The sequence below is a fragment of the Saccopteryx bilineata genome, chromosome 3, assembly GCF_036850765.1.
Source record: "Saccopteryx bilineata isolate mSacBil1 chromosome 3, mSacBil1_pri_phased_curated, whole genome shotgun sequence".
In the NCBI taxonomy this organism is placed as follows: domain Eukaryota; kingdom Metazoa; phylum Chordata; class Mammalia; order Chiroptera; family Emballonuridae; genus Saccopteryx; species Saccopteryx bilineata.
Genome location: NC_089492.1, coordinates 34,567,453 through 35,522,411, shown reverse-complemented (window position 1 = coordinate 35,522,411; position 954,959 = coordinate 34,567,453). Strand labels below are relative to the sequence as shown.

General features: G+C 41.1%; 10 protein-coding genes, 1 long non-coding RNA gene, 1 other non-coding gene and 5 pseudogenes across 29 annotated transcripts; 6 read left to right on the top strand and 11 right to left on the bottom strand.

Annotated features, from left to right (window-relative positions):
* Positions 1 to 18,235: 18,235 nt before the first annotated feature.
* On the bottom strand, positions 18,236 to 28,924 carry FBXO43 (F-box protein 43). Its single transcript, XM_066264642.1, has 5 exons — positions 28,796 to 28,924; positions 25,419 to 26,887; positions 22,710 to 22,812; positions 18,584 to 18,787; positions 18,236 to 18,484 (listed from the first exon to the last, which is right to left on the bottom strand). Exons 1-5 carry the CDS (start codon positions 28,796 to 28,798, stop codon positions 18,236 to 18,238), a joined length of 2,028 nt encoding a protein of 675 aa, XP_066120739.1. The 5' UTR covers positions 28,799 to 28,924.
* A 10,836-nt stretch (positions 28,925 to 39,760) lies between these two features.
* LOC136329573 (DNA-directed RNA polymerases I, II, and III subunit RPABC4) lies at positions 39,761 to 47,455 on the bottom strand. Of its 4 annotated transcripts, none has more exons than XM_066265959.1 (4): positions 47,376 to 47,455; positions 46,682 to 46,751; positions 46,263 to 46,355; positions 39,761 to 42,000 (listed from the first exon to the last, which is right to left on the bottom strand). In XM_066265959.1, the coding sequence occupies exons 2-4, from the start codon at positions 46,740 to 46,742 to the stop codon at positions 41,978 to 41,980; spliced, it is 177 nt and encodes a 58-aa protein (XP_066122056.1). In that variant the 5' UTR covers positions 46,743 to 46,751; positions 47,376 to 47,455; the 3' UTR covers positions 39,761 to 41,977. The 4 variants fall into 4 exon arrangements, with proteins under 4 accessions (XP_066122056.1, XP_066122057.1, XP_066122059.1 ...); XM_066265960.1 differs by having other exon boundaries at positions 47,380 to 47,446; XM_066265962.1 differs by having other exon boundaries at positions 47,303 to 47,380.
* Positions 47,456 to 53,402: 5,947 nt separating this feature from the next.
* Positions 53,403 to 55,347, top strand: POLR2K (RNA polymerase II, I and III subunit K). Of its 3 annotated transcripts, none has more exons than XM_066265956.1 (4): positions 53,403 to 53,480; positions 54,110 to 54,179; positions 54,516 to 54,608; positions 55,209 to 55,347. In XM_066265956.1, exons 2-4 carry the CDS (start codon positions 54,119 to 54,121, stop codon positions 55,229 to 55,231), a joined length of 177 nt encoding a protein of 58 aa, XP_066122053.1. In that variant the 5' UTR covers positions 53,403 to 53,480; positions 54,110 to 54,118; the 3' UTR covers positions 55,232 to 55,347. The 3 variants fall into 3 exon arrangements, with proteins under 3 accessions (XP_066122053.1, XP_066122052.1, XP_066122055.1); XM_066265955.1 differs by having other exon boundaries at positions 53,412 to 53,484; XM_066265958.1 differs by having other exon boundaries at positions 53,415 to 53,557.
* A 5,868-nt stretch (positions 55,348 to 61,215) lies between these two features.
* SPAG1 (sperm associated antigen 1) lies at positions 61,216 to 185,431 on the top strand. 3 transcript variants are annotated; one of them, XM_066265951.1, is made up of 19 exons: positions 61,216 to 61,265; positions 108,606 to 108,747; positions 111,306 to 111,465; positions 119,855 to 119,980; positions 122,110 to 122,174; positions 123,445 to 123,554; positions 124,143 to 124,248; positions 137,223 to 137,353; positions 140,216 to 140,322; positions 141,760 to 141,913; positions 157,325 to 157,720; positions 158,128 to 158,227; positions 164,465 to 164,617; positions 168,053 to 168,231; positions 171,254 to 171,386; positions 173,227 to 173,353; positions 182,029 to 182,193; positions 183,240 to 183,596; positions 184,047 to 185,431. In XM_066265951.1, exons 2-19 carry the CDS (start codon positions 108,608 to 108,610, stop codon positions 184,176 to 184,178), a joined length of 2,841 nt encoding a protein of 946 aa, XP_066122048.1. In that variant the 5' UTR covers positions 61,216 to 61,265; positions 108,606 to 108,607; the 3' UTR covers positions 184,179 to 185,431. The 3 variants fall into 3 exon arrangements, with proteins under 3 accessions (XP_066122048.1, XP_066122049.1, XP_066122050.1); XM_066265952.1 differs by lacking the exon at positions 61,216 to 61,265 and adding an exon at positions 104,650 to 104,722; XM_066265953.1 differs by lacking the exons at positions 61,216 to 61,265; positions 108,606 to 108,747; positions 122,110 to 122,174 and having other exon boundaries at positions 111,453 to 111,465.
* On the bottom strand, positions 89,101 to 476,859 carry LOC136329571 (DNA-directed RNA polymerases I, II, and III subunit RPABC4-like). Its single transcript, XM_066265954.1, has 4 exons — positions 476,851 to 476,859; positions 90,264 to 90,333; positions 89,837 to 89,929; positions 89,101 to 89,233 (listed from the first exon to the last, which is right to left on the bottom strand). Exons 2-4 carry the CDS (start codon positions 90,322 to 90,324, stop codon positions 89,211 to 89,213), a joined length of 177 nt encoding a protein of 58 aa, XP_066122051.1. The 5' UTR covers positions 90,325 to 90,333; positions 476,851 to 476,859; the 3' UTR covers positions 89,101 to 89,210.
* On the bottom strand, positions 122,925 to 123,000 carry TRNAS-AGA (transfer RNA serine (anticodon AGA)). The gene has a single exon. It is a non-coding gene; the product is annotated as a tRNA-Ser (tRNA).
* RNF19A (ring finger protein 19A, RBR E3 ubiquitin protein ligase) lies at positions 205,311 to 261,280 on the bottom strand. Of its 4 annotated transcripts, none has more exons than XM_066265949.1 (12): positions 261,018 to 261,280; positions 241,093 to 241,235; positions 239,621 to 239,824; positions 235,464 to 236,229; positions 225,294 to 225,502; positions 220,687 to 220,831; positions 219,375 to 219,537; positions 214,872 to 214,986; positions 214,214 to 214,375; positions 211,227 to 211,440; positions 208,260 to 208,403; positions 205,311 to 207,710 (listed from the first exon to the last, which is right to left on the bottom strand). In XM_066265949.1, the coding sequence occupies exons 4-12, from the start codon at positions 236,057 to 236,059 to the stop codon at positions 207,020 to 207,022; spliced, it is 2,439 nt and encodes an 812-aa protein (XP_066122046.1). In that variant the 5' UTR covers positions 236,060 to 236,229; positions 239,621 to 239,824; positions 241,093 to 241,235; positions 261,018 to 261,280; the 3' UTR covers positions 205,311 to 207,019. The 4 variants fall into 4 exon arrangements, with proteins under 4 accessions (XP_066122046.1, XP_066122045.1, XP_066122044.1 ...); XM_066265948.1 differs by having other exon boundaries at positions 241,093 to 241,229; XM_066265947.1 differs by lacking the exon at positions 241,093 to 241,235.
* On the bottom strand, positions 314,923 to 315,994 carry LOC136328496 (S-adenosylmethionine decarboxylase proenzyme pseudogene; annotated as a pseudogene).
* A 23,839-nt stretch (positions 476,860 to 500,698) lies between the features above and the next one.
* LOC136329567 (ferritin light chain pseudogene) lies at positions 500,699 to 501,495 on the top strand (annotated as a pseudogene).
* A 10-nt stretch (positions 501,496 to 501,505) lies between these two features.
* Positions 501,506 to 535,642, bottom strand: ANKRD46 (ankyrin repeat domain 46). 3 transcript variants are annotated; one of them, XM_066265943.1, is made up of 5 exons: positions 535,514 to 535,642; positions 513,931 to 514,030; positions 510,614 to 510,944; positions 508,778 to 508,936; positions 501,506 to 503,479 (listed from the first exon to the last, which is right to left on the bottom strand). In XM_066265943.1, exons 3-5 carry the CDS (start codon positions 510,922 to 510,924, stop codon positions 503,263 to 503,265), a joined length of 687 nt encoding a protein of 228 aa, XP_066122040.1. In that variant the 5' UTR covers positions 510,925 to 510,944; positions 513,931 to 514,030; positions 535,514 to 535,642; the 3' UTR covers positions 501,506 to 503,262. The 3 variants fall into 3 exon arrangements, with proteins under 3 accessions (XP_066122040.1, XP_066122041.1, XP_066122043.1); XM_066265944.1 differs by lacking the exon at positions 535,514 to 535,642 and adding an exon at positions 535,043 to 535,125; XM_066265946.1 differs by lacking the exon at positions 513,931 to 514,030 and having other exon boundaries at positions 535,514 to 535,611.
* A 14,447-nt stretch (positions 535,643 to 550,089) lies between these two features.
* Positions 550,090 to 631,694, bottom strand: SNX31 (sorting nexin 31). Of its 4 annotated transcripts, none has more exons than XM_066264639.1 (14): positions 631,612 to 631,694; positions 631,164 to 631,238; positions 616,374 to 616,488; positions 614,270 to 614,334; positions 598,682 to 598,792; positions 594,912 to 595,002; positions 592,935 to 593,022; positions 589,421 to 589,490; positions 574,836 to 574,928; positions 570,256 to 570,459; positions 562,369 to 562,482; positions 560,236 to 560,313; positions 555,124 to 555,180; positions 550,090 to 551,083 (listed from the first exon to the last, which is right to left on the bottom strand). In XM_066264639.1, the coding sequence occupies exons 3-14, from the start codon at positions 616,429 to 616,431 to the stop codon at positions 550,991 to 550,993; spliced, it is 1,122 nt and encodes a 373-aa protein (XP_066120736.1). In that variant the 5' UTR covers positions 616,432 to 616,488; positions 631,164 to 631,238; positions 631,612 to 631,694; the 3' UTR covers positions 550,090 to 550,990. The 4 variants fall into 4 exon arrangements, with proteins under 4 accessions (XP_066120736.1, XP_066120734.1, XP_066120735.1 ...); XM_066264637.1 differs by lacking the exon at positions 631,612 to 631,694 and adding an exon at positions 631,345 to 631,499; XM_066264638.1 differs by lacking the exon at positions 631,612 to 631,694 and adding an exon at positions 631,345 to 631,499 and having other exon boundaries at positions 555,124 to 555,177.
* A 6,051-nt stretch (positions 631,695 to 637,745) lies between these two features.
* Positions 637,746 to 643,536, top strand: LOC136329754 (tigger transposable element-derived protein 1-like; annotated as a pseudogene).
* Positions 643,537 to 655,170: 11,634 nt separating this feature from the next.
* Positions 655,171 to 658,532, bottom strand: LOC136329753 (protein FAM114A2 pseudogene; annotated as a pseudogene).
* Positions 658,533 to 666,447: 7,915 nt separating this feature from the next.
* Positions 666,448 to 672,591, top strand: LOC136329564 (malignant T-cell-amplified sequence 1-like; annotated as a pseudogene).
* Positions 672,592 to 704,441: 31,850 nt separating this feature from the next.
* Positions 704,442 to 723,729, bottom strand: PABPC1 (poly(A) binding protein cytoplasmic 1). 2 transcript variants are annotated; one of them, XM_066265941.1, is made up of 15 exons: positions 723,053 to 723,729; positions 719,898 to 720,091; positions 719,234 to 719,349; positions 716,878 to 717,017; positions 714,571 to 714,665; positions 714,096 to 714,233; positions 713,809 to 713,904; positions 709,276 to 709,548; positions 708,992 to 709,082; positions 708,205 to 708,315; positions 707,958 to 708,112; positions 707,098 to 707,182; positions 706,430 to 706,560; positions 705,695 to 705,788; positions 704,442 to 704,891 (listed from the first exon to the last, which is right to left on the bottom strand). In XM_066265941.1, the coding sequence occupies exons 1-14, from the start codon at positions 723,243 to 723,245 to the stop codon at positions 705,696 to 705,698; spliced, it is 1,911 nt and encodes a 636-aa protein (XP_066122038.1). In that variant the 5' UTR covers positions 723,246 to 723,729; the 3' UTR covers positions 704,442 to 704,891; position 705,695. The 2 variants fall into 2 exon arrangements, with proteins under 2 accessions (XP_066122038.1, XP_066122039.1); XM_066265942.1 differs by having other exon boundaries at positions 716,887 to 717,017.
* A 135-nt stretch (positions 723,730 to 723,864) lies between these two features.
* On the top strand, positions 723,865 to 732,559 carry LOC136329565 (uncharacterized). Its single transcript, XR_010730227.1, has 4 exons — positions 723,865 to 723,943; positions 731,654 to 731,729; positions 731,848 to 731,905; positions 732,403 to 732,559. It is a non-coding gene; the product is annotated as an uncharacterized lncRNA (long non-coding RNA).
* Positions 732,560 to 908,028: 175,469 nt separating this feature from the next.
* Positions 908,029 to 944,279, bottom strand: YWHAZ (tyrosine 3-monooxygenase/tryptophan 5-monooxygenase activation protein zeta). 2 transcript variants are annotated; one of them, XM_066265939.1, is made up of 6 exons: positions 943,671 to 944,279; positions 940,466 to 940,770; positions 914,093 to 914,216; positions 913,129 to 913,292; positions 912,956 to 913,051; positions 908,029 to 910,055 (listed from the first exon to the last, which is right to left on the bottom strand). In XM_066265939.1, exons 2-6 carry the CDS (start codon positions 940,757 to 940,759, stop codon positions 909,996 to 909,998), a joined length of 738 nt encoding a protein of 245 aa, XP_066122036.1. In that variant the 5' UTR covers positions 940,760 to 940,770; positions 943,671 to 944,279; the 3' UTR covers positions 908,029 to 909,995. The 2 variants fall into 2 exon arrangements, with proteins under 2 accessions (XP_066122036.1, XP_066122037.1); XM_066265940.1 differs by lacking the exon at positions 943,671 to 944,279 and adding an exon at positions 943,428 to 943,618.
* Positions 944,280 to 954,959: the final 10,680 nt, after the last annotated feature.

The window sequence follows — 954,959 nt, the reverse complement described above, 5'->3', positions numbered from 1 at the left end:
CAGGGGGCCATACCGGCCTGCCCTGAGAAAAGGAGGGAGGGAGAGAACAGTTGAGCTGAAGAATTTTCTTGATAATGAAGGAGGAAGTTCAAACACATCTTTTGAGCTCATTCCCAACTGTATGAATGCTTGTATAAAAAAGTTGAATATTAAAAAAAAAAGTTGAATATTCATGTACTACTCTAGGAGGTAAATGTGAAACCAGGTGTTTCCCATATTTCTGCTCCAATTGGTTAGGACTGCTGCATTTCAAGATACCTAAGCTCTAAGAATTACCCCAGGAGGCCATTGACAAGGGAACAAACACACTGAGGATGCTCATAGTGTATGTCCGAAAAAAAACTTATGATGAAAGTGTTTTAAGTGAAAATTTTGAAAAAAGAAAAAAACTCTTGTAATTAGACAAATATAAACATTTTTAGAAAAATAAACATGGTCAACTCAAATTTCCAGCGCAGTCCTCTCACCACCCAGCCTAAGAACCCTCAATCCAACTACTTGCTACACAATGGTGGCTTTTCCTTGTATGCTTCCAAATCCAAATGTCCAAAAGGAAATCTACATTTTCCCTGTTCCTTATCTTCAAATTTCATCTTCATACTAAAACCCCATGTTCAGTAAGTGGTACCAAGTGACTCAAAGCAAAATCTGTATATTCAGTAAAGCATAGATCCTGCTAATTTTACCTTAAAGTATTTCTGGAATCTGGACTCTTCACTCCACCTCCACTAACCACTGCCTTAGCACAGGCTCCCATTTGAACTGTTGTAAAAACTTCCTAAATTGTTCCCCTTCCAGTCTTTGCTCCCAGTGAAATTCCCCTTAAATCCATCCTCCATGCTGAAAGCAAAATTATCTAAATGTAAATCTGGCCTTCTTAAAACCTTGAGTGGCCCCACACTCGCCTTCTCCAGTGTGGGTGCTCTCTAAGGCCAGCCAGGAGCTGCAGGTATATGAATGCTTAGACAAGGAGTAAGACAATGGGCAGTCATGTTGCAAGGAACCATATCGCCTGCCTTTTCAGTAGTACATAAGCAAAGACAAATAAACCACTACCTTGGCCAAATAAAATCAGAGACAAATGAAGTGAAGGGAGAGTAGATGAGAACAGAAAGGTAAGGGGAGGTGGAGGAAACAAATCATGAAGGGCTTTGTGGGCCCCTGAGTGAAATGTAAACCACGGGAATTTGAATGGGGAAGTTTCATGATTTTACTTTTATTTGAAAAGGATCACTCCGGGTGCTGTTCGAGAATGTAGAATAGCACAAGTAGAAGCAGGCAAGAGCTGATGGTGACCTAGTCCAGGGTGGTAGCATAATGGGTTTCCGAAGCACTCAGATTCTGCATATAGTGTAAAGGTAGAGTCAAGAGGATTTCCTGAAAAATTGGATATGGGAATGTAACAAAGACACTAGTTGAGTGAACTCCAAGGATTTGGGCATGAGCAGAAAGGACAGAGTTGCCATCATTGGAGATAGGAAAAGCTAAGTGGACCACCTTGTGGGGGAGATTTTCATAAATCTATTGACAATCCAAAAGAAGATTTTGAGTTTGCAATTGATAGAGGAGCCTGGAATTTGGGCGATATACATTTGAGAGTAGATATATAAATGGGTGTTTCAGGCATTTCTCCGTGCTGATTCTGCTGCCAGGAAGCCCTTCTGGCCTTTCTTTATGAGGCTAAATTTTCTCATGTCTTCAATACTCAGCTGGGTGTCACCTTCTCTGGTGTACCCTTCCCATGACTTACTTTCATTGGCTTCTCCTCTTGTTCCTGTATACTCCTGTACAAATTCGTATCTTAAAATCATATTATTATTAAAATAATCTTTACAGGGAGGTGCACCCTCTACTCTCAGTGCCATGCACCAGACAGTAAACTGGGGATTGAAGACTTTACTTTATGTCCCCCCCATCCCCAGCACCCACTACTGAGTGCCTCCCACTCAGCACATATTTATTGAAATATCTTCTCCCCGCTGCAGGCAGCCATTCTGCACTGTACCCTGGTCGTAGAAATTACTCCATTTTAGATAACCATACCAATGAGAAGTCAATAGCTTTAACATTAAGTGTGGCTAACACTCATTGCACACTTACTATGGGCCTCTAACAAAAACCCTAAAAGATTGCTATCATTGTTCTTAACAATTTAGGAAACTGACACTTTGCTCAAAGACAAACAGCTTGATAGTGTTAAAGCCACAAGCTGATCCAGATCTGCCTGATCCAAAGCCTTTGCTCTTTAACAACCATGTTATGCAGCCTTTCTTGCTAAAAATAATCTGAGTTTTTAAAATAACACAATAACTACAAAGACTGTAATTTGAACACAAATGCATAAGTTATAAGCTATTTTAATGTTTTGGTGATTTTGTTTTTGTAACAGCTTTAGGGTTATTTATGATGTAATCCAGACATTGCACAATTAATTTATTTAAAGTGCACAATTCAAAGGTTTTTAGTATATTGAGATATGCAACTATCACCAGAACCAATTTTAGACCATTTTTATCGCCTCAGAGAAATCTCTTTAGCTATCATCTCCTAGTCTCCCCTCCCCAGAAACTACTCATCTACCTTCTGTCTTTATATATTTGCCTATTCTGGATATTTCATAAAAATGGAATCATACCATATGTTAGTCTTTTGTGACTGGTTTCTTTAACTTAACAGTGTCTTTAAGATTCATCCATATTGTGGCATGAATCAGTACTTCTTTCATTTTTGCTGCTGAATAATATTCCATTACAAGGATATAGCATGATTTGTCCATTCATGAGTTAATAAACATTTGAGTTGTTTCTACTTTTTGGCTATTATGAATCATGCTGCTATGAAGATTCATGTACAAGTTTTTGTGAACATATGTTTTCATTTCTCTTGAATATATACCTAGGAGTGGGATTGCTGGGTCAAAACATAATTTAAATAGTTTAGCAACTCTATGTTTGACTTTTTAAGGAACTGCCAGACAGTTTCCCAAATTCGCTGGACCATTTTACATTATTACTACCAGCAGTGGAAGAGGGTTCTAATTTCACCACATCCTCCCCTAATACTTGTCATCTGACTTTTTTTTATGATAGCTCTCCTACTGGGTGTGGTTATCTCTTTGTGGTCTTGATTTACATTTCCCTGATGACAAGATTTTACTTTTAAAACTAATGTTATTCTGTCCCCCAAACTAGCCAGTTTTTCCAAAAAGCCTTCCCTGCAACTAATTGGTATCATTGCTGAAAACCAATGCAGTTCGAAACCAAATGTTTATAAAGGGAAATACAGTTACATAAATGGAATTAAGTTTTTGTTTATTCTTTTGATACTGGTCATATTATTAGCAAATTTGAAAAATGTGTTTGAAGTAATCTTACTTAAATAATGACTTTGTGGTACACCTGCAATTCAATTTGGGTAACTCTGGAGAGCATCTTAGTCTCCCTGCAAAACAGCTAAAACTGTGATATAATTGGAGGCCAATGTAACCATGCAACAAGACAGAGTGATATCATGTTAAGTGGCTGCAGACATATAAAAATGATCAGATTTCATATATGAGCCCAAAAGCAAACGTCACAAAGGCTGACCTGAATAGCAAAGGTTAATTTGCATTAGGACTACTCTACATAGCCTGCTTAGGGCAAGAGGCTGCAGGAATTTAATGATTCTCCCAAATACTGCTGGAGATACTAGCGCGTGTGTGTGTGTGTGTGTGTGTGTGTCTGTGTGTCTGTGTGTGTGTGTGTTTCCTTGACAATTAAGAGCAAAATTGCAGGCATCGTACCTGCTTAATCATTTAAAAGTACCAGTTCTTCCTTGGGCTTGGTATGATAGAGTACAACTTCAGCCTAGTTCTAGGAATAGCACCAAAGGCTGAAATTCTTTTTATCATTGTGATTTTAATTTTTTATGGTAATTGGATATTTTATATAACTAAAAGTCTAAATACAAATGGACAATGGCCAGACCCTATATGACAGTAGAACTGTGACTCAACCTCTGTAGCAGTCAGCCTTGGAAACCAAACTACAGGCCCAAGAATAGGCCCAGAATGGTTAAGACTTGATCAGTAATTATCTACTTTTGTCCCCACTTCCAATTCCAGACCAACTACAGAAAGTTATATATGCTGTCCAAAACATAGGATGTCTCCTAAATTCTAGTTAACCTGCTTCCAGCTACCCCAGGACAACACACACTGAAGTCTTCCTCTTTTTCCCTATGCAGCGTTCCCCATCTTTTGCCTACCTTTGAGTTTCTGCCAAATGCAAGTGACGGTGGCTGACGGACTCCCTTGCTATAGCAAGCTCTGAATAGCAGTTGCTTATTCTTAGTTGAGGTATCTTTATTTATTTCCACATATAGTTATTTAATTTTTATACATAAGTCAGAATGACAAGACCATCCCCCACTCTAATCTCTAAAGTAACCGCAGTTGTAGATAAAAGATCAGATATACAAGTTATAAAATTTATATATTACTTTCATTCTTTTTTGATAACAATTGATTATCATTCCTGTTTGTAACATTACTATCTGTATTGAATAACAACTACACACATCCATATCACATTTAAATAGAAAACAGCATTTTTCTCTATTTCCTAGCTTAACAGTTCATAGTTTTTTAAAGAAGGAACATAATTAGTTTAATACATTCATTAGGTAATTTCTTATCTTAGATAACTACCATCTGGAACTGCTGTTTTAGATTTATTCTAATTTACAATATATTCCATTACATTACTCTGTTTCTTGCAGAAACTGATGAGATAATTCAATTTTTAACTTTCTCTAGCTAAGGTTTTAAAACTCTAATATTGCTCTAGGGTGTCGTAATTTTTTCAGGTAGAGGATGCATTCTTTTTTCTTCCTCTCATCCCCCACTTTTCTTTTTTTTAAAATAAATTTGCATTCTTAGGGGATTTTTCAACCTGTGTTAGTCTCCCTCGTAGTCCTAGCACCTAAACAAATCGTGGCATGTGATACAGCACTCAATAAATGTGTTAAATTAACTATATTATATGAACAAATAAAGATATTGAAACTATAAAAAAAAAAAAACAGAGATACCACTACAGACTTTTCAAATGGCCTAAATCTGGAACATTGATAACAGTAAATGCTGGCAAGAATGTGGAGCAACAGAAACTCGCATTCATTGCTGGTGGGAATGCAAATGCTACAGCCACTTTGGAAGATAGTTTTGTGGTTGCTTACAAAGCTAAACATACTCTGACCATACAACCCAACAATTGTGCTTTTTTCTTTTTTACCCAAAAGAGTTGAAACTTATGTCCACATAAAAACCTTCATATAAATGTTTATAGTAGCTTTATTCATAATTGCCAAAACTAGGAAGCAATCAAGATGTCCTTCAGTAGCTGAATGGACAGACTGTGGTATATCCAGACAGTGACACATAATTCAGCACTGAAATGAGTTATCAAGCTATGAAAGGACTAGAGAAAACTAAAATGCATATTACTAAGTGAAACACTAACATGATAAAAGGCTACATACCATATGATTATTTGTAACTATATATATGACATCCTAGAGAATGCAAAACTAAGGAGACAATAAAAAGATAAGTTGTGAGGAATGGAGCAGGGGAGGAACGAACAGGCAGAGCACAGAAGACTTTTAGGGCAGTGACACTACTCAGCATACTGTAATAGTAGATACGTCTGATTATACATTTATCCAACATGTATGATACCGAGTACAACCTAAGGTAAACTATGGACTTTGGGTGACTATGACATGTCAGTGTAGGGTCATCAATTGCAATAAATGGGCTACTCTGGTGGGATGTTGACAAGGGGTGGATATGCATGTGCGAGGACCAGGGGTACACAGGAAATCTCTGTACCTTCCTCTTAATTTTGCTATAAACTTAAAACTGCTCTAAAAATTACTTTTTAAAAAATTATAAAAGAACATTAGATCTCTTAAATTAATCCCCTAATCAGGTATCAGTGGTTGGTCAAGAAGAGTTGCAACAGTTTGAATTTCCTATCTATTTACCTGAAGCCAAACCAACAGCAAGTGACTTTTTTTATTGATTGATGTTAGAAAGAAAGAGAAACATCAATTTGTTGTTCCACTTATTTATGCATTTATTGATTGATTTTTGTGTGTGCCTTGACTGGGGGTCAAACCCACAACCTTACTGTATCAGGACAGTTCTCTATCCAACGAAGCTCCCCAGCCAGCACACAAGTGACTAACAAAGCAGGGAGCAGTAGAACCAAAGCTTTATTGATGTGGGAGAGGTACTACTCATGTTAGTATGAGCAGGCAGAAAGCCAAGACTGGATTCAAACAGCCACCATTTCAATCCCACCCCTAAATTCACTAGTGTAGTACCAAAATATTTTAAAGCTCCTGTAAGCCTTATCTGGAAAAAATATAGTACCACCCTCATAGCTTTGCTCTTAATGAGATTATGTCTGCAAGATATGTAGTTCACATCTTGGCCAAATTAAAAATTAGCCAACAACAATAAAGATCTATACATATTTTAAACCGGGGTCACTGTCTCAGGATCCCACAGCCCTTTTAGTCAACACTTACTGTGTCTCTGAATGAATAGAGCAGACTAGAGCACTAGAGGAGTGAGAAAGAACAGCCCCTGCCCTTGGGATATTTATGTTCCTCAAGAAATAATTCAAGGACACTTACAAAGTAATTTGAAAATGAATGTAAATTATCCTCTGTAATAAGGAGGGAGGCGGCAGTGTACATTTCCCTTGTAAAGAGAATAAGAGAATTTATGTCAGCTATCTTGATACCAGCTCATTTTTAAGGCTGACACAGAGCTCCCTCTCTGTGCCCCCACAGCACCTCACATACACCTGACCCCACTGGTCACAGAAGAGGTGGCTGGGGAGACTTTGACCAAACCCTGGACTTCTGTTCAGTGCTTAGTTACTAGAGTAAGTACTGAGAACACAGACACAGGACAGGGGTCACTGTCTAATGAGGAAAATACCAAAGTTCTGATAAATAGTGTGACGTCACAAAGGGGCTCTGGAGAGTGACATAAGCAGCCTGGGGATGAGGGAAGCTGACAAGCCCCCCACCACTAGGCAGAGTTTCACACGGTAGGTAGACAGGAGGCAGTGGGGAGGAGAATGACAATCTGAGGAAGAAAGCAGCATTGACAGACTCCTAAGTTGTTGCAGGGTTGGAGCAAAGGAAGCATGAAAGGGGCAGTGTCTCAATTTTAACTCTCTCGCAAGCTAAAAACTGTATTTGAAGTTCCCTATGGTATTACCTGAAAGTAAAATTGAGATTTGGATAACATTTATATCATATGACAACCAACTATTAATTCAGCAATTCAATTAAGATTCTAAACAAATAAGAGACACTCTCAGATTTGTTCTTCAGTAAGGTCACCCAGCCATAATTTATTTCTTTACTCCTGACTTCATCAGTAAATATTTATTTTAAATAAATGATATTATTCAGTTTTTTCTGGTGATAACCAAATAAGCTTCAATCCATTAATATTTACCAAAGGCAAAACAACATACAAGAAATAAAATTAACAAATTCTGGGGATCTAAGGTACCTCACGGTATTGTATTTTTGAAAGTTGTTGAGAGTAGATTTTAAAAGTTCGCACCATATATACACACACAAAAACAGTAATTACGCAATAGGATGGAGGTGTTACCCAATTCTGTGGTGGTAATCATTTTGCAATATATAAGTATATTGAGTAAACCCTTTGTACATCTTAAACTTAACACAATGTTATATAGTCATCCCTCACCATATTGCAGTTCACTTTTCGCAGTCTCACTGTATCACAGATTTTTAAATTGTATATATCTAATTTTGTATTGCAGATTTTTTGCTATATTGCAAGATTTTGCAGTATATAGGTATTTTTATATGTTTATTATTTTAACTATTTTGTGGTAAAATAAGCAAAATAAGTGTGGGAAAAGTTTATAAGAGTGTGGGAGGGTTTATAAAGCCTTAAAATATATGTAAATAATAAAATAAATATAAGGTCGCTACTCGTGGATTTTCCCCTATTGCAGGGGGCTCTGGAACCTAACCCCCGCGATAGCTGAGAGACCACTGTATATCAATTATACCTCAAAAAAGCTGGGGGGGAATAAAGAAAATTACTTTTCTTCTTTAATGTCATAGAAGTACCATATCTTAAACACATACTTCACTCTTGAGTATCAACTCAAAAAATATATCTTTGCCACCCTAGCATATTAATATTTGTCATACTATTTTCAGTATGTAGTTACATATCACTTAATCATAAAGTAGTGTATATTTCACCCTTAAATCTCAATATCCTCTGCCCTTGAACACCTAACATGTGTGTATATATATACACATATACATACATACATCTTCATTCTCATTCATCATATCATCACGTTCATATTATGATTCATTATACTATCATGACAATCACTATTGATTCGGCAATTCAGTTAATACTTGCCACCTCATCTGTCAAGCCCAAGACACTCTACTAAGAGAAGTAGGGAGTTGAGTAAAATAATTCTGCTCTTAAATAACTTGCTAATGGTGGGAAACACATAAAGAACTTAATATAAATACGGTATGCCAGAAATACCACAGAAAGGTATAAATAATCACTAAATTCAAAAAAGGTCAAAATTTCCTCTTGTAGTAGAGATCAGAAAATGAAAAGAAACTAAGGGTTAGCTGGATTTGATGGGAGTTAGTATGGCGAGAAAGAGAGGAAGAGGGAGAAAGCACAGAGGAGGTGTAGAAAACAGCTGAGTCTGGCTTGGCTGGAACAAAGTGCACAAAGTGGAAGGATGGGAGACATTGCTAGAAAATTAGAACCGTTAGGAGGTCCTACATTCAGCTACATTGCTAATAGGAAGCAATGTAATTGGAGCCACATTTTAGTACCAATAACTTGGCAATGGATGTTTAGGACAGATTCAGATGGGGAGAAAGTAGAAGCAAAGAGACCTGTTAGAAGGCAAGTGTGGAATCTAGTCAGGGTGTAATTAGGATCTGAACCAAGCACCACCTTCGTGCAGAAATGAGAAAGCCAGAGGGAAATAACTGGTGGTGCGCTACCACCATTCATAAGCAGCACTCACCTCCACATGCTGCTGCTCCCCACTCCGCTGGCTCCACAGTCCCTGCTGAGGGAGCCAGGAGAGCAGAGCCACTGGCAAGCAAACGCAGGTGGCTAAGGCACAGACGCAATTGCCAACAAGGTGTTCTGTTAAAAGTCATCCCCGAAAACTGCACTCTTGCAAGCCAGCTAAAATATTTTAATTAGCAACTCTGTGTAATAACTATTACTAAAATTTATTCTATATACACTTTAAAAATTAAGTCAAGGAACATTTCCCCTATCTGGCACTGTCGCAGTATATCAATGTCAAATACATAAAAACTAAATTTACTTTTCTGAAGGATAGCCAAAATCACCATAAATAAGTCTTTGGTGCCCCCATGTGGAATAGTTAGTGTTATTTAGTGTGAACTTGATTTACCTTCACACAGAAACAATAATGAGTATTTCCATCTTTTAAAACATTTAAAGCATTTTCTATATGTTACACTATTTTTGAGAGACACAATTTAAAGTAAGTCCATATAATAACATTTTATAAACTTTATAACTGTATAGTTTTATAAACTATACTATAAACTAAATTCAAACAAGGAACATAAGAAACCAAATGTTGAAAATGTTCAGTAAATTTGCCCGACAACTGAAGCAGTGACTCAGTAGTTAGTGTTGACCTGGGATGCTGAGGACCCAGGTTCAAAACCCAGAGGTCACCAGCTTTAGCACAGGATCACCAGCTTGAGCGTGAGGTCATAAACATAACCCCATGGTCGCTGGCCTGGCTGGATCTCCCCTGGTCAAGGCACATATGAGAAAGCAATCAATGAACAACTAAGGTGCCACAACTATGAGTTGATACTTCTCATCTCTCTCCCTTTCTATCTGCCCCTGTCTGCACCCTCCTCTCTCTTTCACTAAAAAAAAATTAAAGTAAAAAAAGTAAATGTTCAATAAATTTTTGTGTCATAAGTTTGACAGTTTTGCCTCTTGTCAAAAATTAAACAAAGGTAATAGAAACAGTTAGTTTTACACAGTGCTAAGTATCAAAAACATTTTCTCAACAACTAAGAAAGGCGAAAAACTTTATTAAGTATTTAAATAGCTGGGATAGATTTAAACATCCATATTTGTACCCACAGATATGCTAGTATAAAATGATAATTCTTAAAGTGTTTCTTTTGTACTACTTATATCACAAGTTTCTTATGTCTTCCCAAACAATGGAATCAGAAATAGGATATACCTCCCCTTTTGGAAGCAAGGAGAAGTCAAATAGAAAGAATATTCCTGCCTATTAGCTAACAAGGCTGTCTAAGGGACAGACCATAGTAGGGAAGATAGAGGTTCTTATCCTACATCAGAAGGTAAAGCATTTGTTAGTTTTCCCCAGAATTAACACTCATTCTTTTCCTTATGTCCTTATTAAGAAGTGAAACAAAATACAAAAATAAAGTGCCAAAATTAATCATCTCTTATTTTGGAATCTTCTTGGGAACACTGAATAGACTATCAATAAATGTTTGGTGAACTTTTTTACTTTCTCTTACTCAGTAATAAAAACCTGTACAGATGTAGTAATTACTGGAATGTGGTACTATTTATTCTTGTTTTCATGCCTTGTTTGTTTCTATTACAAAGACCTTAGGACTGCAGCGCTGGCCTTTCTCTTGAACTGAGCTCTCAGATAACAGTATATTCATTTAATTCATTTGGATTTTCAGTGATGAAGTTATTTAAGCCACTCATGAGCTAAGGGACTACTCTATTTGGGCAGAATTGTCCTAAATTATAATTTTGTTTCTGTGGTCTACCAATAGATTATTCTTAAATAGCAAAACAATCTCCCATTTAAGACATGGTAATTATATGTATACTGAATTTACCAGCAGGGGTTCTGCAAACTACCTCTGCCAGAATCCTGACTGTGTGATCTTAGATTTAACCTGATTCTTGGTTTTCTAATATATAAAAGGAGTAAGATAATAACTGCCTAATGGAGTCAGAGTGAGGAATGAGTTAACACATGTGAAGGATTTAGAAGAACAGCGCCTATACACAGTAAATGCTCAATTCGTGGTTGGTTGAAATCAGACATTTTTTACAAGCAAGTAAGAAGCTGACTTTATAGTTTCGTTCAGCACAATGCTACGAATATAAAGGTCATATGTTCTATCCCCAGATACTATTTTGTTTTATTCTATACACATGCAGCCAAATGTGCACCAACACAGATTGGTGTACCACTTAAGAGTTTTAAGAGTGATTTAATAATTATTAAATATGTTGCATGAGGTTTTAGAACTGTTTCTATATATTTCTGCATCACTGATTCGAAATCTGAAATCTGTTTTTTGGTGCATTCTCTAGTTTTTATGCAATTTTAATTTCTTTTTGTTACAGTTAATGGCATGCATTAGTTTTTAAATTGGAGTTAAAGGGCAACGACTCTTGGATTGAACATAACCACAAGGCAATTAATGTTTTACAAATATTACTTTTACATAATTGTAGTTGTTTTTAAATGTAAAAATTATTATCTGATAAAAACAACACCCTCTTATTTTGTTTTAAGATTGAATCATGGCTTCTTCGAGTAGGTGTAAATATAAGAATAGTTTTGACACCTTCTGTTATATATGTGGCTGTTACACACTTCAACGTCAAAAGCGCAATATTTCATCATTTGTGACACGTGCTTATATTGCCAATTTTCAAGTTCCCCTTGGCGATCAAGATAAGAAATGGGCTCCTCATATTGTGTGTCATAATTGTGAGGAAATGCTTTGTGACTGGACAAAAGGAAAACACAAAGGAATGCCTTTTGGTATTCCCATAGTTTGGCGTGAACCTAAGGACCACAGCAGTGACTGTTACTTTTGTCTGATCCATACAAAGGGCATTGGCAAGAAAAAATGGCATATGATCACATATCCTAATATTCATTCAGCAATACGACCTATCCCACACTGTGAGACGCTCCCAGTTCCAGTTTTCAATGGTTTTATTTCTTCTAAGGATGAAGAAAGTGAACATGGTGATCAAGTGATCAAGTATATTTTGATAAGATGCACAAGGAAATGGTTGTAGAATCTGAAGGGTCTTCTTCTGATGCAAAGCTGTCATTAACCACTCAGCAGTTTAGCCAACCCAAATTGAATGACTTAGTAAGAATGACATAAAAATTGTCCTCGACTTTCTTAAGTATGAGGAGCATAACTGGATCATTTGTGTGGATCTTAAAATGGTAAATTTCCTGATAGGACAACAGAGAGGTTTCACAAAGTATCCTTGCTTTCTGTGTTTGTGGGACAGCCAAGCCCGGGAGAAACACTGGACACAGAAGGAGTGGCCAAAACGTGAAGCTCTGGAAGTAGGGATGCAAAATATTGTGAATGAACTTGTAGTTAATCGAGACAGGATCATTTTCCCCCCACTTCACATCAAACTTGGCTTAATGAAGCAGTTTGTTCAGGCTTTGAATAGAGAAAGTGAATGCTTTCAACATATTATTTCTGCTCTTCCTGCCTTGTCTTTCGAGAAGATAAAAGCAGGTGTATTCGATGGACCTCAAATTTGAACCCTCATACGTGATGAAGAATTTGCCAGGTAGATGAATAAGGAAGAGAAAGCAGCATGGCAGTCTTTTGTGACAGTTACAAAGAACTTCCTTGGCAACAAAAAAGCAGAAAACTATGAACTTCTGGTTCAAAGGATGCTGTTGGCTTTCTGCAACATTGGATGTAACATGAGCATTAAGATTCACTTCCTGCACAGTCAACTTGATAAGTTTCCCGAAAATCTTGGAGCTGTTAGTGATGAGCAGACTACTGCTGGAGCATCAAATGAGATCGTCCTCAACAAGTACACAAATGCAAGAGCTACAAACGCAAATTTTTGCCTGAATAGAATTTAAATAAGTTTTGTGCAAATTTATAATTAAAATAAGTAGGCCCTGGCCGGTTGGCTCAGCGGTAGATCATCAGCCTGGCGTGCAGGAGTCCCGGGTTTGATTCCCAGCCAGGGCACACAGGAGAAGCACCCATCTGCTTCTCCACCCCTCCCCCTCTCCTTCCTCTCTGTCTCTCTTTTCCCCTCCTGCAGCTGAGGCTCCATTGGAGCAAAGATGGCCCGGGCGCTGAGGATGGCTCTGTGGCCTCTGCCTCAGGCGCTAGAATGGCTCTGGATGCAACAGAGCGATGCCCCAGATGGGCAGAGCATTGCCCCCTGGTGGGCATGCCGGGTGGATCCTGGTCGGGCACATGCGGGAGTCTGTCTGACTGCCTCCCTGTTTCCAGCTTCAGAAAAATGAAAAAAAAAAGTGTTTTAATATGTTCTATTTTGAAATTATAGATGAATTCTGATGCAATCATATCTTTTAGTATATTAGTGTATTTACTGCATTATATAAATTATATTTTCACAAAGATGATGCCCAAGAAGACATTCTACTTCCTTATGTTAAACTAAATGTTGAAAATTTTACAATAAGATTAAAACCTAAAATCTTGAATTGCAAGAAAACTGTAGCTTACAGAGAAAAACTAATGTCAGATTTAAGATCAGCACACTAAAATTAGGTAAGAACAAGTGTTTTTGTGGATGCAACAAAACTTTTGTTCCCCAGTGTATCTCTTTTCATTTCTCTTTTTTATAGATAAAAAAAATAGACTCAAAATCAATAAGTGACTTGCATAAGACCACAGCAAGTAAGTAGTTCAGGATACCAAATGGTTTTTCTAGTTCTAGCCAACCACTCCTTCCATTATACCCTAATTAGTTGAAAGAAAATCAGCTAAAAGAATGAGTAAACCAAACAAATTCACTGATTACAGGTTAAAACCAATTTAAGAAATTATATAGATCCCACTTTTGGTTTAATAAAACAGTAATCATTTTAACAAACAAATTAAACAGTAAGAAATTAACAAACTTTTAGGATAGAAGTATAATAGCTTACTTGGGCAGAAATTACTAGCAGCACCAAAAATATCTACTCATGCAATAAATATTGAGTACCTTCTACTTCCCTGACATTGGGCAAAGTAGAGGGATGCAACAGTATTTAAATCAAATGTGATATAACCTAAGTCTTCACAGAGTTTATATCTTAGGAGGAAAGAAAACTAAACAAGCAATTTAGATAAGTGAGTTAAGTGCCACGACAGAAGAAGGACAGAATGCTATGGGAGCACACAGCTAAGGCAACTGCTCCTCCAGTCAGCTACTGTAATATCAATACATAATAATTTACAATAATTAGGGGAACATTGTTTTCTGGATAGCTGGAGCCTTAAAAAATTTTTTTTTACTTATTTTTAGAGAGAGGAAGGGAAAGAGAAACATTGATGTGTTTTTCACTTATCTATGCACTCACTGGTTGATTCTTTATGTGCCCTGATGGGGAATGGAACCCACAGCCTTGGCATCTTGAGATGACACTCTAACTGAGCTGCGAGGCCAGGGCTTGGAACTTTTGTTTAATCAAGCTGTTTGTGAATACTGTATAATTTTCTCCCAGTCAGCCTACTTACCTCTTGACCCCATACAAATATAAAACTTACCAGTAAGAGGCTTATCTTTTGAATTCTTCTTTTTTCTCAGAAGTTTTATTATAAAATCATTAAAATATGTGATATTCAGTCCTTATACTATTTAACTCATAACTACTTGATCATAATACTCAAATCCTAATTAAAATCAGAAATATAAAAAATCTGAACTTTCAATGTTAACAGTGCATACAAGTAGGGAGGAGCACATGTAGATTATTGATTTCTAAAATTAAATGTGATAAAAATCAACTTTTTCACCACCAGAGTGAAATAAAACATTACATTCTAATAAACTGGGTAACCACAAGATGACAAATGTGATCCCTCTCAGATTGCAAAACATAAGACAAAACAAAGTGCCTCATAATGGACTGGAACGAGGACTCTAGATTCTTACACTGCACTACTGACAATTTCGTGTGTAAAGAGGTAAAGAAACACTTTTCTTTCCCAGTAATCTGTAATAAAATAATAAAAACTCATAAGATATTGGGTAAACATTTAAAAATACATATTATCTGAACCTATGTACTCTTATTGATCAATGTCACCCCATTAAATTTAATTTCTAAAAACAAAGTTTAAACAAGTATATAGACAATCTTGTATTTTATTTTTTTTAAATGTATCATATAACTAGATCTGTGATTTTTAAGACCTAAAAAGTCAGTTCTGGGAAGGCATTTAGGCCAGGTAGAAATTACAAGCTAAAATAGCAAAAATATCTATATGACAATAGAAGATATGATTTGATCTGAGACACAGAAAGAGAGGCCAAAGATAAGCACATAGTTTAAATTAAATCAAGGAGTTGATTTCATAAATTAATAGAATCAAATGGGAAATAAGGTTCCTAAAAACAAAGAAACTTGTCTGACAAAGGAAAAAAGTGAAGCCTTAATTGAACATTAATAAGTGTTTGAGCCTGACCAGGTGGCGACACGGTGGATAGAGCATCGGACTGAGACGCAGAGGACCCAGGTTCGAAACACCAAGGTCGCCAGCTTGAGTGTGGGCTCATCAGGTTTGAGCAAGGCTCACCAGCTTGAGCTCAAGGTCGCTGGCTTGAGCAAGGGGTCATTTGGTCTGCTGTAGCCCCCCAGTCAAGGCATATATGAGAAAGCAATCAATGAACAACTAAGGAGCCGCAATGAAGAACTGATGTTTCTCATCTCTCTCTTTTCCTATCTGTCTGTCCCTCTCTCTGTCTTTCTCTGTCTCTGTCACACTAAAATAAAATAAAATAAAATAATAAAATAAAAAAGTGTGTTGAGCCTGCTGGGCAAAGTATCTCAGGAAATTAAATATTGAGAACTAAACTTGGTTAGAATAAATCATAAAATGTGATGTAAAATTTATAGACTATGTACCATGTTGAATACAATTAATTTTTTTTGACAGAAAGAGTAGAGAGAGAGACAGAGAGAGGGACAGACAGAAAGGAACGGAGAGAGATGAGAAGCATCAGTTCTTCCTTGTGGCACCTTAGTTGTTTATTGATTGCTATCTCATATGTGCCTTGACAGGAGAGGTGGAGCTACAGCAGAGTGAGTGACCCTTTGCTCAAGCCAGATGAGCCTGTAGTCAAGCCAGTGACCTCAGGGTTTTGAACCTGGGTCCTCTGCATCCCAGTCCAATGTTTTATCTACTGCACCACTGCCTGATCAGGCCAACTAATAATTTATCTATACTTATGTCTAGCCTCCAAAAATTCTCTGTGAAATTAGAAAATATATGGACAAAATTTACTATTTAGCAGTTAATAAAAAAATGTTAGCCTGATTGGTGGTGGCGCAGCAGATAGAGTGTTGACCAGGGACACTAGGTCCCAGGTTTGAAACCCTGAGGTCGCTGGCTTCAGTGTAGGCTCATCTGGCTTGAGCCCAAGCTCACCAGCTTGAACGCGGGATGGCCAGGATGGCCAGCTTGAGCATAGGATCATCGACATGATCCCAAGGTTGCTGGCTTGAAGACCAAGGTCGCTGGCTTGAGCAAAGGGTCACTGGCTTGGCTGGAGTCCCTGGTCAAGGCTCATATAAGAAGCAATCAATGAACAACTAAAGTGATGCAACTATGAGTTGATGTTTCTCATCTCTTTCTCTCTCTGTTTCTTCTCCGCCCTCCAAAATTTTAGTTAAAATTTAGGGCAGATTTTCCAAATATATCTATATCTAATTCACACTTTTAAATGGCCTCATTAAAATAACCTATAAGAAAAGCTACATTTTAAATCTGTGTGTATAGTGTGTACACAGACATATACACACATAAGTTACCTAAACACAAACAAAAAAATTATGAAACTATCTTCAATTTTCTCCTGGGTTTAATAATTTGTTCAACAATAGAACTTATCTCTTTCTTGCTAATGTTCTATAAATAAATATTCAACCTCAAATCAGTTTTGGAAAAAGGCACATTGAAAATAGTTTAGTAAATTTTCTTATTTAAAAGAACTTATCGGCCCTGGCCAGTTGGCTCAGCAGTAGAACATCAGCCTGGCGTGTGGAAGTCTCGGGTTCGATTCCTGGCCAGGGCACACAGGAGAAGCGCCCATCTGCTTTTCTACCCTTCCCCCTTTCCTTTCTCTCTGTCTCTCTCTTCCCCTCCCACAGGTAAGGCTCCATTGGAGCAAAGCTGGCCCAGGCACTGAGGATGGCTCCATGGCCTCTGCCTCAGGTGCTAAAATGGCTCTGGAGCAGCGCTCCAGAGGGGCTGAGCATCACCCCCTGGCGGGCATGCCAGGTGGATCCCAGTTGGGAGCATGCAGGAGTCTGTCTGCCTCTGACCTGTTCCCCACTTCGGAAAAATACAAAAAACAAAAACAAAAAACAAACAACAACAACTTGTCTTTTCCAACTAGCCCAAATTTGTCACAGTAGTGATACCCAGGCTGGAGAAACAAATGAAATCTGTGCCTATAGTTTAGGAATTTTAAAAAGTACTTATATGAAATGTGTGACTTACAAGGGTTTATTAATTGACTAAGATTCCCATTGTGAATAACCACATATGTCTAAAAATGTACTTTTGATGTCTTCTTAGTTATATTAAATAAATTTTATTTAACCTGAAGTATGCCCAAATATGACACTCACCAAATTAAGAGAAAGCTTGAAATTATAAATTCAATAGAACCTCTGAATGCATTTTATTTATATTTCATATTAGTCAAAAACTTATTTTCCAAATTTATAAGGCCATTTACCTCAAGTTCAAAAATTTAATATTATTTGGAAAACTATTTTTAAAAAGTGATTGAAGAACATTTCAAAACAATGATGAAATGCACAATTTTTAAATATTACATGAAACAGTTAAATACATATATAACATTAAAAATTCTTTATTTAAAAAGACTAAGTTATTAAAATGGGTAAAAGTGACATAGTAAAAATCATTTCAAAACTCACCACCTTAAAGAAAACGTACAATGACATGGGTTATAATATATACTAAATAGGAAATAAATCATCATCTGTCATTAATGGGAAATTTTGCATGCTTTCAAAATATTCATAATTGTAAATCAGATTAAACGTTGCTTGGGGGAATGCTCCTTTTATATTTAAAAGTCTCTTTAGAGGCGTTTTAAATTCCGCTTACTCTGAGCACTTCCTGGAAGAGCATCTTTTTTATTTCTTGGATTTGCAGCTCCTCCACTACATTCTTCAGACCCATGATAAGCACACAAACATAACACACAAAAGTCAAAACCGCAGGCTGTGCGGCTACACAGACCCCTTTTCTTATAGGGCTGGTACTTAGCAGGGGATTGGCACCGTGGGCAAGGTTTTAATGCTTCATCAATAAAAAGCGTTTTGGCAACCTGCAGCAAAAGCATATACACTAAATTTTTCAGTTTCATGTAAAGCATCACTTTATTACAAACACTGTAAATATTTATTTCTAATAACAGAATACTCACCTTAACATATTCTTCCTGTTTACTGTGCAAGTGAGTGACTGAAGAGCTTGTTATCGGTGTCAAAACTTCCCCCCAAGGAGAAAACGTTGACGCTTGTTCTTTCTGAGAACAGGGTGTCCTAGCCTGAGCTTGTACAGATCTTAAAGCTGATCGATTTAAAAGATGAAGCCGAGTGGCAGCATCCTGAACATTTAATATAGCCCACTGTGGTAAAAGACAAGAGGGTTAACACTATACGATCAAAGTTCTAGGACAGCTTTCTGATGTACATGTATCTAAATGTTTGAAAGTGGTTTCACACCATTAGAATTTTCTCCCTAAACCATTATTTTTCAGAAAATTATTTTTTCTCATCTAACACTTAAAAGTTAAAGAAATATATATTTAAAAATTAAAAAATAAATATCAGCTTTAAGTTTGCATGATTGGTTATTTTTCTGTTTAATGCATGGGTTGGCAAACTTTCTGAAAAGAACAAGATAGTGTATATTTTACACATCTCCGGACAGGTAGCTACAGCTACTCAACTGCTATTTTACCAAAGCAGCTATAGAAATACGTAAATGAAAGAACAGTGCTGAATTACAATAAAACTTAATGTAAAAACACAGGTGATGGACAGAATTTGGCCCCAAAACTAGAGTTTGCCAACCCGTTATAAGCTAAAGTCTAAGAAGGGATGAATCCTCTTTATAGCGTGCTATGGGATATCATGAAACTCCTTGAAGGTTTCTTACCTTTGCCACATGTCAGAAGAATAATGGCCCTGGTTAGACCATGATGCCCTATTTGTTTGGCTGTTTTTTGCAATACCCGGAAATACTTGATTCATTTCACTGTTAAATTTTAAACAGCTTTGATATTTTAAAAGGAGAAAAAGAAATCACTATTCTCTGAACTGGATTTCCACAGCACTCAAATGTTTAGCCAAGAAATATTTGCAATGAGTAATCCTTATAGCTATTTTGTTAAAGTTGGAAATAAAAACAAAAAGTAATTTTAACCAATTATCAAAATAAAATGAACTGTGGGTTCATTTCCTCATGTGTCCAACTATCATTGTGCTTCCTTGCCCCTGATGGTCTCCCTTAGCCACTACTGGCTCCTAGCAGTGAGGAGACCTAAAACATGAGAAACACGGTAGGGTAAATATAGGAACTGAGGTTAACTGGACACGAGCAATTATGTGATTAACAGTTTAACAACATATGCATAAGTGTAATGGATGAGTATTGGTTTTTAGAAGTTAGAATAAATACAGCTGAACTCTTTCAAGGACTCAATACATCTCTATATTACATTTGTAAATGATTTGCAGCCTAGGCCACAAGCACATGACACAACAGCACACTAAAATTTCAATGGATTTCAATGAAGTTGTTGAACAGTGATTATACACGCACAAAAAAAAGAGATATGTTGTTGAAGCAAATTTCAGCGATAGAAGAAACATTCATTCATTTGTGAATATTTATGGAAAACCTAAAGTGCCAAGTGAATAAAACAGTCCAATCCCTGTTCTCCTGGAACTTAAAATGTGCACAACTATCTCTGAACAATTCAAGGTAAAGCAGTTAACAAAGGTGCATGTTTGTGAACACCAAAATTTTCTGAAACATTGTCATCAACATGTTAATATTGATTCAAGTGGAGTCACTTTATGGTTATTCATTTCCACAATTATATTTAAAAACAAGTGCAGAATACAGTAAATTTAGAAATGCAACGGAACAGGTGTAGTATTCTAATTGTAATGTTCATTTTCACTACTGCAAAGCAAACATAAAATTGAGATCCTATTCCACACATTAAGAGCATTCAATGATGCTATATAAGTATGAGATAAATCATCTAACAACTTTGGTTACAATTTTTGTTATGGTTAATGATACATTAAGGTAGTTCAGGTAGAAAGCAACCAGTCCAAATTAGAATAAGAGGGCAAAGGACACGAGGAAGATAGTCTCTGAGGAAAAGAAGGAATAGGCAGAATACCTGATATGTTTGGACTTACACAGAGGAGAGTTCCAGTTCTGGTAGATAATAGGAGATGAATCAGGGACCTGTATAGAGAAATACTAAGCAAAAAAGAAAGTAACTGGGCAATTATTAACTCCGGGGGAAAAGTTATATAAGAAAAAAAAGATCTAATCATAGTATACTGTTATTATAGCTGTCAAAAAATCATAATAATATCAACAGTCTTCATAATGTCAGCACTAATTCTGATTCACTCCCAAATGGTGTAGTTATATTTGTTAAGATCAGAGAAAGGGAGAAAGGCATTCAGAGAGAGGTGGTGAGATAGGCAGTGGTAGTAGTGAGAGATTAGAGAACAAATAATCTCTATAGAAAAAAGTGCCAAGAAATAACAGTAAAGGGATTCTATTTAGAAATGTGGATGTAAGTATCAGAAGGAATAACTAAGAGTTGAAAGTGATTGCCTTGATGGGGCAAGAATCAAGAGTGGGAAGGCGTAGGGCAGGAGAATGTTTTGTTATAAGCCTCATCATCTAATTTGACTTTAACCATATATGTGTTTTACATTGAAAAAGAAATTCAAAATAAGGAAAAAAAGTTCAAGTAAGGAAAAAGGTATAGTCCTTTAAGAAACCAAGATTTTCAAAAAAGTGGGGGTGCCTTGGCCAGGTAGTTCAGTTGGGTAGAGCGTTGTCCTGATACACCAAGGTTGTAGGTTCAATCCCCAGTCAGGGCCCATACAAGAATCAACCAATGATGCATAAATAAGTGGAACAACAAATTGATGTCTTTCTCTGTCTCTCTCCCCCTTCTTCCCTTTCTCTAAAATCAATTTTAAAAAGTAGTGGCTAAGCTATAAAGATAGAATTTTTATTTAGAATTGCCTACAAGGTTGCTAAACACAACCACAGGTTTCTTCCTTATAAGATGTAAGGAATACTTGGGTTTGAAAGTTTAATATTAATAGGTGTTGGCTTAAAAAATTATTTTAAGTTTGTCATTAGCAATGTGGGGCAGCACTCTTCAAAGATACGTTAGGAAGGCAATTAAAATCTTCACTATTACAAGCTCCGAAAGCCAGCAGCTGTAGCTGCAAGTCACCAGGAGCTGTGAATAAGTTGTAAAGCAACTCATTACAAGTGAGAAGGTAAAACTTTTCATCCAAGTAAAGTAAAAAGTTAACATTTTAGTTAACAGCAGTCTCTAATATTTAGACCCACAGATATGTATCTGGGTGTTCATATTTGTTTTATGTCATGCTTCATCTCAATTATTATATTTAATCAAATTAGAAATTGTCTATGTTAGTAAATACTTTTTACTAGAGCAAGAATAAAGGAGTGAAGTCTCGGAGTTTCTTTTGGTATTGATACCTAAGAAAGGTATAAAAGTCCAACAGGCAAGAAATATGGGTGCCAGAGTCATCAGGTGCCTATCATGGCAAGTCGTGTCCTGAAGAAGAATTAATCAGCTTCTGTAGGGCTTTCCTTGACCCTTCAAAGCTGGACCTCAAATCTTCAAGGGCGAACAAGTCTATAATGCTTTACCAGTAGTGATCTGCCATTTCCAGGCCTTCATGTATTCTATTTCTTCTGCTGAAACACTATATTCTCTGTCTTCACCTGGCTAACTGCTAATTGATCTTTCAGGTCTCAGCTGAGATGCACTTTTCTTCTGAAAAGCCTTTTCTTGATCCCCAAGTATCAAGCACTCCTTTTAAATGTTCCAAGAAAACTGACTCTGGGTTTCCCCTACCTGTATCACCCACAAAGTATGAGCTCAAAGAGAGCAGGGACCATGTCAGAAATATTCACCGTTGTAACTGAGCAACTGGCATGAGATATACACTTAAAAAAAGACTGAAAAAAAATGCTATAAGAAGATCTAATCACAAATAGGATCCAGCATATCACTGATATTCAAATACTGCTAACAGCTGACATACACTTAACAACAAACCCAACAAGATGTTTCTGATGCTAGGTAGTCTACTCCACTTACAGTCTGGAAGGGAATGGAGTTTGGGAAAAGTAGAGTTTATGAGTGAATGTGTGCTAAATGGAAAAGAGTAAAAGATAGGAAAATCAAATTAGGTTGTCCATTAATATGGTATTATTAGATATTTATATTTTAGAATCCATCTTACCTCAGAATCTGTTTTCAGTTGTGTAATATAAAATTTCCTCCTCTGATTTGCTTTTTTATCTTGAACAATAATTTCACGCCAATTTCTGCTCACTTTCCAAACACTACAACAAAAAGATCAGTCCTTTATTTTGTCTATTCCACAAGATTAACATTTTCTGCATATGCCAATTAATAAGAAGAACTTTTTTAAGATTTTGGACAGTAAATTTAAAACTAAAAATTTACATTGAAACTATGACTTGATCTATACCAATTTCATATTTTTCACCATATGAAAGAAATCCTATTAAAATAACAATCATATGCCAGCATTATATTGACAGATTATTATCTTATAAATGATTAAGGGAAAAATACAGTTTTATAGAAAGCCAATATGAGTACATGGGAGACTGATTAAGAGGATTTAACTTCAAATGTGACACAAAGATTGAAAATTTGGAACATGACTTGCAGCAAATGATTATCGACTACAGCACAAGAGCTTTTTGTTTTTTTAAATCAATTTCTCCTATAAATATATTTAACAAACCTGTCATTTTAATTTAACAAACATAAGAACAATCATTCCTTCCTTGGAAGTACTAAGTGCCAAATAATAAAAATCATGGGTAGGTAGCACTACAAAGTTTCTATTTTATAAATCAAAGTTTAAGAGAATGAAGCAGCTAAAGAAAAAAAAATCATGTCCAGTAATTGCTTATTTATCAATTACTTTGACTATACTGTTAAAGAAAAGGTAATTCTTCCACTGTTAATCTGGTCTTTTATTACTCTAATTTAATCACTCAGAACAGTTGAAAAACAAAGCCACATATCAAGGAGGGCCCCAGCTTAATAGTTGAGTTGTCAACACCAGTATTCTTCCAGCTACCATGGTTGCTTCAGTTGCCACTGCCTCTCCCTAAACTGGAGCATGTATCTTACAGCAGATTGATGAAAAGGAACAAGCAGAAAGTCACCCATTAATTGGGGAAAAATGAACAACATAATGGGTATTTTGCCACAGCTATTCAACTAACAATAATCTCAAATTATGTTGACAAAGAGTGAACACTGCTAACATTTTATATGCATTCTGCAATACAAACACTATAAATTTGTAGAGCTGGGCAGGAAAAGTAATTATTGAAATATGACAGAATATCAACTACTCCCACAACTAAGCACCCAAAAGCATCTCCTAAGTTTTTACTTTTAGTTGGTACCCAGCATATAAAAATAAAATTCCTATGTCTCAGCCATCTCTTAATTTGTATTTCTTTTTTTTTTTGCTTTATTTTTAAACAATTTATCTCATTTGAACATTTTTAAAAGGCATACACATATAAGTACACTAATCTGTTTATTACCCTACGTGGGTTAGACCGAGTACACCCCTGATCAAGTTTATTCTGAAAGGCTTTACACCTTAATAAGCTTGTGGGGAAAATCTAGATTAGAAACCAGAGGGCTCAGTTGTAGATCTGTTCTTATCTCCTTGAGTCACTATTGGCTGGTCACTTCTCTGGAGCTCAGTTTCCTCATCTTCAAAATACAGGATTGGACTCGATATCTCAGACTTCTAGCTATGAAATTCTACAATTCTCTACAATAGCCTACAATTAATTTATGGGAGAAAGGTGAAGAAGGGCTCTAATAGAAGTAGTGTGACAACAGAAACAGCAAGGACCCTATGAATCAACCTCTTGACATATCCCTATCAAAAAAGAGGTTCACTGACTCTCTTGCATGTCTCCCCCCAACCATTATCTTGCAGAAATACTCTTCCACATGGCTTCCTTCCTTCATAGTTATGGCATTCCCAAGGGTCTTCTGATAGGGTAATGATTCCCCAAAATTGCCAGTATGAACACATTCTCACTTTAGTCTTTATAACCCTAGTTCCCAGTCTCAATACTCCTAAAATGTCTGTTTCTCCATAGTTACATAGCAGCACTCAGTACACTGAAATCTCTGTGATCACAAATTCATCAGTTTTTAATTCCTTGGAATTTCCCAAAGTAATTCATTTCCATTGCTGCATTAGCAAGTTAAATGAAATAATCCATATTCCCTTGGTCTCTGGAAAGACCAAATCCTAAAATGAAAGCTAACCATTGTTCGTGGATTCTAGAACTTATATAACTAAATGGTATCCTTTGTATGTTGTCAGGTCTTAGTTACCATAATGCTTTATATTATTTTTGACCAAGTAGCATAACTTTACTACAATTTGCAATCTGAAAACAAGATGTGAACTATTAAATAAATCATTAAATAACTTTTGTGGAATAAAGCTTGCCATCTTGAAACTCTGAAGTTCAACTTTTAGAAACTCTCCTTTCCAATGACAGGGACATGAACTTTACCCTGAAGAAGACTATCTTGTTCCTTCTAAAGCAGGCTTTTATTGGAAGGAACTATACTAGTAAGCTCTGTCAGAAAGTTCACTAAATCACCTCTAATAAGGTATAAGACAACCAAAGGTAAAGTTAACAAAACAATTGCAGATATGGGGAATAGGCTGAAAGCTCTCTGAGGGGATGAAGGTTGAGGGGCTGGATGAAATGGGTGAAAGGATTAAGCAAAGAAAAAAAAAATTTTAAAAAGATAAAACAAACAAAAAAAAAAACAGCACAACTACTCAGCCCTAGAAAAGTTTTACAACTTATTTTTTTTTAAGTTATAAAAGGCTGTTTTATTTTAGGAAAAATAATTATCTTACCTGCATAGGCTTTCTGCAGTCAAGGAATCTAAAACCACTGCAAGAATATGCTTTAAATTTCTATATTTGAGTTCTGTTAAGATGTCCAGTTTATCTAGACCCATTTTCTTGCCGATCAGTCCTGCAAGTACGCACTGCAGCACAGCTATTTGCGCTCCATCTCTTTCTTCTAAGAATTCATGTGTACGATTTTGCTGGAATCTTTTTCTTTTATTTTTCATAAAGAGTTCATGCACTAATTGCAAGGCTGGAGTGTTTGATAAATTCTGAAAGCCTAAAATCAAATCCCCATTCTGACTGTCACTGCTGGGCTGACTCTCTGAAACGTCTGAAGCAGCCGCTGGTGTTGTTTCAGAGTCAGAGTGGGTGATCTGGTTTTCCTCTTCGGTCTCAGATTGTGAGCCTTGTTCCCGAAGGGTAGATAGTCTTCGCAACCTTCCAAGATGCCTTGACCTTCTTACAGTATCTCCCACTTTAAGAGTTCCCTTATGTTTCTGAAGTAGTTCTTGAAAAGAACTCTCCTGGTCAGAGAGGGAATCTTCTGATTTATCCAAAGAAAGTGAGTTAAAACCACTGTCTTCAGGTGTTGAAATATGGCCTCTCACTTTAGTTGAAGGAGAAAGACTTTGACTTGCCTTTAACTTAATGTTTGCTACAAGATTACTTATTGGAGTCACAAATATATCCTCATCTGTTTCACAAGTTGTTCCACTACCAGAGGAGCCCAGAAGTTCGGGATATGTATTCTCATCACTAACAGATAGACTACTATCACTAAAGTCATGGGTATTGCCCTGAATTGGAGATATACACGCAACTTCAAACAGGCTACAGTCATCTTTGGAGTCATCAACTGTGGAAGTCTTCTGTTGAGAAAAATTAAGTCTCAATTTTTGACCACTGGAAGTCACTTCTTCTGTTTTCAAAGTGCTATTAACTAGAGCACTAAAATTACTTTGCCTTGGGAAACCGGAAGAACTGCTTGGAATACTTTTTTCTAAGTTGGGAACTTGGCTTATACCACTTTCTAGAGAACTATTTTGTGATTCCAAATCTCCCTCTAGAAGAGAGAAGGATACATCCAGCCTTCTGCGCAGTAAACATTTTTTCCCACTGAGCTTAGGAGTTTCGTAAAGATCTGGGGTTTTATCCATTTCCTTCCTAAGGAAGACAAGTCGCCGTTTTTGAGTAGGGGTCTCTAAAGGATGTGATAAGCTCAGAGTTGAAGTTTCAGGATGTACACAGTTTATTGTTGGGCCTTCTCCCTTCTTTCCAAAAAATTCTTTATCTGTATTATCAAAGCTGCAAGATTTTAATGACTCACTGTAGCCACTATCTTGAGATGAAGATGTGGAACAAAAATCTCCAAAGCTGGAGTACTTGGAATTGACAGTAGGAGAGTCCATCTCATTTACTGCTCCAGTTTCAGCCTGACCTGAATACCTTTCTGACATCTTCAAAATCTGTTTCTAAAAAGTGAAAATAAATTTTATTCTTTCTTTCAAATGAGGAGCCTGACAGCTTACACCAAAATATATTATTTATTAGGAGTACAGAAAATAATGGAAATTTTATAACAATAAAAGTTACTTTTTTACTTGATTAAGTATAGTCTAAGCACCATGCATAAATATTTTACTGAATCATACTTGAGAAGAAAAATAACTTGGCAGCACTATTTTTACATAATTTTACTACCTTATGATTTTAATAGCACAACTATTTGTGGGAACCGACCCTTTATAATGTTCTTGAAATTCCAAATAAAAGATTCAATTATATTTGTAAGGAATGAAACTAGAAATATTTTACTTCTTAATTTTTTCAACAATATCATCATATTCCTTCTTTTTAGAAATTCATATTAAATCTTAAAAAAAACTAAGGTAAGAAAGTTATCATTGTTTCTGATATTTCTCAGGATTAGTCAAAGGACTCTAAAACAACTGTCAACCTTTCAAAATTTTCTTCGGAGTAAATATGAGTTTTCTCTATTAAAACATCCTGGAAATATATATTTTGACTATAATGGGAAAGTAATTTATTTATGCCTAAGTTATATGGGGGCTTTTTCATTGCTACTCTAACCACAAAATTAAATGATTTATGATATAATGATCATTACTATTGGGCAAAGTACCTAAGTGTTTATAACCTATATTCCTTTCTGATAAATTTCACACGTTTCCTTCTGATCTAGATCTTCCCAGATGCTGAGAATCACTGCTAACTTCTGTACATGCTATCCACCCAAGACTCTAAACTGCTTTCTATAATACAGTATGTATTATATTTTAAAACAATTTTAGTTTTCAAAATATTGTTAAGAAGATAAACTGTGTTTTGAAATTTCACCTCCAACCATGAATGTTTTCCCCTCTATGAGAATTATTCTGTTAAGTAACAGTTTTCACTTATATCATTTAGTAAAATAAGGTCAAAGAATCCTCTTAAAAAGTTGTAACAAACGCATGTATTCTACTACTTTACCAGTAGGTGTCTCACCGTGCTAAAATTTGGGAAACGGAGAGGTAAATTATTAGAAACAAAGTGGGGAGACAGATATCATCCTCTCTTCCTAAAAATCAAAGGCTACTTGTTATAAACAAGCAAAAAAATACTTTCTAAGTATTTTTTTCTCCTGTTCACTTACACATTTGAAGTTGCCTCAGACACGCGTTCTGTTGTCAAAATGTTCACCTCTCTATTACCCTAAGACATTGGTCTAACCCAAAATTTAGTTCTTCAAAGCTAATTTTTATTTTATTTATTTTTATTTTATTTTATTTAAAGCGAGAAGCTGGGAGGCAGAGAGACTCCCGCATGTGCCCCACTGGGATCCACCCGGCATGCCCACTAAGGGGCGATGCTCTGCCCATCCAGGGTGTTTCTCTGTTGCAACCGGAGCCATTCTACTGCCTGAGGCAGAGGCCACGAAGCCATCCTCAGCACCCGGAGCCAACTTTGATCCAATGGAGCCTTGGCTGCGGGAGAGGAAGAGAGACAGAGAGGAAGGAGAGGGGGAGGGGTGGAGAAGCAGATGGGCGCTTCTCCTGTGTGCCCTGGCCAGGAATCGAACCCCGGACTTCCGCACGCAGGGCGGACAACTCCACCACTGAACCAGCCAGCCAGGGCTTCAAAGCTAATTTTTAAATTATTTTAAATTATTCATGCCAAATCATGAGAAGCCCATTGACTTACTTTACTGATTCAACAGTTCACTGATGAGTCAAACAAGCCTCCTCAATATTCAGTTTTTAACAGCAGTCTCCTGATAAATCGATGAGAACACTTAACAGCATAGAGCGCTGAAAAAATAAATAAATAATAAAGGAGAATGAAATACTATGTAACAATATTAAAGTGGAAAATCTTACCATCAGTAAATCTTGAACTCTTAGATGTCAAAGTTATGTAGGCTTCCAAACAAGAAAATCTCTCACCTTGCCTTTAAAATTCATGTCAAAGAAAGACCACTTTAAGAGAGTACTTTAGTTTGAACAATTGAAACGTGCTCGGTGACTGCTACCATTTGAAGGGGACGGATTATTTCTAACACTGGAAAAGGCCTAATCATATCGAATTCCCTTCAGCTTTTCCTAACGACGGGAATTTTAATATCCTAGTTTTCTCCAACTAGTCTTAGAAGTGAGGAAAATTTCCAAATTCGGGTTTCTGGAAAGGCAGTGCGAGCTGGGCGCCGTCCTTGCCTCCCCGCGGGGCTGTCCGCGCGCGGGCGGGCGGGTAACGGTCTCAGCGCGGCGTCCCTCCGCGACCCTCCCGAGGCCGGGCTGGCGGCCGGCGGGGCCCGCACGGCTCCGGGCCCAGAAGGCCACGGCAGGCCGAGGGTGGGTGGCTGTCGCCTGGAGCGGGCCCAGTGAAGTGGTCTGCCCCGGAGCGCGTCTCTAGTCCCAGCACCTGGAAGGCAAAGCGGGGCGCGGGGCGGGGACGCCCGGAGGACGACAGGCGTCCGCACACACCTGGGCGTCCGCACACACCTGGGCCCCCGCTCCCGCCCACTGCGGGCTGAGGGGCTGCGGGGCCTGGCGGGGCCCCCGGCCCACGGGCGGGAGGCGAGAGAGGCAACGCTGCGGGGTGCGCCCGGGAGGAGCCTCGGCCTCGCCTCCAGGGAGACCCGGCTATGGCAACACCCACGCCGGGCTCGCGCGCATCCGCCCCGCTTCTCTGCTTCGGTTTGAACCGCCCGCCCGGGTAACCGCTACGCCCCGCCCCTTCCTCCCGCTCTGCGGGCGGGGCTCGGTCCTCCCTCTGCCCACCCTAAGAGCCTCCAGCGCTTCCCAATCTCAAGCATTATATTGAAAGACTTGTAGGTCCTACAGTGGATCCATTTAAAAATTAATGTAGGGAAATATTCACTTGAAAATGTTTCCAGAGATGATCAAGTCTAAAAAGCAGGTTACAAACAGAACGATCCCTTTTAGGTTAGAAGTACAGATATACACAGGATAAGGTCTAAAAGGTCGGACTAATTTGGTTACAGTATGTATTTCTAAACAGAATTATAGTTGAATTTTGGCACCTAAAAACGGATGGTTTTATCGTATTTACTGGGTATCTGTTATATGCCACGATCCATCTTTCTGCCCTTCTTCTTCCTAGTCTCCTATTTCTGGCTTTTCCTTCGCCTGTTCCCTAAAATTTCCTTTACTATTCTGTGCTTACACAGTGCTTCTTCAAAATTTCAACCATTACCGTGTGATTGGCTACGCACAGTGGATAGAGCATTGACCCAGAGTGCTGAGGTTGCCAGGTTTGAAATCTCCCGCTTGCTGGGCCAAGGCACATATGAAAAGCAAACACTATGAGTTGAAGCTTCCTGCTCCTTTACCCCCACCCCTAGCCCCTGCTTAATTTCTCTTGCTCTCCTCTCTCTAAAAATGAATAAAATCTTTAAAAAATAAAGTTCAGCCATTAATTTTAAACAGTAGCAGCTGTCACCACCACCCTCCTCTAACAGGACATTTCTCCATATGATTGCCTTAAATTCACTAACAACTAAGCTCTATGTGCCAACTACTGGTCTGGGTACTGGAAATCCAAAGATGAGTAAAGCCCAGTTACTGCCCATATGTGGCTCACTGGTATGAGTGCTTTAATAGAGGACTAGTAGAGGCACAAGAAAAGAGAAATGAGGGGTTAGAGATAACTTCAGAAAGTAAGGTCGATTTTGAAGGACAAGTGACAATTTAAAAGGCAGTTCATGGGAATCCAAACAAAACAAAATGTGCAAGATCAGGAAAATTTAAACAGTTGGGTGCTTCAGAGAAACTAAATTTGTTGTAGCTGTAAACCAAAACTTGTTTGTGGCATGGGCAAAGAAATCTTGAGAAGGGGAAGAATCCAAGTCATGCAAAGTTTTCCATGTGTGTTAACTTAAGGGGTCTGAAGTTTATCATCTGCAGAGAATTTTGGAAACACTCTGATGGCAGAATAGAGGACAGAAGGAAGAGAGGTGTGCTATTGCATTACTCTAGAACAGGGGTTAGGAACCTTTTTGGCTGAGAGAGGCATGAACACCACATATTTTAAAATGTAATTCCGTGAGAGCCATACAACAACCCGTGTACGTTACGCATTATTCAATAAAAATTTGGTGTTGTCCTGGAGAACAGCTGTGATTGGCTCCAGTCACCCACAACTATGAACATGAGTGATAGGAAATGAATGAATTGTAATACATGAGAATGTTTTATATTTTTAACATTATTTTTATTAAAGATTTGTCTGTGAGCTAGCTGCAGCCATCAAAAGAGCCACATCTGACTCGCGAGCCATAGGTTTCCGACCCCTGCTCTAGAAGTTAGTGGAGGCAGAGAAGAACCTGGACTCACATACATATTAAATTGGTAGAATCACCTGCATGGGACACAGGGTGAAAGAGTGAAGAGTATAGGTTTGGGAGAAAATAAGATGAATTCAGTATGAGGTTGTTGAGATACCTGTAAACTTAAGGTAAAGAATTAGTGAGGAAGGCTGGTTGGCTCAGCAGTAGAGTGTCCGCCCAGTGTGTGGAAATCCCAGGTTCAATTCCTGGTCAGGGCACACAGGAGAAGCGCCCATCTGCTTCTCCATCCTTCCCTCTCTCCTTCCTCTCTATATCTCTCTTCTCCTCCCACAGCCAAGGCTCCATTGGAGCAGAGTTGGCCCAGGCACTGAGGAGGGCTCGATGGCCTCCACCTCAGGTGCTAGAATGGCTCCCACAGAAACGGAGCAATGCCCCAGATGGACCGAGCATCGCCCCCTGGTGGCGATGCCGGGTGGATCCCCATCTGGTGCATGCAGGAATCTGTCTGACTCCCAGCTTCTAACTTCAGAAAAATACAAAAAATAAAAAAATAAAAAATAATTAGTGAGGTATAGGCATTCTCTCCCTCTCCACACACACCTTTCCCTTCCCCCCTTGCTGTCCTCCCCAAAGCACACTACCTTTGCCTTTCTCTCTCTTAAGCTCCAAAAGCCCTACTTCTGTCTCTTTAACTTGTTTTCTGAACCCACACAGCCCAGCTAGCTCACCTTTCTACCTCTGTATCTTTCTATATAAAATTTTATCTTCAATTTGAAAAAAATAATTAGTGAATATATCAGTTTTTTCAACCACGGGCTCGCAGACCCATCTGCCAGAAAATTTGTGCCCATTGTGAAAGAGTTAATCACCCCAATGTTGTATAAAGATTATAGAGTCAATGATCTTAGTTGAATTCACTTATGCTCGGGGTGATTTCTGCCTTAGCAGTCCCTGAAATAAGTCTCCTATTTTCACTAGCTCCGAAGTGTAAAATGGTTGAAAACCACTGAAGTGTACATTCTTCTAGATAGCACCTCTCTGAAGCCTCCTCCACACACGAGGTAGAGTGACAAATCTTTATAACACTCATATGCCCTTCCCTGCCCAGCATTCACAATGCTCTGCTGAATTTCTGTGTAATTTATCACCTTCTAAAATACCATACTATCTACTTATTTTGTTTAATGTGGTCCCCCACTCCCACCGTAACATAAACAGGATTGGGGATTTTGCATATGTTTAAACAAAACCCACACAACCCCAACCACTAGTTAAACATTTCCCTTTTCTCTAGCTAATTTTACTTTAGGTATTTTATTACAGCTGAAGAGTGAAAAATCATATAACTCCCTTCTATCATTCAAAGATTAATTTTTACACCCTCCCAAAAAAGGCAAAAGGACACCTACTTACATACAGCTTGTTCTGGCTTTAACTCATGTATCCCAAATTAAAGTCACTGAGCTTCCTCTTTTTTTTTTTTACTTTTTTTTTACCTGCCAGTCTTTGGTCTTTGTGCTTTTTTCTTTTGGATTTGGTGTCATCCCATTACTGACATCAGAATTCTAAAACCGGCCCGACCAGTGGTGGTGCAATGGATTGAGCATTAGTTTGGGATGTCGAGGGCCCTGGTTCAAAACCCTGAGGATGTTGGCTTGAGCGCAGGATCATTGACCCGATCCCAAGGTCACTGGCTTCAGCGCAAAGATCGCTGGCTTCATGCCCAAAGGTTGCTGGCTTGAGCAAGGGCTAACTGGCTTGGGTTGATACCCCTAGACAAGGCACATATGAGAAGCAATAATAATGATAATAAAAAAACCTAAATGGAAGCAACTATAAATTGGTGCTTCTCATATCTCTCCTCCCCACTTTGCTCTTCAAAAAAACATCTCTAAAGCCCATAATGAAAAACTTTTTCAATCACCTATGCAGATATACTTAAATGATTACATTAAAAAGGTAAACCGATTCAGGGCGGAAAATAGCAAGTGCACCCCCATAACCATTTCATAAGGAATTAAAAGCATTAGTATCCAAAGTGGCTAGACATATACCTTCATTAGGAGAGAGAAATGCAATGATGTCTGTCTGGTACATAGTGAGTGCTTCTAATGCCAGTGGCAGAGGCCAGGCAGGTCCACATTGGATCTGGTCAGATGGTAGAGGAACTGCGGAGCCGGAAAGCACTGGGCCACTACCGTTTAATAGATTCTCACAACAGCAGACAAGCTAAAAAGCAGGGGGAAACTGCTTCTCATGGCAACAGGCAAACAAACAGCGAAAATGACCCCTCACAGTGGTAGGCAGGCAATCCGCAATCCTCCAAGTCAACCCACCCTTAGCTTTTTTTTTTTTTTTTAGTGAAAGAAACAGATAGGGACAGATAGACAGGAAGGGAGAGAGCTGAGAAGCATCAATTCTTTGTTGCAGCACCTTAGTTGTTTATTGATTGCTTTCTCATATATGCCTTGACTCAGGGGACTATAGCAGACGGAGTGACCCCTTACTCAAGTCAGCAACCTTGAGCTCAAACCAGTGACCTTGGGCTTCAAACCAGTGACCGTTGAGCTCAAGCCAGCGATCATGGGGTCATATTTATGACCTCACGCTCACACCAGTGGCCCCACACTCAAGCTGGAGAGCCTAGCTCAAGCTGGCGACCTTGGGGTTTCAAACCTGGGCCATCCGTGTCCCAGGCCTACACTCTATCCGCTGCACCACCGCCTGGTCAGGCACCACTCATAGCCTTATATAGTCTATATACACATGGCTCTGCCATGTGCTCAAGCACTAATCATGCAAAGTGCAAGCAAGCAAGCCTAACACAGCTATTTTCCCAACAGTCCACCCCTTTAGGGTTGCTTGCCTCACAATCTGTGCCACAGGTTCCTTCCACGATGGTCCCTGTGTGAGGAGTGATGTATATTACATAAACAAACAGACTACAGCAACAGCACAAGTTATGCAATAATTACATAGGTGCTCTTCACAGGTGCCGTGGTGCCCCCGCCATCAAGGTCTCCTGGAGTACTGTCCACAAGTGGCATGTCCATCCATCAGTAAGCCAGCATCCCCGTCTCATTGCAGTCTCTGCTTCAAGAGTCCATTATACTCTCAATGATCAGTCCATAATAGACAGCCCAGCTGTCGGTGCAGCCTATCACCAAGGTACAGGTCCATTAAAGGCAACTCGCATACAGCTCTTTATTAACAGACCTCAGGACATTTTCATAAGCACTCTGTCTGTTACCACAAGCCCCATCCAAACCCCTCGGCAACTGTACTGGGCTTTGTAGGGTCAAACACATTCAAGGCCTGGGCTGCCTTGACAGTTCTCTTAGCTGCTGCTGCTGCTGCAAAAAAGCAGCTATTATTTCCTAAGGCCAATACCTGCTGCACATTAGAAGAGAACCTGTGGACTGGTGATTTCACATGGGGCCTCTGTGCCCCCAATACCTGTTAGGCTGGTCCCTCTACCTTCCCCCTACTCAAACTTGGATAATGGGTCTTGGGGATCCTCCTCTCCCACGGCTGTCTCCATTATATAATGTTGCAATCGTGCAACCTGAACACCAGTCATCTTCCTGAAGCTGCCAGGGCCACCCACTTTCCCCACTTTTACAACAGCTGGAACTTCTGTTCTCATTAAGCTGCCGCCAAAGCTACAAAAGAACTTTATTACCATATTTCTCCATGTATAAGATGATCCCATGTAAAAGACGCACCTTAATTTTGGGGCCTGAAATTTGAAAAAAAATGTATTACATAAAGTTATTGAACTCAAGTTTTATTCATCATAAAATTCATACAACTCCTCATCACTGTCAAAACTCCCATCCATTAGATCAGGGGTCCCCAAACTACGACCCGCGGGCCACATGCGGCCCCCTGAGGCCATTTATCCGGCCCCTCCCGCACTTCTGGAAGGGGCACCTCTTTCATTGGTGGTCAGTGAGAGGAGCATAGTTCCCATTGAAATACTGGTCAGTTTGTTGATTTAAATTTACTTGTTCTTTATTTTAAATATTGTATTTGTTCCTGTTTTGTTTTTTTTACTTTAAAATAAGATATGTGCAGTGTGCATAGGGATTCGTTCATAGTTTTTTTTTATAGTCCGGCCCTCCAATGGTCTGAGGGACAGTGAACTGGCCCCCTGTGTAAAAAGTTTGGGGACCCCTGCATTAGATTGTCCTCATCTGTGGCTGATGACAAATCACTGTCTTCAAAAACAAGTGCAAAAATAAGCATAAAAAAGGCAGGAAATGCATGTTAAAAAACAACAACCAGTATATAAGATACACCCAGTTTTTAGACCCCAAATTTTCAAAAACTGTGTGTCATATATGGAGAAATACAGATTTGCCATCTAATTTCTCACTATCTGCCCCGGCCACAAGCAAATCTACCCACATCTTGGAACGGGTAATCTTGACAAACTCATTTCAACCTTCACAACTTGTCGGTTGGGGGGTGGCAACACAGGCAAGGGCCTGCACAGCTTTATGGCTTCATGCTGTCTCCACCGCCCCCAAACCTGCCACCACCTGTAAAACTGTGTTGATGGACTGCCCCACATAGGGGCCCAAAATGGTTACAATCGACCTGAAAAGGGCTGATGAGACACTACAGAGAATAAGGTACCTCATCCCTGCTGCAAACACTTCCAGATTTGGCCCACACAAAGCAGCATTCCTCATACTTAGTTCCCAGAGGATCTGCAGCAGCAGCAGCTCTGTATATAACAGTCACCAACTCACAGCCCTCAGCAAGCCTCCAGATTTCTGCCATACTGTACAAATAACAGCCATCACCCATTCTAACAGAGTATGGTTTCCTAGGTTGTCATGGAAGTTCTGAAGACACTGCTTCAAGAATTGCGTGGTAATGGCAGCCAATTTCTCCATCTCTGTTCCAAAGAGCACGATGCTATGCACCCCTATATCCTATAACTGCAGCAACCAAGCTGCCAGGGACTGAGTGGGTTTCTGCCTGAATTGCCCCAACTCCATCAACTCTGTCTCCAGTAAGAGGCCAGACCACAGAGTACTCAACCACTTGCAGAGGGGGTTGTGCTGGCCCAGTCACTCTAAGCTGCTGGGTTTTTATGCTTCATAACACTGGAAATTAAATCTGCATGTCTATAGATCCAATTTCAAACTTTAGAGTAATCCTTAGGTCGTTAACTAAATTCTTTGTCATGGAGAATGTGCCACAGACCATATAAAGGAACTTTACATCTCATTCTAGTCTGCAAAGTTTATTAAAAACTATGTCCTAAGTCTAACTCAGCCTACTGTAACTTCATATTTTACTTATACCATAAGAAGAAAGCCTTTGAATACTTGTGGAAAAACTGTAATTCCACATGCCCAGTAATTTTCTTCTCACTCATTTTTTTGTTTATACTTATGTCCATATTTATATATTTAAGATGTTTATATATTAATTTTACTGAGAAAGGCGACAGAGAAGGTAGAATAAGAAGTGTCAATTCATAGTTGTTTCACTTTAGTTGTTCACTGACTGCTTGTCATATATGCTACAAACAGGCAAGCCCAGATTTCCAAACTGCAAGCTCAGCGTTCCAGGTCAACGCTCTATCCACTGCACCACCAGTCAGGCTGTACAGAAATATTTATGCCAACTGAAAAAGCAGGATAAAAAGCAACTTGAAGAAAAAAGACTATGTGGGCAAATGAGAAATATCACAATGGTCTTCACTGAGAAGCCTTTGTATCTATATCTATATATCTATATATCTCTCTATATATCTCATTTATATATAGTAAAAAACTACCACTAAACTTAGATATTAAAAATATTATGCCAGAAATTAAAAACCTAATAGATGGATTACAAAGTAGTGATGAAGAAAGCTTTTTAGAAGGGAAAACAAAAGACAAAAAGCAAAAGATAAGCCTGACCGGTCATGGTGCAGGGGCTAGAGCATCAGCCTGGGATACTGAGGTCCCACAGTCGAGTACAGGGTCGCTGGCTTGAGCGCAGGCTCATCAGCTTGAAGCCCAAGGTCACTGACTTGAGCAAGAGGTCACTGGCTTGGCTGGAGGCCCTGCCTCCTGTGAAAGCATGTGAGAAGCAATCAATGAACAGCTCAAATGCTACAACTACAAGTTGATGCTTCTCATCTCTCACTTCCTCTCTCACATGCTCTTTCACTAAAAAAAAAAAAAAACAAAAAAAAAAACCCAGAAACAAACAACAAAAACACACACAACAAAAACGAGAAACATTAAGTCTAATACTAAATTTAAAAAATATCTAGAGAAAAGAGAAAATTGAAGGTAGGAAGTTATTAAATACAAGAAAATTTCCCATAACCAAAGAGATTTTGTTTCCAGATTGAAAGTACCCAAGCGACCAAAGCAGTGGAAAAGCAGCGTACAAAGGCACACATTGTAAAATTTCAGTACACTGGCAAAAACTGTTTCCAGAAAGTGGGTCACATACAAAGGATTAAGAGTAAGACTAGTTTTGGACTTCTCAACAATACGGGAAGCTAGAAGACAATAAAACAATCCTTCAAACTTCTGATGCTGGTGAAGAACACCAAAAAAGGTCGTGTCAGGCAGAGAGAAAAGCATGGGAAAAGGACAGGTAGGAAGGAAAGCAGGCCCCTTACTTGCGTAAGGAACTGCAAACATCTCCTTAGAACCAAAAATTGAGGGGCAGGTTGAGGTGGTGACAGAGGTAGGAGTCAGGTTATCAAGGACCAAATCCATTAGTCCCAATCATTTTTATTTTAACAAAATGGGAGCCACTGAGGATTTTAGCAGGACAGTACCATGACATCCAAATTTTTGAAACCCAACCTGAAGAGTATGGCAGACAGCAAAACCAGTAGCTGGAAACTAATCCTATGGCCAGTAACAATACTGTGTGTAATATGGTAATACTTACATTAATGCTAATAATAATCAACACAGATTAATATTAGACTGAAGTTTTAGGTATTATTTTATCTTGCCATAAACCCTTGAAGCAAGTGCCATTACTTCATGCCTATTGTAAAAACAAGGAAAGTGAACTCTGGTAAAGTAACACTGCCAGCTAACAATGGACATCTATTCTTCCTTAAGACTAGTTATTTTTGGTCCTGGCAGGTTGGCTCAGTGGTAGAGCATCAGCCTGGTGTATGGATGTCCCGGGTTGATTCCCAGTCAGGGAACACAGAAGTGACCATCTGCTTCTCCACGCCTCACCCTCTCTCTCCTCTCTCTCTTTTTTGCTCCCCCAACCATGGTCAATTGACTGAATCATGTTGGCCCTGTGAGCTGAGGATGGCTTTCTGGATCCTCAACCTCACATACTTAAAAAAACAGCTGTTGTGAGCATGGCTCCAGATGGGCAGAGCATCAGGCCCCAGAGGGGCATTGTTAGGTGGATCCAAGTAGAGGAACATGTGAAACCCTCTAACTCCCCTCCTCTCACTTAGAAAAAAAAGAAAAGACTGGTTGTTTCTTATTTCTTCCACTATGTTTTAATATTTTCATACCTTCAATCTTTGAAGATAGCTTACTGCAGGGGTCCCCAAACTTTTTACACACGGGGCCAGTTCACTGTCCCTCAGACCACTGGAGGGCCGGACTATAAAAAAAACTATGAACAAATCCCTATGCACACTGCACATATCTTATTTTAAAGTAAAAAAACAAAACGGGAACAAATACAATATTTAAAATAAAGAACAAGTAAATTTAAATCAACAAACTGACCAGTATTTCAATGGGAACTATGCTCCTCTCACTGACCACCAATGAAAGAGGTGCTCCTTCCGGAAGTGCGGTGGGAGCTGGATAAATGGCCTCCCGCATGCGGCCCTGCAGGCCATAGTTTGGTGACCCCTAGCTTGGAGTTTGAAAGCACTCAGCCCTGGCCGGGTTGGCTCAGCGGTAGAGCGTCGGCCTAGCGTGCGGAGGACCCGGGTTCGATTCCCGGCCAGGGCACACAGGAGAAGCGCCCATTTGCTTCTCCACCCCTCCGCCGCGCTTTCCTCTCTGTCTCTCTCTTCCCCTCCCGCAGCCAAGGCTCCATTGGAGCAAAGATGGCCCGGGCGCTGGGGATGGCTCTGTGGCCTCTGCCCCAGGCGCTACAGTGGCTCTGGTCGCAACATGGCGACGCCCAGGATGGGCAGAGCATCGCCCCCTGGTGGGCAGAGCGTCGCCCTTGGTGGGCGTGCCGGGTGGATCCTGGTCGGGCGCATGCGGGAGTCTGTCTGACTGTCTCTCCCTGTTTCCAGCTTCAGAAAAAATGAAAAAAGAAAAAAAAAATTAAAAAAAAAAAAAAAAAGAAAGCACTGTATTGACCATCATTAATTCTTCCTTTGACAATAAAGCTGAAGTCAAAAGAAATAAAGTTACTGGCCAGTCACTGAGTAGAAGTCTGAATGTGAACCAATTTCCATGCCTTTCTCATGGATATGCAAGCCCAGTCATTGGTAAGCAGCTTAATAGGGAAAACTTATGTGTGAACTTCAAACCCATATTATTCTATTTACAGAGCACTATTCAAAACAATCTTTTTTTTTTAATTTTATTTTTTTAATGGGGTGACATCAATAAATCAGGATACATATATTCAAAGATAACATGTACAGGTTATTTTGTCATTCAATTATGTTGCATACCCATTACCCAGTCAGATTGTCCTCTGTCACCTTCTATCTAGTTTTCTTTGTGCCCCTCCACCTCTCCCTTTCCCTCTCTCCCCTCCCCACTCCCCTCGTAACCACCACACTCTTATCAATGTCTCTTAGTCTCACTTTTATATCCCACCTACGTATGGAATAATGCAGTTCCTGGTTTTTTCTGATTTACTTATTTCACTTCGTATAATGTTATCAAGATCCCACCATTTTGCTGTAAATGATCTGATGTCATCATTTCTTATGGCTGAGTAGTATTCCATAGTGTATATGTGCCACATCTTCTTTATCCAGTCATCTATTGATGGGCTTTTTGGTTGCAAAACAATCTTTTAAAAGCAATTTTAAATCTATTTTACCATTTTTTTCTTAACACTGCCCTGATAAGCAAGATAAAATTACTTTTTTTGTTTTTTTTTTTAATTTTTTTTAAATTTTATTTATTCATTTTTAGAGAGGAGAGAGACAGAGGAGAGAGAGACAGAGAGAGAGAAAGGCGGAGGAGCTGGAAGCATCAACTCCCATATGTGCCTTGACCAGGCAAGCCCAGGGTTTCGAACCAGCGACCTCAGCATTTCCAGGTCAATGCTTTATCCACTGCGCCACCACAGGTCAGGCCTAAAATTACTTTTTTTTACAAATGGAGACACAAAGACTTCTCCATGGCTATGAGTTCCAGTGGTAATACAATTTTAAACAGCTGTTTCGTTAACCAAATAACAATATTCAATTAAATTACTGATACACAAAGAACCTGTAATGGAATTAGTAGTTAATAGCACAATTATCCAATGACAGGGTTTGTTTAGGGGCTGTCATAAAGAGATTATTTGTTGGCTCTATTTTGTCTAAAAGCAACATAAGAAGAAATATATAATTACAAAATAACAAGAGCTGACGAAAAGAAAACCCAAACCAAGTAAGCACTCTTTAAAAATCTGAGCATGGGCCTGACCTGTGGTGGCACAGTGGATAAAGCATCGACCTGGAAATGCTGAGGTCGCCGGCTCGAAACCCTGGGCTTGCCTGGTCAAGGCACATATGGGAGTTGATGCTTCCAGCTCCTCCCCCCTGTCTCTCTCTGTCTCTCTCTCCCCCTCTCTCTCCTCTCTAAAATGAATAAAATAAAATAAAAATTATAAAAATTCATTAAAAATCTGAGCATGGTAGTACTTTATAGAACATATAACAAATATATAGAACTTAGTATTTGAGAATGGTAGTAAATACCGGTGTTCTTTAAAAATAGCATAATTTTTTGAATGTCAGAGACACACATAGCTACTAATAAAGTTGGAATATTTCAGACCTTCAAAATTAATGTCAGGGGAGGCCAACATGACATTACATAATGATGAAATCCTGGAGCTGATAAGGTATCTGATTATCGATATCCCTAAAATCAAGATAAATATTTTAAACTGTAATTTAGTATAAACCAAACCCTATTCTTTTTATATCTTGAGAGCAGATCTTTTTACTTTAATGAATGATTACATCTGGAACTGCACCTGCCTTAATAGTCTTCCTCTTTTCATGGGGGTGATTTTCCCTTACCGAAAGCAACCATTAGTTCCTTTTCCCTCGCCCAAAATTTAAGAGTCCAGCATTATATAACACATACAGAAAGGCCTACTTCAAGTTAACAAATGAAAAATTTAAATACAAATGATGGTATGCACACTGATAGTAAGAGCACTGTTATACTCCATGCAAAATGATGCCAGAAACTTCACAGTTGATATTAGAAAACAATAGTTTCCAAGGAACTTAATCAGACCTTTAGAGAGTCCTAGAAATCTTTATTTTTAACAAGGGCTCCAACAATTCTAGGCTTTGATTAAATGTGTGGTTTGGGGAAACATTTTTAACCCTCATTGTGTCAGATGATAAATACAATAAAATTAAATTACAAATCACGTAATCAAACAAGTTTATTTATGTAAGCTACTAAAAGATACCTAAATGCTTTTTTAAATAGAATCGTGTGTATAGAGTTATATTCATAAAGATAAGGACACTAATCAAAAGCTACACAACATTAACAGCAAATCCAAACGCGAACAAAGATACTCCTCTGCCGTCCACGTTTCATCGCGCATCAAACACCACCACTGTATTAAAATGTGTTAAGGACAAAATAAGCATTTAAGAATTACATAACAGGCAGTACTTCAAAGTCACTTTCTCTTTATAATATGCTAGTTTGTTATTTAATATAAAATGCTCAAAAGTATGGAATCCATCACTAAGAGTGACAACTTGAAATATTTTTAACTCTTTGAGTAGTGCGTTTCTTTTCATGCTCACTGACCCCTGGGAATGAGTTGTGTTTTTTTTTGTTTTTTTTTATGAAATTAGTTCCAGTTCCAGTTTTATTAACTTAAAATCATGTTTGTTTGATAACCAATTTATGGAAACAAGAAGAACAAACATTTGCTTTTTTAAATTTTATTTATTCATTTTAGGAGAAGAGAGAGGGAGAGAAACAGAGAGAGAGAAGGGGGGAGGAGCTGGAAGCATCAACTCCCATATGTGCCTTGACCAGGCAGGCCCCGGGTTTCGAACTGGCAACCTCAGCATTTCCAGGTCAACGCTTTATCCACTGCACCACCACAGGTCAGGCAATTTTTGCCTTTTTTTAATGTTGCCTTACACATTTTTGTTATCTCATGAAATTCTCAGGTACCTCCCACCTGTAAATAAAGTATTATTAGCAGAATCTCAAATATGTACTCGCATATGATGATATCCTTAGGACAATTTATAGGTATTTTTATTTATTTCTTATGTTTAAAATTTTTTCAAACTGTGGTATTCCTGAAAACATGATGCAGGCAAAGTGGTTGGTTACATTCAACACACATCACCCTGTGTCCCTCCGTGTATGCTCCCTTCTTGTAGTGTGCTGACATACGAAGCATTTTGGTTGTGGCTTATCCTTTGAGGCTGTTGCAGGGACTGGCTTTGGCAAGTGACACCCTGAAAGACGAAGGCTGACTCCTACTGAGATGGTCAGCCTCCTCTGGGTGACTTCCTCTCTTTCACAAACTCCTCCAAAAGCTGATCAATGAGCTTCAGTCTGAAGTCATACAGCTGTGGTCTTCCTCCAGTCTTCATCTGATACACAGTGTATGAGTTCAAAACAGCAATGTCAATGTCATGAAAAAAAAGTTTTATATACTATTTCATGGTTTTTCTTACATTTCCTGTGAAACTTATTTGCATATCAGTTTTGTCAATCAAAGCCATATTCTCATTATACCTAAGCACACTTAGTGGCTTGGTAATGCTTTGCCCAGTTGTGTAATCACTTTTGCCAGTTTCAATCATCAAGTCCTCATGAATTGTAGTTAGCAGGTTGACCTCTCTTTTGTCACGCCATCTTTGAGCTAATATGAGTGTATTATGTCTTGAGACACATTCACTTTCTTTAATATTTTTAGGAAACTTGGGCATTCCCTCTTGGTTTTTTCTAACAGTACCACAAGCACCAGTTCCGTTTTCATATAAATATTCAAACAAATTAGGACTTGTATACCAATTGTCAAGGTAGATATTAAGTTTTTTTCCTGTGTAAGCAGTAAGGAATGTCTTCACCACAGAACCTGAGATTCCAACATTTTCATCATACTCAATCTCAGTTTCCTTCCCTGTATAATATGTGGTCAAGGACAAATTCTGTTTCACAGTCACGAAGAAGGAACATCTTTATCCCAAATCTATGCCGTTTAGATGGAATAAACTGTTTCCATTGAAGGTGCCCTTTCCAAACCACTATGCTTTCATCAATGCACAAATTTCTAAATGGATAAAGAATGGACCGTTATTTTCTTCTGAAGTGGTCTACAACAGCGCTCATTTTATATAGTCGATCACCCTGGGGTTGAATATTGTTATCACAAAAGTGCAGCAAATGTAGTGCCAGCTGAAAACTATCCAACAACATAATTTTTCCAAAGAGTGGCATTTCAATCAAAACACTTTCCAAAGATTGGCATTTCAATCAAAAAATTTTTTGACCAGTAGTCCTTCAGTCTGTTCTTTTTTATGTGCCCCATCAACATAACAAGAGCTAGAAAAACATACAAATCTTTTACAGTAATTCCTTTCCACTTGTGTAACTTTGATTTTTCTTTTCCATCTGTATTTTCAAGAATAAATTTGTGATTAATTATTCACTTCAATTGCTATTTTGCTCAGAAATCCTCTATCAACAATCTCTTTGAAAATTGAAATTTCCACTCTATTGTTGTCTTCAGCGTCATCCAGTTTCTGAGAAAAACTACCAAAAATACCTGAATTTGAATCATCGAAGACAGGAGAAATTGTTGGAAGAAACTTTCCTGCAGACATCCAATTCCTCAACACAGGTTTATCTGGTGTCAAATGAGGTCTTTTTGCTTGTGTTGCTGGCCCAGAATCAGAAAAACTTTCACCAGACAAAGAATTGATTATTTCATCATTGAAATCACTATCAATGCAAGATGAATATTCATCATCAGTCTCTGCATTGTCAAAATATTATGAATATCTTCCGGAGCTAGCCTTCCTGTCTGATGATGTCTCAACGTCTTTCCTGGGGAAGAGCTAAACATTTTACATGAATGAATGATGTAAATGTAGAGGAAAAAGCAAAAAATTATAAAAACAATTGTACCATATAAGATCCTGAATATTGCGGTATTAGAACAATAACAACTTATAAAATGACAAAAACCAGCTATGAAGGCAGTAAGTTCTGTCAAGAGAACTACAGCAGCTACAGATACTATGCACATACTCAAGGCTGAACATAGTTGCTAGTATAATGAAACAGGTGGTAGCGCTCTTCGGACACTTTATACAAATATTGATCAACTTAAGACCTATGCAACTTACAACCATTCAACTTTACAACCACAATCGCTAGCCACGACTGCTTGGTGTCTGACAGCGCAAGCATTGCCCAGCTGGGCGTACAACAGTGCGGACCAGCTTCCGGCAGTAATACCATCTCCACATGCACCATTTCAACTATTATCCCAGACTCGGTACAGCAATCTGTGTTTTGTGTCTTGGATATTTTTCATCAAACCCTCCCAAGATGTCTACCAAAAGGAAATTGTCTTTGCAAATATTAAACCAGTTGTACTGGTAATGCAGGGTTTTACTTAAAACTGACAAATGTAAAAATAAGAAACAAAATGGTGTAGAGATGATACAAATGGCATAAAATGAACAAAGAAAATTATGATATATAATAATGAAAGAAAATTATGATAAAATGTGACTTAAAGATTTTTATAACATCATTTCACAGTACTGTACATATAACCTACTCAACTTATGACCAAATCGTGTTACAACCAGTCTGTTGGAACCAATCGTGGTCGTAAATCGAGCACTAGGTGTAGTGAAAATTGGGCTATCCATCCTCCAGGATAGATGGCAACACATGCTACAACACTTCTGAAAGGAAGGTGCACATGCACACCTTTACTTCCCCAGCTCAAAGTCTAAAGACACAACATGTATGATCGTACTCTGGATGCTCAGGAGGCACGAAGACATACATGAGCATTCACACTACTCAAAGGGTTAATAACCCATTTCAGTTTTTTTCTTTTTCTTTCATTTTTTGTATTTTTCTGAAATGAGAAGCGAGGAGGCAGAGAGACCAGGCATGCACCCAACCAGGATCTACCTGGCAAGCCTACCAGGGGGCAATGCTCTGTCCATCTGGGGCATTGCTCCATTATAACCAGAGCCATTCTAGCACCAGAGACCAAGACCATGGAGCCACCCACAGCACCCAGGCCAACTTTGCTCAAATGGAACCTTGGCTGTAGGAAGGGAAGAGAGAAACAGAGAGAAAGGAAAGTGGGAAGGGTGGAGAAGCAGATGGGTGCTTCTCCTGTGTGCCCTGGCCTGAAATAGAACCCAAGACATCTACACAATGGCCCAGCTCTCTACCGGCAACTGGCCAGGGCCAATTTCAATTTTTATTACAGTGAAGCAAGGTTAAAGGTGACAACTTATTCATTTAAAAAATATTGTCAATATAAAAATTTCTCTCGGTCTTGTGACTAATTTGTAACCTTCCATTTGTCCATTAGGTAGCCCATATGTATTTGCCTTTCTATAATTTAGTGTTATAAATGAGTTACATGTAGATTCCCTGAAAAATAGAGTGAGAACAAAAATCAAGTTTACAGATTATATAGTATGTGACTACACACTGGCATACCAGTCCATAAAAAAAGTTGATTTTTTTATTTTTAGTATGAATAATCCAAAAGTTACTATCATTTTTTACCAGAAATTAGTCTTTTACTATCAACCCAAGCATTAACTTCCTCCTACCTCATATTAGAAAGCAGAGTTTAAAGGATACATCTTTTAGTCCTTTTCTTGTACATTATTCTGTGTCCACATTCTCTGCATCTGATTGGACCCCTGGATTTTATTTCATTTTCTCTGTGACAGTCTACAAAAGAAAACACATTAATTCAGTATCTAAAAGGAAAACATTACGGACTAGCAAACTATCTTAACCACATTTTTCACCCAAAGCACTAAAATATACTCAATCTCAAGGGTATGTGTGTTATTACTAAAATGCTAGGGGGAAAAACATAAGAGAGTTTGACATACACTTTTTCTAGTAGAGAAAATGAAATGTTGAGAGAATTTTTATTGTTACTAAAATGTTCTGCTGTTTAACTTTAATGAGTGATTCATTTAAGCCAAACAAAAAATAATTTGTAGAAACTTGAGTAAAATACCCTTACTTTATGTAAGTGCTACTCTTACCTCCACAGATATATATCATTGGCTGCTCCTTTGGGGGTCGGACGTCCTCCTGGGTGTCCATTGTTAGTCCCTAAAATGAAATATTAAAATAATGAATACCTCAAAAAAGCTCTTCACAAATCCAACCAGGCCTAAATTTTCTCAAAAAAGCTAAAAAGCTCTTAGTCCGTACGTTTTTCAAAAACTATGCATAGATCTAAAGGACGAAACAAACAGAAAACACCGTATCTACCACTAACTCCCAAACTGGACACATATATCTCACACATGTTATTTCGTCTATATGTTATTTATTATATTCTTTACATCACTCCTAGGAAGTATTACTCTCATCTTACAGATGAAGAAGCCCAGGCTTAGAGCAGTTAACGCGCAGGATTACCAGGAGGCAGGGGAATTTAGAACTCGAGTTCTCATTTAGCACAAGCACAAGTTCTATTTTCCAATCTTCCGTAGGGGACAGTCAAAAATTATTTCTCTCATGGAGAACACGCACCCGAAGACGAGGGAATACTGAAATCACTCCCAACAGCTAAACAGCTAAGCTGAAAGAAGCCAGGCAAATGGCTAACATCATCCGCTCTATCCACAGTCTCTCCCAAGTCTAAGTGCACACTGGACCTTTAAGCTCCGAGTGTCTCTCCAGTTCTGGCCCAAATACCAACACCCAAATCCCAACCAGTCAGCCTCCTACCCACGTAACACAGAGAAACTCCTCGCTGGTACTTCCAAACGGATTCTGGCTCGACGTTTTGTCACAGCCAACTTCCGGCGCTAGCGTGTGACGCACACAGTAACCGCCCCCGTTGCTCCTGGCGCCTCCGGGAGTGGCAGAGGGAGCCGGACTGAGCTCACGGGGATAGTAGGGATTTTCGCGCATTGGGCTGTCAGAGAAATTCCTGTTTTGCCCTTGTCTGTTTTCATTTATCAGGAAAGCAAACGTTTGAACAGTTCCTCAAGTTTTATGAGTTGGTTTTTCTGACTAATGAAGTCGGTAGGAAGTAACGCTCCGCGGAGGGCAGAAGTTGGACTGAAACCGACTTGCAAGTGTCAGTGGAATTCTAGGCTAACCGTTACTCAGGGGACACAGAAGAGTCGTCTGTACCGCTGACTTTCACGTAGAAAAACACTTTTTTCATATTGCTTTTCAAATGTGATATCTGAGCAGAGGAAGTGTAGCGTCCCTCCCACCATCATCATCTGTTGCATGATTCTGTTTTTCTTTTCCAGAGTCCTGTCATCCCTCTCACACGGTCCTTTTCTCGTTTTACAGCAAAGACTGGCCTGAGGGCAACTGTACCAGTTTCTCCTACTTAAGCCAAGAGATTTGGGCAGCAATAACTCTCCACTGACCCTTCCTCAGTCCCGTGTACTACTCCCTGAACAACAAAAACCACCTGCCCATTCGAGGTGTGTTTTTTAAAAGTTCAAGTTTTCAGTGACAGTATCAGTTGGGTCACAACATTTATATTTGTTTGCTTCTTTCATAATGGGTATTTTACTTAGGAGGAGGGAGAAGGAAATGAAGTTATTAACATTTATTTTAAAACATAACCAGTTTTGAATAAATTCATTGAGGAAGCAGGTTTCTTCCTTCTTGTTGGGAAAACAGCCCTGCTAGGCTTGTTCACTCACACTTTGCATGATTCGTGCGTGAGCACATGTCAGGGCCACGTGTGCATGGCCTATGTAAGGCTATGGGTAGTTTGACTCAGTGTGGATTTCAGATTGCCTGCCCGACATTGTGAGGGGTCATTTTTGCTGTTTGTTCACCTGTTGTCATGAGAAGTGGATTTCTCCTGTCTGTTTGCTCGTCCACCGTTGCAAGACTCTTATTAAACAGGAATGGCACAATGTTTCTGGCTCCACAGTTCCTCTGCTGTCTGCCCAATAATAATGTAGACCTCCTGGCCTTGCTATTGCCCTTGTATCTGGTATAATAGGCAGGATTCCGATCAGATTGTTATAGATCCATTGAAACCACTGAAGGGTGGGTTATAGTAGTTGCTGTTTTCTGTGGCTCTCCTTTTGGGGGCTGTGGGCTGGTTGTTTCTTACAGCCCTGCCAACAGAAACCAAAAGCTCTGTGTGAGAGGCTGCACAAGGTCAAAGGATTCAGATGAGCTGCAGACTGAGCACCAATAATGGTTTGAACTGCCACAGTTGCTGGAGAAGGAGACTGGCCGCTTTTGAGAGCTCTAGTGTAAAATGCAGGCTGAACACCAATGGTGTGTGGAAGTGGAATAATTGATAAAAAAAAAAAGGGAGTACAGGTCCAAGGACTGCAGTCTGCCATAGAAGCCAACCAGTGGCACCAGCAGTCGCTAGAGGTAATGCTGGTGGTTGAGGCCAGACAGATTTACATTGAATTCAGGAAGACAGTAAAGGAATTGTGGAGTCAGAAAGCTTCAATCTATTGTTCATTTATTGGAGGCTTGCAGATACAGGTGAGCAAATACACAAAGGAAAACTGCTTTTTGCAGTGCAGGACAAGGTATCAGGAAAACCACACTTCGGGGCGGCAGCTGAGGGAATCAGGGAACTGCACCTTACAGTGGCAAGAGAGAGATCTGGGAGAATCACCACCAAGGGAAAGAATCCACAGCTTTTCAGAGAGTCACACACGTGGCTTTCTGCCACGTGTACATGCAATAACCTTGCAAAATTCTTGCTGCCGGTAAACCAGCAAGGAAACCTAAAACAGCTGTTTTCCCTACATTCTTCCCCTTTAAGGTTGCTTGCCTCACAATCTAAGCCACTGCCCCAAATCTCTAACAGGACTTTATTAGACTTGACATCTAATTTCTCTCTATCTGCCCTAGCTGCACTCAAATGTACCCACATCTGTGTTCGGGTAGCCCCACAGGCTCATTTCTCTTATTTGTTGGGGCAGGAGCAGCATAGGCAGCAGCGCACACAGCCTTATGATTCTGTGCTGTTTCCAGCACCCTCAGATCTGCTACCATCTATGCAATTGCATTGATGGACTATATTGAGCCCCATATAGGGGCTCAAGATAGCCACTACTGACCCAAAAGGGTTGATGGGGTGCTACAGCAAATAAGGTCCCTCATCCCTGCTGTAAACACTTTCTCATCTGGCCCAAGGACCTCAGGTTGAAAGCAGCATTCTTAATACCTAGTTCCTGAAAGGCCTGGGGCAGCTCAGTATATGACTGCCCCTGACTCACTGCCCCCAGCAAGTCTCCAGCATTCTGCCAGAACATATGAATGGCAGCCATCACCCATTCTATTCTAATAGGTTATGGTTTCCTGGGTTGTCATGGCAGTTCTGAAGACACTGCTTCAAGGAGGAGTGCATGGCAATGGTGGCAATTTCTCCATATCTGTTCTGGAGAGTATGTTGCCATCCAGCCCTATGTTGCACAACTGTACTAACCAGGCTGCCAGGGGCTCGGCTGGTTTCTAAATGAATTGTGCCCCCCCAACCATCAGCTCTGTTTGTGTGTAGAGCTGGAACACAGAGTACCCCAAAACCAACAGCTCTCTCTGGGTGTAGAGCTGGACCACAGAGTACCCCAAAACCAACAGCTCCCTCTGGGTGTAGAGCTGGACCACAGAGTGATCCCCCTGTGGAGGGGGTTGTTCCTGCCCCTGAGGCACTCCTGACTGCTGGTTTTTGCACTCTGGGCGACCAACAACTGCACTCTGATATGCACCAAAGATACTTTACTCTGGCCAGACTTTCTATGGCAGGGCAAGGAGCTCCTGCCAACATCAACAGCTCTCCTTAAATGCCAGTGACTTCAATAGACATGACCCTGGACTGTACTCGCCCCCCACCTACAATAGGTAGTCTTGTTGGTACCATGGGGTAAAGGGCTAGAGGTGGGCCTCCAGTTGACTCCCTAGACACCCAGCACCTGCCCACCCAAGATAGAAGTGTATATATCCCTTGAGACTTCAGGGAGACAGCATTCTGAAGGATATCTTTGTAATTTCCTTATGGCCTATAATGAGTTCTTCCATCTTGTAACACATAGAACCAGCCGGTCCTGGTGTACAAGTCAATAAGGTTTAGAATGCTCGCCCAAGGTGGCCTCTGGTACCCAGATCTGTGCTCTCCATGCACAAAACTCTGGCCTTTATTCTACCAGAGGGTAAGATTTGTCTCTCTTGGTATCACTGAAAACTGTCAATTTTAACCCATAGTTTACTGGACATTGAAATCCAGGACTTGCACATTCTCATGGAGGAAATCCAGGAGGTGGAACAAAACACAGGGGACCCCCTGCAAGAATGGGGCACATCCTTAGCAACAGGCTGGAGCACTATCTTTATTGTCATATAGCTTGTGTTTTTGTAATTCTGTTGCTGTAGTCTGTACTGTTTCTGTTTCTGCATTGTACCTCACTCCTTGCAAAAGGACCATCATGGATGATAACGGTGGCATAGATTATGAGGTGAGCAAAACTAAAGGAGTATAATGTGGGGAAAACAGCGTTGTTAGGCTTCTCTTCTGGTTTACCGGAAGAAAGCCACGTGTGTGTCTATGAGAAGATACGGGTCCTTTCTCTTGGTGGTAATTCTCCTAGATAGCTCTCTCGCCACTGTAAGGTGCAGTTCCCTGATTTCCTCAGCTGCCGCTGTGAGGCATGATTTTCCTGATACCTTGCCTTGCACTGTGAAAAGCAGCTTTCCTTTGTGTATTCACTCGCCTGTCTCTGCAAGTCTCCAATAAATGGGTAATGTAGCTACACATTTACACTCCACAGTTCCTTTACTGTTTGCCCGAATTCACTGTGAACCTGTCTGACCTCAACCACCAGCATTACATCTAGCAACTGCCGGTCCCACTCATCAGCTTCTATGGCAAACTGCAGTGCTTGGAACTGTATTCCTTCCCCATCAATTGTTCCACTTCCACGCACCGTTGGTGTTCAGCCTGCATTTCACACTGGAGCTCTCGAAAGCGGCCAATCTCCTTCCCCAGCAACTGTGGCAGTTTAAGCAGTTATTGTTGCTCAGTCTGCAGCTCATCCTAGAGCTTTTGACCTCTCACACAAAGCTTTTGGTTTCTGTTTGCAGCGCTATAAGAAAAACCCAGCCCACAACCCCCAAAAGGAGAGCCACAGGGAACAGTAACTACTGTAACCCACCCTTCAAAGGTGTTGGTGGCTCTATACAAATCTGATCAGAATCCTGCCTACTACTCCAGATGTAATGGCAGTGACAAGGCCAAGATGTCCACGTTATTATTGGGCAGATAGTAGAGGAACTGTGGAGCCAGAAACATTGTGCCATTCCTGTTTAATAAGAGTCTTGAAACGGCGGACAAACAAACAGGCAGGAGAAATCCACTTCTCATGGCAACAGGTGAACAAACAGCAAAAATGACCCCTCACAATGGTGGGCAGGGAATCTACAATCCACCCTGAGTCAAACTACCCACCTTCTTACCTAGGCTATGCACACGTGGCCCTGACATGTGCTCACGCACGAATCATGCAAAGTGTGAGCGAGCAAGCCTAACACAGCTGTTTTCCCAATAGAAGAAACCTGCTTCCCCAATGAATTAAGTTATTCAAAACTGGTTACGTTTTAAAATAAACGTTAATAACTTCATTTTCTTCTCCCTCCTTCTAAATAAAATACCCTTTGTGAAAGAAGCAAACAAATATAAATGTTGTGAACCCAACTGATACCATCAGCAAAAAATTGAAATTTGAAAAAACACACCTCGCCCTGGCCGGTTGGCTCGGCGGTAGAGCGTCGGCCTAGCGTGCGGAGGACCCGGGTTCGATTCCCGGCCAGGGCACACAGGAGAAGCGCCCATTTGCTTCTCCACCCCTCCGCCGCGCCTTCCTCTGTCTCTCTCTTCCCCTCCTGCAGCCAAGGCTCCATTGGAGCAAAGATGGCCGGGCGCTGGGGATGGCTCCTTGCCCTCTGCCTCAGGCGCTAGAGTGGCTCTGGTCGCAACATGGCGACGCCCAGGATGGGCAGAGCATCGCCCCCTGGTGGGCGTGCCGGGTGGATCCCGGTCGGGCGCATGCGGGAGTCTGTCTGACTGTCTCTCCCTGTTTCCAGCTTCAGAAAAAATGCAAAAAAAAAAAAAAAAAAAAAAAAAAAAAGGAAAAACACACCTCTACTGGGCATGTGGTTTTCATGGAACTGGGGAGGGTCAGTGGAGAGTTATTGCTGCCCAAATCTCTTGGCTTAAGTAGGAGAAACTGATACAGTTGCCCTCAGGCCAGTCTTTGCTGTAAAACGAGAAAAGGACCGTGTGAGAGGGATGACAGGACTCTGGAAAAGAAAAACAGAATCATGCAACAGATGGTGGTGGTGGGAGGGACGCTACACTTCCTCTGCTCAGATATCACATGATTTGAAAAGCAATATGAAAAAAGTGTTTTTCTACGTGAAAGTCAGCGGTACAGACGACTCTTCTGTGTCCCCTGAGTAACGGTTAGCCTAGAATTCCACTGACACTTGCAAGTCGGTTTCAGTCCAACTTCTGCCCTCCGCGGAGCGTTACTTCCTACCGACTTCATTAGTCAGAAAAACCAACCTCGTAAAACTTGAGGAAATATTCAAACGCTTTGCTTTCCTGATAAATGACAACAGACAAGGGCAAAACAGGAATTCCTCTGACAGCCCAATGCGCGAAAATCCCTACTATCCCCGTGAGCTCAGTCCGGCTCCCTCTGCCACTCCCGGAAGCGCCAGGAACAACGGGGGCGGTTACTGTGTGCGTCACACGCTAGCGCCGGAAGTTGGCTGTGACAAAACGTCGAGCCAGAATCCGTTTGGAAGTACCAGCGAGGAGTTTCTCTGTGTTACGTGGGTAGGAGGCTGACTGGTTGGGATTTGGGTGTTGGTATTTGGGCCAGAACTGGAGAGACACTCGGAGCTTAAAGGTCCAGTGTGCACTTAGACTTGGGAGAGACGGTGGATAGAGCGGATGATGTTAGCCATTTGCCTGGCTTCTTTCAGCTTAGCTGTTTAGCTGTTGGGAGTGATTTCAGTATTCCCTCGTCTTCGGGTGCGTGTTCTCCATGAGAGAAATAATTTTTGACTGTCCCCTACGGAAGATTGGAAAATAGAACTTGTGCTTGTGCTAAATGAGAACTCGAGTTCTAAATTCCCCTGCCTCCTGGTAATCCTGCGCGTTAACTGCTCTAAGCCTGGGTTTCTTCATCTGTAAGATGAGAGTAATACTTCCTAGGAGTGATGTATAAAGAATATAATAAATAACATATAGACGAAATAACATGTGTGAGATATATGTGTCCAGTTTGGGGGTTAGTGGTAGATACGGTGTTTTCTGTTTGTTTCGTCCTTTAGACCTATGCGTAGTGTTTGGAAAAAACGGACTAGGAGCTTTTTAGCTTTCTCTGAGAAAAATTAGGTCTGGTTTGATCTGTGAGGAGCTCCTTTCAGATATTCAGTATTTTAATATTTCATTTTAGGGACTAACAATGGACACCCAGGAGGACGTCCGACCCCCAAAGGAGCAGCCAATGATATATATCTGTGGAGGTAAGAGTAGCACTTGCATAAAGTAAGAGTTTTTTACTCAAGTTTTTAAAAAATATTTTGTTTGGCTTAAATGAGTCACTGATCATTAAAGTGATAAAGCAGAACACTTTAGTAACCATAAAAATCCTCTCAACATTTCATTTTCTCTACTAGAAAAAGTGTATGCCAAACTTTCTGTTTTCTTTCCCTCCTAGCATTTTGGCAATAACACACATACCCTTGAGATTGAGTATATTTTATTTTAGTGGTTTTGGGTAGAAAATGTGGTTAAAAGATAATTTGCTAGTCTTTAATGTTTTCCTTTTAGAATCTGAATTAATGTGTTTTCTTTTGTAGACTGTCACAGAGAAAATGAAATAAAATCCAGGGGACCAATCAGATGCAGAGAATGTGGACACAGAATAATGTACAAGAAAAGGACTAAAAGATGTATCCTTTAAACCGTGCTTTCTAATATAAGGTAGGAGGAAGTTAATGGATTAATAAAGAGTAATTTCTGGTAAAACTGGTAGTAACTTTTGGATTACTCATAACAACAACAAAAAAGACACAATCAGCTTTTTCATGGACCAGTATGCCAGTATGTAGTCACATACTATATAATCTGTAAACTACTTGATTTTTGTTCTCATTAGTCTATTTGTCAGGGAATGTGCATATAACTAAGTACTCATTTACTAAATTATAGAAAGACAAACACAAATAGGCTATGTATGCATGCTACCTAATGGACAAATGTAGGCTTACCATTTAGTCAAAAGACAGTGAGAAAATTGTTATATAGTAATTCAAAATATATTTAAAATCAATAAGTTATCACTTTTAACATTGCTTCAGTGTAATAAAAATTGAAATGTGTTTTTAAAAATGTTTATTTCCAGTTTTCATTCTTAATGATATATTTTATACTTTTGAGCATTTTAGATTAAATAACAAACTAGCTTATTGTAAAGAGAAAGTGACTTCGAATATTAAGTCTTTTATATAATTTTTGAATACTTTTTTTGTCCTTAACGAACTTTAATACAGTGGTGGTGTTTGATGCTCGATGAAACATGGACAACAGAGGAATATCGTTCGCATTTGGATTTGCTGTTAATGTGTATAGCTTTTGATTAGTGTACTTATCTTATGAATAAAACTATACACATGATTTCATTTTAAGATACATTTAGGTGTCTTTTAATAGTTTACATAGATAAACTTGTTTGATTACATGATTTGTTATTTAATTTTATAGTATTTGTCATCCGACACAATGAGGCTCAAAAATGCTTCCCCAAACCACACATTTAATCAAAGCCTAGAATCGTTGGGGCCCTTGTTAAAAATAAAGATTTCTAGGGCTTTCTAAAGATCTGATTAAGTTCCTTGGAAGCCATTGTCTTCTATTATCAACTGTTTGTGAAGTTTCTGGCATCATTTTATATGGAGTATATCAGTGAACTTACTGTCAGTGTGCATAGCATCATTTGGAATTACAGTTTTCATTTGTTAACTTGAAGTAGGCCTTTTTGTATGTGTTATATAATGCTTGACTCTTTTAAGTCTTGGATGAGGGAAAAGAAACTAATGGTTGCTTTCGGTAAGGGAAAATCACCCCCATGAAAAGAAGATGAAGACTATTAAGGCAGGTGCAGTTCCAGGTGTAATCATTCATTAAAGCAAAAAGATCTGCTCTCAAGGTTTAAAAAGAATAGTTATTGGTTTACACTGAATTACTCTTTAAAACATTTATCTTGATCTTAAGAGATCTTGATAATCCGATACCACATCATCAGTTCCAGGATTTCATCATTATGTAATGTCATGTTGGCCTCCCCTGACATTAATGTTAAAGATCTGAAATATTTATATTGTTATTAGTAGCTGTGTGTGACTCTGACATTCAAAAAATTATGCTATTTTTAAAGAACACCGGTATTTACTACCATTCTCAAATACTAAGTTCTATATATTTGTTATATGCTATACAAAGTACCACCATGCTCAGATATTTATTTATTTATTTATTTATTTGGCAGACAGAGTCAGAGAGAAGGATAGATAGGGACAGACAGGAAGGGAGAGAGATGAGAAACATCAATTCTTCGTTGCAGTTCCTTAGTTGTCCATTGATTGATTTCTCATATGTGCCTTGACTGGGGGGCTACATTAGACCGAGTGACCCCTTGCTCAAGCCAGTGACCTTTGTACTCAAGCTGGTGAGCCTTGCTCAAACCCGATGAGCCAGCGCTCAAGCTGGCGACCTCAGGGTCTCAAACCCGGGTCCTCTGCATCCCAGTCCAATGCTCTATCCACTGTGCCATAGCCTGGTCAGGCCATGCTCAGATTTTTAAAGAGTGCTTCCTTAGTTCAGGTTTTCCTTTAGTCAGCGCTTTCATAATTTTGTTATTCTGCCGTATTCTTTCTTGACCTTGTCGCTTTTAGACAAGAGCATTCCAACAAATAAGGTATCTCTTTATGACAGTCCCTTAAACATAATGGTGCTATTAACTGCTCTAATTCCACCACATTTCCCTTGGGTATCAGTAATTTAATTGAATATTGTTATTTCGTTAACTAGACAGCTGGTAAAGACAAAGTATTACTACTGGAACTTATAGCCATGGACAACTCCGTGTCTCCATCTATGAAATGGAAGTAATTTTATCTCTTGCTTATCTGGGTTGTTTTAAAAAAATATGGTGAAATAGATATAAAATTGTTTTTAAAAGATTGTTTTGAATAGTGCTCTGTAAATATAAAAATCTGTGCTTGAAGTTCACACATAACTTTTTCCTATTAAGCTGCTTACCATGACCGAACTTTCATATCCATAAGAAAAGCATGGAAATTGGTTCACATCCAGCCTGCTACTCAGTGATAGGCCAGTAAATGTTATTTTTTTCAACTTCAGATTCATTTTCAAAGGAAGAATTAATGATGATCAGTATAGTGCTTTCAAACTCTTAAGCTATCTTTGAAGATTGAAGGTATGAAAAAATTCACACATACTTGATGAAATAAGAAGCAACCAGTCTTCTTTTCTTCTTTTTTCTAAGTTAGAGGAGGAGAGATAGACAGACTCCGGCATGTTCCCCTTCCCTGATCCACCTGGCTACCAGCCTCTGGTGCTCCACCCACATGGGGCCATGCTCGCAACTGAGCTGTTTTTTTAAGCATATGAGCAGGAGTCTCTAGGGAGCCATCCTCAGCGCCCAGGACTAACAGCCTTGAATCAGTTGAGCCATGGCTGCAGGAGAAGAGAGAGAAAAAGGGAGGGGAAGGGGTGGTGAAGCAGTTGGTTGCTTCTCCTCTGTGCCCTGACCTAGAATCAAGCCCAGAAATCCACATACCAGGCCAATGCTCTACCACTGAGTCAACCGGCCAGGGCCAGAAATAACCAGTCTTAAGGAAGAATATATCCCTTGGTAGCTGGCAGTGTAACTTTTTTTTTTTTTACAGAGACAGAGGGACAGATAGGGAAGACAGGAAGGGAGAAAGATGAGAAGCATAAATTATTTGTTGCAGCATCCAAATTGTTTGTTGATTGTTTTCTCATGTGCATTGACCAGGGGGCTACAGCAGAGCGAGTGACCCCTTGCTCAAGCCGGCGACATTGGGCTCAAACTAGTGACCTTGGGCTTTAAGCCAGCGATCATGGAGTCATGTCTGTTATCCGATGCTCAAGCCAGTGACCTTGCACTCAAGCTGAATGAGCCCGTGATTAAGCCAGCAATATTGGTGTTTCCAACCTGGATCCTCTGTGTCCCAGTCTGACACTGTTCACTGCGACACCACCTGGTCGCCTGGTCAAGCAGCAGTGTTATTTTACCAGCGTTCACTTTCCTTGTTTATACAATAGGCATGAAGTAATGGTACCTATTTCAAGGGTATGTTGCAAGATAAAATAATTCATGAAAGCTCACTCCAATATTAACCTGTGTTTATTACTACCATTAAGCATATGAGCAGGAGTCTCTAGGGAGCCTTACCATATTACACACATGATTGTTACTGACCTTAGGATTAATCTCCAGCTACTAGTTTTCCTGTCTGCTGTAGTCTTCAGATTGCTGTTACAAAAATTCAGATTTCATGGTATTGTCCTGCTGAAAGTCCTCAGTGGCTCCCAATTTTGTTAAAATAAAAATAATTGGGACTAATGGATTTGGTCCTTGATAACCTGACTCCTACCCCTGTCACCACTTCAACCTGCCCCTCAACTTTTGGTTCTAAGGAGAAATTTGCAGTTCCTTAGGCAAGTAAGGGGCCTTTTTTCCTTTTATTTTTTTTTTTAAAGGAGTATTTTTTTTAGATTTGTATTCATTTTTAGAGAGAGAAGAGAGGGAGGAGCAGGAAGCATCAACTCCCATATGTGCCTTGACCAGGCAAGCCCAGGGTTTTGAACCAGCAACCTCAGCTTTCCAGGTTGACGCTTTATCCACTGTGCCACCACAGGTCAGGCCTGCTTTCCTTCTTACCTGTCCTTTTCCCCATGCTTTTCTCTCTGCCTGACATGACCTTTTCTGGTGTTCTTCACCAGCATCAGAAGTTTGAAGGATTGTTTATTGTCTTCTAGCTTGCTGTATTGTTGAGAAGTCCAAAACTAGTCTTACTCTTAATCCTCTGTATGTGACTCACTTTCTGGAAACAGTTTTTGCCAGTGTACTGAAATTTTACAGTGTGTGCCTTTGTATGCTGCTTTTCCACTGCTTTGGAGACTTGGGTACTTTCAATGTGGATACAAAAGCTCTTTGGTTATTGGGTAAATTTTTTTCTATTATTTAATAACTTCCTACCCTCAATCTTCTCTTTTCTCTAGATCTTTTTAAAAAAATTAGCATTAGACTTAATTGATCTTTTTTATTGTCTTTTTTTTCCTTTATGTGTGTGTGTGTGTGTGTGTGTGTGTGTGTGTGTGTGTGTCAGAGACAGAGTCAGAGAGACAGATAGGGACAGAGACACAGGAAGGGAGAGAGATGAGAAGCATCAATTCTTCATTGCAGCATCTTAGTTGTTCATTGACTGCTCTCGTATGTGCCTTGACCGGGGGGGCTACAGCAGACTGACCCCTTCCTTGAGCCAGCGACCTTGGGCTCAAGCTAGCAAGCCTTGCTCAAACCAGATGAGCCTGTGCTCAAGCTGGCGACCTCAGGGTCTTGAACCTGTGTCCTCCACTTCCCAGTCCAACGCTCTATCCACTGCGCTACCACCTGGTCAGGCTCTTTTTCTCTTTAGCGAGAGCGCAAGGCGGGAAATGAGAGATGAGAAGCATTAACTTGTAGTTGCGGCACTTTAGCTGTTCATTGATGGCTTCTCATATGTGCATTGACAGACGGTGGGGGCTCTAGCCGAGCCAGTGACCTCTTGCTCAAGCCAGTGACCTTAGTCTTCAATCTGGTGACCCCGCATTCAAGCTGGTGAGCCTGTGCTCAAACCATTGACCTCCGTGGTTTTGAACCTGGGACCTCCGTGTCCCAGATTGATGTGCTAGCCACTGTTTCATGACTGGTCAGACTCATCTTTTGTTTTTCTTTCATTCTCTTCTGTAAAGCTTTCTTCATCACTACTTTCAAGTCCATTTATTAGGTTTTCATCTCTGGTATAATTTTAATTTCTAAGTTTAGTTTTTCTTTGACTGTATATATATCTATATATATTTTTAATTGTATATATATGTCAACAAACATGAAGATATATATATAATATATATATTTATAGATATATATAGATATAGCTCCATGTTTCTTGAATGCAAACTGAAGACCATTGTGGTAATTCTCATTTGCCTCCATAGTCTTTTACCTTCAAGTTGCTTTTTATCCTTTTTCAGTTGGCATAAATATTTCTGTACAACCTGACTGGTGGTGCAGTGGATAGAGCATTGACCTAGAACACTGAGGTCACAGTTTTGAAACCCTAGGCTTGCCTGGTCAAAGCACATACAAGAAGCAATCAATGAGCAACTAAAGTGAAGCAACTATGAGTTGACACTTCTTGTTCCACCTTCTCTGTCCCCTCTCTCTGTAAAATCAATATGTATAACATCTTAAATATATATATGGGCATAATTAGAACCAGAAAAAAATGAGTGAAAATAAAATTAACAGGCATATTGGAATTACAGTTCTTTTCCCAAATATTCAAAGGCTCTCTATGCTGTAAGTAAAATATGAAGTTATAGTAGGCTGAGTTTTTTAGACTTAGGACATAGTTTTTAATGAAGTTTGCTGACTAGAATGAGGTGTAAAGTGCCTTTATATGCTCTGGGGCACATTCTCCAAGAGAAAGAATTTAGTAAACAACCTAAGAATTACTCTAAAGTTTGAAATTGGGTATACAGAAAAGCAAATTCAATTTCCAATGCTGGTAATGGGAATAGATAAGTATAATTAGTCATATTTTAACATTAGCATTTTTTCCTTGTCGGTTTATAATGTATGTGCAAAGGGAGAAGAGAAATACATTTACTGAAATATTATGTGTCATCATTCGTATTAGGCACTTCATATTTATTCCAACTAGTCAGAAATTATAAAACTGAAAAATAATTACCCCACAAATATTGTTTTATTTATCTGAACTGTAGTATTTCTTCTTAACTTTTGTGAAGAAGCGCCCAGTACGTGAATGACTCATAACCAGCACTCAGAAAATGTTGAATTTATGAAAAGGAAGAGGGAATCTTCATGTACTCTTCTGAATAAAGGGGACGGAGTAAATCGAGGTTGTAGTGTAGATAATCCTGACCTTTTGTCTCTGTAATATAGTATGAGTAGATGTCAGTTTACCTTGCAGGTAGTACAACAATCCGGAAGAGTAATATCATTTTAACTTCATCTAAAACAAAATGAAAAGGAGAGAAACGAGAACCCTCACAGTCCCACCATCATTATTTCTCCCCTAATGGTCCCCGTTCCTGGTGAAGCTGGAGCCTATATGGCCAGTTTTCAGAATGGCAGGTCCGGGACTAGCCAGTCATCCCGCAGAGAGCCTAATCTCCGCCCCCGGCGATCAGCCCATCGCCCTCCGTGCGACACGCCCCCCTCTGCACCTGCCGCGCAGCTGGTCAGCTTGGCGGTGGCCGGGTCTGAGAACCAGGTGAGTACCTTCCCGCTGGAGGGAGCTCCGTCTGCCAGAGCAGTCCCTTTCTCCGAGCCGGGGTGAAAGGCGGATGAGGAGCAAATGCACTGTGGGACTTCAGCGAGGGAGCGCGGTGTGGCGTGAACGTCCTTCCTGGTTGGGGAAAGAAATCGGCGAACTTTTGTTTCCATAGATGTTGGGGTGGGGTCGCAACTCAAAGGTTCCCGAGACCCTCCAGGGGCGATAAGTTCTGGTGACCAAAGCCAGGGGATGGGGAGCAATTTAATAGGGTCCTGAAGTATACCCTGACCTTTGCGGGTTGGCTGTGTAGAGCATCAGCATCGATGCTAGACACTCCGCCCTTTCGGGCTCCGTAGTACATAGAAACCGTTGCTACGGCCGGAGGGTGAAGTTTCCTTTCGGGCTCGGTTGTACATAGAAACCGTTGCTACGGCCGAGGACTGCGTTTCCTTTCGGCCTCCCGAGGCAGGGGGCGCTGGGCCCTGTGGATGCCGGAAAGCTTAGGAGGAAGATGGGCGGGGTGACGATTTTCCTGTTACTAGTTCATCGCATTTTCCACTGGAGGTATTATTGATAAACCCAGTAAGAAATATAGGAAATGGATGTGGGTCAGGACGATGAGGAGGAACTTAAATGTAACTGGGACCAAAGGTTTTCCTATTCAGAGACAAATGAAAACATGTGGGAGAGTTGTAATGAGAGCAAATCAAGTATTGTATAACTTGTATTTTAGAACTTGAGAATTAATGTTTAGTGGTCTTGAGAATGTGTATCCCACCAAAAAATGGTAGTTTTCAAAAATAATTCTCAGAGAAATGTAAAAGTGTCCAGAATGAAATTTGACTAGGTAAGAGATGGGTATCATTTCAAATGTTTTTCACTATATTTTATTCAAATCATAAAATCTCAGGGGTTTCAAGATACCTTCAATTTGAGGTAATCTATTTTCATCCCATTAGATCAGGGGTAGTCAACCTTTTTATACTTACCACCCACTTTTGTATCTCTGTTAGTAGTAAAATTTTCTAATCGCCCACCAGTTCCACAGTAATGGTGATTTATAAAGTAGGGAAGTAACTTTACTTTATAAAATTTATAAAGCAGAGTTACAGCAAGTTAAAGCATATAATAATAATTACTTACCAAGTACTTTATATCAGATTTTTGCTGTATGGCAGAATAAATCTTTATAAAACAACTTACTTGCATTCCCCACTTTCTCGCCCTCATTGTTAAATCTATCTTTTTATTTATACTTTGGTTGCTCTGCTACCACCCACCATGAAAGCTGGAACGCCTACTAGTGGGTGGTAGGGACCAGGTTGACTACCACTGCATTAAATGCTTAAATCTCTCCCATCAAAGATCCTTCAGCTCTTTGGAAAATTCTCCTAAGGCAACTGATTCTATTCTGGGCAGCATCAATAATTTAAAGGTTTTTGTTTTGTTTTGTTTTAGAGAGATAGACAGGAAAGGAAGGAGAGAGATTGAGAAGCATCAACTCATAGTTGCGGCACCTTAGTTCTTCATTGATTGCTTTCTCATATGTACCTTGACCGGGGGCTCCAGCTGGGCCAGTGACCCCTTTGCTCAAGCCAGCAACCATAAGTTTGTGTCTGTGATCCCACGCTCAAGCCAGCGACCCTACACTGAAGCTGGTGAGCCTGCACTTAAGCCAGCAACCTCAAGGTTTCGAATCTGGGTGGTCAGTTTCCAGGCTGACTTCCTATTCACTGCCCCACTGCCTGGTCAGGCTAAAGGTTCTTTATGTTGCTTTCCTGTAACTTTTACTTTTAAAGTTGTCCATGTAATGAGAGATATTCACCATACTGGATCCTGTCGGTATGATGTGAGAGCCACAACCTCATATCTTGGCTTTGTGTCATCCAAATGCTGAAGAAGTGTTACCTGTGTTCTATACCCAAGTCAAAGCCAGCAGGAATATGGAGGTGAAGCTGATAGAGCATCCTTTTTTTCTGCAGAGGTCCGATACATGACCAGACTCTCAGAGGACTCATGCTGAAGGAAATTCTTAAAATAAATTAGACCCATTGTTGCTACTTATTTTAAAATTTATCACTGAGTATGTTTTAGTGCACATTTTTAAAAATGTGCACTAAAAATCTTTGGCGGTGACTCTCATTAAGAAATATATTTTTCTTTACAACATGTGCATTTATATGTACACATCTTTATAGTATCTGTTTTTATAGACACTAAATAAAAGTTCTGCAGAGCAATATTAACTTTAATGGTATATTCTATTTCAATGTGAAAAAATGCTGGTTGAAGCTCGCCAAACTGGTTTCATTGGTTGCCACTTGCAATTTGAAAGCATGGGTATGATGATTGAGTATGTGGGCATTAGCTGCCTACTGAGATTCAAATCCTCATTTCACTGCTTACAGCTCTATGACCTTGAGCATTTCACATACTTGAAACATCAGCTCCCTCATCTGTAAAATGGAAGCCATTATTAATATCCTTCATTAGAGTGGTTTTGGAGATTACCATATTCCCCCATGTATAAGATGCACTGTTTTTAAAAAAAACCTGGGGTCTAAAATCTAGGTGTGTCTTATACAGTGGTTGTAGCTTTTTTTACTTGCATTCCCCACTTTTTCGCCCTCGTTGTTAAAGACAGTGATTCATTATCAGACACAGATGAGGACAAGCTAATGGATGAGAGTTTTGACGGTGATGAGTTGTATGAATTTTATGTTGAATAAAACTTGAGTTTAATAATTTTATTTAATATATTTGTTTTCAAATTTCAGGTCCCCAAATTAAGATGTGTCTTATACATGGGAGCGTCTTATACATGGGAAAATATAGTGAGATCATTCATAATGCATAAAAATTCAGCTCCATAAATGTTGACTGTTAGTACTGTTCTTTGCTTAAAATAAAACCAACCTGATGCCGTAGCTGAAGGTTGAAATGAGGTACTAGATGAATTACAGTGGTGCCCAGCACATATTAAAAACTATATATTTGTTACTGTTACTATCACCATCATCATTAGTAGTGGTATCATTAGAATGAAAGTGCAAGGCCTCCTTATTCCCAATTTAATTTAGCAAGTGTTTTTTTTCCTTTTAACAGAGGCAGAGAGAGTCAGAGAGGGATAGACAGGGACAGACAGACAGGAACAGAGAGATGAGAAGCATCAATCATTAGTTTTTCGTTGTGCATTGTGACACCTTAGTTGTTCATTGACTGCTTTCTCATATATGCCTTGACCGCGGGCCTTCAGCAGACCGAGTAACCCCTTGCTCGAGCCAGCAACCCTGGGTCCAAGCTGGTGAGCTTTGCTCAAACCAGATGAGCCCGTGCTCAAGCTGGCGACCTCAGGGTCTTGAACCTGGGTCCTCCGCATCCCAGTCTGACGCTCTATCCACTGCGCCACCGCCTGGTCAGGCAGCAAGTGTTTTTTAAGAGGTATAAAGCACTAATGTTATTCCTGAAGATATAAAGATGAATAAAGTAAGAGTTCACAATCTAGAAAAGCAGAAAGAAACAGCTCTGTGCTATTGTAAGGTACCAAAAAGCTGAAAAATTAATATTGATATTCTAGGAGGAAAGGTTAGGCTTTCCTGTCCCATCCTTCCTTTGGAGAGGGGAATGATTGCCTGGCCCCTGGCAATCACGGAATTGCTTTCTACTGCTACTGATTTGCATTTTCTAGACTTTTATATAAATATGATCATTTGTTTCTGGCTTCTTTCACTTAGCGTAAAAGTTTTGAGATTCATTTATGTTGTTGCATGTGTCCATAGTTTACTCCTTTTAATTGCTGAACAGTATTAAATTGTATGGATATCTCACAGTTTATTTAACCATTCACCAGTTGATGAATGTTCTCCAAAGTAGCAATTCTTCTAGAAATGGAATGTAGAAGTTTCTGGCTTGCAAGAACAATGCGCTAACATTTAGCTTTAAATCTAAAATAAAGGTTAACTGAAAAACTTCTTCTCTTTCAATGGGAATCAGAATTTACATGCCACCTTGCATTGATTGTTGTTTCTCCCCCTTACTGGAATCTTGAGAGTAAAATACCTCTAGGCTGGTGACGGAAGATGAACGCTAAAACAGTGGTCCCCAACCCCCGAACCGCGGATCGGTACCCTTCCGTGGGCCATTTGGTACCAGTCCGCAGAGAAAGAATAAATAACTTACATTATTTCCGTTTTATTTACATTTAAGTCTGAACGATGTTTTATTTTTAAAAAATGACCAGATTCCGCCTGACCAGGAGGTGGCGCAGTGGATAGAGCGTCGGACTGGGATGTGGAAGGACCCAGGTTCGAGACCCCGAGGTCGCCAGCTTGAGTGCAGACTCATCTGGTTTGAGCAAAGCTCACCAGCTTGGACCCAAGGTCGCTAGCTCAAGCAAGGGGTTACTCGGTCTGCTGAAGGCCCGCGGTCAAGGCACATATGAGAAAGCAATCAATGAACAACTAAGGTGTTGCAACGCGCAATGAAAAACTAATGATTGATGCTTCTCATCTCTCTCCGTTCCTGTCTGTCTATCCCTGTCTATCCCTCTCTCTGATTCACTCACTGTCTCTGTAAAAATAAATAAATAAATAAAAAATGACCAGATTCCATCTGTTACATCTGTCTAAGACTCACTCTTGACACTTGTCTCAGTCATATGATACATTTATCCATCCCACCCTAAAGGCTGGTCCGTGAAAATATTTTCTGACATTAAACCGGTCCGTGGCCCAAAAAGAGTTGGGGACCACTGCCCTAAAAAATTTGTAAACATCCTTGATTGTGTTACCTTGAAAGTCTTAATGTTTCTGTGTGTCCCCTAAACAAATGTCAGTTTGTGCCATAATGTCATGCTCTCCCTGACCCGTGTGTGATCAAGGGTGTATAAACCAGTCCCTGAGATATATTGGGGACTGCACGATTTGGGTCTGCTGCCCCGTGTCAGCCATATGCAGCCGGCATATTTAATAAATCTCCTTCTTTAATAAAACTCTTCAAAATTCATCTGAACTGAGTGTCTCTACATAAACCCAATGGAGTAAGGTACGGTGGCTTTCAGAATCTGGGGTACGGTGCTTTATAACACTATAAGAGAGGTATGCACAGAGTGCCATTAAAGCACAGATCTGAGAGCTGTTCATTGATGGGTGTGGGCTACAGGGAATCAGGAAGAGGGTGATGTTAAGGAGAGTTACAGAGAGGGGGTTATTTTTGTGCTGAACTACCACAAAAGCTTTGGAAATTTAACAGCTAAAGTAGAAGTAGGTCATTGAAGTCAACATTAAAAGATATCCTAAAAAGCTGTTTGAGTACAAAAGCTAATGAGAATATGCAACCCTTTAAAGCAGGGGTCCCCAAACTGCAGGCCGCATGCGGCCCCCTGAGGCCATTTATCCGGCCCCAGCTGCACTTCTGGAAGGGACACCTCTTTCATTGGTGGTCAGTGAGAGGAGCATAGTTCCCATTGAAATACTGGTCAGTGTGTTGATTTAAATTTACTTGTTCTTTATTTTAAGTATTGTATTTGTTCCTGTTTTGTTTTTTTACTTTAAAATAAGATACGTGCAGTGTGCATAGGGATTTGTTCATAGTTTTTTTTATAGTCTGGCCCTCCAATGGTCTGAGAGACAGTGAACTGGCCCCCTGTGTAAAAAGTTTGGGGACCCCTGCTTTAAAGGAAAAAATTGATGGTGACTGTAAAGCCAGTAGCCACGGCCACCATCACAGCCGCCTGGCCCATGCAGGTTCACATTTGATTCAGACAGACAGTAATGAAACAATGGAGCCAAGAACTGGTGGGCCATCACCTTTATCCCAGCTTGCACCCGGCGGGCAAGAAATACACACAGTGGGAAAACACTTCCCTTCCCATTCAGGACTCCCAATGCCACTGACTTATCCGAGTTTCCTAGAATCAAAGGTTTGTACCTTACCAGCCTTATTCATTTCTGTTCCCCATCTTCTTCTCTGCACAAATTCTGCACAAACTGGCTTCTCCTTCAGCACTCTGCCATCTCGGCTGCTTCTCCACTATTCCACGTGGCCTTTATCTGCTCTCTTTTCTCTGCTCTCTCCTCTAATGCTAATCTCAGGAACCTAGAGAGCGCAAGCTCCCAGTCTGCCCCATTTTATAGTGTAGAATTCAAAAACTTTAATCCAATATACAAAGAAGGAAGTCTCTGATACAAAGTAACTTAGGGTGGGAAAGGCTGAGTCTTAAAACTAAGCCTTAGGCTATAACGACCCGCCTGCTTACAGCCTGTCCCCCACACCCAATGCAAACTATAAGCGAGCAAACCTATATATTATATTTACAAACTTATATGACCAATAGTGACATAAAAATAAACAGTAACAGCAGTTTTTGTGATGTTGTCATGGTATATATGTCTACTTAACTTATCCAAAATTCTAGGTTTCTTTTTTGTGAGTCAAGAGGTATTTAATGATAATTACTTAGGTAGTATTGGTTGCTTCTCACACCCAGGAGAATATTGTGAATGTGTTTGTGCACACACATGTGCTGACACATGTGTATATTATAAATGACCCAATATAAATCAATAAATAACCCAACAATATTTCATCCTGTGAAAAAACCAATTCAATCAGCATCTATAAATATAGTGGTGCAACTATAAATATACAAAGTTGTAATTTTTTTGTACCACCTTGTTATTTTCTTGGAATAAATTATTATAATTCAAATAGCTTGATCAAAGATTTGAATACTTTGAAGACTTTTGAAACACATTTCTGTGTTTTCATAAAAGTTGTAGCCTTGTACTCTTCCAACAGCCATGTGTAAGAATACCCATTTTCAGTACTCTTCACTGGATACTGTAATTATTAATTATTTACATTTGTTTCTTCTTTTCCAAGTGAGAGGATGGGAGACAGAGAGACAGACTCCCATATGTTCCCTGACTGGGATGCTCTGCTCATCTAGGGTCATGCTCACAATGGAGATATTTTTAGTGTCAGAGGTGGTGGCTCCACAGAGCCATCCTCAGTGCCCACGCCGCTGTACTCAAACCAATCGAACCATGGCTGTGAGAAGGGAAGAGAGAGAGAGAGAGAGAGAGAGAGAGAGAGAGAAAGTGTACAGAAGCAGATGGTTGCTTCTCCTGTGTGCCTTGACAGGGAATCAAACCCACATGCCTGAGCCAACTGGCTAGGGCCATTAATTACTTACATTTATAAAATTTTTTTAAATTCATTTTAGAGAGGAGAGAGAAAGGGAGAGAAAGAGACAGAGAGGGAGAGAGAGAGAGAGAGAGAGAGAGAGAGAGAGAGAAGGGGGGGAGGAGCAGGAAGCATCAACTCCCATATGTGCCTTGACCAGGCAAGCCCAGGGTTTCGAACCAGGGACCTCAGCATTTCCAGGTTGACGCTTTATCCACTGTGCCACCACAGGTCAGAATTACTTACATTTTTAAAATCAATTAAATAGTTGAGAAAAATGATTGGTTTTTTATTACTAGGTAAAGTTAAATTGTTCTTATTTATCTGTCACTTGAATTTCTTCTTTTATTCTTAATGACCTATTTGTATCTTTACTGATTTCTTTTAATCAGCTTTATTGATCTAAATATACATCTTAAAAATTAGCAACTTTATGATGTACACTTCCTTGAGTTTTTGACTAATGTATATGCTATAGAATGACTTCATTACCGCTAAAAGATTCCTAGTGTCCCATTGTGATCAGTGTGACTCCACACCCTGGCCCCTGGCTATCACTGAATTGCTTTTTACTGCTACTGATTTGCATTTTCTAGACTTTTATATAAATGTGATCATTTGTTTCTGGCTTCTTTCACTTAGCATAATAGTTTTGAGATTCATTTATGTTGTTGCATGTGTCCATAGTTTACTCCTTTTAATTGCTGAACAGTATTAAATTGTATGGATATCTCACAGTTTATTTAACCATTCACCAGTTGATGAATGTTCTCCAAAGTAGTAGTTCTTCCAGTAGTGGATAAAAATTCCAGTTGTGCTGTTTCTTGGTCAATAGTTAGTGTTGTCAGTATTGTTCATTTTAGCTCTTTTATTAGGTATGTAGTGGTATCTCATATTTTGTTTTTTTGACAAGAGACAAAAAAGTGAGAGAGTCAGAAATAGGGACAGATAGGGACAGACAGACAGGAAGGGAGAGAGATGAGAAGCATCAATTCTTTATTGTGGCTCCTTAGTTGTCCACTGATTGCTTTCTCATCCTTTTGGTTTTAATGTGCATTTCTGTAATGATTAATGCAGTGGAGTGTCTTTTCATGTGCTTTTTGTCGTCCACATATCTTCTTTAGTCAAATGTCTTAAATTCTTTCCCATTAAAAATTGGATTGTTGAGGAGTGACGTCTCGGAAATGGCGCCGTGAGCAGTGCGTCCGACAGATCTCCCCAAAATCTCAACAAATTTATCAACTAGAAACAGAGAAATTTATCCTCGGAGCATTCCGGAGTTCCACACACACACTGAAAGCAAAAGGACTGTTGCTAAGGAGAGAGTACACCTGTGGTGAGTCAACCCACACATGCAGCTGCCCGCCCACACTCGGGGACGGCAGCCTGGGCGCTGGCGGCCGCCCCAGCATACCCTGAGAAACCGCGCGCGCGCCCCGTGCCGTGGTCTCCGTCCACTGGCGTGCTGAGAAACCGCGCTTGCGCCCCGTGCCGCGGTCCCCGGACACCGGCGTGCGGAGAAACCGCGCGCGTGCGTGCGCCCCCCCCCAGCCGCGGTCCAGGAGGGGCGCCAAGGCTGTCTTTCCTAGTCAGGAGATTCTCACCGTGGGCGGGGCACCTCACCCAGCCATTCAAGCTAACAATAAAGCGCTGGGGGGAGGGGCGCGTAGACAGCCTGAAATACTTTCTGGAGCACAGCTGCAGATCCAATCACTGAAATTAGCTTAACCCACGAAATCTACACACCCACGGGGCTCTAATTGATAAGATCTCTCCCAGTTCAGTGATCCAAGACAAGAGGCGTGATATTTTTCAGTGCCTTTCGCTAAAGGGGCGGGGGCAACTTCTGATTGACAGAGCCTTCATATTCAGGGATATACCTAACAAGAGGGACTTGGCAGATATTAAGATCCATAAAGCAAACAGCGACTAGTGCTTCTTCTTCCCAGCCAAAACAGGCTACCAAGTGTGGAAAGCCTGGGTTGAGTGGTCCAACTGAATGATAGGCGCTGAACAGTCACCTTGACAACAATTGACTCCCAGCCCCACCTGATTACGCTGGAGGCTCTGACTGCCAGAGCCTTACCCAGACCCTTGCGCTGAGTGAGCATAGAGTGGGGATTTCCCAGCTCTTTGAGCCTCTTACTCCCCAGACAGAAGAAGTGGCAGCCTCATAGCTGGATCACCAGGCTGCTAATTCAGGAAGGGGAGACTAGGAAAGAGACTCCAGGAAAGCAAACTCTCTCATTGTTGGACTTTGCAAACGCCAACAAGCCTTGACTACCAGCGAGACTAAAGCCAATTATATGACACTGCCATAGAATACCATCAACTGCAAATTCCTACCTAAGAGTGACACAGGGGCAGAACCTGGGGTACAGAGTCACCGACCAGGAAGAGGGGGAGAAAAGAAAAAAGGAAGAAGTTAACCTCTCAAAATCAAGAAAAATCCACAGACTTTATAACTTGTTCCACTAATTCTTTGTTGTTGTTGTTTCTTTCTTCTATCTTATTGCCTTTATTATTATTTCTATTTCTTCCACCTCAGTCCTTTTACTCTCTGCCCATCTTATGCTACCCTTTTCTTGAACTACACTACCCATGAGTGTTACATTTTATTTCTTTTCTTCATCCTAACTCTCCTTTAGGGTTACACTCCAAAACCCTTAACTCTCACTCGCTCCCCTTTTGTTTTTTTTTCCTTTCCTTTTTTTTCTTCCTTCGTTTATCTCTTACTCTTATTTTTTCCTTTCTATTCATTTCTTCTTTTCTCCTTTTACTTTTCCTCCCACTTAAGCCTCAATCACGAACAAATTATTTAATTTGGGACTCAAGTTTTTGTGGAGGTTTTTTTGTTGTTGTTCTTTTTTTTTCTTCTTCTGCTTTTGTTCTTGGTTTTCCTCTATTTGTTTGTTTTTGTGGCATTTTGGGCACTTTTTACATTGCTTTTTAACTCACTAGCATTCCTCCCAACCCAAAGCCTCCATTGTATTTAGTCTTCGTAACAGAAGACTTAATACAACAGATTTTTACTTATTATTTTTATTTTTATTTTTTTATTTTTTAATTATTGTTTTTTCTCTCCTTTTTTCTGTTTCCCTCTCATTATATCTCTTAGTCGACCATCACTTACAAGCAAATCATTTTATGCTTGTCTAAGATTTTCTCACCCCCCCCTTTTTTTTTTGTATTTAGTAGGTCCCTACTCCCTTTTTTGCCCCTTGAACTCTTCACCCCAAATTAGGCCCTCCATTATAGGCAGTTTTTGTTCCATTTAGCATAATATAATTCACAGGTCACCACGATATTTCCCTAAGGAGGTGAGAGGAGGGGAAGAGAAGAAAGAAAAAAGGGGGAAATAATAAATTATTACTTTTTTTTGTGGAGTGTTTTCCTTTTTTCCTTTTTTTTTTCTTTTTATTTTTTATTAATTCCAATTAACACTATCATCAAGACCACCTTCAGATGCCAATAAGAAAAAGGAAATCGAACATTATGGATACAAAAGACAGAGAGGTAACACAAATAGATGTGGAAAAATCTATGGAGAAAAGATTTAACATATTGGAAGCCTTGGAACCAAATGACAGAGAATTTAAAATAGAAATCTTAAAAATACTCAGAGATATACAAGAAAACACAGAAAGGCAATTTAGGGAAATCAGAAAACAACTCAACGATCACAAAGAATATATTACCAAGGAAACTGAAACTATAAAAACAAATCAAACAGAAATGAAAAACTCAATTCAAGAGCTGAAAAATGAGGTAACAAGCTTAGCTAATAGAACAGCCCAGATAGAAGACAGGATCAGTGAAATAGAAGACAAGCAACTTGAGGCACAACAGAGAGAAGAAGAAAGAGACTCAAAAATAATAAAAAACGAGAAAGCCCTACAGGAATTGTCTGACTCCATCAGAAAGAATAACATAAGAATAATAGGTATATCAGAGGGAGAAGAGAAAGAAAATGGAATGGAGAATATACTCAAACAAATAATAGACGAGAACTTCCCAAGCCTGTGGAAGGAACTAAAGCCTCAAATTCAAGAAGCAAACAGAACACCAAATTTTCTTAACCACAACAAACCCATTCTAAGGCACATCATAATGAAGATGACACAAACCAATGACAAAGAAAAAATTCTCAAGGCAGCCAGGGAAAAGAAGAATACAACATATAAAGGAAGGCCTATTAGATTATCATCAGATTTCTCAGCAGAAACTCTACAAGCTAGAAGAGAGTGGACCCCAATATTTAAAGCCCTGAAAGAGAGGAACTTTCAGCCAAGAATACTATACCCATCAAAGCTATCCTTCAAGTACAAAGGAGCTATAAAAATATTCACAAATACAGAAAAGATGAGAGAATTTATCATCAGAAAGCCCCCAATCCAGGAAATACTAAAGGGGGTTTTCCAACCAGATTCAAAGAACAAAAGAAAACATAACCACAAGTAACAGCTCCACCAAGAAAACAATAAAACCAAACTTAAACTGTGACAACAAAAGAAAAAAAAAGGGGGGGAGAAAGGATGAAGATTAACAGTAGCAAAGGACGATGAAGCGCAGAAATACTCACAAGAAAGGGTACTACAATGAATATGGTAGGTACCCTTTTCATTATTTAATGGTAACCACCCTTGAAGAAACCACCACAAAAACACTTGACTTAAAAAAGGTAGCAACAGAGGAAAGAAGTATGGAATACAAACAAACAAAAACAAACGATAGAAAAACAAAAGAGAAGAATCAAACAAGATACAAAACTAACAGAAAGCAATTTATAAAATGGCAATAGGGAACCCACAAGTGTCAATAATTACACTAAATGTAAATGGATTAAACTTACCAATAAAAAGACACAGAGTAGCAGAATGGATTAAAAAAGAAAATCCAACTATATGCTGCCTACAAGAAACTCATCTAAGCAACAAGGATAAAAACAAATTCAAAGTGAAAGGCTGGAAAACAATACTCCAAGCAAACAACACCCCAAAAAAAGCAGGTGTAGCAATACTCATATCTAATAATGCTGACTACAAGACAGAAAAAGTACTCAGAGACAAAAATGGCCATTTCATAATGATTAAGGGGACACTGAATCAAGAAGACATAACAATCCTTAATATATATGCACCAAACCAAGGAGCACCAAAATATATAAGACAGCTACTTATTGACCTTAAAACAAAAACTGACAAAAATACAATCATACTTGGAGACCTCAATACACCGCTGACGGCTCTAGATCGGTCATCCAAACAGAGAATCAATAAAGATATAGTGGCCTTAAATGAAATACTAGAACAACTGGATATGATAGACATCTACAGGACACTTCATCCCAAAGTGACAGAGTATACATTTTTCTCTAGTGTACATGGAACATTCTCAAGAATTGACCATATGTTGGGCCACAAAGACAATATCAGCAAATTTAAAAAAATTGAAATTGTGCCAAGCATATTCTCTGGTCATAAAGCCTTGAAACTAGAATTCAACTGTAAAAAAAAGGGGGAAAAACCCACAAAATTGTGGAAACTAAACAACATACTTCTAAAAAATGAATGGGTCAAAGAAGAAATAAGCGCAGAGATCAAAAGATATATACAGACAAATGAAAATGAAAATACGACATATCAGAATCTCTGGGATGCAGCAAAAGCAGTAATAAGAGGAAAGTTCATATCACTTCAGGCCTATATGAACAAGCAAGAGAGAGCCGAAGTAAACCACTTAACTTCACACCTTAAGGAACTAGAAAAAGAAGAACAAAGACAACCCAAAACCAGCCGAAGAAAGGAGATAATAAAAATCAGAGCAGAAATAAATGAAATAGAGAACAGAAAAACTATAGAAAAAATCAATAAAACAAGGAGCTGGTTCTTTGAAAAGATCAACAAAATTGACAAACCCTTGGCAAGACTCACCAAGGAAAAAAGGCACAGGACTCAAATAAATAAAATCCAAAATGAAAGAGGAGAGATCACCACAGACATCATAGAAATACAAAGAATTATTGTAGAATACTATGAAAAATTATATGCCACCAAATACAATAATCTAGAAGAAATGGATAAATTCCTAGAACAATACAACCTTCCTAGACTGAGTCATGAAGAAGCAGAAAGCCTAAAGAGACCAATCAGCAGGGAGGAAATAGAAAAAACTATTAAAAACCTCCCCAAAAATAAAAGTCCAGGCCCAGACGGTTATACTAGTGAATTCTATCAAACATTCAAAGACTTGGTTCCTATTCTACTCAAAGTCTTCCAAAAAATTGAAGAAGAAGCAATACTTCCAAACACATTTTATGAGGCCAACATAACCCTCATACCAAAACCTGGCAAGGATGGCACAAAGAAAGAAAACTACAGACCAATATCTCTAATGAATACAGATGCTAAAATACTAAACAAAATACTGGCAAATCGAATACAACAACATATTAAAAAAATAATACATCATGATCAAGTGGGATTCATCCCAGAATCTCAAGGATGGTTCAACATACGTAAAACAGTTAACGTAATACACCATATCAACAAAACAAAGAACAAAAACCACATGATCTTATCAATAGATGCAGAAAAGGCTTTCGATAAAATACAACACAATTTTATGTTTAAGACTCTCAACAAAATGGGTATAGAAGGAAAATATCTCAACATAATAAAGGCCATATATGATAAACCATCAGCTAACATCATATTAAATGGCGTAAAACTGAGGACTTTCCACCTTAAATCAGGAACACGACAAGGGTGTCCACTCTCTCCACTCTTATTTCACGTGGTGCTAGAAGTTCTGGCCAGAGCAATCAGACAAGACAAAGAAATAAAAGGCATCCATATCGGAAAAGAAGAAGTAAAGGTATCACTTTTTGCTGTTGATATGATCCTATACATCGAAAACCCAAAGGACTGAACAAAAGATTACTAGAAACAATAAACCAATACAGTAAGGTCGCAGGATACAAAATTAACATACAAAAGTCCATAGCCTTTCTATATGCCAACAATGAAATATTAGAAAATGAACTCAAAAAAATAATCCCCTTCACGATTGCAACAAAAAAAATAAAATACCTAGGAATAAACATAACAAAGAATGTAAAGGACCTATATAAAGAAAACTACAAGGCATTGCTAAGAGAAATAGAAAAAGACACAATGAGATGGAAAAATATTCCTTGTTCTTGGATAGGAAGAATAAATATAATTAAAATGGCCATATTACCCAAAGTAATATATAAATTTAATGCAATTCCCATCAAAATTCCTATGACATTTTTTAAAGAAATGGAACAAAAAATCATCAGATTTATATGGAACTATAAAAAACCCTGAATAGCCAAAACAATCCTAAGGAAAAAGAATGAAGCTGGGGGCATTACAATACCTGACTTTAAACTATATTATAGGGCCACAATAATCAAAACTGCATGGTATTGGCAGAAAAATAGACACTCAGACCAATGGAACAGAATAGAAAGCCCAGAAATAAAACCACATATATATGGTCAAATAATCTTTGATAAAGGGGCCAACAACACAAAATGGAGAAAAGAAAGCCTCTTCAACAAATGGTGTTGGGAAAACTGGAAAGCCACATGCAAAAGAATGAAACTCGACTACAGCCTGTCCCCGTGCACTAAAATTAATTCAAAATGGATCAAAGACCTAAATATAAGATCTGAAACAATAAAGTACATAGAAGAAGACATAGGTACTAAACTCATGGATCTGGGTTTTAAAGAACATTTTATGAACTTGACTCCAATGGCAAGAGAAGTGAAGGCAAAGATAAATGAATGGGACTACATCAGAATTAAAAGTTTTTGCTCAGCAAGAGAAACTGATATCAAAATAAACAGACAGCCAACTAAATGGGAACTGATATTTTCAAACGACAACTCAGATAAGGGCCTAATATCCAAAATTTACAAAGAACTCATAAAACTCAACAAACAAACAAACAATCCAATAAAAAAATTGGAAGAGGACATGAACAGACACTTCTCCCAGGAAGAAATACAAATGGCCAACAGATATATGAAAAGATGCTCAGCTTCATTAGTTATTCAAGAAATGCAGATCAAGACTACAATGAGATACCACCTCACCCCTGTTAGATTATCTATTATCAACAAGACGGGTAATAACAAATGTTGGAGAGGCTGTGGAGAAAAAGGAACCCTCATACACTGTTGGTGGGAATGTAAAGTAGTACAACCACTATGGAGGAAAGTATGGTGGTTCCTCAAAAAACTGCAAATAGAACTACCTTATGACCCAGCAATCCCTCTACTGGGTATATACCCCAAAACCTCAGAATCATTGATACATAAAGACACATGTAGCCCCATGTTCATAGCAGCACTGTTCACAGTGGCCAAGACATGGAAACAACCAAAAAGCCCTTCAATAGAAGATTGGATAAAGAAGATGTGGCACATATACACTATGGAATACTACTCAGCCATAAGAAATGATTACATTAGATCATTTATAGCAAAATGGTGGGATCTTGATAACATTATACGGAGTGAAATAAGTAAATCAGAAAAAAACAAGAACTACATGATTCCATACATTGGTGGAACATAAAAATGAGACTAAGAGACATGGACAAGAGTGTGGTGGTTACCAGGGGTGGGGGGAGGGAGGATGCAGGAGGGAGGGAGGGAGAGATTTATGGGGAGGGGGAGGGGCACAGAGAAAACTAGATAGAGGGTGACAGAGGACAATCTGACTCTGGGCGAGGGGTATGCAACATAATTTAATGAGAAGATAACCTAGACATGTTTTCTTTGAATATATATACCCTGAATTATTAATGTCATCCCATTAACATTAATAAAAATTTATTTAAAAAAAAATTGGATTGTTTGTGTCCTTATGGAGTTTAAAAATACATGTTTTTCATTAGACACTTTTTTTGCCAGTATTTTCTGATATTCTGTGGCTTTCCTTTTCATTTTTGAATAGTGTCTTTGGAAGAGCAAAAGCTTTAAATTTTGATGAAATCAATTTTCTTTTCATAGTTTGTGCTTTTGTGTCCTATTTAAAAAAATCTTAATTTAATTCAAGAGTCCTATGTTTTTTTCCTATGGTTCTTTTAGAAAGTTTATAGTTTTAACTCTTAAATGTAGGTCTATGATTTGTTTTATTTACTGGACTCACACACATATACACACATACATACATATTTGCATATATATCACATAATGCATACACACATTCATACATACTAACATGGATATCCAAATGTTCAAGTATCATTTAATGAAATATTATTCTTTCCTCATTGAATTTCATGTATTATTGTCAAAAATCAATTGGCCAGGTATATACGGCTCTATATCTGGATGGTCTCCATTCTGTTTCTTTAATTTAAATATCTCTCTGTACACCATTACCTCACTATCTTGATTATACTAGGTCTTAAAATCAGATAGTGTGAGGCCTCCAACTTCGTTCTTTTTCAAAATTGTTTTGGCTGTTCTAGGTCCTTTGCTGCCAACTTCTGTAAACTAACTTGCTTGTATTGGATTGCAATTGTGTTGAATTTGTGGATTAATTTTACAAGAAGCAGTATCTTAACAATATTGGCATTTCTTGTCTACGAACATATTTTTCTCTGTTCATATAGATCTAATTTTTTGCAGTAGTGTCTTACAGTTTTCAATGTATACTTCTTGCATATTTTTATTAAATGTATTGCTAAATATTTAATATACTTTATGCTATTGTAAATGTAATTTTTGTACTTTTTTTTTTAATTATTCCATTGATGTGAGAGACACAGAGAGTTGGGAAGGGAGAGAGAGAAGCATCAACTTGTTCCACTTAGTTGTTCCATTTAGTGCACACACATCAGTTGCTTCTCCTATGTGTCCTGACTGAGGATTAAACCCCAAGACCTGTGGGGCCAACACTCTATCCACTGAGAAACCCAGCCAGGGCAAGGTAATTTTTTCTAATTTCAATTTTTTTGTTCATTCTAAGTTACTCCAAGAAATTTAATTTTGTCCTGGGCAGGTGGCTCAGTAGATAAAGCATCTTGGCACACAGTCATGGGTTCAACCCTGGGTCAGGGCACCTATGTGATGCAATCAGTGAATGGACAACTAAATGGAACGGTGAGTTGATGCTTTTCTCTCTTCTCTTTCATCTCTCCCTTCTTCTTCCCCTATCTCTCACTCTCTCACACACTAATGAAAAACCATTTTTTAAAACTGTATTTATTTTTATTGTAGTAAAATTTATATCATATAAAATTTATTAATTATTTTTAAAAAATTTTTCCGGCCCTAGCCAGTTGGCTCAGTAGATGCAGCATCAGCCTAGCATATGGACATTGAGTCCTCAGAACACACAAGAGAAGCGTCCATCTGCTTCTCCCCCTTGCCCTCTCCCCCTCCTTTCCTCCAGTTGCCAGTGGCTCAGTTGGTTCATGCATTGGCCCTGGGCGCTGAAGATAGCTCAGTTGGTCCCAGTGTGTCAGCCTCAGGTGCTGAAGATAGCTTGGTTTATTCAAGCATCAGCCCCAGATGGGGGTAGCCAGGTGGATCCTAGTTGGGGCACATATGGGAGTCTGTCTCGCTATCTCCCCTCTTCTCACTTAAAAAAATAATTTATTTTTCATTGACTTGAGAGAGGGGGTAAAGGGGACAGAGAAAGAGAGAGGGGGAGAGAGAAGCATCAACTCATTGTTCCACTTAGTTGTTCCATTTAGTTGTGTACTCATTGATTGCTTCTACTACATACCCTAACCTGTGATCTTAGTGCTCCTGGATGATGCTTTACCCACTGACCCACCTGGCCAGGGCCTTAACTATTTTTAATTACATAAGTCATTAGTGTTAAGTATAGTCACATTGTTATGCAGCTAATCTCTAGAACTTTTTCATCTTACAAAATTGAAACTTAAGCCTGACCAGGCAGTGGTGCAGTGGATAGAGCATCAGACTGGGATGTGGAGGACCCAGGTTCAAGACCCTGAGGTCGCCAGCTTGAGCATGGCCTCATCTGGTTTGAGCAAGGCTCACCAGCTTGAGCCCAAGGTCGCTGGCTCAAGCAAGGGGTCACTTGGGGTCTGCTGTAGCACCCCCCAACCAATGCACATATGAGAAATCAATCAATGAACAATTAAGGAGCAACAAAGAATTGATGGTTTCTCAACTCTCTCCCTTCCTGTCTGTCCCTCTCTCTGATTCTGTCTCTGACACATACACACACAAAAAATTGAAACTTAAAAGCCATTAAACAACTCTCAATTGTCATCACCACCCTCTGGCCACCTACTTTCTGTTTCTCTAAGTTTGAGTTATTTAAATACCTCATATCAGTGCAATTTTAACTTCAATTTGTATTTCTACATCGCAAGCTTATAGTTATTTAATTGACCTTTTATATTGACAGTGTCTCCTGTGATCTTGTCAAATTCAAACTAACAAATTAGTTCTAGTAGCTTTTTTTGTGAATTCCTTGGATTTCCTATATACAGGATATGTCACCTGGAAATAATGAGAGATTTACTTCTCCCTTTCTAGTCTGGCTGCCTTACTTATTCTTTTTTTACTTGCCTTATTGCACTGACTGAGCCGTCTAGTACAATGTCAAAGTGAGAACAGATATCCTTGTCTTGTGCTCAGTCTTAATGGAAATCATTCAGGTTTTCACCATTAAGTGTCATGTTAGCTTTACCTGAATGTAGACACCCTTTATCTAGTTGAGGAGGTTCCCTTCTGTTCTTTGTTTGATGAGAATTTTTATCATGAATGGGTTCAGAATTTTGTGAAATGTTTTTTATGCATGTATTGAGCTGAACATATGGCTTTCTTAGTAGTCTGTTAATAAGGGAAATTATGTAATACACAGTTTCAATCACGTTCCAGGATAAACACTACTTGGTTATGATTGCACCTTTTAAATATATTGCTGGATTTCATCACATTCCTTTTTTTAGAAATTAATATTAAATCTTAACTCAAAGAAATCTAAGGTAAGAAAGTTATCATTGTTTCAGATATTACTCAGGATTATTCAAAGGACACTAGAACAACTGTCAATCTGTAAGGCCAGGAGCCGCCATCATGGCCATTCAAATGCAGGTTCCCATTGGATTTGGGCAGATGATAAAGAAACGGTGGAGTCGGAGGATGGTGGGCCATCCTATTTATTGGTGTCTGTAAAACCAGAAGCCACGACCAGGGCCACTATCATAGCCGCCGCCCGGCCCATGCAGGTTCGCATTGGATTCGGACAGTCGGCAAAGAAACAAGGGAGCCAAGAACTGGTGGGCCATAGTCTTTAACTCTAGCTTGCACCCGCCGGGCAAGTAAAAATACACACTGGGCTCCAAAATCCACTCATTCAGTGCTCACAAAGCTACTGATTTATCCGAGTTTCCTAGAATCAAAGTTTCTAGCTCACCAGCCTTATTCTCCTCAGTTCCCCATCTCCTTCCTTATCCCAGATACAAACTCTACACAAACTGGCATCTCACTCAGCACTCCGCCATCTTGGCTGCTTCTCCTGGCCTCCTCCACGTGGCCTTTCTCTGCTCTCCTCTGCTCTCCCTTCTAATGATAATCTCAGGAACCAAGAGAGCAAGTTCCCGTTCTAACCCCATCTCATAGTGTAGCTTCACAACCTCTAATCCAACACACAAAACAGGGAAGCCTCTAATACAAAGTCACCTCTCTGAGGCATGATTGGATTGTACCACCCCACATCAAAAAGGGTGGGAAAGGCTTAATCCCAAAACCAAGCCCCAGGCTAGAATGATCCTGCCTGCCCCCAACACACATTAATATCACCTGGGCGACAGCATCTTTAACAAAGTGAGCATAATACATTTTATCCGCCCAACAATGTCTCACCAAGACAGGCAAACCACAAAAGAAGACAAGGGAAAAGCAGAAAACCAGCTTTTCCCATGAAGGGCAAGGGATCAGGGAAGCCCCTGCAATCGTGATAGCAGGAACTGAGTGAGCAAGCTCCTGGTCTGTCCCACCTTATAGAGTAGAAAACCCAAAACCCTTAATCCAATATACAAACAAGGAAGTCTCTGATACAAAGTCACTTATCCGAGGCATAATTGGATTCCTCATGAGAGTGCACCACCCAGATCATACAATCAGTCAAGGGTGTGGGGAAAAGCTTAGTCCTAAAACCAAACTTTAGGCTACAACGACCTGGCCTGCTTATAGCCCAGGGGTCCCCAAACTTTGTACACAGGGGGCCAGTTCACTGTCCCTCAGACTGTTGGAGGGCCGGACTATAAAGAAAACTATGAACAAATCCCTATGCACACTGCACATATCTTATTTTAAAGTAAAAAAAAAACAGAACGGGAACAAATACAATATTTTAAATAAAGAACAAGTAAATTTAAATCAACAAACTGACCAGTATTTCAATGGGAACTATGCTCCTCTCACTGATCACCAATGAAAGAGGTGCCCCTTCCGGAAGTGCGGCGGGGGCGGATAAATGGCCTCAGGGGGCCGCATGCGGCCCGCGGCCCGTAGTTTGGGGACCCCTGTTATAGCCTGTCCCCCACACCCAATATAAATCACAAGCGAGCAAACATATATATCATATTTACAAACTTATTTGACCAACACAGTCTTTCAAAGTTTTCTTCGGAGTAAATATGATTTTTCTCTATTAAAAGATCCTTAAAAGATATATTTTGGCTATAATGGGAAAGTAATTTATTTATGCCTAAATTATACTGTTTTTTTTTTTAATTGCTACTCTAACTACAAAAGTAAATGGTTTATTTCTATGATATAATGATCATTAGAATCCCAGCCTCTAGGATTGAGAACACAGATCTCTGCAGCCTCATCGTATTTATTCGTGTCTTTGCTTATCAAGCAAATTAGCAGAGCTTGGGTCAAATTAGTGTACAATGGATTTAGGTGCAGAGAAGGGTGATAAATAGCTTTCAGGTCTGTAGGAAAAGACTATGGGGATCAGCTGTTTTCTTTAGACAATCTTATCAGTGCTTGCCAGGGCAGCATTCTGCCCCTGCAGGACTTGGAGTTCCAAAGTCCACACCAAAGACTTGTCTCAAGACAACAGTCTAATTCCGGGCCATTTTCCTGCAATAGTGGAGGGAGCGAAGAACCTGGACTCACATACTCAGATTAAACTGGCATAACCAACTGCATGGGACACGGGGTGAGAGAGTGAAGAGTATAGGTTTGGGAGAAAATAAGATGAATTCAGTATGAGGTTGTTGAGATACATGTGGACCTAAGGTAAAGAATTAGTGAGGTATAGGCATTCTCTCTCTCCCTCTCCCTCCACATACACCTTTCCCTTCCCCCTCTCCCTGTCTTCCCCCAAGCACACTGCCTTTGCCTTTCTCTCTCTACGCTCCAATGGCCATTCTTCTGCCTCTTGTTTCCTGAACCCAAACAGCCCAGCTAGCTCACTTCTTTTCTACCTGTTGGGCAGATAAAATATGTATTATGCTCACTTTGTTAAAGTGGCGCTGCCCATGTGGAGGCCGTTGCCCAGGTGATATTAATGTGTGTCTCTGTGGGCAGGCAGAATCCTTGTAGCCTGGGGCTTGGTTTTGGGATTAAGCCTTTCCCACCCTTTTTTGATGTGGGGTGGTACAATCCAATCATGCCTCAGAGAAGTGACTTTGTATTAGAGACTTCCCTATTTTGTATATTGGATTAAGAGTTTGGATTTCTACACTATAAAATGGGGACGGAGCAGGAGCTTGCTCTCTTGGTTCCTGGGATGATTAGCATGAGAGAGCAGAGGGAGCAGAGCAGAGAGCAGAAAGAGGCCATGTGGCCAGGAGAAGCAGCCAAGATGGCGGAGTGCTGAGTGAGATGCTAGTTTGTGCAGAGTTTGTATCTGGGATAAGGAAGGAGATGGGGAACTGAGGAGAATAAGGCTGGTGAGCTAGAAACCTTTGATTCTAGGAAACTTGGATAAGTCAGTAGCTTTGTGAGCACTGAATGTGAGTGGGTTTTGGAGCCCAGTGTGTGTTTTTACTTGCCCGCCGGGTGCAAGCTAGAATTAAAGATGACAGCCCATCAGTTCTTGGCTCCGTTGTTTCTTTACCGACTGTCCGAATCCAATGCGAACCTGCATGGACCAGGCTGCTGTGATAGTGGCCCTGGCCATGGCTTCTGGCTTTACACTACCTCTGTACCTTTCAATATAAGATTTCTCCTTCAATTTGAAAAATAAAAAAAACAATTACTGAATATACCAGTTTTTTCAACCATGGGATCGTAAACCCACCAGCCAGAAATTTTGTGCCCATCAGTGAAAGAATTAACACCCAATGTTATATGAAGATTATAGACCCAATGATCTTAGTTGAATTCACTTATGCTCAGGGTGATTTGTCTGAGCAGTCCCTGAAATAAATCTCCTATTTTCACTAGCTCCGAAGTGTAAAATGGTTGAAAACCACTACATTGTACATTCTTCAAGATAGCACCTGTAAAGCCAGGAGCCAGGGCCAGAGCCACTATCACAGCAGCCTTCTGGTCCATGCAGGTTCGCATTGGATTCGGACAGTCGGTAAAGAAACCATGGAGCCAAAAACTGGTGGGCCATAGCCTTTAATCCTACCTTGCACCCGGCAGGCAAGTAAAAATACACACTGGGCTCCAAAACCCCAGTCACATTCAGTGCTCACAAAGCTACTGATTTATCCGAGTTTCCTAGAATCAAAGGTTTCTAGCTCACCAGACTTATTCTCCTTAGTTCCCCATCTCCTTCCTTATCCCAGATACAAACTCTGTACAAACTGGCATCTCACTCAGCACTCCGCCATCTTGGCTGCTTTTCCTGGCCTTCTCCACGTGGCCTTCTCCCGCTGCTGGCTCTACTCTCTCTGCTCTCTCATGCTAACCTCAGGAACCAAGCGCCAAACTCTCATTCCGTCCCCATTTTATAGTGTAGAAATCCAAACCCTTAATCCAACATACAAAACAGGGAAGTCTCTAATACAAAGTCACCCTCTGAGGCATGATAGGATTGTACCGCCCTACATCAAAAAGGGTAGGAAAGGCTTAATCCCAAAACCAAGCCCCAGGCTAAAGGATTCTGCCTGCCCTTAGCCCACCCCAACACACATTAATATCACCTGAGTGACGGCCTCCTCCTGTTATCTTTAACAAAGTGAGCATAATACATTTTATCTGCCCAACAGCACCTCTCTGAAGCCTCCTCCACACACTAGGTAGAATGACAAATCTTTATAACACTCATATGCCCTTCCCTGCCCAGCATTCACAATGCTCTGAATTTCTCTGTGTAATTTATCACCTTCAATTGATAAAATACCATACTATCTACTTATTTTGTTTAATGTGGCTGCCCACTCCCACCGTAACATAAACAGGATTGGGGAGTTTGCCTATTCTTAAATAAAACCCACACAACCCCAAACACTAAACATTTCCCTTTTCTCTAATTTTTCTTTAGGTATTTTAGTACAGCTGAGTTATTACATAACTCCCTTCTATCATTCAAAGATTTTTACACCCTCACTAAAAGGGCAACAGGACACCTACTTACATACAGCTTGTTCTGGCTTTAACTCATATATCCCAAATTAAGGTCACCGAGCTGCTTGCTTTTTTTTTTTTTTTTTAACTTTTATTACCCGCCAGTCTTTGGTCTTTGTGCTTTTCCTTTTGGATTTGGTGTCATCCCATTACTGACATCAGAATTCTAAAACCTGCCTGACCAGTGGTGGTGCAAAGGATTGAGCATTAGTTTGGGATGTCGAGGGCCCTGGTTCAAAACCCTGAGGATGTTGGCTTGAGCGCAGGATCATTGACCCGATCCCAAGGTCACTGGCTTCAGCTCAAAATCGCTGGCTTGCCCTGGCTGGTTGGCTCAGTGGTAGAGCGTCAGCCTGGCGTGCAGGAGTCCCAGGTTTGATTCCCGGCCAGGGCACACAGAAGAAGCGCCCATTTGCTTCCTCACCCCTCCCCCTCTCCTTCCTCTCTGTCTCTCTCTTCCCCTCCCGCAGCCGAGGCTCCATTGGAGCAAAGTTGGCTCGGGCGCTGAAGATGGCTCCATGGCCTCTGCCTCAGGCGCTAGAATGGCTCTGGTTGCAACAGAGCAACGCCCCCTGGTGGACATGCCTGGTGGATCCCGGTCAGGCTCATGCAGGAGTCTGACTGCTTCCCAGTTTCCAATTTCAGAAAAATACAAAAAAAAAAAAAAAAAAAAAAAAAAAAAATCGCTGGCTTGATGCCCAAAGGTTGCTGGCTTGAGCAAGAGGTAACTGGCTTGGGTTGAGACCCCTGGTCAAGGCACATATGAGAAGCAATCAATAAAAACATCTAAATGGAAGCAACTACAGGGTTGATGCTTCTCATATCTCTCCTCCTCACTTTGTTCTTCTTTCCTGTCTTTATTTCTCTAAAAAACAAACAGAAACAACTCCAAAGCCCATAATGAAAAACTTTTTCAATCACCTATGCAGATATACTTAAATGATTACATTAAAAAGGAAAACAGATTCAGGTGGAAAAATAGCAAATGCACCCCCATAACCATTTCATAAGGAATTAAGAGCATTAGTATCCAAAATGGCTAGACATATACCCTCATTAGGAGAGAGAAATGCAATGATGTCTGGTACATAGTGAGTGCTTCTAATGCCAGTGGCAGAGGCCAGGCAGGTCCACATTGGATCTGGTCAGATGGTAGAGGAACTGCGGAGCCGGAAAGCACTGGGCCACTACCGTTTAGTAGATTCTCACAACAGCAGACAAGCTAAAAAGCAGGGGGAAACTGCTTCTCAAGACAGCAAACAAATGGCAAAAACAACCCCTCACAGTGGTAGGTAAGCAATCTGCAATCTGCCCTGAGTCAAACCACCCATAGCCTTTTTTTTGTTTGTTTAAGCGAGAGAGACAGAGACAGATAGAAAAAGAGAGAAACTGTTAAAAACAGGAAGGGAGAGAGATGAGAAGCATCAATTTTTTTTTTTTTTTTTACAGAGGCAGAGATAGACAGGGACAGAGAGAGATGAGAAGCATCAATCATCAGTTTCTCGTTGCGCGTTGCGACTTCTTAGTTGTTCATTGATTGCTTTATCACATGTGCCTTGACCGCGGGCCTTCAGCAGACCCGCGTAACCCCCTGCTGGAGCCAGCGACCTTGGGTCTAAGCTGGTGAGCTCTCTGCTCAATCCAGATGAGCCTGCGCTCAAGCTGGCGACCTCAGGGTCTCGAACCTGGGTCCTTCCGCATCCCAGTCCGACGCTCTATCCACTGCGCCACCACCTGGTCAGGCAGAGAAGCATCAATTCTTTGTTGCAGCACCTTAGTTGTTTATTGTTTGCATTCCCGTATGTGTCTTGATGGGGGGGGGGCTACAGAAAAGTCTGTGAACCTTTGTTCAAACCAGCGACCATGTGGTCATGTCTGTGATCCCACACTCAAGCCAGCAACCCCACCCTAAAGGTGGTAAGCCCGTGCTCAAGCTAGATGAGACTGCACTGACACGGGTGACTTTGGGGTTTCGAACCTGAGCCTATGCTCCATCCACTGCACCACCGCCTGGTCAGGCACCACCCATAGCCTTATACAGGCTATACACACATGGCCCTACCACGTGCTCACGCACTAATAATGCAAATTGCAAGCAAGCAAGCCAAACACAGCTACTTTCCTAAAAATCCACTCCTTTAGGGTCACTTGCCTCACAATCTACCCCAGAGGTTCCTTACACAATAGTCCCTGTGTGAGGAGTGAGGTACATTATATATACAAACTACAGCAACAGCACAAGTTCTGCAAGTTACAAAGGTGCCCTTCACAATGTCTCCCTGAGCACTCTATCCAGGGAATTAACTAGAGGCCCACCTCTAGCTCCTACCACAGAGTAGGTGGGAGGGCCTGTACAGTCCAGGGCCATGTCCCTTGAAGAAAGTGTCCTTGGTGCACCTTTGCAACTGGATGGGAACAGTTTCCCTGTGCAGAAGGGCTCCACAGGTGTCTTGGCATCCACCCCCAGGGCCACGTCCACTGAATAAAGTGTCCTTGGTGCACCGTTGCAACTGGATGGGAACAGTTTTCCTGTGCAGAAGGGCTCCACAGGTGTCTTAGCGTCCACCCCCAGGGCCACGTCCACTGAATAAAGTGTCCTTGGTGCACCGTTGCAACTGGATGGGAACAGTTTCCCTGCGCAGAAGGGCTCCACAGGTGTCTGGGAACCCCCCCACCACCACCACTAATGTCTCCTGGACTACTGTCTACAAGTTGCATGTCCATCCATCAGTGGAGCCAGAACCCCACCTCTTGCTGCAATCTCTGCTTCAAGAGGTCAATATAACTCTCAATGATCAGTCCATGATAGACAGCCCAGCTGGCAGTGCAAATCATCAAGATAAAGGTCCATTAAGGGCAACTAGCCATACAGTTCTTACCAGGTTCTTTTTTTTTTAAATTTATTTATTTTAGAGAGGAGAGGGAAAGAGAGAGAGAGAGAGGAGAGACAGAGAGAGAGAAGGAGAGAGGAGCTGGAAGCATCAACTCCCATATGTGCCTTGATCAGGCAAGCCAGGGTTTCGAACCGGCGACCTCAGCATTTCCAGGTCGACGCTTTATCCACTGTGCCACCACAGGTCAGGCCATACAGTTCTTTATTAACGGACCTCAGCACATTTTAATAAGCGCTCTGTTACATGCCCTTTTTTGTTTAAAAGCAACAAGGTCAAGAAGGAAAATAGCAGAATTACAAAACTATGAAACTGTTGGCTGAAGGAAAACCCGAACCGAGGAAGCACTCTTAAATACCTAAGCATGGTGGTACTTCGTATAGCATATAACAAATCTATAGAACTTAGTATTTGAGAATGGCAGTAAGTATTGGTGTTCTATAAAAATGGCATAACTTCAGAATGTCAGAGACACACATAGCTACTAATAAATTTGGAATATTTTAAATCTTCAAAATTAATGTCAAGGGAAGCCAACCTGAGGCCCCATAAAGATGAAATCCTGGAGCTGATGCAGTATCTGATTATCGAGATCCCTAAGATCAAGATTCATGTTTTAAAGACTAATTCAGTGTAAATCAATCCCTATTCTTTTTATATCTTGAGAGTACATTTTTTACTTTAATGAATGATTACACCTGGAACTGCACCTGCCTTAATAGTCTTCATCTTCTTTTCATGGGGGTGATTTTCCCTTACTGAAAGCAACCATTAGTTTCTTTTCCCTCACACAAGATTTAAAAGAGTCCAGCATTATATAACACATACAGAAAGGCCTACTTCAAGTTAACAAATGAAAAATATAACTCCAAATGATGGTATGCACACTGACAGTAAGTGCACTGTTATACTCCATACAAAATGATGCCAGAAACTTCACAAAGAGTTGATATTAGAAAACAATGGTTTTCAAGGAACTTAATCAGACCTTTTGAGAGTCCTAGAAATCTTTATTTTCAACAAGGGCTCCAGTGATTCTAAGCTTTGATTAAAAGTGTGGTTTGTGGAAGCATCTTTGACCCTCATTGTGTCAGATGACAAATACAAAAAATTAAATTACAAATCATGTAATCAAACAAAAGTTTATTTATGTAAACTATTAAAAGACACCTAAATATGTTTTTAAAAATAAAATTGTGTATATGTGGTTATATTCATAAAGATAAGTACACTAATCAAAAGCTGTACAACATTAACAGCAAATCCAAACGTGAACAAAGATATTCTTATTCCATCCATGTTTCATCGAGCATCAAACACCACCACTGTATTAAAATGCATTAAGGACAAAAAAACATATTTAAGAACTATATAAAAGACTTAATACTTCAAAGTCACTTTCTCTTGACAATAAGCTAGTTTGTTATTTAATGTAAAATGCTCAAAAGTATGGAATCTATCACTAAGAATGAAAACTGTAAATAAAATTTTTTAAAAGGCATTTCAACTTTTATTACACTGAAGCAAGGTTAAAGGTGATAACTTATTAATTTAAAAACTATTGTCAATTACTATATAATAATTTGCTCTCAGTCTTGCAACTAATTTGTAAACCTCCATTTGTCTATTAGATAGCATGCATACATAGCCCATTTGTATTTGCCTTTCTATAATTTGGTCAATGAGTACTTAGTTATATGTAGATTCCCTGCAAAATAGACTAAGAAGAACAAAAATCAACTAGTATTATGATTATAAAGTATAGTATTACACAATGGCATACTGGTCCATGAAAAAGCTGATTATGTCTTTTTTTTTGGAATGAGTAATCCAAAAGTTACTACCATTTTTTACCAGAAATTACTCTTTATTAACCCAAGAATTAACTTCCTCCTACCTCATAGTAGAAAGCATAGTTTAAAGGATACATCGTTTAGTCCTTTTCTTGTACATTATTTTGTATCCACATTCTCTGCATATGATTGGATCCCTGGATTTTATTTCATTTTTGCTTTGACAGTCTACAAAAGAAAACACATTAATTCAGTATGTAAAAGGAAAACATTACAGACTAGCAAATTATCTTTTAACCACATTTTTCACCCTAAGCACTAAATAAAATATACTCAATCTCAAGGGTATGTGCATTATTACCAAAATGTTAAGGGGTAAAGAAAACAGAGTTTGACATACACTTTTCCTAGTAGAGAAAACGAAATCTTAAGAGAATTTTTATGGTTAATAAAGTGTTCTGCTTTATAACTTTAACTATGAGTGACTCATTTAAGCCAAACAGAAAATAATTTTTAAAAACTTGAGTAAAATACTCTTACTTTATGCAAGTGCTACTCTTACCTCCACAGATATATATCATTGGCTGCTCCTTTTGGGTTCGGACATCCTCCTGGGTGTCCATTGTTAGTCCCTAAAATGAAAGATTAAAATACTGAATATCTCAAAAGGGCTCCTCGCAAACCCAACCAGGCCTAATTTTTCTCAGAGAGAGCTAAAAAGGTTCCAATTCCTAAACCATACTTTTTAAAAAACTATGCATAGTTCTAAAGGACGAAACATACAAAAAACACCAGTACTGTGCAGTAAGCCCCAAACTGGACACAATAACAAATGTTATTTCGTTTATATATTTTATTATAATCTTTACAGCACTCCTAGAAGGTATTACTTTTATCTTACAGATGAAGAAGCCCAGGCTTAGAGCAGTTAATATGTGCAGGATTACCAGGAGGCAGAGGAATTAAGAACTCGAGTTCTCATTCAGCCAAAGCACAAGTTTTTTCCAAAGTTCTGCAGAATGCAGTAAAAAAATTACCTCTCAACAGAGACACGCACCCAAAGATGAGGGAAGAATACTAAAATCACTCCCAATAGCTAAAACAGCTAAACTGAAAGAAGCCAGGCAAATGGCTAACAGCATCCACCCTATTCCCAGTCTCTCCCAAATCTAACCCCATCCGGGACCTATAAGCTCCAAACGTCTTTCCAGTCTGGGCTCAATTACACCCCTACAAATCCCAACCAGTAAACCTCCTACCCACCATAACACACAACGCGGAGAAACTAACTCCTCTCTTTGCACTTGCAAACCGGATTGCGACTCGGCGTTGAGACGCAACTGACTTCCGGCGCTGGCATGTCACGCTTGGAATCTCCGCCCCTGCCCCCATTGTTCCTTCCAGTTTGGGAGTGGCAGAGGGTCCCAGACTGAGCGCGAGAGATAGGCGGGTATTTTCTGACATTGGACCATGGAAATTTGTTTGCCTTTGTCTGTTTTCATTTATCAGAAAAGTAAAGCAGAGATGACATCAGAGCAATGGCGCGGTAGGAAGCAATACCAATAAATCTCCCCCAAAACTCAACAAGATCTTCAACCAGAAACAGAAAAACCTATCCTGGGAGCCTCCAGATGTTTCGCAATACACCTGAAGGTATGGTCAAGCAAAAAATTGGCTAAATATATAATCAAACCCCGAAGGAAATAGGGAGTAAGAAATGCTCCGCCTTCCTCACTAACCTAAACAGGGCTGCTTTCACTAGGAACTGAGAATATAGAAACTAAGGCAGGCAAAGGGGGTGAATAGATCCAGGCCGTGGCACAAATGGCTGAACCAGGCTGTGGCACGGAGATCCAAGCAGAGGAAAAACTGTTCTTGTGGCAATCCAGGCAATACAAGCTAACACTCACGCCAAACCCAGACAAAGAAAGAAAAGCGGGGCAGCCATTTTCCCCGACCTCCGGGTCGGCGCACGCAAATAGTGGGCGAGAGATTCCTCTGAGTGCCTCAGCAGTGGGCACTCGTGTTACCCCACAGAGAGGGAGAGTCAGGGGCCTTTGTGTGTGGAATCTCTGGGCTGCCCCAGAGCCCTGAAAAAGCTGTGCACAGGAAGGAGCGAGAGCCAATTCCAATGCTCGAACTTTTCTGTGCAGGCAGGGGTTTCATTCAGAGGGAGACACAGCCAGCCTGATATCCTGGTTGGCGCGCATGAAGAGTGGGCAAGAGAGTCCTCCCAGCACCTCAGGAGTGGGCGCCCGTGTTATCCCACAGAGGAGCAGAGTCAGGGGCCTTTGTGTGGGCCAAAAGCGAAATCTCCAGGCCACCCCAGCGCCCTGAAAAAGCCGCGCACAGGAAAGGAGTGAAAGCCAATTCCAATGCTGGAACTTTTCCGTGTGGGAGGAGGTTTCACTCAGAGTGTGAGACTGTCGGCCTGATATCCTGGTCTGCGCGCGCAGATAGTGAGTGAGAGTTTCCTCCAAGCACCCCGGGAGTGGGTGCCAGCCCGTGTTACCGAACAGAGTGGCAGAGCCAGAGGTCATTGAGTGGGCGGAAGCCCCGCCTGATTATGCTAGCAGCTCTGACTGACTGAGCCTTACCCAGAGCCCTGTGCTGAGTGGGAATAGAGTGGGGAGTTGCCAGCTCTTTGAGCCTCTTACTATCCAGGCAGAGGCAGCAGCAACCCCATAGCTGGATTATCAGGCTACTAATTGAGAAAGGAAAGACTAGGAGAAAGGCTCCAGGAACATGGACTCTCTCACTGTCGGAGCCTATAAATGCTAATGAGCCTCGACTGCCAACGAGACTGAAGCACAATACATGACATCGCCATAGAGACTTATCAACTGCAAACCTCTACCTGAGCGTGCCAAAGGGGCAGAACCCGGGGTACAGAGTCACCGACCAGGAAGAGGGAGAGAAAAGAAAAAGCAAGAAGATAACCTCTTAAAATCAAGAATAATCTGCAGACTTTGTAACCTATCCCATTTTATTATATTTGTTCGTTTGTTTCTCTTATCTTCATTCTTGATATTTTTTTTCCTCCTCCAATTTGGCCAATTAACTCTCTGCCGGTCTTACTCTCTCCTCTCCTTGAACTACACTACCCATAAGTGTCACATCTCCCATTATCTTTTCTTTCCTCTTCCTTTCTCTTTATGAGGGTTGCACTCCAAAACCCTTAACTCTCTCTCTCTCTCCTCCTTTTCTTTTTTCTTCTTTTAGTGGTTCCCTCTTTTTTTTTCTCTCTCTCTCTCTCTCTTTCTTTTCTCCCTCTATATTAGTTTCTTCCTTTCTCCTTTACATCTCCTCTCATTCAAACCTCAATAACAAACAAATTATCTTATCTGGGACTCAAACTTATGTTTGTGGCATTTTGGGGTTTTTTTACTTCACCTTTTTAACTCACTAGCAGTGATCCCATCCCTGGCTCTCCATTTTATCTAGTTCTTGTTCCACTAAATAAAATAGTAATTTTTTAATTTGTCCCCTCATTTTCCTGTTTCCCTCTTATTCCTCTCATCATAACTCTTAGTCAACCAACACCTAAAAGCAAATCATTTTATTCTTGACCCAAATTTTTTTCTTATTTTCTTTTTGTGGGTCCATACCCCCCTTTTTTTGTTTGTTTGTTTTTTGTTTTTTTCCCCTTTATTACTTCTCCCCAATTCAGGCCCTCCATTACAGGCATTGTTTGTTATAATTCACAGTTCACTACAAGATTATCTCAAGAAAGAGGGGAGAGGAGAGAAGAGGAAAAAAGGAGGGGGGGGAATAATTTCCTTTTTTTAATTTTTATTTTATTTTATTTTTCTTTATTTAATTATTAATTTTTTTAAAAAAACAACAACTTTTTTTGATTTTTGATTTTTTTAACTTTTAATTCTTTATTAAATCTCATTAATACTATCAACAAAACCACCCTCAGATTCCATTAAGTAGAGAAAATCGAATATCATGGATACAAAAGAAAGAGAGGTAACCCAGCTAGATGAGGAAAAATCTATGGAGAAAAAATTTAATATATTGGAAACCTTGGAGCTAAATGACAGAGAATTCAAGATAGAAATTCTAAAAATCCTCCGAGATATACAAGAAAACACAGAAAGGCAATTTAGGGAGCTCAGAAAACAACTCAATGAACACAAAGAATATATTTCCAAGGAAATTGAAACTATAAAAACAAATCAAACCCAGATGAAAAACTCAATTCACGAGCTGAAAAACAAAGTAACAAGTTTAGCTAATAGAACAGGTCAGATAGAAGAGAGGATTAGTGAAATAGAAGACAAGCAACTTGAGGCACAACAGAGAGAAGAAGAAAGAGACTCAAAAATTAAAAAAAAAAGATAGCCCTACAAGAATTATCTGACTCCATCAAAAAGAATAACATAAGAATAATAGGTATATCAGAGGGAGAAGAGAGAGAAAATGGAATGGAGAACATACTCAAACAAATAATAGATGAGAACTTCCCAAGCCTCTGGAAAGAACTAAAGCCTCAAATTCCAGAAGCAAACAGAACTCCAAGTTTTCTTAACCCCAACAAACCTACTCCAAGGCACATCATAATGAAATTGGCACAAACCAACGGCAAAGAAAAAATTCTCAAGGCAGCCAGGGAAAAGAAGAATACAACATATAAAGGAAGGCCCATTAGATTATCATCAGATTTCTCAGCAGAAACTCTACAAGCTAGAAGAGAGTGGACCCCAATATTTAAAGTCCTGAAAGAGAGGAACTTTCAGCCACGAATACTATACCCATCAAAGCTATCCTTCAAATATGAAGGAGAAATAAAAACATTCACAGATACAGAAAAGATGAGGGAATTTATCATCAGAAAACCCCCACTCCAGGAATTACTAACGGGGGTTCTCCAATCAGATACAAAGAAAAAAACAAACAAACAAAGCCACCAGTAAAAGCTCCAGGAAGAACACAATAAAACCAAATTTAAACTGTGACAACAACAAAAAGAAGGGAGGGGGGGAGAGGATGGAGATTAACAGTAGCAAAGGACAATGGAGTGCAAAAGTACTCACAAAATAGTTTGCTACAATGAACAAGGTAGGACCCTTTTCATTACTTAAATGTAACCACCATTGAAAAAACCACCACAGAAGCACATGAGATAAAAAAGATAGCAACAGAGGAAAGATGTATGGAATACAACCAAATAAAAACAAAAGATAGAAAAACGAAAGAGAAGGATCAAACAAGACACAAAACTAACAGAAAGCAATATATAAAATGGCAATAGGGAACTCACAAGTGTCAATAATTACACTAAATGTAAACGGATTAAACTCACCAATAAAAAGGCACAGAGGGAACTTAAAAATGAGACTAAGAGACATAGACAAGAGTGTGGTGGTTACCAAGGGTGGGGGGGGAGGGAGGACATGGGAGGGAGGGAGGGAGAGAGTTAGGGGGAGGGGGAGGGGCACAGAGAACTAGATAGAGGGTGACGGAGGATAATCTGACTTTGGGCGAGGGGTTTGCAACATAATTTAATGACAAAATAACCTAGACATGTTTTCTTTGAATATATGTACCCTGATTTATTAATGTCATCCCATTACCATTAATAAAAATTTATTATAAAAAAAAAATAAAAGCTGAATGATTTATGCAAGAAAAAAAAAATAAATAAAAAGGCACAGAGTAGCAGAATGGATTAAAAAAGAAAATCCAACTGTATGCTGCCTACAGAAAACTCATCTAAGTAACAAGGATAAAAACAAATTCAAAGTGAAGGCTGGAAAACAATACTCCAAGCAAATAACATCCAAAAAAAAGCAGGCGTAGCAATACTCATATCTGATAATGCTGACTACAGACAGCAAAACTACTCAGAGACAAAAATGGGCATTTCATAATGGCTAAGGGGACACTGAATCAAGAAGACATAACAATTCTTAATATATATGCACCAAACCAAGGAGCATCAAAATATATAAGACAGCTACTTATTGATCTTAAAACAAAAAATGACAAAAATACAATCATACTTGGAGACCTCAATACACCGCTGACGGCTCTAGATCGGTCATCTAAACAGAGAATCAACAAAGACATAGTGGCCTTAAACAAAACACTAGAGCACCTGGATATGATAGACATCTACAGGACATTTCATCCCAAAGTGACTGAGTATACTTTTTTCTCCAGTGTACATGGATCATTCTCAAGAATTGACCATATGTTGGGCCACAAAAACAACATCAGCAAATTCAGAAAAATTGAAGTTGTACCAAGCATATTTTCTGATAATAAAGCCTTGAAACTAGAATTCAACTGCAAAAAAGAGGAAAAAATCCCACAAAAATGTGGAAACTAAACAACATACTTTTAAAAAATGAATGGGTCAAAGAATAAATAAGTGCAGAGATCAAAAGATATATACAGACTAATGAAAATGACAATACGACATATCAGAATCTATGGGATGCAGCAAAAGCAGTGATAAGAGGGAAGTTCATATGACTTCAGGCATATATGAACAAAGAAGAGAGAGCCCAAGTGAATCACTTAACTTCACACCTTAAGGAACTAGAAAAAGAAGAACAAAGACAACCCAAAACCAGCCGAAGAAAGGAGATAATAAAAATCAGAGCAGAAATAAATGAAATAGAGAACAGAAAAACTATAGAAAAAATTAATAGAACAAGGAGCTGGTTCTTTGAAAAGATCAACAAAATTGACAAACCCTTGGCAAGACTTACCAAGGAAAAAAGAGAAAGAACTCATATAAACAAAATCCAAAATGAAAGAGGAGAAATCACCATGGACACCGTGGATATACAAAGAATTATTGTAGAATACTATGAAAAACTTTATGCCACTAAACTCAACAACCTAGAAGAAATGGATAAATTCCTAGAACAATACAACCTTCCTAGACTGAGTCAAGAAGAAGCAAAAAGCCTAAACAGACCTATTAGTAGAGAAGAAATAGAAAAAACCATTAAAAACCTCCCCCAAAATAAAAGTCCAGGCCTGACGGCTATACCAGCGAATTTTATCAAACATTCAAAGAAGATTTGGTTCCTATTCTACTCAAAGTCTTCCAAAATATTGAAGAAGCAATACTTCCAAACACATTTTATGAGGCCAACATAACCCTCATACCAATACCAGGCAAGGATGGCACAAAAAAAGAAAACTACAGACCAATATCTCTAATGAATACAGATGCTAAAATACTAAACAAAATACTGGCAAATCGAATACAACAACATATTAAAAAAATAATACATCATGATCAAGTGGGATTCATCCCAAAATCTCAAGGATGGTTCAACATACATAAAACAGTTAACGTAACACACCATATCAACAAAACAAAGGACAAAAACCACATGATCTTATCAATAGATGCAGAAAAGGCTTTTGATAAAATACAACATGATTTTATGTTTAAGACTCTCAACAAAATGGGTATAGAAGGAAAATATCTCAACTTAATAAAGGCCATATATGATAAACCATCAGCCAACATCATATTAAATGGCACTAAACTGAAGGCTTTCCCCCTTAAATCAGGAACAAGACAGGGTTGTCCACTCTCTCCACTCTTATTTAATGTGGTACTAGAGGTTCTAGCCAGAGCAATCAGACAAGACAAAGAAATAAAAAGCATCCATATCGGAAAAGAAGAAGTAAAGGTATCACTTTTTGCAGATGATATGATCCTATACATCGAAAACCCCAAAGAATCCACAAAAAGACTACTAGAAACAATAAGCCAATACAGTAAGGTCGCAGGATACAAAATTAACATACAGAAGTCAATAGCCTTTCTATATGCCAACAATGAAACAATTGAGAATGAACTCAAAAGAATAATCCCCTTCACAATTGCAACAACAACAAAAAAATACTTAGGAATAAACATAACAAAGAATGTAAAGGACTTATATAATGAAAACTATAAACCATTGTTAAGGGAAATTGAAAAAGATATAATGAGATGGAAGAATATACCTTGTTCTTGGTTAGGAAGAATAAATATAATCAAGATGGCCATATTACCCAAAGCAATATACAAATTTAATGCAATTCCCATCAAAATTCCAATGACATTTTTTAAAGAAATAGAGCAAAAAATTATCAGATTTATATGGAATTATAAAAAAACCCGAATAGCCAAAGCAATCCTAAAGAAAAAGAATGACGCTGAGGGCATTACAATACCTGACTTCAAACTATATTATAGGGCCAGAACAATCAAAACAGCATGGTATTGGCAGAAAAATAGACACTCAGACCAATGGAACAGAATAGAAAACCCAGAAATAAAACCACATATATATAGTCAAATAATTTTTGATAAAGGGGCCAACAACACACAATGGAGAAAAGAAAGCCTCTTCAATCCTCTTCAATAAATGGTGCTGGGAAAACTGAAAAGCCACATGCAGAAGAATGAAACTGGACTACAGTTTGTCCTCCTGTACTAAAATTAACTCAAAATGGATCAAAGATCTAAACATAAGACCTGAAACAATTAAGTACATAGAAGAAGACATAGGTACTAAACTCATGGACCTGGGTTTTAAAGAGCATTTTATGAATTTGACTCCACAGGCAAGAGAAGTGAAGGCAAAAATTAATGAATGGGACTACATCAGACTAAAAAGTTTTTGCTCAGCAAGAGAAACTGATAACAAAATAAACAGAAAGCTAACTAAATGGGAAATGATATTTTCAAACAACAGCTCAGATAAGGGCCTAATATCCAAAATATACAAAGAACTCATAAAACTCAACAACAAACAAACAAACAATCCAATAAAAAAATGGGAAGAGGACATGAACAGACACTTCCTTCTCCCAGGAAGAAATACAAATGGCCAACAGATATATGAAAAGATGCTCATCTTCTTTAGCTATTAGAGAAATGAAAATCAAAACTGCAATGAGATACCACCTCACACCTGTTAGATTAGCTATTATTAACAAGACAGGTAATAGCAAATGTTGGAGAGGCTGTGGAGAAAAAGGAACCCTCATCCACTGTTGGTGGGAATGTAAAGTAGTACAACCATTATGGAAGAAAGTATGGTGGTTCCTCAAAAAACTGCAAATAGAACTACCTTATGACCCAGCAATCCCTCTACTGGGTATATACCCCCAAAACTCAGAAACATTGATACGTAAAGACACATGCAGCCCATGTTCATTGCAGCATTGTTCACAGTGGCCAGGACATGGAAACAACCAAAAAGCCCGTGAATAGATGACTGGATAAAGGAGATGTGGCACATATACACTATGGAATACTACTCAGCCATAAGAAATGATGACATCGGATCATTTACAGCAAAATGGTGGGATCTTGATAACATTATATGAAGTGAAATAAGTAAATCAGAAAAAAACAGAAACTGCATTATTCCATACGTAGGTGAGACATAAAAGTTAAACTAAGAGACATTGATAAGAGTGTGGTGGTTACGGGGGGAGGGGGGAAAGGGAGAGGGAAAGGGGGAGGGGGAGGGGCACAAAGAAAACTAGATAGAAGGTGACAGAGGACAATCTGACTTTGGGTGATGGGTATGCAACATAATTGAACGGCAAGATAACCTGGACTTGTTATCTTTGAATATATGTATCCTGATTTATTGATGTTGCCCCATTAAAAAAATAAAATTATTAAAAAAAATTATTTTCTGTTTGGCTTAAATGAGTCACTCATCATTAAAGTTATAAAGCAGAACACTTTAGTAAATATAAAAATCCTCTCAACATTTCATTTTCTCTACTAGAAAAAGAGCGTGCCAAACTCTATTTTCTTTTTTCCCTTAGCATATTGGTGATAACAGATACCCTTGAGATTGACTATTTTTCAGTGCTTTAGGTGAAAAGTTTGGTTAAGATAATTTGCTAGTCTTTAATATTTTCCTTTTAGATCCTGAATTAATGTGTTTTCTTTTGTAGACTGTCACAGAGAAAATGAAATAAAATCCTGGGGACCAATCAGATGCAGAGAATGTGGACACAGAATAATGTACAAGAAAAGGACTAAACGATGTATCCTTTAAACTCTGCTTTCTAATATGAGGTAGGAGGAAGTTACGAATGCTTGGGATGATAGTCAAAGACTAATTCCTAGTAAAAATGGTAGTAACTTTTGGATTACTCATACCAAAGAAGAGACATGATCAGCTTTTTCATGGACCAGTATGCCAGTGTGTAGTCACATACTATATATAGTCTGAAAACTACTTGTTTTTTGTTCTCATTAGTCTATTTTTCAGGGAATCTGCATATAACTAAGTACTCATTTACTAAATTATAAAAAGACAAACACAAATGGGCTAATGGACAAATGGAGGCTTACAAATTAGTGGAAAGAGTGAGAGAAAATTGTTATATTGTAATTGACAATAGTTTTTATCTTTTTTTTTTTTTTGTATTTTTCTGAAGTTGGAAACGGGGAGGCAGTCAGACAGACTCCTTCATGCGCCTGACCGGGATCCACCAGGCACGCCCACCAGGGGGCGATGCTCTGTCCATCTGGGGCGTTGCTCTGTTGCAACCAGAGCCATTCTAGTGCCTGAGGCAGAGGCCATAGAGCCATCCTCAGAGCCCGGGCCAACTTTGCTCCAATGGAGCCTTGGCTGTGGGAGGGGAAGAGAGAGACAGAGAGGAATGAGAGGGGGAGGGGTAGAGAAGAGATGGGCGCTTCTCCTGTGTGCCCTGGCCGGGAATCGAACCCGGGACTCCTGCACGCCAGGCCGACGCTCTACCACTGAGCCAACCGGCCAGGGCCAATTGACAATAGTTTTTAAATGAATAAGTTATCACCTTTAATATTGCTTCAGTGTAATAAAAGTTGAAATGGCTTTTTAAAAATGTTTATTTCCAGTTTTCATTCTTAGTGATGGATTCCATACTTTTGAGCATTTTAGATTAAATAACAAACTAATTTATTGTAAAGAGAAAGTGACTTTGAAGTATTAAGTCTTTTACATAATTCTTAAATAATTTTTTTGTCCTTAACTCATTTTAATACAGTGGTGGTGTTTGATGCTTGATGAAACATGGACGGCAGAGGAATATCTTTGTTTGAGTTCAGATTTGCTGTTAATGTTGTGTAGCTTTTGATTAGTGTACTTATTTTTATGAATATAACCATATACATGATTTCATTTTTAAAAACTTTAGATATCCTTTGATAGTTTACATAAATAAACTTTTGTTTGATTACATGATTTGTAATTTAATTTTATAGTATTTATCATCCGACACAATGAGGGGTAAATATGCTTTCCCAAATCACACGTTTAATCAAAGCCTAGAATTGTTGGAGCCCTCATTAAAAATAAAGATTTCTAGGGCTCTCTAAAGGTCTGATTAAATTCCTTGGAAGCCATTGTTTTCTATTATCATCTGTTTGTAAGGTCTCTGGCATCATTTTGTATGGAGTCTAACAGTGCTCTTTCTGTCAGTGTGCATAGCATCATTTGGAATTATATTTTTCAAATGTTAACTTGAAGTAGGTCTTTCTGTATGTGTTATATAATGCTGGACTCTTTTAAATCTTGGGTGAGGGAAAAGAAACTAATGGTTGCTTTCAGTAAGGGAAAATTACCCCCATGAAAAGAAGATGAAGACTATATTATGGCAGGTGCAGTTCCAGGTGTAATCATTCATTAAAGTAAAGAGATCTGCTCTCGCCTGACCTGTGGTGGTGCAGTGGATGAAGCATCAACCTGGAATGCTGAGGTCGCCTGGTTTGGGGCCCTGGGCTTGCCTGGTCAAGGCACATATGGGATTTGATGCTTCCTTCCTGCTCCTCCCCCCCTTCTCTCTCTCTCTCTCTCTCTGTCTTCTCTAAAAAAATGAATAAATAAAAATAATTGAAAAAGATATCTGCTCTGAAGGTATAAAAAGAATAGGTATTCACTGAATTCATCTTTAATACATTAATCTTGATTTTAGGGATATTGATAATCAGATACCTCATCAGCTCCAGGATTTCATCATTATGTAATGTCATGTTGGCTTCCCCTGATGTTAATTATGAAGATCTGAAATATTCCAAATTTATTAGTAGCTATGTGTGTCTCTGACATTAAAAAAATTATGCTATTTTTAAAGAACACCGGTATTTTCTACCATTCTCAAATACTAAGTTCTATATATTTGTTATATGCTATACGAAGTACCACCATGCTAGAATTTTAAAGAGTGATTCCTTGGTTCAGGTTTTCCTTTAAACAGCACTTTCATAATTTTGTAATTCTTATGTATTCCTTCTTGACCTTGTCACTTTTAGAGAAAAGAAGGTTTCCAACAAATAAAGTATCTCTTTATGACAGTTCACTAAACAAACCCCATCATTGGATACTGGTGCTATTAATTGCTCTAATTCCATCATAAGTCCCTTGTTTATCAGTAATTCAATGGAATATTGATATTTGGTTAAGTAGACTGCTGTTTAAAAGAAAATATATTACCGCCTGACCTGTGGTGGCGCAGTGGATAAAACGTCGACCTGGAAATGCTGAGGTCGCCGGTTCGAAACTCTGGGCTTGCCTGGTCAAGGCACATATGGGTGTTGATGCTTCCAGCTCCTCCCCCTTTCTCTCTCTCTGTCTCTCCCTCTCCTCTCTAAAATGAATAAATAAATAAATAATTAAGAACAATTACTTAAAAAAAAAAAGAAAATATATTACCATTGGAACTCATAGCCATGGAGGATTCTGTGTCTCTATCTATAAAATGGAAGGAATTTTATCTCTTGCTTATCTAGGCAATTTTAAGAAAGAAAAATGCTGAAATAGATATAAAATTGTTTTTAAAAGATTCTTTTGAAATATAAAAATCTTTGCAAATATAAAAATCTGGGTTTGAAATTAACACATAACTTTTCCCAATTAAGCTGCTTACCAATTATTGTGGACTTGCATATCCATGAGAAATGCATGGAAGTAGGTTCACAGCCAGCCTGCTACTCAATGACCAGTAACTATTACTTTTAACTTCAGCTTCATTGTCAAAGGAAGAGTTACTAATGGTCAGTACAGTGCTTTTAAACTGAACCTATCTTCAAAGATTGACGGTATGAAAATATTCAAACATACTAGATGAAATAAGATGCAAGCAGTCTTCTTTTCTTCTTCCTTTTTTTAAGTGAGAGGAGGGGAGTTAGACAGACTCCCCTATGAGGGTCCACCTGGCAACCCCTTCTGAGGCTGATGCTCTGCCCAGCTGGGGCCATGCTCACACCTGAGCTGTTGTTTTTTTTTAAGGGTGTGAGGTGGAGGCGCCTAGGGCCAACATGCTCAAATCAATTAAGACATGGCTGTGGTAGGAGGAAAGAGAGAAAGAGGAGAGGCATAGGGGTGGTGAAGCAGATGGTCGCTTTTCCAGTGTGTCCTGACCAGGAATCAAGCCCAGACATCCACAGGCCAGTCCGATGCTCTACCACTGAGCCAACTGGCCAGGACTAGAAATAACCAGTCTTAAGGAAGAAGACATGTCGCTTGTTAACTGGCAGTGTTAACTTTGTGTGTGTGTGTGTGTGTATGACAGAAACAGAAGAGAGAGAGGGACAGATAGGGACAGACAAGAAGGCAGAAGAGAAGCATCAATTCTTTGTTGCAGCATCTGAGTTTTTTGTTACTTCTTTTCTCATACCTACCTCGTTATTTTACCCTGAATGGTCCCTGTTCCTGGTGTAGCTGGAGCCTAATGGCCAGTTTTCAGAATAGCAGGTCCGGGACTAGCCAATCATCCGGCAGAGAGCCTAATCTCCGCCCCCGGCGATCAGCCCATCGCCCTTCGGTGCGACACGCCCCCCTCTGCACCTGCCGCGCAGCTGGTCAGCTTGGCGGTGTCCGTGTCTGAGAACCAGGTGAGTACCTTCCCGCAGGAGTGAGCTCCGTCTGCCAGAGCAGTCCCTTTCTCCGAGCCGGGGTGAAAGGCGGATGAGGAGCAAATGCACTGTGGGACTCAAGCGAGGGAGCGCGGTGTGGCGTGAACGTCCTTCCTGGTTGGGGAAAGAAATCGGCGAACTTTGTTTCCATAGATGTTGGGGTGGGGTCGCAACTCAAAGGTTCCCGGGACTCTCCAGGGGCGACAAATTCTGGTGACCAAAGCCAGGGGATGGGGAGCAATTTAATAGGGTCCTAATGTATCCCTTGACCGTTGCGGGTTGGCTGTAGAGCGTCGAGATCGGCTCCAGACTCTCCGCGGCCTTGGGCCCCGTTGTACATAGAAACCGTTGCTACGGCCGAGGACTGCGTTTCCTTTCGGCCTCCCGAGGCAGGGGGCGCTGGGCCCTGTGGATGCCGGAAAGCTTAGGAGGAAGATGGGCGGGGTGACGATTTTCCTGTTACTAGTTCATCGCATTTTCCACTGGAGGTATTATTGATAAACCCAGTAAGAAATATAGGAAATGGATGTGGATCAGGACGATGAGGAGGAAATTAAATGTAACTGGGACCAAAGGTTTTCCTAATCAGAGACAAATGAAAACATGTGGGAGAGTTGTAATGAGAGCAAATCAAGTATTGTATAACTTGTATTTTAGAACTTGAGAATTAATGTTTAGTGGTCTTGAGAATGTGTATCCCTCCAAAAAATGGTAGTTTTCAAAAATAATTCCCAGAGAAATGTAAAAGTGTCCAGAATGAAATTTGTCTGACTAGGTAAGAGATGGGGGTATCATTTCAAATGTTTTTCACTATATTTGATTCAAATCATAAAATCTCAGGGGTTTCAAGATACCTTCAATTTGAGGTAATCTATTTTCATCCCATTAGATGCTTAAATCTCTCCCATTAAAGATCCTTCAGCTCTTTGGAAAATTCTCCTAAAGCAACTGATTCTATTCTGGGCAGCATCAATAATTTAAAGGTTTTTATTTGTTTTGTTTTGGTTTTGTTTTTTAGAGAGACAGACAGGAAGGGAAGGAGAGAGATGAGAAGCATCAGCTCACAGTTACACCACCTTAGTTGTTCAGTGAAGGCTTTCTGATATGTGCCTTGACCAGGGGACTCCACCTGGGTCAGTGACCCCTTGCTCAAGCCAGTGACCATAAGTTTATGTGTATAATCCCACACTCAAGCCAGAGACCCCACACTCAAGCTAGTGAGCCTGCACTTAAGCCAGCAACCTTGGGGTTTTGAACCTGGGTCCTAGCTTCCAGGTCAATTCCCTATCCACTGCCCCACTGCCTGGTCAGGCTAAAGGTCCTTCATGTTGCTTTCCTGTAACTTCCATTGTTAAAGTTATCCTTGTGATTGGAGCCATTCATTATACTGGACCCTGTCAGTATGGTGTGAGAGCCACAACCCCATTTCTTGGCTGTGTGTCATCCATATGCTGAAGAAGTGTTATCTGTGTTCTATACCCAAGTCAAAGCCAGCAGGAATATGGAGGTGAAGCTGATAGAGCATCTTTTTTTTTTTTTTTTTAAATAATTTTTTTCTTCTTTATTCATTTTTAGAGAGGAGAGAGAGAGGGAGAGAGAGAGAGACAGAGAGAGAGAAGGGGGGAGGAGCTGGAAGCATCAACTCCCATATGTGCCTTGACCAGGCAAGCCCAGGGTTTTGAACCAGCGACCTCAGCATTTCCAGGTCGACGCGTTATCCACTGCGCCACCACAGGTCAGGCCAGAGCATCTTTTTTTTCTGCGGAGGTCCGATACATGACCAGACTCCCAGAGGATTCATGCTGAAGGAAATTCTTAAAATGAATTAGACCTATTGCTTCTACTTATTTTAAAATTTATCACCTAATGTGTGTTAGTGCACTGATTTTTAAAAATCTTTTGCAGTGACTCTCAATAAGAAATAATGTTTTTCTTTGCAACATGTGCATTTATATGTACACATCTTCATCATTTGTTTGTATAGACACGAGATAAAAGTTTTGCCGAGCAATATTAACTTTAATGGTATGTTCTATCTCAGTGTAAAAAATGCAGATTGAAACTCACTAAAATGATTTCATGGGTTGCCATTTCCAATTCGAAAAGCATGGGTATAATGATTGAGTATGTGGGTATTAGCTGCCTACTGAGATCAAATCCTCAGTTTACTGCTTACAGCTCTATGACCTTGGACAGTTTAGATACTTGAAACATCAACTTCCTCATCTGTAACATGAAAGCCATTATTAATATCCTTCGTGAGAGTGATTTTGGAAATTAAATGATATAATTTATAATGTATAGAAATTTAGCTTCATAAATGTTGACTGTTATTACTGTGTGTGTGTGTGTGTGTGTGTGTGTGTGTGTTACAGAGACAGAGGGACAGACAGAGACAGACAGGAAGGGAGAGAGATGAGAAGCACCAATTCTTTGCTGTGGCACCTTAGTTATTCAGTGATTGCTTTCTCATATGTGTCTTGACCCGGGGGGTGGAGTGGGGGTTCTGGCAGACCAAGTGACCCCTTGCTCAAGGCAGTGACCTTGGGTTCAAGCTGGTGAGCCTTGCTCAAACCAGGTGAGCCTGCACTTAAGCAGGCAACCTTGGGGTTTCTAACCTGGGTCCTTTGCATCCCAGTCTGACACTCCATCCACTGTGCCACTGCCTGGTCAGGCAATTACTTTTCTTGGCTTAAAATAAAACCAACCTGATGCTGTAGCTAAAGGATGAAATGAGGTAATAGATGTAAGAATTAAAATGGTATCCAGCACACATTAAAAACTATATTTTTGTTACTATTATTATCACTATCAGCATTAGCAGTAATATTATTAGAATGAAACCACAAGGCCTCCTTATTCCCAATTTAATTTAGCAAGTGTTTTTTAAGAGGTATAAGGCACTACTTATGTTAGTCCTGAAGATATGAAGATGAATAAAGTGAAAGCTCACAATCTAGAAAAGCATAAAGAGAAACAGTTAGAGTATGCTCTGTGCTATGAGAGAGGTATGCACAGAGTGCCATTAAAGCACAGATCTGGGAGCCATTCACTGATGAGTGTGGGCTACAGGGAATCAGGAAGAGGATTAAAAGGAGAGTTACAGAAAGGGGGTTATTTTTGTGCTGAGCTACCATGAATGGTTTGGAAATTGAACAGCTAAAGTAGAAGCAGGTCATTCAAGTCAACATTAAAAGATATCCTAAAAAACTGAGTACTAAAGCTGATGAGAATATGCCACCCTTTAATAGAACATTTTGGCATAAAGATTATTTTGATCTGAAGAAATTAATAATTAACAGGAAGAACTCTGTCCTCCCCCTTTCTACTTAAAAGCAGGACATAAATTTCCCTTTGTGAAGGTTTCCCCTCCCTCTTTCCTATACTGGAGGAGAACAACCCTATCACAGTCCAGGGACAGTCAGCGCTGAGATGAGTCTGCATAAACAAATCTTACTAAAATAACCCTTTCGTTAGTTTTTTTCCCATATATTTACTTTCTCTTAGAAGTCAAAACTTCTTTTTCCCTGTCTAATTACTTCTGCACAATTTATCACCCATTGTTAAAATGGTATGTAGATTCCGAGGTTGAACAGTTCCCTGGGTTTTCACTTTTTTGTGAAGCTCATGTACATATAAAATAAACCTTTTCTCTTGTTAATATGTTTCCTCAGTTTAACAATGCTCAGTTACTGAACTTAAAGGGTAGAGGGAAAGGTTTTTTCCTACCTCCTTCCTCTATAGCACCAAAACCTGCTTTGTCATTGTATTTCTTTTTTTCATTATTATTATTTTTTTTGAAAGAGAGAGAGGGGAGAGAGGGAGAGGGAGAGAGACATTGATCTATTGTTATTTTTACGTATGCATTGATTCTTGTATGTGCCCTTTCCAGGGATCAAACCCACAACCTGGACATATCTGGACAATACTCTAATCAACTGAGCTACCTGGCCAGGGCTGTTATTTTTATTTTTATTTATTTATTTTGTATTTTTCCGAAGCCAGAAATGGGGAGGCAGTCAGACAGACTCCCGCATGCGCCAGATTGGGATCCACACTGCACGCCCACCAGGGGGTGATGCTCTGCCCATCTGAGGCGTCGCTGTGTTGCAATCAAAGCCATTCTAGCACCTGAGGCAGAGGCTACAGAGCCATCCTCAGCGCCCGGGCCATCTTTGCTCCAATGGAGCCTTGGCTGCGGGAGGGAAAAGAGAGGCAGAGAGGAAGGAGAGGGGGAGGGGTGGAGAAGCAGTTGGGCACTTCTCCTGTGTGCCCTGGCCGGGAATTGAACCCGGGACTCCTGCACGCCAGGCCGATGCTCTACCACTGAGCCAACTGGCCAGGGCCCAGGGCTGTTATTTTATTTCCACATTGTTTAAAGTAAGATTAAGTGAGCTAAAACATACTGGTACATAGCAATTTAGCTCCTTAAATGTTAGCTGTTGTTATGAGGGAGAGATGGTTTAAAAATCAATAGTTTTGACCAGGCGGTTGCGCAGTGGATAGAGCGTCGGACTGGGATGCGGAGGACCCAGGCTCGAGACCCCGAGGTCACCAGCTTGAGCACAGGCTCATCTGGTTTGAGCAAAGCTCACCAGCTTGGACCCAAGATCGCTGGCTCGAGCAAGGGGGGTTACTCGGTCTGCTGAAGGCCCGCAGTCAAAGCACATATGAGAAAGCAATCAATGAACAACTAAAGAGTCGCAACAAAAAACTAATGATTAATGCTTCTCATCTCTCTCTGTTCCTGTCTGTCTGTCTCTATCTATCCCTCTCTCTGACTCTCTCTCTCTGTCTCTATAAAACAAAACAAAACAAAAAAACCAACCCCAAAACAAAACAACAACAACAACAACAACAAAAAATCAGTAGTCTTCCCTCTTGGAATAATCACTCCATCTCCTTTGCCATAGAAATGAAAAATAATTATAGAAGTACCTACATGGGTACCTTCCAAATTAAGTACTATATATAAATATATTAGATTCATAACTGTTTTCCTATACTATGTTTCAGCCATGACTGCCAAAGATTATCCATCGTTGTGGGGCTTTGGAACAACAAAAACATTCGAAATCCCTGTTGAACACTTGGATTTCAAGTATATTGAAAAATGTTCAGACGTTAAACACTTGGAAAAAATTCTTTGTGTGCTTAGGTAAGCATTTAAAAATCAGTTCATGTTTCAGTCTGTCAATCTTGCCTTCTAAAAGTTGAAGCTACATTAGAAACATTGAAAGAAAATTTCAAATATTGAGATTGTTTGTTGTATTTGCTCATCTTAGGTTTCAAAACAGTGGTTTTGATCCTGTGGTTGGTTTGGAGTGTTCGGCTGGGTCAACTTCCAGCATGCGACTTGGGCTAATTACAAGGTGACCAATCATCCTCCTTTAGGGAGGACAGTCCTTCTTTTGTAAGTTCCGTCCTCCCTTGAAAAGTGTCCTCCTACATACATGTCCTCCTTTTTGATATTGGAAGACTAATCTGTAAATGTCCGTATTCAATTGATGCAGAGTCAATCCATTGGGTGTGATGAGACGTATTTGTATCTAAATGAGTACTTTTTTCTTACAATTATTATTAAAAATTAATAGGCATGTAAGCATAATTACATTATAAAATATTAGAAATGTTTTTATTATGCATTTATCATGTTATAGTGTATTATTGTTGCAATGAATAAAATGTTTCTTTTATTTACGATATTGTTTTCTTCAATTTATTTTTGTCCTCCTTTTCAGTGTAAAAAAGTTGGTTACCTTACTAATTAGTATTAAAGAGAGCATTTTTCTTGCATCCTCCATATTGCATAGGAAAAAGTAGCTGTGAGAGCAGCCAGTAGGAGGTAAGGTTAGCTCACCCCTCTACACTGATAAAGTTCTTTCATATTCTCTCACTTAATGTCATCTCCCTTTCAGTCCCATCTGGGTGACTCACTGCAAGCTGGTCACATGGAGGGAATGGTGGGGAGGCCAGGAAGTAGGAACAGAGGCCGGGAATCGGCCTTCTCTGGTTAAGAACCCCATGACAGTGATTCTTAAACTTTGATATACATCACATGTGGTTGATAAAAATGCAATTTCGAGGGTCCTGTTTGCAGAGATTCTGTTTTGGGAAATCTGGGATGTTGTCTGGGAACCTGATCAAGCACCTGGATGATTGACATGCAGGTGGTCAAGGGAACCCACTTAAGAAACACTCCCTGTGTCCTGGCCGGTTGGCTCAGTGGTAGAGCATCGGCCTGGCGTGCAGGAGTCCGGGTTCGATTCCCGGCCAGGGCACACAGGAGAAGCGCCCATCTGCTTCTCCACCCCTCCCCCTCTCCTTCCTCTCTGTCTCTCTCTTCCCCTCCCGCAGCCAAGGCTCCATTGGAGCAAAGATGGCCCGTGCGCTGGGGATGGCTCCATGGCTTCTGCCTCAAGCACTAGAATGGCTCTGGTTGCAACAGAGCAATGCCACAGATGGGCAGAGCATCGCCCCCTGGTGGGTGTGCCAGGTGGATCCCGGTCGGGCGCATGCGGGAGTCTGTCTGACTGCCTCCCCTGACTTTGGAAAAATTAAAAAAAAAAAAAAAAAGAAAGAAAGAAAGAAAGAAAAAAAGAAACACTCCCTGTGTAACCTCTTTTGGGTTTCTTGTGGGGTTGTCCCTTGGAAAGTAGCCTGATATTGCAGAAGCACTTGAGGAGCACGAACTGCTCCTTCACGACATCAGTAGGATTCCTTTTTGCTCTGTGGTGGCTCATTTCTTCCCCTGTGCCTGTCTCCTCACTGTGTGTGACCTTTGCTTTTTCTCTCTCATCACCTGTAGTGGCATGTCCTCCCTCAGCGTCCCTGCTTGTCCCCAGCCAGAGTTGGTGTAATGACCTCCTCATTTCTGAAATGGCAATGTGAATCATGTCATTGTTTTCCCTTTCGCTTTTCTCAGTAATATAAGAACATTTTCATTTCTATTTGATCAAAGCCTAATAAGCAAAATGAGAAGTTTACAGAATGAATGTTTGAAAGCAACAGTGATGATATTGGTCTAAGAAAGTCTGTCAATAACGTCTTTAAATTATATTTCATTGACTTAGAATTTTTAAAATTTTATTTGAAAATGGAATTTATTTATATTTTTCTTAAACAAACTTATGAAAAAGGGTAAAAGATTGATTTTCCTTAAAAAAAAAAAAGACATAAAAGAACTGATGTCTCCATTGAACTCTCTAAGGAAGGATCTGTTTCTTGAGTGATTGAATTAAGAGTCATGTTGATTTAAACTGTTCCTCTGCCATATTCTTCCTATCCCTTTGCAAAAAAAATTAAGGTGGGAGCTCCTCCTTGGAAAGGAAGTCCAAAGTCTCGCTTTCTTCCTGTCTCTTGTATCAAATTCCCACTTTTAAGTTTAAAATGACCTTATGTACAAAATGAACATGTGTGTTAAAGAGAGAAAATGTTACTTATTCAATTTGTAAAGTGTGTGATGGAAATTTGTGTCTTTGGAGCGCCTTCCTCTCTGTCATTGTATCCTTATATTGATAGATGAACTGATAATAACAGAGGTTGCACTGGTTGAGGAAGGTGAGTGAGAAGCAGCAGCCCCACCTGCCGCCTTATGCGGGTCAATCCCTGAGATCCCTGCAGATCTCCTGGGCTCCATGGGTCCAGCTTGCAAACCACGGGTCTAGATGCTCTCTACAGAAAATGGTAATTCTAAAATTCTGAAATATTTTAAAGGTCTGGCGAGGAAGGATATTATCCTGAACTAACAGAATGTTGTGAAAAGCGCCTTAAAGGATTGGCTCCTGAAAGTAGAGCTTTGAGGAAAGATAAACCTGCAGCGACAGCATCCAGTTTCCCAGCAGGAGAATGGGAAAAAATTGATGGTGATATAAAGGTAAACAGTCACAGCAGTTTTTGTGACATTGTCATGTTATATATGTCGACTTAACTTATCCAAAATTCTAGGTTTCTTTTTTGTCAGTCAAGAGGTTTTAAGTGGTAATTATTTTGGTATAGGTTGCTTCTCACATCCAGGAGAATATTGTGAATGTGTTTGTGGACACACATGTGCTGATACGTGTGTGTATTATAAATGACCCAATATAAATAAATATCCCCCAAATATTTTATCCTATGAAGAAACCATTTTAATCAGTGTTTATAAATATAGTGCTATATATAAAAAGTTATAATTTTTTTTGTACCACCTTGTTATTTTCTTGGAATAAATTATTATAATTCAAATAGCTTGATCAAAAGATTTGAATACTTTGAAGGCTTTTGAAACACATTTCTGTGTTTTCATAAAAGTTGTAGCCTTGTACTCTTTCAACAGCCATGTGTAAGAATACCTATTTTCACTACTCTTCACTGGATACTGTAATTATTAATTATTTACATTTGTTTCTTCTTTTCCAAGAGAGAGGAGGGGAAGCAAAGAGACAGACTCCCTCATGTGCCCCAACTGGGATCCACTGAGGCGGATGCTCTGCCCATCTGAGACCATGCTTGCAGTAGAGCTATTTTTAGTGCCTTGGGCAGAGGCTCCCTGGAGCCATCCTCAGTGTCCACGCTGCTGCACTCCAACCAATCAAACCATGGCTGTGGGAAGGGAAAAGAGAGAGAGAGTGAAGGGAGAAGGGGAGGAGTAGAGAAGCAGATGGTTGTTCCTCCTGTGTGCATGTCGGGGAATTGAACCTGAGACATCCACATGCCGGGCTGATGGTCTACCACTGAGCCAACTGGCCATGGCCATTAATTATTTATATTTTTAAAATAAATTAAATAGTTGAATAAAATGAAAGTAGGTTTTTATAACTAGTAAATTGTTTTTATTTATCTGTCACTTGAATTTCTTCATTATTTTTATTATTATTTGACTGAGGCAGAGAGAGGGACAGATAGGGACAGACAGGCAGGAAAGGAGAGATGAAAAGCATCAATTCTTCATTGTGGCTCCTTCATTGTTCATTGATTGCTTTCTCATATATGCCTTGACTGGGGGCTACAGCAGAACAGAGTGACCCCATGCTCAAGCCAGAGACCTTGGGCTCAAGCCGGCGACCTTGGGCTTCAAGCCAGTGACCTTTGGGCTCAAGCTAGCAACTATGTGGTCATGTCTGTGATCTCACGCTCAAGCCAGCCACCCTGGCCTCAAGCTAGTGAGCACACATTCAAACCAGATGAACCTGCGCTTAAGCCAGCCACCTCAGGGTCTCGAACCTGGGTTCTCTGTGTCCCAGTCTGATGCTCTATCCACTGCGCCACTGCCTGGTCAGGCTCTTTTTTTATTACTAATGACCTATATGTATCTTTACTGATTTCCTTTAAATCAGCTTTATTGATCTAAATATACATTAAAAAAATTAGCAACTTTATGATATACATTTCCTTGAGTTTTTGACAAATGTACAATATATGCTATAGAATAATTTCATTACTGCTAAAAGTTTTCTTGTGCCCCTTGTGATCAGTGTACTCCACACCCTGGCCCCTAGCAATCACTGAACTGCTTCCTATCGCTATTGATTTGCATTTTCTAGACTTTTATATAAATATAATCATTCAGTATGTTGTCTTTTGTGTCTGGCTTCTTTCACTTAGCATAATAGTTTTGAGATTCATCTATGTTGTTGCATGTGTCCATAGTTTACTCCTTTTAATTGCTGAATAATATTGAATTGTATGGATATCTTGCAGTTTATTTAACCATTTACCAATTGATGAACAAATGCTAAAATGTTTTCCAAAGTGGCAATTCTTCCAGTAATGTATAAAAATTCCAGTTGTTCTGCTTCCTAGTCAACAGTTAGTGTTGTCAGTATTGTTCATTTTAGCTGTTTTGTTAGGTATGTAGTGGTATCTCATTTTGGTTTTAATGTGCATTTCTCTAGATTAATGCAGTGGAGTGTCTTTTCATGTGCTTATTTGTCATCCACATATCTTCTTTTGTGAAATGTCTTAAATTCTTTTTCATTAAAAATTAGATTATTTGTGTCCCTATGGGGTTGAAAAATATATATTTTTCATTAGACACATTTTTTGCCAGTATTTTCTGATATTCTGTGGCTTGCCTTTTCATTTTTTAATAGTGTCTTTGGAAGTGCAAAGGTTTTAAATGTTGATGAAATCAATTTTCCTTTTATAGTTTGTGCTTTTATGTCCTATTTTAGAAATCTTAGTTTAATTCAGGAGTCCTATGCTTTTTTCTATGATTCTTCTAGAAAGATTATAGTTTTAATTCTTAAATTTAGGTCTATGACCTGTTTTATTTACTCACACACGTATATACATACATACATATTTGCATATATATCACATATGCATACCTACATCATACATATTAATATGGTTATACAAATGTTCAAGCATCATTTAATGAGATATTATTCTGTATTACTGTAAAAAAAATTAATTGACCATGTATGTATGGCTCTATTGCTGGACTGTCTCCATTCTGTTTCATTAATTTAAATATCTCTCTGTATACTCTTACCTCATTGTCTTGATTACAGTAGGTCCTAAAATCAGATAGTGTGAGTCCTCCAACTTTGTTCTTTTGCAAAATTGTTTTGGCTGTTCTAGGTCCTTTGCTGCCAACTTCTGTAAACTAACTTTCTTTTATTTGGATTGTGACTGTGTTAAATTTGTGGATCAATTTTATAAGAAGTGATATCTTAACATCATATTTTTCTCTGTTCATATAGATCTAATTTTTTGCAGCAGTGTCTTAGAGTTTTCAATGTATACTTCTTGCATATGTTTATTATGTATTGCTAAGTATTTAATGTATTTTATGCTATTGTAAAGGTAATTTTGTACTCTTTTTTATAAAATATATTCCATTGATGTGAGAGAGAGAGAGAAAGATTGGAAGGGAGAAAGAGAAGCATCAACTCGTTCCACTTAGTCGTTCCATTTAGTGTATGCACATCAATTGCTTCTCCTATGTGCCCTGATCGAGGTTCAAACTCCACGACTTGTGAGCCCAACACTCTATCCACTGTGAAACCCAGCCAGGGCAAGATGACTTTTTTTAATTTCAATTTTTTTGTTCATTCTAAGTTGCGTTAAGAAATTTATCAGTAGATAACGCATCATCTTGGCATGCTGTCATGGGTTCAGTCTCGGGTCAGGGCACCTATGAGATGCAGTCAATGAGTGGACAACTAAATGGAACGGTGAGTCGATGCTTTTCTGTCTCTCTGTCTCTACCCTTTCTCCCCTTCCTTCCTCTCTCTCTCTTTCTCTCATATCAATGGAAAAACATTTTAAAAAAGAAATTTTATTTATTTTTATTGTGGTAAAATTTATATCATTTATCTTAACTATTTTTTAAAACATTTTCCGGCCTTGGCCAATTAGTTCAGTGGATAGAGCATCAGCCAGCGTATGGACGTTAATTCCTGGTCAGGGCACACAAGAGAAGCAACCATCTGCTTCTCTTTCCTCCCTCTCCCTCTTCCCCTCCTCTCCTCCAGTAGCCAATGGCTCAGTTGGCCTCAGTGCGCCAGCTGGTTGATTTGAGCATCAGCCCCAGATGGGGGTTGCCAAGTGGATCCTGGTTGGGGCACATGCGGGAGTCTGTCTTGCTATCTCCCCTCCTCTCACTTAAAAAATTTTTTTCTCATTGACTTGAGAGAGGGAGAAGGGGGAGATACTTAGTTGTTCCATTTAGCTGTGTACTCATTGATTGCTTCTAGTACATTCCCTAACCCGTGACCTTGGTGCTTCTGGATGATGCTTTACCCACTGATCCACCTGGCCAGGGCCTTAACTATTTTTAATTGCACAGTTCTTTAGTGTTAAGTATAGTCACATTGTTGTGCAGCTAATTTCCAGAACATTTTCATCTTACAAAACTGAAACTCTATACTCATTAAACAACTCATTAAACAACTCTCAACTCCCAGCCCCACCCTCTGGCCACCTACTTTCTGTTTCTCTAAGTTTGAGTTATTTAAATACCTCACATCAGTGAAATTTTAATTTCAATTTTTATTTCTACATTGCAAGCTTATAGTTATTTAGTTAACCTTTTTATATTGACAGTGTCTCTTGTGATCTTGTCAAATTCAAACTAACAAATCAGATCTAGTAGCTTTTTTTGTGAATTCCTTGTTTCCTATATAAGGGTATATCACCTGGAAATAATGAGAGATTTACTTCTCCCTTTCTAGTCTGGCTGCCTTACTTATTTATTCTTTTTTTTACTTGCCTCATTGCACTGACTGAGCCGTCTAGTACAATGTCGAAGTGAGAACAGATATCCTTGTCTTGTGCTCAGTCTTAAAGGAAATCATTCAGGTTTTCACCATTAAGTGTCATGTTAGCTTTACCTGAGTGTAGACGCCCTTTATCTAGTTGAGGAGCTTTCCTTCTGTTCTTTGTTTGATGAGAATTTTTATCATGAATGGGTTCAGAATTTTGTGAAATGTTTTTTATGCATGTATTGAGCTGAACATATGGATTTCTTAGTAGTCTGTTAATAAGGGAAATTACGTAATACACAGTTTCAATCGCGTTCCAGGATAAACACTACTTGATCATGATGCACCTTTTAAATCTATTGCTGGATTTGATTTGCCAAATTTTTGTGAAGAATTTTTGTGATCATGTGTATGATCATTGGAGATATTGGTCTGAAGCTTTCTTGTAATGTTGTCTGGTTTTGGCAGCAGGGTAATACATAAAATGAATTATGATTTTTTTTTCTTTTTTTTTTTAATGATTTTTTTTTCTACCAAAGTTTATAGATAATTAATGTTATTTCTTCCTGAGTTGTTTTCTAGAATTTACCATTGATGCCATCTGGGCCTGGCATTTCTTTATAGGAAAGGTTTTAACTATGAGTTAAATTTCTTTGTGGATATAGGGCTCTCAGGTCGTGTTCAGAGTCCTCTCTGTCTCAGCGCCTCCTCTTGGATATCTCGCTCCCCACACCCTTGCCGTCTTGGCATTGCCGAAGTCGGAACTCTGCCTTTCTGAACTTAGCAAGATCCCAGGGCTGTTTGTTTCCTTTCCCTCTGCGGTAGCCTGGGAACTCTAGGAAGTAAGTAGGGTCAAATGAATGCCTTAATTAATTTATTTCCCTTCATTCAAGAATCATTATCCTGTGCTTCCTATCATCCAGTGTCTGAAAACCATTGTTTCACATGTTTTATCCAGGTTTCTAGAGTTTTGACAGAAGGGTAAATCCACTTTCTGTTACTCCATCAGGACCAGGAGAAGACATCTCTTTGATGATTTTTCTATTGATGTATTTTTTATTCATTTGTAAGAGTCCTGTCATATGTATTCTGAATCTTCCCTCTGTTTTTCATTTGACTTTAAATATTTTTTTTCTTTTGTGACAAGAGACAGAGAGAGGGATAGACAGGGACAGACAGTCTAGAAGGGAGAGAGAGATGAGAAGCATCAAATATTTGTCATGGCACCTTAGTTGTTATTGATTGCTTTCTCATATGTGCCTTGACTGGGGGGGGGGGGCTACAGCAGAGCGAGTGAGCCCTTGCTCAAACCTTGGGATCAAGCCAGTGACCTTGGGCTTCAAGCCAGCGACCTCTGGGCTCAAGCCAGTGACCATGGCATCATGTTTATGATCCCGTGCTCAAGCTGTAGAGCTTGAGTTCAAGCCAAGGACATTGGGGTTTCAAACCTGGGTCATCTGTGTCCCAGACTGACGCTCTATCCATTGCGCCATCGCCTGGTCAGGCTTCCCTCAGTTTTTCATTTGCCTTTTAATTGGTGTATGGTGTTATTAAATGTTTATTAATTTTTTTTCTTTAAAAAAAAATTGGTGAGAGAAGGGGAGGCAGAGACAGACTCCTGCATGTGCCCCTACTGGGATCCAGCTGGCAAGCCCACTATGGGGCGATGCTCTGCCCATCTGGGGCGTTGCTCTGTTGCTCAGCAACTAAGGTCTTCTTAGTGCCTGAAATGGAAGCCATGGAGCCATTCTCAGCACCCTGGGCCAACTCACTCCAATTGAGCAGTGGCTGCAGGAGGAGGAGAGAGATAGAGAGAAGTGAGTGAGAAGGGGAGGGATGGAGAAGCAGATAATCGCTTCTCCTGTGTGCCCTGACCAGGAATTGAACCCAGGACATCCACACACCAGGCTGATACTCTACCACTGAGCCAAGTGGCCAGGGCTGATGTTTATTCATTTTTAATTGTTATGTAATCACACCTCTTGATTTTATCCTTTATGTTCTTTATGTTTGTTTTGTACTTAGGAAAGCTTTCTTTCCACTACATACATATCTGACTATATTTTCTCAGAGGTCCTTTGTGATTTCATTTTGCTTAAGAAATGATTTTTTAAATGGATTCTGGAGAAATGATTTATTTTGTATTTTGTTTTATTTTACTGGGGTGAATAATGCATTTGAAAACAATTTTGAACTCATGTATTCTATAACTCAGCATACTATATTTTTTAAAAGTTTGGCTTTCTTATTTTACTATTTTACTGACTTGAAATTGGTATTGAATATATTTGAAATAGTTTTTTATGTCCAGAGTTCTTTGGCTTTATTTTCCTGGGAGCAGAACCATCTCTTTTTTTTTTTTTTTTTTTTTTTTTTTTTTTTTTCTGAAGCTGGAAACGGGAGGCAGTCAGACAGACTCCTGCATGTGCCCGACCGGGATCCACCCGATATGCCCACCAGGGGGCGATGCTCTGCCCATCTGGGGCGTCACTCTGCCGCAATCAGAGCCACTCTAGCGTTTGAGGCAGAGGCCATGGAGCCATCCCCAGCGCCTGGGCCATCTTTGCTCCAATGGAGCCTTGGCTGCGGGAGGGGAAGAGAGAGATAGAGAGGAAGGGGGGGGTGGGGTGGAAAAGCAGATGGGCGCTTCTCCTGTGTGCCCTGGCCGGGAATTGAACCCAGGACTTCCGCACGCCAGGCTGACGCTCTACCACTGAGCCAACTGGCCAGGGCCAGAACCTCTTAGTGTTGGTTGCAGAGCCTGCTTTCCCCGCAGTTGTACATTCCTTCTCAGTCACTTTCTGAGTCCGCCTCCTTCTCGTCCCCCTTTCTTTCTTACTTTCCTTCACTCCTCCCATGGCCCCCATTTTCTCTCACTCTTTTTCCTCCTGTGTAATAACTCCTTTCTCTTTTCTAGCTTTCTTCCCTTACTATTTTTTTTCTCCTATTTCTCCTGTTTACCCCCCCTTCATCCTCCCTGCTTCTTATATAGATAGGACAGATAATATAGTTAATTGTACCTATGTCAAGACTGTCTAGCAAATATTAGACCCTCACTATATGTTTACTGAATAATAAATAATACATTTTCACAGGTAGTAAAGAAATCTCTTACTCAGTTTTTTCCTGGCACCTGTGACAAGTCAGTTTAATGAACATTGTGAACTTACTATATGCCAGACACTGTGCTATGTTCTTGAATCACAAAGATGAGATTAAGACATAGGCTCTGCCCTCCAGGAATTTATATTATGGTGAGAGAGATGAACAATAAATAGATCATTTTAAATCTTTATGCCAGTACATAGAAGAGGAACATTCTATCCCAACCCAGAAGTTCAGGGAGAACACTTGCTAGAAAGGATGGTAAATAAGATCTTGCAAGATAAAAAAAAGTAGACCTGACTGGTGGTGGTGCAGAGGATGGAGTGTCAGTCTGGAATGATGAGATTTCAGCTTCAAAACCCCAAGGTCGCTGGCTTGAGTGAGGTCTCATCCAGCTTGTGCGCAGGGTTATTGGCTTGAGCGTAGGATCATAGACATGACCCCATGGTCGCTGGCTTGAGCCCAAAGGTTGTTGGCTTGAAGCCCAAGGTCGCTGGCTTGAGCAAGGGGTCACTGGCTTGGCTTGAGCTCCCCAGCCAAGACACATATGAGAAGCAATAAACAACAACTAAAGTGCCGCAGCTATGAGTTGATGCTTCTCTAATCTCTCTCCTTTCCTGTCTCTCTCTCTCTCTCCCTCCCCTTCCTTGTCCTTCTCTCTTGAAATAAACAAATTAAAAATCTTTTAGAAAAGATAAATAAAAGTAGGAAGGGCAACAATATGAATATACTTAACAATACTGAACTGTGCACTTTAAAATGATTAAAAGACTAAAATTTATGTTATGTGTATTATCTCAAAATAAAAGAATAAGAAAGGCATTCCAGGTAGAGAGAGTGGCATTATCAAATTGAGACCTAAAACACTGACCACCCCATAGGAACTTTGCTGATGTGTAGTCCTTTCTAATGTCTGGTTAATTATTTCAAATTGTATATTTACCTTCATTTTTCTCTTTTTTTTCTCAGAGTTGGGTAGCAGAAATTAAAAAAGAAGAAAATAAAATACACATTAGTGAAACTGAACCATTTCCAGTAAAGGAAGAAAACCTGCCTCCAGTTCGTGGTTCAAACAGCTGCCTTCATGTTGCCAAAGTAGGGCTTTCGGTGTGGGGTGTGGTTGGAGGGGGAGAAGGCTGTTTAGTAAGAGTCTCAGTTTAGTCAGTGTCGCCAGAGTAGGAGAGCTGGGGATCTTTTTTCAGCTGGCCATGTGCTGTTACCTCCCTGTGTGCGCTATATTTCATCACCTGGAAATCAAAATGAAATAGCTTTTCCTTTTGGAGACTTGCATCTTGGGTTTCCTGCCTTTCTTCATTTTTCGTTTGCTGTTCTCTCTCTTTCTCTCTTCTTTGACCAGTTTTGATGAGCACATAAGATCCAATTCAATGTGTGAGAATTTCAGGGAATAGTTTTATGTATCCAGTAGAGGTAGAGGGGAACTACATAGTCATTACATAGTTAACTTTGAATTTAAAGTACTAAACAGATACTTTTAGGCAGTTACAGAGGTCATTCATTTTTTAGTGCATGATATTTTCCCTTATCCCCAGTCCCTTTGATTATTTCTCTGTGGCTGATCCTTGCTTTGCCACGTAGACCTCTCCTTTTTAACCTGTGGGTTCCATAGAAAAGGGGCCTGTTGGAATTCCAGGTCCATCTACTTGACTTCAAGTAGTTAAGTTGGAACTAAGCTTCTTGGCATCCACCTGACGCTGTTATTACAGAACCTAGCCCTTGTTTCCAGGATACTGGGAGTCTCTGAGCTTCCACATGGCTCACATGTTCCATTTCTTTCTGCCCTCCTATTTTTCTTTTATTTCTATCATTCAGAAAGAATGGCTATCTGCATCTTCATTCTGGGTTTACTCATTCTTGTTATCCTCATCTTTTCTTTGAATCCTCAGTTTCATTCAACCATAGCCCTTCTTCACTCTGCCCTCTGATCATTTACCTTCCTGTATCTTTTTACCCCCTATTAGGAATTACCCAGGTAATTGAGGTACACAGTACTGTGGTAAAGATGCCACTATCTGTAATCAATGAATTAGTATTGATTGAACACCCATTATGTGCTAAGTCTGTCCCCTAAAAATATAATGATGAGTAAGACTTGATCTTTGCCCTCAAAGAGCTTATAGTCTAGTGGGATAGACAGACTAGTGGTGCAGTGGTTTCCAGAGAATGCTCTGTGGACCCTGATCATCCCTGAGATCCTTCTGGGGCATCCAGAAAGTCAATGCTGTTTTACAAAATCATGCTAGTGCTTTGACTTTTTTGCTGTGTTGACATTTGCACTGAGGATAGAACTGCTAGTACCTTAGCCCAGATCAAGGCAGTAGCACCAAACTGTACTGTAGTCACTGTTTTCTCCACTGCTGCAAAATGCCAGTTAAACATAAAAATGTCTTTGATGAAACAGTCAAACTTACTTATTTTGTTAAATCTTGAATCTCAAAGACAATCTTTTTAATATTCTGTGTGACAAAATGGGAAGTAAGCAGAAAGCATTTCACTGTGAAGTGAAATATGATTGTTATCTCAGGAAAAGCACTTGAATGATTGAATTGCCAGCTTAAGTCACCACTTTTTCCTGGAATATCTTCCTGCAGAAGTTCGTGTTTACTCAGACTTGGGTTTTTGGCAGACATTGCACTGAAAATGAATGAGTGGGCCTGTCACTTCCAGGAAAACAACTGATAATGTCTTTTGCCAGTGATAACACCTGAGCTTTCCAGTATAATTTCAAAGTATTTCATATTCTTATGTGGCTCTTGAATACTTGCTCAGGACAAAACAAAAATGAATTTCTTAAGGGGCATACTTAGACTTTTTGATGAGCTCCATGAAGATAATTAACATACAGTTTTTAATTGTATAATGAAATGTATGAATATTTGGAAGATTTGCTTAACTTCACACGGCCAATGCTCAATGTTACAAAACCATTCAAAATGGTTTCAGATTATGGTTAACTTTTAAGAAACCATTTAAGAAACTATTTTATTGCTTCATATTCATTTTGAAATATCCCCTAATTTTTGTGAGCAGTATATTATTATGTTAATAATTTTAATAATAGAATTGCTATAACTTCAAGGATACCTATTTTTCTTATTCATTCAATTTGTGTATCTTACTCCTATAATACTTCATATTGCATTTTTAGTAAAACCTGCTAATCTTGTATTATATATGTTTCATAAAGTATGATTTTATATTTTTAGGAAAAATATTCTAAAAGTAGACCAGCTAAAAAGAAAATTCCAAGGGATTATGCAGAGTGGGATAAGTATGTTTTATATTTCTGTGTTGTTTTTTTAATTTACTTTTTTATGTAAGAGGAGGGGAGACAGAGAGACAGACTCCCACATGCGCCCTGACCAGTATCCACTGGGCAACCCCATCTCAGTCTGATGCCCGAATTGATCAAGCTATTTTTAGCACCTGAGATGAATGCACTGAGACCAACTGAGCTATCCACAGTGCCTGAGGCTGATGCTCAAACCAATCAAACCACTGGCTGCAGGAGGGGAAGAGTGAAAGAAGGAGGAGAGAAGCAGATAGTCACTTCTCTTGTGTGCCTTGACTGGGATTTGATTCCGGGATGTCCATATGCTGGGCTGATGCTCTATCCACTGAAGAAACCAGCCATGGCTTATATTTCTTTGTGTAAAATTTGTCACTGAAAAGTTCTATACCTTAAAATACTGTAATAAGTTCTTTTTTTTTAATTTTTTTTTTTGCTATTTTCTGAAGCTGGAAACAGGGAGAGACAGTCAGACAGACTCCCGCATGCGCCCGACCAGGATCCACCCGGCATGCCCACCAGGGGCGATGCTCTGCCCACCAGGGGGCGATGCTCTGCCGTCGCCATGTTGCGACCAGAGCCACTCTAGCGCCTGGGGCACAGGCCAAGGAGCCATCCCCAGCGCCCGGGCCATCTTTGCTCCAATGGAGCCTTGGCTGCAGGAGGGGAAGAGAGAGACAGAGAGGAAGGCGCGGCGGAGGGGTGGAGAAGCAAATGGGCGCTTCTCCTGTGTGCCCTGGCCGGGAATCGAACCCGGGTCCTCTGCACTCTAGGCCGACGCTCTACCGCTGAGCCAACCGGCCAGGGCTGTAATAAGTTCTTAATTATTACAAACCTGAACATATCAAGAATACCAAGGTACTTCAGCAGAGTACTAAAAGTATATGGTCTTAAGCACTCTTGATTTTTTTTTTCATTAAGTAAAACTCATCTGTATCCTTTTGTTTATAAGAGCAACCAAAAATAGCTAATATAATCCTTATACCAATGCAAAATGAAAAGGACATAAGTTTTGGGAGAAACTTGTCACAATTTTAATTACAAAATTCTGAACAGTTTAGGTTTGATTAATATTTAAGTTCTCATTAAATTACATGGTTTCCGGGGAAAAATACAGATGACTTGTATTACAAACCTATTATGCAGTTTTGGAACACGTGTTTAAAGGCACAGTGATACAAATACAAGAATATCAATAATAAGGTTTATTTTATTATATAGTACTTTGTTAGTTTTTATTCTTTCTTTTAAGATTTGATGTGGAAGAAGAATGTTCAAAAATTGATGAAGATCACAAAGAGAAAACTCGAGTAAACAACAAGTCACATTTGTCTAAAATTGAGACAAGATTAGACACAGCAGGTAATTGGAAAAAAAATAACAATTTAGTAGTCTTTAAATATTTTGAATTATAATAAAAGCTATCAAACTAGAAGACATTCCCTTTAAGTGGTGTAGATATTCATTAAAAGTTTATGGTTTTCTCCTGAAGCTGACTGAGCCTGTCTAACAAATTCAGATCTATCCTGTACTTAATTTTATGTGAGTAATAGTTATACTACTTAAATTTAGTAAAATTTAAAAATACAAACCTTGTTGTCAAGGTTTTTGTTTTTCATTCCTTTTTTATAATCCTTTTACCTTCAGATTACTCAAATTTATTTTCTTTTTGTCTCAAAATGAACTGATGGAACAGTCTGTTTATTTTCATTTGAAGTCTATAGGCATATAGCACCTTTAAAGGGAAATAAAACCAATCATAAAAAAATCTTAATCCTCAAAAATTGTGAATGATTAAAGCAAGAGAGGAAACATTACTAAATTTAGAGAACCTTTTATTTTCTTTTAATGATTTAAAATTTTCTGTTAAAATAAGCATCCTTAGATTAAAAAATTTAAAAACATTCTATTGTTATATTTTTACTTAAAGCAGATAGCATTTGCTTCTAGGTTTAAGTGAGAAGGAGAAGGATTTTCTTGCTACTCGTGAAAAGGAAAAAGGAAATGAAGCTTTCCACTCGGGAGATTATGAAGAGGCTGTGAAATATTACACAAGGTGAGCAGATTTTTGTTTTGGTTTAAACTTGCTATTGAAAAATGATGGTGTTTAAATTTAATTGTTGAAATGATATGAATAAGCTAAATAGTCTATGTCAGAATCACTTAAGATACTGTATTTATGGTTTATCATAAATTCACTTGTGTTTGCCTGTTGTTTTTTTTTCAATACTTTCCTCAAAGCTCCCACCAACCCCCACTTCTGACAGAGGTCCTAACTTTCCTATTTTATAGGGAAAAAAGAAGCCATCTAAAAGGAACTCCAGATAGCATAGATCGAATCCTAGTGCCTATAACACTGCCTCTCACCACAGGGCCTTTACATGTGCTGGATCTTCTGTCTAAAAATACTCTTCCCTCTTCTCATTATCTAGTTAAATCTTACTTATTTTTATATCTCAGTTTATGCCTCGCTTCTTTGGAGAAGTCTTCCCTGACTTCCCAAAATAGGTTAAATCTTCAGCCTAATTCATCCCCCACCATCATCCTCCTTCCTCCCCCCCCCCAATTTATAGGCTCTTATAGCAATCTTACTTCTCCTTTGTAGCACCTGCTAGAAGTACAATTTAAATTTGTGTGATTTAACGCTAACTGGACCCTTAAGCTCTGGAAGAGCAGAACGTCCTTGTCAGTTTTTACAGCATTGTATCCCCAGTAAAGTGCCTGCTTCATGGTATATGTTCAGTAAATACCTGTATGAACATTTTTTTTAGTCAGGTTTTTATTTATTGATTTTACAGGGAGAAGAGAGTGAGGGGGATGAAGGGGGAACGAGAAGTATAGTTTCTGGAGTGCAGTTGTTCATGACTCACTTGTTGCTTGTCATATATGCCTTGACCGGGCAAGCCAGCGTTTTGAACCTATGACCTCAGCATTCCAGTTCAACACTCTATCCACTGCACCACCATAGGCCAGGCTTTACCTGTATGAAGTTTTGAAGCTCTTACAGCCTATAAAAAGTAGACTAAGCCTGACCAGGTGGTGGCGCAGTGGATAGAGCGTCGGACTGTGATGCGGAGGATCCAGGTTCGAGACCCCGAGGTCGCCAGCTTGAGCTAGGGCTCATCTGGTTTGAGCAAAGCTCACCAGTTTGGACCCAAGGTCACTGGCTCAAGCAAGGGGTCACTCGGTCTGCTGACAGCCCAAGGTCAAGGCATATATGAGAAAGCAATCAATGAACAACTAAGGAGCCGCAACAAAAAACTGATGATTGATGCTTCTCATCTTTCTCCATTCCTGTCTGTCCCTATCTGTCCCTCTCTCTGACTCTCTCTCTCTGTCTCTGTAAAAAAAAAAAAAGAAATGTGGACTAAGTTCCTGATACATTAAGACACACTATGCTTCTAGAATCACTAATGCTACCTTAGAACTAAACTCTGTACAACCTTCCTTGTAAACAACATGCTTTCAGTGTTGTGTCTCTAGAGAAATTTTTCTCGGACTGTTTATGTGAGCATACATGGTAAACAGGATATTAATGTACAGTATCAGTCATTTAGTACAGCCTCCCCTATTCAGCCAGTTATCAGCTCTGACATTGTTCTTTCTCTTGTAGATTTCCACCAGTGAAGAATATCATATTTAGGAAAGGGAACAACGTTTTTCTTCTTTAGAGAAAGCATAGAGTTGAAGAAGTAAAGCATTGCATGATGGTTAAGAGAACCCATACTGCCAGTTTCTGATCTTGGGAAGATTCTTCATCTCTTGCCTCAGTTTTCTCACTGGGATGAAGTTGCAGCTGTGGGGATTAAATCAAACAACACACTGACAGGCAGGATAAAGTGGTGGTAAAGGGAAGCAGGCGATGGAGTGGACTGTTTGGGTTGGAACCCTGACTCTTCCTGTTACTAGCTTGTGGCCTTGGGCACCGCCACTTTACCTTTCAGTTGCCTCTGTCTTCTCACCTGTAGAATGAATGGGGAGAGCGGTAAAGCCTCCTGTATGGACTGTAATGAGGTTTAGATGAGTTTAGTGCTTAGTGCCTGGCAGTGGCAGTGGGAAGTGCTCATTGTCAGGTACTTATATTATTTCTTCTTACGTGTATTTTCCATGTCTGATCTCTACCCACCCATGCAACTTCTTTAGCATCTTTTCTTTTTTTTGAGACAGAGACAGAGAGAGAGACAGAGAGGGACAACTAGGGACAGACAGACAGGAAGGGAGAAACATGAGAAGCATCAACTTCTATTTGTGGCACCTTAGATGTTCATTGATTGCATTCTCATATGTGCCTTGACTGGGGGGCTACAGCAGAGTGAGTGACCTTGGGCTCAAGCCAGTGACCTTTGGACTCAAGCCAGCAACCCTGGGGTCATGTCTGTGATCTCATGCTCAAGCCAGGGACCCCGTGCTCAAGCTGATGAGCCTGTGCTCAGGCTGGCAACCTCGGGGTTTCGAACATGGGTCCTCTGCATCCCAGTCCAATGCTCTATCCACTGCGCACTGCCTGATCAGGCTAACTTCTTCTAACTTCTTTATATTTGTCTTTTTTTAAACCCTTTATCTTTTTTTGCATATTTTAATTTTTCAATTACTGTTTACTTTTAATATTATTTTGTATTAGTTTCAGATGTAAAGCATACTGGTTAGACAGTTGTATACTTTACAAAGTGTGTTCTTCTGATATTTGTAGCACCCACCTGGGCTGTGCCTTACTTTACATTCCCATGAGTCCTTTGTAATGCCAATTGGTACTTCTTACTCCCTTCACTTTTTCCCCCAGTCCCCTAACTCCCTGCCTCTCTGGCAACCACCAGTGCACTCTGTGTCTGTGAGTCTGTTTCACTTTTGTTTGTTTTTTCTTCAGCTTCCACATATAAGTGAAAACATATTTGTTTTTCCGTGACTAGTTTATTTTACTCAGCATAATACTCTCTAGGTCAATCCATGCTGTCACAAATGGGATGCTTTCATTCTTTTTTATGGATGAGTAATATTTCACTGTAGATGTATCACAGCTCTTTAATCTACTTGACTACTCATGGGCACTTGGGTTGCTTTCATATCTTGGCTGTTGTAAATAATGCTGTGATAAACTAGGGGTACATGTATTGAATCAGTGTTTTGGAGTTCTTCAGATAAATGCCCGAAAGTGGAATTGCTATCTCATATAATTAAAAATGAAACTGTCTTTATATTCATCTTTGCTAAGTTTAGTAAATTGACACTTTTGTGGCTTTCCATTTTCATCTTCTGTTCTTCTTCTGGTTTTATAAAATTCACTGCACTGATACCCTTATCTTTCCTATATCTCAGTGTATGTTATTTCACAGCATTCCAAATCAGTTATTTTAAGAAAGTCAGGAAGGTTTTAAGTTCTTCTTTTTATTAATTGATTATATATAGAGAGAGGGGGAGGGTAAACATTGATTTGTTGTTCCACTTACTTATGCATTCATTGGTTGATCTTTGTGTGTGTCCTGACCTGCTATTGAACCCACAACCTTGGCGTGTCGGGACAACCATCTAACCAACTGAATTACCCAACCAGGGCCAAAATTCTTTATTCTTTTGTGCTCATACCCTTCATCTAGCAAAATTTTCTCTATGAAAGTCTGTATTTCTCATTCAACTGACTTCTCTGTTTCCCTCAATTCAATTCATTTAATAAAACTGAAATCATTTTTTTAAAGTTAGATCTACTTTTAGATTACTAACTAATTTTTATCAGTTAACACAATAACAACTTAATAAAGGATATTAGTTGTGGTTGGTTGCTCCATATTTTTGTGCTAGGAAATTGTCCCCGAGGAGTGTTTAAAAAAAAAGTGTTTGATATTTGACATTAACTAAATTCATTTTTTAGGAGCTCTATGGTTATTTATAATTATATTCCTTTGTCACCTCTAAAGCTTGAGTCAACTTTAAACCTCTTAACTGGATATTGAAGTATCTGTCTAACTATTCATTTAGTATGTTTATAGAATTATAATTTATTAGTTTGGATGGTGCAGGCTGTAATAGTTTTCTAGGGATGCCATAACAAAGTATCACACACTCAGTGGCTTAAACAACAGAACTTTATTTTCTCACAGTTCTAGAGGCTGAAAATCTGAGATCAAGGTGTTGGCAGGGTCAGTTTCTTTTATACTTGATCTTAGTGAAAGGCTGAGAAGTGATGGGGTTGGTTTCTTTTGAGACCATTCTTATTGATTTATAGATTGTTGTCTTCTCTCTGTGCCTTTAAGTGGTCTTTCCTCTGTGTGTGTCTGTATTCTAATCTCATCTTCTTGTAAAGACAACAGTGATATTGAATTAGTGTCCACCTACACAACCTCATTTTAGTGTAATCACATCTTTAAAACTCTGTCTGCAATTCAAACACTTGGAGGTTAAATACCATGTTATTAAATAACAAATGGGTTAATAATGAGATCAAGGAAGAAGTAAAAAATTTCCTTGGAAACAAATGAAAATAAACATGCAACAACTCAAAATTTATGGGACACAGCAAAAGCAGTCCTGAGAGGGAAGTTCATAGCATTACAGGCATACCTTAAGAAGCAAGAGAAAGATCAAATAAACAACTTAATCTTGCATCTAAAAGAACAACAAATAAATCCCAGAGGAAGTAGATGGAAGGAAATAATAAAGATCAGAGCAGAAATAAATGACATAGAGGCTAAAAAAACAATACAAAAGATCAGTGAAACCAAGAGCTGGTTCTTTGAAAAGGTAAACAAGATAGACAAACCTTTAACCAGACTCATCAAGAAAAAAAGAGAGAGATCCAGAAGATGGTGATGGAGTGGGTGGATGTTACAGCTCCCACCTCTCAGAACCAAAGTGATTGATTACAACTTGGGAACAATCATCTTGAAAAACCAATTTTAGACTAAATTAAGAGGAATCTATAACCAAGCATCACCAACAACCACACTGAGACTGGTAGGAAGGGCAGAGATACAGAAAGGGCTGTCCAGGAGCAAGCAGAGACCCTGAGGGTCTCTCATGGCAGGGTGGGTTGCCCAGAGAATTGTGGGTCCTCAGTCCCAGGACTGGAGCCCCAGAGACTAGAAGAGGCGTATAGACAGTATTTAGCTGAAAGAAGAGCCAGGTTACTGTTTGCGAGAGGGAAATGGAACTCTCAGACCTAGGCTTCATCTTAAAGGGACCATGCTGAAAACCTCGTTTACAGCCACTTACCCAGGGCTCTGCAAGCGGGAAGCACTGAGAGGACTGGAGTTGTGAGAGGAGAGTGTAGTCTTGGGGGCACAGGGAGAGACTGTGTGGGACAGCCACCCTAACCCCTGTACCAGGTCACTCCTCAAACCTAAAATGGCCATTTTTTCTGGGATAAGCAATGCCAGCAAAGGGAAATAGTTACCCCGCCCACCAGAGGCTCTCCTACTCCAATCAGAGCAAAGAGTCGTTTAGAAGCAGGGGCGCATCAGGGACACAGGTTTTGAGTGCTGAGATCTGGGCTACACTGCCCTCCACGCTGCTGAGTACTCTCTGAAGGGTGGGCGGGGCCAGCTGCGGCAGCCATGGCGCTTGCAGCAGGGCAGGGGGTGGGGGAGGACCTGCTTAGAGGCCCACAGGGTGGCCCGCGCTGTGGCCCATGAGCCCACGCGCCAGCAGTGCTGGTGCCCAAGTGCCTGAGGAGGCGGTGGTGGGGGCGGGCCACAGAATGACCACACCTCGGGAATAGAGAGGCCGCGCACACTGGCCAAGAGTAGATAAAAGCCAGCAGCTGATATTTACAATGGTATTTGGGCCCAGCAGAGGCAGCCACAAATTCTGGATCACCTATAGCTCCAAGAAGATTGCTAAGGGCCAGTCATAAGCAGTGATCCCCACTGGTCTGTACCAGGTTCCAGCCAGGGAGGTCCAGGGCTGGCACATCCAGCAGCCAGATACAGACAGCATCATCTCAGGACTTAACAACCCTAGTTAGAATGATATCTTAAGGAAGGACTCCTCACACCTGACCTAGCTAAGGCAGAGAAAATGCTGACACAAATAGCAAAAAGAGCCACAGCAGCAGACAAGAAGCACACAGTGGATTACAAACAACAGCAGAGGCCAACTCAAGAAGATCTAGAAACAACAAAACTGGAAGCTGGAGGCAGACAACACCAACCCTATACTCAGCTAGCTACACAAGCTGCACACGCAAAGTAGCAGTCTATACACAGACAAAATGGGAAGACAGAGAAATGCAATCCAAATGAATCAACAAGAGAAATCCCCAGAAAAAGACCTGAATGAGATGGAAATAGTCAAGATACTGGATGCAGAGTTTAAAATAATGATTGTTAGGATGCTCAAGGCTCTTAGAGAAACAATGGATGGACATAATAAGCACCTAAAGAAAGAGATAGCAAGTATTAAAAAGGACATTGGAATCATAAAAAAGAATCAGAAATGATAAAATATCAGAAATGAAAACTACACTAGAAGGAATTAAAAGTGGACTGGATGAAGCAGAGGATCAAATCAGTGATTTAGAGGACTAGATAAATGAAAGCATGGAAGCAGAACAGCAAAAAGATAAGAGGATCAAAATGTCTGAGGAAACTAGGAGAGCTCTGTGACAACATGAAGAGAAACAACATTCGCATTATAAGGGTTTCTAAAGGAAAAGAAAAAGAACAAGGAATAGAGAACTTGATTGAAGAAATCATAGCTAAAAATTTTCCTAAGTTGATGAAGGAAAAAGTCACACAAGTTCAAGAAGCACAGAGAGTTTCATTAAAGAGGAACCGAAAGAGACCTACACCAAGACACATCATAATTAAAATACCAAAGTTAAGAGATAAAGAAAGAATACTAAAAGCTACAAGAGAAAAGTAGTCAATCACCGACAAAGGAGCCGTCATCTGACTTTTCAACAGAAACAGTTGAGGCCAGAATGGAATCACAAGAAATATTGAAAGTAATGCAAAAAAAGAGCCTACAACCAAGACTTCTTTATCTAGCAAGGCTGTTGTTCAAAATTGAAGGAGAAATAAAAAGCTTCCCAGACAAAACAAAACAAAAAACTCAAGGAATTTATTACAATCAAACCAATGCTGCAAGAAATGTTAAGGGGCCTGTTGTAAACAGATCAAAGGGAAAAAAATCTAGAAAAAGAAGAATGTAGATTTAAAGAATAAAATGCCAGTCAACAACTACTTGTCAATAATAAATGTAAATGGATTAAATGCTCCAATTGTAAGACATAGGGTAGCTGCATGGATAAGAAAACAGGACCCATACATATGCTCTCTACAAGAGACTCACCTCAAAACAAAAGATACACATAGACTAAAAGTGAAGGGATGGATAAAAGTATTTCACGAAAATGGAAATGAAACAAAGCTGGGGTAGCAATACTTATATCTGACAAAGTAGACTTTAAAACAATGGTTATAGTAAGGGATAAAAAAGGTCACTACATAATGATAAAGGGAGCTATCTAACAGGAAAATATAACCATTATAAATATCTATGTGCTTAAAATAAGAACACCTAAATATATAAAGCAGATTTTGTTTTGGACATAAAGGGTGATATCAACAGCAATACTATAATAGTAGGGGGTTTTAATACCCCACTAACATCAATTGATTGATCCTCAAGAAAGAAAATTAACAAAGAAACAGCAGCCTTAAAAGACACACTAGATCAACTGGATTTAATATTGTAGATATCTTTAGAACCTTTCACCCTAAAGCAGCAGAATATACATTCTTTCCAAGTGCTTATGGTAGATTCTCTAGGATAGACCACATGTTAGGACACAAAATGAGTCTCAATAAATTTAAGAAGATTGAAATCAAGCATCTTCTCTGATCAGAATGGCATGAAACTAGAAATCAACTACAATAGAAAAACTGAAAAACATTCAAACACTTGTAAACTAAATAGCATGTTATTAAATAGTAAATGGGTTAAAAAGGAGATCAAGGAAGAAATCAAACATTTTCTTGAAACAAATGAAAATGAACATACAACAACTCAAAATTTATGGGACACAGCAAAAGCAGTCCTGAGAGGGAAGTCGATAGCACTACAGGCATACCTTAACAAGCAAGAAAAAGCTCAAATAAACAACTTAACCAGGCATCTAAAATAACTAGATAAAGAAATGCAAGTAAAGCCCAAAGGAAGTAGAAGGAAGGAAATAATAAAGATCAGAGCAGAAATAAGTGACAAAGAGCCTAAAAAAACAATAAAATAAATCAATGAAACCAAGAGCTGGTTCTTTGAAAAGGCAAACAAGATGAATCTTTAACCAGACTCACCAAGAAAAACAGAGAGAGGACTCAAATAAATAAAATTAGAAATGAGAATGGAGAAGTAACAGCTGACCCTGCAGAAATACAAAGGATTGTAAGAAAATATTATGAATAACTGTATGGCAAAAAATTAGACAACCTAGGTCTGTGATGGCAAACCTTTTAATAAAAACCGCCCACTTTTGCAGTGGTGGTCAACCTGGTCCCTCCCGCCCACTAGTGGTAGTTTCAGCTTTCATGGTGGGTGGTAGCAGAGCAACAAAATGGTGCTGTGATTGGCCATGAAAGCTGTAACACCCACCAGTGGGTGGGAGGGACCAGGTTGACCAGCACTGCAAAAACGGACGGTTTTTATAAAAAGGTTCACCATCATGGACCTAGGTGAATGGACAAATTTCTTGAAACATATAATCTTTCAAAAATCAATCTGGAAGAATCAGAAAACCTAAACCAGTGGTTCTCAAAGTGTGCGCCAGGGCACACTGGTGTGCTCTTGATTTCCAGGTGTGCCCTATGATATTCCAGAGAAATATGTGCCCGTTGGGGACCAAAAAAACCAACAGGGTTTTTGGAGTTTAGATTTTGGGGGGACAGAGGTGTGGGGAATTGGCTGTAAGCTGACAGTCTGCCCAACCCTCCACCTCACTTGTCTGATTAGGTTGCAAAAAGGCTGTTAAGCTGTGTTGCTGAATTGTTTACACTACCCCCCATGTTCCCTGGAAAGACTGGAGGCAAGTTTCTTCTATCCTTTGTTTGGTGTAAAAAGTTAAGATGATATGTATGGTGGGGGTTTTGGATTGATGACTCAACATAAGGAATTGTTTCTTGAAGCCTTTTGGATTTCTGTAAAAGAAGGATATGTGGCAATATCTAAAAAAGCTTTGAACATTTTACTACAATTTTCAGCATCCTATTTATGTGAATTAGGATTTTTTACCCTCAACACAACAGTAAAAAGAGAGGAATTATTCAATGTATTGATGAGGAAATGAGAGTTTGCCTTTCAAATATATGCCCAAACATTGAAGAAATTGCTAGGACACATCAGGCTCATGTTTTTTTATAAACACAAAAATGAAAATACTTAACACATTCATGCCAGGAGCTGCTGAATTTACTAAATCTTACTAAGAATGTATCAATATATATAAAAAGATAACTTTTTTGTCATTTTTTTATTTTTAACCCCTCTTTTTTACCAATTCTATAAAGCATAACCAATAATGTAATATGAAAATGTTTTTTAATGTCAGAATAAATTTAATTTCATTGTATTTATTTCATTTAATTACCATGAAAGCATGCTTGTACTTTGTATTTTTTTCTTTAATATTTGACTTAATTATTATAACATATTTCTCAGAAACTTGTATATAGTACACCTACAATTATTTGTAGGATTTTAAATCTGGTCTGATTTTAAAAAGTTTGAGAACCACTGACCTAAACAGACCAATTACAATAAATGAAATTGAAACAGTTATCAATAAACTTCCAACAAACAAAAGCCCTGGGCAAGATGGCTTCACAGGTGAATTCTACCAAATATTTAATGAAGAACTAACTCCTGTCCTTCTCAAGCTATTTCAAAAAATTCAAGAGGAGGACTTCCAAGCTCCTTTTATGAGGAAAGTATAATCCTCATCCCAAAACCAGGCAAAGGCACTACAAAGAATGGAAACTATAGGCCAATATCCCTGATGAATTTAGATGCTAAAATTTTCAACAAAATATTAGCAAACTGGATCCAGCAATACATGAAAAAAATCATACACCATGATCAAGTGGGATTTATTCTGGGGAGTCAAGCCTGGTACAATATTCGCAAATCAGTCAATGTGATTCATCTCTTAAACAACCAAAGAAAAAGGGAAAAAGTCATGTGATTATATTAATAGATGCAAAAAAGCATTTGATAAAACCCAGCACCCATTTATGATCAAAACTCTCAGCAAAGTGGGAATACAGGGAACATATTTCAACGTAATAAAGGCCATCTATGACAAACCCACAGCCAACATCATAATCAATGGGCAAAAATTAAAAGCAATCCCCTTAAGATCAGGAACAAGGCAGTGGTGCCCCCTTTCACCACACTTATTCAACATAGTTCTGGAAGTCCTAGCCACAGTAATCAGACAAGAAGAAGAAATAAAAGGCATCCAAATTGGAAAAGAAGTAAAACTATCATTATTTGCTGATGACATGATACTGTACATAGAAAACCCTAAAGACTTGGTCAAAAAACTACTGGACCTGATAAATGAATTCAGCAAGGTGGCAGGATAAAACTTAATATTCCGAAATCAGAGGCATTTTTATACACCAACAATGAACTGTCTGAAAGAGAAATTAGGGAAACAATCCCCTTCACTATTGCAACAAAAAAAATAAAGTACCTAGGAGTGAATTTAACCAAGGAGGTTATACTTATACTCAGAAAATTATAAAACATTGATAAAAGAAATCAAGGAAGATACAAACAAGTGGAAGCATATACCGTGTTCATGGATAGGACGAATAAACATCATTAAAATGTCTATATTACCCAAAGCAATCTATAAATTCAGTGCAATTCCTATTAAAATACCAGTGGCATACTTCAAATATATAGAACAAATATTCCAAAAATTTATATGGAACCAAGAAAGAACACGAAGAGTCTCAGCAATCTTGAAAGAGAAGAATGAAGTGGGAGGTATCACACTTCCTGATATCAAGTTATACTACAAGCCATAGTAATCAAAACAGCATGATACTGGCATAAGAACAGGCATACAGATCAATGGAACAGAACAGAGAACCCAGAAATAAACCCACGCCTTTATGGTCAATTGATATTTGACAAAGGAGGTAAGAGCATACAGTGGAGTAAAGACAGTCTCTTTAATAAATGGTGTTGGGAAAATTTGACAGGTACATGTAAAAAAATGAAACTAGACCACCAACTTACACGATTCACAAAAATAAACTCAAATGGATAAAAGAGTTAAATGTAAGTCACAAAGACATAAACATCTTAGAGGAAAACATAGGCAGTAAACTCTCTGATATTTCTCGTAATATTTTTGCCGATTTATCTCCATGGGCAAATGAAATAAAGGACAAAATAAACAAATGGGACTATATCAAACTAAAAAGCTTTTGCACAACTAAAGACAATATGAACAAAATAAAAAGACAACCCACACAATGGGAGGACATATTCACCAGTATGTCTGTTAAGGGTTAATAACCAAAATTTATGAAGAACTTCTAAAACTCAACACCAGGACAGTAAACAATCCAATTAAAATATGGGCAAAAGAACTGAATGGACCCTTCTCCAAAGAGAACATACAGATGGCCAATAGGCATATGTAAAAATATTCAACGTCATTAAGCATCACAGAAATGCAAATTAACACCACAATGAGATACCACTTCACACCTGTCAGAATGGCACTCATTAACAAATCAACACACAAGTGCTGGTGAGGGTGTGGAAAAAGGGAACACTCCTGCACTGCTGGTGGGATGCAGACTTGTTCAGCCACTGTGGAGAACTGTATGGAGTTTCTTCAAAAATTAAAAATGGAACTGCCTTTTGACCCAGCTATGTCACTTCTAGAAATATATTCTAGGAATCCCAAAACACTAATTCAAAAGAAGAATGCACTCCCATGTTTATTGTGGCATTGTTTACAATAGCCAACATCAGGAAATAGCCCAAGTGTCCATCAATGGATGAGTGGATTAAAAAGCAGTGGTACATATACACAATGGAATACTATGTGGTCGTGAAAAAGAAGGAAATCTTACCTTTTGCAATGGCATGGATGGACTTCGAGATTATTATGTTAAGTGAAATAAGCCAGGCAGAGAAAGACAAATATCATATGATCTCACATATATGTGAAATCTAATGAACAAAGTGAACTGAGGAATGGAATAGAGGCAGAGTCAGGGATACAGGGATCAGAGGGACAGCTGTCAGAGGGAAGGGAAATGAAGTAATGGGATCAGAGAAGGTGAAGGGATTAGTGAAATTATACATAACACATAGATACAGATAACAAGACAGCAGATCTCAAAGAGAAGGGGGAAGGGGGCATTGGGGAACAAGGGGGTGGAGGTGAGGGAGTAATATTGAGTGGGACACTTGAATTCATGTTAACACAGTAAGTTAAAATTCATAAAAAATTTTTAAAAAGAAATGAAAGTGTAAATAAAGTGAGAAAAAAACTCTGTCTGCAAATATATTTACACTATGAGGTTCTGGGGTTTGGATTTCAACATAATGAATTTGGTGGGGGCAAAGAGACACAATTCTGCCCATAACAAAGGCTGTAACTGTTTTATTTACAACTTTAGCTGAGCTGCTCTGTCTTCCTGTGTTTAAAATTGGTCTGCTTGTTGCCAATGAGTTTCTCTCTCTCTTTTTTTTTTTTTTTTTTGTATTTTTCTGAAGCTGGAAACGGGGAGAGACAGTCAGACAGACTCCCGCATGCGCCCGACCGGGATCCACCCGGCACGCCCACCAGGGGCGATGCTCTGCCCACTGGGGGGGCGTCGCTCTGCGAGGGGAAAAGAGAGACAGAGAGGAAGGTGGGGGGGTGGAGAAGCAAATGGGCGCTTCTCCTGTGTGCCCTGGCCGGGAATCGAACCTGGGTCCCCCGCACGCCAGACCGACGCTCTACCGCTGAGCACGCCAGGCCGATGCTCTACCGCTGAGCCAACCGGCCAGGGCTAATGAGTTTCTCTTTTGCAGGAGCCTGTCAGTGCTTCCCACAGTAGTGGCCTATAACAATCGAGCTCAAGCAGAACTCAAACTACAGAACTGGAACAGTGCTTTTCAGGATTGTGAAAAAGTCTTGGAGTTAGAACCTGGAAACATAAAGGGTAAAAAATATTCCTAGAATGCTTTTATTTACAGCAGTATCCACTAAAGCCTGCAGGCTTTGTGTATGCACTCATGTATAAACTAAAAATATTTCAAATAAACTCAATTTCTATATGGGAATTATTACCTTCATAAAGTTACTTTTGATCTCAAGTTTAACTTGGCATTTAAATCCCTGATTGTTTGCATTGCAGTAGCCAATAATCTCAAAAGATTCAATAAAATATGTGTGCATTTTAAAGAAATATCTCAAGCTTGCATTTAGTTGTGTTTTTTTCAATTTATGATGTAAAGTACATATAAAATTTGCCATCTTACTTATTTTTAAGTTTACACTTCAATGGTATTATTGTGCAGTCATCACTTTATCCATCTCTAGAACTTTTTTCATCTTGTAAAACTGAAACACTGCACCTAATAAATCAAAACTGTATTCTTCCCTCCTCCCAGCCTCAGGCTATCACCACCTAGGGGGTCTTTGGGTTAAGAGAGTCTCAACATATGTTTTGACTTTACAACACTCACTCCCATAAAAACTTTTAAAAAATGACACATGAAGGTTTCAGCTTATGCCATTATCATCCTACTTTCAGAGTACGTGGGCAAACTAGTTTGGCTGCAGGCAGTGGAAGAATACGTAGTGTTCTTTTTCTGTGGCTTAGTTGTGTCTTTATGTTCTAGATTATGATTTTGCAACTGTGTTAGGATAGGTAAGTGACTTAGGCTAGGGTGTGTTTCAACTTACAGTGGTACCTTGATACATGAGCACTTTAAATCACGAGCAATTTGAGAGACGAGCAGTCACTCAAGGGATTTTTTGCTTTAAGTGATGAGCGGATATTTGAACCATGAGCTTCTGCCACCCTCCACTAGATAGCCTGCTGAACGTTCTGAAAGGGAGGAAGAAACAAACTTCCATGGAAAGGTTTTTGTTGAAATGGCCTCTAAGTAAAAGCGAGGAAAGGGTGGTGAAAAAGCCAAAAGTCTGTGAAGAAAATGATGACGATTAAGCAAAGTAAAAAAATAACAATTAAGTTTAGTGATAAAGTTACATATCATACATAGTGTGTAAGATAAATTTTGCAATTAAATGTAGTTTTCAATGTGTAGAGAGTTAGTTATGTTAAGAGATAGCGCGTGAAATGAAAACCTCCTCCTGACCAGTCTCCTCCCCCTTTGCCAGCACCTTCACCTGACCTTGAAGGTAAATAAACCAGTTTACTTCTTTATTCTCTTATTATGTGTGTGTGTGTGTACATATATATGTATATATGTGTGTGTGTGTATGTATATATATATATGTATTTGTTACTTATAAAGTACATTTTCTTATTTAAAAGCATATAAAACAAAAAATTCATGTGGTTTTTGGGTACCAGAACAGATTAATTGCATTTCTGTTAATTTAAATGGGAAAATTTGATTTGACACACAAGCAAATTGAGTCACGAGCTCAGCCATGGAACGAATTAAACTCATGTGTCAGGGTACCAGTGTACTCCAAAATTTGGATGAAATCCCTGTCGTAGGAACAGAACTGCGGTAACCTGAGGACCCCCTGTACTTTCTGTCTCTGACTTCCCTTTACTAGGTATCGCATGTAAGTGGAATCGTACAGTGTTCATATATTTGTGACTAGTTTATTGAACTGTGACTTTTTACCTAAAAATATTTAGATACAATTTAATATATATTTTCTGATACTTAATAATAAAATAAGAAGCCCACACCAAAGTTCTAGAACCTTCTACCAGCTGCTTTGTGGGCATTTCCACCTAGATGTCCATAGACATTTTGTATTAAATATATCCAAAATAAACTACATATTTCCAACAAAACCTGTACCTTTTTTTTTTTCCATCAAGAAAACGTTTTCGTTTAAAACTAACAAGGGAGGGAAAGGCAGGGCTGCACCAATGGGCACAGACCTGATTCTTCAAGTAGTGATTCTGTCCCCAGTGCCACGCCATGGGACAAGGACCATCTGTGCTCAAGTGGGAGCAGGGGCTAGCGTGTCATAGAATAACTAGATAAATAGACTTCTAGGAAAGAAGAGGCTGTTCAGGTACAGTAGTCATTTTCTGCAGGAGCTGGGGTGGGAGGGAAGCCCAGATTTCCTGTCACAGTGACTGGAACACCTTGTCCTGGTCAAAGTCCAATGTATGTAAGTCAGACTCCACTCTCCATTTCTATGAGCGAGAAGGAATCATTCTAAGAGGGAGTAGCATACATTAAAATAGACTCGTTCAATTTTTTTAAATGTTTTTGGATTCAAACAAATATGAACACTTTTTTCACATGGAATGTACCTTTTGTTATCTGCAAACATGGGTAGGCAGAAACCATGGGGGTGCTGGGTGAAGGATCCTGGAACATTAGCCCTAAATGTCATTGTCAATGCCCTCCTTTCAGCATAAAGTGATCTGTGCCTGTATTTTGTCCCTGTCACAGAATAGGGGTGGGCTCCTAGCTCTACGCTGGTACCTGGTCAAGGTTTTTCGGTCTCCTGAAGGGGCCACACTACCACTGTGCCAGCCCTGTGCCAAGCACTTTACATGTATTAACTCTGTTAATTTTTACAATATCTCAGTGGGGATGCAGATGATATTATTAGTACACTCATTTGTAAGAAAGAGGAAACTGAGGCATAAAATGCTTAAGCAACTCACCCCAGATCTTTCTTGTTCACCTCAGTATCATTTTTTATATGTGCAACAATATGAAAATGGGTGTAGTTAAGCTTTGCACAATTGCATCCTAAACTGTTTTGTGCTACTTATATTCCTCCACTTGAGAAATATGTTAGCCATAATGCCATATGTTAAAAAAATAATCTAACTTTTATTTTGGTAAATTTCTAGCTCTTCTGCGCCGGGCCACTACATATAAACATCAAAACAAGCTCCAGGAAGCGATAGAAGATTTGAGTAAAGTACTGGATGTTGAACCTGATAATGAGTTTGCCAAAGTGAGTACAGAAAGTGATTCCTCACCAAATTCTATAGTTTACTATTTCTATATTTTTGTTAAAGTGATATCAGTTTTGCTGGATACATGATATTAGGATTAGGTTGCAGCTTTGACAAGTAGGTATATCCCAGACACCCCAAGGTGTTAATGTCTATTTGAAGTGAAAGAAAGCAAGCTCTTAAACTGTTCAGAACTGTAAACCTACTTCTGGAGGACAGATACTTAATATTTTCCCTCCCTACTGTGTTATAGGCAGTGATTGAGCTAATTTCAGTTTATTATGCAGCAGCTCAGTGTATAAATTTCCTAGGTGGGATTAGGCATGAGTCTGATTGGCCATAACAGAGTGCTTCTTTCTGTAACTTGCAAGGTAAGTGTGCATCACTGACAGCAGACTGACTGAGATGTGACTCGGGGATCTGTAGTAAGGCCTAGAGAGTAGAAGTAAATGTTGAGAACTGTGAAGGGTCTGAGATTTTACCTACTGGCAAATGAACAAGGTGGCCTATAAGAACATGCAGGATTCCTGGGTCATACACAAAGGACTTTGTGTTACTCACAGCACAGCAAGCCAATGAGCTTAAGTTTATGTTGGTTCCCCTAGCTCCCAAGTCTCATGGGGGTGGTACGGAATGGCCCAGATAGATGCTGCACACTCAGTGAATCTGTGTCACAGTGGAGGAACCCAAATTTTACAGAACCCCCATCTTTCATGGAATACAAATTAACCTGCCCAACCAAAGAGGGAAATATTATCTTTATTTTCCTAGAGAGTGAACAAATCTGCTCTTTCCTCTGAAGAGAAATACTCTATTTCCCAAGGCTGTTTTCAGTACAAACATCCTTAAAAAGGTAGTCTAGAACAAAGGTTGTTTAGTTCCTCTGCTCACAATATATTCAGAAATGAGAAACCCATGGACAACTGTTTTCCAACAGTAAGTTTCACTGTTTCCACACACACCTGTTGGGCTTTCTCTCTCTGAAAGGCAGCGAAAGCCGCCGGCACACAGCTGCATCTATCAAGTCAGCATTTCAGTGGGTTAGTTTTAGGGCCCAGATTAGGAACAGATCTTCTCCCCGTAGCATTTCCTTTTTATAACGGTATGTTCGTTATTTATAGATGCATGCGCACGTTATCGAGGGAGGTGATCGTCAGAAGATCAATAGTGTTATCAGTGTGGCAGGGTTTCAGATAACATTTTCTCTCTTTTTTATACTTCTTATGCTTTAAGTTTTTTACAATAGCCATGTATGATTATAATCAGACAAAGCAACAAAGTAGTTTGAAAAAGAAAAACAACAGACCACCGTAAAAAGCCTAATTTTAGTTGTTGTTATTCACTTCTTAACCTATGCTTCATATTCCTACCTGAAAGAGTAGTTGTTGTTTTTATTAAAGGAAAAAATCTTATTTAATATGGTGATTATGTTGCAGAACATCTTGTCAGAGGTTGAAAGAGATCTGAAAAATGCTGCACCAGCGTCTAAGACTCCAACCAAGGGAAGAAGGATGGTTATTCGGGAAGTAGACAACTCCGAGGATGAAAATGGAAAGGACAGTGAAAGCAAACATGAAGATGTCAGTAGAGGTGAGAGTAAAACATGTTTTCTCTTCTGTTATGTAAAATATTACCTTGTTACATGATGAGTTAGTCTATGAAACTTTTTAGAGCTTTACCTTGTTAATCCATGAGCAAGTTTTTCCTTAATCTTTTTCTTAACACAGTTCATTTTTTTTTTATTGAGGTATAATTGATGTATAGAATTATATTAGTTTCATAGGATTCGATATTTGTATATATAGCAACATGATCACCACAATGTGTCTAGTTAACAGAGGTCATCTTTTTTTTAATACAATCTCCCAAACCCATTTTTCTTTTTAACCTGACTCCTTTTTTTTTTTTTTTTTTTTTTTTTTGTATTTTTCTGAAGTTGGAAACAGGGAGGCAGACAGACTCCTGCATGCGCCCGACCGGGATCCACCCGGCAGGCCCACCAGGGGGCGATGCTCTGCCCCTCTGGGGCATTGCTCTGTTGCAACCAGAGCCATTCTAACGCCTGAGGCAGAGGCCATGGAGCCATCCTCAGTGCCCAGGCCAACTTTTTGCTTCAATGGAGCCTTGGCTGCGGGAGGGAAGAGAGAGACAGAGAGGAAGGAGAGGGGGAGGGGTGGAGAAGCAGATGGGCGCTTCTCCTATGTGCCCTGGCTGGGAATCGAACCCGGGACTCCTGCATGCCAGGTCGACGCTCTACCACTGAGCCAACCGGCCAGGGCCCAACCTGACTCCTTTTTTTTAATGCCCAGTTTAACTCCTGATTATCATCTTTAAATGCAAATGTCTGTGTCTCTGTGATACCAACTATTTGCAAGTTAACCTTAAATCTCTCTCTTAGGTGATTGTTTTATACATTGCTATTGGCTGTGAAAGAATGTACTGGTTTCAAAGGAGTATACTTTGCCTTTAATGAATGCATTGTTAAAAAAATTGCTATGCAATTTAATTTTCTCAAAAAATTTCTTTAATGCAATTTTACTTTTGATATAATTTTTTAAAAGTCTAGATTAGATCAAACTTAATTTTTATAGTATAAAACAATGAAATTGACATCAGCTTTAAGAGGAACGATCTGCCTACTCATTCTACTGTGGGTGTGATCCCCCCCCCCCATTTTTGAAAGCCTTTGAGTAACAAAGGGGAAATATTAAATATCAATTTTGATAATCATTCACTGGTAAAAATCAACTTTATGTAATTTGACAGAATATTTTAATTTTGAGAGAGAAATATAAAATATCAATTCATTCAACTTAAAAAATAGTAAGAAGTATAAGTTTTAAGTTTTCTTTTGTGTGTATGTGTATTCTTTTTTTTATTAAGTGAGAGGCTGGGAGGCAGAGACTGACTCCTGCATGCGCCCTAACCAGGATCCACCTGGCAAGCCCCTACCAGGCAATACTCTGCCTGTCTGGGCCGCTGCTCTGTTGCTCTGCAACTGAGCTATTTTTAGCACCTGAGGCCAAGGCCATGGAGCCATCCTCAGCACCTGGGACCAACTTTTGCTTGAACCATTCAAGCCATTGGCTGTGGGAAAGGAAGAGCGGGGGAGGGAGGGGTGGAGAAGCAGATGGTTGCTTCTGTGTGACCTGACCAGGAATCGAACCCAGGACTTCCACATGCTAGCTGATGCTCTACCACTGAGCTAAATGGCCAGGGCCAAGTTTGTTTGTTTTTTTTATACAGGGACAGAGATAGAGTCAGTGAGAGGGATAGATAGGGACAGACAGACAGGAATGAGAGAGATGTGAAGCATCAATCATCAGTTTTTTGTTTTGACACCTTAGTTGTTCATTGATTGCTTTCTCATATGTGCCTTGACCACAGGCCTTCAGCAGACCGAGTAACCCCTTACTCAAGCCAGCGACCTTGGGTCCAAGCTGGTGAGCTTTTGCTCAAACCAGATGAGCCTGCGCTCCAGCTGGCAACCTTGAGGTCTCAAACCTGAGTCCTCGGTATCCCAGTCCGACGCTCTATCCACTGCGCCACTGCCTGGTCAGGCAAGTTTTAAGTTTTTAATAACAGAAAATATAATGTAAAATATATACCACAGGTTAAAGTATGATCAATTAATTCAGAATAAAGACAAAGGGATAGAAAGAAGGGAGGGAGAGAGATGAGGACACAGAATTAGAGCACAAGAAACAGATGAGAACCTGACCAGGCGGTAGCGCAGTGGATAGAGCATTGAACTGGGATGTGGAGGATCCAGGTTTGAAATCCCAAGGCCAAGGTCACCAGCTTGAGCGTGGGATCCTCTAGTTTGAGCATGGGCTCACCAGCTTGAGCACTGAGTCACTGGCTTGAGCATGGGATCATAGACATGACCTCAATGTCATTGGCTTGAGCCCAAAGGTCACTGGCTTGAAGCCCAATGTCACTGGCTTGAGCCCAAGGTTGCTGGCTTGAGCAAGAGGTCATTTGCTCTGTTGTAGTCCCCCAGTCAAGGCACATATGGGAAAGCAATCAATGAACAACTAAGGAGACTAAGGAACTGCAATGAAGAATTGATGCTTCTCATCTCTCTCCCTTCCTGCCTGTCTGTCCCTCTCTCTGTCTCTATCACAAAAAATAAAAAAAAATAAAAAAGATGAATGAGAAATGAAGAAAGAACACTAAAAGAAGTTTCTGTTGTTGTTGAGAGGGATGGAGATAGTAAGACAGACTCCCGCATACACCCCGGCCAGGATCCCGGCAGCCCCATCTGGGGCTGATGCTCAAGTAACTGAGCTATTTTTAGTACTTGAGGCTGATATGCTCAGACCAACTGAGCTATCCTCAGCACCCAGTCCCACGCTCAAATCGAGCCCCACTGACTGCAGGGGGAGAATAGACTGAGAAGGGGAAGGAGGGAGAGGGAGAGAGAAGCAGATGGTCACTTCTCCTGTGTGCCCTGACTGGGAATTGAACCAGGGATGTCCATATGTTGGGCCAATGCTCTATCTACTGGGCCACTGACCAGGACAAAAAGATTAAAAAGAGAAATTAAAAAGTTTTTCAATGATTGTGACTCATCTCAACCAGATTTTAAGTTCTGGCAGCAAATGTTCTTAGGATTGATATAAATATTTAGTTTAAGATAATTAGCCATTCAAGTGCCTTACAATTAAAGAATATTATTTAAATTTTACCTGGAGCAAGATGTAGTATAAACTATATCAATTGCTACTATTTAATTTTTTAAAAATTTTATGTATAGTAAAAATGGACTTTTTGGGTATATACATAGTTTTAAGATGTGTATAATTTTCATGTAACTGTCACCACAATCAGGATGCAGAACAATTCCATCATGCCAAAACATTCCTTTTTGATCTTCTTTTGGCCAAACCTTCCCTCGCCCAAGCCCTAGGTAACCATTAATCTGTTCTCTGTTCCTCTAGTGTATCTTTTCTAGAATGCCGTATATTATAAGTGGAATCATAGTATGGAATCTTTTCACACTAGCTTCCTCCACTTATCATGCCACTGAGATTCATTCATATTGTTTCATGTATCTTTGGCTCATTTCTTTTTTATTCCTGAGTACTATTTTATTATTTTGATGAACTGTCATTTATCCCTTCTCTTGTCAAGGACATTCAGGTTGTTTCCAGTGTTTGGTACTTATGATAGAGCTGTTATTAATATCTACTTGTAGATTTTTGGGTAAACATATATTTCTATTGTATTGAATACTTCCCTGGGGTAAATATCTAAGAATGAGATTGTTGAGTCATATGGCAAGTGTATGTTTAACTGAATAAAAATATCCAAATTGGGTTTAACCAGAGGTTGCTCAGTGGATAGAGCGTTGACTTGGGACACTGAGATCCCAGGTTTAAAACCCTGAAGACAGCAGCTTGAGTGCAGACTCACCCGTTTGAGCAGGGTGCTGCTGGCTTGAGTGTGGGAACATCAACATGGTCCCATGGTTGCTGGCTTGAACCCAAAGGTCTCTGGCTTGAAGCCCAAAGTCGCTGGCTTGAGCCCAAGGTTGCTGGCTTGAGCAAGGGGTCACTGGCTCACCTGGAGCCATTTTGCCTTCCCATTAGCAACTTATGAAAGTTCTAGTTGCTTTTCATTCTTGCCAGCATTTGGTATTGTTGGTTTTATTTTTTTAAAATTGCCCTGGCTGGTTGGCTCAGTGGTAGAGCGTCGGCCTGGCATGCAGAAGTCCCGGGTTCGATTCCTGGCCAGGGCACACAGGAGAAGCGCCCATCTGCTTCTCCACCCCTCCCCCTCTCCTTCCTCTCTGTCTCTCTCTTCCTCTCCCGCAGCCGAGGCTCCATTGGAGCAAAGATGGCCCGGGCGCTGGGGATGGCTCCTTGGCCTCTGCCCCAGGCGCTAGAGTGGCTCTGGTCGCAACAGAGCAACGCCCCAGATGGGCAGAGCATTGCCCCCTGGTGGGCAGAGCGTCGCCCCCTGGTGGGCGTGCCAGGTGGATCCCGGGTGCATGTGGGAGTCTGTCTGACTGTCTCTCCCCATTTCTAGCTTCAGAAAAATAAAAATAAATAAATAAATAAATAAATAAATAAATAAATAAATAAATAAAATCTTTTAAGCCAGCCCTGGCCAGATAGCTCGGTTGCTTAGAGTGTTGTCCTGAAGTGCAGAGTTTGCTGGTTCGATCCCCGGTCAGGGCACATAGAGGAATAGATTGATGTTTTTGTCTCTCACTCTCTCTGTCCCTCCCTTTTTTTCTTGCTAAAATCAATGATTAAAAATATTTAAAGAAACTTTTAAGCCATTTTATTATGTGTATAGTGGTTTTAATTTGAATATTACTAATGGCTAATGATGTTGAACATTTTTGCCTGTGCTTATTTGCCATTTCTGTATCATTAAAAATGTTTTTAAATTGCTTTTAGAGAGAGAGAGAAAGAGAGAAGGAGAAGCATCAATTTGTTGTTACACTTATTCATGCATTCATTGGTTGATTCTTGTATGTGCCCTGACCAGAGATTGAACTCACAACCTTGGTGTATTGGGTCGACATTCTAACCAGCTGAGTTACCTGGCCAGGGCTATATCATTTTTTATGAAGTATCTGTCGAAATTAATCCACCAATTTTTAAAATTAGGTTGTTATTTTTTTACTGTTGAGTTTTGAGAGTTCTTTTTATATTCTTTATACAAGTCCTTATAAGGGATGAGCTCTGCAAACGTATTTCCCCCTATTTGTAGCTTGATTTTTCATTCCTTTACCAGTGTTTTTCACAGAAAAAAAGGTTTTAAATTTGGTTAAAGTCTAATTTATCAAAAAACTTTTTGGTCATGGCCAGTTAGCGCAGCTGGTTAGAGCACTATCCTGAGATGCTAAGGTTGTAGTTTCGATCACTGGTCAGGGCACACATGGGAAGCAACTGATGAATACAAAAGTAAGGAACCAGGAGTGAATGCTTCTCTCTCTTGCTCTCTCCCCCTTCCTTATTGTCTCTCTAAAATCAAGCATTTAAAAAACATTATTTTATTGAACTGTGCTTTTCATGTTATATCTAAGATGCTTTGCCTGACCTAAAATCTCATGGAGATTTTTCTCTTGTGTTTCCTTTTACATGTTTTCATACTTAAGATCTGTATTCTTTCTGAGTTAATTTTTTAAACATATTTTCATTTTTTGTTTTTCAGTTATATTAGTTTCAGGTGTACAATTTATTGATTAGACACTATATGACTTCCTAAGTGATTATCCTGATAAGTCTTGCACCCATCTGACACACCATACACAGTTATTAGAACATTATTGAATATATTCCCTATGCTGCATGTTACATCCCCATGACTATTCTATAACTGCCAATCTGTACTTCTTAATCCCTTTACCTTTTTTCACTCGTCCCTCCAACATCTGTCCCATCTGCCAGCCGTCAAATTGTTCTCTGTATCTATGAGTGTGCTTCTGCTCTGCTTGTTCATTTATTTTGGGGTTTTTTTAGATTCAATTGTTGATAGCTATGTATTTATTGCTATTTTACTGTTCATATTTTTTATCTTCATCTTTTTCTTCTTCTCCTTAAAGAAGGCCTTTTAACATTGCATATAATACTGGTTTGGTGGTGATGAACTCCTTTAGCTTTTTCTTGTCTGGGAAGCTCTTTATGTATTCTTTCATTCTAAATAATAGCTTTGCTGAGTAAACTAATCTTGATTGTAGGTCCTTGCTTTTCATCACTTTGAATATTTCTTGCCATTCCCTCTGGCCTGCAAAGTTTCTGTTGAGAGATAAGCTGACAGTCTATGAGAGCTCTCTTGTAGGTAACTAACTGCTTTTCTCTTGCTGCTTTTAAGGTTCTCTGTCTTTAAACTTTGGCATGTTAATAGTGATGTGTCTTGGTGAGGGACTGTTTGAGTTCATCTTGTTTGAGACTCTGTGCTTCCTGGATTTGTACATCTATTGTATTTCCCTACCATGTTTGGGAAGTTTTCTGTCATTTTTTAATAAGTTTTCAATTTCTTGTTCTCTCTTCTCTTTCCAACACCCCCATGATGCAAATGTTGGTACGCCTGAAGTTGTCCCAGAGGCTCCTTACACTATCTTCATTTTTTTGGCTTCTTTTTGCTGTTCTGATTGGGTGCTTTTTCTTTCTTACATTCCAAATTGCTGATTTAATTCTTGGCTTGATCTACTTTACTGTTGATTTTTTTGTGAATTATTCTTTTAGTTAGTGTAGCTTTCATTTCTGACTGGTTCTTTTTTATGAATTCTATGTCCTTTTTTATGCTGTTGAAGTTCTAAGTTCCTTGAAGTTCTCACTAAGCTCTTTGAACATCCTTATAACCAGTGTTTTGAACTCTGTATCTGGTAGATTGCCTCCATTTTGTATAGTTCTTTTCCTGGAGATGGCTCCTGTTATTTCATTTGGGACATGTTTCTTTGTCTCTGCATTTTGGCTGCTTCCCTCTGTTTGTTTCGGTAAGCTACTATGTCTCCCAGACTTGGTAGTGTGGCCTGCTATAGTAGGTGTCCTGTAGGGCCCAGTGGCACAGACTCTCCAGTCCCTCAAGCTGGGTGCTCTAGGTGTGACCCTGTACTAACTGTGTGTGCTGTCCTGTTGTAGTTGAGCTTTGATCACTATTGGCATCATTGGAAGGGATTGACCCATAGGCTGATCAGCTTGGAGGACTGGCTTTGACTACAGCAGAGTAGCTGCTGTGCAGGAGTCAACCCTATGGAGCAGAACGTGCTTCAGTGGGACTTGGGCACTCACCAAGTCTGCCCCTTGAGTGTGTCACTGTGGAGGTGGTAGTGCTGTAATCTAGCATGGTCTGAGCTGTCTACTCGGTGCACTGGCTCTAGGTCCTCCCAGGAGGTACAAGGTCAGCCGTTACCTGTTCCCTGCCAGGGGCCACCTGGCATGAATTACAGAGTGATCTGCAGATGGCCACTACTTGTGCTGGACTTGGAGGTGCCAGGAGAGGCCACCCTGTGAACCAAGGCTGGCTGCCACTAGTGCCAGTTCTAAGGCCACTTAGCAAAAGGTATGGGGTATGCAGAGGACAGATGCTGCTGTTTGAAAGATTTTAGGAAAGTCCAAAGCATGAGCTAAGACATGCCATGTGTATGGAAAAGCCTCTGGAAATGGTTTGGGTGGGCCCGCAAGTTGAGTGATGCAGAAGCTCGGAATCACCTGCGTCAGGCAAACAGCGTGAGCCAGGTTGATGGCTACTCAGATATGGTGCACTCCTGCTGGCTCTGGGGCTAGGGGCTGCTCTCAGAAAAGGACCAGTGGCCTCTGCCAGTACTTTTGTCTGATAGAAAGCTGTCCCCAGCTCTTGCCTTGTGCCAGACAATCTAATTCTTCCCTGTATGTCCCTTTTTTTATTTTTATTTTTTAATTTTTAATTGAATTTATTGGAATGACCGCAATCCCTAGTTCTTTTCAAGCTGCTGCCCTGTTGCTGGGGCTCAGAGACAGTGAGTCCAAGTAAGTCTGTGCATTGTCCCTTAAGGAGAAACTGCCTGGGGCTCCCACAGCTCTCTGTCTCACTCAGCCACATCCTGCTGCTTTTCACATCAGAAGTTATTGGGACTTCTCTTCTTGGCACTGGCACCCCTGGGCTGTGGAGCCTGGTGTGGGGCTGGGACCCCTCACTTCTCAGAGGAAACCTCCTCAGAGTAGAAAACTCTCCTGATTTTTAAAATATATTTTATTTATTGATTGTTTTTAGTGAGAGCAGAGAGAGAGAAAGAAAGGTATGGGGGAGGAGCAGGAAGCATCAACTCATAGCTGTTTCTTGTATTGGTTTTGACCGGGCAAGCCCAGGGATTTGAACTGGGGGCCTCACCATTCCAGGTCAATGCTCTATCCACTGCACCACCACAGATTAGGCTCCCTCCTGATTTTTATCCACCACAGGTGGGACCAGCCTATTTCAGGTCTCTGCCCTTCCTACCAGTCTCAATGTGGCTTGTTTAAATCCCTAGTTGTAGGACTTCTATTCAGCTATATTTCAGGTGGTTCTGAATTAGGATTATTCTGTAGTTCAGTTGTAATTTTAATGTGGTTGTAGGAAGATTTGAGTGCATTAACCTATACCACCATCTTGACAAGAAGTCCTGAGTTAATTTTTTATTGAGATATAATTGACATATTAGTTTGAGATGTACAACATAATGGTTTGAAATTTATATATAACCTTGTTGTGGTAATTATTTCACAATGCTTATGTGTATCAAATCATCACATTGTATACCTTAAACTTATACAATTTTATGTGCCAATTATAGCTCAATAAAGCTGGGGGAGAAAAGATGTTAAAAGACCCTCCTCACAAATAGAGATAAACAAACAGGAAAGGGCTAATCATTTAAAAAAAACAGTCAGTAATAGTACTCTTGTAATTAGAATCTGAGTCAGGATTGTGTAATATAATATCATTTAACAGAATGGTAAGATGTTTCTCCCTAAGATGAGCCCCAAAGAGAAGCAACAGTTCCATTCAGATCTCTAAAAAGCAAGAGCTTTAATAGAACCATTTCTGATTTTGTCATTCATGCCCCATAATTATTTTATAAATTAGGGAATATATAAAACTATATAAGATTCAGAAAACAAAAATGTCTTGATAAGAAGAATATAAATTTTAAAACCAGTTAGTTCCCTTTTATCAGGTAAGAAGTCAAGATTAGGTAGAATAAATTGTTGGAAGCCCTGTAGTTGTCCTTTTAAAATGAAATAAATCATTGGAGCTAGCTTATGCTTACTTCTACCAAGTTCTATTGTTAGATGACATGTAAAAAGAGGTCCTGGAGCCTCAGACAAGGCAGAATAAAGTCAAGTCACTATTGGGAAAATAATGTTAATGTCTGGAGGGAGATTACTGAGTTGGAATCATTGCCCATGGTTTCCCATTCCACCACATTCCCAGAAAGAATTGTTATTCACTATGGGGCATGGTGCAGGGGGCTCTGAAGACCATGGAAAATACAGCAATTAGTATGGTGTAACCTTGACTGATAATGCTGCTCTTCTGGGAGGTCTGCCTGGGTTGGCCAAGCCCACTGCATCCAGACTGAGGTTCAGCATAACCAATGGATTGAACAGCTGACAACTGAGTGTCTGCTCTGGGTCAGGTACATACTGAGAGGAGACAAATTGGTAGGTTTTCTTCACTGACCTTCTAAGGACTATTATGAAGAAATACCTGCCTATCTGACAGGCTGATTAGATCTGGGGATGGGTATTTGTAAGCTTCTCAGAAATTCCCCACCTATTTGTTTTCCTTCCCTCACAAACACTTAGAAGCGACCATCATTATATAACTGTGGCTATCAGACTTTGGTATTTATTCTATCTCCTTATAGAGTCTCTGAGAAGTAATCAGAGGAAAGTAAGCATCTAGCCTCAAAGAAAATGAAACAGTCACTCATGGAAGAATAAAATATTAGGTAAATATTTCTCTTGACGTAGAATCAGGGAGTCCAGGAGAGCAGAAGGGTGGGAATTTCAGAGTTAAAATAATAGACAAAATCATAAAGAGAGAGGTGAATGATTTTGATTATGTAAAAATGAAAAACCTGTATAAGTCAGATGCCATAAAACAAAAAGCAAATGATAAATTAGGAAAAATGGTAAGGGGTTGATAATCTTGTCATATGAAGGGATTTTACAAAACAATAAGAAAAAGTTAGAGCCCAGTACCAAAATGAACAAAACATATGAACAGATAAGTCACTAGTGAAGAAATTAAGTGATCGATAAATTTTGTATTGCTAATAAAAAATGAAAATTAAATACAGATTCCTTTTTTTCTCCCACTAAATTGTTCAAGATAGAAATAGAGTATCCTTTGTTGTCAAGGGGAAGGTAAAATTAGCACTCCTTTTTAAAATTAAGATATAATTCATATATCATAAAATTCATCCTTTTCAAATTCAGTGGTTTTTAGTATATTCAAAAAGTTGTGCAACCATCACCACTGTCTTTATCCATAAATTTTTATCATCACAAAAGGAAATCCCGTACACATTAGCAGTCGCTTCTGTTCCCCTAGTCACTAGTGGTTGAAAGACGCACCACTAGTCTGCTTTCTGTCTTTATGGACTTGCCTAATTGAATATCTCTTATAAATGGAATCGTACAATATGTACCTTTTTGTGTCTAGTTTTTTTAACTTAATGTTTTCAAGGTTCGTCCATGTTGCAGCAGCCCATGGATAATACCACTTTTTCTTTATCCATTCATCAGTTGATGAACATTTCCCTTCTTGGCTATTAATAATGCTGCTATGAATATTCTGGTACAAATTTATGTGTGAACATGTTTTTCATTTTCTTGGGTATATACCTATGAGTGGAATGCTGGGTTATATTGTAACTCTATATTTAACTTCTAAAGGAACTGCCAGACTGTTTCTCAAAGTGGCTACCACATTTTATATCTCCACTAGCAATGTGTTAGGATTTCAGTTTCTCCACATTCTTCTTATGCTTTGCCTTTTTGATTATAGCCATCCTAGTGGGCGTGAGGTGGTAATTTCTTATGGTTTTGATTTGCATGTCTAATAACTTACTGTGTTTGTAGACCATTTTTTCATGTATTTATTAGCCATTTGTATATCTTCCCTGGAAAAATGTTTATTCAAGTCCTTTGCTATTTTAAAATTAGATTATTTGCCTTTTTATTATGGCACTGTAAGTGTTCTTTACATATTCTGGATACTAGACCCTTATCAGATATATAATTTGCATGTAATTTCTTCCATTCTGTGGGTTGTCTTTTTACTTTCTTCATTATATCCTTTGATGCATAAAAGTTTTAAATTTTGGTGAGGTCGCCTGACCAGGTGGTGGTGCAGTGGATAGTGTCCCCTGGGATACTGAGGACCCAGGTTTGAAACCCCATGATCTCCAGCTTGAGCGTGGGCTCACCAGCTTGAGCGTGGGGTCACTGGCTCTCTGAGCATGGGATCATAGATATGACCCCATGGTCTCTGGCTTGAGGCCAAAGGTTACTGGCTTTAAGCCCAATGTTCCTGGCTTGAATCCAAGGTCGCTGGCTCAGCTGGAGCCCCCGATCAAGGCACATAGGAGAAAGCAATCAGTGAACAACAAGGGAGCTGCAACAAAGAGCTGATGCTTCTCATCTCTCTCCCTGTCTTCTCATCTCTGTGCCCATCTGTCTGTCTCTTGCTTATAATTATATATTTTATACTATATTCTATTACTATATAGTATATAAAATATAATTGTCTTATAATTATATTTTATATATGTATACTATATATAATACTTATAATTACATTTGTATATTTTATATATCTAAGTATATAATTATAAATTATGTAACAAATATATAATTGTTATACTATTATAAATATACGTATTCCTAATGACTATATCTATATTTACATCATCTATGAAGAGAGTTTTATTTCTTGCTTTCCCATATGGATGCCTTTTATTTCTTTTTCTTGCATAATTGATCAGGTTAGAACTGCCACTACAGTGTTGAGTAGCTGTGGTAGAAAAAGCATCCTTACCTTGCTCCCGATCTTCAGTGGGAACTTCTTTCAGGACTTGACCACTCAGTGTGATGTTAGCCGTCAGTTTTTCATAAATGTACTTTATGTTGAGAGATTTCACTTCTGTACCTCATTTTCTGAGTGTTTTTCTTTTTTCATGGAAGTGTGTTGGATTTTTTCAAATGCCTTTTCAGTTCAGGTATGATCATGTGGTTTTCCCCTTGTTCTATTAATGTGGTATGTTGCATAGATTTTTTTACTGTTGAGCCATTCTTCTATTGCCGAGATAATCCTACTTGGTCATGGTGTATAATCCTTTTAATATGCTACTGGATTTGTTTTGCTTGTATTTTGTTAGGATTTTTGCATCTACCAACTACCCAAATGACCGCTAAGGCTACTGAAGTCCTTGTGGTCTGTGGTCTTTAGATCTAATGGTTCTCTTTAGTCTTTGTGCAGGTGACACTGTTGGCCATTCTTTCCTTTGATATTTGTTATTACTGACTCTTTCTTCCCTGAAATTCTCTTTCTTCTTAGTTGTTAACGCAGTGTGCCCTCTAGGTTTTTCTCTAATTTTTAGGTGGTACTGTTGCAGGAATTACAGCTGACAGAGGATAGACATTCAAAACAGTTTAATGGAGAAAGTAGAATTTATTAGTAGCCGGTGGAGCATGTGGGCTAGTAGCACCAAAGCACGAGCTCCCGGGAGTTAGATTTCTTACATCTTATATACCTTTTACGGGTCCTATGTGTACCTCGTGGCTGAAGGTGAAGCAGGGGAGTTTCTTTGGGGCAGCAAGGGGAAGGAGTTTCTGGACCCCTGGCCATATCTATTTAGAAATCTTGTTTCTCTTGTAAGTATTGTAAGAGTCTCCAGGAGTCAGTTAGAGGTCTCCTGTTAGAGTTAAAGATGTGGATAATCTTTAATTGGTTGAGCCAGTAATTCCTGCAGACCCCTTCTCCTGCATTCTTCTGGTTTCTCCCCTCTCAGTACTCCCTCTCCGTTTGAAATTCTTTCTGTGATCAACCTTTAAGAATTAGTATTTCTCCTTTGGAAGATGTGAGTGACTCAGTCCACATCCAAACTTCCATGTTTCTTTGTGTGCCAGCAACTCCCAACTCTATCTCTAGATAGGGCCACTCCCCTGATCGACATTTAAAGCCACCTCTTGAACAACTCCTCTGGAATGTCCTATAAGTAGTGTGTGGTACCTAACAGGACTCACAGGACTTTCATGTTCTGGCCTCTGTTTACCTTTACAGAGACTGGCAAAGTTGTTCAGGGACATTTATATCTTAAGGAAAGAGGTATGGCTGTACATTCAGTTCATTTCCTTTGAATCCCAGTTATGCTGGGATTTCTAGCTCTCTGTGCTTGAGCAGATTCCTCAGCTACTTCCCTGTACCTTTCTCTGTTGCCTCATTTGTAAAGCAGGGATGATACTACTCAGTATGAAGATTAGTGATAATGTATGTGAAGGTCTTGACCCATATTAAATTCTAAAATGCAGCTATTTAGTAATAGTACTGGCCAGACATGAGAGGATAACATACAAGGGAATGGACAATAATACTAAGTTTTCCATTGTTTTTTGCTGACACTGACTTGTGCTTCTATTCATTTTTGTTCTGTGTGGGGACTTGAATAGCTGATACCAGATGAAGACTGGAACCCTGCTCTAATAATCCTACTGGGTCCAATCTGGGGATTTATCTCTATAAGATCTTTTTATTGTTTTAATGATTAGATCCAAAACTGGACATTATTCCACTGTAGAGAAAACTGTATTTATTAGTGTGTTTTTAAACTCTGCTGACCTTAAGGTGACCATCCACTGATTTGCATTTTTTTTAAGTGAGAGAAACAGACAGGGAGGGAGAGAGATGAGAAGCATCAACATGTTGCAGCACTTTAGTTGTTCATTGATTGCTTTCTCATATGTTCCTTGACTGGGGGCTCCAGCTGAGCCAGTGACCCCTTGCTCAAGCCAGTGACCTTGGGGTCATATCTAGGATCCTATACTCAAGCCAGTGATCCTGTGCTCAAGCTGGGTAAGCCTGCACTCAAACCAGTGACCTCGGGGGTTTTGAACGTGGGTCCTCAAGGTCCCAGGTCAGTGTTCTATCCACTGTGCCACTGCCCAGGTCAGGCTGATTTGCATTTAAATACTTGTGGTTTTCTATTCCCTCTGTCTTTATGCTTCAAATCCTGGCTTAACCATTCATGAAACAGAATGGAAAATATATCCATTAAAAATCAAATTTGTTTGTTGAAAGAAAAAGCTTGGAAGTCTCTGTATTTAAGTGCTTTTTAACAGTGCTTTGAAGTTGTTAAAAAACAAAATGTATCCAAGTAAATTTGAAGATATAACTGGCTTTAATTAAGCAGTTCATGAATTGGGCAGCAATTCATCTAGCAACTAGAAGGGGCTCCCAGGAATTGTAGAAAATAGAAGGTTTTCATAGGAAGTTGGGTGGGGCAAGGGAGCTCTGAAAGAAAAGAAGGGCTATTTAGGGGCAGGACTATTTTCTTTGTGTGGAAAGAATTGGGAAGAGTTATTGCCTATCTTTCTAGGGGTCGAGGATGGAGAGGACCCACTGACTATATTACCTTACTGGTGCTTGACCAAAAAATTCCATAATGGTTGGTCAAGATTATGCTTCTGGGAGAGTTTGAAACTGCAATTGGATCAGGTATTGAATCGAGGTTTGTTGAGCTTTTAGTACAAGTGACCCTATTTTGGGCCTGTGGTATTTTTCTTTAACAAAACGATGAATTGCCTTGTATAAAATATTGATGACATCATCAATGAAATATTTATGCATCATTTTATATTTAAAAACAGTGGATTCAGTAATCATTAAGGCTATGATTAGTATTTGAAAGTTTGAATAAGGTATTGTAATAAACTGTCTTTTAAAGGTTCACTTTAAAAAACTAGGTGCTTATTTTTATTTGACTGCTCAGTTCACTTTAAATGACTTAAAAATCACTTGGACTTTATTTTTCTGTCAAGTGACCTTTTTCTTCTAGCCCTTTAATATTAGGGATGGGTACCCTAACGTTGGGTGCAATTATCGTAGTCAAGTTTTATTAACTTCATTCACTCGTAAATTGTAAATGGAAGAAAAGTACATATTTTGTAAGATCTATCTTTGCCTATAGGCTTTGATGAAGGGAATGATTTTGAATGCCAGTTTTCAATCACAATTCTTTCAGTGTTTAAAAGAGTTAAATACGGAATTGGCTTCTGTCCACAGCCTGGGAAGCGTCAGAGGCTCGGACACGCGCCCCGCCCCGGGGTAAATCCTTGGAGTGGGCGCCCTGGAGGAGTGGCAGCCGCTGACTCCGCCCGAGGGGGCGGTGCCCGCCGGGCTTCCCTCCGCCCCGCCCATCAGCCCGGAGCCCGCCTCCGCCCGTCCGGCACCCCTGCGGCCACCGCGTAGTTTCTCCCGGTGATGCAAACACTCACTTCCCACATCCACTTCCCACAGAGGCCGCACCGCCGGCGGGATCCGCGCGCGCCACAGAGCCGTGCGCCATGGGCAACATCCAGAAGAAGCTGACGGGCAAAGGCGAGGCAGGCAAGCGGCCGGAGAAGGGCGCACTGCGGCGTGGTCGCACATCAGGGGCCGGTACGGACAAGCGGGGCTGCCCGCGGGTCCCGGCGACTGGGGGCGGTGCCAACGGGCACCCGGCCGGCGGGAGGGGCGCCCGGGACCCCATCGCGGCCGATATGTTCCCAGGGCCCGGCGGTGTGCCGCCCGCCCCCGCCGCTCCTGTCGGCCCCTCCGGCCTGAAGAGCGAGGGCAATGAGCTGTTCAAAACCGGGCAGTTCGCCGAGGCGGCGCTCAAGTACTCCGCGGCGATAGCACAGCTGGAGCGGGCAGGTAAAGGAGCTGCGCCCTGTGGGCCCCACCGAACCCTCGAACCCTCGGGCTGAGCGTGGGGGGGGGGGGGCACGGGGTCCCCGCGGTAGAGGCGAGCGCCACCTCCTTAATGCTTGGTGTTTCCGTCTGTAATGCCTTCCTGGTGTCGGAGCGCGTGAGTGCCTGGAGCCTGGATCTACCGGAGCTGTCTGTATCTCGGAATACCGTAGTCTGTGCCCGGGCGAGGCACGTTTGTTCCTTGCGGGCTTTCCCCCTCTGGCCATTGCGGACACACTCAGCTCCGCGGAGCTCTGCATTGTCAGCAGTCTGTAGGACTGCAGTGCCACTGGAGCCCTTGGTTGTCTAGTAATTCTGAGGAACTTGATTTTGCTGGTGGATTTTAACTGTTATATTAAATGTGATTTTAGGAAGTGGAAGTGGAGATGATCTAAGTGTCTTATATTCAAATAGAGCAGCATGTTACCTAAAGGAAGGAAACTGCAGTGGCTGCATTCAAGATTGCAACAGGTAAACGGCTGGCTTCGGGGTTGTCAAGAGGTTATCATTTCAGGGTGGTGAATGTGCAGTGTATTTACTGGCCTAAGTTTTCTGCACGACTAATTTCTTAAGATGTTTTAAGGTATGTTAGTTGATTAATATATAAAAGAATCACAAATTCTTCCCTTTCACATAAGACAGTTATAGAAGATTGTGCAAACTTCTTCATTTCTACTGCGGCCACCTTGATTCATGCTCTTTTTATATCAGTCCTGGTCTACTGGAGAAGACCTCCCTATTCTCTCTGCCTCCTTCAATCCCTTGTGGCATCAGAATAACTTTTCCTGAAGCCCCGTTTTATTCAGACTGTTTCAAACAGGTGTTTGTAAACTCCTGGGTCACCATATTGCCCCAAGAACAAGCTTTTGCTCCCATTTGGTCCACTGTCTGTAATGTCCTCTGAAATTCCTGCTCAGCTGGCCACCTTCTCCACCTGCCTGGTCACCTTCAGCCTCCCGGGTCGCCTTTAGGTCTGTAATGCTTGTATTGTACTCTCACCTGTAGGTCCTTGTGTTATCCACTGTGTTGGATTTTAAGCTGTTGGGTCAGGAACCATGTTTTTTTGTTTTTTTTTTTTCTGAAGCTGGAAGTGGGGAGAGACAGCCAGACAGACTCCCGCATGCGCCTGACCGGGATCCACCCGGCACGCCCACCAGGGGCGATGCTCTGCCCACCAGGGGGCGATGCTCTGCCCCTCCGGGGCGTAGCTCTGCTGAGACCAGAGCCACTCTAGCGCCTGGGGCAGAGGCCAAGGAGCCATCCCCAGTTCCGGGGCCATCTTTGCTCCAATGGAGCCTTGGCTGCGGGAGGGGAAGAGAGAGACAGAGAGGAAGGGGGGGGGGGTGGAGAAGTAAATGGGCGCTTCTCCTATGTGCCCTGGCCGGGAATCGAACCCTTGTCCCCCGCACGCCATGCCGACGCTCTACCGCTGAGCCAACCGGCCAGGGCCAGGAACCATGTTTTATACAGCTTTCCATTTCTTAAGCACAGTAGTCACCCGTGGTGCTCTGCCAGTTACGTGCTGAGATAGAAGAACATATTTACATGAATTAAAGTAGTGTCTTCCTCAGGAGCCCTTTGGAAAGAAGCTACTATTAGTACATCTAAAACATAAAAAGTTATATGTCCTAGTTCGACCTTAAGAGTCCTGATTTACATTTTTGTCTGGTATTATCTCCTTTCATTCTCAGAAGCCCTAGTTTGGATAGCAATTTATGTGAACACCACAATTATATATTGAACAATTAGTTTTTTCCATTGGTAGTATCAGTTTAATGATATGGTAAAAACTTGTCAGTATTTGTGTCTACATTTTAAAAAGAAGATCTTGAGGTACTCAGAATTTTTGCCAATTTCACATATTCAAATTTTAAGTGAATACTATTTATATTCACTTTGGCCTGACTTTAGACTCTATCCACTATTGTGCTAGCTCACAATAGCTAATTGTTGTTACATTTTCAGGATTTTGTGAGCTGGTTGAAGTCAAGTGGGTAGCTTGAAGTCTGCCATGGTTGAAGTACTAAACCGTGAAAATTGGCAGATCATATATCGGCTTTTTTTTCTGAGGAGAGCTGGTTGTTAAACATTTACCACTGCCTATAACTAACTAACCAGACCACTTGAATTTTCAGAATATCAGGCGCATTGTGATTTGAGCCAGGAACCTGTGAGAGGGCCAAAAAAAAAAAAAAAACTCCCCCAAAACTTCTTTCCATCTTCTAAGTTCTAGCTGGCCTAGTAATCAAATTAACAGAGGCAGATGAACAAGAGAAAATCAAATTTTAATACATGCACATAGGAGATTCACATACACATGGAAATTCCAAAGATGGTAAGGTAAAATTGGGTGTATATGTTATTTTGGACAAAGAAGGGAGGAGTGGAATGCACATGGTAGCTAAATATTTGCTGGACAACCCAGAAACAATGAGACACAGTAAACAGGCCCCTGTTTGAGGCCTTCCCATCTACCATACTTAATTTAAATTAAGCTAAGTTGAATATGTTAAGATTTTTTTCCTGGAGCAGTTTTTCCTCTGAAACTCTTGGGCAGGAAAAGGAGGAGGGTGACAGTCTTTTTTCTGACTTTTTTTTTTTTCTTTAGGGAAAGGGTGGGGGAGGGAGGGAGAGAGAGACAAGCAGGGACAGACAGGTGGAAAGGGAGAGAGATGAGAAGCATCAGCTTGTCATTGTGGCACTTTGTTGATTGCTTTCTCACAGGTGCCTTGTCTGGGATGCTTCAGCTGAGCCAGTGACCCTTGCCCAAGCCAGCAACCTTGGAGTCATGTCTTTAATCCCCATGCTCCAGCTAGATGAGTTGGCGCTCAAGCTGGTGACCTTGGGGTTTCGAATGTGTGTCCTCAGCATACCAGGTCATTTCTCTATCCACTGCACCACCGCCTGGTGACTCTTGTTTCTTAATAACCAGCTTAAAAATAAGTATCCCCAAAGGCACAGCTTTGTTACCCTTCAAACCTTTCTGCTTAGGTGTCTATTGCTAAGATATTACCCTTTAGACTTCTTAGGTGTTCCTACAATGAGTGAATTCAGGACTCTAATAAACTCAGGACCCCTACAGACACAGCTTCTATAAAATGGTGGATTCATTTTGTCCTAAAGTGGGATTGTGTAAGGTGGAAGACATTTTCTTGTTAAAACTTGTTTCATTGTAGACCCATGAGGGTTAAAGAATGGACTTCAGCCATGGTGTTTAGGGAGGCTAGAATGGAGGTTTGTCTAGAGGGAGATATGACCTGCTGGGTAAGGAGGTGGGTGGTGGCTTAGGGAAGGTGTTCTTGGGTAAGTGTTGTCTTCTAGGCCTAGGAATCCAGCTCTGTTGGTCACCACTGACCTCCATAGACACCGACCTGCTTACACGTTTTCTTCTGGCAGTGAGTGCCAGCATAAAGGGTATGGGGGTGATCTTACTCCCAAGCACTGATTGATGCTCCAGCTGTGTCAGTGCCAGAGAAACCATGATTTGCTATTGCAAACATGTTTAAATATGGATATATTTAAATTTTATGACCTAGGAATCACTTATTAGGAGAAATATGACTATTTTCACTTTAGAAAGATTACATAGGCCCTGGCCAGTTGGCCCAGTGGTAGATTGTCAGCCTGATGTGTGGATGTCCTGGGTTCAATTCCCAGTCAGGGCACACAGGAAAAGTGACCATCTGCTTCTCCACCCCTCCCTTTCTCCCTCCCCCTCCTTCCTATCTATCTATCATCTATCTATCTATCTATCTATCTATCGCTCTCTCTTCTTCTCCCGCAGCCATAGCTCAGTTAGAGCAAGTTGGCCCTGGGCGCTGAGAATGGCTCCATGGCCTTGCCTTAGGCACTAAAGTAGCTCGATTGCCTAGCAATGGAGCAAGGGCCCCAGATGGGCAGAGTATCACTCAATAGTGGGCTTGCCAGGTGGATTCCAGTCTGGGCGCATGCGGGAGTCTGTCTCTCTGCCTCCCTGCTTCTCACTTAAGAAGAAAGAAGATAAAGAAGGAAAGAGAAAGATTGCATACATTGTAAGGGAAACCTGTTTTTTAGTTAATTATTTTTGCTCCTTGGAGAGTTGTTTTGTGTTCCATGAGCCTTTCTTGCAACCCAGGTAGTAGCAGGAATCAAATGTGGAAAAAGAAAAACTCAGGGCAAAATCTAAATAAAAGAGAAAGGAAAGCCTATGAAATAAATTTTGTAGATTTACTTAAAAAATAACTTTTTATGCATTTTGGGGGAACAGTATTTGATTTTAAGTGTCCAACTTCCTGGGGCCTACTCTGAGCACTTCCTGGGCTTGTTCCCTAGGGCACAGAGAGAGGGTGAGGAGTGCCAGGGCCCGAGGGGCTCCAGCTGCCCCCCCAGCTCTGCGTGTCTCTATTTTAGGCTTCCAGGTGGAACATGAAACAGGAATATGATGCCTAAGTAAAAGTTTTAAAACCTTTATTCTAGAAACTACTTTTTATTCTCATAATTGTTTATCAATTTAACACACACACACACACACACACACACACACACACACACACCACTTTTCCCATCCAGCAGGTAAACTTTTTGGGTTATCCGAAGTACACTAAAAATCTTTCAGTGACTTTCCATTGTGGATATTTTGACAGACTCAGTACAGGTAAGTGGTGTCTAGTACTTCCCTGCTTTTGCTCATCCTTGCAACTCTCTGTCAGAATTGAAATTATATGACTTTTTTTTAGCGTCTTAACTGTGTAAACTTCAATACTTCAACTTTCGTATAAACTCTGATTTAAAAGTTCTCTGTGTTTGAAGTGAATGCTTTATTTTTTTCTATTTTATCTTTGTGGAATTTCCATTTATAAGCTTATGTTTATTTTTAGGATTGTGTTTAAAGAGAAAAAGCCTTGCATTCACAGGCATGGGGAGTACTAAATATTTATGACCTCATCTTACTCAATTGTAGATGCCAAGCCTACCTCAGGTTTATCTTGAGTTCATAAACAGCGCCTGGGGCTTTGGAGGTCTGTAATATGGGGCAGTTATATGTGCCTGTCGTTAATATCCTCTACACATTAAACTATGCTGGATTTAAGGCAGTGGTACAGGTGATAGACCATGATGCCCAGAAGTCTGTTTTGTAGTGTTTAAGTGTTTTTATTTGATTTTAATTTTACTTTTAAAGAACTTTCACAGGTTACAAAAGTAATGCACACCTATTACAGAAAAGAGTTTAAAACCTAGTACAACACAAAGGGGATCACAGAAATCCTCTCAGTCCTGACACGGAGGCAGAGCAGAATTGGTTCGTTTTCAGAGAAATGAAGCTAATTAGGTTTAATGACATTTCTAGAGCACCTCCTGTGGTCCACGTTGGGGCGCACCCACATGTGTGTAATTGAGTGTCTGCACTGTGGAGAATTGGGAAGGAGTCCGAGTGGCAGATGACCGGGTTCCTTTATGTGTAGTGTTTTTGTATGTGTTCGTGTAGAAGGCGTGGACGCTCTGAAGAGCATCCTCTCGCCCTGGTGTTGATCTAGGTGCTGCCCTTGCCTTCCTGAAGCTTAAATTCAAAAGAACTAACATGGGCGGATTGCTCCAAGCGTCGCTTCATTTCCTCACCTGCAAAATGAACACATTAATATTTACCTTGCTGGCTTGTTGTGACATTAGATTAGAAAATCTACAAGAATAGACAGCAGTTCTCTTAAGACTATTGGAAAAAGAGTTAAGCAGTCTCTGCTCATGCTTCCCATGAAGCAAATTAATGATCTGATGTATAAGTGGCTTGTAGCATAAGAGTTAACCAGAAAAACGGAGCTGCAATCCCCAGTGTGGACAACGTGATGCATAATCGTCACAGCGTTGTATAGAAAGAAGGTTCTTCATAGGTTCTCTGCAGGGAGTACTGCTTTGCAGTTTCATTTAATTTTATTAAAACTAAGTACAGTAGTTTTCATTCATAAATACAGTCTTCATTGTATGTTTTATTTTGGAATATAATGAAATACATTAAGTAGTGAAGTAGCTTTAAACAGTTACTTCAATCAAAACCAAGGAACATAACCTTGAAATACATCCCTAGCGATATTGAAAATACATGATAGACAAGTAAGTACAAGATGAAAATCACGACTTAAAGAAATTGTATGCTTCTCCTTGATTATTGTTGAAGCCCTTTAGCAGCAGATGAATCATAATGAACTGTATTAAATTTTAGAGAGCTAATTTTCAAACAGTAATGCGAGTTTTTGTGGTTCTGTGCTAAGGTCCCTTTATTAAATACATACGTGCAAATAAAAATTTTGCTTTTAATCCCTCAGCAAGAATCTGTTGAAAACCTGCTCTGCCTGGTGCCATGGTGGGCTCTGTTAGGATGTAGGGGCCAGTGAGGCTGTGCTGGGGGTGAGGCTGCATGGATGAGGGGGAGGGGAGGGGAGGGGAGGATGAGGGTGGGGGGAGGCACACTGCCTCCTACCAGGGAACTCATTCTCAGTGGAGGGAGAGTAAGTAAATGCGAAGTGCTTTGGTACTGGTTTAAAAGAAAGGAAGTAAACACAGATTTGATTCCTCTGCTACTCAGGATTTGCCTTTTGGTATGTTGCCAGGTCCCCAAGATGAAATACCAGTTAGCTGTGTGCTTGAGTCCGGTACTGCAGTGTGTGTGCTTCAGTTAGTGTGAGTTACAGGGTTATTTTCAAAACAAAGGACGTGTAATCTTTTTGTCTTTTTTAGGGCTTTGGAACTTCATCCATTCTCACTGAAACCTCTTCTTCGACGAGCAATGGCCTATGAAACTTTGGAGCAGTATCAGAAAGCTTATGTTGATTATAAGACAGTGTTGCAAATAGACTGCGGAATCCACATAGCAAATGACAGTATTAACAGGTAACCTGATCTGAGGCCACCTGCCTCTAAGTTCTAGAAGTTTTTAATGGAATTTGATATTTTTCTTTCCCTCCTTCAAGAATAGTGTCAAAGTGTACACGTGTCCTCAGTTATTTACTTTACATGAATGATTACCTTTTTTCACTCCGTCCAAACCAAATGCTGCTCTTTTCTGACTTATTTCTAACTACCCCATGAGTTGACCTCTAATACCTTCATGTTTGTTTCCTGGTCCATTTATTACTGTTCAGTAAATGTTCTTTTTTAAATAGCACAGAGTATAGCTCGAAAGCACAGAATTTAATTTTAGTTTTTGTAAATATTCGTGGGATTAGGAAGGGGTTTTCAATGATGTCATAAATGAGTACTAACTATAGGATAATATCAAAATACGTAGTGGAAACTGCTGAGTTGAATCTTCTAAAGGATTTGTAGATTTTTTTTTTTTTTTTTTTTACAGAGACACAGAGAGAGTCAGAGAGAGGGTTAGACAGGGACAGACAGACAGGAACGGAGAGATGAGAAGCATCAATCATTAGTTTTTCATTGAGCATTGCAACACCTTAGTTGTTCATTGATTGCTTTCTCATATGTGCCTTGACCACGGGCCTTCAGCAGACCAAATAACCCCTTGCTGAGCCAGTAACCTTGGGCCCAAGCAAGTGAGCTTTTTGCTCAAACCAGATGAGCCCGCACTCAATCTGGCGACCTCGGGGTCTCGAACCTGGGTCTTCCTCATCCCAGTCCAATACTCTATCCACTGCGCCACCACCTGGGTCAGGCGGATTTGTAGATATTCATTGGTACCATATCTGCCAGTGGAAATATATTTGCTGTTTTTCCTCAGGAGAAGGAATGTCGTGAGCCTGCTAGGTATTTGTGTCATATACCCATCTTTGTAGATAGCCTCAGTAAAAATGTGTTGAATGCATGCATTTCCCAACAGAGAATGTAGTTCACTCTTGTTTCTGAGGCTCTCTGGTAGTCTCTGAGAAGTCAGGGAAAGTAGGAACTTCTCCCAGAGTAGGGGTTCTTGTGAAACAAAGCAGAAAGACACCTAAGTATCTGATGGAGAGGAGGGCCCTGTTCAACAGGTATTTTAGGAAATACTGTGTATTTCATAGTGATAGGCTGAGTGGTCTGAAGGGACATAATAGTTGTCTGAGAGACTGATTATTCATATGTCTGTACCTTCTGCATTTTACTTTTTTTAAAAATTGAAGTATAATTCACATAATATAAAATTAACAATTTTAAAGTATACAATTTAGTGGCCTTTATAGTCACAATGTCTTTCTATCTCTAATGCCAGAACATTTCATCGCTACAAGAGCAAACTGTCTCCATAACCTAGTCAGTCCTCATTCTCCCTTCTCCCATCCCCTGACAACCACTAATGTGCTTCCTGTCTCAATAGGTAGTCCATATAAATGGGATTGTAGGATATGTACCTTTTGGGTTTGTCTTCTCTCACTTAGCAAACGTGTTTAAAGTTCATCCATAGTATAGCATATGTCTGTACCTCCATCCTTTTCATGACTGAGTAATATTCTATTGTATGGATATATCGCACTTTGTTTACTCATCAGTGGGCGTTTGGGATTGTTTCAACCTTTTGGCTGTTGTGAATAGTGCTGCTGGGAATATTCAGATATAAGCTTTTGTTTGCGTGTCTGTTCTCAGTTCCTTTTGGTATATGCCCAGAGCAGAATCGCTGAGTGCTATGGTAATTCTTTTTCAGTTTTTGAGGATTGCATTATACTTTTAGTATGTGCTCAAGAAGCTTCTTTTATACAAATTGACTTTTAAGATTTATTCAGTTTTTTAAGTTGAAATGTTCTTGCTGATATATCATTATATAAGATGAGGATGCTTTTGTATTGCCATATATATAAAATACCCAGTTTAAAAATTTTACTACTCCTTTTCATGAATTCCATATTTATGCTTGCTTTTCCATTTAAGCAACAGCACGTTTTGTTTTGTTTTTTTTAATTAAGCGTCTGTGCCTATTTTGTTTCTGTTTTCCATTAATCACATCCTCTCTTCCTCTCCAGGGTGTTCTGTTCAATTTCCCTGCATACACTTATTTACTCCCTGGCAACCCACCATCTCTTTTCAGCTGCTTCTTCCTTCCTCTCTGCTGGTAATACAAGTTTTGCTTGAAAAATCTTTTCTAAAGCTTCTTTTTCTTTTGCAGTTGTGGGTTGTTACACATTATTTTTCAAATTTATTATTTTTCACTAAAATATATGATATTCAGTTATCATAACCAAAGAGCACTATTGAAATTTCAGTTAGAGAAACTGTAGGGAAATTATCTGTATTATATTTGTCTCTATATAAATATAAAATATTTTCATACAAAAGGTACTTCTACTGAGTTGACTAACTTGAATGCATTCTACTAATTACCAGTAAACTTTCAGTTTTGATCTTTTAAAAACTAGATTCATTCCAAGAAAATCATTCTATTTTTTTTAAATAAAAGTATGAGACTTTGTATGTTTAAAGTGATGGGAAAGTGTTAATATGAATTTTATGAAGGCTATTAGTAAATGTCTTTTATATAAGGGCCTTTATAGTAGACTCCAGTAGCCTGTTCTTTTTCATGCATATGAAAAATAATTTTAGATATGAATAATTTTAGAGGTGAAAAACATATAAGGTAAGAGTATCTTAACTACATGTAAATATTTTAAGAAAAAAGCAGTATTCCACATGACAGCTAGTTTTAGCCCAGTCTTGTACACCTGTCTTTAGTATATAGTTTGGGCATGGAAACTCCCAAGTGCTTCTGAGTATTCTCAGGAATAATACATTTTATCAATTTAGTAATTATATTAAATGTATAGTGACATTTCTTCTGGGCCTCCTCAATTTTATTTTTATATTTCACCTTTTCAAAAATTAAAATTATATTGCATATTCATTTTTACATACTTAAATTAATTAGAAAATCTTAATTTTTTTTCTTTTGATACAGAAAGGATCTGAAGTAATATAATTTTTGGCAACTTTTTTTTTTAAACTTTTCTATTGATTTGAGAGAGAGAAAGAGGAAGGGAGAGAGGGGTTCGGTAGGGAGAGAGAGAGAGAGAGAAAAGTGTCAGCTCATTCCACTTAGTTCCATTTAGTTGTGCATTCCTGATTGCTTCTGGTATGTGCCCTGACCAGAGTCAAACCTACAAACTTCGGTGTGCTGGGACAACAACTCTATTCATTGAGCCATCTGGCCAGGGTCAGTTTTTGGCAACAGTTAAAAGTCCTTTTGAAGATAGTTCATGTGTATAGCCAATAGCTCAAGATTGTGTGTTTTCTACAGGGAAGTACACAAATGCATAGCATTTGTAAATCTTTAGTTCTTGATATGACCTTTGGTAATATAAAATGCAAATTGCATGGTCAAAAGAAAAAACTCATTTTCTTTTTTAGAATAACAAGAATTTTAATGGATATGGATGGGCCAGGCTGGCGGGAGAAGCTGTCAGCCATACCTTCTGTGCCCACTTCTGCGCAACTGCGAGCATGGCCTGCAGCAGAGAGGTCCCCAGAAGAGAGGCCCCCAGATCAAGTGGCAGATTCCTGCAGTCGTCGCCAGCCGGGCATCACAGGTGGGGGAAGCCTACATTCATTTCTTCTGAGGGTTATTCTGAGCTGTGTATACTTTCACAGTAAAACATTAGAATCAGACCTAGGTTGAAGACCCTGTTTTCTTTTTTTTAAACTACAGAGTCTTAAGGACTTGTTTCACATCTCCAGTGTCCTGGTGAGCATGAAAAGGGTTAATATGAGTAGCTATCTAATGGAGTTGGTCTTAGTAATAAATGGAGATATGCATATAAAATGCATAGCAAATGTTGACTGTGTAAGATTACAATAGACTCAGTAGAACTTAAGTTAGCATTGTATTAACAAGAAGAAAATTAGGTAGCATATAGGTCTCTACTACACCAATAAAATTGACGTGTTTGAAATAAATAACACCCTACAACATAAATATCTAGCAGGTTCTTCCTTTTGCCTTATAGTTGACCACATATCTGCATTGCTGCAACACCTACCTCATTCTTTGTGCAGAGTGTTCAGTAAATGTGACTGCACTCATGCTTTTTGCTTTAAAGCTAGCTGAGGCATCATATCTCCTGCCTGCTTAGGAACTTCATGCATGTTCCCAGGTTGAGCTTCATCTTGCAGAAACTCTGAGGTTCCTGAGTCGTGGTGTCCCAGTGGCTCATGTTAGACCTTCATCCTCTTCATTGCCTTGAAAGAAGAAGCAGTGGCCATCTGCCATGGCGCTCAGATGACTCAGCAGTCCCAGAGCAATGACGTAGATCTCTCGTTGTTTAGTCCATTAATGGGGCCTGGCACAAAGCATTTGCTCAATGAGGGGTGGCTATTTATTATTTTTTGTTTGTTTGTTTGTTTTGTATTTTTCCGAAGCTGGAAACGAGGAGAGACAGTCAGACAGACTCCCACATGTGCCCGACCGGGATCCACCCGGCACGCCCACCAGGGGCGAAGCTCTGCCCCTCCGGGGCGTCGCCCGCCGTGACCAGAGCCACTCCAGCGCCTGGGGCAGAGGCCAAGGAGCCATCCCCAGCGCCTGGGCCATCTTTGCTCCAATGGAGCCTTGGCTGCGGGAGGGGAAGAGAGAGACAGAGAGGAAGGAGGGGGGTGGGTGGAGAAGCAAATGGGCGCTTCTCCTATGTGCCCTGGCCGGGAATCGAACCCGGGGCCCTTGCACGTCAGGCCGACACTCCACCGCTGAGCCAGCCGGCCAGGGCCTGGCTATTTATTGTTAACAAAATACATATAATAACCATACTATAGATCTGTGATAGCAAATCATAAGTACAAGTATAATTAGCTTCAACTTTTCATAGTGTGCTGACTATTCTGAATGGATAGCAAGGGCTTACAAACATTGTTGGAAGAAAAGCTGGATGAAAGGTTTTTAGCAAATTGAGGGGGGAAATGCTTTATAGTATTTTTTTAGCGCTTATATGTACCAGGATTCATGGGGAGGTTCATTTGACCCCTTTGAAATTTGAAACAGACAGAAATACTGTGTTATTTGAAATAAAAAATGAACATTTTATGCCATTTATGCAGAGGGACAAATAAGATTATCACTTACATTCAAGTTTATAGTATAAATTCAGTACATCTATCAAGATTTTTAGATTGCAGAATATAAAGATATATGTTAAATATTAGGTTAAAGATTTTTATTTTATATCAAGTTATTTTGCAGGGTAAAATTACTATATAGATTTAAAACTTTAAATTTTAATACTTTATGTGTGTTAGAAAACTTTGCTAGCAAGTAACAGAAAATGCGTTGACTTAAATTGTAAGGAATGGTTTTGGCTCATGTAACTGAAAGGGCCTAGCGGGCACTAAAATCACCACAGCTCATCGGGGTTCAGGCCTGGCCAGAAACGGTGGGACCACAGCCGTTGAGGCTTCCTGTCTGCACGGATCAGTGTCCAGAGGGAGAGACACCATTGCTTTTGGTGGCATTGATTTAAGAATAAGGCAATTTGTTGCTCTAGAGTCATAGCTTTTTTATCCTGTTCTGTTGGCTCGAGTTCTGTTGGTACTTATTCTGTTGGGTCATGTGCCCATTCCTGAGCCAGTTGCTATGGTGAGGAAATGCCATGCCCTGGTTGGCATAGGCCCGTGTTCCTGATCAGTAGGGTCAGCTTCCCTTGAACATGTGGGCTGACCCGGAGAAGGGTGATAGCTCAAGGTACCCTCAGGGAGGGGAAAATGGATCCTGAGCAGGGAGTCAGCCATGATCACTGTAAGACAATAGGTTATGATAATAGTTGGGATTATCTGATGCAGGTTTCAAAACCCAACTCTTAAAGGCTTGAAACAAACAAACAAAAAAAAAGCTTTTTATTGGTACCCGTGTGGAGAAATCCACAGGTAGAATGCTTCAGGAAGGGTGGATTAGGACTCATACGCTCTCCATTCACTCTCTGTCTGGGCCTTTCCCTTGCTCTGTCGGACCGATTCTCAGACAGACTTGCCCTTTTACCCTCATTCCACAGGGAAGAGCAAGAATCACCAGATAAATACTGCCGCAGAAATCTTATTGTAGCTCATTGGCTCTCATAGGCCCAAAATTCTGACCATTTAGATTATTTTGGCCAAGGGCATATAAAGTGCTGATTAAGAAAACAAAGATTACTCGAAAAGGTGGCTAAGGTGGGGTTGGCTCTAAGCTGCAGGAGCTGAGTGAAGAGGTATGATTTTTCCAGAGACATTTGGGCTACTGGGTAAGTGTCTGCTTCAGGCTTTAATGGGTTTATTCATTTTTCACAAGACAGTTTTTTAACAAAACACTAGATCTATCTCTAGGAGAGAAAAGGCATGCCAATATGAATAAAATGACAGAATTATTTGTTTTCTGATTTGAAATAAATGTCATTATATAATTAGTTTTACCTATAGCCAGTTTATCTTTTAAATTTGTATACACAAGTTTTGTCCCATTTAGATTCTAGCTCTTTATGGTATGGGTCAGGTTCATTCGCAATGGAAGATTTACTTACAGATGTACTTAAGATTTTATGTATACTCTTATAAATACTTCAATCTTTTTTTAATTTTTTGGGTTTATAGATGAAAACATGTTTAAAACCCTTAAAGAAGAAGGAAATCAGTGTGTAAAGGACAAAAACTATAAAGATGCTGTTAGTAAATACAGTGAATGCTTAAAGATTAACAATAAGGAGTGTGCCATTTATACAAACAGGCAAGTTCTTTGTAACTTTATATATTATGTTAATATTTTTTATTAAAAATATAGACAGATTAATTGTCAGAGTTTTTCCCCATGGTCCTGAGAATTTATATAGCAAGTTGTCTAAGAGGTGGGGGCCATACCAGTTCTGGAAAGATTGAAAACATGAGGTGTGGCGGCTGGGAGGTCTGATGCGGCCTATTAGGCACAGGCTGCGCTTCCGGCTTTGACTGGGGCTGCTCTGAGCCGTCCTGCCATCCGGCCTTGCTGCAGCTGTAGGCCTGACCATTGTTCTCCATGGGAGGAGTGGGAACACTTGCCTTTCAAATTAGTGACTTAAGTGCTCTTATTTCTTGAAGTGCTAGGGAAGGAAGGGGACCAACATCTTTTTATGTGCAGTAGGAATGGCCAGATTGTTCTGGAATGCTGCTCAGGTGTCATCTTCACCACGTTATGTTAAAAGATGGTGATTTGGAGAATTTTAGGGAGTAGGTAGAGTCTGGAGTGACAAGTAAAATAAGGTGTAGTTTCTACATAGGAACTGTAGGGACTGTAGAGACGCATAGTGTGAGTTTTCCTAGCTGTTTCAGATGAAGTCTTTTTAATTGAACTTCTCACTGCTTTGTTTTTGTACATTATTCTCTATTGGTAACTTTTTAGCCAAAGATTTATCACTGACTGCACCAGGTATATTTCTACCCTTCTGTTCAGCCTCTGGTATTGTGCATTAATGGTCACTCAGTTTTCCCTGAGGGCACCATCTCCCCGTGGTGGTGGGCAGACAGCTCATTGCCTAGCTCTCCTCTTTTCCCTCTGGTATTCTTGGGGTTCTAAAAGTGTATACAGTTTTTGCTCTCTGTGCCCATTGGCCATTCTGTTCTCCGCTGGTTGGTTTACCACCTTCCAGTTATGGCCTCTAACTCTGTCTCTGAGTTTTGGACTTGAGCGCTCCCCTCCCTTCTGCACTCATGACAAGATGTCCTCCCTCACCTCTCCGAGTTTGTCAGAAGCTCGATGTCCTACCTTCTAAATTTCACTTTAAGTGTGAGCCTTTCTCTCCACCATCACCATTACTCCCCGCTCCGGATGACCACGGTCTTTTTCTGACATCTTCAGTACTCTCATGGTGTGCTGCACAATCTTGTTCCCTCTTTTCTCATTCCCCAAGTTGCAGTTAGAGTGATCTCTCTGAACATGGTGAACATGTCAGGCCCTATTTAAAAACCCATTAAGTTCAGGATAAAGCTCAACCTCCTTGCCATGATTTACAAGGTCCCTTGTGATCTGATCTGTCCACTCTTCCAGTCCCATTCCTGCACTGTGGCCATGTGGCCCTTGTCTTAATCCTTCAGGAACATCACGCTCTCACTGTAGAACTGTGCATGCTGTGCCCGTGGCCTTCACTCTCCCCTCCCTGTATCTTACCTCTCACCCCAGTACCTTTGCTTTGAATACTCTCACTTCATACTTCAGTGTCACTTCTTCCAGGAAGTCTTTTCTGACTGCTCTTCCCCTCTCCTCAGCCCCACCAGATCTGATGATATTCTCAGCTGTGTTCTCCCAGCGCATCTTATACAGATTTTACTGTGCTTTCTTGTTTTAAACACAATTGTCTGTCTCTTCCTTGATGGCTGGGACTCTTGTTTTGTTTGTAGTTGTATCCTCAGTGCCATAATTACAAGTATTGCAAGAAAATGTCATAATTGGACTTAAGTGTTAGGTTTCAGTTGAGAAACAGCTGTGGTTTAGAAATATACTTCTTGAACTGTTTTCTGATTTATCTTAGCTGTCTAAATTTATAGGTATGTTCTCTTTCGCTTTCATAATACTGAGTTCCGTTACATTATACCAGAGCTCTCTGTTACTTGAAGCTGTGCCAGTTTGAAGAGGCAAAGCAGGACTGTGATCAGGCTCTTCAGATAGATAACAGGAACGTGAAAGCGTGCTATAGACGAGCTCTTGCTCACAAAGGACTCAAGGTGAGGAAATTTTCTTTTTCATATGTGAAGTTCAGCTCTGAGCAAATCACGTGGTTTTCATGAACATCAGTCTCGGGATTGTGGAATGGGAGCGAGGTTATCCTGGGATTTCATCTTAGTTCTATACTAACCAGTCCTGAGGCCTAGTCCAAGGGGCAGGAATGTTTGGTACTGAATTACTCAAGGTCCCCAGCAGTGTCATCGGAGTTCTCCAGCAAAGCACTGGGGTGTCGGCAGGGTGGGGGAAAGCCTCAGAACAGAAGAGGGTGGGGACATATCAGAGATGGGGAAGCTCCTGTGATTTGGGCCTTAGCTTGGCTGGTGGTCAGTAGGAGACTGTAGAGTGGCATTCTTCTCTAAGAAAATGAGTTTCAGAGCAAGTATTGTTTAGTTACGCTTTTGTTTACGCTGATTCTCCTGCATGGAAAACTTGAATCAGTGTTCACTTCTGTAAAAAAAAAATCACAAGGAAAAATCAGAACATACAGAACAAAATGACATTCTCTGAAATAGTATTGCCTTAAAAATCAATTTGATGGCCCTAGCTGGGTTAGAAAATTGTCCCAATATGACACAGTTGACGGTTCGATTCCTAGTCAGGGCACATGCAAGAATCAACTAATAAAAGTCAATTTGATTAAGGCTTAATACTATTAAATTCATACATTGTAAGTGTGCAAGTCTTGGATATTTTTCTCTGCAAAGGTTGTTTTTCATTGGCATAGTAGTAAATTCAGGTGTATAGCATGATGGTTTGCTGTATGTATATATGGCACAATGCCAACCACACTGTGTCTTGAGAGCATCTATCGCCACACAGTTTTTTTCTTGTGATGAGAATGTTTAAGATCCGCTCTCTAGGCAGCTCTTCAGATATATAATACAGTATTACTAACTGTAATCATACTGGACCTTACATCTTCATGACTGACTTATTTTATAAATGAAAATTTGTACCTTTAGACCACTTTCACCCATATTGCTCATTCTCCATCCCCCACCTCGCCTCTGGCAACCACCAATCGGTTCTCTGTATCTGTGAGTTTAGGGGTTTGGGGTTTGTTTGTTTTTTTGGTTTGTTTGGGGTTTGTTTGTTTTTTTATATTCCACATATAAGAGAGGTCATATGGTAATTGTCTCTCTAACTTATTTCAGTTGGCATAATGTCCTCAAGGTCCACTCAGGTTGTTGCAAATGGCCGGATTAACTTCTTTTATATGGCTGAATAATATCTTAGTGTACATATATATATACAACATTTTCTTTATTCATTCTTCCTTCGCTGGATATTTACGTTGTTTCCTTGTCTTGGCTATTGTAAGTAATGCTGCAATGAATATGGCAATAGGGTATCTTTTTGAATTAGTGTCTTTGTTTCCTTTGGATATACAGTGTGTCCGTAAAGTCATGGTGCACTTTTGACTGGTCACAGGAAAGCAACAAAAGACGACAGAAATGTGAAATCTGCACCAAATAAAAGGAAAACCCTCCCAGTTTCTGTAGGATGATGTGGCAGCATGTGCGCATGTGCAGATGATGACGTAACACTGTGTATACAGCGGAGCAGCCCACGGCCATGCCAGTAGAGATGTGGACGGTACAGAGGAAAGTTCAGTGTGTTCTGTGGCTCGCTAAATTTGAATCCGTGACCAAAGTGCAACATGAATATTGGCGCGTTTATAACAAAGCGCCACCACATAGGAATAACATTATTCGGTGGGATAAGCAGTTGAAGGAAACCCAGCAGTTTGGTGGAGAAACCCCGTTCTGGTAGGCCATCAGTCAGTGACGAGTCTGTAGAGGCTATACGGGATAGCTACCTAAGGAGCCCTAAAAAATCTGTGTGTGAGCCCACATCGAACTGCACTGAATAGGTATGAAACTGGAAGAGTTTCCTTTTATTTGGTGCACATTTCACATTTCTGTCATCTTTTGTTGCTTTCCTGTGACTAGTCAAAAGTGCATCATCACTTTACGGACACACTGTATATCCACAAGTAGAATTGCTGGATCATATGGTAGTTCAGACTTTTTTTTGTTTGTTTTTGTATTTTTCTGAAGTTGGAAACGGGTAGGCAGTCAGACAGGCTCCCGCATGCACCCGACTGGGATCCACCCAGCATGCCCACCAGGGGGCGATGCTCTGCCCATCTGGGGCGTTGCTCTGTTGCGACCAGAGCCATTCTAGTGCCTGAGGCAGAGGCCATGGAGCCATCCTCAGCACCCGGGCCAACTTTGCTCCAACGGAGGCTTGGCTGCGGGAGGGGAAGAGAGAGACAGAGAGAAAGGAGAGGGGAGGGGTGGAGAAGCAGATGGGCGCTTCTCCTGTGTGCCCTGGCCGGGAATCGAACCCGGGACTCCTGCACGTCAGGCCGACACTCTACCACTGAGGGTAGTTCAGTTTTTAATTTTGAGGATCCTTCATACTGCTTTCTATCGTGGCCACATCAATTTACATTCCCACCAACAGAGCACAAGGCTCCCTTTCCTCCTCCACTTCCTTATCAACACTTGCTGTTTTTTGTATTTTTGAATAGCCATTCTAACAGGTGTTAGATGATAACTCATTGTGGTTTTGAGTTGCATTTCCTTGATAATTAGAGTATCTTTTCATGTACCTGCTGCCCATCTATATTGTCTTCTTTGGAAAATGTCTATTCAGTTCCTCTGCCCATTTTTTAATCTGATTGTTATTTTGTTATAGAATTGCATGAGTTCTATATATATTTTTGATGTTAATCCCTTGTCATATATATGATTTGCAAATTTTTTCTCCCACTCAGTAGTTTTCTTTTTATTTTGTTAATGGTTATCTTTGCTGTGCAGAAGTTTTTTAGTTTGATATAATCCCACTTTGTTTATGTTTGCTTTTGGTACCCTTTGTTCTGGTGTCAAATCTAAAAATCATTGCCAAGACTGAAGTCAAGAAGCTTATTGCCTATGTTTTCTTCTAATCTTTAATTCAAGTCTTTAATCTATTTTGAGTTGATTTTTTTGTGTATGGTAAAGATCGAGGTTCCTTTTCATTCTTCTGTGGGGAGCTGTCCAGTTTCCCCAACACCATTTTTTGAAGAGACTGTCCTTTCACCAAAGAGAATTTTTAGCTCCTTTGGTATAAGTTAATTGACCATTATATGTGTGAGTGTATTTCTAGGCTCTATTCTTTGTCACTGATCTACTATACATCTGTGTGTTTATGCCAATACTGTACTGGTTTGACTGCTGTAACTGTAGTAGAGTTTGAAAACAGGAAATGTAATACCTCCAGTTTTGTTTTTTTCAAGATTGCTTTGGCTCTTTAGGGTGTTTTGTGATTCCATACAAATTTTAGGATTTTCTTCTTTCCGTGAAAAATGCCTTTGGAACTTTGATAGGGATTGAATTGATTTTGTAGATTGCTTTGGGTAATATGGACATTTTAACAATATTCTTCCCATCCATGAACACAGAATAAAATATCTTTCTATTTATTTCTACAGTCTTCAGTTTCTTTTATCAGTATCTTAGAGTTTTTAGTATACAGATCTTTCATTTCCTTGGTTAAATTTGTTCCTAGGTATTTTATTCTTTTTGGTGCAGTTATAAATGGGGTTGTTTTCTTAATTTTGTCATTGGCTTTGATAATGTGTATCCCACGTAGCCACTGTCCAAGTCAAGATAGAAAACGTTTCCTTCTCTCCAGAAAGTTCCTTTTCCCGTTGCCTTTAGTCTCCCTCCCCCCACCTCAGGCAATTAGTTTTTTATGTTAACAGAAATGTAATCATGTAGAGTTTACTGTATTCTGGCCCCTTTGCTCAGTGTAGCATCTGAGATTTATCCATACAGTATAAACATCGAGAGTTGTATGAATATACCACAGTTTATTTTACATGGTCAACAGTTAAGACATTTAGGTGTTTTTCAGTTTGGGGGCTATTTGGATAACACTGCTACAACATTCTTGTGCACACTTTTTATGAACTTGTTTATGAACTGGTCCACCCGGAGGGCAGGTGTACATGGGAGTTGGGGAGGAGAGAGATGGTTAGACCGTGAGGGTCCTGGGAGGCCATGCTGTGGAGGCTGGGTTTGGTCCTGAGAGTGATGGGAGCCCACAGGGTGGCAGTATGGTGGATCAGATTTGGGGACAGTGTGGAAGGTGGATCAAAGGGGGCTAAGCATGTAGTAGGGAGATTAGTGGAGAGGCCATCAAGGTAAGAAGCAGATCCCAGAAGGAAGAGAGAGGTATGTCAGTTTGCCAAGGCTACCGAACAGAGTACCAGAGATAGGGGCTGAAACAACAAAAATTTCCTTTCTCATGGTTCTGAAGGCTAGGAGTCTGAGATTGAGGGGTTGGCAGGGTCAGTTCCTCCTGAGGATTGTGAGGGAAGGATGTGTCCAGGCCCCTGTCCTGGTTTGTGGATGGCTGCCTTCTCCTGTTCTTCACTTCATTTTCCCTCCATGAGTGTCGCTGTCCACATTCCGCCGTTTATAGGACTACCAGTCACACTGGAGGAGCGGCCCCCTAAAGCCCTCCTTTCCACCTGATTACCCCTTAAAGAACCTAACTACAAATATGGAACATTCTGAGGTGTGCGGGTTAGGACTTCAAATATGGATGTTGAGGGGGAACACAGTCAGTTCGTCACAGAAGGTGAGGGATTAGTTGAAGTTGTTTGACGGTAAAGTTGACTGGAGGGGAGAGGGAACGGGGTGCGGGGGGGTGGCCCCCAGGTTCTGTCCCTGGAGGCTGAGTGGTACAGTGTGATTAGGGGAATATAGGAGGGGGAAAAGTTTGGGGGGAAGAGCAGTGGTTTGGTTTTTGACCTTACTGAGTTTGAGACAGTTCTTTTAATCCCATGCCCATCACTGAGAGGGCATGTCTAAGAATACATTCTGTGAAACCTAGGCTTGGTTGGGAGAGGGTGGTCATGCTTTGCATGTTCAAACTGAGCACAGTCTGTGCACTGAGCGGTCAGGCTTCGCTAGATCCTCGATCCACTCAGGTTGCAGTAGGGCCACTGTCTGCGGGTGCTGCAAGATGACCCCACGACAGTGGGCCCGTGCAGCGCCCGCCTCCCACCCTCCCTCTCTCCGTTCCCAGTTTGTTATAAAGGACATCATAAAAGGTACAGTTGAGAGGCCACGTGAAGAAGTACGTGGAGGGCAATCTAGGAGGGTCCTGAGCGCAGGAGCTTCTGCCTGCATTGGGCATTGGGCTGGGCGTGCCTCCCGCCGGCGGAAGCACCACACCTGCACTGTATTTATAGTGCCAGTGGCCCCGCCCCTTTTTTGTTAGCAGCACTCATTTGTAAACCTCACTGAAGATTTACTAGATGGTGTGTGGCATAATGAATTCAAGAGGCCTTTTCAAAATTAACTCGGCTTTTATTGAACTTGATGGATTTAGGTGCATAATGGTCGATTTGTATAGCTCACGAGTTTATATATGTCCAGACTCTGAGCAGGCTGACCTCATTCTGGCTGCCCGGCTCTTTGAACTTGTTTAGCTGACTGACTGAAAGTCAAAGATGTACCTAACAAAAGACCAGATTTTTATACTTCCTTGGAGTGAATTCTAGAAATTGTATTATGATGCAGAGAGATAATCCCAAACTTGAGTAATCCTATTTTACTAAATTAGGAGGCCGGCAGCTTGTTTTTCTGGTTTGACTTCTTACAGCTTGACTTATGTAGCCTGTCCTTTGAGTTATGTGCTAAGTATGTTTAATTTCAGGATCTGCAAAGGCTGCGGCTGTTTATAAATGTGTCCCACCTGGACCTGCTTCCTGGTGTGACGGACAGGAGGAGGTGGCACAAGGGCCCACGGTGGCAGGTGCCCTGCCTTAAGCTCTCAGCGAACACTCTGCTTTCTTGGATCTTTTGTTTATTTTCTTGCTGGGTTTAATTTTTTTTTCTGTGTGCTAGTTTTGAAAAATACAGAGCTTTTCTTAATGTACAGCTGTTCTTCACAAGAAAAGCTGTTACCTAATTGAGTGACACTTACGTGCTAGGTGTTAGGAACAGAGAGGTGAATAAGACCTGGTGCCTGCCTCACGGATTTTACTACCATTTGGGGATGCTTCAAGACCAAGATATCAAAAAGAGTATAGTATCTTGCCTGACCTGTGGTGGCACAGTGGATAAAGTGTCAACCTAGAAACGCTGAGGTTGCTGGTTCAAAACCCTGGGCTTGCCTGGTCAAGGCACATATGGGAGTTGATGCTTTCTGCTCCTCCCCCCTTCTCTCTCTCTCTCTCTCCCCTCTCTATAATGAATAAATAAAATCTTTATAAAAAATTTAAAAAGAGTATAGTATCTTATAAAATTATTGTTATTCGAGCTTGGGGCACTAAGCACATCTGTTAATAGTAAATGTTATCACAGACCCATGTGATTATATTTCATCATTTCTTTTAAGGCCTAATGTGGTCAATAGCACCTTGTAACATTCTCCTTTCTGCCAGTCACACTTTTCTCTGTGTAAGCTTTCTTCTTCCTTCCAGTCTGCATGGCTGGTTCCTTTTCAGGCCTTGTATTCTCTGACAGCTGTATCAAAGGGAGACTCCTTTCCTTCATTAGCATCCCTCTCAACCTTTGGTTTTCTTTTTTTTTTTTTATCTAGTACGAGAGTGAGGGAGAGAGAGAGAGATACAGACAGGAAGGGAGAGAGATGAGAAACATCAACTCATAGTTGTTCATTGATTACTTCTCATACATGCCTTGACCTGGGGGCTCCAGCTGAGCCAGTGACCCCTTGCTCAAGCCAGCAACCTTGGGCTCAAGCCAGCGACCTTGGGATCTTGTCAGTGATCCCACGCTCAAGCTGGTGAGCCCATGCTCAACCTGGCGACCTTGCAGTTTAGAACTTGGGACCAGGATGATGCTCTATCCACTGCTCCACCACTGGTCAGGTCCTGCGGTTTTTAAATTGCATTAATGACAGTCCATACTCATTTATTCATTTGTGTACTTTTTTTCTCTTGTTTCCCTTCATAAGATGTAAGCTCCCATAAGGGCAGGGACCACAGCTGTTCTTACTCCCAAGGTGTTCCCAGTTCCTGGCACGTGGAGGTGGTCCTGGCCGTCTGTCAGGTGAATGACCCTTGCCTGACCACTCTGTGGGACCCAGCAGACTGGCACCATCTTCCCTTGCCTCCCTGCTTGATGCTGTCACTGTCTGTCCTCTTAGCACACTCGCCTGCCTTTGATGTAACACTTTACCAAAGTATATTTCCTGTTTTCTTAGGTCTCCTTCAATCAGACAGATTACTCTTTAGGCACTGACTTTTCTGGAATAGATGGAAAAAAATCATATTGACACTTGCAGTGTTGGCCTTTCATTTTGTGGCTTAGAAATCTCTATTTTCAGGTATTACCATTCATTCCCCTCTGACCCTTGCTGCCTTGATCTTCCAAAGATTATCTTTCTATGCCTCAGTTTTCTCATCTTTAAAATGGAGACAGTAAGCATTAGTATTTATAGGGCTGTTGTCAAACAGTCCCGAGAATGGTAAGAACGGGCTCCCTCAGCTCGCCCTGCTGCCCACATACTTGCCGGTCATTGTGGTGCCGCCTACAACACTTAGAGTAGAAACACAGTGCCATTTGTTTTTTGTAGCAGGTTCCAGCTGTGTTGTTACACAATTGTATATAGAGATTTGTCACTAATAGTGCATAATGTGTTATAGTTTGTAAATAATTTACCATTTTATCCATATAAATTAGGGAAGATTTAAGGCCATGTCTTAACTCACCATTCTGATACTCTGTTCTGGTATGTTTCTAGGTGGAGGGGGAAGGGATGTGGCATTATAGTTAGTCCCTCAGGACTGTCACATGACACTGGCTACCTGTCCTGCGCCTCAACCTTCAGAGTACACTGTTATTGACATGTTATGAATACTCAGAGAGGTTACATGTGATTGTAATTCTTCGCCTCCTCACAGAATTAATTTTGGTTTAATCAACACATGGGTGTGATCTGGAGCTCTAAAATGGTGGGCTGTCACAGCGGACTGATTTTGTGATATGTCTCTGCTACCAGCTTCCCTGCTGTGTTTTATTAAACTTAGATTTCTTTTCTTTCCCCTTGACTTATGCAATGTATTGTCTGATTCTTTGTGGAAGAATAAATGTTAATTCTAGTCTATTTGAACAGCATAAAGCCGTGAAGGGTTTTATGAAACAGGATAATATGATGACAATTAACATTTGTGTAGCCCTTTGTAGGTTTAAACCACCCATATTATTTTAATTCATTTATCACTTAGTACAGCCTCATGAAAACTAGAATAGAGAAACTTTTATTTCTATTTTAAAGATAAAAAGTCTGAAGCTCGGAAAGGTTAAGTAGGCTCTTGTTCAAGTTTCACTGATAGTAGGTGCTAACAGCAGGGTGTCCATGGTTTCACTTCTTTAGCCGACAACAATTACGTGCCCACATGTGTTAGGGACTGTGAAAGTTTTGGTGATACAGAATTTAACGTGAGTCTTCGAACTCCAGAGCCTGTCTTCTGTCTTTCATGGGTGTGTGTGTGTGTGTGTGTGTGTGTGTGCTGTGTTCTGTGGTGCAGTATTTACATGGTGCTGAAGGGAGCCCAGGACTTCCCTGCACGGCTCAGCGGCCACCCTCACTCTCACTGCCCCTTCCCTGTTGTCTGTGAAAATCATTTCCTTGGCCTTTCTATTTTCAGAATTATCAAAACAGTTTAAATGATCTCAATAAAGTTCTCCTGCTGGACTCAAGTGTTGTTGAGGCAAAGATGGAACTGGAAGAGGTCACCAGATTCCTTAACGTGAAGGATAAAACAACATCATTCAGCAAAGAAAAGGAGAGAAGGAAAATTGAGATTCAAGAGGTATTTACATTTGATTATCTTGGAAAGCACTTTTTAAAAAATCTTCTATTGGATTTTAAGGTCATACTCCTAGGAGTTCTACAAAAAATTTTTAAATTTTGTGTTGTGTTTTGTTCTGATGCTCAATGAGGAAATTTTAACCAATTATAAACGTTTCCTTTGCTGTGATAATGCCCTTGAATCTCCCAGTGTGGTCCATGACAGTGCTGGAGCCTGCCTTAGGTCCGGCCCTCTGCCCTCTGCCCCAGCCCTTCTCTGCCTGGCCTGTGTTGGGCATTGTGTCTGCTCCAGATTGCCCTGGGAGCCTGTTGCCACTGCGCTCTGCCTCCGCGTGAACCTGGAGAATCCCGACAGGACTGATTTGTTTCAGTGGCCCTGCAAGCCACTCCGATATTTTCCGATGGCTTTAGGTGACCCCTGTGTTTTGGTCGTTCGAGCCCCACCAGGGTCGCGACCCACAGGTTGAGAACCGCTGTAGAGATTTTCCAGTTTAACTCGGTCCCTTTCATCACTCTGAAACAAGGCCAGCCTCCTCAGAGATCTTGGACTACCCAGAGTCAAACCTCCCGGCGTGATTTCAGCTCCTCAGTGTCTTGTGCTTCGGCTTGCTTTGCCCTCAGTGAGGAATGTCGGCCACGAGTCCCTGTGTGTTCCTGAACGATAGCATCTCACTTACCACACTGCCTTTCCACCGAGTCAGATGCCAGAATGTTGGAGGTTAGGAAGTGATTTTCCTCAAAGGAGGAAAGAAAAACTGTTTTAAGAAGAACTGAAAAATATGTTTACCACTCTGTTAAATTTTCATCTTCAATGTTAAAAATATTTTAAACTTTACAAAATACTTTTATAAAGGACTACTAACACCTTAAAACTTCTTTTCCCAGAAAAAGTAGATTTTATGATTTATTACAAATCAGACATTTTTCACTTAGAACTTGACCAAAATATGGTTGTGTTTTTCAGTTCCTTCCCATTTTAATAAATGTAACTTGGGATGCGCTCAGTGCCTGTTGCTTGTGTCACAGCGTAGTTTTTTCCTCATTAAGGTGAACGAAGGCCACGAAGGGTGTGAAAGGACCTCCAGTGGCTGCCGTGCTTCAGAGAAGGGGGACACAAGCAGCGGGCCACCAGAATGCCATGGAAAACTACTGATCACCAAGCCTAACAATGCCTATGAATTCGGACAGGTTATAAACGCTCTCAGTGCTAGAAGAGATAATGCAGCCTGCGCACATCTTTTATCCATCACTGAACCGCGGGATTTGCCTACATTGTTGAGTAACAAGCTTGAAGGGGATATATTCCTCCTCCTCATTCAGTCGCTGAAAAGTCATCTTATTGATAAGGATCCCTCATTGGTATATCAGCATCTTTTATACCTGAGTAAAGCAGAAAGGTTTAAGGTAAGTGGCAGAGTATCTTATTAAAAGAGATTGATTTTGGCCCTGGCCAGTGCCTTAGTGATGAGAGCATCGGCCTGGTGCTTGGATGTCCCCAGTTCGATTCCTGGTCAGGACACAGGAGAAACAACCATCTGCTTCTCACCCCCCCTCCCACTTCTTTCCCTTTATCCCTCCCATAGCCAGTGGCTCAGTTGGTTCAAGTGTGGCCCCAGGGACTTAGGCTAGCTCTGTTGGAGCACATCAGCCTCAGGCGCTAAAAATAGCTCGCTATAGAGCATGGGCCCCAGATGGGGTTGTCAGGTGGGGTTGGGACACATGCAGAAGTCTGCCTCACTATCTCCCCTCCTCTCACTTTAAAAAAAAGAAAAAGGGAAAGAGATAGATATTTTCAGGCTTTCTGTAACTTTAAAATGTTAATTTTTTATTCTAATATAAATTTTCTCCTTTCAGATGGTGTTGACACTAATTAGCAAGGGCCAAAGGGAGCAGATTGAACATCTTTTTGATGACCTCTCGGACACACCAAACAAGCATTTTACTGTAGAAGATGTACAGACCCTGAAAAGACAGTATGAGCTTTAAGTCAAGATTATTGTTAGATTTCTTCCATGCATGTGTTTTAGTAATGCTAATGAAGTGGCATTATAATACAGTTGCATGGATAAAACCTTGCTTAAAAAAGATCCCTGGGCCTGGACTATAAAATATTGTACTTATTTTTATACTTAAACGTGTATATTCTACAATGTGCTTTTTATTAGTTGTAAATATTTTCTTATGTATGAGGTCACATCTTTATATTTAATAAGAAGTATGTTTGGAACTTAGGATGCATTTTAATTTATATCATACATTTTCTTTTAATAACTTGTCAAAAATTTGAGTTAAATTACATTTCTTTGGGCTGTGAAAAAGTCCACTTAAGTTTGACAGAAAGCTGTTTCTTTAAAATGCATTTTTTACAGTGAAAAATCATTAACAGTGATGATTACATTACTGTTATTTCCTAACATATATATATTCCATTATATATGACTTGTGTATCATAGTCTGCTAAGATAAGGCAGTATTTAAATCCATAATATGAAATGATTATTAAATAAATTGTGATCATTAGAGCTTTAAGAGGAACTTTTTTCTAATACGGAAGCAATGCCTAACAATTAAGAACAAAAATTGCCAAAAATTTCTATCACCTTTATTAGACTTTTAAAGGCTTCTTTCCCTTATCAATTGCTCATATAAACAGTAAAAAAACAAATATATGAAAGCAAACTGAGCCTTCATTTCTCTTTGCATTATCACCCCCATATTTTCCTCAAATATTGAACCATCTTCTTCCCCCTCTTCTTATCCCTTTTTTTAAGCATGACCATATTCATTAACTTAATGTAAAAGGGAAAATAAAGAACCCATCATATTGAAGCTCTTTTATTAACTGAGTCAGAGTAAAGGTATTTCTTAAAACATTTGGGTTTCTATCAGTATACCATCAAAACTTATTTCTGTAGTCTTTAGTCAGTTCTTTGTTTCTGGAGCATCTTCTTGTTCTTTAGAGGTGAAGATGAAAGATGAATATCACTTATTTCATGTTTATTTTGTCTAACTTTTATAATTACAGAATATTTTAAATATCATTGTGGGTAAATGGTATCTTTCAAACTCTGCCAACTGTTCTTTGTTCATAAATGAAAATCTACTGTAATAGTATTTAATTCTAGTCTTCATGCAAACATAATAGTTTTCTCCTTTTTAATGCTATTAAATTTTTACAAAAGTGAATAACGGAGTGTGTTAGTAACTTCAGAGTAGAGACATAAAAAAGAAACATTTTCTTGTGTTGGTTGTATATACCCAGGACCTAGCTGCTGCATGGGGCTAAGCTGTCTGCTGATGGCAGCATGTCCTGCAGAGGTGGTGGGTGAACGCCTGTCTGTCCCTGTTGTGTGGGTCACAACCAGAGAAATCCAGTTCTCTCCAGCTGCACCCAGAGTGCTGAGGTGGTACTTCCATCACTGAGGGGAGGTAAGAGAAAGTGGAGGAAGCAGATGAGAACAGCAGAGCGCTTTAAAGGAACATGGTTCCTGCTGACAACTTCAGGACTTCATCAGGAAATCTGCCCACTAGCCTCTGGATTATCCTACTCAATCTCCCCACTGGGTCCGTGGGTATCACTAATGCCCTGAGTGCTAAACCCACACCCCTCCCACTCTGTGGCCGGATCCTTGAACATGCTCCTGACCGCAGTAGTAAAAGCACATTTAATAATCAGTGTTCTCAGAAAAACGGACCACAGTCTGTTGGCAAGAGAAAAACTACAAACTAGATTTACAGCACCACTTTTTGGAAAACCAAAGAGGTTTCCAGCAGCCAGCCTGATGAGTTACAAGAAAAGATATAAAAGGTTAAGAACTCTGCCTCAAGAGGGGCAGTAAAAGTGGAATAAGTCTTCCCATTCAAAAATGAGGCAGCCTTGACATGGCAACCCCAACAGTCACAAGCAGCACCCCATCTGAAGGCAACCAGTCAAGATGTAAGGAGTTGTCTGCTTCCTCAGACGTGAACACAGCAATATGAAAATACAAGGAACATGAAAAAATCACGAAAATGTTACCCCTGAAAGAAAATTCTCCAATGACCAAGCTCAAAGCCACAGAACACTGTCATCTAGCTGATCAAGAATTTAGAGTATTCTCCCATCTACAGTTTTGCTTTTTTCATTTTCAGTTGTTACAAAAATTAAATAGAAAATTCCAGAAATAAGCAACCTAAGTTTTAGTGCACAATTCTGAGCAGCTTGATGATATTTCACATCCCTGTCCATCTTGTCTGGGATGTGAATCATCCTTGGGTCCAGTGTATTCTGATAACACTATAATGGTTTGCAGATTGACTTGAGCAATATTACAGTGCTTGTGTTCAAGCAACCCTTATTTTACTGAATAATGGACCCAAAGCTATCCATGTAACTGTATGAATAGTCTGTTGTTTTAATCTATAGTTGTTGTTAATCTCTTACTGTGCCCAGTTTATTGTAGGTAGTATGTATAAGGGGAGGGAGTGTAATATGTGTAGGGTTTGATATTATCTGCAGCTTCAGGGACCCACTGGGAGTCTTAGAACATATACCCTATTATTTATTTATTTATTTTAAGATTTTATTTATTCATTATAGAGAGGGGAGGGGGGGGAGGAGAAGGAAGCATCAACTCCCATATGTGCCTTGACCAGGCAAGCCCAGGGTTTTGAACCGGCAACCTCAGTGTTTCCAGGTTGACGCTTTATCCACTGAGCCACCACGGGTCAGGCCATATACCCTATTTATAAGGGGTGCTACTCAAGATAGTTTAATGATATTAGAAAGGAAAATACATGAACAAAACAAACTCTTTTTACTTAAGAGATAGAAATTATAAAAGAACCAAACAAATTCTGGAGCTGAAGAAATCAATGAATGAAATTACAACTACAACAGAAAGCATCTGTGTTAGAATAGAGCAGATGGAAGACAGAATAAATGACTTAGAGGATAGGAATTTTGAAATAATACAGTTAGAAGAGAAGGAAAAATGAGAAAGTCTGTGATCAGTGGGACTCAGAAGAGCAAATACTAGGATAACCGGGTCCAGAGGAGAAAAGTGTGAGGAGGCAGAAATTATTTAAAAATAGCTGAAAACTCAAACCTGGGGAAAGACTTGGACATCCAATTTACAAAGCTAGTACACAGTGGGCGAAAGTAGGTTTACAGTTGTTTATATGGAATACAATAATAAATAATGCAAGCATAAATTTTGTGTTTTGTATATTCCCAATTATAAACCTACTGTATTATAATACCATAATTAAATACAAAAATAAGCTGTGTTGCATGTACTCACAACTGTAAGTTTATACTAATGCTGTAGATTACCCTGTTATTATCTCTGCAAAAACACCTTTTCCAGGATACAGTATAATAAAACTACTAAAAATGAAGGATAAAGAATCATAAAGTGCAGCCAGGAAAAAGGAAACATGAAAGAAACGTGAAAAGCAGATTTTTCAGCCAAAACTCGACAGGCCCAGGAGAGAGTGAAGTTACATATTCAAAATGATAAAGATAAAAACTGCCAGCCAAGAATACTGTATCTAGCAAAATTATCCTTCAGGTATATGAGGGAGACATAAAGACTATTCCAGACAAAAGCTGAGGCAATTTATCACCACTATATCTGCCTTGCAGGAAATACTGAAAGTTCTTCAAAATGAAATGAAAAAATTGCTAATCAGTGACACACAAACACCTTTATACTGTCAAAGGTGAGAGACTATACTCAAATTAGGAAACTAATTCTATAATAGGATGGTATATTAGCCACTTTAGTATAAAGGTTAAAGGAAAATATTAAAAGTAAGTATAGCTATTATAATTTGTTAACAAGTACACATCATACAAGAGATAAATTGGCCCTGGCCAGTTGGTTCAGTGGTAGAGTGTCGGCCCAGCGTGTGGATGTACTGGGTTCGATTTCCGGCCAGGGCACACATATGTGGAAACTCAACACACTTCAGAGCAACTAACAGGTCAAAGAAGAAATTTTAAAAAATTAATATATCAAAACGGAAATGCAAACACAACATTCCAAACCTATGCAAAAGCAGCCAAGATAATAGCAATAAATGTATATATTAAGAAATTAGAAATACCTGTAATAACCTAATTTTATACCTCAAGAAACTACTGAAAGAACAAACTAAACTCAAAGCAGAGGAAGAAAACAGTAAAGATGAAATCAGAAATGGCAGAAAACCAATAGAAAAGATCAAAACAGCTATTTTTTTTTACCAAAAAAATAAAATCGACAGAACTTTAGCTAGACCAAACAAAAGAGAGAAGATCATAGAGACATTACAAGTAATATACAGAAATACATAGGAGCATAAAAGACTAGGAACAATTATGTGCCAACAAACTAATAACCTTGAAAAAATGAATAAATTCCTGGAAAAATAGACCCTACCAAGACTAAATCAGGAAGAAATACAAAACAGTAACAAAGACAGATAAGAACACTAAAGAAACTTTAGACCATATATATGGTGACTAGAGATACAAAAATTCTTAACAAACCAAATTGAAGAAGCCATTACAAGGATTAAACAACATGACTAAGTAGGATTTATTCCTGGAATAAGGATGGGTCAAGCCTGACCAGGCGGTGGCGCAGTGGATAGAGCATCGGACTGGGATGCGGAAGGACCTAGGTTCAAGACCCTGAGGTCGCCAGCTTGAGCGCGGGCTCATCTGGTGTGAGCAAAGCTCACCAGCTTGGACCCAAAGTTGCTGGTTACTCGGTCTGCTGAAGGCCCACAGTCAAGGCACATATGAGAAAGCAATCAATGCACAATTAAGGTGTCGCAACAAAAAAACAGATGATTGATGCTTCTCATCTCTCCGTTCCTATCTGTCCCTATCTATCCCTCTCTCTCACTCTCTCTCTGTCTCTGTAAAACAAACAAACAAACATACAGAGGATGGTTCAACATACTCAAAACAATAAATGTCACACAATATACTAGAGGCCATATATGAGGAAGTCCACAGCTAACATACTCAACAGTGGAAAATTGAAAGCTTTTCCTATAAGATCAGGAACAAGATACAGGTCCTTACTCATTTTTTATTCAGTACTGGAAGTCCTAGCTAGAGCAATTAGGCAAGACAAATAAGAAAGGTATTTAAATCGGAAAGGAAGAAATAAAGTTTTTGTTATTTGCAGATGATATAAACAAATATCACAATGAGTTAGCACACTTGTTTGAACAACTGGCATTAAAAAGATGAGATATATGTTGGTAAAAATGTGAAGAAAAGGGAAACTTGTGCACTATTAGCAGAAATACAAGTTCTTTTAGCTATTATGAAAACAGTATGGAGGTTCCTCAAATAATTAAAAATGGAACTACCATGTGACCCAGCAGTTCCACTTCTGGGTATCTACCCAGTGGAAATGAAAATGACACCTAGAGAGATACACACTCCCATGTTTACTGCAGCATTATTCACACTAGCCAAAATATAGAAACAACCTAAGTGCCCATTCATTACTGAATGGATTAAGAAGATATATATAATGAAATATCATTCAGCCATAAGCAAGAAGGAAATCCTGCCATTTGTGACAACATGGATGTACCTTGAGGACATTATGCTAAATGATGTTAAGCCAAACAGAAACAAATACTGTGTGATATCCCTTATTTGTGGGGTCTTAAAGCCAAATTTGTAAAAAGAGAGTAAAGTGGTAGTTACAAAGGGGTTAGGAGTTGAAAGAGGAGAGATACTGTTAAGCATACAAACCAGTAACTAGTAAATAAGTAAATCCTGGAGATCTAATGCACAGTAGGGTGGTTGTAGACATCATTGTATTTTAAACATCAAACTTGCTAAGAAACTAGATCTTTTTTCCTTTCTTTTCCAAGTGAGAGGACAGGAGATAGACAAAGTCCCGTGTGTGCCCCAACTGGGATGCACCCTGCAAACCTCCAGACAGGGGTGATGATCTGCCCATCTGGGGCCATGCTAGTAACTGAGCTATTTTTAGCACCTGAGGTGGAGGCTCGATGGAGCCATCCTTAGGGCTAATGCGCTCAAGCCAATAGAACCATGGCTTTAGGAAAGGAAGAGAGAGAAAGAAGGGGAGGAGTAGGGGTGGTGAAGCTGATGGTCACTTCTCCTGTGTGCCTTGACTGGGAATCAAGCCTGGGCCATCCACACACTGGGCTGACACTTACCACTAAGCCAACTGGCCAGGGCCCTAAGAGACTAGATCTTAATTATTCCCACCTCAATAAAGAAATAATTATGTGACATAAAGGTGCTAACTAGCACTACAATGGCAATCATACAATATATATAAATCACTATGTTGTTCAGCTTAAACTTACACAATGTGGCCCTGGTCAGTTTACTCAGTGGTAGAGCATCGGCCCTCCGGGTGAAAGTCCTGGGTTTGATTCCCAGACAGGGCACTCAGGAGAAGCACTAATCTGCTTCTCCACTCTTCCAGACCCTCTCCTTTTTCTTTATTTCTCTCTTCCCCTCCCACAGTCAAGGCTCCACTGGAGCAAAGAGGGCCAGGGCATTGAGGATGGCTCCATGGCCTCCGTCTCAGCACTAGAATGGCTCCAGTTGCAGTGGAGCAATGCCCCAGATGAGCAGAGCATCGTCCCTTGGTGGGCATGCTGGGTGGATCCCAGTCAGACGCATGCGGGAGTCTGTCTCTGCCTCTCCGTTTCTCACTTCAGAAAAATACAAAAAAAAACCCCAACATACAATGTTACATTGTAGTGTTATATACAATATGAAATATATTTCAATTATAAAAAATAATTGTAGGTGATAAGTTTTGAGCTTCATGTTGTGTCATGCGCTGAGTAGTTTTTCACATAGTGCCTTATTTAATCCTTATAACAACAACTCTGTTAAAGATGAGAAAACCATGACACAAAGAAAAATTAAACATAGAAAATTTAAATTCAATTAAATCTTTGTAATCAACAAGGATTACAACAAATGCTGCAAATAGCCAACTCAAGATTCAAACCTGGACAATCTGTCTTTTGAACTCATACACACACTTCTGCATAATGGAAAATACTACACACACACACACACACACGGAATAATGAGTAAAGTAGCTGGACTTAAAAGGATGCCCAGTCCTGCCTGTAAGAGGGCGAGGAATGGTTTCAAGGAGGTAATATTGCAGCCTGAGTTTGTCGTTTGGATAAGAGAAAAGGACATGCCAGGCAGAGGAAATAACACAAAGGCATCAAGATGCTTAAGTGAAGGTTCATGCTGAATCAAAGTGTGAAATAAATGGGCATTACATATGTAATATTAGTGGAGCATAAATTTGTGTGATAAGCCTGACAAAATTATAGTTGAATAAAATAGCTGCATGTTGTATATAAAATGGTAGAAATATCAGAGATTTAATTATACAAGTAGTTCCTTTGTGAGGCAGGCACTATCAGTCTTAACTAATAACTAGTTTTCTTTCCCTTCTGGGCAAACACAAGACTGCACACTGCAGCTGCTTTGTAATTGGTTAGGGCCACGTGACCAGTTCTGCAGTAGGGTAGAGGTAGAAGTGATGTGTGCCTGCTGTGCCAAAGGCTGGAAGAGCTGGTGCAGAGCCCTGCACGGTCTTTCCCCTTGCTACAGTGACAATCTGTTCGTGAGTGCGTGACAAGATGATGACACTTCTATCAGCTCGGTTCTTTGAGTGTTGGTCTGAAGCAAAGTCCTGCCATTCTACACTGGACAGACATGAAGCTTTTTTGTTAAGCCACTGAGATTTTGGATTGTTTGTAATTATATCCAAAGACAATCTCTCATAGTTTCTTCCCATGCTTCATTTATCTTAAACCCTTAAATCTTTACTCAGATCCCAAACTGTAAAATTAACTTCAAACTGTTCATCTCTACATAGATGTCTCACAGACACTTCAACTGTAACATGCCCAAAACTGAACTCTTGTTACCTCAAATTCAGGCTTCACATATATTTTGGTGAGAGGTAGGCTTACAATATTTCATATTGTATATAACACTACAATGTAACATTGTATGTTGGGGTTCTTTTTGTATTTTTCTGAAGTGAGAAATGGAGAGGCAGAGACAGACTCCTGCATGCGTCTGACTGGGATCCACCCGGCATGCCCACCAAGGGATGATGCTCTGCTCATCCGGGGCATTGCTCCGCTGCAACTGGAGCCATTCTAGTGCTGAGACGGAGGCCATGGGCCATCCTCAATGCCCTGGCAGGCTTTTCCTCACCTGCCTTGCCTGAGTTAAATGATCTTTGTTTTCTAAGAGTGCCATGTGCATTGCTCTATCAAAGCTAAAGGGTAAGTAAGGAGTTTTGGAATTCAAAGGAGTTAGATCATAGTGGGCATTCTGTCCTTGGAGTACAAAGGCTTTGCCTGCAGACCTCTGGGACACAAGGGTGGATTGCTTGCAGATCTCTTGAAGTCATGTACACCCATTCAGGTATACTAGTTCTTGGAACAAAGTTTCTACCTGCATTAATTATTAAGCCTATTGATTATAACTAAAGCTACTATTACTCAAACTAAAATTTTAACTACTGAGTTCCCTCTATCAGGCTGATATGATGTTTGCTGTGAAATAACATATGAAACTACATGCAGTATAAGAGACAGTCATTCCTGGTTCGTGAACCATATGAATGCTCCTTGTGTATGGAACCTGAATCCCAGGTTCCACATCTAACTATGGACCATCAGTTAATGTCCAGTCACTGCATTTGTTACCACGATCTTATGGTCCATTATTCTGGTCACCTTTAGCCTCCTGACCTTAACAGAAATAACTGCTCCAATTAGTTTCCTTTCCTTTAAACGTATCATCAAATTTCCCCTGCCTCTTCTCTCCCAGAAAGTAGTCTTCCCTCACATATCTAATGTTGATCCCTAATCTCATCCCTTCTTCAAGGACCTGCCTCCAAGCATTATGCCTTCTCATTTGCATCTGCAGCATATCACTTTCTTTTCTCTTTTTATTGAGAGCAGGGGAGGCAAACAGACTGTTGCATGCATCCCAATGGGGATCTACCCTTCCAGCCCCCTATGAGGTGATGCTCTGCCCAGCAGAAGCATTGCTCCATTGCTTGGCAACCCAGCTATTTTTAGCACCTGGGGCAGAGGCACAGAGCCATCCTCAGTGCCAGGGGCCAACTTGCTCAAGTCAATCGAGCCATGGCTGTGGGATGAGGATGTTAAAGAGAGGAGGGCGAGGGGAGTAGATGGTTGCTTCTCATGTGTGTCCTGACAAGGAATTGAACCCAGGACAACCACATGCTGCACTGAAGCTCTACCACAAAGCCAACTGTCCAGGGTCACACAGTATGTCACTTTCTATTGCTGCTTCCTCTCAGCCTGCAAACCCACTCAACTCTTTTCCACCTAACAATAAGTCTCCATTTCAATCTCTAAGCTACCATTCTTTCTGATACCGTTTTCAAAAGTTGGTAAGTTCATTTTTCCCAACTTCAAAATTTATTTTTTTGAAAGAAATTTGGCTTCCAACTTCTATCTCTATTGAAACTATTCTCAACAATCTTGATCAAATCCAGAAGCCTTTTCTTTGTCATAGAATAGGGTTACATTGTAGCCTTAAAGAGTTTTTAGAGATCATCTCATCTAAACCTAATCCCTTTACATCAAAGCCCAGAGGAGAACACAGCAGAATTTTATGAAGTACGAGATGCTAAGAAACTATACTGGGTTTGCCTTTTTGCTGAGATTTGTGGGCAAAGGAGATGAAATTTGAAGTGTGAAAAAGCGAAGCCTATGTCAGCTACAATATTGAGACTAAATCGGCTATTTTATTTCTGAATTGCTCAGAATGAGCAACTATATAGGCAAATTCAGGGAGTACCTCTATCATGAGCAAGCTCTCCATATGCAAAGGGCTCTACAAGTTGACATCACAGAGGGCTATAGTGAGAATTCAATGTTTTTCAGGAAGGCTTCAAAGACATGGAATTACAAGTACAATTTTTTTCATTTCTACTTCTTATGCACCTTGGTGAAAACTTCCTTTGTCACCAATGTATGATGCATCACTGTTAAAAATGGTATACATTTCACTAGAGGCTGTCTCAGGAAATACAAAGGGTTGATGCTATGTTGTATGCAAAGAGAGTAATCATAAGTTATAGCAAAACATTACGCTAAAATGATTTCAAAGGTATTTATACATGTTTTTCTGAGTAATCATAAGTCAGCAAAACATTACTCTGAAGTGATTTAAAAGGTATTTATACATGTTTTTCTGATATTATAGGTTTTGGTATCTAGGAATAGGATGGAGCAAAGTGTGTTCATTAGGAACTTGTTCTATTTTCCTAATACCCAGTTGGCACCATGCAGTAAAGCTGACAGGGTCCTTGCAGTTTCCAACAGTGCAGGCCAAAAGGACCACCCCTAAAGACTGACGTGGATGGCATAGAGTCCTGCCTCTCAATTCTCTACATAAGGGATGTCTGTTAGCAGAAATTTCTGTCTCAGAATACAATGAATTTTGTGAAGTTTAAAGGCATCGCTGCTTTTGCTAAAAATCAAGAGATGGTAGAAAGACCAACGAAAAACAAACAGGAGACAGAATATCAGAAATTTCCACAACTGCTGCCTCTTCTCTCTTTCTCTCTCGGAAACTGCTTTAGAGCACAGACTTTGGCATTAGAGAACCTGGAGTTAAATCCAAATCTGATACTCAGGAGCTGTATAACCTTGAAGACTAGGTTCCTCATCTGCAAAATGAGAAGGGATGCTTTAATACCAATTTAGGGTTGTAATAATACATAGAAGTTCATGTAAAATGCCTTATCTTTCCTTCCATGCATATAACTGCTTTCTTCCCATAATGATCTCATCTATGTTGTTAGAAAAAACAAAGATTATAAAGCTCTTTTCAAATACTATACCTTCACATTTACTTACTGAGTAGGAGACACACATTAAGACGCCTCCAACAGAGGGAGTATAGCCCGGAAGTGGCTGGCGCTGGAGGACTGGTGCCATCTCCTGGAAATCAGTGACATTAAAACAGCCAAGAGCTTACTCCACTAGTTAAAATTGCTCCGAGAATCTATTTGTAATAGCATGTGTCTTTCTTTTCCAACCTGTCACTATTTTGAGGGTGAGACAGCACACAGTTGTACCTTCAGAGCCTGGCATAGGCTGGTGCGCTTAGTAAATGAATGAATGAATCTAGAGGAGACAGCCCTACAATATGCGCTGGTATCCAAAATTCAAGTCAGAGAAGTTCCTGTTACTGATAACTTTATAGTGACACTGTAAATAATTCTCAAGTAGCAAATATTGGAATATTTGCATTAGAATCACTTGGAAATCTTAAGAGTCTAAGGTGTTGGGAATTTAACTTTTAAAGTATCTATTGTTATTCTTAGGCAAATTGGAATATACAACCTACTGTCTTAGAAGCTGAAGAGTTGCATATGCATTTTAAATGAACAAAACCATTTATGGCCCCTTGAATAGTATTGTGGGACATAAATAAAAGTGATAGTTCCTCCTTTTAATTAATTTATATGACTAATGTGAAAGAACCAAGAAATAAAAACCAAGTTCAAGATACACTAGTAGGGAAAAAAAAAAGTATCAATGAAATGTTCATGTGGCCTGGTCTGTGGTGGTGCAGTGGACAGTGTTGACCTGGAACATTGAGGTCGCCAGTTCGAAACCCTGGGCTTGCCTGGTCAAGGCACATAGGACAAACAATGAACAACTAAAGTGAACTAGCTATGAGTTAATACTTCTTGCTCCCTGTCTTTCTCTGTAAAGTCAATAAATAAAACTCTTAAAAAATGTTCAGATGTCAAAGTTAGGAAAAGGTCCAAGTAGAATTAATCAAGAACATTTTCAGATGACACTGGGCATGTTCAGGGTGGTATGGCCTTAGACAAGAACCTTTTCAGGAAGAGGTAAACTCTAAGCGAGGTTTTTAAACAGACTTGGGTAGATGAGAAGTCAGAGCTCAGTAGGGCTGAAACACACTCCTGTGTAATTCTAGTATCACTGCACTGGAAACAGCCTAAAACTGGGCCACTGCAGGGTGCTTCACTGTGGAGCAGACAGAAACCAGACAGGACATTTGCAAACCAGATGGACTGGATTTTCTGTTCTTTCTTAGAGTTTTAATAATGATCTCAGTCAAGTCCAAAAATAGCCGAAAATTCAATCTTACTAGCTACCACTTGATCTCTCTTATGCCAGTTTCCCATCTGTAAAATACTGACCAAATATTTGCCATAATTAAGCAGTGGTGGGCAGAACTATTTTAACAAACACAATTTTGGTTCTACTTTATATTTGTGTTAAAACAAGGGAAAATAGTTCTCCAGGATAAATATAGTAAAAAAAGATGGTGGCAAGGATATAGAGAAATTATAAACCACATACCGTATTTCCCCATGTAAAGACACACCTTAATTTTGGGGTCCGAAATTTGAAAAAAAAAAATATTACATAAAGTTATTGAACTCAAGTTTTTTCATCATAAAGTTCATACAACTCCTCATGACTGTCAAAACTCCCATCCATTAGCTTGTCCTCATCTGTGTCTGATGATGAACCACCGTCTTCATATACTGCCTTGTCCTCAGATCCATCTATGGCATTTGAATTGTCACAACCACTGTATAAGATGCATCCAGTTTTTAGATCCCAAATTTTCTGAAAATGGTGCATCTTATACATGGGTAAATACGGTATCTTACTGATGGAATGAATGTGAAATGGTGGAGCTGCTTTGGAAAAGAGTTTGGCAGTACTTCCAAAAGTTAGTGTTACTGTATGACCCAAATTCTGCTTCTAGTATTGTACACAAAAGAGAATTGTAAACATACAAATATTGATCGACTTACGACCTATACAACTTACGACCATTCCATTTTATGACCACAATCGCTAGCCACGACTGCTCCGCATCTGGCAGTGCAAGCGTTGCCCAGCTGGGCGTACGACAGTGCAGACCAGCTTCCAGCAGCACTACCATCTCCGCGTGCACCATTTCAACTGTTATCCCAGACTCGGTACAGCAATTTGTGTTTTGTGTCTTGGATATTTTTCATCAAACCCCTCCCAAGATGTCTACCAAGAGGAAATTGTCTTTGCAAATATTAAACCAGTTGTACTGGTAATGCAGTGTTTTACTTAAACCTGACGAATGTAAAAATAAGAAACAAAATGGTGTAGAGATGATACAGATGGCATAAAATGAAGAAAATTATATATAACAATGAAATAAAATTATAAATATGACAAAGATTTTTATAACATCATTTCACAGTACTCTACATATAGCCTACTCAACTTACTACCAAATCGTGTTACAACCAATCGTGGTTGTAAGTTGAGCACTAGCTATATATTCACCAAAACTTGTATACAAATGTTAATAACAGCATCGTTTTATAATAGCCAAAAATGTGGAAACTGAAACGACCATCAACTAATAAATGAACAAAAATGTAGTATGTCCATACAATAGAATATTCTTCAGCTATAAAAGGGAATGAAGTAGTGATTATGCTACTCCATAGATGAACCTTGAAATCATTAAGTGAAAAAAGCCAGGCATAAAGGCCACAAAATTTATGATTCCATTTATATGAATTGTCCAGAATGGACATATGCAAAGTAGATTAGTGGTTGCCAGGGGTAGAGAGAACAGGGGAATGGGAACTGACTGCTAATGTGTATAGATAGGGTTTATTTTTGGGGTGATCAAAATGTTCTGGAATTAGTGGTGATGGTTGTGTAACCTTATACATATATCTAGAAACTACTGAATTTTATACTTTAAAATGTGCAAATTTTGATATCTGAACTATATCTCAATTTTAAAAATTGTGGGGAAAAGCAAACCAACCAAGTAAGACTTTAGGGTAACTCTGGGGTCTTCCAATCAGTCCAAAAAAGCCACCTGTCTTGCTTGTCAAGAATTTAGCAGAGCCTGACCTGTGGTGGCGCAGTGGATAAAGCGTCGACCTGGAAATGCTGAGGTTGCCGGTTCGAAACCCTGGGCTTGCCTGGTCAAGGCACATATGGGAGTTGATGCTTCCAGCTCCTCCCCCTCTTCTCTCTCTCTCTGTCTCTCCTCTTTCTCTCTCTATCTCTCCCTCTCCTCTCTAAAAAAATGAATAAATAAAAAAAAAAATTAAAAAAAAAAAAAAAAAGAATTTAGCAGAAGGGCCACAGCAGGGTAGCTCAGTACAGCATTGTCCTGCCATGCCAAGGTGGAGTTCAATCCTTGGTGAGGGCACATGCAAGAATCACCCAATGAATGCATAAATAAGTGGAAAAACAAATCTCTCTCTCTCTCTCTCTCTCTCTCAAAATCAATTTAAAAATTTACCAGAAGGAATAAAAGCTACAGATGAATGAAAAACTAAATACTTCCATGCTATGATCGGGAACAAGGTAAGGATGTCTCCTTTAATCACTCCTACTTAACATCGTAGTGGAAGTTGAATCCATATAACAAAAAGGCCAAAAAAAAAAAAAAAGTTTCTAAAGGTATTCAGATTGGAAAGAAATAAAACTGTCTTTATTTGCAGACATAATTGTCGATGTAGAAGAAAATCCTGAAGAATCAATCAAAAACTCTTAGAATAAGTTTATAGAATTCACTACCAATCAACAAAAATCACTTGTTTTTCTGTATGGTAGCAATGAATACAGTAGCCCCCTTTATCTGCAGGGGATACTTCCAAGCCCTCCCATGAATGCCAGAAACTGCTGATAGTATGAACCCAATATATACTGTTTCCTTCCCTACACATACATACTCTACAAAGACAGCATGCTTGTCTTTGGCGTATCTGAACTGCAAGCATCACACTCTAGGACCATTATTAAGTAATATTTTAGGGCTGTGGTTGACCATAAAAAGTGAAACCATGGAGCAGGGGGGCATGACTATAATTAGAAATTGAGATTTTTAAAGATCTGTACACTGAAAACTACCAGGCACTATTGTAAGAAATTAAACAAATGGATGAAACACCATGTTCATAAATCAGAAGACTCAATACTATTAAGATGCCAATTTTTCCCAAATTGATCTATAGATTCAATGGAATCACAGTAAAAATGCAAGCAGGCTTTTTGGTAGAAATTTAGAATTTTCAGTATAAAGGTAGCATTCAGATCAGTGGGAAATGAATAGATTATTTAACAACTTTCCATCTGGAAGAAGGTTGGACCTCTATATTATATTAAGCAAATTCAAAACAGATTAAAACATATGTAAAAAATTTTTCAAATCTTATAAGAATCTACGAGGCTCTAAGTACAACTTAGGAGTAGGGGAGACCTTTACCATGACTATGAAGTCTGAAATATATGATTAGACACATTTGGTAACAGAGCTTTTTCATATGGCAAAAATATATATGGGTGAAGAGTGTATGGGGAGCTCTAAATTGTCTTTGCAACTTTTTTGTAAATCAAAAAATGTTTCAAATAAAGTTTACTTTAAATGCACAGCAAATAAATTAATAGATTTGAAGAAAAATATAACTATTAATAGCTATAGATATACAGGGAAGGGAAAAAGTAGCTTTACAGTTGTGAGTATGTAAAAGTTTATTCTTGTATTATTATTTATTAATTATTGTTACCCTGGCTGGATTGGTTGGTTAGAGCATCATCCCGAAGCGCAGAGGTCACTAGTTTGATCCTTAGGGCACATACAGGAACGAATAAATGTTCCTATTTCTTTCTCTCTCCCTTCCTCTCTTGCTAAAATCAATTAAAAAGAAAAATTGTATAATTTTCCAAACACTGTACACCTACATTTGCCTCACCTTAAATTTAATACAAAGCTATAATAGTTTAATATTATATAATAGCTATAATAAAGGTATGTTTCAAGTTGACAAGGAGAAAACCACCCAAAAGAAAATTGGCAAAGGATATGTCAATATAAAGAAGGGCAAATTAAACACCACCATTCCCTTCTCTGTAAAAGATGCGCAAATTCACTAGTGGTCAGGGATATATAAAAGAAGGTAATATTACTTTATACCCAACATTCTTGTGAAAATTATAAATCTCTAATATCTACTGGTAGAATGCAGTGAAAAAGGGACTTATGCTTATACTTACAGTTGATGGAATTGGAAATCATGACATTTTTGGAAGGCAATCTGACAATCTTATTAAAACTAAAAATACCTATACCTTTCAATCTAGTCATTTGATTTCCATGAACCTCTCATAATTAAAACTACCAGAAAATAACAACTTACGAAGATTTTTTTAAATTGATTTGAGAGGGAGAAACAGGAACATTGATCTGTTCCTGTATGTGCCCTGAGTGGTTTGGGATCAAACCAGCAGCCTGTGTTTTTGGTTGATGCTTTACCAACTGATCTATCTGGCTGGGGTTGTGAGGATGTTTCTTGCAGTGTTTTGTAGACATGAAAAAAACCCAAACAGCCTGACCTGTGGTGGCGCAGTGGATAAAGCGTCGACCTGGAAATGCTGAGGTCGCCGGTTTAAAACCCTGGGCTTGCCTGGTTAAGGCACATATGGGAGTTGATGCTTCCAGCTCCTCCCTCATTCTGTCTCTCTCTTCTCTCTCTCTGTCTCTCTCTATCCCTCTCTCTCTCCTCTCTAAATATGAATAAAAATAAATTTAAAAAAACCCCAAACAAACCAATAGAGACACAAAGTGAATGTCCATCAATATGCAGCCTTTAAAAACATTGCAGCTATCCCGTTGATTTGGATTAATATAAGATATTGAGAAAATAAATACCGTATGTATGCATGGTATGTGATGATATGAGCATGAAGGAAACTATAGTATCATGCATACTTGGTCTCTGCAGTGGTTGTGGGGGAAGGTAATGTGGGAAGAAGAGCAGAGGGAGAGCAAAGAAAAAAAGGAAAGGAAAAGGGGGAAAGGGAAATTCTTCTGTGCTCATTTAAACTCTCAATTGTCTCAAATTATCAGCTCGCACATTACCTCTAAAGCAGCAATGATTTATCTAGCTGAAAGTATTGCAATTTTCTTAAAAAAAAAAAAAAACAACAACAAAAAGCCCCCACCCAAGCAAAATTGAAGTGGTTGGCTACACCAACCCTGAGAAATCATGTCCCAGTGGCCATCATATATCCTAGAATATTTTTTCAGCCATACTCGTTTCAAACAACTTATTCTTTCTAGTGTACAGTGCAGCTGGTCACCACTCCGAAGTGTAAGTCCACAAACGTTCTCCCTCCCTTTGCTCGGTTATTCTGTCCCATCACAGCAAACTTACCTTCAATTCCTGCTTTAAATAAAAAGTACTCATTAAGCACATACGTATAGTGCGGGGGGGGGGGGGGCAGGAAAGATAAGGTCCTTGTCTTCAAGAGCCTGGTTTCTTTCTTTTTTAAGATTTGTTTCTCCAGTATCCTGAATTCAGAATTTGGAGGCACCTGGTACACATAGGTTGTGAAATCTAAGTTTTACCTTCTTTGTGCAAGATAAAAGATGGCAGAAATAGGTGCTTCAAAGCTATTAGACAAAAGGCTGGAAAAACCCCCACAAAACAGTGAAAGCAGGACTATGTTGTCATCAGAGAACCAGCAAAGCCAACACATTCTGAGATCAGTCAACTCTGACACAGGGAAAAGCCTGCCATTCTTCGCTGCTTGTGTTATATCTATAAAAACTAACCCCGAAAGCCTGGCTCTCTGGGGTACTAAAAAATGATTCAGAAGTCCTGGACCACCTTCCCAACTTCTACTAACCAGTCAGGAGACATAATTCCAATCTTACCCTCTAATAATGAAGGCTATCTCAGAAGTTTTAACATTTAAAAAATAAAATTCACCATATTAATACATTAAAGGAATACATCACAATTATATGATAATTTCCCTCTCCCAACTAGCAGCCAATAAAATTCAACATTTCCCAGAGTAAAACCTCTTGGCAAACTAAGAGTTAGAAGAGAATGGTCATAATTAATTGCTGAAGCATTCGTTTCTCTTTGAGATTAACAAGTCAACAATACCTCTATAACCACTACTGTTTAGCACTACATATACATCCTAGCCAATGTAAATGGGCCAGAAAAAGAAATATATGATATAAAGATTGAAGAGGAAGAAACGAAACAATCCTAGTTTGAATCCTAGTTCTGCTATTTGCCACTATGCAAATCTGGGCAAAGTACTTAGTAACTCTGTGCCTCAGTTTTCCCATCTATAAAATGAGATGAGTAGCACCTTCACAGGGTTGTTCTGAAGACTGTTAGTTAATATTTTAAAGGTACATAAAAAGTGTTTGACACTTCAAAGCACTGTAAAAATTCTGTTATATAAATTCACAGATTACATACATAGAACTCCAAGAATCTAGAAATAAAAGATTAGAATTAGGAGTAAAAATCAGTTGTAATTCTATATACTATTAGTAACAAACAGAAAATGACATCTAAAAATATCAACTACCTGGGAAAATAATTGAACAAAAGTCATGAAAGACCTCTTTCGGGATATTTATAGATTCAATACAATCCTAATCACATTAGTAGAACTGAAAAAGTTTTCTCTAAAATGTTTATGGAAATGTGAAGTGGCAAGAACAGTCAAGACTCTACCAGGAAAACAAGGTGGCAAACTTGCCTTACTATCAACAAATTCCAAGACTGATGTCCAAATTGTCCGTGAACTCACCTGGGAGATCTTTTTGGAATGCTCATCCACTAGGTATGTCTCCACAGTTCTCCCCTCACTTCCTTTAGATTGTTTCATAAACGTCATCTAAGAAGAGAGCTTTCTGGTTTTCCCCGTATAAAACCCAATACCTCTAGTCACTTGATTCCCTACCCTGTATTTTTCATAGTATTTATCATTTGACATTATTTTAAGCTATCAGGATGTCACTTATGTCTCTCTCAATTATAAACTCCCTCCAGCCAGTGTGTGTTTATTTGGCACAATACTGTATCCAGATCTACTTTGTTACTTTGTTAAATGAATAAAGTGAAAGAAATCACAAAAATCCTGAGTGACATATGAAGTACAGTGACTAAATTTGAACTAAATTTCAAAACTGCAAACTCCCTTTCATTAGTCATCTATGAAATGATGGCTACCAAAATAATGTAGCTCTCTCCAATTCAGAATAGTATGTTGCACATTCAAAACCAACCAGTGTGTAAAATACTGGTTTTTCACGATATTTCATACTTAAGGGAAATTAATGAAACAAATCCATTAAAAGGAACCACATAAAATGTAGCCTTAAGCATCCTGATGACTCTGACTAGAAAGGCAAAATGACCTAAGGAGCAGGAGCTTAAGTATCTGCTCACATCATGTAGGAATTTATTGCTCTGATGGTCTTCACCATATATTTTATCCTTTGTTGATTAAAGTTTATACTTAACTAGACAATATGCTATGGAAAGTCTTACATATTTACTAATTAACCCAAGTTGTCATGAAAATGAAAGCGATAAGATTGTGTGAATTTAACATATAAAGCTAATTCAGGGCTCTGAACCTGGAAATTTGTACTTTTAAGACAATCTAGTTAAACTGATGTTCTCCATACGAACAGGAGGGTACACTTCTGCAATCTCTGCACTCTCCAATCTTGTGATCTTCCCTGTAGGCCTTAAAGAGAGCGAAGTACAGAGGACTTGACAAGACTTTGGTGAATGAAGGCCTATCTTGAACCTTAGAATGTTCTCTTGTTCTAGCTAGTCCAGAGTTGAGCTCCAGGGGAATCTGGCTTGGTCCTACATTAATCTATGTTTAAAGAACCCCTGGGAGATGAAGGAACTTAACCAGCTAAAAGCTTAAGACAAAATCTAAAAGTGAGACTGAGGCCTTGGCTGGTTAGCTAAGTCGGTTAAGAGCATTGTCTTGAAGCAGGTTCGATCCCCAGTCAGGGCACACACAGGAAGCAACCAAAGAATGCACGACTGGAATAACAAACGAATCCTTCTTCCCTTCCCCTGCCCCTCTTCTTTCCTCTCTCTCTAAAAAATAAAAGAAATAAAAATTGGCCAGATGCTCAGTTAGTTGGAGAGTTCTCCTGAAGCATGTAGGTTGCCAGTTCGATTCCCCAGTCAGGGCACATATACGAGCAGCTCTGATATTCCTGTCTCTCTACCTTTCTCTTTAAAAAGGCAGTACTGAATAAGGGTACAACCAAGAGGGATGGTGTGAACTGAAATGCACTGGCCTCCTACACAGCACTTCGCTGTATTCCTCCTAAAACCATTTAGTTTTCCATTAGATTGTTAGCTTTTTACAGAAATGAAAAGAAAGTAGTCAACATATTCATACAAATTATTTTCATGATGTATTAACTATGAAACAAGAAAACAGAAAACACATTATGCATTTTATAGAGGCTATGAGAATAGAAAGTGTTTGGTTAAAATTATTAGCTTGAGTTCAAACGGCTCTAGTTTTAGAATCTAATGTTGCTAGAGTAGAATCTCTTAACATAGTTTTATTGTGTGACAAGAGACAGAGAGAGGGTCAGATAGGGACAGACAGGAAAGGAAAGAGATGAGAAGCATTAATTCTTTGTTGCGGCACCTTAGTAAAGTTCAGATTGCTTTCTCACATGTGCCTTGACCGGGGGCTACAGCAGACTGAGGGACGCCTTGCTCGAGCCAGTGATCTTGGGCTCAAGCTGGTGAGCCTTGCTCAAACCAGATGAACCTGCACTCAAGCTGGCAACCTCGAGGTTTCAAACCTGGGTCCCTCATGTCCCAGTCCTATGCTCTATCCACTGTGCCACCACCTGGTCAGGCTAAAATACTCTTTTAAGATCTTTTTACTTTTCTGTTAAGATGAGATTATAGTACTTACCTCTACATGATTTAATAGATCTATTTACTTTCCAACCAGTTTACTTTTAAAAAATGAAATTATTCTGATGAATTAAGCAATTCTTTCCTGAAAGGAAGGGCAGGTATTAGACAGGAAGAAAGGTTTCTAACAATTGTTTCTTTAGAAGTTCAGCGAATTCTTCCCTTCAGGCTAAGACCAAATGCAGAATTATCTCAATGGCTTGCAGTATTTATAAATAACAACCATATGGCAACTGAGTATTTCCATTCTTATAAAAACACCTATGCACAAACCATAAGGCAGTAATACATTAGTATTTACATTTATTTAATGTATGCAGCTTACACACTCACTATTGAACAAAACTGGAATGCAAACATATACAAATACCATTACAAGCATTAGCAAATAAAATAACTGGCACTAGTGTTATAAGCATACTAATGGACCTGTGAAAAAAAGCGATGTAAGAAGACTGCAGCCCATGGCATTTCTTTTTTGTATTTTTTTTAGATTTTATTTATTCATTTTTTAGAGAGAGGAGGGAGGAAGGGAGAGATAGAGAGAGGAAAGAGATAGAACAGGGGGAGGAGCAGGAAGCATCAACTCCCATATGTGCCTTGACCAGGCAAGCCCAGAGTTTTTAACCGGCGACCTCAGCAGACCAGGTCGATGGTTTATACACTGCGCCACCACAGGTCAGGCAGCATTTCTCTTTTTATCAAAAGAAAATGCTCAGTAGCACCATAATGGTAATAATTAAAAGAAACATATATGATGAAACATTTTAACTGCTATCACTGAGGTTAGCCTGTTTTGTATAAGTGAATTATCAGGAATTTAACAGTAGAGGCAGTATTTTGGCCAACTTCTTTTTATGTCAGCTGAACATCTTCCATAAACAAAAGCAAAGAAAATAAAGCCAGTCATACATGAACCCCTCCTTAGTACTTGGTACAAACTCTGCACCATATTTAAATTTCATGAATGGAGATTTACATTTGTTAACTGAGGTTATGTAAAGTTAGTCACTAAAGCCTGAGTGTGTCTTTGGTAGGCTAATACTTTTTCAGCACTGTTTATTATTACTCATATTTATGTTTATCTATCCTGTATTTTTCTATACAATCCAAGGTGGCTAGTGAGGACATTATGGAAAATAATACAGCAAAATCCAAATAACTAGGTCCTTAAAATCCAGTTTATACCAAAGGCACCAAGAATCAATGAGGTGCAAACTTCCATTTAATAAAAGGTGACTTTTTTGTAATACTTATAAATTAATGGAATTTTGTTTTGCAGTTTTATTTATCTTATTTGGTGCTGTCAGTATACTTAATTACCTACCTTTATATTTTTCTTCTATGATGCATTAACAACATACAAGATATATAGAGTACCAGGTATTTCTATTTCAAAGTTGTGCAAAAATTGCGACAATCTTGCTTAAAATGTGTAAGTATCCAAATGGTAGCAAATGGGCTGCATTAAGCTTTACATATCCACATTGCATATAAAAAAAATGTATGCCCAGTTAGGAATAGAAATATTACAAAGAGTATCATATACTGAGAGTAACCTGCAAGGTTCTTTAAACACTATCCCTTAGTGGTTTCAATAAAATGTCACTAACCACTTGATCCTAAGCCTCAAGTTTTCATCCTAAGAATGACGTAGAACTGCATTAGTATTTTATATTGATTATAAATTAAGCCAAATTTCTAATTACACAGGTATGTGCTTCAAGCAATAAAATATTTTGTGGCAAATGTACAAAACATACTTCTCTGAAGAATTATTGTTCTTAGAATAATGCACTTTTAAAGCCTTCATTTCAGTTTGGTAATTAAGATACACATGAAACACAATCCTTAGCAGAACAGAGAACATGTATCTGCATCATGATTACGGAACCTGGCCTTTGCTGGTGACCTGAAACTTACAAGTAGTCACATGTAGTTCAACCAGCTCCAAACAAAGTTGTTCAGTGGTTATGAGTTTGCAGCATTAAAGGCCTAAATTTCAGTCTGAATTGCAACTTTTAATTCCATTATCTGATGTGAGTGGTTGTTATTTGTTTCTTTTAGTGCATCACCAAAATATAAATCAACACTGGGTTTTATTCCATTGTTACCATGTTCTTCAACAATATGATTCAACTGTGGAACTTCTGAACATGAAGCAGTTTTGGTAAGCACAGAAATGCTACACTGATAGGGAGAATTTTCCAGACGGTCATTCTCTACCTCAGGAAGAATGTTTACAGTAGCAAAACGAGCATGATAATCATTGGAACCATGGCTACAAGAAGTTTTCATGCTTTCCAGGTCAGAACAGCTGAATTCAGAGAAGTGACTCGAGTGGGAGTCTGCTACAGATGGCGTGCTGTCACTGAGGGACGGAGCCTCAAATTCACTTGAATTCGTGCTCTGCTGTTCTAACAACTGTGCATCCATGTCTTCTCTGGTCTCATTGATCTTCATGTTACTCTTCTTCCTCAATTTACCACTTTTTGATTTCTTTCCGGTTGTTGCTTCTTTGGACCACTTGGTGGCACTGGATTTACCTTCAGGCAAGCCACTGGCTGAACCACCAGGATGACTCCGGGTGGCACTGCCATCCTCCACACTACTGCTTCCACTGTTGTGCCTGAATTTGGATGGCTTTGATTCAATATCTACTTGCACCTCCATACTGTTGCCTTCTCTGGAACATAAGAGTAACAAATATAAATTTCTAACTCCTTTTTGTATTCAGATGACAGCAAAGGGGGAAGGATTCCTGTGTGAAAAATTCAAAGACTATATAAAAGCTATCAGAACAAATTAATTCAGGATACATTCTACTACAAAAACTGCCTGAAATAAAAGAACTATAATACTGCTTCAATTATAAAATAAAAGAAGCAGCTATATAAATCTACTTACTAAGTGTACAATTCAATGGTTTTTAGTATATTCAGAGCTGTGTAACAATCACCATTGCCTAACTTCAGAGCATTTTCATCATCCCCCAAAGAAACCCTATTCCCAATAGCAGTTAGTTCCCATTCTTCCTCCTTCCCCGCAACCCCTGATGAACACTAATCTTTCTATCCCTATGAATTGGCCTATTCTGGATAACTGTACCATTTTCTTTTCCCAGGGAACATAATTGATAACCATTATTCACAATAATTTTGCTTAATGATAAAAATAATTCTTTTAAAATTAATTTCAAAAAAATACTTCAGACTTTATTCCAATTTTTCCTTACTTGTCCAAGGGAATGTAGGAATTCAGGATGGACCCCGCCATTGCTTTGGTGCTGGCATTGTCACTAACTGTCCCCAAGCTGACGGTGCCTGATTCTCCGCTCAGACTGTACCGTTCTTTCTGTACATCTGCTTGAACTTCCAACCTTAAGAGGGAAATAACAAATAAAAACTGAAAACACATATAATATCAATACTACTATAATATGTATCTTTAAATAATTCATTAAGAACCCTAATAACAGTAAGTTATTTTAGAAACTATAAACATTATTATTTTTGTGTATGTGTGTGGCAGAGACAGAGAGTGTCAAAGAGAGGGACAGATAGGGGCAGACAGGAAGGGAGAAAGATGAGAAACATCAATTCTTCGTTGTGGCTCCATAGTTTCTCACTGATTGATTTCTCATATGTACCTTGACCAGGGGGCTACAGCAAACTGAGTAACCCCTTGGTTGAGCCAGCGACCTTGGGCTCAAGCTGGTGAGCCTTGCTCAAATCAGATGAGCTGGTGCTCAAGTTGGCGCCTTCGGAGTCTCGAACCTGGGTCCTCCACATCCCAGGTCCGATGCTCTATCCACTGCGCCACCGCCAGCTCAGGTTATAAACATTTTTTAAAGTTTCTTTTTATTTGACTATTCAGATTCTACTGCAGAGCACTGAACAGTGCCAGCCATCCAAATGAAATGGGCAAATTTGGTATCTGCCAAGTAAGGCAGTAACAGTATAACACACAAGGACATAAAGGGGCTTAACTTAAATATGCTCTATTATTTTCACTCAGGATGTGGCACTTTGCTTGACAAATTCAGTACAAAACACAAAATCCAAATACATTAAAAACCATTCTTCGTGACAGATCAGTGAATCAAAAAATCCTGGGCATCTATATATTAAATATGGTTCTATAAATTTAACACCTGAGTCTTAAAAAAAAAAAAAAAAAAGCTAATAAAAGTAAAGCATAGTAAATAAAGAGAAAACAAAGAAAGATAAAAATGCTCTAATTTCTCCTACTTATCTATATGGTTGCTGGTAAGACTTGGTAAGAATGAAATAACCATTAAATACATAAAGGACACGAGCCTCATGAGGTTCTCTTTACTGCACCTGCGCCCCCTGTGCTCAACCAATGTCTTGTTCCCTAACAGCCAGCTGCCACCTCCAACGGTAAGGACCAGGCTTAAGCACAGCCTTTACTGTCATCACTGAAGCAGCTATAGCTTTAGTTCAAATGTAAAATCTGACAAGTGTGGTGAAAACAGCAGAATTTATACCTTAGACCAGTGATTTTCAACCGTTGTTTCTCACGCACTCATAAACTAATTACTAAAGAAAAAGGGGCCCTGACCTCTTCTTCCTTAGAAACTAATTTATTTGTGCCATGAGATGAAAATGGTTATATTTAGTCAGGGGCACTGACCTTAGTAATTAGTGTGTGTGTGTGCCATGAAAAAAAAAGGTTGAAAATCACTGCCTTAGACCAGTGGTAGTCAACCTGGTCCCTACTGCCCACTAGTGGGCGTTCCAGCTTTCATGGTGGGTGGTAGCGGAGCAACCAAAGTATAAATAAAAAGATAGATTTAACTATAGTAAGTTGTTTTATAAAGATTTATTATGCCAAACTTAGCGAAAATCCGACAAAGTACTTGGTAGGTAATTATTTTTCATTTTTGTATTTTTCTGAAGTGAGAAGTGGGGAGACGAGACAGATTCCCACATGCACCCAATGAAGATCCACCCAGTAAGCCCACTAGGGGGCGATGCTCTGCCCATCTTGTCCATTGCTCCACTGCAACCAAAGCCATTCTAGCACCTGAGGCAGAGGCCATGGAGCCATTGGGGCCAACTTTGCTCCAATGGAGCCTTGGCTGTGGGAGGGGGAGAGAGAGAGGGGGGGGAAGGAGAGGGGAAAGGGTGAAGAAGCAGATGGGCGCTTCTCCTGTATGCCTTGGCCAGGAATCGAACCTGGTACTTCCACATGCCGGGCCAATGCTCCACCACTGAGCCAACTGGCCAGGGCCAATAATTTCATTTTTTAACATTACATTTTCGATCTTGATACAGTAGGGCAGCGATTCTCAAAGGGTGCGCCCTAGAAAATTTCCAGGTGCGCCCTATAGTATTCCAGAGAAATATGTGCCTGTTGGAGACTAAAAACCCAACAGGGTTTTTGAAGTTTAGATTTTGGGGGGACAGAGGTGTGGGGAATTTGCTTTAAGCTGACAGTCTGCCCAACCCCCCACCTCACTTGCCTGATTAGGTTCAAAAGGCTGTTTAAGCTGTGGTGCTGAATTGTTTACACTACACCCCATGTTCCCCGGAAAAACTAGAGGCAAATTTCTTCTATCCTTTGTTTGATGTAAAGTTAAGATGATATGTCTGATGGGGTTTTTTGCACTCAACATAATTAAGAGTAAAAAGAGAGGAATTCTTCAATGTATTGACAAGAAAATGAGAGTTTGCCTTTCAAATATGTGCCCAAACATTGAAGAAATCGCTGTTTTTCATAAACACAAGAATGAAAAAACTTAACACATTCCCACTGGGACCTGCTGAATTTACTAAATCTTACTAAGAATGTATCTATACATATAAAAAGATAACTTTTTTGTCATCTTTTTATTTAACCCCTCTTTATGAGTTCTAAAAAAGCATAACTCAAGAAATTAACATAAAAGTGTTTTTAATGTCAGAATTTAATTTTGTCATATTTATTTTGTTTAATTACCATAAAAGCACACTTGGACTTTGTATTTTTCTTTAATACTTAATTATTATAACATATTTCTCAGAAGTTTGTATATAGTGTGCCTACAATTATTTGTAGGATTTTAAATGCACCCCAACTTCAAAATGTTTGAGAACCACTGCAGTAGGGTAATATGTAATCATGTTGAAAATTCTCATCAACTTAATTTAAAATTGACAGAAGGCAAAACACACCAAAATAAAGCACATTTTCTTACCTGTTAAAACAGTTTACCATGGCACTTCCTGACAGACTCCCCGTTATACTGGCTCCAGCGAGCGCCATGGTACTGGCTGTCTCACTCAGATTGTCCCGGATGGCTCCTATGCGGTCCATGTGGCTTCCACTTGCACTCAAACTGCCGGTCAGGCCCCCTACACTTCCTTCGCCTATGCTCGGGTTGTGTCTTGCTTCTGCTACTGAAGTTGTGTCTAAATGCAGATATTTCAAGAAATTAAATGAGTGTAATTATTAACGTTCCTCTTCTTAAATTCCATAATTTCAGATAGGGCATTTTATCATATAAATTATAAAACACACACAGGAATAGAAAACCTGTCTGGAGTAGAGACCCATAAACTATGGGGTAAGTGAAAAAGGAAATCTCTCAGAGAGTAAAGTGGGGTTGAGGGCTGGCCCTTGGTTTTAGATGGTCAATATTTTTATTTTTTAATCCAGAAGATTCAGGAATTCTATAAAGAACTTGATTGTTGAAAAACTTAGCTAACTTTGGAGGAAAATTATGTGAGCTTTCTTTTCTTTTTCCTTTCTTTCTCTCTCTCCTTCCTCCCTTCTTCCTTCCCTCCCTCCCTTCTTCCCTCACTTTCTTTTATTAAGCAAGAGGCAGAGAGACAGACTCCCACTTGTGCCCCAACCAGGATCCACATGGCAAGGCCACCAGGGGGCGATGCTCTGCCCATCTGGGGCCGCTGGTCCACTGAACCAAGCTATTTCAGTGCCTGAGGTGGAGGCCATGGAGCCATCCTCAGTGCCCGGGGCCAAACTGCTCAAACCATTCAAGGGGAAGAGGGACAGAGAGAGAGAAAGAGGAGGAGTGGAGAAGCAAATGGTTACTTCACCTGTGTGCCCTGACTGGAAATTGAACCCGGGACATCCACATGCCAGGACAATGCTCTACTGCTGAGCCAACCGGCCAGGGCATGAGTTTTCAATAAGGGTATCATATAAAGAGTTTATCATTCTCTAGGTCAGTAAGAATGGGCCAAAGTTAATTTCTAGTTATATTCCCTGGTTCCAATTGGCTACAAGGTATTATAAGATCTGTACTTTTCACATGCTTTCTACTGAAGGACTCATTTATTTGCTCCAATTTGGGTTCCTATTACACATCCAACACTGTTCTAAGCACTGGGGACATAGTGGTTCAAAAATACAAATATTCTGCCCTCAAGAATCTTATTTTCTAGTTGTGGAGAGCAACAGATAAGACTATATGGTTATAAATGCTACTAGAAAAAATAAAGCACAGTAAAGGGCACGAGTGAAAAGCAGCGAGAGTGATGAGGAGTGTGTGTGTGCATGCCTGTACACAATTTTATAGAGTGTGGTCAGAGAAGGCCTCTCTGATAAAGTAACATTATAGAGACTCAAAGAAAGTGAAGGAGTGAGCTATTCCCAAGCAGATGGAACTGCAAGTGTAAAAGCCTGCAGGTGGAAGTGTGCTGGGCACCCTTGCAAACACCGGGGGTGGGGGAGGGCAGAATAAAATAGGAGTGATGGGAGATGAGTTCAGAGGTGCAGCCTGCAGCAGATGATGTGGACCTTCTTGTTATGGTGAGGACTTGGGATTGTTCCCCCTCAGTATAGGCAGAATAACTGAACTGAGCATAAAAAAAGTATGATCTCAGTTTTGTTTTAGAAGTACCACTATGGCTGCATAGTGGAATAGTGAGTGGAAATGAGAAGCTGACAGATAAGCTAAGAGACTATTATGGTGGTCCAGGCAATAGGATAGTAACTTAGACTAACAGAGTAGCAGTGGAGATGGTGAGAATGGTTGGATTATGGCTAACTATTGAAGAAAGTAGCAGAATATACCTGATAGATCAGATGCAATGTAGTAAGGGAAAAAGGAGAGTCAGCATAAGTGAAGGTTTTTAGCCCAAGCAACAGCAAGAAAATGGAGAAACTATTTAATGAGGTGAAGATGACAGAAAGAACAAGTTTGAGAGTGAAGAGTTTGGTTATAGACAAGTTAAGTTTAAAATTGTCATTAGACATTCAAGTGCAGATTAAAGAAAAGATTTAGATGTACAAGTGTGAATGAAGTTCAGAGGAAAGTTCAAGCCAAGACATAAATTTAAGAGTAGTCAGTTTGCATATTGCTTAATAGATAGGATTACCCAAGGAGTGCGTGTAGATAAGGAAGAACTCCAAAATTTAGAGGTTGGGAGAGAAAAATGAACCAGTAAAGAAGATTGAAAAGATGTGGCCATGAGACCTGATAAGAAATGGTTTTCTAGAAGACAAGTAACAAAAGGAGGGCACAGACTATCAAGGCAGGTGTATTCTTTTATTAAGATGAAAGCCAAGAACTGACCACTATATTTAGTAACAAGGAGATCAGTGGTGACTCTGCTTGGTGGAGTGGCAGAGATGAAATTCTGGAGTGATAGAGACCAAAATTTGACTGGAATGAGTTCAAGAGAGAATGGGAGGTAAGAAAGTAGACATTATCTTTGTACACTTGCCTCATTATTTCCCTAAAACTAATTTCTATAACAAGAATTTCTGGAATATAAAACATGTACATACTTTAAGGTTTATTAACTTATACTCCTGACAGCCTATGAGGGCCTTTTCATTCTTCAATTATTGTTCTAATTCATATTTCTTTGAATGACAGTGTTGATACTCATTTGCTGTCTGTATTTCTTCTTTTACAAACTGTGTTACTCTTCATATCCTTTTCTTACTGATTTGCAATGTTTTAGGCAAAATTTAAGATGAAAATCCTAGAGTTTCTAAGACATTGTATTTCTGTTGGAGGTTAGGGACCCAGAACTATTCTACTCTCTTTCATCCACTCACCTTTCCTTGGCAGTTCATTTCCCCAATGTACTTCTAGATGAGCACTATTGAGCTTAATAAAAGGAGGGCAATGGAAATTCTGACTTGTATGTTGTCTACAGCCTCCCCCTATTTATTAGTAAGTACATTTTCCCTTTTCTTTAAAGGACTTACCTACAGCTGCATTATTTCCACCAACATTTATATCATTTTCATCATCAAATTCAATCCTGACTCCTTTTCCATTGCCTGCTGAGACTCCACAACCTCCACTTCGACAGAGGGAAATTGGAACAACACCATAGACATAAGCTAACATAATAGGAACGCCAATACCTAAAGAGGAATTATATTAGTTATTATGAACCAAAAAATAAATCCCAGAAACATGAGTTTTAGGAAGTCTTTTCGAGAGATGGATATAGGAGAAAAACGCTAGGGTTCTACTACCCTTGCCAAAAGTGGATTTACCTAGCTGCTTAGGGACACAAACCAATTCAAAGGTTCTTCAGGTGACACGCATAAGGAAAAAAACGAACATAAATCCTTTCAAGTGCCAGGGTTCTAAACTGTATTTGGGGAGAGGAAGGATGAGGTATCTGCCTCTAGTAATATACCAAGTATCCTAAAGCCTGGCTCTTGAGTATATAATACTTTAACCAACACAGTTACTAAATGAGAGGCTTTCTGTAGGTTCGTTCAGCTAAAATTGTCTTAAAATAAAAAACTTTTTTTAAATTCAACAATATGTTTTGAGATTTTTAACATCCTTCCACAAAACTTTTAATTTCATAAAATCTGATGTCATTAGTATTTTAAAACATTTTCTTACCTACGGTTACTGCAGCTACAACTGGAGATACGATTACAGACAGTGTTACACCACCTGCTATAGCCAAATTCCGTTTGTGCTTTGAAACATCCTTGCCTTCATATCGATTGTGAATCTTGAATTAAAAATAAAAATGGGGGTGTGAGATTAAAAAGAAAATACATTATATCATTATTTAACCTACTTCTTACATTTGCTAGAAGTTTAAAGTGTATTTCTTATACTTTCTTAGTTAAGTGTCCTAATCCAAGGTAAACATATAGTTCTTAAACCATATTCTGACACATAATTTGATCTTTATTAATTTGTTTACATAATAGTGATTTAATAAGACTTTATACTTTGTGTTTACCTTTAAACGTCTTGTGTAAAAGCAGTCTTTATAATTTTATTCACAAATAGTATTATGTTTTGAGCAAAGAAGGAATTAAAAAGATTATTGCTAACATAGTTATGAGTTGGATGTCTAACTAATAGGATTACTTTTAAGAAATTTATCATTCCACAGGTTTCCTTCTAAGTAAGCATCCTTAAATGATAAAAATTTTCTCCTAGGTGTTCCTACAATCTTTTAAAAAATTTACCTTAAAAAAGCAGTACTGATAAGTATATACATCTAAATAGAATCACTTTTTTTTTCTGATCCCTTTTTAAGATTAAAAATATTACCAATGACTCAAGATCCTGGTTTCACTTATAGCTCAAAGTAAGGAGTAGAGAGAGAAAAAAAACAAAAAATGCTGTCAGAAGACAGGTGTTGGATATGCTTAGCATCTTTGTATTGTACAGGTGTTTATAAACAGAATTTAATATCACTATGAAAGTGGCTTGTGAGATGCTTTGGGAAATAGCTCAGTATGTACTCTCATGGTCTGCAAGGGCTAAAGCTAATAAAGTACATTCTCCCCTGTTTCAAGACAGATTCAAAACAGCCTCAAAAGTATCCAGTAGTCTAAAATAAAATATTTGACTTATAAACAATATTATGGATGAAGCTTAATAAAAAAATCTATTGTTATTTGGTTAATTTGAAGGCTCTAAAGTGAAATGAATCTTACAGGATATACTGAACAGTGATAAAGCTGGGATAGGGAGATGGGTGAAGCATGCAGTGGACAACGAATACCTTATTTCCTAGTCAGAATTCTGTTTCCAGGGAATGGGCCTCTACATTTTCCTAAATAATCCATATACACAGAGACTGTAGGCCTTCCTAAGGTACCTTTCATGATCCTTCAGTACTGCAACTAATTCCTGCTTCTCCTCACTCCGTTCCTGGAAAACTTAACACTGAAGCAAAGAAAAGCTGAAGCTAAAATCTGATGGGGTAGACTCGGAAAGCAGTCTGCCAGAAGAAAGGAGACTTCCAGGAAATTCTGTATCCTCAAGTACCAATGTTCAATTGCAGTGGTATTATCCACTAAGTCTGACTCGACTTATTTTTTTTCCTGTTTTACTATTTTGTGCCACATTTTCTATTTGTTAAAAAGAAAAGCTCAGCTTTTAGGTACTTTATCAACTTAATAGGTTTTCCTGGGCTGATTTGTGTCCTTAAACACCAGAGAACATTGTTTCAGTGGAAAACTAATTCATCACAGTGCAACCCTTTGAGTACATGTTTCAAAAAGGAAGACTTGTAACTGCACCTAAGACTTGAACAATGAGGTAAGTAATCTCTCCTCTATAAATTATTTGTAGGTTTATACAGTCCAACAGTCTCTCTTTCCCTTCTATTTCAAAGTATCAAATAAACAGTTTTGTTACAGCAAAACCTTGCTTTGGATAACTATAGGAAAAATTATTACCACCAGTTACTATGTTTGGGACAATTTAAGTTTAGTTATATAAACCTTCTAAAATAAACATTTGGCTCATATATGTGTTTCTCTCTGTCCCAAAACTACTTAAAAAACAGTAGGTATTTTTATTTTTCTGGTTATTAAAGTAATACATGTTGAATATAAAAAAATTGGCTGTTATATGAAAGATGACCAGCCTGGCCTTGAATTTGGTCCCAAAGTCAGAACTAGAATTAAATAAAACAATTTAAAAAGAAATATATGCTGACTCAATGTAAGATTTTTCTAAGCCCAGGCCAGACTGCTCGGCTGGTTAGAGCTTAGTCCCGAAGTGCAGAGGTTGCCAGTTCAATCCCTGGTCAGGGCAAATAGTGTCTCCCCTCCCCTCCCCTCTCTCAAAAAAATCAATAAAAAATTATTTTAAAAAAATGCATCTGAAAAAATAAAAGAATTTTCTACCAATTACAGTTATGTGGCAACAGAATGGGCTGCCTTATCAGTTGGCGATTTCCCCATCACTGAAGCTAGACTGAAATTTATCAGGAATCTTACAAACAGAATTTGTGCATCTGCATCTGGGTTTAAATCTCCGCTTTGCTTCTTTCTGTGTAACTAAAGATAAATTACTTACACTTTCTTAAACACATACCATATTATAACCAAGTATAAGACGCTCCCATGTATAAGATGCACCTTAATATTGGGGCCCAGGCCCTGGCCGGTTGGCTCAGTGGTGGGGCATCGGCCTGGCGTGCGGAAGTCCTGGGTTCGATTCCTGGCCAGGGCACACAGGAGAAGCGCCCATCTGCTTCTCCACCTCTCCCCCTCTCCTTCCCTCTCTGTCTCTCTCTTCCCCTCCCGCAGCTGAAGCTCCATTGGAGCAGGGATGGCCCGGGCGCTGGGGATGGCTCCTTGGCCTCTGCCCCAGGCACTAGAGTGGCTCTGGTCGCAACAGAGTGATGCCCCGGAGGGACAGAGCATCACCCCCTGGTGGGCAGAGCGTCGCCCCCTGGTGGGCATGCTGGGTGGATCCCGGTTGGGCGCATGCGGGAGTCTGTCTGACTGTCTCTCCCCATTTCTAGCTTCAGAAATATACAAAAAATAAAAAATAAAAATAAAAAAATTGGGGCCCAAACTTTGAAAAAAACTGTATTACATAAAGTTACTGAACTCGTCTTAGTCATCATAAAATTCATACAACTCCTCATGATTATCAAAACTCCCATCCATTAGCTGGTCCTCATCTGTGTCTGCTGACTAATCACTATCTTCAACGAGTGCAAAATCAAGCACAAAAAAGTGGGAAACAGAAGTAAAAACATCTACAACCACTGAATAAGACACTCTCAGTTTTTAGACTGCAAATTTTTCGAAAAGGGGTGCATCTTATAGATGGGGAAATATGGTAAGTTGCTGTAAGGTTAAAATGAGTTGAAGTACATAAAACACCTACCACACAGTAAGGACTCAACAAATGTTATTTGCCCCAACCCCTTTATAAAAAAACCCCTATATTCTGGCCCTGGCTGGATAGCTTGGTAGGTTAGAGCATCGTCCTGAAGCACAGAGTTTGCTGGTTTGATCCCTAGTCAGGGCACACACAGGAACAAATTTATGTTCCTGTCTCTCTCTCTCAAGTCAGTAATAATAAAAAAAATCCTATACTATGATCAAGTCAGTAATAATAAAAAAATCCTATACTCTGTTCCACTTAAGTACAGGGCTAGAATTAGAGAATTTTAAAAGTTATTTCTCAATTCTGAGATTCTATTAATTTAGACAGTAAACTTAGCCACTTCATAAATTATCCCTTTAACCCAGGGGTCGGGAACCTTTTTGGCTGAGAGAGGCATGAAAGCCACATATTTTAAAATGTAATTCTGTGAGAGCCATACAACAACCCATGTACTTTACGCATTATCCAATAAAAATTTGGTGTTGTCTAGAGGACAGCTGTGATTGGCTCCAGCCACCCATAACCATGAACATGAGCGGTAGGAAATGAATGGATTGTAATACATGAGAATGTTTTATATTTTTAACATTATTTTTTTATTAAAGATTTGTCTGCGAGCCAGATGCAGCCATCAAAGGAGCCACATCTGGCTTGCGAGTCATAGGTTCCAGACCCCTGCTTTAACCTTTCAAAAAACAATTATTTGCTTAGCTAGTGAGGTATGATTCATCACTCATAGGCCAGTGTAAGTATTGGTGTTTGGACTTTCACAGAATTGTTAACAATCTACAAAACAGTGCATTTATTAATAGCAGCAATCCAAGGCGGGGGCAGCTTTGAATTGAAGTTGAAAATAATTCAGAAACTGGTTATTCTTTTCCTGAGCACATGTGTTGTTTAGCTTTTAACTTTTTATAGACTTTTTATGACTATACAGGGAGATACCCATGAGAAAAATGTCAAGTGTGCATCCATTAGTAGTTTATACTTAAAGTTGGTTTATAATGAAAATGTACTAAAGTTTTTAGATTCAGATAATTTTAAAGCAATTCTACTTTTTATGTTCCCATGAGATTGTGAAACACTGAAGATGTACTTCCCTATAAAAATAGTATTTTATACTGAAGATACTAAAAATGACCTTAATCTTTCATACCAAAATAAAACAAAAACAAAGCAAAAATCATCAACCCTAAACCTAAAGATCTAGAATAAGACAATGAACTAAGAAGAAATTATGCTTTTTACCTTGCGGCCCACATACACAGGTATGCCAATAATCATTGCAGGGATAGCAATGCCAGCTATTAAAGCAATTCCTACAGGAGCACCAACAAGTGTTCCTAGCTGCCACAATATTTTCTTCTTTCGGCTCCAGGGTTTCTTCCCCCAAAAAGTACATCCTGATGGACTAATAGAATAAAATTGTAATGTTAAGTAACTGCTGCAAAACATCACAACAAATTACCACAATACAGTAATACAACAACTATAAAAGACTTTTCGCCAGATCAGGCGGTGGCGCAGTGGATGGAGCATCGGATTGGGATGTGGAAGACCCAGGTTTGAGACCCCAAGGGTGCCAGCTTGAGCGCGGGCTCATCTGGTTTGAGCAAGGCTCACCAGCTTGAGCCCAAGGTCGCTGGCCCAAGCAAGGGGTCACTCGGTCTGCTGTAGCCCCCCAGTCAAGGCACATGTGAGAAATCAATGAACAACTAAGGAGCCATAACAAAGAATTGATGTTTCTCATCTCTCTCCCTTCCTGTCTGTCTGTCCCTATCTGTCCCTCTCTCTGACTCTGTCTCTGACACACACACAAAAAAGGAATTAAAAAAAAAAGACTTCTCAAACTAAAAGGTGAGTTTTTTTCCTTTAAGTTCATTAAGAGCCAAAAAATCATGGTAAGAATCACCATAAACTATATTAAAAAGAGACTGTGTTGGCCAGGTAGCTCTGTTAGAGAATCACTCTGATATGCCAAAGTTGTGGGTTCGATGTGTCAGGGCACATACAAGAACAACTGATGTTTCTTTCTCTTTCTCTCACTTCTTCTTTCTCTCTCAAATCTGTTAAAAAAAAAAGATTTTGATAACTGGGATTCAGTTTAAATATCTATCCCTAGACCTCCATTGATCTCAAGACCTTAGGTTAGTTTTTGAAGAGTATATTAATGCAAAACATGCTTATTCTATCCATTTTAGGTATACAGCTGATTATATCATGAACTCATATTGTGACCTAAATGAGGAAATTTATATATGAATAAATTAAGTGAAAATATTTATGACCTATCATAATTACATGGGGTATTAAATACTAGCTTTTTATTTTAACAAAAAAAGAAATCTGTTTACTATTTTTGAGTAGTCATTGATCCCAAATGACTAGCATAATAATTTTGTTTCTTTAAAATTTATATACATATAACTAAAAGAACCCTTAGGTATCTTATAAATCCTGTTTTAAAATACTTAGAATAATAGTTTCTCCAGAAAAGTCCTTTTGTCTATAAAATTATATTTAGATAGAAATAGTTCCTTCTATATATACATATACTTACCTTAGATAATGCAAATCTGAGATTTCTTTCATACACAACCAACAAAACTCACAACCACAAACAGCACATGTCATGTGATTACAGCTCCCATCATTCATCTTTATTATGTAAGCGGCACATCGTGGACAGGGCTTTATATCATCAGCTATTAGAAAAATAAATAGACCTGCTTAGTATATAAAGCTGGTTCAAACAATAATAATTTCTCTTGGATAAGTGATCGTAGCACTGCCCAAAATATCTTATCATGTACAGTTTGTTAACTGATAGCTTCAGCCCACTCTTTTTAGTATTTTTTTTTCTTTCTGAGAAAAAGAACATATTTTACATTAAATTTTCAAATTGTAAACACAGTAATAGTACAGTAAGAACAATGAATAAACAATATGATAAAGAGAGAAAGGAGAACCACGGACAGCCCTAGGCAAACTGTGAACTATATAAAGTTTATCTTTGTGACCATCCTACAGAGTAGTCTTCTCTGAGTGACACTTCATGTCTGGAACTTTTCTAACCATCTCCACTTAATGAAAATGTTAGATATTCTTTACACTATCTCTTTAGTGAATAACACTAAGAAGAAATGGCAATTTGATATTAATCTGAATATATACATATACATATATTATAAAGTTTACTCTTCTAAGTAACAGCAACAATAAGCACTCTAACAATAAAACAGACATCTTTAGAAAAGCAGCCTTTTTTTCATATTTTAGTTCCTACAAACTGATAACGCTATGCAGTCAGACCAAGACAAATGATAATTACTAGAATAAGATTAAAAATATTCATAAGTAATGATTTAAATGATCCAAAGAACATAAGATCTGTGCTAAAAATTTTACTGTACATATTATATATGCTATGTTTCTCTCAAAATATTCTCAAAGTGCAAAAATCCTAAAAAATTTGTTTTACTGATTAGATGGTCAATTTGGTAGATACTTCATCAATTAATCCACAGGTCCTTTATAGTAAAAAAAAGCTTCCCATTCCTATTTAAAGTATTTGGCAAAGCTTTTGTCTTTTTTGATTACTGTATTTCACTTACTGTTAAAATATGAGAATTGTCATATTTGCAAAATTTGTTTTAAACCTGCCCTGCCCTTACCACGTTACTTGTAAGGATTTATAATAAAATGTTATCAGTCTTTATCTCATGGGGTGGTAGTAGCAGGGGACAGAAATAGGGGTTGGAAGCCATATAAATATAAATATATGACAAATGAAAAATATGTGGTTCCTTTAAAATGTAACTCCAAGTTGCTTAAACTCCCTAGTCATTATAACAGTCTAATAAGCAATACTGTCACAGTTTAAAGACAAATATAATCATAACATAAATTTTTAATGTGCCATATAATTAAGTATATTTATCTATCTTTAGGTGACTGATTAGAAAGAAATAGCCACCTAATTATTATTATTATACCAATCACTTATTATAAAAAAGTACAGCCAATTCTTCAATGTATCATGATAATGGGAGATAATATATATATACCTAGATATCTGGAATAACAGGAATAAAACCATTTTAGATGGTACATGACTTTATTTTCTTTCCATAAGTCAGTGAGAAGCCAAGTTCAAGTTTTCAATGTTTTTATAGATTATATCAAAAGAAACTATCACATAAACATTTGTCCTGAGAGCTTTGATTTTTTGGAGCATTGTAAATAAAAATGAACATACTTTAAAATTTCAGAACTATAAGATTTTTTTTTTTTTTGGTATTTTTCTGAAGTTGGAAATGGGGAGGCAGTCAGACAGACTCCTGCATGCGCCTGACCGGGATCCACCTGGCATGCCCACCAGGGGGCGATGCTCTGCCCATCTGGGGCGTTGCTCTGTTGCAACCAGAGCCATTCTAGTGCCTGAGGCAGAGGCCACAGAGCTATCCTCAGCACCCAGGCAAACTTTCTCTCCAATGGAGCCCTGGCTGCGGGAGGGGAAGAGAGAGACAGAGAGGAAGGAGAGGGGGAGGGATGAAGAAGCAGACAGGCACTTCTCCTGTGTGCCCCATCTGGGAATCAAACCCAGGACTCCTGCATGCCAGGCTGACGCTCTACCACTGAGCCAACCGGCCAGGTCCTGAGATAAGATTTTTAAACAAACATGGAAAACTTACAAATGAAGTTTGTGCTTTTATTTTTTCAATTTATTCATTTTAAAGAGATGAGAGAGAAAGAGAGAGATGGGGGGAGGAGCAAGAAGCATCAACTCCTATATGTGCCTTGACTGGGCAAGTCCAGGGATTTGAACTCGCAACCCCAGCATTCCAGGTCGATGATTTATTCACTGCACCACCACAGGTCAGGCAAGTTTGTGTTTTTAAATAATCATCTTGGGAGGCTATATTTATTCCAACAATCCTACTTCTTGGCTCAAATCATTTGGGAAGTTTTTCTTTCATAATTACTTTCAAAGCTACTTTATATTAAAAAATTCTCTCATGATCACACAGTTACATCTTACTTTGGATCCACACCAAACCAGTGATTCATCTTGATATGAAATTCTAGTTGTTATTCTTAATTCCAAAGGAACTTTTTGTCATACCCAGGAATCAAACTGGCATTAAGGGGGTAATTTCAGTGAATATATGAGGATCTAAAGGTTATGATCAATAAAGCATCCCAGGATAATACTGCTGAAATAAACATAAAATCTCCCATGGTGACTACTGTGAAAAAGACCCAACATTTACCTGGATAGCTGAATCATAAAGTTCATTTTAAAATTAATAACAAAAAGTCATCTATTAAATCATTTTTTTTCTTAATGATGGTCTAGACATGCAAATCTCTAGCAGGTGACTGTTTTCTCTTAAGTTTCCCTACCTCACATAGCCAAAGCACTTACTATGGGCCAGGAAATGTTTCAAACTTATTTAGACAAAAGTTTTATCAGTATCTTTATTTTACATATGATGCAAGCAAGTAACCTGTTCAGGGTCACACAGTGACTAAATGGAAAAGCTGGGATTCAAATCGAGACAGTCTGATTCCAGAGTCTATTCTCTTACTCTACACAGGGTGGGCAAAAGTAGCTTTACAGTTATAGTAAGCGAAACAGAGTTCATTCTTATACTATTATTTATTCTCACATTATATATTTTTCCATATGAACAACTGTAAATCTACTTTTGTCCATTCCTGTATGTCTGTGTGTCCTGTAACCAATAAATACTCATCCCCACTTGGGAAGAGGGAGAGCATCTCTAAATGGACCACTTAAGGGCTACAGCTGACTCTACAGGGGACAGTTTAAGTACAGTCAGGTCCTCTCTGAATTACTTCTACATGCATACCTACAAATTATTACTAATATGTTTGAGTTCCACTTCAAATCTTGAGAAAAGGAAATAGAAATAAGTCAATTAGCAAGTTAGCATGAAAATTCATGATTATATAAAGTCTTAAATGTTGAATTTAAAGTTTATTTAATTTCAAATTCAACTTTAAATATTGAACATGACTTTTTTTCTAGTGGCTTAAAGTACATAACTATCTCAATACACTGCTGGTAGGAATATAAATTATTTTCTGAATAAATTTCTATATTTTCCAATTTTTTCCCTTTTACAATCAGAAAAGTGAGAACAAAAACAAAAAAAGATTCTAATTCCCCTCAAAATGAAAATTTATGAATGTAAAATAATTTTAATTCATAAAAACATTAAGATATTCAGAAAATTGTTTTTAGTTTTTGAGATTTATGAGATGCACATGTTGCTCATAAGTATCTTGATTCACCAGATAATTCCTCTGAATCCTTTATCTGGAAATTGAATCAGACATAAATAAAATGTGTATTTCACATAATATATAAAACCTTTTAAATCTGTAACTTTGTGATACACAATTAGAAATAATCTGAAGGTAATATATTCAAAATTAATTTTATTAAAAATATTTACTAAGATTTGCATAAAAATGCCTTTCTAAATAATAGTTTTGGACCATCTTCAGCTATCAGTTAACATAAATCATCATGACATCTTTTTTCTTTTTTTTTTGGTTAATAAAACCTTTCCAATCTCGATATCACTTTCTTCTACAGGAAAGAATGAGTGCTTCTGGAACAGATGTGCTAACACATAAAACACATGAAAAATGAAAGGAGATCAGGTGATACTAGGACCTTAATATTGTATTTCTTATTTAAAGTAACTAGTGTTCTGTATGTTTCAAATATTATATTGAAAAAGTTAGGCCCTGGCCGGTTGGCTCAGCGGTAGAGCGTCGGCCTGGCGTGCAGGAGTCCCGGGTTCGATTCTCGGCCAGGGCACACAGAAGCGCCCATCTGCTTCTCCACCCCTCCCCCTCTCCTTCCTCTCTGTCTCTCTCTTCCCCTCCCGCAGCCAAGGCTACATTGGAGCAAAGATGGCCCGGGCACTGAGGATGGCTCTGTGGCCTCTGCCTCAGGTACTAGAATGGCTCTGGATGCAACAGAGCGATGCCCCAGAGGGGCAGAGCATCGCCCCCTCATGCCGGGTGGATCCCGGTCGGGCGCATGCGGGAGTCTGTCTGACTGCCTCCCGGTTTCCAGCTTCGGAAAAATGAAAAAAAAAAGAAAAAGAAAAAGTTAGACATAAGTACCTGCTGCTCCAGACTCCTGACTATAACTAATAGATGAAGAACGTATGGTTCTCAGGCGTAAGCTCTGGGCTCTCTCTTGTCTGGCAGCATCACAGGTCTGATTGGGGTGCCAAATCTGTTTACAGTGGTAGCAAAACTCTGTTCCACAGCCTTCTCGCCCACAAGTTAATTTTGGACAGCTAGCACATCCAAATGCTATCACGGCATATCTTGAAAGAACAACAACAAAAAACAATTAAAAACGTGACATAAAACGAGTATTAAGTACAAATATTATCCAACTCAAATGCTATTCCTGAAAAAATTTCTATTTATGCATGAGCAAACAGTCATAAACTCTAATATTATCAATATAAAATAGGGAACAAAAATAGTTCACAAATGAAGGTATATAAACAAACAGCATTTTTAAAGTTCAATTTTAAATTTTAACTTTCAATTTTAACTAGGATACCAAACTGTATATAATAGCCTAAACATAGTCCAAGTTTTATTAAATTTCTATTAAATCAGTACTGTGTGCACACAGAAAAGACCAAAAGGAAATACAACAAAAATGTTTTTAAAGATTTTATTTATTGATTTTACAGGGGAGGGGGTGGAAGGAATGAGAAGTATCAACTTATAGTTGCTTCCCTTTAGTTCTTCATTGGTTGCTTGTTGTATGTGCCTTGACCGGGAAAGCTCAGGGTTTCAAACTGGCGACCTCAGTGATCCAGGTTTAAGCTCAATGCACTGCGCCATCACAGGCCAGGTTACACCAAAAATCTTACAATTATCTTAATAAAACTTTCAATTAATAGTCATTTTCCTGATAATAGGGTTTTAATTTCTTTATATATTTATACATTTCTGATTTTTACAATTATTTATTTTTTAAATGAGAAAGATTAAAAAAATAGCTATTAAAAAATATAATGACTATGGCCTGGCCAGGTAGCTCAGTTGGTTAGAGCATTGTCCTAAAGTACAGAGGTTGTTTGCTAGACCCTCTGGTCAGGGTACATACAGAAGCAGATCGATGTTCCTGTCTCTCTCTCCCTCTCAAGTCAATACAATAAACGTTTTTAAAATATAATGACTATGAGCCCTGGCTGGCTGGTTAAGTGATAGAACATCGGCCCGCCGTGTAGAAGTCCCAGGTTTGATTCCCGGCTAGGGCACACAGGAGAAGCGCTCATCTGCTTCTCCACCCTCCGCCTCTCCTTTGTATCTCTCTCTTTTCCTCCCGCAGCCAAGGCTCCATGGGAGCAAAGTGGGCCCGGGCACTGAGGATGGCTTCATTGCCTCCACCTCAGGTGCTAGAATGGCTTTAGTTGCAACAGAGCAACGGTCCAGACAGGCAGAGCATCGACCCCTGGTGGGGCACATGTGGGAGTCTGTCTCATGCCTCTTTGACTCTCACTTCAAAAAAATACAAAAAGTAAAAATAATGAGTATGGACTAGCTACAACTGTCGGTTAATGGTAAACTGCCAATTCATACATTTTGTGATCATCTTGTATGTATGCATAAATTTTCATATTATACTAAGTGAAAATCCTCAATCTGAAGAATTTACATACTGTATAATTCTATTTACATAACATTCTGAAGTGATGAAATGTCAGAAATGGAAAACAGATTAGTGGTTACCAAGAGTTAGGGATAAAGTTGGGTGAGGAGAGAGGTAGTTATACAGGGTAGGACAAAAGTAGGTTTACAGTTCTTGGTATGGAAAATAATACAATAATAAACAATACAAGAATAAACTTGGGTTTGTGTACCCACAACTATAAATCTACTTTTGTCCCAACCTCTATTTATAAAAGAGCAAATGAGGGATCTTTGTTGTGATGGAACTGTTCAGTTCCTTGATTATGGTGGTGGATACAGGAACCTACACATGATAAAATGGTAAATAACTAAACACACACACACACACACACACACACAAGTACAAACAAAAACAGGCAATTTGAATAAGATATGCGGGTTGTGTCAATGCCAATATCCAGGGTTATGATACTGTTTTACAGCTTTGCAAAATGGTGCCATTGTGGCAAACTGCGTGAAGGATATACATATACAAGACTTCTCAGTACTATTTCTTACAACTACACATGAATCTACAATTATCTTAATAAAACTCTGAATTAAAAAATGTCTAGGGCTCTCTGGTTCTCCTTGAAATGGAAACATACAGGTCTTATCTATGCATAAAAAAACTTTTGTAAACATCAACCATTTCCTTTTGCCTGGAAATTTAGGGGAGTTTTCAGGACTCCTCTTGTTGTTAGCAATAAAATCTAAATAGCTGTAACTGAGATTTTTATTAAATTTATTAAAATTATATAATCTATAAACTTAGAGTCAGAAAGTGTCTCCATTATTAGATCTGTTTTCTTATCTCACCCTTCAAACTTAAATTTTACATCTTAAATTACACTTTATTTCTGATTGACCATTTCTATAATTACCACTGTCTATCATAAGTTCAAACATGAAGAATTAAGGGCAATTTAAATCAACCTGGGGTCATTTAGCAATGTTTCATTTCCATAAGTATTAAGATTTCCCCAAAGGTTTATTCATTGCAGTTTCAATAAAAAGAAAAACACCTTCAAAGACTCTATATAAAGCAGTCTTTAATAATTTCAGTAAACAAGGAAAGAGCATTTTCTTTAAACCTTTGCTCTAGCCTACCTTTTCTTGAAGGAAGGAAGGAGAAGAGGACAGAACGGGGAAATATGTGTGTGCAGGGGACAATTCTTAAGACTTTTTTTAAAGTCAGTCACAATTTATTAAGGTATTAGAAAAGTTTAGGATGCTTGGTTCAAATTCAAGTTCCATCATTTATTACCTGTATAGTTTTATGTAACTAATATAATCTCCCTAAAACTAAGTTTTCCCTAACACAAAAGAGGGATTCACTGAAGTTTACTTACCTTCAGTATTCAGCCAAAACCAGCTTCAGCTTTGGCCCTGACCATAAGAAGGCCAAATAAACAATTGACTGCTTCAGGAGCATTTTCTCTACCTCTGAACTTGTGGTTTGATTTATGACCATATGATCATATGAGTTACTATCATATCTACATCAGTATAAATAATGTATGCCATTTAGATGGAATATTAATATCTGAATATTCGTTTAAAAATAAACATTGGTAGGGAGAGAGGAGGGGGGAGAGAGAAAGGGAATTAGTTCATGCCATATCACATGTATGCAAATGTCAGAGATAAAGTACATCAATATTGTTTTATGCTACTTGTATTTTTTTTAATGGAAAAGCTAAAATGCCCTACCCCAGAACTACACATTGACAACCCATTCAATCTAGGATTATCTTTAGTAATATTAACCACATATTTTCATGAATGTATATTTTGATGACTATAAAAGGGCAGTGTGTCTAATAGTTTTTCTTATACTAACAATTACTGAGTTCTTACTATGGGAGTATTTTGTGTTCATCTTATCCAATCCCAGTAATAACTGGTTAGGCATAATCTATACCAGGGTTAGTCAACCTTTTTATACCTACTGCCCACTTTTGTATCTGTTAGTAGTAAAATTTTCTAACCGTCTACCGGTTCCATAGTAATGGTGATTTATAAAGTAGAGAAGTAACTTTACTTTATAAAATTTATAAAGCAGAGTTATAGCAAGTTAAAGTATATAATAATAATTACTTACAAACTACTTTATGTCGGATTTTTGCTGTTTGGCAGAATAAATCTTATAAAACAACTTACTATAGTTAAATCTATCTTTTTATTTATACTTTGGTTGCTCTGCTACCGCCCACCATGAAAGCTGGAATGCCCACTAGTGGGCGGTAGGGACCAGGTTGACTATCACTAATCTATACTATATCAAGGAATTAAGCCTCTTGAACGTGAGTCTCATTGTATGGGGAGCCGAACTTATTTTCCATTGGCTAACAGCTCTCAAAGTATAACCCAAGTGAATGGTAATATAAATTAAATAAAAAATACTTGCTTTAAAATTGTTTTTCAGAAGCCTCTGCTGAGGTACACTAAGTATTATTGGGAAAAAGGGAAGGCTCAGCAGTTCACAGAGACAACTGAATAATACTAACTAACTAAACAATGCTAGCTTAAAACAGTACCCACATCTTGGTTTAGAAGATAGCTTCATTTCCCTCTACGATCTATTATTTAACTCAAGTCTTATTTTCTGTCTCTATTTCAGGTGAAGTTTTCTAGCTACTTGAAATGCATAAATCTTCCTACTTATAGTATATAAGTGGAAGGATTTTAGAAAGAAAACTGACATGTCTCTTGTGTTTTATAAATCAACTTGGTTCTTAACAAAGGTGTGAGGGGAAGAATGTCATTTTTATTGATTCCCCAGAACTCCACCAAAACCCCTTAGCATCAATTAAAGAAGTAGTAGATAACAACAAATTACTTGGTGTTAAAATACACCCAGATAAATTTTGTTTAGGAAGAAGAATAACCTAAAAAAGCAAACTCTCAGCTCAAGCTATTAACTTTTAAAATACTTTTATGAATATTCTAACATGTATAATTTATCACTAGTTATAAATTACAACTTCCCCTACAACAAAATTTAATCATTATGGCTCTATAAACAAAACCTGCCATTTCCTAGTCATATATTTGTTTCCTCAAGAGAAAAATCAGAAGTTGGATCTGTTCTCTGTATAATATTTCTAAAAGGTCAGCCTACAAAAGCATTTCCAGCATGTCAAAGGACGGTCAAGTTATGGCTAAAACCTTTCTTTGTAGGATGGGAATGAGAGTCATATGGATATTAACTAGAATCCTAAAAGTACATATTTTCTACTCCCTACAACTATAACTTCATTTTTAAAAACCCATTATGAAAAGTATCCTCCACCAGAGTAAGTTATTATTTACAGCCATTAAACGTCAACAAATCAGCCTGAAACCACATAAACCTGACTACAGTTCATCACATTGCTTTAAAATGGTTTAACTGTTTCTAGATATTATTTATGTTAGTGGCATATAGTCAGATTGGTTCATTCAACAATTCTTTATGAATGTGCATTTAACCTGTGGTTACAAAGAAAAAACTTTTTTTTTTGCCTTTGAGGGGCTCAGACTTTAAATCATTAATTATATTCTAGTATAATAAATGTTCCTTATTATTAAAAAGCTCCCCTGCAAAGTTGGAAACACATGAGATGACAGGGATAATATGTGCTCGTAGAAAGGCAGTATTAGTGAATGGACAAAAGTGACGACAGAAACTAAAACGCCAACTATTTGCTGTCTACCTAGACAATGCACAAACTAGGCCACCTAGGCATAAAATCATCAAGGGTTTTTATCCAAGGCAGGTTCTATGCTTTCCCTCTATATGTCTCTCATCCCAGTTCATTACCTCAGCCATGGCCAGGTTTTTCTCTGAACCTGTGTAGAGTGGCATGCTCTAAAAGCAGTCCAGCTAATTTTACTCTGGTTAAATCACAGTGCATTCATAGTCCCCTTGTCAAGAGTTTTATTTTTTTTTCTAGAAATACTGTCCTTTAAACAAAATCTGCGCTGGCCCTCAAAAGAGTAGAAAGAATGTTAGGTCAGAAACACTGAGAGATCTCAAATAAAAACCAGGTCAGGTTTCCTTTCTATTCTAAGCAAAGGGCAGTATTTCTCAAAGTATGTAAAACTACATGTTTTAGTAAAATTGACATAAGATACAGAAAATGCTCATATTGATAAATATAAAATGCAAAAGGAAAAATTCATAATTTCATATCTAGCATTTCTGGAAAAAAAGTCTTTCAATGTGCTGTACAATGAAAGTGATTAAATAAATAGTACATACATGCTAAAGCATTTCTATGAACAACTGCCAAACAGGTATTTACCAGTATTCCTTATAAGAGATTTAAATAATAAATGGAGTTTAAATTTAAAACGTCCCTTTGTAGATCCAAAGATTTTAAGTTAAAACAGGGCATGGATTTTCATCTTTTGTACAGTATTAAATCTGCAGTACCTGGCACATAGGTGGATTAAATATTTGAATCAGTCTGATATAACAAAAATAAAAACAAAATTTTAGAAATGAAGATAAATGATAAATAAGAACTATGAGAAGCTTACTGTGTGCTAGGAATTACACTGGTGATAACATTAAAGATCCATCTCAATCTTTGTAAGGACATGATAGGATGGAGAATCACAATCAGTTCGCACAGGCGCATGCTAAGTAAAACTAAATTTAATGGGGGCTTATGGAGGATTCTGTTTCCAAAATATATATAAATTTTGTTACCGAGTGACTTTTTTCTACAGAAAACAACATAAAATCTATAACATAATCAAGTATATAAAATATGCTCTAACAATCTAGAGAGCCAGCATAAATCAAATATAAATGAAAATACATAAATAAAAGTAATTAATCCCTGTAATGTTTTCTATGTTCTTTGTGGGTAAGACTGACAACCACCTGAACCAAAAATTAATTTATAGCCAAATTAATCAAGGCCAATTCTTTGTTAAACTTATATAACAGCCAAATGGCTGTTTTCATAATAATAAAAATTAGGTATTTCTATTATTTTACACTGGATACTTGAGTTAACATTTAAGTTATCTTCATAAAATATTTAGAATACTAAGCCTTTTAATTTTTAACAGTGAAGTCTAAATGAGAAAAAAATGTGTAAAAATATCCCAAACTAGGAGTTTATGAAAAAATTTTTTAATTTTACTGAGAAATGTCATACATGTAAGAGGTTTATAAAGAATAATAAAACCAATATCCCTGTATCTGCCTCACAAGTTAAAAACAGTATCAATTAGGTGAACATAATTCATAACCTAAACTGCAACACTTGAGAAAGAAAGGCAATGCTATTAAAAATTACACCAGTACAATAAGCATGAACTGAAATTATCTTGGACAAATCAGAACCTATGGTCAGTCACCTTGTTTATCAGTGGCATTAGAAATTCCTTGATTGCCCCTCGAAGTTCACATTCTTCTCCTTCCAACAGGTCACCATGAAACAAAATGTGTCTATCCATTTTAATGTTGATAAATGCTTTTTTCTTGTTTGCTAATATGAACATTCTTAAATGTGTCTCTTTATATGTCTTCTGGCAGACAAGTAAAGAATTTTTCTAAGGTATTTAGCTTGGAGTGAATATTCTAAGTTACAGGGGAACTGTGTGTTCAATTTTAATAAAAATGGTAGTAGGTGGCAATATTCATCTATATTTTGTTTCAGTTAATTTTTTTATGTAACTCACCTTTGTAATCTATTTTTATTTTGTTTCAATGTGTTATGTGTGGTGTGACATTCTAATTTTTCTCCTTCAAGTAGCTAATTTTCACAATTTCATATGTTGAATAATCAGTCCTTTCCCAGTAGGTTTGGCATGCTTCTTCTAAAGTCAAGTTCTTATATAAACTAGAATCTGTGTCAGCCCTATCTATTGTGTTCTACTAGCTTATTATCTATTATGATGACATGATCAATCAACCCAGCACAAAAGAATATACCTATTTAGTGACCAGAGTTTGTGCCCTGGGATTTATTGTGTCAATCTCTTTTGAATGCAGGTACTGATGCTTACATCTCCCTTTCATTTGTTCCATCATTTCTAGACTTTTTCTTTTAAAGCAATTAAATGCTTAATGGAACCTGTGAAGCATCTCCTACACTGGGGTTCCATAAAAGATCATTAGAAAACCAGATAAAAAACAATGTTACCTGACCAGTGGTGGCACAGTGGACAGAGTGTTGACATGAGATGCTGAGGTTCCAGGTTTGAAACCCTGAGGTCACTGGCTTGAGTACAGGCTCACTGGCTTGAGCCCAAAGGTTGCTGGCTTGAAGCCCAAAGTTGCTGGCTTGAGACCAAGGTCATTGGCTTGTGCAAGGGGTCACTGGTTTGGCTGGAACTCCCCAGTCAAGGCACATGTGAGAAGCAATCAATTAACAACTAAAGTGACCCAACTACAAGTTGATGCTTCTTATCTCTCTCCTTTCCTGTCTGTGTCTCTCTCTAGCTGAAATGATGATGATGATAATGATGATGATGATGATAATAATAATAATAATAATAATAAGTAGCCCTGTCCTGATAGCTCTGTTTGTTCAATCCCTGGTCAGGGCACATACAAGAACAGATTGATGTCCCCTATCTTCCTGTCTCTCCCTTCCTCTCTCTAAAAATCAGTAAAATAAACATTAAAAAAAAACCCCACAATATGTAGGCATGTTCTTCACTATTTGAATTCTCACTACTGGAGTATTTTCTATAAAGATTTACAAGCAGTTTTTTTAAAAACCTAAAATTTGCTATCCAAGTTGAAATCTACTCTAATGACTGTGCCTCCTTGCACCGGTGAAAATGTGCAGAGTTTCATGGGATCAAGAGTGATAGTCATGCCTGACCAAAGGTGGCACAGAGTGTCAATCTGAGATGCTGAGATTCCAGGTTCAAAACCCCAAGGTCGCCGGCTTGAGTGTGGACTCATGTGGCTTTAACACAGGCTCACTAGCTTTAGTGCAGGATCATCGACATGATCCCATGGTTGCTGGCTTGGCTATAGCCCCCCCCCCCCCCCCCCCCCCCCCCCCCGGTCAAGGTACATATCAATGAACAACTTAAGGGCTACAACCATGAGCTGAAGTTTCTCATCCCTCTCCCTGCTTGTCTCTCTCTCTCTCTTGCTAAAAGAAAAAAAATCAGTTCCTGTAAACTGTTCCTCCAACAGGACATGTCACCTGTTCAAGGTTATTTAAAGGTATTCTCCATCATCTCTACTTTCTTCCTATCTTTTTCTTGAGAGTGTACTACTTCATGGGTCCCACAGTTAGCTTGTCATATACCTGAAAGCACAGATAACCTTGGCCCAGTTTAGATAGTATCATTAACATTATTTATGTTAAAGTACAAACTTCTTGCAGTTAAAAGGAGAGCATAATTCAAATTTGAAACTAAAGTATCTTGAGTTCTTCACACAACTAATGAATTCATAAAATGTTAAATAATTACATAATATTTTTAATGCTTTATAGTACACAGAAATCTCTTGTGGATAGTTAAGTGCTAGTGATATTTGGGAAAACTGGTTGGGATTTGTACAGGCTGAAAACATTACTTTTCTCATTTAAAATTACAGATTATAGGCTAGATGCAATCTGAAAATTTGCTACTCCACAAACTTTTAATAATGGATTTAATTCAGACAATGAGTTCTGAAATTTTCATTTGAGAAATTCATACCAGCCTTGTCTCTGAGATTATACACAGATAATCTTGGACACTCTGAGTTTTCTCAAACTGTTACTTATAGATAATCCCTCGTTTACTGATGGTGTGCTAAATCACATCCAGTGTTTATTCTTGGGAGCATATAAGTATTTCTTCCTGGTTCTGATAACAGTACCTAAGGGCTGCAGTGGACATAATAAACAAATATATAGGCAAAATTATTCTACTTTAAATGTTGGTAAATGGTAATTGTAATTTAAAACGTGGCAAATTAAGTATATAACCTGTAGATCTTGAGATGAGCAAAATACTATGCACATCAACATTCACACATATTAAGGTACCTTTCAAAATGGTTATTTCAATTTATATAAATGATCTCCCCACAAAAAACAAACAAACAAAAACCCCTGCTCATCTCATCTGTTATACCAAAATAAAATTTCTCCAAATGGCTGGGGAAAATCAGTTTTACCCACTAGATCCTGCACTCTACTATCTTAGCCTTTTCTTCTGAAAAAATGTGCTTAATATGTGATGCAGAGACAATATAAAAATGAGTAAGTTTCCTGCCTTTAACACTGAACAGTGCCTGATACATGGAAGGCACTCAATATACACTGTACTTTTCATTCCATAAGATGCCTCCCCCCCCCAAAGTGGAAGGGAACATGCCTATGCGTCTTATGGAGCAAAATATACGGTATTTTATTAAATATTTTAACACACCATTTGGTTCAGAATATTTTTTTTCTTATTTTCCTCCTTAAAACCCTTGGTGTGTCTTATGGTCAGGTGTGTCTTATGGAGCAAAAAATACGGTATTTGTCTACTGAATGAATTGACATGTTAAAATTTTTCTTTTGAGAAAAGCATAATTCTTATTTTACCCACAGAGAAAAAAATTAATTCAAGAAAAATCTAACAAAATCTTCTTACCCACAGTCTGGAGCTGGACACCACCTACAATCAGGATCTGCAACGAGCCATCGTCTAAGCATAAATTCTTCATATTTTTCCATCAACACATCATCACTTAATATCAAGCGAATATCATGGGGATTAAACCGTTCAGTACATTCTGGGCAACTGATATTAACTCTACTTTCAGAAATTTCTATCCTTAGATATTGCCGTAAACAATCCACACAAGATCTATGATGACAAGTCATTATCTCAGGAAATCTGTCTTTAGAATGCCGCAGAAGGCACAAAGGGCACTCTATAAAGTCTCCAATTTGTTTGGTGATGGAAGTTAATCCATTGTCAGAGGAGGTATTTGTAGAGAAAATGGAGTTCTTATCAGTACACATTTCAGAATGTATACTTTCAATACTCGCAATTCCATCCACCCCGCCATTTAGCTCCCTTGATTTACGTTTGTTATCCTTTTTCCTCCGAAACAGAGAGCCTATTGAAATTCTTCTTTTTTTGGGTGACTTTTTGACTGAAGGCAAGCTCACAGATGAAGCAGAAGACTGAAGATCTCGATCTGACCCCATTTGCCGATGTAAACTCATGTCTAAAATGCTCATTAGAAGTGAGTCAGGGTCTGTGTTTACATACAGCCCTTCATTATATTTAGAGATAAAACTTATTTCTTGTTCTTGCAGTCATATTAAGTCATGACATAAGAAAATCCTAATTGGTCCCTTCAGAGAATTCTTGAGAGTTTGATTTACAGAAGACTATTATCGCAGATGTTCTGGAAAACAAAACAAAACACCAAGATCATTTAATTGCATAGTCTTAGTTTGCATGTTTTTAAAATAAACTTACAAATTCACTATGAAATTTCAAACAAGTATGTTCCTATTAGGTGTTTCTTACATTTTTATTCAAATACTTGTTACTAAATAATTTTTATTAAGTTTTTTAACTTATTGTGTCAACATGGATTCATGTCCCACTCAAAACACCCTCAGCCCCCAACATGCCCCCATTACACCCTCTTTGTCCCTTCACTTGGCTCCTTCCTCCCTCCCCTCTGAAACTTGCTGTCCTGTTATCTATATCTGTTATGTATAGACAATTTCACTAATCCCTTCACCTTCTCTGATCCCGTCTCCTCATCCCCCTTCCCTCTGACAGCTGTCCCTCTGCTCCCCATGACACTACCTCCCCCTCTATCCCTCTATTCTGTTGCTCAGTTCACTGTTTGTTAGATTCCACCTATAAGTGAGATTATATTTGTCTTTCTCTGCCTGGCTTATTTCACTAAGCATAACAACATCCAGGTCCATCCATGCCATCACAAAAGGTAAGATTTTTTCCTTTTTCACAGGCGCATAGCATTCCATTGTGTATATGTACCACAGCTTTTGTATCTACTTGTCCACTGATGGACATTTGAGCTGTTTCCAGATAGTGGCTATTTGTAAACAATGCTACAATAAAAATTAGGGTGCATATCTTCTTTTGAAATGTCTGTCCATTTTATCTGTATATTAGGTAGCTCTGCTCTGACTTTGAAATTTATTGTGATGTCTTTATGAGGAAGATGGGCTCAGTGGTACTCATGTTCAGGCCACCTGAGTTCCTTTCTCTAGGTATGCTTCTTGAGGGTAGTATTCACCCTCCTGTTGTATGTGAGTATTGAATGCAATTGGTCCTTTCGTGGGTGTGGTTATCCCTTCAGGCTGGCTGGCTCTAAGGGTCAACCTTGATCATACGTATTGAACACTGTGCAGTGTCTGTCCTGTTGGGTGTATTTATTCTCCACAGTGTCTAGTGCCTGCTGGACTCCTCCTTTGGGTGTGCTGCTTGTGTAGCTAGCTGAGTTCAGTGTTGGTGCTGCCACCCACTGCTGGTTGTGTTGGTTCTGGGTCTTCTTGGGTGGGTGTCAGCCATTATTTGTAACCTGCTGTGGGTTACCTGTCTGGAGCTACTGCTCTGTTTGCTGTTTGTCCGCATTTTCTGTGCCTGGATAGTGTGGAAAGGGTCAACCTGTGCATAAGGATCAGTTTCCTCCTGCTTAGAGATGACAGCAGCTCCTTAATATTTTCCTGCACTTTTCAGCTGCTCCACCCCCTCTTGCAGCTGTGTGGTCTTGGCCTTACCCCACAAGCTTGGTGGATTAGGGCAGCTGAGGTTGGGAATATGTTAGTAGACTCCCCCTACTTCAGGAGTCTCTTGGTCAGGAGCTCACTACAGGGAAAGTAGCCCCTACTCCAGAGCCTTATCCCAAGACACTGTTGGATACTCCAGTTCTCTCTCCTCAGAGAGGTGAAAAGTAAACTCAGATTGGGTGGGGCGACAGTCGTCTCTGTAAAAGTTCTTTTCAACTGAGGTGCCCCTGGTTTTAGGGAGCAAGACTGAGAGAGCCCCCGAGGGAGCTTAGTGCACCCTCCCAGAGAGTGGCTAAGCCTCTCAACCTGGCCCAACAACAGGCTTGCGGGGACCCACACTTTGAATGACTGTGCTCCAAGCCTCTCTCCCTTCCCATTGGCTAGTGGAATCTAGCCCAGTGGGGCAGAATATCCAGAACCTGCCAGCCAACTGTGAAGCTTCTCCCTGTCCAATGCACATGAGCCACTGCTGGTGCTGATCACAAAGAGCGGAACTAATCTCAGCTGGGCTGGGTGTCCCACGAGGCTCCCTTAGGACATGCCGCCAGCAAGGGTTGCTAGGTCCTGAACCAATGCTCTCTGCAGCTGCTCTCTGAAAGTGCTGGTCCTGGGCCTCCCTGGAGGGAACCCGGCACAGACCAGTGGAGGACACTGCCTGTGATTGGCCCTCAGCAACCTTCTTGGAGCTATAAGAAGAGTTTGTGGCTGCCTCTGCTGGGCCCAACTGCACCTGGAAATACCAAACCACACACCTATGCTGGCTTTTACCCACACTGGGCCTGGGGGAAGGCTGGCAAAAGGCCAAGGTTCCCTGGGTCCTGCTGCGTGCAGCCTCTGTCTGTTGGCTGCTTGTTGGGCTCAGCCACTGAAATAAAACCTCTGGTAGAGTCTAGAGCATGGGGCAATTCAGGGATCTGGAAGGGTGGTGGGTGTGGCTCCACCCCTCGGCCTCAGGTGTCAGTCTGTCCTGGCTTTTCTCACTGAGACTCAAGAGGTGTGGGCTGCCCGCAAGCCAGACAGTTTCTACTAAGTCCCCCAGAAGGCAGAAGCACCAGTCAGGGACTCTGGAGCATGAGAGGGAAAACTGAGTTGCTGACAGGCCCCCTGCCTCTCGGCTGACTTTTCAGAACGACCCAGGCCCCATAAGAGTGGGGCAGGAGGGATTCCCATGAGAGGAGCAGTTGCTTTCCCCCAAGGTGATGCTCCGTGGAAGGAACAGCTCTGTCCAAGAAAGACGGCGACTGAAGTATTGTATTAGAGCAGGGGTCCCCAAACTATGGCCCGCGGGCCGCATGCGGCCTCCGCCACACTTCCGGAAGGGGCACTTCTTTCATTGGTGGTCATTGAGAGGAGCACTGTATGCGGCGACACCGCAAAGCGCCGGAAGTGCGTCGTATCACTTGTTCGGGCTAGCAGTGACAAATATGGAACCGGACATTGACCATCTCATTAGCCAAAAGCAGACCATAGTTCCCATTGAAATACTGGTCAGTTTGTTGATTTAAATTTACTTGTTCTTTATTTTAAATATGGTAAATGTTCCCGTTTTGTTTTTTTACTTTAATCCGGCCCTCCAACAGTCTGAGGGACAGTGAACTGGCCCCCTGTGTAAAAAGTTTGGGGACCCCTATATTAGAGAACGATTCAGCACAGGAATTTCGGTAGCTGTACCCCAGAGTGTCTCTCCCTGGGCCACCAACTTCACACTCCACTCACGCAACTCTAGTCCTCTCAGCCCTCCCCCACCAGAGTCTGGGTAAGTGGCTGTGAATGAGATTTCCTGCTCTGGCCTTTAAGACAGAGTCTGTGTCTCCAAGAGCTCCGTCTCTTTCTCGCTGACAGAAACCACAGCTCTTTTCACTGTCTACTACTATGTGGGCACCTCTTCTAGGCTCTGGGGCTCTAGGCTGGGGCTCCGGATTCATATCTCTCAGGGTGACCCTCCCCCAATGAGAGTCCCTCCAGACCCTAAGCTGCTGCTGGCTCTTGGGAGCGGAGCAGTCCCCTCTGCATCTCTGCCCTTCCTACCAGTCTCGATGTGGCTTCTGTGATCCTTGGTTATAGACTCCGTTTAGTCCAAAATTGTTTTTTCAAGATGACTGTTCTTAAATTCAGTTGTAATCCAGTTTGGTCCTGAGAGATGGCAGTTGGAACGTCCGCCTACTCCGTCGCCATTTTACCATTCAATCAGGTTTTTCTTATTTTGTAAGTAAGGACAATGTATTGAGCAGTCTACAAGGAAATATAAAACCAATGCTAAAATAATGACATTCTTTAATCTTACAAGACTCTAAATTTAAGTTGAACTTATTAAACTCTACAAAATTTTTTATCATTATCACTCAGACTTCAATGATTCCCCAGCGCCTTTAGGAATTTTTTTTTCCTTTTAAATAGACAATAAAATGTACATGCACATGCAAAGGACTAAGTACAACCAACTTACACAATCTTGATGAAAAATAAAGTTTGGGGGGGAGTGCTCATATTACCAGAAGTAATTATGTTATAAAGTTACAGTAATTGAGAAGACAGTGTGTTACATCGCAAGGATGGACACAAAGCCAATGGAACAGAATGTATTTCTGATAAAAAAAATCTCATATATATGGATACTTGATTTATGTCAAAGGTGACAATGCTGAGCACTAAGAATAGCTTTTTAAAAAACAACAACACTGTACTATTTTACTGGTTACCATCTGAGAAGGGAAAAGCAACTTGACCTATAGCTCACTCATATATAAAATTCAATTGCATATGGTTGATAGTTCTAAATATGATCAGTAAAATCATAAAGGTTCTATGAGTTAACAGAAGAGAATATTCTAATTAAAAATTTCTTAAACAGAACACACAAAAGTATTTAGCATTAAAAAAGGAATTGCTAAACTGAACTACAATAAAACAAGAGTTTTAGGGGAGTATTAGAAGTCATTTGCCACATATAACTAATAAGGACTGGTATCCAGAATATGGAAAGAACACTCTCAAATCAGTAAGACAAGCAGACAATCGAACAGAAAAATGGGCAAGGGACTTAAACACTTCACAAAAGAATATGGAAAAGTGCTCAACATCATTTGTCATCAGAGAAATACTGTACACATTAAAGCCATACTGAGAGACTCACACCCACAAGGATGGCTAAAATTCAGACTGACATTTCCAAGTACTAGCAAAGATGTGGAGTGCTGGTGGGTGTATAAAAATGACACAGCTACTTTGGAAAACTGTTTGACAGTATCAAATTTGAACATATACATACTCTATTACCTATTTATACTTCTAGAAATGACAGCACAAGAGAAATGCACACATGCGCCCAAGACATGCATAATATCCATAGCAGCATTAGTTATAAGCCAAAATACCGAACACAACCCACATTTCCATCAATAGAATATATTCATGCTCTAGTATACTAGAAGCAATGAAAATAAAATACTGCTACCCACAAAAAAAGAATGAATCTCACAAGAATTAAAGTTTAGCCTGACCTGTGGTAGCACAGTGGATAAAGCGTTGACCTGGGATGCTGAGGTCACTGGTTTAAATCCCCGGACTTGCCTGGTCAAGGCACATATGGGAGTTGATGCTTCCTGCTCCTCTCCTCCCCCCTTTGCTCTCTCTCTCTCTCTCTCTCTCTAAAAGTGAATAAATAAAATATAAAATAAATAAAAGATGTAAGAAATCTAATTTTGGGGAGCACGTGTCTTTGGAGCCGCAGGTCCCACGTGCTTCGCTGGCTTCAGTAAATTCTTTTTCTTTTAAAAAAAAAGAAAGTTTAAAAACTAATCATGCAGAACTAATCTATGGTGCTAGAAGTGAGGATTTTAGTTACACTTTGCAGGCAAGCACAAAAAGAACTTTGACATGTGTAGTGGTTACAGAGGTATGTTCACTTCGTGATAAATCACTGACCTACAAACTCTACGTTCACAAACTCTTCTGGTTGGTTGTTATACCACAGTTAAAGGTAAAAAATAAAAAAAAGGCAGCTTCTGATATCCACATATATTCCTGAGAAAGTCATATTGACTTCTCTACACAAAATCAAGAAATATAGTCACTCAGGCAAACTTGATTCATGTCTTTCAGCTTGTTTTACTATTATTTTCAGTATTCTCTCTTAATGTGAGAAAAATTCTACATATTTTCTTTTTCATATGTTTTTATTTTCTTTTGCATCTCAAAATACTTGCTATAGTCCAGGGTTTTATATCTATCTAGCTATATCTATATAGGACAAGATAGACCCCCCACTTAAAATTCTGTTGTATGATAATTCCCCCTACAATAATATAGAACAAAACTGTAGGGGGAATCTATCTTGGGAACCATGTCCTAAAACTTTATCACTTAAAATATAAAACCAGTGGCATTTAATCAGTATTAGCTGGGGTATTTTTCAAAATACATACTTTTTGAAATGTGACAGCCACTTGGTTCATTTAAATGAGAACCTTTTAAGAGTGAATGGAGGTGCCTGACCGGTGGTGGTGCAGTGGATAAAACATAGACCTGGAATGCTGAGGTTGCTGGCTCTGAGTGCAGGCTCATTGGCATCGGGTCACTGGCTCTAGGGAATTGTCTACACGATTCCAAAGTTCGCCAGCTTGAGCCCAAAGGTCGCTGGCACGAAAAGCCCAAGGTGGCTGACTTGAGCAAGGGGTCACTGGCTCTGTCCTGGTCAAGGCACATGCGAGAAGCAATCAATGCACAACTCAAGTGAAAGCAACTAGGGGTTGATGTTTCTCACCCTCTCTATCCCTCCCCTTACTTTCTCTCTCTCTCAAAAAGAAAAGTGATGAATGGAGGTGCTATTAATATTTAAACAAGAACAGGAACAAAATAGAACATACAGTTTTTCTACTTAGCAAGTCTTTCTAAAATGTACAAATATACGAATATGCTTCAAAAGAAAACTAATTTGAATACGAAATATTTGTATGGTAAAGAAATACTATAAAGTAGAAAAAAATGATATATTAAGAAAACATGGGCCCTGGCTGGTTGACTCATTGGTACAGTGTGTGGATGTCCGGGGTTTGATTTCCGGTCAGGGCACAAGGAGAAGTGACCATCTGCTTTTCTACCTCTCCCCCTCTTGATTCTCTCTCTCTTGCCCTCCTGCAGCCATGGCTCGACTGGAGCGAGTTGGCCCTGGGCGCTGAGGACAGCTTCATGGCCTCTGTCTCAGGTGCTAAGAAGAGCACGGTTGCTGAGCAATGGAGCATCACCCCCTACTGGGCTTGCCAGATGGATGACAACTAGGGTGCATGCGGGAGTCTGTCTCCACCTCCCCTCCTCTCACTGAATTAAAAAAAGAAAGAATATTTTTATTTTGAAGTTTAATAGATAATGTTACATTGGTTCCCTCAAATTGTGCTGATTTGCACCCCTCCCAGTTTTGGGAGGGTTTTGTTTTTCTTTCTAAGGGAGAGAAAGGGATAAACAGGAAGGGAGAGAGATGAGAAGCATCAACTCATAGTTGTAACACTTTAGTTGTTCATTGATTGCTTTCTCATATGTGCCTTGCACAGGGGGGCTCCAGCCCAACCAGTAACCCATTGCTCAAGCCAGTGACCATGGGGTCATGTCTATGATTGGATGCTCAAGTCAGCAACCCCATTCTCAAGCTGATGAGCTCACGCTCAAGCCAGTTTCGAACCTGTGTCCTCAATCTCCCTGGCTAACACTCTGTCCACTGTGCCTCCACCTAGTCAGGCATATGTTTTCTTTCCTTTTCATTTTTTTTTTTTTTATGTATAGGGACACTTTTATTTTTTTAATTTATTTATTCATTTTAGAGAGGAGAGGGAGAGAGAGAGAGAGAGAGAGAGAGATGAGAGACAGAGAGAGAGAAGGGGGGGAGGAGCTGGAAGCATCGACTCCCATATGTGCCTTGACCAGGCAAGCCCAGGGTTTCAAACCGGCGACCTCAGCACTTCCAGGTCGACGCTTTATCCACTGCGCCACCACAGGTCAGGCCGCCTTTTCTTTTTTTTTTTTTTTTTTTTTTTCCATTTTTTCATTTTTCTGAAGCTGGAAACGGGGAGAGACAGTCAGACAGACTCCCGCATGCGCCCGACCGGGATCCACCCGGCACGCCCACCAGGGGCGACGCTCTGCCCACCAGGGGGCGATGCTCTGCCCATCCTGGGCGTCGCCATATTGCGACCAGAGCCACTCTAGCGCCTGAGGCAGAGGCCACAGAGCCATCCCCAGCGCCCGGGCCATCTCTGCTCCAATGGAGCCTTGGCTGCAGGAGGGGAAGAGAGAGACAGAGAGGAAAGCGCGGCGGAGGGGTGGAGAAGCAAATGGGCGCTTCTCCTGTGTGCCCTGGCCGGGAATCGAACCCGGGTCCTCCGCACGCTAGGCCGACGCTCTACCGCTGAGCCAACCGGCCAGGGCTCGCCTTTTCATTTTTTAAGTGAGAAGTGGGAAGGCAGAGAGACAGACTCCGGCATGCGCCCGACCAGGATCCACTCAGCAAGCCCCTAGCAGGGATGCTCTGCCCATCTGAGGCTGTTGCTCTGTTGCTTGGCAACCGAGCTATTTAGCACCTGATGCAAAGCCATAGAGCCATCCGCAGCTTCTGGGGCCAACTTGCTCCAACCAAGGAATGGATGTGTGTGTGGGGGGGAGAGAGAGAGGGAGAGCAAGAGAGAGAGAGAGAGAGAGAAGCAAGAGGGGGAGGAGTGGAGAAGCAGATGGTTGCTTCACCTGTGTGCCCTGACCAGGAATCAAACCCGGAACATCCACATGCTGGGCCGACGCTCTACTACTGAGCCCACCGACTAGGGCTGCAAATATTCTTTGATCAGCAATCCTATGTGTAAAATTTATCTTCATAAAATATAAGAACAAGTGTACAAAGACATTATGTAAGGAAATTCACTGCAGCCTAGTTGATAGAAGCAAATAAAACAAGACCAAAAAATAAAAATAAAAATAAACCTTGTAAAACCTGGAAATAACTTGTGTCCAACAGGGAACTGATAAAAATAAATGAACCAACCACAATTTATGGATAATGATGTGGAAAGACCACACTATATAGTGTTGAGAGAAAAATCATAATTGCAAAACAGTATCAGCTATTAGTGAAAAACATACTCCCACATAGGCTTACATGTGTATACAATTTCTGGAAAAATGTTAAAATACCATTAACAATGGTTATCTTAGGGAAAAACCCATCCAGTACTGGAGGTACAGAGAATAAAATTTGGGATTCAAGACCTGGTCAGCCACTTTCAGTTATAAAATTCTAGATAAAGTACATTCTACAAAATATGGATACCACTTACTTAAAATAGATGTCATAATAAAGTGAAATTGACACGTGCTGAAAATACCTAACAAAACCTGGCACTACACTATACTGAATGTTAGCTGAAATGAAATGTAAGATAAACTTTGTATCCCCAGTTCCTAACAAAATGTGAAACTTACAGCAGGTGCTTAATAAACACTGAATAAATAAAGTACACACATAAATGAAAATGAGGAACTGAGGATTCTGTTTATATCTTTGCTGCTGACTTGCAATTTGATTAAGATGTATCTAGATGTAGTCTACCTTGTATTTATCCTGGTTGGGCTTCACTGAATTTCTTAGATTTGAAGTTGAATTAAACTGAATAGAAGTGAATTTTTCAGCAATTACTTCCTTAAGCATTTTTTACCTCACTCTTCTTCCTCCTCTCTCATCTCACCTGTTATTCATGTTAGTTTAATACTGTCCCATTGGCCATTTTAAAAAATCTTTTCCCACCATCCTTTAGATTAGTAAATTTTTACTGATTTAAGTTTACCAGCTTTTTCCTCCACCATCTCTAGTCTGCTGTTAAATCCGTTCAGTGAAATTTTCATTTCCAATATTGTGCTTTTCAGTTCTAGAATATCTAATTATTCTTTTTTAAAGCTTCTCTCTCTCCACTGAGATTACCCATCCATTCAGTCATTATGATCATGTTTCTCCCTTTAAGTCACTGAAAATATTAGTTGCTTTAAAGTCTGCCGATTTTAGGATTTGGTACCATTTGGGGTGAAAACCATTTTGATATTAATTCACACTTTCCTGATTCTTCACATGTCCAGTAATTGCCTTTTATAAGCTGGGCACTGTGGATAATATGTTGTAGATACTTTAAGAGCCTCTTTCTTCTTCTGCAGAGTAAGGGTGTTTATTATATCTGGCAGTTAAATCACTAGCTAATAAAGTTGAACTTGCGAAGGCTTGGTTTTATGCTTTTTTAGAATGGGTCCGTGACCAGTACAAATGTCAAATACCAAATTCTCTCCTGCAGAGAGTAATGGTTGAAATCTCCAGTTAGCTTGTTAAGCCTCACAGCTATTGTTTTCCATTGACCTCACTGGAATCGCCCATGCACAGTTCAAGAGCTAGAGATAACTTGAGGAGAGCTTATCCCTAGATTTCAGGGCTCTCCTATTATACACCACCTCCTTTCTGGGATTTATCTAGTCAATTTCCAGCCATTCCAAACTCCAATTCCTGACACCTCAAGCCAGTAAGACTTGGGGGCTTTCTGCTTGATTTACAGGTGCCCTGTGCTACATGGATGTTTTTCTGCATAACAATTTTTTTTTGGGGGGGGATACTTAGTAGATTTCCTAAGGATGTCTTCACCTATACTATAAGATACAGTATTCCTGAATGTGTTTATAATAGGAAATTTTAGCCTACATGTAAGTATGCTTTTGTTATCTTTACAGTAGTAATCATTACTATACTGCTTTTAAAAAATGATCTTTTAAAGGTTTTCTTGTATTATCCAATACTTGCAACAGCATCTAGGAATAACAAATTTGTTAAACCTTTGCCTTTTACTATAAAGTAACCTGTATACGTATTAATTCCTTCTTTCAACATACGTCAATGGCTATAAAGTGCCAGATATTCTTGTAGGTGGCAGATACACAATAGTTAACAAAACAGACAAGCCCCTGACACTTTCATTCCAGTAACTCAAAACCAGGCACTGAACAAGGACATTTCAGACTATGTCTTCCCCAAACACTAATATTAATATGACTTTGCAAGGACTGCAATTATAATAATGTGATTCCCTTTATTTTTTTTCCTATCTTGAAATAAAAAAGCTTTATTTTTAAAAAATATGGAACTATATGGTAGTCCCATGATCTAAAACAGATATTTATCAAAATCCATTTTAAAGCTTTCTAAAAGACTATGTACTTTGACAGCACTCTATTTTTCTTAGTGACAATGGTTTTCTAACATAGTAAATGGCAAACAACTTAAGTTGTACAAAAAGAATCACTAGTTATCTGACCAAATCATCTATAAAGAACATTCATTTAGCTCACTGTGCATACGTTCAGGAAACAATGTTGGTAAATAGTGGGAAATCCCAAAACTTGATACACTTTTTTGGCTCTATTCTTCTTTAGTGTTAAGTAAAGGTTCCTAAGGCAATGAGAAAAGAAAGTATCTACCTTTCCATAGTATCTCCTATAGAAAGAGTTGCAAAGAACCACCAATACAATTTAATATGGCTAAGTACAATTCGATGTAGTAGCTGACTACCAAAAACCCGAAGTAATTAACATAAGCCATCCTTTGATCAGACCATAACCAGAAGTGATATACTAGAAATACTGTATGGCACACAAGCTAATTTTGGCACAAAGTAAATAGAGCTTTTGTAAATGCAAACTGTCTCAGTTAAGTTTGAGACATTAAATTGTTTGGATTTTCATATATGGGTTTCTCTGAACAGAGATAAATCACTAATTTCATTCTAATGAAGTCTGCTATTGCTCAAAAAGGTTATTTAAATGCTTAAAATTGGCCCTGGTGGGTTGGCTCAGCAGTAGAGCACCAGCCTGGTGTGTGGAAGTCCTGGGTTTGATTCCCAGCCAGGGCACACAGGAGAGGTGTCTATCTGCTTCTCTACCTTTCCCTTTCTCCTTCCTCTTTGTATCTCTCTTCTCCTCCTGCAGCCAAGGCTCCCTTGGAGCAAAGTTGGCCTGGGCGCTGAGGATGGCTCCATGGCCTCTGCCTCAGGCGCTAGAATGGCTCCAGCCACAACAGAGCATTGCCCCCAGGTGGATCATGCCGGGTGGATCCCAGTCGGGCACATGTGGGAGTCAGTTTGACCACCTCCCTGTTTCTAACTTCAGAAAAATACAAAATAAATATTTAAAATTATTTTTATGTTGTATCATTCATTTTGCCAGTCTCAAATTTAGAACAGCATTTTTTCTCTAATAAATCTATTCCTCAATACAGCTGCTAAATTCAGCTATAGCAGCAATGCAAGCACTGGGCATAATTCTTACAGCCCAAATAACATCAAGGAGACAGACTCTCTTATAAAAACTGATTAAACATCTCTTTAAACAGTCTGTTAAAGTAAAAATATAATAGGCATAATAAATTTTGGAAAAGGATAGCAATGCTTAAAAATAACAGCTAATGCATAGGTTAAGCTTCAGAAAAATCCATAAAATCTCTAAAACTATAACTAAACTGTGAATATATGTATATTCTCAAACTAGAATCTATAGCTTTCAACAGATTCTCCAAGAAATCAAAGTGTAACAAGTATCTGGATGCTGGATTTTAATTTGCCAGTAAAAGTTAATATAAGTTTTTATAGATCTTTTCTGCTCTATATATTTACATTAGTTCAATATTCATATCTGTGGCAATTATTAGCTCACTTAGAACATACTTCTATTATATAAGATTCAAAGTTGCAGTGCTTTCCAGAGAGTTAAATTTTGAGGAGGGTTAAAAAACTTTCATTCAGAAACAAATGTCTCAGACTCATAATGCAAGAATAAATTTGAGGTATGTAGGTGGCCTAGAGTAATGCATCAGATGTTAAACAAGCCAAATCACACAAAATAAGGCTAATCAATATTGTATTTTCAAAGGACAGTTGATTATAAATGTGCATATAAAGGTATTATAGTGCTATATCTTCACTTAAAACAGGTTAGGTATCACTGAAAACTAAGTTTTTCATTCCTCCCAAGTCACTGTAATATCTTTTGTTAAAATATAACGCAAAGAAGTAAAATATTTCATGCCCAATGAGAGTCAGCAATGGTGTTAGAAATCTAAATATTTTCCAATTATTTGAATGTCTCCTCAGAAACACAAGCATATTATGTGCAGATCTAAGGAAATCTGGGTTCTATGGATTGCTACACCAAGTGGTTATGTGGCTTTAGTTTAGTAATAACCTTTCTGCAGCATCTGTAAAACAGAGAAAACACAATTGCTGCAGAGAAGTTTTAATATAGTCACTTGTTTCAATTTCCTCCTGAGCACATAGAAGCACTATTTTCCACTCCACTTGCAGCCAGACACAAGCCATATGTCCAGTCCTGGCCAATGCAATGTGAATAAAATGATGTACGCCCTTCCAAAACTGGGCCCTAAACCATCCCTTAAATATCCTTTAAGTTCTCTCTCTTCTCCCATTGGCTGGCTAAATGTAGTAATTACAGTGGTTAACTCCACCAGACCTTAGGGAACAGCTAAGTCACAAGATGGGAGAAATCTGGACACCTGAGTCCTCCACACAGTTCTTTGTGTGAGAAGTGGGCTGCAATCGTGCTTTACTGTATGAGATTTCAGGGTCGTAGGTTTCAATTATCTTACCCACCTTAGTAGGGAGAAAAAAAATGAGGCAATAATTTAGAGTAACACGCGGGGAAAATGTTTTAAATACTATACAAATACAGAAAACAATAGCATTTTTTACTCAGAGAGTAAAGCATGGACTTTGGAGTCACAATGTTTGGGTTCAAGTCCAGCCTCTGACACATATTAGCTGGTTGTGTGACACTGGGTTAAATTACTAAGACAGTTTCTTTTTTTAATTTTAATTTTTAAAAAAATTTATTTATTGGTATTTAGAGAGAAAGAAGAGGTAGAGGGAGGAGGAGGAAAGGAAGGAGGAGAGAGGTTGTGAAAGGGGGATGGGGGTGACAGACATCTGTTTGTTGTTCCAGGTGCTATATTTATGCATTCATTCATTGGTGAGAGAAACACTATTTGTTGTTCCAAGCATATATTTTTGCACTGATTGATTGATTCTTCCATGTGCCCTGATCCAAGATTGAATCCACAACCTTAGTATATTGCAACTACATTATTCAACTGAGCTAAGCGGCCCGTGCACTAAGACAGTTTCTTCAGCTGTAAACTAGGAATAATAATGCCTACAGTTCACAGGATTAGTAGTAGGATTAAATAAAATAACATATATAAAGAATCCAGCATAAAGTGTGGCACAAATGTAACTAAACCATTTACTGGATAAAACTGTTGGAAGGATTATCACACTTAAAGTTAGAAATAAAATAGATAGCTCTGAAATGGTTTTTCTAATGTAATCAGAATAGCCAGCCACTTGGGAAGTTTGGAATACATCATTATAGTACGTGAAATTCTCTCTACAGCAAAATGTAACTAATGTTTTCAACTTTATGCTTATAGAGCTACACTTCTACATTGAGTGGTCTTCCTAATGTTAAAAATGGGATAAATAACTTCAATAGATCATTAGTATAGGCAAGTATCGGTTTCCAGCAAGTTTTTTTGGAAAGTGAATGCTTACCAAGACTACTCTGACCTTGATCCTTCGGTTAGTTTTTATGATCTCCCGGAAACAGAAACTAATAGTTCAGAATAAACTATTCCCAAATGCTATGAAGCTTCCCCAAAGAGATAGTTCTTAAACAGCTTCACAAACACACACCTGCTACATTTACCTATTTAAGCCTATTCTTAATTGGGAGGTACTTTGTGGTTTTAATAATACTCAATACTCAATCCATTACAAAAGTAAGCTGCTGCAGAAAGAAAAAGCAGCATTCATTCCATTTTTTCAATTAAAAAAATAAAGATTAAAAACATTTTGGCTAGTTCATTCCAGGCGCTCTTTTTTCAGCAGGGCAAACAATATACCAATAGGGAAATAGCAGGAAAAGCATAGTGCAAACCAGGTGTGATGAGTATCTAGAGACACGAAAAAATTTAAAAATAGGTTTTAAAAAAAACATACCAGGCTGTCAAAATATTTTTTGGAACTTGTTAAAATACTCATTGCTACAGATCAACAAAAGATAAATACTAACCTAGCCTTACATCTTAGCCAAGTTTGTCTACTTTTTTGAATTTCAATGTCCTTATTTGAAAGCCGAAGTAACTAAACCAGATAATGTGTAAGCTACTTAGTTCTAAAAGACTATAATTCTAATATACAAATACATAGTTTTAATACACAGTAGACTCTAGGGTTGAAAGTGGATAATTAACATTTTCTGAGATGAACAATTTTTGTTTCTTTTAAAAATGTCTCAATCCTCGAAGTGCTTACTCTTTTGCCTTATAAATCCAGTAGAATGAATATAATCTCTGCAAACAAAATTTTACGAGTTTATCATTAATCTGAATAATCCTACTATTTGGACAATTAGAAGTATGTATTAAGTGTTTGGAGTAATTTTGTCCTAACCATTTTTTCTGGAAGTTTAAAAAAATTATTGATAACAACAGCATACTCTCTCTCCAATTTTGGAATCTCGTTTGCCTCTTTCTCCTTCAAGAGCATGAGGGGAAAGGGAAGAGGAGACCTGTGGTTAGGCAAATCATTGTGTGTGTGTGTAAGTTTATGATATATGTACATAAAGAGATAGAGTACAGGCTGGAAGAGCTGTTAGGTAGAAATCCCAGTAATGTAATTGTCTCAGAAGGAACAACATCTCTTGGGAAATAGGAGGCACAATAAGCAAAATCTGTCTATTTTTCATTGGAAAGACAGCATTCATGTAGCCTCTCCCTAAACATATTCCTCCAAAATAAGATCAATACTAAAATATGACGTGAAATACTTATTAATTTTATAAAAAAAGGAAACTATTTTCTAAAGAGAACAGGAAAATCTAGATAAGAATTACATGACAAGTAAACAATCTTAAAGGTTTATTATTGTTAATGTTTTCTCATTGAGAATTCAAAAGAAACAATAAGTTTAACCATAATTCTAAAACATATATTCAATTAGATACATTAGATATTTACCTATAGACTTCTGGGAAGCATCAACTTAAGGACCAATTTGAAAAATCAGTAATCAAGAAAAAGTGTGTGTCTTAAGTAAGTCATGGAGATACAAAGAATAAAAAGGCTACAAACCTGGAAGCATTTCACAAATACTAGTCATGCATAGGTGCATTTGCTTGAATATCCATTTGCTCTTTTCAGAATGCTGCACCATCAACTTTATTTAGCTGTGGAACCTATCCTTCCAGAGACACTAGTAACACCAGTGTTTTAATCTAACCTGTACATTTTATAAGAAAACTGTAATCTAGGGCTACTCATTCAAATATATCACCACTAGCTACATGAGTCTACTTAAGTTTAATTAAAATTAAAAAAATTTTAAATTTAAGTTCCTCAATTGACTAGTCACATTTCAAATATTCCATAGCTATTTGTGGCTACTGGCTACCACACTAGACAGTGCAAGTCTAAAATATTTCCATCGCTGCAAAAAATTATACACACACACACACATATATAAAGTACATAAATGTGTGTATATGTATATGTATATTTTTAGTGAGAGAGACAGATATCCACATAGCTAATGTGACAAAGCCAAAGACTCAGTCCTCTTTACACTATCTTACTTCCCAGACTAGACTTCATTAATTACCTGGTTTCTTTTTATTTTTAAAATTGTTTATTAGGGTAACATTTGTTAGTAACAGTATATAAGTTTCAAGTGTACAATTCTATAGTACTGCATCTGTATATTGTGTTGTGAATCACCTGGTTTCTGAATGATATTAGTCCTTTTGTTAAATCTGCTTACAAATCTCCATTTGCTTCCTACTGGTAAATACATTTCAAACTTTGCATGGCATTCAAAGCCTTCCACAATCTAACCTTAGTCCCTCACCATTCTCCTACATAAAAACCACAATCGAACCAATGGATCTATTTATTAAATATATTATATATCAACAAAATATAGTTTCACCTCCATGACTTTTCCTAAGCCTTTGTCTCTCTGCCTGGAATATCTTTTCCGTCTCCTCTGTTATCTCAAGTCCTACTGTTCTTTCAAAGCCCAATTCCTATCTCATCACCACAAATCATTCTAGTAATTATAAATAAACTACTAAAAATTGTGTCATACTTTTATATAATTTCTAAATACTTCATCTAAGTATTCTACTGAGATTATTTACTAGAATTTGGAAAAAGTTAAGCAGAGTAAAGGAGATCAGGAGTGTGTTTATGCCTGGTATTGATTATAATTTTTAAAAGAGTAGAGCTTACTAAAAAGACACTTAAAGACTTGAAGATGGTAAGGGAGATTGCTATGTGGAAAATTGGGGAAAGAGCATCCAACACATAGAAATAGCTATTAAAAAGGCCCTACAGCAGGAATATGCCTGAAATGTTCAAGGAGTAACCCCAACTTCAGATGTGGCCAAAAAGAAATGAGCAAGGCAAAGAATATATGACAGGTCAGAATGTAAAAGAGCCAGTTTGTGTGGGGCTGTACAGGCCACTATGAAGACTTTGGCTTTTATTCTAAGTTAGATGAAAAAACTCTGGGGGCTTCTAAACAGAGAATGTTTAGAATCTGAATAATTTAAAAGGATAATTCTGATGTTAAGAATAGAATGGGGGAGGGGCACAAAGAAAACTAGATAGAAGGTTGACAGAGGACGATCTGACTTTGGGTGATGGGTATGCAACATAATTGAATGACAAGATAACCTAGACATGTTTTCTTTGAATATATGTACCCTGATTTATTGATGTCACCCCATTAAAATTAATAAAAATTTATTTATTAAAAAAAAAAAAAAAGAATAGGGCCCTGGCTGGTTGGCTCAGTGGTAGAGCATTGGCCTGGCGTGCAGGAGTCCTGAGTTCGATTCCCGGCCAGAGCACACAGGAGAAGCGCCCATCCGCTTCTCCACCCCTCCTCCTCTCCTTCCTCTCTGTCTCTCTCTTCCCCTCCCGCAGCCAAGGCTCCACTGGAGCAAAGTTGGCCCAGGCGCTGAGGATGGCTCTGTGGCCTCTGCCTGAGGCGCTAGAGTGGCTCTGGTTGCAACAGAGTGACGCCCCGGATGGGCAGAGTATCGCCCCCTGGTGGGCGTGTCGGGTGGATCCCGGTCCCGCACATGCAGGAGTCTGACTTCCTCCCCGTTTCTGGCTTCAGAAAAATACAAAAAAAAAAAAAAAAAAAAAAAAAAAAAAGAATGGAAAGACATGGGTAGGAGTAACAGCATAAAGAACAGTTTCAAGGCTACTGCAATAATCTAGGAGAGAGACAGATGATAGGCTTATCAATGGAGATGATAAAAATGTTTTGATGCATGTTTGAAGGTAGAACTTATAGGATTTCTTGAGGGATTCCAGATGATTTCGTCCTTAATAACCAGAAGGCTGAAACTGCTAGTCAATGAAACAAAGAAAGCTGTGAAAAGAGCAAGTTTTAGGGTGGCACTAAGAGCAAGAGTTCATATTCAAATATTTAAGTTTGAGATGCCTCTTATACCTTAGGTGTAGGAATGTGTATCCAAATACCAGTTTGACAAGCATGGAGTTCAGGAAAAAGAGTCTGTCCTACAGATATGAATTTGGGAGTTGTTGTTATACAGGTGGTGTGTAAAAATCAGGAGCATGGTTGAAATCACCAAAGAGTAAATATAGATGGGTAAGGACTGAGCCCTGTGGCATTCCAACATAGAAGGATCCAGTAAAGAAAGATAAAAAAAAGTGGAAGGGGGACCTCTTAGGAATTATACCTTCAGGAGACAAAATCTGTTGGTCTATCCCAATCTGTATTTTACTTGCCCCCTCCCCTAACCGTCAACTACATCTTAAGAATAGTTTGACAGGTGGTAGAGTACAGTGGATAGAGCATCAACTTGGGACACTGAGGACCCAGGTTCAAAACTCCAAGGTCACTGGCTTGAATATGGGCCACCATCTTGAGCACAAGGTCCCCAGCTTGAGTGGGGGTTCATAGACATGATCCCATGGTTGCTGGTTTGAGCCCAAAAGTCACTGGCTTAGGCAAAGGGTCACTGGTTCGGCTGGAGCCCCCTGGTCAAGACATGTATGAGAAGCAATCTATGAACAACTAAAGTGATGCAACTATGAGCTGATACTTATCTCTCTCCCTTCCTGTCTCTCCCCCCTACACACACACCAAAAAAAAGAAAGAGAGGGGAGGGGAGGGGAGGGGAGGGGAGGGGAGGGGAGGGGAGAAGGAAGGAGAAGAACAAAGCAGGGACAAATTGGAAGCAGTAAAGGACTGACATGACAAAAAATGTATAACCTTTTTCTTAGGCCTACTGAAACTTGAGAGTATTAAGACACTTCCTCTGGTATTTCTAAGAAAGGATTAAAATTCTAAAGAAAAGACTGTTTAGTCTGACAGTCACAATGCAGGATATAAAACAGAAACAAGCAGCCCTGGCCGGTGGCTTAGTGGATAGAGCATCATCCCAGCATATTGAGGTCATGGGTTTGATCCTCTGCCAGGGCCCATACAAGAAGTAACCAATGAGTACATAACTAAATGGAACTAAGTGGAACAACAAATTGATGCTTCTTTCTCTCCCCCTTTCCCATCCCTCCTTTTCTCTCTCAAATCAAGGGAAAAATTAAAAAATAAAAAGATATAAGCATAGATCTTTGGCTTACTAAAAACTGAGTCTATATATTAGTATCCTGTGGCTGCTGTAACAAATTACACACAAACTAGCCACACAATAGATGGCTTACGACAACAGAAATTTATTTTCTCACAGTTCTAGAAGATGAAAGTCCAAAATCTAGCAGGGTCATGCATCCCTTTGGGGCTACAAGGGACACCCTGTACTTTGCCTCTTTCAGCTTCTGGTGAATACTTTGAGTATTCCTTGGCTCACAGTCGTATCACTCCAATCTTTGCCTTCACATTGCCTCTTCCTCTTCTGTGTGTCTTCTCTTCTTCTGTATAATTACTCTCTGATCTTCCTTAATAAGGACAACTTATCATTCAATTTTGGAGCCACTCAGATAATCCAGGATGATCCCCTCATCTTAAAATCCTTAATTATACCTGCAAAGGCTCTTTTTCCAAATAAGGTATTCCTACAGGTTCCAGAGATTAGAATGTGAATACATTTTTTTGAGGGCCACCATTTGACCTACAACGTGATTCTAAGTATTTTTGCTAAGGACATCAGTAGAGTACTTTTGTTTATGAAAAGGTCAAAGAATATATATTATATAATTAAAGGATGGCTATAAGGAGCTATCTGACTTGACTGTGTATATGATTTGGTTATATCTGACTATCTACAACAGCTTATTGAGCAACCATTGTCACTTTGGTTTAGACAGAATTAGTCATTGTGCTACACATTGCATATGCTGTGAAAACAGGCTTTTCTAAATGACTGTTTTACTTTGCTCACATACATACACTTATCAGTCCCCATATCCTTTTCCCCAAAGACCTTATTTTATGATTTTGATTTATGTACACTTATATAAGAAGTGTCAGTTACTCATACAAACAAAACCTGAAGGACAGATTCATTCAGGCAATATTTAAATATCAATAGATCAGATGTTCAAAATCATAAGATTAGAATAAATTAAAATACAAGGTGTTCAAACAAATGTATTAACCTTTCCTGATTTTATATGTTACAAGAGCACCTTGCATTGATTATGAACTGAAACTGATTCCAATGTGAGAGGTAACAGGATTCCTATATGCAGTAGGCTCATAGGGACTTATTCTTTTTGTTTTTTACTAAGATTTGTTATGACAAATTGCTACTAATGAAAAAAAATCTTCTAATAATCTTAAATAGAAGAGTTTCAAAATTATAATTTATACTAATCCAGTAAAATAAATGATAGCACAATCTCCCTCATTATATATACAGGAGAAGAGAGTGAGGCACTGTCATTTTGAGAAAGTTATAAAACCAAGAAAGTCAGGTATCCTGACTTTCAATTCTACTAATTCCAGTTAAATGACATAGGTGCTTCTGTATTTGGTCTCAAAGATGTACCAATCAATTATAAAAAAGACTATCAAACGACAAGAATTTCCGTAGAAAGGAAAAAACATTTCATACAAAATGCCCAAGAGCTATGCTCTCCAGTGTAAACACACACACTGGATTGAAGACTCAGTATGAATAAAAGACTGTCAAGTCACTCATTAATACACATTTAAATGATAAATATGCTGGGTTAAATATATTATAAAACTTGATTTCACCTGTTTCTTATTTTTTAATGTGACTAATAGAAAATCTTAGATATTTATGACTCACATTATATTTCTATTAGCCCTACTGTAGAGAAATTTATGAAATTGTTACTTTACATTATACATGCTTTATTCAGTTAACAAATACTTATTCAATACCTATTACTGTCAGGTTTTATGCTAAGACCTTAAGAATGAACAAAGAAAATGGTCCCTGCCATCATAGAGTTTACATTATCTCCTACACTTCTGCCCCATATTTCCCATACATTATCTCATTTGTGATAATTCATTAAAAATAATTTAATTTAGGATATATTATTATGCTATATATTATTATGCTGTATAATATTTATTTAGAAGGCTAATACTATCACATTCCCAGTCCCTTCTCCTGGTTCCTTACGCCTTCCCTCTAACTAGTTTGATCCCTCCTATGGCTCACCTCTACCAGTGTGTCTCATCAACTGGCAACCTGCCTGCTATTCACATTACCACAGGGCTATTTATACTTTCAGGGGTCTCCAGAGAAGAAACGAAGTTTCTTAACTTAACTTAAAATGTTAAGTATACATAACTTTAAGGGGCCAAATCCAGTTTTTTGTATCCAAGACTGAGTTTTGAATTTTTTTTGGGGGGGGGGGACTTAAACAAACTAAGGTGATTTTAAGCAGGCTTTTGCTTCATAATTCAATGTACAAACTTATCTGAGGAACTAAAACAAGTCCTCATCAGTTTTGTTCTACTAAGGCTTTCATGTAAGAAAACAGTGTATCTCTAGTAAATGATTTTTAAAATAAAATACTACTTGCAATATCAACAGGGCAAAAATATACATTGATTTTAAGGCTAACAGTCTAGCTTTCAAGAAAATGTTATGAATATACAAAGTAATTTTTCAGGTTTTATTGACAGCTACGAAGAAAGCAATACAAACAAAAAGTACTTTATCAAAAGGTGCCAATCTTTCCCTCTTTAATACAGACAGTATTACTGACATATGATAGGTATTCAGAAACAAATGAACTACCCAAGCTATAAACACCCAAAATGATTTCACTGCCAATTCTGGTTGAAGTCTACCACCATTTGAAATACAGATGTGTTTACCAAAAGAACATTTACCCTCAATCTTTAAACAATGCTGGTGTGGTTACATATAAAGTTGTTTCAATGTGATACATCTTCTGTCATTTAACAAAGAACTAATACTTTATTACTTAGAAAAATAAAGCCAAAGAAAAACAATAATTACTCCTCACTGGAAAAACAAAATCACCTAAGGAAAATTTAAGTATTTTCTATAATAATCTGATTATCACTTTGCTAAAAAAGAGTCAATCCAAAAATCTTTAATCCAAAGTATTTCATATATGATCATGGGTCCTTTCAGACCAGTATTAAACTCTACGAGTGTTAATTTGCCAAATACAATGGAATATGTCACCAAAATATAAACTAAGAAATTCAACTTTCCTTTGTCCTTTAGCCCCAAATAGCCTAATTTTTACATGGGCCTCAAACAATCAAAGAGCATAAAGTTTAGGCAGTATGAAATCAGCCAGTGACAATCAACTGTCACTTCTTAGTAACATCAGAAAAAAAAATTCTCTAAGATTTTCTTTATAACCAAATAGAAGAAGAAATATAAGGATATTCAGATGTATATGCACAAAATTTATCTCCATCTTACTCTATGCCCTCACTTGACTAGGGACTTTTACATGTTATGACAAATATTTGTCTTCCCTCTTGCCCTGGAAAAACTCAGAAAATTGCATTTTTCAATACTCTATGCCTTCCAGACTAAAACAAAAAACAAAAATTGGGGGGTGGCTATGATTAAAACTCGAAGAATTTCTGTGGTAAATCCAAGTAAGTTTTTAAGAAAAAAAAAAATCAGGTTCTTTCAAATGTTAAAAAAGTTTGCTTCAAATCACCTATATCTAATCCATTTAACAAACCCTTAAGAACAAATAACATCTTTCAATCTGATCCCATTAAAGAGAGGAGATCCCAAGTGTTTCACATTCATAACTCTAAAACTATTACTTTATGACTCGCCTATTTCAAATTTGTGAGGTACATTTATTTTCCACTAAGATGCTGACGTACCTTTGAAAACAGATACTGATCTTACTATCTTTCACATGTTAGGTAGAAAAAATATGGTTTCATTTAGTCAAGTATAAAGGCACCCTAAATTCTATAAATCACCAGCAAAATGAAAAAAATAATAATCCAACACAGGTTAAATGACAGTATACAGTAAAGGACTATTCTCTATACATATGAACTCTAACTCTCAACTGAAGCATTGCACAAATGAAACAATATTTCAAAGTAGCTACTATAAGGAGACTAGGAATTGGGTTATGTTTCAACTCCTAAAAAAAAATGTTCCAGTTTTAAAAGTTAATCTTACTGGAATCCTGCTGGGACGCAGGAGATATTGAAAAAAATACACTAACGTTAGTTGCCAAAACGTAATTTTTTCCTCAGACACCTTGCAGTGACATTACAATAGTTTCCACAGAAACATTAAATTTAAATTTCAGTTATATTCTATACTGCAATAAAAAGGAGAATCTTAAACTAAAAGTTTTATTGTTGTTGTTGCATAATTTGGTTTACTAAGTCCCAAGACTTAACTCTAAACTTTTACCATGGATTGCATGTAGCAAGAAAAGAACATTTGAAAATAAGAGTTAATAGATCATCGTTTATTTTCTAGAGAAAAAATATTTACATTTTAATTCAGTTCAGACAGCTGGGTGTTAAGGAGGCATAAACAGACAAATGTGGTAATTTCTGAATTATAAACAGAAGTAGAAAGATTCACATTAAGCTAATTAATGGCAAAACTGAAAATGAAATTTAGCGATACTGTCTGACTTCATTTAACCAAAAGGGTCAAGTTAAAAGAATAAAAATGAGAAATAATAAGATAATCACGTTCTTAGCCGCAAAAAAAAATGTAATGGAAAGGAAAGATCGCAAACACTTTAAAGCAACCGTTCACAGGAAAGAGTTGCTTTATGCCTCCACTGTTTACTGACGTTTAAAAAAACTAGCATTTCCAGCCAACCTGGGTTTGAAATTTGCAGCGGCAGTTAGACGCTGTCCTTTCCAACGTCAATTCAACAGAACAGTCTGCAACATTTTGAACAGTAAATATTAACTAGAATTAAGCATCGTTTGTCTATTTCTACCTTCAAGGACCAGTGAGAAAGAAATTAAGACCTTTCTCCCATATATAGCCTTAACTTCTTCCCCTCCTTTATTTACTACCCTTGTTGCAGGGTTAATGAACCCTAAACTTCTTTTCTTCCCATTAATGGAAACGGGGAAAGAGCAATGGCAGAGGGGAACTCAGAGGACAAGAAAAACTGAAAATTAAAAACAGTAGCTTAACTTGCTGAGTGAAGGCTGGGAACTTCCAGAAGGTCTGGCATGAGGGAGAGAATCCTGGAAGACCCCTATTAACACATATGTACTTTACCCCAGGGCGGCACCGTTTTTCCTGTGTAGAATGTCTTTCTGCTTTTGAAGGGGGCGCAGTCTTCTCGGATGAACCCTCCCCAGTGCATGCCTCCTCTCCCCTGCGGTCCCGGCAGCAGGGGTTGCCGGGCGCTGGCTCCGGCTCCCAATTTGCAGCCAGGCCCGGAAATCGGTCCCGTTAGAGCCGATTTCACCCATCAGGAATGCGCTCCGCCCCCGCCGCCTCCCCGCGGCGGCCGCCCCCGGGGTCGCCCGCCGCAGGGGCCGGGAAAGTGCTCGGGGAGCGCCGCCTCGGCCCGTCACAACACTGGCGGGTCCGCCACCGCCTCCACAGACGGCCAGCACAGGGCTCGGGGCGGGTCCCACGCTCGGCGCCGGGGCCGGGCGGGGGACGCGGAACCAGACCGAGGCCTCAACCCCCGGGCCAGCGCCGGCCCCGCGCTGAGCACGAGAGGGGGCGCCTTTCCCGGGAGATTTCCGAATCCATTTCATTCCCGGGAGGGGCGCGAAAGCCGCGGCGGAGCGGAGCGCCTCGGATCAGAAACGGGAGCCGCCCCTGCCCTCCCGCTCCCGGGGTACCCTCCTCTTGAGCCCTCCCGTACCTTCAACTCCTCAGAGCGGCGGCCAGCGCAGGGCTGCGGGCGCGCAGGCCCATCTCGCGGCGGCGGCGGCGGGAGCTGGAGGAAGTAGGGAGGAGGGTCCCTCAGACCCGCCGAGGCTTCTCCCAGCTGGGGCGGGAGGAGCGGAGAGGAGGGGTCCCGACAGCCGCTCTCCCGAACTCCTCCTCCGCAGTTCTGTCTTGACGGCTGTTCCCGGGGACCGACGCCCCAACTGCCATTCTCCCCCTCCCTAAACGCCCGCTGTCTCCGCCCCCCCCTCCCACTCCTTCCTCCCGCCCCCGCCCCGCCTCGCCCCTGCGCGCCGCCCGCGTGCTGTACGTCATGGCGTCACGCCCACCGGGCCCGCCGCGGGTGGCTTTGGGACGTAGTCGTTTGCTCTTGCACGTTCATCCTGAGCGGTTGTGGAGCGCCCCGCGGGTGACCCGGGGCGCGCCCCTCGTGGGGCGGACGCGGTGCTCCCTGCTCCTCCGGCTCGCCGGACTTCGCCCCCAACCCGGGCGGGCTGTGGGTGCGGGTGTCTCCTCCAAGGATTGGTGGGGCTGCCCCTGAAGTGAACGAAGGTGTAGGGCTAAGATACTGGCTTTTGGTATTTCGTGTGCAATTATGTTTTCATCCCTCTGTTCCCGCGGTTCTTCTGCTAGAATGGCAGCTCCCAGAAGAGCCAAGCTGGGAAGTTGCAGAGAGTTTGTGCGGCTCTGCTAGGAAATGTTCCGTCCTGGGAGTGGCGGCGCCCCACCCCTTCGCTCTTTTGGTTTTAGTAGACTTCAGTCTTCCGCGGGGGCTGCTAGGAGCAGCATTTAGCCACAAGTTAACACTCTGTGTGACGGTTCGGAAAATACATATTTTCCCCTCACCTTCCCCCCCCCCCTAATTTCACAAAGTCGTTTAAGTGTTGAGAATTCATATTTCAGTCCTTGATAAATTCGGAATTACTTTAATCTATTTTATCTGTTCCATCCCTTCAGACTTTTCAATTTTTAAATTGATTTTGGAGTGAAATTAGTTGTTCCACTTATTCAGTCATTGGTTGATTTTTGTATGTGCCCTGACCGGGATACAACAGCAACCTTGGCGAATGGGGTCCCCTTATATCCTTCAAGCCAGTTCATAACCCCCTGGAATGTTTGAACCAACGCGTGACTTAGTATCAATTCTTAGTTGAATGGTCAGTCCAGACTTGGTCTATTCCCTCCTAGTTTATTTCTCTTTAAGATTTGAAGTTACTCTTTTTTGGAATACTGAGAAATGGAAGGAATGTGATAGATGCTGAACAGCATGTCCATTTGCCACCTGTTACTTAACTAAATATATCACCCTTTCAATCCTTGTTTTAGTGTGTCTAATTTAAATGAGAAGCAAACCAATAAGTCGTGGTCTTTCAGATGGTACTTGGTATCTCTGGTAACCCAGTAAATGTTTACCAATTAGAAAACTAAACAAGCTAGACAATTTTTAGGTCTAAGTATCTTTAACCATGAATCAAAGGAACTAATGATGGGCATGTTTATTTTCATATATTGGAATTTTTAAAATGATACTTGAAGGCCGCCAGCAATTTTAAGGGATATTTTAAGCCTACAGGTAGTACAAGAATAGGAAGTTAAATAGATTTATGGAATAGTGCCCATACATAATGTAATTCTTTTTGAAAATATATCAACATGTTGAACAACATTTCAGAACAGAGGGGGTATTGGCTTTGAAGGGGGTTTTGAGTGCAGAGGTTGTGCTCGGTGGGAATGGTTGGCCACACTGTACAATTGTCATATTTTCCAGAGATGCCTTTTCCTGCTTATCTTCTTGAAAACTAGAAGGATTTCCTACTCTTCACTAAGGCAACATAAATATATTAAGAAACAAATCTATTGAACACCTCCACTTGAACCCCCAAAGGCACTTCTAACTTGGTCTGTCTAAGACAGAATTTATCTTTTTCTCAAAACTTGCCTCTCTCATTCACCCAGGCCCAAGCCAGAAATCTAGGATTCTCCCCAGGAATCCTCCTTTGGTCATTTCCAGTTAATCACCAAGACCTTATCATATATCCTAAACATCTCTCCGCTGCACTACATCCGTCTTCTGCTTTTTGGTTTCAATTTTGGCTGCACATTAGAAACCCTGATGGAGCTTTTAAAAATATTGATTCCCAGACTATTGTACATCCACCAATTAAGTCAGACTCTTTGAGGATGGTGCTCAGGCATCCATATTTTTAAGAATCCCTCCCCAGGTGATTCCAATACAAAGCCACGGTTGAAAACTACTGCTAGGACCTCATCATTTCTCACTGTATTACTGTATAAGCATAATAATTGGCCCCAGGTGCCTTAATTGTTGGCTGCCTTCTCCCTTCTTTCTCTCTTCTAATTCATTCAACATTAGTTCAATATTTATTGAATACCTGGTGTGTTGGAGAGAGAGGTTTACTGTTATTGGGAATACAGCAATGAAAAAGTCCTTGTTTCTGCTCTCATAGAGCTTACATTCTGGAGGTGGGGGTATTAGGGGTGACAGAAAAAACAACAACAAAGAAAAAAACAAATTTCCAGAGTAACATCTAGAAACCAGGAAGGCTGTTATTTTAGTTTAGTTTCTCAAACTAGAGTCCACTCTGACATTTGAACTGGATTCTACAAGACAAAAAGGAGGAAAACAGGTTAAGGTAGGGAAGGCAGAAGGAACAGCAGGTGCAAAGGTCCTACCTAGCAAGACAAACTTGCCAAATTTAGGCAGCTAAGGGCTGAAGTATGGAGTAAGAGGGAATACAAATGGCATGGGGTTAGAATGGTAGAGGGAGTCATTATTTAAGACCTCTTAAGGTCATGATAAGCAGAATTCTAAAGGGTTGGGACTATGGATGATGAGACAACAGATTTTAAGTGGAGTGAAACTTGATTTACCTTTGAAAAGGACCACTCTGTTTGCTTTGTGGATCAGATTGTTGTAGAGCAAGAGCGGAAGCAGAGAGATGAGTTAGGAGGCTACTGCAAGAATCCAGGGAAAAAAATCATAGTTCTTTGGCCAAAGGTGGAAACAGAAGTGGATGGTTTCAGTGTTTGTTTTAGAGGCAGAATCTGCGTGGGATGTAGAAAAACTGGGGAATGAGAGAAAGAGAACAATAGGGTTACAATAATAGCTACTCTATTGAGTACATACTACACGACAGGCTCTGTTCTAAGTGCGTTATAAATATTAAACCACTTAATTTTCATAAGATCCGAAAAGATAGGTGCTATTATCATCCCTTTAACAAATTAGGATCTTAGGCCCCAGAGGTTAAGTAATTTGCCCCAGATATGTAGTTGGTAAGTGGCAGAGTTGGGATTTTGACCATTGTTGTCACAAAGTGAAAATTTCTTCAGCCACACTAAGCTACTTGTAGTATCATAACATCCTCTTTCCTTTCTCCCATCATAACTCCTCCTCCTCCTGTTCGCTCGCCCTCCCTCCCTCCTTCCTTCCTCTCTCTCTCTCTCTCTCTCTCTCACGCACATACACACGAACATCTAACTTATTGTTTATGCCATGGCCTCTGCCTAGAGTGCCCTCTTCCCTCACCTTCTCTACCTCACTCAATTTATTAACCTTTATTTGTCCTTACAGGCTAAGTCGAGCCCATCTTTTTGTTTCACAGCAATCCTGTGCTTACCTCTATAATTTGCTGTGTAAAGCATTTCATTGTTATTATTTTTTTATTTGTTTGTTTTGTGACAGAGACAAAGAGGACAGATAGGGACAGACAGGAAGGGAGAGAGATGAGAAGCATCAATTCTTTGTTGCGGCTCCTTAGTTGTTCAATGATTGCTTTCTCATATGTGCCTTGACGAGGGTGGGGGGCTACAGCAGACCCCTTGCTCAAGCCAGGGACCTTGAGCTCAAGCTGATGAGCCTTGCTCAAACCAGATGAGCCCACGCTCAAGCTGGCGACCTCAGGGTTTCGAATCTGGGTCCTCTGCATCCCAGTCTGACACTCTATCCACTGCACCACTGCCTGGTCAGGCATCCCACTAAACTTTGAAGGTGGGAAAGTTATTGCCAAGGAAAGAGGAAGGAAGCAAGTGTAGCCATGCCCACATGGCATGCCTTCCCTGGACACTGGGAGACCAAGTATGGTAAAGCACTTTTCCTGCCCTCAAGAAGCTTGTAAACTTGGTAGAGGAACACATAGAAAATCACTTTAATACAAGGGCCAAGAGTCTGATAGATACAACATGATACAGGAGTACTGGACAGGACATTGGAGGAAGAAGCTTTGCCTGGGAGTTGTTTCACTGGGGAAATAATAGAATCAGGAGTAGGAGCTTGGGGGCTTTATTCCCACCACCATTTAATGTGGTTTGGGGAGGCAGTCTTAGGACCTCATCCAGGAAGACTTGGGAGATTCTCAGTTGACACAGTTGATTCGCTGTAATATGCTAGTTCCTGACCACTCACTCTATCTGTCATTATGTGAATAAATTTACTGATTTCCAAGTTAGTTCATTTCCTTTTTGGAAAGGTCATAGAAATTTCTTATATAGTTCCATCCTTTTCTCAGAGCTTAGGTTCTAGCTGTGGGACTTTGGGAAAGTTATAGAACTCCTATGACCCACAGTGTTGGGCCCACTGTATAAAGCTGTGAAAATTGTACGCTGAATTACCCCAGGGGGTGCCACAGACACAGACCATGCATGGTGCGCTGTGGATGTGCTTCACAGTGGCCTTCCTCAACATATGCTCCCCTGTGAAATGGGGGGTAAAAATAGTACCTACCACATTGGGTTGTTCTCAGGCGTGAATCAGTAAATGCAGGTATAACAGGCTTGGCATGTAGTAAATCACTAATTTATGTTAGCTGCTATTCCTAGGTAAAGGGAAGCTTGCTAGAATAGGAGTTATTCCAGCTACAGTTTTTAAAATGAGCTCATCTGTGTTCCTTCTTGGGTGGTTCCCTTAATTGTTAGGACCATATAGGGAATCAGGAGAGGAGAAGCTTTTTCTCTTTCAAATCAAGAACCAAGATCCCTCAATGGAAAAAGCCTTCAGGTCGCTGAAGGCTGAGCTTCTCTGATTATACACCTGTCGCCCTACTCTGTCTTTCACCCAGCGCTTTCCACAGGAGAACTGGCACTGTATCTTCCCCAAAGCCAGCCCAACATGCTCTTTCTTGTGGGAGGGTTAGATTCCCTTTGAGGGCTATTTAATCAGGTAGTATTGCTCAAAGTGTAGACTAGAACCATTATTACCAGAACCACCTGAATTGCTTATTAAAATAGATTCCTGGGTTCCATCTCAGACTAACTGTGTCATTATCTGTGGGGCTGGGGTCCTGGAATCTAGTTTTTAACAAGCTCTCCAGGTAATTCACATCACATGTTTGAGAACTACAAGTTAAATGCTTTAGCTATGATGATAATTGTAAGGACCAAGAGAAGATCAGAAAATAAGCAGGGCACTAATGGAACAGGGAACGTAAGGGTTACAGGCAGGTCCTGCTCCTGTTCTGTTAGGAATAACATGCCCAAGGTCGTTCAAGAAGCAGAGACAGATAGGGACTCTGGGAGGCTGAGAGAGAAGAAAAAAAAAAAAAGAAAAAGAGACAAACATTTGCATTCTATTGGTTAAAAGACCCTCATCAGAAGTTTATGTTTGGAATTCGCCAATGAGCTAGACCCCAGCCCCTGTTGCTATGCTATGTGCAGCCCCCTTAGCAAATAGGTTACCGCCACATATGCTTCTGTATTAGGCTTGCTTGCTTAGCTTATAAAAAGATTTAGCTGTGAGTGCTAGGTGCGATTCCCATCTGCAGCTCCTTGTGGGCACACTGTCTCTGGACACCTCGGGAATTTGCCCCTGCGCAGGTAAAACTGGCCAATAAAGTTACATCTATACTCCTGAAAGTCTCCGACGTCTGTTCTTGTACCCGGTGGATGTTACAATAATATCCCAACTCTAAGCAGTTTTCTTCCACTAGAGCTTTCATTGGGCCCTTCAGAAAGGAGGGTCTGTTTTCTTTTCATGGTATCCATCTAATTATGTACAACCTATTTTGTTCCCCCTCCCATCTATTATTCAGAAGTGACATCTCCTTTAACCTTTTCTTGATGTAGACTAGATCCTCAGGTCACCATTACTCATTGATCACTCCCATCTTTCTTGATTACCTTCCCTGTTTGGCTGACTTATGAGCAAGCCTACCCCATTCTGGTGACTTGGGCCAGAAACTCGCAGAGTTCCCGATAACTAACTAGATCTGGGTAGACTCACTCCATGTTGGAAGGACAAGTATGTCTGACTAGGTCCGCAATAGTGGCCTACACTGGGAACAGGATGTCAGTTGGTGATGAGCAAGAATTTAAAGTGACCATGATATGGCCCAATTTTCTCAGGATAGTCCTGACATATACCAGTTGTGGGGGCCTAATTATTAATAGTATTCACTTTCACTTTCAAAGGGTCCTGCGTTAGGCAATAAATTTTGTGGTCGTTCTGGTAATGAACCCCATGTCAAGACCAACAGTTGCCATGCGTAGGTGTGGATTGTGCCTAGACCACCCCCTTCCCAATCCTCTACCTTAGCTCCTTTCTCTCCTCAGATTTCCTTAATGAAGCTACTTTGGTATAATACTTTGTGCTTTCATTAAGGGATTTGTAAGAAAGTGCTGTGAAATTTGTGACGATAACACTCTCATTGACAATATCTGGGAAATACTTTTCCATGGCTTTAGCAACTGATATAGTTATTTCCTTTGTTTATTATCTCATTTGTTTTTGTCTTCTGAATACCCAGTTATGAAGCTAACAGTATTTCCCTTGGCTGTGAGAAAGCTTATAGCCATATAAGCTTCTGGCCTGTGTATAAGACCAAACAGGATGCAATTTATATGCTTAACTCACTCCTGACTTAAATCCTGTTTCCATTCCTTCACTAACTTCAGGTTTAATTTTTTCTGGTGCTATATTATATGTGTCTGAAACCCATCTGTTATCCTTTTTGAAGCAAAGCTGGTATAAAAAATGTGTATGAACACATGCCCACAATCAAACTGGTACTGATTGCTAGTTACATAACTGAAAGTGATTATTTTTAAATGTACACAAGAATAACTTCCTCGCAAAATACAGTTTTAACAAATGAATAGCACTTAAGTAATACTGGATTTAGCTTTCTACATTATTATCTAGAAAGTGAAGATTCCAAATAAGAGCAGACAAGAGAGCCTGACCTGTGGTGGCGCAGTGGGATAAAGCGTCGACCTGGAACACTGAGGTCGCCGGTTCGAAACCCTGGGCTTGCCTGGTCAAGGCACATATGGGAGGTGATGCTTCCTGCTCCTTCCCCCCCCCCCTCTCTCTCCCCTCTTTCTAAAAATCAATAAATAAAATATTTAAAAAAGCAAACAAGAGATTATATTAATTTTCAAGCTGAAGTATTTTTAAATATAACCTAGAACTTTACTCCAAATAATGTAATGAAGTACGCTCACTGTTGAAACCACATAGCCTGATTAGACAACATTCAGGGCTATTCACCTTCACAATGAAATCCTGTGCTTTTGAGATGAAGAAAGGGAGAGGAAGGGAGATCAGAGAATCAGATTTGAGATGTATAGTTCAGATAATAATGACCCATGAGCAGGAATCTTTGGTCAGAAGTTGTGGCCTGTAACGGTCTCTAGACAGCTGTTCTTTCTGATACATTCATAATATTGTAGAGGTTTTGGGGGCTGGTACCTGGTGGTTTGCAGCTAACATAAAGCCACATGAAGAAATTCATCTTAATGAAATCACTGAGGTATACCTTTTACAACTAGTTGATTTCTGAGGTTGCATTGAGTTTATAAGACTCAAAGCTAGATAGTCTATTCATAGTCTAAGTTATTTAATGAATAAATTGAACATCTAGTTAAATATATTTTTAAAAAATTTACTCTAAAACTACAGAAATCATGTTCTATTCAGTGATTTTCAACCACTGGTGCATGAACTGGTGTGGTCCACCAGAAATTTCACCCACTATAGTATAGTGACCTCTGCTCCTTTTCAGTATCAACATACCTGCTTTTATTTCTTAAGATGGAAGTATTTTTTAAAATACAAAAACTTTAAAAGAATAAGATAACAAACCCTTGTGACTCCTGAAAGAACAAATGTTAATATTTTCTCATATTTGTATTATTATTATTTTTTTTAGCGAAGGAGAGAGAGAGACAGGAAAGGAGAGAGCTGAGAAGTATCAACTTGTAGTTGTGGTGCTGTTCATTGATTGCTTTCTCATACATGCCTTAACGGGGGTGGTGGCAGGGGACTTCAGCTGAGCCAGTGACCCCTTGTTCAAACCAGCAACCTTAGGTTCAAGCCAGAGACCTTGGGCTTCAAGCCAGCAAACTTTGGGCTCAAGCCAGCGACCATGGGGTCATGTCTATGATCCCACACTCAAGCCAGAGCACCTGTGCTCAAGCTAGTGAGCCCGTGCTCAACCAGTGACCTTGGGGTTTCAAACCTGGGTCCTCAGCATCCCAGGTTGATGTTCTATCTGCTGCACCACTGCCTGATCAGGCTCATATTTGTATTATTTTTTAAAGCAAAAGAGATGAGACCTACAGAATTGAAGCCTACTTTTTATCTTCCCCCAATCAATTCCTTTTCTCCCAAGGCGACTGTTATCTTGAACTTTTTACCATTCTGGTTCACATCTTTATCCTTTTACTACATAGTATATGTTCACAAATAACACACTCTATTGTTTTATGCTCTAACCATACTAAACAAAAATTTTACATGAATGATGTTGTACCAAATGTGTCACTCTACAATCTTTTTTTTTCCTCTACTCCAAATTGTTCAAGATCTACCTATGTTAGTACATTGAACTCTAGTTCATTCATTTTGAGTGTTATGTTAGTGAGCATTCTTATACAACATGTCTTTTTGCACATATGGGAGAATTTCTCTAGGGTACATACCTAGAAGCAAAATTACTGAAGAAACTCTTAAAAGTTGAAAAATACCATAACCCCTTTTGTCATCCTGCTCTGCTCTGATTATACTTCTAAGTGGTAATATTCAACAGATGAAAGAGTAGAGGTGTGCATTGGGATTCTCAGAGTCCTTCCAGTTAAAGGTCTAAAATGATTAATACAGGCAAACCTCATTTTATTGAGCTTTGCTTTACTGTGCTTCACAAAGATTGCATGTCATTAACGTCGAGGCAAGACCCCTCACCAACAAAAAGATTACAACTCACTGAAGATTCAAGTGATAGCATTTTTAGCAATAAAGTTTTTTTTTTAAATTAAGCTAGGTACGTTTTAGACATACTGCTATTGCACACTTAGTAGACTATATCAGTGATTTCCAACCTTTTTTTTAATCTCATGGCACACCTAAACTAATTACTAAATTAGTAATTAAATTTACTAAAATTGTGTGACATACCAAAATATATATTTTTTGCTGATCTGATAAAAATTATGTTTGATTGATTTCTTAATAATAATAATACAAATTACCTACCCTTTTTGCTCCAAAGTGACAGTGACTTTTTAAAAAATCAGGTGCCTATAAGGATTCTACTATGAAGAATTAACCAATCAGACACAACCTTATTATATGATATAACCAATAAAATGTAACTCTATTATATGACCTATATATTTATGGTTCAAGACAGGGCACTCACACCAGAGGGCATTTGTTGTGTTGGCTGTTGTCATTTTTTTATTTTACAATCTAAGGGAAAAGAGGTCAGTGTCCCTGACTAAATAGTCAGGTATTGCATGTTTTAAAAATTCTTGGGCCACATTGGTTAAAAATTGCTGGGCTATATAGCATAGTATAAACATAACTTTTATATACACTGGAAAACTAAAAAATCTGTAAGTTGCTTTATTGCAATAGTTGGTGTATTGTGGTGGTCGGGAACCCGCACCTGCAATATCTCCAAGGTCTGCCTGTGCAGGGAGATGAATGCTCATAGGTCAAGGTCCCATTACATCTGTTTCCTCATCTTCACAATGACAGTAATAAAAGTACCTCCTTCTTGAGTTTTCCATGAGAACTAGATAAAATAATAAATGTAAAGCATTTAGCAGAGTGCTTGGCATTTAGTAAAGCTCAGTAAATATTAGCTATTATCAATAGTGTTATTTTAAGATGAGTGGATATTGGTTCCACTGGCTTTTATTTGAAAACAATGTGTCATAGAATAGATTTATTTTTTTTTTACAGAGACAGAGTCAGAGAGAGGGATAGATAGGGACAGGCAGACGGGAATGAAGAGAGATGAGAAGCATCAATCATCAGTTTTTTGTTGCAACACTTTAGTTCATTGATTGCTTTATCATACGTGTCTTGACCGTGGGCCTTCAGCAGACCAAGTAACCCCTTACTCAAGCCAGCAACCTTGGGTCCAAGCTGGTAAGCTTTGCTCAAACCAAATGAGCCCACGCTCAAACTGGCAATTTCGGGGTCTCGAACCTGGGTCCTCCGCATCCCAGTTTGACGCTCTATTCACTGTGCCACTGCCTGGTCAGGTGAAAAATAGAATTTTAAAGAAGAAAATTATCCCTCCTGTAATGTCACTTTTGGAAGTTTTATTTTTGTGGGGTTTTTTTTCCTTTCAAATTGAATTTAATTTTTTGGCAGAATCTCAGCACTGAAACGGTAAGAAGACACAAACATTTAAGCAAGGAGAGAAAGTACAGAGGCAACTTAGTATGAACTAATTCTTGCTGAACGTGGGCAGCCTGTTTCTGTAGGGTGAAACCTTCATCCTTTTTTTCTGCCATCCATTCTTATCAATGAAATTGTCACTTCAGCCCTAGGTATGCTAGCAAGGAAACTCATTAGCAGTTATGAAAAACAAGTCTACTTCTAGCATGGTTCCAACTTAAAAAATCCCATCTATCTACACCAGGAATCCCATCAGGAATGTATTGATATTAAGAGAAGACATATTATTTCTGAGAAAATGTGGTTAAAATCCAAAATGGGTAATTGAAAATCTATGTGATCTAAAAAGATGGGCAAGAGATGACATGTTATACCTTGAATGCATCATACGATATTTAAGATTGGGGGGAAAATTCAAGACCCTGGGTTAATTGTTGAAATTCACACTTGGGAGTTTTCAACGTGTGGAGCTAAAATGACTTTGCCAAGCCAACATTCCTATCAATGATCAAAAAGAGTAAGATTTGAAAATAGGTGGGTAACTAAACAAGGAAGAAAACTTTCTGAAGTCACAGGGCCAGAGATTTGTATTCAGTTTCAAATAGTTTCTTAAGGGTTTTCTATTCTGTGATAAAAAGCAAAACTTTTTTTTTTTTTTTGTATTTTTCTGAAGCTGGCACCCTACCGGGATCCACCCAGCACGCCCACCAGGGGGCGACGCTCTACCCATCCGGGGCATTGCTCTGTCGCGACCAGAGCCACTCTAGCGCCTGGGACAGAGGCCAAGGAGCTATCCCCAGCGCCCAGGCCATCTTTGCTCCAATGGAGCCTCGCTGCGGGAGGGGAAGAGAGAGACAGAGAGGAAGAAGAGGGGGAGGGGTGGAGAAGCAGATGGGCGCTTCTCCTGTGTGCCCTGGCTGGGAATAGAACCCGGGACCTCTGCATGCCAGGCCGACGCTCTACTGAGCCAACCAGCCAGGGCTAAAAAGCAAAACTTTTAAACACTATGTCTCAGGACATGAAGGGACAACTGAAAATTTACTATGGTGCTAAGATTTTGAGATGGTTTTGTTTGAGTAAAAATTCCCACACATTGAAGTTGTGTTATCATTTATTTTTTACCAAGAGGAGGAGGGTACCCAATCCAGATTTTGTACAATGTTGGTTCCATACACTTCCTGGGCTTTTTAAATTTTATCTTCTTTATGTTTCAGTGTTAAAACAGAAGAGGAATAATTTAGTAGCAAGCATTTGGAGATTTAGGAACAATACTTGAGACATTCTATTTTCAGAAGCAACACAATCAAATTCGAGGACTTAGATAACTAAAGTAGATGATCAGTCACAAAGAGGTATTTCTTTTGTTTCCATTTTAATATTTTACTGATTTACAAACCCAGTGGGAAAAGGAGTGTAGAATTTTTGTTTTCCTTTAAAATGAACAATGAATTCCCTTGAAATACCACATATTGAAGACTTAGGAAATCTGGAAGAGGGTAAACTTCCTTTCCTTCCCTTCTCCCTTCAGTCCCCACTCCCATCTCATTCCCATCTAACAATGAGTAACTATTGTCTCTTAATTTGGCTTCTAATTTACCTTTGCATTAATTTTTCACAAGTGAAAAATTTCCAACCTGAGAAACCTAACTATATAAGTATATGTTTGAAAAATAAATGGCATGAAAAAAATTTTAAATAAAAAACCAAATAACCAGGTAGTAACACATTTCAACAAGAAGTGATAAAAAAAATTCATTCAAAAGATTCATCCTTAAATAGAAAACCCTAGAAGGAAAAATGACTTTGATACTTAAAGGAAAAAACTTAAAGGCTGAAGGGTCTTAGCAGAGGGTTTGCCTTTTGGTTCTTCCAAAGAGGCAAACACACAGTAATTCTGGATTTTGACTTCCTATATGGTACCTGCTCATTTGTCCCTCCCTTTGACCTGGCTAGTCTACTGATTCTTGATCCTGGTCAAATTGTGTCATCTCTAGGTCGTTTTTGTTCAATGACTGGCCTCAGGACAAGCTGCCTGTACCCAAGAATTTGGTTCTAGCGCTCTGCCCTCAGCAGCTCCAAACCTCCTGCTTGTTCCCTGGGCCCTCAGTATTTACCAGACCTTGGTCCCATCGTACTGCACAGAAGATAGAACACAGGTCAACTAACCGACAGATTTTCCAGTCATTATTATCAACCCCAATACTGCAGAAAATATCTGGGGATGCTTATGATGGAATATATATTTATGAATATTATTACACACATATGCAAATATTTTTATGCATTTATATTCACATAAAATATGAATAGCTCATAATTTAAATAGACACAACAGATATCTCTTACGTCTTTAACTAATTTCCTTCCTTCTTCCCTCTTTTAAAAATTCATTTAATTAACAAACCTGGCTACAAGAGAAAACAAATCAGACACAGTCCATGTCTGAGCAGTGATGGAATTTAGAGTAAAAATTTGCATTGGATGCTTAGCATGTTACAAAGCTATATAGCTATACTATTGTTTTAAAGACGCTCTTTGCCTAAGCCCTCAGAAATACTTACACTCTCGTGACCTTAACAGTCTATTGCTGCATTCAGTCTGTCTTCACCCTTGACTCCATTTCCAACCTAGCCTCCGCTGCCCTCACATGCATACCACACCCTCTTACCCCTTTTCCATTCTACTCTCTTGATCATGTCAGTTCCCATCTGTCTGCTTTTCTGTTGTTGCTTCTGAACTTCAGAAAAATACTGATTCACTTTAAATACATACCACTTAACCTCAAATTAGTAACCCCATTATTCATTTCTGTTTACTACTAACAGCTATTCCCAGCATTTCTTACTCTTTTAAGTCCCTATGCCCACACTTACTAATTTTATTTGACAAATACTAATTGAGAATCAATAACATGCCATGCACTGTCCTGTGTTCTGGGTATTACAGTAGGGGACAAAACAGATCCAGTCAATGTCATAACAAATTTTAAAGTCTAGTGAGGAAAACAGAAGTAATTTCTTGCCCTTCTTCCTTTACTGGGAAATTTGGGTTTTTGGAGAAGCATCAAACCCCTCACCTTCCTTTTCCACATGTCATCTCTCTCTGCTTTTTCTTCAGGTCTGTCTGCCTTTCTTCTAAACTCAGGAAAAGAGCCAATATTATTTCCTTTCCCATGACCTCTTGAATACATTTCCTTCTTTCTTCTTCCAAGAACTCAATCCTTATGGTTCTTAATATTTTTTTATTCTGAAATAACTGATGTTTATCTTAAACTCTTTAAACAGTCTGTATTAAATACAAAACTGTATTTTTACTTTCTTTGATAAAAGAAATGCTTAATACATTTACTAATATCTTTAAGTTCAGAATTGGCAGTTTCTGTGGGTGCTATCTTATATTTTTTTTCTTTTGAAATCTGTGTTCTGTCCCAAAGTAATCAGTATGTGAGCCAATAGATTGACATGCTTGGATCTGGTCAAAACATTCTGATGAACAGTTCCTCAGTGACATGTCAGAATGACTTCTTTTTAAATGATTTTATTTGGATTGCCTTTCAGGTACTTCATATTTTGCTATGAAAAAGTCCCACACATCTAGGCTTGGGTTTTCAGTTTTTAATCATAGACTGGCTAACAAATACAAAGAAAAATTATTTTCATTTTCTGACTTACTAATTTTGAATTGGTAAGGAACTTTCAGTGTCTAAGAATTCTTTTTTAAAAACTAATTTTAATGGGGTGACATAATTAAATCAGAGTACATATGTTCAGAGAAAACATCTCCAGGTTATTTTGACATTTGATTATGTTGCATACCCATCACCCAAAGTCAAATTGTCTTCTGTCACCTTCTATCTGGTTTTCTTTGTGCCCCTCCCCTTCACCCACACCTTCCCTCCCCGCCCCCCGTAACCACCACACTCTTGTCTATGTCTCTTAGTCTCATTTTTATGTCCCACCTATGTATGGAATCATACAGTTCAGTTTTTTCTGATTTACTTATTTCCAGTGGTTCTCAACCTTTCTAATGCTGTGACCCCGCAATACAGTTCCTAATGTTGCGGTGACCCCAAACCAAAAACTAATTTTGGTGGCTACTTCATAACTGTAATTTTGCTACAGTTATGATTCGGAATGTAAATACCTGATATGCATTATATATTTTCCGATGGCTTTAGGCGACCCTGCCAGGTTCGCGACCCACAGGTTGAGAACCGCTGCTTATTTCACTCAGTATAATGTTATCAAGGTCCATCCGTATTGTTGTAAATGATCCGATGTCATCATTTCTTATGGCTGAGTAGTATTCCATAGTGTATATGTGCCACATCTTCTTTATCCAGTCATCTATTGAAGGGCTTTTTGGTTGTTTCCATGTCTTGGCCACTGTGAACAATGCTGCAATGAACATGGGGCTGCATGTGTCTTTACGTACCAATGTTTTTGAGTTTGGGGGGTATATACCCAGTAGAGGGATTGCTGGGTCATATGGTAGTTCTATTTTTAGTTTTTTGAGGTACCACCATACTTTCTTCCATAATGATTATACTACTTTACATTCCCACCAACATTGTATGAGGGTTCCTTTTTCTCCACAGCCTCTCCAACACTTGTTATTACCTGTCTTGTTGATAATAACTAATCTAATAGGCGTGAGGTAGAATCTCATTGTAGTTTTGATTTGCATTTCTCTAATAGCTAGTGAAGATGAGGGCCAAGACATGGAAACAACCAAAAAACCCTTCTTTTCATATATCTGTTGGCCATTTGTATTTCTTCCTGGGAGAAGTGTCTGTTCATGTCCTCTTCCCATTTTTTTATTGGATTGTTTGTTTGTTGTTGAGTTTTATGAGTTTGTATATTTTGGATATTAGGCCCTTATCTGCGCTGCTGTTTGAAAATAACATCTCCCATTTAGTTGGCTGTCTGTTTTGTTGTCAGTTTCTCTTGCTGTGCAAAAACTTCTTAGTCTGATGTGGTCCCATTCATTTATCTTTGCCTTCACTTCCCTTGCCTTTGGAGTCAAATTCATAAAGTGCTCTTTATAACCAAGGTCCATGAGTTTAGTACCTATGTTTTCTTCTATGTACTTTATTGTTTCAGGTCTTATATTTAGATCTCTAATCCATTTTGAATTAATTTTAGTACAAGGGGACAAACTGTAGTTGAGTTTCATTCTTTTGCATGTGGCTTTCCAGTTTTCCCAGCACCGTATGTTGAAGAGGCTTTTTTTTTCTCCATTGTGTGTTGTTGGCCCCTTTATCAAAATTTATTTGACTATATATATGTGGTTTTATTTCTGGACTTTTTATTCTGTTCCATTGGTCTGAGTGTTGTTTTTTTTCTTTCTGCCAATACCATGCAGTTTTGATTGTCATGTCTCTATAATATAATTTGAAGTCAAGTATTGTAATGCCCCCAGCTTCATTCTTTTTCCTTAGGATTGCTTTGGCTATTCGGGGTTTTTTATAGTTTCATATAAGTCTGATAATTTTTTGTTTCATTTCTTTAAAAAATGCCATTGGAATTTTGATGGGAATTGCATTGAATTTGTATATAGCTATGGGTAATATGGCCATTTTGACTATATTTATTCTTCTTATTCAAGAACAAGGAATATTTTTCCATTTCATTGCATCTTTTTCAATTTCCCTTAACAACGCTTGGTAGTTTTCATTATATAGGTTCTTTACATTCTTTTTTTTTTTTTTTTTTTTTTTTTACAGAGACAGAGAGTGACTCAGAGAGAGGACAGACAGGGACAGACAGACAGGAACGGAGAGATATGAGAAGCATCAATCATTAGTTTTTCATTGCGTGCTGCAGCACCTTAGTTGTTCATTGATTGCTTTCTCATATGTTCCCTGACCACGGGCCTTCAGCAGACCGAGTAACCCCTTGCTGGAGCCAGTGATCTTGGGTTCAAGCTGGTGGGCTTTTGCTTAAACCAGATGAGCCCATGCTCAAGCTGGCATCCTCGGGGTCTCGAATCTGGGTCCTCGGCATCCCAGTCTGACGCTCTATCCACTGCGCTATTGCCTGGTCAGGCTCTTTACATTCTTTGTTATGTTTATTCCTAGGTATTTTATATTTTTTGTTGCAACCATGAGGGGGGTTATTTTTTTTAGTTCATCTTCTGATGTCTCATTGTTGGCATATAGGAAGGCATTGGACTTTTGTATATTAATTTTGTATCCTGTGACCTTACTGTATTGGTTTATTGTTTCTAGTAATCTTTTTGTGGAGTCTTTGGGGTTTTTGATATATAGGATCATATCATCTGCAAAAAGTGAAACATATATTACTCCTTTTCCATTATGAATGCCTTTTATTTCTTTTTCTTGTCTGATTGCTCTGGTGAGAACTTCCAACCCCACGTTAAATAAGAGTGGAGAGAGTGGACATTCTTGTCTTTTTCCTGATTTAAGGTGGAAAGTCCTCAGTTTTATGCCATTTAATATGATGTTAGCCGATGGCTTATCATAAATGGCCTTTATTATGTTGAGATATTTTCCTTCTATTCCCATTTTGTTGAGTGTTTTAAACGTAAAATTATGTTGTATTTTATTGAATGCCTTTTCTACATCTATTGATAAGATCATGTGTTTTTTGTTGTTTTGTTGATACGGTGTATTATGTTAACTGTTTTATGTATGTTGAACCATCCTTGTGATTCTGGGATGAATCCCACTTGATCATGATGTATTTTTTTAATATGGTGTTGTATTTGATTTGCTAGTATTTATCGGTCTGTAGTTTTATTTTTTTGTGTTGTCCTTGCCAGGTTTTGGTATGAGGATTATGTTGGCCTCATAAAATGTGTTTAGAAGTGTTGCTTCTTCAATTTTTTGGAAGATTTTGAGTAGAATAGGAACCAAGTCTTCTTTCAATGTTTGATAGAATTCACTAGTATAGCTGTCTGGCCCTGGATTTTTATTTTTGGGGTGGTTTTTAATAGTTTTTTCTATTTCCTCCCTGCTTATGGAACTGTTTAAGCTTTCTGCTTCTTCATGACTCAGTCTAGGAAGATTGTATTGTTCTAGGAATTTATCCATTTCTTCTAGATTGTTGAATTTGGTGGCATATAGTTTTTCATAGTATTCTACAATAATTCTTTGTATATCTATGATATCTGTGGTGATTTGTCCTCTTTCATTTTGTATTTTGTTTATATGATTTCTTTCTCTTTTTTCCTTGGTGAGTCTTGCCAAGGGTTTGTCAATCTTGTTGATCTTTTCAAAGAACCAGCTCCTTGTTTTATTAATTTTTTCTATAGTTTTTCTGTTCTCTATTTTATTTATTTCTGCTCTGATTTTTATAATTTCCTTTCTTCTGATAGTTTTGGGTTGTCTTTGTTCTTCTTTTTCTATTTCCTTTAGATGTGAAGTTAAGTGGTTTACTTGGGCTCTCTCTTGTTTGTTCATATAGGTCTGTAGTGGTATGAACTTCCCTCTTATTACTGCTTTTGCTGCATCCCAGAGATTCTGATATATTGTATTATTTTTGTTTGTCTGTATGTATCTTTTGATCTCTGCACTTATTTCTTCTTTGACACACTCAGTTTTTAAAAGTATGTATTTTAGTTTCCACATTTTTGTGGTTTTCTTTACCTCTTTCTTGCAGTTGAATTCTAGTTTCAAGGCTTTATGATCAGAAAACATGCTTGGTATAATTTCAATTTTTCTGAATTTGCTGATGTTATTTTTGTGGCCCAACATATGGTCAATTCTTGAGAATATTCCATGTACACTAGAGAAAAGTGTACACTCTGGCACTTTGGAATGAAATGTCCTGTAGATGTCTTGTCTATCATATCCAATTGTTCTAGTGTTTTGTTTAAGGCCACTATTTCTTTATTGATTTTCTGTTTGGATGAACGATCTAGAGCCGTCAGCAGTGTATTCACATCTCCAAGTATAATTGTATTTTTGTCAGTTTTTGATTTTAGATCAGTCAGTAGCTGTCTTACATATTTTGGTGCTCCTTGGTTTGGTGCATATATATTAAGAAGTGTTATGTCTTCTTGATTCAGTGTCCCCTTAATCATTATGAAATGACCATTTTTGTCTCTGATTACCTTTGCTGTCTTGTAGTCAGCATTGTTAGATATGAGTATTGCTACACCTGCTTTTTTTGGGATGTTATTTGCTTGGAGTATTGTTTTCCAGCCTTTCACTTTGAATTTGTTTTTAACCTTGTAGCTTAGATGTGTTTCTTGTAGGCAGCATACAGTTGGATTTTCTTTTTTAATCCGTTCTGCTACTCTGTGTCTTTTGATTGGTGAGTTCAGTCCATTTACATTTAGTGAATTATTGACATTTGAAGGTTTCCTATTGCCATTTTATATATTGCTTTCTGTTAGTTTTGTATCTTGTTTGATTCTTCTCTTTTGTTTTTTTGTCATTTGTTTTTGTTTGGTTTTAATCCATACTTCTTTCCTCTGTTACTTCTTTTTTCAAGTCATGTGCTTCTGTGATGTTTTTTTCAGGGGTGGTTACCATTAAGTAATGAAAAGGGTACCTACCATGTTCATTGTGGTACACTATCTCATGAGTGTTCTGCACTCCATCCTACTTGCTACTGTTAATATTCATCCTCTCCCCTTTTTTGTTTTTGTTGTCACAGTTTAAATTTGATTTTATTGTGTTCTTGGTGGAACTTTTACTTGTGGTTTTGTTTTGTTTTGTTTTTTGTATCTGGTTGGAAAACCCCCTTTAGTATTTCCTAAATTGGGGGTTTTCTAATGATAATTTCCCTCATTTTTTTTGTGTCCGTGAATGTTTTTATTTCTCCATATTTGAAGGATAGCTTTGATGGGTATAGTATTCTTGGCTGGAAGTTCCTCTCTTTCAGAACTTTAAATATTGGGGTCCACTCTCTTCTAGCTTGTAGAGTTTCTGCTTAGAAATCTGATGATAATCTAATAGGCCTTCCTTTATATGTTGTATTCTTTTCCCTGGCTGCCTTGAGAATTTTTTCTTTGTCATTGGTTTGTGCCAATTTCATTATGATGTGCCTTGGAGTAGGTTTGTTGGGCTTAAGATAACTTGGTATTCTGTTTGCTTCTTGAATTCGAGGCTTTAGTTCTTTCCATAGGCTTGGAAAGTTCTTCTCTATTATTTTTTTGAATATGTTTTCCATTCTATTTTCTCTCTCTTCTCCTTTTGATATACCTATTATTCTTATGTTGCTCTTTTTGATGGAGTCAGACAATTCCTGTAGGGCTTTCTCATTTTTTTTAAATTCATGAGTCTCTCTCCTCTTCTCTTTGTTGTGCCTCTAGTTGCCTGTCTTCTATGTCACTAATTCTCTCTTCTATCTGGCCTGTTCTATTAGCTAAGCTTGTTACCTCATTTTTCAGTTCATGAATTGAGTTTTTAATCTGTTTGATTTGTTTTCATAGTTTCAATTTCCTTTGTGATATATTCTTTCTGTTCATTGAATTGTTTTTTTTTAATAATTTTATTTTTTTAATGGGGTGACATCAATAAATCAGGATACATATATTCAAAGATAACAAGTCCAGGTTATCTTGTCGTTCAATTATGTTGCATACCCACCACCCAAAGTCAGATTGTCCTCTGTCACCTTCTATCTTGTTTTCTTTGTGCCCCTCCCCACCCCCTTTCCCTCTCCCATTCCCCCCTCCCCCCCGTAACCAACACATTCTTATCAATGTCTCTTAGTTTCACTATTATGTCCCACCTACGTATGGAATAATACAGTTCCTGGTTTTTTCTGATTTACTTATTTTGCTTCGTATCATGTTATCAAGATCCCACCATTTTGCTGTAAATGTTCCGATGTCATCATTTCTTATGGCTGAGTAGTATTCCATAGTGTATATGTGCCACATCTTCTTTATCCAGTCATCTATTGATGGGCTTTTTGGTTGTTTCCATGTCCTGGCCACTGTGAACAATGCTGCAATAAACATGGGGTTGCATGTGTCTTTACGTATCAATGTTTCTGAGTTTTTGGGATATATACCCAGTAAAGGAATTGCTGGGTCATAAGGTAGTTCTATTTTCAGTTTTTTGAGGAACCACCATACTTTCTTCCATAATGGTTGTACTACTTTACATTCCCACCAACATTGTATGAGGGTTCCTTTTTCTCCACAGCCTCTCCAACATTTGCTATTACCTGTCTTGCTAATAACAGCTAATCGAACAGGTGTGAGGTGGTATCTTATTGCCGTTTTGATTTGCATTTCTCTAATAGCTAAAGAAGATGAACATCTTTTCATATATCTGTTGGCCATTTGTATTTCTTCCTGGGAGAAGTGTCTATTCATATACTCTTCCCATTTTTTTATTGGATTGTTTATTTGTTTGTTGTTGAGTTTTATGAGTTCTTTGTATATTTTGGATATTAGGCCCTTATCTGAGCTGTTGTTTGAAAATATCATTTCCCATTTAGTTGGCTTTCTGTTTATTTTGTTATCAATTTCTCTTGCTGAGCAAAAACTTCTTAGTCTGATGTAGTCCCATTCATTAATTTTTGCCTTCACTTCTCTTGCCTGTGGAGTCAAATTCATAAAATGCTCTTTAAAACCCAGGTCCATGAGTTGAGTACCTATGTCTTCTTCTATGTACTTAATTGTTTCAGGTCTTATGTTTAGATCTTTGATCCATTTTGAGTTAATTTTTGTACAGAGGGAGAGACTGTAGTCCAGTTTCATTCTTTGCATGTGGCTTTCCAGTTTTCCCAGCACCATTTATTGAAGAGGCTTTCTTTTCTCCATTGTGTGTTGTTGGCCCCTTTATCAAAAATTATTTGACTATATATATGTGGTTTTATTTCTGGACTTTCTATTCTGTTCCATTGGTCTGATTGTCTATTTTTCTGCCAATACCATGCTGTTTTGATTGTCGTGGCCCTATAATATAGTTTGAAGTCAGGTATTGTAATGCCCCCAGCTTCATTATTTTTCTTTAGGATTGCTTTAGCTATTCGGCGTTTTTTATAGTTCCATATAAATCTGATGATTTTTTGCTCTATTTCTTTAAAAAACGTCATTGGAAGTTTGATGGGAATTGCATTAAATTTGTATATTGCTTTGGGTAATATAGCCATCTTGATTATATTTATTCTTCCTAGCCAAGAACAAGGTATATTCTTCCATCTCATTATATCTTTTTCGATTTCCCTTAACAATGGTTTATAGTTTTCATTATATAAGTCCTTTACATTCTTTGATATGTTTATTCCTAAGTATTTTTTTTTGTTGTTGCAATCGTGAAGGGGATTATTCTTTTGAGTTCCTTCTCAGTTGTTTCATTGTTGGCATATAGAAAGGCTATTGACTTCTGTATGTTAATTTTGTATCCTGCGACCTTACTGTATTGGCTTATTGTTTCTAGTAGTCTTTTTGTGGATTCTTTGGGGTTTTCGATGTATAGGATCATATCACATTGAATTGTTTTTAAGCTCCCTAAATTGCCTTTCTGTGCTTTCTTGTATATCTCTGAGTATTTTTAGGGTTTCTATTAAATTCTCTGTCATTTAACTCCAAGTTTCCAATCTATTAAAATCATTTTCTATAGATTTTTTCTCATCTATCTGTGCTACATCTCTGTCTTTTCTATCCATGATATTCTATTTCCTTTTCCTTAATGGCATCTGTGGGTGATATTGTTAATAACACTAATAAGAATTAATAAAGAATTTTAAAAAATTTAAAAAATGTATTATTTTTTTTTGGAGAAAATACTGTGAAAAACTGAGAATTACATTGTGTTAAATGGAACAAAAACTACCTAGAACGGAGGGCCTGAGTTAGGGAGAAGTGACAAAGCGGCAAAAACAAGTTAAGGACCCACAAAATGCTACAAGGAAAAAATCTGGATCAAGAATAAAATAATTTGCTTGTAAATGACAGTCGAATGAGAGATATAGTGAAAGAGAAAAGAAGGAAATGAAAAAGAAAAAAGAAAATACTATTGTATTAAGTGGAACAAAAACTACATAGAATGGAGAGCCAGAGTTGGGAGGAATGCTAATGAGTTAAAAAGCAAAATAAAAAGCACACAAAATGCCATAAGAAAAAATTTGAATTCAAAATAAAATAATTTGTGAGTGAGGATAGAATGAGAGGAAAAGTGAAAGAGAAAAGAAGAAATCAAAAGAGAGGGAGAAAAAAGAAAAGAGAAAAGGACAGAAAGAAAATAAAGGGGGGAGTGAGTTAAGGTTTTTGGAATGTAACCCTCATAGAGAGAAAGAAAAAAAAAGAATGGGAAATGTAACACCTATGGGTAATGAAGTTCAAGATGAAAAGAAATGGATGAGATGAAAAGAGGATAAAAGGACCAAGGTGGAAGAAAAAAAAAAAGATAAAAAATGAAAGAAAAAAAAGTGGAAAAAGTTATAAAGACTGTGGATTATTCTTGATTTGGAGAGGTTATCTTCTTCCTTTTTTCTTCTTCTCTCTCTTTTTGGTCAGTGGCACTGTACCCCAGGCTTTGCCCATGTGGCACGTTTAGGTAGACATTTGCAGTTGATGTGTCGCTATGGCGATGACATATACTAGGCCTGTCTTGTTGGTAGTCGAGGCTTGTTAGTGTTTGCAGGCTCCAACAATGGGAGAGTCCGTCCTCCTGAAGCCTCTCTCCAAGTCTCTCCTTCCTGAACCAGCAGCCTGGTGATCCAGCTGTGAAGTTGCCCCTGCCACTGCCTGGAGAGTAAGAGGCACTAAGAACTGCCAAATCCCCACTCTATCCCCACTCAATGCAGGGCTCTGGGTAACGCTTTGCCAGCCAGAGCCACCAGTGTAATCAGGCAGGGCTGGGAGCCAATTGCTCTCAAGGTGTCTTTCTATGATCCTTCAGGCGTGTCTAGTATGCCTCAGCACTCTGCGGGATCACTCTTCCCAGGCTTTTTGTACTTTGTAACATGTATTGGCTGGCAGAAAGATGCCCTAGTCACTGCCTGCAGAATAGGAGATCTTAAAAGCTGCCAAGTCCCTCCTCCAAGTCCTTTTAGAGCACAACCCTGAGCATGAAAGCTCTGCTGACCAGAGCCACCAGCTTAAGCAGGTGGGGGGGAGGCGAGTTGACTTCTGTTCAGGCTCCTTTCTAAAGTTCCCCAGGTATGTCTAGTTAAATTTGCCTTAGAGTTTCGTGGGACTGCTCTCTGCAGGCCTCTCCCTTGTTAAGAAGCCTACAGCCTAGCCTGCCCAACTTCTGCAGTGTTCTCTGTGGTCTGTTCCATAGGAATGTGTTTTTACCCTGTATTGACTGGCAGGACGTTGCCCCAGCCACTGCGTGCAGAGCAAGAGGCCCTAAAAAATATGTCTCTTCATTGGGTTCTCTTAGATCGCAGACCTGAGAAAGAAGACCTTGTCAGCTAGAGCCACTGTCAGTGTAAGCCAGCTGGGCAGTGAGCAGACTGTGGGTTAAGCTAATTTCAGCGATTGGATCTGCAGATCTGCTTCAGAGACTGTCTGCAAGCTGCCTGTGCGCCCCTCCTTCCAGCACTTCTGTATTTTCCTTCCCGGATATTGTGCTTTGTTAGCCTGTATGGCTGGCGGAGGTGCCTGCCCGGAGAGGTCTGGGCATAGGGAAGCCGACTTTCATGCACTCCCTGTGCACTGTTGTTCGGGGAACAGGGATTACACTGCAGCCCATGCAGAAGGCTACTGCTGACTGTCTCCGACCCTGCCCCTCTATCCAGGAACATGGGCGCGCACGCCCGGGACACTAGGAGGAACCACTCGTATACTGTCCATGCTCACCAACCAGGATATTGGAAGTAAACAAGGCAACTGCTTGCCCCCCTCTGCCGCGGTCTGCCGCTGGCGTTAGCTCCGCGCTCCATGTGGGTTGAGCTGCGAGTGTACTCTCTCCTTGACTTGAACATCTCTGCCTGAGCCCAGCTTTTCCCACACCCCTAGACCTTGCTTTCTTTCAGTTCCAAGTGAAAGCAGCCCTTGCTCAGGTCAGTGAGGAAGGAGGAGTGCTCTATTCTCCGTCTTATTTCCTTCAGAGTGGATGACATATTTAGCTACTGTTTCACCCAATTGTACCTTTGTTTAGTGTATGTGTATTTCAGATGCTCCTGGGATTGTTTTTCTGTCTCTAGTTGTTAAATTTGTTGAAATTTTGGGGAGAGGTATCAGGAGCACTCCTCACGGCGCCATTTCTCTGACAGCACCCAGTGTCTAAGAATTCTTATGAAATTTGCTTTTGGATTTAATAATTAACTCTTGTACACTATTGGAGTCGTGAAAACCTCTCTCACATAAGTGTAGTTGTTACTAGACAGGATCTGGGCCTGGAGCAGGTCTGCCTTGGGCTAGCAGGTAGTGTGTGCATTCTTGATCTCACACAGGAAAGATTTCACAACTCTAGTCCAGGTGATTTTGACTTTGAGCAGGAAAGATTTCATAACGTGAGTCCATGTAATTTTGAGAGTAAGTTTATTAAAACTGGGACAATGAAACAAGGGAGGGCTTAGGATAGAAGAAGCAACAGGAAAGAGCCTGGGCGGGGCTATTTTGGCTCTCTAGAAACATTATGGGAAAGAAGTGAACCAAGGCAGGGTGGCTGGCAGTTCACTGAAAAGTCAGAGGAAAGGGGGCCTTGGACACAATTTCAGGCATGTAGCCCAACATGAGCTGCCTTTGCCCATTGCTCCAGGGGTTGCAAGTCTCATGGGGACCCTTAGAGTTTAGGAGATGCATGCCTGAGAGGGAAGAAAGGTGTAGCCAGACTCCCGAGAAGGAGAGCTGGGTCCTTTATCTTGAGGGTTTTAAAGCCTGGGAGTTTAGGAGAGATCTTAGGGGTGGAATATTCATCAGCTTTATTCTGATACTCCAAAATGTGATTTATTCTCTTAACTTCATGGTCCTTGGTGTGGTCGGCACAAATGGCACTAAATGGACTTTTGTTAATAAGGTGACCAATCATTCTCCTTGAGGGAGGACAGTCCTTCTTTTGTAAGTTCCATCCTCCCTCAAAAAGTGTCCTCCTACATGTCCTCCTTTTTGATATTGGAAGACTAATTTGTAAATATCTGTATTCGATTGATGCAGAGTCAACCCATTGCGTGTCATGTGACATATTTGTATTTGACGTGACGATTCGTCAAGGATCAGTACAGTCATTACAGTGCGGTGAGATGCGATTATGAGATGCATGCGCTCTGCACAGGAGATCTTCAGAGAGTGCGTGATATACAGAGCATGCAAATGGCTTTGTGTACTTCTTACTGAAACACACATGGCACATACAACATTGTAGACTCATGATTATTTCTTTCTCAGTGAATATTCAATCATAAACAGGTAAGCATAATTCATGTTTTACTAATTCATTATCTATTTAATAATTTCCAAATATGTATAATTTTATTTACAAATATTTTCCCGAAATTTGAGTTTTAAAGTGGAAATCTTACCTCAAACCATATCTATTAATAACACATTTTGATTAAATAGTTGCATAAAACAGACGTTTTTAAATTAGAAGATTATAAATACACCTGAATATCACTCTATCACTCCAAACTAGTGGTTTTGTTTGATATTTAGTTTTGCTAATTTAGCTTCTGGAAAATTACTTATCATGATGTAACGTTTTCAGTTCCTAATGTGCTTGCATTGTTTGTGTAGCTCTATATTTTATTTTTAATTTTAAATTTCATCTAAGGGATGGAAAAATCAAAATGAGAAAATGCCATTTCAATGATAAATTGAAAAATAAATGTCCATTTCTCATATCAAAGAAAGATACCATTGTTTTCTGCAATATTTGCAGCGGAGAATTTTGTATTGCAGTTAGGGGCAGAGCAGCGATAACGAAACACTTGACCACCAACAAACATAAGCAATCATTAGATGCATCAGCTTCCAGTTGTAAAGTAACAAGTTTTTTAAAACTTTAAATTATTCTGAAGAAGAAAAACAGTTGGCTGCAATAGAGGGAACATTTGCATTTCATACCATAGTTCACAATCAAAGTTTTTGTAGTATGGATTGTACACTAAATTATTGAAAAAGTTTCACAATGCAAAATTTTCATGTGCCAGGACAAAATGCAAGGCTATTTTGCAATCACTTTTTAAAAATTACTGTGACAAAATACTTACAGAGGACTTGGAAACTGCAGCATTTGTAACGATTTTATCTGATGCATCAAGTCATAATGAAATTAAGTTGTGTCCAATAATAGTAAGATATTTTAATGTTACCAAGGGCATTCAAGTAAAAATTTAAAATTTAGAATCCATTGGGGGCAAAACTTCTGAAATTTTGTCAAACCATCTATACAGAGTAGTAAATGAAAACAATTTGAAATCCAAAGTTGTTGCACTAACGACTGATTATACAAATAAAAATTTTGGTGGGTGAAGACACAAAGGGGTGAATGATGTGTATGTAAAATTACAAGAGTTACTCCAAAAGAAAATACTAGAAATAGGTTGTAATGCACATATTTTGTCAAATGCAATCAACACAGCATTATGTGCCATGCCAATTGATGTAGAAGTAATAATAACTACAATTTATTTACATTTTAGTCGTTTTACCATTTGTGTTGTTACTTTAAAACAATTTTGTGAAGAAGCCACTGTTGAATACAAAAAACTTTTACAATATTCACAAGTTAGATGGCTTGCTCTAACACCTGCTATAGAGTGTGTTCTACAATTATTTGAGCCTCTCTATTCATATTTTTAAAGTTTAGACAAATGTCCTAAAATCCTGTAATCGTTTTTCAATAATAAAACATCTGAGATATTAATGTATTTTGTACATAATTAAGCATCTATTTTTCAAAAAATGATTCAAAAGTTTGAAGGTGAAAACATTTCAGCTATGGAAGTTAGTCTTATTTTGAATGACTTTATCCTTCAATATAAATATAATTTTGAAGAAAAATTTCTTCCTTTAATTATAAAAAGAAAATTGTCAGACTTAGAGAAATCAAATCCAGGCATAACAGAAAAGTTTATCAAAAAAGTGCAGAATTTTTACCAGACATGTTTTCAATATATTGAAGAATGGTTTGAAATTCAAACATCATGGGAAATAAGTTTTCAATGGTGTTTTTTTTACTTCATCACAAATATATTGGACAGATATTGAATGTTGTCTTGAGTTTTTATCTAAAGAAATACCAGACAGCAAAATAGACAATTGTCTCTTTGAAGAAATTAGAAGACTGAATGTATATTTAAATTCTGAAAAATTAATACAATGGGAAAATGAACATGTCAAAATTGATAAAAGATGGGTGGAAATACTCAGCCATTTCAAAAATGAACATATTCCATGTGAAAATTTGTTTATTCTTATTCAATTTACATTGTACTGCCCTGGAACTAATGCAGCAGTTGAAAGAGTTTTTTCAATTGCTAATGATTTTTGGACAAGTGAGAAATTGAAATTGAATGTTGATACTCTAGCTTCAGCACTTGCTGTAAAATTCAATATGAAGGATATTTCTTGCTCAGATACTTCCAATATATTGTTACAAGATGATACATTAACAAAAAATATTCATTCAGTGGAAAAGTACTCATCTAGATAATATTATCTAAATGAGTACTTTTCTCTTATAATTATTATTAAAAATTAATAAGCATATAAGCATAATTACAATATAAAATATTACATATGCTTTTATTATGCATTTATCATATTATAGTATATTATTGTTGCAATAAATAAAATGTTTCTTTTATTTACAATATTGTTTTCTTCAACTTATTTTTGTCTTTTTTTTTATTGTAAAAATGTTGGTCACCTTATTATATATCTCCCTGAGTAGGGTGATTTATTTACCCTCTGGTTGGGGAGGAGATGGGTAAACCATTTACTCTTAAGTGTCCTTGGTTAAGGAAGATAGGATTTTCTGATTTACTAGGTTGCTGTAAACTGCTTGGCTGTTTAACTACCTGTCTCAGTTTCCTTATTTTACTTGTCCTGGTTTACTAACCTGTCTCAATGTCATTTTATATATATATTTGTCATTTATATATATATCTATAGTCATAACCTGGGAAATCCCTCAATGTCTGTGTTTCATTTTTCTGAAAGAGGGTGTGTATGGCCAGGAGCCACAGCCATCATCAAGGCCATACAGGTGCAGGTTCCCATTAGATTTGGGAAGATGGTAAAGAAACAGTGGAGCCAAAAAATTGTGGGCCATTCCTTTATTCTAGCTTCGCAACTGGCTGGCGAGTAAACATAGAGCAGGAAAACACTTCCCTTTCCATTCAGGGCTCCCAAAGCCACTGACTCATCTGGTTTTTCCTAGAATTGAAGGCCCCCACCAGTCTCAGTCACCTCTGGTTCCCATCTGCATACCTTCTTCTCCTCTCTGCACAAACTGGCTTCTCCTTTAGCAACCTGCCATCTTACTTCCTGCCTCCTTTCCCTTCTTCTACTCTGCTCTTTTTAAAACTTTTTGGCATAAACCCCTCCTCCAGAAAACATTAGCATAACAATGGCCCTTCCTAGCAGAAAGGTAATTAGCAATATCACAGACACATGCCTGGCGTTGCCCAGCGCCATTTTTAACAATAAAAGTGAGCAAACTCAAATAACACAAATTTTACAAACTTATTTGCCCAACACCCGGGTGTTAGAAATTTCTCCTTAGGAAAACATCTGGTTCTTCTTTCTAAGATTATATAAAAGGGCATCACACAAGACAAGTTTGGAAAGGTGATGAGAGCATCACTGATAGTTTTGCTTCACCCTCACTCTTCAAACCAGAATTTCTTCACGGACATAGAATATGTGAGCAATAAGCACAAATATATCACCTATTTATTGCTGTTAACACAATGTGACAAATGAACTATTATAGGGATTTGTGGGAGATTGGTGGGAAAACTGAGAAATAAATCATGGCAAAGAAGTAGGTCCTTCAAATGTTTGAGGTGTGAGTCTTACATTGTAGTGAGAATCTGAGACCTCTGTCCTTTAAGGGCAACTGCCTTTGGTCTGGAAAGCATGCATTATGGAAGACAGGATGGAAGGACAGTTGGTATCTACCCTTGGCACAATATCCTGCCCTTCTTTGGGTTAGGGAAGAGGTTCCACTTTTGATCAGATCCTCAGTGTCACAGTTGCACTTTTTCTTTAATTATTATAATTGGCACTCTCCCAGAGCCTCTAGCACTTGGGAACTCCTGGTAAGGAAGCAGACTCAAGTTAATAGAAGGGTGTAAGGAATTACCCATTTAACCTTGAACCCTCTATGCCTTGGTTTGGGGAACTTGAGTTAAAAGCCCTGAGTGAATGTCTCTTGGATGCAAACACCAAGAAGCTATCTGAGTGAGTGACCTTTGTGCAGACACAGGAATGCATGTGAATGGGCTTTAGAAAATTAACCTAGAGGTTCTAGATTGCCCCTTCCTTTGTGCTTGTTAATTAGCAAAAGAAAAGAATGTACTGACCAAATTAGCACTTTCTCTATGTCAGCAAAATGGCCATTAGTCATTCTTTCCCCTTATCACCTGGTTTCTCTCCCTTGTAATCCTGTTGCCTCTCTTCTGACCAATAAAAGCTAAGGGAAAAGAGGATTCAGGAGGTCTTCCTTACCTCCTTTGGCAGGCCTTCCCATATTCCTTTTGACATAAGTTTGTGTCTTGAATAGGTTTTTTCCATGTGACACTGGTAGCTCCCAGTGGGCTGGAGTACTACAGAGGGTGGTATTGGAGCTGAGGTAACCCCTATCAGGGAGAGGTCTGCAGTCAAAATCATCAAGCCCAAAGGACAAAGTGAATTTAACTTCACTTTAGAGTATGTCTATATGCAAAGGGTTTAGTTTAAGGAGCCTGGGATAATGTGTAGGAGAAGGCTCCTAGGTATTAGCATCTTAAGACAGTCAGTGGGTATGCAAATCTTAGATCAGAGAGGCCCTTAGAAATTCTGGAAGCAAATGTGTTGCCCCATGAAAAGGGTCTTCTATGAATCAGATAAGGGAGTCTTAAAGTAATCAGGACCCCGAGTGACACTTTTACAGTGCAGAATGTTTCTGTTCCAGTAAGAACATTGTACAGTAGGGTATCTAGTAGCCCGGGGCTTGGGCAAGAGGTCCATCAGGCCACTTGGTTACATGGTGATGGTTAGTTAGGGCTCTGACTAAAGGGCTCCTCACTCTAAAGCACAGGCCAGATGTGACTGATTCCAAATTCCCCTGGAGCTGCCCTGGCTACTACCTTTTCATTGGCCATGGGAGAGGGGTGGACACTGCACCGAAGTGTCCACTTCTCCAGAACAGCTGACACAAAACTAAAGTGGGAGCAAAGGTTGGCAGTAACTGACCTGAAAACACAGGTCGAAGCTCATCATCTGATACACACACACACACGGGCTAGAAAGCCTTCCAATTTATCAGTGGTGCAACACCTGACCAAAGCATTAGCAAGCAATAGAAATCAGATTATCAGGAATCAGACCCACACATAACCAAGAATACCAAGTTAGGTTAATGGAATGCCAGAGGGTTCCATTTTTTTTTTTCCAGCAGGGTCTATAGGCTTTATATCACCTGGTTATAAAAGGTCACATTTTTTCAGGGCCAGTAATAGGATGGGTCTGAAAGAAATAACAAGAAGAGATTTATTTGTTTTTTTGGTATCATGTATTTTATTATATTCTTATTCAATAAAATGGGCATACTTTATATGGCAAATATAGCTTTATACAATATTAATTGAAATATATAATTAGCAAGACATACAAAAGAGACTGAAAATAGAAATGAAATTGCATTAATGGAATTGTTCAGAGAAATCATTTGCGTATTTTAGCAGAGAAAAATTCTGGTATCTTAATTTTCTTACTTATATTATTTCACTCATTCGTAAATATTAATAATTCATTAAACAAACATTTACTACCTACCATGTATTGGTCTACGTTTTGGGGAGAAGGAGAGATTTAAAAGAAAAAAATAAGAAAGTTTTATTCTCTTGGCTAAAAAAAAAAACACAACAAAAATTTGCACAATTACTAAAAGCCTGTCTTGGCAACCATTCATGAGAAAAAAGAGGCCTGGAGTTTTATTGGTAACAAACTCAAAATGAGTGAATTGTGATACAGTGTAACAACAACAACAACAACAAAAAGCCAATGAAATCTTAAATTTCATTAGTATAGTGTCCAGATAACGGGAGTCAAAACCAAAGATAGTTCCACCGAACTCAGCAGTGGTCAGGCCTCATCTGGAGGCTTGTATTTAAGCACTTAATTTTTTAAAATTTATTTTTATTGATTTTTTTTCTAAAGAGAGAGAGATAGTCAAAGAGATATCAATTTGTTGCTCCATCTATTTATACATTCACTGGTTGATTTTTTTATGTGCCCTGATTGGGGATTGAACCCTGACTTTGGCATATCAGGTCAACGAACGCTCCAACCAACCGAGATAACTGGCTAGGGCTAAGCACCTTTTAAAAAGAGACACACAAACGAGCATGAATCCAGAGAAAGACAATTAGGCTGTTGAAGAATCTAGAAGCCATGTTGTTTAATATGTAGTCAAAAGTACTTGGGTTTGGCTAAAAGAGAAAATATTGAGACAGGAATGTAAGTGTTTTCCAATACTGTAAGGATCATTTGATGAAGCCTTAAGTATTGTTAATCTAGAGGACAAACTGAGAACTAGATTTCAGCTCAGTGAAAAGCAGATAATTTAAAAAATCAAACCAGTATGACAATAAAATTAAATACTTTTCGAAATCATGAATAATCCATTACAGAATATGTTCAAGTGGATTTCGAATGGTCCTGCAAGGGACCCTTATTTGTGTGTGTGGAGTTGGGAGGCGAAATTGCGTAACAGAAGGTGAGGAGCTGGATTAGATGGCCTGCAAAATTCGTCCCAGCCCCAGGAGTCCAACCACCCATGTTTCTACCTGAACACCATTCCTTCCCATTTCTTTCAGGGTTTACTCCCACAATCTCCCCCGCCTTCTCTAGCATCTTAACCTTTTTTTTCCTCCAAAGACTCTTTCCAATTTTTATTTCAAAGAAGGAAACAATCTTCATTTGGTCTTTTGTGTTTGTTCAGTATCTTTGTGTTTGCAAATAGCGTTCTGATTTATTTGGGGGACTACCCCTCTCACACCCTTTTAGTGCTGATTATATGCCTCTTGCCTGACCTACTAGTATTTTAAACAGTGATCATTTTAGGGTTGGTCATGTGACCCAAGTTGTCCAATAAAAATCAGTTCTAAGATTTTTATTGGAACTATTAGGAACTACTAGGGCCACTTATTTATTAATCATAGAGCTGGCATTGCCAGAAGCCAGCATGTGGAAAGAGTCTGTAAGAGATTGAAGCCAGCACAAAAAAGTGGGTGTGGGTGTGGAGTGAAGAAAGAAAGAATATCCTGATGATATTGTTGCATCTCTAGACTTTCCAGTTACACCAGCCAATACATTCCCTCTTTGGTTTAGATCTCTGTCTCTTGAAGTCAAAGAAGTCTGAACAATATGTTTGTGCTTTCAGTTTCCTTCTAACTTTCCTCTTCTCACTCCTTTGCATGGTGTCCAGGGCCCACGGCAACTTGGTCCTGCCTCTCTCTCCAGCTTCATCTCTCTACAGCCCTCTCCACAGCCCTGGGATGGAGGGGGCAGGCTGGCTCTGAAGCTGTTCTTCTGGAGTCTGATTCCTTTTTCTTTTGCAAAATTTTTGCAAAGAACCTTCTTTTCACTCCTAAATGCTTTTGTCTCTGAGTCGGCCTTGCACTTGATCTGTCCATTTATCTCCTTCATTTTTCTATTCATTAGATTAGAATCCTGGCAGTCTAAGACATACGTATTAAGCATCTGGGCTAGATGCTGGTGATTCAACAGAAAAGTCAACTACCATCCTGTTCTTACATAATAGTGGGGAATGCTAACTGAGGCAGCTTTGTCTGAATCACAATTCAGAAAGAATCCGAGCAGCTGCCCATCTGAACCTTGAATTCACACAGTGTAGAAAAGCCATCACCATACTCTCAGCAGTCACACTTTCCTGTTGCAGATACATGACACAAAATTCAAGAAGAACAAAGAAAAGTATGAAAATCTCTTTTTACCTCCTTCACTCAGTTCCCATTCCTTCAGCATCCCCTTCTCAGGCAACTATTATGATCAGTGTCAAAGGAATCCGTCCAACAAGTTTGTGCATATACGAGCAAATGTATGTATGTATTCTCCCCACTCCCACTCTTTTTACAAGTGATAGTCTTTGAACCTTGCTTTTTTTACTCAACAATATATCTTAGAGCAGTGGTCCCCAACCTTTTTTGGGCCATGGGCCAGTTTAATGTCAGAAAATATTTTCGCCCTGGCCGGTTGGCTCAGCAGTAGAGCGTTGGCCTAGCGTGCGGAGGACCTGGGTTAGATTCCCGACCAGGGCACACAGGAGAAGCGCCCATTTGCTTCTCCACCCACCCACTCCTTCCTCTCTGTCTCTCTCTTCCCCTCCCGCAGCCAAGGCTCCATTGGAGCAAAGATGGCCCGGGCGCTGGGGATGGCTCTGTGGTCTCCGCCTCAGGCGCTAGAGTGGCTCTGGTCGCAACATGGTGACGCCCAGGATGGGCAGAGCATCGCCCCCTGGTGGGCAGAGCGTCGCCCCTGGTGGGCATGCCAGGTGGATCCCGGTCGACCGCATGCGGGAGTCTGTCTGTCTCTCCCTGTTTCCAGCTTCAGAAAAATGAAAAAAAAAAAAAAAAATTTTCACGGACCAGCCTTTAGGGTGGGATGGATAAATGTATCACATGACCGAGACAAGCGTCAAGAGTGAGTCTTAGACAGATGTAACAGAGGGAATCTGGTCATTAAAAAAAAAATAAAACATTGTTCAGACTTAAATATAAATAAAATGGAAATAATGTAAGTTATTTATTCTTTCTCTGCGGATCGGTACCAAATGGCCCATGGACCAGTACCAGTCCGCGGCCTGGGGGTTGGGGACCACTGTCTTAGAGAAATAGTATATCAGTACCTACAAGGGAACACTGGTCTTTTAAATGGATGCTTTTAACTTTACAGATGCATCATATATTACTTAATCCCCTATTGAGAGATTATTTCAAATATTGTGCTTCCATCAACAAATTGGCAGTTATTATCAGGGTTATATGTTATTGCAAACATATTGTGAATTATCTGTACAATAAATTCCTTAAAGTCGAATTGCTGGGTCAAAGAATATGTCCAATTTCCATATTAATATCTATTACCCATTTATCTCCCAAAGTGATCATATAAATTAACAGTCTGTAAACATGGATGAGTGCCTGTTTCCCAACAGCCTCTTGACAAAGTCTATTATTAAACATTTTGGTCTTTGAAGATCTGTTAAATGAAAATGCTATCTTGTTTTAATTTTAACTTGCATATTTTATTGTAAGGTTGAATATCTGTGTTTAAAATCTACTTGTATTTCCTTTTCTAGGACTATTTATTCATGCCTATTATCCATTTTAAAATTAGGTTATTGACCTATTCATTGGTATAACCTCTTTATATTTTATGGAAAGTAGTCTCTTTCTTGCCACATTTATTGCTCTTTTTTTTGCTTCATCTTGTTTATTTTTTACAAGAACATGACAACTTTGAATCTTTTCTATTTTTCATCCTTAATATATTGGCAAGTCTTAAAATTTGTTCCTTCCTACTATTCCTCTTTTGGAAAAGGAGAATGAACAAATCATTCATAGTGAGGAAAATACAAGTGACTAATAAGCACATAAAAAGCTCAACCTCACGCATAAAAGAAATACAAATTAGATTTATATTTTACTTCAGCAAATTAGCAAGGATAAAATGAAACCAGTATTGCTATAATATGTTGACAGAAGTGCCAATTAGTCAATACTTTTGGAAAGCAAATTCCCAGTAGGTAGCAAGAACTTTAACAAAAAAATATTTATGCAGTCATGGCATGCCTAGGAATATATCTTATGGATGAAACCATCAAGATGGACAAAGATTCACCCACAGAGATGTATTTCTACACAGCACTGTTTTAACAGAAGAAGAATTGAAGGTAATTTTAGAGCTGTTGTCCTATAAGTGAATCACAGTACATCTATACCAACTAAGGGCACACAACTACAAAAATGAAGTTTAGAGCTATTAATGTCATAGGAAGATTCTCACACTATTACATTAAAGACATGTTACAAAATTGCTTAGGCAGTGAGATCACAACTGCATTAAAATAAATGAAAAACTAGAAAGAAATATGTCAAAGAAGTGGTTATTTGGGTTTAAAGAGATTATGCATGATATGTTTCTTTTTTTTTCTTCCTTTTTATTTTTTAGTGAGAGGAGGGAAGATAGTGAGACAGACTTCCACATGTACCCTGACTGGTATCCAGCTAGCAACCCATATCTTGGGTCAATGCTGAATCAACTGAGCTATTTTTAGTGCCTGAGGCTGACCAGCTTGGACAAACTGAGCTATCCTCAGTGCCCTGGGCTGACACTGATGCTCTAACCAATAGAGCCACTGGCTGCAGGAGGGCAACAAAGAGAGAAGGGGGAAAGGGAAGGGGAGAGAAGCAGATGGGTACTTTTCTTGTGTGCCCTGACTGGGAATTGATCCTAGATGTCCATTTGCTGGGCCGATGTTCTGGGCATGGAACAAACCGTTCAGGAACTCTTTTTCCTTTATGTGATTTCTCAGATTTTATAATGTGCATATATTACATAGTCTGATAAAAATCAAAATCAAAATAAGCACACACAAAAAGAATGTAAACCTATTTCTAGGATTTACTCCCTTTTTCTTTGTTTCTTCATATATATATATATATATATATATATATATATATATATATACACACACACACACCACAAACATATATAACACACAGATATTTATTTATTTATTTATTTATTTATTTATTGTATATTTTCATGTTACCCAGTCTTTCCTCCTCTGGTCTCCTCCAATGTCCTGTCAGATTACTTGAAAACATTGCCTATTATTACTCAAAACCCTACCACATCCTCCCATTCCTTATTGTAGTCTGTTTAAATTGCTCAGGTTAGCACACCAGCCCATATAATTTAATCCCATTCTACTTAAATTATTCAAGTATACTGCTCACAAAAATTAGGGGATATTTTATTGCTTCATATTCATTTTGAAACTATCCCCTAATCCCCTAATTTTTGTGAGCAGTATATATTTCCTGTTACTGCCCTGGGATGTTCTTCACCTTAGCTAGAGTGGCCTTGTTATTATTTGTGCCATCACATGCCCTTCCTTTGGCCTAGCTCATTCTGTTTATTGCTCATATAACTGCCTTCGTCATTGTCCCTTTGTCCCCAAATTTACTCATCCTTAGGGGGTTCCATCTCCTCCATGTCAACCTTTCCCTCACCTTGGCTGAACTCTCAGAGCACATCCTTTAATCACAGCCACAACATAATGCTTCATGGTTTTGCTATTTTTTCTTGGCTAATATTGACTTCCTAACTGTTTTGAAAACTCCGTGAAGGCAGGCAACACTAATCATAACTTCCTTTCCTCTTCCCACTCAGTTTCTGCACATTGCTAAGCAGAAGGTGAAGCCTGATCAACTTGTGAGAAGGCTGCTATGATGAGCAGCTTCTCGGGCAATGTTTTCTTTTCTCCTGTCTTCTGTTCTTGCCTGGACACCTGTCTTCTGAGGAGGCCTTGCCCAATGTCAGAAGCACACTAGAGGAAGCCCTGAACAATGGGATTCTCAACTCTGTTGCTTTAAAAAAATATTGCTTTTTGCCCCCTCCCTCCCCCACCCCACCACTGAAGTTTAGAAGTTAACTGGCCAAGGTGGGATCAACACTGATATGTTTTCTAAAGCTCCCTAGCTGATTTTAATGGTTTTGCTACTAAGCCCTACTCCTTTCAAGCCTGAGACTATTTGGCATGCACCCACTCCAGTACTTTTCTGTCTTGTTTCCAGGCAGGAAGTCATCCTAGAATTGGCCAGAGACTCCAAAGAGAGACTCTCTAGATAAATCCTTTGGCATCAGTTCTAGCCTTTGTTGTTTTTCAAAGGTGTTTACTTTCAAATTGACAACTGTCTACATTGGAACCTGCTCTGAAGACTGCCATGCGTGTGTTGCCTTCCAGTCTAGGCACGAAGATAAACTAATGGACAGACAGACCAGATCCAGGGTTAAAATAAGTGTGGATTCCTCTGAACAAAACACTGTTGTTATCCAGTACAGCAAGCTGATTAAAGCAGTTTGTTTCATATGGAAATGCAAATACATTATTTGTGTGACAAAGCTACAACAAAACTTCAAAGAAAAGAGAATAAATATGTATAAATCAGAATATCTTAGCCATTATAAAAATTCTACTAATGTATTAGTACATAGCTCTCTTTTATATAATAACAAAACAACAGCAGCAATAATAATGATTAACACGTTATAGCACTAACTATGTACCAGGTACTTGTTCTAAAGGTTTTCTTTTGTGTGTGTGTGACAGAGACAGAGAGAGACAAGCAGGAAAGGAGAGAGATGAGAAGCATCAATTCTTTGTTGCGGCTCCTTAGTCTCCTCAGTTGTTCATTGATTGCTTCCTCATATGTGCCTTGAAAAGGGGGGCTGCAGCAGAGCGAGTGACCCCTTGCTCAAGCCAGTGACCTTAGGCTCAAGTCAGTGACCTTGGGCTTCCAGCCAGCGACCTTGGGTTCAAGCCAGTGACCATGGGGTCACATCTATGATCCCACGCTCAAGCCAGCAACCCAGTGCTCAAGCTGGTGAGCTCCCACTCAAGCCAGATGAGCCCACACTCAAGCCAGTGACCTCTGGGTTTCGAACCTGGGTCTTCTGCCTCCTAGTCCAACGCTTTATCCACTGCACCACTGCCTGATCAGGCTAAAGGTTCTATTTGGATGTTTCATTCAACCTGACAACCCTACAAGATAGCTGCTACTATTACCCTCATTTTATAGATGAGGAAATTGAGGCACTGAATTGAGATTTTGCTAGCTGGTCAGTGGCAGAGTCAGAAGAAGAAAACTTTCAGGGCTTCTGTTCTTAACAACTTACTAGGACTAATTCTTATTTCAAAGGAAAAAGAGATTTTTAAAAACCTGAAGTTTCTGAAATATCTAAGTATGCATTAAATACCTTCCATTTTTTTAACTTTTATAATTTTCAATGGAAATTATTTCAAAGTATACTATAGACATCACTGCTTCTTTAGAAGACACTGAACACAAATTTTTTTTTAAAGTGGGAGGCAGGGAGGCAGAGAGACTCCGCATGCTCCCCAACCCCACAACCAGGATACCCAGGCAAGCCCGCTACGGAGCAAGGTACTCCATTGCTCGGTTGCTTGGCAACCAAGCTATTTTAGCACCTGAGGTGAAGCTATGGAGCCATCCTCAGTGCCTGGGGCCAACTTGCTGGAACCATTCCAGCCATGGCTGCAGGAGGGAAGGGGGGGAGGGGGGCAGAAGCAGATAGTCGCTTCTCCTGTGTGCCTCCTTGGAATCCAACGGGGACTTCCACACCCTTGGCCAACACTCTACCACTGTGCCAACCAGCCAGGGTCAACACTGAATGCAATTTAACTTTTTCTTAAAACCTCCATGTTAGCATTAAAGATATATGGTTTTGGGGAGGCTAGATGGAGGTTCATTCTCTCATTCTCATCTCACTTTAAGATAGGGAATGAGCTTTTTTTTCTTTCTTTCCTTTTTTTTTTTTTTTTACAGAGACAGAGAGAGTCAGAGAGAGGGATAGACAAGGACAGAGAGATGAGTAGCATCAATCATTAGTTTTTCGTTGCACATTGTGACACCTTAGTTGTTCATTGATTGCTTTCTCATATGTGCCTTGACCGCGGGCCTTCAGCAGACTGAGTAACCCCTTGCTCGAGCCAGTGACCTTGGGTCCAAGCTGGTGAGCTTTTGCTCAAACCAGATGAGCCCGCGCTCAAGCTGGCAACCTCGGGGTCTCGAACCTGGGTCCTCGGCATCTCAGTCTGATGCTCTATCCCAGTGGTTCTCAACCTTTCTAATGCTGTGACCCCGCAATACAGTTCCTCATGTTGCAGTGACCCCAAACCAAAAACTAATTTTGGTGGCTACTTCATAACTGTAATTTTGCTACAGTTATGATTCGGAATGTAAATACCTGATATGCATTATGTATTTTCCGATGGCTTTAGGTGACCCTGCTGGGGTTGTGACCCACAGGTTGAGAACCGCTGCTCTATCCACTACGCCACCACCTGGTCAGGCTCTCAGGCTTTTTAAGGCTTAGAGTTAGGTCACTCTGATCAATGCACTGGACAATGGGCGGTGGCTGTCTCCCGTGCCAGCCCCTTCTAAAGGTAACTGCGCTGCAACTAGTCCCTGCTGAGGTGTTAGCCCAACATTTGTGCCCTGTTCTAGGCCGAACTTGAAGCATCTCAGCGACAGCTCATGATACGGAAAGGACACCTGACCTAAGCAGCCATACTCTGGGCTGGCCAGCAGTCTGCAATATGAACAAGTGGGAAAAGTGTAGCCAAAAATATGCACTATGGTCCAGCTCTTCTTTTGGATGATTTGATCAGGAAGCAGGTAATGATAACTGGTGAAGATTCCCTCGACTGCCAATTTCAGATCCCACCCAAAGACTTCGTAATTCTCAACAATATGAAGGCACCAATCTGTGCAAATAAATAGACAACAACAACAAAAACCTAGTCTGCAGGGTGCGAGATGTCAGAGCTGGCAGTTGACAAATTCCGAAGAGATGATGAGAAAGACAGTCAGCAGCAAGCAGAGAGGCCGAAAGACACCGTTCAGCTTCCCAGGGGAGAGCTAGCTGAATCGCATAGGTAAACTGCTCACTAGGTGTCCATGTGCGAACTAGTGATGCTGCAGTCCTGGGGTAACTGATTCTTGCTGGCGTCTTGGGTCTAGTCTTCCTCAGATCTGGCTCCACTACAGCGCCTGTTCTTCAGGAGGCTTGGTTATTTGGCCTTTCGTGGTTCCCACGAGGCCCTGTGGGGCTGAGATCCTTGTTTTTGTTTTTGCTTTTTTTTTTTTTTCATTCTTCAGAATGCCTCCCCCTAATATTAGATGTAACTTAAGCTGTTGCTCGGAACTAAAAGAGCGTAGAGAAAATAGTCTACGTGGCCCCAGATTGTTCTTTTTTCTCCCCTTTGGAATTATTGTTCTCTCATTGTTAGTTTTTCTGTTTCCACCTTTGCTGCTAGGCTGTCAACTGTCAATTTATATTGCTGTAGTTGGCTTGCTTCTACTAGCCATTCTCTCTTTGTTGTTAAAACTACTTGTAGACTGGGACACTAGATCTGAAAGCTTAGTGGAATTTAAAAAATTAAAAAGATAATTAAAGAAAGGTGAATTTTATAGCATGGGAATGATATCTCAATATAGCGGTTATAAAAAAAATAAGCAATGAAAGGCTTTTAGTGTCACATGAGATTTAGTATGTAGTTTTTGGAAATGCACTTTGACTGTTCCAATGTCTTTCATGTTTACTTTTTTACTTTTGGCTCTAGTCAAATCAGTGAATGTCATGCTAAAATCCCTTGGTTCCGAGGAACCAAAACACACTGGGACCAGCAGAGTAAAGGAAAGGAGATTTATTTTAAGACATTATACAGAACTCAACTGAAGAGAGCATGCATGGTAAAATAGCTCTATCTTCTTTATTCTTTCTTTTCAGCTTTCCCTCAAGTTTTTGGTTCCCTAATTTCACTTTGTCCTTGTGTCACATCTGTTCCATATTCCTCTCTGCAGACCATTCTGCTTTTCTGTAAGGTTTTTAGTTTCTTTTGCCTCATAACACTGGCTTGCACATGGCTTTGGGCTGCCATGCTGCCAATTTTGGCAACAACTCTGCATGACCTTGCATTTTTAATGCCAACACCCTCCGATTCAGCCTCTATGTGTCTAAGAATGTAAATGACCTGTTTTGAGCCAAATGCCCCTGGTCAAATTAGCTGGTCAGAGAGCAGTGCAGGGCCCCTACTCCTGAAGGAACGCCCTTCCGGTCTGCAGACCACAGGCTCTCTGTGATTTTGGCTGGGAGGAAATGACTGGCACTCCAACCAAAGTGAAATTTCTAAATTTTTGAGCTCTGATAGTTGATGTGTTATTACATGTTTACTTTTCTTCTTTGTTATTCTTTGTTCAGTGCTTACAGTCTTGCTAACAAAAAAATTGTTGGTGACATTACCTATCACCATCTTAGCCTAGTCAATAGTCACTTTTTTGGTTTTCATTCATGTACAAATACAAAAAAAAATTAAAGGCAGGTGTTCCCTTCAATTGTTTTCTGTCAATTACTTAATTATCCTTGTAAAACTTTACTGTGCATCGAACAATGTAAATTCATTTTTAACAATATAGTTAAAAGTTGCTGTTAATGTTTCAGTAAAAAACCTCTTTAAACTACATTGCATCTACACAGAGATGCTTTCCTGATCAAAGGGTTGTCACAAATGTGGCAGTGACTTTACAATTTGTCTACAATCACTGCTTTCCATCATGTTTCCTTCTCTTCACCAAAGTATGAAATAATTATGAGTCAACCATGGGTGGACGCATTTATTATTAGTCTTTTAAAAGATGCCAAGTATTAGAGGAAATTTCTCTCCTAGGCCAAGACAAGAACAGTGCTATTTTAAAAACAATAAAATGCAAATTAAATGCCTCTCCATTTTCAGTCTAGCATTTGAACGGTACTAATAGTTTTCAAAACATTTTCCTACGCATGATTGAACTTAATGCTCAAAATAATGTTCTGAGGTTACTGGTACCATTTTGTAGCTGGAAAACAAACCTAGAGAAGTTCCATGACTATCCAAAGTCACAGTGCTCTGTGCTCCAGATAGAAACTGCAGTCATTTTACTCTAAATTTTGTGGGTTTTGCATGGCATTTTGCTCTTCCTTTACTTTTTCCCTAAGATTTTTGTGGGGATAAGAGACATTAGTTCAGTACTATATAAACATTTCAAAATCTGTAAATTCTCAGTATCCAGTCCTTACTATAGTCGTGATTTGTTTTTCTAACTCCAAGGCCCATACAGTGGATAACACTGTCACAAAACTACCACCTAATTATTTATTTAATTTAAAATTTTTACTTATTAATTGACTTTAGAGAGAAAGAGAGAGGGAGGGAGAGAGAAACATCAATTTGTTCCACTTATTTATGCACTCATTGGTTGATTCTTGAATGTGCCCTGAATGTAAAATGGGGATCGAACCTGCAATCTTGGCGTATTGGGACTATGTTTACTCTAACCAACTGAGCTATGTGGCCAAGGCTGTTACAATAAATCAAAAGTGATAAATTAAGGGTTACCACAGCCTAAGACAAGGTTTGAAGTGTCCTTCACAGTTGAAATCATGTCCACTATTTTATTTATTTTATTTTTTTTAGTGAGAGGAAGGGAGGCAGAAACAGACTCCCACATGTGCCACAACCGGGATCCACCTGGCAAGCCCATTAGAGGTGATGCTCTGCCCATCTACGGCCATTGCTCCTTTGCTTAGCAACTGAGCCATTTTTTAGCATGTGAGGCAGAGGCCACAGAGCCATCCTCAGTGCCAGGGGCCAACTCACTAGAACCAATCAAGCCATGGCTGTGGGAGAGGAAGAGAGAGAGAGTGAGAGAGAGGAAAGGGGGAGAAGGAGGAATGGAGAAGCAGATGGTCACTTCTCTTGTGTGCCCTGAACATGAATTGAATCCGGGACATCCACATGCCAGGCTGACGCTATACCACTGAGCTCAGTGTATCTCTTCATAACTCTTTCTAATTTTGTCAGGGATGTAACCTTAATTTTTGAGATTAAAATAAAATGTAAATCTCTAATGAAGCCATTCTTAGAAAGAATAACTCTCATTGCTATCTCAAGGGACCTAATTAGTCCCCTAAATGATTGTTTGGTCGTGGTGGTTAAAAGAAGAAATGTTTTTGAAGGAGAAAAGTGCATTTGCTATTTATATGTAAATAGATTTTTACTAACTACCCAAAGTGTTATCATTGTTAAAGTAGACAAAAATAGAACTTCTGGGGAACCAACCTTCAGCTTCCTTAGTAGTTCAATTTACTTTAGATGTCCAAAAGTAATATAAAATTTTAGCTTTTTAAAAGTCTCTAATTTAGACTTCTCTCTCAACTAAGTTTAAAATGAGCAGAGTTTTGCTATGTTTATTATTATACAAAGGTCAGACATTTTATTGGAATTTTGGTCCTCTGTGTGTACTATTTACTAAATTTTGTTAATGTTACATTGGTGCTTATAACACGATTCTCAAGACTCTGACAAGCAGAGCAATTATTTTTAATTTATTTTTATTTTTTTCTTTTCCAAGTGAGAGGAGGGGAGATGGAGAGACAGATTCCTGTATGCACTCCAACTGTGATCCACCTGGCAACCTCCATCTGGGGCTGATGCTTTGCCCATCTGGGCCAATACTCACAATGAGCTATTTTTAGTGCCTGAGACAGAGGCTCCATGGAACCATCCTCATTGTGTTAGAATCAACTGAGCTATGGCTGTGGGAGAGGAAGAGATGGGGGAGGAACAGAGAAGCAGATGGTTGCTTCTTCTGTGTTCCCTGACCAGGAATTAAACCTGGGACATCCATACACTGAGCAGACACTCTATCACTGAGCAAACTGGCCAGGGCTGCTAAGCAAAGACATTTTAATAGTTTTTAGAGTTGAGAGAGTATAAGCAAGAATTAACTCATATGTAATAAAATATGAAGAAACAGAGGGCACCTGCAAACACATAAATTATTTTTATTTCAAATTCTTCTTTATGTTGACTATATTCTTACTCTCTTTATTTAATAACATATACTATCACATTATTATAAAGAAATATAGGCCCTGGCCGGTTGGCTCAGCAGTAGAGCGTTGGCCTAGCGTGCGGAGGACCCGGGTTCGATTCCCGGCCAGGGCACACAGGAGAAGTGCCCATCTGCTTCTCCACCCCTCCCCCTCTCCTTCCTCTCTGTCTCTCTCTTCCCCTCCCGCAGCCAAGGCTCCATTGGAGCAAAAATGGCCCGGGCGCTGGGGATGGCTCTGTGGCCTCTGCCTCAGGTGCTAGAGTGGCTCTGGTCACAACATGGCAACGCCCAGGATGGGCAGAGCATCGCCCCCTGGTGGGCGTGCTGGGTGGATCCTGGTCGGGCGCATGCGGGAGTCTGTCTGACTGTCTCTCCCTGTTTTCAGCTTCTGAAAAATGCAAAAAAAAAAAAAAAAAAAAAAAGAAATATAATTGGCTCTGGCTGGTTAACTCAGTGGTAGAGCATGGGCCTGGCGTATGGATGTCCCAGGGTTTTATTGCCGGTCAGGGCACACAAGAGAAGCAACCATCTGCTTCTCTACCTCTCCTTCTCTAGCTTCTTTTTCTCTTTCCTCCCCTCCTGCAGATGTGGCTCTATTGGAGCAAGTTGGCCCTGGGTGCTGAGGATGGCTCCATGGCCTTCACCTCAAGGCTAGGAAGGACTTGGTTGCTGAGCAATGGAGCAACACCCCAGATGGGCAGAGTATTGCCCCTTAGTAGGCTTTCTGGGTGAATTCTGGTTGGGGTGCATGTGGGAGTCTGTCTTTGCCTTCCCTCCTCTCACTGAATAAAAAAAGAAAAAGAAAAGAAAAAGAAATATAATCTACACATTTAGCCAACTATTTAGGGGAAAAGAAAGAGCACAACTGATGGGAAGAGCTGAAGTGGGGACAGCTATGGTTTGGAACAGAGAGGAAAAGTTAGTGATACACAGAGAGGAGCAGCAGTGTTAGATTTTGTTAAGAAGTAAAGGCTTAAGTTCCAGACAAGAAAAAGCTAAAGGAGTTTATTACCACCAAAATAGTGTTATAAGAAATATTAGGTACTTGTTGAAGAAGAAGAAGAAGAAGAAGAAGAAGAAGAAGAAGAAGAAGAAGAAGAAGAAAGATTAAAATAAATATTAATAATAAAATGGCAAGTACATAACTATCAATAATTACTTTAAATGTAAATAGAATAAATTCTCTGATAAAAAAAATAGCGTGGTTGAATGCATAAAGAAAGCAAGACCCATACATATGCTGTCTACAAGAGACTCACTTCAGATCAAAAGACATGTATTGACTGAAAGTAAAGAGATGGAAAAAGATATCTCATGCAAAAGGAAATAAAAGGAAAAAAAACTGGGGTAGTAACAGTCATATCAGACAAAATGGTCTTTAAAACAAAATCTTCAGCAACAGACAAAGAAGGACCCAGCAATTCCACTTCTGGGTATTTATCCAAAGAAACCTAAAACAGTAATTCAAAGAGACACATGTGCATCTGTATGATCATCATAGAATTAGTTTCCATAGCCAAGATATGGAAGTAATTTACGTGTCCACCAATAGATGAGTAGATAAAGAAGATGAAATATATACAATGGAATATTACTCAGCCATAAAAAGAATGAAATCTTGCCATTTGTGACAACATGGATGAACCTAGAGGGTATTGTGATGAATGAAATAAGTCAGAGAAAAACAAATACCATATAATTTCACTTACTTGTGGAATCTAAAAAACAAAACAGAACTACACAAAACAAACACACACAAAAACAAACTCATAGATACAGAGAACATTTTAATGGTTGCCAGATGGGCGGGAGTTTGGAGTATGGGTAAAAAATGGGAAGGGATAAAACGCACAAATTGCCAGTTATAAAAATAGTCATGTGGCTGTAAAGTACAGCATAGAGAATATAGTCAACAATTCTGTAATAACTACATGGTGTCAGATGGATACTAAGCTTTTCAGGTTGATCACTTCCTAAGTTATATAAATGTCTAAGCATCATATTGTACATCTGAAACTAATGTAATAGTATATGTCAACTGTAATTAAAAAAATAAAAAGTTATTTTAAGAAAAGATTAAAGGATTAAGGTGGGTGTTAGGAAGAAGTGAGAAATTATTTAAATAATCCCATGGGATTGGAGAACTTTGACTGTAAAGAGAGGTAAATAATCTCTTTTTCATATACGAAGTTTGTGAAAATGTAAATTATAATAAAATGTATGAAACCTAAACAGTATAACTGTATTAAGGGAAGCACACATAATTCATATTTATAAGATATACATTTAACTTCTTAGATTTATGTATACATAAAAATTTTAAGATATATGTATACCTTCTTAGATACAATCTTTGAGAATATGGTTTTAGCATTTTACTCGCATTCTCTATTTTGTATTTCTCCGTCACAACTGAATAAAATGAACTAGTTTAAGTCTAAAAAGCATTTGTGAAAGATGAAGATTCACTCCTTTCTGACTGTTATGGCTGTATTAAGTTTATAAACCCAGGGCTTCTTATTCTTATTATTAACATTTTTATTTTATATTATTACTTTTCCAATAAAATAAGGACAAAATGCCTTAAACTATTTAAATAACTGTTCAAACTACAAGGCAGAGAAAGGTGGCAATGTGTTTGAAACCTACTGTTGCCTACCAGCCAACTACCCCAACCAAACTCAAGTACTCATTTATTAATTATAACACAAAGGATCCAAGTTCAGCACATGTAGGTAACTTAGTGGCATCATCTAATATATGACTGTGAACTACAGCCAAGGAAATGAAGTACATGAGAGGCCTAATGCTGAAATTATTTTTACAGGAATATTTGCAATGCATTTGGAAGTATATTAATAAGGAAAACAAGAGATTAGATATAAGGGTGTTTGTTTTTTTTAAGTAACAGGAGAAGAAACTAGAATTTAGCTATTCTAAAAAAGTAAATGTTTTAGTAAAGGTTCAGAAATTTTGTGGAGTTTCATATAATCTCCATTAGGCTAAATTCCTTAGATTTAGAAAGTTTTGAGTGACCCCAGGCAAATTACTTCCCTTCAAAGGACTTTGTTTTACATACTTGGTAAATGGGATAATTACTCTTTGCGGGGTTGATGTAAAGATCTGTAGGAAAAATACATGAAGTACCAGCACAGTGACTGACCGTAGGTATTTAATCAATGGTGGCAATTTTTGTTACATGGACAGTCTAGGAAAAAATAACTTCTGATTGTCAAGGAGTGCTTTTCAGTGTTATCATAGTTAGTAGAATAGAACACTATTCTGACTGGCAGGTTTCCAGACTCATTTGGGCCTTTAACATCGTTTATCTTCCATTTTTATATGTTACTGGTTACCCCTCTTCCTTATTCTCCAAACATCTATTTCAGATCTTAGTTATTCTTCTCTAACCTATTTCCCAGCCTTATCTCCTTCTTCAAGAAAATGGAGGCCAAGAGGTGTGAGACTTTCTGTTTTAGTAGAAGAAGGAATTCATTTCATCAGCATGCACTCCTTTTCCAGTTTTCTATCTTTTTTGCGATCTTGCTGTATCATATATTTTCCATCTCTTTCTCTCTTGAATTATAAATATGTTCAAATCTCCTATCTTCTCCATATACAGAATCTAACTTAAAATTGATCATAGACTTAAATGTAAAATCTAAAACTATAAATATTTTAGAAGAAAACATAAAACTTTAGATAAGACACAGAAGCATAAATCATAAACCAAAAACATTAATACATTGAGCTTTATCAAAAATTTAAAATTAAAATTTTCAAAAGGTTAAGAAAATTAAAATCATATAATTGGAGAAAATATTTGAAAAACACATATCTGTAAACATATTTGAATCCAGAACATATACTTTCACAACCAATAATAAGGAAACAAACAACCCAACTTTTAAAATGAGCAAAAGACTATAAGAAAAGGAAACTACAGGCCAATATTCCTGATGAATATAGGTGCAAAAATTCTCAAAAAAAAAAATAAAAAAGAACCATTAACAAACTAAAATCAACAACTCATTAAAGGATTGTACACCATCATTAAGTAGGATTTATCTCTGGAATACAAGGATAGTTCAACATGTGCAAATTAAAAATTTGATAAACCACATTAATATAATATAAAAATCATGTGATCATTTTAATAGTAGAAAATGTATTTGCCAAAATTCAACATCCTTTAATGATAAAAATTCTCAACAAATTGAAAACATACCTCAATATAATAAAGACCCAAAATGACAAGCCTATGGCTAATAGCATACTCAATGTTAAAAGTTTGAAAACTTTCCCTATAAAATTAGGAACAAGACAAGGGTGCCCACTCTCACCGCTTCTATTCAATATGGTACTGGAAGTCCTAGCCAGAGTAATCAAGCAAGAAAAAAAATAAAAGACTTTCAAATCAGAAAGAAAAAATAAAATTATCTTAGTAGATGATATTATCTTATATATAAAAAATTCTGACAATTCCACCAGAAAATGATTCCAACTAATCAATAAATTTATTAAAGTAGGATACAGATATCTGCTGCTTTTCTATACACTAACAAGGAAATACCTTAAAAAGAAATAAAGAAAACAATCCCATACACAATAGCAACAAGTACAACAAAATATCTGTATTTAGGAATAAATGTAATCAAAGAGTTGCAAAATCTGAACACTGAAAACTATAACACTAATATGAAAGAAGTGTAAGAAGACACAAGTAAATGGAAAGATATTTTATGTTCATGGATTGGAAGAATTAATATTGTTAAAAATGTCCATACTACCCAAAGCAGACTACAGAGTAAATGCAACCTCTATAAAAATTCTAATGACATTTTTCAGAGAAATAGAACAAACAATTCTAAAATTTGTATGGAACTACAAATTTAGAGATCCCAATTCTCTAAAGCAACCGTTAGAAAACAAAGCTGGAGATATCACACTTTCTGATTTTAAACTATATTATAAATCTATAGTTCTCAAAAGAATACTGGCATAAAAATAGATGCATAGAAAAATGGAACAGAATTGAGAGCCCGAAAATAAACTCACAAGTATATAGTCAACTAATATTTGACAAGGAGCCCAGATTCCTCAAGGTAAAGGACAATCTTTTCAATAAACGGTGTTGCAAAAACTGGATAACCACATTCAGAAGAATAAAAATGTAACCCTATCATATCACTCGCAAAAGTTAACTCAAAATGGATTAAAGACTTAAATATAAAACCTTAAACCATAAAACCCTTCAATGAAAATATAGAAAAAACCTCCTTGGCATTGGTCTTGACAATATTTTTTTTTGTCATGACACCAAGAGTTTAAACATCAAAAGGAACAATTAATAAGTGGAACTATGTCAAACTAAAGCTTTTGTACAGAAAAAATAACAATTAAAAAAGTGAAAAGGTAGCCTATCAAATGAGAGAAAATATTTGCAAATCATATATCTCTTAAGGGGTTAATAAAAAATGTATAAAAAACTTGCACAGTTCAATAGCAAAAAACAAACAATCTGATTTAAAAATAGGCTAAAGAGCGTGCCCAGTGGTAGTGCAGTGGATAAAGCATTGACCTAGGACATTGAGGTTCCAGGGTAGAAACCCTGAGGTCACCTGCTTGAGTGCAGGCTTGCCAGCTTGAACACAGGGTCGCGGGCTTGAGCAAGGGATCACTGGCATGTAAAGATACTCAATGTAATTAACAGAATGTAAATGCCATATTAAATGTAAATTAAAACCAAAATGAGCCCTGGTTGGTGGCACAGTGGATAGAATGTTGTCCTGGAGTGCTGAGGTTATCAGTTAGATCCCAGGTCACCTGCTTGACTCTGAGGGTGCTGGCTCGACCCTGAGGTCACTGGGGCTCCCTGGTCAGGGTACATATGAGAAGCAATCAATGGCTGCACAACCAAGTGAAACAACCAGTTGGTGCTTCTTTCTTTCTTTCTCTCTCTCCCCCTTTTCTCTCTCAAAAATAAATAAGTAAACAAACAAACAAACAAGTGAAACCAAAATGAGATATATGTATTAGAATGTCTAAAATTTTAGAAACTGACAATACCAAGTGCTGAGGAATATGCAAAGTGAAAGGAACTCTTGTACATTATTATTATTATTATTTTTCATTTTTCTGAAGCTGGAAACAGGGAGAGACAGTCAGACAGACTCCCGCATGCGCCCGACCGGGATCCACCCGGCACGTCCACCATGGGGCGACGCTCTGCCCACCAGGGGGCGATGCTCTGCCCATCCTGGGCGTCGCCATGTTGCGACCAGAGCCACTCTAGCACCTGGGGCAGAGGCCACAGAGCCATCCCCAGCGCCCGGGCCATCTTTGCTCCAATGGAGCCTTGGCTGCGGGAGGGGAAGAGAGAGACAGAGAGGAAAGCTTGGCGGAGGGGTGGAGAAGCAAATGGGCGCTTCTCCTGTGTGCCCTGGCCGGGAATCGAACCCGGGTCCTCCGCACGCTAGGCCGTCTTGTACATTATTTGCATGCAAAATGGTAGCCACTTAGCAAAGTCTGGTAGTTTCTTATGGAGTTAAACTTATATCCAGCAATCTCACTGCCAAGGACTTACCAAGAGAAATGAAACGTAAATCTGCACAAAGACTTGTATGCAAATATTTATTGCATTCTTATTTATAATTGCCAAACCTGGAAGCAACCATTATCCATCAACTTAGCACTAGATGAACAGATTGTAAATAGCTAAACAAAGGACTACACTGCTCACCAATAAAAGTAGTGAGCTATGAAGGCATGCAACAACATAGATGAATCTCAAAAGCATTATCTTAAATAAAATAAGCCAGACACAAAGGCTTCTGTTTGATTCCATTTACATGACATTCTGAAAAAGTCAGTTTATGGGGACAGAAATAAGATCAGTGGTTGCCAAGGACTGGGAGCAAGGGAAAGGTACCCAAAGGAACTTTCTGGGGTGATGCGAATACTCCATAATTTGTTGCGGTTGCTGCTCGACTGTCTACATTTGGCAAAACTCACAGAACTGTGTGTCTAAGACAATAAACATTATAAAAAAATCTTTTGTCAAAATAAAACGCCCTCTAACCATTCATCTTACTCTATTCTTTATTTACTTGAGTGTGAGTTCTCTGAGGAAAGGGACTTTCTTTGTGTAGTTTGCATTCAGCTACTATTTATTTATTATTACTATGTATCAAGCATGCATTGGTTGCTGGACAACCAAGGTGAACAAGACAATTTGTATCTGTCCTCAGTAGATAGTTTGAAAGTTGGTTATAGCTTGATCCTATTTCTTTCCTTTTCTAGCAAGCTTTATGGAAGTCATCTGTATATCATCTTGTATTTGGTCCTTAACTTGCTGCAGTCGTGGTTTCTCCCTTCATTTTTTTTTATTAATTAAGCAAACTTTTATTGAAGCTTAATTGTGGTACAGAAATACATTTCAACCAATTTAAGCCCAACACCACTATGAAGAGAGAAATTATGGCACCAAAATTTTCCTCCTCTATTAATAACATACTAGGATTAATTTAAATTACTATCTAACCTACAGTTTTTATTTTTCTAGGTTTTGTTTGATACAAATTTATGCAGTTTTTCAACATTAGATAGAAATCTTAAATCTATTAGAAAAAGAAAATAGACCTCAAGCCAACACATGCCATCAAATCTACTGGGACACTGTTCAAGAACAAAATCCACTTTGAACATTGGTCCTCAAGGCAGCACTGAAACATTAGGTTCTGTGTGCTAATTACAGAATCAAATTGATCCACTGATTGAAAGCTTCTTCAATGAAACTTTGAATCAAGAAAGGGCTTAAAATAAAAGTTGAAAGTGTTCCAACAACTTGATCTCAAACCAAGTAAATTTTGTTTTAGAAAACACTAAAAAAAAAAGTGTTTCATTTACAAATAAGGAATGAAAACATCACTGAATCAAGCCACAAATAAACCAAACTTGAAGACAATAATATAAAATTTAGTCAATTTTACTGTTTTCCAGGTTGCTTAAATCTCACAGTATTAGCAATTATTTATAGTTAAAAATACCAGCACTGGAAATTCTGTATTTCTAGTCATTTCCCATTGACCATTTTAGAATTTTGTCATGTTTTATGGAGAGCATTCTGCCTCACTATGTAAGTCTGAATAACCTGAACAGTTTTCATTCTGATCATTTACTTGATCCTCTGAAACTATAGTGAAAGAAACACCACCAGTAAGAGGAGCATATAAAGTTAAAACACTATTACATGCATCACCAAGTCATAGAACTTCAAGTCACAAGATGGCAAAGACACTGATGCTGCTTTGAACTAAAAAAAGTTGATAGTATATATTAACGGAAATTAGTGGAAATGGCTACTAAATTAAAAATTATAGTGAATGATCTGATTTGATTTGCTGAATCCAGCAGAACCTTTATTTGAAATCTCCTTGCCAATAAATTTAGTGTTAAAAAATTTTAGACTATTACTCAAGCAAGTTAGTAAAGACAGCACTCATGAGAAGCTAATCTTATTTACTGAAGGGCACAGAATGGCATAGTTCCCAATATAGTTCTGCCAGTATATTCAAATATTCATTTATGTGTATTCCTTGCTAATCAACACCAGAAAGTTTTACTTTTGTCACTATCTTTCAAAAGAGCCAATGTCAATAAAAAAGCCAGACTCCCTTGACCTAAAACACAAACAAACAAAAAAACCTAAGCCTAGGTCCACCCCCCTAACCAGCTCTAGAATATAAGACTGGTAGAAACCCAGAGTGTAACAGTGTATTGCTTTATTGGGGGAAGGGTTGGGAGGGAAGACATTATGGTGAAGAATGAATCAAAAGAATACAAGCACAGGAAGCAATAATGTTAAAAAAGTAATACACAAAATGGATCACTGCAATTATTTTCTTAAAAGGACTTGACTTGTGAAAGAAAAACTTTAACTGCTGTTGCAAAAAACATCTGTTATGAAGTAGAAATTGGTTTCAGTAACATCAGTAGAGAATTCTTTCTAGAAATGGGAGGTAACTGGATGGAACATCCTGGCAGCAATTTAATAGATCAGTCCCAGGTTGTTAGGCTGAGGCCAACACCTAGGAGGACGAAAGCCTTGTCTGTGGGGGATTTGGGGTGATACCTGGAGAAATATTACACTGTGCGCAAACCAAATTGAACTATTGTCACAAGTGTTGTAAAGTTTCATATAGTAAAAGTTGTTTTCTACATGCATTTCAATTTCACAGCAAGAGTGGCATAGGATACCTAAACACAGAAGAGAGCATTCATGCAAGATATCTAACTCCTTGATATAATGATGCATACAATTCAAAATGATTGTATTGTACTATCATTACATCTAGGGCTTTCTGCAACTAGTATATAAGGTAGTGGTTATGGAAAGCATGGCCCCTGGTATCAATATCTAAAAAACAGTCACCACCTTCTTCTATGTGTGTTCTCTTTTTGTGTTTTTTCTTCATTTTTCCTAATCAACTCTGCTGCTGTTGCTGTTTCTTAGCAAAACCGGTAAAAACAAAGTTGTAATCATTGAACGTAGCACTCTGGCAAACAAGATGTTTATAACCTTCAATCTTCTGGAGCAAAGAAAGCACTGTGCGACATTTAGAACTCTGGTTTACAAACAAGGTGGTCACAAATTTTCCTGGCTTGAAGACTTCCACAACTTTCCTGATCAGGTCATCAATAGGAGGTCTGTCTTAAGTTTGTTTCAAAGCTAACATAAGAAAATTCTGGTTCTGGAGTGATGTGAATAGTCCAATAAGTTCCATCCGATTTCATGCCATTCATCGAATACCCACAAGGATTGAACATTGTGGCATCAATGACAGAACCTGGTATCAGGTCATGAATTCCACTCTCACGAGTGACATCCTTTGCAGTAACACCGTCTTTCATGTAGAACTGGTCCATAACTGCTGGGTCCAGCTCACTCATCAGAATTTCCAGGGTTTGATCTGGCTGACTGATGACCCGACTCTCTGGGAAATCCAAAGTATACAAGTACCAGCAGTCAGAATTCATATGTCCCATACAGTGTGCGGCTCCATTTGGGAAAACTGCATTAAGAAACTCTATTTCTTCCTGGAAATTCCGGTGTGGATACCCTTGGTGAGAAAGCTTCATGAAATTCTTACGAGAATAAAAGAAGCTTTGAATTGAGTCAAACCCACTGTAATCCCTAGCAAGTTTCAACAGGGGAACCAGTGCTTTCAACAAGAAGGTGGTACCACGTCTTCAAAATGAAACGCCTCTTGGAGACAAACATGCTACTCTCACTGAGTACAAAAGCTTCCTGCTTGTCAGTTTTTGTCATACTTATGATTGAACATTGCATATCCTTCAAAAGTATGTCCCACTCGGATCTTGGGATGGTGCGGAGATCCCCAGATCCTTGATTTGCGTCGGGTTGCTGCCTGGAGAACCAAACCTCCAGTAGCTTTTCGGTCCCTTTGAAAAAATATGCTGCTTCCATCACCGTGAGACTAGCGAACAACCAACAACAGAAAATCAACTAAGTTAAATCTCTTCTCTCGCCGCTGCTGCGGATTGTTCCAGCTGTTACTAAAGTTCAGGTTCCTTTTTCTTTTTTTTGCTATAATTTTATATTAACTTAAAAAAATAAAGGATTAATACAATTTTCCCTGTTGTTTTGTGAGTGCAAGTTGAACATGAGTCTGTTGGAAATAGAAGCAGATATAGAGTTCAGTCTCTTGTAATCCGCTGTTTCCTCGTTAAAGAGAGCAGAGTGAGCGCTAGCTAATGTCGCCGGCCATACTGTGGAAGCCTCCCCCTTCATTTTAATAATTTTTTTCTTGGTAGGTGAACAAAGACTTCCTAATGGCCAGATTTAATGGAGGCTCTCAGTCCTTATTTCGTTTGACTTTCTTATGATAGTTGAACTATTCATTTCATTCACCCTTCAGCCTCGTTTTTCCTTGGTTTTGGAGCCACCACTTTGTCGTGATGTTTGATTTTTCATAGCTTTCTACACTGGCTACTCTTGTGCCCAGGAATCTTCAGGGTTCCTCAGGGATCTAATCTTTAGGCCTTCTCTCTTATACCTTTTTTGGGAGGCTGTCCATACTTTCTTTGGGATTAAACTACTATGTGTGTATCTAGCTAGAGACTTTGTTCATCTATAACAGAGATACACCACCACCCCCCTCCCATGCCAAACTGTGGCTTTAACAAGATACAAGTCTGGACATAAGAAGTATAGCACTGGTATGGAAGCTTCATGGTGTCAACAGGGACCCAAGTTTCTATGTTTCTGCTCTTCCATCCTCTGGTTGAGGATTTCATTCGTAAGGTCCATAATTTGGCTGCCAGACCTTCAGCCAGTGTTATAGGCAGCATGAAGGAGTTGGAAGGGAGATGAGTACCAGCCCCTCATTCCTGTGCTTTTTAGGAAACTTCTTGGACATCCTACAGAACACTTCCATGAGAATTTAGTTATAAAAGTACAACTAGGCTGGTTTATATAATCCTGTATTTCAGGCAGTTATCTGTCCATTTAAAAATGGAGTTCTGAAAAAAATTGCCATTTTTCAGCCATTATGGCAAAGAGTAATCTGGATAAGAATCAGCAAAGAATGTTTAATCTAGGGTGGAAAGTTTACTGAAGAGCAGAGCATTTATATAGTCTTAAAGTATTTCCCTACAGATTGATCATTGGTCACAAAGCAGGGAAATAGTAACTACACAATGGAGAAACCAGACAACATCCTGACCTTCCAGATGTGACCCTGGAAAAGACATGACATTGCTTATTTAAAGAACTGACCTGTACTTTTCAAAAATTTCAATGTCATGAAAGGTCATCAAAAGCTGATAAACTGTTCTAGATTAAAGGAGGCTAAAGAGACTTAAAAATCAAATTCAATATATGATCCTGGAGCCTGACCAGGTGGTGGCGCAGTGCATAGAGCATTGGACTGGGATGTGGAGGACCCAGGTTCAAGACCCCGAGGTGGCCAGCTTGAGCATGGGCTCATCTGGTTTGAGCAAGGCTCACCAGCTTGAGTCCAAGGTCTCTGGCTCGAGCAAGGGGTCACTTGGTCTGCTGTAGGCCCCTGGTCAAGGCACATATGAGAAAACAATCAACGAACAACTAAGGTGCTGCAACAAAGGATTAATGCTTCTCATCTCTCTCCCTTCCTGTCTATCTGTCCCTATCTGTCCCTTTCTCTGACTCTCTCTGTCTCTGTGACAAAAAATAAAAAATAATAAAATCCTGTTTAAAAAAAATAAATAAATAAAAAATATATATATATGATCCTGGAGTTCATCCTATACTGGAAGAACACAAAATTCTATAAGGGACATTTGACTAAAGTGGTAGGGATATTTCAAAGAAAAAAATGAGAGAGAGAATGAACAAGACCTGATGACTAAATGTTGAATCTGTTTTCTTCTCTCTAACCCTAGAGCCATTATCTTAATTCAGGCTCCCAGCATTTCTCCCTTCAGCCTATTTCTAAAACTTTCCAAGTGATATCACATTGTCTTTCCCTTCCAATCTGTCCTGTATATTGTCACCAGAGTGATTTTATGAAGCAGAAATCTGATTATGCCATAATCCCTGATTTAGTCCATCTGGGCTGCTATAACAAAAAAATACTGTAAACTGAATAACTTATAAACAACAAACATTTATTTCTCACAGTTCTGGAGGCTGGGAAGTTCAAGATCATAGTGCTGGCAGATTTGGTGTCTGTTGAGGACCCATTTCCTCATTGATGGCTGTCAATTCTCTGTAACCTCACTTGGTGAAAGGGGTAAAAGAGCTTTCTTCATCTATTTCATAAAGGCATTAATCCCATTTATAAAGACTTGAACCACATGACCTAATCATCTCTCAAAGGCTCCACCTCCTAATACCATTGCTTTGGCAATTAGGATTTCAACAAATGAATTTGGAGGACACAAAGATTCAATCTACAGTGCCCATAATTAGAAATCATCGGTGGCTTGCTATTGCTTATTCCTGCTCCGCCATAGGAGACCCTTTTCTACATGGACCCAGACTTCCTTGTGGGTGATTTCCTTCTTGCACTCCCATCTCAAATGGTTCCAGTCACTGATTGGTTTCTTCACCTTCAGTAGTTGTGACATAATGCCCAGGATGCCATGAGGACAAGGATGGGATGGAATAAGCCAGTAAGGTAGGGAGTTATTTTAAAGCTTTTACCTCATTTGAAATATAGGTTGGGCTATCATGAAATGACTCTATTACAATTTTTTAAAAAGAAATTAATTTTTCAGAGAAATAAATGTCTACTGTTTGTGTTAACTCAAAGGAAAGGGCAAATAAAGATGGGCTTGTTGGCTGACTTTCATCATAAAACTTCCTGTGAGGCTATTAGATGTAGTCAGCTAAGGATCTCATTATCTTAGAATTATTCCATCAACAGCCCTTTTTCTCTGTCATAGCTGGTGCTGAAAGCCATATGTCATAAAACTCTTTGTACTCCCAAAGTTTAGAATCCTTTCTGAATGAAAATGAATCACTGTTCTTGAGGCAAATGACTCATGGGGTTCCCAAGAGAATTTTCCTTTGTATTTTATATGAAGTTATGTGGTGAAAACTCATGATTTTCCTTACCCATGTGATTTTTCTCTCATTTTCCATCTTCTTACTTTCTATAAATTTTCTAAAATGTCATTCCATCATTTTGTTCAATAAAAAAGATTGCTTACCTCACTTGTTCTCAGGAATGAGGAAACTTCACAGGAATTGCATCTAACAATGTGATGCTACAATACTTTTCCTCAGGACTCATCAAATAAGATTACCAGCAGACAAATACTTCTCTAAAATTCAGGACAGAAGATACAGCTATTATATACTTATATCTAATCCATAGAGCAGGGGTTGGGAACCTATGGCTCATAAGCCAGATGTGGCTCTTTTGATAGCTGCATCTGGCTTGCAGACAAATCTTTAATAAAAAAATAATAACGTTAAAAATATAAAATATTCTCATGTATTACAATCCATTCATTTCCTACCGCTCATGTTCATGGTTGCGTGTGGCTGGAGCCAATCACAGCTGTCCTCCGGGACAACACCAAATTTTTATTGGATAATGTGTAACATACACGGGTTGTTGTGAGGTCAGGAACTAAACTTCCCTCCTTTTAATTAAGTAGTCAGCTAGATAATTGCAGAACCCTTTTGACGAAGAAGATGGCTAAAAGAAAAAAAGATGAGGAGTATCATACTTTTCAGCAGGACTTGACAGAGGAATTCGCCTTTGTGGAGAGAGCAGGTTCTGCAGTGTGTCTAATATGCAATGATAAAATTGCATTGATGAAACGGTCAAATATAAAGTGGCACTTTGGCACACGCTATACTACATTTGCATTGAAATATCCAGCGGGGGACAGCAGGAAGAAAGCATGTCAAGAGCTACTTACTGTGCAGAGTGCAAGCTAGTCAGCAGCAACTCCGTGTTTGGACCCAACAAGGTGACTGGAATTCGGCTAGCTTTGCTGGTACTTTAGCAGTTGTGAAAAACGGAAAGCCATTCACAAATAGGGAGTATGCCAAAACATTCATGCTTGATGTTGCCAATGAACTTTTTGACGACTTTTCGGATAAAGACAAGATAATCAAACGAATAAAAGACATACCTCTGTCGGCAAGAACTGTTCACAATCGTACCATCATGATGGCAAATCAAATTGAGACAACACAAGTGAAGGACATAAATGCAGCACCATTCTTTTCTCTCACTTTGGATGAGTCAACAGACGTAAGCCATTTATCCCAGTTCAGCGTGATTGCAAGGTATGTTGTTAATGACACACTATGTGAAGAAAGTCTTGCTGTTTTGCCTAGGAAAGAGACAACAAGAGGGGAAGATTTATTCAAGTCTTTCACTGAGTTTGCTAAAGAAAAAATCTACTGATGGATAAACTTATTTCGGTGTGTACTGATGGTGCTCCGTGCATGGTGGGGAAAAACAGAGGATTCGTAGCGCTTCTTCGTGAACATGAAGAGACCCATCCTAAGTTTTCACTGCATCCTACATCAGGAGGCGCTTTGGGCTCAGATGTGTGGCAAATAGCTTGGTGAAATGATGTTGCTGGTCATTCGGGTGGTCAACTTTATTGTTGCCCGAGCTTTAAATGATCGCCAGTCTAAAACACTGCTCAATGAAATTGGGAATAATTATCCTGGTCTGCTTCCGCACAGCAATGTGTGTTGGTTGTCAAGAGGGAAGGTGCTCAGCCATTTTATGCCTTGTCTGAGCGAAATCCGGACTTTTCTTGAAATGGAAAATATTGAGCATCCTGAGTTAGCTAACACTGAATGGCTCCTGAAGTTCTACTATCTTGTGGACATGACTGATCATCTGAACCAGCTCAATGTGAACATGCAAGGTGTTGGAAATACAGTCTTATCCCTTCAACAAGCAGTGTTTGCATTTGAAAACAAGCTGGAACTCTTCATCACCAACATTGAAACAGATTGTTTACTACACTTTGAAAAACTGGGAGAGTTTAAAGATGCATGCACAGGAAGTGACCCTGCTCAACATCTTGATCTCCAGCAGCTAGCGGGCTTCACATCTAATCTCCTGCAGTCATTCAAAGCATGCTTTGGAGAATTTCGTGAGCGCACTCGTCTTTTTAAGTTCATCACCCATCCACATGAGTGTGCAGTGGACAGCGCTGACCTGAGTTACATCTCTGGTGTCTCTGTCAGAGATTTTGAGCTACAAGCTGCTGATCTGAAGGCCTCAGACATGTGGGTGAATAAGTTCAAGATCACTGAGTGAAGATTTGGAAGGACTTGCCTGTCAGCAAGCAGAGTTGGCGAGCAAACACAAGTGGGGAGAATTGAAAAAACTTCAACCTGCAGACCAGCTGATTGTCAAAACTTGGAATGTGCTTCTCGTCACATACCACACACTGCAGCATGTGAGTATTGCTGTACTGACAATGTTTGGCTCTACGTATGCATGTGAGCAGTCTTTCTCACATCTAAAGAACGTTAAGACCAACCTATGATCACGTTTAATGGATGGAAGTCTCAATGCCTGCATGAAGCTTAACCTCACCACATATCAACCAGACTACAAAGCTATCAGCAAAACCGTGCAGCACCAGAAGTTGCATTAATGGTAAGAAGTACTTTATTAATCATTGGTTAGCAACAGCATAACAACGTTATTAAAAAGAATTCAGCCCTGGCCTGTTGGCTCAGTGGTAGAGCATTAGCCTGGCGTGCACGAGTCCCGGGTTCGACTCCTGGCCAGGGCACACAGGAGAAGCGCCCATCTACTTCTCCACCCCTCCCCCTCTCCTTCTTCTCTGTCTCTCTCTTTCCCTCCTGCAGCCAAGGCTCCATTGGAGCAAAGTTGGCCCGGGCGCTGAGGATGGCTCTGTGGCCTCTGCCTCAGGCACTATGACTCTGGTTGCAACAGAGCAATGCTCCAGATGGGCAGAGCATCGCCCCCTGGTGGGTATGCCGGGTGGATCCCAGTTGGGCGCATGCGGGAATCTGACTGCCTCCCCGTTTCCAACTTCAGAAAAATAAAAAAATAAAAAAAATTCAGAGACTTATTGTACTTTAAAAGTGTTGTTCTTATGTAAAATGCACACTTTTACTTGTATTTGGTGTTAAACATATTGTATGGCTGTCATGAAATTACATTTTAAAATATGTGGCATTCATGGTTCTCTCAGCCAAAAAGGTTCCCGACCCCTGCCATAGAGTCATATTTACCCAAACTCACATTTTTAAGAGGTCAGTTTTAACAATTGTCAATAATCCCCTTAAAAGTCAAGGCTATATTAATAAAATGAACAGTAAGAGAGGATTGGGGTGTAGTTGTGAATTGCCTGAGTAATGATTATTCATTCAACACTATGTACTCTGTCAAGTGGAATTCTAATTTGTGGCCACACACCATGCTCATTTCCATGGAGAAGAGATAATCTATGGCTCTCATAATAGCTTTGTATTTCAGAGGGATGCTGCTACGTTACTTTATACCTAATCTATGTATTTGATATGGCTCAATTTTGTTCTTTTGAATTACAAAAATTACCTACCGTATATTCTTGGAGTAAGTGAAGTAATATATTACTCGTGACAGCAGCAATTTCTAAGCTGCAGATCCACTTAATATAAGTTATTATACTTAGACTCTAGAACCATTCAAGATTTACAGTTAGATTCCAGGTAATTTATGAAGAAAATTTAAGTTACCCTTTTATATTCACAGAGGATATGCTGGTTCATCAATGTCTATGTAAGTTTCCAAAGAAATGCCGAAAATCTTATGTGTTAGATTCTCCCACATACAATAGATTAGTGATTACTTTTTAATGGGACAGATGATATCTGCTCTACTTATTTCATAGGCTTATGAGAATCTTATGAAATAGTTTATAAGAAAAAGTATAAAGTGTTATTTTAAAATTAAGTATTATTATTTAAAATAATAGGTTCTTTTTAAATTAAATTTATTGGGGTGACATTAGTTTATAAGAGCATATAGGTTTCAAGAGTACACTTCTATAATACATGATCAATATATATTGCATTGTGTGCCACTACCCAAAGTCATATCATCTTCCATAACCATGTATTTGACCCCTTTACCCTTTAATACTCTCCCAACCCCTTTCCTTCTGGTAACCACCATACTGTTGTCTGTGTTATGAGTTTTTGTTTGTTTTTCTCGTTTGTTCATTAGTTGCTTTATGTTTTATATTCCACATGAGTGAAGTCATATAGTTCTTAACTTTTTCTATCTGACTTATTTCATTTAACATGATATCCGCTAGGTCCATTCATGTTCCAAATGGCAGTATTAAATGGCAAATATGATTCGAGAACTACAAATCTTGATAAAGCACCAATATTGTTTTCTGATAATAAGTAGACATATATTCTGTTCACAAACTGGGAAGAGTAAGCTCCAAAGCTCTGGTTTTATTATTCATTGCCAAAGTGAAATCAACCAAGCTTGGACACCTGTCTTGAGGTAAGCCTTCTAGGGCCTGGACTTTAACTATCTGAATCACCCCACTCCCTTTGCCTTATTAGAAATACCTGGGGAGTGGTATCTTTTACAATACTAAGTTCTTATTTTACCCATTTTCAAAAATAGCAATCAACTACTGCAGTAAGGCTCAGCCTTGAAAGGAGGTACAGAGGACGGGGAGGGGTCCTATGTCCAGTAGTGGTGCTGGTTGTTTAAGACTGGCATCCATTCTTATTGATAACTTTTATTATTATCATCTCTGTTTAAAATAAGGAAACTGATAGTTAAATAACATTCCCAAGGTCATGTAAGTAATAAGTGCTAGCGCTAGTATTTGAACTCAATCTATCTCCATGCTCAGTGCTCTTAACCTTGACACTATTGACACGTAGGTGAGTGCAAGGGCCTGCGGAAGAGTCATATCTGAGATGTGTAGGGGAATCAGATGAGTGGAGGAGGTACAAAGGAGAGATGACTGAATCTCAGAGGCAATTCTGTCTACCCTACCTCTAGATAAGGTCTGGGTAGAATATCTGTAACTTAATATTATACATTCAAGAAGTATTCAACCTGAATGGGAATTTGAGAAAATAGACTGATGACTTTCTTTTACAGATGAAGAAAATGTAGTACCAGAGAAGCTGTGTGAGTCACCTAGTGTTACACAGCTTGTTCATTCATTTACTCATTTAGTCAAGTCCTGTGCAAAGGTGCCAGAGAAATAAACATGGCAGGTCACATTTCCTGCCTGTAAGAAAGTTATTTTTTAGACAGGAAAGCATATAGGGAAAACCAGAATTTTGAAAATGCAAAAATACTATAAAAGAGATACAAACAAAATGTATGAAAACACAAAGACTTTCCCTGGGAGTATCCTTGAAGGCTTCCTAGAGGAGGTGGCATTTGAGCTGAGTCTTGAAAGGTAAATGGAAGTTTTCCAGATGAAGAAAGGGAGGAAGAGCATTATAGGCCATCCAGCTGGTTGATGGCTAAGTGCAAAAAATTATGTAAAATTCATGGATTTTGTTATTTTTTAATTAAATGGAAATTTTCTTCCAAGCTGGTTTTTCTTTAGCCTAAACTAATAATTTAGTTGGTTAACAGAGCTCTGTGTGTGTTAAAGTTATGACCTGAACAAGAGCTCCTGGCAAAGGGGTTGACCTGGGGGCAAAGGCAAGCCTGAGCTTTGTCAGACTCAAGAAATGAAGACTTTTCCTAATCCACACAGAGGTGCCAATTGAGCAATCAGTCCTTTTGGTTACCCAAACAGACTTGGTCTTCTGTAAGAACTTAGAAAACTTAGACTATCAATTCCAGTTCAACTTTGGGGCTTTATTTTCATTTATTTACTTATTTTTAAAAATATTTCCCTTTTTTTAAAGTTTTTTTAAAAAATTCATTTTAGAAAGGTGGGGGGGTAGAGAGAGAGAGAGAGAGAGAGAGAGAGAGACAGGAGGAAGAGCAGGAAGCATCAACTCCCATATATACCTTGAGCGGGCAAGCCCAGGGTTTTGAACTGGCAACCTCAGTGTTCCAGGTTGATGCTTTATTCACTGTGCCACCACAGGTCAGGCAACTTTGGGGTTTTAGAAAAAAGATTATTACTCAGGGTTTTAGTTACAATTAGATTAGCTTTGACCCCATGGTAGACTAAGTCTTGAACCCAGATGGTCTGAATCCAGAACCCTTGCTTATAACTATCAAGGTGTGTTGACTCCCATTGTGTGTCTCTGCCTCCAATCTAAACATATAGGTCAAATCACACAATAGCATTAGTGCCCTTAAATTCCAGTGCTTTTTGTCTGCCAATCCCCCAACCCCCAAACCCCCACCTGATAAAGAACTCTTCTTCTCTGGCTATTTCTGTTGCTAAGGTATGAGATGTTGAACAAAAGTGGTCACACACTTGATTTTTGGCAGCGTCCACCCTGTTTTTTCTCTCCTGTTCCTGTTCCCTTCATCAATGTCTACTGTCTGGGAAGGTGCTTGAAAGGGCTTCACAATTGCCATGAACAATGAGGTCCTTCCAAAAAGTGTTATACTAAGCAGCAAATACCCCTGGATATGTGCCTATGTTGTAGGCACTGTTCTAAGGGTTTGATACATATATTTCATTTTATTCTTTAAACAGTCTTAAGAGGTAAATACTGTATTATCCTTCCATTTCTTACAGACAGGGAAACGAAGGCACAGAAAGATTAAATAACATGCCAAGTAAGGTAATAATAAAACTAGACTTCAGCACCCATGGTCTTAAGCACATTGCTGTACTGCTAATGTTCCATTACATGCTCCCAATGCTTCCAATAGTTGAGGTGAAAGAATGAATCTCTGTTTCCTTCATGAGTGATAAGAAGGACCTGCTTTCAACTGTGGTTATTCTTGGCTCTCTTGGCTCCAGAGTATTATCTGTGCTCAGATTTTATCAGCCCTTTAAAACAAATGACTCCTTCGTTTTCTTGACTAAATGCTTCCTAGTCATGTCTTCATAAGCACAGGCAACAATCTATTGAATACCTTCACTTACAGGTCAGTTTCTTACATAAAAAAGTTGAGAGCAAATAATAAAGTCTGTAAGGATGCAGCTGCCTACTGCATATAAATTATTTTGTATTTGTTCATTCAGTTTTCCCCCTAACAAATATGTATTGAGGGCCTACTTTGCACTCTGGTGATTGGCTAGTAAGTCATACAGTTCAAATTCCTGCCTTAATGAAAGCAAGTCTTAAACAGAGCAGTTTAGTTCCTTGGAGTCATGCCTCAACCATCTCCAAGTTAGAAGAAGTTCTATGCTCCACATTTGAATATTTTAATGGCCAAGAGCCAGTTTTATTACTAATAATTCATGAAGTTCCACATGACTCTGCTTAGAATGCAATGTTTGTTTAATGTTCCACTGTCACCATTTTGGAATTCTTACAAATTTATGAACAATGTTCCTGTGTTTTTACTTCGCACAAGGCCCTGCAAATTACGTAGCTGGTTCTGACAGGTCTGTTCTCTTTGCTTGTAAAACTGAAAACTGCTTGCTGTCTTGATATGGCTATTTTTCCATCCACATTTAAGAGATCTCTGGGTCAGCTTTTTATCAAAAATTAAACTCAAGATCCCAAGATGATAGCTGCATGGCTACTTCCTTTGTTTCCAACTCACTCCAGAAATCTCTGTGTATTTGTTGTTCATCAACTGGCTTTTGTAATTCTGACAACAAAGCTTACTTGAAGACATGAACTTGAAGAGATTATTGGCTAATAAAAAAAAATAAGGTTAAACTTAAAAGCAACTCACCCCAAATCATTGGCTTGAAGTCTTTTTGGCTTTCTACTTAGATGGTGAAATGGAATGGTGAGCTGCTTGTCCCTTGGATACCACATGGAGCTAGGAAGTGTGAAAGAATTGGAAGTAGAAATACCTAATGACGCTGCTGTTGGCCAGATTGTGATATAGACACCTGGACTGTGAATTTGTCCATGACCTTTATACCACCTCAGTGTCCATGACCCATTTGCTCATTTGCTCTTTTTCCTTTTCTTAGAACTTGCTCTGTGGAAAGGAGCTTCAATCAACTAATTTTTATCAAAAAGCAAATGACCAGTAAGACATTCCTATGACATTTTAATATTAACTCAGTGCAAAGCCATTTGATCATGCAAAAGGGGGTGAAGAGCTGATTGGAGGCTTCTAGTCCAGTCAATAGGAGCTAGAAGCTGTGCGGGGGGATGGGGAAGAGATGAGAGAGGACGAGGAAAATCTTTCTATTGCTCCTGACTCTGATTGAGGAGTGGTCCTGAAGACCATTCCTGCCTGGAATAAAACGAACCGGCTCTGTGCTTTTGAATGTGGAGGCCCTTCACCGTGTGAAAAGGTGAACTGAAAACTAGGTCATAGATCTGAAAGCCCAAAGAAATAAGTAAATGTTTCAAATGGTAACTGGGGCATAAACATCTTTGTGAATTAGTATGGAAGGAGATCCGTCCTGTCAGTGCCCCAGTTAACACTCTTGTGATTGTCTGCTCTGACTCAGACTGTTCTTGAAGTGGTGGCGAGTCTATCCATAGGCCTTTCTTTCCCGTTTGTCTTCCCTTCCTGTGGGCCCCTTTGTTCCTGGCTGATAAATTATATCTCACTGTTGCTATCTTTTGGCAGCGATCACTGCAATTTTTAATAGAAAACAACTAACACAAGGAGTTGACTATGAGGGATCAATAGTCTAAGAATGCACATCACAAAGAGAGAGGCATCCTCAGTCAATTCAGCAGTCAGCTTGCTGGAGAGACCTCCTGAGAAAACATAAATGGGAGTATCACGACTTTTGTTTGTTTTTGTCTTTGCCATGATTTTGTTGTTAAAGGTTAGGCAAAGTGCAACTACGCCGAGAGACTCTGGAAGAGAGTGGGTAAATATTGCAGGGCTGAATTTGTTCACTGAGCTTGAAAAGATGCTCTGAGGGACAGAGGAAGTAGCTGCAAAGAGAAAAGGAACAGTAGATGATAAATATTTGGGTTGATTTGGGGGGCCAAACTTGCCCCTTTAAGGTACCGTACTTCCCCATGTATAAGATGCACATTTTTTCAAAAAATTTGGGGTCTAAAAACTGGGTGCGTCTTATACAGTGGTTGTAGATTTTTTTGTTTGCATTTCCCGCTTTTTCGCTGTTTTGTGCTCATTGTTGAAGACAGTGATTCATCATCAGACACAGATGAGGACAAGCTAATGGATGGGAGTTTTGACAGTGATAAGGAGTTGTATGAATTTTATGATGACTAAAACTTGAGTTGCCTGACCTGTGGTGGCGCAGTGGATAAAGTGTTGACCTGGAAATGCTGAGGTCACCGGTTCAAACCCTGGGCTTGCCTGGTCAAGGCACATATGGGAGTTGATGCTTCCAGCTCCTCCCCCTTCTCTCTCTCTGTCTCTCTCTCCTCTCTCTCCCTCTCTGTCTCTCTCCTCTCTAAATAAATAAATAAATAAATAAACCCAAAAAACTTGAGTTCAATAACTTTATGTAATACATTTTTTGTCTAATTTCAGGCTCCCAAATTAAGGTGCGTCTATACATGGGGAAATATGGTAAGTTAAGCAAGGTAAGAAAATAACAGGTTAGGACCAAATAACATGGCTGTGAGAAGCCTCACCCCAGCTCAGGCATGGTGGTGAGCATCTGGATTCTCATGAAGAATGGTGTGGCATCCTGAAGGATAGGTGTCAGGGATAGTATCAGTGATGAAGGTATACAGAGATGAAATTACATCATCTATTAGACACATTATTTAGTAATCAAAAGAGGCCAAGAGTCGTATGTATGATTTTATTTTTAGAGCTATAAAAAAAGTGGCAAATGTTAATATAAATAGCATTAAAAGACAGACTCAAAACAATCATATCAAAACCTCAGGGACTCTTTGGTTGCAGCCTAGTTTCTAGTTTCTGAGTGAAACTCCTGGTATGTTCCTGCCTACTGGGGCAGAAGGCAGGTTGGATGGCACTGGTGACGCCTGGGAAGTGTTCTGGCAGTGCAGTGGGGGAAACAGAGCAGGTCGTGTATGGCAGGAAGAAAGGGAACGCTTCCCTGCGCTGCTGTCTTCACTAGGAAGGTGCATTGGGGTGGGCGGGGCAAAGAGGGAGGCGTGAATTATAGAGGAGGTACTCGGTCCCTAAGCACCTTAGGAAAACGGACCTCATCTTTAACACTTGGGTGTCTGGAGCTCACTTAGATAAGGGTCAATTTGGATTAGGCAGGAGTTTACAAAGTTGGAAAACCTATGCCATTAATATTTTGGGGGCAACCAGAAGACCCCCCCCCCAGTCTGTTGGTCTGAAAAACACCTATTATGCAATCTTTTACAATATCTTTTTACTACCAAATAAGAACAATAAGCCTTTTCCCCAAGACAATGTGTAACAAATGCTTAGCATAAATTTCTTACCATGAAAATATTTTCATAAATTTAAAATTTAGTGTATAATTAAACCATAAATTAAAACTTGTACTCTCCTCTTCTGTCAATAAAGAAAAGCCCAGTAGGGATGCATGATAGATGCAGAGCTAGTACCAAAGCTCTCCAGGAAGTAACTGAGACTTGCACAATGTATTTTGAAAGAACTGCCAGAATTGGGTAATTAATGACTATATGGTGGGGGGAGGGGCGGTCGGGGAATAAGGGAGAGAGAAAGCAGAAAGACAAGTCACTTTGGGGGAGAAAAGTAAATTTCGCTTTAGATATGACATAGTTGAGCTGCCGTTAAACCATACATATGGGAGCATCCAGTGGGCCCAGCAGGAGATCAGGACTAAAGCTGTAAATGAGAGTTATTTGCTTAGAAAGTAGTACCTGAAGCCATGAGTGTGGGTGAGTCCATGCAGTGAGAGCGGCAGCTCAAACGGGGGGAGGAGAGGAGAATGAAGTGTAGACAAACAGTATTGAGAGAAGGTGGTCTAAGAACTGAGAGGAAAACCACACTATTGCTAGGTCTCTGAAGTGGGCTAAGAAAAATTGATTGATAGCATCTAGTGAACAGTAGATTGGCAAAGAAAATGTTCTTGGACTTGGCAAATTGAGTTCACAGATGACCTTTAAGGGTACAACTTTATTAGATTTCTGAGGACGGAAGCCAGCTTGCAGGGGGGTGAGGCATGACTGACTGCAAAGCAAGTCGGTGATGATTTTCTATTGCCAGGTTTGATTTTAAATTCTAGTGCCAAAAGGCAAAGATTAAAGACTGAGTCATCAATGTGGAATTAGGTTTAAAAGGTGCTGTGGGCCTTTTCTGAAAGGCAACAAGTGAACCAGAGGAAGGCAGACAAGTTTCATCAATATTTTTGTAAGACTTTGTAATTTTCAAAGCACTTTTTTGCACAGTCCCTTGTTTCATCTTCCCAAGAAGCCCTTAGGCAGCCACTAGCATTTCCATCTTATCAACGGGGCCATTAAACCTCCAAGAAGTTGTGGCTTACTTAGGATGTCACTGCTGGTTTGTGGCAGCGCCGAGATTCAAATTCTGTCTCTTTGACCAGGGCATTCTAAGATGTCATTTCAACTCATAGTTAATGAACAGTCTTTGAGGCAAAGAACTCTGATCCTGGGCCTCGAGGTTTTTGTTTTTGGACAAAGTTAGGAGGTGTGGTTACTTGCTGGCGATAAACATTCCATGGTTTTTGGTGATGAGGATAGGTAGAAAGTTGGCCGGATTAGTGTGGATCAGAAATGAGACAAAGTGAATTTTCTTTATTTTTTTCTCTCTTCCTCCTCCTCCTCCTCCTCCTCCTCCTCATCCCCCCTCCTCCTCTTCCTTCTTTTTTTGCATTTACTTTCTTTTACCATGGAGTGTAGCTGGAATAGCCACCCTTGACAGCCTCAATCTTTTAGCTGGTTAACAAGAATGCAGAGTTTCAATTGTACGCCAGAGTCCAGAGCGCTTAAGGGTACAAAGACCTCATCAGGTCCCCATTTAGTAACAGAACAGAGAGTGAGACAGAGAGTTATCATATAAATATACACAATCACTGTAATAATTGTAAAATTACTTAGAAGGAACAAATAGTCATTTAAAGGTTGCCTTGCCAGTGTTTGGCAGTGTTCTAAAGGCATGAATGCTAGTTAAATAAAATGATTAAATGAATGAGTAAAAGATAGTAATGAAAATTTAAGTGAGCTCAGTAGGGAGTTAAAGAAGAATAAGCATAGAATGTGTATGTGTGTGAATGCTGGGGTGGGGAGGGGGAGATGGGGTTCAGTAGAAAAAGGATGATAGCTTCAGGGATTCGGGCAGCTTGGACCAAGACTGAGAGGTGGTGGAGTATAGAACAGGTGTAGGTGTATCAAAAGACAGCCTGTGGTTTAGGGTAAATGAGACATGAAGGAGAGCAATGAAAGGTCAGCAACCAGCTAGTTGCTATGTTTTCTTCTTGTCTGCATCTTTGAGAGAAGCTCACAGGCAACCACCTTGTTCAGGGCTAAGATTGTGACAACTGTTCAACTGTTCGAATTCCAATTCAGGCACACTTCCAAGACAAGTAGACTGGCTCTTCTGCTGGTTTTTGCTCCACTTCCCTGTCCTAGTACCCTATAAAAACCTCAGCACAGAGAAAAGAGAATAGGTCCTTAAATGTAGAAAAATTTTAGAGTAAGCAGCACCAGCATTTTCTAAAAAGATGGTACTCTGTGCAGCTAAGAAAGCACAAAACAATCGATTTATGAATGTTAGTCAAGCAGGACTCTGGAGCTTAATTTTAAAACAAAAGCTCAAATGTCACATTTATTATAAAACATAAACTGTCACCATCTTGTCCTTTTGTGTCCTGTTTATGGCCTTTTATTTTGTGACAACAACAACAAAAAAAGCTATTGAAATCTTTCCTAGTCTCTCATTTATACTTTAATTTCCCCCATCAGATTAGTTTAATGGAAATAGTAAAAAAAAAAAAAAAAAGAAAAGAAAAGAAAAAAAAAAAGATGCTCTTTTAAAAATAAGACATAAGAATTCTAATGACAATTACACATAAATTTAAGATACTTATATTTTATCCTGATGTCAAATCCCTTTGTTTATACTACAGAAGGGACTATTTATGAGATGAGTAATGTATGGTCTTTTTTGATTGCCTCATTTCCCTTACTGATAAAATTTTAAAAGGGAATAAATACAACAGAATAACAAATGTTTGACTCAGTAGAGAAGAGTTTTAGTCTCTAATGACTGTTCCATTCTATAACCTTTCATGTTTTATCAAACCTGGTTTTGACTGTAGGCTGATTCTTCTTGATTATATAGTTTAGTTCTGCCAAAATACACAACTGTTTAGAGTGAAATACTAAGTTCTGTTTGCACCACAGTTCTGTGCTTAGAATATCTAGTAGTCTTTGAATTGGGTTTTCAAGTAATTGTGTTCTGATAATGAACTCCATATATTCAAGAAAGCAGTAGGTGCAGTGTAGTGGTTAAGAGAATGAACAATGAGTGGTTTAGAACTATGGGCTCTGGAATTAGATGGCTTGACTTCAGAGCCCAAATTTTCCATTTACTATTGTGTGATCTTGGGCAAATTATAGTTTCTTTATGTGTGGGAATGAGTATTTAATTTATGGGGTTATCCTAAGGAACAAATGAGTTGATACATATAGAATACTTAGAAAAAGTCTGGTTCTTAATAAGCACTCAATAAATGTAAGCATAATTTATTTAAATAAATGCAAATATAAAATACATTACTGAAGGGCTGGATTTTGCCACAATGCAAACAGTGATAATCATGGCAGATATACCACTGTGATTGTCTCAACATTTTTTGTAATACTTTTATCAAGCTACAATTCAATACCATAATTCATATAACATAAAATTCATCCTTTCTTCTCACTTTATGATGTGTCTTTAGGAAACTCTATTCATCATTGTCTTTATGTATTTGGATGGCTTTAAGCATAAGCTTTGCCTTCAAGGGAGGAAGGGATAATCTCAGCAGTGATGTGAAGCTTCTCCTGTTGGCCAGGAAAAGGGTGATGCTTCGCTAATTTTAATATACTTTATAAGAATTTTGCCCTCTAGTTCTATTTTATGGGTAGTTTATATTTCAAAATTTAATGTATGGGTTTATGGGATGCTATGGTTATATTGTGTGTGATTGATACTGTTGCTGGGAGGATATAATGGAAATTAAGCAATGTGAAAAATTTCCTGAATTATTCAGAGATAAACATCAGTTTGTAAAGTTACCTGACTTTTTTCATTAAGTTTCTTGTCTCTAAATTAGAGATTAGCCCAGTGGTAGTCAACCTGGTCCCTACTGCCCACTAGTGGGTGTTCCAGCTTTCATGGTGGGTGGTAGTGGAGCAACCGCAGGATAAATAAAAAGATAGATTTAATTATAATAAGTTGTTTTATAAAGATTTATTCTGCCAAACAGCAAAAATCTGACATAAAGTACTTGGTAAATAATTATTATCATATGCTTTAACTTGCTGTAACTCTGCTTTATAAATTTTTAAAGTGAAGTTACTTCCCTACTTTATAAATCACCATTACTGTGGAACCAGTGGGTGGTTAGAAAATTTTACTACTAACAGACATACAAAAGTGGTCAGTAGGTATAAAAAGGTTGACTACCCCTGGATTAACCTATAAAGAGACTTACCTTTTCATGTTCATGTAAACTGTCCCCTGATCATTTGAAACATCTATAAACTTTAGACATTTACCTTATACATTTGGAGTAATTAATGTCATTGATAATATTTCAAATGCCATGTGTTCTTTTTATGGTTCAGGAGAAAGTGATGATACTGTCTTTAAGTTCTTTATTTAAGTGGTAGGCAGAATAATGACTCCACAAATATGTCCATGTCGTAATCTCTGGAACCATTACAGGGCAAAGGGGAATTAAAATTATGGGTGAAATTAAGATTGCTATTATGTGAAATTCAGCACAGAGAAATTATCCTGGTTATTTAAAGGACAAGGGTCCTTTAAAATGGAAGAAGGAGGCAGAAGAGGAGACAGAGTCTGAGAAAGAAATGTGAACATAGAAAGTAAGTTATAGTAATGTGATGTGAGAAAGCCTGGATCTGCTGGGGCTGGCTTTGATGGTGGAGGAGAGTCCATAAGCCAAGGAATGTGGGTGGCCTTCTAGAAACTGGAAAAGGCAAGGCTTCGGACTCTTCCCTAAAGCCTCCAGAAGGGAATACAGCCCTTCTGACACTTTGATTTGAACCCACTGAGACCCATCTGAACTGCTGACCTCCAGAACTGTAAAATAATAAATTTGTATTCTTTAAGCCACTAAGTTAGTGGTAATTGGTTACAGTGGCAAATAGAATACTAACGCAATTCATAAATGTTCACACTATATACATACTGAGTAGTCTCTCCCCATTTGGTACCCTTCTAGCCATGTGAATGTGAAGAAAAGCATCCGTTTCCCATATCTTGCAAGGCTTATGAACCTATATTCTATCCCAGAACCATAGCTGGCAATCCTTCTGATATCTGTTTCTCTACCTGTCTAAATCCTGTCAATCAAGAGCCATTTTCCAGTGTCTAATGCTGCTTTTGTCACTGGCAAATCTATCTAAGCCGCACAAGATGCTGAATGTTAAATTCTTTTAAACTTATTTGCCAGTGTCAGTTATATTGTCCAGGGATGTTTCTTAGTCTCATTAATATGGAGGACATCATGTCAGCTATTGGTGGAAGAGAACCTTCCTTTGTTCTTTTACTGGGCAAAGCTCTTGCCTATTGACATCACGAGGTACTGATGGGTGTGGGTGCAGGTCTCCTCACAGTTAACGGTCCTCACAGCACTGTTTGCCTCAGGAGTGGGCAATAATCCAGCTCCTCTCTGGTACTTCAGAACCTGGGGCCTGAGAGCAAGTGTTAAGGTGTTAAATATTGTTAAGCAAACGTAAGGTGTTAAGGTGTTAGTGAAGTGGTGTAGTAGTGAAATCTGGCGTGGGGAGGGGTAGCTATGGGTTCAACTGAGAAAATAAAACCCAGGAGAGGAGCAGGGAAAGTGAATGAGTAAGAGAGCAGGAGAGAAAAACCTCACGGAGTTCTTGGCACCACTTACGTGTGAGGCACAGATGAGTTGCAGACCTTTGCAAAGTTTTATATGAGCAAATAAAGTTTCTTTCTCTCCTTTCCTTTTTTCTTTCTCTCTTTCCTCCCTTCCTCCTTCTCTCCCTCCCTCCTTTCCAGTGGTAGCCAACCTGGTCCCTACCGCCCACTAGTGGGCGTTCCAGCTTTCATGGTGGGCGGTAGCGGAGCAACCAAAGTATAAATAAAAAGATAGATTTAACTATAGTAAGTTGTTTTATTCTGCCAAACTTAGCGAAAACACAACATAAAGTACTTGGTAAGTAATTATTATTATATACTTTAACTTGCTGTAACTCTCTCTGCTTTATAAATTTTATAAAGTAAAGTTACTTCCCTACTTTATAAGTCACCGTTACTGTGGAACCGGTGGGCGGTTAGAAAATTTTACTACTAACAGAGATACAAAAGTGGATGGTAGGTATAAAAAGGTTGAATACCCCTGCTCCTTTTCTTTCTTTCTTTGCCTAACCTAGTCTGAGTTGGTTGAGTTTCAGTCACCTACAAGGAAAAGAAATTTGACTTTGGGTGTTGGGCACATAAAGCAATACGAAGATCATGTATCAGGGAAATGTACACTTGAAACTTATATAATTTTATCAAGCAACATCACTCCAATATAATAAAAAGGAAAAAAAGAATCCTGATTAGTGCACTTAGTAGAAGAGTGATAAGGATCTATAAAATTCAAGTCTGATTAATCTTTATTTATTGATTTTAGTGAGAGAGGAAGAAAGAGAGAGAGAGAGAGAGAGAGAGAGGAACATCAATCTGTCCCCGTATGTGCCCTAACTGGGGATCAAACCGGTAACCTCTGTGCTTCAGCATGAACCAATTGAGTTATCTGGCCAGGGCAAGGCTGATTAATAATCTTGCTTCTCATCATAAGTTAGGGATCTCTCTATTTGCTAAGCATGCCTCCAAGTAATTGATGTCATTTATGCATTCCTTGAAATTTTTGCAAAATTCTTTCAGACATCAGTCTTAGAGTGGTGTCCTATGTTTGGTGGTTCTCAAAGAGAGTTTTACAGAACCATATTTAATCAGAAGATCTATTTTTTAAAATAAGGTTGTAAGGATAAAAAAAACTGGGAAATGCTGAATGCTATCCTTAGAGAATCATAATGTAAATAAATATCAAAGGCTCTGAGAGGTCCTGCATTAAATAAAACTGATCAGATAGTTGATTAAAATAATGTATTTTAAATTCACAAAAAAAGTTCAACTTCACTTATAATAACTAAACACAAATTTAAAGAACTCTATTTTAACCAATAAGACTGGCAAATATAAAATATTATGTTATTGCACTGTTTGGGGTAGGATATGAGAAAACAGGAATTTGCATGCATTGTTGAAGGCAATGTAAGTTGCTATATCATGTTTGGAAGATGACTGACAATATTTATGATAAAAATACAAACACACTTTGACCCCTCCATTCCACTCACAGAATGTTATCTTATAGATACGCTTTTGCATTTGCATGAGAGTATTTATTTCAATTTTTTTTTCTAATTAAAGATGTGAAATAACCTAAATAACCACTCTATTGTACTGGTTATATACATCATAATTCATTTATATTGTGGAATAGTATGTGGCCATTAAAGAAAATGAAGTAGATCTAAACCAAGGTTTCTCAACAGTAGCACCATTGTTGTTTGGGACTAGACAAATCTTTCTTGTGAGAGGTTGTCCTGTGCATTACAGAATGCTTAGCAGCATTCTTACTGCATTTAAGTCACCGGTAGCACCTGCACTGCCCCCTTTTCCATGTTGTGACAATCAAAAATGTCTCTAGACATCACCACTGGTTGAGAACTACTGATCTACATGGTCTGATATTTGCCCCAAGATATATGAAGTGAACAGAGGACGGTGCAGAAGTGTGCTTACTGTGCTACCACTTGTGTAAGCCATGGGCCTATATTTGTCAACATCTGGATTAAGTAAGATGCTTATAGATGTGTGCAATGATTCTGGCAGGACACACCAGAAACTGGTAATAACTCTTGATTCCATGAAAAAGTGGGGAACAGGACGTGAAGTAAGAAGAAATCTTGCTTTTTATTTGATGTTGTTTTTTTTTACAGTTTGAATTTTTATCAGGTATATGTATTTATATTACTTTTAAAAGAAGTCTAGAAACTATTTTAACTTTGTTTAACCCAACAGCTCCTAAATTATATAACTCCTCTGAATAACATCCAGAATGCACTTAGGGAAACATTCCTTGGTTCACTTTCCTTGTATCATTTTTGAAGACCCAATAGTTTCCTTGTTTGAGTCTAGGAATGTACTAGTTTTAGAAGCCTTTGATCTGAGGATTACAGGGAAGCCCATTTTTACAAACTTGACTTAGGCAGAACCACTGTAATTGAGTTCAGTTATGCCAAAAAACTGAAGTTTATTAGTCTTGCCTGCCTTCCAAACAACTCGGCTGTTGTAAATAAAGTTGTTCTTTCCACAGTGTATTCACTTTTAGGTGACCTAAAAATTTTCCTTCCTCTGTTTCCTATAAACCTGGCTTCTAATTGTTCTGTTGTTGATATTTGCTTGTGTCCTTGCTAAACTCTTTGCTCTTTAAGACTGGGAGTAGTACTTTCTTGTTAGAATAAACATATGCTGAGAGTATAGTCTCCAGTACTATACTGTAAAAGGCACTCTGCAGACACTACCTCTATTTCTTACAACAACCTGGCAAAGGTGATATTCTTGTTCCCCTTTATCTGGTGAGGAAGCTGGAGTTCCAAAAATGACTTGGCCAAGGTTACTCAGCTTTGAAGGGATGGTTGTAGGATTCAAACCCATGTCTGTGACCCTCCAAAAGTCTGTGTTCTTTCTGCTCATTCGGATTCCTTACACTATTCTGCTGCTCTGTTCAGGTCTTCTGTTTCCTCAAGAACTGTTTTTCTGCTACTTGAAATGCATCTCAAACAAAAATTTTTCCAGTTCCTCAAGGTTTGGCTTAAAACAATCAGAGATTGATAAAAATGCTACTGCGTAATGGATTTCATAACAAAGATATGCTTTCAAGATTCAAGTCTTATGTCTTATCATCTGTTATATTGTAAAACAAATTTGCAAGGAAACCCTGTATGGTTTGAACCTATTATTATTTTAATCTCAGCTGAAGAGATACAACTGCCCAAACTGATTAAATTAAATTGCAATTTAGACTTGAAAACGCTGCATGTCTAAGGGGATAAAATGCACAATTTCTCATATGAGTTTGAAAGATCCCAGCTGTCCAAGATACCACAGTACATGAGTGTCTCCTTAGACTCCTCTTGGCCGTGACAGTTTCTCTACTGTCTTTTGTGACCTTGACAGTTTTTACATAAACTTGTGAACAAACTCCCCCAAAAGGGACATAGGGGACCCCTGAACTGGGAGGCCCAGAGCACCAGCTAATGCTAAATGAGCCAGGATGCTGACAGTGTTGCCAGATTGTTTCTATTCTTCTTGCTTGTATGGCTTTGCCTTTTGCTTTTCTGCTTTCTCTTTTTTATCCTTTTTCTATTACTAGCAAGTGCCTGGGAGGTAAGAAAATGAGATTTTCCAGCTTTTCACATCCCTCTGTGAGTCCAGTTTAGATGAAATCTCTTCTCTGTATCAAGTGTACACTCAGAAAAAACAAAACCCAGTGGGACTTGACTTTGGCACATACATGTACTCTTGTGGTCTTCATTTCTGGTCTTTGTCTTAAAATGGAGAAATGCTTTGTTTGGCTTATTCTGGTATTTTAATAATCCTTGCGCCTGTGCCCAGAATTCTTGCTCTGAGGTCTGTAGGCATTGAGGATAACACTAGACAGTCTCTGTTGTTATCATCACTGGAGCTTTTCTTTGTATCAATAAAGTAAGATGTGTGCTAATCAAATGAAACTGTAGACTTTTCAATTTTTAAAATGATGCCCTTGTCTTTTTCCCTTTAGGGCTTATTAAATATTATAGTCTTTTAACGTTAAGTATTTTTTTTCTGCTCTTGGCTGGTTGGCTCAGTAGTTGAACATCAGCCTGGCATGTGGAAGTTCTGGGTTTGATTCCTGGTTAGGGCACACAGGAGAATATACTCCTCCTCCTCCCCTTTCTCTCTCTCTCTCTCCCTCTTTCTCTTCCTCCACCACCCCCCTGCAGCCATGGCTCATTCAAGTTGGCCCCGGTACTGAGGATGGCACCATGGCCTTACCTCAGGCACTAAAATAGCTCGGTTGCTAAGCAATGGAACACAGATAGGCAGAGCATCGTGCCATAGGGGGCTTATCTGGTGGATCTTGGTTGGGCACATGCAGAAGTCTATCTGTCTATCTGCTTTCCAGCCTAGAACTTAATAATAATAATAATAATAATAATAATAATAATAATAAATGGGGGTTTTTTTGGTGAGAGGCAGGGAGGTAGAGAGACAGACTCCCACATGTGCCCAACTGGGATCCACCCGGCCACCCCTGTCTGGGGCCATCACTAAGACCAATTGAGTCACTGGCTGTGAAGGGGGAAGAGGGAGAGAAGGGGGATAGGGAAGGGAAAAGAGGCAGATGGTCACTTGTGTGTCTTGACCAGGGATTGAACCCAGGACGTCTGCTTGCCAGGCCAATGCTCTATCCACTAAGCCAGCTGGCCAGGGCCCAACATTAAGGTTTTAATGCTCAAGTTGTTTCTTCTTCTTCTCCTTCTTTTTTTAAAAAGGATTTGGTAACTACTTTTAGATAGTTCTGACTCCCGAGCAAATTTTACCATGGGTTTTGAGTTCATCTCTGTCAACTGGTCAGTTCCTCAGTTGAATGAATACTAAATTGTTTCAACAGTTGCTTGAGTAATCGTCTTCTCTAACTGGTGTTATTATCTCTTGTTGCCATCTTGTCAAAATTGTTAGACTTTCTTGGAGAAATGATGATATGATTTTGTCAATGGCAGAAAAAGCAGAGGAATTTATATATTTCTGTTAAACCTTTCTCTTCCCTGGTTTTTTATGGATTTGCTTGTTTGGAATACATTTATTTATGACTTTGCTGATCCTTCTCATGGCTTCCCTTTTTTCTTCTTTTCCTCTTTCCCTTTCCTCCTCATTTACTTCCAAGGAGGAAAAGATAGGGCTCGGCTGGAACCCGCCCCGCCCCCCGCCCCAGGTAAGGCACATATGAAGAAACAATCATTGAAGAACAACTAAGGTGCTGCAATGAAGAATTGATACTTCTCATCTCTCTCTCTCTTCCTGTCTGTCTGTCTGTCTCTCTGACAAAAAAAAAGTTATATATTTGGATTCTTGGCTGCGTGAAGTTAAGACCCCTAACCTTCACATTTTTCAAGGTCTAACTGTATAAACTGATATATAATTATAGTGTTGCACACCTGAAACTTATATAATGTTATAAATCAATGTCTTCTGAATAAGAAAAATATTTCTGACCTGAGGCTACATTTGGGGATGGGGTGAAGAGGAGAAAGAGGAAAAGATTTGGTTGGATATTTTTAAATCTTTATTTACTGATTTTTCTTTTTAAAGAAAGAGAGAGAGAGAGAGGAAAGGAGAGAAAGTCAGAAAAAGAGAAACACTGGTTTGCTATTCCACCCATTTATGCATTCACTGGTTAATTCTTTTTGTGCCCTGATCAAGGATCGAACCCCCAACCTTGGTGTATTGGGATGACTCGCTAACCACCTGAGCTACTCAGCCAGGATGGTTAGGTATTTCTGAGTGAGGAATTTTCTGTTGTTATTTGCTTATACCAGGAATTGCTGAACTTTTTCTGTAAAGGGACAGATAGGAAATATTTTAGGTTCACAGACCTGGTTACAATGACTCAGCTCTGCAGTTATAACAGGAAAACAGATGTAGACAACATGTCAGTGAATGAGCATGGTTTTGTTTTTATAAAACTTTATTTATAGACACTGAAGTTTAAATTTTATATGATTTTTATCTGTCATTAAATAGTATTTCTTAAAATTTTTTCAGTTATATAATAAGGTAAAAATTATTGTTATTCTATAGGCCATACAAAAACAAGGGAAGGGATAAATTGGGCCTGCCGCTCATTTGTTGACACCCAGCTTATGCCAAGAGTCCAAGATCCCTCCTCTACCAGCCAACCACTCAAACACTAAATAAACCGCAAACTGACTATGCAGCAGCGTTAAAAGAGATCGGGGAAGGTGTCCCGTGGAGGATCCTGTCATCCAGGTAGATAGAGGGGGAAGGGTGCTTCAAGCAGAGGGACAGAGCTGTGCCTGCTGAGCTAGAGGACAGGGTCAGCGAGGGCCGCTGGTCCATGACACTGGCACCGCCGAGGTAGCTTCACATGAAAGGCAATTACCCTTTATAAAGCACTCACAGCACTCTCACTCTCCCCTGCAGTAGGCGTAATTGTCCCTCCATAAGAGACACAGAACTGTTGAACACCTTGCCAGAGTCATACAGCTGGTAAGTAGCAAAACCAGGATGTGAGACCTCACCTGGCCGACCCCACCCACAGCCTCCTTCCTTCCCCCACCCTATGACTGCCCCCATATCCTCCTTCTGCTGGAGTTGCCCCAAAGCAAGCCTTACCATGCTAATACATTGGGAGACAGCTTTTAAAAACTGGCCAGTAGCGGTAAAGATGAGCAAACCCTCTGAGCTGCTGACTTCCTCCATTTTCCACAGTAGAGGAGGAGTCAAAGAGGTCTGATGAGAAAGTACGCCTGAGCTTGACTCCTGGCTCAATTGTTTACTACCTGCGTGACTCCCTTAACTCTCTGAGGAACCCCCAACCCCAACCCCACCCCACCGTTTCCTTGTCTGAAATATGGGGAGTATGAGTATTGGCCTGCAGCTGTAAGAGTGTAATGGCTTAAAGGCTTGTGAGGATTTAATGAGATGGTGCACAGAGGTGGATTAAGGTTTGTTCAGGCCCCTGGTGCAGAAGAAAATATTGGGCCCCTTAAAAAAAGAGAGACAGGGAAAATAAAAATATATGTTAACCATGTTTTTAAATAAATAAAAAATATTATGTACTATTAATGTTAAAATTGCACATATAAAACCAAACTTGATGTCAGAAAAAAGTGTAAAAGTTGGGAAAGTTTTGCAGGGCCCTTCAGAAAAGTTGGGGCCCAGGGTGCACGCCCAGTGCGCCCGCCGTTAAATCCACCTCTGATGGTGCATGCAAGCCACTGACACAGTGCTCGTCACATATTAAGTACTCAGTCAATGCTGATATCCTTCCAGTGGCCATTGTTTACTCATTCATTCTAGAAGCATCTAATAAGTGGCTGTTATGTGCTGGGTACCACATAAACTCGGGGATAAACACAGGAATCAAACAATTCTTGTCTCCAAAGAGCTGACAGTCTAGCAAGTAACAGGCATATAAGCAAATAAGCTTGACAACGTGGCACAAGAACCTGTGGGGCCAGAGGGAGAGCACGGAAGAAAAGGATTTTTCCAAGTAGGTGAAGGGGCACAGAGTCGGCTGCAGAAAAGATGTAGCAGAATTTATATCCAGGGAATTCAAGCCCATCCTGTGTCATTCCTGCGGCTGATCACTCACCAACATAAATCTTGTCCCATGGAAAAGACTAAAAAAATCCACTTTTCCTAAAAGCATTTAAAAATTGTCTATGCAAATTTTGGAAAGCAAAACAGGAAACCAAATTATAGGCAAGGGAAAACACTCCTTCCTTCTCAAGTCTCCTGTGCTTGGAAGTTTCCTGCCAGGATGTTGACCAGAGAGAGAAACAGCCTGACCAACAGTCATTTGTTCTCATGAGTTTCTTTAAAAAGAAGCTGGTTTCATTTTTTCACATTTTCTGTGGCCTTGGGAAACACCTCTTTCAAAAATAGAAATATCCAAAAGAGATTTGGGGAGGAACAACTCCTTCTGAGTTTAAACTGTCCACATATGACATACTGGCATATTGGCATACTGCCTTCAAGTCTGCACTGAATTTTTCTTGTGTGTGTGTGACAGAGACAGAGAGAGACAAAGAGAGGGACAGATAGACACAGACAGAGATGAGAAGCATCAATTCTTCCTTGCGGCACCTTAGTTGTTCATTGATTGATTTCTCCTATGTGCCTTGACCAGGGGGCTACAGCAGAGCCAGTGACCCCTTGCTCAAGCCAGCGACCTTGGGCTCAAGCTGGTGAGCCTTGCCCAAACCTGATGAGCCTGCACTCAAGCTGGCAACCTTGGGGTTTCAAACCTGGGTCTTCCACATCCCAGTCCAATGCTCTATCCACTGTGCCACCCCCTGGTAAGGCTGCACTGTATTTTTACCTAAAGCGCATTCTAGTATGAAAGGGCTGAGGCACGCTGTCTGAGTTTGAGTTCTGGCCCCACAATGAATAGTTATATGATCTTGTGGATATTGGGAGAGGTAAATGATACGTGTAAAGTAAAGACCATGGCACCTGGCCCTAGAAATGTTAACACTTTATTTGCTCATTTTATCTCCTTAGAATTCATCTATTACAGCCCATGAGGCTGAGTGCAGACTGGTTTACCTTCCCCTCGTGGTTTTGCACTGCTGGTCACTCTGCCCCTTTCTTGGTTCAACATACCATGTTCTCCTCACCTCCATCTTTCCACCGCTGTTGTTTCCTGCTTCACATGTCTGACTCTTACTCACCCTTTGCATCTCAGCTCACATTGCTTGTTCAAGGAAGCCTGCTCTGACTTTCTAAGCTAGGTTAGCTGTTCCAGTGAATGTGCCCAGAAGTCTAGTCTCTTTTTTATTGTGACATTGTCACACTTGTAGTTACTTGTTTACATCCAATTTCAAACTAGGATGTAAGCTATGAGAGAGCAGGGACCATTCGTGTCTTGTTTGCTGCTGGATCCCAGCATCTGGCTGGGTCCCTGGAGTACAGTGGCACTCTATGGGTATCTGTTGACTGAGAGGTAGGCTGGAAGATAGCATTATGTCTCTCACTGATGGAGAAACCAAGAACTCAAAGAGTATAAGTGACAGACTCATGATTACACAGCCAGGAGCCTCAGGAGCGAGGACTTGAATCTTGGCTTTCTGACTTGAAACAAAATGGTGCTTCCTTTTAGTTTATAGTGTCTGGATTCTTGTTCATTTAATGTACAAGTGTATGGAAATACTGAAGACCAGCTACAATGCCACAGAAATACTAGGAAGGTGGGGCTTTGGTTAGGTGACATACTCTCTTTTTAGGTCCTTTCTCAGCCCTCCCATTCCTACTGATAACACAAGTTCTTAGAATTTCTCTTCTTTACTTCCCAGCATCCAGCAACTCCACTTTGAGGCCCTGCCTTGGCCTAGACCAGAGATTTTCAACCTTTTCCATCTCATGGCAAAAGTAAACTAATTACTAAAATTCTGTGGAACAACAACAAAAGTATATGTGTGTGTGTGTGTGTGTGTGTGTGTATTTTTTTTTTGCCAACCTGACACAAAAACTAGTTATAATTTTAATTCATTCATACTGGATAGTTATTGTTGTGTTGGCTGTTGTCATTTTTTTATTTGACAGTCTAAAAGAAAAGAGGTCAGTGCCCCTGACTAAATAGTCAGGTATTGCATGTTTTTAAAATCTTTGCAGCGTAGCAGTGTGCCCGCCTCAGGCCACGGCTTGGAAATCGCTGGCCTACTCTGACTTTCTGAGTGGCAAGAGACTCTGTATCCACCCCTCAATTTCACCCCCTGCTGTTTCTGACAGAAGCACACAATTTTCATTCTTTTTTTTTCTTCTTCTTTTTTTTTATTTTTTTTTAAACAGAAACAGAGTCAGAGAGAGAGGGTTAGATAGGGACAGACAGATAGGAACGAAGAGAGATGAGAAACATCGATCATCAATTTTTTGTTGCGACACACTTAGCTGTTCATTTCGCTCTTTTTGTTTTTAAGGGTTTTCACTGCTTTGTGAAAATAGAGTCTCTCTCTCTCTCTCTGCTCTTTCTCTCTCTTATACACACACACACACAGACACACACACACAGGAGGTAATAAAACTTTAAGAAATTTCAAGAAACTCCAGTCGTAATTGTCCCTGTTAATTCTTACTTGAGGGGACTGTCCTGGATGCCCCCACCCTGACTCACACACTTACACAGTTGATGGGGGAAGTCCAGGATCAGGCATTGTATGGCCAGTAGCCAAGACCACCATCACAGCCGCTTGGCCCGTGCAGGTTTGCATTTGATTCGGTAATGAAACAGTAGAGCCAAGAACTGGTGAGCCATTAGCTTTAATCTTAGCTTGCACCCAGCGGGCAAGAAATACACACAGTGGAAAACACTTCCCTTTCCATTCAGGGCTCCCAAAGCCACTGACTTATCCAAGTTTCCTAGAATCAAAGGTTTCTACCTCACCAGCCTTATTCACCTCTGTTCCCCATCTCCTTCTCTCTGCACAAACTGGCTTCTCCTTCAACACTCAGCCATTTTGGCTGCTTCTCCTCTCCTCCATGTGGCCTTTCTCTGCTCTCCGTTCTCTACTCTCCTCCAGCATGGGCTCCTCTGCCCCATTTTATAGTGTAGAAATCAAAACCTTTAATCCAATATACAAACAAGGAAGTCTCTGATACAAAGTCACTTATCTGAGGCATAATGGGATTCCTCATGAGAGTGCACCACCCTTATAAGCGAGCAAACATATATCATATTTACAAATTTATTTGACCAACAGGCATGGTGCCACCTGAGGCTAAGTTCATAGAAAAACACTTTATAATGTAACTAAAAAAAAAAAAAGACATTTTTAAAGCAAGATAAAGTCCAAAAATTAAGTTAACAAAGAGGACATATGGACTTAGTGGGTGCTAGTGGCAGAAGATTAACTAGAAAGGTGATGATACCTTTAGTGACAGCCACCAATGGAGAAGGGAGCATGTGTAGAGATGGTTTAGCTAGGGCAGGGGTCAGGAACCTATGGCTTGGGAGCCAGATGTGGCTCTTTTGATGGCTGCATCTGGCTCGTAGACAAATCTCTAATAAAAAAAATTTATAACATTAAAAATATAAAACATTCTCATGTATTACAATCCATTCATTTCCTCCTGCTCATGTTCATGGTTGTGGGTGGCGGGAGCCAATCACAGTTGTCCTCCGGGACAACATCAAATTTTTATTGGATAATGTGTAACGTACTCGGGTCATTGTATGGCTCTCACAGAATTACATTTTAAAATATGTGGCATTCATGGCTCTCTCAGCCAAAAAGTTTCCCGACCCCTGAGCTAGAGAAAGAGCAACATTGACTCCTTGTGTACTTCCCCTTCCCCAGAAAAGAGCAACAGATACTTCCTCCAGATCAAAGATAAGGAGTGAAGCTGGGGAAGGGCAGAGAAGGAGAGGAGTCAAAGCAAAGGAAATACAATGTTTTATAGATTTGTATTTTCATAGCTTTCTTCCCATCCTCTCTTCCGAGATCTCCTTGGGGCAGCTGGTAGACTCCATGACTCTTTTATTCCTGATGATCTTTAAGTTTCCCTATACCTTGAGATCTCTGTAGATCCCCATGGACCCTCTATAATTTACCAGATTTTCATGCAAGATACCAGTTAGGGTAAAATAACGGAAGTCAACCAATAAATTGTTCCAGTGCCCCAGATCTAGGTTTCATTTTGTTTCAAAGCCACAAGAGAGTCCCTTCTCTCCCAAATCTCTCCTGTAGTGTATAAGAAAAGTTAAATTAGGCCAACCGTGACACCAAGGGACTAGGTGAGATACCTTGATATTCACCTCAATGTTTTTTGCTTGCTTAAATAATGGATCCCTGTGGTGTATGTAGCCCACATCTCTAAAAAACATGACAATCCCAGAAAATGTTCTATGCATGTGGACCAATGATTGGAGAAGTGTCAACTATAAACAAAGAAAATGGGAAGCTGTACGCTCTCCTACAGAGCAGGAACCATACCTTTATCTTACCGCCCCACCTCCTACCTTAGGGCTTAGCATGGATAGTCTGTCAGTAAAGGTCTGTTAAATTGAGCAAACCTTTGGAAACAAGGAGAGTTGATAGCACTGTGATTTGATGCAGGTTGGATGACTGCTTGGAGTAGCCTTTAGGAACTGCCTAAACCGAAGAGGGAGAAGAATAGGGAAGTTGCGGAAGTGTGTCCATAAAAGGGTAAAGTGACTTATGTGAGCAGGAATCTAGGAGAGGATTACCACTTCAAATACCCAAGGCCACTGGAGTGTAGTCTGGGCTGCATGAGTGGGTATGACCCAGAGACCCAGAGAGTAGGACCTTATTTCTCAGTAACAAAACAGATGAGGCAAAGGATGTTGGTTGGGCTGGGCAGAAGAATGGAATTAAGAAGCAATCTATTATTAGCTATAAAACTTGAACTTTAAAAGCTCTATTGAAATAACATAGTAATGAAACTATGTACTTCTGGGGATGCTCACCCAATGAGTATGTTTTCATCAGAAAAGACACCTTCAAAGAGGGATGGGTACCAGGGAAAGTAGATGGAGAAAGCTATGTTAGGAAACAGTATGGCCTTTGGGGAAGAAATCCTTCTGCGTGGCAGTACCCATGAGGAGCCTACTGGCTATAAACCCTTCTGCTGGGGGTGCTGTTCTGGGCTTCATTCTCAGCTTTGTTTCAAAGCAGCAAGAGAATCTCTCCCTGGAGATGTTTCCTGGGGATACTTTGCAAGCCTGAAATAAGAAAATGAACAGATCTTAATCTACTTTAATTCCAATTTAGAAAGTGATAAGATGTGCTCAGACCTTGATTTGCTAAAATGACATTTATCTTGGAATGTTGACCTCATAGCATCATTCTTGTCGGCCTCATAGTAGTTTTTTACTTAAACATACATATAAAAAAGTTAAGCACCTTGCTTGCGTTTTAATCATGCCTTTTGAAAAGAATTTAGCACCTTGAGCCGTTTGATCCCGCATCACTTTTTCATTATATGGAGACTAAAGAAAGGCTGGATTATTTTTTTCTCTTTTGTTAATAGCCACATGGGAGGTCTGAAAAGACTTGAGAATGATCCCTGAAGAATGATGCTTGGGCGACTCAGAGAAGAGAGCTGAGAGCATCAGAATAAATGGCAGGCCCTGAAAGTGGAAAAGCAAAACACGGTTTGGAAAAAGAAATGTGAACAATGTCAAGGAAGAAATCCCTTGACTTCATTCATTTATTCCTTCATTCATTCCTTCAACAAGTATTTTAAACAATTCAGTGAGTATGACACTGAGCTAAGAGCTATTAAAGGTGAGGGTGGAAAGATAATGGGGAAAGAAATGGAAAATAAGTTTAAAACAATCCCTGACATCAAGAGGTTACAATGATAACTAAATATGCAAGACAGTCAGTATATGATTCTGTTTCAAGAAGAGCTAGGAGATAGGAAAGAGATTGAACAATAAAATCCAAAACAAACCAATCATCCGTGAATCATATTCATTTCTTTTGAGGCCAAGAAACCTTGCCCATTCAATCCACAATTAACTCTTTTTTTTTTTTTTTTTCTGAAGCTGGAAACGGGGAGAGACAGTCAGACAGACTCCCGCATGCACCCGACCGGGATCCACCCGGCACGCCCACCAGGGGCGACGCTCTGCCCACCAGGGGGCGATGCTCTGCCCATCCTGGGCGTCGCCATATTGCGACCAGAGCCACTCTAGCGCCTGAGGCAGAGGCCACAGAGCCATCCCCAGCGCCCAGGCCATCTTTGCTCCAATGGAGCCTTGGCTGCGGGAGGGGAAGAGAGAGACAGAGAGGAAAGCGCGGCGGAGGGGTGGAGAAGCAGATGGGCGCTTCTCCTGTGTGCCCTGGCCGGGAATCGAACCCGGGACCTCCGCACGCTAGGCCGACGCTCTACCGCTGAGCCAACCGGCCAGGGCCACAATTAACTCTTAAACATCCATCCTAAATAAATGCAATAGCGATTATCCAGATGCTAAACATAGTTTCTATCTTCACAAGACTAGCTATTTAGGATGGAAATAAAATAATGACAGAGTAGTTATACACCACGGAGTATAACTGTCAGGTGGGAGAGACTCAGCAGATGTAACAAATAGAGAGGAATCCCATCCTGTTGAGAGGAAGGAGGAACATCTGCGTGGAGAAGGTGATATTTCAGATAGGCCTTGAATATGGAGAACTTTGAGAGACAGAGATGGAGATCACCCTTTCAGGGAAAGAGGACCGTTTAAATCAAGCAGGGGGAGTGGTGGAAGAAGGTTGGAAAGGTAGGGTGGATGCAGACTGCAGCCCTTACCAGGCCGGGCTGGGGAGGCGTAACATGATTAGAGGGAAAAGGGAGTACACTGAAGATTTTCAGACATGGGTTACAGGAGGTGGGAGGTGATATGATTCAGCAATCATTTATCAATTTATCAACTACATGTGAGACATATGTAGAAGATAGAATAAATGAGAAGTTTAAAAATATTTTTATAAGCTATGTAAGAGTTAATAGAATGAAAAATTTTAAATTTTTTTACTGAGTTTAGTTTGACTGCAAGTAACAGAAAATCCCCCCCAAAGAAAGACTAACACAAAATATGAGATTATTTCAGACTCGTATGTAGATCCAGGTAGGCAGCCCAGGGCTGGGAGGCAGCTCTGTGAAGTCCTCAATGCCCCAATCCCTCTGGGCTCCTCACTCTGTCATCCTTAGGTGTGGCCTGCTTCCTCATGGCCCAGGACGGCCACATTGGGTTGTAGCAGCAAGATGGAGGAAGGCTCAAAGAAGAGAGAGGACAGGGAGCAGACACTGAGTGTCCTTTAAAGAAAGTTCCCAGAAGCTTCCACATGATACTTCTGTCCCCGTGTCATGAGTCAGAACTTAGTATCAGAGCTGCATCAAACAAGGGAAGCTAGTAAAGGGCTGTATTTTCTGGATCCATTTTTTTTTTCAGCTGAAAAACCAGGGATTCTGTTACTGAGGGAGATAAGAAGAAGGAATATATATTGGTTTCTCTGTCATAGTGTCATAAAAGTTTAAAAAGCAAAAGCCATGGCTAGTTTGCTCAGTGGACAGAGCATTGGCTCAGCGTGCAAATATCCTGGATTCGATCTCCGGTCAGGGCACACATAAGAAGCCACCATTTGCTTTTCTCCCTCTCTCTCTCCCTCTTCTCCTCCTGCAGCCAGTGGCTCAATTGGTTTGAGTGTTGGCCCTGGGTGTTGAGGTAGCTCAGTTGGTCCTAGTGTCAGCCCTGGACACTGAGGATAGTTCAGTTGATTCAAACATTGGTCCCAGATGGGGGTTGTTGGGTGGATCCCGGTCAGGTGTGTTAGGGAGTCTATCTCTCTATTTCTGCTCCTCTCACTTAAAAAAAAAAATCAAGCTAGCAGGTTGTAACTTCATAATAGCTCAAAATTATTCTCCAGATATTAATGAAAAGAATTTTTAAAATAAAGATCCCATCCTAGAGTCTATCTTAAAACAGAGACAAAATAATGCCTTCATTCTCAGATAACACTGGATTTGACTCAATGGCCAAGGCTATCTAAAGCGTAGAGAAGATTGGTTGTCCAGGTCTTCATGACCCTGTCTTACTAACTCTGTCTCAGAGTTGTTTATAGAAGGAAAAAAAATCCATCATCAGCATCACATTGTTAAATGCAGTGGATTGTATGCCTGCAGTGTGAGCCTTATAAAATCTCTGTCCTCGCTCTACAGAATACAGCTGTGCAGTACTTTCTATTCTCCACTCCTCTGGCTCTGACCTCCCGAAGCCAAGCCCTTCACTCCTTCTGCATTGTAGCCCATGTGATGCATCTCTCCCCTCCTGTCGGCCATGTCCTCCAGGGCCCGAACAGTCTTTGAAGGGCATTGCTGATAACAGGACACCACTCACCACGTAACTCAAGCTCTCCATTGCTCACTGCCTAAAACAACTCCTTGGCCTTGCCTCTCAGATCTGCCAAAATCTTACCCTACCAACTCAACCAGATTGTCCTCTGAGACAATGCTATTGCATCCTAGTTATTTGGGGTGCAAAAATAGAAGTGTACTGTGGTCCTCTCCTTCACTCTGTGCCCCTTGCCTCTTGTTGCTATGGCCGGGTGATTAGTGGTCCCCTCACTTAAGTAATATAACGGGCTTGGTGGTTTCAACAGATGCCGTTTTCCAAAGCAAATGTTAAGAACTTTAGAGAAGTTACATATCTGTGTTTAAGTGCATTACACATACATTTATAATGGTAAACATACTTATTATTAACATGTGGAAATAAAACAAATGACGTACAAACCAGAAAAATAATTTTAAAAATTTAAGTATAAACATAGTATGGTTAACTGTAGGTGCAGGGCTGTACAGCAGATATCTAGAACTTATTTTTCTTGCCTGACTGAAACTTACAAGGCAATATAAAGATCATGCATTATAGAAATCTACACTTGAAACCTCTATAATGGTTTTTTTGTCTTTTTTTTTTTATTTTTTTTTAGTGAAGTGGGAGGGGACAGACAGGAAAAGAGAGAGATGAGAGCATCAACTCATAGTTGTGGCACTTTAATTTGTTGATTGATTGCTTTCTCATATGTGCCTTGCTCTGGGGGCTCCAGTCATGTTAGCAACCGTGGGCTCAAGCCAGTGATATTGGCCTTCATGCCAGTGACTTTTGGGCTCAAGCCAGTGACCATGGGGTCATGTCTATGATCCCACACTTAAGCTGCTGATGCTGCACTCAAGTTGATGACCTCAGGGTTTGAAACCTGGGTCCTCAGCATCCCAGGTTGACAGTCTATCCACTGCACCACCACCTGATCAGGCTTTTTCTTTTTAAGACTGAATAGTACATATTTCATTGCACGTATAACTATTATTTCTTTCCTAATTTACTGAGATAAATCTCTCTTGGCCCTCTCTAATGTTAATCAATTTTTACCTATTTAATCCACAGGTTTCAGAATTTTATTGTCATATTACTCCTGCTTTTCTATTGCTCTGTTTCTAACTTGTATAAATCATTCATTCATTCATTCATTCACTCATCCAACAAATACTTATCCACTGCCTTGTATGGGTGCTGGACATTCAGAAGGAAAGAGTTCCAGTTTTCATGGAGCTTACATTCTAGAGCAATGGTTGTTGACCACAGGTGATTTTGTTTCTCAGGAAGACATTTGGCATTGTCTGGAGACATTTTTGGTTGTCATGACTGCGGAGGGCATTACTATCACCTAGAGGGTAGGACCGGGATGCTGCTAATGCAGCCCCATTTCTTGCCTCTCCCTTGTCCACACCTCATACCAGCAGCTGCAGTTTTGCATAGCGCTATGCTCTCACCCCTACACCTCACAACTTTGCATGTGTGGCTCCCTTCCTTCACCTGGTGCACTGTTAACATGATGACAATTATACCACAGATATTAAGGCATCAGGGCAACAACTGTCTAGTCCATCTGTTCTTAAAGAGCATCTCCCTTCCCATAGGCCTCTTCTGTGCCTTCTCCTGCCCCTTGGCTGGTGGGGAGCTGTTTATATTTAGTCTCTGTTCTGCTCTATATCTCAGCACCAACTGGCCAGACATTTCCATTAAGGGAGTAACCACTTCCCACGAGGCCCTGCCTTGTCCTTTTATGTGCTCCCAGAGTTGCTGTGTCCATACAGGGCCCTGATACCATCTTGAATTGTGGTCAGACCCATTTTCTGGGGCCCCTGCCCCAGCTCTCTCTTGCTTATACTGGACAGGATTCTTGAGATGGCCCTAATTCTCCCTGCCAGCCCCACTGGCTCTCCCATATGCCTCAACACCCTACTCCACTGTGAGGAAGTAGGCTTCCAAGGCCCCTTCCTTTGGGGCCTCAGCTCAGTTTTCAGCTCCCTAGACCTTTCTAGCTCTTTCTCACTACTGCCCAGCCCTCCTCAGCCGGTTTAGAGCTTCCCAAACATGCCCACCTCCTTTCTATGGGCAGAGGCAACACAGAGGCTCAAGTCAGATGGTCATTTGGGAAGTCATGTGTTACTTCCAGTTGGAGTCTAATGTCAATTGGTAAGGCAACATTGCCCTAGAAAATTCCCTAAATCTTTAAGAGACCTCAGGAAACAGACAAAATTAACTTCTTTTATCATTACCAAGGTCATACTGTTGACTATGTGAGAGTATAATGTGTATATGATATAGCAACCATGGCATCATTTTTGATTTACAAAATTTGGTATTGTGATATATATAGAATATTTTGTTAGTTTGTTTGTTTTGTCTCGTTTTGCTGAAGACACCATGGGCCAATTTTTAGCCCATAAACTAATTTTTGTGTGTTATTGGTCCTATTTATTAAATGCCCATCACTCTATCTTTCTTATTCCTTACTCCTGTCAATTAAATATTTAACTGTGAGGAATTTGTGAGCAAAATAAACTACTTATGAGTGTGCTATTTAGTTAATATTCAATTTGTTAAAGTTGAACACTTTAGGTTAGTTTTTTAATGTCTTCAAACATAACCTATAAATTTAGTTATTCTATTTGTAAACATAGTGATTTTTATATGAAAATAAAAACAATTGCTTTTGCTTTTTTGTTGTTTGATTTGTGTTTAATTAACTTGTAAATTTAAAAAGATCAAAATTTCTCAAACAATTGATCACCTTTAAGTTTCCTAAAGTATTTTCAACTACCCTTATACATTTAATATATTTAATTTTCTGAAATATTTCAAATGCCTGATGGATAATACTACAAACCTAGGAAGTAAAATCTATATTTCAATGAACTCCTTAAAATCTAATACAACTAACATATACCTGTAATAAATTGTGTTCTTTTGAACATTTAAATGTTATTTATGAACATATTTTATTGTTTTACAACTTTCAAATGGAAGCTATAAATCGAGTATCAATTTATCATTTCAAAATAAAATTACAAGGCTAATTTGTTAGAGTTTCTTAAATTTTTCAAACTCCTAAAATAACAAATACAAACTAATCATCACAATGGTTACAAAACTCCCAAACCTTAACACAAAAGAATAATACCATGAGTTTGATTGGCTTTACCATTTGTATACTTTTTCGATACCTTTTCCAAAGAAGCAAAGTCACTTTAAAGAGTCAGGGGGCACAGAAAGGCATCCCACGCAAACTGGCATTATTTGGAACCACACTATAGATGATCAATAAGCTATATGAAACTGGGAATTTTTCCAGGATGATTCTGTTTGAGCAATGAGTTAACACACAGCTGTTTCTAAATTTTATTTATTTATTTATTCATTCATTCATTCATTCATTCATTCATTCATTCATTCATTCATTCTTAAGTGAGAAGCGGGAAAGCAGAGAGACAAACTCACACATGCATCCCTACTGAGATCCACCTGGCAAGCCCCCTACTGGGTTATGCTCTGCCCATCCGGGGCTGTTGTTTTGTTGCCTGGCAACTGAGCTATTTTAGCTCCTGAGGTGAGACCATGGAGCCATTTCGGAGCCCAGGTCCAACTTGCTCCAACTGAGCCATGGCTGCAGGAAGGGAAGAGAGAGAGATAGAGAGAGAGAGAGAGAGAGGGAGAGAGAGAGGGAGAAGAGAGGGGGAGGGTAAAGAAGCAGACAATCATTTCTCCTGTGTGCCTTGACTGGGAATCAAATCTGGGACATCTACATGCCAGGCTGATACTCTACCGCTGAACCAACCAGCTAGGGCCCTGAGCTGTTTTTAATAGTGGAGTGGTTCTGCTTATGGTGCCACTAGAAGAGGAGTGTGCATGGTGTCCCCATAGCGTCTTTCAAACTTCATCCTTATTCTATTTTTATCATAGCCTCTTTCACTTTTTAACATATGATTTGGGTCGATAGAAAATTGCGTGCCCCTTGGGATGCAGCCTATCTTTTCCCCAGTGTTTAGAGTTAACTGAATTTTCCATCCCTCTTCAGGTTGTAAAACTGTAGCTTTTACTTCATTATCTGTTCAATTGTGGCAGAAACTGGCTAAGTCTTCATTTATTTTTTTCCTCTTTCCTGGGCACACAGTAAGACTTTATTTCCCAGCTGCCTTTGCAATTAAGTGTGACGCTGTGGCTGACTTCTGGCCAATGGAGTATGAGTAGCCTGGCCAATAAGACGTCCCGAGCACCATCATCCATGGTCTTTCTTCTTCTGAAGGCTTGATGCAGAGCAGCAGGACAGTCCTGGAAGCTGTATGTTAAAGATAGTGGAGCCACAAATTGGAAGGAATCTGGGTTAGAGGAGAACTATATGTTGATCAGGAATATCTATTTTGGACTTGACCTGGGTGAAAAATAACAAGTTCAATCGTGATGTTAAAAAAATTATGTATTTTTACAATTGTTTGTTTTTTAATGCCCATTAACCTTTATTTATTGTCTGTATAATAAACATGACTAAAGTTGATGATAGCAATAAATAAAGTTTTAAAAATTCATAGACAGTTAGCACTGCAGAACCTGAGTTGACGCTAGGAAACATCAAATGGAGGTGTCATTCTTGGCCATTACATGAAAAGCTGACCTAATTAACTCATTCTTTTCAATAGGAACTAATGCTGTGAAACTAGTGCATCTTTTAAGACAGTGATGGGATTCAACCGATACCTAGGTTTTTGAGTTGAGTGAACCAGTTGTTCAAATGGCACTTGTAATCTGGGTTCTCTCTAAGGTGGGTGCCTGGGCAGCTGCCCAATGTGGAAATCACAAATTTACATTCTTTACTCTTTTTTAAACATTCATCTATGCAACAGTATATTCTAAGTGCCTGTAGTAATAGTAATGTTCATTCTGTCCTAGGTGAAAAAAATTTGATGGAACTATGCTGGTAATATTTATTTATTCATTTCATAAAACTCATTATACCTTTGATGAAATACTACATTTTAATTTCCTCACATTTGTTACTTCAGTAAACAAACATATAACATAAAGAGAAAAAGTATCAAACACCCAGGGGGTGACAAACTGTCATTAGAAATATCTTATATAATAGTTTTATTGTTTTATGTCAGGTATTATTTAATATTTTTTCATTACTATTTTAAAACTCTTTCTTATAACATAATCTAGTTTTGTGTACCCCTTTTATGGTTCTTATTTAAGTATTAAATGCATGAAATAATAAAATACCTTTTGGTACATCATTTTTTAATACTTAAAATGGTCATTAAGGCAGAGAACCAGTTGTTAAATTATTTGAATCCCACCATTGTTTTAAGATAATTTTTTTTAAAAAGCACCCAATAAAACAAAAATCAACATCCCACTGACAGTTAAATCAGCTACAATATTCATGAGATAAGAATAAAGCTGTTGGGGCGGGAGGTTGGGGGAGGAGAGAGGGGGTGAAGAAGGAGAGAGGGGTTAGGGGAGGGGAGGGGCACAAAGAAAACCAGATAGAAGGTGACAGAAGACAATTTAACTTTGGAGGAGGGGTATACAGCACAATCAAATGTCAAAATAATCTAGAGATATTTTCTCTCGACATATGTACCCTGATTTATCAATGTCACTGCATTAAATTTAATAATAAAAAAAGAATAAAGCTGTTGCTCAGCTATAAATATTTTCAGTTCTAGGATCAAACAGAACATTTTCCTCAAGAGCCCAAATAAATAGGAAACTACATGATACAATGGACAATATCCTTAACAGACAAAACAATCTACCAGCTACCCAGATGCTCTTAAACAGACCACAGGCACATATTCAAGGGACTAATTTGAAAATGATTAAAATTAGAGATTTTTTCCCTAAAAGTATATATTTATTTATAATTTAAAGATATATAATTGATAAAAATCAATAATAAAGTCCCCAGTTTTTTCTACTCTGCTTTATTTCACACTCTGCTGCAAGGTTATGGGTTTCTGTAAGTATCATCTTCGTGCACAAGCAGGCTACCATCAGACAGCTTTGCACTCAGACACACAGTCATAGTTTCCCTTTCTTGTTCTCCCACACCAACTTATTCTGTCCTGTGTGGTTTGCAACTGCCCCGGGAAACATTTTTATCTAAATGAAGTGACACACATTAGATTTGGAAATTGAAACTACTCATAAATATATTTCTTTCGAAACAAATTTTGTAAACCTTACCCCCCCACACACAATTAAAAACTTAAACCTCTATAAGTTTCCATAAAAATAACCTGTAGGAATAATAAAAACAGACTTTACACAGTAGTGAAATACACAGCAGAGAGAAAAGAGGGAAATGTTGACTATTAGGTAGAAGTACTAGAGTAAATATGAATAAAGCAGAGGATGGGTATATTATAAAGTGCTATCCATAAATTGTTTTTATTAGTTAGCAGTGCATTCAAGCAGCAAAAATCTACTAAAAATGACTTAAACAAATAGGAGGTTATATTTCTTATACAACATGAAGGCTGGAAGTGAGCAAGGAAGGTGCTGACGCGTCAGTTAAGGTGTTGATGTGATGTCAGATGATCGCCCCGCAGTCCTCCCGGCCCTCCCTTACCGTGGTGAGATGACGCCGCCCCCCCCCAAAGGCTGCTGTAGCTTCAAGCATCACAGCACTTTCAAAGGAGGAGGAGAGAAGCAGGTAGCATTAGCAACATTTTATTTTATATCAGAAAATCAAAAGCTTTCTTTCTGTGTGAAACTTTCACATGGCATTTCCTAGATGCAAAGGAGACAGAGAAAGTGAGTGATTTTTGGAAACGGGCAAGAGAGAATAGGAGTGGCAGCCAGGCACGTGCCCTAAGAGTGGACGGCTTAAGTACCTGTGTCTTCTTGTTGATTTTCTCACAAAAAAATTTGAAGCCAAATAATGTTAAATGATATGCTTTTCTTCGTCCATGTTCCTATAAGAAACAAGAATAGAATTTTATGTTTTAGGGAAAAATAATGTCGAACCTTCTTACTGTGTCCTGCCATCAAGTAGTGACTCCCCGTCGGCTCCTCCCTTTTGTCCCTGCCCCAGACATTGAAACCCTGACAATGAAATCTTGCCTAAGCTCACCAAGAAAACACGCCAAATTACCCGGGAACTTGGGTGAGGAAAAACTTCCTGGTTTCTGAATATTTCATCTCTTCCAAGGGAGTACTTTGGAAGTCAGCTAGAAAAAGAAGTTCTAGATGGTAACAACTATAAAAAAGAAAAAAAACAGGAAATCCCCAAATTTTGAATATCCCACATAACCTGTTGAAAAAGATTTGAGCTTTAAAAAATAAAGTCGTCTTCCCCTTCTATACTGTGATAGGTAATAAATACACCTAGAATGAATCCAATGGGGCCATTGCTTTCCTAGTTATGAAATCTTCATCTTTGGGAGATAATTTTCCATGCAAGAAAACATTAGCAACTCCCTGATGAAAAAGAGCAATGGCAGCCCCTCCTCCCCACCTCACTCCACCCCCACACCCAAGCTCTGAAAGGGAGCAGTGAATTATATTTAGCTGGTTTACCTCTGTCCACGCAGTGTGTGCAGCAGCTCAGTGATAGTGGGCAGGAAGAGTGGGCGTGGTAATTTTGGGCTACATTCAGTTACAATTAGCCGAACACATAACAGAATCTCTCCTCTGTCATATCTTATCTTAAAGCGAAGGAGTTAATTACAGGACAGTGACTAGCTTGATTGCCCTTCTGAGTTACATTATTGCTGAAGACCGGACAAGGTGTTTATAATATCCTGGCTGAGTTTGAGAGCATGCTCCCTGTTATAAGGGCCTCTCAAGCTGAATGGAAGAAAGAGAGTGCATACAGAGAGGGCGAAAATTAGGTCCACGTGGCGTGTTGTGTACAATGAAATTGCCTCCTAGAAAAGGCCTGCGTGATCTCCGGCTCAGGTAGAGTTCGATCTCTAAGAAAAATCTTCAAAGGAAAAGCCTCTTACTTACCTCTCAGTTTGCACCAGCAGGAAAAACGCAGCCCTGACCATGCTACAACATGGGTGAATCTTAGAGACATTAGTGAAAGAAACCAGACACAAACGGCCACATATCATATGATTTCATTAATATGAAATGTCCACAGTAGGCAAATGCATAGAGACAGAAGGTGGATTAGTGGTTGCTAGGGTCTGGGGAGGGGTAATTGCTAATAGGTACGGAGTTTCTTTGGAGGTGATGGAAAGTCCTGAAATTAGAAAGTGGAGGTAGCTGCACAGCATAGGGAATATACTAAAAACCACTAAAGCATATACTTTGAAATGGTGAATTGAATGTTATGTGACAGACATCTCAATTTTTAAAAATCCACATGTGATAGGATGATAATTGAAAAACAAATAACTAATGATAAAATAGTTTTGCATGCCATTTTGTTTTACCAACCTGCATGATAAAATTCTTTATGCTCTGTAAAAATAATAATACATACATTTTAAAAAGAGAAAACACACATCCTCTTGATGATTGCTGCACAGCTGGTGAACTGATAGAAGCCTGGGTTTTCTCACCAGCTCCCAGGGCAGGCTCCCTCAGCGTCAGATACAATGTGCACTAGATTCGGTTAAGATTTGATTCCAAACTCTCTTCCTGGCCATGCCGCCTGCTTTTTGACCACTTTTCCCTGTATATGCTAGGAGTTTCCTACCGCTGAGACTTTGCTCACATATGGAACAACCTCCTCATGTTCTATCGGGTTCCTTCTCATTCTTTGAGACTCACTTCATTCTCCTCTCTGAAGCCAATCAGAACTCCTCCCGGCATGATATTGATTTCTTTATTTTTATTATTTATTTATTTAGCAAGAGAGTGAGACAGACAGACAGACAGACAGAAAGGGAAAGAGATGACAATGATCAACTCATAGTTGTTCATTGATTGCTTTCTCATAGGTACCTTGACCAGAGAGCTGCAGCTGAGCCAGTAACTCCTTGGCTCAAGCCAGTGACCTTGGGCTTTTCACGCCAATGATGTTTGAGCTCAAGCTGGTGAGTTTTGGGATCATGTGGATGATTCCTCCTCTCAAGCCAGAGATCCTGTGCTGACAGCATGGGCTCAGAGCTGGCAATCTCAGGGTTTTGAACAAGCGATCCCAGTGTTCTGGGTTGACGCTTTATCCACTGCACCACCACTGGTCAGCTCAACATACAAAAATTGATCAATATGATGCATCACATCAACAAAATGAAGGGGAAAAGACCCCACATGATCATCTCAATTGATGCAGGAAAAGGCTTTTGACAAAATTTAATTCTCTTTCATGTTAAAAACACTCAGTGAATTAGGAATCATTCGTAACTACTTTGACTTTGGAGTCTCAAATTTTGCCAACTAACAATATTTAAAAACCTACTGTCTGCCTGACCAGGCGGTGGTGCAGTGGATAAAGCATCAGACTGGGATGTGGAGGACCCAGGTTCAAGACCCCGAGGTCGCCCGCTTGAGCGTAGGCTCATCTGGTTTGAGCAAGGCTCACCAGCGTGAGCTCAAGGCTGCTGGCTCCAGCAAGGGGTCACTCGGTCTGCTGTAGCCCCCAGTCAAGGCACATATGAGAAAGCAACCAATGAACAACTAAGGAACCGCAACGAAGAATTGATGTTTCTCATCTCTCTCCCTTTCTATCTGTCCGTCCCTCTCTCTGACTCTCTCTGTCTCTGCCACAAAAACCCCCACAAACAAACAAAAAAACCCCTACTGTCTATTATTATAATTATTTTATAAATTTATTTTATTTCTTGCCCCCAGTGAAATATGTCATTTGGGATGGACCTATTTCTATTCATTCAATAGATATTTATTGAGCACCTACTATGTGCCAGGCATTGTGCTAGATGCTGAGAATACAATGATGAATGAATAAAATGGATATTTTCCTGTCTTCTTGGAACATATCTAGTGGGAAATATGGTCACACAGAGCAAGAAAATTCACAGAATAATTTGAAGATATTCAAGTACTGTTAGGGAAAGAAATCAAGAACAGAGAGATGATCTAGCAACATACTACCGGTGGGGAAGAATGTCAATGAGAAGGGTGAGGAATGGAGTTAGTGGATGCATGGTGGTCTCTTATGTTTTGTACTCTTCCATACGTTAAAAACATTTCATAATTAGATAATTTTAAAAATTAAGTCAAATGATGAGGTATTTCATAACCTCATCTATTTGCTTTTTTCTTTTAATCAGATTCTGTAACCTTTTAAAAGTCAACATTGTGTGAGAATTAATTTCCAATTCTACCTGCACTCAGAATCAAGAGCATTTGTTAAGAATACAGTTTCGGCCCTGGCCGGTTGGCTCAGCGGTGGAGCGTCGGCCTGGCGTGCGGGGGACCCGGGTTCGATTCCTGGCCAGGGCACATAGGAGAAGCGCTCATTTGCTTCTCCACCCCCCCCCCTCCTTCCTCTCTGTCTCTCTTTTCCCCTCCTGCAGCCAAGGCTCCATTGGAGCAAGGATGGCCCGGGCGCTGGGGATGGCTCCTTGGCCTCTGCCCCAGGTGCTAGAGTGGCTCTGGTCGCGGCGGAGCGACGCCCCGGAGGGGCAGAGCATCGCCCCCTGGTGGGCAGAGCGCCGCCCCTGGTGGGCGTGCCGGGTGGATCCCGGTCGGGCGCATGCGGGAGTCTGTCTGACTGTCTCTCCCCGTTTCCAGCTTCAGGAAAAAAAAAAAAAAAAAAAAGAATACAGTTTCTACAGATACTCATCTCCAGAGATTTTGATTCGGTAGGATTAGGGAAGGGCTCAGGAACCCATTTGTCATAAACACTCAGATGATGCTGTGCTGTCATGTAGGAGTCTCATTTGGGAATCACTGGGGCAAAGCGAGGAGCATTGGTAGTTGTGTGGCTAGTCATATGCACATATTTATTTAAAAACTTGCTTTTTTCAAGAGAGAGAGAGACAGGAATGGAGAGAAATGAGAAGGGTCAACTCGTAGTTGCGGCATTTTTAGTTGTTCACTGATTGCTTCTCATATGTGCTTTGCTGAGGGGAGGAGGCTTGAGCCATGTCAGTGACCCCTTGCTCAAGCCAGCGACCTTGGGCTCAAGACAGCAACCTTGGGCTTCAACCCAGTGACCTTTGTGCTCAAACCAGAGACCATGGGTCATATCTATGACCCCATGCTCATGCTGGCGACCTTGCACTCAAGTCGGTGACCCCACGCTCAAGCCGGTGAGCCCGTGCTAAAACCAGCAACCTCGGAGTTTTGAACCTGGGCCCTCAGTGTTCTCAGCTGATGCTCTATCCACTGCGCCACTGCCTGGTAAAGCTTATTATTATTTTTTAAAATTAGTGTTTTTCTGCTGCCTTTTCTTCTTTCTCTGTCTTATGTAATCAGGAATTTGAGCAGGGAAGCCTGTCAGGAAGGCCTGCTTCCTGCTTGAGTGCTCTTAGTGAGGAAGTCCTGTTTCCACATTCCTGATTGTTTTGGGGACCCCAAAGGATAGCCCATATTAAATGACTGCTTGGTAATTGAGCTAACAGATGGTCTCCAATTCAGGTGAAAAGCTGCACTGAGCTTTTCACTTTGTTAAAAAGCAGCTGTATATTTGCTGGCCCTTCCTGTCTGGTAAGGGAGAGTAAAAAGGAAGGAAGGATCACTGTTCTCTTTCCTTCCAAATGCTCCAAAACTCATGACACACAGGCCTTTCTCTCAAGGTCCAGAGTGACTCAATTTCAGATATCAAACATATTTACCTAATGCTGTCTGGACAAATGATGAAGAGGGGAATAATTTTCTAAGTTAATATAATTGAATTAGAAACCAATGGTGTTTGATATAATATTGGAGCAGACACAGCTGGAGTGGATGCTTTTCAGGTGTGTCTTTCTACTTACCTGTGCACACCTGAGCAATTTTCCTAGCCTTTCTGAATCTCATCTTTATCTTTAAAATGAAAATAATATTACATACCTACCTTTTAAGTTTATTATACAGATTAAATAAAACATACAAAAGCACTTAACACGGAGTCTGGCACCTATTGGGTATTCAACAAATCATAACTCACATGTTATACTGCCTGCAGACTTAGCGCCTTATGAATATCATTTTGTTTAATCTTCTCAAGAACTCTGTAAGGCAGGTAGTGTTATGATCCCCATGTCACAGATGAGGAAACTAAGACACAAAGGGGATAAAAGAGATTGCTCACAGTTAGACAGCCGTAAGTGGTAGTCAGAACTTGAACCCATGCCATTTGTCCCAAAACTTTGTGCTTTTAACCATTTCCACTAGTACTTCTCTAATACATGTTTTCTTTCTACCTTCCACCCCTGACCACATGACTGCAAAATGCAAATTTTTAGGCCCTTTCAGAACATCTTAAAAACAGATACTTGCTCAAGGAGCATGATCTTTCTCTCACGTTATGTAAAAACCCAATAATATGTCACAGAGTCTTTCGGCCAGTGCACAGATACGAAGGACTGGGGGGTATTCTGGTCATTATCTATCTTGTTATGCCAAATGGCCAAGGTCAAGAAAGTGTGTGCCTCTTGTTTTCCTGTTCTGAGGCTTCAGACTGCTCATTTACCTTCCCCTTCCCCTCTTCACTCATCTTTCAGGCAGCCATGTTGCAAAAACATATCCTTAAGTCACAAATGATAGAGAATTGAAGTGTGTGGATGGGTGCATTCAGATTCATCACTGCTAGAGACATCTTTATGGATAAAAGATATGTTATTATAGAAAAAGACAAACAGGCTTCCCTTTCCTGACCCCCAACTCTGCTTACAAAGTAGGATTTCAGAAAAATCTACCCTTCCAGAGTATCCCCCCCATTCCCTGTCTTTGCTTATTTGTTTCTGCATCTGTGCTTTTATCCTAATTTTTGTTTAGGGGATTATTGGCATTTGTGTGCATAATTTATGAAACACGGAAGAAGACTCTGGCACCTGTCCAGGCTTCTTAATCATTGTTAGAATCAAGTGGCATTAAAACAGGAAAGGATTTAGGAACTCAAAAGACAGCACAACATCTGGCTATCCCTGCCAGTTTCTAAAATTATATCTCCTGAAAATTTCCTTTTTCATAAGACGTCATAAAAACAATTATCCTAATAAAGATCTGGGGAGAGAGCTGAAACAAGGCACACCAAAATTTGGCAAGGATGAATCTTTATTGGCCAAATATAAAACTCTAAAATTTTATTGTGAAAACAATGCCTGAAATTTAATGGTATGAAATAATAACAAACACAGTCTTCATAGCAACTGGTTAATGTTTAAGTGTTTTGATTGTTGCACAGAAGAGAAAGTGACTCTAAAGGAAAAATTTGATTAATGCCAATTTTGAGTTTAATCAAGTTCATTTGCTAGCTTCCTAAATTATTAAAACTTAATTTATGAACCTGGCTTCAAAAAAAAATTTTTTTCCTATCTACACTCATATGAGGATATTTAAAAACATCGACTCTTAATCACTGCTTTTCAATGTCTTTTTAAGCTCCACGTCTTGGTATTCTAGGCTGTGCTGCAGGGACTGTTTGTCCTAACTCACTGTTGGCTCTTTAAGCTTTATTGTGGCATGCTTTATTCTTCCCCATTAGGTTGGGACTGGATATTCTAAGTATCAAACCCCATCTTCTCTGTAATGCCCTAATGGATAATGCAGGGGATGACTCCATTGCTTCAAAAACAATTTAAAAAGTATTTCCCATGCAGGATCCAGCAGAATTCTTAATGATCATGTCTTATTGTTGGCCAATAAATAAGAGAGCTAAACAAGAACAATGCAGAGCTCTGCAGAAGTAAAAAAAAGATAAAGTAAGCATGAGATTTAAAATTTTAAACACTCACCCTGTGTCACTCGTCTCATATTCAAAATGAATAGTCATAAATTATTTTTAAAATAAAAAATAAAAGAATACGATTTTACTTTTAATTCATGTTTATGATTTTTTTCAGAGAACCTCCTCCCAGTAAATTATTAACTAGACTTCATTCACAAAGAGATTCTGCATTCAAATGTAAATTTTAGCTAGACCTGATCATCTTAACGCTTGAGTTCCTAAAGCTATTTCTTTATTTTGAGAGTGAAGGATCAATATAAGCCTTTTATTTTGTATTCTTAGAGTAACACTCAGAAAATCCTCTCTGTATAAGATCTCGATGATATGGTGGGGCGGGGTTTGGGGAAGACCAAGACAAAATAGGTTCAAAGTGGTGAATAGGCAGGTCTGAATAGAACTGTTCTTATTGGAAAGAATCATTGGGAGCCAGTGAGATTTACTTACATCTTGGAGGAAACCTGATATCTTTCCTGCTTCATGCAGAAAAAACAATCCTCTGAGCAAAACCCTGGGAGACTGCTCTTTGCAGTACATAAAGTCAATGCTGTGTACTTTAGCTTCTGTTTAGAAGACTTCTTGGCACTACTCTGGATCAGATGATTATGTAAGTGTTGGGAAAAGAGCCTTTGGTGCTAGTTAGATAAGGGTTCAACCCCACTTAAGACATCACTAACTGTGGGCTGGGTCAATTTTTTCCAATCAGCAACCTCAGTGTCCTTCCTCCTGAATTGGGGCAGGGTGAGGGTATTATACCTACAAACCTCACAGATTCGTTGTGTTGATTCCACGAAAGGGTTAAGGTGTCTTATACAGTGTCCAATGTATAGAAGTAGCACAAAAACTATATATACCAGTTCTCCCCACACTTTTCCATAAAGTGTGTGGAGTCCAGGTGAAATGATGCCAGTAAACAAGAGGATTAGTTGGCATTGTGAAGTCCATGCCAATATTTGCTGTACCACTCAACAGTGGTTTTACCAGTTCTTGCTAAGTTTGTCTCAGAGGCAAAGCCAGGCTGCGGCTGAGTGTCCGTTCCTGAACCTACAGCAGACGAGTTGTGTTCAAAACTGTATTCCCCTCTCCTCCTCTTCCTCCTCTCCCTCCAACCCAGGCTAAGTGCACCAGGGAAGCAGGTTAGAGTTCTATGATGCGTTCACTTCAGCCTTTGGCTAACCTACTTAGGCTGCCATGTGGAGTCATTAGAACTTCTGTCTTCACTTCCAATTTCTCATCTCTGGGAACTGGGGAGGGCGCCAGTTCAGGATCCACGAGGAGGAAGTGTATGGGACAAGGCCACTGGAAGCGGAGCCTGGTGGTCATGCCACTAACCTTCAGGAGTGTTCACTATGTGCCACCACTGCGTTTTACTGACCTTATCTCGAGTCAGTCATTCTCTCACAAACCTTATGAGAAGTTGGTATCAGTCCCCTGTGACTCAGAAAACTTTAGTAATGGTTTTCATCGTCATATAGCAAGTAAACGGCAGAACTGGGTTCAAATCTGCACTGGCTGATTTCAGGAGTCAACACTCCCAAGAACCCAGTAGCTGGAGGAACCTAGTATAGTGCCACGTGAAAGATGGCCTCAGGCTTTCCCTCTGCTACACTGTTCCTTGCAGTCTCAGCGTATATCTATCGAAGTGCTCTGAATGCTGAATTTGTATTTTGTTCATTTTTCTTTTCAAATCCATCTCTGATTTTTGTAACTCAGAATCTGGGCATAATATCAGATTTATTTGGATAGCTTTATATAGATAATGTTTTCCCTTTGAGTTGAAAAGAATTAGGCAGGAAGACAAAATCATACAGCCCATTCCTGTCCCCCTGATGTGCTGAGAAAGAATGACATTCAAGGTTCTGTCTAGACAACTGGAAAGGAAATTGGCCAGCCCTGCATTCCAAAGCATAGTCCTGGGCAACTTTTAAGCATCAGCTCGGCGGAAGAAGAGTAATACGTTAAAGTGTCAGCAACGGTCAATCCTTTGATAATAAGCATGTTTTATAATCAATTAATCTTAATAATTGATAAAAAATAAAATTTATAAAGATTAAGTGATTGTTTAGGCTCTCATCATTTTCTTCTGGTTCCATTCTAATCAGGAGCATTTGCCATGTTTCCTAAGTTGTCTCCACAATTGAAGTAAAGCAGGAGGTTGATGAAGTTTTTCGAATAACTAGAAGATAGAGGGCTTTTAGGAAATCAATAAACAGTCTAGGTTTGGGAGCCGGAGCTCTTTAGACAGTGAACTCCAAACTCTATGCCATGCTGGTTAAGGCATCACAGCCTCATCACATTCAACACATGCATGCACGTGCGCGTGCAAATACACACACACACACACACACACACACACACACTTTTTCCCCCTACTGTAAGAGTAATAGCTGTTCATGGTAGAAGTTTTAGAAAATACAGAAGATGAAGAAAGGAAATATCATTCAGATTTTCATCATCCTGAAAAAGACACCGCTTTCACCTGGAGGACGGCTGCCCTGTCTTAGCACATATATTATAACCACATAGGTATTGTAGGTAGGCATTGGTTTATAGCCAGACCCCACGATATTTAAAGGATCCTCTTGGGTGACTAAAGCTCATCTGTAGTAGACATAATACAGATGTGGTATGGACTAGCTAGGGAACTCCATCCTCAGAAGATTGGGCAAAGAGAAGGGAAAGCTTAAGTATTCTGTCAAGGTTTTTAATTGCAGTCTAAACAAGAGCTTTCCTGGGTGACTTTACAGCTATGGTGTGTAACTCAAGCTCCCAAACAATGATTTCAGGCTACTGCTCAAAAGGGCAAGAGCTGACCTGACAAAGCAGAGGGAACTCCAGGGAATCTATAATGACAAACATTTTAACTAATACTGATCCATTGGACAAATCAGATTCCCTCCTGCCAGACGTTCAAGGGAAGGCTACAAACCCTCTGCACAGAGCCCCAGTCTTTCGGCACAGAAGGCTTTGTTGAGAATCATGATATGTTATGTGGTTTGGAACTTGTTTATAAAATGCACATTGTTGACAATGGTTTCTCCCCACAGTTTATGGAAGTAAATCTGTACAGAGAAGTGGCTGGAATAGTTTATTAAGTGCAAGATTTAGAAGCCCAGAAGCTCAAATCTGGTCTCTTCTGCTGACTTAGGGTGCAGGCCCTGTGCAGTCATTTCTCAATCTCTTTTCTAGAAAAACTTTCAGGGTTGACAAAGTGATCATCTGTGATGGCTTGGTATAGGGAGGGCAGAGTTTTAGGGTTCACTCTCTTCTTGCGTGAGTTCCTTAAGGCTATTTCCAGATGGCACGTGGTTTCGCACTAACACAAGATGAAGTTCACGGCTGAGTGAGTGGCTGAGGGTTTTGGCCAAGGCGTAAGTCATAAGACTGTGAAGGCTCAGCTCAGCGCCGCTCAGCTTTCTGGAGCCTTTCTCTGAGAAATGTGTACTTAGTGTTATCTGGGGGACACTTTGTTTAAACAAAAAGGCCTTTGTAGCGCCAGCCCCAAAGCAGTTCCTGTGAGCAAGGAGAGAGAGGTTCCGAAGTCCCGCACTCTCCCACAGACACGGCCAGTGGAGACCTCAGATCCTCCTTTTCCAACGAGGGCTCCCAGCAGTGTCCACAAATGAGCAAAGGAAAGCATCTGCTCTGAGCTAGTGTTTCAGGCTGCTACAGATGATGGAAAATGTGCTTGAGGTTTGGAGTGGGGGAAGTGTGTTTTTGTTCACTCAGCTTCTATTATAACCACATCTGTTATCAGCAGGGCGGGCTGTGTTAGTATTAGAAGCATGACTTTCTCAAGCCTGTCGCTCCCCTTCATGATGTTTTGGCTACAAGCATTAAACAGAGAAGGTTGAGAGAAGCCAACTCTCTGTGCTGGTAATATTGCTTCTTGGATTCTCCTGGAAGACCTGCCTCTGGGCCTGAAATAATATTTTTTTCATTTTAAGAGCTTTCTCTATAAGCAATTCAGAACAAAGAGCAGCTCTGTCTTTTGTTCCTGGCTTCTCAGACATGCTACCAAGTTTGAACAGTTCAAAATAACCTACTTTTCTACCTCCCTCTCCATGATGGGCTTAAGCTTTCTTTGACATTTCCTGAACTAGCATTCTGTGGCCACATGGTCTGTAATAACAGGAGCATCCAGTGTTAGAGATGGAAATGACCTCAGGGTCCCCCAGGCCAGTAGCTCTCAGACTTGACTCTTTAGAATGAGTGATTCTGAGATCACCAGGGGCAAGGAACATAAGAAGGAACCAAGATGGTACCCCTGGTGGCAGGGGCAGGAAAGGGAGAGAGGCAAAGAAAGAAAGTTTTCAAAACCCCCTTTCTCTGCCAATGCTGGGCTCTTAGATGGGGGTGGCCTGGTAAGTGATGATCTAATTCCTCCAGCTCACTATGGCTCCTGGTATACCACACATACATAAACACACAGAGCACACACCACACACTCACAATACACACACACACTACATACACACACACTACATGTACACACCACACACACTGCACACATCATACATCATATACCCCCACCCCACACCATACATATGTCCCACCACACACCTACCACATACTCACACACACCACACAATACACACACAACACCCCCCATGTACAGCATGCAGCACACACATATGCACATCCCACATGTGCATGTACCACCATGTAGCATCATGTTCCAATAATACGTCATTTGAACAAAGGTTGATGTAGCTAAGTAAAGTTTGAAACCCATAAATTTTACCCCCTGATTTTATTGGTTAAAAATAAATTTCCAGGAAAGTTAACCAACTTACTTGAGGAACCTGGGTGACTCTGTGACGAAGCCGAGACTGGGATCTAAGTGTTGTCACTATCTGTCTTCCTGCCTTCCTTTCCTCCTTCCTCTCCTTTTCTTTTCTTTTTCTTTCCTGCTGTTGCCTGTCCCAGCCATTGAGCTAATTGAGACTTATTTAACAATTTAAATAAGTCATATCTATTTGCAAAAGTTGTTTTCTGTGAATTTGAGCATCAGTTTGCATAATAGCTTATCTTTCAGTGACTTAATGAAAGGTCTTTCTTAATTAAATATCACATTTCTTCTGATTGCACTGAAGGGTTTGCGGAAAAGTCTTATTACCATTTAAAATATGTGGAATATATTAACATTTTCAAATTCTGTTCATTTTAAAAGCATTTTTATAATTTATGTTAGTGGGGTCATAGTTGGCATATATTCAACTATATAATACCACTCTTATTCAGCTTCTTTCAATGAAGGGAACATTTCAAAATTAACCATTTTTCATGAGTATGCTTTGGATAGTAATGATATGCTATGTATAGCTCAATCAGTACATAAACCACATTATTTTATAGTTACCTGTTGATGGGTCTGTTTCTCCTTGCAGAATATGAGCTGCTTGAAGACAGCAACAATGTTTTACTCATTTTCATAACCTTCAGAAGGGTTTGGCGCAGCTTCGTGATTAATGTTGGGGGTAGAGGATGAATCGTGCACAATGCCTCTCTACAGACTTTTTTTTCTGACAAGGAAAACTTTATGAAAGATCGTAGTCTTCTGTTGAAACCAATCCTCTTAAAGTACAATACAGCAGTGGTCCCCAACCCCCGGGCTGCAGACTGGTACCGGTCCGTGGGCCATTTGGTACTGGTCCGCAGAGAAAGAATAAATAACTTACATTATTTCCATTTTATTTATATTTAAGTCTGAACAATGTTTTATTTTTGAAAAATGACCAGATTCCCTTTGTTACATTTGTCTACGACTCACTCTTGACACTTGTCTGGGTCATGTGATACATTTATCTGTCCCACCCTAAAGGCCGGTCCGTGAAAATATTTTCTGACATTAAACCAGTCCGTGGCCCAAAAAAGGCTGGGGACCATTGCAATACAGCATTACTGTTCTTGAACAAAGGAATCTCGTAATTAGTTTTTTTAGATTGAGATCAACCTTCTAAATGAAATTTGCTTAAGCTTAGAGAGGAGATAGAAGAAGCCACAAGAGGGTTCTCCACTACCTTGTAAGTATTTTGACTATCAAAAGAAAATTTAGTCTATTCTCTTCTTTAAACATGTACCTTTTCTAAGAAAACTATGATATATACATAATTTTTTTGTGATGGACATTTTCAAATGTATAGAAGTTGAGATAATAAAATATTAAATATCCTAAACTATCAACCAAATTCAATAATTATATACATTTTACCATTCTTATTTTATCTTCCCCCCACATTTTAAAACCATAATAAATTAATATAATAGAATATTAAATAAACATTAAAGACTACAAATATATGATTATAACCAAATATGCCAAATTTCACATGAAGTAACATTTGATTACAACCACTCAAGTAATAAGAAGACATTAATTATAACTATATAAAATGATATATTTAACAAAGGAAGAAAACTTAGAATATAATAAATTGCTTGGAGTTTAGTGTTTATTTAGCTCATGTTTGGTGTCTTTGTTCAAAGTTTTATTTTTGAATTGTCAGAAAAGGTATTCCAATGTTTTAGTCTCATTACAGTATGAAAAGTTTTCCAATTGTCTATGGCTCCAAGATTTTTATTTGTCAGTAATGGTTTTTCTCTTTTTTTCTCTTACCCCAATTTTCAACCAGGCAAAAGACCACCTGGAATAGAGATTGCATTTTCCCGTTCCTTTGTTGCTAGATGTGGACACATGATTAAGTTCTGGCCATTGGGATGTGAGTGTCATGCAGAAATTTAAGAAAATATCCTTTTAAAAGGCAAGAGCACACTCCTCGCCCTTCCCTCTTCCTATTGGCTATAGTACAGATGGAGCTTAAGCGGCCATCTTGGAGTCATGAGACAGAATATGTCAAGAACTGGAAGAGCAGTGAGTAAGCTAGGACCCTGGTGACTTTGTAAAGACACTTCATCAGCTCTGTACACCTTCATCTAGACTTTTATAAAAGAGAAATAAGCTTCTATCTTATTTTTTAGTGCTTTAGTCTCTAAACTTTTTTTTTATTAAAAACAACAACAACAACACAACACCAATTAGGACACTTATTAGTGGTTCATTTCCTCATTTAGTTCTTAACATAGAATCTATGTTGTAGCAATTCCTAGTCTTCCAAATATAATTTTTCAAAGAAGCAATCCTTTAAACTGTATAATTAGAAAATACTTGACAAATCTGAGGCAATCCCTTAAAGTATGAAACTCAGGTTAAGCATTAACAACATTCCAAGCCATTTTCCCTTTGCAAACAGATACACAGAAAAGCCATCAGATAGATCATGTCATTCCAGGTGATTTTACATCCTGAAAACCTTTCCCATTAGTAGTGTTATATGCCAGTGAAGTTACACCACTGAAATTCAGCAACATTCTTTGTATTATTCTATATGGGCTGCCACAACAAAGGACTATAGGCTGATGATGACTCAAAGAGCAGGCATTTATTTTCTCAGTTATAGAGGCTAGAAATCCATGATCAAGGTGTCATAAAATTTAGTGTCTGGTCAGACCATTCCACCTGGCTTGCAGGCAGTTACCTTGTTGTTGGGGGTGGGGTGGGTATGGCTGGGGCCAGTTCTAACCATCTCTCTTCTTAAAGGAAAATAATCTTATCAGATCAGGACTCCACCCTTATAACTGTATTTTAACTTTCATTACTTCCTTAGAGGCCTCTCTCTGAATGAAGTCACATGGGAGCAGATCTCCAACATATGAATTTGAGGGAGACCCAAACATTCAGTCTATAACACTCTTAAACTGTCTCACATGTTGCCCCAAAGAAGGCAAATTAGGAAACAGCTGAGAACTGGGAGGAGGGACAAGAGAGAGGAGTTGTACAGCCGCACAGCTCCGGGAAGCAGTGACAGCAGCAGTTTGAGGGCACTGCAATTTGATTATTGATTTTAATTTGAGAAAAAGGGAAAGAGAGAGAGATGGAGAGAGATCAGTTTGTTGTTCCACTTATTTATGCATTCATTGGTTGATTCTTATATGTGCCTTGACCAGGGATTGAACCAACAACCTTGGCAAATTGGGACGATACTGTAACCAACTGAGCTACCCAGCCAGGGAAACACTGCTATTTGAAAGGGGGAGGCCTGCTCTCTACACAGCCCTAGTCTTGCTCCCACACCCCCTTTCTCCAGGCCTCTGAAAACTGTAGAAGTCAAAGAGCACTGCCCAGTGCACACTCTAATCCAGGGGTCCCCAAACTATGGCCCGTGGGCCGCATGTGGCCCCCTGAGGCCATTTATCCAGCCCCCACTGCACTTCCGGAAGGGGCACCTCTTTCATTGGTGGTCAGTGAGAGGAGCACATTGACCATCTCATTAGCCAAAAGTAGGCCCATAGTTCCCATTGAAATACTGGTCAGTTTGTTGATTTAAATTTACTTGTTCTTTATTTTAAATATTATATTTGTTTCTGTTTTGTTTTTTACTTTAAAATAAGATATGTGCAGTGTGCATAGGGATTTGTTCATTGGTTTTTTTATAGTCTGGCGCTCCAGCGGTCTTAGGGACAGTGAACTGACCCCCTGTGTAAAAAGTTTGGGGACCCCTGCTCTAATCCAATGTGACTTGAGAATCTGTATTGTTTGCCTTTTCAGTATTCATTACCTCTTCTTTGACAACAGCCGTTAGGTCCTCTGCAAGCCCCACGCGGTCCTCACGTGCTGGGTGGATGTGGCACTCCAGCTCCAAGGTGGGCATCTGGTCTCAGCCTGAGTATATTTCATTTCCTTTGCCACAAAAATTCAGTTAGTAGTGGCATGTGATCTAAGCTGATCTAATTGGAATGCATCTTCAACGTTTTGTAGGAGCCTTTGGAAAAACAACTTTTCTATTTGTACCAACTCTGAGTCTTAAGAATATGAAACTTAAAATTGCTGCTATCTTGTCAGCACAAGAACAGTCCCTTATCGAGGAATGCAGCCAACTTAGGGAAGGCTGACCTGGACATTGGGGAAAGAGTAAGTCACGTCCTTGGTGACATCATTTAGCCCCAGCATCAGGCTGTGCTGAAGCCAGTCCAGTCTCTAGACTTCTCAGCATGAACAGGAAGTTCCAGTTTTCCATTGCTGTTGTATGACTGCCAGATAAAATATAGGACATCTACTTATACTTGAAATTCAAAAACCAAAGGAGAGTTTTATATTATAAACATGTTCCAATCATTGCATATGATACACTTATACTAAAAAATTTATTTTGTTTAGCTGAAATTGACATTTAACTGGATGTCCTGTATCTTTGTTTGCTAAATGTGGCAACCTTACTTGAAACCAAAGTGTACCAGTGATGGAGGGTAAAACACAGTGTTCATGAGCGGATCTGAAAGGCTATTATTTTGGTGAATGGGAGAGAAGAGTTCCTGGCTGGGCCTAGATGATATGGAACAAAGCCTGAGGATGTTGTTGCCAGCACTGGTTCCAGAACAGGGTGCCACCTGTTGCTGTTAACAGTGCTGATGTGGTGGGTGAGTGGCAGGATACAGGGGTCTGAGCTAAGCCAAGTACTGGCAACCACCAGGAGGGCCCAGACCTAGACACACTCAGGAATAGGGATCAAGGTTGAAGGTGCAGTTGAGACCCATCAAATCACAAAAAATATCACTGTATTCAATAGTATAGGCAAGGAAGGGGAAAGAGAGTAAGAAAGAGAGAAAGAAAAATGACAATTGAAATAATATGGATGATGAGGGTCTTGAAGGCAATTTAGGGAGAGCAAAGAATGACCTAGCTCAGGGGTCCCCAAACTTTTTACACAGGGGGCCAGTTCACTGTCCCTAAGACCATTGGAGGGCCGGACTATAAAAAAAAACTATGAACAAATCCCTATGCACACTGCACATATCTTATTTTAAAGTAAAAAAACAAAACGGGAACAAATATAACATTTAAAATAAAGAACAAGTAAATTTAAATCAACAAACTGACCAGTATTTCAATGGGAACTATGCTCCTCTCACTGACCACCAATGAAAGAGGTGCCCCCTCCAGAAGTGTGGTGGGGGCTGGATAAATGGCCTCAGGGGGCCGCATGTGGCCCGCAGGCCATAGTTTGGGGACCCCTGACCTAGCTGGTCCTTTAGCTGACCTCTTACAGGGCAAGCATTTCCCCAAGCTGAGCTGAGTGTAACATAAGGGTTATTGCTCTGACAGAGATAAAGGTCAAAGGTACACCAGACTGATGTTTCCTGCTGAGTGTCAGTTTGAGCAATTTTCCTTAGAACCACTGACGCTAGCCCTTACCTTGTGCCTAAGAGGTCATGCCACTTTAGAAAGGAAGAGGCAAGCAAGCTTAAAGCGAGCATCTCCAGACGCCAGAGGTCAGAGGGCACAGCAGCAGGAAAAGGGTAGGAAGGTCAGTCATCACAGTGCAAGGTAAAGTGTGTTCAAGGGGCTGGACCAGCCCGTGCTCCCGTCCCTATCGTACCCTGTGTTACTCCCTAGGGAGTTGCTGGATTCCGGGAGCCCTCCCCTGTGGCTGACCCTCTTGCCCTCCAGAGTGTCCCCAGCCCAGCTCTGATTCCTGGGTCATCCATTGGCTCTTACAGGGCACCAGGTGGTCTCGCTTCCCTCCCTCCCCCAAGCCTAGCTCTTCAGTGGTCAAAACTCACCATTCGATTTTAAAAACTCTTTCCTGTCAGTTGTGAATTTCCTAGAGCAAAACCTTTACAAACCCTCAATGTTATGCCGCATGGAGAAGATCAACATCACTTTTCAAAAATAAACCAAGAACATGAACAACAAAAAAAAGATATGTTATTTATGCCTAAAGTACAGACATGTGTAATCACGTGCCTGCTCACTGTTAAATGGCAGAGTGTGGACAGCTGAACTGAGGTGACGGCACGCTGACTCATGGCCAGACGGGCACTGTGGCTCGCAGCGCAGAGGGTGCATGTCCCCAAGGACAAGTGTGGGGCTAAGGGGCAGTTAGGTGACTCCATCAAGCTCTGTTCCATTGAGGAATTAGGGATGCACAGACTGAAACTAGAATCAGGAGACATGGTTTGAATTGTAAATTAATAAGGCAAAAATTTACATTTTTATAGATTTGCTGTGTAATCCAAATAGCCCCAGACCTCTCTAGCCTGCGGTACCCAAGAGGCCTCAGTAACATTAAAGTTTGAAGATTACTAGGCTCGGGGAGGGTGAAGGCAGTTGAGAAGGTCTTGCCTCTTTGAGCCAGTCTTCTAAGGATATACCGCTGCTGGCACATTAGTGAATATGAATATCAGACCAGTATTTATCAAGAGCTTTCATTAGAAGGACCTGATAGGGTTACTATGAGATGCTGATGTTTTTCGTTGGTCTCCTTCTCTTCTAACTTTATCAGGCAAAAGGTTATCATTCCTGGATCACTTTAAAAAACTTTTTTTTAAATGGGACACAGAGAAAGAGAGATAGAGAGAGGGACTGATAGGGACAGACAGACAGAAAGGGTGAGAGATGAGAAGCATCAGTTCTTCGTTGAGGCACCTTCCTTGTTCATTGATTGTTTTCCCATATGTGCCTTGACCAGGAAGCTCCAACTGAGTCAGTGACCCCTTGCTCAAGCCAGTGACCTTGGGCTTCAAGCCAGTGACCTTTGGGCTCAAGCCAGCAACTGTGGGGTCATGTCTATGATCCCACACTCAAGCCAGCGATCCCATGCGCAAGCCGGGATGACCTTATGGTCACATTCAAGCCAGTGACCTTATGGTTTTGAACCTGAGTCCTCTGCATCCCAGGCCAAAGCTCTTGTGTGTGTGTGTGTGTGTGTGTGTGTGTGTGTGTGTGTGTGTATAGGGCTTCCTGAGCAAGCAAGGAGAGCTGCAGGCGTCACACCCACACATACCCACTGCTATGGTCCTCCCAACCCCTATACGTCCACAGTCGCCTTTCCGAAAATTTTTAGGGATACTAAATTGCACTTTATTTCAGGTGTAGCTACTTCCTGGGTTAAAGGTTAAGTCTGCAGACCATTCTTCATACCCGTATCTCATTTGCTTTCATCATACCTTAGCTGAGCACAGAGGAGGGACAGGACGTGGCAGAACTAGAGGAGGAGGAAGAGGAGGGTGGAGGAGGGGAGGAGAATCAAGGGCTGGGGAGAAACTCTACATCAAGGATTAGACCCACATCTTTTTTTTTTTTTAAAATAAATTTTTATTAATGGTAATGGGATGACATTAATAAATCAGGGTACATATATTCAAAGAAAATATGTCTAGGTTATTTTGTCATTAAATTATGTTGCGTACCCCTCGCCCAAAGTCAGATTGTCCTCCGCCACCCTCTATCTAGTTCTCTGTGCCCCTCCCCCTCCCCCTAACTCTCTCCCTCCCTCCCTCCCATGTCCTCCCTCCCCCCACCCCTGGTAACCACCACACTCTTGTCCATGTCTCTTAGTCTCATTTTTATGTTCCACCAATGTATGGAATCATGTAGTTCTTGTTTTTTTTCTGATTTACTTATTTCACTCCTTATAATGTTATCAAGATCCCACCATTTTGCTGTAAATGATCTGATGTCATCATTTCTTATGGCTGAGTAGTATTCCATAGTGTATATGTGCCACATCTTCTTTATCCAGTCTTCTATTGAAGGGCTTTTTGGTTGTTTCCATGTCTTGGCCACTGTGAACAGTGCTGCAATGAACATGGGGCTACATGTGTCTTCACGTATCAATGTTTCTGAGGTTTTGGGGTATATACCCAGTAGAGGGATTGCTGTAGACCCACATCTTTCTTCTTTCCTTCCCACCTCTAGCCTTCTTCCATTTAGGATGAATTCTGGAAAAAATCCCTACCTTTAAAGCTTTTACTTAATGGCAAAATATCTGAAAATAATGTCCCTTGTGTTCTTGTTTGAGATTTGGTCCAAGCTTTACACACTAGTTCTGGTTGCTGTTTCCAGCCATAGTTGTCTCCTCGTCCGTCCAATCTCTCAGTCTCTGTTTCTGTCCACAGCTTCAACTGCCAAGGCAACATGATTCCTTCTGGAGCCTTCCAGCCACAGCCCAGGGAAGTTTGTGAGCTAGACCCTCCTCTGCGGGATCTCCGGCTTGGTGAATCCTGGTCAGGGGCCACAACATGAGACAACGACCAAGAGAAACTGAGCTCTTGAACCCAGTGCCTCTCTTTCCTGTGAAATCAGATGTCAGCTGGCTCCTCTTTCTCTTCCCCAAGGTTCTCTCCCAGAAAGAAGTCACAAATGCAATAATAAGCATAGTAAAATTTCTGGTTAAGTCGGTCAAAGAGGAGAGGAAAGAATTTCAGTCCTACAACTTCAGACTAAATGATTTGAGACCCATACTATTCTCCCACGACATTTTCAGTGCTTCCTCCCTATCTTCCCCCCCAGCCCCCCACAAACATCCCAAGTAGTTCACTCCTATCCCAGATCCAGTGGTGGAATTCAGCCATTTGGCAGAATCGATACCTAATATTTTGTTGAGTTCTGCAAACCAGGTGTTAAAATGGTACTTGTAATCAATCAGGGTTCTCTCTAAGGTGGGCGCCTGGGCAGCGCTCAATGTGGAAATCACAAATTTACATTCCTTACTCTTTTTAACATTCATCTGTGTAACAGCATATTCTAAGTGCCTGTAGTAATGTTCATTCCTTCCATAGGTGAAAAAAATTGCAAGTGAGGATGCCAATCAAGGAGCAATATGGAAATATTTTAAATAACAATTTTACTGTTTTTAAGGTATATTTAATATTTTTCATTAATATTTTAAAACTCTTATAATCTGTTTTGTGTACTTCTTTTATTGTTCATTTTTAAGTATAAAATGCACAAAATAACAAACTATTTTTCAATATATCATTTTTTTATACTTAAAATGGTCATTAGGGCAGAGAACTGGTTGTAAAATTATTTGAATCCCACCACTGCCCAGATCCTACTGTTAAATCATTAGTTCACTCTCAGGGCAACGTTTATAAAGAAAGAAGTCTTGCCTGTTATGTTTCAAGTACAACAGAGAAGTGGTTGGTTAAAGGCATAGATCTAAACAAAGTTTGCCTGGATCAAGTCCTAGCTCAGATACTTTGTAAATGTGTTGTTAATTTAGGCAACTGACTTAACATCTCTCTTTCCTCATCTATTAAATGGGGATAACAATATTGTTAACAAACCTTCAGGGTCAGGGACCGAACCAAGTTCCTCTGCCCAGTGCTGTTCATGCCAATGGAATGAGACTGAGCTCAGTAACGCAGAGCAGAACCTTTATTCTCTGATGAAGGAACAGAGAAGGAAAAGCTTTCATGACGCTTTTCTTCGTGACTGGGAAGGAGCCTTCTTTATTTACAGACTGGGGTGGAGTGATTACATTCTTTCAAGCATGTGTACTTGTTCTGTTGCACATGACTGTTTTTGCATGCTGTGCCCCATTGCCATCTTGGTTTTTGTGCTGGGTGCCTTGGTCTTTGCATCGAGAATCCTTTTCAGTTCCTATAAACAAGCATAGCTCTTGACATACATAGTTCAGGTATTAAGAAACGTTAGGGTCTTTCGGATGGTAGCCTGGTGACAGTATCTACCACAGAGCATTGTTATGATGATCAAAGGAGGTACCATATAAAACTTAAAACAGAACCTTGCACACTATAAACGGCATACATAGTAATATAGTTCTTATTTTAAGGGTTTGCTCTTGAAGGATGACATTGCTTATCAGCCACTGTTACCCTCTGGGACCTAACCTCCATGCCAAGCACATTCCTTCTAAGGATGGTCACTGCTCTCAATCAGAGGGTTCATGGTGAATGAACTTTCCTCTATTAAAATACCTTTAAGCCAATTTATCTTCCTTTCTTTCTTCCTCCCTCCCTCCCTCCCTCCCTCCTTCCTGTCCCTTCCTTCCTCCCTCCGATCTTTCTTTCCTTTCCTTTCCTTTCCTTTCCTTTCCTTTCCTTTCCTTTCCTTTCCTTTCCTTTCCTTTCCTTTCCTTTCTCCTTTCCTTTCCTTTCCTTCCTTTCTTCCAGTTAAGAGAAATTCTTCCTTGCAACAATTTGTTTTTTAGCTTACTGACTTCAAAGTAATGAATATTCCCCTTTTGGGCTGCCCTGAAGCCCTTCACAATGCATTAAATCATATTGCTTCATTCCAGTTTTTCCATACAACTTTCCCTTTTTGTACACCCCTCAAATCCGTTCAGGTAAGGGCCCCGGTTCCTGGCTCTCACTGTGTTCCCTCCCATAAGATGACCATGGCATCAGCATATCTCAACAGCACATGTACAGTTTTAAAAGTATCTACGGGAACGTGGGGGCAATATGAGTCACAATAAAATGTAAAGCAAAAATTTTCTAAAGATAACTATCAACTGATGCCTCAAAGCCCAGCTACAGTTGTAGGACTTCTCAGGCTTGCATGCTCCCATGGTAGCCGATGTATTAATACATGCACAGCTTACAAACATATACTAAGAGAGACTGTGAGTGGAAACATGCTGCAGTGAGAGTGAGAAGAGCCAGGTCTAACCCCAGCTCTGCGGCGTGTGGTCTGGGTGGTCTGGGAAGCTATTTATAACTGTCTGAGCCAGGGTTTCAGACTCCATCCATGTTTTGCAAAGTATGTACCTCAGGTCACTTAACATCAAAATCAATGATTATGCTTTTTTAAAGTGCATATTCTTGGGGCCCTTCCAGAATTACCGAATCAGACTCCGGATATGGGAATCAGGAACTACCGTATTTCCCCATGTATAAGACGCCCCCATGTATAAACACACTTTAATTTTGGGGCCTGAAATTTGAAAAAAAAAAGTATTACATAAAATTATTGAACTCAAGTTTTATTCATCTACAACAATGAGCGCCAAAACAAGCACAAAAAAGCAGAAAACGCAAGTAAAAAAATCTACAACTACTGTACAAGACGCACCCAGTTTGTAGACCCCAAATTTTCGAAAAAAGGTACATCTTATACATGGGGGAAATGGAACCGTGTTAACAAGATCCCCAGGTGGACCTGAAACACACTGAAATCTGAAAATCCTGGGGCTCTGTGACCCCCTCCAACATGAAATAGTTCCTTGCTTATTCATACAGGTCAGAATTTTATTTCTTTGGGCCCAAAGAATCATTGCAAAAATCCCTGAGCAACGCCAGGCAAAATACGTTCTTCAAAATACTTTTCATGAACACATATTTACCTAGCAATTTCTATGTGTCAGACACTATTATGAGGATATCAGTCAAGAGATAAAAAATATTTGTCCTCATGGAGCCTACTTCTTAGTGTGTGGGAGCAGAGATAATAAACTGCTCCCACATTTATTATTTTTTATTAATATTATTTAATAAATTTTATATTAGTAAATATAAAAATAGGTGAACCATATAGCATATTACATGGTGATAAGTGTAGCAGGAAAATAGAGAACAAGATAAGGGGTCAGGAGGAAGGAGTGTTGAAATTTCTCCTAAATCATATACTCCCACAAAACCAATTTATTTACTTACTACAAAGCCTGACAGGTGAGCCCAAATGTCCCTTGAGGTGGATCCAGGAATGTAGCAGCTGCTACTGGTGCCCCTCCCAGATCCCCTTTAGGGTTGATATACCTTTCCCAATCCCTCCAAACTCTCCTATCCTCACACCCCTGCCCCCACTCTTTGGCCCAATTGGTGACTCAGTCCCTGACTATTGATGACCCCTTGCCTCAAAGTAGGGTCAACTTGGTGGTATGATTTTTGCTCCCTTAGGGAGGTCACAGCCTTGCTAGTTTTTCTGCTGCCCTCTGAGCCCTAGTCCTGGGAACAGTCTCTGTGAATTACTTGGATAAGAATTCGTGTCTCTGCTATTCTTGGCCTAAGGCAGCCCCCGCCCCCAAAGAATAGGATACTTGTTTCAGTGGGGTTTTACAGACCACAAGGACAGAGGGTTGTTATGACTCATTTTCCCCCAAATCTTCATTGTTCTATTTTCCTATTGAATCTATATTTTACTATTCTGAGCCTTCGGGGTGTCTGACGTTGCCCTGCAGAGCGTGCAGGCGAGGCACTCCGGACGCTCTCTGTTCCTCTGCTCCCTTACTCCTGCCGTCACAGGGTCTCCTGAGCACCTGCAGTGGACCAGACAGTCCTGGGCGGACAGTCCTGGGCGGAGGACTGGGGGTACACACACGGACAGGGACACACAGCATGGCATCAGGCCCTCGGCATCATATGCTGGGACACACTCCATTTTCTGTTGAATACCTAATACTTGAAAGTGACCAAACTTTTGGTACAATCAGCTGGCTTAAAAATAATGTTTATATAGCTTTCTCTTCAGCAATGTATTTTTTTAAGAAATTCAACTTTGACATATCTCTGCTCAAATAAATGAACCTTTTCATTTTGACTGCCTCTTTGAAGCAAACGGAGACAGGAGGGCAGGGGCCCAGGGCTGGTGCCGGAGCTCGCTGCCCCGTAAGAAGATACGCACATGTGCACTCCGGTGGTTTTCATTACCAAAAGGAAAGCCCTGCTTCTCCTAAATAAACTCTATTTTTCACACCACATCAGAAATGGATTTTTAAAATGATGCTGATGGATGCTGAAGCAGACATTCTTCACAGTCTTGACAGCACAGACATTCTTAAAATACCTGCAAGATTAAAAAATGCTTTGAGGTTTTTCTTCAAAATAAATTTCATAATATAACTTTTCTTTGCTCTAGGTTATTCGTGGCAGCGGTGGTGGAGGTAACATGGGAGAAATTAAAGTGGAGCCCGTCTGTGGAAGTTTGCCAGGGGCCTCAGTGGTTCAGGTCACCTGCCTGCTAACCTCAGATGGTGGGGGAGGGGGTCAGGCTGCACCCTCAGAGAGGGTGGCCGCAAGGGTCTCCAACTGACAGAGCTCCCCCTGAAAGAGGCCTGAGCCCCCTCACTTCGGTGTAGTTAGAGGTTCCATGAGTGCTTGATGAACGTGGTTTCCAGCAGGCAAGAAGAAAATAAACAGCTCTGCATAAACACAAGGCTCGGGTCACTGCCCTCTGGCATTTCACCTAGCTAGGTAGAGCAGGCGCGGGCAGAACCTGCAAGAGTGTCGAATGACCGTGACTCACCGCTGGTGTCCTGATTTCAGCAAGTTTCCCGCAGGCAGGAAGAGCTGCTGTGTTACGTACAGGCCACTTTCTCCTCGTCTGTTCACGAGCCCACAGGAGAAAGTGCCTGAGCCTTCTTGCTAGCTGGGCTGGCTCACCTCCCCCACCTCTCTCCTCACTGCGGAGAGGGGCCCACAGTGTTGCTCACCTAGTGTGTGAGCACTAGGGGATCTTGTTAAAATGCAGACTCTTTATTAACCAAGGTCGCCCCAATAAATTCAATTTAAAAAACTTTAAAAAAAGTACAGATTCTGATTCAGTAGCTCTGAGTGGGACCCAGTCATCTGTGTTTCTAATAAGACGGCGGGTGATTCTCAAGTTAACGTGGTCTCTGAACCACAGTCAGATAGCAGTGACGCAGCTGGTTCAGAACCAGGCCACAACGAGAGGAGAAAAGTTGCCTCCTGTGGCCATTATACTGATAAAGCTATTTTTTTTCTTTCCTTTTTCTGGTGACAGCAAGTGTCCAGTCTCATCCCTGGAAATGAGCCCAGTGATTGAGTGCTGCTATCAGTTTCTCTTATTGTACCTCTTCATCCAACACACAGTCAGGCAATAGCTCATGCTCTGGGCTCCCTTCCTGCCTGCCTCCTGCGTCTGAGCCCGGAGCAGGCCCCCTGGAAGAGAACATCCACGAGAAACAAAAGCGTAAAACGCCGCATTCAGCGGGCGGTTTTCTGCTCCGTCGCCCCGCCCCCAGCTGCTGTAGCAGCGGCGCTCAGCGGGGCAGTCGTCTCTGCTGCTGGGATGCTTCCACTCGTAGCTGGAGCTCTCTCCTCCTCCCTGGTGGAGTGCGCTTTGGATTAAGCAGCCACTCCAGATGAAAGGGCCATTTGCTTCTAAATGGCATAAATAGCTGTTTCTTTATTGCTCTCATAACAGGGGCGGCCCTGAAATTGGCGTGGAGTGCTCCCAGTGTGCAGTTTCTCCTGTTTTCCGAGCTTCGCTCACTTTTCACAGCTCTTGAACTCTCCCTCTCAATTCCCGTCTGCCTGAGTGGGTACCAGGGCAGAGGCTGGGGTGGGGCTGGTGGTGGGGGTGCTGATTAGTCCAGGCTAAGAGCAGCCATGACGAGAAGCCACAGGGAAGGGAGGCCTTGTCAGGTGGAGCTGCACACGGCTTGGTGTGGATGATGACTCAGGGGTCACAAGAGAACCTGCACAAGGTGCAGTTTGGGTAGCAACAAATACCTGCCTTGAGTCCCCCACAGATGTATACTGTATGATGGGGCTGGAGCTATGATGATTCCAAAGTAGGGAAAGAAAGATTGACACAGGCATGAAAGCTGTCAAGTCAGAATAAGGCACGTCTGTCAGCTGCCTCCAGGATTTTGTTCTTTGATGAACACCATCAGGATGAGGATGGAGTGGTATGCAGAGGGCTGCTCAGAAGCACCCTAGCATCAATGATGGAGTGACTTCCTGGGTGGGGCGGGGGTGAGCCAATTGTATGGAGGGGTGGTGACATTCTCTCCCTTTTGGTGGCCACCTTGTTCACTCTGAATTGACTTCTAGGAGGCGGGGCTGGACTGACAGGTCCAAGAAACTGGATAAACATACCTTTCCTGCCTGGACAGTCCAGGATCCCCTGGAGGCATTCTCTGGGGTATGGGTTTGGATGAAAGTCCTACTGGGGAAAAGGCCCTTTAAATAGATGAGGGTGTTAATATGCATAAAGAGCTTAGATCAACATCCGGCCTTATAGGAATAATAGCTACTGTTATTAGGCAATCTGATTCACTCTGGCGGGCCCTCAAACCCACCTGGAACTGAATGGCATCAGCCTGTCAGAAGTAGCTATCTTTCCTGAGTTTCTGTAAGTCAGCCTCCACTACTCTGTCATGAGCAATGTAACATACGTTGCCATGTGGTTTTTATTGATCTAAGAGTAAGCATTTTCTACTGATTTATGTCTTCTAAGAAAAAATTAAATTAGAACGGACTTGAAGTTGCTCCCTGAATAGTAAAGGAAGTTAGTTATAGCTAACTGTAAGGCCAGGGGCCACCACCATCGTGGCCATGCAGGTTTACATTGGATTTGGGCAGACGGTAAAGAAACAGTGGAGTCAAAAAATGGTGGGCCATTCCTTTTATTAAAGTTTCGCACTGGACAATGAGCAAACAGGAGGGGAAGACCGCTTCCCTCTCATTCAGAGCTCCCAAAGCCCTGACGCATTCTCCGGTTCCACAACCCGGAGAATCTCCTCAGGTTCCTCCTGGAATCAAAGGCCCCACCAGCCTTGGTGGAGCTTCCAAAGCCTCTTGGCTCTGGGTCCCCATATGTACACCTTCTCTCTCTCTCTGCACAAATGGCTTCTTCTCTGGCACTCTGCATTCTCTCCGCTCTTCCTGCAAAACTACTTGGGCCCACAAAGACCCCTCCTCCAGCAAACATTAGCAAAACAATAGCCCCTTCCAAGCAGGAATGCAATCTGCAATTTGCAATCAACTGCCCTGCTCTGAGGGCAAGCCCACACGTGGCTACACAGTGCCATTTTTTAACAATAAAAGTGAGCAAACTAAAAAAATACAAATTTTACAAACTCATTTGCTCAACACTAACTCTCTGGGAATGAAACATAATCATTGGTGCTTGGCAGCTGTGCTGTGATGTAACGTGGTGATCAGCTCATACACTGAAGCCACACTGCCTGGGTTTTACTCCTGGCTCTTCTTGTTATTAGCCGTGTGACCTTGAGCAACTATCTTCTTCCGCTTCGGTTTTCTTATCTGTAGAAAGGGGAATAATAAGAGTCTCTACTTCAGAGGGTCTTGGTGAAGATTAAATTTGTTCTTGTGTATAGAGCACTTAGCACAGTGCCAGGCATATGATCAGTGCTACTTCTGTATCTCCCCATGTATAAGATGCACCTTAATTTTGGGGCCTGAAATTTGAAAAAGAAAGTGTATTACATAAAGTTATTAAACTCAAGTTTTATTCATCATAAAACTCATACAACTCCTCATCACTGTCAAAACTCCCATCCATTAGCTTGTCCTCATCTGTGTCTGATGACGAATCACTGTCTTCAACAATGAACACAAAACAAGTGTGAAAAAATGTAAAATGCAAGTAAAAAAACTACAACCACTGTATAAGACACACCCAGTTGTAGACCCCAAATTTTTTGATAAAAAGTGCTTCTTATACATGGGGAAATATGGTATAGTGTTACCTTTTGGAGCTGCTGGGTATCGTTGGTAACATGTTTACCAGTAAAAAGAAGATGGGAAACCAGAACACTAGATTGTCTATTGGTTATCCATCAGCGAACTCAAGACCCTCAGTGCTTCTGCACACAGAGAAATTTGGGGGAGGCTCTACACTATTTCAGCGTCTGCTCTTTGGGGTCTGAAGAAGCAGCGTGTAAATGAAGTTTTGAAGACAAGAAAATATGATTAGGAATAAAAACGATAAGAGACTTTGCATAACGGTACATTAGTCACATTTCTTGGTTGTACAGCACCTACTAAAAACTCTTCCTAATTTTGGAGCAAGTCCTGCCTCATGAACCCTGGCTTCCTAGGTAGAACTCTGAAAACATTTTCTTAGGCTCCCGTGCAGCTACAGCACAGGTGTGTGACCTGGGCCCCCAATCAGATGCCACTCCCACATGAGCCTTCTCTCAGATAACTGTCAATGCAAGAATGCCAGAGCCATCCAAATCTGTTTCCTGGTGAAGGCAGTAGAGGAGATTTGGGGCAATGGCAATGACTAAAAGGTCAAGTTCTTGGTGCAGGAGTACTACTAGTGCTGCTGAAGGCAGTGACGGTCACAGTAAAGTAAGTTCCTGGTTTAAGTAACAACATTGCAAATTGTAGCATCCAGTGCCTGGTGACCATGGTAACAGAGCAGTTCTGCAGTATGTCTGTGACCACTGTTCCTCAAAATACCGCCTATGCCAACTTCTCCAGTCTTCCAGATAATTCTGTGAGCTACCCAATACCCTTTGTGTAAGCTCCTTTTCTTCCTAACCAAAAAAACTTAGTGAAAGAAGGGCAGGTTGGTAAAATTCCAAAACTCTTGTATAGAGCCTATCCCTTGAAAGAAAATGAAAATGTGGTAGCATATACATAACATAATATTTACCATTTTAAGCATTGTATGTGTTCAATTTGTAGCATTAAGGTAGGTTTGTAATGTTGTGCAACAACTACCAATATCCATTTCCAGAACTTTGAGAATGAAACTTTTTAACACGGGTCCATGTCTTTGAAGATTCTAGGTTTCAAGTTCACTTTTAATTCAATTTAGCAAGTATCCTAAGTTATACAGCTCAGTTGTTTATTGCTGCATTTCCAGGTACTGTTTAATATGGAGTGGTCAAACGGGGTGTTTTTTAGTTCAGTTCTTGTGCAGTCTAAATGGCTGTTGACAGTTGTGTACACACAATGTATGTGAATGAGTTTCCTTTAAGGAGAAACACTTTACTGAAGGTGTGACAGCAATTTCCAGCTTGGGCACTCCTGTCCTCTGGCTGGGGGTGTGGGAAAGGCTGCAAAAGCTAATATAAATTTTCCTTTTACCTAAGATGAAGCGAACAAGATCTACTACAGACCCCCGTGGTTGAAAATATAATAAGTTTGTGAAGGCTCATCAATTAGTTTCTATTTCATAGAAGCTCAGACAGGCTTTTAGTGAGATATTAAGAATTTCTAAGATTTCTGGGGAGAAAATCTGTAATAAAAAAATATTTGGTGGCAAACAAGTTGGGGGATCATTCAATCATTCATTGAACAGTATTTACTGAGCATCCACTTTGTGCCAAGTTCTTTTCTGGGTATTGAAGTCTTTGATGCAAACAAAACAGACATATGCCTCATATCTAGAGCTTACATACTGATGAGGAGGGACAGAAATTAAACAAATGCCAGATATATCTGGTGGGGAAAATGCTAGAAAGAAAAACAAGGCTGGGTAAGCCTGGAGAGAGTGACTAGAGGTAGTGACTAGAGATGGATGTTATCTTTTTGTACCGTCATCACAGAGAATCTCTGGGAAGATGACATTGAGTGGAGACCTGAGGAAAGCGAGAGAGGGTGTCACTAGACATTGATAGTGTTCCAGGCAGAGAACAGAAGGTGCAGAGCTGGGAGGCGGGACTGTGCTCAGTGGTCCCAGGACCCACAGGAGGTCGGTGTGGACAGAGTGGAGTGAGGGGAGAGTTGTAAGCCAGAAGATCCAAGAAGCAGCAGAGAAGATATTTTGCACTGGAACATCCTCAGTGAGTATTACAAGGGATAGCAGACATACCTCCTCAGTCTCAAATGGGAGTTTGAGGTCGCATCCTGGGAACTGAGGGGCCCACCTGCTTTTTCCTCACAGATGTTTTGAGTTCTGTCTCTTGAGTCCTAGCTATTAGGGTGAATCGCCATTTTTGTTCTCTGGCTTCTTGGGCCTGAGCTGGCTTTTCTTCAGTGAGATGGGAACCATCTGTCTGCTTCCTGCAAGCCGGGCAGTCTCTCCTCAGTACCTGGCATGGGCCAACCATGTGGCCAGTGAGTGGGATGCAAGGTTATCAATAAAGTGAAGATGTAAGTTTGGGGAGAAAAGGAAAGGCCCAGCATGGAAGGACAAAGGGGGAGAGAGAACTCCAGGTCAACAAGCCTGTGAAAGTGTGGAGTGATGGGGAGGGTAGAACGGTACCCCCAACCCCAACCCAGTGTCTGCTTGGGTCTCTAGAAAGTGATTGCTTGTATTTCTGTCTTATAGCTTCCCATTAATTTCCTGAATAGTAAGATAGAAGAAAAGACTGCTGGAGCAGATCAGAGAGCTTAGTAAACACAGCAGGTGCTCATGTTCCTTCCCCGGGTGGCTCACGCCTGTGGACTGTGTGAGATTTCAAACTGGCATGGTGGAGCCAGCCATGGCCGTGCATACCCCCTGCACAGCTGAACATCTGGGAATTATGCTGTTTGCTTTCAACCTATTTTTTGCTGACACCAACTATTCTTTGATATAGAATTGAAACTATCAGAATTAGCATGGGAAAGGCCATTCTTGCTGTCTGATTTGTAATCTCAGTATCCCTAAGTTTCTTGATCTTCTGTATACCCAAATTTAATAGCCTGAATCCTTGCTCTGCGTGACTACAGGAAACCAGTCCTCTCTGGATATTTCTGAAGAGGTTGTCAAGGGACTCCCCACCTCCCACCCCATGGCAACTTCTGCTTTTCTGCCTATGGCCATCTCCTCACTCTTTTTCATTCTACTACTCTCTCTGCTCTGTTTCAACCCAAGTGTGGACAACAGCTCCTCAATTATTCCCTCTACTCACCTCCAAAACTGAGCTAGTGTGTATGGAGGCAGGGCTGAGAGTCAAAATATTTAACAACTGCAGTGGCCCAGGGAATGGGCGGTCAATCCTAAAGGATCGCTGTAGTGTCAGGCATAATGCTTTAGCATCTGGGTCACTGGGGAGGTTAAGGGTCCTGGGTGGGGGCTGGGGCCCTTAAGGCAGTGGCGGTGGGCAGTGGAAGAGAAGGCTCAGGACAGGGGCTATTTAGCTGTATGAAATATTCTAACACCTGTTACAGCTGTGCAGTAGGTACTTGCCCAATGTGCAACAGGTTTGCTAAAGGTCGGGTATATCAATGGGGCAACTTAAAATCAGTCTCAAACATCACTGTGGGCATACCAGTCATGCCCCATTAGCGGCCCCTCACTGATGGTCTTGCCCTTTGGGCCCTTATTTTGGGAACTCCCTCAGAATAGACTTCCTTCTCATATCTGTTTTCATGCTCAAGTCTAGAATTACTCCCCCACTGAGCTCAAACATTTGTCAGGGAAATCCTTTTACAAAAATGACCAAAAGCACCTTCCAAGGAAGTCATATTATTTTACTTCATTTATGAAAAGCAACTTCAGCCAATCGTCCTCTCATTTTTGCAGTCAAAGTGCCACTGAATTCCTCCACAGCAGAGCAGTTTTAGCCCCAGGATGATTTCTGCTCCTGCCTCCAGAACAAGAGGTATGATTTGCAACCATCTTTTAAAATAGCTTTTGAGTTTTCAACCTTAGATATATAAAGCCCTTAGCCAGTCCTTGGTAGAAAATAGATGCTGAAAAAGTGATATTTTCATCCCTCACTCGTTAGTCACACCTCTTAGTACTTATAATTTATTAAAGAAGTGGGCTCATTTCTTCATTCATCTGTTCAACAAACAGATATTGAGAGCCAGCTACGGGCTAGGCATGGTTCTTGTTTGGGGAACAGGAGAAAACAAAAAAGACAAAGATCCCTACTCTGGGGAATTGACATTTTAGTGGAGGAGACAATCACAAAGTAAGTAAAATATAAAGTATGAGAAAGAGTAATAAATGCTAAAAAACTAAAAGCAGAGACATGACTAAGCGGTGTTGCAGGAATTTTAGATAGAGATCTTGATTTTAGAGATGAAGATTTTGTGCTATTTTTAGGCAGAACTAGAGAGGTCTCGAAGGAGGTGACACTCAGGAAAGACACAAAAAAGGGGAAGAGGGAGCTACACTCAATCCGCTCCAATCTGTGGGTGGGGTGGGGAAGAGAAACCCATTACTGCATGGTGAGTGAAACCAATGACATTAAGAAACTCAGCTTGTAATAATGATTGAGTTGTAATATAGACAAGTGCTCTAGGTGGGTCCTGGTTTTTGTCCTTCATTAAATAAGAATGAGATTGTTTTTAAAAGAATGAATCTCATTTTCAGTGCTTTTGGTAATCATCACCCATTTCCTTCTGCCTCACCACGCTGGAGGAGGATAAATATCTCCAGCACAGGAGGGCTAGACTATTAAACTTACAGTTTGTTTATTTGTTCTTTTGGTACTGTGCGTTTTTTTCCCAGTAGATCAATCATGGATAGTAAATCAACTGTGGGCTGCTTTTATGTACCTGAACCAGGTACAGCTGTTCTGAGTAAGTTCACATTGACATAATACAGTAATAAATGTTTGCTATCACATTTCCAGAGCCTATCCGCATTGGGCAGTTCTGTTAATAGGCAACAAACTCTGTTGCCTATAACATGTGTTTAGATTTAGGCTGATAGGAGCCTGTGAGAAGTGGTCAATTGTTTAGAGGATTTCAAGGTTGGAAAACATTTCTGTCCTCTATAAGAGTACATAGGTTTCAGCATGGTATTGGCAGAAAAATAGACACTCAGACCAATGGAACAGAATAGAAAGTCCAGAAATAAAACCACATATATATAGTCAAATAATCTTTGATAAAGGGGCCAACAACACACAATGGAGAAAAGAAAGCCTCTTCAATAAATGGTGCTGGGAAAACTGGAAAGCCACATGCAAAAGAATGAAACTAGACTACAGTTTGTCCCCCTGTACTAAAATTAACTCAAAATGGATCAAAGATCTAAACATAAGACCTGAAACAATTAAGTACATAGAAGAAGACATAGGTACTAAACTCATGGACCTGGGTTTTAAAGAGCATTTTATGAATTTGACTCCAAAGGCAAGAGAAGTGAAGGCAAAAATTAATGAATGGGACTATGTCGGGAGCCAATCCACTAATGCTGGCTAACAAAGTCACAGCAGGAGAAGATCCACAACTGCTGGTTGACAGTCACAGCAGAAGAAGATCGATGGCTACTGGTTGATAGAGTCACCGCAGTGAAGACCAACGGCTGAGGGTTGACAAAGTCACCGCAAAGGAAAGGCACAACAATACTTCCCCCTTTGACCTTTTGAATTAATCTGGCCTTATATCCCCCCTTTCCTGGGTGTGTGCTATTATTTATGGCACAGGGATAATAGTACCGTGCTTTCCCTGTAGATTTGTAGTAATTTCTTTGGAAATGAGACAGAAGGTGTAAGTTCCACAGAAAAGCCTGTAAGCCCCTTGAACTGGGCTCATAAACATAAGAGGCTGGCCATGATATCTCTCATAAAGGGTTAAGTTTGTAGGAGAATTTATTTTTATTAATCATGTTAGAAAGAATAAAGTTAGAACTTAACTAGTGTATGAATATAGTAAATGAATAAAGTTTAACTAGACATTAGAATCTTAGGTAAAGTGTAGTGGAGTGGCCCGTTGCGTGGCCTTGGATGGAAGCGCAGCTGGCAAGTAAAGAATGTTTTGTTAAAAGACTTGTTTTGTGACTGAAGGCAGTTGCTGGGCTTTTCTCAGTAAAACATTCTCATGAGATTTTTATATTTTCCAAGAATAAGGAGAAGAATGTGGTAGGATTCATAGCAGCAATAGCAATTAATGCCTTCTGATATTATGTTGCTACTAGCTATCTTGCAGGTGCACTCTATGTATCTTTAAGTAAAAGTTACTCTTAATGCTATGTCAGTTTCTTAAATAGCAAGCCTTTTGTAGTCTTGTGAAAAAGGAATTAGGACACTACATGAACTCAAGGCTATTTGCCTGAGCGAGCGGTGGTCCTTTGCTAGTCCTTGATGATTTCGTCTGCTATCTCTTTCTGCTCCCTTGACTCACAACAACAGTAAAATAGAGTTATTAATTAGTACTAATCTTTTAGAAGTTTGTACCGATATTGTTATTACTATTCAAGTTATTGTATAACTGTACTTTGAATGACTTACCACCTGATTTGTAGCTTATAGATATGAATTAACTGTTATCTGGAAATATGTAACCATAGTGAAACTAAAACAATGATGTATTCAAAATACCATGTGATTGTAACTTAGTGTGTGCGCATAAAAAGTAAAGTTAGACCAGCCATTGGCAGAGATGCCTGGCAGTAAATGCTAACTAGAGAATAAAGAGAAAGAAAAGAATTCGTCTCTCTCACTCGATTTCGCCGACACCGTCTCTTCCTGTGGGACCCCTGGATTCCCCCCGGGGCTGGACCCCAGCAGGACTACATCAGACTAAGAAGTTTTTGCTCAGCAAGAGAAACTGATAACAAAATAAACAGAAAGCCAACTAAATGGGAAATGATATTTTCAAACAACAGCTCAGATAAGGGCCTAATATCCAAAATATACAAAGAACTCATAAAACTCAACAACAAACAAACAAACAATCCAATAAAAAATGGGAAGAGGACATGAACAGACACTTTTCCCAGGAAGAAATACAAATGGCCAACAGATATACGAAAAGATGTTCATCTTCTTTAGTTATTAGAGAAATGCAAATCAAAACTGCAATGAGATACCACCTCACACCTGTTAGATTAACTATTATTAACAAGACAGGTAATAGCAAATGTTGGAGAGGCTGTGGAGAAAAAGGAACCCTCATCCACTGTTGGTGGGAATGTAAAGTAGTACAACCATTATGGAAGAAAGTATGGTGGTTCCTCAAAAAACTGAAAATAGAACTACCTTATGACCCAGCAATCCCTCTACTGGGTATATACCCCCAAAACTCAGAAACATTGATACGTAAAGACACATGCAGCCTCATGTTCATTGCAGCATTGTTCACAGTGGCCAGGACATGGAAACAACCAAAAAGCCCGTCAATAGATGACTGGATAAAGAAGATGTGGCACATATACACTATGGAATACTACTCAGCCATAAGAAATGATTACATCGGATCATTTACAGCAAAATGGTGGGATCTTGATAACATGATACGAAGTGAAATAAGTAAATCAGAAAAAAACAGGAACTGCATTATTCCATACGTAAGTGGGACTTAAAAGTGAAACTAAGAGACATTGATAAGAGTGTGGTGGTTATGGGGGGGAGGGGGGAATGGGAGAGGAAAAGGGGAGGGGGAGGGGCACAAAGAAAACTAGATAGAAGGTGACAGAGGACAGTCTGACTTTGGGTGATGGGTATGCAACATAATTGAACGACAAGATAACCTTGACATGTTATCTTTGAATATATGTATCCTGATTTATTGATGTTGCCCCATTAAAAAAATAAAATTATTTAAAAAAGAAAGAGTACATAGGTTTCAAGTAAACATTTCCTTAGCATTTGAACTGTTGGTTATGTTGTATATCCTTCACGCAATGTCAAATCATTTTCCATCATCTTATACTTGTCCTTCTTGGGAGGGAACCCCCTCCCCCCTCCTCCCTAACCCCACCCCCTGGTAACCATTTCACTTTTATCGATGTCCGTGAGTCTCAGTTTTATACCCCACCTATGTGAAATCATATAGTTCTTAGCTTTTTCTGATTTACTTATTTCACTCAGTATAATGTTCTCAAGGTCCATCCATGTTGTCATAAATGGCAATATGTCATCATTTCTTATGGTTGAGTAGTATTCCATTGTATAGATGTACCACATCTTTTATTTATTTATTTATTCATTCATTCATTCATTCATTCATTTTAGAGAGAAGAAGGGGGAAAGGGGGAGGAGCATGAAGCATCAAGGCCATATGTGCCTTGACCAGACAAGTGCAGGGTTTCGAACCGGTGACCTCAGCATTCCAGGTCGATGCTTTATCCACTGCACCACCACAAGTCAGGCACCACATCTTCTTTATCTTGTCATATATTGTGTCTTCTGCATTTGGAGGTGGCATTCTTAATAATAAGGTCTACAAGTGTGCCTCTGACAAAACAACCCAATACACGCTTGGTGATCTGTGGCTACGGCCACATTTACTTGTGGACAGTGCTGCTATGGGGAGCTCCACCTCCATCTCTACATTCTGTGGGAGGGTCATCTTTGAAAGGAGTGGCCAGCCCATTCTCAATAGTCCTGTACATGGCTTTGCCAGCCACTCTGTCTCCAGCCCCCTACCTTTTTTTTTTTTCATTAATGCTCTTCAACAGTGTGATTAGATTAACTGCCAGAGGAAAGAATTGTCCAAATGCTTAATCCTGAGGGAAAATCCTGGTAAAAATCACAGAGTTGAAAAATTCCAGTATCCTTATTTACTTGGGTGAGCCATTTCATTTCTCTAAGCCATGGTTCCCCCATCTGTAAAATGGGGAGAATAACACCAATCTTTTAAGGCTGTGGTGTCAATTAAATGAGATAATATGCAAAAAAAAATCTCACATGATACGCAGCTTGGAAGGAAATTCTGGGCACTATTATTTGAGTCATTTTCAAGATCCAATGAGATCACAGTTGTGGAAGTACAATATTTTGTCCTTTGTAAGTAATCATCACCACTATTCACCATCACCACCATCATCATCCCTACCAACATTACGACCACCTCCACATTATTATCACCACTACCACAGACACCATGGCCACCCCCACACCCCCACCGGCCTTGTCAGTAAGGATCTCTGTCTTCTCCACATAATTATAAGATCTAGTGGAGACTAGATCTTTATGTGACCTTAGATAAAGTCAAGTCACTTAAACTCGTTGCGTCTTACTTGATTATCTGAAAATAGGAAAGTTAGAGGCCCAAATTTCTACAATGCTCAAAAAGTTTACAAACATATGTAACGGAAAGCAAGAACTGGATATGTGCATGCAGATTTCTGTGAAAGGGGAGACTCGGGAGGTCCCGCATCAGCCCTGGCTTCCCTGCTCTGCCTTCCTTCAGCCTCACTTTGAAGGTGAGCCAGCCACAAGATCTTTCTGAAATGGAAACTTGATCATGTATTTTGGCTGCTTAAGTTTTGTCAGTGACTTCCCATGGCCTTCAGAATGAAATTTCAATTCTGTGTCATGGCATCATCATAAGGGTGGCTTGTAACCATGAAACACTGGAAACAATATCTATGTCCCCTAAAGAGGAAACAAGTAAAAGTCAAACTTTGATATCTTAATAGAATATTATTCAAAAATTAAAATAATATTGTTAAGACTAAGTCATAACATGGAAAGTACTTATACTGAAACGAGTTTAAAAATGCAAGACAAAAATGTTTTACATGTAGCTTGACCAGGCAGTGGCGCAGTGGATAGAGCATCAGACTGGGACACAGAAGACCCAGGTTCGAAACCCTGAGGTCACCGGCTTGAGTGCAGGCTCACCAGCTTGAGCATGGGGTTGCTGGCTTGAGTGTGGGATCACAGACATGACCCCATGGTCACTGGCTTGAGCCCAAAGGTCACTGGCTTGAAGCCCAAGGTTGCTGGCTTGAGCCCAAGACACTGGTTTGAGCAAGGAGTCACTTGCTCTGCTGTAGCCCTGGTCAAGGCACATATGAGAAAGCAATCAATGAACAACTAAGGTGCCACAACAAAGAACTAATGCTTCTCATCTCTCTCCCTTCCTGTCTGTCTGTCCCTATCTGCCCCTCTCTCAGTCCCTCTCACTGTCTCTGTCAAAAAAAATTATTTTTTACATGTTGAATTATTAAAACTGTGCTAAATAAGACAAATAGCTTATGTTTTTTAAAAAAACTAAAATTTAAAATCCCAACATATGAATAGTAGTTAATTTAACTAATTTTCCCTCCTTGGCCACTCTACTTTATTTTGCAATAATTTCCTTTAATGAGAGCATATTAAGTTTTAAAAATTCTTTTCATTGTGTGTCTTATTTCAAAATAAAGCATGTTCATTTTAGAAACCTGAAAAAATCCAATTAAGAAAAAAAATTACCTGTACTCACCACCTCTCAAAAATAACCATAGTCAAATCCTCTTGTATATGCTTATTCTTGAATACATATATATGTGTGTATACACACAAGAATATACACATACCTAAGAATATATTGTGTATATATACATACATTAAATATATATACACAGAATAAGCAAATAAAAGAAGACAGGATTTAACAGTGATATATAGATATAGAAAATTTAAAAATGATAGGAACTCTGATACCCAGAGCATACAGTACTCTGCAGCTTCTCTCAGTGAGGCCCACTCCTTCCTGGGTGAAACTCCTCTTATATCAGCGCTACTCTCATGTTCTACCCTGGATGGCAGCCCCATTTTCTACCTCCAGGATTCACATGGTAGAAAGTGCTTTTCAGTTCCAGGAAAGAAAAACTATTTTCTGCTGAGTTTAGTTGCCCTCTTATTCTCATTTCTGTTACACTGAGATCCTGACCATCTCCATGAGCCCTACTTTTTAGGGTTTCTAATGAGGTGGCACCCTACTGTTCCTACCGTAGAAGGAACCGAAAAGTGAATGTAGGATGAGGCTGTCTTCTGGGGGGCCCCAATCCCCAAGGTCCACAACTGGATAACTGGAGATGTAAGAAGACTGGCAAGCACACTCATTTGTGCCCACGAAGATAGCTTCACCAAATCAGAACCTGGTTGGAAGACTCTTATGGAAACTCAGCCCACTCACCAAGCCTGATCCTACCGGGAACCCAGCTATGGGACTTGCCCAACCAAATTGTGAAACAAGTTTATTCATTCAACAACCACTTGAATGATGACTATGTAGATATGTCAGGTGCTCTGGGTACAATGGTTGCCAAGGTAACAAGATCCCTTCTGGCAAGGGAAATGCTGCAGGGGTTCCCCAAACTATGGGCCACGGGGCCGCATGCTGCCCCCTGAGGCCATTTATCCGGCCCCGCGCACTTCCGGAAGGGGCACCTCTTTTATTGGTGGTCAGTGAGAGGAGCATAGTTCCCATTGAAATACTGGTCAGTTTGTTGATTTAAATTTACTTGTTCTTTATTTTAAATATTGTATTTGTTCCCGTTTTGTTTTTTTACTTTAAAATAAGATATGTGCAGCGTGTATAGGGATTTGTTCATAGTTTTTATAGTGCGGCCCTCCAACGGTCTGAGGGACAGTGAACTGGCCCCCTGTGTAAAAAGTTTGGGGACCCCTGCGCTAAGGAGTTGATTGTGTGATGGGCAGCAGGGAGAGATTTCCAGACAGACACAGGACACGTGGGAAGGTAGGGAAGAGCTGGGTATGTTGAGGGACCAGAAATAAGACCAGTGCAGCTTTAGAGCAGTGAGCAGGAAGTAGCAAATGATGAAGTGGAATTCCCAGAGGATTGAAGGCCACGAGGATTTCATTCTCAGAGCAGTAGAGAGCGAGAAGGAATTTCAACACAGGAGAGAGAGGCTGTATTCTGGCCACTCTGGCTCCCCTTTCACTCCTCTGCAAGGTGTCCATTTCCCTGTACCTGCCTCACACACCCCACCATCTCCTCAGCCCCTCTGCTCAGATCGTTCGATTTCTAAGGTAACTTACAATCATGAGGTAAATGTACATAGTAGATTGCTATAATGGTAGTCAAGGCCTTCAGACAAAGGCTGATTATCTGACTATAGAATTGTAGGCATCGATCAGGGGTAGGAGAGAACTGAAGCAATAACATTCTTTAATCATGAACTATTCTTCCAACTCTGATCACATGCCTCACAAAGGATCAGACCAGTCCCAAAGGCAGCCAAGTGAGCACCTGGTGCCCACTTTCCTGATGGGGTGCCACAGCACCATCCTTACGTAGAGGGCAGGATTTGAATCTCAGAGTCTTAACAATAGAAGGAGTCCTGGGGTTCCCCTGAGCTGTGACCTACATGACCCAGGTTCCTCTGGAAGGTTGGCTCAAACTGCTCCCTTTATTATTAGTAGATTGGAATAATGGGCATCTCATCGTGTTTTCTATCTCTTGATCACCTTCTCAGAGAAGCTAATGGATGGAGAAAGAGCCAAAGCAGAGTCCAGGAAATCCACAAATTAGACACGTCATTGTGGAGTCATCAGGAGTGGTCTGTGTTCCATTGTCATGAGAAGTCAACCTAAATCTGGAATGGCAGAGCTGAAATTCATGGCATTATCTCCCTCTTAGTCTTCTCATGGATGGATCTTCCCAATATGTCTTCAAATCGCCTCCAAATCTTTGATATCACACGGCTGCAGATATATATTTTTTGAATTACGGAAACTTTAATGCAATAAAGCAATCATCTGTTGCCTGCAGACAGTCAGGCATTATCTTGGTAGATCTCATTGCCCAGGTGTATCTGCCTTGCTTGCCCCCCCCACCCCCCACATTCCTTCTTCAAAACATCAGCCTCCACCAGGCACCGTGGGACTCCTTAAGTCACCTGTGTCAACCAACCGTTCAGCTCCGGCTGACCCATTTCCTGCCTGAGTCTGCCGAGGCTAGAACAGTAACGTTCCATCTACTCTGTAAAAAGTTAAATGTCACCCTCTGATGTTTACTTGCTTTGAAGTTTCCTGGCCGTGGTGTGCGGGGAAACTTTTCTGTCTCCATCGGACTCCTCCTCACGCCCCATTCTGGGCGCTCGCGGCCGTTCTCGCTGTGATTGTGCATTTCTGCCCTCGCATCCTTTCTGTTGTGGGGTTTCTTATTGTCTTACTAACAACAATAGCAACAATATTTACCCAGGACTGAGTGAGTCAGACACTCTTCTAAGCACAGTTGGAGAGATTAACTCACTTAACCTTCACAATAAGCATCACAATGAGGTGGTGGCTGTCATAAACCGTTATTTTTACAAACAAGGAAACCAAGGCACTGAGGGCAAAGGAACCTGTCCAAGGTCACCCAGCTACTGAGAGGCAGAAGCTTAACCACCGGGGTTTTCTCCTCTGTCCTTTTCTCCTTTGCCATCTTCTGCACCTGCTTTCAACCAACTCTTACCGCTCTGGGCCAAGCACCGTGTCAGCACCTTGGACTCAGGGCTGGAGGTTTTGAAACCCTGGCCTCCAGTCTAGTCGAGGAGACACATGGCACAAGTGGGCTGGATGGGGCAGAGGAGGCTGGGGCAAGGGGCTTTGGCACTTTGGGGGGCGAGTTGGAACCTGCAAGACCGTGTCTGGAACACTGAGGTGGCTGTGAGTACAATACTGTAAACAGTAAGCTTCCCTCGCACCGTCGGATGTTTTGTTTGCTTCCTTCTGTCTCTTTCTCAGTTTTTGAAACTTTAATTTTCTTTACCTTTTGTCCCCCTCCCCCCAAGAGCAGTTTTTAATTTAGCTGCGCGTTAAAATCACCCGTAGCGCCAGTGCGGGATGACTTTCGTCTTGGCCACGCAGCTGACGCATTTCTCAGTCCCCTCGCCCTCAGCTGCAGCGTGGACCTGAGTCTGGCTGAAGGAGTAGGGGTGCAGCAAGGCCAGTGCCCCAAGCCTAGCCCGCGGAACCTCCCTCGAACTCCTCCTTCTTCCCCTCCCCTCCCCTCCCGTCTCCCGTTTCAGTGGAGCCTGCAGACTATTCCACTGTGCACGTGGGTTTAAGAAGCCCTAACCCCATACATTCGTTTTCATCGCTGCCTCGTTACCTTTGCTACAGCAAGGTAACCTGGCTTAAAGCTTCTTAGGAGGCCTTGTTTTCATCCTTCAACTTTTCTCTTAGAAAGCACTCTCTCAGCCAGTGTTTGCTACTGGCTTTAGCTGTGAGCAGGTAAGAACTGGGGGTGTCTGAGGACCCTATCATGCCCTGGAGCCATCAGGAACAAAAAAGCATTTTTTTCTCTGTTAGGACTGGAGTCATGTTGTACTATCTGAGGGCAGAGACACAGAAAGTGGCCCCACCAGATTAATAAAATTAGTTAACATAAATATAATATAAATAGATAAAATAGCTGTTATTGTGATATAATTTATAAAACATAAATACACACATATGTGAATACAATGATATTTGAGCATCTGGTGCCGACCAAGCACTTTACATGCAGTATCTCATTTAACCCCAACAACAACCCTCAGAAGCAGGACTCATTATTACCTAATCACACAGATGAAACAGGTACAGAAAAGTGAAAGTCTTTGCCTGGGGTCCCATGACAAAGGAGCCGGGACTCAAGGGCCACCTGACCCTCAAGCCCACAGGGCTAACTGGTCCTTGCAAGGGCTCCAGCGGCTGCACAGGCCCCTAGGCCCCTGTTGGCTGCCACCACCACGTCACCCCTGACCCCACAGTGGCTCTTTGTCAATGCAGATTGGGCAGCACTCCCCCTGTCCACCGCTCACCACGCTTTCTATAATTAGAATTTAGTTATTTTGAACAAAGCCGCTGGACCTGGTGAGTCTCCCTGGTTTTCTCCACAGTTTGAGATTTCCCGGTCACCATGGCAACCAAATTCTTGGATGAAACTGGATCCCTGGAGATAAGGAAATGCAGGAACTGAGCAGAGGGCTGCGAAGGCTCACGGTGCTAGTACCTGGTTCCCTTAGGCAGCATCCACCAGCCGCCCAAATTCTCCAATTCTCCCCAGCCTCACCGCCCCATTCAGGGCCATCTTAGCCGTTAAGTACCCTCAAGGGCCCACAAAAATGTTTAAACCTCTTCTAAAAAAGATCATAGGAAACTCCAAAGCAGGAAACGAAAACTAGACATTGAAATAAATGAAGGTTTGGTTAAATGCCTGCAAAAACATCACATTAAATTTTATGAACAGTTAAATTTGGAATTCATAAAAAATTCAGGATGCTTAAAAACAGTAAGGTTTGTTTTTCTTACTTTGCAAAGATTTTCTAGTTGAAATAATGATTGTTGAGAAATCATGGCCAGTCACAAACTGGATGTATTTAGTGTAGGTGAATCATTTCAAAAGCAGAATTATAAAACCCATGTATTTTTTTTACATCCAAAATAACAAATAGTATTGGTTCAAACTGACCAAATGTTCACAACAGAACATGTGGATGATTTCTCTACCACCTTCCCAAACTTTGAGGAAGCTCAGCGTAGCAAGAAACAGAGCAGGCGCACAGGAGGTAAAGGGCGGCTCTGGTGGGGGCAGTCCTCAGCGGCGGAGGGAGGGCCCGAGGGGGAAAGAGGAGCTTGAATGAAATGCAGCTTTTCCCCAGCCCTCCAGTATCAGGAAAGAGGGACAGTGTGAATGTGTCAAATAGATTCCAGCTGCCCTGACTGGAAGCAAGCCAAGAAAAGCCTGCGCCCTCTGTTTTTCCTTCCCAGCAGGAAGGAGATTGGGAGACTTTTATTTTTAAAAGTGGGGGAGTGAGAAGGGCTGCGGAGCTCGAGTGTTATTCTTTCCCCTCAGCGACCAGCGTCGGGGGACTGCGCTGTCCTTATCGTTCAGCGGGGGCCCGAGAGCTCATTTCGGCGCGGAGGCATTGCCAGTTCAGCCGATTCACGTCTGTTTCCTTATCGAAGTCCTGGTTAGGAGGGAGACCCCAGCAGCAGCTGTCTCCCCACCTCAGGACTGTTGCTGAGGAGCTCTGTGATAAAACCCAAATGCAGGAGTTAATGGGGAGGGGGGCTTTGTCCTTTGTCTTGGCTGCCAGCACCTCTTGATAAGGTGGCAGAGGCCCAGCAGCTCTTGAGTTCGATGGCACAGACCACTAATGTGACAGTCTCAGAACCTTGGTTTTCTTACCTGAAAACAAGGCTAATAATTCCTGCCACTTTTATCTTAGAGACAGACTGGGGGCTACAATGGGATAATGCCTATGACATTGCCTTCAGAGGTTTAAAGATTTACTACTCCAAGTGTGGCCTTCAGACCAGCAGAGAACCACCCCAGAGCTTGCCAGACGTGCAGGCTTTTGGCCCCTCTCCAGACCTACAGAAGCAGAATCTGTATTTTAGGAACATTCCAGGTGACTGATGCAAATTAAGGTTTAAGAAGCACAGATTTGAAAAACTTTGCAAATTATACCTTGTTAGGTGTTAATTACTAGGTGGGTAAGGATCTGTTGGATGTCTTCGCAGTTAGCTCTGTGAGGTCTGGTTTGAAGTTAACACTGTACATGACTGTACCCCACTTTTGGGCTCAGTGTCTCACATACAGTAGGCACTCAATTAATATTTGCTGAATTAATTAATAAGCTTATATCCTGTGTGACTGGCCCCAGAGGGTGATAGGAATAGACAGGATACTAAACTTATGCCCCAACAAGACGTGCAGTCTGAGGAGCCACTGCGCCACCTCACCTGCAGGTGTTGTAAAGTACCAAAAGCTGCAGAATTAATATTAATATTTTAAGAGGCTTGAAGAACATTTTATTAATTTGGGTTAAGGTGCGCAGGGAAATTGTGAGAATAGTCTCTGTTCTGTGTGATTGGCATAACCAGGATGGCCCTTGGCATTGTATTGTATTGTAAACGCAAAGGGGAGAAAAATATGAATCCCCAGACATTCCACCACACCTGTGGGGAAAGGGGTGAATGGCTAGCCAGGTGCGGGAAGAGAAAAGCCAAAATAAACCTTTTCTTATAGCAATGAGCCATTTGCAGGTATTTGTCCCCACAGAAACTACCTCTCCTTTGTAAATGCATGTGGTTAATGTGTGTGACTCTGGACAGAGATGGCGGATAAACATTAGAGAATATAGGAATGCCTTTTAATATGTAGAAACATCTTTCTACCATTGTGTTGACTTGTAAATTTTGTTTTCTCCAAAATGATGTATGGCTTGCAAATTGAACATGGTCCTATCATGTTAAAGGACATATGACTATAACCAATAGTGGTAAAAGGCACCTAATTGCAATTTTTGCTTCTGTACTTCCCACTTGCAAAACTATAAAAACTAGGTAGAACAAAGGGCCAGCGCGCTCTCCCTTAGATTTCTGTCGGAGTTGCTGCCGCTTGGCCAAGCTAGACAATAAAGCTTTGGTGTGTAATCGACGGACTTTGTTTGCGTCTTCAATGTTTCGGGTCCCTCCGGATTAGGCTTAACACAATCTATTTAGCAGGTAGTACCCTGCATTTGGTGTTTGGTACAAGGCCTAGTGCAGTGATGCAAACTTTACAACTATGATCACTTGGAGGTCTTGTTAAAACTCAGATTCCTGGGCCCTAACCCTAGAGTTCCTTATTCAATAGGTCTGAGATGAAATGGAGAACTTTCATTTCTTCTTCTTTATTAAGTGAGAGTAGGGGAGACAGACAGACTCGTGTATGCGTCCCAACCAGGATCTACCCGGCAAGCCCTCTTGGGGGCAATGCTCTGCCCATCTGGGACATTGCTCCATTGCTCAGCAATCAAGCTCTTCTTAGCACACGAGGTAGAGGCCATGGAGCCATCATCCTCAGAGCCAGGGAACAATTTGCTCCAATTGGGCCATGGCTGTAGGAGGAGAAGAGAGAGAGAGAAGCAAGAAGTGAGAGGGAGAGGGGTGGAGAAGCAGATGGGCACTTCTCCTGTGTGCCCTGGCCGGGAATCGAACCTAGGACATCCACACTGCTAGGCCGATGCTCTACCACTGAGCCAACTGGCCAGGGTCGAGCTTGAATTTCTAACAAGTTCCAGGTGATGTTGATGCTGTGGGTCCAGGGACCTCATCTTGAGAATATGACCTCATACATTGATGATGCCTGAGTAAGTGTCTTCATATTTTAAATGCAGAATATGAGGCATTTGCAGTGACAAAAATATTAAATTGGCAGGAAGGCATTTTCAGACTGAGGGATGTGGTTGCTATTTCAGGTCCTGGTGTCCTTCCCAAGTGGCTGGGCAGCCTGAGATGGTCAAGGACAGGACTACTGAGAAATGTTGGGGGGAATGAGGGGTGCTGGTGGCCACTTGACTATAATTTGGCTAAAAGGCATGGTTCCAGGGCCTTGATGTACGTCAGGCTCACTTGTGTGACGCTTAAAGGTTCTTCTACCTTTCCTTCCCATTCCCAGGCTTGAGTCACCAGGGAGGACTCAGTTATTTGCTCAATGTCATACAGGCACTCTGGGGTTCTTTGCCACCAACCGGTAACATTAACAGTAGCCATCTCCTCTATGCCAGGCCTTGAGCTAAGTGTTTTACATCTATTATCTTATGAAATTGTCACAATAGCCCATGAGAAAAGTGGATGGTCTTCTTTTTCCTGTTATAAAGAATCGCCATAAATTTAGTGGCTTAAAATAACATCTATTATCCTCCAGTTTTAAGGTCTGCAGGCTGACACAGGTCTCATTGTGCTAAAAGCAGTATCAGCAGCTCTGTGTCCCTTCTGGGTGTGCTGGGGGGGGGTGTATTTCCTTGCCTTCCCGCTGCTGGAGGCCACCCACATTCTTTGATTCACGGACCTTTTCTCCATCTTCAAAGCTGACAACATTGCATCTCTCTTTCTTTGGTAGCCACGCCTCTTTTTGCCTCCCTCTTTCTCTTTGAGGACACTTTGATTATATTGGGCCCACCTGGATTATACAGGATAAATCCTATTTTCATGTCAAGTGATTAACAATCTTAATTACATCTGCAACTGTAACTTCCTTTTACCATGTAATCCAACATATTCACAGGTTCCAAGGATTAGTAAGTGGGCATCATTGGGGGGCATCAATCTGCTTGCCACAGGGGGCACTCCTATCCCCCCTCCCTTGGGAGATGAGAACATTGACAATGAGAGATTGGGTTGGGCCATTTTCCCAAGGTCACACAACTAGAAGTGGCTGTCTTAGTGTGGGTCCCCAAAAAGCAGAGCCAAACCAAAGATAAAGGCATGTCCTTTATTGGGGAGTGAATGAGATCCAGTGAGTGAGAGGCCTGGGGAGAAGAGCAGGGAACGAAGGAGAGTCGCCAGATGCGCTACCCAGGCCATCATCTGCGGACAGACCTGGTGAGAAGGGGGAATGTTTCAGGTGTGGCACTGCCTCCAGGTTCCAGTTGCTCCTGTGAGCACCAAGCAGCTGCTGCCCGCGCTCTCCCTGCATTGTGGTTTCAGAAGCCCCTGCATTGTGGTTACAGAAGCCCGGTGATGTGCTGTCAGGCTGCACTCGCATGAAGCTAGTTGGCCCTACTTGGAATTGGCTCTTAGAAGCATCTAAAATGAGAGGTGAGGAGGAGAGACTCCAAAGAGAGGCATAGAGGTTAGCATAGTAAATCCCGCTGACTTAACCCCGTCACCATGAGCAACACGGGCTACCCTGCAGTCCTGTAAGTTCCCACCAGCTGCGAGCCCGAGTTTCCTGAGAGGGCTGCCTCTGACCCGCACATCACCCTCGGCACTCAGAAGACTCACTCCTCCCTGGAGCATTCTGGTGCCTGAACACTCATGCAGACAAGAGCATTGGAGTGTTTCCCTGAGACTGCAGCCCCTACCCCATGGGTCTGCCTATCCCTGTGTGTAGTGGGGGTGGGGCGGAGTGGGGCGGGCACCCACCTGTCTGAGTGTTCCTGAAAACTGCATCAGTAGCTTCATAAATAGACCCAACCATTTTGGAGGGCAGTGCAGTGACAATGATCAAAAGCCATGGAAAGCATAACCCTCTTTAGGTTTTGTAGGCATTTATCCTGTAGAAATAATGAAAGTATACACAAAAAACGCAAGTTTGTTCATCTCAGTGTTTTCTTATGAGGGAATATCGGAAACAACCTAGATGTTCGTATAATGGAAACCTCGTCAACATGTAGGATAAGTATTGACATGGAGATACAATTTTAGTGCATCGTTTTGTGTAAATGTTCATTCCCCCTTTTATCTTCTCATTGCTAGTCTGAATTTCCAACATTTTTATAATGAATGTGTTTTGCTTTTGTAATTAAACATGTTTATTTTTTATTAAAACTCATCGCTCTCCTGTGTGCCACACAGCTGACTTAGATGGCTTTACCCTGGTTGACTCTTCTGAGATAACTTCCACATTTGTCTCTGGCCCTGATTCTCTTGAGGACAGATTCAGCCATTCACCTACCCACTTGGGATTTCCACATGAGCATCCAGAAGAGACCTTAAACGTCACATGTCCCCAGGTGAATGCTTGATGCCATCCTGCCGCAAACCTGCTCCTCCCACTTCTGTCAGTTGAATCATTCCTGTTGCTTCTTTTTCTTACCCAGACCTGATACCTGTCCGCCACCTGCCATCACTCTATCATGGAGTCCTACTGACTTGACCTCCAGATTCCTTACCGTGATCTGCCAGGCCCAAAGCTCTAGCCCCGGCCTCCCTCTTTAACCCACTTAGTGAGATTCTTCTCTGCTTGCTTCCTTCAAGCTCCAAACCTCAGTCCAGAAGGCTGAGAGGACCCAGCTCTTTCCCTACTCAGGACCAGGATCCAATCTGTTCCTGCTGCAGGAAATGTCCCTACCCTGCCCTTCTGCCTGTGAACTTTCTCCCATCTCCTTGGTGTCCCAGCGTAGCAATTATTTCCTCAGAGAGCTCATCTCTGGCCCTCATTCAAAAGTAGCCCTATTATTCTGTGCGAGTGCACTGGTTCTGTCCCCATCCCATCTGTAACTATAGGGACAGTGTGGGTGTGTCTACCATGGCCTCATCTCAGGTGGAAATGCCAGTTGGTTCTTACTGCCCTATCTCCACAGAGTTGTCCAAGTCCCCTTGATTTAGAGGGTCTTATAAATGCCTGAGACCCTTGACAAGGTAGAGAGTTATGTGTATGTGTCTGCGTGTGGGAAGGGTCCACATTCAAGGCAGCCCAGTCACTTCCTTCCCTGGTCCTCCCCAGAGACGGTGCCCCCCCAGGAGCCGCCTGTTCGGGGTCTTCCCTGGGGGAGGAAAGCCGGGGCAGCGCAGTTCTTGCTGCAGAGCGCTGCGTCCTCTCGTTTCTGCTTTGGTGTGTGTCCACCAGGTGTCCCAGTGAGAAGGAAGATGGAGGTGAAATATACGGCAAACAGCCAGCTTAATACTTGCCATATAATTCTGTGTGTTAATTGGTTTACCATTTGATACCCTGTACTGGGTTAAACAGTGCCCCCCTACCCCCAACACATATCTTCCTGGAAACTCAGAATGTGATCTTTTTTTGGAAATAGTGTCTGTGTGGATATAATTTGTTCAGATGAGGCCATACTGGTTCTGGGTGAGTTCTAAATCCACAGTGACTGGTGTCCTTATAAGAAAAAGGAAATTTTAACATACACACGGACACATAGGGGTGAAAGCCCGGTGACGACAGAGGCAGAAACTGGACTGGGGCATCCACAGGCCAGGCAACGTCAAGGCCAAGGATGGCCAACAGCCACCCAAACCTGGGAGAGGCGGGAGGACTTCTCACTGGAGCCTTTGGGAGGAGCACAGCCCCGCCCACATCTATCTGATTTGGACTTCTGGCATCCAGAACTGTGAGACAATAAATTTCTGTTGTTTGAGGTCATCCGGTTTGATACTTTGTTAGGGCAGCCATGGGAAACTCACACACACCCAACAAGACTCTAAGACCCTTGAGGGCAGGAGCCATGTCTATTTTGTTCGCCATTGAACCGCCAGTGTCTAGCACAGTATCTGGTGCATAAATGGTCCAAAATAAATTTTTGTCGAGGGGAGGTAACTCAGCCTGAGCGGGTGTGACTGAAGTGAGAGGTAAGAACAAGGATTGAGGTTTTGTTTGGTCCGTGGCACAGCACAGCAGCAACAGAGTGAGACATTGGACGTGGCTCTTCATTCCCGATCTCCCTCTCAGATGCTGAAATAACTATTTTTGGTGAATGCAAATCATAGCTGCGGTCAGTGTCTTCAGCCCAAGGCCACAAATGCAGGCGCTGAGCCCGAGTTATAGTCATCAGAGTTTATTTTAAAAGTTACCACACCTGACCTTCATGCTCAGAGGCCTGCAGACTCAGACTTTCCTGAGGGCCACCCCAGCGTGGCCAGCTGTCCTCAGCAGAGAAGAGCCACAGGTCCCAAATGAAAGAGGCCCTCGGCCTTCCCCTCCACCGCAGCTAGGGACTACCACCCCCTCCCATCTGTCACCTACGCGCTGACCGCTTTCTGGCGTGTTTGACACCCACAAATCACAAGCTGTTGCTCTTGGCTTGCTCCAGTTTCTCAATTTAAATAAGTGTGAGCGCACCATGCAGCCCACAGGGTGCGGCTGCTGGGGCCAGATGCTCTTCCCACAGAGAGGGAGCTCCTTCTCAGCCCTTGGACTTCTTCAAGAAGGAACAGGAAGGAGTTCTTCAGAACCAGTGTATTTTCTTTATTCGTTTTTCCTGTTAATTGAGCCTCAAGTAAGCAGCCATCAGCTGTCCATGGGTACAACCAAGGTTGTCAAGATCTGGGTTCTCCTGTGTCTCAGAAGTCTCTTTGAGTCTTGGGTAAAGAACACATTTCTCAGAGGTTCAATCAGGATTTGAGAAAAATATGAAAAAGTAGTATTAACCTGGTGGGACTGAGGGCTACTTCTTCATTTTCCTGAGTTGTATTTTTCTTATTTAATCCTTTACACCAATAAAGAATGACTCTGACACCCTCAGGAAAAGAGAAAAGAGACCCAGATGACTCATTTTTCCCAGGCTGGGTTTCCTCGGGCGGCTCCATGTTTGCCCTGTGTGAGAACTGCCACACCTGTTGCCTTATTGAAAAAAATGAACTGAAAACTCCACACATCTGATTCTGAAAACATCAAGGAGCAATACTGACTTTTACTGGAGGTTTCTAAGGGAAGGGAGGAAGAGGTTCTATACTCTGCCACACAGGGCAATCTTCTTTAAAATTATCTTTAACATGTCTTTCTTTACCCTAGAGTTTCAACCCTTAAAATGGCTGTGCCGTCTCTCATCTTCATTTTCTCACTCTTACCCGCCCCCCCTTCAAACTTGTAGCTTCACAGGCTCTCCCTCCAACAACCTCCTCTCTCCAGTCTTCCTGACACATGAGAACCCTTCAGCCAGGTATCTCACTCACCTTCTTATTTGGCCTTCTCTTGGCCTGTCTCCTCTCCCCACCACCCCATACACCCAAAGGCTGAGCTCACTGAGCTAGTAAGATGTCCTTCCTTCCTAGAAAGCATGTGGTTCCCCCCTCACAAGCAGAAACCTTTGGTGGATATAAACAACCACACCTTTTATTGACCTATACGACACTGGGGCTTTCTTGGCTGGCCCCATTTCATTCTCCCCATTCCCTGGAGGTTAGGGAGCTAGAGAATGTGTGATAGCAAGGAGTAGAAGATGGCCAGGACTTGAGTTCAAATCCATAGGATCAAGGATTTATGAGACAATTCTAGAGCACACTGAGACAGTGACATGTGCTAAGTATTTGAAGAGTTCAGAAAGGCAACACGAGCACAGTCTGGCGAAGTCTCAGGAAGCTCCATGGACGGACCTAGAAGATGGGCTAAGTCTAATCAGGTGAAGGGAGAGGGAGAAGGTATCCCGTTCAGGTGAATCAGTGTGAACAAAGACTTGGGGGTAGATGGTACAGCGTGGTGGGAGACATGAAAGAAAGCCACCTGGTGAGCAGTTGATTTCCCCAAGCATAGGCCGAAACCAGACTTATTAAAGTTGAACTTGAACTATATCCTTCCTAGAACTTCTCCCATTCCCAACTCTAGGGAGGACTGTGGTCTGGTGAACAAGCAGGCAATCCTCCAGTCACCAAGGACTGAGGTTCCAATGACTATTATTTAGGTTGGTTGACTGGATCTGGGCATACATTTCCCCACAGAAATGAATACATGGGGATTGGCATAGGTGTAGTAAGACAAATGTGTGTGTTGAGTTTGTGTGGAAGTGGTACATGGGTTACTTTAACATGATTGTGGTAGGTAAAACTTAAGCAAGTAAGAAACTTGGTAAAAGTCGATGCTTTTCAAATGAATTATTTTTAAAATTCATAGAAAACTCATGTTTCTAAAATGTTCATGGGAAGTTGATGAGAAATAACCCCAGAATGTTATACCAAGAGTTAGGCTGCTTAACTGTCCTAGAAGTACTAATGGTGATCCTGAACCCTGTTTCCCTTGGGGTCCAGAACTAGAAACACAAGACCTGATGGGGCTTCTGCAACACAGCAATGAAGGAGAGCCCTTAGGCTTTACCAGAAGCTATTGGGGGAGGGGGTGTCTGTCTTTCAGGCATGGGAAATTAGCAGAGGTCCAGGCAGCCATCATGGCTAAGTGGCTAACTAGGGGACAGGACACCACACTGAGATGTAAGGAAGTATGCAAAAGCAAACAGGTAGCTGGGGCGTGTTTTAAGGAGTTTAGTTTAGGCTGTGCAGGACTTCGGGCACTGCCTGATAGGTTTGGAAGTAGCATCGAATCCTCCAAGGAAGGGTCTGGAAGAGCTAGGTTTGGTTTTAGGCTCCATAAATCTGGCTGAGATCTGGAACAGGCTTTAAGCTGTGTAGGTGAGTTGATACAGAAGTCCTTTGAGCTGAGCCAGTATGGCCAGGAGCTAGAATGGGTCCTATGTAGCCAAGAATCAACCTTCCTCCCTCCCTAGCTTCCTTCCTTCCTTCCTTCCTTCCTTCCTTCCTTCCTTCCTTCCTTCCTTCCTTCCTTCCTTCCTTCCTTCCTTCCTTCCCTCCTTCCTTCCTTCCTTCCTTCCCTCCCTCCTTCCTTCTTTCCTCTCCCCCCTCTCTTCTCTTTCTCTCTCTCTTAATTGTTCACACTATGTGCCAAGCCAATTTATAGGTGCTAAGGACCAGTGATAAATACAATTTCAACCCTCATGAAATTAAATATTTGTGGGAGGGTGGAGGATAGACACATAACAATGAGTAAATTCATAATGATGTAATTTAAATTGTGGATAGTGTTCCAAAGAGGTATAGCATTTAACAGAATTCATCAATCCTGGTGATGGTGAAGAGAAGGGGAGCACTTAACAAGGCTTCCCTTAAAGGTGTGACCCAAGGTGAGACCCAGAAGATAAGAAATCAGCCAGGCAAAAGGGAAGAGGGGGACAAGAAGAGGAAAAGTATTCTAGACAGAAGGAGGAACCAGTGCAATGTCATCAAGGCAGGAAAGAGGATGACATGTTCTGGGAACTTGCTGGAAGGAGTAAGTGGGATGTGTTGTGAGACAACAGGACCAGATAATTGGGTACAAGTCTGGGTCTATTCGCAGTGGGCTGGGCTACCAATGCCTCTGAGAAGAGCTCTCTTCAGTATTAATGATGATAACAGTAGTTACCTCTTATAAAGTTCTTCCTATGTGCTACATGGGTACTGTGCCTCATTACTCAATCCTCACGACTCCTCTAAGTGATTAGTGCAGTTTCTTCCCATTAACAGATGAGGAAAACAAGGACAAGAGAAATAAAATGAATGTATCTAAGGCCATGTAGCCAACCAGTGAAGAAATGCAAACTTGAACTTTGGCTTTCCTGAATGCAAAACCCTTTTTCTGAAACTGTCTCCTCCTGTCATTTGGCATTACTAACTCTTGCTAAGAGGGGCCGGGGAGACTGTCTCTAATGCTTTAGCTCCACTGAGCCCTGAGAAGAGTGGGGAGGAGGGAGTGAGATGAGGGGCAGGGTGCTGGTAGCTCTTGTGGCTCTGGCAGTGGCGGAGAATTGCTGGGGAGAACTCTGGTGGCGGAGGTGGTGAGGATGCTCTGAGCTTGTTCATATGCATGAATCATTCGCAAGTTGAGAATTAGTCAGAGACTGGCTGCATTGTTAAGGAAGTAGTGGGCTGGGTGCCTATTCAACCTGAAGCTGCTAGGGTTGAATTATTTTCTCTCATGGTGACATTATGAACTAGGGAAGGCAAGTCAACTTTTGGGGTGACTTTTACTTGGAAAATTATCTAATGCTTGCAGGAGACTTTGAGACTGTGGATGAAAGGTACACTTTAGAGAAGTTAGGTAGTCCTTGACCAGATATACTCAAAACCAGGATGTCTCACCAGTTGAAGAAAACCTAGCATTCCATTCTGCAGGCTGTTCCTACAATCACTAAGCAGCACCTGAAAAAGATTGAAAATTAGTTAAAGAAGGAATTTATCACAAAGAGAAATCAAGGGCTTCCTGGAAGATCTTTATGCCTGTGATTCAGAGCAAACCCCAAGCCCCATAAGTGCAGTAAGGTTGGAAAATATCTATAACTGGTTTTGACGAGATAGATATCAAAATGGCAAAATCAAGAACCATTGCCAAATGAGGAGAAGGAAAATAACCCCTTGTGGAGCTAGCATTCCTACCTTACCAGTAGCCCTGGTGGTGGGTTCCCCTATAATTTCCAGGTGTCTGACTATGTCAGGCATGGCCAGCATACGGCCCACGGGCTGGATCTGGCCCGCATAATAAGTTTATGCGGCCCACAATTAAATTTTTAATATTCTCCGCTACTTTAAAATCTCAGCTACTCAGAAGCAGAAGTGTCTTTGATTATTGATAATCTACATATTTAAGAAGATAGTGAAAGATATCTTCTTATAGATAGAAAAGAATTCCGCTGTAACTAATCTAGGGTTAACTTCCAATAATTGGTCAAATGGATTCACGATACTTCTTTATTTTTTTAAAAAAATTCCATTATAAAGATTTACAACTTTTGTACTCGTCTGTACTCGATATGAACTGTTTGACGTTTAGCGGCGATGTGAAACCCACATTCTTTTAGGTGGAGTTTGCCAGTGCGCACCCAAGGTCAAACAATTCGTTATTTTTGTGGTCAAGTGTGCTGAATCAAGTGGCATTGTAGCATAGACAATAGCTGCAGTTGATAACTGAAAACGTGTCCAGGCTGTTTGTAAAATGAAATAATTGTTTTATTTGCAATATAACCCCTTCAAGCTCATTCTGTTAATTAAATAGTTTTGATTGATTGCAATACAGTTTGGATATTTATGCAGTATGTAATTATATTTTTATTAAAATAATATTATATATTAAAACTTTTTCACTCACATTTATTCATAATCAAATTACATAATAAAATTTTGTTTACTTAAACGAATTGTTTTTGTATTTAACATTTTTAAATTTTAATATTTCATCCGCCCCGTGAAAAAAGTTTTCTTTCTAATCTCAGGGGCAAAAACTGTTGGCCACGCCTGGACTATGTGGATGGAATGCATTTCACTTTAGTTTGACCCTAATATTAGTGATCCAGGTGTAATTGCTACTCAGACACCCAAGAGTAAAACAGTCATGGAATGTTTGACCCGCAAGGGATATCCATTTAGTTATGCAATAAAAATTTCCAAGAATGTATTAGTACCAGGCATGTCTTTAGGCCTGTTTTATGTCACCTAATGGTCCTCGGGCTAGTCCAAACCTCATCATTAAAAGTGTAGGAAGTCCTCATTAACAGCACTGTATTATATACTTGAAAGTTGCTAAGAGAGTAGGTCTTAAATGTTCTTACCACAAAAAAGAAATGGTAATTATGTGACATTATGAAGGTGTTAGCTATCACTACGAAGGCAGTCATTTTGCAATTATATATATATCTATATATTAGGAAATCAGCTGGCCTGAGGCCCACTGTTGTTAGCAGCTATTTCTGTGACTAGCAACAAGTGGAGTCCCCTTCCTTCTTCTCAGGCTCTCAGTTCAGCAAGGGCATGTAAAATGTTGTAAAAGGAACCTCTGACCGTGCAAGCAGCTCTGCAGTAACAGGTAACTCAAGTCTCCGTCCCAGGAGGCAGTGAGCCATAGCTCTGGCTCTTCCCGTGCAAATTCACTTCCGAGGTGTGGCCTTGGACAAGGTCTGTAACATTCTTTGAGCCTAGGTTTCCTTGCCTGGACAATTGAAAGAATTAGAACTTCCTCACTGTATTATTGTTAGGATTAAATGAAATAATAAAGAAGATTAAGGGCAAGTTTTAATTATTTTTAGATAATTTTTGATACGTTGCAAATTTCTCCAAACATATTGATACTATAAACATTATCAGATGTTTTTGATTTTAAAATAGTACGGAGATTAGCATGTTAGAACTTTTACTCTTGTGCCTGGAACACAGAAAGCCAACATGATCCCTAATGTTTAATAGTAAGCAGGATGGCCCCCTAGGATGCAGGCATGTCCAAGCCAAGTCTGGAGAACGGAAGGGACAGCTCACTATGGCTGTGAGCATAAGGGTCTAACTGCTCCTGGGAAGGAATTTGTGCTAAAGGAAGAGGAGCAAGTTTTCCAAGTTAGATCAAGTAAGTCAAAGCTGGAGAAGTCAGGTTTGTCTAAGCACAGCCCTGGGTCTGTCACACTGACTGAACCCCTTTCTTCCATGCAGGGTTCCCTGTCCTAGTCCTCATGGAGTCCTGCCTGAGCTCTAAAGGAATGAGTGACAAAACTAAAAAGCCATTTCCTAAAACCTCTGCTGGACTTTGAGACCTTTAGGCAGTCCCATTTGTAAGTTTTTCACCTAGGGTACACAAGGGGAACAAAGGGGACATTCACTTCCCTGCCCCGTGGAGGTGGCTGCTGGAGTCTGGAGATGGGCACCAGGAACTGAGATGTCTAGGTGGTGTTTTGATTCAGTAGCCCGCAGAACAGACTTTATTGTGGGGAGAGAAGGAGAGAAGGGAAACTGCAGTCGTGTAGTACCTGAGGGGATCACCTAGGCATACCTGGGATGTTTTTGTAAGGTTGTCAGATCTATTGGAAAAAAATTGTTGAAGACCCTAGAATGTCACCTGAGACAGATTAGGATCTGTGTCACATGGGAGTGGGTGGGGTCAGCCGAGGAGATTGGGGCCTGTTGATTGGTGTAAGCAGTAGACCCATCTTGTTTTCCTCTATTGGGTTTTTCTTGTAGCCCTAACAGTTGCTATGTTAACCGGTTACCATTTAAAAAATGCTGACAAGACAATGCTGTAGGGAAATGGCTTAGGGAGAGCAAAAGAACCCCTTCCTCTATCTCAGCTATACTTTTTAAAAATTCTTTTAAAAGAATTGTGGTAGAATATACATAGATATGTCATAAAATATACCATTTTAACTACTTTTCAGTGTACAATTTCAATGGCATTAATCATGAGTTTGGTTTTTTTTCCTAAGAGTTTTATAGTTTTAGCTCCTAAGTATAGGTCTTGGATTTACTTGGAGTTAATTTTTGTAAATGGTGTAAGGTTTGGGTTCAGTTTTATGTGTTGATTTTGTGCTCTGTTACTTTGCTAAATTTGTTTATTAGCTCTAGTTGCTTTCTTTCTTGTTGATTCTTCAGAGTTTTTCATATACAGGACCATATCATCTGAAAATAAAGAGAGTTTTACCTTGTCTTGTTCCTGATCTTAGGGAAAAAGCTTTTAGTTTTTTATCATTGACTGCATTTTAGCTGTGGGCTTCTCATAAATGCCTTTTATTGATAAATCTCCTTTTAATCTGAGAATGTCTTAATTTCTACCTCATTTTTGAAGGATAGTTTTACTGAATATAGAATTCTAGGTTGAAAGTGTTTTTTGTTTTTGTTTTTTAATCTTGCAGCTCTTTATAACATCCCACTGCCTTCTGGCCTTTGTGGTTTCTGATAAAAAATAAACTATTAATCTTATTAAGAATTTTTTGTGTATAATGAGTCACTTCTCCTCTGCTGCCTTCAGGATTCTCTCTTTTTCTCTTAGGTGTCTAGATTCAGGTCTTTAGTCAAATTTGGGAAGTTTTCAGTCATTAATATACAAATATGTATGTCTACTTCTTTCTCTCTCTCTTCTCTTTCTGGTACTACCAGATAGCATATGTTGGTCCACTTAAAGGTGTCCCACAGGTCCCTTAGGATTTGTTAGCTTGTTTTTCTTTCTGCTCCTCAGACTGGATTGTTTCAATTGTTCTATCTTCAAGCTTGCTAATTCTTCCTTCTGTATCCTCCAATCCACTGTTGAACACTTGTAGTGAAATCTTTATTTTAGTGATTGTATTTTTCAGCTCCAGAATATTTGTTTGGTTCATTTTTACAATAGTATCATATTTTGTACATTGTTTTCCTGATTTCTTTTAGTTTTATGTTTGTTTTTTCCTTTAGTTCTTTGAACATATAATATTTAAGAACATTGTTTTTATGTCTTTGTTTAGAAAGTCTGATATCTGGGCTTCCTCAGGGATGATTTCTTTGCATTTATTTTGTTCCTGTGAATTAGCCAAATTTTCTTGTTTCTTTGTATGCCTTGTGATTTTTTTTTTGTTTAAAACTGGACATTTAAATATTATAATATGGTAACTCTGAAAATCATAATCTTCTCCAAGATTTGCTGCTTTTCTTTGTTGTTGTTATTGTTGATTTCTTTTTTCATTTTTGAATCCTGTAATTGTTTGTTTAGTGGCTTTCCAAGTTACTTTTGCAAAGAGTATTTCTTCTTGTATGTGGTCACTAGAGTCTCTGTTCCATTTGCTTCAGTTCAGCTAATGTTTGACAGAGATAGCCTTGAATCCCAGAAGCTAGTGCAAAACAAAATGAACAACAACAAAAAGAAAAAGAAAAAAGAAAGAAAAAAATAAAAGCAAGAACCTCCTTCAGTCTTCACAGATTGGCCTTCTGCTGGAGCACTCCAACACTCAGTCAGGCTTTCACTGAACATAGGGTTGACCCTAAGGTCTGCTCAGGTCTTTTCTGAGCATGCCTCTTGCCTAGATCATGTGCATGGCTTTTCAAAGTTCCCTGTATACCCAGACGCTGTTGAATGTCCTAATTTCCCAAAGAATTTTCCCCAGTTTTTCCTCCTGGGACTTAGATGACCTATTGTAAGTCTGGACCACAATCTATTGCCCCAGGCTTCTGTAAGTTGTTAGTTCACCTAGCAACATTTTCAAGCAATTCCTACTACTTTCTCACTTGAGATCTGAGTTAGGCAAAACTGAGACATGCACCTTTAGGTAACTCCTAGACAGGTTAGTACAGACATACATAATAATGTGTGAATGAGATCTACTCTGTGTCCTCTGGAATCAGGGACCAGGGTCCCACACTGGAGACACAGGCTGCCAACTCTTAAAGATTGCCTTCACAGTGGGAAAGAGGTGAGCAGGGGCAAATAACAATACCACAAACTTTTCTATCATTTTCAGGTTACTTTTTTTAATTCAGCATTTATTTGGTTGTCATAAAGCACTGGCTGTTTTCCAGAGTTCTGGAAAGTTTGTTCTGACAGTTTTGGCTTATTTTTTGATGTTGCTGTGGAAAAATAAAAGCTTTTAGTTACCCACTCCACCATTTTGCTGACATCAATCCCCAGGTATACTTTTGATATTAAGTGACCTTAATTTTACTTCTATACTGTGGAACTGGGTTACACCAGGAAATCTACTTTAACCAAATCCTTGAGCTGGTGGGTGATACCTGCTTTTTGTTGAGTAAGTTGAAAAGACCATGGGAAATAGACTAAAATTAAAAAAAAATTTGGTCTCCATAGGCCATGCTTTTACCTATGCACGATTGGAAATACTGTGTAATCAGCATCTGCATTGTAATGAAAGGGTTGCTAAAGTTAGTCTTCATTTACAATTAATAGTAAAAGGGCACTTTCTAAAATGTTGGCTTAAATGTTCAACAGTTCTATTTGGTCCTCTAGACACTGTGCTGGCAAATGGATTTAATCTCTTATGGTGGTGACTTTCTAAGGCAATGTGTGAGGATTACAAAGCCATGTCCAGGCTCAGAAATAAGAGTTCTATAATCAATTGGTACTTTTCTCATGGGCAGAGGAGGAGGAGTGTCAATGAGTATCTATTGCTATGTAACAAATTATCTCAAAACTTAGTGGCTTAAAACAATAACAAATATTTATTATTACTCACAATTTCTATGGGTCAGTAATATGGGAGTAATTTTATTGGGTGGTTTTGGTTCAAGATCTCTTAATAGGTTGCAGCAGTAGTGGGATTCAGCTGGCTTATACTGGCTGAATTAGGAGAGCCAATACCCAATTTCTCATTGAGTTCATTGAACTGGTTGTTAAAATGGCACTTGTAATCAGGGTTCTCTCTAAGGTGGGCATCTGGGCAGCTGCCCAATGTGGAAATCACAAATTTACATTCCTTACTCTTTTTTAATGTTCATCTATGCAACAATGTATTCTAAACACCCATAATATTCATTTTGTCCATAGGTGAAAAAAAATTGGTAGAATTATGCTTGTAATATATATTTATTCATTTCATAAAACTCATTATACCTTTGATAAAATACTACATTTTAATTTCCTCATTTTTTTTTACTTCAGGAAACATACAATGTAAAGAGAAAAAGTGCTAAACAACCAGGGGGTGACATGCTGTCATTGGAAATATCTTAAATAACAGTTTTATTGTTTTTTGTCAGGTATTATTTAACATTTTTTCATTAACATTTTAAAACTATTTCTTATAACAATCTAGTCTTTTGTACCTCTTTTATTGTTCTTATTTAAGTATTAAATGCATAAGATAGTAAACTACCTTTCGGTATATCTTATTTATACCTAAAACAGCCATTAAGGCAGAGAACTGGTTGTTAAATTATTTGAATTCCATCTCTGGGTTGCAGTCAAGATGTCAGCTGGGATTTTGATCATCCGAAGGCTTAACAAGCTATAGGATCCACTTCCAAAAAAGTTCACTCACACAGCAAGTTGATGCTGGATTTGGCACAAGGTTCAACCCCTCTCTTCCTGTGTTTCTCCATGGGGCCACTTAAGTATCCTTAGAACATGGTGGCTGGCTTCCACCAATAAATGCAATCTAATAGTGAGCCAGGCAGAAACTATTGTTATGACTTAAGTAAGTCACTAAATCTGGCTCACACTTGAGAGGACAAGAATTAGGTTTTACTTTTAAAGGGAACATGGCAAAGAATCTGTGGACATATTTTGAAACCACTACATGGCATTCATTATGCCAAATGTTTACTCATCTATTTCAGAATACCCACTGAACCCTAACACATCTGAGCATCTAAAGTACTGATTTATTTTATGAAAAAAATAATTATAAAATGCAGAGTCAAAGGTAAAGAACACGTATGTATAGTGTGTGTGTGTGTGTGTGTGTGAGAGAGAGAGAGAGAGAGAGAGACAGAGAGTAAATGGGAAGAACAGGAGCTTCCTAGTTTCCTAGACAATTATTCAAAAACAGCTTAAGGGAACACCAACAAAATAACAACTCATATCTCAGTAAGTGCTACTTCTACAATCTATCTGTTGGGATATTGGCAGAGAGAGAAAAGGACATAAAAGGGGTGTGATTTTTCCCCCTTCACTGTCTTTCCCTCAGAAGGTTCTGCCAAAAGGTTAGGATTTCAAGTCCTGGGGAAGGCTCTAAGTTAAAAGCAAGCATTTTTAGCACAGCATCCCAGTTAGGTCTAGTAGTCTATGAAAACAGTTCCCGTGCTTAATAGAAACCTGACAGGCAAATGCTACTGGCAAACAGAACTGCAATGTGGGAGGTACATATGCAAATATGGACACCTGCATTCAATATTCCTCCCTTGGCCGTAACAGAAAAACAACCACTCAAGCACAAAATGGTGATCCTGCTTTCTGAGCATTTGGCCCTGCGAGTCATATGGCCTGTGACCTCCTTGCTTTTAAGTGTGTCTCCTTTTGTTTTAAGTAGCAGATTTTTCTTAGCAAGAGAGCACCGTGTACCAGCCAAGGTTGGAAATGGTAGGTTTTCAATGCGGAGTGAAAATATTGTGTTGACAGCCCTTTGACTGCTTAAAGCAGCAGGCTTGTTTACTTGGGCTGGAGCACAACTTTATTGAGGCAGAGAGTCACTGGTCCCATCATCAGGGTTGCCTAGCAGCAGGGCTACGCCATCCATGCCATTTGCAGAGTTTCAAAGTGGGCTCGTTTTGGGGAATTTCCAGATGACAATCTTGCTCTCACTCTGTCATATTGCTCCTAAGTTCTGAGTCACATAGAAAGATGCAAGAGTAATTGTTCAGTGCCTCCTAAAATTGTCTTCTTGAAAAAGTTAAAAAGGATATTTGCTCATTGAGTGTGTTTCTTTAGATACTACAGAGAGTTGGGACTCAATTATTGAACATAGCTAATTTTAGTTTGAGTATTCTGACAAGCCAGTTTAATATTCAACAATGTATATAGTGATCATTCTATCAATAAAGATAATACATTTTTAAAATTTGTTATTAGAAATGTTATTTCCAGAAAAATACATCATATTTGCATAAAGGTATATTCTATCAACAACAGATTTGAGGGCATTAACATGATAAAAAAGATGAATTATAATTTATTCACTTATTAACAAACATTATAGAGTGACTACCTGTAATACTGGTGGTTGAGGCCAGGCAGGTTGTAATGCTGGTGGCTAAGACCAGGTAGATCCACATTGGATTCAGGCAGACAGTAGAAAAACTGTGGAGCTGGAACGGGTTGGGCCATTCCATTTAATAAAGTCTCATGATGGCGGACAAGTACACAGGCAGGGAAAACTGCCTCTCAGGCTAACAAAGGGCAAAATGGCCCCTCACAGTGGCAGGCAGACAATCCATGCATCCACAATCCCCCATCTCTCATCTCTCTTGAGCGCAAGCACCCATAGCCCTATATAGGCTATGCACACGTGCCTCTGCCACGTGCTCATGCACTCATCAAGCAAAGTGCTTGCAGATGGTAACCTTGTGAGCAAGCCTAACACAACTGCCCCACACAGGTCTCCCCTGGATTTGGGCAAATGGTAGAAAAATTGCAGAGCCAGAAAGTGTCAGGCCATTACCATTTAATAAGGTCTTGCGATGGCAGAAGAGCAAACAGGCAGGGGAAAACTATTTCTCAGGCCCCTCACTGTGGTGGGTAGGCAATCTGTCACCTGCAGTCCACCATCCACAATTTGCCCTGAGTGTAAGCACCTGCAGCGCTGCCACGTGCTCACACACTAATCAAGTAAAGTGCTTGTAGCGGTAAACCAGAGAGCAAGCCTAACACAGCCGTTTTCCCCACATTCCACCCCTTTAGGGTTGCTCGCCTCGCAGTCTACATGTTAGGTATCTTCCGAGATGATCCCTGTGTGAGGAGTGAGGTACATTACATAAACAGAGTCTACAGCAACAGCACAAGATATACAATAATTATGATCATTACAAAGGTGCCCTCACAATGTCTCCCTGAGCACTCTGCCCAGGGAGGTAACTGGAGGCCCACTTTTAGCTCCCTACCCCACAGTAGGTGAGAGGGCCTGTATATAGTCCAGGGCTATATCCACTGAAACCACAAAGTGTCCTTGGTGCATCTCTGCAACTGGATGGGGACAGCTTCCCAGTGTAAGAGGGTCTCCACAGGTGCCACAGCCCCCCACAAGGTCTCTTGTGGTACTGACCACAGTGGCATGTCCATCCACCAAGGGAGCTGGTGCCCCTGTCTGGTCACAATCTAAGAGTCCATTACACTGCTTATTGATTAGTCTATGATAGACAGCCCAACTATCTGTGCAAATCACCAAGGTAAAGGTCCATTACAGGCAACTAGCCACACAGCTCTTTGATAACTGACCTCAGTGCCTTTCCATAAGCTCTCTGTCCATTGCCAGAAGCCCTATCCGAACCCTTCAGAAAGCATATGGGGCCTGGTGGGGTCAAACACATTCAAGGCCTGTGCCACCAGACAGTTCTCTTAGCTGTTGCTGCTGCTGCTGCAAAAAAGCACCCATTATCTTCTAATGCCAACACCTGCTGCACATTAGAAGGGGACCAGTTGATTGCCAATTTCACATGGGCCTCCAGTCTCGTCTCCCCCCCGCCCATCCTGTTGGACAGGTCCTTCAGCCTTCCCCCTATTCAGACTGGGATAATGGGTCTTGGGGATCTTCCTCTCCCTCAGCTGTCTCCAACAAGTAATCTTGCAACTATGGAACCCAAACACCAGCAATTTTTGTGGTAGCTGCTGGGGTTGCCTGCTTTCCCTGCTTTTTCAGCAGCTAGAACCTCTGTTGTAGCTTAAGCTGCTGCCAAAGCTCCAAAAGAACTTTATTAGGCGTGCCATCTAATTTCTCTCTATCTGCCCTGACCGCAATCAGATCTACCCACATCTGTGTTCGGGTAGCCTTTACAGGCCCACAGCTGTGTTCGGGTTCCTTTACAGGCCTGTTTCTCTTGTTAGTCGGGGGGGTGGGTGGGCAGCATGGGCAGCAGCCCTCACAGCTTTATGATTCCATGCTGCCTCCAGCTCCCCCAAATCTGCTACCATCTGTGTAATTACATTGATGAGCTGCCTCACATAGGGGCCCAAGTTAGTTACTAGTGACCCAAAAAGGGTTGACAGGACACTACAGAGAGTAAGGTCCCTCATCCCTGCTATAAACATTTCTTCATCTGGACCAGGGGACCTCAGGTTGAAAGCAGCATTCTCTATACCTAGTTCCTGAAGGACCTGAAGCAGCTTACTATAGGACTGCCATTGACTCAGTGTCCCCGGCAAGTCTCCAGCATTCAGCCAGACTGTCCAAATGGCAGCCATCACCCATTCTAATAGGATATGTTTTCCTAGGTTGTCATGGCAGTTCTGAAGATGCTTCCTCAAGGGGGAGTGTGTGGTAATGGTGGCCTATTTCTCCATCTCTGTTCTGGAGAGCATGATGCCATCCATCCCTATGTCCCACAACTGCAGTAACCAGACTGCCAGGGGCTTGGTGGGTCTCTGCCTGAATTTTGCTGGGTATAGGGCTGGACCACAGAGTGCTCCACTACCTCTTGCACAGAGCTTTCAGTTTCTGCTCACTGGGTTGTAAAAAACACCCAGCCATGGCCCCCAACAGGACTGGCATATCCAGTCCTCAATTTCACCCTTCAAGGGTATCAGTGGCTCCATACCAATCTGATCTGAGTCCTGCTCACAGCACCAAATGTAATGCTGGTGGTTAAGGCCAGGCAGGTCCACATTGGATTCAGGCAAATGGTAGAAAAACTGCAGAGCCAGAAAGTGTTGGGCCATTACTGTGTTTAATAAAGTCTCGCAACGGCAGATGAGCACACAGGCAGGGAGAACTACTTCTCAGGCCCCTCACAATGGTGGGCAGGCAATCCACCATCTGCAATCTGCCCTGAGTGCAAGCACTCATATCCTTATATAGACTATACACATGTGGCACTGCCACATGCTCACAAACGAATCAAGCAAAGTGCTTGCAGCTGGTAAAACAGAGAGCAAGCCTAACACAGCTATTTTCCCAGCACTACCATACTAGATTATATAGCTAGAAAAGTTAAAACATTTGTCACCTCCCTTCCTAGAGTTTATAGTTTAGCAAGGAGATAATGAGGTAATCCCAAATGTGTTAGGGAAAATGTAATGAGTAATTTAATGAGTGGGAATTGTAGTTTGGAGAAGGAGAAATTAAAGTAAGGAAGAAAGGGTTTTAAGATTAGAGTGGGTTTGGAGAGCAGGGTTCTTCATGCTGGAGGGTGGTGATGGGCTATGCAGTATACCTCCTAGGTACTCCTAAAAATAGAGCCAAGTGCAAAATTGTGGCAATAGTACTGTTGACATTGGCCCTGCTTTGCATTATTTATGATTTTAAAAGGCAGTATTGATCTTATTATAAAGGAACTATTTTCCTAAGAAGTTTTGTTGATTAATATCTGTTGCAGTTAAAGTCTCAGTGTAGCCACTACTGACTTTGGTCACTTAATCCTTCTATCAGATGTTTTTATTAGCTACTGTGCATTATGTATTCAGGAACTCAATGTTAAGTGGATTTATGTTCAGATCAGATGGAGGGTTTGGGTTAAGAATATTTTTTTTTCCCTCTATTTCAGTCTTTAGACATTCATTGTGGGTAAATTCAAGGTTATCAGGTTAGGTTAATATCAATTTATGCCAGTTTGGGTTTTTAAACAGAATATACACAAAGTAGATTATTGATTTTAATATATTGCCTCTATTGCCTCTTTAACAGTATAGACTAAATCTTTCCATGTTGCTTTGTATAGTAACTCAGATAACACCATACACAAGAGATGGTAGATATATACTTTCTTTGTAATGATAATGGCATATTAAGTGCTGATAATTACAGAGCTATGGCTAACAATACCTAGCTAATTCAAATATCAGCCACATTTGCTGAGTATTTCTAACATTTTTGAGGAAGACTAATTTAGGTCAGTTCAATAATCATTTCAGATCACAGGTACTCATTTTATTTCCTGTTAAGCATAGCTAGCTAATATCTAGCTATGATGGGCAAGGTAGCAAGGACAGAGAGGAAAGAATAGGGTAAATAGATATTATGTTTAAAATGATACAGTTGGGCCTGACCAAGTGGTGGTGCAGTGGATAAAGTGTCAGACTGTGACACAGAGGACCCAGGTTTGAAACCCCAAGGTCGCCGGCTTTAGTGCAGGCTCATCTGGCTTCAGAACAGGATCAGCAGCTTGAGCGTGAGCTCACCAGCTTGAGCATGGGATCACTGGCTTGAGTGTGGGATCATAGACATGACCTCATGGTCGCTGGCTTGAGCCCAAAGGTCTGGCTTGAAGCCCAAGGTCAATGGCTTGAGCCCAATGTCGCTGGCTTGAGCAAGGGGTCACTTGCTCTACTATAGCCCCCCTATCAAGACACATATGAGAAAGCAATCAACGAACAACTAAGAAGCTGCAATGAAGAATTGATGCTTCTCATCTCTCTCCCTTCCTGACTATCTGTTCCTCTCTGTCTCTCTCTCTCTCTGTCTTTGTCATAAAAATAAATAAATAAATAAATAAATAAATAAATAAATAAATAAATAAAATGATATAGTTGGATTACTGATTATTAAAATAGGAATCTTGAGACAGGTAAGGATAATGAAGATGTTTTAGACCATATAATCGTGAGGTAGGTCTAGCTTGTCAATAAATTATATAATTTTATATTTAAAGTAGAGAAAACTAAACAGATGTTTCTTACTGACTCAATTGAGCTCTTGTTCTTGTCTTTGAGTAAGGTTCAAATTTCATAGCACAGCGTGTGTTCTTGAGATCTGGGGTTTTCTCCAAAATGGATAATCATCATTTGTTTTCTAATGCAGTGCCAAGAACATCAACAAATGAAATTTAATTATTCATTGCTTTGCTCTGCTTAGTTTCAATTGTGAAACTGGTTATCATCCAGAAATGGCATATATTAGAAATACCTAAGGCTTATTTTTTCTTCCAAAGATGTTTCACCTTATTCTCTCCCATGTATATGTGCTAACAGTTAGTAAATTGTTTTTACTAATTTTCTAGAAAGGAAAATAGTTGTAGGATCCTCTGACACTTGGACTTCTTTTGAGCTAGACAGAACTAGGATCACATTATACTTCATACCTACGATTCAATACTTCTTAGTAATGTGACCTTGGGCAAGTCACTTAACCTCCTAAAGCCTTCATTATTAAACTGTAAAATGAGATGAATGATGGTACCTACCATATAAAACTGTTTTAAAAAATTAAATTTACCTGACCAGGTGGTGGCACAGTGGATAGATCATTGGTCTGGGACACAGAGGACTAAAGTTTGAAACCTGAGGTCACTGGCTTGAGCGCGGGCTCACCAGCTTGAGTATGGGGTCTCTGGCTTGAGCTTGGGATCATAGACATGACCCCATGGTCGCTGCCTTGAGCAAGGGGTCACTCATTCTGCTGCAGCCTCCCAGTCAAGGCACTTATGAGAAAGCAATCAATGAACAACTAGGGAGACTAAGGAGCCACAAAACAAAGAATTGATGCTTCTCATCTCTCTCCTTCCTGTCTGTCTGTCTCTATCTGTCCCTCTCTCTGTTTCTGTCACACAAAAAAAGAAAAAAAAATTAAATTCAAGTGGAATGTTTGGTGTAATTCCAGACACTTCCTTGGTAACCCTTCAGGAAATGTTAGCTATTATTGCAATTATCATCACTAGTATTTTATTGGTTGAATTGTGTCACCCCTAAACCACCCTATACCGGATTCATATGCTGAGGTCCTAACCCCCAATACCTGAGATTGTAAGTGTATTTGGATACAGGGTTTTAGAGAGGTGATTAAGGTCAAATGAGATCATGTGGGTAGATCTTAGTCCAAATGTCATCTGTGTTCTTATTAGAAGAGGAGATTAGGATAAAGACACAGAGAAAAGACCATGTGAAAACATAGGGAGAAGGTAGCTATCTACAAACCAAAGAGAAAGACCTCAGAAGAAATCAATCCTGATGATACTTTGGTCTTAGGCTTTTTAACCTCCAGAATTATGAGAATTAAACTTTTGTTGTTTAAACCATCCAGTCTGTGTGGTACCTTGTTATATCAGCTCTAGCAAACTAGTGCAGTACCATTGACAGACTATATTCCTAAATGACATATTAAACAGTGTAAGATAAAGAACCTTTCTGAAAGCTGTGTGTTTGGTCTGTTTCTATCATTTCACTGCATGGAAAAATATGTTCTGTTCTCTGGCCCTAAACTGCCATTTGTGGGATTTGGCTAGCCTGAGTTAGGCCTCAGGTGCAATATAGACACAAAGATCACGTGACAGCTGTAACCAAGATGCCCCAGAGGAAAATATCAACAGCGTAATGATTTGGCACTTGTTATGTCAATACTGGTTAGAGCAGTAGGTGTTGGGGGAGGGAGGCAGAGGTGAACCACAGAGTGAATTTCATTCTTCAGCGTCGCTCCATTAGCATGGCCTGCTTTTTTCTCCAAGCAGAGCTAAAGATGTTGTTTGTTTATTTAATGTTATTATGGGAACAAAATAATTAAACACTACAGATTTTGTTTTCTGTTAACCAGATGGAATCACGCTTTCACTGGAACTGGGATAATAATGCCGACTTAAATGGCTGATTGCCATTGGGGAACGACTCTGAGCTCTGGTGCCTCTTTTTCCTTCTTAGCAATTTGGACTCCTTTCCTTTCCTCTCCCAAGCCCAACCGTCCTTCGCTAGACCTCCTCTCCTCTGGCCAGACCAGTGTCGGCCAGCTGTGGGCTGTGGAAGGCAATGAGTCCAGGCCACTTGAATTACCTTGTCCTCCTTCCACTAAGCCAGTGGCCCCAACCCCCGGGCCGCAGACTGGTGCCGGTCCATGAGCCATTTGGTACGGGTCTGCAGAGAAAGAATAAATAACTTACATTATTTCCTTTTTATTTATATTTCAGTCTGAACGATGTTTTATTTTTGAAAAATGACCAGATTCCCTCTGTTACATCCGTCTAAGACTCACTCTTGATGCTTGTCTTGGTCACGTGATACATTTATCCATCCCACCCTAAAGGCCGGTCCATGAAAATATTTTCTGACATTAAACTGGTCGGTGGCCCAAAAAAGGTTGGGGACCACTGTGCTAAGCCAACACGCACCTCCTAAAGAGACGGGGGTGGGGGCAGGGACTTCCCCAGGCCCACCACCCTCGGGAATTTCTGTAGCTACACAGAAGCTCTGAATGCTCCCTTGCTGATTAAAAGCAACTTGTCTAGTGTCTTTGGAGGGGGAAAAAAGAAACCTAAATCATTCAAACAAGCCCCCGGGAACGTTCAGGAGGCTGGCTCTCTGTAAGGGAGACGGAGGTCCATGTTTGCAAGTTGCAGGTAGTAAAGAATGGCATTTAGTCTAAATCTCTGTGGGCATTTCAGTAGGGGGGGAGGGGCAGGGTCCGTTGCTGAGAGTCCCTCACCTCCTTACATTTTGCACCCCAGGGGTCTTGCTTGCTTCAGGCCAGTCCTGCCACTGCCGCTCCCCAGTGGCAGTGTCTAACAGGGAGCAGCTGGCAAAGGAGCATCCTGGCTGGCGGTCCGGCCCCAGCATTAAGAGCAGAGGCGCATGTTCACAATAGCGAAGATCTGGAAACAGCCCAAGTGTCCGTCAGAGGATGAGTGGATTAAAAACCTTTGGTACATATATACTATGGAATACTACTCAGCCATAAGAAATGATGACATCGGATCATTTACAATAACATGGATGGACCTTGATAACATTATACGGAGTGAAATAAGTAAATAAGAAAAAACTAAGAACTATATGAATCCATACATAAAAGGGACATAAAAATGAGACTCAGAGACATGAACAAGAATGAGATGGCGCCTGACCTGTGGTGGCTCAGTGGATAAAGCGTCAACCTGGAAACACTGAGGTTGCTGGTTCAAATCCCTGGCTTGCCTGGTCAAGGCACATATGGGAGTTGATGCTTCCTGCTCCTTCCCTTTCTCTCTCTCTCTCTCTCTCTCTCTATCTCTCTCTCTCTATCTCCCCCCTCCTCTCTAAAATGAATAAATAAATAAATAAAATTTAAAAAAGAAAAAAAAGAATGAGATGGCAACAGGGGTAGGGGATGGGGGGAGGGGGGATGGGGCAAAGAAGGAGAGAGGGGCTGGGGGAGGGGAGGGGCACAAGAAAACCAGAATGAAGGTGACAGAAGACAATTTAACTTTGAGGGAGGGGTACACAGCACAATCAAATGTCAAAATAATCTAGAGATGTTTTCTTTCAACATATGTACCCTGATTTATCAATGTCACTGCATTAAATTTAATAAATTAAAAAAAAAAAGAGCAGAGGCGGGGTTAGAGCTGAGAAACAAGACCTTAACAGTCACTTGGTTTAAACCTTATGGCAACCTTGACAAGTAGAGCAGATCCTACCATCTCCATTTACTCGGGTCAGTGACTTGCGGAGGTCTTAGGAGCGGAACTGGGGCTGGGCTCTGCGTCTTCTTAGTGTTGTGATGCTCCGCCTGCCCTCAGATTACACTCAGGAGGCAGTCGTCCACTCGTCCACCCGTCCACCCGGTGATCCGCAGCCTGGCCCGACCCGCTCTCGGTCAGGAGCGGTATGGAGACCTGTCGCACTTTCACCAAGCCGGTCTGCACTGACAGCCTCAGTCAGCCTCTGGCTTCCTTGTCTCTTGTGTGTCACAACAATAATTTCATTTACAGAGAAATCGTATTGTTGCAGGATATCTGAGGGCTGCCCGGAAAGTTCCCTGTACTGCATTTTCCAGAGAACAGATTAGCAGGAAGCTCTTTATCTCTGCCAACAAGAGTCACCTGGATCTGGCCAGCACAATGCTCTCACTGTGTTTCCCCTGTTGCTTGCATCCAGAACAGGAGGTGCAGTGAGTCCAGGCTGGAGGTATGAGTCTCAAGCCTAGATTTGTCCCAAGTGGGAAGGGTCAAGTGCAGAAGTTGTGCCCGGCGCCCTGGGTGACTACGACTATGCTTACCTTGTAGAAATAGCTTGGCCTGATGAAGCTGCAAAGTAAAACCTTAAAATTTGACCTTGGGCTTGTTAGGTGATTATAAATTGACTTTACATTTTGTGCCAAAAGCTATTACATCTTGGCCTGCCTGTTCACTGCTTACTCAATAAAGGCATTTCTGAGTACTGGGGCTTGGCGGAGCAACTGTGCTAGGGAGAGAAAACTAAGCCGTTTTGTGCTGACCTCCCAGTCCCTGTGCCAGTTCTTGAGCAACTGTGAGAGAGGCCAAGTTCAGACGGCAGACAATCCCTGGGGCTCGGAATTCCCCTAGAGCAGGGTAGTCAACCTTTTTATACCTACCGCCCACTTCTGTATCTCTGTTAGTAGTAACATTTTCTAACCGCCCACCGGTTCCACAGTAATGGTGATTTATAAAGTAGGGAAGTAACTTTACTTTATAAAATGTATAAAGCAGAGTTACAGCAAGTTAAAGCATATAATAATAATTACTTACCAAGTACTTTATGTCAGATTTTCACTAAGTTTGGCAGAATAAATCTTTATAAAACAACTTACTATAGTTAAATTTGTCTTTTTATTTATACTTTGGTTGCTTCACTACCGCCCACCATGAAAGCTGGAACGCCCACTAGCGGGTGATAGGGACCAGGTTGACCAGCATTGCCCTAGAGGCTCCCCTGGGGAACCTGAGAGCGGTGCTCCCATCACCCCAGGCTTGGAAGGAGCAGGAATAGCCTCTGCCAATGAGGAAGGAGGGTTCAGGTGGGCTGACTGGAGTTGGGGTAGTGACCCCTGTGTCTGCCTTGTTGCAGATGGACCTAGGTAAGAAAAGTGGCCACTTAAGTCAGCTGAGAGGAGTAGTTCTGTGGTACGTTCTCTTCAGACATTGTGTAAACTCCCTTGGGAAGGTTTGGGACCCTAAAATGGTGAGAGGACTGCTCTGGAAGGGTGACTTTCCAGCATGTCATTCTTAGCTGCTCCCATCACTCTCCTGGGACAGCTGTGGTCTGGGCCAAAGGGGACAGAGAAGCCTAAAAGTGGAGGTGGGTTGCTCACAGGTCCTCCTCCAGGCCCTGGGGAAGCCTAGCTGTTAGAAGCTGTGTGCTGCCTAGCTGCAGGCCCGGCAGCCCAGCCTGCAGACCCTGCGGGCCCTGCCCCGCCCACATCTGCAGAGGAAGAAGGCTGGGCAGCCTTTTCAGCAGGGTTCACACTGTGACAATCTAAATGTGCAGAGGAGAGGCAATCATATCGTCAGTCTGCTTCCCTGGGGACCCTTGGTGGCAAATTGTTTATTCGTTCATTTATCCAAGTAGAGCTCTTGAGACCTGCTGTGTGATGGGTTGGATGCCAGGTGCTGAAGGCACACAGGCCAGAGTTGCAGCTGAGCCCACAGTGAGGAGGAGAAGCAAGTTTGAGTGATACCGTCAAGCTTGGCAAGTGCTGCCATGGGGGCCTGGTCCCCATGCTGAAGAATATGCTAGGGAGGAGGGGCCCCTAATTCAGTCATGCAAGATCAGGGAAGGCTTCCTGGAAGAAGTAACAGCTTAGCTGAGACCTTGGGCCTGATTCAAACCCTGGGCCCCATGTGGCCTGTCAGAGCAACCAACTTCTCCTTCTTCCAGCCTGGCTTTCCACATGTGCCACTCAACCTCTTGCCTTTGCTGGTCTCGTCTGACCCCATCCCTGCCTGTCCCCATCTCAAGCCTCTTTTGTTTCTGAATCTGTGTTGAGTATTTATTCTGTGCCAGGCACTTGAGCTGGAAGCTTTACAAAGCTTATAGCACCCCATGAGATCAGGGAGTCAGTGTGCCTGGGTTCAAACCCCAGCTCAGCCACCATAATCCATACAGTCTTGGGAAAATTGATAAACTTCTCTGAACCTCCTATTCTGTAACTATAATGAGCCTAATGATATTACACACTCCAAGTGCTTGTGTGGGGGACTAAAGGAGTTCATATATATAACATGCTCAGAATGGCATCTGGGATATAGTAAGAGCTACAGAAATATTTGCTGATATTGTTGTAGCCTCCATTTTTATAGATCAGGAAATCGATGTTAAGAGAAGTTAAGGCATTTGTCCAGAGTCACACAGCTGGAAATTGTCAGAGGCAGGACTTGAAGGCAGGATCTCTGACTGCATGTCCAGAGAGCCCTTGTCCATGACACCACAGCTATGTCTGCTCTATGGCTGCCTCTGACACTAATTCTGGGACAAAGTTCCATTTGCCTCTGTCCAAGAGTGTGACCTGCTATGCTAGGCTCTGCTCTTCCCCACTGACGTGCTGCAGCAGCTGAGCCTCTTCTGGCTTGTCACGCCTACACCTGGACACTGGCATGCACAAGCACTTGGGCCCCCAAGCCCACTTCCTACCTGAGCCTTGTCCACTAGAACAGGCTGTGCTGTGCAGAAAGGGGAATGGGTTGCCGCCCGGAGAGGTAGTGTGGAGGAGAGGAGCCATCAGAAAGACGACTGAGGATGTTGAAGTGCTAACGTGAGAGAGAGAGACAGAGTGCGCTAGACATATGGAGATGTCATAGTGGAGGGAGTCAATGGAGCTGGAAGAGTGAGGCTGGTCGGTGAAGAAGGGTTTCAAGTAAAGGAAAAAGTTTGCTTTGTGGAGGCCTTTTAATGTGACTGCTAATATTACAACACTGACTAAGGCGCTGAGCACTAATTCAAGAAGAAATTTCTATAATTTTTCTAAAAGTTCTCATAGCAACTCACTAGGTCCGTGTGACTTCATGCTGCTTTGGTAAGAAAAGTGGCCTCACAAAGGTGGGCTTGCTCAGAGGAGGGGGCAGCGGGGGGAGAGACAGGGACTGGGGGCCTCCGAGCTGTGCGCTCACTCCGTGGCTTTGGGAGGGATGCCTGCGCTTCCAGATCCTTTTTCCTCATCTGGAAACTAAGGCAAATTTTGCAGGTTTCCTCTAAAGGGTGTTTTGAAGAGCTGTCATAGATTATTTTCCAAGGTCAAAGTGTCAGATGTACAGAAAGAATACTGGCGTTTCAGAAAATCTGTGACTCCAACGCGTTCAAATCCACTGTTAATTCTATCTAGGAGTATTTTCCGAAAGAGGGGCCGGATTAGTCCCAACAGATCCAGCGTTGCATTTATCCACTCCTAAAAAACAAATATCAAAGTTATTTATTTACTTAATTTTTATTTGAGACATTTTGGCCCATTATCCTTTAGCTGGACCACTGAACCTACAGTCAGAAGTGAGAACCAGCTGGCTAAATAAAGAGTTGCACATGGAAAAGAAGCAGGAAACACCTTTGTAAAACCGATAATATTAACGAACTTCCAAGGGACACATGAGTCATAATTAATAAAAATTTGGGGGTGGGGGAGACATTAAAGCTTGGAATTTGAAATGTGACTTTGAGAACAGCTTTAGTGGTTTGTTTGTTTTTTAGGTGTTGTTTGTTTGTTTGTTTGTTTTTGCTAAGAATCTGTCCACCCTTTTCTCCGGCTCCTTTCCCTTCTGACAGCAGCATTTATTCAAATGCTTTCTGTAACTGTCTTTAACCTGCAGGATTCAATGTGTCCTGCCTAGACTCCCAGAGTAGCCTGTCAATAGGAGCTTATTAAAAACCTCAGTAAGTCATGTGACCAGATGTAACTAATTCCAGCTAAACCCACAGGAAAGATGGTCTTGCTTTCAAAACCAGTTATCTGGCAAGGTTGCCTTTAGGGTCAGATACAGTGACATTGAACTGCCTGCTAGGGCAGCCCCAAACTAGGTGGCACGAGGCCAAGAGTCATGACTACACATGCCCGGGGAACGGGCTTGACCTCCTGACCCACTCCTTAAGAGAAACACCCAGTGTACGTCCCTGGAGTGCCCCACTTCCAGTGCCGCCCGTGCAGCTCTGATTCAGGTGCCATTCACCTGCACTGGCCAGGCTGTCATATCACTCTCCACTCTCCCTCTCACGTGTGCTGATAATGGAATTGGTTATTTGATCCCTGAAGAGTCACGGTCTTCCTCCGGAGTGTGGAGTCAATGTTGAGAAACAGCTGACCAGCTAAGGACTACATTTCTGGGCCTCATAACCCACCCTGGGTGAGTAATTCTGTCCAATGAAATAGGAGCCCGGTTGATGTGGCCCTTTCTGGCAGAGGTGACTAAGTAACCACAGTGTCTTCCCTCACTCTCTTCACACCTCATATCACTAAGGGGCAAGAACTTGGGTCCCCAAGTCACTGTGTGGAGGAGAAGCCCAAGAGTGCTACCTGACCAGGACCATCTTATTGGAGTTTATCTGAACAGGAAATAAACTGTTTGTGTTCAACTGTTCATATCCTGGGTTGTTTATCTCTGCCTATACTAAGATAGTGCCTGGGGAGCATCCCCAAAGACAACGTGTCTCATGGTAGGTAGAATTTCCCCCAGCTCCTATCTTCCTCTGTGCAGAAAACACCAGTCGTGCCCACGTGCCTGTCACCTTGTTTGAGTTTCTGTATACGTGTCTCTCTCTCTCTCCACCTTCCCAAATGGAGCCTATCCTTGTGAGGAAATAGTAAAGCAGGAGTAAAAGTTAATGGCCTGGCCTGACCTGTGGTGGCACAGTGGATAAAGTGTCGACCTGGAAATGCTGAGATCGCCGGTTCGAAACCCTGGGTTTGCCTGGTCAAGGCACATATGGGAGTTGATGCTTCCAGCTCCTCCCCCCTTCTCTCTCCTCTCTCTGTCTCTCTCTCCTCTCTGTCTCTCTCTCTCCTCTCTAAAAATGAATAAATAAAAAAAAATGTTAATGGCCTGGTCTCTCAGTCAGACTGTTCAGGTTCAAATCCCAACTCCACCACTTGCTAAAGGGGGAAGCCTTGAGCAAATGATTTAACTTCTCTGAATCTTAAATTCTCTCTCTGCACCAGAGGGCTATTACCTTGCAGAGTCTTTCTGAGGAATAAACGGAACATGCTGTGGAGCAGGAAGCATCAACTTCCATATGTGCCTTGATCGGGCAGGCCCAGGGTTTTGAACCGGCAACCTCAGCATTCCAGGTTGACACTTTATCCACTGTGCCACCACAGGTCAGGCGGAACATGCTGTGTAAAGTACCTGGCACATAATCAACTCAGTAAATACAGCACTATTGTCGCTATTATTTACTGAGCCTGCTCCAGAGTGACAGACGGGCAGGCAGGCTGAACCCCGTCAGCTCCTCTCCTTCCCGCCCCTTTCTCCTCACACCAGTAACTTCTACCAATAACTCACAATTTTGTTCATACGTATTTGTATTCCTTCCACCTCTGTCTTGCACACGTCAGCCCACCTCCCATTCTTTCTGTGAGGTACTGCAACAAATTTAGAGATTTACAAGTGTGTTATAAAAGCAGGCCGAGCCTGCAAACGTGCTGAATGAACATTCATCTGCTTTGACAGATATTTGATCCTGTCCAAAAACTCCTGTCCTAATGTGTGTGTGCTGCCCGCCCTTGCCTCCCACAGGGTTCCGTGTTGCCAGACCTGGTCTTAGGAGCTCCTGTGATGCAGAAAGAGAAGGATAGAAGGATCGGAAGCCCCCAGACAAGCAACGGAGAGGGTCTCTCTCAAGTCTGAGGAAAGAGAAGCCACAGTGGTGAAAGAAGGGAACAGACAGAAGAGCAGAGAAGGACTGTGAGCAGTACTGCCCAGAAATCTAACTCCTTTATGGTGGTCAAGAAGCACAAATACAGGCTTTAAGTCAAATATAATTCCTTTTTGGTGGCTGGACAGTCTTTTATATAGTGTGGTCTTATGCTAAAACTGGACTGTGTCGGCCACAGCTTAAATAGGGTCATAATACGTAGATTTGCATAGATTGACATTAGTCTCAGAATCATATTAAAACGTTTGTTTGAAAATGTAAGTTAACATTTGCACCTTTTGTTCAGCTGTGTGTCTGGGACAACAGTGTAGCAAGGCAGCGAGAAAGGCTGACCGATTCCCAAGGAGAGGGAGGCTTGGTTCTTCGCTCTCTAAATATTGAATGAGCAAAGAAAACAGCATGAAGACAGACGTCCTTAAATCCAAGCGCCTCAAAAGGTCCTTCTTTTGTGATGAATAAACCATTGCTGTCATCTGAGTATATTGGGTGTTAGCATCGGAGCCTCGCTTGTTGGTCCCATTTCAGGCTCTGGTGAGAACTGGGATTTACTGACAGCCCACAGGCTGCTAAGCTCTGGCTGAACTATCCTCACAGCCTGGGTCAGGGGCTCCAGCTCGGCAGTCTCTCCTCGGCCGCGTTCTCACCAGGCGCAGAGCTTTAAAGATCGTGTAGTGCAACTCCCTCGTCCGAGATGGGAGAAAGCTGGAAACACTGCGTACTGTCCTCCTCTTTGGATGCGCTTTGCTAGGCTGGGATGGTAACAGAAGCGGGACTTGGCCCGCGGGACGGAGGGCTAGTATTTCCCTGGGTGTGAGGAGCAAAAGAGAAGCATGCTTCACAGCCGTGGGGTGGAGAAACCTGGAAAGCGAGGTTCCTCAGACATCTCAAAGGGGCTCCCTGTGAGTGGAGGGCACCAGGTGTTCGTCGAGGTGCAGACGCCATGGGGCTGCCACTTCGCTCACTTCGTCACCTTCACGTGGCTTCCTGGGAATGCTGTGCTGCTCCTCAGCCCTTTCTCCTTAACACGAGGGCTCAAAGGCAATCAACAGTTCACAGAAGGAACCTCAGTCCTTTGGCTTAAGTCTCTGTCCTCCATTAAATGTAAATAATCTTGAACAAGACGTGTCATCACGGGAGAGTAGAGAACTGGATTCTAGCTGGCTCCACTGCTATTTCCTGAAGGCGGGTCTCAGACTGGGTCACCATAAAGGGCTGCCAGGTTTCCAACACAAACAGCTAAGAATGACCCTCAGACTTGTCTGTGGTCCCTTTTCAGAGAGCAGTTTTGGGGAAAATGGCTTTGGAGAGGAACTGGGAGACTCTGAACCCTGAAAGGGAAATTTACTCTCTGGCTAGTGGCTGCCCAGCACAGAAAAGCCAGCACTCAACTTAAAGGCCACAATGTGATGCTCTGGAAAACTGCATCTTGAGCCCTTATGAGGGGGCAGCTCTGTTCTCTGACATGTGACAGCCAGAATCCAAAGTCTCTTGAGAGGAGGCTGAAGAGATAATTCTGGGATAGCTCCTTTCTCCTGCATGAGATAAGGAATAAGCTAGCCAGAAAAGAGAGGTACCCATTGAGTACTTGATAATTCCTTAATCACCAAACAAATGCTTCCTGAAACTTTTATACCATAAACACTGCTTGCCAGTTTTCTCCAGATAAAGATGGCTTTAATTATTATTATTATTATTATTTTCTTATCAAGTGAAAGGCAAGGAGGTGAAGAGACAGACTGCTGCATGTACCCTGACTGGGATCCACCTGGCAACCCCAGTCTGAGTCTGATGCTCTGCCCATCTGGGGCCGCTGCTCCATTGCTCAGCAACAGAGCTATTTTAGTGCCTGAGGCAGACCATGGAGCCATCCTTAGCACTCAGGGCCATGGCTGCAAGAGAGGAAAAGAGAGATAGAGCAAGAGAGAGAGAGAGAGAGAGAGAGAGAGAGGGAGAGAGAGAAAGAAAGAAAGAAAGAAAGAAAGATAGAAAGAAAGAAAGGGGGAAGGCATGGAGAAGCAGATGGTTGCTTCTCTGTGTGCCTTGACTGGGAATCAAACCTGGAACTTCCACATGCTGGGCCGATACTCTACTGCTGAGCCAACTGGCCAGGGCCTATTATTATTATTATTATTATTATTATTATTTAATTCTGAGGTTTTACTCAAACTCAGCCCACCAGAGTTCAAGTTTGAGTTATACACATTTTAGGCCCTGGAGTTGTTTTAGCTTGCATGAGAGAGAGCTGAACTATGTTATGCAAAAAACTTCGTTGTAGTTGACACTGTACTTAACATTGGTGGGTGGTGTACACTGACCTTGTTTTAACTGAAGAGTTGAGTGAAGCAATTGCCACGTTTCCTGGCTGTCCAGCAGCTTTCTAATGCATCTTTGATCTAGTTTGGAAATTCCAGCTTTATGAGTCCTACTCACCAGGAAGAATTTAGAAAATCAGTTTCCAAATTCTTCTGCAATTAGAGCACAGGCTATGATCTGGTTTTCAACAATCAGAGTTACATTTGATGTGGAAGTGAGGTCTTTAAGGACAAAGGCTCTTGGTGGCACCCATTTTTTTTCTGGCAGGGGGAGCAATGGAGGTTTCTTTTGGAAGAAACGGAATAGTGTCAGTGGAGTGGCAGGGCTGGGAGCCTTCTTCCCTTGGTGAGACAGCCACGGGCTCAGCCGCTTCCTCAGGGAAGTTCTGTAGCATGGATTCGGATGTTGTTATATAAGATTGGTTCTCCAGGCCCCCACTGATTCTGTGAGTTAGCCAATGTCCTTGTCACAAACTCCTTTCTTCTGGAGTGCCAGAGTCAGCCTCTGTCGGTCACAGTGGAGGGTCCCAAGGGATTAACACCGTCATAGACACTTTGAGCCCAAGATCAACAGCACAGTAGCAACAGGAGTCCCCCTTCTCAAACTTTGTCCCTCCACAAATTTCTTTCCTTCTTATCAAACCCAGGCCTCCTATCCCTTCCTCTTGGACCTATCCTCTTCCGTTGCCAAGCTAACAGCCCTTTCCAGGAAATGGATCGGTGAAGAAGTGGTCTGTGAACCCCCATAGAACCACACGAGTCACCCTCAGCTTTTTTCAGAGACGCAGCCTGTCCTGAGAGCGGCACAAGTCTTCGCTCCTGGAGAGAGGCCGAGGGCTCCTCCACAGTGGCTACTCCCAAAGAATCCGCCTTGGGGGTTTCCATTCAGGTTCCAAATGCCTGGCCATCATTTCATTCATAGAGCCTTTGAGGTCTCCACGCTTAGATGTTTCACCACTAGCCCATGATAAAATCCAAAGGAGTGCCCGGTCAGGTAGGTAGTTTCTGCTTGTCTCCGATTAGAGGGATTTACAGAACGTAAACTCCATGCGGTCAGGGATGTGTTCCCTTATGGAGTAACTCCAGTGCTAGCACTGTTCATAGTAAGGTGCTCAATAATTCTGAATAAATGAGTGGATTGCTTTACATGGTAAACTTTCTATCAGATAATGGTCTAAAATGCACTGTGGTAGAAATAAACAATATGACTTTTGAAATTTGGTATGTCCTGAGAGTTTCATACACAAAAAATATTTCTACCCACCTATTCTAGAAGCCTAGAGCCATGGTAGGGGAAGCACCATGTAAGGCTGCAGTGGGGGAAAATGGATGACCTCTCTGTGCTATTTTTGGTATTGCCTACTAATTAAGATTTGTTACACTTGAGATATTTTTATTCTAGGTAGCCCTTGCCCAAATACCTAATGTAATCTACAGAGTACATTATCTTTTTTTTTAAAAAAATGGTAAAGCAGCTGAGCACATTAACATCTTTAGTCTTACTTGTGCTTGAAACTGGTCTTTAATGCCTATATGTATTAAACACAAGCCTCCCAATGATGTCACCGTCCTGAACATGGCCTTCAATAGATTGTGGAAAGTCTTATGACAAATGCAGTTTTAGTCCATGGATGATACCATGCTAAACATTTGCATGTATCCCCTCATTTTTAATTCAAAACCCTTGAAGGATCTAAGTAATAAACTAAATTTCATTTGACATATAAAGAAAGTGAATCATTACTAGTGGATGGTGGTAGCAAGATTCCAACCCAGTCCAGCTAACACAAGAGCTCGTAGCCCTTACCACTGAGTGGTCTGCATCTAGTAGACCAGAAGGCTTGAGGGCCCTTCTAAGGTCATGTATGGCAATGGTCCCCAACCTTTTTTGGGCCACGGACCGGTTTAATGTCAGAAAATATTTTCACGGACCGGCCTTTAGGGTGGGATGGATAAATGTATCACATGACTGAGACAAGTGTCAAGAGTGAGTCTTAGACAGATGTAACAGAGGGAATCTGGTCATTTTTTAAAAATAAAACATCATTCAGACTTAAATATAAATAAAACGGAAATAATGTAAGTTATTTATTCTTTCTCTGTGGACCAGTACCAAATGGCCCACAGACCAATACCGGTCCATGGCCCCGGGGGTTGGGGACCACTGGTGTATGGACTAAGTGTACAAAGATTATTATCATCTCCAAATATCCGATCTCCCCTCTGAGTCTCATAGTACCTACCTGCCAGCCCAGTGGGAGCTACAGCCTACTGAAATTCAGTTTCTAAAATATTATCCTCCCGTCTTATGCCCTGACACGCTCCATTCATGTGAAAGCAACCTTTTTAACAGCAACTATCTCTAGAAAATTCTCTGTGAGCTCATTCAACAGAATGCAAAGGCTCAACTTTCCACCTTATCTTTTTGGGCAAATATTCTGTATACCTCACTTTAAGCAGTTGGATTCCCGTTTACAATTTCTTTGCTGGAAAGGTGTGCTGGATGCTCAGGTGACTTACATTCATGGTAACGGTTTGAAAATGAAATTATTTGCTTTAATTTGCAAGGAGGAAAAATTTTGTCACCAGTTACTCCAGCTATTTCAGACTTATCTTCAGTTTGTGGAAGAAAGTTTGCCTGCACAGTTTAAACACTGGTGGGAAGTAGAATGGTGTTGGGGGAGGTGCTTAGCTCTATTTTCCATTCCCTTCGCCTCCTGTCCATCAAAGGAAGAATGAAATGTATAGACTGTTTTAAAGATAGCAGCCTCTCAGTCATAAAGCTCTGGTAAGCTGTGAATAAATGATTTTTCAGATGCTTCGAACGTATTTGTATGTTTGTGAAGAAACTTTCTGTCATTGTTTTGATTCCCAGATGGAAGCTGGGCTTTGCTGAGATTCAGTTAGCTGATGGGGGCTCCCACTGGAAAGCCCCTTACCTCTGTCTCCTTCCATAGAAACGACATGTCTGGGCATTTCCTTCTGGGGCCAGTGCACTGAGCACATCTCTCAGAAGTGACGTGTTGACCTGATTCTATATTGGAGCTATCAGCCTGGTCTGGCTGTGTTCTATGCTGCTACCCAAAGTCAAACTTAAAAATTTTTAAGTCAAACTTAAAAATACAAACCTGAGTTTATAGCCAACCCTGGGGTAAAACACACACACACACACACACACACACACACACACACACACACGTGCTCACACAAAACAAAACCAAAAACCAAAAAACACATTAAAATCACTTCTACTTCTTTTCCAGAACAGGCAGTCATGGCCACATATAGTATATTAATGCTTAAGTTTGGTAGAAAAGCCAAGAAAGAGTAACACAGCACCAGCTAAACCAGTTTTGGGGGGTGAAGCATTCACTTCCCACCCTCACAGAGAGGTTGCTAAGCAGAGTATCTCATTAAATGCCCAGCAACACGAAGAAGCCCGACGTCCCCAGGGAGGGGGCTTTCTCACCATCCTGGGCTCCCCTGGGAAACCAGATCTTCACAAAGCCCCTGATTACTTTGCCATGTCCACAACAGCATTTTTCCTGCAATTGGAAAACAGCTGAGAATGTGGGGCAAGACTTTCTTGCTCATATGATTTTCTTTCTTTCTTTCTTTTTGTCCACTTTTTGAAACCCGGGATCAATTCCAGTTTTTTCTTACAAGGGTGGGGCCTGAAATTTAGTTTCAGTTTGATTTATCCCAGTATGGAGTTCATCTAAGAATTTTATAAACACTTTCTGATGCCAACATATGTGTCTCACAATCTAGACATCTGGATGTAATGTTAAACAAACATTATCCACCACAAAAACAGTTGGATCTGTTTGTGGTTACTTCATCCCTGAATAGTTCCTTCTTTAAAGGTTCTGACCTGATACCTGTGGGAAATAGCTTTTGACCCCACTGAGCTGTTGGCTCAGTGAGTTAAAGCTATCCCTGAGTCCTTACCTTTTCTTCCTTAGATTTATAAAAGGATGCTGAAAGGCCTAGCCCATCACAAGTGGGTGGCTCAGCATTCTTCCTTTGACACTTAACCTACTTGTGACAGTTACTTTTGAAATACTTTTCTTTGGACCAATTCTCAACAACAACAAAAACAATGCAAGATCAAGGTATGCCTCTGTGCATTCACTTAGAGATCCAGGAGGTATTTGGGGTGGGCTTTCAGAATTCCATCCTACACGACCTCATGTTCCATGTGCTCTTGTAAAAGGTTTCCACCTGCTGTACATATACCAACATTCTCTAGCCAGTTGTTTTTTTTTTAAGCGAGTGAGAGAGAGACAGAAGGACAGGCAGGGACAGACAGACAGGAAGGGAGAGAGAGAAAAGATTCAACTTGTTGTAGCACCTTAGTTGTTCATTGATTGCTTTCTCATATGTGCCTTGACTGGGGGACTCCAGCTGAGCCAGTGACCCCTTGCTCAAGCCAGCAACCTTGGGCTGAAGCTGGCAACCTTTTGATTTCAAGCCAGTGAACATGGGGTCATATCTATGATCTCATGCTCAAGTCAACAAACCTGTGCTCAATCTGGCGACCTCAGGGTTTTGAACCTGGGTCCTTAGCATCCCAGGCCGATGCTTTATCCACTGTGCCACCCCCTGGTCAGTCTTTAACCAGTTTCTATTTGTTGCTCTTATATTACCCACAATCTATCACTGTCAATAGTTAATGTTTATTGATCACTTGCTATATATACAAGGAATTGTTAAGGCTTTTACATGCAGTTTCATTTGGTTCTCATAATAACCCTGTGAGGTAGGTATCACTGTTATTGTACTTTACAGGTGGGGAAACTAAGGAGTAGTAAGGCGGACTAGTTTTGCTCAAGGGCATACACCTGAGAAATGGCAGAACCACCACTCATCCAGGTCTGTCTGGCTCTAAAATTCATCTTCTTGACCATGACCTTAAACTACCTGTCAAGTCAGGATTGACAATAGAGAGAAGAAATCCCAGCTTTGTAATTACCACTAGTTCTGTGACACGTCAAGATCAAAGTCACATTTATTTATTCCAAGGCCCCTCTCTGAGGTCGCTTTTCTCGCTTACCCAGAATGCTGGCCTGCACAGGACTCCAAATGAAGGAGGCAAGAGTGAAGTTGTTTACAGATAAAGAGCAGGGGAGGGGAGGGAGGAGAGCTGAGGGTGGAAAGGAGCTTCTTGGGGGAAGTAAGGACAGAGAGTGTCCTCTGAACTGTCTGTCAAGTGTCAAAGACTCCTGCAGAGCGGGCCAGTCAGCTGAGAGCATTTATGTTAATAGGACCAGTGTTTTGACTGTGAGTTCCTGAATGCCAGCTTCAAGCACCAGACACCTAAGGGAGTGAGGATTGCAGAAGTGGCTTGGTAGATGCCATGGGGGGGGGGGGAGGTCAGGCCTACACTATTCTGGCATTTTTAGTATTGAAGAAGATATGCTTTTTGAGAGTTGACCAGACTCCCCAGGCTTGTTCCCACCCTTAATCATCCAAGAGAAGCCTCTTACACCCAGCCTGCCGCAGCCACACAGCAGAGCAATGCAGTGGGACACAGCCCAAGCTTGCTGTCTGCAGAGCCAAGGACAAGATGCCCGCCACAGCAAGGTCTCAGGTTACCGAGACTTCTTTCCCTTTGCACCCCCATTCAGCAAGACAGTTTTAGTGGCTTTTATGTTTTGGCATAAATAATTAAAACTAGGTTAGCCTTGTCAGAAATAACCGTGTGCAGCTCTGACATGATATAACTTTGGAGAGGTGGGGGTGCGTGTGTTTATGTTTCTTGCCTGCACATAAATTTTGGGGATGTATAAGTTCACCTTCCAGGGGATGTATTCCCATATCTGTTGGCATAAATTGAAAGCTCGTTACTGTCACCTTCACTCCCTTCAACCAAGCATCTGCGTGGACCCAGGGGCACCCTGACACTGCCTGTGTCCAAAGGCTGTTGGGGGTTGTAAACCTGTGTGTCCAGGTTAATATTTGCTTATGTTTATATCTCTCCTGATAGGTGGATGGAATTTGCCTAATGATTGTGTTTCTCTGAAAAGTTAATCAGTGTCTAAACGAGCCAGTCACATGTCACCGTGGAGGTGCAGTGAAGCTGGATTCTGAGTGCTCGATCCCAAGGGCATCTATCTGGGGTCAGAGAAACAAGAAAGCTGCAGTAAGCAGTGCACGTGACCTGAGGCACCCAGGGCTCTATTGCTGATGGGCTGTCATGCACCTAACGCAAAGCTCCAGAGTCTAAACACAAGGGGCTTGACCTCTGGGGCCCACGGGGGCCAGTACGGCCCGCACACCCAGCTAGGCCCTGCTTTCTCCGGGCTCCTCTGTCCCCTGGACCAGGGGCCTTCTGTGCCAACTATCAGGGCTGTTTATCTTGAAGTTGTCATTGAATTGAGATTTCTTCTGAGAGCCTTGGGAGTTCATTAGAGCATTTTGAGCAGAAAAGAGACACTATCAGATGGTAACTGGGGAAGATCTCTCTGGCTAGTGACTAGAGCCCAGTTGAGGAAGGAGGAAATGGCATAAGACTTGAGGCAGGGAGGCTGCGGGGAAGACTGTAGGCAAATTCAACCCTGGGTCCGCAGCTCCCATTGCATTTCCAAGATCTCCTCTGAAGTTTCCATGGCTTAACTTCATTTCATTCAACCAAATACGGAATCATTCCTGACTTGTACAGGAGCATCCAAGTGTGTTCTTTATGGTAATTGCCTACAAATGACAATGTTAGGCTTGAGCTCTTGAGATGTAAAACAAGGCTGTGCATGGGAATTTTTCCAACTAGAATGTGTGGGTCCATAGGGAGAAACCGGAATAATCTGTAACAGTGGCTAGGCCTGGAGCTGGTGGGCTGGGACTGGGGCATGGAGCGTGCTTCCGTGTCTCCTGTCTCTGGTGCCTGTGCTCAGATCTGGCTCTGCCGAGGCTGTGCATTCTGGTCTCTGCACCCTTTGCTCTGGTGCCACTGGCTGAGCCCAAACTCAGGCTTTCTTGTACTCTTCTAAGTGCCCCTAGATAGAACTTGCTGCAAGGGTTTCCAACCCCTGGTGCCTTTCTGGCTTGAAAGTATTTGAACTGAAATGTTTTTGAAAAATACATCTCCTGCAGCCTTCAGGCCATCTTTGTAACCTTGATGAAACTAAGCTTTTTCAAATCAGCCTTCTCTCACAGTCTCATTAGATGACATTAAAATGAAACCTCACCACTGTGGTTTTTTTAAAAAGTTGATTTGTGGTATGGGGGAGCTGGAGAGGGGAGATCTCAGTGGAGCAAGTGCCAGAACCTTCCTGAGAAACAGGGCTGAGCTATCGGCTGCACCAGCGCTCACCCCTCCCATGTCCAGCTGCGCCAGCTAAGGTTGAGGTAAAATTTAAAGGAAATTGTTAATAATAAACCAAACCTATTAGAAGAAGTTGTCGGTTCAGAATATGAACTCAAGGCTGGATTATGTGACCAAGGAGAAAAGCATTTGCGAGAGCAGCTTTTTCATTTTAGATAATGGAAATGTAGGTCTTCAAGCGTAAAAAACAGAAAAGCTTCATAACAAGGTGTTGTTCTTATTTCACCAGAGGTATGGGGGTCTTCCCAGCCCAGTGAATGAAACTTGTGTTAAATTTTCTAGGCAAGTTCACTTTATTGAAAGAGTAAAGGTAACAGGTGGTGAAGGGAAGGTGACAACTGAGTACATTATCAAAGGACAAGAGGCCTGGAGCCATAATTTTGGACTTCTGTTCACAGTTCTGCATCGTCAGTCAGCATATCTGCAAAATGGTGCTAACTTTGCCCCAAACCCTGTGCACCAGAAGATTTACTGAGATAAGAGGTGAAACAATGTCAGTAGAACCCAGAAAAGCTGGCTTATCTATATATCATTTGCCATGGACCAGGCACTCATCCAAGCTCTGTACATGCTAATTTATTTCAACATCACAGCAAATCTAGGAGATACTTTGAATTTATCCCTGTTTTTAAAGGTGAAGAAAATGAAGTACATGAAAGACAAATACACCACGTCAGAGAAGGGATTTGAACCCAAGAAGTTCAGCTGCAGAGTCAAGGATCTTAACTATTACTGCATTTTACAGCCTTGCTAAAAAAAAAAAAAAAAAAAAAAAAAAAAAAAAAAAAAAAAAAAAAATCAAATAATTGCCTAGCAACTGTCTCTAAAAGTACTAAAAGTAGTAGAGATAAAGTTCTGTTTTCTAAAAATGGTATATGAGTTCATATTGAATTAACCCTCCCACAGATGATGCATAGGTGACAATAATAAACTTTGGACAAAGAATAAAAACCAACTATGTGAAGCCATTAAATCATGACCATAATCAAGCGGAAACTGGAGGGGAATTGATACATGGAAGAAAATGACACTGGTTGAACTCTCCTTAAAATAATTTTGTTTATGAATTTATCCCTAATGGTTGACTCCAGTAAAGTGTGATGGGTAACTATAATTTGGAAACAAACTGGAAATCTTGCTGGCCTGAGGAATCAGAGAACTGAATCTGGGACTACCACAGCTTCTATAAAGTGAGGGAGAAACCCTGGAAATGATAGAGACAAAATAAGCAAGTCACAAATTCTGTACATAAACTCTGCCCCAATCTCTGACTGACTTCTGACCTGCACGTGTATGGGGCAAAATCCAAGCAGTTCAGCTAAGGCTAAAAAACCAGAGAATGCAGCTGCTGCCCACTGGAAAGGAGATAGAGTTTGAAGTTTAAGTTTAACCAAGTTGGCTGCCTGTTAAAACAACGATAATAAAAACCAACACTTTATCAAAGGATATATAGAATCTATAGTGTGTACAATGTATTATTCACAATTCAAAATCATCAGATATTTTGAGTACAGAAAATGCAACCCATATTAAAGAGAAAAGGCAATCAATGGAGAAATACTGAGATGACCCAGATATTGAAATAAGCAGACTAGGTCTTTAAAGCATCTATTATATTGCTAAAGGATGAAAAGAAAAGTAAGTTCACAATGAATAAAAAGATAGAAACCATAGTAGATAAATAGAAACTATTAGAAAACAAAATTGAAATCCTGGAACTGAAAAATATAATATTAAACAAAAATTTATTTGATAGGCCCAACAAAAGATTAGAGATGACACAACCTATCAGTGAAACTATAGATATATCAGCAAGAATTATCCAATCTGAAAAGCAGAGAAAAATGTCATTAAAAATTATCAGGTAATCAGAAATCTGTGAGAATATCTACAAGTCTATTACATGTTACTGGAGTTCTAGAAGGGGAGGGGAATATGGAGCATGAAAAAATCTTTGAAGAAATAACGGCCACGCACGATCCAAGATGGCCAGCAGACAAAAGCAGATGGAAGCAGATTTCAGGGTGCCCTGAGTCTTTGGCTGACCTGTCCTGGGCCTGGGTCCTGGTAAAACCTGGCCTTGGTGTGAAGCTTGGTCCTTCCACATGAACTTAAGCCCAGCAGAAGCAGCCTCAAACTGTGGATCACTTATAGCTCCAAACAGGTTGCTGAGGGTCAGTCACGGGCAGTATCTTACATTGACCTGCACCAGGTTCCCTCCTAAGAGGCTTGGAACCAACATACCCAGTGGCCAGCTTCAGACAACACCAGAGCAGGAGCTACTTAGCTTTACAAGCAGCATATCCAAAGGGAGAGCTCATCAGGCACCAAATCCAGCTGAGATAAATTTTGCCTCCTGTGGTTAGCACCTGCACAGCAGTTCACATGCATTGGTCGGGATAGAGCCTCACAGTTAGCCTGGTGAGGTTAAGTTCCACGCACAATGGGCCAAAACAATCAAGACTCAATTGCAACAGGAGGGCTCACATAACTCACACAAAAGACGATCCTGGAGCACACAACTCAGGTGAGCAAGGAGCCTGCACCACTGGACCCTACTATATAAGGCCACTCCACCAAGACTGAGAATCATAGAAGATCTATCCAATACATAAAAACACACAGAAATAGGTGGCCAAAATAAAGAAAAAGAAATAGGCTCCAAGTGATATAACAGGAGAAATCTCCAGAAAAAGAGCTAACTGAAATGGAGATAATATAATGAATATAGAGTTCAAAGTAATGATTATATGAATGCTCAAGGAACAAAGTAAGAACATCAACCAAGAGATAGCAGATATAAAAAAGGACATAGAAACCATAAAAAGAAACCAGTCAGAAATGAAGAACACAATATCTGATATCAAGAATATACTTGAAGGAATAAACAGTAGGTTGAATCAAGCAGAGGACTGAATCAGTGATTTGGAGACAAGGTAGAAAAAAAGAAAAAAGTCAGAGCAGAAAGATGAAAAAAGAAATTAAAAGGAATGAGGATAGTTTAAGGGACCTTTGGGACAACATGAACTGTAACAACATCCACATCATAGGGGTAGCAGAACAAGAAAAGAGAGCAAAAGATCAAGAACCTATTTGAAGAAATAATGACCAAAAATTTCCTTAACTTGGTGAAGGAAAAAGACACACAAGTCCAGGAAGTCCCAAAACAAGTTGAACCCAAAGAGGCTCACATCAAGACACATCATAATCAAAATGGCAAAGGTTAAAAACAAAGAGAAAAATTTTAAAGCAGCAAGAGAAAAGTAGTTAGTTACTTACAAGAGTGCTCCCACAAGGCAGTCAGCTGATTTCTCAACAGAAACACTCCAGGCCAAAAGACATTGACATAAAATATTCAAAGTGATGAAAATCAAGTACCTACAACCAAGACTACTTTACCCAGCAAAGCTGTCATTTAGAATTGAAGGAGAAATAGCTTCCCAGACAAGAAAAAGCTAAAGGAGTTTGTTACCACTAAACCAATATTACAAGAAATTTTAAATGGCATGTTTTATGGAGGAGGAGGAAGGGAAACCAGAGGAACATAGTTAAAAGAATAAAATGGCAACCTTGGTTGGTTTGCCCAGTGATAGAATGTTGGCCCAGTGTGTGGATGTCCTGGATTCAATTCCCAGTCAGGGCACACAGTAGAAGGTACCATGTGCTTCATCACCCCTCCCTTTCCCACTGCTCTCTTTTTCCCTCTCTCTTCCTTCCTGCAGCCATGGCTTGATTGGTTCCAGCACATCGATCTGGGCACTGAGGATGGCTCCATTGAGCTTCTGTCTCAAGTGCTGAAAATAGCTCGGTTGTGAGCAGGGCCCCAGAAAGGCAGAGCATCAGCCTCAGGAGAGAGTTGCCGGGTGGATCCATTTGGGGCACATGGAGGAATCTGTCTCTCTATCTCCCCTCCTCTCACGTGGAAAAGAAAAAAAAAAGAATAAAGTAGCAAGAAATACACACCTATCAATAATTATTTTAAATGTAAATGCTTAAATGTTCCAATTAAAAGACATAAAATAGCTGAATGGATAAGAAAGCAAGACCTACATATATGTTGTCTACAAGAAAACACCTCAGAACAAAAGATGCACACAGACTAAAAGTAAAGGAATGGAAAAAGATAATTCATGCAAATGAAAAATCTAAAAATGTTGGGGTAGCAATACTTATATTTGACAAAGTAGATTTTAAAATAAAGCCGATAGTAAAAGATAAAGAAGAACTGCATAATAATAAAGGAAGCAATCCAATAAGAGGATATAACCCTTGTAAACATTTACACACTTAATGTGGCAACTCCTAAATATGCAAAGCAAATCTTAATGGACACAAAGGAAGAGACAGGCAGCAATACAGTCACAGTAGGGGATTTTAACAACCCAATGACATCAATGGATAAATCTAACAGACAGAAAATTTGTTGGACCTTGAATCTAGACAAGGCTAACTTTGTAGGGATGTCAGTCTGTTTTCTCTCTGACCCTGCACCCATGTCAAGCAAACCTTAACCGCTGGGTGGTTTTCCAGACTGAGGGCCCTCCTCACCTCTTCTCCATCTATCCCACTCCTCCAAATTTTTCACTAAGACTTCCCAAATTCCCACTGCAGTGTTCCTTTTTTAAAAATAGAAGCAACTATTCCTTCACATTCGTACTTTCTGTTCCCATACTAGATATAGAAGATGTGGTGAACATTTGTTTTGGTTGCCCTGCAGCTGAACCTCCTTCCTGTGGTTGGGGATTTTCCCACTCATGAATGAGTGTCCCCCCCCTGCTAAATATCAGAGCCTTCCACTCTGTTTTCCAGCTTCCTTTGCAGCTAGGTCCAGGGCGTGTGGTCCAGGACTCCTGCCTTTGACTTAGAATTAAAGGCCCTGGAACTCTAGGCCTTACAATAAATACCTACCAGCATGTTCCTAGGAGGTGACCCAATGGTGCTTTCTATTATCCAGCCTCTCATGGTTTTTTTTCTCACTTTCTGAGCCTGGTTTTCAGCTCAGTCTCCCAATTATTCTTTTCTAATATTTTTCTTCTTAAACCAACCAGAGTTTGTTTCTGTTTTTTGCAATTATGTATTCTGAGACAAATAAATTTTATCTATATAAGCATTAAAAGTACTAAAAGATTAAAGTTTCAGAATTCAAGGTAAGAAGACCCATAATTTACCCCTTTAAGTATTTTCCTAGTCATTTAGGCAAGCGTGCTTGCTTTTGAGATCTGCTATATAGCTCTCTCTTTCAGAGGGCTTATCTTAGCTCTTCATCCAGATTGGAAACCCTTTGAGGTAGGAGTTCCTCTGTATACCTTTTGTATCCCAGCAGAAAGGCTAGCTTGCAGTATTGCTTCATAAATACTTGCTAATTGATTGAGACACTAATACAGGTAATTTGCTTTCCGCAAGCATAAATAATCTTCAGGAGCCAGTAATTCCCATTTGTTCCCATATGTGTGTTACATGTATTTTCTAGATATAAGAGTCCATTTATTTTTGCTTATCTCTTAGCCCATTGTATGAAGGCTTTCTTAAGCTTTCTCTGATTTCTTTTTGGTCTTTGGCTTGAGTGAAATCATAGAAGTTTTAAGTTTTCTCTCAGCCACGTGCAGATCTCTCACACCATAGCTGATGGGCTCCTTCCCTGCACAGTTCAGGGCTCTGTCTCCCTTGAAGCTGAGAAACACAGGAAGCACACTAAGGACTGTCAACATGGCCCTGTCGCCAGAGAACAAAAACCAAAACTGTGCACAGCAATTCTGCCCGGCGCTGCCCTTGCCAAGGCTCTCCGGGCCGACAGAAACGCACCTGCACTGACAACTGCCTTTCCTGGGTCGTACAAGGGTTTCTGACAAGCTGAGACTCTGTATTAAGATCATAAACAAAACAGCTGCTTCTTCTTCTAGAAAAGTCTGGAGGATCAGGGAGGCAAGTGTTAACTAAAGCTTCTCTTCTCCCATCTCTTGTTGCAGATGTGGCCAGTATCTGCAATCTCATCCATCAACCTGTCCGGGGTAGAGTGAGTACTGACTGTGTGCCAGGAGGTGACCCCCCCACCTCAAATCGGGAAGACAAAGGCCTGCTTTCAAGACTACTAGTTCAGCTTAACAAACAGTTTAGAAAGCCCACTTAGGCAAAATTACACAGGACAGTGTGTCGGAACCATGGATGAATCTGAACCTGGAGCTATTAAGCCTCTGGTACTGAGACAGGAGGCCCAATGACACGGAGGGTATGCTGCAAGGCCCTTAAGGGCAAGGACCAAAGTGACAGCATCTGGTGCTGTATAGCTGGCCACAGCGAGGACATTGAGACAGTGCCTTATCAAGATGCAGGTTTCCGGGCCTCCCCTTCAGACTCTGGTTTACTCGGTCTTGGGGAAGGAGACCAGGAACCTGCATTTCAACTACAGCTACAAGTGGTCTGAGGCAGGTGGTCCAAGGACACTTTCACCTCTAGAGGCAGCTGGAATTCACCCAGGCCTCCTAAGGCCACACCATAGCTTCAAAACAAAGGAAGCGATCACTCTTTTTTGACCACAGCACTGAAGAATGTATTTACTTGGTCCAGTTTTTTTCTTCTTATCTAAGGTTTTACTTTCTGAGGTTTCAGTTACCCACAGTCAACTGTGATTTGGAAATTCTAAATGAAAAATCCAGAAATAACTCGTAACTTTGAAATTGTATGCCCTTCTGGGTCACGTGACGAGATCTCGCGCTGTCCCGCCTCATGACGCCCTGGCTGTCAATCATCCCTTTGTCCAGCGTGTCTGGGCTGTCTACCTTCCCACCTGTTACTGACTTAGCTACCCTCTCAGTTATCAGATCAACTGTCACAATAGCACAGTGATTGTGTTCAAGTAATCCTTATTTTACTTAATAATATCTCATTCATGTCATTTTCTCATCCGGAAGGCAATGTATCATCTCACATCGTCACAAGAAGGGTGAGTACAGTATAATAAGATATTTTGAGAGAGTGATATCACATTCACATGACTTTTATTACAGTATATTGTTATAGTTGTTCTATATTATTTAATTTTTTTGTTAATCCATTACTGCTTAATTTGTGAATCAAACTTTATCATAGTTTGTATGGATGGGAGAAAAACAGTGCAGAAAAACATGAGTGCATCATAATGTCTTTTTGGTCAGCAACAGTCCGCCCATACATTGGTGGTGTACCACGTAGCCTAGGAGTGTAGGGGGCTATCCTTCCTGGGTCTGTGTAAGTGCACTCTATGAAGTTCACACAGTGATTGAACCACCTGACGATACAGAGCAAGTCCCCGAGTTACAAACATCTGACTTACGTACAACTCACACTTATGAACAGAGCACTATCAGGGCTATTGGTGGTCAACTGCAGTTGGATATCAGTGAAAATGATATCACCGAGTTACTTGACTCCCATGGCAAAGAACTAACCAGTGAAGGCCTAATGGAACTAGAGCAGCAGATGATAGCATTTAGGGAAGAACACAGGGACCTAGAAACTCCAGAACAGAAAAAGTTTTCTCCAGAAGAGTTAGCTGATGCTTTTTTGTCTCATTGAAGCAGGAATGGCCAAGTTAGCGGAGCAAGATCCTCATAAGGAGAGTCTCACCACAGTTTACCATACAGTTACGAAAGGCCTGAGATGCTACAGGGCCATTTATGATGAGAGAAAGAAAAGCTCCGTACAAACCTCCCTTGATACTTGCTTCAAGAAACTGACTCCAGCAACAGAATCAAACCCTGACTCTCTAACACCAGTCCCATCCTCTCCAACAAGTCCATCATCTTCTGCATCATTCCAAGCTTGTTTAAGCTTGTATTTGAAGATGTTTAAGTATTTATATGCACATAAAGGTAAAAATAAATATTAGGTAAAATTAAATTCACCTGTCTACATTGAATTTATAGGTAAATGTACCTGTTCCAACTTACGTACAAATTCAACTTAAGAACAAACTTATAGAACCTGTATCATTCGTAACCCGGGGACTGCCTGTATTTCTCAGAACGTATCCCAGTCCTTAGGCGGCACATGACCGTAACGTAGGGTTCAGTACTATTCGAGGTTTCAGACAACCCTTGGGGGTCTTGGAATATAGGCTCCTCTGATAAGGGGGTCTAACTTTACTTTTACACTCCCACCACTGCAAGGACAGAGTGTGCTCTGCACCCTGTCGCAGCTAAAAGCTTCTATTAACTCACAGGGAGGGGAAGTTTATTGCCTGTGCGCAATTCCAGTAATTTCATCCTGCAGAAAACCTAAAGTTTCTGCCCCTGTAGAGGACTCTGCTTAAGGCCCCCTCACCTGGGCACAGGAATAGCTGTCCTAACCCAAGTGTCCTGAACAAGGTAAAGCTCAAGAAATCCATCCGAGGAGGCTCCACGAAGGAGCTGGGCTCTAAGCAAGGACAAGATTCGCCCGGATGGAAAGCGACAGCTGAGGAGTTCCTGGCTGGAGAAATAGCAGGAAGGAAGATTTTGAGATGGGAATGACCTCATGACCTGTGCGGTCCCCAAGGTCAGACAGCAGGAGGAAGTCCCTGGTGTGGGGTGAGGAGAAGATAGTGACATGGGGTCTTGGTATAGGAGAACTAACCCCACTGTGGACTGCAAGTGGAAGGAGGGGCCGAGGAGGGGGAGGACAGTGCCCAGAGGTGTCCAGAACCTCAGGTCTCAGCAAGCAGGACGCAGTCCAGACATGGGCTCCTTGACGGCCAGCCGGCAGCCGGGGGGAGGGCCAGCAGCAGCAGATTCTCGCAGCAGCTTCGGGGCTGAGATACAGGCAGAGGACTTTTAAGGTAGAGAGGACTGGATCTAGAAATGGGGGGTTTACCAAAATCACAGACCATCATGGTGACAATGAACTACCTGGAGACCAGATGGAGATGCTCCGAGGGGCCGAGGGAGGCAAAGCCCTGGTCAGCAGACCGCAGGACTGAAGCCCTGTCCCCAGCCTCACTCAGATACTTGTTAGCCAGTACAAATAACTCAAGGAAGCAGACAGCAGAAGTTTTCAGGGATGAAGTAAAGGACAAGGAACATGCTGACTTTTAATCTCTGTTCTGAGAGCCTAAACATTTCTTGTTGTTGAATCCTATCCTGCTGTTTTGCTGTTTCCAGAACAGGTCAGAGAGGACCCTGGACTCTTGTCTGCTCAGGGCTTTGCCCTAGGGCACCTTGCTGTCTCTAATTGTTCTCCTAATGCTGCATGTCTTCATAGCGTATTCCTACAACAGAGCAAAGACTACCTACCTTAAGCCCTGAGACAGAGAGGGTGGGTGTCAGAATGAGCTGGCCCTGGCTGATATGACTCACAATCATAACAATTAGGAAGAGGAAAGGGAACCATGAGGTAACAAAAAGTTGGGCAGTCTCTTACCATAAAGCAGATGGCTGCCTTCAGTTGGACGAATTCCCATGGACCAGTGTTAGATGATGCCACATTTGACCTCCCTTTCTTCTGTGCCTCTCCCCCATCTCTAAACCCAAAGTTCACATTATTCCATAGGGTGCCCAATAAACATCCAGTGCTCCTAAATCAACTTGGTTTCTATTGGTTCTCGATAGATGGGAGGAGCCAGCCTGAACTGGAGTGGGAGCAGAGGCTACAGGACCCTGGTGCCAAGGGCTATAACCCCAAGTCTGGTCCTGTTTTCCATTAGCAATATCATTAAGGCAAATGTGTCTGAATGGAACTTATCCAAAGACTAACATCACAAGACGAATACTGAGCTCAAAGCTCTGAAATGTATTTGTACTCAGGGAAGATGTCTGCTAATGTTTGGTTCTTATTTCCTCTGGAGCTGGCATGCATCAGTGAGGCCTGGGGATAATGAATAACAGCACAGACGATACATTTTAAAACAACCAAATAAAAACACAAAGAACACTAATGCAGACCAGTCCCGAAACATTGCCTGTGTCATTATGACAGCAATGATTAGTCCTTGGTGAGCAGATTCTATTATCTTCTCCTCAGAAAGAGTAGCTGGCTATCTCTTGATTATATTAGTTCCTGAGTTATAAAAAAATTTTTAAATTTTTCCATTGATTTGAGAGAGAGAGAGAGAGAGAAAAGAAGACAGGGGGAGAAAAAGAAAGAAGCGGCAACTTGTTCCACTTAGTCGTTTCATTTAGCTCTGCATTCATTTGTTGCTTCTCATATGTGCCCTGGCCGGGGATCAAACTTGTGACTTCGGTGCACCAGGACAATGCTTTATCCACTGAGAACCTGGCCAGGTCTTAAAGTTTTTTTTGTTTGTTTTTTTGTGGGTTTTTTTTGTATTTTTGTATTTTTCTGAAGCTGGAAACGGGGAGAGACAGTCAGACAGACTCCCGCATGCGCCCGACCGGGATCCACCTGGCACGCCCACCAGGGGCGACGCTCTGCCCACCAGGGGGCGATGCTCTGCCCCTCCGGGGCGTCGCTCAGCCGCGACCAGAGCCACTCTAGCGCCTGGGGCAGAGGCCAAGGAGCCATCCCCAGCGCCCTGGCCATCTTTGCTCCAATGGAGCCTTGGCTGCGGGAGGGGAAGAGAGAGACAGAGAGGAAGGAGGGGGGGTGGGGGTGGAGAAGCAAATGGGCGCTTCTCCTATGTGCCCTGGCTGGGAATCGAACCCGGGTCCCCCGCACGCCAGGCCGACGCTCTACCGCTGAGTCAACCGGCCAGGGCCTAAAGTTTTTAATATGTCTCATTGTAAGGGTGACAAACAGAGTGAGAACAGGAAGGTAAGAGAGGGTAAACTAGGGGAAAAGAGGAATGATGTCTGTTTGGGGCTGTGAGCGTGGCACTAAAACCCATCTCCCTTTCTTGCTGGTGGGAGCTAGGCAATATTTCCCAGCCCTTTCGCAGGGAGGGGTGGCCGTAAGACTGACTAGCAGCCAGTGGGGCATGGGGAGCTTTGGAGATAGCAGCACGCTTCCTCTGTGGTGTTGTTCCTCTTTCACTGGCTCAAGGCCCTTGAGGATGATCGAGCCAAAGCTGGAAGGAACCTGGGTCACTGAATCGCCATGAAGCCTAGCGACACCTGCTGACCTGGGACATCCATCCTGGAAAGTTACATAGCCTAAAAATAGCCTTCTATTATATTTGAGTCAGTGCATTCTGGGATCTGGTTATTAACAGTGATTCAGCCTAACCTAATTAAGGCAGGGCCAGTTCAGCATGCCCACCACAGGAGTTCCGGAATGGGAGGCAAGGCTACAGAACCTTTGCTTTTTTCATGAAAACTCATGCCTGGGGCTTCTAGAGTAATGTGTAGAAGACACTGGAGCTGACGGTTTAGACCTGGAATACTGGAAGCAGGGCTCCTGAACAAAGAGGGGAGGGGTGAGCTATCCTTCTCGTGAGGTGGGAGAAGGTCTCAGTAACCATGGCTCTTCTTGGGCCACATCTGAGACAGCAGGAGCAGAAATTTGGAGTGTGACTGCCATTCAAAATAGTCTCTGGGCCCTGGCCGGTTGGCTCAGCGGTAGAGCGTCGGACTGGCGTGCGGGGAACCCGGGTTCGATTCCCAGCCAGGGCACATAGGAGAAGCGCCCATTTGCTTCTCCACCCCCACCCCCTCCTTCCTCTCTGTCTCTCTCTTCCCCTCCTGCAGCCGAGGCTCCATTGGAGCAAAGATGGCCCGGGCGTTGGGGATGGCTCCTTGGCCTCTGCCCCAGGCGCTAGAGTGGCTCTGGTCGCAGCAGAGCGACCCCCGGAGGGGCAGAGTATCGCCTCCTGGTGGGCAGAGCGTCGCCCCTGATGGGCGTGCCGGGTGGATCCCGGTCGGGCGCATGCGGGAATCTGTCTGACTGTCTCTCCCCGTTTCCAGCTTCAGAAAAATACAAAAAAAAAAGAAAAAAGAAACAAAATAGTCTCTGGAAATTAGAGTTCATTTCTTCAGTGTAAAGAACTAGAGGTTAATCGAACAAACCAGCTAAACCAAACACAACAGGCTTCCTTAGAGGAGTTTGGTAAGAATGAAAACCAGATGTGGTATATACATACAATGGAATACTACTCAGCCATTAAAAAAAGGTAAAGTGCTGCCATTTGTAACAATATGAATGAATCTTTTTTTTTTAAATTTTTTAGAGAGGAGAGGGAGAGAGAGAGAGAGAGAGGAAAGACAGAGAGAGAGAAGGGGAGAAGAGCTGGAAGCATCAACTCCCATATGTGCCTTGACCAGGCAAGCCCAGGGTTTCGAACCGGCGACCTCAGCATTTCCAGGTCGACGCTTTATCCACTGCGCCACCACAGGTCAGGCCTGAATCTTTTTTTTTTAATAGAAAGTAACTTTTTTTTTACAATTTATTTATTTTTTACATTTTATTTATTCATTTTTTTTTTAAGAGAGGAGACACAGAGAGAGAAAGAGACAGAGAGAGGAAAGAGATAGAAAGAACAGAGGGAGGAGCAGGAAGCATCAACTCTCATATGTGCCTTGACCAGGCAAGCCTGGGGTTTCGAACCGGCGACCTCAGTGTTCCAGGTCAACGCTTTTACCCACTGCGCAACCACAGGTCAGGCCTGAATGAATCTTGAGAGCATTATACTAAGTAAAATAAGTCAGACAAAAAGAGACAAAAACCGTTTGATTTCACTCATATGTGGTTTATAAAATGAAAAAGTAAAAACATAAAACAACAACAAACTTGTTGATGTAGACAACAGAATGGTGGTTGCCAGAGGGGCAGGGAGGTGGGGGGGGTGGGCTGAGATGTGCAAAGGGGGTTAATTTTATGGCAATGAATGGAAAAACTATACTTTTGGTGGCGATCATGCAATATAGTATACAGACATCAAATTATAATGTTGCATACTTGAAATTTATATAATGTTATTGACCAATGTTACTTCAATTAAAAAATAAATTCAAAAAAATTAAAACCCATAGAACAACTGTCAGCTTCCAGACAAGTGCGGTACCAGTGACCCAAGGCACCATGGGTGAATGCAGAGGCAGTCAGTAGGACCAGGAGCAGCTGGCCTATGTGAAGTCCCCCGGGACAGTGTATAAAGGACCCTAAGAGCAGCAGCAACAGGCTGCAGATTTCGTGAGAAAGGCTTGAGATGTGGGGGGCTAGGAATTCCAGGATCACGCCCTTGAGGTTGAACTCATGCCCTTGACTATCTCCTCCAAGACTCTGTGACCCAGAGAAGTAAATAGTATATTTAAATAAGTGTTAAATCATATGTTAATGTCATTCCAATGATGCTTGTGGGTACACATCGGTAAAGATCGACCCAGTGAAAAGACATGTTCAAATTGGAGAGGAAAAAAGATATTTATTTAGTATATACTTACTTAGCTGTTACAAAGACAACTAAGGCTGCATTCCACCCTATTGAACTGATAAAATAATGTGATTTTCCAAAGTAGAGATATGTATGTCAAGAAGAGGAAGGAGCAATTCAATAAGAAAAACAATATTCAGGAAGGGAAAGAAAGGAAAAAATTTTAAATTTAAGAATCAAATAATATGCATACAATGAGTTCAATTATATTGCAGAATTATTCCAAAATTTTACTTTCAAATTTTATTGACATTTTATTATTTAGCTTGACATAAATAAGATCTTTGTGCACACTCAGCAGGACCTGAATGTTAGCTGGTTCTGAAAGCCATAGAACTCTCTACCCTGGAGAAGGTGTGAGGTGGGCCTTCTGCGTTGAATCCCAGCTTGGTGGGCCTGAGCAGTATACTCGGCGGACAGTGGGGAAGGACAGAAAGGCAGAGAGACAGGACTGGAAAGTAGGCTGGACTGTCAGAGTTTTGTCCTTGGAAGTTCTCTTACTCTTATTGGAAGAGTTGGAAATTCCCAGAACAACTAAGGACACAGAGTCCTTGGGTTACGACACAGTTCCGTTCCTATGATGGTGATGTAACCTAAATTTTGGTGTAAGTTGAAACACACCCTAGCCTAACACAAACGGAACACTAGCACTTTTAGAAGTCCAAAATGGCGTAGGTAAGCATACTGGGGGACGCCAGCTCCCTAACTTATGTGCCACGTTACTGCGTATTCTTCTGCCGTGCACAACCAAACTAGTTTGCTCATGTAGTCTATAATGGCATAAGACAAAACACTCACATCTCAATTTTTTAAAGCTTTTGTGGGCGTTAGTGTAGTAAACTCAAAACGTCATATGTCGAGACTGTCATAACCCGAGGACCCCCTGTACTCACATTAAAACACAAAACATCCAAAGTTTTAATAAAAGGGGAGACTGGGAAGGCAAGATAGAAGGTATGTAAAAACTCTTGCTTTCTGCTTGTTACTCAGTGCTGTCCTCTAAATTCAAGCCCCCGAAGTAAATCTAACTGTTTGAGTGGCTAAGCCAGAGCTGTCAATGCAGCTTCAGAAGCCACCCTGGTCATTTCATTTGCACTAACAGAATTACCATATGTGGGCACTGACCGGCAGTGAGGCAGCGGGAAGGCAGCCAGCCCCCGAATTCCGGCCTGCTGGGCACGCCGTGAAGTTTGCCTTCTGGAGCTCGGCCATTCGGTTGCCCACACTCCTACCAGCCATGGATTCCTCAGCCCCCGGCCTTGCCCACCCCCACCCTCTGCAGGCCAGCAGAGAGAAAAAGCAGGGCTGAGAAGGGAGGCCAGATGGTGCAGTGGGGAAGCTCACAGGCTCTGGGGCAGCAGATATAGGCGGGAGTCCCAGGTCTTCCCCTACTCGCCTGTGAAATGGGCTAATATTAGTGCTTATTTTATGGGACTCTTGGAGGGAGCAAATGAGATGTTAGCTCTAAGACAATAAGCACCATGCCTGGCATGCTGAAAAAGCTTAATAACTGTTTATCCATTAAATTAAATTTATTTTACTTTACTATTATTAATAATTATTATAATTAAAGGTATAATTATATAGTAATTATTGCTATTATAATTCCTTTCTCAGAGGCGTTTGACAAGTTATACATCAAAGGAGAGAATATATAAATAACTGCTAGAGGTAGGAGCATAGTTTACAGACAAGAAGCGGTAGCTCTATGGTTATAACATCATATTTATATTGTTAATAGTCATGACATAGCAAAGGACAGACATAGGTGCTCAAAAAACCCACAGGTAAATTCTTGATGACTTCTCTTCGTGAAGATTGCAGTACTAAAAAACGTCCTATGATAAAACAGTTACCAGAAAATCCAATTAGGGTTTGCATTGGTTATTTGCTTTGATGGGCAGCCATCACCTAGAGACAGTGCTCTGAGGTATAGCCATCTCCTCCCTCCCTGGACAGCTCCCATGCTTGCTCCAGCGGGCATCTTCTATGAGGTGACAGAGAGGACTTTATAAATAGGCAGCGCAGTACACAGATGGACTGCTGGAGACCCCGCAGGAGAGAGATGGCCGCTTCGGATGCTCACAGCAGGGGCCCAGTCGGCAGTCAAAGCCCAGGCAGGGATCTCAGGCTTCCAGGGTGGCCAGCTGAACTAACCCTTAGCAGATGCAGAGGCCAGCAGGCCTCCCTGGGGGCAGAGATGACCCTGGTCTCTGGGCAGCTGGGCCCGATGTCCTTTATATTTCTGCTGCTGTGGAGGGCTGCCTCCCTGCTCCAGGTACCTTGGGAAACCTTTTTAAAAAACTGGTCCATTTCTTATGGCTGAGTAGTATTCCATGGTATGTATGTACCAAAGCTTTTTAATCCACTCGTCCACTGACGGACACTTGGGCTGTTTCCAGATCTTCGCTATTGTGAACAAGGCTGCCATAAACATGGGGGTGCATTTCTCCTTTTGGAATAGTGCTATGGTGTTCTTGGGGTATATTCCTAAAAGTGGGAAGGCTGGGTCAAGAGGCAGTTCCATTTCTAATTTTTTGAGGAATCTCCATACTGTTTTCCACAGTGGCTGCACCAGTCTGCATTCCCACCAGCAGTGCAGGAGGGTTCCCTTTTCTCTACATCCTCACCAGCACTTATTCTGTGTTGTTTTGTTGATGAGTGCCATTCTGACTGGTGTGAGGTGATATCTCATTTGTGGTTTTAATTTGCATTTCTCTAATGATTAGTGATGTTGAGCATTTTTTCATATGCCTATTGGCCATCTGTATGTCCTCTTTGGAGAAGTGTCTATTCATTTCTTTTGCATATTTTTTTATTGAATTGTTTGTCTTCCTGGTGTTGAGTTTTACAAGTTCTTTATAAATTTTGGTTATTAACCCCTTATCAGACATATTGTCGAATTTGTTCTCCCATTGTGTAGTTTGTCTTTTTATTCTGTTCTTATTGTCTTTAGCTGTGCAAAAGCTTTTTAGTTTGATATAGTCCCATTTGTTTATTTTGTCTTTTATTTCACCTGCCCGTGGAGATAAATCAACAAATATACTACTCAGCCATAAGAAATGATGACATCGGATCCTTTACAACAACATGGATGGATCTTGATAACATTATACTGAGTGAAATAAGTAAATCAGAAAAAAACTAAGAACTATATGATTCCATACATAGGTGGTACATAAAAATGAGACGATGAGACTCAGAGACATGAACAAGAGGATGGTGGTTATGGGGACGGGGAGGGGTACAAAGAAAATCAGATAGAAGGTGACAGAAGACAATTTGACTTTGGGTGATAGGTATGCAACATAATCAAATGTCAAAATAACCTGGAGATGTTGTCACTGAACATATATATCCTGATTTATCCATGTCACCCCATTAAAATTAGTAATAATAATAAAAGAGAGAGAGAGAAAACTGGTCCAAGGAGCACCATGAGGGGAAGTGACTTTGGGCCCTGGCACAGAACTGTTCAGTGATATGTGCCCAACATCTCTGGGCTGTTCAGACAACACAGGGGCCCCGTGTGTGACACGTTAGCCACACACTAGCTCAGTTTGTACTATAAATACTCAGTGACTGGGCTGCCAGAAATTTGGCTCTTATGTTGCTGTGATGAAGATTTGCAGTAAGTTCATGGGGAAGACAGCTCCTACCCCACGGGCAGCAGAGGGAGGCACCATGACTGGCATTGGACCGATCAGACTAAGGTCCTTCTCCCATCCCCAGCACTTTTGTGACTTTCTAGTGAGTAAGAGGCAAAAGAGGGCCTGAGTCAACCTGGGAGAGACCAAGACTGGGTCTGTCTAGAGCCGCCAGTTCCCTGAATGTCCCTCCTCTGGAGGTTGTGTAGAAACTGTGTGGCATGAGCTAAGCATAAACCTAGTAATAGTGCTGGCTAATGTTCAGTGTGTTTGCAACGTGCCAGGAACCATCACAACTTCTGCAGTAGAAGTGAGCAGAGCTAATATTTCACAGGTTTGCCTGCAGCAGGTACAACTCGTATTCATTCCATAGGGTAGTGCCAAAGGTGGTTATTAATGTTTTTAATATCGGCCCTGGGTACTAGCATTGTTTCTCATTTACAAATTAGGAAATTGAGGTCAAGAAACAGTAGCAGAACAGCCTGAGATCAGGCAGCTTGTATGTGTACAGCCTGGATGCAGAGCTAGGCTGTCTGACTCTAAACCTTGGCTCTTGGCCTGGGCACCCACTGGGTCCTTACCTACTCCTGGAGGAGTGACCGGTGTGCATGACTGTGGCACAGATGACACGAGGAGAGAGCTGAGCACCATGTCCCAGAGTAAATACCTGGGGAGTGAGTGTGCTGTCTTCCTGCAGAGGTGAGCCCCTGTACCCCTGTACTCCTGGGTGGTGGGGGAGGTCCCTGGGTGTGGCTCACTGTCCTCTGCAGGAGTCCCATGCGGGTGGGGCAACCAGGCTACAAAAGCACCAACTCCTCAACAAGAAAAAGCCACTAGGCCTAACAAGCGAGAAGGATACTGTTGTGAAGGAGGGAACCAAGAGAAATGAGACAAAAGACATGCCGATGTCCAGGCTTGTCCTCTCAGAAAAAAGTCAAGTCTCAAGTCATCGTTTTCAAGGACATGGAGCTGGGATTTATCTGACATCCCTCCACAAATTTATGATGACAGAGTGCTTTGCTAAGTTTTGCATGCATATCACATTCAACACTGCAACAACCTAGTGTGGGTGGGTTACTACCATTGTGCCCATTGGACAGATCAGAAAAGTGAGGCTGAGAGTAGTTAAAAGACACCAAGCTCTGACTGCTCTCTAAGCCGTGATGCTTGTATTCATAATTCTATGCTGCTCCCCTTCTAGGAATTTCAAAAACAAAGATGGCATAATTTGGTCTGTGACCTTCATATAAACTTGTTTTATATGGATACATTTCCTTAGCACCTGCTCTGAGCCAGAAACAGTCATTAATTTATTCAATAGATTTATTATGTCTTATTACAGGCCAAGCCAGGAGCTGGTGCTCATGGTGAAGATCAGCTGTGCTCCCTACTTCGTGGATCTTGCCGCACTGGGTGGGCAGAAGGGAGGAAGAGGAGGAGGAGGTAGGCGGGAAACTGTTTCATTTTGTTGAGAATTTTCTGAGAGCCAGACGCTGCGCTTGGTGCTAAGTGATGATATCATTCAACCCTCTAGCTCGATTGGCAGGTAGATAGTCTCGTTATCTTCATTTCACAGATGAGCAAATTAAGACTTAAGAAAGTTAGATAATTTGCCCAAAAGTCTCATAACCAGGATATAATGGGGCTGTGTTTGATTCCAAAGCCTGTGCTTTTATTTGCTGTCTCAATGCCCCTGTTTTCCCATGTGTTTTTATCCCCGAACCTGAAGGGAACCATTAGGAGCCCTAATTAACTGAGAGGGAAACTGGCTCAGAGGGAGCACCTGTTACTGCCAGTGCCTCTCTGGGACACACCCCTGCAGGGGGGCGGGACCGGGAGGTGGGCGCCCCTCCTGCCCTGGCTGGGCCTCATCCCCAGCAGTAGTGCAACATACTATGTGTGGGTAGACTGTGGGGTTTTTTTTATAAATAAATTTTTATTTTAATGGGGTGACATCAATAAATCAGGGTACATATATTCAAAGAAAACATTTCCAGGTTATCTTGTCATTTAGTTCTGTTGCATACCCATCACCCAAAGAGAGATCGTCCTCCGTCACCCTCTATCCAGTTTTCTTTGTACCCCTCCCCCTCCCCCTCTCCCTCTCCCTCCTTACCTCCCTCCACCCCCCCGTAACCACCACACTCCCGTCCATGTCTCTTAGTCTCGCTTTTATGTCCCACCAATGTATGGAATCCTGCAGTTCTTGTTTTTTTCTGATTTACTTATTTCACTCCGCATAATGTTATCAAGATTCCACCATTCTGCTGTAAGTGATCCGATGTCATCATTTCTTCTAGCTGAATAGTATACCATGGTGTATATGTGCCCCATCTTCTTTATCCAGTCTTCTATTTTTTTTACACTGATTAAAAGCCTTTAGGCAAACTCTTGGCCTATACAGCAAGAATCCATAAAAGAGTAGTGTCCTTAACATGTTCACCAAGTCCAAGTTGGCCCCATCACCATGTCAAATCCCTGAAAAATGCAACCCAACCACAGTTCAGTCTGTTAGAAGCTGTCACAGGGAGCAGGAGTCCAGGAAAAGTCCACATCCAGGAAAAATTAGCATGGCACTGGAATTGTTGTCACCATTCTATACTTTGCAGCTCATGTCCAAGTCCCAATGACCACTGCTTCTAGCTGGTAATGATTCAGGTAGACTGGAAAAGCCATTTGCAGCATGCGTGGATATGGAGCTTCTGTTCTCCTCTGCCTGGAGAGATGAGACCAGGTTGCTTTTCCCTGGAGCTCTGCGACTGTGGCTTGGTAAAGAGAACCTTGGGATTCACTAAGGTAGATTCATAATAGAAGTTGGCAAAAGGGGGAAAGAGAGCTCTACATTAGGAGTAGGTCCCAGCCTGAAATATGAGTGGTTCATTGAGGTGGGAGGGACAAAGGAAACACTATATATTAAGCAAAGCAGCAGAAAATAGGACTATCAAGACCCACAACAGAAATCTTCGAGGGAAGAATAAAAAACCTGACTATTCAGGCAAAACATAGTTAAGTGGCCCTTGTGCAAATGAGATCAGTTTACCTGCTTCTTGGAAGAAATACCCTAGGCTCATCCACAGTGTCATAGATGGGGCCTATGGCCCTGGGCACCTTCAGCCTTCAGTGGCAAACCCCAGCTTTCTGGGCAAGGTTAGGTCATAGGTGGCTGGAGCAGGGCTGGAAGAGACTGAACCCTCCCTTAGAGGAGCGAGAGGGAAGCCTACCTTCTAGTGTCCCTGTTTCCTCACAGCAGAGGCATGTAAGTCTGACAGGCTTTAGCTCAATGACCTTCCTTTCCACTATTGAAGCAGGACCCAGATGGCATCCTATGAGACCCTTTTGGGGCGTTGTAGCCTTTAAGGGTGTATCCTAAAAGCTGGTAGTTCCCCTGATCTCTATTGGGCTTTTTCTGCCTCTAGGTATCTTAAAAGCCATGCTCAGAAGATCTCGCTGAGGGGTTTGAGGATCCCCATGCGCCTATACAAATCTTTTCCATATATCTGGAGCTATTTGGAAAAAGACAAAACAGTGTTATTAGCAGGATCTAATAATGAAGGTAGTAGTTTGCAGGCGAAAAAGATTTGGTGTCTCCTGTTCATCAGCATTCAAAAGAAATGTAAAATTTTTTTTAAGTAAAAAGCATGATATGGTAGACCTGTAGGAGTTCCAGGGTATGACTACCTCTTTAAAATTTTTTTTTAAATTGACCTTAAAATGTTTGCTGAGTACTCTTTAATAATACCTTAACTTTAAAGATTGCAATCATGACAAAATAGAGTAAATGCTTTTGCTCCATATGCAGGAGCATTTTCAGTTTAGCCAGTTTAGGAAATCCAATAATAGAACAATGCATACAGACAATTGTCTATAACTTGCTTAGCAGCCTCTCCTGTTCTGACAAAGGTTACTATAGATCCAGAATATGTATCCACTGTAATGTGGACATACGACTGTTTGCCAAATGAAGGTATATGAGTAACATCCATCTGCCAAAGTTGTCCTGGTAGGGGTCCTTGAGGGTTAACTCCAAATGAAGGGGCAGATTGTAGTATAGGACCCCTTGGACAGGATTTCCCAATCTGCCGTACTGCTTCCTGAGAAAGTTGAAACTGTTTACACCGGGCTGCAGCGTTCTGCTGATGAATAGTATGAGACTGACTTGCTCGGTCTGTCATGATTGCTCCATATAATTTTCTTTTGGGTAGCTTGATCAATATGGGCATTCCTAGGCCCTGGCCGGTTGGCTCAGTGGTAGAACCTTGGCCTGGTGTGCAGGATTCCCGGGTTTGATTCCCGGCCAGGGCACACAGAAGAAGCGCCCATCTACTTCTCCATCCCTCCCCCTCTCCATCCTCTCTGTCTCTCTCTTCCCCTCCCGCAGCCAAGGCTCCACCGGAGCAAAGCCACCCCGGGCACTAAGGATGGCCCCATGGCCTCTGCCTCAGTCGCTAGAATGGCTCTGGTTGCAACAGAGCAACACCCCAGATGGGCAGAGCATTCCCCCCGGGTAGGCATGCCAGGTGGATCCCAGTCAGGCGCATGCAGGAGTCTGACTGCCTCCCCATTTCCATCTTCTAAAAAATACAAAAAATAAATAAAGAAAAGAAAAAATACAACAACAACAAAAAAGAAAGAAAGAAAGAAAAGAAAAGAAAAGAAAAGAAAAGAAGAGAAAAGAAAAGGGCATTCCCTTGTGCTAAAGCTCCAGGGAGCATGGAGTGAGCTTGAGTATGTCCTATGAGACATGGAGCTCTATGTTGACATATAAGTCTTTGGAGACTGTGTTTTTAATGTGTTCGAGGCTGGCACCCAAACCCCTCTTGCAGTGCTCTAGGAAGCGGGTGGGTGTGAGCGTGACCTGAGCGAGCATGGAGGGGTGGGTGTCCAGGGAAGGCCCCAGACAAGATGACTTTGGAGGTCCCTGTGCTCTTCTCTCCTGCACTTTACCTTCCAGTACCATACCTTGTGAATTTCACCCTTTCTACATGAGAAAACAGAGGCTGCCGATTCACAGTGAGAGGAAATGGCATAGGTTCTGAAACTTCCTGTTTGTCTGGTATCTGCAAAGATAAGTGTTATGCAAAATCCTCACTCCTGAAAAATGTCGACACATGCGCGCGCAAACACACACACACACACACACACACACACACACACACCCCTCTGCTTGGCCCTGTGCACTGGGTCTCCTCTGCATCCAGTTAGTTGAAAAGCAATTCCACTAATACGGTAGCCAGGGTACTAGGGGAACCTGCTGGAAGAATTTATGATCATGAAAACAGCAGCAACGGTTCAAAATGCTTAGCAGACGCAGGTAAGTCCCTGCTCTGGCTCCTGGCCCGGGCTGGTTTGGTTTCCACCTGGCAGGGCCGGGAGCGGGGATCCCTTACGAGGGAAGCAGATGTTTGCAGGGTCCCATCCAAGCCTCAGGCCGCAGTCCAGCCCGAGAACTCCATTTCCTCCGGTTCGGTCTCTCCTCCCGGCCTCTCCGAATGCGCCCTTCCACTCCCAAGCCCACAGTGAGTCAAGATAATGACAGACATTGAGTATTTTCTGTGGGCTCATTGTGACCTTTTCACAAGTCTTTCTTTCTTTCAAAGTAAGTTCAGGTTTGAGCCCCACGGCAGCTTGCTGAGCTGGCTGGGCCCCGTCTGGGAGCGATGACTTCTGTCGCCCCCACGACCCTGCCTGTGTGGCGGCTGTGGCCGCCTCCGCCCGCAGAGCTTTGCGAAGTGCTGAATATAAGCTTCGATTTTAATAGGTGAAAGTGAAAATGACACGTGACTTCCAGAAAATTCTCATAGATTCAAAAGACTTGTTCTCTGTAATGGGTTAAATAGCACTCTTCAAACGGTTGAATGCTTCCCTTCTGTCAGAGTTGCCTGATTTAGGGGAAATGGATGTACAAAATGCTGCAAGAGAAACTCTGGCTAGCTATACATTTAAAAAATAATTTTTTTCATTCTTTAGTTTTTTCCTGTCCCCACTGAAACCCCCTTGCCTGGGTAGTGGGAGGGTGCCCTTTCCTCTGTGACCCCCTCCACCTCCCACCCCGCATTTAGAAACAGAAGAAGCTGAGGCTTCGTGGGAGAGTCCAGCACTTGCCCCAGAACAGAAAGGGGTCACCCAGTGGCAGGACTGTGGGTTGGAATGGGACAGTGTGGACATTTTGGGTCTGCTACGTACTAGCTGTGTGACCTCGAACAAGGTATTTAATCTTGCTGAGCCTCGGTTTCCTCACCTGTAGAATGGGGCTATCATAAAATAACAGAAGACATATAGATATATGTATATAAAATGGCTGGTCCAGGCCCTGGAGCTCAGGACAGAGTCAACAGGGAAAGCATCTTGACCACATGCCATCGGGACACTCACACTCTGTGATAGAGCCTCAGTCCCTGCCACAGGTCACATGGGACCTCAACGATCTTCACAGAGTGTTTCTAGAATGTCTTTGAAGCGGAGGGGTGCCTCAGAGACTGCTCCTGCTTTAAGGAAGCTTATGAGAATCAGGGTGGCATGAGTAGTGGAAACTGTTGTAAGAAATGTTTTCTCCACCACTGAGAGGGGCCCAGCCCCCCACACTGGTCAGTGAACTTGACCCACTGTCTCTTTGCTGGCTCAAGCTCTGTGGAAATGGGAGATTGGCCTTGTGCTCCTCCAGTCCTGCAGATATGAGACAAGTCCTTAGAATAATGGGAACAAATGCCCTCACGCATAACCCATGAGGGGCAACCGAAGACCGGGAGTCAGCCCACTTAGCCACTGAGCACCTACTGTGCTCCTACTGACGCCTGGCGTGATGTCCAGCACTGTGGAAGCTTGTCACCCTAGAATAATAGCTGATTCCTGTGGAGTTCCTACTGTGGTCCCGACAGTGGGCTAAGTGCTATGCAAGCAGGGTTTCAGTTATCCCTCCCAGGAGCCTCTCGGGTGGACACTAGTATTCTCATTAGTGGACAAGGCACAGAGAATTTAAGTTCCTTGTCTGAGGTCACACAGTGGCAGGTGAGACCTAAATGCCTGTTGTGTCTGACCCCAGTGCTGAAATAAAGATACAGATGATGCCAAAAGCCCAGAGGAGAACCACAGACAAAGGAGGAGAAGGAGCCCAGGGTGACTTCTTGAGGAGGTGGGGTGGGAAGGACAGGTCGGGATGGGATCGGAGCTTATCTGGGGAACAGAAGACAAGGGCAGAATGAAAGTGGAGAAAGTAAGAATATGCAAACCTTAAGGAGGCTGGACTCAGTTTTGCGGCACATGGGGCTCAAGAAAGGCCTCTTTTGTTCCCCCCGGAACCAGGGACAGAGCCTCTGGAATGTCTGTCATGTGCTGGGCTCAAGGCTCTGGAAGGCTTTGACACTGGCAGGCTCTCCCTGCTCCTTCCAGCTGGTTGGTGGGATGTGGCGGATAGTCCAAGCTGGCTGTGCTTGCTGCACTTGTTGGTTGGTCATTTGCATCTCACCCCTGGAAACATGTGCAATGGTCTTTGTGGTCAGGTGAGCCAGGCTGGCTGGGTTGGAGCGGGGACACTGCAGAGAGAAAGGCAGGGACAGTGCGGGCCCTGCCGCTTCTGCTCCCCTGCCGTCCCCTCGGACTAGGCTGAGGCCCTTGGACCTCAGAGGGGTAAGGGTCAGATAGTCTCAGACAAAGTGTGGCCCAGAGATAGGGGTGGGCCCGTCCCTCTCCTCTGCCTGGTCCAGCACTGCCCGGCTCCGCAGGACTGGCTGCCTCGCAGGTCTCCAGGCCCGACCTCGAAGGGCCACAGGTCTCCCTGGCCGGGCACTGTCCCAGACTGCGGCCCAGCTTGAGGGCTGTGGGCTGCAAGCGTCCTGGGGGCAGAACAGAAAGGAAACCCCATCCCAAGGGAGACTTCTGACTCCCTTTCCCCCTTCGTCCCCCCGTCTGCCCATCTCAAGCAGCAGAATTCTAGGCGTCAGGCTGGACTCCTCTCCCACACCCGTCTCCCTCAGCACAGTTGGAAGTCTTGTCAGTCTACCTCCAGAATGGCCCCGGAGCTGCCCGCCTTCCTCCAGCGCCACGTCCAGCTGTCCTATCCAGGCCCCGTGTTCTCTGCCTCCCACCTGGTTCCCCTCCCCTACTCTACCACTTGGCTATTTCCAATCCATTCTGCCCAAAATAGCAGCCAGAGGAGCAGTGGTGAGACAGAAACCAAATCACCTTTGCTCTTGCGTCATCGGCTTCTGGAAGCAGACAGGCAAGCTCATCATGAAGGCCAGGTGCCTGTCCTGATGGCCTGTGCTCACTCCCTCACTCATTCAACACAAACTCACTGAAGCCCCGTCACATACTGGTTTTAGACACTGGAGACGCAGCAGCGCCAAAACAGTCAAAACCTCCTGATCTCGTGGAAAAGTTTTAATGGAAGGGAGGGAAGACTGTCAATAAAATGATATATCAGATGTTAGACGTTAGAGGGTGAAACTATGAAGAAAATAGAGCAAGGACAGGAATTAGGGAGTTCAGGGGTTAGAGGTGGGCGTCAGGGAATGTGTCATTGAGAAGGTGACGCTGGAACAAAGATCTGAAGCTAGTGATGAGTGAGTCGTGGGGATTTGTAGGGGAAACTTGTTCCTGCAGAAAGGACAGCAGTTGTACCTTAAGTGCAAACACACCTGGTGCTTGGGGCATTTTTAAGAAACACCTTCTCTCCTGTTGGTCACTATTAGATTTTTTATCATAGCATTTCCACAGTTTATAATTATATATTTATTAGATACTTGTGTGTCTTCTGCAATAAGTGGTCTGCTTGATATAGTCCATGATATTTCTCTTTCATTGACACCAAAATCACTTGTCTAGTACAAGGCTTGGGTCTCAGGGGTGCTCAGCAAATTTGTGTTAAATGAGGTAACAAACTTGGTGTTGGTCAAATAAGTTTGTAAATATGATGTATATGTTTGCTTGCTTATAGTTTGCATTGGGTGTGGGGGACAGGCTGTAAGCAGGCAGGGTCATTATAGCCGAAGGCTTGGTTTTAAGACTAAGCCTTTCCCACCCTAAGTGACTTTGTATCAGAGACTTCCTTGTTTGTATATTGGATTAAAGCTTTTGATTTCTACACTATAAAATGGGGCAGAGGAGCCCATGCAGGAGGGGAGAGCAGAGAAAGGCCATGTGGAGGAGAGGAGAAGCAGCCAAGATGGCAGAGTGCTGAAGGAGAAGCCAGTTTGTGCAGAGAGAAGGAGATGGGGAACAGAGGTGAATAAGGCTGGTGAGGTAGAACCTTTGATTCTAGGAAACTCGGATAAGTCAGTGGCTTTGGGAGCCCTGAATGGAAAGGGAAGTGTTTTCCCACTGTGTGTATTTCTTGCCCACCAGGTGCAAGCTAGGATTCAAGCTAATGGCCCACCAGTTCTTGGCTCCGTTGTTTCATTACCGTCTGTCCGAATCCAATGCGAACCTGCATGGGCCAGGCGGCTGTGATGGTGGCCGTGGCTACTGGCTTTACACTTGGCAACTGGCATGCTATAAATAGGGTACACACGAGGGATCTCTTTAGGGGCTTCTGGAAAATGACTGAGCGAGGCTCTGAAAGGAGTGAAGTTGAGACGGCAGTTATGTGTTTGGTGAGGGCGGGGGTGAGCCCCTGTGAATTGGGCATCAGTTTGATGGTGGCCTTTGGGGTTCCCAGCTGTCATGCTGGTTTATGGAATAAAAGGGAAGGCATGCTTCCTTCTGATTAGCTCTGCTACCTTGCTTTAGGTCAGGGGTCCCCAAACTTTTTACACAGGGGGCCAGTTCACCATCCCTCAGACCGTTGGAGAGCCAGACTACAAAAAGAACTATGAACAAATCTCTATGCACACTGCACATATCTTATTTTAAAGTAAAAAAACAAAACGGGAAGAAATACAATATTTAAAATAACAAACAAGTAAATTTAAATCAACAAACTGACCAGTATTTCAATGGGAACTATGCTCCTCCATTGACCACCTATGAAAGAGGTGCCCCTTCCAGAAGTGCGGCGGGGGCCAGATAAATGGCCTCAGGGGGCCACATGTGGCCCGCGGGCCATAGTTTGGGGACCCCTGTTTTAGGTAATCCTCATCCCACCGTTTGTCCTCCCTATGGATGGGATAAACCTTCTAATAGAACAGACATCCTCCCACAGCATCACCGCATCTCCTGTCTTGTTCCAGCGCCTCTCCCACTGGTGACCATGGGCGGCTCTGACTTGCACATGTATGCCACTCAGTTCTCCGAGCCAGTGGGGTGGAAAACAGGTGAAGCAAACTCTCCCTTATGGAGGCGGGCTTATTCTTTTTTACTGCAAAGGTTCCGGCCAACTCTGGTTGCAGGAATGTTAAATCCTGATAAGGAGGAACAGATACGATCTGGGCACCTTCAGGGCCTGGAATTTCCCCGCTCCTGAGCCCAGGCTTCCCTTCTGAGAGAGACTGCCGCTGGCGAGCTCGTACCCAGGGTCCTTGCCGAAAGTACCTGAGTCTGGGAAGGGCAGCAACACGCCCAGCTGAAAGCCTAGATGTCCCAATTCTCTTGAAACTAGGGACAGCCCATGAGGTCTAAAAGAAAGAAGTTGGTTGGGGTTTCCTAAAAACTTCCTGCAAGCTGGAAATGTGCTCGCCACCTGCCCTCCCCCGTCCTGCCTCGGGAACACATATTGGACCATGAGGCATCCTTAAAAAATGAACCCACAGACTAAAACATGTTTAATGTTCCATGTTTAATGCCGAGAAAGGAAAAACCAGCCCTGACATTCGTGAATTGGCCTGACACTTCATGGCGGCCTTAGTCTGGCTAGCGCTGGCCTAGACGCTCTCTTGTTGGACATAAGCAGTCTCGAAGAACACTATCACCCGACAAGGCCACCATGCAGCTGGGATGAAGTGAGTCAGAACAGACCACTTCATAATTTCGTGTAAGTAAAGACAAAACAACACCCAGAATACTCACCATCTCCCTCTCCTGGCTAATCTGAGTGACAGCTGCCAGATGCTTCTCCACCACCCACTCGCTGCTTTAGCCTGCATCTGGTCTGCCTCCGTTAGAGATAACTTTCACTAAGGTATCCGGTCAATGAATTCTCCCACTTGCTGACGGAGCCCAGTCCAGAGCAATCCTCTTTCTCGGCCTCGTCCCAAACTCACCTAACCACAGCCCAATCTACAAGTCCTTTCAAACCCCTTCTTCCTGAGATGGCCCATGGTCCTGAGGGTGTCCAGTTTCCTTTACTGCATGAATAATAAGGCAACTGGTTCAGCTACAGGTATTCAAACAAGTCACGTGGGTATTTGTTATAAGGTGGACTACGGGACAGTAGTAGGTCTGTGTTTCTAACAAGTTCCCAGAGATGCTGACCTTGCTGGGCATTGGGCCCTCAGCCAAAGATGGTAGATTCTGATTAGTTTGACTGCTGGTTCCCATATGACCCCTGGACTGCTTTCTAGAAAAAATATACATGTCTTTCATTTAGTCCACTGCTGTCTGGGCTCTCTATTACTAGCACCCCATGCAACACTTTGTCCTTAGGTGAACATGTGGTTCCAGCTGCAGGAGCTATTGATGGGGTCATGTGGTGGCCAGGTACGGACAGACCTAACCCAGGCTTGCGGAACCAATGACCAAATGTGTCGCCTTTGAGGTGAAATCCTGAGCAACCCAAGAAAGCACATCGTTTCACTTAGCAGACTGCTTGAAAATCCTCACGTGGTCTTAACCTGGCTCCACATTGGGCTTGAGGACCAGAAATGAGAGTGTCCAAACTGTCCCTGCGCCTGCCCCCCTCACCGTCCAGCGTCACTGCCCACGTTTCTCCCCTTCGGCCCAGGACCGGTCCCAGCTCCTCGCCTCCGCCTTGGCTGTTCCTTTGGCCGCAGAGGCCGTTCTCACACCCTTCACCAGCTAGCTGCCGATTCCCACTCAACTCAATCTCCCCGATCTGTAAGGCCAATCGAGGGTCCCCACTTGAGGTTCCAAGTGCTCCTTCTCTGGGCTTCCTCTACCCTTCCTCTTCTTTCCCAGGCCCTGGCACATTCATTTATTTTGTGTTCATTTTCCCATTGGCTGTCAGCTCTAGGGGACAGACGCCAGGTTTTACTTGTCATAGCATCCTCTGACAGTCCCCACACGCAGTGAGTGCGGAATCTGACCAGAGGCTCCAGTCCCCCCTCTGACAGTCCCCACACGCAGTGAGTGCGGAATCTGACCAGAGGCTCCAGTCCCCCCTCTGACAGTCCCCACACGCAGTGAGTGCGGAATCTGACCGGAGGCTCCAGTCCCCCCTCTGACAGTCCCCACACGCAGTGAGTGCGGAATCTGACCGGAGGCTCCAGTCCCCCCTCTGACAGTCCCCACACGCAGTGAGTGCGGAATCTGACCGGAGGCTCCAGTCCCCCCTCTGACAGTCCCCACACGCAGTAAGTGCGGAATCTGACCGGAGGCTCCAGTCCCCCCTCTGACAGTCCCCACACGCAGTGAGTGCGGAATCTGACCAGAGGCTCCAGTCCCCACACGCAGTGAGTGCGGAATCTGACCAGAGGCTCCAGTCCCCCCTCTGACAGTCCCCACACGCAGTGAGTGCGGAATCTGACCAGAGGCTCCAGTCCCCCCTCTGACAGTCCCCACACGCAGTGAGTGCGGAATCTGACTGGCGGCTCCAGTCCCCCGAAAGCCTGACTCTCAGCCTTTAACCAAATGAACGAAGGTTATAAGAATAATGAAAGAGACCCTTCCGTAATGTTTCCCCTTCTTAGGTTATGTGAAATTGGGGGTTCCCAGGGGCTTTAGGCATGAAGCTGTCAGTCATACCCCCTCCTTGGAAACTTGGCCCCCAAGATAAATATAGGCTTCTGAAAAACCACAGGTGCTTGAATTAGTGTTTCATCCTGACTTCTCGCACTTGAATGTGCTTACGAATCACCTGAAGAGCGAACACACGTTAGCCCCCAGGTGAGTTCTACAAGCTGAGACCCGCAGCTGTGGAGTCACCTGGATGCTGCCTGGAAATACAGATTCTTGGAACTCCCTTCTCCCCCCCCCCCCCCCCCCCCCCCCCCCCCGATCTTGAATCAGAATCTCTAGGGGCGCGACGCAGGCATCGGTATCAAACTCCTCTAAAGCTTGGTTCCTGGAAACACTGAAAGGGTGGTTGATTACAGTAACAGCTTCCACCTAAACAAGTGGGTCATACTGTTCTAGGGACTGACTGACTTTCCAGTCTCACCGCTCTGCCTCCACGAAGGGAAGCCATTGGAAATGGAGACTCTGAAAAACCATAGGGAGAGAGAAATGCTAATGACAACAGCTGTATGACGACGATGATGATAACAGCAGTATACCTTTTGTGTGCACAAGAACTGTCACCGTGTCAATGTGTGTGGGGAAACATTGATAAGGAAACAAGCTAAACTGCTCATTGCAGTAGCTGGATTGTAAATTTCCCTCTCTTCTCTCATTAAAAAAATTTGTATTAATTATATAATAGAAAGATATATGTATTTGGTTTTTAAAATATGTTATTTTACACTATAGGAGACAAAAGTGGTGTGGTTTGGGATGGTTCAGTAGTAGCCTCATGATACCTGACAACAATACATTGTTTAAGTCTTTCTCAAACAGTGTGAAGCGTGGGGGTGGGCAGGCCTGTGAGGAAGCAATACCATTAAGGTATTTACTGGGACAATTTTAGTGCAAGGGACTAAACCCAAACTCAAACCGGATTGAGCCAAAATAAGTAGAGAAAAAGAAAAGAAAGAGAGAGGAAGGAAGAGGAGGAGGAGACAGAAGAGAGGGGGAGAAAGGGAAATCATTTATTATAGAGAAAACTTCCTTTTTGAAAGATGAGAAAACATAATAACAGTATATTTGTATGTTGATGGAAATAATCCAATAGAGAGCAGAATAAATCACCTAGAAGGGAGGAAGTGAGGAAGGAAGGATGGATGGATGGATGGAAGGAAGGAAGGAAGGAAGGAAGGAAGGAAGGAAGGAAGGAAGGAAGGAGGGAAGGAAGGAAGGAAGGAAGGAAGGAAGGAAGGAAGGAAGGAAGGAAGGAAGGAAAGAAGGGAGGATGGGAGGGAGAGAGGGAGAGAGAAAGTGAGGGAGGGAGGAGGGAAGGAAGGAAGGGAGGGAGGGAGGGAGGGGGGGAGGGAGAGAAGAAGGAAGGAAGGAGGGAGGGAGGGAGGGAGGGAGGGAGGGAGGGAAGGAAGGAAGGAAGGAAAGAAGGAAGGAAGGAAGGAAAGAAGAGAGGAAGGAAGGAAGGAAGGAAGGAAGGAAGGAAGGAAGGAAGGAAGGAAGGGAATTTGCCTGTAACTGAAAGACCAGCTGGAGCCAGGAGCAGTGAGTATGCTTTCAACTCTGTCCATCTCCAAGCTTTCCTTTTCTCAGGATCAGATTTGTTCTCGGGTAGGCTGTGCCCACCAAAGTTGACTCTGACTAGCCCAGCTGGGGTTATGTGTCCATCCCTGTGGCTGGAGCTGTGTACTGTGATCAGCCGGCACTGGGCCATGAGCCCTGCTTCTATGGAAGCACAGGACCAGAGAGCGGAAGAAGAGCTGCTGCCCCTAAGGAAAACCACAGTGCAGTCATCAGAACGAGATGCAGGGCTAGAAGAACCCTGTGATATCTGCTCCAATCAATCAGGTCATTGGTACTTGCCACACTCGCCCCTCGGTCTACCACGGGCATTTTTTAGACATGCGCAGAGTGTTTGGATAAGACCTAAATAGGCTTCCAAAGAGAAAAGCTGCCATCAGAGGCAGAGAGAACAGGGGGATTCTTACCAAGGTTAACACTGTGCGCACTGTTCTCAGGAGGAAGTGGGAATTTCCACACGGTAAGTTCCCTTCCCTAGACAATGCATTACTATCTTGATGAGAAACCTGTGGGCGCTTGTTGAGAAGAGAGAGGTATTCTCTGAATGAGAGGGAATTCACCACCTCCTTTCAATGGTGACAGTCCTTCTGGTGGCACGGCAGGGTGTGGATTGATTCATCTACAGATAGATATATATATCTAAGTAGACACCATACCGCTAGCCTCTGCAAAACACATGCCTGAATATCATTTCTGCCGCCCAGGATTTGTCACCTTTGTCACAACCACTCTCTCCGCCACCCCCACACCCTGCGGGCCCAGAAGTGTGGCTCTGGAGTTCCCCAACCGGACGCCAGATAGGAGGTTTCTATGTGAGGGGACAGGCGGGTGGCATGGGAGAGGTAAGCTGGTGAGCCGTGGCCAGAGTCCTTCCAGAGCCTGTCCCGGCCTCTCTCCTGGGCTCTCTCTTCCTTCACTGAGTTTCTTACCTGGGCCTGTAAGGTCTTTCATAGCTTACCTCCCTGCCTATGGGTGCTCAGACTTGCCTCTTCCCCGAGCCCCCAGCCGGGGCTCAGAGCCTCAGCCGTTGTGCTCAGAGCCATCCTCCTGATGAGGGGACAGAAGAAACACAGAGCCCACTGTTCCAGATTTTGGGTTGGCACCGAGGAGCTCCATCTGCTGCTTCCTTCCCCAGAATCCTCCCCTATGGTCACCATCAGCCCCCGCAGTCCCCTGCAGAGGGCCTCGGCTGCCACAGCTCCCCATGACAGATGTCCAGCTTTTTCCTAACCCAAGGAAAATACAGGCTCTTCCCAGCACTGTAATTCCTTGTCCTGCACTGAGCTCTTGTGGGCTGAGGACAGAGGAGATGTGAAGGGCGAGGGCTGCAGACAAAGGAGACCCCTTCTACAAGCACCACAGGTTCCGCGGGATGACCAGACCTGACATCTGGTTCCAAGGAGTGCTTGGTCAAGTGGGGCAATCCATGAAAACTGCACCCTAACTTCAACAGGCTCTCTGACCTTCCAACAGGCCTAAGGAAACTGAATTATGGGTAAAGGCAAAGTTTAAAATGATATGAACAAAGGCCTAGTAGAAACTCTGACACTGAAAATATTTAACACTTAATAAGAGAACTAAAGAAACTCTCACAAAATTTTGCTCTCTGTTGGATCATTTACATAAAAATACAAATATGCTATTATTTTCCCATCTTTTAAAAGGAAAGTTTTCTCTACAATAAATGATTCAACAAATTAAGAAAAAAGGAGAAAGGTAAATCTCCCTAGAGAAGAATTCTAAATAATACATGTAGATACCCTCCCCTCAACCCCAGGAGGTGGAGCTTCAATCTCCTGTCCTCACGGTGGGGGGTGGGGGGCTGGATTTAGTGACTAGAGTCCAAAAAGTAGAGTCTGGAAAGGGAAAAACAGTAGCTTTGTAGAGAAGAAAGCTGTTGGGCAACATCTTAACCAAGTGATGAAGATAAGATCATCAGCAATGAGCCACGTTGCTATCACGTACCCCCGGATAAGATCTAATGAGAAGGGCATTTCACCTCTGGGATGTTCTTCCCCAAAACCTATTACCCCAGTTGAATCATAGGAAAACCTCGGGTAAACTCAAATTAAGAGACATTTTACAAAATACTCATCAAAACTATAGAGATCATGAAAGTCAAGGAAAGACAGAGACACAATCACATATTAAAGACGACCAAGAAATAATGACTAAATACAATGTGGTATCCTGGGATAGAAAAAGGATATTAGTGAGAAAATTGGTGAAATATGATTAGAGATTGTAGTTGGGCTATTTGTATTGTACCAAGATTAATTTCTTAGTTTTGACAAATATACCCTGACTTCCTGAAAGAAGGTGGGTTAGAAAAAGCTGATGAAGGGTCTACTGAAGCTCTCTGTACTGTCTTTTCAACTTTTCTATGAATCTAAAGCTATTCCAAAATAAAAAGTCTATTAAAAAAATCCAAATTTTTATAATTTAAAGACTGAGCGAACTCAGTGTTGGTAAATCTGTGGAGTAACTGGAACTCATACATCAGTGGTGAGGGTGTAGAAGTAGATAGTCATTTTGGAAAACATTTTTGCCATTTCTTACAAAATTAAACATAAATTACTATATGACTCAACAATTCTATTCCTAGATATCCTGCCCAAGAGAAATGAATTGTATGATCACACAAAGACTTGTATACAAATGTTCATTGCCTCTTTAATCATAATAGCCCCAAACTAGAAACAACTCAGATGTCCATTAGCAAGTGATAGGTAATTAAACTGTGGTATATCCATTCGATGTCATACTACTCAATGATATAGAGGGAAGACATAGTAATACACATAGCAACACAGCTATATTTCAAAAATATGCTGAGCAAAAGAAGCCAGACACAGGAATACCTCTTGTATAATTCAATTTATATAAAATTCCAGAAAAGGCAAACCTAATTGCAGCGACAAAGAGTAGATCAGTGGTTGCCTGGGGCAGGGGGCTGGGATAGTGACGGTGGGAAGGATTGACTTTAAAGGGACATGAGGAAATTTGGGGTGAAAATGTTATATATCTTGATTGTTGTAGAGACTACATGGATGTATATATTTGTCAAAACTCATTGAGCTGGCCTGACCTGTGGTGGTGCAGTGGATAAAGCGTCGACCTGGAAATACTGAGGTCGCCAGTTCGAAACCCTGGGCTTGCCTGGTCAAGGCACATATGGGAGTTGATGCTTCCAGCTCCTCCTCTCCTTCTCTCTCTCTGTCTCTCCTCTCTCTCTCTCTCTCTGTCTCTCCCTCTCCTCTCTAAAATGAATAAATAAAAACAAAAACAAAAACAAAAACTCATTGAGCTGTATGCTTCCTTCACATGTATTAAATATACATTATACTTCAATAAAGTTGATTTTTAAAAAAGCTTTCTCTTGACCCTGCTACTCTGCCAGGTACCCTTTTGCAAGACTCCTGGAGGAGTTGTCTGTACTCACTGTCTCTAGTTCTATCCCATGTATTTTCTCTTAAGTCCATACCAGTGAAGCTTTTGTTCCCATGATGCCACGGAAACTGCTCTCATCAAGATTGCAGTGACCTCCATCTTACTAAGTTTAATGGTCAATTCTCATTTCTCAGTTGCATCTTACTTGATCTGTCAGAAACTATAGTTCAAGCCCTCTTTCTTCAAGCACTTTCTTCTTTTGGTTTCTAAGACATAATGGATTCTTGGCTTTCCTTCTGTCTCTGATTACTCCCCCTCAGTCTACTTGGTTGGTTCTCCTTGTCTTCCCAGCCCCTTATGTTAGAGTGCCTCAGGATCCTCTTCTCTGTACTCCCTCCACAGATTGTTTCATTGAGTCCCAGGGCTTTAAATTACATCCACATGTTGAAAAGTCCCAAATATGTATCTCCAGTTCAGACCTTTCTCCCAAGTTCTAGACTCATAATTCCAACTGCCTCCTTGACACTTCTATTTGGATGTAGAATAGCCATCTCAAATTCCAGATTCAAAATTAACTCCTGCTATTCTCATAAACTTGTCTACATGCAGCCTTTCCTATCTCTGTAGATGGCCCTGACATCCTACTATTGGCTCAAACCAAAGCCTAGGAGTCATCCTTGACGATTCTCTTTCTCATACCTCACTGGTTGTACCATGAAAATGTATCTGTAAGCCATTCTTCATCATCTTCAATGCTACCTCCTGGTCCAGCCACTACCACCTTTCCCCTGGGTTGTTGGAATAGACTCCTAATTGGTCCTCCTGCTCTCAGTCTGGCCCTCCTGCACTCTTTTCAACACAGCAACCAGAGTGAGCTTGTTAAAGTCAGACCATGTCACTCAAAATTCTACAGCACTTCCTCATTTCTCTCAGAATTAAATCCAGTGTCCTTGCGATGGCCAGCACAGCCCCACATGATCTGGCCCCACCACCTGACCTCTATGGTTTCATCTCCTTGAACATGTTAGGCACATTCCTACCCACCTGTGGGCCTTGGCTCTATCTGTTCTGTTAACTGCTTTACCCCCTTCAAAGCTTCATATGCAGACTTGCTCAAATCTCACCTTCTCAATGAGACCTACTCTGACCACAGAATTTAATGCTGCAACCGGCCCACCCCAACATTATTTCCTTATCTCACTCTATTTTTCCTTTGTTTCCAGAGCACTCCCCACTTTCTAATATACTATTCAACATGCTTATTTATCTATTTATTTTTTATTGTCCGTTCACTCCCTCAAGGGTAGGAATATGACTGTTTTGTTCCATTGTACCCCAAATTCTAGAGCAGTGCCTGGCACAGAGGTGCCCAGTAAGTATTTGTTGAATGAATTAATGAAATTTCTGCAGAAGAAGCAAACTTCCCATTTGGCCTACCAGCCTAGATCTGACCAGGCTGAACCAAGAGACCAACCTGCCAAGAAAAGGTAGGTCTGAAAAGATCCCGCCCCACGTCAGACGTGAGGAAACTAGGAGAGGCTCCTGACTCCCCCTGGGTTGTTTCTGGCTGTACTTTGTGATCTCAGACAGATTAGGACCTCTGGTTTGTTGGGCTGCAGTTCTCAAAGCCACCCAACACTGTCTAGGATCAGATGTCATAAGGATGCCTAAGGCCCCCACTTGCTACTCGATGACATTTGTCTATAACTACACTGTTTAGCATAGTAGCCACTAGTTACATGTGACTGCTGGACCCCTGACATGTGGCCAGTCCGGGTTGAGGTGTGTTGAAAGGTAAAATGTGAGAGACAGTACAAACAAGAATGTAAAAGATCTCACTAATAATTTTTAATATTGGTTACATGTTTCCATCTTAGAGCATATACTGTTAAAGTTCACTTGTTTTCTACTACTTTTTCAGTGTGGCTACTAGAAGATTTAAAATGACATAAGTGGCTTGCATTATATTTCTATGGTTCAATGCTCATCTATGAGGAAAAACTACTCACATCTAGAAATCAAATCCTATAAGCCTGAAAATTCACATTTCCTAAATGTGAACTGATGGTTTCTTTATTTCAAGTGATACTGAGTTATAGTCAAATTCTATTAAAACAAAGGTCCCTTCAGGATTTGACTAATTGGGTTCATGGGGACTAAGAAGCTTTGGCTTTGTTTCTCTCCTTCTATCGTGGTGAACACAAGGTCTCCTCCGTGGGTTCCTCAGACATTCCCCAGAATCCCACCACCCACCAGATGAGCAGGAGGTTGGGAGGGAAGGGAGGGTAGGCTCCTGAGCGCCTCCAGAGCGCCTCCAGAGCGCCCACCCTGACCCTAGGATCCGGCAGGCAGAGGCGGCGGCCGCGCCTGCGCACCTGAGGCAGTGTCCGCAGCTCACACCTGCAGGGTGGCAACCAGCAGGCGGGGCGCAGGGACGCCACCGGGGCAGCAGGAGACAGCTCTCCTCCCAGGGTCCTGTTGGCTCTGGGGACAGATTTGGGGATGGAAACACAAGGCAGTGGGCAACTTTCAGAAAAGACCAGCTCCCAGAGCCCGGTGACACTGTGGAGTTGCGACTCCGTGGAGGCCACAATGGGGGGTCAAGTGGGCTCCCCAGCAAAGCTGGAGATGGGGGGGGCAGTGAAGACAGAATGGGGGCTCAGTGTCAGAGGGACCCTGGTGCTAGGAAGACAGGATGGAAGGGAGGGCTGGATTAGGGAGACTTTCTCTTGTCCTTCAAAAGTCTGTAATCTTGCCACATGGTTTTGCTGGAGACAGAGAGACAGACAGACAGAGATGGGCAGAGGGATGCAGCATCTCTTGAGAACTTGCCCTCGGATGGATCTAAGCTCTCCACGTTGGCCCTCTCTGGCAGCGCGCCTCCTTCCCGACTCAGCTGAAGATCTGGACTGGGAATTATACTTGTTTCTCAGGAAAAGCAGAATAGAATTTCATCCTGTTTTCTTCCTCTTTCTACTTGTGCCCATTGTAGGGAAAAAAGAGCAGAACACAAAGCAAAGATGATTCACAAGAGATTACAAGGCTAGATAGTGAATAAAAATATTTTTTTAATGTTATTTTTAATTTTCTTTAACAGAAACTCAGAAACACGGGTCAACCCGTTAGGAGAGGGAGGTGGGTGCGATTGTGCCGGACGCGCCAGGGGCGGCTGTGCAGGAGGCAATTTAGGATGAGAACCAGGGAAAAGGCGTTCCCGACAGCCGCCGCTGGGGGCTGGAGCCCCCTGGGTGGAACAGCGACGCGGGATCCCGGCGGGAGCAGCACCCGCCCGGGCCTGGGGGAGCCGGGCTGCGGGGGGTGCGCGCGAGAAGGGCTGGTCTCCCCTCTCTCCGGACGGCGCTTCCTCCATCCCAAGCCGCTGTCAGCCTGTGAATGTGCTTTCATCAGCTGCAAACCGTATTTATGGCTTCTCGGAATTTTCCGAATGAAGTAACGTTTTTCCCCAGACCATTTTCTTCACAACTGAAATTGGATCCCCACTGTCCATGGAGACAAACAAAACAGCATGACCTCACCCGCCGGGGAGCTGTCATTTCAGACACCTTCGCAGCCTTTTGTTCAAGAGCAACTGGCTGTGATTTGCCCCGTGGAGGTCATCCTGCCCTGGCAGAGGAGAGGGTGGTGCCCTGAACTCAGCCGGGGAGCTGGGGAGCCGGGAAGGGGGAGGATGGCAGGGTGCCGGGGGGCTTGCAGGGCCGACTGGACAGGAAGGTCTTGGCAGGGAGTCTCTGTGCTTCCTTTCCGACTGCTTGACACAATTGTGACCAGGACAGGCCCACTTGTCTGGGGCACTACTGTGTGTCTGTGTTCCTCCTCTTTTGGTCTCTGATGCTCAGGCGATAGGTGGCAGCCAGGTGCAGAGAGCACTGACCTGAAGGCTAAGGACAGAGAGCACTGACCTGAAGGCTAAGGACAGAGAGCACTGACCTGAAGGCTAGGGACCTTGGAGCGTGTCAGACATGCCCAACATCCCGGCCTCAGTCTTCTCCTCCGCAAGGGGGCGGGGCAGAGAAATCCCAGTGTTCTGTCCCCTGAGGAGATGCGCTGGGACCCGAAGGGAACGCGGGCTGGAAAGGCCTGCTCCTGCTGCTCCTGCCCTCGCATCTCAACGCTCGGAGGGAGTGGGAGGTAGCCCTCCAAAGTTGCTGGTTTCCTGTGAGGAGAGTTCCAGGAGATTGGCGGGGACTGTGGTCCCCATACTCTGGAGCTACTAATTAAAGTATTATTTAATGAAAGCTCAAAGAAGAATGGAAGCCATCCAGTCTTCTGGGAACCTGATCAGCCAGTGCCTGAGGCCTGACCAGTTACAGGAGAACAGAAGCGGTCCTGTCTTTGGGGGCTGACACAGTTCAAGATCATAGCTGGTGTAAAGGGGAAATAATCATATAATTATACTAATGATTGAGAGTTGCCAGGCCCTGCACTGAGCACTTTACACACATTTCGTTGGAGCCTCTGGTTCGTGTTACTGTTCTCATTTAACAGATGATGGACCTGAGGCTGGGGCCAGGTGGTAGGTAACCTGCCCAAGGCTACTCCACTAGGGTTGTAGGCTTGAGGTCCAAAGCCAGGTTGTCTGACTCCAAGGCATGTGTGTTTAACCACCTAGCCATTCTGCCCCCGGTCACATGTACAGGGTGTCTGTGAAAAGGTGTGCCTTGTTTATTTTGTTTTCATATGAACCTGATAAATGGCAGTAGGAAGACCAACCCGTGTGTGTGTGTGTGTGTGTGTGTGTGTGTGTTTGTGCACGCGTGCCTGTCCTTTGGGGGGGCTAATGGTGGGGCATTCAATCTCATCCATTTGTATCCTTCTTGCAACTCAGAAGCACCATGTTGACTCTCTGTTACAACTTATGTTTTCTAAATTAAATGATCAAGAAGCAACATATATGCATAAATATTTTAAAAGGCTGACAGTTGAAATAAATTCACCATCTATATTTATTCCACAGCTGGGAATGTTACTTGAGCAGAGCTGTTGAAAGCCAGTGAACCAAAGTTAGGCCACAGTCTGAATAATTAGGACTCCATTAACAACATTAAAGAATTTCAATCAGCAAGAGAAAGAGGGCTTAGCCACATAACTCTGGAATTGGAACAATTTTTCTAACAAGAAAAAGACTTTCTATTTAATAGAAGTTGTATTCTGAGCAGGGTCAGATGCTTAGTCTATATAAAGATAATCATATTTTTAGGGGTGGGAGCTCCATTTTCTGAGTCAGGGCTAGAGAACAAGGTAACTCTTGCTTTCCAAGTATCTCTCTCTTCCAACTGCAGCACAAGACTAGGGCAGGGCAGGCCTTGGAAAGGCGTAGGGTTTGTCAAAGGGAAAAGAGGGCAGGGCAGGGCTCCTCTGTGTTGGGGGCTGAGGCTGTCCCTTCCCAGAACGGGAATTGCAGAATGGCTGAAGGTTTGTTGACTGAGTATCTAGTGCATTCCAATTTCATATGAGGAACACACACTTTTTTTTTTTTTTTTTTTTTTTTTTTTTTACAGAGACAGAGAGAGGGATAGATAGGGACAGACAGACAGGAATGGAGAGATGAGAAGCATCAGTCATCAGTTTTTCGTTGTGACACCTTAGTTGTTCATTGATTGATTTCTCATATGTGCCTTGACCGTGGGCCTTCAGCAGACCGAGTAACCCCTTGCTCGAGTCAGCGACCTTAGGTCCAAGCTGGTGAGCTTTGCTTAAACCAGATGAGCCCGCGCTCAAGCTGGCGACCTCGGGGTCTCGAACCTGGGTCCTCCACATCCCAGTCTGACACTCCATCCACTGCGCCACCGCCTGGTCGGGCAGAACACACATTTTTTAAAGATCATAAGAAGTACTGTGGATTTCTCAGCCCAGCCATGAAAACATTTCAGTAATTAGGCAAGATGATGTCACCATACCTCTGGAATCTGACAGTATCACCATAATCACAGGTACAAAAATCATGAGAGAAAAGTCTCATGCTTCCAAATGAAAAAGCTCAACTAGAAATGAAAACAAACAAATAAGCTTCCATAGTTCTCATTTATTCTGTTATCTTCAAGAGCAGTTTGATTGAAGGAATCCCTTTTAAAAGAATTTAGTAACTGTGGCTACCAATATCTGTGTCTCTTCTCATGGATCTCAAGAGAAACCAGCCTCTCAAGTCTTACAGGAGATGCATTTGGCATCTTCAAACTTCACAGTTGGTTAAAAAAGGTACACTTCGGCCCTGGCCAGTTGGCTCAGTGGTAGAGCGTCGGCCTGGCGTGCAGAAGTCCCCGGTTCGATTCCCGGCCAGGGCACACAGGAGAGGCGCCCATCTGCTTCTCCACCCCTCCCCCTCTCCTTCCTCTCTGTCTCTCTCTTCCCCTCACGCAGCCAAGGCTCCATTGGAGCAAAGATGGCCCGGGCGCTGGAGATGGCTCCTTGGTCTCTACCCCAGGCGCTAGAGTGGCTCTGGTCACAACAGAGCGACGCCCCAGAGGGGCAGAGCATTGCCCCTTGGTGGGCAGAGCGTCACCCCCTGGTGGGCATGCCGGGTGGATCCCAGTCGGGCGCATGCGGGAGTCTGTCTGACTGTCTCTCCCCATTTCCAGCTTCAGAAAATTACAAAAAAAAAAAAAAAAAGGTACACTTCCCTTCTCTATGCTTCAGGACGATGCTCTAACCAACTGAGCTATCCAGCCAGGGATACACTTCCCTTCTCAATGTAAACCCGAGATACGACAGTTCAGCATTTGTGATCCTGAGCATTTTTCCTCTCCCTGTCATGTCAGAGGTCTCTGGGCTTGAAAGTTTCCTTTATTGAGGAGGGGCTTCCAGGGCTAACGAGGTGACGCTTGGAAGGTTCAGTGGGCTCTTAGAGGGCTGCTGCTATGAGGAAGCATGGACAGGGGTTTAATGAATAAAGCAGTTATTAAAGCTTCCTTGGCAAATCAGAAGTTGTGTGGTAATGCATAAATCATTCACACATAAAAAGCTGGAGTTAAGTCAATAAATTACACAATTTATTCTGTCAAGAAAAAAGAAGAACTTAAGTTGAGTCCCTATAAAGTACCAGGGACTTTCAGGTGTGCCGACTCAACTGGAGAAGCGCTGTGTTCTAATGGTGACCCACAAAATCACCAGAATTAAGCTCTTGGTTTGGTCTACTCCACATTAGCGAACAGACTTAACTTTTTAAGCCTTGTTTTCTTTATGAGGATAACAGTATCAGCCCTCGTAGGGCCAGGTGTGTGCACGAGCGCATGCACACACACAGAGACAGCATTCAGATAAGCTACTTTTTTATTCCTTATAAGTCTATGAGATAGTATTACAGTTCTGCCTTAAGGATAAAGACAGATTCAGAAAGCTTAAATTATTTTACCAAGGTCAGTCCATATTAAGTAGAGCATGAATCTATTAACTTCAAACCTACATGTTTTTCAGTATAACCACAGCCTATATTATCTAATGCAAAACTGGAATTTAAACAAAAATAACAAATAAATGTGGACAGCTCAATGAGGTGAAATATAGAACTTATGTATGATTAAATATGTCTTCCCTCCACAAAGTCAGGGGATCTACTAAAATAAGGGAGAATCACCCAAACCTAAAACTATAAATTTGGGGATCCCCATGTTTTCTTTTCTTCTAAGCATGAATCCCAGTCCAAAAGAACAGGCTGTTCTGATGGAATTGTACTAACTAGGACTATCCAGAGTCAGTTACAGCTTTTTGCCAGCTTTCTGTGCCAGTGACCTAGAAACTATTTCAAAACCTATTTTTGTTTCTTTGGGGCTGAAATTTCAGTGAAACAGTCCAGCCAACTCTGACCCAGAGTCTTTGAATTTAGAAATTAATCCCCAAAGAAGGGGAATATTAATTTTTATTGTGACAGAGAATAACCTCCTTATAGCCCAATTATAGGAATAACTAAGTGTGTAATGCCACACTTCTGAGCACCTGCAATTTATAGCATGAAGATTAAAGAGAATTGGGTTAGCAATATTCTTGAACCTCTGAAAGGAATCTGGTTTATGGACACAAACAAAAACACATATGCATGCTGTGGAGCTGATATTGCATCCAGACAATTTTGAAAGCACATAATGGGTACTGTAAAAAAAGAAAGATAAAACAATTTAAATTTGCTGAAATATATTTGTTCATAAAATATGTGTACATATTTATTTGTAATGATTCCAGCAAATAAAAAAATTATCCACTAAAAAGAATCTCATCCAATCAAAAGACATAGGGTAGCTGCATAGATAAGGAAACAGGACTCCTACATATGCTGTCTACAACAGACCTACCTCAGAACAAAAGATACACATAGACTAAAAGTGAAGGGATGGAAAAATGTATTTCACACATATGGAAATGAAAAATAGCTGGGGTAACAATCTTATATCTGAAAAAATAGACTTTAAAACAAAGATTATATAGTAAGGGTTAAAGAAGGTTACTACATAATGATAAAAGGAGCAATCCAACAGGAGGATATAACCATTGTAAATATCTATGCACCTAATATAGGAGCACCTAAATATATAAAACAGATTTGATGGACATAAAGGGTGAGATCAACAGTAATACTATAATAGTAGGGGATTTTAATACCCCACTAACATCAATAGATAGATCCTCCAGACAGAAAAGAAACAAAGAAACAGTGGCCTTAAATGACACACTAGATCAACTAGATTTAATAGATATCTTCAGAATCTTTCACCTCAAAACAGCAGAATATACATTCTTTTCAAGTGCTCATAGTACGTTCTCTAGGATAGACCACATGTTAGGACACAAAACAAGTATCAATAAATTTAAGAAGACTGAAATCCTATCAAGCATCTTCTCTGATTACAATGGCATGAAACTAGAAATCAACTACAGTAGAAAAACTGAAAAACATTCAAACACTTGGAGGCTAAATAGCATGTTATAAATAACAAATGGCTTAACAATGAGATCAAGGAAGAAATAAAAAATTTCCTTGAAACAAATGAAAATGAACATACAGCAACTCAAATTTTATGGGACACAGCAAAAGCAGTCCTGAGAGAGAAGTTCATAGCATTACAGGCATACCTTAAAAAGCAAGAAAAAGCTCAAATAAACAACTTAACCCTGCATCTAAAAGAACTAGTAAAAGAACAACAAATAAAGCCCAGAGGAAGTAGAAGAAAAATAATAATAAAGATCAGAGTGGAAATAAATGACATAGAGGCTAAAAAAACAGTACAGAAGATCAATGAAACCAAGAGCTGGTTCTTTGAAAAGGTAAACAAGATTGATGAACCTTTAACCAGACTTATCAAGAAAAAAAGAGAGAGAATCAAATAAAATTAGAAACAAATTTTTTTTTTTGTATTTTTCTGAAGTTGGAAATGGGGAGGCAGTCAGACAGACTCCCGCATGCACCCAACCGGGATCCACCCAGCACACCTACCGGGGGGGGGGGGGATGCTCTGCCCATCTAGGGTGTTGCTCTGTTGCAACAAGAGCCATTCTAGCACCTGAGGCAGAGGCCACTGGGCCATCCTTAGCGCCCGGGGTGGCTTTGCTCTGGTGGAGCCTTGGCTGCGGGAGGGGAAGAGAGAGACAGAGAGGAAGGAGAGGGGGAGGGGTGGAGAGGCAGATGGGCGCTTCTTCTGTGTGCTCTGGCTGGGAATCGACCCCAGGAATCCAGCACACCAGACTGATGCTCTACCACTGAGTCAACTGGCCAGGGCCTAGGAATGCCTTTGTTGATCAAGTTACCCAAAAGAAAATTATTTGGAGCAAACATGACAGATCGAGCAATTCAGTCTCATACTATTCATCACCAGAACGCCACAGCCCTGTGTAAACAGTTTCAACTTTCTCGAGAAGCAGCACGGCAGATTGGGAAATCCTGTCCAAGGGGTCCTATACTACAATCTGCCCCTTCATTTGGAGTTAACCTTCAAGGACCCCTACCAGGACAACTTTGGCAAATGGATGTTACCCATATACCTTCATTTGGCAAACAGTCCTATGTCCACGTTACAGTGGATACATATTCTGGATTTATAGTAACCTCTGTCAAAACAGGAAAGGCTGCTAAGCATGTTATAGCTCATTGTCTGTATGCATTGTTCTGTTATTGGATTTCCTAAACTGGTTAAACTGAAAATGCTCCTGCATATGGAGCAAAAGCATTTACTGTATTTTGTCATGCTTACAATCTTTAAAGTTAAGGTATTATTAAAGTGTACCCAGCAAATATTTTAAGGTCAATTTAAAAAAAATTAAAAGGGAGGAGTCATATCCTGGAACTCCTACGGGTCTACCATATCATGCTTTTTACTTTAAAAAATTTTTAATTTCTGCCCTGGCCGGTTGGCTCAGCAGTAGAGCGTCAGCCTAGCGTGCGGAGGACCCGGGTTTGATTCCCGGCCAGGGCACACAGGAGAAGTGCCCATTTGCTTCTCCACCCCTCCGCCGCGCCTTCCTCTCTGTCTCTCTCTTACCCTCCCGCAGCCAAGGCTCCATTGGAGCAAAAGATGGCCCAGGCGCTGGGGATGGCTCCTTGGCCTCTGCCCCAGGCGCTAGAGTGGCTCTGGTTGCAACATGGTGACGCCCAGGATGGGCAGAGCATCACCCCCTGGTGGGCAGAGCGTGGCCCCATGGTGGGCGTGCCGGGTGGACCCCGGTCGGGCACATGCGGGAGTCTGTCTGACTGTCTCTCCCTGTCTCCAGCTTCAGAAAAATGCAAAAAAGAAAAAAAAAAAAAAAAGAATCCTTAAAAAAATAAATAAATTTTAATTTCTTTTGAATGCTGATGAACAAGAGACGCCAAATCTTTTTCACCTGCAAACTACTACCTTCTTTATTTGATCCAGCTAATAACACTGTTTTGTCTTTTTCCAAATAGCTCCAGATATATGGAAAATATTTATATAGGCAGATGGGGATCCTCAAACCCCTCAGCGAGATCTTCTGAGCATGGCCTTTAAGATACCTAGAGGCAGAAAAAGCCCAATAGAGATCAGGGGAACTACCAGCTTTTAGGATACGCCCTTAAAGGCTCCAAGGCCCCAAAGGGGTCTCATAGGATGCCATCTGGGTCCTGCTTCAATAGTGGAAAGGAAGGTCATTGAGCTAAAGCCTGCCAGACTTACATGCTTCTGCTGTGAGGAAACAGGGACATTGGAAGGTAGGCTTCCCCCTCGCTCCTCTAAGGGTGGGTTCAGTCTCTTCCAGCCCTGCTCCAGCCACCTATGACCTAACCTTGCTCAGAATGCTGGGGTTTGCCACTGAAGGCTGAAGGTGCCCAGGGCCATAGGCCCCATCTATGACACTGTGGACGAGCCTAGGGTATTTCTTCCAAGAAGCAGGTAAACTGATCTCATTAGCACAAGGGCCACTTAACTATATCTTGCCTGCATAGTCAAGTTTTTTATTCTTCCCTGGAAGATCTCTGTTGTGGGTGTTGATAGTCCTATTTTCTGTTGCTTTGTTTAATATATAGTGTTTTCTTTATTCCTCCTACCTCAATGCCCCACTCATATTTCAAGCTGGGACCTACTCCTAATGTAGAGCTCTCTTTCCCCCTTTTGCCAACTTCTATTATGAATCTACCTTAGTGAATCCCAAGGTTCTCTTTACCAAGCCACAGTCGCAGAGCTCCAGGGAAAAGCAAGCTGGTCTCATCTCTCCAGGCAGAGGAGAGAACAGAAGCTCCATATCCACACATGCTCCATATCCACACATGCTCCAGATGGCTTTTCCAGTCTACCTGAATCATTACCAGCTAGAAACAGTGGTCATTGGGACTTGGACATGAGCTGCAAAGTATAGAATTGTGACAACAATTCCAGTGCCATGCTAATTTTTCCTGGATGTGGACTTTTCCTGGACTCCTGCTCGTGACAGCTCCTAACAGACTGAACTGGTGTTGGGTGGCATTTTCCAGGGATTTGGCATGGTGTTGGGGCCAACTTGGATTTGGACTTGGTGAACATGTTAAGGACACTACTCTTTTATGGATCCTTGCTGTATTGGCCAAGAGTTTGCTTAAAGGCTTTAATCACTGTAAAAAAAAAATAGAAGACTAGATAAAGAAGATGTGGCACATATACACTAGGGTATACTATTCAGCCATCAGAAATGATGACATCGGATCAGTTACAACAAAATGGTGGGATCTTGATAATATTATACGGTAATGTTATAAGTAAATCAGAAAAAAACAAGAACTGCAGGATTCCATACATTGGTGGGACATAAAAACAAGACTAAGAGACATGGACAAGAGTGTGGTGGTTACGGGGGCAGGGGGAGGGAAGGAGGGAGAGGGAGAGGGGGAGGGGCACAAAGAAAACTAGATAGAAGGTGACGGAGGACAATCTCTCTTTGGGTGATGGGTATGCAACATAATTGAATGACAAGATAACCTGGACATGTTTTCTTTGAATATATGTACCCTGATTTATTGATGTCACCCCATTAAAATAAAATTTTATTTATAAAAAAAATTAGACACAAAAGTGGAGAAGTAACAATTGACACCACAGAAATATAAAGGATTGTAAGAAAATACTATGAAGATCTATATGCCAAAAAATTGGACAACCTAGGTAAAATGGATAAATTCCTAGAAACATATAATCTTCCAAAACTCAATCTAGAAGAACTAGAAAACCTAAACAGACCGATTACAACAAATGAAATTAAAACAGTTATCAAAAAACTCCCAGCAAATAAAAGTCCTGGGCCAGATGGCTTCACAGGCAAATTTTACCAAATATTCAAAAAAGAACTAACTCCTATCCTTTTCAAGCTATTTCAAAAAATTGAAGAGGAGGGAAGACTTCCAGGCTCCTTTTATGAGGAAAGCAAAATCCTCATTCCAAAACCAGGGAAAGTCACTACAAAGAAAGAAAACTATAGGCCAATATCGCTGATGAACTTAGATGCTAAAAATTCTCAACAAAATATTAGCAAAATGGATCCAGCAATACATGAAAAAAATCATACATCATGATCAAGTGAGATTTATTCTGGGAAGGCAATGCTGGTACAATATTTGCAAATCAATCAATGTGATTCATCACATAAACAAAAGGAAGGATAAAATCACATGATAATATCAAATAGATGCAGAAAAAGCATTTGACAAAATCCAGCACCCATTTATGATTAAAACTCTCAACAAAGTGGGAATACAGGAAACATACCTCAACATGATAAAGGCCAACTATGACAAACCCAAAGTCAACATCATACTCAATGGGCAAAAATTAAAAGCAATCCCTTTAAGATCAGGAACAAGGCAGGGTGCCCCCTTTCACCACTCTTAATCAACATAGTTCTGGAAGTCCTAGCCATAGCAATCAGACAACAAGAAGAAATAAAAAGCATCCAAATTGGAAAAGAAGAAGTAAAACTATCATTATTTGCTGATGACATGATACTGTACATAGAAAACCCTAAAGTCTCGGTCAAAAAACTACTAGACCTGATAAATGAATTCGGCAAGGTGGCAGGATATAAAATTAATATTTAGAAATCAGTGGCATTTTTATACACCAACAATAAACTGTCTGAAAGAGAAATTAAAGAAACAATCCCCTTCACTATTGCAACAAAAAAATAAAGTACCTAGCAGTAAATTTAACCAAGGAGGTAAAAGACTTGTACTCGTAAAATTATAAAACATTGATAAAAAAAAATCAAGGAAGATACAAACAAGTGGAAGCATATACCATGTTCATGGATAGGAAGAATAAACATCATTAAAATTTCTATATTACCCAAAGCAGTCTATAAATTCAATGCAATTCCTATTAAAATACCAATGGCATACTTCAAAGATATAGAACAAATATTCCAAAAATTTATATGGAACCAAAAAAGAATACAAAAAGCCTCAGCAATCTTGAAAATGAAGAATAAAGTGGGAGATATCACACTTCCTGATATCAAGTTATACTACAAGGCCATTGTACTCAAAACAGCTTGGTACTATCATAAGAACAGGCATACAGATCAATGGAACAGAACAGAAAACCCAGAAATAAACCCATGCCTTTATGGTCAATTGATATCTGACAAAGGAGGTAAGAGCATACAGTGGAGTAAAGGCAGGCTCTTTAATAAATGGTGTTGGGAAAACTGGACAGGTACATGCAAAAAAATGAAACTAGACCACCAATTTACACCATTCACAAAAATAAACTCAAAATGGATAAAAGACTTAAATGTAAGTCGTGAAACCATAAACATCTTGGAAGAAAACATAGGCAGTAAACTCTCCAATATCTCTCGTAGCAATATTTTTGCTGATTTATCTCCACGGGCAAATGAAATAAAGGACAGGATGAACAAATGGGACTACATCAAACTAAAAAGCTTTTGCACAGCAAAAGACACCATGAACAAAATAAAAAGACAACCCACACAATGGGAGAATATATTCACCAATACGTCTGATAAGGGGTTAATACCCAAAATTTATAAAGAACTTCTAAAACTCAACAATAGGGAGGTAAACAATCCAATTAAAAACTGGGCAAAAGAATCAAATAGACACTCAAATAGACAATCAAATTAAAAATGGAACTGCCTTTTGACCCAGCCATCCCACTTTTAGGAATATATCCTAAGAATATCAAATCACTGATGTCAAAGAAGATATGCACCCCCATGTTTATGGCAGCATTGTTTACAATAGCCAAGATCTGGAAACAGCCCAAGTGACTGTCAGTGAACGAATGTATTAAAAAACTGTGGCACAATTACACAATGGAATGCTATGCGGCTGTGAAAAGGAAGAAAATCTTACCTTTTGTGACAGCACGGATGGACCTGGAGATTACTATGCTAAGTGAAATAAGCCAGGCAGAGAAAGAAAAAATATCATATGATCTCACTTATATGTGGAATCTAATGAACTGAGGAATGGAATAGAGGCAGAGGCGGGGTCACAGGGAGCAGAGGGACAGCTATCAGAGGGAAGGGGGGTGAGGGGACAAGATCAGAGAAGGTAAAGGGATTAGTGAGATTATGTATATATAACACAGAGATACAGATAACAGGATAGCAAATCCTAGAGGGAAGGGGGGAGCAAATTAGGGGGAGGGGGTCAAAAGGGGGTATAAAAAGGGACACAGGGGTGGGATGAGGGAGTTATATTCAGTAGGACACTTGAATCCATGTAAACACAATAATATTAATAAAAATTAATTAATTTTAAAAAAAGAACCTCAGAAGTAGATTTACTACTGCATATTTCTAGTTGGAATTACCATAGGTCAGAGTTCATTACTAAATTTATCATTAGACTAATTTGGACATGAAAATAATAATAAACCAAACAAAACTTTAGGGCAAAGGGGGATGGCGAATCTGCTGAACACTCCTAAATGAGTGATTCCTACACAGACACAATGGCAGTTTTACCCCAAGTGTGGGTTGTTCGCCCATTTGCACACATTGCTCATTTCCTTTCTAGAAATGCTTCCAAAGATGCAAGAAAGGACACATAGGAAACATATTGAAAGCTCAGTCAACACCACAGACATCTCCGACACATGAGAGAACCAGGCAGTGAATGACCTTGGTAAACACCACCAAGCAGGGCATTTTCTAAGTTCAGGGCTTAAGTTTACAAAGGGCGCTGTACCCATTAGCCTCCTAACTTGAATTAAGAGTATCCAGTGGACAATGGGATTGAAGAAATAAGAAAAAGTGGTGTGACTGGCCAGCAAAAATGTGTTAAGACCCTGCCCGCCATGGAAACTCAGGAACCTTCTGCGTGCTTTCTAGGGACTGTGCATTATTTGACGTGGACCTTTTTTTGAGAATCGAATAGATTTCTCACTTAAAATATTTATCAAGGGAAGATGACAGCTTTGTAATGATTCTCTTGTTCATAAACAAATGGAGATTAGGGTTACAGAAAATGCATTCACAGTTTATGATGGTATCAGCTTGATGAATAGGTCAATGTTTCGGTTAACTATTAAAATACCCAGAACACAATGGCAAGAAAGTTTATCTTTATGTATCTAACACAAATTACTTGTATTTTAGAATAACATTTAGAATAGCCTAGGCGTAGGGGGTAGGGACCAATGAAGTAAGGGCAGCGCAGCAGAGGTGACACTGATAGACCATGTCTGGATTCACTTCACCATTCTGCCCCTTTCTAAATTGTGAGACCGCCTTTTCCCCCTTTCTCAATGACTTCTAATGTCCCTCCATCTCTACAATTCTGCTATTACACTAACTTGTTAGGGTTCATTTATCAGGTTTCACTCAAATGGTTCATCAGAATGCTAGAAAAATCTAAGACATTTGATTTCCAAAGTTTAGAATAATACCTACTTATTCAGCTAAACTTAATTCTTTTTGGAACAAAGAGAGACATAAATAAGATAAACTGACAATTGCCAGTATGCCAGAAACCATAATTGTACTTTGAATAGGAGGCAACAAGGTATGGTTTCCAATTGCAAATTGTCAATACATTTTTCTGCTGTTAGCTCAGACTTGATAGGTATCTTTGAGGTAGTCCTACCAATTCATATTAATAACTGCCTAATTATTTATCCCCCATCACAATGCAAAAATAATTTAAGGGGGCTTAAGGAATACAGAATAGCATAAATAAAAGTGAACATTTAGAATTAAAAAGCAAATCTAAAGACGAGAATATAAAAACCAGGAGTGAGGTTCTAATAAATCACCATAACCACTTATAATATAATAGCTGCTTCCAGTGGAACCCAAATTTGGCATTAAGATTTCAGCATCCAATGTCAAAGAGTAACTCTACCTGATCAATTACATAATTCATAGAGAACATAAGATGAAAGCAAAGCTCAGCAGAAATATAGCTGTTTGTGGTTTTAAGAAGCAAAACTTCCTCCCCAGGAGTCTTCATAAAGAATAATTGTGCCAACAGCAGCCCCAGTAACTTTCATTAGCATAGACGCAATGGTTAGGGACATAGTGCTTAGTCCTTGCTTCAAGATGACTATCACAACTAAGCTGAGGGAAGCATCATAGCACGCTAGAGGAAAAGATTCCATTCCACACTGCCTGAGTTCAAATCCCAGCTCTGCCGCTTACCAGACATGTGACCTTGGGCATGTCATTCCAACTACCTCAGGTACCTCAGTGTCCCTAACTGTAAGGTGTGGATAACAATAGCAATTTGCAAAGATTAAGCAAGTTAATATGTGCTATATAGTGTAACCACTATACAGTGAGCTCAGTGAAGCAACTGGGGTGGACACTGCTATAATACAGTTCAATATATAACTCTATGCTGACCTGACTTGTGCCCAGGGTAGATTTGAGAACACTGCTGTCTGAAAGAACTGTCTACAGAAATGAAAATGCTATATATCTGTGCCATCCCATACAATAGTGTCTGTGGCTACTGAACATTAGAATGTGGTTAGTTTTATTCTGTAATGTAAAATGGAATTGGGTCTTCGGCTCAGATAACTGTGCTAACGAAGAATTAAATTTCTAATTTAATTAATATAAATAGCTACAAGTGACAAGTGGCTCTCACACTGGACATCCCAAATGTAGAAATTTTCCATAATTGTAGAAAGTTTGATTGGACCGTGCTAATCTAAAACATTTTCCAATACTCTCTAAATATTGTTATCAGCTAAGCTTCTAATAAATATTAGGCAACAAGGAACTCCAGATTGTATTCCTTGACTAACTGAAGTGTGGCCAAACCTCTGTTGCTAGGTGAATGTAGACACATATGCCTTGGGCTGGGGAGCTGTCCTGTTTGTGATGTGCAAGGTCCAAGATAATGACCGAACAGAATGCAGACCTTCTCTGTGCTTTGAGGGATGCCAAGGCCGGGCCAAGATCCTCCCTAGAAAATTGTTTTGAGTCTACTTCAGAGCACAAAGGAATGGGCTTGATCCCAAAGTTCTACTTCATCTAACACAGCTGGAATTGTTTCGGCCAGAACAATTTTAAAGAGTGGTTTAACCAGATGCTGCTCCCCCTCACCAGTTAACTCTGAGAAATGCTACTTCCTGGTATTCCCTCCAAGACAAACTATTGGGAAAAGTTATACCAAGATGACTAAATATGAGTCCCAGATAAAATGGAGTAACAATTGCTGAAATCAATAAAATAATTTCATATAAACCAGGGTAATATAAAGGCAAAATAAAGGGAAAGTATTTGATAATAAAATGTGTATTACAATCTGTTAATGCTCAGCCACACTAGAAGAAACAATGAATTCATCAGTACATATATATATAAATAGACACTTGTTGATTATCATATTATTAAACATACTCAATTGCCATCAGTAGCATGACGTCAGTAGTAAGATTTTTTGAAATAGATATAATTTCTGGTCAAGTTTTGAACATATTAAAGTGGAATCTTCCCTCAAATGTCTCATGGTTGTATTCTTGGAAAATTCAGTGTATAATAGAACTTCATAAAAATACTTTGTTTTAAAATGTAAAATGAAGTTGGACTTTAGGCATAGATAACTAAAAGTTGTTGTTTTTTAACACATATGATTATTTAGCAGATCAAGAATTATGTTGAATGTGGAACTGTCCCATATAAAAAATATCTATGGCTCCTGCCCACTAATTGTCAGCAGTGCCTCTGATCATTTATAAAGCATTGGTCCAAGCTAATCATATTAAACCTATCAACCCCACCCCTACCAATGACCGGTTGATCAGTCCAGGCCTAATCACCCAGAGCATCACATTGGTTGGTTTGAGAATAGGGTACTTGATGTAATGTCAGCCAAGGAGAGAGAAAAAAAAGTTTGCTGGGGGCTTCAAAGGAAAGTGTCCCAGGAGAGGACCCCAGGAAAGATGGTTTCTTTCTTCTTCTCTATATGGTTACAAATGGAAGTGAGGCCTGAAAATCCTGGACTCTTCACAAAACCAGAGCTGAAGGATGAAGCCAACAAACAGAGGGCAGAGCCAAGAGCACGGGGGAACGGAGCTATGTTACTTTTGGGATCTACTCTACCTCTGGACTTCCAGTTACATAAATCAATAAACTTCCTATGGTTTAAGCCATTCTGAATTTGGATTTGGGTTTCTTGCAGCTGAGGGCACTTTGATACATAATTTTGTAAGTCAAAGACTGAGGCCTGGTTAAAACAACAACAAGTGAATATTGTTCCTGGACTACTATGCTGAGTGGTATAAAAAAAAAAAAAGCAGTATGCTGGTCTAAAGCTGCATGCTCTTATGTAAAGAAGCTACATAATGTAAGAATGTATTTCTTCAATCAAGTGGTAGGCATGCTGTGGAAGAACGGCTAGCACAGTTCACACATGCAGCATGTTTAAGGAAAACTGAAAAATAAAAGAAAAGAAAAGAATGTAGCCACAGGGCCCCAGACAGGGTCGCTGGGTGGATCCCAGTTGAAGCACATGTGGGATTCTATCTCCCCTCCTCTCACTCAAGTTAAAAAAAAATGTAGCTACAGGTAACAAAGTAATGCTGTTAGTACTTGTGTATAGAGTTCTAAATGATGCAGTGTGGACAGATATGGTAGTAAATCTTAACTAACTACCTGCTCTCATGAAGCTTAAAGAGACAAATAAAAAACAAAATAGATGCTTCCTGAGTCTGGTAAACGAGAAAATACAGGTACAGAAGCAGACAGGCGGATATGGGTAACTATGGAAGTTTTTCTGATCATGCCAGGGGTTGAGCTTGAATTTTAAAGGTTAGTGATACTGGGAAGATGTGGGAAAACACTACATTATAAAAAATGGAAAAGCTAAGTATTTAGGAACAGAAGTGGAAATTGTAGTAACATGCTGTGGAGAGGCAGCAGGCGTGGTTCTAGACCAGGGGTAGTCAACCTTCAACCTTTTTATACCTACCGCCCACTTTTGTATCTCTGTTAGTAGTAAAATTTTCTAACCGCCCACTGGTTCCACAGTAATGGTGATTTATAAAGTAGGGAGGTAACTTTGCTTTATAAAATTTATAAAGCAGAGTTACAGCAAGTTAAAGCATATAATAATTACTTATCAAGTACTTTATGTCAGATTTTCGCTGTTTGGCAGAATAAATCTTTAAAAAACAACTTACTATAGTTAAATCTATCTTTTTATTTATACTTTGGTTGCTCCGCTACCACCCACCATGAAAGCTGGAACGCCCACTAGTGGGCAGTAGGGACCAGGTTGACTACCACTGGTCTAGATGATTCCTCTGCCAGATGACAGACAGCAGGGACAGTAAGAAAAAGCAAACTTACAGTCGGGGATAGAGCCTCAGTTTGTAAAATCTGTTCCACTGCATCCTGGCTGACCTTAGACAAGCTGCTTATCCCTCCCTGAGTCAGTTCTGCCGTTTTATAAAAGGGGAAGTGGAGTGGAGTGGGGGGAGCATAAGGACAAAACGAAATGAGGTGTAAAGTGACTTGTACATCGGGAGCTGGTTGATTATTGCAGTTATTATCACTTAAATCCACAAGCAACTCACCCAAATTAGTTTCAGAGCAATTACAAGGCAAACATAAACTGGATAGACCTATTAAACCAGACTTTAAAAAAAACCTCCTTGTTTTTTAAACAGCCAATTGTAACCTACTTTTTATTTTATTTTATTTCATTTCATTTTATTTATTTATTTATTTTGTATTTTTCTGAAGTGAGAAGCAGGGAGGCAGACAGACAGACTCTAGCATGTGCCCGACCAGGATCCACCTGGCAAGCCCACTAAGGGGTGCTCCGCCCATCTAGGGCACTGCTTGGTTGCAACTGGAGCCATTCTAGTGCCTGAGGCGGAGGTCATAGAGCCGTCCTTAGCATCCAACCCACTTTGCTCCCAATGAGCCTTGGCTGCAGGAGGGGAAGAGAGAGACAGAGATAAAGGAGAGGGGGAAGGGTGGAGAAGCAGATGGTCACTTCTCCTGTGTGCCCTGGCCGGGAATCGAACCTAGTATTTCCACATGCTGGGCCGACACTCTACCTCTGAGCCAACCGGCCAGGACAACCTAATTAAAAAAAAAAACAAAAACCTTAAATTAAAAGAAAAATAATACATTAAGAAAATAGATTGTGGGCTTGGCAACGGACGTGCAGGCCTCGCAGGCGGAAGGCTCCTGCTGGCACCATGTGGCTGCAGTCTCTCCTGCTTTTCCCCTGTCTCTGGCTATAAGTGGTCTGCATGAACCTGAGGTCCCAGAAGATGCTGGAGAACTGCACTGTGGGCCCCAAGGCCTTAGGTTCACTGCACATTCTTCCAGCCCAGGGACAGGGACTCCTCCCACACTGACCGCCTGGGATGACCATGGACTGCCACACAGCATGCAGAATGACTCTGGCTGCAGCATCTGGGTGACAGAGGGCCCTGCAGTGTTAGACAGGCGGCTCTGCAGTGTGAGAGGCATCCTACAGCAGCTGCTATGTCACCCAGTGGGACTCCTACCACATCATGCCCGTCAGAGTAGAAGGGGTCGATGCACCTGGGCAGAGGAAAGTGGTGAAGACCAGGCTGCTCAAGTGTCCCAAGGTTCAATCTCTTTTCCAGTCACTACCTTCTGAACCACCTCAGCCTCCAGAGACCAGCCCACACTGTTTTTGACCTTAACTCCTTACTGCGTAGTAACCATGAGCTCCCAAGTTTGTCAGAATTATTCCCCGGACATTCTGCCGTCAACTGCCTGATCAACCTGCATCTGTGGGCCTCCTACAACTACCTCTCTCTGGGCTTCTATTTCGATCGTGACGATGTGGCTCTGGAGGGTGTGAGCCACTTCTTCCACAAGTTGGCCAAGGAGAAGCGGGAGGGCGCTGAGCGTCTTTTAAAGCTGCAAAACCAGCACGGTGGCCACATTCTCTTCCATGATGTGCAGAAGCCTTCCCGAGATGACTGGGGTAAAACTCAGGATGCCATGGAAGCCGCCATGGCCCTGGAGAAGAGCCTGAACCAGGCCCTTCTGGATCTGCATGCCCTGGGTTCTACCCGTACAGACCCTCATCTCTGTGACTTCCTGGAGGACCACTTCCTGGATGAGGAGGTGAAAATCATCAAGAAGAGGGGTGACCACCTGACCAACCTCCGCAGACTGGCTGAACCCTAGGCTGGGGTGGGCGAGTATCTCTTTGAAAGGCTCACCCTCAAGCACGACTAGGAGCCTTTAGAGCCCAGAAGCCTTTCAGGGGCCCCTCTGCATTCCCCTCTGCAATGTATCTGGGATTGGTTTGAGCCTCTCCCTGAAACCATTCCGCATCCTTTTAACCTCCCTGCAGCCCTCTCCCATGCATTGGACCAAATTGAAATAAAGCTTTTTGCAGCAAAAAAAAAAAAAAAGAAAATAGATTGTGATTAAGAGATTATATATACATTTATTGGTAATGTTACTGAACTCTGAGTGCAGAAAATACACAGAAATCATAACTTAAAAGGAAACATCTTAAAAATACAACATAGGTACATACATTTAACCAATTCTGCATATCTGTTTAGATTCACAAACAAATATAGAGCTAATTCCACAGCTTTCATGCTGAATATACTTTGATTTCTAGTGTTTACTGTTCTCTGTTCTAAAAATCTACTGTTATTTTGTTACTGAATTTACACCACGATTTATTTTGTCTGTAGCTAATCTGAAAGCAAGACTGTGAGCTGATACAGAAGAAGCCAGGTAAATGAGGAACTTTAAAATACCTCTTTAAGAGAGGATAAAGCCAGCTCAATCCTACATACATAAATACAAAAGAGAGAATGATAGGAAGCAAGAAGAATCACAGAAGTATCAATTCTATTCTAAACTCTAAGTTCTAATTCTAGCAACAATTCAATGAGCAGTAGCTTAAATGTCTTTGTTCTAAAAAGTAAAACCAATTAGTTCTTTCATTAGTTTTCTGACTACACCCAATGAATAATTATCAAGTCTCCATATTCTCTTTTAACAATCCAAAAATATGATTTATACATAACAGAATCATTAACAAAAGAGGCCTCCAAACATACCACTGAATGCTGCAATATAGTTTGGGGGCCAGATTTCAATTTACATAATATTACCATTCATAAAGCATTTACGACACCCAGGACAATCATATTCAGCATTGTTAACTCAAATACTCCATCGATTCCTGCCATCAGGGAATTATGACATGGATGAAATTGTTATGACAATTTTACAGGGCCTCTAAACAGAATTGCACATAAAGTGAAATAATTATGAACTATGGCACAATTGTGACACCCCAGCAAGCTCCCAGAACTGAAGTTTTCACTATAACAACAGCACTACAAAATTACAGTGACAGTTAAATATCAGAATTATTTTCCTCTGCCAACTACTGAACAGAAGAATTTTTTTGAACTATATTTTTGACGAATAGACCATCTCTGAAATAAGCACTTGGGGAAACTAAAAAGTGAACAAAAAGAACTCCTTAAGTTCATTTTTCACAAATATTAACAACAAAGCAGTTTACAAAAAACCAAAATTATCCTACAAACAAATAAATATCCATCATTTTTGAAGAAAATATAGCTCAATTTCAAAAGTTCTATTTGGTTTGTGACTAGACTTGAAAGTATTAAAAAACAAACAGATTCTAATAATACTGACTTACTATGAAGGATTTGAAAAAAGCACTTCAAGTTTTAAGTTGAATGCTTCAGTCTCTCCTCTATTTCCAGAGACTGTAAATAAAGAAAAGGGGCTTTTGCAAAAATAAACAAAAACAAAACAAAATAAAACCACCAACCAAAACTAATCATACAAGAAAACCTTTTTCTTTTTGAACACTTCACTTTAGTTGGTCCTGTATTAGCGTAAGGTTTCTACAGCAAGGACTTCCCTTATCTTTCTCATGTTTTAATCAAGGCTGTGGGTTCCTAAGAAGTCAGGCAGAGTCAGAGGTAGCTTTAGGATGCAGAATACTTGACTAAAGTATGTAGATAGTTCAAATCAACATGTCATTCTAAAAGGATTACAACATGTAAAAATGCAAAAAGAAACCCTGTACAGCCCTCACCGCCTTGCACTAAAAGAACAATTCTGAGGAACTGAGAAACACTGCAAGCCAGGAAACAGGCCTGGGCCTCACCTTCCATGAGCTGCTTCAATGCACCAGTTCAGGCTGGTTTTCCACAAAGGGTAGCACCCCACTCACATAGTAGGCAATGCCAAGAGACAGCAAAGCAATGACAAAGATCAAGAGCAGGACTCTCCAGAAGCCCAGATCCTCTACAAATTCCTGCCAGGTGGTTCGGAAGCTGGACAGCACGCCTTCACCTTGCTGTAGGTTGGGGTTGAGGAGAGAATGGCTCTCCATGGCGCTGCGAAAGAAGCAAAGAGAAAATAAATGGGCATGAAACAACACAGTTCACCTGTTTCAAAAACATAAAACAACAGAAACTATATTATTTAGAAAAGAGCAACTTTACCACACAATACTCACAAGAAGAAAACTGACATGTACATAAACTCACACACTTATGTACTGATTTATGTATCTGGACAATCTACCTTAAACTGTAAATTGCTAAACCATAATGAATATGCTTCTTGGTTTTGTACCTAGCAGAGTCAAAGTTTAAGTTCTTTTCTAATAAAAAAAAAGTCCCAAGAAGGAGTCTTGAGTAGGTCAAATGAGCTCAAATATTAAACCAAAACACATTTGGTTATTTTAAATTTAGAGGAATTCAAAACAAAGATTTATAATTTGAGCATTTGTGTTAATGAAAATAAGCAAAGAAATGCAAATAAAAATATCATTTAATACATTATGTGACTCTCACAGTTAAAAGAGGATTATTATTTAGTTTAATCTGATCAGTAAAGGAATTCTGTCTTTTACTATAATCCTCTAATAATGGAAGCTGACTCCTAAGTCTGTTGTACATTTGAACATGTCTATTCATTAGGAATTCTTTTTAATACTTTCTTCCCACTGGTTTTAGTTCTAGCTTGTACAATAATATAGGAGAAGTGTATTTTTCTTCTGCATAAAGGCTGAATCTATTTGAAATAAAGTAATACAAACACCATAAAACATTGATTCTGGTTTTCAGAACTCTACTAAGGAGAAATATGACTGCTATAAATAGCAAACAGTATATCTGACTTTGGTATCTGAAAGCCCACACTGTGATGAATTCAAAGCTCTAGGGATCAGCACCCACAATTATGTCACAGCACGCAGGCAATAGCAGGCTATCGTTTAGATTAAAGCCACAATGACCATAATCATATGTATCAACTATCTATTGCTTAGAAAGTCAGTACTACCCTTCCCAAACCCTCTCTTCTTCATAGTCTTCCAAATATCTGGGTACAGAACAATGCAAACAACACAAAACAATGCCTCAGTCTGTTTCACTATGTAAAATTAGCAGTTAAAAAAAATCTACAGCTTTATTTTATTTCTTGACATGGTTAACCAGAGGTCCCTCAGCCTTCACTAATATTAGAAGTCTTCTCTTATTGGAAGCTGACTTCCTAATGGGCTAGTGTGCTCGACATCCAAAAATATTTTTTTCAAATTAAAAGATGTTTATTTTCTGCCTGACCAACAGCGGCTCAATGGATAGGTTGACATGGGATGCTGAAGTCTTAGGTTTAAAACCTCAAGGTCACCAGCTTCAGCACAGGAGCATCTGAGTTGAACACAGGTCGCCAGCTTGAGCATGGGATTATTGACACGATCCCAGGGTCGCTGGCTTGAGCCCAAGAAACTGGCTTGAGTAAGGGGTCACTGGCTTGGCTTGAGCCCCGGGTCAAGGCACAAATGATAAGCAAGCAACGAACAACTAAAGTGACACAATTACGAGTTGATGCTTCTCATCTCTCTCTCTTTCTGCCTCTCTCAAGAAAAATTTAAAAATAAAAAATAAGGTAAGATTAGAATGTTGAGAAGGTTTAAACCCATAAAACCATAAATAGATAAAGGTCAGAAATTAATTCTGACATATAAAATGTATTGACTATGTCTGAGCTGACATGGTCTCATATTCAAGATGTTAGATGTAAAATGAGAATTCAATTGAGCCTTCTCCAGGAGCTCATGAGGCTCCACCAATCAGAATTTTCTATCGTGACTTTATTCAATGAAATATTTTCCACTGTCCACGAATACATGATTCTAGCATGATGGTGTGTGTGTGTGCAATTCTTTTTATACATTTGTCATTTACACTGTCTTAATCATCCTGTACCTACAAAGTAAAAAAGAAGTAAATTAAACTTAAGATATATGGGGGAATGGGAAAATATTTTTCACCAACTTGATTTACATAAAATTATTTTGTTTCAGGGACTCCTAAGGGAAATGGAAACTACTATAGTAAATACATTCAAACTCTTGCTTTATTTTCTATTCTAGAAAAGGCTGTTACACAGTTTGCCATAATGCCACATGCTAGCCAATTCCTATAAGCTTTTTCTCACTTTTTAATTAAGATACAATTCTGATACTATAAAATTCAACTTTCTAACGTGTACAATTCACTGTTTTTAATACATTCACAAAGTTGTACAACCATCTTTATCTAATTCCAAAACATTTTTATCATTTCTACAAGAAACTCCATACCCATCACCAGTCACTCCTACCCTTGTCCCTTCCTGCAGCTCCTGGCAACCACTAATCTACTTCCTATTTGTCAATTCTGGACACGTCATATGAAGAATCCTATATATCGATAATATATAGCCTTTTGTGACTGATGTCTCTCATGTAGTATGGTTTCAAAGTTTATCCATGTTATAGCTTGTAGCAGTATTTCATTACTTTTTATGGTGGAATAATATATTCCACTGGATGGATAGATGACATTTTGTTGTCCATGTATCAGCTGATGGACTTCTGGGTGGTTTCCACCTTTTAGCTATTACAAATAATGCCGCTATGAACATTTGTGTACAAGTTTTTGGTGAATATGTGCTTTCAATTTTCTTCAGTATATACCTAGAAGTGAAATTGTTGGGTCATGTGGTAATGTTGTGTAAATTTTTTTTTTTTTTTTTTTTTTTTTTGGTGACAGAGACAGAGAGAGGGACAGATAGGGACAGACAGGAAGGGAGACAGATGAGAAGCACCAATTCTTTCTTTGTTGAGGCACCTTAGTTGTTCATTGACTGCTTTCATATACATGCCTTGACCAGGGGGCTACAGCAGATCAAGTGACCTCTTGCTCAAGCCAACGATCCTGGGCTCAAGCTGATGAGCTGTGCTCAAACCAGATGAGCCCGCACTCAAGCTGGCGACCTCAGGGTTTCAAACCCAGGTTCTCCATGTCCTAGTCTGATGCTCTATCCACTGCGCCACCGCCTGGTCAGGCAACGCTATGTAACTTTTTGATGAACTGCCAGGCTGTTTTACATTCCTACTAGCAATGGATGAGGGTTCCAACTTCCGCATAGACTCATTAACATCTGTTACCACCTGTCTTTCTGAGGACAGCCATCCTACTAGGTATGAAGTGGTATTTCACTGTGGTTTTGATTATTCACATTTCCCTAATGACTAATGATGTGGCCTCTAAGCATTTTAAGCTATAACCACTGCATTTCTATCATGATGCTAAGGGGCGGAAGTCAGATAGGACAACCAGGTAGTGCAAATATTAAAAATTCAATTTTTGAAGAACTGGCTTTACACAATTCTGTAACTAATACAGACTCTCATGCTGAAGTGAAATGGAAGGTAAGCGAGAGAAGCAGGAATAAATATTTCACACTGAGCTGCTCGAATGACTACTTCTTAAGTAATCCCAACTGAAGCAAAATGAGTTAAAAATCAATTTCTGATAAAGAGGTACCAAGAAACCAGTTATTAACAAAATACAACAAGATCTCAAAATATACCTAGCAAAAACAAAAGCACATTCTTAGACATTTCTCATGGTAAAAAAAAGCTTATAGTAATTTACTACTATTTTTTAGAAAGATGAAAATAAATTTCAAGTTATGTTGGAAGAATATAATCTGTAACAAATAATAGATAGCAGTGTTATTAGCTTGCTTGCATTCTGACAGTCAATCCGAAGTTCACAGGTGAGAGAAAAGGTCTTGCAGATGCATCTTTGACTTCCTGCACACTTATCTACTTATCAGCTTTCAGTGATAACTCATGAGACGCACGCACTGTTCTGGAAGTAAAACTCTTTAACTTCTTTGGACAGTAATAAATATTTGAGTGTCTCAACAAAACAGTCCTAAGCTTGAGAGTGGAATTAGCGGTCCTCAATATACCAGCCAGCACATGAAGAGGGAGGAAAGCAATCATGGGCACAGAGAAACTGAGGGGTGAACCATGAAAATAGAGGATTGGATTTAGAACTCAAAGAAACAATGATCCTAATGGTCTAGGTCTGTGGTGGTGAACCTTTTTATAAAAAACGCCCACTTCTGCAGTGCTGGTCAACCTGGTCCCTCCTGCCCACTAGTGGGTGGTCCCACTTTCATGGTGGGCCTAGGGGAGCAACCAAACGGCACCGCGATTGGCCCACCATGAAAGCTGGAATGCCCACTAGTGGGCGGGAGGGACCAGGTTGACCAGCACTGCAAAAGTGAGTGGTTTTTATAAAAAGGTTCACTATTACTGGTCTAGGTGGTCTGTGATCCTAAACCCCAATCTATTCATTCAGCTAGCAGTCAGCAGCTGATGAGGGTCCTTGAAATATATTGCACTGACAACCATGTGGGAAGACTATAATAAGCTCATAGCCCTTACCTGGAATAACCAGGAAGGCTGAAACTCCATGGCAGTCAATGAAACTACATGCTAGTACAACCAAGTCTGTTGAGCCAGTGAGGCCAGGAGAAAAGATGATTTGTCACCTTTTAGAGTTCCCTAAACTGTGTTCTGGACTGCTTGTAGGTAAGAACAGTGAGAGATTTAAGACCCAGTTTGCCCTGGCTGGGTAGCTCAGTTGGCTAGAACATCAGCTCGATACGCCAAGTTTTATCCCCAGTCAGGGCATATACAAGAATCAAGCAATGAATTCGTGAATAAGTGGAACAAGGAATTGATATTTCCCTCTTTCTCTCCCTTCTTCTCTAAAATTAATAAACTAAAAAAAAAAAAAAGACCCAATCAGTCACTGTATCTGAGCTCCAGTTACTCCCAGGAGCCCACATTCCATTTGTTCCACCCATTCTCACTTCCACGTCACTGAACTGTGTGCATGGTAAGTTTCATCTTGTTCCTCTCCTCCTATTTTACTTTCCTCACCAGTCTACTTCCCTACCATTTAAACTACCTTTCGGTCTTTTCGAATACTACCCCAATTCTTAGCCTTACTTCTCGTTCTCTCCCGCTTTGAAGTCCCATTCCCTCTGTGACCTGTACTAAGACCTCCAGCCCCTCCTACTCAGCTCTTACCCACCTCTTCTCCCCGTGCTGCCCAGGCAGCAGGGTTCCTTGCACAGAACCTTATGTGCATAGTAGACACCTAGGAATTTCTGTTAATAGCTTTTCAACTGTAATCTAGAGTCATAGGGACGTATATAAAGTTTAAAGAAACTATCGAAGCTCTGTTCTTGAAAGTAAATAAATATAAATTGCACAAAGTTTCCACAGATGACCCAGGGATTCAACGTGACTTGCCCATTCAAAAACATATCTTAAGTACCTTTCACTCTCAGCTGTCTGCATGGTCTCCAGTTTTGAGTGGGTTCCTCTGTTAAATCCTTTCACCTCCTGTTCTTCCAAAGATTCCAGCAATCGGATGACATCTTTATTCACTCCCCTGCGCTTGGCCAGAACTAAGGGTGTGGCACCTTGATGATTGCTAAAAGAAAGGTCATAAATATAAAGAGGTCATCACAGTATTTGTACTACATTGTTAGTACTTACTGTATAGATTGGGGGTCCCCAAACTTTTTACACAGGGGACTAGTTCACTATCCCTTAGACCGTTGGAGGGCCGGACTATAAAAAAAACTATGAACAAATCCCTATGCACACTACACATATCTTATTTTAAAGTAAAAAAACAAAATGGGAACAAATACAGTATTTAAAATAAAGAACAAGTAAATTTAAATCAAACTGACCAGTATTTCAATGTGGGGCACCGCAGCCGCAGACCGGATGTGCGTCAATATGATGCGTTTCCGGAGCCATGATGCGTGCCTCCCGTGTCACCGGAAGTAGTACTGTATGTGAGCAACACCACACTTTGCGGTGCTCCTCACATACAGTACTCCATATACAGTACTCCTCTCACTGACCACCAATGAAAGAGGTGCCCCTTCCGGAAGTGGGGCGGGGCCAGATAAATGGCCTCAGGGGACTGCTTGTGGCCCGCGGGCCATAGTTTGGGGACCACTGGTATAGATAGTGAAGAATGTATAAGTCCAGTTAAGTCAAAACTTCAACCCAGAGCAGAACCAATGGTCAAGCTGAAACCTGAATTTTGAGTTAACCTATTTTTTTCCCTTTTAGAGAAAAAGGAAAAGGAATATATAGGCAAAAGAGTGAATAAATGAGAATAAATAAAAGAAAAAAAGGGCATCTTCCCAGAAATTAATTTGGAAAGTCTAATACTAGATTCATTTTTATTTGAAATTTACATTTTATGGGAACAATGTTTTTATTTTTAAAAAGTTTAAGAATTAAAAATAAAAGACAATCCCAAAAGCAAACAAATAAGCTGCTTTGGTTTATCTAGCTTTTAACATTGAACAGGGCAGAGTCCGAATAACACTGAATCCCATAGTCAATCCCCACCACATGCCATCTATACGGTAGCAGAACCACTTATCTTATTCAGATTTAGGAACATTATAGCACCTAATAAATTAGGGCAACATGTAACTGTAGTTTAAAGGTCAAGCTTAACTTTAAAGGTGGCCTGACATCTTTCCCACTCAAGAGAGAAAGTATCTCCAAAACAAAGAGAATCACTTCTTCAAATTGTTCAGTATAAAAAGGACTCTGAGCCCTAGAGAGATTCTGAAACTAGTGTGAAATATTATATGACAGAAGGCAAACAAGTTTTGGAATCAGGTGGAACTAGGTTCAAATTCTAGTGAGGTGACCTTTGTTAAGTCACTTAATCTTCCTTGTCTCAACTATTTCATCTGTAACATAAAGATAACACCTACTTCAAGAGCTATTCATTGAGGATTGAATGAGCTAACATAAGTAAACACAGTGTCCAGCCCATAACAGATTTCCAACAAATTTTAGTTTTTCTTTTTCCCTTGTCTTACAATAGACAATTAATAGCAGAACACAGCCACTATTTTCATAGAAGAACTTATACTGCTTCAGCATAAATCCAGAAGTCAGCCTCTTGTTCCCTCACTCCCCTAACAAGGTCCCATTGTTTTCAATGCCTTTTTGAATGTGTCATTACAATTGATCAATGAGGAAACAAAATCCTTAGAATCCACAATTAGCCCACTGGTTGAGAGACTAAAGGAAAGAAATGACTAGATTTCAGAAACGACAGAGAACTTACCAAATATCAATTTTGAGTCCATTGGACACTAAAAATTGAATAGTATCCACATGACCACAGAGATGAAGAGCTGTGTTCCCTTGATAATCTGTGGCCAGAAGATCTGCACCAAATTTATGCAACAACTGACAGATGTCTACATTCCCACGGGCTGCTGCAAGGTGAAGGCCTGTTCTGCCCCTGCTGTCACGAATATTTGGGTCAAAGCCACTTTCCAAAAGCCGCTTGGAATAGTTGAAGTCTCCATCAATACAGGCTTGTAGCAAGGGCACATTAGTCTGAGAAGAATCATTCACAAAAACGTAGGACATTGTTCTGATGTGGTGGATGCCTATAATGAAATGTGGGATGAGATTCGGTGAAGCCAAACTAAACCAAAACAAAGAAGTCACTGAGAAAGGTACTGGTTATCCTTCTGGGCTCCTGCCTCTGATAAATCACCTCACCAAACAGAAACAATGTTATCAGTTATATCTTAATTTCCTTTAAAATGTCTTATTTCCTTCATATCTGCTGGGTCAAAATTACAATTAAATTACTAAAACGTTCTAGTTTGCTTTTCAACAGGTAAAAAGATTGAGATGTTTTTAAAGTTAAGCAAGATATAACTGCTTAGATTTAAGTTTACTGCATTTTCAGAAAACATGAATATGAGATCCTTAGACTTCAAAGACATACCTACACATACTTGCTAATAGAGATTCTAATTTAAAACAAAGTAATCCTTCATATATTTGCTTCTAATTGTATTTGAGATATTCTACATAGTAAATGGAACTATATGCTCAAAAGTTAACTAAATCAGCAGGATAAAAACCCAGCAAATTAACTTAAGCACTCAATAAGGTCCTGCTAAACGTTGTGTTTATAGCATAAACTTCAAATTTTAATAGAAAGAGAAAAGCTAAGGAAAGCAACCAACTGAACTTAAAAATTGGAAATATCATGAAATCAATTCATATTGTCCTTTTTTTTTATTAATTTTAATGGGGTGACATTGATAAATCAGGGTACATATGTTCAGAGAAAACATCTCCAGGTTATTTTGACATTTGATTATGCTGCATTCCCATCACCCAAAGCCCAATTGTCTTCCGTCACCTTCTAACTGGTTTTCTTGATTGTCTATCTTTTTTAGAGTATTAATCCTTTTCTGCTGTTTTATGATATCTACATATCACTTTACCAAACTCCCATTGTCTGAAGACAGAGACGAGGAAAACCAGGTCTGTCTGGGAATAGAGTGGGACAAAGGCAGCAATCCCAACAGTGTCCACGCTACTATTTCATCCCCCTGAGCAATGCAGCTTTACCAGTTTGACCCTATCTCTCTCACTGATACCTCTCTGCCCCAGTGGTCTTTCAGTGTCTCTCCCTTTCTCTCAGTGTCTCCCTCTCTCTCTCTGTGTCTCTTTCTCCATGTCTCTCTGTCTGTCTTTCAGTATTAGTATCTTTCTCTCTGTGTGTCTCTCTCTGTATCTCTTTCTCTCTTGGTGTGTGTCTCTTCCCTGCCCCCCCTCTTGGTTCATATATGAATAAGTTAATGCCTGATGAATCTTTACTAAGGAACTGAGAAGAAAATAAACCAAAACAAGAAAACACAAAGGCAGAGACTGATATGTCTATTATAGAGATGACTCCCCTTCTCCGGTTACAGAAGCTTAGGCAGACATAAGCTTGGCTTGTAATTTATCAGGCCAAGTCTTTCGTTCTGGAACACTAAGGGAATTGGATGCAAGACCAATCTATTCCTGCACCTAACCTGCAGGGTATCAGGAAAGCACGGCTGTGTAGTTTTATGAGATTCTTGGGTCCCTACTCCTTTTTTAGCCTGGTCTGCCAGCAGAACCACTGTCCCCCTAGTGCTGGGCTTCCTTAAACTAGAGCTCTGTTGCTGCTCTGGGTTTTGTGTGTAAAGGGAAAACATTAACAAATACTGAAGGCCTGTGCTGAGCTAGGCACTGCATTAGAGCTTTTCACTGAATTTTATTTAATCTTCCTAACAACTCCATGATAAGATTTATTGTACCTGAATTTTAGTAAGGAGTCACTGAAGGATAAGCCAAGAAAATGGCATGGTCTCATTAGTCTTTCAGAAAGATTACTTTGTGGGCAATATGAAGAGGTTAGATTGGAGGGGGTCAAGACTGGAAACAGGGAGATCAATCAGTAGGTCATTTTAGAAATTCAGGCAAGAAATGATTAGAGCCTGACCTGAGGCAGTGGCAGAGAGAAAGGAACATTCTAGAGAGGGAGAAGATAAAATGAGCACAACTTAATGATCTGCTGGATATAAAGAGTGAGAAGTAGCTGTTAGGGATAATTCTAAATAAGGGGGAAATCTGCTTATGATTAAGAATTACAGAGATCAAGATAAAATAAACTCTAGATTATGACATTATATAATATTTTTTAAAGAAATTAACCTGATGAGAAGAAATTACTCAATACAATTGTCAAGAATTTTCTTTTGCCCTGGCCGGTTGGCTCAGCGGTAGAGCGTCGGCCTAGCGTGCGGAGGACCCAGGTTCGATTCCCGGCCAGGGCACACAGGAGAAGCGCCCATTTGCTTCTCCACCCCTCCGCCGCACTTTCCTCTCTGTCTCTCTCTTCCCCTCCCGCAGCCGAGGCTCCATTGGAGCAAAGATGGCCCGGGCGCTGGGGATGGCTCCTTGGCCTCTGCCCCAGGCGCTAGAGTGGCTCTGGTCGCAATATGGCGACGCCCAGGATGGGCAGAGCATCGCCCCTGGTGGGCGTACCGGGTGGATCCCGGTCGGGCGCATGCGGGAGTCTGTCTGACTGTCTCTCCCTGTTTCCAGCTTCAGAAAAATGAAAAAAAAAAAAAAAAGAATTTTCTTTTGATGGTAATCTCCCTATTTTCTTCCCACAACATTCATTGGATTGGATCATTAAAACTGGAACATTAAAAAAGACAAAGCTATAAAACACTTTTAAAAAATGAAATACAATGTAAGTGCTTTTCAAGATGTAATGTGTTTTGGTTAAATTGTGTATGAATAGATTCTGAAACAATTTACTTGGTGTTTTGGTTCAAACACAGTAAGAATTCTTGTGGTTTGCAGACTGGGATTCTTTTGAATGTTGGCTCAGTTTAAAAAAAAAAGAAAGAAAAAAACGCCTCTCTTGTCTATTTTTTAAGAAAAAAATGTGTGCTGCATTTTATGAGTTTCTTTGTGCCCTTGAGAAACTGCTAATTTTACCTTCAAATTCAATAACCTCAATGATAGATAACATTTTTTATTCTCATTACAGAACTGAATCTGTCATAAAGCAAGGCCACAACAGAAAATACTCACGTAAGCCCTACGATTAAATCTTTTTTCAGTGGTCACCTGGCAATTTCTCTGAATTCTTAAGAAGGTTCAACAGGATATCCAGAAATGTACCAGCAAGGATCTAAAGTAAATAGAAAATTCGGTTATAACAAAGATGTGGTGTGAAAAAGGACTTGCTGTTCTACTAACACAGACAAGTTAGTGGGTAGATATTTTCCAGAAAGTCTATGGGCAAGGCATCGATTTATGAGCCTAGTAAAGAAACTGACAAGTAAAAAAGCAATAAAAAGGAAGAACAAAAGCGCTTAATAAAGAGTGGCTCTGTTGCCCATAAACAAGAAAGAATGGACAGAAAGATAAAAGAAAAAGAATCACATTATGAAATTATGTGTCATCAGTAGAAAAAAAAAAACTGGGCTCTGACAATTCACTCTTAAGTCGCTGGAATTCAGAACGCATATTTTTCAAGTAAATGGTGGCTAGATCTGCGCCTAAGATTGTCCTCCCTCTTTTCTTTTCAGTGTGAAAGAAAAACTGGCTCAAATCTATCTGCAGTCTTCGTCACATGGCTGATCCCATTCCTCCTAACTGTGGTGTCGCTCCATTTCACACTTTCGTTGGGATCTAGTCAGGTGTCCACTCTGCACACTGAGAGATATTTTGAGAGTACCAACTGTCTCACTGCACTCTCCTCTTGAGGGATCGTGGCAGAGGTAGTCGTGGACAGGCAGTAAGGACCATAAAAAATCAACATTAGCCTGACCTGTGGTGGTACAGTGAATAAAGCATCGACATGGAACAATGAAGTTGTCAGTTTAAAACCCTGGGATTGCCTGACCAGGAGGTGGCGCAGTGGATAGAGTGTTGGACTGGGATGCTGAGGACCCAGGTTCGTGACCCTGAGGTCACCAGCTTGAGTGCAGGCTCATCTGGCTTGAGCAAAAAAAGCTCACCAGCTTGGACCCAAGGTCACTGGCTCGAGCAAGGGGTTACTCGGTTTGCTGAAGGCCCACGGTCAAGGCACATATGAGAAAGTAATCAATGAACAACTAAGGTGTTGCAACGAAAAACTGATTGATGCTTCTCATCTCTCTCCGTTCTTGTCTGTCTGTCTCTATCTATCCCTCTCTCTTTCTCTCTCTGTTCCTGTAAAAAAAACAAAAACAAAAAAAAACAAAAAAAAAACCCTGGGCTTGCCTGGTCAAGGCACATATGGGAGTTGATGCTTCCTGTTCCTCCCCCGTTCTCTCTCTCCCCTCTCTTTCTAAGGATAAAATATTTTTTAAAATCAACATTAATTTGTTAAAGAAACATATACTATGTGCCTGACATGTGCCAGTACCATGCTAAGTAGTGGGACATATAATCTAAATCCCAAATTTATAGCTCCGGCTGAAATTCAGGACCTTTCACCGGGTCATTCATGTTCACTGTTAAACTTACGCAGAGAGCTGATTAATGAAGCTCCATTTACAATATGTAAGTCAGGGCGTATCATAAGGGCTATCAGTGCTAGGTTGGAAGTGAAGACCAGCACTGACAAACTATATGCGAGGACTGTCCCACAACAATGTGAACAAATAACACGATGACTGGTAATACACAAATATCTACCCTCCTCAATGTTTCCTAGTTTTCTTCAAATCTCTAATATCAACTTAGACAAATTTATTGTCACAGAGACACTTAATCAATTTCCTTGAACAAATATTCTGATTCACCTAAAGCCCAGTATTTTCACTTCTTTTTCTGACTCCTGGAGCTAAATTTCCATGAATAGAGCCTCTATCTAATATATAACCTGGCCTTAATTTTCAATGTTAAAATGGTACAGGGGGGTTACTCTGAAGACAGTAGGGTTCACATTACAAAAAAGGACAAGTTTACTTCTTGTTTGGAGATAGAATTAGATTCCATAGCTACACCCACATCCTACCCCAGTAGTCTTAATATTCTCTTAAATCCACAAAGGCATTACTACTAACATTTTCTTTTGATATAACAAGACTTCATGATAAAATAAATGTAATAAAATTATAGATTTATGTGGTTTCAAACAATATTGTACAAATGCATTAGATCTAATGCCTAGAAAATTGCTAAGAAAATGTCTAAGACCCCAATCAGATCTCCATCACTAGAAATTTATCCATAGCTTCCTCAAGAAGTTTGAAAGTGAATAAAATTCCAGACACATATTAACTATGGTCTAAGATGAAAAGGACTGAAGATTTTTTGTGTGACAGAGACAGAGAGAGAGAGAGTCAGAGAGAGGGATAGATAGGGATAGGCAGACAGGAAGAGAGAGAGAGATGAGACGTATCAGTTCTTCACTGCGGGAACTTAGTTGTTCATTGATTGCTTTCTCATATGTGCCTTGATGGGGGGGGCTACAGCAGAGCAACTGACCCCTTGCTCAAGCCAGCGACCTTGGGCTTCAGGCTAGCAACCATGGGGTCATGACTATGATCTCACGCTCAAGTCAGTGAGCCTGTGCTCAAGCCGGTGACCTCCGGGTTTCGAACCTGGGTCCTCTGCGTCCCGGGGACTAAAGGTTTTTTAAATTAAGCTTTTTATTTTGGGATAATTATAGATTCACAAACAGTTGTAACACATGTAAGAGCCTATGTGCCTTTTACCCAGTCCCTCCCCCCCCCAGAGTAACATTTTGCAAAACTATAGTACAATATCACAGCCAGGATGCTGACACTGATACAGTCAAGATAGATAGAGGAGGTTTCTGTCACCACAAAGATCTCTTACATTGCCCTTTTACAGCCACACCTATTTCCCTCCTGCCCCCACCCAAACTGTCCCCTGGAACCACTACTCTGTCTTCCATTTTATAATACTGTCATTTCAAATATATTACATAAATGGAACCATACATTATATAACTTTTGGGAATTGCTTTTTATTTTTTCATTCAACATAATTCTCTTGATATCCATCCAGGTTGCCTCTTTCAATAGTTTGTTTCTTTTTTTATTGCTGAGTATTATTCCATGGTAAAGATGTATGTACCACACTTTTGTTTAATTATTCACCTATGGAAGGACATCTGGCTGTTTTCAGGTTTTGGTTGTTATGTTAAAGCTTCTAAACATTCAGGTACACATTTTTATGTGAACATAAGTCTTCATTTCTCTGGGCATATAAGCACAAGTGCAACTGCTGGGTTGTATGGTAGTCTAAAGATTTTGACAAAAAGATTATTGATGGACCTGGCCAGGTAGCTCAGTTGGTTAGAGCTTCGTCCCAATATGCCAAGGTTGTGGGTTTGATTCCTCAGTCAGGGCCTATATAAGAATTAAACAATGAATAAGTAAGTGGAACAACAAAACTGATATCTCTCTGTCTCCCTTCCCCTTCCTCTCTCTAAAAATCAATAAATAAAAATTTTTTAAAAATATTGAGTTCTGAAGGTGCCTACCTTCCCCATACAAAAAAAAAAAAAAAAAAAGAATGAATGATTTGTCTGAATGCCTCAAGGAACCAGGAAAGTTATCTATGGAAGAGCTCATAGGACCAAGCATTTGGAAGGGCTCAGGTGGATACTCTGATCTTATCAGAGGGAATAATAGAAACCATTCCACAAGTAGAGTTAGAGGCACTAATGTGTGAGTATGAGCAGTGAACTAGCAACTTTCAAGATTCACAGAGGGAAGTCTGTTCCCCCTGTGAATCGATGTGCAAGCTAACAATATTGAAGTTTGCTTTTAGAGGTGGGGAATGCCGGAAGGAGACATGATACAGTCCAACTGTCCTGAGAGGGGTTACTTTTAGGTGTATGGGACTCTGTAGAAGCAGTTGTTCTACTGCCAGAGGCTGTTAAAAGAGTGTGGCTACTCCATCCAGAATGTATCCAGAGATGGAGAGCCTGGGTTTGAAACTCATTTCAGCTACTTACTAATTGTATGACTTCATCACTCAAAAATAACAATTACTACCCTCCCAAAACTGAACACAGCTCTTGGGGACCAGTCCTTTACTATACTGAAGACAGCTTGCAAAGAACATGGATCTACTGATTACAGAGCAGTTTCTAACAGTGGGCGACCTCTAGTGGGTAGTAAAGACCTCCAGGGAAGAAAAAGAGAACTAGTTCTTGGCAGAGGGAAAACCCCAAGAACAGTTAACAGTAGGGATCAACAAGCCCCAGAAAGTTCTCTGCTTGTTCGGTATGGTTTGGTTCCTAAGGACAGTGTCCACTGACTGTTTCAAAGGCTGACTTGCTGGGATTGTTAGAAGCAAGACTTTGATGGTCAGGTCTTATAAGGCTGGTGCAGCCCAGCATTTAAAACTCCTAACCCCGTGCGCTGTGGCACTACCTGAAAAACTTCACGCGGATGGAGTCATTCATCCTTGGGGACAAGGCAGTCAGCCAGAACTCAGTTACAAGAACTCCTAACACTAAATAACGCTGTCTCAATCCAAATAACAAAACAATAAGGAGATCTTGGTGGAAGCTTGTAAATCATTGACTTGATGGGAAGTTCTTGTTAATATTCCTTCTCTTTTATATATTTTTTATGTTAATCTGAGGTCAATCTGCACAACTTTGAGTATTCTTTTATTATGATGATTACTAAGTGAGAGGTAGGAGGCAGAGAGAAAGACTCCCACACCTGCCCTGACAGGGATCCACCTGGCAAGTCACCTATGGAGCATTGCTCTGCCCATCTGGCAATCCAGCTATTTTGGCGCTTGAGGGCCAACTTGCTCAAATGAGCTGTGGCTGGGGGGGCGGGGGGGGAGGAGAGGGGAAGGGTAGAGAAACAGATGGTCGCTTTTCCTGTGTGCCCTGACTGGGAATCGAACTCAGGACTTCCACATGCCTGGCCAACACTCTACCAAGTGAGCCAACTGGCCAGGGCCAAGAGAGTATTCTTGATGGTTAAAAACTAATGGAAAGAACATGTTCTATGTTAACATATACTTAAAAAAAATTTTTTTTATTGATTTTTAGGGGGAGGTAGGAGGAGAAGCAGGAAGCATCAACTCGTAGTTGCTTGCTATATGTGCCTTGACTGGACAAGCCCGGGGTTTTGAACCATCAACTTCAGTGTTCCAGGCTGACGCTTTACCCACTATGCCACCACAGGTCAGGTAACATATACTTCTTGTACAGTAACTTTAAATTGGTCTTTCATATCCAATATCACCAACCATATATAATGTGTTGATTTATTTTTCATTTTGAAAGGTCACTAGAAAAGAATTCCTAGTTCAAATGGATTGACTACATTATGCTTATATAGCAACTTTAATCAGAGATCAAAATACCAGACACTTCAGCAAAATGCAAGAAACACATATGGCATATCTGAAGAGATACATTATCACACCTATTGCCTATGTTTTGTAATGTAAGGATAAAAGTACAGTACTAAAACCAAGTGAGAATGATATATAGTAAATGGAACCCCAAAATCTGGATTCTCTCTACCTCACTTAGTTAATTCTTGCTCTCTTAAAAGAATAGTTACTTTAAAAAATAAAATAACCTCAAAGAACCATAATACAAACAAAAACCTTCAACAAAGTCATTAAATCCTAACTGCTAGCACTTTAAAATTACTGTTCTTGCCTGACCTGTGGTGGTGCAGTGGATAAAGCATCGACCTGGAAATACTAAGGTTGCTGGTTCGAAACCCTGGGCTTGCCTGGTCAAGGCACATATGGGAGTTGATGCTTCCAGCTCCTCCCCCCCTTCTCTCTCTCTCTGTCTCTCTTCTCTCTCTCTCTGTCTCTCTCTCTGTCTCTGTCTCTCTCTCTCTCTCTCCCTCTGTCTCTCCCTCTCCTCTCTAAAATGAATAAATTAAAAAAAATAGGAAAAAAAATTAAAGAAAAAATAAAATAAAATTACTGTTCTTAAAACCTAAGTACTGTGCAGAACTACAGATATTAATTAGGCAAGGAAAAAGCCTGATTTATAAGAAATCTAGCTGTGAACAAGTAAGAATCTTAACAATTAAAATCCTTCCCAAAACATTAATAATATATAATATTTGTTCAGTCTGCTTACCTTCAGCAGCTATATTTGTCTAATAGAGTGGTCTTAATAATTTTCAAGGCTCAGAGACATTAATGAGTCTAAGGCAAGCCTGTTGTAAGTGGCAGAGGGGGCTTCAAATTTAGTTTCAAATATTTCCAAACTGTCATGTGGCCTCTAGACAGTTATTAAAGCTTTGTTACTTATTCAAAATTGTTTGCAAAACTTCCTGCCAGACCATGTCTTTAGTTGGTAAATGGTCTGATCTGATCTATCATCTGTATCCTGAGAGACTACAAAGTACCTGGCACATTGTTTCTTGAAATGTAGACATAGGAAAACCCAGTGAATCTTTGTTGAATGTACACTCAATTAAGTTCATTGAAAAAGGATTTTAAAGTAACATTTTTCTTATGACTAGTTCTACAGTTCATGATAAATCTTTAAAAAAAATAAATATGAACAAAGAGACAAAAATAAAAGTTACCTTAATCCTACCAACTAGAATGAACTATTATTAATATTTTGGTGCTATGGTCTCTAACATATTTTCTCTGTTATGAACATATAGGCTTAATTCATACTATGTACAGTAATGTTAAACTTTTTTACTTACTATATTGTGAACATCCTTCCATGTTACAGTCTTCTATATAATTTGTAATGGTTGTCTTCTACTGCAAGTATGTACCATAATTTTCTTATTGATTTCCTTAGTACATTAAAAGAGAATTTGCCCTGTATTTTTCCTTTTATAAGGATTTAAATTCATTGACATTTTAAGTCAATCAAAATGGAATCTAAGAGAATAATAAAACAATATTTTTTATAAAACTTTGAGTATCATAATGGGTTCGCAGACAATATATTTAAAAGATATGAAACAAAGCCCTGGCCGGTTGGCTCAGTGGTAGAGCATCGGCCTGGCGTGCAGGAGTCCTGGGTTCGATTCCCAGCCAGGGCACACAGGAGAAGTGCCCATCTGCTTCTCCACCCTTCCCCCTCTCCTTCCTCTCTGTCTCTCTCTTCCCCTCCCGCAGCCGAGGCTCCATTGGAGCAAAGTTGGCCCGGTGCTGAGGATGGCTCCGTGGCCTCTGCCTCAGGCGCTAGAATGGCTCTGATTTCGACAGAGCGACGCCCCGGATGGGCAGAGCATCGCCCCCTGGTGGTCGTGCCGGGTGGATGCCCGTAGGGCGCATGCAGGAGTCTGTCTGACTGCCTCCCGGTTTCTGGCTTCGGAAAAATACAGATAGATCTGACTATAATGTATGGCTATGGAACCAGTCATCTCATTTCTTTATTTGCAAATCATTTCACTGGGACAGCCATCTTAATGCAATGCTTGTTCTGCTCACTAAAAAACTTCCAAGATTCTAGTTTACAGTTCATCTTAAACTCAGCTGGATTAAGGATCTGTGTTTACTTTATGGAAGGCTGTCTTAGAAAGGCTTGAGAAGTAAATTCTCATAGATCATATGGCTAGGATTCCAATTTTTAACTTTTGTCTATCAGAAATAAAGACAAAATATGTGAATATTTATTTACTTGGAGTTCTTAACGTAGGACAAAAGTAGGCCTCTTTCTGAAAGCATGGTACTAAGTAAATTTAAAAAGGAACTGAGAATACTATCCATTTAGGATATCCCAGTACTATGAAGAACATTGGAAAAAGGAAGAATATATGTAAGTAGAACCTTCCAGATTATACTTCTAAGGCTCAAAAATAATTACTAGATGTTCAGTAAGAATAATTTAAAAATAGATCTGGCTCTACCATGGACAGATACATTTTTACTTTATTTCTAAATTTGTGGAGAATTCTCATTCTGTCTTATTTCCAACAGTTTAGTCAAATTTGACTGAGTCTAAAATTCTTAACTTTGGGATTTCTTCATTGTCAACTTTATAAATGCAGTAAAGGTGAGGTTAATGTGAAATGTGTGAATTACAGAATACTACTTTAAGGAAGGCTAGTTCATTATTTTTAAGTTCATATAATAATTAAAAGTAGGCTAATCACATATTAGTAGCGGTTCTTAGGAATCAAAGCTTAATAAAAAGGAAAAAAAAGATTTGTTTGTATATTTGCTATTACTATGAAAACAACTGCTTAGCAACATCTGAGATACATAATATTTAATATTTATTAGGTTATTATCCTCATAAAAACTGTGCAAGGTAAGTACTACCATTGTTCTCATTTTATGGGTGAAAGAGTTGTCACTAAGTTTGTTTTTTTAAGATTCTTTTTTATATAATAAATCAGTTTAGAAAACCTTTCCATCAAAGATTACATAAAAAGCAACATTAGTTCTAGTCCACAAATTATGAATTAACTCCTTACTGTGGAAAAACAATCAATATCTGGAAATGTTTCTTACTTTACAGGAAACATCAGTTTAGCTCATTAAGTCTGAATTAACTCTTTGCAATCATGTCACATGACACAAAATTTAAAAGTGTGAGAAAACAACAATAAAATATTTGGAAATGTTTTCTACTTTATAGGACATGACTAAATTCCTGGACTCACTATTCTCAAGTACTCCTTACTCATTAGAATAGTGGGAAAACATTTGCCGCCAATATTCTTTCCCCATCAGGATAACACCAAACAAGAATTTCTAACATGATTTTCCCGTAATGTTTATATTACTTTATTTTTAACATTATTAAAATTTAGTTACAATTCAAGTTTTAGAAAGATACTGGCTTAAAAGAAATAAAAATTAATTGTTCACAAAGGAAATATTGGTCATCTGGGATATTTTATTTTACTGTAATACCTTTCGATATTTTCCAAAATCTTTACTGTGTAATTTTACTATGTTTAAAATTCTTAGCAAGGGACTTCCTTCCACTGGAAATTTCCAGTTTATACAGTTTATAATAAAGATATTAACTAAGCACTGGGAGCTCAATCTTAAGTCTTTCATGCACAGAGTATTTCTGTAAAAAGTTACTTGACTTCTTTAAAGAAGTTTTTTCTAGCTACAGCAGCATTTTATTGATACAGCCTAATGGTGCCACCTGGTGGTCTACCGGGGCTTTAAGTGCAATTGTAGCCTCTAGTACGGGTACAAAGCAGAAAGAGCACCTCTGAAGTTTCTCTTTAATTTCAGTTACTTCTTATAATTTTTACTAATTCTGAATTTTTGAAAATTCAAAGTTTGATTAAGTCAAATGTCCCTTAAAAAAAGTTTGCCAAGCAAATAGCATAAACATGATTGCAGGCCTATTCTGAAAGCTAAACCTCACTGAACCCACCTTAGCAGATTTCATTTACACAGAATTAAAGTTTTATGAAAACAGCATTCTTGCTTATTCATTAATTCAGTGTTATTTAAAAATATAGAGACTACAACTTTTTAAAATTATTCCTTATTTTCTAAAAAGTCCACAAAATTTAAAGCAGACTTTGCCTGAAGTCTGAAGGTACAAGATTATGCTCCTAGGAGAAACTTAAATATTTCCATGAAATTTCAGAGCTGAAATGGTCATCTAGGATTATCTCAGCCAGTCTCCTTCTTTTACTAGAGAAGGATACTGAGAACCAGAGAGGCTATAACTTTATATGCTACTTTATACACTACCTCTCATCCCCAAGGTTGTAGCCATATTCATGGTGTAAGATGTACTGCATTGTTCATACAAAACATCCATTCTAGTGACACAGGGCAGACGAGGGCGCCCCCTGTACAGCCTCAGAGAAGATCTAATAGCCTTCTTTGATGCGTGGTCTGATTTCATGTGGCGTTATGCAAATCACCCTAGTCTAGAGCTCCATGATATTTAGTTATGGCATAGGTGGACTCTCAAAATTCAAGAACTCCTTACAAATTGTTATTAGACTCACATCCTACCCTATTCATTCCATCAGGAGACCCTGGTAAACAAGGACAGATTAAAAAAAAAAAAGACTGAAGATAGGACTAAGAAACCAACTTAGCCAAACAGCCTTTAAAAATAGCATGTTTATGTATAGTCACAAAAGGACCACCATATGAGGTGTTAGAAATTTCCTCTTTCTTCCCACTGGATATAAGAATTAAGAATGAGACCTTTGGTAGGAAGCGAGTAAAGAGTCTAAGAGAGCTGAGGAGGATCTGAGGCTTTAAGGGTGGTATCTGTAGTCTTTTCCTGTTATACTCCCTTTAGACTGGGGTAACCTATTTTGCGAAGGCATCTTTTTTTTTTTTTTAAAGATTTTATTTATTCATTATAGAGAGGAGAGAGAGAGAGAGAGAGAGAGAGAGAGAGAGAGAGAGAGAAAGAGAGAGAAGGGGGGAGGAGCAGGAAGCATCAACTCCCATATGTGCCTTGACCAGGCAACCTCAGCGTTTCCAGGTTGACGCTTTATCCACTGTGCCACCACAGGTCAGACCCAACGAAGGCATCTTTTGATGCCCAGGAAAAGGAAAGTAGGGAGTTATATGCTTAGAAATGACTCTAGATTCAAGAAAGAGAAATGTGGATTTCCCCCCCCCCCTCAGTTTTCTAGCCCAATTTAGGGGAATAAAAATCAGTAGAGGATTACAGGCAGAAATTGTATTTTTTGGCTGTAACTTTCCTCCTGCTGTCACTTAGGAGCCTAAGATGTGGGGCAAGAAGTGGGAAATGCCAATTTCTAAAGCAGAGCTGAATCAGCAATCCTGATAGCTTAAGTACAATAGTTCTGAGGGGAGGGCACTGAATTAAAAGACTCCTCTTTCTGATTGAGATCTGGTCCCCACACAGCCTCTCTCCTATTTTTTTTTTTTAAGTGAAAGGAGGGGAGATAGTGAGACAGACTTCAGTATGCACCTGACCAGAATCCACCCAGCAACCCTCATCTTGGGCCAATGCTCTAATCAACTGAACTATTTTTAGTGCCTGAGGCTGACATGCTCAGAACTGACCAACTGAGCTATCCTCACTGCCTGGGGCACAAGCAGGAACCAATGAAGCCAATCAAGCCACTGGCTGTGGAAGGGATGGAGAGAGAGAAGGGAAAGAGGGAGAGAAAGGGAAGATGGCTGCTTCTCTTGTGTGTCCTGACCGGGAATCAAACCTGGAACATCTATATAGGCTGAGCCAACACCCTATCCACTGAGCCAGCTGGCCACGGCTGCCTCTCTATCAAAATGGTAGATGGGTCAGTTGGCTCAATTTATATCTTTGTACTGGGAATTTTAGGGAATCTTTCAGAAATGGGAATAGGGGCTGGCAAATTCTTAATGAAGCTATTTTTAACTGACTGCTCAGAGACCTACCGGTCATTATGACCAACAGAGAAGAGTGGTTAGTAACTAGGGATCTGAAGTTGTTGTTTTTTTTTTCCTAAATTTTTTTTTCCTTTTTTCTCTTTCCTGCACCTCTCCGAAGCTGGAAATGGGGAGGCAGTCAGACAGACTCCTGCATGCGCCTGACCGGGATCCACCCGGCACGCCCACCAGGGGGCGATGCTCTGCCCATCTGGGGCATCGCTCTGTTGCAACCAGAGCCATTCTAGCACCTGGGGCAGAGGCCACAGAGCCATCCTCAGCACCCGGACCAACTCTGCTCCAATGGAGCCTCGGCTGTGGGAGGGGAAGAGAGAGACAGAGAGGAAGGAGAGGGGGAAGGGTGGAGAAGCAGATGGGTGCCTCTCCTGTGTGCCCCGGCCGGGAATCGAACCCAGGACTCCTGCACGCCAGGCCGACGCTCTACCACTGAGCCAACCGGCCAGGGCTGGATCTGAAGTTTTAACAGCTACACAGCTCTCAGATTTGCTGTTTTCCAGGAAATGGTTTTTCAACAGTATGTGTGTGTGTGTGTATATATATATATATATATATTTTTTTTTTTTTCCCTTAACACAGTCCATTAAAATTGTTTGCTGGTTTTAGCAAATACAAACTTTATTTTCTTTCTGGTCCTTACTCTCAAAACTATTTAACACAGTCATGTGCTATTTATGACTGATATATATTCTGAGAAATGCATCATTAGGCAATTTCATCATTGTGCAAATAGGGTGCACATACACAAACCTAGACACTATAGCCCAGCAGTCTTCAACCACTGGTTTGTGGACTGGCATTTGAAAAACACTGATACAGCTCACTACACACCTAGGCTATCGGGTATAGTCTGTTGTTCTTAGGCTACAAGTGCGTACAGCATGTACAACATGAGATTAAATCCAGCATAAAAGAAAATAATGAAATCAAGAGATGTGATAAACATTCAGTGTATGAGTCTGATGTCAGATTAACTGTTTTACAGCAAACTTTTATAAGTATACTGTAAACCAGTAAAAGTCATTTATTATCATTATCAACTAGTATGTACTGCTCATAATTGTATGTGCTGTACTTTTATATGACTAGCAGTACAATAGGTTTACATCGGCATCACCACACGCACATGAATAGTGTGCTCCACTATGATGTTACAACAGCCAGCTATGATATCACTCTCTAGACAACAGAAAATTTTTAGCTAGACTGTAATGTTATATGGCCCCCATCAAACATGCTATCTGTTGTTGATCAAAATGTTGTTATGTGGCACATGCCTCAATTTTGTTATCTGTTCCATGACAAATACCAAAGAGATTGGGAATAATATGGTAAATGTCTAAATATAATTTTTTTTTCTAGATGACCTGTCAATAGGAGCATGATGTACTATAAAACTATTAGGAAGAGTGGTGTGGTTTTTTTTTTAAGTTTGAATAACCGCTACTTTAAACTTTTGTTCTTGTACTGAAGAAAATCCTACTGTGTCAAGCAAAAATAGTTATAATAGGAAAACAGTTTTTTAAAATAATTTCATTTAGAAAATTAAATTTAATGGCGGCCCTGGCCGGTTGGCTCAGTGGTAGAGCGTTGGCCTGGTGTGTGGAAGTCCCGGGTTCGATTCCCGGCCAGGGCACACAGGAGAAGCGCCCATCTGTTTCTCCACCCCTCCCCCTCTCCTTCCTCTCTGTCTCTCTCTTCCCCTCCCACAGCTGAGGCTCCATTGGAGCAAAGATGGCCCGGGCGCTGGGGATGGCTCCTTGGCCTCTGCCCCAGGCGCTAGAGTGGCTCTGGTCGCGGCAGAGCGACGCCCCGGAGGGGCAGAGTGGATCCCGGTCGGGCACATGCGGGAGTCTGTCTGACTGTCTCTCCCGGTTTCTAGCTTCAGGAAAAAAAAAAAAAAAAATTTAATTTAATGGAGTGACATTAATCAATAAGAAAAACAGTTCTTTAAAATGCTATCAATATATGGGAACTGATATTTTCAAACGACAGCTCAGATAAGGGCCTAATATCCAAAATTTACAAAGAACTCATAAAACTCAACAACAAACAAACAAACAATCCAATAAAAAAATGGGAAGAGGACATGAACAGACACTTCTCCCAGGAAGAGATATAAATGGCCAACAGATATATGAAAAGATGCTCAGCTTCATTAGTTATTAGAGAAATGCAAATCAAAACTACAATGAGATACCACCTCACTCCTGTTAGATTAGCTATTATCAACAAGACGGGTAATAGCAAATGTTGGAGAGGCTGTGGAGAAAAAGGAACCCTCATTCACTGTTGGTGGGACTGTAAAGTAGTACAACCATTATGGAGGAAAGTATGGTGGTTCCTCAAAAAACTGCAAATAGAACTACCTTATGACCCAGCAATCCCTCTACTGGGTATATACCCCAAAACCTCAGAAACATTGATACGTGAAGACACATGTAGCCCCATGTTCATTGCAGCACTGTTCACAGTGGCCAAGACATGGAAACAACCAAAAAGCCCTTCAATAGAAGACTGGATAAAGAAGATGTAGCACATATACACTATGGAATACTACTCAGCCATAAGAAATGATGACATCAGATCATTTACAGCAAAATGGTGGGATCTTGATAACATTATAAGGAGTGAAATAAGCAAATCAGAAAAAAACAAGAACTACATGATTCCATACATTGGTGGAACATAAAAATGAGACTAAGAGACATGGACAAGAGTGTGGTGGTTACCAAGGGTGGGGGGGGGGAGGGAGGACATGGGAGGGAGGGAGGGAGAGAGTTAGGGGGAGGGGGAGGGGCACAGAGAACTAGATAGAGGGTGACGGAGGACAATCTGACTTTGGGCGAGGGGTTTGCAACATAATTTGATGACAAAATAACCTAGACATGTTTTCTTTGAATATATGTACCCTGATTTATTAATGTCATCCCATTACCATTAATAAAAATTTATTAAAAAAATAAAAAAATAAAATGCTATCAAAAGATAATGACTTCACTGTCTTCAAACAATAGGTGAGAGAATAAATTTCTTATATTTAGATAAATCAAATAAATTACATTATCAGAATTTACAAGCTTTGTATTTGGGACAATGATCTAGGATTATGAAATGTTTAGCATCTTAAATGGCAGAGAAGTACAGAAACAGACACAAAAACAAATTAAAGACCCTGGCCGGTTGGCTCAATGGTAGAGCATTGGCCCAGCATGTGGAAGTCTGGGTTCGATTCCCAGCCAGGGCACACAGGAGAAATGTCCATCTGCTTCTCCACCCCTCCTCCTCTCCTTTCTCTCTGTCTCTTCCCCTCCTGCAGGCAAGGCTCCATGGGAGCAAAGTTGGCCCAGGCGTGAGGATGGCTGCATGGCCTCTGCCTCAGGCACTGGATGGCTCCAGTTGCAGCGGAACAATGGCCGAGATGGGCAGAGCATTGCTCCCTGTTGGGCAAGCCGGGTGGATCCCAGTCGGGTGCATATGAGAGTCTGTCTGTCTACCTCCCCCTGCTTCTCACTTCGGAAAAATACAAGAAAAAAATAAATAAGTAAAAACAAATTAAAGACAAATTTTTAAGTGCAAAGTAACTATTAAACGTACCACTGATATTTCAGTATGTCTTTCCCATTGATACAAAAACAAATAAATCTAAAATAGTTTTTACCAAATACACTGATTTTTCATATCACTTTCCTTCTGTCTTCTCTGGTCCAAATTTGAGTTTTTCATTATATCTTTTCTTTTTTAATTATTTTTATTTATTTTATTTTTTTACAGAGACAGAGAGAGTCAGAGTGAGGGATAGACAGGGACAGACAGGAACAGAGAGATGAGAAGCATCAATTATTAGTTTTTCATTGCGCACTGCAACACCTTAGTTGTTCATTGATTGCTTTCTCATATGTTCCTTGACCGTGGGCCTTCAGCAGACTGAGTAACCCCTTGCTGGAGCCAGCGACCTTGGGTTCAAGCTGGTGGGCTTTTGCTCAAACCAGATGAGCCCATGCTCAAGCTGGCGACCTCAGGGTCTTGAACCTGGGTCCTCTGCATCCCAGTCTGAGGCTCTATCCACTGCGCCACTGCCTGGTCAGGTTTCATTATATCTTATTGGATGGCTCCATGTATGTAATTTATCACGTGAAAAATGATTAACCCAAGAGTTCCTCATACTTCTCACTGTCAAATATCTTTATCTCTACTTCATTCATTTCAGTCACCCTTACCTGGATTTTGCCCTTCGGAACTTGTTTCTACACCCAATATTAACAGTAACTCCCCATTCCGACAGCTAGCTCTGGCTCTCCCACCTTGTCCACTCCCTCACATCTTATGAAATGTCTCCTATCTATATTTCTCAACCTCTCCTTTAGCGCCCTTTTGGTCACAGGGGAAAGAAACCTGTCCACACAATTTTCCCTAACTCTCTCCAGCCAGCTTCTTGTTCCTGCCAATGTTTAGGCAGATGACACTCCCACCTCCACCAAGGAAGAAAATGCCTTTCCTATGCAGAGGACCAGGAATTATAAAAGGACAATGACCACAAGTACACCGTCAGAGAGGAAGACCTGAGGGGATTATGAATTGGAGAAAAGACTAAAAACTTTCAGAAGGAATTGAGAACTGGATCAAATCTCAGTGTCAGGGTTCTGCTAACCCAGTGGGAGTCAACCTGGTCCCTACTGTCCACTAGTGGGCGTTCCAGCTTTCACAGTGGGCGGTAGCGGAGCAACCAAAGTATAAATAAAAAGACAGATTTAACTATAGTAAGTTGTTTTATAAAGATTTATTCTGTCAAACAGCGAAAATCTGACATAAAGTACTTGGTAAGTAATTATTATTATATGCTTTAACTTGCTGTAACTCTGCTTTATAAATTTTATAAGGTAAAGTTACTTCCCTACTTTATAAATCACCATTACTGTGGAACTGGTGGACGGTTAGAAAATTTTACTACTAACAGAGATACAAAAGTGGGCAGTAGCTATAAAAAGGTTGACTACCCCTGAGCTAACCCAAAGGTACCATTTCCCCCTCAATCTAGACAAGGATGAAGCTAAGAAAAATAACCAGTTGGATGCTCATAAGCTATAAAGTGAAGGCAGACTTAGACTTGAATCAAGAGATCTGTGCTCTGTAAATTTATCAGGAATTATTCTTTAGGACAGGCACTGAGGACCAGATACCAACGATTCGCATCTTGGGTCCTGACTCTGCCAATTTCTAGGGTACAGTCTTGAGTAGGCCATCGCTAAGAACCTAAGTTTCCTCATTTGAAAAGCTGGGATAATATATCTGCCTTATCTACTTTGTTTTTTATATGAAGAACTTTGAAAACTATAATGCAAGAAACAAATATGAGATGCTAGTTGTTTTTTTTTCTCTTAGTTTCCAAGTAAAAGTATCCCTTAAAAACATGAGTCTGAATTTAGGGTAAAGGATCTCTACATCTTAGTATCAATGAATAAAATGAATTCTTCCCTGTAGGAGGTCAGGGGTTATAATAAGAACTCTTAAAAGAGTATGGTGCTCCGCAAGGGCAGAATGAGCAAGCAGAGAAATCCAAAGAGACAGTAACAGTAACTGTACATTGGCACATGAATACACAGGGCAATTCTATGAACAGTCCCATCTGGGTATCTTCACCTCTACATCATATCTAAAATCCAACACCCCATAACTACACCCCAACAAAGACAGTACTCCAAATTTCTGTCGATAGTATGTACTAACAACTCTCTAGTAACCCTGGCTTCTAGTCATCATCATCCCTGATGCCTTTTCTCCTGATACTGCCATGAGACACAAAGTCCTGTCAACTCTTCATTCTTCACTGTCTCTCAAATTCTTTTTCCTTTCCATTCACACCACCTCCACTCCTAATTCTGGCTCTAACATACAACCTTTTACATCAGGGGTCCCCAAACTACGGCCTCCGGGCCGCATGCAGCCCCGAGGCCGTTTATCCGCCCCCGCCGCACTTCTGGAAAGGGCACCTCTTTCATTGGTGGTCAGTGAGAGGAGCACATTGACCATCTCATTAGCCAAAAGCAGGCCCATAGTTCCCATTAAAATTCTGTTCAGTTTCTTGATTTAAATTTACTTGTTTTTTATTTTAAATATTGTATTTGTTCCCGTTTTGTTTTTTTACTTTAAAATAAGATATGTGCAGTGTGCATAGGGATTTGTTCATAGTTTTTTTTTATAGTCCGGCCCTCCAGCAGTCTGAGGGACAGGGAACTGGCCCCCTGTGTAAAAAGTTTGGGGACCCCTGTTTTCCATAGTTTTCTATTGCTTTCCTAATGGTCTCTCAGTCTCATTCTTACTGGCTACCTCCACCCCATGCTTTTGGAACATCACATTGAAGCTAAGAACTTTTCAGGGGCTCCAATGGTCCACAGATGACCTCTTACTGAGCCTACTATAATAAACTCCTAACCATTCTCCACTTCTACTTTTCCCTCTGTACAATTTCACCACACAGAACAATCTTCTAAAACCACAAATCACTTCATGTCATTCCCCTGATTTAAATAAGTCAATGGCAACCCCTTGCATTAAAAAAATAATAACATTAAAATCCTTGCCATGGTCGACAAAACTGTGAATGATTTTGCTCCTGCCTACCTGATTTCATCTTGAACCATCCCCACTTCCTGTTCTCTCTACTCTAGTCCTTCTAGCCTCCTTTAAGTTCCCTTTAGCTCTTCCCTGCCTCAGGGTCTTGGTACTTACTCTTCCTTCTACTGAAATGTATTTCTCCTGGACAGATCTTGACTCAACTGGCTCATTCCCAGCACTCAGGTATCAGCTCAAATGTACTTATCCCCACAAGTTACTTCTCACATCATTTGTTTAATTCATCTTGGTTCTTATCATCATCTAGAATTTTCTTGTTTACTTGATTAATCATTTACTATATATCTCTCCCCTTTGAATGTAAGTTCTTTGAGGGCTGGAGCTTGTTTGTCTTGTTCAACACAATCCACAGAGTCTAATAGTGTCAATTATATATATTAAGTGCTCCATCCATACTTTTTAGTTAAATGAAGGTATGGTATAAATATAAAATGCATTCAAATATGTTTTTCAATGGAGCATGGAAGTTGACATTAATGCCTAAATGGCAACAACAGGCATGAAGACACTCTTTGAAATCGGCCAAAGAATATACCTAAACAAAAATGTATGGCCCAAAACGGGACACCAATAATACTAACATCACATTTAAAGAGAAATCATGATCATATGTCTACTTCTTGAGTGCCTTTTAATGTTCAAGAAGTAGAAATTATAAATATTTAGAAATGATAAACCAATATTTTTCACTCCTTCTATAACAGGTATGTACTAGTAGAAAGACAACATTAAAGCAAAATGACAGCATGGGTATTTCAATACTTATTTTATGTAATAATAGCATTAATGGTAGCTATTTTTTAAAATTCAGAATTCATGTTTTAACAAGTAAAATTAAGTGTTCAGTACATCTCAAATTAAAGTATTAGCAACATTTCAGAACATCCAATAAAAATATAAACTTATAAAAATGAGATAAACATATACCATCATCCTAATATAAATTGGCAGAAAAATAAAACAAAATATTATATAAAAATAAACCACATAAAAATAAAGAAAATTGAAATAACCACAAAAAATAGAAAATAAAGCATTGTAAATGAGTTGCTAGCATATTTTTGGTAAATTTTTCCAGATGCTGAAAAATCTCCCTATATTAACACGAAGCAATATAATGGTAATATAATTACCAACTCCTTCATCTTCAAATTGTGTCATCTCTTCTTTGAGATCCCTTTCCTTTTAATTACTTCTTTATATTTGCAGAAACTGAAATCTTATTGATAATGAGCTAGACTGTGTCAAAGAAAACATTTCCCATTTGTCATCTCTTAATTTTATCAGGGTACCTGAATCAATTTCAATACTGTCAATTTCATATTTTGCTTATTTGGAAAGTCTCTGAATATAGTTATAATTATTTTTGTAATAAAAGATTTGCTTTAACAATTGTCTTAATACCTTTTGAGATCATGGAAATACAGAATACTTTAAAAAAACAAATGTACCATTAATTCAATTTGAAAGTTGTAACAGAACATATAATTCCCTCCCTGTATCCCAAGACATAAATACTTAAAGGTTTGTAAAAAAAAAAAAAAAAAAAAAAAAGCCAAAAAACTATACAAAGATATACAGTGTGTCCGTAAAGTCATGGTGCACTTTTGATCGGTCACAGGGAAGCAACAGAAGACAACAGAAATGTGAAATCTGCACCAAATAAAAGGAAAACTCTCCCAGTTTCATACCTATTCAGTGCAGTTCGATGTGGGCTCACGCACAGATTTTTTAGGGCTCCTTAGGTAGCTATCCCATATAGCCTCTACAGACTCGTCACTGACTGATGGTCTACCACAGGGGTCCCCAAACTTTTTACACAGGGAGCCAGTTCACTGTCCCTCAGACTGTTGGAGGGCCGGACTATAAAAAAAACTATGAACAAATCCCTATGCACACTGCACATATCTTATTTTAAAGTAAAAAAACAAAACGGGAACAAATACAATATTTAAAATAAAAAACAAGTAAATTTAAATCAAGAAACTGACCAGTATTTCAATGGGAACTATGGGCCTGCTTTTGGCTAATGAGATGGTCAATGTGCTCCTTTCATTGACCACCAATGAAAGAGGTGCCCCTTCCGGAAGTGCAGCGGGGACCGGATAAATGGCCTCAGGGGGCCGCATGTGGCCCGGGGGGCCGTAGTTTGGGGACCCCTGGTCTACCAGAACGGGGTTTCTCCACCAAACTGCCAGTTTCCTTCAACTGCTTATCCCACCGAGTAATGTTATTCCTATGTGGTGGTACTTCCTTATAAACGCGCCGATATTCATGTTGCACTTTGGTCATGGATTCGAATTTAGCGAGCCACAGAACACACTGAATTTTCCTCTGTACCGTCCACATCTCAACTGGCATGGCCGTGGGCTGTTCCGCTGTATACACGGTGTCACGTCATCATCTGCGCATGCGCACATGCTGCCACATCATCCTACAGAAACTGGGAGGGTTTTCCTTTTATTTGGTGATTTCACATTTCTATCATCTTTTGTCGCTTTCCTGTGACCGGTCAAAAGTGCACCATGACTTTACGGACACACTGTATAATCAAAAATATAAATACTTCACCGTGACCTGTGGTGGGGCAGTGGATAAAGTGTCAACCTGGAACCCTGAGGTCACCAGTTCAAAACCCTAGGCTTGCCTGGTCAAGGCACATATGCGAGTTGATGCTTCCTGCTCCTCCCCCCTTCTTTCTCTCTCTCTTCCTCCCCCCCCTCTCCTCTCGAAAATAAATAAATAAAATCTTTTTAAAAAATACTTTAAAACAGCACTAAATACTAGCACACCAGAATGCTGAGAACCAATACTGCAGTTATTAATGCTAAGCACCTTACATTTAAAATGTAAATAGTTGTATGTGGTCGGAGCCACTGTACTAGACAATGTGGCTCTAATAAATAACAAATACCTGTTTAAGCTAGGAGCTCCTGGTACCACCATTATTTTTTAGGAAATGAGAACTATTCAATTTTTTAGGAAATGAGAACTATAACAATTTTTAGGAAATGTAACTATTCAATGGTATATTATTTTACCTCAATATCTTCATATTCTGAACACTGGGGAGCGTTTTAATGAATAAAAGTATCTTTTTTTCGAGGCAGAGCACCGTTGGAAAATCTGGGGTGCGGGGGGTGGTAAACAACCTGCTTCTCAGCATTTCTCGTTAACCGAGGGGCAAAGGCTGTTTCTAACACGGCGCCCCAGGGCCAGGTGCCATTCTGGACAATTCACTTACATGTCAGCAGCTTCTGCGCACGCCAGGCTGCGGGCTCCTAATAGCCGACCACGTACTGTCCGTGCTAACGCGGCAAAAGCACACGTGTGGCCCAGGCCTGATGACCGGAGTCCGGCCACGGCTCGGCTCGGACCTCAAACCTCCGGGCTCACCGCGAGCGAGCCCCGCCGCGGGCCGGACAACCACGGACAACCCTCCCGCACCCTCCCGCGGACAACCACGGCCTCCCCCGCAGACGCGAACAAGAACCCGCAGGCCTTCCCCGGCCCTCGGGAGAAGCTCGGACCCCGAGCCCGCCAGGGCCTGTCCAGCTCCCTCCGACCACCGAGTAGGTGCGGGGAGCCCGGGCGGCCTCGCTCCTCAGGCCCCTCGGCCAGGCCCCGGGCCGCGTCTCTCCGGCACTTCAGGGTCGGCGGGGTAGGTGTCAGCGGCTTCCACCCTGTGGCGACCCAGGGGCCCCTACCCAGGTACCTGCAACTCCGCGGAGCAGAGGTGACAGCTGCCGCAGCGTCCCGGCGGCGAAGGCGTCGGCTGGCGGAGGTGAGAGGCCGGCCACAGAAACAAGCGGAGCCCCGTCTGGCCAGAGCGGCCTCACGCTGCGGCGACCGGCGCGCCCCCTAGAGGCGGGAAGCCCGCACGGCGGCTCGGCCGGCTCTGAAGAAACACTCAAGAGTCAGCCTTCTCTGAATTAGGCCAAGTACCAAAAGTGTGGCATGGGAGAAGGGAAAGACAATCTATAAGTGTTTTCTCCGATCTGAGTCTGGGAGCATTTGGCAATTTTCAAGTCCTTTTCTAAATAGGCATCCCACCCCCTCAGTTAAATGAAGGCTTCAGAGGCAAGGACAGTCTTCCAAAGAGCTATAGGCATCAATTAATAGTTGCTGGCCGCTAGGTAAGTCTTCTTTATAACCCAGATAGATCTATTAGTAATGGCAATGAGTGACTAGAGTGTTCTAACTCTAAAATATGACTCAGAGTTTTGGGTTTTTTTCTAAAATGGTTTGAATATTTACACCCCTTTTAGGATTCCCAGACTAAATGCAACATACATGTGTACCGCCAAAACTAAAATATGGGTGGTGGGGTGGTAAGAAGTTGATTTACTGAAAATGTATTTTTTCTTTTAGCTTACCAACTCCGGTCCTACCGCCACGACTTCCTCTGCACAGTGGTTATCCCACCTCTGAATTCTGGCACACTTGTCCAACCAAGCCACCCTTAGGGTGTCTCCTGCCCACCCATTCAAGGGCTCTTTCTCAGTCAAAACAGTTTGTTCTTGGAAATGTCATTAACTCCCTAGGATTATTACTGAATTGAGAAAAACCTCTATCAAATTTCTTTCATATAAAAATTTTAAGATTTCATGGCATTTTACATTTTCTTTTGCAGTAACAAATCACAAATTAATCACAAATATTAAATACTCTTCGAATTGATGATACTTATTAACCAATTTGTCATGGATGTCTTCCTTGTGGTTGTGTCATTAACTTTATAATATTTTCATTGATGCCCATAAATGATGTCAAATCAGCCAAGAATTTCAACCTTTCCCTAGTGTTCAAGTGATTTGCTCTTTGTGTGTGTGTATGTGCATGTGTGAGAGAGAGAGAAAGAGAGAGACAGACAGGAAAGGAGATAGATGAGAAGCATCAATTCTTCATTGAGGCACCTTAGTTGTTCATTGATTACTTTCTCATATGTATTTTGACCAGGGGACTATAGCAGACTGAGTGACCCCTTGCTCAAGCTAGCGACCTGGGGCTCAAACCAGAAAAGCCCATGCCCAAGTTGACGACCTTGGGGTTTTGAACCTGGGTCCTCTGTGTCCCAGTCTGACTCTCTATCCACTGCACCACCACCTGGTCAGGCACGATCCGTTCTTAACTTAGCACTGTATGCAAGTGACCATGAACCACTGAAACTTATCCCACTAGCTTTGGCCAGATAGCTTAGTTGGCTAGAGCATCATCCTGAAATGCTAAGGTTGTGGGTACAATTCCTGATCAGAGCACATACAGGAACAGATCAATGTTCTTGTCTCACTCCCTTCCTCTCTCTTTAAAATCAATAAATTAAAAAAAAATTTTTAAAGAAATTTATCTTATTAAATGCAAACCAAAGTATCCCCAGCTGCATATATGCTTAGCAAGAGCCCAAAAATGTGTGTAGTCATTCCATGCTACTCAACCAAAGGAAAAGAAAGCCTTGGGAAATCTAAGTACAGAGACAGCAAACTTAATCAATTATAGTAAAAATATTTTAATTCTGCAAGCTTTAGAGAAACACTGGAGTGTGTGAACAAACTTTCAGAGTCTCTCCCAAGATCTTGGAAGGGGCCTATACAAAGGGAGGATGTATTAGTTCCCTAGTGTCACCAGAACAAAGTATCACAAACTTTCAGACTGAAAGCAACACTAATTACTTCCTTACAGTTCAGGAGGTCAGAAGTCCAAAATTAGTTTCACTAGGATCAAACCAAAGTGTAAGCAGTGCTATATTCCTTCTGGGGCCTGTCAGGAGAATCCATTTCTTTGCCTTCTAGAAATCTGCCCCCACTCCTTGGCAGAGGACTGTAGAGAGCCATTGCATCTGAATGGGTCCAGCCTACATACAGCTGAGAGCAGAGGAAGGGCCCTGCTCGGCCTTGAGTGACCTGGCAGGGCAAGGTCACTAAAACAACTTGGAGGCTGTGTGGTATTGATGCCAGAAGCAGGGCAGCAAGCACACAGTGCTACCACAGGCTCTCGGGGTCATTGTGTCTCCATCAGAGCACAATGTCCCACCTGGCCCAAACTCTATCTGTGTCTTTGTGTTTTCATTAATCCTCTGTCGCCCCCACTCAGGTCTCCACTTCCCGAGCAGGCTGCGGCACAGGACCCCTTCCTCTATCTTCAAAACAAGCAGTGTAGTATCATTTTTCTCTCTGACCTCTGCTTTTTTCCTTGCATCTTCTCTTTGACCCTCAAACAGATCCCTGGATTACACTGGACATATCTGAATAAACCAGAATATTGTCTCCATCTCAAGGTCTTTAAGTTAATCACATCTGCAAAGTCCTTTTACTATGTAAGGTAACACAGTCACTAGTTCTGGAAATTAGAACATGTGATTAGAGATTAGAATCTTTGAGGGGTTGTTATTTAATCTACCACAAGGACCCTGAAGCTTAAACTCCATTCCCTTCAGATAAATGTCACTCTTTTCCTCATTACCAAAATCTATTTGGTCCTGAGTTCTGATTATGAGAGTTCCAATGGGAAGAAATACCTGTAATTACAACTGGGACATGTGTTTAAAAAAAAAAAGAGAAGAGATGGTAGGAGGACAAGTAATGTCCCAAAATATGGGACCTAATTTAAATGGAAGGACAGCAATGTCTTTGAATAAGGGAGACATCTGAGACACAGAAGATGAAGAGTTAATTAAGCAATGAACAAGGGAAGTGTTCCAAACAGAGGGGACAGTATGTGTGGACAGAATGGTGATGTCAGAAGGTCAGTGCGGCCGAGTTGTATCCCTTCCATTAAAGCCTCATCACTTACCACAGTGGATGCCACATAGTAGGTGCTTGTAGTTCTCAACCACGGCAGCACATTACAGTCACCACAGGAGGTTAAAAATACCAACACCAAGACACTAGTTGAGACCAAATCAGACTTGTTTGAAGTATAATTGGCCCAGTATCCATATTTTTCAAAGCATCTAAGGGAATTCTAGTGCACAGCCAGGGTTGAAAACCACTGTGTTAGATACAACTAAATGAATGAATGCATGGCTAACAGAAAACATTGGTTGGGGTACAGTTTTCTTTTTTTTTCTTTCTTGTTTTTCTTTTTTCTGAAGCTAGAAACGGGGAGAAACAGTCAGACTCCCGCATGCGCCCGACCGGGATCCACCCGGCACGCCCACCAGGGGGCGACTCTCTGCCCACCAGGGGGCGATGCTCTGCCCATCCTGGGTGTCGCCATGTTGCGACCAGAGCCACTCTAGCGCCTGAGGCAGAGGCCACAGAGCCATCCCCAGCGCCCGGGCCATCTTTGCTCCAATGGAGCCTTGGCTGCGGAAGGGGAAGAGAGAGACAGAGAGGAAAGCGCAGCGGAGGGGGTGGAGAAGCAAATGGGCACTTCTCCTGTGTGCCTTGGCCGGGAATCGAACCAGGGTCCTCCGCACGCTAGGCCGACGCTCTACCGCTGAGCCAACCGGCCAGGGCTGGGGTACAGTTTTCTTTTGGGAGGTTTTCTTGTATCTAAGGAAAAGAAGGGTTTTGGTTTTATATGTTCAGAAAATGCAGAAAAACTTCCCAAAACATAATTAAATGCTTAGAAGAGACACAAAATGATCTGACAATTATCTCGGTGTAACCAGTTGTCTCTGTAGAAAAGAGATGTGTTGGAATGGGAAGGTGCTTAAAAAACGTATTGTACCTTCAAAGGAAGAAGCATTTCTTCTTGTTTTGGGGCTCTGGTTATATTCCAGAAGGCATTTTGGTTTTTTGTAATATTAATGAATGACCATCAGGGGGAGACATGCTCGGGAAGGGTTCCTGCAGGTGTCCCATCTCACCCAGTGCTAGTGTGAATCAGGTGGGTTTTGTTTGTGTTTTAACAACACCGAGGACCTCAAGACATAACCATTAAATAAGTACGTCACAGAGTATGAGACAAGTAGCATATATTTATCTACACCAGAGTTAGATCGTTTCAGTTCTCCAACAGTTTAAAAAGTTAAAACCACCAGGGAGGAGGGAGGGGAAATGAGGTATGTATGTGTGTCAGGCATTATATTTGCAAAACTAAGAAAAAATGTAAAGACTTAGAGGATCACATTTTCCTCCAGCATACAGCACAACTAGCAATTAAACATTCAAGTAAAACTGTCAGGAAGGGATCTCTTCCCTTTGTTAACTGCAAAGTAAACATCTCAGAGTGCCTTGAATTTGTGGTGTTAGTAAGAAAACATCTGGATCCCTGCAAAGAAAACAGCTTGACTCCTCCTTGCGATGCCATTTGTTGTTTTTTCTTTGCACTTACCCATTTATGCCAGAACCACAGAGATTTTCACACATATATTAGACAAAATAATGTATATAGTGACTAACCCCAATTAACATTCCATTCCAAAAGTTAAGTAAGCGATCATTAGTAAGGGAACAGCTTTTGCAAAGGTTGAAGCAACTACATTGCTTTGCAAAGCCTTTAAAGGTGACTGGTGAGAGGTTGGGTTCAGTTAGGGAAGAAGAACAGCTGTGTTCCATCCTAACAGATTTATTATGGGCATTCCACGCCACACAATTGCAGGAGGAGTCCAGAAAGTGAAGGTTTGGAAGTGGGTGTTGGAGTATAAGATAATAAGTCACAAGCCAGTCTGCCTGAGAATTCAAGGAAGCCAAGCCTGGCTAGGGGGCCACTAAGGTGGAACCACTAAGGAAGAGCTCTTGGATAGGTGTAAGCAAGCTATTGCCTCCATGTCATTGCTGCCCTGTGAGTCCCCTAGCAAGCAACTGGTGGCAGGCCTGGGCTCTGTTGGTCAGCAGGGCCAGCAAGGAAGAAGAACTGAGTATGGGGAGCAGGGGGTGAGGACCAGCTGGAAACTGGGGGCATCTCATGTTTGCACGTCACTGCATCTTTCTGAAAGGACCTTCAGAAGGTAATGCTACTCCCTTGCTCTGTTGTTGTATCAGAACAGCGAGAAACAGACGTTTTGCCACACCAATTAAGTAGCCAAATTAAGGAGTCTTTATTTTAAAGCTGGCAACTGCATGGAGACCTAAGTCATTTCAAGTCATGCGGCCCAAACACAGTTTGGGGCCAGTTTTTAAAGACAAAATCACACACCGGTTGGGGTAGGAAGGAGGGGGAAAGCTCAACAAGGCACGGTAGAAAGGCAATAAATCATGTTCATTAATGTCACTAACAAGCTCATTAAATTTTACTGTCTTATTACAACATTTATAGGATCCATTAAAAAGGAAAAATATTTCTACACACTAAGGCTATAAGCTTTTGAAGATAATAACACAGTAGTGATAAATGTTTCGCATACTTAATAAAAACATTCCTAAATATTCTAGGATTTATGACCTACCCCTGACACCTCTGCAATTTGGCAAGGCCAGGAGTAGGGAGTTTTAAACCTCAGTAAGTTCTGAGGTTAATTAGAGTTTAAAACAAAAGAGAAGTTAAATGAAGTTACTTATGCTAAGAGCCTTTAAAATCACCTATTGCTAAAAACTTTCTTTTCTATATTTCACTGTCTCCCACTTCTCATGCAAGGTTCTTTGTGGGCTAATTCTAAACTGGAACCATACAGGTGAGGGACTCTGAGAAACATAGTACCAACTTAACCAGGTGACACACACACACAAAAACCTAGTACATACATGAGCTTTACAACTCATTTTGCAAATGAGAAAACTAAGGGCCATATAGTTAGGTAACTTGCTGAGATTCACTTTGCTAACTCAAAGCAGGAGCAAGCTACGAATTCAAATTAGGGAAATCATCTTCCATTCCACCATCATGCCTCTCATTTTTTTGTGGAACTTAAATGCTTTTGAGTATTTAAAGAGAATAGTAGAAAAACTTCATGCATCACTTCTGAGCTCCCTTCCCAGGCTAACAGTTTATGAGCAGTTACACCTAAATCAGACTATTTTCATTCCACAGTCTCTGGGCACCTGGGTTACAGAGGCTCTTTGGTGAGAAGATATGCCCGTGACCACCAGATGTCAAAATCCCTGACAGAAGCTATTAGCCTGGTGAAAGTAATATTTTACTTAGAATGGAGGACTTTGTGGACTACGTGAGAACTTGGGTTCCAACGTGTTCAGAAAATGATCTCCCAAAGAACACGGCTGCATATTATTGAAAGAATCAATAAAAACCCTTAGGGTACATAAGAAATGATGATGTTCACGTCTGTGATCATTTATTTTATACTTCAAGACGAGAATCAGAAACTTTGGAAGTCAATAGGTCTGTACACTTCCGCAGAAGCAGACGAGGAAAGGCAACAGGAGATGTTATGGGGAAGCGTACAGTCCAGGCTAACCTTGCCTTCTTAAAGTTCCTTTCTGGTTATAAGTTTCTTTTCTAACCCTTCAATAGTCTCATTTTTTTAGAGACCCTGCTAGTTTAGGATTTGTTAAGTCTGGTAAAGGAGAAGTTAAAGAAGAGCTCATGCTGATCCCAAAAGGCCCTGGGGTGTCTGCTTGGTGCAGATAATGAGCAGCTTGGACAGTTCCTGCCACCTGTGTGGTTCACATGTTCTCTTCAACCCTAGAGGGGCACTTAGTTCACTGCAGAGACTCAGACAGAACTGAAATGTTAGGCTTAGAGTGAGCTGAACTCTCTCTCATGCTGTCTCAAAACAAACGCCTTCTGTCTGATTTTTCAGACAGAAGCGAAGCAGAGCTCCTTCTCAGTCTTGAAATGATACCCCAGGAAGGGACCTTTGTCAGAACTTGCCTCAGTTCTGCTCTCTGCTCAAAACACTGACCTCATGGTTTCATTTCCACCTTTCCCAAATTGTGATGCCCAAATCAGGACAAAGCCAGAAGCTACTCCACTCGGACAACTGTTTTCTGCAAATACAACTGGACTAATCCATCTTTTGATTTTAACACTCCCGACCAACAAGTACGGAAACTTTTGACATTTTTATGGGAGAAAAAAGTGGGTAAGTAACACAAATTGCTCTTAATCTATGCCTTTGTTTTAGGGTAAACAGAATGAGAAGACTTATAAATGATCATTTTAAAAAAAACACCCTGTGGCCCTGGCCGGTTGGCTCAGCGGTAGAGCGTCGGCCTGGCGTGTGGGGGACCCGGGTTCGATTCCTGGCCAGGGCACATAGGAGATGCACCCATTTGCTTCTCCACCCCCCCCTCCTCTCTGTCTCTCTCTTCCCCTCCCGCAGCCAAGGCTCCATTGGAGCAAAGATGGCCTGGGCGCTGGGGATGGCTCCTTGGCCTCTGCCCCAGGTGCTAGAGTGGCTCTGGTCGCGGCAGAGCGACGCCCCGGAGGGGCAGAGCATCGCCCCCTGGTGGGCAGAGCGTCGCCCCTGGTGGGCGTGCCGGGTGGATCCTGGTCGGGCGCATGCGGGAGTCTGTCTGACTGTCTCTCCCCGTTTCCAGCTTCAGAAAAATACAAAAAAAAACAAAAACAAAACACCCTGAAAATAGTATTTTACATGTCTATCTTCCAAGCTGACAAGGTCCACTAAAAAAACAAATGGATTTAGTTGCTTTTTGTGTTTGTTTTTGTTTTGTCAGTAATCCAATAGGATTTTTTTTTCAAGTGACAGGTAAGGGAATTTGCGATAGGGCTGTAAGGTTTTAGGATTTTCCTACAGTTAATTCACTAAGGTCTCAGCCTATCTTCATTGTGATCCTCAGACTACATGTCACCAACTTTAACTTTGAAACAGGAAAAGAGGAGATGTGGAAAGGGAAAGGGGAAAACCACCCAGAGGTACTTGCAAAGGACTAACAATACGTACACACATACTTTCTTCCTATACACATTTTTTATAGTGTTCCCTTTTCTTTACCTGTTAAATCTTGGACTTTTTTTTCTCTATTAATATCTTAGTTAGAGCTACCTTATTTTTTAACTGTATTTCCTAATATGGTGGCCACCATTCATTTAGGGTATATTTTTACTTACTTTTTATTTTTTAAATTGAATTTATTGAGGTGACATTGGTTTGCAAAACCACACAGGTTTCAAGTGTACAACTCAATAAAACATCATCTGCTCACTGCACCGTGCGCCCTCCACTCCCAGTCAAGTCTCTTCCTGTCCCCGTTTGCGCACCTCCGCTCACCTCCACCGAGCCCCACCCCCTTTCCCATAGACACAGCTGTCTATGTCTGTGAATTATGTATATGTTTTTTGGCTAATTCCTTCATCTTCTTTCATCCAGTCTCCTAACTCCCCACCCTTCTGACAACTGTCAGTCTGTTCCATGTATCCATTTCTATTTTGCTCGTCATTTTATTTTGTTTATTAAATTCCATATATAAGTGAGATTATATGGTATTTGTTTTTCTCTGACTGGTTTATTTCACTTAGCGTAATAATCTCCAGGTCCATCCATGTTGTTGCAAAAGGTAAGATTTACTTCTTTTTTATGACTGAGTAGTATTCCATTGTATAAATGTACCACAGCTTTTTTTCCCCACTCATGTACTGATGGGCACTTGGGCTGCTTCCAAATCTTGGCTGTTGTAAATAATGCATATATTCTTTTAAATTAGTGTTTTAGGTTTCTTAGGTTATATTTCCAGAAATAGGATCACTGGGTCAAAAAGCAGTTCCAGTTTTAATTTTTGGAGGTAACTCCACACTGTTTTCCACTGTGGCTGCACCAGTCTGCATTCCCACCAGCAGTGCAGGAGGGTTCCCTTTTCTCCACACCCTCGCCAGCACTTTTGACTTACATTTAAGTCTTTTATCCATTTTAAATTTATTCATTCTCATGTATGATGTAAGTTGGTAGTCTAGTTTTATTTTTTGCATGTACTTGTCCTATTTTCCCAACACCATTTATTGAGAAGACTGCCTTTACTCCATTGTATACTCTTGCCTCTTTTGTCAAATATTAATTAACCATAAAGGCGTAAGTTTATTTTTGAGCTCTCTGTTCTGTTCCATTGATCTGTATGCCTGTCCTTATGCCAGTACCATGCTGTTTTTATTACATCGGCCCTGTAATATAGCTTGATATCAGGAAATATAATATCTCCCACTTTGTTCTTCTTTCTCAAGATTGCTGAGACTATTCAGGGTCTTTTTTTGGTTCCAAATAAATCTTTGTAGTATTTGTTCTAGATTTGTAAAATATGCCATTGGTATTTTAATATACATTGCATTGAATCTTACAGATAGCTTTGGGTAGTATGGACATTTTAATGTTGATTCTTCCAATCCACAAATACATGGTCAGACACTCAAAGAAAGGAAAATGGTCCCTGCTCCAGAGTCAAATCCACTCCCACTGAGTCTTTGCCAGAGTGTCCAACTTTAGTTTACCCAGGAGGGGCATGCCATAGGTTCACGCTGGGTGCAGCCAGCTGTCCCTCCTGCAGGAGCAAGCTCTGCCAGGCAGAGCCACTGGGCTTAGGAAAACAGATCAAGAGAGTATCCTGTTGGGGGTGATGCCAGCCCGCCTGCAGGAGGGGGCTAAGCACTTCCTCTAGGGTCCCAGACAATAGCCTCTGGAGGACTCTCATTCTGAACGTCCCAGCTCTGAGCTGCTCTCCCTTCGCCTGATGAACTGAGCTCAGCTGGGCAGATCTAAGCAGTCTCCTGTTGGGGGTGGTGCCTGCAAGGCTGTAGGAGGGGGCGGGCACTTCCTCTCTTTCCTGGGGGTAGTGCAGGCTGAGCTTGCAGGGGAGATAGCAGTGCCCTCCTTGTTATGCAGCCACACACCCCAGCTCTGGGCTGTTTGGTTCCCGGACAAAAGCTTCCCTGGGAGACATGCTCTAAAAAGTCCTAGCTCTTTGTGGCACTCTGGTCTGCCTGAGCAGCTGAACCCAGCAGGTTGGGGCCGACTAAGTGTTTCAACTAATGGGAATGGTGGTGCCCACTGTGCATTTGAGAAAGGGAGACCTGTCTCCTTTCCAAAGCCACACAGTTTAGTCACCGAGTCTCCATCAATACCCTCCCCAGAAAATGAGAGCCCCAAAGGGCACTGCTGAGTACAGCCAGCAGACCCCTCTGCAGGACAGGGCATGGCAGAGTGGCCTTACCCGCAGTCGGGGACTGAGCGCTGCACTCCCCAGGCTGGTGCTGTGACAATAGGAGGGCTTGTCCCTGGGGAAGTGGCGTCTGGGGCTCCCAGGCAGGCTGAATCCCCACTGATTTTCACCACCAAATGCTAGGTGGGCTCCTCTTCTCATCACAGTCACTCTGGGTTGGAGAACCCTGCATGGGGTTGAGGCCACACACTCCTGGAGGCGGGGGGAGTTGTACAGCCTCAGTATCCCTCCAGCTTCTCAGCCGCCACACCTGGGTGCGGGGGCTAGCCCTTTCTGAGTCTCTGTCCTTCTTACCAGTCTCTGGGTGACTTCTTCTGTAAAGCCTTGTTTACAGTATTTCAGTTCAGCTAGTCATCAGTTGGTTATTCAGGCTGATTGCTCCACAATTTAGTTGTAAATCCAGTTTAGGGCCAGGAGCAGGTGAACGTAGCTTCCACCTACTCTGCTGCCATCTTCCTTATATACATAATTGATATAAATCCAGTGACTTGTAAGAATCTTAGATTTAATATTATAATGCACATTTGGTCAATATACAAAAATAAATTCTGATATGCAATCCTTCTATCTGCTTCCTTAACCTGGTGCTGCACAGGTGCTGGGCTGTAGACCGGCTTGCCCTCTGTGTGTAAGAAAATGGACTTGGAACCTCGTGCCTCTGATGCTCCACCCGCTATTGTGAAGTAACATCTGGGAACCAACTCTAGAGTTAATTGAGTTTTGATTAGAACTTTTTTCCAAGTGTTTGCCTTTTGCAACATATGTGTTTAATAACTGCCATTTCACTTGTTTTACTCATCTTTTTTTTTTTCTGAAAATCAATGATTTGTTCTTCTGAAAATCAATTTCTAAACTTCCCTTGATTAGGATCCCAAAACAGTATATTCACATGATCTTTTCCTTTGCACGCTAGTCCCAACTACAAAGGAGTAGGGCTCCCCTGAAATTCTGCAGGGATCAGTTTCCGGTGAGAAGCAGAGCGCGCATGTGCACAGCAAAGCCGGCTCACATGTACCATTTTCAGTCGGCTGCTCTGAGCGTGTCTATCCCAGACAGCTGCCACATCACAGAACCCATCAAACACGTGCTCGTGTGGACAGACGGAAAACCCATTAGGAAGTACAGCCAACTCTGTGTTCCCACATTTCTGGGATAGAAGCCATATTTGGTGCAGAAACAGTGCAAAAGCCCCAGGGTCAGTGCCTTTAAATCAACTGAACGTCTAACCTCTTCCAAGGTATTACACAAGCAAAGCCCACAGCTCCAGACTTTGCCCGCCAGGAAAGGACCTGCGCGAGGGCTAGACCAAAGACCCAAGTTCTCCGTGAACTTTTTCTAAAGCTCTACTTTTTCTCGCCTGGAAAATTATTATACAAATGATTTACTTCTTAAGAATACAACAAATAGCTATTATAAAGCAACTTATATGCCAAGTGTAATTATACCTCAGTAAAGTGGGAGGAAAGTACGATGGATAAATATATGGATTAAAGGCCACTTTATAAGGGTGTATTGGTTAGCCATACTTTTTCTAAGTTTAACTCAGCACATCTTATTTTGGGATGATGAAAGCCAGCAAAATACACTTAACTTTTTGATGTTTTTTTCTGGGTTCACTGATGATAGTCCCGAGGCCGGTGTAATAAATGAGAGAAGGACTTTCTGCTCCACCTCCCGCCACCCCGAGTTCTCAGCAGCCTGGTGGACCACGGACCACACACTACAGGGCGGAGGATGAGCAAGACACATCCAGAAACACAGAATGGTCTCCTTTGCTGAGTTTTCTATTTTAGGATCACTTTGGCCACTATTTTCTCACCAAGGCTTGGAACCTATTCAGTTTTCCACAAATTAAGATCATTTAGCTCTTCACAAATTCACTTTGAGGGTGAAATTAAGATCATATCTAACTTAGATATTTAACATAAAATTTGCTTCCCAATTGTCCATGTGGGGATATGTGCAAGCCGTAAGCTCACCACACACTGGCCTAGACCAAGACCCGGCTTGGCGAGCATGTCAGATCTTCAAACAAAGCCTGCTGCAGGTGCTTTCCTGCCATTTGACCCAAAGAGGCTCAGCCCTCAGGCCTAACCACAATTTAGTCAGCTCTGCCCTTTATTCTCCTTAGGAGTTTTGTGAAATTTGAAAAATTCAAGTGTGTTTGCCTGTAGGCAGAGAGCTTACGCCAGTTACCGCAGGAGTAGGAACAGCAGTAGGAACAGAGGTGCGTGTCTGGAAGAGGTGAGAGAAGTGATGCTGGTGAGTGTAAATGCATCAGGAGAACACCTGGTCCTTCTGCAGGTGTCTGAGGAGTGACTCCGGAGACTGAAGGGTACGCTGGTAACTCCCCAAGCCATGCCACACCTCTTCGAAATTACTTGAAGGATTTCAAGAGTTTCCTACCTTTATAAAGGTCATGCGTTGGCTGGTGTCTTCTCCTGCGATGGTGGTTGAGCTGCTGAGAAGGTCACGCCCCAGCAACACCACCTGAAGAGTGAGGTCACCTGCGGCAGGCGTGACAGGGCGTCTTCTCCCAGGGCCTGCGGCGGGGAAGGCCACTCTGGCCGTTGGAGTTCAGACTTTTAATCCAACAATGGTATGTTTTGATCCAGAAGCGATTCAAACCCCCGCACCCCTTCTAGATAAAGATAGGCTCAGTGATCCCCAAAGAGGCCAACGCTCCTTCTCTCACCGAGCTGCCAAGGAATGTGTCATTTTACAAAGGAAGTCCTGGATTTTGTTTTCTACCATCCCAGTCCCTTTATTCTTCATGGAATAGACTAGACTGTGAATGTACTTCATTACTTGTATTTTCTTCTCATATTCTGATATAAATTAATGATAATCTCAATGTCTTAAAAAAATTAACAAATACAATGCTTCTGTTTTTGCCATCCTCAAACAAGGGATAAACTGCTCAGTTTATATTATAAGGATGTTGCATTCATGCGTGCACGCTGATCCCTCTTCTTTCTAGCCCTGTCTCCTAACTACTCCCCGAACCTAACACTTGGCAAGCATGGAGCAGGCTTGCTGATCACTCCCAAACACTGCACTCACGCTCCCACTGGTGTCTGTCTTTTCCTTTAAGCTTGTGTCTACACTCTGCTTCTGCTTGGCTCTACTCTTTCTTCAAAGTCCCTGACCCCTGTTCCCCTTGGGCTTTCCTGACCGCCCCAACTTCCTGTCACACACAGGTCCACACTACACATTGAATACCTACTACACGTTGTCTGGCATTACTCTTATGCATCAAATTGAAACATAACAAATTGACGACATTCAATTATTTATGACCTACAAGACAGCAAGTGCATATAGTTCAACCTAATAAATGCATCTTTCACCCCAAATACAAATATTTTTTGCATTCCTAGTGTCTACAATAGTTCCTTGCACAGTGTAAAAGTTTGCCATTAAAAGCAAACAGGCCTCGGCCCTGGCTGGTTGGGTCAGTGGTAGAGCGTCTGCCTGGTGTGCAGGGGTCCCAGGTTCGACTCTTGGCCAGGGCACACAGGAGAAGCGCCCATCTGCTTCTCCACCTCTCCCCCTCTCCTTTCTCTCTGTCTCTCTCTTCCCCTCCCGCAGCCAAGGCTCCATTGGAGCAAAGTTGGCCCGGGCACTGAGGATGGCTCTGTGGCCTCTGCCTCAGGTGCTAGAATGGCTCTGGTTGCAACAGAGCAACGCTCCAAATGGGCAGAGCATTGCTCCCTGGTGGGCATGCCGGGTGGATCCCGGTCAGGCGCATGCAGGAGTCTGTCTGACTGCCTCCCGTTTCCAACTTCAGAAAAATACCAAAAGCGAATAGGCCTCGACTATTCTTAAGTTAGCCAAACAGTAGATAAGCTTCCATTTTCATCTAAAAATGCATCCTAACCCATTAATACACTTACCATAGATGATTTGAGATGCTTATGATTCCCCTTACCATAATTTTCTATGACAGCTTGTAATAGAAATATAAAACTTTGCCTAACCTGTGGTAGCACAGTGGATAAAGTGTTGACCTGCAACACTGAGATTGCCAGTTCAAAACCCTGGGCTTGCCTGCTCAAGTCACATATGGGAGTTGATGCTTCCTGCTCTCCCTCTTTCTTTCTCTCTCTCTATAAAAATAAATAAATAAAATCTAAAAAAGAAAACTTTATGGTACTAGAAGGTATAGCTAGAGGCATTGCTTTATAAATACTATAGGGCTTTAATAGATTACATACTTCAAAAAAATTATTCACAGAATTTCCATTAGTAAATTCTATTACCACTGGGATATATTTCATATTTATTACTTAATTAGTTACACAACTCAAGTAGAAAAGAACATCAGGATATGACACTTTAATTACATTACATAGATTCTTCTTTCTCCCTTATTGTGATCTTTATTCTCTATATAATTACATGAATTATCATGATAGACTGAAACTGGATAAGAAAAAATCTAGTGAAAAAGTAGGCATATTTTTTAGAGCTATGAGACTTATAAGGTATCTGATACTGATATTCATTTGCTTTCAAAAATAAAAATATTCAAAGTAGCATGATGACTACTGAACTGAACTTAGTACTCTGACGACAGAATGTAATTATAAGAGTGGAGAAACAGAAGACTGGACGGCCTATTGTTTGAGTACACCCACACTGGTAGGCTCAGAGTTATGTAAGGAAACAAATCAGTCATTCCCTCCTTGCTCTGGTGCTGTGGGCGCGTCAGTGGGGTCCAGATTTCTCTTTCAATGACTCCATTTCTTAAAGCCACATCTTCCTCATCTGATGCGTCATGTCTTCAAAATTTAACCCCAAATGCATTTATAGTGTTTTATGCTGAGCCTTTCATTCATGTAATATCAGAACATATACAAAAATTCAAGGAGCCAGGGAGACATCTATTTTAGGGGGTGGGGGTGGATGAAACTAAGCTTCATACTATGGTAATTGATTTCGATTTGCCACTTGTCATTTATGAGTCATTAAAAACAAACTGTACAACTTTGGCTTGTATTTCTTTTTCATCTTGAGTTGAACAGAGTTCTGAAGTAGGTCTTGATGAACAGGGTCCTTCTTAATGTCACAAAAATAGAAAGGGGTCAAATTTCTTTCATTGATGGTAAGAAGCTCACTTTCAACCCTTAAGTACTATGAAGATAGCCTTAAAGGACATTTTAAAAAGTGAGACTCTCTCTTCAAAGGCCTTCTTCCTCTACGGTCCCCAAAACACAGTCAGCTTCCGCTATCGTGATCTTGCTTGCTCTTGGTAGAAAACTAGAATAGTCTTTCTGTTGTGAAATAAACAGAGTTGGAGATATATACATATATGGGACAAAATGATTTCCGTATAATAACAATTTTTAAAAAGTCAAGAATTTTAACATTAAAAAGACAACAGAAAATTACATTTGGATAAGCAATGGTTATTCTAAAAGGTTTTGTCCTGTAGCAGCTACATTTAGGGCTGTGTGCGCCCCCTGCTGGTATGTGGAGGTAGCCCTTTCTAGAACACCTGCAGGCACTGGGCAGTCTCTAGGAAGCAGTTGTATCTCTCTTCTGTCTTTTTCCCTTCTCTTAGAGCCATGTGACTCTCAACTTTTAACTTCATCACAAATCTTTAGTGCACATTCCACTCCAATACAAATTAAAAAAAACTGTAATATTTATTTTAAAATATTTTAAGAGTTTCTGCTTGCTACCAACCTTCAGTGAGTGAGAAATTGTTTTAAGCAACTAGACAGACATAAGCAAAGCAAAGACTGTAGGCTGATAGCCCCAGGTGCCTAGCAATGGGCAAACCTGAGAAAGAAGGATCTCACCCCCAGGGTAACCTTTCCTGCACGAGAATATTGCTAGTCATGCGGTTTAGAATCCCTGATTTCATATCACTGGTCATGCAGTTCGGACCCTCCCTGACCTTTCCTCCCATGGCTTGTTGCTAGTTATGCAGGCTAAAACCACTTAGATAGGAAATAAACAAGGGGGCCAGAAAATAGCCCTTAAGAATTAACCTCTAGCAGGGGTCCCCAAACTTGTTACACAGGGGCCAGTTCACTGTCCCTCAGACCGTTGGAGGGCCGCCACATACAGTGCTGCTCTCACTGACCACCAATGAAAGAGGTGCCCCTTCCGGAAGTGCAGTGGGGGGGGCTGGATAAATGGCCTCAGGGGGCCACATGCAGTCCACAGGCCATAGTTTGGGGACGCCTGCTAGGGCCTCAGTTGTGTTTTAGCGCCAGGCCCAGAAAAGCAGCAAAACCAGACAATCTATGCTCCAGCTGACCTAAGAACCAGAAGCACTAATAACCCCCTGCCCTGGCATCAACCAATCACTGGAGATCACAACCCTAAAAGGACACACCTGGAAAGCTGATGAATACTCTATTAGGATCCTCCCCTGGGATTGCCCCTAAACTCTCCACCCTTAAAAGCCCTTAGGCAGGAGGACCCAGCCACTCTCACTGCTCTCTTCTCTTCTTCCAGGGAGCACTGGCTCCTTCGTCCCTCCCTACCCCTCAGCCTTTTCCTTGCCTCTCTCTTTCTCCTAAGCTCTAAGGGACACCACAAGATTTGCAACCAGGGGAGCAATGGGCAGCAGCAGCTCGTCCTGGGCTAACCCCTTGAACCTGTCTCCAAGGCCCCCTTTCTTTGCGGGCTCAGTCCCTCCTGAGTATATTCCTGCATGGCCAATAAATTCTCGCTTTACTTGCTGCACTTGGTCTCTTGACTGAATTATTTCCTTCAAGGAGACAAGAATTGAGGTCTCATCGCTTTGCAGGTAACAAAGACAGCCTTCAATATCTATGAAATCTCAGCCAGGAGCCATGGAGAATATGCTTTGGCCCTGATGAAATAAATGTGAGGTACCTCAGGGGGTAGATCATCAAAAAATTTTTTCTATGAGGGATTTGTCTTGATAGAGAGACCCCATGGCAGAGTGGTTAAAGGAAATGAACTTTATTTGTTAAACAACAAATGAAGACTACCTGAGTTTGGACATGGGCTCCACCATTTACTAGCTGTGTGACCTTGGGCAAGTTACTTAACCTTTCTGTGTGTGTTTTAGTTCTCTTGGCTATAAACCAAGGATAATAAAAATACCTAGGTTTTTATGAAGACTAAATGAATTGATTATATATAGAAAGTAATTATAACAGTCCCTGCCTCAGAATAAGCTCTATAGAAAGGTTTGCTTTAAGGTATATAAAGGTCTAATATGTTGTGGGCCTGATACTATTATACTATTTTATGTCAACTATACTTTAATAAAAAACTATAAATAAATACATACTGAAAATAAAGGAAAAAAAAGAAAGGTTTGCTAAAAGAATCTGGAATTAATATGGTGGGACACTAGGACCCCTTCTGCCATGCTGTCCTGCCCGGAGCATGAAGGAGGCCTGCCTGTTTGGCACTGTTGTTCATCGGACAGGGTAACTGGATTAGTACCAATGCTGATTGTACTTATTCCTACATGTTGTGTTGCCTGTTGTTCTGGGACAGTGGCTCTCGAATTTGAACAAGCATCAGATTGAATTGAAGGGTTTGCTAAACACAGATAGCTGGTCCCCAGGCTCAGAGTTTCTGACCCAGTAGGTTTGGAGCCTAAGAGTTTGAATCTAGTAAATTCACAAGGGATGCTAATGCTGTTGGTTTAAGGACCCCACTTTGAGAACCACTGTTCTAGAGCAATGGTTCCAATCCTGGCTGTACATTAGACCACCTGGGAACTTTTAAAAATTCTGTTGCCAGGCCCCAGCCAGCCATGGTTAGTTCTTAGATATCCCCAGGTGGTTCCAATATGCGGTCAAGGTTGACAACCACAGTTCTACATTGTTATTATGCTGCTGAAATGGATGCATTTAAATAAATGATGGAATGATTACTCTGTACATTTTACAGTTAAAAAAACTGTAGCTTGGTGCAGTGTTTCCCACTGAGGTGCTTGTTATATATTCTAATTCAGGGCTCCTATCACAGACCTACTGCATCAATCTTTTGGGGTGAGGCCCATGAGTCTGCACTTTAATAAGGACCTCATTTAGTTTTTTGCCTGAAGACACACAGCCATTAAGTGGTGGAGTTATCTCTGTCTCTGATCTAAGCAGCCAGAAATGTTGTTATAAAATAGGGAAAGCTTTGCATTCAGTCTGCTTTAATTTATTTTCTGAGCTAATTCACTCAAGAAATGACCTTATACCTTTATATACTTATGAGTATTATACTTATATACTATTTTTATATACACAGGAGCTGGACCAATAATAAGTCCCATTCAAGTGATACTAAGAGGTCACCTTTATTTTATTCACCTACTGTAGGATTTGAACCTAGAAAGGAAGTTAGAAAAGGTTGGTAAGGGCACAGCTCTGGAGTCAGACCACCTGCCTCCTTCTACCACTGAGTGCTGTGCAACCTGGGCAAGTCACTTAACCTCTCTGTGCCTCAGTTTTCCCAACTGATTTACAGCATAGTGGTGAGGATAAATGTGTTAATCCACATAAAAGTGCTTAAAACAGTGCCTGGCAATAATGAAAGCCTATTAATGCTTTCTATTATGATTTTACCTGTTATTGTTATCTGCATAGCAGAACGACATGCTCAAAAATGTACTTTATAAATTTACAAGTTGTTTTCTACAGCACACTGTAGAAAAGTAATCATTAAAAAATTTTGTTCTTAGGCCCTGGCCGGTTGGCTCAGCGGTAGAGCGTCGGCCTGGCGTGCAGAAGTCCTGGGTTCGATTCCCGGCCAGGGCACATAGGAGAAGCGCCCATTTGCTTCTCCACCCCCGCCCCTCCTTCCTCTCTGTCTCTCTCTTCCCCTCCCGCAGCCAAGGCTCCATTGGAGCAAAGATGGCCCGGGCGCTGGGGATGGCTCCTTGGCCTCTGTCCCAGGCGCTAGAGTGGCTCTGGTCACGACAGAGCGACGCCCCGGAGGGGCAGAGCATCGCCCCCTGGTGGGCAGAGCGTCGCCCCCTGGTGTGCGTGCCGGGTGGATCCCAGTCGGGCGCATGCGGGATCTGTCTGATTGTCTCTCCCCGTTTCCAGCTTCAGGGAAAAAAAAAATACAAAAAAAAATTTTGTTCTTAAAAATTTTATATATTTTTTTAAGTAAAGACTCAGAAAAGCATTTCTCCCAGTCCCACTGAGTGCTACAATAACATACTATACCCCTCTGACGGCCCTCCAATTGGCCTACCTAACCTACATGGAAAAGCTTCTAAAAAATGAGAATTCTGGCTTATTATTAAAACTAGACTAAAGGGGGAAAGGGGACGGATTTATCAAAATTATAACGTATCCATTACATAATTTTACTCACAGACCTGGCTTTGTTGAATGTGGTATTTTTTACTTCTGCCTTGTTCTGGAACTTCGATCTGCTAAGAAGATTAGTAAAATGTCAGCCAGCACAGCCTAGAGAAGCGTGCACACAAATAACCCATTTAACTAGCACGGTTCCCCTTCCATAACAATCCTCTTAATGGCCCCGACGGCTGCCAGTCAGAGGCACACCTGCTTGTCTTCTGCATATTTCTTCAATTACAAGTGTCTACATGGTGGAGTAATTGAGTTACCAAAAATTAAGTGAAACTTAATGTTTAACCTTGGTGGTTGCCTATGGATATTGTGATTTAATACAGACTCCAAAAGGACTTCACACAAAATAAAATGAACTTCTAAATCCTGAAATAATTCATGGAGCTCTAATCCATATGCTGAATCAAAGCCAAACGGGGCTTTGTTTAAATCAAAAGGCACCATTAAGCAAGGGAAGAATCAAACTGAAGTGCAAGGCACTTGAATCTACCTCATGTGTGTAAAGTAAACTTAACGTAACAGTCAAGGTCTTAGCAGAAAACAGATGGCGCCCTCTTGGGGTGACTAAAGAGGCTTTTTAAAGGAACTTGTTAATGGAGGTGTGGGCAGGAGTAAATTTAATCAATGGAGGGTCGTTGGAGTCCCCAGGGACTAGGGTGTGTGTGTGTGTGGGGGGGGGGATTGGTTCTTCGGTTCTTCCTCATCTGGGCCTAAAGGGGCCAGGAGCAGCTGGTACCGGAAGGGGAGTAACTACAGTTGCAGAGCCCCACCCTCAGGAGCATGACCCTTGGTACAGGGCCGTGACAGCTGCAGCAGCCCAGTGAGGACAGAGCGGGAGAAATAAATGTGACAATCTCACTTTTCTCCCACCCTCCAATCTGCCTGGGTTTCCCCATTAGTGAGCTACTCTGATTTGGTTGATAAAGATGCAAATGAGGATATAGCTATACAGCTCCAATTGGACAGGGCAGGTCTTAGCCCATTGGTCAAAACATGATTCCAGCAGGTCCTTTATAAAGTCAGTTCCGACTGTAGGACTGCCGTGCAGGAAATATGGCAGCTCAGTCTATGGCTTTTCCCCTAATATGCAGTGTGTGTATTATCCTCTGTAAACAATGGCTGCTAGACTCTGATTATGAATTTGGACCCAGTTACCACAAGGAGTCTTTCTTGGCAGATATATTTCTTCTCAAGGCCCACATTACTAAGAAAGAAGGACAGAATGAATAATGGAGTGAGCTACCAGCAATCCCTGCATGTAAAGAAATATAAAAGACAACAAAAAAGAAAACATGTACTTTATACAGTAGATGTGTTCCTAAGGAGTTTCTGGAACTGTATCATTGTTGTTACAGTTTTGTATATCAAACCATAATCTGAATATGTGAGATGTATCAGGAATATGCTAAATAATTTTCTGAATTAAAAAATATTTTACATTTTTAGTAATCCGTACTTAGATTTGTATTAGTTTGTATATTTTTTCCTTAGGTTCACTTTAAAGTGGGTCTGACTCTCTAAATTGGTTTTCTAAAAAATGGTAGAAAACGAGATGGCCTTCTGCTTCCTGCTTGCCTCATACCTCTCACCCCCTCCCAAACTTCTATCACCATATATATTTTTTCTCTCCACTTCTCTTTCATTTTGGGTAAAAGCAGACCATGTAAAAGGCCACTGGGTTCAGAGATAGGGGCTTTGAAGTGTGCGCCTGTTATGTAGTAAGAAGTGACCTTTTGTTGACAGTAATAACATCTGAATGTATCTGGAGAGATAACAACACAACCCTGCAAATAAAAAGACTAAATTAACCAGGTGTGGGTCTATGATGTAAGTAATTCTTGGTCAGTAAGCTGTAAGCAGAAGTTTTGTGTGGCACTTCTGAGACTACATCTTAAAGAAAAGAGAAGGGTCTTTGTTCTGACTTTCCTCAGACTTGTCGCCTAGAATGTGGGTGTAATGACTGGCGCTCAAGCAGCCATACTGGGCACGAGATGAAAGCCACTGAAGATGGCCGAGAAGAAAGGTCTCTGGTGACATCACAGAGCCACCATTTCAGCCCTAGACTTACCTCTGAGTTTCTTTTAGGTGAGAGAAACAAACTTTTCTTTTGCTGATGACACTTTTGTTTTTTTTGTAATATGTAGCCAAATCTACTCTTAATATACTTTATTTTCAAATAAAATAATCCTTATAACTCTGTTCTAGATAAAAATAGCAAACATTAACAAAACTAATTTAGGCATTAGTGTAGGAGGCTTTTTCATTCCTTCTGGCTTGCAGTTAATATTGCCTTTAAAGTGACTTTTTTTATTGACTGTTTATATTTTTCTTTAGTGCATTTTTTTACTTTAAATCTTAACCATCTCTTCATAAATACTTCAAATCTACCTTTGAAAGCATTTCCTAAAGCTAACTAAGCCGATTCCCTTTAAGGTAGCACGAAATTTCTTCTTTTACGCCTTCCTTCTTACTAGGATAAAACAGTGCTATTAAATCTGCTTCTAGGGACCATCTGCTTTATTTAAGGGGCTCATTTGGTTATAATTTCCTCAATTTCTCTCTCCCTCCCCAAATTCTTCATGACTATCAAAATCTTGGAATCTATTCTTCCTTGCAAAATAGAGATTCCTGTATCCTAGTCTATACAGGCCTTCAGTGGGTGATACGCGTAAGTTCAAATTTTATGTGGGTGTGAATGTCACAGGCAGACATTTATATGGCTCTTTTTTTTTTTTTACAGGGACAGAGAGAGAGGGATAGATAGGGACAGACAGACAGGAACAGAGAGATATGAGAAGCATCAATCATCAGTTTTTCATTGCGACACCTTAGTTGTTCATTAATTGCTTTCTCATATGTGCCTTGACCATGGGCCTTCAGGAGACTGAGTAACCCCTTGCTCGAGCCAGCGACCTTGGGTCCAAGCTGGTGAGCTTTTTGCTCAAGCCAGATGAACCCGTGCTCAAGCTGGCGCCCTCGGGGTCTAGAACCTGGGTCCTCCGCATCCCAGTCTGAGGCTCTATCCACTGCGCCACTGGCTGATCAGGCTTTATGGCTCCTTTAAGCTATTCAAACTGACTTGTTTTTTATTGAAAGAGCAGTCTCAGAATCAGTTGAAGTGCAAACAGCTGATCTGTTTTTTCCATGCCAGGGTCCCCTTCTACCCAGGGATGTGTTGATGAAATTCCGGACTAAAATGTAAATTATCCCAACAACTCCCTCTTGAAAACCCAATTTTCAAGAGGGAGGGTCTTACCTTGCCTTTTCAAGAACAAAAACAGGAAATAAAAAAAAAATGTTTGTGAAAATAAAACTTGTTGAGTTTTTGGCTAAAGTAATACAAATGCTGTCCAATATGCTGATTTTGTGATCAGCCACATGGATAAACTATAGATTTCAATTTGTGTGCAGCTCTAAGGAATGTAGGTAGTGTGGTTGCTTTTCTTGAAAATGTTAGATAGATCACTACCGTCTATTATTGAGCAAACTCTTTAGCTAGTCTTTGTACAAGTATTTTCCTTGTAATGGGTAGCTTATGTTTTATTCAACATTTGAGAGTATGTCTTCCTTTTAATGAGACTTACTTCAGTTAATGATTTTTCTTTTTCTTCTTTTTACATACATATATATTGGGGAATATATATCAGATGACACTGAGGGCAGTGTCATCTGATGTCCCAGCAACATCAGCCTTTGAATAGCTCACACAGTTCAGAAGACAGAAGTACAGACATGTTACAGCTGTCATGAGAATGGACTGAACCAAGCAGGAGGACAGTTTCTGAGAGCTGGGGGAAGTTACGATTCGGGGGTAAGTGGTTAGATTATCAACAGAAACCACTCTGATGATGACAGAGCAAGTGCAGGAATACTGCGCATGAAAAAGGATTAGCTCCCCCCAACTGTATTCCCTCTAGTACGTAAAATATTTAAACCCGTATTGAAATAAGTTGAGGAAACATATTTTTACTGGAGCCCAAGTAGATTTTATTACTCTTTTTTTTAGAAAAATAATGTTTTTATTGAATTTACTGGGGTAACATTGGTTAATAAAATTATATAGATTTCAGGAGTACAGTTCTATCAATATAATACATCGTCTGTATACTATATTGTGTGTTCACCACCCCAAGTCAAATTTTATTATTCTTTTAAAAACAGCATCCCTGATTCTTTTATTGTTTGATTTGGTACTCTAGTCCATTTTGAATTATTTATATACCAAGAGGCACTACATTTTCATTTTCCCTGGGAAAATATTTTCAGCTCTGAAAGAGAAATAAGGATAAAATGAAACTACTTTCTTAGAGAAAAGCTGCAGGAAGAGCAATGTTAAACTAAAGATGTTGTCCATCTTATAAAGGACTAAATTTAAATGAAAACATTAGGGAACGTTTTCAAATGTATTTTTAAAGATAAGGTTAATATTTGGTAAAAGAATTATGTTTATAAATGTCAACCAGGCATTAGTATTTGTAATCATAAAAAGAAAAAATCAAACTGTACTATCTTATTAGGGACATCCTTATACTATGATGGTGACAAAGCAAGTAGAAAAGTAACTCTATCTCAGTAGTTCTTTTTACAGCCTGCCACCAACCCTTTCAATGAGTTCTTAGGCCTTTATTAAAGAGATATAGACTAGAAAAACAAAGCTTAATTTTACACTGAGAAAAAATTATAGGCTCAAGAGCTTCTTTTACTTGATAGCTTCTCCCAACTGCTAAAGGCATTTTAATTTGGCACAGTGGAAATATCATGAAGTTTAGGGTTCTTTCTATAGATGAAACTGTAGAGCTTAAGATCATTGCTGCTGTGTTAAAGACCTCTCAAGACCCTGACTTTATAACGTAGCTTTTATGGTAAGTCCACATTCTTCCTTTTGTGGGGAAAGTAGAAATACAAGGATGCAGTGTAGAGTGTCAGAGAGTTCTCAGCAATCCAAGAATGATTCTCATTGGAAAAATGACTTGAATTCTCAAGACTAAGCTCCCAGGGGGCGGAGGAGCTCACTACTGGATTCCTCCTTCGGGTCCCAGCAAGTTGATCAGTGTAGTTTAGTGTCAGCTGATGGTGGGAACTTAAAATGAAAAATATACACAGATAAGAGCACTTACCATTTCTGGATTCTCTGCAGCTAGCTTTACCATCTTTTCTGAGATCATTTTTTTCAAGCAGCTACTCAGCAAAAACGCCTAAGAAATCCAAAAATAAAGAAGTCTCTCAGCCAGAGATCGTCTTCCTTCCCTCCTCACATCCCTAGGCAGACTTTGAGCTCTGCCCTCCAAATAGTATAAATTTAGATTTATTTTTTAACTTCCATAAATTTGCATAAGATATAATTAATCAATAACAAAAAATTTTCTTAATTATGTGGATATATTTACAGTAATTTTTTAAAAGACAGGTGAAAAATTGCCATGATCATTACTAATCTTTTTCCTTCTTAAAACTTCCCCCTCCCCTCCCATTTTTTTTCTTACTACTTTGTAAGCAGCTCATGTTCTATATACAAGCAACAAATAATAAGAACTGCTTCTTATTGTAATCAAATGAGCTGATGTTGGTCAATCTTCTAGTTAACTATGCATAATAACTAAGAGACCTATTACAAGGCATAAATATTAACGCATCTGTTTGAAAGAATATATAATCACCTTATGGCTTTTACAGAACCAAAAAGAAATTAGTTATTTTCCTTCACTTTCTTATTTTTCTGGCATCTTCAATCATTCATTTTAAAGACTGACAGCTGTCCCCAATATCACCTGTGGCTTTCCTGTTCCTCATCATGGTTAGTCCAAGACATACATGTTATCCATCATGCTACACAAAGCCTGGGTCTTCCTTGTCCCGAGATCTTCGCCCCTATTTGCCAAATTGAAAGTTCCCTGCGATTTTCCCATTTGCTCCTTTCCCACTAACCCTTTTCCTCTCTTGTTCCACCCACTCCAATTCTGGGCTTGCTCTCTTCCCCTCTGGCCCTAGCAAGGTTGGAGACAACTGAAGCTCAAAGTTTGAGGTTACAGGAACCTAAGATGAGTTTCTGCTCAAGGGTTGGGTGGGGAGTGGAGATGGGAAGGACAAGAGAGAGGCAAAGCTCGGGTTGGGGTAGTAGCCCCTGTAGAAAACTCTTGAAGGATAGTTATATTATAAAAATAATTAGAGGGAGAGGGGGCTACATAGAGGGAACAACCCCAAGTCTTGCAAGAGAGTAGAGCATGATAGGAAATAAAAATTTATTTTTAAGGGGAGAGAAATGGGGGGAGAGGGAAGAGGGAAGAAAGGCACTGCCACTGATAAGGAAATGCTAACAGATGTGGGGGTTTTATACAATAAATTTTAACCTCCTGGTTTTGACAAGGACTAACCCTGCTTTTCTGTACATATATGTAACCCACACAAAAAGCACTCCCTCAGCTGCTGCAGCTAGGAAGGATATTTAATGGTGTCCCACATGGTTCAGACTGACTCCATATTACTATACAGTATATGCAGCTATGTAGGTTAGGACTCTGTTATAAACCAGGTAAGGTTTATTAAATATAAAGGGACAGATTTTGGTTAAAGGGCCTAGAAAAGATTTAGGTTCAAGCCCTCATTTGCATGTATTTGCAAGGCACACAAGCCACATTTCTGCCTTTGCAAAAGTAATCTCTGACTGCATATCAATAAACCCACACTCTAAAGGAAATAAGCCCTTTCTAGGCATCCTTTGAAAGAATGTTTATTATATCTTTCTGTAGTGGTTTAAACTCATTTGCTACAGACTAGATTAAAATACCATAATAAAATCTAACTACTGCACTTCGCATGCTCAGGGAGAAAGGGTGGCTTCACAACCGAAATCTATGTCTCTCCAAGTAACTGCAAATCTTCCTCAGTAAACATCCTGTTATTCCCCTAAGAATGTCTCATATTTGTTGAGTAGTTGCAACAGAGACCAAATGGACCTCAAAACCGAAAATATTTACCATCTGGCCTTTTGAGAAAAAGCTTACTGACTCTTGGTTTAAGCCACTGCTGGTGGAGTCTTCTGTTATTTGGTAACTAAATTCATTTCTAATGGATATGAAGGCTATGGTGACTTGTAAAACAAAACAAAACAAAACAAAACAGAAGAGAGTATTACAGCCCGAAAAGAGAGTTGCAGCATACTCTAGTAACAAGTAACGGTCAGGGTAAGTGCTGCTTCCACCCGGCAGCCAGAGCTTCCGTGCGGGTTTCTGTGCTCTGCCCTGAGAACTCACCTGTCTGGAGTAAATGACAAACCACTGCCAGCGACTCTCCTCGCTGTACAGAAATCTGAGCTCCAAGTTCCGGTTGAGAGTTTGCTGGGGCCCATCCATATCCAGCAGAGTCCCCTGTAGAGGAAAAGATACTATTTGATAGTCAAGGGAATTTAAGCGGCACAGGCTACAGGGCGTGTGGGTGGTGAGAGAAGAGGCTTAGAGGAGAGGCCAGGGCCCGAAGCTACAAGACTGGTAGAAAACACCAGCGATTCTTGCTATACTGCATCTATCCCTCTTTCTCCTGGTACAGGAGTCGCACACTCCCTTGAGGAAACCATCTCGCATCCCCTAAGGCTATGTCAGCAGGCCTAGCAGGGAACACGGCCTTCCTGAAGGGTGTCACATGACCCAAACTCAGACCAATTGAACAAATACTCTCTGTGCCCCTCGTCTGATTCCACAGTAGAGAGATCCGAGGAAGAGGTCATAATAAAGAATTTCCTAGAAACCTTGAGCTCCTTTGGAGATGAAAACCTATGTCTACACAAGACTTGTACACACATGCTTATAGCAGCATAATTCAAAACAGCCTAAAGGTAGCAACAACCCAAATGTTCATCAATAGATAGATGGATAAACCATATTTGTTATATTTATATCATAAAATATTAATTGACCCTAGAAAGGAATGAAGTAGTGACACATACTCTAACAATGGTAGCCTTCTCAACAATGGTCCTAGAGCAATTGGACTCTCCTAGGCAAAAAAAATAAAATTAAAAATTAAAAAAAAGAACTTTATTCTAAGTTACATACCCTATACAAAAATTAACTCAAAATGGATCAGGGACTTAAATGTATAACCTATAACTACAATATTTTTAGGAATAAACTCTAGGGAGAAAAAAATTCAGGGTCTGGAGTTTAGCAAAGAGTTCTTAAACTTGGCACTGAAAACACAATCTATAAAAAAAACTGATGAATTAGACTTTGTCAAAATTAAAAAGCCTTGCTCCACAAAGACCCAAAGACCTGTTAAGAGAACAGAAAAAACCTAGAGAGAAAGTATTTGTAAACCACATATCCAACAAAGGGCTAGGATCTAGAATGTATTAAGTATTTCAAAACTCAACAGTAAAGAAACAATCCAATTAGAAAATGGGCAAAAGATATAAAAGAAGATACACAGATGGCAAATAAACCACATGAAGAGATGTTCAACATCACAGGCCTTGAGGAAAATGCAAATTAAAACCACAATGAAACACCATCACACACTTATCAGAATGACAAAAATAAAAAATAGTGACAATGCTAAATGTTGATGAGGATGCAGAGAAACTGCATTACTCATACTTTGCCGGTGGGAATGTAAATTAGCACAGCCACTTGTGAAAACAATTTGGCACTGTCTTAAAAAAGCTAAACATGCAACTTCTATATGACCCAGTAATTGCATTCCTGAGCATTTATCACAGAAAAATGAAGGCTTGTGCTCAAAAACCTATACATGAATATTTATAAGAGCGTTATTCATAACAGCTAGCAACTAGAAACAGCCAATACCTTTCATTGGGCAAATGTCTAAAGAAAATTTAACTGTTCCATACCATGCAATATGACTCAGCAACAAAAAGAAGCAAACTACATATATATAACAACGTGGATGAATTTCCAGAGAATCATGCTAAGAAAAGCCAATCCCAAAAGGCTACAGGATTCCATTCATGTAACATTCTTTTTTTCCCCCCAAGATAATAAATTCTTAGCTTTTATATATTTTTATTTCATCAGAATAGTCGATTCTTATTATTCGCAGTAGTCATGTTCTATAAAGTCACCATAAAACACTGAATTACTAAATACTGCATGATAGCCCAAGAGAAAATACAGGTTTGGTTCCTGTGAACTTCTGATCACATTTTCACCAACTGATCAATACAGAACCTCATTACCTCATTTAAAAATAGTTTTGTTTTTGTATAACATACAAAAAAACTGCACATATTTAATGTATACAATATGATGAGTTTAGACACATGTATACATCCATGAAACCATCACCATAATCAAGGTAATAAATATACCCATCACTTTCAAAACTTTATTTATATAATGTATTTGAAATGACACATTATGGAAATGGCAAACAGGTTAGTGGTTGCAAGGGGCTAAGGAGGAGTGGGGGTTGGAGAAAGCAGGGGTACTATAAAAGGCCAACAGGTGGGATCCTTGTGATAGAAATGTTCTGACTCTTAATTGTATCAGTATCGTTATCAGTATCCAGGGTGGTGATATTGTACTATAGTTTTGCAAGATAAAATAATAAAAAAAGTGGTTGAAGAGTACACAGGCTCTCTGCACCATTTCTTATAGCTGCACATGAATCTATAATTATATCAAAATAAAAAATTTAGTGATGTTGAACATTTTTTCATTTGTCTACTGGCCATCTGTATGTCCTCTTTGGAGAAGTGTCTATTCATTTCTTGTGCCCATTTTTTGATTGGATTGTTTGTCTTTCTGGTGTTGAGTTTTACAAGTTCTTTATAAATTTTGGTTATTAATCCCTTATAAGATGTATTGTCGAATATGTTCTCCCATTGTGTGGTTTGTCTTTTTATTCTATTCATATTGTCTTTAGCTGTGCAAAAGTTTTTTAGTTTGATATAGCCCCATTTGTTTATCCTGTCTTTTATTTCATTTGCCTGTGGAGATAATTCAGCAAAGATATTGCTGCGATAGATGTCGGTGAGCTTACTGCCTAAGTTTTCTTCTAGGATACTTATGGTTTCACGATTTACATTCAACATCACTAATCATTAGAGAAATGCAAATTAAAACCACAATGAGATACCACCTCACACCAGTCAGAATGGTGCTCATTGACAAAACAACACACGATAGGTGCTGGCGAGGATGTGGAGAAAAGGGAACCCTCCTGCACTGCTGGTGGGAAGGCAGACTGGTACAGCCACTGTGAAAAACAGTATGGAGATTCCTCAAAAAATTAGAAATGAAACTGCCCTTTGACCCAGCCATTCCACTTATAGGAATATATCCCAAGGACACCATGTCACCAACTGAAAAAAAGAAATGCACCACCATGATTATGGCAGCATTGTTCACAATAGTGAAGATCTGGAAACAGCCCAAGTGTCCATCAGTGGAGAGTGGATTAAAAAGCTGTGGTACATATATACAATGGAATACTATGGGGCTGTGAAAAAGAAGGGAATATTACCTTTTGCAACAATATGGAGGGACCTGGAAACTATTATGTTGAGTGAAATAAGCCAGGCAGGAAAAAAAAATATCATATGACCTCACTCATTTGAAGAATCCAAGGAATAATGAGAACTGAGGAATGGAATTGAGACAGAGGAGGGATCAAAGGGACCAGAGAAAAGAGGACAGAGGGAAAGGGGATGATAGGATGGGATAAACCTGAAGGGAAGTGGGGAGGACGCTGTAGGGAGGGGGGTAAGTGAGATGTTGAGGGGAATAGGGGGAGGGGATGCATCAGGGTGACCCTAGAATCTATGTAAACACAATTAATTAAATAAATAAATTAACTAAAAATAATTGTTTAATGCAAAAAAATTATAATGTGAGGCTTATATATAGAATTAAAGTATGGAAACAGATATCACAAACAATAGATGGGGCAAATAAGTACATTGTTGTAAGGTTATTACACTCTTGTGAAGTGGTATATTGAAAGTAGACTGTAATAAGATATAAATATATATTAAAATTTTTTTTAATTTTTATTTTCAATCTATTGTGTTGACCTGGTTTCAAGTGTACCATTCAATGCAACACCCTCTGCCCCCCACATTGTGCCCCCCATGACCCATAAAAACTCTTAAGTAACCATAAATAATTTTTTAAAGGTATAGCTAATAAAAAGCAATACAACTGGAATTATAAAATAAGGCAGGGGAAAAAACTGATGACACTCAAAAGAAATAGACAAATCCGCAATTATATTTGAAGACTTTAACACTCCTCTCAATAACTGATAGGACAAGTAGAGAGAATATGCATGAAGACATAGGAGAGCTGAAGACAATGAACTATGTGATGTAATTGACATTTATAGAATACTCCACCAATAGTGACAGAATACACTTTCTTTTCAGGTGCACATGAGACATTTACCATGATAGACCAAATTTTGGGCCACAAAACAAGTTCTCATACATTTAAAAGGACTGAAGTCATGTGAAATTAACTTCTTTGACCCCAAGGGCAAAAGAGTGGGGCAAGGAGAAGGTTTAGAAGGTTGTTGGGTCCAGTAAGGCAGGAAGTGTTGAGACCAAGCTGTGAGGGTGGACAGAAAGGAAGAGATTTGAGGGGAAGTAAAGCAGTAAAGTGGATAGGCCTCCACTACCAATTAAACATGTAAGGTAAGAGAGAGAAGAAGTCAGAGATAATTTCAACATTAATGGTTTGGCAATTAGGGGGTGGTGGTGAAAGTTTAATTTACAGAAATAGGAAACACGGGAGGAAGAACCCTAGGATGAGCATGAGACAGAATGAATGAATCTGGTGTGGGGAAAGGTTGAGTTTAGATGTTCATGGGACACCTGGTGAAGAGAAAGCAGAAGAAAACACTGGCCCTTTTGAGAGGGCTCTGGGTAATTGATTTCAGAGACTGTGTAGAGCAGGGGTCGGGAACCATTTTGGCTGAGAGGACCATGAATGTCACATATTTTAAAATGTAATTCCGTGGGAGCCATATAATATGTTTAACACTAAATACAAGTAAATGTGTGCATTTTATGTAAGACCAACACTTTTAAAGTACAGTAAGTCTCTGAATTATTTTTAATAACGTTGTTATGCTATTGCTAACCAATGATGAATAAAGTACTTCTTACCATTAATGCAACTTCTGGTGCTGCATGGTTTTGCTGATGGCTTTGTAGTCTGGTTGATATGTGATGAGGTTAAGCTTCATGCAGGCGTTGAGACTTCTATCTGTTAAACGTGATCCTAGGTTGGTCTTAATGTTCTTTAGATATGATAAAGACTGCTCACATGCATATGTAGAGCCAAACATTGTCAGTACAGCAATACTCACACGCTGCAGTGTGTGGTATGTGACGAGAAGTGCATTCCAAGTTTTGACAATCAGCTGGTCCGCCGGTTGAAGTTTTTCATTTCTCCCCACTTGCGTTTGCTCACCAACTCTGCTTGCTGTCGTGCAAGTCTTTCTAAATCTTCATTCAGTGACTTGAACTTATTCACCCACATGTCTGAGGCCTTCAGGTCAGCAGTTTGTAGCTCAAAATCTCTGACAGAGACACCGGGGATGTAACTCAGGTTGGCGCTGTCCACTGCACACTCGTATGAATGGGTGATGAACTTAAAAAGATGAGTGCGTGTGCTCACAAAATTCTCCAAAGCACGCTTTGAATGACTGTAGGAGATTAGATGTGAAGCCTGCTAGCTGCTGGAGATCAAGATGTTGAGCAGGGTCACTTCCTGTGCATGCATCTTTAAACTCTCCCAGTTTTTCAAAGTGTAGTAAACGATCTGTTTCAATGTTGGTGATGAAGAGTTCCAGCTTGTTTTCAAATGCAAACACTGCTTGTTGAAGGGATAAGACTGTATTTCCAACACCTTGCATTTTCACATTGAGCTGGTTCAGATGATCAGTCATGTCCACAAGATAGTAGAACTTCAGGAGCCACTCAGTGTTAGCTAACTCAGGATGCTCAATGTTTTCCATTTCAAGAAAAGTCCGGATTTTTCTCAGACAAGGCATGAAACGGCTGAGCACCTTCCCTCTTGACAACCAACGCACATTGCTGTGCAGAAGCAGACCAGGATAATTATTCCCAATTTCATCGAGCAGTGTTTTAGACTGGCAATCATTTAAAGCTTGGGCAACAATAAAGTTGACCACCTGAATGACCAGCAACATCATTTCACCAAGCTGTTTGCCACACATCTGAGCACAAAGCACCTCCTGATGTAGGATGCAGTGAAAACTTAGGATGGGTCTCTTTTCATGTTCATGAAGAAGCGCTACGAATCCTCTGTTTTTCCCCGCCATGCATGGAGCACCATCAGTATACACCAAAATAAGTTTATCCATCAGTAGGTTTTTTTCTTTAGCGAACTAAGTGAAAGAGTTGAATAAATCCTCCCCTCTTGTCTCTTTCATAGGCAAAACAGCAAGACTTTCCTCACGTAGTATGTCACCGACAGCATACCTTGCAATCACGCTGAACTGGGATAAATGGCTTACGTCTGTTGACTCATCCAAAGCGAGAGAAAAGAATGGTGCTGCATTTATGTCCTTCACTTGTGTTGCCTCAATTTGATTTGCCATCATAATAGTAGGATCGTGAACAGTTCTTGCCGATAGAGGCATGTCTTTTATTCATTTGATTATCTTGTCTTTATCTGAAAAGTCGTCAAAAAGTTCATTGGCAACATCAAGCATGAATGTTTTGGCATACTCCCCATCTGTGAATGGTTTTCTGTTTCTCACAATTGCTAGCCGAATTCCAGTCACCTTGTTGGGTCCAAACATGGAGTTGCTGCTGACTAGCTTGCACTTTGCACAGTAGCTCTTGACATGCTTTCTTCCTGCTGTCCCCCACTGGATATTTCGATGCAAATGTAGTATGGCGTGTGTCGAAGTGCCGCTTTATATTTGACCATTTCATCAATGCAATTTTATCATCGCATATTAGACACTGCAGAACCTGCTCTCTCCACAAAGGCAAATTCCTCTGTCCATTCCTGCTGAAAAGTACAATACTCCTCATCTTTTTTTCTTTTAGCCATCTTCTTCATCAAAAGGGTTTTTGCAATTAGCTAGCTGACTACTTGATTAAAAGGAGGGAAGTTTACTTCCTGACCTCACAATGACCTGTGTATGTTATGCATTATCCAGTAAAAATTTGGTGTTGTCCCGGAGGACAGCTGTGATTGGCTCTAGCCACCTGCAACTATGACCATGAGTGGTAGGAAATGAATGAACTGTAATACATGAGAATGTTTTATATTGTTAACGTTATTATTTTTCAAATTAAAGATTTGTCTGTGAGCCAGATGCAGCCATCAAAAGAGCCACATCTGGCTTGTGAGCCATAGGTTCCCAACCCCTGGTGTAGAGCAAAGATGCTAGAAATAGAACTCATAGGAATATCAGCATTTTTGAAGTGATCAGAGGGAGAAGTGGCCCACAAAAGAGAAGGGGCGGGGGAAGGGAGATGACTAGTACTCTGCTGGATCAGAGATACCCTTGGATTCTGTGGACTGAACAACTGGGTGTCATGGTTGCTCTACTAAAGTTTGTCTTTCTACTAACTAACTTCCATTTTCTGTGTAAAGGGGATAATCCCTCTTAATTCACTTAGTCATTGTAAGAATGTAATTAAATAATAGATGTGGCAATGCCTCACATGGCATCCAGTACAAAGTAGGCATTCAACAAATCTGATCACAGGTTTTTCTTGGGAGGAGATGGCAATGTAGGGACAATGCCAGGGATCCTTAAGTGTAGCTTACAGTAGCAGCCTGTTTCCAAGGGTAGAGATCTTGTCAGTACTAAGTACGTATTAAGTGCTCTATACGAGATAGCTATTATTTCCATATGCTGTTATTACTGTAGCCACCCTTCCAGTAGCAGAGAAGCCTGTTGTTGGAAGGTGGGAAGATGGGCATCTCAACTGCTATGGGTGGGGAACTTGCACCAGTCAGTAAATACACTTTACTACTGGGTGATGCTTGCTGTGGCTGAGATGCTCATGACTTGAGGTACATGGATGATTCAAATAGCAGACCTGTCTCTTACATCAGCTTTGTCATCCCAAAACAACAGGATTTAAAATCATGAGTAGAAACTTTAAATCATGGATAAGGCAGTGTCGAGATACTCACAAGGAAGGTGACCTGCCAGCACTTGACTCTGTTCATCTGGAAGATGATGTCCTGGGTCTGGTTATCAGGCAGGGTTACGCAGCAGCTGATCTCATTATTGCCAACAGAAAGAACGGCCCCACAGCCCGGTTCCGGGTAGTCCCAGGTACAGGGATCCAGCTGTACGTATCCATAGTGCCGTACCTCCCAGGACAGCTCCAAAAACTGCTCCAAAGGGAGGTGTGGGGAGATAGGAGGAAGCAAAGGACCACTTGAAACAGAGAAAACCTCCTGTGAGAAGCTACTGCCATTTTAGTAGAACACATGGAGTTGAGTTACAGTGGGAATGCCTTTTTCTTCTGGACAGTGTAAAGGAAGACAATGCCCCTGTGATCTCTAACAGTAAGGCCTGCGGAAGTCCATGGTGTGACCTCCCAGTGCAGGGACCGTTTCTGCCTCACTTACCAGAGTGTCCCTGCTCCATAGTGCTCAGTACACAGTCGAGAATAAAAATATCCAATGCATGAATGATGAAGAAAAGAGTGAATTGAATAAGATGATTCTATCTCAGCAGATAATAACAGCAAAATAAGAAAAAGTGTACATTTAAAATACCATCTTTAAAAAACTAAACTGAGGTCTATGTAGGAGGAAAGGAATTCATTTTTACAGGCTGCTTTATGGAATGGTGGTATAAACTGTCACAGAAAGAGATTTGGAAATAGTCATGAAATGAGAGCAGGAGTGAGTCTGCTTCTTAAGTAGAGTTCCAGACAGCAACCAAGTGCCAAGGGAGCAGTTATGCGATGTTTAACGTTTAGCTCTTTCCTTTGCTCCTGACATGACTTAAGAACAGAGGACAGTTACAGTTCACACCTGTGGCCCCGGCATCCTGTCCTGTTAACATCTATTGAGGATTTTATTAAAGTGAACATTAACAATCATTAACAATTACATTTTATTTTTATTTTTAGAGAGAGAGAGAGAGACAGAGAGAGAGAAAGTGGGGGAGGTGCGGAAAGCATCAACTCATAGTTGCTTTTTGTATGTGCTTTAACCCGGCAAGCCCTGGCTTTCAAACCAGTGATCTCAGTGTTCCAGGCCCACGAAGTATCCACTGAGCCACCACAGGTCAAGTAACGATTACGTTTAAATAACCTGGTATCAGCTGACCTCCACTTTGTTCTTTCAGCTTTCACCATGGCCCTGACTGATGATATGTGAGGTGTGTGAGTACAGAGGGAGACTCTCATTTTAACACATGGTGAAATCAGAACCCTCTCTTCCCGTGACAGCTGGTGTTTTCCAGTCCTTTCCTGAAGCAAGGTAACTTACACTTCGCTTTTGAGCACTGCATGAAGCACTTGCTGATAAACGGGCTGAGACATGCGCAGTGAGGACCAGCGGACCCTTGGTACAGGCGAGAGGAGTATTAAGGCTCCAGTCCCTCCACCACATGTTGTACCAGCTCCCTGTGCTGTGTCCCATGCACTCTGCTGCTGGACCTCCTTTTGGGTCAGAAATGACAGGGTGTGAGTAGATCCTACCTGTGCAGGGGCGGGGCAAGGACTGAGTAATCCAGCTACAGATAAGGAAGTTTCATGCTCCTGATAAGGAAGTTTCTCATCATAAATCTTTAGTTTATCTTACTGTTAGGTAACAAATATTTTATAATAAACTCTTGGATGCAATGATCTAAAAGAGATGAAAGTTTTTTTATTTTTTTTAACAGAGACAGAGAGAGAGAGTCAGAGAGAGGGATAGATAGAGATGGACAGACAGGAACGAAGAGAGATGAGAAACATCAATTCTTTTTGCGGCTCCTTAGTTGTTCATTGATTGATTTCTCATATGTGCCTTGACTGTGGGGCTACAGCAGACTGAGTGACCCCTTGCTTGAGCCAGTGACCTTGGGCTCAAGCTTGTGAGCCTTGCTCAAACCAGATGAGCCCGCACTCAAGCTGGCGACCTCGGGGTTTCGAACCTGGGTCCTTCCGCATCCCAGTCTGACGCTCTATCCACTATGCCACCGCCTGGTCAGGCAAGAGTTTTTGTTTAAAAAAATGTTAAGCTCCATTTCTCAAGCAAGTGGAGATGAATAAGTAACTGCTAAAATGCTTGCTGGCGTTTGCCATTCAGGAGGAAGTGCATTGCTGACTGTATGAAAACCAGAAGACAGAAATCTGCAAGAATCATCTACTTGAAAATCAGTTTTTTTAAGAAGACTATACCTGGAGAAAATCATTTACATGTAAAACTGCAGAAGCTATATTTATATAGTTTCCTTTAGATTGGGAGTTGGTAAAGTTTTCTGTAGAACAGGGGTAGTCAACCTTTTTATACCTACAGCCCACTTTTGTATCTCTGTTAGTAATAAAATTTTCTAACCACCCACCAGTTCCACAGTAATGGTGATTTATAAAGTAGGGAAGTAACTTTACTTTATAAAATTTATAAAGCAGAGTTACAGCAAGTTAAAGCATATAATAATAATTACTTACCAAGTACTTTATGTCAGATTTTCGCTAAGTTTGGCAGAATAAATCTTTATAAAACAACTTACTATAGTTAAATCTATCTTTTTATTTATACTTTGGTTGCTCCGCTACCGCCCACCATGAGAGCTGGAACACCCACTAGTGGGCAGTAGGGACCAGTTTGACTACCACTACTGTAGAGCCTTATAGTAAATATTTTGATTTGTAGGGTTATGGGTTCTATTGCAACTACTCATCTGTACTGCTCTAGCACAAAAGTATCTTCGGCAATACATAAAGGAATGAGCATGACTATCTAAGCCAGTGACCCCTTGCTCAAGCCAGCAACCTTGAGCTTAAGCCAGCAACCTCGGGCTCAAGCCATCAACAATGGGATCATGTCTATGATCCCATGTGCAAGCTGGTAACCCCACACTCAAGCTGGCAAGCCTGTGCTCAAGCTGGATGAGCCTGTAGTCAAGCCACGACCTTGGGGTTTCAAACCTGGGACCTCAGTGTCCCAGGTCAACGCTCTATCCACTGTGCCCCCACCAGTCCAGCAAATTTCACTCATTTTTAATTCTGAGTTTTCTTGCACATGTGTATAAAATAAAGCAATAGTTAAAATGTTGGCTCCATTAGCAGACAAAGAACCTCACAAACAAATAATGCTGCTGTTATAACAATATTTTTAGATGCTTCAAGAGAAACATGCTTCAATTAATTTAAATAATGGTTCCATTTCTTTCGGATGGAAAGGAACTCACACAACCCTTGTCCCTGTGCAGTGTGTATAAATGAGTCTGACAAACAAGACATATTTTTACCACAAGGAACGGCCTCTGCTTCGTTGCATTGTCTTTTTTTATTCTTTAGATTCAGCCAGTGTTTACCACTAAGGCATTGATTTTGAACAAAATGCCAAGAAAATTTAGAGGACTAAATTAGGACAAATGCATACACACAAAGAAAATTTTTAAAAAGACCACCATTAAAATAGTATCATAAAATCAGATGTAATACTTACCAAAGGAAATAAAAATTGTTTTCTAACAAAAATACAAAAACAAATTTTGGTAGAGCACAGCAGTATAGTTAAAAATAATATTCTTTACTAAATGAAGAAGTCAGAAATGTCCTTTAAATTGATAATTGTATTCAAAGCAGCAGCAATATTTTACCCATAAAAATAGAAACTATAATTGTAAAAATTTACAAATACACAAAGACACTGAAATTCCAAAATTTCTGAGACAAATCTACAGTGGAATACCAAGGGGAGAAAATACTAAATCATGGCAGGATATACTTTTTCCCTTTCCTTTTTTCCCCCCAGTTTGTCAGTAAAATTCTCAAAATACCATTTTGAAAATTAGTTTCTCTATCAACCTAAGCATAAATGAATCCTCCATATTTTCTTTGTATTTTGCTCAAAATCAATGCTTTAGTAGTGAACAACGGCAAAATATATAAAGAATTTAAAAAGACAACACAATAAAGTGGAGGCTATTTCTTCTGTTAAAATGTGTCTTGTCAGATTCATATTCATTACTTGGGGATAGGGCTCTGTGACTTGGTACCATCTTTATGGAAACTTAAAAAAATGGACTTTTAGAAATATATCCTAAAGAGTAACACAACCCGTCCTCAAAGACAGAGGATGGGGCTGCAGTGCTCAGAGACCCTGAGCAGGAATCGTACCAGGTCCTGAGAATACACACGGTGAGTATAAATTAGACACAGTCCTGGGCCTCGTGGTGCTTGCTGCCAAAGTGATTGATAGCAGCAAAAGCTGAAAACAACTTGTTTCCAAAAATAAGGAAATTGGTTTGCTAAATGATAACATGACCATTAAATGAAATATATACTCTGTGGCCATTAAAAATGTTGAGGGTCTGTATTAATTAACTTGATAAAGGACTCACAATAAATTGTATTCCTTAAAACCTCTAAACAAAAAGTCTTTATTAATGTTATAATCAGAAAAATTAATGAAAGTGTTCTGATTTTTTGAATCCAAGTTGTAGTGTTTGTTGGGTTTATAGATTATAGAAACAGCCCAATTTCAACATGTTTCTTTAACTCCCTTTCAGGGGATTCCTTTTGGTGCAATATTTGATTCACCTTTGTTTGGTTGTCTTCTCTCTGGAGAGCTTCTAATTTCTGCCTCTGTGCCTGGGTGGGTTTGGCCCATTCTTTTCGAATGTCCTGTATTGCCTTAAAAGAACATCAATTATAAAATTAGCAAACTTATCAAAAATGAATTAATCTGACAAACACATACTCATGTATGAAAGGCTGTAAAAACAGACCCAAGTGGCTATATATAAGAACATAGCATTTTAAAAAGTTACTTTTTAAATTAGTGGGTGTAGAAAAAGATTGTTCAATAGTTTGGGGAACACCCGGCAGCACCTGGAAAAGAAAAGAAAGTTAGTTCTTTCCCCACACCACTCAATCAAATAAATCCAGGTATGTTAAATATCAAAGTGTAAAAAAAAAATTATAAAAGAACCAGAAGTAAATAAAGGTGAATGTTTTTATCTGAATTTGATTTAAGGTGGGGAATATCTTTTTTAAGATACAAAGACAAAATGTCATAATGAAGGAATATATAATAATTGAAAATATATAGAGTAATGGCGGGGTAGGAAGCAATACCGATAAATCTCCCCCAAAACTCAACAAGATCTTCAACCAGAAACAGAAAAACCTATACTTGGAGCTTCCAGATGCTTCGCAATATACCCAAAGGTATGATTGAGTGAAAAATTGGCTAAATATATAACCAAACCCCGAAGGAAATAGGGAGTAAGAAATGCTCCGCCTTCCTCACTAACCTAAACAGGGCGGCTTTCTCTGGTAACTGTGAATATAGAAACTGAGGCAGGCAAAGGGGGTGAATAGATCCAGACTGCGACACAAATGGCCGAACCAGGCTGTGGCACGGAGATCCAAGCCGAGGAAAATCTGATCCTGTGGCAAGCCGGGCAATACAAGCTAACACTTGCGCCAAACCCAAACAAAGAAAGACAAGCGGAGTGGCCATTTTACCCGGTCTCCTGGTCGGTGCGCAGTTAGTGGGCGAGAATTTCTTCCTAGGCCCCGAGAGTGGGTGCCCGTGTTGCCCCGCGGAGAGGCAGGGTCAGAGGCCTTTCTGTGGGCCGAGGGCAGAGTCTCTGGGCAGCCCCAGCGCCCTGGGAGAGCCACGCACGGGAGGGAGTGAGAACTAATTCCAACGGTGGAGATTTTCCGTGCTGGAGGGTGTTTCACTCGGAGGGAGGCATGGCTGGCCTCATATCCTGGTTTGCGCGCGCAGATAAGGAGTGAGCGATTCCTTCGAGTGCCTCGGCAGTGCGCGCCCGTGTTGTCGCACAAAGGGGCAGAGTCGGGGGCCTTTGTGTGGGCCAAAGCGGAATCTTGAGCCTCCCCAGCGCCTTGCAAAAGCCGCGCACGGGGACGGAGCGAGACTCAATTCCAACGCTGCAACTTTTCCCTGCGGTTGGGGGTTTCACTCAGAGCGTGAGACTGCTGGCCGGATATCCTGGTCGCAGACAGTGAGTGAGAGTTTCCTCCAAGCGCCCTGGAAGTGGGCGCCCGCTTGTGTTACCGGACAGAGTGGCAGAGCCAGAGGTCTTTGAGTGGGCGGAAAGCCCGCCTGATTATGCTAGCAGCTCTGACTGACTGAGCCTTACCCAGAGCCCTGTGCTGAGTGGAAATAGAGTGGGGAGTTGCCAGCTCTTTGAGCCTCTTACTATCCAGGCAGAGGCAGCAGCAACCCCATAGCTGGATTATCAGGCTACTAATTGAGGAAGGAAAGACTAGGAGAAAGGCTCCAGGAACACGGACTCTCTCACTGGCAGAGCCTATAAATGCTAATGAGCTTCGACTGCCAACGAGACTAAAGCACAATACATGACATTGCCATAGAGACTTAACAGCTGCAAACCTCTACCTGAGCGTGCCAAAGGGGCAGAACCCGGGGTACAGAGTCACCGACCAGGAAGAGGGAGAGAAAAGAAAAAGCAAGAAGATAACCGCTCAAAATCAAGAATAATCTGCAGACTTTATAACCTATCCCATTTTATTATATTTGTTCGTTTGTTTCTCTTATCTTCATTCTTGATACTTTTTTTTCCTCCTCCAATTTGGCCGATTAACTCTCTAACGGTCTTACTCTCTCCTCTCCTTGAACTACACTACCCATAAGTGTTACATCTCCCATTATCTTTTCTCTTCTCTTCCTTTCTCTCTATGAGGGTTGCACTCTAAAACCCTTAACTCTCTCTCTCTCTCTCTCCTTTCTTTTTTCTTCTTTTAGTGGTTCCCTCTTTTTTTCTCTCTCTCTCTTTCTTTTCTCCCTCTATATTAGTTTCTTCCTTTCTCCTTTACATCTCCTCTCATTCAAACCTCAATAACAAACAAATTATCTTATCTGGGACTCAAACTTATGTTTGTGGCATTTTGGGGGGTTTTTTACTTCACCTTTTTAACTCACTAGCAGTGCTCCCATCCCTGGCTCTCCATATTATCTAGTTCTTGTTCCACTAAATACAATAGTAATTTTTTAATTTGTTCCCCCATTTTTCCGTTTTCCTCTTATTCCTCCCATAACTCTTAGACAACCAACACCTAAAAGCAAATCATTTTATTCTTGACCCAAATTTTTTCCTTATTTGCTTTTTGTGGGTCCATATGCTCTTTTTTTTTTTCTTTTTTTTTTTTTTTTTTTTTTTTGCCCCTTTATTACTTTTCCCCAATTCAGGCCCTCCATCACAGGCATTGTTTGTTATAATTCACAGTCCACCACAAAATTTTCTCAAGAAAGAGGGGAGAGGAGAGAAGAGGAAAAAAGGAGGGGGGGAATAATTTCCTTTTTTTTTTATTTTAATTTTATTTTATTTTTCTTTATTTCATTATTAATTTTTTTTAAAAAAACAACTCTTTTCAATTTTTTATTTTTTTTATTATTTTTTTAAAACTTTTTATTCTTTATTAAATCTCATTAATACTATCAACAAAAGCACCCTCAGATGCCATTAAGGAAGAGAAAATCGAATATCATGGATACAAAAGAAAGAGAGGTAACACAGCTAGATGAGGAAAAATCTATGGAGAAAAAATTTAATATATTGGAAACCTTGGAGCTAAATGACAGAGAATTCAAGATAGAAATCCTAAAAATCCTCCGAGATATACAAAAAAACACAGAAAGGCAATTTAGGGAGCTCAGAAAACAACTCAATGAACACAAAGAATATATGTCCAAGGAAATTGAAACTATAAAAAAAATCAAACAGAGATGAAAAACTCAATTCACGAGCTGAAAAACGAAGTAACAAGCTTAGCTAATAGAACAGGTCAGATAGAAGAGAGGATTAGTGAAATAGAAGACAAGCAACTTGAGGCACAACAGAGAGAAGAAGAAAGAGACTCAAAAATTAAAAAAAATGAGATAGCCCTACAAGAATTATCTGACTCCATCAAAAAGAATAACATAAGAATAATAGGTATATCAGAGGGAGAAGAGAGAGAAAATGGAATGGAGAACATACTCAAACAAATAATAGATGAGAACTTCCCAAGCCTGTGGAAAGAACTAAAGCCTCAAGTTCAAGAAGCAAACAGAACTCCAAGTTTTCTTAACCCCAACAAATCTACTCCAAGGCATATCATAATGAAATTGACACAAACCAACAGCAAAGAAAAAATTCTCAAGGCAGCCAGGGAAAAGAAGAACACAACATATAAAGGAAGGCCCATTAGATTATCATCAGATTTCTCAGCAGAAACTCTACAAGCTAGAAGAGAGTGGACCTCAATATTTAAAGTCCTGAAAGAGAGGAACTTTCAGCCACGAATACTATACCCATCAAAGCTATCCTTCAAATATGAAGGAAAAATAAAAACATTCACAGATACAGAAAAGATGAGGGAATTTATCATCAGAAAACCCCCACTCCAGGAATTACTAAAGGGGGTTCTCCAATCAGATACAAATAACAAAAAAAAAACAGAGCCACAAGTAAAAGCTCCAAGAAGAACACAATAAAACCAAATTTAAACTGTGACAACAACAAAAAGAAAGAGGGGGAGAAGATGGAGATTAACAGTAGCAAAGGACGATGGAGTGCAAAAGTACTCACAAAATAGTTTACTACAATGAACAGGGTAGGGATCCTTTTCATTACTCAAAGGTAACCACCATTGAAAAAACCACCACAGAAGCACATGAGATAAAAAAGATAGCAACAGAGGAAAGATGTATGGAATACAAACAAATAAAAACAAAAGATAGAAAAACGAAAGAGAAGGATCAAACAAGACACAAAACTAACAGAAAGCAAGATATAAAATGGCAATAGGGAACTCACAAGTATCAATAATTACACTAAATGTAAACAGATTAAACTCACCAATAAAAAGGCACAGAGTAGCAGAATGGATTAAAAAAGAAAATCCAACTGTATGCTGCCTACAGGAAACTCATCTAAGTAACAAGGATAAAAACAAATTCAAAGTGAAAGGCTGGAAAACAATACTCCAAGCAAATAACATCCAAAAAAAAGCAGGTGTAGCAATACTCATATCGGATAATGCTGACTACAAGACAGGAAAAGTACTCAGAGACAAAAATGGCCATTTCATAATGGCTAAGGGGACACTGAATCAAGAAGACATAACAATTCTTAATATATATGCACCAAACCAAGGAGCACCAAAATATATAAGACAGCTACTTATTGATCTTAAAACAAAAACTGACAAAAATACAATCATACTTGGAGACCTCAATACACCGCTGACGGCTCTAGATCGGTCATCCAAACAGAGAATCAACAAAGACATAGTGGCCTTAAACAAAACACTAGAGCACCTGGATATGATAGACATCTACAGGACATTTCATCCCAAAGTGACTGAGTATACATTTTTCTCCAGTGTACATGGATCATTCTCAAGAATTGACCATATGTTGGGCCACAAAAACAACATCAGCAAATTCAGAAAAATTGAAGTTGTACCAAGCATATTTTCTGATCATAAAGCCTTGAAACTAGAATTCAACTGCAAAAAAAGAGGAAAAAAATCCCACAAAAATGTGGAAACTAAACAACATACTTTTAAAAAATGAATGGATCAACATACTTTTAAAAAATGAATGGCAGAGATCAAAAGATATATACAGACTAATGAAAATGACAATACGACATATCAGAATCTATGGGATGCAGCAAAAGCAGTGATAAGAGGGAAGTTCATATCACTTCAGGCATATATGAACAAACAAGAGAGAGCCCAAGTGAACCACTTAACTTCACACCTTAAGGAACTAGAAAAAGAAGAACAAAGACAACCCAAAACCAGCCGAAGAAAGGAGATAATAAAAATCAGAGCAGAAATAAATGAATTAGAGAACAGAAAAACTATAGAAAAAATTAATAGAACAAGGAGCTGGTTCTTTGAAAAGATCAACAAAATTGACAAACCCTTGGCAAGACTTACCAAGGAAAAAAGAGAAAGAACTCATATAAACAAAATCCAAAATGAAAGAGGAGAAATCACCACGGACACCGTAGATATACAAAGAATTATTGTAGAATACTATGAAAAACTTTATGCCACTAAATTCAACAACCTAGAAGAAATGGATAAATTCCTAGAAAAATACAACCTTCCTAGACTGAGTCAAGAAGAAGCAGAAAGCCTAAACAGACCTATCAGTAGAGAAGAAATAGAAAAAACCATTAAAAACCTCCCCAAAAATAGAAGTCCAGGCCCTGACGGCTATACCAGCGAATTTTATCAAACATTCAAAGAAGACTTGGTTCCTATTCTACTCAAAGTCTTCCAAAAAACTGAAGAAGAAGCAATACTTCCAAACACATTTTATGAGGCCAACATAACCCTCATCCCAAAACCAGGCAAGGATGGCACAAAAAGAGAAAACTACAGACCAATATCTCTAATGAATACAGATGCTAAAATACTAAACAAAATACTAGCAAATCGAATACAACAACATATTAAAAAAATAATACATCATGATCAAGTGGGATTCATCCCAGAATCTCAAGGATGGTTCAACATACGTAAAACGGTTAATGTAATACACCATATCAACAAAACAAAGAACAAAAAACACATGATCTTATCAATAGACGCAGAAAAGGCTTTCGATAAAATACAACACAATTTTATGTTTAAGACTCTCAACAAAATGGGTATAGAAGGAAAATATCTCAACATGATAAAGGCCATATATGATAAACCATCAGCTAACATCATATTAAATGGCACTAAACTGAAGGCTTTCCCCCTTAAATCAGGAACAAGACAGGGTTGTCCACTCTCTCCACTCTTATTTAATGTGGTACTAGAGGTTCTAGCCAGAGCAATCAGACAAGACAAAGAAATAAAAGGCATCCATATCGGAAAAGAAGAAGTAAAGGTATCACTTTTTGCAGATGATATGATCCTATACATCGAAAACCCCAAAGAATCCACAAAAAGACTACTAGAAACAATAAGCCAATACAGTAAGGTCGCAGGATACAAAATTAACATACAGAGGTCAATAGCCTTTCTATATGCCAACAATGAAACAACTGAGAAGGAACTCAAAAGAATAATCCCCTTCACGATTGCAACAAAAAAAATAAAATACTTAGGAATAAACATAACAAAGAATGTAAAGGACTTATATAATGAAAACTATAAACCATTGTTAAGGGAAATCGAAAAAGATATAATGAGATGGAAGAATATACCTTGTTCTTGGCTAGGAAGAATAAATATAATCAAGATGGCTATATTACCCAAAGCAATATACAAATTTAATGCAATTCCCATCAAACTTCCAATGACATTTTTTAAAGTAATAGAGCAAAAAATCATCAGATTTATATGGAACTATAAAAAACCCCGAATAGCCAAAGCAATCCTAAAGAAAAAGAATGAAGCTGGGGGCATTACAATACCTGACTTCAAACTCTATTATAAGGCCACGACAATCAAAACAGCATGGTATTGGCAGAAAAATAGACACTCAGACCAATGGAACAGAATAGAAAGTCCAGAAATAAAACCACATATATATAGTCAAATAATTTTTGATAAAGGGGCCAACAACACACAATGGAGAAAAGAAAGCCTCTTCAATAAATGGTGCTGGGAAAACTGGAAAGCCACATGCAAAAGAATGAAACTGGACTACAGTCTCTCCCCCTGTACAAAAATTAACTCAAAATGGATCAAAGATCTAAACATAAGACCTGAAACAATTAAGTACATAGAAGAAGACATAGGTACTCAACTCATGGACCTGGGTTTTAAAGAGCATTTTATGAATTTGACTCCACAGGCAAGAGAAGTGAAGGCAAAAATTAATGAATGGGACTACATCAGACTAAGAAGTTTTTGCTCAGCAAGAGAAACTGATAACAAAATAAACAGAAAGCCAACTAAATGGGAAATGATTTTTTCAAACAACAGCTCAGATAAGGGCCTAATATCCAAAATATACAAAGAACTCATAAAACTCAACAACAAACAAACAAACAATCCAATAAAAAAATGGGAAGAGGATATGAATAGACACTTCTCCCAGGAAGAAATACAAATGGCCAACAGATATATGAAAAGATGCTCATCTTCTTTAGCTATTAGAGAAATGCAAATCAAAACGGCAATGAGATACCACCTCACACCTGTTCGATTAGCTGTTATTAGCAAGTCAGGTAATAGCAAATGTTGGAGAGGCTGTGGAGAAAAAGGAACCCTCATACACTGTTGGTGGGAATGTAAAGTAGTACAACCATTATGGAAGAAAGTATGGTGGTTCCTCAAAAAACTGAAAATAGAACTACCTTATAACCCAGCAATCCCTCTACTGGGTATATATCCCAAAAACTCAGAAACATTGATATGTAAAGACACATGCAGCCCCATGTTTATTGCAGCATTGTTCACAGTGGCCAGGACATGGAAACAACCAAAAAGCCCATCAATAGATGACTAGATAAAGAAGATGTGGCACATATACACTATGGAATACTACTCAGCCATAAGAAATGATGACATCGGAACATTTACAGCAAAATGGTGGGATCTTGATAACATGATACGAAGCGAAATAAGTAAATCAGAAAAAACCAGGAGCTGTATTATTCCATACGTAGGTGGGACATAATAGTGAAACTAAGAGACATTGATAAGAATGTGTTGGTTACGGGGGGGAGGGGGGAATGGGAGAGGGAAAGGGGGTGGGGAGGGGCACAAAGAAAACAAGATAGAAGGTGACAGAGGACAATCTGACTTTGGGTGGTGGGTATGCAACATAATTGAATGACAAGATAACCTGGACTTGTTATCTTTGAATATATGTATCCTGATTTATTGATGTCACCCCATTAAAAAAATAAAATTATATAAAAAAAAGGAAATATAAAACCTCTGCATTTACAAACCACCACCAACAAAACCAACAAGTAAACAGCAAACAATAGAAACAACGTAAACATCCCTAGGAAGAAAATAGGCAGAAGATATGTATCAGCAATAGACAAAAGAATTCTAAATGACAATTATATATTTAACCTTACTAGTAATCAAATAATTTTTTTCCCCTCTGAACTTGACAATGACTAAAAAATATGTATAATTCAGGGTCAGGGGAAACAGGAAGTTCCATATAGAACTGATGGGATTTAAATTAGTACAATTAGCCTGTCCTGCTTTATCATACTTTAAAGATTTTTCTGTTGGTCCTCAGCTAGGTGTGAACCCTTCCGGGGAAGACCCTGGGTCCTCCAGCTCCGTGTAGCTTGTCCAATGTCTTCTACATAGCAAACACGCAATAGACCTTTGTCAATTATCAGGTGCTTAATTACACCTTATTCTGAATATAAGTCTATGCATTACATCCCTCAGTGATATTGACAGGGTGTCTTATCTCTAGGAGGAGAATGAAAAGCTGAATAAATTTTTGACATTGCTATTTAGGTTGGGAGAAAAAGATGAGTTTAGAGAGAAGAAGAAAAATAGTATTTGTTGAGAAACTGTTTTAGATAGATTTTCTCAATTCGCTTTTCTGAACTATTCTGTGAGGTAGGAAAATTACCCCATTTTATAGATAGGTAAATTGAGATCCAGAGATGTTATAACTTTCAAGATGGTTCAGCAAATAAGTGGCAAGAGTTGGATTAAAACCCATATCTGACCACTACACCGTGTGTTAACCAGCTGGAGCTGATTAGCTGATACCTTGTTTAAAGAGGGATGTGTTCTCCATTTCTCACTACTGTACCCTCTGAAGAGGGCACTAGAGTACGTGTGATGGAAGCTCATGAAAACCGTGACTTCTATGACTTCCTGTGGCCCTCCTACCTTTGCCCAAGCTCTTGAAATCTTGGTAGGCAGCTACCAAGCCCAAGACTTTCTCCTTGTTGCCAACTGTTTTCAAAACTGAACCTGGGTGCTGTACCAGAATGGAATCAGCACGGGCATGAAGAACTAAACGCCCTTCCTTTCCTGAATTCTACTTGTTAGAGCCCTGTAAGGACTGTCAGCACAGGGCAATGATGTCAAAGAGAAAGCCTGGCGAAATAAAGTTAAACAGCAATCATGACAGTAAGGACACATCATTCATCATTAGGGGACTTAGCACTCTCAAACACAGAGATTTAAATGTCTGACAGGACAGGCAACATAGCTGTTTTTGTTTCACTACCTTTGTGTTTGTACTTACCTTTGTAAGTAATTATTTTATGGGTGCACGAGTCATCACTCAGATATGCTACCCACAGTACCTCGCTCCAGACAATGAGAGAGTCGTGTTAAATGTCTCCACTCACTTTTGTGGTTCCCCAAAGACTCGCTGATGGCAACTTATGTAGAACCTAATTTTTAAAACGACGTCAGATCCCACCAGTCATGGTTTTCATGAGCTTCCATTACACATAGAGTAAGTACTCTAGCGCCTTCTGCAGAGGATACAGTGAGAAACGGAGTACACATTCCTTTTTTAAAAAGGCATCAGCTACTCGCTGCCAGCTGGTTAAGTTATGGCAGAGCCAGACCAGGCATGTGTGGCCGCTGTGGCCTGTCCAAGGGCAGCGAGCCATGGGGGTGTGAGGGGCTGACTGGTGGCCCACACTCCCCTCACCAAGCCATGGTCCCTGCCTGGAGGAAGGGGTACCTTTTTATAATTTGCACAAAGTTACCATATGGGCCAGTGGTGGCCCTGCTGAATATAGGCCCAGAATTGACCAAGCTGTCAATATTTTTGAGAAAAATCCAGAAATTTATACTTCTGTATGCAATCTTCCATTTGGTTAATGGCACTCAAATTTTTAAAAAGAAGATGAAAAACACATTGTGAGAGTCCACTTGATCCTGGGACATCACTGGGCATATCTGCTTTAGAAAAATTAAAAGAATAGGTCTTAATAGTTAATAAGGATAGTGATATTATTTATCAGAAAAACTCATAAGAACTTTTGCATTATCTTTTTTTTAAAGGATAGTTGCTCCTCTCCCACTCATATATCCTAGGCACCCAGGACACAGCCTCTGCCTTTGGCCATGCAGACTGTGGTTAGGGAGACACATACGTGAACCAGTATTCCCAGTGCTGGGTGAGAAGTGCCACAATAGAAGGTGTGAACAAAAAGGAAGCAGAGAAGAGGGAGGCATTTTCTTCTGGGACGATCTGAGGAAGGCTTCCCAAAGAAGGCAGTGATGGTGGGTCCTTCCCAAAGAGGGCGGGGATGGTGGGTCCTTCCCAAAGAGGGCGGGGATGGTGGGTCCTTCCCAAAGAGGGCGGGGATGGGGGTCCTTCCCAAAGAGGGCGGGGATGGTGGGTCCTTCCCAAAGAGGGCAGGGATGGTGGGTCCTTCCCAAAGAGGGCGGGGATGGGGGTCCTTCCCAAAGAGGGCGGGGATGGTGGGTCCTTCCCTCCTGCTGACCTGGGGCCCCTTTCAGCTTCTCAGTACCTCCACTGGAGTCCGGCAATAATAATGATGACTGGTGACAATGGCACAGGTTATTATGACATCAATGCCAATTTTTTAAAGACTTTGCCAGAGCTAAAGTTTGAATGACAGTCTGTTAAAACTAGGAGAAAATTTAGAGCCTGTTAGTTTAACCTCATTGCTTGACAGGGGATGTCGTAGTTCCAGTTCCAAAAAGATTCAGTGTCTGGTCCCAGGTCATATGCAGAGAAAGCCAGTGGCAGAGCAAGGGACAGAATGCATCTTTGAAACTGCAGTTCAGTGTGCTTTCCATGAAGCCATCTCCTCGCCCCCATAAGCAGAAGAAACACCATCTATTTCTTTCTGGTTTATAGTTCATTCGTGATGACAGATAGAAATCATATTAGGATGCTGGCAGTCCCTACCTCACACCACAAAATATATCCTTGGAAACCATGCCACAAAGGTGCTAATTCCCACAGGAACAATATTAGAGTTAGATGATGTATTCTCAATCAAGGGTGTAATAGCAAATAAACCAAATACAAATAATAATGTATCACAATAGCAAGACTACAATGGTGATGAGTCTCAGTAAGCATTTAAAATAGTAAATTACATGCAAACTCATGTAACACAGGTATAAGTACACTGAGCATGCTTTTACACAGGTCAAAGTATAATATGAAATGAACTCTAAATGATATTCTAGCCATAAAAATACATAGTGAATATTAAACATCTATTGAATAATATTTTGATTTGCCTCCTTAGAATTTAGAAAAACTTTGTAGAAGTGACGAGATGGTCTTGGTCTCTTAAAAAGTCACCTAAGGAAGAATGGGTATTAAGGTTGTGACTCCTCATCTGACATTCTGGCTGCTGAGATCTCTTGTGTCTGTGCAGTCATGTACCCAAATTCTCAGCCTTGTGCCACAAAAGTCAAAGTCCCTTCATGGGCTAGTGGTCTAGTGGGGGAGATGTATACATAAATGATGTTCTGTTCTGTCAAATTCTCAAGTACCATGATTTTGTGTGGCACTAAGAAAAAATACTGCCAATTATTTTATGACACAGTGCCTAGTGACAGCCTTGTGTGGTGCATGAACCAGTCATGCCAACTTTTTTCTGGCTGGTAATTACTTCCCTTTCTTCTGAGGCTTTTAATGATTTCTCCCGCCTTCAGCTGCACGGCTCAGCCTGCACTAGGCAGTCCATTCACATGCCTCTCAGTATAAAACAGCAGTTTCCTCTCTCTGGGCACATAAAGCCTCTATCCACACAAGAGAATATGGAACTGTGGTCATTTCTTCAGAGGTGAACATTTGCTTTACTGCTACAAAAGGGAACCCCACCATTCTATTGTTGCCTTTTGGTATCAGTGACAACTCTCATTCCATGCAGAATCATAGTATAAACTTTTTGAAGTCATTTTAAATGACAATTAGGCTCAAGACATATAACATATCAGCAATAGACATAACTAAAGAGAAAACAATAGAACTAGCTTTGTATCAGTTAGCTACTGCTGCCCAACACACACTCCAAAACTGAAGCATTGCTTCAGATAATACAATCAAAGCAATGCAAGTGCTTAAAAATAAAAGTCACCAGAGGAAGTATGTACTGAGGCTCTTTTTCATTTCTATGTTCTCTAATAAGCCAAGACATCAAAGCCGACGCTTTACTCTTTGCTATACTCAAAATCTTACAGTAGTTTCTATACAGTTGCCTTGTCCCCTTGAAGCACTCACTAAAAGTAATGACAGACCCTGGATTTCTTCCCTCGCTACAGAGTATAGCAGCCTGGATTCACACAACATAAGAGCCACCTGCAAAAAGTATTGTTATATCCTCTTTCTACATCTTCTATAACTTTCTATATCTTTTGAGTCTACTCAATCTTCTGTTAGAAAAATTTCTGTTTCTTCTTACAAATGTAGAAGGCCCACGTGCAGTTAAAACAATTAGTACAATGTCAGGCCCACCACAGGGCTTAGTGCCGACATCATGCCAGAAATAGTTACAGTTTCTGGGCAGACAGCAGTGAAACAACAAATACCTGATTTCATGAAGAAATCATTCTAGTAGGAAGAGGGATAGTAAAACAAATATTTAAAATACATATATAGGCCCTGGCCGGTTGGCTCAGCGGTAGAGTGTTGGCCTGGCATGAGGGGGACCCGGGTTCGATTCCCGGCCAGGGCACATAGGAGAAGCGCCCATTTGCTTCTCCACCCCCCCCTCCTTCCTCTCTGTCTCTCTCTTCCCCTCCCGCAGCCAAGGCTCCATTGGAGCAAAGATGGCCAGGGCACTGGGGATGGCTCCTTGGCCTTTGCCCCAGGCGCTACAGTGGCTCTGGTCGCGGCAGAGCGATGCCCCGGAGGGGCAGAGTATCGCCCCCCCGGTGGGCAGAGCGTTGCCCCTGGTGGGCGTGCCGGTGGATCCCTGTCGGGCGCAAGCGGGAGTCTGTCTGACTGTCTCTCCCCATTCCCAGCTTCAGAAAAATACCAAAAAATAATAATAATAATAATAATAATAAATAAATAGCTTTAAAATACATATATAAATACACATATATACTTGTGTGTTTGTGTGTATGTGTAATGGGGAAATGCTAAGAAGATAATAAAACAAGTGTGGCAGAAATCGGGGTTTCGTCCGAGTGAAATGGAAAGACGTGGGAGGGTGTGAACAGGGCAAGAATCTGACCGAAAATTCTCCCGCTGTGTGAGAGCAGTTTGTGGGATATTTTCACGGAACTCCTTAAATGAAGTTTCCACGCCTCTCTCCCAGAATTGTGAAGCCAGGCTTCAGAAAGGATCAGGCCTCCAAGATGCTGACTGGGTGAAGTGAACACTAGGGGGAGCTGGTGAAGCAGGAGGCAGAACTGAGATGGGCACCAGGTCTTGCACCGTGTATCAGGCAGGCAGCACCTGCTGACCATTCCACTGCTCAGCAGAACCTTCACCGTGCGAACTGGGGAAATGGAACGAGATCAAACTCTAAATTTACTCCCCTGGAGGTGGAGGAGTAGGGATAAGTAGGACCAACTTCATAGTTTGCCGAGCCTGGTGCAAAGTGAAAATGTGGTGTCCCTTGTTCAGAAATTATTAAGAATTTCAAGATGAGACAGCAGAGCATTAGACAAGCATGAGGCCCTTCTGAACACACAGCCCAGTGCAGTGCCACAGGCCACTTGCACATGCATGGGTGCTGGGGCGGGAAGGCTGCTTGTTGGCTCCAGGAAAAAGAAGATAGTGCTGAAGTGAAATACAGGAACGCTGTGTGACTAAATTATTGGGAATATTCTTTCTAGGCTGAAGTAAATTCGTCTAGATGATGGTGAGTCAGCTGCAAATTCAGGCAATGATTGTTAAAATGGAAGTAGAAATCTTTTTTTTTCTCTCTATACTCCACTTTTTTTGGTGTGAGAAAATACACATAACGCTTTTCACTTTAACTATTTGTAACCATACAATCCAGTGGCACCAAAACATTCATAATGTTGCGTCACCGTCACCACTCTCTAAACCTAAAACTTTTTCATCATGCCTAGTGAAAATTCTGTACCCATTAAACAATACTTCCTCCCCTCCCCCAGCCCTGTTTTACTTTCTGTCTCTGAACTTGCCTATTTTAGGTAGGGAGGCAGAATTCATAGGCCCTACAATTTTTTCCCAATGTTTTAAACCCAAGTGGCCCATAATATGTGGTGTTCTTGGTTCCCCTCACCTGCATGTAGATCAAGCTTACAGCTGCTCTGCAGTCCATCAGCATGGAGTCGAGGGATGGGTCCAGGTACCTGCATAATTCAGGGGTGCTGCATTAATTCTTTTTTTTTTTTCCTCTGAAGTTGGAAACAGGGAAGCAGTCAGACAGACTCCCACATGCACCCGACTGGGATCCACCCAGCACGCCCACCAGGGGGTGATGCTCTGCCCATCTTGGGGCGTCGCTCTGCTGCAACCAGAGCCATTCTAGCGCCTGGGGCAGAGGCCAAGGAGCCATCCCCAGCGCCCGGGCCATCTTTGCTCCAATGGAGCCTTGGCTGCGGGAGGGGAAGAGAGAGACAGAGAGGAAGGAGAGGGGGAGGGGTGGAGAGCAGATGGGCGCTTCTCCTGTGTGCCCTGGCTGGGAATTGAACCCGGGACTCCTGCACGCCAGGCCGACGCTCTACCACTGAGCCAACCAGCCAGGGCCTATGCTGCATTAATTCATATGACACAGTGAGCGGGCACAGCTGGGAGTGCCTGCTTTCTGGGGTGGTGGCCCTCTCTACTTGGAACGCAGGAACCTTTTCTGACAAAGCCCCACCCCTCCACGTGCCCAGCCTTCAGTTTGTCCCTCCACCTCGTCTGTCTCTTCCGTTCCCACTCCCTCCACACTGTAGGCTCTTGCCTAGTGCACACTGAGAGCAGAGGGGCAAACCAATAACGCTTCAGGGAGTGGTCTGCACCCTGTTCACACGCAGCCCCACTGAGTCACCAAGTCCTGCGGGAGCTTCCCACCCCACAATACCTGGCACTCTAACTTGCCCGTACCCACACCTATATTGCCATCCTGAACCCGGGACACCCTCATCTCCTGCCTGAGCTGCTCTGGTCACCTCCTCAGGAGGCTGTCTGCTCACTGGTGTTCCCTCGGTCATGCTCTACATTCTAACAGGGATACTCTTTCCTGAGTAACCTTCCAGACTCCCGTGGTCTCAGCAATTAGAGCACTTATTCTGCTCCCTTCCAAGGCCCTTCCCGGACACCCATTTTCATTTCTAGTTCCACCTCTTACCACATTCCCCTCCCCAATACTCAGTATTCCAATCATATTTTCTCTTCTGTCCTTCTGCTTGGAAGGGCACACACCTCAGCAAACCCTGTCCCTGCTGTATCTGCCTCTCCTGGCAGCCTCATCCTCATGTCCCCTCCTCTGGTCCCTACTCTCCAAGGCTGTGTTTAAACCCACTCTTGCTTTCTCAGCACCCTGAGTTTATCCTGATCACTGCTCTAATCAAGTTGATCTTGATACCAAGTATGAGGACCCCTGAGCCCAGGGGCTGGGTCCTCTTCAGAGTTGTCCCTCTGCACCTTGGCAAAGTGACTTGCATACAGTAAGGCTCCATGTCTGTCTCAGGGACCCAGAATCACCAAGACGAATGGAAGTGACAGATATAAGTACAGCAGCACACTAAGAACTGGCAGAAACGGCCAGGGAAGCGCGAGGCAGAGGGAAGCAGGGCCGCTGCTCTCAGATGTGTTAGGCAAATAGGCGATGGAATGGCTGAGACTAGGAAAAGGATGAAAATATTATTTGAAGATCAACTTCATTCTGGGGCGTGGGGAAAGAGGCAGCTGAAACATTCTTATTTATTTTCTATTTAACTATTTCACTCACGCATCCCAGGGGCCCCATGTAACAGACAACAGCAACTGTTACATCAGAGAGTTGGAGAGCCCCCAGACCCATCCCAGACTGGGGCTCTGAGAAGTGAGGGTGGGCACCCTCAGGTCTGGAAAGAAGCATAACATCATTGGAGAGATGTGTCAGGGAATTATGGGTAGAGAAAAATCTCTGAGACTGACTAGGGCTCACTGTGAAGCCTCCTTGCTCTCATCCTGTGAGACTTCCCCCGGAAAGTGAACCAGACACCGGCAGGACCCTGCGCCAGGCTCTCCCCTTCCGGTGAGCTGGTCCCCACCTCTAACAACTGAAGTGAGACCTCCTTTCTTCCCAGTTACCAAGAGCAAAGGCATCTGTCTGGATCTGAAATGTGAGCTTGTAGGCAGACATTTTACCTTGCACATAGGATCTAGCATTTACCTATTTAATGAAGACATAGGCATAGCCCAATTTCTAATTCAAGCTTCAAGGCGAGGAACAGAATCCTCATCTCTCCTTTGCTCAGGCTCTCCGGAGAGCTCATGGGCAACAAGTCGAAGCCCCAGAAATTTCTGTTGTTGTCATTACTATTATCATCATTATTATCCTCAAGATAACAATAACAAACAAAACCAAAATTTACTAAGCATTGGGGATCAGTTTATTTAACCTTCACAATCATCTTATGGAGTAGACTCTATTATTATTATTCCCATTTTATGGATAGAGAAACTGAGTCTTAGACATTTTAGATAACTTGGCTAAGGTTATTCAGCTAAATCCTGAGGGAGCTGGGGCTTAGATTCACATACTCTGATCCCAGAAATAATTGTGCTGAGCCACTCATTATACTGAGCAGCTTCCAGAAGAACGGCTACTCTAGAAACCTTAGGAGGGAACCATGCAAGGGTTTCCTTTTCCCTTCTCAGGGTTCCATGCCAAAGATTTTGACCATTTCTCAGAATACTTTTGAATAACAGTAAATGAACTTCTAGCCTTGCTGGGAATGTCTTTCCAAAATTCAAAACCGTAGAGCAGAGCTCTAGCAGGGCATCACAAGGTCAAGATAACTACTATTCCTAGATTTCAAAATGCTTTGCTTTCAAGCTTCTGTGCTCAGATTACTGAATATCTGAGCCAGGAGAGAGTGAACCAAAGAAGCAATCCAATATAGCCATGGAAATAAACGTTTGAACTACAGGTTACAGGTTATGTGGGGTTAGGGGAGTGTCCTGGGTCTTGTTATTTTCCTTTTTTCTTTTCCTTCCTCTTTGTGGGGCCCCCTGTTTCTTGGGGAAATGGCAGTATTTTCTGCAAGGTGCCCTACTGATCTAGGAATATGGCCGGTCCTGGTATATACGGACTTATCACTGAATTCCTTTCAGAACATAAGCTGACTATATAGAGTTTAAATGCACTGCAAGTTAGTTGAGTCCACCCTTTGCTTCCAGGGAACATCACAATTCAACAAATGAGTCAGACCTGTTCATGATCATCAACAAATTCCTTCAATTAATACAGTCGATAATCCATTCCAAAGCAAGCCCACGACCCACAGTTCCTCACAATTACCTGTTTCCATCCCAACCCCAATAGCCCTTGTTTTTCAAGCCTTACTTACCTTCATGCTGCCATCCTCACAATACTATCCCTCGAGTATTTACTTGAGACCAGTGAAAGTCATCCTCAACATCCTTCCCTTTAGGACAAATAGACCCATCATTGCCCGCTCTGACTTCTTCACTCTTTTCCTCTTCGCCTTCCCCAGTCTCTCACTGGCTGTCAGGCTGTGAGCCAACATGGTTAGAATGACAAATCCTGATCGGTGATGGCAAGACAGCCTCCAGTGCCTCCTGTCACAATGCTTACTCACCACTTCCTGAGTCCGACCTTGCAGTTTTCCACTTCAGAACTTCGAAGACTCACATAAGGGAGTTCAAAGTCTGCTAACTTTTTCATAACTGGGGAGAGAGGAAAGGGAGTCTTACCGCTTGAAACAGCACAGATAGTTTACATTCAGTGGCTTTAAAATGAGAACATAGGACCTGGCCGCTTGGCTCAGTGGTAGAGTGTCGGCCTGGTGTGCAGGAGTCCCGGGTTCGATTCCCGGCCAGGGACACAGAAGTGCCCATCTGCTTCTCCACCCCTCCCCCTCTCCTTCCTCTCTGTCTCTTTCTTCCCCTCCTGCAGCCAAGGCTCCATTGGAGCAAAGTTGGCCCGGGCACTGAGGATGGCTCCATGGCCTCTGCCTCAGGTGCTAGAATGGCTCTGGTCGCAACAGAGCAATGCCCCAAATGGGCAGAGTGTCGCCCCCTGGTGGGCATGCCAGGTAGATCCCGGTCGGGTGCATGCGGGAGTCTGTCTGACTGCCTCCCCGTTTCCAATTTCAGAAAAATACCAAAAAAAAAAAAAAAAAAAAAAGAGAGAGAGAGAACATAAAGCATTTCTATTGGGAAGAATAAAATATAATATTCTCTTGTATCTGTAAGGTTTAGTAAAAAAATAAATAGCCCTGGCTGGTTGGCTCAGCGGTAGAGCATCGGCCTGGCGTGCGGGGGACCCGGGTTCGATTCCCGGCCAGGGCACATAGGAGAAGCACCCATTTGCTTCTCCACCCCCCCCCCTTCCTCTCTGTCTCTCTCTTTCCCTCCCGCAGCCAAGGCTCCATTGGAGCAAAGAAGGCCCGGGCGATGGGGATGGTTCCTTGGCCTCTGCCCCAGGCACTAGAGTGGCTCTGGTCGCGGCAGAGTGACACCCCGGAGGGGCAGAGCATCGCCCCCTGGTGGGCAGAGCGTTGGCCCCTGGTGGGCGTGCCGGGTGGATCCCGGTCAGGCGCATGCGGGAGTCTGTCTGACTGTCTCCCCCAGTTTCCAGCTTCAAAAAAATACAAAAAAAAAATTTATCTTCATAAAATACCAGCAATTCAGTAAGCAATGTTTTACACAGATGAAGAAACAGAGGTCCACAGAGGTCCAGCGCTCTTGCAGCACGCACAGATCCCAGTGGCCAAGCCAACACACAAACCCCTTAACTTCTAACTGCAAACCATATTCCCACAGCTTCCTGGGGACGTATGTAAACTACTTTGAGATAACTGGTAACATTTCACAGCTAAAAAACTCGCACTATCTAGAAATGTATTGCAGAAAGACGCAAAAGCTAGGTGAATTGGACTGTCATCTTCTATTATCTCATTATATCTCTTTAAAGAATCTAAGAACTTATTTATATCAACTGTACTTTATAGAAAGTATTCTTTCACAAGGAGAAAGGATGGTGGGATGAGATGTCCTGATGACTGGAGACTGGCACTCCAAGGGGCGTAGGGTGCAGCTGGTGGTCAGCACCCAGGGCACGTTGGTCAAGGTGAGGTGGACATCAGGATTGGGACCAGGGCAGGCACAAGAGGATGGACAGTTACTGGGAAGACCTGGCTTCTTGCTCCTGTCCATGCCACCTCTCTGGAGTTACTTGTCCCAGCTCGCCCTGATCACAGACGCAACCTCCCATCCCCCCAACTTTTCATCCATGAGTGGAGAACAGTAGTAGAGACCACACACCCTGGGGAGGGGAGTGACCAGCTCTTTCATCTCTGGGCTGAGCACCTGCCTACATGACATTTCTTCTGTCCTTTATTATTATTATTATTAATTATTGATTGACTGATTTTAGGAAGAAAGAGAAGGAAGAGAGAGAGAGAAGCATTCATTTGTTGTTCCACTTAGTTGTGCATTTATTGGTTGCTTCCCATATGTACCCTGACTGGGGATCAAACCCACAACCTTGGAGTTTCAGGATGACACTCTAAATGACTGAGCTCATCAGCCAGGGCTTCTTCTGTCATTCTTACCAGAGAGCTTCCCCTCCTTGCAAAACCGAATGAGAAATAGGCCGAAGTAGCCCAAGAGCTCCCGACACAGTCCAATTTTATGTGACACCACCTTTAGCCAAAGATAAGAAAAGAGGAAATGTTAGAAGTATTCACCATGTACACTATGATGTGCAGAATTTTAAACTGACTGTAAACACAATAAAAAGTGCTTTAATGGGCTGGCACACCTTAAAATAAATGTTTTCTGAATCTGAAATGGTCCATGCTTAAATTTAGAAATTAAAAAAAGTGATAGTGAAGAAAAAAGTATCTGTCCCACCACAATGGACATTAACTGGCTTCAGCTGAGGCTGGATGTCCCACCTCAGATGTGGACATGTCTCCTGGATCAATTAGGGCTTTATTGTCCACTGGAGGGCAGCACTAAATTCTCCACTAACATCTGTCCTACAACATTCACCTTCCTGTGGGCTTAATTACCAGATATTGGGGAAAGGTGTATTTCCTACTACGTGGCTGTCATATAAAAGTCTATGAGCTACAAGCCTTTGATACCCTAGGCCTGCTTCTGTCTGATGCCTCTTGTGATGTTCACATCTAATTTACATGGCATGTAAACACTTGAAATACTCAGGTCCCAGGCACAAGCTACCCTCATTTCAAATTCCTTTTTGACTTTCACATCAAAGGACTTTCATTTCAATACCAATGGGGGCATCTTCCCCAGTGGGTCACAGGACTGTAACCTTGTAGTGTTCCCCTAGCAGGAACTTCCATGCCACTACCCCAGACTCTCCATCATCACCCACCCAGCCCAACTGTTGCCTCTTTAAGACTGGGTTTCTGAGTGGTTTTTTGGATGCCCCACTTACACATCATCTGTAACACCCAAGGATTCACCTTTACGCTGCTGTGCCTGAGACAACACTTTAACCATGGCTCCACATTCTCATGTGGAAGTTGTACAAATGCCAGGTTCAAAGGGGGACATTTCTTGTCCGATATCTGACAATTACCCCTCATGAGGCAACCTTATGAGATGGACAGAATGAGTGGGTGTTCTCAGTGTAGCCTTGCAAAGGACTGGGAACTTTCTCCAACTTTTTCCCAACACTAAGCTGCATTCTCCTTTCTCCCTTACTTTCTTCCCCATGCTCTGGGGGACCCACGGGCCCCTCTGTGCGTGGGGGGAGAGGATATGTGCCGGTAGGTACAGATCTCTGACCCACATCCACTCAAATGACATAGATTTCTCTCTTCTCTGACTCATTATGAAGACATAAATACAAGCACCTTCTGTTGAGTGGAGTAAGCCTCAACAGAAAGAAACAATAATATTTCTTGGCAAATGTTAACAATGCTACAAAACACAAGCACCAGCAATAAAGCGATATTAACACAAATGCATCCAAAATTAAAAAAACAAAAGCTGTGGACTTATTGCTGGTCCTTAAAGAGCCCAGCAAAATGGGGGTGAGGTGGTCAGGGACAGCAAAGTGAGAGTGAGGCGGGATGCTTTAGGAAACACAGACTGTGATTTTTCATTGCAAAATTTTAATTACATTTTCATGCGAGCAGGAGAATCTCCAGCCCCTGGAAGAGAAGACACATTTCTGCCAGGCCATGTGCTCAGAAACTCCACCATTTTAAGGACAGAGCCTCAGCTAAACTTATCTGATGCTAATGATGTCAGTGTCATAGGTGGGAATTTCTCACAAGCCAATGTGATTGGAAGAGAGAAAGTACGTTTTTCTGAGATCACAAATGTATCTAATTCAACTTATGCTAGGCAGGGAACTGGACAAGACAGACGTATTGTGGAACCCTAGCCTTACTGCCCAACTCAATACTTATGTAGCACTACCTCTAATATCACTAACAATACCAATGGTAGTGACTAACCCTAACCAGCACTTCTGATGGAATGTGAGCTATTTCTATAATTACTTAGACACTGTCTTGAAAGCTTAAGCAACTCACCCAGACTCACATAGCTATGACATAACAGCACACAGGAGACCCCAAACTCCCACCAGCCCCTAACTTCAGCTACAGGTAGGTCTAGCTTGGCCAATGAGCCCAGCAGTGAAAACATGTCAATGATGACATCATCAGGTGGGGCAGATGATGTCATCAGGTGGGGCAGGTGCTCTCCAGGGCCCCAGAGGCCCAACCATTTCCAGGTTATCTTACACCCGCAGCTGCACCTGAGCTACCTGCCCAGCCCCAGAGGCATCTGAGCTTATGGTCCCTACTCTCACTATTCCTGTCCTTCTCCTTTTTCATTTATGTGTCTATCTCCCACTTTGTAGGTCCCAGGAGGGCAATTGAGGGAACTGTGGTTTGGGGAGTGGGGGATTGGTATAAATCCCCTCAAGCAGTAAGCATCAACTCCTATGATGCTTTTTAGAAAGATCATTCTGGAAATCTGTACAGAAGATGAGCAAGACTGGAAGCAGGGAGATGATTTTGGGGGCTGCTGTAGAAAGCTAGCTAAGAATGATGAGGGCTTGAACCAGGGGCATGGGGGTAGAAAGGAGGAAACAGGAGGAAGGATGACCAGGAGAGAGACATGGGGTACAGCAGCAAGAGGAGTCAGAGGAGGAGCCTGCAGTCACTTCTCCATGGATGGCCTCAGCAATGTGGTGGCCACTACTGCCACTCACCAGGTCAGAAATACAGGGGCTATAAAAAGGCTAGGGTGGGGTATGTGCACCGACTTCCCAAGAAGAAATATCCAAAATGATCGTGCTCAGGTGGAGCCAAGATCTAGAGAAAGGGTGTTTCCTATCTGGGAACACAAACTGCTCTTCTGAGGGCAGGGGGATACAGTGGGCTGAATCTCCAGGTTAGAAAGAGTCACGGCGCAAGAACCAATCCTGCTCCACACACACACACTGTCTTGGGCAAAGGTGACTTCGAGAGCTGGGGGCCCAGCAGGGAGCACTTTAGTTCATTCAGGCTCGGAAGGCAGCAGATATCACGACCCCAGCAAAAGAACTCTGGCCTTGGCAGGGTCTTGGAACCTCCCCTACTTCCTCCGTTTATAACTTCCTATTCTTCCATGTAAGTTTCTCTGGAGGATAGAACTAAAACCCTCCAGAGAAAAGGGGACTGGGAACAGTGTGTGAGTGTGAGGAGATGGTGTCCGACCACAGCCCAGCTCAGCGGGAGGACAGGCCCAGGGCAGCGCTGGTCACAGCCACATCTGAAGAAGGGGAGGATGCTGTCTGGGTCTTGTCCCTTAGAGTCCTCAGAGAACCCACTAACCTAAGGTCTGGCACAGAGTTAGGCTCGCTGGGGTGTTGTTTCAGGGGTTTTCCCTGGGAGGGAGGAGTACAATTCTTTTAGCCTTTGATAAACCCACGTCACTCTCTCCCAGACCTTGTCACCAGCCCTCCTCACGGTGGCCTGTTTCAGGCTCATCTGGGCTCCACCTTCCTTTCTGCTCCCACCCACAGGACCCCCCATAACAAAGCACTTGTATTTCCAGGGCACATCCCTGGCTGAGTCCCCAGGAGCTGACAGCAGCTCTGGGAGGGCTCTAAGAGATCTCTGGAAAGTTGATGCCCACAGGGAGAATAAAACCAAAGAGTAAAACCTGGGTACTGGCTGTAGCTCAGATCCCCGGCCAGTCTCCCAGAAGATCCCAGCATTTTGGCAGATCAATTGTCCAGGATGAAATGGTAGGCAGGAAGCTTCCAGAAGAAAACTGCATCCTAGTCCCTGCCTTTAAATAGTGCTTCTTCCTGCATTTAGTTCTGGGCTGGAGTTTAGATGAAGTTTACCTCTAGGACCCTTTCGGCGGTGTCTGATGTTAGGATTTCAACTGGAATGCTCCTTCCATCGGGCAGAAATATGTCCAGAGAGGCTTTCTTGGTAGAGATGCTAAACGTGTCCTGTGAGCAAAGGGAAAGCACAATAAGCCCCGCCATGACCTCAGGGCGCCCCTCACGGAGGGGACAGTCAGCCGTGTCCTGCGCCTGGCCCTGAGGGACACAGCATGCAGCAGCACATGAGAGCACAGGGCAGAGATTTGGGGGACACAGTGGGGATTGAGAGGGGCCAAAGCAATGCAATGACATAGAACTTGAATAATTTTCAGATAAACAACAAGGCATCCATTTTAGGGGGGAAAATCATCTATATGTCCTTGGTGGTCTCAGATTTACTAAACTCTCATTTTTACTATTTTCAGGCATCCCTAAAAGTCTATAAACTGCAGTAATTTATGATTCTGCTACAGCAAAAATCTGAAGTGTGCAAGCTTGTGACTTGTGTGGCAGCGAGCCGCTGCTGTGGGCGCCCAGCTGAGGCGCTCCCTGCTCAGTGCTGCTCCGCCTGTGCCTGTGCACGCAGGAGGGCGTGCAGCTGCGCCTGTGCCTGTGCATGCAAGAGGCCCAGCGGCTGCGCCTGTGCCTGTTCACGCAGGAGGCCCAGCGGCTGCGCCTGTGCCTGTGCACGCAGGAGGCCCAGCGGCTGCGCCTGTGCCTGTGCACGCAGGAGGCCCAGCGGCTGCGCCTGTGCCTGTGCACGCAGGAGGCCCAGCGGCTGCGCCTGTGCCTGTGCCTGTGCACGCAGGAGGCCCAGCGGCTGCGCCTGTGCCTGTGCCTGTGCACGCTGGAGGCGCGCGTGTGCACTACGGTGAGTGCCAGTCTGACCTGTGAGCTCTCCAGGGACTGCTTTAAACTGTCAAGGACACTCTAGAGACACTGGAAGGCCATCAGAGTTTAGGAAAGTTCAAGGCTGACATTTACTGATTGGCGCTTAGTTTCCAGGGAGAGCAGGACCCCAGGAGGAGGCACGGTCCGGAGCTGCCCAGACAGGCCTCACAGAGGGGCTGCATCTGAGGGTGTGCTGTTTCTAGCACCTCCCAAAGGGGATCCTGTCCGTTCCCAGTGCTGCCCCATCTCTGGGGAGGCTGATTCAGGTCACAAACTTTCCCATCCCGGCCTCGATGACAGATTAACCCTAATACTCGTGGTATGCAGGCAGTCAGTTCACTTTTCTCCTAGGCATGGGCTATAGGTCTACCTTGGGAGAATTGAGAGTCACTCAAACCATTTTCTGTGTTCGAATCCTATTATATAAATCAGAATATTAATAATAGAGAGGGTGGAGCAAGGCGAGGGAGGAAGTAATCACTTTAGTAACTAAAAAATTTGCATCCAGCCCAGGTCACCTTCCCTTTGGGTATCAGGAGAGGAGATCCAAATGGCCAATCTGAAGATTGTTTGAGATCGCAGAGCGGAGGCTCAGGTAAGCTGACCAGGCAAACCCCCCACTAACAGGCAACGCTTCCCCTTTCCGGAACCCCCTCTCATCTTTCACTCACCCCCCCCCCTTATTCACAGACACAATAGATTAGACATCAGGCTTTGTAGGGAATGGGAGAGTTTGCCCAGTCACCTCAAAAGTACAATCACATTAATGACAGGCTTATTTTTCTTAATTTTGTTATCAAAAGGTAAGCTATTTTTTTTTTTTTTCCATTTTTCGGAAGCTGGAAACAGGGAGAGACAGTCAGACAGACTCCTGCATGCGCCCGACCAGGATCCACCCGGCACGCCCACCATGGGGCAATGCTCTGCCCACCAGGGGGCGATGCTCTGCCCATCCTGGGCGTTGCCATGTTGCGACCAGAGCCACTCTAGCGCCTGGGGCAGAGGCCACAGAGCCATCCCCAGCGCCCAGGCCATCTTTGCTCCAATGGAGCCTTGGCTGCGGGAGGGGAAGAGAGAGACAGAGAGGAAAGCGCGGCGGAGGGGTGGAGAAGCAAATGGGCGCTTCTCCTGTGTGCCCTGGCCGGGAATCGAACCCGGGTCCTCCGCACGCTAGGCCGACGCTCTACCGCTGAGCCAACCAGCCAGGTATCAAAAGGTAAGCTTTGAGTTTACATTTTAACTCCTCCTCCCTCCATACTTACAATTACTAAGTTTCTATCATTCTGAGCCTAAATACTTTAAAGAAGATAATCTGTTTTCCAAATTCAAAAGATTGGTTCAAAAAAAAACAACATGTTTTTGAATGTATTATATCTACCTATGTAGGTGACAGGTATCTATAGCATATAATTTATGAGTAAATAGATCTATGCATTTATTATACACAAATATATTGTTAGAGTGCTCTGTGCTAACTGCTTCACATATAGTAGCTAGTTTAATTTTTCTAATTTAACTCCTCTTTTTTCAGATGAAGTTCATAAAGGTTAAATAAGTTAGCCAAGGACACACTTCTAGAAGGTGGCAGAGGCACAATTCAAGGCCAGCTCCACAAGACTCTAGGGCCTGGGCTTTCAATAGGGTGATCACAACTCCGAGCTGGCCCAGGAAGGTTCCAGGGTGAGCCTGTCATCCACCATTGTTATGGACTACATGTTGTGTCTCCCCTCTACCACCCGGTTCATACGGTGAAGACCTAACCTCCAATGTGACGGTATTTGCAGATGGGGCCTTTAGGAGGTGATTAGGGTTAGTTGAAGTCATGTCCCCCTATAAAAGAGACAGCAGGAAGCTTGTTCTCTTTCCATGCATGCACAAAGAAGAAATTTCTTTCTCAGTTGCAGGAATTTCTGTTTAAGCCATCCAGTCTATATTTTGTTAAGGCAGCTCAAGCGGTCTACTACAAGTATAATAATTATCGCACTCCTTTCATTTCCCAAAGTGTCCAAGTGTAAGTTATATGGCCCCTGCGTCAGCTACCATGTTATGCTGCCTCCTTCCATGTAGAATAGGTTTCTGGAGGCCTGCCATAAATTAGCCACCTACTGATCACCATCAATTTTCAGACAGTCCTGTGTCTTTTTGTCAGAATCGGCCTCTGAATCAGCAAATGCTGAGTCACCTACCACGTTTTCCCTCTAAGCGCCCAGTACTGGGGTAATCTACTTCCTAGAATTCCTCGAGAATCACTCCAAGATCTTTCCCAGAATGTCAGAGCTGCTGGTTTCCCTTTTCCACAGCACTGGCCCTGAGCAATCCTCATACAACCTCAGGCGACACTTTCCTCACTTCTATCTTTCCAGGAGAATTTTGGAAATTTCCCTATGTAAAGCCAGTGGCCACGGCCAGGGCCACCATCAGAGCAGCCCAGCCCATGCAGGTTGGCATTGGATTCGGACAGTCGGTAAAGAAACAAAGGAGCCAAAAGCAGATGGGCTATCATCTTTAATCCTAGCTTGCACCCGGCGGGCAAGTAAAAAACACACACTGGGCTCCAAAACCCACTCACATTCAGTGCTCACAAAGCTACTGATTTATCCGAGTTTCCTAGAATCAAAGGTTTCTAGCTCACCAGCCTTATTCTCCTCAGTTCCCCATCTCCTTCCTTATCCCAGATACAAACTCTGCACAAACTGGCATCTCACTCAGCACTCCGCCATCTTGGCTGCTTCTCCTGGCCTACTCCACGTGGCCTCCTTCTGCTCTCTGCTCTACTCTCTCCTCTAATGATAATCTCAGGAACCAAGAGAGCAAGCTCCCTTTCTGCCCCTATTTTATAGTGTAGATTCAAAACCTTTAATCCAATATACAAAATAGGGAAGTCTCTAATACAAAGTCACTTATCTGAGGCATGATGGGATTGTACCACCCCACATCAAAAAGGATGGGAAAGGCTTAATCCCAAAACCAAGCCCCAGGCTACAAGGATTCTCAACACACATTAATATCACCTGGGCCTAATATCTCAAACATCTCTTACCTCGAGGCAGGGGCAGGATAGGGGACAGGACCACTCACAAAGTGAATGGAAAGAATGCCATTGCTTTGTGATAAGATTCTAAAGCAAACCCCAGTGTTAACTCAGGTTACCTCAATGTAGCTCCCAACTCAAACCATATGGCAGACCACCAGTAAGATATCTAAATTATGTGAAAAGTTAAAATAATATAAATGCATATCTTTATTAAATTCTTCTGCAAAAGAGGAGTGACGAAGCATTTTGATTGGTAGAGCAAGTCAGATAACAGATGGTCCTGAAATCAGACAATCGAGGATTTTATTAAAAAGACAAAAGAAAGCTATGGTGGTTCTGGATAGGGAAATGGGAGGATGGAAATGGAGTTATAGAAAGGTTTGGCTGGCAGTGTGGTGAAAATGGACTAGAACGGAGTCTGGGGGATAGGGGAGATTCAAGAGAGGTTGGCTGCAGTAATCTGTGCATAAGGTACTGAGGGTCTGGGCCAGATCACATGGTTAAGAAGCACATAATCTACAGAGCAGACTGCCTGGGTTACCAGGATACCTCCCTCACTCATCGCATTGATGGTGTGTAAACCTGGAGAGGTTACTTTCCTTCTGTGTACCTCATTCCTTTGCTCTAAAATAAGGATGGCTGCCTGACCTACAGTGGTGCAGCGGATGAGGCATTGACCTGGACCGCTAGGTCACTGGTTCGAACACTTGGGCTTGCCTCATCAAGGCACATCTGAGAGGCAACTACTATGAGCTGATGCTTCCCGCTCCTCCTCCCACCCCCTTTATCTCCCTCTTCTCTCTAAAATCAATAAATAAAAATCTTTTAAAATAAATAAATACAATAAAATCAGGATAGTAATAGTGCTCACCTCACAGGGCTGTGGTGAGGATTCAAGGGGCAGCATTTAGAACTTGGAAGAGCACTCATGGTCGTCCCTCAAACAGCAGCTGTATTGTTTTGTTATGGTTGGGAAGGTGACGAAGAAGTTACATCTTTAATTTAAATTAGTGGCCTGACCTGTGGTGGTGCAGTGGATAAAGCGTCGACCTGGAAATGCTGAGGTTGCCGGTTCGAAACCCCGGGCTTGCCTGGTCAAGGCACATATGGGAGTTGATGCTTCCAGCTCCTCCCCCCTTCTCTCTCTCTGTCTCTCCTCTCTCTCTGTCTCTCCCTCTCCTGTCTAAAATGAATAAATAAAAAATAAAGAAAAAATTAAAAAAAAAATAAATTAGTGGCAACAGATAAAAATAAAGGAGTCAAGAAAAGAATCAGGAAGATGTTTTCAACACTCATATTTAGTCAAGTTCTGAGTCCTGTATGTTTTACATCTTAAACTATCTCTTGAATCCATCCACTTTTCATCTCCCCCACCAGCACCTTAGAGCCAACTGACACTTCCCTAGACCCCTGCCATGGCCTCCTCACTGGTCTCCTCGCTTCTACCTCCCCCTCCCCAGTGTGCCCCCACACACACAAAGCACTCTCCACACAGCAGCCAGAGAAATATTTTCACATGCAAAACTAAAAATGTCCTTTTCTTGCTTAAAACCCTCCTACGTTCTTTTACATTGCTCATGAACACTAAAGGAAAAACCCTGTTTTCTCTACTCTGTTCACACCAACACCTCTGACGCTGACTAACAGGAGTTAGCTTGGAGCCCACAGGTTCCAAGGCTGCTGCACCCCAACTTCAGATGCCAATTGCAAGTCCAGGCCTCCCACCCTGCTGGCCAACCAGTTATAAATGGAAGGTTCCCAACATGTCCTGCTTAAGTTTGATCATTTTCTAGGACAGCTCACAGAACTTAGGAAAGCTCTTTACTTACGATGGCTCATTTATTGTAAGAGATACAATTCAGGAGGAGCCAAACAGAAGAGATGCATAGGGCCACGTATGTGGGAAGGGTGGGAGCTCCCCTGCCTCCCGGGGTGCACCACCCTCCCAGCCCTCTGTGTGTTCAAGACTCTGAAGCCCTCCCAACCCCACACTTTAGGGAGTTTTACAGAGACTTCAGCACATAGACATGATCAATTATTAATTCAATATCTACCCCCTCTACCCTCCCCAGGGTCAGGGAATGAGGCAGAAAGTTCCAATCCTTTAATTAGGCCTTTGACCATCCTACCTTGAAGCTATCAAGGGGTTCCCAGTCACCAGTCATCTCATTAGCATACAAAAAGACACTTTCTTTAAGGTAACATTGGTTTATAACACATGAGTTTCAGGTGTATAACATAATTTGACATTTTTATATATATAAAGTTCTTAGAAGCTCTGTGTAAGACATGCCTGTCACCCCATCACTCAGAAAATTACAAAGGTTTTTGGAGCTCTGTGTCAGGAACCAAGTTCAGAGACCAATTATGTATTTACTTCTTACTCTGTCACAGACACCCAGCCCTTTGTCACTGGCCAGGACGGAACAAGTCAATTGGCAACTGCCCCTCCCTGTCCTTCCTCCTTCTCCCTAGCGATTACCCCATAGGTTGCCACATCCAGCGGAGTTATGACTCTATTAGGGAGAAAGATGAAGGAAGGTGAGGGCATTCTCCTCCCACTGGGACTGCTAATCTTGAAGCACATGGCCATTTTTATCACAGCCTGGAGAGAGGCTCTGTGAGGATGGAATCAACACAGAGAAGAAATGGAGCTTTGAGTAGAGAGTGGGGAGGGAGTGCCAGCCAGACTTCGACTTTTCATCTAAATGAACAGAGTTCCCACCTGACCAGGTGGTGGCGCAGTGGATAGAGCGTCGGACTGGGATGTGGAAGGGCCCAGGTTCGAGACCCCGAGGTCGCCAGCTTGAGCGTGGGCTCATCTGGCTTGATCAAAGAGCTCACCAGCTTGGACCCAAGGTCGCTGGCTCCAGCAGGGGGTTACTCGGTCTGCTGAAGGCCCACAGTCAAGGCACATGTGAGAAAGCAATCAATGAACAACTAAGAAGTCGCAACACGCAACGAGAAACTGATGATTGATGCTTCTCATCTCTCTCCGTTCCTGTCTGTCTGTCCCTGTCTATCTCTGCCTCTGTAAAAAAATTAATTAATTAATTAAAAAATGCAAATGAACAGAGTTCCCATTTGTGATTTCTTTCCCTTGCAACTTAAATAGATCTATCCAATACCTTACTCCAGTGGTCCCCAACCCCCGGGCCGCGGACTGGTACTGGTCCGTGGGCCATTTGGTACTGGTCCGCAGAGAAAGAATAAATAACTTACATTATTTCTGTTTTATTTATATTTAAGCCTGAACAATGTTTTATTTTTTAAAAATGACCAGATTCCCTCTGTTACATCCGTCTAAGACTCACTCTGGACACCTGTCTCGTAAGTTCGACAATTATATTTAAAAATACCACAGTTTTTACGCTGGTCGCATAATTTTATTTTGTGCATTTATATGTCCCACTGTAAAGGCCGGTCCATGAAAATATTTTCTGACATTAAACCAGTCCGTGGCCCAAAAAAGGTTGGGGACCACTGTCTTACCCTATCCAACCATTTGTTTGTTGAATGCTCTTGGCTTTCTTATACTTAATTTGTTTAAAGCTAGGTTCAGGAGCTACTTAGATGATAAGCTCCTTCAGATAAAGGATTATGTAGTAATTTATTTTGAACAGTACCTGCACAAATGGATATTTGAACAATCTTGGTGCCATATTTCTCCAAACAATCTAAGTGAGAGGCTTAAAAAAAGGATGGTGGCATCTAAACTTGAACGTTTAAAAACCGATTGTTTATAACCGGTACCTCCCTCTCTAGCCCACCATTGCATATTTACATTGCCTATATTTTAGAAGAGAACATTACAATTAAAGTCTCCTATGTTCTGTTTGACACAGCAACATGGTTTCAGTTGAAATAACCTTCTCTCAGCAGGTAACCTCCACATCAAGGGAAGAAAAAGGTTCAAGGACCATCCAACTCTGACATTTGTTGGAATGGGACACATGACATGAGAACTGGTCCTCGATCTTCCTCCTCCTCTCCGGCATGTCCTACCAATTGCCTCAGTCAGTAGAGTTCTGACTCACACTCTATTTCAACCTTCTCCACTTTCCCCAACCATCCAACCACATCTACCTCCTCCCTCATCCCTACCAGCTGACCTTACCTCCTATAATCATGGAAGAAATATCAAGAAGGGACTTGCTCTGCGTCTACTCATAAACCTTGGACCGTGCCTGCCGTCTTGCCCAGTATTTCTTTCTCTTTGTCTCACATTCAATTTAAAAGGCATCCTTCCTCCACCGGACCCAATTAATGTTTGACCCTCCTCCCTCTATTACTAGATGCCATTGAACACAAGACCAATCCCACCCACTCCGACTCTTAAACTCTCCTTTTCTATTAGCTATTTCCAACCAGCAGGAGAACTTACTCAAGTTTCTTTCATCCTCAACAACAGAAAGACAGAGACCCTCTGTGGATCTCACCTCCAAGAAAAGGATCTGGCCGATTTGACCATGAGGAAGTTCTGTTCTCAGCACTGCTGTAGGTATAGAAAATCAACTTTCTACAAAGTGTTTAAAGACAACTAAGCATATACATTTTTTTTTAAATGATGCCATTTTAACTCCAGAAAAAAGGAAAGTTGTTCAAGAAGGTAAAGGTAAATATAACTTTTTTTCAGCAGTAAGAAATATTTACGTATTATAGTGATCGAAATACTGGCTAAAGATTTAATTTTCATAATGAAATTGAATAGAAGGGAAGAGGAAAAAGGTGATCGAAAAAAGATGAAATCTTCACCCCCCATAACAGGCAGGCAGTGGAAAATGTCCACAAATTAAAGAATAAGAGAAAGTTAGAGATGTGTGTCATTACCTCCAGATTGTTAAATCTCTGAAGAAAAAGCTGAAAGATGTGAAAGCCAGTGTCTCTGAAGAGCAGGAGAGGGTTATGTTATAATCCATTATATCACTATTTTACTTTTAAAACTAGAAGCACAATTTGCTTTGAAAAAATACACATTTTTAGAACATGGTAAAGAGGATAAATAATGGCACAGAAGAACCTTTACATCATGAGATAAAGGCTGGTGCACAATAGCTCAGGTCGTCCCGGTTTGGAGTGGTGATCAAGGAGGAATTGTGGCTCTTTCTGTGGTGTTTGAAGTATATGAGAATGTACATAATTAATAAAAGGTAAAAGCAATACAAAAACACAATTAGAGGGAAAAGACAACTAGATAAATGTAGATTATAGAGAAGCAAGGCCTTAGCTAAGCTGTCACCTTGATCTAAGATGGATCAGGGATCCAACTGCACACTTTACACTAGAAAATTAAACTCATTTATCTTTAAGAAACATCAAAATCCTCCAATACCACGGGTTGCCTTAACACACTTTCACACATCTGGTAATTCTTTTCAAATTGAACTTAATAACCTGAGAAGTTTCTTAATTTCCCAAAGAAGATCAATTAGTGTGTTTTACTGATACTCTGCACTAATAGCCGCAGAGCTTATTACTGAGGTTTCTTATCCAAGAAAATCTATACTTGGACTCACCAAGCTCTAAATTTCTATCCCAATAATGGGCCCTAATCATTTCACTACAAAGAAACACTCTTAACAGGAAATGGGGAATAGTCACTTCTAAGATGAGCCAAACATAGCCCTGGTCAGCAAAACTTCCCAAATATGCAAGTCACCCCTCCCTTCACAGGCATGCAAAAGCCACTCCAAATACTTTCTTGATTTCTTTTTCTCAAACATGTTGTTCACATGAGGCCATAGAACATGACAGTTTAAGAACTAGGACCATAAAATTGTCTTGAGTCTAAGATTTTGGTTTTGCCTTTTCAAAAGTCCCTTCATTTCTAAGGTGATCAGGGCAGATCAGATCTAGACACACAAAACAAAAGGGACCCGGTGGGAGGCAGGGCTGGGTGGACTACCACCACGACAGAAATATCTTACCTCAGTGGAGAAGGGCTCCCTGGGTTCAGATCCCAGCTCTTCCACCTGTGAGATATGTATCCTTGGACAAGTCAGTGACCCTGAAGCTAACAGCACCCCCCTCAGCAAGCTGTAAGGAACACCTGAGGGCCTTACAGGTGTTCGGGCCTCGTCCAGACTAACTGCCCTGTAGAGGCACCCCCCCCCCTTATTTTTGCAGCTTGCCTTTGCCACCTTTGAGAAAGGCGTTCTTTGGCCTCCTGGAAGGTTGTGTATATTCACGTTTCCAATGTCACATGTCCTTGCCCAGAGACCAGAAAGTGTCCTTGTATCTGCTGAGAGCCAGGCCTGTGAACATGTGACCATTTGGCAATAACCACTTGGAAACAGCAGTCCAAGAACTTGGCGGTGAAAATGTCCAAGTAGGGTCCATATAATACTGAGGTGGGGGAGCCACCGCGTCCCGCTGCTCGGGCTCCTTTCCTGTCGCCGCCGCTCACGCCAGCCCTCTCTGCTCCCAAGGGCCCTATGGGAACCGTTCACTGCTCAGCCGGGCGAGTGTCTCCTGCACCGGCTGCACCTGTCCACTGCTGATAAATCACTCTGGCTCTAGAAGGGGCAGGGAGTCTACGGGCAGCTGGAGTAGAAGTGGCTACTGCTTCCTTTTTCCCAGTATCAGTCCCGAGTCTCCCAGACTGCCAGATATTAGGTTGTTTGTTGGTTTTTCCCCTTGATGGAAAGAAAAGGCTAGAGTATGATCTTATTCGCCTCCCCACCTGGAAACCTTCCAATACCAACTTAGATGTCACTTCCTTTAGCAGGGCTCCCTGACCAAGGCGCCCTCTACCACATCTCCCAGACACACGGTCATCCTGTGTCCAGTCTCCAGTGTTGTGTGTGACACAGTGACACTGGTTTCAATTGAGGTCAACTTCTCTCAGAGTGTTACCTCCACATCAAGGGAGGCAAAGGCTCAAGGACCACCCAACTCTTTGCCCTTCCCTCACCAGGTCACAGACAGAGGGTGACAATATTTGGGAAGTGGCAGGGCCCACAAATGGGCTGAGAGGATGGAAATCTAGATGGCCCCCTACCTCCCTCCTGGATCGTGGCCTGTAGCCATAGTGCTCAGTCCTGTATCATGTGCCTGGTCCTAGATCACGGTGCTCACTACATTTAGTGACTTGCCCAGTGATTTTCCTCTCTCCCCAATAAGACAGGAAACTCTGCTGCTAGACTGGGTGCTGTTACTGGTGTCTCCTCTGCCTCCAGAGTGATGTTGGCTCTGAGCAGCATTCGATACATATCTGTTCAACATATGAACAATAAAGAACAGCATAGCCTGACCTGTGGTGGCTCAGTGGATAAAGCGTCAACCAGGAACGCTGAGGTCACGGGTCGAAACTCCGGGCTTGCCTGGTCAAGGCACATAGGAAAAGCAACTACTATGAGTTGATGCTTCCCACTCCACCCACACCCCCTTTCTCTCTTTCTTTCTTTCTTTCTCTCTCTCTCTCTCTCTCTCCCCTTTTTTAAAAATCAATAAAATCTTAAGATAATTCTTAAAGGAATGGCATAAAACAGGAGGGGGATACAACACACACGGGACAACTTTCCTGATTTAAACATAATTTCCTTTTCAAAACCATAACGCAAACTTCCTTTACAAACATTTTCAGGAGTCAAGCTGCCCGTCCTGCTCTCTTTCTTGGAGGCAATAAGAAAACAGTTGGAAGAAATAATCTTTGAAGAAGCTGGAAATGGCGGCAGGCCTGCACACTGGGTTTTCAGAGGGGCTGCTCTGCGCAGCAGAAGGCGCGGCTGGGCAGGGAGGAGGGGCAGCGGTCTGGGGGTGGCACGGGCTCAGCAGTGCAGGTGTTTCGGGGCAGCGAGTCAGGGGGCACTCGGCCTGTCTGGGACAGCCACTCTGGGCCCATCTGACAGCACCTGTGGCAGGGGATGCCCATAGAATGTGCAGACATACCACCTTTGCAGAAGGCAACCTCTCATTATGGTTGAGAAGAGAAAAAAAGGACCGCCATTGATAAAGAGAGCAAGTACTTCCTAAGTGTGAACGTGTGTCAGGTGACATTTAAGTGCTTTAAGAGCACTTGCTCACTTAATCCTCAAAACAACCCAAGAGACAGCAGCTATTTTCCCCATTTTAAAGGTGGGGAAACTGAGATGCAAAAGGCTAAGTAAATTGTCTCAAGCCATACAAATCGGAAGTCGGGCAGCCCAAGTTTGAACCTCAGTCGTCTCAGTCCTGAGTCGTCAGGCCATCGCTGAGCTGGTCCTAAGGCTGCTCAGTGGACAGTGGGGTTACAGTGCAGATCGTGACTGAGGGACTGCGGTTAGCGGCCTCACTGCCGGACATGCTGCTCAGGCTGCTCAGTGGACAGTGGGGTTAGAGTGCAGATCGTGACTGAGAGACTGCAGTTAGCGGCCTCACTGCCGGACATGCTGCTCAGGCTGCTTGGTGGACAGGGGGGTTACAGTGCAGATCGTGACTGAGGGACTGCGGTTAGTGGCCTCACTGCCGGACATGCTGCTCAGGCTGCTCAGTGGACAGTGGGGTTACAGTGCAGATCGTGACTGAGGGACTGCGGTTAGCGGCCTCACTGCCGGACATGCTGCTCAGGCTGCTTAGTGGACAGTGGGGTTACAGTGCAGATCGTGACTGAGAGACTGCGGTTAGTGGCCTCACTGCTGGACATGCTGCTCAGGCTGCTCAGTGGACAGTGGGGTTAAAGTGCAGATCGTGACTGAGAGACTGCGGTTAGTGGCCTCACTGCCGGACATGCTGCTCAGGCTGCTTAGTGGACAGTGGGGTTAGAGTGCAGATCGTGACTGAGAGACTGCGGTTAGCGGCCTCACTGCTGGACATGCTGCTCAGGCTGCTTAGTGGACAGTGGGGTTACAGTGCAGATCGTGACTGAGGGACTGCGGTTAGTGGCCTCACTGCCGGACATGCTGCTCAGGCTGCTTGGTGGACAGTGGGGTTAGAGTGCAGATCGTGACTGAGAGACTGCGGTTAGCGGCCTCACTGCCGGGCATGCTGCTCAGGCTGCTTAGTGGACAGTGGGGTTACAGTGCAGATCGTGACTGAGGGACTGCGGTTAGTGGCCTCACTGCTGGACATGCTGCTCAGGCCTTGCGGAAGAAACAAGAGGCAAGATCGGAAGTACAACAGACAGAATCAAATGATGTAACTTCATCTCCTGCCCTACATTCTGTGTCAGGACAGCTGGGTCACAAAGCTCGGTCCCTTCAAAGTTGAGAAGAACTGGTAAGGGACCAAGGCAAAGCCCTGAGAGAAAGGGGGAAAGAAACATGACCAACTAAGGCTAAAAAATACATCCCCAAAATGATGCCACTAAGGAGATGAAAATGATAGATGTGTTAATAAAAATATGGCTTCTCTGAACTCAGACCTCAAAGAACAGGTAAAGAGGTAAAATGGGAAAAGGATACAAAAGTAAGTTGACAAGATTCATAGAAGTGAAAGAGAAAAATAAACCCACTGGAAAAACTTTATCAGAAGAAGCAACAAGAGACTGTTGAATGCAGCTGAAGCAGACAGCTTTTGCATAAATTTATAAAGGTGAAATACTAAGAGAACTAAATCAGGTAAAAATATCTCAAATTATCACAAAAAAGACACTTAAAACAAAGCTCCAAATAATCAATATCCATGAATGATTTTTAAAAAGCACTGAAAGTGCCTGACCAGGCGGTGGCACAGTGGATAGAACGTCAGACTGGGATGCCAAGGACCCAGGTTCGAGACCTCGAGGTCACCAGCGCAAAAGCTCACCAGCTTGAACCCAAGGTCGCTGGCTCCAGCAAGGGGTTACTCGGTCTGCTGAAGGCCTGCGGTCAAGGCACCTATGAGAAAGCAATCAATGAACAACTAAGGTGTTGCAATGTGCAATGAAAAACTAATGATTGATGCTTCTCATCTCTCCATTCCTGTCTGTCTGTTCCTGTCTAGCCCTCTCTCTGACTCTCTCTCTGTCTCTGTAAAAAAAGAAAAAAAACAAAAAATAAAAACTTAAAAAAAAAATAATGCTAACCATTAAAAAAAAAAAAGCACTGAAAGTAAAAACCATAATGTACACATACAAAAGCTGATAGAATCAAGGTCAGACATCCTTCTGTGTATGGACATGGGATAATTTGCAAGATAGAAGTTTTTCAAAACACAAGAATCAGACAGTGGGTAAGAGTATGGGTCTATTTGTAAAGCAAAAGTTATATGCATACACACACAGAACACACAGTAAACTGTACACCACAGCTGTCCCTGAGGTCTGTGGTGGTTCCTTTTATCACAGCCAGGGGTCCCCAAACTACGACCCGCGGGCCGCATGCGGCCCCCTGAGGCCATTTATCCGGCCCCCACCGCACTTTCGGAAGGGGCACCTCTTTCATTGGTGGTCAGTGAGAGGAGCACATTGACCATCTCATTAGCCAAAAGCAGGTCCATAGTTCCCATTGAAATACTGGTCAGTTTGTTGATTTAAATTTACTTGTTCTTTATTTTAAATATTGTATTTGTTCCTGTTTTGTTTTTACTTTAAAATAAGATATGTGCAGTATGCATAAGGATTTGTTCCTAGTTTTTTTTTATAGTCTGGCCCTCCAACGGTCTGAGGGACAGTGAACTGGCCCCCTATGTAAAAGTTTGGGGACCCATGTCACAGACCCTTATATGCTCTTTCAATGTTACTACCAAAACCACCTCAACAACAAACTTTTTGAAGAAAAGGAAAGTGTGTGTGTGTGTGTGTGTGTGTGTGTGTGTGTGTTCTTTAAACCATCCAGTGCATGTGAAAATACAAATGACTAGACCATGGGGTCAGGTTGAGTGGACCAGTCAGTGTATCAACACAGTTGAATGACTGAATAAATGAAATCTGCTTCCACTTTTTACAACTCTGACCAAGGTATCATTCTTTCCCAAGCTAGGGGCCCACTTTAATAATACATCATTGTACAACTAAGCTTTTCAAAGTTTTTCCTTTCACTTAAGAACATACCTTCAGGCATAAAAATGTTCCCGTTTGTACAATTAGAATGAGTGATGTGCTAAACGAATGTGCTTGGCAAATTTCCAGCCTCTAGTGGACAAGAGGGCAGGGGTTCAGACCAACACAGGAAGGTGAGTTGCTGTCTATCATTCTATGCAGATTGGGTTTTCTCTGGGATCCACTTAAATACAAGGTGGGGAAAAAGTAGGTTTACAGCTGTGAGTACACAAAACGGAGTTTATTCTTATATTATTATTTATTAATTATTGTATTAGTTTCCACAAACAACTGTAAACCTACCTTTGTCAAATCCTGTACAGTTAGGAGCAGAGAATATGCAAGCAATGTGGCGTGACTGTGACTGCTGCCTGCTGGCTCCTCCAGGGCACACTTGGAACTCAACTATAGAAGTGGCATCCCTGCACTGTCATGGGGTCCTGAATGACAAAAGAATCTCTTCTTCATGGCCAGTTTTGAGGTGTACAATGCTTAGGCTACAGAGAAAAAGGTATCTGCTTTATTAAAATGAACTAAAGGTCAAGTGACACACTTAATTTTCCATCCAGAATCTAAACCTCCAAAAGAACACAATAGGAACCATCCTGCAATGCACTCCAGATGAATGTAGTTTACCTGCGTCCAGGCTCCGTGGGGCTGATGGCTGGAAGCACAGATGTGCTTAATGAAGAGACATGTTCTGTGGTGAAATAACGACCTTAACAAAGAAGAGCAAACTTACCAGCTGTACTAGTTTCAAAAAATCAACGAAGACATCACTTCTCAACATGTTTGGGTCCACAGTTACTGAAAAACATGGACAGCGAGCCAGGTTAGCCTAGGGCTGGGTTGACTTCTCTATTAAAACTGCTCTGACCTTCAGGGAAGCCTCGAGGCCTTCCAGCCTCCTAGAAGGCAGTGGAGCTTGTGACCATTAAATGCATGAAAATCTGCAGAGCCAGCTTTCTCCAGGCAGCCTTGAACACAGCATGAACTCATCACGCCAGTCCCAGGAGACCCCTTCGCGGGAATCTCACTTCATTCATGCATACCTCAGTTGCTCACTATCCACCTTGCCAAAGAAGGTGCCTGAGTCACACTGGTGATCTGGATAAAGGCCAGGCCTGGGAAACTGGCCCCTTAAGCACTGTCATCATTTATGAAAAAGCCAGTGCCAATAGGAGTGCTTCTCCAAGACATGAGAAAATAAACCAAGAGAGAATGAAAATTCAAAAATTATTACATTTTGAGCTGAAAGGGCATAACAGGTCTGAAAGAGGTATATTCTCCACTACAAAAGACAAATGGGAAATAGGTGACTTCTAGAATTTTCATTTACTATGCTTAAAAAAATATGCAGCCATGAAAAATAACGAAGTAAATCTATAGTTACTGACCTAGAATGACCTGTAAGATACATATTTTAAGAGGAAGAAAACAGCACATGGAAAAGTCTTTTTTTCTTTTGCTATGAAGGTCATCAGTGGGATAGTTGGTGAAGTTTGAATAACGTCTCTAGATAATATTATTATATCACTGTCAATTGCCTCATTTTGATAACTATATTGTGGCTATAGAAAGAATGTCCTTGGTCTTAGGAAATACACACAGAACTATTTAAGGGTGAAGTGGCTTGTGTGTACAACATAAGTGTCTAAAATTATATATAATACATATGATTATGTATATACCCACGGAAAGTGAGAGAGAATGATGGAGCACATAAAAATGTGATCATTTTGGGAAGTCTAGGTAAAGAGAAATTTTTGCACTACTTTTTGCAACTTTTCTGTAAGTCAGAGATTATTTCAGAATAAAAGTTTTTAAAAATGAAATATAGAAAAGTGTGTAGAGTGAATTTCAATTAGTACTGGACAAACAGCAATGCACATACACACCAGTTTGCACACAGATGGTGTATGAGGAATACACAAGACACTGGTACAGTGTGTACTTCTAGAAGCTTGGGGACCTGGGGGGGAAAGAAATGTAACTTTCGTTGTACAACTTGAACAGCACAGGGGTTAGACATGCCAGCCCTATGTAGTCAAATATTACAGTATAACTTTGACTCCCCCCAAACTGAACTACTAATAGCCTGTTGTTGGCTGGAAGCCTTACCAATAAGGTAAACAGTCACTTCACGTGCATTTTGTATGTGATATGTATTACATACTGTATTCTTACAAAAAAGTAAGCTAGAGAAAAGTTATTTTTAAAACCAAACACAAAAGCCATGAAATATTGCATGATTCCATTTATCTGAAATGTCCAGAACAAGCAAAGCTATAAAGACAGAAATTAGTGTAGTAGGTGACAGGGGCTGGCAGGGGAGGGGACGGAGGAGTGACTTAGAATAGGTATGAGGTTTCTTTTTGGAGGGATGAAAACATTCTCAAATTAGATCATGATGATAGCTGCACAATCCTGTAAATATATTAATAACCACTGAATTGTAAATGAGTTGATTTTATAGAGTGCAACCTATAGTAAAAAAAAAAAATCCCCCGGCCAGGGCACACAGGAGAAGCGCCCATTTGCTTCTCCACCCCTCCGCCGCGCTTTCCTCTCTGTCTCTCTCTTCCCCTCCTGCAGCCAAGGCTCCATTGGAGCAAAGATGGCCCGGGCGCTGGGGATGGCTCTGTGGCCTCTGCCTCAGGCGCTAGAGTGGCTCTGGTCGCAACATGGCAATGCCCAGGATGGGCAGAGCATCGCCCCCTGGTGGGCAGAGCGTCGCCCCTGGTGGGCGTGCCGGGTCGATCCCGGTCAGGCGCATGCGGGAGTCTGTCTCTCCCTGTTTCCAGCTTCAGAAAAATGAAAAAAAAAAAAAAAATCCAAATACCTACCATTTTGCAAGTATTGTTCCAACTGGTCCCTCCTCTCATTCGCCATAGATGTGGTCATCGCAAGATAGTACTTTGGTGGAAAGGGAGGCAGGCAATCTCCAAAAACCCGTCTCAGCTGGGGGATCCAGAAAACACACATTATAGCAAAGAGCTTCCAGTTCAAGGCTGGTGCAATACCAATGACTCCTCTTAGGGCACGGCTCACTCTAGCGCTTTATTTCAAATTAACCCTTCCTGAATAAGCAAACAGCAAAACAAAACCTTATAGATAAACAACAGTACGGTGATTTCCAAAGGGAAAGGGGAGAAGGGGAGGTACAAAAGGGTAAAGGGGGTGGGGGTAAATGGTGATGGAAGGAAACAACTTGGAGTGGTGAACACACAAAAATATATACAGATGATGTATTATAGAACTGTACACCTGAAACCTATATAATTTTCTTAACTAATGTCTGCCTAATAAATGCAATAAAAAAAAATTTTTTTTAACCCTTCCTGGTGGCCAGAAGAAAGAGGAATACTTCTGATTGATTTAAAGAGGAATTTATTTCCGTATTGGTTTCTAGAGATACTGTTAGACATATTACAGACTGACAACTCCAGCCTGAGTTTAGTAGATTTGGGGTATATTTTAATTTTTTACTTGTTGTTACAAGACTCCCCACCACTCACATCATACAATATTTCTTTAATTCATACCCAATAGTATCTGTAATATCAATGGTAGGAATCTGATTCCCCCACTGCACTCCACCTCCACCAAACCTGAACATAACAGCCAATGTTTATAGCTGTCTTAATATGGTAGCTGTTAGCCCCTAGTCACCTGTGGCTAAGAAGCACTGGAAATGTGGCTAGTCTGAGTTGAGATGTGCCGTAAGTGTAAAAACACCACCCACATTGCGAAGACTTAGTATCTTAGAAATGAAAATGAGAACGTAAAATATCACACTAATAATTTTTAAATTGATTACATGTTGAAATTATAATATTTTTAATATATTAGATTAAATAATATGTTATTAAAATTAATTCCATCTGTTTCTTTTTCTGCTTTTTAATCAGGGTGCCAGAAAATTTTAAATTACGTGTGGCTCACATTGTATTTCTATTGGAAAGTGCTGATTTACAGATTCCTATAAGGCTGATATATGATCCCATGAGAAATTACTCAGGCCTTTCCCTCCCACCGACCCACATATGACCCAACATGATGGCAAAATAATCTTTAAATTAAAAGAACCAGAGTGTATGTCCCTTCATTCCAGCCCTGCACTTAGAGTGGCAGCTTGAAGATAAGATGTGCATTATTCCCCCGCCCTCCAAGTGAGAAGCAGGGAGGAGGCAGACAGATAGACTCTGCATGTGCCCGACTGGGATCCACCCTGCATGTCCACCAGGGGGCGATGTTCAGCCCCTCTGGGTCGTTGCTCTGTTGCGATTGGAGCCATTCTAGCACCTGAGGCGGAGGCCATGGAGCCATCCTCAGCGCCCAGGCGAACTTTGCTCCAATGGAGTCTTGGCTGAGAGAGGAGAAGAGAGAGATAGAGAGGAGGAGAGGGGGAAGGGTGGAAAAGCACATGGGCGCTTCTCCTGTGTGCCCTGGTGGGGAATCAAACCCGGGACTTCCACACACCGGGCTGACGCTCTACCGCTGAGCCAACCGGCCAGGGCTGTGGCATCATTCTTTTTAAATTAGGAGAAAGGAAGCCAGTCAGAAACCCAATCAGGTTTTAACATAGTATCTCTGGAGCAGAGGGCTGAAACCCCTACTATTAGCGTAGTCAAGATCTAAGAGAAATCATACTGCAAACAGATAAGAGTTTACATTCCATGGCTTTTGTCATAAATACAGTGTATATTTAGCAAATATTGACCTTGCATAAGTCCTAACTTCAACATGCATGGAAAATCTGACCTCTTCTCCCCACCCTTACCATCACCATGTCCAAACCACTGTCATTTTTTTTCAGGTTACTATAGTCTTCCAAGAGATTTCTGTTTACACCATTGACTCCCTTCAGTCTAGTCCCAGTACGGAATCTAAGGTGATAGTTTAAAATGTGAGTCAGATCATTGCACTGCCCTGCTCAAAACCCTTCATGGTCTCCCATCTCACTCAAGTAAAAGCAAAAATCCTGAAAATGACCTAGAGCTGTGCTTTCTAATATGATGTGCATATTAGAAAGCACATGTGACTACTTAAATTTAAACTTAACAAAGTGAAATAAAATTTAAGATTCAGTTTTTCAGGGATACTAGCCACACTTCAAATATTCAATAACTACTCGAAATGCAGCAAGTTCTTACTAAATTGAACAAAGCAGATCTAGAGCATTTCCATCAGCACAGAAAATTCTATTGGACAGTGTTGGCCTAACATCTAGAAGGTTAATCAACTTGCTATATGTTATTAACTGTCTGGCTATAGGTAAGATAACAGCATCCTGATGTGTTTTATTTGGTCTGCTAGGTTATTGTTTGTTTGATTTTTAGAGAATTTGAATTTGATTCCAACATCAATTTTGTGATTTAAAATTTTTTAAACCATGTCTTGGAGGAAATACAGCATGGTATAGCCACTTTGACAGTTTGGCCATTTTTTTTACAAGCTAATGTAGTTTTATTATATAATACTATATAATATAATATTTACTATGTAATACCCAATGATCACAGTCCTAGGTATATATCCAACAGATTTGAAAACTATGTCCACAAAAACATGCATGTGAATGTTTCTAGCTGCTATATTCATAACTACCCCAAACTGGAAGTAATCAAGATGTCCTTCAATATGTGAATGGATAAACAAACTATGGTACATCCATACAATGGAATATTATCCAGCAATAAAAACAAATGAGCTACCAATCCATGAAAAGACATGGAGGAAACTTAAATGCATATTAAGTGAAAGAAGACAGTCTGGAAAAGCTATATACAATATATTTCAATTTGTGACATTTTTTAAAAAGCAAAACTATAGAGCCTGACCAGGCGGTGGCACAGTGGATAGAGCATCGGACTGGGATGCAGAGGACCCAGGTTCAAGACCCGAGGTCGCCAGCTTGAGCGTGGGCTCATCTGGTTTAAGCAAAAGAGCCCACCAGCTTGAACCCAAGGTCGCTGGCTCCAGCAAGGGGTTACTCCGTCTGCTGAAGGCCCGCAGTCAAGGTACATATGAGAAAGCAATCAATGAATAACTAAGGTGTTGCAACGCGCAATGAAAAACTAATGATTGATGCTTCTCACCTCTCTTCGTTCCTGTCTGTCTGTCCCTGCCTATCCCTCTCTCTTACTCACTCTCTGTCTCTGTAAAAAATAAAAAAATAAAAATTTTTTAAAAAGCAAAACTATAGAGATAGTAAAATGATCGATGATCACCAGGAGCTTGTGCAGGGGAGGTGCTGAATTGGTGAAACACATGGAAATTTTTAGTGCAGTGAAACTATTTTGTATAATACTGTCATTGTGGACACATACAGAATGCTATGCATCTGTCAAACCTATTGAACTTCACAACACAACCTTAAGGTATGAAAATATTTTAAAAATCATTTAGCCTGACCAGGCAGTAGCGCAGTGGAGAAAGCGTCAGACTGGGATGCGGAAGGACCCAGGTTCGAGACCCCGAGGTCGCTGGATCAAGCAAGGGGTTACTCGGTCTGCTGAAGTCCCGTGGTCAAGGCACATATGAGAAAGCAATCAATGAACAACTAAGGTGTCACAAAGAAAAACTGATGATTGATGCTTCTCATCTCTCTCTGTTCCTGTCTGTCTGTCTCTGTCTATCTCTCTCTCTGTCTCTGTAAAAAAAAAAAAAAAATATTTAGAAGGCAGAGAAAAACCCAGGATGGAATGCAGAATGTGATAAAAGAATTTAACTATATTACAAATGTAAAAAAGATAGCAAGGAAGGGCAAATGGTACTGATCTAAGCAACTTGAAAAGTGAGTGGAGTCTGTGAAACCGAAAACAAAGAAACTGTACAGAAGCACTGTACTCTAGTTCAGTGATTGCCTGACCTTTTCCACCTGGTGACTGGTGAGAACGGGAGAATTATATCAGGAATCACCAAGGCAGAAATCACCCCAAGCATGAGCAAATACGACTAAGATCACTGGGTCTGTAATATTCATACAACATCAAGGTGGTTAACTCTTTCATGGACCAGCATGAAATTTCTGGTGCACCGGCAGTTGAGAAACACTACTTATGTTGATAAAATTGTTTCCATGGGCCTGACCAGGTGGTGGCGCAGTGGATAGAGCGTCGGACTGGGATGCCGAGCACCCAGATTCGAGACCTTGAGGTCCCCAGCTTGAGCATGGGCTCATCTGGTTTGAATAAAAGCTCACCAGCTTGGACCCAAGGTCACTGGCTCGAGCAAGGGGTTACTCGGCCTGCTGAAGGCCCGTGGTCAAGGCACATATGAGAAAGCAATCAATGAACAACTAAGGTGTTGCAATGCACAACGAAAAACTAATTATTGATGCTTCTCATCTTGCCGTTCCTATCTGTCTGTCCCTGTCTATCCCTCTCTCTGACTCTCTGTCTCTGTAAAAAAAAAAAAAAAAAAAAAGAAAATTGTTTCCATGGGGGTAGAGATGAAAAATTCTAATACTGCTCTATGTGTGGGTAGGATGGAACAATTAAGTAAATAGATGGCAGGTGGTGGGAATCATATTTCTCATGGTTGGAATGAGAGTTTTCAGAAAAGTAGGGCAAGTAGGCTAGAATAACCCACAGGGTAATGGATAATAGTTGGTGATAACTGATATGAACTCATATGTAGTTTAATATATACTGCTCACAAAAATTAAGGGATATTTTGTTGCTTCATACTGATTTTGATATATCCCCTAATTTTTGTGAGCAGTATAGATATAGACAGTTATATATGGAACTATCCATAGATATGCCATACACACAATAGTCCTTACTTTGTCAGCTGAGAGGGCCTAGAAACAACAACACTGCAGATCTGGTGCCCAGATCTTGGTTTCTAATAATACAGTTCTCTAATAAAAGCTACCAGGGCTTCACGTGTTATAAAGTAGTGTAATCTGTGGGTTACATAGAGACACCAAGATAAGTTATAGGAGAAATATTAGAAGAAGCTTTATTAATAAGCCGGTGACATACACGGGGTATAGCTAACCCAAATCATGCAGCCCAGATCATAGTCCTGATGCTGCCTTTATAGAGACAAAATCACATACTGGTTGGGGGCAAAGGAGGGGGAGCATGGAACAAAAGTCATTTATTAACAAGCGTATTGAGTTTTTACTGTCCTGTTACAACATTTACCTATAAGACCTATCAAACGGAAAAAACATTCCTACACATTAAGATCATAAGATAACACAGCAGTGATGAATGTTTTACACATCTAACAAAGACATTCCCAAACCTTCTAGGATTTACAATCTATCCCTGTCACCACAATAGTGGGAAATGTTTAGTTTAGGATAAGGAGAGAAGCTAAATAAAGTTACTTTTGCTAAGAGTGTTGGGGCTAGCTTATTAGGAAGTCTAAAACTAGTCCCCACTTGCTTAGTTTACAAGTTTTGTACATAACAAAGAATTTCAAAATGATGATTATTAGAAAGTATATAAAATGTTACAGAATACAGGTTTTCATGCAAGGGGTCGTGATCCCTTTGTCTAGAGGTATACATCACTCTCATGACTCCAGGATGGGAGGAAGAGTCAGGATTAGTGTAGGAGTTTTTAATTAAGGTACATAAACATTGTTTCCTAAAGGCTTTTAAGAAAAGAGAAGAGAAGAGGAAGGATTTTTTTTTTCAGATAGGTTCTCTCTTCTTTGCTCTGTCTAGCAAGTGGCATCAGTCCTTCCAGAGAACTATAGGAATTAAACTATGACTAGCTGACTTTTGGCTCTTGTAAGCTCTTCTTCTTGTTTTGTTTTGTTTTTCTTTCTTTTTCAGAAAGGAGGGGTGAGGGGTCCTGATTCTTTCTTTTTAAAATACTAATTTTAACAATTTTGCAGCTCCTTGGCACCTTATCGCACACAGAGAAATGACTGATCCTAGGACCGAGGCAGGAAATATGCAAGATAAGTCTGAAACATCCTGTAGCACCAGAAACTAAGGAAGTGCTTAAAAAACAAAAAATCAGCAATAGAGGTATATCACAGGAACACAGAAGCAAACTGAAGGGGTCCCATAGGTCAAAGCTGGAACAACCTGAGCAACAAAATAAAGCCTTATTAAAGTATAACCCAAGGTATAAAGTAAATTTCCAGGCATGCATATAAATATAAATAAGTCACTGAATAAATAATAAATAGGAGAGAATAGACAAATCTCCTATGCAGAAGAATCCCAAAAAATTGATGTAGACATTCATCCCACAAGGAGATAGAGCAAATCTACACAAGGAGTAGTGTGGGCTACTACATGTAGTGACTTCCTTCCAAAGCATACATTATGTAAAGGGAGATAAAAGAGTAACTTTACAGTGACAAAACTGGACAATCACTACCTCTGCAAGGTGACTAAGGTCAACATCCACAGTGATAAGTCATGTTGATAGTAAGAACTTGTGTGGAATGTAATTAGAATGGCACTTGACCTCTGTTGTCTCCTTCCCAAAAACATATCACCCCAGGCTAGCCATGTGAAAATGTCAGATTCCAGTAGAGGGACATTCAAAATACCTGACCAATATTCCTCAAAATGGTCAAGTCATTAAAAACAAGGAAAATCTGAGAAACTGTCACAGTTAAGAGGAGCCTAAGGAGACATAAAAACTAAATGTAATTGGATGGGATTCTGGAACAGAGATAGGATATCAGGTAAACACTGAAGTCTGAATACATTATGGACTATAGTCAATAATACTGTATCACTACTGGTTGGTTAACTGTAACAAATGCACCACACTAATAGCAAACAACAAGGAAAACTGGATGCTGGGTATATATTTATAGAAACTCTGTACTATCTTTGCAGTTATTCTGTATGTCTAAGACTGGTCTACAAAATTAAAGTTTAGTTTTTAAAAACCGAGTTCTGGCTTCTCTTGAAAGATCAGAAGGTTTGGCACCCCCGAGTTCCCACTCTCTCAGGCAATGGTCTCCCTCCCCCCACTCCCCACTGCCTCTCACCTGATCTGAGCTGCTTATTTAAATGATCTGCCTGACTCCTGTAGCCATTTACGTTTGTAAACTTTCTTCTAAATCTAGTAGTATAAAAGATTATAGTAACAGTTCTGTTTCTTTTAAGTTCAAGGAAATATTCCTGCTGTGACAGATACTGTCCAAAGGCACCTGTCCCTGGCAGCGCAGCTCAAACTCCTTGGGATTTATGCACCTCATCTCGGCTAATTCCATTAAATAGAAGCCAAATCCTGTCTTCTTTGCATGCAATTATTTTTTTGATTAGCTGATTAAGTGATCTTTAAAAGGCAATTGCCATCCTTGGCATGTGTTCATAAATGCCGCAGCTGCTCCCAAATTGGTTGGAATCACAGCAGCCTTGAGTGAGCAGGGCTGCCTGGATGATGTGTCTGCAGCAGAGCATCTTTGCAGAAGCCTCTACCCTAAGGACAAGATCTGGGGAGAAAGTCAACAAGGATTCAGGTTCTAACAGTCATTGGTAAAGCCAGTAGCTGCGGCCACCATCACAGCCGCCTGGCCCATGCAGGTACGCACATGATTCGGGCAGATGGTAATGAAACAACGGAGCCAAGAACTTGTGGGCCATTAGCTTTAATCCTAGCTTGCACCTGGCAGGCAAGAAATACACACAGTGGGAAAACACTTTTTTTTTCCATTCAGGGCTCCCAAAGCCACTGACTTATCTGAGTTTTTTAGAATCAAAGGTTTCTAGCTCACCAGCCTTATTCACCTCTGTTCCCCATCTCCTTCTCTCTGCATAAACTGCACAAATTGGCTTCTCCTTCAGCATTCTGCCATTTTGGCTGCTTCTCCTCTCTTCCACGTGGCCTTTCTCTGCTGTCCTCTCTAATGTTAATCTCAGGAACCAAGAGAGAGCAAACTCCTGGTCTGCCCCATTTTATAGTGTAGAAATCAAAACCTTTAATCCAATATACAAACAAGGAAGTCTCTGTTACAAAGTAACTTAGGGTGGGAAAGGCTTAGTCTTAAAACTAAGCCGTCAGATATAACAATCTTGCCTGCTTAAAGCCTGTCCCCCACACCCAATGCAAACTATAAGCGAGCAAACCTATGTATCATATGTACAAACTTATTTAACCAACACTGTAACGCCAGTAGACACGGCTACCATCACAGCTGCCTGGCCCATGCAGCTTCGCATTGGATTCGGACACTCGGTAAAGAAACAACAGAGCCAAAAACTGATGTGCCATCATCTTTAATCCTAGCTTGCACCTGGCGGGCAAGTAAAAACACACACTGGGCTCCAAAACCCACTCATTCAGTGCTCATAAAGCTACTGACTTATCCAAGTTTCCTAGAATCAAAGGTTTCTAGCTCACCAGATTTATTCACCTCTGTTCCCCATCTCCTTCCTTCTCCCTGCATAAACTCTGCACAAACTGGCTTCTCACTCAACACTCCGCCATCTTGGCTGCTTCTCCTGGCCTCCTCCACGTGGCCTCTCTCTCCTATCCTCTCTCCTCTAATGCTAATAATCCCAGGAACCGAGAGAGCAAGCTCCCGTTCTGCCTCCATTTTATAGTGTAGAAATCAAAACCTTTAATCCAATATACAAAATAGGGAAGTCTCTAATACAAAGTCACTTATCTGAGGCATGATGGGATTGTACCACCCCACATCAAAAAGGGTGGGAAAGGCTTACTCCTAAAACCAAGCCCTAGGCTACAAGGATCCTGCCTGCCCACAGCCCGCCCCGAACACACATTAATATCACGTGGGCGATGGGCTTCCATGTGGGCAGCACCATCTTTAACAAAGTGAGCATAATATATTTTATCAGCCTAACAAACACCATTAAAGAGCAAAAAGTCGCCTGACCTGTGGTGGCGCAGTGGGATAAAGCGTTGACCTGGAACGCTGAGGTTGCCGGTTCAAAACCTTGAGCTTGCCCGGTCAAGGCACATATGGGAGTTGATGCTTCCTGCTCCTCCACTTTCTCTCTCTCTCTCTCTCTCTTCTCCTCCCCCTCTAAAAATCAATCAATAAAATAATAATAATAATAATAATAAAAGAGCAAAAAGTCTCCCAGCAGGTTTTACAACCTGAGCTGACTTCTCAAAGAATCTTTCGCCTTCCTTCTCTAATCCTGTGGGAAGGGAAAAGATAAATATACAATAAGCCATAGGTAAGCCTGCCAAAAGTCACTCATCAGTTCCACAAGTTCTTCAATGCTATTAAAATATAGCCTTTTCGAATAATCCCCTTCATGATTGCAACAAAAAAAAATAAAATACTTAGGAATAAACATAACAAAGAATGTAAAGGACTTATATAACGAAAACTATAAACCATTTTTAAGGGAAATCGAAAAAGATATAATGAGATGGAAGAATATACCTTGTTCTTGGCTAGGAAGAATAAATATAATCAAGATGGCTATATTACCCAAAGCAATATACAAATTTAATGCAATTCCCATCAAACTTCCAATGACGTTTTTTAAAGAAATAGAGCAAAAAATCATCAGATTTATATGGAACTATAAAAAACCCCGAATAGCCAAAGCAATCCTAAAGAAAAAGAATGAAGCTGGGGGCATTACAATACCTGACTTCAAACTATATTATAGGGCCACGACAATCAAAACAGCATGGTATTGGCAGAAAAATAGACACTCAGACCAATGGAACAGAATAGAAAGTCCAGAAATAAAACCACATATATATAGTCAAATAATTTTTGATAAAGGGGCCAACAACACACAATGGAGAAAAGAAAGCCTCTTCAATAAATGGTGCTGGGAAAACTGGAAAGCCACATGCAAAAGAATGAAACTGGACTACAGTCTCTCCCCCTGTACAAAAATTAACTCAAAATGGATCAAAGATCTAAACGTAAGACCTGAAATAATTAAGTACATAGAAGAAGACATAGGTACTAAACTCATGGACCTGGGTTTTAAAGAGCATTTTATGAATTTGACTCCACAGGCAAGAGAAGTGAAGGCAAAAATTAATGAATGGGACTACATCAGACTAAGAAGTTTTTGCTCAGCAAGAGAAACTGATAACAAAATAAACAGAAAGCCAACTAAATGGGAAATGATTTTTTCAAACAACAGCTCAGATAAGGGCCTAATATCCAAAATATACAAAGAACTCATAAAACTCAACAACAAACAAACAAACAATCCAATAAAAAAATGGGAAGAGGATATGAACAGACACTTCTCCCAGGAAGAAATACAAATGGCCAACAGATATATGAAAAGATGCTCATCTTCTTTAGCTATTAGAGAAATGCAAATCAAAACGGCAATGAGATACCACCTCACACCTGTTCGATTAGCTATTATTAGCAAGACAGGTAATAGCAAATGTTGGAGAAGCTGTGGAGAAAAAGGAACCCTCATACACTGTTGGTGGGAATGTAAAGTAGTACAACCATTATGGAAGAAAGTATGGTGGTTACTCAAAAAACTGAAAATAGAACTACCTTATGACCCAGCAATACCTCTACTGGGTATATACCCCAAAAACTCAGAAACATTGATACGTAAAGACACATGCAGCCCCATGTTTATTGCAGCATTGTTCACAGGCCAGGACATGGAAACAACCAAAAAGCCCGTCAATAGATGACTGGATAAAGAAGATGTGGCACATATACACTATGGAATACTACTCAGCCATAAGAAATGATGACATCGGACCATTTACAGCAAAATGGTGGGATCTTGATAACATGATACGAAGCGAAATAAGTAAATCAGAAAAAAACCAGGAACTGCATTATTCCATACGTAGGTGGGACATAAAAGTGAAACTAAGAGACATTGATAAGAGTGTGGTGGTTACGGGGGGGAGGGGGGAATGGGAGAGGGAAAGGGGGAGGGGGAGGGGCACAAAGAAAACAAAATAGAAGGTGACAGAGGACAATCTGACTTTGGGTGATGGGTATGCAACATAATTGAACGACAAGATACCCTGGACTTGTTATCTTTGAATATATGTATCCTGATTTATTGATGTCACCCCATTAAAAAAAATAAAATTATTTAATATATATATATATATATATATATATATATATAGCCTTTTCTATGGGTCTCAGTACATAGTTTAGGTATTAAAATCAGTAGCCTACTGAGAATTATCTGGTATTACAGTTTAGCCCAGTCTTTCAAAAAATTGTCTTAAGAGATAAAAAGGAGTCTAGCCAGTGGTGGTACAGTGGATAGAGCGTGAACCTGGGATGCTGAGGTCCCAGGTTCAAAACCCCAAAGTCACCGGCTTGAGTGCAGGCTCGCCAGCTTGAGCGTACGATCGCGGCTTGAGCGTGGGGTCATCGACATGATCCCATGGTTGCTGGCTTGAGCCCAAAAGTCACTGGCTTGAAGCCCAAGGTCGCTGACTTAAACCCAAGGACACTGGCTTGAGCAATGGGTCACTGGCTTAGCTGGAGCCCCCCAGTCAAGGCACAAATGAGAAGCAATTAATGAACAACTAAAGTGCCACAACTACGAGCTGATGCTTCTCATCTCTCTCCCTTCCTATCTCTCTCTCTCTCTTTTAGCCAGAGAGAGAGGGAAAGGGAGAGAGGATAGAAACCAAAAGGGAAACGTACTTCTTCTGTTCTTTTATTATGAAGTGTTTTGGTTTGTTTGGCCTTTTTTTTTTTCAATACAACGTTCAGATAATATATATATTTTAAATCCCAGCACAATCTCCTGCACTAGTTTCTCCAGTGTGTAGTTCTGCCTTTTTTTAACAGAAAGATTCAAATGGCCAATTGTGAAATATCACCTCACTCCCACCCTATGCACTCACAGCCCCTAAACTTATCCCAGAGCAGTGAGTTGGGACAGTGAAATTACAGACACAAACAGTGGCCTTTCTAAAGTCTTTGTTTCTAATGTTGACTCATTCATCCCACTTCTCCAAAGGCCCTTATAATCAAAATCATAGATTCTCAGGATAAAGAGCCGAAGCAGTCTGGGCTGTGGTATCTGATACCACACAAAACATCAGCCTGAAGCTTGTATATCATCCTATTTATTCTTCAGAACTGCTCTATCGGGGAGATAATCATCATGACAGTTAACATTGCCTTCCTTCCACCTTGAAGAGAGTATGTGACAACATTCCTCTACCTTAACAAGATGACAAGAGGAGGAACCTGAAACTCAGGGGGATGAAGTGACTTAAACCCACGTCCTACAAGCTAATGTGTGGCAGAATGTGGACACAGTCTTTTTGCTACTTCATCCTTCTCCTCAGCCCCTATTTTCCTTCTCCTTCCCCAAATCCCTATTAGTATTTACTAAAGTAGGGTTCTGTGCTGGGTATGCATGCCTGTATCCTTCATTCATTCCTTTATTTAAATATTTGGGTTTTGCAATGAAATGATCAGGGGAGACAAAATATACACACAGAAAAGGAACGTGATGAGGTCTAACATGAAGCGGTACAGGAAGCAGAGAAAGATATATCATGCCATCAAGGGGGCCTTCCCAGAGGAGGCAAGGCCTGAGGCAGGCCTTGAGAAGGGAATGGTCCCTAACCAGGAGGCCAGAAGCAGGGGGAAGTGAGCCAGGCAGAGGCAATGAATGGGCCAGCCTGATATGAATAGAGGGTTTGAATGAGGATGAGGGGAGATCAGGTGAAAGAGGGGAAGGAGCCAGTCTAGGCCAGCACCAGGCAGGAAGGAGGGAGACTGAACCAGTACATATGATCTCACACAGCTCTCCTCTTCCACTGAAGATCCTTTGCAAGCGTCCATGGCTTGTCCCCATTGCCTGTCTGGCGCTGGCAGACATTAGCAAACAGGCAAGCATCCTTTCATAGAGTTCAGTATCACTTACACACCTGGTCTAACGCTTGGCCTAAATGAGCCAGTTACATGTTTCCTTCACAGATTTCATTTGCAGGAGGGCGGTACAGGCCAGGGCAGAAGCATAAATTACATGGCTTTATCCATCTAAAGATACAGAAGAAGTCAGGCCAGGCAGTTCACATGGCAGAGAGCTGGGCAGCATTCCTCAGCAGAGGGGGCAAGCTGCCAGACCTCGAGGGTGCCTCACTGGGAACAGGGCTGTGATGTCTTAGAAGGGCACAGTCCACAGCTGAACTCTTGGAAACACAACCATCTCACCCCAGGATCAGTCCTATTGCATTAGCAGTCACATAGCTTGGCTGAGAAGAGCAGGGTCCACCTCGCCTGAGCCAGGCACTTCTCCTCAGTCTCAGAGTTATCCAGTTAACAAAATAAAGACCCAATTAAATCCAAAAATCTCATGTGCTCAAGTCAGAGTCTTTACTTAGTTCAACAGAGCGAATAGCATCTAATCAGAACTTAGTAAATATTTAAGTACATGAATAAGTCAGTTAATTCTATAAGATAAAGTTTATACTATTGAGATGCAGAACTTCCCAGGAAACCAACTGGAAATCCACATATACTCACCACACACACACACACACACACACACACACACACACACACGGATGGTGCCTTTATATTGTTTCTTTTTTTATAGTGCTTTGTAATAAATCAGATTAAGAATTCAGGCCTGGCCTGGCCTGGCCTGACCGGGCGGTGGCGCAGTGGAGCGTCAGACTGGGATGTGGAGGATCCAAGTTTGAGACCCCGAGGTCGCCAGCTTGTGCGTGGGCTCATCTGGTTTGAGCAAAGCCCACCAGCTTGGACCCAAGGTCGCTGGCTTGAGCAAAGGGTTACTCGGTCTACAGAAGGCCCACGATCAAGGTACATATGAGAAAACAATCAATGAACACTAACTACTAGGGTGTCGCAACGAAAAACTGATGATTGATGCTTGTCATCTCTCTCCGTTCCTGTCTGTCCCTATCCCTCTCTCTGACTCTTGTCTCTGTAAGAAAAAAAAATTAAAATAATAATAATAATAATAATAAAAGAAAAAGCTGTGTGTACATGGGGTGGAGTGGAGTGGGGTGGTGGAGATGGTGAAGTTTATTTCTAAACTTTACTTCTTTGACTCATTTTGAAAACTTACAACAGTTCCTTATTAGGACCTACACGCGAGCGCGTGCGCGCGCTAATAAATCAGAACACCAGAGTGAGAAACTACGTGGGAAACCGCATCCAGTCTTGATATTATTGTCATCTGTGTCCTGGATTTTCAAACCTGCCACTACTTAAAGCCTGTGAATACAGTCGTTTGAAAACAAAAATAAAGACACACCTTTTTAAAGGGGATAAGCTTAAGAAACTGGGAGAAATGAGATTAAATACCCATGTACAAGATCCTAAGACTATGACGGTCTAGACTCGGTTTGTTCATTCTGAATTGGGGACACGGTGCTGGGGAAAAGCTGGCACTGAAATGGAGCCCACCATCCCTCTGCACCCTCCAGTTGAAGCTGTGGGGGTCACTGGGCTGAAAGGGGGTTTGTAAGATCTCCTGCACTTCCCGCCCTCATCTCCTAGCTGTAGATAATTAGGAGCGGCAAAGTGTATATATTTTCTGTGCCAAATAATTCACAATTGCTGCTTACCACGACGCTTTTTCGCAGATTAGGATCCTGAAGTCCTATAAAGACCAAATATCTTGCCAGAGTCACTCGCCCAGTGCCCACTGGGCGCGCTTTTCCTCTCGTGCGTCAGGGAAACCGGCTGGTACCCGCCTCGCAGCTGCTCACCTGTTCGTTCCAGCGATGCAGCTGGCTGTAGCGCACCCTGCAGAAGAGGAACCCGTCCAGGTACACGGAGTACAGCTGTAAACACAGAGACGTCGGGTCCCGGGTTAGCCCAGAGGGCAGGTGAGGCCCCCTCCGGTCACCGCTTCCTTCCTGCCCAGTGGGAACCCAGAGCCTGGCGCACCGTGTAGCGGCCCCCCAGCGCGTCGGGCCGCTGCTGGGACACCGGGATACAGAAGTGCATTTTCATGGCTCGCGTGGCAGCGGAGGCACGGTCGGCGAGTCGCGGTTGGGGTTGCCGCGGGCAATCCGGATTTGCAGCACTGGCGCGGTTCGCGAGTCTCGGCCCCTAAACAGCCCAGGAGCCCGACATGCGGCTTTTGAGCCCGGGAGCGGTGGGCGCCGCCGGTTGGCCGCGCCCCCCGGGGCGGGGCCCTGCTCGGGGTTCTACCTCGCCCCGGGCATCTTCAGGTGAGGCCGGGACCCAGCGGCGCCTTCTCCTGGTCCACGCCCCGCTCCCGCTGAGCGATTGGGGTGTCCGGACCGCTGGAGTGTGGAGCATGTTTGTGGCCACCCCCCGCAAGCAGCCTGCTACAGAGGCAGGACTCCCATGAGCCAGGCAGAACCTGGGACAAACTTTAGGATAGACTTTAGTAGAGAGACATCCTAGAGAGTGCCAGAGCCTTCCTCAGAGCGGGGGTTTCACCCTGGAGTATGGGGGCTCCTTGAGGGGAAACTGTGCAAGGGTAAGTGGGTGGGGAGATGAAATTCCCCTGGGGGTCCAGGGTTTTTATCAGATTTTCAGAGGGTTCCTTGAACACGTGCCAAACGAGTAATTCACTAACTACTTGCCATCCTGCCCTAGAATCTCAGGGTCGGGCTACTTACTGGAAGGTAGGAGGTCTGGGGTGCACAAAGAAAAACAGGCCTTTTCCCAAGTGTGCACTCCAGGGTCCCATTCTGATCGCTGTGGCTTGCATAATGTCCAGTGTCCCTTAGGATGGGTCTATCATTAAAGATAGAGACAGAGAGATCACATTGAGACCCACCCTCAAACTACAAACTTGTTGACATGTCTTTAAGTGCCTTGACATGTTGAAAAAACTTTGTCTCCCATTACTTGCCAACACTGCCTGCAGTGAGCTATGAACTTAAATTTTCAAAAAAATATATAAATCTAATAATTACTTTATGATTATCACAATTTGTTAGGTTCAGTATTTTGTGTTAACATTTGCTAAATGTAACACAAGAATTTTTAAAAATCCGTATATAAGTGGCCAGATGCAGTTCAAACCCACCTTTTTTCAAGGGTCAACTGTATTTTGGATGTGAGGTTGGGAATTCGAGTATTCAAAGGGCTAACTTAAATTATACCCTAAATTTCAACTGAGAGCTGGGGTGGGTTGGCACCCCTAATCCCACACTTGCTGTGCAAGAGTCAGCTGTATTTGTAACCCTGCTCTAGTATTTTAATTACTAAATATTTTTCCATTTATTTATTTATTTGTTTGTTTTGTGATAGAGACAAAGAGATAGAGAGAGGGACAGATAGGGACAGACAGGAAGGGAGAGAGATGAGAAGCATCAGTTGTTCATTGTAGCACCTTAGTTGTTCATTGATTGTTTCTCATATGTGCCTTGACTGGAGGGCTACAGCAGAGCGAGTGACCCCTTGTTCAAGCCAGCCACCTTGGGCTCAAACCACCGACTTTGGGCTTTAAGCCAACTACCGTGGGTTCATGTCTATGACGCCACGCTCAAGCCACCAACCATGCGCTCAAACTTGAGTGCTGGTGAGCCCACACTCAAGCCAGCAACCTCGGGGTTTTGAACCTGGGTCCTCTGTGTCCCAGTCCAATGCTCTATCCACTGTGCCACTGCCTGGTTTAGCTATTTTTCCTTTTAAAAATACTTTTTTTATTAATATACCAGAAATCTCATTAAATGGAAGTAGCTTGGGCCTCTCTTGATTCCCAAAAAGCCCTGGTTTTAATAGATGCCAGAACAGACTAAGCATCTGAACTTCTTTCAACAGTCTCTTTTTTTTAGTTGCTGTGGAAAGTAATCCATCTAATTCTCTTACTTTAGTTAAATCAGGACAGAATTTCTCCCACCTTGCACTGGCCACTGGGGCAGGGGGAAGATAGAGCAAAACAGTAGTCACCATGTGTGTCTGTCGCAAGGCGGGCACTGGGCTGCCTCCATGCTTCCTCCTGTCCTTCCATCCTTCCATAACTCTTCCAGGCCAACATTAGAGCAACATCCAACAGTGACAGAACAGGACCAGAGAGGGGAATAACTTTTCCAAGGTCACAGATCATTTTTCCATAGGTCTGAGTAGTTTATTCCAGGAAATAACTGGAATCACTGAAAGTCCTTTACAATGCAGGTCATCACTGGGTGAAAGCTGAGCACCTGAAATGGAAATCTGAGACTAGGGAAGAAGAACCAACACTTGCTGAACACCCATTATTCCCTGCATGCTTACTGTGTGCCAGGCTCTGGTATACATCATGCCAGCGAATTTCCTCAGTAACTGAGTAAGGAACCATTGACAGTTCTGGTTTTACAGAAAATGGATTGAGACTCAGAACCTTAAATTAGGGAGGTGGTATAATCCAATAATAGCTAAGAAAATGGCAACAGGAATTCATATTCCAGCTCAGTGGCATCTACTTAAGATGCTTTGGGCAAGTTAGTGGACACTTAAACTGTCCTTTTTTATCCTCTATGAAATTGTGTTAATAACTAGACTCACTTCAAAGAGATGTTCAGTCTTTACTTCTTGGTTAAATTTATTTGTAGGTATACTATTTTTTTTTATGTAATTGTAAGTAAAATTATCTTACTAATTTCTCTTTCTGATAGTTTGTTATTAACATATAGAAATCAACAGATTTTTGTATTTTGATTTTGTATCCTACAAGTTTACTGAATTTGTTTGTTCTAATAGCTTTTTGGTGGAGTCTTTAGGAACATGTCATCTGCAAATAGTGAGTTTTACTTCTTTCTTCCTGATTTAGATGCCTTTTTCTCCCCTGTCGAATTGCTCTAGCTAGGACTTTCAGTATGATGTTGAGTGAAAGTGGGGAGAGTGGGCATCCTTGTCTTATTCCTGATCTTAGAGGACAAATTTTCAGCTTTTCACCTTTGAGTATAATGTTAGCCTTGGCTTTGTCATGGGCTTTATTGAGTTGAGGTATGTTCCCTCTGTACCCACTCTTTTTTTTAATGTTTATTGTATTGATTTTAGAGAGAGAGAGAGAGGTAGTGAGGGAGAGAAAGAGAGACAAGAACATCGATCTGCTCCTGTATGTGCCCTGGTTGGGGATGGAATTGGCAACCTCTGTGCTTCAGGACAATGCTTTAACCAATTGAGCTATCCATCCAGGGCTATACTCATTTTGTTGACAGTCTTTTTTACAAATGGATGTTGAATTTTGTCAAGTGCTTTTTGTGCATCTGTTAAGATCATATGGTTTTTTATCTTTAAATTATTAATGTGGTACATCACATTGATTTTTGTGGATATTGAACCATCCTCGCATACTTGGAAAAAATCCCACTTGGTTATGGTGTATTATCTTTTCAATGTATTGTTGAATTTGGTATGCTAATATTTTGTTGAGGATATTTGGGTCTATGTTCATCAGGGATATTGGCCAGTAATTTTTTTTGTGAGATTCTTGTTTACTTTTGTTGAGTAATGCTGGCCTCATAAAATATTTGGAAGTGTTTTCTCCTTTTTTATTTTTTGGAAGAGTTTGAGAGGGTTGTATTAATTCTTCTTTAAATGTTTGGTAGAATTTACCAGTGAAACTACTGGTCTTGGACTTTTGTTTGCTGGGAGGTTTTCAATTACTGATTCAATATTCCCACTAGTAATATGTATGTTCAGATTTTCTATTTTTTCATCATTAAGTCTTAGTTGTATGTTTCTATGAATTTGTTAATTTCTTCTAGTTTGTCCAATTTTTTAGTGTATAATTGTTCATAGTAGCTTCTTATAATTCTTTATATTTCTATGGTATCAATTTTAATGTCTCCTCTTTCATATCTGATTTTATTTATTTGAGTCTTCCTTCTCTTTTTTTCTGGTGAATCTAGCTACAGATTTGTCAAATTTGTTTATCTTTTTCAAGAATCATCTCTTGGTTTTTAAATTTATTTCTATTCCTTTTCTATTCTTTTTCATTTATTTCCATTCTAATCTTTATTATTTATTTCCTTTAACTTTAGGCCTAGTTTGTTTTTCTGTTTCTAGTTCCTCAAGGTGAAATGTTAGGTTTAGGTCTTTCTTTTTTTCTTTATGTGGTTGTTTATAGCTATAAACTTCCCTCTTAGAGCTGTTTTTGCTGTACCCTTAAGTTTTGGTATGTTGTGTTTCTCTCATTTGTTCTAAGATTTTTTTAATCTCTTCTTTGATTTATTGGTTCTTCAGGTGTGTGCTTAATTTCCATGTATTTGCAAAATTAAAAAAAAAACCCTCTATTATTGATTTCTAGTTTCATGCTATTGTTTCAGGGAGGATACTTGACATAATTTCTGTATTCTTGAATTTTTTTTTTTTGACAGAGACATAGAGAGAGTCAGAGAGAAGGACAGATAGGGACAAACAGACAGGAAGGGAGAGAGATGAGAAGCATCAATTTTTCATTGTGGACCTTAGTTGTTCAATGATTGCTTTCTCATGTGTGCCTTGACCAGGGTGCTCCAGCAGAATGAGTGACCCCTTGCTCAAGCCAGTGACCTTGAGCTTCATGCTAGCAACCTTTGGACTCAAGGCAGCCACCATGGAGTCATATCTATGATCCCATGCCCAAGGCAGTGACCCTGCGCTCAAGCTGGTGAGCCCACACTCAAGCCAGCGACATTGGAATTTCGCACCTGAGTCCCTTGCATCCCAGTCCAACACTCTATCCACTGCACCACAGCCTGGTCAAGCTGTATTCTTGAATTTGTTGAGACTTGTTTTGTAGCTAACATATTATCCTGGAAATTATTCCCTTTGCACTTGAGGGTATGTATACTCTACTGTTGTTGGCTGAAATATTTTGTTTATATCTGTTAGGTTTTTTTGGTCTATAATGTTGTTCAAATCCACTGTTTCTTTATTAAGTGTTTGGGTGATCTGTCCATGGTTGAGAGAGGAAGTATTAAAGTCCCCCTATTATTTATTGCTATTTTAGTTCTCTTAGTTTTTCCTTTATATAGTTCTTTATTTTTTTTAAGGTGAGAGGAGGGGAGATAATGAGGCAGACTCCCACATGTGCTCCACCCAGGATCCACCCAGAAACCCCATTTGAGACCAGTGCTTGAGTACCAAGCTATTTTTAATGCCTGAAGCTTATGCACTCCAACAGAGCTATCCTCAGTGCCTGAGGCCATGCTTGAGCTAATCAAGCCATTTGATGCAGGAGGAGAAGAGGGAGAGAAGTAGGTCATTGCTTCTCATGTGTGCCCTAACTGAGAATCAAACCTGGGATGTCCATACACCAGGCTGATGCTCTAACCACTGAGCCACTGGCCAGGGCCACCTTTATACATTTCAGTGCTCCAATTTTGGGAACATAAATATTTATAATTGTTATACCTTCTCAATTATTTGACCTCTTTATATTATGTAATGACCTTCCTTGTTTCTTGTGATATTTTTAGCTTAAGGTCTCTGTTTGTGATATAAGAAAATCTACCCTGCTCTCTTTCAGTTATCATTTGCTTGGAATATCTTTTTCTTTTTCTTTTTGCTTGGAATATCTTTTATCATCACTTTACTTTCCACCTGTGTGTCCTGCAAGCTGAAATCAGTCTCTTGTCAGCAGACTATTATTGGATCATATATTTTTATTTATTCAGCCATTCTGTGTCTTTTGATTAGAGAATTTAATTTATTTATATTTACAGTAATTAATGAGAGGTAAGAATTTACTATAGTTATGTTGTAAATTATTTTCTATTTTTTAGTTCTTTTGTCCCTTTCTTTCTTCTTTGTGATTTGATGACTTTTTGTGGTGATATGCTTTGATTTCTTTATCATAATATTTTTTTATCTATTACAGATCTTTTTCTATGTGGTTACCATGAGGCCTACATAAAATATATTTAAAACATCCTATTTTAAGCTGATAACTTCAATAACATTCAGAAATTCTATACTTTTGTTTCCCTACCATCACATTTTAGGTTATTAACCTATCAGTGAACATTATTGAACTCCTTCTGTGTACCATGGACTATACAAGGTACAGTGCTCAAATATGCCCAAAGGATAAGTACAATAATAATAATAACTAACATTTTTTGAGAACTTTCACTATGCCAGGCATTGTTCTGAATACTTTACATGAATGAACTCATTTTATTCTTGCAGCAACCTCCTTATATTACCCTCATATACACATGGGGAAACTGAGGTACAGAGAAATTAAGAAACTTGCTTCAAATGGCAGAACTTTTAAGGGGTGGAGTTGGGATAAAAAACAGCAGTCTGCATCTACAGCTCTTGTTCTGTGGCTTTATAAGGCCACTCTTTTCTCTGAAACAAAGCAATGCTACAATTAATAACCAGTTAATAACTCTACAATGGCTTCTAAGTGCTCAAGTAAAGAAAGAGTCATACACCTCTCACTTTAAATCAAAAGCTAGAAAGAATTAAGCTTAGTGGGAAGGCATATTGAAAGCCAAGATGGGCTGAAAGGTAGACTTCTTGTGTCAAATGCAAATATCTGAATGCAGAGTTCTTGAAAGAAATGAAAAGCGTGACTCCAGCAAACACATGAATAATAAGAAAGCAAAAACCACCTTATTGCTAATATGGAGAAAGTTCTAGTGTTCTTTATAAAAGATCAAACCAGCTACAACATTCCCATAAGCCAACTCCTAATTCAGAGCAAAGCCCTAGCTCTCTTTAATTCTATAAAAGCTGAGAGGTAAGGAAGCTGCAGAAGAAAAGTTTGAAGCTAGCAGAGGTTTTGCTTCATGAGGTTTATGGAGAGAAGCCATCTCTGTAACATAAAAGTACAAGGTGAAACAGCAAGTGCAGATGTAGACACTGTAGCAAGTTATCCAGATCTAGCCAAGATAATTAATAAAGGTGCTGCACTAAAGAATAGATTTTCAATGTAGATAAAATAACCTTCTATTGGAAGAAGATCCTATCTAGGACTTTCATAGCTAGGGAGAAAAAGTCAATGCCTGGCTTCCAAACGTCAAAGGACAAAACAGAAAAGAAGATAAAAACTTCAAAGGACAGGCAGACTTCCTTATTAGGGGCTAATGTGGCTGGTGACTTTAAGTTAAAGCCAATGCTTATTTACCGTTCCAAAAAGCCTAGGACCCTTAAGCATTAGGCTAAATCTACTCTGCCTGTGTTCTATAAATATAGATAATAACAAAGCCTGGAGTATGTCACACCTATCTACAACATGACCTACTGAATATTTTAAGCCCCCTGTTGAGATCTGCTCAGAGAAAAGGATTTCTTTCAAAGTAGCACTGCTCATTGACAAAGTACCTGGTCACCCAAGAGCTCTGAAGGAGATGTACAAAATTAACACTGTTTTCATGCCTGCTAACATGACATCCATTCTGCAACCTGTGAATCAAGGATTAATTTTGATTTTCAAGTATTATTATTTAAAATATACATTTTTTAAGGTGATAGCTGCCCATAAACAGTGATTTCTCTGATGAATTTGGGCAAAATAAATTGAAAACCTTCTGGAAAGTATTCACGGTTCTAAATGCCATTAAGAACTTTGTTTATTCATGGGAAGAAGTCAAAATATCAGCATTAGTAGGAATTTGGAAGAAGTTGATTCCAACCCTCATGGATGACTTTTAGGTGCTCAAGACTTCAGTGGAAGAAGTAACTGCAGATGTGGGAGAAACAGCAAGAGAACTAGAATCAGAAGTGGAGCCTGCAGATGTGACTAAATTACTGCAATCTCATGATCAAACTTCCATGAACGGGCAGTTGTTTCTTAAAGATGATTGTGGGGAAAACAGCTGTGTTAGGCTTGCTCACTGGTTTACCAGCTGCAAGCACTTTGCTTGATTAGTGCGTGAATACGTGGCAGCACCAAGTGTTTGTATAGTCTATGTAAGGCTTTGGGTGCTTGTGATCAGGGTGGTGGATTGTGGATTGCCTGCCCAACACTGCGAGGGGCCATTTTTGCTGTTTGTTTGCCTGAGAAGCGGTTTTTCCCTGCTTGTTGCTCCGTCTGCTGTTGCAAGACTCTTTTTTTTTTTTTTTTTTTTTACATAGACAGAGAGAGTCAGAGAGAGGGATAGATAGGGACAGACAGACAGGAACAGAGAGAGATGAGAAGCGTCAATCATCAGTTTTTTGTTGCAACATCTTAGTAACTAAGACTTAGTTGTTCATTGATTGCTTTCTCATATGTGCCTTGACCACGGGCCTTCAGCAGACCGAGAAACCCCTTGCTTGAACCAGCGACCTTGGGTCCATGCTGGTGAGCTTTTGCTCAAACCAGATGAACCTGTGCTCAAACTGGCAACCTCGGGGTCTCAAACCTTAGTCTTTCCGCATCCCAGTCCTATGCTCTATCCACTGCGCCACCACCTGGTCAGACTGTTGCGAGACTATTAAACAGGACTGGCCCAATGCTTTCTGGCTCTGCAGTTTCTCTACCATCTGCCTAAATCCAATGTGAACCTGCCTGGCCTTGGCCACTGGTGTTACAGTGATAAAGAAATTGGTTTCTCCTGGCAAGAACTGCACAAAGAAAGAAAACTACAGACCAATATCTCTAATAAATACAGATGCTAAAATACTAAACAAAATACTGGCAAATCGAATACAACAACATATTAAAAAAAATAATACATCATGATCAAGTGGGATTCATCCCAGAATCTCAAGGATGGTTCAACATACGTAAAACGGTTAACGTAATACGCCATATCAACAAAACAAAGAACAAAAACCACATGATCTTATCAATAGACGCAGAAAAGGCTTTTGATAAAATATAACACAATTTTATGTTTAAGACTCTCAACAAAATGGCTATAGAAGAAAAATATCTCAACATGATAAAGGCCATATATGATAAACCATCAGCCAACATCATATTAAATGGCATAAAACTGAGGACTTTCCACCTTTCCACCTTAAATCAGGAACAAGACAGGGTTGTCCACTCTCTCCACTCTTATTTAATGTGGTACTAGAAGTTCTGGCCAGAGCAATCAGACAAGACAAAGAAATAAAAGGCATCCATATCGGAAAAGAAGAAGTAAAGATATCACTTTTTGCAGATGATATGATCCTATACATCGAAAACCCGAAGGACTCCACAAAAAGATTACTAGAAACAATAAACCAATACAGTAAGGTCGCAGGATACAAAATTAACATACAAAAGTCCATAGCCTTTCTATATGCCAACAATGAAATATTAGAAAACGAACTCAAAAAAATAATCCCCTTCATGATTGCAACAAAAAAAATAAAATACCTAGGAATAAACATAACAAAGAATGTAAAGGACCTATATAACGAAAACTACAAAGCATTGTTAAGAGAAATAGAAAAAGACACAATGAGATGGAAAAATATTCCTTGTTCTTGGATAGGAAGAGTAAATATAATTAAAATGGCCATATTACCCAAAGCAATTTATAAATTTAATGCAATTCCCATCAAAATTCCTATGACATTTTTTAAAGAAATGGAACAAAAAACCATCAGATTTATATGGAACTATAAAAAACCCGAATAGCCAAAGCAATCCTAAGGAAAAAGAATGAAGCTGGGGGCATTACAATACCTGACTTCAAACTATATTATAGGGCCACAACAATCAAAACAGCATGGTATTGGCAGAAAAATAGACACTCAGACCAATGGAACAGAATAGAAAGCCCAGAAATAAAACCATATATATATGGTCAAATAATTTTTGATAAAGGGGCCAACAACACACAATGGAGAAAAGAAAGCCTCTTCAACAAATGGTGTTGGGAAAACTGGAAAGCCACATGCAAAAGAATGAAACTCGACTACAGCTTGTCCCCGTGTACTAAAATTAATTCAAAATGGATCAAAGACCTAAATATAAGACCTGAAACAATAAAGTACATAGAAGAAGACATAGGTACTAAACTTATGGACCTGGGTTTTAAAGAACATTTTATGAACTTGACTCCAAAGGCAAGAGAAGTGAAGGCAAAGATAAATGAATGGGACTACATCAGAATAAAAAGTTTTTGCTCAGCAAGACAAACTGACATCAAAATAAACAGACAGCCAACTAAATGGGAAATGTTATTTTCAAATAACAGCTCAGATAAGGGCCTAATATCCAAATTTTACAAAGAACTCATAAAACTCAACAAAAAACAAACAATTCAATAAAAAAATGGGAAGAGGACATGAACAGACACTTCTCCCAGGAAGAAATACAAATGGCCAACAGATATATGAAAAGATGCTCATCTTCATTAGTTATTAGAGAAATGCAAATCAAAACTACAATGAGATACCACCTCACCCCTGTTAGATTAGCTATTATCAACAAGACGGGTAATAGCAAATGTTGGAGAGGCTGCGAAGAAAAGGGAACTCTCATCCACTGTTGCTGGGACTGTAAAGTAGTACAACCATTATGGAGGAAAGTATGGTGGTTCCTCAAAAAACTGAAAATAGAACTACCTTATGACCCAGCAATCCCTCTACTGGGTATATACCCCAAAACCTCAGAAACATTGATATGTAAAGACACATGTAGCCCCATGTTCATTGCAGCACTGTTCACAGTGGCCAAGACATGGAAACAACCAAAAAGCCCTTCAATAGATGACTGGATAAAGAAGATGTGGCACATATACACTATGGAATACTACTCGGCCCTAAGAAATGATGACTTCGGATCATTTACAACAAAATGGTGGGATCTTGATAACATTATAGAGTGAAATAAGTAAATCAGAAAAAAAAACAAGAATAACATGATTCCATACATTGGTGGAACATAAAAATGAGACTAAGAGACATGGACAAGAGTGTGGTGGTTACCAGGAGTGGGGGGAGGGAGGACGCGGGAGGGAAGGAGGGAGAAGGTTAGGGGGAGGGGGAGGGGTACAAAGAAAACTAGATAGAGGGTGACGGAGGACAATCTGACTCTGGGCGATGGGTATGCAACATAATTGAATGACAAGATAACCTAGACATGTTTTCTTTGAATATATGTACCCTGATTTATTAATGTCACTCCATTAACATTAATAAAAATTTATTTAAATTTTAAAAAAAAGAAAGAAATTTAACTTAGATGATCCAGAAGAAACCACTACCACTCTCCATGCTGGCAGAGCCCAAATTGCCTGCCATTAATGCTATCACTACTGCCAGGAGAGTCACAGAAGCATAAAACAGCTTCTTCTTACAAGAGCCAAGAATTGCCCCTCACTTCCAAGGCCTCCCATTCACAGAACCTGAGCAAGGAGGCTGCTAAGGGGACCTGAAAGTGGAGTGCCATGTTCCGCCAGCACCTTTGTAACACAGGAGCTTAACACGGAAGGTTCAGCATGGAGCAGAGTGCTAACAACCAGCCTACCTGCTGATTTGAAAAGCCATGTTCATCACACAATAAATTTCTCCATGTATGACTTTCAAAAAAAAACAATTGGTTTCTTGAGATGGAATCTACCTCTGATGAAGATGCTGTGAAGATCATTGAAATCATGGCACAGGATTTAGAATATTACATAAACCGAATTGATAAAGTAATAGCAGGGTTTGAGATGATAGACTCTAAATTTGAAAAAATCTCAACTGTAGGTAAAATGCTGTCAAAAAGTATCACATGCACCTGACCAGGTGGTGGCGCAGTTAATAGAGCGTCGGACTGGGATGTGGAAGGACCCAGGTTCAAGACCCCGAGGTCACCAGCTTGAGCGTGGGCTCATCTGGCTTGAGCAAAGAGCTCACCAGCTTGGACCCAAGGTCGCTGGCTCCAGCAAGGGGTTGCTCGGTCTGCTGAAGGCCCACGGTCAGGGCACATGTGAGAAAGCAATCAATGAACAACGAAGAAGTCGCAACGTGCAACGAGAAACTGATGATTGATGCTTCTCATCTCTCCGTTCCTGTCTGTCTGTCCCTGTCTATCTCTGCCTCTGTAAAAAAAAAAAAAGTATCACATGCTACAGAGAAATTGTTTATGCAAGGAAGAATTGATCAACACAGAAAACTTTATTATTGTCATGTTTTAAGAAATTGCCACATTCACCCCAACCTTCAGCAGCCAGCACCCTGATCAGTCAGCAGCCATCAACAAGGCAAGACCCTCCACCAGCAAAAAGATGACGACTTCCTGAAGGCTCAGATGATGTCAGCATTTGTTTTTAGCAAAAGGGTATTTTTTAATTAAGGAATGTGCATTGCTTTTTTAGACCTAATGCTGTTACACACTTAATAGTCTATAGTGTGACTATAACGTTTATATGTACTGGGAAACCAAAAATTTATGTCACACTTTATTGTGATACTCACTTTATTGAAGTGGACTGGAACCGAACCTGCAATATCTCCAAGGCATGCCTCTATTGTACATCATACATACGTCAATCAGGACTGTAACATAAACACAGACCTTGAACATCAGAGTTCAAAGAATCACGCAATGCTATCCCAAAAGATACAGTGGAAAGGAGTTTGTTGCCTCTCAAAGGTGATGGAAATATTATTGAGGAAAATATCACCCAGGTTGTAGAAAAATATGAATAACCATTGCTGCTTAATAATTATACTAATGATAAGAATAATAATGAGGCCCTGGCCAGTTGGCTCAGTGGTGGCGTGTTGGCCCAGTGTGTGGATGTCTCGGGTTTGATTCCCAGCCAGTGCACAGAGTAGAGGTGCCCATCTGCTTCTCCTTCTCTCCTCCCTATCTCTCTCTCTCTCTCTCTCTCTCTCTCTCTCTCTCTCTCTCTCTCTTATCCTTCCCTCCTGCAGCTATAGCTCAATTGGAATGAGTTGGCCCCTGATGTTGAGGATGTCTCCATGGCCTCCAACTGAGGCACTAAGAAATGACTCCGGTTGCAATGGAGCAAGGGACCCAGATGGGCAGAGCATCGCCTCCTGGTGGCCTTGCCAGGTGGATCGCAGTCAGGGCACATGCAGGAGTCTGTCTCTGCCTCCCCTCCTCTCACTAAATTAAAAAGAAGAAGGAGGATGAGGAGGGGAGGGGAAGAAGAAGAAAGAAGAAGAAAGAGGAAGAAGCACAGCTCACCCTACTGTAAAGAGTTTTTTCAGTGCCAAGCATTCTCTATTTTAATACACTGTACTAACTCATTAAATCTTCACAGTAACCCTGAGGACTTAAGAACATTTGAAGAGCCTGACCAGGCGGTGGCATGGTGGATAGAGCATCGGACTGGGATGCGGAAGGACCCAGGTTTGAGACCCCGAGGTCGCCAGCTTGAGCACGGGCTCATCTGGTTTGAGCAAAAGCTCACCAGTTTGAGCCCAAGGTCGCTGGCTCAAGCAAGGGGTTACTCGGTCTGCTGAAGGCCCGTTGTCAAGGCACATATGAGAAAGCAATCAATGAACAACTAAGGTGTTGCAATGCACAACGAAAAACTAATTGATGCTTCTCATCTCTCTTTATTCCTGTCTGTCTCTGTCTATCCCTCTCTCTGATTCTCTCTGTCTTTAAGAAAAAAAAGAAGACCATTTGAAGAAACAGAAGCACAGTGGGGTTAAAGAGGATACACACCTCACATCCTCGCCTCATGGCCTCTTCTGGGGGTGCCCTGTCCTCTTCAGAGTCTTTCCAGAGCCTCCTTATCTAGGCTTCATGGCACGGCTTCCCATCTCATTCTCAGCATGTGCTGGAGGGTTGGATATTTCCCTTTATATATCAGTTCTCCTCAGTGAGACACTGGATGACTCCAGGGCAGGGCCACTTTAGAGGTGTGAGGCTCCAGTGTACCCTTGTCCAGCTCTGCCTTTGGACTCATGCAAGGAGTTCTGATTCAGAGTAGGACAGGTTTTTATCAAACAGAAGGAAACTGTAAATTACAAGAACACAAGCAGTTCTAACTGGGGATCCCCTAAACCAAGCATCTTTCAAAAAAGTGAGAAGATACCATGGAGCTTTGATATTCTAAGGGCCCCCTTCCTGAGTCTTTCCTGTCCCCAATCTTGTCAGCTTATAACATCTGTTCATGTCTTTAAATATAACCATACATCAGCCACCACCTGTGATCCATTAGTATTGTGACATTTGGTTTATGTGTAGACAGACTTCTCAGCCTTGGCTGCACACTAGAATCACCTGGGAAGCTTTTAAAGCAATACTGGTAACTGGGTCCCACCTGAGAGATCCTGATTTTATAGGTTTGGGGTACAGCCTAGGTATTAAAGCTACTGGAGGGTGAGTAAAACCCAATATGATAAGTGCCGGGGTCCAGCCCCGGGGGGAATCCAGGGGTCCCACAGGAAGAGACGGCGTCGGCACGAATCGAGTGAGAGAGCCGAATTCTTTTCTTTCTCTTTATTCTCTAATTAGCATTTACTGCCAGGCATCTCTCCCAAATGCTGGTCTAGCTTTCTCTTTATGCACACACACTAAGTTACAATCACATGGTATTCAGAATACATTGATTAATCATTGTTTTTGTTTCACTATGGTTAAATTTCCTAGGTAACAGTTAATTCATTTCTATAAACTATAAATCAGGTGGTAAGTCATTCAAAGTACAATTATACAATAACTTGAACAGCAATAACAATATTGGTACAAACTTCCAAAAGGTCAGTACTGATTAATAACTCTACCTTGTCTAGGATTCTATTGTCTAGTCAAATTTTATTTATTTACTATATTCATACACTAGTTAAGTTCTAACTTTACTTTTCTCAGAGTGTTCCACCACCTGCAGGTCAGGTATGCAAAAAGAATGGAAAGTTTCTTTACTCTACCACATGAAAAGGCTAGGGAGGAAAAGTGATGAATTAAGTGAAGGCTGAAAGGTGCTCTGTGTATAGTTACTGTTTCCTACCTATTCATAAGTCACAATCTATTCTTTCTAACATGATTAATAAGAAGAAATTCTTCTACAAACTTAACCCTTTATGAGGGATATCATAGCCAGCCTCTTATGTCTATGAGCCCAGTTCAAGGGGCTTATAGGCTTTTCTGTGGAACTCACACCCTCTGTCTCATTTCCAAAGAAATTACTACGAATCTACAGGGAAAGTACGATACTATTATCCCTGTGTCATAAATGATAGCACACACCCAGAAAAGGGGGGATATAAGGTCAGATTAATTCAAAAAGGTCAAAAGGGGGAAGTATCGTTATGCCTTTCCTTTGCGGTGACTTTGTCAACCCGCAGCTGTTAGTCTTCACTGCGGTGACTTTATTAACCAGCAGCCATTGGTCTTCTTCTGCTGTGACTTTGTCAGCCAGCAGTTGTGGATCTTCTTCTGCTGTGACCTTGTTAGCCAGCACTAGTGGATCGGCTCCCGACAGATAAGAGACCCTCACAGCCCCTAGAATTTTGAAGGTTGAGATTTGACTTCAACTGGCTCTGTAAGAGATATAAGGTCTAGTCTTGGAAAAAGTGCCTCCAGGGAAATTGCATTAAGAACTACATCTAAGCAGCTTGCTCAGGTAAAACCGAAGTCTGTGAAGCACCACCTGGGGTATTAGCCAGTCTTTTTCATCCATATGTAGCATGAAGATTTGTTTCACATGCTGCTAGGACAGACAGCAAGTGGCTGAGCAGAGGCATTGGGCAGTAATAAAAATAATAGTTAACATGCATGAGCACTTACTATGTGCCAGGCACTATTTGGAGCACTATGCTATATTAATTCACTTCATCCTCACAACAATCCTATGAAATAGATATTATTTTGCCCATTTTACTGATAAGGAAACCAAGATACAGAGAAGTATCTTGCCCTAGGTTACTCAGGCGGTAAATCCCAAAGCCGGGATGTGATTTGAGTGTTCGGGTTCTGCGGTGAACACTGCAGATGCCATGAGCCAGGCCAGTGGGCACGGCCAGAGTGCACTGCGCATGAGCACACCCGAGGAGCTCCCGGGATCACCACACTTTCAGACGTCCTTTGCAGTGGGTCCAGGTGTTGGGTGAGCAGAGAGGGACATGAACCAGTGACAGCTGTTTCATCACTCTTGGTGGGGCCTGCTCTGGACCTACCGGCTGAGAGGTTTGTGGGGACTCAAGGTACAACACAATTGGTTTCAAAATGAGTGTCACAAGCACAAAAGATGTCAATCAGGCCCTGGCCGGTTGGCTCAGTGGTAGAGCATCGGCCTGGCGTGCAGGAGTCCTGGGTTCGATTCCCGGCCAGGGCACACAGGAGAAGTGCCCATCTGCTTCTCCACCCCTCCCCCTCTCCTTCCTCTCTGTCTCTCTCTTCCCCTCCCACAGCTGAGGCTCCATTGGAGCAAAGATGGCCCGGGCACTGAGGATGGCTCTGTGGCCTCTGCCTCAGGCACTAGAATGGCTCTGGATGCAACAGAGCAATGCCCCAGAGGGGCAGAGCATCGCCCCTGGCGGGCATGCCGGGTGGATCCCGGTCGGGCGCATGCGGGAGTCTGTCTGACTGCCTCCCCGTTTCCAGCTTCGGAAAAATGAAAAAAAAAAAAAAAAAAGATGTCAATCTAACAACTTATATTCATGTATGGATTACAGAGCAAAATCTAGCAGTAAAGGACATAAAGAGGCTTAGGGGACACTTTTCATTTGTGTGTCAAGAGGCACAGCAGGACTTTGCTGAAACTATCCTGTGGCATAGTTCTCAGGGACAGATGTCTGAGCTGGCAGATCAGACTAGGCTTGAGGCATGTTATTTTTCTGTTTGTTTGCAGCTGATGCTTATCTTTACTGGTTAGAGTTAACAAGAACATTTCTTGCTTTTTTGAACAAAGGTAACAATTCCAATCCAGAAATACTTCGGTTTTGGTTTTTTGTTGTTGCTCTTTGTTTTTTTTGTTTTTGCAAAATGAATAGCCACTTGTTTAGAAAATTTAGAACATACAATTAAACCAAGAGAAGAAAGTGAAAATCTTCCCCAACTTCAGGTCTAAAAATAGCCAGGTTAGTGATTTGGTTTGCACCTCTTGGCTTGCTTTTGGTACAATTTTAGCTTGTATCATTCCAGTATTTTTTCACTCTGGGTTCATAAACTCCCTCCAACCCCTCAATGAGGTCTGTTCTGTTGTTTCATGTAACCACCCTTGCAGGCTCTCTAGGACAATATGAAATCATTTTTACACAAGAGATTAAGCCATGTCCAACTAGCCGCCTAGTACCAGGTATTAACTCATCAAAGGGCAGGGGCCTCTGTTCAGAAGGAAAAAGCTTCCGTAAGTGTCAGACTTTCTGCCTGGAAAGTTCCTATATTCAGCAAACCCTGCTAAGCCTGGCTGGCCTCTCTAAATGGCCTGGCTTGGGTTCCTCAGACTCTGATAACCCTCCATCCCTTTTCTCCACAGACCCGGGTGATTCACCACAAAAATAAGCTAACAAATGTGTCCACACAAAAATCATAAATCCCAATCATATTTATAAAATGACTGCTTTAAGAGGTGCTTAGCATCAAGTTCTGCTGGCAGACTAAGTCCTGGAAAGCACATTGAATATTTGAACTCATACACCACGTTTCATCCCCTTACGAATGCCCAACACCAGACAGTGTTTTGAAGCACTTTGATGAACATTCTCGCATTCAACCTTCACAACAAACTAGAAAGGCGAAGTAGATATTATCATTTCAGTATTACTGATAAAAAAAACATTGAGGCTCAGAGAGTTTCAGTGACATGTCTAAGATCAGAAGACTAGTCAATTATAGAATCATAAATTCTTATAAGTAGAGAGAATCAAATGATTCATCTAAACCAGGGAAAAACAAATCCAACTAGAACTGAGTATTACCTCTGATCCAGTAGTGACCACTTGGGGCGCTGTGTGAACAAGGATGGGGTAATGGTAATGGCTAATATTTATTTTTCCTTAAAGTTTTATTGAGATTTAATTAACATACATACAACAAATCACCCATATTTAAAGTGTACAATTTGATGTTTGACATATGTGTACACTCATGAAACCATCACCACAGTCAAGATAGTAAACACTTCCATCAAACACACACAAAAGTTTCCTCACGCCCCTTTGTAGCTAGCCCCTTCCTCCTGCTCTCCCTGCCTCCCACTCACAAGCAACTACTGATGTCCCTTCTGTCACTATGGATCAGTTTGCATCTTCAAGAGTTGTATGTAAATGGAATCATGCCCTACATACTTTTTTGGTCTAGCTTTTTGTCACTAGCATATTTACTTTGAGATTCATCCAATTCATCTGTTCTCTTATTGATGGGCACTTGGGTTGTGTCTAGTTTTGGGCTTAAGAGCTTGCTAGTCCTTGAGTACTTACTTTGGGCCAAATATGCCACAAAATGCTTTATATGTATGAAATTATTTAGTCACTCAGCCAATGTGATGACACGAGGTAGATACTGTTCTGCTCCTTCACTGAATAGCAGAGGCACTGTGTGGCTGAGAAACCTGCCCAAGGTCATGCAGCTGTTAAATGGCAGAGCCGGGACTCAAACCCAGACAGTGTGATTTTAGAGGCAACATTCTCAACCATCCTGCTAAACTGCTATACTCAGCAATGCCTGCTATGGGTGAGGCTGGGGAGATGGCAGTTGAACCATATGTTTGCAGTACACAAGCTCTTAATACTGCCACCATTTATCATGTGAAATGTTCTACCCCATGTTTAAGTCTCTTTATAACATCCTTTTCAGCTGTTCATAGACTAGAAAACATTTCTGGTTATGAATTTATTCAGCACTACACATTTCTGTCCCAACAATACAGTATCATAACACAGTTGGCCTTATTTCTTAAAAAAAATTTTTTTTTTTACTTTTGAAAATAAATCATTGTAAATTAGAAACTTATGATTGTCATTGAGTAGCATCTTTGTATTTGAGAGTTGTAAAGGGCAAATATCTCTTTTCTCAACAGTACAACTGGAAATGACTTAACCACTCCTTTCTGATTGCACCGGGCCTTTGAGGAATGCCTTTTCAGAAAAGTTGTTTTATTTGATTTTGATTCTTTTGAGCTCCTCTTCCTCTTTCTTCATTGCGGGGATACTGTGTGAAGTATGATCGTGCCCCATAGCTACAAAACAGAGCAGGGCTCTTTCTCTGTCACTTGTAACCCTATCGTGCAAGAGTTGATATAAAGACTTTGTTTCTTCAACAGAAATGAGAGCCACAGCTCCATGGCTGGGGGTAAAAGGCATTACTAGCCTTGCCAGCACATGCTGTAAATAATAACATGCCTGGGTTCATCCTACCTGTTGAACCCGTCTTACTATTCAGCTATCAGATTTGATTTCAGTAAATCAACACGAACTTGAGGACAACCAGCTTTTCTTCATCTCTAGTCAGGGAGTGGTAGGAGCAAGGTTGAGCTGGTGGTTCCAGCAGAGATCTTGTCAAGCAAAGTGAACTGGTGTTCAGCCACGAAGGGAGGGAGTGTTTCGTGGGTATCTACTATGTGTCTGGTTCTGTGCCTGGGCTACGGGTACTGTGGTGGATGTGCCAGATGTCCCTGTGCTTATGGGGAAGCCAGGCTTTCCACATGTAGAACACAACTGGAAGAGACTCCAGATGTGACCCAGTCTATGTGAACAACCATAGAGCACAGAGCAGGTGCCAGGTTGGGGGTGCAGGTTGAGGGGGCTACCCTGAGTGGGGGCATAGAGAACGCTTATCTGATCCAGCAACATTTTCTTTTGTTTGTATTTTTTTGGAAGTGAGAAGCTGGGAGGCAGAGAGACAGACTCCAGCATGCTCCTAACAAGGATCCATCTGGCATGGCTGCTAGGGGGTGATGCTCTGTCCGCGAGGGCGTTCCTCCATTGCAACAGGAGCCATTCTAGTGCCTGAGGCAGAGGCCATGGAGCCATCCTCAGTGCCTGGGCCAACTTTGCTCCAACAGAACCTTGGCTGCAGGAGGGGAAGAGAAAGATAGAGAGAAAGGAGAGGGGGAGGGGTGAAGAAGCATATGGGAGCTTCTCTTGTGTGCCCTGGCTGGGAATTGACATGACACCAAAGAGTATGGCAGAGGGAGAGTGCAAAGATTGTAATCACCCTGTGAGGTCTCTGGAGAAGATTACAGATGGCCTTAGATGTATATTTAATTATTCTTTCCATAAACTTGCAGCTATGAAGATGAGCTAACGGGCTTCTTTCACAGAATGGCTGGGCTCCTCCATATGTTGCCTCTCAGCTGCTCTAGGCAGGGGTAGTAGCTGGTTAAGAACTCTGTACTAATCATGTGGGACACACAAGTATTAGCCCCACCACTAGGGCCAGGTGATCTATAGGTATCCTCTGCATCCAAACACAGAAATTGAAAGAGCAGGTAAGTGTATAAACTCATTCCTGGGAAATACCAGAGACCTGGAGCAAGGCAGATGGAGAGTGTAAAGATGGCATCCACTGCCTTTGTCCCCAGAGAGCACCTCAGTAGGCCCTAGATGTGTTGCTCAATGTTAATATACACTGAATTGTTCATGAATACTACCATGTGTAAAGTGAGGGACAACTATTTCAGATTTTACCAAAGGCTGTTCACTATTTAACTATTTCAGATATCACTTTACCAATGGTAATCTCACTAATGGTATTGGAGGCAGCATACAGCTCACCTGCCTACATTCCTATCTGTCACTGTCACACTCATGGTGATTCTACATATTTGAGGCAAACATCTGATTATCTTATGTGTTGAAGTGCAGGTGTGCCCGTGTATTTACATATTGATGAATTATTAATTTACTATAAACTATTTTATAACCAATTTTCATTTCCTATATATTAGAGTTAGGAGAGCATATATTTTTTAATTTAATAATATAGATGTACTATCTCTGAGTTCCCTTTTGGTATATTAAAGGGATAATAACAAGATAATTGTTTCTATAAAAGGAAGTGTTAGTTTTAAGAACCACTGTCTTAGAGGAGGAGGGCAGTCTGCTCCCTCTTAATGAGCACTGCCTTGCCAGCTCATAGTGAGGAACCTAGAATGAACCCAGGGCTCACTGTGAGCAGGGGAAGGAAGTGCTCTTCTTGTCTGGCCTGGTTCACTGAGCACCCCTAGAGCAAGGGCAAAGAAGGAGGGAGGCAGGGGAGGCAAGATTCTAAGTTACACAGCCCCACTAGGGCCACATGGAGATGGGGAGGGAGTCCCAAAGTAAAAGTAAAGCACTCTTACTACATGAAAGTAGAAGGGGAGCTTAACAGGCTAAAGTGACAGTTATCCACAAAAACCAATGCACACTGACTTAAAACCCAAGTAATAGAAAAGGGTTTATGAAACATTCCCTACCATAGCCTGCAGAGATTATAAAACAAACCCACAACAAACCAGATTGCTATCATTAAAATACAAGAAAACCTGCAAAAGAAAGCCACAAGCCACCCTACATAACAGCAATGATGCAATAATAAAGCTTCCACCTAAAATTGGCTGGAATTCTGGCTATGCTGTGCACAATGCACAGTGGGAGATGGCAGCGCCCCAGAGCAGGGTTTGACAGCCTGGCTCCTTGGCTCCATGTTAAATCAGTCCCCAGGAAACACTAGCAAAGCACTAATTTTGGTAACCCTTGACTGCATATAAGCAGTTGTACACAATAATGGCACTCTAGGGAATCGTATCCACTTACTTTTAAGAACCAAGAAAAGGACTTGCATTGTTCTTGTCAATTGATGGCCCATCTGATGTTTATTCTCTTGACCTGCAGACTATATTTTTGTAAAACAAAGCCTTAAGAGAGCTCCATAAATGTCACATCTCCCTGTTGGTTTTGTATGGAACTAGGGAGTATAAAATTAAGCCTAGAATACTGATATTCTAATTTGCTGATGGAGGAGCTATACCTAGTTAACAATGTTCTTATAGTTAACAAATACTTTTGAGCATATTCCGTAGCCTGAGGTAGTAACTAGTGATACAAAGACTTGAGCCTCATAGTCTAGTGAAAGGTCACAGTCCACACACACATGTGCTGAGCAGCACAATGAGCTACTTCCCAACCCGCTCCCTTCACTCCCCCTTGTGTCTTCTAGTCCTCTTCCTCCTGGACCAAGCAATATTCTGCCTTAGGAATAATTTGGGGTTGTTGTTGTTGGGGGTTTTGTTTTGTTTTGCTGTTCTCTCATCCCTAGATATATATTTTTTTAATTTTTATTGATTTTAATTTATTGTGTTTACATAGATTCAAGTATCCCACCGAATATATCTCCCCCTCCCCCATGTTCCCCTTGACACCCTCATCCCTAGATTTTTTAAAAACAATTATTACATTTTATTTAAAGGTTTTAGAAGATGAGTGGCAGAACTCACAAAAGTTACCTGAATCATTTAAAAACCACAAAGTTGAAGAACTTTTTAAAAAAGAGTAAATACCAAAATAACTTTTAGGATGATACCCTTGCAGTCTCTTAAACTGTCAAAGAGAGCAAAAAGAAGGCTGAAGACCTAAAGGATAAAGTTATATTTACAAACATTATTTACATTATTCTTTAAGCTAAAGAATACATTAAAACAAAAAGAATGAGGAAAAATATAATGTGCCTTACAGTTAAATCCTGTTATAAATGAACATCATTTCTTTTTTTTTTTTTTTTTTTTTGTATTTTTCTGAAGCTGGAAACAGGGAGGCAGTCAGACAGACTCCCGCATGCGCTCGACCAGGATCCACCTGGCATGCCCACCAGGGGGTGATGCTCTGCAGCAACCAGAGACATTCTAGTGCCTGAGGCAGAGACCACAGAGCCATCCTCAGCGCCTGGGCCAACTTTGCTCCAATGGAGCCTTGGCTGTGGGAGGGGAAGAGAGAGACAGAGAGGAAAGAGAGGGGGAGGAGTGGAGAAGCAGATGGGCACTTCTCCTGTGTGCCCTGACTGGGAATCAAACCTGGGACTCCTGCACGCCAGGCCGACGCTCTACCACTGAGCCAACTGGCCAGGGCCTGAACATCATTTCTATGGGACTCTTCAGTTCACTTTGACAATATTCAAATGACAAAAACCCCATTACTAAAAGTGCTTCCACACTCCGTTGGAACTGGCTCTTACAGAATTTATCCTGCACATGGGATATGCAGGAAAAACGTCCTGGAGAGACTCAGAATATCAGCAAACATGAAGCTGTTTCTCTAAATGGCACTTATTGGTCTTGACCCCAGTTGAAGCTGTTTCTCTAAATGGCACTTATTGGTCTTGACCCCAGTTGAGTGGAGGTCAACTACTGCTTGAAGCTTGTCATCTTGGGGTGTGAGAGCAATGTGAAGCCAATGGGCACATTACCATAGTTAATTCATATGGCTACAAGTATATTCTATAAATTTCTCCTCAAAGCCCAGTATCTGCTGAGAATTAAAGAGCAGATGAAACTTTCTAACCAATTCCAAGAATTTGTGTAATGAAGCATAATTATTACAGAGTTTATACATACTCAGTTTCTTAAAATCAAAGATTTTATTAATGAAAGGAGAAAATGCATGGCATTAATAGATCAAGCATGTGAATTCTAGAATACTAAACTGAGTAGTTTTTTTCTTGCTTAACAACTGATTATATCCATGGGCTGCAAAATCATATCCATGACAAAATTATTAGTGTTTTGCATCGTCAAAAAAAGACTGATATTTTTGCCTGAGTGTCCCACTAACCTTTAGGGCTATTATTTTTTAACTTTCTTTAAAAACTTTCTTTTCAAATAATTTAAATAACTACTTGGAAGTGCAGTGTGAGAACCTGAATACTTCAGCCAAGCAGTGAAGGCAACAAACGTCCCGTAAAACTGCTACCCTGCCTGAATTTGTATATACTAGATTAACCCTTCCCCCTCACTCCTGCAAAGGGTACCCAGAGCAGACTGGCGTCTCTCAGCCCTCACACCCTGCCTGCCGGTCAGTCTTCTCTGTTCCTCAATGTTCTGTCAAAGGCCTCTGGACCTGCAGCTCAGGCCTCGGGTAATTCAGTCTGGCTCTCAGTTAGCAAGATCTCCAGCACAGGTAAGAGTAGCTGAAAGGCATCCTGAACATAGGAAGCATTATTTGATGCCGCTAGAAATACTGCAGTAATTAATGGATTAAGGACGTCTGCCTTTTCTTTGACCCCAGCGGTCCTTATGCAGGTGGTAAACTCTTTAGACAGGGAGGATAACTCTTTACACAACACAACTGTCACCTGGGAAAGGGTTCTGCTCCTTTCTATAGCTGTCACTTCCTGCTTCCGGCCATGCAGAACCAGAGCCGCCATTTTGTGAAACAGTTCAATAGAGCAGGCCGACAGTTCTGCTACGCTCCGGATTGCAAATGCATGAATGTCCTCCATTGAATTTTCACTGATTTTCTTGGTTTTTTCTCCTTCCAACTGTTTTTCTCCTTCTTCCTCCTCTTTTAATGGCTTCTCCACAGATGTTCTGATCCACTCATAGGCTGTATTTCTTGCCCTGGCAAGTTTCCCTGGTTTGGAGGAAACATGCTGCTGGAAAACAGCTCTGTTATCTCTTTGGTAAAGTCTTCATCCCCATTTTCTCCTTTTCCTCTTCCGCAGAGAACTCTGCTATGGAGAATGCTTCTTTTAGTTGCTCCAATTCAAGTTTTAGAGTCTCTAATTCTTCTCTGCTTAGAGAATTAAAGACAGATTTCACCTTCACTTCGCTTTCTTGGGAAAGCATCTCCAGAGCTTCCAGATGTGAAAGGCCTTGAAATTCATTAAAGAGTAGCCCATAATGACTTTTCTTGTCCGTTTCCATAGTAATCTCACCGGCAGTCCATTGCTTCTCTTTCTCCTTCGCCTGTTGTAAAACCTGAGACAATGTAGAATTCCGGATCATTAGACCCTTGGTTCTTTTATAGCCAGGATCCCCTTCTGCTATTATACCCATTGTCTTTTTCCCAACGAATTCTAAGGCATCCAAACCCCCACTGATAACAATCTTTCCTGTGCTCTGAACAGCAGAGGTGATGGTCGAGAACACACCAAATGGTCCAGTCATTGGGGAGAAGTTTTCATCCTGTTTGGCATTTGTCTCTCCTGTTGCATGCTGGGCCTCAGCTGAAATTTCACTGGGACTAGGGATTCCAAGGGAAGTCTCTGCCTTCTGAATGACATTTGAAATGCCTTGTCCTACTGTGGCTGCTATAGCCGAGGCAGAGGAAAGGAAAGACTTGCCCCAGCTGCCCCAGTAGCCCCATCCAGTCTGGGGTTCATCTTTGGAAACAGTTTCGCCTGCAGCCTGTGACACTTGAACAGGAAGAACTTCTGAAGACTCATGGTCACTGGAAGGTTTAGACCAGGGGTCCCCAAACTTTTTATACAGGGGGCCAGTTCACTGTCCCTCAGACTGTTGGAGGGCCAGACTATAAAAAAAACTATGAACAAATCCCTATGCACACTGCATATATCTTATTTTAAAGTAAAACAAAACAAAACCGGAACAAATACAATATTTAAAATGAAAAACAAGTAAATTTAAATCAACAAACTGACCAGTATTTCAATGGGAACTATGGGCCTGCTTTTGGCTAATGAGATGGTCAATGTGCTCTCTCATTGACTACCAATGAAAGAGGTGCCCCTGCCCTGGCCGGTTGGCTCAGCGGTAGAGCGTCGGCCTAGTGTGCAGAGGGCCAGGGTTCGATTCCCGGCCAGGGCACACAGGAGAAGCGCCCATTTGCTTCTCCACCCCTCCGCCGCGCTTTCCTCTCTGTCTCTCTCTTCCCCTCCCGCAGCCAAGGCTCCATTGGAGCAAAGATGGCCTGGGCGCTGGGGATGGCTCTGTGGCCTCTGCCCCAGGCGCTAGAGTGGCTCTGGTCGCAACATGGCGACGCCCAGGATGGGCAGAGCATCGCCCCCTGGTGGGCAGAGCTTTGCCCCTGGTGGGCGTGCCGGGTGGATCCCGGTCGGGCGCGTGCGGGAGTCTGTCTGACTGTCTCTCCCTGTTTCCTGCTTCAGAAAAAAAAAAAAAAAAAAAAAAAAGATGATGTCACACAGAGGTGACTGTGCATCTTTTTTTTTAAAAAAAAAAAAAAAAGAAAGAAAGAGGTGCCCCTTCCAGAAGTGCAGTGGGGGCCAGATAAATGGCCTCAGGGGGCCACATGCGACCCACGGGGCGTAGTTTTGGGACCCCTGGTTTAGACTCTGGTCTTTTCTGAGTAGAAACCATAGGTTCTGGTTTACTCTCTGACCTGATACTTTGGTCAAGAATTCTTGGCTGGCTCAGAGCTTCCATCTTCAAGGACTGAGACTGCTTCAGTAATCACTGGAGTCTCAGTATCACCTTTATCTGTCATGATTAGATCATCACCTGGTCAACATCATTACTTTCATCATCAGATGGCTGTACCATCCCTGTGCTCTATGGATTCATAATCACCGACACAACTGCTGACCCAGCCTCATCCCTAGATATTTGATGCATCTATCCCTCTCTTTATTCAGGTCTCTATACAAATGTCACTTTGGACCACCTGACCACCTGTGCTAAAACAACCATCTCACTTTCCCTTCCAGTCTCTTACTCTCTCACTCGCCCTTCCCTACTCAGTTTGGTTGGTCTTCATAATAGTATCAGTATTTGATGTTAAAACAATAGTTAATTCTTACTGAATATTGTCTATTTATGTGAAAGCAGTCTAAGTATTTTACATGAATCAACTCTTTTCATTCTTGTAGCAACCTTATAAATTGCTACTGAACTTGCTAGTATAACCCACTCTTCACACAGGAGGAAACTGAGCAAGAGAGGCTACATAGCTTGCCCATGGTCACACAGAACTGGGTCCAAACAGTTAATCACTATGCTATATACTGCTCTCCACATAGTCATTGATCTGCTTTCTTTGTTAGACATCAACTGCCTCCCTCCTGGAGTGTAAGCTCCCACAGGGAAGAGATTTTTCCGAGCCACCACGGTACCAGCAGGGGCCTACAAGAATGACTTGCACAGGAATGTACTCAGATACTAAAGGAATGAATGATGATGCCAAGTATTTCACCCTTGTCTCCAAGACATTAAAGAGTCCTTGAATCATCAGGATTGGAAGGACTTGGGAAATTGTGGCCAATATTCACTTTTGACAAGCACCACACCTTGCGGGAGCAGACCTCAACTCTGGCCGCACAGTGTAGTCACCTGTGGGCTGTTACGACTCCAGTGCCTGGGCCTCACCTGAGACCAGTAAAACAGGGTTGCTGCGGGCTGTGGTCCTGACAAAGCTCCACAGCTGATTTCACAGCAGGCAAGTTTGAGAACCACACCCATAGTTGAATCTGGTCAAGCAGTGAAGCAAGCAGTGTGGAGGTTATAAAATATTGTCTAATCAAATCTGGGGATAAAGTAGAAGGAAATTTTGAAAGAATTGGGCAATAAGTAACATGACTCTAGGGCAGGGGTCTCAAACTCACGGCCCACGGGCCGCATGCGGCCTGCCCACCAATTTTGTGCGGCCCGCAGACTAATCAAACATCGTGGATTAGTCTGCGGGCCAGTCTGCGGCCGCACAAAATTGGTGGGTGGGCCGCGAGTTTGAGACCCCTGCTGTAGGGGATGTGGGTTATTGCACTCCCCCCCGCCCCCACCTCAGCCTACAGAGAGGGCAAGGAGTCCTTCCATGGAGGCTCAGCTTGCTCCGTGAAACACACACAACACTCTCTTAGGATCTCTGCATCTTCAGAGCTTGTATCCTAGACATCTCCACCTGATTAATCAGCAGTCTCAGTCCCATCCATGAGAATGTAACCTCTGTTCACCTAGGGTAACAACTATTTTCTTACTGGGCATGTGACTTTTCCCCTAGAAAATCTTAGACTTAATTTTAGAGATAATAAAGTTAAATGCATTGTATTAATAGTCTTGTGTTAAATTTAGATGTGTACTGGCCCTGGCCGGTTGGCTCAGTGATAGAGGGTCAACTTGGCATGTTGAAGTTCCAGGTTTGATTCCTGGTCAGGGCACATAGGAGAAGTGACCATCTGTTTCTCCCCCCTCCCCCCTTCTCTCTTTCTCTGTCTCTCTTCCCCTCTCACAGCCATGACTCAATTGATTTGAGCACGTCAGCTCCGGGCACTGAAGATGACTCCATGGCCTCACCTCAGGTGCTAAAAATAGCTTGGTTGTAAATGACCCCAAATTGTCAGAGCATTGGCCCCAGATGGGGGTTGCTGGGTGGATCCTGGTCAGGGTGCATATAGCAATCTCTCTCTGTATCTCTCCTACTTTCTTTTTTTTTTAAATTTAGATATGACCTATGTAATATTTACCAGTTGGTACCTACAATGTTTTTTATGTTTAAAAGGACTTGGCATTGTAGGATAGCCAACATACTAGCTTTGTGTTTTCAATGTAAAATATATAGTTGAATAATCAATTGTGGACTTTAGATTTTTCTTTTTAAAAAAAATTAAGTTAGAGCAGGAGACTCCCACATGTACCCTGACTGGGATCCACCCCAAAAGCCCCCTATGGGATGATGCTCTGCCCATCTGGGGCATTGCCCAATTGCTCACAACAGAGCTATTTTTAGTGCCTAAGGCAGAGGCCATGAAGTTATCCTTAGCACCCCTGCCCAACTCGCTCGAGCCAATTGAACCATGGCTGTGAGGGGCGGAGGGAGAGAGAGAGAGAGAGAGAACAAGAGAGAGAGAAGAAGAAGAGAGGGGGGTGAAGGGGAGGGGTGTGGGGAGGGGCAAAGAAGCAGTTGGTCACTTCTCTTGTGTACCCTGACTGGAAATTGAACCCAGGACATCCACACACTGGGCCGATGCTCTACCACTGAGTCAACCGACCAGGGCCCTAGATTTTTCTAAAACTGAAAAATATAATATAATTTATCCAAGTTTATTAACAATACTGTAATTTTTAAGGTAACTAGCAAATCACTGTCATTAATCATTTAATTTATTAGATTTTCTATAGCCCTTTAAGTATTGGGAAAGGTTATGCTTGTTAGTCTAGCATTTGAGATACTTAAAACTGAATACATAAAATGTGCAAACACAACTTAAGACAGTTCCAGGACTTGAGCTAAGCTATAGAAGGGGCCTTTGTTTACTTGACTCCTCTCTTTCATATCCCATTTCTGATCATGGACAGAGCCTGATAGCTCTTTCTTTAAAACATATCCAGATTTCTATTCCTTCTCACCTTCTCCTACTTCTAACCTGGTTTAAGCACCATTATCTCTCACCTGGATTTAAAAAGTAAGCCCCTCAATGTGAGGGTACATACGAGAAGCAATCAATAAAACAAGTAAAGTAAAGCAACTATGAGTTGATGCTTCTCATCCCCCACCACTCCTGTCTCTCTCTCTCTCTCTCTCTCTCTCAAAAATAAAATAAATAAGCCCTGGCCGGTTGGCTCAGCGGTAGAGCGTTGGCCTGGCGTGCGGGGGACCAGGGTTCAATTCCCGATCAGGGCACATAGGAGAAGCGCCTATTTGCTTCTCCACCCCCCCCCCCTTCCTCTCTGTCTCTCTCTTCCCCTCCGGCAGCCAAGGCTCCATTGGAGCAAAGATGGCCCGGGCGCTGGGGATGGCTCTGTGGCCTCTGCCTCAGGTGCTAGAGTGGCTCTGGTCGCAGCAGAGCGACGCCCCGGAGGGGCAGAGCATCGCCCCCTGGTGGGCAGAGCGTCGCCCCTGGTGGGCGTGCCGGGTGGATCCCGGTCGGGCGCATGCGGGAGTCTGTCTGACTGTCTCTCCTTGTTTCCAGCTTCAGAATAGAAAAAAAGCAAAAAAAATAAAAAATAAAATAAATAAAATAAATAAAAATATTCAGGGGGATCCTCAATTCCCTGAAGCCCCAGACCCTGAGTTAAGAACCTCTAGTATAAATAAGTCTCAGACCAGCCTGCAGGAATGTAGGTTCTCTCTTTAAAGGGGTTTTTGATTTAAAAAAAAAAAAAATCTGGAATTATCCAGATTCGGGTTCAATTGCAAGAATGAAGACTGAGGATCCTTGGTGCTTCCAGAACCTAGCTGGGTACACGAGTCACCCCAGGGAGGGGGCTTATCAACCTGGGCACTACTGACATTTCGATGAGAGGATATTTTGTTGAGAGGCTACCCTGTGCATTGTAGGATGCGGAGCAGCACCCCTGGCCTCTGTCCCCTTTATGCTAGGAGCACTCCTCTTCCAAGTGTGACAAACAAAATTGTCTTCCCACATTGCCAAGGGGACAAAATACCCCTGTTTGGGAACCACTGACTTAAGAGAATTTATTTTATAGCTGAAAGTTTGTACTTAATCCTTTTACATATTTCTCCCACACCTCTGGCAACCACCACTCTGTTCTCTGTATTTATATTAGTTTCCTGTGCTTCAATGGGGAAAATAATACCCTTGCAAGTTATTAAAAGGATGAAAACAGATAAAATATAGAAAGTGACAAGCAGAAAGGCTTTCAGCAAATTTTCAGAATATTAGATACAAAGCATATCTTAGGCTTAGAAAGTATAAGAAGAGAGAACAGACCTTAAAAGGTGACATTTGAAGAACTGGTGGAAGTTTAGGGAAAAAAATTCCTCGGGGTAAGAGAGATCTGGTCACATCTTTGTTTTCTCTCTTTCTTTCCAGGTTGCCACCAGGAAAGGATCCACTTGCATCACTTGCTTGTCATCCTTTCCTTGGCCATTTTCAGTTGGTGATAACAAATGATGGTGAGGATGTGGAGAAAAGGAAACCCTTACACATGGTTGATGGAAGTGTAGATTGGTACAACCATTATGGAAAACTGTGTAGAGTTTTCTCAAAAAATTAAAATACAACTACCATATGATCTAGGAATCTCACTCCTGCATACATCAAAGGAAATGAAAGGAGCTGATGAGGGTGGAAGAAGCAGTACTCTGTGGTCATGTTACCATAGCATCCTTAACTGCTCTGGGTGGCAGGTGAACCTGAGCACTCGCTTTGCTTCTGCTGGCTCCCTCCTTGCTGGTGGATTGGGGCTCCAAGTGCTTCCTAACCACTCAGACAGGCCTTGGCTCCAATTCTGACCTGCCCAGGCACTGTAGCATGTGCTTTTCCTATATTATCTTGATTAATTATCAAAACAGTCCAATGAGACAGATGCTATTATTATTAGGGTCTTCAGATGAGAAACTGAGCAACAAGAGCAAAGTCAATTGTCTTAGGTCACATAGGTCATATTATCATTTGCCTTATTTTCCAAGTGTTATTCTGTTCTTTGCTGATCAATTTACCTCATCCTTGATAACTGTTTATGCAATGAGTCACTCTTCACGCTTTCAAGTAACACATTTGCATTTCAAAAGGGATTTTCTAGCCATTAAACAGTAAGCTTCTGTCCTGGCCATTTTGTTCAGCGGTAGAGCGTTGGTCCCAGCGTATAGAAAGAAGTCCTGGGCTCAATTCCTGGTCGGGGCACACAGGAGAAGTGACCATCTGCTTATCCACCTCTTCCCCTTCCCCTCCCCCTCCCCTCTTTCCATCCTGCAGCCATGGCTTGAATGAGCAATTGGCCCCTGGCTCTGAGGATGGCTCCATGGCCTCACCTCAGGTGCTAGAATAGCTCAGTTGCCGACCAGTGGAGCAGCGACCCCAGATGGGCAGAGGATCAACCCCAGACAGGAGTGGGGGTTGCCGGGTGGATCCTGGTTGGGGCACATGCGGAGTTGGTCCCTCTGCCTCCCCGCCTCTCACTTGATTTAAAAACAACAACAACAACAAACTGTGAGCTTCAAACCCCAATTCCTAATACTTGGGATTTTAAATACTCTGGGTGACCGGGGTGGGTGGGTAGGGTGTGTGTGTGTGTATATAATTTTGGATAATGGTTCTTTCCAGGCTGTTCTCAAAGTACCATCTGAACACATAATAACATTAACTCCAATTTACTGAAAGCCTTTCAGCTGATGCTTTATATATTTTATCTGTTTTCATTCTTCTGATAACGTGCAAGGGTATTATTATCCCCATTAGCAGCAAAGGAAACTAAGTAGGGTTCAGTGTCAGTAAAGGAGCCAAAATTCACAACCAGGTCTTTCAGGCTCTTCGTGGTATGCTGCCCTGCCTCTCATGAAGCCTGTGAAAGGTTAGCTAACTGAGAGTAGATCTGAGAATTTCTTATCTTGTTACTTATGTCTATGCCATTCACCCTACCAAACCTTACAGGAAACTTCTCAAGGGAACTATGTTCCCTATGGTATCTGTGGTATACATAGTAGGTACACAATACATGTGTGTTGCAAGCACGGATAGCTGGGTAAATTAGTTGCTGCCTGTTTGCTGCAGGGATGGACTTAACCTTTGAATGAAACACTTGAACCACGTCCCCGATCCTTGCCAATAGGTTACGGCTACCTTTCCTATGGCAGATGGCAATGGGCATCCATATGGTCTAATTGCAGTAGTCAAAATTTGCCATATGAGCCCTGGCCGGTTGGCTCAGCGGTAGAGCGGCAGCCTAGCGTGCGGAGGACCCGGGTTCGATTCCCGGCCAGGGCACACAGGAGAAGCGCCCATTTGCTTCTCCACCCCTCCGCCGCGCTTTCCTCTCTGTCTCTCTCTTCCCCTCCCGCAGCCAAGGCTCCATTGGAGCAAAGATGGCCTGGGCACTGGGGATGGCTCCTTGGCCTCTGCCCCAGGCGCTAGAGTGGCTCTGGTCGCAACATGGCGACGCCCAGGATGGGCAGAGCATCGCCCCCTGGTGGGCAGAGCATCGCCCCTGGTGGGTGTGCCGGGTGGATCCCGGTCGGGCGCATGCGGGAGTCTGTCTGACTGTCTCTCCCTGTTTCCAGCTTCAGAAAAATGAAAAAAAAAAAAAGAAAAAAAAAAATTTGCCATATGAAATACAGTTTTAACTTACCTTTAGGCTGATTATTTTTTAAACTCCTAACTCTATGTCTCTCTAGTTTTAGATCTCTTGTGACTTACATCACTGGGTTAACTTGTCTTAGCCAAAAGTCTTTCTGCTGCAGGTAACGAAACCCCAATTCAGATAAGCTTACATAAACTGGCGATTTATTTATTAGCTCTCACAGATGGGAATGACTTGGGGCATCTTGGAGAGCAGAGGGAGGAACTCCTGAGCTCAGAGGCCAGGGGATGGAATGAGGGTCACCACTCTAGCAAGACTGGCTTTCCTCTTCACAGGCCAGATTTTATTTTGCATGCCAATAAGCACCATAAGGCAGGGAAGATGGTCATCTGCCACCCAGAGCCTGCCCCCTGGTAGTTCATTATCCCAAAGGAAAAGAGAGAAATTTTCTTCCACCTTTGATTTGGGAAGTTCTGGGGAAACGCTCCAGTTGGCCCAGCCTATGTTGGGTGCCCACCTCTTGGACCAATTTATTATGTCAATCATTCAACAAATACTATTGAACAAAATGACACCACATTTAGCCTCATGAAGCTCATAATCAGTGGAAAAGACAGATATAAATTAATTGGCCAGTAAGTGCAAAATTGCAGTATCAAGGGCATTGAGAAAGAGAGAGATGGTGCTATGAGGGTGTGCATAAGAACTCAACCTTGGAGGTCTGGGAAAGCTCCCCTAAGTAAATGATGTATGCACTAAAATAAAAAGGGTGAATAACCTGGTTGAAGAGTTAGGACAAGGGTATTTAGAATGGGTGGAGCAGTGTGTACAAAGCAGCATGTTAATACCAGGGCCTGCGAATGCAAGAAAGCCTTAGTAGCTAGAATGAAAATACCCTGCGGAGGGTGTGCAAATGAGACAGGAGAAATGGGGAGTTAGCAGTCCATGGAGTGACTTGTGGACCACATTAAGGAATTTTGTCTTTATCTAAGGCCAACAAAAGCCGGAATAGAAGTGGGGGATGGGTAAGATGACGTAATTATGTTTGTTCTTTGAAAGGATGACTCCAGCTGCAGTAGACCAGATGGAGGTGGCTCAGATGGATGTGGGGAACTTGTTTTGGAGGCTATACAGCTAGTTGTTCAGGAGAGAGATGATCACAGCTGGGATTAGGGTGATAGGAGAGATGGACAGGCAGGAAAGAAAGCTAGGAGGTACAGTGGGAGCCCTTGACAGCTTGGATGTGGCAGGAAAGGGAGAGTTTGGTGTCAAGGATGACCTCCAGCCTGATCTGTGGTGGCACAGTAAGTAAAGTGTCGACCTGAAATGCTGAGGTCGCCAGTTCGAAATCCCGGGCTTTCCTGGTCAGGGCACATATGAGAAGCAACTACTATGAGTTGATACTCTCCACTCCTCCTGCCCCACTTTCTCTCTCTCTCTCTCTTTAAAAAGTTTTAAATAAATAAAAATCTTAAAAAAAAAAAAAAAAGATGACCTCTAACTTTCTGGCTTACTCAACAAGGATTTAGGACTAAGATTGGTCTGGTTGAGTCATAATCTCACCCCAATAGACAGGATCAGATACTGTGGCTTGTCAAACTCCCACTAGATTCACCTGGAGTGGGGTAGATATCTCCCAAAGGAAAAGGTATACTGGTACCAGGAAAAGGGAGAACCAGCTCCGTAGCTCCACAGCCCACTGCAGAGCTAATGCAGAGGACTGGTGTCTGGCCTCCATGACAGACTGGCAACGAGCGCCACTCTATAACAGCATTGGTCACCAGTTTGCATATGTCATCAGGCCAGCTATCAGAGCTCCTTAGATTGTCAAATTCACTGTTATAGGCACATACCAGTAGGGGGCACTGTTACTATTCTCACTCACTTCCCTGGTCCCTGAAGTAGCCAACCACGGGTCATTTTAGCTTAAATCAGAGGTTTAAAGGGCAGAGGGGTTAGTTCCAACAGTTTCAGCCAAACTGGGAAGTAGCAGAAGGAGCGAAAGCAAACGCTGCAGGAACACTGAGTCCTAGTTTCACATAAATGCGGCAAGGACGCACTCACGTGCTTCTGGTGTTCTTTAAATCTTTCCCATCATGTCAGGGAGACATGAATCCCAAGAAGAGAAAATGCTCTTTGTTTGTCTTAAGTATTTCTTTCAGTGGTACCTAGAAGCCATTGGCAAATATAGAATTATAAACCAAAATGATAAAGCAAAGAGGAGATTAGAATAACAAGAACTGGTCTTTCAAGGTCCTTTAAGGTACTCAGCAAAACCGGTTGTATTAATGACAAAGTAAGACAAGCCAAATTTCCCAGGATGTTTGTCTAAGAAAATGATAGTGTGACTTTTTGTGTATCCAGTGACAGATGTGGACTTGCCAGGGTTTTCTAAGTCCTGGGAAGGAGACAGTGCAGGTTTTAGCACAGAGAGGATGTGTGTCAAGTCAAACGCTGTATCTTATAGGGGTCCCCAAATTTTTTACACAGGGGGCCAGTTCATTGTCCCTCAGACCATTGGAGGGCCACCACATACAGTGCTTCTCTCACTGACCACCAATGAAAGAGGTAAGAGGTGCCCCTTCCAGAAGTGCGGCGGGGGGTGGGGGGGGTGGGGGTGGGGGTGGGGGTGGATAAATGGCCTCAGGGGGCCACATGCGGCCTGCGGGGGCTGTAGTTTGGGGACGCCTGACTAGAACATTGGTTTTTGGGTTTGTTTGGTTTTTTTAAGTATTGTTTTTAAAAATGTGTTGGAAGTAGTTCAAGTAGTCAAGAAAGGAAGCCAAACTCAAGGACAGAAAATATATTGTGCTGTAAAACAATAAACAGACAAATCTTGGGTGTTGATCACAAGGGTATTAAACAGTAAACAAAGCTAGTTGCAATCTTCTCTAAACCGGTGGGAATATTGGGCTGAAAGTATTAAGTAAATTGATGACATTTCCAAGTTGGTAGTTTCTGTGCTTCTTGTGAAACAGGTCTCTGGGCCCAAGTCCACTGTCAGGATTGGCAACCATCTCCAGGGAGATTATATCTTTGCTCTTGGTAGTTCTGCTCAGTAATAAAAACTACTAGTTATAGAGAGTTCTGGATGGGCCAGGTGCTCTAAGAGCTTTTCATGAATTATTGCTATTACATCTTCACGACCCATGAGCTAGTCCTGTACTCATCACTATTTTAAAGTGAAGACATTGAGGCCTAGTGAGGCCTTTCATCACTGGAGCAACTTACTAAAAGTTAGTTAAAGTGGCCATAACTAATTGAAAGTCCAAAGCTAGTAAGTGATGGCTCTGGAAATGAAACGTGGGAAGTCTGTGCCTGAAGTCTGCCAGCTGAGTTATTCTTTTAAGCTGTGTCTTCCACATTTTCTATTCTACCTTGAAGTCTGGCCTGAGGTCCGGTCTAGGGCCAGGCAGAAGGCAGGGTAGGAGGGCATGATGTTGACAGCGTCTACATAAAAGGCAGATTTTACTTTTGTGTATCAATTTTGGGTTGACCATGGTGACCTCCCTGCTGTCCACATGTGGGTGATTGGTAGCTGTGCCCAGTGCTGACTTTGTTGCCAATAACTTCTTAGTATGCAGAGAGGACACAGGGATTACCAAGTAAGCCCAGAGGGGCAGAGACTCATGTAACCTACTCAATATCCATCATTCCCTGTTGTCCTTAGAAATAGAATGCAAATTTTATTTCAGCTGGCCATGGACCCAACTGAAAGACTAGTGTTCCCTGCCTCCCTTGTTCTCTACCATGTGACTAAGTTCTAAGCAATAAGATTTTGCAGAATTGTTGCTATAGTCTTGTGGGATTAAAGGAAGCTGACTCAACAGGGAACTGAGACTTTTTTTCTCTTTCCTCTCCCCAGTGCCTGAGATGCAGCTGTAATAGCTGATGCTCCAACAGCTGGCTTGGATAGTAGCTCATTACTTTACATGAGAATGCTTCTTAAACTTCAATGTGCATATGAATTTCCTGGGGAAATAGAAACTCTGATTCAGTAGTTCTTGGGTGTATTTCCTAGTACTTTCCACTGAGAGAGCTTAAGTGCAGTAACCCTCTTAAAATATATGAGTACACCTGACACCCAAATCTTGGCTTCTGATAGCTATTTAAGAAGAACGACAACAGCTCCAACTGTCAGGGCTGGCTTTTCTTGTTATAAGGGGATCTTGCCGATCCTTGATAATTCAATTTTTTCCCCATTCCAGGCCCTTCCCTATTATAGCCTCCTTCACCTTGAATCATGTTCAAGAAATTTGATGAAAAAGACAATGTGTCCAATTGCATCCAGCTGAAAACCTCAGTTATAAATGGTATTAAGAAGCAGTTGATAGAGCAATTTCCAGGTATTGAGCCATGACTTAATCAAATCATGCCTAAGAAAGACCCTGTCAAAATAGTGTGATGCCATGAACATATAGAAGTCCTTACACTAAACAGAGAGTCACTATTTTTTTAGATAAAGAGAAGGGCGTTTTTAGTTCAACCCTCAGATCACTTCACAAATATCCTTTTATCCTGCCACACTAGCAGGTTGATAAAAGAGCCATCAAATTTGTACTCAGTGGCACAAATATCAGGTGTCCAGGCTTAACCTCTCCTGGAGCTAAACTTGACCCTGCTGTGGTCCATCCAATTGTCGTCATCATGGCAGAACAAGAACAGCGTGCTCTTTGTGTCGGAGTCATGGAGATGTCTGGAGAAGATGCTGAGAATGTCTACAAAGGAACTGGCATCAAAAATATTGCTTATTTATTTACTTATTTTTAATTTTACAATTTTTTTATTGAAGTATAACATACACACAGAAAGTCTACATACTTACAGTCTATTGAATTTGCACAACACCATGGAAACCAGCCAGTGATGGGATTCAAATAATTTAACAACTAGTTCTCTGCCCTATGACTGTTTTAAGTATAAAAAAGCAATATACCAAAAGGTAGTTTATTATTTCATGCATTTAATACTTAAATAAAATAATCAAAGAGGTACACAAAACTAGATTATGGTATATGAGTTTTAAAATATTAATGAAAAAATATTAAATAATACCTGACAAAAAAACAACAAAACTGTTAAGGTATTTTCATATTGCTTTTTGATTGGCATGCTCACTGGCAATTTTTTTCACCTATGGACAAAGTGAACATTAATACGGGCGCTTAGAATAAATATACTATTGCGCAGATGAATGTTAAAAGAGTAATAAATGTAAATTTGTGATTCCCACATTAAGCAGCTGCCCAAGTGCCCACCTTAGAGAAAGCTGTGATTACAAGTGTCATTTTAACAACCAGTTTGCTGAACTCAACAAAATATTAGGTATCAGGTCTGTGCGAACCAGCTGAATCCCACCACTGCAGCCAGTGCTGCAAACAGCATTTCCAGTGCCCCAGAAACTTGCCTTATGCCATTTTCTAAACACCACCTCCCCACAAAGGTAAGCACTGTCCCAATTTCTATAACTACAGCTTAGTTTTGCCTGTTTTTAAACTTTATACAAGTGAAAAATAAAGTATGTACTCTTTGGCTCCTATCTTCTTTCATTTAATATTATGTTTGTGGGATTCATTTAAGTTGTCAAATATGATAGCAGATCATTTATTTTCATTGTTATATAAAATTCAATTGTGTGACTCTATCGCAATTTATTTATCCATCCAGCTGTTGGTGTGCATCAGGTTTAGCTGTTATGAATAGAGCTGTTACAAACAGTCTCTTGGTGAATATACGTATATATTTGTTAGATATGAACCTAAGAATGGGGATGCTGGACGACAACTAATTTTTAAAAATCTCCTGGACTGGAATGTTTTCCCTGATCAACATCGCCCTCAGCCCATGACATAATGTGCATGGTTAATAACGCACGCATATGCCCTTGCTAATTGAGCTCATTTTAATCTTGTCAGTTCGGCACATGCCCTGCAGGACAGCAATTCTCTTCTCTTGGATTTCGGTACGTTGTGGGGGAAGGGATGTAGTCCTCAAATGTGATTATCAAGTTATTCTGGACAAGAACTAGTGGATTCAGTGGCCTTGATCAATCCAAATCAGGTGTTTTACATTATTAACATTTTCCCAGTTTTTACAATTTGTTCTTGTAAAACTATTCTCTTTTCTGGTCAGAGAACAAAACAGGTGGCTCCCCAGAGCACACGCACCTGCTGCAGCTCCCAGGGGACAGACACACAAGTCAAAGCCATAGCTGCTGCAAAACTGTGCTGGCACCAAGGGCATTCTGGGGTGAGAGCAGGGGAGACTAGCTTTCCTAGTCTCCCAGTTTGCATCCATTCAATAGGTTTTTGTGGTTGTTGTTTTGTTTTATTTGTTTGTTTGTTTTGCAAGAGATAGGAACATGGAGCTGCTCCTATATGTGCCCTGACCAGGGAATTGAACCCCAGCAACCTCTGTGCTCAGGGACGATGTTCCAACCAAATGGGCCAGGGCTTCATTTTTATTGATTTTTAGAGAGACAGAGAAAGGAAGGAAGAGAGAGGGAAGGGGGAAGGGAAGCATTCGTTGTTCCACTCATTCGTGTACTCATTGGTCGCTTCCCGTGTGTGTCCTGACCGGGGATCAAACCTGCAACCTTGTTGTTTCAGGACGACTCTTAACCAACTGAGCTAACTGGCCAGGGCTTCAGTAGGTTTTTAATGAGCGTGTGAAATCATAATATACAGAATTTGTTTCAGGAAAGACTGACTTCTCTGATGGAAAGAACAAGGTCATCCCCATGTCTGGAGTCCTAGCACCAGGCACAGTGCTTGGATGTGACAGAGGCCCAATAAATGTTAAAATGCATACTCTGTGTGAAATGAGTGGGAAAAAAACCTACCCTACAGGACAGATGGCCAAAAGTAGACCTAAGTAGAGTCAGTTAATTGAGAAATAAAGTCTTTGTGGAACTGAAATGATAACTTGTATGTCCATCATTGCAGCAAACAACACCTGTGCTATACAATGTTCTACAGCAGTAAACAGCAGTGAGGCCAGTCTTTACACAGATATGGAAAACACTCCATGATTTATTATTAGTTACCCCCCAAGAAAAGGGCAAGTTGCAACTATTTAATTGTGTAACATTTTATCATTTATAAAAAGACAATGACGGCCTGTGTCAAGAGACATGCATCTATGTAAAAGCAGGGGAGAGGCCTGGAAGGCTACCCACTGCACCGTTAACAGCTATGTATCTCCAGAGGAGAGAGTGGGGCTATAGGTGGTATCAAAGGGATTTAGCTTTACCTAGAATATCTGATTTTTTTTCAAGATTATATTTGTGTATTATCTTTGTAATTAAATTGTGTTAAAAATTTAAGCAAATTTTTCTTTATTTCTACCAATTTCTCTACTACACGAAGAACACACTATTCTTAAAGGGATGAAAAATAGACCTCTCCTTGGCACTGCCCGAAGCTTTATGTTCTAAGCCTCTCTCTCCCTAAGCATCATAAAAAGTGTAGAAAAAGGAACAAATAAAAGTTCCTTAAATAAGTCCTGGCCTTCAGAGCCGGGTTCTTCAAGAGAGCTTCTGAGAGGGAACGCTAGGCATCAACATGGGAAAGAGGAAGGGGTGGTTCAGTTCCACATTCAAGAAAAGCACACTCCTCTCAAATAAAACTGGGAAAAATAAAGAAAGGTATGCTCGCCAAGGACTGTGCACATTTTGATAAGGTTGTAAGGGACAGAGAAGGGAGTGAGGACCACCAAATACCTGCCCAATGGCTCTAATGTGTAAGGTTTAATGGAACAGAAATGTGAGGGAGTGCATATATGTTCAACCAATCACAGTCTCACAAAGTATCTTTTGTGTGGAGTACTTTGCAGTTTAAAATATTCTTTCTTGGTCCTGGCCGGTGGGCTCAGTGGTAGAGCATAGGCCCAGCATGTGGATGATCCTAGGTTCGATTCCCAGTCAGGGCACACAGTAGAAGCGCCCATCTGCTTCTCTACCCCTCCCACTACTGACTTCTCTCTCTCTCTCTCTCTCTCTCTCTCTCTCTCTCCCTGTTGTAATGGCTCAATTGGAGTAAGTTGGCCTGAAATGCTGGGGATGGCTCCTTGGCCTCCCCTTCAGGTGCTAAGAAGAACTCAGTTGCTGAGCAATAGAACAATGTCCCAGATGGGCAGAGCATCGCCCCCTAGTGGGCTTGCCGGGTTGATCTGGTCCACGCATGTAGAGGTCTTTCTCTGCCTACTGCCCTCTCACTGAATAATAATAATTAAAAAAAGAAATACTCTTTCTCTTTCAAATGGAGCTTAGCCCAAATTCTGCCACTAATACAAAAGTTATCTCTGGCATTTCTTATTGTCTTTTCTTTTTTTCCCTTGGTGAAACAAAGGGGGTTGGGATGCACTAAGCTGAAACTCAGCCATTCTCTGATTTCTATTCAAACCCGGAGGCCGTTCAATACCAACCAGTGAGCCAGCACCTCTTCTGTGTGGCTAAGGAACAGATGCTGGCCACCCCCACTCCTCAGCAGGGACTAGTATCCATTATTTAAATGACGGGCCGTGGCATATGGAGACATATAAATGAGGCTCAGAAAGAATGCACTTGGGCTAAATATGGATATTGTGCTGTATCTGTGTTTGTGTCTGTGTGTGACAGCATGCAGACAGTACCTCTGTGGTTATGATGAATAAATTCAACAGATGCTAAATAAATAAATAAAAATAAACAAAAGCTATTTTCCAATAAAAGAAACCAAGGATCCTTAGAGAAATGGATGATTTTAGGATGGAGCAAGAAATGGAGCAAGAAAAATAGAAAAACCTGGAACAGCTAGTGCCTAAAAGCATGAAAGTGCTCAAAAAGTCGTGGGAACATGTCAGAAGGACACAGAAGCCAGCTTGAAGGGACTGCCACTAGTCACATCATGGACAATTTGAGCTCTAAAATTACTGATGATAACATATTATAACCCACTGAATAAAGTAGGAAACCATGAATCCATACAAATATTTTTAAAAATCAATGAATAAATGGAATGTTTGTTGAGAAACTGGGTATTATATAGTCTCAAAGTATCTCCCTATAAAATATTTAGTAATTATAAAGGAAAAATAGAATGCTACAGTGCCTTTACCAACTTAATCCATTGTTCCAAGAAACATCAGTAATGGAATAATCTGAACTCATACTGACAGGATGTAACGAGAAGAAAGCATCCTCAATATTACAACATTCTCACAAAAAAAAAATGTAATCTCAATTTTATCATAAGAAATCACCAGAAAAAAAAACAAATTAAGGGATATTTACAAATAATTATTCTGTAAACTATGCTCTATAATGTTCAAAAGTGCATAGGTCATGAAAGTCAAGAATAGACTGAAGAATTACTCCAAATTGAAAGAGATAAACAGCCTGACCAGGCGGTGGCACAGTGGATAGAGAGTCAGACTGAGATGTGGAGGACTCAGGTTCGAGACCCCGAGGTCGCTAGCTTGAGCGCAGGCTCATCTGGCTTGAGCAAAAAGCTCACCAGCTTGGACCCAAGGTTGCTGGCTCAAACAAGGGGTTACTCGGTCTGCTGAAGGTCCATGGTCAAGGCACATATGAGAAAGCAGTCAATGAACAATTAAGGTGTTGCAACAAAAATCTGATGATTGGCCCTGGCCGGTTGGCTCAGTGGTAGAGCATCGGCCTGGCGTGCGGGGGACCCGGGTTCCCCGGCCAGGGCACATAGGAGAAGCGCCCATTTGCTTCTCCACCCCCCCCTTCCTCTCTGTCTCTCTCTTCCCCTCCCACAACCAAGGCTCCATTGGAGCAAAGATGGCCCGGGCGCTGGGGATGGCTCCTTGGCCTCTGCTCCAGGCGCTAGAGTGGCTCTGGTGGTGGCAGAGCATCGCCTCCTGGTGGGCAGAGCATCGCCCCTGGTGGGCATGCCGGGTGGATCCCCAGTCGGGCGCATGCGGGAGTCTGTCTGACTGTCTCTCCCTGTTTCCAGCTTCAGAAAAAAAAAAAAAAAAAATCTGACGATTGATACTTCTCATCTCTCCCCATTCCTGTCTGTCTGTCCCTATCTATCCCTCTCTCTGACTCTCTGTCCCTGTAAAAAAAAAAAAAAAAAAAAAAAAAAAAAAGAGAAAAGAAAGATAAACACATACCAACTCAATGTAACATATGCTTTTAAATTAGAGTTTTTTACTATAAAAGACATTATTGAAACAATTGGAGAGATTTAAATGAGGACTAAATGGTAGTAATGTATCAATGATTTGAACGGTGGTCTTACAGTCATGTAAGAGAATGTCCTTGTTTATAGAAAATAGATACTGAAGTATTCAGGTTGAGAGGTATCAAGTTGGCAACTTACTTTCATAGATTTAGGGAAAAAAATTCTTTCTACAATAGGTACAAACTTCTAGTTATAAATAATTCACCATTTCATATATTTATGACAATTGTTAAGAAAGGAGATCTTAAAATTTCTCATCACATACACAAAAATTATAACTCTGTGTGGTAATAGATATTAATTAGACTTATTGTGATGATCATTTCACAATATATACAAATATCAAATTATTATGCTGTACACCAAAACTAATAATATGCAATTATATCTCAATAAAAAAATGTCATAACTGGATTAGTCTCTAAGGTTTCGCTGCTTGGTGCCCCCTCTACGCCCGGACTCCAACAATCATAATGAAGTTTAACAATATTAAATGTAACACCTTTACATTGCCGTGCATGGAGAGAGGACCCAAGTAGCATGAACCATATTAAAAAATTGATATATTGAACTTGATCAAAATTAAAACCTCTGCTCATCAAGATACCATTAAAAGAATGAGTAGAGAAGGAGCATCAAAAAGAGTGACGTGGGAATGGAAAGAGACTTTGCGTGGGGCGTGGGGAGCACGACGGGGGGGTGGAGGGTGCTACATTGAGTGCGACACTTGAAACCATATCAACACAATAAATTTTTTAAAAAAGAAAAAGTGAGAGAATAAGTAAGCACCATGTTTTAACCTGTAGAAGTAACTGTAGTTACTTTACTACGTTTGTGTGGTTTTTTTTCTTTTTTGTTATTATGCAATCGATGTCACATTGTGTATAAAATACTATATTCTGCCTTTTCATTTATCATACTATTAAAGACATTGTCATATTTCATTTAAGATTGAAGAAAAAAATTGAAATTATAAATAAGAGAATAAATTGGCAAGTCACAGAATAAGAGAAAATATTTGAGACACACATATATTAGGAATATATATGTATATATATTGCAAAGAAACTTATATTCAGAACATATAAGGAACTTTTACATCTCAATAAAAAAGGGCAGAAAGCCCAATATCTGTCCAAGGGCTTTCCTTACGGTAAAGGACTTGAACAGATACTTCACAAAACCAAATATACATACAGATGTCCAATAAGCAATGAAAATGTGCCCAGTATCACTAGTGGTCAGTAATGGGAACCTTTAAATTATTATTATTTTTTCTTCTTTTTCCAAGTGAAAGGAGGGGAGATAGAGAGACAGACTCCTACATATACCCCAACCAAGATCCACCTAGTGACCCCTGTCTGGGACCAATACCCTGCCCATCTAGGGCCATGGTTGAAACCAAGCTATTTTTAGTGCCTAAGGCAGAGGCTAGACCAGTGGTAGTCAACTTGGTCCCTACTTCCCACTAGTGGGCATTTCAGCTTTCATGGTGGGAGGTAGCAGAGCAACCAAAGTATAAATAAAAAGATAGATTTAACTATAGTAAGTTGTTTTATAAAGATTTATTCTGCCAAACTTAGCGAAAATCCGACATAAAGTACTTGGTAAGTAATTATTATTATATACTTTAACTTGCTGTAACTCTGCTTTATAAATTTTATAAAGTAAAGTTACTTCCCTACTTTATAAATCACCATTACTGTGGAACTGGTAGGCGGTTAGAAAATTTTTACTACTAACAGAGATACAAAAGTTGGCGGTAGGTATAAAAAGGTTGACTACCCCTGGGCTAGACAGAGCCACCCTTAGTGCCCAGGCCCATGCTCTCGAACCAATCAGGCCATAGCTGCAGGAAAAGAGAGAGAGAGAGAGAGAGAGAGAGAGAGAAAGGGGAGAGGGAGGAATGGTTGCTTCTCCTGTGTGCCCTGACTGGGAATCAAACCCAAGACATTCACACACCAGGCTGATGCTCTACCACTGAGCAAACCTGCCAGGGCCAAACCTTTAAATTAAAATAAGCTTAAGATATGTGTCAGAGACATTCAATCAATACCAATAAGTTGAACTTATTTAAATACTGATTCAGAAAAACAACTTATAAAAGTTATGTATATTTTTTATTTTTATATTTATATAAATACACAGCAATTAAAGAAATATTAACTGACTGGATATTTTATGATATTAAGGAATTATTATTATTAATTTCTTTTAGCTAAGGATGGTATTGTTATAATTATAAGTCTTAATTTTTTTAAAGATTTTATTTATTGATTTTACAGAGGCGTGGTGAAGCAAGAAGTATCAACTCACAGTTGCTTCACTTTAGTTGTTCATTGATTGTTTGTCATATGTACTTTGACCAGGCAAGCCCAGGTTTCGAACCGGTGATCTCAGCATTCCAGGTCAATGTTTATCCACTGCACTACCACAAGCCAGGCTGTCTTTATCATTTTATAGCTCTTTTCCACAATAGTTACAAAGTGACATGCTGTTTGAAATTTGCTTCAAAATAATCTGGAGGCATATGGGTTGGGGGAAGATAGATAAAAATCAAAATTGGCCAAGTGTGGTAATTGTTGAAATGTGGTGATGGGAACATTAGATTTATTACATTTTCTCTAATCTGTATACATGTGCAAATTTCCAAAATAAAAATATAGAAGAACAAAATGACAAAAATAAAAACTGTAGGGAAAATGGAAAGATTAAAAAGAAGTAGAATAGGATAATTTATACATAGTTACTATAGAGGAGTCAAAAGATACTGTTATCATTTCAATTAATGAAAGCCATCATATCCACAGGCCAAAGAAGATAAATCACAGAATCATATTAATAGATGTAGAAAAGGCATTTGATAAAAATGAACACCCATTCATGATAAAAATAAAAAAAAACTTAGCAAACAAGGAATAGAAGGAAAACTTCCTCCACTTGATAAAAATTATTTACAAAAACCTACAGCTAATATTATATTTAATAGCAAGAACCTTGAAGCTTTCTCACTAAGAACAGGTACAAGGCAAGGTATCAACCCACCACTACTTTTCAGCATCATACTGGAAAGCCTTGATAATGTAATAAATCAAGAAAAAGGAAATAGCCTGATCAGGTGGTTGGACAGTGGATGGAGTATCAAACTGGGATGCCGAGGACCCAGGTTTGAGACCCCAAGGTCACCAGCTTGAGCGCAGGCTCATCTGGCTTTAGCAAAAAAGAAGCTCACCAGCTTGGACCCAAGGTCGCTGGCTCGAGCAAGGGGTTACTTGGTCTGCTGAAGGCCCGCGGTCAAGGCACATATGAGAAGGCAATCAATGAACAACTAAGAGGTCGTAACGAAAAACTGATGCTTGATGCTTCTCATCTCTCTCCTTTCCTGTCTGTCTGTCTCTGTCTATTCCTCTCTCTGACTCTCTCTCTGTCCCTGTTAAAAAAAAAAAAAAAGAAATAAAAGGTATATAGGTTTAGAAGAAAAACATAAAACTATTTTTGGTTGCAGATGACATAATCATCTATGGAGAAAAAAAATCAACCAAAAACATTTGGAACAAATGAGCAATTATGTATATATCATGGTTGTAGAATACAAGTTCAAAAGTCCATTTTGTGTGAATTCATTATGTGAAGCTCAGAACCAGCTAACACAAATGTATGTTGATAGATGTAAGAAAAGTGTTCACCTTTGAAGAAGGGGTGGATATTAACGGCACAAGCACAAAGGAGACTCGTAGGGTGCTGAAAATATTCTATATCTTGATCTGGTAGTGATTACATGATGATTATAAACACTAGATAAAAATCGCAAAGCTGTACTTTTTAGATTTTTGTACCCACTGTATATAAGTAGACTCAATTTAAATATGATACAGAATTTATAAAAAAAAATCCGGTTGCAGTAAAAACAAACAACAACAATAAAACCTTACGGCAGGGCAAAATGTGATGTTCCCAAATTGCCATGTGTCAAAGATATGATTTAGAAGAAAATACTCCGTGGCTACCTTATTTGTGATATACTAGAAGTATTCTAGTACATTCACAGGTGATAAATACACTATCTCTCTAAAAGTCCACTTTTTTTTTCTTCACGGGAGAGCTGGGATCGAATCTATGTTTACACTCAAATGCACAAAACATATACCATTCACCTACCTTTTTACTAAATATACAAGGGGTTGGCAAAAGCAGGTTCACAGTTGTTTGTCTAGAAAATAACACAATAATAATTCATAAATAATAATAGAAAAATAAACTCTGTGTTTCCATTCTTACAACTATAAACCCACTTTTTCCCACACCTGTATTTGACATATAACATTGTGTAAATTTAAAGTGTTAATTTGATATATTTATATATTATGATTGCCATTATAGCAATAATTAGCACTCTATCACATCACATAATCATTATTTCTTTTTAGTGGTTGGAATAATTAAATTCTAGTCTCTTAGTAAGCTTGATGATTACAATGCAAAATTATAGTCTATATTCACTATACAGTGCATTAAATCTCCAGAATTTATTTACTGCTAGTTATAAGTTTGTACCCTTCAACATTATCTATCCTAAACCCAGCCACTGGTGACCACTATTTTACTCTATTTTTATAAGACTGGTTTTTAAAAAATATTATTTATTTTTATATTGATATATAAATGGCCTATAACATTATATTAGTTTCAGGTGGACAGCCTAATCATTCAGTAAGTCCAGTAAACATCTACCACCATACATAGTTACTAGTTCTTTCTTCTTGTGATGAGAACTTTTACTCTCTGAGAAAATTTTAATATGTATTATGGTATTGTTAACTACAGCCAATCAGGGGTCGTCAAACTTTTTATAAAAACCGCCCACAGTGCTGGTCAACCTGGTCCCTACCGTGCAACCAAACAGCCCCGCAATTGGCCCTCATGAAAGCTGGAACGCCCACTAGTGGGCGGTAGGGACCAGGTCTACCAGCACTGCAAAAGTGGGCGGTTTTTATAAAAAGTTTGACGACCCCTGCGTGCCTTTAACTCATTTATTTTTTAACTGAAGACTGTACCTTTGACCCACTTCATCAATTTTGCCCACCCCACACCCCCAACTCTAGCAAGCACCAACATGTAAATTCCTATGGTATTTTTCTTTCTCTGTGTGACTTATTTCACTTGGCATAATGCCCTCAAGGTCCATCCCTGTGGTCACAAATGGCAGGATTTCCTTTCTTATGGCTGAATAGTATTCCAGTGTTTATAGACCACATTTTCTTTTCTTTTTTTTTTTTTTTTTTTTTTTGTATTTTTCTGAAGCTGGAAACAGGGAGAGACAGACAGACTCCCGCATGCGCCCGACCGGGATCCACCCGGCCCGCCCACCAGGGGCAACGCTCTGCCCACCAGGGGGCAATGCTCTGCCCATCCTGGGCGTCGCCATGTTGCGACCAGAGCCACTGGAGCGCCTGGGGCAGAGGCCACAGAACCATCCCCAGCGCCCGGGCCATCTTTGCTCCAATGGAGCCTTGGCTGCGGGAGGGGAAGAGAGAGACAGAGAGGAAGGCGCGGTGGAGGGGTGGAGAAGCAAATGAGCGCTTCTCCTATGTGCCCTGGCCAGGAATCGAACCCGGGTCCTCTGCACGCCAGGTCGATGCTCTACCGCTGAGCCAACCGGCCAGGGCGACCACATTTTCTTTATTCATTCAATTATCGATAGACACTTGGGTTGTCCCCATACCTTGACTATTGTAAATAATGTTGCAATGAACATGAGAGTACAGATACCCTTTTAAATTAGTGTTTTAATTTCTTTTAGATTAATACCCAGTAGTAGAATTGCTGGGTCATATGGTAGTTTAATTTTTAATTTTTTCAGATACTTCCCTAATATTATCCATAGTAGCTGTACCAATTTATATTCCTACCAACAGTAAAAAACATTTTTTCTTCCATATCCTTGTTAACACTTGCTATTTTTTGACTTTTTGATAATAACCATTCTAAAAGGTGAGAGGTGAAATTTCATAGTTTTAATTTGCATTTCCCTGATGTATAACGATCCTAAGCAACTCTTCGTGTAGCTGTTGGCCAGCTGTATGTCTTCTTTAGAAAAGTATCTATTCAGATGCTCTGCCCATTTATTAATAATATTATTTATTTTCTTGCTATTGAGTTCTATGAGTTCTTTATATATTTTAGATATTAACTACTTAATAGATATTTGATTTGCTACTATTTTCTCCCATTTTATAGGTTGCCTTTACACTTTATTGATGTTTCTTAAGCCATGCAGAAGCTTTTTAGCATGATGTAGTCCCCCCACTTGCTTATTTTTACTTTTGTTGCCTTTTGCTTTGGTTTCATATCCAAAAATGCATTGCCGAGTCTGATGTCAAGGAGATTACTGTCTGTGCTTTCTTCTAGAAGTTTTATGGTTTCAGAGCTTATCTTCAAGCCTTTAAACCATTTTGAGTTCATTTTTGGTGTATGTTGTAAGATAGTGATCCAGTTTTATTCTTTTGCATGTGGCTGTCCAGTTTCCCAACATTATCTATTGAAGAGACTGTCTTTTCCCCATTGTATATTCTTGGTTCTTTCAATGGACCATATACATGTGAGCTTATTTCTGGGCTCTCTATTTCGTTCTATTGATCTATATGTCTGTTTTTATACAAATACCATACTGTTATAATTATACAATTTTATAATGTAGTTTGAAATCAGAGAGCAAATGCCTCCAAATTTGTTCCTTTTTCTTCTTCTTTTCTTTTTCTTTTTTGTAAGTCAGAGGAATGGAGATAGAGAGACAGACTCCTACATGCACCCCAACCAGGATCCACCCAGGAACCCTTATCTGGGACTGATGCTTGAATCAACCGAGCTATCCTCAGTGCCTGAGGCCAATGCTCAGACCAACCAATTTATCTTCAGCACCCAGGGCCAATGCTAGAACCAATTGAGCTACTGGCTACTAGAGGGGAAGAGGGACAGAAAGGAAAGAGGGAGGGGAAGAGAAGCAGATGGTCGTTTCTCATGTGTGTCCTGACAGGGGATTGAATTCAGGATGTCTACACACCAGGCTGACACTATCCACTGAGCTGACTGACCAGGGCCTGTTCCTTTTTTAAAAAAATTAAGTGAGAGGAGGAGAGGCAGAGAGACTCCCATATGCACCAAGACTGGGATCCTCTTGGCCTGACCTGTGGTGGCACAGTGGATAAAGCATCAACCTGGAAATGCTGAGGTCGCCAGTTCGAAACCCTGGGCTTGCCTGGTCAAGGCACATATGGGAGTTGATGCTTCCTGCTCCTCCCCCCTTCTCTCTCTCTCTCTCCTTTCTAAAAAAAATTTTAAAAAGTAAAAAAAAAAAAAAAAGACTGGGATCCTCAGGCAAGCCCTCTATGCCGTGATGCTCTGCTCATCTAGGGCATTGTTCCATTGCTCAGCAACCAAGTTCTTTTTAGCACTTGAGGTGGAGGTCACAAGTCACCCTCAGCACCCAGAGCCAACTCGCTGTAACCAATCAAGTCATGGCTTCAGGAGGGGCAGGGGAGGGGGATAGAGAAAGAGAAAGAGAGAGAGAAGGGGAGGGGGAAGGGGTAGAGAGGCAGATGGTCACTTCTCCTGTGTGCCCTGACTAGGAACCAAACCCTAGATATCCACACACTGGGCTGATGCTATATACCATTTGCCCACCAGCCAGGGTCCTGTTCTTTTTTCTTGAAAATGCTATGGCTATTTGATATAAATTCTTCCAATCCATGAGCACAAAATGTCATTCCATGTATTTGAGTCTTCTTGAATTTCTTTCATCAATGTCTGATAGTTTTCAGCTCACAAGTCTTTTGCCTCTTTTGGAAAATTAAATTATTGTAGTAATAATTATTTTTACTACCTTTCTCTTTTAACCTTTATATTAGTTTGATCACCACCTTTACAATAGATTTAAACTACAACTATATATTTACCATTACCAGTGAGATTTATGCTTTTATATATTTTTCTCCACTACTTAGTACCTTTTTGTTTTATCTTAAAGAAGTTCCTTTAATGTTTTTTGTAAGGCTTGTCTAGTAAGGATGAACTCTTTTCCCTTTTGCTTTTCTTTAAAACTCTTTCCTTCAATTCTGAGTAGCAACTTTGCCAGGTAGAGTATTCTTGGTTGGTAGGGTTTTTTTCTAGCACTTGACTATATAATGCCATTCTTTTCTAGCCCACAAAGTTTCTGCTGAGAAATCTGTTGATAGTCTTATGGAGTTCTCTTATATCATATGTAAGCAGTTGTTTTTCTCTTGAAGATTTTAAGATTCTCTCCTTGTCTTTAATGTTGACACTTTAATTATAATGTGCTTTAGTGTTCATCTTTTGGGGTTCGGCATTTTGTAACTCTCTAGGCTTGCTGGATCTAGATGCCTGTTTTGTTCCCTGAGTGTGGGAAGTTTTCAGCCATTATTTCTTTAAATAAGTTTTCTGCCCCTTTATCTTTTTCTTCTTTTGATACCCCTATAGAGCTAATGTTTATCTGTTTGGTGTAATTCCATAATCCCTTAAGTTATCTTAACTTCTTTCTTCTCTGATTGTATAAGTTTCATTGCCTTGTCTTTGCGCTCACTGATTCTTTCTTCTGCCTCATCTAGTCTGTTGTTAAACCACTCTAGTGTGTTTTGCAGTTTAGTTACCATATTCTTCAGTCCTGTGACTTCTATTTGGTACTTTTTAATATTTTATATCTCTTTTTTGTTATTCTAACACTGTTTATCCATCCTTTTTCCAAATTCAGTAAGCATCTTTATGATCATTATTTTGAACTCCTTATCTGATAAATCATATATTTTTATTTCATTAAGGACTTTTTAAAGTTTTATCTTGCTCTTTATTTTGAAAATATTTCCTTTGTTTCTTTATTTTCCTTGACTTTCTGTGTTAGTGCCTACATGTTAGATGAAAAGTTACCTCTCCTTGTCTTGAAGGAGTGGCTTTGTGTGGAAAATGAAACTTGCTGTTCAACCCTACCCTAGCTCTTGATTGTCTCTCAAATCTTTGTGATTGTCCAAGCATCTTATTTTATTTTTAGTGGCTCCCTATAGTTGAGGGTGTTCCAAGACCTGTCAGTATTCCAAAAGAAAGGATCCAAGTCTGCAGCTAGATTTGGGCTGACTGGAAACTACACACTCTGACAGCAGATTTTAAAGTTTTCAAATATATACAATTCTATGGGACTGCAAGCATAAGTCCTGCTGTCCGCTAAAGTCATGTGATCTAGAAGTGTGTCCTGAGCATCAGTCACAAAAGTTGAGATGTCAGACAAGTATACAGGCTTTTTCTCTGAAGGATATCAACAACTTGGAGCAAGGTAGAGGGAAAATGGAAAGACTACAATCACTGGCCTCCATCCCTGTAGTGCACCTCAGTAGACTCCTAGATGTGTGCCAAATCAGAAGCCTGCCCCAAAGGGCAAAGCCCCAGGATAAGCAAATAGGCCTTTTTCACAGAAAATGTGGGGTATGTTTTATTCTTCTGTTTGCACAGTGCCTGGGTTGGTAGCTGGTAAGAACTGTCTCTTTATTTGTTCCAATCCCATGGGACGAGGAACACAACCTCACTGGCCACCAGAGCTAGGTGATCAAGTGGTATTTCCTGGGTGGCAGCCATAAAAACCAGGACACCAGACACATGTACAGTATCTAGGAGATGCTAGTAGAGCACAGCAGAGGAAGAGGACAAAGATAGCGCCTTCCTTCAGGAGTCTCTGGGAAGGAGTGCAGTGGACCCTTCCATGTGTATTTAATTAGAAGCCTGCCTCTCAGGCTGCAGCTATGAGGATAAGCTAAGAAGCCTCTTTCACAATAAGGCTGGATACCTCTTGTGCCCTGGGGATCATAGCCTGTTAAGAACACTTCATTGGTTACAGTCTTGTGAGATGTGTGAGCATTAAGTCCCACTGACCACCAAAACCAGGCACTTTAAAGATGTCCCCTGGTGTCAGCCACAAAAATTGAAGTATTAGAGAAGGGTACAAGCTCCTTTCCCAGAGATACCAGCAAGCTAGAGTGAGGCAGAGGGAGAGTACAAAGATGGCACCCACTAGCCTCCATCTGGAAACTACCCCAGCAGGCCCCTAGATATCCATTAAATTAGATGCCTGCCCATAAGTTAACGCTCTAAGATAAACAAAGAAGCTGTTTTCACAGGAAGTCTGGCTGCCCCTCAATCAGCTGCCTCTTAGCTGGCCCCTGGTTTGGGTGAGTCCAAGCACATACCTCCTTTATGAGTAATTTTTCAGTTCACTATATCCTTGTAATTACAGTATCATTGATGCAAGCCACACTGGTTTTCAAAGCTAGATATTTGGAGGGGCTCAGGTCTCAGGTCTTAAAAGTTAGGGTGCCTGATGTGAGGTTCAAACCCTTTACTCTTCAGGGAGAAGCTCTGAATTTTGAGTTTCCTCCTGATTCAGGGTCTCTTTACCAGGGGTGGAAGGTTATGGTGAGACAGGGTTTCAGCCTCTCTTACCTGTTTCAATGTGGGTTTTGCTTTGTTTTTCCGTTTGTCCAGTGTATAAGAGTGGCTCAGCTAGTTTTAGGGTTTTTTCAGGGGAAATTGTTCCATATGTAGCTGTAGACTAGGTGTGTCCATGGGAGGAGGTGAGTTCAAGATCTTCTTAGCTCATCATCTGAAAACAGAACCCCACAATAGCTTTTATAGATGACACATATACTGTAAGAAATATCATACAGTGTTTGTCTTTTCCTGTCTGACTTATCTCATTTAGCATAATTTGTTCAAGGTCTATCCATGTTGTTTTAAATGGCAAGATGTCCTTTTTTCTCATGGCTAAATAACATTCAATTGTGTATGTATATAATCACATTTTCATTATTCATTCATCTGTTGGTAGGCCCTTAGGTTGTTTCCATATCTTGGCTATTAACATAAGAGTATATATAAATATATATATACATATTTTTTTAGATATCTTGCTTTCATTTCCTTTGGGTATATGCCCAGTAGTAAAATTGATGGGTTGTTTGGTAAATCTATTTTTGATTTTTTGATGAAACTCCATATTATTTTCCACGGTGGCTGGACCAATTTTGTTCCCATAGTAAGAGTTCAATACAAGGGTTTCTTTTTCTCTGCATCCTCACCCATACTTGTTATCTCCTGTTCATTTTATAATAGCCATTCTAACAAGAGCAAGGTGTTATCTCATTGTGATTTTGATTTGTATTTCCTGATGATTACTGATGCTGAGCATCTGCTCATATAACTGTCAGTCATGTGAATGTCTTCTTAGGAAAATTTTCTATTTTGTTCCTTTGCTCATCTTAAATTGGATTGGATTTGTTGTTGTTATTGAATTACATGAGTACCTTATATATTTTTTAATATTAATCTCTTATTCAATATATGCTTTGAAAAATTATTCTTCCATTCCATAGATTACCTTTTCATTTGTTGATCGTTTCTTTTGCTGTACTGAAGCTTTTAAATTTGATGTAGTTCTATTTGTTGATTTTTACTTTTTTTGTTTGTTCTTTTGGTGTTATGTTTAAAAAGACATTGCCAAGACCATGTCGAGGAGCTCTTCTCTGTTTTCTTCTAGGAGTTTTCTGGTATCAGATCTTAATGTAAATCTCTATTTTGAATTAATTTTTGTGTATGCTGTAAGATAGGGATCCAATTTTATTTTTTCAGCACATATTTATCCAGTTTTTTTCCAGCACCATTTTTTAGAGAGATTATTCTTTCACCATTGAGTGTTCTTGGCTCCCTTGTTAAATATTAGTTGACTGTACATGCAAGGTATTGATTCTGGGTTCTTTATTCTGTTCCATTGGTCTATGTGTGTATTTTTGTGCCAAGAACACACCGCTTTAATTACTGTAGCTTTGTAGTATGCAGTTGACCCTTGAACAAAGTGGGCTTGAACTACAAGAATCCTCTTATATTCTAATTTAAAAAAAAAAAAAATCAACTGTATTTTTTATCCACAGTTGGGAATCTGTGAATGCAGAGGGCCAATAACATTGATTTTTGGCCACGTAGATGGTCCATGCCCCAAACCCCTGCATTGTTTAAGGGTCAACATTAGTTTGAAATCAAAATGTATGATACATCCAATTTGTTTTTCTGCCTCAGGATTGCTTTGGCTATTCAGTCTTTTGGAGTTTCACACATATTTTAGAACTTTTTTTTCTATTTCTGTGAAGAATGCCATTGGAATTTTGATAGGGATTAAATATTTAGATAGCTTTAGGTAATATGAACATTATAATAACATTAGTTCAACCATGCACACAGTGTATTATTTGTGTTTTCTTCAATTTCTTTTCCTTTTTTTTTTTTTGTATTTTTCTGAAGTTGGAAACGGGGAGGCAGTCAGACAGACCCCGCATGCGCCCGACCGGGATCCACCCGGCATGCCCACCATGCTCTGCCCATCTGAGGCATCGCTCTGTTGCAACCAGAGCCATTCTATCGCCTGAGGCAGAGGCCACAGAGCCACCCTCAGCGCCCGGGGCCAACTTTGCTCCAATGGAGCCTTGGCTGCAGGAGGGGAAGAGAGAGACAGAGAGGAAGGAGAGGGGGAGGGGTGGAGAAGCAGATGGGTGCTTCTCCTGTGTGCCCTGGCCGGGAATCGAACCCAGGACTCCTGCACGCCAGGCCGACGCTCTACCACTGAGCCAACTGGCCAAGGCCTTCTTCAATTTCTTTAAAAAAAAAGTCTTGCCTGACCTGTGGTGGCGCAGTGGATAAAGCATCGACTTGGAAATGCTGAGGTCGCTGGTTCAAAACCCTGGGCTTGCCTGGTCAGGGCACATGTGGGAGTTGATGCTTCCAGCTCCTCCCCCCTTCTCTCTCTCTGTCTCTCCCTCTCCTCTCTAAAATGAATAAATAAAAAAATTTTAAAAAAAAGTCTTACAGTTTTTGTTATATACTCTTAGTCTTAGGTATTTTATTGTTTTTTTTCCATTGTGAATGGTATGGTGTTTTGTTTTTTAGATGTTGCATTATTATGTTACAGATATACAACTGATTTAAGTAGGTTATTATTTTTATTTTTTTATTCATTTTAGAGAGGTTGGGAGAGAGAGAGAGAGAGAGAGAGAGAGAGAGAGAAGGGGGAAGGAGCAGGAACATCAACTTCCATGTGTGCCTTGACCAGGCAAGCCCAGCGTTTGAACCAGCGACCTCAGCATTCCAGGTCGATGCTTTATCCACTGCACCACCACAGGTCAGACCCTAAGTAGATTATTTTTATATCTGCAAATTTAGCGTTTCTGATCTTAGAGGAAAAAGCTTTCAGTTTTCTACTGTTGAGTATAAAATTAGCTGTAGCCTTGTCATATATGGCCTTTATTATGTTGAGATACGTTCTTTCAATACTCAGTCTAAGGGTTTTTATCATAAAGGATGTTGTATTTTGTTAAGTGATTTTTCTTAATCTATTACAATAAACACATGATCTTTATCTTTATTCTAATAATGTGATATATTACATTTATTGATTTGCATATATCAGACCATTCTTGCATCCCGGTAATAAATTCCATTTGTTCATGTTGTATAATCCTCTTTTTTTTTTTTTTTAAATAATTTTATTTTTTAATGGGGTGACATCAATAAATCAGGATACATATATTCAAAGATAACAAGTCCAGGTTATCTTGTCGTTCAATTATGTTGCATACCCTTCACCCAAAGTCAGATTGTCCTCTGTCACCTTCTATCTAGTTTTCTTTGTGCCCCTCCCCCTCCCCCTTTCCCTCTCCCTTTCCCCCCTCCCCCCGTAACCACCACACTCTTATCAATGTCTCTTAGTTTCACTTTTATGTCCCACCTACGTATGGAATAATGCAGTTCCTGGTTTTTTCTGATTTACTTATTTCACTTCCTATAATGTTATCAAGATCCCACCATTTTGCTGTTTGTATAATCCTCTTAATGTGTTCCTGAATTTGGTTTGCTAAAATATTGTTGAGAATTTTTGCATCTATATTTCTCAGGAATATTGATCTATAGTTGTTTTTTTCCTTGTAGTGTCCTTATCTGGTTTTGGTATCAGTAATGCTGGTCTTGTAGACTGAGATTGGAAGTGTTCCCTCCTCTTCAATGTTTTGGAAGAGTCTGGGAAATATGGCATTAAATCTTTTATAAATGTTTGGTAGAATTTACCAGTGAAGCTGTATGGTCCTAGAGTTTCTTGTGTTGGGAGGATATGCTTACTGATTCAATCTCTACTTTTTATTGGTTTGATCAGATTTTTCTGTTTCTTCTTGATTCAGTCTTGGTAAGTTGTGTGTTTTTAGGAATTTATCCATGTCTTATAGGTTATCTAATTTGTTGATATATAATATAATTGTACATAGTAATCTCTTATGAGCCTACGTATTTCTGTAATATTAGTTGTAATGTCTCATTTTTCATTTCTAATTTTATTTATTTGAATTTTTTTTTTAGTCTAGCTAAAGGTTTATCAATCTTGCTTTTTAAAAACCAGCTCTTAGTTTTGTTGATCTTTTGTTTTTTTTAATATATCTATGTTATGCCTATTGTGATATTATTTTCTTCCTTTTGTTAACTTTGGACTTAATTTGTTCTCTTTCTAATTCCTTAAGGTTTAGAGTTAGATTGTTTATTAAAGATTTTTTCCCATTTCTTAATATGTGTATTTATTGCTTTAAACTTTTCTCAGAACTGTTGCTGAATCCCACAGAATTTGATATTCTGTGTTTCTATTTTCACTTGTTTTGAGATAATTTTTATTTTTCTTATGATTTCCTCTTTGACCCATGGGCTATTCAGAAGTATGTTGTTTAGTTTTCACATATTTGTTGACTTTTCAGCTTTCCTTTTGTTGATTTCTAGTTTCACTTCATTGTGGTCACAAAAAATAGTTGTTATGATTTTTCAACTATCTTAAATTTGCCAAGCCTTGCTGTGTGTCTTATAATCTATTTTGGAGAATGTTTTGTGTGCACTTGAGAATATTGTTGTTGGGGCCCTGGCCGGTTGGCTCAGAGGTAGAGCGTCAGCCTGGCGTGCGGGGGACCCAGGTTAGATTCCTGGCCAGGGCACATAGGAGAAGCGCCCATTTGCTTCTCCACCCCCACCCCCTCCTTCCTCTCTGTCTCTCTCTTCCCCTCCCACAGCCAAGGCTCCATTGGAGCAAAGATGGCCCGGGTGCTGGGGATGGCTCCTTGGCCTCTGCCCCAGGCACTGGAGTGGCTCTGGTCACGGCAGAGCGACGCCCCGGAGGGGCAGAGCATCGCCCCCTGGTGGGCAGAGCGTCGCCCCTGGTGGGCGTGCCGGGTGGATCCCGGTCAGGCGCATGCGGGAGTCTGTCTGACTGTCTCTCCCCGTTTCCAGCTTCAGAAAAGAAAAAAAAAAAAAAGAAAAAAAAAAAGAAAAAGAGAATATTGTTGTTGGTCAAATAAGTTTTTAAATATGATATATGTTTGCTCGCTTATGGTTTGCATTGGGAGTAGGGGACAGGCTGTAACCTGGCAGGGTGGTTATAGCCTAAGGCTTAGTTTTAAGACTAAGCTTTTCCCCACACCCTTGACTGATTGTATGATGTGGGGTGGTGCACTCTCATGAGGAATCCCATTATGCCTCAGATAAGTGACTTTGTATCAGAGACTTTCTTGTTTGTATATTGGATTAAAGGTTTGGATTTCTGCATTATAAAGTGGGGCAGACTGGGAGCTTGCTCTCTCGGTTCCTGAGATTAGCATTAGAGAGGAGAGTTGAGAGAGGCCACGTGGAGGAGGCCAGGAGAAGCAGCCAAGATGGTGGAGTGCTGAAAGAGAAGCCAGTTAGTGCAGAGTTTGTGCAGGGAGAAGGAAGGAGATGGGAACAGAGGTGGATAAGTCTGGTGAGCTAGAAACCTTTGATTCTAGGAAACTCGAATAAGTCAGTAGCTTTGTGAACACTGAATGAGTGGGTTTTGGAGCCCAGTGTGTGTTTTTACTTGCCCGCTGGGTGCAAGCTAGGATTAAAGGAGATGGCCCACCAGTTCTTGGCTCCGTTGTTTCATTACCGACTGTCCGAAACCAATGCGAACCTGCATGGGCCAGGTAGCTGAGATGATGGCCGTGGCTGCTGGCCATACAAATGTGAATTCTGCTGCTTTTGGATGAAATGTTCTCTATGTCTATGAAGTTAATTTGGTCTAAAGTATGGTTCAGTTCCAACATTTTCTTATTAATATTTTTGTCTGTATGATCTATCAAATGCTGATAGTGGGTTATGAAAGTCCCTGACTAGTATTGTATTGCTGTTTATTTCTCCCTTTAGATCTGTTAGTATTTACTTAATATATTTATGTGCTCCAATGTTGAGTGTGTTTACATTTATAATTGTTTTTCTTTTTGAGAATTGAATACTTTATCATTATATAATACCCTTCTTTGTCTCATTATCATTTTTGCTTTAAAGTCTTTGTCCGATATAAGTGTGGTATCCCTGTTTATTCTGGTTTCCTCTTGCATAGAATATATTTTTTCATCTCTTCAGTTTGAGCCTATGAGTATCTTCAAGGCTGAGATAAGTGTCCTATAGGCAGCATATATTTGTGTCATGCTTCTTTATTTATCTAGCCATTTGTGCCTTTTGATTGATGAATTTAATTCATTTACATTTAGAGTGATTAGTAACAGGTAAGGACTGACTACTGCTATCTTATTGTTTGACTTCTCATTGTTTTGTATCTTCATTGTTTCTTTTTTTCCTGTAACACCCTACCTTTGTAAATTGGTAGTTTTTCATAGTGGTATGCTCTACCCTGCCCCCTTTTTCATGAATTTACTCTACAGTTTTGGTTTGTGGCTACTATGAGGCTTACATAAAGCATCTCATAGTAAAACAGTTTATTTCATGCTGTTAGAAACTTATCTTCACTCATCTATAAAAGTTATCTCCTTTTAATCCTCCCTTTTTACATTTTTGATGTCACAATTTACTTCATTTTATACTGTGTACAGGGGGTCCTCGGGTTATGACAGTCTTGACATACGACATTTTGAGTTTACAGCCGTCATTCCCATAAAAACTTTAAAAAACTGAGACATGAGTGTTTTGGCTTATGCTGTTAGCGTCGTACTTATGGACTGCATGGGCATAGTTTGCTTGTGTGCAGCAGAAGAACACGCAGTAATGCAGCATATAAGTGAGGGAGCTGGTGTCCCCCAGGACGCTCACCTAGCCATTTTTGGACTGTTAAAAGCGCAAGTGTTTTGTTTGGGTTGCTTGGTTTGGCAATTTTTTGGCCCTTATCATGGCTCCTATATTTATGTCCTTTTCCTTTTTCTGTGGCTTAGTTGTGTTTTATGCTCTAGATTATGATTTTACAACTGTATTAGGATAAGTAAGTGATTTGCGCTAGGGTTTGTTTTGACTTACACCAAAATTCGGGTTACGTCACTGTCATAGGAACAGAACTGTGTCATAACCTGAGAACCCCCTGTATTTGTTAACAATTTGTTAAATTGTATTAAGCTATAGTGATTGCTAATATTTTTTCTTTTAATATTTATACTATAGTTAAGTAATGTAAATTCTAATTTAATATTAACACACCATTCTAATATAGAGGTACAGTTTTCTAACTCTTACTATTTTTTTTTTTTTTTTTGTATTTTTCTGAAGCTGGAAATGGGGAGAGACAGTCAGACAGACTCCCGCATGCGCCTGACCGGGATCCACCCGGCACGCTCACCAGGGGTGATGCTCTGCCCCTCCGAGGGGTTGCTCTGCCGAGACCAGAGCCTCTCTAGCACCTGGGGCAGAGGCCAAGGAGCCATCCCCAGCGCCCGGGCCATCTTTGCTCCAATGGAGCCTTGGCTGCGGGAGGGGAAGAGAGAGACAGAGAGGAAGGAGGGGGTGGGGGTGGAGAAGCAAATGGGCGCTTCTCCTATGTGCCCTGGCCGGGAATCGAACCCAGGTCCCCCGCACGCCAGGCAGACGCTCTACCGCTGAGCCAACCGGCCAGGGCATTTTTTACCTTTACCACAGTGTTGTGTTCTGTCATATGTTTTTGTATCTCTGATTAGCATATTTTCATTTTAGTTTAAAGAACTTCTTTCAGCATTCTTTTCAAGGCAGATCTAGTGGTGATAAAATTCCTCAGCTTTTGTTTGTCTGGAAAATCTTTTATTTTTTTTCCTATATCTTAAGGATAATTTTTTTCTTTTTCCTTTTTATTTTTTTCTAGAGAGAAAAAAAACAGGAAAGGAGAGAGATGAGAAGCATCAACTCATAGTTGCATCACTGTAGTTGTTTATTGATTGCTTTCTCATATGTGCCTTGTTGAGGAGCTCCAGTTGAGCCAGTGAACACTTACTCAAGCCAATGACCTTAGGTTTCAAACTAGTGACCTTTGGGCTCAAGTCAGTGACCATAGGATTATGTCGATGATCCTATGCTCAAGCTGGCAACCCTTTGCTCAAGCCAGATGAGCCTGCACTCAAGTGGGCAACCTCAGGGTCAATGCTCTTATCAACTGTGCTACCACCAACCAGGCTGAAAGATAATTTTGCCTGATAAAGTATTATTGGATGAAACTTTTTATCTTTATCTTTTTTTTTTTTAATTTTTTTTTCTTTTCCAAGTGAGAGGAAGGGAGATAGTGAGACAGACTCCTGCATGCACCTTGACTGGGATCTACCCAGCAACCTCAGTCTGGGGCCAATGCTCTGCCCATTTGGGGCCATGCTTGCAACTGAGCCATTTTCTTAGCGCCTGAGGTGGAGGCTCCACAAAGCCATCCTCAGTGTCCAGGGCTGATATGCTTGAAACAATCAAGCCATGGCTGTGGGAGGAGGAGAGAGAGAGAGCAAAGGGAGAGGGGTGAGGGAGAGAAGCAAATTGTTGCTTCTCCTGTGTGCCCTGACTGGGAATTGAACCTGGAACATCCACACGCCAGGCCAATGCTCTACCACTAAGCTAATTGGCCTTCTTTTTTCTTAAGGTCACTATGATTATTTGATATCAATTCTTCCAATTCATGAGCACAAAATGTCATTCCATATATTTGTATCTTCATGAATTTCTTTCATCAATGTCTGATAGTTTTCAGCACACTACAAGTTGATGCTTCTCATCTCTCTCCCTTTCTGTCTGTGCCTCTCTCAAAAAAAAAAAAAAATCATGTTCTATTAGCTTCATGAATGTATAGGTCCATGTCCTTCTCCAAATTTGAGAAGTTCTCAGCTATTATTTCTTTAAATAATCTATTCTGTCCTCTACTCCTTCCCTTCTGGTACACTAATTCTTATATTTGTCTTTCTGATTGAAGCCAGTAATTCTCATAAGGTTTCTTCACTGGTTTTAGATCTTAGTTCTCTCTCCTCTTCTAACTAAATTATTTCTATATTCTTTTTTTAAATTTAATGTTTATCTTATTGATCTTAAAGAGAGGAAGGAGAAAGAGCAGGAAAGAGACAAGATGTGGACTCTGGCCAGTTGGCTCAGCGGTAGAGCATCAGCCCAGTTTATGGAAGTGTCGGGTTTGATTCCCAGTCAGAGTACATAGAAGAAGCTCCCATCTGCTTCTCCACCCCTCCCCCTCTCCTTCCTCTCTATCTCTCTTTTACCCTCCCACAGCCAAGGCTCCATTGGAACAAAGTTGGCCTGGGAACTGAGGAGGGCTCCATGACCTTTGCCTCAGGCACTAGAATGGCTCTGGCTGCAACAGAGGGCAGAGCATCACCCCCTGGTGGGCATGCCGGGTGGATTCCGGTCAGGCACATGTGGGAGTCTGACTGCCTCTCTGCTTCTAACTTCAGAAAAATACACACACACACACACACACACACACACACACACACACACACACGAGACAAGATGTGCCCCAAACAGGTATCAAACTGGTAACCTCTGTGCTTTGGGATGATGCTCCAACCAACTCAGCTATCCAGTCAGGGCTCTATATTCCTATTTTTTAAGTCACTTATTTTTTCTTCCACCTGGCTTGCCCTATTACAAATGTTCTCTATTGCATTCTTCATCTCCTTCATTTAATTTTTCAGCTCAAAAATTTTTGTTTGGTTATATTTTATGATCTCTTTGGTAAAGACTTCTTCTGTTCATTAGTTTTATTACTGACTTTGTAGACTTATCTTTCTGAGTTTTCTTGTAGCTCATTGAATTTCTTTTCTCTTTTTTTGTGACAGAGACAGAGAGAGACAGAGAGAGGGACAGATAGGAACAGACAGACAAGAAGAAAGAGAGATGAGAAGCATCAGTTCTTCATTGCGGCACCTTAGTTGTTTGTTGATTGCATTCTCATATTGCCTTGACTGGGGCGCTACAGCTGACCAAGTGACCCCTTGCTCAAGCCAGTGACTTTGGGCACAAACTGGTGAGCTTTGCTCAAACCAGATGAGTCCACGCTCAAGCCAGTGACCTCGGGGCCTCGAATCTGGGTCTTGCACATCTCAGTTCAATGCTCTATCCACTGTGCTATGGCCTGGTCAGGCTGTACCTAAGATTTTATGGAACATTTTTTTTCTTGTAGCTTATAGGAAGTTTATTACATAGAGCCTAACACTGTGAATTGTAGAGCTGGCAGGTGTGGATTTAAATTCCAGCTTCACCACCACCTATGTACTTTGGGCAAGCCACTATACTTATTGAAGCTTTCTTTCTTTATCTGTAAATGAGAATATATTATTACTGAACCAATCTTATAGGTTAGTTATAAGAATTAAATGACATAGTGCAGGTAAAGAGTTCTCTTGATGAGTAAATATGTGGCACATGGTCAGTGTTAGAATTTATAATTATTGACTCAAATGCAGGCATTTCTTTCTCACTATTAGAAAAAAGACTCTAAACAAACAAAAAACCAAACCAAAACAAAAAGAAACCAAAAAAGAGATTGTATGACTTTTCAAACAACACATGCCACCACCTTAAGAATCACTGCTTTATCCAGGTGCCCATGAGGGCCATCTCTTCTTAGTGAACATGAGCTTTGTTCCTTGGGTGCTTATTCCGCATTGTTGGCCATAATTAAGATGCCAACAAATTATCAGTGTATCACAACTGGTATTGTAAATAATAGTCACCAACATTTGTAAGTGATTACTTTAAAAGATAGTCTATTCAACAATTAAGTTTAAAAGTAGAAAAATTGGTTTAGCATACAGTTTAGCATCTGAGTCGTTTACACTATAACTTTTTAGGCTATTACTTTAGAAAACGGTCAAAATGGCCAAATAGTGATGCAGTGGATAGAGCATTGACCTGGGATGCTGAGATCTTAGATTCAAAACCTGAGGTCACTGGCTTGAGTGCATGCCCATCCAGCTTGAGCACAGGCTCACCAGCTTGAGCACAGGCTCACCAGCTTGAGCACAGAGTCACCAGCTTGAGAGCAGGGTTGCTGACTTGAGCGTGAGATCATCAGCATGATCCCAAGGTCCCTGGATTGAGCCCAAAGGTTGCTGGCTTGAGCCCAAAGGTCACTGGCTTGAAGCCTAGGTCGCTGGCTTGAGCAAAGGGTCACTGACTCAGCTGGAGCTCCTGATCAAGGCATGTATGAGAAAGCAATCAATGAACAACTAAAAGTGCCACAACTATGAGTTGATGTTTATATCTCTCTTTTCTTGTCTCTTTCCCTCCCCCCTCCCCCCCCCCCGAAAAGGTAAAAATGTCTTAGATTGACTTCAGTGGTTGGGAAATATTAACATCTGGAGACTAAGCCTGGAAGAAGGGAAAAGTGAAGGAGGGTATGGGGGACAAATGGTGATCGAAGGAGACTTGGGGTGGTGTATGGTCAGTAGTCACGGCGTTGTTGTCGTGGCCATGCATAAGCAGGTTTCCATTAGATTCGGACAGACAGAAAAGAAATAATGGAACCAAAAAATGGTGGGCCATTCCTTTATTCAAAACTCGCACAGGACAACAAACAAACAAACACACAGGGCTCACAAAGACGGTGACTCAGTCTCTGGTTCCACAACCAGGGAAATCTTCTCTGGTTTCTCTTAGAATCAAAGGCCTCACCAGTCCCCAAGCCCCTCACCTCTGGTTCCCCATCTGCACTCACTCTGCCAACATGGCCTCTCTCTGCAAAACTGGCTTCTCTTTCCCTGCCATCTTGGCTTCTTTCTCCCTCTCTCTTTTTAAAACTTTTCTGGTGCCAAAACCTCTCCTCCAGCACACATTAGCATAACAATGGCCCTTCCTAAACAGGAATTAGCAATTTCACAGATCACATACCTGGCTGCCTAGCGCCATTTTTAACAATAAAAGTGAGCAAACTCATATAACACAAATTTTACAAACTCATTTTCCCAACAGGTGGCGAACACACTATACAGTGCACAAATGATGAATTGTGGAATTGCATGCATGAAACCTGTATAATTTTGTTAACAGTATCCCCCCAATAAATTCAACAAGATGGAAAAAATATTTGGGGGCTGATAAAGTATTTTTGGATGTCAGACGGCACATCTACTTGGCAATTTGAAAAAAATCATAAAATATTTCAAATACCATACCTTTTACTGGGAGTTGGGGAGGGATTGATATTTAAAAACAAAACCCCACCACCAACCATAAATCCTTCTGCTTATATATACCTATTCAATGGTTACTATATATTTTATGGGATCTTTCCAAAAAATACAAATACTTTGACTTCCAATGTGAAGAGTCTTTTCTTTACAGAAAAAAAAAATATTAGCTTAGGCTAATGAATATCCCACGTTGTTTCAAGTTTTCAGGAATATTATTAGTAACAAAGACAGAAGGGGATTATGTCTGCATTTGAGGGGATGCCTGTGGGACTGGATCCTGTTTCGTGGAAGAACAGTAAATGTACTATGACCAAAGCTGCAATGATGAATAGGAGAAGAAAGTGGAAGGCAAAGAATCGAGCTAAGGTGGCTTTTTCTACTGAGAAACCACTCCAATTCATTCGACTCGGTTTGTTCAGATACAGGGGATGGTGGAGAGAAGATTTGTGATGACTGTGGCGCCCAAATTATGTGTTTTTTAACCTTTGTAGATAAAACAATCTTTATTCCCCCATCAAATTTGCCATGGTTACAATGAACAGATAAAAAGCTGAATAAGGCCCTGGCCGGTTGGCTCAGTGGTAGAGCGTCGGCCTGGCGTGCAGGAGTCCCGTTCAATTCCCGGCCAGGGCACACAGGAGAAGCACCCATCTGCTTCTCCACCCCTCCCCCTCTCCTTCCTCTCTGTCTCTCTTCCCCTCCCGCAGCCGAGGCTCCATTGGAGCAAAGATGGCCTGGGCGCTGAGGATGGCTCTGTGGCCTCTGCCTCAGGCGCTAGAATGGCTCTGGTTGCAATAGACCATCGCCCTCTGGTGGGCATGCCGGGTGGATCCTGGTCGGGCGCATGCCTCCCCGTTTCCAACTTCAGAAAAACACACACACACACACACACACACACACAAATATGCTGAATAAGACAACACCTAAAATTTGAAATTGGGCTACCCTTTAATTCTGCCATGTATATATGTAGCACTCAAAACTAGGTGATTGAGATCTGAGATGTGTCAAAGTGTAACTAAGAACCCTAAATCTAACCAATTAGATTGTCAAACTTCATTTAAAAAAGAAAGCAAGTCAATATGAAGTCTAGATTAAGGGAGACAGAAATTCATTAATGTCCAAAGGTGTACCTGCCCTCACCGGGAGACCCCAAGATGTCTCCATGATGCTTTGGTTTCCTTGTAGAGCAGTGTATCAGACTATCATGGCTTGGCGGTATTGGCCAGTATATTGGCCAATTCCACCCATTTTGCTTCCAGCTTGACCCCAACTTCTGATTTTACTTTGTTTCCATAAGAACTGGTTTACAGTCGTCCCCTTATCTGCAGTTTTGCTTTCTATAGTTTGTTACCTGCAGTTAACATGTCTGAAAATAATAAGTGGAAATTTCCAGAGAGAAATAAACAATGCATAACTTTTAAATTGTGTGCCATTCTGAGTAGTGTGATGAAATCTCATACTGTCCTGCCCAGGACATGAATCATCCCTCTGTTCAGCATCTCCACGCTCTATACCTCCTGCTCGCCCATTAATAGCCATCGCTGTGAGCAGATTGACTGTCACAGTACTACAGTGCTTGTGTTCAAATGACCCTTATTTTACTTAACAATGGCCCCAAAGCACAAAAGTAGTGATACTGGCAATTCAGATATGCCAAAGAGAAGCAGTAAATGCCTCCTTTAAATGAAAATATAAAAATGCCCATGGTTTCAGGCACCGGCTGGGGGTTTTGCAACATACCCCCTGCGGATAGGAGGAAATTCATTTATAGGAAGAATGCACTCATTAAACACAGATGTCCAGGTCCTTTTCAGATATTTACTCAGTACAAATGCATAATCTGGGACTATAGTTTTATATCAAAAGAAAAAAAAATTTCAAAGTACTCTAAAATGTCACCTGTAATCCATTACTGTCATGAGTTGCATAAAGCATAACGATGTTTTGGTCTAATACAGATCTCATATACAAATAGTGGTCCCATAAGATTATAATAGAGCTGTAAAATTCCTAGAACTTAGTAACATTGTAGACATTGTAACATCATAGTGTAATGCATTACTGATGTTTGTGGTGATGCTGGCGTAAAGAAGCCTACTGTGCTGCCAGTCATACAAAAACATAGCACAATTATACAGCACATACTTAAAAATAACAAATGACTACTATGGGTTTATGTATTTATTATACTATATCATTATTTCAGAGTGCAATCTACTTATAAATTTTTTTTTGCTGTACAACAGTATGGTTACATCAGCAGCAGCCTCATACATCTTATTTACCATGTCACTTGATTAAATCAAGCACAAAATGATTCAGTCCCATGTTTTGTTCATAATGTCCCCAAAGTGTACAAAATTTACAACCAACATTCCCAGTAAGCAGCCACGTCAGTGAATGACCTGGGGACAAAATTAAGTGATTAAGAACTGAGAAGGTAGAAAATCAGTTACAGTTTTCACCTGTCATGCACGTCCCATTCCACCAGAGCTGCGATCTTGAACAAGAATAAAGTGACGGAAACTGTTCAAGGGTGTGCTTCATTGAAAGCAACTGTACTAACAAAAATTCGAGAAGGGACTATATGGGACTTGGAGAAACTCCTAATGACCTGGACTGAAGACCAGATACAGAAGCGTACACATCCCTCTCAGCACCATGATGATCATGGCCAGAACAAAAAAAAAATTGTTCGCCATGTTGAAAGAAAAGGCTAGACCTAACTGTGATGTTGAACTTTCTCCTAGCTCCAGGTAATTTAAATGATTCAAGAATCATTATTCATTGCATAACGTAAAAGTGAGTAGTGAATCTACCAGTGCCGATGAGAAGGCAACAGAAAAATTTTGGAAACTCTAGGTAAGCTGGCTGTGGAGTAAAATTAACTCCGTCTTCTGAAAATAAATGTTTGAAGAGAGGTAATAACCATCACCGATTTTCCACCTTCATAGTCACTTTTGTTTCAAGACTTTTAAGGCCAGGATAACAGTCTTGCTTGGGGAGTTGGGGACAATTTTGCAGGCTATAAACTGAAACCCTTTGTTATCTGGCATGGTGAACACCTCAGAGCCTTCAAGCATGTCAATAAGCACACATTGCCAGTGTTACTACAGGAGCAATAAGAAGTCATGGATGAGCCCGGCCAAGGGGCTTGGTTGATTAGAACATCATTCCAGGTTGTGGGTTTGATCTCGGTCAAGGCACATACAAGAGTCAACCAATGAATGCATAAATGAGTGGAACAGCAAATCAATGTTTTTCTCTCTCTAAAAAAAAAATCAATAAATATAAAACTTTTAAAAAGTCATGGATGACCTGGCTTCTCTTCCAAGATGTCCTTCTGAATTGCTATGCCAGCAAAATGAAGAGCCTGATGCATCTTTGAAAGGATTATATCTAGGACTGCATTGAGAACCTCACTTGGGCTTGGAGTGGTATCACCAAGGAGGGTATGTCACCTGAAAGACACTTAAAATGTTTTATTGCTTGACCTGTGGTGGTGCAGTGGATAAAGCATCGACCCGGAACACTGAGGTCGCCGGTTCAAAACCCTGGCCTTGCCTGGTCAAGGCACATATGGGAGTTGATGCTTCCTGCTCCTCCCACTCTTCATTCTTTCTCCTCTAAAATGAACAAAAAATGTTTGTCTATCATCTTGTAAAGACCCACACCAGAGTTTCTGTGCAGAGGCTCCTGCTATGGCCACCACGTAATTTTATATAAGGAAAATAAAGTGAATTAAGCCTGGTAAAAATAAAAATGTTGGTCTTTAACTTTAAAGGATTTGACAAAGATGAGGTTGCAAAAATCAAGCCTGTGGTTAGACGGCAAACTCTAGCTGGATGTGGGTCAAGACGACAGTGAGCAGCTCTTAGAGGGGGTTCCTGAGGAACTGACTGAGGTGCTGGGCTGGAGCAGGAAGGCATAGCTGAAAACGAAAAGGAAACTGCAGAACAAGTAAAGGGGTCAGAAAATTTTGCAGATCTCAGCCAAGTCCTTCAAAAGTTTGAAAACATGAACCCCAACACCTAAAAGGTTTTCATTAATAATGTTCATGATGCATTACCTGCTTATAGGAACTTAGAAATAGAAACAATCCAAACCACCATGGACAAATTTCTGAGTTTAAACAGCCTCAGAAATACCCTGAGGGATCAGGTGTTCTAGAAGGCACTGTTCCTCGTGTCTAGATGACAGCTCCATGTGTTACTGCCCCTGAGGACCTTCCAGTGGAACAAGATGTAGAGGTGGGTCCCTGAGCCCACAGGCCTGGGCTAAATGTTTGAGTCTTAATCTTCAAGTTTAAAAAAAGCATCTAGAATAAGGATATAAAGTATTTTTGTACAGTGTACAATGGGTTAGTTTTAAGCATAGTATTACCAAAGATCCAAAAAGTAAAAAAAAGCAAAAAGTTGCAGTAAGCTAAAGTTTATTATTGAAGAAAAAGTTTTAAAAAATAGTGTAGCCTAAGTGTTAGTGTTTAGTCTATAGTAATGTCCTAGACCAGGGGTCCCCAAACTTTTTACACAGGGGGCCAGTTCACTTGTCTCTCAGACAGTTGGAGAGCCAGACTATAAAAAAAACTATGGGCCCTGGCCGGTTGGCTCAGCGGTAGAGCGTCGGCCTGGCATGCGGGGGACCCGGGTTCGATTCCCGGCCAGGGCACATAGGAGAAGCGCCCATCTGCTTCTCCACCCCCCACCCCCTCCTTCCTTTCTGTCTCTCTCTTCCCCTCCCGCAGCCGAGGCTCCATTGGAGCAAAGATGGCCCAGGCGCTGGGGATGGCTCCTTGGCCTCTGCCCCAGGTGCTAGAGTGGCTCTGGTCGCGGCAAAGCGACGCCCCAGAGGGGCAGAGCATCGCCCCCTGGTGGGCAGAGCGTTGCCCCTGGTGGGCGTGCCGGGTGGATCCCGGTCGGGCGCATGCGGGAGTCTGTCTGACTGTCTCTCCCCGTTTCCAGCTTCAGAAAAATACAAAAAAACAAAACAAAAAAAAAACAAACTATGAACAAATCCCTATGCACACTGCACATATCTTATTTTAAAGTAAAAAAACAAAACGGGAACAAATACAATATTTAAAATAAAGAACAAGTAAATTTAAATCAACTGACCAGTATTTCAATGGGAACTATGCTCCTCTCACTGACCACCAATGAAAGAGGTGCCCCTTCCGGAAGTGCGGCGGGGGCCAGATAAATGGCCTCAGGGGGCCGCAGTTTGGGGACCCCTGTCCTAGACCGTCAGTCACTAAGCAGACTCAGCCAGAGCAGCTCCCAGTCCTCCAAACTCCATTCCTGCTTGGTAAGTACCCTATACAGGTTTTCCATGTTACCTTTTATGCCGTTTTTATTGTTTAAAACATGTACCTTTTTCTGTTTAGACATACAAATACCATTACAACAGCCTACAGTATTCAATATAAAATCCTGTCCTGGTTGTAGCCTAGGAATAACAGGCTATACCATATAGCCTGTATGTGTAATGGGCTATACCACCCAGGTTTGAGAAAGTGCACACCCTGTTCAAATTGTTTAATGATACATTTCTCAGTACATATCCCCCATCATGCATGCCCATTCCTAAGCCATGCGTGACTATAGTTTTTTTTTGTTTGTTTCTTTAAATTCTGAAGCCGGAAACGGGGAGAAACAGTCAAACAGACTCCCGCATGCGCCCGACCGGGATCCACCCGGCACACCCACCAGCGGGCGTCGCTCTGTGGCGACCAGAGCCACTCTAGCGCCTGGGCCATCTTTGCTCCAATGGAGCCTGGGCTGCAGGAGGGGAAGAGAGAGACAGAGAGGAAGGAGAGGGGGAGGGGTGGAGAAGCAGATGGGCGCTTCTCCCGTGTGCCCTGGCCGAGAATCGAACCCAAGACTTCTGCACACCAGGCCGACACTCTACCACTGATCCAACCGGCCAGGGCTCGTGACTATAGTTTGATGAGGGAAAATAGTCATGTACTGCATGGCACTTTGGTCATTAAATAACACACTGCCTGTAAAATGGCAGTCCCTAAAGATTGTAAGAGCCTGACCTATGGTGGCAGAGCGGATAGAGCATTGGCCTGGAATGCTGAAGTTGCTGGCTTGAAACCCCAGGCTTGCCCTGTCAAGGTAGATATGAGAAGCCACTTCAAGTTCATGCTTCCCACTCCTCTCTAAAAAGCAGTAAATAAAATCTTTATAATGTCCACATAAGAAATTGCCTAATTATTTCTCAGAATGTACCCCCATTAAGTGACACCTGTATAATCAAAGATAGTACACTGTAAAAGTATAAAGAATACATTCCTTTAGCTGACTTTATACATGCAAGTCTCATTATAAATGCTGAAATGGAGAAAAAGATTCTAGGCTAAAAAAGCTTCAATTAGCCAGTATACATCTAGTACCTACAGAAAAATGTCACATATCAAATTTAGTCTTAAAACTTTTGAGAAGTTGCCATAAATTTGAAATCAACTAGTCAGAAGTTTGCTTCATCTACGAAAATGAAGGCATATATGCAGAACAGATGAAGTATCTTCCTATCACAAAGCTACTGTCTGTTCGAACTCCTATCTACAACTCTAGATTTTAGAATACAACTGTTAAATTTATAGATAAAACTTCTAAGGTGTATCAAACTAAAGTATGCTTCTTTATTTTTTAAAATTGATTTTAGAGGGAGACAGAAACTGGAACATTGACCTGTTCCTGTTTATGTGCCCTGAGGAAGATCTGGCTCCTTTAAAATCTCAAAGCTTGAACAATTTTGTTTGTATTCAAATTTTAAAAATAGTATATAGGATATGTATTTCTCTACCTTCCTAAAACAGAATAAAATTCATGGTGACTGAGAAATTGTTTTCATCTTAAACGTCAAGCCCCCTTACAGATAAGTCCATGGTTAGGCAAAATACAAGTCATTAGAATGCCTAGAGGTACACTGATTTGTACACCATGGGACAGAGGTGAGGTTTGGGGTTCAAAACTGGAAGCCAGTGAAAAATATTCCAAGTACAAAGCACTGTACGGCTTCATCGTGCAGAAGGCTGTCACTGTCATAGGAATGGTTTTATATGGCTTAGTTGCTCCCAAAGGCAACAGAGCTGGTGTTGAGACCATTCTCAAGTGCTTTGTTTGAATTGCCAGGGATATTTGTTTCATGCAGATGTCCTGGGCCCTGGCCCTGACCTTCTAATATGCATTCTCTACAGGTAGAACCTTTAACCTTCATTTCTCATAGCATTCTGGATAGGGTATTATACTGAGATGAAATCATAATTAAGACTTTTCAAAAACGGTTTAAAATGAATCCTAAATTTTTGACATTTAATCAATATAAAACTTATACTGAACACACTCTCCTCTATATATATAGTAACTGCTGTTACTATCTTCTACTATACAAATGAGGGCTTCTCTTAACCTAGAAACCTTAATACAGTCAGGTCATAAACTGGCATCATCTCAAAGGAATGTTAAGATCACTTAACAAATACAGATACACCTTGTTTAAGAATGCACAAGGAAATCTAAATTCATAAAATACTTTAGAGCAATTGTCTTGTGCCTCCTCTTTTCCATAAAAACAAGACATTCTTGAAACTAATTAGTACCTTTGTCACAAGAGGTTCTTATGCTAATTCCAGCTTATCTATTGACACAAGCCAAGAGAAATAAAATAACATCACTCTGCACTCTTTAAGGAATTTTTATTAAAGCAAAAATTTTATAATCCAAATTATGTTTCCTTGCTCAGTTATCAATTCTGTGAATTTAAACAGAAGTAATATTCTGAGCTATTCCACAGTAAAGAATTATAAAATTAAAGAAAGGAATGTTTTAAATTTTTGTACTTTGCTGAAAATTCTTTTCCCGGGTCTATAAAACAATTTGTTTTTATATTTTACTATTTTTTTGTGGGTTTTTTTTGTTTGTTTTAAAATCAATAAGTAATCTAGGACTAGCATTATGTTTGCTAGACCTGGCATTTGCTCGGTACATAAGGTCCAAAGTTTCCTTTCCTTTTTTTATTTATTTTATATTTTGCAATGTTTTTTTTTTTCTTCATAATATTTAAGTTTTTCGATGTTTAGCTATTTTTCTTCGGTGAAGCACGAGTTCTCTTTGTGGTCCCTGATCAATCTGTAAATGTGAAGGAAAAAAGACTATGATCATCAAACTTGTTATGGGACTAGATCTTAACTATTCCAACTACTACAAAGAAAGGATCATTATGTAAAGTTATAGAGATACTAAGTATTGCTACAATGATCATATCATAATACAAAAATGTATCAAATTTACATGTGGTACACCTTAATCTTGCCTGTTACATAAATATACTTAATAAAACCAAAACCAACAAAACAAGGAAGGAGGCCCATACTAGTACTTATCAGTAGCAAATTAAAGCCATGCGTGAAATTCAGTCTGCAGCCTGTTTCTGTCAAATTTTACTAGACAACCACCTACTGTCTTTGGTTGCTTTCACACAGTAACAGTGATAGCTGAATTACTGCCAACAAAGACAAGGCCTACAAAACCCAAAGTATTTTCTATCTGATCCTTTACAGAACAGCTTAGCTGATCTCTGCTCCTGAACATACCAGCTACATTACCCTGTTTCCTGGGAGTAATGAAGGGCAATAGCAGAGGGATAAGCTAGGGAAAGCCCTCAGCATACATACACAAAGGGCCAACCCCCATTACAGGCCATTTAATAAAAATTACTATACAAAATGTTTAATCATGCTTTGATTTTAAAAATTCAAGTCAATACCAGGGCAACAGATAAAATTTAATTTTTATATTTCTACTTCTCTTTGAGAAATTAGCAATACATTTGGAATTAATGGCAAAATAAATCTTTGCTATGTTTCAAAATATGCTCTGTTAACAAGATAAAAGAAACAAGCTTAAAACAATAAGCCTGAGGGAAAGCTCACTTTAAACGGTGGGAACACCAGTGGCACTGTTGACTGCTTTCTGGGCAGCCTCTTTAGCTTGGTGGGCTTGTAGTACAGCTACAGCTTCATCAACCTTCAAGAAAAGGAACAAATTGGCTATCAAAAGGACTAACCAGAAGGATCTCAACTATAAACAAATGCTTATCAAACTATTAATAAAAACAGAACACAACAAAACATTCCAACTGTATTCAATCTTTTTGGGTTCCATTCCACCAGTGCTCTCCTACCAAAAATCCCCCAAAACTGAAAAATATTAGCAAATATCACCACCTTTTTCCAATAAAGTAGCAGTTAAGAGAACATGGATAGGAGAGTACAAATGACTACATTTGAAACCAAACTCTGCTACTTCCTAGCTTTGGAGCATTGGGAAAATTATTCAGCTTCTCTGTGCTTGCTTCCCCATTTATAAATGATAATAGCACCGCAGGTTATTACTGGAACTTACAATTAATACTTACAAAGCTCTTAGAACTGTGTGTGATTTGTACAGGGTAGGCAAGAGTAGGCTTACAGTTGTTTGTATGGGAAATACAATAAATAAGAATCCAAGAATAAGTGTTGTTTTTCACATACAACTGTAAACCTACTTTTGTCCCACCCTGTATATAGCAGTTTAAAATGTTCTATGAAACTAAGTTCCTACAAAAAGCCCTGAAATATACATACACAGACTAAGAGGCTGTTAGAGAAATGATAAATTTAAATTACTTTAGAACGGAGAGACTCTGGAGACTCAAGCATATGAAGAAGTTCTGAATTATCAATCTCCAACAACATGCCAGTGATTTTACCAGCAAGAGTAGGGTGCATGGCTTGAATTAAAGGAAACAGCCGTTCACCTAGAAACAAAAACATTCAAAAACTCTTGTCAATCAAAAATAACCTTTAAAGCATCTAATATTAAAACTGGGATATAAGAACCTTTTATAAAGAGCAAATATATACTAACCCATTCCCCGCCATTTCACTAAATCTTTAAAATAGTGTAAAACAGATTAAGATCCAAAGGCAATTAATTCTTGGCAATTATCAGTTAAAAAAAAAGTGAGATTAAGCTATGTTACTATATTAAATTGTTATAATGTGCTCAAGTCAAGTCACAGTTCTTTCCTCATTTGTTTCAAATTCTTACTTCCAAAAATGCTGTGCGAGTTCAAGGCAAATAGAGTGCAATGCCCTGTTACCCCCTAACCACCAAAAGCTACACACATCAATAGCTTTCTGGGCTTTCGTTATGCAAACCGCACCATTATGATCATTCAGGCCAAATTCAGATGAATCTTGCCACCCTAGCTGTCATTATTAGGTGCAAAGGAGGTAGGTCTATGTATCTATTTTCTAGTCTCTAGCCAACTAGGTAGGACAAAGGTACTTACCCAACATTTGCTTTTGCTCTTGAGGAGGGGCAGATGCCAACATGGAAGCAGTCAAAGGCTCCTGACCTTGTACATGAACAGCAGGCTTAGATATAAAATAGGAAAGAAAACTCATAAGTTTAAAGTACAGAAGTAATGGCAAGCACAAAGGACAACCAGTCTGGAAAATCACAGAAATGATGAAGACTGCAATCTAAACAGAAACAGAAGCTAAGTGAATCAGAAATACAGCATAAGGCCCTGGCAGGCTAGGTTCAGTGAAGAGAGCATCGGCCTGGCATATGGATATCTGGCTTCAAATCCCAGTCAGGACACACAAGAGGAGTGGCCATCTGCTTCTCCTCTGTCTCCCTGTTCTTTTTTCTTCTCCCTAAGCCACTGGCTAGACTGGTTTGAACGTCGGCCCCAGGTGCTAAGGATAGCTTGGCTGCTTCAAAGCACAGCTCCCTCAGGAGCTAAAAATAGCTCCGTTGATTCGAGCACCAGCCGGGTGTATTCCGGTCCAGGAGCATGCGTACATATCTCACTATCTCCCTTCCTCTCTCTTAAAAACAAAACAAAATAATAACACAGAAATACAGCATGACTATTAACACTTAGTTGCTCAAGTATTATAACCACATGGGATATCTCACCTTTTTCAGGAATATTCACTGGAACCAGATTTCTATTTATGATCAATGAGTTTTGGTCCCAGGGTAAAAAAAAAGGGCAAGCTACATCTCACAAACTAAACTTTATTTTACCCTTTCTTCCTTACAGCTATACCTAACAAAACTCTCAACTCAAGCCACACAAGTCAATTCTTTGATTGCAACCAAGGTTCTGTCACCGTTATGAAGAAAGCAGTAAGTCCGTACCTGCTGCATGGTGACTTGCGGCTGTGCATTAAGATGTTGCTGAGGATTGCGAACTCCCGCAGCGTATTTATACTGTGGAACTGTGCGGACAGCAGGAGCAGCTGCAGCAGCAGCAGCTGCAGGACGTGGACCCATTGTCTGTGTTGATGTATTAGCTAAAAAAAAAAAATTTTTTTTTAATATTTTTGTACATTTACCTGCTACTTCAAAATTGGAATCAATTGTTACAGGCAGGGTTAAGCCTCACCAACACGCTGTGTCGACATGACTCGTGGAACCTGTGAAGAAGCTGGTCTCATAGTACTAAATGGTGGTCTAGGAGCGGCTGGGCGAATAGCACCGGGCATATTTTGGAATGCTGCATTTAAAGACAACAAACACACATCAACACAAAACTCACTGGAAGTGTTTATGCTGCTTTTTTAGAGCTGAAGTTTGCACAAAGGATAAAAATGACCAAATATAAACACGATTTTTAAAAGCTTAGTCACACACCTGTAATTTCCCCAGATTTATCAGAGCAGACCATCAGTAAATAAAAATCCTTATTAACATCTGAACATGAAACATAAATCTTGTTCCAAGTGCTTCTGTAATACAGCACTGTTCTACAGTCAGGGCAAGGACAAAATGCCAGGACCCTGGGTCCTCACACAGAACAAGGTCTCTTAAAAAACTACCGCCTAACCAAATATGAAATTAAGAGCTGGATGCTAACAATAAAAGAAAAACAAGAAAGTAATAAAAAGACAAAATACTTCAAAGTAAAATAAACGAGTTTTTTTATAAAAAAGTTGGATCTGTTCCCAAACTTATCATAAAGGAAAACCAAACTAGCAGAGAAATCACTGTCTCACTAATACAGGAAAGGTAAAGCATTTCACAATTCCTTTTTAAAAAATGCCAGGATTCCTCAAAATAATCACTGAAAGCCAGAAATTATGAAAAACAAGTTAATATGACAGTTAATTGGCCTCATATGTATTTTTATTTCAAATAATTCATTCCGTTAAGAAAAAAAGTGAAAGGCTTACGATGAGGTCTGGCACCCTGAGCAGTCCAGCGAGGACTTGGTCTTAGTTGAGCAATTTGGCTAGGAGGATAGTATGCAGCACGGTTCTGAGTCTGCAGAAAGCAAGCAAACACATCAGCAAAGGAAAGAGCAAATAATGCAGCCAGCTATACTCTCAAAACATTTAGCAGGTTCTCACAGTGTGAGCGTTTTAATAACTTAAATCATAATTACGTCTCCTAATATATTCCCCTTAAAGTTTTATCATTATCACAAAATAAAAAATGACCAAATATAAAAACCTACCTGGGGGATAGCTGCCATGAAGTAACCTGAAGGAGGTGCTGGCTGGTAGGGGTTGATTACGGGGTTGGGGACAGCTCTCACACTTGCCATTCTCTGCATATACTGGTTAGTGAGGTGAGCCTGGCGCTCTTCTTTGCGCTGAGCTAAAGCTACATACAATGGCTTGGTGGCCACAATTCTACCATTCATTTCTGTAACAGCTTTAGTGGCTTCTTCTGGGGAGGAGAAACATACAAAACCAAACCCTTTGCTGCGACCCCCCTCCATCATAACCTATTGAAAGAAAAAAAATATTAAGGTTAATGCAATGGTAAATGAGGCACAAAAAGAGAGCATTACAATTATAATCATAACCACTGACTCAAATAACCAAACCTTGTTTAATACTTTCACCATTTTTTTCTCACAATTTTCCCATAATATCTAAAAATTAAGGGCACGTCCACACAAGTATTATTCTGGCCAAGCAAAGGAGAAAGCAAGTAAGTAGAGGGTACAACAGCAACTTTTTTAGATAGTCATAGATGTTAAAGTTTTCAATATTAAAGTTTAAATATCTCTAGATACATTCACGGCCTACTAAATCTGACTCTTTCAGTACCACTAGAAATATCCAATTAAAATTAGACTCTTCTTGACTGACTGGTGATGGCACAGTGGACAGAGCTTCGACCTGGGACACTGAGGTCCCACGTTTGAAACCGAAGGTCACTGGCTTGAGGGACGGCTCATCAGCTTCAGCCAAAAGGTCACTGGCTGGGGTGAAGTCCTCCAGTCAAGGCACATGAGAAGCAATCAGTGAACAACTAAAGTGAAGCAACTACAAGTTGATGCTTCTCATCTTTCCCCTCCCTGTCTCTCTCAAAAAAGAAAAAATTAAACTCTTAGCAATTCAAGATGACAAGTTGCTTTGCTATTTTTTAAAGAAAGGTGGGAGGGGGGTTTAAACCTACACTTGTATTTTAAAATAAATGCTTTACACTCAAGACCAGAAGAGCCACGAATATTGGGGTAAAAACAATATTCAAGACAAAGTTTCCATTGGCTGCGAAGATCTTTTAAATGAGCAGTGAGGAGATGCAAACTCCTCACTAGCCCTGCAATGTACATCAACGTGCTATTCAGCCTCATTACATGGTATGCTGGTGGCACAGGAACAAAACAGGCTCCAAAATCTCAGTTATATGTGGAATCCAAACAAAACAAAAAAACCACACTAACACACAAAACCCAAACAAAAAGAAAAGAAACCAAAAAAACCCCTCCCAGGTTCCTGGATACAGAAAACAGACTGGTTGGTGCCAGAGGGGTGGGGAAACTGGGTAAAGGGGATTAAACAGTACAAACTCCTAGCTACAAAGTAAATCGTGGAAACAATGTGCAGTGTGGAGACTATACTTAATAATACGGTTTTATATAGTTGAAGGGTGCTAAGGTAAATCTTAAAAGTGTTCTTATCACAAGAAAAATATTTTTTGTAACTATGTACGGTGATATATTGTGGTGATCACTTCACAGTACAAACACTGAATTACTGTGTTGTAAACCTAAAACTGTTAAGTCAATTATATCTATATTTAAATGCCTCCAGAAACACATCCATGCAATTTTGGGAATTTAGTATGTTAAAACTAACTATTTTATTTATTTTTTAAAAATAATTTTATTTTTTTAATGGGGTGACATCAATAAATAAGGATACATATATTCAAAGATAACATGTCCAGGTTATCTTGTCATTCAATTATGTTGCATACCCATCACCCAAAGTCAGATTGTCCTCTGTCACCTTCTATCTAGTTTTCTTTGTGCCTCTCCCCCTCCCCCTTTCCCTAAAATTAACCATTTTAAAAACAGTGAGAAAAAGACGAACTATTTATTTAGTACATGGTACATTAGGATAATTGAAAAGAATTAAGTTAACTCTCTTATTCACATCACGTTAAAAAAAAATTGCCAGACAGATTCTTAATCTGAATATAAAACGCAAAAATATATGAAAAATCTAAGATGACATACAAGATCTCAAAGTCTTAAGTAAAAGACTTGAAGAAAATATATGCAATATAAACCAAAGGCCTGACATAAAATTCTCCCTAAATTAACAAGACAACCAATCAATGCAATACAATAATATGCATATAAAGGCAAAATTAGTAAATACATGAAAAAACCTGTCACCATTTAAAAAGATATGTATCACTTATAATTTTGTTTTTAAACATATATACCCACAAACCAGCAATTTCAATTCTAGAACTTCAGAAATATTGGCATGTGTGCAAAAGTATATACATGTGTGTGTGTATGTGTATATATAAATATTTATCAGAGGTGGATTTAACAGTGGACACATACAAAGCAGCCCAGATGCTATCAATACAGGTATAACAATTTATGATACATCCATTCCATGAATATTTAGCTCTTGGCAAAAAAGAAAAAAAAGAGAAAAATGCCTGAAATACACACTGTATTTGAATATAATGTTAATAAAATGCAGAATATGTATGGTATGATCCTGTATTTTAAAACCTATTTATATATATTAACAGTTTGGACAAGAATAAAACAATTATCTAGGAATGCCACCCAAGCTCTTTGGAAACTGAAAATGGAGGATGACACAGGCATCACCTTTCACTTTTTATCTTCCTGTCTTGTTAAATGTGTTTTTTCAGCATGCAATATTAAATCTACATAATGACCACCTCCTCTAAAATATATAAATTTTTGCCCAACTTTTCACCTCCTTGCAAACTGATACTATAATCCACAAGACTTTAAAGACTCTCCTTTGTAAAGCATGCAAACGCCATACGTTCAAAATAAACTGATGCATAATATTCATTTAAACAGCTTTAAGGAAAAATACTGAGGATAAAGACACTCAAGCCTGACCAGGCGGTGGCGCAGTGGATAGAGCGTCGGACTGGGATGCAAAGGACCCAGGTTCGAGACCCAGAGGTCGCCAGCTGAGCGCGGGCTCATCTGGCTTGAGCAAAAAAAAAGCTCACCAGCTTGGACAGAAGGTTGCTGGCTCGAGCAAGGGGTTACTCGTTCTGCTGGAGGCCCACGGTCAAGGCACATATGAGAAAGCAATCAATGAACAACTAAGATGTCACAACAAAAAATTGATGATTGATGTTTCTCATCTCTCTCCATTCCCGTCTGTCTGTCCCTATCTATCCCTCTCTTTCTCTGGAAAAAAAAAAAAAAAAAAGACACTCAAAAATAAATTCTATCACACTTCAGGTACTCTCACAAAAGCACAGGTGGAAACAACAAGGCAACCACATCACTTGCTTTTTTATTTGTATTCATCTACTGTGTCCCAATTCCTCGCTTTCAGTCACTCCCTCGGTCAAGGGGGTTGCCAGGAAAAGCTGAGTAGAAAGATGAGCCACAGGTCATTCCAGTGCACTGCGTTTTAATTTCCCCTATACTCTTCTCAGAAGCTGACTCAAGTTTTAGTTAGCCCTGTCCCAACACATATGCGCAAAACTACATTCAGAGGAATTCTTGGGACCTTGAACACCATAAAAAAATACCTGGGGTACAAGGTTCCTGAATCAAAATTTCAGAATTTAGAATAGAATCCTACTACTGTATTTCTCAATTTCTGATTTCAAGTAAAAGGGAAAATGGTCTCTCTTCACTGCTGGGGGCTTGAAGTTGGACTCCCCAGAATGATCAAGTGAATAAAGATGAGCCCAATAGTTAATAAGTTAACTATGGTCATCAACTGCAGCCTTCCTCAGGCAAGAATCTGTAACTCTCCATCTGCAAAAGTACACCAGGAGGCTAGAACATCTGCTTTAAATTTGAATTTTGAAGTGAAGCAAAAACTCAATTTCCAGAAAAACAAGATTTGGAGAAAGAGGAACCCATTTGGACTATTGACTTATAAAGAAAATAACTATTAATGCAAAATTTAAATACATATATAAGGTCTACCGGAAAGTTCTGTCCGTTTCTATCACAAGTTTCGACACGTAAACATACATGCCTATTTTTATTACTTAATGTATACATACTGACGTAGCAAATTAACTAAAACAAAGTTGATTCACGTTAGTCTTATGTGTGAAGCCATAGTGTACCCATGGCTACTGATAATGTTCATTTACGCCACTGTAATTTTTACGAATTTCAACTAGGAAGAAATGCTACAGAAGCATGTCTGTCGCATCCACCATATTCCCCGGACTTAGCACCCTCCGACTATCTCTTGTTTTTGTCCTGACAAAATTTTTTGAAGGGCAAAAAATTCAAAAATGAAGATATCAAACAAGCACTGGTTCAATTTTTTGCATCAAAAGATAACATATTTCAAAAATGGGATATACAAATTGCCCTCATGCTGGCAAGAAATCATTAATAATAATGGCAATTATATTATTTAATAAAGTTTATTGACGGTAAAAAAAAATTTGTATTTTGTTTTATTCCAAAAAACGAACAAAACTTTCCGGTAGACCTTATATTTATGGTTTTCTCAAAATCTAAAAAACTTATGTATCATATGCTTACCTTTGCACTAGTGATTGTACCAAATGGAGAAAACTCTTTCCGGAGACGTTCATCATCAATACCATCATCAAGATTTTTCACATAAAGGTTAACACCCTTAAAAAAAAATAAAAGTAAGAGAGGGAAGAAAACCATGGTGGCACTTAAAGCATGCTTCCAACTGCCTCATCCCATGTTTCTTCTCCTTTCCCCTCACACACTCCATGGTTACCTGGCAGTACATGAAATGAACATAAAATAAGTTTCCTCATCCCTTTCTTATCTTGCTTGTTCAATTAAAAATAAACCTGGTATCTGGTGATTCTATCTTGCTTCATCTGTTCAAATTTGCGCTTAAGTTCCGTCTGTCGTTCCACTTTTTTCTGAGCTCGGCCAACATAAATTTGTTTTCCATTGAGCTCCTTTCCATTCATCTCATCCACAGCCTTACAAAAAAAAGGGAAGAAAATAGTTACAAAAAACTTAACTACTAACTTGAAATAGTCAAGTTCATTACTTTAACAATAAAAAAATGCTAGGTCATAAAAGCTAGATAGATCCATCATGAAAACTAAACTTTGAGATTATGGGAAAATATATATACATTCTCAATTTATATCCTCAAAATATATAAAATGCAAATAATTCAAAACAATACATGTAAAAATAAACATGTAAAATAGTCATTGGTATGCATGTAAGTTTGACTATTATATCCCCCCTTTACCATAAAATATAGAAAACCCCACCATGCCTGAATTAGCGTATTTAAGTCTGTCTTACTTTCTGTGCATCTTCATGCCTTTCGAAGCTTACAAATCCAAAACCTTTGGATTTTCCACTTTCATCAGTCATTACTTTCACACTTAAGGCAGGTCCTAAAAAAGTTTTTAAATAATGACTCAAAGATGTTCCATACATTTAGTTTATACATTTCAAATTACATCATAGAAAAACAAAAGCCATGCACGAGTACCAAATATTCTCTTCAAAGATGCTTTATTTCTACTAAGAGGTTAAGAAAATATTCCCTGAAACATTTCTGCCCCCACTTATGAAGACATATTTTAGACAACTGTTAAAAAATGTTTTATTCTTAGCATTAGTACAAAACATATTTGCTTTATTTTTAACCCAACAATTTGGTTTTCTTGACATCAGAATTAAGAATTTCCTTTTTTTTTTTTTTAAGATTTTATTTATTCATTTTAGAGAGAGACAGAGAGAGACAGAGAGAGAGAGAGAGAGAGAGAAGAGAGGGAGGAGCTGGAAGCATCAACTCCCATATGTGCCTTGACCAGGGAAGCCTGGGGTTTCGAACCAGTGACCTCAGTGTTCCAGGTCAACGCTTTTGCCCACTGCACCACCGCAGGTCAGGCAAGAAAGAATTTCTTAAGCCTTAGCCCACTAGATTTCAACAGGCAGTGGAGGGAATATAGCATATGACATTTGGAAATAACAAAGAATCATCTAAAGGAGGTGGCATGTTTCTGAATTCACAGAACACTTAATTTAACTGAGGTAGATATTTCTCAGGTAGGTAGGGCAAAAAGGCTAGAATAACCACATTTGATTAAAGAGAATTTGCAAGAGGTACGAGCGTAGGTTCTCTGCTATACCAATCAATCTGCTATACAGAGCTCATCAATCTGCTATAAAAAACCATAAAGTACGTAATTGACAAATTTACTATCAGTTGTCAACTGACAGCATTATTCATTTGGGATAAGCCGTTAACAATATACATCCTAACTTTAGAAATAGCTTCTAATACAAAAAACCAAAATATACAAAAGTCAGTCACAGGAAGTCACATTTTCCTCATCTAACACAATTCATCTTTGTGCAAAAATAACTTTTTTTTTGCTCCAAGGAGTAGAGAGGTTCAATGGGGCATGTTAGCTTGGCAAAAGCTTTCAAGAAAAGCCACCATGTTCAACATAAGAAAAGCAAAGGGTACAAGGCAAGCAAATCATTTGCAAAAATGTACAAATTAATTCATCTTTAGATCACTTACAAACTAAAGGTTGGTTACAGTTCATTAATTTGAAGTTTAATGAAGTTAATTTGAAATGCAAGGGAAGAGTAGTCAGATCCTATAGATTCAGAAGGCCATCCCAAGGAGGTAAGTCTCGGAAAATCTCCCTCTTTGGCCTTGTCTCTAAGTCAGTTTTTTAAAATTAATTAATTTTTAGAGAGCAAGAGCAAGCGAGCAAGAAAGACAGAGACAGAGCGGAAGGGAGATGAGAAGTGTCATCTCATAGTTGTGGCACCTTAGTTGTTCAGTGATTGTTTTCCCATTGTGCTTTGACTGGGGGGCTTTATCTGAGCCAGTGACTCCTTGCTCAAGCCAGTGACCATGGGGTTTCAAACCCGTGCCTCAGTGTCCCAAGTCTATGCTCTATCCACTGTGCCACCACCTGGTTAGGCTCAATGAGTTTTAAATTGCTCAAAGATGATGCTACTTAGACTGACCATAGAGCCTAAAGCTGCTGAGCTTTTCTGTCCCTTACATTCCTAGGATCATATAAGTGGACAAGTCCACCAAAATTTAACATAGCAAAATCTTCCATATCTGGTCCAATTATAGCCACACCTTACTGTGCTAGTACAATGTTATTAATCTTTAAACTGTAAAGAATTCTATTTATATACTACTCTGTAGTATAAAACAGTGGTTCCCCAACCTTTTTTGGGCCATGGACCGGTTTAATGTCAGAAAATATTTTCACGGACCGGCCTTTAGGGTGGGATGGATTAAATGTATCACATGACCGAGATAAGTGTCAAGAATGAGTCTTAGATGGATGTAACAGAGGGAATCTGGTCATTTTAAAAAATAAAACATCATTCAGACTTAAATATAAATAAAATGAAAATAATGTAAGTTTTTTATTCTTTCTCTGCGGACCAGTACCAGTCTGCGGCCTGGGGACCACCGGTATAAAAGACTACCAGTAGCTTAATGTAAATGATTACAAATATTTTAAGTAGCATTAAGTCTCATTTAGTTTTAGTATAATCAGTCAAAACTAATATTGAGCAATTACTCAGAACTTTGAGTGTAAAAATTTAATTCAGACACATTACCAAACTTGCCAAAGAGATCCTTAAGGCGCTCATCATCCATGTCTTCCCCAAAATTCTTGATGTAAACATTGGTGAACTCTTTTGCCCTAGCTCCAAGTTCTGCTTCTCGTTCTTTACGAGACTTAAATCGTCCCACAAATCTAATAAAACACATAAGAACTATAAAATTAGGTTCCATTTTATAAATTTCACATTAATTAAGCCTGATGGTTGATTTTGTAAATGTTACTGATAACTTCAGAATCTCTTAATAACAAGCACACTATATTATAAAACAAATAGAGCCTCAACTACAGAAATAAAAGCACAAAATATAACTTCATAACTATAATCACACACACACAAAAATTTATCTTTGCTTCATTAAAAAAAAATTTTTTTGAGAGAAATGGAAAAACAGAGAAAAAGAAGCATCAATTTGTTGTTCCACTTAGTTATGCTACTGATTGCCTCTCTTATATGCCCTGACTGGGGCTCGAACCAGCAACCCCGGCGCTCCAAACTGACACTCTAGCCACTGCGCCACTGGCCAGGGCCAAAACATTTTTCCTGATACACACACTTCTCTACTTTCTGAACAGCTAACCCAGGGTTAAAGAGATCACATTTATTACTACAGATGAGTGGGATGCCAATGAACAGACATGAAAGCTTTCACAGCTGTTTCAAAGTGGCTCTTGCATTTTGTTTGCAATCTCCTAACTGAAAATGTAATTTGTTAATTCTGTCTTCTCAACATACACTAACCTGGCATAATTTTCTTTGCAACATTATCAACAAAATATGTTTAAAATCTATAAACACAAATCATGATCGACTTCTCATGTCTTTGTTTTCTGTGTTTAAGAACATTAAAGGAGATACCTATGATTTTATTTCCTTATATCACCTCCTACCCACCCATATGGTAGTGCTTCTCCATGTTGATTTTTTTTTAATGTATTCTCCTCAGGGAAACATAGCCCTACTGAATGTCTACTACATCCTATGGAGAACATCCTTAGGTCACAGCATTAAGACCAATGTTATGAATTTTATAAATGTTCTCAATGGGAGCATAATATTCCACTGTGGCCATTATTTACATAAACTTTCTATCTTTGTAAATAATGCTGGAAATTCATGAGACTTTGCTAGTTGTTCTTATAACATGCAGAAATTAACTTTATATATACAGTCAAACTGTTTTCCCAAAGGGTTGTATCATTTAATATGCAAAACAGCAATAAATCAAGTCTTTTTTTTTATACTGCCCCACCAGCAGTGGGCACTACCTCCCCACCAAAGTGCTGCTCACAGGCAAACTATGTTTTCATTTGCAAATACTAATGATGCTGAATATTTCTCATTCAAAGATGTACCAAGGATTAGCCTTTATAAACACTGTTTATATTAAGTAGTTGCTGGTTTTAGACTTAGATTCTTCACATATTACAAAGTCTTTCCTTCACCATGTAATTGACACAGAATTCAAACAGGCACATGACTCCTTCATGTAGACTGACCACACCACTTGATGCACTGGTTTATGAGAACCGTGCCTTAAGAGTGATGCAGCTGACCTATAACCAAATCTAATTTGTATGCCATCATTATCCAGCAACATGAACTCACAGATCATTTACAGTATGACCTCACTGCTAAATTTGCCCAGATCCACTGGCACTGAAAATATTTTAAGATTTGTCATTTTTTTGGGCTCAAAATGTGAATCCTTACAGACTACAGCAGAAATAGTCTTATACAGGTTTTATCAGTGCCATTATTTTAAAAGTTTGCAACTTTTAAGAACAAGTTTATTTCAGAAAGCTTAATCATGAAGACTTCTGGTTTAATTCAGCTTTTTCTTTAAAGAGATGAAGAAGGTTCAAAAGGTTAAAATAAATCATTAAATTTCATCAGTGAATTCCAACAGTATAACCAAGAGTCATCCCTTGACTCAAGAGTTTAGTCCACTGGGTCTGTATCTGAGCGCATTTGTCATGCCAACATTTAATTACAGGCATATTACTTTAGCCTCAGTTTCCTCAAACGTAAAATGAGCTAATTACTACCTCAGGAATTATGATTAAGTTTCTGTCTGGATTCCTAGTTCTTCAACTATACACTTACTCTGAAAAAGCTTGATATCCCAGGATACCCATTTTTTTCCTTTTTCTTTTTGGTTTGAACTGGCTTGCTCTTTACATCTTTATTAATTAATGGAATGTGTAAGAGACAATTATAAAATCTCCCCCAAGATGTTATTAACTTTCATTCTATTTCTTTAAGAGCTAAAATACATCAACTTATAAAATTAATGCACTGATTTGAACTACTAAGAATTAAAGATGATTAACTCAATATTTATACTTACACTTTGCGATCATTTAGAAGCATCCCATTCATTTTTTCAATAGCTCTTTCCGCTGCTTCCTGTGTCTCAAAATGTACAAATCCATAACCCTTGGAACCATTCTCATCACAAACCACCTGGGAAAAAAATGTGTACCAGTTTTTCATTACTTACTATTAATTTAGCATTCTCCCACTGTTGAGAAATACAGTGGACCAAAACTGAGAAGGTGGGAGATGGCTTGGGGAAGCTGATACCACAGCAGAGTCAAAAATCCACGTATAACTTTGACCCCCTAAATACATAGGCTGCCTCTCTGCATCCCTGGGGAATTGGTTCCAGGACCTATGCAGATACCAGAATCTGTGGAAGTCCACTATATAAAACAGTATAGAAAACGCATAGTTGGCCATCTACACCCATGGATTGCCAACCACAAACAGTAAACAGTATAGGTATATTGGGGAAAAAACCTGCATTTTATGTGACCCACACAGTTCAAATGACTGTTATTCAAGGGTCAAAACTGTAACTTTTCAGTCATCTAACCTGGGTGTTTGGGAAATAAAGGTATTCAGTAAGTGTATGCTTACTATTTTAAGGGATAATCTATAAGTAGCTAAAACAAAACAGTATACAGACAGTAGCTAAAACAAAACAGTTTTCCTGTCATATTTTTCCTTACCTTACATGAAAGGATGTTACCAAAAGCAGAAAATGTATCATACAGTGCTTTATTATCAATGGATTTGTCCAAATTTTTAATGAATATGTTGCCCACTCCACTTTTGCGAAGCGATGGATCACGCTGAGACCACATGATGCGAACTGGCTTGCCCTTTATAACATCAAAATTCATGGTGTCCAAAGCTCGCTCCGCTGAAAGAAAGACATTTCCATAGTGAATTATTACTTCTAAACTTTCACAGGCCACTTAAAATTATATAAACTATTGCACGAGGGAGGAGTGGTTCTTGGGCCCACAATCTTATTTCTTCAAACTTCAACATGGCTGGACCTTACCTTGCACTAGCTGAGATTTAAACTGAAGTAACACAGACAAATTAGAACCCCCAATTTCCCCCGTTAACGAATGACATATCACTGAAAGGAAAACAATCTTTTCCTCTAATTGCTATATTTAAAAGCACATTTTTGTTCCTAGTCAACATAAAACCAAGATTCCTTTTCACATTAAGGACATTAGGTAATTACAGATTATCCACAGGCTAAGAGTAGTTTGTGAATTTTTAAGCATTTAAACTTCTTTCCGCTGTCTTGCCAAAATCGGTCCTTTCATTGGCAGCTTATCACTGCCAATATTACACAAAAACTAGTTAATTATCTTAAAAAATGAAAGTCTCTGAATTAGGGGGATTTGGCACAACTTCCTATTGCCATGTAAACACAAAAAGGAAAGGCTTTATCTATTCAGATCAAGATTTGAATCAGGCCTTCAAAAACTAATGGGAAATTGGGCATACTTACCTTTATAACACAGAATTCCTGAACTACCAAGCCCACAATATTCACAATTCACTATACTAATGCTTTCTTGACACACAAAACTAAATTTATCTTAGATCACTTTTCTACTTAATAGCTGATAATTTAACCAATTATTTTTTGAATACTGCTAAGAAATTTTAAAATCTACCCTCTGATTTCAGGATCTATGAAGAATTATATGCATCATTAAAGAAACACTTATTAAAGTTAGGTCTGTAACTGAAAAAAATACATCCTCTAAGTGAAAAAGACTCGTTCCTTAAGAAGAGAAAAACAGTCCATTTTAAGTTCTACACCAAGTTTCACAAACCCTATGCCAATCTAACTGTAAAGTTATTGAGAGGACAAATTCTATTTTATAAATGAAAGTTTCATTTCCCAGAAATAGTGACGATATCATTTGACCACACCTGCTCAGCTCCTTTAATTTTTTTTTTTTTTTTTAGCTGACTTTACTTCTTTTGAATGAGCCACCTCTTTCTGTTAAATTGGAACCTGGTCACTATCATAAGCTATTCTACAAGTCCATCCATGTAGCAATAAATAAAGGGAAAAAAAAACCCACTGAAAAACTATTTGGAAAGATAGTAATTCACACATATAGAAATGCTGTCTTCTTTTGAACAGTCACAGCACTGTTCTATAACCATAACAACCCAAAGTTCAACTTTTCAAATCCCAAGAAATTTAGTACTTTTTAAAAAAATGTAAAATGGTTAAGCTTAGAAAAAATAAAAAACACTTTTCAAAAGCTACCATTTTCTGGTCTCTAGGATTTGTTCAATTTCTCTCTATTCGTTAGATCAAGATTACCTGATCCCTGATATTCTTTTCAGTGATTAATCTTGGCCAGTAATAGAAAGGACTGTTGTAGAATGACAGCTGGAGCTACTACTGCTTACAGAGCAAAAGGGCAGGAAACCTGCAGTGCAGTTTTACAAATTCTTGTCACTCACTAGTCTGCTTACCCAAAATTTCAATATTAACTTTACCTAGTTGAAAGCTAATCATTATGTAATCTAAGTTCTACTAAATGAATTTAATAAAATAAAATTTTAAATTCTACCCTAAAGGCCTTTTCAAAAAAAAAGAAAAAAATCCTTATGTTATAGAATACCGGACAGGTATTTAAGCAGCTGGGGGGGGGAAGCAAAATCGGGCATTAAATCTAGTGAAGCTGACTTGCAATTACATTGATCCAGATATAAAGAAAACACCCTGGCAATATGCATCAGGGCCACACATATCTGCCAAAATTTGTTTCTGTGAACTGCTTCACTTCAAAATAAAATACAAGATTAGCAATATACTTACCCGTAAGTTTCAAGCTAAATTCGAATGTTACTCAGTACTCAATCATTCGCCATGATTTATGGTACGGATATTCTGGGGCACTTTTTAAAAACCTGAACTACTCTTATGCCACTTTAATAATAATCCAGTCTACACTGTGCTCCCAAGTAACATTTTACAGCCAAAATTGGTGTATATGTTTCTGAGTAAACCCATCAAAATCATAGGAACTTGAGAAGAGAAAAAACAATCTTGTGAACAAATTACGAAAATAACTAAAATGACCTAAATTGCCAGAGAAAAAAATGGGCTTCAAAGGGCTCATCCTCCACGTTCCCTCCTCTAACCCTTCTGTTAAATGTTACAGTGAGGAGTGCTAGAACTAAGGGAAAACAGCAAATGTGCGGCTCATCGGTAATTTACATTTCCAGAGCCATCAATCACTGACAAGTTATTAAGAATGGAATCGGAAACCTGAGAATCACCACTGTATCACCATATTCATTTTATTCTAAGGCCCTGTCACTTTCCCAGGAGATTGGGCCAGTAGCAGAACAGGCCTCGGGCCTGTTAGGTTACAGGGTTCAACACGTGGTATTTTTCGAGCACCGAATTGCACTTCCTCCCGGTGCTGAGGCGCCGGCAAAAGACCAGGTGTTAAGAGCGCCCCTACATACTACGGCAACAGGGGGCTCGGCGCCCCAGAACACCCGGCTACTGGCGGAAGCGTCGTGGAAGAACCCAACCTCACCAACCCTCCCAGCGCGTCATCACCCTAAAGTTTGAGAGCGGCTGAGGCCGAGAAAATGGTTGCAAAGGAGGAAGTGGCCAGGCGTGCGAGGGGCGTGCGGCTGCCGGCTCCGCGTGTTCCCCGCGGGTTTGGGGAGCCGGGTCCCGGCGCCCGAGCCTCTCTCCACGCCTGCCCCGGGGGTGGGGGTGACATGCCTTCCCGCCCCCTCCTCCCCCACCGGGGGGCCCGCCGGCCTAGCCCGCCCGCCTGAGCCCGATGGCCGCCCGCCCGCCGGGCCCAGCTCTCACCGTCCGCTGGCTGCTGGAAGTTCACATACGCGTAGCCCAAGGAGCGGCGGGTGATCATGTCCCTGCAGACCCGGATAGAGAGGATGGGCCCGGCCGGGCTGAACTTCTCGTAGAGCATCGCCTCGGTCACGTCGGGGTGTAGGTCCCCCACGTAGAGCGAGGCCATAGGGTAGCTGGGGGCGCTGGGGTTCATCTCGGCACGGCTGCCCGCAGGGCCACAGGCCGCGACCTTTCCGTGAGAGGAGGAGAGCGGGTGCAGGGGCCGGAGCCGGGGGGAGGGGAGCGGGGGGTAAGCGCAGAGGGACAAAAATCAACCGGAATCGAAAACTACTCAACAGCCGCAGAACGGGTTCGATCCGCTGCCGCTGGCTGCCGGCTGGGGAGCGAGAGTGGCGGTTTCGGGTCCGGGCAGCGAGAAGGCCTCGGTCTCTTGGTTCCTTCTTGGAGCTGCTGCGGGGCCGCGGGCGGGTCGGTCTCGGCTGCTTCACCGGGTTATTTTATAAAAAGGAAGAAAAAAAAATAAAAGTCTCCGGCGGAGGAGACGCGGACTTTTTGTAAATTTTTTTTGGGTTTTTTAAGAGATTTTTTTAGATTTTTTTGGGTTTTTTAATAATAAATGTGTGTTCCGAACCCGGAGCACACACTCCGCACTCTCAGCACTAACCGCCGGGGAGAAGGGGAAGCACCGCCTCCTGCACCCTCTACTTATACCCCACGCGGTGCTCGCCCCGCCCCAGCGCGTCTGACGCCAGGGCCCTACGTAAGCGTCAGCGCCGGAGGAGGAGGAGGAGAAAAGGAGGCAAGAGGGTGGAGGGAAGAGAAAACAGGAGGTGGAGAAAGCAGAGTGGAAGGAAGAGGAGGAGGCGGCGGCGGCGGCGGCTGCTGCTGCGGGTACAGGGGTGGGGCTAGGGCGAAGGGCGGGAATTCTGCGCACGCGCCGCGGCTGGGGGGGGGCGGGGCCCGTGGGGGAGGGGAGGGCCGGCTCGGAGGACGCTCTGGAGCTGTCGGGTGGGACCGCCCTCTTCCACACACCCCGCCCCTACCTCCACCCGGGAGAAGCGTTAACCCGTCACCGTCGCCGTGGGCGGTGCGCGGAGCTTCCGGGTTCCTCAGGACTAACTACTCCCCACGTGCATGGTCGCCCGGCTTCCTCCCGTCGCAGCCAGCCCGGTTTCGGTAGTCCCCGCCCCCGAGGGACGCCGGGCACAAGTGGGCAGTCGTGATTCCTTCTAGGTCCCGTTTCCAAAACGTGTGTGAAAGGAGCCAGCGCTGACTTCCCCTTTCTCCTACCCCGACCGCACTACGAATCCCAGCCGCAGCACCGCCCCGCGCGTCGGCCGCAGGAGCATTGCCTGCTGGGAGCTGGAGTCCCCAACGGCCGCGGCGCCCAGTGACCCCAACCGGCCGCAGTCCGGGCGGCCCCCAACCGTCCCGGGGCTAAACCCCGTTCGCCGTCCCGCGGTGCCCTTAGTGGAGTGGGGGGAGGGGTGCTTGGGCTCCTTGGCCTTTGGTTTCCGAGCCTTAGACTCTCCTCAGTCTCTTCATTGGACCCTGTCGTTGGTCGGTGACTTTAATTTGGGAAAGCTGTTTGGGTTTTTTTTGTCCCGTTCCCTTTTTAAAGTATCGTGATCACTATTAATGTAAGATGATAGGTTGGAATCATTGATTCGTGCTATTTCTGTCAAAAGTTTCCTCGAGGCAGAAGAAAGGACTCGGAAAAAAATTTTTTCTTAAAAGTATGAATCTATTACAGTTTTACATGGCACCACAGACCCGCAACCAGGCAAATTTAGGAATAGTCTATAATGCAATATTACCAATGTTTTAAGCAATTTTATACATTAGTGGTGGCCTTTAATAGGAATGCTAAGTTTAATGAATAGATAGCCATAGAAAATGCCAGTTAATGGGAATGACTATATCAACATACAAATTCCCATTTTCTTGTAATAATGTATTTAATAGTTTTTTTATTTTATTTATTGATTTTACAGAGAGAAGAGGGTAGAGAACAAGAAATATCAAGTCATAGTTGCTTCACTTTTGTTGTTCATGGATTGCTTGTTGTATGTGCCTTGACTGGGCAAGCCCAGGGTCTTGAACCAGCGACTTCCAAGTCAATGCTTTATCCACTACGCCACCACAGGCCAGGCTGTATTTAATAGTTTTTAAAGGACTTGCATGAACATCCTATGATTTGTTCTCTATAGCAATCTTGTGTGGGACTCAGAGCAAGTAGTAATGATTTTACTGTTAAGGGAACCGTCTCAAATGATTGTCCAGTGCATTCCTTAATTCAGTAAACTTCAGTGCATGGCACATATATTGGCAGGTATGGATCGGGTACTGTATTCTCTTTTTAATTAAAAATTAAACCAGCAGAGTCCCACATAAGTTCTCTTTATCCCTATCCTGGTAAGAAGAAGATAATATTTCTGAAAAACATGTTGCCTCATGTGCTTTATTAGGCAAAAGAGCAAAAAAAATTTAGGACTGTGCATTAAAATACATCTATTACTAAATGATAAATCACCATTCAGTCTATAAGAACTGGTTAAAATCAATCCATCAATATATTTATAGAGTGCTTACCAACTGGAGAGTAATATATCCAGAAGTTAGGAAGATAGATGAAACAAAAATTCCTGTACTCAGGAGGCTTATGATGAGTTCCTCTGATAGTCATAAATATAAACAATGAAACCTTAATTTAATTGAAACAATAAACATTCAATCCCAGCATTTTAGCTATGACAATTTTTTATTAGCTTCTAAGTTACTTTCTAAAAAATAAGAGCATAAAATTTCCATTATTGTACTTTAAAAGAAAACATGACTTCATTTTAGTTTGGGTTTTTTTTTTTTCTGAAATGAGAAGCGGAGAGGCAAAGAGAGACTCCTGCATGTGCCCAACTGGGATCCGCCCGGCATGCCCACTATGGGGCAATGCTCTGCCCATCTTGGGCATTGCTCGTTGCAACTGGAGTCATTCTAGCGCCTGAGTGCCTGGGCCAGCTTTGCTCCAATGGAACCTTGGCTGTGGGAAAAGAGAAAGACAGAGAGAAAGGAGAGGGGGAAGAGAGAGGAAGCAGACGGGTGCTACTTTTGTGTGCCATGGCCAGAATCGAACCCAGGCCTTCCACATGCTGGGCCAATGCTCTCTACCACTGAGCCAACCGGTGAGGGCCATTTTAGTTTTTTAATTAAGTTACTGAACATACAATATGAAAAGCCAAACAAGGATAAAAGAAGAGTTGAAATCAATAAAGGGGTAAAGGGAAATCACCTCCAAAACTTATAAATTAAATTACACAAATATTGATAATTACTAAGATTATCCGGGGGATTTTATGTATACTTCTAGTAGGGGAAGATGAGGGAACAGTTTTTGATGGACCTCACTAAAACATGTTTGTAAATAGCAAAGACGAAAAGAAATGGTCTGTTTGGAGTCTAGAATTTTGTCAGAGAACAAGATTTTGGCGAGCACTATCTAGGGTGGGTTTGAGTACTCCAGTCACTAGAAAGAGCTTACTAATCAGGTTTACTAGAACTTGAATTAAATAACTCTCAAAAGACTTCTCTTTATTATGAAGCTATTTTGAACAAGCAGTTTCCCAACTGGTAAGTCCAGTTAATAGCTGAGCTTCCAGGGCACCTTGATGTAGGAAATTGATGCCCTGGAGTAGACAGAAGTATTCTAGTCACTGGGAAGGTATATCAGCTCTTTGTTGATTAATAAATACTTTGGGAAGGAAAAGGGTCATCAACGTTCTCATGCAGCTGTGATTCTTGACATTCAGGGCATGTCATTGTCATATTTTAGGGAGGTTCAGTTGAGTATGTACAAGGGAAACTAGAAGCAAAGTTCATCTCTGCGGGGAGAGAACTAGTTGAATCCGGAGACGGAGTCAGAGCCCATCTCAGGCAGAAACAGGAATGCTATCTGAAATTGGAACCAAGAACCTGTTCCCTTGGTCCATCAATCAAGTCACCTCTTTATCTCCAACCAGCTCATTTCTCTCCAATAAGAAACCTTTCTGATTAAAAAACAAAACACAAGAAAACCCCACCTCTCCCCTAATAACATATTCTTCTCTAATTTACTTTCTTTTTCAGTCAAACTTTATTTGTACTTCTTGTCTCCCCTTAATTCCTCAAGCCATCTATTATACGATTTCTCCCATCTCCAAACTGCCCTGTGAACAGCCATCATTGTGTCCTCTTCTATTTGACAAATCCAATTGACTTTATTTAAAAAAATTTTTATATATTGCTTTTAAGAGAAAGAAGAGAGAAGGGGGGGGTGAGGAATTGGAAGCATCAGCATTCCAAGTCAATGCTTTATCTACTGCTCCACTGCAGGTCAGGCCCAATTGACTTTCTTCGGGTTCATTTTGTTCAACATCTGCAGAATCTGACCCTGTTTTCCTCCTCTTTTTTAAATACACTCTTGGCTTCTGGGCTACAAGTCTCCTGGTTCTGCCCAGCTCTACAGACTATTCCCTGTCTCTTCATTACCCTTCCTGACCACCACACCGGGCTGGGTACTCTGCCTTTGGGTTTTACCCTGACCACCCACCCCTCTGCTGCTACATTTAGCACATCATTTTAAAATAGTCTGCTTAGGAGCTGTCTCCCAAAATAACTTGTAAGCTCTAAAACAGCCTATGCTCTATTTATCTGTATTCCTACCACTGAGCATGAAGGCTGGCACATTGGAGGTGATTTTTTTTTTTATTTAACCTGAGGGAGAAGGCCAGCCAGGCTTGTGTATTGACCACACAAGGATAGGAGTTAATCAGGAGATCTCACCTTGAAGTTCACATGGGCACCATAGGGCTGTGTTCATGTCCAGAGCACTTGGCAGCCTTCTGCAATGCACTACTTCTAAACTCCATAGGCTATTGCAGGGAGTATTTCCTAACATACTGGCCGGGCGCTCATTTCCAGTGCTGAGCTTGGAAGAAGTCGACTTCTAGTACCAGGCAAGAAGGGGCAGACAAGGACTGCTGGATAAAAGGAGTTTCTGGATCTCCAGAACTAAGGACCCTGTACAATGGCAATCTCATTAATATTCTATCACCCTTCAGGGGTTATTAGACAGCTTCTCAAAGTTTAGCAGTATGGTAGCTTCTGATAGAGGTAGTTAGGACTACAGAAGACATAATATTTGTCAATTCCCTTTGGTGTTTCTTCAACACACTACTCTCATTTTTCTCTCCCATCGTTTCTTTTTGGTCCTAAAAAATGTTGTCTATGTTTATCTGGCTTGCCTGTGTGTATCTAATTTTAGATCCAAAAGCTGTAAGTGCAGCATCTCACCATGGGTGCCTGAGAATGTCAAATGACATCAACACCATTCAATTAACCTGTTTTAGTAAATAAAAGGTGGAGTTCTCGAGAGAATTTGTTCACTTGAACTTCACTAGAGATTTATAAATAATTTTCAGGCTATTTCCAGGATATATTCAGACTATCTCCAGACTATAGTGTTTCATGTTGACTGAGCTTATAAAATCTTTAGGTAACACTGAGAGATATATTTGAGATGAATAGTGAGAGTGAAGGGGATACACTTTATCTATATTCTTTTTTAAAAAAATGATTTATTTTTATTGATTTTAAAGAGAGGAGGAGAGAGAGAAAGGGCAGAGGGTGGGAAGCAACAAGTTGTTGCTTCCCGTATGTGCCTTGACTGGGCAAGCCCAGAGTTTCGAACCAGAGCTCTCAGCATTCCAGGTCAACGCTTTGTCCACTGTGCCACCACAGGTCAGGCTATGTATATTCTTAAAGTAGAAAAATATTAATTTTCATGATAAGACCCAAACTATGCATTGTTTAAGAAGAATAGCTATTTGCTTCATTAGATTTGTGGGTTGGAGAGGAATACAACACCTATACAGATTTGTAAATTGTCATGATCATGATCAGAAGGATGTCCTATAATGAGTCCCTTCAGATTTTACATTTTCTTGTACACGAATTACATATTATCCTCATACTAACCAAGAACAAAGAAAGGAATTTATAAAAGAGGTTTCGATTGGTTCTGACATTGTGTCAGATGATATAACATAACATTAGTTCTGAGAAAATGACTGCCAAATACGAAGATCCTGAAACAGACCTACTTAAAGTGGGTCTTAAACGCAGAAGCAATATTGGGACAAAAGAGTAATTAAAGGCTTTATTGTAGAAGAGAAAAAGAAACACAGAGAAATCTCAGAATACTTAGGTTTCTTACAAAGTGCTTTTCTAAAGGCATAGCCATCAACGTAGCCATTTATACTGGTTGTGTAAAACCAGTGTGTTTGTTGTAATAACAATAAGGTATGCCATCGATATATAGGTATGATATAACAGGCATACCATTACTTACCTAATAGGATTATTGTGAGACCTGAATAAGGTTATTATATGTAAACTGAACTGACATTACATCATGTACATTATTGATTCTCATTTCCATAAATATAACTACACATTGATTTAGCAGATAATAAATTCAAATTCATGGCAGAAGTATTAAACATACACACACATACAGATATATAAAAAATACCACTGTTACTGTCCTAAACTAATTTGGAGGACAGAAAAATGCAATTGTTATGTTGAGACAATGTAAATATTAGATGACTAACAAAAAGAAAAATCTAATTTAAATCTAGGGTATGAATTATGTGAGGAGGGGTCAGAGTGAAAACTTTGAAATGGATTATACTCTAGAACCATGGTTCCTAAGGCACAAATAATCTAAGTACATAGGTATAAAGAATAACAAAAATACATTTATGGTAAGTGGAAAAATTTTATTAATATTAAGAGCTAATATTTATTGAGTATTTATGTGCCCCCTCATCACATCCTATCAGGTGTGAAACTACAATATTGTCAGCGAGGTAATTAAGGCGTAAAGAAGTTGAAAAACTGCCCTGGTAGTATAGCTAAATTGACTAGCACACTGTCCCCGTTCACAGAATTTGTGGGTTTGATCCCTGGTCAGGGCACATACAGGAACAGATTGATGTTTCTGTCTTTCTTTCCTTTCCTCTCTTTCTAAAATCAATAAATACATTTGCTTAAAAAGTTGAACAACTAGGCCCTGACCGGTTGGCTCGGTGGTAGAGCGTCAGCCTGGCGTGCAGGAGTCCCGGGTTCGATTCCTGGCCAGGGCACACAGGAGAAGTGCCCATCTGCTTCTCCACCCCTCCCCCTCTCCTTCCTCTCTGTCTCTCTCTTCCCCTCCTGCAGCCAAGGCTCCATTGGAGCAAAGATGGCCCGGGCGCTGAGATGGCTCTGTGGCCTCTGCCTCAGGTGCTAGAATGGCTCTGGATGCAACAGAGCAAAGCCCCAGAGGGGCAGAGCATCGCTCCCTGGTGGGCATGCCGGGTGGATCCCGGTTGGGCGCATGCAGGAGTCTGTCTGACTGCCTCCCCATTTCCAGCTTTGGAAAAATGCAAAAAAAAAAAAAAAAAATTGATTAAAAAAAAAAGTTGAACAACTGATTCAAATAGAGGCAATGCAAGTTTAAAGGATAAGGTCTTTGATCTGGGGAATTAAAGTGGGGGGAAGTACCTGAAATAATGAGGTGGAGGAAATAACATCAAGAATGTCATGAGCCTTGGCTGGTTGGCTCAGTAGTAGAGCATTGGCCTGGTGTGTGGAAGTCCCAGGTTCAATTCCTGGTCACACAGAAGTTACCACTTGCTTCTCCACCCCTCCCCCTCCTTCTCCTTCTCTCTCTCTCTCTCTCTCTCTCTCTCCCACAGCCATAGCTTGAATGGTTTGAGCAAGTTGGCCCTGAGTGCTGAGGATGGCTCTATGGCCTCTGCCTCAGGTGCTAAGAAGAGCTTGGTTGCTGAGCAATGGAACAACGCCCCAGATGAGCAAAGCATTGCCCCCTAGTGGGCTTGCTGGTGGATCTCAATCAGGGTGCATGTAGGAGTCTGTCTCTGCTTTCCCTCCTCTCATTGAACAAATAAAATAAAATCATGAAAAAATTTTTTTCTAGCTCTGTTCAATGAAATGGCCAAGGAACAATGTTACTCCATCATCATAAGTCTAATGATATGCACTCCCAAGACCTAAATTATGGGGTTGAATACTATTTTTCACTTAAAAGGAAACAACACACTTTAGAAAAATGGCTGATTCATGTCTGGGTCTGGGAAGGTACAGGTAAATCTTGGAACACTTTATTGGGCCAGAAAGCAAGAGTGCTTTCAAAAAGAACGGTGTTGCGTAGAAGAACACAGAAGGCCATTGAGGGATACCTACTGACTAAATTCTGTCCATTTGAGTATCAAAAGGAAAATGATGACTCCTGTTAGTTGAAATGTGTTAATTTGTAAAAAGCTGAGTTCATAATGATAGCAAAAATGAGAAAAGTTGACAAATTGTATTAAAGAAGTTAAATATAATTTGAATCTCATTACTCACACACCGTGTTAGTACTATTTGACTCATTGAATCAGTGCAGAATATCAAATTCAGTAAATATCAAGTATATGGTCTTACTTAATCTAAGTTTACATTTAGATTTTTAGTCCATAACTGCCAGTGTCTATACTAATGCGAACCAATTTTTTTTTGTAGTGATAACAATCATATCCTAAACTGCCTTATAAATCTAATGCTGGGAGTTTTGATTGCACCTCAAGGTGCCATTCTGGTGAGTCATCTTGGGAAAACTAGTTTAGGAACATATTTGAATTTTTGTATTCCTAAGTCTCTATGTATTGATCAGCTAAGTTTTAAAGCTAGTTCATAACCCTGTTTGCATTTTTTAGGCTATCCTATAGAATTTATGTGTTGGAAAAATTATCTATATCTGTGCTATTCAATAAGGTAAGCATATTTTAAAATATTAAAAAATAGCCCTGGTGGTTTAGCTCAGTCAGGTAGAGATTTGTCTGGAAACACCAAGATTGAGAGTTTGATCCCTGGTCAGGACACCTATGGGAAGTGACCAATAAGCGACCAATGAATGCACAACTAAGTGGAACAACAAGAGAGTGTTTCTCTCTCTCTCTCTCTCTCTCTCTCTCTCTCCCCCCTCTCCCCCTTTCTCCCTCCCTCTTTCTCCTTCTCTCCTTCTTTCTCTCTGTCTCATTAAAATCAATTAATAAAATTAAGACAAATGACAAGTTTAAAAAAATAAAATATTAAAAAATATGATATAAAAAGGTAGACAGGAAGAAATCTCTCCATTTCCCAGCTACTCATAGAGATGACCCGTGTTATCAGTTTCTTATGTGTGCCAAGGATACTTTATGCATATATATAAAATTATACATAAAGATGGTGTGCCTTCATTACGTGCAAGGGTTTTCCTCTTATTTTAGGGATTACTTCATATCAGTACAGCAACAATCTCCGTCTTCGTTATGACTGCAGAATCTTGAGAATTGATTTTGAAGGATACCTGAAGGTGGCCTGTCTGCCCTGTTGACAACTGATAAAACAGTGTGCATTTGGAATGTGAAGAATACAAATTTCACAAGAAAGGTAAGAATAACAGCAGGTAGAACCTTTAGCCACTCCTACTCACTCACCTCACCCATATGGAGGATGCCCACATTTAAAAATTCCTATTTTTTTCTGTTAAATTTATATTTTATTTATTTATTTATTTATTTTTTATAGAGACAGAGAGTGAGTCAGAGAGAGGGACAGACAGAAACGGAGAGAGATGAGAAGCATCAATCATTAGTTTTTCATTACGCGCTGCAACACCTTAGATGTTCATTGATTGCTTTCTCATATGTGCCTTGACCGCGGGCCTTCAGCAGACCGAATAACCCCCCGCTGGAGCCAGCAATCTTGGGTTCAAGCAGGTGGACTTTTCCTCAAACCAGATGAGCCCACACTCAAGCTGGCGAACTCGGGGTCTCAAACCTGGGTCCTCTGCATCCCAGTCCAACGCTCTATCCCTGCACCACCGCCTGGTCAGGCTGTTAAATTTATATTTTAATCCAAATCTTGCTAAGCTTTGTGAAATGACCCAATTTATTATATTATGATAATGCTATGGTTTTAAAAAATAATATACTCTTAATAAGAATAAAATTTAAACTTCTCACTGAGGCCTACCAAGCTTTGCATGCTCTAGCTCCAGACTTCTCTTCAGTATCTGGGTTCTGGCCACAGAGGCTCTTATCACAGCCAGGCTTTCCTGCCTCAGGGCCTTTGCCTCACTCCTCTGGGTCTAGCATGCTCTTTCCTGGGCTCTTCCTGTGGCTCTCTACTTCATCCTCCAACCTCAATTGAGATGTTATCTCCTCCTTGATGTCTGTCTCTCTCTCCTTTTTTTTTTTGTATTTTTTGTATTTTTCTGAAGCTGGAAACCGGGAGAGACAGTCAGACAGACTCCCGGATGCGCCCGACCGGGATCCACCCGGCACACCCACCAGGGGCGATGCTCTGCCCCTCCTGAGCGTCGTTCTGCCGAGACCAGAGCCACTCCAGCGCCTGGGGCAGAGGCCAAGGAGCCATCCCCAGCGCCCGGGCCATCCCTGCTCCAATGGAGCCTTGGCTGTGGGAGGGGAAGAGAGAGACAGAGAGGAAGGAGGGGGGGGTGGAGAAGCAAATGGGTGCTTCTCCTATGTGCCCTGGCCAGGAATCGAACCCGGGTCCCCCGCACGCCAGGCCGACGCTCTACCACTGAGCCAACCGGCCAGGGCCTGATGTCTGTCTCTTAATGTGCCATCTATAGTACTCCCTCTCTCCAGCTCACACTACTATCTTTATAGCACTTATTGTAATCTATAGTTATTTGTTTATTAACACGTTATCTCTCATTGGAATGTTAGATGCTGGACAACAAGGACTTCAACTGTCTTTACCAATGTATTTTTAAGACCTAAAACAGTGTTTGCCCTTTTGAATAGTTTCTCATAATTAAGTAAACATACTAAATGACTCTAAAAGAAATACTGTTTTTATATGATGATATATTTTATTTTATTTTACTAACATCTATCTGGAGTTCTATTTACTTCCATAAGTAAGAGACGTTCAGTGTTTGAATCACTAAAGCTACTTGCATCTGCTATGATATGCCATCTATGAAGTGATGCCACTTATGAAATAGTGATATGTGCTCTTCATCTTACACTCTTTCGAGTCACTAAGTCAACATGTATTGGTCATTATTAGCCAAGTGCTTACCTTGTCATTACTGAAAAATATACACCTGTTTGGTACTTTAAAGTTTGTAAAAAGTTTTTTATTTATGTCAATTTTTTTGATTTTTAAAACCCCCTCCACCCTCTAAGGCAGGGGTCCCCAAACTACGGCCCGCGGGCCGCATGTGGCCCCCTGAGGCCATTTATCTGGCCCCGCTGCACTTCCGGAAGGGGCACCTCTTTCATTGGTGGTCAGTGAGAGGAGCACATTGACCATCTCATCAGCCAAAAGCAGGTCCATAGTTCCCATTGAAATACTGGTCAGTTTGTTGGTTTAAATTTACTTGTTCTTTATTTTAAATATTGTATTTGTTCCCATTTTGTTTTTTTACTTTAAAATAAGATATGTGCAGTGTGCATAGGGATTTGTTCATAGTTTTTTTTATAGTCCGGCCCTCCAACGGTCTGAGGAACAGTGAACTGGCCCCCTGTATAAAAAGTTTGGGGACCCCTGCTCTAAGGCATCTTCTGTTCATTTTACCAATGAGATTATTGGAATCAGGAAAGATTAAATTTTGCTTAAAACAATATACCTGGTATAGCAGAGTTAATAAGGGAACTATCTCTCCTTCTTTCACAAGAAAGAAAGAAAGAAAGAAAGAAAGAAAGAAAGAAAGAAAGAAAGAAAGAAAGAAAGAAAGAAAGAAAGAGAGAGGAGAGAGGGAGGGAGGGAGGGAGGGAAAGAAGGAGAGAGAGAGAGAGAGAGAAAGAGAGAGAGAGAGAAAGAGAGAGAAAGAAAAAGCTGAGGATGCTAAAATGAGTATTTCCAGTTGGTAGAAGACCTTAGATGTCAAGGGGAGTTGGATTATATTGACAGACAGTGGGGAGCTCGTAAAAGCTTACACAAATAAAAGAGATGAAAGCAGTTTGATGACCCTCAGAGGCTGTGTAGAAGGAATCACGGCAGGGGAGACGGACCAAAGGCTAGTGCAGTAATCCCGGTGGAAGGTGACATAATCGCAGACAGTGGTGGTGAGAGAGGAAGTGGAAGGAAAGTGACTTTCAGAGAAAGGCTAGTCAGGACTGGAAGATAGATTTAGACTAGCGGAGAAATAAAAGAGTGTAAAACTACCAGGTTTCCAGCTGGTTGAGCTCGCTGATTACAGTGCAATAAACGTGTTAATTCTGAGGAAGCCTTTTGGCTAAGAGTGGGGAGATGGGGATTAAAAATGATGAGCTAAGTTTTTGAAATGCAAAGTTGAAGGTGGTGCAAGGATGTTTGGTTGAAGGCAACCAGAGAAACAGGTCTGGAAAGAGGGTGAGGAGTCAGAGTTTGTATTGTGTCATTTTCTGACTCTCTCCCCCAAACTGCATTCGCTGCCTACTCACATAGCCTCAAATGCCCTTTTCTCGCCAGGGCGCTGTTGAGGAGAATTCACATTTATAGATTTGGATGTTTTCTTGTAAGCTTTCTCTGTGTTAGCATAAAAAAAGAAAAACTAAAGGAAAGGATTTTAAAAAATGTGTTAAGACTTTTCATCCTGAAATGATTATTTGGAAGCTACTTTGATTTTAAAAATTAATATTCATTACTTTCAAATTCAAAATTTGTGCTTAAGCTTTTATATTAAACATGTCCATTTCTAAATTCCATTTATAAATTTAGCAAATTGATATCTGATCCATTTGGTTTATCATTTTAAAGTACACTTAGTAATTTAATAATTTGAGTATCTTTTTTAAATACTAATTTTCTGATTAATAAGCCCTTCAAAATTCTTAAGTGATTCTCATAAAACTAAAAAATAAACAAATGCATGTGGCACTAAATTTCCAACACAGGGTATAAACTTGTAAAAGATTTTTAATTTAAAATTAAGTCTAAGTCAATTACTTAGTGTATATCAACATTGCAAGTTTAATTTTCATGTGCTTTGCTAAACATTAAAAGTATTTCTATTAAATACTATTAAACATTAGAAGCATTTAAAATAACAAATACTGTATATAGATCCCCTAATACAAAAATAAAATACTGTGAGGTTGGATTTCCTTCTCTATATCTCTACTAATTCTAAATCTTCCCAGGATTGAGAGATGCATACTTACCAAAAAAACAATTATATCATTCCAGGAAATCTAGGAACACCTTACCAGGAAATGTTTGGGATTTTACCTTTTAAACTGGGAGATTTCTCTATGGCTAGAGTGTCTCTTGGCCTCTGGGTCTTCAGTTCTTGCCCTCTCTCTCGAGCAGGTATTTTCAGCCTTTTACATCTCATCGCACACATAAACTACTAAAATTCTGTGGCACACTAAAAATACATTTTTTTGCCAGGCTGACAAAACACTAAGTATAATTTTGATTCATTGACACTGGACAGCTATTGTGTTGGTTGTTGTCATTATTTTATTTGACAATCTAAGGGAAAAGATGTCAGTGCCCCTGACTATATTATATAGTCAGGTATTGCATGTTTTAAAAACTCTTATGGCACACCAGATGAAAACCACTGCTCTAGTGACATCCAAAAAGAAACAGGTTTAGCTTTGTCTATGGAAGTGTAGTAAGCCTCATTCTAGTGCTGCACTGTCTTCCCACCACCCCTTCAAGGCTGATTTTTAAGAAAGTGCAGAACTTGACTAGGCCAAATGTTGATATCCTACTGTAGTCTGAGCCTGTATGATCTTTTATCACCTTGTATGGGGGAGAAAAGTTATACTGCTCACAAAAATTAGGGGATATTTCAAAATGAATATGAAGTGATAAAAAAGGAAGCATTTGATTTTTAAAAATTTTTCTTTTATTAATTTTTAGAGAGGAGAGAGAGTGAGTGAGAAAGAGAGAGAGAAGGGGGAGGGAGGAGCAGGAAGCATCAACTCCCATATGTGCCTTGACCAGGCAAGCCCAGGGTTTCGAACTGGCGACTTCAGCATTCCAGGTCGACGCTTTATCCACTGCACCACCACAGGTCAGGCCTGATTTTTTAAATTAAACAAGAACATCAGAAAAGCAAACGACAAGTCAAAGAGAGTTCAATTATGCAAATGAGATGCAAAACCAACTTTCATTTCATTGGTGAAAATGCAGGCTGAAATTAGCCTGATCCCCTAATTTTTGTGAGCAGTAGATTGTTAAGATTAAAATCAGTCAACAGGACTTCTTTTAGGAGAAAAAAACTGTCTTTAGCTAAATAACTAGACTTAGCAAAACACTTTCTTAGGTCATTTTGATTGTAAAAAGGTAGTCTTGAGGGGATGACAGGAGTAAGTTGGAAGTCAAATGGCTTACATGATAAAGAAAAATTTTTTAGTTCCAGAAGGCTGTCAGAGAGGGAAGGGCAGAAAAAATAAGAGTGAATGGGAGAGAAGAGCCTAGCTCAAGCATAAGGCTAATGTAAGTGGATGGACTGTATGATGTGTGTGTGTGTGTGTGTGTGTGTGTGTGTGTGTGTGTGTGTGTAGAACCTGTGAAAATTCTTAGGGACAGGAGGTATGTAATGTTCATGATAGTTTGTTTTGCAGTGTTCCCTTCCCTGTCAGGACCACAGTGGTGTCTTATGAAAATTATTCTGATAGTGATTACCTATGATTGAATCAGAGGTTGGAGAGACTTGAGGTAAAGAACAGTTGGGAGCCAATCACAATTGCCCAGGAATTAAAACATTATTGTGTTGTTAACTGGAATGGAATGGAATGAAATGGAATGGAAACAACAAATGGAGGAGAGATTCAGGGACATCAGTAAGAGTAGGAGTCAGAGCCAAAGTGAGGGAGAATTGTGAGACCATTCACAGAAGGAATGAGGTCTGACAAGTGGGGGTGGGTGATCAGGAATGAATGAAGAGGGTAGAGAGCATGGGGCAGCCATGTTGAGAATGACATGCTGGGACATTCAGGGGGGAATTCTATAGCTGGAAATTATACCACAGCAGTGATATTTAAAACAGTGTAAATAGTTCTGAGGGACTGAACTCAGAGAGGAAAGAATGGACTGTGACTATAGGACCTTTGAGGGCTCCGTGCAAATGGGGAAGAGGGAAAGGAATCTCTGAGGAAAATGAAAAGAAATGGTATGAAAGAGATATCTTGAGTATTGCCCAAGAATTGTAGAAACCTAAGGAATAGCATAAGTGAACTCAAACCACCATATATAATTCAGTTTATGCCATTCAATCTAGCTCATTAGTCATGTATTAAACCTTCAGTGTACTAGACCTGAGAATACAGATCTGAATAAAACAGGATCCCTAACCCTGACCCTGGCCCTGGGAAAGTGACTTCCTGACATGGGGCAGCACGGGCAGTGCGGGTGGAATTTATCCAGGAAACAGGTCTGCCTGGGTGTGGGTGGGAGTGTGTATTGAGAGGAGAACCATAGATCAGTAGTTCTCAAATTGTGCTGCACATCACACTCTCCCAGAGGGCCTGCTAGAACACAGATTACTGAGCCACACTCCTCGAGTTTCTGATTCAGTAGGTCAGGAGGAGGGCCTGAGAGTCTGCATTTTGAACACGTTTCCAGGTGATACTGCTGGTTCTGGGACTGCCCGGGGTTGGTGCTGGGCTGGGGTTGGGGGTGTGAGGCACAGAAAGATCAGTGCCATCCTTTGCCTTCTCTGTAGGTCTCAAGATCTGACCCATGAGCATCCATCACTTCTTCTATAAGTCTTTTCACCACACTGTTAACAACTGAAGTGGCAACTTCTAACTTGAAAAAATTGTTTACAAGGCTGCTGCTTTTGAAAATTGTGCTGGAATAAAGGTGGAGGAGGGGAATTGTTAAACCTGTGCCCCAAACTCCCATCCCCTCACCCTGCAAGGCACTGGCTCCCTGCTTCTGCTAATGACAGATAAATGTTAAAGTTTCTACTTTGTATTTGGCTGCTACAGAGAGGTCCCCATCAAGAACCTGGAAATAAGTCTGACTTCTTCAACTATAAAATCTACACTTAAAGGATTAGAGCATAAACCAGAATGATGGCCTTTGCTAACAGACCTCTTCTGTAACTTCGTTAAAGACTTAATGAGAGAGAAAAGCACTCAGACCAGGAGATGGGAATTTGGTCAGCCAGGGAAGTAGAAAGAGGATTACAGAGGCTAGCATTGGCAGTGACTGCCAGGCTTTGGCCAGGGAAGAGAGAACATTAATGAACAGACTTCTAACGTTATGGTCTCATTGGCAAGCCCGTTCCTTATGTGGAGATAGAGGCATCACTTTTTTTTATAAATAACTTTTTATTTTAATGGGGTAACATCAATAAATCAGGGTACATATATTCAAAGAAAACATGTCCAGGTTATCTTGTCATTCAATTCTGTTGCATACCCATCACCCAAAGTCAGATTGTCCTCCGTCACCTTCTATCTAGTTTTCTTTGTGCCCCTCCCCCACCCCGTCCCCCTCTCCCTCCTTCCCTCCCTTCAACCCCCATAACCACTACACTCTTGTCCATGTCTCTTAGTCTCGTTTTTATGTCCCACCAATGTATGGAATACTGCAGTTCTTGTTTTTTTCTGATTTACTTATTTCACTCCATATAATGTTATCAAGATCCCACCATTTTGTTGTAAGTGATCCGATGTCATCATTTCTTATGGCTGAATAGTATACCATGGTGTATATGTGCCACATCTTCTTTATCCAGTCTTCTATTTTTTTTTTACAGTGATTAAAGCCTTTAAGCAAACTCTTGGCCAAGACAGCAAGAATCCATAAAAGAGTAGTGTCCTTAATATGTTCACCAAGTCCAAGTTGACCCCAACACTATGCCAAATCCCTGAAAAATGCAACCCAACCCCCGTTCAGTCTGTTAGGAGCTGTCACAAGGAGCAGGAGTCCAGGAAAAGTCCACATCCAGGATAAGTTCACATGGCACTGGAATTGTCACAATTCTATACTTTGCAGCTCACATCCAAGTCCCAATGACCACTGCTTCTAGTTGGTAATGATTCAGGTAGACTGGAAAAGCCATCTGGAGCATGTGTGGAGATGGAGCTTCTGTTCTCCTCTGCCTGGAGAGATGAGACCAGGTTGCTTTTCCTCGGAGCTCTGCGACTGTGGCTTGGTAAAGAGAACCTTGGGATACACTAAGCTGGGTGGCAAAGGTAGATTCGTAATAGAAGTTGGCAAAAGGGGGAAAGAGCTCTAAATTAGGAGTAGGTCCCAGCCTGAAATATGAGTGGGGCATTGAGGTAGGAGGAATAAAGGAAACACTATATATTAAGCAAAGCAGCAGAAAATAGGACTATCAGCACCCACAACAGAGATCTTCGAGGAAAGAATTAAAAACCTGATTATTCAGGCAAGACATAGTTAAGTGGCCCTTGTGCAAATGAGGTCAGTTTACCTGCTTCTTGGAAGAAATACCCTAGGCTCATCCACAGTGTCATAGATGGGGCTGACAGCCCTGGGCACCTTCAGCCTTCAGTGGCAAACCCCAGCATTCTGGGCAAGGTTAGGTCATAGGTGGCTGGAGCAGGGCTGGAAGAGACTGAACTCTCCCTTAGAGGAGCAAGGGAGAAGCCTACCTTCCAGTGTCCCTGTTTCCTCACAGCAGAGGCATGTAAGTCTGGCAGGCTTTAGCTCAATGACCTTCCTTTCCACTATTGAAGCAGGACCCAGATGGCATCCTATGAGACCCCTTTGGGGCATTGAGCCTTTAAGGGCATTTCCTAAAAGCTAGTAGTTCCCCTGATCTCTATAGGGCTTTTTCTGCCTCTTGATATCTTAAAGGCCATGCTCAGAAGATCTTGCTGAGGGGTTTGAGGATCCCCATCCGTCTATATAAATCTTTTCCATATATCTGGAGCTATTTGGAAAAAGACAAAACAGTGTTATTAGCTGGATTAAATAAAGAAGGTAGTAGTTTGCAGGAGAAAAAGATTTGGCGTCTCCTGTTCATCAGCATTCAAAAGAAATTTAAAAAATTTTTAAGTAAAAAGCATGATATATGGTAGACCCATAGGAGTTCCAGGATATGACTCCCCCTTTTAAGTTTTTTTCTTTTAAATTGACCTTAAAATATTTGCTAAGTACACTTTAATAATACCTTGACTTTAAAGATTGTAAGAATGACAAAATACAGTAAATGCTTTTGCTCCATATGCAGGAGCATTGTCATTTTAACCAGTTTAGGAAATCCAATAAGAAAACAATGCATACAGACAATGAGCTATAACATGCTTAGCAGCCTCTCCTGTTCTGACAGAGGTTACTATAAATCCAGAATATGTATCCACTGTAACATGGACATAGGACTGTTTGCCAAATGAAGGTATATGAGTAACATCCATTTGCCAAAGTTGTCCTGGTAGGGGTCCTTGAGGGTTAACTCCAAATGAAGGAGCAGATTGTAGTATAGGACCCCTTGGACAGGATTTCCCAATCTGCCATGCTGCTTCCCGAGAAAGTTGAAACTGTTTACACAGGGCTGCAGCGTTCTGGTGATGAATAGTATGAGACTGAATTGCTCGATCTGTCATGGTTGCTCCAAATAATTTTCTTTTGGGTAGTTTGATCAACAAGGGAATTCTTAGGTCCTGGCCGGTTGGCTCAGTGGTAGAGCGTCAGCCTGGTGTGCAGGAGTCCCGGGTTTGATTCCCTACCAGGGCACACAGGAGAAGCGCCCATCTGCTTCTCCACCCCTTCCCTTCTCCCTCCCCTCTGTCTCTCTCCTCCCCTCCCGCAGCCAAGGCTCCATTGGAGCAAAGTTGGCCCGGGCGCTGAGGATGGCCTCTGCCTCAGGCGCTAGAATGGCTCTAGTTGCAACAGAGCAACACCCTAGATGGGCAGAGCATCCCCCTCTGGTAGGCGTGCCGGGTGGATCCTGGTTGGGCGCATGCGGGGAGTCTGACTGCCTCCCCGTTTCCAACTTCAGAAAAATACAAAAAAAAAAAAAATCCAAAACAAAAAAGGGCATTCTCTTGTGCTAAAGCTCCAGGGAGCATGAAGTGAGCTCAAGTATGTCCTATAAAACATGGAGCTCTATGTTGACATACAAGTCTTTGAAGAAGGAGAAACTGCTAAAATAGTTCATCAGCATTTGTCCCTAAGACCGCAGTCTTTATAGTGGAAACACCATACATAAATATTTGCTGTCTGTATATAGATTAAAGGGGGAATATGGCAAATGCTGAAAAGCCATGATCATGGCATATAATTCTAGACTTTGAGCTGATTTTGAGTTGACAGTTTTAGTATAAAGTTGTCCATTGATTTGCAAGAGCGTTTTGCCATTTAGTGCAGGTTTCCCAGAGCCATTGTTGTTGATCCCTTGAAAAAAGGAACAACAATAATTTTGAGGCTCAAAACCTATAAGCTGTAAGGGTCGCCTACGCCCCTTGATAATTCAGGAGGCAACAAGATCAAAATATGGAAGTGTATTCCATGGGCTATTAGATGGTTCAATGTGCCCAAGCTGTAGCTGCTCTTGTACCAATTGAGCAGGTGCCCTAAGTTTCCCCTGAGAAAGGGGCCATTGGTCTACCCATACAGGATTATCTGATTTCCAAGTAATTGGGTCTGCACAATGCATTATTGAGGTAGCAGGAGCTACCAAGGCCCCTATGCTAAATTTTGATATCCTAATCCACACCTTCTGGTATTGGGTGCCATTTCTATGGGGGTGAGAATTCCTCGCTGTTCTTTCCCTAGTCCCTTGGTGGGCAAAAATCCCCGATCAAGCATCTGAGTACTGACTAAGAGGCATCACATTTTTTAAAGCCCAATTCCATGAGTTGTTTGATTTATCTAGCTTCCCTGCTGATTCTCATTCATGTGCATGGATAGGTCTCTTTGTAGGGAAAGAATTCACTGTTCTCGCACACTCCAGTATTACAGTCCTAAGGAATTATAAGGAATAGCTCTTCTTCTAATTAATCTGTTGATACCCTGCCTCTATACATTTTTCAAGGAGTTAGTTAATTTGAGGCTTCTATGAAGAGAAGGATCTATTCTCAGTAAACTAATGAAATCAGGTTTCTGAACCTGTCAGGTTGAGTACAAAGCCTGGACTGCTAAATTCACCAAGGGAAGGTTTTAGGAGACTGCTACTCCCTGTTTTTCCCCAGGACACATGGTAATAGGGAATGATGACAGGGAGCCACACTTCACCTTGAGGGTCCAGAGGAGAGTTCTTGGAGACAACTTCTGAGTTAGATCTTAAAGGCTAAGTAAGAATTTACAAGTAAAGAGAAGTAGAGAGGGCATTCCCAGCTTGGTCCAGGGCACGGAGAAGAGAATTAGCATGGCAAGTTGTGGGAATAACACGTATAAGTTGTGGGGGCTGAAAGAATAGATAGGGGTCAAATCAAAGAGAGCTGTCAGCCTCATGGGTAAGAAGAAGTCATTCAAGTTTTTTAAGCAAGGGGACAACAGGACAAATTTGGATTTATCACTCCAGCTCTAGGGTGGACTATGATTTTAAGATGGAACAAGTTCAGAGGAAGTTAGGAGGTTATAGTGTAGAAGAGAGATAGTGCTGACCTATTATAGTGCAGAAACATTTTAGAAGAAAATACCTGAAGGACTTAATAGTTGGACACACAATGTCAAAAGAGAGAATAAGGGAGACAGGAAGTCACCCAGGTTCTGGTTTGGGTGTCTGAGTGGATGGCAGTGCCACAAACTCATGTATGGAATAGAGGGGGAAGCATCTCAGGGTTTGTTGTATAGCATCTCGAGGTTCAGGGGTTAAGTGTTATGAAAATAATGTTAGTTTCTCATGTTATTTTTTTTTTATTTTTACCATTTTTTAAAAAATTTTATTTATTTATTTTTATATTTTTTACAGAGACAGAGAGTGAGTCAGAGAGAGGGATAGACAGGGACAGACAGGAACGGAGAGAGATGAGAAGCATCAATCATTAGTTTTTCATTGCGTGTTGTAACACCTTAGTTGTTCATTGATTGCTTTCTCATATGTGCCTTGACCGCGGGCCTTCAGCAGACCGAGTAACCCCTTGCTGGAGCCAGCGACCTTGGGTTCAAGCTGGTGGGCTTTTCCTCAAACCAGATGAGCCTGCACTCAAGCTGGCGACCTCAGGGGTCTCGAACCTGGGTCCTCTGCATCCCAGTTCGATACTCTATCCACTGAGCCACCGCCTGGTCAGGCTCATGTTATTTATTTATTTTATTTTTTTGTAACAGAGAGAGAGAGACAGAGAGAGGGACAGATAGGGACAGGCAGACAGGAAGGGAGAGAGATGAGAAGCATCAATTTTTTGTTGCAGCACCTTAGTTGTTCATTGATTGATTGTCTTCTCATTTTTGCCTTGACGGGGGGGGGGGGGCTATAGCAGACCAAATGACCCCTTGCTCAAGCCAGCGACCTTGAGTTCAAGTAGGTGAGCTGTGCTCAAATCAAATGAGCCCATACCCAAGCCTGTGACCTCGAGGTCTTGAACCTGGGTCCTCTGCATCCCAGTCCGATGCTCCATCCACTGCGCCACCACTTGGTCAGGCGCAGAAATTAATTTTGAGGTGTGTGCATGTGACTTCCAAATGGAGATATTCAGCATTCAGTTACATGTAATTTCTGGATGTTCAGAGAAGACAGTACTAGACTTATGGATTTGCAAGTTCTCCACATAGAAGTAGTAGTTAAAAGTCTGAGACTGAATAAGGTTGCTCAGGCAAGACAGAGAAGGACAATGGTCCAAGGAAAAATCCCTGGGCAGCAATTTTTAGGGGGTAGGCAGAGGAAGAACCATGAAGAGAAACAAAAGTCCTGATACCAGAGGAAGAGAAGTAGAATGGAAGGGTTTCAGGAGTCAAGGAAACAGTTTCAAAGAAGGGTGACACCTCCTAAGAGAGATCCAGGAAATAAGGACTTAAAGGTTTCCACTGGATTCTGCACAAAGGGAGTCTTCAGTATCCCTGGGAAAGATGGTTCCAGTGGTGTGGCGGGAGTGAGTGGGAGCAGGGAAGTGAAGACTGAGTGTGGGTCCCTCTTTTATAAGGCTTGCTGAGCTTTCCGTCCTGAGATGCTGATGTAGACCAGGAGTGATGATGTAGGCAGGAGTGAATGGGAGCAGGGAAGTGAAGACTGAGTGTGGGTCCCTCTTATAAGGCTTGCTGAGCTTTCCGTCCTGAGATGCTGATGTAGACCAGGAGTGATGTAGGCAGGAGTGAATGGGAGCAGGGAAGTGAAGACTGAGTGTGGGTCCCTCTTTTATAAGGCTTGCTGAGCTTTCCGTCCTGAGATGCTGATGTAGACCCCAGTCATTTTGTTGGGCTGCCTTTTCTTTTTGATCTTCTGCCTTACCTAGGAGTTAAGCAATTAGGAACAAGAAGCCTAGATAGACAAGAGAGCCCCTAAAACCAATACTGGTAGGGGACTCGGGTGACCCTTTCTTTAACGTCACTCCACTTTCACTAGACACCTCAAACCTCCATCTTTTTGCTTCCCTCTACTTGTAGATGATGGATTTGTCTTCCATTCCAACAGAGGTTCCTCCTAATGGGGGGAACAATAAGCCAGGATGCTCCCCATGAATGATTATAGCTTTCAGTGATGCAATCTATCTGGAAATGAGAGAAAGCCCATCTGTTGACCATCGGAATCAGTATGCTTCCTGAGCTGTTTCCCCTTTAGTTAGTAACCCTGCTCTGATTTCCTCATACCTTGCCCGAGCCCCAATTTCTAGGGTATATAGACCCACCACATTATGAAGTATGAGATACCCCATCATTCACACAGGGCTCAGGCTTGTTCCTGCTCAGACCTGTTGGACAATGGCTTTCTGTAGGCAAGACCAAGGATGTGACTAAGGACTTATCTAAAGTGTAGTCCTCTAACTTCAAGGTGACGGGAGAGCCCAGGATGTCCTTCCCTCCACAGTCCAATCTGAACTAAATTAAAATGGTGTGTATGAGCCTGATCTGTGGTGGCGCAGTGGATAAAGCATCGACCTAGAATGCTGAGGTTGCTGGTTTGAAACCCTAGGCTTGCCTGGTCAAGGCACATATGGGTGTTGATACTTCCTGCTCCTCTCCCACTCTCCTCTCCTCTCTCTCTCTCTCCCATCTCTCCTCTCTAAAATGGATAAATAAAATATTAAAAATAAATTAATAAATAAAATGGTGTGTATGAGTCTTCTGAGAGAAGGCTGGTCTTTCACCCAGAATCTCTGGAATCTCCCCTGGCTCCTAAACGCAAAGAGGAATGGAAAGGAAGCGGGCCCCTTTCCTTCATCACTGCTAGGTCCTCAGGTAGGATCCAAGGTCTTCCCCATCTACCACAAACATGGAAGAAGAAGGGGGATTACTTAACCTGTAGCCTTGAGCAGATTCTGGAAGTGATATTCCAGCTTGAGGGGTGTGACCAGTCACCAATGCTATTCTTTGTTATAAGAGCAGGCAAAAAAAAGTGGGCAATAGTAGAGGATACAGAATTCACTGGTGGACTTTTTATTTTAATCTTTTAAAAAATTTTATTTATTGATTTGAGAGAGAGAACATCAATTAGTTGTTCCACTTATTTATGCATTCATTGGTTGATTCTTATATGTGCCCTGACAGAGGATCGAACTAACAACCTTGGCACATTGTGATGATACTCTAACCAGCTGAGCTGCCTGGGAAGGGCCTGGACTTTTTGTTTTTAGCATGAAAGACTTGAGGAAGCCTGAGAGCAAAGAGCCAGTGGACGAGAGAACTCAGAATATAAGAGAGAAATAGTTAATGATAGAAGCAAGTCCTAGAGGAGATGGGATGAGAGCTGCAATGGGATCATCTACAGAGGGGCTGGCTCCAAACGGGAAGAGGAAGGCCCATCCTTGGAGTGCAGCAGATACTGATGTCACATGTTACATGGATTACACAGTCACAGCAGAGAACAATGCTACAAGAGTCACATAAGAAAGTCTTGGAGGAGGTCATCTGAATTTTAAATGGATCAAGAGAGAGAGACAGAGGAAGGGGGAGAGAGATAGAGAGGAAGGGGAGAAAGGGAGGAGAGTAAGAAGCATTAATTTGTGCATGCCTTCTCATAAGTGCCTTGATTGGGGGGCTCAAGCCAATGACCTTGGGCTGTAAGGCAGTGACCTTGGGATCATGTTGATGATCTTGTGCTCAAGCCGAAGACCCTGCACTCAAGCTAGGGACCCACTGCTCAAGTCAATGAGCCCACACTCAAGCTGGTGACCTCAGGGTTTCAAACCTGGGACCCCAGTGTCCCAAGTTGACCCTCTACTGCGCCACCACTAGTCAGGCGGGATAGAATTTGAACTAAAAATTATCAAACAATCTCCTGATTTTGTGTCTTATGTTCATTACAGAATATCTGTGATAATGGAAAATGTGGGAAAGGCTGGAGAGAATATACCTGGATGTTTCAGGTGAATCACTGCATGAGCCCTTGACTATAACCTTTTTTTCAGGAATGAGTTCCAGGTGGCTAGTTTTGAGGTGCATAGCCTCCCACCACTCCTGGGACCATCAGCCACTAGTGCAAACGGGTCATGTCCACACACCATGTAAAGCCACTTGGCTCACCCCACCACATGGCCCGGGGCCCCACCCAAAAAGGATCAGGGTGTTTTCTCTGTTCTTGAGCCTGATTCTGAACAACTTCCCAAACTGTTCTCACATCTAACCTGCTTCTGACCTTGCTATCCTCCACTCATCTCCCCATCTTCAAACAGGCATGGGATGACACGGCCGATACCACTTGCTCAGCTGCTGGAGGTAGATCTGAAGCCCAGTGCCACCTGGAGAGAGGTGCTCAGTACCTGCTTCCTGATTGATTGATAGACCCCTTTTATCTACATCTTATAACTACTTTCTTACCATAGGCAAACATGCCACAGCTGTTATTCTAAGAGTATTTGGTTTATTTTTAAACTATAGATAAATCTGAGTTTTTATAATCATCAGAGTGAGCAACTGCTACGAGTAAACACGCTTCGGCTGCACGAATCCGAGCGGCTGCCGAGAAGAAAGCGGGGGATCATACTTTGTGTCTGTACCACGCAATACGTTTCCACGCGCTCTCTTCCAAAATATCACACTCGTTACAACTTGTTGAGACAGGCAGAGTTGATATTTATATTTCCATTTTAGAGGCTTAGTTCATCAAACACTTATTGATCCCTTTTTATATACCTGGCTCTGTACTGGGCACTAGTGATATTGCGAGGAAGAGAATACAGTTTATATCCTTAAATTGCTCACAGGTTAGTGGGAGACACAGATGAAGCAACTAAGTGAAGTATGATGAGGTTAGCATTATGCAGGTGATGTGAGCAAAGTGTTGTGGGCACCAAAAGGAAGGAGTAAGAAGGGGCTGGGGAGATGTAAACATCACTGAATGCCTATGAAGTACCGGGTGCTGGGCTAGGGCCTTGCTACTCAAAGTGTGGTCCACCAGACATCAGCATCTACATCATCTGGGTGCTCTTAGAAATGCAGAATCTCAGGCCCCACTCCAGCCCCACTGATTCAAAATCTGCATTTTAGCAAGATATTCATCTCTATGCCTATTAAAGGTGGAGGAGCACCGAGCTACAAGAGACTTACAGATTTTATGGAATTCACAAGCCAGTGAGGGAGTTACTATCCCCCGTATTACAGAAGGAGATGGAGTTACAGAATTCTCTCTGTGTCACAGTTGGAATCTGAACTCAAGCCTGACAGACTCCCAGGCTTCATTCACTACACTATGCTGTTCCTTACTCTCTAGGGGTCTCAGAGACGCTTCACAGAGATGATGTCTGAGCTAGACTTGGAGGACCTTGTTTGGGGAAGGAAGGACATTCCAGTCAAAATACCACTTGAGCAAATGCTTGGTATGGCAATGGAATAGAGCAGGGGTAGTCAACCTTTTTATACCTACTGCCCACTTTTGTATCTCTGTTAGTAGTAACATTTTCTAACCGCCCACCAGTTCCACAGTAATGGTGATTTATAAAGTAGGGAAGTAAAATTTTTATAAAATTTATAAAGCAGAGTTACAGCAAGATAAAGCATATAATAATAATTACTTACCAAGTACTTTATGTCAGATTTTCGCAGTTTGGCAGAATAAATCTTTATAAACCAACTTACTATAGTTAAATCTATCTTTTTATTTATACTTTGGTTGCTCCGCTACCGCCCACCGTGAAAGCTGGAACGCCCAATAGTGGGCAGTAGGGACCAGGTTGACTACCACTGGAATAGAGCCTGATCATGGGGAGTGGTAGGAAGTAAGGTGAGCAAAGAAGATTGCAGTTGAATTACAAAGGGTCTTGAATGTCACCCCAAGGAACTTGAACTTATCCTGTGAGTAAATTTTGCAATCTGCTGTGGGGTTGTGATTATAGGTAAACTGTTTTTGTCAGAAGCCCAGCCTTACCACGACATCTATAGAACTTTCGGCAGTGTCCCAGGTCGGTTTCTCTGAAGCGGACCTGAGATAGACTTTGAAGTGCAGATGGGTATTAGAAATCAAGGCCGTGAGAGGAAGAAGGGAAAGCAGGGCTGGCAGAGGAAGAAGTCCAACAGCAGCCCAACAAAGTCTCAGCCAACCTGATGGGAAGTTCTTGAGCGAGGATGGCCTGTCCAAGTTGTCCTGTATCAAGCTGCAGTGGCCAGGCCTTTGTCACCACATGCTCAGGCAGGGTATGACCTTGGGTGATGTGAGTCTCTGCAGCTGGGGAAACCGTGAAGCAGGAAGCTGTCTGTTGACAGCTGGGTGGTGAGCCCTTTCCTTGAGGGGCTCTGAGCGGTGTATTTCTGTGTCTCTGTTCCTTCATTGGCTAAGTAAAGATACATTATTAGTAGTAGATCCCCCCAGCAGGGTAGTTGGGAGAGTATGTGCCTGGCATATAATCCAAGGATGTAGTTATTATTATTATCTGCCCTGAGGAGATAGTCACTGTATACTTTCTCCTTTGGAGCGCTCAGATTTTAAAAATCATATTCCCCAGAGGAATAGGAGAGGGTCATGCCCAATTTTCAGCTTGCCACCTGGAATTCTGCGCCTTCCTCACAACGTTCCAGGTCTCAGAGATTTTCAGGACATCGTGGTTGAGTTAAGCTGCAAAAGGCAAGATTTGACAAATTTAAACCAGGGGAATGCTATGTCAGATTAGTGGTTTGAAAAGATCATGTAAGTTGAATCATGAAGAATAGACTAGAGTTTATTACTTGGATATAGACTAAGATTCTATAACACAGAGACTCAAAATAAGACAAAAACAAAAGAGTTTCTTTCTCATGTAACAGTCTCAAAATAAACAGTCAAGGGCCATGACACTACTACATTAGGCCACTCAAAAATCCCAATTCCTTTCAATCTTGTCGCTCTACTATCCCCTGTCAAATAAGTTCAAAGAGAATCTGAAGGTTTTGGCTAGAAATAAATGATAAAGACTTATTCAAGGGTCTTAAAGTTTGCAAACTGTAAACACAAGTAGGCAAAAGTGTTCTAAAGTGCTCCAAAGAAGAGAGAAAAGTTCAGAGTTTTTATAGTAAAGAGTGTATTGTTGAGAATAATTAGGCTTGCATTCTTAGCCCTAGAATTGGTCCAAGGCAGTTATTAGTCAGATGTCAGGCAGTCTGAATGATGGGTGCCAGGTGGTCTGGAAGATAACACCAGGAAGTCTGGTCACGTCCGCTCTGGATAATAGACGTCAGTGGTCTGGATATGTGAGTCCTTTAGGGGGCACTTACGGTTATCTAGAGGTCTGGAGTATGTCCAGGTATTAACACACAAGGAACTGAGGTATATTCAGCCATTGACACAGGACTGAAAAGTTTAGGTTTCCAGTCTAGTCAGAACAAGAATAGAATTGTTTCCTCAGGCCTCAACCTACGTGATTTTAGTAATTTAGCTGCTTGACTATAATGACTTCATTGTATTTCTTCAATCTATTCCTCACCCCTAAGACAGTGGTTCTCAAAGTGCAATTCCTGGACCAGCAGTGTGAGTATCACCCGGGGACTTGTTAGATTGAGCATGGCCCAGCAACCTGTGTTTTAACAAGCACTCCAGGTGATTTTGAGGCACACTCAAGTTTGAGAGATACTCACCTAAGATTTTATTTTCATCTCTCAGGTTCAAAACTCTGGGACCAGCCTGGAAAATGTAGAAAGAAAGCAAAGAGTGCAAACCATTTTTTTTTTAGGTGAGAGGAGGGGAGATAGTGAGGCAGACTCCTGCTTGAGCCCCATCTGGGATCCACCCAGCAACCCTATCTGGGGCCAATGCTAGAATCAGCCGAGCTATCCTCAGTGCCTAGAGCTGATGCTCAGACCAACTGAGCTATCCTCAGCACCTGGGGCCACACTTGAACCAATTGAGCCACTGTCTACAGGAGGGGAAGAGGGAGAGAAGGGGGAGAGGCAGGGAAAGAGAAGCAGATGGGTGCTTCTCCTGTGTGCCTTGACCAGGAATTGAACCCAGAACATCCATATGCTGGACTGACACTCTATCCACTGAGCCACTGGCAAGTGCCACCATTTTCTCTTCAAATCATTTGAGTGCATCACTTCTGCTGACATTCTGTTGGCTGGAACCTAGTCATGTGGCCATGTGGTTCCTAGCTATAAGGAACCTTGGGATATGTAGTTTCTAACTGGGCAGGGTTGTGTCCAGCTAAAACTTGGGGTTATATACCAAAAGAAAAATCAAGGAATGAATACTGGCAGAAAATTAACAGCCTCTGTCACTATTGCAAAAAAAAAAAAAAAAAGGCAGAGCTGAAGTAGCATATGTATTGAAAAGCACAATCTGTGTTTGAGAAATAAAATTTGTTTTGATGACTGTTTTGATTTTATGATGAAGGAGGAAAGAGAAGAGGAGAAATTCTAGCTTTCTAGTTAAGTGGATGCTGATGCTACTAACCGTGGTAGAGATTTTAGGGGAAGAGAAAGGAGAGAAGAACATAAGCTTGCTACCAGACAATGAGTTGGAGTTGACTGAAAAGTGTTGAGATAGAACTGTCCAGTCCTAGACCGTTGAAAATACTTGTCCAAGGACCCTGAGACTAGTTAGTGCTGGAGACAGAGATTTAGAAAGCACTGGTAGTCAGAGCGTGGATGTGACCAGGACAGCCTGGAGTGTGACCTGGAAAGCGGGACCAGGGCTGGGGAGCACTGGCCTGTAAAAGGGGAGCACTAGGAGAGGAACGAGTGAAGAGTGGTCAGAGTGGTAGCAAGGCACTTTAAGGTCACAGTGGGTACTGCTTCCAAATGCTGCTGCAGTGACACATAGGACAGATACTCAGAATTTGTCTTTGGTGACAAATGCAAAAAACTGAGACTAAAACAACTTAAAAGACATGCCCACTGTTCCACAGCTAGTGGGTGACAGAGCCAGAACGAACCGTGTCTTCCAGTCTGGACTCCGGGGCAGCTGCCGCCTCTCTCCTCCTAGTGCTGTGTGTGTATATGCAGGAAGCCTCAGCATTCCCTCCCACACTGAACTGTCTTCTGGTTTGTGGCTCTCTGCCCATCCGTAGGACTGTTTTCCAAAATTATCGTGGTTTGTTTTGCCTCCTGTGTACTAGAGCTGACCCACCCTGGGTCTAATTGTGACACACCATGTCGGTTTATGGGCTTCCCTTTCCTCCCGAGCATTCCGCAGGCATGTTGCCTTTTGTCCTTGTGGTGTGCTGCCCTGCCTCCCAGCTTCAGAGCAAGGCAGAGTCGTGGTCACACCTCTACCCTCCATGCCTGTGCTGGAAAGAGGAGCCTGCTTACTGAAAAGCATGACTCAAGTTCTTTGACAACTGTGCATCAGGGTGCTTTTAAGGTAGCTGAATGCTATGGCAGCTTTCACCTCTGGCTGCTGGTGAGTGTTTCTGCCTGTTGGAAGGACTGGCAGCTCCAAGCAGATTCCCACCATCCACCGATGAGCTCACTGTCAATCCATAGCCGTGTGCTGACTGCAAAGTGGCCCCAGGTCTTTGCATATCTTGTGAGATTGCTATGGGAACATAGTCATTATGATACAGCAGTTCTTGTCTTAAGTACTTTTGATAGTTTTCTTTTTTATGGTTTCATTTCCTATTGATATGACAGAAACTCTTGATAACCAAAAATAAATATATCCACAAATGCCAAGTTCCCTGTTTCATATATGAGTATGACTTCATAATCTAAATTGAATAAACCCAGATCTGTTATGCAGCTGTGTACTCTCGAAACAGGTGAGTCAGACCAGACTCCGTCAGCTCTGACACACTGGATGACCTTGAGAATTTAGTGACTTCCTATGACATAGAACAAACCAGGATAGTGACTGCCAGCAGAAGCAGATGTAAATACACTAGTAAATACTACTAGTGGTTGTAAAGTACACACTGAGTAGGCTCACACTTCACTTTCTGCCACTACCACCAAAGTCCAGCCATCATGATGTGATCACTAACCTAGACTATTAACCAGTCTACCTGCTTTCATTCTGACCATCTCTATCCATTTTTTTCACATGGAAGCTAGAGGCATCTTGTATGTAAATCAGATCATGCCACTCTTCTCCTTAGAACTCATCCATGTCCATCTCTTCTCACAATACATTACAAGCTCATCCTCATGGTCTCTGAGACCCCATGTAGCCCTGGCTGGATAGCTCTGGAGAGTCATCTTGTATGTAAATCAGATCATGCCACTCTTCTCCTTAGAACTCATCCATGTCCATCTCATCTCACAATACATTACAAGCTCATCCTCATGGTCTCTGAGACCCCATGTAGCCCTGGCTGGATAGCTCTGGAGAGTCATCTTGGAGCACAGAGGTTGCCAGTTCAATTCCCTGGTCAGGGCATATACAGGAGCAGCTCGATGTTCCTGTCTCTCTCTCTCTCCCTGCCTCTCTCTTTCACTCTCAAAAAAAAAAAGAAGGAAGGGGGAGAGATAAAAACCCTATATGATCTGGCCCTCCTATTTCATAGCATTCTTCTCTCTTCTTCCTTATAGTAATCTGTCTACACCAGCACCCATACACCTTGGAATGATTTATTCCTACTGCCTTTCCTATTTCTTGCACACAAGGCCACCATGTGGGCATGCAGACTGTGCACTGCATAATTCCAGGGAGGGCATTCAGTGGGCTTCAGGGTGAATGATGCCCCTGGAAATGTGCAGCATGGCAGCCCCGCTTACACATGCCAGCTCATTTCCAGTGTTAAGGCCTTGCCACCTGCCAATCCTTCTGCCTGGTACATCCCTCTGCGGGTTGTGTGCACACCTGGTCCTTCTTGTCATCCACTCAACAAATATTTCACAAAGCACTAATCTATACCAGTTAGAACTGACTGGTATAATGGATGGGTATAAAGGACCCCAAGTAAAATAAAAATCAGAACCTCTTATTAAAAAGTTATTAAGAATTTTGGCCCTGGCTGGTTGGTTCACTGGTAAAGCATCTACCCGGCGTGTCGAAATCCTGTGTTGGATTCCTGGTGAGAGCACACAGTAGAGGCGATCATCTGCTTCTCCATTCTTTCCACTCCCCTTCTCTTTCTCTTTTCCTCCCTTAGCCATAGCTCTGTTGATTTGAGCGTGTTAGCCCTGTGCACTGATGGCTCCATTGAGCCTTTGCCTGAGGTGCTAAAAATAGCTTGATTGTGAGCATCTGCCAAAGATGGGCAGAGCATCGGACCCAGACAGGGGTCTCCAGTTGGATTCTAGTCAGGGTGCAGGCAAGAGTCTGTCTCTGTATCTTCACTCCTCTCATTTAAAAAAAAGAAATTGGCCCTGGCCGGTTGGCTCAGTGGTAGAGCGTCGGCCTGGCGTGCGGGGGACCCGGGATCGATTCCTGGCCAGGGCACATAGGAGAAGCGCCCATTTGCTTCTCCATCCTCCCCCCTCCTTCCTCTCTGTCTCTCTCTTCCCCTCCCGCAGCCAAGGCTCCATTGGAGCAAAGATGGCCCGGGCGCTGGGGATGGCTCCTTGGCCTCTGCCCCAGGCGCTAGAGTGGCTCTGGTCGCAAAAGAGCGACGCCCCGGAGGGGCAGAGCATTGCCCCCTGGTGGGCAGAGCTTTGCCCCTGGTGGGCGTGCCGGGTGGATCCCGGTCGGGTGCATGCGGGAGTCTGTCTGACTGTCTCTCCCCGTTTCCAGCTTCAGAAAAATACCAAAAAAAAAAAAAAAGAAATGAACAATAATAATAAAAATGTCTGACCAGATGGTGGTGCAGTGGATAGAGTGTCAACCTGGGATGCTGAAGACCCAGGTTCGAAACCCCAAGGTCACTGGCTTGAGCAAGGGCTTACCAGCTTGAGTGCAGACTTGCTGGCTTGAGCATGGGATCATAGACATGACCCAATCAATGGTTGCTGGCTTGAAGCCCAAGGTTGCTGGCTTGAGACCAAGGTCTTTCTGGCTTGAGCAAGGGGTCACTGGCTCAGTTGCAGTATCCCCCCAGCCCCCGTTAAGGCACATATTAGAAAGCAATCAATGAATAACTAAAGTGCCACAACTATAAATTTATGCTTCTTGTCTCTCTCTCTCTCTCTCTCTCACTGAAAAAAAATTATTAAAAATTTCAAGATGTTAACAGCAGAGTATTAAACTAAGCACAAGCCCTTCTGAGTGTGGGGTCCTCTTTAATCACACAAGTCATACCCCCATGAACTTGGTTCTGGCCTCAGTCTCAGCTTAAACGTCACTTTCCCAAAGGGGGCTTTTCTACCTACCCAAAGCAATGCGTGAGGGCAAGCTAAGGACTTGTGGTCCTTTAAAATTGTGGCATTTGAAGTTACAGATGAAACAAGAATTCTTGATTCCACTAGCATTGTGTTTTTTAAGACTAAACATCCAACAACATAAAAGGTTTTGTGTTTCTCTTTAATGAGATCTTGGACAGGTTGTCATTTTTCTATAAATTGGCCTGGAAGTCAGTAACAAGTCTCCTAAGATCAAAAAGGACCCATTACAGTATTATAAATTTGAAAAGAATACTATGGTTGGATTAAAAAAATAAAAACAGCAAAGCAAATTTTATGGAGCTAAGGATTTTATATGTAATAATAAACTCAGTTGTATTTTATTTTATAAAGATTTTGTTTATTCATTTTAGAGGGAGGGAGTTGCTTGTCATATGTGCCTTGACCTGGCAAGCCCAAGGTTTTGAAGCGGCGACTTCAGCGTTCCAAGTTGATGCTTTATCCACTACACCACTGTAGATCAGGCAAACTCAGTTGTATTTTAAAGTTTAGTAGAAATTGCAGTTACTAACTGACTAGTTTATATTTCCCTCTGCCTTTGGAAGTTAAAGTTTTTGCTTTGATGAACTAAAAATTATTTAAGTATAATTTCATCTTTGAAAAGTCAAAGTTTTGTTGTGTTGTAACACTGTGAAGTTTCTTATTTAAAGTAGTTCATCCTGGCCAGTGGTGGTGCAGTGGATAAAGCATCGACCTGCTGAGGTCGCCATTTCAAATCCCTAGGTTTGCCCGGTCAAGGCACATACAGGAAGCAACTACTACAAGTTGATGCTTCTCTCATCTACCCCCTCTTTCTCTGTCTCTCTTTCACTCTTCTCTCTGAAATAATAATAATAATAATTCAATAAAAAAATCTAAAATAAAAATAGTTCAAAATATTTTTCTTGTTTTCATTTATAAGAATTTATAAAAATTGATTATAAAATTCCACATGGGGCATTTGACTAAAAAAAAAAAGATGCATAGAACAGCTTCTTTAAATATAAGACCTCACCTTAGTATGGGTTTCTCTCCTACTTCCAGGAATCTAATACTCTCATTCTAAATAACACAAGTAGCAAAAAGTTCAAGAATCTGTGAGAGTGAGATAAGGCAAGAACATGTCATTTTCAGAGAGACTGCCATTCCTGCAGCCATCCTCTGGCTAGGCAGTGCTATCTGGGGGCTTCAGATACGGTTTTCTGTAGTGGATTACCCTTGGGTTACTGTCAGGAGCAAGGGAGTTGTGAAACATGCAACTTCCTAAAAGCACTGTAACCAAGGGAAAAAACAAGTTTCTGCCCCAGTTTTTGCTAATTTTGTAAGTGATAATTATCAAAGAAGGAAGAAAGAAGGAAAGAAAGAAATGAAGTGAGGGAGGGAGGAAGGGTAAGAGAGAGAGAGAGAGAGAGAGAGAGAGAGAGAGAGAGAGAGAAAAGGAAAGAAAAAGAGGCCAAGAACGATAGAGTTTACATTAGTATAATGTAAAGATTGAAAGCAAAACTAAACAGGCATAAAGTACCTTACTCAAGAAGTCTAGTCCTTGACTAAATTATGAAGAAAGTAACCCTGACTTCCTCCTTGCCCCGCCTGCTCTCAGAAAGCTAGCTGATAAACTTTTTATCGTACTAAAGTATAAATGACTAAAAGGATTAATGGATTCTTGTTTAGAGGAGCATTTGCTTTAGAACAGAGGAAAAAAAAAATACCTCTTTTCAAAGAGCTGAAAATTATAGTGGTAGAATTTCAGCAGAGCCCAAAAGTCATCCACAGACAAACTATTCTATCTTTAGAGAGTTGTCTGTATTTGCTGGTTCCTTTTCATCTTTTCTCTCTCCTTCGCTCCCTCTCTCTGATTTTTTTTCTTCTTTCCCAAGTGAGAAGAGGAGAGATAAGACTCCTGCATGTGCCCCAACCAGGATCCACCTGGCAAACCCCGTCTGGGGCTGATGCGCTGCCCATCTGGCACCATGCTTGCAACTGAGCTATTTTTAGAGCCTGAAGTAGAAGCTCCACGGAGCCATCCTCAACTCCCTGGGCCGATGCGCTCAAATTAATTGAGCCATGTCTGCGGGAGGGGAAGGAAGGGAGAGGGAGAGGGAGATAGAGCAGGGGGAGGAGCAGGGTGGAGGAGCAGATGGTCACTTCTCCTGTGTGCCCTGACTGGAAATTGAACCCAGGACATCCACATGCTACATGGATACTCCACCACTGAGCCAACCGACCAGGGCCTATATTTTGTTTTGAAATAATTTTAGATTTATAGAAAAGTTACAAAGATAATACAGAGAGCAGCTACACAACTCTCACCTGTGTATTTATAACATTAATGTCTTATGTTACTATGGCATATTTGTCAAAACCAAGAAACTAACATTAGGACATTAGTACTATTCACTGAACACCAGACTTACTTAGGGTGTCACCAGTTTTTGCACTAATGTACTTTTCTATTTGATCCAATCAAAGACACCACATTGCATTTAGTTCATTCTCTTTTACACCCAATCTAACCAGGCTTTCATCCCAGAAAAACAGCTCCCATTGGGTCATCAATGACTATCGTGCTGCCAAAGCCAGAGTGATGCCAATGTCTTTTGTCAGCACTCATTTCAGCAGCTTCGTTTGACATAGCAGCTCACTGGCTCCTTCTGAGAGCCCTTTTCACTGGCTCTCTGGGATGCCCCAGACTCGCCACTCTCCTCCCACCTCAAAGTCCAGCCATTCTTGGTCTCCTTTGATAGTTCCTCCTATTCCCTACTGCCGAGCAATGGGGAGACCCAAGGCTCCGTCCTGGGTCCTCTTCCCTAGCAACATTCCCAAGTATTCTCATTAAGTCATGTACTGGTAAAAATAACCAATTTGGGAAGACTCTGGATTTAAATCTCTAACCCTGATTTCTCTGTGGAAGCCCAGACTGATATATCTAAAGCTGCCTACTCAACATTTGACTTGGTTGCCCATAGTAGTTTTACACTCAACACCTCCTGCACTGAACTCTTGACTTATGCCCTTAAGCCTGCTCCTCCTGAGAAAATGGCAGCTCCATGCTACTAATCATTCAGGCAAAGAATTCTGGATTCACCCTCAACTCTTCTCTTTCTCATATACCCCACATTCATCTTATCAGCAAATCCAATCAGCTCTGCTTTGGGAGCTAATATTCATTATTTCCACTGCCGCAATCCTGGTTTAAGCCATCACCTCAACCTGGATTATTGCAATAGCCTTCAAAGTGTTCATCCTGCTTTGGCCCTTATCTTGCCTCCACCTCCCCACCACCTCAGTTTATTCTTAACACAGGGATACTTTTACAACGTAAAAGTCTGATCATGTTACTTCTTTACTCAAACCCTCCAATGGCTTTCATTCTGTCAAAGCACATAAAATCCAGAGTATGTAGAATTCCCAAGACTGCCAAGTATTACAATGATCTGCCCCTGCCCCAACTCTCTGTCTTAATTTTCTGCCACACGCTTATTTACTCTGCTCTAGTTACACTTGCCTCCTTGCTCTCCCTTTGGTTTACCAAGTACGTTTTGCCTCAAGACCTTGTACCTGCTCTAGCCTCAGCTTGGAATGCGTTGTCTCTAATATCTTCCCGGCTTGCCTGGGAGAGAGATAAGGTCGGCTGGGCAACCTAGAGTGACCAATTCCTTCATGCTTTCCAGGGGCTGTCTTTATTTTAAAACTGAAAAGTCTCTATTCTAGGAACCCCTGGATTTCCTGGCAAATCAGGACAATTAGTCACCTAGCAGGGGTAGGTACGTGTACAGGGGCTGTAAACGTTTAACAGGGAGGTCAGGCCTCCTGGACAGGGCCTCATTTGGGCAAAGGCTTGACAGAGACGAGGGATTGAGTTTGCCATTCCTTACTGCTGTATGACTCCTCGGGGCCTGCCTACAGAGTCTGATGAGCACAGATAAAGGAAACCCCTGTGGTAATAATAAAAAAAAACACACTTAAAAATGCTGTTTTTAATAATTGAGCACTCAGATTTTATGAGCTCTACAAAGAATAGTGGCCAAAGAAGCTCTGGAGCTCTGCAAATTTAGAGTCTTAGTTCTGCTGTCTTCTTTTCTCACAAGATTTGTGTGGGCCATTGATATTATTTAATGTAAGTGCTATCGTGTGCAGGACACAGGGCAGGCAAGACCTGTGGAAACAGAGTCGTGGAAAATGAAGGCTGTAAAAAAAGGGGGCCATGAAACGTAAGAGTTAATTTAGATACTTGCTTTTAAATGATTTTTATTTTGAGATCATCATAAGTTATATACAGTTATAAGAAATAATAGAGAGACCCCATCTACCCTTCATGCTGTTTCAATGCTGACATCTTGCATTCTATCACATCTAGGAAATTGATATTGATGCAATCCATAGTTTGGTATTTAGTCTTTTGTTACTGAAACTAAGACTGTTTTCTCTTTTTTTTTTTTTTTTTTTTTTTTTTTTCAAAATTTTATTTATTCATTTTAAAGAGGAGAGAGAGGGGGGGAGAGAGAGAGAGAGAGAGAAAGAGAAAGGGGGGGAGGAGCTGGAAGCATCAACTCCCATATGTGCCTTGACCAGGCAAGCCCAGGGTTTCAAACCAGCGACCTCAGCATTTCCAGGTCGATGCTTTATCCACTGTGCCACCACAGGTCAGGCCAAGACTGTTTTCTCAATGGGATTGGATGATTGGTGCTTCCACTTTGGGGTGAGGGTGGGAGGGGCAAAGAGTGTAGGTCAAAGGTCCTTCCCACTGCAGCGCAGGGCTAGCTCAGTGAGTGCCTCACCTTGCCCTCCCCACTCCAGTCTGCAGTAAACCACAGACTGTGCTGATGGAATTGCTTTTTAGCAGTGTTCTTTCTTGCTTTGAGCATAATCAAAGCTACCACTTACCAAACGTTTACTATGAGCACAAGCTCTGTGCTAAATATTTTCTATGCGGTATCAATCTTTACAACAGCCCTATGGGATAGGTGATAATATTGTCCCCATTTTATAGATGATGAAAGTGAGGTCTAGTAATGTTAAGCAACTGTCCCAGGTCATATATCTAGGAAGTGAGAGATGTGGGATTAAAACATAGGACCACCTGTTCTTGTCTACCCACATATCCCCTGTGTACCCATGGATTAACTGTGGCCTATCACAGGCATTTTCTTTCCTTCCTCAATGAGTCCACATTGAGTTGGAGAAGCATAATATAAAATTGTAATTGATAATATAAACAGTATATATAAAGCAGCAATCCAGGGTGGTCTGAGAACGCAGAGGGTGGGGCAGCTGGGAGGGGCTCTCTGCGGGAAGCGGACGAGGGATGTGGGCTGGATCTTGAACACGGGCCTGGACTTCTGTGTACGAAAGCCCATGTCTGGCAGAGCTCACACCGCTCACACTGCCCGTGTCTGGTTTCACCCTGCCTCCCCACGTCTCCCTCCACCCCTTCAACTAAACAGACCTGTGTGTGGCTGACTTTTTTTCAGAATAGTAATAATCTTAATTTAAGCTAACATGTATAGCTAACATGTTCATATTGTGCCAGTCACTGTTGTAAATGTTTTACATATGGTAGCTCATTTTATCCTCACAACAACCTATGACATAGGTGTTATAATTAGCCCCATTTTACAGATGAAAATATCGAGGCACAGAGATGTTAGACTTGCCTGAGGTCACTCAGTTAGTGAGAGCTAGGATCCGAAGGGAAGCAGCTGAGCTTACCCTCTGCTTTTGAGCTCCATGCTCTAGTATAAACTTTATGTTCCTGCATGTAAGCCTTTGCGAGGCCCTGCCCTCTACTCTGCAAGTCCTTTTTACATACCTCTACTGATAAAATCTCACTCAGCCAAAACTCAGATAGCGCAGTAACAGTCACCATAAGGAAAGCAAGCACTTTCTGAACAACCACCTTCTGTGATTGGCCCTGGGCCTAGTGATTCACATTTCATTTTCACAATATTATGCAAGGCTTTTGTAAATGAGGAAATTGAGTCTCAGAGACATTAAGTAACTTGCTCAAAGACTGAGATTCCCACCCAAAATCTATGCCCTTCTGTACAGCTCATGTCTCAGATCACTCCTCCTCACTGGTCTGCCCCTCTCGCCTCCCCTAGTCGCCAGGCGTCAGTCCCTGCTCTGCACTGCCACATGCATTCTGCACCTATTTGGGAATGTGCACACATGGCCTCGTTGGTCCTCCCAGTCACATGCCTCTCCAGCCACTGGTAGCTCCAAATGTCAGGAGCCATGAGGGACACTTTATAGGGCTTATAAAATCTTAAAATTCCTGAGCTGGAAAGTGCCCAGAGATAACCAGACCCCTAACTGCCCCAGGCAGTTTCCTTCTACTGTGATCCCTGACCATTCATTCATTCATTCATTCATTCATTCAGCAGTGAACGCCTGCTCTGTGGCAAGCCTGTCCTAAGCCGTGGGTACAGCAACAAATAGAGCAGGTGGTCCCTCGTCTCCAGGAGGTGCCATTCAGTTGAGAGAAGTTGACAATGAACAAGATAAAGTAAAATATGTGGGATGTTAGGTGTTGGTATATGGTGAGAGAGAGAGAGAATAAAGAGAGAGAGAGATTTTAGGTTGGCCAGTGGTAACCTCTCTGAGAAGCATTTCTCCCTCAAAGTCTGTAATCCACTGTTTGCTTGAATATGTGCAGCTACAGAAAGGTCATTCCCTTAAAAGGCACTCTTTCCATTTTTAACAAACTTGGATTATTCTGAAGTTTATCAGATCTTCTCCCAGCAGCTTGTACCCTTCCTTCCAAGTTCTGCTTTCGGTTGCTGTGCCCAGCAAGCCTGACCCACTCTCCGAAAACAGATAGCCTTTCACCTGTTTGAGGACAACTGTGTTCGCTTCTAGCAAGTTTCCTTCAAACCCCAACATCCCCAATTCCTTCAGCTATTTCCTGAATGACATGATTTCAATACCTGTCACCCTACTGGCTGCCCTCAGTTGAATGCACTGCCTTTATCTAAGAACAGAACATTTTACTCTACAGTGGTTTGATTGGTACAGAACATTCCAGATTATTGCTTCCTGGATACGGACTCAATACTATATAAAAACAAAACATGTTTTAAAACTCTTCCTAATCAAAGCTCAGTGCTCACTGTAGGGAGCCAGCCTGGAATCTTCAGAACCTGGAAGTTAGGGGAAGTTCTGGGGATAAGAGAGGGGCTCCTTCTTCAAGGAGCTTACAGTCAGTGGGGTCCTAGAAGGAGGCAGGAGAGGAAGTCCAAGGTGAAGAAAGTCCTGCACTTGTCAGTGAGCAGAGGTCCTGGCAGGTGGGTAAGGCACAGTGTCAGAGGGAGGGTACAGAAACCAGGGAGTGGCTGTAGTTTTGACTTGTCTACTTCTTTTCTTATGAAAGAGGTTACACATCTTTTCATATATTTAAGAACAATTTATATGTATTTTACATATTCCTTGCAAAACTTTCTAATAGTTTAATGTTCTTTTCCTTGTTGATTTCTAGAAGATCTTTATATATTAAGGAAAATAACTCTTTGTGTTATATGATACAACTACTTTTTTTCCAGTCTGTCATTTGTCTGTTTATTTTTTTTTCTATGTAGAAAAGTTTAATTTTTTAAGTAGTTAAATGTATCACTCTTTTCATTTAGGGCTTCTTTTCTTTTTTTTTTTTTTTTTTTTTTTGCATTTTTCTGAAGCTGGAAACAGGGAGAGACAGTCAGACAGACTCCCGCATGCGCCCGACCGGGATCCACCCGGCACGCCCACCAGGGGCGACGCTCTGTCCACCAGGGGGCGATGCTCTGCCCATCCTGGGCGTCGCCATGTTGCGACCCTCCTGGGTGTCGCCATGTTGCGACCAGAGCCACTCTAGCGCCTGGGGCAGAGGCCACAGAGCCATCCCCAGCGCCCGGGCCATCTTTGCTCCAATGGAGCCTTGGCTGCGGGAGGGGAAGAGAGAGACAGAGAGGAAGGCGCGGCGGAGGGGTGGAGAAGCAAATGGGCGCTTCTCCTATGTGCCCTGGCCGGGAATCGAACCCGGGTCCTCCGCACGCTAGGCCGACGCTCTACCGCTGAGCCAACCAGCCAGGGCCTAGGGCTTCTTTTCTTTATTTAGAAAAACCTTCTCCATTCTGCTATTATAAAAATAATCTCCCATGTCATCTGCAACTATTTTTGAAAAAAAATTTTTTTTTTAGGTGAGCAGAGGGGAGATGGTGAGACAGACTCCCACATGCACCCCTACCAAGATCCACCTGGCAACCCCTGTCTAGGACCGATACTCCAGTACTGACCTCTTTTTAGCACCTGAGGCAGACGTGCTTGGACCAACAAAGCTATCCACAGCCCTAGGGCTGTGCTTGAACAAATCAAGCCACTAGCTGTGGAAAGGGAAGAAAGAGAGAAGGGGGAGAGGGGAAGGGGGAGAGGGGAAGGGGGAGAGGGGAAGGGAGAGCAGCAGATGGTTGCTTCTCCTGTGTGCTCTGACCAGAAATTGAACCCAGGATGTCCATACACTAGACCCATGCTCTATCCACTGGACCACTGGCCAGGGCCATCTTCAACTATTTTTGTTATTTCGCTTCTTACATTTAAAGCTTTAAACCATCTGAAATCTATTCTGGTGGACCACTTATTATTCATTTACTATATGTGCCAGGCATGATGTTTAGCATTTTATATACATTATCTTATTTGATAGCAATAATTATGGCAACCTCTATTTTACTGATGAGGACATTGAAGCTTAGCAAGGCAAACTCAGCCAAGATCATGCATCTAGTAAGTGTCAGAATGGAAACCAAGTCGGCCTGAGTTCAATTTTTATGCTCTTCACTATACAAAAAGGCATCTTATGTTGTTTGGAAATCCCCAAATTAATGACCACGCATTTCAGGAAAGATTGTTATTGAGTATGCGGTGACTCCTGCCCATGCCATGAGGGTGGGAACTAGATGACACACTGAGGTGGAGCTGCTGGATGTCAGTTAGCCAGAGCCACTCTCCAGCTCGGGAACTGACTCACACCCCGCCTGGAAACCAAGAATTCAAATGGTTCTCTCAGCAAAATTGTGGATGATTAGATTTAGTTAGACCAGAGTAGATAGGACTGTAACTATTAAATCCTTGAATGTATGAATCTCTTGAAGTTCCCTTGTCATGGGACAGCATAGATCCCAAAGTTTGGATGGGGTTTAACATGCAAGTAGAGCATAATTACAAAGAATTTTTGGATTCTTAGAACATACTTTTTCTTACTGGATTCTTTTTTTTTATTTTATTCATTTTTAGAGAGGAGACAGAGAGAGAGACAGAGAGAGAAGGGGGAGGAGCTGGAAGCATCAACTCCCACATGTGCCCCGACCAGGCAAGCCCAGGGTTTCGAACCGGCGACCTCAGCATTTCCAGGTTGACGCTTTATCCACTGCGCCACCACAGGTCAGGCAGAACATACTTTTTCAATTTAACATCTCTGAAATGAGGATGCTTGTTCTAATTGATGGTGTCTCATAATTGTTGTTGGCCATTTGACAAAAAAGATGTAGCAGTAGCTGCCTGCACATGTGCCAACTTGCTTTATTTTTCTTATTTTTATGAGAGCATGAGAGAAAGAGAGAGATAGGAAGGGAGAGAGCTAAGCATCAACTCGTAGTTGTGCCACCTTAGTTGTTCATTGATTGCTTCTCATACGTGCCTTGACTGGGGGACTCTAGCTGAGCCAGTAACCCCTTGCTCAAGCCAGAAACCTTGGGCTCAAGCCAGTGACCATGACCCCACCACCGGTCAGGCTTGCTTTATATTTCTGATGGCACAGGGACAATGACATCCATCAATGTTTCATTCAGCAAATAATGTAAGGACCATTTGAGGAGGCAATATTATCTTGGTTATTTTCTGAAACCTTCTTTGACACCAGAAAAGGTAAAAAAAGAACCTGTATTAGAACATTTGGATGGGGGGAGGGGAATGTAGTCACCTGCTTAGAAGAAAATCATCGGAAGAATTGTTTTAAAAAATAATTGCATAACTGACATTTCTGGAAGATGATTGTATTTTGAAAAAATAGAACATATATAGCCAATTCTGAAGTGAAACACACTTTATAAAACTGAATTCTGAATAAGAAGTTTGGGGAATACTTTAACCTATTTATTTCTCTTGTATTTATCAGCATCCCTTAGAGGAGGCTGAGGTTATTAAAGATGCACATTCCCAGCCTTCTCTCAGAGATTTAGGCTTAGTAAATTTGAGACGGGGCCTGGGAGTATACCTTTCAACAAACACTCCAGGTGCTTCTGATATAACACCCTGTGAGAAACACCTTAAATGGAGGAAAATAATGAGAAATAAATTGGCGATATTTTTTTCTTATAATCTGTTAGCATTACATATCTCTCCCAAGAAACGTATCTTAGTCCTACCTGATCGGTCTTTATGGTCCAAACATAGCTTGTAAAAGACTTTTTGTTGAGCATTTCACAAACCTCAGATTATTCTGGATTTTGACCTTTCTTACTCACAAAGCTTATGCATACTTGATATGTGATAAAATTAACGTCTATTAAACATTTTGTTAGAAATTGAGTTAATTAAAATAATTAAGTGTCAGAAATGGCAACGTCAGTCTCTACTCCTGGCTCTGTATTCATAGACATAATCTACGTAATCTTGTATGAACGGTGCAAATCAATGATCATTGTTGGAAACCATCCCAAATTTTAGAACATTCAGCCCAAGGAATTTTTCTCATATTGATCCTGAGAACTTTCACTTTGAAGTTCTTTTCCTTTGTGCCTCTAATCAAGTCAACCCACACCTTCTCCAGGGGTTTTACCCGTAAAGCTGGTTAGTGTGACTCTCATCTGTGAATTGCTCCCTCTGGCTGCATAGGTATCTTGCCCATATCCTTAAAAACTTCCTGACCAACCTGTTCCTGGGCAAGAGCTGACAGCCGTGAGTCAGGAGCTGCAACAATCACTGTGTCTTCCTCAAATTGCTATTAATGTTTTAAAAGTTCTTTCAATCATTATAAACTAAAAATGCTAACTAAGTGATGTGACAGCATTGTGTCCTAGTTTAATTGATGGCATTCCCTCCCCTTCCTCAGTGGTGCTGAGACACTGGTGCATCTCGCAATCAATGGCATCTTAGACCTGATGCAATAGGGTAGCTTCAGATCTGGAGTGGTATGGGCCAGGGAGCCAGTTACATAGAGAGGTACATGAAGTCACTGTGTTGTTGTTACACATTTTTATTTTGAACTCAATCTATAGGAGACCGATTCTATCAAAGTTCTAATTAATCTCCTAGGTGTCTACATTTTTTTTTCTTAGGCTCTTTAGCTGGGTATTCCTAACTGTACTTACTTTTGAAACCAGGGTATAGAATTTTACCATGGTCCTTATTAAATTTCATCTGTGCATTCTGGCCTGTTATTCCCATCTGCCAAGATCATTCTGAATCATGATTCTCTCATTTATCATGTTAGTTATTCTTCCCTTTAGCTTTCTTCCATCTATAAATTTGATAAACCCAACTTCCATACCTCTATCAAAGTCATTAATAAAAATGTGGAGCACCTTTGGGACGATTTTGTGGACTAATGTGTAGTAAGGTACCAAAGAATGGAAAAATTAATATTAATATTTTAGGAGAGGAATGTGGAAGTTTTCTGGCTTGTAGAGACATACTGTGTAGGAAACCCCTTTTACTAGGAAGCTTAAAGGGCATTTTATAATTTAGGCTAGGCGTACAGAGAGATTTTGTAAACATAATTTTTATACTTGTGTGTGATTTGCACCAACTCAGGATAGACAACAACATTGTATTGTAAAGAGATTTTGTGCTGGGGAGACTTAGATTCCCCCTTCCCCCACCTCTGGGAGAAACAGGGTAAACACCTAGCCAGGTGAGGGGGAAGGGGAGAGAAAGGCATGCCCTTTTCCTGTCCTCTCTTTCCTTCTTTGATGGGCCATTCGCGGATGCTTATTCCCTGGCGCCATGTAGACTCCTCCTCCCCTCCTGAAAACGTGTAATCAATGTATATACCTCTAAACAAAGGAATGGCAAAGGAACACTAGAAAATTTAGGAATATCTTTTTATATGTAGAACAATATTTTTCACTATTGTATTACCTTGTAAGTTTTAATGTGTAGAGATATTTTTATAAATCCTATAGACTAATGTTAGAAGCTTGCAAATGAATTGTGTCATCTCTCCCCCTCCTCCTTTTCCTGCCAACCTGGGTGTGATCAAAGGTATATAACCTGCCTCACGGTTGTAGTTGGCACGATTTGAGTCAGCTATGCCCCGTGTTAGTCATATGCGGCCAGCATATTATTAAATCTCCTTTTAATAAAATTCCTTAAAATTCATTTGGACTTGGTGTCTCTACGTAAATCCAGCAAAACGTTACTTTACAATACATGCAGCCATTAATGAGTCCCCCAGGTTGGCATGAGTCTACAGATCAACTCTGTCTGGACAGCATTTTACTCAGTTGTGATTCCATTTACCTGGAGTATAGTGCTGCTATTAGGCACCCAAGCTTTGAACTCAGAGCAGACCACTCAAACCCTAGCTCCACCATATCTTAGCTATATGACCCTGGGTAAGTCCCCTCATGAATCTTTGCTTAGTTTACTTATCGAGAAAACGGGATAGTTTTTACTTTATAAGGATGGGTCAAGGATTAAATGAATTAGTACTCACAAAACAGCACACTTCCTGATGAGGAGCCACTATGCCACTTCAGCCGCAGGTGTTGTAAAGTACCAAAAGCTGCAGAATTAATATTAATATTTTAAGAGGCTTGAAGAACATTTTATTAATTTGGGTTAAAGTGCACAGAGAAATTGTGAGAATAGTCTCTGTACTGTGTGATTGGCATAAAACCAGGATGGCCCTTGGCATTGTATTGTAAATGCAAAGGGAAGGAAAACATGGATTCCCAGACATTCCACCACACCTGTGGGGAAAGGGGTGAATGGCTAGCCAGGTGCAGGAAGAGAAAAGCCAAAATAAACCTTTTCTTATAGCAATGAGCCATTTGCGGGTATTTGTCCCCATGGAAACTACCTCTCCTATGTGAATGCATGTGGTTAATACATCTGACTCTGGACAGAGATGGTGGATAAACATTAGAGAATATAGGAATGCCTTTTAATATGTAAAGAGACATCTTTCTACCATTGTGTTGACTTGTAAATTTTGTTTTCTCCAAAATGATGTATGGCTTGCAAATTGAACATGGTCCTATCATGTTAAAGGACATATGACTATAACCAATAGTGGTAAAAGGCACCTAATTGCAATTTTTGCTTCTGTACTTCCCACATGCAAAACTATAAAAACTAGGTAGAACAAAGGGCCAGCACATTCTCCCTCAGATTTCTGTTGGAGCTGCCACCGCTTGGCCAAGCTAGACAAATAAAGCTTTGGTGTGTAATCGATGGACTTTGTTTGCGTCTTCAATGTTTCGGGTCCCTCCGGATTAGGCTTAACACTGACATATAGTAAGTTCTTAATAAATATTAATCTTATCAAGTTTCTCAGATTTCTTCATCTCGCCCAATGCCTCCCATGAGACATTTTGTCAAATGCGTAACAACCCAACTTAAGCTAAATTCCTCACCTACTGTTCTAGCAGAGAAGAAGGAGGAGGAGGAAAAGGGAAGAGGGTGAAGGAGGGGAAGAGGAGGAGAGGGGGAGGCAGAGGAGGAAGAAGAAGAATTGAGTTTCGTTTAGTATATGGAATTTCTTATTTATATTTTATAACTTGAATATTTTCAACAAGGGATTGGTGCAGCTTAAAATGAATGATACATACAGATTTATTTGTGGTAACTCCAAGCTAACTATTTTTTTATTGATTTTAATTTATTGTGTTTACATAGATTCTAGTGTTGCCCGAATGCATCCCCCAAGCTAACTCTTAATGATCAACACTCCATTTTTATGTGCTTACAAACACTGTTTGTTAATCCTTTTCAAGTTTTGCTAGGAATCCACATAAAACCAACAGTTACATATATATGTGTGTGTTAAATATCTATCTATATCTATCTATCTATCTATCTATCTATCTATCTATCTATCTATCTATCTACAGTGTGTCTGTAAAGTCATGGTACACTTTTGACCAGTCACAGGAAAGCAACAAAAGATGATAGAAATGTGAAACCTGCACCAAATAAAAGGAAAACTCTCCTAGTTTCATACCTATTCAGTGCAGTTCAATGTGGGCTCACACACAGATTTTTTAGGGCTCCTTAGGTAAGCTATCCCGTATAGCCCCTACAGACTCGTCACTGACTGATGGCCTACCAGAACAGAGTTTCTCCACCAAACTGCTGGTTTCCTTCAACTGCTTATCCCACTGAGTAATGTTATTCCTATGTGGTGGTGCTTCGTTATAAACGTGCTGATATTTACGTTGCACTTTGGTCACGAATTCGAATTTAGCAAGCCACAGAACACACTGATCTTTCCTCTGTACCGTCCACATCTCGACTGGCATGGCTGTGGGCTGCTCCGCTGTATACATGGTGTTATGTCATCATGTGCACATGCGCACATGCTGCCACATCATCCTACAGAAACTGGGAGGGTTTTCTTTTTATTTGGTGCAGATTTCACATTTCTATCATCTTTTGTTGCTTTCCTGTGACCGGTCAAAAGTGTACCATGACTTTATGGACACACTGTGTGTTTGTGTGTGTGTGTGTGTATATATATATACACACACACACACACATATATGTGTATATATATATTTTTTTTTTAAGTGAGAGGAGAGGAGATAGACAGACTCCCACATATGCCCCAACCAGAATCCAACCAGCAACCCCCTTCTGGGGCCACTATTTGAATCAACTGAGCTATTTTTTATGCCAGGGGTTGACGCTTGACCCAATCAAGCCACTGGCTGTAAGAGTAGAAAAGAGAGAGAAGGGGGAGAAGGAGGGAAAAAGAAGCAGATGGTTGCTTCTCATGAGTGTCCGGGATATCCACACACCAGGCCAACACTCTATCCACTTAGCCAATCAGTCAGGGACCGTTTTATATTTTTTTGAATCCCTCTTTCTGCCATGAAATGGCAAACAATATTTGCCTATCTCTAAGCTTCAAGCACTTCTGCCGTTCTCCATGGTTTCTTAGAGATTAATGTTGATGTTTATATGATCACATTTGCAAGTTATTTCATTTTCCTAGATGTATTTGATAGGTTTTACAGAATTAAACTCATTTGAAGCAGCTGGTACTCTCTTACCACCTCCTCATTTATCTTAGGCTTCATTTCCCCATAGCTATTGTTGTCTGTAAGAGTAGTGGTTTAAAATCTCTAGAGCACATCAGCATCTCTTGGAGGAGGCTGAGGCTGTTAAAAAGGCACATTCCCAAACTTCTCTCAGAGATTTAGGCTTAGTAAATTTGAGGTGGGGCCTAGGAGTATACATTTCAGCAAACATTTTGGACGATTCTGATGTACCACCCTGTGAGAAACACCCTAAATGAAGGAAAGTAATTGGAAATAATTTGGTGATTTTTTTTTTTCTTATAATCTGTTAGCATTACATATCTCTCCCAAGAAACGTATCTTAGTCCTACCTGATTGGTGTTTATAGTCCAAACATAGCTTGTAAAAGTCTTTTTGTTGAGCATTTCACAAACCTCAGATTATTCTAGGTTTTGGCCTTCCTGACACTACTCACAAAGCTATACCTTTTCAAAATAATTGCTCTCTTGCCTGACCAGGCGGTGGCGCAGTGGTTAGAGCGTCGGACTGGGATGTAGAAGGACCCAGGTTCAAGACCCCGAGGTCACCAGCTTGAGCGCAGGCTCATATGGTTTGAGCAAAGCTCACCAGCTTGGACCCAAGGTCGCTGGCTCCAGCAAGGGGTTACTCGGTCTGCTGAAAGCCCGTGGTCAAGGCACATATGAGAAAGCAATCAATGAACAACTAAGGTGTCGCAATGAGCAATGAGAAACTAATGATTGATGCTTCTCATCTCTCCGTTCCTGTCTGTTCCTGTCTATCCCTCTCTCTGACTCTCTCTCTGTCTCTGTAAAAAACAACAACAACAACAACAAAACCACTTCAACAAAATAATTGTTCTTGGTTATAGGCCATTCCTGTCCTTTTTAGGACGTGGATCTCATGGAGTACTCACTGTGAATCCCTACCTTGGCTCCTTCAGATGTACAGGACAGTAGCCTATAACCATATGACATTCAGCCAGGATTCATTAACAACAAGATGAAGGCTGTGGATGACAGGGAGAAGAACTATATGGGCCACTTCTTAGGATGCCTTTAAGAAATCACAAACAAACAAAAAGACTGCACGTTATGCACTACTTGGTACGTAATAGGTTTTCAATCAATATTTGTTGCACTAGCCCAGGATAACAAATATTGGACAGGCCTGCGGCCTGCCCTCTCCTGAGCTGCACAGACATCATTAGTGGATTTTAGAGCTTTTTCCTCCAGAGCCTCGAAACAGCTTCAGTCTTCTTCAAAACATCAAATTAACCAGAATTGGCTTGCAAAATAAAACTTATTTTACAATTCAAAATGAAAGCCCTTTTCTCCTTCAGGTCAGTTTTTTACTCCATCTGGGGAATAAAAAAAGAAAAATATTACAAATATAAAACAATATTTAAAAAGTCAAGTTGGTATGATAACTAAATACTACAGGACAAATGCAGAGAAGGACAGTGGAGGCTATGACATAGCCAGCATCTCCCAAGAAGCAAATGTCTGGGTCTTTCCTGCTTTTAAGACTCTAGAAGGGTCCTGACAATATAATAATGAGACTGATGCTAAAACTCATCATCTCATCTCATGAGATTAGCAAAGTCTGAAACCTTTCAAGTCATGATTCTAATGCCACAGAAACAGGGCCTACATTTCAGCTGGGTCCAAAATCAATGTGTAAGTTAAGAGTCCTGGCTTCTCACATACTTCAAGAGTCAGGATGGCATTATTTGACCTGAAAGGGAGATAAATAAAAGCAGGCCTCGTCTGGGGAGCATTTTCTTTCTTCCCACTCCCTTTACATCTCCTTCCCCATGCACCCTGGGAGCCCCGATTATTAGCTATCACTTAGCAATCTTGACATTTCCATCTGCACTGATAAAAGTTCTCTTTCATGGACCTGCACAACTTGTCCAAAGTAGGCTGCTCTGGAGTACAGCCAGACCCTTCTGACTCTCACATGTGGCCAGTCTAGCTGTTTTCTCTTAAGTTTCTATTTGAAGTCCTAGGCTGAAAACTAGAAGACTTAAAGGTGTATTTAGGTAAGGGGGCCAATCGTCCTCCTTTAGGGAGGACAGTCCTTCTTTTGTCAGTTCTGTCCTCCCTCGAAAAGTGTCCTCCTACATGTCCTCCTTTTTGATATTGGAAGACTAATCTGTAAATGTCTGTATTCAATCAATGCAGAGTCGATCTATTGCATGTGATGTGACGTATTTGTATCTAAATGAGTACCCTTTCCTTACAAGTATTATTAAAAAGTAATAGGCATGTAAGCATAATTACAATATAAAATATTACAAATGATTTTATTATACATTTATCATACTATAGTGTATTATTGTTGCAATGAATAAAATGTTTCTTTTATTTACAATATTGTTTTCTTCAATTTATTTTTGTCCTTTTCCTTGTAAAAAAGCTGATCACCTTAATTTAGGACATTCATAAACTCTGAATTTTCTGTAGTCACTCTCAGAAGGACATTGAGTGTTAAGAGACTATAATACAGAAATGTTTATTTATTGGATCTTGTTAATGAGTGAGAGTCTCTAAATCAGAAAAAAAAATTTTTTTTTTACCATAAATTGATGATTAAATTTAATTACTTATAAATACAGACAATGCTTGATGGGCTTACAGACCACTGCCTTCAGAAGCAGCCTCACTGGTTTGAAGCTGCCCCAAGGGCAGCACCAAGAGCACAGCTGTTTGCTCACGGAGAGAGCAGCGAGCCTCCCATGAGCGGTAGGTAGTGCATTGGGCTAAACGGCTCCATGCACCTCTGGAGTTTTTAGGCAGATTTTTACCATCTTGTCTGCTCTCTCTTTGTGGAGCTGTCAGACACCATTCCTGGCTCTTCTAATGAAACTACCTTTCAACATGCATGTTGTCTTTCAAGTTATAGTTTTTAGAACTTATATAGTTTTAGGTTTATGGACTAGAAACCAGAGAATGAGATTTCTCTGACTTGTGTATGAAATAACAGTTAATGAGCTCTGAACGAGGCCTAGGGATCTCCTGATGAACAAAGTACATTAACTTAGGTGAGCAACTTTTGCCATCTATTTAGACAATGTAGAGTCATTTTATACTTACTCTTGTATTTGTGGGTAGTTGAGTTTGTTGGAAAAGTAATTTTTGGATAATGTGCTGCAATTTTAAAATAATTTAGTAGTGGTTAGAAAATTACATTTTTTGAAAAACACTTCCTTGAAAAATTCAGCTATATTTCTAAAGAGTTGTATGCAATTAATTTTTGTAGTCTACTTAAGGGAACATATCTTGAAGACTTTAAAAACGTATACTTACTTTTCCATGTGCTAACTTGCTCAGAGCAAACAGATCCTGTTGGTTTTTTAGTTTCCAAGGGTGCAGTTTAACCAAACCTGGGAAGATCAGGGGAGAATATTCATTTCCCAGTAATCCAACAGGATAGGGATCAGTCCAACCTTCCACTAGAAACAACCAAAAATGCTGACTAACATTTTTTCTTTTTTTTCATGAGAGAGACACAGAGAGAGACAGACAGACAGACAGGAAGGGAGAGAGATGAGAAGCATCAACTCAGAGTTGCAGTATCTTAGCTTCTCATAGGTGCCTTGATATGGGACTCAAGCCAAGCTAGTGACCCCTTGCCCAAATGAGTGACCTTGGGCTCAAGCCAGTGACCTTGGGTTCAAACCAGAGACCATGGGATCATGTCGATGATTCCACACTCAAGCTGGTGACCCCACACTCAAGGCGGTAAGCCTGCACTCAAGCCAGATAAGCCTGCTCTCAAGCAGGTGACCTTGGGGTTTTGAACATGGCACTTTAGTGTCTTAGGTCAGTGGTCAGCAAACTGTGGCTCATGAGCCACGTGTGGCTCTTTGGCCCCTCGAGTGTGGCTCTTCCACAAAATTCCACGTGCGGGCACGCAGGTATGCACGTGGGTGTCGGTGAGTTGGGCAACAGGAGACACAGTGCAGGTGGGCCAAGGATACGCAGCGCAGGGGAGGCGAGTGCGAATCATGCACGAGTTGCGTGAGCCAGTCAGTCAGCAGTCTCATTGTGCATTGGTTAGTGCTAGTCGCGTCCGCAAATCGTGCGTGGGTGACAAAAGTTCTTACTTGAAGCATAAAGTTACCTGTATTTTTCCAACCAGCTGCAAATCCTACAGGTATTTTTGTCATCAATTTAAGAATTGTAATTATTTTGTGTTGTGGCTTTATTATTATAAAATGAAACATTTTTTTAGGTGCCCTGTCTGACGTGGCTATAAAGAAGAAGCAAAGAAAAACGGAAGACGAAAACCGTGAATTTAAAGTTGAATGGACCGAGACTTTTGCGTTTACTCAAAACTTAAATGGCCTTCCGACCTGTCTTATTTGTCAGGAAAAATTGGCCCATAACAAGAAATCACATTTGGAGAGACACTTTACAACTAAACACGTGTCATTTAGTACAAAATATCCTGTTGGCGATGCAAGGACGAAAGCAGTTGAGTAACTTTGGAAAAGTCAAGAAAAATCAAGTTCTGTATTTAATTACTGGATGCAATCTTCCAACAATGTTAATATTACAAGTTTTGTGGTTAGTCAAGAGATTGCTAAGAGAGGAAAACCATATATAGATGGCAAATACATAAAAAGTTGTTTTATAAATGCATCCGAAGAGCTATTTCAGGATTTTAAGAACAAAGCAGATATTCTAAAAAACAATTAAAGAGTTACCATTGGCCTGACCAGGCGGTGGTGCAGTGGACAGAGCGTCAGACTGGTATGCAGAGGACTCAGGTTCGAGACTCTGAGGTTGTCAGCTTGAGCGCGGGCTCATATGGTTTGAGCAAAAGCTCACCAGCTTGGACCCAAGGTCACTGGCTTGAGCAAGGGGTTACTCAGTCTGCTGTGGCCCCACGGTCAAGGCATATATGAGAAAGCAATCAATGAACAACTAAGGTGTCACAGCGAAAAACTAATGATTGATGCTTCTAATCTCTCCGTTCCTGTCAGTCTGTCCCTATCTATCCCTCTCTCTGACTCTCTCTCTCTCTCTGTATTAAAAAAAAAAAAAAAAAAAAAAAGAGCTACCATTGTCTGCTAAAACAGTGAAAAAATAGCCAAAATGTCTTCGGCTATAACCAACCAGCAAGTCGAAGATCTTAAGTTGGTTTCAGCTTTATCAATAGCAGTTGACGAGTCTTGTGACATAAATGATACAGTGCAAGTTTCACTTTTTGTATGATTTATTTCATCTACAGGTCCTAAAGAAAAACTTTTAGGATTATTGCCACTCAAAGGTCAAACATGTGGAGAGGATATAGCAAATGCTGTAACTGAGTGCTTGGAAAAACATCATATTCCACTTGATAAAATTGTCTCAATTTCAACGGACAGGGCGAAAAGTATGACCAGCGTAAGAAAAGGGTTTGTTGCTATTTTGAAAGAAAAAATTAATCACAAGATACTTACCATTGCATCATTCATCAAGAAGCGCTTTGTGCACAGACATTTCCGGAAGAAATTTGCAAAGTTATGGAATTGGTAATTAAGATGATCAACTCCATTATAGCTAAAGCTCTTAATCATCGCCAACTTAAAGAATTTTTAGTTGAAATGGAGAGTATGCAGATCTTCTGCTGCATAACAAGGTACATTAGTTATCAAGAAGAAATGTTTTGAAACGTTTTGCTTCCTTATTAACAGAAATTAAAGCATTTCTCCTTCAGAGGGTGTTCACTATCCAGAACTAACGAATGATCAGTGGATCCAAAAATTTTATTTCATGGTAGATGTTACATCTCATCTAAATCAGATTAATTGTAAACTACAGGGGAAAGGAAACACATTTTTTTCGATGTTAGAAGAAGTTATTTCATTCGAAAAAAATTATCTCTTTTTGCTCAAGATTTTGAAAGAGAAACTTCGATTCACTTTCCAAGCCTGTTGAAACATCTCCAAGAAAATAATTCTGATATTGACATTTGCTATTTCAAAACACTTTTAGGCCCTGGACGGTTGGCTCAGCGGTAGAGCGTCGGCCTAGCATGCAGGAGTCCCGGGTTTGATTCCCGGCCAGGGCACATAGGAGAAGCGCCCATCTGCTTCTCCACCCTTCCCCCCTCTTTTCTCTCTGTCTCTCTCTTCCCCTCCCGCAGCCGAGGCTCCATTGGAGCAAAGATGGCCCAGGCGCTGGGGATGGCTCTGTGGCTTCTGCCTCAGGCGCTAGAATAGCTTTGGATGCAACAGAGGGATGCCCCAGAGGGGCAGAACATTGCCCCCTGGTGGGCATGCCAGGTGGATCCCGGTCGGGCGCATGCGGGAGTCTGTCTGACTGCCTCCCCGTTTCCAGCTTCGGAAAAATGAAAAAACAAAACAAAAAAACACACAAAAAAACCCACAACACTTTTAAATATGAGGGAAGCTTTTCTCAACAGGTTTCAGGAATTCAGAAACAGCAAAGTGACTTTAGCCTTGGTTAAAAAACCTCTTAATGCTACTGTAATAGAATTAAATTTTTCTCCCTTTAATATTGACATTGGCAACTTTGAAATGCAATTGCTGGATTTAAGAAACAAAAGAATAGAACTACCTTATGACCCAGCAATCCCTCTACTGGGTATATACCCCAAAAACTCAGAAACATTGATATGTAAAGACACATGCAGCCCCATGTTCATTGCAGCATTGTTCACAGTGGCCAGGACATGGAAACAACCAAAAAGCCCGTCAATAGATGACTGGATAAAGAAGATGTGGCACATATACACTATGGAATACTACTCAGCCATAAAAAATGATGACATCGGATCATTTACAGCAAAATGGTGGGATCTTGATAACATTATACGAAGTGAAATAAGTAAATCAGAAAAAAACAGGAACTGCATTATTCCACATGTAGGTGGGACATAAAAGTGAGACTAAGAGACATTGATAATAGTGTGGTGGTTATAGGGGGGAGGGGGGGAGAGGAAGAGGGAAAGGGGGAGGGAGAGGTGCACAAAGAAAACTAGATAGAAGATGACAGAGGACAATCTGACTTTGGGTGATGGGTATGCAATATAGTTGAACGACAAGATAACCTGGATATGTTATCTTTGAATATATGTATCCTGATTTATTGATGTCGCCCCATTAAAAAAATAAAATTATTATAAAAATAAAAAAAATAAAAAAAAACAAACAGAATTGTGGAGCTTGAAATTTGAACGTCTTTGTGCTGATATAGAAATATTGGAGAAAAACAAATGTGAACTTAGTTTCACAGCACAAGTGGTCTGCTTTGAAAGACCTGGAGAAGAAAGATATGTTGATTTTTAACACCTGGAATAGTATTCCTGACTCATATGATCAGCTGAAAAAACTAGCATTTGCTGTTCTTTTTCAGGTCTACATATTCATGCAACAATCATTTTCAAGCATGAATCTTATCAAGAGTAAATTGAGAAGTAGTCTTATTGATAAGAACCTGGAATCATGCCTAAAATTAAAAACAACAACATCCAAACCTGACTTACCCAAGCTTTCCAAGGAGATGCAAGGCCATTGTTCACATTAGTGTTTGTCAGTCATTGTCATGATTTAATTTTATGTATACCTTACAATTTAATTTTATCAATAAATAATATTGTTATTTATGTATATATCAAGTTTTATTCAACTTACCTATAGTTTAACTAAGACTTAAAACTTTAAGTAAAGTTTATTAAATTAATTTTAGGAAGCATTGTGGAGTGAAAGAAGATGTAGTGTCGAGGATTGAGAAAGGTATGTTGATATGGTGTGGACATATAGAGAGGATGAACAAAAGGAGATAGACAAAACAAGTATACAAGACGAGTATGGATGGAAGAGTTGGAAGGGGTTGACCTCAGCGATGTACCTCAATCAGACTGAGGACGTTTTTAGTAAAGGCCAGCTTAGAAGTACCCTAATTAAGTGAATAACAATGTACCTACTTTTATAGTTTAAGTTTAAAAAATTTGGCTCTCAAAAGAAATTTCAATTGTTGTACTGTTGATATTTGGCTCTGTTGACTGATGAGTTTGATGACTACTGTCCTAGGTCAATGCTCCATGTACTGCGCCACCACTGGTCAAGCCTGACTAAAAATTTTTTTTAACTTCTTAAAAGCATAAAAGACCTGGCAAGATAGTAAGAAATGAAAGTCCTACATCAAAGGAATAACAAGATCTCTGAAAGTTAAGTTGCACCCTAGAGCTGTTTTGGAACTAAGTACATTTGCCAATTTGGCAAACTTGACTTTTGGTTCTGAGGACTTCTCAGGTCAGGGGGATGGAATCAGATCCTAGGGCCCACCCCTCCCATCATTAATGTGGGTCAAATCCTCAGGGTGAGGGTGAAATAAAGTAAATATGCCTCTACCCTGAGGCCCAGGAGACGATAGGAAAAGTTGCACAAGAGAGGTGGTGATGGTAAAAAACTGATCATTTATAGCTGTGAGTTTGGACTTTCACAGCTTCTAAATCTATATTGCTTGGTGATTAAATAAATAAACAACAACAATAATAAAACTATAGAACCATAAAAGAATCTATCAAGTTGTAAATTTAGAATTTAGTTTAAAGTGCCCCTGTGAGCCTACCAGGGGCAAAAAAATTCTTTCTGGAGAAAATTAGTGTCATCTTAGGCTTCAAAGAATTCCTCTAAGTAAAATTTCAAGAACAATGAGTAGCATACAATAAAAAAACTAAGCCTATAATGACATAAATCATCAAGAATGAGAACTAGAAAAAGACCTCCAAAAACTTAATATTTTGAAATTATTAGAGTGTATAAAAGCAACTAAGCTTACTAAATTCAAAGAGGAAATATATGTACATAAAAGGAAATGAGGTCCTGGCCGGCCTCAGTGGTAGAGCGTAGGCCTGGCGTGCAGAGGTCCCGGATTCAATTCCCGGCCGGGGCACACAGGAAAGGCACCCATCTGCTTCTCTACCCCTCCCCCTCTCCTTCCTCTCTGTCTCTCTCTTCCTCTCCTGCAGCCAAGGCTCCATTGGAGCAAAGATGGCCCAGGCGCTGGGGATGGCTCCTTGGCCTCTGCCCCAGGCGCTGGAGTGGCTCTGGTCACGACAGAGTGACGCCGGGGAGGGGCAGAGCATCGCTCCCTGGTGGGCAGAGCGTCGCCCCCTGGTGGGCATGCCGGGTGGATCCCAGTTGGGCGCATGCGGGAGTCTGTCTGACTGTCTCTCCCCATTTCCAGCTTCAGAAAAATACAAAAAAATAATAATAAATAAATAAATAAATAAATAAATAAAAAAGGAAATGATACAGGTGACCTAGCAGATTTGAAAAAGAACCAAAGAGAACTCAAAATAAAACAATACAATAACCAAAATTAAAAACTCAATAGACATGTTTAAACAGTTTAAACACAACTAAAGAGAGAATCAGAAAACTAAAATGTAGATCTGAAGAAATTATTTAGCATATAGTACAGAGAGACAACAATATAGTAAATATAAAAGATAGGCTAAGAGACAGAGAGAACAGAATGAAAATATCTAGCTTTCATTTAATCAGAATCTCAGAAAAAGAGAAGGGCTTGGATAAAGATAATATTTGAAGAGATAATGGCTAAGAATGTTCAGAACTGACCAAAGACATCAATCCACAAATTCAAGAATAATAAGCAGGAAAAAAAGAAAAATCTACACCCAGACTCATCATTGTGAAACCTGAACGAACCAAAGGCAACCTGAAAAAAAAAAGTGCATTCTCATCAGTAAGAAAGGAAATGATAAAAGGAAGTCAGAAGTCAGTGGAATGAAACCATCAATGCATTTAAATAATTACCAAGCTAGAATTCTACACCCAGCAAAACTATCTTTCAAGAATGAGGTCAAAATAAAGTCATTTTTAGACAGATCAAAGCAGGGAGAGTTTGCTACAAGAACTATCATTTAAAACCTTTTGAGGGGGGTAGAATAAAAGTGATCTCACAAGAAAGAACCAAGATAGAAAAAGAAAGAGTAGTAAAAGTTAAGATATATGGATACATCTAACCGTATAAAACAACAATAACAATGGCTTGAAGGGAAGAAGTTAAAAATAATAAAAACAAGATAGAATTAAAATATCTGACAACAATAACATGTCAGGAAGGGTACATAAAATTAAAATGCTTTAAGGTATTTTTTTTGTGACAGAGACAGAGAGAGGGACAGATAGGGACAGACAGACAGGAAGGAAGAGAAATGAGAAGCATCAATTCTTCGTTGCGGCACCTTAGTTGTTCATTGATTTCTTTCTCATATGTGCCTTGACCGGGGGCTACAGCAGACTAAGTGACCCCTTGCTCAAGTCTTGCTCAAACCAGATGAGCTTGTGCTCAAGCTGGCGACCTCGGGGTTTTGAACCTGGGTCCTCTATGTCCCAGCCTGATGCTCTATTCACTGCACCACTGCCTGGTCAGGCTGCTTCAGTGTTTTTGAACTATGTGGGAGAAGGGTAAAGGCATTGATTAATTTCAGACTTTAAGTTAAGGATGCACGTTAATTTCTAGGAAAATCACTAAAATATAGTGAATATATAATTTCTACACCAGTAGATGTAAAAGAATAGAAGAATTAAAAAAAAATTTTTTGAACAATCCAAGAAGGCAAGAAAGAAAAGGCAGTACATAGTATAATAGATGAGACAAATATAAGTGAGATGGTAGTTTTAAACTCCAACATACAATTTCTTTAAATGTAAGTAGATTATATGAGCAAAAGAATATATACAATTATGATTCCATATATTTATATATAAAGTTCAAAAAACAGATATAGCTAGAGGAAATTTTTTAGGGATTGTGATAAGCTAAATAATAGCTCCTCAAAGATGCTTATGACATAATCACTGGAATTTATGAATGTTACCTTTCAGGCTAAAGGAAATTGGCAAATAAGAATCTTGATATGGAGAGATTATTCTGGATTATCCAGTTGAGCTCAATGCAGTCACAAGGGGAGGTAGGAGACTCAGAGTCAGAAAGAGAAGAGAACACAGGGCAGAGAGTAGAGAAGATTGAATGCTGCTGGCTTTGAAGATGGAGGAAGGGCTACAAGCCAAGGAATGTAGGCATCCTCGAAAAGGTAGGGAAGGCGAGAGAACAGATTCTCTCCTAGAGCCTCTAGAAGGAGCCCTGCAGAGTCATTTTAGACCTCTGACCCCTAGAACTGTAAGATAATTTTATGCCACTAAATTTATAGTAATTTGTCATAGCAGCAATAGAAAACTATTGGAAGAATGGATAGATAGATAGATGATAGATAGATAGATAGATAGATAGATAGATAGATAATAGATAGATAGATAGATATGCTCCTCAATTTCTCAATTTATGATGGGGTTAGGTCCTAATAATCCCATCATAAATTAAAAATATTATAGTTGAAATTGCTTTTAATGATGTACTATATTGCAGAGTATTGGTTATTTATTTTCATGATTGTGTGGCTGACTGGGAGCTGAGCTCATTGCTATTCCCCAGATCATGGGAGAGTATCTATCATACCACAGATCACCAGCTCAGGAAAAGATCAAAATTCAAAATTCAAATTATGGTGTCAACTGAATGTATATCACTTTTGCACAGTTGTCAAGTCAAATGATTGTAAATTGAACCATTATAAGTCTGTATATCTGTATCTATATCTATATCTACTTGATCTATTTCTATGTATATGGCAAAACAACAAGTAAAAGCAAAGAAACAATTATCGCAGAAGTCAGGATGGCAGTTCTTCAGTGCCAAGGAAGAGAGACAAGAGGAGCAAGGCTCTGAGGCCCTGGCAGTTCTACTTCCTGACATGGGTAGAGGTTATACACACAATCATTATTTTTAAACCATACATATGTTTTATGCACTTTTTCTATAATAACAAATATTTTGTTGTAATAAAAAATGTAAAAAGTCAAAATAAGCCCTGGCTGGTTGGCTCAGTGGTAGAGCGTCAGCCTGGCGTGCAGAAGTCCCGGGTTCGATTCCCGGCCAGGGCACACAGGAGAAGCGCCCATCTGCTTCTCCACCCTTCCCCCTCTCCTTCCTCTCTGTCTCTCTCTTCCCCTCCCGCAGCGAGGCTCCATTGGAGCAGAGGTGGCCCGGGCGCTGGGGATGGCTCCTTGGGCTCTGCCCCAGGCGCTAGAGTGGCTCTGGTCGCGGCAGAGTGACGCCCCAGAGGGGCAGAGCATCGCCCCCTGGTGGGCAGAGTGTTGCCCCTGGTGGGCGTGCCGGGTGGATCCCGGTCGGGCGCATGCGGGAGTCTGTCTGACTGTCTCTCCCCATTTCCAGCTTCAGAAAAATACAAAAAAAAAAAAAAAAAAAAAAAAGTCAAAATAAAGACCAGGAAGCCAGAAATTTAAGTGGGATTCACAGAATATTGAATTTGTAATGAGTTTCTAATAATTGAGAAACATTATCTAATCTGTCAAATATTCCTGCTCCTCATTGTGCCCGCTTAATGCCTCCTGACATTTATCCCCTTCGCTGCTCATTAATACCTCCACACAATTAAGAATGGAAAGAATCTACAGGAACAAAAGTCATGGGTGGGCTCTTTCACCCATGACTTATTTACTATGTATTTACAAGTTATTTAAACTCTTGGTTTCCTTATCTATAAAATGAAGCTAATAGTAGTATCTTCCTCTATAAAGTTTTTATAAGAAATAAATGAGATAAAGCACTTAGCACAATATCTATCTGAAAATGCCACATCTTTTTAAAAAAAATTTATTTATTCATCCCCCCTCCTTACCCCACCCGAATAATGTTTATGGAGTACTTGCCTTCCACCAGGCCCTTGGCTAGGTTCTAGGAATGCAAAGCCAAATAAACCATGGTCCATCTTCAAAGAGTTCTTAATTTAATAGAGGAAGCTGATGAATAATACATACTTTTAATGCAAAAGGTTAGCAGAATAATTAAGGTATAAACAATGAGCTGAGACGTCATAGGAGAAGGAGTCATTAACTGAGCATGTGGTGGAATAAGGGGACTAGGCAGAGAAACCTGCCCGGAGGTGACACTTGAACAAAGTCTTGAAGGATGAGTAGAAATTTGCCAGCTGAAAAAAAATGAGGGGGGATAGTTCTATGAAAGGATTAGAATAGGCAAGCCAGGAAGGGGGTAACAGACTGGGAAAATGGCAAGTTGCTGAGTGTTAAGTATCGGGAGATGAAGTTGGAGCAGTCAGCTTGGTCAGAAATTGAAAGGCCATGTTCATCACGTGAAAGAGCTTGCACTTCCTGTAGGCAGTGGAGGGCCATTGTAAGCAAAGTTTAGGATGATCTGAGCCATAGTTTAGAAATATTACTCTTGTCTCTGCAGATGGTGAAAAAGTTTCTGAAGACCACTCCCTGTAGTAGTCCAGGTGAGAGGGCTTAACCAAGGCAGTGACTTTACAATGAATAAAGGGGACATAGATTCAAGAGACATTCAGGAGGAAGAATTGAGTGCTTGGTAACCTGTTGATTCAGGGTTGAGGTAATTACTAGATTTCTAGCATGTGCTAATAATGATGGTGGACAATAATAGCATTAGCCAAGTTTGAAGAGACCAATAGAGCAGGTTGTAGGGTGAAGGTACTAGGAATTTTATTCTGACTTATTGAATTTGAGGTGCCCATGTTACATCTAGGTGGAAATTTCTAGTGGGGAAGTGGAAATTTAGTTCTGAAACTTAGACAAAAAATATATTGTGGACATGGAGATTTTGCCATAAAAATATAAATAGAGAATAAGGCCAGAGGGGAGTGCAGGATGGCCCAAGAGATTGGTATATTTGTTGACTGTAGTTGAAAGGAATGAGGAGTATATTTACTAAAATGCCCCTTTTCTTAGCATGTACTTTGGGCCTCGATTAAACATGTTTCCCTAAAATATCTTCCTTTACCCGAGATCATACCGATCTCTCCTTAGAGTAACTATTAATGCTATAGTCTATGTTACAGCTTCAATTTAGAATGTTGGGTTTTACCACAGTCATTTACAAATGAGAGCCAAGGAAAATTCATTATAGTCTTCTGACAAGGAATCTGAATTAGTACTTGGATACTAATTTAGTAAAAAGTTTGCAACCAAATATTTAATGTAATAGCAAGAGTTCTGAGAATGTCAAAAGATACTCTTCTCAGATAGAAATTCAATAAGCAATTTATTTAAAATTATCAACAAAAAACAGAAAAACTATCAGCATTAATAAAAAATTTTCTGGTGTTTAAAATTTTTTAAAATCTAATATTGTGATTTTCAATAACATACTTTGGAGGTTTAAGACCTTTTGAAGCTAGAATTATAGAACCTGGAAGAAACCCTAAAGGTAATTTAATTTAAACCTTTAAGTTTTCAAATAAAAACTAGAGAGAATGCCATGCCAGGGCCACTCAGCCTGGAATAAGTGACCAGATCTCTTGATCCCTAGATCATTCTTCCCTCTTCACAACATCCTTCTTCCAATCTTGCTAAAGTTTCAGGATAAAAAAATGATCTAAACGTCAGCTGTACCTGAATGCTTTGTTTTATTTATGAATTTAACGCATATCTGTGACACCTGGAGCCAGATAAGAACAAAAAGCCAAGTGTGATTAAAATTTTTCCTTTGCTTCATTCTGCCTCAGACTTCTTGGCAGGATGTGTTATCAAAATCCCACAAGGACAGACCCAGAGGGTAGGACAATGACAAGAGTCTGATCTCAAGTAGAGTTGCCCGATTTAGTAAATAAATATAAGACGATGCCCAGTTAAATTTGAATGGCAGATAAATAATAAATACTTTTTTTAGCATAAGTATATCCCGTGCAATATTTAGGACAAACGTACTAAAAAAAATTATTCCACCCTGGCCGGATAGCTCGGTTGGCTAGAGCTTCCTCCCAAAGCACAGAGGTAGCCTGTTCAGTTCCTAGTCAAGCATATACAGGAACAGATTGATGTTCCTGTTTTTCTCTTTCTCCCTTCATCTCTCCCTAAAATCAATCAATAAAAAATTATTCATTGTTTATCTGCAGTTGGAACTTAACTGGGAGTCATGTATTTTATCTGGTGACCCTAATCTTGAGACCAAGGAACACAGACTTTCAAACACTTAGACATAAGTGAGGCAGATAGACCCACTAGAGGTAGATGATTTGCAAGATTGCAAGTTTCAAATCATCCTAAAACCTTTAGCTAGATTTACCAAGAAAAAGAGACAGCTCAAATAAATAAAATCAGAAATGAAAGAGAAGTTACAGCTGATACCACAGAAATACAAAGGATCATAAAAAGCTACCATAATCAATCATAGACCAACAGATTGGATAACCTAGAAGAAATGGATACATTCCTAAAACATATAATCTTCCAAGATTGAACCATGAAATAATAGAAAGTCTGAATAGACCGATTACTAGCAAGGAGATCAAATGAGTAACCAAAAATCTCCCAACAAGCAGAAGTCCAGGACCATACGGCTTCAGCATGAATTCTACCCAACACTTAAATAACATTTAATATGTATTTTTCTAAAACTGTTCCAAAAATTTGAAGAGGAGGGAATCCTTCCAAACCCATTTTACGAGGCCAGTATTACCCTGATATCAAAACCAGACAAGAAAAACACACAAAAAGAAAATTATAGGCCAACATCCCTGATGAACATACATCCAAAACAACAAAATATTAACAAACTGAATTCAGCAATATAAAAAATGGATCATATACTGTAATCATGTGGGATTTATTCCAGGGACTGCAAGTGTGGTTGCAACATTTACAAACCAATCAACATGATGCACCAACAAAATAAAGGGTAAAAATCATACAGTGTTCTCTATAGATTCTGAAAAAGCATTTGAAAAAATTGAACATCGAATTATAATGAAAACTCTCCACACAGTAGGTATAGAGACAATGTACCTCGACATAATAAAGCTCGTATATGACAAACTCAACAGTGAAAACCGAAAAGCTTTTCCTCTAAGATCAGAAAAAAGACAAGCATGATCACTCTTGTTACTTTTATTGAACATTATATTAGAAGTCCCAGCTAGAGCAATTAAGAAAGAAATAGAAGTAAAAGGCAGTCATTAAAAATAGAACTAATAGCTCTGACCGGACAGCTCAGTTGATTAGAGCATCATCCTGAGGTTGCCACTTCAATCCCTGGTCAGGGCACATATGAAAACAGATTGATATTTCTGCCTCTCTCCCTATCTGAAACAAACAAACAAACAAACAAACAAACAAATCTACCATATAATCTAGCTATTCCACTTTTGGGTATTTTTTTTTTAATTTTTATTTATTTATTCATTTTTAGAGAGGAGAGAGACAGAGAGGGAGAGAGAGGAGAGACAGAGAGAAGGGGGGAGGAGCTGGAAGCATCAACTCCCATATGTGCCTTGACCAGGCAAGCCCAGGGTTTCGAACCGGCGACCTCAGCATTTCCAGGTCGACGCTTTATCCACTGTGCCACCCCAGCTCAGGCCACTTTTGGGTATTTATTCAAAGAAAACAAAAAAATAATTTTAGATATACTCCTATGTTCATTGCAGCATTATTTACAATAGCCAACATATGGAAACAACCTAAGTTTTCATTGATGGATAAATGAATAAAGAAGATATACATCTTATACAATGCACACACATATACACAAATAGACACATATTATTCCAGTATATATATACACAGAGAGTGGAATTTTACTTTGCCATAGAAAAGAAGGGAATCTTGCCATTTGTGACACATGGATAGACCTGGAGAGCATTATGCTAAGTAAAATAAGTCCAATAGAAAAAGACAAATATTGTATGATTTCACTTATATGTGGAACCTAACAAAACAAATGAACAAACAAAACTCATAAATACAGAGAACAGATTGCTGGTTACCAGAGGGAAAGGGGGTTGGGAGTGGGCAAAAAAGGTTAAGGAGGTCAATTGTATGGCTATAGATGGTAGCTAGACTACTGTGGTGATCACTTAGTATATACAAATATTGAATTAGGCTGTATACCTGAAACTAACATAATGTTATATGTCAATAGTAGTTCCATAACATTCTTTTTTTTCCAAAATCATCCTAGGATCTGCTACTGTTTGTGCGAAAGTGAAGGAGGTGCCATGCTGTGCCATTGCCCTCCCCACAAAGCATAATGTAGTGTGGGACTGATCTCCCAAGAGATCAGCAGGAATGGTGGTGAAGGGGGTGGGAGGTGTGCACACGGCATCTCCATCACTGTGTATTCCAAAGCAGCTGCATCCTCTCCTGTGATTTTAATAATGCAAACCGATTTTGCAGGCACAGAATCAAAATTTATTATGTAATCAGTGATTATAAAACCAAAGCAAAAATGTAGAACAATACAAAGTTTCATTACAGAAAACCATGTAAAAGAAATCTTCTGCAAGACTGTCTCCCCCTACCACCCAAAGCTTTGGCCCTGCATGTAAGCCTCATTTAACAAAAAGACTGAGCATTAAAGTCTCACTGGGCAGTTAGGAGACTTGTCACAAAACCAGGGCTGAGTGATAAGGGCGATAAAATGCCAGCCACATGTCGGCATGTTAGCAGAGTTTGGCCACATGATCAGCAGCAGTAAGATGTCATTAACAACACTAACTCTAAGAGTAATTTTCAAGTTTAGCCTCAGTGGTCTCACATAGCAATGCCAACCCCAAGCTGAGTCTAGGTATGAAATTATCTCCCCACATGGCTCAGGTGTACTTGGTGGGAAGTTGTGCTAGTGATGACAGGGGCAGGAGAGGTTAGCGTGGAGAGAGGGTTAGAAGGAATTGGGAAAATCTAGGGAGGAACATGTTTCATTAGTCAACAGAATTGGGTATAATTACAAGCATATTTGTAATGTTGCATCTAGAGCAATGGTCAAATTTCCTCATAGCAGTATTGTAAGTCATTTAGTCAGTTTCAGTTTTTATCTCTATTTAAAACAGAAGTACTCTTACAGGATATTTGAGTTTAATATTTTTAAAGAATTCATCATTCAGCTTTAACTGTCAGAAAGTATAAAAGATAAGTGCTGAAAACCAGGTCATAGTAGGGTTAAAAATGTGGTTAATTATAAAAGTCGTATGTGGCTGCCATGGCCAAAAATCATACTGAACAACTGTACAATAATTCTATTTTCTAACACTTAGTGAAGGAGGAAGCTAATGGTATCTGAGTGTCCACTATGGGCCAGGACTTTATAGGAGCTTTTTATCATCTCACCTAATTCTTTTACATGTTTTTAGTGGGGTTTTTTTTTATTGTGGTAAGGTATACCTAACATAAAATTTACCACTTTAAACATTTTTAGTGTACAATTCAGTGACATTAAGTACAATCATAATGTACAACCATCCTTACTATCAATCTCCAGAAGTCTAGCATCATCCCAAGAAAACTCTGTACTTGCTAAACAATAATTCCTCATTTCTCCCTTCCCCAGTCTCTGGTAACCACTATTCTACTTTCTGTCAGTATGAGTTAACCTATTTTAGGCACCTCATGTAAGTGGAATCAGACACTATTTGTCCTGTGTGTCTGGCTAAGTGCAGCAAACTGTTTTCAAGGTCCACCCATGTAGCATATATTATATTATCTAATTCCTTTTTTTTTTAGTTGAGAGAAGGGGAGATAGTGAGGCAGACTCCTACATGCACCCCAACCAGGATCCACCTGGCAACCCCATTTAGGGCCGATGTTTGAGTACCGAGCTATTTTTAGCACCTGAGGCTGATGCACTTGGACCACCCAAGCTATCCTTAGCACCCTGCGCCCTCTCTAACCAATCAAGCCACTGGCTGTGGGAGGGGAACATGGACAGAGGGGGAGAGGGAGGGGGAAAGAAGCAGATGGTTGCTTCTCCTGTGTGCCCTGACTGGAAATTGAACCCAAGATGTCCATATGCCAGGTCAATGCTCTATCCACTGAGCCACTGGCCAGGTCCTCATCTAATTCTTACCACCTGCAAAAAAGACTTTATTATTACTCTAAGGAAATGACCCTCCCCAGTACTGCATAATTTGTCTCTGGAATTAAAGTTGAATGGTTCATTCTTGTGGAATTGATTTATTGACACCATAAAGTATGATCATAAATCTCGGAAGTCAGGAGCCCAAGACCTTAAAACCATCCTGGAAGAGAGTGTGGTGATGCAGAAGCTGGCGTTTCTAAGTTCTTTCAGCCTCCAAAAACAATCAATTTGCCCAGAGTACCACTTAGAAGCCCTGAGCCCTGAAATAATTCTAGCACTTTATCTTTCCTTCCCCACCCCCAATATGGAATTCACAGTAGAATTAATACCAAATCATTTAATAAAGCAAGGAAGTCCTACAATAGTTCCATTACTTTATGACTTTATTATTTTTTTTAATCATGGCTGCCTTTTTTTTCTATAGAGAGAGGAGAAAGATGAGAAGCATCACCTTGTAGTTGCTTCACTTTAGTTATTCATTGATTTCTTCTCATACATGCTTTGACCGAGGTGCTCACGCTGAGCCAGTGACCTTGGGCTCAAGCCAGCAACCTTGGGCTCATGTTGATAATCCCACGCTCAAGCCAGTGGGCCTGAGCTCAAGCCCACAACCTCAGGATTTCGAACCAGGGACCTCTGCATCTGGGTTTGATGCTTTATCCACTGTGCCATCAGACAGGCCTTGACTGCCTTTAAAATTTTATAATTTATTGATTTTTAGATAGGGAAAGAGAGAGAGATATGTTATTTATTTATAATAAAGTATAAATTATTTATGCATTCATTATTTAATTCCTGTATGTCCTGGCTGAGGATCAAACCCACAATCTTGACACATTGAAATGACATTTTTACCAACTGAGCAACCCTGGGCTTTACTTTATGATTTTAAAAAAACATTTTTGTTTTGACCTAACTTTAGGCTTATATAAAAGTTGCACAAAAAATACAGAGATTTCCGCTATATACTTCACCCACCTTTCCCTAATGTTAAAATCTAGCATACCAATAGTAGTGATTAAAATTGAAAAATTAGTACAAGTGCAATATTATTAACTAAACTACTGAGTTTGTTTATATTTCACCAGTTTTTCTATTATTGGCCTTTTTCTGTCCCCATATCCAATCCAGGATCTGCACTGTTGTCATGTCTTACTATTTAATTGCAATCTGTGACAGTCTCTTCATCTTTCCTTGTCTTTCATGACCTTGACATTTTTTAAGAGTACTGGTCAGTTATTTTCTAGAACGTTCTTTAATTTGTGGTTGTTCAATGTTTTCTCATGATTAAGTTGAAGTTATGCATTTTTTGGCATGAATACCTTTCTTAGTGCAAAATATCAGAGGGTCAAAAAATGTCAATGTGTTTGTTTGGGTTTTTTTTTGTATTTTTCTGAAGTGAGAGGCAGGGAGGCAGAGAGACAGACTCCCGCATGTGCCTGACCGGGATCCACCTGGCAAGCCCACTAGGGGCGATGCTCTGTCCATTTAGAGTGTTGCTCTTTTCCAACAGGAGCCATTCTAGCACCTGAGACAGAGGCCATGGAGCCATCCTCAGAGCCCAGGCCAACTTTGCTCCAATGGAGCCTTGGCTGCGGGAGGGGAAGAGAGAGAGAAAGAGAGAAAGGAGAGGAGGAAGGGTGGAGAAGCAGATGGGCGCTTCTCCTGTGTGTCCTGACCAGGAATCGAACCTGGGACATCTACATACTAGGCCGACACTTTACCACTGAGCCAACCAGCCAGGGCTCAATGTGTCTTTTTAAAGATATTTTATTTGTTGATTTTTTTAGAGAGAGTGAGTGAGAGAGAAAGGGGTGAGTAGAGGGAAGAGCAGGAAGCATCAACTCTTCAGTATGTGACTTGATAGGGCAAGCCTAGGGTTTTAAACTGGCGACCTCAGCATCTCAGGTCGATGCCTTATCCACTGTGCCACCACTGGTCAGGTTCAATGTGTCTTAATACTGGTGATATGAACCCTGATCACTTGGTTAAGATGGCATCTGCTTGATTTTTTCACTGTACGCTTACAGTTTTTCTCTTTGTAATGAATTAGTATGTTGGTAGAAATACTTGGAGACTATGTTTCTTCTCAAACTTCTGCCTACTAGTTTTAGCATCCATTAGTGTGGATCTCACCTGCAACAATTACCTCTGTGGTTCTAATGGCGATTTTCTATTTTCTTCATTCTATTAATACATTTATTAAGTGGAATTCTTCTGTAAGGAAGAGCTGTCCTTTCTCCTGTATTTATTTATATTCAGTTGTTTATACCAGTATGGACTCATTGATATATCTTTTAGATTTTGATCCTTTAAGAAATTAATCAAATGTGAAGTTATTTCTAAAATATCTCCTTTTCGCCTGACCTGTGGTGGCGCAGTGGATAAAGCATCGACCTGGAAATGCCGAGGTCGCCGGTTCGAAACCCTGGGTTTGCCTGGTCAAGGCACATATGGGAGTTGATGCTTCCAGCTCCTCCCCCTTCTCTCTCTCTGTCTCTTCCTCTTCTCTCTAAAATGAATTTAAAAAAATTAAAAAGAAAAAATTTTTTTTAAATAAAAAAATAAAATATCTCCTTTTCTCTCAGCTATGTTCACTTTCTGTCCCTTCTTCTGTCACCCCAGCTTTGTTGGTGCCCTGACCACATGCTTGGTCTGTCTGTTGGCCATTCTGCTCTGAAGAGGGGGTAGTGAGTCCATGGAGAGCCGCCACGCAGAGGGTGGTCCTGGAAGCCTCCTCGTTGCTCTGAAGAGGGGGTAGTGAGTCCATGGAGAGCCACCACTCAGAGGGTGGTCCTGGAAGCCTCCTCGTTGCTCTGAAGAGGGGGTAGTGAGCCCATGGAGAGCCGCCACGCAGAGGGTGGTCCTGGAAGCCTCCTCGTGCTGGGCCAGGGACTGCAGAGCTGTGCTCTCAGTGCTGCTGTGACTCACCTGGAATCGGGATCCGAACCCTGGAGGTCCACAGGAGTGTGGGAAAGGGGCAAGCCTCAACTCCAGACAAACCAGCAGGAAAGAGGAGAGGAGTGGTGCTTAGGAAAGCCGGGAGCTTGATGATGTCTTACACCTGGCATTGCTCAGGTCCTGGGACCCTGGTCTGAAGAAAGTGTGATTATGTAGATCAGTCTTCCACTGTACAAAAGCAGGCGTTGACTAGGGTAATCTCAAGGCCTCCCTCTGTAATGAACATGTTTTCTCTTCATTGTAGTACTGATTTGGGCAGATGAGGACAAGAGGATAATTTGGGTAAAAAGTCTCTGTCTTTTTTCTTCATGAAAGAATTCACTTTGAGTGACATTAAACATCTTTCTTCTCAAGTACACTTAAAATGTCTTCCTTTTATCAGGTCGAGCATCAAAACAAGATTTAACAATCTAGTCAAAAACTGGATTCAGGGTATGAATGAGCCTTATTGGCCATCTGTGTACTCACAAACCACTTTGTAATCCCCAACCTGACATTGTACATGTCTAATCATTTTAATCACAGGGTCCTGAAAGAGGCACAGGCAAGAACACAGGCTTTGCCCCCACCACTGTGGCTTAAACTCTTCACAGAGAGAGATCCCCTCCTGCTTGGCCTCTGAGCCTCACTTTTGCAGGAGAGATAGCTTTAACCTTTCCTCTGGGGGCCACTGGTTGATTTAGAGCAGGGGTTGGAAACCTATGGCTTGTGAGCCAGATGTGGCTCTTTTGATGGTTGCATTTGGCTCGCAGACAAATCTTTAATTAAAAAAATAATAACATTAAAAATATAAAACATTCTCATGCATTACAATCCATTCATTTCCTACCGCTCATGTTCATGGTTGCGGGTGGCTGGAGCCTCCGGGACAACACCAAATTTTTATTGGATAATGAGTAACGTACACGGTCGTTGTATGGCTCTCATGAAATTACATTTTAAAATATGTAGCGTTCATGGCTCTCTCAGCCAAAAAGTTTCCTGACCCCTGATTTAGAGCAAGGCAGAACTGTATTCAGTAGGCACTTAGTACCATGGTGTGTGCATGTGTCTGTCTGCCTGTCCCTTGTTGAGTACGTTCTATGCACCAGGCCCCATGAATAGTGCATATCACCGTCATGGCAAAACTTTCAGGTAAGATATGGAGACCCAGTAATTCCCACCAGGGAGGTTGGAGCGAGGGCCGAGTTCTCACCGCCTCCGAAGTTGAGCCTTCTTCCATCAGACCGTACCGCCTTCGGGTGGGGGGTGTGTGTCCAATTTCAGGCCTTCTTTCATTCCCTCTCCTTGTGATGTTGTACATTCAGAACATTTTCCTTGGCTTTAGTCTTTGGGTTTCAACTCCCCCGGGCCAGCAGGAACATAGTGCAGACCCTTCTTACCTGGGCTGGTGGCAGGGGAGTAGGAGCCTCAGAGTGTGATGTTTTCCCCGGGTGCATGCCAGGGTGACAAGGCAAGAGCAGAACCCTTCCTGTCGACATAAGAAAGTCCAAGCATGTAGAGAATTTTATAAGAGTTTATTTAGGCCCCTGGCCGGTTGGCTCAGCGGTAGAGCGTCGGCCTGGCGTGCGGGCGACCCGGGTTCGATTCCCCTCCAGGGCATATAGAAGCGCCCATTTGCTTCTCCACTCCCCCCCTCCCTCTCTGTCTCTCTCTTCCCCTCCTGCAGCCAAGGCTCCATTGGAGCAAAGATGGCCCGGGCGCTGGGGATGGCTCCTTGGCCTCTGCCCCAGGCGCTAGAGTGGCTCTGGTCGCGGCAGAGCGACGCCCCGGAGGGGCAGAGCATTGCCCCCTTGTGGGCAGAGCGTCACCCCTGGTGGGCGTGCCGGGTGGATCCCGGTCGGGCGCATGCGGGAGTCTGTCTGACTGTCTCTCCCCATTTCCAGCTTCAGAAAAATACAAAAAAAAAAAAACACCAAAAAACGAATTTATTTAAACCAAACTGACAACGTTTGCCAGGAGCAAGATCTCAAATGCTCCAGAGACTAACAGTTTTGCGGTTTCTTAAAAGCATGTGAAATTCGAGGGAATGTAAGAAATTGAGGTGGGAGAAAGCAAGGTGAGCACTGGTTACAAGATGAGAAGGGGTCTGAAAGGAAGTGTTTCAAAGGTGTGCTGACCCAGATGCACAGAGAGAATGAACAGGGCTTGCTTCCGGCAAAGATAAACCTTTACTAAACAGTGATATGCCTGGAATGTGACCACCCACATGTTCGGATCACCCTGCGATGTGACTCTCCATAGAACCCCCTTTTTCCTCCACACTCTTTATTCAAGTGTTTAGTTGTAAATTCTAGTTTGTATTTTCTGAGCAGCTACAAAGGGCCAGGTATTTTTGCAAGCACCTTACTCAACATTGTCTCCCATAGTATTTCCAGCAACCTCAAAGGAACAGGTTTCCAGTCCCTCACCCCAGTTTCATTCAGATCCTGGGTAGGCTTCAGACTTGTCCACATTTCTGAGCGACAGCTCTGTGCGTATACTGTATTTCTCATAACACCCCAGTGAGGTCTGAGGCAGCACCTGCCATCAGACACTGATATTTTTGAGGCAAGCACATGGGTAATCGGGCTTAGTGAGATAACTAGAACTATATAAAGTTCCACATTAGTTCAAATCAGGTTTTGCCATCAAATGAATTTCATGCAAGCTTAAAAATCACTTGTTGTTCAGAGTTCTTTGTCTCAGAATTGCCAGTACAGGGTTATGGATCTGGAATGTTATTATTCCCGCTGTACAGATGAGAAAACTGAGGTTTAGCAATATTAAGAACCTATCCAAAGTCAAACTGTAAGTGGTAGGGCCAGGATTTAGACCCAGTTTGATTGTGTTCATACCATTACACATTTTGACCTCTGCTTTCTCTCCAAACCTCCACAGGCAGGAAGTAAAATACTCTGATTGATCAGGTTCATTTCCATGAAAAACCATTTACTGCTGACATTCAAATACATTAACACTGGAAATGATTCATGGATTTTCTTATAAACTGAAGGTTAGAGAGGTTTTTCACATTGGAATACCTTCTCAGTTAACAAAACGCCTGTCATGCTGGGGAAGGGAGCAGAAGGGTGTGTGACTTTTCCTCTCACTAAGCAAAGACATTGCACTTTTCTGTTTCCAGCTCACGTGCTTTCTTCTTTGCTTCCACTTCTGCTCTGATTAATGGACTGATGGCCTCTGCCTTCTATGCACACGGGCTCCAGGAGCGGTTGCATTTCCCACTGTTAGCGCCTCGCAGGCCTGCTATTCTTTTTAGCCTCTTCCTCTCTCCTTAGCCCAGTCTCCGTTTACCGTGTCATCAGCGCCCTGTTCCAGGTTCTCATCAGTCCTCTGTCATCCACTGATTTCATTAGTGAGCCCAGTGCAGAAGCCCCCTGCTAACTGAATAGCAGAGAAATAGGATAGTTTCACGTAAATGTCCTCATCCTCAGACTAGCACTTAGGTTTGTCATTCTGATGGAAGTAAAAGAGCCTGTTTCAGGGGAGTGTAGATGACCCAAATGGGGTGTGTGTTCATGTGTGTATCTGTGTTGCGTGTGTACGTTTGTGTGTATGTATCTGTGTGGGCATGTGTGTCTACGTGAGTTATTAATGTGCCTGCCTCCTCCAAGTCACAAGAATGTGAACACTTGGCCAGCTACTCAGCACCACATCAGATTCCAGGGATCTGAAGAGAAAAACAGAGAGAGAGAGTGACCTTTGGCACTGGGTCTCTGCCCTTTCAGCGGGGGCTGGGTCTTGACTGAATTATCATCCGTGGCCACCAGTGCTGAATAATGAGGTGTGAGATTGCAATGAATTGACACACACTTGCTTGACTTTGTCTTTATATTTTTTTAGTTAAGTGTATGTCCCCTCTGGCTATGTTGGAAGCATCCGCAGACTCTGGGGGCGCAGAGCGATGCTGTTTTTTTTGTTGTTCAGGTTGTCTGGTGGCGTCTAAGCATGGGCAAAGAAACTGAATAGAAAATGGATCTGTCCCCTTTTAAAATTTTGTTTTTCCACAGAGTTCTCTCGCCTTGTGAAATCCTGTCACCCTGATGTTCTTATGAAGATACTCTTTTGTTCCTCGAATTATGAGAAAACAAACCATGAAAAGTAACAGGATCGCCACTGATTTCCATTAAGGGCCAATGAATATTGGGTCAAATCTCTAAATTACAGAGATCAAAGGAGAATAATGCATTTAAACTCAAAGTTCTTTTTTTCTTCAAAAGAATAGTCCTCAGTGAAAACATGTATGTCTTAACCCAATAAAGAAATCAGTGATGATCTGTCCTACTAACAAATTTATTTAAATTAGAACGGTGTGGTGAATCTTGCCCTCCCTATATTTTTTACAACTCAAGCCAGTGAAATACCAACAAGGACATCGTAGGAATGATTTCTGCTGACACTGAAGCAGCCCCTTATTTCTTCTTTGTTTATGTTCTGAGGTAACTACGTATCCCCACCCTCACCCCTCCTCTCAGAGCCTTTTCTCTCGCCTTCATTCCAGCTCCTGTTTTCTGCCCGTGACATTGCAGACGTGTGACTCATGGTTTAGTTCTGCACTTCCCTGTTTTTCCACCCCAGATGCTGTCCCGCTGTGGTTATCCACTGTTATGACTTGACTGCTAACCTACGAGCTGGAGACCCCAACGTGTATCCAGCCTTCTTGAGCTCCAGAGCTGAGAACCCACTGCCCCCTCCTGAGTCCTCTGGTGGGCTATTCCATGGGCACCTCAAACTCAACATGTCCCCCAAGGGTACTTGTTATCCACTTCCGCCCTTCCTCTAGCCGTCACTGCCAAGCCCTTCCTCCTCATCCTCAAACCTATTCCTTCTTCAAGCTCAATTGATGAGCCTATCATTTCCCCAGCTTCTAAGCCAGAGTCACCCTCAGGCCATCCTCTGTGAGTCCTTCACCTCTCCAATCCGGCCAGGCATGCCTGTCAACTCCGCTTCCCATCCAGTTTCAGAAGTCATTTCTCTTCTCCACCTCACTGCCACTGTCTTAGTGTGGCTCTCCCCACCTTCTCACCTGTTCCACAAGACCCCCCCAGCACTAACTCCTTCAGCCCTGGGGTAGCCTCACTCCCATCCCTACCAACCCTCACACCAAACCAGCTGTCACACCATACTCTCCACTGCAGCTGCTTTCTCAAACCCAAATCTGAGACTTTTACTTCTTAAAGCTCTTCAACTTCCCCCTTCATTTTCAAAAGAAAGTCGAGCCTCCTAAGTGCTTATATTCAAGCCCTACTCCACCCCCCGCCCTGCCCAGATTCTGGTCCCATCGTCTGCCTTGTCCCTTGCTGTGTTCTGCCTTACATGCTCAAATAATCTGATCCTTCTCACTGACCCTTGGACATACCATGTGGCTTTAAATCTTTGGGCCTCCGTACGTGAAATTCTCTCTACCTAGGATGATCTTTACCCTCCTCCACCTAGAAGACACCTTCGGGCCAATCATGTCAATAAACATTAATGAAGTGAGTACTATGTGCCTTAAGACTGCTAGACAACGGAGACAGAATTGAGAGGGCATGGTTCTTTTTCTAACCATCCAATTGAGACATGACTTCCTGAAGCCCCCCTTAAACATCCCCTCTGTATCTCCACCACTTGAGCATAGTAAACCTTTTTTTTTTCTACTTTGTACATACTCCTTTCTTTAATTATTTTTTCTTTTCAAGAGAGAGACAGACTCCCACATGTGTCGTTAGTGTGACCCACCTGGCAAGCCCAGTCAGAGGCTGATGCTTTGCCCATCTGGGGCCATGTTTGCAACCAACCTATTTTTAGCACCTGAAGCAGAGGTTACATGGAGCCATCCTTAGCACCTGGGACTGATGTGCTTGAACCAATGGAGACATGGCTGCGGGAGGGGAAGAGAAAAGGGGAGAGAGGAGGAGTGGAGAAGCAGATGATGGTCGCTTCTCCTGTGTACCGTGACTGGGAATTGAACCCAGGACATCCACATACCAGGTCTACACTCTACCACTAAACCAACTGGCCAGGGCCTGTATATACTTTTTTCATTACACTTAATGATATAACTTTTTGTTTTGCTGCCTATGCCCAGAACCAATGTGCATAATTTTGGAGAGGAAGTGAGTAATTTAAAGAATATGTGGGGGCCCTGGCCGGTTGGCTCAGTGGTAGAGCATCAGCCTGGCGTGTGGAAGTCCAGGGTTCGATTCCCGGCCAGGGCACACAAGAGAAGCGCCCATTTGCTTCTCCACCCCTCCCCCTCTCCTTCCTCTCTGTCTCTCTCTTCCCCTCCCGCAGCCGAGGCTCCATTGGAGCAAAGATGGCCCGGGTGCTGAGGATGGCTCCTTGGCCTCTGCCCCAGGCGCTAGAGTGGCTCTGGTCGCGGCAGAGCGACGCCCCGGAGGGGCAGAGCATCGCCCCCTGGTGGGCAGAGCGTCGCCCCCTGGTGGGCGTGCCGGGTGGATCCCTGTCGGGCGCATGCGGGATTCTGTCTGACTGTCTCTCCCGGTTTCTAGCTTCAGAAAAATACAAAAAAAAAAAAAGAATATGTGGGAACTGACATCTGTGTGGTAGACAGAATTCTATAACGTTCTCCCAAGACTCCCGTCCCTTTGTGTGCAGGACCTCCCCATAAATGTGGGCAGGACTTGCGAACACGAGGGGATTTTACTCCAATGAATAGGGAGAGATCTGAAGCAGCACAGGGGATCTATTGGCCATGAAGAAGTAAACTGCTGTGTTGTGGAGAGAGCCACAGGGCAGGGAGCGATGGCTGGCCTCGAGGGACTGAGGGCCTCAGTCTTGCAGCAATAACAGAATCTTACAACAACAACACAGAATTCTGCCAGCAACCAGGAAACTTGGAAGAGGACCCTGGACATCGTATATGAGATTGTGATCCTGGCTGACATCTTGATTTCAGCTTTGTGGGACCCTGAACAGAAAACCCAGCTAAACTATGCCCAAACTTCTGACCAAAAGAGGCTGTGAAATAATAAATGGTATTGTTGCAAGCCACTAAGTTTGTGGTGATTTATTATGCAACAAGGAAAAACTAATATAATCTGACAGGTAGGGGCTGAATTGCTGCTTCTAGTTACCATAATTGTGATGGTGGACTTAATCTCGCTAAGCCTCATCTTTAAAATGGAGATAGTAATACCTACCTTATGGTATATCTGTGAGGGTTAGATGTGCTGGGAACATTGTGGTATCCAAAGAAACTTAGTTTCTTCAAGGTAGGGGCCATGTCTCTCCCGAGTATCTTTGACACCTTGCAACACATGGAAGGTGTTCAATACATTTCAGTATTGAATGAATGAACAATGCTCAGAGTGTCTTTAGAGCACAAGCATAAATCTAAACATTTCCTTTTTGATAGTTTTCTAACTTAGTGCTGACACAGTCCTTGTTCACTGGTGTGAAATTAGGGACCCTCTATGATCTCTGAGGTGCCTTCTAATGGCAAATTCTATGATGCTGATGAATCTTAAGATAAGGTCCTGGAATAACAATCTGAAACTTGCAAAATCATTAGCATTCTAAGAGAGTATTTTAAAAGAGGTATTTGTTTATAAACTGTTCTCCTCTCCCCTGCCTCTCTCCTGACCAATCACTAGCCCCCACCACAATCAAGTACTAATATCCATATGTCTGCATTGAAGATTGATCGTATTCACATAGTTTTGCCAGCTGTGAGTGCAAAAAAATTTAAAATCAAACGATAAAGACAAATTTGAGTTTCTAACTTGAATATTAACATATAGGTCAATCAACCATTTTATTTATTTTTGAGAGAGGTTGGGAGAGAGACAGGAACATGGGGCTGCTCCCGTCTGTGTCCTGACAGGGGAATTGAACGGCAACCTCTGTGCTCCAGGACGATGCTCCAACCAACCAAGCTATCCCGCCAGGCAAGCAACCGTTTTAAATTCCTAGTACTAAGAGGGACGTAATGACCTAAAAGTAAGAAATAAAGTACTTATACATAACAGGTGATGAAATTTTAATTCATTTATATTTTACTCTGACATGGCACGAGAGATTCGGTCGCTGGTACTTGGCAAAGAGAGGCAATAAAGAATCCTGCTGAAACTGTCGCTGCTCTAGTTGCTGCAGTGTGTACAAGTAGAATAGAGATGTGTATAGATTACATATATTTAATTATAAATAGGATGATAAATATTGACTTACCATTGGGATGTCTGGCGGCTGTGTTTAGATGAAGATCCAGTCGGGATGTTTGTTTACTCTCTAGGGACCTAATAGAAGCTTACTTCATAGCTAGTTTTCAACATCAAGGGATGCCCCTGGCTAATGTCACTTAACAAGAGGAAAGAGTAAAATGCCTTTTCAAAGGAGCAAGCCTTTGAAAATGGGTGGAGGGTCACGGGGAGTTCCTGTGCACAGTGCTATCTCTGCGCCACAATCCTACATGAAACTTCTCACTTCAGAGCAGAAGGCTGTGTTCCTTCCCCAAGAAGCCTCTGATCACCATACTATCTGAGTGACAGTGAAGAATAACCATACTATCTGAAGTTTGTGAAGAATGAAGTTCAGGAAGAGTGACTGGTTAGTTCATGTGTGTGTGGTGTTTCTGTGCCTCTGGGTGGGAAGGAGTGTAGGTCAAGAGGTTAACGGCTCTTACTGACCCACCCGGGCTCCCAGCGGACACATGGCTGTCCACCCTGGCTTCCTAGGGTGGATCTGGGGCAACAGAGGGTCTTGTTGTCGTTAGTAAGATTCTATGGATCGAGAGGCCCTACATCAGTCAAAATAGCACAGCCCTTTTTTTCTCTAAGGAAGAGAAACTGAAGGGCCTATGCAGGGAGTAGAGAGAGACAGCTGTCTGTGGTCATCCAGGGAGAGAAGGGAGAGGCAGAGTGTTCTTAGATCTCTAAAGACTCAGGAGCCTCTGATAAGCTGCAAACCCCACTCCTCCCCAGGGGTGCCACCGTCAGAACAGTCCTGGAAGCTGTAGCCCTCTGTTGCCTACTGTTCAACCACTGGGTCCAAAACCAGATCCACGCAAAATAGGAGGTCCTGGGAAATCCTTGGTTTATGAAAAGCACTACCTTCCTCTTCATGAAGGGGTGCGATACAGAGGAGAAAAGGCCCCCATCCAGCTCTGGGAACTGGGCCGCTTGCAGAGTGCTTCTCAGTGCCTGGTCTCACTGAGTTCACACAACCACCCCACTAGATAGAAATTGTTATTATCTCTGTGATTATTGTGCTAGAGAGGAGAAAACGGAATCTTAACACAATTAAGAGGTTTCACAAAGACGACAGACAGGTTCTATTTCTTGACCATCTTCTAATTGTGTGCTCTGAATGGCTGACATTCTGGGGTGGGTAAAGGAAGCCGGGGCAGGGACCATGACCTCCCCCAGGCATGGACCTCGAGCGCCTCCTCATCACCACACTGGCCGAGGCCACACTGCAGGTCAGTGTGGGCAGCAGTGTTGGGTTTGTCCTTGGCCTGATGCTTTAGTCTAACTAGTTCTGTGGGGTCATGGACCAGAGTTGGGGGGGGGGCTACAACACCCTGGCTGTGCGTGGTGCAAGAAGGCATCTGGGGGAAGTAAGGGCCCTCTGTGCAGTAGGGGATGTGAGGCGCTTTGTGCGTGCATCACCAGGGATGCCGCCAGCCCCAGCTGGGTGTGTGGGGGAGATACCGCCCAACTTCCTCTCGGGGGCCAGAAAGCCCCGGTCTAAGGTATGAACTGTGCGGCCTGACAGGCCAACCCCTACTTCTGTCATTATGAATTATATAATCTTGAGCAAGTTATTCACTTTTCTAAGTCTCTGATTCCTCAACAGCAAAAATGGGGGGGGGGGATTGCACTTTCCTTGTGTAAGAGAATTACACAAGATAAGGACTGCAAAGCACTCAATTGGACAATGCCAGGCTCATTGTAAGAATTCCTTAATGATCTATAATGCACACCATGAAACATTCATTTACTCTGCAAGAATTTATTAAACTCCAAGTCTATTTCTAACAGTAGGCTGAAAACTCAATGCCCGGGGCTTTACTGACACTGATCTCTTTAGAATTTAATCAGAGTCCTTTATTCATAAATATTATAGTAGGAGCTGGTTTTATAAACATGGGAAATAGGTTTTGATGTTTAAGTTATTTCTGATCTTTACTCCTGTTTCTATTTCCAGGATGAGGATCCAGCTGAAAACATGGGATTTGGAATGAGGGAGACTAGGTACTGGCTGCAATCACCTGGGCAAACTGCTGCCCTCCTCCCAATCTCAACTTCTTATCTGCAAGATTGGGAGGGCCGTACCTTCACCACAGGACTGTTGAAAGTAGTAAATGAAACAATGGATTAGGTAAGGCATCTGAATTAAGGAAGGTGCTCAATACATATTAGTTATTTTTCTACATTTCAAAACATTTAGATGGAACTTCCAGTTTCTGGTCTAGCATGTAAGAAGTTTGGAAGTCACCAGTCCATCTTGCAACAAATAAAAAGCTCAACAAACTGAAAAACAAGCCACTCTTTTTAGATCCATAAGAGAGGTGAGATCGCAGGGCAAACTGCTCTCCCCAAATTGGCCAGAATAACAGGCAAATACAGGGAATCCCAATTTACTGAGGCAGAAACCTCCACGGGAACTGTACTACGCATGGCAGGAAACCTGAACCATAACTGATGAACTGCTGGAGGCTCCGTGTGGGCCCCTCCAGGGAAGCCCATCCTCAGAGCAACCCCACACTTTTGAGAACTTTCCCTCCTGGAGCTCTACCTCATTCTTACAGTGAATGTTGGAGAAAAATTCCCTCATGTTTCCAGCAAGGAAGAGAAAAGAAGCCACTTTGAAATACTCCCAAGCATTCTGTTCTTCTTAACCAGGTCTGTTCTTAAGAGGCACTATTTAACCCAATCTTAACCTGCTGGGGTTTTTATCAGAGCCTAATTGATCTGCAGGAAAAGAAATGCCTCACTTCAGCTGGCTCTAGCCTTCCACATCAGAGAGCGAAATACCCAACTCCAGCCTCCTCCAGTCATCCTGTCCCACCTACGATGGGGAGAGTGCTCAGAAGCCCTTGTGAAGTTCACAGTCCAGAGGTACAGGCTCACTAAAAGATCAAGACCCGATTTTAGGTCTATAGAACACTTCTCCTACCTGTGCATCTCACCACCACAACACTAAAGGCTTATGTACAGTAGTTCCTTTTACTCAGCACATTGATGTCCAGCTATCATGAAAAAATTACAAGGCATGGTAAAAGACAAAACACCGTTTGAACACATGAAGCAAGTATCAGAACCAGACTCAGTTACATAATATTATTAACCAATGTTATCACAATAAATTTACCTTAAAAATAGTTAAAAAAACAAGAACCATATTCAAGTATGGCAGAAATGTTGGAATTATCAGACTGGAAATTTAAAACAACTATGATTGATATGCTAAGGGCTCTAATGGACAAAGTAGTCATCATGCAAGAACAGATGAGCAATGTAAGCAGAGAGATGAAAATTCTGAGAAAGAATGAAAAGAAAAAAAGGCTAGTGATCTAAAACACTATAACAGGAAACAAAAAACAAAAAAACAAAAATGAAGAATGCTTTTGATGTGCTTGTTAGTAGATAGGACATGATTAAAGAAAGACAATTTCAGCTTGAGGATATCTCAGCAGAAACCTCCAACACTCAAAAGCAAACAGAAAAAAAGACAAAGAAAAAAAAACAGTACAGAACATTTGAGAACTATGAAACAATTAGAAAAAGTATAATATATGCATAATAGGAATGCCATAAGGAGGAGGAAAGAAACATGAAATTATTTGAAACAATGACTGAGAATTTCCCCCAAAGTAATGTTAAATACCAAACCACAGATCCAAGATCAAAAAATATTAAACAGAATACAGGGGGTACTCAGGTTACAACACAGTTCTGTTCCTACAACAGTAATGTAACCTGAATTTTGGTGTAGGTCAAAACACACCCTCGCCTAAGGCACTTACCTATCTTACAGTGGTAAAATCATAATCTAGAACATAAAAACACAACTAAGCCACAGAAAAAGAACACTATGTATTCTTCCATTGCACGCAACCAAACTAGTTTGCCCACGTAGTCCATAAGTATAAGTACAACACTAACGGCATAAGCTGAAACACTCATGTCTCATTTTTTTAAAGTTTTTATGGGAGTGAGCATTGTAAACTGGTAACATCGTATGTGGATACTGTCGTGACCCAAGGACCCCCTGTAAATGGGAGGGGGGACATAAAAAATTATTCCTAGTCCTAACCTTTTTAAACTAAAGAAAAATTAAAGGTAAAAAAAAATCCTGAGAAAACCAGAGGAAAAAAATCTTACTTATAGAGGAACAAAGATAAAAATTATATCTAACTTCTTTTGAGAAACCATGCAAATAAGAAGAGAATAAACTAAAATGTTTAAAGTACTGAGAGGAAAATAAAAAAGACCAGCCTACAATTCTGTACCTTACGAAATTATCCTTGGAAAGTGAAGGAGAAATATTTTCTCAAATGAAGATGAGGAAGTTTGTTATCATTAGACATGCCTTGCAGTGAATGTTAGAAGTCCTTCAAAAGAAGAGAAAATGATGTAAGTTAGAAACTTGGATCTACATAAAGGAAGAGCATAGGAGAAGGAATGAGTGCAGGTAAAATAAGAATTTTTTCATACTCTTAATATAACAGGTGACAGTTTGTTCAAAATAATAATAGCAACAATGTATTCGAATACAAGTGAATGGATCAATAAGCTGTGGCACAACCAGGCAGTGGGGTAATATTTAGGGCTAAAAAGAAATGAGCCCATAAGAGACATAAAAACGAGACTAAGAGACATGGACAAGAGTGTGGTGGTTACAGGGGGGTGGGGGGAGGGAAGAAGGGAGAGGGGGAGGCGGTGGGGGAGGGGCACAAAGAGGGCTAGATAGAGGGTGACGGAGTACAATCTGATTTTGGGTTAAATGTATGCAACAGAATTGAATGACAAGATGACCTGGACATGTTTTCTTTGAATATATGTACTATATGTACCCTGGTTTATTGATGTCACCCCATTAAAATAAAAATTTATTTATAAAAAAAAAGAAATGAGCTATGAAGCCATGAAAAGACATCAAGGAATCTTAAATGCATATTATGGAGTAAAAGAAGCCAATGTGAAAGTCTTCATACAGTATGGTTCCAACCAGTGGTGGGATTCGAATAATGTAACAACCAATCCTCTGCCCTAATAACCATTTCAAGTATAATAAAACAGTACACTGAAAGGTAGTTTATTAATTAATGCATTCAATACTTAAATAATAACAATAAAAGAGGTACAAAAATTAGATTATAAGAGTTTTAAAATATTAATGAGGAAATATTATTTTATTTTATTTTATTTTATTTTATTTATTCATTTTAGAGAGGAGAAAGGGAGAGAGAGAGAGAGACAGAGAGGGAGAGAGAGAGGAGAGAGAGACAGAGAGAGAAGAGGGGGAGGAGCTGGAAGCATCAACTCCCATATGTGCCTTGACCAGGCAAGCCCAGGGTTTCGAACCGGCGACCTCAGCATTTCCAGGGTCGACGCTTTATCCACTGCACCACCACAGGTCAGGCCTAATGAGGAAATATTAAATAATACTTGACAAAAAACAATAAACTGTTATTTAAGATATTTCCATATTGCTTCTTGGTTGTCATCCTCACTTGCAATTTTTTTCACCCATGGATAGAACAAACATTTCTATGGGCACTTAGAATACGCTGTTGCACAATGAACATTAAAAAAGAGTAAGGAATGTAAATTTGTGATTTCCACATTGGGCAGCTGCCCATGCGCCCACCTTTGAGAGAACCCTGATTACAAGTGTCATTTTAACAACCGGTTCACCAAACTCAACAAAAAATTAGGTATCAGTTCTGCCAAACTGGTGTGAACCAGCTGAATCCCACCACTGATTCCAACTATATGACATTCTGGAAAAGGCAAAACTATGGAGACAGGAAAAGATCATTGTTTCGAGGGGTTGCGGGAATGGAAGGGATGGCTAGGCAGAGCACAGAGGATTTTTAGGGCAGTGAAACTATTCTGTATGACACTATAATGGTGGATACATGTCATTCATTATATAATACATTTGCCCAAACCATAGTATTTACAAAACAATGACAGAACCCTATGTAAACTTTGGACTCCTGGCGGCTATGATGTGCCAGTGTGGGTTCATCCATTGTAACAAATGTACCACTCCAGTGAGGGATGTTGATAATGGGGGAGCTTGTGTGTGTTGGGTGGGGCAAGCAAAATCTCAATATCTTCTGCTCAGTTTGCTCTGACCCTAAAACTGTTGTAAAAACTAAAGTCTAAAAAAAAATGTTTTTAAATAAAGTCTATAAAAATAAATTAAATAATGAGAAAGGAAAAATATTAAACATTTGGATGAGATTAAGAAGTATTAGCCCATGGCCACTCACCCCGCCTGCTACAGGGGACGCCTGCCAGGCCTGCCCAACTCTCTCTCTGCCTTCCCTCCGAGCGGGCCAAACCCCGAAGGGCTTCTGACACGGAGGTTTCAGCAGAGAGCTAGAAAGAAGCATGGAAAGAGGCTGAGGGCGAGAAGGCTGTCAGAGCCGCTAGTTTTTTGGAAGCAGCAAATATATGGGCCACGTAGGAGCAGGTGGCCCGGGGTCAGAAGATCCTAACATTCCTCCTTTCATGGCATTTGAGAAATACAAGGAAAGTATCTGAGGAACTTTGAAATGACTTTCATTTGCAGGGACCTTTGTTTCACTTTAGTAATTCTTACACTATTACAAAACCGTCCCAGTGCAGGGCCTCCTGAGCATTGGATTTTATACCCATCTTCCCCCGGGTCTGGCAAGACATACTAAGACAGGTGCCTGCTTTTCTTAAGACAGGCTCCCTAGCTGCTAGTTATCAGTAGAGAACATACTGAACAACCATTTGGAAATGCTGGCTTCAAGTCCTCTTGGTTCCCCTTATACAAATGCTTCCAGACCCGTCGGTTAACCTTTGACACTTTTTACTCTTTTAACTCCCTTTCTGTCTCCCACACCCCAATTCTGATGGTGGCCTCTCACTGTGTCTTCTAGAAACTACTCTCTTAATTTCCAGTCCATCCCCCACAACAGCCCCTTGACTGGTCTTCGTAGACCATGGTTGGTAAACTTTCTCTAAAAGGCCAAATGATGAATATTTTAGGTTTTGAGGGCCATTTGGTCTCTGATATAGCTACCTCAGTTCTGCCACATAGAGGGAGCAGCCGTCATTTGGGATAACTTGTGATACAGCAATAGTAACCAGAATAGTTTTTATTCAGATTTTCAACAAAGAAGACTTGGCCCAGTTCGTTTTTCTATTCCGATTATAGGCCAGTCTATCACCTGCACTTGGGTCAGGTGTCTGCCCAATCCCATCACTTGTGGCTGGGGACTCAGTCATGAGAAATAGACATGAGGGCTTAAAAGCGGCTCTGGAGGGGAGGCCTAGTAAACATGTGTGTCACTTGCTCTTTAATTGGCCCCAACTCCTCTTCCCACCTATTTCCTTTCAGAGTCCTGGCCAAGCAAAACCTCTACTTTCCTCATTCCATGAATTCTCTTTTGCCTTCTGTCCTCCATTTTCTCTACCCTGTTCCCACCTCCACTCATTTCTTTCTTTTTTTTTCTTCTTTTTCTTTTAGGTGAGAGGAGGGAGATAGTGAGGCTGACTCTTACCTGCCTCACTGAGTTCCACCCTACAACCCCATCTTGGGCCAATGCTTGAGTACTGAGCTATTTTTAGTGGCAGAGGCTGATGTACTTGAACCATCCAATCTATCCTCAGCATGGGGCTGACGCTTGAACCAATCAGCCACTGGCTGTGGGAGAGGGAAAGGGAAAGGAAGGGAAGAGGGAGGGGATAGAAGCAGATAAGCATTTCTCTTGTGTACCCTGAATTGAACCCGGGACATTCATACACCAGGCCAATGCTCTATCCACTGAGCCACCAGCCAGGGCCTCATTTCTAAAAACAGCACATTTGTCAAAGCCTAGTGGAAGTAACTCTATTCCCAGCCTGGAAGCAACTGCTCTCCCTTTACTGAACACCCACAGCACTTCACTTATAGCTCTTTTAAGGACACTCTCCATTCCTTATGTTTTGGTCACTCCTATTATGTCAGAAGCTGTTGGAAGGCAGGATGGATGTCTGCTTCATATTTGTACCCTTCAGTTTGTGCCCAACACCTGACGTATAAATCACAGACCCTTGGGAATTGTTCAAAGAACAGATGGAATAATAAACGCACCTGTGGGGGGGGGGGTGCATCATGTCTCCAGCAGAAGTCTGGGCAGCGAACTATTTAGCAGGAATCATGGAGTTTATAGTTAATAGTTGTTGAATATTTATATGTTCCAGGCATTACATTAGTTTTACATGAATCTTCTCTTAAACCTTCCAAACAACGGGATGAGGTCAGTATTTTTGTTTAACCCATTTTCAGATGAAGCACTTAAGGACAAAATGGATAAGATCTTGCTCAAAAACACCCACCTAGTGAGTGGTAGAGCTGGGATTTAAATCCAGGAAGCCTAATTCCAAGACCTAAACTCCAAATCACCTCACTCTGTTGTCTGGAAAATTTACCAGGGGTTTGAGGATTTCTGCACATCATTTATGCTGTAATTCCTACATGATGGTGAGTCCTCTGTGCTCCCCTGTTATTCCAGGGAGATATAGAATGACCTGGTAAATATAGGCCTTTCCAGGGCCTCTACCCATGGGGTTAGAGGCTCTTGGCAGGAGAGATACAGTGGGAGCAGTGCAGGAGGCGGGGTGTCAAATGAAAGAGCAGAGGCAGAAGGCCGAGAAGAAAAGGAATCTACACTTAGCAGAGCCTCTCACCACTGGCTTCCTTTCCCTGAACTGCCATAGTCTTAACATCCTTCACCAGGCTGCTTTACAGTGTATTTCTGACAATTAAAATGCTTTATTTTCATTCATTCATTAAACAGCAGTTGCACAACTGCTCTGTACCATACACCTACAATAATAAATGTAATGGCGTAGATTAATAAGAATAGCGAGGAAAGACATTTGAGGGCAATGGGGAGGGAGTGAGAGGAAAAGAGTGAATACTGATATGTTTCTTATGCTTCAGCCAGTAACTAAATCTCCTCTTAAAACATGCCTTCCTGTCCCTAAGTCCACATGTCAGCAAAAGTAGAATAGAAACCTCACCACTTTACTCAGGTAAAGCCGAACACCTGGCTACCCATACACCAGTTATTCCAAATATATATCCTAAAGTGTCCAGTGACAATGGACAAATGTCACACACCTCATTTCAGTGTTTATTCCTGAACCCACTCCTCTGTCACACCCCAGCCATCTTTTACTGGTCGGTGGGATGTTAACATTACTGAAAGCCTGCACCTGCCAACATTTTTGCTCCTTCTTAATATTAGGGTGATTCTCTGACCCATCCTTTCCAAATATGGCATAGTCCCCACGCCCAAGCACCTTCCACTTCAGTCTATTAGAACTTAAAGCTCAGAATCCCCTTGTTTACCCTTCAGCTGGCTACCACATTTATAACACATGACACATGCTGCCCAGAACTGACTTAGTGTGGGTTTGACTAGGCTACGATTTTAGACTTATGTTTTGTATTTTAAAAGGTATATTTAGATTTGGCAGGAATGTGCCCATACATGCACACATATGTGCGTACCACTTCAGTATAAATTACATTTGGGGCCAGTCCTCTAGATCACCCACACGACACACAGCTGCCATGGGCAGGCCACCTTGAGAGGCAGTGTTCCCAGATAAAGGACAATCTTTGCTGGAAGTGTGTTCACAGGGGCTCTTAGGTCCTTGGGAGGACTGAGTCTCAGCTTTCTTGAATGCATATCCTACCAAAGAATTCTGACAATCATTCCTAAAGATCATTATATGCCCCATTTACTGTTGTAAACAGGAATACAACATCGTGACCCTATTTCAGATCCTATTTATAGTAACCCTATGCCTAATAACTAAGAGATAATTAAAATCCTTGCCCTTCTGAAGAACCTTTCAGCAAACGATTTTGGGGAACTTTACCGAACAAACAATGCGACCCCCCCCCTCATCCCATTGACAGGTAGAGAAGCTGAGACACATAGCAAAGCCTGAAGAACAGAGTCAGAAGGTGAGTTAGAAAGAGCCAAGGCTGTACCTGGTTATACCTGCTTTCTCACCTGTGACTTAACACCTGCCAGCGCAGACTTCCTGGAAAGGTGTAGCTACTGTATGGCTTATTTGTTGCATAAACTTTGCTATGAGCCTTTAGTGCTTCCCCAGATTTGTGGAGGCTGTGTCTCTGAGGAGGAAGTAAGTTTTGTACCATTCAAAAGGCCCCTTGGTCAACACTGGTTTTCCTGTGCAGGTCTATTTGCAGTCCTCAGAATCCAGCCTCTCCCTACTGTGACTTGTTGCAACATATAGTTTGTCAATGAATTACTGCTTAGAAAGTCCCCCAATGTCACATCCCTTTCCCCACCCGTCTCCTACCTCAGTTTGTGGCAGCAAAACTTTTGGGGATAGTGGAGCCATCTGTTTCACCTGCCGTTGGATTACCCCGTTTCCTTGAAGGGAAGCCTGGGTAAACCTCCTGCCCCTCTACTTTCCATGTTGCCTCCTGTTCTACGTCTGGATCCCTGTTTGCAACAAAGTGCTTTGTTGTGCCCTGGTGTGAAGGGAGAACGTGGAGCAACGGCGCTCCTCCCCCTACCAAGAATGAGACCCACTACTTGTCAAGATCTCAGGGAATTGAGGGTTTTATAGAGATAAGGGCAAAAGAGAAATGCTCCCAAGGATGTGAAAACAGAAGAACTTCTGATTCCATCACAACAACCGTTACATTAGGCTCCGAAACAACAGCTGCTGTTGCCGACTGACAATCATTCCTTTCCGTCGTCAGAGTAAGAAGCTGCATGGATATGTGTTTAAAAGGTAGGTGTGAGTGAAAGCAGGTTTGGTTTCCATTTTTTCCTTTGGTAGATAATAAGCTCTGAATGCTTTCTTTTAAAATATTTGTAAATGTGCCCAGAGGTTAGTGAAAAATGAGAACATTTGATACAGCAAATAATACCAGCTTTGTGTGTTCCCCGGAAGTTCCTTAAGCTTAGATCCTAAAGTGGAATCTTTGTTTCCAATATTTTTAAAGACTGAAGAAAATAAAAGGCAGAAAAGCTTTGGTATAATATGCAAAAGTAATGTTCACAAACAAATATAGGAACTACTCAATTATCTCCAGATAAATTAACCTTCAGAGAAAATTATATTCAGAAAAAAATCTCTGAGCACCTGAAATAGTTGTGATAAAGCCCAAGGCTTAAGCATCCAACTAAGAGAATTCCTTTTGATCATTCTTTGGGACTTATTGACTCTTAGTTTACACACACACATCTCTACGAGACTTTCAGATCTCAACAAATAGGAATGGAGCATTTGAGAAAGGGAGATTGGAGAAAGCAGGGATAAGATAACAGAAGTGACAGCCAGAAGTGATAGCTAAGAGACAAAGACAATTATGTTCAAGCTTAATTTAAGTATTAGAGTATTAGCCATAACCACAGCGTGATTCATTAAGAAAAAAATTGTGTTCGTCATCCTCCATGCATAATCCCTTTTAGGTCTTCTATCCAAAGGTGGTTCCATCCTGGCCGGGTAACTCAGTTGGCTGGAATGTCATCCTGATGCGTCAGGGTTGCGAGTTGGATCCTGGGTCAGGGCATATGGAGGAATTAACCAATGAATGCATAAATGGCTGGAATGATGAATTGATGCTTCTCTCTTTCTCTCTCTCTTTGTTGTCTCCTTTCCTCTCTCTCTAAAATCAATAAATTTTTTTTAAAAAAAACACATCGTTCCAATGGTGCACTGCAAGCATCTGAAACACTCCCTGAGGTGGAATGTGACCTTACTCAACAAGGACAGAGTCAAGGGCTACTTCATCTCCTTCCTGTCAGGTTAATAACATGGGCTAGGCGCTGGCTTCCTCCCTGACTCACTGTTTACAGGCAACTGCCGGCTTCTCAGACTGCTTCCCCTCCAGTAAAAACAGGGAAGAAGCTCACCAGTACCCAGTAGGGAGCCTTGGAGACCTTTGATGGCAGGTTCTAAAACAAGGCTCAGCTTCATAATAGCTCAATTATGCTTTAGGCCAATTGGTGCAGCGATTCTGTAAAAACACCTTTTTGGAACATAGCAGGAGGTGTTTTTTGTTCTTAGCAGTAATACTACAACACCTAGAGGCAAGGGGGGGGGCACAGGAAACTTGGAGGGGACTTTATGCACCCACTCCTTCACAGCAGTCCTAGAAGTCCTTCACAGCAGTGGCGGGGCCACTGAGAGGGGACGGCTTCCAATTGATCCCTCACCAGCTTCTTTGTCCATTGACTCCAACTCCCAGGGATCTGGCAGAGTCCGAGGGGTCTGCGAGACACTGTGGAGTTAGCATCTCAGGTGGAGTTAAGGCGAAAGGCAAAGTCGTGGACAATTCCCTTCACATGTCATCCCTGCCACTCATCCCCGACCACCCTTCCGCCTTACTTCCGGGGCCATTCTAGTATCTTCTGAGTCAAGTGTTAGATACTGGAGATGCCAGTGTGAGGATGGGAAGTGGCCTTTTTAACCACTGATGGAAGTTTTTCTTCCATTATTTTGCTCTAGTCTGCACTGCCCAATAGGAAGCCACCTGCCACATGGTGGCTATTGAGCACTTGAAATGTGGTTAGTGCAACTGATGTCCTGTGACCATAATAAGACAGACACCAAAATTTAAAGATTTAGTGCAAAAAAATGTAAGTGATCTCATTAATAACTTTTTCTTTTTCTTTCTTTTTACTTTTCAAGCAAGAGGAGGGAAGATAGACAGACCCCTACATGCGCCCCAACTGGGATCCACCGGCAACCCTCATCTAGGGCCAAAGCTATAATGAATTTTTAGTGCCTGAGGCTGACATGCTCAGACCAAGAGAGCTATCCTCAGCATCTGGGCTGATGGACCAGTCAAACCATTAGCTGCGAGAGGGGACAGGGGACAGAAGCAGATGATTGCTTCTCATGTGTGCCCTGACCAGGATTCATCCTGGGACTTCCACACGCTGGGCCAATGCTCTATCCACTAAGCCATCCGGCCAGCGCACAACTTTCTCATACTGATTGCATGTTGAAATAATATTTTGGATATATCGTGTTAAATAAAATATTAAAATTAATGTCACCTATTTCTTTTTACAGTTTTAAATAAGGCTACCAAAAACTGAAAGTTATATATGTATGTGGCTTGCACCAGTGGCTCACCTGAACTTTTTCCCGGACTGTGGCCGTCGGTGGCTCTTCCCCACTCAGGCAGCTCCGCCTGGCTGTCCTTGGCTAACCACCCCGCAGAGGGAGGGACTTAGAGGAAAAGGGTCTTTTATGGCCTTGCAGTTTCAATGGTTTGGGCTTCTGGGGGAAAGGAAGCACTTTAACAAAGGCAGATGTAGGAGAATCATCCGTGAAGATACAGGAGCAAAATCTTCCAGCTACCTTCCACCTTCTGCCTGGCCTCCCAGGTCAGGGAAGCACTCCTCAGTTTGGAGGGAAGTGGGCAAAAGGGTTGGTGGAAAGTACAGGAGAGCTTGGGTTGTAATGTATCTCTAGAAGGGGTAAGGGGATCAGCCATGCCACAAATATATATTGAGCACCTGGCACGTATGCCTACAGCACCACTCTAAATACTGGAGTTCCTACAATGGAACGTGGAGTCCCTGTCCCCACGGCCTGTGAAACAGGAAATAAACATGTGAACAAATAAATGAGAAAATTCCAGGTATTGCTGAGTAGTACCAGGAGTCTCTGACGGGTTGGTGGGACTGAAGAGCATGTGCTACTTGGGCCCCATTCTCTTGCCCTTTCTTTTAAATGAACTTTCTAAGAATTTCTATTCCTACTCATTTTAGCCTTTTGCATTCTTTTTTTTTTTCTTTTTTCTTTTTTTGTATTTTTCTGAAGCTGGAAACGGGGAGAGACAGACAGTCAGACAGACTCCCGCATGCGCCCAACCGGGATCCACCCAGCACGCCCACTGGGGGGGACGCTCTGCCCACCAGGGGGCGATGCTCTGCCCCTCCGGGGTGTCGCTCTGTTGTGACCAGAGCCACTCTAGCGCCTGGAGCAGAGGCCAAGGAGCCATCCCCAGTGCCCGGGCCATCTTTGCTCCAATGGAGCCTCGCTGTGGGAGGGGAAGAGAGAGACAGAGAGGAAGGAGAGGGGGAGGGGTGGAGAAGCAGATGGGCGCTTCTCCTGTGTGCCCTGGCTGGGAATCGAACCCGGGACCTCTGCACGCCAAGCCGACGCTCTACCACTGAGTCAACCGGCCAGGGCCCTACATTCTTTTTTAAAAAGACTTTTTGTTTTAAAGCAGTTTTAGGTTCACAGCAAAAGTGAGTGGAAGATACAGAGACTTCTCATATGCTCCCTGCCCCCAAATATGCACAGCCTCACCCCTGTATCAACATCTCCCAAAGGAGTGGTACACTTGTTACAACTGATGAACCCACATTGACACATCACAGTCACCCGAAGTCCAGAGCTTACATTAGGGTTCATGCTTTGTGTGGTACATTCCATGGTTAACACAAATGTATAATGGCATGTAGCCACCATCATAGGGTCATATGGAACAATTTCATTGCCCCTAACATGCCTCTGTGCACTGCCGAGTCATCCCTCCTATTCCCCGAACTCCTGATCTTTTTATTGTCTCCATAATTTTGCCTTTTTCAGAATGTCAATAGTTTGAAGCATACGGTATTTAGCTTTTCACACTGGCTTCTTTGACTAAGTAATATGCATTTAAGGTTTCCCATGTCACTTCATGACTTCATAGCTCATTTCTTTTTAGCACTAAATACTATTCTATAGCTTAATTGTACCACAATTTATCCTTTCATTTACTGAAGGACAAGTTGGTTGCTTTCAAATGTTAGCAGTTACGAATAAAGCTATTATAAATATCTGTATATGGGTTTCTGTGTGGACATAAGTTTTTGATTCCTTTGGGAAAATACCAAGGAAAATGATTGTTGGAACTTATGTTACAAGAATGTTTAGTTTTATAAGAAATTTCCAGCCCTGGCCAGTTGGCTCAGTGGTAGAGCATCAGCCCGGCATGTGAAAGTCCTAGGTTCAATTCCTAGCCAGGGCACATGGGAGAAGCGCCCATCTGCTTCTCCCCCCTCCCCCCTCTCTTTTCTCTTTATCTCTTTCTTCCCTTCCCTCAGCCAAGGCTCCATTGGAGCAAAGTTGACCTGGGCACTGAGGATGGCTCCATGGCCTCTGCCTCAGGTGCTAGAATGGCTCCAGTTGCAATGGAGCAACGCCCTATAGGGGCAGAGCATTGCCCCCTGGTGGACATGCCGGGTGGATCTCAGTCAGGCATATGCAAGAGTCTATCTTTCTGCCTCCCTGCTTCTCACATCAGAAAAATACAAAAAAAGAAAAAGAAAAAGAAAAGAAAAGAAATTGCCAAACTGTCTTGCACAGTGACTACCATCTTGTATTTCTACCAGCAATGGATAAGAGATCCTGTGGCTCTGTATTCTCACTGGCGTTTGGTGTGAGTATTCCAGATTTTTGCCATCCTGAAAGATGTGTTGTAGTAGCTCATTGTTTTAATTTGCATTTCCTTGATTACATAAAATATAGAGAATCTTTCCATATGCTTATTTCCATCTGTATATCTTTGGTGAAATATCTGTTAAGGTCTTTGGCTCACTTTTTGATCAGGTTGCTTGTTTTCTTATTGTTGAGTTTTAAGAGTTCTTTGTATATTTCGATAACAGTCTTTTATCAGATACTGTTTTGCAGTTATTTTCTCCCAGTCTGTGGGTCATCTTTTTTTTTAATTAATTTATTTATTTATTCGTTTTAGGGGAGAGAGAGAGAGAGAGAAAGGGGGGAGGAGCAGAAAGCATCAACTCCCATATGTGCCTTGACCAGGCAAGCCCAGGGTTTTAAACTGGCAACCTCAGCATTCCAGGTTGATGCTTTATCCACTGCGCCACCACAGGTCAGGCTGTGGGTCATCTTTTTAGTCTCTTGACAGCGTCTTTCACAGAGCATAAGGTTTTAGTTTTAATGAAGTCCAGCTTATTAATTATTGTTTTATGTATTGTGCCTTTGGTGTTGTTTCTAAAAAGACATCACAATATCCAAGATCATCTAGGTTTTCTTCTATGTTATCTTTTAGGAATTTAATAGTTTAGTATTTTATATTTAAGTCTATGATCTATTTTGAGTTAATTTTGTGAAGGGTATAAGATCTGTGTCTAGATTTGTTGTTGTTGTTTTTTTTTGCATATGGCTATCCAGTTCTAGCACCTTTAAAAATGTTTCATTAATTTGTAAATATATTTTATTTATTTCTGTTTTTTAACTTATCCCTAAGGATGTAATTTCTCCTTGAAGGTTTTTGCTAACATGCTAACACAGGAAGTCTACTTTTTAAGTTTTACCCAACATTTCGGTTTTCTTGCTATAATTAAAACAAAAATATGTTGTTTAATTTGTCTTGCAGCAAAGCAGAAACTCCACTGAAATTCTTAAAATGTTTTGTAATAATCAGGTTAGCTTGATATTAGAATTCTTCCTTATGTTTATAATTTAGATTTTATCTATCTATTTATTTATTTATTTATTTATTTAGTGAGAAGAGGGGAGTAGAGGCAGAGACAGACTCCCACATGCGCCTCGACTGGGATCCACCCAGCAAGCCCACTAGAGGGTGATGCTCTGCCCATCTGGGAAATTGCTCAGTTGTTTTGCAACTGAGTTCTTAGCACCTGAGGCAGAGGCTATGGAGCCATCCCCAGCACTAGGACCAACTCACTCCAGTCAAGCTATGGCTGCAGGAGGGGAAGAGAGAGAGAGAAGCAAGAGGGAGAGGAGTGGAGAAGCAGATGGGCACTTCTCCTGTGTGCCCTGACCATCGAACCCAGGGCATCCACACACCAGGCCGACGCTCTACCACTGAGTAAACTGGCCAGGGCCAGATGTTTTTCTCCTTAATTTTATTTCATTATGTCTGATTATATCTGCTAGACAATACTATGTAATTTCTTGGCTTTTCTTTATTTGGAACTAATACAAGTTTATGTACTATACAATTATTATTCATCCAACAGATGTAAATCTGCCTCTGCTGCTCCTACTTTAAAGCCAGTGGAATATCTGTGGGAGTAACAAGTCTTTAGGCCTTCCCTGGTAGAAAGTGGGGTCCATCCACCAATATGAACACATTAAGCATGTCCCCAAACATAGTGAGGACTCAAATGCTTGGTCCCCAGTTTCCACCTGCCAAACATGACTGTCCCCTGTCGTTAGACAAGCCCTGAAGAGATACACCGTATATAACTTAGTATCTTTATGACAGGAGAGTGAGGGCCAGAGGAAGGATCTATGGTCTTTCCACTTCTAGCTTCTACTTCTAGGGAAGTAGAAAATGAACTTAACTGACTGTGTAACTAATTGTTTTAAGGGAGAGATCTGGAAGTAGCACATAAAACTGCTGTTCATGTGCTCACATGAGGAACTGAGTCATGTGGCCTCTTAACTGCACAGGAGACTGAGTAATGTAGTCTTTGCCTGGGAAGCTATATACTCAGCTAAACCCTGTTATTGTGAAATGAAGTGGAGAATGGAGAGAAGGACAACTAGCAATCAGGCACAGGCATCAAGAACCATTCCCGCCTGACCGGGCAGTGGCGCAGTGGATGGAGCATCGGACTGGGATGTGGAGTACCCCGAGACCCTGAGGTCGCCAGCTTGAGCGCGGGCTCATCTGGTTTGAGCAAAGCTCACCAGCTTGGACCCAAGGTCGCTGGCTTGAGCAGGGGGTTACTCTGCTGTGGCCTCACCATCAAGGCACATGTGAGAAGGCAATCGGTGAACAACTAGGGTGTCGCAATGAAAAACTGATGATTGATGCTTCTCATCTCTCTCCGTTCCTGTCTGTCTGTCCCTATCTGTCCCTCTCTCTGAATCTCTCTGTCTCTGGAAAAACAAAACAAAACAAACCAAAAAACCAAAAAAAAAACAAAAAACCCCCAACAACAAAAACCACAAACCATTCCCAAGCAGAACTAAAAACCCAAAGTGCAGGAGTCAAGAACCCAAAGTGATAGCTGCAAGTCAGAGAACTTCTCTGAGCATCTGCTGCTGTCTCCACCACATTGCCCAGTGTCATCCTAAAGACATTGTTTGGCCTCTGAGGACTGTTATCTGGAGTCCACGAGGGCCTATGCACACATTTCTCACCAAGATTGTTTGAGAATTTAAATTCTTAGCATATTTTCAGCTTTCGGCACACTTGACAAATTTTAGGTCGTCTTTCTCTGCCTACAGTGACCTAAAGCAGAATACCCCCCAAAACTAGCACATATGATCACCCTCCCTGTGCTCATGTGTTATATCCTACCCCTGTAACAGTCCAATGAGGGACCTTCGGGAATCTTCTTTCCCAATAGAATTAGTATTCATGTAGTTTCACACTCCTTCCAAACTACTCTTGTGCAGAGTAAGAAAGCAGAAGAGAAATAATAGTTGCTTAAAATAGGGTGCTTCCCAATTAAAAATATTGTAAGTCAACATAGAATGTATCCTTTTCCAATACAAAAAGAAAAGGGAAATTTTGCAGACATATCTTTACAATAGTCATTTAACAACACTGTCTGGAATAGACAAAGTCAGAAACATTCAGGGGTAAAGAGCAGATGGGAAACCCAGACAATTAACCGAAAATCAATTCTTACCACTGGACTACCCATGAAAACATTTTCAAAGGTGATAAAACAATCAGTAAAACTTTCATCTTTCCCAGCCTTTCTTAGCAAAGAAGTCCAGGCTTCTTAAACTAGCATTAAAGAACCTTTAAAATAAAGATCCTAATTTTATTTATGAACATAGATACAAAAATACTAAATAAAATATTTTTTAAATAATGCATTATGACCAAGTAAGTCCAATTTGAACTCTGTAAAAGTAGTCCAACATCAGTTGGTCTATTAATATAATTCAATATGTTAATAGATTAAAGGAAGAAAACCATTTGAGATCTCAGTAGATGCTGAAAAGCTTTGGATTATATTCAATGCCCATTGCTATTAAAACTCCTAGTAGGTACAATAGGCAGAAACTTAGCTACCAGAACATACAGTAGACACGATGCTTCACGAAGTAGCATTCCCACAAAGACAATGAAAAGATGGCATTACCTTCTACTTCTGCTACTATTCTGGAGTCTATCAAACGTCTTATAAATCAATTAAATTGCTAGAAGAAAAGTAGTATAAAGAATTAACTGTCATTATTTGTAAACAATATTATCATCCAGATAGAAAATGCAAGCAAGTCAAATAAGAAATTACTTAACTCATAAGAAAGATACAAAATCAACACACCATGTCTGACCTGTGGTGGCGCAGTGGATAAAACATCAACCTGGATTTCTGAGGTCTCCAGTTCGAAACCCCAGGCTTGTCCAGTCAAGGCACATATGAGAAGCAATTACTACAAGTTGATGCCTCCTGCTTCTCTTCCTGCCTTTCTCTCTATATATCCTCACTCTAAAATCAATAAATAAAATCTTGCCTGGCCTGTGGTGACGCAGTGGATAAGGCATTGACCTGGAACACTGAGGTTGCCAGTTCGAAACCCTGGGCTTGCCAGGTCAAGGCACACATGGGAGTTGATGCTTCCTGCTCCTTCCCTCCTTCTCTCTCTCTCCATTCCTTTCATCTCTAAAATAAATAAATAAAATCTTAAAAAAATAAAAAATCAACTCATAAAAATTCAATTCATTGCTGCCCCACACTAAAAAAATACTAAAATACTTATCAGAAATATGTAAAATATGAATAAAATTGTAAAAGTTTATTGAAGGATTTAAAAGAAGACCAAAAGAAGTGGAAAGACATTCTAGCTGTTGAATGAGATTTGTAATTGTATTCATGTGAATTTTCCCTCAAATTAATCTATAAAATCAACTCAGGCTTAACCAAAGTTTTTTTTGTTTGTTTGTTTTGGGTTTTTTTTTTTTTTTGTACTTTACTGAAGTTGGAAACGGGGATGCAGTCAAACAGACTCCCCGCATGTGCCCTACCGGGATCCACCCAGCATGCCCACCAGGGGGCGATGCTCTGCCCATCTGGGGCGTAGCTCTGCCACAATCAGAGCCATTCTAGCGCCTGAGGCAGAAGCCACAGAGCCATCCTCAGTGCCCGGGCCAACTTTGCTTCAATGGAGCCTTGGCTGCGGGAGGGGAAGAGAGAGACAGAGAGGAAGAAGAGGGGGAGGAGTGGAGAAGCAGATGGGTGCTTCTCCTGTGTGCCCTGGCCGGGAATCGAACCCAGGACTCCTGCACGCCAGGCCGACGCTCTACCACTGAGCCAACCGGCCAGGGCCTCTTAACCAAAGTTTTGATTGAATTTTTTGGGTAGAACTTGATAAGTTTATTTTGCAGTTCCTACGTATGGATTATTTCTAGAGGAATGGATAAGAAGCTGGTAACAGCAGTTGCCTCTGAGGGAAAGTTGAATGATAGAATATAGGGGAGGGCAACTTCTTTACCTACTGTTTACTCTCCTGAGTCTTTCCTATATGATACCTACCATGTGTGTTCATTCTCTAGGCAACAAACTAAAATTAAAATACTGGCTTCGAGTGGGAAAACCTATTAAGAAAAAATAAGATTTTTTTTAAAGTGTATTGATATCAGATGGGAAAATATACAATAGATAAAGCCATAATAAAAGGCTTTGGTATTGAATTTAAAATAGTTGAGCAGAAATCAGTAGAGCAGAATAGAGAATTAAAGAGTCATGTATATGTGGCAATTCATTTTATGGTAAAGGTGGCATTTTATTTTTAAAAGATTTTATTTATTGATTTTAGAGAAAGAGAGAGAGAATTAGAGGGGGTGGTTGAGAGGAGGAAGGGGAAGCATCAACTCGTAGTAGTTGCTTCTCATGTGTGCCTTGATTGGGCAAGCTCAGGGCCTGGAAGCAGCGACCTCAGCATTCCAGGTTGACGCTGTATTCACTGCACCACTGCAGGTCAGGCTAAAGGTGGCATTTTAAATCAACGAGTAAGAGAATAGACTATAAAATAAACACTGAGCATCTCAGTTTCCTTTCTGTAAATAGGAATAGCAACTTCATAGATTCTTAGGCGGATTCATTGAATTGCTGTGTGTAACGTGTTAGGCAAAGTGGCTACTTAAGAAATGCTACTACTGTTTTGATTTGCATTTCTCTCACACCCGTTAGATTAGCTATTATTAACAAGACAGGTAATAGTAAATGTTGGAGAGGCTGTGGAGAAAAAGGAACCCTCATACACTGTTGGTGGGAATGTATAGTAGTACAACCATTATGGAAGAAAGTATGGTGGTTCCTCAAAAAACTGAAAATAGAACTACCTTATGACCCAGAAATCCCTCTACTGGGTATATACCCCCAAAACTCAGAAACATTGATACGTAAAGACACATGCAGCCCCATGTTCATTGCAGCATTGTTCACAGTGGCCAGGACATGGAAACAACCAAAAAGCCCGTCAATAGATGACTGGATAAAGAAGATGTGGCACATATACACTATGGAATACTACTCAGCCATAAGAAATGATGACATCGGATCATTCACAACAAAATGGTGGGATCTTGATAACATGATACGAAGTAAAATAAGTAAATCAGAAAAAACCAGGAACTGCATTATTTCATACGTAGGTGGGACATAAAAGTGAAACTAAGAGACATTGATAAGAGTGTGGTGGTTACGGGGGGAGGGGGGAAAGGGAGAGGAAAAGGGTGAGGGTGAGGGGCACAAAGAAAACTAGATAGAAGGTGACAGAAGACAATCTGACTTTGGGTGATGGGTATGCAACATAATTGAACGACAAGATGAACTGGTCTTGTTATCTTTGAATATATGTATCCTCATTTATTGATGTCGCCCCATTAAAAAAATAAAATTAAAAAAAAATGCTACTACTAGTAGTGTGATTAGAACTATCAATAAAAGATGAAACAGTTTAAACACGTGTGACACATTGTTGATATAGTGTTTATAACTCCAGGCTGTTGGAAGACTGCAACAAGCTCAGAATATTCAATGTGGTCTTACATTTCTAGAGTGAATTTTGCTTTTTTAAGGCGTTTTTCTGTATGTCATCTTATTTAATCCTCTCAATACTTGAGTAACTTTTTTTTTTAGTAACTTTTTTGTTTGTCTTTTTTTTTAATCCTGTGAAGAATCATAAACAGCATAGAGACTGCAAATGCCTAGGTTTAGCGGGGTGTAGATTTAACAGCATCTAGTACGATCATGTAAATCCCTTTACTATTTTTGTTTAATGACTTTCCCAAGAAGTCGCTAAAATTGTTTTTTTTTTTAAAAAAAATTTTATTTTACTTTTTATTTTTATGTATTCTAGAGAGAGGGGAAGGGACAGAAAGAGAGACAGAAACATCCATCTGTTCCCGCATGTGCCCTGACTGTGGGATCGAACTTGCAATCTCTGCATATTGGGTCAATGCTGTAACCGACCAAGCTATTTGGTCAGGGGTGAAATTGCGTTTTTAAAGGTGGGGATGGGATGAAAAGAGGGCTTGCACAGTTATTTCTTTGAGCAGTGTTTGAGCTGCCTCCATAGGAAAGCGAGGTGACCAGAACTGGGTGGAGAAATGGGTAGGTGTGGGTGTTGACGGGAAACATTTATGGGAGTGGGTGGGTGGGTAGGTGGGCAGACGCTCCAGCCACCCCTCTCTAAGCAAGGTTGTGATGGTTACAGTAACAAGTGGGGCAGGGGAAGGAGGAGAAAAGAACAGATGTTTCTTACAGCTGCCCTTTTTGTGTCACTTCTTTGTATCACCACCTTCCCCATTAGTCAGTTTCCTTCTGGACATAGCATTTGTCAGGGTCTCTAGAAATGGGTGAAGAGCAGAAAACCGGGATCTTCATGCCTGTGTTGATCTTTCTCCTGGTGTGGGACTGAGTCCGTTTGAATGTGTCTGGCCTCTTTGTCCACGCTAAGAGTCAGCTTCCCCACAGCCAATCTCTCACTTTCCTAAGCATTCTCACCCATGGCCAACTCACAGAGAAGGGCCCCATCTGACCCTGAGGCCCCTCCTGCCTCTTGTAGGAGTAGGGTGTAAGCTCCCAAGGCTCTCTGGCCCCATGTTTCCAGGGCCCAAGGTACTCTGTGAACTAGGAGATTTTCACGGTGCTTCAGTGCTCTGTCTGAAAGCCATCAGTTGTACTCAATTTACAGTGGGGTGGGGAGCACAAGCTGAGTTAAAAAATAATTGCTCTGGCATCTTTTCCTCTTCTGAATGACATTCTCAGGTCTCAGCAGGGAGTTGAAATAAACCCAAAGTAGGAAACTGATATTTTAATTTGAATTGAAACTGAACTCAAATAACAATATTGTTCTCTCTTTGAAGTTTAAACTCAATCTGACCTGGACAAAATCCAGAAAATTCCTTACTCTATTCCTGCTTTCCAAAAACAACCCCAAGACTAGCCTAGATCACTCTGAATTCTGAACCTGCTATGCATTTTGTTATGTCTTTCCAACTGAGCAAAGGAATATGTGAAATAATTTTTTAAAAAACTTTTATTACTGTGATAGGAACATGGCCTTTTAAACACAGATTCTATCTTTGCTATTGAAAGAATAATAAACTGAGTTGGTAAGATTCTGAATAAGATTCAGAAATTTAAAAAAAACTATATGAAATTTGATTTGAAGTTTCTTACTGTATGTCTAACTTTTGTGTCTTCTTTTCCAGTGATAATCCAAGCAGCTACACAGAAAAAAAAATAAATTAAAACTTGGTGAACATTAAGCTGCCATATTTTTGTTGCTAAGTCTATAAAGAATTTCAGTATGAGAGGGTAAAGTGGTACTAAATGTGGATTCCTCGAATTGGTGGTGATCCCTTCTCACGATCTCATGCACGATTTTGTGCAGAGCTGGAAGCTCAGTACCTATTTGTTGAATGAATGAATCAGGACAGGCCCTCAGCCCTCTTCTAGTCAAGGACTTATTTGCCTCTGTTGCATTGTAGACCTTTGGTTTGGATTTCAGATTTTTTTTCTCAGTTCAGCCTTTTCGTCTTCTGGGCTAGATTTGTCTATGAGTCTGTCTCTTGGTCCTGTAATCACTTCCCTCATCCCCTCTGAGTATCTGTTATTCATTTTCTTCCTCACTTGTTAATTCATCCTGTCTATGTGTGATTTTTCTGAGTATTTGATCTCTAACATGACTTTACTTTTAAAATAACTTTATTAGAAGCTTCAATTTTATTTTCTTCTTATATGGAGTTGTGTACTTTAAAAATATGCACAAGAATAAAGGGTCTAAATATGAGTGGAGAAACTTTTTTTTTCTTTAGACAATTAAACCTAAGCTAGCTCTTATACTTTGGCTCAAAGTTTGACTTTTTCTATTTCTTTCTCTTTTTCTTTTCTTTTTGAGAGAGAGAGAGAGAAGCATCAACTCGTTGCTTCACTTAGTTGTGCATTGATTGCTTTTCATATGTGTCTTGACTGGGGATCAAACTGACGACCTTGGGCTCAAGCTGGCGATCTCAGGATTGAGCCTGTGACCTCAGGTTTTGAACAAGTGACCTTGGGGTTCTGGGTTGATGCTCTATCTACTGTAGCACCAGCAGTCAGGCTCCATTTATTTCTTCCACATTTATCTTTTATTTGTGGCTAGCACTAGTGTCTTTCATTGGGACAACTTTCCCAGATTTTTCATGGTAACTCTGAAGAGCAGTGAGTAAGGAGAAAAGCAACTTCCCCTTTGTCTCACACATACCTTCAGGTTGCTCTTTTTGACCTTACCTCCTGAATAATTTCTTTACTTGTTTCTAATAGTTTCGATCTCAATTCTGATGACCAATCCTACATAAAATTCACTCCAGTGAGCACCTACCTGTGTCTCTCGGGCAGGCCCAGGTGAGCAAGTCCACAGACAGACATCCCTTGCACAGCATCCGTGTCTCTCTACATTTTCCATTGAGACACTGCCTACCAACCATTGCATGCAGGCTTGGTGGGCAGTCACCGAAGGTCCCCGCTCCCAACCAGAGGTGAACACATGATTCAAATTAAGCAAATAGGAATCTTGCCCTGTAGAAATTAGATCTTGAGCCATGTGACACAATGACCTAAAAGGGTAAGACAAGTTCATCCCAAAAGACAGAGCAGTCCATGACTTCCTGCTCCCTGGATCTCTGGAGCCACCTGGTCCCTTCTGAGGCCTTTCCCTGTGATTCTCTAGGCTATGCCAATATACCTCTTTGTCTTCAGTTATCTAAAGCTCATCTCTCTTGTTTGCAACATAATAGTCCTGAGTGGCCAAAGGTTTGCAATTATCTGAGAAATTCCTCTGGTTCTTTGTTGGTGTGCTTTATCCAAGACTCCTTGCTGCAGCTACATAGATCAGTGTGAGAACTTCAGCCTTGGGCACCAGAGAGTTGAACTCGGAAGTTCACTTTCGCCAGCCCCATTCCACGTACCTGAGTATGTACGGTGCTTTTTTGTAATCACGATTGCCTTTGGAAGATGAACTATCCTGTTTGTATTAAAATCTGCTATGACTTGGGGATGACGGTACATTTCACTGGCATTTGGAGACTACTTGGAACTCTAGCCCTGTTCTGCATAAATAAACAGAAACCAGCTAAAACAGAATAAAATCAGGCTGCTAGAATCCCTCCAACCCCCCGTGTTCACCCCGGCTCTCTCTGGCAACAGGTGACCTTTGGGTGAAGTTGATACAAAATGTGGGGAGACAGGATTTCTCGTTGGATGACATTTTTAGCAGAGAGCAAGTCTTTGTGAGGCAGCATCACAGAGAGCTTTCATTAGGAATGTCAGGCATCCTGTCTGCCTCTGGCGCTCTGCCAGCCCCTCTCCTTGCCCTCCTCCCTCCCCCAGCCTCTATCGCTGCCTCTCTGTACCCTTAGCTGACTCGGGTTCCCCTTGCAGAGCAATCCTCTGCGGAAGGCTCAGGGACTCCTCAAAGGTGTCGTGTTGGAGTCACCACAGCCTTCCTCTTTGGTTCTTAGCTGGGCCTAACTGACAGGCATGGTGGTGCTAAACAACAATGGTGGTGGTTTTGTTTGCAGAAGTCAGGCAGCATCCACACTGGCAGTCCTGAAGTGTTCAGAGCACATACTCAGCATAGCTTGATGTGAACTTCCGGAAGGCAGGATTGGGGTCTGGTTCCTCTCTCTACCCTGGTGATGGAATCAACAGTTGACTGCATATAGCGGAGTACACAAAACTACTTAATTTTAGCCCCCACCACACCAGGATACAAGAGTCATCTAAGCCAAATGGAGAGAAGGAAGGTTTCCAACAGGAATACTGGAATCAAACAGATCTGGGCATGAGGCCAGCTCTGCTGCTCAGCTGTTGATTTAGGCAAATTAATTATGTCTTCTAAGCTGGTCTGTAAAGTGAAAATAATATTAATATTTATTTCATAAGATTCTGTGACAATTAAATGAGACAAAATTTTCAAAGCTTCCAGTATGGAAACGGGCCTGTAGTAACAGTGCAATAAACATGAGCTATTGTTTAATTAATAGTAACATCATCAATAATTAGCTACAGGGGGAGGAGCAATCTTTTGGCCAGCACTGAAAAAAGCCAAGCCTTGGGAGGGCTTCCCAGGGGTGCAGGACTAGAGCCACAGGGGGGCAGCCACCCCACCCTGCACCGCAGGAGACCAGCACGGGGCAGTCCAGGACCAAGAGAAGCTGCTTCTTCCCATCGTCATCAGGCTATTGCACAAGCACTGAGATGTAAAACTAATCTGAGGGAGAAGAAAGAGGAAAGGGTGAGTCCTGTAGTTACTTACGTAAGTCTGTGGGTGGGAAATAGTCACATCTGCTATACCTAGAAAGGTCTGTCCTGGCAGAACTGAAACAGAGACGCCTGTGAGGGAAGCAACTCATGGCTGCCTGCTTGCTCCATCCCTCAGCATCGTCCTTGGCTTTCACTTTTGTCAATGTAAGGAATGTTCAGACCTATAGAGAATTTTTTTAGTTTATTTGATCCAAACTGACGACAATTGCTGGGAAGCAAAATCTCAACGGATTGAGAGAATGCTCTGGAAAATGGTGGTTTTACTATGTACTTTATACATCAGAATCAAAGGGAAAGTCATAAGGGGCTTGCATGAAATTCATTGGTAATAGATTAGGAAGGCTGGAGAGGTCCTGGCTGGTTGGCTCAGTGGTAGAGTGTTGGCTGCTGTATGGAAGTTCTGAGTTTGATTCCCAGTCAGGGCACATGGGAGAAGCAACCATCTGCTTCTCCACCTCCCTCCTCTTTCTCCCTCTCTCTCTCTCTCTCTCTTCCCCTTCTGCAGCCATGGCTCAAATGGTTGAGCAAGTTGGCCCCGGGTACTGAGGATGGCTTCATGGCCTTGCCTCAGGCTCTGAAATAGCTTGGTTGCTGAGCAACAGCTCAGCGACCCCAGAGGGGCAGAGCATTGCCCTGTAGGGGGCTTGCCGGGTGGATCCCAGTTGGGGAGATGGAGGAGTCTATCTCTCTGCCTCCCTCTCTCCCTGCCTCTCACTTAATAAAAAAAAAAGGGAGGGGAGGAAGAAAGGAAGGCGGGCAAAAGCAAAGCAGAAAAATCTCTAGGATTGGAGAAAAAATAAAACGGAATAGATACATACTCTTTTACATTTGTCGGTATAGGACAGTTAGCAGTCAACAATTAACACGATAACTCTAATAATGAGGGGACTTGTGGTTTCTGCTTTGGTGTGGTGGCTGGGACCTGAGGGGTGGGGGTGGGGGAGGGAATTACTCTGACATTCCTAAGGTATGTTATCCTAGGTGCAATAAGATTATAGATATGCTCAATTAAGGTAAAGATTGACCTTTGTGCCTGACCTGTGGTAGCGCAGTGGATAAACCATCGATCTGGAATGCTGAGCTCGCTGATTCAAAACCCTGGCTTGCCTGATCAAGGCACATATGGGAGTTGATGCTTCTTGCTTCATCCCCCGTTCTTTCCCCCTCCCTCTCTTTCTCTCTTCTCTCTTAAGTGAATGAAAAAAGTCTTAAAAAAAGAAAAAAAAAAAGATTGACCTTTGTCAGGGTAAATACCAACCTAGGACATGGCAGCCTCCCATGACTTGCTTTTAGTTAGAAAGTTTTAATTTCAAACCATTCTAGGTGGTTACTTTTGGTCTCTAAGTTTGTAAGGCTGCCATGCAGGCCTCCCCTGAGCTTGTCAGGTTTCATATGTGGCCCCTTTTTCATCCACACCCTTCTCTCCTACAGGGAGGAATGCAAGCCTGGTCGGAGCAATACCCGGGCACTGTCATTCAGACGTGGAGGACTAAAACTCTGGACTTGATCCTGTCGAAGGTGTCTGAGCGGAAGCCTGGCGTGGCAATGCTGGGGAGGAAGACAGGGTTGCTGGAGGAGCACAGAGTAAGTGCAGGGGCAGGACTGCAGAGGCATGAGAGAAAAGGTGGATGGGGTGGGGATGAAAGGGAATAGATGGATTTTGCAGGCATTCCTGAGTAAAAATTGCAGAGGATGCTCAGAGGAAAGAAGTCAGGTAAGGATGGGGATTTTGAGCCTGGGAGGCTAAGAGAATGAGGATGCGGAAGTTCCGGCATCAGGGGGAGGTGGCCGAGGGTGAGCGGGACTGGTGAGTGTGCTCCTAGCCGAGAGGGGTTAGGTGCTGACGGGGTCTCTAAGTGCCGCTCTCAGGAACACTATGAAAAAAGTGATTACAGGTCGAGAGTGGTGGTTCTCAAAGTTTTGGTTTCAGGACTTTTACTCTTGAAAATTATTAAGGACCCGAAGAACTTCTAATTAAATGAGTTTTATCTATCAGTGTTTATTGTATTAGAAACTAGAATTGAAATAGAAAATATTTAGTAATTTGTGTAAAACTTAAAATAACAAACCCCTTATACATTAACATAAATAACAGTACCATATTTTCTGAAACAAAACAAACCCAAAGTGGTTTGACACTTTTACAGCCTCTTTAACGTCCGGCTTAGAAGACAGCTGGATTCTTGGCTCTGCTTCTACATTCACTTTGTTCTGACAAACTGCTTTAATTGAAGTATATGAAGAAAACCCAGATTCACACAGATATGTAGTTGCACAGGGCGGATCTTATGGGCCCCTGCCCACCAGGGACCTGGAACCATACAGAGAGAGGGCAGGCTTTGGGTGTGTGTGTTTCGAAGCAACCTGTCTAATGTTGTGAGAGAGAGGATCTCTTGTTGGGAGAAGAGAGAGAAAAGGGTAACGCCAGAATCGGAGCTGTGCTACATTTGTACTGTTGATACTCATTTCTCATCAGTGCTGTCTTTGCAAACCTGCCTACCTGCTAAAATTCATTTGTAAACCCCGAATCAGTATTTGTGACACTTTTGGGGTCATCCCCAAACATGGTGCAGACGGGTGAAAAGTTTGAGTTGCGTGATGTACATGATCCCACTGAGGTCACTCAAGGCAATCCTCTGCCTTAAAGTTTCAGTCCTCATACTATAAATGTGTCCCTTTTGCAGTGTATTTAGTGTCACTTTTCTTTCATGTTTTGGCCTTTGTGTTGGTGATTTCACTGTTTAAATGGCCCCCAGCTAAGGTACTGTCTAGTGAGTCTAAGTGCAGAAAGTGTGAGGTGCCTTACGGAGGAAATACTTGTGTTGGATAAGCTATGGTCAGACATGAGTTATAGTGTATCTGGCCATGAGTTCAGTGTTAATCAATATATTAAATATAAGTAAAGCAAGATGTAGAATCATATAAAATAAATCAATATATTAAATAAGGGGTCTTTAGACAAAAACACATAAAACAAGGCTAAATATTGATCAGTTGAAGAAAATGCTATGGCTAGAGGCTCACAGAAACCTAAACCTGTATTTCCCAGCGGCAGTGGTTCAGTATCCATGGCAACTTTATGGAACATATCCACTGTGAACAGTGAGGATCTATTACATTAGAGGGGCAGGGAAACCAGTGAATACATAGAGCCCAAGTAAGGTCATTCCCAGTGAGAAAAGTTTCCAAATACAGGTACTGGTCAACTTGTCAGGTATAGCAGGGAAAGCAAGGAAATCCATCACCCTGATGGGGTCTCCATGACCCCCTGCCCAGACAGCTTTCTCCAAGACTTTGAAGGCCTCTATAAATAACTAAAGCCTCAAGGCTGGCCCCAAGCAGAGCATGCATTGCTTCATAGGACTGTAACGAGAGGGGAAGGGCTCCTCTCCTCTACTGTAAAAACAGTGGAGAGGAAGATGGGAAGTGGCAGATGGCGGAGAGGAGCTCATTGAAAAAGGAGAGTTCTGAGCTATAGACACTTCAGAAGTACAGAACGCTTTACTCTTCCAGAGGTGGGCAGAAAGGTAACACGTACCAGCAACAAGATTTTAGCCAGGAATTGCTAGAAAAGCAAACCTTGATGAACTCGAGGTTGAATGTGGCTAAAAGGAAAGGAAGTCAACTCCCCCAGGTTTTAAGGTGCTTGGATGCGAGGTGAACTCGGCTTCTCCGCCAGCGGTTAGACTCCGTGGCCACGGCACACTTCCACCACCTGGTGACCACACTCTTAAATTGCAAGGCTTGCTTCCAGAAGCCAAGGAAAAATCCTTTGGGTGAATGGAGAAAACCACTGAAATGAACTGATAAGCAAACAATGCCTTTTTTTTTTTTTACCTAGAAATAATAATTTGTTTAGTCTAAACCAACTTCTTTTCCCTGGATTACTGTACATTTTTTTTGTTTGTTTGTTTTAACTGAGCCCTGGTGGACAGTGAATTGTTCTTGACTTGACAGTGGTTGATGAGTAAGAAGAGTCAAATGACTGCTTAAGAGCAGGAGCTAATAGCATCTTTTCTTCATGGGTCCCCGGAAGACTTTTCAATCAGACCTCAGAGCAGCTTCCTCCAAAGACAGAATTTGGTTTTGTTCCCCTGGTGTGATCTGAAAAGCCAAGGAAGACTCCTCTGAAGTGGCCAGAACCCTAAAATTCCTGCATGAATAACTAATTCTATTTTCTTTCCTGAGTATTCTCTTTGAAGATACAGACAACCACTGTGAAGGGTGGGCTGTTAAATCATTAACACTTTAGTGTGAATTACTGTCTTAGCCTTGTTCTTAGAGGATCCTGGGAAGGAGGTTAAGGACAGGGCCCACAATGGGGAAGAGAAGGTTTCAGATAGGCTCTTTCTGATTGTCTTGGGGCCAGGAGGGTCAGAGAGGGCCCCTTGTACACGGTAGCTGTTTTACTCCAGCCTGAGGAGCCCTGACAAAACTCACACGGCAGGCTCAGCAGAGGAAACAGCGTGGGATGTGCCTGGCAGGGCCCTGTGGGAAATGCTAAGACTGAAAACCACAGGATCCCGCAGAGGAGCTGGGTCCTGTAGCTGGCGGACAGCTGTTTCTTTAAAGCATGACTTGCCGACCCAATCCTCTCCGCAGACTTAAATTATTTTGATGCCAGAGGGGCGAATCCCTAGGGGGTACTCAAGCCTCAAGCCAAGAGGGTTCTTGGGTTCACACAGGAAAGAATTCAAGGCTCAACCAGGCAAGAAGTTAAAGTGAAAAAGCAGGTTTTATTGAGCAGAAAGGAGAAGCGAGAGAAGCCACTCCACAGATAGTGTATCGGACCCCCCTCGTGAGAGAAAGGAGAGACCCAACCGCCTCCAGAAGTGGAGCTTCTATCTGTTCGTAGTTCCTACAGAAAATTCCTGGTATGTGGCACTAGAGAGTGGGAAGAAGTTGGGGTTAACTTTACCCTAATTTACAAGGTCTATTTTGTGGTCTCCTCTTCCTTTGTGGTCTGGGTAAATGACCAGGTATGGGTGAGTAGCTGTTAATTCATCTCTGCAGGAACTTTCTTTGTCCAGAGGCTCTTTGGGGTCCGCTGGCATCTCACTCAGCTGAGCTCTGTGTCAGGCAGCATGTCGCGGGCAGAATGAGGATGATGATGAGGAAACTGGCATCTTCCTATGACAGGGCCTGGCTGGAGCTGAATGGGAGTGGTCCATTGGAGGGGTGTGCGCACTCCCATCTGCCACAGCCCCCCACAAGGCCCACTCGCCTCATTCACGACCCTGGGCTGGCCCCTGAAACCATTTGAGAGGTCGCAACTCTGCTTTCAAATACTAATGACAATAATTAATACAATGATAAAAATAATGAAAGTATCAGTAACGACCAGTTATTTAATGCTACTAAAAGCCAGATATTGTGCTAGTAATATAATCCACAAATTACCTTCCTCAAAAACAACAACAACAAAAACCACAGTGGTTTTATAATCCTATATTAGAGAGAAGGAAACCAAATGACAAAGGAGAGTTTCATATTTACATGTTACTTGTCATATTTGTGTTAGAATATTATTACCACTGTAGATTTTCTTGTATATTTATTACATATTTTGAATTTATTTGTCTTCATTCTCATTTCATTAGAGACTCAGCTAAAAATGAAATGTGCTACAATTCCTTTCAACCTAAGCAATGATCTGGCTCTGTTTAAGCACCAGAAATTGCGCCTACATTGTGAGGCATGCTTGGCAGACCCTCCTACAATTCCAGATTCTGAGCACCACCCTTCTGACCTTCCCCATCCTGCCCAGCAGATAAAGGGATTTCTGTTTACCTACCTCGGTGTCTAAACCACAAATATTCCTTACTCTCTATTGTTTTGCTAATTTATTAACAACCACGCTGTATTTCAAATGGCCAAGTGCATTTGTGCCAACAGGGAAAAGGGGAGCTGTTTCCATTTGTGCCCACTTCATAGCAGCAGAAATCCGCCGAAGCTGCTATTTCTGAGACTGAGTGGTGACTTTCAGAAGGCAACGACAGAAGCCTCAGAAGGTGGTGAATGAGACTTTCCTTCAAATATGAAAACACTGTTACTGCCCTCAATTATCTGGAGTCCTTGCCACCACTTCTAGACCTTATAAGAGATGTTTATCCCCACAGGTTCTATGTTTTCCAACCTGGTGCTTCAGGTAACCAAGGGCATGCATTTTTTCTATGTTTTTTTCCCAGGATAAATATGAAATATAGGGGAGGGGAGGATGAGCCTATTTTCTCATTTAATTAAATTAGCTCGGCCAGAAATTAGTTTGCTCGTGTATTGTGTGTTAAACTATCCCAGAGACACATCTTTTGATATTCCACAAACTCTGTAATTCCTTTTTCTTCCCTTTTTGTTTGCTTCAACCCCAGTAATTTTCTTTTTATCAGTTTAATTTTTATCAAAGTTGTCTACAATCAGAGTCTCACAGACAAGGCTTGTTACAAAAAAATAGCAAATCTCTCTCACTCTGTTTTGTGATCCCCAAATATGACCACGTTCAAATCTCCAAATAGCAATCTTAAACTATATAGCTTATTTACCAACTTCTTACTATGAAAGGTAAGGCTTTAACTCTCCTCCCCCTCCCCCAATCCAAGTCCTCATCCTCCAAATTACATTAATTTTGGTTAGATAAGTATTCAGTGTTGAATTGATCAAGGTCCAATCAGGAGACAGAAACCACAGGAATTAATAGAGGGAAAGTTTAATATAAATGAATTATCAAGTACAATATAGGGTTATTTTCCAGGAGAAAGAGGACTCTAAAGAATACCCTGGAGATGGCAAGGTTACTCAAGGAAGGGATATCCCTCCTTGAGGCTGGGATGGCACAGAAGTGCACTGTGGTGCTCCAGGCCAGAGTTGGGCCACAGTCACCGGACAAGCAGGAACTACTGCTCCAGGGAGCAGGTGGGTAGAAAAACCACGGCTAGGACTGGCAGCAGTATATCCCTTTCTAAAGAGCTGAGAAGTCAACCACCAGGGCGCTAGAGTGATTCGCTGGAAATCCAGTCATGAGAATGCTCCGGAATCTCAATGAGAAGCTATCTATGAGGTGCTGCTGTAACTTAATGGGGGTGAATGCCATCGGATGTCTCCTCAACCCACCTGCTGCTGGCAACCAAACAGCAAGAGCAAGAAGTAGCAAGAACAGAAAACAATGGGACCTGGAAGAGAAGCCCCTTCCCTTTACAGCGTCTCTTCAGTGCCCTCTACTGACAATTTAGCATCATGTCAGATGCAAAGAAAAACTAGTTAAAAGACCCTGATCTATTTTCACAGGTCAGGTAGTGATGGATGAATTTGGAGTCTCAAGGCAATAAATTGCTAATGGACACAATTGTGTTATGGTTTAAAAATCTTATCAACAGCTGAGCCAGGTAGTATACTATAATCATTCCACCCTTCCTACTTTTTGTTTTGTCTTGAATTAACAATTGACTTTGTTGTTTCTGGTTTTTAAATTATCAATCCTCACTCTTCCCTAGATTATGTAAATCTCCCCTCCCATGGGGGAACAATAACCTCAGTCCTAATTCTGGCAACATTTGCAGCCAGGACCACCAGTTAGGTGAGGGAGACATGTCAGCAGAGACCATCATTATTATTTGAAGAAACTGATGCATCTTCAGCAGGATTTCCCACAGTGGCTTTCGGGCCACTGAGTCTTTTCTCTTCCGCCTCCTTTCCCATGGGTGATCTCATAAATACAGTGTCCTTCCCTTTATTAACCCACTGCTCTTCCAGCTTCTCAGCGCCCCATTTCTTATCTAAAACACAGCTGTAAACATGGCTGATAATCATGAATAGTGGAGCAATGCATTGAATTAAAGACAAGGAGAAGAATAATTGTGACAAACTTTGAACTTCCTTCAGGACTATCAATCTAGATAAATAAACCGTGTCTTATTAAGTTGTATTGCTCTTACATTTTATTCACTAATATTGTATCTGAAAAGTATTCCTCATAACAAATGTATATAATTTCAGCTACTTCTCATAGAAAATGCATATATTATCCACCGCTTCTCATAAAAATGCATATAATTTCAACAAATCAAAAAACCTATAGCTAGGCTGGCTCTCATCACTACTTAAAATCTTCTTTTTCCATGATTTCTGAGTTTTGAACAACTGATTTAGAAACAAATCTTTGAAATTCAACTCACTTGTGAATTGGAAACTGCTCATTTTCAGGGTTTGACCAGGAAGTAGTAAAACTGCCTTGACAGTAATAATTAAAATGTGTCATTTAATATCATGCCATACATACAACACACAAATTTATATATGAACCCAACAAATTTGTATTGTATTTCAAATTTACTTGCATTTGTTTTATTCTCATTTACACTTTTTAGACCCTGGAAATACAGGGCCAAAGAACATAGTAGGGGCTTAGGAAAGACTTATTGGATTAAGTGGAAATTTTAATACAATTAAATATTTAATCATTAATATCATTTTATAATTGTTATTATATGCTGTTTTATGTTATTTTACAATTATTAATAATATACCTGTTTTGTATGTAGGTATTAATTATTGAGTCTATTTCACAATATTTAGAACTTGCCATTCTGCAGTCTGAAGCTTCACTCCCAGGCACAAACACTTAACGTTGGCCTTGTTTAGAACACTAAGTGGCCCCAACAGATGAAGTCCAAGTTTTTTTAAGGTTCAAATATCTAAATAGGTTTCTTCCCCAGATAGTTTTTTTCCATTGGTTTTGAAGATCAAATAACTTTAGGATTCATAGGAATGTGAAAGCCATAAGTACAAATTCAGATGAGTTGATGGGGAATTGCTAGACACAGAATGATGTACAAACCTGAAATAGTAAGGAAACACATTATTTCTTTTAAAAAAAATCAGCTTTAGTTGTAGGTCTTTTACTAAATGAATGGATTTTTCCACAGTGACAGAAGACAGTTTTCCTGGAACTGGCATAGGAAGGGAAGGAGAAGAGGCATTTCAACAGACTGGTATGCAGATGATGGCAAGCCCAGGACTCCTAGCAAAAGGCTTATTTATGTGCTTTCAGAAGATGTTGAAGCTGTATTTGAAGAATAAAATGGTAACCAAAGAACTTTAAGTGGATGAAGTCAGACTTTACCCCAAATTAGAATTCAGAATGATTAAAATTTGAATGTAAAATTAGGCGAACATAAAAATTTAAGAAGAAAATGTACCAACATGTTTATGAATCTCTGACGAAAGAGGCCTTACTAAACATATCATTGAAACAGAAAAGCATCAAAAATATGATTGACAGATTTGACCACATGAAAATCCCAAATCCTCCTCTTATGGATTGAATGTTCATGTGCCCCAAAAGTTATAAGTTGAAGTCCCAACCCTCCACAAGATGGTATTTGACAATGGGGTCTTTGAGATGTAGTTCGGGTTAGATGAGGCCATGAGGGCGAGTTGGCACGATGGCATCATCGCCCTCACAGGGACAGACACCGCAGAGCTTGCTCTCACTCTGCCACCTGGAGACACAGCAGGAAGAAGGCTGTCGGCAATCCAGAAACTGGCCACGCTGAGCCCTACTTGTAGACTTCTAAACTTCAGAATGGTGAGAAATAAATTGCTGTTCTTTAAGACGCCCAGTCTATGGTATTTTATTATGGCAACCCGAGCTGACTAATATACAGCCTAAGAAAATTTTGAAAAACAGAAATGTAGAAAAAAATATTTGTAACATATGTAATAGGCAACATGTTTATAACTCCAAAATATAATTTTTTTTTTTACAAATCAGCTAGCAAAATACAAATATTCTAATAGCATAATGAACAAAGAACACAGAGGTAATTTTAAAAAGAACTACAAATTACCAATAAACAAAAGAAAACATACTCTATATCGGGGTAGTCAACCTTTCTATACCTACCGCCCACTTCTGTATCTCTGTTAGTAGTAACATTTTCTAACCGCCCACTGGTTCCACAGTAATGGTGATTTATAAAATAGGGAAGTAACTTTACTTTATAAAATTTATAAAGCAGAGTTACAGCAAGTTAAAGCATATAATAATAATTACTTACCAAGTACTTTATGTCAGATTTTTGCTAAGTTTGGCATAATAAATCTTTATAAAACAACTTACTATAGTTAAATCTATCTTTTTATTTATACTTTGGTTGCTCCGCTTCTGCTCATCATGAAAGCTAGAACACCCACTAGTGGGCGGTAGGGACCAGGTTGACTACCACTGATCTATATCATTACCGAGATAGGCAGAACAATACCCCCCCCAAATGTCATCTAATTTCTAGTATGTGTGAATATGTTACCTTACACAGCAAAAGAGAAATTACAGAATTGACTAAGTTAAGAGTTTTGAGATAGGGATATGTCCTGGATAATCAGGGACCCCAAAGTGATAAAGGGGTCCTCACAAGGGTCCTCAAAAGTGAAAAAGGGAGGCAGGAGGGTCAGAGTCAGAGAAGGACATGTGAGAAGCAGAAGTTGGAGTGAGGTGTCTAAAGATCGAGGAAGAGACCACAAGCCAAGGAATGCAGGTGGCTTCTACAGTTAACAAAGGCAAGGAAACAGATTCTCCCTTTGAGCTTCTAGAAGTGATTGGAACTACACTGACTCATTAATTTTAGCCCTGTGAGACCCATGTTGGAGTTCTGACCTCCAGACTCGTAAGTGAATCAATTTATGTTGTTTTCAGCTACCAAGTTTGTGGTTATTCATTACAGCAGCAATAGGAAACTAATCCAATTACTCATCAAAGAAATATAAATTTTAAAAATGATATTTTTGCCTTAGGAGCAATATAAATGGACAGTTGGGGTGGGGGAATACAGGCACACATAGGAGTTTGCAGGAATGTAAATTGCTCTGCCTTTTCACAGGAGGAATCATTCGGCAGCATGTATTAGATCTTTAAACATGACCTAATTATTTTACTTTTCTTTGATTATATCCTAAAGCACTGGATTTCCAGCTGCATTTAATGGTGAAACTCTTTATACCAAATAGAGTGAGGAGAAGAGAACATGTCATTGCTGAAGCAGGGTAGGGGCTGGAGTTGTGATGCCTGGCCTCTCCCTTACCCCTGCAGAGACCCTCAGGCATTTCTGGGAGCTCCATGGAACATACTTCGAGAAACATGTCCTGGGGAAATAACTGGACAAGCAAACCAAAGACTCCAACACACAAGAATGTTCATCAACACTGTTTATAATTGCAAAACATTAGAAACCACCTACATGCCCCTCAAAAAAGTGACTTCTTATGGTTTATTTAGAAATAGTATACGATACTACACATTTAGTTAAAATGATGACATATATTTATATTTACATGGAAAGTGTTATGCAATTTATTGAGTGGAAAATAGGCTGTAAAATATCTTTCCATGGCAAGATTCATTTCTTAAACATATATACAGACATGTATAGAAAAGATATGTAAAGGGATATAGAGTAAAGCATTAACAATGATCTCTCTGGGTGAGAGAATTAAGATGAGTTTTATTCATTGGTATGTAAAGGCACATGCACCCATGTTCACTGCAGCATTATTCACAGTGGCCAAGACATGGAAACACCAAAGTGTCCCTCGATAGAGGATTGGATAAAGAAGATGTGGTACATGTATACAATAGAATACTACTCAGCCATAAGAAATGATGACATAGTGCCATTTAAGACAACATGGATGGACCTTGACAACATTATACTGAATGAAATAAGTAAATCAGAGAAAGCTAAGAACTGTATGATTTCACACATAGGTTGAGTATAAAACTTAGAATTATGGACATAGATAAAAGTGAAGTGGTTACCAGGGAGTAGAGGATATGGGGAAGGGGGTGGCAGAAATTGAGTGAAGAGGGACAAATATATAGTTACAAAAAATGTTTTGAGCCTGACCAGGCGGTGGCGCAGTGGATAGAGCATTGAACTGGGTTGCGGAGGACCCAGGTCCTCCGCAACTGGAGACCCCGAGGTCACCAGTTTGAGCGCGGGCTCAGCTGGCTTGAGCAAAAAGCTCACCAGCTTGGACCCAAGGTTGCTGGCTCTAGCAAGGGGTTACTAGGTCTGCTGAAGGCCCACAGTCAAGGCACATATGAGAAAGCAATCAATGAACAACTAAGGTGTCGCTATGAAAAACTGATGATTGATGCTTCTCATCTCTCTCCGTTCCTGTCTGTCTGTCCCTGTCTATCACTTTCTCTGACTCTTTCTCAGTCCCTGTAAAAAAAAAAAAAAAAAAAAAAAAAAAAGATTTGACTTTGGGTAATAGGTACACAACATAATCAATAGTTCAAATGCTATAGAAACATTTACCTGAAACCTATGGGCTCTTATTGATCAATGTCACCCTGTTAAATTTAATTTTCTAAATAAAATTTTTAAAAAGATGAGGTTTACTTTCTTCTTTACACCTTCATATATTTTAAAAAAATGAATACATATTATTTTTATAATCAGAAAAAATCTGGTTATACCTTGAATAATGATGAGCAACAAATGAATGAACGGGTAGAATTTGTGAGAGGAGAAAATGAAAGAAGGGTGGTTGGAGGGGGAAAGGGAGAGAGAAAGGTATGGAGGAAGAAAGGTGGTGGAGTGATATAGCAATAGCTATTTTAGGTGGAAAGGTTTGAACAAAGCCATTAGTGTTAGACAGCTTCCATCTGCCCAGCTAACTCCGATTTCTCTCTTTTTCCTTCTGGTCTGTGCATGAGGAGGCTGACCCATTAATGACTCCTTTGCCTCTTGGCTTTCTGTTGGATTTTTCAATAGAGGTGCACTGGCAGAGATTAGAGAGTGAGCATGTGATTGGGGTATATACCCAACATCCTTCCTTGTGTCAATGCCAAGGGTGTGCTGCAGGCTGCAGGCTGCATCCTGCTAGCGAAGTCCGTGGCTTCTGTCTAGAGGTCGTGTCCATGCAGCAATCCTCTCCCACTTTAGGTCTAGTGGTGGCAAAATTTCCTGCTTTGGTCAGCCCCAGGGTACTGTATAATCCCTTGTTACTTTCTGTAAATTCTACCCAGAATTTTATAAATTATCCCCGTTTTTAGTATGACATCAGTTTCCAGCTGGGATTCAGACTAATACACAAGTTTTATGTGCAAATATATGTATTTGAGCTACTATAAACTACTATGAGGAGGGGTAGTTTTTCTTCAAAATATCTCACAGTCCTATCTGAAAGTCCCATTTTGTTCTATGAGTATGTAGCAGGTACACAGTATACATCTCAGCCCATAAATATAGGTACTAAAGAAATCAAACTTTCATGATTCCCATGGTAGCACAACTGAGTTTCTACTTGGATCTCCATTACACTGGGAAGGCATAACTTGGGGTCACTCAATTTGGGACTTACTAGCCTACCTACTTTCCCCCAGTTTATTGTTTCTAGGTAATGAGGAGCTCTCCAGGTGTCAAGGCACAGATGAATAGGATGTCACTGGCCATGTGGGCACCTGATGGGATACCCCACATCCTACCCTGACCTCAGTCAGCAAGTCAAGGGGTTCAGTGTTTCCTTCCTCTTCCGTGCCACCTAGGGGCACACAGGAATCGTTCTTCTATTCCTGTGTGATTCTGGGGTGTAAGACGTTGTCTAAGCACCACCTGTCAGGTTATGTACAGGGTGGTGCAAAAGTAGGTTTAGAGTTGTGAGTACGTGAAACAACAGAGTTTATTCTTGCATTATTATTTATTATTATATTATCTTCCATAAAACCAACTGTAAATCTACTTTGCCCTACCCTCTATACAGCCACTTCTTTTTTCCCCCTAAGACTTTATTTATTCATTTTAGAGAGGAGAGAGAGAAACAGAGAAGGAGCAGGAAGCATCAACTCCCATATGTGCCTTGACCAGGCAAGCCCAGGGTTTCAAACCAGCAACCTCAGCATTCCAGGTCGATGCTTTCTCCACTGCGCCACCACAGGTCAGACTATACAGCCACTTCTTCTCTAGGTCTTGTTACATCCTTAGGGCTCTGCCAGGGAACACAACACAGGTCCCCTTGCTACTCCCACTCTGACCTTCCACAGCCTACCTTGCAGTCTTCCCAGATCTCAAGCCGGTGGTAGAGTCTACAGGTCTCACTCTGGGTCCCACCAATACCTATCCTGACACTGCTGCCCTGAAACTCGCTCGATTTCCCCCAGCCAGAAAAATTTGCTTTCTAGTGTATATTGTGGGGAAGCTTTCGCATTATGTATCCTCCCAAATATTTGGTTTAGTAGCTGCTTAATCTATATATGTTCATCTGTAAGGCAAATTTGATAGTAATAATTATGAAATTGGTACAAAGCCTAATCACATAACAAAAGTTTAGCATCGTGACAGGGGAGTGTGTGGAGACTATTAATAGAGTCATTATAGTCTACTTCTCTCTTTCATACACTATATACAATTGTGTACATTTAAAACTTTGGAGAGAACAGCTTAAAGTATATTTATAGTATCTTTTATTAAAGACAGTACTGTACTACTACAAATGAAAAACATGTACATTCTTTTATTTTCAAAAGAATTTAGTTCAAAGCCTCCCAATTGGGGCAAGTACAAGTTTCACAAATTAGAACTTGAAGTCACTTAACTGGTAATAGGAGAGGACCCATTAGGCCTGTGATATACTTTATGCCACTAGATGTCTCTGACTCTTACAGTTGCGCAGTAATGAGGTTTTTGTCTATTTATAACACAGATCACCTACCTCCCTGTTACACAGTTTCATAATCCTCTTATGTAATGCTGGGTCGTCAGCTACAGTTAATCACTAGTTGGGAAATGGGCAGGCGAGGACCCCAAGGGCTCAATGTCTCCAATACAAGGCCGGAAGTGTTGAGAGAGGGGTCTGTTCCAGAGTGACCGTGAAGAACCCCACAGCTCTGAAATTTGTCCATGGATTAGGCAGCGAAGGCATGAGCAGGGAAAACAAAGAGCTGCCTTGGCATGTGACCAGCTGGCTGCAGAGACCAAACCATCCTTTTTCTGACAGTTTGGAACCAGCAGAGGAGCCAGCAGTTTTGAATAATCTCTCAGCTCTGCATTTCTCCCTGGGCTGCAGGCACCACTTAAAACCCTGATGCCATCACACCTCCTACCCTTCCCACTAGGGAACCCAACAGCCAGCAAAAGCCACAGAATTCTCCCCAAACTGCTGCAGCATGTGGTCAGGACATGTCACCAGTCTGTTTTCTATAGTGTTTTCATGTTTGCGTCTGTCTGCCAGCACAGACACGGCTTCTGGAGGGCACAGATCACTCTAGTTCATCTTCGCAGCCCCTAGGGCCCTGCATCCAGTGCCTTCTACACATACACAGTAGGCAGGTATACTTCAGTGTCTGCTGAAACCCATGTGTGATCGTGAAAGGTATGAGAAGACTGATGAAATTACTTATCACTCATGAGTTTTTGAATCTGGAAAAAATAGTTGAAATCCTTCAATAACACAAATCGCCTTTAAAGAATGGCCCACATAGTTTTATGGAGGCCGATTTATGCAGCTCCTTAAAGCTTGTCATTTCAGTGCAAGGCTTAAGTGTGTGAACTTGAGTAAGATTGTTGGGGGTAAAACTCAGATGCTATATTTATTAGTTCTATGACCTTGTGGCAGGAGATAGTCACTCTGTAGATCAGTTCTGGCTTCTGTAAAATGGAACCAATAATAATACTCATTTCATAAATTTGTTGTGAAAATTCCATAAGTCAATACTCATAGCATGCTTAGGACAGCTTCTGGCACACATAGGTTGCTCAACAGTGGGCTAGGAATTAGGGGCCAAAGTGGGAAAGTCTCTGGTTCAAATTATTCTCTGCATAATTTAGACAAGTTATCTAAACTCTCTAGGCCTCAGTTTCCTCATTTACAAAGTGGGGATAACATTATTTAACCTCACAGGGTTGGTGTAGGGAAGAAGTAAGATAGGAAGCTACACATTAGCTATTATTAGTAGTACCTTTCAGCACTTACAACATTAGGTAACCAGCCTGTGGATAGTTTGTTCAAGAGATCAGGAATCAGTCGTTACATTAATATTCACTACACTGGTAAACTCCTAATTTTTCTTTAACTCCTTACTTTTGTATAATTTTGTAAAGTATTTTTATATTTATTGTCTTATTTGGACCATAAAAGTCCTCGAACTCTTTTTGATCCAGAGGTTAGTGATTAGTGTAGTGGTTCTCAAACTTTTTGAAGTCGGGGCACATTTAAAATCCTACAAATAATTATAGGCGCACTATATACAAATTTCTGAGAAGTATGTTATAATAATTAAATCAAATATTAAAGAAAAAAATATAAAGTCCAAGTATGCTTTTATGGTAATTAAATGAAATAAATATGACAAAATCAAATTTATTCTGACATTAAAAACATTTTTATGTTATATTTTTTGAGTTATGCTTTTTAGAATTTGTAAAAAAGAGGGGTTAAAAAATAAAAAAATGACAAAAAAGTTATTTTTTTATATATATAGACACATTCTTAGTAAGATTTAGTAAATTTGGCAGGTCCTGGCATGAATGTGTTAAGTTTTCCATTCTTGTGTTTATGAGAAACATGAGCCTGATGTGTCCTAGCAATTTCTTCATATATTTGGGCATATATTTGAAAGGCAAACTCTCATTTCCTTGTCAATACATTGAAGAATTCCTCTCTTTTTACTCTTAATTGTGTTGAGTGCAGAAAACCCCCACCATACATATCATCTTAACTTTACACCAAACAAAGGATAGAAGAAACTTGCCTCCAGTCTTTCTGGGGAACATGGGGGGCAGTGTAAACAATCCAGCACCACAGCTTAACAGCCTTTTGCAACCTAATCAGGCAAGTGAGGTGGGGGGTTGGGCAGATTGTCAGCTTACAGCCAATTCCCCACACCTCTGTCCCCCAAAAATCTAAACTCCAAAAATCCTGTTTGGTCCCCAACAGGCACATATTTCTCTGGAATACCATAGAAGGCACCTGGAAATCTAGGGCGCACCAGTGCGCCTTGGTGCACACTTTGAGAACCACTGGATTAGTGAAACACATGGTTGCAGTCTAGTCACTCACCAGATCCACATGGGAAAGCCACGAATGAAGATAGCTGGGCGGAGGGAAGGAGGAAAGGAAGGAAAGGCCAGAAGTGACTTGTGAACTTTATCTAAGCCTGTGGCTCCCACCCTTTTCCAGGTTGTGGGTTGTTTGTGGCTCTTTTTAAAATGCAATGAAAATGATGAATACTCATACAGAAAACTGTATATGTACACAACATTTTCATAGAGTTTACACAAGTCAGACTGAGGTCTGTTATAAGTTATAATTTAGTATCCCTTTCAAAATAAGTTTCTTTGACAAATATTTATTTAATATTTACTAGCAGTGGCAGAGAGGAACTAATTTTATAGATGAGAATTTATCATACACATGAAGTTTTCTGAACTTCTTGAACCCATTTAAAAGTGAGATAAATAAATGACTAATTTCTTGTAGTCAGCATGAGAGCAAGAGCAATTGAAGTGTTTCCACTCAGCAAGATGTTGCCGGTGGGAACCTCAATTAGCTGGCACCATCCTTCTGAGTCACTCCTGTGCCGTTTGGGGGCACTTTCTAGATGAATACCTCAGCACCTTCTGCCCTGCCCACCCTTTGATCGACATTCGGTTCAGGGCCCAGGGTAAGACCAGATGGTCCAGGTGTGAAACACCAATCAGGCCAATGGAGTTTATGCAAATACCTCACTTTTCACCAGAGGTTGATGTTGATGGACAGAAGGGGCCAAGGACGGGAGAGAATAATAAGAAACCCATGATTCTACCTGGAATCTGAGGGAGAAGCCATCTGATCTGCACAGAGGCTTTGAGAAGGGGAGTCCTGTCAAATGGCGCCTCCCCGGTGCCTCCAGGCCTCTCTACACCCCGATGTCCCGGACCACCCAGCAGGGGTGCTCCCCCCTGGCAGTCTGCCACATGTCTCTGGTTTCAAGCCAGGTCAAGGCACTGGCTCTTTAAGGCCAAATGAGAATACGCCAAGGGAGCTGTGGGCTGGGTTCCTTTGTGCCCTCACCCCCACCCCCACCCTGTTGAGCGCGTCTTGGCGGCAGCTGATACCGAAGGCACTTCTTACACCTCTCACCAAGCGCTGCGCTTCCAGTTCCTCTGCACGCGAGAGGACAGCCATGGTGTGGGTTGGTCCAGTCAGAGAGCGGGGGAGTGTTTGCATTGGTTTTCAGAGCCAGGAATCCAGGGTCTAACGTTATGATGACTTGGTTCATCCCCCAATCCAGTGTGGTGCCTGTCAGCAAGTTTGCGCCACAGTAAATGTTTTGTGTAGGATCAGGATCAAGTCAGTCACGGGCCTGGGGCGTTCCTGGCTGGCTGGCTTCCAGCTTCTAGGTGGCTTTTGCTGAGGCTGACCAACTCAGCGCTGGGGACAGGAGGGCGGGGCGCGCAGGAAAGACGGACTCTGGGCTGCTTTCTAGGCGGCCCCCTGGTCGGGTTGGCAGCAACAATCTGGCAGGCAGTGTTGGTGCAGTGTCATGTCTCAGAGGAGAAGGTGGTGTCCCATTGAACAGTGGTTCTCAAAGTGGCGTGCTGTTAGCAGAGGTTGAGGCGCTGAGAACTTGTAAGAAATGTACATTCTCAGGCCCACTGAGTCAGAAGCTCTGGGGTGGGGCCTGGTGGACTAAGCCCTTCAGGCCATTCTGATGCAGACTCAAGTTTGAGAACTACTGAGATAGGAACCCACAGTCATGTCCCAGCCTGTCTTCTCCAGGTGCCAGGGACCCCTGGAGACAGCCTGGTGAGCAGACAAGGGTCTAGTTGTCCAGTTCCAAGATTCCCATCACCCCCTGCACCCTCCCCAGGATTCAGTCTTTGGAATCAGCACAGGTGGAAGTCTTCTGGGTTAAATCCTGTGCTGCCCACGGCAGCCCCAGGTGGTGAAACCCAGGAGTGCAGGTAGCAAGGAACCGGAAGGCAGGGTTATAAAATGCTGGGAGGTGAGCCAGCTGCCTTCACACCCTTCTGTTGGCCCACTTACTCCAAGGCAAAAGGGACAGGGAGATGTCTTGACATTTGTGTGACTTCCCAGTGGCTGAAGTCAAATGAATGTTCATTGTTGAAGACCCTAGGCTGTACTTAAACATGGAGGTGCCCTGTGCTTTCTCCCAGGAGCCAGGCACGGGAGGCAAAGTCGATTTTATTAGTTCTTGTTTGGGAGGCAGAGACAGGCACAGGATTTAGAAGCTATACTCAGCTAGAGCACTCAGCCTGCAGGAGCCCAGAGCCTACAGAGAGCCAGGAGGGGCCGAGAGATATCCTCTTCCCCTCTTCTGAGAACCCGCATCGTCTCTCTGGGGGCAGGGCTTGCATTTGTGAGGTTAAAGCAGAGGGACCAAGGTTAGTAAAAATACAGGGTCTTCCAGTAGTTCATTTCGATCTTGATCCTCTATATACTGGGACACAGATCCTTAGCACAGAAAATTCAACAAACCACTTCCACTGGGAGAGTCTAAAAAATAAATCCAACCAATCAAATAAGCAGACAACTCCCCAAATAAAAGTCTACAGCTCACCATTTTCATTTTAAAATATCCATTTGGCTAGTGGGTAATGCTGCCTCTGCAGAGTGGAGTGGTGGAGAACACAAGCCCTGCAGTCAGACTCCCTGGGTTTAAAGCTCAGCTCTTCTACTTACCAACTATGTGACTTTAAGTAACTTACTTAACCTCTCTGTTTTCAGCTTCTCTTTTGTAAAATTTGGTTATTAATAACAGCTACCTCATAGGGGCATTATAGCATTAAATGAGTTAAAATACATGAAATGTGAGAACAGTAGCTGGCCATTGTTTTTTGTGTTATATCCATATTAAATACAAATATTAATATTTTAAAGGAAGCTGTGGTGGCTTTGTCATGTGTCAACTTGGCTAGGCTGAACTACATTTCCCAGCATTCCTTTCTTTATATGTTTCAGTTAGGGTAAGCCATAGAGAAATTTTTGAGCAATTTGGAGGGTAGAAGCAGCCACCAACTGGCAGCTCACATTGTCTGCAGGCTCATCTCCTGTGTGAGGAGCCCCGGCCGCACCTGCTCTGACTTCCCCTGCTCCTCCTTCAGCTGCTCTGACTCCTGGGCCAGTGTGTGTGTTTGGCCCGGTGACCAAAGGCAGACACGACAAGAACTGGCACAGTTTCCACTCTATCACTGCGGGGCTCTGCCTCGTACCTGTGGGTCCACCTTGTCCTTGCTCTTCCCACTTGACCCCCATCTTCCCTTCTCGAAGGCCTGCCTGCTGGACCTCAGGCTGATATTAATAAAAGTTCCAAAAGACAGTGAACATGGACAATAGGGGTAGAAAATGATCAAATAAATAATAGAAAATAATTTTCTCAAGCTGAAGGATATAAACTTTCAGAGTGAAATATTTATAATATTTATACAAGGGAGGAAGGAAGAAAAGAAAGAAAGAGAGAGAGAGAGAGAAAGAAAGAAAGAAAGAAAGAAAGAAAGAAAGAAAGAAAGAAAGATCTCAATAGCCACAAACTGAGAACTTACCAGAGAGCAGAGAAATGTAAATCAAAGTAACTTTATATCTACTAGCCTGGAAAAAATGAAAACAGCTGCAACACCTTTGTTGGCCGCGATGCACAGACAGGGAACTCTCGTGTACTGTTGATGGAATTGCAAATGGTTGCTAGCACTTTGGAAAGCAATCTGACAACATCTATCACAATGAAGAATTTTAAATTTTGACTCAGCAACTCTATTCCTGGGAATTTACCTCATAGAAACTAAAGCACGGAAGGCTAATGGACAAGGATATTTATAGCCATATTATTTGTAATGGCAACAACCTGAGCGGGAGGTTCAAATGGAGGCAGCAAAGTAAATTATGGGGCATTAATGAAGGGACTCACTGTGTATTCCAGTCCCTGGGGGCTTGCACACCCCCTCCCTCCCACAAGGCTGCTCCCACACCGCTCCGTTCTTCCACCCCTTGAGACAGAGAGGCTGGACATAACCCTGGTCAATTTGCCCCTGTGGCCAGCAGCGGCGATGTCCTTGTCCTGGTCCTCATGTTTTGTTGGCGTAGCGGGAAGGAGGATGCGTAATCCTGGATTGCTCTCCCTGGCCAGGGCAAGGCTGCCCTCCTCCACCAGAAGCACTGCGACTTCTCCTCACATCCCTCAGATTAGCCCCTCTTCCTCTCTGAGGTCTATCTCTTCACTGACTCCGGGTGTTCAGTTTAAGACCCGACGGTTGTGCAGCAGTACAGCCCATAGATATTTGTATAATATATCCACATGTTCCTCAATTGGCATGGTGAGTTCCACCTCCATCCACAGACTCACTCTCCATCAGAGTTTACTCAGGCTGGGGGAGGCTGCAACAACTTGTCTTGTTTCAAGAACTTAGAGATTCCATGGGGACCCAAGGCAGGGCACCATATTGTCCTCAGGTCCAGCATGGTGGTTGCTGGCCGGGTACAAACTTATTAACACCTGTTTTCTACTTTCCCATCCTCTCCTTCCATCCCTCCCATCCACTATTAGGCTATCTTTGTGATGCAGAACCAGGAGAGAGAGGACAAAGGGGATAGAAAGGCCTTAGCCAGAATGGCCAAAGCGGCCAAATTGCTTTATAGAATGAAGAACCGCACAGTAGGGAGGAGAAAGGAAGGAAGAGAAGCCAGCACCTGGGCGGGGCTGAGTGAGTATGTGGTTCAGGTGCCAGAGGTCCTACAGGAACTGTGCAAAGTGAGAAGCAGGGAGAGGAGACAGGCTCAGAGATCTGTTGCTGTGGAGTATTCCTTTGAATATTCTTGAGACACCCACGCAACGGAGGGAATTTCTGTAACTTACTTTGGTGGTCAGAGGATGCATCTTTGAAAGCACCACGTGGGACTGAGCTATGTGGAACATTAGAATAAAAGGATTTGGAAACAAAATTGCTTCTAGAGAGTTTAATGATGAAATAAAATCATAGTGGCTATACACAGACATGGGCAAAGTCTCCCTTACAGGAAAGGCTTGGTTTTAGACGGGATGCCAGCACTGAGCTGCCCAAAGGCATTCAGACTTCCAAAGACAGATGTCTAAGTCTGATGAAGCAATGCTTAGCCAAGGAAACCAGTGATGTCACTGTGTGCAGGCTGAGTACCCTGGTCCACAGAACGAGTTCCACTTCTGTTTGTCAGACACTACAGAGCTTGCTAACACCTGCAGTTGGGATTGCTATCTCATTACCCATCTTGGATCCCCTGCCCAGCAGGAAGCTGCCTGGTTATAATCTAGTGTCCATAAACTTGCATCTCCAAGCCTCAGAAAGAGATGCAAGTGCATCCTGCACATAAGCAAATGCCCATAGCATCTGATCTGCTTGACAGCTCTTTTTCTTTTCATTGACTTTCTGTTTTTTTGTGAGGCAGATACCTAGAACTCTGCACTGGGGTAAGTAACTAATAATTGAATTTCTCAGCCTGCACAACAGGGGCCAGATTTGGAATGTGGAGCCAGGTCAAGGAATGGCACATGCCAGAGACTGGAGGGCCAGTGGCCTTCACAGAGTGATTCCTGCCTTCCCTCAACAATCTCCCCACAAGCTTTCTTAGTGTGCAGTCAGGATTAATACAAAAACAAGGCTAAGAATAAAACAATTGGAGTGAGTCCCAGCTTTATTACTTGCTAGTTTTGTGAGTTTGAGTAAGTTCTTAAAATTTACCAAGCTTCAATTTCCTTATCTAAAAAGTTACTACTGAGCCTGACCAGGTGGTGGTGCAGTGGATAGAGCAATAGCTTGGGATGCTGAGGACCCTGGTTCAAACCTCAAAGTTATAGGCTTGAGCTTGGGCTTACCAGCTTGAGTGTGGGGTTGCCAGCTTGAGAGTGAGATCATAGACGTGACCCTGTGGTCGCTGGCTTAAGCACAAAGGTCACTGGCTTGAGCAAGGGGTCACTGGCTTGGCTGGAGCCTCCCACCCCCCGTGAAGGAACATATGAGCAAGCAATCAATGAACAACTAAGGTGCTGCAACTATGAGTTGATGCTTCTCCTCTCTCTCCCTTCCTGTCTCTCTCTCTCTCATGTGCATGTGCATGCTAAACAAACAAACAAACAAATAAAAAGTTACTGAGAAGAGCAAAAGAGCTGATGAGCACAAAAAGCTTAGTACAGCACCTAGTATGTAGTCAATATTATTATTACTTAACACTTTGAGCTTGAGTCTGTATGCTTTAGGATGTGTTCAGCTGCAAATAACAGAAGAACTAATTAATCAAGGCATCTACGAAAGATAACAAAGTATCTCATATAATAAAACAGAGAGAGGTCAGCTTCAGGTTTAATGCAGTGTAGCTAAATAATACCTGTAAGGTGGTCAGCAATGGGGAAAGGTCACAATGAGAAACCCAGACCTGGGAACTTTGGCTAGAATCCCCCACACTCATGTACACCAAAAGAAACTTCCCAGGAGTCCCTTGAAAAAGAGTGACTGTCTGTCAGCCAGTGAGATTTTGCTATGTCATATTAGCTCGACCGCCCTAGGGACCCCTTTAAATTTGCCCCACGTGGTCTCTCCACGCTATTTCCCTGACCTCCATCTCCCGGGCCAGTGAATCTCATCCAAGAAGCGCTGTATTGAATAAAGTTTTTGCTTATCCTCACTTGGTGGCTATGCCCCTTCCTTCTTCCTCAGAGGGGAAAAATACCTTACATTTGGTGCTAAAACCCAGGAGGAGTCAGAAGTCTGTAAGGACCGCTTCTCTTCCCTCTGAGAAAGAACCAGGACCTCCGACCCTCCACCCACTTCGGCACACAGTGCAGTAAGTCCCCTGCTTCCAGCTTCTCCTCAGTTCTTTCCACCAAGACTCCCTGTCCGAAGTAGCTGCATCAGGGACTTCTTTTCCGTTCTGTTCCGAGTGCATGTGTGCCCGTGGAGACGTCCCAAGCACATGCACTTTACCTTATCCGGCTGGTGGCCAGAGCTTGAATTGTGGGATGCCAATTCTCAACTCTGACAACTCTGAGGACTGAGTTGCTTTTTTATTCAGGTAAATTTTTTTTCTTAGAAACCTCCCTTCAATAATTTGAACAGATTAAACCCTGGTTGTAGCCCTGCAGCAAAGCCTTGGAGCCTCGCTTCTATACCAGGTGTAACCTTGTAGATGCTGGGCTGTGGAGGAGACCAGGGAGGCAGCTGCCACCTGGTATGGAAGTATTTCAATAATTTAACGACTAGTACCGTCGTTCTGGTGTGTGCCAGCCAAACGTCAGTCCCGCTCTTCTGTCTCATTGACTAGAACTGAGCCATGCACCCCACTCCTCGGCACCCCATGGGGAACAGAGCTGCCATAACTGGTCTGGACAAACCGTGATTCGTTCCTGAGGAGAGAAGAAATGTCTACTGGCTCACTGAATACAATAGACTCTGTCAGCAGGCAGTCATCCAGTTATTCATCTGATCAATATTAATTGAGTACTTTATACTGGCATGACATGAAGGATGGTGGAGGTATGACAAAGGGAACATGATGGTGAGTAAGCACCTGCCACAGTTGTTTTTTTTCAGTCAATCAAAGTCCATCATTTACTTTAGAGTAACTCTTGAGTTGTACGTTCTATAAGGTTTTTTTTGTGTGGGTTTTTTTTTTTTTTTGGTTTTTTTTTTTACAGAGACAGAGAGAGAGTCAGAGAGAGGGATAGACAGGGACAGACAGACAGGAACGGAGAGATCAGAAGCATCAATCATTAGTTTTTTGTTGCGCATTGCGACACCTTAGTTGTTCATTGATTGCTTTCTCATATGTACCTTGACTGCAGGCCTTCAGCAGACCGAGTAACCCCTTGCTCGAGACAGCAACCTTGGATCCAAGCTGGTGAGCTTTTGCTCGAACCAGATGAGCTCACGCTCAAGCTGGCGACCTTGGGGTCTCGAACCTGGGTCCTCGGTATCCCAGTCCGACGCTCTATCCACTGCGCCATCGCCTGGTCAGGCCATTCTATAAGTTTTAATAAATGCACAAGGACATGTATGCACCACTATAGTATCATACTGTATAGTTTCCTTTCCCTAAAAATCCTCTATGCTCCACCTACTCGACCATCCTTACCCCTTAACACCTGGCAACTACTGATCTTTTTTCACTGTCTCCACAGTTCTTTCATTTCCAGAATGTCATATTGTTAGAATTAAACAGTATTCAGCCTTTTCACACTGGCTTCTTTCTCATAATAATAAGCATTTCAGTTTCCATCATATCCTTTTGTGGCTTGAAAGCTCACTTCTTTTTAGTGCTCAATAATATTTCATGGTCTGGATGTACTACAATTTGTTTTTCCTTTCACCTATTTAAGAACATTGCCACAGTTTTTTTTCACCTGTAAAATGTTGAAAATTAAAAATATATATATACCTCATGGAGTTAGTAATTCTGGTAATAAGAGATGGTGCTTAATAAATGGTTTAGATTATTTCAAACAAGATTCTCAGCTAAAAACACCATTGTTTGCCCCATAAGATTCTCCTTTTGCTAATTGTGTTCAACTGCTTTCCTTTAGCAGAGAACATACTTACATCATCTTAGGCTGGTGAGAGCTTGGCTGCCAGGGGAGGAAGCTACCACCTTCCTGCGTGGCCCTCTGCATCTTACAACCTCCACTCAGGACACAGGTTTTTATCTAGAAGTCTTCGCTGGAAATGTGAACTGTTTGTCTTTTCTTCCTGGGCGAAAGTATATTGTTAAATAAATTGTTTCTTTCAGAACAAGGCTTGGATCTTACTGTTTAGTCGTCTTATTCCAAAGTGGATACAATAGTTCACCTTAACTCACCCCAGGCCTGGGGGCGCTAACCACAGTGATGCAGCTGGGCCTTGCTCATGCACTGGCGTTGCCCGTCCTCCTGGACGCTTGTCAGTGGTGTCACAATGCCCACCGACTGCACAGACCCACAGGAAGAATAAGGATTAAATTAAAATCTTTCTGTGAACCATTCTTGAGTCATCTGATCTCACCCAGACTTGTCATTCTATCACCAGAGTCAAAATAAAACATTTCTAATTCAAATCACTTCTCAGAGAGGGAGATGCTTATTTGATCCCAAAATGAAACTCATGATTCTGCTAAGAGCCAATTCTGCTTTGTGAATATTTCCAGAAGCCTTGAGCTTGGTCTTATTCGATGTTCGGCAGCCTGCCATTCTCTCCTCCTTGGGAAGACAGCCTGGAGTCCAGGCCCACGTGCTCAGGGCGTGGCTCCCTGCAGTTTTAATGCAGAGTGACAAGATCACAGATCCACCCCCACTCTCGAGGCTCTCTAGGCCCACAGGAAGGGGAAGGGCTGGCCTGCAGCCTACTGTGGCTCCTTCGGCCAGAAAACTCTCTGTGCACTGGCTGTGCCCCCACCCCACCCAGACCACTGGCCCAAGCTGCCTGGGCATTCCCCACTGACAAAGCTACTTTCCTAAGATTGCCCTGCATGAGGGGAGGCCCAGGGCAAAGGGGCTCCTGACAGAGCACAGACCAAACTGCAGGCCCAGCGGCTTGAGGCCGAGTACACCTCTCCTGCTGATGGGAGAATCCGGGAGGCCTGAGATTCCTCTGCTCTGGTTACCCATTACTCTCAGCAAGTTATTCCTTTTTCTGATAAAGCATATTCTTTCATCTATATCAGGTGAATTTGTGAAATTCATCCCAACTCCCGGTGCATGACAGGTGGGAACCAGGAAGGACTCACCTTGCTTGGCCAGCCAGGGCCAGGCCTGGCTAAATGATTCATAGGTTGTGCTCCAGGAGGGACCTCACCCCTTCTGCTGTCCCTTCTCATAGGGACTCTGGTGGGGACAGAACAGTGCCTGTGAGCATGTAGCAATGTGGGTCTCTGCAGTCATGCGAGTGGTCTTGCCAGATGAGAAAGGCTTCTTGAAGCTGCACCCTAATGGTGATAGCACCCAGGAACTCGGCAGGTGGCTGAGGTCCCGTCCAGTCCCATCGTGGAGTGGGGAAGCCCCGCCCCCGCCTCCGCCCCGCCCCAGAGCCAGCTCAGTGCCGGGCAACCTCCAGCTTGCACCTGGTCACTCAGCAGAAAATCCTCTCTTTTCATACATCTCTTACATACTGAAGGCTGATCTATAGAGGACGGAACTGAAGTACAGACAGGTTAAAAGACTTGTCCCAGGTCACTTGGCTGATAAACAATAAGACTAAAATTTAAATCTAAAGTTACCTGACTGTACATCCTTATATACTTTTCTTCTTTCTACTGTGTCGCTTTACTGAACAAATACTATTGAATAACTTGTCAAAGATGATCAACAGCTTTTAAGGACTTTGGGGGGGAAAAAAAGAACCAAAATGCATTTCTCCTGAGAAGTCAGGAAGGAGTCTGTCCTCTAGAAGAAGAAAATGAGCGAATGAATGGATGAATGTAGAATGAATCAATCCATCAATCCACTGCCTTTATTACAATAGAAGCATCACCCACAGTTTCCTGTGCTTCCTATCTCCTCTCATTTCCCGCTCCTGAGGAGGCTCTGGCAGCATCCCTCCTCAGGTGATGGGGAGGTGGGAGGCGTCAGCCCTTCCTCTCCCGGACGGTATAGTGGGAAAGCCCCGGGAGGGAGTTAGAAACCTGGGCATTGAGGCCCAGGACCAGTCACTCAGCCTTCCGGGCCTTCAGCTGCCTCCGCCCTGGGATGAATGAGAAGCGCACCCTCAGAGGTGTCATGAGGTACAGGGGGCTGGAGGGTCTGCAAGCATCCTGGGGTGTTGGGTGTGGCCGCAGGGAACCCCTTTGGAACAATATGGTTCTACATCTCCCCACTGCCGGTGACTCCAGTAGGGATGGATACTCAGGAGGGACAAACCGGTCCCTGCTCCCTGAATGAAAAGTCTTCACAGTTGACTCACCTGTCCCTTCCTCTCTGTTCGTCCCACACTGCCATTCCCATCCTGCTAAATCACTCCTAGCAGCTGCAAATTTCATCAATAATTCAGAAACACAAAAAGGGAAGCGTTTTCCTTATAACTAAACATAACTTGGCACATAGCCTCATTTGGAAGCTAACAGATAAATTCATCGCAACATCAATGACTTCCTATTGTTCCATCGGGGGTAAGACATTCATCTGCTTTCTCAGAGATGTGAAAACTGCTTTTCCACCATCCAACCCCTTTTTCGTCCCATTTTCCTTACTCTATGGTCTGACCAGGGTTGGAGAATTCTTTCAGATATTAAATATTGTTGGTTTTGTAGAACATTTGGTCTCTGTGGCCAACACTCCAACCCACCGTGGTCGCAGAAAAGCAGCAGTGTGTAAGTGATAGTGATGGGTGTGGCCAGGTTCCAATAACTCTTAACCTACTAAAGCAGGGGCAGGCCCTGTTCACTGAGCCTTGGTTAATGTTATAAACTCTATGCTCTTAATCTTGGAGACTTCAGTTTTCGATGCTTAGGGCCAAGCTTTGAAAACCTACAACACACTTATCTCGCTCTGGTTCTTGTATTAGTAAGTCATGGCTTTTAAGAGCTATTGCTTCTCTGAGAGGGATTTATGAAAGTCCCCTTAAAGGTCAGAAGTCAAAAATTGGATATCTTGTTCTTTAAGTTTTTATTCTCTATCCCCTAAAATTTGCTACCTGAGTGGTGGCAGGAGAGCCCCTGGTATAAGGATGCAGCTAGGAGATGAGTAAGAATTCTTAGCCTCTCAAATCTGATCCCACTACAGCCATGGTTCTCAAAGTGTGGTCCCCAGACTAGCAGCACCAACATCCCATGGGAGCTTGTTAGAAATGCAAGCTGGCCCTGGCCGGTTAGCTTAGTAGGTTAAGAGCATCATCCCAAAACAACAGGATTGTGAGTTTGATCCCCAATCGGGGCACACACAGGAAGTAACCAAAAAATGCATGAGTGGAACAACAAATGCTTTCCTTCCCCTTCCCTTCTCTCTCCCTTCTTCTCTCTGTCTCTCTAAAAATCAATAAAAATTAAGCCCTGGCTGGTTGGTTGTAGCGTCATCCTGGAGTGTGATGGTTGCCAGTTCTATTCCCCGGTCAGGCACACAGTATGTTCTTCTTTCTCTCTCTCCCTGCCTTTCTAAAAAAAAGAAAGAAAAAAAGAGCAAGTGAGCCCTGGCTGGATGGCTCAGTTAGTTAGAGCATCGTTCTAAAGCACAGAGGTTGCTGGTTCGATCACCAGTCAGGACACATACAGGAATACAGTAGATCAATGTTCCTGTCTCACTCTTTCCCTACCTCTCTCTAAAATCAATAAAATAAACATAAAAAAATAAATGCAGTGGTTGACTTGGCTGGTTAGCTCAGTTGGTTAGAACATCGTCCTTACACTCAAAGTTAGAGGGTTAAATCCCCTGTCAGGGCCCATATAGAAACAGATCAATGTTTCTGTGTCTCTCTCCCTTCCTCTCTCTCTAAAATCAATAAATAAATTTTTAAAAAATCAAAAGAAATGCAAGCAGCGGAGAAGAAATCAGGCGGGGCTGGTTATCTGTTCTCACATCCCTACAGGGAATTCTGGTGCACGCTCAGCTTGGCGAGCCCTGCTCTACAGCTCTGCCTCCTGCACCTAGTTTTTTCTTGCCTTCTTAATTTGTTCGTGCTATTTCCTCCTCCTAGATGCTTCTCTGGGGTCTCTGCCACCCTTCTTTAAATGATCCTACTTCAAAAACCCATCCAAATATTGTATAGTGCCTGTGACATGTCCCAACGTAGCTTCATTATTATTCATTTCTTCACCTTTTAACTTTTTGCACGTTGATGTGTTGCCTCTATAATGGACCATGAAGCATTTTACAAATTAGAATTGTGTTTTAAACATCACCTAGCAAATTTTTCTGTCTCTTGTCAGTTTCCTAGGAGGGATTCTGAGGACGGGTCTCAGAGCCCTTGCTTTTTTCCCTGAGGGGGACCCTGTGGGGAGTGGGAGAAGCTGGGGACAGAGAGGGAACATGCTAGCCAGAACATGGCTCAGGACAATGCTAGCCAGGATTTTGAGTAGCATAAGCCACACACCATTTGAGGCAAAGCATTGGCATCTTGTACTCCCTGTCAGTCAGTCATGGGCTGTGGGACACCCTGGGGGACATCATTTCCTGGGTGAGGAGGTGTCCATTGGCTGAGGCCACTCCTCCAGAGAGGGTGGCAGCTGTGAGCCGTCAACAGCCATCAAACATCACAGCTGTGAGATGTACGCTCTGACCCAGACAAGCGGACCTGGGCAGGACTGTAACGCCATTTCTTCCTTACAGAAAAGAAGTGTTCCATAAATATTTGTGATCATTTGACTCCTTCCTGTCTCATCTATAAAAGACAACACTACTATCAAAGAGTTCAGCTCTCTAGTCCTCATAAAGTGTTTTACAGACATACATTGTTGAAGGAACACCAAATTCACTGTGTGATTTGAAGTAGAAGTGCCTCGGAGACCCATGCCTCCCTATCCATGGCGGGGCGTGTGAACATGGAGGTGCGGAGAGAGAAAATGGACCATCTGGAACCATTGAGAAGCAGAAGGAAAAGGTACAGCCCCAAGTACCACAGCCTTCCTTCAGTAAGTGCGATTTTTATGTTTCATCTGGAGTATGAGTCATTTCCCACTTTCTTCCCCTCAGCCTCCCCAAAGTCCAAGTCAGCCAAAAAGGATCTCCAGATGGCTCACCCACAATGAGGTCTTCTTTGATTATTCCAGGAGGATCAATTAGTCACCACCAGGAATATGAAGACCAAATCAAGACGCAATGTGGTAGAGAAAGAGAGAGGGAGGGAGGTACTCGCCTACTGACTAGGTGAGCACAGACGGGCCTGCGGATTACACAGATGGCATGCCACTCAAGAGCTCAGCTCCTCTGAGAAACACCAGTGTAGGGTGGACCAAGTGTGTTAAACGGTCCAACTCAATGATTCACTGTTCTGGCCACACACTAGAACCATCTGGGGAGCATGAAATTGTGCTGATGCACAGGTCCTGTCCTGAGATTCTGCTGTACGTGGCGCATCAAAGCCTGGGCCCAACGTTTCTTGTTTAAAGCCCCCTGGATGACTTCAGTGTGCCCGGTGTTGTAGAACACTGTTGTAGCGCTTGCTATTTCTCCGGACGGCAGTTAAGGTTCATTGCATCTCCCCAAGTATTTCTCCCATGTCTGCCCAGTCCTGTGCTTGAAACTACAAAGAAACCAAAGAAGGGTGGGACTGGAAGAAGTGGTGAAGGATTGGGGAGTCAAAAGATTGGGGTTTCAGATTCAACTCTGCCACTTCCCAGCTGTGTGACTTTGAGGAAATCACTTAAGTTACTTGGTCCTTAGTTTTCTCACCTCTAAAATATTGGGGCCCAAAGATATGAAAATGAGAAAACCTGGGGTTAACTTCTTTCTTAGCTCTTAAACCAACTCAGAGTTCACATCAAGAGCAATTAACTAGTTCCACAGTCCAATGTCTTGAAATTCACAGAATTTTCCTTCCTGTTGGAACCATAAAAATCTACCTAACGATGTTGGTTTCTAAAGCTTCTGACACGCCAGTGATTTACCTGTTTCATACCCACTGTCCCAGAGTTCACTCCCAATACTCCGCGGCCCTGACTCCTATTCTTTCCTCTGCCTCTTTGCTCATGTTCTCGCCTCCTCCTCAGCTACCCTCTCCTCCACCTCTCCAACCCACTACCTGCCCCTCGAGTTCCAAGGCCAGTCCCTTCTCCCCTTAGATGGCTTTGGAAATTAATTCTGCTCACACCTATTTCTCCCTCTTCCGTCTATTAACTGTTTTTTGCTAATTATGGGGCACCTGCTGTGTGCTGAACACTAGTTAGGTGCTTAACATATATCATTTCTAATCTCCAATGCAACCTATAAAGTAGGGCTCCACACTTTACCAGTAAGGAAACTGAGGTTCCAAAAGATCATCTAACCTCGTCTGAGGTCTTGGTGTAGGAGTCGGGGCTCACGCCAATCTGTCTGGCCCCCAACCCACGCAGTTCCTACTGCTCTATGCTGTCTTTGCAGTAGAACCTTTGTCAGATGATGGATTTAAATAACCATGAATGAATATAACTAATACGTGTTCAATGGCAACTTGAGGGAAAAATAGGGAAATCTCTTTGGTCTCACCTTCTCTGAACAGGAAATCGACACATATACACAACCCCAGCTGAACATACGCTAGATATGTTTCATTTATCATTCATCTTGATGGATTATGCACAATCTGACATAGTCACTAAGCTGCCATAGAAATCATAAATTCCCTGAGGAGGTGGCAGTATGAAATTCCAGTGAATGAGAACAAGACTAAGGTCACGGGTCCAAATTTCTATCACTTTTGCTGTGAACTTGCTGCATGACCAGAAGCAAGTCACACCTCCTCTCTGGACTTCTATTTGTCAGTAGATAAAAGGAAGGAGTGAGATTACACTAATGGTTTACAGATTTGACTTTGAGAAACCCTTATGTTAGAGGTATTTTGTTGAAGGGCGGAAAGATGAGGAGACACATAATCTTAGGGACCCCCATTTCTCCTCCCAGGAAGTTCCAGGGGTAAGTCCAGGGGGACCTGTTTGAAATCCCCTGGGCTAGAAGATGTGCTCCCAGGACCCCTGATGCAAAGTTCATGGTCCTGTGTCTCACGTGCTCTGGGAAACTCCTGCAAGCAGTAGTCCTGTGTCTCACGTGCTCTGGGCAACCCCTGCAAGCAGCACTTTCTGTACATTGGTGCTTACTGAATACTTTCAGATGACGAGTGGGAGTTTGCTTGAATATTGTCCACCAGGCACATCCTCCTCCTAAGTGCATGGCCACATCCTCCTCCTGATTTCCTCTTGCATCCTATCATTGATTAGCTCTACTTAGCAAGTTTATCTTAATTTTCAATCCTCTCTGCCAAGTTCTTTCCTTGTAGGCTGAGCTGGCCTCGAGGACAATGATGCACATGTCCACCTGGGATTCTGGGAAAGAAGGGACCACCCAAAGTATGTGTTTCTGTGATTTCTACAACTCTTCTCTACGAAAGGCTGTTGGGCTTCCTCTCTCAGCTCTGAGCTGGGAGAGCCACATCTACTCCATCAGCTAGGCCTGCTCCAGACCCCATTAGAGGTAGAGGAGACACAGCACTTCCTAATCGATGTGCCTTTATTAAAATTTTATACCTTATAAGCTGTTATAGGGCTTGAATCGAAACCAGGTCATTATGGCTACAGGGAGAAATAGAGTTGTCTACCACTCTTCCGTGTCAGTGTGAGTCTTCTAAGAAGCAGATAGCAAGAGGAGCGAAGAAGAAATGAGTAAAAGCAAAGAGCAGAGCAGAAGGAGGCTCGATGTGCCGGAGAAATACTGAGGGAGATACCGGACAGGATAAAGGGGAGGAGCCGAGAGCAGGCAGGCAAGGGATGCGGACCACAGTGCAGGTCTGACACCTGTGAAGGGGAGCTGGAGAGAGTGAGTTCAGACGGCAGGACAGCTCTGAGCAAGTTCTGGCTGGCAATGAGGAGTCCCCAGGCCAACGCTGCCCATTGGAGGAGTCCCAAACAAGGCAGGCACCACCCGGCTCCAGAGTCTCCGACACACTTGGCCATTAGCTGGGAATAGCCCTCTGAAGGTGTGGTCTTAGGTTAAGGCTTGGTACAGACAAAGATGCCTGGCTGCAAATAGTTCTTGATGCTCTCCACAATTTCTCTTGAAAAGAGATAGGAGGAGAGAGCCTCCTCGACTGCCAAATCTCCATTCTTGATTTAGCTTATTTTACCCAAAAGATCCTAAGAAATTGCAGCACCCTTGTCATGGGTGACATACACTCTGTTAGAAGGTGGCTCTTTGGCTGGCTCTGGGCTGAGCCAGAGATGATCACTGCTTAGATGGTAGAATTTGAGAACGCTGGAAGTGCCCAATTCTCCCCAAATATTCCCAGCTTCACTAGACTTGGTCTTGGACAGTTAAGCCATGATGATCGGTAAAGGCCCATTTGAACTGTAGTTGTGATGATAGTATCCCCACACTGAAGAGTGCATTTAAGCTTACATTCATCAAAATTTATTGGACTATGATAGCAGCTCTGGAAAAAAGCATAAAAAAGGTATAATTTCTCCCACTTACAGATGAGAAAATAGCCTTAGAAAGGCTGAGATTATGGGCCTGACTAGATGGTGGCACAGTGGATAGAGCGTCAGACTGGGACCCGGAGGACCTAGGTTCGAGACCCCGAAGTCGCCAGCTTGAGCGTGGGCTCATCTGGCTTGAGCAAGGCTCACCAGCTTGAGCCCAAGGTTGCTGGCATGAGCAAGGGGTCACTCGGTCTGCTGTAGCCCCCCCCAGTCAAGGTACATATGAGAAAGCAATCAATGAACAACTAAGGAGCCGCAACAAAGAATTGATGTTTCTCATCTCTCTCCCTTCCTGCCTATCTGTCTCTCTCTCTGTCTGTCTCTGTCACACACAAAAAAAACAAAACCAAAAAACAATAGCCATCTCTTGGCTGTTTCCTGCATGTTGGGCACTGTTCTGGGGCTTTACAAAGTGTACACTCATTAAACCCTCACAAACAACCTTACAAAGTCAGCCTTATTATTATCATCATCCTCAACTTACAGATGTGGAAACTGAGGTCCAGAGATGTGAAGTAACCTGGCAAAAAAAATTCTGGAGTGCAGTGGTGCTAAGACTTATTCCCAGAAAGCCTGTCCCAGAGCCCACAGGCTCACGCAGTCCCCAGTGCTGCATAACTGTCTTGTTTCTCACCATTTTTCCAGACTCCATCTCACTGTTCAACTGAGCTCTGATTCTCAAGCCTGTCTCAACTCAACGTGAGGCATGCTGGGAACAATTTTACTTAAAACCGATTTTCTCCTTAAAATAAATGACAGCAGTTGGCCCTTTCCCTCACCCTCACATGCTGAAATACTACCTTCTGAGGACAGTGACTCCTGCTGAGGGAGCAGAGCTAGTGATGGCCCCCTTGAGCCTGTGTGGTGCTTTATCTCCTGTCACAGTTTGAGGTGGGCAAATGTCAAAATCCCAACACACCCAAGGGAGAGTGTCCTTGTGGAGGTGGCCGCCTGCTATGGTTGTCTCAGGGGACAGTCTGAGAAATGTTCGATTAGATCAAGATTATTAACCTTGGACAGCTCCAGGACCCCCTTGAGAATCTAAAGAAAGTTGCCGCCTCCCTCCTCGCACGAAGGACAAGCCGCACTCAGTATACAGCCCCGTCTAGTTTGGGGGAGGCATGGATTTCCTGAAGCTCATCCCTGACTCCAAGTTGAGAAGCTCTGCCACAGAAGACGGACTAGTTGAGCACTTTAATCATACCTCCAAACGCAGTCTCAGCTTATTACAATAATTTGCAATGTAATTCCCTGGAAATCTCTCCGTTATATTGAAAATCATTATGCTTGCTTATCATGCTCTGCCCTTGAGACACTTGTGAAATCAGCTGCAGAGGCCGATTTGGGTGGCAGCACCATTTCTCCCCTGACAGGGCCTCTGTCAGGAGTTATGCCCCCTGCCTTGCCGGCCTAGAGTACAGAATACGGCTGTGTCTCTTTGCAAATTCAAATCCAGGGACTCTGGATTATAATGAAAACTCTGCTCTTATTACAAGATTCTCTTCTGAATAATTTCTGAGGAATCATGAGAAACGATTACCTAATCTGTAATAAATCCTTCTAGTTGCTTCTGAAACCCACCCCACCACCCTTAGGGGCAGCTGCTGACTTGGTCGAGACGTGAAATGCTCCACGTATTCGAACAAGTCAGCAGAGTGATAAGGAGCGCCCAAATTGAAGAGTCACCAATATTGTCGTACCTATGCTGGTGGCAGCAGTGGTCCAAGGGGGTCTCACTGTAGTCTCCGTTGGCCACTCCAATTAACACATTGCTTCATCTATTGTTCAAGTGGTGGATTGTAAAGACATCTGTTGAACCAGGAGAAACAGGAATGGAATTGCTCATAGAGCAGGGGTCCCCAAACTTTTTACACAGGGGGCCAGTTCACTGTCCCTCAGACTGTTGGAGGGCCGGACTATAAAAAAAAACTATGAACAAATGCCTATGCACACTGCACATATCTTATTTTAAAGTAAAAAAACAAAACGGGAACAAATACAATATTTAAAATAAAGAACAAATAAATTTAAATCAACAAACTGACCAGTATTTCAATGGGAACTATGCTCCTCTCACTGACCACCAATGAAAGAGGTGCCCCTTCCGGAAGTGCGGCGGGGGCTGGATAAATGGCCTCAGGGGGCCGCATGCGGCCCGCGGGCCGTAGTTTGGGGACCCCTGTCATAGAGTCACCAGTTCAGTAACCTAAATGTATCAACTCAATGTATTTACTTATGCATCAAACCATTCAAATGATAAAGAACTAACCGTAACAGGTTGCAAGAGGCACACATTATATGCATTTCCTCCATCCTTTCCCAGCAGGCCAATTCTAGCCTCCGGACTAAACAAGCAGAGATGTCAGGGCTTGATCCAAAGATACCTCCCATTCTTCACCAGGGCTTGACATTAACATGTAGTCAAGTGTAGTATGCAGGTACCCCAAGGGTGGAAACCTAACTAGTTGGATAATAGTCTCACTCTCTTTTGTGAATGTAACTAGACAGCTGTGCTCCCAAGGGCTCACACACAGTCATTCACAGCTGAGAGACTAGACAGGTTAATGGAGGTTGGGAGGAGGACCTGTGACACCATGGCAGAATTTTCTGGGTGTTCACAGGTCAGTGAGTATCTGGGGAGTGAGATTCCCATCATAAGTAATGAGGACGGCAGGAGAAAGACAAGATGTCTACAGACAACATCACCTTATTGGTAGTTAATTAGGCCCAAGGCCAGTGCTACTCTGCCCAGACTCACCCAAGAGGTGTCTAAGCTAATGATGGTTATTTCTACCTGGGTCAGATAAAACTCTCCCCGCAGCTTGGTGTCAATTTGGTCCTGCCTGAATTTCTTCCTTTTCACACTGAATTGTGATATGTTAATTTGCAAAACAAACCACCCCAAAACTTCATTGCTTAAAAAGGCAACTGTAACTATCTTGGATAGCTTTTGAACAAAGTAGTTGGGCCACTTACCTTGAGGCCAGAAACCAAAACCATCAGTAAATATTGAACTCAGGTCAATAGTTTTGTTTTCTTGCAAAGATAAGGATTAAAAAATTTGAAACTACTTTCTGTGTATTCTAGAACTAAGAAAGTAAGACAATATATCGTGATAATAGAAGCCAGGTCTTTTACTGTTGGAAAAGGAAGTTATAAATATAGGAAAGGAAAGAGAATAAAACCCTATGATTTGGATTGGAATTAGAAATATCACTATGCATTCGTGATTTGAACTAATAGTTTTCAATATAGAGACACAGATAGATGTGAAATAAAGTGTATGTGTACATATACATGTATTTTCTAGGTCTGTCTTACTAAAAGGCCATAAAGCAATGGCTCTCCAGTAGCAATGAGCATGCCTAGCACCCAGGTCTTGGTTTCCAAATACCTTTCTCCACTGAACAAAACCAGGGCATCTCGGGAAAATGGTTGATTCCCAAACTGGGGCAAGGACAGTGCACGATGAAGCTGGAACAGCCAGTGCCAAGGAAGCGCAGAAGAGCTTGGAAGATGATGAGAGACTGAAAGTGTGTAAGATCCCATTAGAAGAGGCTCCCAAAGGCCACATCTGGGACATTTTAAGCATCAGAATAAATCATAACAATAACAGATTATAACCCACTGAATTAAATGATAAATGAGGGAGAAAGGAGGCCATGAAATACTAATAAATGCAGAAGGAGTGATGAAATTAGAGAAACCATCACTGGGCAATTAGAGTATAACTGATAATAACTTACCAGTTGATAATAACTGATTTGCCCGGATCATCAATGGATACTAAAGCTAGTGATAAAATATCATGAAAAACAGGATATTTACATGGTCTCAGGGAATCACTTTATAAGATACTTAGTAATTACCAAAAGAAAAATAGTAAATTTACACAGAGAAAACTGTTAGACAACATCATAACCAAGTTCAAATTCAACGTCGCCAATAACAGGACTAATCAATAGTGTGCACCTCTTGACATGATACACTAAAAGCAGCAATGTCTGTTCTGTTATATTTCTGCCCTCAACATAGGCATAACCTGACTCTAATCATAAGGAAACACCATATAAACCCAAATTAAGAGACATTCTACAAACTAACTGTCCAACACCCTTTAAAAATATCAATGTCATGAAAAGCAAAGAAAGCCAGAGGAACTGGTCCAGGTTAAAGAAGATTCTAGAGACATGACAAGTGAATGCAATGTGTGATGTAGGATTTTCTTTTGCTAGGAAGGATGTTTGGGAAAATTGGCAAGATTTGAATAAGGTCTGTAGATTAGGTGATAGCATTACAAAAATGGTATTTTTTGATTTTATAATTATACTTTGTTTATGTAAGAGAATTTTCTTGTCTTTGGAATACTAAATTCTATGGGGTAAAGAGGCATCACATCTCACTGTGAAACAGTTGAGAGTGGCGGGGTGGTAGGGTGAGGTGGAATGCTAATATGGAATGCTAATATTTAGGTGAAAGGGATATGATATTTTTGGAATACTGTTTTTACATCTTTTCTCAAATTCTGTAATTATGTTAAAATAAAAAGGGCTAAAAAAAAAAAGCAAGAGTTTGCCTGTTTCTCCTGTTCCTTGTGCTTTCTGAGGCTCAGCTAGTCAGTTTTTCCTCTGGTCTTATTTGGAATCTCTTGCCTTTACGTTGTACACCTCTGCTAGGGAAAGAATGTCCGGGCTAGCTCCGCCCACATCCTTCTCATCTCTTTTGGTGGGGTGATCGGAGGCTGGGCTCAGAGGGATACAGGGACAGTCTTGGGGCTTCTCCCTCTCCAGACTTTCCCACATAGTCCCTCTAGCAGGGGAACTGGACTTTTTTTTTAACAGAAATTTATTGTTTAACAGTTCTAAGGGTTAGGAGACCAAAAGCAAAGTGCTGACAGGTCCATGCTCCCTCTGAAACCTGTAGGGAAATTCTTCCTTGTCTCTTTCTGGTGCTGGTGGTTTGCAGGGAACTCACTGACATTCCCTGGCCAGCAGATGAGTAGCTCCAATCTCTGTTTCTCTCATCACATGACATTCTTCCTGTGTGTCTCTGTCTTCATAGAGCTGTCTTTTTATAAAAATACCAATCATGTTGAATTAGGACCTTCAACTCCTATATGACTTAATCTTAACCAATTAACTGCAATGACACTATTTCCAAGTAAAGCCACATACTGTGTACTCAAGTAAGAACTTTTTTTTTTAAGTGAGAGGAGGTGAGATAGTGAGACAGACTTCCTCATGAGCCCCAACCAGGATCTACCCGGCATCCCCTGTCTGGGGCTGATGCTCAAATCAACTGAGCTATTTTTAGCACCTGAGCTTGACACTTGGACCAACCAAGCTATCTTCAGTGCCTAGGGCCAATGGTCAAACCAATTGAGTCACTGGCTGCAGGAGAGGAAGAAGGACAGAGAGGAAGAAGGAAGAGAAAGAAGCAGATGGTTATTTCTCCTGTGTGCCCTGACTGGGAATCAAACCCAGGATGTCCATATGCCAGGTCGATACTCTATGCACTGAGCCAACCAGTCAGGGCCAGCTGAACTTCTGATATGGTGGCCTGGGGCTCCTAAAAGTGTCAAAGCAGAGGTCACCTGACCTTCTTATATCTTAGGGCCAGAAGAAGCCTATTTACTTCCACTGTGTTTTGTTGATCAAAAGAGCCACAGAGCCAGCCAAATTCAATGCACGCATCCGCGCGCGCGCGTGTGTGTGTGCGCGCGCGCGCCTTCACAAAGATGTGACTATGGGGTGACTCACTAAGTAGACAGGTCTGGAGGCCAGCTCTATTACAGTAATCACAATGGAGTTTGGTTAGAGAGGCAGACCCACTATGTGCGTGGTACAGAATAAGGGGGTTGTTAAATGAGCAAGACCTTACCCGACTGTGGAAGGAACTGAAGAAAGGGTTCTAAAGTAGAGGCTGGAGGAGCCGTGAGAGCACTGACATGGGAAGACGGGCTGGAGGGAACCTGGGAAGCCCGGCTCACCCAGCTGAAGGGACCACGAGGCTGGCGGAGAAGTCTGCGAGCTGTTGCCTCTGCATCTGCGGGTGAGCCTGCAGTTGCCGTTGGTCAGCAGGGCCAGTGGTCAGAAGAAGAGCTGGTCACAGAGTGGGGAAGAGTGAGGACAAGCTGTTATCTGCTGGTTCTTCTGCAAGGGTTTCTCTCTGCATTTAAAGCAGCATGACTTACAAAGAGTATTGGTCACTGTTCCTTCTGCCTTCCCAGTTTTATGCAAATTTCTCTTTAGCCAAGTTTAAGCTGGAACCGCAAAGGTAAGGAGATTGTGATAAACCCAGTTTCAGCTTAGCCATATTACATGGTGTAAACTGTAAACCATTGTAAGAGGAAAAAGAACCATAGTTGATGGTTTAAAACTTGGCAGGTTTCTGCTAGCACATTTTTGTAGCAGAAAAGAACCTAAATGGAAAGGTCATAGGAACCCTGGTTAAGCTTCAGAAATATAATGAAACTGTAATTAAGAGCGTCACTTTACTTCAGAGCGTGTAAAACTCTATCTCCATTGTACCAATGGTCTTCAATAAAACATCAATTAAATGGAAACACAGCTAAAATTGAAAGCTTAGGCTAAAATCTTTTGAAAGATCAAAAGCAATGCAAACTCAGATCAAAGATTTGTCCGAAATAGTTTTCTAGATTGAATGAGCAATAGAGATAGTAAAAGCCAACATTTTTATTCTCACTGGTACTTACCAGGCACTGTTCTGAGAGCTCTATGTGTGTTAATTCATTTAATCCTTGCCTTACCCTATAAAACAAACATTGTTATTATTACCCCCATTTAATAGATGAGGACACTGAGGCACTAAGAGGTTAGAAGTCTGCATGCTGGTAAGTAGCAAAGCTGGGATTTGAACCCCAGCAGCACGGTACTCAAGGCTGCTCTGAACCAATAGGCTAACTTGCCTTTCATACTCTTCCTGTTCCATCCACACCCAATGACTGGGCAATAAGAACCTGTGTTCAGAACAACAGCCTTGGGCCTTGTTCCATACTTTTCTTTGTAATTAACTTGTCTACTATTCAGTCAGCCAAGATAGACTGACAGCCTGCCAAATGCAAGCATCGTGCTAGGTTCTAGGGTTACCACAGCAAGCAGAACCGGACCCAGACCTTGTCTCAGGGCGTGTCCATCGGTGGAGGCAGCAGCCATTATTCCAATGAGCACACAGGTAAGAGTATAACCACAGGCTAACTTAGGTATTCTAAGGACAAGTCAACCATCACTGATTCCATTACTTTCTGTATGTTCCTTCCACTAAGGCAGGAATGTATACATTTTTGAGAGAACACTTTCCTAAAAGAGTTAAATTCCTTTTTAAATCTCATCTACCCACACCGCAAAAGCCAAATTACTCAAAACATGATGGCTCCCTGACTGCCTCATTCCCAAGGGCTAGCCCAGCATTTAGCTCCCTGTGCCTGCCCCGCCTCTCTGCCTCATCCTGATTGGCTCATTTTCTCTTCTCTTCCTAATATTATTTCACCTATTGGGTTTCTTTGGCTACCAGTCCTCTTCCTGCCTCTGTTACAAAAAGGTAATTATAAAGATTAAAGAGAAAATTAGAAGTTAGCTAATTATTAAATAGCCTTTCCCAGAACACTGAAGACATTTTAAAATTGTATGTAGCTATCTCCCATTAGGTCACGCTGGCCTTGAAAATAGTGAGTGGTTCTGAATTTCTCCTGGGGGAGCATGAATGGAAAATGTACTATTTAAATCAAAAGAACCTCTTTTGTGCCCTAAGAGCTTAATGTGGTTGGAATGTGCCTTCATCCCAAGCAGCATCCCTTCCTGGGAAAAACTGAAGCCGGGTGGGCAGCCAATGCAAAGGTCTTACAGATAAAGAAAGGGCTTTTTAATGAGTGTTCATGGCCTCCCATTAAATTAGAGAACAGTGCTTTGTTTGGGTTATTGTTTGCCTTGGGGTTGCACTTGGAAAGGGTGAAATTACAAGGAAGCAAAAACATAATTTTAATAAACTCTTTGAATTGTTTGAAGTCATACATCTGTTTGTTCCAAACAAACAGAATTTTGTATTCTCACATTTAATACTTAAGAATCACAACTCTAAGAATAAACATGTGCTCTGAATGTGTCCTTGCAAAATTGATATTGAAATCCTAATCCACAAACTGATGAGATTAGGAGGTAGAGTCTTTGCAAGGTGATTAGCTCATGAGGATGGAGCCCTTATGAATGGGATTAGTGCCCTTGTGAAAGAGAGTCCAGAGTGCCCACTTGCCACTTTGACCGTGTGAGTTTATGGCGAGACTATAACCAACCATCTGGGAGGGAACAAGCTCTTACCAGACACTGAATATACTAGCACCTTGATGTTGCTTGAACTTTCTAGTCCCTAGATCTGTGAGAAATAAATTTCTGTTGTTTATAAGCCACCCAGTCTATGGTATTTTTTTATAGCAACATAAATGTACTAAGACAACATGGAAGTTACGAAGCCTGAATTAACTAATGACTCACCAGTTAAAGTTGGGTCCCTGAGGTTGGTAGAATGGAGTTAAATTATTTAATGTTAAGAGGAGCTAACTAGCCTCCCAGAAGTCCTTTCTCAATGTGGTTGTGTAGTTTACGACTATGATTGAATATTAATGAATCATCACATCTATGCTCTAGAGTAGTGAAGTGACATGACCAATATGCCAGGTCCTCTTGTCTTCTTGGCAGGGATGGTTATGCTTCCTTGTCCCCTTGAAATTAGGCTTAGCCACTTAACTTGCTTGGTCAATGAAATGTGAGTGGAAGTGACACATTTCACTTTTGCACGGAGGCACGTAATTCTTTCTTCTCTTCCTACTGTGACCTTGAATGCACATGTTGATATAGAGATGACTGAAGACCAAAGCACCCTAGGAAGATGCAAAACCCATAGAGAACAGCAGCTCTGGAGAACGACTGGACCCACAGTACACCCACAGTGCCAAAGTGAGAAATAAATTTTAGTGGTATTAAACTACTGAGATGTTGGGATCTTTGTTACTGCAGCACACAGTATATATAGCCCGATGCAAGTAAATATTATTACCCAAATTTAAGAGATAAAAAAACTATAGAATGTATAATGATGAAAATTTAATATTCAAAGATCTTTAAGAACTTTGATATCTCCCCCATAACTTCTGATGTCTTTTATCTTTTATCTTTTTTTTCTTCTATCTATTTTAAAACTTCTCAAATCCCAACTCCTGCCAATGTCCCATATCTTCCTTTCATTGGTCCCATTTTACTAGGATAAGACCCTCGAAGGCAAAGACTATCTCACAGTCTTGTGCACACAGCAAATGCTTAATAAAGATGAGTTTAATTGAATCACTTCCAATAATGTCATGTTTGCTTTATTTTTTGAGATATAAAAGAACCCAATCTATGATGATTTTCTTAAGAGAGAAGTCAAATATTTTGAAAAAAATGAAATCTTTATTAAATATGTTTAAATTTTTGTCAAATATTTATTGCGTGCTGGATGCTGTGCTATATGCATTTTACATAAACGATTTCATTTGACCCTGGCTTGCTAGGTAGCCCCAAAGATGGCTGCCATCAAGTCCTCTCTTTTTTCTGTGCACATGCTTCTCCTTTCACTGAGAGGTGGAGTCCATTTCCTCTGTCTTGACACCTGCTGGCCATGTGACGTGCTTTGACCAATAGACTAAGGAGGAAGTGACACTGTATCAATTCTGGATCTAACACTTTTTTTAGAGAGAGAAGAGAAGGGGCAAGAGAGAGAAAGTGAGGGAGGAGCAGAAAGCATCAACTCAGCTGCTTCTCATATGTGCCTTGAATGGGTAAGCCCAGAGTTTCGAACCAGTGACCTCAGCATTCCAGGTCAATGCTCTATCCACTTTGCCACCACAAGTCAGGCCTGGATCTAGGTCTTCAGAGACCTGGAAGCTTTCACTTTCACTCTGAGAAATCCAGGAGCCATATGGTAAAAAACAAACAAACAAAAAACACAAGCTCAGGCTGCCCTGGCCGGCTAGCTCAGCTGGTTGAAGCATCATTCTGAAGCACCAGGGTTGCAGGTTTGATCTGCAATCAGGGCATATACAAGAATCAATCAATGACGGCATGAATAAGAGGAACAATGAAATGATGTTTCCCTCTCTCTCTCAAATTAAGAAAAAAGAAAAGTTCAGGCTAGATTACTGAATAATGAGAGACCACATGGAGAGAGAGGCCAGTGGGAGGAGCACTGAGGCACCCCACATGTGAGTGAAACCCTCTTGCACCTTCTGGCTGAGCCACCTGGCAAACTAAAGGTAGCCATGAGTGGCCGAGCTGATGCCACAGGAAGCAGAGAACCATCCAGCCCAGAGCCTTTCTTGAATTCCTGACCTACAGAATTATAAGACATAAAGTTGTTGTTCTAAGTCACTGCTTTGGGGCGATTGATGCACAGCAATAGTTACTGGCCACACCTAATACTGATCTTAAAGTGAAAGTACTGTTGAGGCTGAGAGAGCTTAAGGATCTTCTCCTAGGATCACACAGTTAGTAAGTGGCACAGTCAGGACAAGAACTGAGCTTTATCTGACTGCAAAGCCCAAACTCCTAACCATACCCTATATTGCCTTTAAAGTCAATTTATTCATTTAGGAACTGGAACATATATTATGTAAAACTTGGCCTTTTTATTGACTCAACACAATTAGTATATAAGGAAATTCAGTAAGAATTGGAAACTCTCCACAAGTTATTACTTAGAAACCTCTTCCTGTGGTGAGACACCACGAACTTCATATTAATGACACTCTTCGTCATAGCTGTTAGAAAATGAAGAAACACATCATGCTGTCATTTTTACCACTAATAGTGATATGCTCCAAAAAGTCTGGGACTGACAAGACTGTCAGATTAATGTGTACCATGTGACAGAAGTGTGCATTTCAAGCATTTGTGAGATTATAGAGATAACTTCATTTCTTTTTTTTTTTTTTTTTTTTTTTTTTAATAAATTTTTATTAATGGTAATGGGATGACATTAATAAATCAGGGTACATATATTCAAAGAAAACATGTCTAGGTTATTTTGTCATCAAATTATGTTGCAAACCCCTCGCCCAAAGTCAGATTGTCCTCCGTCACCCTCTATCTAGTTCTCTGTGCCCCTCCCCCTCCTCCTAACTCTCCCTCCCTCCCTCCCATGTCCTCCCTCCCCCCCCACCCTTGGTAACCACCACACTCTTGTCCATGTCTCTTAGTCTCATTTTTATGTTCCACCAATGTATGGAATCATGTAGTTCTTGTTTTTTTCTGATTTGCTTATTTCACTCCTTATAATGTTATCAAGATCCCACCATTTTGCTGTAAATGATCTGATGTCATCATTTCTTATGGCTGAGTAGTATTCCATAGTGTATATGTGCCACATCTTCTTTATCCAGTCTTCTATTGAAGGGCTTTTTGGTTGTTTCCATGTCTTGGCCACTGTGAACAGTGCTGCAATGAACATGGGGCTACATGTGTCTTCACGTATCAATGTTTCTGAGGTTTTGGGGTATATACCCAGTAGAGGGATTGCTGGGTCATAAGGTAGTTCTATTTGCAGTTTTTTGAGGAACCACCATACTTTCCTCCATAATGGTTGTACTACTTTACAGTCCCACCAACAGTGAATGAGGGTTCCTTTTTCTCCACAGCCTCTCCAACATTTGCTATTACCCGTCTTGTTGATAATAGCTAATCTAACAGGGGTGAGGTGGTATCTCATTGTAGTTTTGATTTGCATTTCTCTAATAACTAATGAAGCTGAGCATCTTTTCATATATCTGTTGGCCATTTGTATCTCTTCCTGGGAGAAGTGTCTGTTCATGTCCTCTTCCCATTTTTTTATTGGATTGCTTGTTTGTTTGTTGTTGAGTTTTATGAGTTCTTTGTAAATTTTGGATATTAGGCCCTTATCTGAGCTGTCGTTTGAAAATATCAGTTCCCATATAGTTGGCTGTCTGTTTATTTTGATATCAGTTTCTCTTGCTGAGCAAAAACTTTTAATTCTGATGTAGTCCCATTCATTTATCTTTGCCTTCACTTCTCTTGCCATTGGAGTCAAGTTCATAAAATGTTCTTTAAAACCCAGGTCCATGATTTTAGTACCTATGTCTTCTTCTATGTACTTTATTGTTTCAGGTCTTATATTTAGGTCTTTGATCCATTTTGAATTAATTTTAGTACACGGGGACAGGCTGTAGTCAAGTTTCATTCTTTTGCATGTGGCTTTCCAGTTTTCCCAACACCATTTGTTGAAGAGGCTTTCTTTTCTCCATTGTGTGTTGTTGGCCCCTTTATCGAAGATTATTTGACCATATATATGTGGTTTTATTTCTGGGCTTTCTATTCTGTTCCATTGGTCTGAGTGTCTATTTTTCTGCCAATACCATGCTGTTTTAATTATCGTGGCCCTATAATATAGTTTAAAGTCAGGTATTGTAATGCCCCCAGCTTCATTCTTTTTCCTTAGGATTGTTTTGGCTATTCGGGGTTTTTTATAGTTCCATATAAATCTGATGATTTTTTGTTCCATTTCTTTAAAAAATCTCATAGGGATTTTGATGGGAATTGCATTAAATTTGTATATTGCTTTGGGTAATATGGCCATTTTGATTATATTTATTCTTCCTATCCAAGAACAAGGAATATTTTTCCATCTCATTGTATCTTTTTCGATTTCCCTTAACAATGCTTTGTAATTTTCATTATATAGGTCCTTTACGTTCTTTGTTATGTTTATTCCTAGGTATTTTATTTTTTTTGTTGCAATCGTGAAGGGGATTATTTTTTTGAGTTCATTTTCTAATATTTCATTGTTGGCATATAGAAAGGCTATGGACTTTTGTATGTTAATTTTGTATCCTGCGACCTTACTGTATTGGTTTATTGTTTCTAATAATCTTTTTGTGGAGTCCTTCGGGTTTTCGATGTATAGGATCATATCATCAGCAAAAAGTGATAGCTTTACTTCTTCTTTTCCGATATGGATGCCTTTTATTTCTTTGTCTTGTCTGATTGCTCTGGCCAGAACTTCTAGCACCACGTTGAATAAGAGTGGAGAGAGTGGACAACCCTGTCTTGTTCCTGATTTAAGGTAGAAAGTCCTCAGTTTTATGCCGTTTAATAGGATGTTGGCTGATGGTTTATCATATATGGCCTTTATCATGTTGAGATATTTTCCTTCTATACCCATTTTGTTGAGAGTCTTAAACATAAAATTGTGTTGTATTTTATCAAAAGCCTTTTCTGCATCTATTGATAAGATCATGTGGTTTTTGTTCTTTGTTTTGTTGATATGGTGTATTACGTTAACCGTTTTGCGTATGTTGAACCATCCTTGAGATTCTGGGATGAATCCCACTTGATCATGATGTATTATTTTTTTAATATGTTGTTGTATTCGGTTTGCCAGTATTTTGTTTAGTATTTTAGCATCTGTATTCATTAGAGATATTGGTCTGTAGTTTTCTTTCTTTGTGCCATCCTTGCCAGGTTTTGGTATGAGGGTTATGTTGGCCTCATAAAATGTGTTTGGAAGTATTGCTTCTTCTTCAATTTTTTGGAAGACTTTGAGTAGAATAGGAACCAAGTCTTCTTTGAATGTTTGATAGAATTCACTAGTATAACCGTCTGGGCCTGGACTTTTATTTTTGGGGAGATTTTTAATAGTTTTTTCTATTTCCTCCCTGCTGATTGGTCTGTTTAGGCTTTCTGCTTCTTCATGACTCAGTCTAGGAAGGTTGTATTGTTCTAGGAATTTATCCATTTCTTCTAGGTTGTTGTATTTGGTGGCATATAATTTTTCATAGTATTCTACAATAATTCTTTGTATTTCTATGATGTCTGTGGTGATCTCTCCTCTTTCATTTTGGATTTTATTTATTTGAGTCCTGTGTCTTTTTTCCTTGGTGAGTCTTGCCAAGGGTTTGTCAATTTTGTTGATCTTTTCAAAGAACCAGCTCCTTGTTTTATTGATTTTTTCTATAGTTTTTCTGTTCTCTATTTCATTTATTTCTGCTCTGATTTTTATTATCTCCTTTCTTCGGCTGGTTTTGGGTTGTCTTTGTTCTTCTTTTTCTAGTTCCTTAAGGTGTGAAGTTAAGTGGTTTACTTCGGCTCTCTCTTGTTTGTTCATATAGGCCTGAAGTGATATGAACTTTCCTCTTATTACTGCTTTTGCTGCATCCCAGAGATTCTGATATGTTGTATTTTCATTTTCATTTGTCTGTATATATCTTTTGATTTCTGCGCTTATTTCTTCTTTGACCCATTCATTTTTTAGAAGTATGTTGTTTAGTTTCCACATTTTTGTGGGTTTTTCCCCCTCTTTTTTGCAGTTGAATTCTAGTTTCAGGGCTTTATGATCAGAAAATATGCTTGGTACAATTTCAATTTTTCTAAATTTGCTGATATTGTCTTTGTGGCCCAACATATGGTCAATTCTTGAGAATGTTCCATGTACACTAGAGAAAAATGTATACTCTGTCACCTTGGGATGAAGTGTCCTGTAGATGTCTATCATATCCAGGTGTTCTAGTATTTCGTTTAAGGCCACTATATCTTTATTGATTCTCTGTTTGGATGACTGATCTAGAGCCGTCAGCGGTGTATTGAGGTCTCCAAGTATGATTGTATTTTTGTTAGTTTTTGTTTTAAGGTCAATAAGTAGCTGTCTTATATATTTTGGTGCTCCTTGGTTTGGTGCATATATATTAAGGATTGTTATGTCTTCTTGATTCAACTTCCCCTTAATCATTATGAAATGACCATTTTTGTCTCTGAGTACTTTTTCTGTCTTGTAGTCAGCATTATTAGATATGAGTATTGCTACACCTGCTTTTTTTTGGGTGTTGTTTGCTTGGAGTATTGTTTTCCAGCCTTTCACTTTGAATTTGTTTTTATCCTTGTTGCTTAGATGTGTTTCTTGTAGGCAGCATATAGTTGGATTTTCTTTTTTAATCCATTCTGCTACTCTGTGTCTTTTTATTGGTAAGTTTAATCCATTTACATTTAGTGTAATTATTGACACTTGTGGGTTCCCTACTGCCATTTTATAAATTGCTTTCTGTTAGTTTTGTATCTAGTTTGATTCTTCTCTTTTGTTTTTCTATCATTTGTTTTTGTTTGTTTGTGTTCCATACTTCTTTCCTCTGTTGCTACCTTTTTTAAGTCAAGTGTTTTTGTGGTGGTTTTTTTAAGGGTGGTTACCATTAAGTAATGAAAAGGGTACCTACCATATTCATTGTAGTACCCTATCTTATAAGTATTTCTGCACTTCATCATCCTTTGCTATTGTTAATCTCCATCCTCTCCCCCCTTTTTTTCCTTTGTTGTCACAGTTTAAGTTTGGTTTTATTGTGTTCTTGGTGGAGCTGTTACTTGTGGTGTTGTTTTCTTTTGTTCTTTGAATCTGGTTGGAAAAGCCCCCTTAGTATTTCCTGGAGTGGGGGCTTTCTGTTGATAAATTCTCTCATCTTTTCTGTATTTGTGAATGTTTTTATATCTCCTTCATACTTGAAGGATAGCTTTGATGGGTATAGTATTCTTGGCTGAAAGTTCCTCTCTTTCAGGGCTTTAAATATTGGGGTCCACTCTCTTCTAGCTTGTAGAGTTTCTGCTGAGAAATCTGATGATAATCTAATAGGCCTTCCTTTATATGTTGTACTCTTCTTTTCCCTGGCTGCCTTGAGAATTTTTTCTTTGTCATTGTTTTGTGTCATCTTTATTATGATGTGCCTTGGAGTGGGTTTGTTGGGGTTAAGAAAACTTGGTGTTCTGTTTGCTTCTTGAATTTGAGGCTTTAGTTCCTTCCACAGGCTTGGGAAGTTCTCGTCTATTATTTGTTTGAGTATATTCTCCATTCCATTTTCTTTCTCTTCTCCCTCTGATATACCTATTATTCTTATGTTATTCTTTCTGATGGAGTCAGACAATTCCTGTAGGGCTTTCTCGTTTTTTATTATTTTTGAGTCTCTTTCTTCTTCTCTCTGTTGTGCCTCAAGTTGTTTGTCTTCTATTTCACTAATCCTATCTTCAATCTGGGCTGTTCTGTTAGCTAAGCTTGTTACCTCGTTTTTCAGCTCGTGAATTGAGTTTTTCATTTCTGCTTGATTTGTTTTTATAGTTTCAATTTCCTTGGTAATATATTCTTTGTGTTCATTGAGTTGTTTTCTGATCTCCCTATATTGCCTTTCTGTGTTTTCTTGTATATCTCTGAGTATTTTTAAGATTTCTAGTTTAAATTCTCTGTCATTTAGCTCCAAGGCTTCCAATATGTTAAGTCTTTTCTCCATAGATTTTTCCACATCTATTTGTGTTACCTCTCTTTCTTTTGTATCCATAATATTCGATTTCCTCTTTCTTATCGGCATCTGAGGGCGGTCTTATTGATAGCACTAATTAGAATTAATAAAGAGTAAAAAGAAAAAAAAAAAAAAAAAGGGTAAAACACCCCACAAAAAAAAACAGTAATAATTTATTATTTCCCCCTTTTTTCTCTCTTCTCTTTCCCTCCTCTCCCCTCCTCAGGGAAATATCGTGCCTATAATGGAGGGCCTGATTTGGGGTGAAGAGTTCAAGGGGCAAAAAAAGGGAGTAGGGACCTACTAAATGCAAAAAAAAAAAAAAAAAAAAAAAAAAAAGGGAAGAAAATCTTAGACAAGCATAAGATGATTTGCTTGTAAGTGATGGTCAACTAAGAGATATAATGAGAGGGATAAGAGGGAATCAGAAAAAAGGACCAAAAAAGAATAATAAAGAAGAAAAAATAAAAATAATAAGTAAAAATCTGTTGTATTAAGTGGAGCGAAGACTAAATACAATGGAGACCTTGGGTTGGGAGGACCCAAAATGCCACAAAAATAAACAAACAAGAGAGAAAAAAAATAAAAACAAAAGCAAAAAAGAGAAATAAAACCAAAAAAAAGCCTTGAGTCCCAAATTAACTAATTTGTTCGTGATTGAGGATTATATAGGAGGAAAGTAAAATGAGAAAAGAAAAAACGAATAGAAAGGAAAAAATAAGAAAAAGAGAAAAACGAAGGAAGAAATAAAATAGGAGAAAAAAACAAAATAAAGCAAGACAAAAAAAAAAAACAAAAGAGGAGAGAGTGAGAGTTAAGTGTTTTGGAGTATTACCTTAAAGGAGGGTGAGGATGAAGAAGAAAAATAAAATGCAACACTCATGGGTAGTGTAGTTCAAGAAAGGGGAAGCATAAGATGGGCAGAGAATAGAAGGACCGAGGTGGAGGAAATAAAGGCAAAAAGATAGAAGAAACAAGCAACAACAACAACAACAAAAAAAAAATATTAGTGGATCAAGTTGTAAAGTCTGTGGGTTTTTCTTGATTTTGAGAGGTTAACTTCTTCCTTTTTCTTTTCTCTCCCTCTTCCTAGTTGGTGACTCTGTACCCCAGGCTCTGCCCCTGTGTCACTCTTAGGTAGGGATTTGCAGTTGATGGGATTCTATGGCAATGTCATATAATTGGCTTTAGTCTTGCTGGAAGTAAAGGCTTGTTGGCGTTTGCAGGGTCCAACGATGAGAGAGTTTGCTTTCCTGGATTCTCTCTCCTAGTCCCCCCTTTCTGAATTAGCAGCCTGGTGATCCAGCTATAAGGCTGCAACTGCTTCTGCCTGGGGAGTAAGAGGCTCAAAGAGCTGGGAAATCCCCACTCTATCCCCACTCAGTGCAAGGCTTTGGGAAAGGCTCTGAGAGTCAGGGCCTCCAGTGTAATCAGGCGGGGGTGGGAGTCAATTGTTGTCAAGGTGACTGTTCAGCGCCTATCATTTAGTTGGACCTCTCAACCCAGGCTTTCCACACTTTGTAGCCTGTTTTTGCAGGGAAGAAGAGGCACTAGTCTCTGCTTACGACTAGTGTAGTATAGACCTTATTATCTGCCAAGTCCTTCTTGTTAGCGTTTATCCCTGAATATGGAGGCTCTATCAATCAGAAGTTGCCCCTGCCCCTTTAGCGAGAGGCACTAAAAAATATCACGCCTCTTGTCTTGGATCGCTGAACTGAGAGAGATCTTATCAATTAGAACCGAGGGTGCGCAGATTTTATGGGTTAAGCTAATTTCAGTGATTGGGTCGCAGCTGTGTTTCAGAAGGTATTTTAGGCTGCCTGCGCGCACCCCTCCCCCAACGCTTGATTGTTAGCTTGAATGGCTGGGTGAGGTGCCCCGCCCACGGAGAGAATCTCCCAAGCCTCTCCCACTCGCCCTGCCGCTGGCGGCTGGACCGCATCAGGCGCAGGATAATGGAGCCCCCTGGGTGTGCGGGCCAGTAGGGCGCCCTGGGCGCGTGGAATGCCCAAGGCACGCGCGCGAATGGGGCGCTCAGGGCACCAGTGGCCGGCGACCCCCACTCGCAGTGTGCGGGCCGCTGGGAACGTCAGCGGTGCTCAACCGGACCGGGCGCACGCGCGGCGGCTCGTGGCGGCCGCTTGCGGTGGCGGTTCCGCAGGGGCTCGCGGCAGCTCGTGGTGGCGGTTCGCGGGGGTTCACGGCAGCTCGCAGGCTCGCGGCTGCGAGCGGCGGCTTGCGGTTCCCAAGTATATGGCTGACTCACCGCGGGCGCACTCCCTGGCGCACTCCCTGGCGCACTCCCTGGCGGCTTGAATGAGCGTCGCTGCGGTAGCTTCCTCCACACCCTCGTCTCTCAGATTCAAGTGATAACAGTCCTTTTGCTTTCAGTTTGTGTGGAACTCCGGAATGCTCCGAGGATAAATTTTTCTGTTTCTAGTTGATAAATTTGTTGTGATTTAGGGGAGAGCTGTCGGACGCGCTTCTCACGGCGCCATTTCCGTGACGTCACTCTCAACTTCATTTCTTTACCAATTAGTTCTAACTACATGTTGTTCACACATAATGTATTATTGAGTGTGGCAGGTTGAATTTTCCAAAAATGGTGTCATTCCACATCCTCATCCTCCATGTGAACTTGCCATTGCCCCAGCAAGTGGCGGAGTCTGTTTCTCCACTCCTTTGGTCTGCAAGGACTCCACGCTTGCTTTGATCAATATCATATGATGGCAATGACCCAGTGCCAGCTTTTTTTTTATAGCCCTCAAATAGCCTGGCATCCCCCTACATTCTGCCTCTTGGAAGCCAGTGCCATGTAAGAAGTGCAGCTATGCTTAGAGCACCGTGCTCTAAGGTCAAGCCACATGCATGAGCCCCGGAGGAGGGGGCATTACTTGGGAAGAGAGACACCAAAGAGCACTGACTGGGCCAGACATGTGGGCGAGAAGTCCTATTGAAAGTGAGTCTTCTGTCGGCCTCAGACGACATCGTGTAGAACAGAGATAAAATATTCAGTCAGGCCCTCTCCATAGTCTTGACCTACAAAATTATGAGCAAAATGATGGTTTTTTTAAGCCAGCAAGTGCGTTGGACAATTTGTTTCCTTAGTATAAGGCACCAGAACACTGAACAATAAATATGTGAAAGTGACCAATAATTATTTTTTAATTGGTTTGTACAATATATATGATATAAGTCATCTGTTGCAGGCTTCCATTGGCTCTGAGTTCCAAAGAGATGAAATATATTATGTACATATATTAAAAATACATATTATATATTATAACTATGCTATAATTTTAGTACTTAACATATATTATGTATAATATCATATTAACATCAATGTCCAAAATGCAGTGGCTCTGAGCCCCCAGCCTCTTAATCGCAACCCCATAGACCAGTGGTAGTCAACCTGGTCCCTACCGCCCACTAGTGCTGTAACTCTGCTTTATAAATTTTATAAAGTAAAGTTACTTACCTACTTTATAAATCACCATTACTGTGGAACTAGTGGGCAGTTAGAAAATTTTATTACTAACAGAGATACAAAAGTGGGCGGTAGGTATAAAAAGACCCCTGCCATAGACCACCCTTACCCTGTTCAATTCTCCGAGTTACTTCTAGAAACCCAGTGTGCCCTCAAACCAGCCTGTCAGTGGTTGTCACCATGGAGTGTCCCATGTTACTGCTCTTGTGCTCCAAATTCCACTCATTCTTGTCCACTGCCCAAAATGTTTCTGAAAGCTGTCTCATTTTAGCCACTGCCAACTGGCCTTGTCACAGATACTGGCCCTGAGTGCTGTCTTGGCTACCAATTCTGGGCCTATCAGAGCAATGCAAGATGAACCCAGAGCCTTTCAAAGTCTCTGATGAAAGCAGTCCCTTCAGTTCTGGTCCTCACCCCCTAACAAAGGGTGTCCTGCTCCAGGTTCCAGGTGGGGAACAGCCAGCACACGTTTGATCCTGTCAGCCCTGACGCCATCTCCTGGCTGTACTCTCCAGTGGCCACTACGCAGCAACCGCCCTCCCACCTGTCCCTCTCCTCTCCCACTCACAGAGCCGGCAGCTCCCAGGCAGTCCGTGGGCGCAAATGAGCCATCAGACAGAATGCTGATAGTGGCCCAGACAAGATGCCTTGTTTGTATAACTCATGAAGATCTTGGAAAAAATAAGCAACAAATAAAAACCAAGAAAAATTTCTGTTTATAAACAGAACCTTTTAAAATGTGGTAGAGAACTAAAAGGTTCTTTTTAAGTGATAGACAGACAGACAGACAGGAAGGGAGAGAGATGAGAAGCATCAACTTATATTTGAGGCACCTTAGTTGTTCATTGATTGCTTTCTCATATGTGCCTTGACCGGGGGGCATCAGCTGAGCCAGCGACCCCTTGTTCAAGCCAGTGACCTTGAGCTAAAGCCAGTGACCATGGAGTCATGTCCATGATTCCACGTTTAAGCCAATGACCTGGTGAGCCCATGCTCAAGTCAGTGACCTCAGGGTTTTGAACCTGGGTCCTCAGCATTGCAAGCCCATGCTTTATTCACTGAGCCACCACTTGGTCAGGCAGAAGAATTCTTAAATACGTCTTTCCTCTTAGACTTTTGCATGTCTACTTGCGCTGAACAGTAAGATATAGATAGAGGAAATTCTACAAAATCTGGAAAGATCCACAGCTGACGACATGGAGCTGCCTCAGAGAAAGCAGAAAAAGAAGATGAAAATGACGGGCAGAGAGAGGAAGGGAGGAGGCAATGGGCAGGCACACGCCTGCCGCCCGAGTCCCTGGCACTCAGGAGCAAGGCTTTAAGCACCCCGCTTAATAATGAATGGAGCTCGTCAGCTCCTTGGGGAACCCCTGGAGCCTCTGCTCCTGAGAAGGTTGAATTATTGATGGGAAAATACACGATGTTCTGGCCTAAGCTGACGGCTGGAAGACAAGCTGACAATTTAAATTGAATCTGCCCCCAATAAAGCAGAGGTCACTTTCTGATCTTCGGAGATGCTCAGGGCCCCTGTGGGCGGAGCTGGCAAGGCGGACCAGGTTTTCAGAGTCCAAGACTCTCCCTTACCAATTATGGAAGTTCTTTATTTGTATGTGAAGCAGCCCAAGGGCCCCTGAGAGTGGCCCAGGTCTGCGGGCGTATCTCCAGCAGCGTCCATCCCTACTGCTCACTCTGGCTGACTCCCGGTTGGAGCCTGTCCTCTGCTAGGGCCGCCACAGCCGGTCCCACAGTCAAAGTGGCTTAAAGGACAGAGATTATTCTCTCACATTTCATGAGGCCTGAAGTCTGAGGTCAAGTTGTCGGCCAGATTGGTTCCTTCCGAGGGTCATGAGGGAGGCTCTGTTCCCTGCTGTCTCCCGCTGCTAGTCATTCTGTGGGCCACCTTTGGGGTACCCAGCTGGTAGACAAATTACCTAATCTGTACATTCTTCTTCACACGGCATTCTCCCTGTATTCAAGTCTTTCTCTGTCCAAACTTTCCCTCTTTATAAAGACACAGCCATTAAATTAGGGCCCACCCTAATGGCTTCATCTTTCCTTGATCATCTCGTTGATGATTTTCTTTTCAAATAATTATCCAAATAAGGGTCCAAGAGATCCTATTATTTTAATTTACAACATATCTGTGTATCATATCAACACATTGTACACCTTAAACTTATAAAATGTTGTATGTCAATTATATCTCTATAGAGGTAGAAAGGAGGTAAAGAAGCAGGAGAAAAAAAGGGACCCTATTACTAAATAAGGTCACATTCAAGGTACTAGGACTTAGGACTTTAAAGTCATGTGGAGAGACACAATTCAACCTGTGACAGAGGCCTTTGCCCCAGACCTGGCTTTCTCTTTTCTGCACTGACTCCGGGGCCCCATCACTATTGAAGACCCTGCATTCTGCTTGTACCTTGGGCCAGACTCCTGGGCATCCTACTCACTCCCAGAGTTCCCTGCCTCATCTGTGCCCACCTCTGGCTCCACAGCACCTGCTTAGGTAGGCACTCCTGACCCTGAAGGCCCAGGATCTTTGGACAGTATGGTGCCCGTGTCACTGTCATCAGTCTGGTCAGCTTGTGAGGGCCCAGACTACTTTTATTCCCTCAGTGTGTGCAGGCACCAGCCCAGCCCAACTGCAGAACCACACTGAGGGAAGTGCGTTTGCTACAGTGTTCATGTTCTCTCTAAAACCAGGGCAATACTGGATTTTCTGTCTCTGAAGTCACCACCAGAGAACAGAACTGGCCCTCAAAGGACCAATGTACCCATCCCAGGAGTGGCTTTTAGCAAATCACTTAACCTCTCTGGAACTGTGTGGGTGTGTGTGTGTGTGTCTGTGCATGCATGTATGGCATGAATTATCTTATTAAAATATAATTTTCAAGGGCTTAAATATGTTTACTTAATTAGATGTCTATTCTCTTCTCAGTATGCACATTCTCATAAGTTAACTCACACCTGCAATTGAGGGGAACAATATCCCCTTTAGAACAATTAATGGAATGTCCTTCCTTCAGCTATAAAGCACATGTGTTTAACTAGGTATTTCTAAGCTCTTCAGCTTTCTGATTCAAGATGGGTGGGCAGAAATCAGGCAGGAAGCATGTTGATATATCCTGATATCTATTTTTCTTGGAAGTTACACAGGGCAGATAAAGTCTCTGCTGCACATTGGTGAAAACTTAGGTCTCGGCAACACTGGCTGGAGTATGAAAGGTGCTCAACTGATATTTGTTGAACAGATAGAGGGATCAATAAATTAATGAATGTTGCAAAAACTCAATATTTTTGTACGTTCTCATCCTTTTCCCTGATCTGAGACAAACTTGAGGAATAGAATTTCTTTATTTCTTTCTTCTTTTTTTTTTAAGTGAGAGGAGGGGATATAGACAGACAAACTCCCATGTGCACCCTGACCAGGATCCACCCAACAACATCTGTCTGGGGCCGATGATCTGCTCATCTGGGGCCAATCACAACCAAGCAATTTTTAGTGCCTGAGGCAGAGGCTCCATGGAGCCATCCTCAGCACCCCAGCCGATGTGCTCAAACCAATCAAGCCATAGCTGTGGGAGAGGGAGGAAGAGAGAGAGAGAGAGAGAGAGAAGGGGAGTGGAAGGGGTGGAGAAGCTGATGGTCACTTCTCCTGTGTACCATGACTAGGAATCGAACCCAGGACTTCCCCTCACTGGCCTTATACTCTACCACTGAGCCAACCTGCCAGGGCCAGGAATAAGATTTCTTATAGTCTTATTGACTCCCAACTAAGTTGAAGCAGCGATGGCACTGGGGTCCTGGGTCTTCCCCCAACAGAGAACAGGGGCTCCTATAAGGAGACCACTACTAAAAGGCTTTTCTGTAACAAATTTTATCCTCAGCTCTCTCAGACATTCTTTTCCCAGCTACTGCTCACATATTCTTAGGTAGACACACCCACCCTCTCTTTGCAGTTGACTCAGTGGCTAAACCACATGCAAGTCTAGCATTTGACCATTGCCCTACCGCAGGAAATTTCCCCCAGGAAGGGGAAAGCCCCAGAGTAAAGCAATGAGGTGATGACTTCAGTGTGCTTGTCGGGGGTGGGGGAGACATTTCCAAGAGACCAAAAACCTTTCTTAGGGTAAAAAATGTAAGATTTTGTTCCTCTTTCTAGAACTTCTCTTTGTTGTCCCCCTCACATTCTCCCACATGGCTCCCCTTCCCCACCCAGGGGTAGAAAAGTGAGAAGATGAAATAAGTACTGAACAGATAGCGGCAAAGGGAAAGAAATAAGCCAAACGTTGATTAACTGAGCTCTGCAGAAATGTTTTCCTTACCAGGAAAAGAAGATAATAGTGGCATCTCAGCAAGGCCCTTGCACAACTGTCCCAGCCACTGTTTGCCTTTCTGAGTTGCTTCGTCTGGCCCTGGGCTCTATGGTCTCCCTGGGTAACTGCCCAGAGTGGGTGGAGAAGGCGACGCCTCACGTCAGGAGCAGGTCTGCGGGCCGAGGGCCAGGTACGGTGCCACGCGCTAGAGAAGCAAAGCTGGGAGGTGGGGCCTGCCCACCAACTAAGGCTGTAACGGGTGCCAAGGGACCCATAGGAATGAATTCTCACTTCATATGGGAGAATCAGGATGCCTTCGCAGAGAGCTATAACTTGAAGGATAAGTAGGTTTTGTCAAATCCAGTAGAAGGGAAGAGTATGCACAAAGGCACAGCAGTGCTAGGGAACCCTGAATAGCCTGTCAACCAGAAGCAGATAATTATTGATGGACTGCACAGCTCACGGTGGGAAGGAGCAGGAGATGAGGTCAGGCTGAGGTCTGGATTATTACTAGAGTGCTGAATGAGCATACAGGAAAGAGACACAGTGAGCTCTGTTACCTAGATAGCACACTACTCAAGATTATACAACCAGGAAGAGTAGGAAATACTATGGCCTGAATGTTCATGTTACACACATGCCCCCACTGCCCCAAATTCCTATGTTGAGTCCTAATGCCTAATGTAATGGTATTAGGAGGCACTTAGGTCATGAGAGTGGAGCCCTCATCAATAGGATCAGTGCAAAAGGGAACCCACAGGGCTCCCTAGCCCCTTTGGCCATGGGAAGATACAAGAAATCTGCAAACCAGAAGAGGGCCCTCACCCAACCATGCTGGCACCCTGTAATCTTATACTTCCAGCCTCCAGAACTATGAGCAATAAATATGTTGTTTATAAAATAGTCAATCTTTGGCATTTTGTCACAGCAACCAAAATGGACTAAGAGGCCAAGAAGATAATTCAGATCTAGAAGCAACATGGCAAGGTAGAGGTCAGGAGCTTGGTGGTAGATAATACCTGGCCATTGGACAGGTTCCTTAATTTCTGAGTCTCTCCCGTAAAATGGGCATAATATAATCTGTACTTCAAGGTGTTATAATCATGAGAAATAATACTGGTGCCTGGCTTATAGGAGGCCCTCAATGCACAGAAACCATGAGTGCAGAATAGTGGAGACCCACTTAGTTGCACTGAGGTTGTGCAAATCCAACTACCTATATTCAGCACACCCTCCAAAAAAAGTGCAAGAGAGAAAAAGGATTTCATTTTACTTATTGTGGTGCTTTAAGGATGTTCACAAATTCTTTGACACAGATAGGTAGGATATATGTCCTCTTCCTTTGAATTTAGGTAGGTGCTATATAGCCATACTATGGAATGCTGTGGAATAGCTATAAATGGAGTGAAGTATTGATATGAGCTACAACTTGAATGAGTCTTGAACACATGATGCTAAGTGAAAAAAGCCAGACACAAAAGTTCATATATTTGCCCTAGCCAGTTGGCTCAGTGGTAGAGCATCAATCCAATGTGTAGAAGTCCTGGGTTTGATTCCCAGTCAGGGCACACAATACCCTTTTCTCCCCCCCCCCCCCCCGCAGCCATGGCTTGATTTATTTGACCATGTTGGCCTGAGCGCTGAGGATGGTTCCCCCAAGCCAAGCCTCAGGCACTAAAAATAGCTTGGTTGCAAGCATGGATCTACATGGGCAGAGCATTGGCTCTGGACAGGGGTTGCTGGGTGGATCCCAGTCGGGGCACATACGCATACGGGAGTCTGTCTCTCTATTTCCTCTACTCTCACTAAAAAAACCCAAAACAAACAAACAAACAAAAAGCGAAAGTTTACATAGTCTATGACTCCATAAAATGAATATGCAAAAGAGATAAATCCACAGAGAAAAGGTTGATTGGTGGCTGCCAGAGCTGGAGGGAGGGGGAAATGGAGACTGACTGCTTAATGGGTATGGGATTTCCTTTTGGGGTGATGAAAATGGTTTGGAACTAGATAGAGATGATGTTTGCACAACCTAGACCAGGGGTCCCCAAACTTTTTACACAGGGGGCCAGTTCACTGTCCCTCAGACTGTTGGAGGGCCGGACTATAAAAAAAACTATGAACAAATCCCTATGCACACTGCACATATCTTATTTTAAAGTAATAAAACAAAATAGGAACAAATACAATATTTAAAATAAAGAACAAGTAAATTTAAATCAACAAACTGACCAGTATTTCAATGGGAACTATGAGCCTGCTTTTGATTAATGAGATGGTCAATGTCCGGTTCCATATTTGTCACTGCTAGCCATAACAAGTGATACGACACGCTTCCGGAGCCGTGATGCGTGCGTCTGGCGTCGCCGGAAGTAGTGCTGTACGTGAGCAGCGCCGCCACACACAGTGCTCCTCTCACTGACCACCAATGAAAGAGGTGGCCCCTTCTGGAAGTGCGACGGGGCCGGATAAATGGCCTCAGGGGGCCGTAGTTTGGGAACCCCTGACCTAGTGAATGCACTAAATATCACTTAATTGTTCACTTTAAAATTACTAACTTTGTTATGTAAATTTTACATAAAAATAAAATAAAGGAAGATGTAAAGCATAAAAAGTATTTATCATAATTTGGAGATTCCCTCTTCATATAGGGCTTCAAAAAACATTTTGCACTTGTTAAAAATAACCCATGCTGACCTGTCACAGAGGATGGAGTGCAGAATATGAGTTGAGCCATTTTCTTTGAACACAGTAACTTTCTGGGGTGTTTTTGTTTTTGTTTTTGGTATTTTTCTGTTGCTCGAAACGGGAAGAGACAGTCAGACAGACTCCCACATGCAACTGACTGGGATCCACCGGGCACGCCCACCAGGGGCGACGCTCTGCCCACCAGGGGGCGATGCTCTGCCCCTCCAGGTTGTCGCTCTGCCGCGACCAGAGCCACTCTAACGCCTGGGGCAGAGGCCGGGGAGCCATTTTCAGCGCCCGGGCCATCTTTGCTCCAATGGAGCCTCACTGCGGGAGGGGAAGAGAGAGACAGAGAGGAAGGAGAAGGGAAGGGGTGGAGAAGCAGATGGGCGCTTCTCCTGTGTGCCCTGGCTGGGAATTGAACCCAGGACTTCTGCATGCCAGGCCGACGCTCTACCACTGAGCCAACCGGCCAGGGCCAACTTTCTGGGTTTTACCAAAATGCTAAAATAATTTTCATCTTGTTATTTATTGGAATGTTACCCAAAATATTGATTTTATATATATATACAATCCCAGTAGTCTAACTATCTTAGATGTAGGAGAAAGATCCACTGATGTGAATGAACACTCACAATTTGGAGATTCCACTGAAAATTCTGCAGAGAATTATTCTCTTATTAGGAGCATTGATTGATGGGTAACATTTTGAGAAACAGACACTCACATGTTATGCTTTAGGGAAAAAGTGACCAGGAATGGGATGAAATAGAGTTTGCTTTTTTCCTTTTTTTTTTTTTTTTAGGAAGAGAGACAGAGAGAGGGACAGACAGGCAGGAAGGGAGAGAGATAAGAAGCATCAATTCTTTGTTGCCACACCTTACCTGTTCATTAATTACTTTCTCATACGTGCCTTGACCGGGGAGTGGGGGGTGGTCTGCAGCCACCAGTGACCACTTCCTCAAACCAGTGCCTTTGGGCTCAAGCCAGTGGCCACAGGGTCATGTTTATGATCCCACGCTCAAGCTGGCAAGCCTGTGCTCAAGCTGGCCAGCTCGGAGTTTTGAACCCGGGTCCTCTGCATCCCAGGCCAATGCTCTATCCACTGTGCAACCCCTGGTCAGGCTGAAGTTTGCTTTTGGGTTTACATGTTTCATTTAGCACCCTGGGTGTCCTAAGGAATGATAAATTGGGTGGGAATAATTGGGAATGCTTTGGCAATGAGATGAGTGAGCTGAGAAAAAATTCTGGAGAATAGGGACACCGTAGAGCTCAGAGGTCTGACTACTATGGTTTTGGGCACTGTTACAACCAGGGGGCCAAGTGCTAGTGCAAAGCTTTGGGAGGCAGTGCCACTCATTCTTAGAGAGCCGTGGTCTTTTAAAACTTGCCCTGGGTCTGCTGATCAGTCCCTGGAGCAAGGCAAGGGCTTTCAGAGGTGGGACTAAACACCTTCTTCAAAGATTGTCTTAGCATTTTGGGAGATCAACACAAGTTATTTCATAAAAATGGAAGTAAATATAAGGATACAGATTACGACTGCAGAGAATACTCCAATTCAGGGTCAGGGGTCCCGATTTACAGTCCCAGTCATGTCACCAACTGTGCGACATCAAACAAGTCACTGAACTCTCTATTGCCCACTTCTGTCAAGTGAGGGACAGCCCCAGAAGTCCTCACCAGCAGTCAGTTGTAAATCTGTATCATTCTAACAAGACCACAAACCTAGTTATATTGATCAAGTCATCTATAAAATAGAATAACATGGGGATGAGAATGTTTTATTCACTATAAAAGCCATGCAAAGGTAAGAAATGTACCTACTGAAAACAATCAAAAATCATATATGAGGCAACTATACTTGGTGAGCCCCTGGCTCGCAGGAGCCTAGAACCAGGAGAGGGAGACAGCCAATTGCAGTGACAGATGAGAGCTGCAGAGGGGGTCATAGGAGTGCTCAGGGACAGAGTAGAGGTGTTCCTCTCAAAAGAAGGTACATTCAATCTGAGTCTCCATAATATATATATATATATATATATATATATATATATATATATATATATATATATATATATATATATTCTAAGCAAGGTTATTTTGGCTTCAAAGAATAGAAATCTCTTGCCTGACCAGAGGTGGCACAGTGGATAGAGTGTAGACCTGGGACACTGATGTCCCAGGTTTGAAATCCTGGGGTCGTAGGGTGAGCGCAGGCTCGCCAGCTTGCATGCAGGGTTGCCAGCTTTAGCCCAAAGGTTGCTGGTTTAAAGCTCAAGTTCTCTGGTTTGAGCTCAAGGTCGCTGACTTGAGCAAGGGGTCACAGCTTGGTTTGAGCCCCTTGGTCAAGGCACGTAGCAGAAACAAACAACTAAAGCGCTACAACTATGAGTTGAATCTTCTCGTCTCTCTCCCTTTCTGTCTGTCTCTTTCCCTACCTACTATATCTCCTCCACACACAAAAAAAGAATAAAAATCTCTTCAAACTAAAAAAGCTTTTACTGTCCTTTCCAACCCTTCTCTCTCCCCTACTTTCTTCCCTGCCCCCTTTCTATCTGATCTCTGTCTCTCATTTCTGATTCCCGATGTGTGTCTCTTCATTTTTTTCTGTTGATCAGCTTCTTCTGCTTGCTCAGCAGCTTATAAATGACCTCAAAATGCTCATAGACCCCAAGGCTAGAATCCAGGTAAACTTCTAGTTCCATTTCCTTTTTGCTTTGTTTTTGTTTGCTTGCTTTATCACTACCCGGCCACAATTCATAGAAGTAGTTCAAATGCTAGAAAGAAACAGCAGTCTGACTGACCCACCTCAATTCTTCAATCCAGGACATCCAAGTAAGTCATGAGCTAAATGTTTTGGGTTCAGGTGACCTTTTCTGGTCTAATCAGCAGAGTGATAGAGGATTTGGAGCTCCCTTTTCCATGGGCTGTGGGTTAGGCAAGTTTCAGGGGAGTGGTTGGTTGGTTTGTTGTTATTGTTTAATTTTGTAAATTATTTTTTAATCTGGTGGAGAAGAACAAGGAAGAGCAATGGAAAAAGACCAGGGCCTGCCTGGCAAGAAAACAGCCTGTACACATGTAAAGCCAGTAGCCAGGGCCACCATCATAGCAGCCTGGCCCATGCAGGTTCGCATTGGATTTGGACAGTTGGTAAAGAAACAATGGAGCCAAGAACTGGTGGGCCATCATCTTTAATCCTAGCTTGCACCCAGCGGGCAAGTAAAAACACACACTGGGCTCCAAAACCCACTCATTCAGTGTTCACAAAGCTACTGACTTATCCGAGTTTCCTAAAATCAGAGGTATCTACCTCACCAGCCTTATTCACCTCTGTTCCCCATCTCCTTCCTTCTCCCTGCACAAATTCTGCACAAACTGGCTTCTCACTCAGCATTCTGCCATCTTGGCTGCTTCTCCTGGCCTTCTCCATGTGGCCTTTCTCTGCTCTCCTCTCTAATGTTAATATCAGCAACCGAGAGCACAAGCTCCTGATCTGCTCCACTTTATAGTGCAGAAATCAAAACCTTTAATCCAATATACAAAATAGGGAAGTCTCTAATACAAAGTCACTTATCTGAGGCATGATGGGATTGTACCACCCCACATCAAAAAGGGTGGGAAAGGCCCTGGCCGGTTGGCTCAGTGGTAGAGTGTCGGTCTGGCGTGCAGAAGTCCTGGGTTCGATTCCCGGCCAGGGCACACAGGAGAAGCGCCCATCTGCTTCTCCACCCCTCCCCCCTCCTTCCTCTCTGACTCTCTCTTCCCCTCCCGCAGCCGAGGCTCCACTGGAGCAAGGATGGCCCAGGCGCTAGAGTGGCTCTGGTCGCAACAGAGCGATGCCCCGGAGGGGCAGAGCATTGCCCCCTGGTGGGCAGAGCATCGCCCCCTGGTGGGCGTGTCGGGTGGATCCCGATGGGGCGCATGCGGGAATCTGTCTGACTGCCTCCCTGTTTCCGGCTTCAGGAAAATACAGGAAAAAAAAAAAGGGTGGGAAAGTCTTAGTCCTAAAACCAAGCTCCAGGCTACAAGGATCCTGCCTGCCCGCAGCTTGCCCCCAACACACATTAATATAATCATGCCCATTCCAAGTAAGAAGGGTAACCAATACCATCACCTGGGCAACGGGCTTCCATGTGGGCAGCGCCATCTTTAACAAAGTGAGCATAATATATTTTATCTGCCCAACAACACGTGAACAATCATGGTGGGGTGGAGGCACTGACAGGATCAGTAAAGCATACCTTCATCTAGCAGTAATGATTAAATAACAACGCTGAACTGGTATAGCATGGGCACCAGTCGACCAGAACAGGCAACAGCTGTGAACAGCTGGAATAGCATAAATGCCTGAATATCAAGCCTGCTTTTATTGTAAAAGCTCCTTATGTGTATGCATTTTTACTGAAGGGTGTGGCCTTCTCTTATCAGTGTTCCCTAACATTACTTCCTCCTTCACCAAATGAACTGTTTGAAGTCTGGAGTGGGGGGAGTGTTGGCTCTGTGGGGGGTTGGCCAGAGTTGGTTTCACCTCCTGGCTGCCTGAGGAGCGAACAGCACAGTTTTCCTTTCTGGTGGCTTGGGCAGGGGACTTGATCTGCCTGAGGTAGTTTTGAAGTTGCTCTTCCCTTTCCCAGCCTTCCTGGGAACAAGGGGGAGGAGGAGGAGGCAGTGTCTGGGTCCCGCTGGAGGCTGCAGAGCTTGTAGATGAGTAAGCACTGAAAACGTGGGAAGTTTCTGAAAAGCGTTTCTCAGCTGGCAGTACTCTAGCCCGGCTGGGTCCAGTCACTGCCACTCTGTGTGCACAGATGAGTCATCGGAAGAAGTCTCTCCCTGGTTGGGAGAAGCTGGCCTGCCCACAGTGATGTGAGGGTGGTGGGGAGAGGAACCGATACAAAGCATCTCCTATGTGCCAGACACGATGTGATTGTCATGTACATCACCTTATTTAATCATCCAAACACCTTGTGAGGACTCGATCCTGATGCCCTGGCTCCATGACCCACATCCAGATCCACTACACAAATTTTCCACTCCAAGCATCCCCAGAGCCCGGCTATTTTACATGAAGCTCTGGGTACTGTCAGAAAAAAAACACATCCACACTTAGAAATAAGGCAGATAAGGTAGATAGCACATTCTTTCAACATCATAGCAGGTAAGAGGCCACCCAAGAATTGTCTAGAATTGCATTGTCCAATACAATAGCCACTAGCCACGAGTGGCTGTTGAGCTCACAACGTATGGGCAGACTGGATTGAAATATGCTGTAAGTGGCACATCTACACTGGATTTCAAGGATTAATTTTCATGTTGATTACATGTTAAAATGGAAGTATTTTGAATATGTGTTAAATAAAATATGTTATTAAAATTTATTTTATCTTTTCTTTAATGTGGCTACTCAAAAATTTTTAATTTCATATGCAGTTTGCACTATCTTTCTACTGGACTATGGCAGGAATTAGCTGCAAATGGAGGCTAATAAATGCCCAGAAAACTTGATCAAGGAAGATGATTTATTAGTAGCTGGCGGAGCACGTGAGACTAGTAGCACCAAAAACACAAGCTCCCCAAAGTTAGTTTTCCTCAGTCTAATATACCTTTACAGCTTTAGTTTCACATGGCAAGTGCCTGATTTGTCTGCAACCCTACATGACTTTTGTGTTTCCGGGAGGGGAGGGAGTAAGAGAGAAGGTTTTGACTGTCCTTGACTATTCACATAATCCATTCTTCTTGCTGGTGCTGCAAGTTTATTTCAGAGAACTGATAACAAGGACCACAGCTGTGGTTTGTTACTTTTCAAACTTTCTCAGTCAGCCCTTCCTCCCTTAGTCTGAAATGCTGAGGTCACTGGCTTAAGTGTAAGATCACAGGCATTGCAGCTCATGCTGTAGGGGCCTGTAGGACGGAGCCACAGCAAGTAGTGCCTGAAATAAACTCTGTATCCCTCTCCTAACACCTCAGAACATTGTGCCCTTCCCTCCCTGAAGCTTGTGGACATTTGTCACTCCTCTGTTGGAACATCCTACCCATCTTCTGAGTCTGTCCCCAGCCTGCCTCTCCACACATCACTCTCTGCCTCCATGTACAAAATCCTAGGGTTTCCGCAGACAATGCCTTCTGTGTTCCAGTCCCTGAACCTGGCCTGCGGGCTCCCTTAAAATCCGGGGCCCAGCTCTGCTTGCTTGGTCAGCTTGGATCATTTGGGCCATGTCAGTGAACTTGCTTAAATAGTTTCTTCAGTTTCAAAACAGGAGACTGGTATCAGAGCCATTAACCTCACAAGGTGGTTGCAAAAAGTTCCTGATTACAAAAATGGCTTAAAATTTCAAAGTACTACACAAATGTAAGATACTACCATAGTACTGCTCTTAGAGGACCAGCAAACACAGACACATTGGGTAAACTTGGATTTTTAAAGTCAGTCATCAAGATGCTTAGAAGGGATTTGAGCCATGGGATTGCTAGCTAACTGTGCAGGAGTGTGGCCGGCGGGAGCGTGTGCAGTGTGAGAAGCGAAGGCACTTACTCTGTTCTGTTTTTATCATGAAAATCCACTAATAGTCCTTTGGAACTTTAGTGGACAAATTGTCAACGGATTTTTTTTTTTTTTTTCTTTCTTTCCAGGCTAAGAGTGTATGAAGTGAATTCTGAGGTGCTGGGGAAATGACATGAATAAGTAATGACTTTTCTGTCTCTCTCTTTTTAATCATGTCTTCAACTGTACGCCTGATGAACAAGAGGTTCAGAAAAGCAATAGCAAAAGCTGTTACTTGCCTGAGCTCCCAGTCCTGCCCTGGCAATCATGGTACTTAACAAATTCCCTTCCTCTCTTAGGAGGCTTTCGTTCCAAATCCCACCATTAGAATCCTTTTAATGAATGAGGAAATGGAGCTCAAAGGCAAGAAAGCTGTCACTTGTGGAAATCCACAAGCAACAGTGGAAGGGGAGACTGAGGCCTGATCTCTCCAATGGTCAATGACAAAGCTTGATACCAGAGAAGAGATTACTTTGAAATCTGTTTTACCTACTTGTGTTTAAACATGGGTCAAAATTCAGAACGCCCCTCCCTCCCAATCCTATTCCCCAACCATCTGGTTCTTTCACAGGCAACCAAATAAATATATCAGTCTCTTGTATATCTTTCAGGGATATTTTATTTACATATGAGCAAATATATATATTTCTCCTGCCTTTTGTTTTTCTTACACAGTGGGCATACTCGTGGTTCCTCAACTGGTTTCTTTTACTTAACAACACAGTTTGTATGTTTTTTCATATGAGGATAAAGAGGTTCCTCTTTCTTTTTATGGCTGTGTAGTATTCAGTGTACCGATGGAGATGTAGGTGCTTTCCAGCCAGGCACTATTTAACACAGCTACACTAAATACATTGTGTATATGAGTATATATATATATACACAGGCTACCCGCTGGAAGTGGGATTTCTGGGTCGCAGGGGCATGTGATTTGAAATTGAACGGATATCTCCAAGTTGTCCCACAGATGGTTTTACCAAATGCCCCACCAGCAATGCCCAAGGCTGCTTCCACCTCACCAGCACAGCGTTTTGAAGCTTTTTGATCTTTGCCAATATCTCTCTTCGTGGACCTGCACTTTCGGACTGACTAAACTCATTTCTCATTTTGAATCTATTGTGGCTTTCCAGCTAATTTAAAACTAAACGTTACTCTTCTGGCAACTAATATAAACTTCCATGAAAAAGCAAAAATAAATCCTTCCTATACATTATAATTTTATCCAAACAGCCATCATACTTTAGGGTATGATTTATTCCTTATTTAACCAAATGACTTCCTGCCTAAGATGACGTGGCTCCGTGAAAAGAATGTCTCTACAAAGACACCCTTGTACACGTCCACGTGGGCCATGGTTCGACCGGCAGTTTATCCCAGTCTTGGTGGCAGACCTCGTGATCCCTCCAGAACAGGAGAGGCTGTCTGGAGGCAGCTTCCCGTGGTCTCCCAGGTGCTAAGGAGGTGTAGGGCTTTCTGTTCCAGCCTCAGATCAGAGCCGCAGGGGCTGGACCTCCTCGCTGCTATCTGAAGTGGCCCTTCAGCAATGGGGCATCACACACTTGAGTTACAGTCATCCAGCTCCTTTGGCTTCTGTGCTTTTTGTGTATTGCAGAGAAGAATGTGGGGGAGCTTATTTTTTGGAGTGCTATCAAAATATTAAAACATCTGAATATAAAAGTGATTTTTTTTATATCTTTACCAGTCAAATCAATCAGACCCTGCCTTGTGTTTGATGCGTGAGCTTAATACTCTGAAGTTATATTTTATTTTCTCATTTGTTAAAAATATTTCTTTTTAGTAATAAATAAAAGTAAAAAAATAAAGTAATAAATTTTATTATTTATTTCCATTGGCCAGACATTGTTCCAAGCACTTTACAAGGTGTTAATTCATTTAATACTATCAACAATCCTATGGAGTAGGTACATTATTATCCCTGTTTTAAAATTGAGGAAACTAAAGCCCCAAGTGGCTAAGAAAGTTGTCCGAGGTTACACGGTGAGCGGCAGAGCCAGAGTTCAGCCTCAGACGGCGGCTCCAAACTCAGTGCTCTGACCACTGCATTTTGCTGCCGTGTGCTCGTTACCAGCTCGGACACTTTCTCTCCAACTGTGATCCAAGTGACAACTTGCGCCAGAATCACTTGGATGACTCATTTGAACTGTAGTTTCCTGGGCTCCATCCAAACTGTGCTACGTGAAAATTGATGCTGGGTCCAGGAATTTCCAGGAACCGAAGGTCAAACACCCACCTTGCAGCAATAAGGCTGCAGAGGATGGCAGACATGGAGTTGCTGGAGGTCCAAGGAGCCACCATTCGAGCCTAAACTCCTGACCTTCAGACTCTTGTAGTTAGAGAAAAAGTAACTCCTGTCTGGTTAAACCACTGCAGTTGGGTTATTACTACATGCAGCTGACTATAAACTTCACGAAGACAGAGGGTCTCTTTCAGCAGGAGTGATTATGTTGACTGATAATTTGATTTTCTAAAGCAGCATTGTTAAGTAGAAATACAATGTAAGCCACACATTAAAATTTCCTGCTAGCAACATTAAAAAGGGCAAAAATAAACAGGTACATTTAATTTTAATAATATATGTACTTTATTTAACCTAATATACCCAAAGCATTATCATTACCACCTGTAATCAATATAAAAATTATTGAGATTCATTTTCTTAAACTAGGTCTTCCTAGTGTGTGTTTTATTCATGCACATCTCAAATGCAGACTAGCTGCATTTCAAGAGCTCAGTAGCCACTGTGGTAGTAGCTACTGTATTGGACAATGCGGTCCTACAGTTCCTAATCTTCGACCTGTCTTATGCTCTGGTTATCAAGCTTAACTGCACATTGGAATCCTCAGGGAAGCCTAAAAGAATGATGTCTGTGTATCCACCCCAGGTAGTGCTGTGTAGTAGGTCTGAGTGCTGCCAGGGTATCAGGAATTCTAAATGTTCCCAAGTGATTCTCATGGGCAACCAAGTTTAGGAACCACTGCTAAAGAGTGTTTTTTCTTTTTTGTTTTTTTTTTTCTTTTGTCTTTTCTTTCTTTCTTTCTTTCTTTCTTTCTTTCTTTCTTTCTTTCTTTCTTTCTCTCTTTCTTTCTTTCTCCCTCTCTCTCTTTCGTTTTCTTTCTTTCTTTTTCTTTCTTTCGTTTTTTTTCTTTCCCTTCCTTCCTTCCTTCCTTCCTTCCTTCCTTCCTTCCTTCCTTCCTTCCTTCCTTCCTTCCTTCCTTCCTCTCTCTCTCTCTCTCTTCCTCCCTCCCTCCCTTTCTTCCTTCCTTCTGATTTTATTTATTGATTTTACAGAGAGAAGAAAGGGGAGCGAGAAGTATCAACTCATAGTTGCTTCACTTTAGTTGTCCACTCATTGATTGATTTGGTCATATGTGCCTTGACCGGGCAAGCCTAGGACTTTAAACTGGAAACCTCCGCATTCCATGTTGAACACTCCATCCACTGTGTCACCACAGGCCAGGCAGCTTTCTCTGTTTTGAGTTTTTTCTTTCTTGGGGTAGGCACAGCACTTGGCTGGAGTACCGCCAAAATGCTTGCTCTCCTTCGTCCTGGAGTCCTTTTGTAAATGCCGGTCTAGCTGAGGACAGTGCCTTGTCATCACGGGTCCTGCTGGAGGTCAGGGTGATTGTTGGTAGAAATAGTCCCGTTATCAACAGGAGTGTGGTACTAAGGCAGTCGGTTTCACTTGTATATTTTTAAACAGTGAAAATATTGAATAAACAATGTGTCATCTACTCTCTTAAATTGAGAAATTATTTTTTTAATAGCATCAGTAGCACAATAAAGAAATATCATGTGCCTCCTGTTATGATGTCTTAAGGACCCAATATCATCATTTCAGTGGAATTTCTGAAAAAAGTATATAACCTGAAAATAATGAGAAGACATGGCAGGGTGGGGGTGGGGGGGGGTGGGAGAGGGACATTCTACAAATTAATTGGCTTATATTCTTCAAAAATGTCATGAAAAACAAAACTGAGAAATTGTTCCAGGTTAAAGGAGACTAAAGCATAATATTACATACAACTCAAGATTCTGGGTTGAACCTTAGACCCAGAAAAATGTTTCTTTCTTCTGCCACAAAGAACTTTAGTAGGATAACTGGCAGATTTGAATAAGGTCTGCAGATTAGATATTAATATCACATCAGTGTAAATTTTCTGGTTTTGATAAATATATGGTTTTATTTGAGATCATTTTTAAGAAACAAAAACAAGTATAAAGAGGTAAAGAGGCATCATATCTGCAATTTATTCTCAATTAATTTAGAAGGAAAGAGAAAAACTGTAATATGTTGTCATTTGGAAAATCTAGGTAAAAGGGTATATAAAAATTCTTTGTACCATTCTTGCAACTTTTCTGTAAGTCTCCTTAAAATAAAAAAAGAATGTTTAATATTGGCTAGTAGAGTTAAGAATATGCAACCAAAAAAAGTCCTTTAACTCCAAATCATCTAAAACTACATAACATTGAGTGTATTTTGTTCGGTGAGGGGTCACTCTCAAGTTTTTGTTAAACGACATATATAAATAATTGTTTTTCTTAATAAAAGTAATTAAAAGACTTTATTTTCAGGAAAAAATAAAATTGTCTTGTGTCATTAGGTAAAAAAGATTTTATTTCCTGGGAAAAGTAAAAATTTTCATGGTGTTTTGTTTTAAAGTCCCTTGAAAGTAAATAAAATCAAGTAGGGAGTATGAATGTGATTTCTTACTTTATTGAGTTGGGTTTTATTTTCAAATTAGATTATCTCAAGACACAGACAACAGAGTGGTGATTGGCTGGGGAAGGGTGGGCGGGGGGAGATGGAGGAGGGTACAGAGGGGGTAAATGTGACCTAAGGAGATTTGACTTGGGGTTGTGAATATACGCTGGACCAGTGGTTGGCAAACTGCGGCTCGCGGGCCACATGCGGCTCTTTAGCCCCTTGAGTGCGGCTCTTAGAAGTACCCTAATTAAGTTAATAACAATGTACCTACCTATATAGTTTAAGTTTAAAAAAAAAATTGGCTCTACAGTCGCAGAGCTCCAGGAATAGCACCCTGGTCTCATCTCTCCAGGCAGAGGAGAACAGAAGCTCCATATCCACGCATGCTGCAAATGGCTTTTCCAGTCTACCTGAATCATTACCAGCTAGAAGCAGAGGTCATTGGGACTTGGACATGAGCTGCAAAGTATAGAATGGTGACAACAATTCCAGTGCCATGCGGTGGACTTTTCCTGGACTCCTGCTCCCTGTGACAGCTCCTAACAGACTGAACTGTGGTTGGGTTGCATTTTTCAGGGATTTGGCATGGTGATGGAGCCAACTTGGACTTGGTGAACATGTTAAGGACACTACTCTTTTATGGATTCTTGCTGTATTGGCCAAGAGTTTGCTTAAAGGCTTTTAATCACTGTAAAAAAAAAATAGAAGACTGGATAAAGAAGATGGGGCACATATATACCATGATATACTATTCAGCTAGAAGAAATGATGACATCGGATCACTTACAGCAGAATGGTGGAATCTTGATAACATTATGCAGAGTGAAATAAGTGAATCAGAAAAAAACAAGAACTGCAGGATTCCATACATTGATGGGACACAAAAGCGAGACTAAGAGACATGGACAGGAGTGTAGTGGTTATGGGGGTGGGGGGAGGGAAGGGGGGAGAGGGGGAGGGGAAGGGAGAGGGGTACAAAGAAAACTGGAGAGAGGGTGACGGAGGATGATCTCTCTTTGGGTGATGGGTATGCAACAGAACTAAATGACAAGATAACCTGAAAAGGTTTTCTTTGAATATATGTACCCTGATTTGTTGATGTCACCCCATTAAAATAAAAATTTATTTATAAAAAAAAATTGGCCCTCAAAAGAAATTTCAATCGTTGTACTGTTGATATTTGGCTCTGTTGACTAATGAATTTGCCAACCACTGCACTATACAGATGATGCATTATAGAACTGTACCTCTGAAATTTATATAATTTTATTGACTAATGTCACCCCAATAAATTCTATAAAAATTAGATTACTTGCCAGATTATTCAATTACCTAGCGTCACTTCATTTTTTTCAGTGTCCTATTTTTTTTGTGTGTGTGTGTGTATTTTTCTGAAGTTGGAAACAGGGAGGCAGTCAGACAGACTCCCGCATGCACCTGACTGGGATCCACCTGGCATGCCGGCCAGGGGACGATGCTCTGCCCATCTGGGGTGTTGCTCTGTTGCAACCAGGGCCATTCTAGCGCCTGAGGCAGAGGCCATGGAGCCATCCTCAGCACCTGGGCCAACTTTGCTCCAATGGAGCCTCGGCTGCGGGAGGGGAAGAGAGAGACACAGAGGAAGGAGAGGGGGAGGGGTGGAGAAGCAGATGGGCATTTCTCCTGTGTGCCCTGGCTGGGAATCGAACCCAGGACTTCTGCACGCCAGGCCGACGCTCTATCACTGAGCCAATTCAGTGTCCTATTTTAATTTCTATTCTTACATCTTAATCATATTAAATGCAAGTTTTATAATTTCTTTTGGATGACTCTCACTCAAATTCTTGGTACACTAATCTTTCAGTTCATTGATTGCAGACTGTGCTTTGTTGTTTTTCGCTGTGAGCTGAGACAGTTCTGCAACAGGTGAAAATCTAACTGCACTTCGTGTTAAAGAGCCTCTCCTTTCCTTGGTGATCCAACAGCTGGAGGGACTCACGGTCCCCTTCATTCTCTATGTCAGTGGAGTCAACCTGGTCCCTACTGCCCACTAGTGAGCGTTCCAGCTTTCATGGTGGGTGGTAGCGGAGCAACCAAAGTATAAATAAAAAGAGAGATTTAACTATAGTAAGTTGTTTTATAAAGATTTATTCTGCCAAACTTAGCGAAAATCCGACATAAAGTACTTGGTAAGTAATTATTATTATATGCTTTATCTTGCTGTAACTCTGATTTATAAAGTTTATAAAGTTACTTCCCTACTTTATAAATCACCATTACTGTGGAACTGGTGGGTGGTTAGAAAATTTTACTACTAACAGAGATACAGAAGTGGGCGGTAGGTATAAAAAGGTTGACTACTCCTGCTCCATCTTCTCACCTTGCCCACTCCTTCTGCAGCCACTGGGTTTATTGGCTGTGCCCAGATTGCATTGGGTGGGAACATGAAGGGTCTTACTTGTTTGGAATTAAAGGAAACTGGGTATTGCTCTTCTCTGACCGTGATAGATGTTAAAACTGACTTTCTCAGTCACTCACTGATTCTTTGGGGGTCAGTCTCTTATTGTTTGAACACTCAGCAGCCCCTGGGATCGTCCAAGCAGCACTCTCAAGCCCGGTGTCTGGTCTTGATCCTGGCTTACTGGAGACACATTCCCATTGATTGCTTCCACAAACCCTCACGGAGCAGGCCGTTTCTAATTCAGTTACCTCTCCCCACTCAACCATTAGCATAGCTAGCTAGATACCATCTCTTGATTTGAGAATTTCAGTGAGCCTAGTGTCATTCTGCGCTGTACAAATGAGATTTCAGATAAGTTTATGAAGTGGTCCCACTCAAGCACCCCTCCTCTCCTCCATGAAGCAGGCAGGGGATGCTGGGGAGAAATGCCCAGCATGCTAAGCTTTCTCCAAAAAAATTCATTTCCAATTTTGTTGGTTTTTTTTACTCTTCAACCTTGACCTCTTTGTAAGGCTCTCTCCCTGGTTGGACTCCCCAAACTACGGCCCAAGGGCCGCATGTGGCCACCTGAAACCATTTATACAGCTCCCGCCGCACTCCCGGAAGGGGCACCTCTTTCATTGGTGGAGAGTGAGAGGAGCACTGTATGTGGCGGCCCCCCAACGGTCTGAGGGACAGTGAACTGGCCCCCTGTGTAAAAAGTTTGGGGACCCCTGGACTAGGGTCTCCAAAAATGACTGCTTGGACAATTCTCTTGCAAATCCTAAGCAAAAAAAAAGAGCCAACAACCGTGTGTATACTTGATCTAGTACTGTTAAAGGATCATAGTAAGTAGGTTCTGTACTTCCAACTCTTGTCAAGTCAGTAGACTTCATACAGAAACCAATTAAGTTAAATATAGAACTCGAAGAATCTCAAAGGAACATGAAAAAAATACTGAAAATCCTGAGTTGGTTATACATGGGCTGTGATAGGAGATGCCTCAGTGATTTAGACCGAATGCAGTGCCTTTCCTTTAAAGCAGCGGTTCTCAACCTGTGGGTCGCGACCCCTGCAGGGGTCGAACGACCAAACACAGGGGTCGCCTAAAGCCACGGGAAATAATTTCGACACACAGGTTGAGAACCGCTGCTTTAAAGGTTGTGAAGTGAGGAACCTTAAGACAGGCTGAATCCACGGAAGTGGTTTGGCTGATATGACAAAATTCTTCGGGCTCTACAAGGATGTGCTACCACTCTGTGCTACCAAACGTTCTTGAAGACTTGACTGCTTTAGTTTAGAGAGCTGTACTTCTCACTTGTTTCAATGTTTCATAATATAGCCTACCCAGCTCGGTTGGTCCTCCAAGTCTCCAGTTCTTATGCCCTACTTCCTCAGAGTAACATGGAAAGGATGCTGGGACAGTTTTAGGGTGTAATGAACAGGACAGCAATTTTTAAATGTTTTAATTTTGTGTGTTTCATCAATTACCCAAATCTGTGACTACTTATTTCCTCTGCCAATCTTATTTCTACCATTCAAGCAAGACTTTGACCAATGAATTGGCACACTGTACTTTTTCATTTAGTTTTTTCTGTGACCTCTGAAGTTCAAAACTGTAATTTTCTGTTGCATCCCCATTGAATGGATCGCTAATAAATATTTGTGAACCCACCACCTCAGTCCCAAACTGGTATTTACTTATGTCCCCTGCTGCTTCTCCAAAGAAACACTCCATTGTAATGTTGACTTGTTCATATTCTTGGTAGAAGGAAGATTTTTCAGTTATGTCTGCCTCAGCAAAAAATGTTCATTGTTGAACTTTATAGGTATATTGTATCATGTAGTTTACTGGGGCTGTTTTTTAGTCAGTATTGTTATTAAAATTCATCCATGTTACCAACTGTGCTGTAGTAGATTCATTTTCATTCATGAAGACTATGTCATTAAATAAACCACCATGTATTTTTCTTTCAATGGACATTTGGATTGTCTTGATTTTTGCTAAAAACAATTCAAACAGTATAGCTTTGAATAGTTTTATTTCCTAGTGCATACATGCAGGTGTTCTAGGAGATACAGCAGGACAGAATTGTTCAGTTGTAGTGATGTAATTGTTCAATTTTACAAGATAATGCCAATTATTTTCCAAAGGGGTGTATTAACAAACTCCTACCAAGCAATGTGCAAGAGACCTCAGTCCACATCACCTCCAATATTTAGTACGGCAACTTCCAAGTTATGCTAATCAATAGGGTAGAATTGTGCTCTTGGTTTGCACTTCCCTGGTTAAGCCTCTTTCCATGTATTATATTTACTGGTCACACTTTCCCTATAAAAATGCCTGTTCAAATTGTTTGCCCATTTTTTATTTTTAAAAAAAGATTTATTTTTAGAGAGAAAGGCAGCAGAGGAGTGGGAAGTATCAACTCACTGTTGCTTTTCGTATATGCCTTTGCTGGGCAAGCCCAGGGCCTTGATCCGGCAATCTCAGCATTCCTGGTCGACACCCCATCCACTGTGCCACCACAGGTCAGGCGACTTTTCTTTTTACTCTCTTCTTGTAATTTTTTTCAATTATGTTATCTTGTCTCAGTTGCTTGTCTTTTCACTTTCAAATATTTAAATTTATTTCTATGTAGCTGGAATTTGTATCAAGGTTCATTCGTTGATTCTGAATTGACATAATTTATGCTACTTGTGTCCATTTTAAGAGTGCTTTCCTTACTAACTTCAAGATCAGCAAGTTACTTATCTACATCTTACGAACACTCTGAAGTCTAAGTCAATTCTCCTGGATTTGATTTCTGTGCATGGTATGGTTAAACAATACAAATGGCATTTATTCATTTAACTCACGTTACTTTTCTCCTCTTGACCCAGAAAATTCTCTATGGTATCTACTCCCAGACTAAGCTGGTCTTTAATGTGAAAACCTGTTTTAAATAAGTAATCTTTATTCTCAATCTCCTTGCTTAGGAAACATGATCTACTGAGCAGATCCACAAACTGTTTTTGCAAACTATAGTTAGAAATAGATTTTGGCTTGAAATGCAGTTGTACACACCCTTGTTTTCCCATGTATGTGCTCCCCCTTCCGCTGCAGACTTCAGCAACAGACACTCTGAATCATATAGCCCATGGGAGTTTTGCTAAAATGCTTACTTCTGGGCTACAAACTAAGGAATTGTAATCCTTGAAATTTGGTGCTGGTCAACAGGCATTTTAAACAAGTTCCCCTTAGGGGATCAAAGCATTAAAAGTGAAAACCATAGCTTGTTATTTAGATAAAACATAACCTATTTTCCTTCTACACTCTCACAGAGCCCCCCTTACCTGCATGCTCATGGAAGCTGCCTTTTAAATTAACGCCTTTGTACATGCTGTAACCTCCCTTCTGGATCCCATTCACTCAAGTCTTGAATCACACATAATTCTGAGAAATCTTCAATATAACAGCAGCTGGCCCAAACCAACATCCAATAACAAAAGAAAATGTAAGCACCTACTTAAAATATTGATAGGTTTTAAGTTCTGAAATTGGAAAGTGACTTAATCTGACAGTCTTGAACATTAGACAAGGGTAGGCTTTCAAAAATTTCATGGAATGGACTCAAATAAGCAGTTATTCTAGTCTCTAGCATCACCTAGGTATTAGTCTTGTCTAAATATATCCACTCTTAAACATACACTTGGCTTGTCCAACATGATGGCTGAACATTCTTATAAATCGACTAATTTTGGTACCAGCAGTACAGGGCAGGTGCAGATGTTTTCCAAACAGTTGGCCTATCAGGAGTTCTGCTATTCCAGTAACTTTCCAAGCTCACATATTCCAGAACTTGAAAGTTGACATTTATATATATACAGTTCAAAGGATCCAGGTGAGTAGCGTAAGATTTGCATGTACACAAGCAACCGTTTTAGGGTCAGTTTATGGGTGTCTAAAGCAGATCTACTGTGATGGGTTTTAAACACCATTTTGTCATCCGTCTGCCTGTTTAGATGTTTCTTTATATGCCTACCTAAACCTAGAAATAATTGATTTTTTAGGTCACTAGTCTTATAAAACAGCTGGAGTTAACCAATGAGATTTTGACTGCTATCAGACACACTTAAAGATAAGAACTGATGTAATTTCACATTTAGAAAAGGATCCAAATCTAGCCAATTTACAAGTCCCCAATCTCACCCAACTTAAGACAAGTATTTCAATTCTACCACACTGATTTCCTGTGTGTATGACAAATATAAAAGCCATGGAAGATTTTACCTTTGTCTATGGGAACATGTATGGTTATCTGAGCACATAGCACCAGTTAGAAAGTCCCTAACATATTGTGGGCTCTCATGCAGTAACTCAATTATGACATACTTGAATCCAAATAATGTACCAATTTCCCCTAAAGGAGATGATATAACCCATTGACACAATGCCGCCAATGCTGGGGAGTCTCAAACTCCTTGTATGTCTTCAGTCTATGCAAGATTTTTAACTATCAAAATCTTGTATCTGCATTCAGAATCTATGCAAGATTTTTAAACATCTCATCATTAAGTTCCCCCAATTATTTTATCAAGGTTTCATTAAGTTGAGGTATGACCACAAATAATCTAAGATTGCATACTCCAAACTGGCCTAAATTCTAAAATATGCTTTGGGCCATGGCAGAATTAACTATATTGCATGGAAGACAGAAAGGAAAAAAAAAATTTACCCTCTATATTTATACCACTTGACACATATTCTTTTGAACCTCTTACCACCTCCACCCTCCCCAACATTTCCATATTTCTGGCACAAAGGAACATTAAAGCTGCAGCAAAGTCCATACTTTCAACAACTTTAGAGTGGACATGCATACACATTTCTTATAATTCCAATACTATACACAAACACACACACACACACTGTTGCATTCTCCAAATTCCTTGAACTACATGTTGATAAAAACAGACATGAAGCCTGGATTTGGGACAATAAAGAAATAAATTACAAAAGTTTTATTTTTCAAATCCAAGGCAAAAAAAACCCAAAAAAACTCAGGTTAAAATCATCTATTGGGAATTACTATGTAGAAACATATGTATTAACACCTAGTATTAATGAAGAATTATCACAATTTATTTCAGAATCAAACTAGTTTAGCAGATGACTGACATAAATAGGCAAATGTGACAAGCTTGAAATTTTACTTGTAATTTACTTGAATGAGATCCATCTCCTCAGTCTAGTTTAATTCTCCTAAGCTATGGTTTATTTCATGTCTTTGGCCTAGGGGTCAGGAGAAATTAATAAAAAAAAAAAGCTGTGAATGAGGATGCATTATGGTGTCCCAAATGAATGAGATCTTTTCTCCTTGAAAGACCCCAAGGCTTCCATTGCACTTTACTTGAATGTAATATTTGGGACAATTGTCCCAAAGGGCTGATATTCCCCAATTAATCTGAGGTCATAATAAGACAAGCAACAGAACAGTATTTGGGATTTTGGTTTTTCAACCTCATCATCAAGACTCACTGCCTCCCATCATCAATATTTATTGAGCATTTACAGTGTACTAGGCACAATAGAACATACAAGAAAACATTGTCCCTGCTCTTGAGGAGCTTACATTCTAAAAGAAAAATAAAATACACCTCTTTTAAAATGGTATTGTTGTTTTTGCAAGATTTTGAAGAAATAGTTGGTAGGGTGAGCTTTGGGTATAACTTAGCCCCATTATTTAAAGAAAGGAAGGAGGATTTTAAAGGTAGCCAATGATAAACCATTCAGGATAGGTAGAGTTTTACAGGGAGATAAAACAATCGCATTAGCTTAAGGAGAGATTTGCTTCAGTAAACAGGATGAAGGAAATAGTTTGTGGGATGCAAGCAAAGGAAGCAAGGTAATCCTTAGACATTGATTGGAGCCAGAAAGATCATGCAGCCTTTTGTCCAAGTACATGGCCACCAAGAAGGAATAGTTGGTGACAAGACAGAAAGCTAAAAAAGGTAATCCTGTGCACCTGACAAGTAGAAAGAATAAAGGATCAAAGTCAAAGGCAAGCTAGAAGAGTATCAAGAAATTCTTAAAAACAAAAGTGATTTGGAAGCACAAAACTTACAGTTAATGCTACCCAATGTCATGATGGGCCAAGAACATTGTGGCTTCCTCAGTTAGAAAATGCCATACTAAAATTTTAAATGGAACACATTACGTTTTTGAAACCAATCCCCCCATGTCTGAAAAAAACAAAACACTTTTTTTTCTCAGGAGGGTGGGGGGGTAGGGTATGGGACATAGTTGGGAACAGTAGTTCTATTAGTAGTATTTTGTTATGATAAACTTTGTATTTAAACTTGGTAAAAGCCCATTAGCTGCCAAGAGGGAATAAGGATTTCCAAATAATGTACAATTTCCTTTAGAGAAGTTTCAGAACCAAGACTAACTACATGAAAAGCTGTAGAGAAGTAGTTGAAAAGTCCATTCATAAAACTTTTATTCCACTTACATGAACTTAATACACGTGTTCGTAACAATTATGCTTAGATTGTTCATGAAAATTTCATAAGACATTAAACAAAGCTAGCCATCATCTCAAGTTATTTCCCTGTTAACTATTTTTACAGCACATGCATGTTAGGCAAGTATCAAAAAAAAAAAAAAAAATCACAAAAGCAAAAAAAAAAAAAAAAACCCCCAAAAACCTAAAAAACGTTAAATATATGGGTTTTTTTTTTTTATTTTACTGCTGTGCTTGATATACATAAAGTAACGGATATCAAGCAATTCATCTTACTGCATCTTTACTTGTACATTTGTTCTTAGGTTGCCTAAAACATTTAAATACAAATAAAATGAGTGTAGCAAAAATAATGAAAGCAAACAGCAGGTAACTTTACAAATAATGGAATGTGAACCGTTTCTGCCCTTATCCAGAGTAAATTGGGTCACAACTAAAGGAACACTTCTGCAGCTGTAGTCAAAGGTGTGCACATTGAGATTGAGTATTCCATAGATATAAACATTCAGCATGTATTATCCATGGGATATCCATTTCTACTACAGCCTTCTAAGTGCTCCAAAACTTAAAAGTACCCACAACAACTACACCTGTGTCTGGAACCAATTCAATTATCCCTTTTATTCCCCATCAGGACAAACCAATATGTAGGCAGTTTTCTTTGCTTAGACATGGAAGCAATTTTAACACTGGCCCTAGTGAAGCCACAATGTACCAAAAGTACTATGCCAAACAGTTTTAACTTGTATAAAAATTCCACATCCCCACATTGGCCACCTCAAGATGAAAACATAACTCCCTAAATGTTAACTGGCTCTACTCCCCTAATATTAAACATAAAAACCACATGGGAATATAGAAATTCAAATAGAAGTAACATAAACCTGTCATAAATCGTAAACAAAAACTATTTGTGGGACAGCATGGATGACAAATGGTCTACTGTGTAAATTTTAGAATGAGGCAGACAAAAGTTTGAAGGCCGGTTAATTTTCTCCTCCTTCTCCTGCTTCAGCTTCGTCTCCTTGGGTATCCGATGTCCACAACTGGTAAAAGAAGGAAAGATTTTTCAGCACGTTTCAGTTAAAAAAAAAAAAATCTTAATAACTATTACAAGGTACAAATATGTAATCAGTTTTTGTTAAAAGGCCTTCTTTAAAAAAAAATGAGCAGCACTGAAGATAATTTCAAGATATAAACACCTCAATATATATTTTTCTTCCTGAATCATTTTATAAACGTGGTAAGTACATAGCAGAGATGTCTTCAAATAAACAAAGTCAAATACAGGAAACTCTTGGTTAGTCATAAAAAGTAAAGAGAAAACAGAAATTACAGAAGTGCTAAGTATTAATAATTATCAGAATATTAGATTGTCTTGAACAGCTCCAATGAGAGATGGATATACAAGTTTAGTGCCACTAAACCATCATCTAATTTTGCCTATACTTAAAGAAAAAACTTTGACTCCTCACCACTCCAGAGAATCCCATACTCCATTAAATTCAAAAGCCAGGATACTGAACTAAAATACAAATTTAGCTTTTCCAGTATCTTTAGGTTTGAAAAATTTATCTAATTCAAAATAAATAGATGAACACAAACCAGTATGGTCAGAACCAAAACTAAGAGGTAAAAACTGTATTTTTCCAAAGTGGCAGAATTATAAATTCTATTAATTTTTTTCATTAATGACAGCTTTTCTTTTCAGAAGGTTAAATAAGTATTTCAGTTGCTTCAAATATTAACATTTTTTACAAGTCTTACCATTCTATAATTTTAGAGATAATTATAGATTCAAGATGGCTTTAAGTTTTATATTGCTTATATATTGAAAAATTAAGTGAAAATCAGTATTTATCTCCCAAATCACACATTTATTAATGAAATATATCTCTGGCCTGGAAAGGAGACTTCTTCCAAGGTAAAACAGCTAATTAACTTCGAGAAGCCGGTCTGTTCCTTATAAACAGGGAGTTTTGAAAAACATGCAATTGTCTTCTAACATCTCTTTCCAGTTCTAATCTTTAAGGATTATTGAAGGTTATATGTAAATATGAAAAAATATGATACATTTTTCCTAGAATTATGGTTGAAAATATCTGGTCAACCAGATCCTAACTCAAGCTCTAGGGAGTTTGGGAAAAAATTCTTCACTTGACTGATAACTGATCCAATCAACCTATAATGATAAGAACTGATACAGCCAAGGCTCACAGAGTGACAAAATCAGAACCTTAAGTTTTTTTCTCACTCACTTGTTGCAAAATCCTCTTCACATAGTAATACAGATACCAAAATTCAGCTGAAAGTATATTTCAGATTAGGCCCTCTCAAAAGTGATGACAATACAACACAGCAACCAAATCTCCAGTTTTATCTCTAGGAAGGACAGTATCTCTTTATTTCAAATGGGGGGGGGGTGTCTTTATATTAAAATTAACTAGCAAATTGAAGTGCTCCTTTCACTTGATATATAAGATTCATTCCTTAAGAAACCATGGCTTGCCTGACCAGGCGGTGGCGCAGTGGATAGAGCATTGGACTGAGATGCAGAGGACCCAGGTTCGAGACCCCGAGGTCGCCAGATTGAGCGCGGGCTCATCTGGTTTGAGCAAAAAGCTCACCAGCTTGGACCCAAGGTCGCTGGCTCTAGCAAGGAGTTACTCGGTCTGCTGAAGGCCCACGGTCAAGGCACATATGAGAAAGCAATCAATGAACAACTAAGGTGTTGCAATGCGCAATGAAAAACTAATGATTGATGCGTCTCATCTCTCTCCGTTCCTGCCTGTCTGTCCCTGTCTATCCCTCTCTCTCTCTGAAAAAATAAAAAAAAATTAAAAAGAAACCATAGCTTAGTCTCTTGATTAAAATAAAAATCTCACAAGTTTGCAGGTAGCCCCTAATTACACTTTTAAAAATAACTTTAAGCATTTAGTAATAAAAAACAAGTACACAATACTGCTTAAGAAACTCTGTGGAGAACATTCAATACTAGAATACAGAACTGGTTTAGGAAATTGGCAATGGACTAGAATAAAGCTGGAAGAAGTATAATGTAGAAAATGATTTATAGTCCCCAAGAAAAGACCCTAAAACAAACAAAAACCAGTAGCACTACACTATAATCTTCATTTCTAGCTCTTAACCTGACACACAGCAAATACTTGATCATTTTTTCACCTAACTTCAAATTTAATGTTTATCTGAAGAATGGAAAACCCTATGGAAGAAAACAAAACAAAACAAAACATTAACAAATTGCACTGTGTAGACTTTATTTGGATGCCAATTAAAATTTAAAAGCTGTTAAAAAGGATAAAAAGAAAAAATAGAGACAACTGGAATTTGAATACTACAGACTATTTAACACAATTAAGGGGTTACTGTCAGTGTTTTCAGGATAATGGCAATGTGGTCTTTTTTGGCAGGGAGGGTCTGGAGTATACCAAGGACAAGTAATAACAGTTTACTAAGAAACTAGACCAAACAGACTTCTATTCTGCAGAGTATCTGAAATTTTATAAGTGAGTTATTAACATCCTACCAGATGGTCAAAAACCCCATTTTTAATGGAATTTAAACAGAAAGACAACTTCAATATACTTTTAACACTAAAAACTAAACTCTTCTCTGACTAAAATGAAAAAAATGAAATCACCCAGATTGGAATGGAAAATGGCCATGTGTCTAAGAAGTCAGAAACCATGGATTACAAAATTATTTTAACAACAGATATATAACTAATAAAACTGAATATCTTTTAAGTCCTTGGTCTAATCTTTCAGCTTCTATAAGGTGATTTTCTTCTATTTTAACAGCAGAAAGGATCTTGTATTTAATAATAATAAAAATAATAATACCAGAAATATTTCTTGGAGTAATCTATAAAACAACATTATCTCTTCAATTACTTTAAGTATTAATGATGCTATTATGTACTTACTGTCAAGTTGTCTCTCAGTAATTGCATTATTAGCGTGCTGTCTTTGTATGACTCTTCACTTAATGTATCGAGTTCAGCAATGGCTTCATCAAAAGCCTATGATTTAAAAAAGTACATTTCAGTGCTCAAATAATAAGGATCGCTATATTCTATACAACAGGTAAAATACATACTGTCTTTGCAAGAGAGCAGGCTTTCTCCGGGGAGTTCAGAATCTCGTAATAGAACACAGAGAAGTTAAGGGCCAGACCCAATCTGATAGGATGTGTTGGTTGCATTTCCTTTTTGCTGATTTCAAAAGCTTCTTGGTATGCTTGTTGTGACTGATCCACAATCCCTGGATAATAAAACGTTTACATCAAAATGTATTGATAAAACTTGCACTTCATCTTCACCCCTCAAGCCAAACCTTTAATATCCAATGACAGATATCGTATAAAAATTTAAGCTGTAGCAACCTTAAGTTGAATGAGGTTCTTTAAAGAATAAGCTTCTGCTGGTACACTACACTAACTGGTTAATCAATCACAGGACAAAAATGACTCTAAATCATCTCAGTACAGCGGTGGTGCAATGGATTGAGCATCAGCCTTGTGATGCTGAGGGCCCCAGTACGAAGTCTCTAGGTAACGGGCTAGGGTGCAGTCTTGTTGGCTTAAACCCAGGCTGGCTAGAGTCCTCAAGCCATGGCACATATGAGAAGCAATCAATAAACAACTAAAGTGAGGCAACTACAAGTTGACGCTCCTCATCTCTCTCTTCCCTCCGCCCTTCCTGTCTCTCTCTCTTAAAAAACAAACAAAAAAAACCCCAACAAAAATATCTCAGTATAATTGCATTGCTGTACAATTATACTGTCACCACTATTTCTTAAAGCTATGAGGAAACATTGTTAATGCATAAAACTGGCTTTTCAGCAAGCATACAAATACCAGTATTAGAGAGTAGATATATATTCTTAGGACAAAAAAATAGAGAAAGTGATTTACTGTTCATGTAGTGTTCTAAGCAATTAAAAAACATCAAAAAAAATAAAATAAAACCTACCCCAAAACTCTGCTTACATTTTAAAAACTGACCACTTTCCATAATGTTACTTTATACAAGCTCAACAAACAGGTTGAAAAAACAGCATACCTTTCTTGTCATCCCCAGCAGCAACCTCAGCCAAGTAACGGTAGTAGTCTCCTTTCATTTTCAAATAGAAGACTTTGCTCTCTGCTTGTGAAGCATTGGGGATCAAGAACTTTTCCAAGAGAGACTTGGGAAGAAAAGAAAAGTCACAATAAGAATAAACATTTACAAAACTGAGAGAATCTGATTTTCTTAAGGGCATACTATAGCCTAGGTTATAAAATTTAAATATGGTCATCATCAATAATGCAACTGTTGAATGCAGTAGGCTCATGAATTTGTGGCTTAAACGCAGAACTGCTTAACAGCAATACTTAAAATGTGAAGTTAGTGTTTCAGTTCATTATTTAAGGTTTATACCTTTGGATATCAACCTTTCCCCTTTCCCACAGTGCTATATATTTACATGTAAATATAGACTGAATGTTTCAATGACAGTCCATAACATTTTCTAACAAGCTGGCAAGCTTTCCATTTTCAAGGTAGCCATGATTATTAAAATGAAAAGCAAAACAAAACAAAAAAACCACTAGAGATGAATCTTTTAAAACTGGAGGAATATGACTTAAGCAGAAACCAATAATGTAACAAAACTACCAGGATAACTGGTAGTTCTTTGTAAGAACACAATTCAAGCCTGACCAGGCGGTGGCACAGTGGATAGGGCGTTGGCCTGGGACGCAGAAGACCCAGGTTCGAAGCCCTGAGGTCGCCCCACGTGAGTGCGGGCTCACCAGCTTGGGCAAGGGGTCACTCACTCTGCTATAGCACTCCCCCCCCCCCCCCCCCCCCCCGTCAAGGCGCACAGGAGAAAGCAATCAATGAACAACTAAGGTGCCACAATGAATTGATGCTTCTTATCTCTCTCTCTTCCTGTATGTCTGCTCCTCTCTGTCACAAACAAACAAATGAAAAACACAATTCAACTAATACAGGGGTCTGGGAACCTATGGCTCCCGAGCCAGATGTGGCTCTTTTGATGGCTGCATCTGGCTCGCAGACAAATCTTTAATAATAAAAAAAATATAACGTTAAAAATATAAAACATTCTCATGTATTACAATCCATTCATTTTCTACCGCTCATGTTCATGGTTGTGGGTGGCTGGAGCCAATCACAGCTGTCCTCTGGGACAACACCAAATTTATATGGATAATGCATAATGTACACGGGTCGTTGTATGGCTCTCACGGAATTAATTTTAAAATATGTGGCGTTCATGGCTCTCTCAGCCAAAAAGGTTCCCACCCCTGAACTAATACTTCAAACAGGTAAAGATGCTCAAAGGAGTTCTGTTTTTCCTAACTAAATAAGATAGTGGTAGACTTATGAGAATCACAATTTTGAAGAGTAAACCTTTCATTTCATTAAGTGATTTTTAGCTAATCAGATACATGTTTACAGGTCACTTCAAACAGATAAAACTTCATCCTCTATACTTTTGTTTATAACAATCTAAATTAAAATCCTTACATGCTAATGATTATATTCCACAACTCACTTTTAGCAAAAAATGAGATCATTGTGTTGGGGGAGAAGAAACAATACACTAGTGATTTTTTTATAAGGGGAAAAGAACTCCACCAGTAAAAATAAGCAAATGTTAAAAAAACAAAAACTCCTGTCACCACCCATTTCCTCTTACTAAACATGCTCTAGGCATCAAGGTGAAAATCAATCTTTAACTAGGCTTAGCCACAAATGGTCAATTTTTACAAGGAAAAAAAGTATCTAAAATTCTTGGTTTCTATTCTTCTGGCAGTCATCCAGTAATTTAGTCTTATACAGCACCTACTTTAGTATGCAATGTAACATAAATATGCTTTTAAATAACTCTAACTTTTTATGTTTGCCCCATTGATGTTCCAATACTGAGTGGGTGAATAAGCCTTAACCCTCTCCTCCCTCCTCTGTATGAGGTAAGCTAAGACACCCAGATAAAATGAGTAGTGGCCAAGCTGGCAGTAGGGCTAAGCTGCACTGTATTATAAAGAAGGGAATCAATGTGACAGAAGTCGACCTGAAATTCTACTTTGATTATTAACCGATATTAAAAACTACTGGCCTGAAATCATAAGAGCACTTTAAGACAACAAAATTGTTACTGCACCACACCCTTACCTTCATATCAAAGATCTCTCAGATACAAAAGTCTTTTGCCCTTTGAACAACATGCTCTTTGGGGAATGAACACTCTGAACATTACAGATGCTCTTTAGGGATATGCTTCAAATAGCAGAAGATAGTTCTATCTATCTTCATAGTAAGTGGATTTTTTTCATTTAAAAAAACAAGCAGGCCTATTCAGGTAATGCATTATTCATTCAGCTATGGGACATGGTATATAGCACAGTGGCTTCAGTATAGGTTTAAACTGTGGCTACTCCATACTTTTATATGGTAAATTCTATTTTTGATTGGCTAAGCTAAAGATTAGACTATGAAGTGTAACTAAAGATAAACAGTGAGTGTAGTGTGATTAACTAGAATTAAAAAGTAACTTCAGGCCCTGGCCGGTTGGCTCAGCGGTAGAGCGTCGGCCTAGCGTGCGGAGGACCCGGGTTCGATTCCCGGCCAGGGCACACAGGAGAAGCGCCCATTTGCTTCTCCACCCCCCACCCCCTCCTTCCTCTCTGTCTCTCTCTTCCCCTCCCGCAGCCAAGGCTCCATTGGAGCAAAGATGGCCCGGGCGCTGGGGTTGGCTCCTTGGCCTCTGCCCCAGGCGCTAGAGTGGCTCTGGTCGCAACATGGCGATGCCCAGGATGGGCAGAGCATCGCCTCCTGGTGGGCAGAGCGTCGCCCCATGGTGGGTGTGCCGGGTGGATCCCGGTCGGGCGCATGCAGGAGTCTGTCTGACTGTCTCTCCCTGTTTCCAGCTTCAGAAAAATGAAAAAAAAAAAAAAAAAAGTAACTTCAGCCTGACAAGTGGGGGTGTGGTGGATAAAGTGTCAACCCGATGCTGAGGTGGCCTGCTCAAAACCCCAAGGTCACTGGCTCTGAGTGCAGGTTTGAGCAGGGTACTTATCCAAATGATCCTAAAGCTCGTCAGCTTGAGCCCAAAGGTCACTTGAGCAAGGAGATACTGGCATGACTCCAGTAAAAGTATGTCCAAGAAGCATAACTAACGTGCAAAAGCAACTACAAGTAGATGCTCTTAATCTCCCCCCTCTTTCTCTCTCAAAAATTAAATAATGGCAGAAAATACAGAAATTTAAATAGGCTTAAGATAGAACTCAATTTTGAACAGCCCTCTGGCTCCTTTACATATATTGAAGATAATAAGATACTAATACCTTCAAATAAAAGAATAGTAATTAAGCGTAGCCATAAAACCAATTCTCTATCTAGGCATTTCTATTTCATATTTTATAGCTTCAACATTGTTTTTCATTCACTTATTCTCCAAATGCATTTTAAATAGATGTCACTGTGCTAGGTACTGAGAATATAATGATAAGCAAGATAGTCTTTAGTTTATGGATATGTGGGTCCAGCAGGAAAGACAAGTGAAAATAATAACACTGCCTAGTCACATCATTCACTTTTCAATTATTTTACCTAACCCAATCTATAATATGTTTAAATGCAGACCAAAGCGTGCAGTAAACTTCAGAGTATACATCAGAAAACTTGTTATTTAGAAATGGTGTCAATAAATGTTATGAGAATTAGTAATCCATTTTTTATTAGTAACTTCTGTATCCCTAAAAACGTTGTCTTACACAAAAATAAACTCAGAAAAAATTTAAAAAAATTTTTTAATTGATTTTAGCAAGAGAGGAAGGGAGGGAGAAAAGGAAAAGAAGAAGGAAGAACATTGATCTGCTCCTATGTGTGCCCTGACTGGGGATTGAATCAGCAACCTCTGGGCTTCAGGACAATGTTCTAAGCAACCGAGCTATCCAGCCAGGGCAGAAGGATTTTAAACTAGCAGGTAAGCACCTCTTCCCCCCAAGGTGAACACCAATTAGCAACTACATCTGAACAATACAATAACAAAAATAACTTTAAAGCTATTATAACCAAGACCTACAGGTAACAGGAGGTGAGACAACCTGCTTATTGGCCTAACGATGAACCGAAAGGACCAAGTATCAGTAGTGGCAAATGTTTCCTAGAATTGAAAATGAAACTTTCCCTAGTCAGGTAGCTCAGTTGGTTAGAGCGTCATTCTGATACACCAAGGCTGCGGGTTCAATCCTTGTCAGGGCACATACACAAGACAACCAACAAATGCACAGTTGGGAGAACAAATAGATGTTTCTCCTCTCTCTTGGTCTCAAAAAAAAGGGAAAAAAAAATCCATCAAAAATTTTTCTTTTAAAAATTAAAAAGGAAAAAAAAAATCAATGCCTGTAGTGGCGCAGTGGATAGAGTGTCAACCTGAGATGCTAAAGTCCCAGGTTCAAAACCCCAAGGTCACCAGCTTGAGTGCAGGGTCACTGGCTTGAACCCCTTGGCATGTATGAAATGCAATCAATGAACAACTAAAGTGATGCAACTACTAGTTTGATGCTTCTCATCTCTCTTCCTCTCTCTCCCAAAAAGAAAAAAAAAAATTGAGAAAGCAAACTCATCAAATATGCACACATTAAATGTTCTTTATATGCCCATTATACCTCAATAAAGTTGACAATGGGTAAATAGCATACTTTTGTATGGATTAAAGATTAAATTTAAGCCTGAGCAGGTGGTGGCGCAATGGCTAAAGCATCAACCTGGGACACTGAGGAGCCAGGTTCGAAACACTGGGGTCGCCAGCCTGAGTGTGGGATTACAGACATGACCTTATGATCGCTGGCTTGGATGAAGACGCCCCTGCCCCGCGCCCAGGCATGTGAGAATGCAATCAAAGAATAACTTAGGTGCCACATCTATGAAGTTCATGCTTCTCATCTCTCTCCCTCGGGGGTGGGGTGGGGGAGAGGTTAAATTTAAAGGGACTGACCCGGCTCAGAAAGCTAACTATGAAAGAACAGAACTGTGTAGAGTGTCTCCAAAAATGGTCTCCACCAATTCTCCTGTCAATCCTGTTCACGTATGTCACATCTACTCCAGTTAAGAGGCAGAATTTATTTCCATTCTCCAGAGTCCCAACTTACTCTGTTGACTTGCTTTGACCAACAGAATGTGATGGAAGTGATGGCTGTTGCAGTTCTGGGCCTAACCCTTAAGAAGGCTTGGCAACTTCCCCTTTTGCTCTCTTGGAGCCCTGAGCCAGCATGCAGAAAAGTCAAACTACCTTGCTGAAGAAAAATGCCAAGTCAGCTCCAGTCATAGCACACGTTAAGTGAAGTCATTTTGTTATTTCAGCCCCAGCTGAATGCAGAGAGCAGTAAGTGACGTCAGCCAATACTGTGTAAAGAACTGGCCAACAGTCTAGGAAAGCCACAGAATCACAATAAGTCATTGTTTTAAGCCACTAAGTTTTGACTGATTAACATGTTATGCAAAAGATGAAAAAGAAAAAAAACATTATTTCAACAATAAACATGACATTTTTGACATTTCAACTAAGCATTCTGTACTTATTATTTAATTTGACCCTTCCATAATTTTACCTATGAGGTAGAAACTACAATGACTCCCATCTTATAAAAGACAATGGGCCCCAGCAATGTAATATAATGTCTTTAAAAACCACAGGTAACTCGTGAAGCTACAACTCCAACTAAGCCATCTGACTTGTACTACCACTATTACATTTTCTCTACTTCAATAGGTGATATGCCTACTAAAAAGGACAATGTGATTCCAAGATATTAATAAACTCAAGAAGAAAGTTAAGGAAAATGATTCAGTTCTACACTGAGTAAATGAAATCAGATCTAGAGTATATTATTATTGTTTTTTAATTGTACCAATACAGGCCTTTTCAAAATGGAAAATATCCAGGAAAGCAAGCAAGAACGATGAGGAATTTAGAAACTGTCATTAATACTGAAAGACTATGATATGAATGGCTTATCCAGAAGATAAGACTAGTTAAGTTTAGCAAGGGGCTGATGTCTGCTCAGTATGAGAAAACTTAGCATATTTCCCCATCTATAAGACGCTTCCATGTATAAGACACACCTTAATTTTGGGGCCCAAAATTTGGGGGAAAAAAAGTATTACATAAAGTTACTGAGCTCAAGTTTTATTCATCATAAAATTCTTACAACTCATCATTTGTCAAAACTCCCATCCATTAGCTTGTCCTCATCTGTGTCTGATGACGAATCACTGTCTTCAACGAGTGCAAAAATAAGTGCAAAGAAGTGGGAAATGCAAGTAAAAAAAAAAATACAACCACTGTGTAAGACACCCAATTTCTAGACCCCAAATTTTTCGGGAAAGGGTGCATCTTATACATGGGGATATACAGCATGTGAATGGTTGAAGCTTGGAACAGGCCAACCAGTCAAACAGTGAGTTCCACTCTAATCATAGAGATTTGAAGAAGAAATGTGAGAATCACTTAGGTGTTTTGTAGAGAAGATTCATAAATTGGATGTACTCAAAACTCGAATAAAAAATAAAGATTGAATTAAGTTGCCTGACCAGGCAGTGGCGGAGTGGATAAAGCGTCGGATTGGGATGTGGAGGACCCAGGTTCGAGACCCCGAGGTCACCAGCTTGAGCGTGAGCTCATCTGGTTTGAGCAAGGTCGCTGGCAAGGGGTCACTCACCGGCTTGAGCCCAAGGTCGCTGGCTTGAGCAAGGGGTCACTCGGTCTGCTGTAGCCCTCCGGATCAAGACACATATGAGAAAGCAATCAATGAACAACTAAGGAACTGCAACGAAGAATTGATGTTTCTCATCTCCCTCTCCCTTCCTGTCTGTCTGCCCCTCTCTCTGACTCTCTCTGTCTCTCCCACAAGAAAAAAAAAAGATTGAATTAAGTTAATTGTAATAATAAACAAATGGTTAAATATGTTAATTTGTCAGACTAACCAAAGGGGAAAAAAAGCTTAATTTTATAGATTTGAAAGTCAGAGAAAAGAGGGAAATACAGGGAAAAGACTAAGATGTAAAGAGTAAGGAACAAAAGGGAAACAAAGGAAATACTACTCATCAAAAAGCAGCAGTGATATGGGGAAAAAAAATGGAAGCAAGCAAAATAAAAAGTGGAAAGGAAGAAGGACTAAATAGCGATTTTCAAAATATACAAAAATTTAAGAGAATATCCTGCTAAGAATGCAATGCAACTTCCTAAATTTCATTCATCCACAGTAGTACAATGAAAACAGTGATGACTCTGGGACATGTAAGAAATATAAACTTAAAAGGGATACACGGCATAACAGGGGATGAATAGAGGGGAAATAGATGGTGATGGAGGCAGATCTGACTTGGGGTGGTGAACACACAATGCAATATACATACAGATGCCGTGTTGTGGAATTGGGCTCCTGAAACCCATTAATTGTGTTAATCACTATCACTCCAATAAAAAAAAAAGTGAATGAGGCCTATCACAACTTCTACAAAGGTTAGGATGACTACTGATCTCTCTTCCACTTATAAAAGTCTTCATATAACATAGTACATTAACTTTCTAATCCAAATACAATTTACAGTGGAAAAGGTTTTCAGGCCTTACATAAAATTTAAGACCACCTTACACTCAAGAACCAAACTGAAGCTACAATTTTAATTCAAAATTATTTCCTCAAGCAATTTAAAAATCTGTTTCTGAACACAGCCACTGTCTTTTAAAGATATTATGGGCAATGTTTTCAAAACTGCCTTAAGATGAATTTGCTAAATTAGAGTTAATGCACATAATGACTATATACAGTACACAAGATTCCACTAGAAGCCCATATCCAATGCCTCTCTGTAAATGGTTTATAATCCAGAGCTAAATATATGATTCTGGAGAAGGAATCGTTCCTTAATTCAATCAATAAGCAATCTACAACATTGGTACAATTGATATATAAGGTCAAGTAATGATTTTCCCAAGCCAGTTAATTTACCCAGGGCAGAATACATTAACAATAGTCTTCATAGCACATGCCTTGATGCAAAGATGTCTATGTAACATTAATGCTTTGACTTTAGAGTGTATAAAAATGAAGAAACCACATAAACCGACAGGTCATATAGTTCTGGCTGCCCTTCCTTGGATAGGTTCAAACTGCCCCCACTAACAAGAAATAAAACATAAACATTCAATCCTGATAGTGGACAAATTATTTACACTGAAAGGTTTATGAACTGAATATCCATCTCTAGTCTAGTGATACAGGCAGTCCCTGGGTTATGAACGAGATAGGTTCTGTAAGTTTAAAAATGGTTAAGTATTTACATTCACAGAAAGGTAAAAATAAAAACATCTGAAAAGTTGCATGTAATAGGTAAATGTACCTGTTCCAACTTACATACAAAGTCAACTTAAGAACAAATCTACAGGATTTACCTCGTTTGTAACCCAAGGGCTGCCTGTATATCTCCTTTCATTGGTTCTTTAGTATGATTATAGCTTGAAATTAACAGGAAGTATAAAACATCAAATCTTTAGGTAACACTTTGACTAGATAGAAACCACGTGAAACACTAAACTGCTATCTGCACTGGTGGCACTTATTGGAGCAATAGTTTGGTGTAAGAGAAACAGTATAATCTCTAAAACTAGGCTGACTTTGAACTTCACTGTCATCAATCTTGAGATCTCAGGCAAGTTCATCTCTCAGAGCCTTAATTTTCCCAGCTGTAAAGTGAAAATGAAAATCTACTTCAAAAGTTTGCTATGAGGTTTAAATGAAGAGTATAAACAAGAAAGCAACTGATCACAGCTCCTGACAGAGTTGGCATTCTACTCATAAGTAAATAGAAGATCTGGGAATCTGGACATTCAAAAACCTGTTTTTGTACTCTGAATGTTAGTACTGTACTTTACTTTGGGTTAGGCAATTTAAAATTTCTGTAACCAGTAAAAGTGGTGAAATAGCATACAAAAAGTTTTCTTTTAAAAACATGATTGCCTGACCAGGTAGTGGTACAGTGGATACAGAATCGGACTGGGACGTGGAGGACCAGGTTCAAAACCCCGAGGTCACTGGCTTGAGCGCAGGCTCATCTGGTTTGAACAAGGCTCACCAACTTGAGCCAAAGGCCGCTGGCTTCAGTAAAGAGTTACTGGTCTGCTGTAGACCCCCAGTCAAGGTACATATAAGAAATCAATCAATGAACAACCAAGGTGCCGCAAGGAAGAAGTGGTGCTTCTCATCTCTCTCCCTTCCTATCTGTCCCTCTCTCTGTCACAAACACACACACACATACACACACACACACACACACCGCACAGGATTAAATCATATCAAAGGACAAGAGATATTTCTTCTTTTTACAGCAGACTTGTAAAGGGCACAGACTATGGAGACAGACCGCCTACTGTCTAATAAATTCAAATCCCAGTTCTTTGTTTACTAGCTGTGTCACATTGACAAAGTTCTGGAATCTCCCTGCCCAGGTTTCTCATTTGTAAAAAGTAGTAATAGCAGATACAGTACACAAGGTAGTTGTGAAATTAAATATATAGAAAATATTTAGAACAGAAAAGTGGAGGGTAAAACAGTCCAGTCTGAACCACATTCCCTAACCATTTTCTTTCCTGCAAAAACAGTATACTATCTAAGAAAAAACCCTCAGTAGTAACAATGAATGCTCCATATTTGTGGTTTAAAAGTTTTTGGCCTTAAGATAACTTTATACTCATAAAAATTTTTTAAGAAGGCTGTCGAAATCAAGGCAGTACATAAAAGTTTTCTAAAATTCTCATTTTTGTTTCAAAGCTTGAATTTTATCATTAATCATAAATACCATTTATTTTCTTTTAAGTGACATAACAGCCTGACCAGGGGGGTGAAGCAGTGGAGAGAGCATTGGCCTGGGACGCTGAGGACCCAGGTTTGAAACCCCAATGTCACCAGCTTGAACCCGGGATCATAGACATGACCCCATGGCTGCTGGCTTGAGCTCCCCGGTCAAGGCACATATCAGAAAGCATACAATGCGCAACTAAGATGCTGCAACTATGAGTTGATGCTTCTCATCTCTTTCCCTTCCTGTCCCTGTCCCCCCCAAGGAGGGAGGGATGGAAGAAGGGAGGGAGGGAGGGAGGGATGGAGGGAGGGAGGGAGGAAGGGAGGAAGGGAGGGAGGGAGGAAGGGAGGAAGGTAAGGAGGTAAGGAGATAAGGAGGTAGGGAGGGAGGGACATGAATAGAACGCAAATTTCCAGGATACAAAATAAGGCCTAACAGAGATTACCTGAGGTGGTGGGATATCATAAAGTTTTGATTTTTTACTGTATATTCTATGCTGTATAACATCTAAATTATTCAGAGCAAGTATAATTTAAAATAAAATTATGATTTTACAGCCTTTTCACATACATATACATTCTTAACCTACTTATTGGCTACTTAAAGACACATTTTGCACATATTAGGCACTCAAATATTAAACCACAGGTTAAATTATAATATATGCATAATTTGAACAGCTTCATTTAAATATAACAAGAAACTAAGAACTATCTTAAGCGAGTGAAGGAAATTAATCTTAGGTCAACATGCTGAAAACTATCAAAGGTTCATCATCTTACCAAACTTCGATAAACAGTTAAGCTAAAACATGATAAAAATTATTGGAAGTTGATACTTTGTTAGGTAATGCAAAATTAGTGAATGTTCTGCTTCTCATAAGACCTTAAATTTCTCAAAAATTATATATACTATATATCCTGATACGCTTCCAGTAGTCTTGGATAAGCTCCAGGTACCTGTCTATACAATCCTGCAGGAGGAGGCTAAGGGAGACAAAACATTCATCAGAGATAGGGAGGGAGGACAGTCTGAGGCAGCATGGCAGAGTCAATTTGTTTGCAAGTCAGGAGGCCTGAATTTTGGGACTAACTCTGCTACCAAGAAGAGTGATAGGAGTTTCAAATACAAAATCAGTCGTGCGACCTGCATCCTAAATCTTCTTTTCATTATAGCATTAATTTGAAAATCTCCCTTCCAATTTTATTCCAGAAAACTTTCTCAAATACAAATGAACACTTGCCACCCCATCACTATTCCTTAGGTTTTACTTTTTAAATTCAAGGTTACTTTTTCTTTCTTTCTTCATTTGTAGACTAAGGGTCCTTAGACTAAACTAAAAAAATTAATAAGTACTCACTATCAAGGGTTTATACAGATGCTCTTCAACACAACAGTTATAACAACATCCCAATAAACCCATCATAAGTTGGAAATATAGTTAAGTTGAAAATGTATTGCTGGCTGGTGTCTCAGCAGTAGAGCGTTGGCCTGGTATGTGGAAGTCTTGGGCTCGATTTCCCATCAGGGTACACAGAAGAAGTGACCATCTGCTACTTCCTTCCACCCCTTCTCTCTCATTTCTCCTCCTGCAGCCAGGGCTTGAATGAATTTGCACAAGTTGGCCCCGGGCACTGAGGATGGCTCCATGGCCTTGCCTCAAGAGCTAAAAATAGCTCAGTTGCTGAGCAACTGAGCAGCGGCCTATGATAGGCAGAGCATTACCCAGTAGGTGGCTTGCCAGGTGGATGGTCTGGGTGCATGCAGAACCCTGTCTCTCTGCCTTTCCGCCTCTCACTTAATAAAAAAAAGAAAATGTACTTTATTTTTCACTCCATAATACGCACTAATCCCCTCCCCCCAAAAAAAGTGGAGGGGAAAAAGCCTGTGTGTCTTATGGAGTGAAAAATACAGTATTTTATTAAACACACCATTTGGTTCAGAGTATTTTTTTTTTTTTCTCATTTTTCTGAAGCTGGAAACAGGGAGAGACAGTCAGACTCCCGCATGCGCCCGACCGGGATCCACCCGGCACGCCCACCAGAGGCGACGCTCTGCCCACCAGGGGGCGATGCTCTGCCCATCCTGGGCATCGCCATGTTGCGACCAGAGCCACTCTAGCGCCTGGGGCAGAGGCCACAGAGCCATCCCCAGCGCCCGGGCCATCTTTGCTCCAATGGAGCCTTGGCTGCGGGAGGGGACGAGAGAGACAGAGAGGAAAGCGCGACAGAGGGGTGGAGAAGCAAATGGGCGCTTCTGTGTGCCCTGGCCGGGAATCGAACCCGGGTCCTCCGCACGCTAGGCCGACGCCCTACCGCTGAGCCAACCGGCCAGGGCCAGAGTATTTTTTTTACTTATTTTCCTCCTTAAAACCCTAGGTGTGTCTTATGGTCGCGTGAGTCTTATGGAGTGAAAAATACAGTATTTAATACATCTAATCTACCAAACATCACAGCTTAGCCTATGTTACATGTGCTCAGAACACAGTATCTAAAAAACGTGGGCAACACCGTACATCTTGTAAAGTACTGGTTGTTTACTCTCGTGATTGCATGCCTGACTGGGGGTTGTGTCTTGCTGCTGCTGCTGCTGAGTGAGCATCATTACAAAGTATTGTAACTACACATCACTAGCACGGGAAAAAAACAAAATTCAAAATTTGAAGTGTGGTTTCTCCTGAATACACATAGCTTTTATACCATTGTAGAGTCAAAATATTAACTCCAAACATTGTTAAATAAAGGACTGCCTATATATTTTAAAAATGGCCACTTGCCACTATGCACTCAAATCACTGAGCTGTGTGTCATTTGGACTTGCCAATTAGGATATACATGAAGCCAACTAATAAATATATTTCAAAGGAAAATTACAAGTTACAGAGCTGGGATATCTAATGTCCTAACTAAAGGGTTAAGTAACAAAAATATATCATGTGTCTCCCAATATGATGTACCAAGGAGGGTATATGATATCACTTGTGAATTCTTACCCAAAATGCAGTTTAATCATGACAAATACAAATTGAGTGACATTCTACAAAATAACTGGCCAGTGATGTTGAAAAAATCTCAAAATCATGACAAGCGAAGAGTGAAAAACTGATCCAAAACAAGAGAGGTAAGGAGATATGAGAAGGAAAAGCAAAATGTGATCCTGGGTTGAATTCTGAACCAGAATTACAGTGGTATAACTTGTGGAAAAATTCTATAGGTTATTGGTTTATCAATTATTTTATTAACATACTGAGTCTGATTAACACTTGGGGGATCTGGTAAAGAATATATAAAATACATGGGAAATTCTAATGTTTTTCCATGTTTTTAAAAATCTGAAGTTATTTCAAAATGAAAAGTAGTGTTAAATTTAATTTCCATAAAGATAAATATATATGAAATGTCATTAACAAATAGTAAATAGTCCTAGGATATCAAAGCAACGGAATCAACCACTAACAAGACATTTATGGGACTGCAACTTAAAAATATAGCTGAGGTAACAGTCTCCTTTAACTTGACCTCACCAAATATGTGAGTGGGAAAGACCAAAGCCTCCATAACCTAATCCTGTTTTAGACTGTACTATCATGGACCCTCTTCCATGAACACAACAGATGAAGAGAGAGATTAGGAAAGATACCCTGCTTTCATACAAATCATGAACAAAATATGACGTAGGTTAAAAGGGAAATGGTAGTGCCTGACTGGTGGTGGTGCATTGGAAAATGTCGACCCAGAATGCTGAGGTCAGCTAAGGTCGCTGGTTTGAAACCCAAGGTTGCCAACCTAAGCATGGGCTTACTGGCATGAGCATGGGATCCTTCTTAACAGGATCCCAAGGTTGCCAGCTCGATCCTCAGTCAAGGCACATATGAGAAGCAATCAATGCACAACTAAAGTGATGCAACAAGTTAATGCTTCTCTCTCTCCCTCTCTCAGGGGAAAAGAAAAAAAAGGAAATGGTGGCTAGAAGTACAAGGGCCTTCTGCCTGACCAGGCGGTGGCGCAGTGGATATAGTGTCAGACTGGGACACAAAGGACCCAGGTTTGAAACCCTAAGGTTGCTGGCTTGAGCGCAGGCTCACCAACTTGAGTGCAGGGTCACTGGCTTGAGCGTGGGATCATAGACATGACCTCATGGTCGCTGGCTTGAAGCCCAAGGTCGCTGGCTTGAGCAAAGGGTCACTTGCTCTGCTGTAGCCCCCTAGTCAAGGCACATATGAGAAGCAATCAATGAACAACTAAGGAGACCAAGGAGCCACAACGAAGAATTGATGCTTCTCATCTATCTCCCCTCCTGCCTATCTGTTCTCCTATCTGTAAGTCTGTCATTTAAAAAATAAAAAATACAAGGACTCTCAAATGTAATTCTTGTTATTTCATTTAAGTATAGAATCCTAAAATCTAGTCTAAATCTGCAGGCATAGTTTTAGACTATTATGACAACCCCCAACCCACCCATCACTCCTAAAACCCATACAACATGGCAGAGTAAATTTGGCAACATGTCATTTTTAATAACATCCTCAATAAAAAAATTTTTAAGTGAGAAGAGGGGAAATAAGACTCCTGCATGCGCCCAGACTGGGATCCACCCAGCAACCCCTGTCTGGGGCTGATGCTCGAACCAACTGAGCCACTGGCTGTAAGAGAAGAGAAAGAGGAGGAGAAGAGGGAGGGGAAGAAAAGCAGATAGTTACTTCTCCTATGTACCCTGACAGGGGATCGAACCCAGGACCAAACTCAGGACATCTGCATGCCAAGCCAATGCTCTACCCTTTGAGCGAACCAATCAGAACCCTCAATATAGAAATTTTAATTCCAATTCTATAACACATTGTAGGAAAGTTCAAATTTCTAGTCTTATAAGATTCCCATGTGCAAAGAGGAATTTCCCAGAACTTTCACTTTATTCTATAAAGCCATTCAGCCTTTTATCTTTCCTAAATTTTAAAAATCTAAAACAAATCAGGCTATTTTTTGTTGTAATAGGGGCCCATCAAATTGGAAATTAGTCTTCTACTCCCCCTTGTGGCTGGAATGGCTTATTTCCCCTTCAATTGTAACCATCCTTTGCTTTCAACCACTTAGAAAACTGCTCCCCATCAAAAGTGCAATAACTGGAGTGATTTAAAGAACTAATTTAGTACATATTAGCAGACACTCTGACTTTAAACTCACCTTGTGCAATGTTCACCTAAGAAAGTAAAATTTTAAGTGTTCTATAAATGAGAAGGTCATATGGATGGAAGGAACAGTGCTGCTTTACTTCATAGATGGAATCATAGAAGACTTAACTGAATGCACTTCCCAGTAATAACAGATGGCAAACCTTCACCATTTAACTGTTTAAAATATCAACAAAAAGTTTGATAAAGTCAAGATATTTTATTCCTGGTGTTTAAGAAATGTTAAATCCAGCCTAAAATTTCACTTTAATTCACGTTAAAAGCTAGAGTATTTGCCCCTTGGGTTTTGCCCAGAAAGAAACAAATGCTAGCAAAATAATCCCAGGAACATCAGTGTTTGCTACTTCATATTCAAAATGTCACTTCTAAAGATTAGCAGTAAAATAGTAAAAAGTACCAGAAAGAGCATTAGGTAATAGCTGTTCAAACTGTTCTGAGGGACACTCCCGGAGACTTTCCTTCTCTCTTCCTCAATAGCTCCCTTTACAGAGGACAGCAACCTTGCACTGGGCCTCAACAAGGCTCCACTGCTCAATATTTTCACCACACAGCATTTTTTGGTTTGTTTAAAACACTGTTTCGAGAGTTTTGTAACTTGCACCCTGTGTATTATGTATAAACTCCCTAGTAGGAATAGATTTTACCTACCACTTTAAAAGAAATAGTTGAAGATGAGCTCTTCCATATTCAACCAACATGTAGTAGTACTTTTCTTCCAATTGTTGTATTCTTTGTGTACATGCCTATTTTCCTCTCTAGGTTATGGAGATTTTTTAAAGAGCAGGGGTTTTTTGTTTTGTTTTGTTTTTGTATTTTTCTGAAATTAGAAACGGGGAGGCAATCAGAAAGACTTCCGCATATGCCCACCAGGGGGCGATGCTCTGCCCACCAGGGGGCGCTGCTCTGTTGCAACCAGAGCCATTCTAGCACCTGAGGCAGAGGCCATGGAGCCATCCTCAGCGCCCGGGCCAACTTTGCTCCAATGGAGCTCTGGCTGCGGGAGGGGAAGAGAGAGACAGAGAGGAAGGAGAGGGGGAGGGGTGGAGAAGCAGATAGGTGGGTGCTTCTCCTGTGTGCCCTGGCCGGGAATCGAACCCGGGACTCCTGCAAGCCAGGCCGACGCTCTACTACTGAGCCAACCGGCCAGGGCGCTAAAGAGCAGGTATTTTAAAAAATATTTATTACATTTATTTTTTTAAATAAAAGATTTTAAGTAGTTTATCAAAACTCTCAAATCTCAAAATTAATAAGTTAAAGCATACTGAAGTGATTCAGCAGAGGTACAAAAGGAAAGCAGTACATTTATTACTTATCATAATTGGTGTGTCAACTCAGTAATGCTCAAAACATCCTAGGCCAGTGGTAGTCAATCTGGTCCCTACCGCCCACTAGTGGGCGTTCCAGCTTTCATGGTGGGCGGTAGCGGAGCAACCAAAGTATAAATAAAAAGATACATTTAACTATAGTAAGTTGTTTTATAAAGATTTATTCTGCCAAACAGCGAAAATCCGACATAAAGTACTTGGTAAGTAATTATTATTATATGCTTTAGCTTGCTATAATTCTGCTTTATAAATTTTATAAAGTAAAGTTACCTCCCTACTTTATAAATCACCGTTACTGTGGAACCGGTGGGCGGTTAGAAAATTTTACTACTAACAGATATACAAAAGTGGGCGGTAGGTATAAAAAGGTTGACTACCCCTAAGCCTTTCAAAGTAGATGATGTTATATCACCCCTCTAAAGCAATAGTACACACTTTAGTTTCCTTTATTTTTAGGAATATTACATAAGATATCCAGTTAAGTCTCTCTCTCTCTCTCTCTTTTTTTTAAGTGAGAGGAGGGGAGATAGAGACAGACTCCAGCATTCACCCTGCCCAGGATCTGCCCAGCAACCTCCATCTTTGGCTGATGCTCAAATCAACTAAGCTATCCTCAGCACCTGAGGCCTACGCTTGGACCAGCTGAGCACTCCTCTGCGCCCCAGCCAATGATCGAACAAATTAAGCCACTGGCTGCAAGAGGGGAAGAGAAAGAGGAGGAGGGGAAGAAGAGAAGCAGATGGTCACTTCTCACGTGTGCTCTCTGACAGGGAATCGAAGCCCAGATGCAGGCCAACACTCTATCCACTGAGCCAACCAGCCAGGGCCTCAATCAAGTCTTATCCCTGTGATACAATTAACAGCCTGGTGACAAACCCTTATCAAATGAAAATAACCAAAGGTGAAACTGGAAAGAAAAGTCATTACTTCTTTTGAAAACGCACTATTCTTAACAAAGAGCATGATCACTTTGGGATATTTCCAAACATTGTAGTCAAGTATTCAATAACTGAACTGAGAACTTGCTTGTACTAAGTATACTACAGCCTGCCTATATAATACTGTCCTCATCTGCCAATTCCACAGAACCAAATTTTAAAAGTAATGTGTTTTGGGTGGGACTGTCATCCAATGTCCCTGGAATGAATGTGGTCCAAGTATGTCCCTTTTATTTTTTACTTATTTTTTTACTGAGACAGAGAGAGGAATAGACAGGGACAGACAGATAGGAACGGAGAGATGAGAAGCATCAATCATTAGTTTTTCGCTGTGCACAGCAACACCTTACTTGTTCAATGATGCTTTCTCATATGTGCCTTGACCGCAGGCCTTCAGCAGACCGCGTAACCCCTTGCTTGAGCCAGCGACCTTGGGTCCAAGCTGGTGACCTCGGGGTCTTGAACCTGGGTCCTCCACATCCCAGTCCGATGCGCTATCCACTGCGCCACCGCCTGGTCAGGCCAAGTATGTCCCTTTTAAACCTTGGGCCAAAAATTAAGCACTAACAGTTCAGAAGTCTTGAATCAACGAGAGAAATATGTCTTTCTCAGAAAAACATCTGAAATCACTAAGATGAGAAACATTTATATCACCACTGGGTTCTCCTTGTAATATTGCTAATTTAAGAAACTCTCAGATCCTCAAAATTTTTGCAATATAGGAATTAACCCCCAATAAAAAAAATGTTCCTAACTTTTCTAATGATGCCCAAGCCATAGAACAATCCAAGTAAGTAAAATTCAATACAACAAAAATTGAGTACACTTTGCAAATTAGATGCAATAGGATCTTTCCTAGATTTTAGGAGAACAAATACACATATACCGGTCAACCCATGGGAGAAAGTCTTATTTTGGTCCACTTAACAACTCTAGAAATTGACATCTGAGTGACTGTACTTGTTATTACTTTGCCATCCTACCTATAGCTAATACCTCTGTAAGTATATTTTTATTTGGAGAAGGGGAAAAGACTCACAACAAATCCTATCAAAAGAAACTCATAAATGCTTATATGCTGAAACCTCTTAGTAATCTAAGCCAATGTAAACAAAAACTGCCTGTGCCATACAAGATCATACTGATAACAAATCAGCTTTACTTAGCCATGATTTACTGCCCCCAAATCCACACTACAGCACAAAAAATGTCAATAAAAAAGAATTAGTGAACTACGCAAAGATATGACTATTCTATACCACGTTACCACTTGTGTCATGTTCTACCTTAAAAGAAAATGCAAAACTAAATCAACGACAAATGACAACTGCTACCGCACAACCATTTTTACAAAGGTATCAGTCGTTCATCATTACAGGGAATTACTCACTAGAGAACAAATGGGGAATGACCATTGAACAGAAATGTGTCCAGTACAATGGGAACTACTGAGATACTAGTGCAGTATTATTCCTCCCAAGCCTAATTCAAATTTGCACCACCTAAAAAATATTAAGCGTATCCCATTCCTTCAGTTTACTTTACCAATTAAATAACACAAATGTTAATGGTCCTGTTTTCAAAGAGAATGAAAGAACGCAGTCAAACCTCTAAAGTTGAAAACAACTTAGAAGTCAAGATTAAAATACGCTCTCAGTCAGAGTAATAAAGCAGAAACTCTCAGGCCATAAAGATGGGAAGTAGGAATGGCTTGTATCAGGGACAGTGAGAACACCAAACTAGACAGAAAGGCTTTGTGAGTAGGGGATCTGGGATAAGATTGAGCAGATGGAAAGCAGTTATACAGCATAGAGCTGGGAACAGAAAATAAAGTCAAACAAGTTGGAGTAAATGAGCAGCAAAAGCAGTAAAAGGTTTATAATGTAGCTTTTGTCCAATAAATTATATCATGTTTATACTTACAACATCACTTTCTTGCCAATATGCTTTTGAGTGGGAGAGTAAGGAGTAGAACTACTAATAGTACAATGGGAATGGCTAATAATTCTGGATACTATCCATGGGAATCTATCATACAAATGAATTATCAACATGAGTGTAAAAAGTTGAGTACAAAATATCTTTGTAATTAAGTCAAGAAAATGTACTAAAATAGTTAGAAAGGACAGGTATTTTCAAAAGAAAGATGCACCCTGGCTTTTAGCATATTGAAATTGACAGCAATTCTAAATCCCCTAAAAAGCAGTGTTTATTCTCAATGTAAAACCATCATTATAAAGCACGAGCTACAGGAAACAGGATGAAACCACAATAGAGATCTCAGGAATTCTAGGAAAAAAAATTCTAAAGGATGTCTGAATTTTAACAGACAAGTTTTTTTAACTTACCAATCAGAAAACACATTTTGACCTTTAAAAAACTTATTACACACACACACACACACTCTCTCTCTCTCTCTCTCTCTCCCTCACTCACTCAATATAAATGTGACAAAGACCACCTAGTTTGGAATGCAAAATGTATAATCAAATTTATCACAACAGTCCAATAACATTAAATTTCTTATTATAAAGGCAGAACTACCTTCTAATACTAGGCTCCCTTTATATTCTAGGACCCTTACCAGATTTTAAAATAGGTGATCATATTAGGGTAAAACCTAAATCCAAAAAACAACAGGATTAAATTAATGTCGAATATAAATGATGATTCTTGGAAGTAAATGAAGCAATGTTCCATCCATCTAATGTTCTGACACTGTGATACAGAATGCAACCACCTTTAAAAACCTTCATTGAATTTACTAGGGCTAAATGACTGAGGACAGACTTTTCTGGCTACTCCCTGTGATCTGCAGCTGCCATCAGCAGTTACAGGAGTCTGATTATTTGTTTCCAAACTGTGCCAGTATGCTAGCTATAATAACTTAAAATGCTGCAAATTAAATGTTATGAGATGTAAGTGTGAAAAGATGTGTTCCCATGAAAACTAAGTTTCATAGTTTTTAAAAAAATGTTTTATTTTAAAATGACTACTGTTTAAAGGAGAGTAACACACACAAAACAACTTGGGTTGGACAAACTAAAAGATTAGAATAAACTACACATTTCTAGAATTCTGAACTGCCTACTTATCAAGCATATATGTTCTCACTTCACTATAAAACCTCAAAATGTCTTTTATAAAATATGCACTTATGGGGTAGGTAGTTTAACAAATTATTTCCAAACTGTAGATCTATACATAGAGTAAAAGGAAAGGTCCTTTAAAAATGGGCTTACAATTTCTTCCTCTTTTTTGGGTAGATTAAGAATTGGATCATGCCTGACTTGTCGGTGGCACAGTGGATAAAGCATCAAGCTGAAATGCTGAGGTCATCGGTTCGAAACTGTTGGCTTGCCCAGTCAGGGCACATATGATAAACAACTACAAGTTGATGCTTCCTCCTTCTCCACCATCCCTCCTCCTTCTCCTTTCTAAAATCAATAAATGCCCTGGCCGGTTGGCTCAGCGGTAGAGCGTCGGCCTAGCGTGCGGAGGACCCGGGTTCAATTCCCGGCCAGGGCACACAGGAGAAGCGCCCATTTGCTTCTCCACCCCTCCGCCGCGCTTTCCTCTCTGTCTCTCTCTTCCCCTCCCGCAGCCACGGCTCCATTGGAGCAAAGATGGCCCGGGCGCTGGGGATGGCTCTGTGGCCTCTGCCTCAGGCGCTAGAGTGGCTCTGGTGGCAACATGGCGACGCCCAGGATGGGCAGAGCATCGCCCCCTGGTGGGCAGAGCTTCGCCCCTGGTGGGCGTGCCGGGTGGATCCCAGTCGGGCGCATGCGGGAGTCTGTCTGACTGTCTCTCCCTGTTTCCAGCTTCAGAAAAATGAAAAATAAAAAAAAAATAATAAAATAAAATCAATAAATAAAATCTTAAAAAGAGTTGGATCATTATTTCAAAAGTGTGCCTGTTCTTTCTTTATCCAAGTCAGTCAAGTTTTTCACTCTAAATCCTAATTTCGAATCCTTTAATCTCTTCCTCTTAGTTTACTTTTAAGTATCTTAAGTTTGTCTAATCACCAAACATCTCCAGGTCATCTGCATCTCTTACTAGAACAGGTAAGAAGAACTCCATTCTTATTTAAGTATTGCTGTACTGCAAAAGGACAAGTAACCTGTTGCTCTTCATCAACCTGCCGGTTATTCTTCCCCATCCCACCAGTAACAAAAACATCTACCTTTCCATTCTCATTCCTTTCTTTCATTTCCACTTCATATATCTCAGACCTCACAACAGTACAAAATACCTCACCAGGGAAATACTTAATACTTACTGTGAAAACTCTTTTGAAGGTGAATATAACAATGCAGAATTGAGAAGAATTTATTCCAATAAATGAGCTGCCTAGTGGTTTTCAGCTACAACTCTATATAGCAGCTTTTAAAACAAAAGACATTAATGTATTCAGACTAGGAAGGACCCAAAAGCTGCCTAGTTGCCTAGCTTGCTCCTGCTTAATGGCAGGTCTGTGGGCCAGTGGTAAAAAAATGCGTGCCCAGGAACGTTAAAACTGCCCTGGACCAATAAAAATGCAGAAATATAATAAAAGGGGACTCAGTCAAGTTAACCAAATCACTATTATTATTACTCAACTACTGCTGCTGAATGTTGTAAATGTTAGACTATTTTATTGCTTCACCTCCTCAAAGGAGAGGAAGCCATTCTTTGCCTTATACCAGGGGTTTTCAATTTTTTAAATGCAACTTCCCATTCTTGCAATCAAGTTAAGAGACCCCTGTACTATTATAGGCAGGTTTGTACTGTTGTCACTGCTTTTAAACAAAACCCAAAACCTGAGATAAACAGGACACAGAAGGTAGTCAAGAGCTTTACTCTTGATTTTTTTAAATTTAGTGAGAGGAAGGGAGGCAGAGACAGACTCCCACATGTGTCCCAACGGGGATCCATCCAGCACCCGGCAAGCCCACTAGGGGGCGACACTGCCATATCTGGGGCTCTTGCTTCCTTGCATCCCAGGGCCAACATGCTCCAATCAAGCCATGGCTGCAGGAGGAGAGGAGGAGAGGGAGGGAGAAGTGAGAGAGAGAGAGAGAAAGAAAGCAAGAGGGGGAAGGGTGGAGAAGCAGATGGGCGCTTCTCCTGTGTGCCCTGACTGGAATCGAACCGGGGACATCCACATGCCGGGCCCATGCTCTACCACTGAGCCAAAAGGACAAGGCCTTACACTTGATTTTTATTCTCCCCAACAATCCTATGGGTAGATATTGTTTCCACTTAATTGAGCTCAATTTTCTCAGAGAACTGAGTGATTTCTCTAGGCCAAGAAGCTATTAAATGGAAAATAACTGGTCTGACTCAAAATCTGGAGCTCTTCTTTTTACACCACTAAATTACATTTCCTAATCCTCATTTTGTTTTACATTTCATCACAGTCAAGAAAAACCATCCAATGTTTGGCTTCTTTGTGGATTTATGCAGAAGAGAAGTTAAGGATCACTAGTGTTAAGTCCCTCGCCTACTACTGAGAGAGTTTGTTAATCTATGATCTGGCAGGAAAGGCAGACTGCATTAGCACTTAATTCAATTTCAAATTAACAACCGAAGAGGAAAAACCCCAGTCTCTTGACAAAGAGAAGTCCATGTTGGAAGACCATGCCGGTGATCATTTCCCACAGTAATGCCCTTCAGTTCTTGTACAAAGTAACAAGGTTTCTATTCTTTCTTTGTCTGCTTGGTAAATGGTATAACTTAAACACCTGATAAATGCACATGAACAGAAAGGGAGTAACCATTTAATAAACAACTAAAGGGCTCTTCAGAAAAACTTAGAACTCTGGAGGTTAGCTCTTTTTTATGGGAAGAAAGAGGGTATTTTCTTAGTCAGGTGCTTAATGGTACAATGAACAGTTCATCACTAACCCACCAGCCAATTACATTAATTCCGAAAGAGGATCACCTGCTTATTTTTCTCATATTAAAAATAAAGTTCAGAAGAATTGAGCCATACAATTGTAACTGATTATATATATATGATCTCAAAATACACTGCTCACAAAAATTAGGGAATATTTTATCACTTCATATTCACTTTGAAATATTCCCTAATTTTTGTGAGCAATATATAATTAAAGCAAATTTTTTTACTAACCAAGTACATCATCAGTTCAAAGATATTTTCTCTAGGACAAATATCAGTTTTGCTATATTTCATTATTCCATTTTACTAGAAAGGGGGAAAGAAATTTTATGCAAAGTGTTTCCAGTTTCCAACATGACCTACTTGAAAAGATGATAGAAACAAGAAGCCTGCCTGCTTGTAAAAAAACACATTATCTGTAAATATCAAATTTTCCCAAGTTGAAAGAGAAAAAGCCTTGAAAAATTAGCAGTGTTGCTGACCTAGTTCTATCATCCTCTTTTCAAAAAGAAGCTCATTAACAAATATTTGAGTATCTATTATATGTTAGTAAGCATGAGCCATACAAAGATGACTAAGTTTTACTCTTGATAAGACCAAGGTTAGAAACAAAAACTTGGGCAGAATTCTGAGTCTTTTTTTCTTTTTTTTACAGAGACAGAGAGAGAGTCAGAGAGAGGGATAGACAGGGACAGACAGACAGGAACGGAGAATGAGAAGCATCAATCATTAGTTTTTCGTTGTGCATTGCAACACCTTAGTTGTTCATTGATTGCTTTCTCATATGTGCCTTGACCTCAGGCCTTCGGCAGACCGAGTAACCCCTTGCTCGAGCCAGCGACCTTGGGCTCAAGTTGGTGAGCTTTTTGCTCAAACCAGATGAGGCTTCACTCAAGCTGGAGACCTCGGGGTCTCGAACCTGGGTCTTCCGCATCCCAGTCCGACACTGCGCCACCGCCCGGTCAGGCTCTGAGTCTTTTATATGGCAAAGAAATTAAACTTTCATAGTGCAAATTTCAGTTAGATTTGGTGAGAAGCCAATGCTCTTCTGAAGAACATAAATAATGATCAGTATCAAACTCTCTTAATAATCATATGAAAGAGCTATTTGGAGATTATCTCGTTATTCTCATCCACTGATCCTATGCAATACCTTTATTCTCTTCCTGATAAACCAAAGAGAAGCAAAATTAAAACTGCTACAGGCTTTTCCTAGGAAAATACACTGACAGGAGTTTTATACCTGCAATGTAGAAAATATGCAAATACCTTCCTGGAAGAGCAAAGAAGCTTGTTAGTAGAGGGTAACTGTTACCATGCCCCCCTTTAATCCTAAAATTGACTTTGGTCTTAAAGGAAACTCTAACTTGAAACAAACCCTTTGAAATAAAAATAAAAATTATTCTATCAATCAGGTGTAATACTTGAGGGAAAACCACTAAAGTAAGCAAAATTCAATTAACATGTACACAGGTACTAGTTAGTAAAAAGAGCAAGGGGAAGAAAAACCCAACACATTTTTACTCTAGAAAAACATGATTATTTTAAAATTTTAAATATTCTTATTATCTTTGCAATGAGATAAACCACAAGCATTGTTATTTGTCCTCAATAAATCATGGAATTCCTTTCTCATCTCAGAAATAACAGCTATCAATATAAACATTTCAAATGAAAGCAATAAAAGTATACACCCAAGACAGATACTACATGAGATTTTTGTGAGTCCATGTTAAGATAAAAAATATTGTTCTTTAAAAAGACATCTTTCTTTTTAAAGAAAATGCCATGAGAAAAGTACTCATAATTTAGGAATTAAAGTTATTCCTAAAGACTAGTGTAAAAGAATCATAATACCATCACAACTTTAACAAAAGCCTGTATTGCTCATTATATTCTTCCATGAATAAGATCCAAACAATCAGTAGTGCACCTGGATTTCCATGGTCACAGATTCAGTCACCTGTCCAGAGAAACTGAGATACCGTATCACTCTACATACCAGAAGCCAACCATACTGAGACCCAATGCATAACCTAGTCTTGCTATTCTAAAAACCCCTGGTTCGTTAAAAAGGTAAAATATTAACATATATAGGATGTTATAAGCCAGGGGTCCCCAAACTACGGCCCGCAGGCCACATGCGGCCCCCTGAGGCCATTCATCCGGCCCCCGCTGCACTTCCGGAAGGGGCACCTCTTTCATTGGTGGTCAATGAAAGGAGCACATTGACCATCTCATTAGCCAAAAGCAGGCCCATAGTTCCCATTGAAATACTGGTCAGTTTCTTGATTTAAATTTACTTGTTTTTTATTTTAAATATTGTATTTGTTCCCGTTTTGTATTTTTACTTTAATAAGATATGTGCAGTGTGCATAGGGATTTGTTCATAGTTTTTTTTATAGTCCGGCCCTCCAACGGTCTGAGGGACAGTGAACTGGCCCCTGTGTAAAAAGTTTGGGGGACCCCTGTTATAAGCTAAATAGTTGAATCTTCTAGCAATTTATCCTCAGATTTAAACTTTCTGAATCGGAAAATAATCACTTGTTTGAAAAAATGAACTGTTCAATTCTTTAAAGCTTGTTAGAGAAGCAGGGCTTCAACACAGTAGTTAGTGAATACCTAAAATACTTTGACTAAACCTGGAAAATCAAGCTTGAGTTATTCATAACCTTCCATTATGGTTGTCAGTGTTCAAAGCTGACTTCTAACACAAGTTCAGGAAGAGGGAAAAGCAACTGAAGCCAGTGTTTTCTGCATGGCTGACTCATTAACATTATAGTGGATACTCCAAGGAACAGTAGGTACTATGTCTACAAGTAGTATGCTATTTCATTTCTTTTACATAAAAACAAGTACGTAAAGTTATATCCTCATATGTACATTTTAAAAAATTAGCTCTAGAAATACAAATGTTCTAACCCTAACTGAAATGGTAATATTACTAATCTCAGTTAGTGCAAAAAACTGATATTATTTTAAAGTCTATTATCTATTTTAAAGTCTCTTTGGACTGATTGAAATTATTGTCATTTATGTTACACAAACTTAACTACAACTGTTTTAATATCTTTTAATGTGACATCCTGAAGACTTCAAATTTAGAACACTTAAATTTTGAAAGAAAAAGAAAAATTAGAACAAAAAAAAATGACAATATCATAACTGATACTCATTATAGGAATACTATACAGTACAGTGAGGCTGGAAGGAGTGTTTGATTCTCACCAGCACATCATTGCAGATATCTCTTAGCTCGGTCTCAATTTTCTCTCTGTATTCTCGGGCCATCTGCTGTTTTTTCTCAGCGCCTTCCGTCTTTTGCTCAATACTTGAGACGACTCTCCAAGATGACCTACGGGCTCCTACAACATTTTTGTAAGCAACTGAGAGCAGATTCCTCTCCTCATTGGATAATTCCGCTCCTTGCTCAGTTACAGACTTCATGCAAGCTGCCATGTCATCATATCGCTCAGCCTGCTCGGCCAGTTTGGCCTTCTGCACCAGCTCATTTTTATCCATGACTGGATGTTCTGCAGAAAAACAGAAAAGCATTTAGTTGTTGTTACAAACAGACTTAAAATTACACCTATTGTTAAAAAAAAAAAAAAAAAGTTGTATTTAATACCTCAAACGTAACAGCCTATGGAAGGTTATTCACATGAGGAATTTAATGCAGCCTCCCCCTTCCCCCCAAAAGATCAGAATTGGGGAAAAAAAGGTACACTCAGCACTCAGAGGGTCACTTCAAAGCCATTAACATTAGTTTAGCAAAATTAAAATTGCATTACCTTATCTTTGCTCAGAAGATACTAATTTCACATAAGGTCAGAGCACAGAGGCTGCCTTAAAAACCAACCCTTATCTCACTTGGCCAAAATTTCAACTCCAGTTTCCAATATCACTAATCAAAAATTAAGCAGCTTAAAGTAAAAACACTGCCTACAAAGAACAATACATTTCTACCACATTTCCAGAAACATGATTCCTGACAGTTTAAAGTGTAATTCGTGTCTTTTTACTTTCATTGTAGCTATTCTTTTCAGGAGCATATAAATTAAAATTTTAGTTGGTATTATTCTCCCCCAAATCCACTGACCACTGCAACATTTGCCACCTGATTACAGAACAATTCTCTGGAAGAAATGACCAAATTGCTTGTTTTAAACTATTTTGAATACAAAACCACCAAAGATCAATGACTGACCCTAAGGTCTCACTTAGCTATACCTCATTTGCACATCTATTTAAAAAGTATACTTAATCTTTTACTCCCACTCTATCTGTGAACACTAAACTTCCACTCTATCTGTGAACACTGAAATTTATGTATTAAGTGCTTCCAGTGTGACCAGTGCTTCCGATGTAATTGCTCCAGTTTAAATGTTTCGATCTGTTTCTAGTTATCTAGTGATAATTCAGTATTATCACTTAAGCTGCCCTTACCATGATTTCCCATCTAATTATTTCTCTCAAGACTTTTCAGTTTACCCCATTATACTTTTCCTTAGATATCCTTTTGAAAAGTGCTAAAACAGCACAGAAAGATAATAAAAAAACATATAATAATCCCACAGAAGAAACTATTTTAAATAAAAATGTACAGTCTGCAGTGCAGTATTTAAGGTTGAACAGAGGAGCCACTGTCACACTATGGGAATTGACACCCCAACACCGTATCCCAATAAAGATGTCCTTTATCTTCCCAGGGAAATTCCACAATACTTAAAAAAAAAAAAATCAGAACAGGTCCCCCTAGTATTCAAACAAATAATCAACTAGCTTGGATGCAAGGTAGAGTGTTTCAACGCGAAACTATTTAAAATAGTGATCACATAATCCCTCCACCCGTTTCTCGAAATTACTAATTTTTCCCCTAGGAATTCAAAAACGCTCCCAGATTAATGCTTCTAACGAAAATTTATCTAAAACCATTATAAAGGTTTCTCTCCCCAAACCCTCGGGTACAAGGGGAAGTGGATTGGGTTTCTCACAGAGCAGTGCTCTAAGATGCCTCGCCTCTATTTCGGAGAGGAGTCGCCCCACCCATTTAACCCTTACCCAACGTCAGACGTCGAGTTGGGTGAACCGAAAACCGGCGGACCGTGACTTTAAAGCGCAAATCCTTGGGTCCCCGCTATCTGCACCCCCCCTCCTTGGCTCCGCCCAAGTTTGTGCCTCCGCTCAAGTCCCCGTCTCTCCCTCTTTGTCATGGCGGATCTGTGTCAAGGAGCCCAACCTACTGCCGAGTATTAATTTTCCCCCCACCAGAACAGGAGGGAGGAGCAGCGCGCCCCCGCCCGAGCCGGAATACCGGGGAGCCGCCGCCCGCAACGGGGCAGAGAGACCAGCAAGGCCGACGCCGCCCGCCAGACAGCAGACACACCCCACTTTCCCACCGGTGTCCCCTCGCCACCCGACACCGCTGGGGTACGGCCCGACAGCTGCAGCAGGTGGGGGAGGGGGCAAGAGCCACACCCAGGCGAGCCGGGCCACCACCGGCTGTTACGCTCAGGTTTCCCCGCCCCGCAGAGCAGGGTCCGCGCCAGAAAACGGAGCGTAGGGACCCCCAGTTCCAGCCCGCCCGGTAGGCGAGCGAGGTACGCCGGCGTGCCCTTTGCCCATCTTCTCTACGCCTACCTGGGCTCGGAGCCCCCGATCGCAAGAAAAGGCCAGCCCCACCCCCACCCCGATGAACCCAGGAGCCCCCCTCCCCCGCCCCGCGGAACCCAGGAAATTCGGCTCCAGGTCTCCGGCGAGCCCCGCCCGGGGCCCGCTCACCCCCGCGCCAGCAGCGGCCTCGCCCTAGTCTACCTGGCGGGCGCCTCGCAGCGGGCCTCAGCGCGGGGCCCCGGTCCCCAGCCGGTCCGCCCGGGTGGGGGAGGGCTGGGCGCCGCCGCCACGGCGCGGGGCGCGGAGGCTGCGGCGGGGAGGGCGGGCCGCGGGGAGGGGGCGGCCTCACCTGCGCCACCGCAATGCCCACAGCCGCCGAGTCATTCTGTCGCGCGGAAAAGGGGAGCGGGGCGGCGGGGCGGAAGGGCTCTGGGGGCACAGGGGCGACGCTGCGGCCGCATCTCGGCTAGTGGTGCCTTGCCCACTCCGGAAGCAGGCGACCGGGCAGGTCCCCGGGGGTCTCGCGTGTGGGCGCCCTTCCCACCCCCAGGGATGGGAAGCAGGGACAGGCGCTTACCGGGGCCGAGGCGCCGATCAGGAAGCAAGTGGCCCGAGGCAGCCGCAAGCCGCCCGCCCGAGTCCGGCGGAAGGGAAGCCGCCGCCCGTCTCCGCCTGCGGAGACTCCGCCTCAGCCCAGCGCCGCTATCGCCGGGCGAGCGGGGCCGAAGGGATGTGGAGCGGGGTCGGTCCACCGCGCTTTCAAAAGACCGGTGTGGGACAGGAAGCAGCGGAGCAAGGCGACGGGGGCCGGGTCCCTTACCTGTGTCCGGAGTGGGTGGCGGCGGACGGACGGGGGCTCAGCAGTCTCTGGGCGGCGGCGGCGGCGGCGGCGGCGGCAGCAGCAGCAGCAGCAGCGAGGCTGATACTCTGTCCGTGGATCTCGCTGCTCACAGGCTACAGCCGCTCCGCAGACACGGGGTTTCCTCCAATCACCAGCCCCGGCAGCAGGGGCACCACACGCACAATGACGTCAAACGCTGCTATGGCAACCGTTGATTGGTGCCCACAGCTCTGGGGCCCAGCGCAACCGCCGCTCCCTAGCGCGCGCGCCCTGCCCGCCCGCGCTAGAGGGCGAGCAGAAGAGCGCGCCTCGTGTCCTGCTACCAACCTTTCTTGCCCCTGCTCAGGTTCCAACTTCTCTCGTCCCAAGTGAGCCTGGGCAGGAAGCGCCTCTTTTCCCCTCCCCGCTACTACCCCCTAAACTCGTCTTCCTCTCGAGCCCCAGCAACCTCCGCTAGCTCAGTCTTCGTCTAAAGCAGCGAGAAGACGACTTCTCCCCGCCCCCACCTTAGCTTTCAGTGCGGGCCTGCGCCTGCGCCAGTCACTCCCTCTCGAAGGGGCTCTGGTTCGGCAACATCCGGGACCTTTCACATTCCCCCGCCTGGCCCGCCCCGCCCTCGGTGCTTCGCGATGCTGACTACCCCCAAGGCCGTCCGGGGGCTGGATTAGGAGAGTGGCTCCGCGGTTTGGGTATTATGACCCGAACTTGGGTGGCACGGGGACTGGGCGCGGTCAGAGAGGGAAGGGCGATGTGGCGCGCTGCCCCCCGCCTACTGCTCTCCCTTGCCCTCCCCTCCCCGCGCCGGGCGGGCCGACCTCGGTGCGCGGCCTCTCCCTTCCTTCCGCTGCCGCCGCGGCTTTACCTGCTGGCTCCGGGAACGCGGTCTTAGACCTTTTAAGGCTCGGAATAGGGAGTGTGGCGTCCGGCCCCAGAGTGTGGGCTGAGTGACAGGAAGGTTTTCCAATCGCGAGCTCGGGATCTGCGCGCAGTGACAGCTGCGAGGGGACAATGGGTGGGCGCGAAGTGGGGGTGAGGTGGCACGGAAGAGCGCTTCTGGCGGGAGGTGAGGCCTGGACGGAGACGCAGCTGCTTTCAGAAAACCCGCAACTCCCGAGCGGAAAAGACCGCCTTCTTAGATAGGTGGCTTAGGGGTGACCATGAAGACCTTACATACTAATTTCTCGTAAATGATATTTTAATATCCAAATCATACTTTTTCACTTGAAGATCGCATCCTACAGTGATTTAAAACATACAGATCATTACCTATTAAATAGGTCCTATTTCCCTCTGGAAACAAGGTTTGAGGCAGGTGGTAGTTCCCAGGGGCCCTGCTGACAGCTGTCTGGGAAGAGTGGGCCTCAGGCAGCGGCTGGCTGGGACGAAGACCCAGGAAGACGGGAAAGAGAGGGCGGAAGTTGCAGGTGCTGCACAAACCTGCCAATCTAAAGTAGTAGGGCCTCCACCCTCTCAATTTAGGGAAGTTCAAAACGCTACTACATACCCAGTGTAAAATGCCTCTCTTTTATCCCTCTAACTGTATTAGAGCTAAGAAAATATTGCTTGGGTGACCTGAAAAACCAGTTGGAAAAGTCATTGAGGGTTTATAATTAGCAGTGAGAAAATTCAAAACTCTCCTACTACTTTTGAGTACTTCATCTTGACTTCACTGATTTTTCCAACACATCTTTATTGAGCACCTACGAAGGGCCTTCTTTAGGCACAACTGACAAGCTTCCAAAGAGTTCAGCTTCAAGTTCTGCAGAGGATTGAATTTGTCAGTTGCAGACACAAAATGATTCCTCAACCTTCTAGCACCTTGTCTCTTTTGTTTGATGGATACAATGTGCCACAAGACTATTCTACAAATTACATTTTTCCTGAAGTTCCAGCCGGCATTTAGATAGTACCCGGAAGAACATTTCCAGTGACCAGTTCCATTTCAATGATTTTTATTTCCCCCCAAGTTTCAGCATCAGCACGTTCATAATGGACTGAATGGATGAACAAATTGATCAGGGTTTAATTTTTGAGATAGTAAAGTCACCTTTCTTTGACTCCCAAGTAATTTCTTTTAGAGAGTGAGTCACTAAAATGACTAAGATTTCAAAAACTTTCTTTTTTAAAGTCTCCTATTTTGTGCTAGGCACCAAAAATTTATCAGAAGTTATAAAGTTAATTCTTTCTTAGAACAAGATTTGATGTTTCTTTAATATCTCAAGTATGCATATAGATAGAACACATGCCTTCTGTTTGAAAGTGAAGGGATTTCTCTTTGTTAGTTGTGGATTTACCTCGGCTAACAACTAAATTATCCTTCATGCTTTCAATAGCAAGGCATTTTTTAGTGAAACAAGAGGCGCTATTAGGTTTTACATATTCAACATGTTCATGAAATAAAATAATGAATAAGGTTGCCAAAAAGTAAAAATAGAGAATGTCATGAGAGCTCCAAGTGATAAGTATTTTGAGAAATAAGAATATATGACAAGGCTAATGGCAAAACAAAGAGTAAATGGAACCTATGAACTTGAACTCTGGGAAAACTATAAGAGACTTTCACTTGTAGCCTGCCCTGATTTATTCACTGCTCATCTCTGGTGCCCTTAGCCTGTGTCTTGGTTTCCACATCAATAAAGTACTGGTAATAAAAACACTTACCTCATTAAGTAGTGTTGAGGATTAAATGAAGTAATATGTATATACATACTGATTTATTATTACATCTATTAATATATAATATATATAATGTTTAACACTATACATAAATAACTTAGCTATTATTCATTTGTAAGTGAATGTATTGGGTGTTTAATTTCAAAGGATGTGAAGATAAAATGAAACTATATTTTAAATGTATTTTAAAAGTGTGAGGGCCTGACCAGGCGGTGGCGCAGTGGATAGAGCATCGGACTGGGATGCTGAAGGACCCAGGTTTGAGACCCCGAGGTCGCCAGCTTGAGCGCGGGCTCATGTGACTTGAGCAAAAAGCTCACTAGCTTGGACCCAAGGTCACTGGCTCAAGAAAGGGGTTACTTGGTCTGCTGAACGCCTGCAGTCAAGGCACATATGAGAAGGCAATCAATAAACAACTAAGGTGTAGCAACGAAAAACTGATGACTGATGCTTCTCATCTCTCTCCGTTCCTGTCTATCTGTCCCTATCTATCCCTCTCTCTGACTCTCTCTCTGTCCCTGTAAAAAGAAAAAAAAAAGTGAGGTATAAAGGTGTTCACTTTGGAAATACAAATATATGTTAATCTGTTAGCACTAATGAAAAATAAATGATGAGAGAGAGCAGCATATCACTCCATTCCTGTACCAGGGACTGCAATGATCACTTCAGATCTGTGCTATACATTAAAATGGGAGTTTAGGTGATTAGCATAATTTCATCATTCCAATTAGAAAAACATCACAAAGGATGGACTCTATTGATGTGGCACTCACATGATCTTCTAAGTTTAAGTCACAATTCAGTCAGGTTATAATCTCACTTAAACATCATGATTTCATTGAAGAAATGCAGCCTAGTTCAGTGAGCTTTTGGAGTGAGAATGAGCTACAAATCTTGGATTGTTATTCAGAGCTTTGTGACTTTAGATGACTCAATGGGCATACAGTACTGTGTACTAACACCCAATTTCATCAGATTTTTGCAAGGATTAAGTGAGAAAATAAGGAGAGGGGCTATCCGTAGACCATGATGATCTATTGTTGGAATAACAGTTTGTGGCAGAGGCAGACTAGCTATTCACCAAACCTATTTTTTCTCTATCAGAGCCGCAGTTGGACCCTTGCCCAGTCTCTCTTGCAGTTAGGTGTGGTGGTGGTGGTACTAAGTGCTAGCTACTGGAGTATTATCAATATGATGTGTTCCACTTGTGGCCCTGGTTCATAAAAACTTCTTCCTCTATTTGGTCCCTGAAGAGAACTCTATCTGCCAGCTGGATGACAATGATTCCAAGACTTTGGAGGAGTGTGGGGCCATAAAACAAAAGGCACCTAGGGACCTGAACGATGTGACAGTGTCTGTGAAAGCCATATCTAATTATTTTAGACTTTATTAAGAGATAACTTCCATTTTTAAGCCACTGAGATATAGGGTTCATCTGTTATGACACCTAGAATTGTGATGTTTGTAGATTGCATTGATAAGTCTCTTCATGCACATCATGAAGAGATTTTTAATGGGAAGGGAAAAATGGAGGAGGAAAAAAATGGAGAAAGAAAAGGGAATCTGATCTTGTGAGAAAAGGCACTTAAGTATTCTCAGCTAATCTGTTAACTTCTAGAATAAACTTAGGAAAGTAATTTTCCCTCATTTAATTTTAAAATTTACTTGATTCCATTTTATTTCTTTGTCTACTACTTTAACCATATATTCTATTAAAAAATATTTTTAGTTCATACCTTTTAACTCTACTCCCATACCCCAAACTCTAGCCTATGTTCTACAATACTTTAGTCACAGACTGGGTATTCATCATGCTGGTTGAAAAACCAAAAATGTAAACCATAAGAAAGGCAAACTGACTGTGAACTCTCATTTCATACATTCATCAAACACTTAATGAAGGCCAAACGGTCAGATTATGCCACTTGTTGGGATAAAAATGCATAGATCATGGACATACACTCCCTGGAGGAGCTTGCAGTCTAGGGACAGAGATAGACACTAAATGCAATTACAGTTCATTAAGCACAGTGAAGTAAGAACTAATAAAGGTGAGCACATTGTATATTGGGAAATCTAAGCTGTGAGCACTAGCTCCATGGAGAGAGGGGGAAGATTCCCTGAAAAAAAAAAAAGCTTATATATATTTATCCTATAAATTACTGATTTGACTATCACGGAGTCAATTTTGCTTTCTTGCCTCCAATGGCATTTCTAATTCCTCAGTGAAGTTTTTTAGTTTCTTCACATTCTGAATTTACAGGTCACAGTTTGATAGACACCGTATCTCCTTACAGGCTTTAAAGGACACAGGCATCTTCTAAAGTTTTCTTTTCCTATAGTAAAGCATATTCAAGTATAGGCTCTCCCTTGGAATCCAGATAGTGTTCTACTTCCTTGTAATATAGAACTTTTGGTAGATCTTATGTTGTGGTAGTGATAATTTTCCTATTACGTGTCAATGAGAGAAATTCCTTCTAATCTCAGAGTTGGCCAACTAGCAGATGAGATTTCCTTTGCTTTTTTACCATCCTCTTGAAAAATAATAGGACTAAAGTTTTAGGAGGGTTCAAATACACGCTCCCTAGCCGAAATTCTGGTATCTAGCAAATATTTACATTTATCACCTGCTGAACAGCCGCCATGATAAGATCTTCCCCTGACCTATTGTCCAGTTGTCTGCCATGAGGAGAATTTATGTTGTCAAGAATCAGAGGCTCTCTGTGGTTTTTCTTTAATCGACTGTGATAAATGGAAAAACTACAAACCCGAACACTATGGTCTTGCCGTCATGCTTCTGCATGCTGCTTTATCCGAAGCTCCTTATTCCAGGGGTCTAGCCATTATTTTTTGATCAGCCACCCCTTCCTCCCTGGCCCTTGCACTCCTGTTGTGCCTTCTCTCAGAGTTTGTAAATTTTGAATGAATAACACTTTGAAAGCTCAACTACTTTTTACCAACTTTGTTCTTTTTCAGAGGATAAAGTATTCATGATAAAGTTTCTTGGTTTAGCCCCTCGGCACTATAGTCAGTAGAAATTTCTCTTGCAAAGGGTTGATTCTTATTTTTCAAAAACTCATGGGAAGATGAGAAAGTTTGTAACAAGAATCTTAGTTTGGCACCATTTTGATATCTTAATCCTTAGGTCTCCAGTAAGTGTGTGTGTGTGTGTGTGTGTGTGTGTGTGTGTGTGTGATTTATTCTTTAGAGCAGTTTGCTGCCCCACAGCAAAATTGAGGGGCAGATACAGTGATTTCTATATACACTCTACCCCACTCATGCATAGCCTCCCCCATTTTTAACCAGAGTGGTATAGATGTTAAAACTGATAAAATTGTTTTGTTAAAATTTACTTGTATATTTTATGAAAATACATTCACAAATTATTATCACCCAAAGTCCGAAGTTTACATTAGGGTTCACTCTTGGTGGTATACATTCTATGGGTTTGAACACATATGTGCTGACATATACCCAACATTATAGTATCGACAGAGTAGTTTCACTGCTCTGAAAGTGCTCTGCTCCACTGTCTCACCCCCTTAACCTGTGGCAACCACCTGTCTTTTTACTGTCTCCATAATTTTGCCTTTTCCAGGAAGTTACATAGTTGAAATCATTCAGTAAGTAGCCTTTTCACATTGGTTTCTTTTACTTAGTAATGTGCATTTAAAGTTCCTGCATGGCTTTTCATTTCTTTTTAGTGCTGAATAATATTTCACTGTCTAGATATATCACAGTTTATTTAGCCATTTACTTACTGAAGGTCATCTTGGTTGTTTTGTGTCCAGGTTTTGGCACTAATGAATAAAGCTGCTATAAGCATGTATATTAAAGTTTTTATGTGAATATAAGTTTTCAACTCCTTTAGGTAAACACCAAGGAGCATGATTGCTGGATTGTATGTTGAGTATGTTTAGTTTTGTAAGAAACTGCCAAACTGTCTTCCACAGTAACTGTAGCAGTTTGCACTCTCAGGCTTCCTATTACTCCACATCCTCACCAACATTTGGTGTTGTCAGTGTTCTGGATTTTGGCCATTCTATTGGTGTGTAGAGGTATCTCTTTGTTGTTTGAATTTGTATATCCCTACTGACATATGATGCGAAGCATCATTTCATATGTTTATCTGTATATTTTATCTGGTGAAGTGTTTGTTAAGATCTTTGGCCCACTTTTTAATCTGGTTGTTTGTTTTCTCATTGCTGAGTTTTAAGAGTTCTTTGTGTATTTTTGGATAACAGTCCTTTATCAGATTTGTCTTTTGCAAATATTTTCTCCCACTCTTTGGCCTGTCTTCTCGTTCTCTTGATCAATTTTATTTTTAATGTATTTTTACACCTTGTAAGCAAAAGTAGACTTTAATTTAGTGTTAAGCATTTCAATGGCTTTTGGAAGTATGAAAATTAATAAACAGAAACAATGTAATTGATTTGGGAGGCTAGAAGAGAGAACTCTCAAGCACGTGTTATTCAACACACACTACTGACCCTGGACATGAAGAGATGTACCTTACAACTCCTAGAGGAAGTGATACTACTTTACTATCTCAGCAAGAAGGAAAAAAGATTCCTCCTCGCCCAATACTAGCTCAGCCTATGGGAGACGGCCATAACTCAGCCAATGAAAAATCACTATACTTTAAACTTTCAGCTTCCTCCAATGTCCTCTTTGTTTATAAGACTCCCTCCCAAGTTCATAAAAGAGCATTTCCCTCCTTTGTTTCTCCAGACCTGCTGGTCCTAAGTTGCAGTTCTCTGTTGTTCTTGAATAAACCCACTTTGCCAAAAATAAATCTGGCTATCTATTTGGTGAAGGTCAGCAGAAGTCAACATTGAGATTAGTGACCCAAAATTAAAGGTGCTGCTTTATAATAACAGAAATTTTGTCTGAATTCAGGAATCATTTTATATGAGAGATATTCATATGTACAAAGAAAAATGAGAAAAGGTGCAGGTACTACTCATTCAATAGAGATTGCCACCACGTGACAGTGGCTTGAGGCAGGTAGAGGCAGCTGGGAACTCACAGTTTCAAAAGTACATCATTTACCATTCAAAAGTGATCTGTGGCAGTCGCGGAGTGGAAAGGTCAGATTAAGACTTTGTCCCTTTCTGGCCTGTGTTTCAGTCTTGAGTATCCAAGAATAAGCAAAAGGAACATTTGGAATTCATTAAGGGTTTAAAATACAGTAAGAATGCATATATATCAGAAGATTTTTTTTTTAAATCCTCCCCCCCCCCCCCCCCCCCCCCAGCAAAACAGGCATCTGGAAAAGGAATCAAGGACAATGTGGATTTCTGGCAGTTTTCCTGGGACCTGATACAAAATTTTTCCTGGACCTAAAAGCAGCATTTCTGTATTCTAGTTTTTCTGGTCCTTCCTTAGGGGCAATTGCTCTCAACTTGAAATTATTTTTAGAAAGAGTTCACACACGTTTTTAGCCATGAAATCCTCAGGAATCCCTGAAATATTTCAATATTTCAGCAACTTGATAGGAAATTGAAACCAAACCCACTCCATAGGACATGAGATGGTTATTCAGATGTGTGTTTTTGACATGATTAACTTTTATACAGTTAATGCCTCACTTCTTTGTTAAACATTGATTTTTTAGTCAGGCTAATAGTCAGTAGACTTCAAGCTCAGACAATTAAAAATAAATATATAACAACTGTAGAAACATTTTCAATTGGTAAGTGACCAATAAAAGGAAAGGACACATATGTTGAACTGCTTTTCTAAACTGCCATTTGTCAAAAGATCTTTCTAAGCAATTTATAAGATGAGGTCACCTTCCTTTTGTGACTTCCCTATCACAACAGTGGAGCTAGCTTATGCATGCAAGTGGTATAAATAAGTTAAAATATATCCTCTAGGCTGCATCTGTAGATACGGCAGTGTAGGAATTAGAAACAGTACGAAGGTCAAGCCTTAGAACAATTAACCCCGAGTTGCTGACAAAGAAGGCTTGATTGTTTTATTAGAGTTTGTTGAGAGTCAGAGATCAGTGAGTGTTGTATTTGACCAAAAGTGAAGGGGATACTAAGTGTAGGGAAAGCATCTAATGTCTGCTACACAGAGACATATAATGCACAGTTTATTCTATGCCTTGGTTATGACATCCTACTGTTCTTTGCTGACATGTCTCAAGGGTCTTTCTAGAAGGGCAAATAAATAATATCAGGACCAAGGGATTCAGGAATGTCAATGAAACGTTCAAAGTCACCATGTATTGTTTTCATTGTCTTTTGGAAAACAGAACACCATCGTTGAATTCGGGTTCTGGAAAGACCACATTTATTCTTTCATTTGTTCTTGAACAAATTTCTATTGAATAGCTATTACATACCAGATGTAACAGGTGCTGGGAGTGGAAAGATGGAAACAAAACAGACAGTTTTGAATCATAAGCCAAATTTGGTGGAAAAGACAAATATGTTAGCCACTTCTTTGTATATAATTGGTCAAGACTGGTTGATGGAAAAATAATGAATAGATAAGTGAATTTTTTAAAAGAAGAGAATAGCATTTTGGAGATCACTAATAGTGCTACATATGAATAATATAAGTTAATAAATTCACTGATAAATGCATTCTCAGTATTTAAACCCAAAAATATGAAGAAAACCTGAGAAAATTTTGTGTTCGTATCTATGCAAAGGACCCTGATATAGATTTGGTTAGTGATGAAATGAGGTAGGGAGTAAAAAGAAAAGAAAACAAGACCTGTATAGTCCAATTATATAAAAATTCTGAAAATAAATAGGACATTGCCATTTTAAAAATATTTTACTTGATTTAAGAGACAGACTCAAGACAAATTTTAAAAAAGCTATTAAAATTCAAATATTACCTTCAAGTCTATATCTGAAAACTCTCCAATTAAACAGAAGTTTATATACTTAACCACAAAATCTAATATTTTTTTAAAGCCAAGATTTAATTTCTTCTTGCTTAGATCATTTTTATAGAGCTTTAAAAAAAAAGCCAGGTATACTGAAAAGAACTACAAATCAGTAATAATGGTTTTTGTTACTGCTGATAACGAGGGATTTCCCCCCCATAGCAATATGTCTTTATCTTAATAATTTAGCACCTAACGCATTTTCTTGAAAAAACAAAGTATTTGTGCTTACTGAGTGAACACTAAGTGAAAGAGTGTTGGGTATTTTAGATTTTGATAAAAATGTCATTTATTGCTCAGACTTTTCAAGAAGATGGAGACTTGAAAACCTTTGAAGAAATAAATATAAATGTGATCTGTGGAAGAGCCTGCAAGTTTTCTCTAGTATGCCTTCTCTCTTTCTTCTGAGGAATATTAATAGAATTTACAATATTCAGTTCAGTACAATGGTAGCTGGAATAAAGACCACATTTCTCATTGCCCACCCAGCTAAGTAGGCCTTGTAAAAATAAGTGATGGCCAAAACATGTAAGGAAATGTTTCATGTATGACTTCTGGGAGAAGTCCAAAAAGGGAAAGGATACCCAATGCTTTGTACCTTCCACTACCTGCTGGCCACAATGTAGATTAAGTGAGGTCTTGGACAGACAATCTGGACCAGGGTGGCATACCAAGGAAAGTGAAGTAGCAAAACTGAAGGAGGCCAGTGGTCTCACGACTTCTGGGAACTGCTGTACTTTCTCTCAACTGTATTTTTGTTATTGTTTCCAATGAGTAGAACTTTATGTAATAAAAACCCTGCTAATTTTGGGTTTTTATCACTTGCACTCAAACCTAACCCTAACCAATAGTGGCATTAATAGCCCTAAAATTGTTACCTGTTTTATATACTTGTCATGGATTCTATGACTCTCGGTTGAGGTTTTGTTGTTATTTCCATAGATGTTCAATTTCCCTAACACCATTTTTTGGAAAGGCTACCTTTCCCCATTGAATTGCTTCTGTGCCTTTGCCGAAAACCAGTTGGGCATATTTGTGTGGCTCTATTTAATTCATTCTTTTTTATTACTGAATAGTATTCCATTGTATAGATACATCACAATGTCTTTATCCATTCACCTGCAGTTGACATTTGGTTGTTTTTCTGCTTTTGGCTATTATGAGTAGGCTGCTATGAACACTCACATACCAGTTTTTGTGTGAACTTATGCTTTTGTTTCTTTTGGGTAAATATCTAGGAGTGAGATTGAAGATAGTATAGTAAGTGTATGATTAATTTTATAAGAAAATGCCAAACTCTTTTCCAAAGTAGTTGTACTATTTGAATTCCCACAAGCAATGTGCAAGGGTTCTAGTGGTTCTACATCCTGTCAACACTTAGTATTGTCAGTCTCTTTGATTATAGCCACTCAAGTGGGTGTTTCTGCCATTTCATTGTGGTTTTAAAATGTTTTTCCCTAATGACTAATGATGTTGAACACTTTTTCATGTATTTATTTGCCATCTTTTTACCTATTTAATAACACCTATTTTTAAAAAAAGATTATAGTATTGATTTAATGGGAGGAGGGGGAGAGCAAGAAGTATCAATTCACAATTGCTTCACTTTAGTTATTCATTGCTTGATTGTTGCATATGCCTTGAAGAGTTTCAAACCAGCAACCTCAGCATTCCAGGTCAATGTT

Excerpts from the sequence above, each read along its gene's own strand:
- FBXO43 (XM_066264642.1), bottom strand. Across the intron at positions 22,813-25,418 it reads ACTGCAGAAAGCCTATGCAG|TGTTTGGAAAGTGAGCAGAA; the intron begins GTAAGATAATTA and ends TTTTTGTTGTAG. Across the intron at positions 18,788-22,709 it reads AACTGAAAACAGATTCTGAG|TGGGCTATATTAAATGTTCA; the intron begins GTAAGATGGATT and ends CTTTTACCACAG.
- LOC136329573 (XM_066265959.1), bottom strand. The coding sequence starts at position 46,742 with ATGGACACCCAGGAGGACGTCCGACCCCCAAAGGAGCAGCCAATGATA. Across the intron at positions 46,356-46,681 it reads AATGATATATATCTGTGGAG|ACTGTCACAGAGAAAATGAA; the intron begins GTAAGAGTAGCA and ends TTTCTTTTGTAG. Across the intron at positions 42,001-46,262 it reads CAAGAAAAGGACTAAAAGAT|TGGTGGTGTTTGATGCGCGA; the intron begins GTATCCTTTAAA and ends ATTTTAATACAG.
- POLR2K (XM_066265956.1), top strand. The coding sequence starts at position 54,119 with ATGGACACCCAGGAGGACGTCCGACCCCCAAAGGAGCAGCCAATGATA. Across the intron at positions 54,180-54,515 it reads AATGATATATATCTGTGGAG|ACTGTCACAGAGAAAATGAA; the intron begins GTAAGAGTAGCA and ends TTTCTTTTGTAG. Across the intron at positions 54,609-55,208 it reads CAAGAAAAGGACTAAAAGAT|TGGTGGTGTTTGATGCTCGA; the intron begins GTATCCTTTAAA and ends ACTTTAATACAG.
- LOC136329571 (XM_066265954.1), bottom strand. The coding sequence starts at position 90,324 with ATGGACACCCAGGAGGATGTCCGAACCCAAAAGGAGCAGCCAATGATA. Across the intron at positions 89,930-90,263 it reads AATGATATATATCTGTGGAG|ACTGTCAAAGCAAAAATGAA; the intron begins GTAAGAGTAGCA and ends TTTCTTTTGTAG. Across the intron at positions 89,234-89,836 it reads CAAGAAAAGGACTAAACGAT|TGGTGGTGTTTGATGCTCGA; the intron begins GTATCCTTTAAA and ends ATTTTAATACAG.
- SPAG1 (XM_066265951.1), top strand. The coding sequence starts at position 108,608 with ATGACTGCCAAAGATTATCCATCGTTGTGGGGCTTTGGAACAACAAAA. Across the intron at positions 119,981-122,109 it reads GCTGCCTTCATGTTGCCAAA|GAAAAATATTCTAAAAGTAG; the intron begins GTAGGGCTTTCG and ends TTATATTTTTAG. Across the intron at positions 158,228-164,464 it reads TGCATTCAAGATTGCAACAG|GGCTTTGGAACTTCATCCAT; the intron begins GTAAACGGCTGG and ends TGTCTTTTTTAG.
- RNF19A (XM_066265949.1), bottom strand. The coding sequence starts at position 236,059 with ATGAGCATTTTAGACATGAGTTTACATCGGCAAATGGGGTCAGATCGA. Across the intron at positions 225,503-235,463 it reads TGTCCAGCTCCAGACTGTGG|ATATGCCGTGATAGCATTTG; the intron begins GTAAGAAGATTT and ends TGTTCTTTCAAG. Across the intron at positions 211,441-214,213 it reads TGGAAATAATGCAGCTGTAG|ACACAACTTCAGTAGCAGAA; the intron begins GTAAGTCCTTTA and ends ATCTGCATTTAG.
- ANKRD46 (XM_066265943.1), bottom strand. The coding sequence starts at position 510,924 with ATGTCCTACGTTTTTGTGAATGATTCTTCTCAGACTAATGTGCCCTTG. Across the intron at positions 508,937-510,613 it reads GGACTCAAAATTGATATTTG|CAATCATCAAGGTGCCACAC; the intron begins GTAAGTTCTCTG and ends CCTTTCTTTTAG. Across the intron at positions 503,480-508,777 it reads CAGACAGCTGAGAGTGAAAG|CGCCATGGAGAGCCATTCTC; the intron begins GTACTTAAGATA and ends CTTCTTTCGCAG.
- SNX31 (XM_066264637.1), bottom strand. The coding sequence starts at position 631,410 with ATGAAAATGCACTTCTGTATCCCGGTGTCCCAGCAGCGGCCCGACGCG. Across the intron at positions 631,239-631,344 it reads CGCTGGGGGGCCGCTACACG|CTGTACTCCGTGTACCTGGA; the intron begins GTGCGCCAGGCT and ends CTGTGTTTACAG. Across the intron at positions 593,023-594,911 it reads CAAGGAGGGGAAGCTCTCTG|TTATGAAAAAGTTAGCAGAC; the intron begins GTAAGAATGACA and ends CTCTCTCCCCAG.
- PABPC1 (XM_066265941.1), bottom strand. The coding sequence starts at position 723,245 with ATGAACCCCAGCGCCCCCAGCTACCCTATGGCCTCGCTCTACGTGGGG. Across the intron at positions 717,018-719,233 it reads CTTCTAAATGATCGCAAAGT|ATTTGTGGGACGATTTAAGT; the intron begins GTAAGTATAAAT and ends GTGTTTTATTAG. Across the intron at positions 713,905-714,095 it reads ATAGAATCACCAGATACCAG|GGTGTTAACCTTTATGTGAA; the intron begins GTTTATTTTTAA and ends TTTTTTTTTAAG.
- YWHAZ (XM_066265939.1), bottom strand. The coding sequence starts at position 940,759 with ATGGATAAAAATGAGCTGGTGCAGAAGGCCAAACTGGCCGAGCAGGCT. Across the intron at positions 913,293-914,092 it reads TGCTGGGGATGACAAGAAAG|GGATTGTGGATCAGTCACAA; the intron begins GTATGCTGTTTT and ends TTTATTATCCAG. Across the intron at positions 910,056-912,955 it reads TACTGAGAGACAACTTGACA|TTGTGGACATCGGATACCCA; the intron begins GTAAGTACATAA and ends TTCTTTTACCAG.